This window comes from Polyodon spathula, chromosome 4 (assembly GCF_017654505.1).
Source record: "Polyodon spathula isolate WHYD16114869_AA chromosome 4, ASM1765450v1, whole genome shotgun sequence".
NCBI lineage: Eukaryota > Metazoa > Chordata > Actinopteri > Acipenseriformes > Polyodontidae > Polyodon > Polyodon spathula.
In genome coordinates, this window is record NC_054537.1 from 17,553,479 (window position 1) to 18,576,578 (window position 1,023,100).

The window sequence follows — 1,023,100 nt, forward strand, 5'->3', positions numbered from 1 at the left end:
TCTGTAGAGAAGTTTTTAATTTTTTGTTTAAAGCGATACAGGATGTTTTTATTTGTCTGACTTGTTGTCTGTGGCATTATTTTAATTATTCTGTTTTTCCAAAATCATGTTGGGTCTTGAAACCAGATCCATATTGCTTGACTGTCAGGTGTCTCCTACGGTGAATATAATCGGCTATTGTCATTTTTAACGCATCTGAAATTGGACTGATTGATTTGGATTATGAATCAACACATCACTTTTGTACAACAAGTCTTCCCTAAGAGGTAATAAGGTGAAATACAATTATAAGCATGAGGAAAGCAGGAGACAGTGGTAGTCAGCCAAAAAATGTCCCTGTAGTAAAAACGAAAATTAATACACACAGCATGTTCTAACTGTCTGTGACACAGACATGCAAGTTACTGCAAGCACAGAGGCATTGCACTGTTTCACTACATGACATTACATTTACCAAATGAGAACAAAGGACAAAAATCAGACTAGCATTAAAGCTGGTGAGTTTGTTCAAGTATTTATAATGTAAAAATTATTAAAATTACACCCAGTAAATGAAAACTTGAAAATACCAAAACTTAAACAAAACAATGTAGATATACAAACCAACGATGACACACACGGTGCATCGGAAAATGTAGTCAGCTTCATAAACATTTTATCAAACAACACATTTGGGCAGCTGACTTTTATATTCCCTAAAGCACCACTACGAAACAGGCACAACATGCGTTAATGAATGGACATTCTGCACCCCTGTTCCTGGCACAGCGTCTCACCAGGCCCACGACAGGACGGGGAAATGACTTGTTTTCTAAACAGTTGCAGTTCAAGTTACTTAATACCTGTTATAGGTAACTTGAAATATGAGCTGAAAACAAACAACAACAAAAAAAAAAGATCTAATTAAGCAAATTATCAGTTCAATTAAGGGTCTAATTAAGTAATTCAGCGCTCTGTTGGAACGAAAACCAGCAACCGCAGGGGTTCCCCAGGACCGAGTTTGAGAAACCCTGGTTTAGAAGTATGTTTGCAGTAATTAAGTTCCTGTAAAGCCAAGCAAACACCTCTGTTATTGCAAAGGCCTATCCGTCAACGTGATTTCCCAGGAAAATAGAAACAAAACCGCTGACGACTGTCTGTGACTGCAAGGGGTTATCAATCCTTTCACGGACCCGTGACGGCTCTCGGGGGCCCTTGTCTCGCCTACAAAAATTTGACAATTAAAGGGTTAAGTATTAACCGCTCCTATTTGTCGTCTCCCCGCCCCATGATTTAGCTAAATTATTTGGCAACTTTGTTTAAATTGTGAAATTGTGTAACGATGATGCTACAACCTTTTTTTTAAAAAAAAAAAAAAAAAAAAAAAAAAAAAAAAAAAAAAAAAATTAAAGAAGGGGTTTGCGCATTGAAGTTTGCAGTGAAATAAAAGGTATTCTTGTAATTTTCAAACTCACAGCGTTTTTCATAATATACAGTGCTTTATTGTGCATATCAATATACCCTAAAATTGTTAGGGGAAAGCCATGAAATGAGAAAGGTCGTGTTGTGTAAATCACATACATTTAAGATTAGTAATATGTAAACTACTTCCCTTAACGTTTGTAAACATTGCTTTAAAACGTGTACTGCTTATTTGGAAAGTAACACAGTAAACCAGATACACGTGATTCGGTGTAAATAAATGCATGTATCCACAGCAACCATTTAAAGCAAGAAACAAAGAAAAATGAAACAAAGCACACACAATATGATATCAAACTGGAAATTAAACATCAAGAAAATGTGAGATCGGAGTATCTTTTAAGTTTAAGTAAATACAACTTTTTGCTTCTCTGGCATAATTAACATGATACTTGACGTCTCATTGGGGGCGAAAAAAACCTAACATAGTTCCAACATTCAACATATATGTTAAACTGTTTTTTACGCTGGATTGCTGATACAGACCGGTGACCCGTGTCACATGTAAAGTATTTGTGCCAGCATTCGGAATGGGAGGGCAGCAGTTCATTCCCTGACAGACTTCCTTCGCAGCAGCAGTGAAATAGTGTCGGCTGTGCAGTAGGGATACCGTTGCAAAGTTGAAATAATGAGTGCTATAAGGTAAGTTATTAAGTCGCTGCTTGTTTGTTTATAACTGTATAGGATATCTACTAGTACTTTTAAAATGCAAATTACTCATTGAATGCCTGTGTACATGCAGACAAAACAGGAAGCGCTTACACTGAACATCGTTATACTTATTAGAATTAGTGTTATGAAAATTCCAGCAACTACCGGTGGTGCGCAGAGTTGGTTGTTTTGCTTGGTAAAACATTCAATACGATATTAACACAAAACTAAACATAATCAATTGCGTTTTTATTTCTAACAATCCATTAAAATATAATAACATATACAACTGTACAACAGATAACACTGAAGGTTTTTTTTTTCAGTGAAAATTATTTGTGGAAGTGCAGTTAAAGCCACTCAAGAAAAAAATGCCACAAATGTATTTTATTGTTTACCCAGCCTTTTCGTAACGTGTCACTGTTCAAGACAGCTGTATTTTTATTACAGAAATACATCTGGTTATTTCAGAATGCGAGTATGTTTATAATCCGATATGTATGAAAAGAACCCAATCCTTCAACCAGCTGCCCATCTCCTAGATTATAAAGGTGCAGCGACAGGCATAGGCTACGTTCTCACTGAAAAAAAACATACATTTGTCAGTGGGAAACTCAGAAGAAACTGTTGTTGGTAGCCAGTTATACAAATTTATAACATATACCAGTTAAATTTAACATGCTGTTTTGCCTGCTATGGAGGTTGAAACTGTAATCTGTAGCTCCGATTTGTTTGAGTCAAGCGCTGACAGATCTAGTCACGCGAGATTACAATATTAGCACATTCTACAGGCCCGGAGATGTATAACAGGCAGAACGCACAGTATTGCTTATCAATTGAAAAATAGATTGTTATGTTCTATGGGGTAAGAGAGACATGTACCACGCTGGGATAAATGCACTGTACCTCAGCATGGACTCTGGATTCAATCAACCACTTACTCTTTCAGGTAATCCCGGGGCAGCTGTGGTTGGTGGTTGATGAAATCCACCAAAGTCAAGTAAAAGATCACAAATCAAATCAGACTTTTGAGAAAAAAGGAGGAAACTCATACCCCAGATTTGTTTCACTTAAAATGGCATGTCAAGGATTGAATTATGGAAAGACACTTTTTTTGTATTTCTTGTAGAAACTTCTTCTGTCGTCCGTGGTCTTCTGATGCCAGGCTTGATGGAAAGACTGTGATAATAACTGGTGCCAACACTGGCATTGGTAAAGAGACTGCCCTGGATTTAGCCAGGAGAGGTATGTCTTCTCACTCAGTTGGTAAAGAAAATAGTAAATGTGGTTAAAAGACTAATCAGATTCAAACTTGGATTCCTATTAGAATTACTGTATTTAGTAAATGCTTTATTGAGCATTAGTGGATTACTGAAATTTGTGTTTTTTGTCATGATCTTATGCTAAAGTAAACACAAGCCCATAAAGGCACAAACATTGTTTGGTTTTCCTACTTAAGTAGCATTAGCCGTGTTACCCAGTAGAAAAAATAACCCTTTCACTCCCACATTTTAAACTCTGGCCATGTCAATGATACAGACCACATGCTTTGACATGGTTGGTACACAACTGTGTTCTATGATTCTCTCAATAAAGTTCCATTACAGGTGTCACTGAACATTAACTGTTTCAAAGCCACATTGATTTTTTTTTTTTTTAACTCTATATGTCGACATTCTTCTCCATGGGAGAGTTACGTAACATTTATTTTAATGAATTTGTGCCATATATGAATATTACAATTCTTTTTCAAAGGGGCAAGAATTATTATGGCCTGCAGAGACATGGAAAAAGCTGAAGGTGCACAAAAAGAGATCATTGCAGAGTCTGGAAATGAAAACATAATTGTAAAGAAACTGGACCTGTCTGGCACCAAGACGATCAAGGAATTTGCAGAACAAATTAACAAAGGTAATTAATTTCAAAGCAAATCCTGGCTCCAGACAGAGGGGAGAGACCCCTCACATCTAATTTAAGGGTTTGCAAAGAAAATTCTATTATGGTAGCATACATTGAAGCAGTGTAGGTTTCATTTGTCATAATTCAATACCAATGAATGGACACGGATCCACCAATCAGGAATCCTCATTAGCGAGCACAAGTAGCTGATCGCTCAGATAGAAACTTATAGCAATTAAACTCAAACAAAATCTCTATTGTTTTAAACTATTTACCATACTGAATACTGTTTTGGAACCCATTTGAAACAATGTAGCTCCACAGAGCTGGCAGATTGTGCATGGAAAATCTATCAGCAAGAGAAAATACATTTAAAAACTAATTAGAGTCAAGATACTATATTGCTTTCTGGAAATTGGTTTGGTGAACGTGGTATTGCTTGAAAACTGTTCTTAAAAAAAAACTTTGTTTCAGTAACATTTGCTAAGTATACGGTTTGTCACAAATGCACACAAAACAACTTCTTATCGTATTGTTCACTAGTATGGCAACAACAACAAGTTATTGTAATAATAATAATAATAATAATAATAATAATAATAATAATGAGCACAAAAGAGCAGATGTTGTGACGGACCTAGTTATGTAAATGGTATTTATAGGTGCACATATTTTTCTAACCTTTGTGTGAAGTTTTTTTTGTTTTTAATTATTTCCAAAAGTTTGAAATCACTATTAGTCAGTACCTGTGTAGAATTACATTTGCTTCCACTCACAGAGGACTTTGTCAGCCTGAAATTCTATACAGAAGTATCACACAGGATTAATTTCATACTGTTTACATGTTGCCAGTGCATGGAAAATGCAAACAGTGTTTTGGGGGATAGTCCAGATCGTCTTCTAGACAGGGGGAGCACAGTGAATACTGAAGTTACATTTGTGTGGGGTACACATCAAGTGTATAACATGGTGAGGTACACAATTGTGTGCATTTGGCACTTAAAGGCTACAGAAAGTGGAAGCGAAGATATGGTACTAAGAAAATGCACCTCAGGCAACATTCTGACATACCGAAACAAATGAATATATTGTTTATTCCTTTTTTTCAGAAGAGAGTCAAGTTAACATTCTCATTAATAACGCTGGGATCATGATGTGTCCGTACTCCAAGACAAAGGATGGCTTTGAGATGCAGTTTGGTGTCAACCACTTAGGTATGGACACAATTAGAAGTGTAGCCTTCTTGACTTCTCACGTTCTGTACAATTAGTGAACCTTGACCTGCATAAAAAGCTAGCTGCATCACTGACGTTTTGTTTTGTATGTAAATCTGGTCTTAACCTGTATAATAATAATATTGCTAATACAAGGTAGGTCTTGACCTACATAACCTACTTAACTGCAAATCTCTTTAGAGGTTTTAAATGCTATTCATGAAAAAATCTTAAATCAGCCTTTTTTTTCTGAAGTAGCCCAATTCACATAAAAAGTACTGCAAAACAAATACATGTAACTATATTTTGAACATTATTGTTATTCTTCCCAAGCAACAGGAAGCTTGCAGACTTTTAATTAAGAATTTTATTGCCAGGAAATATTTATTTACTTGTTTTTCACTATCATTTAAACATTACCATATAATACTGTATGAAACAAAAATAAATACTCAACAGTTCTTGCTCAATTGTATATTAGTGAAGATTTTTGTACATAAAGGTTGTCATGCTTTCATATATTTTTACTTTCAAATAAAAAAATATATTGTAATGATCCGGACAATTGCTTTGTTGTAGGACTTGTTGTCTGTTCAGTTAGTCTCGTCTGTCTTTTATATGTTACATGTATTGTAAGGGGAACGGGTCATGCTGTTACTTAGCATGGGAATGGGGAGTGAGTAAATGAATGGGGAGAATGTGTGTTGTTGTTTTCAGGGGTTGCAGAGCATGGATATGACTGGTTAATGATACAGTCCAGCACTGAACTTGACTCAGAAACTGTGGGTGCGACTGAGCGAACATGTGAGCTGTGACTGGCGAGAATATGCAGTAAAAGTGCCAAGACCAAAACGTAGGGTCATTATTATTGCTTTATGCTGGGCAAGGTTGCCCCAGTGGCTTCTTGAAACTTGCTTGTGTTTTTGATATCTCTACTTTAAATGGCTGGGCACTTTTGATAACTTGCCGTTTTTTCACATTTGTAATGTGTGTATGTTTCAGATTGAATAGAACCAAATTACTACATTAGTTTACCAGTCATTGTTTATTTTATTAATACCTTGCATTGTTTTATTTCTCAACCCAGTACTTTTTGCTTTTTGTTGATGTTAGGACACTTTTTGCTCGTCCACTTGCTGATTGATCTGATAAAGAAATCGCCTCCAGCCAGAATCGTTAACGTTTCTTCGGTTGCACACAGCTGGGGAACCATGAACTTTGAAGACATTAACAGTGAAAAGAGCTACGATTCAGTGAAAGCCTATGGACAGAGCAAACTGGCAAACATTCTCTTTACACGTGAGCTGGCACAAAGGCTGGAAGGTAAGGGGGTCTGAAATTCTGCATGAAAACTGGTTTCTCCTTTGAATCCAGCTTATAATAGACATAACAGTCGGTGATGAAAGAGCGTTAAACTACAGTGGAAGAACATTTATTTTAAATACACTGATATAGGCTTCCCTATGAGGGCTTTCTGCAAGAAAAACTGCCTTTCCTGAGTTGTTTTTTTTTTTTTTTTTAAACAAAGCTGCCACAACCAGAATGTCAAAGCCTAATATCTCAGAAACCATTTGAGGTGGAGACTTTATATTTGCAGTGCTCTTTCAGTGGCCTGTGTAATAGGGTTATGGGTAGGCTACAGCTTGTATGGCTGTACAGCACATTACCGCCATTTTGGAATCATTTAATTGGCTTCTGGTGCAATACAGGGAGATGTTAAGGTTTAATTACTGACCTATAAGGCCCTACTTGGTCTAACTCCTACTTATATTGCAGGGATGCTCATTTCATGTGTCCCTAGCTAGCGTTGTAGATCTTGGATTATTGGTGGAGCACAGAGTTAGACTCTACCCGGGGAGCACATGCCTCCTCAATATATGCATCTAAGCTTTGGAACTCAATTCCAAAAGGCATTCAGTCCTTCAAAACGAACTTGAACTTATTTATATAGTTTGGCCTTTGCAACTTCTTATGCCTGTATCTTTTACTTTAATTAGTGTAGTTTTGTATGCTGTATGTACATTACATGAAAAGCGCTTTATAAGACTACATGTAATGTGTTTGTTGTTATGTAAACCTTGTATGCTAAATTTGTTGGTGACCATGAAAGCGATGTGTACATTTTCTTTTATACAACAGGAACGGGTGTGACGACATATGCCTTGCACCCTGGGATTGTAAATACGGAGCTAGGAAGGCACCTAAACAGCGCTATGAAGATTGTAATGCAAGTAATCCGACCTTTCACCAAGTCATCAATAAAAGGCGCTCAGACCTCAATCTACTGTGCAGTAGAACCAGGGCTGGAAAGGGAAACTGGAGGATATTACAGGTGATTAATAAGAATATTACAGGAAATTAAAAGGGAGATCTTTGTCTTGAAGTCAAATACCTTAATGGTCTACAAATAATTGTATTACTTACTGTTCTCAGTTTTATTGCTGAAGTTTTGTTTTGAAATAAAGCAAACCTGGACATGTCTGCGACTCTGTGTTAAGCTTCTGCATCAAAAACCAGGGTCTGCTTGGCACACACTTTCATGATGTGCCTCACCTGCAGGATTTATAATCCATAATGGAAGTGCACCACACAATATTGCCAGTTACATTTAAGATATCTTGGTTTGCCTTCCAAACATAATAAGACATTTTTAATAATAACATATATGAAATCAAGCAATCACTGCAATAGATTTGTCAGAGTACCTGTGCATCTGTCATGTGTACAGATGCCCCCCTATGCATGGAACACACAACCATGTTTATTAACTGTGGTATTACCACATCTTTTACAACTATGGGAATGTCATGTTTTGTTTCTGTGTTTCTTTACAGATCTGGATACTTAACATTGATTGAAAAAAAAATGCATTTAAATATATATTTTAGATTAGGTTGTACAATCCTTATCTCCTTTTTCTTGAAGAATAACACACTAACACACATAGTAAGCAAAGGAGAATTCTTGGCACATCTGATTGTTGTAAACCTTTTTCTTTTGTATCCTTTGCACCACAGTGATTGTGCCCCTGCATCTAGCTCAAGAAATGCTACAGATGTTGAGGTAGGTAAGAAACTCTGGGCCGTCAGCTCTCAAATGCTAGGAATAACGTGGGACTGAGAAAACTGCTAAACTTTACTTATATAGTGTCACTGTGAAATAATCATTCATTGTCTCTCTGAACTTAAGTGATGCTCTCTTCTTGTGGTTGCTGTTGGTTATTCAGCACAAATCTTACAAACCATTTTTTCAGTGAAAAGAATCAAAATTGAAATACTGAATTATAATAATAGAACTTGCCTACTAGTTTTAACATCAACCAATTTGCACCAGTTCGCAGTTTGTATACAGTTTTTACAAGAACAAAAACGCTATAAAAGGTTCGGTTCTGAACATTCATTTAACTGCTTCTGCCTAAACATAAGTTGTTGTTTTCTTCGTTTTATCAGGTGCTGCATGTCTGAAAGTGCTAAGTAGGGTAGAAACATGCAATGATTATACTCTGGTCTGTATTTTATTACTATTTGTAAGTGTGCTGTTATTAAGGTGTTTTTTTCTATTAACTTACATCTGACTTATTCAGGTAAAGCTATATGTTCATGTTGTAATAGGCTGTTGTCAATATTACTAATTGTCTAAAAACAATGTAACATACAATAAATGGTACTGGTTCTGTGGGTATTTTTTATTTATTTATTTTTTTTGGTTATTCTAACTGGTGAATGGTCAAATATTTTAACCCTGAATTGTAAAATCAGCTTTTATATTTTGCCAATGTAACAATTTAAAAGTTTCCTGTAGTAAATAAATGTATATCCTGGCACTCTGCAGCACTCTTGGAGTTATTTACCAAACTGTATTTCTGATATACTTTCATGGGGCAACCAGGTCATGCCAGTGTGCTGCCAATGGGTATCTTAGAAAAAATGTAACCTTCCACCACACTAAGCTGTTTGATGCTCTGGTGTGATCCTACAGCATTCCAAAGGTAAATTGGTCCAATATAACATATTTAAAATTGTTGCTGAGTCAGAGAACTGTGGTCAACCAGGGTAAGAGTGAGTATCTAATCAATACTTTCACGAAGACATTCTTGGAAACAAAGTCCAACCTGTGTAAATAAATTACTGTAAATAACATACCTGAATGTAACTCCTGAAGTAATGAATGTCAATCAAACCTGGTACAACCTCTTAACAGCTTCATGTAGTCATAGCGCTTATCCCAGCTGACCATATTTGTATAATTAAGATTTCAGTCACGTGTCATAACATGGCATGTCTTAGTCCAGAAGCAAGTTAATTTATAATAATAAATAAATAAAAATACGACAATTCATATAATGGGGAACTTGTAACACATAATCCACTTCGTAACAATCTCGTTTTGTTTGTTAGGTGCTAATTTGTTTGTATGCAGGATCAGATTACAGTGACCAGTCATGAAACATCTACCAATCCATGTCTCCCAAATTTTGTTGCTAGGAAACCCCATTAAAATGTGAATTCCAGTTCCAGGTCAAACTCTTGGGGTTTCTGCTCGGCGCTTGCGCAAAGGCTACAGTTCCTAATGCGACGTCAGCTTTGGCGTATTAAGAGCTCTGAAAAGCGACGTGGACGTGCTAGTGGAGAGAAAACCCGCAAGACAGGAATAGGGCAGTAGTGGGTATTAACACAGGTAAGAAAACTTAAATAAATAAATATTATAGCGTTGTGTATTGTGATACACTTGTATTTTTTTTTCTTCCTTTTTAGCGATTTCTAATTGCGAGAGCTGTTTTTCCTGAAAAGACTCAGTCTCTCTAAGTCTAAGCTGACTGGAAATTTTAAATCACACACCGAGTAAGGCCGCAGAAAGATAAGCGAAATGGAGGGCAACACACACACACACATACAGTGTGTGTGATATGAATATTTTATTACTGGTACGACGCAGATGGTTATTTTACTGAGCATTGTTGTATAGTAATTGGCATTCCAGTGCAACTAGATTTGTACTGTAAGTTACTGTGATGAGGCCCTATGTCTCCAACTCCTCAACACCGCCATTGTTTTGTTTAAACTTAGAAACTTGGATGTTGATTATTATTATTATTATTAATAATAATAATAATAATAATAATAATAATAATAATAATAATAATAATTATTCCTACTGTGCAAGGTAGGTGTACACAGAAGCAACTTATTTTCTTGCATAGCAGTATACGAAATGTTTTTGTTTTAAATGTAATGGTAACACAATGGTCTTTAGAAATCATCTTCCTAGCTGAATTCGACGAGCTGTAAACAAATCTACTGCAGCGAAACACATCTGTTTAATATGCCACGTAAACACTCTGAGACAGTAGTCCTAGTAAAACCCGTCCAGAGTCGTCCGGGGAAAGCCAAAGTATCTGTAAATCGTAATTTTTAGTGTATCTATCAATCTATCGTGTTTGCTAAAAAGAAAATGCTAAAATATTAAGTCCTTATCTACGTGTCATACAACAGTGTGTACAATGTATCATCACGATGTATTTGATTTATTACTGGTAGTTTATAGACAAAAATAAAGTGTACTGTTGATTTGTAGCCTACTACCGTATTGTATGAGCCTGTTACAGCTTTGTTAGTACATTACATAATGTGTACAGAGAACACAATGTTATTTTAGCACAATCCTTGCACATTTAAATTAAATACGTGTGGGCGGCTAGTTTTAAACTGGACACATCGACATTTCGGAGTTGGACCTGTACATAATCACGTATTTATGTAATAATATATCGGGAAACAATGTTTCTGTATTGGGCCACAGCAGTGCACAGATCACCGGAAGTAGTGTTTAGAGAGAACGAAAAAGAACTGAAGCATGCTAGCAAACTTGCAAGTGTAGCCAGCTGCTTAATAAACTTGTGGTGTTTTGTTAAAGTTGTATCGAGTTGCCGAAATCATTAAAAGCGGCAGTGATACACATAGAAGGAAGTCGATTCTTTGTTTGGTTGCAGGTAGGGTTGTCACCTGGCCCCATAATTCTGGAACACTGTGAGACGGAACAGGATTTTGAAGTTGCCTTTAAACTGAAGGAAATCAACATGTGAATTCCTAAACCTTTGCTAAATTGATTCTAATGATTAATTATCTTGAGGCAGCATGACAATACAATAATAGCTTTTAACAAATGAAAAATAAATACTTCATCAATATTTATTTTATTAAGTTTTAAAAATATATATTAAGTTTATTTATAGTTTCTAATAGTATTTCACCTCCCACTGAAATCATTAATACTGAGCAGCTGTTCACTATTCCTGAGACCAGACAGCTTGAACAATGGATCAGTGTTATTTAATTGGGAGTCAATGTAAATTAGGACTATATATTACTAATAGGATTTAAATAGCATCTTTTAAATATTGAGAACTGAAATATCATTCTGTACAAAATAAAAAAAATATCTTGAATAAACCTACACACGTGTTTATTCAAGATGCTTTTTTTATTTTGTAAGATTTGTATGATCACAATGATTTGGATAATTAAGAAGCAGTATAAATTAAGCAAGTGCTTAGTGCTCAATTCATGTGTTTATTGCTTTCAGTTTAAGGGCAACTTAAACCATGTTCCATCCCAAAGTGTTCCAGAATTATGGGGCCAGGTGGCAACCCTAGTTGCAGGTTTACAGGCTAACGCACTTGCTTTGTCTATTTCCCCGATGCGTTAACACAGAAATATGTTGTTGTTATTAATAATAAGTAGCTCCAGATGGGTGTTAGGACGACCCCCTCTGTGACATAGTAATATACTCTTCAGCACAATGTTTTCATCACTTCTTTAACGAAAGCCTGAATACGTATACCCCCTGTGGTAGAGAATGTTAAGATTTTAAATGGTGTCACGATATATGTTATAGCATCATATTTTGTTGTAAGTTACCGTATATATTTAACTTTAAAAAAATGACACAGAGGTTTGCAAGACTTAAATGTTAAGTACTTTTTAAAGGTTTGGAGCATAACATTTTAATCCATCTTAAAACGACAGAAAACGATTATTTTGGCATGAACTAATGGGGTTTCGACCGAAACGTTACAATTTGAAATGCAGTGTTTTTAAATGAATTCTACCCCATTGCGTTTCTAAATTTATTTTATAAAGTGGAGGATCTGTTGATTTTAGAAACACAAACTTATGTCTTGACTTCTTTTTCCCCCCTCTTTATAAACTCAGTCACCATGGACCAGGTTATGCAGTTCGTTGAACCCAGTCGTCAGTTTGTGAAGGACTCTATTAGACTTGTCAAAAGGTGTACAAAGCCAGACCGAAAAGGTAATACATAATTGTATGTGGGTTTTTTTTTTTTTTGCGTCATCTTGCAAAAGTGATGCTGTGTTAAAGGGTCAGTAAGTGTTCTCTTTCGGTTTTCAGATATGTCATCTCTGCAGGATCTAGCAAGTACAGCGGAACACACGTTTTGTAGTTTTCTTTTTGTGTGATTTGAAAATACATGTTAAATCACCAGTATCAATCCACTGCCAAGTGAACATCGAGTTCCAAAGTAACACATTCATATCTGTTGTATCAACTCTTGTAATGTTTGTTTTGTCAAAAGGTTATTGGTGAACCCCTGATATTTGACTCCTTATTGTCACCCATTTTGATCAGTCTTGTTTGAAGGACAAGAAAATGGACTCCAGAATTCTGAATTTAATATTGATTACTAAGATGGTAACTTAAAATGTGTGTGGTGGGGGGTGTGTGTGGGGGGGGGGGGGGGGGGGGGGGGGGGGGGGGGGGGGGGGGGTGGGGGGTGTGTGTGTGTGGGGGGGGGGGGGGGGCGGGGTATGGGTAACTTTGTAATCTGAGTGTCTCCCTTTGTACAATGTGAAATGTTTCAAACTGAAGAGAAACGTGCATTTGGGGAATATGGTTTAATGCATTTTAGATATTTTATTGGTCAAGTAGGGGGCTCTTTATTTGAACTAGAAAATGAGGCTACGGCTAGTGAGACCTGTTTTTTATATAAATGTTTCCTTTATAACATTTTCAGAATTTCAGAAGATTGCCATGGCAACAGCAATTGGTTTTGCAATTATGGGATTCATTGGCTTTTTCGTGAAACTTATCCACATCCCCATCAACAACATAATTGTGTAAGTGTAAAGCTTAAAAAAAATTGATACAAAGATTGTTTAGCCTTGTATATTGTCAGTGCAATATTAAGTGATCAATATTACTACTTGACAGATTTCCTTATGTGTGTAAAATATAATATTACCAACATTAAGTCTGTAGTCACAGCCTTGCATATTATGTATAAACTCTAGATACTTGACAATCTCACGGGAATGTGATAACAAAGGGCAACATTCTTGCGTCTGCTACAGTGAAGTTTGAATTTTAAAAGTCAATATGAGAATTTTTTTTTTTTTTTTTTTTTTTTGTAGTGGTGGTTAAACCTCTTACCTGCTGAAAGATTATGACCTGACCTACAAATGTGGACTGGAGAGGAGAGAAGAAGGGCGGGATGGGTTTGAGGGGCTGATTTTTACATTTGTTGTATATTTGTGTTTGTTAATAAATTTGGGAGACAAATTAAAGCAGTGTGTTTTATTTTTCCAGTACTTGTCACAAGTAGAAACTTAAGGCACAAAGTTTGTTTGCTGTAACCCAAATGAACAAGATGGGGTGTGGCTTTGATATCTTGAAGAAACAAATACAGAAATTGGTTGTTGTTTTTAATATATTTTTACACAACTAGAAAATGTTACTGGAATCCTGAAATGCACTTCATTAAATAGAGTATTTTATCTGTTTTTAAAATTCATATATGGACAGATTAAACTGGAGTATGCAGACTGAAAATGTGCAACACAATTAAACAGCTCTGTTCTAGCAGATGTTGAAGCTGACACCCTGGGATCCTTCAAGAAGCTGCTTGAGATTCTGGGATCAATAAGCTATCAACAACCAAAGGAGAAAGATAGATGTAAACTTTCTTATGCAATCTAAGTTATGTAACGCAAAATACAAGTCTTTGGCATAATTAAAAATGTCAGGCATTGGGAGTTGAATCCATTTGATAACTTAAATTAGAGTGGTTTCACTTTTCATTTACAGTACATGCACATAGTTGTGGTGTGGTAAAACAAACTAACTTTTTTTTTTTTTTATGGCCTAATTTGGTTGCATCCCCTTGTCCATTGTTCAGTTTTCATGATCCCCATACTCCATACCAAGGGCTGGTCTGTTTGTATTGTCACAAGCTTTCTGTCCTCATCAGGGTTGTGTGATTCATATGTATTGGAGGTACTGACCAGTTTTCCAAATTGTAGTAGTTGATCATCTGAAAAAATATAAATAATAATCAAATTCAAGCAAACAGTGCTTCCTATAACTTTTACCAATTGAGCCAACTCCACTTTGCCTCTTGTACAAATATGTACATTTGAGGGGGTTACCAAACCAATTAAATTATAATTTCAAATACCAAAATGTCATTAGGGGATAACAGCATGCTTTTTTATGGTGTTAGCAGCTTGATGGGAATATTTTTCTGGTCATTGCAATTTTGATTCAGTGTGTATTATGCTCTCTACCCATCTTTAGGACCATTTAGGAAAAATATACTGCATGTATTAAGTTAATGAGCTACTGGCATACAACATATCCACTACAAAAAAGTAGTTTATTTTACCAAACACTGACCTCTAGTGGTCAGTATTTGGAGGGACAGGAGTTGATGCACAGTGAATTAATGGGAATTGCTAAATTCAGGCACAGCAAATTAGTTATTTAACCTTCTATTGCATTTACATATGAATCATCACTAAAATGGGATCTAGGAAATATATCTGCCTGTTGACTATTAAGATCTGCTTTGAAGAAAAATGCAACTGAAAGTTCACCTTCCATTCAGACTGTTTGACTTAACATTTTATGATGGTATAACAGGACACCACTGTCCATGGCCACATATTCATAATGACATGTATCGTTCTCCCTTGATAATTTATTACATTTTTAATTAATTTACTTTATTGTAAATACTAATTTAGATTACCAAGCATGTTACAATTGTAATAATGCAACACATGTATGTTTTTAAAACCGAGCTCAGACAGCTTTGTATGTATTTGAAAGCACTGCTAAATAAAACCAAAGCTTGCAAGAACACTATTGAACTCTACTGCTTTATGTCACATGTCTGCTGGCAGTAATCTAACACTTCTGATATGAAAGGAGCCAGGCTGCCAACAGGCCGACATTGAACCTTGTTTTAAAACACACCCCTATCTGGGATTTTGACAAACTGAATTACACTGAAAAATATGTTGCAACATTTGTTTCACCTTACATTATTAAACAAAAGGGACTGTTCTGGCTACAGTCAATCCTGGGCCTCTACCAAGCAGAGAATGAAAATTGAGCCACATTGTATGGTTGTTTTGTGATGTGGCCTAATGTCCCTTGACCCTTCGTCACCAAATATTAGTATGTCCAAATTCACTTCCAACTTAAGTACAAACATTTGAAGTACATCCTTAAGCACAGACCCACACCAACACACCAATAATGACTCTAAAAACCCCTGCTGCTCTGTATGAAAATAAAACTGTCAGGCATCCGAGCATCACAAAACAAATCTATCTATTTATATTTCATTCTACTTATACACAGCGGCTTGATTTAACTCTGGTATGGTTCTTTCTTATAAAAAGATTTTAATGTTGGATGGTACAACACAGCATTCTGTCCCTAAATCCCCCATTGTGTAATGGGCAAAACATCAACAGCATTGAAAACAACCTGTGAGGTACATCTTAAAGGGCAATGGAGTTACACTGACTGACTGGACCAAAAAGCAAAAGGATTTCAGTGACTTCTGGAGGGGCTTCATAGTGGATGCCTTCCAAAAACACGAAGCCCCATTTTCCACTGTGCTATGACTTATTTAACTGAGTAACCTAAAATTTTAATATCAAATACATGTTTATCATAAGGTGTAGTACAGGAAGTTAATGAAAACATGAGATCAACAAAGTAATGATAATACACATTAGGAAAGACCTACTAGTATTATTTACTAAAGTTATTTTTTTTATTATTTTGTTTTTTTTCTTTCCAATTCTCATTCAAACAATAACATCATTGCGATTGTTCTGAGCGTCACAGCGCATCGCTGGTCTATGTTGTTTTCACCTCTGTCCACCACTGTTTCTGCTGCCTCTGATTAAGGATTGCTACGGATTCATCTTCTCTGCCGGTGTGAGCGGCAATTATGAAAGGACATGGACTGTTTTGGGGTGTTTCTGTGTTGTTATTTTAAATGTTTATAATTCTTCATTTGCTTTTAAATACTTGCTACAGTGCCGAAAAAAGTTTGGATTTTCACGTATTTAAAACCTAAAATGTTATTAAATCTTAATCTAAGTCCTAATAATAGGTAAAGATAACCTGATTAAACAAATGACACAAAAATGTGATACTTTTTCAACATTTATTTATCCACAAATGATTCAACATTCAATATCCATGTGTGAAAAAAAAGTATGTGACCCTTTAGATTCAGTAAATGGTGGCACCCCCTTGAGCAGCAAAGACTTCAACTAAGAATTTCCTGTAACTGTTGGTCAGTCTCTCACATCAATTTTCAGGAACTTTGGCCCATTCCTCCTACAGAACTGCTTCAACTCAGTGACATTTGAGGGCTTCCTTGCATGGACAGCTCACTTCAGGTCCTGCCACAACATTTCGATGGGGTTTAGGTCCGGACTTTGACTAGGCCATTCTAAAATTCAGAATTATTTCTTCTACAGCCATTCTTTTGCAGATCTGTTTGTATGTTTAGGATCATTGTCTTGCTGCATGACCCACTTTCAGTTCCGCTTTAGCCCGACATTCTCCTCTAGAATCTTCTGATCCAATGCAGAATTCATGGTTGTGTCAATGATGGCAAGCCGTCCAGGTCCTGAGGCAGCAAAGCATCCCCAAACCATCACACTCCCACCACCATGCTTGACGGTTGGGATGCAGTTCTTCTGTTCGAACGCAGTGTTTGGTTTTCGCCAAACATAACGTTCTCATTGAGGATAAAAAGTTCTATCTTTGACTCGTCTGTCCAGAGAACATTGTTCCAGAAGTCTTGGGAATCATCTATGTGCTCTTTAGTGAACTTCAGATGAACAGCAATGTTCTTTTTAGAAAGCAGTGGTTTCCTCCTTCCATGAACATCATTCTTATTCAGTCTTTTTCTGATAGTTGAGCCATGAACACTCACATTAGCCAAGGCGAGAGTGGCCTGCAGATCATTGGATGTTACTCTGGGGTTGTTTGTGATTTCCTTGATGATTTTTCGGTTTGTTCTTGGAGAAATTTTGGTAGGACGGCCGCTCCTGGTAGAGTGACTGTGGTCTCTAGCTTTCTCCATTTGTAGACTACCTGTCTGACAGTGGATTGGGGAGCCCCAAATCCTTAGAAATGGTTTTGAAAACCTTTCTAGACTAATTAGCATCAATAACTGTTTTCAGAGATTTCTTTTGATCGTGGCATGACGTGTTTCCACACGCCTGTATGGTGAAGACCAAACTCACAAAGTTTCTGATCTTAATATAGGATGGGGCATCCCAAACTTATCCCTGAAGATCTACCTAACTATTTAAACACCTGATTCTAATTATCCCCTTAATTGAGCTGACAAAACCAGTGGTTCACTTACTTTTTCACATGCCCTGAATCTTAATTATTCATTGTTTGTCTAATTCATACATTATTTTGTTTCAATAGACATGGAATTGGTTAATATAAACCTTACTGGATATTTAAGAAAAGACTGGTTTTGATTCAAGAAGGCTATCATGGTAAAACTATGGAATTTCCATAATTATCATTGGGGTTCACAAACTTTTTCTCAGCACTGTATGTCTTTTCATCTGCCATTTTGTGGCAAAGCGCTTTGTGACGGTGGTCCACTATGAAAGGCACTAGATAAAACTGATTGATTGATTTCTCTCCATATCCTTTTCTTTTTCTATTTTTCTTTTTCTCTTATAAGACACATTTTATTTTATTTTTTAATTTCTGTAAGCCGCTTTGGATAAAAACGCCTGCCAAATAATTAAATAATAATAAAAATAATGTATTTAGCTCTACATACTTTAAGACCATATGCGCACAATTCCTTTTATATTCAAATGACTGGAATGATGGTTCACCCAGAACAAACACTCTGAGGTAAATGTTGTTGCTAATGCTTTCAGTTTTACTTTGAGACAATGGTTCATATTTTACTGGGCTGAGATTTACAACAGAGTCGTATGCACTCACCTTTAGAGCTCATCTTAAAGATATCAAACAAATGTTTTATCAAAATAATGTACCTCTCTACCTAAAATGGCCTGAAAAAAAAAAAAAAAACAGAACATGCAGATGGTAGAAACAGAAAAAAAATTATAGCCAGTAAACTGCTACATTTGTAAACTTCAGTTCACACATCACTCTTCTCTATAAGAAGGGCTAAACTGCTCATCACCTTTAGAAAACTGTTACTGTAAAGCTTTTTTTTTATCATATACCTTTTTTCTTATATACATTTCAAACAACTTAAATGAGCTGCAACATTAGCCTCAGTTCCCAAGTGAAATGATTTTGATGGCTCAACTGCACCCCCACTGCATATTAATACACATCATAAACTCACCACAGAAGACATCACACAATTGCCAGTCTTTCTGAGAGAGGCTCAGGAATGAATAAGCAAGGAGGCACCAAGGATAATGCAATAATCAACCCATGAAAATGGTACCATCGATATAGACTAGTTGCAGGCCTAACATTTTTGATGGTTTGTATATTCTAATACAGATAAGCTTCATCATCAAAACATCTGGGTATTGTGAGTAGACCTGATGATGTTGACCTAGTAAGGTGACTTGTGCCAGGTCCCATTTTCAGGAATGACCCACACAAAAGTGTAGTTTTAATGTTATTTGGAAAAGCGTGTTTATTAAGACTCGCCTGTAATGTTTTCATGTTGTCCACATTCGCTGCTTTTATTCCTGATGAGTGCCCTATCACATCCCTAATGTCAACACTATTATTAGCAGAGAGGTGCCAAGGGTGGATTATCTTAGTGTGAGACTTTTCTCAAAGAGTGTGTGTCAATGCTGAAGGAGCATGGTGAAATGACAAAACCGGGAGGACCGTTTAAAAGATTAAGCTGTTAGTACCTTTAAACAATCTGCACATTCTGCATCAATATTAAGTAGTACTGGACTAACAAAATAAAGAAATAGTACTGAGCTGTAACTGGAATTACATCTTGTTCTAAAGCATATTAATACTTTTGAAGTTCAGTGGTTACTTTTCTTCTCATACACACAATAAAGACCTTTAACTATAATTTCTACATTATTCGAATAATTTATGCCAATAAAAAATATAATGCTGCTAATAATAATAATAACAGAAAACTATTTTTTTTTGCCACTGTAGCTTTAATACATTTTAAAACGTACGTCATTGTGAAAATGTGTATTAAACAGAGCTGCCATGGAAAGCTAAGCTAATTCAGCTTGTGGATGGAGAGAAGGAAACACATATTAACATGCCAATCACACTACATACACAGGGCTACTTTTTCATCCACCCTGGGCTCTTGGTCAAATCAGAATTCTTTTTTTTTTTTTTCTTGAAGCACTGCTAAACTAATAATAAGCTCCACAAGTCAACTTTGAGAGGAACGACCCTTATGAGGTGACACAGGGCAGCAGCAGCACTCACTCCTGCTTTAGTGGAACTTAAACATTGGGCCATGTTGGGCTTGCAATTATTCTAATATCGATGGTACCATTTTTCATGACAGCCTATTGCTGTGCTTTCACTAACTGCAATCCCAAGATTTTTTTTGTTGTTGTGGTTTATCTATCCTAATACACATATGTTTGATCATGAAAACTTCTTGGGTTTGTAAGTAGTCTGACATTGATGAGTTATCCAATGCAGTGATGTAACTTTTTCATGAAATGGCCTATTTAATTTCCACTAAAGCATTGTTTTGTGCCGCCTTGAGTGGTTTTGTAGGTCATGAAAATGGCTCTGCTAGTAAATCATCGTTAATTATTATAAACACTGACAAGCAGTATAATGTTAGTAATAGTGTGAAGCAGTCTTTGGAATTTGAAATATGACAAGGCACTCATCAGGATGAGAAAATGAACGAGTTTAGCAGTGAAGGTGGTCGAAATGAAAACATCAGAAAAAGCATTAACTACAGATGTTGGGTGGGCCATTCCTGAATATTGGACCTAATTCCTTACTAGGTAAACATTATAAGGTGACCTGAAAGACAGCAATAGTGATCGATGAACAAAATCAGACAAACAAACCAAAATAAAGCAGCAAGCAAGACAAAGACCACAGCAGCATTACCAATATTTCAAATATTCTCATCTGCTGTGCAGAAGGATTTCTTCTCAAGCACCTTCAGCTAAAACAGACAGCATTATGTTAATGAGTTACATTAACATGTGTCACTGGAATGAGGTTTGAGATGCACCATGTTGTTCACATGGATGTCCTGATGAGGGCAGCAGAGCACAAGTCACAAACAAATCTCAAATCTGCAGCAATTCCTAGGAAAAAAAGAAGTTGAACATAAATTCACTTTTTACGTGAAGAAGAATGCAGTTTCAAAGTTAAGGAAGCAACAAGCCTGAGGTGTATAAAAAAGTGACTGGCAGCAACATTGTTAATAATAGTTCCTAAGATGATGAAATAATACAAAACAATCTGTTAAAATATGGGTGCACTGTTTATGACTGTTGACGCCGCCGCCCCCCCCCCCCCCCCCCCCCCAAAACACAAACCCTCAATGTGTAATAAATAATAATCGTCAAATAACTCAAAGTGTACAGACAGCCTCTTATAAAACTACCTCAGCACATCTCCTATAATTATAATAAGTGACACCAATGGGTATTGTGCTCTAACTTATCATCATGTCACCATAATTCAAATATTTATATAATATTTATGATGCCACTGGGGTACTGAACAAAGTCATCCAGCATGGAGGTCACTATTTTATTTTACCAAAAACAACTTACTTGACCAACCATCCACATTTACAGCTCCTAATGCACCCAATTGCTAGTAGAAAAAAAACAAGTTTCAGTGTTTCTGCCCAAGATCAATTGATCGACATATTATTATAAAACAGGAAAACTTACATTATTACTAAATTAACTAACCAAATGGGACCAGAGGGGCTTGCATAATGTTACTTTAACAAATTGTTAGAATCCTACAGTCATTTCAACACAACCCAATTAAAATAAACTTACCGAAGCGTCTGTGACAACAAGGCACAAAAGCACTGCAGTCATTAAAAGCTGAGGATAAACAGTCTGGATAATGGCAGGTTTGCTGTGCCTTAAGATTAAAGCATATAGAAATACTTTCAAAGCTATAATTTAAAAACTTGACAGCATGCTTTTCCACATCAGGATCTGAGAGAGGTAAAATGGTCAGAAATTCAAGTACAGTAGACACGTGTTTTTGATAATGCTTTTTTCAGTGTAAATATTATAGACCTAATGAGACCACCCAGCACTTGTTTTTGCCTGCCCATACCTCTTTTCACTACTTGACAAACTGAACGATTCTTCACGTCTCATGGCGTTAGAAAGAAAGAGGCTGGTGTCCCCATGATTCTTTTTTATATCTTAATAGGTAGCTCTGCTGTTGTGTCCCCTGACTGGTTCACATCCAGCTGTCGAGTTCAGCTTGCTTTGAAGGAGGAGTGATGAAAGGTTGGCAAACTGTTGTATTTATTTAAACCGAGATCCTCTAATTTAGAGGACTTGTGACCTCTAAATGTTAAATATCCATGGCTTTGGTTTTTGCTTGCTCTCATGATTTTTCATTTGCATTCATTGTGCAAATTCAGGGTCGGGAACATCACAGTGTCTCAGAACTATTCTCCATGGGGGCTGGAGTGTCCCACTCTACTGATTCTGTCTTCTTAACTGCACTCACTCACCGCATTACCATTCCCATTAAGATACCAACGGGACACATGTAACTACAGCTATATAACGATGGAAAGCCATACTTCAGTACAATGTCAAGTATATGGACTAATACAGGGGATGTAAGTATTCTGGTTAGCTGATTGTCTGTGTACAGCCAGTTGCACATTATCAGCATTTGCCATTTTAAATGTTTCTGGTATTAGTTAATGGAATACAGTGCTCCCCATTTACTTCAAAATTAAACAACTCACAAATTTGCTTTTGTAAGATTTGCAGTTCTACTCTTCTTTCACAAAACAATGGTGCATGTGAATTTTTGTGGCTGCATCTGTGGCACAGAAATTCATTAAAATATCACATACAGAAAGAATGCGCTTGCAGTGGCATCACTAAACACCTCAAGAGAGAAAGACACATTAGTTTTAAATCACACCAGAATTTATTTTCAGAAGTGTTTACAGCATGTGTGCCTCTCTTTCCCTGTGGCTAGGGAATAATACCATAAAATTGCCCGCAAACTGGAATTTGGCTCTCCTAATAAAAACAGCAGCAACAGCTAAACTAAAAAAAAAGTTTCTTTATAATCTAACTCATAAACAGCATTACAGCAAAATAGATACTGGAGTTGTTATCTCTGTAATCTACTAAAGTGCTGACAGTTTAACAGTAGGCTATTATTTATTTGCCCTATGTACTTGTGTTTGGGGTTTTATGTCCCACTACACTTTATTAATACTTAGGCTTAGGGAGGCCAATATAAGTTACAAGTTAAATTGTGCAGTTTACAAAAAATAACCATTCATCTAAAATTTAATCCAGAAGCATGTAATGTTGTTTTAATTTCTTAGAGCAGGCTCAAGTGTGTTACAGTCAGTACACAGAAAGCTAGAGAGCCAGACAGCCTCTATTAAAAAGAAGAAAAAAAAAACGTAAACAGCAGCTCCTCAATTATATAAAATTTTTACATGCCCTCTTTAATCTCATTTCTTACTGGGGAATTCTCAGAAAATAGACAGGATCATCATGTAGCCTTAAAAAGGTCATACTGCTGCCAAGCGCTAGGTCTTAAAAATACTGGATCCCAACTGCATGAGCCCTGTCGATTTATCTCAACTCCTGCAGAACTGATTAATTCCAACAGATTTTCTACCTTTTTAAGTTCAAATTTTGTTGAGATTACCAAAGACAAACACACTGGCAGGACAGCAGGTGTGTGGTATTTTACACCATTAACCTCCTCCTCTTTAATCTTTATATTTATAATCTTTGAATTTACTGACTGTGGATTTATCTTCTGTGTGTTTCAAACTGGCATTCACAGAGGAAAGTAGCAGTTGAATCAATTCAAGATTTTATGGGACCACAGACTCTCCTCTTAAAGGTCTTAAGAGGGTCATTTCAAACTGGGAGATGAGGTGGGTTCTTTCAACATTCAGCAACAGGATCATCAGTAAAGCATTTGGAGGAAAAGCCCACCAACTGTAGAGAAATTTGTTTATAATAAAATCATTAAGTAATATTATAATCCATCTAATATTATTATAATTTTTATTGCAATTACTCTGGAAATCGGGTTACGTTATTGGGCTGGCTTTGTATTCACCATTTATTTTGTAAAAAATAGTATCTCCCGAGACAAACCACTTGGTCCACATTGTCAACCTGTGGGCTTTCTTAAAACAGTAGTTTGCTAAATTATATTTTGTAAGGTTAGCCGTGAGCAGGTTTTCCAAGGTTTTTAAATAAACATGCTATATATTTGATTTATTTATTTTGGTTTAAAACATACATAAACCGTATTACTATTACAACTATAAATACACCTACAGCAACATTAAGCACAATTGAACATATTACATTCCTATCATACTATAAAAGCCAATAATACAAGTCTATTAATATCAAACCAATCAATTTATCTTAAATTACTTATTAGTTAAATCTTTGTCAATAGGACCAAACATTTGACTCAGAAGAGCCAATGAAATATCCTATTTCCAGTACCTTATTGGTGGAGAAAACACAAAGAGAAACATACAAAAATATACAGACTAAAGGGCCATTCACACCGGATGTGGTGTGCATGCCGCCTCCTTGCGTGTCGCTTTGCAGTCGCCGCAGGCCACTGTTCACACCGATCGCGGCAGGGGAAAGTCAGTGGGCGGTCTGTTGTTACGTCACGGCTGTATATATAGAGTTTTGTCTGGTTTGCTGGGTATAGGCAAAGACAGTGTGAGTTAAAGGAATCAATATGCACTGATATTATTGAGCATTATACACATGAAAAAGTGCAACTACTGCCATCCCATCATATCAATGGACTTTTGGTGGGGGGCAGACTGTAAACGTGGCAACAATCAGTAGTACTGTGCATCTAACAACACAAGAATTGTAACAATCAACAGCAAACAAACAAAGATAATTGTAATCGCCCTGCTCTACCAGAGAAAGAAGAAAATGTAAGATCGCTGTGGGTCCATGACACCCTCAAGAAAAGAAAAAGGTAAGGCGAATATCATCGGCTGATACAGGAGCTCTGGTTTGATGAAGGCAGATTTCAAACCTACTTAATGCTGTATTATACAACTCTGGAGAATCAGAAATCAGAACCACAAGCATTTCCTCCATTGTACTTTTTTTTTTTCTTCCTCTCAAAGGAGCTTCCTACTTTCCTCTGATTGGATGCTGGTAGTTTACGTCATGGCGCGGCGAAGGTTGAAAATATTTTATCTCCTGTGCGCCGCTCTGCGGTTCCGCTTGAGTGCCGCTTCCCTCTGTCGCTGCGTGTGACCGCCTTCATTGAAAACAACTGCTAGTGCCGCGCCGCGTCCAGTGTGATCTGCCCTTAAGCGATCTGCTGAGTTTTCATTGGAGTGCCTGGAAGCTTTTAACCCTTCACAACTCATAGGGAGCAAACCCAACAAGTAAGCAGAGGATTAAGCAATAATTTCAGTAAGTGGGTCAGTCCACTATCACATCACATTAGAACCCTGATAGAAAGTTGGAGATTAAAAAGCACAATCTGATTGGTCACTGAACAGGTTTTTAATTCTCTAGAAAGACCCGACACAGAACAAACCATTTAGCTTATATCACAATTCAATAGAGCTCAGTTTGAGTTTGTGGAACACTTAGGCTAGAAGTTATGAAGAACAGGTAAAACGGTTTAAAATGGTGTTTATTCAAAGTATTTCACCTGTAATAGATGGCTTATAATAGTTTTGCCTTTGGGACATCAACTCGCCCGACCGGTCATAGATCCCCACAAATGCCCTTTGATGAGGTCATTATTGCTTATTAATGGAAAACAACAAATAAATCTCTCTAATGAACTGTAGTTAATCTTAAATACTTTTAGAAATACATTGTTACAATTATGCTGTTTTAGACACACACTCTTGAAGAATCTGGGTGGGGATATAAGTCAAACTAATTAAATCAGAAATTGTATAGAATATTAACTGTAATAAGAGAAGGGTCAGGGCTTGCATATATAATGAGTTATCCGTGCAATCTCTATAGAAACATATATTTAACGGCAGGGGGCATGGAATGAGAAATTCATGTAAATGTTTTAACATGCTTACTGTGGAACAGTAGTGTAGGTAACTAGGTGACACAGTGAGCTAATGCACTAACCCAGGGGTCTCCAACCCTGGTCCTGGAGAGCTAATGTGGCTGCTGGTTTCCATTTCAACCAATCTCTCAGTTACTTAATTGAACAAATTATTGGCTTAATTAGTCAAGATTAACAGGTGTTCCAGATCTTTAGACACTGATAATCTAAAGACACCTATAAAACCTGCTGGATTCAGGACCAGGGTTGGAGACCCCTGCACTAACCTATGCATTAGCATAGATGTTGAGGCATAATCACTTGGATCCTTTAAGACCCAATTTGCCAAAGTTATGAAGTTCAGATGAGCTTGATGGGATGAATTTTTTATGTTTCTATTTTTCTTCAAAGGTTTAATTGTGAATTAGCAGCAAGCATGTTAGTAGCATACAGTCCTCTTCCACAGCAATACATACAAAATCAGAGTGATCGACATCATGAAAATGTAGATGCTTCCAGTTACAGGAAACAGCCGAAAACACCTTCAAAATAGATCGCTCTAACAACCAATTGAATAATTTATACTTAATGTAATGACATGTGCATTTGGAAGATTCAGAATCAAGCCTCTTGAATGTGATTTCAGTGGCTGCATGATAAATCACATCAATATAGTCGAAGTATACCATAATCAAGTGTGTTTAGTAATAAAAGTGCGCTACCGCAACTCTATATCAATTGCTAACTCAATAGCTCTAAAATATTGATACAGCTGGCAGATATATCTGAAAAAGGTTAAACAACTAATTAACCTATTTAGTGATACTGCACACAGCTCATTAGTGTTGTTCAATGGACTTTTAGATTTTTACAGCCAAAAGGTTAATCTTGTAAATTATTATTTTTTTTTTAAAGCATACAACATTTCAATCTGATTTGGCATTCTTGTTAAGCAAACTTAATAGCAGAACTGTCTGCATTTTCAATGGGGTTTGGTGAGCAGAGTACTGTACTTTACGGTATTTAATTAACAATAAGGATAATAATTGCGCTAGGATTGAGTACAGTATGTGGAATCCATACTAATTTGAAAGGATTTTTGGATGAATGACAAACATTTTTGTCCGTTTCTATCCTGACATCCCTTATTGGTTCCACTCTTATAATGATCAAGCTGCATTTCCGGGACTGATGGCCAACTGGAGGAGGGACATTTATCTTGGTATCCCAGAATAAACTATTATCCCCTAGAAAATACAGAGAAAAAAGTGTGTACTCCCACTATGGGATTCTACAAGGGTGGCTGCCAAAACTGGTACAAATTAAAATGTCAAAAACCTGAGTTATTTAAAAAAAAAAAAAAAAAATTATATATATATATATATATATATATATATATATATATATATATATATATATATATATATATATATATATATATATATATATATACACACACACACTGAGCATCAAAAGAAACTCATATTTGGATAAAATTCGAAACATGACAAACTCTGTTTTAGAGCAGGTGGAATGATTTTTTATTTTGCCGATTAAAAATTGTCATCAGTAAGATGCTGAAAAATGATCTGTCGATCTTGCGCAGGTATTGTATCTCTTTTCTCCAAGTTCATGGTCTGTCATTGACAGAGTGTGTCTGGTTATACCGTCTCACCAGGTTTGAAATTGCTGGCTGTGAGCACCCAAGACGGCGAGCCACAGTACGCTGCCGCAGTCCAGCCTCCAACATGCCGACTACACGAAGGCGCTGCTCTCTTGACAGACGTAGCATATTGGGTTTTTTTTTTCTGTGATTTTCTTTATTGCTTTTATTCAAGCTTGCATTGCAACAGCTGAAATCACTCCATAGCCAGTCTCCAATCAACTGTCTCACTAATTAGGTGATTAAGTGCATATGCTTCAGTCATAGTCACTCAAGCGTGTCATGGTCAAGGATGAATGATCGAGTGATTAAAAAGAAACCAAAAACATTTTGTCAGTGTCTATCATTTATATACCTTTTTTTTCTTCCTGAAAATAAACGTGCTATAATAGTGATAAGTTTCTTCTGATGCTCTGTATATATTTTTTTGTGTCAAAAAAAAAAGACCTGAAAAGCTATCAGACAGAGAATGTTTCTTAATTAGAAGCAGATGAAAAAAATAACAGCTGTCAATATAATTTTCCTTTCACCTAAAAATATGCAAAATTATCCTATATTTGAAATGCATATGTCTAACACAAATAACAGCTGTGCTTAACATGTTCTGCGCATCCATTTCAAAAGGAGCAGAGTGACTTTTCTAAAGCAGTGTGATAAATAGTCCATTGGCAGTACTAAATAGAGAATCAGACTGTCAGCGCGCACTTGTGTGTAGGCTGTACTGCTCCATTGTTTGCAGCTTTGGCTTACTCACTTGACAAATCACTCCTTATAAACCTAAAACAAGAATAGTTAGCCATTGTTTTCTTCCTTTTTCACTTTCAGGAGACAGCCAACTTGATAACCAAGCGAAGAAGTTCAGCAACACAAACCAGTATCATTAATCTGCATTAGCATGTCACATCATTCCCAGACATTGTTCAGAAGAATATGTTCTAACACTTGGTTTCCAATTATGTTTGAGTTTGATTGTCAGTTTAAAATGCAAGTTTTACTGCTGTTCTATTTGGTTGGAATTAAAGCAAGTATTAATCACAGGTTGTCAATGTTTACCCTTCATGTGCTAGTAACATTTACCCAGACAACGTAATATATTCCAGCAGAGAGCACTTAAACTTATATTGATATGGTGTAACACTGGATAGTAATAACAACAATAACAGAATCAATACTAATAGAGTCAAACCCTTTCAATACCACTCCAAAGGGCGACAATAGAAAAGGATGACAACAAGAGGGGGTTGACTATCAGTTCAACAATATCTTGTCAAAATAAACATTAAATCACAGAAGAGTGCCCCCTGGTAAAAGCACAGCCACATGGTGTGCAGAGTGAGTCAAGCAGCGCAGGTTCGAGTCCTGCCAGCGAAGTAGTCTTCGCTGGGGATTCCGAAAGGTACGTCGCCTTGGATCTGCTGGTTAGGAGCGCAGTGAGCTCAAAAGCAGACACCTGCAGCCCGGCTTTGTCCTCTAGAGGTCGGTAAGCTTGCTGACAGCCACTCTCGAGTTCCTGGGTGAAAAAGTAAGCTGGCTTGTTCATGGGATCGGAAGATGCCCACTGAACTTCAGTTCTCCTAAGCTGTGTGTTGAATTGCTGCAGTGAAGGGAAACATGTTTGCACATTTAAAATTGGGGAGAAAATCGGTGGGCAAAATAATTGGGCACACTAAATAGAGGAAGCATTGATAAAACAAATAGTCCTGTTTAACTGTGGAAATGTAGCAGTACAGTGGTTATTGCATTGATTACAATAATGTTCAATAGGAAGTGTAACATTTATTTCCATGAAAACCACAAACATACACATTATGTGTGCTAGACTGTTCAATACTGTACAGCATCTTACTTGCACATACATTTCTGTTTGTATTTCCCAAAGTGATATTAATTGGGGTGGAAATCAGTTGTGTGACTGATAAATGTGAGGGATAATGAAAGTGGCATTAACAGAAGGGATATTAAGTGGGTTTGACTGTAATAATATTAATAATAACACCAGCTTCAACATGCACGAAAGAGTAAAGAACATATCTAATTTCTAGAGAGAAATTGACTCCTATTGTAGGTACCATTCTGGTGTTTCTGGTGGTTGTTTTTTTAATATTCCTTTTAATCCTTCTAAGAGAAAGCATAAGAAATCTGGAAGGTACATTTTTTTTTTTTTTTTTTACAGTGTTTCCCCAGAACCCAAGGGATATCAAATTGGTGTAGATTAGTGCAAAACACTTTTCTACCAAATTGGATGATATAAAATAATCTAAAAAATGTTCAATTGTTATGCAATAGTTTTGTTGTCACAATCAAAACTACTACCACATTTCTCAGCTTTGCCAACTCAATATTTCAATGTAAAGCGGAATAAATAAATTTCCCATTAATGGTACTTAAAATACAGAGGAAATGCTATCCAATGGATACTATCCTTTCTTTTGAATTTGACTATGAAGAGCTAAATCGCCCAGTTGAATACTGAATTGAACTAACTGGCAAAATAGCCTGACAATTAATGCGTTTACATGAGCATACAAATTCCGATATTTTAATTGTTCAGTTTCAGTCACTGCTTCAAACTTTTAATGGACAGTATAGGGGCAAGTTATTTATCCATTTAATTGCTGCAGAAATTAGTGCTTAAATGTCGCAATGTGCTTGTATTGACTGTGTGCTACAGGCTCAAGTAAATATACAGAATGTCGTAAAACTTTAGATCTCACCAGGTATCTGCAGTTAAGCTTATATATTTATTATTATAACATCATTATGAAAAACAAAGCAGCGCATTCACGCAGACGCGTTACAGCCACATCATGGAACCAAGTGAATAGCTCATACAGGTCAATGAGGTTCTGGTGAAATAGAAAGCACTCAACTGAGTAACAATTACTAGAGTGAATGATCCTCCAAGAGTTATAGGCTGTATAACTATGTGGTAAAAAGGGTACTTTATATTAAAGTTTGTGTGTGTGTGTGTGTCTATATATATATATATATATATATATATATATATATATATATATATATATATATATATATATATATATATATATATATATGTGTGTGTGTGTGTGTGTGTGTGTGTGTGTGTATATATTTTTGCACATCTAAACAAATGCCCCAACAAATCCACATTTTCCATTAAACAGCTGCCAGTTAATCTATCAAAACTACATTGTTTAACGTAAATTATTTGTTGAACTAAAATGTTATATAAACCAATATGGTTGAAGAAGGGCCGGATTAACCTATACGCAAATTACAATATAGCATAGGGTCCAAGGAAGGTCAGCGTTTTTGGGATGCACACACAGGAAGAGAGGCACTCAGAAACTTCATTACTTCTCGATTACAGCATGCCTGGTCTCTCACGCAAGCAGCTTCCTGCTAATGTACAATACCTAATGATACACGCTCTCTACCTCCTGGGAGAGATCCATCCCAAGTCCTACTACATCAGAGGTGTCAGTCTGTGCAGGATAAAATGTATGAATCGGGCTCAGTTTTAAGGCTAAATATAAAAACCTGTTCCTGTCTCAAATATTCACAGCATTCCTTTTTACATTTTAGAACGTTTCCTTTATAACTAGCTGGTTTGAAGTTTAGAAAAAAAAGGCAGATAAAGGTAAACGTGTATAATGCGGGAGGCTGCAGCCGGCAAGGAGGGAATTAAGTCCATAGCGTATGTTTCTCTTCCTTTATATATTGCGCAGAAATCATAAAATTAGCCCAATACTGTGATTTTTTCAATATTCTTAAGCAATAAAAATACATTATTTCATACAAAAAAAAAATAATAATAATCACATTAACTAAACTGTACAGTTCTGTGTGTAACATTCGCAATGCACGTGACGTGATTATGTCATGTGACTACAGTATATGCAATCTAGGCAGGAAATTAAAATACTACACACTGTAAACAAGAAACAAGCAGTATCCAGCAGTTTTACACAGCGACGGAGGAAGCTCTTCTGTATATCCTGCAACGTTACTGTAAATCACTACGAGAATCGACTGTTGACAGGTATTTCGATTCAACTATTCACTGAAAGAGAAAGGCGGATATCCAGAGCAGTACTGCGACTGCTTTACTTGCAAAGAAACAATTGACTTCAATGTTCCAAAAGTCGACTAATGCCCAAGATCAGTATGTGTTACACACTGTATTTGTTTTGCAAGGTCGAAATGCATCTGACGTAGAACTGAAAGCTGTCCTTGCAGATTCAATTTACCTAAAGGCTGTTAATTACAACACCGTTTCACAAGCTACTGTGCATAGGGCCCCCAGAATTTGGGTTAGCGTGGGCCTCCTCATCCTTTAGTCCGTGGGTTGAAGCATAATTAATATTTTGTGCAGCTTGGTAATGAAACTGGTTGGATTTTTACTAAAAGCATCTAAAGACATAAAAATACATTACAAAACATTACTACTGTAGTAGAACGTGGTAAAACGACAGTATGTTGTTTGGTGTTAGCTTCAGTTGTTAAGATTTTCCTAACTGCAATTCCTCTCCTCTTTCCTTACTGGTAGTGTGAACGATTTTATTGACAGTTACAATTCCAAATAATAAAATATGCAGTTGTGGAGTTTTATCCCAGATAAAAAAAAAACACCACAACCACAGAGGGTTAAACACAGTTATGGATTGGAAATTATTTTAAGATGAACAGTTCTGTGCATTTGCGACTTTTAGAATGATAGATTAGCCCTTCATATAAAAGCTCCCAAATCAACTACAATACAAACCCTGTGCCATTTTGATTCTTAAATAAAACACAAGTCAAAGAAAATAATTCAGATGCTGCCAGACACTCCAATAACCATTAGGGAAGGAGCCCATGGTCCTTCTAGGAGCCACAGGTATTCCAGAGAGGACATGTGGCCGAGTTGTGATGCTAACCCAAGATTTCCTAATTTATGATATTGTGTCTCTCTCTATTTTTCTATTGCTCAGTTCTTACTAAGCCACATACGCGGATACACGATAACAGAACAAATATACATGTCAGCACAGTGGGAGCTGCTGTCTGAAAGGCTGCAGTTTGTTCTGCAAAGCCAGCAGCCTAAAAGCACCCCGATAGAACCCTTCTAAAACGAATTACAGTGTAACAGATAAAAGAACAAGTTGATATTTCATTCATGCCCCGGGTACCTGACTGTCAAATGAGTGTAAAACACAATTTAGCTGCATAAAAAAAGGACAGACTGAACACAGGCGCTTATATATATATATATATATATATATATATATATATATATATATATATATATATATATATATATATATATATACACTTTAAATATATATATATATATATATATATATATATATATATATATATATATATATATATATATATATACACACACACACACACACGTATATATATATATACATCTACCTACCTACCGTGAAAACCGTGATTACTGTATAAACTGTTCTACTCTGATGAGGAATGATCTTTGATGTGCAATTGTGTGAACCATAGTGCTGAAAATAAATTCACACTTGTCAAATGACTTCTGTATTTCTCAAGACTTTAAAAAAGAGAGCATGTAAGATGTGAAGCTGCAACTAAATCCATTCTGTTCTGTTAAGACCGGAATTTGCTGCTTTAGACACTTAACAAAATGTGCCTTGCTCAGTTTCCATCTGTATATCTTTAAATGGATATATAGATAGATATATATATATATATATATATAATATATATATATATATATATATATATATATATATATATATATATATATATATATATATACACACACACACACACACACACACACACACACACACACAGTGGCTTGCAAAAGTATTCAGATCCCTGAACAATTCTCTCATATTAGTGAATTACAAATGGTACATTGAAATTGCGTTCTGTTTGATATTTTATTTTTAAACACTGAAACTCAGAATCAATTATTGTAAGGTGACATTGGTTTTATGTTGGGAAATATTTTTAAGAAAAATAAAAAAACTGAAATATCTTGCTTGCATAAGTATTCAACCCCTGTGCTGTGGAAGCTCCCAGTTTGCACTGATGAAAGAAATTGCCCTAACGAGGACACAATTACCTTACCATTTGCCTCCACCTGTGAACCATTAAAAGTTGCTGTCACATTTTCTGGATAAAAACCCCACTGCTGAATGATCAATTGGTAAGGCTGTGAATCTGAAGGAAAATGAAGACCAAAGAGCATTCTACTGAAGTTAGAGATAAAGTAATACAAATGCATAGATTAGGGAAAGGGCACAAAATAATATCCAAGTGTTTGGATATCCCAGTGAGCACAGTTGGATCAATAATCAGGAAGTGGAAGCTGCATCACACCACCCAGGCACTGCCAAGAAAAGGCCGTCCCTCAAAACTCAGCGCTCAAACAAGAAGGAGACTTGTGAGAGAAGCCACAGAGAGGCCAACAATCACTTTGAAGGAGCTACAGAGTTCAGTGGCTGGGAGTGGAGTAATGGTGCACCAGTCAACCATATCAAGAGCTCTGCATAACACTGGCCTGTATGGGAGGGTGGCAAGAAAGAAGCTGTTACTCAAAAAGTACCAACTGAAAGCATGTCTGGAGTTTTCCAGAAAGCATGAGAGTGACCCAGCTGCGATGTGGGAAAAGGTTTTGTGGTCAGATGAGACCAAGATAGAGCTTTTTAGCCAAAACTCAAAGCTCTATGTGTGGCGCAAACCTAACACTGCCCATGCCTCAAGACACACCATCCCTATAGTGAAGTATGGTGGTGGCAGCATCATGCTGTGGGGATGCTTCGCATCAGCAGGGACTGGGCATCTTGTTACAATTGAAGGAAGAATGGATGGAGCAAAATACAGGAAAATACTGCAAGAGAATCTGCTTCAGTCCGCTAAAAAACTGAAGCTTGGGAGGAAATTCACCTTTCAGCAGGACAATGATCCCAAGCACAAGGCCAAAGCAACACTGGAGTGGCTCAAGAACAAAAAGGTGAATGTCCTTAAGTGGTCCAGTCAAAGTCCTGATCTCAATCCCACTGAGAATCTGTGGCACTATTTGAAAATTGCTGTCCACAAGCGTCGTCCAACCAACCTGAACAACCTGGAGCAAATCTGCCAAGAAGAATGGGCCAAAATCACTCTGACACTGTGTGCAAAGCTGGTACATACTTACCCCAAAAGACTTAAAGCTGTTATTGCAGCGAAAGGTGGCTCTACAAAATATTAATGTGTGGGGGTTGAATACTTATGCAAGCAAGATATTTCAGTTTTTTATTTTTCTTAAAAATATTTCCCAACATAAAACCAATGTCACCTTACAATAATTGATTTTGAGTTTAAGTGTTTTAAAATAAAATATCGAACAGAACGAAATTTCAATGTACCATTTGTAATTCAGTAATATTGGTCAGAGGTCTGAATATTTTTGCAAGCCACTGTGTGTGTGTGTGTGTGTGTGTGTGTGTGATATATATATATATCTATATATATATATATATATATATATATATATATATATATATATATATACCATGTATTCCATCCATGATGAACATTAATAGAAATAAAATCCTGATTCTTTTGTGTTGTACTGGTTCAGGCACGCCCATGGGTTATGGTGGTGAAATCAGAGGGCAGAGTGGATTTACAGAGTCAGTAGACTCATATTTAGAAAATAAAATATTCGCTTTAAAAATAGGTTGCTTCTGTATCATCATGATTTATCTTTTTTTTTTTATTGGCTATTTTAGTTGAAAGAAACAAACAAGACTATTGTGATCACTGGGTTGCTTTAGAAAGCTACAAATTGAAGCAGTTCTGCTCCTCGATCCAAAGCACTTCAGAACAGTGACAAATGTTAAAGCCTGGAGTAGACGTGTGTCAGGCACAGAAAACTAATTTTGTTTCGCTTTATTGAATTAGGGTCTCTCAGAGACTGTACACGCCTGACAGTCTTGCCAGGATTTGAAGGCTGTGATTACCACTTTAAATATATTAAATTTATAGAAGATAAATTCTGTTAGACAGCGCCACAGAATGTTTTTTTTTTCTTTCAAATCACTGTAACTCCTCATAGTTGGATAACCCTTTCAAAGCTAACCCTGTCTCTTGAAGCTGTAGAGCGTGCTCTGTGCAGTACACCTGAACAGTTTACTGAGACTTGTCGGAAGAACCTCATAGAATTCAAGTCGATGTATAAATATGAACTGAAAGAAACAATATAAAAACACATCTGCTAGGACAGTTCAACCCTTCCAAGAACGGGCAAATATCACCCAGAATCTTGGTCAGTATGCTTAGTTTTGGTCACACTTTATTTTTACGTGGTACTTTTTGTTTAATTTAATAACTGTAAACTTGTTATACTAATTAACAAAACAACTTGTACATTAACAAGTATTATCCTGTTTATAAATGAATAAAAAAAGAAATACAAATTACAGTCAACCTCTGTTAACTCAACATCCCACGGGGATGCCATTTAATGTTGACTTATCCCAGGTTTCAAGGTAACCACAGGTGCACGAGCCATGGCATTAACATGCATATAGTTAACAGAGCTCACACGTTTACAGTATTCCAGTATTTACAAGTTTAAACGGTTGAAAGAACTGCAGAGAATGAATCAATTACAGTATACACTACTGTACAAACCTGGTACAACTAGTATAGTTCGATTAAAATAAGAATTAAAAAAAATAACTACAGTGTTATTTTATACAAGAACAATCCAACCACAAACTGCACAAACGGTTAACTACACTTTTAGTTATTGGCTTGTACTGTCTAATTTGACGGCTTAAATAGCAAAAGCTAACACATGTACTTATACAGAATTAACTCGGTGGACAAAAACAATAATTAACAACTTACAGTTTCACACCTGAGCTTTAAAGCCAACGAGAACGAGAACTAATTTTTCACTTCTCACTCCTTGTGAACTGACACTGTAACCAGCTGCACTTGGTAGTTGCGAATGAATGAATGAACGATCACATTTGACATTTTTGACATTTCCAGTCAGAGGTCAGTCATGTGAAACAAGAGCGTCAAGTAGCGTTCAGGCAGGTGAAATGACAGAGTTGAGCTTAATAGTATTTATCCTTTCGGTACCAGTGGTAAGTGTCGAGATACTAGTAAAGCGTGGTGTTAAATAAAAAAATTAAGAGGCAGGATGCATATATAGTGGTTTGCAGAAGTATTCACCCCTACCAATAATGTCACATTTTGTTGTTGTTGAATTACAAATAATGTGTGCAGTTTTTTAAACAATTTTAAATTTTATTTTATTTTATTCAAAGCTGTAGTGGTTAAGCTGAACACTGTTATATGAGGAGGAGGTTAAATGTCAGCAAAACCTGCAAAGAAAATGTACAAACTGAAATTTATTGGTTGCATAAGTATTCAGCCTCTTATCTGTACTTGGTAGAAGCACCTTTTGAAGCAATTACTGCTATGAGTCTTTTTGGATTGGTCTTTACTAGCTTTGCAAAGTAGGATGGAGAAATGTTTGCCCATTCTTCACAGGAAAATTGCTCCAGTTCTGATAAGTTTACTGGGGATCATCGATGGACTGCAATCTTCAATTCTCATCATAAATTTTTGACTGGATTCAAGTCAGGACTTTGACTGGACCACTCAAAAACATTAATTCTCTTCTTGTTCAACCACTCCAGTGTGGCAAGGATTCGCCTGTACTTTGCAACATCCATCCTCTCCCCTGACAAACTTCCCAGTCCCTGCTGAAGAGAAGCATCCCCACCATGCTTGACAGTTGGGATGGTGTTGACTGGGTAAGGTGCAGTGTTGGCTTGCGCCAGACGTAACACTTGGAATATAGACCGAAAAGTTACATTTTGTCTCGTCTGACCACAAAACCTTTTTCCACATGTCTGCAGTATCATCTACATGCTTTTTCACGAACTCCATATGTGCGTTAAGATGAGGCTTTGAGTGATGGCTTCTTTCTTGCCACCCATCCATACAGGCCAGCTTTGTGTAGGGACCGGCTTATTGTTGATGTGTGAACGCTGACTCCCATCTCAGACACAGAACTCTGCAGATTTCTCAAGGTCATTGTTGGCTTCAGAGTGACATACTGAACCAGTTTCCTGCTTGACCGATTGTTCAGTTTGGGAAGGAGTGACCTGATCTGGGTACTTTCTGGGTGGTATGATGCATCTTCCACTTCTTAATGATGGACTTCACTGTGCTGAGAGGGATAATCAGTGCCTTTGAAATGATCTTGTACCCTTTCTTCTGCTCTGTGCCTCTCTACCACTTTATCCCTGACTTATTTTGAACTTTCCTTGGTCTTCATGGTTGCTTTGTTAGATCACTTTGTGAGTTGCAGCTTGAAAGTCTTTATATATCTAAGGGAAATGATCTACAAGTTAAACCACTTTGAGTACACACAGGCTGAAACCATTTCACTAATGTTGTGACCTTTCAAACAAATAATTTGCACCAGAGCTGATTTAGGGCTGCAGTAGCAAAGGGGTTGAATACTTATGCAACTGAGATTAATCTGTTTTTCTCTGTAAATCTTACTTCTATTATATGTGCATTTTTTTAACTTTATCAATGTGGAGTAGTTTGTAGATTCTACATGTAAACTCTAATTTGAAAGTATTGTGGAGTACTCTCGGGTGCCAACAAAATATGAAAACTTTGCAGGGGGGTGAATACTTCTGCAAACCACTGTATATTATATGGTGAAAATCAGGGACCAAGACTGTCTGTTGAATTAAGCAAAGGTATCGCGTTATTTAATATTCAAGTTAACCAAGGTTGACTGTATCTACTTGACTGTATCTAGGCTCTATATTAATGGTGAGGCAATACCAACAGTGTCCGAGAAGCCAGTGAAAAGTCTAGGGAGATAGTACGACAGGGATCTAAAGGACACAGTTCGTGTGGGAGAAGTCAGACAACAAGCAGTGGAAGGGTTGAAGAGCATAGACAGCAGCGCTTTACCAGGCAAACTGAAACTCTGGTGCTTTCAGTTTGGTCTACTGCCAAGACTGCTGTGGCCACTGACTGTGTACAAGGTTTCCTTGACAACAGTTGAGAAGCTGGAAGCTTTAATCAGTTCATACGTAAGGAAATGGTTGGGAGTTTCACGCTGCCTCAGCAGAGTGTGACTTTATGGTAAAGGAATACTGCAGCTACCAATCTCTGCTCTAACCGAGGAGTTTAAGTGCGCCAAAGTCCGACTGGAAATGACATTAGTAGATATGAGACAAATGCGTAAGGGAGGCAGCACCTGTGTTGAAAACTGGAAGAAAATGGATGGCAAAGAAAGCTGTGGAAGATGCTAAGGCTGCCCTTCGAATCGGAGATATTATGGGGCAAGTTCAGCATGGAAAAGGAGGTTTTGGTCTCAGTTCAGCTCCTCCTACATGGCACAAGTCAACCCCGGCTCAACGGAGGAAGCTGGTAGTCAATGAGGTGCAAAAGCAGGAGGAGAGGATCAGGTGTGCAAAGGCCATTTTCCAGACCAAGCAGGGAGAATAGATGAGATGGGAGAGTGTGGAACAATGCAAGATCGGCTGGCAAGACCTATGGACAATGGAACAGAGCAAGATCAGTTTCCTCATCAGATAAGCATATGATGTTCTCCCATCACCACAGAACCTAAACCTCTGGGTGGGTGAGGATCCCTCATGTCCTTTGTGTTCATTACCTGCAACATTAAGGCACATTTTGACAGGATGTAAGGTGGGTCTTAGCCAAGGATGGTTTACTTGGCGCCATGACCAGGTGCTGCAATGTTTGGCCTTAGCATCGAAGCGTAACCTGACCAATAAGTTGCCACTAGTTCCATCAAAGCATTACACACAAAAGACAATATTCCTCCATCCAGGAGAGCAACCACCAAGAAAAGGTGTTAAAACCAAGCCTTGCTCAGGACAACTGGAAGCTGCTAGAGACTGGAAGATGTTGGCAGATGTTGGTCAACGGCTTATTTTTCCACCTGAGATTGCCACCACTAACCTTCGACCAGACATTGTCTTGTGGTCTGGATTAGCATGCCTTGTTCATCTGGTAGAGTTAACAGTGCCAAGGGAAGATGCTGTGGATGAGGCGTATGAGAGGAAGAAACTTCGGTATGCTCAACTAGCTGCTGAAGCGGAACAGCAAGGATGGAGAGTCTGAGTTTACCCAGTGGAGGGGGGTTGTCAAGGATTTGTGGCACACTCTACAACCCGGTTTCTCAGAGACGTTGGGTTCAGTGGCCAAGAGTTGCGTTGCACAGTGAAGAACTTATCTGAAGCAGCAGAAAGGAGCAGCAACTGGCTGTGGTTAAGACGGAAAGATTTTGGATGGGGATCTCAAGCACAATAGAAAGAAAGCAACACTGATGTACAGGTAAGTAAGCTGGGTTGAGCTGAGTGGGGGGTGGAGGGGGGTGATGCTGGGATGCCAGAATCACTGTTGAGCCCTCTTGAGGTGTCGTGGGCTAGTCAATGAAACACCGAGGATGGAAGGTGCCAGAGATGTACCCTACTTAGCTAAATCCAGACGGTTGTCATGCTGATGCGCTGGGGAGGCAAAATAAGCTGATCCCTGAAGCCAGTATTACACTTCAGCAATCAACACCAGACAGAAGGATACCTACATCATCAGATGGAAAACAACGCAAATGGATGGAGATGCAGATGGATCACATTAGTTTACTGCAAAGCTACGTCTTAGTTAGTGCTTATCTTGGCGAGAGCCGAGCTCAAATCAGCATGAAGTACAACATCTACTCTCATGTAATGGAAATCAAATCTTAACCAATTGAACCCAATTTATATGATCAACTAGAAGCTGATAATTTCAAAGTAGGGATCTGATGTTTTGACAGTTTTAGCTGGCCTTTGTTTTATTAGTTTATTAATAGGTTACCATTAACTAACCATTATAAGTAAATAAATGACAGCTGATGTACAGTTTAATAAGTTAATTGGGATACAGTATTTTCAAAAGATGAACAGGAATCGCTTTTCAGAGCAAGACAGGTTTGCGTAGCACAGTGCAGTGAATATGCGAGTAAGTGATTATACTCTGACTTTCGTAAACCACATTAAACTCATGAAGCTGGAGTTTCCTGTGGTGTCTCCTAGGCTGCTGTTGCAAAGAAAGTTGGCGTGTCAACATCGCAGGAGCTTCGCCTTGTGATAAAATTTCATTCTTTTTCATTTCATGTAGAAAAAAAGAGATTAATTTTGTTTAGGAATAAAAAATAACCTAACTGACTCGTATTTTAAATTATGTATTAACATTTATTCATAATGTGACGTGATTTCATTATTTTTCTGAAAATAATGAAATGCCTCTTATTTAATTGGGTCAGCTGCTCATTCAGAATGTTTTAAATTATCCTGAGGTGTCTTGATAAAGTGGTGCTGACTGTATTTAGACACACTGAAGACATTAAAAAAGACTAGTTGTTTGTCATTTAATTTATTCAAGTTTCTTTTAGTATTTCTGTATTTAACAAAGCATAATGAAAAATTGAGTGTTACCATTGTCGGTCTTTTTAATAACCCTTTAAGCATTATTGTCCAAATACAGTTGAGGCCTCAACAACATTTAATCTCTGAAAATAGGTACAAAACAACTCATTATAACTAACATTAATCGTAGTTGCAAATAATGCAATGTATACATATCGAACGTCTTCTATCTACCCCACAGGAATAATCAGAAGCCCCTGAATATCCCCAGATAACATATTCACAATTAGCCTGCATTATCCTTAGGCTGTACTATAAATCCACTTTGTACTCCAGCTGTCATTTAAAAAAAAACCTTCAATCATAATTGGAGGCAAACACTATAAAACTAGTCAAGTAGACCAATTTCCCAGCTAATTTCTTAATCAGCATTATATAAAGTACCTTGAAATCTTCAGTAGTATTAAATTGGTTTTGTAAAGCTGACAGATTCTTAAAACATTCCTTATTGGTTATTCTCATTGCCCACCAGCAATGCAAATCAAGAGCGACTGCCAATGAGCAGATGCCATTAGAGCTTCTTAATAAACACCCTATGAGGCACTGTTTGTCATGTGTGCAGAACTCTGGCGACAAACATCGAAAGTCATTATCACTGCTAATAAACTGCAAATGACATGGCATTGGTAAGGAGGCAGAAGGAAGTAAGACCCAAGGGACCTGGTGCTAGCCTGAAACACAATGATCTGTGAGGATCAAACACAAAGAGGGACCTGAATGGGGAGCTCAGCAGCAGAAATAAACAAACAATTGTTCAGAAAAGTACAAGCAGAAGAGCAATAAAAAAAAAAAAAAGTTAATCAGTTGGCAGTTGCATTTCCATCAAAATAATCCTCTGAGGGATTTGCTGCTTTTCTTGTAGGTTTTAAGGAAACACCAGGGAAGCTCCAAGATCATACTTCATGCATTTTTCAAAGAAACAAAAAGTTTTCGAATGCTTCTTGGAATTATTCTCTGTGCAAAATGATCAAAGGAAGCATCTGCTTTAATGTACAGAGTGATCGGAAAGTCAGTTTACCATGTGAGATATGGTGTGTTGTTGTGGTAAACGTACTTTCTAATCACCCTATACATTGATTACTACTGAACAGGATCTTAAAGCACGACCCAACTGAAATGAAACACACATGCATACTGCTCCTTTCAGAAGAACAAGCAGCATCAAAATTATATATACATACATACATACCGAATTATCTATATATCATATAATATCTACTGATATACAATATATAATATGTATATATATATATATATATATATATATATATTATACACACCACACACACACACACACACAACACACAACATACACACACATTTATATATATATAATATATATATATATATATATATATATATATATCAGATATATAGACATTAGAGTTCTAATGACAGATATTTACAGTATTCTGCAAAACAACAGTCATATTTATTACAGTATTTTTTATTTGGTTCCATGCTATAAAGGATACAACAAAAATGTCAACCTGCTTATCAAACACTTAAAAACAGCAGCCCCCGACAGTCAGCTCTGGGATGGAACAAAGCAGCCAATATATAATGGTACCAAATTAAATGGACTGGAAAAGAAGGATCTAGGTTTTGATAATAGAAACTGACAGAAATGATGCATCTGTAACACAATCTAAATTTCCTATCACAGAAATATTACTACAAGGGTTTCGACTTTGCAGATCCCTTTTAAGATGCTTCTATATCTTCTCCAGAGACCGACTTTCCCTCGCAGTCAGATGAGTCATGAAAAGCATTTCCTGTTGCTTTTTGTGAAGTAAAGAACAAGCACCTGAAGTAGTTATCAAAGAAGCAATACCCCTTTTTAAAATCTACATTGTTCACTACAAGTCAACGTACCGATGCAGAGAAGTTCGCTGTTGATTGTACAAACAATCTTACACTGAAAAGAGTTTATTAGTATGCATGAAATCATTACGTGTGGCTGTGGGGTGACACCCAACTCAAATGGTATTATTTTAAGAAATAGTATTAGATAAGGTCTATTTCAATATTTATCGAATATTCGATTATGCAACACCAACTGAATGCACTGTTACTTCCTTTTGCTGAGATTTATGTATTTTTCACAATTCAGTGGAAACATTGTATCAGGACAGCATATTCAATGCTACATCTAAGCCTAGTGTGAAAACAAAATTTGAACAATAAAAGCCCATTTTTAAAAAAAAAAAAGGAAACTTTTAGCATGATTACTCCAACAGCAAATAAGGCAGAGTGATTTTCTGTGTGTCAGAAATCAGCCAGGTACAGCCATGGAACCTTGGTTTGCTTTCAGGCTACTCCCACCCCCTGCTTCCATTAGAAATGGCTGACCATGTTCTTGAAAGACATTCTTCTCTGAAAGATGAAGGACAGCCACTTACCGAGGTTCCATTTGAGGCCAGTGGTTGTGGTCTTGCAGGGCCCCCCCACTGGAATCAGGCTGCACCAATCCCCCTCCAATCCTGTGTTCACATTCAAAGTGTGCCGTTTATCCTGCCAGGGAAACAGACACGTCTGTTTAATGTACAGATCGTTTAGTTTAGAATGCAGGTACACCTGTTATGAAGACCATCTGTCTGTATTATCTGCTTCAAATTCCCAGAGCCACAATGGTGTAGAGCAATTCCACAGTAAGTAATGTAACAACCAGAATAAATCTCTTGCTGCTGTTCTCTGACCAGCTTATTCATACACTGGCTGTGCAGTATAAGAAATGCAAATAACCAGTACACAAATGTTCCCTTTGCATTCTATAACTGCAATTCTGTTCATAAAATTACAACTGACATGGCACATGTGGAAAAAAAGGAACTTGAAATCTGAACAGTTAAGGAGGAACAATTTCTTCTTGTTGGCATGCTGATTCTGAGCTTTTCTGATCATCACAGATTCTCTTATCACATTCCAGTTTTACTTTTTCTGCTTTCAAATGGTTAATCATTTTCCATGAAAAACTTAAGATTTAGGGCACTGCTGCACTTACATTATATTACTGCTTGTTTAACTGACATCTTTCTATTCCACAGCCCTTCAATTATGTTCTCTTTGTGATTCACACGATAACAAAACTAATTTCAGAAACACACTAATTATACAATACACACAATACAAGTTTATCTGAAAGAGAGAAATGTTGACTGGGGCACTTTTCCATTTAAAAACTAAACAACGTTCAAGATGACACAAAAAGGAGAAACATCAAATCTGTCACTTGATGACACCACATGTGAAGCCCTATAAAACAGGAAGCTCTCTGAACCTGTCAGTAAATACAAAAGACTTGACAAGCAGATCCTATAACTCCCACATACCTGTGAAATAAATGTGAAAAAAAGACAGCCTGACAGGTAATCCCGTCTGTCCCTGACAACCATCGGAACTAGTCAATTTTAAAATATGATGTACTGTGTACTACACTGTCAAATGTATATTTTAGGGGTTTTCAAGAGTTGTCACGGCTGAATAACTTAAGTATTTCCATACTTGCAAATTGGAGAACACTAAAAAGAAAGCAGTCCAAATTTCAATAAACATAAAACGTGGTATCTGTGAGAGTCCATACTTCCCTATTAGCACCCACAAAAGCTTTGCTAGACCACTAATTCAAACTTACAAATTAGATACCACATTTAATTAATTTACAAAATGCTGTCGCACATTCCCTCAAATCTCAAGTTAAAAATACAGAACCATTCATATAGAAGTCTAGGATTCACAGTTTGTCATAAAACACACCGTCTGTAACCATAACCCTAACATTTGTAGATCAAATAAATTCAGTCACAAATAGATTGCTAGTTTGGAATATAAAACTGTTACAACCATCTCTACATCCAATACAGCAAACAGTAAACGATTTCAGGGTGGATTTTACTCATGATAAAATCAACTTGACACTGTTTTTCATCCACAAAGTACAATAAGCATCCCACCACTGAAATGATTACATCGTATCACTAGTTAACAAATCCAAAGCAGCTTCTACATAATCAAACCAAACATCTGCCTAATAAAAAGTGACAAACACCATATGTTCAGAAGTGAGTTAGGCAAGGCTGAGGTAGGTGAGATTTACAGACCCTGCAAACACTATGAATCTGATGCAAAAGGTATCAAATGAATTGGCATCACACACAAATCTTGATTAAGCAGATCAGATAATGAAGGCCCTTGCTACATAAAAGTTAAGGTTTATATATATATATATATATATATATATATATATATATATATATATATAATATATATATATATATAATTACAAATTTGTTTGAACAAAGAGCTCTTTTGTTGCTGTCTATGTGCTCATGTGTGTGCGATTGATGTTCCCTTTTCATAATGGAACCCGTTGTGCTTTCAAACTTAAAATGTAAATGAGGCCACATCTGTTATGCCGACAACTGGCACTAGTGCTGACGGAAAAAAAAAAACAGGGCAAAGCATTTCTCTAAAGGGGGTCCCTGATTGGCTCATCCAGTTAAAGCACTGCCGCTGGAAGAGAGGATGAGTCGCACAGCTTGGACAGCATCAGAGACAGGGCTGGTCTGTTCTCCGGGATTGGTAGCCCGCCCACCTCTGCTCTGGATTTCTCTGCATAAAAGTGATTCTGCATTTAGGCTCACACGCCTTCAGAACATCTGTGCCGTGTGGGAACTCGCTGAGGTGAGGAGAAAAAACATAATTGGACATTCCAAAAATTGGAGGCAAAAAAAAAAAGAACATGTCTCTAAAAACAAATGTCAGGGTCTGTTTTAGGGACCAACCAATTCATGAAATTAGGTGGTTTCCAAATCGACATGAGGGATGTGCCTCCTCTCTAGCAGTGGCTGTTAGCAAAAGAAAAACACAATATACAGTACTGTGCAAAAGTTTTAGGCAGGTGTGAAATGCTGTAAAGTAAGAATGCTTTCAAAAATAGACAAGTTAATAGTTTATATTTATCAATTGACAAAATGCAAAGTGACTGAACAGAAGAAAAATCTAATTAAAATCCATATTTGGTGTGACCACCCTTTGCCTTCAAAACAGCATCAATTCTTCTAGGTACACTTGCACAAATTCATGGATTTTGTAGGCATATAGTCAGGTGTATGATTAAACAATTATACCAAACAGGTAATAATGATCATCAATTCAATATGTAGGTTGAAACACTATCATTAACTGAAACAAACAGCTGTGTAGGAGGAATAAAACTGGGTGAGGAACAGCCAAACTCAGCTAACAAGGTGAGGTTGCTGAAGACAGTTTACTGTCAAAAGTCATACACCATGGCAAGACTGAGCACAGCATCAAGACACAAGGTAGTTATACTGCATCAGCAAGGTCTCTCCCTGGCAGAAATTTCAAGGCAAACAGAGGTTTCCAGATGTGCTGTCCAAGCTCTTTTGAAGAAGCACAAAGAAACGGGCAACGTTGAGGACCGTAGATGCAGTGGTCGGCCAAGGAAACTTACTGCAGCAGATGAAAGACACATCATGCTTACTTCCGTTCGCAATCGGAAGATGTCCAGCAATGTCATCAGCTCAGAATTGGCAGAAAACAGTGGGACCCTGGTCAAAAGTGGCCTTCATGGAAGATTTGCGGCCAAAAAGCCATACCTCCGACGTGGAAACAAGGCCAAGCGACTCAACTGTGCATGAAAACACAGGAACTGGGGTGCAGAAAAATGGCAGCAGGTGCTCTGGACTGATGAGTGACTACAGGCAACAGTGAAGCATGGTGTAGGTTCCTTGCAAGTTTGGGTCTGCATTTCTGCAAATGGAGTTGGGGATTTGGTCAGAATTAATGGTCTACTCAATGCTGAGAAGTACAGGCAGATACTTATCCATCATCCAATACCATCAGGTAGGCATCTGATCGGCCCCCCACAGAGCCCTGATCTCAACATCATCGAGTCTGTCTGGGATTACATGAAGAGAGAGAAGCAACTGAGGCTGCCTAAATCCACAGAAGAACTGTGGTTAGTTCTCCAAGATGTTTGGGCCAACCTACCTGCCAAGTTCCTTCACTGGAACTGTGTGGAAGTGTACCTAGAAGAATTGATGCTGTTTTCAAGGCAAATCATATTGATTTGATGTAGATTTTTCTTCTGTTCACTCACTTTGCATTTTGTTAATTGATAAATATAAACTATTAACATGTCTATCTTTGAACGCATTCTCACTTTACAGCATTTTTTCACACCCGCCTAAAACTTTTGCACAGTACCGTATACTGTAGGTCTTAAGATTTCTCCTGATCTTTTATCATCTTACATGGTAGAGAAGCAGAATACATTTGCAGCAGACTTGTAGGACTCAGACTTGAGTGACTTGGACTCAAACATTTGGGCTCTGTGACTTGCTGATATTAACGACAAGTCCTTTTTTATTTTCTATTACACAAGTAATATTACAGCTTCTAGGAAACTGTGCACAATCTAAACCCACCCAACAAAACATTATCCAATCACTGGTTAGCCCTGTTGTCTTTGCAGCCAATCATAGTAAGAATAAGAAATTGGAAGCAAGTTAGGTTGCAGCGTAAACACCCCCCTGGACAAAACCAACTGGCTGTAAAACTTCCCCCTCCCACCCCACCCCACACAACACAAACGCTACTGCAGCTATTGCAAGCCAGTTTTTTTTTTCCTTCCTCTTATTTGCATACACACACATATTCTGCTGGATGCTCTTACAAGCACCCAAACCAGACACACGCTGCTGGATACTCTTGCAAGCACCCAAACCACAGCCGGCCACTCTGTTACACCACCACTGGACATTCTGTCCGCACCCAGTCCAAGTCCACAGCTCGGTCAGCAACACAGGATTCAAATACAGCAACCAGCTTTCAGAACTTTAACAACATCATGATTGGCGGTGCAGCGCCTTATAACTCCACCACTTTATGCTGAGCCATGTATCGGAACTTGCACACATCAAATTGGTAACTCAGCTGCACTCCAGGACCAATGGGCACAGACAAACAACAACCAGTCACATGGGAGAAACAGGAGGCACCACATGCAGGTTAGAAGTTACACATACAGACTGACTCAGACACACAGACAAGCAAACGACGGGAAATACACAGGGGGAATTATAGTACACAATCACAGTAGAAACAGTAGGAATACAGTACAAAAACACAATTACATTGATCACAACAATACTTTTAGAGCTTCTTAATTCATATCAGAAAGTTTCTGTGTGATTAAACATTCTGTGCTTTTCTTCTAATCTCCACCCATTCCCAGCACACGCCATCACTGTTTGCAAGCAACATCAATGAATTAAACCTGGCAAAACTAGGCAGTAAAGTATTAAATCGAAACTTGCCTACTGTCAAAAGGGCAGATATATCAGACTGATAGGACAAAAAGACCGACATAAAAAAAAAAAAAACTTGTTACTCGTTGCGTAAATAGACTGAATAATTGTTCAATCTATTAAAGCCATGCTCTAAACCAGAGAACAAAGCTGTGAAATAATACAGAAGCCAGACAGAAAGTGTTGCCTGACTGCTACCAAGGGGATGCCATGCTTTTTTATTGCCATGTTTCTTGTTTTTCCATATAGATCAAGGCCCACAGCATGGTAGTCTAACCATTAATTATTATTGGGAGCATGTTAAGGGTTACACTCTGATGTGCCAGATGTGTCTGGAGGTTAGATGTACCTGGAGGTTCGATGTGTCGGGAGGTTAGACATAATGCCAAGAGCTATATTGAGATGACTTAAAGTCACCAGGATGTGATGACTGAAATATAAAATAAGGCAAAGTGAATTCAAACAAAAAGTAGAACATACTAGTTGAGTAGTTCATATCCATACACGTAAGGATTTGAAAAGCATTGTTCTCTTTCATTAATCTGAAGTGTTATCCCCTTTGTTGTGGTAGTACTCCACCCCCAGCCCCTGATCATATTGCAATTCAATCCAAGGTGAGGATGTATGCCCTGGTGATTACAGGTACAAGGTGGTGCCATGTGTCCAAACGTCCTTTGGTAACAATGCATTTCACCTTACCTGAGGGAGATGGGTACTGTCAAGATAGTGGCACAGGAGTTAAACAATCAAAAACCCAGGGACTAGTTTAATGAGCACAGTGGGGCTCCACAGACCTTCAAGTTGCACACCAGATCTCAATACAACACTTTATAACAGGGATGCAATGAACTTGTGGGAGCCCACTGCATGGGATTTCTGCATTAGTTTTGTTCCCATGCGTTTGCACGGGACTAAAATCTGACTGGCTTGTTGAATTATGGTTGTTTTGCTATGCCATGCCTCATAAGCCCCATGATACAGCAGGCATTCCCAGTTGCCAGTCTCAATGACCATGTCAAGCAAAGTCTGAAATTAAAATGAATTCAAATTAAATATTTAAATTGAAATTCCAACATCCTCTTCCCAATCAACCATAAGTCTTAATTAGTGAAGTAAATATTGAACACAATTCATATACAATATGTTTGTGCACTGAAGGGTTTCAAGGAAACTGTAAAATAGAACACAACTCAGGGGGGTACAGTGATTGGTAATCTCATTTGAGATGTATGTTTCTCTAAACTGCAACTTTTACACAGTAAAGAACACTGATCATACTGAATAGCTAAAAAACCATTACAGCCTTAATTAGACTGATCAATTACCTGAGCATTACCAAACAAAATTTAGATTGTAATGTAACCTTTCACCTTTACCACTGAAACAAATGAGCCTGCTTCTCCAAAGAGTATGGATAACAGAACACACATGAATCCTTTTACTACAACACCACAGGAGACCATGACTTGAATCATGTTTTCTTGACATCAGGCGAAACCTGGACTGATTCCACCCCCTGGTATCCTCAGACATTAATTGACAATGACCACTCTAATCCTAAGCAGTATGTGTTATCCTTTTTTTTTTTTTTTTGTTATTTCTGTAGCTAATAAGAATACATCTTTTTCAAAGATTTGGACTCAATTTACTCACTTTTACAATTATACTATACTTTTCTGTTTCATCTTAAGTGAATGTTCTATTTTGCTCAGTTACTGTAAGTGACACTGTTTAAATAAATATGCAAAACTTGTATTTTAATTTATAGTTCTAAAGCTTTTTTTGCACAGATTTATTCAATATATTTGACTGAAAAAACAAACAAAAAACAAAAAAGCCTTATAGTGTTCAGCTAAATATGACATAGTTTGAAATGTATACGTTTGGAAAGGAAATACATACTGAAATGAAACTTGAAACACCCTGTCACAAAGACGGCCGCAATAGGTGACGACAGACCAGAAACAAGAACTGACTCAGAACACAGATTTTGGAATGGTGAAGGTGCTGATGCACAGTTTAATAATGAAACAGACAGAAAATAAAAGGTTTGTAACAAAAACAGCACACGGCACGTGAGGCCAAAATAAATAGACAAACACGAACTATAAAAGACAAACACGGTGAGCTGATTTAATGATTATTCTTATTCTTATTATTACCTCCGTCTCCAATCCTGTTCTCCACTCACCGAACACACAACCCCGAGTGAGTGCAAACATGCTGTTTTTATACAGCTGTACCGAGACGCGACTGCTAATCAATCATTCAATTGGAGTTGAGGTACAACTGCAAGTGAATTAATAAAGTGCAATTCCTCGTGCTCACATATTATTACTTTTTAATTGCACGTGCAGTGCTGTGCAATCCTCGTGCCTAAATACACATTTTAAACACTTGTGTTACACAGACCCTTTTGTATCCCATGTACCAGTGACTATACACCAACATTTAACACAACATATAACAGAAAATACACACGGGGCGGGCACTTTGTCACACACCCTTACCGGTCTAAGTAGGTAAGCCAAGGAACATCCCTGAATGACCAAGACTGGGAGGTCAGTCATGTGGGTGGCATGGAAGAGAGTCTCGACAGTAGCCATGATCTGGTCAAAGCGTCCACCGAGTCCTCCAAGGGTCACTATGGTATCGACCTACAAATGACACAGGAAGTGTATCAATTACAATACCATCATACAATATTTAAGCCTGTTTGCAAAAGGAAGTTTATACTTTAATTTGCATTGTGTTAATTGCTATATAAAGCAAAAAACATTGCATTTTGCTTTCACCTAAACACGTGCAAAGCAAACATTAGCATTACTAAACTGGTAGCTACTGTAGGTTGTGATTGACGAAACCTGTGTATTCATGCAAGTTCACTGTAACCTGGAACTGCTTTTAAGAGGAGACTTTTTATTTTAAACACTTGAAGCAATCTTTCTGTAATGTGTATGCAGTGCTGCGCTTTTAGCATATAAAATAGGGTATCGTATTGTGGCAAAGCTATACTCCTACTAATGCTTTAATAAACTGAAAAAAACAACAATGGTCTGTTTTAAAGTGTTTCTTGACTGTTTGAAAGCATTTTTTGAAACTATGGTGCTGCTTTTTGTAATATTTACCACAAGACACAAAAATCTGTTGCAGTTTGCAAAACATCAAATGCATTTGCAAAATGTACTATTTATTCAAAACTTCAAATACATTCAACACAAGCATATAATGCTTTCATAATAATTAATGCAAACCTAAATCTCTCTTTGGTCAAGCAAACAAAATAAAAATGATCTCCATCATTTGAATAATCTAATCAAACACAAGCATTCTTTTGCAGTCATTTAATCGTAAAGATCAAAATAATGAATGAATCCCACAAAAGGTCTATTCGTCAATGTCTCTTCCTACATTTATGTCAGGCCACAAATTTTCATCCACGTCCCACAAAATATTCTCTGGCCAGACAACAAGGCCTCATCAAATGATGTCTTCACAGGTTGCATCCATGGCTTTATGGAGTATGGCCTGGTCATAGGGACAGCAATCATAAACTTTCCAACGCCAGGCTGAAAAAAATTATTCAATAGCACTGAGGAAAGGAGAATATGGTGGGAGGAACACCATGGACATACAAGCCTGTCCTGGAACTACTCTCAAATGTGTGTGTCATGGTGGAAGCTCACGCTGTTCCAGATGAAGACAAAGTCACTGAGTTGTTGCCCCTTCACCACATCCTCTTCCCCCAAGAGCCTATTTGCAAGTTCATCCAGGAAATTCATCAGTCGGTCCCCATTGTATGAGCCAATGACTGCATGACGATGTACCACCCTACTTTGTCCAATGGCTGCACAGAAAGTGATGTTGTCACCTCTTTGTCCTGGGACCTCCACTGTTGCCTGTTGTCCTATTATGTTTCTCCCGCATTTTCTCGACTTTGCAGATTGGATCCGAGCATACTGCCCCCGGAGCTCCTTCATCCTGTCATTGTTCCTGTCGTATGGCACCCTGTACACTTGTTTCATGTTTAATGCATTGTGAACATCAGCAAATATGTCATTGTCAGCAATAATCCTCTCTCTGACTTCCGTCAGCCGGATAACATTATTTGCCTGCACCATATTTACAATGGCAGTTTCCTGGTGTTCTGTGAGCATGCGTCCTCGGCCACCACTGTATGGTCTTCTCTCAATCCTAGAGGAGAATTTCCATGAACAACAATTTCCATTACATTACAGGGACTGTACAGTACAGTATGCTGTAGTACAGGAACTGCACACATGCATAGTGCACAATTAAATTACTGTAGTGTTTGTGCTGTGTAGAGATACAGTACTTACCGATTTTTTCTATCCTAAAGACTCTCATAATAGCTGAAACTGTCGATCTGGATAGATTTGGTTGGACTCTTGGACCAGTTTTAGCCACGATCAGGCTATGGTTGATTACATGGTCTACAATGGTGGCGCTGATTTCATTTGAGACATTTGTTGTTCTCATATGCCTTCTTTGCGCTCCTTTCCCTCCCCTCACACGCACACCCCTTCCTCGCACTTATATTTTACTTTACAAATTTTTCTAAGGATATCTTTTTTCACACCAGGTAGCACACTGAAGCATGTTTTAAACACTCTGCAATAATAGCGTTTTAAATGTCTTTGTAAACTATAATGCAACACAATTGAATTTACAAATAAATCAATGAACCACAGTACTGTTCAGTCTACCCAGTATATGCTACTATTGCGTACATGCATTTTATCTGAATCAAACCACTACAAGAACACTACTCAACATAAAAGAAGTGTGACAGTAACCAATTGCCACCAGAAATCAGCACAAACATCCGACTCCTGGACCCAGTCACGTACCAGGATTTTGTTTCGGGGATGGATGGAGAATTTTTTTTGATGATGGTTAATACCATTGGCATAGCAAGGATTTTGTTCCGGGGTGGGTGGGTGGTGAATCGCCTGGATTATGGATCAAGCTGGATCAAGATTTTGCTACATGGTTTTTGCTGTCCCCCCCTAGCTACTCCACTGCCTGGACCGAAACTACTCTGCTTTGTGATCAAGACTGTCCAAGACTGATTGAGCTTCCTAGTTATAAGTAACACACACAGTTTACAAAACAAACTTAATTATAGCCAATGCCCTGCTAAACGTGCATTTAAAAAAAAAAAAAATCATTAGCCCCACCTAGTTTTCATCAGTTGTGTTATAAGGCATTAGCTATACAGTTTGGTTTAAATACTTTAGTCTCAAATGTGCCCAACAGCGACTGTACGGAGTACTGAATACTACCTGGACTAATTCCCTGTATATAACACTTCTATAAGCATAGGCTAAAAAATAAAACAAACAAAAAAAAAAACAGACATAAAATAAACCAAAACCACCACAAAAAATCACAATCACACTCACACAAACTGTTAGGGATAGAAATTGACGGCCCCAAGAAAATTGAGAAAACAAACAATAACAACCTGGCAGTTCAAAAATCTTTCTTCTTGTGCTTGCTCTTTACCTCTCTACTAGAATATCAAGAAAACATTCTCAGTAGTACTGGATGTGGTATCATGTATTAGGAACATACAGATGTTGTCAATTTATTTCTACTTATTTTAAAAGTGTTTTTACAGAAACAGTCATTTTTGTGGGGTGAGGGGAGAAGCAAGGACGCCAATAAGTTTCCATTTGTGTGTTGCATTATTTAAATTTGCATTAACATTTGCAATTCTCTAGGTATTAATTATAACTTATTTTCCAGTGTCGCTGTATCCAAGAAACTTTAAGCTTTCATAGCTTTGCACTAACTGTAAAGCAGATGGCAGAGGTGCTAAATTAAGGTAGTGATTATGTAAAAATGTCACATTTTTTAAAAAGCTCTAGGTTGTTTATGAATTGTAAAGGACACATCATAATTATGGCAAGGGATTTACGCAGTTATAATGAACTTGCTGAGTTTTTTGTTTTTTTTAAACATATTTCTTTAAAAAATTTTTTACTAAATCTTGGTTTTAGTCATACAACCAGAATGAGTCTGTAGGTCTGCTGAAGGCGGGTTCTAGTGAGATATTTACAGCTACTGACATTGAATCAGTTTCCAAGAGAACATACTCTCTGGTATTTTAATTTAGGTATGGAAATTCACAGTTTAGAGCTCCCCCTGACAGCAAATTGCCTCCCTATCACCAGGCAGATTCCAATACATTTGGAAAGTGTACTGTAAGCTTATTTCATTTCATTAGGAGTGCAGAGAGTTCACCAAGTTCAGCACGGCTTCCATAAACCCCTCCTACATAATACACTGTATCAGTCTTTTTTAATGCTTGCTTCTTTCCTATTTTTCTCACTGAGCAAATGCTCAACATCCCACGGCTCTCAATAGGAGTTTCGCAATAGCCTTACAAATATGTTCAATTATAGCCTTTGTTTCCCATTAAAGAGCCCCTGTCTGTACCCTGTTGAGTGAGTAACGTAGTTCTGTATTTAACGTTTATGACAAAACAAAGGCCTGTTTATGGAAATTTCACCTACAGGTGCTGGTATGCCAGACGGAATAAAATATGTTGTGGTTACACCAAAAAAAATTAAATAAATAAAAACATGTATTTTCAATGTCGTTAATGAAAAAAAAACATGACAAAATACGTTTGGTGTGTTTCAAATGAAAGTGTCTTGTGCCAGCAAAATGGTTGCATGCTAATAACATTGCAGTTGAAACAAACAAGTTTTTCATCTGCGTCTTTGTGCTCGTCTTAAGGTAGTTTTAAATACAGCATGGTGACCCTGTCCTAGTTGCGCTGAAATTGCCCACAGTGATCAAAATGTTGACAAGAGACATTAAAAAAAGCAGGCCAGCCTCTCCTTGGGTATACGTGGAAATAGGAGAATCTGAATCACCAAAAGCATACAAAATATACCTCCCCATTTTAATACACAGTTGGAAATAAAATTGCAACAAACGCAACACACTTTTTCCATTACATTATACAAGAACAAGGTATGCCGACTATGGATTTCCTCCCCTCTTAATTCACTGTAGGTCTTTTGTTATTCTTTTATGCTTCTTTGTATTCCTCACAGCGAAGCTGGGTAGCATTCAGTGAAACCATGCAGTGAAGGAAATGGGCCATTCTGTTGGTAATTTTTGTGACCTTGTTACACCTATCAATTGCTTCTGTGCGAAAACTTTCTACATAGATGACAGCACATTTTTTTGAATTCAGTATGGGAAAATAAACCTAAAACAGAACGTCAATATAACCAACAAGACAGTTACTGTTTTAAAAACTCCCTTGCTAGAAGTTATTTTTATATTAATTTGAACTCCACAAATGATCATTCGTTGTAGCAATTATTATTTGAATTGTGAATCTGTCAAAATCAGTTTAAAAAAAACAAACAAAAACAACAACAAAAAAAAAATGCTTCTCATCATGTTAGCTTATTTAAGAAGGTTCTTGACATTTAATACACAACAGGTGATGGGACCAAAAAAAAAAAAAAAAGAAATTTGTTATACATTCTTGAAAATGCCGCGCTTACACTGTACGATTTTTGCTGCTCGCCAATTAGCTGAGGAGTCAGCGACTAATTTCTTAAAATCTGGGACAAAATGAGGTTGTCGAGGACAAAATGGCCGATAAGCGTGAGAAGGTCTACAGTGCCCCATTAATAGCTTCTGCGATCTCCCGATGTTCTTACGACGTCCCGACAAATTTTTAACATGTCAAAAAACTTTTGTCCCCGACAAAGCAATTTGTGAAGTGTGTGAGGGGCTACGGGCAGATTTCTTGACGAATGCTGTCAGCAGCCAATAGGACAAGCTAGCAACAATAGTGACGAACTGAAAGGTTGTTCACTTCTTTGACATAAGTGACATTTCCTATCATGATCGCTCATGAAGGTACCTGGTAAGTAAATAATAACTTGTTAACGCCAAAGCAGATACTGTGTGCGGTAGTGTGTGCTCTCCTGGTAATCAATTTCTACAGTCACTCGTAGTCGATATCCCTTTCAAACCCCTACTGTATGCTTGTATTACTAATTTAATCAAAATACGAGGAGGGATGTGCGTCTGTATGTGTGAGGAGATATATGTAGAGAATGTAAATTGTGCTGTTGTACATTTAAACCTATAACAAACTTATAGTAGCCTACTATTAAAGTTGTATTCTAGTCTGTTCAAAAGCACAACACTCGCTCGTAGAACAAAATATTTTTTAGTTTAAAAGTCTTCAAATTATTAATTACAATTTGGTATTCTGATGAAGATCGTTTGACGCCCAATCTCCCACGCCAATCTTTTAATCTAATAAACATTTTGTACTACGAGCGAGTGTTGCACTTTTTGAACAGATTAGATTTTATTATTTTGGATCCTTCTCGACTCGAGTTGCATCTTCAGTCAGTACTGGCCACGTCTATTAAGCCAATTGTGTGTCCAAATGGATCTTCTCTGCGCTTTCTTATTTTTTCTTTGCAAAACAATGCACAGACAACAGCAATCGCCTCCTCGCTTGAGTCCACGATTCTCCTGAATGATGTCTACTATTCTGCAATGAAAATAGGCGCAGTCTGCGTCAAGATATCTCGCGTAGTGTGTGTAGCTTGCAATCCCCGATCTACAGTGAGAAATCGTAGCTCAAATCGGTAAGTGTGAGTGGCGCTGCGTCTCCCGATTGCAAAAATCGCGCAGTGTAAACCCTGCAAGCCATACCGAATTCAAAGCTACGATTTATAGTGTAGAGGGAATTTGGTGGGCTAGATTGGCTTTTGTATTTTGTTATTTTTTTTAAAGTAATGGTGTTTGTGGTGAACCTGACGTATCTACGGAAACTAAGGGTGCTGCTATTTTAGATACATCTATCTGGCTGTTTTTAGAACAACATCCAGGGATCTGCAGGACTCTCTCGCCTCGGCTAAGATCAGTGTTCATGACTCCACCATCAGAAAGAAGACACTGGGCAAAAATGGGATTCATGGCAGAGTAGCAAGTCAGAAACCACTGCTCACCAAGAAGAACATCAATGCTTGTCTCAAGTTTTCCAAAAAGCACCTGGATGATCCTCAAGAGTTCTGGAACAATGTTCTATGGACAGATGAGTCAAAAGTGGAACTTTTTGGCCAACATGGACCCTGTTATGTCTGGTGAAAACCAAACACTGCATTCCACAGTAAGAACCTCATACCAACGGTTAAGCATGGTGGTGGTAATGTCATGATTTGGGGATGATTTGCTGCATCTGGACCTGGACGACTTGCCATCATTGAAGGAACCATGAATTCTGCTCTGTATCAGAGAATTCTACAGTAGAATGTCAGGCCATCTGAAGCTGAAGCGCATCTGGGTCATGCAGCAAGACGATGATTTGAAACACACAAGTAAGTCTACTTCAGAATGGTTGAAGAACAAGAAATTTAAAGTTTTGGAATAGCCTAGTCAAAGTCCAGACCTAAACCCCATTGAGAGATTGTGGCAGGATCTGAAACAAGCAGTTTATGCTTGAAAAACCACAAATGTCACTGAGTTGAAACAGTTCTGCATGAAGGTGAGGGCCAAAATTCCTCCACGGCGCTGTGAGAGACTTATTAATAACTACAGGAAGCGTTTGATTGCAGTTATTGCTGCTAAAAGTGGCGTAACCAGTTATTGAGTCTAAAGGGGGTGGGGGTGGGGGTGGGGGGGTGGGGGGGGGGGTGGGGTTTCACACGGGGGTATTGGGTGTTGCATAACTTTCTTTAATAAATGAAATAAGTATCAATATTTTCTGTTACTTGTTCACTCAGGGTCCCTTTTATCTAATATTAGATTTTGGTTGAAGATCTGATAACATTCAATGTCAAAAATATGCAAAAATGCAGAAAATCTGACAGGGGGCAAATACTTTTTCACAGCACTGTAGAAACACTTTATTACAAGCTGATAGCTATCATCCTAAACATCAGATTAAAAATATACCATATGGACAATTTCTAAGATTTAAGTGTATCTGTAACAAAAAAACAGATTTTGAAACGAAAGCTTTGGAAATGCATGATTGCTTTCATGATAGAGGCCACAATGCACATGTTATTGATACAGCTCTCAAAAGAACTGAAATAAAAAAAGCGAGAAGAGCTACTGACAATCAATAAAAATGGCCACATAAATAAACCTGAAAGTGTTTCATTTGTAACTGAATCTAATCATATATCCAGTGATATCAAGAGAATAATATGCAAAAATGGGAAAATACTGAAATATGACCCTCAACTTCATCCTTTTGTTAATTCCTTACCAAAACCTGGTTCAGAAGAAGTAGTAATATTAAAGATAAATCGGTTTAATCTATGTACAAAACATCTTCAGATACTGGAAATTGGCTTAATAAATCTGAAGTACATGGTAACTTTCGATGTGGTACATGTGTTCACTGTTCCAACACTTGTTATATGATGTTTTTTTCATACCCATACTCAGGATGCAAATTTCCTATAAAAAGTTTTATTTACTGTAATTAGACCCATGTTGTTTACTTGCTTAAATGCCCTTGTGGTCTCACTTATGTGGGACAAACTAAACGTAATCTAAAAATCAGAATTGCAGAACACAAAGCAGCGATAAGAAACAATAATATAGATTATGCAATAGATAGGCATTACAATGAATTTACAATATGGTAAAACAGTTTTTGAGAAGGGAAGTGTTTTGGAGATACACTTTAAATTCTGTTGAACCTAACGGACTCAGTGAGAAACTTGAATTGAACTCCTATTTATAAATTATAATTACATTTTTCAAAAAGATTAAACATAAATTAAAATTAAAATATTAATTATCTATGGGCTTAGTTTGATTGGCTGATTATTAATTACAAGTTTGTTACCTTACACATTTGTAATTATTACCTCTGAAGTGTCAATCTCTATAAATGATGTTTTAACATGATGACATTTTTAGCACCTGTTTTTAATTTAATTAGTGTTAGTGGTGGTGTTGTAATGGTAAATGATGATCACCTGTTGAAATGTATTTAAATGTATCACGCTACTTCACCACACTGAAAATGAACAAACCTGATGAAGACACAAAACGCATAGTGCTGTACACAAATTCTTTACTCAAACATGAATAAAAGATCAGTTTTAATTTAAAACTTCCTTTCATTTTATTTAAACTGCTCACTATTTTGAAAGATCTGTATGAGACTGCTGCCACACCTGTCTTCTGTTGGACCAAGTGACTTTGTGAACTACTTCAGAGACAAATTTCTTTTTTAAATAGTTTTTTCCTTGTGGCAAGCTCCTTGCTATAAACTTTTTGTGCACAAATGACTTTTTGATTATAACTAACATGCATACCTTGGGTTAGACATATTTTACATTTTCTTTTGAAAAATGAGTTATGTTTTTTATTTTTGTTACATAGCAGCCCACATTTTTGTGAATTATTTTGATAGAATTTGAGCATCTTCAACAATAGCCTTTAACCATAGCTAAAAAAAATACAGCAGCAACTCAGCAACAGTAACATTAAGTTATGGAGGTGAAATAATGTTACATAGCTTGCAGATAAAGGAAATGGAAGTATAATAATATAAAATAAAACAAGAATACACTGTCCATTGTATTTGAATGTACCGTAGTGTCCTTTTTGGCATGCAAACATCTCTACTGACAAAAGTTTTGAAAATCAGTACAAAGTGTGAACTTGCATTGACAAGGAACAGGAATCACAGCTAACGAATGTACCAAATAGTTGTAAAGACACTGCATGTGTTCCTTTCCCCACATTAAATAGTTTAGACTGGTTACAAAATTGTTATCGGTTTTCTGTTGCTCTTTGAAAAAAAAAAAAAATGTAAGCATTCACTCATCGGACAGTCCTCACAAATGAAACTAATCCACCAAAACCATCACTGTATCATGCTGTCCAAGAATAATTAAGAAGAATACAAAAAGGCTTGAACATGGTACAAAATAAAAGCAGTAAATATTTACCTGTAGACCCTTAGTCTTTATTTCGTCTACTAGTATGCGCAGGCACTTGGTAAAGTCTGTTAGGTCTTGATCTTCGGTTTCTATAAGCTTGCATTTCTAGTTGGCCATCAGGGGAGAAAAGAGAGAAAACTGAAACAAACCCACATGAATGATCTCACTTAAAGACCTGGAACATCTTTGCCACTGTTAAGTAAGTATTTCTGTAATAAATACATTATTATCCACATAGGAAAATTCAATGTATGTATATTTGTAGATCACTTCTTGTTTTCCCAATTTTAAAGGTGGTGTTTGTACAATAGATAAAGTTGTGAACATATTTACAACCTGAAAAAAATAAATAAAATACCTTTTCATTTGTTTAGAGTCCTTTTCCCTTTTACGGAATGAAACTGGCACATATGTTATATTGTTTATAGATGTGATTATTGCAATGTCAGGGATGGAAATAAGTCTCCTACTGCATAGCAGTCTCACCCATTCCAGGTTTTACTACAATCTTGATTAGCCACAGTGTACTGGAACAAGCTCAGGTGTGTCTCAATAAACTAGTAAAACCAGGATAGGATCAAATTGATATGTAATGGGAGTCTTATTTACATCCCTGAATGTGAATTCCTTTGTACAAAAAAAAATTGTATACTGTGATATGGGGGTTGGTTTTATTTGTCAAGAAAATACAGGATGTCATTCTTTATACACAGAAAATGGTGGGGCTCAATTAAGTATTTCAAACAGACATTTTACAAACAGATAATCTTGAAAGCGAGATTAATTAGGGTTATCATAACCTTACTGGTTACTGGTTCTAAATGGACCACCAGTACTGACAGTTAAAAGTCCAAAACCCTTTGTGGTTTTAATAAAATTATTTGCACAAGCACAGTCTTTCATTAGAAATGATTGGTTGATTGTGCTTCCACCTATCTGCAACTGTATTTCAGGAGTGTGTGTGCGTGTGTGCGTGTGCGTGTATGTGCGAGCGTGTGCGTGCGTGTGTGCATGCGTGTGCGTGTATGTGGGAGCGCAAAGGGTAATTAATGTTTTTATATTTTTTCTTGCTTTTTTGGGGGTAATTATTACTGTGATATTCAGGGCTTGGAACTTGCACTAGCCCAGCACGCAGTCCTGGTTTCCAGGACTACCTTAAACGTAGTGAATTATTTAAATGATCTGGCACCTTGATGTTAAATAAACCATTCCTCCCTGATAGCTGCATGAAGAACTCTTCGAAGTAAACTTATAGACTCAGGCGAGACTTTTGTCATGCTGTGATAAGGGCAATCATTTCTGAGAACATTTGCCAGGGACCTGATTGTTCAACCCCCAGAGACCTGGTTATTTCAACAATATACATAAACAAGTGAAGTTTTGAAAGCCAGGACTATGTGTAGGGCTAGTGTGATTGTCAAGCCCAGATCTGTATTATTGTTATTCATATTTATAACATTCTTAAGAGACAAGATTTTCCTTGCTTCACTTACTTCATATCAGCTGTTAGATTTTTGATGTTCTATTCCCACTCACTCCACAGTTTACAGCATAAACAACTTTGTCAGTTTTCCGGGGTTAGCTACATTAAGCATCCCTGCTAGCATCAGCATCTGTTAGAATTTCACAGATGGTGCAAAATGATGTGTTTCCAATTATTAATCTAAAGTCATAACAACAACATTAACTTTTTCTTCTTTTACACCTCCTCACAGTCCAAGGCAGTACAGCTTGTTCAGTTTGGGCTACTGTGCATTTTAATTTGGTAGTCTTTGTCTTTCCCTTTCTGTCAGCAGTTGTATTCAACACATGTACTGTAGACTGACCAGTTTGTAAGGCAGTGTGAACAGGCGGGATGACATCAGACCAGGGGTGTTACTGAGTCGCAATGGCTGCGCTCAGTATTTATTAAATAACAAATAGAAGATTTAAGCAAAACAAAACAAAAGGCTGGTTGGCCAAACAAATAAACAACAAACAGCAACAAGTAGTATGCTGGTTACAAAACCAGCATACTAGCAATTGTATGTTTTTAAATTATTATTTTAGTACCTCCTGTCTCCACTCTCGTTCTCCACTCTGAACACTTTCTCGAGCAGCCAAACTGCAGCTCTTTTGTAGTGGTGACCAAGGGATCAATCAGCTATCAATTATTGTATTATTCCTCGGTCACCTTTTGCACGGGTTTAGTATGGATGTGTGACGCATCTTCACAAGGTATTTAATATAAACAATAACATGGCGGGCAGGCACCTTGTTTGACCTGCCACACAATAATAAAACACAAATAAACACTGGCTTTTCATTGTCATATATACATAAATCAGTGTCATAATCACAATAATAATAATAATAATAATAATAATAATAATAATAATAATAATAATAATAATAATAATAATAATAAACAAATATATACACAAAGGGACAGGACACAATGCCACAGGCAGTAATCATTGATATCCCAGTTGCAATCTGGTGTACCGAACATCCAACAATTTGAAAATCAGCTGGGCATCAAACAAGATAAGGAATAAATAAAAAAAATAAAAAAAAACCCTGAACAAACTGAAAAGGCACAAACCAACTACAGATCCTAAAAGGAAAAAAAAAAAAAAAAAAAAAAAAAAAGGATCTGGACTCAAGGTCTGGAAAGCTGAGGCAAGTTTTTTCAGAAATTGGTAATGTTCTTTACTTCAGGGCTGTGATGACTATTGTGTACTATTACAGACAGACTGAGTTCGCTTGCACTCATCATATTCAAATAGAATAAGGTGTAACAGGCAGCGTTGCGTATTACCCTGCCATTACAGATTCTGTACAGTCCCCTGTCGGTGACATGAGATGTGGTTGAAAGCTCAAAAGCCCAAACCTCGATGCAATTGAGCCTGGTTCTTTTGCATTGTGGTTTAGATGCTCACTTCTGGTGCGTGGGGTTGACGGTTCGCACCCAGCCTCCGCCCTGTTGCACTGGTGTGTGACTCGGATCTCACAGATTACAGCTTTTACATTTTTAAAAAGAAGAAATACCTGTTCTCAATTCTGCTAGATTCCTGATATGCTGATTCTTTGGAAGGCCAATTATTCATGTGTGCCTCCCCCATGTAACATTACTAGATTAGGCTGTCATCTCCATCACTCATTTCCACAGCACTATTTACACTTCAGGGGCAACGGCTGGATTTATCTTTATAAATAAATGTATTTAAAAAAAAAAAACTATTTAAAGTTGCTTGACAACACACACATCTAACTGTATTGTAAGTATTTGTATTGTTTTATTTTTGCACCTTTTAATGTACCTTATTCTTGTAAAACTCTTTGACTTCTGGTTTAATCGAATCGAAATCCCCGCTGATGTAGTCAGGCAGGAAGCTAGAAAGCAAGAAGAGAGAAAACACAGTAAGAGAAACAATCACTTCAGCAGTTGAGTACTTTCTTCTCAGATGAGACCCCGCTGAGACTCTGGCACAGTGAATTCACAGACAGATCTTTCACAGAGCCATTGAGGCACTGGTATTCTCAGCTTTTATCTCCCTTATCCCATATCACGCTAGAGGGGAGGGATAGGGACTGGCAGAAGATAACCTGACACACATTTTGATAATATAATCTAGAGTATTTGCAAGGCTGAGAGGATTTATAGAAAAAGCAAAACAAAAAAAACAACAACAAAAAAAAAGCAACATCTTGTTGAATAGGTTTATACATGTTTGAGCTTTTTGCCTATTCACAAAAAAATGCCACAGTTCCACCTAGCTTTAAACCTGAACAGGACACACAATATTAATGAAAGAGCAACTTGGTATGGGCATGACATATCACAGAAAGTGGTCTGTTATTTCCAGGGATGGAAATGAGACTCCAATTGCAGAGTAGTTTCAGCCGTTCCAGGTTTTAATATGTGCTTGATTAGCCCCCCATGTATAGATAACAAGTACAGGTGCTTCTTATTAAAAGTCATAGTAAAACCAGAAATGGATCAAACTGCTTTGCAATGGGAGTCTTACTCATATTCCTGATTTATAGTGCTAGAAGTTTCAATTCCTTAAAGGCTTCAATACAATAATACCAAACATGTAGGGTTTACTCTTCCCTGATCTATGAAATCTGTCATATTTATTCATTTATTTAAAATATTGTATATGATGAGATTAAGGTTAAGCAGTTTGTTTGCACCTCTAATGGGTTTTAAAAGCTCAAGTTCTCTCGTCCCAGTACTGCTTGTTCCAAATGAATTGCTTGTAAACAAGAGGACACAAATAACCTTCAGCGATGGCAGGTCAGCCGTGACATTAAACTGATACCAAACGAGACCTTTCCACTTGACATTTTGTAAGCAACACCGTTTCCTTTCCGTCAGATATAACACAAATTGAAGACAAAACGTTCAATTTCACATTCAAATTGAAGTGTCACTTAAAATGAATATAAATGTGGCAAGTCTTCCACGACACAAACAAGCAGAGTTTAGGTCCTCGCTTCACCAATTAAAATAAAACAAATTGAAGTCATTTCTGTGGGTCAAAATAAAACAAAATCAGAGAAACCTGTGACAGACCAACTTTGTTAAATGTAATGGTCAATCTGCTGCCTACTAACACCATCTACAATCAGCTTTAGCCACACTAAGATATTGGCTGTTGCCTTTCTGAATTGTGGTTAATTAAAAAGATAAATAAATAAATAATGTGTTGGGACTATGCTGGCTTTTCAAATTCACATGAAAGAAATGCTACAAATTATTAAGAGCATTCCACTTCTTTAATCTGTATTAACACAAAAAGGGGACAGACATAATGTAGTAATTTACTACAAACCACTTGTCTTGCTTTAGTTGAGAAAACCAAATGATGTGCATGTTTATCTGATAATGCAAGCTGAGCCGGTAGGGCCATCGGCAATCTCCCAGCAATTGAACAACCCCCTTAGATTCGTTTCCATGGCATCTATGCCTTGCTGATACTGTAGCTACAGCTGTTTAAATAATGTAACTGTAATTGTTAACTCCCCAACAACGTTTTACACTTATAAATTTAAAGTAGGTTTCAAAGCGCTTTTCAAAATGTCCGCTCTAGTGCACTGGGGTTTGAGATCTGTCCTCTAAATCAAACATATAAATGCTCTGGCTTTTCTGTTCTGTATCACATCATGGACCGTTATTGCAGTGTTACCGGTTTAACAATGTGAGCAATAATCCTTACACCAGCGATGCACTAAAGCGGACGTTTTGAAAACAGCTTTGAAACAGACTTTAAAGTTATAAGTGTAAAACGTTGTTGGGGAGTTAACAATGAAAATAAAAATTACAGTTATGTTATTTAAACAGTTGTAGCAGCACATGGGGATGTGTAACACTATATTTTCCGGAATACCGCTACTTACTTTTTAAGTCCATCATTTATCAGACCACTGAACAACTGTGTCTACTTGCTGCTCAAATTCAGATCAGAAATGGCGCATTAATAAACAAACCTGGAGATGATAATGCTGAATCCAGACCTGGTTTACATGACTGGATTTACAGGATATGGAAGTTAAGGCTCGCTTTTGTCTGCATAAAGATCCAGCACTCAAGCTATGTCAGATGCTATTGGACGACAGAGTACCACGCTCAGAGGAGGGTTTTTTTTATTTTTTTTTATTATGTTTTAAAATTTAGATACTTTAAAATGTTTAAAGTTATCTACTTTAGCATCTCTGCCACCTGTTCATGTTTTAAATGTGCGTTGTTGAAATGCATTTTCCAGATCATTGTTGCCTGGGTTAACCAGTTAGCTTGGTGTTTGTAGATACCTATTCAGAGCTATTATATAAAAAGCATTTAATGTCCCTTAAAAAAGCTTCCCATAGTAAAAGCATAGTGAAAGCATGGCAAAGCATATTGTAAAGTACAGGGTGATTAGAAACGCACCATATCTCATGTGGTGAACAAACTTTCTAATCACCCTGTATATTAAAAAAAAAAAACAATGCAAATCATGGTAAAAAATATTTAATGCATAGTAAAACCATGGGAAAAATAAAAACTGGGAAATCCTTGTGTGCTGGCAAGCAAAGTTCTCATTAATTTAATGCAGTTTAATACTGTATAAACTTTCCATAGATCTCTTTCTCCAATTTTTTAAAAAATATATATTTATGCTCCAATATTCTGCTTTGGAAGTAGCCTAATAACTCTGATATTAATTTATAATCGATCATATATCCTTATTGCTCTTCTCTAGAACACCCTGATGTCATGCTTTGTTTTTGTTTTCCCCTGAAATATAGTTACTAATAGTTCCAATCTGTTTGTGATGTACATGTGGGTCTTGTTGGTACTGCAATGCTTATAGACATTTTCTGGCAGTATGAAATTGACTTAGATTATAAATGCATGCATTCGCTCTTAATGAGAACAAAGTCCCTGAAAGAAAGATTATTATATAGATGAAATACCACATGGAAAATACAAAAATACAACAAAAAAAAAACATCCACAAAATCAAAATGAACAAAGTCACAGCAAACGCCATGATACACTGGACGCACTGTCTGAAAGTGAGTGGTCTGTATCAATAATGTGGTCAAGGTGCTGTATAAAACACCCATGAATAACAATTAATCAGTTAGATTCTATAATACAAAAATACAATAAAATAGGTAAATAGAGATATATAATACAGTTCAGACTGTAGTAAAATCAAAGAGTTAAGAAAATACAGTGGAGAATAAATGTGTCAAGGTTTTTTTTTAAATTTGCTTTTTTAAAATTTGGTAGTGAGTTCCAAAGAAAAGGAGCAGCACAGCTAAAACTACACCCTCTGAGTGTAACATGTTTTGGAAGCATGCATTTTAACAATCCAGAGGACCTAAGCTGCCTCCCAGGGATGTCAGGGCTAAGAAGGTCCATTACATAACTAGGAGTGTACAGCGCCTTGTAGGTCAACAATAATATTTGAAAGGAAATACAGGACCGGACAGGAAGCCAATGCAAACGCTTAAGGACAGGAGCAATGTGTTCTGAATGCTTGGTACTGGTACCCTTGCTGCTGCATTCTGCACCATTTGCAGTCGATGTAAAGAGCAAGCAGGAAGATTAACAAAAAAAGCATTACAACAATTCAACCGAGACGTAACAAATGCATGAACGAGAATCTCAGCATCCCTAGGGGGCAGAAAACGACTGTCTTTACCACTGAAGAGATATGTTTTTCAAATAAAAGCTTTGAGTCAATTTGAACACCTACGCTGTGGACTAACAAAGAGGCATCTACAAGGGAATTGCCAAAAGAGCATGAAAAATAAGACACTGAAAGAGTTAATATTCACTGGACACTGTGCAATGGAACCATACTGAGGGAATCTGAGAATACAACAGTGTACCAGCTATAAAGACCCTATGGTGTGTATCATTGCTACAGCTTAAAGGAATGCATTAGTGAAAAGGTTAATTTGTAGTGGACAATACAGGAACTGTAATAGAACTTGCTGTAAGTAAAACCAAGAAATACAGCATAACAGCTCTGTTCTATGCGGCTCCCTAGAAAGTGCGGTAATCTCTAAAAGGGGACGCAACCCCACCTCATGAATATTTGTATTGATTAATTCATTAATATTATCTTTTTTATACTTCTTTGTTTAAAGACTTAAAACATGGCTATAAAATGGTCTATAGGTGCTCCTCTTTTGAATTTCCATAAAATGTTTTGTAATTTGTCTACGAAGGTCGCCAAATGATGTTTTCTACACAATACTTTTTAGCAACACCAGCTCTTGAAGTGCTAGGTCTTTTCATCCGGAAGCCAAAAGGTTGCAGACCCTGATGTGGAGGCCATCTTAGCTCACAGGTCAAAGTGGTGCCATTTTTATTTTATTTATTTCCCCATCAAAAACATAAGTCTGTTTTTTAAAAGCCTATTCTCTGTGTTAGAGGTTTTTTTTGTTTCTTTTCTTTAAATTCAAACTCTTCTGCTGTTATTGTTTAGGCAAAACAAAAACCATCTGTTGTATATTTTGGTGCAAAGTTTTAGAATATGACCCTGCTTGCAATGGCTTTGAAAAGCTGCAGCATCCCAGTCCTCCTCATAAAAAGTGAAGCCTTTTAAGGCATGAGTAAGAGCCAAGGATACATTTGATTTATGTCAGGATTTACCAACAGGAGTGATCGTACATCAATTTCCTCGCAGCTTTGTTTGTCACTTCTGAGTAAATGCAATTTGCCAAGTCCTATTTATTGTTCACTAATTAGCTACTTAATTGTTCTATCTGCACAGCTGCAATGTCACTCTGTCACCATGACAGGAATGTGCAGTGACGGCAGCTTTGGGCAGAACAAAGAAAGGTCATCCATAGAATTGTAGCTTTCAGTCGAATAGTTATATCGAAGGTCCCTTCCCCAGGGCAAACATGTGGCCAGGAGTACAGATGGCAATCTGTTGAGTGCTAGTGCTAAAACATTTTTTTAAAATAAAATTTTAACTGATATCACAAACAGAGGAGTTGTTTATTTGATGGCCATAGTTCAATTAATTTAAATACAGCAGACATGTTGGCCATTAAAACCCATATTTAATCATTTACTGGTTTTACCTTTAAAGATGAAACCACTAAAGAGACTTGCATGAACCTTTATGCCTTATTTCCAGTTGTCGCAGGGATTGATCTCAACCGAGTCTGTGACCATATTCGATCCTCCACCAATTCCAGCTGCTCCCGGGCGTTTACAAAGGGTCAAGTGTTTACCATGATCCTTATGACTGAAATAACCACAGAAACTTGTTGAAAAAAGGTAAGTTTAAACTCTGTTTAACAGCTAAGATCAGAGTATTACTTTCCTTAAAAAGCATCTTTCATAAACCTTCAAACTATGAACTCGCAGTAGTACAACACTGTACTTCGAATTTTAAATGCTTTAAAATCAAACGGAACCCCTGCCCGAATCCCCACCGTTCAACAAAAAATAGATTCAAGTTATTATATTATCGGGATGGGTATCAATAAAAAATAAAAAAAAAAATAGCATATTATCTGTTATAGAGTTATGAAGTGATTTTCGAAATGACATCTACACAAAACTGGTTGCTGTGGTTTCAGCGGGAAGAAAGAGACTGCAACAGGATTTTTGGCGTTTGTAACTGCCGTTTATTGCACTAGCTGTGGGCTGGGGCTAGCGCTTAAAAGTGCAATTGGTTTGAAAAGCAAGTAGTGAAATGGATTACAGAATATAGCTCTACTCGCTGCCACTCTCTCAGCACACACTCTCCAAACAGCACTCAGGCTGCATCATATAGGAGTCAGCAGGCGGGAAAGAGCGGACCTGGTTGGAACCAGGCTGCAGCAGCTACACAGACAGATGCACAACACGTACTGAAAGTGAACACAGCATACAACTATTTACAAGCAAATCCCACTCCCCAGCAGATCAATGCAGCACCAAAACATCCCATTCATAAGTTCTGCAGGACCCGACACTACAATATGGTACTCTGATATGGTGAAGATTAAATTCAATCTTTTTACTTGTTCTGTGACTATGCATTTATCATTCTCTATTGGTGTGCTGCAAATACAAGAAACTCTATTGAAATCATTCTGGCTTTCTTTTCTTAGACATGTTTTCTATTACAACTTGGGGTCAACAACTAGGTTTCCATGGTAGCAGCATTGAACTGTAGAGTTCCACTAATATTGTTTTAGAACTCCATGAATCATCAACAGGAGTATAATCGGGGTTAATTTGTGCCAGATCGCAGGTGAGAATTTGCAAATGATGAACCGTATGAGGTATATACATAAAATGAAAAAAAAAAAAAAACTCTTTCTTGTTTACAACTCAAACAACAAGCAGATGAGAACTTTTAGCATATATGGAAGCAACTGCAAATTAAGGTCAGTACATTAGGTCTAGAAACTAAAATCCCTCTCCCTTAATTATTATAAGATACAGGTACCTTTTTGTCTACAAATTATTCTCAGAGTATACCATAAAATTTAACAGAGGGCTGCCGAACAAAACCAAACCAGGATGCAACTAAACACAAGAGGAGGTGAGGTATTGACATTGTCTGGGTTTACAAGCTGTTTAAAAACTCTAAATTCTCTCTTTATTTTCGTGAGAATGTGACTTAGTGTGTACACATCACATACATTCCTCACGCTATTGGAAGTACATGGCCAAAATATGGTACAGCTAAAAAGGGTGGGTAAATCGCATTTGCATACTAAAAGCAGCGCAAATTGACCAAAAAGTAAGGATTTACATGGGAGCAAGTTTGAAAGCCATACCATACATGGTCATGATTCTTCAGCAGTGAAGATCCCATTTGTGATGTAACCTATAACACTACATTGGATATCGTTAGAGAGACGATATTGATTTAAGAAATGCTTCTTGACGTTAGACGACTTTCATCGAATCGTTTGATGAGCTCTGGCAAACTACTTTGACCAAATTGAAATTTTAAATTATTAATAATAATAATAATATATAATAATATATATAAATAATAATATAATAATATGTTACCAAATCTCTGGAGAAGTCATTCATTATACCGAATAAATAAATAATTCCTATATAAATTTTATATGAATAATTTATAAATTTAAATAATTGTAAGTGTGTAAATATTCGTTTCATTCTTAAGAAAATACTGGTTACAAAAAGTAAAAAAAAAAAAAAAAAAAAAAAAAACACAGCCTTTGCAAAATAATAATAATAATAATAATAATAATAATAATAATAATAAAATAATAATAATAATAATAATAATAATAATAAGCCCTTTGCAAAGCATAGAAAGATATTTTTATCCTTTATGCTTTTATTATTTTGATATTTTGTACAGTAAAATGTATATTAAATTAGCACCTCTGGGAATTTGTGCCAGTGGTCTCCTATAGTATTGCTGCGGGCTACTGACATCAGCACCAGGTTTTACTGACTATGTATGGAGTTGAAATAAAATATCTTAAAACTAAGTCACAGATACGATTAGTTTCACATGAAAGAAAAACCATGGGGGGAAAAAAAAAAATCTGTTCTATGAATTTTTCAAAAGGACAAATATTGGGCTTCACATCACATCAGTTGAAAGACAATAAGAAATTCCATAGTTACAAAAATCCCAGATGGATTAACATCTACTGAGGAATGTGTTGAACTCATATAGACTACCGATATACAGGATCCACAACAGCACAAAAATATAACATTATGCTACTGGCGAAAGCCTTGCACTATCCCCATGCAATTCGGATTCAGATATTCATTATGATTATTATTATTAACATTATCTAGCAGAAAATGTTGGCAAGTAGGGTAGCCTACTATAGATTTACTGGATATTTGTATTTTTTATTCTGTACCTCCAATTTGCCAAAGTTCTGTTCATTTCAGCTGGCGTATGTGAGTATTAACTCATGTTACCTGCAATGACGGTTCTCTTGATGACACCGCGGACAAATGTTTCAATACCGATTATGACACTAAATAGCAATTATCAGCACAATAAGATTTTGCATTGTAGAAGAGTGTTATTATTATTGTGAGCTTTGTGAGTCACAGACTAGTAGAACTATTATCAGAGGGAGCTCACCTCTGTTGTGTGTCTTGTTTTTGCATAATTTATTTATGCACTGTATCTGTATGTTTTGAAGACTGGTGTCATTTTAGCAATTTAGACTTTCACTGTCTTGTAGCTGACTGTGTAAAACTTAGGTTAATTATTTTGCTTTCCTGTGTATTTTGCAAGCTAATTACAGTAGCTGTGTAAAGAGTTAATGTCAGTTTTTTTTCAGGTGCACTCCAGTAGCATCAGATCAGCATAAATGTAGGAGTTTTTTTTATATTTGGACAAAAAAAACATAATAATGCATAAAAAGGATTCCACCTAGAAGAAAAGAAACAGTTTTGTTTGAGAAACCGTGTGGATCGAGAGCAATTCAGATCTATCTTTAAATAAAAGCCTAAGTGCTCTTTCCAAGTGAAGGTTTTCATATTCCTTCACAAAATGACACAAGAGAGCCTACTGTAATGGGTTTCTTCTTCTTTTGCAAACGAGTTCTTGAGAGATTTTGAAAAGTTTTCATTTTTTTCTCCCCAGAAGAGAAAAAAATACACAAAACTATTGTTACTGCACATAGACTCTGTGAAGTTGTCTTCACTCGCTGCAGTAACTCCTGAAATCAATATCATCAAATAAATATTCCAAGGTCAATAACTAATGTATGAACTTGACAAAAAAAAGCACCTTATACAAACGTGTGGATCCCCAGAGACCCTCCTTGAAAGTTTGAGAGACCGTCCGTTCCCTGACATCCAACCAAGCTATTCCACATGCTCTCCCCTACCACAGGCAATTCCCGATTTTCTAGGATGCAACGTTTATAGTTGTCAATTGTTAATATTTGGCTACAGAACTGTACTACTTGCTGCAGTTTGAAACTGCTACTTGCTACAGTTTGAAATTCTCTTCAGAAAATATGCATTCACATTTAACATTTATAAAATGTTTACTACACTGAGAGTCTTTATAGTTGCAGTTATAGCATGCCATGGTTTCTCTAATCAGCAAACAAATTAGTGGTAAATTTACTAGCAATGTGTTTTTCTTCCTGCAGTTACAGTAACTGGCCTTAGTGACCTGGATGGACCACATAGCTCCTGGTGCATTAATGACCTGGACGGACCACATAACAGGTGTGTGTTAAAGGTTACTGTAATTTAGGTCACTGTAGCACTTCTGTTACATATTGCACACATTTTTTTGGGCAGTCAGTGTAAACGTATGTGTCTGCCGATGCTTGTCCTGTGGTGTGCTGTACCAACATTGAAAACCAGGATTATTTTGTGAGCCTACAAAAGATATTGAAATCCTAGGGCAGGTGGCAGGCAATATATCTGTTGAACATTCAGACTGCTGTTGCAACATCTAACTTTCCTTACTGTGTGATGTCAATCATATGCTACAACGTGCCTTATTGGTACAATTCTTCAATAAGGACATAGAGCTTTACCCTGTTGAGCTCAAGGGGTCAGAATGAGCAGATCCATTCTTCTTTTCCATTCTCTTGACTGTTACTAATCACTTATAAAAATCATCAACACACAGTACTAGTAAAGTGCTACAGATTTTTTTTTTTTTTTTTTTTTTAAACACAAAATCTTGCTGTTTTCAAACCTAAATATCATCTCCTATGTTTCCTGCTCTAGGAATGCTTGTCCTTGCCAGTATTTACTTGTCTCAAAGCTCCACTTTGATAATGTACACTCAAAGGAATATTGAAGTACAAGCAGCCTAATTTAAAGCAAGTGCAAATGTGAATTTTCAATGAGGAATAAAATCATTTTACCAGTAGAAAAAAACAGTAAGAAACCACTTAAAACAAATGGGTCTCTAGATACAGTAGGTTACAGAACTCTCTGCAAAGATTTCAATAAACAGGCTTTGTTACCTTTGCTGTGCCCAATGTTGTTCATATCTCACTGTTGTATTTTTAAAAGTACAGTATTGCTGACTCGCTACATTTTTAATCAAACATCATAGGTTATACATTAACTATACATTAGCATTCACCAAGAGGAATAAGCATGTCTTCTAAGGATTGCAGTGTATCCAGATCATGCTCCTACCGGTACCTGAAACAATGCCGGTTTTCTGTTCTTACAAAACTCCACTCATTTCAAGCAGAGTATCAGCATTGCTGCAGGAGGAAGGATGAACTGAATACATTGCAATGTTTAAAAGATAACACCTCTATTTCTTTACAAATGTTCCCAAGTAAAATTGAAAAAAAAAAATTCCCTAGTTTATTTATGTATTAAAAAAAAATATGAAAACTAGCAGGAATATGTTGAAAGAAACCCTGCTGTGATGTAGGGAACACGGACACACCAAGGGTAATGTAGTGTGTTTCGTGTTTCTGCAGGGGGTCTATAACATTTTAAAACTAGGTACACAGAGGCAGTCTCTACTGTGTCCCCTTTATCAGGGAAATGCAATCACGTATCTGCTCCTTCCTGCAACCAAATTAGTTTTGTCCCAATTGTTTTATTCATTATGGTTTAAGTTTAAGGATTGGAATAAAACCAAAGAAACAATACTTCAAATTTAGTCTGTGCGTTACTTTTTGTTTTTCACCTATACTGTATTACTAAATGCTGAACCTACTGTTGATACTATCCAACTTAATTCTTCATTTCAATAATGTTTGATACCCTAACAACTCAGTTTCCAAGACATAAACACTACTTTTTAAATTCTCAATATAAAAAGCCTCATATCTAATCCTAACCCCAAGATTAAGTATGCACATGGAGATGGAAAGCAATATAATGTAAGACATACATATTCATAAATAGTTTATAATATTTCTTGGGTTTATTTATTACAGATAATTATTTCAGACTGCAACAGATTGAAATACAAAATCAAATACATGAATGTGGCTAACATGTATTATGCAAATTAGAACCCCAAAATGGTTTTAGAAGACATGAAAATAAGGCTGATGTTTTATGTCTAATAAAACTGTAAAGTTTAAATTTCACAACTTTCAACAAAAAATCAAGGTTATGAAAAAATACATAAAAATAAATGTAAAATCTGTCCAAAATGTTTTTAGATTCAACATCCTTTCTGAAATGTTGCATTGTCTGCAGATCGAGATTCGGGCCAGTCGCAAGGTTAGTGAGAACACATTTCATTGATGCCCTGGGGGAGTCTCATTGTGTATTATTTTATTGTATATTCCATTTGTAGCTGGAAATGTATTACTCAGTCATATCTCATATCACCACATCCATTACTATTTGATTACAATCTAATACCTTTCATTCAGACCTTTGAGACAGTTTCAGACAGTTTCTGACCTTAAATCTCACTGTGCTGGTGCTCTGGCTACTGGTAAAGGTAAAAAACAATCCCATTAGCAAAAAGAAACACCAACAGCATTCAACAAGCGAGCAATACGATAATCAACTTTCTGCACGGCTTGACTTACATGCAAGCTTAAAGGTAATCCATTAAATTAAAAGAAAAAAAAAGCATGCAGGCTTTATAATTAAACAGTGCAACACTATGATGTCATTGCCACCGCATAATTTAATTTATGTGAAGCTTCCATATCTGTTAAATAAGCTTTGTTAATTAGATTTGTTGTGCAAAAGAAAAATAATGTGCCTTATAGTTTGGCACCATAAAACTTCTCTGTTATACTGACTGGGTGGTTTATACATACATACATAGGGTGTGTGTATGTGTATATATATATATACACACACACACACACACACACACACACAGTGGTTTGCAGAAGTATTCACCTCCCTGCAAAGTTTTCACGACGCTTTCAAATTAGACTTTACATGTAGAATCTACACAAACGTCTCCACATTGACGTCTCCACATTGACCACTCCACAGGCCAGCTTTGTGTAGAGACCAGCTTATTGTTGATGTGTGAACACCAGCGTTCCCTCTAAGCTTTTTAGATAATGAGAAACTTGCTGTTTTGACTGAGAAAGGGTCAATTATCAGTGAGAAACCTTCGGCCACGCATTAACCTTTTTTAACATATTTTTGTTGCATTATACAATTTTGAAACAATATTCCAACACAAGTACCTCAACAATTGTACAATTTACTTAAATTTAACAAGACTTTTATTTTGGCTCTGCCTCTGATTTTGAATCATCCGCTGATCCTATGTAGCCCTATCGGTTGTTATCATAGATAACTGGTGGCCTGCATAAAATTGCTTTATACTACTGCATAAAACACTGGCATCTGCACTGCCTTCAATTGTAACCATATTTAGGGCTACCAATTGTTCCATTCTTGGGAATACCAAATTCCGTTTTTCAAAAATGGCCGATTGTATAGCTAGAAAAATAGTTTTGAATTCATTTCTTCGCCCCAGACCTTGGCCCCCCACTTTTAGAAAGGCTCCTTCACCACTGTACATCCACGACAACCAGAGCCACAGCCAATCCTGCTGCAGCCGGTAAGGAGGTCGAATGTCAACAAGTGCTATCTACTCATGGGTTTTCCCCATGATAATATATATATATTTTTTTTAAATCTGCTACAGTAGGTGAGTGGGAACCAAACAGGCACAGTGCCATCTGGAAACCTGAGATAAACAATGTTGTGTCAGGAGGACATACTGCAAAAAACCTACAGCTTTAAGCTGGCTTAGATGCATCGCTAACATTACAGTACAAGTTTAGCTAAATACTTAAACAATGTGCAATTAGGTATTTACATTTTTGTTAAATGTGTGCACATTTGAACTTTTACAGTCTAGCTTAGTCTGAAGCTGGACCAACCAGCATGTAGATTAACACTCATAGAGCTATTCATGGCAGCCAACATCATGGCTCTCAGTACTCTGCTTGAACAGCAGTACCAAGAACATTCTTATATTAATGACATGGATTTTGTTGCTAATTTTCCTTTCTCTTCTCTTCCAGTAAACCTTGTTTGTTATTTCAAGCACTTCTATGATATTTTCTCAAAGGGTCATAACAATACTATCTCCATCCGATCAGGGCATTCCAGATTTACAGGACTGACTACCTGTAAAAGCAACGATACACGTACAGTAAAGTATTATGAGTTATAAATACTGTAATTATAAATTATTTTACTCATCCTGTCCTGTCATTACCTTTTAATACTACAATACACACCAAACATACAAAAAACCCCAGCAAAATCTATTTTAAAAAATCGACAGTGATGTTGTCCACTTCAAATGAATGAACATGACCTGTCAGAAACAGTGTATTGATGAATGAAGAACCAACACTACATAACATTGTGGTCCCTTGATCCACTACACTGATTCCCAGGCACCAAATATGGCAACAGAAGTCTTCCCACAAAGATCCAGTAACACTGAATACAAGTATATCCATCTCTGTCAGATCACAGTGCCCAAGGTTTTGCCACTAGACAAGAAAAAACAAAAATGCAGTACCACTCAATAAAAAAAAAAAAAAAAAGTCCTCACCTTTCACGCTTCCCAGCTGTGAGATTATAGAGATGATTTGCTGCTCCATCTGCACAGGCCTTTATTGTAGCTGAAATAAATTAACAGAGCTTAAAAATTTGAGCTGTTGTCAGGCACAAGCTTGCCAAACATCAAAATTAAATAAAGACTTTCTGACAGACTACAAAAGACAGTGGTGGGCAATCTGAGGTCCCATCTATCCTAAACAACCAGACCCTGCTCTCCCATTGTTTTCTAGGTCAGCCGTTCTGTTACAAAATATGTCTGAGACTAATTAATGACATCTGCTTACCTATGAACGCGTCTTATGGACGCTTGAGTCCTGCTCTCAAAAAGTTAACTCTTCCAGTGGATTACTCGAGACGAAGGTAAATAAACAAATTAAAAAAATGTTATTTGTCTATTTACATCTGGTCTCACGATTTATTGACTTTATTGAGTTCCACTATTACCTTGTAACACACCACAACAATGCTATTATCCCCTTAATGATAAACATATTTATACTTAAACAAAATTAATTAAATAATGCAGATGACTTCTGATCAGTGTTTTCTTTCTCCCATTTGGTCCTCTATAATTGCTAGTAATTTACTGCAGCTTAATCCCGCACATAGTATGTCCTTAGCCTCTTCTGGGCGGACTGGTTTGATGTTAATCCAGGTTGGAAGGCAGTACAGAGGTCACACTGATTGTGTGCACACAGTACACTTATTAGTCAAATGTTTCAGACCATACACAGTTCCTTTCTATGATATATAAATGTCAGAGTCATTATTTACCCAGTTAGTTAACCCACAATACTCTGGATACAGTACATGTAAAGCACATCCACACAGGAGCACAGCTTTCAACTCTCCTTGCCGTTGAGAGATATTCAACAGATTACAAACCACTTGAATTCACTTTATTTTATTTTTTTTCGTACTGCTGACAATATGCAGTGCCTGTACACAATATCAGTTCAGTAGAAGGCACTGGCTCTTACAACTATATAGACAATTTGCTGACATACAGTATGTCTACGGTAAAAAGGCAATCTGACAACTATTGCTGCTCCTGAATTGTGGTCAAAGTACATAATACGTATCAAAAAGTAAACTGAAAAGAATATTTGAGAATTTGCTACAAGAACCACTCAGAATGGTTGTAAACATTATATAGAATATATTCTATAAGAGGAAAACAAAACACACACACACAAACACACACACATTATATTATATATATATACACACACACACACACACACACACACACACTGCCTTGCAAAAGTATTCAGACCCCTGACCAATTCTCTCATGTTACCGAATTACAAATGGTACATTGAAATTTCGTTCTGTTTGATATTTTATTTTTAAACACTGAAACTCAGAATCAATTATTGTAAGGTGACATTGGTTTTATGTTGGGAAATATATTGCTTGCGTAAGTATTCAACCCCTGTGCTGTGGAAGCTCCCAGTTTGCACCAATGAAAGAAACTGCCCTAACGAGGACATAATTACCTTACCATTGGCCTCCACCTGTGAACCATTAAAGTTGCTGTCACAGTTTCTGAATAAAAACCGCACTGTTGAAGGATCATTGGTAAGGCTGTGAATCTGAAGGAAAATGACGACCAAAAAAGAGCATTCTACAGAGGTTAGAGATAAAGTAATACAAATGCATAGATTAGGGAAAAGGTACAAAATAATATCCAAGTGTTTGGATATCCCAGTGAGCACAGTTGGATCAATAATCAGGAAGTGGAAGTTGCATCACACCACCCAGGCACTGCCAAGAAAAGGCCGTCCTTCAAACTCAGCGCTCAAACAAGGAGGCTTGTAAGAGAAACAACAGAGAGGCCAACAATCACTTTGAAGGAGCTACAGAGTTCAGTGGCTGGGAGTGGAGTAATGGTCCACCAGTCAACCATATCAAGAGCTCTGCATAACACTGGCCTGTATGGGAGGGTGGCAAGAAAGAAGCCGTTACTCAAAAAGTACCATCTGAAAGCACGTCTGGAGTTTGCCAGAAAGCATGAGAGTGACCCAGCTGTGATGTGGGAAAAGGTTTTGTGGTCAGATGAGACCAAGATAGAGCTTTCTGGCCAAAACTCAAAGTGTTATGTGTGGCGCAAACCTAACACTGCCCATGCCTCAAGACACACCATCCCTACAGTGAAGTATGGTGGTGGCAGCATCATGCTGTGGGGATGCTTTTCATCAGCAGGGACTGGGCATCTTGTTACAATTGAAGGAAGAATGGATGAAGGAAGAATGGATGGAGCAAAATACAGGAAAATACTGCAAGAGAATCTGCTTCAGTCTGCTAAAAAACTGAAGCTTGGGAAGAAATTCACCTTTCAGCAGGACAATGATCCCAAACACAAGGCTAAAGCAACACTGGAGTGGCTCAAGAACAAAAAGGTGAATGTCCTACAGTGGCCCAGTTAAAGTCCTGATCTCAATCCCACTGAGAATCTGTGGCACTATTTGAAAATTGCGGTCCACAAGCGTCGTCCAACCAACCTGAACAACCTGGAGCAAATCTGCCAAGAAGAATGGGCCAAAATCACTCCGACACTGTGTGCAAAGCTGGTACATACTTACCCCAAAAGACTTAAAGCTGTTATTGCAGCGAAAGGTGGCTCTACCAAATATTAACGTGTGGGGGTTGAATACTTATGCAAGCAAGATATTTCAGTTTTTTATCACAATTTTGGAACAAAAGTTGTTTTTTTGGTTTCCAGGTGGTAATATATATTATATATATAATATATATATATATTATATATATATATATTATATATATATATATATATTTTAAAAATTTTAAAAAGCTGTTTAAACTTTGATATAAAAAGAGATGGTCTGATCTTGGATGCAATAACACAGTTGTCTTCTGGACTCGTCTCGTAGACCTTGTTGCTTGCTACATGTATGTGTGTGAAAACAGTGTGTCTTGGTTCTCTGAAAGCATACATGCTAAAGAAAGTATGTATTTTTGGTTGAGGGCATCCTTCACCTAAGAACACTTTAATGTGAAAACAAGTCAGTAACATACAGCCCAGACACCAATAACCAATTTACAAGCAATTTATGGCAAATGTTACCAAGTTTTCATATCCAGATAAGCATCTGTTTCTAAAGAACAGCACCGCCCAAAACGCACCCCCCCCCCCCCCCCCCCCCCCACCCCCACCCCACACACAACCCATGTATCCCTTCAATTGATCTCAACCAGGTTTTGTCATAATCAAGGTACATCATAGTATGATAAGAGTATACATATGTAGTGTTGAGTCTTGTGATGGACATTTGGTTCACAGATGATATGCAACCCTCAATAATAAGGTGCCTACTGCTGTGCACCATTTTTTATTCAATTTGAATGTGGGGTGATGAGAACAACATGAGAATGGAAGACTGCTCTGTCTGCAGAATTTAAACAAGGTACTTCTTTTTCTTTTAAGGCAATTTTGAAAAACAAATTTCAATAATAATTACTGATAATTCAACTTGTTCCACATATTTAGCCATTTATAAGTGGACCATCACACTTCTGGGTGTACAGTTATGGGGTCATTATTTATGTCAGTAACACATGTTTTCATGTCTCAGATTCCTCAAGTAAGTGTTGTAGTATTTATACCGGAAAACGATTCATGTTTAAAACAGTATTATTTAGTTTCTGGTTGAAACAAAAACCTGAACCATTGGAGGTACTTGCTAAACAGGGTTGAAAACTACAGACTTAAATTGTTTTGAGATTATTTTATTTTATTTTTTACAAAGAACACGGTAGGTTTTATGCTTAAGTTTGAGAACTGCGTGCTCTTACATAAATGGGTTTGAGGGATATCAGAGTTGGTTTAAATTGTATTGATCTTAGATGACCTTGTACTCAAGAAGAAACCGTTTTTAACAGGAGACATTCAGCACAGGAGAGTATTCGCTTTCATATCGAAATTCACAGTGTAAGCTCCTATTTGACACCGGATACATTCTTCTAGGCTTAAATGTAAACATAAACACAGACTCGACAACTACAAGAGCATATTTAATGATACATTTAATCTTTTTTTTTTTTCTGTGGCAAAACGTAAACGCTGTTCAGACCTGGGCACCTACGTGCAGCTTCATTGTTTGTTTATAGTTTTAAAATATTAACAGTTTGCAATTGAGAAAAATCTTAGTACAGTCAAGACCATATCTCATTTGTCACAATTAAACTGGATCCATACTTGATGTAAAGCAGGGTACACCATCAGCAATGTTCAGATGTTTACTGATTATTGACAGTAAAAAATTAAAGCCATTGCGCACTGGATCCGATAACGCATCCAAACTTAACGTGCGTCTAAACAGAAAAAAAAACGATCACGTGCATTCCTTAGTGCATCTTGCATACTGTGTCCGTAATTGCCGTATGATGGTGATGCATCCATTTTGGAATCGAAACAAGTTTGATTTGATCTGATCTGATTTGACGTGCATTAAATACATTGACCAATGAAAAACGTTTTGGAAGAACAAAATGGAACATCTAATTATGTGTGCCACCAAAGAAAAGCTAACATTTTTTTTGTGTTCAAAGTTATGCATAAGAGAATTGTATTTATTTTTTATTAAAATATTGAAACTAGGTAGATTTACTACAAAGCCTCCACTGCACACCAGCACTCTGAAATACAATATTAATACATCTAGTGTGCAATGGATTGACGGACGACTTTTTCAGATGATGGATGCAAAATGGTGGAATGGATCCAGTGTGCAATGGCCTTTACGATTTTATAGAGAAAGAGAGAGAGAGAGGAGCGTATGCGCGCTCTGGAAAAAATTAAGAGACCACTGCAAAATTCAGTTTCTCTGGTTTTACTATTTATAGGTATGTGTTTGGGTAAAATGAACATTTTTGTTTTATTCTATAAACTACTGACAACATTTCTCCCAAATTCCAAGTAAAAAATATTGTCATTTAGAGCATTTATTTGCAGAAAATGACAACTGGTCAAAATAACAAAAAGATGCAGTGTTGTCAGACCTCAAATAATGCAAAGAAAATAAGTTCATATTAATTTTTAAACAACACAATACTAATGTTTTAACTTAGGAAGAGTTCAGAAAATCAATATTTGGTGGAAAAACCCTGATTTTCAATCACAGCTTTCATGCGTCTTTCACATTGATGTTGGGTGACTTTATGCCACTCCTGGCGCAAAAATTCAAGCAGCTCAGCTTTGTTTGATGGCTTGTGACCATCCATCTTGATCACATTCCAGAGGTTTGCAATGGGGTTCAGGTCTGGAGATTGGGCTGGCCATGACAGGGTCTTGATCTGGTGGTCCTCCATCCACACCTTGATTGACCTGGCTGTGTGGCATGGAGCATTGTCCTGCTGGAAAAACCAATCCTCAGGGTTGGGGAACATTGTCAGAGCAGAAGGAAGCAAGTTTTCTTCCAGGACAACCTTGTACTTGGTTTAATTCATGTGTCCTTCACAAAGACAAATCTGCCCGATTCCAGCCTTGCTGAAGCACCCCCAGATCATCACCAATCCTCCACCACATTTCACAGTGGGTGCGAGACACTGTGGCCTGTAGGCCTCTCCAGGTCTCCATCTAACCATTAGACGACCAGGTGTTGGACTCATCAGAGAAGATGACCTTACTCCAGTCCTCTACGGTCCAATCCTTATGGTCTTTTGCAAACCTCAGCCTGGCTCTTCTTTGCCTCTCATTGATGAAGGGCTTTTTTCTAGCTTTGCACGACTTCAGCCCTGCCCCTAGGAGCCTGTTTCGAACCGTCCTCGCCGTGCACTTCACCCCAGCTGCCGTTTGCCATTCTTTTTGTAGGTCACTTGATGTCATCCTACGGTTGCTGAGTGACATTCGAATGAGTTGGCGGTCATCCTGGTCAGTGGAGAGTCATTTTTGCCCTCTGCGGGTCTGTAGCTTTGTTGTCCCCAATGTGTGCCGCTTGACCTTGTTCTTATGAACCACCGTCTTTGAAATTTTAAGGATGGAAGCAACCTGACGCTCATTGTATCCCTCTGCCAGTAAAGCCAGAATTGAACCCTTCTTTTCCTCACTCAAAACTTTCCTTTTCAACTCTTTTTGATTCCAATTACTTTTGATGTACTACTAGCACTGTTTTGCCATCCAGCTGGTCCTATTGCAAGAGGATAGTGATGACCACAGGAGTGGTTTTTATACTTTTCCTCATTAAATAAGATTTGGTTCAGGTGATCCCCTAATCAGTACCTCATTCAGTATAATGAGGTGTGCCTGTGTTGGAATTCAACAGACACTGGAATAGAATGACTGCCATACATGTAGAGATGCTGATTTAAGAAAAATTTGCAGTGGTCTCAATTTTTTCCAGATTTTATATATATATATATATATATATATATATATATATATATATATATATATATATATATATATATATATATATATTGTGATGAGTCAAACGGATTTCGGTCTGTGATTCAGCCTCCCGACAGTAGATGGCATCAAACCAACTCGGGACTTCCCTTACCAAGATCTCATGACCATGGCAAAAGTCATCTTTTTGAGGGGCGGCACCTTGGCGAGGGGCGGAAGTACGAGTATGTAAATTCCAGCCACTGGAGTCAAGTGAAGGATAAGGACACTTGTCAGTTGGGTTTTGGTGTTCCACTGACTACAGAGGCGGGACATTTACTAAAGGGAACGTACTACTGTGTTCGGGGTTGGTCTGAAAGTAAAATAGGCTGAGTAACGGGTGGAGGGAGAGACTAGTTTGGTGCAGCGGGATTTTTGAAAATACTAACATTTCTTTTGTCTTTTTTTGTTTATGTATGGTTCGCCACAAAGACGATTAAAGACAAGTTCTCACGATCTGTTTTGGATTTCACCCCTGCACTCCCTCCCTCAAGCCGTTTTGTTTTCTTTTGTTATTTAATTATTTTGTTATGCATAGATAATAAAAATAAATTATTTTATTTCTGTACACATAAATTACTGTCCGGACATTCCATTTAATACACTCTCGCCTCACACACATGCATACATATATATACATATATACACATACATACACACACACACACACACACAAATGCAATACAAGTCAAAATCAAGGTACTGAAATAACCGAGATTCAGTTGAAATATAATCAAGTTTAATATAAACAATTTTGAAAACCTGAACAAAACGTTGATAGTGTAACCGGGATTTGATCTATTGGTCTTCATTGTTAAATCTAGTTTTCCATATCTCTTTCCATTTTCAGGACATAGTTTAGATGACCCTGCTCATGACCTGTTCATTCCTATGCCTGCAAGTATATTTCCATTTTCCATTAAATAAAATGCATTTCATTTACAGTTCTTCTCAACCCTTTGGTGCAGAGTTCATTCACATTGTGAATCATAAAGAACATTGCAATTCAGCCCTAATAGCTAACCATTATGGATTCAATAGAATCCCCCCCAGGAACACACTTTGCTAAATTGACTCCACTTTCCCATTTTATTGGTTTTCCATGTTTAAGACAATTTTCCAACCACAAAACACAACATACGTAATATTAGTAAATAGTACAACTTTCAAAAATAATACATTTACAGTTTTCTTTATAACTTTATACTAAAGAACAGACTTATAACCCTATATATGCCTATGTAGCATATTGTGTATTTTGTAACAATTGTAAGTCCCCCTGGATAAAGAGTGCCTGTTAATAAATACATAAATAAGTAAATAAATAAATAAAATACATAAAGTAAATAAATAAATAAACAAACAAACAACAACATTAGCCAAAAAAATGTTGATTTTAGTCAGGTTTTTTTTTTTTTTTTTTTTTTTTTTTTTTACTTGCATGCCCCAAGTGTGTTTTGGCATTTGGAAAAAAAAAAAAAAAAGTGTTGCAGTGCTTCTGTGGAAAATCATGACTCTGTTTAAAACAAAGTTTCACGAGGAGGATAAAATAGCAATACAAAGACTATTACGTGTTAAAACTGAGACTGAAAATAGAATCCATTATTGTAATGTTCAGGTGATTTTGCAGCAATTTGATTGCCTACAAAGCAATTATTTTAAGATGGAAGTTGGATAACCTCTATCAATTGATGTTTGCTGGCTATAATAATAGGATTTGGTATGAAATACTTTTAGATTCCATTTTAAAAAGAGTATTGTCAATTTGTAAGAATGTGGTTTCCAGTCTTAGAAATAAGTAATCAAACCAGACAGAGATCTTTAAACAAAAGTCTGCATAGCTATCTGTTGATATAGAAGAAAATGCTCTGTTACCAATTTTCATATTACTTGTATACCTATAACTTTTAAATGCATTTCACAAAACAGTCACTTCCCACTTTATGATAAATTATCCTTAGATCTCTGTATACAAATCTAGGGAAGTTATGTGCAAATTAAAAAATCCATTCAGAATACTGTGGCCAATTCAGGTCACCTCACTGCAAAAATACATTCCTACAGAGAAAAGACTATTCTCTTGACTTGGCATGGGAAAGGAGGACTGCTTTTTGATTAAAAAAATGTCATTTTAAAAAAGAAGGTAGATGCACCTTTTTTCTACAGAGTAAGAACAGATTAAAACAATTAGATCATACTTGCAGGAAAAAAGGGACAAGGTTCAATGGGAGGAGTAGCCTATTCTAATATTTCATTTGCCTAATCACTATACAATACAGTATTGTTTTGAATTTTTACAGTCATTGTTTGGAGACTGGAAATGTTAACACCATGCAGAGAGACGGACAACCCAAAAATTTAGTCAAATGTGACCGCAGTAGAGAGGGAAAAAAAAACAAAAAATAAAACATTACCCATTACCAATAACTAGACCAAGTACTCAATATCATGTGATCCAGTGCTTGTGAAGGAAGTGATGTCATTCATGACAGACTTTGAAGTGGATGGGAGTTTAAATTTTGCTGGCATTAAAATCTCCTAACTTGCTTTATTTGTATGTTGTTCAAAATATCACTGATTTTATCATATGTAACATCAATGCATTCAGCTGCAAAAAGGTTGAGAACTAAAATTAACAAGTGTAATAGATCACTGACATAGGTAGCATCAAAGTATAAAAGCACCTTACACACAAAACCAACCTCTATCTCACAAGTACAAATACATAATGACAAAATAGTTACAGCATATTATTTATGTACCAGCGCCTTTTATTACTTGAGAGAGATATAAAAAGTTTCATTACACCAAAATATACCCATGCATTATCAATGTTATTGGTGTCAAAGGCTGTTCCTGTCTGAGGGAAAAAAAAAATGTTATTGGCAGATAACTGTATAAGGTTGACTTGTTTAATCAATTTATTTGGGTAAGGAAATACTATACTCTTTCTCTTGGTTGGTTGCGTTACTGTAATGGAAAAAAAAATCTCCCCAAAATACAAGAATCCAGACTGTTCACATATGCATTGTGTATTCAGTCTAACCAGTGCCAGAAAGAATAACAGCATAAGTCATCTCCGGGGTGAACTCCTGGACTTCACTCTTGGAGATTGCTTGGCATAGACTCTGTATTAAAAAAAAAAAAATATTGATGACATAACAAAATGACTCTGCCAAGAGGGTACAAACTGAGACAGAAGCCCCTGGAGATTCCTGCAAGAAATTCTGTAGGAAATTAGTATCTAGTGTCCTTGGATGTTGTTTTTCACACCAATGTGCCAGACTTACAGCGATGACAGGTTAACTAAGCCTTTTCTCCAACAGATTACCTGCAGTTTTTGATACATCTGACAACATGAGCTTAAGGTTGTAAGCCAATTCTAGAACCCCACAGATTCTACAATGGAAACAAACTCAAAACCAGTTTGCAATATAAAGCGCACCTCTTTTGGAATATGTTGTAAACTGTATCAGGAAGCAACAGCAAGCCTCTGAATGGAGCATGTCATGCTTGTCACGTACGGGGTTTTGCGGGACATGGCTCAGAAATTTTATTCTAAACTAATTGCCCAAGCTCAATACAGATTTTTCATGTTCTCCTAATACTAAAATTATAAAACTTTAAAACAGATGCCAACAAAAAGGTGTATGACAAGCTCATACCACCATTTGAAATGTCTTGATCAGGCAATACATTTAGTGCAGTGTACAACAACAAAATTAGATGTTCAAAGAGATGGTTGAAATAAAAGAAGTTGCACTAATGCAATTGCTTTGCCCAGACCTAAACGATTGCATTGGCCAAGCTAAACAGGTTAGTTTGGAATGTCTGAACAGTGTTTGGAACCTTGACACTTTTTGGAATGGAGCTCCTGAATTTTGGAGTCAGACCCTTTCTTTCTCCCTGAGAAGAGAGTCTTGGTCTATGCCCAAAAACTAGGGTTAGGACCTTGTACATAAATACTACAAAATTCAAAAAGAAAAATCAGCTCTGGAAGCCAGTAAAGGGATAAAGGCATTAGCCAAAATGCAGATCTACTTGAAAACAAAAGTTTTACCTTGAAAGTAATTCCAAAACATGGGCAATATGGAGTCCAGCTCAAAAATAATAAGACCATTGCAGTAATCTATCTGCATCAAAACAAAAGCAGAAACCAGCCTCTCATTCCACAAGTAAAAAAAACAAAACAAAAAAAAACATGCCTTAATTTAAAAAGACAAACTTTCCTGTTGCTTTTAAATGCATAAACTTTTGGAAGGTATACAGTTCCTTAGAATGTATGTATTATTTTTCTCTGCTGTGCCATATGTGAATAATAATAATCTGGCTTGTTAAGTTTCTGTTTATTTAATACAGAGTCAATTGTAATTAACAAAATAGGCATATATTTCCCATGCCATGCACATCCATTCTACATAGGTCTCAAATGTAGTACTACACTAGGCAAAGAAATCTCTATTTGCAGGCCTTGATTTCAGATGGTCTTGAACTTTCATGGTCATTTCCTATCAGTGGGCAATCAACTGCTTGACCCCCGAAGACATCGCTGAGGCGAAATTCCCTGGGAAGTGTATATGTAACATATTTCCTGGCGGACAAAGCAAGCAAATTGATAACAGTTTTTACCTAGTGTAGTACAAGATGTCACGTTTCTTTAGAAGCTGCACATAAGACACAAATAAAGTCATTGAAGGAGCATGACAGGTGCACATTAAGAGGCATTGTGTTCACTACAATCACTGTAATTACTATTTGTTACTATTCACACAATTCTGAAAACTGAGCTAAAATAATTAGAATTAGGATCAAGAAGGATCTCTGTGTGTTTCTTCAGCAACATCTGTCATGCTGTGGAGTCAGTGCCCTCAAACCAATGTGCCTCAACCCTGCCCTGAAGGGAAAACACTCTCACAGTAAATAGCCAAGAATTTCTGCCTCAATACAGTATCTCCTCGCTTTCTTATGTCTAATAAGGTGAAAAACCAGGGCAACAATAGTGATCAGCCTTGACATACTTTTTCAAGCAGCATTAAAAGAGCAAATGAAACAAACCTTGAGCTTTTGAAATCTTCCTTTTAGATTAATAACTGATTTAGGAAGAAGGCAATTCTGATTAACTGCCTTTGATTAAAACTCCTGCTGCAAGAACATATTACAAATTGCAAATCTATACTCTGCAAACCCCAGGGCCCCACACACCTTTTTAGCCAGAAGTTTCATTCACCCGATTTGTGTTTTACTGCTGGTAACTACTGATGAGCTCGACCTTGCTTCTGCAGTTTTAATGAATGTTGGCGGGGAAAGGAAAAGAAGTCTGGTAGATGCAGTAAATTAAATGTGTGACTGGTCAACATGCAGCATTAAAAGTTAATTATCCTGATAATGATTGGACTGTGTTTTTCCTACAGGTGTTACATTAGCATAACAGAGTGTGCAAATTATAAAGCTCAGAATAAGAAGAAAGAACCAGCCCTTCTCTGTTCCAGAAAATAACAGTTAAAAATCCAGCCTCCACAGTAATTTATACAGACAGCAGGCCCAAGACAGATAAACTACAATATGAACGTATTTTACATTATGCAAAATTGTATGCTTGTTATATATACCACTGGTTATTAAATCATACTACACACCACCATGCAATGTGTGCATGTATGATCAATGTTGATTAACAAATGCCCAGGATTCCCCATAGTCCCTCCTAATAACTCCAGTTCAAAACTGGGGTGGGTATATATATATATATATATATATATATATATATATATATATATATATATATATATATATATATATATATATATATATATATATATACACACACACACACAGTACCAGTCAAAAGTTTGAGTACACTTGCTGGAAACTAGGTTTTTTTCATAATTGACAATGTTTTACGTCGTATACATTTCTGTAAATACTTGAAAATGAAAATACATGTTACAATATACAAAACATAAGGAGTATCAAAGCAATGTTGAAGAAAATCAAAAATTATCTCTAAATCCTAGATTCCTCAAAATAGCCATCCTTTGCCTTAATAACAGCCTCACAAACACGAGGCATTCGGTTAACAAGTTTCAGCAGGAAATCACCCGACATGTCTTACCAGCTCTTCTGAAGGATTTCCCAGAGATGTAGGGCACTTGTGGGTAGCTTTGCTTTGACTCTTCTGTCCAGTTCATCCCATACAAGTTCTATGGGATTGAGGTCTGGAGACTGGGCAGGTCATTAGATTGAGTTGTCCTTCACTTTCCTTCTTCGCCAGATAGTTCTTGCACAACTTTGAGGTGTGTTTTCATTATCTTGCTGACGAATGAAGGACTGCCCAACTAGCTGTAATCCTGATGGAATGGCATGCCTCTGAAGTATGCTATGATAGCCATGCTGGTTGAGTTTGCCATGGACTTGGTAAAGATCACCAACTCTATCACCAGCAAAGCAACCCCAGACCATGACACTGCATCCTCCATGCTTGACAATGGGAACCACACATGCAGAACTCATGCGCTCACCCTCTCTGCGTCTTACAAATACTCTGTGGTTGGACCCAAATATTTCAAATTTGGACTCATCGGTCCATAAGACCGACTTCCACTCAGACATCCAGTTTGTGTGTGTTTTGGCCCAGGCAAGTCTCTTCCTCTTATTCTGCACTCTTAACAATGGTTTCTTTACAGCAGTTCTTCTAGTTAGGCCAGCTTCACGCAATTTCCTCTGAACAGTTGATGTTGAAACATCTCTACTTCTAGTAGCATTTAGCTGAGCTTGTATTTCAGGGGCAGTTAATCACCGGTTTTGCAGACTTGTGACTCTAATGAACTTGTTCTCTGATTCCGATGTCACCCTTGCCTGCCTGACAAGTTTCTTCAAATCGTTTGATGGTCTTGGCCACATCAGTTACAGACACTTGCAAAGTTCTTGTGATTTGTCTAAAAGATTGACCTTCATTTCTTAAAGTAATTACAGACTCTTTGCTTAACTGGGCATATTTTGCCATTTTCTGCTCCCTTACCTTCAGGAATGAGAAACTTGTGCCTATGCTACCTATATTTATAGTAATCATGGACCCTCACCTGTTAATAATTGGTGACAAAAGGTTAATTAGGTAACATGCTAGTTAACTCAGAGACCATCTAACAAAGACACTTTTATACTTAGGCTAGTGTTCTAACACTGTGTTATACACATTTCAAACTGACCTGGGCTTCAGACTGAAAATCCTCTTGCTTTGGGTGACCATTTCATGAAATTGACAAGATTTACACTTTCATTTAAAAATTAAATTTTAGAATGCAATTCACTTATGATTATCAGCTTATATAAGTACACGTATCATATAATGAAATATTAAGTGTTTATAGACAAGTTTATACAGTTAAAAGCATAGATATTCATGAAAAACCTGGTTTCAAGCAGCTGTACTCAAACTTTTGACTGGTACTGTGTGTGTGTGTGTGTGTGTGTGTGTGTGTGTGTGTGTGTGTGTCTAATTATATATATTATATATATATATATATATATATATATATATATATATATATATATATATATATATATATATATATATATATATATATATATTTTAAATTACCATTTCATGATTTACAAATTATCAAAGGAGGAAATGAAAGGCTTTAAGCAAATTATTTTGATCAAATTGCAAAATGGAAAATATCCCTTTTATAACGCCACCCTCACATACAGCCAGCTATTCTCTCTGAACAAATGTCACCAATATAAAAACAGTGCTATTTGTACCTGTTATATCGCCACCCCGCTGCCCACCAACTTCCCAAGCCAAGCAAACGTAAATATAAGCAGTGTAGTTTCCCTCAAGGAAGCTCCAGCAAAATAATCATGGTCAATTAAAACAACAACTTTATGCAGTTACCCTTCGACTCACTTTCCTGATTCGTTATTAACTGAATGTTAATACCAATGTCATCAACACTCCCGCTCCTAAAGCAAAACAGAAGTACAAAATAGCGAGTTGACCCAACATTTAATACCAGAGCAAAAGAAAAAAATCTGCATGTATGCATCTGAAAATAAAAAGCAAGTCAGCAAGACATCGCAAATGTTTCCTCGCCTAAGTGAGGCATACAGTTAATCGAAGGACAATTGGAGACATTCTAATGGATAAAAACAAATGGCTTTCCTTGATGGAACGGGCCGATTTGTTTAACCTGAAAAAGGCTTGACCCACTCTGAAATAAGTGACTTTTATAAGCCACAATAAATGTTTAAAAAAAAAAAAAAAAGTATGGTAAGAGGTTTGTTTGTTTATGTACAAGTTTAGCACAAATGAAGGCTGACTAAACAGCAGAAGTTTTATTTTGTTTTACTTTTCGTTTAAAAAAAGTCTTTGCCTCTACATATTCAAAGGTTTTTTTGTTTTTGTTTTGTTTTTATAACTGCCACAAAGACTACAAGTTTGAGTAGGCAACATACTTCAGCTGTGGAGGAGACTGCCTTATGTTAACTGAAATGTCTCCAGAGATGGTGCTCAAACTCTTTTGCTTTTGGACAAACTGCAGTCTTCTTTCTTCAGTAGTTCTGTTTTCCTTTGAGAGCGAAATCTCTTCACGTTGTTGGTTTTACTTCAACTGGGGTGTCGACCTTCAGGTCTGGGCAGCAGACTCCGCTTTGCATGAGCTGCACATCCGTTCTGATATGCTGAATGAAAAACCAAACAGTATTATCACTTTGAACGATGGTATTATACCACTACGTTCAGGGGTGTTACAAGATGTTTTTGTATGACGCACAATAGTATTACTTATGTCTATAGATATATTACAAATAAATAGGCCATGGGAAAAAGACAGAAGAAATTTGAAGTTAAGAAAAACTTGAAATTACAAAAGACCGTTCTGTTCTGAAGTTCTGAGGTCACCTCTAAAGCACCTACAACCACGACAACAAAAACTAAAACAATACTACAGAAGAATACTACTAGTAAGGGTAGAGAAGGAAACCGTGACGTCAGCACAAATTCTCTGAATATAGCCAAGAAGTCCACCATCCCATCTGGCTGCTGTGTTAAAAGAACCTGTAAAGAAAGCATCTTATGTTCAACAGCAAAGAACAGCATCAAAGCAGTATTTTTCATTGGACAGTTGGTTGAAAAGGCCAGCTCTACATAGTAGTGTTTGTAATGGAACTCCTGCCAAAATACCACGTACTGAACTGTACAAACTGGAGTGAATGTTAACTGTATCTGATGATTAATCAGTTCCTAGTTGATTTATAAACATATCTTGCAATATTTTCTCATTTCTCTCTCTCATACGCACGCACGCACACACACACACACACACACACACACAGTATATGGAGGCACTTCTCCGTTCCAATCAAGTTTTATTTTGTAGTGGAGTTGCAAGTATAATTGCACACAGAACATACGGGAAAACTAAACAACTTTACTCCATGCTGTTTTACAAAGAGAAACGATCAACTGTTACATCTAAATGCTCTTGGATTAAACACGCACTCATAAAACAAATAACTGGGAAGAAAAAATATATATTGCTGTAATTTTTTAAAATCTATTATAATATATTCAGGGAGTTTTCGGGTTTAACCAGAATGCAGAAAAAAAGGGGGTGGTAGAGTGAGAGAGAGTATAATCTTTTTTTTTTTTTTTTTTTAATATAAATTTAGTCTCCACTAATTTTTAACCTTGGTTTTCTACCCAATTTAGTATGCCCAACTATTATCTGTATCCTCGGCTCAACGAAACGTGCTCCTGCCAAACAGTCATTTTTCGCACTGCGGATCCACAGCGATGCCACCAGACCTATAGTGCCAGATGACAACACAGATCTGGCGGCTCCACTGCAGAACCACAGGTGCCCTATCGGCCACAGGGGTCGCTGATGCGCAGTGAGCCATGGATTGCCAATCTCCAGGCTATAGGGCAAATCCTGCACTCCACACGGAGCGCCTTTACTGGATACATCACTCAGGAGCCCTCCAAGTATAATTTTGAGCATTCATTTGCAACCAGCAATTTGCCCCTGGATCTCGTTGGGTATCTTTTTAGCCTCTGGACCACCAAATATTTGGAGTCGTGGAAATTAGGAGATGCTAACACCCATAAGAACATAAGAAAGTTTACAAACGAAAGGAGGCCATTCGGCCTATCTTGCTCGTTTGGTTGTTAGTAGCTTATTGATCCCATAATCTCAAACAGCATCTTGAAGGATCCCAGGATGTCACCTTCAACAACATTACTGTGGAGTTGGTTCCAGACCCTCACAATTCTCTATGTAAAAAAGTGCCTCCTATTTTCTGTTCTGAATGCCCCTTTGTCTAATCTCCATTTGTGACCCCTGGTCCTTGTTTCTTTTTTCAGGTCAAAAAAGTCCCTTGGGTCGACACTGTCAATACCTTTTAGAATTTTGTACTTGAATCCGGTCGCCACGTAGTCTGCTTTGTTCAAGACTGAATAGATTCAATTCTTTTAGCCTGTCTGCACATGACATGCCTTTTAAACCTGGAATAATTCTGGTTGCTCTCCTTTGCACTTTTTCTAGAGCACCAATATCATTTTTGTAGCAAGGTGACCAGAACTGAACACAGTATTCAAGATGAGGTCTTACTAATACACTGTACAGTTTTAACATTAATTCCCTTGATTTAAATTCAACACTTTTCACAACATATCTGAGCACCTTGTTGGCCTTTTTTTTTTTATAGCTTCCCCACATTGTCTAGATGAAGACATTTCTAAGTCAACATAAACTCCTAGGTCTTTTTCTTAGATTCCTTCTTTATTTTCAGTATATCCCATATGACATTTATAATGCACAATTGTATTGCCTGTGTGCAGTACCTTACACTATTCTCTATTAAATGTCATTTGCCATGTGCCCAGTTCTGAATCTTGTCTAGATCATTTTGAATGACCTCTAATTTTGTCACTCCTCCTATTTTTGTGTCATCTGCAAATTTAACAAGTTTGCTTGCTATACCAGAATCTAAATCATTAATGTAGATTAGGAATAGCAGAGGATCTGATCCCTTTGGTACTCCACTGGTTACCTCACTCCATTCTGAGGTTTCTCCTCTAATCAGTACTTTCTGTTTTCTACATGTTAACCACCCCCTAATCTATGTACATGCATTTCCTTGAATCCCTTCTGCATTCAGTTTGAGAATTAATCTTTTATGAGGGACTTTGTCAAAAGCTTTCTGGAAATCTAAATAAACTATGTCATATGCTTTGCAATTATCCATTATCGATGTTGCATCCTCAAAAGAATCAAGCAGGTTAGTTAGACACGATCTCCCTTTCCTAAAACCATGCTGACTGTCTCCCAGGATACTGTTATCATATAGGTAATTTTCCATTGTGGATCTTATTATAGTTTCCATATGTCTGCATATAACAGGGAAGTCAGGCTTACTGGTCTGTAGTTACCTGGTTCTGTTTTGAAGACAGTAAACGATGGAAACAAATTACCGACGCAGTAACGTATCACATTGCAAAATATATGGTTCCTGTCTATACTATAGAAAAATAAGGTTTTAGAAAGTTGTTAAATTATCAACAAGAAATACAAACTTCCATAAGTATTTTTCACCAACAGCTTTGCCAACATTGTAGTAGCCGTGTATCCGTATATCCTTTTTTTCAAGTACTACTGAACTCTGGTCAAGCCGAACGACTGAGCCATACATTAGCCTAACTGTAAATTACATTGATTTGGATTGGAATTTACGTGGCAAGGGCTTGCAAACTACGTACTTTCCTGAAGACCACTCTGGGGAAGCAATCACACAAAGTTCACAAGATGCTCTGTCTGTCTGGCATCTGAGAAAAGAGCAGTAAATCTGCATCACTACAGACAGCGGATGAAACATTGTCAAAGCTGCAGCACTGTTGTTTTACACTAATAAACTTACTTTTTTATATCTTTCTCAGTCTCTTCATGGACTTAATATGTGAAAACTCATAGAAAGGAAAGCACGTTATGTTCTGTAAACAATTTAAACATACAGTACTAGGAGAGTCTGGGATCGTATTATATAAAAGCAGCTTTTAAAAGTGCTTCTACGTTAAGAATCTTGTTCTGCATCAGGCTATTAGATATTATTAGCAGGTTAAAAACAACTACATAGAGTAAAGAAAGGCACAGTTTTGATTAAATTCTTTATAAAATTAAAAACAACAATAATAATTTGGCTAATGACTGAACTATTGCAATCCCTTACATAAGGAGCAATATTTTGGCTTGAGTAGAAATTAAATGGAGGAGGGTATTGCATTTCTAATGTTATTATTCTACATAATTGGTTAAAATGAATATAAAAAGTGTCAATTTATTTTAAAAGTGGATATGTAGTACTGTACTAGCTGGATGTCATTTGTTTTATCTTTCTCTTTCATACAGCAGCATATGCTTTCTGGTAACATTAAGTAAAACTTAGCGAGATTACAGGTTTATATTTTTATATAAATTATTCCTTACATTTGTGTTTTTTTCTTTTTTTTATAGAAAACAGCATGAAAGGGCATAAGCGCATTGACTGTGCCATTGGCGTGTGTAAGAGGCTGGTAAGCACATTCTCTTACAGTTGGAAGAAAAGAAAAGCTCTGAATTTGGCACAAGCTGAGCTCAATCTACCTCAGCACTAGCTGATAACACCCACTCGCTGGGGATCACGTCAGCAAATGATTCACAGGGTGCTGGAACAGGAAAAAGCAATCACACAAGTCCTAGCTGCAGACAGAAAAACCAGGCACTTAGTACAGCATGGCAGGACACTGAGGTGCTTGATTCATTACATAAGTCTTGAAGAACATTGTTGGATTTCAGAGATTCTGTCAGGTGAAAACTATGTCACTGTCTCCTACCTCAAACCTGTTTTGCATCATAATATCTTGGCCATTGAGGAAGATGAGACTGAGCTCAGAAAGTCAATCAAAAGAGAAGATACTGAGTTACTTGAATGAGAAGTATTCCGACTCACACACCCAAGATCTACTTGATATTTCATTTTTTATCAACCCTAGGTTAAAAGTGCAGTACATCAGTGTGGACAAGGCTGCATCAATCAAAGCAAGAGCAGTGTCAGAGGAGGAATCTCTGCTAGAGCAGGAAAAGAGCTTCACTGGCACAGCCAGCCACACTGAAATAGAATCTCAGGGAGTAGGAGAAGCAGCACATAAAGGGGCACCTATTAAAAAACGTATGACCTCGGGCAGCTTTTTCAAGTCAAGCACATCACAAGTTACTAATGACTCCGTAGTTCTTGAAAAAAGCAAAATATTACTTGAAGTAAATCATTACATGCATACTCCATAAACCTGATGCAGTTGACAGACTTAAAAAAAAAAAAAAAAAAAAAAAAAAAAACTGCAAAAGTTGTGCAGGGGAAGCATAACTACAGCTGTGATAACTGGGGGAATGAGACCTCTCCCCCCTGGCAGGCAGAGGCTGTGGAGCCCGTCTTTTTTTGTATAGTCCTTGTTGTCAGAGTGGGATTTCTTAAAATGCAAACCTCCAATGTAATTCGTTTTCATATCCATGGCAAGTCTGACTCAGGGCTCGATAATTGAAGGTACAGTAATGATTTAATTACCACACGTAATTGAAGAAGGGACCAGGGTATTATTTAATTTTTTAAAATCTAGTTTCAATTGTTTCATCAGTGAATAGAGTTTATTGTAAAGTACAGCACACAATAAAATTGCACAAGTGCTTAAAAAATCCCAATCCTCACGTGTCACGAGTTCTTACCGTCTTCTGCACCACCCAATAGTATGTTCAAGTACCAAAAAATAAAAATAAACCGTCATACATATTGTCATACATATTTTTTTATCATATCACCCACCCCTGCAAAAGGCAGCACTTTACTGTAGTAAAGCTTGACAGATCGATCAATCAGCTGTTTGCACCTCGTTACTGAGTGATTACCCCTGTAGTGTTTTTATCAGTGTAATGAGGGTCTTAATAAAGATTTTTAGCCGCATACACTCTTGCTTGTTTTGATTACTGTACTGGTGATTGGGGGACATTTTGAATGTCAGGTTATTGTGAGGGAGTTTATACCATCCATCGCTTACTGTGGATGAATCACATTTACACAACTGCGCCTGTTCTAAGCGGTGGCGACTGTATTCAAAAACACTGGTAACTATCTATAGAACTACTTCTCTTATTGTGATGAAACTTGGTTACAATATTCTTTATTAAGACTATCAGAATATGGGAGTGTATGGAGTGTCTGTTTTTATCTACTCCTGTGAATACTACAAATACATGTGTTTAAACTGTAGAAGAGTACTGGGAACATGGAACTGCTAACTCTGTAAAAAATGTATTAAACATAAAATGAAATGCCTGCAGGCAACAGATAATAAACATGTTGATGTGTATTTTCTAAACACAAATTAAACTATTGATTATAATTTAAATGCGCTCAAGTATTAAAAAGCTAAACACTTTGTGTGAACAGGTGACGAAAAACTAAATCATGCGTATTCCATATAAACCGGTGATGTGTTTAATCAAGTTTTCAAATACAGCCACTTTTACATTTAGCGATCTATAATAGAAGATTCAGGCTTTCTAGCTGAAATATATTCTCAAAAAGATAGGGAATTCTTTGTAAAAAAAACTTAATTAACGCATCAGTTAGGGTTGATATTAAAAATGACAAAAGTAGGGAAATGAAATTTTAGGGTTTTTAACACTAACTCTGCATTCTCTCCAACACAAGCAACCACATCATCAGTTAAAAGGAACAACATACAACACTCTGCAGATAACACAAGAGACATCCATCATGAAGGTCCAACTAGGTGTATGAAGTTTACTGCCATGCCAGTGTGTTGGGGCGGTGGTGTATATCTGGGCACTGATTATGCAGGTCTAGTAGCATAACAGTGGCACCAACATCACACTGTACCTCTATGAACTCCACTGCCATAATCAATGTCTAGTGTGGCATCCACATGATGTGCGTCAGTTTGTTGGGTGGGGCTGGGGAACTGCATGCAGGGCAACATGAGGGGAAGTGTATATGTTTTGGTAAATCATGACACAGGTGCATGACAGGAGGACTACCAATAGTGCTGTAACACAAATATATGTTCTAGCATAACTTTCAGTTTTATGGAATTGCAGATGTTCAGTGGCAAAATACAGTCTTTTGCGAGGCAGGAAGAGGTGATGGGCCTGCATTAGCATTCATAGTAACATGGTTAGGGGGAATGGGAGCACTTTAAGAACAGGGCACCCACGTGACAGATGTATGACACAATGATATTGCCAGCTGCAGAAGTGGAATGTGCAGTGTTGTGTCAGTTTGAGAGGACAGCACCAACAACATGGATAAACTAAGAGCTTTTCCAGTGTCATACTGGATGAGCAACAGAATACAGTTTAATGGGAGGGATGGCCTCACCATCACTGTTGGGCTGTATACGTTGTGCTGTAACACCAGTATTAACAGAATGTTAAGATTTTTTTTTTTTTTTTTAAATATATTTTCTTACTTTTTTCTCCCCATGGTAACATAAAATGAAGCAGTAAATGTCAACTTTGTGCTTAAAATAAACATTTACATTATTAAATGCTTAGTATTGCAAATACACCCAAAAGAGTGGATGATTAGCTCAAGTTCAAGAGCTGTTGCCTTGTGTGTGCCGCTCTCCCCCCCGTCACTGGAGACGGGTGCCGCTCTCCCCCCCGTCACTGGAGACGGGTGCCGCTCTCCCCCCCGAGTCACCGAACTGGTGCCACGGCGAAGGGGGGTCACTGAGACCGGGTGCCGCTCTCCCCCCCCCCGTCACTGGAGACCGGTGCCGCGCTCCCCCCCCCGTCACTGAGACCGGTGCCGCTCTCCCCCCCCGCACTGGACCCCGGTGCCGCTCCCCCCCCCCCGTCACTGGAGACCGGTGCCGCTCTCCCCCCATCACTGGAGACCGGTGCGGCCTACACCTCTTGGGCTGTAGATGCTCGGGCTCCTTCCCTCTGGGTGCTGGGCACTTTGGCTCCCTCTTCTGGATGCTGGATGATCTGGCTTCCCCCTTCTAGGTCTTCTCCGGGCACAGCCACTCCTCCCTTTCACCCTCTTCTGGGCAGACAGTTCCATCCAGTCTTGGCCCGGGCAGCCAGGCGTTGGGTGGTCACCCTCCCCACAGGCCAAGCACCACCAATGGGGCTCTTCCTCCCTCTTTTCGGGCACATCAGACCTTTTCTACTCCTGGTACTGAGAGTGGCAGATGGCCACTGTGTGTCCAAAATTGCCAATCGGGGCACCATTTCTCTGCGCGACATATTTGGTAATCAGCCGGCAATGGCTTTTGTTACTGCTTCCTTCTCAACTTTTTTTAAAATATTATTTATTTAAAAAAAAAGGTTTTACCTGCAGTACCTGCTGTAAGTCTTGGAGGCATTTTTATCCCAGGGTAACAGGGTAACGGCGAGACAGAGACTCAGAAGCCAGAAAACGACAGTACAAGCGCAAAAGCTCACTTTAATAAACAAAAATAACACAAAATAACAAACACAAAGGCAAAATAAAGGTTTAAACAAACATACAAAAACTGTTCAGACTAGGCAGAAACTTCACCGAACTTTAAAGAAAATACAGAGACACAAAAACAACACTGGTTCACTCACCAAACTCCTCTGTCCAAATGAAGCCCTGGGCTCTCTCTTTATGGGATGTAGCTGGAGCCTAATTAATCAATTATTAGCAATTATCTAATTAAGGCTCCAGCCACATTGTTTTTGGCAGGGAGGAATTGACCACATCCCTGCCAACCATTACCAAACACCAGTCAATATACATGGGCAAAGCTCTAGCTCTGCCACATGCCACTTTCCGAGTATTTCAAAATGCAAACATCTTTGTTGTCACTTTGAAACGGTACAACAAATCTGGCATGGATACCTTCTGCCACTACTCCCGGATCACAAAGGAGGATTAAAAAATATATATATTCTGTGTTTGGTTTGTTTCGATATGCAACTAAATATGGCCAGACGTGGCAAAGAAGGTCTGAGTGACTGTCCTGCTGCACTTCCTCACACAACTACAAGGACAACAGTGAATCCAACACCATGTTGCTTGAAATCGCTTCCTGCAGCTCCACCTACTGTTTCAAAGGCAGTGTTCAAATTAACATCTATAAACAGTGCTCAAGGTTTGTTGTCGAAAGTTCAATGAGGGATTTAAAATAATAATAATATATAATCACTAATAATAATAATATAATGTAATATAATAAATTTAAATGCATTTTTTTAATTTTATTATAATTAATAACATTTTAGGTCAAAAAAAGTCCTTTTTTAGGTCAGAGGCAGAAGGATATTTAATAAAAATTACTTTTTTGTTAATTAGTTTTTTTTTTTTTTTTTTTTTTTTAATTTTTAAATTATTTTTATTAGTTTATGGTGTGGGATATACTTTAATATCCATTCGCCCCAGGCGGTTAAAGCCACTATGCTTCCTTATTCAAAATTAAAGAATATTTTAATAGCATGTAATAGTGAAAGAAATATATATACACATTTGTTGTATTTTTTTCAGGTGGTACTGCCCTTTACAGTGTGTTTAGGTCCTGGAGCCACACTGGACTGGCTAAGCATGACCAGTGACTTGGGTCAGCTTTGTCAGGTCTTATTACTTCCCTACAGCTACACATTACTGACCAGAAAGTATTAAGATGCATAAACACGTACAAGATTGTTATTCACAGCTGCAACGTTACATTAACAAAGTAAAGATACATGTCTGGGTAACATTTCACATCTTTGTTTAGACACGTCAGGCCAGATCAATATTGACATTCACCATCACCCTACAGCTGTGAACTTACTTCCAAGCACACTGTGTTTACATAATATCATTTTTATGTCAACATGGATCCACAGGGCTAACTTTAATACAAGCTTGGTTTGCCACAGTGTATCGGTGATGTGTCTTATTAGTAAAACCAGAAGTGGATCAAACCGCTGTGCAATGGGAGTCTTATTTCCATCCCCTGCAGACTTGCATCATTTTTAACCATGCTTTGCTGAACTTCCCTGAGCTAACATGCTCACTTATGCTTTTCTAAATGGTATGAATTTGGTATTACACATCATTCATTAACAGTTTTTAAGTGGATACTTTTTGTATCTCTATAAATAATGAATTAACAACAGGCACCAGCTAACTTCACAGCTACAGTACAAAGTGACATCTAACGTCTTTTAAAGATTCACTTTAAATATATGTTAAATAGGTCTAAAATGAACAAATATTGACAGGCACAATATTCTCGGCTAGGTGAATTACAAATCAATGCACATGCTTGTATTGGACTAATCCACCACCTAATTTAAACATTGAGATTTACACTGATAAATGATGCCTTGGAGGTTACAAAGTTACAGATGATGTATTTCAGTTCAGAGTCCAAAGCTCTCAACATTGTGAGTTATGCATCTTATAACTCACCAATTAAAGAGTATTGACCTCTGTCCAGGCAGAAGGGCTCTTACTGTCTGGTCTGCCCCCCTCAACTAACTAATGGCTTCCAGTAGCAGAGATTGTTAACAAGAAAACGTCAGGTGACATTTGTTCAGATACATCACAAAATCAATACCTTTACTCCAGAGCTGGTGAAAGTAGTCTTTGTCCAAGGGTTGATTAAGGATCACTAAACAGAACTTCTGTGTACCTGGAAGAGAACAGAAACAGTATCAGTTTATATATATATATATATATAATATATATATATATTATATATATATATATATATATATATATATATATATATATATATATATATATATATAATAGATGGGCTTCAGCGAGTAACTGGAAACTAATTCCATCTAGGGTTTATGTGACGACATTGAAGCCAGTGAATTAAACTGGTTTGGTAATGAACTGCAAAAAATAATGTGTTTTTAAGGAAAAGGTGTTTCAATGGGGTATGCTTTCTTTTTCTTAGTTGTCGTCAGAGTCGAAGATTATTTGTCTCGCTCGCTTGTTTGGTGCTCCCGTTGATGGATGATGACTGAGACAGATTTGTTAAAAGTGCCTAAAAAGCACACATTTTGGGTGTTGAGTGATTGAAAATGAGACATTATGTGTTTAAAAGTGGTCTCAGGTGCACAGGATTCAAATATGGGTCAAAGGTTATGTATAATATTCTAGACAAATTAGATAGATAGATAGATAGATAGATAGATAGATAGATAGATAGATAGATAGATAGATAGATAGGCTTAAGAAACGGAGAGAATATGGCACAACTGTGAATCTGCCTAGAACAGGCAGTCCTCAAAAACTGAGTATCCAGGCGAGAAGAGCACTAGTCGGGGAGGCCACCAAAGGCCTATGGCAACTCTAAAGGAGTTACAGTCTTCCACGGCTGAGCTGGGAGATACTGTGCATATGACAACAATAGCCCGGGTGCTTCATAAAACTGGTCTTTAAGGGAGAGTGGCAAAAAGAAAGCCATTGTTGAAAAAAACTCACATCAAATCTCAGCTAGAGTTTGCCAGAAGGCATGTGGGAGACTCTGAGACCATGTGGAAGAAGTTTCTATGGTCTGATGAGACCAAAATAGATATTTTTGGCCTCAACGCTAAGCGCTATGTTTGATGCAAGCTGAACACCGCACATCATCCTGAGAAAACCATCCCTACTGTGAAGCACGGTGGTGGCAGCATCATGCTATGGGGATGTTTCTCTGCGTCAGGGCCTGGAAAGCTTGTGAAGATAGAGGGAAAAATAGATGCAACAAAGTACAGAGAAATCCTGGAGGAAAACCTGCTGAAGTCTGCAAGAGACATGGGACTTGGGAGAAGATTCATCTTCCAGCAGGACAATGACCCCAAACATACAGCTAAAGCCACACTGGAGTGGCTTAAAAACAAAAAGGTCAACGTCCTGGAGTGGCCCAGTCAAAGCCCGGACCTCAATCTAATTGAGAATATGTGGAAAGAGTTGAAAATTGCTGTTCACCAAAGGTCCCCATCCAACTTGACAGAGCTTGAACAATTTTACAAAGAAGAATGGACAACAACTGCAGTGTCCAGATGTGCAAAGCTGGTAGGGACTTATCCAAATAGACTCATGGCTGTAATTGCTGCCAAAGGTGCCTCTACCAAATATTTGTCCATGTATTTACACACTTTAAATGTATTAGTGCAAGTATTTGTAGAACCTATTCTGCCAATTATTCTTTTATGTTTACAGTGAACTAAAATATCACCTAAATTAGCTTCTCTTTTGAATGCTACAAATGGGGCCTTAAGAATTTTTTTTTTTTTTCAATATTTCTGAATTACGTAGAATCTGCAAGTGTTTCCAAACTATCTTAGAAATATTAGGCACAAGTTTAGAGTAAGTCATTACTAATGGGACTCTTGACCTTTTTATCTCTATTTTTATAACTTAACAGATCATCCTTTTTAGTTTATCCACTGTTCTTAACTGTCTCTATAATTCTCTCTTTACATCCTCTTTAAGATTTGTTTTTAATACATTTCTTTGTTTTACATAGTCAGTTTCTTTTGAGCATAGTCTTTGTATTCTTATTCCTAGACCCTTGGGACTGGCCTTTTAGTGTGTATTAGATATGCAGAGGACATGTGTAAATACTGGTGCATGTCAGTAGGTTTACAGAAGAGGTCAGTCTCAATTGAACCTTTTTCAAGTTTTACTATGGTATCTAAAAATTCTATTTCTTGTCTTATCCATTGAAGGTCCGACCACCTTAATATTACTGTGTATTTGATTTGCTATTTGATGAAACTGCTAAAGAAATTATTCTCCGTGTGTTCAAACCCCCAAAATATCATTTACAAACCAAATGTATTCTAAAGGTTCTCTTTCCGATTTTCTAAGTAATTGTTCTTCCCATGTCCCCATGTATGTACTGGTAAAATGCATTCCTAATTTGGATCATGTAAAATGGTAAAATGTAATAATATGTGAGCATGGAGAACTGATTGATTAGCAATCGAGTCCCAGTACAGCTGCATAAAAGCAGCATATTTTCACTCACTCAGGGTTGTGTGTTCGATGAGTGGAGTACGGGATTGGAGACGGAGGTTATAATAGGAAAGTAAATAACTGATTTCAGCTCACCGTGTTTGTCTGTATAGTCCATTTTGTTTGTCTCTTTGTTTTGGCTGAAGTGCCGTGTCCTGTGTTTTGTTTGTCTTACAACCTTTTATTTTTCTGTTTGTTGAATCATTAAATGCTGAGCGCAACCTTCACCAAACTTCACATCTCTCCTTTTATTCTGTGTTGGTTCCTGGTTCTGGTCTGACGTCACCCACTACAGCAGCCTTTGTGACAGGAACACTTGGGTACAAGGATTTTACATCCATGCAAAATAAAATTGTATTTTCTAAGGTTGAGCTTTAGTGATTCAACTTTTTAAAAAATGTGTTGTATCCTTAACATAGTTTGGTAATTTCTCAACATAAATTGTTTTTCTGCTATTATGTGTGTTGGATTATCAATCTTGCTGACTATCATTCGCATAGGGTGATTTTCTTTGAACATTTTAGGATTTCCTCTTGCTAGGCCTGTTCTTGCATTATGTGGCTGCATGTATTTTTTAAAATTCTTTTGATATAATGCCTTTATTGTATAGTCTCTCATCAATTTATTTGACATCTTTTACCAATTTATTGATCTTTTTGCTTTTAACTTCTTCATATGTATCATATTATTTAATTCACATTCCATATATTTCATGTGTGTAATTGTATACAGTTACTTTACACAGACTTGGTTGAGAGAAACAGTATTTTTATAATCCCAAACAGAAATTATAAAAGAAACAGAGAGACAGAATACAATGCACAGCCTGGTGAATAAGACTGTACACTTTCATAGGTCTTTAGGTGATTGTACCTGCTGTGACCATTTGTGGTTCTTCAAAACATAATGGCCACTTAAATACTTTTTTTTTTTTTTTAATAAAACCAATGTAGTTTACTATATTGTAATGAAACATGATTTGTCTTTTTGTTTACACAGGTGAATCCAGAAATGCACACCAGCAGCATGAATTAAATTCACAACATGTACAAGCACATCCCTGACTGATTGATAATATGTTAACCAATCTGACACATCTTTACAGTGTATTACAAAATATTTGGACCCTTTTCAGACAATCTGAAAGGGATAATGTAAACACAATTTAATGCACGTGTGAGTGGTCTTACATTTTCTTTATTAATACTCAACTCTTATATTTAAATCATCATATTGACAAACTGATTTCAAAGGTAAGACCTAAATTAGGCTTCCTTTTTAGAAATAGGAAGAACTAACAGATCAAAATTGGTGACCACTACTATTCTCCCTGTCCTTGATTGTGGTGATTACACTTACCAGTTCACTTCTACTCAGTCTTTACATAAACTAGACATGTTTTACAACTCATGCTGCAGATTTCTATTAGAATGCCCCACCTTGACTCACCATTGTGACATGTATGTAAAATTAGGCAGGCTTTCACTTACAGACCGAAGGCTTTATCATTGGTACTGTTCTGTGTTTAAGTTTCTTCAAGGATTGGTGTCTTGTTGTTCAACTGCTCTGGTTAATAGGTATGATACTAACTATAACCTGCATTCCTGTGATTCTGTCAGCCTGGTCGTTCCAAGGTTTGGCACATGTTTGGGTAAAATGTCCTTTACCTATTGGCTTCCAAAAACCTTTAACTCTTTCAGCCAGGATATAAGGAGTACATTTGATAGTCTCTCTTTTCAATGTTTTAAAAATTATCTCTGTAAATTGTTTAGGGCTTCATGTAAATGTTTTGATCCTGATTATAGACCTGCACATGTCTGGGTGAAAGACCTTTGATTATGGCTCCTAAAATGGTTAATACAGTACCACACATCATATTGCGTTGTTTTATTGTATATGTTTCTTGACAGGACCCCATTGTAACTCAGAGCTAGGCCTCAATGGGTTAAATTCCTGTATAAATAAAAAACACTCAGACATAAAGGACTTGCAAAAGTAATGACTAATAAATGACAGTACTCTGTAATCAACTCATACTCTTATCTGACAGAAAGACTAGATCTGTGGCTGGTGGTATTTGTTGTATTTTTTCTATGTCTCCTGAATTTATGAAAATCTGATACGTTGTTAAAGGTTTTACTGCATTTGCTTTTTTTGTTGTGAATTAAGTGAATTGCCTCCTGGTTTGTAAGCATGTTTAAGGGAATGCTACCTCGCTTTCTTTAGCTTCATTATTTCCCATGCCCTGTGTTCCTGGCAGCTCTTGATTTATTTGTCAATCAGAGAACCAAATGTTGGAAAGAAGGACAACATAAAGTACTGTATTATTTATGGAATTAGAGATCCAATACTAATAAAATAAATATCGACTTACACAAGTCTGAAAGCCTGGGATGAGAACACACACACAGTATGTGTGGTAAAGCCCTGCTGTTGCTACAGATTGCCTACATTATTGATGCCTTGACTAGAGGATTCCTTCAGCAATCTTAACTGTTGGCTCCAACTCACAGAAGCAAGCAATTTACCAACGGTGCTACAGAATCAAATTGTCCAGTAGGAACAAGCCTCAGGGATGTGTGTTTTATTAATGTTTTGTTTTTGTTGTTTTTCGTTTTTCTATAATATATATGCCCATTTGCCTGGCTGCTTTTTCCCTAATATACACAATGGAGGGCATATGTGTAGCAAGAAAGTCCAGGCTTTTCAGCAATACTGAGTTTAATATTTAAATCAGTTTTTAATTCCAACACACACACACACACAGGGCAATTCATTTCATTTTTTCAACATATTGTTTAAAACAAAATTTATTACCTTTAAGGCCATTGCACCCTGGATCCAATAACACATCTGAACTTAACATGTGTCTAAAGAGAAAATAAAAACAATCACGTGCATTCCCTATTGCAACTTGCACACTGAGGCACGAAGATGTGTTACAAGCTAGAAATACATCACCAGTACAAATGAATAAAATATGGAACGTGCGGTGGCTTCTTAATAAACAAATGCACCACTTCAGAGTTTGTAGTAGGTTGCTTATACATTACGACATATCATGCAGTTACTGTGCTTCACATATTAGTTCAACTTCTTATTTCGTATAGAATAATTCCAGGCGTATAGACTTTTCAAACTTCCAAAACAATAAGCTTTATTTACTTACATCCATGGCAGTCAAACAGGTGGATAATCATTCCATTGTTGTACAGCAATATGTTCAGCAACAATACAGCTGCATAGGAACAGTCTTCAGTTTAACTACGACTTATATCTTCTTAAAATCTTATGCAGTTACAACTCTATTCCTTATGTTTGTCTATTTCTTATTCTATGTATGATTTTACAGCATATCTGTAAGGTATATATGGTCGAAAAACTGTACTTGCTCTAGCTACAAACAAACTGCGTTATCTGTCCCTCTGTCCTTTTACTTTTTTCTTTCCAACTCTAATTTAACAATACTGCCTGAACCAGTAATGTTAAATACCACAATGCCATATTACAAAAAATACATTCTGTAGGCATTATAGCATTGAAACTTTCTTTCATGCGCCTCAAAATATCGTTTTATTTATATATATATATATATATATATATATATATATATATATATATATATATATATATATATATATATATATATATATATATATATATATATATATATATATAAAATTATATGTCAAATCTATATAATATATATATATCTTATATAAATATATATATATATATATATATATGCATATATATATATATACAATATTGCGTAACGCACAATTGTTAGGAAACGTAATAATTAGCAAACGCTAACAACAATATTGTAGTGTAGCAGAAACGTAATAATTAGCAAACGTTTTCCATAAAATTTTGTGTTCAAAGTTATGTAAAAATGAACAGAATTGTATTTATTTTTTATTAAAATAATGAAACTAGGTATATTTACTACAAAGCCTCCACTACACATCAGTGCTCTGAAGTAGGATATTAACACATCTAGTGTGCTATGGATTGCTGGACGACTTTTTTGCATGACGGACTCTAAATGACGGAACGGATCCAGTGTGCAAAGGCCTTTAAAGTGTCTGCGGCAATCTCACTCACAATCAAAACATTATAAAAACAGAGCACACAGGACAGGTTTGCAAGAGGTGTGGTACAGTGGTCTCGAGAACATCAATGGCTTTCATGTGTTTGAAAGACTGTAGCACAGTTTTACATTGGCCCGTCTTTCTGCATCTATGCCCAATAGAAAATGAATGAGAATTGCAAAATTATTATTATTTTTTTTTTTTTTTTTACTTTTAACGCCCCTGCTCTCTCTTGCCTTTAATGTGTAAAAGGTGCCTCAACTAGTTTTTGCATAGGGCTGGTGACTTCTCACTGTAGCAATCTAGAGTGCTGTCACTGTGCCTTGCTGTAGGGTGTGGAGAAGCAAGAACAAAGATGTAGCCCTAAACTCTTGAAACAGTTTACCAAGGGATTGATGTCATGTCGGGGTTGGGGGGCGGGGGGCGCCCCTGCATTGTCGATACGCTGATCTGTAGAGCACTTGAAACGTTAATCAACTAAGACATAACAATATCAATTAACACAGTCTATGCTTCAACTCCATCTTGCAATTCTGTATTTGCTCTTGGACCAACTTATTAAGCCCAACAGGACTTGTACAGGTACTGATAAGGGCAGATAGAGGCTACTTTTCACTGTTGTACATGTAACTCAAGGAAACCGTAAATAAGTAATTTATTGTCATTTGTAAACTGTAATTTTCTAGCACATACTTGTTCTTACCATTCCCCTTTCTGATATTCTGCTGCTCAGGCAAACATTCACTTGTTTGGTAATACAAGCATCCACAATACAACTAAATCACACTTAATAAAAGAGATTTAAGAAATAATGCAGGACTACCTCCATAGTTTCTCAAATATGGCTCTAATAGGTTTAAAATGTACAATGTGGTCAGGGCATTAATTGGCAACAATATTCACACAGGGCATTATTTGGCCTTCCAGTGGGATCAGAGGTCTTAGATTCCATCCCACACCCCCACTATACCGTAGCTTTCAGCTTTTACAGGCTGATTTGGAAGAAAGCAGAAGAAACAATAAATAGCGATTCGGGGTTCATTGTGACAATACCAGGCTTGCTCTTCATGCCTGACTGAAAGAGTACCATTGGTAGAACTCTTCCCTCCTGCACTAGAACCTACCAACCTCAAACATCTTTGCCAACTTTTTTTGACAGCTTTTCTATTAATTTTCACATTCAAGCCTGCTCTATTATGTCCGCAGGGGACACAAATTAATTATACCACGCAGGATGGGCAAGAATGTGGACTTTGTTTCTTCATAGTCTGTCAAATACGAGATGCATTATAATAAAACACTTTACTTCAGACTTTCAGCTGCAAGTATTTGTCTTGTTTATTTTCTTTTAGACTTAAAGAATATTCTGCTGTAGTTCCATACTCTACTACAGGGCTTCTCAAACTCGGTCCTGGAGACCCCCTGTGGCTGCTGGTTTTCATTCCAACCGAGCTCTCAATTACTTAATTAGACCATTAATTGAACTGATAATTTGCTTAATTAGACATTTGTACTTGTTTTCAACTCTTAAACAGTTGTAGTTCAAGTTACTTATAAAATGTTATAGCTAACTTGAAATACGCAACTGTTCAAGAGCTGAAAACAAGTAAAAAGGTCTAATTAAGCAAATTATCAGTTCAATTAAGGGTCTAATTAAGTAATTGAGAACTCGGCTGGAATGAACCCCAGCAGCCACAGGGGGTCCCCAGGATAGAGTTTGAGAAGCCCTGCTCTACTAGAACAGGTGTAGGATATGTCGGTAAATAGAATGTAAAAATAAATGCAATAATCTTGGAATATACAATGTTACTCTGGTAAAAGAGTCCAAGATTAGTGGCAATTGAGGTCTGTGAAACCAGCTGTGCATGTTTTTCTGATGTAGAAAACAATATAGAAAATATTTCAAGAAAAAAAAAAAAAAACTTCCAAGATGAATTCATTAAAATAAGAACTGAGTTGGTTCACAGTTGAAGTTCACAGACTGGAGAGTGAAGTGGAACAAACATGGTTCTGATTGCAATCGAAACACAGAGAAGCCTACAGCACTTAGACAATGATACACTCTTAATAAATGTGCACTATGGATAAAGTTTTCTAAACATTACCAGGCACTGTTTAAGGGTTATTGAACTTACTGACTCCAATGCAGTATCCTGACTCCCTGGAATGAAACCAAATACATTCCCATTCAGAAATATGTACAAACTTAGATTACACCAAATAACTCTTCAGCTAAACACCATATCCTCAGATTTAAGCTGCCCTTACACAATGTTGCTTCTATTTTCGGTTTAGATACGATAAGCATAGCTGATGAAATAAATGGTGAGTTTTAGAAGTGTTTTTGTTGTTTTCTGTTTCTGCACAAGTTTAGCTCAAGGCAGTGAACAACCTGTATACAATAATGAGCTCTTCTGTCCTTGAAACTGTTCTGTACCACTGTAGACCTTGCTTGCCTTCACTAGTGGAGAACAGAAAAACTGACCCCCCCCTCCCCAAATGAAAACGAAAAAAATTGCTGAAAAAACAATGTCAACCAGACCAGGAATTGTGCTTGTGTCTCACGAGATTTCAGCAGTCAAATTCCGTTTAACTGGCATTATTCTTCAGCAAAGCCCTACCAAAACCACACACATACACCGAACGCAAAAGACGCTGTAAATGTAAATTTCTCGTTTAGCCTATTATTAACGTTTTTATAAATGCAAATTGTTAAGCATTTTGAGCCAAATTATATTTCTCATATTATATATAGGGCTTCTGTTTTGCAGTGTTTATGGTTTTGAGTTTTCTGCGTTTATTGCTATAGCTATTTTTGAGTTTTATGTATATACTAGTGGCGGCTCGTCACAAGAGGTTACGGAGGCTAAGCCTATGTGTAATTTTGTAAAAATAAAAAAAGGATTTTACTTCACAAAAATAATTGCAGCGTAATAACCATACTGATCTGATCGTTTAGCTTCTAGTGCCTCTTCCATACATTTTCAAACCTTACGTCATGCTTTCAAAGGTCTACTGTATGGCTATTGGCTGACATGACAGAATCCCACCCATTTTGAGTTTTCTGTAGCCTCAAAATGGGTGGGAGTATGTGTGTATTCCACATTCAATCATGCTCTGTCTGTCAAGTTTTACTGTATTTGTATTGGCTACACAATATAAGTCACCACCACTCATAATTAGACTTAACCCTTAGCGGTCCATTTATTCAGAGCCTGTCATGTGCGTCAGGTCCAATTTATTTTCACACATGCAGTTTTTTAGTTTTTTAGTTTTTTTTTTTTTTTTTTTTTTATACAGTAAAACAGGTTTAAAAGGAACTGCATATCAAAAGGACAATCAGTACTGCAAGTCCAGCCAATCCCCACCACTTGTTCGCTGTATTTTTCACATATAGTCGTGCATACCGATAAATCCTCTCCTGATCACTCATTTTATCACCAAACTCATTTGATCTCATAATGCGATCCAAGTCATTATTTTATTACTATAACATCTCAAAAAGCTCTGCAAATGTCTGTGATATTCTTTGAACGCTGGGTGCAGAAGCAGCTATCTTGTTTGCTTATGTCCATGTTATCTCTGTGGTGCAGGGCCTCTGTGTATTGCTCAGATCCACCCCTTTTTTTCTGCTACTCTTGGCTCTGTCTCCCTTGGCTATTGAAAGGTTTTCTTCGCTTTTTTCCAGAGAAAAAAACAACTAGAGACCTGTGCTTTCCTGGAAAGGGAAAATTGTAATGTCGGACCTGGTCTAACATAGGACCGCAAAGGGTTAATCTTGAAGTGTCAGGGTATGGGTCAAGTGTGGCTACTCCCTTTATAAATCCATATGCAGTACGTAGTTGTATATTTTTTTCAGTGAACGATGGCCGACATCGAAAACGTTGTAGATTTTTTAATTCATACGTCATTTTCCTAGCGTTCAATTTAGGAAAAAATAATACAAAACCAAGGTTGTCCAAAGCCTAAATACGGCCTTCTTCAACAGGAAGGACCAAAACAAAATCACCTTTTTAATTGCTCATGGTACGAAAAAACAAAATGGTTGACTGCAAGTATTCAATAGCAAAGCTGTTCTGCTGGTCTTTTTCATTGGTTCTTCTTCATCCCTGTGGATTTCTGTGGACTACAGTAAGTTGAAAAGTCTTCCATGGGCTGTAAAAAAACTAGAAAAAGCACCCAGTCACATAACCACAGAGGTAATACTTCAGCTTCTTGTGGAAGAATTGACATTGCGTTAGATGAAGGACTGTGCATACAAATTCCTAAACATAACGCTCTTGTTAAGAGGAACAGAGATTTGGTAAAGCGCCTGCCGTATTCCTTCAAATTTAAGATGTCCTTGAATTTAGACGCAGCTCAAAATTTACCACCCTGAATTTGAGGAAAAAATAAATCATCTAATAAATATGAATTTACAAAAGACACAACCTGAATTGCGCCGTTGTATCGTACAAAACTGACCCAAAACAGTGTTGTTGTAGATTAACCACAGAGCTTGTTTACTGTGCTGTGTACTATAGTACTTAAAATGGTGTCTTTGTTGTACACACACCCATCACTCACTTATGGCATCATGCATCCTGGCACCACCAAGCATGACACAACACTCTACTACATCAAGCAACATGTAACCCAGCAACCACAACAGCACTGATCACATTGCAAAATGTCAGAACAGTATCCACAATACCAACAAAACATAACACACCCATATGGAAATTACTCACATCTGTTTTTCTCCCAATTTGTCTCCCACACCCACACCTAGTGTTGTTCCATCAGTACATTATGATCCAGTTATCAAAAGAAGGGATTTGAACAATTTCACCTTGTGGCCTGAAGCAAATGAGCTACATTAGTCGTCTGCCAGGACCATACTGTATGAATCAGGTTTTATAACAATGGCATTTTAAACCTTACATCCAAGCTGAGACAGAAAGCAAAGTATAAAAAATAATAATAATAAAAAAATAAAGAGTCATACACCTAGAATATTCACTACCAGTCAAAAGTTTGAGTACACCTGCTTGAAACCAGGTTTTTCATGATTTTTTCATATTTTCCATTTTGCAACTTGATCAAAATAATTTGTTCAAAGCTCCTTTGATAATTTGTAAATCATGAAATGGTAATTTTTTTATATATATATATATATATATATATATATATATATATATATATATATATATATATATATATATACACACACACACACACACACACACACACACAGTACCAGTCAAAAGTTTGAGTACACCTGCTTGAAACCAGGTTTCTCATGAATATCTATGCTTTTAACTGTACAAACTTGTCTATAAACACTTAATATTTCATTATATGATACGTGTACTTATATAAGCTAATAATCATAAGTAAATTGCATTCAAAAATGTAATTCTTAAATGAAAATGTAAATTTTGTCAATTTCAATGAAATGGTCACCCAAAGCAAGGGGATTTCAGTCTGAAGCCGAGGTCAGTTAAAAGTCTGAAACGTGTATAACACAGTGTTAGAACACTAGCCTAAGTATAAAAGTATCTTTGTTAGATGATGACAAAACATGCCGAGTTAAGCAAAGAAAAAAAGACTATAATTACTTTAAGAAATAAAGGTCAATGAAGATCAATCTTTAAGACAAATCGCAAGAACTTTGCAAGTGTCTGTAACTGATGTGGCCAAGACCATCAAACGATTTGAAGAAACTGGCATTCATGAGGACCGAACAAGGTCAGGCAGGCCAAGGGTGACCTCAGAATCAGAGAACAAGTTCATTAGAGTCACAAGTCTGCAAAACCGGAGATTAACTGCCCCTGAAATACATGCTCAGCTAAATGCTACTAAAAGTTCAGATGTTTCAACATCAACTGTTCAAAGAAGATTGCGTGAAGCTGGCCTAACTGGAAGAACTGCTGCAAAGAAACCATTGTTAAGAGTGCAGAATAAAAGGAAGAGACTTGTCTGGGCCACAAAACACAGAAACTGGATGTCTGAGGAGTGGAAGTCGGTCTTATGGACTGACGAGTCCAAATTAAAAATATTTGGGTCCAACCGCAGAGTATTTGTAAGAAGCAGAGAGGGTGAGCGCATGAGTTCTGCATGTGTGGTTCCCACTGTCAAGCATGGAGGATGCAGTGTCATGGTCTGGGGTTGCTTTGCTGGTGACAGAGTTGGTGATCTTTACCAAGTCCATGGCAAACTCAAACAGCATGGCTATCATAGCATACTTCAGAGGCATGCCATTCCATCAGGATTACAGCTAGTCCTTCATTCGTCAGCAAGATAATGAAAACACACCTCAAAGTTGTGCAAGAACTATCTGGCGAAGAAGGAAAGTGAAGGACAACTCAATCCAATGACCTGCCCAGTCTCCAGACCTCAATCCCATAGAACTTGTATGGGACGAACTGGACAGAAGAGTCAAAGCAAAGCTACCCACAAGTGCCCTACATCTCTGGGAATTGCTGCAGAAGAGTTGGGAAGACATGTCGGGTGATTTCCTGCTGAAACGTGTTAACCAAATGCCTTGTGTTTATGAGGCTGTTATTAAGGCAAAAGGTGGCTATTTTGAGGAATCCAAGATTGAGACAATTTTCAATTTTCTTGAACATTTGCTTTGATACTCCTAATGTTTTGTTTTGTATATTGTAACATGTTTTCATTTTAAAGTATTTACAGAAACATATACGACGTAAAACATTGTCAATTATGGAAAAAAAAAACTAGTTTCCAGCAAGTTACTCAAACTTTTGACTGGTACTGTATGTTGAAAAGTACACTTTTTCATTCAGCAGCTTGAATGTAAAGTTTTTAGTCATGAGGTTAAATCGTATATTTTAAATAAAGTATGTACCATGTTTGTTTGGAATGTGTTTCATCATTCAAAACATAAGGCATGTGATTATATGATGATTCTGGGGGGTTAGCTCTCCCAATGGGGTCCATGGCCAAGATCTGTAATGATGAACAACCGGGATTTGAACTGGCAAGATCCCAATCACATAACTCGTCACATAATGCCGATAATTCCTTTACTAGATGAGCCAACAGGGACCCATAAAATAGCTGTTTATTCCAGTCGCAAAAGTTAATTATTTCCAAAGATTGTTTAGAGGTGTTTATGTAAAGAAAATATTTTGATACCATAAATAAAAGTTTGTTTGGGGAAAGAAATGAGTATCCTCAGGCAAACGTTAATTTTATTTATTTTTAAATGATCCGTGGGAAAAACAAAAACAAAACTTCCTCGTCCTATGCACAGCATTCTTGTATGAGCACTGTATGTAAAGGAAAAGCTTGGTCCTATGTGTAATACAACTACACTAAATGCTATCGGGTCTAGAGTGGTGTGGAAGGGTGGTGGGTAATTCACTGACACAGGAGACAGACAGGTGGACTTGACAACACCGCACAGGTGCCCAGTTTTATTTCAGGGGTGCTTTTGTTTCTTTAGCCCGCAGAGGGTGCTGTTGGTCCGTGGTCTGCTTACCAACTATGGTAAAGAGAAACACGGGAATACTAAGCGATGGTAAACAGTCCAGGCGCACTTGCAGGTGCTTCAAAACAATAATTCAAAAATAAAAGGCACAAAGAAACAGGGAAAATAAAACAGTAACAAAACTACAAAGAAAAGGTGCTGCACTTGGCAGCGATATCCCGGTCACCGCTACCCGTGCGACCCGGATCACCGACCTACGCTGCCGGCTAACTAGCCTGCTTGGATACAATATTCCGGTGTCTGCCCAAGGGTTCTCCACCCTCACTGTCTCGCTGTGAACTACTGAGTGTTGTTTTTCTCCTGAATGGTTCTCGGTCCTGGACCAGCGCTTCCGCACTTTTGACGTGTCTAAAAGGGCAGATCTGAGGAAACAGCAGAGCATTATCTTATAGGGCTAACAATCTCCCCAAGACCTGCCTCCCGGCCATTCAGAGAGAGGGAAAGTCCACACACCCACTTTCACACCTCCCCATATCACTGCCATGACTCACAGGCGGTTGTTGGACGACTGCTGCCCTCTTCCTGCAGCACTGTGAACACGCCAGCAGAATCAGCACAGATCTCCCCCTGCTACAATGGGGTTAATTAGTAAAATATTCCTCTATGGAATAACATAATGTAGGTAACCTACACACAACAGAGATCGTACACTATACATGGCATCACAGTTCTGCTTATACGCAGAGTGGAAAGCTTTTTGATTACCTGGCTCTGCGCATGCACAGAGTGGAAAACGTTTCAATTAAGTGCCCTCTTCAAAAAAACGGCAGTCACCATGCATGCCCATCCATCTGCTGGTCAACTGACTCGATGCAGACATTTAATATTTGCAGTAGGCTAATCCCCACTAACGCGCTGAAATTAGCCAGCAGTATAAAATGACTACGAGCATGACTACAAACTGGGTGAGGCTCCAGTTCCATGCTAAATTCGCTGCCCTGTGTAAATGAAACGTCTGACTATCTGACTAGTTCAAGTTAGAAATCAACGATGTTGCTCTATTGCCTGGCATTCTACAAAAACCAAGGAGTTCTTAAAATAAACAAATCCCCTTGGCCAATGAGATCCTCCCAATAGTACTCAAAGAAATGAGTATACAAACAGCTAACCAAGATCATGCAAGTCTCTTGACACAGGTGTTGTACCTATAGACTGGAGAATTGCAAACATAATACTGATCCACAAAAAGGGAAACAAAACCTAACCAGGTGAATACAGACCAATAAGCCTGACTTATTATATGGAAACTTATGGAAACTATAATAAGATCCACAATGGAATATTACCTATATTGTAACAGTATCCTGGGAGACAGTCAGCATGGTTTTAAGAAAGGGAGAACTTGTCTAACTAACCTGCTTGATTTTTTTGAGGATACAACATCGACAATGGATAATTGCAAAGCATATGACATAGTTTATTCATATTTCCAGAAAGCTTCTGACAAAATCCCGCATAACAGATTAATTCTCAAACTGAATGCAGAAGGGATTCAAGGACATGCATGCACGTGGATTAGGGAGTGGTTAACAAGTAGAAAACAGAAAGTACCGAATAGAAGAGTGTAACAGGGCGAGCAGCCCTACACAGTGTTTATTTTAGAACAGGGTCTTCCCCTCCGCCCCTGTGTTATTTTGCATTTGTTTATTATTTTGTATGACGGCGCAGCCGTGCATTTTTGTGTTATTATTTTAAAAATGTAATTGTTTATAAATGACGGCAAACCGCCATGCGTTCTGTTTTGCAGTGTGGATGGGAAGCCCCATCCACATCAATTAAAACCTGTGCACACGTGTGGCAGGAAATGGCTTTGTGGGGACCCAGGCCAGAAGAAAGCACAACCAGAACAGAGGTACGGTGCAGGGGTGCATGAGCCGTTTTATTAATTAACAAAAAAATAAATAAAATATTTGAACAAAAATAAACACTTGCTCACAGAGCACAAATAAAACAATTAAACAGAATAAATCACGAACACAAAATAAATGCTAAGGTCCAGCTGGGCAGTAGCCTTCACGGATCCTTATTCTTTTTAAATTTCTCTCGCCTCTCGAACTCCCGTTCTCCACTTCTGAACACCCTCCCTAACATGGACAGAGCTGCAGGTATTGACCGATTAGCAATAAATTAATCACTTAATTCGGGAGATGGCCACCTTCTGCACAGGTTTTAATTATTAACGTGGATGGGACTTCCCATCCACACTGCAGAAAAAAACGCACAGCGGTTTGCTGTCATTTATAAACAAATACATTCTTAAAACAATAACACAAAAATGCACGGCTGCGCCGTCATACAAAATAATAAACAAATACAAAATAACACAGGAGCGGAGGGGAAGACCCCGTTCTAAAATAAACACTGTGCAGGGCTGCTCGCTCTGTTACAAGGAGACACCTCAAAATGGAGCGATGTAACCAGTGGTTTACCACAGGGATCAGTATTAGGTCCTCTGCTATTCCTAATCTACATTAATGATTTAGATTCTGGTATAGTAAGCAAACTTGTTAAATTTGCAGACGACACAAAAATAGGAGGAATGGCAAACACTGTTGCAGCAGCAAAGGTCATCCAAAATGATCTAGACAAGGTTCAGAATTGGGCAGACACATGGCAAATGACAGGCAATAAAAATGTGCATTATAAATATCATATGGGAGATACTGAAATTGAAGACGGAATCTACGAAAAAGAGGAGTTTATGCTGACTTAGAAATGTCTTCACCTAGACAATGTGGGAAAGCTTTAAAAAAGGCCAACAAAATGCTCTGATAGATTGTGAAAAGTGTTGAATTTAAAGGGAAGTAATGTTAAAATTGTACAATGCATTAGTAAGACCTCATCTACAATATTGTGTGCAGCTCTGGGCACCTCGCTACAAAAAGGATATTGCTGCTCTACAAAGAGTGCAAAGAACAGTAACCAAAATTATTCCGGGTTTAAAAGGCATGTCATATGCAGACAGGCTAAAAGAATTAAATCTATTCAGTCTTGAACAAAGAAGACTACGCAGCGACCTGATTTAAGCATTCAAAATTCTAAAAGGTATTGACAATGTTGGCCCAAGAGACTTTTTTGACCTGAAAAAAGAAACAAGGACCAGGGGCTACAAATGGAGATTAGACAAAGGGGCATTCAGAACAGAAAATAGGAAGCACTTTTTACAAAGATGATTGTGCGGGTCTGGAATCAACTCCCCAGTAATGTTGTTGAAGCCGACACCCTGGGATCCTTCAAGAAGCTGCTTGGTGAGATTCTGGGATCAATCAGCTACAAACAACCAAACAAGCAAGATGGGCCGAATGGCCTCCTCTTGTTTGTAAACTTTATGTTCTTAAGTGGGCCGCTCAGGGCAGCTTAGTGAAAGAACCCACGCAGCATGCTCAGTTCAGCTCCCTCTGAGCAGCTCAAAGCAGATTTCACCAGTGATCAGAGTGAGTGAAAAAATTCTCGCTTTGAGCCACTCAATTACTTAACGCACCCACTGTCTGTAACTTAGCTTGGGGTAACTGACTTATGGTACACCTGATACAACCAGACTGGAAAGAAGGACAACCCTAATTACAGGCCTGCAGTCAAAAATGTAATTAGAAAATGGATTGGAGATTTCCTTTACACTCATTGGTCAATACAAGGACCTTAACCTCTGGTAAAGGACCTTGAATGTTAACTTTCAAACTACGTTTAATCATTGTTCCAAATCCATGTGCCAGAAAATACGTAAACACAATAATCGTGTATTTTACCTTTTTTTCCCCGCTTGATGAAAGAAAATCCCAGTTCTAGTACAGTTCCCTCTGACTGTTGTTTGTCAATGTAGACAAGTCTGTTTCCTTGCTGTCCTAGTCAATCTATCAATTTAAATGTAACATATCAAAGAAAATCACGAATAGTGTTTGCTGTCAGTGTCAATTCAGTAACCACAATAGCAGCTAGTCTCCTGTTTGAATGACAAGTTGAAGAAATCAGACAACGGGAAGCAGTCTGATTACTTTTCAGCAACTTTATTTCAGCAAATCACAGTAACACAGGACGGTGCTCTCCTCTTTAGCGAAGCCAGGAAGGCGGCTTTGAATAAACTATTAACACACTGTGCATAAGTTACTGAACAAGCAGCACGATCAGCATTAACACCGACTACTAGATATTTTTAATTACTGAAACTCACGCTAACCTGCACTCAAATCCTAATTACAAAATAAAAACATTGCTGTACTTTCATTCTTGTACATGTTTTACAAACAGTTCACAAACCATGTTTGCTTTTCTGAACGAGGTACCTGAACTGAAGAAAAGCTCCATGTAAGTAGAGGATTTTATAGAGATGTTCAAACCAGTTCCTTTGAAACTGGGTACACGGTTCCTGCTTTGGAACCGCATAACCGGATACAAATTTCAAGAATCCGGTTCCAGTAAGTATTATGATATTTTTAATTAAACTGACTACTAAAAACATAAAACCATTTCAATTATCAAAACTTTGTTGCTGTTGAAAATACATTTGATAACTATAACTGACAAGCAAGACTTTATTGTAGCGGACCCGTGCATCTATGCAACTGTGTCTTGTGTATTGTACTGTAATTCACTGTATTGTGTTCCTTTCCAACCCTCTGTATTCCCTGCAGTTGCTGGTCTACTGTCTGTGTCTGTGTAAATGTAGCTTGCGAGTGTGGTGTTTTCTGTTTCCCCCTGTTATTGGCTGTTGTTTGTCTGTTCCCACTGGTCCTGGCGTGCGGCTGAGAACCAATAGGTACACTCCGGTACCCAATTAGAATAAAGGGGCAGAGCTACGTTTTAAGAGGGTGCTGCACTGTCAATTGTGTTTGTGTGTTCTCAAAGCTGGTTACTGTTCCAGGATTGCAGTGAAGCAGACAGAGCAGTGGTCTTTGAGTAATTAAAGCAATTGAACTTGAATCAAGCGTGATGTCTTCTTCCTTTCTACTGCCTGCAAAACACTACAGTATATGAATGTTTTGTCATCCTTGTTATGATACCGACTGATCGCGGCTGTGATGAGTTTAGTTGATTTATTTTTTGCTCTGTGATTTTTGTAGTCTTTCTAATGGTTTCTATGCTGACGTAGACCTGTAGGACTAGTGCTTGTTTATACTGTATGTATATAAGATGCCACCCACCCTGCACACATTCAATGCACATCATTAGGATTTTATTTTAGTATTAAGATATTATTTAGGCTATTGCAAATACCCACGATGCAACCTAGTCCACGGCTGGGATAATGAAGCCTGAGTGAAGGCTACCAGACCATAGATGGAATTCGGTGCAAGTCACATTACTCATGGAATAATGAGAGAAAACATTTGTATTCATTAGCAACAAAAAACAGTGCTGCATAAGATCAAGAAAAACAGCCCAGAAACATGCATCCATTTTCTAATGTCAATACAACCCTCATAAGAGGGCTTTACAGTGCTGCCAACAGTACCACACTTGTCAAGGTTCTGTTTACAGAAAAACATTTTCAATTTTAGTGTATGAGCACGTACATTTGCAAACATTTCTGACTAAGATTTTCTCATATTCTCATTTTACATACAATCTTTTTTTTTTTTTTTTTTTTGGACAGTGCGGTAGGCATAAATGTAAGCTGTATTTGTCAGATTACCAAACCATTCTAATATCGTGCTAATATACATGGCACTATCCCTAGAGTAACACAATGTATGCAAGGTTTGCCTGCAATGACTGCTCAGTTATTAAACGTTTTTCATTTTTAAAAGCACCTGTGTGCTATTGTATATAGGTGTCCAATAATTCATTTGAATTCTGGGATTAGGCATATAAATGTGTGCTACTTGTTACTGATAATTTAGCAACAGAACTTGCAGTATAGCCCATTGAGCTAGAAGAGAGGAAATGAAAATGACAGCGAACCTTAATGGAAAGGAACTAATGGTATACAATACCTGAAGATAGCAGGCAGTCCAGTGGTGTAAATACATCACCCATGATACTCAAGATATTTTTCTTCCCCCAAAAAATGCCTTTAAATGCTGTGAGAAAAAAAGAGAGACAATTGTATCATGCTAAAACCAATTCCAATATATAAAACGTATAAACTTGATCACTATTCTAACACATCTATTCATCATGACCGTCTCTGATTGTAACTTCCTTTCTTCAAACCTACTGTATGATGCGTGAATTGGATCAGTAATGACCTAGCCAAATCTTAAAGGCTGATCGCCTAGGTTTTAAAATCCATTCCATTTTGTTTTTATGGACAGAAATGCCCAACACACATATGAGGATTAAGAAGGTGTTGACCCGTTGCTGAATTAAAAAAAAAAAAAAAATAATTAAAAAAAATAAAACATTCATATAAAACATAAAGGAAGCATGAAGAGCTCAGTAAAGGCATTTAAGCCTAGGTTATGCAAGTCCAATCATCATTATATATGTTCCCTGTACACTAATCCAAAAACATTGGATTATAGATTTTGCTAGCCCTGGCACATTACAAGTGTATCATCCTTTATGTGGATTCAAACTAAATCATAACCCTACCAAACTAAATTCACAGACCTACCCAGACCACTGTTTCAAAGCTACAGTATACAACTTTCTAATTTAACATTATAAACATTAAATAAACACATCCCCAACATTCTTTATCACTGACTGAGAGGGAGAACATTGTTACTAACAAAAGTGATGACTAGTGTCCTCTCCTGGTGCTTTCATGTACAACTAAGAAAACTGTGGTATTTACCGTAGTAAGACATACAATGCATTACGTTATATATCATTTTGCAGTTCAGGACAGTATAATAATTCTATTGCACACTGTAGTAAACCCTGAGTCTTTCTATATTTCCTGCATTTGGACCCAAACACTAATCGTCAGTTTTCCTTAACCTCAGCACTGGCTAACCAGGAAAAACATTTTTAATATCCAATGCTGTGGAGAAGATCTGTTAAAAAAATGAACTACTGAACAATCAAAAAAACAGACGTCAATAACCCTTGTTATTTAAAAATAAATTGGGGGGATAAGGTCTATTGTTTGCAAATTGACTTTCCAAGTCCGGTAACAAAATATCACTTGCAACTACACTACCCTTTAATGTGTGCAGCAAAAGTACATTTTTAATAGCTGGTAATACTAAGTAGATAGATGCACTGCATGTTTTCTTTTTTATCCATTTGAAATAGAAATAAAACTAAAAATAAATTGTAAAAGCGACCTAGCACACTGGTTCAGATTTTAAAAAACACTTATTGCCTGAGCCATCCAAAGAGATACTTTGGATCTCATTTCAGATATACCATTCACTGTTTTACCATAGAAGCACGGTCCAACCGTGGTTACACCGTGGTGCCGAGCTGATTGCAGGGAGAAGTTGGGTAGTACAAAGGAGACACAGCTACTCCCCCTTACGCCGAGACATACGACCAGAGGCTGTATTTTTTGTTATTTTGTTTTGGTTTGTTTTTGCAGACGAGTGAGAGAGAACGGGAGCTGCAGCCACTGACCCAGCTCACAACCGCACTTCAACACATCACTGCACAGCACAGCCTAGCACAGCCCAGCCCAGTGAAGCAAAGACACTCAGACCATGATCACAGAGCAGTTTCGTGCACGGGAGATTGTGGCTATCGGAGTGTATTTTTGTTCGGGACTGCAAACCCGCCATGTTTTGAATTCCCCTATACCATTGCTGCTATAGGGGCAATCTATTTTGTGGAATTAACCTGCTTTAATAAACACAGACTGTTTTGGGAGTAAAAAGAGCTTCTTGTGAACGTTATTTGACATGCACCACATTGCCACAGGATTACATTTTACATGTTTACTTTGTAACATACAGGAGAAAGTCAACCATGACAAGTGGTGATGATAACACAGTCTGAAAGCAACAATGCTTTGCTTATTGACAGCTTACCAGTTTGCGTTTTGACAACATGGGAATTGTAGGAATATTAGGGGGTGCCAGGCATTGTGTAGCACAATAGAATAAAGTGGTAGCAGTGAAAATCTAGAGTGAAGAACTGTGTGTGTGCTTGAGGAAGAAGGTAACCAGTTATGTGGGTTTTTCATTGATGTGTGTACTGAAGACTATCTGAAACTGGATCTTGGAGTTAACCAAGTTTAGATAGAGTACATTAGACATGTATGCTAATCAATGTGTGCTTATTGGTTAAGGACAGGGTGAAGTATGAATATGTATAAAGTAGTGTTATGATGTGTGTATTAATACTACTGTTTTGGAATAGTCCCTTGTGATACTCCGTGCTGTTGAGGGTCACCCAGTACTATGCATGCACTGATACTGTGAAGACTTTTGTTTTCTGTTTAATAAACCACTTTTGGCGAGTGACTTCTTTGATCACGGCAGAGAGTGTGAACAGAGGGCGGAGCAAACCAATTGTATATGGAGTGGGGTAGTAGTTGGAGTGGAGAGAGGAGTGACATTTCCGACCAGCTCTTTTACAGCACTGAGAAGAACTGAGCACTGTTTGATTTTTCTAAAATACACGTTCGGCCATGAAATTTGCACGGAAGAGTTAAAAAAAAAAAAAAGTGACAAATACAGATGCAGTTACTTTATAGTATCTTCCATCATACTTGTGTATGGTAACCAATCACTTTCCAGTTTAAAACCAAAATTATATTTCCAGACTCGATCAGTGTATTTTTTTTTTTTTGTATTTAGTTAATGCGATTGGCGTTGCACTGTATAATTGATTAAGGAGGGAAAAATATATTGTAGCGTCTCACCAGAGGCAGGAATCGGAGAAGATGTTCTGCTTTCAATTTAATTCTTTTCATTCTTCTGGATGCTATATCCTGTCAGTCATATTGGCATATCCCTCTTGTGTTATAAATCAATAGAACCCTTTGCATGGCAGGTCTCAGTTGCTAGGGTGAGCGGTTCTTTAATGGACCCAGATTCAGTTACATTCAGTCTGGCCACTGATGTGCAAAAGAAAAAAGGTTGGGAACCAAGTGATATGAAAAATAGTGAATTCTGGTCCACACCTGTATTCTGGATGGAGGGCGTGCCTCCTAAAATGACCCTCTGTGAGCAACATGAAATGTATCAAGGAAAGAGTTATAGATCCAGAACCATTGTTCATGATACAGAACTGACTCTGAGCAGAACAGCTGAAAACAATCCTTCTGCAATAAAATAATGACATGTACTGCATTATTGAGGACTTTGGTGATAAAACGAGTAATCAGGAGAGGATTTATTAGTATGCACATCTATAAAGAGGTATGTGAAAAATACAGCGAACAAGGGGTGGGGCTGGGCTGGAGATGCAGTGCCTTTTAAACTTGTTTTACTCTGAAAAATATTTTAAACAGCGCGCGTGAAAATAAATTGGACCTGACGTGCCTGACAAGCGCTGAACAAATGGACCGCTACGGGTTAATCTAAAAGCAATTATTCTAAAGTAATGGAAACAGAATACTCGAATAAACAATTTAAAGTCTTAAAACTGCTGCCATATTTCTTAAGAGTTCAACGAATGTATAGTTTAAATGGATTAACAATCATGTATGTTCTTTGAAATAAGTATTTGAAATAAGAGTTGATCTAATATATATAATCTCACAGAAAATAATTAGAACCTGGCAAGAAGAGATGGGAATGAAAGGTGTAGGACAGGTTACTGCGTTAAGCTAAAATTTGATTTAAAATAATGAGTGTTAGAAAATGCTTATGGTAGTGTTTCACATTAATCGACAATAAAATTGGCAAGAGAGTAGGTTGTCTTAGAATCTGCTTCAACTGGATTTTGTATGAACAGAAAAGAGGTCAGACTTCATTCAGTCAGAATGATACTATTGCATCGTAATACATTAATGGTAGTCTGTATTTAGATTTAACTAGATCTTCCAATAAAAGCTTAAAAAGACTTCATAACAGATTAATTGAATAAAATAATACGACAATTTCTAGGAGTGACTGTTATACTGAAGTAACTGAATTAGAAATACATTGTATAAATGTAATTTAAAGAAACTGTTAAAAGACACTGGAGATAATGTTAATTTAATCAATTTAAGAATTAGTTCAGTTTGTCTCCAACTAAACAAAAAGTCTTTTTGACATTACAATATCAATTAAACTAAAGAATATACATGTTTAGTTTATATAAAGGTTTTACTGCAATAAAAAACATGAACCGTTAGGTTTTAATAAAATACAATTAAGTGTGAACTGTAATTAATAACTTTAGTACCCAATAGACTTACTGGAAGAAAAATAGCCCTGCCAGAGCCATGTGAGACCTGGAAAGTTCTTTTTGGCTGTCAAAGTGAGATTTACTTGTCATCAGTTCTGAATCTAAGGCCTTTCTATAATGAGCAAAATGAACTCTCTTCATTATATCATAGAAATTAATGAAAAATTAGCAGCCGAGGCAAGCATTTCATTTAAATTAGAAAAGTTGTCTACAGTCTCAGTTCTTATCAGGCCAGTAGTGACTTTAATTATGATGATATTTGAGAGCCTAAAAATGACAATGCGGTGAATTTGGAAAAGCGCTTACAGCGGATTTTCTTGTTAATTGTAACACTAGTCTTGGCAATTAAACAGGGTGTCTGAAAACCTGCTTGTGCAGGCAAATTTTTGAAAGAGGTCAGGCTTAGTCCAAGAACGGCACAAATTTAAATAGAAATAACTGGATTGAACACTATATGCACAGTACTTTTATTGAAAGGCTTGTGATAAACCCCTAGTCTTTGTCCAATACTTTGTTGACACACCTGTATATAAATGTTAACTAATCTGAAAAGTTGGCGAGATATGCTGCTCAGAGGGAATATATTGTAGACCCAGGTTAATATAATCACACAAAGTTGATGTGTTATATATATATATATATAAACAACATCTCTTAATACACATATAAACTTGTATACCTTCACCTGACTTTTTAGAGAAAGGAGGGGTTGAAAAAAAAAAGTTCATGTTCCAATATTTTTGGAAATAAGTTATATCCAATTAGTATTGAAGGTTGTTATGTAACTCCAATTAGTTTTAAAAAGAGTAGACTGGATCCTTCTAGAATATATCATTAACTAAAAGATAAGAACAGTCAAGCCATTTAATTGTGACTCCTGATGTATTCAATGAAGGGCAAATTCTATATAAGCCCAGAGCAAGACCGCATTCGATAACATTGATCTTGATCTTGCAAGCTGACGTGGTCCATGCTCTGAGGGTCTCTGAAAAACTGATTGCTGTTTGATTGAAGTTGAGAGTCTCAAATTTTTAAGACAATTTTTATTGTTCATATATCCTACACTACACTTACATACACTGGAAGGTAAACATTTACTTGAATTTATATATCTTTATTGATAATATATCTCTATATTGGATGCATTGCTATAAGGTATAGAAATGTGTTAGTTTTAAGACAGTGATATATTGAATGTTATAGGACATAGCTGTGGGCGCTTTAGCTTTTTGCACGACTCGCCTGAAGTCTGAATATATGATAACCATATCTGTATTACTGTATTGAAGTACTAATGCTGTTAAACATGTAAAAGCACTGGATCGCCCAGACTGCTTATTACTTGGGATTAATGGTGTTCTGAGCAACCAAAAAATCACATTTTTAAAGCATTTAATAAACTGAAGGAGCACTACTACTGCTCTGATTCGTTAAAACTTCCAATTAAATGAGTGTGTCTGGTTTTCTTGATTATTAAAAAGTTGTCTTGTCCAGTTCACCAACAAAACCACTTACAGGAGTTTAAAACATTTCTGTCCTCCTTAAACGTCTCCCCTGGTTTTAACAACATATATATATATATATATATATATATATATATATATATATATATATACACACACATATATACCCCCCCCCCCCTATATATATATATATACATACATATATATACACACACACATATATACATATATATATATATATATATATATATATATATATATATATATATATATATATATATATATATATATATATATATATATATATATATATATATATATATATATATATATATATATATATATATATATATATATATATATATATATATATATATACACACACACATACACACACACACACAAATAAAGAGTACAGCACATGTAATTCTTGACACTCCAAATTCACTTAGAGATCACTGCTCCGTCTGCTTCGCTGCATGTCAGGAACCACACCACTGAACGGCGCTGCAGCCCTCCTTATAGGTTTAGCCCACCTCCTTATACAAAAATTGAACCAAGCTTCAGCCACATCCCATTACGCCTCAACATATGAACTCAGACAGACAACCATTGAGGGTGCACATATAACAACCAAACCAACAGTGGGTTACATGGTACGGGAATATACACACAAAAGGTAAACAAGCAATGGCGGAATACGGCGGGGAGGAAAAACACACACAGCAGGGATCGAAATTAACAGCCACCCACCCGCCAAACACGGGTTAATTTGGTCTGTGGTGGGTAAATTTCACACTCATATGCCACAGTGACAGGTATGTTTTTGTACACTTAACACTTTGAATGCCAGCGGCTCTGTGCCAGTGGTGCGAATTTGCAACAGACCACTGTACCTTTAATAAACAGAAGCCGTTGGCTAAAACAACAAGAAACTTGGAAAAAAATTATGTCACCACAATAAGCACCACAACTTGTGTTGTCAGCTGGTCTATTTAATATATGCTGTCGTTCAGTTTTTTTTTGTGTTAGCATATGAGTGATGTTGTTGACAACCAAACAAAACAGAGGATGCAGTGCTTGCACTGTGAAGTGATAGAACTAGTTTTCTGTACAGTCCATGAGCATCTCTCTGTTTTAAGAATGGAGGCGAGTTTCTGATATTAATAAGATAGTATAAATATTATCGTATGTCATTCTTTTTAGATGTAAATCGCTGTTAATGAGAACTGTAAATCCTTACTGCTACAAACAAACATGTTTAGAGCTTTGAAAGAAGTATTCATGGTATCTAAACACCCCACCATCTGTGAGGCCACAAACCTGAAAACAATGTACTGCAGAAATAACTTACAATCTATACCACTGAGCAGATTGCATCATTAAGTTTTTAAAACACTATAGCCAGGTTTTCATGGAAAAAAGTCCACTTTTTTATCATGTTATTTTGGCAGCACCTTTTAGGTAATGGGTTTCCATTTAGTTTTCCAAATGGAAATAACCTAATATTATAAATATGGCTGGGGATATTTGAATGTTTGTCTGAGTTCAAATGTGGCCTTGCACCAAAAGTTTTGCATCACCTAGAATTTTAGGACTGACACAATTTAAAAAATACATATAAAATTATACGAACATAATTTAGATATTTTAACATAATTTAATCTAAAAAACTACAACATAATATCTCAAACGTCTACTGGAAGCCATAATAGTAGTACAGTATTTCATGTTAGATTTTGAAATTAATTTGTCAGTTTTTCATCCATGGAAAACTACAAAGATATGTAAATCACTATGTCAACGTAACATTATTCAGCAGGTTTCATTCGACTTTATGGAGCAAAATGTGTTAATTATATAGGATGAGGCAAAACATTTGGCATAATATACAGCTTTCTTAAACTGGGTTTCCAGAGAGTTTTCAGTTTGTGTCGAAGCACTGCAAGTGCAGCCTGCCTCACTTGGCCACATTTTTTTTTTTTTTTTTTTAAATAAAACAAGTACAGGAGACAAAACAAAAACCGAGGCACAGCGTTCTACAATTCCTCAACTATTCTTGTATTACTTTAGGTTAATGATACAAAAACGATCTAGTCAAAATGTTTTGTACAGTACTTTCAAAATACTGGTAGTAAATCCACAATAGGCTACCCTAGTCGCCCACACTTCCCACTGCATAATAATAATACTAATAATAATGCAACTTTTTTATTCTTAATATTTTCATTCTTCTAAAACAAATCTTGCTCAATGAATTGGGTTTAATAGATTTGACTTCAGTAATAAAGCAAATTCCCAGCTATACTAATTGACTACAATTTGGGGTACAAATGTGACTTTTTGTCCTTTGTAGGTACCCATGATCAATGTTCTTAAGACTAGTGTACAGTGTATTGTATCTTATTGTTAAGGGACTGGAAAATCTAACCCTTAAACAATTGGCTATCCGATCACAAAACACAAAGAGAACAAAAGTGTAAAGGACGAAAAAAGATGAGTTTTGCAAAGGGAATCTTTATTCTTTATTTATGTATTGCAAAGGGCTGCATTTTTGTAGTAGTAGCTTAAAACAACTAAACTATAAAGCACTATCATTTTATGAGTCAAATGACAATAACTTAAAATGTTGAATAAATGGTCTGACAAAAAGAGTCTTGAAATCAAAGTAAAAGGTAACACACATCATAAATAATCCATACTGTTTGGTTACTCTGCAATACTGACAAAATACAGCCTTGTCCTTGAGGTTGTAATATGAGATAAAGATTTACTGTGACCCCACAGCCTGCCTGATTCACACACCATATTTTACAGTACTTATTTATTAGAAATTATTTCCCCACGAAAGCCTGGCAGGGTTGTAAAACCTCCTCAGCTGGTAAAGGTCACACAGTGCATATGGGTCGAGCTGATATTTGAAATCTGTACCTCCAACCTTTCTGCTGCCTGTAATTAATCTATCTCAAGCTTACTGCCTCCCACCAGTTCCACGATGTCGGCTCTTTCAGTCCTGCAGTAATGGCTGATATTAACTGAAACTCTCAAATTCTGTAATCAAGCATTTCGACCACAAGTCGTATTTTATGAATTCTAGTGTTTAATTATTAAGTGCTCATTAAAGAACAATTGCAATTACACTACATTGCCTCCCATGCATCTTTCAACAGTAAAATGCAGCTTTTATATATTTGCATAGCAATTCATCAGTCACGTGTCAATCCATTACAAATAAACTTCACATCATTGGTGTTTGCAATTTTTTTTTCAACCTGTTTTTTCATACACACAGAACATATTGAAAATACTGTTAATGTACTCCATGTTAAAAGCCAATTAACACCTCAGCATTGTACTGTAAACACTAAAAGTGAGATCTTCAGGTCTACTAGGCTGTTTCAATTCAATAACAAAAACTAGTTCAGTGAAGGCCTAAACCATAGGCTAGGTCATGGTTGAGCAACTCAATTCACTGTGATCTCAAGGGGGAAATGTAACAGGATTAAAACGATTTCAGATCTGCACAGACGTAGAACGTTAAAGTGATGCAGAACAACGTCAAGGGGAACTTTTTTTTTTTATCATAGTAAACTCCTTACTGTTTTTAGAGGGTATTATGTTACAATCGTTTCCATTACCAGAATGTCAATGGCTTGAAATCTAGCTGATCTGTGAATCTCAAAGTAGTGCTTCACTTGTACCTCGTTTACACTGGCACTTTTGCGCCAGCTTTGAGGTGGCCTCTCTCATAGGTTGGCTTTTTTAAAAAAAAAAAAAATCCCAGCCATCTCAAACGTGGCCCACTGTAGATGCTACTTTGAGACTGTTTGGTCTGATTTTTGCTCTACTGTCACAGAGGCACGTTGTGAGCAACTCCCCCAGTGTCAGTGTCACTCAGCTGTCGGAACAGGATGCAAAAACACACTCAGCTGAAACAGGACAGGATGGTGTGATCAGAGCCGGTGGTCCGAATATTTTTTTAATAATCTTTTCTGGCAGTTTCACTCATGCATAGGATCCTGGACATTTATCTTGGTAACCACACAATTATTCCTAAATTCAAGAAACCGCAATGCATATCTGTATTAACTTTTCATCCTGTGTACAGTGAAGTCACCATGGTGAAACTCCCAAACTGAGAGCATGGTATGTATTTAGAGTCTGCTGCTTCTATGACTTATTTGCATATCCACCATACATGAAATACTTTCAAGAATCCCTAATCAAATTTGAGTATTATATTGCTTATAGCTTCTGAACGATTCGTTTAAAAAAGTCACATCTTCATAACAACTAGAGAGTTTGTTTCCACAAACATTAAATAAAAAAGCCCCAATATGGTAAATTGTCACCAAAATCACAAATTTGCATTTGATGAGGCCGGTACATTTGGCACGTTTATTTTAGTGACAAGCTTTCCGACAAGAAACTAAATGATTGGTTTTTACTTTAATTTTTCTTGAGATCCAGAGGCACATTAAATTCACAACAGTTTGAAAATGTAAGTATATAGAACATATGTCCAAGTGGAAAAACTTACCTACATTCATATCATGCTGAATGACTTCTAACAAATGTATCATGAACTGGATCTTAACACATTGCATTCATTAGTGAAACCATAGATTAAAAATATCCATACTAAGTTTCATAAGTCTGGGAGGGTGGGTTCCCTTAAATATAATAATAGTTTGACTAATGGTTTTGTAACTACAGATGGAACTTCACTACAGTATATCCTGTCACGGAGAATATGCCTCCCAAGCCGGGGGAAATAAATATCAAATTAAATGTTATTTTAATTTATAAAGCTAAAAAAGGCAGCACCAGAAAATCATACATTAAAATATTTGCAAAGCACAGTACACTTGCAGAGGTCAGTGATCCCAGAACTGTTCCTAACAAGAAAAAGGTAGTGTCAAGCACAGGCTGCCCTACTGCTGAGAAAAAGAAAGATGAGGGAGTGTTTGAAGCTCTTGGCAGTGGGGATTTTTACCGAACATGTAGCTGCTTCACTGATCATGGTGCGATTGAATTCAACGCTGCATTAATTCAAGTTTCCAGTTCTTAGTCATGACAGGAACAAAAGTCACTCTCCCAATCAATGAGATGACCTACCCTCCTACAACCTGCAAGCATTGACCTCCAGGCCAGTACCTGATGCAGCAACTTTCACACGCTGTGGGAGGCGAGATTTATACCACTCGAACGTTCAGATTCTTTCTGGAATGTTCTGGAACCCTTAAATTATGTTACTGAGGAACAAGAGGTAACATTACCAAGGGATGTTCCATTCTTACTAGCAAACTAGTTAATTATGAACTTGTGCCTTTTTATTTAACATTGGATAAAAAAGACAGTACTACCTCCAAAGCTGTACAGAATAAAATGACAAAAACCTTTACAAACCTTTCATGCCTACTCCTCACATTGACAGATATATAATTGAGGTGCTACAGGCAATTAAATGGAGCCAGTTTTTTTTTTATACAAAGTAATATAACATCCCTTTTATGTAAAATAAAATAAAATTATAGGGAAATCGTCCTGACGTCTGCAAGGTTTACAAAAAATCCGAAGAGATATTGATTATTATATTAAGTAATTGTTTACAAGCCATTTATGGCAGTAAATGGGATTATTTTGTTAAAATGCTAGAAATAAAATGCAGGGTTTTAGTCCTAATTTACTGGTGTAGTAAGGCAATTATTAATTAAAAAAAAAAATACAGTGCTATTATGATCTGTAACAAATAAAGTGATTTTTGAAAAAAATAAAAGATCCTGCCCGAGTAAACATGTTTAATTGGAACTTTCATTTAAAAAAGTTGAGTCACTTATACATAAGAAGAATCAGGAGAAGGTTTTTTTTTTTCACATTTTATTTTTATTTTGTTTAACTAATTTTTAAATAAAGATTGACATAATTGAATCTGTTATTTTGTACTGTGTCACGCTTAAACAAAAAATGATGATGAGAACTGAACTCTTGACCACCCGATATAACGTTACATAAACTCAACAAATACAAGTATATACATACATGAATAAGTAAAGAAAATATGATCAGAGAGATGTGTGATTAAATAACGCAACTGTCAAAATGAACTCGCTGCCCAGAAACTTCAACAGATCAACAGCGACCTCCTGTAATACTGTAGATCACTACAGAAATCGTCTGTTGACCGGCATCTGCATTCCAGTATCCAGCGAAAGAGAAAGGCCGAAATCGAATGCACTACAACTGCAGCTCTGGCTAAGAAATAAACTACAGTAACTTCTGTTTCAAAAGTCGACTGAAAACCGAAAGCACGAAACGCCCTACATTTTTATCTGACAGTGGCGTTTGTTTGTGCAAACATCCCCCTTGAAAAGTTACGTGATTTTTTCAGAAGGAATGTAACAAATGGTGGTGCGAACAGTGGGGATTAGTGCCATCTACAGTTCAAGGTAAGAATCGTTAGATATTCATTTTTTAAAGTTAATTAAAAGATACTTTGCACATACAATTTATTAAATAGCTCTGTGCATATTTTGTGAAAAATTATACTTTACCCACGAAACTGCCTTGAATTTTGTACAAAAAATCTGCAACTTTCTCAGGGCCTTAATTATAACATGTTCAAATAAAGGGTTGACCAATATACATTCATATAGTTTTACATTGTTCAATTAATTGAACTGGGTGTAAAACTGTATGGAGTGGAGTGTCAGTCAAATTTATATATAATCTTTATTTTTATATAGTGCTTTTCATAGTGGACCACCATCACAAAGCACTTTACAAACTACCACAGGGATCAGTATTAGGTCCACTGCTCTTCCTAATCTACATTAATGACTTTGATTCTGGTATAGTAAGCACACTTGTTAAATTTGCAGATGACACACAAACAGGAGGAGTGGCAAACACTGTTGCAGCAGCAAAAGTCATCCAAAATGATCTAGACAGCATTCAGATCTGAGCAGACACATGGGAAATGACATTTAATAGAGAAAAGCGTAAGGTACTGCATGCAGGTAATAAAAAATTTGCATTATAAATAACATAAGGGAGATACTGAAATTGAAGAAGGAATCTATGAAAAAGGCCTAGGAGTTTATGTTGACTCAGATGTCTTTATACAGACATGTGGAGAAGCTATAAAAAATGCCAACAAGTTGCCTGGATATACAGTGAAAAGTGTTGAATTTAAATCAAGGGAAGTAATGTTAAAACTTTACAACGCATTAGTAAGACCTCATTTAGAACACTGTTCAGTTCTGGTCACCTCAAAAAAGGATACCGCTGCGCTAGAAAGAGTGCAAACAAGAGCTGCGACAATTATTCCGGGTTTAAAAGGCATATCAATTGCAGACAGGTTAAAATAATTGAATCTATTCAGTCTTGAATAAGAATACGCAGTGATTTGATTCAAGCATTCAAAATTCTAAAAGGTACTGACAATGTCGACCCATGGGGCTTTTTCCACGTGAAAATGGAAACAGGAACCAGGGGCCACAAGTCGAGATTAGATAAAGGGGCATTCATAACAGAAAATAGGAGCCCCTTTTTTTTTTTTTTTTTTTTTTTTACACAGAGAATCGTGGGAATCTGGAACCAGCTCCCCAGTAATGTTGTTGAAGCTGACACTCTGGGATCCTTCAAGAAGCTGCTTGATGAGATTCTGGGATCAATAAGCTACTAACAACCAAACGAGCAAGATCGGCTGAATCGCCTACTGTCGTTTGTAAACTTTCTTATGTTCTACGTAGTCACGACGAAACTCCAAAGTGCTGGCGAAATTGCAGCAAAGTAATTTTGTTAGCTGGTCTGTTAATTCAGTATAATAATAATAATAATAATAATAATAATAAATAATAGTTGCGCTATATCAAGAGATAAGGGATATCATGTTATGCAACTGAAATACTTTTACAATTAAAACAATGTTAATTGATAACCACGTTGAACCCAATAACAGCGAAGATGATAAACTGAACTGCATTTAAATTACAATCCATGAAAAAGAACAACATGTCAATAATTAACCAGACTGAATTCATTTTTCGCATTCATACACGGTAAACGAGAAAGCACAACGCCTACGTCAGCTAAAGATTTCGGTTTAGTCAATATTGGTGCACGTTTGCCTATTAACTTGCATTTTCTGTTTTGCATCTACTGTACAGCTACAGCCAAATGTTTTGAGTAACCTAAAATGTAAGAATTGAGACCTAATTAAAAAAAAAAATATTTTAGTTAACATATAATCGAAGAAACTACAAAAGAATATCGCAAAAGTCTACCAGAAGACACAACACTGCTAGTAGTACATTTCGAAATGTCACATTGCCAGTTTATTATTAAGTGCATGGAAAACTGCAAAGCAATATGTAATTCAATACGTTAAAGTAACATTATCCAGCAGGTTTCATTCGACTTTATGAAGCAAAATGAGTTAATTCTATAGCCTAGGCTAGGGTGATGCAAAACGTTTGGCGACAGCTGTACTTTCAACAATATTTTTCAAGTACAAGCTATGAAACATACTTCACAATCATGATATACTATATATGCCAAACTACAACAGCAGCTGTGTAATTTATAAACTTAATTTTCATTTTCAACAGACCTCGCATAGTCTACGTACATTTTATAAGTAAATTAGGATCCGTACTTCTCACCACGTCCTACTGCGGTGTGCTTTGTTCCAATGTGTACTCACGCTGCTGCTTCCTGTGTTTCTGAAGTCGACCTCATAGCCACTCAAAGAGCTGAAACCAAGAAGGATCACTAGCATTGTCAATATGCCACATACACTGCAATTTCGCCCTCTGGAGTTTAAAATGAACATAGAGAAATACAATTGTATTAATTTGAGAAGTTCTGAGGGCCTTTTTATTTCAAGCCTTACCTGTCTTGGCAGTAATCCTTTTAGTCTCACCCTCCAGAAACATTCTCGTTGTGCATTAATATGATGCAGTGTTAAAAACTGTCATCTTCTTTGTCTTTTCAGTTGTTTACAATAATGGAAATAAGTGCTCCAGGTTCAGAAGCCAGCCTGTAGTCTGCACTGTACCGTGTTAAACATCTTACAGAACAGCAGTTAGCAATTTAGCTATTGTATTATATGATAATGGAAAGTTCAGAATGGGGCAACATAATCAACTCAATACCATATGTCTCATTATGTGGCTGTTCTGAGTGTTATTTTGTCCCAGTAAAGCTCAGTGGGGTTTGCTATCTTCTTTTTATTCAACTCAATACATACAGCACTTTAATTGAGGTCGTCCACAAACATCCACTCAGGGTCAGGGAAATTCAATATCAGAGATCCTGCTCGTCAACAGACCACAGGGCCACCCACAGGTAGGGAAGCCATTTCAGAGGTACATGTCTACTGCTGGAAATGCTAGGATGGGTCTGACATGTAGAGAACACTGGAAAGAAAATGACAACCTAACTTAATATAAGGCAGTGACTGACGATCCAACCCCGGTCTTCTGTGCTAAATCACAAATACAGCAGCTAACTCAATTTGCAGAGCAGACATACAATATTCAGTCTTTCATTTTCCTCAGCTAGCTTCCAGAGAAAGTTCATTACACAATTTAGTGCATTTTCTGCACAGCTGAGATAACCTCCTTAATTGTGCTAAAAATCGTGCTGAAAACATTGTCACACAGGCCTGTCTATCTTCACTCCTTCTTGTAGATGTGTTTTTAGATCTGATCATGAGATCAAGCATTGCAAGGATGTATCTGACTAGTTTCCGAATCCCTTTAAAAATGATTAAGACTCCCGAAATATAAGTTGCAATGCAAACAGAAGACTGTTATCAACAGAAATAGACCTTTGCTCCAGGAACAATGCAGCTGTACTAGCAATCTCAAATTGCAGCTGTTTTCTATGATGGATCTACACACAGTTCAACTGGTCAGCGACTGAAATATCTGAAACAAAAACACATTGGAAATGTGAAAAAACGACAAGTTATCAAAAGTGCCCAGCCATTTAAAGTAGAGCTATAAAAAACACAAGCCAAGTTTCAAGAAACCATTGGGGCAACGTTGCCGAGCACAAAGCAAATAGGCACAGCTGTAAAACTGATGGGAGTCAAGGTGTGACCAGATCTAAAGCCTGATTGAAACTTCAAGTATTTGGTTATCGCCAAGAAATATATTGAGTTGGCCAGCCACCACCTTCTCTAAAACCTTAGCGGTAAAAGGTAAATTGGATATAGGTCTAAAGTTGCTTAAAATAGTCAGATCTAAGTTAGGTTTTTTGAGTATGGGCTTATCCATGGCAGTTTTAAAAGCAGCAGGAACTATTCCAGTTGTCAAGGATTTATTTATAATTTCTAAAACAAAGGGACAAAAATCATAAAAAAAATACCTTTGAGGAATTTAGTGGGGATTGGATCTAAAATACAAGTGGAGGAATTCATCTTCATCACTAATTTATTCAGGTCTTTTAGGAAAAAATGATTCCATGACAAAACCAACTGGTCTATTGGGTACATTTGAGTTTGGGCCATTCTGAGAGATTTGTTCCCTGATATTGATTATTTTATTTTGAAAATAATTAAGAAATTCTTCACACTTAGCAGATGTGGCTTCAATCAAAGGAAGTGTAGTAAAAGATGAGTTAACTAATTTTTCAATGGTTGAAAAAAGAACCTTAGAGTTATTTTTATTTGCATTAATAATAATGGAAAAATATGAACTTCTGGCTACCCTCAGAACATTACTGAAATTCACCAGATGCTGTGTCCAGATTTTAAAATGGATACGCAATTTTTTAGTCCTCCATCTGCATTCCAATTTACGACCTTCCCTTTTCATCTGGCGAATGTCAACAGTTACCCAAGGTGAAGTTTGTTTAGAGGGGACAGTGCAACTTTTGACCCGGGCTACTATATCAAAGGTAGTTTTTAAGATACTGTTATAGCTGTCAACTAACTGTCAATGACATAGAAGGAGTGATGCACTTTTATTTTGTAAGGGCAACTCAATATTAAAAAGTATAGTAAGATGATCGGAGGTAGCAAGATCTAATTTTGATAGACTATGAATGCCCTAAGAGATGACCAAGTCTAAAGTATGGCTATGATTGTGCGTAGGCCCTGCAAAATGTTGGATGTAGTCTAAAGAATCTAAAAGCCTTAAAAACTCCACAGACTGTGAAGAAGATTCATTATCAATTTGTATATTAAAAATTATTATACACGTATACCATGTATGTAACACCTCATTATATATTTATTAAGCTTTTAAAATTACGATAGAACTACCTAACCCAATACACCATTTTTATTTTTTATAATTAATTGTTAGTGAATTCCTCTAATCTCTGGTACTCTTTGCTTGCCTCTGCAAGGGACTGGGTAAAACCCAGAAAAGCCAGAATGGCAGAACTCAGAATAAAAATTTGTATTATTATTACAATAACAAAATCTTGTCTTCATGTTTTCTTTTTAAGTTATGAATCCTTTGAAACAATATTTGTACACATCAAAATGTGCCAGAAGACAATCTGAATTACACACAGTTGGTATATAAACCAGGTCTATTGCATTACAACCCTAAGTGTTCAGAGGCTTTTACCCCACCATATAAAATCAATTCCCCAATACAACTTCACTTTACCTTGATAGGACTTAGGGTCCCTGTGGCAAGGTGGTTTGCAGTGCGCAGTTGTAGAGGTGATGCAATGCATAAACAGATGACAAACAACAAAGTTCATGGTCCAAACAATTATTTTTTTTGTTTTCAATCCAGGTCGTTTTGGCGACTGTAAATAATAATCCCTGGCAATGTGTAATGCACAGTTTAAACCATGGGGTGCAGTCCCAAAATAATAAACACAGTATAAAGACACACAAAGCACAAACACAAACACAAGTCCAGAGTGAGTGCTAACGTGAAAGTGGTGAAATACAATTTCTTCATGAACAGTAGTGCAGTGCTGTCTGTGATAGTGCTGGCCTTTAGTGACAGCTCCCAGAATGTGTTAGCAATCTAATAACAGATGTGTCAACTCTTCTCGTATTCACTGGGAGTCTCCCGTATTTTGGACCCTTCTCTTTAATGTTGACAAAATTCATGGCCAGTGTGTGATTACTGTAATCCCCATCTGTATGTAGCAGGTTTTAGGACCCAGGGGAGTGCTGTGGCAGGCATGCATTCAATGTGCCAGGCAAGTTCACATACTTAGCCATGCACCTTTAGTAAAATAGAAAACTATTCTTATCTCAAAGTGTGCCGTCTCTTTATACAAGAACTTTCCCTACTAAAAAATAATCTTCTTGAGTGTAATTAAATCCATCCATTTTAGATACAGAGACATGAGCTGTTTATGTAAGTGAAAAGCATTGTCTTGCTTTTAGCAACTTAATCTGTCAGTTTAGACTTACGAATCGAATTTTTTATTTTTTTTTAAATGTGAGTGATGCTTTTTCCCCCTTGCTATTGTGATGTAATAAAACATGATGGAAGAGCAGTTCGCCATTCTGTAGATTAGCCTGTATAATCAGATTGATTTGCAAATAGTGTACTGGAAAAGTAAATCGGCAAAAGGCAGTATTGGTGTCATGGTCAATTGCTTTATTTCCCCATCACAGGTAACTAGTACAAAAGAATAACAGGATTGTCATGCAATTGCTATCACCACACTAGCATTTATTGCAAGCAATCTTAGCAACAGAATACGGGCCAATGTGTAACATAAGAACAAACTATTGCATTGTTTCCCTTGACAGGGCCCCCGTTTTGCTAATTTGCTGCTGCGGTCAGCGCTCTTCACACGTTAGTGTTCTTTATTTGATTGCATTGTTGTTTACATTAAAAGGCCTATTTATGAACAAAACCTGTATTGCGTTCGTGAAGGCGTTCATTATAAAAACAAGTGTGGAGGCACAAACCATTGCATAAGTAAGATGTTTAATACAAAGCTTGAGGCATGATACTTTGACAGCAGAAGCAGAAATAAAATGAATAAGTAAACTTTATCTGGAATGCTTGCTTCCTTTGCAAAATTGGTAGTTTCAAATATATTAGCATAGAAAAAACAGTGCCAGCTTTGAAGTGTTTTAGGCCATGTGGTGGAGTGTCCCGCCCATTTATATTTATTAGTGTCTTATGTTGTCTGTAGTGTGTTAATGTTGGTGTTTATTTATAAAATACAGGGGATATAAATATGGGTTACAAGCACAAGTGTTTAAAATGTATATTTGTATTTAGGCAAGAGGATTGCACAGCACTTCAAGTGCAGGTAAAATCTAATATGTGAACATGGGAAATTACACTTAATTAATTAATGTGCACTTGTAGTACTCGGTACAGTTGCATAAAAGCAGCATGTTTTCACTCACTCGGGGTTGTGTGTTTGGAAAGTGGAGAACAGGTGAGAGAGAGGAGAGTTAATTTAAAAATATAAGCAATTGCTACAGCGTGCTGGCTAAAAACCAGCACGGTACTTGTTTGTTGGGTTCGTCCACGTCCGTTTTGCGTTTTGTCTGTCTGTTTGTTTGGCCAACGGCCCTTTATTTTCAGTTGTGTGTTTTGTTTAAATCTTTGGTTTGTTTATTATTTAATTAAACACTGGACGCCGTAGCGTCTCAGGTTCACCGCCATTACCTGTTTTGGTTTCTGTGTTCTTCAGGGTCTGACATCACCACTACTGTCATTCTTGTCACAGGCCATTATGCAATGTGAGTAATATACAATCCACACCATGGCTGGAAAGCCACAATTAGAGCAGTCAATAAGATGAAAAAATGATGACCATAACATATCAAAAGTAGCTATCATTGCAGCATGTTAATAAGTGACTAATCTGTATTAAAGCTATAATGAAAAAGAAAGTATTTTATGCTGAACACACTTTATTACAATCATTCTGCGTGACTGTCTTTACATTAATAAATGGCAATAGTACGACCATACTGCTAAATGAAAATTAGACCATTGTTTCTTACTGCAGTACATCGGCACAAATCTTATAGGGGATATAGCTGGTACTCACAAATATCCATTGATTTTGTTGAGCAATATTCTCAATTTCTCTCTGAAAGGTAAAACAGCTCTGCTAAGCGAGGAAGGAGGTCAGACTGATATTTCTCCACATACCACACAGATGCTGATGAAGCCTTCAGTGACATGGCAACATGAGTACTGTATGTGATGCATACAGAACTGCTTAAGCTTGACAAGACTTCTTTATTTATTGATCAGAGAGGAATAAAGGAGCACACAGAGGAACTAAGAGTGCAGAATTCCTGCAGTGTCATTTGCTCTTGGAGAGTATGATTTCATCATTAAACTGCCGACATAATCGAAAAAGGGAATTAAACATTAAAATCTCCTTGTAATGACAGGAGGACAGAATTCATATATAAGAAATCTCTCTGTTTAAGGTTAATGCATTTCTGTAAATGAAAAAGGGTCGACCAACGTTTTTTTTTTATTGCTCTGAATAAAAGTGCTGATGTGCAATTTTGAATACAAATACCGTAGAACAATACAATCCGTATATTTCTAAAAACTACTCATGGTTATAAAATGTATTTGTGGCTATATTAGTAACCCTTTCCTTTCATGGAATTATATTTCTGACATTAAATAGAGAGACACAATTTGCTGCAGAAGTGACATGAAAAAAGTCCAACCATTAATACTGAGGCGAGCAATAAGTCGACATTTCTCTCTGCTCTACGGTTGTTTATTTGCCTAAAGGGTTACTGTGTTTTAAAATTACAATCTACACCCTCTTATTTTATGTGAACATACTTGTTTTTGCCTTAATAAAGCACCATTCGTCAAATGTGGAATGAACCAAACAGATGCCCCCTGATACAGTGGTAGAAATATGATGTAAATTGTCATAGTATTTAGTATTTGTCGCTATACAAAAAGCCCTCCTCTTCCCTGATTGGTTTACCCCATTTGCTTTAAATCTACCTATGCTATCAATATTGGTTAAACTACTGCTTAAATCCAGTTTCTGACTTTCCCAAAATGTCCTGTCTTCTTCATCTCCTCATCCATACTGCTGCTGCATCTCCCTTTCAAATGCACAAGGACAATCTCAAACAACAAACACTAAAAACGTGGGTCCTTGTTAAAGTTGTTTTTATTGAGAACGGTATTGTGGGCATGGGAAGAGATGCCAAAAATGATCCGATTTAATCCACAAAAAATGTTAAATTAACATGCAGCTGTGACAAAGTGGTTGATTGTGTACAGGTGCAGGAGTGATGCTGTGTGTAATGAACAGACAGGGATTTGTAATCCAGTTGGAAAGGGATTTTTTAATTATAATCCTGGTCTGGAGACCAAGCAATAATTCCAGGCAATACACAACAATGTGTAATGCACTGGAATAAATAAACAGGTTGCAGTCCCAAATGATAAACACATGTATCTTTCCCACAATGTACAAACATGCTCACCAGTCCTGGGTGCGTGCTGCAGTGCTCGAGGTGGGTACAAGTTTAGGTGTGACAAAAGTGCTCTTCCGGCTTTTGTGCTCCGGAACGTGTTAGCAGTCTAATAATAACAAACAAGACAATTATAGACAAACAGACAAAAGACTCTTACTTATTATCACTGGGTCTCTCACAGGTCCTTTCAGGTTCAATATCACAAACCTAAGCAAAGGAACATACTGCGTCTCTCCGTCCCCTTTTATGCTGTCACACATGACCCCTTGGTAAACGAGTGTAGCCGCCCATCCAGTCCGCGACTGCCATATCGTTTCCTGGTCAATGTGTTAATGCACCGGAGTTCTGCCCCCTTTCTAACTGTCAGGTAAGTCCGTCCAAGGAACTCTGTTCTCGCTGCTTAGCGCCCTCACAGGTCAGGAGGGAGATTTACTACCAAGAATCACTGTATTTCTGTCACAGCAGCATAGAAAGGGATATTTATGAACAGATAGTAAAGTTGATTTTGAATGCAGTTCTGTTTTTGATTCCTTAACATTCGACCAGACATATGCGTTATTTAATTGCTTTAATTAGTATTACTGACTATACTGTATGCAGTGGTGGTGTTAATATGGGTTTCTCAAATTGCCATCACACTGCTTTCGCACAGGTAACAGCTCCGTTATCTGCATTCCGACTAAACCTGTTTTATAGCCATCTACACTTGGCAGCAAATATAGGGTTAAAAACCATACAGGGTTCTTAGAGACTATCTGACAAATAGTGCTTTGGCACAAAATGAGAGATATTCCAAAACGGCACAAAGCAGTTGCGAGACACTGGAATATAGCAGTTTTTTTTTTTTAGCAATTCACTAATTTGTTTCTGCCTCGCAAAGCCATCTGTGCATTCACTACCAATGCACACAACAGCCAAGCGAGAATGCAGAATGATGGACAGTCACCATTAGTAATGGCATTACCCCGATAAGCTGCTATCATTGGTGTCGCCACAGTACGTACCGATATGACAGCAGACTAGACCACAAAATATATTCTGCACATATACATACGGACCATTCAAATATATATTCAATTGGCTACATAGCCAGATTTCAATTTAATGAACTGATAACGCTACTGTTTTATTGAATACAGATAGTATTGTATCACAAGGAAATACTAAATAGGTTTCTTTAAAGACCAGCTGATCCGAAATAGCTGTATGTTTTCAAAGTAAAATAATAAGTCTGAATACTGTCTGTTTTTTTTTTTCATCTGAATATATATATATATATATATATATATATATAATATATATTATATATATATATAGTTAGCAGTCCATAGTCAGTAGTCCGTAGGAACTCAGTCACCCGTCTATATTCAGGAAGAGTTCAGTCAGTAGTCCGTCATCAGGCATTATATACATATATATATATATATATATATATATATATATATATATATATATATATATATAATATGATATATATATATATATACATACACACACACATATGTACACTTTATAATATTTACAGACTAGTCTATCATGAGGTTGCAGGTGATCGCCTTGAGATTTGAACTTTTGGCACTGAAAAGACATTTGTCTTTTCTTTCTATACAGACATTAGCTATTTCAGATGTGTTTCTTTTTGTTTTGCCATTATAATTCAATATTTTCTGGCTGATCCATGCTCCTACTTGATACATCTCTATCTGAGTATTCAGTACGTGTTCCTGATGAAATAAAATAGGCATACAGACAGACATGGAGACCACAGTCATTGCCATATCCATGAAGTGAGAGGTCTGTTGGTGCAAAAATTACCCAGACATTCCACCAGATTGTGTATCCATTTTCTCTCTTTTGCATGTCACCAATAAGGCTCTGTAGTAACCCTTTAGGAGAGTGTACACCATGTAGAGAGTCCAAATACAGAATGTGCTTCCATTTGAAAACAGCCACGATCAGCACCCAGTGATTCCCATGGACATTGCTGGGAAGTAGCCAAAGATCACAAGGGGAGAGTTTCTGTTTCGCAATGTAATTGCGCATGCTTTGTGTTATTCCCAGCGCTCACAGTGATAATTGGGTCACTTAGGCTGTATTCCAATTGGTAAGTATATTGTATGCTTCTTCCACTGTTAATAAATCCTCCTGAAGCAGGTATATTGGGCACTGTTCACCTTTAGGTTCTTTATTGTCTACAATTGCATTATGCTCTCCATTACTGCAGTTTGTGTTGAGCGCTGTATTTGACAGGCCACACTTTAGCACTTCTTGATCCCACAAACCTCCACAATATCTACAAATCTCTGTCAGCTTACAGTATCTTCTTCAATGCTTTATTCAGCTATTACTTTATGTAACAGGGTGACCCACATCACTTTGTTTAGGCACGATTTTGTTACTGTAGTATAATCACGTTTTGATTTGTCATATTGGATTTAACGTCAGTTTGTTTTATTTTAAACCACGTTAATAATGCACGTTTATTTTGGCACGTGACTTTGTTGTAGATTTGTTGTAGATCTCATTGTCGCGTTGATGCTCTCCTGTTCTCAGCCCCCATGGGTACTAATTGAATAATTTGAAGAAGCTGCGCATCTGGTATAAAAGTTCCTGATTTTAACCATGCGAGAGATTGTGTTTGGTCAAGTGTGACGTGAACCCGGGTTTGTCTGGAGTGGAGGTTGGACGCACAGCCAGCAGGAGCAGAGAAGGAATTTGATTTGTCTGTGTTCGGCTTTGGGCCTGGGAAGAAAAATGAATGAAACATTGCCGAGTGAGGCTCCTGCTGTGCTTCCTGTCTCCCTCTGTGTTTATATTTTAAACTGCTTTAGAAATTAGTATTTTAAAGGCATTGGGGTTTTAGAGGAGTGAAGGATACTTCTTAAAAGTATTAATTCTATTATTGTTTTTAGTAAGCCCAGCGGTATTGAGCAGAACTGCACTTTGTATTTAATTATAATTAACCAGGTGTTTATTTAAAGTGCAAACCCCATGCCGTGACTGTGTATTGTAGACTTGTCCTATTTGTTAAGTATAGTTAACTGTTAACCACCTGTATTTGATAAAACGATGTTCTTGCCCTGCATATTATTGTGGTCTTAGTTTATTTCCTTCTGGTATTCTGCCTGACTGATTCCCACCCCAATCAAAAAGAATGAGTGTCACTTCTGGATGCTACACTTATATCTTCTGGATAGATAGTTTCTTTGCTGAGGGCATTAGATTTTTTTTTTTTTTTTTTTTTTTAAACCTACTGGGAAATTTAGTTGAAGGAAAATGTCTGCATGCATCTGAAAGGTCAGGATTTCACTCATATTTTAAAAACACACAGTAAAACAAATAGTTGCAATACCACCACTAAGCTGTAGTATTTCTAGCAGGGACCACTCCCTGTTCTATTCACCTGAAAGACACTGAGCAGCCCACTCTACTGGTTATGGTTGATAACTGAAAAGAATCATTCCAGATTGGAAATAGCCATTTTAGGAATTAAGTCCCAGGCAAAAACTACTACAGTGTAATAGGGGGGACTACATTCTACCAAAATGGACTGCAGTTATTCTGAGACTTGATTCTATACGTGGGGGAAATGCTTTGGAACAGTGGTAGCTAATACGTAATATACTTAGACAGTGTATATATGGAAAGTTTGATTGCAAAATCCCACTTTCAGGAATAAAGCAAAAGCCTTGGAACAGTTAAAAATGCAATAGACCTGGTTTCTATGTATAATTTAGATTGGCTTATGTTACATTTTGATATGTAAAACTTTTTTTTTTTTTTTTTTTTTTTTTTTTTTCTTTTTTTCTTTTTTTTAAAGAATTCATAATATAAAAAAGACAATATGAAGACATGATTTTGTTATTATAGGAAAATGCAAACTTAAGTATTAAGTATCTGTTCCGGATTTACCCAGTCCCTACACAAACACACACTTCAAAAAATGATAAATGATGGGGTTATCACAAAACCAATACATTAAGATAATATTTAAATTTTTATTAAAAATATTTTTTATATAATATATTTTGTGTATCAACTGTGTGTGTTATATATATATATATATATATATATATATATATATATATATATATATATATATATATATATAGTATGTCTGATGCCTTGTGCTGAGATTTGCCTTACAATTTAAATCCAAGTTTAAAATATACATATTCAATGCTAAAGAAAGGTAAAAATGCATGTACCGATCAGCAGCTACACTGACATCTGTGTCATCCAATGGAAGCACTGAATGTTTTTTTTTTGCTCGTTTGATTGCATGATTCAGACGACTCTGTCCAGCCCCTCATGGAGGAGGACTGATGCCTGATGCTTGATGCTTAATGCCTGATGACTAACTTGAGGAGGACTGATGCCGATACCTCACTGACTTGGAGAGGACTGATGTCTAATGCCTGATACTTGACTATTGACTCGAAGAGGGGCGATTCCTGACACGGGAAGGAATGTCTGAACATGTCCTAAAATGGAGACCGTACACAGGGCTTGAAAACATCCCTCTTAATAAATAATTTACAAATTATAACAAATATGATTAAAGAAATCATATCATTACTATTCATTTTAGAAAAATAATTCAGATACCATTTTGATGACTGAATTTTTAATTTATTTATTTATTTTTCTACTCATACTTACAAAATAGAGGGCTGGGTGTATGGCTGTTTGTCAGGAGGAAAGGTCAGGGCAGCATTGTGCAGACCATCATCAATATTGAGCAGCACAGTAAATATCAGTCATTCGGGGAAACTGTACTGAATGCCTGGAGTACTACACAAGTGGTTCAGTTACGCAGTTATTGGTATTATTAAAAAAAAAAGAAAATTAAAAATTAAAGTGTCTGTTCTGCAGCCTACGAGTGGTGCTTGATTTTAATACATTAATAAAATACATTAATAAAATATGGAGACAGAGGGCTTTTAATTTTTTTTATATATTTATTAACTTAATAGAAAAGCAATCTAGTTCACATTAAAAATCTAGCAATGGTCAAAAGCAATTGGAAAGAATGAGGTCTGAAGCAACAAATTAAATTGTATCTTGTAATGATTTTTAACCCTATGTACTTGGTTTCGCACTGTATCCCAGGGTGTTTGGCAACCCTGTTTATGTAAGGGGGGGAAATGAACATTTCCATATTTGCACATCAATGGCATATCTGATATTTGACCTAAGCAAAGCAGCAGAAGAACAAAAGTGAATCCCTACAGGTTGGAACAGGGTTATCCTATGTGAATTTTTTATTTTATTAATACTTTTGCTTTTTTCTTTTTCAGGAAATGGTAGTAAGCTTTAGATTTAGAATTTCTAAATTGAATCTCACTTTTTTTTTCCGAAGGCAGTTTTAAAAAGAACACTGCCAGTGTGTTATTTTCAATATGTTTATATGTTCAAGGGCCTGCAAACATATTGTTATCTTTACTGGCTGGATGGCTCAGCAGATTATCAATGGGATGTGAAGACATTTATAACCCCTCTTAATGTGCAACTATACAGCATTATGATAGCTATCTTGTTTTATACAGTATTTAGGCACTCTGCCTCAGCTTATCATTGGTGCTCTACACAATCTGTCATTTGAGCTTTCAGGACTCACACAAACAATTAACTAAATATCAGTTACTATCAGCATTGCAGCAGTAGGGTGCCCAGTTACCCACCTGCATTAGTTGTTTTCTTGTCTGCGTGGGTTAACAATGGCTCTGACAATTAAGTTTAGAGATTTTGAAATTTTTACCATTTAGATAATTTCCCAATAAGCAAACTTCTAAACAGCCAGTGGAGAGAATCCAGAAGTCATCTGTTTGTTAATCATGGGTGGTTTTGAGTTGTAGCCATCTGTGTTCTTGAAATAGGATGGAGCCCAGACAGTCGATGAACATCCAGGACAAAATAATTTTCCGTTTCATACAGATTTTAACCATGAGACAGCAGCCTTATCAAAAAGATTCCACTACTTTTATTTCAAATTTGTGTGAGAAAAAAAGGCTTCAGAATGAATTTGCTAACTGACATGTCTTTATATTATTCAACTCAGACAGCTACAGGAGAGAGTTCATTACAACAGACAGAACTAATTTTATAGGCTGGCTGATAGGATTGCCAACTATGAAACGTGTGAACAGTGCTTGTTTCCAACCCACTGATTCACACTCACTGTTGACTGACATTTATTTGGTTATTTTCTGGGTAATCTAAACATTGGAAATTCATGCACATTTTATTTTCAGTCTTTGAAAATATATTGCATTGACCATTAAGAACTGTAGAGCTAACAAGAAAGTCAGTCATTATTAAGTAAATATATGTCATGCAACAAGAATAAGAGTTATAAATATTGTAGTTAATATTCAATATACTACAGAGAACAACCTGAGAAGTCTTGAAGTAAACCCTAGAGTAAAAGCCAGCCAGTAACTTATGCAGAGCTAACAAGTTCATCACAATTAATTTTCAGAGAGGAAGATAAAAAGGCTGAATGACATTAGCACTGGCAAGATAACACTGTCAAATTATTTTCTACTTTGTGAGCTCTGTCAACCGCTTCAGTGAAAGTGCTAGAGTAAAAAGAAGGGTTATCTTGTTACTTTGTTGGGTGGGTGGGGGCTTATTGTACAGGTTAGTGGTATATCTTGGTACTGTGGTAGGTTGCTAAATGAATCACCATGCTCAAACATATTCTCTGGGTAGTGTTGGGACTTGTCACCAGGTTACAGCAGCACATGGAAGGGGTGATTTCTAGTATTGGACGCTACTGGTGGCTGGTCATTCATAAAAAAAAAAAAAAAATCATAATAATTTGCATTTTTTTTCTTTAAGTGTATCGGTTTGCAATCCACCAACACTGAACAAGTATTGTTGCAGAAATTTTTATAATATGGAATGTCACAGAGAAGGGAGAGGATGGAGCGGGAGAGAGAAAGATGGTACAAAAAATCATTTAAGCATAATGTATAGATATATTTGAAATATGAACATTATTCATAATGCAAAACAATGCCAGGTAAGTAGATAATGCAAGGAAGTTTAGCTAAAGAGAATCCCACCCATCGCACTTTCATTCATTTTGCTGCAGCAGCACTTTCTGTTACTGATCCAAAAATCAAACCTTTTTTTCTTATCAGGTTAGAGAATTGGAAGCAGTTATTAAAAGTTGGGCAAGAAGATAATATTGTAGTATGCACTGGAGACACACACTGATGTTCTCAGGTACAATGTGGTTTATTAGGCAGCTAAAAAGAATTAGCACCAACCACACACAGACAGCCCTTCCCCACCCCAAACACACTTTCCAATCACTATAGTGAAACACAACAATAACAGTTTTCCCCACAATATTTCACATTCCCAGCATCCTCTGCTGCTAATTAGCATGTTGATGATAATATAAACTATTTGGGGGCTCACTGTAACATGTTATTTGTTAAGTTTTAATTCCAGATATATTTAAAAGTATTTTTTTAACCTTGAGTGAAGACCATTTTGCTTTGCCCCATAGATTTCACTCCCTGTGGAGCAGGTGTTAGGATCCCATCTGACACAACCTAAAGGGGTGGTTGTCAATAAAATATATATGGTACTGTACTAGATTGAGAAAGCTCAACCCCAGGAGGTCTGTTACTGTTTCACTTCGTAGGTCATGTCACCTCAGCATTGATTTTGAAGTTAAGGTATGTAACTGGCTGTAAAGGAAGTGGAAGACTACCAGTCTTTCTAAATTGCACATGCGAGCCCTACAGAGTGAATGGAAGTGCAAAACAGGTAAGATTTGTTTCTTTAGTAGCTACTGTATAATCCCTTAAAAGTCTATGCAGCAAAGGGAGTTTTGTTTTTAGAGGAGAGCCCTAATTCCTGTTACAAAGTGAATAAATCTATAGTGATAGTGTGGTGGCATGTCAAATGGTCCTCACCATATATATTAAAGAAAAACTAAAGTCTTGATCTACAGATAAATGATCAGTTGTCATGCTTCTTTCCTGTCATTAACCAACTAACTGCTTACTCTGTTGGCTGAAATGCTGTCAGCCACAAATATGCTTTGACCCAAATAACACTGTTGAGGTAAAAAAAGACCTGCAAATAGCAGGGTGAAAAAGTTTTAATGCAGATTCCATTTATTTACAGAACATCTTGTTCCTGACGGGCTCATGAAATTGGTTCCGCTTTACTCTAATGAAAGTAACACCCCCCCCCCCCTCTTGAAACATGCTTTCCAGAAAATATGAACCAAATAGGCACGCTCCAGTTGCTACTTGCAGTAGTCAGGGCTACATTCTCATACAGTTTAAAAAACAAGTTTAGCTACTTTCTCAAAGCCATTTTCTCCAAATCTTCACCAGAACCTTTTTATGAAAGGAAAAATGCCAATTAAACAAAATAAAGGCAAAACAACTTAAGACTACTTAAAAGCCCATAAGTTTGCTAACTATATAATTAAAAATACAATTAAATTAAAATAAAAATATGGGACAAAAATATTGTAGTACAAGATAAGATTACTATGTATTAATAAGATTACTGATTAGAATTATGCCTTCGCTTACATGATGCAGAACCTGTCAAAAAAAGTCTATACCAAAGCCAATTTATCAAGAAATTAAAAAAATACTTGAATGATTTAATTGCCTGTGGCTGGATAGAGAACAAGTCTCCATACTCGTCGCCTGTAGTATGTGTAAGAAAAAAATGCAGTTTAAGACTGTATTGATTATCGTGACCAAAACAGAAAGACCATTCCTGAGCACCAAACCAATCCCTAGAGTGCAAATTTTGGTGGAAATGGATGAATGCATCGGCCGCCTTCCAAAAGGTGCATGGAAGAGTTTTTGGAGAGGCTGAGGAGACACCCTTGTTTACAGATACAATTTTAAACATAATGTTGAAGACATCAGGAAAGTGCTGCAATGACTTTTGCCAGAAGTCAGGTATTTGGAAAGAATTGTATTGGTAGGGAATCCAAATGGACCCAACTGATACTATGGGGTATCCAAGTACTTAAGGACCAAAAGCCAGGTACAGTAAGAGACCTCCATAGAGTGTCACGTTTGCTCAGTTATTATAGGCAATGCATTAAAGATTTCTCACATATTGCAAAATTGTTATACAGTCTCTTGAAAACCATGTCTAATACAACTGCCACCACAACAGTTAGTCAAGAAAACCCCAGGACACAGCCATCAGAAAGGGGAAAAAGCAAAAACTCATGGTCTCCTCTTCAAACCTATTAATTGGACCTAGGAACATCAGTGCACCTTTAATCGAACACTTACTGTTGCCGAGAAAAATTACCACCTCCACTCAAAAAAAACAATTTTTGGTTTTAACATGGGCAATCACAGACAAATTCAGACTATCTGTACTATGCACCAACCTTTACAGTCTTCAGTGACAACAACCCACTTGCATATGTGTTGCCTTCACGTAAGCTTAATGCTATAGGATATGGGTGGGTCGGAGAGCTTGCCAACTTCCACTTTACCATGAAGTATCAGCCTGGAAAAGAATATGTGGATAATAATATATATATATATATATATATATATATATATATATATATATATATATATATATATATATATATATATATACACACACAACACACACACACACACACACACATACAGTTAGCAAAATGTGTATACAGCAAAAAAAAGTTTTTTTTCATATACATAACAAAAATATTAACTTTGTTATTGTAATGTATGTACAAAATGACGCTTTGTTTTTGTTTGTTTGTGTAGCAGAGGACTAGTAAGTCGGGAGCTACAGCCATGGATCCTGCACGACTAGTACTGCAGAGCACAGCATAATCCAAAACAACAGAGCACCACTATTACAACCGGAGCACTTTCCCATGCACTTGTGGATTACTGTACTGTGTTATTATTTTGTGAAACCCTTTTCTATGGGACTGCAAACCAGCCATTTTACTCCATATAGCAGCAATGGTATGGGGGGGGGGGGTTAAAACAACGGGTTTTCAGTCCCAAACAAAAAGGTTGTGGGATGGCTGAGTCCCGAACAACTCCCTAGCACCCACAAGGAAATGGCAGAACAAAATAGTCCATGCTTACAACTGTACACATAGTAAGGTAACAAGATTCTCACTCTTTTATTTTCTCTATGGAAGGTCACAGAGATTGCCTATTGACCTTGTATTTGACATACATAAATCATCATAAATGTTGTCACTCTACCTACAGTATGTATCAACTGTTTTAAGATCATTGATAGATAGAAACAAAAGGTGTGGACAGAAATTAATTTAAATTCCCATAATTTAAAAAAAAAAAAGTGTAATAGAGGTGAGGAGGCCCACGGGTCTTCTAATGAAATCAGACTTTTACCCTGAGTGGAATAAGAATTAATGAAAAAAAAATACAAAGAATGAACTTGGAATTATAGATGTGCTTTTAGGATTTCAGACTCATATAATCAGGCTGCCTAAAGGAAATGGTCAGTGGATTATTGGTACTTATGGTTTATTGTCTCATCATGGTATTCATAATGCAGGGCATACAAATAATCTGTTGCTGCCTTTACATTTATTTTTGGAATAAATGACGTTCATTATATAGGCTAGTATATAACTTTAAAAATTCAAAAGCCAAAAACAGTCCAAAACTGTTTAATAGATAAAGTATTATGTTAATAAATTATTTAAGTAAGCCACAAGCTCATGCTTTCCAAATAGGGCCTGTAGTCCTGTTCAGAGTTAGTGCTGCTAAGCTTTTTGACTGCTGACTGTAGATGTACTATTTGCAATTTTGATTTTTAAAAATCACGTTTTATTGATTTAATTCAGTTGCATTCTTTGTAGCAAGTTGCAAAGTGAATAAGCTCAACTTCGTTAAAATACAGTAGCACTAACTATAACATTAGGTATAGCACTAACTATAACATTACAGTAGCACTAACTATAACATTAAGTATTTTTGGGCACTTCCAAGCACAAGAAATTCAACAGACTTTTATATAAGCATCTTTTAAAAAACTGGTGCACTCTTCACCGAGCAGCAACACACCAGTTTGTTTTGGTGCATCAAGTAGATGTTCATTAAATCTGTGAGAGCTGGTTTCACAAACTCACATTAGCACTAACTTAGAGTTTTACAGCTCAGGCTTCACTATCTGGAACACTCTCCAGGCTAGAAGGACACATGAAAAATAGCCCAATAACCCTCTATTGGGTATACAGGTGGATAGACTGACTGACACAAACTCCAATTAGCGCTAATTTACCGAGTTTTACAGCTCAGGCTTCACTCTCTGGGACATTCTCCAGGCTAGTAGAACACATGAAAAATAGCCCAATAACCCTCTACTGGGTAGACAGGTGGATAGACTGACATACACAGTTTCTGTGCTGTATCACACTGCTTGCTGGTGTCTTCATCATACGCAGTGTTTAGATGTAATTCTTTTTTTCCCCAGTGGTAGGCTGGTACACAGCTATGTCACACCATTTTTTCACCTTACCTGTTTCCTTTTGGAGATACTTGACATTCATCTCTAGGCTACTGTTATGCTGCGGCATGTGCATTGATATATGTTGCAGATCATTGAGGGTGTTCAACTTCTCCTACCTGGTGTCTGGTTTAGTAGTCACTGTACACCATATTGTACAGACAATGGCTAAGGCCCTTAGGGGTTATGCATAAATGCAGACAGCATTTCAAGATTGTCCTGGTAATGCAACATGACATACAACTACCGTCAGAGTAAAAATGATAGGACCATATTGCTGTCAGATTTGTGGAGAAAGTAGTTTATAGGTGAGTCTGTTTTTATAATATCAGCAGAGCTGATGGTAGAGATGGTCTATACTATAGTGTCGCTATGGACCATAGATATGAAACTGTTTGCATGTAGATGAAGAGGAGACTAAACACTCAACTTAATGAATGAATATTCATTACAAAGGAAATGCCTTCCTAAATGACGTTAATATAAAACTGTCAGAACTATTGTACTGTTAAAACACAAAATAAATATGTTCCAGGCTGTGAGCTCTGTCTGCTTACCATCAGCTGATATTGGTAATTTAAATGGTACTGGCATCAGACCGTTATATTAATCAGTTGAATTGCATGCATATGAACAAAAAAGAGGCTGGAGTCCACATAAGCTCTTCGGACGTGTGTCTTCGTTATCCTGCACTGCGGGTTCTGGCACACAGGGTCCTTGGGCATACCTCCCACCAGCAGAGCCTTAACCAAGGCTGTAATGGTGCCTGTCCTCCTGCAGGATATTGGTCCCACAGGCCTCACAGGCATGGAATCCAGCCCTGCCATTATACATGGGGTAGAAAAACCATCGTGCGCACCGAACACTGTGTGCACCGAGCACCATGGGCACCAAGTGTCGTGTAGCATCGAGTACCATGTGCACCGGGCACCGCATGCAGCGTGCAGCACCGGTATAATATGCATCGTGTGCACTGAACACAGCGTGCAACGAGCATCGCGTGCACCGCTTGTACCGAGCACCGGGTTACTGCTTGCACCGAGTACTGTGCAGCGGCAGGCACCAAGCACCAAGTACCGTGCCGCACCGACGCGCTAGCCTGTATCGTTACAGCAAGACAATGGGCACCGTGCACACCGTGGTATCGAAGTAGCATGGGTATAGTCTTACGCACCACGGTATTAAATACACCGGGGCAGTTGTGCACGGTGCCTACCCTAACCGCATGGTCACACGCCTGAGCAGCACATAACGTACAACAGGGGGACACGGTCCAAAGTCACGGCGGGCGATTGACTTACACACACAGTAATGCAAAACAGTTTAAATATTACAGTACAGATGGGGGAGAGCACACTATCTGTAGATCGAGCAACCTACACCAGATGTGAGGGTCCGCACAGCCTGCGTACATCTCAAACCAACAACGAGCCTCGGTGAGAAGTATATGGCTGGCCCGGCTGAAGCAGCCACGGTGCGACTAGACCTCTGCTCGAGCATGGGGACGCGTAGTTACAATCAAAACAAGGCCCAAACTGCGGCCTCGACAACGGAGACAAGGCAAGCCTGGCCCCGTGGAATAACAGTGTTCTCCGAAGCAAGAAAGGGTGAAAAACACATACAATTCTTAACAATAATATTTACCGTACTAAGATACCATACGGGTGCTGATAGTCAGAAATAGAATAAAATGGCTACGAATTTTTAAACCACTGATTCCAAGAAAAGAGGTGAAGGCCAGCTTTCAGTACAAAGTGCAGAGGAACTAGCAGCAGCTTACGCAGCACTTTTTAGACGAAAAAAGGCTCAATGCAAGAGAGGTCTTATCGTAACAATCATGAGAAGCGAAAGAGAATGAATCTCCCTGCATGACTGTTAAGTACCTCCGCGAGGCAGGACCGAGTGGGTCACCGAGGGGAGAGGGTCTATCAGCAGCTTTGATAGAAAGAGCTTAGTGACACCTACCAATAGGCAGGAGTGTATCCCATAACAATGTTTTGGTGGCCATCTTCGAATTGCAAGGGAAATGTAGTTAGCTTGACTGTGCATGAAGCACCATCTAAATACAGCAGAAGATTTTGACTCGTTTACCAAAATAAAATACTGCTGACCAAAAAGCATAGACATTCACAAAACACAGACTAACAAAATGTAAACTCCTCATCTACAGAAAGTTCTGATAAAAAATCAGAACTGTGCGAGGGAGCAGGAGAGAAAATAGGCGAGAGAGACTGTTACCTCTCTTGTTCTCTTTTTGAACAGCCCGGCAAAGCGTAAAGGGAGCATAGGCCTCGCCCCCGACTATGGATAGCTGAAAGGGTGAAAACTAAGACCATAAGCATAACAAAAAATGTATAGCAGACCTAGAAAAATAGTACAAACCAGTACAATATAAAAAACGGTTTTAAGGCACAGTTTCAAAATATTTAATTTTCTTTTATGCATTTAAACTAATGCCTGGAGAGTGTCTTTATAAAACTAGACAATCTTGTGAGAATTAAAATCACAGAACACCTTTAAGAACTTTACATTGAACATAGGAAATCGAACTGACCTGGCCAGGCTTACTGCTATTCATTTAAGAATTATACAGAAACTGAGCTTATTGCAGCACATATTGGGCAGTCGCCACACATTAATAAATGCTTTCAAACAAACTTTAGGCTGTTCCAAACACATCATGAGCACTGACAGCTTTAATTGCTAGAAAAATAAACAGACTGGCCCCAATGCACCAATGCACCAGATTTTCTGTGAACAAAACAAACATTAAAAGGGACAAATTGCCCCCTATGAAAGTTGTTTTACAATGCCAAGCAAAACATGTTTACATTAATAAAGAAATGTTGAAAACCATGCAATTCGATTTCTTCACTGTGCCTTGGTTACTAATAAGATTTTTTTTTTTTTTTTTTTTTTGGCATTTGTTCATTTAAACTTATCCAGAGTCTTACAGTGCACCATCTCGTCAAACAAACTATTCCTCTATTTCTGCAGTTACACATGCACAGGAGCACACAAACACACACACACACACACACACACACAACCATCTCTGAATGATAATTTGGCTTGATATAGGAAACAGGAATAAGTACAAGGGGACTGCCTGGCCTTGATTGTTTTCTTCTGGGATGCAGCTTAATAACCATCTTCCCAAGTTTCAATGATAATCTGTGATTATAAAATCATTTTTGGAGTTATTAATTATATTTTACTTAGGGAACAGCTATCTTCAGTGTTTGTATATGTGTGCACGTGTGTGGGGCAGTATTATATAAAATACTTTTCCTAATACCTACTGTAATTGCCTATGTTTTTCAGTACTTTAAGCTTAGTTTTGTAGGGTTTCTAACAATATTTTACCAGCAAAATAAACCATAAAAAATATATGCCATAAATGTAATAAGAAAGTACTATATGTTTTCCTTAAAGGCAAGGTTTTCACAGATATTATAAACCACATCCTACATCAAGATTCTTTGGTATGTGCAAAACAAGTACTGAACTCTACTAAGGTACCCAGCACCCTTTTTTGCCTTAGAGTGATTACAAGCTGTCATTGAGAAGAGAGCAGCTGGATAAAAGATTAGAATTCAGAGGTGAGAAATTCAAAAAAGTAGACAGCTTTGTGAATCTAGGCAACGATGTAAGTGATTGAGGAGATAGCCAGAAGGAAGTGTTTTAACAGGCAATTGCTTGAAAGAAGATGTAATAATAATTACAGGTTCACCGTGTTGGTGCATAACAGCTCTGTAAGGCAATGTAATCTGGGATATGAAGACCAGAGATCAAAAAGCAAATAATCAAGTATGATAACAGGTGGCCAGAGTCATATTTTGGGTTTATCATGGAAGCAGGTGGCATAAGGAGTTATAGAAAATCATTGTGAACGGCTGCCAGTTGTGAACTGTTGGCACCTTGTTGCCTGGTAAACACAATAAGTAACTTGGGACTAACAGCAAAGTTCAGTAGTAGACAAAACAATCCAACACTCAACAATGATTTGTAAGAAATCGTTTTGTTTTAAAAAATTATAAAATCGGCCATTTTCAGTTTTCTGAATGCAATCTAATTGAATCAAACATACCAGCAGTGATGAAAATGAGTGAAACAAACCACAGTAAAAACATAGTAAAAGCACAGTAAAGACCAGCAAGGTATGGTACAGAATATTAATAAACATGGCAAACCATGGTAACTTATGCTAAATGCATAGTATACCTATGTGAAAAGCATGGTAAAACTACAAAATACCAAGGTAAACTTTTTTTTTTTTTTTTTTTTGCAGTGTACAACATCTCTCTATGAGCAACTGACCTATCTACACATCCAGGCATCAACTGAGGTCATCCAATGCAGGCCACGTTGGACAACCATAACCTTATTCATTTCTTACTCATTTCTGAATGTCACAGTCCCCTAGGAGTTTCCATCTATTTCATCCACTGCTAAAGAAGCATTATTTAAAAGATCATTTAAATTTACAATCAGACCAAATCAGTGTTGAGATTTTTTTTTGTTTTGCATTAGGAAATTTGACTTTCAGAAATGTACACGCTAGCTAAAAGTCTACACTGAGTAAATATCTTTAAGCATTTAGACTCAGTGGTTCCTGCAGATTCAATTGAACTGTTGTCTTACTCTCTAGGTGCAGAGCATTGTTCACGTGCACAGCACGCACCAAATTGTTACAGTGTATATCAACACGTGTAAGGCCACATGTTAGGAGACTACATAAGGAAAGGCGCATATGTGCTTCTGTGTTCTCGAGGTTCTATTCTGTGTGTAACTGCCTGAATAAATGACATTTGATTTTGTACAGTTCTCCTTGTCTGGGCTCACTTATTTCCAGGCCAAAATACATAACACTTTTTTCCTCAGGTGTTGAAAACTTTTTAGAAAACACTAAAATGTATGTATGTATATGTTGTTTAAACTCGGTGACTGCTTGGTGCTGTTCCACTGTCTTAATTTTGTATATACAGACACTCAATATCATTCATTTGACTTTTGCTTTTGAATTACAATTATAATGTGTAGAGTGGGGAGTAGGTTCTGCATACAGGGATAGATTATTGGGGGTATCTAGGGTAGTGCCACAACTTTTGTGCTTTGCAGACAGTTTCTTGTTCTTGTGCAGAATACTGCAGCCATGCCATCTATAAAGGAGGGTTTTCATGAAGTCTGTCATACCTGTAGGCAGGGCCGGAACCAGGTTTTTTGTGGGCCCCAGGCAATGGACATTCACCATCATCACCCCCAAATCAAATATGTTTTAATCAGTAGCACCTTGCTAAACTGAACATGTCTGGAGAGTTGTCCTATTGAAAAAAATAGACAGACAGAGAGAGAGAGAGAGAGAGAGAGAGAGAGAGAGAGAGAGAGAGAGAGAGAGAGAGAGATAGAGAGATAGATAGATAGTGACAAAAGTCCTTTTGTGGTGACTTTGCCACGTCTCTGGATCTTGAGCACTGTCTTCCAGTGCAAAGGAATTAGTGCAGTCAACAGTAATAAGTTCAAACATCCTCTGACAAAATGGTCATTGTATAAACAGTAAGTAAACAAAACAACATACAAAACAAAATCCTAACTCCACCTTGGAGTCCTAACTAAATCTTTTAACAGTTTCTAGCTAAATACTGGATGGCTAATCTGTTAACCAATAATTTGACAAACATTGTAATGTTACCAATACACAATACCTCATTCTTAAAGTTCCCAGCACACAGGTCTCAGTCTTTTAGAGCTGTTTAAATACTCTCGTTAATTAGCTACAGCTGGGCCGCATTAACAAACTCTGGGTTCTATTTTAATCGGTAATGTTTAAAATCCCCAGTGGTTTCTGGGACATGTAGTCCCCCTTGTCTTAAAACTTCAAGAACTACATCTATCCTTTGATTTGTGAGAGCAGGGGTGCCCAATCCTGGTCCTGGAGGGCCAGTGTCCCTCCTGGTTTTTGTTCCAACTGTATACTAAATTGCTTAATTGGACCAATTAGGCTTGTAATAAGTGTTTGATTGGTCCAATTAAATAATTTAGGAGACGGTTAGAACAAAAGCCAGGAGGACACCGGCCCTCCAGGACCAGGATTGGGCACCCCTGTGTTAGTGGGTATAAATTGAGCACTCTTTGGGGACCAACATACCGCCCCTCTATATTGTAAAAAAAATACAGTATCTAATCAAATGAATACCTGTAACACAACCAGTAACACAAAATAACTCATGCTGCTGCATTTTACACGTTACTGTACAGGGTGAAAATAGTAAAAGATCATTTTTAATTGAAGCTAAATGATTGTAACACATTTTCTTTTTTACTGCTGCCTACTTAGTACACATTTAACAGGAAACAGAACACACACTTTACAGAAGTAATCATTTTTAACATTTGCATAGAAAATGTGACAGTGTGCTTATTGAAGTTTTTTTTTTTATTTTAGATTTTCTTTTTTTGTTGTCTTTTCCTTCCGTTCTTGACATCCAGATTTGTGTTTCTTCTTATATGAAGGTTCCAGAGATTGGGCAGGTTTTATTTTTGCTGGTTTAAAATCATATTATAATAGGCGCTCAGGCATTATGATAATAACAGACGTTATGAGAGTGAGGCTCGACAAAATGCTTGTCAAATGAAAGTCTTGATTGTTGGAAAGTAAATGTGCTAATTATACAATGTCTTTAATTGGCACATTTGTATAATTGTATGTTGAGATCAGCCAATAGCTTTTGACTTTATGAAGACCTGGGGAGGACAGAAGCCAACAGGGAGTGAGAAGAGTTGGGACTAAGGGAACAGGACGCATGAAGGAAAAGAGAGGGATCGGAGGGGAGATCTGAAATGTTTCACTGCACTGCACGCATACAGCTTAGCTTAGTTACGTTATATTAATACAGGAGTTACATTGGCAAACTGTGAAGTACCACATTCTAATCTAGCTGCATTGTTCTGATTTAATTGGAGTGGAGTTCATGATGTAGATGGAAGCCCCACCAGTAATGAAAGACATTAATCCAGCTTTGAAGTTACCAAGGCACTGATGAATATCAAATTGGTTTTCTGGTCCAACTATAGATAGATTTTGAAAATATTCCATAACCTGTGGAAACTTTACAAAAATGCTTGGCTCATACTGCTGCCCTGACTTAAATATTTTTTTTCTTTGGTTTGATTTTCGTGCTCCACAAATCTCATACAGTGCCTACTGCTCTCTGTACTCTTAACTCCCCTCACCTCTCGGCTGTAAGTGCAGCTGCTAAATAGCCCGATGCACAGGCGCCACTCAAAAGCTGGTCTAAATTTCACCCGGCCCAGGGCCGCCTTACCTCATGTGTGAACCCTCGAAAAATGAAAAGGCAGCCCTGGGCCGGGTGAAATTTAGACCAGCTTTTTGATGCCTCCTCAGGGCCGGCCTATCTGCCTGTGTCAACCCACTGCAGGCTCTGGGCCGGCCTTAACGCGTCAGTGCGGTGACGTAGTTCAAACCACTCCCCTACTAGATCGAGCACGGTAGATCAAACAATGTCGGTTTTAAGGGATAGCAGCTGGGACGATGCTGAAATGAAGCCTTAGCAGTCCATTTATTCAGCGCTTGTCAGGCACGTCAGGTTCAATTTATTTTTACACGCGCTGTTTTAAATATTGTCCCCCCCCCCAAAAGTGAAGCAGGTTTAAAATGTATTGAATCGCAAAAGGACAGTCCTGCATCTCCAGCCAAGCCTCACCCCTTGTTCGCTGTATTTTTCACATAACTATTTAAAGACGTACTCTCCCGATCACTCGTTTTATCACCAAACTCCTCAATAATGGGATCCAAGTCATTATTTTATTACTATAACATCTCCAAAAATATTCTTTGAGCGCTGGATGCAGAAGCAGCTATCTCCTTTATGTTCGTGTTCTCTGGTGAAAACCTGCAAGTTTGTCCGAGAACTCTCAGAAATACGGAGCAGCAGGCCAGAAATAAACCCACCACGGATCTTGGATTTTATGGGACCTACAGCGATCTTCAGCCCATTAAATAGCAATGGGAATGCACTGAATACGCCGACACTTTTGACGATGATGATGCTGGTCAGTCATGAATGGTAAGTATTTCTTCATCCTACAGCTTTCATTAAAACTATTAAACTTGCGCTCTCTTGCGCTGTGTGTGTGTGTGTGTGTGTGTGTGTGTGTATATATATATATATATATATATATATATATATATATATATATATATATATATATATATATATATATATACATACACACACACACACACACGCATTTCAGATTGTAGATTGTAGCTAAGATTGTAAATCTCAATATTGATAAATAATGCGTACGACGTTGCATATTCAGTCACCATTAATACAATAATCTGTATTGTGAATAATGTAATGTACACATCCTTATTTGCTGTATTTACGCATGATCCAACACGATCGCTTTTTTCCACAGTAACTGACTGCACTGTCAACACACGCCTTTATCGTATCTTATGCAATGATTACAGTACCAACAGCGCTGCAAAAAATAAGATTGCCATATTTACGTCTGCATATTTCCCATTTCTCAATCTCTTATGTTGACTTCCGGGAATGTAGTGTTTACGTCACTATTTACATTCCCGACAAGCACTTCGCCGCAATTTAGGCTTCCTTTTCAGCCACATACGTGAACGCACTTCGGCCCCCTAAAACCCCAACCGTGAACGGAAATTTTGAGGCGGCCCAGAGACGGCCCAAGACCGGCTCAGTAAGTGTGAACGTGGTCTAGGTCTACTATTTCTAATGGATAGTATTGCATGTTTCTGCTCTTGTTTTACTCAGCTGGATAGGCTGTTCAGAACAGGTTCATGTATTTATGAATGTTTTCTAATCATATCTGCTCTCTGACTGACTTAGTGGTATGAGATTTTTTTTTTAACTCTTTCAAGATTTTCCAAACATTCCTGGAAAAATCGTTTTTTAGAATGATGGATAGTACCAGTTAGTTTGTTTGAAATATGAGGAATTTTCTGTTTAATCTTTGAAGACTTAAAAAATAGTCTGAGAGAGTTTTGAAGACAAGCAAGGTAAATGTAATAATTTATGCTTAGGGAAGGAACTTTAGATATTTTTTTTCTGAAGGATATGTGTTGTAAATAAATCAAGATCTTGCCACGGGCAATTTACTGTTCCCCCAACCCAAGGGTTACAATACAGCCAATAAAATATTTCCTTAACTGTTGTGACTTTACATTCGCTACAGGTCTGTGGCAATGCGGGCTGCAGGGGTGACGTCAGACCAGGGAAATGAAACAATAACACAAAATGTACGGGGTAAACAGAGGCACAATAGCGCTCAGCTTTTTATTAATTAAACAAAAAACAAACAAAACACAAAATAAAGGGCAATAATTATACTTTGTATAAAACAAGTGCGTTAGTTTGCTTACTGCATAGTTGCCAACATTTGGAAACTGGTCAGCGGGACGCTTGTCCCCTGGGGGGTGAGGGGTGTTTTACACATCATACATATGCAAGGGGTCATACTTAAAAAACACTGTTATATAAGAGACGCATCCCCTCAATTCAATACCACACGACCATCATGACAGTAAACACAGACACAATGAAGCGTTCTTACCTTTGTATACCAGTAAGTTAGTGATCAGCAGATGTGCCAGCTGCACAAAGAGCACAGCGTGTGGTTTTCACTTACTCTACTCTGCAGAATAAATGTTTTTTCTGGGTGTAAATATCGTGACTTTCTTCCTATGCATCGGGACGTGGGACATTTGCTAGGAGACTTAACTGCCCATTAAACAATTACATTATTAAAGCTCCAGCCACATTCCCATGAGCATTATCGGGATGAGGATTTAACCTCATCCACGTCGGCTTTTCACTGTTCTCAAATAATACACAATAACGTCAGACAGCTTTCATAAGTCTGCACACAAACACAACTATAATAATACGATACAGAACAAATAATACAAATGAAAATACATACATATAATGAATGCATATCCACAAGGGGTGGGCACCCTGTCACAAGGTCTCATTAGTGCAATTTTGTAACAAGTACATGTTACTGTATAGCAAACATATACATTATATAGTTTTAAAAAAAGATTCAGTATAATACTCTGCTACATTAACTATATCATATTGGAATATGTGTAATTGTGCTTGAATTAAAAAAAGCAAATACACTTTCAGCCCAGTCTGAGTCTTTCATGTAAAGGACAACATGAGGCCGACAGTGATGATAAAACAATGCATATTATCTTTTTATCCTTTTAATACAGGTCTCATGATCAGACAAAAACTATTAAAAGCACATATTGTTACCAATAGTAATTCTTGCAAATATGTATTTAAACATTTTAATATGGCCAAGTTCAAAATCCAGGTCAAGTAAGAGAGAATAAATTCCACACTACTTTTATATTTTACTATGGTTTATTTTCTTACCTGTTCTAATATGTGTGCTTTGCATTATTCTCTATGGTTGTTTCTGCTTAGACTCATTCATTTACCATCCCTAGTAATAGCTATATGAGTGACAAGTCCATCCTTTCTGATAGTCGGTGTAATCATTACTGTCCAATGGTTTTATAACTGTAATATTTGTTTTCATCTCAAAACAACTGCAGGCTTAGGTAGTACGGGAGGAATGCCATTTGACTTTAATATCAGGTCCTCCACTATAATTTCTAACTCCACTGCATGCAGTTAGTCTGTGTCTGTTGATTGCTCATTTTCAGCCTTTCTAAACCACTTTTTATAGGTTTAACTTGAACACTATAAATTCCACATTTTAATTACAATTCATTTTCAAGTGCCTAGAGGATTAATATACAGGATTTGTATAATACTATATGCTGATAACACTAATCATCTGCAGTGTATTTTGAACATAGATCAACTGAACACTGAATCGCATCTCACACTAAACACTCTACTGTAAACCTGGAAAGGAAAGTATGGTGTTGGACGGTTTTGACTGATCTAAGGTCAACTGATTTTTAGCTGGGAAAAACAGCGCAAATTTGAATACATTTCTGTATCGATTCATTATCAATGATGCATTAATCGGATTCAAATAACAAAAATTGCTAGCTTGGTTTATTGTATGAATTGAAAATGCTTTTCCCAGCTGAACGTTCTGAACTGGGTCTTTTTGCAACTTGTTCACATCTGACCCTTGTCAGTCAGCAATAAGAAGGATAGTTGCACAAAGGTTTGGTGGTAATGTATACAAATCTGGTACAACATGAACTATCCCAACTGTGAAACTGGGATTCCACTCCAATCAGGTAAATAAGTTCTCAAATTTCTTATGATGACTAATGTGCTGATGACTTAGCCGGGGCAGGACAGCCGTTGACATTGTACATAAACAATGAACTTCAAGATGATGGATGTACAGCTTGTGTTAAAGCTGCATATGAAATATTACCTATAAATATACATTTTAAATGTGTCATTTGAATTATATTGTAAAAGTGTTCATTTGGGAACAATTAGCTGAACACTGGACAACCTTGCAACTTAAATTCAGTTGCAGTGAAACTTACTGGAATGAATGTATAAAACTGAGTAATTCCCATTTAATGAATAACTTCTGTGATTTTTTTTGCCAAGGTAGAATGACAATTCCAGTAGTGCTTGGTTGCTAATATGCTTTACATAGCTGTTTAAATCTTTACTACTAGAATCCCTTGAGGCTTCTATCTAGAATAATGAAGGTTTTGAAAAAGCAGCTTTTTTAAATGTAGCACAAATTCTCATTTGCTTTGATTTCAAAGGGTAATATCTCCACATGTACACTGTTCTTGAAGATTGATGAACTGATTATTTCACATTTTACCTTAGGCAAACACATTCACTTCATCTGTTAATTTTTATTTATGGCTTGCAGCCTTGTAATTGCCGGAGTACACAGCGATAGAAGTGCCATACTGCTATATTTCTTTCGGATTAACTGTATGGAAGAACACACATTTTGGCTGCCTGTGATGGGGTGGTGTCAGAGACCAGAAATGCTACAGTTTAAATGCTCACACGCATTTATTTACATTTTTAAACACACACAAAACCCTACCGCGCAGCACCTTCACTATCCTCTCTAACACCGTGTTCATATTGACTTATTGGTAATGACAGCAATCTTCCTATGCCTAACCCTTTTATACTCTTTAAGAATGTTCAACTACAATCCAGCATTTTATAGACTTTTCTAGAATTAGGTTCTGCATTATCATATTGAAATTTCTGCACCTTGTAGACAACATTATCATAGCATCCAAGGGTATGAATACTTCTGCATTAGCATTTTTGGAGTTTTGCTAAAAAAATGCTGAAAAAGATTATTGTAGACATCTATTTCGTGTAACATTTCCTCATCCAGAAAAGCAAAACTTTTGCTACAAAAGATTGTTCCTAAAGTTCTTTGTTTTTGAGAAATTTCTAGAAATTATAAATTTCCATTTGGGTATTAAACGTGTGACTACAATTGTATATAACACCAGACAATAATCTTTATTATTTCTTCCTTTCCAAAAAGCAAATATTGAATGGAAAATACAAGCGTTAATATTCATCTGCTTAATCATTAACACTGTGTGACGGAGAGCGAATGAATCCGAATCAAAAATCTCCCTCTCAACCAGTAAGGGCACTGTACAACAGGAGCTGTGGGCTTCCTACTGAATGGTTGGGCAGTTCATCCCAGGGACAGTCGGGAGCCGGCCATTCAGGAAGAGGGCGGCGTTACGGTACCTGGAGTCATCGCCCTAGTACGGTGAGCGAAGTTTCAGTCATGAATTGGAGGAGACGTGATTGAACTAGCTATCGGAGGGGGCGGGGCTTAGGGTACTTTAGGGGGACGTGACACCGTAATCGGCTCCTTTGTTGTGGTTAATGGGAGGAGACAAGGACGGAATCTTGAATGAAGTGTGGGTTCATTGAGGAGTATTGTGTTTGTTTTGCCAGACGGCTGACACGAAGCTGGAGCTGCAGCAAGAAGCCCGGACCTGAAGGCGCACGAGCACCAGCACTCAGAGCACCGCACCTGCACCAGAGCACCCAGTTTGGAGACGTGTTTTTGTGTTTATTATTTTGGGACTACAACCCCTTTGTTTTGTAGCTGGTAATACCCATTGCTGGGTAGAACCAGCTTTATTATTTTGGGTCCAGTTTTCACTGGCAATACCCATTGCTGGGTAGAGCCAGCTTTATTATTTGAAACCTGGTTTAAAAAGGGCATTAAAAGAAACCTGACCGGTAGACTTTGTGTTTGTCCTTTGTTGGAACACCTCAACTCACCTATACACCGGAGCACTACAAACCACTTTGCCACACACTGTCATGATGCAATCTTTTGAAATCCAAGAAAAACATAATAACCTTCAGCTTTTCATTATCTTTATTCATCAACTCATCTGAAAATTGGACCTTACAAGCCCCAAGTGAACAACATCTCATTATAACTTATTTGCTCCAGTGCCTATAGAAAGTCTACACACCCTTTCAAATTTTTCACCTTTTGTTGCCTTATAGCCTAGAATTAAAATGTATTAAAATAGTTTATACACATCCTACCCCATAACATCCAAGTGAAAAAAAATATTCTAGAAATTTGTAGAAAATTAATTAAAAATGAAAACTGAAATAGCTTAGTTGGACAAGTGTCCACCCCATTTGTAATAGCAATTTTAAATTAGCTCAGGTGTAACCAATCACCTTCAAAATCACACACCAAGTTAAGTAGCCTCCACCTGTGTTAAATTCTAGTGATTCACATGATTTCAGGATAAATTCAGCAGTTCCTGTAGGTTCCCTCTGCTGGGTAGTGAATTTCAAAGCAAAGACTCATGAGCACCAATGCGCTTTCAAAAGAACTCTGGGACAAAGTTGTTGAAAGGCACAGATCAGTGGATGGGTATAAAAAAAATATATAAAAGGCCTTGAATATCCCTTGGAGCATGGCCAAGACGATTATTAAGAAGTGGAAGGTGTATGGCATCACCAAGACCCTGCCTAGATCAGGCCGTCCCTCCAAACTGGATGACCAAGCAAGAAGGAGACAGATCAGTGAGGCTACCAAGAGGCCAATGGCAACTTTGCAAGAGCTACAGGCTTTTATCGCCAAGACTGGTCAAAGTGTGCATGTGACAACAATATCCCAAGCACCACAAATTTGACCTGTATGGTATGATGGCAAGAAGGAACCCATTACTAAAGAAAGCCCACCTTGAATCCCATTTGAAGTATGCAGGAAAACACTCAGAAGATTTTATAGGCATCCGGCAAAAAGTTTTGTGGTTTGACAAAACTAAAATGGAACATTTTGGCCTAAATGCAAAACGTTATGTTTGGCGCAAATCCAACACAACACATCACCCAAAGAACACCATCCCTACTGTGAAGCATGGTGGTGGCAGCATCATGGTATGGAGCTGTTTCTCATTGGCAGGGACTGGGGCACTTGTCAGGAGAGAAGGGAAAATGAATAGAGCGAAGTACAGAGAAGTCCTTGAGGAAAACCTGCTGAAAAGAAAAGAAAGCTGAAACTGGGACAGAAGTTCACCTTTCAACATAATAACAACCCAAAGCACACAGCCAAAGCTATACTGGAGTGGCTAAAGAACAAAAAGGTAAATGTCCTTCAGTGGCCCTGTCAGAGCTCTGATCTAAATCCAACTGAAAATTTGTGGCATGACTTGAAGATTACTGTCTATCAACACTCCCCAAGGAACTTGATAGAGCTTGAAAAGTTTTGTAAAGAAGAATGGTTAAATATTGCCAAATCTAAGTGTGCAAAGTTGGTAGATACTTATCCCAACAAACTCACAGCTGTAATTGCTGCCAAAGGTGCTTCCACCAAGTATTAACTCAGGAGACTTGAGACTTATCCAATTATAATCTTTCAGTTTTGTATCTTTAATATATACATCTTTTCTCAATAAAAAAAACTTTTTTCCCTTAATAGTGTGGAGTATGGTGGGTAGATAAGTGGAAAAATCCTAATTTAAATGCACGAAACTCTGAGGCATTGACACAACAAAATGTAAGTGTCAGGTGAGGATTCACTGAAGTCATAATAAAATAGTGATTATAAATAAAGAGTAAAGTACTGCATAGTGTTCAATGATAATTACCTTTGTGATAATTCAAGACTTAAACTTAAACAAACGTGTTAACATAAGATGGGTCCAACTAATCAAGTTGTTTACTCCAAAATGTAATTAGCTGTTTTCTTTTGTAAACAAAACAAGCTACTGTCTGGATTCACAGACCCTGATTAGCAGCAATGTTGGACATTCAAATGGTACTTTATGGAAGTCCAAGATTAGTGGAAATCAGTGTCTGTGAACCAGCCATTGATCTTTAAAAAAATCTAAAAATAAACAAAAGCAAGATGTGAATAAAGAGAACATGAGAACATATTGATGGTGACTGACCACTACACTTAGGATGCCCAGACCTATCCAACAATAGATCAGAAGGCTGCCACCTTAACCAGAGTGTTTTGGAAGAATTTCATGTCATTATAGAATCCCTGAAAGAATTCACACAGACCAAGGAGAAGCTTCAAAAGCAATTTGTTACTGCAGCTGTGGAAGATGATGGGCATTACCAACAGCCAAACCACCTCTTACCATCCCCAAGGGAACAGAACCACAGGGAGGTTCAACAGAACTCTCATGAACCTGCTGGGATCCCTGGAGCTGGCAAAGCTAAATTGGAAGTATCTGGAACCAATGACACATGTGTGTAATTGTACCAGACATGAGTCCACAGGATTCTCTCCATTTCTGCTAATGTTTGGCCGACACCCTAGGCTGCGGGTGGATCTAGCTTTGGGGCTCCCTCACATCGAAGCTGGGGTTCCAGAACTTGAAGAGTATGTGGAAAAACTCAGAAACTGCCTAGAACTAGTGTACAAGAGAGTTTTAGACCTGGCAAGGAAGGCCAAAAGTAAACAGAAGTAGCATCACGACCGTAGAGCTGTGGATATCCCTTTTATTCCCGGGCAATAGAGTACTAGTGGCAAATAAAATCCAGCAGGGGAAAACAGAAATTGGGTGATAAATGAGAAAGAACACCATATGTAGTCATTAGAAAGCAAGGCAACTTACCTGTCTATGTTGTATGTCCAGAAATGCGGGGAGCGGAAAAGGTTTTGCACAGGAATTTACTTACCCCTTGCAAGGTCATTCCCATAGGTGAGGCTAATACAGAAAGAACAGATAAAACACCTTTTGAACAGGAAGGGAGCTCAGATATACACCATGATAGCCAAAATAAAGCAAACCACATACACACAGGCAGCACATCAACAATTAGATAACCTGGAAGAGTACATTAATAGTGATGACAGCCACTTAGAGCCAGAATATACTGATCAATCTGATAATGAGCACTCCAACGATGAACAACCAGACCAAACCCGTCAGAACTTCCCAGAGGCAGCCAGGGTCTAGAGCAGCAGCTAAAGCAGAGAGCACCAGGGGCAGATCCACCACCAGGGATTCGATAGTCACAAAAACAGCGAAAACCACCTACCAGACTGTCTTTGGAAACCCACTTCCATGGTTCCCACTGTAAAGAAAACTATGGACAGTGTGAATACCATCTTGAAGTAGTGGAAGGAAGTTGCTAGAGAGGAAGAAGAAAACAGGACTTTTTGAAAATATTAGGAGTAAAGAGACCAGAGAAACTTGTCTTAGAAGGGAATAATAAAAAAGGGAGAGTGTAGTCAGAAATAAGGAACTCTTTACCTGTCTTCAGTATTCCAGGGGATCCATTATCTTGGAGCACACCCTAGGCAGGGAAGGGGAGGGGACTGGAGTGTCTGGGAGTTTGCCAAAGACAGTAGTGATGACAGCAGACACACAGAGCTCCAGACACCCAGTTAGGAAAGGAACTGAATTCTCCCTGATTTGTTATTGTTTTAGATTCACATTCGCAGAATAAACCCGATTCATTGGAAAGATTGAGTGCCTCATTCTTACACAATACAATGCCACACATTTAACCCACTTCCACTAGTGAACATTGATAGTAGTAGCATAAGGCATAGTAAAACAGAATTATACTGGGTCTGCAAGAAATAAGGGTTAAACATACATACATTGCAATCAAATCACAACAAGGGAATCAAACCATAGCATAGAACGTTTGATAACTTTTTAACAAAAGTGCATTTTACTTGAAAGTTGTTGTTTAAAACTGAACATAGGTTACTGTAACCACGACAATAAATATTTGGTGTCACTGCAGGTACATTATTCAGCATCATACCTCGCAGAGAAACATGCAAACTTTTTATCTGGCTAAAAAAAATAATACTAACAAAAGATTTGTTCAACTAAAACTCATGTTGAAGATCAGCTACACAATAGGTGAACTCCTAGACAACACTATTCTTTGCTTGTGTGAACATCTCTAGTAAAGATGATTACTTGTATATTAGATGCATCCTTGTTTTTGCCTTACTGGCCAAATAGAGAATGTAATATTTGCAATGTGGTCATGTGATGTGTTGTGTGATCCATTAGATTTATATAAGCTATGCAAGGGTGGTATGCAAATACACAAATAAGGTAGCAGTATATCAGTGACTTCACAAGGGACATGACAGTGGCTGCTTGTGTAACCAGCAGAAAACCAACACATGTGTGATGTAATGTGACAAGCAACTGAGTGGTCCAAATCACAAAACAATCAACACAGAATAAGACACAACTGTTTCTACTCTGACAATGTGCCAGGAGCCATATGGTCCTGTCCACTTTTCTCTAATAGGCCAATCTGTATGTGTTTGGCAAGTCAGCCTATGCTAAGGACCTGTACCTGGAATGATATCTTTGTATCCTGCCTGCTTTGTTGTTTGTTGTTTACGTGACGTGGTGAATTTAAGCACCCATAATCTCTGGTTGTGACTCAGGAAGGCTGAACGGAAATCTTGCATTTCATTGCCCTTGGTTTTAAGTGTGAAAGCCGGATATTGTAATGATGATCGATTGGGTATTTTGTTTATTACATTGTATTCCGGTCTTATTCAAGCAGAAATATAGTCCACAGAGAGGCAAATCACACACAAGGGTTGGTTGGCAAGTAACAAAATACAGTCAATAACATAAGACAAAGTGAAATTAAATGGCCATCATCACACAGAAGTTAACCAAACACATTCACTGAATACAATTGACTAGGCTGTTGTTTCCTTGTCTCTGGTTTATTAAGCTATTCCCAATCAGGTAGGCTTTTCTTTTTGCAGTCACACTTCACATTATTTGTCTTTGTTCATCCAAGGATGCCTTAGCCGTGAGGTGTGAGTTACACGAATGCAGTTATTGGAATGGACAGGAGATATTTGTTTTTTCTTGCTTTGGTTGGATGAAACAACAACTTGGAACTTTTTTTTTTTTTTTTTTTTTTTTTTTTTACCAGACAGGTAGTTTAGTTCTACTCTAAATTTAAGATGACACTGACACTTCAGGACTTGTCAACTGTATAACCCTGACCTGTGCTGAGGCATTCCTGGTTAAAAAGAAAAAGGAAGACAAAAAAAAATTATTATTATTATTATTATTATTATTATTATTATTATTATTATTATATATTTATATATCCCTCATTTAACTTGTTTATTTTAAAACAGATTTGTCTATCAGTATTCCTTGCTATCTTCCTGTGTATTTCTGGAACACATTGTATATTACTGCAAGATATATTGTAATTATTGGAATAACCTAATCATGTAAATGGTGAGACAGACAGCAGGTAAAAAGGTACTACCTTCTTGTAATAACCCCTATTTATAATGTTAACATCACAATTGTTTTATTTCTAGTATTTACATGTACTTAGTTTGTAATATGTTTATTGTAACAGTGGGGCAGCTTAAATGTTTCGGAAATTCATCTTCACTTACCTTTCTTCCAGTGGCTGTCAGTTTCAGCTGGAGGAAACAATGTGGGCACTGTGACAAACTATCCAGACAACTGCTTTTAACAAGCTGGAGGGAAAGTAGGAACACAAATACTAAAACTTTTCCTTTCCCATTCATCCTGTATAACACTATTCCTCCATCATGTATAGCTCTCAAGGCATTGGACGACCAAGGCAGAAAATGTAACTTTTGTTTTGTTTAAATTGCATGGCTCCATTCTTTTTACCAGTGGAAATAAATGCAGTCCTATAATGAAGTCTTGCCATATAGATGGCCTCTGGGGGAGAAAAGTTCTAATTGATCAAATGATTAAATTTCTCTCTTTTGTTAGCATAAAAGGTGCAACTATTTTTCTCCTCATATTTTTATATTTGTGGAAGGTGAATGTTTTGTGTTCTGGAAATGCAGTAATGCAACCTTTATAACACAAACACTAGTTATTTGGACATTTTGTGTGTACCCTATATCAGGTTGTGCCACCGTTTGCCATCCAGGAAAAAGTGCAGCATTGTTGGTTTCTGCTCTGACCAGCACCGTTTTTAAGAAGATCACATAATGGTTGAACATAATTGTTCAAAGGAATTTAACACCGGTTCAATAGTTTGTTTTCCTGGTCTAAAAAAAAAAGTGGAATTTGAAGTCAATTCACAGAAATATTGTAGTCAAAAACCACCACTGGAAAGCACAACCCTGGTCGCAACCCAGGTAAATTGAGACACAAAATAAGTTCAGACATGAGTATTGTGATTAGAATGTCTATGTGATTAGAATGCTTCCACAGAGAGATAGATAGATAAATAGATAGATAGATAGATAGATATAGATATCGCTGTCTTCTTCACCACTTCTTATTGGTGTTCTCTTTTTGCAATGTAATCTTGTTAACTGGGTGTGGACTATGTAGAATCATTCTGCAGTAAGTAAAAGTTTAACTTGTAATAATACGGTAATCCCACGTTCTTTCTAATGTAAGTTTTACAGCAGCCAAAGAGGTGTGGTAACCAACAAGTGGACTTTTGAGACTGTTGATTTGCTCATAGCAGGCAAAGAAACATGCTTTAAATCACTAGTTACCTCTCCTTCAAGATTACTAGTCTGATGACGATGATGATGAAATACGGTCAGATGCATTCACTGTTGAAAAAATATTGAGTTATCTGAAACATGTATAAGAATAGAAGAGATTGATAAATATTGTGTGTGAATATGAAAACAAATTGCATGCTGGAAAGCTGTAAATGATATCATTTTCTACCTGCTGCAACAAGCAAATTCGATATTGACTTGAGAATAATGTTTGCCTGTCATTTATCCACAAATCTTACACCAGTTTATTTATAGCTTTTGGATTATATATCAGGTTTGAATCCCAACACTGTATGAGGCTAATACAACAAGTTTACAGCACTGTTTCCTTTCTACACAGCTGAAGAAAGGCTTCCAAAAAGTCCTTAAATTATTTTATAATCATTTAAACCTCTTATGTACATACAATTTTTTTCATTTATTTTTAAATTTGTGTACACTACAGTTATACCCCCTTTCAAACATATATATATATGACCTGGCTGTGTGGCTTGGAGCATTGTCCTGCTGGAAAAACCAATCCTCAGAGTTGGGGAAAATTGTCAGAGCAGAAGGAAGCAAGTTTTCTTCCAGGACAACCTTGTACTTGGCTTGATTGATGCGTCCTTCATAAAGACAAATCTGCCCGACTCCAGCCTTGCTGAAGCACCCCCAGATCATCACCAATCCTCCACCACATTTCACAGTGGGTGCGAGACACTGTGGCTTGTAGGCCTCTCCAGGTCTCCATCTAACTATCAGACGACCAGGTGTTGGGCAAAGCTGAAAATTGGACTCATCTGGGGGTGCTTCAGCAAGGCTGGAATCGGGCAGATTTGTCTTTGTGAAGGGCGCATGAATCAAGCCAAGTACAAGGTTGTCCTGGAAGAAAACTTGCTTCCTTCTGCTCTGACAATGTTCCCCAACTCTGAGGATTGGTTTTTCCAGCAGGACAATGCTCCATGCCACACAGCCAGGTCAATCAAGGTGTGGATGGAGGACCACCAGATCAAGACCCTGTCATGGCCAGCCCAATCTCCAGACCTGAACCCCATTGAAAACCTTTGGAATGTGATCAAGAGGAAGATGGATGGTCACAAGCCATCAAACAAAGCCGAGCTGCTTGAATGTTTGCACCAGGAGTGGCATAAAGTCACCAACATCAATGTGAAAGACTGTTGGAGAGCATACCAAGACGCATGAAAGCTGTGCTTGAAAATCAGGGTTATTCCACCAAATATTGATTTCTGAACTCTTCCTAAGTTAAAACATTAGTATTGTGTTGTTTAAAAATGAACTTATTTTCTTTGCATTATTCGAGGTCTGACAACACTGCATCTTTTTTGTTATTTTGACCAGTTGTCATTTTCTGCAAATAAATGCTCTAAATGACAATATTTTTATTTGGAATTTGGGAGAAATGTTGTCAGTAGTTTATAGAATAAAACAAAAATGTTTATTTTACCCAAACACATACCTATAAATAGTACAACCAGAGAAACTGATAATTTTGCAGTGGTCTCTTAATTTTTTCCAGAGCTGTATATGAAAGGAATTGTCTCTGTCAGTTCACAAAAACTTGTTGGAAGTGATTAATCAAACCTTGTTTCCTTGTGGTCCGGAGTTGTAGAGACAAGCTAGGTCGCACACTTGGTGATTTGTTCTTCTAAGAGCTCAAGAAAAGACTTCAGGCAGTTGAGAGCAAGAGAGTGCTTTGTTAGATTGTGTGTGCTTTTCTTCTTTATTTAAAAATGGTTTCTGTGAAGTGGTATTGTTTATATATCGGTTATGCTTCTTTAATAGTGACTTCAATATAATGCATACTGTATATTTTGTAGGTTTATAAGTGCTGTTGAAAAAAGTTATTGAATTTTTATTGTAGTTTTTAAGTCCCAGTAAAACAATACAATAACTTTGAGTAGCTCACTTATATCATAGCACATTTATATCAACATCCATTAACCCTTCGGTTTCAAGGGTGAGTGATCTAACATGGACTGACCCTATATTTACATCATTTAATAGCCACTGCTTTTCTCTTGCTGAATGAAACGTTATTAGTAAGGTTATTGATAAAAAAATATAATATTTATGAACTTACAGTATTTAAACACTCGCTCACCTTTCTCCAACAAGTATTTATAACGAAGGGTTCTGATACAAGGTTCTCCCCAGGAATTCTGTACAGCCGTGCAGCAAAACATTATAGCCGGGAGCACTTTTAACTGAAAAATAAACTTACCTTACCTTAAATATACAATACGACAAAGAATATAGTCTTTCGTTGATAATCTCTGAACGCGCTTTTTCATGCTCTACATTCTTTTTCATTACTGTTTTTTATTATGGTAAATTACCCTGCTTATTTAGGCACAATTTGACTGGGGAAAGATAATGTTGGTTTATTGGAAAAAAAAAAAAAAAACGGTAACGTTTTCACTTCCTTTTTAGCTTAATTATTGAGTTTATTGCTTCATTGAAATTGTTTTCTTTATGTTAAGTTTTCAGGGCACTTTGTAAATGCACGTCTATTTTTGTTTTTTTGCTGTTCTACATTTTTTGAATGCAACTGTTCATTTTAACACAACATAACTCACATACATTTGGTCACTATCATAACTGTTTCATGAAACCCCAGTGTAATAATCCAACACTTAGGCATTTGTATGTCAACTGACAACAGCTGATATCCCATCACGCCTTTCTTCTTAAAGGTGTACAGCCTCTATACATGAACCCCCAATATCTCTCACAAGCACCTAGGTAGATATTTTTTTTACGATATTACAACAAAAGGAATATGCTTTTTTTTTGGGGGGGGGGGGGGGGGGGGTGCATATGTATAGCCTTACAGTACAATAATACAACAAAAAATGAAGTGGATGATAATACCCAAAAATAATTTTATATATATTTTTGCTTTGAAAATAAAATAATATCGGTAATTTTTTTAGCAGTCATTTTTACGTTTTAGCCTCTCAAAGTGCTTAACACAAAAAACCTGCCTCTTCAACTCTCTGATTGGTTAAATGTTGTGTCAAGATGTAACACAGCTGTCATGTAGTTGACTTGTGACTGTGTTTTGTTTATGTGTGTTATATTCGTGTCATATTATTTAGGGACTGAACCCCATTGTTGAACGGTGCAATACACATTGGTGTGTAGAGCCCGTTTTTATTATTTAAGAGTTGCAGGCACGCAACCCAGCCAAATAAAGAGCTGTTTTTCACTGCAAACTGTCTTGTGTCTATCATTGTTGAGCACTGCATCACCTCTACACCTGCACACTGCAAACCACTTTGCCACAGCAATATATCAAAATAAAGGTCAAACGAAAGATAAACAATAATGATGCTCTCCTATCCCTCTGTTAGTCCTTGCAGGTTACGACACTGTGGAAGTTCTTGCTGGAATAGTGGAAGACCCCAGCTAACACACGCCTTGAGTTTAAATACAAGAAAAGGAAAAGACGTTGCCTGGTTCGGACTCAGCAGCAGGCGGGGATGAAGAACCACACCAAGCAAGCGGAGGCGGATGATAAAGAGAGCCACTCTATTTAGTTTACTAAGTTCCCACATTGGGACTTTAGTTTGTTTTAGCTCAGGGGGATCTGGGCAACCCCATGAAAGTGGAGAGGGAGTCGAAGAGCGTTAAATTACTCTCGTGCCTCGCAGATTAACGGATGCTGCGAGACCCTGCTTAATAGCAGCACTTTCTTTTGTAGTTTTGTTTATAGTGGATTTTGTTTTCTGTTTTGCTAATGGATTTTTGAATTGAATTTCGTCAAACTCAGTACCTCTGGAGGTATTGGTGGTAGCAATTCTGAGGGCACACAGACAGACCATTTCTGCAAATAAATAAATCTTATGCGCCTGGGTGGCGTCTCAAAGACACACTGGCTCCTGTGGTTCCAGTGACTAACCCACATACCCTCTCACAGGTAAATATAATCTGTATTCACAGGGCTGGTATACATCATTGGTTATGAAACATGATGGGTTTTGGGTTTGGGTTTTTTTTTTTGGGGGGGGGGGGGCAGTGTTCCATCCATTCTTCCTACAGTATTAACTTTTTAAATTGATTTTAAATCACATTGTAAAATAACACACTTCCACAGTTGTATTTTAAAACCTTAGTAACATAAAAAAAATGCTGAAAATTAAATAGCTGATTGACAATATTAATTTAATGAAAATGTAATTACTTAAAATGACATAAAATTAAGTAATTACATTTCTTTGTAGGAAAATAATCTTCACATTTTTCACTCAGCGATTTCAAACGCTGATCAATGAGGTCAACCAAATTGTTGCTGTCTAATTACTCATTGGTGTCACTGATTACTTCTTGGAGTGCTGGAAACATATCAAAACACAGTGATTTTCTGCAATCCAAAATACACTTATCATCAGGGCTTGTAATGACAGGTTCAGATCATTCAGAGATGAAAAAATATCAGCCAAATATGCCAGCTTCGCAAGCCACTCAAAATCCCTGAAACTGTTGGCCCAATCAGACTTCTTTTCCATGAGGAATCTGGCAACTTAATTTCTTAGCTTGAAAACTCTGGATATTACTCTGCCCCGGGATAGCCAACGTGTTTCTGTCTGCAATAGAAGCTGGTTATGTTGCACTCCCATTTCATCACACAAACACATGGACAATCTGGAATTCACAGCATGGGGTCTCACATAACTACTTTCACAACTATATTGAGAACATCATGCAGTTCTGCCGACATCTTTTCAGCAGCATTTCCCAATGAATAAAACAATGCATTGACTCACATTCTGGGGCAACTGCTTTCACTTTCACCACAAAATCAGAATGACGTCCCGTCATTGCAGCGGCGCCACCTGTACAGTCACATATTCCCTGAGTGCCTTAAACAGCCCATCTATGAGTCGATCTTCTATGTGAGAAATGTCTTCAATTCTTCCATCCACTGTATTGTTTGAAAAAAGTACACAACTCACCCTTTAAGCTGCAGTTTCGCCCAGCACTTCCCGACAGATATACTGTATTTAACAGATAGCGTTATCTATCAATCAATATTTATTTTATATAGCGCCTTTCATAGAGGACCACCATCACACAGAGTTTTACAAGATAGTGAGGAACAATGCATAATACATTAAATACAATGAAATACAGGGCATAATACATTAAATACAAACAATAAAAAAAAAATGCAAATACATTATATACAAGGCTAGGATGTGAATTCTAAACATTGTGGATGCGTGTGTCATACAGAATCATACAAATAAGATGGAGTGAAAAACCTCAAATAGCAATTTAGACGATAGTAACAGATAGCAGGCTTAAAGAACATTGAAAGCAAGAGAGAACAAGTGGGTCTTGACAGTTGATTTGATTTGATGTGGGAGTCACATGTACTAAAACTAGGAGTCGGGGCCATGAAGCTAAATGAGCACTCTCTGAGAGTGGCACACTTTTGTTTAGGTATAACAAGCAAGTCTGATTCAGAGGACCTCAGCTTGCATGCAGGGACATAGCGGGTCAGCAGGTTGGAGAGATACTCTGGATGGATGATGAAGGGCCTTGTAGGCAAGCAGGAGAATTTTGAAAGTAATCCTGAACTTTACAGGTAGCCACTGCAGCTGGGCAAGACAGGAAGTAATGTGATCATGTTTTTTACATCTGGTAAGGATCACAGCAGCTGCATTTTCAACCAGCTGCAATTGGTTTATGGCGCATGACAGAAGACCACCATAGAGAGAGCTGCAGTACTCGAGTCGAGAGGAGATGAATGCATGACAGAGTATCTCTGCATCCAGGAGGAAAGGTAGGGATGGGCCTTTGAGATGTTTCGGAGGTAGTAGAAGGAGGATTTGACTACAGAGGAGATTTGGGCATCAAATCACTGGCATAACTCGGGCAGTCTTGAGGGCAGGTTGAGAGTGTGCATATGGAACGAGCAAGGTCAGAAGCACAGAGACAGACAAGATTTGTTGGCCAGGGGTCCAAGGGGCACATGGCAGTAGTTGATTTCAACAATAGCATGGAGACATCAGTAATGGAGTAATGGAAGAGAGAGCAAGAGGGGCAATTGGTGGGGAGTCAAGGTGGTTAAGTACTATACTATGATTTTGTTCTGAAAGAAAGAGGAGAAATCATGGCAGGTAAGAGAGGAGGATGAATGGGATATGGATTTATTGGTGGCTGGATGCAGGATTTGATCAATGGTTTTGAAAGAGAATATTTGGTTTCTGAAAAGTACTTCACCCTGGCAGCAGCGAGTGCACATCTGTAGCTTTTGAGGTCTGTTAACTTTCTCCAGACGACCTCCATTTGCGCTCAGACTTGCGACAGGCAGACTTAAGCAGTCGAAATCCGAGGGTATACCATGGACAGTTGCAATGTTTCTTCACTGTCCTGGCTCTAAGCTGGGCAACTGTCTCGATGATCTGAGTAAGGGTGGAGTTGTAGAGGGACACCGCATTGACCGAAGACGGGAGAGTACCAGTCAGAGAAGAAGAAGAGACACATTCCGAGAGCATTATAGGATTTAGCAGATTTTTGGGACGGAAGGAGAGTATCAGTGGTAGCTGAAGGTCCAAGAAGATTAATATTGGCAGTGATCAAGAAATGGTCAGAGAGAGAGATATCTGAGACTGAGAGATTGGAGATATCAAGACCCATGGGGCCAGTTTTTCAAAACTTGTAATCTGGATCAAAGTGATCCGAATTTTGTAATCCTATATTTTGTGATCGAAATTACTTTCATTTGGATTGTTTTGATCTGGTTTTTCAGAAAATGTCACTACTGGATTACATTTATCCAGATAACAATTTATATATATATATATATATATATATATATATATATATATATATATATATATGATTATATTATATATATATATATTTTATTCTCCGGAATAATTAAATTTTTAACCTAATTTAACAAAAGAAATAAGATTGTTGTAATAATGATTAATACACAACTTTATTTTGGTTTATTTTGGTTTTTTTTTAACAAAATTTTAATGTTAGTACACATATAACACATGCAAATAATGGTTATTTTATTTATGCTAGACAGAGAAGATCAATATTAGTATCAGTTATAAGTTCATTGAGAAGCAGAGATTTGTTAGTCAGAGAATGGCAATTTAGGAAGGAGAATTTACAGTTTGTAGCAGGCAGTACAGGGGGAGTTGCAGTTAGTAGCAGAATCTGAAGCAAGTACTTACCAGTGTTCATTCTAGGAGAGGGGAAAGAGTGAGCATGCTTTGTGCAGGGGATCCAGACATTTGGTTTCAGAGTAGGAATGAGACCTCTAGTAGTCATTTGAAGAGGTTTGGAAAAAGTCCTCTCTCCACCTGTCCTCCCTCCGATTGCCACAGCTCAGACTGCCTTTGGACATGTGAGCCTTGGATGGCTGGCGCTTAGAATGGCTGCCGTTCTAAGACACTGCTTGCCAAGTTATACTATCCTGTAGGCCTAGAGCCATTTACTTTACATAATATTATAATCAACCTCATAATTCAACACAGCCCAGCACATTTAGGGAAAAGTTAATTACAACTTAAGTGCAGGCTAGTTACCTTAGCAAACAATGATTTTAACTCAAATGAAATTAACTGCAATCTATTTACCTATTTCGATGTTGATTCAACCAGCAGCATGGATTTCAGCCAGCGAGTAGAAACACACGTGTCTTCAGTTACAATCACAAACAGATTACCAACTCTTCACCTATTGAAAATGGCTTTAGTTGTTGCTGACCCTTTAATTCATCACACTTTCTTTCAAAGAACTCCAATTCAGCATCTTTTGTTTTTAGGTGCTGAATTAGTTTGAATGGCTTCATTGCATCATTACTAAGAACCTCTCCACATATAACACACTGAGGCTTAGGTGCCTCTGCATCACCAGATGAAATAAATCCAAACTTAATATAGGAAGTATTGTAGTTTCAATTGAAGGTAGATCATTTTTTTTGCTTTTGTTGCATCCCTTTCCTCATGCCTGTCTTCTTCGTTGAGTGCATAAACTTCACTTCCACTTGCACCACACTTATGTTTCCGTTTTTCACTGCTGCTGTCCGATCCTGTTTTTTTTGTCTTTTTGTTGAAAAAACTGTCCAAAAAAAGTTGTTTTGACATGATTTTATCAGTATCAACTTCTCAGTGGTTGTCACAAAGACAGCTATAGTGGGTGACGTCAGACCAGAACCAGGAACAAACACAGAATAGACAGAGAGACATGGAGTTTTGGTGAAGCTGAGCACTCTGAATTGCTGTGGAATTTTGAATGCAACATGTGACTTAGGAATAGGCATGATTTGGCCTAAAACCAAGCCTGAACTTGTTTTCAGACCTTATAACAATAGAACAAACTCAGAAAAGAAATCTACACACCATTTTTTATTTTTATTTTTTTAACAGCTCAAGACATTTCTACCAAGGTTTTCTGTAACGGTTAGGTCTTAATTTGCCTTCGGCAATGCCGAGTGTGTGAACATGGATGGCCACCCCAGATATCCAGGCATTACTCCTGATCAATAACAATTTAATAAGAGTTTTACTTGGTGTCCACAGCATCTACAGAATAGTGTGATGCGAATTGACACCTTTCACAAACACAAAAGAAAAGGGCTAAAGGCACTCAAACAGCCAATAATCTTTTTGACAGAGTGGAAAAAGGATTATGTTTCTAGGAAGTGCAGGCCACAGAGTATATCAGAATGTGGGCAAAAGGCTGAGAAGCAGTTGTGCGCCAAGGCAGAAGGATTAAAAAGAGATCACACAGTTTAGGGCAAACTCATTGTTCATCACAGAGGCATGTACCCTGCTGAAAAGACTAACACTTCTAGTGGAAAAATAAGTAATGGAATGCTTGGGATACGAGATTAAGACTGTTGTAAAGGGGGGGGTTGGCAGGTAGGCAGCTAGATAGTTGGTTGGCCTTGCCATGTGTGTCGTGATTGGTTTAAAATATATTGTGTCACATGATGTGTAAGCACATAAACTGTTAAGTGGCTACAATGAGGTTAACATTTCAGGAAACAACAAGGTGTGTTAATCAATTAGATGAACTCTCAAGGCACTCCAAATATGTATTAACATTTGGATGACTTAATTTGAATTGAGATCGTGTTCTACCTAGAATAGACGTGGTTCTAAATTCAGTCTGCTCGAAATTAATGTTGCATTATCTCTTTCGAGTAGTCAAGTTAGACTCCCTCTCTTAAGGCCTGTCCCTTATTTGTGGCTAATCCAGAGCCCCTGTTTGTTTACTGTATCATTTATTGTCCATATAATCAGCAGAGCACTTGTAAGTGTAGATTGAGACAGATAAAAAAAAGAACAAAGAACAAAGTAGTTTCATTTAACCAGTTGATTAATGAACTGAATGCCTGTCAGCTTTAGACATGTTTTATTTTTGTATTTTGAGACACCACAAGAGTTGTTCTTCTCCATTGACAAGGTGGCAGTATTTGAATGACAGAGAACTGTTGCGGTGAACAGGTATGTCTCTAGCAACTCCTTCAACTAGCAGTTTGATAATGGGAATTTTATTTCCGGGATCTCATTTGAAAATATACAAAGGATTTTCTCAGGTAGATCTGTCGGACATGTAGAAACATAGCAGGAAGCTTCTTCAGGTAAGGTAAATTGTTTCTCATTGAACAAGAACGCACGTACAACACTACGAATGCCCCGACGTCGCTGAAAGATAGCAGCTGGTTATGGTAACACACATCTAAGAGAATGTCAATGTTCTTCTCGCATGCTATTCACAATAATTCAAGCCATGCAGAATCAATCCATGCTTGACACACGCACTGGTAACAATATTGATAAAGAAATGTGGGTGGTCTCAGAGTGCGCCACCACTGCTTACTGGTGGCCGTACTGCAAAATATTCATAAAAACTACCAAGTATATCATGAAAAATAAAGAAAATATACATATGTACTTCAATTTTTTAAAAACAAAGTGTTTCTCCTTTAAAACATACCACAGCCCCTCTCAGTTTTATAGTAGATCTTAATTCCAAGGCCCTTCTAATAATAAACAGGAGACAAAAATCTGGTGTTTTGCAAGATTTTTTATTTGCCATTATTGCTCTGGCAACATGTCAAACTTTATAGGTTAAATCGATCATATAAATGTATATACACTAATACTAAAGTACATTACTAATGTATTGAAGTTAAATACAAAACAAATACTTTCCTCTTCATCACATACTGCACAATTTCAGACTAAATCTAACAAAAGTATGATTTCCAATGCTGTTAGATCATACAATTATAAGTAAAACTGTAATATTCCAGAGGAACAGTCTGTGAAAGCTTTAATTTGCCCCCCCTGAATTAACAAAGGATAGCAAACAATAGTTAAGATATACTTTTTTTATTTTTTATTATTCCAGCAATTGCAATTTCTGCACAATAAGCAAAGTGGCAAAAGACAAACTGACACATTTTGATGCATAGCCAGTTTATAATTGCTACTTAAGTTATTTTGTATGCTCGTTACGCATCTTAGAAATGGAAAGAGAAAAAAAAAATATTGTAAGCTATCTAGACTACATGAGTAGTGATTTAATCATGCAACAGTTTGTTTTACAAGCAAGGGTAATACATTATCTTATTGATCATTTTCATGTTCCCAATCTTACAAGCAGTGATCAATAAATAAAAATCCTAATTAAATTAGCAGTAATTAAACACTCAGCATTATCATTGAATGCCATGTTCACTGCCTTTTAAACCATGTCAGAATTTAAAAGCATTTAAATAGTTTAACAACACTCATCTATGTTGCATAGATTATTGCCAATACACTCACTTGGATTTCATCAGTAATCACATCTTGAAGTGGTTGATTTTGGTCTCACATTGGCATTCTCCCCAAGGAAATGCCCTGCTGATGTTAATATCATATTTTTATTACATTCCCACAGCAGTTAAGAGAGATTAAAATCAATATTGGTATGCTATCTTTTACTGCTCTGTTAACTATCAGTTCCTCAAGATACTTAAGGCCCTATTTTGATCACAGGGCAAGGCACTAAAAAGGTAAATAAAATACTTGAGTTCTATATTTTAAAAGTTTATAATATAAAAAGGCCCAGTTTACCAGTTTCTAATCACAATAAAGCTCTCACTATGGTGTTTCACCTTGTTCGTTAACCGTGTCTGTACTCTTACCTTCTTAAAGCAATGAACTACCAGACAGTTGTACAGCCCGCTAATATTGCTTAAATAATTACTTGGTGCATCTTAACACACAAGAGACATGCAATTCCTTAACATTGCACACCATTTTGTCTTAACTGCTTCTTAGCCCAACCAAATTTATCAAAATACCTCACCTCAGGCTTCACCTGGATGAAAAATGCAGTACAATAGATGCTGGACTGTGCATCATGAATAATATAATCATCATTGTTTAACAACAAAGCAAAAATTTGATTAAAGTATCCTTGTGTTTTCGCATTACAGGGATCATCCTCCAAACAACATGTGACCTATATGTTGAAAAAGCAAAAAACATTTTGGTGGAGTATAGTTAAGGGAATGGTTGTTCTTATTTTACACAGCCTCTGAAATTCACTCTCAGCAAACACTCAAGTCTCTAGCTACTTCTTAGATGAATAATCAATTGAGTTGATGACAGATTCAAACGAACTTGCTTTTAAGATAAGCTTTGGAATGTTCTGAAGGAAAGGCTAAATACGAATTGTGTCATCATTTAAATTAAATAAAGCACAAGTTTAAAAGTTACAAAGTTAGAACTGAACTTCCATGAACATTTCTCAAGACTTTTTAATCTCAATACTAGAATTCCACCTTCCCTAACATTCTCAAAAATTAGGAGAGGTAATGGGCCTTTGAATCCAAAAACCCTCCAGATGAGCTGTTTTGGGACATCCTAATGAATATTGTAGCACCCCCTAAGATGCCAATAACTTAACAAATAGAGTAGTTTAACTGAGTAGCCGTCAAATCAAAACGGGTAACACAAACACAGAGCTTTACAAATCGCTTCTATAAAATACCAGCTGCAATTGTATGCATTTGCTGTGAATGTTAAAGTTTCTTCCTGGTGTAATGATCCCTATGCAACTGGCATTGTGGCTTTGCTAACCAATGCAATTTTCTGTAAAGCCTAAGGCCGGAAGTAACTGAGACACAATTGAGGGACAAACAACTAACTGAATGTTCAGTAATAAAAAAATAAAAAAAAACATAACATTTGCACATCTGTACTAAAGCAAACCCCATGATGTTAAAAGGCATACTGTTACACATGAGAAAGCCATCCTAGATTTTATAAAAATAAGTTTATCACTGCGACAAGGGCTGCATCCCATCACTGGCTTTTTAGATGCCTATGTACTGTACCTGCAAGAGAAGCCAGACGCGCTTTGTGAGGTATGCTTGCTAGCCTCTCGATTATTTAGAGAATGGCAGCGGGAGCTGGTTGGCTCTAGGTCTCTAACAGGCCGATGGGCGTGTCTCAGCAGACAGCCTGGCTTTTAAATGGAGCAGCTGAAGCACATGATAGAACGTTCAGGAAGCTGAGTGATCCATTTGTGTTGTAAAAAAAGAACATTGTCTTTTGGAAGACGATAAAAAACAGGAGCGAAACCAACGGAATATAAAAAAATAAAAATAAAAAGCAAATTTTAAAAAGACTAATCATCGCCCATTGTGTAGTGAGGGTTTTGGTCAGCATAGCTGGTTGCTAGGGGGAGGAGTTTCCTTTTTATGATATAATACCTGCAATCAAATGATCTCTCCAGTGTACACTCAAACATGACAGAGGAAAATGTGAATAGGCTTTGACTAGCTAGCCACATAACATTGGTGGACAAATGGTCTTTGTCTGATAAAAAAAAAAAAAAAAAAAAAAAACCCTTAATATTAAAAAAAAAACAGAAAACCAAAAACAATTTAAAGCAAACTTTAACTTATCTGTGTTTAATTTAACAAGCAACATTAATTCTGTCTATAATAACAGACAAGGCAATATTCTAGCCTGTAACAGCAATGCCTCAAGTGCTAGCGAAACAAAATTGCACAATTAAATTAATGAAAGACAAAACCTCTCTAATTGGGAAAATAATATTCTAAAATGAATAACAAAAATCTCAGCAATAAACCAGGAGAATAGAAATGATTTATTTTGTTTTACAAAATTGCTGCTATACGCACATTAAAAGTTAACGAAACACATTTTGTATTAGAATACTGCGAAGAGGATGACTTGTGGTGACATCAGACCAGGAAGACAGACATAGTTCTGCGAGGTATGAAGCACTGCTGTGCGTATTTATTGTAAATAAAAGCTTTGCACAAAACATAAATGAAAACACTCTACAAAACCAAAAGAGCACGGTGGCCAAAACAAACAGACAATAACCTTTTAACCAGTATCGTGCACCAGCATGAGTAGCAATTGTTTACTATTTTCTATTTCTCAGTTCTTATGTTCCACCTCTGAACACTCAACCTCGGTCAGCAAAAGCTGCTGGTTTTTATATATGACGATCCAGAGCTGTAGCGAAAGCCAGCATAAACCCGGACATCACTTTCACTCCTGCATTTTCACAGATAACTGTAGTTACACCACAAGTACTTATTTACTGTAGCTAAGAACTGAACCTAACATTGTTCGATAGTCATCTGCTCATTTCATTTCTGTCATGCTGTTGACGAGACCATAGCAGAATCCATTCACCAATGTTACACTCATACTTTGCAGCTCCACAATGTTTAATAGTACATTATTGTCCAATCATAATGTCTATAGGATTCTAAAACCTTAAACCAAGGCTTTCAACTGTTCATGAAGGACTTTCAGATTAAATTGGAAAATCGGAGAATGTTAAGACATCAAATTGTATATATCCCTGGAAAAGTATGCCTTGTGTTTCTGTACAACACACAGGCAGTTTCAAAAGCAATGGGACAAAACGACTACAATGAGCTTGCCTGAAATGATTACTATATGCTATTAACACAACAGTTTATTTGTATCTTTATGTGAAGCACAGTAGGTATTATTGATAGGCTGTTGAAGAATCGCAGTAATCCACTCAACACTATACCTCAGCCGAGAATAAGAAGTGACACAGGGTTGGAGGAGTTGGTACAAGGCTGACCCCTGAGGTAATGCAGGTAAAAGAAAATATACCCATCTGTAATTGCTTGTACAGAGGTCAAGATTCAGGACTGAATACATTCAGCTGCCCAGTCTCGCTGTGTCAATCTGCCAGAGTCTGTGTCCACTATTTCTACTGCAAGGAACTGATACACTGCTACTTCCATGAAGATAGACATTCTAGTCATCCTGGTGTCCATGATAGCTATGTGAAGTGTGGTAGTGTTCATAAACCCAGTTGGTTAATGATTCAGATGTTGATTGACAGTTCAGCGCAAGAAGAAATGCCAGTTACAGTAATTCATGATACGATAAAAGCTGAAACTTTCTGTACGAGTATGAATTTTTTATTTATTTTTTTTAATTACGAGCAGCTATTAAACAATAGAGTGTAATATTTCTTAATACATATTTAAGTTTTAACTTAAGTACATGACTGAAAAACAAGAATCCAGGTCTGCTGCACATGTGTACCTGCACTCATAACAATGGGAAATCAACACCTAATATTTTAAAAGACTGTTAATCTATTATTTTAGTTTAGATCAGACTGCTTGTTTTAAGGTTTTGTGCATACTTCAAATTTACATGTACATATTTTCAGTGGATTCAAGACAACTCCAAAACTTTGAAAGAGAATTCCAAATTTTAGATGTTATACAGATGTAATCATGCAATGCCTTGAATTTATCTTAAACACAGAGCACTTGATTTTCAAACAGATACTCAAGGAACCTCATGAAAAATCAACTGCCTTCGGTGTGAATCTCTTTGAAAATCAAGCCAAGTTTGCCTGCAGGGAATTAAACACTAGTGGATTTCTTAATTGAGACGTATGTAAATCCATTTTAAAAACAGAGAAACACACACTTCATTTCCTCTAGATATAGCATTAAAAGCTTTTGCATCTTACATACAGTGTACAGTTCTGTATAAAACTTTTAAAAATTCAGAAAAATCATGTTAAGAATCTGTTGGCACTAGGGTTAACTGGGCCCTGGTGCAAGACTGTAAAGTAGCCCCTTGTCCCCAAAAGAAACAAAACATTGTGCTCTGCTGCAGCACAAGCTGAAGAAAACCGTTTGAAAATTAATACATCAGCAGCTAAATTTTAAATCATGTTTTTTATTTTCCAACAAAAGACAGTCAAACATTATTTAAGACGACTGTGAACAAGACAGTAATCAATCAAGTAACAATACATCCATTTTAGTACATCAATTATGTAACAAGATTAATAAATGTGATTAATAACTCAATTTATTTCATATTTAAACATATTAATAGCTTTAAAATTAGGCAAAAACATATTAATCATAGGCATCAATTAGAATTTTAAAATGAACATCAAGTACAAAAGTTAGTACCCATATAAAAACGTTTAAAAAAAAAAAAAAAAAAAAAAAAAAGTCTGCACCTGAAACTATTAATGTAAAAAGTCACAATACATTTGTTTCAGTTATTCATCGTATCCATATTGAACATCAGTATAAGTACCTAAATTAGATACATTTTTTTATAAACTAAAGTTCATTATTATTATTATTAATAATAATAATAATAATAATAATAATAATAATAATAATAATAATAATAATAATAATACACATTTCTTCTTTGTAAATAATATAAAATAAATACTCTAAATATTACCTTTTTTTTTTTTTGTTCATTTTCAAATCCAAGGTTTACACAGCCGATTTTAAACTATGCTTATTTTTCGATTACATAAAAAAATGTTCCTTGTCTTGCAAGGCTATTTTCAATTGACGGTACAGTCAATATCTCCTGTGCCATTCATGGGGTTTCCATGAGTGACTATTTAGACGTGAAATGGCGATGCGCATGCACGTTTGGAAGAATTACTCGTGTAAATCAGGTTTGTGGCCGAAAAACACAGCCAAAGAGAGGGATAAGGTAAATCTCATTTACTCGTGTAAATGACAAAACACACAGGAAATCCACAACCAGTTTCTCATGGAAACCTGCATTTCATGTGTAAATGTTAATGAGCATGTTTACCCTTAAGTGACATCACTATAAATATTGCAAGCGAGGAGGTCACTTGTTATTGTGGATTCCAAGACAGCAGAAATTGGCTGATGGGTGGTTTTATGGTTAGCAGTGGTGTATTCACGTTAATGATAATGAAGGCAGTTTTTTTATTATAGTTTATGCTGTGTTTGGCCTGTCATCTTGTATATCTCTTATGGGTTTACAATTCTATATAAAACCACTTACCATGAACTGCATTAGAGATGCCCTTGTTATGGTATTAAAACAGCTGTTTAAGAATACCCTTGCTGTAAAAACTACGCTAAAGCTAAACACAAAAGAGCAAGTGAGCTGCTTACTAAATATCTGTAACTGAATTCCCTTGCTTTTGATCCCAGCTATGTCCAAAGACAACGCGTGTCCGCCCTCCACTCGAGGAAGAAACCCAGGCATTAATAAGTATGGTTAGTGACTTGGATGTGTTGAGCCAGATTGATCGCCAGAAACAGCATAACAAGGATGTGTACCAACAAGTGGTTGAAAGAGAAATGGAGTGCACAGTCCCACAAGCTAGTGACAAATAAAATTAAAAAATTGAAACAGTCCTACCTGCAGGAACGAGCAAGAAAGTGACGTTCAGGAGAAGAGGGACGGTCCTGCAGAGCAATGCTTTATGCTTCAGTTACATCTGGCATAGCTATGTATGTGTTGCAGTGCCTCTGAACAAGGGAGTTGACCAACTTGTAAATACAGTGATGAACTATGGTTTTATGCAAATCAAGCACTGAGGATGCTAGCCTTTTTTCCACTAGCACAAGTACGTAATTCCTTTTTGGCTGCATATCTTCCTTTACCAGTTCCACTATGTGGCAAAGTAGTTGGTAAGGGGAACAGATGTCTTGGTGATGCGGTGCAGGAGTGATGAACAGACAACAGTGATTCAGTGAAAAAAAAGTGCTTTTATTTGTAATCCAGGTCTGGTGACTGTCAAATAATAAATCCCTGTCTATACACAACGATGTGTAAAGCGCGGGGATAACAAAGCAGGGCACAGTCCCGAAAAAAAACGAACGCACGGTCACCAGTCCAGGGTGAGTGCAGACGTGCTTGTGGTGCGTGAAGACACGGGAATGTTGTAACTGTTCTGTGCAGTGGTGATCTGGATTGTGCTGACCCTGATCGACAGCTCCGGTTAGGTGAGTTAACTGTTTGGTGGTGCAAAACACAGACAATTACAAAACAGACAAAACCCAAAACACAATACACAATACGCTCTTCTCTTTCTGCACGAGAGCTCCTCTCTCGGTCCTTCTCTCTGCTGAGCTTTTACCCAAAAGAAGGAAAAGATCAGTGTTACCCTGGCCCCTATATGTAATCTCGCATGATATCTAGGTAAACGGTTGCAGCTGCCTTATTACTTGCAGCTGCCTCTCGTTTACCTTTCAAATCAATACGGTCTTACAACAGAGTCGCGCTTCTTTCCAGGCTGACCCACTTCCCTGACCCGGAAACGAACTGTCAGGCCAGCCATTCCGGATACTTCTCCTCTTGTTCTTTAGTGCCCTCACAGGTCGGCAGGAAGAGTCATCACCAGAACTCATCTTTCCGTCACATATCCCACCGCTCAGAGTGGAGCTGAAGGAACACTTGGCTAAATCTACCTTCCCCATTACTCCCCCCTCCCGGGAAAAATAATCCGCATTTTGGTGGTCTTTCCCCGCACGGTGTACCATATGGTACATGAAGGGCTGCAATGCCAGATACCACCGAGTTATCCGGGCATTGCTGTCCTTCATTGTGCTAAACCACTTGAGTGGGGCGTGGTCTGTGACCAGATCAAATGAGTGTTCCAGCAGGTAGTATCGTAAAGAGTGAGTAGCCCATTTAATGGCTAAACACTCTTTTTCGACTACAGAGTAGTTGCGTTCCTGAGGTAACATTTTTTTACTCAGGTACAATATCGGGTGTTCTACTCCAGCTACTTTTTGGGACAAGACTGCACCCAAACCTACATCCGATGCGTCGGTGTGGAGGATGAATCTCTTGGTGAAATCCGATGTGATAAGAGTGGGGGCCTGGCAAAGTGTACGCTTAATAGTATCAAATGCTCCCTGACACTCAGCTGACCATTTAATTAAATCTGGAGCACTCTTTTTGGTGAGGTCGACTAACGGGTTAACCACTGTGGCGTACTCGGGGATGAAGCGGCGGTAATAACCGGCTAAGCCCAGTAGTGACCTCACCTGAGTCTTGGTTTTGGGGATCGCTGCATCAACCAAAGCCTGGATTTTGGTGACTACAGGTCTCACCCTTCCATTCCCCATTAAAAATCCCAAATATTGAGTCTCTGTTTTGGCAAATGCACATTTCCTCAAGTTAGCTGTCAGCCGGGCTGCCCTTAGAGACTGAAGAACGGCTGTAACCCTAGCCAAATGCTCTCTCCAGGTGGAGCTGTATATCACCATATGTCATCAATATACGTTGCTGCATATTCATGATGTGGGCGTAAAACCTGGTCCATCAGTCTCTGAAAGGCAGCGGGAGCACCATGTAGCCAAAATGGCATGGTTTTAAAGTGGAACAGCCCTTCTGGTGTTGAAAATGTGGTTTTCTCTCTGGAGCTGCGGGTTAAAGGGATTTGCCAGTATCCCTTCGTCAGGTCCAGAGTGGAAATAAACCTTGCTTTTCCCAGTCTGTCTAAAAGTTCGTCGACCCGAGACATGGGGTATGCGTCAAACTTAGCAATAGCATTCACCTTTCTGAAATCCACGCAGAAGCGGTTGGTGCCGTCTTTCTTAGCCACTATGACGATCGGACTGCACCACTCGCTCCTGGAAGGTTCAATCACCCCAAGCTCGAGCATATCCCATACCTCTTTGCGAACGCCACTTTGTCGACTTTCCGGGATCCGGTACGGTCTCTCTCGCACTGTGACACCGGATGGAGAGATAATGTTATATTCAACTAAATTTGTCCTGCCGGGCACATCAGAAAAAACATCGCTGAACTCCTCAATAAGCTTACGCAGCTCCCTCTGCTGATCCGGAACCAACTTTTCCCCCATAGAAATCGCTCTTGTGCTCGGACGGTCACTGGACAGGGACCTAAATCATCCTCCATATTGCCTGGGGCTATAAATAAGACCTCCCTTGCCTGCCAGGGCTTTAACAAATTGACATGATAAATTTCACGTTCATTTCGGCAATCGGGCTGTCTAATTTCATAATTTACTTTCCCTATAGCCCAAATCACCTCATACGGCCCCTGCCATTTAGCACACAGTTTTGATTCGGATGAGGGAAGTAGCAGCATTACCTTGTCCCCTGGTCGAAAGGTTCGAATCCGTGCATTTTGGTTGTAATGCTGCTGTTGTCGGTGCTGAGCCGATCTGAGGCTGTCTTGGGCCAAACGACCGACCAAATCCAGGTGATCTCCGAGTAGGAGCACATACTTCACTACATTTTTAGACAAGCCTTTGTGCTCCTCCCACCCCTCCCTCAGCAGGTCGAGGATGCCGCGAGACTGCCAGCCGTACAGGAGCTCAAAGTGGGAGAACCCCGTTGAACTCTGTGGCACTTCTCTCACCGCAAAAAGGAGGTAGGGAAGAAGCGATGTCCAATGTTTCTGCTCCTGTGTTATGAATCGCCTCAGCATCGACTTTAAGATCTGATTAAAACGTTCAACCAAACCGTCCAATTGTGGATGATAAACGGACGTCCTGATGGGACGTATTTTTAATATTTTGTACACCTGCTGTAACGTATTGGACAAAAAATTGGTTCCGTGATCAGTCAAAATCTCCTTGGGGATCCCTACTCTAGCCATAATCTGCGCTAACTCGGTGGCTATTGCAGCTGCACTAGTGGACCTCAATGGAACTGCCTCTGGGTATCGCATTGCATAATCCACCACTACTAATATATGCGTATACCCAGAGTCAGAAGGTAGCAACGGGCCCATTATGTCCATTGCAATGCGCTCGAACGGAGTGGAAATAATCAGCAGTGGGATCAAAGGGGCGGGGTGCACTCGACCCGGCGCTACTCGCTGGCAGTCTGGGCATGTGGCTACATATCTCGACACATCAGTATGAAGACCGAGTCAATAGAATCGAGCCAATATCCGTTCCCTCGTCTTCTCGGCTCCGAGGTGCCCCGCAAAAGGGATATCATGCGCCAGCCTCATGACCTCGGTCCGACAAGACGGGGGAACCAATAATTGTGTTACAGGCTGTCCTGTGCTCGCGGCTAGGTTTACCCTATATAGTAATTGCCCCTTTATACTGAAATGTGGATATACTAGCGGCCCAGCGCCATCAACATCCTTACCTTCAATGGACTGGACCTGCCCCCAAGAGCGCACCAGTGACGGGTCGTTCTTTTGGCCCCACACTAGGTCCACGCTTGAGCACCATGGGTCCGGTATATTGAGAGGGGCTGGAATAACCTCTGCCCTAGTCGGCCCAGTAACCTCGCTCTCTCGGTCACACTGCGTTCCCACTCCCTTCGACTGGCGTTTGTTACCATTACAGCTCTCTCCCACCAGACCCCAGCCTTGTCTCAAAGACACTCCTTCCCATTTCGCAGTCCGTCTCTCCTTATTTGTTTTTCTAGGACGGAAAAGAGGGGAAAACATTTCAGGGTAAAAAGGAAACATATCACCAATCCGTTCCTTTTTCCCTTTTTCTGCCACGTTTATGTGTGTGGCTGAGACAGCCATTATTTGCACTAATTCTTTGAATTTTGGCCAGTCTCGGCCCAGAATAACTGGGTGCGGTGATGCGGTGCAGGAGTGATGAACAGACAACAGTGATTCAGTGAAAAAAAGTGCTTTTATTTGTAATCCAGGTCTGGTGACTGTCAAATAATAAATCCCCGGCTATACACAACAATGTGTAAAGCGCGGGGATAACAAGCAGGGCACAGTCCTGAACAAAAACAAACGCACGGTTACCAGTCCTGGGTGAGTGTAGACGTGCTTGTGGTGCATGAAGACACAGGAATGTTGTGACTATTCTGTGCAGTGGTGATCCGGATTGTGCTGACCCTGGTCGACAGCTCCGGATAGGTGAGTTAACTGTCTGGTGGTGCAAAACGCAGACAATTACAAAACAGACAAAACCCAAAACACAATACACTTTTCTCTTTCTGCACGAGAGCTCCTCTCTCGGTCCTTCTCTCTGCTGAGCTTTTACCCAAACGAAGGAAAAGATCAGTGTTACCCTGGCCCCTATATGTAATCCCGCATGATATCTAGGTAAACGGTTGCAGCTGCCTTATTACTTGCAGCTGCCTCTCGTTTACCTTTCAAATCAATACGGTCTTACAACAGAGTCGCGCTTCTTTCTAGGCTGACCCACTTCCCTGACCCGGAAACGAACTGTCAGGCCAGCCCTTCCAGATACTTCTCCTCTTGTTCTTTAGCGCCCTCACAGGTCGGGAGGAAGATTCATCACCAGAACTCATCTTTCCGTCACACACTATAATGCTGATTGTTGTCCTGGTGACATGAAAGGACTCTGTCCACTGCATATCTGTGAAAGACTGATGCAACAACCTCTTCCCACTAGCAAGACAGACAAGTATGTGTACAAACCGTCCTTCCGGTAGCCATTGGCATTAGATAACAAGGTATAAGGATTTACTGGTAGAGGATGTTTGGCACAAGCACTAAAACACATTATTAACCAACCAAGCACGAGGTATTTTGCTTTATTACAGCAGCTTAAATTCACTCGTGTACCAGTTCTCTCCGCATGGAAACCATATTTTCACAAAATTTCACTAGTAATCTTCAAAAACAGCACAAGCACTTTATGCATAGCTAATTTACATATTAACCCCCACCTTTCTCCTTCATTTGCATGACATCAGGTGAAAAGCCTGGTTTACTCGAGAAAAATAAACTGAGCGAATAGAAACCCAAAAAAGCATTTACACGAGACATTTCTTGAGCAAATGTCTTGAGCTAAAAAGACAAACAGCCATAGAAAAAAACACACACATGTAAACTCCACCATTGTTGACTGCAGGTAATGAAAAACAGATTTCTGAAGGATTGCTCATCACTAGCAACTTTGAAAATGTAAGCAGTGCTTGCAGTTCAGTTTGGGTGTTAGGAAATTCTCTGCTCGGGTCTTTCTGAACCAGGTGCTGTACCACTTAAAACGGAGAGTTCACATCATCTGGTAAGAGACAAGCAAGGAAGCTTATTTATCTGGCAATGCAGGTGCCATCTAATCTACTAGGATTAGAAGAACAAAATACATATGTAAAATAACCCAAAACCAGTGAAACATAACAAACTGCCCACTCTTAACCCATTTACAATATACATTTTTCTGACAAAGTTGTCTTTTTTTGCTTGTTACACTTTGTACAACCCACCTTGTTTTTTGGTAGAAGATTCGACATATTGTAATATTTGAAAATGCTGAATTTTTACCATGCGTTGGTTAGTACCACACATCTGCCAGCAGAGCAATCACTTGACCTTAACACCCCACCCCCCAAGCAGTCAAATTCTCTCAACAGTGTGTTCACGATCCTGAGAAATACATAGTATAGTGTTATTTTTAAGACTACTTGAGTATTGCTCGTGATTATGCATGCTACAGGTACAATAGATGTAGTGGACTTAGCAGATGTGTTCAATTCTCAATAAGTACTGTATATCATTGTGTTCGAGTGCTATGCATCAAAGGAGGAAGCAGATAAAGACATTTCTCATTAAGGCTACACAGTATAACCCTTTATCTAGAATGTAATAGGAACAGTAATAATAGTATAATTGGTTCGAGATTTGTTTGAAAGATCTATTTGTATTAATTGTTCGCCTATGATGACACTAATAGATTGGTCTATAAACCCACCTTGAGATGTACTAATTGTGCTTGATAGAAGGATAACTTAATGTGGTGCCTCATTTCCATTTGAGAAAATGGGAAATTACCTTTACTTATAGTCAAGATCGCAAAAATGAAGAATAAAAAAAAAAAAATTGCTTTATAATTAAACTCTACTTGGTCCAGCGTATCCAACTGAGATTCGACACATGGGTACGTCCCGGCAAGAAACACCAGTAGAAGAAGTAGATCTAAAATGGAAGTAGTTTATATATAAAACAAATAAATAATTGAAGTCAATTATAAAGTTGCAACAATTTTACTCCTCAAATATCTACTTTGGACTCCACGTTTTTTTGTTAAAGATTAAGAAGTTGTAAAAAGCTGCACCAAGGGGAACAAACCAATTTTCCACCCACCACTGTCCAAGTTTAGAAGGTTGTTTCCACTGTCAACAGCAGTCTCATTCATCATAGGCTTTGATGCTTTGCTACCAGCTCAGAGCAGTTTGCAAACGGAAATTGACAAAAACAAAAAGTGCAAACTCAATTCATGCAGAAGTCAGGCTCATATGGGATGACACAGTATTTTTCTTGTGATAAGCCACTGCCATGTATTTTTGAGTGTGCAGCACATTTTGGAGATATTTTGATCTGTCATTTTCAAGTTGGACAGATCTGTCATTTTCCAACCCAGACGACAGTAAAATTAATTAATACTTTTCTTTTTTGAGATTACAGTACAGTGGAATCCATCATAACAGAAAGCTGAACCCCTGATTACACAACTGACAGGGGGTGGGGGTTATCTCTCTGGGACATAAGTTAGATCAAAATTCACACAAGCCCAGCCACTAATTGCAATATTATCTACAGATCATGGTGTGGTGTGGTGTGGTAAGATTAATTGGGTCACGACAGTTCAAGATGATGGTTCTAGAGACTGTGCTGGAACTGTATAGGGATGTGAATGGTTATAGATTGCAACAACTGTAAGATAATAAGATCCCGTTCACACTACTGTGCTGGCCCAGGGCCGTCGCCTCCTTAGGTCTGCAACCCCGTTCACATTTGTGGTTTAAGGCACGTTTGCAAGTTCACATACGTTTTATTTATTTTAATGCAGCACAGTAGCAATTTTATTGTATATGTTTAAAAAAACATATACTATTTTGACAATGTTATGGCGTGCAACAGGGTGATGGTCCAAGCTGTTCAGTGGTCTGTGGGTTCCCGCCAAATTCTTGGGATAGCGAACTTCATGGCTCTCTTTGACCCTCTGTACCATCCTACAAAAATACATTTATTTCACCCATGACTAATGTGTAAGAGATTCTCACAACATTTTTCATATATATTTTTTCAATAACATTGAAAATTGTAAAACATTTTAAAATTAAAAACTTTTACAATTTTAAAAATTAATAAATTTTATAACATAATTCCGAGCAACAATTGTCCATCTTACCTTCCAGAGTTTTTTTGCAGTGCCCGCAGGTGAAATGAGGTGCCTAGGGTTTGTCTTGATCCCCGACAGGCATGCCGAAATATGCCTTGTAGGCCTCACACATCTTAGCAGATGCTTCCACGGAGTACTTTTTCGATCTTGTCTTGATAAATTGGCCGCAGACATAGCAAAATGCGTCTGCCGGATGCTTGTAGCCTCTTGATGCCATCTCAGAAAAATGCAGATATGTAACCACTTAGGCAGCTGGAACTAAACTGAACTGGTGGACAATTTATATTACTGGAAAGTTCTAGAAGTTACTCCAAGTTTACTCAGCACTGAATCTATCTGGAATGTTCTGGAAAATAGGTAAATTTCAAAATATCACTGTCCTGGTCACAAAAGCAAAGTTTGTGGGAAATAGCCATTTTCTTTACTTTTGAGGCATAAGCAATTAGGAAATAACACTTACTACCCAGGAACCGAAAAAAATAATAATAATTGTTACACAATGTAATCACAACAGACATTGAAATATATTAACAGTGAAAATACAACTTGTTACACTTTGAAATTCTAAGCAACCCAGGTGAAAAAGTACTATGGTAATTACTGTGATACTATTATGATAGTATTGTAGTAAATATTACAGGATTTTTGCGATATAAACCATGGTATACCATGGTATTAACATAGTATACAATGGTAATTATCATCATTTATCAAGGTAGTCACTACAGGACTACATGGGAGTGCAGTAATATGATATTTACCATTGTAAAGTACTCTGGTATTAACCATACAGTATAATGTGTAGTACCTTAATACTGCACAAACATGAACTACAGCTGCTTGATCTTCCAATTTAGCACAGTTTATTATATTTAATGGCAACACAGTGTGTGTTTACAAATTGATTTAATAACAGGTAATGTGATTAGAAGGCATTTACGAGGATTTAGGATACAACACATCATCCTACTAAACACACTCAATTATGTAGTAAAACATTTTAACACTGAAATTGAAGAATTTTAACTATAATTTAGCCCTTCAGCTAAATTGTCCTACACAGACGTGACATTTTATTAAGAACATAACTCGACCACATAGCATAAACTAAGTGCTAAAGTGTGAAATATTAAAAGGAATATGTTCCTAGTTACCAGCACCAATGAATACAAATAGGAAATCATTTACATTGAAAACAACTGTAATTACCTCTGTGAAAATGATCCCTGCTACTGAGCTACATAATCAAATTGGTAATATAAAAAGGTTGCCCTAAGTATGCTTTGCGTTAATATATATGTAAAGGCCAGCCCTGGTCTCAGATCACAGGCTCTGGGGCACATTGAAATGGTGGACTAAATCTAGGTTGGCCCTGGGCTGCCTTTTCTTTTTTGGAGCGTTCACATATGAGAAAAGGCAGCCCCGAGGCAGCCTTGGGCTACCTTAAATTGCAAGTGTGAATAGGGTCTCAAAAGACTACAGGTTCCTATTGCAGTTACTAAAACACAACTGTGTTCACGCCAGAGATCCAATACAATAAAAACACATAATGAAGTTACACATTTTGAATGCTGAAGAGAAGAATCATTTATTCAACAACAACAAAAATGTGGTCAAAATTATTAATTTGAAATAGAAATTGAACACACCTCAGAGAAACAAAAGAAATTCATCCTTTCATTGACAACTAATTGTAAAAAGTAAAGTTTAACTGAAGAGAATAACATTGTGATGTTTTTGAGTGACGTGTATAAACCACTCGGGGGTCATTAGAGATCCTTTTTATGGATAGGGTGTACTTTATTCTTTTATATTATGCTTGATTAGGCTAGTTATAAAAGATGCTTTTAAGCAGCTGTAATTTCAAGAACGATCTATTACTGTTTCTCGGATCTCAAAATAGCATAAATTATTGAGAACATTGGGACTTTTTAAAATCTTCAGAATTTTTCTGTTCCTTTAGGCAGCTTTTAAATCAGTACAAACAGCATTTTTTCTACCTCTATGTAAAAACTTGACAGCAAGTTTAATGTCATTTATTGTTCTCAAGCTCCACATGCTAAAGGGAGGTCTGTCCCTGGCTACATTACCTGTGAGATCTAATAAGAGGCTGACCGAGGGTGCGGAACTCTCCTCACTTACTCATGGTCTTCAAACCTTGCAGAAGAGGAGCTATTTTAAGTTCAGTAAAGCTGTGATAAAAGCTCTTTAAATGATTTTTCTATTTTGGCTTGTGCTTTAAGGTCAACATCCCATTTCTTCCTCTACAAATGCTTATTTCCTTTTTTTTTTTAATTCAGCAAATAAGAAAAGAGATTAGTTTCGTGTCTAATCTGACTGACAGCGGGTGTCTACCCGCACTACATAATGCACCCTAAGGAATGGATTATGCTTTATGTAATCTCTTCATCGGGGTGTCGTATTTTAAAAACAACAAACAACAACAAAAAAGTTATGAAATGTCAAATCAAAGGGTCTTAGACATGTTTCTACCATTTGCAAACATGAGCTGTCATAACAGTGCATTGTATGTTTTGCCGAGTTCTTTTGAGACTGTTTTGATTATAAAAACTGCTCCCTGTTGCATAATAAACTTCTCACATCTCAGACTTTGATCCCTTGCTTTGTAAAAGTATGTGATTTGTTTTGACATCTGTGTGTTCTGTGTGTCAGCCATGTCTATCCTTCTAAGCTTTCTGTTGGAAATTCACTTTTGGAGATTGGGGATCAAATACATCTGAGGTGTTGTTGGAATGACATTGATGGTCTCAAGTCTCAGTGGTAAATTGCTAATGTCACAAACTAACCATATAATTCTCTGCCTGGCCACTTTTTAGTAGGACCTGTCTACCCAATTGGATTTGGCAATCCGATATTAGGTACACGTTCAATGGGTCTAATTAAAGTGGCCAGACAGTGTATAGCACAATTGTCTGGTAGTGTCTTAAAGAGAAAGGATTGGTTGAATATGGAGGCAGAACTTCCCTCACACCCTAGGTGGCTCTCCAGGACATGCTTCAAGCCAGTGGCAACGGACCACCGAGTTCGCACACAAGCCCACCCAGTTCTGCGTCTATGTGAATGCTAACTTTAAGTACATTTATAAAACTAAATAAATAAATAATAATAAATACCTCAACTGTTCACCCAGAAGGTGGGTGTTTAAATTTAGATCAAATAGGTTATTTTATAAATGCCTCAGTCTTTAGCCAATCAAATCAAAGTAGTAATTGTGATGCAATATTTGGGTCGGATCTTCCTCTCACACAATGAATCATGTGCAAGCCATGTTTGATTGACAGCCTGTGAGGCAGTTGGCACTGATCTGTTGAAAGGCTGTTGTAAAGCCCCAGACGTTTATTTTAATGTGCATTTTTAAAGTAAGTTAGGAGTAATGCAGCGGTCAACATCAGAAGACAAATATGCACACACTTTTAAGAGTTTAGTAGAAGGGCTTGAGTGAACAGGATTATGACAGCTGGCCCAATGCATATAGTTTAAAATTGTTGTCCTTTGAAGAGGTATGTGCGATTTCTGGAGTGTCATTATTATATAACTGCAAGCTCCAACATTATGTTGTGTAAGGTGGAGCAGAGAAAAGAGGATACTACCTAGGCAATGGCAAGTAACTGACTGACTAATTGTATTTAATAATTGCTTAAAATGTAATACTGTGTATGTAATACTTTAAAAAATTTAAAGTTCATTCAACTTCAATTGGAGTCTCGGTACAACTGCACGTGAATTAATAAAAGTGCAATTCCCCGTGCTCACACATTATTACATTTTACCTGCAGGTGAAGTGCTGTTCTATCCTCGTGCCTAAATACAAACATACATTTTAAACACTTTTATTAAACAGACCCATTTATGTCCCGTGTACCAATAACCATATGTTTTTAAAATTTTAGTATTTTATGAATTTTCTGGTCCAGTGACGGCATTGCCCAGCCTGGAAACCTTTATTTTGTAAGTTTTGCTTTGTGTTTTGTTGTTTGTGTATAAATACCTTTGTTTTGGCCCTTGTGCCCTTTTATTTTGTGTTTGTTAATAAAAGTATTATTATTTGAACTGCAGTCTGTGTCTGGGCCTCTATCCAATTGCCAGACCGTCACAGGCCATTAGTTGTTGGTGGCTGCACTCCGAGGCCACCAGAAAAATGGGTTTGAGAACCACTGATTTGCACATAAAATTGACAAGTAATATCGCAAACTATTTCTTCCTCATTACATTGCTCAGACAAGCAGAGGTGAATTAAATTTAGGCTATTAAATACAAATCTATTCATTGCTCTACCGAATACTGTACGCCACTGTGGCAAGGTGGTTTGCAGTGCACAGGTGTATATTGACGTAGTGCTCAAGACAAACAACAAAGTACTGGTGAAATGATGGTTTATTTTGTAATCCAAAGTCTGAAGACAAACAGTAAACAATAGTGATTACAGGCAATAGACAGCGTTTACATATTGCTCTTTTTAATCCATGGGTTGGTCCCGAAATAGTTGCAGAATTTAAACACAAACACCATCACAAGTCCACAGTGAGTGCTATAGTGCTTGTGGTACAAATACAATTAATCGTGTTGTCTGAGTTTTGTGCTGGCCTGTAGCAACAGCTACAGATCGTGTTAGTCTTCTAACAACAACAAGTATATTCTTTAGACACAACAAACAAAACTCATGATTACAATACAGTTCAGCGTTAACCATAACAAAGGAATAGATCACTTCACTAAGTCTTGGTTAACGATAGCAAACACTTCCGGGTTGATGATTTAGTGTACTGCAGCTCTGCTCCCTTTCTAGATGGCCAACTTCCGCCTAACCCTGGGAATGAATTGTCTGTTCCCTTTACACAACGCCCTCACAGGTTGGGAGGGAGATTTATCACCAAGAATCATTCTGTCTCTGTCACAGCCACTTATTTACACTTCGTAAGATATAATACTTAAAAAGCTAGAGAAATAATTTTAGACACCTTGTTTATCTACAATCTAGTTTAGAAACAGTGATATAGTAAAAATAATGTAGTATATACATGTCATTTGGGCAGCCCTCTCACCCAAACGGCAGGAGATGACATCTCTTGTACAAGTCCCGGTTTTCCATCAAAGGTACTAGTGTCACATTTTTCTCAATCTTAGAAGGTGTCCCGGTTTACAGCCACTTCTGGTGGGGCAACACACTGGAAATAATGTAAACAAGCGCTTCCTATATAACTTTGTTTATGATATATCTTACCTATTACTTATATATGATGTATTGTGTGTATTTTAATTTCTGTAAAAACGTATGCCAGTCTGGCACAAGCGTAACTGGTGGTAACCAAATATGTATAAAATATATAAAGGGTGTGCCAAGTAATGAGTATGAATACTCGTAACGACTTGCAATTTTCACACAAGTTACAACTCTATTTACTCATATTTGGAGGGGTTTTTTTTCTACATAAATTAAAAAAACAAAACAAAACAAAAAAATACTAAATATAAAGGAATGTGCTCCATAGCCTTCGCTTCTTCAGCATCCTCGGTGCAGAGGACTATACGCCTTGCTGCCCTCGGTGCCACACTGCTCCAGAGCCTCGGTACCTCGGTGCCTTGAGGACTCCATGCCTCTGCGCTTCGACATCTTCAAGGCTTTCAAACCTTGTGTGTCAGAGCCCTCGGTGCTCTGGCACCCCATAACCTTGGTGCTTTGACACCCTCTGAACCCCAGGGCTTGGCGCTTTTGGTGCATCGACGCCCTCTGTGCTAAATCACTTTTTGCATCAGCGCACTCGGATCCCTCAAGGTTTTCGACGCCTCTGTGCTTTATATTCTCAGTGTGCAAGCTCCAGTCCGTCAGGCCCGCAAGCGCTCAAGATCACCCTCAGAAGGTAGTAACCGAGCAAGGAATGTGGATCAGGCGAGGGACATTGCCGAGTTAAAGGGCCAGATGGCCCAAATACTCTAGCGCTTGGGAAGAGACACAAGAACCGCCACAGGAGATGGATCCCAACTCTAAGCTTGCCTCAGGTGCTTAAGAAGCTAGCCTCCAACTTCTCTCAATTTGCTGCAGGTTCCCTGGAAGGCAGTGTCCGAACAGCGCAGGTCTGTGTTCAGACCAGTGCAGACTTCAACCCCACCCAGCCTTTTCCATTGTTCCTGGACTTCCTGGAAAAGGTCAGATCCTCCAGGCACCAACCGTACTCAGCACCCAGTATAGTGTGTCCAAGATTGCAGCCTCACTGGCCTCCTTGGAAGGTGCAGAGGCGATAGGGCTAGCACAATTCCCACTGGTAGACTCCACCATAGCAGCCTTAGTGGAGGTCTGTCCAAGGATCCTGTATGCCCCAAATGACCAATGTAGGATCACGGAAGCCCACCTAAAAAAAGGCTTATGCAGCAGAAGTGTAAAGTAATGCACCTGGCCAACACAGGAGGTCTCTCGACAGCCTACCTGGATGGCACGCTGCAATCTGTAACTCTTCCCAAACCACTAGCTTCAGAGCTATTCTCGGTCTCGGGTAACCTGCTATAGATCTCCGGCTTCTCAGGGCAAGCCCTGGGTAGAAGCCTGGCAAGCTTGGTGGTGGAGCGCAGACAGCTGTGACTCGGGCGAGTTTCCTGGATGCGGACAAGTCCGTCTTACTGGATGCACCCATCTCTCCAGGCCATAGTTTTGGACCAGCAGTACAGGAGATACTGCAATGCTCTCACAGAGAGCAAAAGGTGTCTTGAGAGTTGGCCACCCCAACCTCAGCAACCCCAGCAAGGGTCCTGAAGGCTTGTGGCCTCAGACACACCTGTTTGCACACCACCAGCTACAATACTGGTGCAATTGCACCTCAGACTCCTGGGTGCTCACCATCATACACACAGGGGATTTCAGGGGATCACAGTCACATCTGTGAATGACCCTCTCCAAGTCTTGGTTCACAAACAAGTAGTAGAAACACTACTTCCAAAACAAGCCATCAGTCTTGTAGAACACACCTCTCAAAAAGAGAGAGTTTCTACTTGAGATACTTCTTGGTGACAAAAAAGTATGACGGCCTTCACCCCATCCTAGAACTGAGACACCTCAACGGATTCTCGAGGGAGAGGGGTTAACAGATGGTCACATATCGACACATCCTCCAGTCTACCCGGCCGGGTGACTGGTTTAAAACTGTGGAGCTGAAGGAAGTGTATTTCCACATTCCTACCCACCCAATAATTTAACTATATTTTAAAATTGTGTTTGGGATTAGCTAATTGGTTAGTCAGAGATTGGAAAAGTGAGTCAATGCCCGGAATGAGGGTTAGGGTTTTATTTTCTTTACTGAAGTATTTTGTTGGAAATAAATAAATACACTCTCTGCTGGCTAACCAAGGTTACTGTTCTGTCACACTTTATACCACCAGTTTGGAATACTGTAAATAAAGCAGCATTTTTACTATTATATATATATATATATATATATATATATATATATATATATATATATATATATATATATACACACACACACACACACACACACACACACACACATATACACACATTGTGGCAGGCTGGCGAGTGGATAGAGGCCCAGAGACAGACTGCAGTTCAAAAAAATAACTATTTTATTATAAATAAACAAAAATAAAGTGCACACGGGCAAAATAACAAATACTCAAACACAAATAAAGCAAAAACAAAACTCACAAAAATAACAGTTTCCAGGCTGGGCAATGCCTTCACTGGATTCAAGTTTTCTCCACAACCAAAAAAAAAACCAACCTGCTTCCTCAGCTCCCTCCTCCAAATGAGAAGCTGAGGCCTCCTTTTATATCAGGTGGCTGGGCGCTGATTGATCGTTAATCAACCTAATCAACTAATCAACCCCAGCCACCTGAACATAATAAACCCAGGCAGGCAGGGGAAGTTAACCCCATCCCTGCCAATTTAAAAGGGCAGAGCTTTGCTCTGCCACACACCTCCCCCCATGTACAACGTACACCGGCCGCAATCGGCCAACTCCCCCCCCCCCCCTTCCCCCCCCCCCCCCCCCTCCCCCCAAGAGTCCAATTATGTCCCTTGGGTGGGCTGTTATGGTGGGTGGTGGTGGGCGGGGTTGATGTCGGAGCCCCCAAGCCTTCTTTGGTTGAGGGGGCCCCGAATGTCCAAGGTAGCATGGCGACGGCGGCCCGGCTCCCTCTGGTGGCGGAGGCGGAGGCGGCGACGGCGGCCCGGCTCCCTCTGGTGGCGGAGGCGGCGACGGCGGCCCGGCTCCCTCTGGTGGCGGAGGCGGCGACGGCGGCCCGGCTCCCTCTGGTGGCGGAGGCGGCGACGGCGGCCCGGCTCCCTCTGGTGGCGGAGGCGGCGACGGCGGCCCGGCTCCCTCTGGTGGCGGAGGCGGCGACGGCGGCCCGGCTCCCTCTGGTGGCGGAGGCGGCGGCGGCGGCCCGGCTCCCTCTGGTGGCGGAGGCGGCGGCGGCGGCCCGGCTCCCTCTGGTGCCGGAGGCGGCGGCGGCGGCCCGGCTCCCTCTGGTGGCGGAGGCGGCGGCGGCGGCCCGGCTCCCTCTGGTGGCGGAGGCGGCGGCGGCGGCGGCCCGGCTCCCTCTGGTGGCGGAGGCGGCGGACGGCGGCGACGGCGGATCCTCCTCCCTCTCTGGCTCTGGGAGCGACGGCGGCTCCTCACCCCTCTCTGGCTCTGGGAGCGACGGCAGCTCCTCACCCCTCTCTGGCTCTGGGAGTGACGGAGGCTCCTCCTCCCTCTCTGGCTCTGGGAGCGACAGCAGCTCCTCACCCCTCTCTGGCTCTGGGAGCGACGGCAGCTCCTCACTCCTCTCTGGCTCTGGGAGTGACGGAGGCTCCTCCTCCCTCTCTGGCTCTGGGAGTGACAGCAGATCCTCCTCCCTCTCTGGCTCTGGGAGCGACGGCAGCTCCTCACTCCTCTCTGGCTCTGGGAGTGACGGAGGCTCCTCCTCCCTCTCTGGCTCTGGGAGCGACAGCAGATCCTCCTCCCTCTCTGGCTCTGGGAGCGACGGCAGCTCCTCACCCCTCTCTGGCTCTGGGAGCGACGGCAGATCCTCCTCCCTCTCTGGCTCTGGGAGCGACGGCAGATCCTCCTCCCTCTCTGGCTCTGGGAGCGACAGCAGATCCTCCTCCCTCTCTGGCTCTGGGAGCGACAGCAGATCCTCCTCCCTCTCTGGCTCTGGGAGCGACAGCAGATCCTCCTCCCTCTCTGGCTCTGGGAGCGACGGCAGCTCCTCACTCCTCTCTGGCTCTGGGAGCGACGGAGGCTCCTCCTCCCTCTCTGGCTCTGGGACGACGGCAGGCTCCTCACCCCTCTCTGGCTCTGGGGAGCGACGGCGGCTCCTCACCCCTCTCTGGCTCTGGGGACGACGGCGGCTCCTCACCCCTCTCTGGCTCCCGGGAAGGCGGCTCACCCCTCTCTGGCTCTCGGGAAGGCGGCTCACCCCTCTTTATTGGAGTGACCGGTGGATCTCCCATGTCTACCGCCAGGTAATTAACCACCATGAGGGCAATCTCTGGGAAGGAGGCCGGGTGGTGCTGTTCCTCCCACTGTTCCCACCTCTCCCCATCTCGACGCCACAGCGTGTTGATAACTATGGGGAGATCGTGGACGAGGTCTGCCTCAGGGTGCATCAACCAGTCCCAGATCTCCTGGGACGGTGGTGAAGGTGGTGGTGCTAGAGGTAGTGGGGTGGCCCCTGATGCCCGGGGTGAACACTGCACCTCTTCCTGGGCCTGGTTGTAGGGGCATCCTGCCCAGTTGTGGCCGTCCTCCTCACACCGGCCACACCAGTTTGCCGGTGGCACGTCTGGGCAGGACCGCCAACGATGGTCCTCCTTCCCGCACCAGGAACACCAGGGGAAGAGGCTGGCCGGGTCCTCCAGCGGTGGCTGCAGCAGCTTACATTTCTTCAGCTGCTTTTCCTGCCTTTGCCGCTGTCTGCTCTTCTTTCCCATTTTTTTTTTTTTCCAAAAAAAAAAAATAAATAAATAAAAAAAAATACTGCTCTGAGCCTCTAGGTGGCGCTATCCCACTTCTGACACCAAATGTGGCAGGCTGGCGAGTGGATAGAGGCCCAGAGACAGACTGCAGTTCAAAAAAATAACTATTTTATTATAAATAAACAAAAATAAAGTGCACAAGGGCAAAATAACAAATACTCAAACACAAATAAAGCAAAAACAAAACTCACAAAAATAACAGTTTCCAGGCTGGGCAATGCCTTCACTGGATTCAAGTTTTCTAAACAACCAAAAAAAAAACCAACCTGCTTCCTCAGCTCCCTCCTCCCAAATGAGAAGCTGAGGCCTCCTTTTATATCAGGTGGCTGGGCGCTGATTGATCGTTAATCAACCTAATCAACTAATCAACCCCAGCCACCTGAACATAATAAACCCAGGCAGGTAGGGGAAGTTAACCCCATCCCTGCCAATTTAAAAGGGCAGAGCTTTGCTCTGCCACACACCTCCCCCCATGTACAACGTACACCGGCCGCAATCGGCCAACTCCCCCCCTCCCCCCTCCCCCCCCCCCCTCCTCCCCCCAAGAGTCCAATTATGTCCCTTGGGTGGGCTGTTATGGTGGGTGGTGGTGGGCGGGGTTGATGTCGGAGCCCCCAAGCCTTCTTTGGTTGAGGGGGCCCCGAATGTCCAAGGTAGCATGGCGACGGCGGCCCGGCTCCCTCTGGTGGCGGAGGCGGAGGCGGCGACGGCGGCCCGGCTCCCTCTGGTGGCGGAGGCGGCGACGGCGGCCCGGCTCCCTCTGGTGGCGGAGGCGGCGACGGCGGCCCGGCTCCCTCTGGTGGCGGAGGCGGCGACGGCGGCCCGGCTCCCTCTGGTGGCGGAGGCGGCGACGGCGGCCCGGCTCCCTCTGGTGGCGGAGGCGGCGACGGCGGCCCGGCTCCCTCTGGTGGCGGAGGCGGCGGCGGCGGCCCGGCTCCCTCTGGTGGCGGAGGCGGCGGCGGCGGCCCGGCTCCCTCTGGTGGCGGAGGCGGCGGCGGCGGCCCGGCTCCCTCTGGTGGCGGAGGCGGCGGCGGCGGCCCGGCTCCCTCTGGTGGCTCGGAGGCGGCGACGGCGGATCCTCCTCCCTCTCTGGCTCTGGGAGCGACGGAGGCTCCTCACCCCTCTCTGGCTCTGGGAGCGACGGCGGCTCCTCACTCCTCTCTGGCTCTGGGAGTGACGGAGGCTCCTCCTCCCTCTCTGGCTCTGGGAGCGACGGCAGCTCCTCACCCCTCTCTGGCTCTGGGAGCGACGGCAGCTCCTCACCCCTCTCTGGCTCTGGGAGTGACGGAGGCTCCTCCTCCCTCTCTGGCTCTGGGAGCGACAGCAGATCCTCCTCCCTCTCTGGCTCTGGGAGCGACGGCAGCTCCTCACTCCTCTCTGGCTCTGGGAGTGACGGAGGCTCCTCCTCCCTCTCTGGCTCTGGGAGCGACAGCAGATCCTCCTCCCTCTCTGGCTCTGGGAGCGACAGCAGCTCCTCACCCCTCTCTGGCTCTGGGAGCGACGGCAGATCCTCCTCCCTCTCTGGCTCTGGGAGCGACGGCAGATCCTCCTCCCTCTCTGGCTCTGGGAGCGACAGCAGATCCTCCTCCCTCTCTGGCTCTGGGAGCGACAGCAGATCCTCCTCCCTCTCTGGCTCTGGGAGCGACGGCAGATCCTCCTCCCTCTCTGGCTCTGGGAGCGACGGCAGCTCCTCACCCCTCTCTGGCTCTGGGAGCGACGGAGGCTCCTCCTCCCTCTCTGGCTCTGGGAGCGACGGAGGCTCCTCACCCCTCTCTGGCTCTGGGGACGACGGCGGCTCCTCACCCCTCTCTGGCTCTGGGGACGACGGCAGCTCCTCACCCCTCTCTGGCTCCCGGGAAGGCGGCTCACCCCTCTCTGGCTCTCGGGAAGGCGGCTCACCTCTCTTTATTGGAGTGACCGGTGGATCTCCCATGTCTACCGCCAGGTAATTAACCACCATGAGGGCAACCTCTGGGAAGGAGGCCGGGTGGTGTTGTTCCTCCCACTGTTCCCACCTCTCCCCATCTCGACGCCACAGCGTGTTGATAACTATGGGGAGATCGTGGACGAGGTCTGCCTCAGGGTGCATCAACCAGTCCCAGATCTCCTGGGACGGTGGTGAAGGTGGTGGTGCTGGAGGTAGTGGGGTGGCCCCTGATGCCCGGGGTGAACACTGCACCTCTTCCTGGGCCTGGTTGTAGGGGCATCCTGCCCAGTTGTGGCCGTCCTCCTCACACCGGCCACACCAGTTTGCCGGTGGCACGTCTGGGCAGGACCGCCAACGATGGTCCTCCTTCCCGCACCAGGAACACCAGGGGAAGAGGCTGGCCGGGTCCTCCAGCGGTGGCTGCAGCAGCTTACATTTCTTCAGCTGCTGCTTTTCCTGCCTTTGCCGCTGTCTGCTCTTCTTTCCCATTTTTTTTTTTTCCAAAAAAAAAAAAAAAAATAAATAAATAAATAAATACTGCTCTGAGCCTCTAGGTGGCGCTATCCCACTTCTGACACCAAATGTGGCAGGCTGGCGAGTGGATAGAGGCCCAGAGACAGACTGCAGTTCAAAAAAATAACTATTTTATTATAAATAAACAAAAATAAAGTGCACACGGGCAAAATAACAAATACTCAAACACAAATAAAGCAAAAACAAAACTCACAAAAATAAAGTTTCCAGGCTGGGCAATGCCTTCACTGGATTCAAGTTTTCTCCACAACCAAAAAAAAACCAACCTGCTTCCTCAGCTCCCTCCTCCAAATGAGAAGCTGAGGCCTCCTTTTATATCAGGTGGCTGGGCGCTGATTGATCGTTAATCAACCTAATCAACTAATCAACCCCAGCCACCTGAACATAATAAACCCAGGCAGGCAGGGGAAGTTAACCCCATCCCTGCCAATTTAAAAGGGCAGAGCTTTGCTCTGCCACATACATAAACAAGCACACTTCAAACTGGCACAGAAAAATAAAACCTGTATCATCCTTAACTCAATGGTGCTGGATTAAGAAATACTTAAAGGAATTGGTCAATGTTTGTGATTTAATTTTTAATTTCTCATTACTTTTCAATAAAGTAAGAGGGTGTGAAAGAGTCCTTGTATCACTTCAGTTTGTATCATTATGAGATTCTGATTGGGTTATTCAGGAATGAGAATCTTCCTTAAACCTGTGGGCAGTGCCATTCTAATAAATCACTCAGACAAAGGCACTTGTATAGATTTATATCAGAATATGCTGCCCTATTTATTTCTCCCATAGAACTTTACATTTTCTACACATGCCATTTAACATTTGTGTTTTATGTTAGAGGCTTCAAAAGACTTTCTATTTTCTTGCAGGCATGCAATCATATTTAAAAAAAAAATGTTCCAAATACATCCTTTGCCGCTGGCTTTTCTCTTAATCAAAAATGTTGTATCAAAGTATGAAATCTGTCATAATGAGTACAGTCTCATTACAGACTGTCCAGGTGTAGGTTTCTTTCCTTTAATATAATGGTTTCAGTCTTCCAGCACTCCACTTGTTCGTCTTTGGTAATTTATCGATTCAAGTGTGCACCACAACTTAAAGCTGTGAGAAGGGCCCCATTGTATGCTTAGTAAGTGACTTAAATGGTAGACATTATAAAATGAGTTATATAAATGTCATAGAACCATATCAAACCACTCCAAGCAGTATTTATGATGCAAGTACCTGGTTAATCTATAATCACATATTCCGGTATTGCAGCCATTACCTTATATGAAAACCAGTGCAACACACAGTAGGAGGCCAGTGGTTAAGAAAAGGGCTTGTAACCAGGAGGTCCCCGGTTAAAATCCAGGCTCAGCTACTGACTCCATGTGTGACCCTGAGCAAGTCATTAACCTCTTTGTGCTGTCTTTTGGGTGAGATTTTGTAATTGACCCTGCAGCTGATGCATAGTTCACACACCCTAGTCTCTAAGTTGCCTTGTCTATAGGCGTCTGCTAAATAAACAAATAGACAAATGAAATTCAAAATGGACAATTAGTGTGCAAATCTATTAGAACACTCTATTGCTTCTACGTTTTATTTGTTGTGCATATCAAATCAAACCACTGTAACTGAAAATCTTGGAAAATGTGCAAAATAGGCATGTTTGATTTAAATCAATGACTTTAACATGCCACATGCATAATTTATTTAAAATAATAAGAGACAAGGAACAGATAAAATGCAAGAGACTTTTCAAAAGTTGTTTAAGATACCTAATTAAAGCACAAAGGGGTAGATTTTCAAAAGGTGACTAAATTTGTCAGATGTCTAAAGTTACATCTTATCTGGAGACGGGCTTGTTAGAGCAGTGATTTTCCAACGTGACTATTACAAGTCGACGTTTGTAAATGACCAGGGATGCTGTTTGAACACAGACTAAAACCCTCCATAAGGTTACACTGAATTTAGATGACGAGCAATCAATGTGATTTTCAGAGTTTTAGACTTTAGTCTGTTCGCAGTCTAGGCAGTTTATTGTAATGTATACAAATGAACAGTAAATGATGCGTTCATCTAAATGTAAACGACTGCACACAGATTTGAGAACATGGGTGTAGAGGGATCCGTAATCTAAATTAGGAGGAAATATGCAAAACAAAGCATTGCCATTGCAGGGAATGCACTGTGCGAACAATAGCATAAATTAATATCATGAGACATGTAGGCTACCATTGATAAATACTGTATTTATCAGTTACAGTATGTTCAAAACAAAAGGCTGTCTTCCTTAATCATACATTAGAAATGATTTATTTCTGCTAGCCTACATTGAAGCATCACAAAGTGAAGTACAGTTTAAAACTCCACCACCAAAACGCAAACCTAAAACAGGCAGCAATTACACAAGCATATTATATCCATGAAACTGAGGCACTGACAACAGAATGAAAAAAAGTTTAAGTGTATGTAGACTTTCTATAGGCACTGTATATTTACTTATATATATTACACATACACTTAAAATAGAAATTGCATAGATCACAAAACCTAAAAACCTGCTCTCTTGTTTTTTTCAAAGCATCAACAGTTAACAACTCTATGCTGTTATTAATAAAATAAATACTTACACTGTAAAACCAAAGAACATGTGACGTGTTCAATATCTAAATGGCATGTGTGTATAGTAAAATAGAAATGTTCTATTCCTAAACAGCAGTATTTATAGTTAATTACGTGTGGGGTTTAGTTATTTGGAACTCTAAATAATTGTTAAACGTTGTGTTTAGTCTGTGCTGTTTTTTGCTTTAAAGTTTAATGTTTAGATTGTAAACACCACCCGTTATAAAACGTGTACAAATGTTTAACACACGTCCAAGAGTTTACAAAAAAAAAAAAAAAAAAACACCATAAGGTGGTTAAATCCTAAACACATTTAGAATTATAAAACACAGAGACGTGTTTGAAAAGTGTTACAAATAAGTGTTAAACGCCGCGGTCTTAAGTCTAGGAGCACACATGAGCAGAACAGCACTGCTAGCGGGGAGCGGCAAAATGCCGCTCACCATTTATTTCTTTTAGAGTTAACACACATTGAAGGAAAAGTGTCGCAGTGGCAGAATTTTGGAATGGAAAAATCGCTCGGTAAGTGATGTTTTGCTGCTGAAACATTTTACCGCAGCGGCAAGTCTGGGGCTAGCCAATCAGGTCCATGGTGTGGGAAATGTCATGTCTTGATGAACTCAAATATCCATCAACATGAAGGAGCTATTAATAGCTAGTTTCCTAGCATACCATGCTGTTTGATTATAAAAATAAAAATTTTAAGGACGTTGGTTATGGGTTTAGTGAATGATCCAAAACAAATACTAACCGTCTACACCCTGCATGAATCTAGCGGCCATCCGATCGATTACTGTGTATACAACTGCAAGGAATGCGATCCCTTTTTTAATAGCAACTTCTTTGCAATGTATAACTACAGATACAGTACCACAGTCCAGTCTTGTTAAGTGCGGTGCTGGACATATAATAGCTGTTTCTTTGTAGAAAAAGGCTTTCACATTGCATCCCAAAACAAATATCACATTGTACATGCATATCCTTAGGTAAATAAAAGGCAAATATTTGAGCGGTGTTCTGATATGGGAACTCACACGATTAGATCCTGATATAAAAACCTCTGGATATGGAAACGGTCGTTCATTCTGGGTTCAAGCAGTAAAATTTCAAGAATTATACATTTTTGGAATGTTGTACAGTGCTAAGGTGGTAGGCTGTCTTTTTTCTTTTAAATCGCCACTTCACAACCGTTGATGTGTGTCCACCAAGCAAAGTGGTATTGCCGCGCACCGCACCGCTTCGCTCACCGCTAGCGGAGCCGCGCCACTCGTATGTATCCTAGGCTTTTAGGGGCATTCACATTGGAGGTTTCCCAGCACAGTCGACTGAACAAACTTGATTGATTTTCCGATTGCAGAAGATTGTAGTTTTTTTTTTCACTGATCCCATACAGCTCCATAATAACTAGACTGGTAAATAAATTACACAAAGGCTTATTTCAGTAAGCCCAAGACCATCTAAAAACACCGCAATCACTTCTGAATTGAAATCTGCCTTTCAAGCTAAAAACAAGTGTGTGAGTATTGATTTATTTTCCTTGGTTGAGCTGACATAGATTGACTTAAAAGAAACTACAACAAATAATATTTACATTTTTAAATTCTGAATGTTATTATTATTAGTAGTAGTAGTAGTAGTAACCGCCTTAAAACCATGTTCCAGTACTAAACAGGTTAAAAGTTTCTAAGAATAGTCAACCAAGATACTGTTAGCCACTTTAAAGATGTTGTCGATAGTGCCAAAAAGCATTAACAGACAGTTCTTACCAGCCTTAAAATATGTTCTGACAGACCCGAGGGCACGCCTGTAGTATGAAATATGTTCTTTTCAAATCTCAAAGTCTACTTGCATCCCAGAACCCTGTCAACAACACTCCAATATATGCATATTGGCATTCATTTCTCTAAGCGGAGTGCAATAGCAAACAAATAAGTGATCTGTGAGAGTGAAGGGGGTAAGCTGTAAGTTTAAATATTTCATGTTGGCTCCTCTTCTTAAAGATTCTCTTTGGCTTCTTTTCTGCTGGTCTGTCTCCATGCAGGGTCGAAACAGCCAGCAACTCTGTTTAGCACCGAGATTATTCGGCCATAAAGATTATAATTGAACGCCAGCATAGTCATTATTTGATTTATTATACCATTAGTATAGTCTCCTTCCAACATATCAGAGATCCTATTCATTTTCATTGTGGTTTACACAAATCAGCTCTTCTCAGCAGAAGCATATCTATCAGACAATTTATTTGTTACTTCCATACATTTCATATAACTTTAGGAATCTTGAAGAAAATCGCCTCATTACTATGCTTGTGTGTCTTTGTCCAGAAAAGTATAGATTAACAGAGCATGACAAAAAAAAGATTGTCTTTCAATTCAAATAAATCTAGGTAAAGCCATGACAAAATCTGTTTTTTTTTTTTTTAAAGCTATTTGAAGTGTAAAGTAAATCGTCCATATCCCTTCTTTCCAGACAACAGCCAGGTCAGAATGTGGGAAAATCTGTTTTTATTTCATCAGTCACCTGTTTTTACTAAGAGTGGCAGCTTACCCCTGTGATCATAGAAAACCAAGGGACAACTGAATACAAAATATCAATGAATGGGAGAACACACACACACACACACACACACACAGTAGGAACACGGGCACAAAGGACCAGACAATCAGTGGAGTTGGCTTCATTCAGCATTTACCAATAACCTGGCAAAATAAGTGCTGACAATACATTGTCTTGATTGGCTGTGGAACTAAAGTATAGTACAAGGCTAAAACAGGATTCAAGCTTCCTAGTGTGTGTCACTGTACCACAACACCATAATATACAGGAATGAACTTTAATAAGCTCAAAAAATTCTAAAAACTCTACAGAGCAAGCTAGTAATAAGCACAAACATAAACTATGTTCCAGTGTCATTGTTTACATCAAACATACAACTGGTGAGTCTTCAGCATTTTCTCATGGTACCAGTACCACATATACAACAGCTTCAGGGAACTGGAACTGTAAAGGAACCTAGTACTGCTCTGCATAGCACAGACGATACCCCTAGAAATGAGGACATGACCATCTTTCCAGGGCAAAAGCTCTAAAATGATACGTGACCATGTTTAACAAGCCACAGACAAGAAATACATGTCTATAAAACAATTTCAACAAAGAACTTTTGAAGCACAATTGACCTCACTGTAACAGAGTTTGTTCCATGCTGCGCTTCAGAATTGCGTTTGATTATAAAATGTCAGGCATTTAGCAGTTTAGAGATGTTTTATTGTAACTAGAGCCAACATACAGTAGATTGGATTATTGAATATCCCTGAAGATATATTCCAATAATGTTGGTTCTCAGCTCTACAAATAAAATGTATTCCCACAGCTATTATATTTAGACTTCAAGTGGTATATGTAATAAATCATAATAAAACGTGTTCTTCATTTAACAAAAAGTAATTACTTCCCCTTATAAATCCCCTTAATATCGTGACTGAAATAGTTATAAATATGAAAATACCAATCATGTAAGATAAATGTTTAAAACTCAGATTGTAAATTCCAACTTTATGTACCACTATTCCAATTAGATTTACAAATAAGTAGAATGTAAGCATTATCATATTAAAATATGAGGTTTCAAATCAGGGGAAGCGCGAGTCTTTGCAATGCTTTATTAGTCTGCTCTTATTAAACATTATGCAGAATCAACTTTTGCTTAAAATGTACGGGTCTGTGCAATATAGAGTAGTATTATAAAGAAACATAGTAATAAATGTAGACAAACGCTTCACTGCAAATTACCGGCAAAGAAAAAAAAAAAAAAAAAAAAGACACGTAAATATAAGACAGCAAACCTTCTGGCCCACAACATCAAAAGAAACCAACTTAAATCCAAAACTTGACTTTGAGCTTTTCTTTGCTATGGTTAACTTGCCAGTTGTTTTGGAATGTAAGTGAAAAATACAGAAAATATCCAAAAGTATTTTAAAATAAGATTAAAAATAAATAAATAAATAAATAAAAACCTACTTCAGGCAATTTAGATCTGGCGCCAAAAAACATATACAGTGCCTTGCAAAAGTATTCAGACCCCTGACCAATTCTCTAATATTACTGAATTACAAATGGTACATTAATTTTGTTCTGTTCGATATTTTTTTTAAAACACTTAAACTCAAAATCAATTATTGTAAGGCGACATTGGTTTTATGTTGGGAAAAATAAAAAACTGAAATATCTTGCTTGCATAATTTGGAAAAGGCCCTCGTACAAAACATTGTAAAGCAGAAAAAAGCATGGCAAACAATAATTAATAAAGGTAATGCTGTGTCGAAGGCTTAAAGAAATATTTCAGACATCAGAAAAAGGTGTTATGATGTCCGTGCTAATGACAAATTAGTAAAAAAATAAATAACACAAAACTACAAGGGGCACTGGAAGGGGGGCTCCCAGAAACATACAATGAACCAGTGCTGAAGAACAGGTGTTCATAGTTATTAATCCACATCTGGTGGGAGGGAGTCTGTGGCCATGATATTTTAGGACTCAATGAAGTACAGTCTAATGTTCCATATACTTTGAAGCTGGCTAGTCTTGTTGACACTGTTTTAGTGGTTTACCTGTAGCGAGGGTTCTTTTTGAATGTAGAATGCAAGAATCAAACCCATGTGTTTTGGTAAAATAAAGGGTTTATTGTTTAGTGAAGTTAATCTGAGTGGATTCAATTATGGCATAAATTCGCATTTCCCTCTGAAAACCCCATACCTTTCAATGTAACAGCTGACTGTAGGATGACAGGCAAATGACAAGAGAGTGCAAAGTTAAACTTTTCATTTTTTTTTATTTTAAATGGCTTAAAATTAAAATTATTTTTCATTTTTTGAATTTCATGTTGATAATTTTTATTTATTATGTAGAACTTGTGAATTTGAGGTAATATCGCTGTAATTAGTCTTAATTCTGGGTGGACCTTTCTCAGCTTGCCAAGGGAAGGAAGTATAAATGGCCAAGAGACCAGTAATACAGTAAGCCACCCGTTCTAATATTCTTACAATAGCATCCTGTACAAACAACAAATCGTATCAAAATACATTTGTTACATATGTACAATTGAATGCTGTATTACGATTCTTAAAATATGTCCAAGTAGTAACGGGGACGTATTGTTGCAGGAGGAATTGTTGGGGATGAATTGTTGTGCACCTGATAAAACAGCAGACACAAGAGGAGCTTGTGTGCTCACAAGTGTCACAAGAGCTGGCCACTGAGGAAGTTGGGTGGTGGTTTTGTAATGTATACAGATATTTACCGATGGCTAGATTAAGACCCCAAACTCATTTTACCATTGACTTGAAATGTTAGCTAGCGTAGTGCGTGGGGGGTGGGGTGGGGCTGTGGGATGTTAGTTAGTACCTATTAAAGCCCTGATCACTTGCACCTTCACTGTCTAGTGTTTCGTTTTCCTTCTCCTCCACCTTTCAAACATGCCTTCGCATCCATTGTCTCTGGGCACAAAGTGAGTCTCACTTTCCCGTGCTCTTGCTTGTCTTGCCTCATCAAGGCTCTGTTTGTTATCCTGCCTTTCTTTCAGGACGATGCAGCTCCCAGTGCTCGAGCGCCATACTAACCTCCATGCTTTGTCCTTATTTCAGGTCCCAGGCAGCGTGAAGTCTCTGCCAATTAGGGGTTAACCAGCGCCCCTTTGTGGAAGTCTCTGATGCTGGGTACCCTCTCCTGAGAGGCGGCTCCCCGATTCATAAACCTTGTGTGTGCTTTTGGTTGCTGGTTCACAAGAAAGTTTACAAACGAGAGGAGGCCATTCGGCCCATCTTGCTCGTTTGGTTGTTGGTAGCTTATTGATCCCAGAATCTCATCAAGCAGCTTCTTGAAGGATCGCAGGGTGTCAGCTTCAACAACATTACTGGGGAGTTGATTCCACACCCTCACGATTTTCTGTGTAAAAAAGTGCCTCCTATTTTTGTGTCGTCCAAGATGTGTCGGCTTCGTCGCCCACTTTCTAAACTAGTTTCCAAGTCTGGCTCCGGCGGTCTGCTGCTGGAGTCAGGGTCTCACCCGCGCCTCTATCTTAAGGCCGGTCCTTTCTCTTACTAACTGCTCCTTTCTGCCTCCTCTGCCCTAGCCTTACACCCTCCAGCTCATGCCCCATGAAACAGATTTAAACCCTGGTCTAGAGAAGTGAAAAGAATGAGAGCATGCCAAAAAAAAAAAAAATCTGCGATACCACTTTACTTTCCACTTAAGAGACAGAATTAAAATTAGTTTGCCAAAATGTGTTAGTCAAAAAATGTTTATTGCATTCATTTATACAGATCCAAAAGTCAACACCCACACCTTTGCATGCAGTCTGGTTTAATCCCCACCAACTACTATGACATCACAGAGAGCTGCCAATCAAAATCTGCAGCCTTGGCTTATATGCCTCAAATCAGTCGGATTGAGTTATGCAAAGCATTGCCCCTGCAAAAAGCCATCAGTCAAGTTAAACTGTACCGTTGTTACTTAAGGACACTTACACTGCAGCTATCATATTCTAAAATAGTTGTTTGTCATAAATGTGAGGAACCAGTATGCAGAACATACATTTGTTGGACAATCACATAATACATGTGTGTGTGTGTGTGTGTATATATATATATAAATAAAAACAGCCAATGTAGTGGGAAAGGATACATTTAAAACTTCCAGAGACAGTTAAATTATCCGTTTGTCACATACAGTTCTGTAACTGCATAAATAAATCCTTAAATAGGCCATTCAAAAGTCTCAGTCTGTACTACAGTGTTCATAGTGCAAGCATATGTTACGGTCAGGATTGATCTATTTTTAAAGAACTAAATGTGCATACATGTTTTACTTTGTATCCAATGTAGGTTATCTGTCTTTGGGTCTTTGACAGGTGACATGACTTGTTAGTAACGCATACAGTATATGTGGGGCAGACCCACTTAAAATGTATGTGAAACTTTAAAAAGGAAAACTGACAAGTATGAGTCAGGACAAAACAGAAGGCAGGTCCACAGGACTTTAAATTGATCAACTATTATAGATGGTTTCTACCAAACATGAACATAACATTTAAAACATACGATACTATCAAAGAACATGGACATACCATCAGGCAGTTATTGAAGCAAGTAAATTGTTGTCTGCAGCACAAATACAATTTTCTACTAGTTGCCTTTAAAGTCAGCACACCATTCCCTGCACAGTACTGCAGAATCGAGAATTTGGGGATTGTAGCGAACAGTCCATACATATTTCCTGTTGTGCACTTCTAAACAGGTCTAAAACGTGCAGTTTTGAAAGACACTTGTTATAGTAAATATGTATTTTTATTCTACAACATGATATCTGCTACTAAATCAGGTAAGATTAGATTATTATTTTGATAGGTACAAACTCTGTTCCTCAGAATTGTGTAAAACATAATACATTCATGGTGATTAGTAAAGGCCATCTGCAACTTCCACTCACTGCCAGACTGTTCTTGCAGGAATCAGCCAGTCCTGCAAAACCACCAGTGCCCATGCTTTCAGACTGTGACCGACTTCCTCTTCAAATATGGTGTAATGTTCAGGCAAGAAAAGTGGTTACAGCTCTTGTTAGGTGGGGTATATTTAAAAATGTGAAACAAATTTATGTTCAACTGCATGATTGATTAGTTTGTCAGATTTTGACAGAAGGCGGACAGTAAGCATGGAGTTGGGTGGTGTTTCTGGATCAAAACAGGTTCATAAACTTTCTTCTCTCCAGTAGCAAAAGTATTCATTGCTACTCTTGGGTTGTACTTCAGTCTTGTGGTTTAATACCAAAAGAATGAGAAGACAGTACTTCAGGGAATGAGATGTCATTCACTTCTCAAAGTAATGTGTTGTGTCGAGATTGGCTTGAAATGACGAGAACCTGAGAATCAACCTATTCTGTTGAGATCCGAGGAGCTAGATATTAAAATTGGTTTTCACTCTCCACCCCACCCCCCCAAAAAAAAAAAATTGTAAATCCTCAAAAATGACCCACCATACGCTGCAATGTAATCAAAATTGAATAAAGTCAAATTTCTCTAGATTTGTAAAGTCAATTAGAGCCCTGGAAGATTGTCATCAAAACTGATTAGTCTTGATTACTTACTAAGCTCACTATCTGTGTTTTTAAAAAAAGAAAAAAAAAACACCCCAACTCTCCAATCCATTGGGCAATTAAATCCAAAACAGATTTTTCATATTTACTTTCATGCTCAAAGTCACATTTAATCCTTGTTAAATTCCACCACCATGTTGCTTTTGATTATTGTTATCAAATGTGTTTTATTAGAAACAAGTGAGAGTGTATAGACGCAGTATATATTATACTCGATTCTGCAGAGTCAACGCCCTGGTTTGAACGATTGTCCCACCCCACATCTTAGCGGAAAGTCAAATTTTCACCATTTATTTCTGGCTTTCAATAACCATGCGCAAATAATGCCCAAGGGGGGAATATCACGGCTCTCGTGAATTTGGTTGGGGGCGGACACCCCACCTAGTAGTTGCTCTGTGCATTGAATGATTCAGGGTTAGTTATCGTTGGTTGAGATAAAGAAGTGGAGTTTTACAGTTTCAGATCAGATGATACAGACTGCAGTCTGACTGATTACACTTCCCTGTTATGTTAAAAGCATTTTTACTTCTAAAGCTTGATTTTGTATGCGAGTCCCCGCAAAACAAGAACCCTTCAATTAAACTTAACCCCAAAATATTTAAGACTCAAGCACAGTTTCCAAACGCTTCAGCCAACAAGATACTTGGATATATAGGAAGAAGCCCACCCATCCTGTAACCGTTTAATCCTACAGAGGGTCACAGTCAGCTACAGTTGAACCCAGCAGACACGGCACAAGGCAGGACTACACCCTTGACGGGACATTAGTACATTGCAGGGCAACGAAGGGGCAATTTAGAGAGGCCAATCCACCTAGCCAGCATATCTTCGGATCTTTGGAAACCAGAGCATGCAAAGAAAACCCACGTGAACACTGGGAGAACATGCAAACCACACACAGACCCCTGAGGCCTATAGTAAAAAGTGTTGAATTTAAATCAAGGGAAGTAATGTCAACTTTACAATACATTAGTAAGACCTCATCTAGAGTATTGTGTTCAGTTCTGATCACCTCGCTACAAAAAAGAGATATTGCTGCTCTAGAAAAAGAGTGCAAAGAGCAACCAGAATTATTCTGGGTTTAAAAAAAGGCATGTTATATGCAGACAGGCTAAAATAATTGAATCTATTCAGTCTTGAACTAAGATTAAGCAGCGATCCAATTCAAGCATTCAATTCTAGAAGGTATCTTCAATGTTAATCCAAGGAACTTTCGAGCTGAAAAAAGAAGAAACAAGGACTAGGGGTACAAATGGAGATTAGAGAAAGGGAAATTCAGAACAGAAAATAGAAGACACTTTTTTTTTTTTTAAATAAAATAAAAAATATTGTTAAAGCCAACACCCTGGGATTGCTTTATGAGATTCTGTGATCAATAAGCTACTAACAACCAAAACAAGCAAGCTGTGCCAAATGGCCTCCTCTCATTTGTAAACTTTCTTATGTAAATAAAAGACTAGTGAAGGCAACCCACCATCGGAGGGCGACAGAGCCACCACATGGCCATTTACAAAATAATAATAAAAATGCCAGTGTCATAATAAACAAAGTGCCAAACAAAGATAATTGTAATTTAAAATCAAACATGGCCAGAATAAAATTACAGTGCTAAACCAATATTCAAATCCAAACAAAAACACCCCTTAACTCCATCACTGTCCAAGAGATTGTAAGTGAGCCGCCACCAGCAAATCACGAGGATGAATATATTTAAACATGAAACAGCGAGGATTAAAAATGGTCGCTAAACGCCATCATAGTCCTCTTGTAGATTAATACATAGAAACATAATAGCTCAACAAGAAAACAGTAAAAAGACTAATACAAAAAAACAGCGGAGACGCTATTAATCCTATTTTAAAAAAAAAAAAAAAAAAAGACCACCTCACAAAAGTTTTCCAATTAAAATTGGAACACTAATGCCGTTGTTCAATTACCTCGGGTGAGCGGCTAAAACAGACCCAAATGCAATTCATCCTGCCGTTACCATAACAACCTTTAAAAATTACCTCAGCCGAGTCCCTGCAAAAAATACGCTTCTCTTTCTTTTCACGCGGCTCGCCCTACAAATACCAAGAATTACAATAGTTAACAAAAAATGTGTTCAACAAAATATACTAAAATACACTGGAGCGCAACTGGTTTACCTTTGTTCAGCAGTACCTGGACCGACACCCAGGAAGACCGCTACAAGACGTGTGCGCTTGAATGTATAATGAGCTACGTGGCTTTTAACAAGGTGTGTATTACCTGATCACTTGATCTTAACAAGATCAAATCAGTAGCACTTGTGAACCATGATCAGTAACTCGTACAAGTGGCACCCGCTACACGTCAGGCACCATTTTTTTGTATTGAACATTTTAATACTATAGTGCTACTTTGGATGTTCCTTTATTATTTCTTGTGTTTTCACACTGGCCACTGTAATATATTACTTGCAGAGATTATGTAAAGCCCTTTATTTTAGTGGACTGAAAATGTCACGTGTCTATATCTTTTTGTTAAATGTAGCGACTTTTACTTGAACTTTTTTTTAAAATTTATTTACAAATGTGTTTTTTCATGATGTGCTTTTACACTGCTCACTGCAACTTTAAAGTTTAATGTTTGTTTTGTGAAAAGATTTGAAATGACATAACAGTGGACATACTGCAGCAGCACTGAATTGCATTTCACCAGTCATTAAATATGTTAATTGCACTTCTTGATTCTTTGCTGTGACTGTGTGCTGTGCTCTGCCTTTGAATTCTAAGCATGTCCAGCCCCACAAACCAAACCATAGGTTTTAAAATGTATTGCAGTCAGTGGTATGTTTGGACATTTGAAATATCTTTTAACAACAGAAAATAGAAGTAGCTGATTATAATGGCTAAATAATTTTAACCCTGTAAAAGATAATACCATATAATGTACAAATATATGTTCTTTGAATTACAAGAGGGTCCACAAACCTCAAGTACAATTACTGACTTCAACCATGGCACACTTGCAAATGGGAGCTTATTAAAATTACAAGTCCACTTTACATTATAATTCTGTGATGTTCCAGTACTGATAAATTAAAATATATGACAAGTGGAATCTCTCTGTCTCTCTGTCATTTTATTGGGATTTTCAACCCACCTATCCTGGAATGGTACGGTGCTGGTTGGATCAACAAACTCAAAAGTCCATTGACAGCATAGCAACAGCAGCCTGTGGCCGTTTGACTGATTCAGTTTAAGTCTAACTCAGAACTGAAGTGCCATTTTATTGTCTTAACTGAATAAAAAACATGACTTTAAAACAAGTAAAGACCAAAACCGTCATGTAATAGATAAACTAGAAGACACATCAAGTATACCTGGAGGTAACAGCATCCGTTGCTGGTATAACAACCAAGTTTGGCTGGTACTTTGTCCACTCAGACTGGTATTTACTAACACCTGATTTACTAAACTCTCATCGATTGGATAAAAAGCCTAATAAAGCATTCTCATTGGTCCACCATTTAAATAAAATTGGTGTAAACTTTCAAAAGGTAAAATGTTATCTGTTTTTTTTTCAGTTTTTTGTTAAACAATACACAGTAATGCATATGTTTTGTACCCCAACCAAAGTTAAGTACCACCATTAGAAAGATACAAGAAATCATTCTGTGCAGAAAAATGCCTCGCAGTTAAACGAGGCAGTCTTCCCAGCGACAGTGAGTGGAAGTGACAGCGAGTGGGAGAAGTACAGGCTTGGAAAAGTACAGAGCAGTTTAGAAGCAGTAAGGAGAAATTGCATCTTGAATTGCTTTAATCAGAAAACAGAGGACATTGGGGAAACACAGCAGCAGCTCAAAGTCAAACAGCCACGTGTGTTTTTCTGATAACAAACAAGCTGAAACTTGGAGCAGCTGATTCAAATTCAGCGCCGTTCTGAGACACGGACGAGGGGAGGAGCCAACAGCACAGCAGAACAACGCAGTTAAACGAGGCAGTCTTCCCAGCGACAGCGAGTGGGAGAAGTACAGGCGTAGAAAAGTACAGAGCAGTTTAGAAGCAGTTTGAAAGCAGGTTGATGGCTGCAGAAGAAACTAAATTTAAAAAACAAAAACCCTCAAAATGGTCTTCAAGCCAATAATCTGTGACACCTGCTTGATGTGGGAAATCAGAGAAAATCCAGCGGAGCTAAACCAAGTGTGCGTAAAGTGCCGTGCGATCCAGGATTTGCATAAACTAGTAAGTATGCTAGAAATGGAGCTGGAAGAAGTGAGACAGCAACAGGATCTTGAAGTACTGGCACACCCACAATTCATGGAAGTCTGCATCACCCCTAACACACTGAAAGCCACCAGGGAGATAGAAGAAAAAAATCTAGAGCTATCCTTTAATGTAATTTTGCAAGTCTGGCATCATAAATTGTCAAATTAATCACATTAAAAAAAGACATGGCCCATGAAAAGTGTTTGTTGTTTGTTTTTTTTTCAAATCCTGTCCAGTTTTAGGGTTTGTGCAGGTGATCCAAACGACATGAGTTCTAAATATCACTGTCCTTAAACTCTACATAAAATCAAGTGTTTTTGTTTTACCCATGGGTAATTTTCTGAAGCTATAATAAACATTTATTTAATTATTTATATTAAAAAAAAATGTATATAGCGCCACTCAATTGGCATTGGAATGCTGTACATGGCAAAAGACATTAAAATAATTTAAGATATAGTAACATATGATAAAAACATGGTACATTATAATAACATAAAAACACACAGTGCAGTACATGTGAATACATTGCACTAGATTATACACTTTCAAATTATGTATTAGATTATTGAAACCATCCCAGCTATCTAAAGTTACACAAATGTTCTTTGATAAAGCAACGTTTTAATAGTCTTGATTCTAAGAGGAAGAACAGCTTGAAGGTAGGCTGGCCCAACTCCATTTAACGCTTTAAACAGTGCAAAGGATTTTAAAATCTATTCTTTCACAGACTGGGAGCCAGTGTAGCTCCCTCTGACCCGGAGTGATGTGGAAGTGCAGCGCAGTCCCAGACACAAGGCAAGCTGTCATGTTTTGAATCCTCCGAAGTCTACTAAGCTGGACCAAGGGAAGGCCTGAAGAAAGGGAGTTGCAGTAGTCCAGCTTTGGGATTAAAAGAGTTTGTACAACTGTCTGAAAAATGGAACCTGGCAAAAATGGTTTAATAACTTTTAAATTACGCAAAAGAACAGTAGAGGAACTAGTCACCTGGTTAATTTGGGGGATAAACGAAAGGTGATTATCAATAATCAATCCCAAGTTCCTAGCTTTAGTAATCTAAATCAGTGTGGTTCCATTAATATTCAGAGGGGTAAAGCTATTCTTGAGCTTGAGAGTCATTTTCGATCCCAATAATACCCTGTTTTTGAAGGGTTATTTTCAACCAGTTTAAATTAAGCCAGGTATCAGGCAGCACTCCAGTCCAGCCCTCAACTCCTCAACATTGCCCGAGACATGCACATACAGCTGTGTGTCATCAGCGTACTGGTGGTACTGGAGTCCACATGCCTCAATGATCTCCCCCAGGTCTCTATATAAAGATTGAATGAAATGGGGGAAAGAGTGGACAGCCTGCTGGTACAGTTGGTAAGAAAAGACTTAAACAAAGGCAAAGCTAGACCAGTAATACGAAAACGGTTTTCCAGACGGTCAAGTAAGATGATCAATGGTGTCAAAGGCCGCTGAGAGATCAAGGAGGATGAGAACTGCAGCACCCCCAGCATCTTCAAAAGGTAGCCAACAACACAGCAGAGTCGTCTCAGTACCATGGAAGGGGCGAAAACTCGACTAAAAAAGACCTAGAAGGGCAAAATAAGACAAAGAGTCCTGAAGTTAGGACCCAATCATACATTTAAGAACTTTTGCCGCAAAAGGTAAATGAGAGATAGGGCGAAGGTTAGAAAATTCTAATTTGCTAAGGCCTGGCTTTTTACAATAGGAGAAATCAGAGCATTTTTAAAATGTATTTATTAAATCAGTAATAATTGGCAACACAACATTATTAAGGTGTCAGGACAAGAATCAAGTTTACAATACGAAGGGTTAGTAGCAGCTAAATAAAGGTTCCAAAGTTGTGGCTGTCATCAATGACCAATTCTATAGGTAAAAGACAAGAAGTATCAGCTGATAGCTTGGCACCGATCTTTCTAACCTTCTCAATAAAGAAATCTTGTATAGATTCACATAATTCTGGGGAACCTTCAGGAATACAAAGATCGTTGTCTATTTTGCTTACTTTTGAGACAAGCTGAATCAAGGCCTTAGGCTTATTTATAGCATTATTAATTCTCAGAAAAGTGTTGACATTTTGCTTCTGCTATCGCTCTTATGAGCCTTTTGCAGAGATTTAATTCCAGGTTCTTACTTTTTCGCTGCATGCTTTCTATTTTTCTAAGTTCTCTCTTTTGCTCTGCTAGTTCTGGGGTGTACCATGGTTGATTAGGCACCATGTCATCAATTTTTACAGCTAGTACATTGTTTAAGGTTGTCGTCATGGATGCACAATTATCATCAACAAGCAACTGAATATTCTTAATTAAAGCGTCAGTAAAATTAGTCTGTTTTAACAATCTTTTAGATGTTTTCCTCACCTTAGCTGTCTTAGACAAGGCCATAGGAAATTTAAGTTCACACAGTAGTGATCAGTCCAGTGTAAAGGGATAATAGGCAGACAGTGTGGTCCAGTTTGTTAAAGTCTAGGGGCTTGTAACCAGAAGGTCACTGCTTCAAATCCCACCTCTTCGACTGACTGACTCACTGTGTGACCCTGAGCAAGTCGCTTAACCTCCTTGTGCTTCATCCTGCAAATGAGATGTTAAATCAACGTCCTATTGTAAGTGACTCTGCGTATTACACAGTTCACAGCCTACCTTTGTAAAGCGCTTTGTGATGGTGGTCCACTATGAAAGGCGCTATATACAAAGAAGCCGGCAGAAAACATTACGTCAAAGAATGACATTGTTTATGTGTTGAGCTTGCAACAGACTGATGAAATCCCAAGAGTTCAATTTCTGTTAAATAAACTGAGTTAAGGGAGAAGACTTTTTGTCCAGGCAGATACTGAACTCACCAATCACTAGTAACATCACTTACAGGTCACATTTTCACATGTGTATTTTTATCCTATTACATGCTGTAAGTGCAATCATTCTGAACGGTTCTTAAGGCAATACTCAATAAATCTTTATTCACATTTTGATGCAAGCTGTGTAAACGTGATTGCACCTGAGGGGAAAAAAAACAAACTCTATATTAGAGTAACAGAACCCAGAACCACTTAGAATGATTGCAAACACTGTGCAATAGCAAGGAAACTGTAATGACAGCTACATTCAACCAATGTCTACATGAATTACATTGACTGAATATAAAAGTTACACCATTGGCTCAAGTGTAAATGCACCGCACAGTGGTAAATGTCTGAATATCAAGTGTGGCCAGAGGCTTATTATTACGTTTTACTTCTGGTCTAGGCTCAGCAAGGTTTGTATTACTAATACAATGGAGAATGGGCTGAAATGGAAACAGAAGGTTTGTATTGCTAATCAACTTGACCATCGTATACATTTTACTTTAGGATATACGATTGGTTATTAGTATGTACAAAACAAATTAATTTCAAGTTTTTGGCTCGTAAAAAATTGTAGTTCTTCTTCTGTGTTGCACCGGTATGTGTTTGAATCATACAGCACTAGAAAAACAAAGAGTAGACGCACACCCAAGCTGCATAGCCGAGGTACCGGACAACGTGTTTTGCCTTTCTAATGGTAATGTTGTAGAAGTGTATCCCCACAGACCACACACACATCATTCTTTAGGGGCTGCCACCCCCAAAACCAGCAGACACCGTGTGTATAAACCCTTTACTTAAATACAAAATCGCATTAAATTGCTTCATTTTACTCCTGAAATGTGGTATACAAAATATTTTGCATGGAGTTAAAATATACCAATTTGTTTAGTATAGTTTAGTTGGCTTTAGCCTACTTTTATTTTGAGCCAAAATTAAGCCAATGAAACGAAGCCTTTAAATTACTAAAACTATTTTGCAAACACATGCTTTGTTTCGCTAGGACCCGGGAGGAATCCTTGCTTTCAGTTGCCCCACTGTGTCTCCGGCGCTCACAGGCCGTACCAAATGCGTACTGAGGGGGAGAGCAATAGGACAAGGCTACCGTCAACTTAAGCACCTGGGCAGCGACCTTCCTGGGACTGACAGACCTTCAGAACTCGTCAAAATAATGTGATAAACGGCACCTGTGCCACGTGAGGTTCGAGGATGTGGTTAGAAGACTTCTTCTAAGATACCTTGCAATTGACAAGGAATGTAGAGTGCTAGTACGGGCGAGTTTATGAGAAGGAGTTGCATTGCGAGTTGCTGTGGAGAACCCTAGAATAGACCGCAGAAGCAGCATCTTCTTAGTTATTTAATACAAAAAAAAAAAAAAAAAAAAAAATTAGGTAGACCGAGTAGGACTGCCTGTAGTGTGTGCAGGGCAACATCCGCCTACTTTTGAAGAAGGAAAGCAAGAAATGAGACGCTTTGTTTATTGTGTTTGCTGCAGTGGGGAAGTGAAGATGCTGCGGCTTCCTGGACTCAGGATAACACTCGTGCTGTGGATTTTCAGCCGCATCAGCAGCTTCAGTGCAGCTCTCCCGGCATCCCGTAAGTAACATTGGAGACTGTGCTTTAGTACTCTAGTTCGTAACACTTTCCTGCAGTGACAGTGCAGTGATATTGCCAAACTCAAAGCACCAGATAACCTCTTGATTCTAGACATTTTAAACAATTCGGATTACACCTGACATATTATAACCCGGGCATAGCAATCAATAAATAAATAAAAACATTGCATGACGTAGATAACACACATAACATAAGGAAACGTTACATTGTGTAAAACAATCCCGAGGGCTCCAGATGTGCCAGTGGTGATTTATTATTGCTTTTATGTAATATATATATATATATATATATATATATATATATATATATATATATATATATATATATATATATATATATATATATAGCTGTACAAATAAAGCAGATATAGATGCGGTAGGGTGAGGGGATTTTAAAGAGAATTCTGTCTTGAAATAATGTGAACGGGTATTTGAACCCATGTGCACACTGATATAAGGGTTTTGCTGAAGCATGAATATATCTATTTATTTAACAACTGAAAAGACACATGGAGGTTCTTAAGATGAACAAATGCGACGGCTGCTGAATTGTCTACTGTGTGGAAATGTATGGACTGTGCACATTGCCCGTGATAAAGCCAGCTGAACTGCAAAAAAAAGGGGTTTTCTTTTCTTTTGAACAAGTACCGATATTGCTTTATTTACTTATTGTTCTTTTTGACTGTTCTTGTTTCTTGTGGTCCATATGCTTTTTAATGATTGAAACATACCTTTTGAGTTTTGAGGTTCAACATGATATATTTTTCTTTCACTGACATAAACAAGAAACATGTGTCTACTATAGAGAGTAAATACATACTCTTCGGATATTATTAAATAAACTGGTAATATAGCTTGAGCCCAGACAGCAATGCAAGTAACGGTTTTAAAGCCCAGTGGGGCTATATATCACTGGTTGTCTCTTGTATATTTAGCAACATTGTTTTACCGACCTCCTTGCATGTGAATGTATGACCATGAATTATGGCAAGAAACAGTATCTGAAGAGACATATGTTTTGATTCGTTTCCATATAAAACGTGAAGCTCCACTGACTTAATTTGTGCTGACCATGATGAGAGATCAAGTGCGGGCAATGTGCTGTATCACGCATGCTGCTTCAATAGACAACACAGGGCAGATATGTTCTTTAACAGAGATATCATAGTTGACCAGTTTTTAATTGACCGAATGATGCGTTTTAGTTGCGGTGCTTACCGCTTGGAGCCTGCATCCTAATGTACGTATGATGCACAATTATATGCACTTATACAAACTACCTCCAGTTTTATTTTGTACATCAGTCGGGCACTTATGTACAGTTACATTATTTAATTGACTTTCCTTTAGATCTTTCTAGACATCGAATAGAATAGGAATATATGTATTTGTATTACAGTCAGCTCTGTGGCAAGTGCCTGGGTTTATACTGACAGTCTTCGGGCAAAACTTTTTAATGCACTGGCAACTAAACAGCAGAAATGCAACTGTGCTACTATAAAGTGCCTAGGTAATCTGTACGTACTGTACAGATTACTGTAAACTCTTCTGAACAGGGTGCGCACTGTAATTTGCCTCCAACAACTTCGTCTGATGCACATCAATCCCTTGGTAATTATTATTATTTTTTCTTTTACGCTTGCTTGCTTGTTATTGTCTAAAGATGCATTTAGCTGTTAGGCAACCCACTTTAGATATGAATTATTGATACACTGTGGTGCACTTAATTGTGTTTTTTTCTTTTTTTTTTTGTGGAGCGACGCAAAATTAGAATTGAATATTGGGAGTGTGTATACGTGGTTATCAGCTCTTTCTTACTTCCATGTCTATTTGTTAAAATAAACTATAGAAAGTTTGAACACTGTATCTTGTGTCATACCACTACAGACTCGAGTCTCTTGAAAACAAACGGGCTGTACAGTACCAACTTTAAGAGGTTGAATATTGTATTGAGAATATCGATGCTTTTTAACAGAAGACCAGCTACAAGAGTGGAGATTAAATTAAGATCATATTACTGGAAATTATAACCGTAATGTGTTCGCCAGACCCGATTTGTGACGATACACGTTTTAAATCTTACGGAAATTCAAATGAGCAATTAGGCAGTTATGTTTAGATTAAGAACTAAACCAGATACAAAATGATAAATTACGGTTGAAGAAAGAGCAAATATGTAGTGCTTTGGCTGTCATTTTAGAGACAGGAAGAGGGGAAAGGTATGCATTTTAGATACAAATAAATTAAATAAAAATGAAGGTCGCATGTTAGGGGTAGGGTTCTAGTAAGAATATCCGCGTCCAAATCTAAGTATGGTCGTTTTCGTACTTTCTTGGACATCCACCAACGAACACATTTGGGCAGACTAATAGATTTCAGGTAAACATAGACCATCGGTTTATAGGAAACAACTTTGTGAATGTCAAGTTTCAAATGTAATTAAGCTTGGCTGCCTCCAGTGTCATTAGCACCAGTTTACCAAAGTACAGTCTTATTGCTGCCAGTGCGTGTGTGTGTGTGTTTTGTGTAGCTGTCAGTGCTCTGAAACAGCAATCAGCGTGTTTCTCTGGGCTGATCGCTGTGCAGTTTTGCAATAGGTTGGGGTACAGATTAGTCAAAGCATCATTAGGTAGTACTTGTGACTGTTCCCTATTAAAAGAAAATCTTCTGCAAATTAAGTTTGGAAGTTATGAAAGTACAACACATGGAATAAAAATATATGATACTGATGAAATCATAAAAAATAGACATACAAAAAATGCCCCATGGTCTTCATAATGGGACATACAAGCCCCAGTGTTTCTAATTAAGGAGTTGGTGCCTAAAGTCATCAGATAATTAAATATGGAAGTGATACACACACTGTGATCCAGATTTTGAAAAATACAGAGTGGGATTACATTTTGTTTTTATTTTGCACTGATATGGAGGGCCCCCACATTTTTGACACATTATAATACAGCAAACACTACAGGGTCTATACACTATTAAATATGATACAACATATTAATTATTAAGTAACACTGTAGAAGGGAATCAGATAGTTAATGTTCACAATATTTAACTATTTTACACCCACTGTTTTTACAAGTTGCCTTTTTGTCAAGTGTATTGGATTATGTGCTTGCCCCCTTGTTGTAAGGTGTGCCTTTACCCCTCAATGCCATTACACTAGCACTTGTATTCTCATTATAAGACAGAAAATTGCATGGCCTCCCAACTACAGCATTATAACAGTGTATTGTTAATAAAGTAAATCAATGTGTAACATTCATTGCTGCCCCTATTACTATAATAATGTCATGGATTTCTTCAGCCTATATAATCATTTGATGACCACATTAATTAAAAAACAAACAGAAACTAAAAACTAAATTTTATGGCTGAAATCATCAACTTGAAAAAACACATGTATTTTAAAAGATTGAAATTAGTAAACATTATTCAGTCTGCTTGGAAACTATTACTAGCAATACCTGAAGCAATGAACATTTAAAGAAACAATCAATTTCAAGTGTAATTTGTGAGCTTATCTAAACTTAAGGCAGTTGAAAATTATGGAAGTTGCTTTCACAATCGATAAGGAAGACAGCTTTCTCTGTTTTCTGCAGTGAATTACACTTGTTACAGTGTTGCATTTTTACAAAAATATATTGGCTGGAATAAACACAACAGATAATACTTGTCTTTGTAATTGATGATGCAGGAAGGTGTTTTGGACTGCCAAGAGAGCACTTGAAAAGTTAATGAGCTGTTAGGAGATGCTTTTTTTATTCCAACGAGATTCAATTAATATATTACTTTAAAAAATATTCTTAATGAGCTTAAAGAGTTGTATAAAATCATTTTAGCAGCATCTTCAGTGGTATATTTTCTTTAAAATATGGAAGTTTATCATGAAATCCGTCTCATTACAAAAGCAATTTTGCTTCCTGTGTCTGCGAATATGAGCATGCATTAATCATACGCATGGCACTTACTTTTATAAACACAACTGAGCTGTTCCTGGTTATCCCCAGACACATGGGTACGTAAATATGACGCTTTCTAATAAGTAAGCCTTGAAAATGCAAGAAGAGCATAGTTTGGGCATGTACTTTTCTTTTGTTGCTAGATTTATTAACTAGATTTAAAAGGGATAGTAATTCTGATTGTTGTTCAAATATTCTGTTTTATTATTATTTTATTTATATGCCCTGTACAGATATTTATTTATTTATTTTTTCATTTATTTCATGGCCGGATACAAGTACATTCTTTTTGTTTCGATTTCTACTTTTTAATTCTCAACCCACAAAAATAGGGTACCTTTGATCCACCTGGTCTTTATTACACGTCTATGGTGACACAAATAGGAATAAGGAAACAGAAAACAAAGGCAGTGACCTTCACAGTGATTGTATGAAGCAATGATGAGAAATAGACAGATTTCTGTAATGGGTGACTGTTTAAATTCATGTATAATCCCTTCTAACCCAAATTGTGAGCTAATGTATTCTTATCTTTGAAGAAAATATTAATAATTGGTACCATCTAACTCTCTATGTTAATATCCTCAGTCATCCTTTCAATATAACATCTGATTAAGTAAGAAGGAGATTCAGAACTTGAAAGGAAGAAAGTAGAAACTTGTTTTACACAAAACAGTTGAAACTGGAAAATAACATTATCTTGATCGCTGGAACTAGGATCACTGTATGTATACCAGGATTGGTAGTACTGCTAATTGGAAAAAAGCTTAGGGGATTTTAATCCCACCCAAGTATAGAGAGGAGGCGTCAGGGAGGCTGTTCCTTTCTAGGGGAGTAACGATTGACCACTGTTCACTCAACTTTTATTTTCTAGTTGTTTTGACCAGTGTTTTGTTTTGTATGTGCTCCTGCACTACGAGTCTAGGACTACCGTTGTTGGTACCCTAGTGGTGGACACCTAACACTGCAGCAACTTGTAAACATTGTAATAAAACCTGGACGCCCGAGAGGCATTTCATCCTCAACTGCTGTGTCTCTCTTGTCTATCAGTGGATAACCATATAGTAACAGAACACCCTTCAGTTACCTCAAGACCTATTGACACCGAAAACTTCATTCCAAAAGGCTTAATGCAAGACTGCATTTTTAGATAAAATGTGTTTTAAATGACTCCTTCATACCAGAAGCAACGAGAAGTGACACATGCTACAGTATATGGCAAAATTTAATACAAAAACAATTAATCTTTTAGCGGGATGAAACTTTTTGCCAGTGCAAAGCAGAATTGCATTATGTGTCTTTTCCATTTCCATTTATTTCAAAAACAGTGTATGATTTATACAAATGAAACCAGGCAGTGCAGCATTTATTAACTTCACCAGCATCTTTATTTATTTAATTTTTAATTTTTTAACTTGGGCTTCAATGTTGGCACAGTGAAGCTTTCAATCACATTGCTTTTCTTCCCTGCTCGTAAATGTAAGGTGGAGGGCCCCTGCTTTTTCACTTGTTCTCTTGTAAGTGAACTGCTGTCAGCACCCGCCTATCCACCTCTCATTAATCCATCACTTTCATTTAGCCATTGGTCAGTGCTGTAACAGATTGATTGTATTACATCACAGATAAGCTTTTCTGACATTTTCTTACCCGGTCTGTATCATTTTGTCATATCAGCTCTATATTTTTAACTGTTATTAACTCATCCATCCCATGACCTGTGCCTGGGTTAAGAACTAACAGGAAGTGGTGCATGTAGCCTATGGATATTTGTACTGTTTGTTGTTTTTATTATGTATGTTTTACCAATTGAAAAGTCAATCGAAAGATTATTTTTTTATTTGTTAACTAATTGAAAAAAGTTAAGTTACAGTCCTGTATCGTTTCTGATATTGCATTTGATAAAGCAAAAGCAAGTGCTAGCCGACATAACTGCTCGTGCACGTATGTTTTACATTGTAAGTACAATATAGACTTTTTAATGTATTTTTCTAATTACTGCAGTTTTCGGAGTTGCAAGCTCTAGGTTTGCTGTTTTTGATTTAATGCATTTTTCACTAAATACTATATAAATGGAGCACAGAAAATTGTTAATGTTGTTTTCCAGTACTGTAACTTAAATTGAAATATAAACTGTAGGCATGTGTAACAGGGGGATGTGTTACGTGTATGTGTGGGTCGTCACTGAACAATACTGAGGCAGACCGAGCACTAGGTGTTGACACGCCGCACAGGCACGCAGATTTAATCAACACAAGTGCTGCCACTAGGGTACCAGCAATGGTAGACCTGGTGTCACTTTAATGATGAGAAGAAAACAAAGCTAAAAATAAGTTTGCCACACAAGACTCAGGTGCTAGCCTCATTAAAAGAGATGTTCGGCTCCGGGAACCTATTGCACTATGAAATGTTAGGTTATATAACTCTGGTTCCCTGAAATAGGAATATTAACCATTACAAAATGGGTGTTTCCCTTTAAGACATCTGAACTGAAAAACTCTCTACCAAAGATTCTTGCTAGAGCAGGGTGGCACTGCTGAGGCTCCACCCCACAACCATAAACAGCAGTGACCCCTACAATCATCTTCAGAGATTGCGACCATGAACGCCGTGACCCAGAAGTTAATGGTTAATATATCTATTTCAAGGAATCAGGGTTATGATAACCCTGGGAATATTAACCATTACAAAATGGGTGAGTATATCCAAGCTGTCACAAGGACATGGCATACAACCCAATTTACAGGCTAGTAAACGCTTGTGTGACAGTAGTGTTGTGATGGTGGACTGGGAAGCTGGACTCTTGTGCTGAAACCAGAATTCTGCTGGTCCATAACATTCAGCCGATAGAACCTGGCAAACGTATGGGAGGAAGCCCACACCGCTGCACTGCATATGTCCTGGATAGATGCACAGTGAAACAATGCCCATGAAATCTCCTGATCTCTGGTGGAAGGGCCGGTGAGCTTCTCAGACGGGGGCAGTAAGTAAGTCCCTGGGACTTAGCCCCGTAGCAAACAAACAGCTGCACCGACTGCCTCCAGCTTTTAGTTCTCTCCACACAGTATGCTAACACCCACACTGGGGAAAGCATATGAAGCTGGCGCTCCTTGTCAGATAAGAAAGGAGGGGGATGAAGAGCCTTCCAATTCCACTGACTGATTAATGTGGAAAAACGAGATGGTCTTTGGGAGGAAAGCTGGGTTAGTATGAAGAGTGACCTTCATTCTGGCCTCTGAAAAAAGCAAGAAAGCTGTCTTGAAAGATGGGAATTTGAGCTCAGCTGAATGCATGGGCTCAAATGAAGGTTTTGCTAGTGTATTAAGCACTACATTTAACCTCCAGCGAGGAACTAAATCCTTCACCGGTGGCCTAAGCCGCCGGGTGCCTTTCAAAAATTGCCCTGCCAGGAAATTCGCTCCTGGGTAGTCTGAATTGATTTGTACATGGCACACCGAAATGGCTGCCAAATAAACCTTTAGTGTAGAAAGAGATTTCCCTTCATCAAAAAGGTCTTATAAAAATTGCAGTATAACTGCCGTAGGACATGTTGTGGGTTCAAACCCACGAGACAAGCACCACGTCTGGAACATGCCCCACTTGTACCCATATTGGGAACGGGTGGAGGCTGCCCTGGTGTTTTGCAGGGTGTCAATCACCCTGTTCGATAATCCCAGATGGCTCAAAATTAGCCGTTCAGGGGCCAAACCCAGATCTGCAGGCTCGATGGGTTGAACTAACTGGAGAGTCGAGGGCTTGCGGGTGTCAGCAATGGACCCGATAAGGTGACCCTAGTAAGCCAAGGATTCTGTTGTAGCTTCCCAACCTAGCAGAGAAAGCACTAGCTGTATATGCTTTCTGAGAATGACTTCAGTCAATCTGTGTTGCTTGTTTGGACATGCTGCATCCTTTGAAATTAAGGACAAATTAGCAGGCTGAACAAGTGAAGCAATGGGGGTCTCTACTGGTGGAAAGTGGGTAAGAGGGGCAGCAGGGGTAACTGTCACCTGCTCATCATAATAGAGCGCCTCTCAGTCTGTAACACTGCAGTCGCCCGATGCATGCAAGCGAAAGATGTGCCACTGGCATGTCAGACTCCCCATCATCTGATGGAAGAACCAGCTGGTCATCCACCTCCTCTGAGGCAGCGATAGAGAGCATGTCATCTATCTCATCAGTCTCTGTCTGCAAGGGTGCAGACGGAGCGGTCAGTGACATTACTGGCAGTAACAGTGGAGCAGAGCTCTCTCAGCAGTTCCGCAAGGATTTCTTGCTGGCTTGAAACCCCTTCCCAGATCTTGTTGCTCTGCCCCCTGCCTGCCAAACGTGATCGGAGGGCTTTCTTACTCCTCTGCTTTGGAGGGGGGGAAGGTGAGGCGGAACTATAGGAAGACGGCGAGGAAGGAGAGGTAGAGCTAAATATAGGGCTCTTCCTAATTCGACTCCTACCCTCTCTCTGGACAGGACCATGAGAAGGGGGGCCAGTTTCCCTGATTTGAGCACGGCAATGCCGAAGCACTGCACAGGCATGAGGGATTGTTCCCTAGAGTGCCATGCTACTTGGTTCTCGAGAGTACGTTTCTTCAACGATGCAGATATCACACAAAGTGATGTCTGTCAAAGCCTTTTGCACATGTTTTGGTCAGAGGTACACAATGCACTCCATGTGACCGTCCAGTGGAGGCATCTTGGCCTTGCAAGAGGTACATGCATAGAACCCAGACATGTTAACAATGCTGTGCAACAGTGTGTAATACTCTAAAAAGTGGATTTTTTTTTGGTACTGTTTATTCAGTGCGAACACAAGACCAGGTGTAGCCTGCACCGAAATAGGGGAGACAAGTCGCAGTTACTGTATGTGGTGAATCAACAGGGATGCCCACCTGCGAGTCAGCCACTGGCTAATTCAAAATTTGCGCATGAGTATATAAAAAGCCTGCTTCAAAAAGCCTTTGTAATAGTACAGCAGAAGCAGTACTAAAACAGCATTGAGGAATTTTGAATACTTACCTCTGTAAGAATGAAAACAGAAACACATATACTGTGTACACACCGTTGGAAACGAAAGCAAAAACAACACGGTTCACAAAATATTCTTATTTATTTACATGTAAGAAGTACACGATAAAAATTACAGATTTTTTTTTATATATAGCTCAGGAATAATCAACACGGCTGAAAATGAAAATGGCGACGATTGTAGGGGTCACTGCTGTTTATGGTTGTGGGGCGGAGCCTCAGCAGCGCCACCCTGCTCTAGCGAGAATCTTTGGTAGAGAGTTTTTCAGTTCGGCTGCTGTAACAAAGTGCCCGCCCCTGTGTATTATCTGTTATGTGTTGCGTGTGGTGTGTTTAAATGTTGGTGTATAGACATTGGTACACGGGATATAAACGGGTCTGTGTAACACGAGTGTTTAAAAATGTATATGTGTATTTAGGCACGAGGATTGCACAGCACTTCACGTGCAAGTAAAATGTAATAATATGTGAGCACGGGGAATTGCACTTTATTAATTCACGTGCTGGGATTCAAGTGAATAATTAATTGGTAATTGAATCCCAGCACAATAGTATATATAGATGCACGTTGTCACATACTGGTGGTTGGGTGTTCGGTGAGCGGAGAACGGGATTGGAGACGGAGAAAATAAGCAGTAGCAGTAGCAGTAATAATAATAGGGGAAAGTATCCGCTCACCGTGTTTGTCAGTGTCTGTGCGTCCACCGTTTTGTTAAGTATTAGTCCGTTTTTGTTTGTCTGTTTTATTTTGGCTACCAGTGCCGTGTCCTTTTTCTGTTTGTTTGTTCAACCCTTTTATTTTGCAATAAACCGGCGCAAGCAAGCGCCATCATCATTTCATTTCATTTCATCCGTCCTGTGGTTTGTGTATTGCCTTACCTTTCCTGGTTCTGACGCCGCCCACTTCGGCCGTCTCTGTGACACGTGGTGTCCTGCGTGGGATAACAGCGCCTCCAAGCGTCAGACCAGGAGAGGTGTTTTGTCAAAAAAAAAAAAAAAAAACACAGCAACAACAAAAAAAAAAAAAAAAATAAAACATGGAAGGCTGGGACTGGAGAGATGGCTGCCAGGACCTGGAGGAGTTCCTCGGTGGTCTGGAGGACCAGGGCTGGTGCCTTGCCTGTGGGGAGTTTGGGCACCCGGTGGTGCGCTGCCCCTACCAGGAAGGAGAGGAGGAACTGCCGCAGGAGAGGAAGGTGAGGAGGTGGCAGAGAAGGGGAAAGGGGAAGAGGAAGGCAGAGGTCCCACCGCTGTCTCCACAGCCGCACCAGTCTCCTGCAAGGGAGGAAGAGCCGCACCAGTCCCCTGCAAGTGAGGGAGAGCCGCACCAGTCCCCTGTATCAAGGGGAGACTACACACCGCTCCCACCTCCACCACCAGGAGACTACACGCCGCTCCTACCTCCACCGGCAGGCGCAGAGCAGCAGGAGCTGCCTCTGCCTCCGCCACCTCCACCGGCAGGGGCAGAGCAGCAGGAGCTGCCTCTGCCTCCGCCACCTCCACCGGCAGGGGCAGAGCAGCAGGAGCTGCCTCTGCCTCCGCCACCTCCACCGGCAGGGGGAGAGCAGCAGGAGCTGCCTCTGCCTCCGCCACCTCCACCGGCAGGGGGAGAGCAGCAGGAGCTGCCTCTGCCTCCGCCACCTCCACCGGCAGGGGGAGAGCAGCAGGAGCTGCCTCTGCCTCCGCCACCTCCACCGGCAGGAGCAGAGCAGCAGGAGCTGCCTCTGCCTCCGCCACCTCCACCGGCAGGGGGAGAGCAGCAGGAGCTGCCTCTGCCTCCGCCACCTCCACCGGCAGGGGGAGAGCAGCAGGAGCTGCCTCTGCCTCCGCCACCTCCACCGGCAGGGGCAGAGCAGCAGGAGCTGCCTCTGCCTCCGCCACCTCCACCGGCAGGGGGAGAGCAGCAGGAGCTGCCTCTGCCTCCGCCACCTCCACCGGCAGGGGCAGAGCAGCAGGAGCTGCCTCTGCCTCCGCCACCTCCACCGGCAGGAGGAGAGCAGCAGGAGCTGCCTCTGCCTCCTCCACCCCTGTCCACCAGCAGAGGGTGAGGAGCTGCCTCTCCCGTCCACCAGCAGAGGGTGAATGCCTGCTGGGTCCCTGTCCACCAGCAGAGGGTGAATGCCTGCTGGGTCCCTGTCCACCAGCAGAGGGTGAATGCCTTCCTTCCCCCACCAGCAGAGGGTGAATGCCTGCTGGTATCACTTCCCCCACCAGCAGAGGGTGAATGCCTGCTGGGTCCCTGTCCACCAGCAGAGGGTGAATGCCTGCTGGGTCCCTGTCCACCAGCAGAGGGTGAATGCCTGCTGGTATCACTTCCCCCACCAGCAGAGGGTGAATGCCTGCTGGTATCACTTCCCCCACCAGCAGAGGGTGAATGCCTGCTGGTATCACTTCCCCCACCATCACGAGGAGAGGAGCTGGAGCTTCCTCTGCCTCCACCTCCATCAGGGGGAGAGGAGCAGGAGCTGCCTCTCCCTGCACCACAAGGGCCAGGACTAGATGCTGGCGGTCCTCAGCAGCCCTTGCATAGGCTGCTGAGGGAAGCACGGGGAAGAACCTCCCGGCTGCAGTGGCCGAAAAGAGGGCCAACACCCGCACCCCAGCTTGTCCTGACTGCCAGCCTCGCTTCGCCCAAGGATGCCAGCCTCGCTTCGCCCAAGGATGCCAGCCTCGCTTCGCCCAAGGATGCCAGCCTCGCTTCGCCCAAGGATGCCAGCCTCGCTTCGCCCAAGGATGCCAGCCTCGCTTCGCCCAAGGATGCCAGCCTCGCTTCGCCCAAGGATGCCAGCCTCGCTTCGCCCAAGGATCGCCTGCCTGCATCCCCTGGGGTTGCCCGCCGCTCTGCATCGCCTGGGGTTGCCCGCCGCTCTGCATCGCCTGGGGTTGCCCGCCGCTCTGCATCGCCTGGGGTTGCCCGCCGCTCTGCATCGCCTGGGGTTGCCCGCCGCTCTGCATCGCCTGGGGTTGCCCGCCGCTCTGCATCGCCTGGGGTTGCCCGCCGCTCTGCATCGCCTGGGGTTGCCCGCCGCTCCGCATCACAGCCGGAAGTACTGTGGCCGGAACCCCACGAAGGGGAGCTGCCGGCCACGAAGAAGGGGGAGGAGGTCTGGAGACCGCCAACCCCAGCAGCAGTTTCGCTGCCGGAGAAGGGGGAGGAGGTCTGGAGACCGCCAACCCCAGCAGCAGTTTCGCTGCCGGAGGAGGGGGAGGAGGTCTGGAGACCGCCAACCCCAGCAGCAGTTTCGCTGCCGGAGGAGGGGGAGGAGGTCTGGAGACCGCCAACCCCAGCAGCAGTTTCTCCGCCGGAGATCGTGGGGGAGGTCCGGAGACCTGCTCCCTCTGCAGTTTCTTCCCTGCAGGAAGAACGGTGGTTGAAGCCCCACCAAGGGGAGCTGCCGGCGCCGAAGGAGGGGGAAGGTCAGGAGACCACACCCCAAGCAGCCTTTCCGCTGCTAGGACTACCCTGGCAGGAGAATGCTACCCTGCTGACAGCATTACGACCTGTGGGCCCCTGGAAGCCTCTGGTCCTGGCCAAGGACTTTGGGCGGGACTTTTGGGCTTTTAAGGGGGGAGGTGGCCATTGAGGCCATGTGTGCTTTGCACAGGAGGGGGTATATGTAACAAAGTGCCCGCCCCTGTGTATATTATCTGTTATGTGTTGTGTGTGGTGTGTTAAATGTTGGTGTATAGACATTGGTACACGGGATATAAACGGGTCTGTGTAACACGAGTGTTTAAAATGTATATTTGTATTTAGGCACGAGGATTGCACAGCACTTCACGTGCAAGTAAAATGTAGTAATATGTGAGCACGGGGAATTGCACTTTATTAATTCACGTGCTGGGATTCAAGTGAATAATTAATTGGTAATTGAATCCCAGCACAATAGTATATATAGATGCACGTTGGCACATACTGGTGGTTGGGTGTTCGGTGAGCGGAGAACGGGATTGGAGACGGAGAAAATAAGCAGTAGCAGTAGCAGTAATAATAATAGGGGAAAGTATCCGCTCACCGTGTTTGTCAGTGTCTGTGCGTCCACCGTTTTGTTAAGTATTAGTCCGTTTTTTGTTTGTCTGTTTTATTTTGGCTACCAGTGCCGTGTCCTTTTTCTGTTTGTTTGTTCAAACCTTTTATTTTGCAATAAACCGGCGCAAGCAAGCGCCATCATCATTTCATTTCATCCGTCCTGTGTTTTGTGTATTGCATTACCTTTCCTGGTTCTGACGCCGCCCACTTCGGCCGTCTCTGTGACACGTGGTGTCTTAAAGGGAAACACCCATTTTGTAATGGTTAATATTCCCTACTTGAAAGGGAACCCTCTCTATACTGTTTGGGATCAACATCCCCTAAACTAACCTGCGGAGTGGACGTTATCCTCTTTGATGTCAACAAAGCTCCCCTCTGTGGTCGGGTAAACGAGTGGTGACTGTTCTCACCCCAGGACAGCACATACTGTATGACCTTAGTGATTAAGACCTGAAAAGGACTGAAAACCACTCTGCTGAATTGTGCTCTTTATTGGGTCAGCACAATACTGTGCCAAGCCGTTGTGCTCTTCTAATGGCTTTGTACCCAATTTATCCCACCAGCTGCAGAAAGCAGATTGTAAATATGTTGTATAGTAATGATGCTAAGCATTGTACCAAGGTAAGCTATTCATTACTAGTGAAGTTAGAAATAACAACACAAACTCCCTTAGCTGTAGGTTATAGACAAACAAAAAAAAAATGGAAACAGTCAATGCAACTAATGAAATCGGGTATATTTCTCTAGCCCAATGAGGAGAATTAATTATTTTTATTTGTAGTTACAATTTGGTTCCTTTGTTACTCGGTATTACCCGCCTTGTCTACGAACAAAGAAAGCACTTTTTGTTTTCATTAGAGACTTGGCTGAAGATTAATGTACCTAATCTCTATGTGTAAATTAGGTTTTCAAACAGCTTAAAAACAAATTGAATATATATGCAAAACGGAATAGCAATATTTGTCTTGGCTGACATGATTTCATTTCCACCTTTTTTTTCGCTTGATTAATAATCAGCTAGAGAGGCAGAACATTAGCAACATTGCGACACTTTTGTCTAAGCATTGTCTGCTTATGCGTATTGGCTGACTGCTACACAGAGTGACTCACAGTTACGGAAAATAAGTTTAAGGAATATTTAAACTGAATACACTATGTAACACAATTTTTGTTCCTGGGTAGTAAGTGTTATTTCCTAATTGCTTATGCCTCAAAAGTATAGAAAATGGCTATTATTCCCCACAAACTTTGCTTTTGTGACCAGGACAGTGATATTTCAAAATATCACTATTTCCAATGGGAAAACGGGCAAATGTGTGTTTTTTCGTTCACATAAAGTCAGAAAAAAACAACATATGAATCCAAATTAACATGTATTTATACTAAAGTAATACAAAAATGACTACAAAAGATTTAGAAGAGAGTAGTTTTTCGAGATTTACGATTATACTGTAAATTTACAGTATAATCGTAAATCTCGAAAAACTACTCGCTTCTAAATCTTGTTGCGTCGGTGTTCAGCCATTTTATATATATGTAAATACAGTATAATCGTAAATCTCGAAAAACTACTCACTTCTAAATCTTTTGTAATTGGGGGGTAATTGAGATTCCTTACTTTTTCCATAGGTAGCAATTATGTAAATAGCTGTAAATAATCAGTTCAATGAAACAATATATTTCTTTATTCAACCGGGTACCAATAAAATGTACAGAACAAACTGTAGCTCCGCAAATCGATATCTTTAGCATGTATTGTTGTGGCTCAGTAAATCCTGTGTACATCTATAGCATTCTAATTCTTTAGCATCCACATTCTTAAATCTTTGCTCCATGTTCCACAGTGCCTCTAGGCTGAGAGCAGCAAATTAAGAGAACACTCACTTCAGGACTGTCTGGCTTAGCCTGTACTCTCTGTTTCTGTTTGTAATAAAGAAAACACTAGGGGCTGATGTAAGGATAGGTGTAGAGCAAAAAGTATGGCTGCAAAATCTGAATTGCCTAGAGGCAATATGCAAGCTTAAGAGCAATGCAAATCACTCCAAACGCACAAATGAGCTGAAATCATGATCATGAGCTCCTAACTTTAAACAAATTACTAAATGTGTATTACATACTTAACTAAATTAACTTACACTGAGTACACTTTCCAACTCTTAGATTGCTTCTCATAAACACTCTTAAATGTGAATCAGCTAATCATGTATATTCCACCAAGTAACTGCACTCATCTCTCTGACTGAAAAGTTCAATGCATCTCCTTATTATTATTGGTTATTATTAATAATACTGTCCTTTTTCCATGCATGTGTCACTGGGGTTTCTCGTGTTTATTTTCTTTTTTCTTCTCATCATTATACAGTACAAAAATAAATAAATAAATAAAAAAACAATCTCACATGATATGTTTCTCTAGAATGAAGTATTTAAGTTCAGCGCCTACAATGTGCATTACAACTCAGCACAAAAAATGAGACAGGTGTCATTCACCGGAATTATGTGATGTGATCAGATGGCATCCCAGTTGCTACATTAGCAGCACTCTCATGTTCTTCCCTCTGTAAAACAGACAAAAGTAAAAACAGCTTGCTTTTATAGCCTGTCTTTATAGTCTCTCTATCACAACACGCATTCCATTGGGAAGATTACAGTAGTGAAGGTCATAACAAGAAGGAACACATGTATTTTTTCCACCTGTTGGAGAATTTTAGTTGTGATGTGGTGAAGCCTGTTCAAACAGACTGGGAATTAGAAAGCTATATCTGGGAAACCCTGGACAAGTAGTATCATCAGACCTCTTGATAACACTATGTAACACAATTTTTGTTCCAGGGTAGTAAGTGTTATTTCCTAATTGCTTATGCCTCAAAAGTATAGAAAATGGCTATTATTCCCCACAAACTTTGCTTTTGTGACCAGGACAGTGATATTTCAAAATATCACTATTTCCAATGGGAAAACGGGCGCTTTTGTGTCTTTTCGTTCACATGAAGTCAGAAAAAACAACATATGAATGCAAATTAACATGTATTTGTACTAAAGTATTACAAAAATGACTACAAAAGATTTAGAAGTGAGTAGTTTTACAGTTACAGTATAATCGTAACTCTCGAAAAACTACTCACTTCTAAATCTTTTGTAGTCATTTTTGTAATACTTTAGTATAAATACATGTTAATTTGGATTCATGTGTTGTTTTTTTCTGACTTTATGTGAACAAAAAGACACACATTTGCCCGTTTTCCCATTGGAAATAGTGATATTTTGAAATGTTACTATCCTGGTCACAAAAGCAAAGTTTGTGGGGAATAATAGCCATTTTCTATACTTTTAAGGCATAAGCAATTAGGAAATAACACTTACTACCCAGGAACAAAAAAAAAAAAAAAAAAAAAAAAAAAAAAATTGTTACACGGTGTAATCCTGTCAATCTTTTCATCATTGAGTGATAAATATGCCCGAAATGACACACAACTGTGCACTCATATTTTTTCCCCAAACCATAAATCTCATAGAGTTGCTGTATTATTTTCTTTCTTTCTTTGAGCAGCCACACCTCTCAAGTGTGAGGCCATGTTATGACAGGGTTCACTCTGCAAAGAAAGGTAATTAAAGGTAGAATGCACAAGGCTTATGAAACTGGAAACACCAGGGTTGTGAAATGCCAGGCCAGAGTGCATGCGTTTTTAATTAAATCCCATTTCTAAAGGGCATGCTTGTGTGTTTGGTTTGAGCTCTTAGTTAATTTGATATGTTCCGAATTGCAACACAAGCGAGTAACCTTTCCAGTAAGCAAATGTTTCTTTAACAAAAAAAAACAAAAAACAAAAACAAAAAAAAACTGTAAATCATGTGACAGTTTAAATAAAATAACATATATACCAGAACTTATTGCACTATGAATATCTGACTGACACTGCACATAGCAAGCATGAATCTGGCTGTGTGATATTATAGTAAGTCACAATATCTGACAAGTTTGTTTTAAGAACTAATGCAAGGGTGGCTGAGTCACAATTATATTACCAGCCTAAAATCAACAGGGGACTGCCCTGTACTATTGTGGAAAAATATAATAGCTCACAGTTTTAATTGACTGTAGAGTATTTTACAGTACGCTGTAGAACTTTAATTATGTCGACACCTCCCTCTTTAGAGACTTAAAAAGCAAGAGCTACTTTTACTGCTCTTAAGAACAGCATGTTTGTCCTTGATTTGTTTTAGCACTAACTTATCTTGCTAGCACACTGATTAATTTCCTCATATAAAGTACTGATTAACTTTGTGTGACAAAGTGCCCGCCACTGTGTGTATTTTCTGTTATATGCTGCGTGTGGTGTGTTAAATGTTGGTGATTAGTCATTGGTACACAGAATATAAACGGGTCTGTGTAACACGAGTGTTTAAAATGTATAAGTGTATTTAGGCACAAGGATTGCACAGCACTTCACGTGCAAGTAAAACGTAATATGTGAGCACGGGGAATTGTACTTTATTAATTCACGTGCAGTTGTACCGCGACTCGAATTGAATGATTAATTAGCAATCGAGTCACGGTACAGCTGCATAAAAGCTGCATGTTTTCACCCACTCTGGGCTGTGTGTTCAGTGAGTGGAGAACGGGATAGGATACGGAGGTAATAATTGTAAAAGTAATAAGTAGTTAAATCTGCTCACCGTGTTTTGTCTGTATAGTTTGTTTTGTTTGTCTTTTTATTTTGGCGACGAGTGCTGTGTCCTGTATTTTTGTTTGTTACAACCTTTTTATTTTCTGTTCTATTTATTTATTAAAATCTGAGCGAAAGCATTCGCTCAGCTCCACCAAACTCCACCTCTCTCTTTGTTTATTTTACTGTTTCTGGTCGGACGTCGCCCACTCCGGCCGTCTTTGTGACACTTTGTTACACTACTAATTAATTAAGCTACTAACTTAGAGGATGTTCGACTAAATGCCCTGATTGACAAGTAAAAATGAGTGAAGAACGTGCCATTGTAAACCAGTCAAAGGTCGGGTATAGCCTTCAAGAGGCAACAAAGTGCTTTAGACTTAGTAAATAAAATAAAAAGATTGGGATCTTAATACACATTATATGCCTGCCACAGGCCTTTTCCGCTTATGTACTGGTAAGATTGAATATATAGGTTCAGCTCATTTCTTGGTTTCATTTATGTTGACCAGACTGCAGTTACTTATTGTTTGAAATACTAGCAACTGTGGCACACGAAAAACGTATATATTACTGTTTCCCTAGTATTTTCACCATTATTATTATTATTTTTTTAAAGGCACAGGTTTACAGAGAAATTGACTGTGGAATTTGATATTGAATGGGCAAACCGTTTCTTGACCAGCTTAAAGTGGGTACTCTGTTGCTGGTACTTTTATCAGAAGTAGCCTTCTAACTTACTAACTAAGAACATTTCCCTAAAACCTGGGGGTGGAACCCAAAAGAGAAATATTTTCCTTGTTTCTGTTCTAAACAAAGATGGAATGGGCATGATAGTGATGACAGCAAGGCCTGGATGTACAGTATATTAGCATCATAATAAGGATGATACAAACAGATGCTCTTATTCTGGAAAATGCCCTGAGCCAACTAGTAATAAACAAGGCTGTAAACATAGCTATCTGCTTTCAACAGGGAATTTGGTCAAAGTCTCTTTAAGCTTGCAATGCTGATCCATACATCACACCTCAGGCCATAGCAGTAAACAGAGTCCCAGTGAAGTTCTGGCTTTGTCTTAATAGTGCTGTAGTGGTGACCTCTAATAGGATGGCCTCCACTAGGGAGTAAGCTGTTGTTGACAGAGAGCAATTGAAATGCATGTACTGTTGCTTTCTGCACAGGGTCTCATTCTGTTTTATGTATGAATCCTAACACTATGGTCAATCCACACATACAGGCCCTCTGTTTAAGATCTAATACTCTTGTGTAGTTTAGTACATTCCAGTTGTGTTGCATCCATCATCGTTTTTATTGCAAAATACAGGGCAGACTTCCCAATTCATGATTTTACAGTTTGAATGTGCTGGGCTCATTTTCACCTGTTTTGAACGAATGCAATCCTTGCTTGTCCGTCATCTTCACACAAACTGCAACCAGGCAACGGGTGCAATCTATGCTGGATAGTTTTTTCAAGAGAAAGGACACATAATTACTGTATTCAGCATGTAAGTGTACATTCTTTCCTTTTTCATTTCTTTACTGTTTTCGTTTAAACCTACCTGTAGCAGGGTGATTGCCCTGCACAAAGGAAATTAGTATTGGTGTAATTTATATGTGGAAACGGGTGTGTTTTGTGTGCTTTTTGGAGATGTTATGTTTGATCAAATGATTGTTTACAGACTGCAACACGGTATTTGTGAAGGCAATGCTCCGGCCGTATGAAGAAGCAGGAGTCATCATAAGAATACCGGCTCATCAGTAGGTTAGTTTAGGGGATATTGATCCCAAGTAATGTATAGTGAGGGTTAACATAGTGTAGCCTGTTCCTAGATCAGGACACCTCGTTCTGTAAGGCTAGCACTTGCCCGGTGTTTCACCTTTTATTTGTAGTTTTTGTACTGTGTTTTATTTTGCCTTTTTGTACAGTCTTCTGCATGTGCCTCCTGTGCGTTACCATTGTGGGTGGTGTCACATGACACATTTGTTTACTAGTACTGTGTGTGTGTGTGTGTGTGTGTGTGTGTGTGTGTGTGTGTGTGTGTGTGTGTGTATTAGTTTCCCACTGTGAGCCGAGGTCTGCAGTACATATTTGTTTTATGAATCGCTCAAATTGTTTTTGATGTCCAGAGTGAATAGTTAGTGCATAGTATATAAGTTTTTTTGGCATAGAACTGTCTATCTGACTTTCTCACTGCGGCATCGAATTCTCAGAGGATTTTGTTAAGCTTGTGAATGACGTATTTATTTATTTGAATTTTAGGAAGTCAGTAAACCCTGAAAGCGAAGTTTTAATGATAATTGCTTTGTTTTATGAAGAGAAGAAGGACGTCAAGTGTGATGACATAATTTGAGGGAGGAGGTAAAAAAAAACTATTGACCATAAGCAGCGTCACAGGGGCAATAGTTGGATGTATTTTTGGTCATCTGATGAGGTTTTAACCAATCAAATGCCAGAATCTCTAATAAATATGTACTGTAAAACTTTAATTAAACGTGTCCACCTTTGACAGCAGACCTGGTGCGTATTGGAGACCAGCGATTTATTTGAGACCGTCGTTTATATTAGTTCACTAGCTTCACATGGTCACTGAGAAGCCACTAACACACAACACTATAGCAACATTGCAACTCATTCCAGCAACTTTGTTAAAAGGTTGTGTGTCAGTGGGAACAAAGTAACAGTTTTGTTTTATAAAAAAATGACATTGTATTGTACACCCTCAAGTATAAAGCGAAAGTGTTACTGCAGTATTTTTATATGCATTGGTTAACAAGGATACGGTATGCAAAACGTTGGAAAATGAACAAGCAGAAATACAAATTAGCATTTAAAAACAGAATTAGAGCTACCATTGTTAATAATAATAATAATAATAATAATAATAATAATAATAATAATAATAATAACAGTTAAATCCAGTGAAAGACAGCCCTGTAGATATCAGAACACAGGTGTGTAGGCAGTGGCGTAACTAGACTATGTAAACTTTTCTAGAGGGAGGGGGTTAAATTATTATGAGTTCAACAGGTGCAGTGAACCTGGGCCCAAGACACAGGGGTCCCAAAAAACACAAAGCCAATTTGGTTTTCACAGTAGTGTTTCTATTAAAATAGATCTGAATATCCCAGAGACAGCTTATCGCACTTCCGAATTTAAAAAAGTTATCGCTTAATTTTTAGACCGTCTCTGGTTAATATGTGTTCCACTCGCTTAATTTTTTTCCTACCCGTATTCCTGAAGAGACACGTTTCAACTGAGAGACTGCTGTGATTGGAGACAACGTGAGAGGCTGCGGCTGCTGTGATTGGATACAAAGTGAGAGGCTGCGGTTGGTGTGATTGGATACAAAGTGAGAGGCTGTGGCTGCTGTGATTGGATACAAACTGAGAGGCTGCGGCTGCTGTGATTGGGCACACAGTTTTTAAGCGGGGAGGGGAAAGGCGAGAGACAGCATTTATCACTTGTATATCAGATTGTAATATGTTGGATTGTTATGGTGATACTTTATTATTTATTGTCTTTTATATTAGTTTTTTATGCTTAGGAGAAAAATTCTGTTTCCACAATGTAATAGGGAAACTGAACTATTTCAGGGAAAATCGTTCCATATCTGATCATCGTTTCTGCTGAAATAGCATCTGTAAACTGGCCTTGTCAACAGTAAACAGTACACGCGTTGCCCCAGTCATCCTTCCTATAGGAGCTGGTAGAGACAGAAACGCGTTAACTACATATAATGGTATTATATAGGTATAATGCATATAATGGTAAACCGTAAACTCGGTGACCATGGTATAGAAACAATTTTGCGGTTTCAAAACCGTGGCGATGTATACACACTGTACACCGTAACATCGCTAGGAGCAACTCGGTTCAGACCGAGAGATATACCTTATTTGCATATTTATAATTCATTCAAAATTGAGCTCCAGAATTCATTGTTTATTGGGCTAACATAAGTCAGATGGCATGGTGAGAAAGGCTTTCGCGGGAGAACTTGCAAAAGAACTCAAAGCAGATGGACCATCATCAAAGCAACATAAACTTGAAGTCAAACACTTAACAACCACCCATCATATACATTAAAATTACTATATTAATAAAAGTCTGTTTTTATTATTTATTAAATTACAATTTACAGCATTCTGGTTTTATAATAGCGGTGAGTGATAGGCTATATCCTATGAATGTCAACAACACATTGTTTATATATAAGCAAGTAATTAATGATGAAATAAATTTTAGCACTTTTAACAAACAGATCAGAGATAACTAAAAGATTTTAGTTTATTTTTCGTTGCAGTTTCCATATAGTTATTATTAACGAGTATGATTTATTAGACATAAACAATACTGGTGTTGACTCGGCAGAATCCGATCAAATTATCTGTAATCTAAAATCATGCCCACCTCGACATGGTCATTTGATTTATTTAAAAAAAGCACATTTGATTATGAAAATTCATAAAACTTCAGTATTGGACTGTATTAACTGACACCACCAGGTTGTTTTAAATATTGTAGTTCATCTTGACCTGACAGCAGCTACATGGAGTGCCAAATACGGAGGCTCACTATGATTTGAAATTGTGTTGTATCCAGCCGGTCAACAAATCACAGTGTGTTTTAGATAACTGCTTCTTCTAAACTGTGCATCATTTGGAACCGACCAAAAACTACCAGAATTTTGAAAAATGTGTGATCTTTTTTTTTTTTTTTACCAACGCGTAACAATAGGGCCAAATGCGTGAGTCTCATGCTCAACGCGTGAGTGTTGGCAGCTCTGCCACGATAACTTTTTTTTTTTTAAAAGGTTGGCTGGGTTCATCAGCTCTGACAGGGTCCAAACTGCCATGTTTTCACAAAAGTCTTTCCAGTATGCTTACGCTGTACTCTGTGTACTTTTTATCCCACTTTGAGTGTGAAAATGTTACCAGGAACGCTTATGTGTTGTTTGCAGGCATGTTTATCAGCTTCCACATCAAACGGAATGTCAGTCTCACCCAGGAGGGGGGCTGGTCTAATCAGAACTGGTTCACCCATCCCTATTTCCCTGTATTTTATTATGCATTACAATTAATTTGTGAGGTGTCAATCATGTAAATTGCTGCTAAACAGCATTTTTAGAGGCTGCTCTTTGCTTGACTGCTTGCAGGGCTCAGTTGGTGATGGCAGCAGGGCTCTTCTTTCCTGTTGTGGATTGATTAGCTATTCTTAGCGATTTTCTACGTCCAATGTAAAGATGTTGAACTTACCTCTAGGCCAGTTCAGTTGGTTGGATTTTGTGTTATGCATTGAACCTATTTAAATCTGTGTAATGCAATACTATGCTGTCTAGACCAGTGGTTCCCAACCTTTTTTGGGTACTGTACCCCCAAAACACTTTCACCTGCCTGAAGTACCCCCTTATGCATGTGTGACCTGTGTGATTCCTAGATTAGGTGTAAATTTGACTAAATTAGGTTTAATATCAATATTATTTGTCTGTCATTTACCTGTGAATAATGATAATGTATTACTATAATAATACTCATACTTTTATCAGTTTAGTATTTGTACGACTTTTTCACATCTTCAAGAGTCCAGACCAGTTATACAAAAACAAAGATCAAATTTTATACACATAGTAGCAGCCTACTCTCAATATCACCCATATGTATAGACTTGCGTATGACACATGAGGACTCACCAATCAATGAGAAACTTGACCCTGTCTCTCACTCATAAGCTTTGGCAGTCTCGGGGACAGTGTGGCAACAGCAGTTATCAGGCTTTTCAAGTTGAGTCTGTTCCTGTGCTTGGTCTTGATTATGGTCATAGATGAAAATGTCACTTCACATAAATATGTAGATCCAAATGGCAGCAGTTCATTCAGTGCATGTTTCCCCAAATCAGGATATTCCTTCTCCACATCACACCAGAACTGTGACAGTGTTGTCTCTGAGTACCTCATCTTCAAGCCACGGTCAGAGGACACATCCAGCAGATTTTCCTGCAGTCTGGTAGGAATGTTGTTGTTCGTACTTTCAGTCGTGAAAGGATAATGCAACCAGTCAAGTTTGGCAGACTTGTTTTCAATGTCAGGGAAGTAGGAGTTGAACTCACTGTTGAGTTTGGATAAATGTGTGCCTACTAGTTGCACCATAGGAGCTCTGTCAACATCACCTGTAGAAAGGTAGGTGTCAAGCTGCTGGAAACAACTTATGTCCCCATCTTCACATTTCCTCTCCCAAAGTTTGATCTTCTTCATGAATCCACACACTTTGTCATACATGTTTAGAATGTGTGTGTCTTTACCTTGCAGAGTTAGATTCAGGTTGTTCAGTTTGCTGAACACATCAGCAAGATAGGCAAGGCGGGCTACCCAGTCTGTGTCCTCGAACACAGCCACAAGGGGGTGTGAGTGCTCCTACAGAAAAGCATTTATTTTGTCGCGCAGCTCAAAAAGCCTCTGTAGTGTTTTCCCTCTCGATGGCCAATGTACATCGGTGTGAAGCAGTAGCTGCTGGTGCTCAGTCCCACTGTCATCACAGAGACTTTCAAACAGTCCGTGATTCAGAGGCCTGGACTCGATAAAGTTAGTCACTTTCACTGCGTCATTCAAAACATCATGTAACTCAGGACTCATTCTCTTGCTGGCCAGTGCCTTCCTGTGAATGATACAGCGATTCCACTCAATGTCGGGGTTTACCTTCTTTATTTAGGCAAGTAATCCTTTCACCCTCCCAGTCATTGATGCCGCACCATCCAGATTGTGCTCTGAGAAAAAGCTGTCAATAATGTGAAACACATCCTCACCCGTAGTGCTCCCCGTTAGCTTCTTGCAGAAAAGAATGTGCTCATTAAATTCTGAAATGTCTCTGTATCGCACAAACGCAATCAAGTGGGCTTCCCCGCTGACATTGGTCGATTCATCCAACTGCAGAGCAAATGAACCGGAATGTTTTAACTTTTCCACCAATTGATCAACAATATCAATGCCCATGTCATCGATCCTGCGGCACACCGTGTTATTTGACAATGGTACAGTCTTCAGTGCATCAGCTGCTTTCTTATCAATCATTGTTTCTGTGAGAATAACAGCAGCAGGCAAAATGAGCTCCTCAGCTATAGTAAACAGCTTTTTGGACTTAGCCACAAGTAGCGACACAGCATATGAGGCTTCCAATGCTTTGGTTGATACTGCAGTTGCTTTCTTTAATTTCTCTTGACTTCCCTTAAATTCTGACAGCTTTCTATGGAAAAACTCTGCTGTCTTACCCACACAGGAGAGATGCTTGGTACTGAGGTGCCGTTGTAAATGGGCTGGTTTCATGCTATTATTTGAGAGCACATCGCCGCAGAGGAAACACAGTGGCTGAGGCGGCTCCGTGGGTGTGGATGTGAAACCGAAGAGGACATACTGTTCATGAAATTGACGGTACTTTGACTCAACTTACTTTCTTTTCTCCACTTGTTCACTTGACCTGCCGCTAGCGTTGCTGGTGCTTGGAACAGTGCGTTTTTTCAGCCATTGATCCATAGCTAGTGTCTTTCTTCTACTCAAAGCTAGCTGCCTGTTACCTGAAATCAGAGGAGCGAGCGAGCGAGGGTCAACTGGCTGGAAGTGGCCAGGGTGAACAAAAAATACACACCCAAACTAAAGTAAAAAATTGTCCTATAAATACAAAATAAACTAGAGATTTCACACCAGTGACCTCAGTAAATGTTTTCCTGCCTATTGAGATTGAAATAACTTGAACATATGAATTGTTTGGAAATATTTTTCCCAATATATATATATTTTTTTGCACATTTTTGAAAATCTTCCCACGTACCCCTAGAGGTACGCGTACCCCCGGTTGGGAAACACTGGTCTAGACGTTCAAAACTGAGGACACTTTCTACCAATGACTCACACTGTTATAGCTACACCTATTGTACACAGGCATTGTGCCACTGAATACCATTGACAAATAGAAATTCAGTAGTAACATTTTTACCAGAAGATTTCTTGGCATATTGATTTGAAGAACCTTCAGATATGCATTTGGAGGTTGATTCAGCTGCCAGCAGTGTTTAAAATTATGGGAAAGAATTAAACTGCTGAGCCATGTTTAGTCTCATATCCCCCCCCCGCCCCCCCCCCCCCCCCCCCCCCCCACACACACACACACATACTGCACACACAAGACAACTGTCTAAAATGTTGATATTCAGACAGCCCCATATCTCACTTTCATTATTCATAACGCTCCCTGTGGCAGTATTATTATATTAGACTCTAGTGCAGGAGAATGATGCTTTGAAACAAGCCGCCTCCAGGAAAAAGCTTGTTTTTTAGATCAATGTTGTTCTTATCCAAAGCTTCCATCAATTTATAAGTTATCCTGAGGGCAATGTCTTAATTACATTTGTATGACTTGGAGGTGTAGCTCATCAGCATTAATCGTGGAAGTCAATGCTGAAGAATTGATGCTTGTTGAGAAGCAGTATTTGATTGGAAGGGTCCCTTTGTCCTTCAGATTGGTGTAAATGTTGTCTGCCAGTCTATCAGTTTCATGGAGACAGGCTGCTTGTGATTTGATAATCTTATATACTATGGCCTTGACAAAAATGTGCACATTTCTTTCAAAAATTCCTGTCATGACAAGTTTTCAGTGTCACTATCACAAAGACCGCTGCAGTGGGTGACGTCAGACCAGAAACAGAAAAAAATTGCCCTATAAATACAAAATAGAGGTGGAGTTTGGTGAAGCTGAGTGATTGTTTGAGCTCAGCATTTAATAATGAAATAGACAGAACATAAAATGTTGTAAAGACAAACAAAACACAGAACACGGCACTGGCAGCCAAAACAAAGAGATGAACAAAACGAACTATACAGACAAACACTGTGAGCTGCTATCATAATTACTATTACCTCCGTCTCCAATCCCGTTCTACACTCACCGAACACACAACCCGAATGAGTGGAAACATGCTTTTATGCAGCTGTACCGAGACTCGATTGCTAATCAATCATTCAGTTGGAGTCTCGGTACAACTGCACGTGAATTAATAAAAGTGCAGTTCCCCGTGCTCACATATTATATTTTACCTGCATGTGAAGTGCTGTGCAATCCTCTTGCCTAAATATAAATATACATTTTAAACACTTGTGTTACACAGACCCATTTATATCCCGTGTACCAATGACTATACACCAACATTAACACACAACACGCAACATACAACACAGAAATACACAGGGGTGGGGCAACATTGCCACAGTCACTCATACATATTGATTAGTACATCCATTTGATGGTCTGCCCATGCCATGATACTTCCCCTGGGGGTGGGCATTTTGTAAGTCATGTGACATTTGTTTTTTGCAAAGAATATAAACTGGCTGAACGCTTCTAAATGCAAGATCTTAGCACAAGCTGTATTACAGGATGTGAGCATTTTTCAGAAAACTGCAATGAGTGCAAATAAGACCACTGGTTTATGGCAAAAATGCAATATTGATATGATATATCTTTTTTTCTATATTGCATGACTATAGATAATAGTATAACAAAATTGATTCCTGTAATATTTTATTTAATATATTACCATACATTATTGATACTAGTGAACATCAGTAAAACAGATTTTTGTTTTTTCAATACGTGAAGAGATGTATGACTAAGTTCAGTGTATATTTAATTTCAGGTTTCACTAAGGTATGAGTTTTTTTTTTAAATTTATTCTAAAATGTGAATGTCATTTATGTTGTGGACAAATGTAGCAAATAATAATAATAATAATAATAATAATAATAATAATAATAATAATAATAATAATAATAATAATACAATATTAGCTTACATTGTATTAGATACAAAACAATTTTTTTGTTTGTTTGTTGCACTTGTCAGAACATTTTGTAATGTATGCTTGCTATTACAGTATTCAACAAGTAGCCTTTGAGCCAGTTCAATTGTTACAGTACCTTTTACAATTCTGTAAAGAAATAAGTACCGGTAATACTTAGACCCCATTCACGTCTCTGGGCCGCCTCAAAATTTCCGTTCACGGTTGGGGTTTTAGGGGGCCTGAGTGCATTCACATACGTGGCTGAAAAGGAAGCCTAAATTGCAGTGAAGTGCTTGTCGGGAATGTAAACAGTGACGTAAACATTGCATTCCCGGAGTCAACATAAGAGATTGAGCTGGGAAATTTTGGGAAAGATGGGAAAGATTGAGAAATACGTCTGGGAAATTTGCAGACGTAAATATGGCAATCTTATTTTTTGCAGCACTGTTGGTACTGTACTCACTGCATAAGATACAATAAAGGCGTGTGTTGACAGTGCAGTCGGTTACTGTGGAAAGAAGCGATCGTGTTGGATCATGCGTAAATACAGCAAATAAGGACGTGTACATTACATTATTCACAATACAGATTATTATATTAATGGTGACTGAATATGCAACGTCGTATGCATTATCAATATTGAGATTTACAATCTTAGCTACAATCTGAAATGTGTGTGTGTGTATATATATATATATATAGACACACACACACACACACACACACAGAGCGCGAGATAGGGCAAGTTTTACTGTTTTAACGAACACTGTACGATGAAGACATACTTACCATTCATGACTGACCCATCATCATCATCGTCAAAAGTGTCGGTGTATTCAGTGCATTTCCCATTGCTATTTTCCGGGCTGGAGATCGCTGTAGGTTCCATAAAATCCAAGATCCGTGGTGGGTTTATGAAATTTATGAATAAATTGGACCTGACACGTCTGACAAGCGCTGAATAAATGGACCGCTTAGGGTTCATTTCCGCATTGTCCCAGCTGCCACCCCTTAAAGCCGACATCGTTTTGATCTGCTATGCTCGACCTAGTAGGGGAGTGGTTTGAGGTACATCACTGCACTGATGCGTTAACGGCGGCCTAAGGCCGCATCAAAAAGCTAGTCTAAATTTCACCCGGCCCAGGGCCGCCTTTTCATTTCTCGAGCGTTCACACATGAGGTAAGGTGCCCCTGGGCCGGCCTAAACCGCAAGTGTGAATGGGGTGTTAGGTCTGTGTTCGAAGGTTCGTTCCCTAGCCAGGAATTCCAAGGTAGTTCTAAACCCAAAGGTTCGTCAGGCATTCACTCACTTTGTATTTTTTTTTCTCTGTTGACAGATACCTTTATGAATACTATAAATCACACATTAAATGTCACTCACATGCAAAAATTGGATCTTTGGATTTGTATAATGCATATTTTACGTAAACAAAAGTTGAATTAAAATCTACTACCAAATCGTTATATGTATGGAGCAGTGTGTATTGTCCAATACACTGGGTGTGTGGGGGAGTACCTATAGCTGTTGTAGTGCTTCAGTAAAATATGTACTGAATACCTTGTGATAGTGACAGGGATTTTTTTGTTAAATGCGCAGACTGTGCAAGCAACTGTTGTATCATGGAGGCACAACCAATCTCTGGGGTCACTTAACAAGTATAAGTTCATATTATTATTGTTATTATTATTATTATTATTATTATTATTATTATTATTATTATTAGTAGTAGTAGTAGTAGTAATATTTTTAGTAGTAGTAAAATGTGACTGATAACCTGCTGTGAACAGTGACTGTTAATAAAGCTTTGTTTTGTCTGAGTCAGCTGCAGTTGGTGCTGCTCCAATGCTGTATACACCGCAAGCAGCATCAGTTACCTGTAAATAAACAATGTGCATTTTTATTGAAATTATAAAAACGTTACATGTTTTATTACATTTAAATGGATTACCTGTAAAATAATAGAATTTTCAACCAAATATAAACAAGTAGCTATAGTGATGTCAACAGTAAATTATGCAAATTAGTACCTTCTGAGGTTTGAACCTTCCTTCGGTATAATGTGCTATTACACACTTGTTTGTGAGCTTGTATGTTTTGCTGCATCCCGCACGACATTGAAATGAAGTCAAGAAGAGTTACAACTTGGTAAAATAAACAAACTTATAAGTAAATACATTAAAAAAACAGATGTTCATAGCTGCTTGGCAAGGTGTAATAACAAAAACTGTATTACAGGCTGCACCGATATACTTCTGCAACTGCTTTCATCGGGGTCTAGTGGACATCAAATTTTGCATTCCCTTGAATCAGGCTGGAACATATTCCTTTTCATTAAAATGCTTCAAGCTGTGTCAAATGGGAGGCAAAAACATTACCACAGTCTGCTGGAAATAAATGACCAAGAGCATTTCTCTCCATTCTGAATTCATTACTTCACTTGACTTTTTGCTATAGGTTACTGATCATAACTGAGTGCAATTTGCATTAAAGAACTTTGTTTAGATACATTTTTCACAGCAGATGTTCAGTTTGGAAGAAAATTGGAAGAAATTCTTTGAAAGCAAAAAACTCTTTAAACCAACTAAACATTTTTGTGCCTTCCCTTAGCAAGAATAAAAACAATAAGCTTGAATACAAATATCAGAAACAAAGCCACATGAACCTGATTTTTGTACAGGAAGTAGTAAGTCGTTACCTAATGTTGAACTTCACTGGCATGTCTATGGTCTGTTTGTACAGTAAAGACATGAACCAACAAAATACTGAAGTGCTGAGCAGTTTTTCAATAATTAATTTAATTTAATTTGACCTTATTAACCAGCAAGGGCTCAGGCTTATTTTCACGAGCAGTTATACTGGTTGTTGCCTTATCTCACCTGCAGGGGAAGAATCTGTAACCGCAGTGTACCCATAGCAGTGTTTCATTATATATGGGAGGGCGGGAAAGGGGATCATAGGAAAAATGGCACTGGTTTTGTTGAGCTAATTTTCACTGTAGATAAGTAAGAAATTGACAATTTTTGGAAAATATTGCAAAAGCATAAAAACCCTGCAGTGTCATTCAAAGACTTAAGTAACCTCATCAATATTGAGAGACAACTATTTCTGCTGACGTAAAACATTGTCTCTGTGTTTGGGAACTCCAAAGCATTTTCTAATGAGATGTATCTAGTATAGTGGATGATATAATCCATAACTTCAAACCTCAGGGTTCATTTGATCAACCTACATCCTGCTAGGGTCACCTGTAGTTATTACTGATTATGGCAATATACATGCTTATGTTTTCTATAGAGTGGTGTTACAGTGTTTGTGCTAGGCCTCACCATTGCCCCAATGCCCCCATGAAATAAAAAATGTCCCACTGAATTTCTATTAACGTGCCCGTGTGTCCCCCTTCCCGGATCAGACCATACCAATACGCAGTAAATTCATGCATTTTATATTAACTTGACATGTCTGACGACAGGCTAATCTTATTTACTTGTTTGTTTACACTTACGTTGTCATAATGAAACTTCCGTGTCATTATTCTCTAGTCCAGTAGAATGCACGCACACCCTCCCTAGTTACAGTCGGCTTCATAGTAAAGCATGGATGACAACATCAGGCTTGTTAACAACATGGCCCGGCGTAAATATAAGTAATCAGAAATTACAGTTACAGTTGTTGTTACAAGATTTAGAAGTGAGTAGTTTTTCGAGATTTACGATTATACTGTATTTACAGTACTGTATTTATACTGTATTTACAGTATAATGGTAATTCTCGAAAAACTACTCACTTCTAAATCTTTTGTAGTCATTTTTGTATTACTTTAGTATAAATAGATGTTAATTTGGATTCATATGTTGTTTTTTTCTGACTTTATGTGAACGAAAAGACACCCATTTGCCCGTTTTCCCATTGGAAATAGTGATATTTTGAAATATCACTGTCCTGGTCACAAAAGCAAAGTTTGTGGGGAATAATAGCCATTTTCTATACTTTTGAGGCATAAGCAATTAGGAAATAACACTTACTACCCAGGAACAAAAAATGTGCTACATAGTGATATTACAGCTGTCTGGATCCGAAGTTTTAATGAAGACGGTACTTTGCTATACGCATTGTATTGCTTAGGCTCGCAATAAACAAATAGTTTTTTCAAATGGAGATCAACTTGTTGATCTCCAAATCTTGCAGCATTATAGTTGTTGTTGGCAGTTTTCCAACTGGAAATAGTTCTGTTGATCAGACATAACTCAGTTCAGATAATGCAGTGCAATTGAAGAGTTATGTAGTTCGCAGAAGTGTTCTCGTTGCAGTTCTTTTGTATGGCTAGTACCAGACCTTAGGTCCAGCTCCTGGCTTTGCTTCTGTTTACTGTTTCAGTCTCTCTTAGGGCAAAAAGCTACGGCTCTCTTTAAAGCTAATTTTAGCCATTCTTCAGCGCAATGGTTCTTCCTTGCCTTCCTTGAATTCGAGCACTTATGCTCCCATGATTCAGAAACTTTCTTCAGAGCAGTTTAGCTTCCAGTTCGTTCCTCCAAACTCCAAGCCACTTCTACCAGATGGAGCTCACTTCTTTCTCTTGCGTGGAGCGTTGTTCCTGTTTGGGGAAAACTCAAGCATGGGTGTTCTACAGCTCTCTCATGGGCAAACGCCTCTTTTGTGGAAAACACACTCCGTTTGAAAGTGCCGAGACTGGTTTTGTTGTCCTGACTTCCACCCAGTGATTGGTTAGTTTGGTTATTTTGGGCTGTGCCGTGTGGCATGTTTCTCATTGGTTGTTCTCGTTTAGAGACAGCCCATTGTTCTCAATTGGTCCGTGGTTTCAACCCCTGTCGGCTGTGTTTATGAGGGGTACTGTTCACTGTCCGAGATGTCAAAACATACTTAAAACTGTCTGGCTTGCCTTCTGCAAGATACTGCTGGCGCCTAAATGATTCATTCAATGATAGATAAACTGTTTGACCAGCAGTTTATGACTCTTTCTAAAAGCATTCTTTGTCAGTGGGGGTTTGTGACAAGAAACCAAGAAGACACAGAGACTGGTTTAAGATTCCACTCTGTATATTTCAATTCTGTTACTTTCATACACAGAATGATATTATGACCCCCCTCTGACGCTACAAAAACATGTATGCAACTAAATAATGGAATTCAAAATCTAATTATGAACATTATTTAAAAAAATAATAATAATTGCAATAGCCTTGTGGAAGGGTGGTGGGTAATTCACTGACACAGGAGACAGACAGGTGGATTTGGCAACAACGCACAGGTGCCCAGTTTTATTTTCCGGGTGCTATTTTCAAATTTGTCCCGCAGATGGCGCTGTGGGTCCATGGTCTGATTTACCAACGATGGTAAACAGAACCACGGGCATACCAAGCGATGGTACACAATACCGGCGCCCTTGCAGTTGCTCAAAGAAATAATAATGAAAACAGAAGGCAAAAATAACAAGGGAAAAATAACACAATAATAAAACTACAAATAAAAGGTGCTGCACTCTGCAGCAATATCCCGGTCGCTGCTGCCCGTGCGACCCGGATCTCCGTCCTACGCTGCCGGCTACCTGCTGCTGCTAGACTTTTAAGTGGTCTGCCCAAGGGTTCCCCGCCCTCACTGTCTCGCTGTGACACGTTCGTGTCTTTTTTCTCTCCCGGCTGGTTCTCGGTCCGGGACCAGTGTTTCCGCACTCTCAGCGCGTCTATAAGGGCAGACCTGAGGAAACAGCAGAGTGTTATTTTATAGTACCAACAATCTCCCAAGACTCGCCTCTCAGCCATTCAGAGAGGGGGAAAGTCCACACACCCCCTTTCCCACCTCCCCCGTGTCACTGCCGTCCTCTTCCTGCAGCCCTGTGAACACGCCAGCAGTCAGCACAGATCTCTCCCTGCCACAAGCCTATTCAATTCTCATGGGTATATTAATATTTCAAGTGGTTTTTGATACAGTCCTAAGACCTTGGGAAATTTATATTGTATAATTAGACTAGTTAAATTATGAAAAAACATGTTTTTGGCACTATTCAAATCCCATGACGCTTTTTTTTTTTTTTTTTTTTTTTAAGGCAATTTTGGCAAAACAAATGTTTTATGTCATGGCACTTGATTTTTAATAACCTTTTGAAATTGAGAGATTTATTACACTTTTTTGACAAGTACAAAGGACGATGGCAACCTGTAGTGAGTCAGCACCCCAAACTCAGTCAGAAGTTGCAGAGTCATTTACATTGTCAATGGATGTTTCACTTGGCATGAAGCAGAATGCAAGACGTGATGCATTCTCATTGTGGCAGCAAAATCATGGCAAAGGTTTGATGCACAGGAACATAGAGCTTTTGTGTGCTGAGTTATGGTGCTGGACTTTTTAGAAAGCCCCCTTTGCTTTTAAAAAAGGTTCTTGTTTGTGAAATCAGAAGAAGGCTTTCCACCAATCATTTAGGGCACAGATTATGATTACTCAGATTGAATTTACTATACTCCAACTGTTCAAATAAAATAGCCTAAGATGTTTATCATGGATTAATTACAGTGCAACCTCAGGACCGTGAATAAATATTCACTGTGTACCATAACACACACAAACACTTCCCCCCTTTTTTCAAAATCAAGGCCCCCCCTTGAGTATTTGGATAAATGGTAGTTTAGTTAGATGTAAATATTACAGTGCCATCTGGGTGTCCTGGTTTTGTACATGTAATTTATGTATGCCTTGGACTAAATCACGTTCACAGTAATGATTGCAGTCAACATTACATTTAAGCATCGACTGAGGAAGCACATCTTATATTTGTGCTGTAGTTTAGTAAATGGCCAAGTGCCTGACAGGTGATTAGATGTCAAACAAATGGCAAGTGGATGGCCAATGAAATTCATTACTTTCGTAATGATAAGCTTGATAAGGTGCTGTTCGACACACACAGTACAGTACTCCTTGAGCCTAGATACTGTGTGCTGTATAAAGGAGGCCCTTTATACTGCAGAACAGGTTATAAGGTGGTATAGTCATGGCTCCCATCTGCTCTATAATGCCATTACACTAACACTAGTTGCACTCTTTCTTAACTGTAATTTCCAACTAGCGTTATAAAGGTGGAGCACTGTTAGAATATTTTCAGTTTTAAAAAAATGATCAGTCTTTGCGGCTTTTGATTGCCCATTTTTTTAAATCTTATTTACCATGAAAACACAACTTCAGGTGTTGCTCTCTATATGAATACAGAAGCAAACTGGTTGCAGATGCAATAACAATACTGCAACCGCAAAAAGTAGAGAGATTTTCTGTGTGGGAATGCGTTCAGTTGAGTATTCTAGATTCTAGTGCTAGCTAAAACGGTTGCTCTGTTTTGTACACTTCATGGAGCTATAAGTTATCAGACCGGTGAGTGAGGTGCTGTGTCTCCATCTATTCCCCCTATTTAAATCACCTATATCATCTTCAGGGCCATAACCCCATTCTGCAGAGTCGGCAGCAGGTCTCAGCAATTCAGTTGCCAAGATAGGTAGTTTTATGATGCTGATTCTTGCCATGCTGCGTGACACTGAATAAAGAGACTAGACAATTGAAAAAAACTAAATAAATATTTATAAAAGGCAGTTGAAACTTTCTTTTTTCTAAGTGTCAGGGGAAAACAAACACTCAAACTTGAAAGAGGAACATAACCTGTACAGTCTGTCCTAGAACATGTGCTAAATATTACAAATATATGTTAAAATGTAGTGAAGATATAATATGAAGTTTACTGTACAGTACACACATGACTTCACGTGACAGTAAAATTTAGCCCACATTTTAGTCCACGTTAGCTACTTTTCATAAATCTTGCCATCAGGGAAGGAGTCTGGCTGTTTTAAGGATGGTTAATACAGCACCAGTATTTTCTCTACTAAATACTATTCAGAAAGGAGATATCCACAAAAAGAATTCAGCAATTCTTTATTGCTTTTGACAGATGGTCATGCCCATGAGGAACATAACATATTTTGGCCCATGGTCTTGTTCATTGGCACTCTATAATGCTGGCTGAACTTTGATTGACAGCTATAGCCAGCGGGCAGGACTAGTGGCATGGAACTTCTGTGGCAGAGTGTCCTGCCCCTTTGTATTTGTTTATTATTGATATTGTTCTTATTCTTATAATTTTATAGAATCTTTATGATGGTGAAAAGTTGTGTTTTGTATTTTATGATTCTATGGTTGAATTTTGAGTAGTCGACATGACCGAGTATAATTGAATGCGGTTAACAAAGTGATATTGTAAACTGATGAGTATCGTATGAAAAGAAATTTCATTGAGAAAAGAAAAGTAATATTCTGAGGTAAGATTTTCAATATGCAAACCGACAAGTATGAGAATGGAATCTGATAACCACTGGTGTTAATTATTGATGCAGTAGATAGATTGTCCTGGATCTAGCACAACTTCAATGGGAATGAATTTAAGGCTGCTCCAATGTCCATGTGTAAAGCATGCTGCTAATTGGAATAGATTTTTTATTGGATCCGTATGGTTCATTGATCTGGAGGATTGTCGAGTGTGTGAATGTGTCTGGAACGAGAATGAGCATCACTGCAATAACTACATGTATGATAAAATGAATTGTTTGGTTGAAGGTATTGTATGATGTTAACTTGCTGTTTTGATAATAGAAAGCAGGCGTCTGAAACGAGAATAGCATGGCTGCATGTGTGATGAAAGCACTGCTTGTTTGCTTAATGGTATTTTTTGACATTACTTTGCTGTTCCGAAATATATACCGTCTGAGTAATATTTGTATTTAATTCAACCTGTACTCTTTGATCATTTATAATGTGTGAGCAGGCAACTGCTCCATAGCTGGGCAGTGAAAATTGATGCAGCAGGTAGTAAACTCTTAGATTCAGCTGCTTAGAATGTGCACGTTGATTCACTGTATTACACAAGAACAATCTGTTGCACAGGAAAACGGAGGAAAAACAGTCTGGGCAGGGAGAAACAGAGAAAGTAGCAATTAATCCATTATCAACAATGTCAGTCAAAGCAGCCTTAATCTAAAGTTATCAGAGAGCCCTAAATCACATTTCTGGTTGCTTTTATTCTCTGATAAAGGCTACATTTGCAGCCAAGTGTAGTGATACAACTGTTCTAATGTCAGTGTTGTCAGAAGGCATTGTCTAATGAGGGCCCTGGATAGTTCAAAAGGGCACAATGCTCTCCCTGAAGCTGTGCATTATCCACCAGGCCTTATTAATTCAAGCACACACATTCTGTGGTTAACAAGGATCAACCCTTTGTTCAAATGTCTTTTAACATTACACAACCTGTTACATAAGAGGACTGTAAGGGTGAATGGTTTCTGTTTTAAAATGTATCCATGCTAACTGACAAAAAATGTTTTATAGAATAACATATTCAAGTTGTTCAAACATGGTGTGACAGATGGCTTGGATGGTGATGTCAGGCCAGGAAGATGCAGACAGCCCTGGGGTATAAATGCGCTGCTTATGCGTTTTGATTATAAAACAAAACAAAACGGCATGTGTGCCACAACAAACAGACAAAGCACAAAATAAAGCGAACACAAAATCAAACAAGTAACGTGCTGGTTTAAAGCCAGCACGAGTAGCAATTGCTTATTTTGTTTCTAGTTCTTGCTGTCTCTTTCTCATCCACCTCTGAACTCTCAACTCCAACTCACTCAGTTGTAGTTGCCGGTTTATGTGATCGTCTCCAATTAGCATCCAATTAATTAATCCGGAGACGGTCACATTCTACATGCAAAATAACAATAACAAAACATTGTGCTTTTACAAATTAAACAGTAATATGCTTTAAATAATAATATAATACAAAATAATACATAATACACACAGGGGCCGTATTATGTCACACATGGTTACACAGATATTAATACGCTACTACAACCACTACCAAGTGTGACTTAATACAACTTACTAATGCTATTCTGTCATTGGGTTAATGATAATTGTTATCAGGTCCCTAGATGGCATTAAATAAAACAAAAATGGACAACCTAAAAAATAAAAAACCCGGCCTAATATCTGCAAATATTTGGAACAACTTTTTATTCTTGCTCTGTTATGTAAGGAACTTTATGAAACACATATAGTGCAGCTAAACTGTGATGTTAGAATAAATGAGCAAAAATAGACCATGCCCTGATGCAACGGAAAACATACCTATGCAATGTATTACAGCATTATATTTTGCACACTATTTTGTTAGTACAGTATTAAAGTTTGGAAGAGAGCTAACTTCTTCATTCAGTGCACCTTGTTGAATAAGAATACCTTTTCGTCTCTGTTGTTAAAACCTTGCACTCACTTTTCCACACCTTAATTGATGTGCCCAAAACATCTGCAACATGCAGCTGGCAGCATAAAAAATGTATTTACTCCACAATGAAGCTTCATTACTTTGAAGGCTTTTCACTAATGACAGTCTTTAAAAACTGTCGCTGTAGCAGTGAGCTGCATTATTTTAAAATTGTTTTTTTGAGATTAATAGAGAACGGAAAGTGAATTAAAGAGAAACAAATTGATTATAAGGTTTGAAGATCATTAATCAAGTTCAGATCAATTTCTCATCTTTGATTGTTTCCCTGCACTGGCTTGCCATCCTTTTTATACTGTTATTTTCTAAAATAAACAAGCAAGCAGGAATTAAAAAAAAACTTGGGTTTGGAGACATACTATTTATTTCTTAGCAGACACCCTTATCTAGGGTGACTTACAGTTGTTACAAAGTATCACATTACAAAATGTCACGTTACAGATAAGAGCAGTTATGAAATGCAATCAAATCAATAGTAAATATGTGCAAATTCAAACGAGAGAAAATAAAAAATATACCGTCAATAATTACATTTGAGAGGGATTTTGACTAAGAGCAGTTAAAATTTAAAATATTTGGTCATACGAATAAATTCCTTTATCACAACAGGACAGAGGCAGAAACTCTTCTGTCCACTCTCCGACCCAGACACGAATGGCACTCTGCACCGAGCCCAGGAAGGGCCTGCTATCCCAGGCCAGCCACAGACCCACGGCGCTAGCAGGTGCACAACACATAGGGGATGGCTGGATCTGACCCATAGAGGAAGTTATGTGCAGATGCTGTTGGGCTGTGCATGTTCCTAGTGCAGAACCATTGCATTGTCATTACAGTTAATTTGGTTAATACTGTAACCCTGTAGTCACACTTATTTAAATCCAGAACAAGGTAAAAACTTCTATTTACCTGTAAAAAGGCAAACTAAGATAAATCTGATTTCTGTTCACTGCCGGGGCTTTTGATGACACATACAAAGCTCTTAAACTGACTCTGCAGTAATATCATGAATCCATATTCTGGTGTTTATTATGAACATAATGGGAAATCAACAGAAGCTAATGGTTCACGCAGAGATAGTACATCTTATGAATGATACCAATGTGCCTCAAAGAAATAATTCACAAAGCTATTCAGTCACCAGCGCTAAACACTTGCATTTCCCCATTTCTTTATTACTTGATGTAAATACACTTGTCTTTGGATATTATTGCTGGCCTCTAGAATACAGTTAATTAAAATACAGGTAATTCAACTTAAGCCAAAATGGCTTTAAATGATCATCTCATGAGGGAGAGTGCCCTAAGGCTAATCCTGGAGTTCTCTGTAAGGTGCTCCTCCCTAAGGAGGGTTTCCACTGCTCCAGGGGAGGCGCAGTGCCTGTCCCTGTCATCGTTTTGTTTTGTTAAAGATGCAACTCTCTGTCGCTGCAACGTGCAATTCAGACAATAAGCCGGCACCAGTGGCTCATATGCCAGCTGGGCTGAATCGCTGCTTTAACCGTTATTCTATTTATTTTAACTACTAAGAGATTTTATTATGTGTGTTTGAAGTTATGAATGTATAATAAATTCATATGGTACCACAATAATAATGTAATACAAGTAGATCATATACATGTAAATGGTCTACAAAAAAACAAAAAAAACAAAAAAAAAAAAGAAAAAAGTTGACCTTTCCACACATTGTCTTCATCCCAGCCCTGTTCTACTGTAAGTGTTTTAATGGAACCAATTAAACCTGCTTCCAGAGCCTTCAGTAGTTCATTATCTCACTTACCTGTTAAACCTGGTGGGGAATAGCCCTCCAGGACAGTGATTGGACACCCCTGGCTTAAAGAGCAAGTAGCAGGGTTCAGCAATTTTTTCTTTTCATTGTTATCAACCTGTCACAGAGACTGCCGAAGTGGGCAGTGTCAGAACCAGGAAATTAATACACAAAACACAGGATGGATGATGTGAAGTGATGATGACGCCTGCTGGCGCTGGTTTATTACAGAATAAAAGGTTTAAACAAACAGAAAATAACAGGACACGGCACTCTATGCCAAAATAAAAAGACAAACAAAAACGGACTATACTTAAAACGGTGCACGGACAGACACACTGACAAACACGGTGAGTTGATAAATCAACAAGTATCGTGCTGGTCCCACCAGCACGCAATAGCAATTGTAAATAATTTCTCCTGTCTCTCCCGTTCTCCACTCACCAAACACCTAACCCTGAGTGGGTTAAAACATGTTGTTTTTATGCAGCTGTACCAAGACTCGATTGCTAATCAATCATTCAATTGGAATCTCAGTGCAGCTGCATGTGAATTAATAAATTGCAATTCTCTGTGCTCACGTATTACTTTTTACTTGCACGTGAAGTGCTGTGCAGTATACAATACAATACAAATATACATTTCTAAACACACGTGAAACACAGACCCGTTTATATCCCGTGTACCAATGACTATACACCAACACCAACATTTAACACATCACACGCAACATATAACAGAAAATACACACAGGGGCGGAAACTTTGTCACCCCCCCCCCCCCCCCCCCCCCCTGTGCAAAGCACACATGGCCTGAGTGGCCACCTCCCCCCTTAAAAGCCCAAAAGTCCAGCACAAAGTCCTGGGCCAGGACCATAGGCTTCAAGGGGCCCCCCAGTTGTAAGGCTGTCAGCAGCAATGCTGACAGCAGGGTGGCGTACTTCTGCCAGGGTAGTCCTGGCAGCGGAAAGGCTGCTTGGGGGGTGGTCTCCTGACCTCCCCCCTTCTTCGGAGCCGGCAGCTCCCCTTGGTGGGGCTCCGACCACAGTACTTCCAGCAGCGAAGAAACTGCAGTGGGAGCAGGTCTCCTGATCTCCCCCCCAATCTCCGGCAGCAAAACTGCTGCAGTGGGAGCAGGTCTCCTGACCTCCCCCACGATCTCCGGCAGCGAAACTGCTACAGTGGGAGCAGGTCTCCTGACCTCCCCCACGATCTCCAGCAGCGAAACTGCTGCTGGGGTTGGTGGTCTCCAGACCTCCTCCCCCTTCTTTGTGGCTGGCAGCTCCTCTTGGTGGGGTTCCGGCCACAGTACTTCCTGCTGCGATGCGGAGCAACAGGCAGCCCCCGGCGATGCGGAGCGGCTGGCAACCCCAGGCGATGTGGAGCAGCTGGCAACCCCAGGCGAAGCAGTCCCAGCGACCCCAGGCGATGCGGAGTGGCGGGCAACCCCAGGCGATGCAGAGCGGCGGGCAACCCCAGGCGATGCAGAGTCGCGGGCAACCCCAGGCGATGCCAGGCAGGCATCCTTGGGTGAAACATGGCAGGCATCCTTGGGCGAAGCATGGCAGGCATCCTTGGGCGAAGCGTGGCAGGCATCCTTGGGCGAAGCGAGGCAGGCATCCTTGGGCAAAGCGAGGCAGGCATCCTTGGGCGAAGCGTGGCAGGCATCCTTGGGCGAAGCGAGGCAGGCATCCTTGGGCAAAGCGAGGCAGGCATCCTTGGGCGAAGCGAGGCAGGGAATCAGGACAAGCTGATGTGCTGGCCCTCTTCGTAGTCACTGCGGCCGGGCCATTTTTCCCTGTGCTCCCCTCAGCAGACTATGTAGTGACTGCTGAGGAATGCCAGCATCAAGTCCTGGTACACTTTCTTGGACAGGGAGAGGCAGCTCCTGCTTCTCTTCCCCTGATGGTGATGGAGGCAGAGGCAGCTCCAGCTCCTCTGGTGGGGGAAGTGATACCAGCAGGCATTCATCCTCTGCTGGTGGGGGAAGTGATACCAGCAGGTATTCACCCTCTGCTGGTGGACAGGGACCCAGCAGGCATTCACCCTCTGCTGGTGGACGGGGACCCAGCAGGCATTCACCCTCTGCTGGTGGACAGGGACCCAGCAGGCATTCACCCTCTGCTGGTGGCGGAGACAGAGGCAGCTCCTGCTGCTCTGCTCCTGCCGATGGAGGTGACGGAGACGTGTAGTCTCCTGCCAGTGAAGGTGGCGGAGGAAGAGGCAGCTCCTGCTGCTCTGCGCCTGCCGGTGGAGGTGGCGGAGGCATGTAGTCTCCTGGCGGTGGAGATGGGAGCGGCATGTAGTCTCCTGGCGACGGAGGTGGGAGCGGCGTGTAGTCTACCCTTGTTACAGGGGACTGGTGCAGCTCTCCCTCACTTGCAGGGGACTGGTGCGGCTCTCCCTCACTTGCAGGGGACTGGTGCAGCTCTCCCTCACTTGCAGGGGACTGGTGCGGCTCTGGAGACAGCGGTGGGACCTCTGCCTTCCTCTTCCTCTTTCCCCTTCTCTGCCACCTCCTGACCTTCCTCTCCTGCGCCTTTTCCTCCTCTCCTTCCTGGTAGGGACTGCGCACCACCGGGTGCCTTAACTCCCCACAGGCAAGGCACCAGCCCTGGTCCTCCAGACCACCAAGGAAGTCCTCCAGGTCCTGGCAGCCATCTCTACAGTCCTAGCCTTCCATGTTTTATTTTTATTTATTTATTTATTTTTTTGTTGTTGCTGTTTTGTTTTTTGTTTTGTTTTGGTTTTTTTTGACAAAACACCTCTCCTGTTCTGAAGCTTGGAGGCGATGTTTTCCCACGGGACCCCACGTGTCACAGAGACGGCTGAAGTGGGCAGTGTCAGAACCAGGAAATAAATACACAAAACACAGGATGGATAATGTGAAGTGATGATGATGCCTGCTAGCGCCGGTTTATTACAAAATAAAAGGTTTATGCTTAAAATGCTGTTTTTATGCAGCTGTACCAAGACTCGATTGCTAATCAATCATTCAATTGGAGTCTCGGTACAGCTGCACGTGAATTAATAAATTACAATTCCCCATGCTCACATATTACTTTTTACTTGCATGTGAAGTGCTGTGCAATCCTTGTGCCTAAATACAAATATACATTTCTAAACACACGTGAAACACAGACCCGTTTATATCCCGTGTACCAATGACTATACACCAACATTTAACACATCACACGCAACATATAACAGAAAATACACACAGGGGCGGGCACTTTGTCACACAACCTAACAACTTTTTACACTTTAAAGTCTGTTTCAAAGCCTCCCTTCCCCCTTCTTACTCACGGGAGGCCCGCTATCACAAACTTTGAGAACCTCTGGGCTAATCTAAGCACTCAGCATGGTTGTATTTTGTGTTTGTTCTTTTAAATCTCGGGGGGGGGGGGCCAGGGTGTCTAACCAAATCTATCCTAAAGAATTGAGCCTCCAGCACAATGATCCTTTACATTCACAGATGTTTTCCTCACATAAGATTTTGCTGCAGGAGCTGAAAATATGCCAGCTACATTTTGTTTATGCTTCATACATAGCGAGGCGCTTATATATATATATAATATATATATATATATATAATATATATATATATATATATATAGATAATATATATATAAAGATTAGGATAATAGCAAAACAACTATTGCCTATAAACAAGCATAATGTTAACATGTGTTACTGTGGATCTACAGCTATCCAATTGTCATGTGACGTTTTTACATGTATGATAAATTGTAAGTGGTTGTGTCAGTCTGAAATGGACCCCATGCATCAATGACAGTCTGCTGACAGTTACAGAACACAGCAGATCATTACATTTATTTCACATCCACAAAACCATCTGCAACGCTGTGCAAAGTGCAGAACATTTTGAGTACCCTAATTTTTAATTAGTGTACTGAAAGGATGCAAGACTCCTCTGAATTAGTTTTTTTTTTTTTTTCAATTTAAATGGTAGCGTTTGCTTATGTATTATTTACACTATGCAACACAATTTTTGTTCCTGGGTAGTAAGTGTTATTTCCTAATTGCTTATGCCTCAAAAGTATAGAAAATGGCTATTATTCCCCACAAACTTTGCTTTTGTGACCAGGACAGTGATATTTCAAAATATCACTATTTCCAATGGGAAAACGGGCAAATGTGTGTATTTTCGTTCACATAAAGTCAGAAAAAAAAAACATACGAATCCAAATTAATATGTATTTATACTAAAGTAATACAAAAATGACTACAAACGATTTAGAAGCGAGTAGTTTTTCAAGATTTACGATTATACTGTAAATTTACAGTATAATCGTAAATCTCGAAAAACTACTCGCTTCTAAATCTTGTAGTCATTGCGTCGGTGTTCAGCCATTTTATATATATGTAAATACAGTATAATCGTAAATCTCGAAAAACTACTCACTTCTAAATCTTTTGTAGTCATATTTTGTATTAGTCAGAAAAAAACAACATATGAATCCAAATTAACATGTATTTATACTAAAGTAATACAAAAATGACTACAAAAGATTTAGAAGTGAGTAGTTTTTCGAGATTTACGATTATACTGTAAATTTACAGTATAATCATAAATCTCAAAACTACTCATAAATCTTTTGTAGTCATTTTTGTATTACTTCTGAACGAAGTACTGTGAACGAAAAGACAGAAAAGCTCCCGTTTTCTCATTGGAAATAGTGATATTTCAAAATATCACGGTCCTGGTCACAAAAGCAAAGTTTGTGGGGAATAATAGCCATTTTCTATACTTTTGAGGCATAAGCAATTAGGAAATAACACTTACTACCCAGGAACAAAAAAAAAAAAAAATTGTTACACGGTGTTATTACATACAGTGCCTATAGAAGGTCTACACCCACTTTCATAATTTTCACCATTTGTTGCATTATAGTCTGGAACAACTTCCAAGTGAAAAAAAAAAATATTCTAGAAATGTGTAGAATATTAATTTCAAATAAAAACTGAAATAGCTTGGTTGGATAAGTGTCCACCCCCCCTTGTAACAGCAACTCTAAAGTAGCTCAGGTGTAACCAGTCGCCTTCAAAATCACACACCAAGTTAAGTGGCCTCCACTGGTATTAAATTGTAATGATTCACATGATTTTAGGATAAATTCAGCAGTTCCTGTAGGTTCTTTCTGCTGGCGAGTGCATTTCAAAGCAAAGACTCAGCCATGAGCACCAAGGTGTTTTCAAAAGAACTCCAGGACAAAGTTGTTGAAAGGCACAGATCAGGGGATGGGTATAAAAAAATATTAAAAGCCTTGGAGCACGGTCAAGACGGTTATTAAGAAGTGGAAGGTGTATGGCACCACCAAGACCCTGCCCCAATGGCAACTTTGCAGGAGCTACAGACTTTTATGGCCAAGACTGGTCAAAGTGTGCATGTAACAACAATATTCCAAGCACTCCACAAATATGGTCTGTATTTTACTCAAGAAAGCCCACCTTGAATCCCGTTTGAAGTATGCAAAAAAACACTCTTTGTTTCTGTAGCTATGTATCAAAAAGTTTTGTGGTCTGACGAAACTAAAATGGAACTTTTTGGCTTAAATGCAAAGCTTATGTTTGGCGCAAACCCAACACAGCGCATCACCCAAAGAACACCATCCCAAGCATGGTGGTAGCAGTGTCATGTTATGGGGATGTTTCTCATCGGCAGGGACTGGGAAACTTGTCAGGGTAGAAGGGAAAATGAATGGAGCAAAGTACAGAAAAGACCTTGAGGAAAACCTGCTGTCCTCTGCAAGAAAGGAAGTTCACCTTTCAGCATGACAACGACCCAAAGCACAAAGCCAAAGCTACACTGGAGGGGCTAAGGAACAAAAAGGTAAATGTCTTTGAATGGCCCAGTCAGAGCCCTGACCTAGATCCAATCAAAAATTTGTGGTGTGACTTGAAGATTGCTGTCAATCAACGCTCCCCAGAGCTTGACAGAGCTTGAACAGTTTTGTAAAGAAGAATGGTCAAATATTGTCAAATCTAGGTGTGCAAAGATAGTAGAGACCTATGTCAACAGACTCACAGCTGTAATTGCTGCCAAAGGTGCTTCCACCAAGTATCAACCAAAAGGGGGTGGAGACTTATCCAATTATGATTTTTAGTTTTGTATTTTTAATATATAATTCATCATTTAAATGCATGAAACTCTGAGGCACTGACACAACAAAATGTGAAAAAGTTCAAGGGGGTGTAGACTTTCTATAGTCACTGTACAATCCCCAGTCCATTTTAAAACTCTGCAAACAACCCCAATGGGACTTTTTAGCATTAAAGTCTTAAATGCCATCAGGAGTTTGAAGAAGCCAGTGGACAAACAGGACCTACATGCAACATGGCAGTGAGGTTTTTGAAAAGCCTGACGTGTAGGTATCTGAGCAAGACATAACATGATTGATTCATGAGAAAAATGTGATTCAGTATGCACCTTGCTACAGCTCAGTGACAAGGTCAGTTTCTTTCCATTTGGCACTGGTCTAAATTGTGAGTTCTACCGAGACCCTGCCAACTTGAGAGAGGTTCCCTTTAAAGTATGAAATGTAACCATTACCACATGGGTATTCACCTCCTAAAGACCTGAATATGATATACCAAAGCTACTCACATCACAGCCTATTGCATATGTCCACTGAGGCCAGCAGCTAGAGTCAACCCAGGCAGAGGGCTGTCCTCATGGTCTTCCTAATCATCCTCTGCTTCTCCTTCTCCTCCCCTTGGAAGAAGAGTTGCCATTCCAAGCGATCGTCAGCCTCGGAGCAACTGGAAAAGCCCTGGGCAGCTGTTTCCCACCAAGGAACTGTTCTTGCAGAATTAGTGCGGGAACGTCCAGCTCCCCTTGGGGTCCCAGGGGGCTACGAGTGCAGATTGGCCACAGGAGGACATACTCTCCATCACCGCCTTCTGAGGAGGTGGGCAAACAGGAGCTGGCTTTCCCGTCTGAGGAAAAGTGCATCCCCTGCATTTATGCCTGTTGGTGGAGCGTCTGCCGCTGATGAAGATGGCCATTTCATTTTTGCAAGTGCCCTGGCCTGCAGAAGGAGAAACAAGGGAATCCATCTTCGATCCTGTGTCACCCCCAGTGCACCTGGATTTTCTTTTTGAAGTCAATTCTTCCTGGGAACACCCGGCAACAGCTCCTGTTTTCTCAGTCGATGGACGCCCTATATAGGGTGCATGATAGGGAGAAGCTGGGCCTGGCCCATTTTCCACTGGTGGAGACTTCTATTGCTGCCTTTGTATAGGAGCCTAATTTAGCACTCCTGTGCAAGGACTGTATCTGCCCTAACAAGCAATGCTCGCTCTCCTGAGGTGATCCTCAGGAACACCTATTCAACCAGTGCGTTCGCTTCAAGGCTGAACAATTACAATAACATCCTGGTGCCTTTTGCTGTGGTCCCTTTCTGAGAACCACATGCCCTCACCACAACAGTTGGATGAGCTGCGCCTGGTTAACAGGAACCTGCTCCGTGTGTCCAAACTCAGCAGGCAGGCTGTGGGTAGGAACCTGGCTGCACTAGTAGCTGCACATAGGCAGCGTTGGCTTTTCCAGGCACGCGTTAGATGCCCCAATTACACCAGGGCATACATTGGTCCCACGGTGGACAAGATGATGCAGCACGGACAAGATGCCCAGGAATTGACACACTGTTCCCTCTGGTTTTCCATAATAGGAGCCGGGGATCCACTGACGATTAGATGCCTTGGCATACCAGTGGCTGAGGCAACTGTTTATATACCTTCCCACCACTTGTCCTGCTCTTGCTGTGTCTGGAGAAAATCAACCCCTTATTGACCCAGGAGGCTGGTTTTCAACCTTGATGCAGCTCCTGAGTGGCCAGCCATGGAGACTGCCCAAGCGCCACGATCTGCTCAGGCATGGGGTTGGCCTTATGGCATCCCAACCCACTGAACCTGCAGCTCTGTGTCTGGCCCCTGAACGGCTGCATTTGAGCTGTCTGGGGATTTCTAACAGGGTCATTGAAACCCAGCAAAATGCCAGAGCAGGGTCCACATGTGTTCACAGGTGTCTGCCTCGTGGGTTCGATCCCACAACATGTCCCATGGCAGTTATACTGCAATTTTTGCAGGACCTTTTTGACGGCTTGACATGTCAAAATTGACTGTCTCCCCAGGAGCTCACTTTCTGGCGGGACAATTTTTGAAAGGAGCTTGGTAGGTTCAGCTACCTATGAAGGACATTGTTCCTCTTTGGAGGCAAAATGTGGTGCTTAATGCACTCATCAAGCCTCCATTTCAGCCCATGCATTCAGATGAACTTACGTATGTATCACTCAAAGCATTTTTTTGTTTTTTTTACTTGCTATCACCTCTGCAACACGAGTGAGTAAGATGCAGACATTCTCCATAGCAAAAAACTTAAAGGTTATGCTCCGTACCAATCCTGCCTTCTTGCCGAAGACAATCCCAGCATTCCATGTCAACCAATTAGCTGAAAGTGAGGACTGTATCACAGGCTCTGTGAGCATCTTTGTTATAGCTTATTCATGTTTCTGGGTCTTTAGGAGGTAAGTACCCATTGGTAATGGTTACATTTCTATTTCAGGGAACCAGGGTTATAATAATAACCTAATGTTTTGCTTCAAGTTGTGTAGCAAAATTATTGGACAGAAATGTGCTTCACACTGGCATTGTGAACAATATGCCACAGGGAAATTAAGGCAGGCTGCAAAGCAATCAGTTGGCATGAATACACCACTGGAGTGACCTGATGTGATGTAACCCTGAGCACACTGCCGGAAAGAACGCTTTGTATCAGCTTTCTTTTTTGGAATCAATCTCTAATGCTGAACTGCTCAGCCGTGTTTATGTTAAGAGAGTTCTTTGCACTGGTTATGAATTTAAACGTGCTGTCAAAAGTACTGTGGTTTCCATTACAGACTTGTCATCTCCGCACAAGTTTGTTTGGCAACGCAGGGGGAGAAGTGGCAAGAAACATAAGGGCACATTTTTGCTGGCCTTGGTTTGATTAGAAATGTCAGGAGTGATTTAAAATCGCATTGTTTTATTTTAAGAACAAGAGACCTCCCTTAAAATGGAATGGGATCTCGTCCCCAACAAGCAGGCCGTTGAAAAAATAAAATTGCTTCTTTGAGGTCTTTTAAAAAGCTATCCACGATGCTTTTGAATTTGACACTTTAATCAAAGGTATTTGTGGGATATGATTCGAAAATCCCAAAAAAAAACCAACTTTACAAACCCAAAGCTTCACTGTGTGTGTGTGTGTGTGTGTGTGTGTGTGTGTGTGTGTGTGTGTGTGTGTGTGTGTGTGTGTGTGTGTGTGTGTGTGTGTGTGTGTGTGTGTTTTAACACTTTCAAGAAACAAAGTTTTTTTAATGAAATGAGTAATAATCAATGGGGGACGTGTATCAAGATCGACCAACGCGAAATTGGAGGAATGAAAAAAAGCCTAATTTAATCTCTTAAATGTGAAAAAGGGATAAGGGCTGAATACATATATACTTATATATATAGTCAGCAGCCCTTTCTAAAGAGCTGTATATGAGGTGTGTCAAAACTAGAACTGCTGTTCAGCCATTAAGCTCAAAAACTCCTTCCCATATCCATCATGGTCACAAACACACTGACTAAGTTCAAATCCAAACAGCTAACACAGTTCTTGTAATGATCTTTCCATGAATCAGCTCATGTTAATCTTAGTCTTGCAGTTTGTTTTTAAATGATTTTACTTTTTTACTGTTAGTTGGGTGGTGCAATTTTACAATGCATTAGCCAAGATTTAACAACATGTCATGAAAGGTTTTGGAACAAGCCCAATATGACTTTAGAAATGCAGCAGTTGAAGTATTCAGACCAAGAACCATATATATAAATTTCAAGTATATTGGACGTATCGATTTCTTTTCAAGTGTTTGAAATGTCTTCGGTTCCATTGCATTAATTACTCTTCTTTCTGTAGGTGCAGTGGCAGTAGAAATCCACCAGATAGCATAAAGACAAACAGGGTTTCTTTTACAACAATTATCAAGTTTTTAATGCCTCAATGGATTGCTAGTTGTTGTAAATTGGGTTCTGTGTATCTGCAGTCCAGTTACACAAATCAATTACCAGTACAATGCTGTCTAGCATTCTGCTCATTATTGACAGGAAGAGAACACACATTACTAGTGTACATGGGAAAATACAATATTGTAATCCTCAGACAAGCCACTGCGGTTTCCTCCAGCTTTATTATTAACTCCATTCAAGCCCACAAATCTTACAAAATTTCATCCACCAAATGAGATCAAAACAGAGCCCCGGATGGCCAGATATGGAGTTTTCTAAGAGCCCGCACTTTTTTGTACCTCCTTTACCTTTAACACTGGAAGAAGTAGTATTAAAGGTGCAGACTGTATCATCTCTATGCCAGCACACATGCTGGTGAACCAGTCATGGACACTGAAAACCAACTGATTCAGTCAGGCCTCTCACTCGCTGTAGCTATCACCACCAGGCATTTGTTTTAATGTTTGGCAAGCTGCGATGGAAAAGGGGATACGATAGGGATGATTGCTTTAAATATTAAGTAACAGCACTACACAGAATGAGATTCTGTAGGTTTAAATACATTATGTTGTATGCAGCTCTCAGTATTCAGCTCTTGGTATTCAGCCAGCTTTAAAATGGTTTTGAATAGGGGTGTGCAGATGCCTAAGTTTACATAAAGTAGTCCAAGATTAGTGCTAGTCAGGGTCTATGAAACCTGCCATACTTGTTTACCCTCGGCTGACAAATTAAACCCATGAGGATATCCCTCCCTATCAGGGAAAAAAAAAACCCCAAAAAAACACTATTTGATTGTCATGGATTGGTACATCATAGTTGTGTAGATGAGGGTAATAAAGGAGAAAATATATATTTTATCGTTGTGTAAATAACACATTTTATTGATTTGCAGTGTTTAATTTAAAAACATGTTAAACAAATCTGCACACCTCTAGATTTAACTTAATGTAGTATCTAGGTGTATTGTGAAAAAATAAAAGTGACTGTGAAGACATTTTTATCTGTAAATTTAAATACTGGATCATAACATTTTGTAAAACAAAAAATAAGGTATTCGACAAGTTCTTTGTTGCTTCACCCTCTTATTTACAGATGTACCTTCTTCCCTCAATGTAGTATGGAATTATATGTGATAAAGTATTTTACTGAAAGTGAATTACAACAAATTAAAAAACTAAAAAGAAAACAAAACAAAAAAAATCTCAATGTTACTTATCAATCCTGGTGTTAATTATTTGTGGTTTGGTAACTTTATGGAGTGTTCCTTTTTGATAAAAAAAAAAAAAAAATCGTATATGAAAATCAATTGATAAGTGTCTGCCACCCCATTGGTTTAAAACCAGAAGACAAGAGAGCTTTGCTATTATCCCAACACAAAGGGATTGCTGTATCACCTGTGTGTAAATTAGCAGCTGCAAATGTATTTGTGCCAAGGCAATTCGTGCTGCAATTAAACAAATGCAATGCTCTGCTGCACAAAAATATGATAAAGGGATTTTCAACAAAGATTGTCCTCTGCTGAGATATGAAAGTGCTGGAAAGTAGCTAACACAAGCGCATACCACAGCTTTTCCAAATGATTGACACATCTTAGCAAAGGTGCTTATTACCATCCTTTTCAAACTTTATAATAGAACTGTTTGCTTCACAGTTTAACTCATATTTCCAACTTAACACGTTGTGGGTTTTTGTTTACCCAGTACAGAGGGTTTTATCCATTTATTATTTGATTTAAGCATCTTTCTAAATGTAGGAACAATTCAATGATTGACAATTTAATGTTTATCTGGGTTGATTAGTTCTCTTACTAACAATATTTAATGACGTGTTACAAAGCTCGAGGATTTACTATGAACACACATACACACACAGACACAAGGGATGTTTAATCAATAGTAGTATTTTATTAAGTACACAAATAATAAACAGAATAATAAACTCATGCTGGCTAGAATGTACTCTGCTAAATAGCCACTTTCATGAGATCATTTGTGTATCTTGCTTTTTTTTTTTTAAACTCCCTGTCCTTTGATGTTTTAATCACTTTTTCTACTGGGACATCGCCGGTTTATGTCTTCCTTGCGTCAAAACGATTGTTGTTGCACGTGTGAGTTACCTATACATAATTCAACTGTCCACTCAGCCTAATCCAGTTCAGGCGCCAGTCCTCTAATCAGTAGGTCACATAGTTCTGTATGTTTGCAAACCAGAAGCCCCCTTCTCAAGACACAGCAGTTTGCCCTGTTTCTCAAGACACACAGTTTCATTAATGAATCCAGTTACATTTCTAATACACATTCATGTATTATCATATTCAGGGAATATCCCACATAAATATTGTATTTTTTTTTCCCAAACAAAATGCCGGCCGCTACAATGGTCACAGAAAGCTGAAGTTTCTTTTTGTTGAAGCTCTAGAATGGGAGTATATAGGTCATTGGTTCCCTTCAATTGTTTTCTAATAAGTGACTTACCCTGGAGAATTATCTAACAATGTAAGGATGATAGTGGCCCTTGCAACTGGAGTTGATATAGGGACAAAGTTGCACATGAGCCCACTGCATTTTGACTTCTAATTGTGTTTTGACCATTCATTTGAGTATTTCAAGTTTAAACAACAAAACACTATTTTTTGTTTTGTTGCTGATATAATAAATCTAGACTTGAAAGCAATAGAAAAGGCAAAGATACCAGGTTCTAGAGTGAGAAAGTGCTGCCTTCTTCTTAGAACATTCCCCCACCCTCTACGTGTCCAAAACAACCACATCCTCTCTGTTGAGATGATGAGAATGACCAAAGATGGTTTATCATTATTTATCCTAAACCATTTAGATCTGACAGCCGTCCAATCATTTGTGAGCAGAGGCGGGGTGTTAATATGCCGGGTAAGCACTGAATTTCAAGGACTGTTATTGAGAAAAATAATACATTTCAGTATTTCGAATTTCATTTTCTCTCTCTGTATTTTTTAATTTAACCAGACAAGGGAAAAGAATCCACTTTCTCTGAATAATTGTACTGGAGATGAACGATCTTTAAAACAGAGTAGTGTTGACAAATTTGCTAAATTGAAACAAAGCGAGACGCCACCTATCCTCTTTTATTTTAGAGGTTATCTGTGTTCATGGTTATCTGTGTAAACATGCTATTCCAAAATATTTGCATTGCGTATTTTATATAAATTATTTAAAAGAATAAGCGCAGCTCACTCAATCACTTCCTGAGACTTGTCCTTATCAGAGTGAGCCTAGAATACCCCACCCCCCCGCGCGCGCGCACACACACACACACACACACACACACACACACACTGTATATGTTGTGGGAAGGTAGTGTTTAAGATAAGAACCTATGCAATAGTCAGTGTGCCCGCAAACAGACAAGTGAGATCAATTTTATGCCCGTGCTCAAATTACTTTGAGGACCACTTATTTAGATGGTGGTTGATGGTGACATGTTTTATAAGTAGATAGTTTAAAACATGCCCTTGATGCTTATCTTTTTCAATAACATTGTACTTGACCACACAACCTGGCTTTAACTTTGGTTCACTGGGAAAAATAGCCTAACTGAGATTTGAAGCTGTCGTCCGTGGATAACATAGGTCAATTGTTTAGCCAGTTTGTCCTGTTCTTCCACACATTTCTGCATGGAATCTCATCTTCAAAGCTTATAGTTTTTTATGAGGCGATGTTAACACCAACTTAGCTTAAGTTTCAAGTACAGCAAAAGTCAGTTTCAAGTCAGCAAAATTATAGGCATATATCTATATATATATATCTATTATATATCCTATATATATATATATATATATATATATATATATATATATGTATCATTTTAGATGGGCTTTAGTGAGTTACAGGAAAATAATTCCATCTAGGGTTTCTGTGACGTCATAAATTACGAGACCGAAACTGGCTAAGCAATTAATCTTTAAACGTAATTTTCAGTGCTGTACAGACATTCTATGTCATTTTCCGTTAGTTCAGCTGTATTTGGATGATTGCCTTTACCTTGTTTTCGTTTCCCATTCCTCTCCAGCTTCTCTGAGATACAAATATACCAGTTTTACTTATTTTTTTGGTTTTTAACGTATTCTCAATTTGTTGATCATTAATGAACATTTCTGTACTGTGGGTGCTGGCGAGTGATTGAAAACAAGACATTTTGTGTTTCACTGAAAGTGATGGTCTCGAGTAGTCGAATGGGTCAAAGTTCAAGTATATTTTCCTCTAGAGGAATTATCAATTTTTGACGTCACTATTGTGGTATTATGCCTTTTCTTTCGACATGCTCAGAATGCATGTCAAAATGCATGTATTGTCAAATCGACAGAGCAGTTGTTTAATGATATGTTATCCCAGGGTAACAAGATTAGGAATCCAAATGAAATAGCAGAGATATTCCACTTGACAGATAATAATTTACGTACAACGCCTTCTTGGAATGGTTGAAAAGGGTATTCTTTTGTGGGGTTATGTTTACAACCCAAAAGAACGAGGAAGATGACTTTCCTGTTGAGGGTTAAAAATCCACTTAACAATAAAACCAGTATAGATCTTTCTGTTGATGATTATTAATATACTGCAGTGCACTGAGCGGGATCAAGGAAATGAAAACAGCATATGGCTGTAACAATCCAACTCAACTAACTGGTTTTATCTGAAGCAAATGACAAGCCACTCCCACAATGATTGATTACGTAATCATTTTATCTGTATCCTTCCCAATTCCCTTGTGCCCTGCCTACTCAAAATAATGCCTACCAGGAATTGATATAGATGTGAAAAATACCATGGATGTGTGATCAATCAGTGGAAATATGGTTCATTATTGAGAATACAGTGGAGATTATAGCCAAAACGTAGCACACCGATAGATAATAATAATGAATCTGTATATCATGTTGATTACACTTCATTGATTGCCTATCACTGCGGGGCATTTGTTATAGACTACATACAGGATTCTGTGCTTATATGACTGTCACCTTTGTGATGCTCATGTATTGTCCTTAAACACACCATATTCAAGTTACACACAATTATTTTATGTTAGACGAGGGTTTATCAGCTTTGTCTTAGGGGATTTACCAGACCTAAAATATATTTATAAAACAGATTGTTTGTTGTCAAGACTATTAATCTCGTAAGAAATGTAAATCGGCAACAAGCTTTTCTTTTGCTTTATGGAAACATGTGCAGCATTGTGGGAACTGTGAAATACATATGCTTTTTTCAGGAATGTACTGTACTTTGGGGGTTCACCGTAACAGTCTGAAAACATTTAAACTGAATAATCTTAGTTTTAATTGTGTCAACTCTCACTGCCATCATTAATGTAGGTAACAGGAACTTAGACAATCTAATTTGACTCAGGTGTTGGGATTCATTATTTTAGAACCCACATGGGCATGTATAATATTGACCAGTATGAGTGAGAGAAAGAGAAAGAGAAACCAAGACAGATACATTACATGTAACATATCCTTGCTAAGGCTTTTTTTGTTAAATAAAAAAAAAGTGAATTTGAAAAACACGTTTAATGTTTTTTCTACCATGAAGTTTTAAATGTCTGAACAGCCTCAGCCTGCCTGATGCTTTGTGCTTATTTAAGTTTGCTGTCTGGTTTCGCCAGATACTAATACAAACCCTACTTCTATAATATTTGATCTTTATTATGAGTGCGAGCTTGCTGCACACATACTGGTTTCACTATTTTCTTGCATGGATGTTTGTTTTGCTGGTTGACTGAGGAGATATTTTAACATATATAGCAGTAAATAAATACAATGCAGATTAAGCTAAAACTCATTAAACTGACAGATAATAGTAATGACGCTGTATGTAATGTCAATCACTGTACATGACTTGTTGGCACAAATGTGTGTGCTCTGTGAAAATGTAATATACTATTACAGTATACAATATACTATAAATTTAAATTAATTTGTATGTAAACAATTCACTCTAAAGACTGAACATAAGAAAGTTTACAAATGAGAGGAGGCCATTCGGCCCATCTTACTCGTTTGGTTGTTAGTAGCTTATTGATCCCAGAATCTCAACAAGCAGCTTCTTGAAGGATCCCAGGGTGTCAAGTTCAACAACATTACTGGGGAGTTGGTTCCAGACCCTCACAATTCTCTGTGTAAAAACGTGCCTCCTATTTTCTGTTCTGAATGCCCCTTTGTCTAATCTCTGTTTGTGACCCCTGGTCCTTTTTTCTTTTTTCAGGTCGAAAAAGTCCCTTGGGTCGACATTGTCAATACCTTTTAGAATTTTGAATGCTTGAATCAGGTCGTGCATAGTCTTCTTTGTTCAAGACTAAATAGATTCAGTTCTTTAGGCCTGTCTGCCTATGACATACCTTTTAAACATGGAATAATTCTGGTTGCTCTTCTTTGCACTCTTTGTAGAGCAGCAATATCCTTTTTGTAGCAAGGTGACCAGAACTGAACACAATATTCAAGATGAGGTCTTACTAATGCATTGTACAGTTTTAACATTACTTCCCTTGATTTAAATTCAACACTTTTCACAATCTATCAGAGCATCTTGTTGGCCTTTTTTATAGCTTCCCCACACTGTACTGCATGTCAACCTGCACACCATGTTTTTTCTGCCACTACATTCCTGCACACTGTAGTTTACCCTGGATGCCTGTCAATCACATTCCAATACTGACCTGCCACCGCCCTGCTTAGCTTCTGAGATCTTATGTTTCTGCTGTAAGCCTCTTTGTCCCTCAGCAGATTTTGTGCTGAACTGAAGACTTCTGTGGTGTGTTAGAAAGAGAAAATACCAGTTAGCGTGGGTTTGATCTTTGCAGACATCCTTGGAATTCAATAAGAAAAGAGACATCCAAAGAGAAATTAAATGCTGCATCCTTAATGTGAAAAATAGGCAGTGTGAAACTGAAAACACTGAAAGTACCAGCAATTCAATACCTTGAATATTTTAACCACATATATAACCACATTGCTACTTTGTGATTCCACACTGTTAACCTTAAATCACAGTTTTATCCCAAATCTTAATCCTAAAATTGAATTCAATTAATAATATATACTATATATATTAATAATATATACTATTGAAAGTGTGGAGGTTTAGCTCTGTGGTCTTGACCGTCTTGTCTAGTTTAGGGCCTTTGAAACCCTAAAGATGTTTTAAATTAAGTTACACACCAACACAACCGCCTGCCATGGTAATAGAAGGTAGGGCATACAATACTTAAGGTAGTTAAAGGGCTATAATTACAAATCAATCCTAATGCTGAAGGTTAACAGCCTGTGGAAGTGTTCAACTTATTGTTAACAGAACCACCAGCATGTGCAGGAGATGCTTCAGTGAGATTCGTATTAAGCTGCACATCCCTTGCCCTGGGGCTCAGTTGTCTTACTCACTTTCCCTCTGAAAGAGTTATCATAAGGCCTTTTTCCATCCAACTGTTAAGCTTGGTAAACTTATGCGAACAAGAAAATATATGCAACAAACGCTATGGAAAATGGTTTAGGTCGACTTTTAAGAAGTTTTTACTCGCATGACAAGCTCTCTCGCTAGAGGTGGTTTTATGTTTTACCTTCCTCACCATTCCAGTGATGTCAAATTGTTTAATGCACATAATGCACATGCCCCGGTGATAAAAACAAGTTGGCAGATGTGAAGAAAATAAGAAACACAATTATTATTCGTGGAACGAATATGATGATGTCACTACACTTAAAGTTCAAAGTTCCTGTATGGTTGCTCCATTATCTAAGGTTATCGGATAATTTTAGGGTCAAAAAACCCAGTTTATTAAAACAATTCTATTTTGTTTAAATAAATCCTGGCAAAAAAAAAAAAAAAAACTAAGAAATAAAGACATAAAGCACTAAAAAAGCAAGAAAAAGAACATCCCAGCAAAAAAAATAAAAAAATAACAATATATAGTATTAATATATATATAGATCGTATATATATATATATATAAAATGTACAGGAATTGACCTTTTTATTTTAATGTTAGACTACTGATACATAAAGTGGTAGATCTATATATAAAATGTAAAAGAAATTGACCTTTTTATTTTATGTTAGACTACTGATAAATAAAGTGGTAGAAACTTAATTTCCTAGTGTGTGCGTTGTTTGAGTGTGTATTATGTTATTGAAGTGTAATTTTGAAATCATAAATTGGTTTTCTGTGAACAAGTATTCTACTCCCAGACTATTTTAGGGAATCCTTCTGAGTCATATTATACATTAACTCAAATCATGTGATAAATACTATCCACATATGGACTGTATCAGGATTTCCCCAAATATAAACCAATCAGAAGTATAAGTATAGTTTTTTTGTGTCACTGCGCTGATTTGCCTGAAAATCACACAAGCAAAGCTTTTTGAATGCCCCCCCGCCTGCAGTTTGTAAATGAGGGAACTGTCGATATTATTTTGTATCATTTCAGATGTAGGCAGTAATAACACAAACTGAGAAATAATGTTAGAATTTGTTCATCTTTTTATTCGGTAATAATTTTCTCCCTGAAACTAAGTTCCAAGCAACAGCTCTTTGTTCCCTCAGCTTTAAAATTTAGTTAAGCAAACTGAATGCTTAATTGTCTTTTTTTCTTAAGAGCGTCCATTTTCAGATACACACACGCACACATATATACAGTGCCTTGCAAAAATATTCAGACCCCTGACCAATTCTCTCATATTACTGAATTACAAATGGTACATTGAAATTTCGTTCTGTTCGATATTTTTTTTTTAAACACTTAAACTTAAAATCAATTATTGTAAGGTGACATTGGTTTTATGTTGGGAAATATTTTTAAGAAAAATAAAAAACTGAAATATCTTGCTTGCATAATTATTCAACCCCCACACATTAATATTTGGTAGAGCCACCTTTTGCTGCATAACAGCTTTAAGTCTTTTGGGGTAAGTATGTACCAGCTTTGCACAGTGTCGGAGTGATTTTGGCCCATTCTTCTTGGCAGATTTGCTCCAGGTTGTTTAGGTTGGTTGGATGACACTTGTGGACCGCAATTTTCAAATAGTGCCACAGATTCTCAATGGGGTTGAGATCAGGACTTTGACTGGGCCACTGTAGGACATTCACCTTTTTGTTCTTGAGCCACTCCAGTGTTGCTTTGGCCTTGTGCTTGGGATCATTGTCCTGCTGAAAGGTGAATTTCCTCCCAAGCTTCAGCTTTTTAGCAGACTGAAGCAGATTCTCTGGCAGTATTTTCATGTGGTTATGCCACACATAGCGCTTTGAGTCTTGGCCAAAAAGCTCTATCTTGGTCTCATCTGACCACAAAACCTTTTCCCACATCGCAGCTGGGTCACTCTCATGCTTTCTGGCAAACTCCAGATGTGCTTTCAGTTGGTACTTTTTGAGTAACGGCTTCTTTCTTGCCACCCTCCCATACAGGCCAGTGTTATGCAGAGCTCTTGATATGGTTGACTGGTGCACCATTACTCCACTCCCAGCCACTGAACTCTGTAGCTCCTTCAAAGTGATTGTTGGCCTCTCTGTGACTTCTCTCACAAGTCTCCTTCTTGTTTGAGCACTGAGTTTTGAGGGACGGACTTTTTTTGGCAGTGCCTGGGTGGTGTGATGCAGCTTCCACTTCCTGATTATTGATCCAACTGTGCTACCGGGATATCCAAACACTTGGATATTATTTTGTATCCTTTCCCTAATCTATGCATTTGTATTACTTTATCTCTGACTTATGTGGAATGCTCTTTGGTCTTCATTTTCCTTCAGATTCACAGCCTTACCAGTGATCCTTCAACAGTGGGATTTTTATCCAGAAAATGTGACAGCAACTTTAATGGTTCACAGGTGGAGGCTAATGGTAAGGTAATTGTGTCCTCGTTAGGGCAATTTCTTTCATCGGTGCAAACTGGGAGCTTCCACAGCACAGGGGTTGAATACTTATGCAAGCAAGATATTTCAGTTTTTTATTTTTCTTAAAAATATTTCCCAACATAAAACCAATGTCACCTTACAATAATTGATTCTGAGTTTCAGTGTTTAAAAATAAAATATCAAACAGAACGAAATTTCAGTGTACCATTTGTAATTCGGTAATATGAGAGAATTGGTCAGGGTTTCAAATATGTGAAACAATGCTGCAGGTTTTATACCTTTACCTTTACCTTATGCATGCAACACTTATTTGCATCATTTTTGACAGTCACTGCAGGTTCATTTTTACCAGACGCGATGTTCATTTATTGTTGGTTTTGTGGAACAGGGCCAAGGTTCTTTGATTTTTTTTTTTTTTACGAGCTTAACTCGGTAGAATATACTCGCTAGACTAGCGAGCGAGTAAAAAAAAACAAAATGTATGGAAAATCATCCAGCGAGTATATTTCTTGTGAATAACCTAAAAACCTAGTGGCACATGCAAATTAGGCTGTGACATCGCAAAACGTCACAGGGAATCCCCTTTGACTCTTTAAAATTTGCATTGGATGGAAAAAAAAAAAGTTTACCCTTTATGTCGCTACTATTTTTGTAGCAATTTTACTGAGTAACTTATAAACTCGCTCGATAAATGGATGGAAAGTGCAAGACACAGCGGAGAAAACAGGATTGCTGAATGACAGGTTCCCTTGACCCGAGGGAAAATATTTAAAGTTGCAGATACAAGTTGTGTGAAACCTAATCACCAGCCCTGCCACTGATTAAGTATAGACCACCATACAGTTATAAACGGAAGGAGTACTGTATTCTTTACTGAGGAATTTGTATTTTGCATCACAAGCAGGGTTTTAAAAACAGAGATACACAGCCTTTTTTGGTTTATTTTTTTTATTTAATGATATGAAAGTCTGATTTCTGTAGCTGCAGTGAGTCATGGTTTGTATTACAGAGTTCGGATTAGCGAGAGCTTACTGTGGTATTTTTAGGATATTTATATGAATATGGTATCTCTCTATCTATCTCTCTCTCTCTCTCTCTCTCTCTCTCTCTCTCTCTCTCTCTCTCTCTCTCTCTCTCTATATATATATATATATATATATATATATATATATATATATATATATATATACACACATAAATTTACCATGAACACCTATAGAAAATATTCAGTGTCATAAAATAAATTTTGGTTTTGATTACTTCAGTGCCGTAACTTGGAAGACTAATTGCTAAATACATGTAACATTTTATTTTGTTGTTTTTATTAAAAAAAAGGCCCTTACATGGGATATGCATGATGTCTGACAGTAATATCTTATTCTACCAGGTATTTGTAATTACAGTGCCCATTGCTGCCCTGGATCAGGTTAGCAGTAATTTCAGTCTATGAAAGCAACTGGTTGATGTCTATACGGACAACAACCATAAAGGGATCTACCATATTTTTCTGCTGCAGTAATTGTAACAAAGCCAGGGGAATATCCTCTTAATGGAGTAGAGTGTTCTAGTTGTAAATGCACCATATTTTTTATTTTGCACAGTGGCACCTATTTTCTAATTAGGAAAAAGTCCCTGGAGCAAGTTCCCAATCATCTAGGCACACAGGCAAATCATTTGTTAGTTTTCTGCCAACAATCTGACAAATTAAAAGCAATTGTATGAATTCATCACATATATTAAAACACTGACAAACAATAAAGAGCAGAGTGGGCTGTATAATTTGCTGTGTCTAATTTGCTGACTGGGTAATGTAGTAGAAATGGTCCCTATAATGTTTCTTGTATGTTACAAGTCATGGTAGATCAGTTCGCCAAGTACTTCTTAAAAACAAAATAAGTTTCAGCAATTCATTCTGCAGACAACCTATGTTACAGTAATTCTCTCTCAAACAGAGAATTATAGGAAAACTCTTTTATTGCAAACAATTTGCTTTTATGCATGAGGAAAACAAGTTACAAGAAATTATTTACAATTATTTATTTCATACCCTGACAAGGAAAATTAAATTAATAGCTAGTTGAGCGTTTTTTTTTTTTTTTAACAATTAGGATATTTGTTAATGAGCTTTTGGCAATATTCTTTGGCGATGTTGACCATTCTTCAACACAAAATTGTTGCAGTTCATTCAAATTCTGAGGATCAGCACTTTGACGAGGCCATTCCAGAACCTTGATTTTATTCTTCTTTAACCTGTCTGAAGTAGATTTTGATGTGTGCTTTGGATTGTTGTTGTGTTGGAATGTCCAGTTGCGCGTTAAACCATGTTTGTAGAGGAGGGTTTCAGATGATTGGCCAATATCTTTTGGTACGCTGTGCAACATTGATAATGGATAATTGCAAAGCACATGAAATTGTTTTTTCGATTTCCAAAAAGCTTTTGACAAAGTTTGCATAAAAGATTCATTCTCAAACTGAACGCAGTAGGGATTCAAGGAAATGCATGCACATGGATTAGGGAGTGGTTAACATGTAGAAAACAGAAAGTACAGATTAGAGGAGAAACCTCAAAATGGAGTGAGGTAACCAGTGGAGTATTAGGTCCTCTGATATAGTAAACTTTTTAAATTTGCACAGGACACAAAAATAGGAGTGGCAAAGACTGTTGCAGCAGCAAAGGTCATTCAAAATTATCTAAACAAGATTCAGAACTGGGCAGACACGTGGCAAATGACATTTAATAGAGAAAAGTGTAAGGTATTGCACACAGATAATAAAAATGTGCATTATAAATATCATATAGGAGATACTGAAAATATAGAAGGAATCTGTGAAAAAGACCTAGGAGTTTATGTTGGCTCAGAAATGTCTAGACATGTGGGGAAACTACAAAAAAAGGCCAACAAGATGCTTGGATGTATTGTGAAAAGTGTTGAATTTAAATCAAGGGAATTAATGTTAAAACTGTACAATGCATTAGTAAGACCTAATCTTGAATATTGTGTTCAGTTCTGGTCACCTCGCTACAAAAAGGATATTGCTGCTTTAGAAAGAGTGCAAAGAAGAGCGACCAGAATTATTCCGGGTTTAAAAGGCATGTCGTATGCAGACAGGCTAAAATAACTGAATCTATTCTTGAACAAAGAAGACTACGTGGCGCCCTAATTCAAGCATTCAAAATTCTAAAAGGTACTGACAATGTCGACACAGGGGACTTTTTCGACCTGAAAAAAGAAACAAGGACCAGGGATCACAAATGAAAATTAGACAAAGGGGCATTCAGAACAGAAAATAGGATGCACTTTTTTACACAGAATTGTGAGGGTCTGGAACCAACTCCCCAGTAATGTTGCTGGGATCCTTCAAGAAGCTGCTTGATGAGATTCTGGGATCAATAAGCTACTAACAACCAAACTAGCAAAATGGGCCAAATGGCCTCCTCTCGTTTGTAAATTTTCTTATGTTCTTATGTTTGTATGGAAATAAATTTCCTGTGCCATTAGAGGATAAACAGCCCCATAGTAGAATATTACCACCTCCATGCTTGACAGTGGGTATGATGTTTTTTTCTTTGTACACCTCACCAGACTTTCTTTAAACGTAACGACTATCAGCATGACCAAATAGCTCAATTTCTGTTTCATTACTCCACAAAACCTTTGACTTTTGATCATTTAAATGCTGTTTTGCAAACTTTAAGCGACTGTCCTTGTGACGTTTTCCTAAGAGTGTTTTCTTTTTCCTTGGCTTGTGACCATTGAGAGCTTCACCATGCAATACTTGACCTATGGTTGAAATGGAAACCCCAGTCCTACCTGCAGCCAATTCACTTTGAATATCTTTGGCAGTCAATCTCAGATTGTTATTAACCTTCCTCACAATTCTTCTACTTGTTCTTGGTGCAATAATCTTCTTTCTTCCAGACTGAGGGAGCGTTGTGACAGCACCATGAGTCTTGTACTTCCTGATAATAGAAACAATACCTAAAATTGGGATACTCGAATGCTTGGGAATCTTGTATCCTTCTCCAGTTTTATGACAATAAATCATTTTCTGCCTGTCTTCAGATAACTCTTTACTTTTTCCCATGATGACTTACTGGTAATAACAGCAATTATCCTATGCCTAACCCATTTATACTCTGTGTGACCGGAATGACTGTAGTGGTGACGTCAGACTCGGAAAAACACAGAAACCAAAACAGGCAATGGCGGTAAACCTGAGACGCTATGGCGTCCAGTTTTTAATTAAATAATAAACAAACCAAAGATTTAAACAAAACACACAACTGAAAATAAAGGGCGCGTTGTCCAAACAAACAGTTAGACAAAACGCAAAACAGACGTGGACGAAATCAACAAACAAGTACCGTGTTGGTTTTTAGCCAGCACGCTGTAGCAATTGCTTATATTTTTAAACTAACTCTCCTCTCTCTCACCCGTTCTCCACATCCCGAACACACAACCCTGAATGAGTGAAAAAATGCTGCTTTTATGCAGCTGTACCGAGACTCGATTGCTAATCAATCATTCAATTGGAGTCTCGGTACAACTGCATGTGAATTAATTAAATGTAATTTTCTGTACTGACATATTACATTTTACCTGCACGTGAAGTGTTGTGCAATCCTCGTGCCTAAATACAAATATGGATTTTAAACACTTGTGCTTGTAACCCATATTTATATCCTGTGTATTTTATACATAAACACCAACATTAACACGCTACAAACAACATAAAACACTAATAAACATAAAGGGGTGGGACACTCCACCACACTCTGTAAGAATGTTCACCTACAATCCAGCATTTTCTAGACTTTTCTAGAATTAGGTTCTGCATTATCATATTGAAATTTCTAGCACATTGTAGACAATACTATCATAGCAGCAAAGGGTATGCATAGTTTTGAATTATCATTTTTGGAGTTTTGCCAAAAAAAAAAAGAAAATTGCTGAAATTAATAATTGTAGACATAATTTATTATAACTTTTTTTTCTCATCCACAAAAGCAAAACTTTTGCTACAAATGATTTTTCCTAGAATTCTTTGTTTTCGAGACATTTCTAGATATTATAAATTTCCATTGGGGTATGTTAACTTTTGACTACAACTGTGTCTTACATAATATGTTGAATTTTTTTTTTCGTTATGTATTTCTGCCCTGTACCAAAATTAAATAATTTGATAAAAATGGCGCACAGGGTTCTCCAGGTTACCACATTCAGTTCAAGTAAAAAGCAAGTATCCATCAGTTAAACAAGTGACTAATTCAGTAACAGGGCATGTTTTATAATCTTTTTTTTTTTCATAATGCATATTTTGTAACTCCTTAACTCCTACAGTTGTCACACAATCGCCCCTGTACTTCAGTATGCTATGTTTATCCCTTTCTCATAATATATTATTTACACCATTAAGTCTTGCAGTCTTACTAGTATGTGCACTAGGTTCTGCTTCTTGCATTTTTTATTTTTATTTTCCTCAAATCTCTGCACCAGCATATTATATTATTATTATTATTATTATTATTATTATTATTATTATTATTATTATTATTATTACAGTAACTGGTGCACAGTGTTTTCAATGGGCTAATCCAGTTATTATTTCCCGTAATACACAGCCAGTTGATATGGGAAACAGGTGCTCATTAACACCAGCAACAGAGCGCGAGCTGTCAAACCCAAAGGAATTCCAACCTTACCTCACAGTGTTTGCTGTCTTCTCTCGCTCACTACCCAGACTGAGAAACATTGCTCACCAGAGATTCTAAAAAGAATGCATGGGGTAGTGTGTGATAAATGAGAATGCAATGCCCGCCCTCAGTGTTTATATAGCACCCCCCTCCCTTCGGGTGGGCATTCAATTTTCATATCACACACTACCCCATGCATTGTTTGCTACATTATTGTACCCAGTATGGCAAAGTGGGGTATTCTTTGCCACTTTCGGGACCTTTTCACATGTATCTTCTTGTGTAAGAACTAGTACTCAAACAAGATCGATTGTAAAACAGGGCAGTGCGTGTATATTAATTTTCAGTACAAAACTAAATAAACAAAACTAAACCAGAAACTCCACTCAGGAGTAGCAGCTAGACTTTAACAAGTTCTACATGATAAAACTGGACAGTTAAGCTGTTACCAGTCACCAAAACACATACATTTTAACAAGCTCTACCTGATAAAACTGGACGGCTGAGTCAACAAAACACATATACATTTTACAAGCTCTACCTGATAAAACTGGACAGCTGAGTCAACAAAACACATATACATTTTAAGTATCGCAGACCCCCTAACAAACATTTCACCTGGTTTATATAACTGCCTGTCTAATTAGCAGGTGATTCCCATCCTGGCTCAATAAAACAATTAAACATGTGGCTGCATGAAAAAAGCCACAAAACATACCCCCCAGCATGCAGGGCCTCTGCCCTGTCACACTAGTTATAACTCATCTATCATCTGTGGTCAAACAGCCACAAAACATACCCCCAGCGTGCAGGGCCTCTGCCTTGTCACACTAGTTATAACTCATCTATCATCTGTGGTCAAACAGCCACAAAACATACCCCCAGCGTGCAGGGCCTCTGCCTTGTCACACTAGTTATAACTCATCTATCATCTGTGGTCAAACAGCCACTGAGGCAAAACAAGAAAAAAAAAACACTTGATATGGTCTGTTGATGCACAACCTAAATATGTTTGGACTCTATACTGCCTTTTTCTTGAACTGCTTTAACCCCCCTCTGCTGGTTTGACCCTGCTTATTGGGTACATAACTACTTTGATAGGGAGGAGAGATGAAGTATATGTGTCAATTAACACTGGGACTACTGTATAAAAGCCCTGTTGAAAACCACAGATACGCAGTTGCTTGTTATTTTTAAAAGCTGTACAGCTTTACTTCATTTATAGAAAGAGAAGGAGAAAGAGTGACAACAATTTACTTTGATTACAAAAAGGGGGCATTACTAACATATGAGCAGAAACTGGCATTTGAAACTCTCTTGGTTATCAGTCTTTACTTAATCTGTGACACAATATAGTAGGCTAATTGTAGCTGCGTTTTGAGAAAGTTCTGTATTTCAGAATGGGCACAAACAAGCAATAAAACAGTCCTCAAATGAGCCAGGCTGTTTTGTGCTTTCAGTTACTGTATAAAGGTATTAACCTTAGCTCTTCTACAGTGTAACAGCAGAGCATCACACAACACTGCCAATAACACTATCCACCCCTTAACCTTGGTGACCGGTACCTGCCAACTACTGTGAAACCAGGCCAACAGAACTAAAGCTGTGCATGAAAGAGACACCACCCCCACACTACTTGCTCCCTCAAATAGTATTTGTAAGTTCTCCCTTTAGGACAATTAAACTCAGAGATTCAGGAAATGACAAGTACTGTAGGTGTCAAGCTAGATCGTTTAAACAAGCCGGAGAAGTGGACACAAACTCAATGGAATAATCGTTAGCCTAAGACACCTTATCGATTATATTCTTTGAATAGTATTGTTGATGGTTTTACATCATGTCTCTGTTAATACAAATACAACATGAAATGTTTAACTGAAACATTTTTGTTGGCTCATGGGACATCACCAGATGAAATGTTTATACAGCAGAAAATAAATGAAAAGACTGTACATGTACAGCTTCAGAGTTTAAGGTTTTGTCCACAACTGCCAGCTTGCTTAATAAAATAGTATCCCTCAGAATGCCGGCTTCTGCAGTAGCAATGTGAGAACACTGGGAAGCCTGCATTGTAGATGGACATTGTTTACAAGAAGCTGTACACAGTATGTTCTGAAACCAAGACAGGTCTTATAATGAAACAACTCAACCCTGGTATTTATTTATTTATTTATTTATTTATTATTTTTTTATCTAACATTTGACAAAAATAACATGTCATGTAAGGCTATTCCAATTCGATACTTGGTTTTGGTTGTACATTGACAAACTGTTAGTTTTAGCTATAAATTGCATTTATTGTAATTGTATTAACATTCGTCACATCTTGCAGTGTGGGCATGTGGTAGGGTGTACTCTGACCCACATGAAGCATCTGTAAATGAAAAATTCATGATTTTGCTCCTGAATATGCAAATATGGCAATGTCCTTTATTTAGTATATATAGGTCAGACAATTCGTTGTCTGGAACAGGGCTGGGGGTGTAATGGGATATGTAATTCTAATGACAAAAGGGCAAGGATACAGGCTACTGAATAGTCATTTGTCATTGTCAAGTTAATTTGTCATTGCTAAGTTACAATTTCTATAGAACTTATACCAATGAAGTCATAAAACGGATTTAAAGAAAGCAAGACTTTCCTGGTGCAAATATTTAAGAGTCATGATCTGTAATATATAGCCCTATATTGGCAAACATTGTTTTCATGCTACACAATATGTTTAACAAAATAAGGTATTTTAAAAAACATGATAGTTATAAAAATAATAATAATAATAATAATAATAATAATAATAATAATAATAATAATAATAATAATAATAATCAGCCTGTGGTAACCTTTTATGATTGCTTAATTAGTGCCTTAATAATATTAACTGCAACCCACCGATCACATTTGTGGATTAAGGAGCATACTTGGTAATAAACTAAAACATGTTTTATTATTGTACCTAAGAAGCTGTATTATTATTATTATTATTATTATTATTATTATTATTATTATTATTTATTATTATTTATTATTATTATTTATATACCAATAGTTAGAAGCCATTAGCATTCATTGCTTATATGAAATTTTCTTATCTGAAAATGGGAAGTTTGCCAGATGAAGAGCTAAATGGCAGACCAGATGCTTCGTCCACAAGTGCATTAATGTACTGACCCTTTTTATCAAGGGATCTCCCTTATTGATTTGAATAAGTTCTATAGTCATCATTGTCACTGCTCTTATCTTACACCACCTAATCTGACTGTCAATTGAATAGAATGTTGAGTGGGGATTGATGAAGTGCAATGTTGTTGTATCCAGCTTGCAAGCTTCTAATTGTATTTAACACCAGTGGTGATAACACCCTAGAACAAGTCTGAGGCAGAACCTGGTGTCCACAATACCCCGTGGCTACTGTGCAATTGGGTCAGACCCAACACAGCAGTGCAGAATGAATCTGAAGAAACAATGTGTGTTTAAAACTCTGGTTGTCTGACGTTTATCAAAGTAAGACAGCAACTTTCTAAAAAAAAAAAAAAATACTTAAGATACTTAAAATGGTTAAGTGTCTTAAGATTTACTGAGGTAAATCTGTGCTGATTTAGAACATCAACTTGCACCTTTACGGTGTCCCATCATTCAACTTCTTGGGCAACTATCCAAGAGAGAAAGATGCAAACTGTAAAGTTTTAGCACAAATCTGGTATGATACCTCCTTACCCTGCATAACAAAAAACCACCCCAAAAAAAAAGCACTGTCACCTGATACTGTTGCAGGTCTTGTGAGGAAGGGTCTGCATGATTTAAGGCAGATTCATTTGTGCTGTGTCATGAATATGGACAGTAATAGTTTACGTACAAAAATAGTTTACATAGAAATTTAATGAACAAACCAAGAATTACAAGAAGTATAATGACTCAAATAAAGACTGCACTTTTAATGGCAATGTTCAATTCGTCATCTATAAATTGTTTTTTTTTTTTTTGTAAATGAATGCATTTTTGCTTTTATTAAAAAAAATTAGCTCAGTTTTAGATGGAAGGATTTTTTTATTAATTAAAAAAAAAGTTTTTACTTCTTTTTTTTCAATTGAGTAAGTTAACCCATTTTATAAGCGCGATGAGGCACTTCAGGGTGTGTGATATACAGTATTCTAATATCACCAATAAAGATCGCTGGTACAGCATAAGTAAATACATAAATAACAAATAAATAACACAGTTTATACTGTATAGTTAACAAAGTTTTTCTCTGTCTCCGTCTGGTTTGCAGGCTGCTGCAAAATTAAGTTTATGTCACGCCCATCATATTTGTTTTCATTGAGTTGAATTTGTTTGAATTTCAGAAAGTCAGAAAACGATAACAGTGACTTTTTAATCACCATTGTAGTGTTTGGGACATCTTTCTTTTGTGGTATGTTTTATAATTAATTTTCTGTTGACTCAGAATTAGTGTTCAGACATTTTGTCTTGTGAAGCAGGGGAGAGAGGCGTTCCTTTGAAAAATGTCGGGACTGACAGTGATATGAACCAATCACTTGACAGATGGATTGCCTGGTAGTGTAAGGATGTTAGGGCAGTAGTTCAATCTGTTTTTCCTCCTATGATGAGGGTTTAACCAATCACAGACCAGGATTTCCAACTTCCAATCACTAATTCATATATATATATATATATATATATATATATATATATATATATATATATATATATATATATATATATAATATAATAAGATTTATCGATGCATCGTATCGTTTGACAACTATCGATAGTCAAGCCTGTGCATCGCTTTTGTGTAAAGCAAAAGAAAGCCTTTCTTTTTTTTTTTTTTATTACATTTGAAATTGGCAATTAATTTTTATTTATCTGTTTATTTTTATACAGGAAATTAATCCATTGATGCTGAGGCCTCATTTATAAGGGGATCCTATCATACACAGACACAGTCACACATAAAACAACACATTAATATTTGTTTTTGCATTGTATGTAGAGCTTCTCTGCTCCCCTCAGGTCTGACTCATTGAATCTGCATGGGATTGAGGTCACCTTCTCCCCCCTGCCCCACCCCCTGTGCATGTTTACTGATGGGATTGGATCTGTGCGGGAGTCTTCAAAGTAACAGAGCAAGTTAAGAGCGTTGTGCTAGAATTACAAACACTGTATCGAGCAAGCTACAACCTTCAGATGTTTGGCAATTCTTTTCTAAAGTAAAACTGTGTTTTTACATATTATTATTATTATTATTATTATTATTATTATTATTATTATTATTATTATTATTATTAATTTCTTAGACAAAGACAAGCTTACCATGAAACGTTTTCTTTTGAAAATCCCTCATTTTCAACGGTGTGACTGCACTGCAGCTGTCTGTAGGATACACTCTACACCTTTGCAAGCTAAGCTCTGTTCCTGGTTATGTGACTGCAAGCAGCCCAGACAAAGACACAAAGTTCAGTACCTTGGTGCTTTGCCCTCGGGACTTGGTGCTCGGTGCCTCGGCAGTGTCTAGGCCTTGACGCCCGCAGTACCCTTGTATCCTCGGTGCCTCAGAGCCTCGATGCCTCAGTACTTCGGCACCCTCGATGCCTCTGTGCCTCGACACCCTCTGTGTTCAAGTGCTCCCCGACATCGGTGGCTTCGTCCCTCTGTGCTCCATAGCCTCGGTGCCTTTCGAGGACTATATGCCTCGGCACTTTGACACCACAAAGGCTTTTTGAGCCATGTCCGTCGGCGTCGTGCCTTGGTGTCACCCTGCTCCAGAGCCTTGGTACCTCACTGCTTCGACACCCTCGGTGCCTCAAGGACTCCACGCCTCTGCGCATTGACACCTTCGAGGCGTTTAAGCTTTGTGCCCCATTACCCTCGAGCCCTGGTGCTCCATAGCCTCGGTACCTTGGTGCTTCGCCGACATCCTCTGTACCTTCAGAGCTGCCTGCAGCGGTGTCCTTGGTGCGTTCAGTACCCGTTACCCCGGTGCCCCAGAGCCTCGGTGCTTCGACACGCTCGGTGCCCCAGGGCCTCAACGTCCTCCATCCCAAATTGCTTATTGCATCAGCACACTTGATTCCCTCGAGGTTTTTGGTGCCCCGTGCTTATAGCCTCGACGTCTCGGTGCTTTGGTGTTTGTCACAGACGAGACCAGCCTTGGAGAACCGTCTTCCACATTTGGGGTCCCACCTTTCCCCCCTCTGCCTGCCCTGGAGCCTAGCGCAGACTATATTTTGCGCGCAGGCTCTAGCCCATTCGACTTGCAACCGCACTAGATCTCCCTCGAGGGGTAGGAACTGAGCAAGAAATGCGGACCAGGTGAGGGACATCGCCGAGTTAAAGTGCCAGATGGCCCAAATACTTGAGCACTTGACCAGGCAGCAGGCTCTCTCCCCTGCACCTACCCCAGATACTATACCAGCAACTGCCCCGGAAACAGGACACACTTTTTTTAGTGGTTTCCTGGGATAAAATCTGATCCAAGAAACAGCCCCCAGCTTTGAGCTTGCCTCAGAGCCTGAGGTTCCACTGCCCTCGAGCTCGGTTCGTGGACTTATAGAGCAAGTCAGTAACTTTCTCCAGGTTCCCTAGAAGGCAGTCTCTGCATGTCATGTTCCCATTGACTCAGTATACCCGGACACTCATATACCGGCGACCCGTTTTCTAAAGGGTGCTCGGTGGTTACACCCTCTTATAAAGGATGTTCCTGTATGCGTATTTAGTACAATGGAATCAGCGTGTCATTGCGCACAAACCCTGTTTTCCTCCCTAAGGTTGTTACAGCTTTTCCCTTGAATCAGTCAGTGGAACTAGAGGCTTTCCACCCTCTCCCTTTTGTGGAGGAGATGGATAAGAGATTGAATTCCCTCTGCCTGGTTCGAGCATTGAGAGGTTATGTGGATTGAATGAGAGCGCTGTGTCATTCTGACCAGCTCTTTGTCTGTCGTGGTGAAAGAACCCGAGGTCACGCCCTCTTTAAGCAACAACTGTCACATTGGATTGGTGGGAGGGTGGCCGCACACTCTACCAGAGATGTGGCTTTGTCATGGGCCCTCTTTAGAGGTGCCTCGTTGACCGATATTTGTACTGCAGCTAGCTGGTCTACTCCACATACATTTACCAGCGTCTACTGACTTGATATCGTGGAACCCTCTTTGCCTTCAATAAGCACTAGGGTCTTTGAGGTTGCACACTCACACCATCAACACTAGATAGCGGTAGCAAGGCATCCCTCATATGCTGTCCGCTCATTCTCCTTCGCGACGGCTTTGGTATACTTTCCCAAAAGTATTGTTTTGGCGGTCATCTTCTCTTTCATTACATTACATCTGAAACCTATGATTCTGCTGGCACACAAGATACAGGTATTGCAATTGCAATTGCTGCAAGTTTTGCGAAAGCAGGAAAGATGTCTGAATAGTTCTCAATAAAAACCCTGCAGGCATGATCCATGGTGTTAAAACCATGATTTTTGTGTTTTACTTCTCCAAATTCTTGCCTCAGAGTGTTATCAGGTAAGGTGCTCTGATGATTACTGAGTCGCTCCAATACCAGGGACGTGCACAGTGCTATATGGGATACTGAGACCTCTGTGGCTTTTAAAAAAAAAAAAAAATTTTAGAGAATGCAGGGAGCAGTGGAACCATTTTTACACTTTACATTGCATAAAACTACTTTGGAATGTAAGCATAATGATTGGATAGGGATGAAAAGGGGGAATGTTGTCTTTTACATCTGCATTTTAGAAACTGCTGCTGTTCTTTTGCCTTTCATCAAAATGTCCTGCGTGTGTGTGTGTGTGTGTTTGTGTGTGTGTGTGTGTGTGTGTGTGTGTGTGTGTGTGTGTGTGTGTGTGTGTGTGTATATATATATATATATATATATATATATATATTATATATATAATATATATATATATCGCTGAATTCTGAGCAAATTTATTCTGTGCAAATGCAACCTCTGGAGATGAAATCCTACAAAACTTCAAGCAAAATCTGCATTTATTCATTTTAACTACCCGAGTAAAGATTAAGAAAAACATCCCGGCAACATCAGTCCCCAAGTATTCTTTAATGCAGGGCAGGCTGTAAGCAAGTGCCAGTCATCGCTTAAATTAAAACAAAATGTGGACAGTAGCATGTTCCTTAACACAATTCAAATATAAGCCACATACAAGTCATCGCTTGTACAAATTTTGACAGTACACCTTAACACATTCAACCTATAACTACATGAAATTTACTTCTATGTTTATATATGATAACTTTTATATATAATGATTGATTCTATATATATCATTGATATATAGAATATATATATAATATATATAATATAATATAGAACTAACCCACGATGAGCCTGAAGAATACCTAACTTTTATTGATTTAAACAACTATTTTTTTGACCCCCAACTGGTACATATACACCACACCAGTAAGGTAAATAAATAAATAATATTTAATTACTACTGTATATGTATAAAGGGATGTAATCAATGTAATATGCATAATAGTTTTTAAAGCATTACTAGCAATGTTACACAGTAATAATCCACAGTACCACATGTATTACTGCATTTTCTTTTGTTTTTGTTTTTTTACCCTTTTATAATGTCGATGAAACGATGCATCGGCTTTTTGCAGAACGATATATTGATAGTGTGTATTAGTTATTAGGTAATTGCATACCCCCCTGAAATACTAAGTTTGTTAAAGAACATCCCTCATTGCAAAACTTCCTCCCTGCATAACCATATCTGAGGGTTTCGAATGGGTCAAGCTCATTAGTTAGAGCTGATGTTTTGGGATATTGCATCAACACTGTTCTTAATAACTAGACTGACTATGGGTTTTAACAAGGTCTCTCTAGGATTCCAGAAGTTGTTATATAAAGTATTGTGTGGTCTTACAAACTGCCCATATTACAAAACCCCTCACACTGCAATGAGTCCTGCTGTTCAAGGCTGCACTATTCTCATTCTTCCCATCCCCTTGGTAAGTTTTGAGCACAAGGAGAGCAATATCCTTCCCAGCTCAATATGTGATTTAGTCCAATAATCTTGATCAACATCTTTAAGCAACAGCGCCTACAAAATACTGGATTACATTCAATCATGCAATCAAATGGGACCTTTTGTCTTTTAATCCTTTTAGTGAATTTAGTAAACATTTTAATGGAAAAGAAAGTAATGTTTATTCAGGCATTCAACTAGGAGCTTACACTTGAGCAGTAAACCGGTCAGTATTTAAAGTTATGTGCATGCACTTACTGTAGTTCTAATGAAGGTATTTCTCTATGCAGATTGAGCATTTGTATTTTAATACAGTATATTCATGTGGCTTATCTCAAATCTGTTTTTTTTTTTAAATAAAACCTTCAAAAGAAGACTAGAATAAATATTCTTTTATGGACTGTCGAGTCATTGTGCTACAGATATATGTGATATTTTATCTCGGACTAGTCCTTGTGCTGTGCAATAATAATGCCCCACTTGAGCATTCTAGAGCAAGTCTGTAATTGTCTGCTAACTATGTAATAACATACTGTGCCATTCAGTTGCCTTGCATCGGTTGCTTTGGAGCCTACTGTAGAAAAAAAAAAAAAAAGATTGGTAATAAATACATTTCCCAGTGCTGCTGGGCAATGTCCCACCTTCCTGACTTGCATCTATCATTGATTCAATCTGAATACTTTAAACCCGCCCCCAACTACTGAGTGACAGCACATTCCTGCATTTCTATTGGAGACTCCACTTGCGAGATTTAAAACGAGATTACAGTCAGGATGGGGGCTTGTTAGCGGGATTTAAAGCTGTATTACAGTTAAGATACGGAGGATTTAAAACAGAATTGTGGTGAAATGTACAGAAATGCCTACACACAAAAACCACAGAAGAATGTACCTGTGACCATAGGGATTTCATTGTGGAAGCCAGCAAAGGAAAGAAGGTACAACATAAGGGTGAAAGTACATATTTTAACAGAAAAAAAAAAAAAAAAAAAACACTCAAACATTTTGGAAAGTAACCAAAAACACAAACTTCATACAGTATATCAAATACGAAAGCCCCTGAAAAAAAGGATTTACATAAAACTCGAAAATAGCTAAAAATAATCACTGAAAAATACAGTTAATAAAACTAAAAAAACAGAAGCCCTAATTATAAGCTTCTTGTTTTGGATTGTGCTGAAACAAAATCCATGCTGTTAACACAAGATGCAATTGTGACATTTCACAATATCTCAGATAGAAACACAGGGACACTTTACTCTTTGAAGGATGTGTGCTTATAATGTCTCATGTCAGTTTGATGGGTTTTGAACTACTCAAATCACTTTTTTAATAACATAATTAAGTGGATAGCCATGATAATGCATTATTTATGATTAGATCCTGTGACGGTCGCGTCGGCAAGGAGACTCAGAGACCAGAATGAAAGCTTATAGTTTAAGCGCTCACGTGCATTTATTTACTTACAAATATACACAAAGCAAAACAAAAAGCCACACACCACACTTTCACCCTGCCATGCTGCCACAGACCCCTCGATTCCTTACTTTGAAATTGAACTTCTAATCTTGTCCAGGGTTTCCCCCCAGAAGCTGACAAGGCTAATGCTGACTGGACAATACCCTGACCTAAGAAGGCCTACACATCTTAGAAGCTACAGTAGTCCAAGCAAGGATTGATTGAAAGACATTCCTATATCAGTGCGGGGAAGCATCCTTCGTACTGTAGCTGGCTACTGTATATCATACATGTCAGATATGAATTTCACATTGTCTTCAACTACAATATACTAGCTTAAGTAGGTCTGAAGTCTTTTTCCATCCTTTAACAAGCCAATAGCCATCTGATCTGATGAATAACAATTTACATAGTATCCCAATGCGTTTTTTCAGTGTGGCATGGTGTGATTTTTATTAAATGGCACAGATCAGTAGCAGTATTAAATTAGAGTACATTGTCCCTAAAATAACTGCCATGTTGGGAGTACCAACAAGCCCATAAGAACCACTGTGCATATCGAATGCAGACACGACCACACAAGAACAAGTGTCACTCAACACAAAGCAGCTGAAATGTTCTACGCTAGCTTTTTAAGTGAGAGTAGATTGCTTAAACTTCACATTAATGTATAAATTGCTTGGAAGTACCAGTGGGAATCAGTAGTTGGTTGATTCAGTTCTTTACAGTTATTGTGTGGGATGGCAAGGTGAGGGAGTCGGGCAGAACGAAAACAACTGGGACTGTTCAAGCCCTGGTCAGAGCACGTCTGCCAAGCTGCCTGTAAAATGGGTCATAGGCTTTGGCAATGAGCCAGAATTTCTATTCTCCCAACAGCAGTGACCATCAGTCTTCTGAGTATCAACAGCAAAGGGCTATTAGCTTTACAAAAAAGGCTAGACAGATAAACAGAAAGTCAACCTGTAATTTCCCATTCCTACTTTTGGTTTATGGACCCTTCAAAAGGTTACTTGCACACTTTTATGTCAGTCATGTATATTCTTTATTACTGTCTGAAGTCAATCTAGTGGTGTGATTGGCTACTCTATTGATTTGTTTACTGTGATTTATTTTACTAATCCACTGTTTGAACACCTTTCTGTTTAAATTTATACTACTGTTAGAAAAATAGCCTAGCAAAACCAGGATGGTTCTCTTTCGCTGTTCCCTGGATGCCAACGTCCAGGGCAGCCTTTGAAATGGGGTTCAGTGCTAATCCTGTTTGCAATATGAATCACTGAATTGAACATTGTAATTGGTGGAGGAGGTCCTTATAGCAGGGACTGTGGTGTAAAACAAATTGGGAGTTGCATCTGTTCACAATCTTCCATTAGGTAGTGTTTCTGTTGTTGTAATCCCAATACAATAATTGAACTCAGGGGGATAATAAGGAGTACAAAATATGTTAACAGCGTGATTATCTAGAAATCAATTTACATGTTGATCCAGCAACCTTTTAATGTAAACCAGAATATGCAAATAGTTTGGTTTAATGCAATATTTGTATATCTCCAGGCATCACCTTGTGACAAGAGTTTGTGTGTAGGCCATGACTACACTCCCCCCACACCAATACAGTATGTTATTTTGGCACTAAAATTAATATATATATATATAGATATCTATATATATATTATATATATATATAATATATATATATATTAGAGAGAATTTAGTTCTAATTCCATAATCTTCTAATTCCATAATACAGTATATTCAGCGTGTGTGGATGAAGGACGGTGTCTGAGATTGTATATGTCACTGCACACAGCACAGAACAAGTCTAGAACAAGAACAAGTCTCCTCATGAAGTCTCCTTGTGGAATGGATTAAAAGAGCAGATCAAAGTTCATGTTGGTTGTCCATGTGTTTTTTTTAATTTTTTTTTTATTAATGTTATTATTTGCAGTAGGTAAGGCTGCGTAGATCACATTTACAGCACATGCACACCTCTGTTCCAAGAGAAAGCAATAACCCCAGTGCTACGTTCACAACTTCTCTCCTACATGCACAATAGATGTTTCTTTGTAATAGCTTATCGTTTTACAAAAAATGCTGCAAACGCTGCACTCGGGACAAACGTGTTGTGAATCTGGCCCTTAGTCGTTGAAATAAAACCTAATATAAACTGCATGTTCTGAATAGTATGAGCACTTTTAGTATATCAGTGTTCCGAATAAGATAAGATATGAGGCATGTGGCACTCTTATTTCAAACAAAAGCAGTATAAAATCCACAAACCTTTATGGCCAACTCTTATCAATTATATCAAATAGCTAACAGTACTGTATGTGCAAGTCATTTCCATGTATTCCCAGCTGTAAAAACACCAGGGACAGTCATATTTTAGTGATTTAAACTGTAGTATCTAAAGCTGCCACTGTTTGTATCAATTGAATAGACCCCAATATCTTCCTCGGTGTTCTTTGTAGATCACTATGGCTACTGAAATGCTTCATGTTGATAAATTCATTTATGTTGCCATTGAATATATGCAACACATTCTTTTAAGCTTTTACTAAACTGAATTCATTAATTGTCACTATTCCAATTATTGAGAGCTTTGCAACATAATAACAGCCAAAGGGGGGTGAAAGGGAAGAAGCACAATGCAGTTGTGTTTGTTGTTTTAGAAATGCCTACTGATTTATTCTGTATTCTATAAGTCTTCCAAAATATGGTATGCATTATACCACAAATGTATTTTCAATGTAAGTTTGGCGATTGTTATACCAGAAAATCCCACTTTGTACATTGGGCTTTAATATATCTGCACTCGGACTAGACCCACACTACAGTAAACCTTCACATTAGAGAGTTCAGCTGACTCCCACATTACCTAATCAATCTCCCCTTGATATTGAACTAAAGTAGTAAAAAAAAAAAGGAAAGGAAGGGAAAATAAACACATAAATACATATTGCCAATGTATTGTGTTTGCCGCTTGGTTTCTGATATGCTGCAGATACTGATGTGCAGATCAAATGGAATTTTATTAATTCAGTAGTCGTGTGTAAGCAAATCATTTTTTGCAAGTTTTGTACTACCCTATTGTGAAGGGAGTGTGGGGTGATTGCTTATTCACTAGTTAAAGTGAATACTGAATTACAACAACTATGGGAGAAAAGGGGTATTGTGTGGAAAATTATATTAGATATTAAGCGAAGAGGGAACATTGTTGGAGAATGCCATCAATTCCTTTTTCAACAAAGAGCTAATAAGGCACTTTGTTTTATTTTTATTTTTATATGAATATATATATATATATATATATTACTTATTGTTAAAAATGGAAAACAATTACTTTCACACTTCTTCTGCACTAAATACTTACAGTTATTTTAATGAATACTGAGAACCATAGAGCAAATATTGTAATATTTTTCAGTGATGTTTGTGAACTTTTTGTCATTTACACTGTATTTATTTCTACATGTATTGTAACACATTTACGATTTTTTTTAAAATGAGGTTTAGTATAAAAGTCTAAAAGTCCAGTGCTTTATGATTATTGTTTTAATAATGGACAACACAAGCTTTAAGTTATTTTAAATATACAGTACAGTTAAATAGTCAGCACTCGGATATTCGACACTCAGATACACCACACGTTTTACTGTCCTTGTATTAAGAAACAAATCAATTCCCATTATATCTGTGTAACAAATTAATGCACTTACCCATCACATGCGATTTCTGACTCCATCACCAGTTTTCTGATACAAAGCCCATCTCTTCAATGTTTCAATTTATTTGATTATCCATCACAGCCTGCATTTTTTTTCTTGCATGCACAAATCAGACTGTCTTGTATTGTGCAGTTACACAGTGCTTCCTCCAGTTCACCTGATGAAAATGCAGCAACAAAGCCAACGAGACCAGCTACTGTAATGTTAAACAGTTAATTGTTAGTTGCTTTTGTGATCTTTAGTTGCTTTTGTGCATTTTCATTTGCAAGTGAACTGTGACATTAGGGCCTTATCGAGCACTATATTCTGCAATTTTGAATACTGACTTTGGATACTGTTTTACTTCTGGAAACTGTGTTTTTTTTAAATCTTTTGTTAAATTGCATTGCCTTTTACATTTGACGCAGTTCTGTACATGGGTAACATTTTTATTTCATTTTGCTGCTGGGTTGTATATGTAACTCTGTATTCAAAATTATATACTGTATTACAGTCCATTTGTCCACAATCGTATCTTTTGGCAATTTCTAAATTAAAATATGTCTTCTGTTGAAAATATAGTATTGTACTAACACAACCAACTAAATGGAAGCCTGCTTATTTTAAAACAGTCCTTTCAGACAAGTATTTTTGACGTTGTTGTTGTTTTCCCTGAAAAAACAGACATGGGTTGTCAGTGAAGTCAAAATGTTATAGAGACGGATGTGTGAGTGCTGAGTGTATACTGTTTTTAAAGGCAGAATGGAGAACAGGTACTGTATTCTGCCTTGTTCAATATCTCACAGAAAACGTGCAGGGTTTTAAAATCCTATCTTGAGGTTAGTAAAAATGTTAGAGGAAAGACATGCCACTACTTTAGAATAATAATGTTATTTATTTGGAATTGCACACATTCGACATTATAAAGAAATCGGTACAGAGATTGGTACATACGTCATGTTCCAATTAGAACCAGTAGCTATAATACAGTTATAAAAAGAGTTTTCTCTCGTGGACACATTTGTATACATATCTGTTACCAAAATCCCAACTAGCAAACTTTAAGTTTTAAAATTAAGTTAATTATCTTGATACTTCTAGCAGCTTCAGTCAAGAACAGATATCTAAAATAAGCCAAAAGGCATGCTATCAATTTTCCACCAAGACAATGACAAGCATCTAATTTCTACAGTTGTTATTGGCTTTTTAAACGTGTTACTTAAATGCAGCTTTGAGGAAACTTGACTTGTAATTTATTTATAAGCTGCATGGCTCAATCTTGTTGTGAGTACGATTAATAACTACTAATTTACAGTATACAGTTTAGAGGATTTTCTACAGGCTTTTATACCCATGCAATTCTATATTCCCTTGCTTTAAATTCTCCACCTCAGCCAGCAGCTTCAAGCCCAACAAACTAGCATTCTCGGATTAAACTTTCCATTGATTTTGAAGCTTTTCACAGCATGCCTAAGAGTACACAGGGACTTTGTATGAGACAAGTATACATTTTTCTTTGTCCTGCCTGTCTCTCAAGACTCCTTTGATGAAACAGTTTGAGTCGTTCCAGGTTTTACTGTGAATCATAATTACAAGTGACCCTCACACAAGATTCATGGTGTGTCCAATTAAACTCACAGTTAGAGCTGGGATGGTTCAAACTGCTGTTCAATTGGAGCCTTAAAGGAACTTTGCCCGTTTGATCAAAAAGTCCTCTACAGAATAGAGGTCTTCTCCAAAAGTTGTATAGACTGATAGCAAGCCGTTAATTAAAGATATGAGGATAAAATATCCTAAAATTAGGATTCCCATGTAGACCCCTACTAGAGATATGAGCCGGGGCTCCGACAGGAGGAGACGTTTCACAATGTGAGGAGGTAAAATAGTTTCTTTGATGAGGGAATCCCATAGATATTGTTAATCAACAAATTAATTTTAAAATCTAAGGAGTCTCTGCTCAACAAGGTCAAAAACAATGTCATCAAAAAAAAAAAAAAAAATCAGTTTGTGGTTGATTTTCACTCTACAGTGCCAAATTACAAATGTGTAATTAAGAAAGTGTACCCATTAGAGGTCAGTTTAGTAAAACCCCATAAAGCGTTTTCTCAAGCCTCCTGTCACATCTTTTACCAACCTCCTAATCTCCATGAACTGTTAGTAAGAGCTGAATTAAAACAACCTGTCATAAATCCTGGATCCCACCGCTGTACCTCAAACACACGCACTAGCGGAGATCACCTGGAAAAAACTGTTACTTTCAGTAGTACCACAACAAGTAGAACCTACAGAATCAAACAGAATATCTTCAGTAGGTCTACTAGTGCTATCTACAGCACAGTGCATAAACTGCAAACCAGTCTGTGGGTAAAACCACCAATCACTTGCTTGCTTGTTTTACAAACCATAAGAGTGCCATAGTTACCAAAACACTCATCCAGTTGATATTTCCCGTAGTAAGCAGTTATTAAGGTAAACAGGCGCTCATTAACAGCAGCAACAGAGCGCGACCCTGGCACGAGCTGTCAAGTCCGAAAGGAATTCGACAACAAACAACACAACTTTACAACTCTGGCAGGAAAACAAAATTCTCACTAGAGAATGTAAAAAAAATACTGCATGAGGTAGTGTGTGAAAAAATGAAAATGTAATAAATTATCATATCACACACAATCCCATGCATTATTCTCTATATGCTTGATTATGAAATTGTAACTTATAGGCAAAGTAGAATACTTTTATAAAGCTCGGGTGCTATCCATTAACTGTAATACAGGATATGAGTGCTGTAGCACATTGTCTGAAAAAATACAAAAAAAAAAAAAACATTGGCAAAATGAAGAGGTACTTGTAAATGTTTTATTAGAGGTGCCAATAATAACAGTAAGCCTTTATTATGTCAGTCCTAATTAGAAAATTCGGGGGGGGGGGGGGGGGGGGGGGGGGGGGGGTTGTATGGGGGGGGGGGGGGGGGGGGGGGGGGGGGGGGGGGTTTCATCTACTACTAAGGAACAAACACTGCTGCATAACCAATGACCCCACTGCATTCGAGGTTATTACAGGGCAAAAGTAATGAAATGAGTTGGCTGATTTACCGTCATACTCATGCCCATGTCATATATGTGACCTGTGGGCAACATCCAGGGTGGCTGCCTTCAGTGCTGTCAGTCTCTCACATTTCATGAGTGCTTAATTATTCACACTCTTTAAATCCAGTTAAAATTTACATTTTAATTATTGCAAGCGATCATCAGGACTCAAATCAGCTGCCATTAAGAAATGCTTTGATGTGCCCTGACTGTTAATATCAGACGCTGGTTTACTAACAAAGTATTTAATCAAGTCAGTTTAATAGACATGCAAAGACTCATTTCATGCAAAGTCAAGGGATGCAAACAGAATGAATAAAGCAGTTAAAGGAAATATGGAACATCCACTCAATATTAACTTCATGTAACGGAGAGGAAAGTGATGACTTTTCTCTTGATTATATACATTAATATCATTTATTTTTGGAGAAGGACATTGTGCGAAATGAATGGCGCTTTCTTTCATTAATACTTCATGTGTCAACTGATGCGGTAAAGTGATGACAGTTTCTGCACAGCTTGATGTATCTGGTTACTAATAATTTGTGTAATTTTTAATAAGCAGAATGCAGAAATATAATTCTGGAATAACAGCATACAGTATAAATAATTTTAAGTTGACACAGGTGACTCACACAAGTCCTGGATGGTCAATATTATACAACACTTTATAGAACAGACTTAAGAATTGTTTTGACCAGTCTAAACTGGTTTTAATTAACACAAAAGATAAGTACCTTCAGGGCTTGAATTTCAACGCGGGATTGTGAGAATCGTGCATTTTCCAAGTTGCTCCCGCATATATGCAACTTTCAGTGCGGGAAAATCCCGCAGAGATGTTTTAAGACATCAAGATATTATATTTTTCACCCAATTTAGAATGCCTTAAACGCTACAACAAGTAGGTTTCAGTGACAAAAGCACCATGAGCCGAATCCTGAGTAGTTCTGGTTAAAATAAATAAATAAATAAAAGTAGTGCTGGATATTTTGAGTGCAGCAAGACTTTATTCTCTTGTATGTGATTCTCGGTCACTACCTTTTTTTACCTTTTTGTTCCTTGGCCACTCCAATGTAGCTTTGGCTGTGTGCTTTAGGTCATTGTCATGCTGAAAGGTGAACTTCCGCCCCAGTTTCAGCTTTCTTGCACAGGGCAGCAGGTTTTCCTCAAGGACTTCTCTGTACTTTGCTCCATTCATTTTCCCTTCTATCCTGACAAGTGCCCCATTCCCTGCCAATGAGAAACATCCCCATAACATGATGCTGTCACCACCATGCACCAAACATAACGCTTTGCATTTAGGCCAAAAAGTTCAGTTTTAGTTTCGTCAGACCACAAAACTTTTTGCCACATGGCTACAGAATCTCCTGAGTGTTACTCCTAAAAGCCTGTAGCTCTTACAAAGTTGCCATTGGCCTCTTGGTAGCCTCTCTGATCAGTCTCATTCTTGCTCTGTCATCCAGTTTGGTGGGACGGTCTGATCTAGGCAGGGTCTTGGTGGTGCCATACACCTTCCACTTCTTAATCGTCTTGACTGTGCTCCAAGGCCTTTGAATTTTTTTTATACCCATCCCCTGATCTGTGCCTTTCAACAACTTTGTCCCGGAGTTCTTTTGAAAGCTCCTTGGTGCTCATGGTTGAGTTTTCGCTTTGAAATGCATTACCCAGCAGAGGGAACCTACAGGAACTGCTGAATTTATCCTGAAATCATGTAAATCACTATAATTTAACACCAGTGGAGGCCACTTAACTTGGTATGTGATTTTGAAGGCGATTGGTTACACCTGAGCTAATTTAGGATTGCTTTCCTACCTGACACCTACCTCAGTTTTTATTTTTAATTAATTTTCTAACAAATTTCTAGAATATTTTTTTCACTTGGAAGTTGTGGGGTAGGATGTGTAGATAAATTTAAAAAAAAAAAAAAAAAAGCATTTTAATTCCAGGCTATAAGGCAACAAAAGGTGAAAATTTTGAAAGGGGGTGTAGACTTTCTATAGACACTGTACCTATTAGAAAAATATGGCTTATATATATATATATATATATATATATATATATATATATAATATATATATATATATATATATATATATATTATATATATATATAGCTTTAAGGTTTTTGCTTTTTTTGCACACTTTACTTCCTAGTTATTTGTTTTATGAATGTGTGAGCATTTCGATGTAAAAGTCGATCCTTTCTCTTTGTAAAACAGCATGAAGTAAAGTTGTTTACTTTGTTGTCAACACTTTGTGCTTAAGCATTTGTTTATTTCTTTCTAAATAAAACTCGATTTCTACCCGAATATTTATTCTTTCTTGATTATATATTAAAAAATCCACCAGATTTTTTTCATTAAATAATTCTACTCATAATCAATGATAATGTCAAGATACCTTAAAAGCAAAAATCTGTGGAATGTGGGTGTCTGATTACAGTATCACAGATGAACAGGAAATCAAGGACATCAGTCTTTACACGCAATATTTCAACCACTGAATGCCGGTAGTTAGAAAGCGTTATCAATTAGAACAGTGTGCAGGATGACTGTCACAGTGTGCTGCTAATGGTGAAGCTGTACTCTGCAGTAATGTTGTCCAGTTGTGTACTATACAGAGGTAGGTGCAGGTATTGCATCACCTACATTGTTTTACTATTTCTTCATTGTTGACCGTCAAAATGTACCATCAAAGTCTAGTCTTACTTTTTAGGATTATTAATAAATAGTGAAAAGTTGCCATTTATGTCACAGTTTTTGCCTTTTAAAAAACACTTAAATAACACTGAACACTGTCCAAAACTATTTCCAATATTACTTTTCCAGTGGACTACAAAGGTGTTTTACAGATTCTGTAGACTGCTTCAGTGAGTAGTGCTGAAATGTGTAGCCCTGACAATGCTTTGGGCTGGGGTGTTCTCTAACTTGGCTCATGATAGATAACCAGATAACCAGATTTAGGAGATATACATGTAATACAGGGCTCCCTCGCTATAAGACTCTCGGTTGTAACGCACCTCGGATATAACGCTCCTACAGCACATCCCCCAATTCCCTATACTGGTGATTCATGCATTAGTTCTACAGTAAATACAGTACCGGTGTTCAAACTGTAAAGAACTTCTCAGTCGAACTTCCGTTTCAGTCTATCCCTTTTGATACAGTATCTGAACTGAAGAAAAGCTGTGCTCACACTTTATAACACAGACATCTTATTCAGCACTTCTTTCCTAATGTATTTGCTTTGTTGCTGTGAGAGGAGCTGCGTCTCTCTCCAGGCGATGAGACTCTTCAGCTTTGCTTCAGCCCCACTCCCGCAGCCGAACCTGGGGCGAGCCCATTTCCTCTTCCCCTTTCCCGACCTGCTATCTTTCTCGCACTTGGTTTGCTTGTCTGTCGCTTCCAACTGAACTCTCAGCTGCCATTTAACCCGGTGATTTATAGTTTAAAAACTGCTAATTAAAATGATGCACGAGTGGGAATGTCATTTTTTTTTTTTTGTGTGTGTATGTAAAACAGTGTTGATTACATGGTGCTTTATGCGTGGTTAACTCATGGAAATTTACATTTTTGCTTTATAGAGTGGGAGTTATTTTATTTTGTATTTTAGTAAGATGTGTGTTGTTATGTGTCCCGCAGCGCCGTCCCCAACCCCTCCCCTGTTTGTAACACTCGTGTTGTGTGTACCCTCCGAGACCCGCATTATAGCGAGGGAGTACTGCATTTGTGTTGAAACACAAGCAATTTTAACAATTACTTGGGAATGAAGGCAATGCAAGATTCATTTCCCATATTGTATGTCTGTGATGCTTGCCTGGAAGTGTTCTTTCTGCAGATATGAGTGAACGAAAGGAAAAGTTGCTGTGGCTGTGCTAAATTGACTGTTATTAATGATGCCCAGTGATAGTGCCAGTGTCTGAAGGGTCTCTACAGCTGCAGTGCAAGCTAACCAGTGATCGCATCAGCGATGCAACAGCTGCTGGTTAGAGCTGGAGCTGCAAAGATACAACATTTCACTGCCAAGGGCTGAGCTGTTCTAGATATCCAATCAAGGGGATTGAATGAGCAGACACGCAGTATTCAAGGGGAAAAAATACCACAGTAAAACAAATGACTTTTGGTCTGACATGAAGACCCTAGCGAATGACACTTTCCTTTCATGAACTTTTAAGAAATCTGTACTGCTGTGGGGCATAAAAGCTTATTTGAAACGTGGCTGTGATACGTGGCAGCTGGATATGGCAAAAAAAAAAGAAAATGATTGCAAATGCATCGTAGGAAAGCATGGTAGGAAAGTAAATTATGGGAATGGTAAATGTAAAAACATGGGGGGAAATTGTTTTCACAAGTCCCTTTTTAAGCCACAAAACATATAGCAGACCAAACAACTCTATAGGACTGCTTCACTTCAATCGTGTTGCTCTGGATTAGACAGATCACAAAAGGATGTAATGTTTGGAGGCAACACAGCATTGTCTAGTTAACAAATTAGTGCTAAAAAACTGTGTTCCATCCTGACCATGCCTCCCATTCCTGTACTGCATTCCCGAGACACAAGAGAGCAGTAATAAAGTAGACAGTATCTAGGTTAAGAGGCATTGGATGATGGAGCCAAATGAATGTATGTTCTTGTTGCTATAATAATGATATAAAAATGCCAGAAATGTCCACTCTTTCCCTTGAGTTTGAGATTTTGGACAGATTTTGCAGAGGCAGAGTGCGAACAAGCTGGCTGAAGGGGTTGACGTCAGGCCAGGAAATGAATGCAAGACACACAGCAACTGCGGGACGAAACGCCATGGCACTCAGGTCTTTTATTAAATAAGAAAATAAACAGTTTTAGCAAAACAAAACACTTTCACAAAATAAATGGCACCTGGGACAAAACGAACAAACAAACAATAAAGACAACAACAAACAAGAATTGTGCTGGTTTGAAGCCAGCACGAATAGCAATTGTCTACTTTCTACAATTTAGGTTTACGCCCTCACTCTATCTCCTCTCTCTACTTCCGCTCTACTCCCATTCACCACTTCCTGAACACCGTCAGCCCGTTGCAGCCAAAGCTGCAGGTCTTTATATTGGTGACTGACTCAACTAGCTATCAATTATTGTATTATCTTTTGGTCACATTTTGCACAGGTTCACTATGGATGCGTGACTGTCAGCTAATTATATATAATGTAGCTGATCAGTCCCGCATTGCCACGAGTTCAAATTTTTTATCCACAAATTTTACCGCCGCCGCCGTAGAGCGAGCGGACCGGTTTGTTTGTGTATTATTTTTTATGGTTTTATATTATACCGAATATAAAATGTATATATCAGTCTATATATAATATATATATATATATATATATATATATATATATATATATATATATATATATATATATATATATATATATATATATATATAAATAATAATAATAATACAAAGGGGCAGGACACTCTGCCACACAAATCTAAAACACATTTTTCCAGTCCTACTTGGTGTAAAAGCAACAAAGACTTTCAACCACTTCTTTAAGAGCCTATAGCACCCCTGTGTGTGCGGGAGATACCGGGATATATAAATGAGCAGAAAATGACACAGCCCCATCTTCTCTTTCACATATGATACCAAGTATTTCCAATTCCTTTTATTGGCAAGGAAAGAACACACTGAATTACATTCCCCTGCTCTTGTACAGTTTAGTATGATTTTATGACCTTTCCTGGAAACCGCAAGCACATTGTAATCAGTGATAAATATTAAACAATGAGTTTCTCCTGAGAACTGTATAGATTTTTTGGTTTATTTTCATTTTATTTAAAAAGATTATTCTATCCACTCATGTCTGAAAATTACCTTTTTGACTTGGCATATCTTGGAAACATATACATTAAATCATGGCAGGAATAGGATTCCATTTGGCATTCATTTACCTTTTATGAAACAGACTAAAAGCTAATAAATTACATTAGAATACTGTTTGCCAGGTTTGTGTAATTTTTGGTGGTGGCTAGCAGGGGTCAGAGTCCCGCCCCCTATACTTGCAGTCCGATAATAGAGAAATAAATAAATAATGGATGGATAGATTGGAAACAGTACAACGTTTAACAGTTTCTCTATATTGCATAAAACCACTACCGTAAGAAAGACTCATTGTGGTTGTACTAAACTTAGACTATCTGTTTTATTTTATATATAGTATATATTATTGCTTACCTATGACATACTGAGTTGGAGTACATTATCCTATAAAATGGCATATAAGAGGATAAATGACAAATCTCTGCTGAATACAGTAACAGCCAAGTGCTGATGGATCCATAAACCACAAAAGCAAATACTTCCTAAAATTAAAATAAATAAATAAATAAATAAAGTAGCCCCTACTTTTGCGATGTTCTAATTGTTTCCAGGGTAACTGACAAAGTTCTCTGCGTTGCTGCTCTGGCCGCCCAAACACTGCGTTTAAACTTTAAATGATAAAACCAGAATTTCAAAAGAGCAAGCAGTGTAAACAATACTTCAATGTCGTTTGGAAACAACACAGACAGAAAACGAAATAAATGGTATGGTACACAATAAATGGTACGGAACTCAGTTAAGCCTCAAAATAGCAATTGATTAATTGGATCACAAGAAAATAAATATCGATGATTGTACCGCCCACATACATTTTCACACCATTCCTTTCTACGTAAGGTTATAATTTTAATACCTTTGCTGTTAAGTAAAAGCTTGTGCACAACAATTGAATTTGAGCGGGAATTGCGTCATGGTAGCGTCAGGAGAAAACAAAAAAACACAACAACATTCACAACATGCTTAAAGCAAATTTAACATACTACAGGAGCGTTACTAAAATATTTATTTCAAACAGATTAGAGTACTTTGGAATGTAATCTATATAAACTAGCCACCAGTTTATAAAAAAAAAAGTATTTTTTTATTTAGTGACAGCTTCAGCATCACACATTGCTTCTTGTTAATACTGTAGCGATCTGTGCATCTATTTTGTGTACTCTATTTCCACTGTGTTCATGTACTGTTATTACCGTTGTATTGTGATCCCTCCCTGTCATTGGCTGTTGTTTGTCTGTGCCTATTTGTTCTGGTGTGCGTCTGTGGACCAATAGGATATCTGTTCGCTCTGGCACCCAATTAGCATAAAGGGGCGAAACTACGTTATAAAAGTGTGCTGTGCCGGCACTTAGTGTGCTTGTGTGTTTGGGGTTTGTAGGGTGAAGCTGTTACTGTGTTTTCTCCTGCTTTTTCAATGTGCACAATTTCACACAAATCTAATTATTGAATAGATTATCCAGTGTTTATATCTATGTATATAATGAGGAATGGAATCGATCGAAAAATCGATTTTCGATTTAATTGTAGCAGCCCTACAATAATGAATTTCAATTGTAGTCCTATAAATAAAGCTTAAGAATAAAAGCCATAAATAACTCTTATATAATCATGTTTGACTGCATATAAACTATAGGCCATGTGTAACTTTTCTTATAATATGATAAAGAATATTTTAAAATACTACCATATTGTACATATTTTATATTAAACAATTTATTTTTAAAGATTAGAAAATAATCAAGTGTGCCTGAAGTGTTAAACGCAATCAAACCTCAAACCTCTGAATTGAGGTTGCGTGATTTTTTTGTTCTTCAGGCACTCATATGGACGCCTTTCAAATGAAGCCAGATCAGGGCCTCATTTTTAAGATTGAACGATTGACGACAATGATCTGTGAGTGTGTATATAGAAGATCTTTGACCGTGCAGAGTGACCTTTTCCAGCATTTTTTCATGCCAAAATTTTCTTTTAAAAATGAAGCCCTCAGTTACGAGCAACAGCTCCCAAAAGCTAAGCACGCCCCCAAGCTGACACTCAGCAGACATCTATGAATAGAAATATTGTTCACATCAAAATGTATGTAAAATATAAGCTGAAACACTGGTGGAGTGGGGCCCATGTTCCTGAATATTGGTGGAGCACGGGCACCCCAGGTCCATATAACTCGCCATCTATGCATCTACCTATGCATACTGTAGATACAAAGAGCAAACACAAGATTAGTCATTTAACCTTGAAAATAATGTTTTATCAAGATGGAACAATAAAGTGGATTAATACTCTTTACACACATTTTAACATCAAACATTTTGCACAAACACTAAACAAATACAATTCAAGATAAATAACACAATACAAACTATCAGGTGAAAGGAAACAAACTGAACATGCTAAATGAGGCCATTTTTCAAAACGGTTTACTCCGAAGTGTAAGTAATGCATCAAGCATTGTTTTTTAGGTCTAATTAACTTGCTTTTACTGTCATATAGGGCATGGTTAGAATTTGGGGGTGAGGGTCATCCTGTGTAAGTAAGTAAGAGGTCAGAGTTGGGTACAAGAGAAAAACAGCTATTAGGACTGCATATACACTAGCCACCTTAAATTTGAATCCACTAACTGCAAAGCTGGGACTGAACTTGACCATCAATGAGCTCTAGTTATAGAAAAATAGGATGCATCTCTTTCACAGTTTCCACATGACAGCTTTACTTGCTCCTGGGGACCTCTTAATTGCAACATGGTTTCGAGCATCCAAATCCCCTTGGTCACTACTGATGCAAACCAAGATTTGAATGGCTACTTACAAAATGAATGGCCATCTGAATACCATGTTCAAGTAATCAGGGGAAACTCTGAAGTGCAGACCTGCTTTCAGTTTCACCAGAAAATAGGCATGATGTTTGTAAGAGCCAGTTTTTCGCTACTTCCTAATAGCAAAAACAGGTTTCATATTTCACCTGCCACTAAGCTGTCAGTTATTTACTGCCAAGCAAATGCGGAGGTAGGTGAAGACATTTATAAAGAGGAATTATATATATTGGCTATAGGAATGAGGTAAGACCCATGGGGCTCGATTCTCAAAGCGATTTATTCCAAATCACCGTTACTATTGTTTTTGTGTGATTAGAAGAAAAAAAAAACACCATTTACAATTCTAAAGCTAATAAGAAATAACTCAGGACTACTCACAAGCCCAGAATCAGATGTCTGAGGAGTTTATTTCTGGTTTGATACCTTTATTAGGTGTGTGATTACTTAGTGAAAATATCATGCTAATGACATTTTGGAGTAAAGAGCTTTGAGAATCTAGCCTGTGGTTTCATGGTGCAGATGGAAATGTGGCATAGTGTTTTTGTATTTCTGTCTTGACAGTGTTTTTTTAGCCCAGTAGGGGGTGGTGTTGACAATATTAATGCCAGCAGTGAAACAGAAACAGCAGGGGCTTCCTGTGCTGCAAACTGCATCAGCAACAGCAGGGTCAATTCAACTGGTGAACACACACTATCACAATGCAATATATTTTATTGTCAATTACCAGAAAAAAATTACAGCATTAGCTGCCAAAAAACTAATAAATCTCATAGACTAACATACATAAAACAGGAAAGAAAGATATCTGAGGAATCAGTGGTGGTATTAAAAATGCAGGTTTTATTAATTATTTCTTGTCTGAAATTGTCTGTCACATTATCCTAATGGCAGTACTATTAACAAATACCAGAATGCTGCACATGTAATAGAATGCTATGTATGCTTTACCGAAATTGATTTTTCAACATTGTGAATCTCACCTGTGTCTATATTGGTTGTCCTACAATATAAACAGCTCATTAGTTATGTTTATGATGTCTAGTATGGTCAAAGCAGAGAGCAAAAATAACTTGCATACTAGCTTTTGTGCCACTCAGAGATATATGCTGTTGTCTTCTAGGTCTGTTGCTTACATATTTACATTGAAAAACAAATAGAATGGTAAAATATACAGTATTTGATTTGCCCATGTCATATACACATTTATTTGAAATGCATACAGTGCTGCCAAATAATTTGTGATTTACTTCTGTATTTTATTGGTGCATGTATTTAAATTCTCAGCTTATTTACAACAAATCATTAAATCACAAAACAGTCATTAAATCACAAAAAAAAAAAAAAAAAAAAAAAAAAAAATTGTGTGATGATCTCAGGTACTCCACAGAACAAAATAATAAACATATTTTGGCATTACACGTATCTATGCTCTTGGAGACTATCGGAGATTCAGTTTGGGATTCAGTGCTGTCTTTTCATACTCTACTTAACAGATATTTACTGTACAGTCATGGTTGTTCTCAAATTTGAACAAAAATGTGATTAATATAAAATGTACATTTCTAACAAGTTCTGCGGGCTACATGAATAACATTGCTTCAGATAATAAAAGCACACATTTTGTAAGATGAATGCTTTTATGAAAGCTACAGCAGTCATTTCTAATGTTTGTCAAACACACACACACACACACACACACACACACACACACACACACACACACACACACACACACACACACAATGCTTATCAGTTTGTTTTTAATACTAAATCGCACAGTATTTAATAAAAGAATGCAGTGTGAGGCCCATAAATCACTGATCATATATAAACTGTTACCTGTTTTAAAATGACATGCTTCCACCTCATTGCCTCATTAGGTAAGACTTCCACTTGATTATCAAAGTTGTTCCAGGCAGTTATATTTTCTAGATGCTTGTTCCACTCTGTATTAGTTCAAAACAAACAATGTATTTGCTCGTGAGTACTACTCATTGTATACCTGATGCTTCACTGACTAAATACAATTCTCTCTGCCCAAGCAAACAACCATGACTATACACATTTGAATTCAGTGTGTGCATAAACCATGTCATGAAGGCAATGCATACCATGCCTGCTAGAAAAGGCTCTAATGCAAAGCACTGCACTTTCTGCGTAATTTGTTGCTGTTGGTTACAACAGCAACTCTGTGACTCAATTATTGTGCTTGAGTCTAGACTGCTAAATGAATGAGCATGGTGACATTGTTTAACTGACATTAAACAAATAGGTTGAAAATTCAATGAGCTTTGGCAGTAATGTATAACATTATCACTTACCATTCCAAGGTATGTTGTGTGATTAATGCTACTATACATATCCACTGTGGCCCCTAGTACAGCACACTTCATTGGCAGATAGAACGTTCTGCACTTTCTGCGCCAGTTCCAAAGAAAATACCCTGCAGAGTAGGATGGCACAGTTCACAGGCAGCATCTTTGCGGCCAGCCTGGAAGCAACACCCTCTGACTTGGGTTCCCAGCTCTCCCCCCTCTGCCTGTCTTCGATCTCAGTGCAGAGTATACCCTGCGCGCAGGCTCCAGTCCGTCCGACTCGCAACCGCTCTAGATCTCCTTCGAGGGTAGGAAGCGAGCGAGAAATGCGGACCAGGCAAGGAACGCTGAGTTAAAGCCCCAGATGACCCAAATACTCAAGCACTTGGCCAGGCAGCAGGCTCTCTCCCCTGCGTCTGCCCCAGCTCCACCACCAGCGCCTACCCCGAAGCAGACCCTGTCTCTGCTGGTGGTCACTCCAGACATTTCAGAGCAGGACGTGGTGATGAGCGCGGAAGAAGAGAATGTGCTTTCTATAGCAGCTGCCTGGAATGAGGAGTCCTTCCTACGGGGAAAGATTCAAGATCCATATCTGACCAGAGAAACGGTCCCCAGCTGTGAACTTGCTTCAGAGCCTGAGGTTCCAGAGCCCTTGAGCTCGGTTTAGGTGCTTATGGAATGAGCCACCAACTTCCTCCAGGTTCCCTGGAAGGCAGTCTCTGAACAGCGTAGGTCTGTATTCAGACCAGCACAGACTTTGACCCCCCCCCCCCCCAGCCTTATCCGATGTTCCCGGACTTTTTAGAGGAGGTCAAATCCTCCTGGCAACACCCGGCTTCAGCACCCAGTGTGTCCAAGAGGCACGGCTGCACTTGCCTCCATGAAATGTGCAATGCGCATGGGTCTCCTCAGTCAGGCGAAAGGCAACCTCTGGCACCCAGAACCGGGCAGATGCCAGCTGTGGGTCTGGTCCCTGAATGGGACCGTCTGTCTGCCTTAGGGCTCTCAGCGCACTAGTCAATACACTGCAGAAGGCTAGGGCTTCTTCCTCAAGAGCATTGTACGCCTACAAGTGGAAATATTTTCAAAACTGGTGCATGCCATGTTCCCATTGACTCAGTATCCCTGGGCACACATACACTGGCGACCCGTTTTATAAAGGGTGCTCGGCGGTTACGTCCTCCCCGAATGGAGTCTAGACGTGGTACTGGAGGCTCTCACTACGGCCCCGTTTGAGCCCATACGTTCCCTAGAGCTGAAGTATCTCTTGATGAAGACAGCCTTTCTATTAGCTATAACCTCTGCTAAGCGGGTCAGTGAGCTACAGGCATTGTTTCTTGCACAGTTCCTGTATGCGTATTTGGGACAATGGAAACAGGGTGTCATTGTGCACAAACCCTGCTTTCCTCCCTAAGGTGATTACAGCGTTTCACTTGAATCAGTCAGTGGAAATAGAGGCTTTCCATCCCCCTCCTTTTGCGGAGGAGATGGATAGGAGATTGAATTCTCTCTGCCCTGTTCGGGCATTGAGAGGTTATGTAGATAGAATGAGAGCACTGCATCAGTCTGACCAGCTCTTTGTCTGTCACGGTGAAAGGACTCGAGGTCAGGCCCTCTCTAAGCACAACCGTCCCATTGGATTGTTGACACGGTTTCGACTGCGTATACTAATGCCGGCCTACCCCCACCTGGGAGGGTGGCCACGCACTCTACCAGAGGTGTGGCTACATCATGGGCCCTCTTTAGAGGTGCCTCGTTGACCGATATTTGTACTGCAGCTAGCTGGGCTACTCCACATACATTTACCAGGTTCTACTGACTTTGGTGGTCATCTTTTTCTTTCATTTTGCTCAGACATAAGTAACTAGGAGAAATTGCATTGGAGTATAGTTATGTACACATTTAAACATAGTGCTTACTATACTTTACAATAAAGATGTTTGACAGTTGTTTGGAAAGCTTTTTGCAAGAGTATTCTGAAGTACTGTGCAGCAGCTGTAACCAACCTAATTCACAAGCCTACAATGCAGTTTATCAAACATTTTTAGTGATAGTTTTAAACAGAAGATTGGTAAATACAATCTGTATGATACTTTACAAACACATTTAGATCCATATATGATTAGCATTTTATGCAAAGTTCTAGGGAAGACTGAGAAGAAAGTGGTATCATCTGCAGCATCAATCTGATAAAGGAAATAATGCAAACAAATCATTAATTTCCCTGCTGCCATCTTTGGACCATGGTAACTTACGTATTTCCATGTGACTTTTATAGCAGCTTTAAGAAAGGGCTTGAACGAGCTAATTAACATTGTCACGAGAAACTTGTGTTTACATGTGTAAGTGGGTGTTGATTTCACAAGCATTTCCTGGATTCTCACAAAAAACAAACCAACATTCATGTGAAACAAACCAACATGTAAACTGGCCTATTGTTGATGCAAACAGCCCTTGTGGAGAACGTAAAACATTAACTGTAGTAATGGCCATTATCTGGGAAACTATTGCTATTAAAGTGCTGAATTCAAACTTTTTAAAAACATGTTTTAAGGATGTACCCTATTTAATCTACCTTTATTGGGTTCTGCTCTCCACTGTGTAAATTGAGGAAGTGACATCTGAGACCTGTTTTTGACAAGCGGGAGAGTTTAGGTATGGTTAGACAGTACTCACAAATGCTGCAGCATTGGTTGAAACACACTCTGCCTGATATTGTACATGACAACTATTGGCAAATATACTGCAGTATAGGCACTGTATACACTCCATTGCAATTATACACTATTTGACCACATTAGCACAGATCAGACCCATGTACTATATTTGTTCCAAAGTGGTCGTGTGACATGAGTTAAACCTAACCAATACTTTTAAGTGTAGTACAGAAACCAAGGCCGGAGGAGTTGGAAATTAAGTGGAGATAGACATAGGACAGAGGGAAGGAGACACCTTTTCACAGATTGGTGAGGATATGGAATGGGTTATGCAGAGGGACTTGAATCCTTTAAGACCCAACTTCTTAAGTTCCCATTGCTGGGAAAGTTTCATCAGGACGCTACACTTGTATTATAATGGTATCCCAGTGGTATTCCCCACTCTTTGTCAGAGAAATACATTATGCATTATATACATTACATTATATTTATGGCTTGTATTTTTCAGTTTTTATTAATTTCATTTTTTTTTTGTTGCTTATCTTTAGCAATTCTCAAGTTTTATGTAATTATTTATTTATTTTTTTTTAATTATTGATTTTGGTTACTTTCCAAAATGCTTGGGCAATATGTATTAACTTGACAGTACTTGCACTCTTGTTCCTCAACGAAATCCCTCTGGTCACAGGCACATTCTTCAGGGGTTTTTGTGTCTAGGCATTTCTTTACATTTCACCACAATTTGCAATTCTGTTTTAAATTCTCCCTATCTAACTGTAATATAGCTTTAAACCATGTGAACAAGCCATCTAATTGTAATCTCATTTTAAATCTCCAATAGAAACGTAGGAATTTGCTGCCACTCAGTAGTTGGGGTATTCAGAATGAGTCAATGATAGATACAGGTCAGGAAGGAGGGACATTGCCCAACTGCACTGGGAAAGGTAGTTTGTTTTGGGGTTTTTTTGTAGTTTTTTTGTTTTTATTATTGGAAATTGAGTTACCATTTCCAGTGTTTTTCCTATGTTTATTGGCTGTACAACGATTTCATTATTTTGAATCAGGGCTGTTTTATCATTTTTTATCAGTTAAAACCGAAATTCAGAAGTCCGAATTATATTGTAATTTGATAAAATTACATTTCTCAATAATAGCGTGCGCTTTTAAAGCTTTTAACAACACAAAATACATCTCATATCTAAAAATGAATAACACTCCCTGAACCTTTACTCTAAAGCAACTGAAAGTTGTGTCGCATGTTTTGTTATGTTCCCCCAAAAAGACCCCAGAGGAATTGTTCTTGTGCTGGAAAGAGCTCTATCTGATCATAGAGAACTGAAATGTAAAGTCTGCCTCATGTATTATGTCCAACTTAAATAATTTATTTTATTTTGCTTTTATGATCTGACATAACAGTGCCTTGCATAAAAAAAAAAAAAAAACATTAAACATATTCACCATGGAGTAGTCAGTTCACTTTTTACAGAAACAGTCACTTTGTCCCACATAGTAGCACACTGCATTTTTTGTTGTATTGGACACCCTTTATCATTGTGAATTCTTAAAACTGACAAACAGGGCAAGTTTGTAAAGAGCTTAGATGCTTGTTAGATGAATATATGCTACTGTAGTTCAGTGAGAAATCAACATCAAATATGTACAGTTTTTCAATGTAACCTGGTAAAGATGTGTAAACTATTGTAATGCAACTCAATAAGCAGCGTAATTGGAGTGACTCTTCCCCAAAGGGATATTTACTGAAAGAAGCTGGCACCGTTTATATGTTTATATAATTGCATTAAAACTGGTTGACAATTTTGAGGTCATTTGAGTTAAATAAATAAATAAATTAATAAAGGGGGTTTACAAGAGGAGCCACATCCTGGGATGCAACATACTCTTTTTCACTTTATCATCATCCAGGCATGCAAAAAAAATGAGTCTGCTGGTCTTAGCCAAGCCCAAGACCATTGCACTACTTTAAAACAACCATCGAAAGGGCTGGAGCACTCACATAGCTATTAACTCACTGAAGATATTTGCTAAAAGGTTTCCTATGAACAAATTTAGTGCCTGAAATGTTAAATTATTGAAATGTCAAAGCTGAGAGCAAAATACTAGTCTGATTCTTCGTTCATTAAATAAAAAGCTGTGTTTAGGTGAGGCATTTTAGGTTATTACCTGCAATAAAAAAATACTGTAGATGATAAAAAAATGACTGGCCAGGGTTGAGTTAGAACAAACCTAAAGAAGTTTACATTTAGTAGCAACCTCCAGCAATAAAAGACCATTGAGATGCAGTGTGGCACCCTGGCTCTGCACTGAGAGGCACAGGGACTGAGAGAGACAGATTGCAGCTACATCCATTAGCAGGATGGAATTCACTCATACCTGCCAGTAAAGCTTTTAGGGAGATGCATAAAAAAGCTTTGAGAACCCTTTGTGGGTTTAAGGACTGATACACTGGAAGTCAGAAAACCTCATTATAACTGCAGGGGTTGTTTTTATTGTTAGATGTGTGTATGTGTGTGTCTACATTATTTTGCTGCTGAAAACTCCTTCAATATAGTTTTCAGATGGAGAAAGAACAAGGAGGTTGTACATGCTGTGCCTGCTGATTTATCTAGGGACAAATATTAATACGTAAGACCACATTTTTATAGCAGAAGAAATCAAACAACCAAATGCCTCAGTGTTCATGAGAATTAGGATGCTGTGGGTTCAATCCCTTTTTTAGCTCAAACACAAATCCTGCCCATGTAAAGGGTATCCTTTGTGGTTTAAGGGGAAAAGCTGTGTGAACCATAGTCTTGTATGCTGCAAGTTGTCAAATGATCAATAGATCTTCCTCTACGTAAGCCATGCAAAAGTGCCCTTAACTTTATAATAACACTATAGCAATCTAGGGATAACAGCAGCATGTGTCTGAATTAATATGTCTGTGCTGGAAGACGTGGAAACTAATGTCACTATTATTGGGCAGATGGAAAGTTGGCAGTGTGTATTTAAGTCATGACTGGCGACTGAGTAACATAAATCATATCATTTACAACAAACAGAACTGTTTCAGTCAAGCAAAAATGAATCAGCAGGCTCAGGAAGTAGAACATAAAATAAGTCAAAAGGATTAAGATGCAATATAGAACTGACTAAACTCTACATCAGAGCAGTCTAATAGACACTGCTGAGGACTGTGTACAATTAAAAAAATGTCATTAATCACCTTGCTCCCAACATTTTTCAGACTCCTATTTGATGAAGGCTGGAAGACTTATTTAATTATCTGTGAAAGCCTTATAATTAAATATGGTATCTTTTTAATCTGTTTCCATTAGAGACGAGGTACAGGAATGGCAAAACACTCTTACCCTCCAATCCTAGTTCATAATTAAAGTTTAAATGAATGCATTCAATTTATCTTATTTGGTCAGACCAGCTTGTAAAACCACTCAAGTGACAGCAAATACACCCTCATTATTAAATACGTTTCCATATTTTCAAACCAATAATATAAGCTGCATAGAAGTTATATAAGGTGCAAACGATCATAGAACAAACAAACATTCATGCATACAAGAAAATGTATAAAAACAGTATATGGACTTGATGGGAGGGCTGAACAGCTGTTGTACATAAAAGTTGAGAGCTACACAAGATAGAGGTATAATGCCACTGTTAAGTGAGAAGCAGGAAGACCCAATGCAATCCAGTTTCTCTCTCAGAAATAGGTCGAGGCAACATGACCAGATATCCAATCATATAGGAGTACTTGATGAACTTGCAAATGTGGAGACAAGATAGAAGAAGTATGTGTGTTAATCTATCTGTAATTGTTTCTCAATTTTACAACCAAGTAACTATATCAATTTATTTCAAAGGACTGATTTGTAGAAGAGGTTCTATGGGATGCATCTTTTGTTATTTGATCCCTAGCGTCTGCTATGTCACCATTACAACAAAAGTAATTGTGCAAGATTTGACTATTGTGAAATATGCAGTACAAAGAAAGTGTTGCGATGTGATTTATCAGCAGTGAGCATTAATAGCAGGGATGGTGGTACAACATTTGAACTAAGAACAGTTATCATGAACAATGATTTCTTGCAGACACAACTCAGAGTTCAATAATTTCATTAGCAATACTGCTGAGTTTCAGATTCAATTAGGTTTCAAGTAATTGGCATCACCTACTTTAATGTAATTACATTTTTCTAGAAATTAAAATAGACTGAGCAATTTTCATTTTGAATAATTAATTGGGATAATTTGTTTACATCAAAGATATGGAAAGACCAGGGCATACTGGCCTGCAGAGTAAGGTGACTTATATTTTCCCATAGCAGACTGCGTTTAACAACATATTTATGAGATAAAAGGTAATAATTAGTCAAGTAAAGTTAATTGGGGTTATTTATTATTCATATCTGTTGTGCAACAGAAGGACTTGTGATGCAAAGATTCAAATAGTGAAACAGATCAAGCTGGGATATTTAAACAGTTTCTCCCTGTCAGAAGCCAAACTAATACTCTCATACATGCTTCAATATTTAGCCTAAATTTCACCAAAGGCCAAACTAGTGGAAAGCAAATGATCAGACTGCCACTTCCATAACAATAATGTTGCGCTACACCAGCTGACTTTCAAGTGAGGGTCAGTACCTAACACAAATGCACCTCTAATATACAGTAGGCAAGCGCTAAAAAAAAAAAAGATTGATTAAATGCTGACTCAGTCCACCATGTTAGGAGGCCGAACTTTCAAATGCCAGTCAGTAGATGAATCATCACATGCATCAATAAAATACATGTCGGGAGTAGATATGTAATGATATTCTTGAAATGCCTGTGAAACACCACAACTGGTGTGTGTAATTCTGTCTCATATGCACCATAACGCACTTGCACACCTGACAAACCTACAGTATGGGTGACCAAGTAGACAAAAATGCATGTAATATACTGCAATCAGATGGTGTTTCACTGTTTCCCTACAACATGTTCCATGGTCATGTACTTGACTGAAGATAAAATGCAACACAGGCTACAGTAAAAGATCTTCCAAATATCAAGAACTACTGTATAAACCAATAGATATAATAACACATGTAAATCAAATCACAACTTGTTTTTCAGCTTTGTCAGCAAGGAATTTCCAGGAAAGTCGATCGACCAGGCCAACATCTAATGATATTCAGCAAGCTCATTTAGATTTTCCAGGCTGTCAACATCAGTAGAAGTCAAAAGGAATAAGTGGCTGTCATCTTCTCAAATACACTTTAAAAGGCCAATGCAGTTAGGCTTAAATAACGCTTCTAAAAAGTGATTTAATTAGAATTTGTCTGCCTAGGATTATTAATGAAACGCATTACAGGTCATGCTGTTGTAACACTGTGTGTGTGTGTGTGTATATATATATATATATATACAGTGCCTTGCAAAAGTATTCAGACCCCTGACCAATTCTCTCATATTACCGAATTACAAATGGTACATTGAAATTTCGTTCTGTTTGATATTTTATTTTTAAACACTGAAACTCAGAATCAATTATTGTAAGGTGACATTGGTTTTATGTTGGGAAATATTTTTAAGAAAAATAAAAAACTGAAATATCTTGCTTGCATAAGTATTCAACCCCTGTGCTGTGAAAGCTCCCAGTTTGCACCGATGAAAGAAATTGCCCTAACGAGGACACAATTACCTTACCATTGGCCTCCACCTGTGAACCATTAAAGTTGCTGTCACATTTTCTGGATAAAAACCCCACTGTTGAAGGAATATTGGTAAGGCTGTGAATCTGAAGGAAAATGAAGCCCAAAGAGCATTCTACAGAAGTTAGAGATAAAGTAATACAAATGCATAGATTAGGGAAAGGGTACAAAATAATATCCAAGTGTTTGGATATCCCAGAGAGCCCAGTCAGAAAAAAACAACATATGAATCCAAATTAACATGTATTTATACTAAAGTAATACAAAAATGACTACAAAAGATTTAGAAGTGAGTAGTTTTTCGAGATTTACGGATATCACATAGACTATATATATATATATATATAATATATATATATATATATATATAATATATATATATTATTATAATATCTCTTTCATCTTCACTCCTCACAACAAGATAAAATGGCTGAACACTGATGCAATGACTACAAAAGATTTAGAAGTGAGTAGTTTTTCGAGATTTACAATTATACTGTAAATTTACAGTATAATTGTAAATCTCGAAAAATTATTCACTTCTAAATCTTTTGTAGTCATTTTTGTATTACTTTAGTATAAATATATGTTAATTTGGATTCATGTGTTGTTTTTTTCTGACTTTATGTGAACAAAAAGACACACATTTGCCCGTTTTCCCATAGGAAATAGTGATACTTTGAAATATCACTGTCCTGGTCACAAAAGCAAAGTTTGTGGGGAATAATAGCCATGTTCTATACTTTTAAGGCACAAGCAATTAAGAAATAACATTTACTACCCAGGAACAAAAAAAAGAATAATAATTTGTTACACGATGAATTGATTTTGAGTTTAAGTGTTTTAAAAAAAAAATATCGAACAGAACGAAATTTCAATGTACCATTTGTAATTCAGTAATATGAGAGAATTGGTCAGGGGTCCGAATACTTTTGCAAGGCACTGTATATGTGTATATATATATATATATATATATATATATATATATATATATATATATATATATATATATGCAGTGCCTATAGAAAGTCTACACCCCCTTGAACTTTTTTCAGATTTTGTTGTGTCAGTGCCTCAGGATTTCATGCATTTAAATAATGGTCCCCCCCCCCCCCCACACACACACACACTTATCATACTCCACTCTGTTAAGGGGAAAAAAGGTTTTATTAAGGAAAAAAAACATATATTAAAAATACAAAATTTGGATATTGGATAAGTCTCCAGCCCCCCTGAGTTAATAATTGGTGGAAGCATCTTTGGCAGCAATTACAGCTGTGAGTCTGTTGGGATAGGTCTCTACAAACTTTGCACACCTAGATTTGACAATATTTGACCATTCTTCTTTACAAAACTGTTCAAGCTCTGTCAAGTTCCTTGGGAAGCATTGATGGACAGTAATCTTCAAGTCATGCCACAAATTTTCAATTGGATTTAGGTTGGGGCTCTTATTGGGCCACTCAAGGACATTTACCTTTCTGTTCCGTAGCCACTCCAGTGTAGCCTTGGCTGTGTGCTTTGGGTCATTGTCAAGGTGAACTTTCGTCCCAGTTTCACCTTTCTTGCAGAGGGCAGAAGGTTTTCCTCAAGGACTTCTCTGTACTTTGCTCCATTCATTTTCCCTTCTATCCTGACAAGTGCCTGTGGCAAAGTTTCCGCCCCTGTGTGTATTCTGTGTGTATTTTGTGACACATGATTTTAGAAGTGGGATTACCAGCGCCCCCTAGATGCAGACCAGAGCAGGAACCACAATTTCTTGTTTAAAAAAACAACAAAACAACAACAAAAAAAAAAAATGTCAGAAGACGGCGTCAGGCTGAGAGACTGGATTCGGGACAATGCTGGGCTGGAGGCACAGTCCGTGCCCATAGCCATCTGGGTCCTGTGGCTGATGGACAGGGAGCGATGGGAGGCTGACGAGAGGGAACACACCCCAAACTCCCTGGAGGAAGGTGTGGAGTTGGTCCTCTGCTACCTGGAGGCAGCTATAAATAGAACAGCAGCCTAGGTAGCAGGGTCTCCAGCGCCCAGACGGGGGGACCACGAGAGTCCAGCGCCCAGACGGGGGGACCACGGGGATCCAAAGCCCGAGAGGGAGCTGTTCCCATTGTTCCCATTATATACTAATATATATATATATATATATATATATATATATATATATATATATATATATATATATATATATATTTGTGTGTGTGTGTGTGTGTGTGTGTGTGTGTATATACATACACACACACACACACACACACACACACACACACACACACACACACACACACACAAACATGTAATTCTCTGTTTCTCTGTCTACCCATGACTGCAGTCTATCCATTAAGATTTATAAATTCTGCTCAAGCTTCATTATCTTCTGGCTGTAATATTTAAATCAAATGCTGCATTTATATTAATATGGTAGCATAGTCACTTAACTGAAAATATCAATTATTCTCTCTAGAAAGGTATAGCAATGTTATTCATATTACTACTACCTAAACAAGTCCTCAAAGGCATGCTGCATATTTAATGCATCTTACGGAAAACTTGTGCCCTGTGTGCAAACGTAAGCATGATGTTCCTGTAATATAAAAACCTGTATGCAGGTGCAGTGCTTTCTGTGTAGCGCTGAAGACTGTTCTGGGTCAGTCCTGTACATAATGTGATGTTAATACCCTAAGAAGGGTGTTGGTTAGTAGAATGCACGTGAAGCAGCCGAAGACACAATCCTGAATAGTATCCTGGCTTGATATAATACATTGAAAGCCGAGCAAAGTTGTTTATTGAATATGTTCGGTGATTTCAGTTGATAAAATTGGACCTGAACATTCATGGAGTACTCATCGGTGCTTCCTCTACTTTGAAGATTCAGGTTACAGAACTTGGCATACAGATGTAATGACTTATTGATATAAGGAATAACGTACAGTACATCCAACTGTGCATAATATGGCTGTATTTCTTTCCAGCGTTTTCTGGTGACATATAAATTACGAGAGCAACAGCTTGAGCGATTTATCAGTTAACAGAAACCTGAGATTTGAATTACTGCCTTGTATGTTCAGTTTTGGTGCATATTATTTGTTGTAATACAAGGTGACATAACAGATTGTGAACCAGCAGTGTTTGTTTTTTAGAAATTCAAGAAATGTTGAAAATAACGTAAAAGCAATTTAAAAAAAAGGAAAATTAGTGTCTATTTTTAACAAGTCATTTTAAACTTCAGTATTTTTTTTATTTTAGTAAACTTTGTGGAGTGTGTGGAGGTGGGAGCAGGGGCGCAGGAAAACAACATGTATTAATAGAAGATTGGCTTGGCTGTTTTGGAGGGTGGAGTTGGATGATTTCCTCGTCACTCAGCAGCCATTTTACGAGGGCTATCAGTTACAAAACCTAACATCCCAAAGAGGGCTGAGGTCATTTATTACTAAATGTATGTTGCTTATTATTTTCTATGGGTACTTGCATTATTCTGCTCCTCCCCATTATTCAGTGCTTCTTCTGCAGATACAACTTGAAATGTGCAGGCCACTGTAGTTTGTTTTTGGTACTGATGTGTTTTGTTGTGTTCATGTGCTAACGGTCGAGTTTGTTTTTAAAAATTGAAGTTAGCAGTTTTATCAACAACCTTAGTAGACAGCTATGGCCAAAAGTTTTTTGCATCACCCTATATTTTTAACAAATGTTGCTTCATAAAGTCGAATGAAACCCGCTGAATGAAGTTATGTTAACATATTGAATTACATACAGCTTTGTAGTTTTCCATGTACTTAGTACTGTACTACTTTAAAGGCTTCCGGTAGACTTTAGCAATATCACTTTGCAGTTTTGTTTTTTTTCCTGATTACATGATGTTAAATTAAAGATCTAAAGTATTTTCAGTTTTTTTTTAAAAAAATTCTGCTTCAATAATAAAATTCTAGCTGATGCAAAACTTTTGGCCATAGCTATACATGGGCAATCTTATTATACAGGTCTCCCCCCCCCCCCCCCCCCCACCCCCCCCCCCCCCCCCCCCCAAATCTTATTATACAGGAGTCTTAAGCCGCCACTGTGTTTAATATGACTGTGACACACTGAAGGTTATAGGAAAACTATCGTTCACCATGTATGATATAATGATTATACACATGCCTCATTATGGGTACCAGTACATGAAGATTCACCACCTCCTTTTCTGTTGTTGTTAGACCCGATTTCTGAGCTCGATTCTAACAACAAATATATATATATATATATATATATATATATATATATATAATATATATATATAATATATCTTATATAGCGTATTTCATCTTCACTCCTCACAACAAGATAAAATAGCTTAACACCGATGCAATGACTTAACAGAAAATGGTATTACAAAACATACTACAAAGGAAAGATGCTCCAAACACTAAAATGGTGATGAAAATGTCACTGTCACTGTTTTCTGACTCGACGGTGTAAACAAATGTGACGGCCAGGATATAAATTGGATTATGCAGCAGTCAGCAAGCCTGACGGAGAGCTGGTAACTATGCTGATAACTATGTGGTATGAGCTTCAAAGGTCACATAGCGAGTCGATGAGTGAGCCGGGACTCCTCCTAGTTATGAATACTTTTCTTTAACCAGTGGACCACACAGCATCCTAGAAATTAGCATCCTTAGCAAAAGGTCGGATTTCAATTATATATATATATATATATATATATATATATATATATATATATATATATATATATATATATATATAAAAAAAAAAATGAAAAAAGAAAAGGATATTTTAGGTACTTAAAAAGGTAGAATAATTGATTATTTTGGTACACAGCAGTCTTCCTTTTTCTCAAACTTTATATATATCCAGATCACATATGGAGTCCCAGCTAGAAAAAAAAAGTTTGAGAATCACGCTCCAGTTGAAGTTGAATTGTCGAGGTTAATGTGGATGTTTTCTGGAAAGCATGCTGCATGCCAGGCAACTGCCTCTCCATAAAATTCAGTCACTGTGGCATACCCTAACATCAGCTGTCCATTCTGTCCTTAGTTGGATAGCTTAAAGTTAAACTCAGAGAGGGCATGGTAGTATGAACACTTTATGAGCCTGCAGAATGCAATACTATCTCTAGTCTGCCAAAACTAGAGGCTTTGGATAAGACCTCTTTGTAATTTGGAGACCCACAGTATCTAGACCTTTTAGTATTATCTCTTTCTAGCAAGATCAGTGAATTCAACAAACCCCAAAAAATACATACCCATTCCTACATTCCAGGCAAGTTAGATCAATATCTGACAGCCTGAAACCCTAATTAAAAAATCCCAAGTCTAAACATTTACTAGATGACCTCGCTTACATTTTCCTGGACCAGTAATTACTTCTTTCTTACACTACAGTGCACCCTGGGAAAATCTGTTTACTTCCTACAGTAATTTAATTGGAAGTTCCATAATTAGCTTTGAACTGAAGCCAACGTAAAGTGTAAAAACTACGCTGTAACAATGTCATGCTAAGTGATGCTCCTTTGTTGTAGATGCTGACCTTCACCCCCGCCTCAATTGATAATGTGGGGTAACTTGAACACTGCCGAAGCTAACAAAACAAGGGTTAGCTTTGCACGCAAGGTTGTGTAAGAATGCTGTATAAAAAGAGACACCATTTGAGAGTGAGTTTGAGATGCATGCCTGAATCCTCCTGAACATACAACTCTGACTGTGTGCGGTGCTGTCCCAGAAACTGGGAGCTGATCACTACGTTATTTCTGCTAATAACTAGTTGCCACATTATTGTGTCTAATGATAATATTTATGCTGTAAAATGTGACTTTTGATTATTGGAATCAATAAAGGAAACCTTTTCATTTCTGCTTAAATCTTTGTTGTGTGCACGCCTTCACACAGAAATGCATACATCATTTAATATCCTTACAAAACGTACTCTTTAGGTGGACTCTAGGTGGACTCTACTGGCTCGTATCCCAAGCAGATTTTGTTGTTCACACTTCACACAAGCATGCTGACCAAACCCTCTAAACGGATCCAGTGTGAACACAGCCTAAATCACTGGGTTTAATTAGGGTTGATTCATTATCACAGACACCCTCAACATTTTACATTAGCTATACCAGTACCTTAATAGCCAACTTGCTATAATAGTGATATGATAATGAATGCCTATTCAATAGAAAAACAAGTTTAGTCTTTTTTAAAGCATATCAATATGAAATTGGAACAAAGGCCTCTGTCTGATGTTGACTCATGGTATAGTTGAACTCAGGAAGCTTTAAGGTACCTTACTGCTGTTTGGTTCTTTATTAGTCTGAAGTACTGCAGTGTAGCAGATGTGTATCTGTTCTCACTGAATAAACTCTTCTACTAATAATACACTGTTAAATATTGAATATTTGGTATATTCATTCGATAATTTGAAGATGAAATGTCTTTTGTTATCGGCAATGGGGCACATAGGAAAGGAATACAAAAAAGGATAAAAGAAACGGTTTTATGCAATTTCTGTAGAAACTGGAATCAATATTTCTATGTCACAGTCTGTTATTTACTTTAAATCAAGACAATGGCAGGCACCTTTCTTATTGCAGGGCTGTTGACTATTGAAAGATGGCTCAGCAGCCTTGCAGCAAGTGTGTGCAATTGAAATGAATCAGTTCAGTCATAACTGTCGACTGCCTTGGCAGCTCAATGTCTTTCCTACACTCAGTAATTGCACTGAAGCATCGCAACACTGCACAGATGCCTGTAATGTAACATTTGGATCAAATCATGCAGTGTTGAAGTAAGCTGCATTTTTGTTTCTCCATGCAGAAATATGGAATATATACTTCTCATCTTTCTGTTTTTGATGGCCTAAAGTCGATTCATTATCTTCTGGTCTTTCTTTTCAAATCCCCGATAGCTTGATTTATTTCCCTTGTTCTCCATCTCTATATTTCCTGCAGGTATTATTTTAAATTACATTAGACAGGGAGAGCTTTCCATGAAGACACATAAAGAATAATTTGACTTTGTTTCTCCTTTTTCAAAGACTGCCAAAATTAATGAATTCCACCGTTGCAAGTCAATAGATTGTCAGGCGAAACAAAAAGACAGTAAGTAGATTTTATCAGTAGGGTATTATTATTGAACGCTGATGCAACAACATTGCAATGGCAAAACAGTGTTTTTGTACTAATTCTAATGGTTGAAGATTTTTGTTGGCTCCTATTTATCAAATCTGTTCACAAATGGAAGCATGTGGGAAACACTGAGGGGTTTTGGCGTATGTACGAAGAGAAAATATGTTAATTGAAAAGAGACGCAATTTAATGATTTAAATATTTATAGTGTCTTCTTAGCGTGATCTCTAGCATTGCAAGATTCGTGCAACATTGTTCAACTAAATAGCGGGAGCTGAGTTGTGATTGGCTGCAGCAGAGGGAGCCCAAAGCATAATGCCTATACATGCAAGGGTGCAAGAATCAAAACAACATTTTTTTGTTAAATGTAAAAGCCATCTGTACAATGCATTCTGTTCCTTCTTCGTTTTACCTATTTTATTAATGTTATATATATATATATATATATATATATATATATATATATATATATATATATATATATATATATATTATACAAAAAGCTTTTCATAATCATACAGTAGCCCCTTGCTAAACCGGACATGTTTATCCAACATAAGGAGGTGTCGGGTTAAAAACAATACAATAAAATCACACACACACATACATTTATAGGGTTAAATGTAATTTGAATATAAGTCATTGTGCAGAAATAACACTAATGTGTTTTGGGTAGGCTACACATTACATTATGTAAAAATATAAATCTATACAGTATGCCTATACAGTATACAGTACAGTAGTAAAATCAAATGAATACCTAGCACACTTTCTTTTTACTTTATCCTGTAGGCTACCAGCAACATAAAATAAATCATGCTGCTGCACTGTACACATTTTGTGTACAATGCGAATAAAAGATTATTTTAAATTGCAACAAAATTATTTTAGTGTTTTGGTACTTGGGTGTTCACCTCAAAAAAGCATTGAGCACAACTGGCAACGCAAGAGAAAAAGTGGACTGAGAAATGCCAGCAACAATTGTGACTGTTTAAAACATGCTTTCAAAAGTGTCACAGTTGCCGGCAGCTTTGGTAATAATATTTCAGAAAGCTGATTTGTGAATTTGTGTAGGAATGTCTATAATTACATATTCATCAGAGGCTGAACCACAAAGAAAAACTGCTGCCGCAAAGCATTCCCTAAAAAGTTGCTAATAACATTGCGCTTGTTTAGTACATTTCACCCAAGACTACCAACTTGTTTTCAACTATTGCAACAACACTTTAGTACATCTGTCCCTGAGTATGACTGCCCATCAGCATGCTTGTGGTGTAGTGACCAGGTTTATGAATGTGCAGTCACAGGTTGCTCAGTACAAGTCGGTGTCCAGCCAATGAATGGTTAGACACGATTCCTTGACAATCTCTTTAAACAGAAGACCCAATATCGCTCATACCATAATACACATTTTTTTTAAAAGAAATCACTTTGCAAATAACCTGGATATTTTACATCTACAATTCACCCCATACATTTTACAATAGCCGACCTGCGGTAGCTACCAAAACACCCAAATAGAACCATACAGTATAGCTTTTTGCATTTTATTTTAGTAGACACAGTTATTTCCAAAAAAAAAAAAAAGTAAATAAATAACATTTGAAAATGTTTATATTGATTAGCTTTCAAAAAAATGTATACATAGTCTTAATATTATAACAGTGACCTGAAAGCTGAAAAAAAAAGAAAGAAGAAAAAACACAAACAAATGAATGCACAGAATCATAAAATAGGTATTGTACATAGTCCTGGAGCTGATTCATGACTATGTTCAAACATACAATGAATACAAACTCCATCACATGCAGTCTGCGTTTCTCGCATTGCCACAGGGCCAACACACAACGGTAAAGGTTTTACAGTTTTACACATTTCAAAGACTGCATGTGATGCAGAATTGATTGCTACAGCTTTGCTTGATCAACTGAATTTGGTTTTCCTGGAGCACTGTGATAAACAAAAGCTGATTGCTCAAAGCTACAATGGTGTCAGTGTGATGCGTGGAGAGACTGGCGGGGTTCAAAGAAAGGTGAAAGACAGATACCCTAATGAGCGTTATATTCATTGCTATGCCCACCAGCTAAACCTAATCATGGAGCAAGACATCTGAAATCTTGCAAGGTAGAATTTTATTTTGTGATTTGTCTGGCTTTCCGGCATTCTTTTCACCCTCTCCAAAGAGGACTGAGGTACTGAATGCCATAGTAAGCAGGAGGCTTATTTGTACAGTTAATGTTTTCTATGAGCACGGGGAGGACCTCCTTGAATGCCTTAAGACAATCAAAAGTTCAGGTGATATTGAGTCCAACACTATTTGTGAGGTCAGGGGGTTTATTCCAGTGCTGGAAGGAAGTTCCTTTTTTTCTTTTTCTTTATTGTGATATAATTCCCCGTGTTAACGTGTTGTACAGTCAACTCCAGAAATGAGACACTGACACAGTCTATGTTGAGAGAGTTACTGCCAACAAAGTGATTGAAGGCATTCATGAACATTGGGTTCAAAATAGCCAGCCAAGTCTGAGTTTCTTAAATGAAGAAATTGGCTAAAGAAGTGTGTGGCATAATAATTGTCAATGCAAAGGAACGCTTTGCATTCACAAAACATCTGGCAAGTTCAAAGTTATTGCAGATTGACTTGTTTGAAAGACACAAACAATGCTTTCTAATGCAAACATTATCCAAGGAAAAGCAGGAGCAGTCAATAATCCACCCAGGAGTTCAAACTTCCAACAAACACTAACTACTAGATGTGTACCCAGAGAAAGGAAGTAGTATCATAATATAAACTTTGAAAATATATCTCACGCACCTGCTGTCACAATTCAATAGGTTTATAGGTGTGCAGTGTCTTCTGGGAATAGCAGTTTGTCTGGTACACACTGAAAATTGTTTCCAGTCAGTAGAAATGAAGATGAAAACTACGACTCCCATCATCCACGAATGTCAACAACATGTTGGCTTTATATTTAAGTTTCTGTCAAGTTTTTTTTTTTGTATTTGTCCTACCGTTATGATAGGTTTTGTTTTTTGTTCTGGTCACTTTTAAAAATCTCCTTCAGAAAATTGAATTCGAAACCAAATTATGCAAGTTCCATTATTTAACACTTTACTCATAATCAAGCACACATTAGCAGTGCTTTAACAGGGGATGGGAGGGTATGAGTTGCTCCGCCCAGTAAAACCAGGTCTCGGACTACGTCACCTGTCATTGCTAGTGGTTATACATAGGAGTTTATAATGAAGGCATGTCTCCTCTGATGAAAAAGAAAACTCCATGGGCTCCTCCAATTAAAACCCATCCTCAGATCATGTGATCTGCATTGCTAGTGCTGCGGTTAATAGCAGATGTGAGTACTGCTGCTAATATAGGAAGATTTAATCTATGGTTGTAATTTTTTTCTTGCATTTTAGGCAATATTTTTGTTTTTGTTTTATTGAACATTATTATAATGTAATGCTACACAACTATATATATATATATATACAAATTTCAAAGTGAAATAAAATACAAATGAAAATTGCATTTTAATTTGATTTCACTTTTAAATATTTAGGATGCGTGTGTGTGTGTGTGTGTGTGTGTGTGTGTGTGTGTGTGTGTGTGTGTGTGTGTGTGTGTGTGTGTGGAAAGAAGGTTTGACTGCTGCCAGTTCCTTTCACAAGCATCTAAAAAACACAAGAAAATACAAGAATAAAGGAAATATATAAACGGATCTAGGACATAGAATCCCCTTCTTTCAGATTCTGTTTTGAGCATTAGGCTTCGAAGGACAGAAGCTGACCTCGGTCTTCATCACAGGGAAGACTATGTGTTTTGGCAGATTTAGTCAACTTCAATGAGCAATTCCCACTTCCCTTAACCAATTACTTTAATTTCATTAATGTGCCATTGCCAATTTCTCAGGTCCTTAATTTCTTCCCTGTTGCAGGCCCAGTTAAGCTCTATCACTGCTTACCTCATACTGTGCCACATACACAGAATAATAACTTTTTTCTTTGATATCGTCTACTGTAACAAAATAACTCAATGAGATTTCCATTAGATAGGACATACGTTTTTAAGAAATACAGTGGCTTGTCTATGATGACATTATCCTGTTATTCTTTTATGTCTTTTACGTTGCCCCCCCCCCCCCCCCCCCCCAATTGTTCTGGTCCTATAACTTGTTTCTCAAGAGAATATTACACATATCTCATTAGTAATACAGAGTTTGGAAATCGTGAACCAGAGTATGCAGTGTTTAAGTCATAAGCTGTGTCAAGAGAAGAGTGCCAGAGAAGAGTACCATAAAACCTAAGAGTTAGAAGTATGCTTTACCTGTAATACCATCGCTTTGAAGCTTATGTTTCTCTATAGACCAAGGTAATCAATGGACCGCCTTAAGAAAGAATTTACCTTTCCAGGGACATCAAAGAAAGTTCGGTTTCCCATTGCATAACAATTCAAAACTTAAAAACAGTGTAAGTGCACAACCCTCCCCTACCAGTGTTTAGAGTTCATAGCTCTTCTCATCCAATGAGACACAGCTGTTATGAAGACCTTATTTAATCACTGAAGAACATTACTAAACTGAGACCCATTTTATCTGATAAATATGTTGAGATGTTGGTTCATGCTCTTGTTCTTTCTTGGCTGGATTATTGTAATGCTCTGCTTGCTGGCCTCCCTGATTCTAAGCTACGTTGGCTCCAGCTACATCAAAATGTTGCAGCTAGTATGCTTACACACACCAGCCGCTCACAACGTGTCACTCCCATTCTTAGATCACTGCACTGGCTTCCTCTTAAATTTAGGATTGATTTTAAAATTCTGCTCACTACCTATAAGGCATCACTTAGCCTTGGTCTTCAATGCAGGAATTGTTGATGCCCTATGCTCCTTGTGCTCAATAAATGCTGAATAATTGATGGTTCCCAGAAGTTGTTTAAAATCAGGAGTTGCAAGGGCCTTTAGTTGCTTTGCCCCGTGCCTCTGGAACTCTGTCCCAATTTCTATCAGAAATTGAGTCTTTAAAATCAGTTTTAAAATGATATTTGTTTTCTTTAGCTTATTTTTTATCTGGATTGATTGGCCAATGGCTTTTTATTATTTTTAATTTTTTCTGTAAAGAATCCTGGGATGCTCTGCATGAAGCAAATTGTATTGTATAAAAAAAAAAAAAAAAATCGTGTAAGTTTAGTTTTGACTGTCGTAACGATTTTTATTCCTGCAGGGTCAATTACAGTAGATATAACTATGTGTCACAGCAATCCTTGCATGTTCAGAGGTTTGCAGCAATAAATACAGGATACTGTAGTGCTGTACTGCAATGTATTTATTGTGTAAAAATTTAATGTATGTTATAATAACTGTTGGGGATGTTACTTTTCAAGAGTAATCTGTTACAGTTACATGAATGTAAAAAACAAATCAATTTTAACTTGTTATAGCAACTTATTACTTTAAAACATGTTACACATAGTTACTTCTCAGGGACCGTATACATTTTACACAGATACTTTCTTTTCAGTTTGGTCAGGCTGTATCTCAGAATATTCTTTGAAGATCCAGCTGTCGAACCCGCTCACTCCTTGGTCTGATGCCATTTTCTGACAAGATGATATGAGAAGTGCGTTAGTGTGACCTGTAAGGTTTGACTTGCACCCCTGAAGCACTTTCTGATTACTATGTTTAGTTTATTTATAAATGTAACTAAAAGCAAGCAAGTTTTCCCCATAAAATATAATATGTTACCACATTTAGTTATCTGTTTGAAAAAAGGAACCATTACAGTTACAAATTACTGAAAAATGTAATTGAGTTTGATTTTTAAAGAAGCCTGTGGTGTCTACAAATTGAAGAACAATAGTGGTCAATTTAATAAAAAAAAAAAAATATTGCCAAAATCTGTAGTACTGCAAGTTGTTTTCAAAAGAGTAATGGGTATTTTACTATAAGTTATCTTCATTTGTATGTGCTACTGAGAGTGCAAACAAGGGTCAGACAAAACAGAAACTTTCCCTGTAATACAGTAATAGAAATTCCATCTGTCCCAGCTGTAGCCTTAGTGAGCCAGATACAGCTGCCCAGAGGGCCTGATTTGACAATCTTGATCCAGGACAATAATCAAAGGGTTATCTTACTAAGGCTGCAAATACAACACAATCTGCAGATTTCCTCCCAATTATAACAGACTAAAAGGAATAGCTTATTGGAAAGTTTGTCAGAAGGAGGGTATTTTATATATTCGTTTATTTGGGCAGTATTAGAGAGTTCAATAACACTTCCATAATATAACTGCTTTTTGAGGTAGGACAAAGATTAGTGGCTTTCACAACCCAGCTTAACTGTTTCCGTCATTACATCCTGGTGACTTTCTAAAATGCAGAAGTTGAAAGCACCTCTGAGGCTTCTATAGAGCACTCAAACATTTGTTCCCTGTAAGTACAGCTGGTAACCCAGAGTGCCATCATTGCCACGTCCAAATACAGTATCCTGCCCCCAGTGTGATTTTTCCCATTTTCACTAGGGGAGGGCAGTATAATAGCTACTTGCTGGTGTACACACAGAAAATGCTCAAGTCACAAATTTTCAATGACTGAAACAGCAAATGATATCCAAAAAGAATGTAAACAAAATAGTTTAGACTAGGTTTCTCTGTAAGCACCTGGTGAGCATGAATGCAAAATGACAGATAAGAAACTGTTCTATCTTTCCATCCTTCTATTTAAGTGATTGTGCCCGTTGATGAAGGCTTTAGTGTGTTGTAGTTAACTGATACTGGAGTTATGCGCCCGAGCCAAAGATTATAATAAAACACGTGTTCTCATTATTTTTTACAAAACATCACTTTAGATGCTAGATTTATCTAGAACTTGTAATGATTTGTCAGGTATCCTTCCGCCGAGGAAAGTTTTAGAGAAAAAACAAATAACTTTAATAAACAAATAACTTTTTATTCATCAGCATTACTTATAGTTTACCTGGACAACACCAAGTGACTGAATTGAACAATATTACTGAATAGTCCGTGTCTCGGATTGTTGTTGTTGAAAGATGAGACTGAATCATTTGCTAAATATTTATATTAACCACTCTATTTGATTAAACAGTTAGTTTCACTTAGGGCCCAGGTCTCTAGGATTTCCCATTTCACTTAATTTGCATCTCAGCATGACAGCTTGATTGACTGGTAAAATTTAACATTTGCATTTTAACTGTCAAGGGGAGCGTGACAAAGATCACCCTGTGTGCAGGTCTGTCCATTCATTGTTTCGTCTTCAGACTATTAAATAAATGACTCTCTGTACAGTACTGTATGTCTCCCTGCAGGTAAGATAAGATGATCACAAGGTTTCCATTACAATTCAAGGCAAGTGTGATCTTTGTAAACCTCAGGGCCAGTCTGATAGGCATGTTCTGAACTTTCTTGATGGCAAACAATAATTTATAAAGGCAAGGCCATGAGGCACAGTGTACAATGTCTGTATTCATTTAAACTGTGCTTCTTGCTATGTACAAAAAAACAAAACAAAACAAAAAAAACACTTTAGCCAGAGAAATAGGGGCTTTCATTTCAGTACAATTAGCATACCTTGTATAGATTTTCTATTCAAAGCTTCCTTGCACCAATGCTCACTCAAGTCTGTTGATGTAAAGGGGTTTAAGTCAGAATTACATGTCTAATCGAATATATCTGCAGTTATTCACAGATACACTGGTATATGCGCGGTCCCTTTCATTTCATAATTTAAGTTAGACTTCAATAATGGAGTGGTTGATTCGGCTTGCAGTTTCTTTATACATTGTACTACAATCTACCTTACTTCAACTAATACAAAATGTAAAGTCATTTAACGTTTACATTCCTTATTACTAAATCCCCACCAAACCTCTCGATCATTGTTATTCCCAGTAGCATTTTACAGCATTTACCATTCTCTGTGGGGGGATTCAGATTGCCTCAAGTAGTCATACATGAATGCGTAGGCTTCATTAGTTTGGAGGCTAGATTGCTTTACAGGTAGTGGTGCCGCGAAGCCTTGCATACGAATAAGAGTCACTGACTTGTGAAGATGCTATGATTCATGATTGTTTGGAGAAGGGTAAATAGCTGAAGAGAGGAACATTGTCTGTGAAGCAATGCAGTAGAGACCTAAAAAGGCATGTACACAGTAAAGCTGACATTTTCTATTAGCTGTATTTCTATTTTGGTGCGTTCGATGAGTATTATAAAATGCAAAGCAGTACAGTATCAACATTGCGCCAAAAAACTTGTCGCTTGTGACTGGGAGGCACTGCTAATCAATATGAAATTGACATCAGTATCCCTGGAAATTTAGACAAGCGTGGAACCACCACTGATCAGAATGCAGCCCTACTCTTACTTTAATTCAACTGTATGTATCCCCAGGCATCAAGGACAGTTGTCTCTCAATGAATCATAGTGCTGGTAGTTAAACTATAATTTAAATGGGTCAGAGCTGATTTAAAAATGTGGATGGCCCACTTGAATAATACAATGGGTGTATCTTAATGTGACGTCTCCTCATTAAAAATATACTTGTTACTGGTGAGGGGAGTAATAAAAAAAAAAAAAGAATATTACTCTCATTAAAAATAGGGGGAGGGGGGGGGGGGGGGGGGGGGGGGGGGGATGCACCCGCTGCGCGCATTAAAAGTGTTCTAAATTCTCAAAGCTCTTTACTCCAATTCGTCATAAGCACAGTCTTTTCAGTAAGAAAAACACACACACATAATAAAGTTACCAAACCAGACATTAACAATACGGACTTTGAATGTAGGGGTTTGTAAGTAGTCTTAAGCTGTTTCTTATTCAGTAGAACTGGTGCTAATAAAAGATTTAGAGTAATAGGCTTTGACGATCTAACCCTGTGTCTTACTATCACCTTTACAAAGAAATTTGAAAAATAACACTGGGATGATATTATAATGCCACACAATGTAGAAACATTAGCAGTCCACATCATTACCAGTAATGGCAACAGCATGGTTTTATAACAAATATTGTACAGTAATATGACATGGTATGAAATAAACTACCAGTGTGTATTTATACTTTACATCAAGGGGGGGAGGGGTGGGGGGTGCAGTAAACTGTCTCAAAACAGGTCACAAAACTAACAAATGCTACACATGACTTTTACTTAGCCCCACTTTAAGAGCTAATCACTGACTGTCGAGTGACTCTGTTGTCCTCTTATATAGGAATACAAAGTAAGTGCTGATTTGTTCAAAGTAGTAGTTCAAGCACGCAATTAGTCAGTATTCCACACCAAGGGTTCCCAAACTGTGGTCCCCGGCCCAAAGGTGGGCCGTAACACAGTCCCGGGTAGGGCACGGGATCAATACTATTCTATGTATTGTTTTCTATTAATAGAGAAAAGCAGGCGCTGGTAGCAGATGTAACTGTACAAAAAGAAAGTATAGCAAGGGAGTCTTGCCAGATTGTCAATCAAAGCAGAAATTCACAAATCAGACCGAATAGATTGCCTATCTGTAGACGGGATGTAATGCGAGAGCTCTGACAATAGGGCAGTATTAAGGTCAGGTGATCACTCTGCTGGCAGATGTAAAAAGTGTATTCAGTATTATTACAATTACAATATGTTGAATCTGCTACTAAAGAATATGTTTGCAAAGTATAAAGAACAAAAAAGGCAGCTACAAGAGTTTGTATGGATTTTTATCGTATGGCTCAGTTTTGAGGTGCTGGAATATGGGGTGCCATGTGTAAAAAAATATTTTAACATGCCTTTTTTTTCCAGATTTAACTTAAATCTTGGATTTTTTCCCAGATTTAAAAATGTTGTGAAAATATATATAGTGGCAAAAAAAAAAAAAAAAAAAAAAGTTCTGCGTTTTTTTTTCCATCTTTCACAATATTTATTCAAATGAATAAAGGACTGTTAAGATTATGTTTATTTATAATGTTACAGGTTTAAACATATTAAATGTTTTTAATCTGACATTTTCCCAGGAGTGCTAATAGTGGGCTGCAGTGCCTAGTGCATCTGAACAGATGGGCCTCAGGTAAAAAAGTTTGGGAACCCCTGCAATGGCACTGGAACAATTTTTAAAGTGGGGGTGCTGAAAGCCATTGCACAAAACTGTAACCCCTGTGTATCATGCAAGCCATGAAAAACCAGGGGGTGCTACCACACCCCCAGCACCCTTAGTTCCAAATTCCCTGATCCCCTGTTTTACACAATACTGATTTTTACTTACTTTTAGGAACACTAAAATCGTCCAACAAAGAGGAACGGAACTTGAAATATTACATGAAATATTTATAGCACTGAACATGTTCCAATCATGTTGATGGCTTAACATTGTACATAATCACATAGCTTCACATAGCAGGTGGAGTTCATTTTACAATCCAAAGATAACACTAGTGTTTTTATAGGCATCTGTTTTGGATTGTAATATTCGGACAACAAGGTGAGTTATGTGGCAGTTACTGGTTTATTTTACCACTATAACCCTCCCAGGTTTCCTATATATCCCTTCATTTTTCTACATGTTGAAATGGCAAAGCTAGGTCTGTGTTGAGATTCAGGCTGCCTCAGGCTGCCTCAGGCTTCAATCACTAAACCCATCATCACTGAAAGTTCACCTTCTGGTCCAGAGGGATTCCAGTGTATGTATCTTGCATCTGATGCAATTTCAAGAATACAGCCAGATCACAGACATGATCAGAATGGATTCTGGTAAGGAATGCTTCAGTTGATGTGAAGTTCTAACAAGTTAGCCCAGTTTAACAGGTTTAACATACTACTTATTTTTATTTATTGTTGCTAATCTTGTAAGTAACTTCAAAATCACCCCATGTCATTTTAAAGGCCTCCAGAAATAACCTCACACAATAGTTTCTGTGGCACAACTGAGGCCCTTTACATCTAAATAATATGTTTTTGTATTTTGTTTTCTTTTTCATTTTGTAAATAAAGTTGAGCGAAATATGAGTTTGCGTTAAATATGGCAGAGCTGGGGTTACTCCCCTCCCGGATGACAGGATAAGTGTGGAATATGGCCATTCCCAAACTGGTTAATTGATTGCTGATTTGGGCATGGCCACCTGTATAAAAGAGGAGCCCGATCCTATGATGTTGGTTAGTTTAGGGAAAGGACTGGGAGCAGCGGCTGTGCTCCCTGTCTCTATATGGTGATAACATTGCTTGGGTGCGTTTTTTCATTTATATTTAGATTTATTTGTATGTTTGTTTAAGTCTTTTTCTTTGTTTATTTTGTTGTTCAGTAGAAGTGCCCGAATGTACACTTTTTCTACTTTTTACGTGTCCTTCGTACCGCTAGTCAGCCACGATGGCAACACTACTCTATTACACTACCATACAAAAGTATCAGAGGCAATGTTGCAACCAGTCCAATATCTTACAAGTTAATCAATCCATTGTTGGTTAATGTCAAGTTCTTTAAACTTGTCATTATGGAGATGTGATATCTTGAGAATACTGTTTGCGATTAAGCTTGTAAAATGTGATATGTTTTAAACAAAAAAACGATAAGGTATTTTAATCGGTTACTTTGGCAGGTGTCGGATATCGTATCTCCCTGTATGCTTCGCAGGCTTCACTTGTTTCTCTTCCCCCTGTACTGTAATCTGAACCATGCACTTCTTTAGTAGTTTTACAAGCTTGTGGGGCTTTTCTGAGCACCATCATGGCTTTTCTATACTGTACTCCTCTTGAACTGCAAAGGACTCGGGAATAAAAGTAAACCTCTTACATGCTTAACAAAACCACCAATGCTAATCTTTTTGATTGCTATCGTGAAGATGCTGGAGATTTTTGTTTTGTTTTGTTTTACTACAACGATCTATTTGCCTACGATCTCTGTTGCAGAGTAAAAACCCAAACTATAAAAAAAGAAATTATTGTATTTTTAAGAATGCAAAGGAGACACAATCTGATATATATAATAGCAGAGCTCATGTCTTCTGCTCAGAAAACAGACAGATCAATACGATAACAGGTCTGAGTTGTTATCATGGGTTGTTTGTCTTCTCTTCTGACAAACCAGTGAATCTTAATTCATTGTTGTTCAAATTAAACAATAGAACATCTAAATACAGGCAGCATTGAGATAGTAAAAAAAAAAAAAAATGGTTTAAACATTGAACATCCACAGTAACTGCATGCTGTTTCTTCAGTGTGTTTCTCTTGTAAAAATCAGTAAAATGCCATGGAGGGTCCTTTAGTAATTATTTAATGCATGACATTATTTAGATCTACTAATTAACCCCCACTGTCTGTTGAAGCAGCATCTCTGCTCCTCAGAGTAAATACAATAAAATTGAGAAAATAACAAGTCATATCTGAGAATCGTTATTCAAGTGCTAACATTTCTTATTAGTGTCAACAGTTCTTGTGGAGTGGGACTAAAGCATATGTTTGATGTTCTAGTCTGCCATTCCATTGAGATCTGTAAACAGAGCAATGGAGACGTCTATTCTACATGTTGTAAATTGTACATGTTGTAAATCAGAATTGGAATAGTTAACAAAAATGGCATTTCTATATACTGTTCTGGCAGAATTCACCGGTACTCTGTCCCGGGCCTTATTTTGGTGCCAGTACTGGGTACAAGGACTTATTTAATCTGCTTTTCATCCAACACAGATACATTCCATCCACTCACCCAGTCCACTAGCACAACGTTTCTCAAATGCACTTTCATTCAGCACAGTTCCTGCTGCTTGCATTCTGTTTCCTCACACTGCTTCTGTTTCTGTTAGCTGCTACTGGCCACCGTTAACATCGGTGTAATAACTGCATGTTGATTGGCCAAGCTTTTGTCATGAGTCACCAATCTCCGCCCATTTCGCTTTGAGTCAGTGCTCATTCGTTGATCGACGAGAGAAGACCTTAGCAGGGCAACATGAAAACAGCGGTATGGACTCATTTTGATTATTATGAAGTTATAATTATTTTCTTTAGTGCGGCGGAGAAACTATCTGAAATATTCAAAATGAACATTGCTGCACATGAATTTGAAGGCAAAAAGCCACATCAGTGTTCTCCATAAATTACATAGTTGATAAATATTAGAAATAATTATGACAACGCATTTTGCCTTACACCGATTTACCACACTGCCAAAATTTTCATGAAAGTTTCTAAAATGGCAAGTGATGTGTGGGACAGTAGGGATTAACATTAAAAAAAGGATCAAAGTGCTGCTTCAGATTTGGTTAGCGAGTCAGAATCGGGATACAGGTGGAGGTGTGCTTCCTGCTGTTCAAACACAGGCCCAACTTGCAAGGTACACGTTAAGCATAGTGATCAACGTTTTGTTTTGTTGTGATCCTAGTATTTTCTGTTATGAGGACTGTAATAAACGAAAACCAAAATGGTGAGGTGTTTTTTCTTTGTACAGTGCCTCCTTTTCTAAAACATTTTGAAGTTTATTTAAGTTAAATGTGAGTTTTCACTTGCATATTATGTTATGAAAGTGTTTCTTTTGCCACTTTGTTTATTGTGCAGAAACCATAATACCAGGGCTCCATTTATTTTTTAAAAGTCTACTGTTATTCTTTTTCTGTCTGGAAAATCTTTTTTATGGAATAGATCATGGTAATTAATCTACGCAGAAACACAACAGAGAAACAGACAGAATGTATTATTGTAGGATAAGTAATAAGTAAAAGTACATTTTAAAAAACAAAAAAAACAGGCATCTATGTTCTAATCCTCGGCTATTATTATAGCATGGCCAGGTCCTGTTGTAAGTGAGTACCCATGGTCTGGAAAGTATGGGGATGATTTCAAAGAATACTGTGGAGATTAAAATGGTCAAGTACATCATTAGTAGTACTGCCTGTTACATAAAAAATGTGAGTTTTTTTAGCCCTTATTGTGCATTGTTTGACCTTTTTTCATAGCACAGTTTTTTTTATAACATCATCCCTTTTTTAGGATATCATGAAACAAAACTAACTCTCAATAACAGCTACTGCATAGTGTCATATTTCTGAATGCTTGTCATTGAAGGTTTAACCTAAGTGTTATATTACAGTACATGACTGAGTGACACAAGCACAGGATACAACATGTTCAGTATTTTCAGCTTCCTTGTTTATGGTAAATTGGTTATAAATGATCGGTTATTTTTTTTAGGCTTATTTTGTATTCATAAATGTATTGTCTACTGCTATGAATACTTTTTAGAAGTATTTCTTCATTGGCACTCAAACTGTCTCAATTTTTTAAATGTTTACACCCAGCTGTACATATGAGTACCTGCACTTGTATGTTGAGAATTTCACTCCTGTCTGTACCATGTCATATTCGATCAGAGATGTCATACTTCCCATAGTATATTAACCTGTCTTGTGACAAGAAAATAAATATATTTTACCAGCATCAGCTCATCTTAATTTTAATAGACATTTTAACAGTAAGCAAAACATATTTTGAGCTGCGGAAATCTTTTTCACCTTTTTGTATTTAGTTATTAAATTACAATAGATTTCTGAGGTGGTCCTGATCTCAAGGGCTAGACTCACAACCCTAACCCCATTTTAATACCCATGATAGCACGTACAAATGCAATATGCATGTCTTTCACAGCTGCTTTGTACAATGCACTATAGTCTTTCAGCTGATACTAAAGAAGTGTTTGAGAATTGAGCATATTGTAAAATAATGGACTCTAATTGTTGTTTGAGGAAGAGGCAGAACAAAGTCCTTAGGTAAAGATATCTGCCATATTTAAACCTGGGCTCAATAAAGGTTATCAACAAATAAATAAATAAATAAATAAAATAAAACTAGTACTTTTTCTCTGTATGTTTTTATTGGCAAGGTTAAGGTTTTGAAAAGTATTGTGAATGTTATAAACTTGGTGTTGATTTATTATTAGCATTAGCCCTGGTCAGCTATAACCAACAGAAAACAATATGTGTAATAACACCAAAGTATTTCTATAGAGTAAGAACTGTATACTGTTATCCAGTCTGTGGAACCAGCCACACTTTTTGGCAGACACAGTCTGCCTCAAATCAGGAATGGGTGGTGATGCCCATGCATTGTTAAAAACAGCTCTGGAGAAAAAAAATAAATAGACATGATTTGATCATCTTTCAGCTGGTCTGCAATTTCTCTTTAATACAAACTAGATTATTCCCTCTGCTGCACATCTCTCTGTGCGTTGGAATGGCATATTACTTAATTGATCATTGAATGCGTCTGCGGTATTGTCCAAAATAAATACGTATAAGACAGATTTTTTTTTTTTTTTTAAATGCGACACTTGAAAATTCTTATGATGAGAACCTTTCACAACCCATCTGATAGCAAATAAAGAGGACTGGATTATATTTTGCTGATTGTGTTACATAGCAGAGATAGTGAGCAATCAGAAGTCTCCATTGACGCATTTGGTCCACCAGGAAATAATAGAATCAAATAATGAAAGAGGAAAATAACAACTTTATTTTATAATGCTCAATTGAGTAGACCATTGAGTTTTGATTTCAATGCATGTTGAAATATTGTCCCTGAAGACAATCATTTGCTCTGTGATGGAGATGCCTTTTATGTTTATTAATGTTTGTCTGCATGTTTATAGGTAGCATTTTACAAAGTACATGGACATTTTATACAGAGGAGTACATCTGTCAATTACTATGCATTTTATATGTTTTTTCATATAACCAGTTTATATGTGACATTGCATTGGTGTGTATGCAGTAGATTCTATCGGGCTACTAGTTTACAATTCAGTCTAACCCATTTAGTTTCTCTTTAACCTTTTTGCCTGCTGCAAATTGGTTAAGTGAGCCTCACTGATTAAGTACTAGTGAAATTAAATCCATCTTTTCTGTAGAAAGCGCACAGCCAGGAAGGAAAAGCAGGCTTTTTTAAAATCTTTTTTTTTTTTTCAACGAAACACTATTATTTTTGACTAAACCAAAACCATGCCCCTGGTATTCCAATGCCTGTGTATAGATTCTGCTAAAACTGCTATGTAGTTGTAAATTTGGGGATCCTGCTTATAAGAGCAAGACATAACGAATTGACTGTATTTTTGGAAAAAGCAATGCTCTTTCAGCCAAGTCACATAGCAAATCTCTCCTGTGTGTGAATGTGCAGCTTCTGAAACATAAGCTAAGAAAGATGCCTGATGCAGTCTGTAAGGTGTGTTAGTCTGAGTACTTGCTTAACACATTTGGTCCTGGTGGGACCTCAAGGTCGCGTTCTATGTTACGCCATTTAGAGTTCTTAAAGTAGTGATGGGCCTTTAAAGTCCCATTTGCCAAAATATTTGTGAAACTTTTTTTTTTTGTCATAATCTCATGTATACTCATAAAGAAGTTCCTTTTTTAATTATATAACTTCATTTTGCATTCTTTTGCTTGACAAAAATGATTCAGGACTGAAAGTGTTAAAAGGTAAATCCAGGTAAGTCTGTATATAAATGTGTTGTCCCAATCCTGTTTAAATTCATTAGTAGTCAGGTATCCATATCCGTCACACTAGTTAGTCTACAAAGACTGTTCCAAACAGTACAGCTATTGCCAAAAGTTTTGCATCACCCTATAGAATTAACACATTTTGCTTCATAAAGTCAAATGAAACCTGCTGAACAATGATATGTTAACATGTTGAATATACTTAATGTAAAAATTGAAAAATGTTACATTTCAAAATCTGCCATGAAATACTGCACTATTATTATGATTTCCAGTAGACTTTTATGACATCATTATGTAGTTTCTTTAATTACATGATGTTCAATAAAATATCTAAATTATGTTTATAATAAATTATTATTTCTAGGTCATGCAAAACTTTTGACCATAGCTGTAATCTAAACCTGGCAACAAGGTGTTATTCCTCTGTGGTTTCTAATAGAAAAGAGTCTCATCTTAGAAACCTAGTAGCTTTTCAAAATTTCAACATAAATTGACAGCAAATCGTGAATTTTATAGCAATCTTGTGGAGCATACAAAGCAAGTAAAAAAAGTGACAAGTGCTGACATACCAAGAACAAAGTCCTCATGAATATGGTGCCAAGAGGCATGATAGCAATTTTAGGGCCTGAGGAAATTGTCTATATAATAAGGTAATGAAACCACTGAGGTGGAGCAAAGATTAAACATCTTTCCATGTTTGGAATATACATTATAAACACTATTCAAATGTAATATTTCACTGCAAGAGATTTACAATATTTAATAGGTTCATATCAATTTGATGCCTTTGGTATGTCAAGTGGTACCATTTTATCACTGTTATAACATTCTATTTACCTGCTGCGATATAATCCATACACACAGTCTTATCACTCTATTATATACATCTTTATTATTAACATGCAAGTAAAAGATTGCAGCTATGTTTGTTTTCTAAGCATACAAACCTTTATTTAGTCTATTTAAATTTCCACTGAAAAGAGGGACAATGTTGTTGAAGTGAATACTGTGATGTCCCCATTTTGAATTGACTTTGCAGTTAAATGAAATTCCGAGAAGTGCCTCAAGTCTGATTTTTATAAAGCAGGTGTCATCAGGTGACAGCTCAGTCTGGTACAGTTAGTGTGGGGTTTCTCTATGATGTATTGTGGAATACAACAGGGTGACTCAGTAAAGTCAGTAACAGTGAACAATTAACCCTTAGCGGTCCATTTATTCAGCGCTTTTCAGGCGCGTCAGGTCCAATTTATTTTCACACGTGCTGTTTATTTTACACGCACTCTTTAAAATATTGTTCAGAGTAAAACAGGTTTAAAACACACTGCATGGCAAAAGGACATCAGTACTGCATCTCCAGCCAAGCCCCACCCCTTGTTCACTGTATTTTTCACCTATTTATAGACGTGCACACTGATAAATCCTCTCCTGATCACTCTTTTTATCACCAAAATCCTCAATAATGCGATCCAAGTCATTATTTTATTACTATAACATCTCAAAAAGCTTTTTAAATGTCTGTGATATTCTTTGAGCACTGGATGCAGAAGTAGCTATCTCCTTTGTTTGTGTCCGTGTTATCTCTGTGGTGCAGGGGCTATCTGTATTGCTCAGATACGGCCCTTTTTTTCGGCTTCTTTCAGCTCCTACCGATCTCACTCAGCAATTGAAAGGTTTTCTCGTTTTTTTCCGGAGAAAAAATGACTAGATACCTGTGCTTTACGTCTTTTTGACCCTGTCCGACATCGGACTGGAAAGGGAAAATTGTAATGTCGGATCTGGTCCGACATAGGACTGCAAAAGGTTAATTCTGTCTTTTCATTTTAAAAGCAAAAAACAGTCAAACAAACAAACTGACAAATAAACCAACAGAGCGCTATCATTCTGTAGTAATACCAGTAGGCACAGAGTTTACGCATCAAATCAGTCTTTATTGAAAAGGCATGTGGACTAATGTCCTCTATTGAATTGCTAAAAGCAAAAAGCAAACTGAAAAAATATCATTCTAGTTGACCCTGTCAGCAGTCTGGCTCTCGACATTTAATGTCGGGAGCAGAAGGCAGGTATATTTATTTATGACATGGGTAAATGCTGACACTGTTTCTTTACTGAAACTGATAACAGTGCAGAGTGAACTGTCACATTAATCAAGTAACATTAGGCTCAGTTGGGTTTCCCTAGAATGCACGAGTAAAGCAGGTGCCATTGTGCTGAGGTGAACCGTTTCCACTAAGGGAGCGGGCGGGTACTGTCTGCTGAATAATCCACTTGTGTGACTTACAGCTGGCCTTGAATGTCAGAAGAAGCTGTGCACACAGTCTGTGTTGAAAACATGCTGCATGTTAAAAGCAGGTTGACTTGATCTGAGGACTTGCTTCTATTCGGTCATGTTTCTTTTGCAGAAGCCTATATGTCATCTGTTTCTATTAGTATGGTCCTCTTTACTGCCAAGAGTTTCCTACCACAGTGAAAGGTGTCTCACAGCAATTGATTTTCTACCGTGTATTGAGGTTCCTGTACATGAACAGGACCGGTCATAATTCATTCTACCCTTACAGATTTGATTGGCATACCTGCCAGGGCAAGTGGCATTACTGTCTACTTTCTGAAATTCTAGATACATGCTATATAAACCCTATGAACAAGTTTGCTGTCATTGGAAATATGTGTTTATATCACTGACTTACACCCAGAATCAGCTTCTGCGCTGAAGTTTACATTTCACACTAAGCCTAGATTTACTTGTGCTGGCAGGTTTTCCTATACACCACAGAAGCAATTATTGCAACAAAACAGGTCTGAACTTGCAAATAGCTTTTTTTTTTTTTCTTCCCACAAACCCTGTTTGCAGGATTTAAACTAATTCCATAGTCAGAAGAGAAAAAAATATCAATCAAATTAATGAAAAATAATTTATGTATTGATTATTCCATTTCAGAGGAGTTTAGTGATTGAATGTGTGTTCTGTTTTTCTCTAAGGCAGTGAGTATAGAAAAGCCATGTAGTAAAGCTAGACGAGTCAGGGTTTTTAAATACTTTTTTTGAATGGAGGTTATTTCAATGGAATGAAAAAAAGGTTTTAATTCATAATAAATATTGCCTTATACAGGAAAACTTCATAAACAATGCATACTATGCATTCACCTCTCATAGACAATGAGAATAGACCGGGCAGTTCAATGGCACACTGAATCATAAGCAGCAGTAGAGGCACTTTTATTACTAGCATATGAAATATTCATTTAGTCTGTCCGTTATGTAAGGGTTGAATTAATTTTCTTTTTTAATAATTCATCACGTGGCCAGCTGGCCTATGAGTTTATTAAGATACACCTATTGGGAGACTTTTATTTCAACTAATATTAAAACGGAGGCTATTCTTAGCTATACATATATAATATACTTTGAGTCTACAAAACATTAGGAACACCTTTCTAATATTGAGTTGCACCCTCTTTTGCCCTCAGAACAGCCTTAATTCATCTGTGCATGGACTGTACAAGGTGTCAGAAGCGTTCCACAGGGATGCTGGCCCATGTTGACTCCAATGCTTCCCACAGTTGTGTCAAGTTGGCTGGTACTGCATCTCTATTCCGAATCACTCATTCCATCTCATCGCACAGATGCTCCATTAAATTGAGATCTGGTGACTGGGCAGACCACTGCAGTAAGCTGAATTCACTGTCATGTTCGTGGAACTATTCCTGGACAATCCTAGCCTTGTGGGCATTATCCTGCTGAAAAAATCCATTAGTGGATGGGTACACTGCTGCCATGAAGGGATGCACATGATTGGCAATTATGTTCAGATACCCTGTGGCATTCAAACGTTGCTCCACTTTTATCAAGAGGTCCAATGTGTGCCATGAAAACACACCTCACACCATCACACCACCACCACCAGCCTGCAATGTTGACACATGGCATGATGTATGCATGTACTCATGTGGTTTTCTCCATACCCTAGTCCTCCCATTAGTGTGAAACAGCAGGAACCGAGATTCATCAGACCAGGCAATGTTTTTCCAATCCTCCAGTGTCCAGTGTTTTCGTTCCATAGCCCAAGGCAACCGCTGTTTTGCTGAAAGAAGTGGAACTGTTAGGTCGTCGGCTTCCATACCCCATTCATGTCAAGGTGCAACGAGTTGTGCATTCTTTTATGGGTCTTTCGGCACCAATGTTGTACTGGACTGTCAGTTGACTAACTGTAGCCTGTCTGTTACTCTGCACAATTCGTGTCAGCCTCCTTTGGCCTCTATCATCAATGAGCCATTTTTGACCACTGGCCTGCCATTGGCTGGATGTCCTTTGGGTGGTGGACCATAATTGATTCACAGGGGAAACTGCTGAGCATGAAAAATGCAGTAGCGTTGCAGTTTTTGACACACTCAAACCGGGGCACCTGGCACCTACTACCATACCCCGTTCAAAGGCACTTAAATCTTTTGTCTTGCCCATTTACCCTCTGAATGGTACACATACACAATCCATGTCTCAATTGTGTCAAGGCTTAAAAATCTTTCTTTAACCTGTCTCCCCTTCATCTACACTGATTGAAGTGGATTTAACAGGTTACATCAATAAGGGATCATAATTTTACCTCGTCAGTCTATTTCATGGAAAGAACAGGTGTTCCTAATGTTTTGTACACTCAGTGAAAAGACAATGCACATATTAGACTTTTACATTACTTTTTAATAGTCTGCTGTTTTAAAATGTGTGATTCAGTGTTGTGTTGTGCTTCATTTGAAAACACTTGTACCGGTATATTATAAAAAAAAACCAAAAAACAAAAAAAAAAACAATAGTACTCTAAAATTGAATAAGGGTGGGTTTGCACTTAACTAGTTTAAAAAAAAAAAAAAGTGTAGTGTAAAAAAATACATGTAGTGTACTAGAAAAAAAAACAAAAAAACATTTACAGTTAATTGTGAGTGAATGAAAAGTAGATGAGAGCCTTCTGTGTCTTAAGTTCCCTTTCAATTCGAAGACAACAACCAACAAAATTATGTGTGGAATATGCCTGCCTGTTGGTATGTATTTTTTGAGCTCTCTATATCAGAGCTGCTGATAGGCCCCTTCCTGGGATGACGCCCTCGCTGCCGCTTACCGAGGGATTAAAACCGTCATACCGCAGAAGCCATTTCTCTTTTTACCTCTCAAGATGGTAAGGGTTAAAGTAAGACCCTCTGTATTGTATCTGAGCATTTTTTGACAGTCCTGCTCAGTGGTGGTGTATGTCAACCGACAGAATGGCCTCCAGTCCCTGGGGTTGCATCGCATCGCCTTCCGGCCCCTGACTTGGGTGCAACAGAACGTGCTGTCCCTACGGGTGATGCATCTTCACGGAGTGACAAACTGGGCAGCGGACCTCCTGTCAAGGGAGTGTGCGCATCCGTCAGAGTGGCGACTCCACCCGAAGGTGGTGGAGTGCATTTGGAAACTGTTTCAGAAGGCGCAGGTTGATCTCTTCGCCTTGGCGGAGACGATGCACTTCCTCGAGTAGCCAAGGACTCTCCGACTCCCGCTCCAGTACCATTGCTCCTGTCCTTCTTGGAGAAGATCCGGTTAGAGAAAGCAACAGTTCTCCTAGTGGCTCATCGGTGGCCCAGGAAGATCTGGTTTTCGACCCTATGCCAGCTCATACAAGGCTTTGATCTCCTCAGTCAGATGAGAAGCACTCTCTGGCATCCGGAACCAGGCAGTTATGGGTCTGGCCCCTGAACAGGACTGCTGGACAGCCCTAGGGCTATCAGACGCGGTTGTGGGTACTCTGCAGAGTGCTAGGGCAGACTCCACTAGGTCGCTGTATGCCTATAAGTGGAAATATTTTCAGACTTGGTGTTTGACTAGAAGTCATGACCCAGTTTCTTGCCCCAAGCCAGTTATCGTGCAGAATTGCTTGATGCTCATAGGTCACCTTCCACATGGAAGGTGTATTTAGCGACTGTCTCTGCGTGCCATGCCTTCATAGATTCGGTATCTCTGGATGTTCATTTCTTAGCAACCTGTTTCCTGAAAGGTCCTCGGTGGTTGCGCCCTCCCAGGAGGGTCGTTCTCCCCAAATGGAGCTTTGATGTTGTACTAGACGCTCTCAGCAAGGCCCCGTCTGAGCCTATACACTCCATCTTTCTATGAAGATAGCCTTCCTCTTGGCTATCATCGCCGCTAAGTGGGTCAGTTAGTGAGTCAGTGGGTCACTAAGTACAAACCCTGCTTTCCTCCCTAAGGTGATCATACCTTTCCACATGAATCAGTCTGTGGAATTGGAGTCTTTCCATCCATCTCCATTTGCTGCGGAGCAGGTCTGTCATGGTATATGGACCCTAGGACAGCCCCTCTCAAAGCAGTGACTGTCGCATTGGATTGTGGACAGTCACTACGGCGTATGACAGTGCTGGCTTACCCCTACCTGGGAGAGTAGCTGCGCATTCTACTAGAGGGCTGGCTACATTTTGGGCCCTCTTCAGAGGGGCCGCAGTGTCTGATATGTACAGCGGCTCACTGGGCTACACCCCATATACTCTCTAGGTTCTACTGCTTGAATGTGGTAGAGCCTTCCTTACTTTCAATAGGCACAAGGGTCCTTGAGGTTGCACGCTCACACCGCTAACCTAGGGTTAAGCGGTACTGATGTGTCCCTTGTATGCTACCGTTCCGTCTCCTTAAAATGCCAACTTGATGTTAAAAATTCATTGAGATTGGTGAAACTACTTTGGTTGCTTGTATCTGTAACATTATTCGTATTAAATTAAAAATAATAACATTCACACTATGAATTCCCAATTGACCAGAAAAAAAACATGTTGAAGGAGGCATTGAATCACTTTACATTTATATCCAGAATACTGCCCATAATTTATAGTTACATTTTTTTTGGAGAGCATACCTTGCTTTGTCTCCATGGAAACTGTGGTCAGCCTTGGTGGGACATGTGTTCAGTATGCAGACCATGATGTAAGCTCATGATTCCTGAATTGCAAACCAAGAATTCCAAGTGTTAAAATGATACGTTAAAAACTTAAATATTCAGTGTTAGAGAAATGACCTTAATAGAACAATGGAATCTCAAAAAGCATTGAGAATAAGTAGGCACAATTACTTTTTGAGTATTGGGCCATCACTAAGTATGCCTGACAGTTTTAATGTCTGCATTTCCAAGTTTATTGAAGGAGCAACTACAGGACTATAACAGAGGGAGCTTTCATTTCTTGGTCAAGGGAATTCTTGATAAGAATGTTTAGTTAGGAGTCGGCGAGGATTGTAGTTAAAATGAATGTTTGCTTTGTCATATGCTTTATGTAATGCTTTGTGATTTGATGTTTTAGAAGCAGAGGACCTTTTGGCAGCCTATCCTTGTACTGTACTGTATATACAGTATTTGAAAAGTATTGGTTTCATTTAATGTAAACACTATCTAGGCTGAAGTACTGGTACTTGTGATATAATTTATTAGTTATTGTAAGTCAATAACATTAATTTATATAATTATATATATGAGTGATTATATATATATATATACACATATATATATATACATACACACACACACACACACACACACACACACACACACACACACACACACACACACACACACACACACACATATATATATATATATATATATATATATATATATATATATATATATATATATATATATATATATATATATATATATTGATATATTGATACATACATTTATTTCGATTGAACATAGAAACCTAACAGTTAATAAAGCAAATACCAAAGAAAATCAACAGGAAATATGCATTACAAATGCATCAAGCTACTAATGCAAGTTGAATTTGCAGAGCGCCATTTACGGTATAGGGTAATTGAATAAAACGTACCACTTTCCCGTTCTTTCTCTGAAATCGATCAATGTTTATTTCTATGAGAGCTTATGAAGCTTATACAGAGCAGTATCTTGTGAGCGCAATGGTGTTATACTTTATGCCATGTTCAGCAAACATCCTTTTACTTTAGTGTTTGTTTTTAAATTGATTCTGTTACCTGTTCACTAAAACAACAGCTGGCATCAATATGCATATTTCATATCAACAGCAGCAGGCTCCATGGGTGTTAAGCTGACATGGTGTTTTGAATGAAATACCAAAGAGAAAATGAGGCAACTTTGATCTGCCGAGCAGCAGAAGCAGCTGTCTGCTTACAATGGTAGAGAAGGTACATCTTGTCAAGTTGGCTGCATATTTTTAAAAGTTTCTTCTGGTAAGATTTGACTTGGGGACTGGGTGGCACACGCACCCATTTCCATATGTGGAGGGTCGTCGTGCAGTCAGCCTTTAATATGTTGGAATCATTAAAGCAGAGGTGAGCTCCCATATAAAAGTTTGCCATAGTAAAAGCGTAGCAACGCGTAATAAAGCATAGTGAAAGCAATGTAAAGAACAGGGAGGTATGGTAAAGCATACTGATAAACATGTGGTAAACCAGGGTAAATTGTGGTTAATACAAGGTATTACATGGCTGGTCCTTAAACAAAGATTTTTACTTTTGACCTCCATTGGGCATGCACAGATTTATTTTCCTTTGGTTAAGATAAATATTGTAAAGCAGTGTGGGGGAAAACATTTTCCTGAGCCATGTAAAAAAAAAAAAAAAAAAAAAAAAAAATATATATATATATATATATATATATATATATATATATATATATATATATATATATATATATATTATATATATATAATTATGTCAGTCATGATATATAATTAATGACCCCAAAATATTGAAGATTAGGCACAACCGTTTATGACTCTATCATTTGTATAACACAATTCTATCAGGAAACAGAATGCCATTGAAAGCAATGAGGTTTCTTATAAATGCCTCAGTTATATGTTTCATGAAGTTATATTGCTGTAGCCTAACAGCTACAGTACCTAATATGATTTATAACATACTTTAAATCACATTTACAGGATCTTGTAAAAAACTGATGACCACTTATTTTAAATCCTGCAAGGGTATTTATGCATCTTACTTGGGATGAAAATCTATCTGAAAGAATTGCACACATTTTATTTTTTCCAGAAGGTTATTCTCTGCAACAGATGGGCATGTCATACATGTGCAATATGTTGGAAAGTACAATAAAAAAAAAAAACACTCCTAATAGAATTTCTCCTCCAACAGAGGTGTGCTCTATGTGGAAAAATAGAGATGTTACTTTACTGTCAAAACTCCCTTTTGGGGGCTGTGACTGGACAACGTCATTGGCTAGACTGTTAGGACCAGGAAGTGAGACTCAGACACAGAAGTTGCAGTCAAGCGTTAATGCGCACGTTTAAATTAACAAATAAAAAACAGAAACAAACACTACCAAAAACATTAACATAACAGACGCAAGGGCCAAAACAAAAGGTCAACAAAAACACTCACAAACATAAACAAATCAATGAGACGGGACAGCACGGAACGCGAAACACCTTTCAACACAGATCAACTCAAATCATTACTCCCCTAACACCCGTGATCACCCTATATATACAGTGGCTCTCAAAAGTATTCACCCCCCTTGGACTTTTCCACATGGAATCAAAATGGATTTAATTAGGAGTTTTTGTCACTGATAAACACAAAAAAAGTCCATAATGTCAAAGTCAAAAATATAATCTATAAATTGTTCTAAATTAATTACAAATATAAATCAGAAAATAATTGATTGCATAAGTATTCTCCCCCTTTGCTGTGACACACCTAAATAAGCTCTGGTGCAACCAATTGTCTTTAGAAGTACATAATTAGTTGAATTGAGTCCACCTGTGTGCAGTTAAAGTGTTTCACATGATTTCAGGTTAAATATACCTGTCTCTAGGAGGTCCCACAGTTGGTTAGTACATTTCCTAACAAAAACTACATCATGAAGACGAAGGAACGTTCAAAGCAAATCCGGAATAAAGTTCTTCAAAAGCACCAATCAGAGGTAGGATATAAGAACATTTCCAAGGCATTGAATATCCCCCGGAGCACAGTAAAGTCCATTATTAAGAAATGGAGAGAATATGGCACAACTGTGAATCTGTCTAGAACAAGCCGTCCTCAAAAACTGAGTATCCAGGCGAGAAGGGCACTAGTCAGGGAGGTCACTAAGAGGCCTATGGCAATTCCAACTCCAACTCTTTCACGGCTGAGCTGGGAGACACTGTGCATATGACAACAATAGCCCGGGTGCTTCACAAAACTGGCCTTTATGGGAGAGTGGCAAAAAGAAAGCCATTGTTGAAAAAAACTCACATTAAATCTCGGCTAGAGTTTGCCAGAAGGCATGTGGGAGACTGAGATCAAGTGGAAGAAGATTCTATGGTCTGATGAGACCAAAATAGAGCTTTTTGGCCTCAACAGTAAGCGTTATGTTTGGCGCAAGCCTAACACAGCACATCATCCTGAGAACACCATCCCTACCGTGAATCATGGTGGTGGCAGCATCATGCTATGGGGATGTTTCTCTGCGTCAGGGCCTGGAAAGCTTGTGAAGATAGAGAGCAAAATGGATGCAGTAAAGTACAGAGAAATCCTGGTGGAAAACCTGTTGAAGTCTGCAAGAGACCTGGGACTTGGGAGAAGATTCATCTTCCAGCAGGACAATGACCCCAAACATACAGCCAAAGCCATGCTGGAGTGGCTTAAAAACAAAAAGGTCAATGCCCTGGAGTGGCCCAGTCAAAGCCCGGACCTCAATCCAACTGAGAATATGTGGAAAGAGTTGAAAATTGTTGTTCACCAAAGGTCCCCATCCAACTTGACGGAGCTTGAGCAATTTTGCAAAGAAGAATGGGCAACAATTGCAGTGTCCAGATGTGCAAAGCTGGTAGAGACTTATCCAAATAGACTCATGGCAATAATTGTTGCCAAAGGTGCCTCTACCAAATATTGGCTCAAGGGGGGTGAATACTTATGCAATCAATTATTTTCTGTTTTGTATTTTTAATTAATTTAGAACAATTTGTAGATATTATTTTTCACTTTGACATTATGTAACTTATTACCATGGCTGCGATTTTATCCAAAAAGATGTTTGTTTTATGACAGACTTCTTTATTTATTTTTGCCTTGTCAATGGTGAGGCAATCTAGTTATGTATAAAGTGATGACTCACCGATCAGCAAACTATTCAAATATTTATTTTGTATACACAGTGCACCTGAGGAAGTATCTTGCAATTCATTACAACATGATTATTACCACTTATGTTACATATTTCAGTTGAGACATCAAGGTCTAAGGTAGGTAGGAATATTGCATTTTGTGTTTTGAAACCAAATCGCTTACAACATAAGAACATAAGAACCTTTACAAATGAGAGGAGGCCATTCAGCCCATGTTGCTCATTTGCTTGTTAGTAGCTTATTGATCTCAGAATCTCATCAAGCAGCTTCTTGAAGGATCCCAGGCTGTCAGCTTCAACAGCATTACTGTTACAAATTGCCAAAATCCCACCCACGTTAAAAAACAAGGGGACATTTATGTTCCATCACTGTTTGAATCATTAAATAGGCAGCTTTGTGAATCAAGGGAAACAATGTATCTAACATCTCAGATAAATAGACCCACTGCTGGGGGTGTGGTGGTTGTCTAACCTGTAATCATTTTTATTTTTTTTAAATTTCCATGTTTTTTTTTTTCACTGGCCAAAAGTTTTTAATATTTGAGCATAATCTTAACCGTCATGAACCAGCATTTATTTAAGTGTCAGCGCATGTCATTTCCTTCAAACTAAAAATGTAATGAGCAAAATATCACAATCATTCTCCATTTTCTGTGATAAGCTTGCCAGAAGGAAAGTATTAACAGATATTTTCTGTGTTATTTATTACCAAGTTGTTTTCAGGCTGAAGACTAGTGTGAATGTTCCCTATTAAGTACGAAATGTAACCATTACCGTATGGGTATTTACCTCATGAACACCTCGAATCTGAAAAAATTATACCAAAGCTGCATGCCAGCACCTGTGACGCAGTCTTGCCAACCCCCAAGGGCATAAGAAGACTGCACACACAGCTGCCAGCATAATTTTTCCTTTCACAGTCCTGAGCCTAGACGAGGACAGCCGTAGACAGATGAGTACTTGTTACTTTTTATCTGCTTCTGTATTTCGCTAATTGTGTATTACACTAATTAATATGATAATTATTTAGGTTGTTTAGTTTTACTAATTTCACTTAATTTTTTAAGCATTCAGTCGGCTAACTTGTGCTGTCCTTACAGGCTGCTTAACTCCGGAGTTAAAATACAATTTTATTTATTTATTTTTTAATTAAATGTATTATTATTTGAATTGTAATAGTTATTACTGTTTTATGTGAGTTTTTCTTTTTTACAGAAAAACGAATACATTTGATCCGTGATACGTGCTTTGGCTTAAATTGCTTGCAGTCTATGCTGTAGTATCTCGCTGCCATTCTGGTGTCTGCTTGCAGCCCCATTAAAAAGGCTTCCCTCAGTCTTGTATTCATTCAGACTGTTTGGGTTTGCCAGAAGCTATATAGGTGGGCATTCTTATTTACTGCTTCCTGCAGTAATGTGAACCGAGTCAACCTGTAGATCACTGACCACTCCGTTCCCAACCCGGTACCCGGTGAACAGAGAACGAGGTTACCGCACCGGTACCATATTGACCCGATGCAAGTCTCTGCATGTGTACCGTACCAAGGGTACAGCACCGACTAGTACCATCTAATTACATGGTCACCGAGTCGGACCAATATGTAACCAGTACCAGAGGACATGGTTCAGGTCTTCACCTGCCCTATTACAGTTTTTACAGTACTGTGTGCTGCACCTGCTCTGTTACATTACTGTACATCGGCATTGCTGCATGAGCAGACTGCACCCGCCCTGGTATATTACTGTACAGCGGCATTGCTGCATGAGCAGGCTGCACCCGCCCTGGTATATTACTGTACACCAGCATTGCTGCATGAGCAGACTGCACCCGCTCTGTTACATTACTGTACAGCGGCATTGCTGCATGAGCAGTCTGCACCTGCTCTGTTACATTACTGTACATCGGCATTGCTGCATGAGCAGACTGCACCTGCTCTGTTACATTACTGTACATCAGCATTGCTGCATGAGCAGACTGCACCTGCTCTGTTACATTACTGTACAGCGGCATTGCTGCATGAGCAGACTGCACCTGCTCTGTTACATTACTGTACAGTGGCATTGCTGCATGAGCAGACTGCACCTGCTCTGTTACATTACTGTACATCGGCATTGCTGCATGAGCAGACTGCACCTGCTCTGTTACATTACTGTACATCGGCATTGCTGCATGAGCAGACTGCACCCATCCTGTTACATTACTGTACAGCGGCATTGCTGCATGAGCAGACTGCACCTGCTCTGTTACATTACTGTACATCGGCATTGCTGCATGAGCAGACTGCACCCGCCCTGTTACATTACTGTACAGCGGCATTGCTGCATGAGCAGACTGCACCTGCTCTGTTACATTACTGTACATCGGCATTGCTGCATGAGCAGACTGCACCCATCCTGTTACATTACTGTACAGCGGCATTGCTGCATGAGCAGACTGCACCCATCCTGTTACATTACTGTACAGTGGCATTGCTGCTTGAGCAGACTGCACCCACCCTGCTTCATTACTGCATGGCAACTGCTGCGAAGTTGCCATGCTTCAGATGCATGGCAACTTCGGGGTGCTCTGTCAATGAAATTTGCAATGCAGTGGTATGGGCTACTCCCCATACCTTTACTAGGTTGTACAGACTTAGGTCGTGGATCTGCAAAACTGGAACTAGCTTTGGAACTAGAGTATTAAAGACGGCTTCTGGGTCAACACTTTCAAATCTCCCTCAATATTTTCGCCCTAGCTACTTCTTACTGGGGTTCCTGTATTGTTCAAGGTAGCCTTTGGCTTAGCCTTGTAGCATTCCAGTCATTATGCAATATTGCCCTTGCGGCGGCTTTGGTACACTTACCCATACGGTAATGGTTACATTTCGTGCTTCATAGGGAACGTTAGGTTATTATCATAACCCTGGTTCCCTGAAACAGAAATGTGACCATTAACCTTCAAGGTCTCTGCGTCAATTACTGCAGCATTGTTGAAGGGAAAATTATGCTGGCATCTGTGCAAACAGTCTTATGCCCTTGGAGGTGGGCATGGCTGTGTCACAGGCGCTGGCGCACAGCTTTGGTATAATTTTATTCAGGTTCGGGGTCTTCACGTGGTAAATACCCATACGTCCAGTGGCTTTGTGAATAGTAATAGCAATTTCATGGCAGATATATGAAGCCTGAATGTATTTATTTATCTAGTTGCTTAGTTACATAATAATTTATTTTATAAAGGTCATATGTTGCAAAGCTTCTTTGACCAGGTTTATCTACAGAGGCCAAAGTCTAAGCCTTTGGCTGGGATAATTAAATTAAAAGTTTCAATGCAAATAATAGGATCAAATTTTACAGATACATTGATGTTGTAGCAAAATATGTATTTCATTATATAGGATTTAAAAAAAAAGATTATTTCTGTAGCAGTGATATGATTGCGCTGTGATTGGGGTATAAATAATGAGCACAGCAATATGAAATATGAAGGAAAGCACAGCTTTCTTTCCTTCCTGTTATTGATCATTATATTTAGCCATGTCTTTACAGAAGACCGAAAACTAAATTATGTAGTGTTTTTTCTTCTTTTTTTTTTGCAATGTAAATGTAAATTATGTCTTCAGGGTGCACTTGATAGCCTCAAGCAAGAATCGTTTATATTTACTTTGTGTATCTATATATATATATATATATATATATATATATATATATATATATATATATATATATATATATATATATATATATATATATATATATAGTAAGGTAGCAGGGAGGGGGTTAAAATCCTTCCCTGCTAAAACATGTGAAAATGCACATTTGGGTGTTATTGAACTAATTGTTTAATTGTTTATTGCTTAATTGTGTTATTGTTTAGTAATCCCCTGCACCTGGTGGTAGTTGTAAATTAGAGCCAGGTGCAGGGTATTTAAGAGAGACAGGCAGTTTGTTCAGGGCTGCTGTGTGTAGGGAGGCAGAAGGTGTGGTCTGCTTCCAAGCAGTCAAGGTAAAGTGCTGTGTTAAACCGTGTGAGTTTTGTATTTGGGTTACAGGTAAACAGCTTAGCTGTCCTGGTTCAGTTAGGTTCCAGACGGTATAGTTAGTGCTCCAAGAAGGAGCTAGGTGTTTGTTTGTTTTGTTTAATTTATTTGATTGGTGTTTATTAAAAGTGCACGTCAGCGCTTAAATCAATTCAATTTCTGTGTCCTGGGTCTATTTTAAAAGGGGCAACGAACCGTGGGAGTGAGAGAATTCATCACAAAATATATATATATATATATATATATATATATATATATATAGTAGTGATCTTGGTTAACGCAGGCTGGTGCGTCACACAGGACGAGGCAATCCATACACAGGTGGAGGGCAGGTGCGAACCCTGGACCTCTCGTACTAAATCAAAGCGCCAATACCACTGTAGAAAAGGAGAGTGTATCGGGCTTATGGCGTCATGAGAGGCCCCAAGTTCGCGCCCTCCCTCCACCTTTGTGTGGATTGCCACGCCTTGTATGATGTGCTTGCCTGTGTTAACCAAGATCACCACATTGGTGTCAGAAGTGGACGCAGGTACCCCGGGACATATTCATTGGACTGTAGTCTGGCGAGGAAGTCCGGGGTGTATTTGAGGCTGGCAGGGGAGAGTGTAGCGTGCACAGGGGAAGGCAGTATCAGGGCTGGTAGGTGACATAATCACACACAAAGACATAAGCCCGACATATGCTCCTTGCAAAAGAGCCGTCTATTTTGTACAGCGGTATCAGCGCTATGTTGGAGTGTGAGAGGTCCCTGGTTCGCTGATCTGGTGCAGAGGATGTTTAGCATTTCCAGAATAGCCCTGCTTAGTCCAAACATCACATCTCCTTATATAGATTTTCTTCCATCTCAGCCTGTGTTGTCCCACATGCTGACAGTGCATTCTTTTTTGACAGTGCATTCTTTTTGTGTTCAAATAAATCATAATCTGTGGATTGATGCTGTCTCTTGCTGTTGATCTTGCAACAGATTAGGTTAGGAGAACTGCAGCGCTACACACTTTGCCTATAAAACGTGTTGTAGTATGAAGGATCTAAGCCATATTTCAACCACACTTCATCTTTGGTAGCTAATACATCCTGATTAGCAACTGAAAAGGTTGTTTCACACTAAATCTATTTCAACAAACCCCAGCACTGGGCTTTCAGTTCCTGTACCAAGCTTACTTCTATAGAGGGTACACTTGTGTATAGTGGTAGTCATTTCATAATGGTCCTCTACTAAGTATTTGATCTTCACCAAAATAACTAATTTCTGAGAAATTAGATGGAAACTACTGTACTTTCCAGTGCAATGAACTATTTGTATACCCAAGACCATCTCTAGATACTAGATACAAACCCTACATATTGTGCCATCAAGCCCCTAATTGCTATTGAACCGATTTGAAAACTTCCTGTGAACATTGTTTCTGTGCCTCCTATTTGCACAGTATTGGATATAAGAACATAAGAGAGTTATTATGTTCTTATGTTCTTATATCCAATACTTTATTACAGTCTTACTAAGTACTTATGTTCTTATATCCAATACTTCACTACATACTTTCTTTTTCTTCACAATATCATTTCACCAAGTAAATGTTTATCTTGTATGGGTTAACCCAGTAATCATCGAACATTAATTCCATTTACACCTGCTGTCAGGAATGTAAACTGCTAGCACCAGTGAAGCAAATTAAATTCATAGCAAATTCATAGCGGTTTGGAATGCCAGGGATCAGTGAACACTTCCTTGGTGTGTAAATGGTATCCATATTTTATAATTACATTGCAATTACATTTATTGTAATGTGTTACTAAACATTAGGGATACAAAACAAGTCTGAACTGTGCATTCCTAAATATTGGCTTTCTGAAGCATTTTACCTGCATATCTCTATAAAAGGGATATCTCAGTAAAAAGGATACCCTACTCATACTCACAATTGCCTTGAAGATGTATTAAATAAATTCATTCATGAATGTGTTGATTTCAAAATAAGAAAAACTGTCCTTCCCTGACTTTTACAATGGATTACCAATTAACTTTCATGTTTCATGAGTCTTTTAAAAGTGGGTTGGAAGCGAATTGCCCTCTCATCTGGAGTGCTAAGTTGAAACAACTTTTCTTGTTTTGAAACCAGCACGTGAATGAATGGATTTATTTAACAATTGCTGATAAATACTAAACTAAGAGTATATCACCACACCCCTAAGTGGTACTGTCAGTGTTTGGAACTATCTGAGTAGATAAGATAGTTAGTAAATCCTGTGGGCCGTTTGCAGTAATCAGTGCCGAGGGAACAGAAAAAGAGAAGAAAATGCTAGCTTTTCTATTTGTTATCATCTGTTAAAGCAGAGGATTTTGAGGTTCCTTTACTATTACATTTTGATAACATAACTAACTTCAAAGAATGTAAAGTAGAATTCAGTAAACTATCTATAGCATAGAAAAACAGACCTACTGGCTGTATTGCACAGTATTGTTCATTTTACCGAGAACCAGTATAGAGAAAGTATATTTTAGCAATCCAGTTAATTAGGGATTTAGCAATAAAAGTATATGAAGGGTTTTATAACAGTATGGCAACAATGAATCATTTGTCACTGTGGTTTTAACCAGGGAGTGAAAAGCATATTGTGAGAAGCTGTGGTGTCTGGTTTGATCGTGAATATGAAATACAACAGCTGAATTATTTCACAGAAAGGACAGTAATAACCAGAGTGTAATACTGTGTCATGGTAATCTTGTGTTCTGCTATAGGTCATGGTGCTTGATGCTGCAATCTAGGGAAAGCCAAGGCAAAGACATTTCACATCTTTGTCTACAACATTTATTAAATGTGTTGCATTTATTAATGGTCAAGGGTTCATTGATGATAAAATATTTATTATTATTATTATTACTACTACTACTACTATAATAATAATAATAATAATAATAAATAATAATAATAATAATAATAATAATAATAATAATATAGAGCATTGTGTATAGGGTAGTGTGTGACATAAGAATAATGCCTACCCAAGGGCTGGGCATTCAATTCTCATTTATCACACACTACTCCACATGCAGTATTTGTTATAATCTCTGTTGAGCAATTTTTTTTCCTGCCAGAGTTCTAAAGTTCTGTGTTGATTGTTGTGGGAATTCCTTTCAGCTTGACAGCTCACGCTGGGGTCATGCTCTGTTGCTGCTGTTAATGAGCGTGTGTTTCCTGTAATAACCAGACGGTTATTAATTTCAACTGGATGAGCACATTGAAAAAATTGCTCACCAGTTATATTAATAATAATATTACTACTGCTACCACTACTACTACTACTACTACTAACTACTAATAATAATAATAATAATAATAATAATAATAATAATAATAATATCACAAGTCATTTTATTTAGAGGGCCTTTACATTAAAAATGATTGATTGTTTCCATTGTATAATGAAATTTTTTATAACCCACAAACAAGAACTGTAAAAAAAAAAAAAAAAAAAAAAAAAACTTTTAATTTCTGTATCCTGGAGCTATGAGATAGATGGCTTTAATATTTCATTAAAGTGTCTGAAGGTAAGCACCCTGACAGGATCTGTTTCTTATGGACAGGATTCGTTTCTTTGCAGGCTGAGAGTAAAACAGGTCTTCCAAGGCTGAGAAGTGGACAGCTCTGTCTGATTTATAATCCTGCAGCATGCACCCTGCTGAAAAGTAATACCGCATTTCTGCAACATATTTTGAATGCTGAATAATATATAAACCTGGCTGCAACTTGTACAGTAGAGTAAGATTTTCATGACAAATAGTTAGGGCGCTTTAGGATTGAACTTCTTTTTTTTTTTTTGCTTCAGGAGCATTTATTTAAATTTTCTCCCTCACATACTAAAGAGTTGCTTTTCAAGAACGTGCTTTTCTATTTGTAAGGCTGTCAAAGTGAGCAACTTTGTTTTCCAAAATGCAGTTTCAATTGTTTTATTTCTTGAACTTTAATACTCAAAGAGCTCTATTTTAAATATCTAACCAGTGCTAGTATTTAAATATGCTGCTGATTAGATCTATTCAATAGAGCCAAATGGTGGGTTTCTAATTAGTTCTGTCTCTGTAGTTGGCATCTGGCTGTACTTACATTATAATGATGAATACTTAGCAAATGCAGACACACATATAGGCCTTGATAAATATGGCACACAGTGTCTCCCAAAACTGTACTTCTGGCATATATGATACTGGCCTTCTATTCATGCATTTCACTGATGCCAGAATGGCAGGCTCGAGCAAGGATTGAAATAAGACTGATTGCATAGCAGTTTGAGCCTTTGCAGGTTTTACTGTGAGCTAAATTAGATCCACATGAGTTTGTAAATGATATTCGTAAGTTCAAAGCAAAATCAGGAGCGGGTCAAACTGCTATGCAATGGTGGCATATTTCATCCCTCTCATTTAATAACATCTCTTTCTTTGTTATAACTGCTATGCAGGCAAATGTTTGCACAGCACAAATACAGATCCATAATTCTGATTTGCAGTGTCCTTCTACTTCAGCCCTATTCATGACATGTTGCGGATAGTTCTAATATTGTGCCATACAAAAGGATTTTTCATTAGTGCTAATCTTCAGTTGCTGACAGGTCATTTCAATTTCTATATTGGTCAGATATTCGCTTTGAATGCTCTGAGACTTAACCAATTTTTGTTTGCAGTTAATACCTTTCCCAACAATGGAAATACAAGTGAAATGTTTCATAGCCACAAAAGGCTGACTGGACTTCTCTTCAAGGAGACATGGTACAGATATGAGATTCATTGTGTGCTGCACAAAAATAGAAATTAATTATTGCCTACTGTATATAATTGTATTTTAAAGTGAGATTAAAAGGTTTAAAAAATTAGGAAGACTATGGGCCTCATTTACAAAGGGTGTTAAACTTTATGGCGCACGATAATTGCAATTACTGTGCATGTTAATAATTTCCGTATGTACTCTTGCAATTGTATTCATTATCGCATGAAACAGTGGGTATGTTATGGTGCATGCTAATTTTATTGTGCCACACTATGGTACATAATGAATATATGATTTGTATGGTAATGCATGATAATGTATTTAACTGGGCATTTAGCTCAGAATAATGAGATGAGCTGTACTCACATGATATTTACTAAAGTACGTTAGTTTTAGTGCGTGCATTAAAGTGATCATTTCTTAGTGTGTATGGGAACCAGATTTTAGCTACTGATAGGTGCGTTATTTTTCTGGCCTGAAAACTAGTGAAGTGCAGTTCAATTTTTTTTACTGACTTGATTCGTTTGATTTATTCAGTTTAATGAATCAATTCAACAGGTTTGTTCATTTGATTCACTGATTCACTAATGCAAAATAAATAGCTCTTGCTGAATTACTTAGTTATGAAAATTAGTTTAAACGAAAAAATCTTAAATGGCAGCAAGGGCCATTTAAGTTAAGACTGTTCACTTGGTGGGCTGCACCGTAAAAAAAAAAAAAAAAAATATATATATATATATATATATATATATATATATATATATATATATATATATATATATATATATATTATATATATATATAATCCACAGCACTTTCCTTTTTTCTTCTCGTTTTAATAAAAACCTTTAGCTGAGATTCCATAGCTTATTTTATTTCCAGTAAACTCAAACAGCATGTCATAGTGACATTGTATGTTATAATCTTTCATAATTGTAACCATTGCACTGCAAATAAGACAAATTGCCTTGCCAGCAAAATTATTTCTTGAACAAATAATCACCTGGCTAACGATTTTGGAGCCTTCTGTGTTCCGCCTCCACCTTTCGCTTCCGTGACATCTCCAACTACTTTTTAGCTACTGTACACAATGCAAAATAAATAGTTTAAACAAGCCTTCGCTTCACTATCCTTCTCAAAATGATGTGTGCTGTGTGTGTGAGGAAAGGAGAAAGGAAATAAATGCATTAAAGATTTATTTATTAGACAAGGAATACATGTTAACATTAAAAGGTAAGCAGAGCAGTTTCACTTTATGTTGACTCTGCCTGTCCCCTGCTGAGTGCTGTTTCTGTTGATCACTCATTTTCAGTCAATGTAAGTCAACTCCACCTTCACAACAAGCTTCACAATACGTCTCGATTGCTGCGGCTTTTGATATCACGATGGTCACATGTAAGTCTGACATTATCATGCACATTAAATTATCGCTCACAATACGTGCGCAGTAAGGTATGTAAATTAGCCAGATACTGTGCGCATAAATGAATGCGTTCTCTGTTAGTAAGTGGGGCAGTAAATTTAGAGTTATCGTGCATGTTAGGCTCACTACTTTACGTGTGGGTTAGCTCCAAATTTAGTGCCCTTTCTTGAATGAGGCCCATAGAATGTGATCTGTTGCACCTTGGCTAATCATTAGTTTACATTTAAATAGCCTATGTAGGGGATAGGGCTTCACTGGCATATTTTGCACACTGTAGAAACTGCTGGCTGGGTGGAGTCAGCAGTATACAACTGGAAAAAGGAAGGGGGGAGGGGGGGGGGTGTTGTTTGAAACTTAATTTCTGTACTGTTTAGTTAATTCTTCCTTTCTGTATTATCTTAGTTTAGTTGTTGCACCTTTTTTAATTTTTCCTTTTAGTCTTATTTCTAATAACTGTTACTTTGTATTTACTAGAAACAGGTTCTAGTAAATCTTAAAATTATTTTAATAAGGGTCGGGTTCTACATTATTTAAACTAGTCAAAATACAAATATACCTTGCACACTACAATAACATGGCAAACGCCTCTGTTGTTTTGGCCGTTAGATACTGCTAATGAGTTTTCTATGGCAGATTTACTAACAACATTATATTACGTTACAGTTCATGGCAGTATTATAGAACAAGTCATATTACCAATAAGGGTGTAAGACCGTGCAGGATAAATGATTCAGATTTTTTTTTTTTCTTTTTTTCTCAAACTCCTGGAAGTGATTTTCTCCCGTCCCCTGAAGCTGAAGAATCATTTACACCGCATGGGTAGCAATGCACTGGAGAATTGCAAGATCGCAGGGAAGCTGATAATTGGCTTGCTCTCCAAGTGTTTGCTAATCATCTTTAATTATTTTAAAAATCGGGTGCAGTCAATCTGACAAGCTGCTTCTCTCGCTGTTTCAACGTCACTGAACAAACCTGACATAATGTAAGTGTAGATATCTGGTCTATTTTTTCTACTGGCTAAGCAATTAGCAACACTTGTGTTAATAAGTAAATGGCCTTTTTTGGTAAACTGTTTCTGTAATCTGTACTCTAACTAAAGGAAATTTCCATTACCTCTGCCTGTATTATGGTTTAATAATAAATTGTGAAATTGGATGGAGTACATTCTTTAAGTTTGAGTTTTTATGACACCTGCATTGCAAAGCTATTAAACTACACACATTAACACATACTGTAAAAACTATTTTGTTAGGAATTGGAACTTGAAATATTTATAGAGTATAACTGAATTAAAAACTTAACTGCCTCAAATCTTAGTAGCAGTGACAAAAACTCTAAGATGAATATTGACATGGCTCTTAATTTATTATATTGAAGGTGATATACTAATACATTGTTTGCACATTGCCTATTACAAATTTGAAAACCAAACACAATTTTAAAATAAAATGTAAAACGGAAAAAGCCTTCAGCAATGAATGGATTATGAGGTCATTCTAATAGGTAAATTACACATGGCATCTATTTGAACTACAAACTGATGGCTACAGATGTGAGTGAGTAGCATTTACTCATATGGTAAACACGACCACATCAGGTGTGCTATTAAATCAAACGTTTTTGTTCACTATCACAGTACCTTAGTGCTGAGACATCTCAGGAAGTTCTTGCTAATCAATTAGTAAGCACAGCTGCTTAAACTCCTGTCAGGTTTCCAGTATGTGTGCGGATAACAGAATCTGATACTTTGGAGCACCTGCAAATTCGGTTATAACCTGTATTATTAGTATATGCAGAAGTGGACAGGAATACAATCTGCATTCATAGCACTAAGAAAGTGACTTTGTCCTGATGTGTATTTCTTTATCACTGGAGTGGGCAGGGCTAAATCTGCAATGGTTCGAAACAAAAAGAGAACAAGCATATTGCTGGTATATTATTCATACTCTGAAGAGTCGCATACTTTTTACAGACAGTTGTCACACACTTTATAGATGTGATACAGGGCCGTAAATACTGTGCAGCTGTACATGCACATATAATAACTAAACATACCACATCCTATCTGCTTTTACTGATTGGTTCATTCATGATATTTGTCATTACAATTACTCACATGTTTCTGAAAAAACTCAATTGCAATACTGAACAGCTTTTGGACATTTATTTTATTATTAGTTAAAGACATGTCATTTTACCCTTATGCAGGTGACTTCACGAAATCATAAAGATAATAATTTCCTCCTGTGTGAGAGGGTGCTTTATATGTAGAAACATGACTGTTATCTTCAGCTTCATTGCAAGTTTTTTGTTTTTTGTAACAAAAAGGTGTGATAAAGCTTGATATGAGCACTTGGAAAGAAACTGTTTCATGTCACTAACTAGACAAATTCACAGGTGTAAATCTGAAGAGTCTCTGTTAGATTTACTTTACTTTGGCAGCAATTAGTAATTATTAACAGACGGTGTGCTGTACTGAGGTAGTGCAGGTGGCTCTTTCCTGAGCCGTTATCATCTGGTGGAGACGCCACTTGTCAGAGACTGAATGATTAAAGAAAGCTCCTATTGTAATTAAGGTCTTAGTCTTGTTTGCAGTTGCCCACTTGTTGAATTTGGCACTTGGATAACTATCGAAACTGACAGCAGCGTGTTATTAGCAGCAGAAATCTCAACAATTCAGTTTTTTTCCCTCCAAAAGACTGAAAAGTTTTCATTAGGTAACATTTTAATAAAAAAGTTAAATTGTAAATGTATCGTAAACCTGTATGCACATTCTTTAACATGTTTGAGCTCTGAAGGAAGTGATTTGGCCAAGGAGCATCAACTGGCTCTGATTATTTAGCATGGATTGGCCTAGAATTAACACATCCGTTTTTATTTAAACAAATATTGATTACATTACCAAGTGGTCGGTGATATATGTCTTTAAAATATTTTTAATAAAGATAAGATCATTGAGGTGTATCATCTAGAATCCTGGTGGCTGTAGTTAACAAAATAATCCCTTTCGCTTCATAAATCTCAAGTGTGTAGTTTTGATAGAAACCGATGCTTTAGCAAACATGAATTTTCATTTTAAAAACAAAATAACTGGTACTAAACTAGGTTAAAGAAATCTCTGTTTGCAGGCCTTGCTTACGGATAGCCTTGCACCCGGTGAGGAAAATTGACTCCAGCCGTTCAGGGCCTTTTTTCCTGTCTGGAACCAGTCAGCTGCTTCCCTTAATGGCTTGCTCTGCCGCTAGTAAGATGGTTGACTCTGAAGACATTGCTGAAAAGAAATGTGTAACAAATTTCCTGGAAGGCAACGCATGCAAACTGAGACCTTTATTTTGCCTGGTGTAGTGCTCAATGTCATGTTTTATAATGAAAATACATGTTTGTGATATCATATTTCTTTCAAGACATTATAGACCCATATAGTATATATTAGGGAGTGGTTAACATGTAGAAAACAGAAAGTACTGATTAGAGGAAAAATCTCAGAATGGAGTGTGGTAACCAGCGGTGTACCACAGGGATCAGTATTAGGTCCTCTGCTATTCCTAATCTACATTAATGATTTAGATTCTGGTATAGTAAGCAAACTTGTTAAATTTGCAGACGGCACAAAAGTAGGAGGAGTGGCAAACACTGTTGCAGCAGCAAAGGTCATTCAAAATGATCTAGACAAGATTCAGAACTGGGCAGACACATGGCAAATGACATTTAATAGAGAAAAGCATAAGGTACTGCACGCAGGAAATAAAAATGTACATTATAAATATCATATGGGAGATACTGAAATTGGAGAAGGAATCTATGAAAAAGACCTAGGAGTTTTTGTTGACTCAGAAATGTCTTCATCTAGACAATGTGGGGAAGCTATAAAAAAGGCTAACAAGATGCTTGGATACATTGTGAAAAGTGTTGAATTTAAATCAAGGGAAGTAATGTTAAAACTGTACAATGCACTAGTAAGACCTCATCTTGAATATTGTGTGCAGTTCTGGTCACCTCACTATAAAAAAGATATTGCTGGACAGGACAGGAGCTGACATTCAGAATAATAGATAACACTGTGTAACAAAAATGTATTTATTTTTTGTTCCTGGGTAGAAAGCGTAATTTCCTAATTGCTTATGCCTCAAAATTATAGAATATGGTTATTATTCCCCACAAACTTTACTTTTGTGACCAGGACAGTGAAATTTCAAAATATCACTATTTCCAGTGGGAAAATGGGCAAATGTGTGTCTTTTCGTTCACAAAAAGTCAGAAAAAAACAACATATGAATCCAAATTAACATGTATTTATACTAAAGTAATACAAAGATGATTACAAAAGATTTAGAAGTGAGTAGTTTTTAGAGATTTACAATTATACTGTATTTACAGAAATATCACTGTCCTGGTCACAAAAGCAAAGTTTGTGGGGAATAATAGCCATGTTCTATACTTTTGAGGCATAAGCAATTAGGAAATAACAGTTACTACCCAGGAACAAAAATTGTGTTACATAGTGTAATAATAATACTGGAGAATTGTGATTTGTGCAGCAAAGTGTATAAAGCACATCAATGGATGAGCGGGACAATTTAATTCCATGACATGCACATATTGACATGATGTGTTGAATGTGCACATTGCAAAACAAAATTAGACTTGGCTACAAAAAAATAGATCTTCTCTCTCTTTCCTGGTTTTTATATTAAGTGTAACTATCTTAAAACGGTTTCATATTTAAAAGTCTCTGAGCTTGATAATTTAGCCTCTTTCATTTTTCTCCCTATGCTTGTCTTGGGATGGTGCCTATCAATCTGATAAAAGTCTGATGTTGTATGTTGGACTTTTTCACAGTATAGGGCTGACTTGCTTTTCCCCTTACAGTAGTGAGGAGAGGAACAGGGGAGGAGTTTCCAAGCTTGAATTTGTGTTACCACTTTTGTTCAGCTATTCCATATTTACTGTTCTTCTCTTACTGTCATTTAAAATAAAGCCATTTTCTTTTGCTCCTGAACCTTTGCCAATTTTACTGTGACCCCACCAAGCAAAAAGGCACACATTACAAAACACTGAAGAAGGCTTAATAGGATGTATACAGCAGCTAGCAAACAGTTATACTGCCATAATTACACAGTGCATTCCATCATGATAATGAGCTGCTTGTCTTGCTCTTAACAAACAAATACATGTTCACATGTGTGCGTGTTGAGAGATATTAAATATATCACTTTGATAAGAATGAAAGGTTAAACCTACTATATAAATACTTGGCATTGTTGCCAGTTTTCCAATGATTCCTTAAAAAAAGAAGCAAGTGAGCAAGAATCACCATTGCCACTGGAACACTTCACTTAGCCAGCTGTCCGAGTATCATGGGGTAAGAAATGACCCCACACCACAAGCCAGCACAGGGTTTTAATTTTTGGTTGGCCAGAGATGTTGTCATATCGATATAAGTCACACCACAGACAAAAAATTGCGTCTGTAAAATGCAGTTGCAGCAGATACAGTAGTCTTGTTTAGGGGTTATTTTCAATATCAAGTTTCTGTAACAATAACAATAACAATCTAGAGCAGTTTTACAAATATCAAACTTTATTAAATGTTTTGTGGCTAGAGACAGTAATTTCCGAAAGGACAAAAATGCTTAATTCTACAAATCTATGAATAGGTGTTGTTATAATAACTCAAGTTAAATCTTTATTAATCCTTATTTATACACGTAGAAACCCATTGAGATTACAAATCCTTTTTTCGAGAGTGACCAGGTCATGTGGTGACCAAAAACAACATTACTATCACTTGTCCTAATATAAATTTAAACTGAGACAAGTGCTACCAGTAGTGTGCTGCTATGAAACACATGCCCAGTTGAAATTGGAGTTCCTTAGCCCTGTTGTTCTGACTGATGGAAACAGTCACCTGTGTAACAGGTTCAGCTCTTAGTGAAGTGTGCAATATTACAACTTTGCCAAAATAGAAATTGTGAAATAACCTGCACAAAACAAGAACACTACAATTGTTACTACAATTGTTTGTTTAAGAAAATAGTGTACATGAATCAAGATACAACCAATTAGAAAAAGTGTGGCCATCTTTATCAGTTGTGGACAGTGTATAACATTGTTTTCAACATTAATTAGATCCCTTTTTTAAATAGTACCTGTACACTTTTGATGATTTGAACTTGTTTTGCTGCCACCTTTTTTAATTGCCTTACACAAAAAGGAACATGTTTTCAGTCTATTCCTTTCCTGTCCAAGGGATGCTACACCGATGGTGACACCACTAATTGTGAAGCATTAGCGCTAGAATGTTATTTAAATAACAACATAGCCCGGTTATGCACAGATATACTGTACTAACACCCTGACTCCCTTCAACCAACCAAGAACTGAAAAACATGGATTGTGTTGTGATATTTATAAAATGGCTAAACCTAGGAAAACATTAAAAAAAAAGAAGAGACAGTGAAACACTTCCAAGCTGTAGCTCATTTTAATAGTTTATTATACACAGCATTTTTCTATAAAAGTAAAACATTGACAAATTGTCTCAATACCGAAAGTCAAGAAGTAGTAATTAATCATTATTAAACAAGTCTCCTCTTTGAATTTTAATACACTGAGAAAAGTAGGTTCTATGGAAAAGCTGGGACATTATGTGGCTTCAGAGGCTGAACTGCCAGTGTGTGTAGGTATGGGTAAGTGACCCATTATTCAAGTGTTGGTAGGTTGCCAGTCATAGTAACCCATCCTTACATTTAAAGTGATTGTAGCTGACAAAATAACTCTGTGAATGTGACCTGTTGTGCACTTCCATTTGCTCTATTAGTTTCAGATGTGGAGTTTTGAGAGAAACACATGTTATAGTACACATGTTATCGTACACATTTCTTTAAATTTTTCTTTTTTAATTGGTATTTTAAAATGTGATACCAGGTATCTGCTGCACAATCTCTGTTTGCAAACCATGCTTTCATAAGTCTTACATTGCTTTGGACATTTCACCTGTCTTCAACAAAATCAGCTGCTTTTCCTATAGACTGACTGCTGAGGTTAAATGACCAAATAAGTGCGTGTGTGACACATTTCTTAAGATCAAGTATTAAAACAATTGTGACTTTGTTGAAAAATATATTGCAGGAAAATGTACAACACAGGAGATGGCAATGATAAGCACTGTGTTGTAAACAGCTCAAGATGTTCTGTAACACAATAAGAAAAAAAAAATCATCTATTTTGGTTGTTAGTAAATCAAACTCTGAAGATACAATTATTTTAATGTTAAGCTCAGATCACTGACAAATTCAGACTGCTTCATAAAAAATAAAAAATAAAAATCTAAAAATTATCAAGGTTGAATTCTTAAATTACACGATTGCCACTTAGCAAAACTATTTTGTAGGTCTGTGACTGTTGTGACATGTTACCAATAAGGATTCTCAGTAAGTAGTTTATGGACTGGTGTTGAGTCTGAGCGACTGACAGGTGGCTGGTAAAGGTTATTGCAGGACACAAGTGCCATGGAGACTGCATGCTTCCTTTGTGTTGTGCGGTGTACATTTAAAGTGCACTAGATGCTTTCTCCTGTGTGTAGATTTTAAATTACTATATTTTTGTTCAGAAATATTTTAACTTTTCAAGGTTTAATGTTAAACATTAATATGCCTTTGTCACGTATTTATGTTTTAGCATGGTAATATGTTAATTATATGTTAATATATTCAAAAAATATTGGCTAACCTGTTCACGCAGTTGCGTTGCCTGTGCTCCATGGTTTCGTTGATACCTTTCATGCTGCTCTTCATTGATGTCCCCTGATAGCATTTCCTCTCAGTTATCCAGTAGAAGTTCCAGATCACACTGAATGGCAATGTTGTGAAGCATATAACACACCACAATCATCTTGCATACCTTACCAGGGTCATTATGTAGCTCACCAGTAGATTTATAAAGGTATCTACATTTATTTCCCAAAACACCTCTCATACATTTTTAACTGGAAGAAGAATTTCTCTCCTTAAAAGAAAACTGCATGCAAACCCAAATTACCCAAAAGGTACGAGCAAAATATTGTCACAAAAAGGTGAGCCTTATTTTTATTTATGCAAGTAAACCCCGCCCTTCTTAACTTTTTTTTTTTCTCTTGCATCAGTAGTGGGTCAGCTAATTAAGGAAGAAGAATTTCTCTCCTTAAAAGAAAACTGCATGCAAACCCAAATTACCCAAAAGGTACGAGCAAAATATTGTCACAAAAATGTGAGCATTATTTTTATTTATGCAAGTAAACCCCGCCCTTCTTAACTTTTTTTTTTTTCTCTTGCATCAGTAGTGGGTCAGCTAATTATCTCTTATGTAGAGAATAACACATTATTGACTCTCCAGGCACTGTCATGACATACTGATATATTAAAAACAAGACAAATAAACAAATGATTACCCTTAAAAGGTACAAGTCATTAAATTTGACATTTTGGTTGCTTCAGCTATCTGCAATCAGGACATGTGTGTTATTTATTAAGAGTGCATATTTAAAATCAAAGTATCTCGTGTAGGGAAATCATTTAGTATCTTGTCTTGCATATTATAAAATGCTTGAGAAATGAAAATACATTGAGGGGCCACATCCAAAGGTTGTTAGATTTAGGGAATTAACTTTTTTTGTGTGTGGTCATTTTAAGATTAGTTGAAATCTCTTGATCTATTATTATTATTATGTATAACATTCCATTAAAATATAACAAATCTTTTCAGATAACTGAAAAAAAAAAAAAAATATATATATATATATATATATATATATATATGTGTGTGTGTGTGTGTGTGTGTGTGTGTGTGTGTGTGTGTATGTATATATATATATATATATATTGTGACCACACTCATACTGCTTGCCCTCTAAATACATAGCATCCCTGGGTATAATATCATCCACTCTTTAAATGCACACATTTTCTTTTTTAAATGAACAATATGCCCCACAACTCCAATCACACCACCAGCATTATCAATTTAATAGCAATTCACAATGACTGGGTGGTATGAAAACATACACAATATTACCACTGTATAACTGGGTATATTCTAAAGGACTGCAATGAGGCATGTGGGTGTTCTCCCAAATACTCTCAAAACTATATGCTATAATGTCAGATATGGGAAGTAGTATTGTACTTTATATGCATTTACATTTACAGTATTATATATTGTTGATGCTGAATCCTTGGGATCCTTTAAGGATGTTTTGAGATCAATCAACTACTAAGAACCAGACTGTCATGAATACATTTTTGTAAATTGTATGTTTTTATGTTGCTGTGCATATAATATAATCCACTACAGTGTCTTTGTATGCAGGAGTCATTAACTAGTATTATTTTGTCAAATTGGATTGTAATAGATCTGTCTGCTCACACTGTTATCAAACAATGCATTAAAATATATATAGAGTATAAATGTCATCAATGCCATTCATAGCCCAGTCTCTTCTGCTGTGTTAGTATGTCACCTTAGCTGTTCCTAAGGAAATGTTGTAGAAAACACACCAAAAAAAAGTCAAGTAGTCAGTAGTTGTAAAGTGTTTTCTTTGGTGAAAAAATAGAATTAGACAAAATACCTTCATGGGCTGAAGTTACTTGGTATTATAAATAATAATGACAGCATTGAGAATGACCTCTACTCAAAACATTTGTCATTTAATTTATTACTTTTCTTTTAGTATTTCTGAATAACAACTTTGCTTTGGTACCACAAATTGTTTCCACGTGCATACATACAGTAAATGACTGCTTATTAGATGAGCAGTGGCTTTACCCATGGCACCACCATGTAGTATGAGGCTTGTCTTTCTAAACTATTGTGAATAGGTAGCAGGAGCTTGCCTTGATAGCTACACACCACCAGTTAAACCCCAGTGTAAAGTGACCCTGTAACAATCATTGAAGGGCATTATAATTTTGTGACTAGAATCATTAGATTGTCTAATAAATGTCAAAGCCATGTTGATGACAGTAGTGACACCCAATGCAGGCATTATATTTTTCTATACAGGCACTGGGCGACCACCGGTCTTGTGTATAGTGTAAGTCAGTAACTATTTCATGGTTGTTTTTATATTCAGTTAACTGAATTAGTTTCTTAATTGTTATTGTTATGTGTATTGTTATTGCCTGTGTATTGCCTACCTGTTATGCTTTAGGATGCTCTACATTTAAGGTGACAAGCTCATTAAAGTGATTGAGGTGCACCTGTAAAAGTGGGAGGGGCTAAGCAGGTAAAAGGAGGGCTGATTTCCATCAGCAGTCAGTTCTACCAAAGTCGACACAGACCTTTGCTGTGATATCCCAAAGCTAGGGCAATAGGGAATTATAGTGCAATCTGTACACATTTTTTATTATTTTGAAAGTTATTTTGTTTATCTCTTGATTTATATTGTTTTGTTTGGTTATTTTTATTTCTTTTTCACTTTAAATATATTTGCAAAGTGGTTGCTGCATTAGAACGTGGACATTGTTTCCTTTTATAAATAATGAATGGTTTTCTTTCTTTAATCTTGGGTACCTGGATTACCGCTTGGCTAAAAGGAACCCCATGACAGTGATACAGACCAGCAACTATAGACATTGAAATTCATGGGCTACAGTGTCCTTGGGTCAGACATCAGGAGGGCAGAGTGCATATCTGTGCCATTTCTTGTGATTTAAATGTAGAATAACTGTGGAGTAACATGGAAAACACAGGGATTCAGTTTCCTAACCTGCTCTATCTTGACACTGATAACACAACAGAATGAAAGCAAATGCCTGTATTGTTAGTGCTGGTAACCTTGGGGACATTAACAGATGAATTCTGCCCATATTATAATACTTCCCTAATTTGTGTAATACCTGTACAGCATTAGAAACCAGCAGTACATAGTACATAGTACACCGGAGTCGAGCGCTGGGTCTTTATATAGCAGGTGCACATTACATCAAATCACCTTTACAGAGTTATTTTCAATAGATGGCTTTCTAATGAGGCTGCAGTTAAATTGAGTAGACCTCTCCTTTGAAAGGAGTTTTTAAAATGTGTCTATTCTCTAAACCTTAAGTGCCTATTCATAAAAGTTAAATTGGGTTTTACTAGCTTATTTAAATTCATAGCAACTTTTTGGTTGTTGCAGACTATTGCTTGTCAATTTGCTATTACTGTATTTTTTATTCTAAACTTACAAATGAAACAATTTCCCATTTTTTCTAAATGGGTCAGCAGATGTTTTTGGATTAGCGATGGGATTTTTTTTTGGTACTTTTTATTTATTTACTACAAAAAATCTTGGTAAAACTTTAAAATAATGGCTGCAAATTCATAAAGAACAGCACAGGAATAACCCCTGAATATCTTGTGCACTTCCTCTGAGTTCTGAAGTCATACATTTTGAATTCAGCCCTCTTAGTTCATCATGATTTAAAAACATTTTGGTTCCCCTTTTCCCTCCATCTGTTCCTAATGAATTCACTGTTTATTCTTCACTAATGCCTTATACATGCAATTAGTATGAGTAATTAAATCCCCATGAATTAACAAAGTTGAATGCCAAATTAATTACTTCAGAAACCAGAGGAAGTGCAGAAGATATTCAGGGTTATTTCTGTGGTATTCAGTCCAAATTCATTATGAAATTGCGGCCATTATTTTAAAATATTTACCCTCCCCACACACCTCCAGTGATACCCATCTCTGCTTCAGCAGAAGATAATGGGACCAGACGGCCCACTGTGCCCCACAAATGATTGTTCTAGGTAGGTAGCGCCTTCCTCCAGGCAGGAAAGAGTTCTAAACTTTGACAAATCTGTCTGTCAGATGTTGTACTGGCTCAGCAGTCTCAATGGGGAATAATGTATTGTATTACCTACGGTGAAAAGAAAAGCTGTTCATAGTTTGGCTACAGATCCAATATCAATTTTACCACTACAGCACTTCTGGAGCAGTACCATTGTCAACTGTAGGGAGCTTTTTATCAACTTGTAAGTACAATAGTAAATAGTACTAATTTTAGCAAGCTTGTAAAGTATATTTATTTTGCAAAGTGACAATAATAAGCATAGTGTTACTCGTGTATCTTCCCTTATACATGGCTCCCATAATTAAAGCATACAGTCAGCAGCAAAGTGTAAGAAAGCATACTGAATTTATGATAAGGCATAGGTAAGCCTTGTAAAGACCAGCAAGCTAAGGTAAAGCACATTTAAAAATAAATAAATAAAAAATAGCAAACCAGGGTAACCTATGATAAATGTATAGTGTAACCATTGGAAAAGCATGGTAAAAACTCCAATTAATACCATGCAAAAATACTATGGTAAAAATGTATATGATTTTTTTTTTTTTTTAATGAAGCTTTTAAAGCTGTGTTTTAAAACAAGTCTCCTTTAAGGGTGGTAGATTGATTGTAGTCAACATCATTGACTTTTTTGCCTAAACTGTTTGGAAGCAGTCAGTTAGACACTACATTATGTGGTCAATAGGTGAGTCCAAGCCCTAGACTTCCCTGAGCAGACTGAGTTAAATTTAAAAGCAAGCAAGCAGCTGAAACTTAAGGGGTGACAAAAAGGGCAAATGATTACCAACTGCCAAAGCCCGCTGATCCCATTACACTCCTACTGTTTCATTAATTAGCATGTGCTCAGATTAAGAAAATGTTTAATGCTGCATGCGCTTAATTTAGTAAATGCTCAGTTAAACAGTTTTCACACATGCAGGGCCACCTCCACTTATAATAAGACGTAGGCCTATATGCTATGAAGGGTTCATCAAATAACATTTGCTTACTTTTAATTCTTCCTAAAACTTCACAGGGGTGTAATATCAGGGATGGTAATTGTCTGTGTCTCCAACAGTTATTATCAATATATTTATGCATTCATGAGACAATTAAAATTGTAGGTATTTCCACAGCTCTCCCTCCTGCTCTCTCTTTTGCATTCTGGCTCTGGGGTAGCCAAGCAGCATCCTAATTTCCCATTGATTTCATGCACCCCCGCCTGTCATTATTGTCACACAATCATAGTGCTACTACAATATGTTACAAGGTATTCTAAATTAGAGGAGGTGAAACTGCCCCAAGCTCAGTGTTGCAAATGCACAAAGCTGTCATCTACGAAAATATTGATTGATGCCCGCTGCTTTGTAGATGCTGCCTGTAGAGGCTGATATACTGTATCTTTGTATCCTTGATCTCTTTTTAAATGTACTGTATGGTAGGCAATTGCATTACAGGGCAAAGCCAGCATGTTTCCATTTGCTCTGAGTGTTTTCTTCAATATCAGCGGAAAAAGAGTTTTGCTCAGTCATCAAAAATTGGGTATTCATATATTGAGACCTGCTTGATGAAATGATATCCTTAAATATTATAAAATCAAATTGTGAAAATAATGCATACTGTAACACGTGCAACATTTTAAATAGGTAAGCCAAAGTGAGAAATAGTTTATAAATATTGTTAAAAACTAAAAAAAAAATAATAATGTAACTTTCTTTAAGCTTTAGGAGACTAACCCCTCTCTTTTTTAAATAATTTTCTCATATGTTCTCATGCACTCAAATTGACACAGTCAAAGTTTTCTGAAGTGTAAGATGACAAGAGCTAAAAATGAAAAAAAAGCTGTCAAGGTAAGACAAAATATACAACTTAGCCATTCCATTCACTATATTCTGATTGGTGGCATGCATTACACCTGTACTATTTTAAATGAAGATCCGATGTAGTAAAATACAGAAGTGATAGTGGTGTACTTACTGTAACAGGAAGGCTTGTAGGAGGTTGTGAATCTGTGAATCATTGAAGAGCACTGGGGCAGAATCATGGAAGAAGTAAAAATCAGTTATTTTTCACTTTTCTACTCTCTAATATCAATTCTGACAATGAGAAATTCTGTGTACAACTGATGAGTGGCTCTTCACTTTGAAGTATGGATATTGAAAGTTAGTGTGGCTTTTCATCTTCGGATAAGTCCCATACGTCACAGTTTCCTTTTATTTATGTTTTACTCACTCAGGTGTCATTCCCTTTTACTTTGATTGTTCCAACACCAAAGATAAGATTGATCTTATGTATTATCTGCAGGTCAGATCAAACAGTATAGTTAGATGCTTCTGTTGGTGGACACGTGAGCTTTTCCACAGACGTGAATGAAAAAAAAGAACAAAAAAAACATGTCTCTCTGAGGAGACTCTGACAGCAGTGTTTTTTGTTTATTAGATTGCTTCACCTGTTAGCGGCATATTTCCTTCTTACTTTTACAACTTTGTTCTTATTCTTTCAGTATACTGGGTTACTAAGTGAGAAAATGGAGTCACTACATAGGGAATAATTTATCATTTTCAAAACAAGTCCATGTATTAATCCATTTCCATTCGAATTACTAGGTCCACACCTGTTGGAGTCCCTCATGTTTTCTAACTAAAGTCTCTTTCCAAGTAGAACACTGCTGCTGGTCAGTGTCTTCAAAGATGTTAAAAGTTGGGAAACCTATTAGAAATTAAATGCTTAACTAAACAATGATAAGCGCACCTTTTTTCACCTTCGAGTTACTCTTTTGAACAGTAGACTGATGTGGGACTGAACTTTCAAGTTCAGCTGCAATTTGTTTCCATTGGAACATGCCTTTTTAACACCTGAGTTCCAACTGCACTGGAAACAAAATGCACAGAGATATTCTACTGGCAGTATCCTGTAAAGGTAAAATCAAAATATTTGCTTTCATTTGTGAAGGGTATTTCCTAGTAAGATACACATTCTTATATTAAAGTGTGCAGATGTAAACAAATTTGCAACTTTGGAATTTAGCTGTCGTTTTTTTGAGAGGGGATTGTATCACACCTAGGCTACAAAACACCCAGATATTAACACGTATGCCATTGTAAAAAAACCCCCAAAAAACCCCAACAAAAAACTTTACCTCTTATGTAAATTCAGATATTATACTAATCTTAAAACTGTACAGTAGTAATGAATACATTCACACACAATTCTCTAGCAATTATTTGTTACAAACGCATTAGAGTTTTGGCAGTGCACACAGTATGTTGAGTTATGTTGTCTCCACAGCCAAAAAAAAAGATATGCTTTGTTGACAGCTTTTTGATACTACCAAGTACCAAGCCATGATGAAAAATGCTAATTGTTAAACTAACACTTAAATGGTTTTGTGAAATGCAGATTGCTGGTACAGTATCTTCTCTTTGTTGTAATGTGACTGTCTACTAAGAGGCAGAATTACTAAGGTATTGCAGATAAATATGGAACGGTAAAAACACAGTTTTGAAAAATTGAATACACAGCTTATTGATAGACTCCAACAAAAACAACCATCCTTGAAGTTTATTAAAATGAAAGCATCCTGAAGGGAGATGGCACTAATTTGTCTTAATTAAGGTTTCATTATGTTTGTGTCACACTGTGATAAATGCCATCTCAAAGTGAAGAAAAAAAAATAGCATGGCCTATTTGTGAACAATGTGTTTGCAATTGCACTGTTCAGATAATATTTAACTGGCATTGGAAATAGATGCTTTCCATATATGCAGTATTTTAGTAATTATCATATCAAAGAATAATTCTGTTTCTTGGAAACATTTATCTTCAGACTTAGCCAATTTGCTGTATTAACATTGCATTGACTAGCCAATTAATACTGCAGTAGCAAAGATTTTTAAATAATTGGTGCTGCCAAGTGTGTGTGTGGTTTGTTTTCTCTTGTAATTGTAAGTACTGAGTTATGCTAATGCTTGACTCAAGCTGCTGCTGCTGTGACCGGCAGTGACTCTGAAGATTAGATGTTGATCTCAGTGGAGGTTTTTTTTTTTTTCTGGTTAAACAGGTTGTAATAAACAAAGTAAATGGGCTGTTTGAATGTGATCCCTTCCGACACATCTATTTAGATGATTATGTGAAAATGCACCGATCCACACCAGTTCCTATTATCTCATCACAAAGCTGTTTTTTTTTTTCTGAAACACTATGTTCCAAGATGATACTGTATACACACTGACAAGCTGTAAACTGGCGCCATTGGTGTCTGTGTGTTCTGATTTACTCAAGCTAAGTTTTATTAAGGATCTTGTAAAGTAACAAAGGCAAGCTGTGGCATCTATGTAGGTACATCAACATGAGAGTGTTTATCTATGCTGTTAAATCAAAGCAGCTTGAAAATTCTATATCAGCTTTCTATGATAATCTGTACTGAAAACTATTTCTGATGTATAATCTTGTATTTTTTAGCACTCTAAGGTACATACATTTAAATAGCAGACTTTATATGGTACACACAACCGGAAAATAAAATGTATTCGTACTGTTGATTTGATGGACAACGACACCTGTGCCTTCTGCCAGTTCTATTGTGTGTGTGTGTGTGTGTGTGTGTGTGTGTGTGTGTGTGTGTGTGTGTGTGTGTGTGTGTGTGTGTGTGTGTATATATATATATATATATATATATATATATATAGTATGTTTGGGTATACATAGTGTAATGTCAGGGACGGTAACCCACAACTGATGGAACGTTAATCACTCCATCCTGCTCATGTTTAGCTTCTAATAGAGATATCTTTTTGCTTCAACCCGGGTTATTTAGGGTAAAATATGTCTGGGTGTCCCTGTGGTAGATTCCTAGGCTGCCTATTGTGCATTGGGGTATTGTCTGATAAACTATTGATGTTAAACAATGCTGAATCTTCACACCCTACTGTTCACCCTACTGTGCACTATACATATTTAACCAACAGACTAAAGCAGATGTGATTGTATGGACCATCTGTATGTGATTTTATTTTATTGATGTAATGATACAGTATTCCATGAAGTACCTAATCTTTACTGTACTGCAAAGGTTTAAGAATAAAACATTGAGTTAGGTATTTGATGCATGGAAAAACAACAGGCAATTTACCTGATGCCAGCAATCATTGATTTGTAGACAATAACACAAAACTATTATTCATGGGGATTCATTTCATTGTTAAGGAATAATTTGTAACAATATGTCTGGTATGTTAATTTGATTTAATTGATTGAATTATTTGATCTCACATCTCCTGAAATGCCATCAGTATGTGCATTCTAGGGTATTGTAAAATCAGACAGTTCAGTCCTGTCACTTGCCTGTCTGGCAGTAATCTATACAACAGTTCCATACAGTTTGCCTTCCGTCTTGTTTAAATGAACAGCAGTATAAATGAGGACTTGCTGTTTTCCACAGGCCTCTGCAATCTTCATAAATAATCTATTGTAAAGGCTATCATTTTGCATTGCTTTATCCTGTCTGGTGGTGCATATGATGACAATACAATGTAACCCACCCTGTGAATGTCCACTCGGATCACAGCCCGACACCCTGGACCCCACTTTTTGTTAGTACTGCCATTTACTGACTGGATAACTTTTTACTTTAGGATATTCCCCACAACTGAGTAAATTATACATTAATGTAAGAATTAGTTATGAATGTTTTGGACAAGAGCTACTTTTTAATTAACAATTAAATATAATAAAAATGTGCTTTTTAAATTGCTTACATAATTAACTATAACTTGATATTCTGTAATATCGTTGAAATAAAAGCAATTAGATGCAAAAACAATTAATTTTAGCAAAGCAAAAAAAATTGACAGTATATTTTTGTCAATTTTGGTTCACATGTAGTTCTATTTTATTTATAAATCTCCATCACAAAGCAAATTACCTTAAAATTACGAACTGTTGATATTTTTCCACTGTTCTTCAAACATGGGGTTTAACAACTTGCTACATAAGCTTCATAACAAAAAACAGAAAGTTACACAAAGGTTGGATACAATACATTAAATGTTTAACTCATACTGTAAAATTACCCAAACGTAGACCAATATTCAATAAGAGAGTGCTTTGCAATATTTGCTAAACATGTTTAATTGCATACGTGCAAGAAACAAAATGATTTTACCTGTTTAACATTAGGATAGTTCAAATGAGAAACACCTTTAAATGAAATTGGAGTTTAAAAAAAAAAAAACTCCATAAATGAGAGGAAAAAAAGCTTGGTTTTAGCAAAACTATATATATATATATATATATATATATATATATATATATATATATATATATATATATATATATATATATATATATATAGTGCCTTGCAAAAGTATTTAGACCCCTGACCAATTCTATCATATTACTGAATTACAAATGGTACATTTAAATGTCGTCCTGTTTGATATTTTATTTTTAAACACTGAAACTCAGAATCGGTTATTGTAAGGTGACATTGGTTTTATGTTGGGAAATATTTTTAAGAAAAATAAAAAACTGAAATATCTTGCTTGCATAAGTATTGAACCCCTGTGCTGTGGAAGCTCCCAGTTTGCACCGATGAAAGAAATTGCCCTAACGAGGATACAATTACCTTACCATTGGCCTCCACCTGTGAACATTAAAGTTGCTGTCACATTTTCTGGATAAATACCCCACTGTTAAAGGAATATTGGTAAGGCTGTGAATCTGAAGGAAAATGAAGACCAAAGAGCATTCTACAGAAGTTAGAGATAAAGTAATACAAATGCATAGATTAGGGAAAGGGTATAAAATAATATGCATCACTCCACCCAGGCACTGCCAAGAAAAGGCTGTCCCTCAAAACTCAGCGCTCAAACAAGAAGGAGGCTTGTGAGAGAGCCACAGAGAGGTCAACAATCACTTTGAAGGAGCTACAGAGTTCAGTGGCTGAGAGTGGAGTAATGGTGCACCAGTCAACCATATCAAGAGTTCTGCAGACCACTGGCCTGTATGGGAGGGTGGCAAGAAAGAAGCCATTACTCAAAAAGTACCATCTGAAAGCACGTCTGGAGTTTGCCAGAAAGCATGAGAGTGACCCAGCTGCGATGTGGGAAAAGGTTTTGTGGTCAGATAAGACCAAGACAGAGCTTTTTGGCCAAAACTCAAAGCGCTATGTGTGGTGCAAACCTAACAATGCCCAAGCCTCAAGACACACCATCCCTACAGTGAAGTATAGATACTGATTTTTAGTTTAAGTGTTTTAAAATAAAATATCGAACAGAACAAAATTTCAATGTACCATTTGTAATTAATTAATATGACAGAATTGGTCAGGGGTCTGAATACTTTTGCAAGGCACTATATATATACGCTATATATACGCTATTTCCATAACAATTGTTAGATCTTCCTGCATGCCGATGAATCTCTTGGATGAGAGAAAGTGTATACTTCGGCTGCATGTTTCTGCATTTACTTGATCTTTGGTGATCTGTATACCAGTGTGAGAACCTAGTAAATGCTACATGATTCAATTAATCATGTTTGCTTTTCTCAAGGTAGCAGCAAGGTTAAAGTGGACAAACTCTTGTTTTTTTTTTGGTTTTGTACATTATGTACATACATATCATAGGTTAGCCTGTTTGACTTTTGGAACGATGGAACTTGTTTTTGAGTTACAGTTCCATTAACAAACCCCAGGTGACCAGGTGGCTATATTGTAAGTGCAGCTAGATTGATTCTTTGGTGACCTACACAGCTTTAAAGTCAACCTCTCATGGTAGTCTTGAACGGTGTTGTACCAGCATAGCATTGCAAGTCTTGTTCATACACTGCAATTTCTTTTCAAGGACAATAGTGTAAGACACCTGGGAGTATTATTCTGTAAGAGGTCTGAAGTTCCACAGAGAACACAATATTTCCCTTGTTAAGCTTTAACTGTCTATGCTTTTTAGAGGGACCGCTGGGTCTTGAACACCAGATGGTTGTGTGAATCATAGAAAACCTCTTTCTAGTACATTCCGTATGTTGTCTGCATTATGTATTTGCTTGAGTAACTAAACAGTTATATATTGTGGTAAAGCTGACCCAGACACCAGAACTGCAAGTGTAGCACTCCTGCGCACTTCCCTTCAACACAGCAAACACTCGAACAAAACAAAATGCTCAAAACACAGGAATAAAACAAAAGCCTAACTTTTCTAAGGTGCACTAACTAAACTTTTAAGTCTTAGCTATCAGCCGGACAGCTAAGCCGTTTACCGGTTCAACAAAACACAATACCTTTCTCACAACACATGACTCACAGCATTTGAAAAAGGTAATGAGAAAGCCATGAGAAAGCTACCTTAATTTGTCAAGAAAAAAAGAAAAACATTGAAAGCATCTTGTGTAGTTTAATTTCATAGTAGTTCCTAATGACACTTCAGAGGCACGGTTGGTAAATAAGCAGTTCTGTCTCCAAGTCTGTCTTGAATATTGATGTTCTGTCAGTGAAGAAAGGGGTTTTCATCAATACTCATCGTGCAGAATATGAATGAGGCAAAATGTGTTAACTGGGATTTAGTAATATGCAACCAAGACAGCAGTCACGCTCTAAAAGAGCAAGCATGAAGCAACCAAGACCATATTCATTCTGCATAAATCTGATTTCTTATGGACTGTTTCTAAAACCTGTAAGAGACACTGTCACATTTTTATCCAAAGTGGGATATTTAAAAGAATGTTGTTTGGCTGTCGTGAACTCAGTGAACTACAGTAGCAATATATTCTTAATTAAACTAGTTCTAATTCCTTAAATATGTAATGTTTGTCTTGTCTTGACCACACCATTGTGTTTTAATATTAAACCCATCTCTCTCCTTACTTTCTTACTGGAGCATCCTATAGTTAGGCATGCTAAATCAGTTTCAATTCCAGACACGTCATTACTGGCCAGTATTGCACACTGAACTTGTTCCACAGGAGACCAAAGCTGTCTGTCAGAACACAATGAATTTCTTGGTACAAATAGTCCCGTGAACCCAGGTGCATTAAAGTACCACATTAATAGACTGGACTGCCGGCCCAGGAACACCCTTCAGAGGGTATGAATTAATATGTATTTTACATATCCTCAGTATCCATTTGTGTATACTTTTTAAAAACCACAGCTAAACTAAATATTAACATGCTTTTAGTTAACCAGTCTGACCTTACTTTTAGAACATCAGCTAACCACATACGGCAGCAGGTGAGGGTAAGTTTTATGCTAGCACTGAAAATATAGGTTAGGTTCAAAATGTTATTCCTAAAAATGCGCAGTACACAATTTGAGGACCATTTCTCAGTTCTTAATTAAAATATGTGTAACTTTTAAGTGATAGAGCCCGTCGACGTGGGCTCTACTGTGTGGTAGATGACCGCGACTGGAGTTATGTCAAGGTCGTCTACCACACGGTAGAGCACTCATCAAGAGGGCTCTATCGCTATTAGAAAACAATTTATTTCTTTATTTTCTTTAAAAAAAAAAAAAAACCTTTAAAACCTATATTTACCTTGAACTTCTGATATTTTGCTAGGTAACCTTCTGCTGAGGAAAATAGTCGCTAACATAATTAGAAAAACGATGTAGAGAAAACAGGTTTTTTTTATTATTATGATGACATAACCAGATAAATTAACTGTAGGATCGTTGAATAGTCTGTGTAGTATAGAGTCGGACTTTAAACTTCTTGTTGGAGGAGGGGCGTCATTCAAGCAGGCAGGGAGTGTATTTGCTGGTGCGTAAAGAACTGAACAGGGTTGGCCTTTGACTGGCTTGTTTCGAGGGTGTTGTTTGGATCCAGCTGATGACAGAATTGTGGACTGTGGAATTGTTGATTTGGTATCCAGTGGCTGCAAATTGAGCCTTCATTACAATGTCCTGTCACTGACATGATTTCACTTGTCTCTAGACCAGCATTAGAAGTATGTTTAAGTAGCTTTTTATGTTAACAGATTAGTTGTAGATTAGAATGTTAAGAGAAAAAGCTGGTATGTATGCACGGATTGATTTAAAATTAATTTCATAGTTAAGCACTTCAACGTCCCAGCAGGCATCTATGCAAAATAGAAGGCCGCTAGATCTGGAAGCTGATTGACTGTTCGCACTCAATCGTTTTCCAATTGTTGTTATATAAGCAATACTTTTTAGCACAATTAATTCAGAAAGAAAAAAATTCACCCAACACACAGTACACCTGGTCAGAAATAAACAACTACATTAGTGGCTTGTTTATTATTCGTAAATTCCATATGGTGAATTGTTAATGGTTGTATTTTTTTTTTTTTTTACCTTCCAGTCAAAAATAGTGAAAATAAAACATTTGGAACAAATAGCTTTAACAATCTTGCCCAAAGTCATCTGCATTATTTTTGGTGGTTGAGGCAGAAATGCGAAGTCAAATTTTCAGACATGAATGTAATTATTATAATGGCATACATTAGCACCTACTAACTAACAAAAATGTTACTTGCACAGTAGGACACTGTGGTTTTAGCCTTTCAGTCAGGACAATCTTGCATTAAATAACCACCTTTATTATAATACAAAATCTTACAGATTTCCAAAAACATTCAACCCAACAGTTGGAGCACAGCCTCATCCCTTGGAGCATTCTGATGCCACCTGCTAAAAAACAAACAATAACATAATAAATCTCTGTGACGTGTTCATCCCGGTGTACAAAAAGTATTGGGAAGAGGAGCATTGTATTATTATTCTATTATTATTATTTGTTTATTTAGCAGATGCCTTTATCCAAGGCGACTTACAGAGACTAGGGTGTGTGAGCTATGCATCAGCTGCAGAGTCACTTACAACAACATCTCACCCAAAAGATGGAGCACAAGAAGGTTTGGATGATCCATTGTTTATTAGTTTAAAAAAATTAACATGTATTTATACTAAAGTAATACAAAAATGACTACAAAAGATTTAGAAGTAAATACAGCATAATCGTAAATCTCGAAAAACTACTCACTTCTAAATCTTTTGTAGTTTGTTAATTTGGATTTATATGTTGTTTTTTTCTGACTTTATGTGAACGAAAAGACACACATTTGCTTGTTTTCTCATTGGAAATAGTGATATTTCGAAATATCACTGTCCTGGTCACAAAAGCAAAGTTTATGGGGAATAATAGCCATTTTCTATACTTTTGAGGCATAAGCAATTAAGAAATAACACTTACTACCCAGGAACAAAAATTGTTACACAGTGTAATTCAACAATGAAACTATTTGCTTTCCCCAGTTCCCATACATCTCCAGAAATGGCCGAAATGAAAAGTAATGTGTATCAATAGCTTTAGTAGTAATCATGAGAGCCTGGTGACTGAGTGTTCCACAGTGATTACATGTATGGGTTTCAGAGTAAATGGTAGCCAAGAAAGCAGAAAAATATGTTTCAGTGGAGCAGGATGCGGGTCGGTTTATGGAGGTGGAATATGATAAGGCTTCATTATTAAAAATCACATGCAATCGTTGTGACTCTTCTGGTTCACCCAGGGAGCAGAACTCAGATTAAAGATTTCCTGTCAATTTCCCAGTTCAACCACAGCAGGGTCAGGTTGTGCTCTTGGTGAGCAGCCTCTCTCCTGAGGTAATCAGCAGTCATAAGGAGGAATGAAAGTCTCCCTCTGACCACCTTGTCCATGCATCCAGTCTTCCAGTCTGTCAGGGAGACTTACTTAAGAGGCCAAGAGAAAGTGGCAAACCGCTGGACCTTTTGTGTAAAGTGTGAAATGGCCATTTGAAAAAGCAGCATTCAAACATTATGGTCTCAGAACAATGCTCCAGTGCATTATTGTATTATTACAACATTCTGTTAAGTGAGTGTGTGTGTGTGCTTACAACTACACTCTTAAGTACAATACATACTGTATCATAAATTAAATAGCCATTGATTGCCCATCTAACATCTTCATGTGCGACAGATCTTAAGGGTTCTAGCTAATGAAATAATTCCACAAGCCATACATGCTGTGAACATCTTGCATGTGCTCTTGCATCTGGTACGATTATAGAAAGATCTTGGAGTCCATGCCTTACTTTCAGTTTATCTGAAACACTTACCTGTCATTAACTAGTCAACTGCTTCCCATAATAACCAGTGATGTTCTTTAACCTAGTATGGAACAATATATATTACAGCAAAAACATCCACTACAGTAACACCCCAAAAAACAGCACAAGTCTCAAACGTGCACATGTGACTCCTATGAACTGCCTTATATATTAGAAGAGTACCTGCTTTGCTAATTCACTAAGAATCATATTTATATGGCAACGTAGAGTAGGTTTCCATATTTACAAATAACATTTCATGGTTAATAAAGCTTTGTGTCTGGTTGTGCACAATTCAATATTTATGTTCTAATCCTCAATTGGAACAAAATTACCAAATGGTGAGTTGGCAGCATAAACAGCAAAATAATAAAAAGTAATGAAAAAGATATCACATTCCAGCAAGTGTGTCCACTGATATGAAGCAGGTGGGTATGGAAAAGTAATGCTCTAGTGGGTTACAGGCTGTCATGAACTATATTGTTTTAGGTTCAAAATAATGGAATATTTAAATGCACTATACAAAGCTCATCTTTTGAATGTACAAAGCTCCTCTAACCATCATTGCAAGACACGAATCATTGAAAGGTTAGACCATTATTCCCCAGAGCTGGATGGACGGTAATGAGCTGTACACTTCATTAATTATTATTTTGTGTATAAGCTGTTAGCAATACCATATTACTTTAAATTAATGCCACAGTGTTTATTTTAAAATTGCTAAAAACATCTGCAGCGCTTATTCAAAGGCGGCGGTCATTCAAAGTAATACAGTATTTGAAAATGCCAGAAATAAAGTAATCCTGCTGAGCCCTCCAAACAAATATTCCAAGGTGATCTGGAAGACCATTTTCACAGCTGAAACTTAACTATCTCTCTGGATTCTTAATTTGGCTAGCAAAATGTATTTTGATTTTTTACCAAATAAATGAAGGCCTGTTTATAATTGCGTTAAATTATTGGATTGTACCTTATTTAAATGTATTGTATTATTATTATATATATATATATATATATATATATATATATATATATATATATATATATATATATATATATATATATATATATATATTATTGTATGTATTATTAATCTGTTAGTGTATCTTATATTAAGGCAAAAAATAGATATAATAACTTAAAACCATCTACAATTTAAATCGCCTGTTTATTTTATGATTTAATTAAATATACTTTGATGTAACTCACACTTGTTCATAATTTTGACACCTGAAAGCTATTGATGGCTATATTTCGGAAACTGCTTGCCAGAATTTGATTAAACTTTTCATAGGCATTTATTATGATATATTATACATGCTGTGGATGTAGGTCATGGTGACCAACATATTAATTATACCGATACCTGTAGTGTGTTATTTACATGTCCCGATGCCCCCAACGTTGGACTGCCACCCCTCATCCACCAGCACCGCTTCCGGGAAATGCCATGGGGCCGGTATAAGCGGGACCCGGTCGGCCCCTCAACTCGGCCCCTAACCTCGTCGCTTTCATCACCCTGATCGCACCCTCCTCCGAGCTGGGGGTCCTTGGCCCGCCCCTGAGCTCCAATTCAACACCAGCGACTGGCTCCGTCGTACCCCAAATCGGCCTGGGGAATCCAGCACTCCCCGGGGCACATCACAATCCTGCCTGGCGAGTCCAGTCGCTGTCAACACCACCGCTGCCTGATGCCTACGCGGGAATGAGGAGGAGAGAGCTGCAGGTTCAAGTGGTGAGTGGACGAATGTGTTCAGACGTGACAATTAGAGTGAAAGAGGGCCTGCGAGAGTGTGTGAGAACGAAGCCTGGGAGGGGAGTAGGACGAGAGCATGAGTAAAGGAAGGTGGGAGTCAGTGATTAGGCAAAATAGGGTCTTTTATTATTTTTGTAGTATGGTCTTGGCCCAAATAGTGACTGTGTTAATTCAACCAATAAATTGGTTATTCATCGCACCTGGCAATGTCTCCGTGTGCTGCTTTATTCTCCAAGGGCACGGGTCATTACAATATTTTCAAACTAATTTTCTCGGCTGGGACATTTTGGCACTGATCCTGTGCCCTGCTGCTGCTGTTACAAGGTAGTATCATGAGTGTTTACCACCTGTCTTTTAAATTCCTGCTTGAACCTATGGTGCTAATGAAGAATAACAGCACATGTTGGAACTCCACTGTCCAATGCAAAACGGCCTATTCTTCTGCTCCATTGCGGTTTCCAGAATGTGTGCCCCTGACTTGTAAAAGACAGAGAGGTTATGTTGCTCTTTTTGGAGGTTTTGATGCTATTCTTTATACAGTAAACCCTTGCAGAACCAGTTGGGGCTGGACACTGTTCATATAACTAATTTGTCTGTACAAAGTAGTGATTGCGATTTGCATTGTGACGTAAATTACTTTGTCTAGTCTTTGTTTATGTTTTTTATACGCTCTCAAATTAAATTTAATTAGAGGTTAGTAGTAGAAAAAAAGACAGCTGTACATATTCCACACACTTAGATTTATCATGATGTTTGGTTTATCATCATGCATTTCACATGATAGTACGGTTTAGATTATAGATCAATGCGGACTACAGGGAGTCAACTGCACTGCAAAACTACCACTTAACTGCAATATAATAGCTAGTTCAATTGTATTATTCTGTATAATAACAACAACTGATTGCCTTGTATTGATTTGAAAATGTGTTTGCGCCTCTGGCGATTTGTAAAGCACATGGGTTTAAAGTATGACGTTTACAACCAATTATAGATTTACAAGTAAATACTTTTACTTGATATTGAGATTAATCTATCTTTACTCTGTCGCTGCCTCTGTAGTACCTTGCTGTGAGCTTGCTTGGAAAATATAGTTTGCATTGACTTAGTTTTGTTTACTTTGTACCTTTTTAAGGCTGAATAATGCAAAAATAATGCAATGCTTAATGACCTGTGATAGTTTCTTGTTTTATGGCATTTCTGAACCAAATTTCCAGTTGTAAGAGGACTTTCCAAACACACCGCCTCACTACCAAAATAATCAAAAGCTTTTAATGATATACAAGTCCTTTGTTTACTGCACTTGTATAATGCACCTTAAGAAAGTTTGATTGCATGTTGCGAGTGGAAAGAATGCAGCTGCTGCCTTTTGGATTGCATCTGACCTTTTGTGTTTATGTGGCCTGTATGGTTTACTATTTTGTAAGCAGTTTTGTGGGCAGATATCCTCAGGTAAAGCTCAGAATATTGCACTGCGGTTGGTAAAACTCAGCATTACATGATATACAAGCAAGTACCTGATCTACATATTTTTATGCTCTGCAAAAAAAATCTAGGCAAACTCTTCAATTAAATAATAATAAAATACCATGACACAAGACACTGGAGTCATTTGCTATGAAGTGAAGGCAGTTTCTTCTGAGCCCCTCCAGAGAGCCTGGAAGAAGCAGGTTGTCTGATATTGGTCTCAGCGGTTGGCTCTTCAGCTGCCTGGCTGCAGCTGCTGTGTGATTGATGGGACTGCAGATCTAAAATGCTGCAGTGTGTTCACCTGAGGCCTGACTGAGATGCACTGCCCAGAAACAAATCTCTTTTGGGAAAGAGAACCACGCCTCTAAAATGCATTATTAACAAAGGCAGCATGGATGGTGATTACAAATCTTGTTTTATCAGATGGGGAGTTGCTCGTATCAATCTATCACTTCTAGTTATCATCCCCTTTCAAATATGTCCACTTTAAACTGGTTTTGAACCAAATGACTGTACTGCATAAATGTGTGTTTTTGGTTTTCATTTTTTCATATTATTATTGCCACATTGGAATACCCAGTCATACTATAATGAGAATCAATGCAGACAAACTCCTGATAATACATGAATGACATTTATCAGTCATACAGTACAACTTAGTAGAGTAAGTCTCCACATGTTACTACAACTGTTTAAATAATATACCTGCAATTGTTCTTTTCATTGTTAACATCCTGAAAACTTTAAAGTCTATGTCACAGCTTTTTCAAAGTGGCTGCTCTAATGCACCGGGGTTTGAGATCTGTCCTCTAAATCACTGCAGGAAGAGCAATTTATTAAAAAAAAAAAAAAAAATAAAAACAAGCAAACATAACAAGTGCTCTGGCTTTTCTGTTCTGTATCGATTATGGATCGTTATTGCTGTGTTATCTGTTTGACAATGCGGGCAATAATCCTCACCGTATCAGTGCACTAGAACCAGGGCTGGTGCTAGGATTCACTGGGCCCTGGTGCAAGAGTGTGAAGTAGACCCCCCCAAAATAAATAAATAAATAAAATAACCTAAAATAAATGTAATTTAAGTTTTGTTCCAAAAATGAGCATAAATCATGTGTCATTTTTGGGGAATTCAATGTCAGTTTATTTAGCTACACAGGTTTATGTTTCATGATTAGCTTAGCTCTTTGGTACAAAAATCAGGCCAAGTAGCTGGATCATAAAAATCATATAAAGGTGACTGACTGGGTACCAGGTTTACAATACATGATTCAGTACCTTGTATTTGCTGTTGTTGTACATTTCCAATCCGATGTCTCAGATTCACATCTTTCCTCTGGCTCAACTGTTGTTTATTTGTTGTTCCGCTGTCTCACTATACTTCCATCTGCTGTTGTCGGCCCACTTTTAAACCATTTACTGCATGCTTTTTTTAGCAGTTACTGCTTGTTTTTGAGAGATTTTTTGAGGTCTTTTCTGCTCTTTTCGCTTTGAATAACCCGACTTGTGTTTTGACGGCATATACGATATACTGTACATTATGTACTTATTACCACAACGTTGAAAAGTTAGCTTACTTCCACTGAGCGCTTTTTTTTTTTTTTTTTTACCAGGCAAGGAAAATTGGGGTGTGATGTAGGAGTTTGCACAGAGAACTAAAGTTGGCTGATAGGCCTATGTGTTTATTTTTTTCAGTATTTTCCGTAAATGGAACAGTCTGTTGTTTTTTAATCAACACTGACCTATTATAAAGTTGCACGCTGAGTCCCGCCTACGTAGCTCTTATTTGCTAATGTGTGTTTTGACTGACAGTACAACTTTGCCACAGTTTATTTTTGAACCACCTGGGGAGAACAGATTTTTGTTGGATGTAAAGAAAAAGTACAGGTACATTATTTAAACAGTCCAAACTAAAGCAACCTTCTGTACCCTTACACATTGTATTCAATGGACATGCAGTGGTAGCACAAGGGCTTCTTCTGCTGTACTGTTTGAGCCAGTGGTGAAATAGTACCACATTGATAATATTTTGATATTTTGACAAACTAGTGGTACAGTAGTCTCTGAATATAGGAATGCCTCCTAAGAGAACACTTCGGTTTAGGGAGCAACATTGTGGTGAAACGGAATTTTCCCATTTAAATGCTCCACCTAAAGGAACAGGAATTTTGCTTAAAACAACACTTTTTTGCCACCGATATCGATTAGTTGCTGACCAATTCGAAACTGATACAGTGCTGTTTTGTAACCTGACAACTCAATATCATTGAACTCAAATTTAGAAGGTTTATTTAATGTTTCCAAATTGACTTGTCATCACAAGTGTAATCTAGAGCTGCTGCTGCATTTTTTAATGTCTGTTAATAGCCAGTGTGTTAAAATGAATTCTGGTATTCATAATTACTGTTAGAGTCGCTGCTGCATTTTTACTGTGTGCTTTTTACTGTATGTAGTGCTTTGTTAATTTATTTTGTCAGTTAGTTTATTAACGTTAGTTTGTCAGTTAGTTTATTAATATAATTTATTATTAACATCACTTGCTTATTGCTTTTCTCTTACTCATTTTGTTCATTGCATATGTTGATGCATGTGCGTCTTGACATCAGTAATAAATACATTTGAATTTATTGATTCATATCGTGATTGGCCTAGGCATATTGTCTCCAGTGGTCAACTCTGTCTTAGAGAACACTTCAGCTAAGAGAACACTTTGCTTGCTTCCTGAGGGGTGTTCTCTTAGCCAGAGACTACTATATTACAGTGATATAGGGAAATGCACGTAGTAGCATTGCAGTGCTGTGAAATTTGATTGGAATACTACAATTGTTACTTTATAAGTTGATAATGCAAGAAAATACATGTCAGACATTATTGCTTAAACAAACCTCTTGCAATTGCATTTTCCATGTAGACATCACTGGATTAGTTTGGCTGTATTAAAGTGATTAAAACAACTCAAATGTGTTCCCATTGAATATACCACCACCAGTAGTCTAACTTGGCAACCTAGTTTTAATATTGCCCCCTTTAAAAAGCATTCAAATCATTATCATGCCAACAGTGTTAAGATTTACTCGAGCATGCAAGGTTTAAATTTTAAATTTATTTATCCTTTATTTAACCAGGAAGTCACACTGAGATTCAAAATCTCTTTTTCAAGAGAGACCTGGCCAAAGCGGCAGCAATACAGAAACAATCACACACACAGAACTGCATGAACTTTCCAAAAATAATAATAATACCATTAAAAAGTAATTCATCGATACATTTTATTGGATTATTTGCAACTTTAAAATGAATTAAAACATATACATTTATCAGAAATAAAATGTCTTAAATGATATATAATCAGATAGTTTTAAATGTTTTTGAAGGTTGTTCCATGACCAAGGGGCAGAATAACTGAAAGCCTTTTTTCCCCAAACACTGTACATGTTTTTAGAATTGAAAAATGCAAGATGGCATCCTGGCATTTTGTGGTCCTTGAAACATGCATTTTTTGCAACAACTGTAAGAGTTAAGTTGCACTGGGTAAGGGCTTTTGGTATAAAATAAATAATAATAATAATTCAACAGGAATTAACGAATTCTGTACTCAGTCTCTATAAATTAAACTACCTTATTTGCATGCTGTATAAATACACCAATTCTTGCTCATGACCAAAGCTATACACATCATTAAGCAATGTGTGCTGGAAAGCCCGGTCAGAACATTGGTGAAGTAAGAGTGCAGTGGTGGTCTTACCTGACAATTTCCTGTCTTTTTCAGCTTTGTTAGCTCTTACTGTCACTTAAAACATAGTTTTTTGTTTTTAATTATAGTATATCAGTTGATCAATGCCGTTGTGTGGAAAATATGTATCAAAGATGTGTACATTTCTGAGTGAGTTTGTTTTAGATTCTGCACAGTCTTATGTTAAGATATGAAGGGATGTTTTAAGAACATAAGAACATAAGAAAGTTTACAAACGAGAGGAGGCCATTCGGCCCATCTTGCTCGTTTGGTTGTTAGTAGCTTATTGATCCCAAAATCTCATCAAGCAGCTTCTTGAAGGATCCCAGGGTGTCAGCTTCAACAACATTACTGGGGAGTTGATTCCAGGCCCTCACAATTCTCTGTGTAAAAAAGTGTCTCCTATTTTCTGTTCTGAATGCCCCTTTTTATAAATTCCATTTGTGACCCCTGGTCCTTGTTTCTTTTTTCAGGCTGAAAAAGTCCCTTGGGTTGACACTGTCAATACCTTTTAGAATTTTGAATGCTTGAATTAGGTCGCCACGTAGTCTTCTTTGTTCAAGACTGAACAGATTCAATTCTTTTAGCCTGTCTGCATATGACATGCCTTTTAAGCCCGGAATAATTCTGGTCGCTCTTCTTTGCACTCTTTCTAGAGCTCTTCTTTGCACTCTTTCTAGAGCAGCAATTTCAACAGAGACTTTCTACTTTCCCTTTTTAAGAATAAAAGATTAACATGAAGCCAGTGTAATTACAGAAAGTGTAAATTTCATAAATTTTGACATTACTACTGTAAGTGATGCCTTCTTATTACAACACAAAATAAGGGCCCAATATATCAGGGATAATGGAGGAAATATTTGTCCCTTATATTTAAAAACATAAAACAGTATATTTATATATAAGAGCATATATGTACTCTTCTATTACTTTAAGCTTGCAAAGACTTTTTTTCAGGACTGCTATTGCAGCCTGCAGAGCTGTATGTTTATTTGAGAGTTGTCTCCGGCCACTTCTAATATATATATATATATATATATATATATATATATATATATATATATATATATACACACACACACACACACACACACACATGTAAACAATGCATAATGGAATGATTCTCTCTCCAACCTTTTCCATTTCATAGGGAACTTGCCATCTATTGTCTGAATTCCATAACCCTGAGCTTGGCTCAGACACTTTTTTTTTTTTCTCATTACTCTTCATAAGGGGTCAGACAAGCCAAGGACTTTAGCTAATTCAGATCTTCTGGTAATTACTTTCTGGTTCAGTTCCGTTTGACGAGAAATCTGCCATGCAAATGTCGTAAATGAGTAAAACTTCTCTCTGCCCACATTGTGCACTTGAGTCTTGCAATGTTCCAGCCTAAAGTATATTAAATAGGCTAGCTGCTGTTGATTGAATAATAAACCTTTTATTCACCAGACATCTGTGCTTTTATTGCATGGTGCCAAATACAAGTGATTTTTTTCTCTCCCTGCCTCTTATGTCAATGCTCTAATTACATCATACATAGGTCTTTTGGTTTTCTATGCTTTACTTCAACTTTTCAACTCTCTAAGAATTCCACCGATACCTTTTAAGCCATTTGTGTATCTCAATTACAACCGAGAAATGTGTTAATATTAAAACTGATTTAACGTACAGTTTTTTTTTTTGTTTTTGTTTTTTTCTGTGAAACAACTACATTGGCTTTTAAATTGGCCAAGCCTTCATTTTTGATTAACAAACAGAACGTACAAACGAGATCACAACATTTAATAAGCAATTCATCTTTATTAAATCTCTAATGAAAAATAAAGTATTTTATGCTGGATGCACTTTTTTACAATTGTTCTGTGTCAAAGCTTCTGATTTGAAATGAAAAAGTAAGACTTTTTACCCCATTTACTTGTTTCATAGAAAAAACCTGTAAATTATATAGATTGTACTATTAACACATTTCTCAGCTGTGATTGAGATACACGGAAGGTTTAACAGGTATCAACTGAATTCTTACAGAAGTGTAGAAAAGTCAGCGGGAAAACAAAACAAAAATCAGAAGCCCTAATTATACAGCTTATTCTAGTGCTTAAAAATGTTTAATTCTGGGGGGGGGGGGCAACACATTTTTTATTTGTTACAGAAGATTTTGTTTTAATATGCAGCTTGACTCTACTATGCAAAAGGGATAACATGTTTTGTGAATATTGGTACAGTATTCCATTACACCTTAGATGCCTGTAAATTAAAAAATTCTAACTGGCTACTTTTTAAAAAAATGTGTTGCATTTGTTTCCTAGTGCTTTACTTATAAATAGCTGTGTTGCTATATTTCAATAGTTTATTTTTTGTATTTATTTAAAAAAAACAGTAGTTCCGCCTGTGAGTCATTACTATTACTTGAAATGAAGAAGTACAGTAGTCTCTGCCTATAGGAACACCTCCTAAGAGAACACTTCGCCTAAGGGAACACCCTTGTGGTGAAACTAATTTTTCTCATAGTAAATGCTCTGGCTAAAGAAACAGGAACTTTGCTTAAAAGCACACCTTCTTGGCACCGATAGCGATCCGTTCACAACATATACAGTATTGTTTTGTAAAAAAAATGTGAGAGTGTCTTGAGGGACACTGATTGGCTTATTTCCAGAACCGCCATCGTATCATTGAATTTTTTTGTATTCCGATTTCCACAAGTGCACCTCATTGCTACAAAATGACATGTAAACAAAACGGCAAAATACGCTGCTGTTTCTCTTGCTGCACATAGTTGGAAATTATTCGAGGTCTTGGAAAAACCCTGAATCGGACACAAGACGCCCATCAATTTGATCTTTCCCGTTCAGGTGAGTTGCTTCATCATTCTGTCAAATGATGTGCATGTCTTGTATAGTGCTGCTGCATTTTGTAACGTGTGTTATGGTGTTGTGTTAATTTTGTTTAAGAACATAAGAAAGTTTACAAACGAGAGGAGGCCATTCGGCCCTTTGGTTGTTAGTAGCTTATTGATCCCAGAATCTCATCAAGCAGCTTCTTGAAGGACAGTTTCATTAAATCTGAGCTCTCAGTTACTTAACTAGACCCTTAATTGAACTGATAATGTGCTTAATTAGACCTTTGTAATTGTTTTCAGCTCTTAAACAGCTGCAGAGTTCATTTTAGCTATAACATTTTATAAGTAACTTGTTTAAGAGCTGAAAACAATTACAAAAGTCCAATTAAGCAAATTATCAGTTCAATTAAGGGTCTAGTTAAGTAACTGAGAGCTCAGTTGGAATGAAAACCACCAGACAGAGTAGTCCCCAGGACCAGGGTTGGGAACCATTGCTATATAGAATACTATTACCCAAGTACGCGTTTTATGTTGTGTGCAATGTATGACACACAAACATTCTTAAAATGTATAATAGAGAAAATTACAATCAATCCATCAATCAGTAAATAAATATCATTTAATCTGCATAACTATTTCAACAGCAAATTGCTCACATAAAGGTTTAGAATAAATGAAGCATGGTTAATGTACAAAAACAATGCTAATAAATAAATTGACTGACCTGGTGCATTCTTGGAACCGTGTTGTATAGAAAATCACCCACAACCCTCTTAGTTAATTGTTATATTCCTGTGGCTTGATGAAATCACCCACGACTCTCTTAGTTAATTGTTATATCGTTGTGACTTGATGACGACCCTGTGCATTAATGTGGTAAATTGTGGGAATTTGGAATTTGACAGGAAAGGGGTTTTCCCTGCCTTTAGTTTCTCATGTGTAAGTAGTTTGGGAAAGCTGTATTCTGTGATTGGATAGACAATTATAAGTTCAATCCACCTGAGCCAGCTAGGTGGACAAAAGGAACAATGAAAATTTGTATTCAGTTTGGCCCTGGAGAGTGCAAGCATTTGCTGATGTGCCTTCCTGTAGGCAATATGTTCTTTTGTCCATTTAGATTTCTACTTTTGTTCCGTATAACTACAGTCTTGCTTAATCCTGGATTTCTGACCTGACAAATTACTTGGCCCCCATCAAATCAGTAGGCAAAAAGATCTTGCCTGCTGTATCATTTTGGTTTTAATAGGTAGGTGCCAAAGCTGTAGCAGTGATTGATTCAAAATAGTTAATAGAGTTGGTAAAATGGTTGACTGAACTACTGAAATTGGATGCTCACTCTTCCAAGGTTCCTGTGGGGTCCTCAAATCTACAGACTGCAGAAGTACTGCTGTAGGTTTAAGGGTCCCAGTTGCAACCAATTGTGAAACTGAAATTAAGCCACTGATTAGCTCATCATGCTCAGTGGACAGAAATAGAAATAAAGTCACCACCTGCCTGACCAATATTTGGATTAGGAATGTGCTGTCCTTAATGCACCTGCTATTATATCATGTTGACGGGAGAATTCACTCAAGCACTTAGGAGGCCGGCATAAAAGCTAGTTTATAATATAAATTGTAGACTCCTTCACTGAATCAATCCAGCAATTTCATATTGATTCCAGTGACGTGTTCCAGAAATAAAAGCCCCCAGAATTGCAATTCGCATGTATCAAGCTGTTCTTTTACCATATTATTTACCATATTCTTATTAAAATTTGGGAGACCCAGATGCATGAGACCATTTTGTAACAGTCAAGACTTTAATAACCTATTGGCATAATTAACCAAAATGTGTTCTGCATACCGGAATATATGCTAGATTTCAATGTTTAGTATTTCTCACATTTTATAAATAGTTTTGGTGTTGCACCTCAACTGGCTCAATGTTCCCTGGTCTCTCCTACTCAAATAAATCCAATGTGGGCATCACTAAATTATATATGTAAGACATACAGTGATTTGCAGAACTATACACCCCCAACCAATAATGTCACATTTTGTTGAATTACAAATAATGTGTGCACAGTTTTTCAAACAAACTTTTTTTATTCAAAGCCATAGTGGTTAAACTAAAAACTGTTATATGAGGAGAAGGTTAAATGTCAGCAAAACTCAGTCAGTACTTGGTAGAAGCACCTTTTGCAGCAAGTACTGCTATGTGTCTTTATGGGTAGGTCTCTACTAGCTTTGCACAGTAGGATGGTGAAATTTTTGTCCATTCTTCACGGGAAAATTGCTCCAGTTCTCTTAAGTTTGTTGGGGATCGTTGATGGACTGCAATCTTCAAGTCTTGCCATAAATTTTTAATTCAAGTCAGGACTTTGACTGGGCCACTCAAGAATGTGAATTTCTTCCCCAGTATCAGAGTCTTGGCTGACTCAGGTTTTCCTCAAGGATTCGCCTGTACTTTGCACCCATTCTCCCCTCTATCCTGACAAGCTTCCCAGTTTCTGCTGAGGAGAAGCATCCCCATAACATGATGCTGCTACCACATGGCTTGACAGTTGGGATGGTGTTGACTGGTTGATGCGCTGTTGGACTTGCACCAGTGGTAACACTTGTAATTTAGACCAAAAAGTTCAATTTTTGTCTTGTCTGACCAATAAACCTTTTTCCACATGTCTGCAGTATCATCTACATGCTTTTTCGCAAACTACATATGTGCTTTAAGATGAGGCTTTTTGAGTAATGGCTTCTTTCTTGCCTCCTGTCCATAAAGGCCAGCTTTGTGTAGGGAACGGCGTATTGTTCATGTGTGAACACTGACTCCCATCTCAGACACAGAACTTTGCAGATCTCTCAAGGTCATTGTTGGCTTCAGAGTGACATCAAGATCCAGTTTCCAGCTTGCCCGGCTGCTCAGTAGGGCTGCAGTAGCAAAGGGGTTGAATACTTATGTAACTCAGATTAATCTGTTTTTCTCTGTAAATCTTACTGATTTATATTCTATATACATTTTTTATACTTTATCAATGTGGAGTAGTTTGTATATATTCTACATGTAAAGTCTAATTTGAAAGTGTCGTGGAGTACATTCAGGTGCCCACAAAATGTGCAAACCACTGTAACACTCCTTAAACTCTTATGTGTATGGGTAGCATATCAATATATATTGTTTCTGTGACATACTGTATGTATATGATATAAGGTCATGTGTTTAAAAAAACTATGTAAACATTTAATTACAATGGTGTTGTTTTTATCGTGTTCTTGACATATATTTTCAATTTTAACATCTATTTCCATTTGCACCCTATTAGTTAGATCTATCAATATTATGATATTTATTACATCATCTTTAACAAGCAAAATGACAATAACAATAAAAAATAAAATAAAATCATTGATTCTAACTAGGACTGCCAAGTGAGTAAATACAATTAATCGCTATTAATCTTGCTATTAAAAATGTTAATCCCAGTTAATTATGGTTTTAATCGCATATTTCATACAATTACTGCATCAACCTCATTTGTTTGTTTTATTACTGATATTATTATTATTATTATTATTATTATTATTATTATTATTATTATTATTATTATTATTATTATTTTAGAGTTCTTATTACATACAAGGCCTTACATGGTCTTGGACCTTCTCATCTTCAAGCTCTGCTGACCACATATGTCCCTGATCATTCCCTGAGATTGGGAAATGCTAATCTTCTGACAGTCCCTAAAATTAATTTGAACTCTGTTGGAGCCAGGGCATTTAGTTATAATGCCTCTCGTCTTTGGAACTTGCTCCCGATTCATATCAGGAATACTAGCACAATGGAATCTTTTAAATCTTGTTTGAAAAAGTATTTGTTTAGGTCTGTTTATTTGTAGCTGGATTATATATTAGACACAGGCGTATAATGTGTAGTCAGTGGGGATGGAATCTCAGGAGAGGTATTTGCCCTGTTGGTCATTCAAATTCTAAGCAATTCCTTGTGTGCTGCCCTTTGGCAGTCACCTTTTCTAAAGCTGTGTTTTCTTCTCTTCTGCTCCCACGCCACTTATTGACAGGAGTGCAACTGTCTCCTATCTAAGTGGAGCTCTGGGATTGACAGATATTTAGCCAGCTATAGTACACTTACTTTCAGTGAGCTTCATTTTAAAAGAGTAGAATAATAATACCACTTAATAAAAATTCTGGTGTCAGTCTGATGCCCTTTTAAAGATATCAAAAAGCTATGAAAATCATACCTTTCAAATTGAGAAATGCCAGTGAGTCCTACACACAAAACAGGAATCTTTAGAGTGGTGGGAGTGAGGTCAATGAATGCAGTGCTTAGCAACATTTAACAGTTACAGTATATCCTGCATGAAGTTCTGTCACGAAGTAGAGGGCATGAAAATTAAACAAAAGGTTTTGATCAATGATTTCAGATGCACATGGATCAGCATGTACAGTACAGTGCTCTGCCATTTAATGATGACCATAAGCCCTCTTGGCATTTGAACTGTTCTGTATTTGGGAATTTTTGTGACATTACCAGATAGACCTGAGCATTTTTCCTGCATTGAACAATGAACTTTAATGAAAACCAATCTGACAACTCAATTGTGAGGGTGGTGGACAGGCTTTATCTAACGGATTCAAGGTTAAAAGCAAGCCAGGTTAGGTGGAATCATTTCTCAAAAGAAGTGTGCCCTAGTACAATACAATAAAATATTTTACTTGAAAAGACATCCAAAGGCCTGACAAGCCAGCATGACGAAAACCTGTGGATTTCCAAAGACAGGGAATTCCATTATCTGGGAGCATACTTACAAAGTACCCCACAGCATACTGTACTAGAAGACATTGAGCTTATTGAATCCAGCAGGGGGGTGATAATGGCTTCACACTACAGGGTGTATTATCAGAAATTCTGAGTTTGAAGGCTCTATGAAACATATAAAGCATTACAAATTTGTCTCTTCCCATAGGCTAATCTGATATGGCTTTTTATTATTTTATAAAAAACTATCTGTTATTTAAATGACTACTGCTGCCATCTTTGTATGCTGCAAAAGTAGTTGAGATGTTGTTATACTACAAGTAAAAAAATACCACTGTGAGCAGAGAGGTTTCTAACTCTAGCATAGCCTGTACTATTCTTTCTAGATCTAAATACATACTAGTTACTGTCTCACTGATCAGTTTATAGCACTAGCCCTGCAAAGCAATTCAGTGTCAAACAGTGCTGTTTCAATTGGTCCTGACTTAAGGAAAATGTTATTTTATTTGTAGACATTTCAGAAAGCCATGAAAGTAATGGTATGCTGAGCCAAAATGCTAAACCTTACAAACGCATAGTACATCAGTAGGGGTACAGTTGAAGCATTGTTTTAAATGATTTTTATTTTTTTATTTTTTTTAAATAAATGCATTGAATTGTAGTGCAGAGTGATGTGCTAAACAGAGATTAGTCTACCCCTTCTAGAATGTCGTTCGCCAATCAGAGTCTTCCCTCAAAACGCACAGCTGCATAAAACTCATTAATACACATGCAAATCGTTCTTAACACATTTTTACAATCAGTCAGTAAGTTTAGTGAACATTTTTTTCCTACACAAAAGAAAATATCCAATAAAAGTCAGTCAGTTTACCTATAAAGTATTGTGGCCAAGTGGTTAACAGTGTACAGGTGTAGATGATCAAGAAACAGACAGACAATTATAATCCAGGTGCAATGCAGTGCCTGACGGCAAAACAAACAGTAAACAATAAATGAAACTAAGTAATACAGCGGTCTGTATTACTTAGGTTGTAATCCCCGGGTTTGTCCCGAAATAATAGTCCTGTTCTTTATACACCCACACAAAACCCAAAACACATAGACAAGTCTGTTAGTGCGTTCTACTGATGTACAAAATCAGGTGTTCTACTCCATTTGCCTTTTGGGACAAGACTGCACCCAAACCCACATCTGATGTATTGGTGTGGAGGATGAATCTCTTGGTGAAATCAGGTGTGATGAGAGTGGGGGTCTGGCAGAGTCTACGCTTAATAGTATCAAACACCCCCTGACATTCTACTGACCATTTAATTATATTTGGTGCACTCTTTTTGGTGAGGTCAATTAAGGGGTTAACCACTGTGGCATACTCTGGGATAAATCGGCGGAAATAACTGGCTAACCCCAATAGCGACCTCATCTGAGTCGTGGTTTTGGTGACAATGGGTTTCACCCTTCCATTCCCCATTAAAAATCCCAAATATTGAGCCTGTTTTGGCAAGCACACGTTTTTCAAGTTAGTTGTCAGCCGGGCTACACTTAGAGACTGAACGACGGCTGAATCTCTAGCCAAATGCTCTCGCCAGGTGGAGCAGTCAATATACACTGCTGCATATTCATGGTGTGGATGTAAGACCTGGTCCATCAGTCTCTGAAAGGCAGCGGGTGCACCATGTAGCCCAAACGACATGATTGTGAAATGAAACAGCCCCTCTGGTGTTGAAAATGCGGTTTTCTCTCTAGAACTGCGGGTTAAGGCGATCTGGAACTAACTGTCCAGATTACTGTATCAGTACATTTTTTTAAATGTATTTTTAAAGACTATTTGCCAACAGTTTTGAACAATTTAGTTGTACACTACATTTGAATATTAAAATAAAATAAACAGCAGTTCTTGTATTGTAATTTGTGAGTAACATTACCTACCAGTGTTTTTTTTTTATTTTATTTTAAATAAATGTGTAGCACTTATTGATGGTTTTCTAATATATATTAAATCTTAAATGCAAGGGCAGTCGTTCACTCCAATCCACGGGTCTGTGACCGATGTACAAACAGCTTTAAACCTGTGTTTATGGCCACAATCATAGCATGCACTTTTACTGTCAGCTGTCGTCGTCAGCGTTGTTACAAAAAAAAAAAAGTTATCCTTCTTAAAGTAGTACTGTAGTTTTTAACAGAAGTACTGGTGTTCCCTTCAATGCATCACAAGGACAACAATTATGCGGGAGATTCGACCACACACATTTAAAATACGCGCTATTCAGACACTCGGATTCTGAATGTACCATCAAAACTGGTATGTAGGGACTCGGACACTGATTTATTTGCTTATTCAATGGAAAGACAGAAAATATATCGCTTCATTGATGCCCAGCCGCTGAAATTAGAGCGGCTTGGCTCTATATAAGCATTTTCATAAAACAAAACGGTAAATGTTTTTAGTTAATCCTTAACTAAAGATTCTGTCCATAGAAAAAAGTTCCAGAATATTTTTCCGGAGCGTTCCGGCTCGAGTACACCACTGGTTATGGCTACGATGGTGCGCTCCTTTCTTGTAACGGTAAAGTAAACAGTTCTGTATTTTGACATTTCTATTGTGGGGGGAGGGGGCAAGCAGTAAATTGGTAAGTTTCAAACTGAAATCTTATTCAGGGATATATTTCCATTCAGTAATAAAAATACTATAAACTAAAAGGCTCAAAACTATAAATTGTGTGTCCCTTGTTAGTAGCTGCCAGTCTGTTTTTCATTCAACAGTTTCTTTCAGTTTTCTTGACAGTTTATGTAGATTCAGTATTCAGCTAAATCTTTTGAGATGGATTCGTTATTCGGCTGAATCCCAAAAACCTGGTGTGGCAGAGCAAAGCTCTGCCCTTTTAAATTGGCAGGGATGGGGTTAACTTCCCCTACCTGCCTGGGTTTATTATGTTCAGGTGGCTGGGGTTGATTAGTTGATTAGGTTGATTAACGATCAATCAGCGCCCAGCCACCTGATATAAAAGGAGGCCTCTGCTTCTCATTTGGAGAAGGGAGCTGAGGAAGCAGGTTGGTGTTTGTTTTGTGGTTTTTTGAATTTTCTAAATCCAGTGAAGGCATTGCCCAGCCTGGAAACTTTATTTTTGTGAGTTTTGTTTTTGCTTTATTTGTGTTTGAGTATCTGTTATTTTGCCCTTGTGCACTTTATTTTTGTTTATTTATAATAAAATAGTTATTTTTTTGAACTGCAGTCTGTCTCTGGGCCTCTATCCACTCGCCAGCCTGCCACATTTGGTGTCAGAAGTGGGATAGCGCCACCTAGAGGCTCAGAGCAGTATTTATTTTTTTTTTTTTTTGAAAAAAAAAAATGGGAAAGAAGAGCAGACAGTGGAAAAGGCAGGACAAGCAGCAGCTGAAGAAATGTAAGCTGCTGCAGCCACCGCTGGAGGACCCGGCCAGCCTCTTCCCCTGGTGTTCCTGGTGTGGGAAGGAGGACCATCGTTGGCGGTCCTGCCCAGACGTGCCACCGGCAAACTGGTGTGGCCGGTGTGAGGAGGACGGCCACAACTGGGCAGGATGCCCCTACAACCAGGCCCAGGAAGAGCTGCCGTGTTCACCCCGGGCATCAGGGGCCACCCCACTACCTCCAGCACCACCACCTTCACCACCGTCCCAGGAGATCTGGGACTGGTTGATGCACCCTGAGGCAGACCTCGTCCACGATCTCCCCATAGTTATCAACACGCTGTGGCGTCGAGATGGGGAGAGGTGGGAACAGTGGGAGGAACAACACCACCCGGCGTCCTTCCCAGAGGTTGCCCTCATGGTGGTTAATTACCTGGCGGTAGACATGGGAGATCCACCGGTCACTCCAATAAAGAGAGGTGAGCCGCCTTCCCGAGAGCCAGAGAGGGGTGAGCCGCCTTCCCGGGAGCCAGAGAGGGGCGAGGAGCTGCCGTCGCTCCCAGAGCCAGAGAGGGAGGAGGAGCTGCCGTCGCTCCCAGAGCCAGAGAGGGGCGAGGAGCTGCCGTCGCTCCCAGAGCCAGAGAGGGAGGAGGAGCTGCCGTCGCTCCCAGAGCCAGAGAGGGGCGAGGAGCTGCCGTCGCTCCCAGAGCCAGAGAGGGGTGAGGATCTGCCGTCGCTCCCAGAGCCAGAGAGGGGTGAGGAGCTGCCGTCGCTCCCAGAGCCAGAGAGGGGTGAGGAGCTGCCGTCGCTCCCAGAGCCAGAGAGGGGGAGGATCTGCTGTCGCTCCCAGAGCCAGAGAGGGGTGAGGATCTGCTGTCGCTCCCAGAGCCAGAGAGGGAGGAGGAGCAGCCGTCGCTCCCAGAGCCAGAGAGGGAGGAGGATCTGCCGTCGCTCCCAGAGCCAGAGAGGGAGGAGGATCTGCTGTCGCTCCCAGAGCCAGAGAGGGAGGAGGATCTGCTGTCGCTCCCAGAGCCAGAGAGGGAGGAGGATCTGCTGTCGCTCCCAGAGCCAGAGAGGGAGGAGGATCTGCTGTCGCTCCCAGAGCCAGAGAGGGAGGAGGATCTGCTGTCGCTCCCAGAGCCAGAGAGGGAGGAGGATCTGCCGTCGCTCCCAGAGCCAGAGAGGGAGGAGGATCTGCCGTCGCTCCCAGAGCCAGAGAGGGAGGAGGAGCTGCCGTCGCTCCCAGAGCCAGAGAGGGGTGAGGAGCCTCCGTCGCTCCCAGAGCCAGAGAGGGAGGAGGATCTGCCGTCGCCCCCAGAGCCCGAGAGGGAGGAGCCGCCGCCGCTCTCAGAGCCAGAGGGAGCCGGGCCGCCGCCGCCGCCTCCGCCACCAGAGGGAGCCGGGCCGCCGCCGCCGCCTCCGCCACCAGAGGGAGCCGGGCCGCCGCCTCCGCCACCAGAGGGAGCCGGGCCGCCGCCGCCGCCTCCGCCACCAGAGGGAGCCGGGCCGCCGCCGCCGCCTCCGCCACCAGAGGGAGCCGGGCCGCCGCCTCCGCCGCCGGGCCGCCGCCGCCGCCTCCGCCACCAGAGGGAGCCGGGCCGCCGTCGCCGCCTCCGCCACCAGAGGGAGCCGGGCCGCCGCCGCCGCCTCCGCCACCAGAGGGAGCCGGGCCGCCGCCGCCGCCTCCGCCACCAGAGGGAGCCGGGCCGCCGCCGCCGCCGCCTCCGCCACCAGAGGGAGCCGGCCGCCGCCGCCGCCGCCTCCGCCACCAGAGGGAGCCGGGCCGCCGCCGCCTCCGCCACCAGAGGGAGCCGGGCCGCCGCCGCCGCCTCCGCCGCCGCCGCCGCCTCCGCCACCAGAGGGAGCCGGTCCGCCGCCGTCGCCGCCTCCGCCACCAGAGGGAGCCGGGCCGCCGTCGCCGCCTCCGCCACCAGAGGGAGCCGGGCCGCCGTCGCCGCCTCCGCCACCAGAGGGAGACGGGCCGCCGTCGCCATGCTACCTTGGAGATTCGGGGCCCCCTCAACCAAAGAAGGCTTGGGGGCTCCGACATCAACCCCGCCCACCACCACCCACCATAACAGCCCACCCAAGGGACATAATTGGACTCTTGGGGGGAGGGGGGGGGGGGGGGGGGGGAGTTGGCCGATTGCGGCCGGTGTACGTTGTACATGGGGGGAGGTGTGTGGCAGAGCAAAGCTCTGCCCTTTTAAATTGGCAGGGATGGGGTTAACTTCCCCTACCTGCCTGGGTTTATTATGTTCAGGTGGCTGGGGTTGATTAGTTGATTAGGTTGATTAACGATCAATCAGCGCCCAGCCACCTGATATAAAAGGAGGCCTCTGCTTCTCATTTGGAGAAGGGAGCTGAGGAAGCAGGTTGGTGTTTGTTTTGTGGTTTTTTGAATTTTCTAAATCCAGTGAAGGCATTGCCCAGCCTGGAAACTTTATTTTTGTGAGTTTTGTTTTTGCTTTATTTGTGTTTGAGTATCTGTTATTTTGCCCTTGTGCACTTTATTTTTGTTTATTTATTTATAATAAAATAGTTATTTTTTTGAACTGCAGTCTGTCTCTGGGCCTCTATCCACTCGCCAGCCTGCCACACCTGGATTTGGTGCATCCCTGATAAATATACTTTTAAAGTGGGATATGTCGCCGTATCTCCATGGACACAAGAGATCACCACCTGGTCTCGTGGCTGCCATGACACACCGTCCTAAAACCGCCTTAACAATACAAGGCCCCTCCCAACCATTTTCCCCTTGCTTATCCACTTCTGATGCCCAATTACACGTTGTCACGTCACACTCCATGACCTGGCCTGGTGTCCCGGTTGGTTGTATCTAAAACAGGTAGGGGAGAAGGAGTGAACTTTGGTTACTTGTCTGTCCCTTTGCTGGTATGGCAATGGGGCAGGGGCAGCACCTCCATCCCAGCTGGGGGCCAATCTTGACCTTCATGGAGGAGAGGCTAGGTTGCCCATTGTGGCCAGAGATCTAGAAGGTGGCGCCGTATCCACACCTGTGTTTTGGTGCCGACCACATGGAAGAATTGCTCCAATGCTATGGCTTCACCCATTTAGAGACCCTGCACAACCACCCTGGGGTGTGTATTTGGGGATCTTCGGTACTCCTGGAATCATACCCTGTGTGTTTCCCCTGGGACGTTGAGCCGGTGAAGGATGTCTCGCTTTATCAGATCGTAGTCATTGGCTTCATTGTCCGTCATGGCCTGGTAGGCTGCCTGAGCCTCCCGAAACAGGCAGGGTCCCTGCTGGCTTGCCCAGAATTGCTTGGGTTATGATGCGGTGGTAGCCAGCCGCTGGAAGGCAACCAGGTAAACATCAGGTTCATCCTCCGCTGTCATTTTCTGCGGCCTAAGGAAAAAAGTTATGTGGGCCCAGCATTTGGGAGGCTATTAAGTTACATCAACACGTACTGGCAGAGCAAAAGGCTCGTTAATCCACCAGATGTGGTATCAGCCATTGTACAATCTCCTCATTAAGCAGCAGTAGTCATTAGACAATCTTCTCATTAGGGTAATAGATTTAGATATAATGGTATTTTATCATTTTTGAAAAAAAAGGAAGAGAAGCAACAACATTTTTTTTTTTTTAATATTATTTTTACCTAGCTGCAGCCACTTAACATTTCATTTGATTTTCTTAGATTTTATTAATTTAATGCAATAGAAGATTAATATTCATCTGGGTACCCAAGCCATTCTATGGGGGCATTTACTTAATTTAGGGGAGGTAGGCATAGTAGTTGCACAGTGAAAGTCTCTAGAGATCTCCACAAATTTGAGCTTTTCTTTTTCTTCCAGCAGTGCCACATCTGAACTGACAAAGCATAAAATAATGCAGGAGCAAAGTAAATATGATTTATATGGTGTTTAATAGCTTTGGATGTGTGTGTTTTTCACTTCCAAAATGATGTAAATTATTTAAGGGATAACATTACAGATTAAAAAAAAAAATGAAGGGTCCTTTCTACTTTCTTTTGTAAAATGTAGACCAATTGTCATGCCCTGATTGTGAAAAATTATTTACAGTAGACATTCTCTTTGGGAAGGTTGTATTATTATGCAGATACTGTTGATTCTAAAAGGTAATTCAATTTTTGGCACTATGAAACTGGGATTATTATTATTATTATTATTATTATTACAGTCGCCACCACTTACACCATACAGGGTTATTTTGAGCAGTCATTTATATCAGACAAATAGCATTTGCTGTTTCATTGATTTCATTAACAAAGGCATTGTTTAAACCGTGTACAAGACACCTCTCTCAGTACTGCTGAAATTAACACAATTGAAGCCAATAAAGAAAAGTGGAATACTAAAAAAGTAAGCGCTTGGGCTGTGTCAGTTTTTAATGATTGGTCAGCACAAACAAAAACTATGGACTAGAAAACTGCACCTAAGACTGAAATAAACAGTTTTAAAAGGTTTCTTTGCTGAAGTGATAACATTAGCCAGCACACAGTATTCAGTTAGCAGATAATTTCAGAACAGCAAACCTCTCATCATTTCTGTCCTGAAAACTTACAAGTGACAACAAAATGACAAGTCACAACATCACCCTGCTGTATCCCAAACAGACTGAAATACCTAAGTCACCAGTACTCAGGGTGCAGACATCTCCCAACCCATTTTCTAAGGCAGCTTAAGAAACTATTGGGCACCAGCTGAGAAAGACAGGAAGTCCTGGAATACCGTCGTCAAGTCATAAAAATAAGGCAGAAATAAACTCCCCTACTCACCAAACAGTGCCACCTACTGGACAATCTGTCCAACTGTGCAACCAACCATTTAATTTAGAAAACTACATTCCCTGGTACAGTCAACTTCATGAGACAAGTACTGAAAATATTATGATAATTTGTTTGAATTTAATTTTTAAATTGAAAATAATGTGTTTGATCTTTTAAATTCATTGGAACTATTACATTTATTGGAACTATTTTTCCTAGTGTAGTAATATAGTTAGGAAAAATAAACCCATATTCATTTTTAAATAAAAAATGTGTCTATCTCTTCATTTCTAAAAAATAGTAACCCCTTTTATAAGTGCAATAATACACTCCAGTGTGTTGGTTGTGCTAGAATAAGCACACTTTCAGGGGTTAAAGACAGGGTGTGACCATTATTCTAGCACAACCAACACCCTGTCATGTCTTATTGCTTACTTAAGCATGCCATATATTTCAGGCAAACTCAGTTGTTTGGATCTCGTTATGTGCCAATCACATAAATTTAAATAACAAATGCACTGCCTTATACTGTAGTAATCGCTCTTACTAATGCACAAACCATCTGTCTTCAGTCATTTTGCCATTCCCATAGATTTTTAAAAAAAGGCAACACTTTACTGTAGAATTTGTAGCATCCTGCCATAGAGCCAGAGTCCCACTGTAAGATGTGCTCAATATAACCGTGTTGTATCGGTTGTAATGTATGTCTGTGTCTGTGTTGCAGCTTTGGCAATACTTGTTCTCCTTGTCATGCCAATAAAGTATTTGAACTTGAACTTGAGTGTTGGACTAATCAATGAAGAAGGGGGAGAGACGTGGGTGTGTGTGTGGAGATGACAGTTTGAAAGAGAGAAGTGGGATCTGGGGGCAGGAGAATTGAGAGAGCAAGTTGAGAGGTTGAGTTTGTGAGTGACAGGAGAGGTATGAGAGCCATTGTTCACTAAAATAAAAAAAATAAATAAATACAGTGGTTTCCTACTGATTTAAACGGCAACTGTTGTCTGTCTCATTATATCCTGGAAACCCTGCAGCTCAGCGCTACAATATGTAAATAAATCCTGTTCGCCTGCTGGGAGTATCAACTTCAACCTCCATCTCTATCTGCCTGTCACTCAGATGCGAATGCACTCTGTCACAAGCATTAATACCCTGTATCTTTCTGATAGGGATTTAGGGGAGCTCCCTGATAAAAGCTGAATCTCAAAACAATAATAATATAGTACAGTAATTGTTACATCTGTGTATAATGGCATTTAAAACAGGATTCATTTATCCGTCTTTTTACTTACCCGCCCTTACGGTACTCTGGTCCCATCACAGTCAGAGACGCGACAGATTACTTTTTTAAATTACATTTATAGGTTTAATACATTTTTTTTTTTCAATCAGTGTAATGAGGGTCTTAATAAAGATTTTTAGCCGCATACACCCTTGTTTGTTTTGATTACTGTACTGGTGATTGGCGGACATTTTGAATGTCAGGTTATACCGTCCATCGCTTACTGCGGATGAATTCTATTATACTGTATACAGTTTAAACTAACCCTTTTAGTATATAAAAATGTTTTTTTTTTTTTAAAACCTTCTGATGCAGCAGGTAATTAGGTGAACTTTTGACATTTTCAAAGCAGTGATTAGCACTCTGCCCTTTCTTTTTTTTTTTACCCTGTTCCCTGTGCTGTCAGGTTTTATGATGAACAATGCACAGTATTTGCCCTTTAAAAGATGGGAATTAAGTCAGCTCAAAATTGCAGCAAAAACTGTTTCTGTGTTCAGTTCTTAATAAAAATAAAATATAACTGCCTGGTTTGCCAGTCACAAAAAGTAATTTAAAGACATGTACAGTAAGTCTAACTGCAAACTAAGCTGGTATTTTTTACAATCCTAAGATTTTTGCAGTATACTTCTAAATATTTCTGCCTAGAACGAAGTGCATACACCAGGAAAAAAAACAAAAAAACATTGCACATCAAAACATTGAATAGAGCCCAATATAATTAAAATTGTGCAAGAGAGATATATTCACTTCTGAGCAACATGGTCCATAACTTGACAGTTGAAATAAGTAAATAAATTAGATTTATCTATAGATTTCTTGTGCAACAATTCATAGTAAATACTGCTCAATGAAAGAAAATGGAAAGCAGACAAAATTAGATGTTTGAATATATAAACTGTATTGCAGTGGCACTTTATCAGACTTAATTAGTGCTTTTAGTTGGCATTGCTTGAGTCATGTTAGTGGAGATATTAACAAGGTTATTAAAAGAAGCCCTCTAGACAGGTAACTGGCTCCATCAGATACATCATTCTTGTGAATATTGAGCCCTATGTGAACATTTAAAATTACCCAATTATTTTACCCCAATTGTTTTCCAAATTTAGAATGCCCAATTGTGTTTCCTCACAGCGGCAGTTCCCTGAATGGTAATAGCTATCACAAGTGAATGCATCTAATTAAAATGCCAGCCTTCACCCACTCCTGACTCTTTAAACCGTTTTAGTGCTCTTATCATTAGGGTGTGTGTTTTGTAATAACAAGGTCTGCTACATATAATTATATAGTGCAAGATAACAACCAGTGTTCTTACATCTGGATCTGGCAACCTTATACATTAACGGCTGCATATTGAAATGGACTGGTGTAACACCACTCTTTGTGTGGAATGGTTATTGTGTTTGCATTTGAACAGTGACAGCATGATATTTGACATCACTACAGAAAAGGCAGCAGAAAACTTTTTGGCTGCTGCTGTCGTGAAAACCTTAATTCAGACCAGAAGCCAGTATAGAGAGTACAGACAGGGATTGTGCAGAGCACATTTATTTTATTAGTCAAATGCTTCAGACCATGCATAGTCTAGTTTCACAGTTAACATACAAAAAAAAAAAAAAAAAGTTGATAGTTCTTAGTTCCCAGGAACAAAAATTGTGTTACATAGTGTTATTATTTCTATTGGACTACAGCAGGACTATATATTTTACATATATTGTTAAGTTTAATGTACAGTTAGCAGTTTTTAACCCTGTTTAACCTGCAATAGTTCTGATTGGGCAGGAACAAAAATTGTGGTTACATACGTGTTTTCAAATTCAGACCATCATAGTCATCAAGTACTTCTATTATTTATCCCACTAGTTAACCTACATTACGTCTGAAGCACATCTACATAACTGAGTGAACTGTAAGCTTAAGCTACCAATTTGTACAGATAACAGCAACAGCGATTTGATTTGTACAGTAGCCTGTACAAGAAAGTGAAAGTTGTTTTTGGACTAATTTAGTGTAAATCCTTTTTTATTGCTATTTTATATTCTTGTTTTGTGTGTTCTCATGTGTAATATTAAAGAAATGTATGTTTTTTCACAAAGAGAATATGTTTTAGTCTTTATTTTGTAGTGTGGTGCATGCCCAGTTTACTTAAACCTGACTTTAATACATCCACCCAATTGGACAAGCAACAACTGATACAAGTATATGGCCAGTCATTGTGTAAAGAAAAGAAAGCAGAGTGTTAATGGGGAAACTGATAAAACTATTCTAATGCATTTTCAATCAATGAACTCAAGCAAACTGTTTTAACAAACCTGACAAAACACAAAACAGACTCTGCTGGCTGAATGCTTTGACTTTGGGAACACAGTTCCGTGCATCATTTGATATACAGTATTTTTTATATTTACTTATATGTACAGTATCCTTTTAGTTGTGTGCATTTTTAACTAACATTGAGATTTTCTTTTTTAGAACATATTTGCATTGCATTGCCCTTTTGGTATGTCAGGTTCATTGTTTCACAAGAAAATGCAATTAGACAGACATACGCACTGTGGTTAAGTTTTCCCTGGTATCTCCAGCCATGGATTATGCAAAGTAAACCCCATGCATTACCCAAGGAACATTAATGTTTGCTAATTACAATAAATGTTTCCCTACTAATGGGTTTACAGAATCCATACACAGAAAAACATAACTACAAATTACCATGGCCTGTATCTTTTGTATTTTTTGATGTTGTTATTTAGCAATTTTCTTTCTTCTTTTTTTTCTTTTATAAAGCCATTGTGTGAGTCTAATATGTGTTTGTATTTTGTGTAGAATTAGTTTGTTCCCATGCAACTGTAGAATATCTGTGTAGTGATATTTTAGAACCTTTTTTGTCCAATGCCTGTATAATTCAACGTATGTACCTTTATCAGGTTACTGTTCTGTTGGCAGTACATGGATTGTGTTGTTGCCATCTGTTTCCACCATGGAGTAGCTATTCCAGAAAGGTCTTATAGTATGTTCATTAGCATGCAAAGTAGTGGAACAACCTTTAGTGTTCAAATAATGCCATCTGTCATGTGCATTCAGCTATACCTTTGATATTAACTAAGCTGGACCTTATTATACAGGGCATTTTATAATAGATAGTAAGGTAATCTTTCTAAAGTTTATTTATTTTATTTCTTTTTAATATGGAATAGGCTCGTCTGTTGTCAACTGACATGGGCAGAAGCTTTTACATATAAGATATATATTTATGTCATTAAAACAAAGAGGCAAAATATGTGTTGGCGTAAATTCATGTATCCACTCATATGGACGATTTTCATTTAGATGTTCCTTATTTAAAGAGTGATTATCACTTCCTCTGCTGCAAGTTAGTTCACTTCCTGGTCCCAACCTCACTCTAGTGGACTATGGGAGTTAGGATGAAACAGAAGTTTATAGCGTGCAAAGAAGTGACTTGCATTTTCTTCTTCTTCTTTGGTTGTTGACAAATGACAAATGACATATCCCCAATTAAGGTAAAATCAGCCAAAGCATTAACAGGATCCTAAACAATGTGGGCATCTGTGTTAATGCTAATGCGAATAAAACGTCTTTACTGTTAAGTTTGTGGTATTCAAAAAAAAGTTGACCTTGTGCTTCAGACCCATTCAGTTTTCGTAGGACAGATTCATCAGATGTTTCAAAGATAAAAAAAAACCTCAGTTTTCCAAAACACAATCAAACCAGAATCTCTAAAAAGAGTTTTTCAGTACTCTATTGTCTTCATTTTCTGACACTGTTTTGTGTTAACATTTTTTAGGCTGCCAATGAGGCATCCCAAGATTACTGTGCTATAGATTCATTCATTCTCTCTCTCTCTCTCTCTCTCTCTCTCTCTCTCTCTCTCTCTCTCTCTCTCTCTCTCTCTCTCTCTCTCTCTCTCTCTCATATATTAGTAGCCCTGATCTTTAATATTTGTTACTGTGTATTTAGATAGTAGCTGCATAGTAAATGTGTGTGTACTTAAACATAATTACAATGTTGTTATGCATAGTTATAATGTACTTAACTTGTAAATGTTTTGCATGATATATGTAAGTGCACAATGTTATCAGAAAAGGGTTAAGGTTAGGGTAAGAGTTAGGGATAGGGTTAGGATTAGGGTTAGGGTTATATGATGCAAAAAAAAAGTATACATTAAGTGCATTGTAACTATACATAATAACGCTGTAATTATGTGTAAGTACATGTAACTACTATATAAATACACAACATTTAGAGACTATTAATGTAAAGTGTTGTTGTTTGTTCTTACTAGTTTACTTACTAAACCAGAGGAAATACATCGAAAATCTCAACTTCTCTCTGCTATCATGCCCACCATTCTACTTCATAAAAACGATGCATCACACACTTTCAAAGCATATCCTGCATCTTCACACATCACCAAAAACAACACATATAAAGACTAATTTTTGTAAGGATTCTTTTTGACAGACTCTTCCCTTGAAGATCTGAACGCTCGGTCTTTTCTTTTTGTATGACTGCTGTGTGTATTAAGTACTTTTGAGGGCTTTGTGGATGACAAGTGCACTGTATTTATTTTGAAAGGGATTACAGTACCTGCTCATGACAAGATGTAAGATATGTAAATATAATATTAATTTTAGACCTGCAATATAACATTTAAACATGCATTCTCTAGTCAAGTGCCAACACTTCTATTTTATAAAAGGATTCGTTCATCTGAATAAGAACATTTGGCACAAGCGATATCCAATGCTATACAAAACTCGCTTGAGTCGTTACATCAGCTTCTTTACTGAACAGCAAAATGAGCATCTGCTCACTGTTGAGGCGTGCTTTTAAAGAGACCAACGTGTTTCTACTCAAGTCTGATCCAGGAGGATATTCAGATGAAAATTTGTTGTGATTGGATTTCGTAATGATGTTTGAGGTTGCTCGACTTGTACAGACTAGTGTGTAAGTGATTTGTTGCAAATGAGAGGTTTACACTGTCACTGAAAGCAAACTCTTCCTCCCATTCTGTCTTAAAGCCTCATACTTCTGTTTATATCTACTGGATGGTTTGCTCAGAGCCATTGTCTTCACGAAATGAACGAGCATGTAATTAAAAATGATAAAATTGACTTTCAACTGCACATCAGCTTTCACTCAAGGTGATCAAAATACACATTTATATACGCTTTGATCCAAAACAACTTACAGAGACAGGGGGGTGAACTATACATCATCAACAGCTGCTGCTGCAGAGTCACAGAGTCGCGCGATGTCAAAGGTCATCAAGTAACGAAATGTCCTGACTCCTTGCAGTGAACATACAGGCTTAAAGAAAGTGAAGATAGAGAAGAAAGAATAATAAACTTCAGTTCTTTTTTACCTTTTCTCTCTGTTCTTTTTTGTTTGTTATTCTTTCTTCAGTTCATTCGAGCCACAAAGTGTGCGTCACCCAGCATTTCACTGGGCTTATTATGTAATTGATTCTGTATAATTTGAAGAAGCTACATTGTATATGAGAAAACCCTGCGGGTGGAATGGATACGCAGCTCCCTGCTGTGCAATGCACTTCCATTCCTTCTTGATAGGAAGAGCAGATTGTGAGCTCCAGTCATTGCCTTTCTGGGCAGCCTGGGATTCAAATTCATTATGGGGATTTTTTCTTTTTCTTGTTTGGATTCTGTTTAGCACATGGCACTTTCCTTTGTGATGGGATAAACGGTTTCACTCCAGGCGGAGACAAGAAACCTGGATGTGATGCTACTGATAAACAGCTTACACTGACAGCTTAAGTTGACAATCACTGGCTGCAGGAAATACTGTAGTAAAGAGAGGATCTCTTAGAGTAAAAGGAATTGGGGAGTTTTAAAGCATTAAGGGATAAAACACAGTGCATTCATGTTTGTTTCACGCAAAGGTATTTTTAACCTTAATTTTTATTTTATTAGTGACCGAGAATTTACCAGTAGTTTACGTTCACTGTCCAAATTAGGATAGGGAATAAGGGAACCATTTTGAATGCTGCACTACGTCACTGCACATAGGGTCTCATGTACACAGTTAAATTAATCACATTACTGCTTAGTCTCTAATAAAATAAAGTTAAGAAATACTGTGCATAAAACAAACAATAATATATGGGAATTGTATATTGATTTTCAAGTATACTCATCTCAAAGTAAAACACATATTATAATTTTCTCAGTATGCCATAAAACATAACGTTAAATAGTTTAGTACAGAATATTTAATTCTAAGAAAAGGTTTTAGATGTTCCAAATATAATTTTTAATTTTGAAGAAATGTTTTTAGTATGTAGAGAATGTATGTTTTATGGTGTAATACTACAAATACTAAGCCTTTAAAGCTGCTCATTCTGCTGTTTGTATTCCAGATTTTTTGATACAAGCAAGTTCGCTTGTGTTATTTCATGTCCTGTATTCGGTCAGGTGGACCTTTTACCTGTAGCACAGGAAGCCGTGGAAAGATAAATGAGTTCAAAGTAAGGCTGCATAGCAAAATGATCAGACCAAAAGAAAACATTTGGGCTTTGACTTTTGAATTAAAAAGTTTAATATCTCACACGGCTGATCACTAAGCTGTCTGAAATGAATTATTCTAAATATCACTATCTCATGTGGTACTGTTACCAGAAGAAAGCCTCTAAAGAATCTGTACATTATGTTAAAGCCATGATATATTCCTTCAGGAATGCGACTGGCAGTTCAAGGAGTTTCTAGTAATGATGCAGTGGCTAGAGTAGATATCTTTCAGTACGATATCAGGATGAGGACGCAGTAGCTCAGCCAGGATAAGGTAAAATGACAGACTTACTTTTGGGAATGAAGGTAGCCTATACATAAAGAGTCTTTGCTTCACTTATCTCTGAAAAAATAGAAGACTTTAGATGAAAAGCTAATTTAAATTGTGGCGTTTCTTTCAAGTTATGAAAGCATAATTATCTCCATAAATCAACTATGTTCCTTAATAATAATGAAGGTTGTGTATAATTGTATAAGTGAAGTAATATTTCCCTTTGCGGTTCCCCGCTTAAACAGCATGATAGTACTGTACAAATAGTGTCTGGAGAGTTTTTCATACATTTTGTCTGTGTTTCACAAACAAATCTACAAATATGTAATACATTTTTTTTTGTCTTTGAGTTCTGAAATGTGTTGTAATATATATATATATATATATATATATATATATATATATATATATATATATATATATATATATATATATATATATATATACACACACACACACACACACACACACACACACACACATGGGGTATTCATAACACATATGGGTCACCCACCACATACTCAGTGCCAAGAAAAAGTTTGTGAACCCCAATGATAATTATAGAAATTCCATAGTTTTACCATGATAGCCTTCTTGAATCAAAACCAATCTTTTCTTAAATATCTAATTGGGTTTATATTAACCAATTCCATGTCTTTTGAAACAAAATGATGTATGAATTAGACAAACAATGAATAATTAAGATTCAGGGTCATGTGAAAAAGTAAGTGAACCCCTGGTTTTGTCAGCTCAATTAAGGGGATAATTAGAATCAGGTGTTTAAATAATTAGGTAGATCATCAGGGGGAAGTTTGGGAAACCCCACCCTATATAAAGATCAGCGACTTTGTGAGTTTGGTCTTCACCATACAGGTGTGTGGAAACACGTGATGCCACGATCAAAAGAAATCTCTGAGGACCTCAGAAAAACAGTTATTGATGCTCATCAGTCCAGAAAGGGTTACAAAACCATTTCTAAGGATTTGGGGCTCCACCAATCCACTATCAGACAGACAGTCTACAAATGGAGAAAGTTCAAGACCACAGTCACTCTTTCCAGGAGCTGTCGGCCTACCAAAATATCTCCAAGATCAAACTGGAAAATCATCAAGGAAGTTACAAAGAACCCCAGAGTAACATCCAAAAATCTGCAGGCTACTTTTGCCTTGGTTAATGTGAGTGTTTATGACTCAACTATCAAAAAAAGACTAAACAAGAATGATGTTCATGGAAGGATAGCCAGGAGGAAACCACTGCTCTATAAAAAGACCATTGCTGCCGTCTGAAGTTTGCCAAAGAGCACATAGATGATCCACAAGACTTCTGGAACAATATTCTCAGGACAGACGAGTCAAAGGCAGAACTTTTTGGCCTCAATGAGAAACGTTGTTTGGCGAAAACCAAACACTGAGTTCAAACAGAAGAACCTCATTCCAATCGTCAAGCATGGTGGTGGGATTGAGATGGTTTGGGTCTTGAATTCTGCCTTTTATCAAAAGATTCTACTCAGACCATCCGTCCGTGAGTTGAAGCTGAACCGAAAGTGGGTCATGCAGCAAGACAATGATCCTAAACATACAAGCAGATCTACAAAAGAATGGTTTCAGGAGCCGAAATTTCGCGTTTTAGACTGGCCTAGTCAAAGTCCGGACCTAACCCCCATCAAAATGTTGTGGCAAGACATGAAGCAAGCTGTTCATTGCAAGGAAGCTCTCAAATGTCACCAAGTTGAAGCAGTTCTGTAAGGAGGAATGTAACAAAATACATCAAAACCGATGTGAGAGACTGACCATCAGTTACAGGAAACGCTTAGTTGAAGTCATTGTTGCTCATGGGGGTGCCACCAGTTACTGAATCTAAAGGTTCACTTACTTTTTCACACATGGATATTGAATGCTGAATCATTTGTGGATAAATAAATGTTGAAAAAGTATCATGTCTTTGTGTCATTTGTTTAATCAGGTTATGTTTATCTATTACTAGGACTTTAAGATCAAATAACATTTTAGGTTTGAAAGATGTGAAATATGTGAAAATCCTAAGGGGTTCACAAAGTTTTTATCAGCACTGTTTGTATATATATATATATATATATATATATATATATATATATATATATATATATATATATATATATATATATATATATGTGTGTGTGTGTGTGTGTGTGTGTGTATGTATATATATATATATATATATATATATATAATATATATATATATTATATATATATTTATTTTATATTTTACTTTATTTATTGTATTTATTCTTATAACTCACATCTTCAATATGTTTCTAGGTTTTTCAAGAACTAGGTTTTTGCGTGGTTTTGCTTTTCACAAGATATAAATTAATCTAACAGATTTGACACGGATACAGATGTTTAGGTTATATTGTTAGTGCTACTCAATACAAACATGGATTATCAGTTGTAGTAGTTGCCCCCCCCCTTTTGTTTTGGGAGTTGCCACAATGGACAAAGGTAACACCTCCTTGGTTGTTGCCTTTACATAGGCTTACACTGAGAGGGCGTCTTTAGGAGACAAACCACCTGCACTACAACACTCAACAGTGCAGGCACACATAAATTAAGCTGAGGTTTAACTTAAACAGGTTTCAGTATAAGAACAGAATTTTCTAAAATGCTTGCACTGTTTGCTTGGAAAATGTTATCAGACAATGACTAAGATGCTTAGAATTTGCTTATACAAACACGTTTACTTCATAGCCAGAAACGAATAATATTTTATTAAAAGCATAATGACCGTATTATGTATATCAATATGCATACTCATTTCTTTGTACTTCTAGCATCTCATTAGCTGTATTTTCTTGTGTTTTTTTTTTCAGAGAAATGTGATGAACAATTGTCCACACCGCTTTCCCACAACTCCTTTACAAGTTCTTCTGTGTTGGCTGGCAGTTACGCCCCGGGGTACGCAAAACTAAACAGAAGAGGAGGTAAGAGCCAATTCATCTTTCAGAGCCGTCAATGCGGCAGTTAAACCTAATATTCCTGTGCAAAACAAATGTTCAACTCATCTTGAATAACAAACCCATAAATCATTCTGACCTGGGATTCACTTCAGATCTCCTGTGAAAGCTGTGATTGGAATGAGATTTTTAAAAAGCCATGCATTCAATGCATTCATTCTCATTATAACAGTTGAATAAACACTTCTTTTTTTGCAGCATTTCACAAACTTCAATTTCACGGATGTTCATCTATAAAAAGTCCCATACCTTCACAAATGGTTAAATCAATCTTAGTACTAAGGGTTGTTCTGCAGTTACTGGCCACTGGTTTTAATGTCCTTGTTAGAGTCCGAAGAAAAGCATGGCACACTTTTTGAGAAAAACAAAAACAAAACATGTTTATATTCCTGCAAAGTATTATAGCAATCAGAAATGTAAATTATGTCACAGTTCATGATATTGTACTTCTTGTTGAGAAAAGGGACAGCACACATTCCCTTTTCAGCACACGATACATAGAAGGCAATGGAACATCAGCAAGCTCTGGTTATTTTGCTCAGTGTATATTTTTAAAACCTTTCTTGGGCCTATCAAGTTCCTTTCAGATGCAGTGTGGTTAGCAATAGCAGTGTATATCATGGACAATCATTTGAATGGGAAATGGTACAGGAGGACAGCACTGTGCAATCAAATTCAAAATCGAAAAAATTGATTTGTATTTGTTGTATTCCACCAGTTTGCAAATACATACACAATTAATTCAAATACATACCAAGCAATAATAATATATGTATAAATTCTGTTTGTACAAAAACTGTTGGAGCGTGACGTCTTCAAAAAGTCGATGGAATCTCATACAGTACACTGTACCATACAAAAAAAAGCTTCTTTAAACTAAAAATAAATAAATACAGCTGAACTGGAAAATCCTGCCTGCCACGCTATACTTCTCAGTTTCATTGCAAAATGTGATTAGAAAACGCAACATATTTCTTGCAGTGTAATTGTAGTTCCTAAAATATAACCTCTTGAACTAACGAGGCCAACAAGAATACAATCCTGTTTCACGGGAATATGTGTTTATTAATATTGTAGCGATCTCGGTTCCTGCAGGCAGACGCATCACACAGGGTGAGGCAATCCACACACAGACGGAGGGCGGGCGTGAACCTGGGACCTCTCACACTAAAGCATAGTGCCGCTACCGCTGTACAAAAGACCCGGCTCCTTTGCAAAGAGTGTCTATAACTAATCCCCATGGGACCTGGAGAAATGTTTGTTATATCAGGGTGTTCACTAAATTAGGGTTTGGCATTTTTATGTATCAGAATAATGACAAAACAACAAATTTGTATTGAACATCAATATATAGCACTTTTATAAAGATTGCTTTACATTGATCAACATTTAAACGGCATTACGACAAGGTACTTGTGTTACATGTGTGGGTAACCACATTGCAAGACAGAGACATGGGAGTTGGAGTTGAATTTATTAAACAGAAAGTAAACAATGGGTCATGTGACGCTACCAACAATGGTAACAAACATAACAACTCCAAAAAAGCACACAAAACAAACCCGTTTCCACACATAAATTACACCAAAACTAATTTCCCCCTGTTCAGGTCAATCACCCTGCTAAAAGAAAACAGTAAAGAATACAGTAGAGTACAATAGGTCATCTTTGAATTAGTGTTATCTTTGAATTAGTCAGTCTTTGTTATCACTGAGAATAAAACATATGACACTGAAGAAAGTTCACTGTCAGTCAGTGCTGTCAGGAGCACCTTGTTATTGACACACTCTCAAGTGTGCCTCTTTCCATTTTAGCTTATTTAAAGTTATCTTAAGCATATTATTTCAGATTTATACTGATTCATCTTTTCTGTAAATGAGCCATTTTCACAAGGACGTGCCTCTTGTGTTGCTTGTCAGTTTATGACAGTATTCGTTGCGTTTTGTTTACACTTCATCTCTGGAATGTGACACGTGGCAGTTCATGTTTCACCAACTATTCCCTAGTTGCTGAACTGATGAGATGTCTTTCATTTTCTGTGGCACAGAATTATAATTAAATAATACTTTGATTTGTCACAATCAGACAAGTCCTTTTTTACTTTTTTAAAACAAGCAAACAATTTATGCCTGTTTTTAAGAGGTTTTTATTTTAATTAAAATTTTAAAAAAATGTGTGTTGCCTTTATCCATAATATGAGAACACTGTGAGGAATATGAACAGAAAAGAAATAGCCCTGCAAACATTACACTGTCTTAAATATGGGTTTTTACATAAAGTCTTGACATCTTACAAATTACTTCCTCCTCCTAGCAGTATATCTATCCTTGGCTATATTGACTGGCAGTTTGTTTATGGAGAGAGAATGTTGTAAAATAACAAGAAAGTTATGTAATCAGGGGCAAGACCTGATCCAAGATGAATTTACTTTCCAGGTTTGACCTTGTTGCAGTCTTGCATGGTCTTACATGACATGGCAATGATAGATTATTTTAGATTAGGAAGAATGGAGGTGAGTCTTATGGCGCTATCCTTATGAAATAACATGTCATCTCTCAACACAGTTACAGGATGCCCAGTCAGCCTAAGGATGTGTGGATGGTTATAACAGAAATAAGTGAATTTTACCTCCGGTTAAGTGAATTAAGAAAAAAAGTCTTGAGTTGCTTAAAAATATCATGCAGAACCACTGAGTTTGAAATCTGTTTATATACGTGTCATTTTCAAAATGTAGTTACTTTGGAAACCAATTACATGCCGGAGGAATAGATTTGTGCTGGCAGACTTACTGTTCCACCTGAGGGTTTCACCTAATTACTTAATTTACTTCAACAGGATGGTGCTATAGTTGACTGTCCAGAGTGTGAAAGATTTCCAGTCATGACCAGTTTACTTTAGTAGCACTGTAGCCTCTCGGCCTAGTGGCTGTTCAGTTGACAGCTAGGCATGGGGCTATGATTAGAAACTAGCTGCTTTAGGAATATATAAATAAAACAGAGCTGTGCCCAATTATATTGAATTGCTTGAATTTTTAACGACATTTATGTAAAAAAAAATCGTTTATTCACATGCTCTTCAACTTCTGAAATTGTTACTACCCTTGACCATTTGGACTATTCCAATTAGTATTAAAACATTAACCACTCAGTATGGCTCAATATTCAATCTACTTAGAGTAAGTAGCGGAGTTCCAAAAAATATAGTGTTACGTGTCCCCTCATTTTACTACAACTGTAAATAATCTGTCTGTAACAGGACGAGCAGCCCTGGACTGTGTTTATTTTTAGAACAAGGTTTCCCCCACCGCCCCTGTGTTATTCTATATTTGTTTGTTTTATGATTTATTGTATTAGATTTGTTTAAATGACGGCGACGTGCCATGTGTTTTGTTACTGTTTTTGTATGTGTTTTGCAGGGTGGACGGGAAGCCCCATCCACATTAAAAACCTGTGCAGAAGGTGGCCATCTGTATAAAAACCCTGCAGTTTTCCCTGCTCGGGGTGGGGTGTACAGAGGAGAGTTCGGGAGAGCGAGATGAGAGATATTTAAACTGCAACGAAAACTCAGAAGTGCCGTGAAGGCTACTGCCCAGCCGGATACTTCTTTTGAACTGCAGTACTTACCTGCCTGTGTGTGTTCTTCCTCATTCTGGCCTGACGTCACCGCTCAGCCATAGCCTGTCACAGTGCCTTTAATTTCTTTTTCATTGTTAACATCCTGACAACATTTTACACTAAATTTAAAGTCTGTTTCAAAGCTCTTTTCAAAATGTCAGCTCTAGTGCACTGATAGTGTAAGGATTATTGCCCACAGTGTCAAACAGGTAAAACGGCAATAACGATCCATGATGTGGTACGAACAGAAAAGCCAGAGCACTTATGTTTTTTATGTTTTTTTTTTAATCGCTCTTCCTGCAGTGATCTAGAGGACGGATCTCAAACCCCAGTGCACGACAGCGGTCAGTGTGAAAAGAGCTTTGAAACAGACTTTAAAGTTATAGATGTACAAAGTTGTCAGTTATCCATGAAAAGAAGAATTACAGGTATGCTATTTAAGCAGTTGTAGCAACACGTGGGGACAGGGCCGGCACTAGGATTTACTGGGCCCTGGTGCAAGACTGTACACCCCCCCCCCCCCCCCCCCCCCCCCCCCCCCCCCCCCCCCCCCCAAAAAAAAAAAAAAAACATGTAGTGCTGTTGCTGCAGCACAACCTAAAGAAAATAAATACATCAGCAGCAAATTTTTTTTTTTTTTCATTTTTTATTATCCAACAAAACATATTGCCCTCTACATAATTAGATAGTAACTTGTCTAAAAATAATGTTATTTTAAGATGACTATGAACAAGACAGTAATCATTCAAGTAACAGCATAGCCAAACATTTTAATAAATCAATTGTGTAACAAGATGACTCAATTTGATTATAACTCGATTTAGTTAATGTTGGAACATATAATAGCTTCAGATTACTCACAGAACGCAGGCATCAATTGGATTTTTTAATTCCTGTTTTAGCATCATGGCTGACAGCAATTTGGGGATGCTGTTTGTGCATTGTAATGATTTTTTTTTTTTTTTTTTTTTTTTCAGACAGAAAGTTCCAAGCAGTAGTTATATCATATGTAATAAACTAACATTAATATTATTGGTCAGGTATATAAAATATCTCACTATTCAGTACAGACCATTGTAAATCGAGGCTAAGTTTATATTATTTTGCCAGTATTATATGTACAGTTGCAATGTATCTATTAGAAGACAGTGAATTAGCAGTACAGCTATGGTCAAAAGTTTTGCATCTCCCTATATAATTAAATAATTTTGCTTCATAGAGTCCAATAGAAAATGTTACGTTAACATATTGACTTACATGCCGCTTTGTAGTTTTCCGTATACTTAATGAAAAACTGAAAAACAGTTTAAAAATGTGACATTTCAAAATCCAACGTAAAATAACTGTACCATTATGGCTTCCGCTAGACTTTTGCGATATCATTCTGTAGTTTCTTTAATTACATTATGTTAAATAAAACATTTAAATTGTGTTAATCTATTTTTATTTAATTATGTCTCACTCCCCCCAAAAAAAATTAAAATGTAGGTGATGCAAAACTTTTGTCCGGGCTCATGAAATTACGCTTTTAGTATCATATCTCCCAGTAGAGCAATAAAATGACGGTAATACTGACCTATTGCCAGAGCACTCACTTTGCGTCCCGCCTATCTCTCAGCTGTGATTTGTGAATTTGTGCTTTGATTGACAGTCCACCAATCCTGCTTTGCTAGTTTATTTTTCTAATGAAGTTGCATCCCTTGCGTCCCGTATAAAGGCGCACTGGACGCAGCGCTGGCGGCAAGCGGCTTTTTTTTTTGTTCACACTGAACGCGGCACATATATTGACTGCAGTTTTTAGCAGAGAGGGAGCGGGGTCCAATTGACCCGATCATATATTCAAAACCTATTTTAATATGTCACCTGGCAGTAAAATGTATTTAATTGGTTATTTAAACTGAGTTGAAAAACATTTTAATAATAATGAAAGTGTGTTGGGATCATGGGTTTGTATGTAAATCATTGATATATTGGTAATAATTTATGGATGGGGGTCTTGGAGTAGCTTCAGCCAGCTTTTATTTTATATATATATATATATATATATATATATATATATATATATATATATATATATATATATATATATATCACACAATTAAACAACAAAAAATAACACACGTTAAAGGAAAATAAGAGTGCAATATTGGCACTTGCCCAGTGTGATGCACTGTTTTACCTAAAAGCTTCTGCAAATCTTAGTTACCCTACCAGTTTCAACAGCATTTGTTTTTCCTCACTCAGGCAAATAAAGACCTGCCTTCGCAATACGATTGCTGAAAACGATTAGTTGGGCTCACACTTTTCAACATTCACCGGGTATTCCAGTGAATAGTGTGAAGTGATTGACAGACCCGTAACCAGGAGCTGAACTTAGTATTTTACAGGGTTTGTCCAACAAGACTCTTTTATTCCTGCCAAAAGTACAAAAACTGATAGATTGTTTACTTGCGAAAGAAAAACAAAGGAAGAAAACACAAAAGGGTCTTCAGAAAGTGCAAAGCCACGGAAAGTTATAGAGTCAATTTGGATAATTTTATTCTGGTTTTAATTTAAAAAAAAAAGTTTGTCATTGTTAGCTGTTATAGTTTTTTTTTATGTTTTTGATGTTGTGAACATTTTAAATGGCACACAATTATGCTGAAATGGGAAGTAAATAGCAGTGTTATCAACATTTACAGTGCAGACTATTTTGGATTATTTATAATAAGGGTTTGACTATACTACTAAATATAACATTATAGTGATTCATCAATGTTCTTTACCTACAGTTAATTACTAATGCTTTCTAATCATAGGTCCATTAAGTTTTAGGTAAATGTTACTACTTGAACTGCATTTATAGTGTCTCTACCTAGCCTAAGTGCACTCCATCAGTAGAAACTATACACTCTGCTCAGCTACAGTTCATATGTAAGATGTCAATTCCATGGGCTGTAGTGGAGGGTAAGGTCGAATCCCACTTGAGAGAAAACGATAGGTTGCAGATGCAACCCCAGTTCCCTGAAAGAGAAAATAACCATCAATGTATGGGACATTGCCATCAGGCAGTAGGACTGGCTGAGCTTTGTAGCAAAGCTCCCGATAGGTCTCTGCGCGAGCTGACGTGTAAGCCCGCCCCCCTGGGAGCTTCTATACACAGCGAGCGGAGACTCTCTTCCTCTTTTGCTCTTCAGGCCGTGAAGGCTTCCAGAGCGACCTTGCAGTTTGATGGTTATTTTCTCTTTCAGGGAACCGGGGTTGCATTCGCAACCTATCATTCCCTTTCAATTTGAAATAACCATCAAAGTATGGGAATAGTGTACCCAAGCCATCGCGAGGGAGGATTCTTGGCAGTAGGACAGACTTGCGTCATAACGCAACTGCGTAGGTAATACATCTAAGCATATGCGGAGCTGCGCCTCAGCGTCTATGCTCGCAATGACACCTGTCCTAAAGTGGAATAGTAAACACCATACTGGCATCCTAGGGTGCCATAGAGTGTAGTACAGAAGCTCCAAACAGTGGAGCAGAGGAATCCAGTACGTTTAACTGGTAAAACCTCATAAAAGTTTGCGGTGTAGCCCAACTGGCTGCCGCGCAAATGTCAGACACTGGCACTCCCTTAAAGAGGGCCCAGAATGTCGCCATACCCCTAGTGGAATGTGCCTTCAACTGCCCTGGTAGTGGAAGGCCTGCAGATTCATAAGCTAATTTAATAGCCTCCGCTATCCAATGGGAAAGGCGTTGTTTAGACAACGGCTGACCCAAGGTCTTAGAACTATGGCATATGAACAATTGTTCTGTTTGCCTCACAGTCGCCTTACGGTCAATATAACACCTCAATGCCCGCACAGGGCAAAGCATGTGTAACCGTTCTTCTTCTGGGGAAGAAAGCAAGGAGGATGGAACGCCATCAACTCGACTGGCTGGTTCATGTGAAATGGGGATATGACCTTTGGTAAAAAGGCTGGATTTGGGCGCATGGAGACCTTAGAACCGTCTCCTGCGAAACAAGTACATGAAGGATGCACTGACAGTGCATGTAACTCGCTGACACATTTAGCTGACACCACTGACAGCAGAAACGCAGTTTTTGTAGATGCAAGCTTCATATCCACAGTATGGAGAGGCTCAAATGGTGCCTTGGTAAGGGCTTCTAGCACCATGTCAAGGCTCCATGATGGTAAACTGGTCGTCCTTGGAGGTGGCAAACGTCTTGCGCCCTTAAGGAACTGCGATACCAGAAAATGGCAACCTGGTGATAACCCGTCAATGCGTACATGGCAAGCTGATATGGCGGCTAAATACACTTTAAGTGTAGAGGGAGATTTCCCTTCATCTAACAGTTTCTGTAGAAACTGTAATATCACTGCCGTAGGGCAAGATATTGGGTCATGGCCCCCTGCCAGACACCAATCTTGGAACATCCGCCACTTGTACGTGTACTGTGACCTAGTAGAGGGCGCTCTAGCGCTCTGAATGGTCGAAATCACCGCCGTCGAAAGCCCTAAGGCTGAAAGGCGCTCCCGTTCAGGGGTCAAACCCATAGCTGCATGAGCTTGGGCTTCGGGTGCCAAAGCCGTCCTTGGCCTGGGACAATAGGTTTGCTCACAGGGGAAGCTCCCGCGGTTGACCATGCAGCAACTGCAACAAGCTCGGAAACACAGGCTGACCGCGCACTGATGGACCCATGGGGGAGGTTCTACTACCCTGTGGTTGTGCCTGCTGCTGTGGCGGTGTCTTACGCCATGGCTGTTCCTGAGGCTGCTTTGGCTGGAACTGCTTATTTGGCCACATCTTAGTCATTTGCTGCAACGCCTACCACACCTTGACGGAGCGTTGCGACATCTCTTCCACCGCCAAACCAAATGTGTGTCTGGGTGTAATCGGAGTATCCAGCAAAGGGGCCTTGTCAGGCTCCTGCACTCTCGCCTGCAAGAGCCAGAGCTGTCTTCTGGCCACCACCATAGACACGATGCTCCTGCCCTGAGCCCGCGCATTGAGCTGGGCTAGCTTCACCAGCAGCTGACTGACTGTGACTAGCTCGCTTCTGAGGGCCGCAGAAGGGCACTCAGGTAGGTCTCGAAGGAGTGCCACCTGGTAAACCATCAGTAGACTGGCTATATTAGACAGTTTAACTGCCTCCGTGGCCGCAGAGTACCCTTTCTTCAGGTGTACCTCTGTGGTCCTGCACTGTTAACTGGGGCATGCTGGGTCTTTTGTAAGCCCAGATAGTGTCGGCATCTTCACTAACGCAGCAAACGCAGCGTCCACCGGTGGAAAGGACGCTAAACCAACATCACTAGCCCCCTGCATAGTAAAGGCTGAAGCCTTGCGAGACATCGCAGGAGCAGAGGCCGGAGCTCCCCAAGTAGGCTACACCTCCTTAACAAAGTCCGGAAATGCCGGAAGCATCCTGGACTGATGGAACTGGGCTGAAGGCGACTCAAACAGAGATTGCCGGGGAGGCTCTGTCTTAGGCCAATCAATGCCCAAGTGGTGGGTTGCTCTGTCTACCACAGACCACACAGGGTCGTCGGTATCCATCACCTCGGACTCAGCGTCCTGATCTGAGTGCTGGGAGGCTACCTCAGCCTCTATACTGTCCCCTTCCAGGATGTCAGATGCATCCCTGGAAACCGCATCGATATCCCAGTCCTTTTGAGGTTGCAGTGGAAGGGAAACGGCCGGTGGAGGTTGTGGAAGAGCCACTGGCTGGCTGGTGATGGACCCAGTGGGTTGTTCTGGGGCTCGAGGCACTGCATTGGCTAGGGACATGAGGATAGACTGCTGCCCCATCATAACCTCCATGAATTGAGACATCTTGGAGGTTAACTCCACCACCCCCGACCTGTCTCTGTATCGCCTGTCGCGACGAGGGGAACGAGAGCGTCCTCTGCGTCGAGGCGATCTGGAGGGCGACCTAGACTCCCGACGAGGACGTACCCTAGAAGGGGAGGGGCTGCGAGCCTGAGCGTGTCTGGTGGGGGACCTCTGACCAGCTGTAATCTGGGAGGCTGGGCTTGTGGAGAGCTGCAGTCGCCCTGGCGGCGTCTCAGTAGACAATGGCGGGGCTGAAATGGTGTGGGAAGATCCCGAGGAAGGAGAGTGCCCGCCCACTGATTTCTTAGCCCTTTGCCGAAGGGCGCATGTCTGGAAGCCAGCACAAAGGTGGCAAAAGGCCCTATCTGCCAACATGGATGCGGCATGTTCCGGCCCAAGACATGCCACGCACTCATCGTGTGGGTCACTGGCAGGCAGCTTTGCCTGACAGGATGTGCAACGATGGAAGCCCGACATCTCCGTCGAGCACGGCACAGCAAACATCGAAATCGTGTGAGCGTGTAGCGTCGAAGCGCCGAGCGTGTAGCGTCGAGGCTTCGAGTGTGTGGCGTCGAGGCTTCCAGCGTGTGGCGTCGAGGCTTCCAGCGTGTGGCGTCGAGGCTTCCAGCGTGTAGCGTCGAAGCGCCGAGCATGTAGCGTCGAGGATTCAAGCGTGTAGCGTCGAAGCACCGAAGTGTCGACGCGTTGAGCGTGTGGCGTCGAAGCATCGAGCATATAGCGTCGAAGCGCCGAGCACCGAGCGGCGAAGCGCCGAGCATCGAGGTGCGTGCGTCGAAGCTTCAAGCGTCGAGCACCGAGCGTGGAAGTGCTGCACCAAGCGCCAAAGCGCTGACACCACATAGAGCGAGTACTGAGCGTCGAGACACTAACACGAGACGCCTAAGTGTCAGCTGACTTGTAGAACGGAGACGCTAGTGCTGGTACAGTATCTTATTTGGTGAATACTTACCTTGGTGCTTAAGGGAGTATGTGCTTGGTGGTCGTCTTCTTAATTGTGAAAAGGGATTTTTTTTTTTTTTTTTCGGGACGCTGCAGCAAGTGCTTGTGACTGTAGGAGTGACTGTGGGGCAAACCATACAGCTACCACGCGGTGGGGAAACACAGCAGTGGAAGATTTATATAGGGCTGCAGAGCAGACTCCACACACAAGCTGTCTAGCCAGGCAAGACAGAGGCTGCAATGCACGCGTGGCCAAAGCCAACAACGCGCGTCCTAATAATATATATATATACACACACACACACACACACACACACACACACACACACACACACACACACACACACATATATATATATATATATATATATAACAAAATATAATATATATACAGAACCCAAAAAACACACAATTAAATATTAGAAAATATATAATAAAGAGAAGACGAAAACCACGAGGTTAAACAAAAACGTGATGCCAAAGCAAAGCGTGAAGGATATATAAAGTAATATATATAAAATATATACACAATTATATAACCAAGAATACCAATAATGAGTGCAACTGAAATAAACTCGGAGAAGGGGCAAAAAAACAGCTTCTCAAGCCTAAGCTTAAATGAGTACAGTCAGTTACAAGCTCTAGTACCTACCGCTACCGATGCTGAAGACAAAAAAGGAAGACAGTCTCAGCGCACTGTGTATAGTAAGCTCCCAGGGGGGCGGGCTTACACGTCAGCTCGCGCAGAGGCCTATTGGCAGCTTTGCTATAAAGCTCAGCCAATCCCTACTGCCTGACGGCAATATCCCATACCTTGATGGTTATTTTTGAATTGAAAGGGAACCTGTTTGGTCTCAACATTTGAAAGTTACCTACTGTGCTGTTTGATGAATGGATGAAAAAAGAGATAGAAAACAAGTGGGAAACTAATGAGAATATGAGGCAGAAAACCATGCAGGAGATGGAGGTTGGGAAAGGGGAAAACAAATTTGACAGACTGAATACTTCATTTATCAGTAATACTTCCAGTCCAATGTTCTGTTTGTGTTATACATATTCAATACTTGCTGTCAGGCTACTTTTTATATGGATTTTGTCATGGTGCATATAAAGGATACAGTCAGAAATGGAACAGTGAGTGTAATGTGTACTTAAGTATTTATAATCACAGGTGTGGTAATTTATATTTTTCATAATGCAGCCCAAATACTAGAAGCTCCTTTATTTATTTGACAGGTTTATTTGATATATTTTGTTTTTATTTATTTTTGCCTGATGTATTTATTTTCTAGGTAAACCAGGCTGTGAAACATCTGCTTTCATTTTACATTGTGTGACTTCAGCTCTTCAGTTTATAATTGTTTTTTTTTTAATCTAAAAAAAAAAAAAATTGTGTTTGGAAAGGATCGATTATTGTTGATTAACCTGTGTGATAATCGATTAGGGAATAGGTTGCTGATTTGCCAAACAATTAATCGTACAAAAGAGAAAAAAAAAAATTAGCACAGCTCTCGGCTGTAGCAGCTCAAAGAAGAACAGGTTTTGAAGTAGATCTGTAATCTTCCAAAACACACTGTTCAATATCACAGTTGCTGTACTGCAGTAAAATCAATCTAGCTAAAGTACAGAGCACTACATAAACCGCAACCGCCAGAATGTCAGCGTCAATCAGGACTGCCACCTGAATTGCATTAACGGCCTCTCTCAATGAATTTCATTGTTTTACTTGCTAGTTACCACAAGCACACACCCGCACGGGAGAGGGAATTACTTCCTGTGAGGAGCCTTTCCATCCATCAGTCACATGCAGCTTGTTTGGGTTCTCTTATACATTTTCAAGCAATGAGATGTCAATCCATGTTGTTAAGATGCTCTCAGGATTGAATCGCTGTTCGTAGCAATTAAACAATTAAATCGATTTAAGGAAACAGTTCACACTTCCTTTACATGATGATTAAAATCAACTAATTTGTGGTTTAGTGGCACGTTTTTGTTTTTACATATACAGGTTAGTCAGTTTCTGAACAGTTGTAAGGAATGTTTAGTAGAGGACTGTTTTTAAAGCTCATTTAAACTAAGAATGTTTATAAAAAATACAAATAAAAAATGTAAATAAAAAGGTACAGTTCTATAGATTTTGTTTTTATTTACATATATTTAAAGAGCATTAAATAAACAAGACAGCAGACTGAGAATACGTTTCGATCTTTGACTGCACCAAAGGCCTTATTTCCCGCAAGTGTTTGAGTGAAGTTTAGCAGTATAAAATTGAAAATTGAATACTGACTATTTCGAGTTTTTGTTTTCGCGTTCCACTCATACAGACAATCTGTAACAAAGCTGTAATTAATGTTCATTAGTTATTTGAAAGATATGGTTTGTGAAATTGTAATTCAACTTAACAAAAGTCACAGGGCCATTACAAAGCGTTTCCTCTATTCTTTAATTAACTCCTATTTTTTGAAAGGAGAAAAAAATTATGTAAATGTTAAAAAATGAAAAACAAAAACATTTTAAGAAAACCTGACATATAAAGTACAAGTCCCCGGAATGCTTTTTCTGCACAATGTAGCTTTAAGGGTTTTGCTTCTTTTTTTTTTTGCACACTTTTCTTCCCAGTTATTTGTTTTATGATTGTGTGTTTAAGTCAAGAGTCAATTTCTTTCATTTCTTTCATTTCTCTTTGTAAAACAGTAAAGTTGTTTAGTTTTCCGTATGTTCTGTGTGCAATTATACTTGCAACTCCACTACAAAATACAGCTTGATTGGAAGGGAGAAATGCCTCCATATACATTGTGTGTGTGTGTGTGTGTGTGTGTGAGAGAGAGAGAGAGAGAGAGAGAGAGAGAGAGAGAGAGAGAGAGAGAGAGAGAGAGAGGTGTCATCAAAAGTTTGTATACCCCAATGTGTGGCAATATGCATACGTTGGGGGTTTACACTGTTGACAACATTGGGCTTAAGAATTTCTTTCTTTCTTTCTAAATAAAACTCGATTTCTACCCGAATATTTATTCTTTCTTGATTATATTTTTAAAAATCCACCCGATTTCACCTGATTGTTCATTAAATAATTCTGCTCGAGTTTTTAAAAAGCATTCACCCAAATTTGGAAAAAAATTTCACCCGAAATTCAAACGCCATGATTATAACTTAGTTCTTTGGTTCTAATTTTGTATATTTTATGACTACATACAGTAACCTTAGTGATTGAAAGATGTGGCTGAGATAAAAAATAAGTTTCTATGATGCTTTGAATTCCAGATTCCATAATAAGAGTTAATGAAAATCAGCTGTAACCCAACAATCTACTAGGTTCTGTATCTTGAAGTTCTATCTCCCAAGTAAAATCAATAACACCTCAGATAAAAGGTTAATTAAAATGGATTCATCTTGAAGGTCACGTGTCATCAGTTAATAAAGGGATATGCTTTGTGAAGTTGTCCCTGGGGCCAAAAAATATGTATCTGCTCTTGATAAAAAGCCATTTCTGATTTAAATGATCTCATCATTGCTGGTAGTGATACATGCATTTTCTAAAAAGAGACACTACCTGAATAAAACAAACACAAGTATATTAAATTCAAAAGTAGAGCCATCAGTATGTTGAAAAGGTTGATGACAGTGATATATATATATATATATATATATATATATATATATATATATATATATATATATATATATCAACAGCATGTACAGCATAGTATAGAATAAGAATTAGTGGTGTCCCAGAGTGGCTCACCTGGTAAAAGCACGGCCTCAGGGAGAGTCATACAGTCAGGGGAGCACAGGTTGCAGTCCTAGCTGTGGGAAGCTACTGTCTTCGTTATGGATTCTGGAGGGAGTTTGCATTGGCTCTGGTGCTCCTGCGGATTAGGGAGCCAAAACCGGTAGGGACTATTTCTCCTCATCGCACTACACTATTACATTGCTACACCTACTTTTCTAGGCATCTGTAAACAACTTTGAATGTTGAGGAGGTTTACTTTTTAAGTTGCAAAAATGAAAGAGATTAGAACTCATATGGAAATGTGTGCATCTCAGTGTGGCGATCTCAATTAAATCCAAATTGACTGTGTTGCTTTGATCAGCTTAGGGTTGTAGTTCCAATATATAGTTACAGTATATTATTATTATTATTATTATTATTTTATTATTATTTATTTATTTATTTATTTGGCAGGTGCTTTTATCCCTTATCCAATATTGCACATTCAAAGTGTGAGAAAAACAAAGGATGAACAATCTACATTTATATTAGATGGGTAATTTGATGTATCCTTAAATATCAACAGACCACAACTCCCAGTAGTGACATGTAAGAAGTCCAATACTGTTGTGATCCTATTTGAGGGAGCTCTGAGTTTTGTTGGACCTGCTTTACACAAGCTACCAGCACAGGTCAAAAAATGTAATTTCATAAAGATAAGCCAATTTGAGCATCCTAAATTATTCAGAACACGTGACTGAAATGTATTTTACAGTAGGACAGCATCATGGCAAATACTCCCCTGTCCCCTTTACTTCTCCCATGTGGCATACTGGACAAGGTTTTTTATATCTATTGACCATTCTCTGCTTTGTATATTTCTCTCTAATATCTGTTCGGGTGGCAGGTTGGAGATTAGAAGACTTAGATGTCAAATGAGATTTTGCCTTCCTCGACAAATAAGCTGTTGTCCTTTTCACACTGTCCTGCTGCTGTCAAGTACTGATGTCCCTCTGGATTTTGTGGGTGGGGCAGTGTCTTATTAACCATCATACACAACTACTTTCCTGCAGTGTTCAGACTTCAAATTGCTCTTAAAAAGCTAGTTTACACTATGCATGCTTTTAAGATCAGATTTAAAGGCATTGATTTTTTAATGACATTCCACGTTTATCTGGTTGGATTACAGATGTGATTAATGGCTGCATGGTGGAATAAGATATTGCATTGTTCCGGTGGCAATTTGTTAACGCCCTGTTTTGCCAGGTAAAAAGCTTGCTTAATGGACCTCTTTCAAAGAAAATTGCAATCCATAAAGCATTTGAATACCATCCTGTAATAGAGTCAGTGTTCTGTCACTGGCCATTGGTAAAAAGCTGCTTATGGCCGCTGTTCAAAATAAATTGCAAGTGCGAGGGGGGAGGGGGGAACAGGAATACCATCCTGTAATAGAGTCCAGTGGGTTTGTCACTGTGGCTTGTTTTTTTCTTGCATCCATGCATATTTTACTGGAGAGAGCCAAACACTGTCTGTAACTGTTTGCCGGTTCTGTGTTGTTTACAAGGACTTGCAGATGAGAATTGGTCAGCTGAAGTTCTCTGACTGGCTGGTGGACGTGTGCTGGTGGAGAGTCTCACCATAAAAACTAACCCCTGACACACCCCTATGTGGACAGCCAGGGCAAAAGAAGTTGATATCAGTGTGAGATGAGCAAACGAAGACACAATTAAAATGTTTTAAAACTGCTGATCATCGAGTGTGAAACAGTGGGTGTGAAAATGTGCCTGACAAGAACAGGGATTAGTTAATGATTTTTAAACCCTACTTTAAAATGATAGCTCGGAAGGATGTGTCAGTGGAACTCCTTTACAGTAGGAGCAGAGCACTGCAGTTTTCATGGCTCGCTTTTATTTTTAGCTGCTTTTGTACCGTATTGTTTTTGTTATTGCTCATATTTTCTGTACACTAGTTGTATCTTCACCCGTAACCCACCGTTGCTGGTAGCATCATACTGTTTTCTTTGTTTTATTATTATTATTATTATTATTATTATTATTATTATTATTATTATTATTATTATTAATTTAAATGTATTTATTTATTTATTTATTAGCAGATGCCCTTATCCATTGTGACTTACATTTCTTACAAAGTATCACATTGCACAATATAATCTTACAGATATGAGCAGTTATAAAGTACAGTGTCATCAGTAGAAAGTAAGATCAAATTCAAATAAGAGCAAAAGAAAGAATACAGTAAATATTTATGATAAACATTTAAGAGCAAATTCAACTAAGAGCAGTTAAATATATTTGCTTATAAGAGTAAATTCCATTAAGAGCACATAGTAAGTAAGATAAATGGATAAGAATGATTTCAAATAAGAGCAATTACAAAAAGCATGGATAAGGATACCTTTAAGAGTAAAATCGACTACAAGATACTGAACATAATTAAGAGCAGTAGTAGAATACAACCAAAATTAAATAAATCTGTGCATCTGAGTGATGTGTCAAAGCCACTTCTGTCTCTCTGTCTTTCTGTCAGAGGATAACCCCTTACCTATTGCACACCCTTATAAAAGTTTACCATAGTAAAAGCATAGCAAACTGTAATAAAACATGGTGAAAGCACGATAAAGCATAGGTAAGCATAGTAAAGAATAGCAAGGTATGGTAAAGCATGATAATAAATATAGCAAACCAGGGTAATTGCATAGTATAACGATGAGAAAAGCAAAAATAATGTTGTAAACTTTTATAAGGACAGTATCTACATGTGATATACTGTATGGAAGACCCTAATAGTAATGTGTTACAGCCATCTGACATTTCTTTGGATCAGATAGTTTATATCTAGGGCTTGAGATTTTCAGGTTTTATTTTTGATCACATGACGTCCCTTTAAACTTATTTTGAGCTGTTTCCTAATTAAACTCAGAAAATGCTGTTAATTAGAAAATATCACTTGTTTTTACCTTCATATCCTGACAGAGATTTACTCTGTTTTGCTGAATTTTTATTTCAAAACAGACGTGACAAATTACATTAATTGCTCATTGTCGCTGATCCTAATTGCATTTCATTCGCAGTCACCAAGTTTATCGTCGTGCTTTCGTTATTTTCACTCTTTTAACAGAGCTGTCCTGACAGATTTTCTTTTCAGCATAAAATACCCAGTATGGAGTGTACACTGATAGAAAGTTCACTTGTCAATCTCTTTCTTTGTTATTTATACACTCAGCACTGCTTCAACCCTCCGTCTGTGTTTGTTTTTGTTTTGTAGCAAACGCGCAGTGGCGAGTGGTAAGTTGCTATTGGCGACCAGGCAGATTCGACAGGCACTCTGAGCCTGTGCCTCAGTACTGCTGTCTTTTGGCTCCTTTTGCTGCGCTTTTGCAACGTGAGAGCGAGTTCAACTCGCCGAATTGTGGCATCTAAATACTGCAGGCTCCTCTTGTTGACCTATGTACATATATACATCACTAACCATTCTAAAGCAAATGTTTTATACACAAACAAGGATTTTAATTGCAATAATGAAATATACCCTGCTACACTGAAGAAAAAAAGAAATAAAATAAAAATAATATCAGGACATCAAGGGGAATACAACTGATAGTCTTGGAGTGTAAAACCCTATCAACCATGAGGTCTTCTGAACCTTACCGTGCACCCAGATACTGGACTTTGGCCAGCTGTAGTAATTTTACTACAGAATACTACATCTTGCAGTAAAAGAAATAAATAAATAACCATGCCCAGTGTTAAACATGGTGGAGTTGTGTGATGGTCCATAAGTTTCAGCCTGTTCCCAGAAGTAGACCCCAACCCGTGGCAAGTTTTTCCCCTTTCAGTCAACTTGGGTTCCACTAAAGTCCTCACTCACCGGCCTCCTTCAGTCAGCCTGAAACTTTTATTAAAAAAAAAAAAAGCCTTAGCCCTCTTCACTTGCTCTTCTTATTCTATCACCTGCTCTTCCTTCACCACATTCTGCAGATTTCTCCCACTTCCTTTAATCTTCAACACCTGCTAGCCTTTAACCGTATTTCAGGCTGTCTCACAACCTTGCTCCTTCCTCCATCAGAAACTACCTACCGGGCATTCAGTATCAGTTACGCCTTCAGTCCAGTCCTTCATCCCCCACTCCTTTCCATACCTGAGGTTCGCCTGTCGATTCGAGGTATGGAGAAGAGCCTCTCTCCTTCCTCCATTTAAAGACAGTCATTTCTTTGGACATTCTTCTTCTCCTCATCTCCACTCTTTGCCACGGTTGCTTCCTGTCTTCCTACTTTTTATTGACTCCTCAAGAATAATCATTATGAGAGACTGGCTTTTCTCTCACCTCAACTTCCTCCTGATTCAGATAGGGCTATGCTCAAGTTTCTACTCCTCTCACTCTTTCCGGATCGGAGCAGCCACATCCGCAGTAGGAGCAGGAGTCAATCAGCACCTGATAAAAAACATGTGGCTCTGGTCCTCTTCAGCAGTCGAGTTGTACATTAGATCCTCCCCTTCAGACATTACAGCAAGTCCTTTGTTAATATGCCCGAAGTGGGGGTGCCCTCTCTGCCAGGTCCACTAGAGGTTTCCTCCCAATAGAGGGTGGATTTCCTCTCCTCAACGCGGATGGCCTCCAATCCATAGCCCATCATACTAACCTCTCCCTGTATTTTCTCTTCTTTACAGCTTTCTCTTATCTATGGGTGCAGCTCAGCGGTCTCTTCCCTATCTTCATGGTGCAGTGCTGTGGGGAGCTGGGGGTCCTCCTTTTGGGGGGGGTTTCACTCCTCCGACCGACCGGGTCGGCCTCCTGCCCAAGTCACTGCCGTCCCTGCAGGTTCCTCGTCGGCTAGAGGGGACCCCCGGCCACAACTATCCTGTCGCAGCTCATGCACTAGCCTCACCAAGGCCACAACCTTGCTATCCCATCTCCCTAGTTTCTTTTCAGGTCCGAGCACCTTTCTGCCCCTTCTGGCTGGCCGAGTCCCCACCTGTCGAGCCATGCCCCGCCAAGGGGGGGTTCTCTACTTTCGTCTCTCCAACATGGACCCGAGACACTTCTCTTCATCCTAACTCTCCACGCCACCCAGCTGGCAGCCATGCTGCCTGAGGATGTGCGCTAAGTAGTGACGGATCTATCCCTTTGTCTTTTACGTCTGTCATCGAGAGTGTCTTTTATGTTTGTCTTCTCATTCTCCTTGTTCGACCAGCAGCAAAGAGACTTTGCCTGACTAACGACCTGGACTGAGAGCTTTGTCTTTATTTGTTCTGTCTCTCATTCTCAATAGCCGCTCAGTGCTGCGTATGCTGACTGACCTGGTGAGACGTGAGAGTTCATAGTGTTTTACATCGTACATCTTGTCCAGCTATTATCTTCTCAAGCTGTCCAGCTTTATGTCTCTAATTCACGTCACACAAGCACCCCGTTTCCTCAAATCAAACCCCTTTTATACCACTTTACTCAAGCCCTTGTAAGCGACAAGTGAATTATTTGTATCAGATAGTTGTATCACAGAGAAATGACTGGCCAGTCCCCACTAAGGATTATTGATTACTTAGTGCTACCAGTGGCTCATACCACGAAGATGCTAGTGTGCTGCAATTACTCCTTTGTAATGCCATTCAAGACTGTTGCATTAACAGTGCTACTGCTTTGGCGCTGAAGGTACAGCAATACGATTAGGATGCATGTTTGCGTAACATCAAGTGTACATGTACTTGAAAAGAAAATGTGTCAACAAAAATCACACAACTAAACCTCAGCAGTCATGTTATCTTGTCAGGAAAGAGAGTAAACAAGTCTGCTTTAATAATCTTTCAAGATGCTATCTGTTCAGATCTCGCAGATAGCACACCATATTGAAATCATTACATTGCACACAGCAATACAACACAATACACCCCCAGCTCCCATAAAACAGTACACAAACAACTACTGTATTTGCATCATTTCCCCTTCTCGTCCACCCTCTCCCATAGTCCCAACAGTCGATACTGCATTAAAGCTGTTGCAGGTGGGGCTTATCCTGGAACTGGGGATTGGGACTGACCCTGAGGCTGTGCCTGGAAATAGGGCTGAAGATGATCCTGGATGTGGTTTTATGAGTAGGTTGGGGACTGGCTGCTTCTGATTGATCTGTTTCACTAGTCACTCGTGACTGGTGGGAGACATAGAACACATTTATATTCTTGTGGAGTCGGTCGCTTCGCCCAGACCTGCCGCTATCGTCGCTCGCAGTCTGTGTAGACGCACCCATACATTCCAGTCACTTCTAAATTATTTGCTCTCAGCACTTGCTTCCTTTGTAGATACACCTTAAGAAAAAAACTCAAACCTCTAGTTTAGGGGTTAGCAGCCTAGGCTCTTTCAGTTCAAACCATCACAGGGCCTTAATTAATTAATTGACCTGCTGGAGACCTGTTTAAAAATATTGACACGGTTAGCACATTTTGGAATGGAATGGAACAGCCAAGGTTACCAACCCCAGATACAATTCCAGAATATACAACATGCACACACAGGTAGTATCATGAAGCCATAACTATATTTTTTCCACCTAGGTGCCGGTGGCTGGTCTCCATTGGACAGTGACCATTATCAGTGGCTGCAGGTGGATCTTGGGAGCAGGAAGCAAGTTACTGCCATAGCAACGCAGGGTAGATACAGCAGCTCTGATTGGGTGACCCAATACAGACTTCTCTATAGCGACACTGGAAGGAACTGGAAACCATACCATCAAGATGGCAATATTTGGGTAAGCGCACTGTAGAAGCATGGGCTTTTTTTTAATACATTTTAGGATACATTTTGAAATCAGTATTATTCCAAAATTGTTACCTTAACTATTTGGGGAGTAGAAAGTGCACTAAATAAGTATTTATTAATATGTAAAGAATATTATATTAACATTTAGTAATGAATCGGCTCTTGCCATGAATCAGAAAAGATGAAATCCGTGGAAATTGTGCAATAGAGAAATATTAAGAACCATTGTGCCATCAAACTAGTGTGCTCAACAACACTAGTAAGTGACAAAGGGTTTTGGTATTTGCTTTTGAATCCCCAGGGTAGGAATATAGAGGTAGGCTATTGAAATAGACAGCCTTCCAAACTGATGTTAAAAACACACCAATTATGAATAGGGTAGAAAAATCTAAAGTTCATAACTTGAACCACTGTCATTTAAAATAAAAGCAAATTTAAAAGCCATACAGCCACTGTGTAATATACTGTATAAATGCTGGATGGTGGGAATCAGAAACCACTACTAAACAGAATTGATAACGAATGGTATTTATGTGATTGTTATGGAGTATCACTACCTGGATGTGGGTGATGATCAATGGTATTCACGTTGCACCTTATTTATATTGCTAATCAATTTGACAAACTAAAGCTTAAGTACATTTTTTTGCTGTTTTGTTTTTTGCCACTTCTTTATTTTCCAGCTGTGGTTTGATTTTTGGTAGTATAAGGTGCCTAATTATTCTGCTTATTTCGATTCAGGTATTTGTCAATAATCTATTTCAATATGTTTCCTCAAGCATCAGAACATTTCTTGTAAAACAAATCCAATCTATCAGTAATATGTAAACTATAATCAATGTATGTTATTATCTTAATTATATAGACCGCTGTATGATAAGGCTGCAAAGGAATACCCTGATTAATTCTCAAAATAACCAGGCCTCAGTTCTTCAATGGCTAGCGCCCGGGATAGAACATCCATGCAAGATCTAAGCTAGTCTTTCTTGCTTTAAAAAATAAATAAATAAATAAATCGGTGACGGGATTTAGGGAGAAATGACCAAATAAAAAAATATAATGTGGTCATTTTATTCTTGATACACATTGATACAATTCCTCAATCACTAAAAAATAAAATAAAGCTATCCATAATTTGAAATGAAAAATATTTTGGTTGCCCCTTAGGGTGTATCTGTCTAACAACTCTGTAATAACTAACAATGTTCCATGAACTCAAAATGGTAGCAACTGGTGGAATAAGTATGTACTTAGATGGAAATTGTGTGTAGTCATTTAATTAGATCAGGTAACACAGTGCTGTTCTCCACCAAAGGGCAGGAAACAAAATGAATTACCCATTTATTATAATGTAATTTTATCATGAGTTGTAATCCAGTGCTCCTTGTATTTTTATTTGAAAATAGACACATCTTTAAAAATCCAAAGCAGTTAATAATAATAATAATAATAATAAATAATAATAATAATAATAATAATAATAATAATAATCAAAAGGGAAGGATTTTTGCAATTGATATATGAGTGGTAACTATAGTTACACTGTAAACACCAAATTCCAGCTTCTATATATCACTTTTTATTTAGTGCTCTGAATGCAGTTGCTTAAATATTTATTGTTATATGTTGGTAGAAAGATAAGAAAGAATACATCTCTGCATGTCTTATTTTTTCTGGCATTACACCCTATGTTACTGCAGATGACAGAGTGATTTAACAAACTTCCAAAGTGTCACTGACTGACTTACAAGCTGGCCAGCTCATATCTCTATTTACAAATGGCGGTTTTCCCCGACACATTCTCCATTATCAGATAAATCACTGCTTATAAATCCCCTTGTCAGTTGAAGGGCCTGATCATGTTTCCATTTGACTTGCTCACATCACACTGAGCCTGTTGCTTTATAACAGTTTAATGCGTTCCTCGCGTGCAACACTAGAGCGCTGCAAATCTGTGTTCTAATTACCCTTCACTCGTGCTTGATGCTGCAATTTGTATGTGGTGTGCACATTCTGTTTCCAGAAAATATTACGATCATACTGAAGCACTAGGAGTAATGTATTCATGTATTCAAAATCTCCACATAAAATCCCCAAAACTGCATAAAGCTTTAGTTCCATATCAGGGTTCTGGTGACAAGCTTCTCCTGTTTAAAGATGTAATCACATCACTCTTCTTGCTCACAGGCCAATACGAAGACTCCAGCACTGTATTTCTTGTATACTGTGCATGTTTATTACTGTATAGGAAGGTATCACATGATGATGGTGACGCTTACACCAAGTCAACATAACCAGATATTTAGCTTTGGATTTACTGAACCTTAACAAAAGGTTTGCTGACTCGAAGGAAACTCCCATTCTCCTCTAAAAAGTACAATATTGAGTAGGATAGGGTATGTCCTTGCTGAGGGATTACTTTGATTCTAGCATTTTTGTATGTACCAGTAAGCGTGTACCTTACAGAAAAGTTTAATGTTTCTATAAACTATGGATTTTATGGGACTATGAAGTTCAGTACCTATGTCAGACTATAGTTAATAGGGCTGTACATTTTCTGAGACGTCAGCTGATTATGTTACACAAGGTCATCGTCAAAGATACAGCGACTCTGATACACACCGGATATCTGCATTGTTATCAGGAGTTGAGGAACTCCTGAACCAAGGAAAGTAGGACAGGTGGCAACCCTATCAACCTGCTCATGTTAATCACTGGAATGACAGTTTACCTCATCATAAACTGCAACGAGATGCGCAAACACTTTCACAAACATGGTAGCACTGCTTCTAGGAACTGTCTTTTTAAACTGATTAGAATTGGTCTAAAATACAGCAGTTATGAAAGCTGTAGAATGTGAGAAATAACACAAGCAGAAGAGTACTAGTAAATGTGTTATACAGTTTCTCAATACACTTTGACAGAAAAATCAATCTGATTAGACTTATCAGCATTAATATGGTTTCAGTACCAACATGTATTGGCTATCTATTACATTTAATAAGACTATTCACATGAAATATATACAATACCAATGTTGCTTCATATCAATTATAATGTAGTACTGATTCTCTTCAATGGTTTAACCAAAATCAATATGACAAATATTCATTTTAAAATGCTAAAATGTATTCATTTCATATCTTGTTATGAGGCAGTTACAAATAGTTCACCACTACTGAATTGCAGCCAGAGGCAACAATCATATTTCCCATCTCTGCGTTTGGTGAAAACATGATTCTGTCTGGGAAGCTAAGTTTTCTTTTGACCAAGACACACTTGTTGCAAATGTACCAAATTAACTCATTACAACAACCAGCAAAAACACAAATCTAAACTATACAGCCAGTGAGGAAACCATTCACTTACGAGAAGGAAGCACCCCCCCCCCCCCCCCCCACGGTGTTTATTTAATTATTTATTTATTTTTTTATCTATTTATTTATTTATTTATTTATTTGTGTATTGATTTATTCTTTAATGACCCGAGCAAAAACAGCACCTTGCATTCCCAGAATAATCTTCATTATTCATAATTAAAGTTATGCTGCACAGGACTGGGCAGGAGATGTGTAATATATAGTAAAGGAGTTCCCATTAAACACATTTTTAATGAATAAGGCAAAGAAAAAGACAATGGTTAAAAGTTTTGTTTTTCTTTATGATACCAAACGCTTTACTGTTGTTGCTTTATAATGTAATTCATTTATCAGCAAGCCCATCTCAGTGAATCACATTCATATTATTCACACTTCCACCCCCTCCTGCAGGCTCCTGTACTAGAGGTGCCTGTTTATATTCAGATCGCTGGCACAGCTTGGGAGTGCTTTGGGCAAGTGGTGAATATATTTTCTACACATAATAAGAGAATTCTAAAATGCCAAACAAGCAGCATGCCAACAGCAAGCACTGCTATTAACTTTGTAAATATATAATTTCAGAGAATTACAGATGGTCAAGTAACTACAGTATAACATGAGCTTTTTGAATACCCTCTGTAAAAAGCAAAACAAACAAAAAAAAAAACATAAATCTTGACCAGACAATATATCATTCTAAAATCATATCTTGTAAAGTGAAGAAACCATTAACCATAGGACAAAACCATCCTGTACATGTACCGTACCCTAACTAGAATACACACACACACATGCTTTATGATATACTTGTTTTTATTCACAATAAAACCATTTTTTTAAATCTGTCAGCTGACAGATTTGGTAGCTACAATCAATACCAGCAATATTATGTCTATACATCTGTTAAGAAATATTCATTATATTTGTCACACTTCAGTCTGATAGGGCTGACCTGGTATATGAAAGGAAACACCTCATGATCTAGTTTACTTGAAGGTTTCATATGAGAAACAGTGAAAAACAGAATTGCATTAGTACATATTAAAAGACATAAGAACAAAATGAAAAAGAAAGAAAAGAGCAGTTCAAAAATGTATTTGAATCTCAAGTTCAACTTAACCAAATCAAATGTTCATAAATAGAAGGGATTTCAAAATCAATGTTCACTCAAGCTAAGGTGTTTTTGCTCTTCACTTAAGGAATTTACAATAGGAGTTCCAAGCGTGGCAATGCGTTGGTGTACTGTATCTCTGTATAATACACTATGGAAGTATAGTATGAAAAATATATGAAAGCCTGGTTTCTATTACACATAGAATATACTTTGAATAATCATCATCCTTGTTGTTTAAGACTTTGTTATAGACTAAAACATAATTTGCCCAGCTGTGTTTATGTGCTGAATCAAAGTCTGATTTTTTTTTTGTTGTTATTTTATTCAAAACCCATATTTGAACCCGAAAAAAGCAAACAAATAAACCAGGTAAACCAAAATTGCAATGCAAATTTACAGAGTTAAACTTTTATAAGGTTTTGCAAAAAAGTGTGGTCCTGTATATAGTCACAGGATTTTTTTTCTTTATTGCTCATTCTAACATGGCTGGAGTCAATACTGGGATTGCTATCTGTCCACTCTAGCTCATCCAAAACTCTGCTGTCCACCTTGTCTTTACCGTCCCCATTTCTCCCACACTACACCACAGCTCCACTGCCTCCCTATCGCTGCTTGCGTACAATTTAAAACTTTTGTACTCGCCTATCGCAGTCTCGACCTTTCTGCTCCCTCCTGTCCCCAGATCCAGACTATTATTTCTCCCTACACCCCCTTTCGCCCCCCCCCCCCCCCCGCCCCTCCACCCGGCAGATTAGCTCTACCCCCCTCCGCTCCCCCGCTTCCATAGCTCGCTCCTTCACCACCCTTGCCCCTCAGTGGTGGATCAACCTACTCATGGATATCAGGACTGCTCACTCCCTGACCACTTTCCGGAGCCTCCTCAAGACACACCTGTTCAGACAGCATCTGTAAACCTGGCAACTCTTGACTATACTGGACTATATGGCACCCTATTGTACCAATACTTGCATCAGCTTATATACATACTGAACTGCTCCATACCTTGCCGTATTCTACTACTGCTCTTAATTATAACTATTCACTGTATCTATTTATCGTACTTACTATGTGTTCTTAATGGACTTTACTCGTATAAGCAAATATGTTTACTATAAACTCTGCTCTTAAATGTAATTATTTGCTGTCTTGTTTACTTTGCTCTTATTTGAATTTAATCTTATTTTCTACTGATTTTATTGTACTGCTCTTACCTATAATGTGATATTCTGTTATGTGATTTTCTGTACTGTGATATTTTGTAAGATGATAATTTGCATTGTGATATTTTGTAATAACTGGTAATAAATTACTACTACTACTAATAATAATGAATGGGGTTCTATAGGACATATAGACTGTACATATAAACGGTTACCTCTGTACATGTATAGTTTGTGTCTTCTCTTACTTTCCTACGCCTTAGCAGGCTTTCACTGTGGTATACCACAGAGGAATACAAGGTTATAAGAAGTAACCAGTGGTTTTAAGGTCCACCCAATTGATCACTACTTTATTTGTCTTGCTTAGTCTGTGTTGCCCTTAGTCTTGGCCTCTGTGGAGCTAAATTAAAAAAAAAAGTAAACGATGCTGCTGCTGCTAGACCCGACCTGGATACGAGTGATTCCTCTTGTGATAGATTGGAAGTACATCAGGCAAATGAAAACCAATGATTTAGTCCTCGGAAGAAAAATCGAACTCAGTTTCTGTGCCTCCCAACAACATGTCTATAAATCAAACAACTAGATTTTGTTAGAATAATATAGAAAGTGAAATGAATTGTCAGGGGCTATCACAGCACGTATGCGTCAGGAGTACAGATTGCTGCATGATCACATATACTGTTGGTTCGTGAGGGACACAGCATTAGTCACTCAAAATAGGCAACACTAAAACTAGAGAGGAGGGAGCTAATATGCTGCTTGAAATACAAAGAGTGTAAACTGTTTCAAATGGCATTGGTAATACATAATAAAATTTATTATAGTACAAGTGGAACCTGTGATATTGAAAACAGTAAAAAAAAAAAAAAAAAGAATAAAAAAAACTTCCAGCCAATATACACTGGTTCCCAAAACTATTGATACCCTCCTATATATTCAATGCAAATGCATTTAATTCACAAAAATATATAATATGAAATGTTGATATATGAAAATTCTTCTTAACACTAACAATTTTCAATTCCACCATTGTGTATTGCTTAAAATATAAAATATAAAAGACACATTCTCATAAAATATTTTCTTGCTTAATGTAATTGTTTATAACTGTAGGGCCCTGTTCTGATTCATTGCAATTATATAGTGCTTTTTATACAAAAGTATTGCAAGGCACTGTACAGTACATAGCAGAAAAAAAGAACAAACCACAATACATTTGTATAGCATGTCACACATACAACTGCCACAGTCAGACCATTTAAGTAACATATTTAAATAACAGTATACATATAATAGAAAATCAGCAATTTTAAAGTTACGTTAAAACCCACTAAGATAACAAAGCCATTTTATAAAAGTGTGCTTTTCGTCTTGACTTAAACTGTAACTCTCCCAGCTTTCCCAACAAACGAATGCAGAGCATTTTATAATTTAGGAGCTCTGCAAGAAAAAGCACTCCCTCACATGTTGCTTTTACTGACTCAATGAATAACCAGCAGCCCCAGATCCTGTGATTTCAGAGTGTGGTTTGGAAAATACGGAATCAGTAACTCCTGCAAATAACTAGGTGCTAATCTATTTAGGGCCTTGTAAGTTAACAGCAAAATCTTCAATTCTATACTGCACAGGGAGCCGGTGTAAAGAGGCCAAAACAGGGCTAATATGTTCACTTTTCCTGGTTTTAGTCAGAATTCTAGTGGCGGTATTCTCAACAGGCTGCAAGCAGGATACCACAGTTGTTGCCAAATTGTTTGCCATGTTTCTATAACAAAATCCTTGAATTATGTATTACTATAATTTCAATACTACTATGAACAGAGCATTCGATAAAGGTACACCTACGGTTGTGTCCTAAAGTGTATTAGTTTTTTCCTGAAGGATGCAACATCAAAATATATCTAGAGTGTTAGCCTTTCCCTGGCAAACAGTGAAGATCCTACAATCTGACTGGAATAGATAGCAATTGTCAATTGACTTTTAAAGCCTCTTTAAATTAATAGCAAGGTTGACTTTCATGACAGTTGACAAGAAAAGTACTGATGCTTTCTAATCCATCTTCTAAGATTCATTCCATTGGCTGTGTAATTTATGTTGCAATCCTTTTTGCTTAAGTTACATAAATCAGAAAATAAAAATAAATTGAGTATGATTTATATTGAGCTTGGCCTGTGAAGTATGAGGGATCAGCAGTCCGAAGCATGAAAGCGATACTTGTCAAGGGGACCTCATGCCATCAGAGCAGTGGTGGTGAACATCAATCACATGAGCATAACACCAGCTCCTGTTCCTGCTTTATTTACCTGTGTTCAGGTTGGTGATGAATGTATCCTATCGAGGTTTATGAAATAGAATCCAAAGAGGCACAGTTTGGTACAACGCTAAAACCATATACAGTACTCTTAACAAGACCCTGCAGAACCAAAGTGGTCAAGTCATATCCAAGTTTGCTTTTGTCTGACTAAAACAACATCTGTGTTGACCTGTATTTAAAAGGGCCATGTGACTGTGTAATTTATTTAAATCCAAGTTGGTTTTTGGGTTTTGTCCCCTTACTAATTTTGTATAGCGTGTACGAAAAAGGGCGTGGGTGTAGACACAAAAAAAAAATAATACGTGGTCTGTGTAATTTTAACGTGTTTATAATCCTGTGTATATTATCTATTATGTGTTGCGTGTGGTGTGTTTTAATGTTGGTGTATAGACATTGGTACACGGGATATAAACGGGTCTGTGTAACACAAGTGTTTAAAAATGTATATGTGTATTTAGGCACAAGGATTGCACAGCACTTCACGTGCAAGTAAAATGTAGTAATATGTGAGCACGGGGAATTGCACTTTATTAATTCACGTGCTGGGATTCAAGTGAATAATTAATTGGTAATTGAATCCCAGCACAACAGTATATATAGATGCACGTTGTCACATACTCGCGGTTGGGTGTTCGGTGAGTGGAGCACGGGATGGGAGACGGAGGAAATAATAAGTATAATAATAATAATAATAATAATAATAATAATAATAATAATAATAATAAAAGTATCTGCTCACCGTGTTTATCTGTCTAGTCCATTTTGTTTGTCTTTTTGTTTTGGCGACGTGTGCCGTGTCCTGTGTTTGTTTGTACAACCTTTTTATTTTCTGTTCTGTTTATTAAATGCTGAGCGAAACATTCGCTCAGCTCCACCAAACCACACCTCTCTGTCATTCATTCCTTTTCCTGGTTCTGACGCCGCCCACTTCGGCTGTCTCTGTGACAGACCACTACACCAGACTTTGGTGAGATTTTTAAATGGTAAAATACTTTTTCAAGACGTATTTTTACAGAAATGCACAGGTACTCTGTGAGATGTTTGTTTGATTTTCATAACGTCAATAAAACCACTTTTTAAATCAATTGAATAGAGTCTTGTGTTCTGATTAATAGTTTTACTTATGTTTTAAACATCTCTGCAATTAAGGCAAATTTTGTAAATATTAGACCACCCCTGCATTCAGTCATCATCTGCAGTCCCCTATATATTAAACTTCTCTAGAGCAACCATCTGAAAACATTTGCACATTTGATTTACAAGTTGCTTAAAATAAAACTACAGTAAACATCTAAAATGGTTATTATTCAGTAAAGTGTTAACCAGTTAAACACATTTCTTTCTTTCTTTCTTTCTTTCTTTCTTTCTTTCTTTCTTTCTTTCAAATCATTGAGGTAACAATATGCTTCATTGGAATCAAAATACAAATAGTCTGGAAACTCAAAGGATCAGCAACTAAACAATAAGGCAATTGCGAGAATGTTGTTAATCTACTGAAAGAAAATTTAGAGCCTTGATTGTTACACCTTTAAAAACAACTGGGTTGCCAGAGGGGGAAGTGTATAACAGCATTCAACAAATTTTTTTAATTTTGAAATTGACGTGGCTTCAACTGGAAACTCAGACATACAGTATTCTATTTCTTCCAGATATTTTGGGCTCCGTTTGTGAATCCCTAAAGAAATATTTATTTTGTATATATTTCCAGCCTAAATATTTGCCTCTAGGATTTATAGTTTCAGGGGAAGCTGATTATATAAATATCCCCAATGGAAAAACAGCCCAGTTGCTTTAATATCAAAAGATCAACGTGAAGTGGTAAGGAAATGTTAACTCAAATCGATTATACATGCCCTATCATTTGCATGAATGCAGCAGAGGTAGCCTGACCTCTTCAATATTGCATTTAGGTGATACCAGAGTATGATTAAGAGACATTATAGTTCTGAAAAATGAGTAAAAATGTATGCAATTTATCTGGAAGATTCCACAGTATAAATGCATTATTGATGCTGGCAATCTAGTATGTGTTCATGGTGTAGAATTAAATTGAACATTAATGCTGTTTCTCTGCAAAAAAAAAAGTAAAACAGGAAAATGTAGGAAAATACAAATGTGACCATGTACACCAACTGAACAGAAGACAGTGCCTTTATACTGTGAACTATAAACAGCTGTTGCAAAAACTGTACAGAATCTAGCGACATGGCAAGCAGAGTGTGTATTCTGTGAGCTCAAGACTATTGTAAACCTGCTTGTCAAGATGTACAAAAGAGTTTGGACATGGTCAACATCTCCCGCCTTGCCTAAAAGATAATTCCACAGACAGTTAATATTAATCAATTATTTTCAATATAAATATGTTGCAATAGCTGTTTTGTTTCTGTGATGTCAACAACCAATAATAAACTGTGTGATTCTATTATTCTTCAGATACTGTTGTCATGTATCTCTATTATTCACTATTAATTAATGTAAGGCTTAGGATATTTGATATAAACATAATGGTAACACTTTATATTGAGGTGCTGCTTATTCATGTTTTATAAATATATAATAAATACTCAGTAACTATGTTATAGAATGTTAACAAAGCAGTATAGATTGTTTATACCCATGCAATAGCCAGAGAAGGAATCACATTTAAGCACCCCAAAGTACAATCAGTGGCTAAAAACTGTCCCCTTTATAAAAACTTAATTCCAGCTATGCTATTGCATGGATAAACATCCCAAAGTAGAATAGTTGGCTAGAAACTGTCCCATTTATAAAACTGTAATTCTGTCTGTGGCTATTGCATGGTTATAACCCTACACTGCTCTATTAGCCCTTTGCTGACCTATGTCGGCCCAGGTCCAGCATTACAATTTTTCCTTTCCAGTCCGATGTCGGACCCAATCCGACAACATCAAAAAGAGCACAAGTCTCTAGTTGTTTTTTTCTCCGGAAAAAGCAGAGAAAACCTTTCAATGGCTGAGTGAGACCAATAGGAGCCGAATGAAGCTGAAAAAAAAGGGGGGCGTATCTGAGCAATAGAGCTAGCCCCTGCACCACAGAGATAAGACGGACACAAACAAAGGAGATAGCTGCTTCCAGCTTTTTGAGATGTTATAATAATACAATAATGACTTGGATCGCATTATTGAGGAGATTGGTGATAAAACGAGTGATCAGGAAAGGATTTATCAGTATGCCCGTCTATAAAGAGGTATGTGAAAAATACTGTGAACAAGGGATGGGGCTTGGCTGGAGATGCAGTACTGTGTCCTTTTACGTTTCAGTGCCTTTTAAACCTGTTTTTCTCTGAAAAACAGCACATGTAAAATAAACAGAACGTGTGAAAATAAGCTGGACCTGACGCGCCTGACAAGCTCTGAATAAATGGACCACTAAGGGTTAACATTCTATAATGCAGTTATTAAGCATATATTATATATTTGTAAAACATTTATAAAACATTAATAAGCAGCACCTTAATATAAAGTGTTACCCATATGGGTATAATTAATACCACAACAACAATGAGAAGCCAAACGTTACAGGTTTAATTTGTCTTAAAATAAACATTTTTTAAATGCTATTTATTTTATATTCTTCAGAATGAATATATACGAGAAAATGCAAGGCTTTCAATTAAAAAAGTTTAAATGACTTCATAATATACTGATGATATTGTATTGAAGCCCCAGTGTATTGAAGGGTTTTTACAGTGGAAATGAGTCTACTTCGTTTTATTACCTTACTTAGACATAACTGAGACAGAAATGACAGGAGCTTTTAATCATTAAGGAAGCAAATTATTGTTCTGTAGAAAGTAAAGTACCAAATATATTATAAACCCTGACCTTGTACCTTCTTTATCAGTATCAGTCTTTCAGTTAACTAAAAACTCTTCAGCATTTGGTAAACTGTTTAGTAGGTTTCTGCTGCCCGTAGTGATGTCATCTCTTCAGAAGCAGGGTCTGGAGCTCTGCTTATGCATTCCAGTTTCCATGGCAATTTGGTATGTAACCAAACAGAATTTCAAAACACTGGGAAGACATTGATCTTCCCCGAAACGGCTATTTTTAAACTTAGGCCTAGATTATTTTTACCTATTCTGGATCAACCCCACCCAAATGGACTTGCTAACCAATCATGCCATACTCATACATGTAGGTAATTAGTTAAAATGAGCATACAAGTTATTTGTTCTGGGCTGAATGTATTTAAGAAAGGCTGAGTATCTAGAGAAGAAGCCAATGTAAGTTTACTGACCTTTTTTGTAGTATTAACATAAAAGAAGAGTTTGGGATCACGTCAACTAAGCATGCAGATTTAGTGGAGACATTTTAAAGCAATCAGAAATCAATATTCTCTCAATAGAATCCTCCTTTCCAGCTCTCTTGTCCATTACTTGTGTGTCTATGGGACATTGTACAGTATTATTAATGCCACATCACTAAAGAAGTACAAGGCCAAATGCTTTTCCTCTAAGTTAATGCTTTTTCCATTAAAATGTTTTTTTTTATAATGTTATCCAACATTTGTCATTATTTATGAGTGATGGTTGTGAGAGTGCTGTGGCCCCTGATGTTACCAGCAGGAATTAGAGACTCGGGGACAGAAGCTGCAGTGCAGCACTGCTGCACATATTTAATTCACAAAATAAATAGAACAAAACAGGAACAAACAAATAAACAAGAATACTTAGGCTGGGCATTCGCCTTCACTACTAACTTTACAACCTAAACATTTTCACAGAGTTATACTCACCTAACTCCCTCTCCCCACACAAAAGGTTTCTCTTTATACAGATGTCCATTCTCCAATTAGCACCAATTACCTAACTGGAGAATGGCCACACCTGTGATTATTGGCAGGGACAGAACTAACCCCATCCCTGGCATTCCCACACGCACTATTTACAAAATCAGGGCTTTTGCTGTGCTACAATGGCCTTTTCCTACTAATGCATTAGTCACATGAATGATTCTGTTGCTGATGGTTGACAGGCAAGCACCCACTTCACCATCCTATCTGAAAATATCCATTTACAAAATAAAATGTAATGTGATGCACAGCACTCCTTTGTTTCCTGGTTTACCCGGAGTGCAGATCATCTTTACAGTGCAGGTCATCTTTTACACAGTGCAGATCATTTTTTACACAGTGCAGATCATCTTTTACACAGTGCAGGTCATCTTTTACAGAGCGCAGGTCATCTTTTACACAATGCAGATCATCTTTTATAGAGTGCAGATCATCTTTTGCATAGTGCAGATCATTATACAGTGCAGATAATCTTTTAAACAGTGTTGTCCCAATTTTGGAGAAAGGTAGGGCTGTGTACTTGAAACCTGAAACTTATATAAAGGAAAGCAGGTGATGCACTCAGTATTTCATAGAATATACACACACAGTGTAATTTAACATTATATTAGGCTATGTATTATAAACATCAAACAAAAGTTTGCAATTAATTCCTGTTCTGTAAAAATGTAAGAGAATATTACAGCGGCTGATTTTTTTATTTTTTTATTTGGCTCCTCTAAAAAATTCCATAGAAGATCCAAGCAAAGGGTTTAGGTTTTTGGCACAGAAATATTAAGCAGCACCAAATCAAATATTGTGTTTAGTTATTTGCTACTTGATATGAAACCAGGGGCATCTTCAAAACTCTCCAGCTAGATTGTCTTTCACTTTAGATATATGTTATGCAGCTTGATTAACATTTTTGTGCAGGATAACAAGCAGAAATATTGCCCACATATTGTTTCCAATGTTTTAATGTTCTAACAAAAATTCTTTCATCCAGGAAATTAATTGCTTTTTTCTTTAACAAAAACAACAACAACAAAATATGTGAGACCCTTAATGAAGTTCTACACCCTCCAATAAACTTAATAAGATAGCTGTTGACAGGTCATGTACTTAGCTTTATCTTCTCTTGCACAGAATGCAACAACAAATGTCTTCTATAGACAATAGAGGATATTCTGAAATAATAAAATAACAACTTTATTATATGGCACTTCCTAACATTAAAGTTTACTTACAAGACTTTTCAATTAAGTCTTTCAAGTGAAGTTTGCTGAAAACAACCACCTGTTTCATCTTTTTTTTTGATAGAAAGACCAGACACTTCACTAACTTCTTTTTCGGTGACCTAAGTACAAGAATCACAAGCACTGCAATGTCGATTTCAAGTGAGAGTTCAGCATACCCTTACTAACTCCTTCCCCCCCTACACTGCCTGCTACAAACTTGAAAATCTCCTTTTTCAAGTGTCTGACTAACAAATCCTGCTTCTCAGTGAATTTATAACCGATACCAATCTTAATCTTCTATCTCTAGCTGAAACCTGGCACTCTGTAAACGATATGCACTCGCACATCTAGCCACCATCTATTCCCTCTTTGACAAACCTCGCCTCACTGGCCGAGACGGGGGCACTGCTTTTATTGCAAATTCTGTGCTCGCTTCCTCAGTTCTTTCTTTGCCTTCCTTTTCTTCATTTGAGCATCTCGCTATCAAGCTTCCCTTTTCCATATCCCTCACCCTTGCTGTTATCTACCGTCTACCTGAGAGCAACTCTGCTTTTATTGCTGTTTTTCAGAATTCCTCTCCCTCGTTTGCACTTCTACTGACAAAATCCTATTCCTAGATGACTTCATGTTGACTTGCCTTCCACCCCCTTAGTGACTGACTTCAACACACTTCTGGACTGTCTTGGACGCTCTCAATCTGTCAACATCCCCACTCAAACCCGAGGACACACCCTGGATCTGCTCATCACCAGGGGCCTTGATATATCCAGTCTCTCCATCTCAGATATCTCTCTCTGACCATTTCTTAAACACTGCTAATATTAATCTCCCTGCTCCTTCCTCCGCTACTGATACTGTTATCTCCTTCTGTCCCAAGAATCTGCTGAATCCTCTGAAACTCTTGGAATGTGTACCCTCTCACTGGTACTCTCCCGTCATCAGTTGATTATGCGGTGACATTCTACAATGCCACACTTACACATATCATTGACACTGTTGCCCCACGTACAAACAGAACCGGCAAGAAAGAATGAAACTGCCCATGATACACCCTCAAAATTCGAGTGCTTAAATCTCCCTGCCTGTGGCAGAGCAAAGCTCTGCTCTTTAGAAATTGGCAGGGATGGGGTTAACTTCCCCTACCTGCCTGGGTTTATTATGTTCAGGTGGCTGGGGTTGATTAGTTGATTAAGTTGATTAACGATCAATCAGCGTCCAGCCACCTGATATAAAAGGAGGCCTCTGCTTCTCATTTGGAAGAGGGAGCTGAGGAAGCAGGTTGGTGTTTGTTTTGTGGTTTTTTGAATTTTCTAAATCCAGTGAAGGCATTGCCCAGCCTGGAAACTTTATTTTTGTGAGTTTTGTTTTTGCTTTATTTGTGTTTGAGTATCTGTTATTTTGCCCTTGTGCACTTTATTTTTGTTTATTTATAATAAAATAGTTATTTTTTTTTTGAACTGCAGTCTGTCTCTGGGCCTCTATCCACTCGCCAGCCTGCCACACTGCCAAAAGCTTCAGTGCAAGTGGAGGTCATCTGGAGTAATGGTTCACAGAGAGATCTGGACCGACTATCTTTCGAGCTACAGGCTGAAATCATAACTATGGGACACGGTAAACCAAATGTTTTACATCCATCCACCGACAGATCCATCTCCCATTCATCCTCCTCTCTTACCTATCATGATTTCTCCTCTTTCTTTTGGAACAAAATTGACAACATGTAGTCTACGCTTTTCCACCACAAACCCAGTCTACTACTTGACCACCTTGATGCTCCTCCGGTTGCACCTCCTGCCCTCTCCTCTCTCCATTGCTGATGTTTCCGGCTTACTGTTGAAATCAACTACTGCCACGTGCCCCCTGGACCCCTGGCCGACTAACCTTGTCCGACTCTTGTGCTTCTGAACACTCTCAACCTGTCCCTGGATTCTGGCTTGGTTCCTGCTACCCTTAAGCTTGCCTGAGTTACGCCAGTACTCAAAAAACCCCTCCCTCGACCTGGCTGACTTATCTAATTTCTTCCTTATCTACCTTCTAACATCTTCAAAACATCTCCAAAGTCCATCCCTACCTTTCCCTCCTGGATGCGGGGATCCTTTGTCATGCATTTGTCTCCTCTCAACTCAACTACTGCAACTCTCTATATGGTGGTCTCCCGGCACGAGCCATGAACCCACTGCAGCTAGTCCAGAATGTCGCTGCCAGGATCCTTACCAGATGTAAAATATGTGATCACATCACCCCTCGTTTTGTCCAGCTGTACTGGCTACCTGTAAAGTTCAGGATTATTTTCAAAACTCTCCTGCTCACCTACAATGCCCTTCATCACACAGGTCCCGAGTAATTCCTCAACCTGCTGACGAGCTATGTCCCTGGCCACAAGCTGAGGTCCTCTGACTCTGGCCTGCTTGTTATCCCCAAGCAAATATAATTTATACTGTATTTGTCTCCTAAATCGCTCACATTTACCTTGTCCTTAACCTGAACATTGCATGCTCTGTCTTTGAATCAAAACTGGACATAACTTATTTATTTACTTAGAAAACAAGTCTGTTAGTCCTTAGATTCCAAATACAACAGTGAGGTTAATTTGCAAATGTTTCACCATCGAGTTATTAAAGAGAAACCAGTCACTTAGATATAAATTGTCATAATGCCCTGTCAGATTATCTTCTGAGTAAGCATTACTATCGTATGACTTGATTGCCGCAACCTTGAGCCTGATAAATACTGAAACCTTATTTATAACATTAATCATATAGTATTATGTTAATTCTTCCTCTTCAGATTGAGGTAGTATTAAAGAAAATATGATGGACACCACAAGACAAAACTGAATATATTAAAACTCAAGCACAATGCACTGTGGGGATATCACTGAAATGTCATACTGTCAGTAATCTGACATCTCATAAATTGTATGTCCTGCTTCCATTCTTGATGAAAAAGGTAGTCGACAGAATGATAAGAGGCAAATCCATATGCAAGCATGTGCATTTATCACTCATCACAGCTACTGGCATGAAACAAAATTACTGTGTTCCCTCAAGTAAATGAAAGTACAGATTTAGATGGTAGTCTTGAAAAGCTAATAAGCTGTTTACTTCCCTGAAAAAAGTTTGTTTTCAGAGCTGTCAAAATTACTGAATGCCATTATGCCTACAACAAAAACAGAAAAGCATGTCATTTCCAAGGCCAAGCAGTATAATCTGGTGAGGTTTAATTGCTAATATTATGTTTCAGGATGAGACCAAAGAAAATGTCCTTCAGGCTGAGGAATGGATTCAAGTGTTATTAACAGGGACCTTACATTGCAAGTAATCCTCTTTCAAATGAAACACACAATAAAGGTCAACTATACTTTCATTAACATATAGCAGCAGACATTAACAGAATTTCTAAAACTTGAAGTAGCTCAGGAATTGCATCTCATTAAATCTGCATAAATATCTTAAAGCACTTCCACATATGGTATCCATTTTATTTTGGGACTTGTAAAAGGACAAATTAAAAGGGAGTATATATATATATATTATATAGATATATATAATATATAATATATATATATATATATATATATATATATTATATATATTACATGTAACAATTTGTAGCAATTCACTTGCTCCATGACGTGGGTGCAAGTTTCACCCACCTGTCCCTTTAATTAGGGTCAGTAGCCTGGCCAGGTTAAAACTCAATTTCCCATAGTTCCTTGCCATCAACCTCTGTTCATCCTCTCCCCCCATTGTCTCATTCAGGTATCCACTCCTCCAATCTCAGAGCTCCTTGGAAGCCATTACTGGTATTAAAGCTGGCTGGCTAGGCCAGGGAGGACTCAATTTTTCTCTTGAGGAATCATTTTACGAACAAATAGCCTATTACTTAATTAACAGTGTAACTTTAACTGTTTTAGATAAGTACTGGTGCATCCATTTTCTCTTTTCATAATCTTGTACTATGTCTGAACCTTTCTTTTTTGTTTACACTGTTACTTGTTTAAGTTTAGTTGCTGTTCAAGGTCTTTTTAGGGTTTTTTTTTTTTTAGTGTGTTCAGTCTCCATTTTGTTCCTGATCCTCCAGATGTTTTCCAAACGGCTGTTCACCACTCAGCCCGGTACTACTCAACAGACTCACCATTTTCAACGATCGTTATCTTTTCATAAACCTTCATCCACCATCATCAGTACAGGACTCTATTCGGGACTTCGTTATTTTTTGGTGAGATTATTCCTTTTCTGTTTGCTGTTTTTTTCTACTTTACTTTGATACTTTTGTTCCTGTAGTTTTTCTTTTGTTCTTTTGTTACTTTGGATTTCATGTGCATTGCTTCACTGGACTTGTTAGGCCTAAATTTCATTTATCATCCATTGCCATCAAGACTGTCTTTGTAATTGTTTTCTCTGTATAATTATTCATTCACCTTCGTCTCTTTTGCCTGTCCGTGTGTTAGTTGTATATTGGTGTTGTGTTTGTGTGTGTGGGCTTATTGGAGGCCCACCGGACACCGCATTCATTTCGCTTTAATGTTAGTTTGTTTGGATGTTTGTTTAGTTCACATTACTTTCTTACTCACCTGTACCTTCCACTTAACTAACTGTTATCTCCAATAAGTTGTTGTCATTATATTTAATTTATTACATTATAGTTTACAACAGTGAACCGTTTGTTCATGAACTTGACACCTCTGATGTCCCTGCTTTTGCTGTCTGTCACTCTTGCTGACTTAATTAGTTATAGATATTGGGCCAGTAGTATCTCCTTAGGGAGGACAGTACAACTGCTTCTCAGTTGTGCAGAGTGATCGTTACAATATGTATTAAGAATTCTATTTATTTATTTGGAATAAAGGCTTCAGAGGATTGAGTTATTTACTTCCATTGGAATGTTGCTATATCTGGTTTGGATGTCCCCTGTCCCCCTCCTCACCTTTGTATTGTTCAGGACTGGCTTGAACAGTTCAGCTCATTCTGAGAGAGCAAGGGTAATGAAGTATTGCAATGATACTGCGCCCCGATAAGGACGACAGAAAGGGGCAAAACGACTACTATAAAAAGCCTTGTTAGGTTTAGGTTTATGTGTGCTGTATGAAGCCAGAAAATAGTCTGGCGTTTGTGTAGTTTGTTATTTGAATGGGGATGGCCCTCAATCCTGTGCATGAAGCCTGCATGATTGTTTATACGGGATTGCCATACAGCCAGGCCACCTTTGCACCTCCACCCATGGAAAATAGAGAACATTTGAGCTCTCACAAAACTTTATACTAGCAGGGCTTCATTTGAACAAAATAAAGAAGAAATCATAACCCTAGTTCAGAGGTACTGAAGAAAATTTGGTGTGACCCAATTTTCCAAAAAAAAAAAAAAAAAAAAAAAAAGTTCTTGAGGGCCTGCCATACCCAAACATATTTCTTTAATTTGGCAATGATCCTTTACGAATGTCGAGTACATTCAAATAACTAAGTACAAATGCTTCCCTGTTTAATGGAATAGCTGAGTTTTCTTTTTCTCCCGGGTTACATCTTATGACATGTCATAAATGTTAAAAATGGTACGTTGTCCCAGTCAAATAAATAAATAAATACAGTACAAGTTATTTGATTTTAAGACCCTTCGTAAAGTTCTCAACTAAGCACAACGCCATTTAAATGACTCCAACATTGCAATATTTCTCTGATTAAGGCCAAGGTTCAAATAAAAGTGAACAGTTTCTGACACATCTGCCATTCCTGTTTAGCTGACTGTCGAGCTGTAACCATATGATTTCACTGGGTAATTAGGAATATATATATATACACACACACACACACACACAGAGCCTTGCAAAAGTATTAAGACCCCTGACCAATTCTCTCATTACTGAATTACAAATGGTACATTGAAATTTCATTCTGTTTGATATTTTATTTTAAAACACTTAAACTCAAAATCAGTTATTGTAAGGTGACATTGGTTTTATGTTGGGAAATATTTTTAAGAAAAATAAACTGAAATATCTTGCTTGCATAAGTATTCAACCCCCACACATTAATATTGGTAGAGCCACCTTTCGCTGCAATAACAGCTTTAAATCTTTTGGGGTAAGTATGTACCAGCTTTGCACAGTGTCGGAGTGATTTTGGCCCATTCTTCTTGGATGTTCAGGTTGGTTGGACGACGCTTGTGGACAACAATTTTCAAATAGTGCCACAGATTCTCAATGGGGTTGAGATCAGGACTTTGACTGGGCCGCTGTAGGACATTCACCTTTTTGTTCTTGAACCACTCCAGTGTTGCTTTAGTCTTGTGCTTGGGATCATTGTCCTGCTGCAAGGTGAATTTCCTCCCAAGCATCAGTTTTTTAGCGGACTGAATTAGATTCTCTTGCAGTATTTTCCTGTATTTTGCTCCATCCATTCTTCCTTCAATTGTAACAAGATGCCCAGTCCCTGCTGATGAGAAGCATCCCCGCAGCATGATGCTGCCACCACCATACTTCACTATAGGGATGGTGTGTCTTGAGGCATGGGCAGTGTTAGGTTTGTGCCACACATAGCGCTTTGAGTTTTGGCCAAAAAGCTCTATCTTGGTCTCATCTGACCACAAAACCTTTTCCCACATCGCAGCTGGGTCACTCTCATGCTTTCTGGCAAACTCCAGATGTGCTTTCAGATGGTACTTTTTGAGTAACGGCTTCTTTCTTGCCATCGTCCCATGCAGGCCAGTGTTATGCAGAGCTCTTGATATGGTTGACGGGTGCACCATTACTCCACTCCCAGCCACTGGACTCTGTAGCTCCTTCAAAGTGATTGTTGGCTTCTCTGTGGCTTCTCTCACAAGTCTCCTTCTTGTTTGAGTGCTGAATTGTGAGGGACGGCCTTTTCTTGGCAGTGCCTGGGTGGTTTGATGCAGCTTCCACTTCTTGATTATTGATCCAACTGTGCTCACTGGGATATCCAAACACTTGGATATTATTTTGTACCCTTTCCCTAATCTATGCATTTGTATTACTTTATCTCTAACTTCTGTACAATGCTCTTTGGTCTTCATTTTCCTTACCTTACCAATGATAGTTCAACAGTGGGGTTTTTATCCAGAAAATGTGATAGCAACTTTAATGGTTCACAGGTGGAGGCCAATGGTAAGGTAATTGTGTCCTCGTTAGGGCAATTTCCTTCATCGGTGCAAACTGGGAGCTTCCACAGCACAGGGGTTGAATGCTTATGCAAGCAAGATATTTCAGTTTTTTATTTTTCTTAAATATTTCCCAACATAAAGCCAATATCACCTTACAACACTGAGTTTCAGTGTTTAAAAATAAAATATCAAACAGAACGAAATTTCAATGTACCATTTGTAATTCGGTAATATGAGAGAATTGGTCAGGGGTCTGAATACTTTTGCAAGGCACTGTGTATCTATTTATATCTATCAGCACTTTTTTTGTTTTAAGATTTGTTTTGTGACAGCACATTTTGTAATAGTTTTTTTTTGTTTGTTTTTTTTATCTGGCAGCAGTACAATTCCGTAGCTATGTTATTCTGGCATCAGTACTGAGAGAAATAGTAGCTTGTTAAAAGCAATAGAAAAGCATAACCCACGACTTGAATATGTTGTTCTGACATAATAATCAAGTTTCTGTCAAAATTTAAAAGTACTTCAACTATCGCCAAACAGGAAATGACTCTGATATTTACAGTGTATACTTGACGTTTAAATGCAAATTGTAATTCTAACAGCACCTTAACTGTAGGAATTGTTGTGAAAATGTTAACACCAAACTAACGCAGATTACAAAATCTGAATCTTACACTTGCAGCAGTACGGTTTACAAAATGGATGACTTGGAAACAATTTACTGGAGCCGTTGGGGTCATTTACACAGGGGACATGGGAGACATGCCCCCTGACTTTTGAATTATTTCAGATAGACTAATCTTTATGCATGCATCTGCTACAAAAAACAGCCCCCCCCCCCCCCCCCCCCCACACACACACACACACACACACACACTTTTGAAACTAAAGTTACGGCACTGATTGCAGCCCCTAATATACTTAAGAGATAGAGCCCTTAGATGCGGGCTCTACCATGTGGTAGATGACCGCGACTGGAGTTATGCGTCCCGAGCCGTAGGTAGAGCCCGCATCGATAGGGATCTATTGCTATTAAAAAATGATTGATTTTTTTTTTTATTTCTTTTAAAAAAAAAAAAAAAAAAAAAAAAAAAAAAAAAAAATATTTACCTTTAACTTCTAATATTTTGCCAGGTAAGATTCCACTGAGGAAAATAGTCCCTAACATAATAAGAATAGAAAAACGACATACACGTAGAGAAAATATTATTATTATTATTATTATTATTATTATTATTTGCTAACATTTATTTATTGGGGTCTTACTCTTTCTTATTATAATTTATCTGGACATGTACAATTGCTGAATAGTCCGTGTAGTATTGAGTCAGACTGGCTGGTTTTGAGGGAGGGTGTTGTTTGGATACAGCCGATGACAGAAGTGTGGATCAATCGTGTCTAACCTGTTGATTTACTGTCCAGTAGCTGCAAATTGAGCCTTCATAAGTGTCCCGTCACAGACATGATTTTGCTTGTCTCTAGACCAGCATCAGAAAGTATGTTTAAGTAGCTTTTTATGTTATCATGTTAGTTGTAGATTAGAATGTTAAGGGGGAAAAAAAAAACGGTATGTAGGCGCGGATTGATTAAAATTCAATTCACTATTAAACACTTCAATGCTCCAGCGGACATCTATGCAAAATAGAAGCCTGCTAGATCTGGAAGCTGATTGGCTGTTTGCTCAATCGTTTTCTATTCAGTATTTTTCAAAGTTTTACATCTGACTACCATTAAAACTGTACAAACCCTCTTGTCATGTTTTACTGTTAAACAGAAAAAGTGTGGCGTTAAATATTAATAATGTTAAACAGACTTTCCCTTTTTAAGAAAATTAAGTTTGTATCATACCTGGGAAGCAATTGGCCAAGAAAATAAATGTTGATTGCTTACAGGCGCGTGTTCGAGACTGCCTGCAGTCGCTTAGGCAGATATAGAATTAAAAAAATTAATACTTATTTTCCCTCTAAATGAGGGAAGATTTTATGTGATTGTATATTTGTAACATAATCACTTTTTCAAGGTGTGTTTCACTAAAGCACTCCATAACTTCGCTCTCATCCCTTTGACATACTTCCAACCGCGTGCCACTGTATGTTGAGTACCGTGGCCCTGGCTTGACCATGAAATGTTTAAAGCCCTGCCATTTCATACTTGAGTCAAGTTCCTGTTCTTTGGACATAAAGCTGTACTTGTTGAAAAGGGGTAGGTGTTTCTGTGGCAGTGAAGATTAGAATCACAGGCTTTCAATGTAAGACTAGTTCTTGGTGAGAATGTTATGAGCAATATTTCTTTTAGCAATACCATTTTGTTGTCAATGTACTCAAATGTGGTTCAGTTTTCAGTGTTACAAATGGATACTGCTAAATATGTAAAGCATATTATACATACACACACATTTATTTGAGAGAGAGAGAGAGAGAGAGAGTTTAATTACTGTAACATTACATTTTGTAATTAAACCATATTGTATATATTTTTGTATTTACTATAAAGGTTATGTATTTAATCATACACAGATCAATGTTATGTAAAGCATACAGAGATGATAAACTACTGTATAAACATTACGATTAAATGCCAATAAAATGCAAAAATATGTTTTTGTTTTTACTCGCAAAACTGAATTGTCAAATTACTCTTTTACGACTACAGTGGGGGAGGAATTTGGCAAGGAGGCAGCATGACACCCCCATATTCACTTGGATTTTCAAGTTCAGGGTCAGGGATTCTCAGATTTATAAACCTGCGAGTCCTGAATCGCACGTCAGCTCAGTACTGTATTGGATTGTTTACGTCACATGGATATGTTCATTAATATGGTCAAAGTAGAATGTACAGATCAGTACTAAACAATACATTTCTAATAATATAGTGGAAATCATTTTAAGCAACTAATGTATGTCAAAGAAAATATTAAAGGAAAGTTGATGTTTCTTATGCATTTCACTTAAAACTGGATATTAGGGCATTGGGAATTGTTAATTCCTGCCACCAGAACACAGATGCCAATTCTCGGACTGTCTGGGTCAAACCTGGATGGGTGGCAACCCTATGTGTGAAACAATGCATCCCTTTAGGATTTGAACTCTACCTCAGTATTGTCTATGTCACAGTGTTCTTAGAACATTAATCTGTAAGTCACTGTGCAACTTTCAAACTTCTGCCTAGCTATTTCAACCATGCTATTTGAAGAAGCCAAAACATGGTAGATAATTATTAAAATAGTGAGTTTTCAGTGTATCAATTACTTCTCTTCTGCATTAGCTTGATGATAAAATGGTTAAACAGATAGTGGGTATTACTACAATGACTTTCAAATATGTACAGTAAGGTTTCTCTCTAAAAGAGGTAAGAAAATAAACCATTTGGAAACCTTGTCTATAACTTATAAACATCCAGAAGTTCAAGGGTAGGAGTCTTGGCATGTATGTAGGAAATAACTATTGTAAAAAAAAATTGTAATAAAGGTCTGGAGGATTCTAAACCAGAAAGATCATTAAATGCCACCCAGCCAACCATTTAGAAATCCCTGGGGTTGGTTTGTACAATAGATTTAATTTCAGTGTTTGCTGGCTAGCCAAGCTTCTTATCCTTGCTACACACACTCTGCTTCCTCTTTGTATTTTTTTTGAAAGACCCAAATGGTGCACCAGCCACTAAACCAGTCAACTTATAAACCAGGTTTGATTTATTTCACTAATTGTTATGTGGTTCTAATGATTCCAACCATAATAGAATGTAAAACTGGTCTGGTACTTGAAAGAATAAGTGTTAATCTTTTTCCAAATTTTAATTTGCATTGAAAAGTAGTGTTTGTAGTGTATTGCACAACTGCGCAATAATCTCAGCAGTACAGGGTTATATGAATAAATAAATAAAAAACAATAATAATAAATTAAAGAAAACATTTTTTAGTGAGTTTTGACTTTCTTTCTTCTGATCTGGTCTCAAAGTACGCATTATTGTTTTATGTCCATGTTTTATAGCACATAGAGCTATCAAAATAATACCTTCCCATAATATGTGAATCTTTTCAGTAGGAAAATATGGTACCTACAGTGATGCAAATTCTAATCGGGTAAGATTTACTGGGATTAAATTGTTAGCTCTGTGTGCTTAATTAGATTTTCCTAGTTGTACCCAGAGTAACCTAGTTGTATCCTCACACAAATGGGAAGTTAAATTCAGCTGTGGTATAAATTGGACATTCAGGACTCTGGGACAGTGTGTGAGAGCCCTGAGCAGAGAGGGTCTTTTTGTGTGAAATCCAGACCCTGTTGGTGCTGTAGACAGTTGAGCAGGAGAAGCTATTTTTGACCAGTACTAACCTCATTATAACTCTTCTAATATGACTTAAGGGCTTTTGTTTTTTAAAATCTCCATTTATTGAATCTTGATTATAAATTAAACATTGATTAAATTCTGTACAATCCAACCCGGGGATCCTATCTCTTTTTCAAATATAGTAACTACAAACATTACTCAGTGTTACTTGAAATATTGTATAAAGCCTTTATGCATCTCTGAGACTTGACTATAAAAAGCAATTTCGTGTTAGTTGCTGGCCATTGTGAAATATCATGATGTAACATCTCAGTCTTCATTAAAGGCAGCTTTATTGTTTAGGATGGATAGCATGCACAATCGATTGCTTCTTTAATCAACATATCTAGGTACACTGGATGTATGACTTAAAAGTTATTGGTCAGGCATACTTTATCAGGCTACTTAACTTGTGTGGCTTGTTTACCAAGAGCTCTATAGATTTGGGTTATATCCATGAAGATCAATATCTACGGGACATTTTAAATGCAGTTGTCTGTCTGTGGTGTTCGTATGCTATCCTAATCAATTGAAATCTCTGGGGAGAGTCTCATTATAACTTCAGTGTCAGAAGGTGGAAACGGTCTTCAGTTCTGCAGTTAGCAAATCCTTGTTAGTTCCTCCTGACTGCCAGTGTATGTCTTAATAATGGACAGACTTGTAACCACGGACATTGGAATACTGTTTCTTATGGTTATGTTGTGATGGTCATTTTGAACACTGCTCTGTTTCTGCCGCAAACAGAGTAACCATGATTAAGACAATTGGCATATAGAATTTGGTAAAGCTTTTTAAGTTATAGGAACAGTACAAAAAGTAAAGTCATTTCAAGATACTTACTCATGTTTGACATGCATTTTCGAAACCTTACTTTTACATAACATTTTAACTGCATTTCAATGATATGATCGACTTGCAGTTGATATTCCCTAAAGTAGAGATCTATTGTTTGCAGAACATATTTTATCAGATTTTGTTGTAATAGGTTACAAAAAAACAAATGTTTTATCTGCATATCAGTGGACTGAGGAAATTTTGGTTCAGACAAGCAACTGATTAACATTGGAAGCCACGTTCAATTGATGATGAAGCACTGTGCTCTATAATTCTGTTGTAATAACATGTGAATGACAATATGTAGGCAAATGGCCTTATAAGAGCTTATCTAATTTCGCACATCATTTTTGAAGACTGAAGATCCTGTCATGTTGACCTTCAGCATCGTGGGAGTATATCATTTTTGGAACAAGTCAGCATTGTGAGAGTATATCATTTTTGGAACAAGTGTAGTTCACAGCTCACCTGCCATAGGGATTGAAATATTATACCACACTTAAGAATCCATTGTCATTGGGATGCAGCTCTTTACCTCTCTCCAGAACCCTTTATCAGATAAACCCTCTTGATACAAAAGCATTGCCAGAGTATGGAAGTGTGGCAATATGCCTCATCTTGTTTGTATTTTGTGTTATATGTTGCATGTGGTGTGTTAATGTTGGTGTATAGGTATTTGTGCATGGGATATAAATGGGTCTCTGTAATACGAGAGATTTAAAATATATAGCTGTATTTAGGCAGGGGGATTGCACACTCACTTCACGTCACATAAAGTATGTAATAGTATGTGAGCACAGGGATTGCACAAATTAGTTCACGTGCTGGGATTCAAGTGAATAATGAATTAGTAATTGAATCCCGGCACAGCTGTATATTTAGAGGCATGAAACACTCACTTGGGGTTGTGTTATCGGTGAGTGGAGAATGGTGTGGACAGGAGAGATAAAAAGTAAAAATAAATTATAATTGCTATTTCATGCTGGAAGGACCAGCATGATACTTGTTTGTTTTTGACTCACCTTGTTTGTTTGTCTGTTTGTCCACTGTTTGTTTAGTGTTAGTCTGTTTTGTTTGTTTCTTTATTTTGGCCTAAAGTGCTGTGTGCTGTTTTTTTTTTATTTAAATCTTTAATTTATTTAGCGCAACCAAGCACTCGGCTTCACTCGTAAATTCACTCTGTCAATGTCCATTACTTCTTGAACCTGACATCACCACCCACACGCACCACTTGAGCCGCCCTTGACATATGGTGTCAGGGGTTGGATTTGAACCCACGCCTCCAGTTGGAGTCAGGTCAGGAGCAATAGTGCAGGATTTCTTTTTTAATGTTTAGTATTGAGTATAGTTGAGAAACAAAAATGGCAATGGCAGAAGACGTCATCAGGCTGTGAGATTGGATAATGGATGATGTTGGGCTGGAGGTCCAGTCCATGCCCATAACCATCTGGGTCCTGTGGCTGATGGACAGGGAGTGATAGGAGGCCTATGAGTGGGAACACACCCCAAACACCTTGGAGGAATGTGTGGTTTTGGTTCTCTGCTAACTGCAGGCAGTGATAAACAAAACATCAGCCCAGGTAGCAGGGTCTCCAGTGCAAGGGGGAGAAGCCCCACTGTCTCCAGTGCCCAGAATGGGGAGAACAAGTGTCCAGTGCCTAGAAGGGGGGAGCAACAGCGTCCAGTGCCCGGAAGGGGGAGCACAAGTGTCCAACACCCGGAAGGGGGAACACGAGTGTCCAGCTCCCGGAAGTAGGGAGCAGAAGCATCCAACACCCAGAAGCAGAGAGCAGTAGGAGCTGCCTCTGCCTTCACCAGCAGAGGGAGAGAGCAGGAGGAGATACCTCTGCCTCCACCACCAGGAGGAGACAAGCAGGAGCTGTCTCTGCCTCCACCACCAAGAGGAATGGAGTAGGAGCTGACTCTGCCTCCACTGCCAAAGGGAGAGCACCATGAGAGACAGACTTACTGCTCCCGCCTCCACCGCCATGGGAGGACTATCTGCCACTATCACTTCCACCACCCAGAGATACCTGCCTTGGTGGTAGTTTACTGTTGACCTCCTGGGATTTGATGAGGTTGGAGGCAGTCTTGCCATTAGCAGCCTTTCCGCTGCTCAAGTGTGCCACCTCACTGTCAGCACCAGTCGAGAAAGCTTTTTTTTTTTATGCAGTGTGTTTATGTGATGGAGCGCAGCCTTGCAGATATTGGTAGCATGTTGTTGTAGCTTTTAAATGCATTTGAATTAAACAAAGCAAGCTTCATAAACACAATGCTTACTGTCTGTTTGTTTAAAATAGCTGAAGCAATATTCAAACCAAACTGCTTATTGGCTGTTGGTTATATCAAGAAAGAGTGCAAAGTACTATGACAGAGATATTAAGAAAACAGAACCAGGGACAGAGGGACTTCTAGAGTTAAGAAAGATACCATCAGTTACAGGTTACTGTACCTTTACTGTTTGTTTTATTTTTTTTTTTTTTTTTAAAAAAAGCTTTGCGTGGAGATGGCTTATAGCAAACCGCATAGCAACACTGTATTTGTAGACTAATTACTCTTGCTTACTTTTAAATTAAAACCTTTCCCCATGTTTAAAGCAGTTTGCATGTTATTTTTGTTCACTAACCTGTTTATGGATGTGTAAATGCTTTTTCTATAGATGTTCGCAAATCTGACTTTTTCACATATCCACCTACATATACACCAGGCTGCGCGCAAATGCAAATCCAGTCTGTCTGTGCCCATTGCTTCCTGAACCTGACATCACCACCCACACGCACCACTCAAGCTATCCATGACAGGAAGGTACCAAAATTAGGTTAATAAAATAAGAAGGGTGATTACACTGCCTGTTTGCATGTCACTACATAGGCAGGATGTTAAATCAATGGTACAAAATTAAGATTTGTAGTGCCTTCTAATTTTGTTTCTTTAAATCTAATGAAATCAACCCTTATAAAATCTTCCCATAGAAAATGCATCGCAAAGTGTAATAAAGCATAGTGAAATAATGTGAAATAATGTTAAAGCATAGGCAAGAATCCCAGAAAGTATGACCAACCAAGGTAAACTATGGTAAACATATAGTATATTCAATTCCAGTAATGCCCTCATGCAGTTAATATACTTTTTCAAAGTCTCTTGTTTGGTGTGTGGACCATTTTATATAATTAAACAAAACAACGAACAGTCTGCACTCAAAATGTCTTTATTTTTATTTAATTTAAAACAAACACAAAAATATTTCAGTACTACCGTCCATCCTCAGTGTGTATCGAGTGTTTAACCCCACCTACATTACATAGGTGATTTAAATCACTACATAATTACCAATTAAAAAAAAAAAACTCAATATAAACAAAACATTATACAATTTATAATTAGAACAATCACTGACGCTGTGTTTAATTAATGCAACGTCAAGGCAAACCATTTCTTTCCCACTTGACGATTGGAAAAGCATAGGAAAACAGTAAAATTTCCATGCAAATTTACTGTAGTATTTTTTATTTTTTTTATAAGGGGAAACATGTTAATAGTAACTTGAGGGCACTAATTAAAAAGGCTGAAGTTCTGCATTCCCAGAACAGGCAGTGCATGACTACACAAATGTATTTCCAATTATACACCCCTTTGTCAATGCTGATGTGTTATTCTTGAAGGACATGGACATATGATTTAAAATGTCTGTTTTTCCACATTCTGAAGTCCTTTCTGTTTTGAAACCACTCACTTAATCATTCAGCATATCATTGTTCCCATCTTGCAATGGGAGGTTAATGGCATTTAAATGATTAAAGATCTCAAACAGGTGAGCCCGCTATGCTGCAAAGATGGTCTGCAAACAGTTCAACAAGTTCTAGAGCATGACCTAGAGGAAATGCTTGCACAGTGGCCCAATAGGGATCCCCTTAAATAACATAGTATGAGCCCATGGTGAAAAAATATATGCAACATTTTTGCTAATGCCTTCTTCAGGCCTATTTTGTGGTAATGTGTTTTGTGCATCATGAAAGTTGAAATGGGAGTGGTGTTATGGTTTTACTTCAGACTGCATGATTGGAGTGTTTGAAGTTATGCATTATGATTAAAACAACAGATATGCTCACAGAAATGACAAGCATTAACTGTCCTTTTTATATTTTTACTATGAAATGGAAACAAACAAGACAGTGTGTATTTTTATTAGTCGATATTGTTTAACAGTATTTTATAAGAAAAAATGTTCTATCTCTGGACTATGCCTTTACAAAATTTGGGGTACAGGCCCAACCACTAGCCAAGTACCATTTCACATTTCAGATTTTATTTTTTACACAGGAAGCATTCAAATGCCCATATTTAAAAATCCCACCACAAACAATTATACTGATGAAATAATTACCCAAAACATTTGCTGTAACTGATAAATATCAGTGGTTTTTTGGCTAAAAAAGAATTTCCCATGCCAAATCTACCCTAAAAACCTTTCTTCTTTGGTGAACATAAGAAAATATTGGCAGGTATTCCAGACTTTAAATGGTTAAAAAAAAATCTGTTCCATTTCTGTAAAGCCATTAAAAATCTGTGATGATTATCAAAAGCGTCTTATCGTATTCGCTAGGAATACAATGGGAAGACAGTCTGCATTAATATTGAATTCATCATTTTCAAAAATCCTGAATTTGCATTCATTGAGAAGATTCAGGAGTTTCTTCCTTGTACTGTAGTCTTTGGGGATTAAATTAAAAATCTTGGATACTGGACACAATTAAATATGGGGAATGGATTATAATTAGAAAACTCAAATTCTGTTCCCAGGGGAAGTTTTAAATGAAGTGCACTACTAGTGGTAAAACACTATGAATTGAAACTGCTGGGTTTTGTTCTTGAATAATTTATGATAAGAAAAGGCTGTCATCCATCATGTCAGTTTTTCAAAGTAAGTGCACCTGTGGCTGGTTTAACTACAAACTATATAATATTATATTTGTTATGGTCAAAGGTGTTGTATTTGTAGCTAGTAACTGTAATTTTTTGGGGGGACTAAATCATAAGATTTTTAGAAAACAAACAAAAAGAAACTTAATAAAATATTAAGTATTGTCAATATCTATTGTTCTGTAAGCATTGTGTGAGAGAGTTCAAACATTTCTGCTGCTTGAGTGGATCTTGTGATTCCGCAAGCACTACTGTGTTGGTTGTGCTATCATAAGAAGCTTTTTTCCTTCAGCTGTAGAAGGACTTGTGGTCCGAAATGCCCTGCTATAATAGATTTTGTTTTCAATTGTTCACATTTCTATGTGCCTAGATTATCTTATTTTGTTCCTTTTGGTACAAGAAAGAAGACAAGCGTTCAATTGTCAACAGAACTGGCATAAGGCACAGGTGTCGTTGTCGATCAAATCAACAATAGAAAGGTCACTCTTAAAATCAGGACTTAAAGGATGTGTTGTAGTAAGAATACATCTGTGAAGAAAGGGGAACAAGACTAAAAGTCTAAAATATGCACAAGAACACAAAAATGGGACTATGGAACAATGGTCAAAGGTGCTTTGGATTGTTGGTGGATGGACAACGACACCTGTGCCTTCTACCAATTCTGTTGTCAATTCAATGCTTGTCTTCTTTCTATTCCTTAAGGATATTATCTTCAAGTATTGCTCATCCTTGTTAGACAGCTTTTTGGGTCTTCCAGTCCTGGGTTTGTCAATTACAGATGATATTTCTCTGTATTTGTTGATTATGCTTCGGATACCACACCTTGAAAATCAAGTGATGTGAGCTATTTCACTCAATGTTTTTCCTTCTTTATGCAAGTCAAGGTGGTTATAATAGAAAACACTAGTGGAGGCTTTGAGCAAATTGTTGTTGGTCATTGTGCATCAGAGTAGAAAAATGCAACATGTTGCACAGCAGTGTGTGTGTGTGTGTGTGTGTGTATGTATGTATGTGTGTGTATATATATATATATATATGATAGATACAGAGCTCTGGAAAAAATTGAGACCACTGCAAAATTATCAGTTTCTCTGGTTTTCCTATTTATAGGTATGTGTTTGGGTAAAATGAACATTTTTGTTTCATTCTATAAACTACTGACAACATTTCTCCCAAATTCCAAATAAAAAATATTGTCATTTAGAGCATTTATTTGCAGAAAATGACAACTGGTCAAAATAACAAAAAAGATGCAGTGTTGTCAGACCTCGAATAATGCAAAGAAAATAAGTTCAGATTCATTTTTAAACACAATACTAATGTTTTAACTTAGGAAGAGTTCAGAAATCAATATTTGGTGGAATAACCCTGATTTTCAAGCACAGCTTTCATGCGTCTTGGCATGCTCTCCACCAGTCTTTCACATTGATGTTGGGTGACTTTATGCCACTCCTGGCGCAAAAATTCAAGCAGCTCGGCTTTGTTTGATGGCTTGTGACCATCTGTCTTCCTCTTGATCACATTCCAGAGGTTTTCAATGGGGTTCAGGTCTGGAGATTGGGCTGGCCATGACAGGGTCTTGATCTGGTGGTCCTCCATCCACACCTTGATTGACCTGGCTGTGTGGCATGGAGCATTGTCCTGCTGGAAAAACCAATCCTCAGAGTTGGGGAACATTGTCAGAGCAGAAGGAAGCAAGTTTTCTTCCAGGACAACCTTGTACTTGGCTTGATTCATGCGTCCTTCACAAAGACAAATCTGCCCGATTCCAGCCTTGCTGAAGCACCCCCAGATCATCACCGATCCTCCACCACATTTCACAGTGGGTGCGAGACACTGTGGCTTGTAGGCCTCTCCAGGTCTCCATCTAACCATTAGACGACCAGGTGTTGGGCAAAGCTGAAAATTGGACTCATCTGGGGGTGCTTCAGCAAGGCTGGAATCGGGCAGATTTGTCTTTGTGAAGGGCGCATGAATCAAGCCAAGTACAAGGTTGTCCTGGAAGAAAACTTGCTTCCTTCTGCTCTGACAATGTTCCTCAACTCTGAGGATTGGTTTTTCCAGCAGGACAATGCTCCATGCCACACAGCCAGGTCAATCAAGGTGTGGATGGAGGACCACCAGATCAAGACCCTGTCATGGCCAGCCCAATCTCCAGACCTAAACCCCATTGAAAACCTCTGGAATGTGATCAAGAGGAAGATGGATGGTCACAAGCCATCAAAGCCGAGCTGCTTGAATTTTTGCGCCAGGAGTGGCATAAAGTCACCCAACATCAATGTGAAAGACTGGTGGAGAGCATGCCAAGATGCATGAAAGCTGTGATTGAAAATCAGGGTTATTCCACCAAATATTGATTTCTGAACTCTTCCTAAGTTAAAACATTAGTATTGTGTTTAAAAATTAATCTGAACTTATTTTCTTTGCATTATTCGAGGTCTGACAACACTGCATCTTTTTGTTATTTTGACCAGTTGTCATTTTCTGCAAATAAATACTCTAAATGACAATATTTTTATTTTGAATTTGGGAGAAATGTTATCAGTAGTTTATAGAATAAAACAAAAATGTTCATTTTACCCAAACACATACTATAAATAGTAAAACCAGAGAAACTGAATTTTGCAGTGGTCTCAATTTTTTTCAGAGCTGTGTGTGTGTGTGTGTGTGTGTGTGTGTGTGTGTGTATATGTATATATATATATATATATATATATATATATATATATATATATATATATATATATATATATATATATATATATATATAGCATCAAAAGAAATGGATCACTTATATTTGAGAATCAAAAGAAACTTTGCGTTTAAATTTCAATAAGATTCACTAGATGTGATCGAGAAATTACAAACTGTGTTTTATAGCAAGTGCAGTTTCTTTTTATTGTGCTGTTTAACAATTGGCATGACATTGATATGAAGATGCTGCAAAATGAACTGTCCATCTTGGGCAGGTGTTGTGACTCTTGGTCTCCTAGTTCATGACCTGTCATTGACAGTGTGTGTCTGGTTATACCGTCTGGCCAGGTTTGAAATTGCTGGCTATGAGAACCCAAGACGGCGAGTCATAGTCTGCTGCCCTAGTCCAGCCTCCAACATGCCGATTGCATGAAGGCGCTGCTCTCTTGACAGATGGGGCATATTGTTTATTTTTCTGTGATTTTCTTTATAGCTTTTATTCAAGCTTGCAATTCAACAGCTGAAATCACTCCATATCCAGTGTCCAATTAACTATCTCACTAACTAGGTGATTAAGTGCATATGCTTCAGTCATAATCACTCAAGCATGTCATGGTCAAGGATGAATGATCGAGTGATTAAAAAGAAACCAAAAGGATTTTGTCAATGTCCAACATTTATATACCTTTTTTTTTTTCAGAAATTCAGTAATTTCTATTATCAGGAGTCTAAGCCAAATGCATTATGCCAGTTTTTATTGAAGTTATAGTAACATTGAACAGTATTGTACATTTAGAAGTATTGTGCATTTTATTTATACAGTTGGAAGAGAACTTTAAAAAAGTATACATTACAAATTAACTGCACTTGAAATCTACCTGTCCCGTTCTGATCAAGGGCATTTTTAAACCAAAAATGCATCCATAACATCAGGTATTGAGCAAATCAGAAATGCTGACAACTTTCATCCACAGTTTGCTGTTAATTGGCCTGTATTATTGTATCCCGTTTTTTAGACTGGTTGAGAAAGTGTTTGCGGTAATGTTGAAATCTGCAGCAACATCTTTCTTTTTCTCTATGGTGGTGCATTACTGCTTTCAACGCCTCCGCTGTTGTCTGCAAAGATACGATAAGTAAGCACTATGGCTGAAAGTGCATCATAAGATCTGTAGTCCCAAAGCAGCACTAAAATACACTACAAAGGCACTAATATGGATGAAAATTTCCCAATATCCTTTTACACTCAGCTATTCAAACTAGAGCGATTTGTTTTATTCAAAATCTTCTGGGAGGGCTCCAAAATAATGTGTATAAACAGGAAATTCGTGTTAAGTGAATTCATACTAAGTGAAGTCATTTACAATGAACGATTGCTAAATTTACACAGGGCCATATTGAAAATGTGTAGTATCAGGAAATTCATCTAATCTGACTCATTTTAATAAGAATTGACTGTGTGTGTGAATATAGATAGATAGATGCTGGTTGCTTGTGATATCATAAATTGTCTATATATAAATATCTTCCATGTGGTACCTTACAGTAGGTGCAAGTAGAACAGTATTGATCATACAGTTGTTTGTTACTGTGTAATCAGTTTCACAAGAGTAGAGCTTCATTGACAATTACTGTGTAACTGTGGTCTGCATCTCAAAGAATGTTTAAGTAATTTTAACTTACAGAGCTCAGGACAAGTAAGTAAAAAGTAAAGGAATTAGTGATCAGAAGCTACTCCAGTATCAGGTGTCTGAGCAGCACTCGTTAAGCCAGATTCTGAGGGTATATAAAGTACATATGGTGACAGTTTCTGGGGTTAACTTCTCAGGCTAAACCAAGAACTGTGGCCAGAGAAGTATCTGTTATGGCTTGTTCTCAGTATTGTGCTAAAAACGGTAGCAGCTTTAGCTTACTCTACCTAATATTTAGATACAGTTTTAGATAAATTAAACTGCTTGTGTCCCCAGTTGAAAATATACACTTAAAAGAGGTTATTATATAAAATATCTGTTGCATTGTAAACAGTCCTTGAGACTGACTGATGTTGAAACAAGGTCATACTTCTTTGAATGAATTTCTTAAGGCACAAAAGCTGGCTTGCTGTTTTTCAACTGCGGTGTAAGACACCACAGCACTCCATAATCAAACTATTCAATTATAACACTGTGTAACAATTTTTTTTTTTTGGTTCCTGGGTAGTAAATGTTATTTCCTAATTGCTTATGCCTCAAAAGTATAGAAAATGGCTGTTATTCCCCACAAACTTTGCTTTTGTGACCAGGACAGTGATATTTAGAAATTTACCTATTTTCCAGAACATATCTGCATTTTTCTGAGATGGCATCAAGAGGCTGCAATGGTAGCATTTGTGATGGGTCTCCAAGGCGGTTTTACCAAGTTTCCCTGCTATCTTTGCCTTTGGGACAGCAGGGACACCAAAGCGCACTACCACAGGCGGGACTGGCCACAGCGGACCGAGTTCTCTGTGGGGAGAAACAACGTCAAGTGGGAGCCACTGGTGGACCCCTGGAAGGTGCTGATGCCACCACTACACATCAAATTGGGCCTTATGAAACAATTTGTCAGAGCTCTAGATAAGGAGTCGGCAGCCTTCAAGTACCTTCAAGACTTCTTCCCTAAGCTGTTTGAGGCAAAGGTCAAAGCCGGTGTTTTCGTTGGACCACAGATAAAGAAGGTCCTGGAGTGCAATGAATTCCCCAAGAAGCTCACTAGTAAGGAGAAAGCGGCTTGGAACAGCTTTGTCGCAGTGGTTCGGGGCTTCCTGGGCAATCACAAGGCCGAAAACTATGTGGAGCTGGTTGAGACTCTGGTGAAGAACTACGGCACAATGGGCTGTAGGATGTCCCTCAAAGTCTATATCCTTGATGCTCATCTTGATAAATTCAAGGAGAACATGGGAGCGTACTCGGAGGAGCAAGGCGAGTGCTTCCACTAGGATATACTGGACTTTGAACGCTGCTACCAAGGACAGTATAATGAGAATATGATGGGAGACTACATTTGGGGGCTGATTCGTGAAAGTGATTTACAGTATAATCATAAATCCCGAAAAACTACTCACTTCTAAATCTTTTGTAGTCATTTTTGTATTACTTTAGTATAAATGCATGTTAATTTGGATTCATATGTTTTTTTCTGACTTTGTGAATGAAAAGATCGTTTTCTCATTGGAAATAGGTAAATTTCAAAATATCACTGTCCTGGTCACAAAATCAAAGTTTGTGGGGAATAATGGCCATTTTCTATACTTTTGAGGCATAAGCAATTAGGAAATAATACTTACTACCCAGGAACAAAAATTGTGTTACATAGTGTAATTAGTTTGACATTGACGGTCATAAAGCTTCTGTTTGCTTTACAAGTGGTGGTTAGCAATGTTGTATAAACATGAGGAAGAATAAGTATGCATCTCCTGGTAGCTGGGGTATTGTCAGCAAAATGTGTCAAAGTGATTGAGATTGGGGATGGCAATGTGTCATGTTTCATTTGCATACATTTCTTCCCTAAGTATTTAATGTGTTAACGACTAACATAGACAGGAAGGTTTGTGATAAAACAGTGGAAAAAAAAACTCACATTGGCATTGGCCATATCAGGAAGTTGATGTTTAGTTTTGAACTATGAAGCAAAATTAGTTGTACATAAAATGAGCATGGCAGCTATTGTAGGTAGCTATTTATCCTTGTAAAAATAACAGTGACATAGAATGTGAGTGAATCTCAATGTGTAGGTTTTTTTTTTTCTTTTTCAACTTCCCTGTGAGAAATATTCTAGAAATTTCTAGAAAATTAATTAAAAATAAAAACTGAAACAGCTTGTTTGGATAAGTGTCCACCCCCCTTGTAATAGCAATCCTAAATTAGCTCAGGTGTAACCAATCACCTTCAAAATCACACACCAAGATAAGTGGCCTCTACCTGTGTTAAATTGAAGTGATTCACTTGATTTCAGGATAAATTCAGCAGTTCCTGTAGGTTCCCTCTGCTGGGGCATTTCAAAGCAAAGACTCAACCATGAGCAACAAGGCTCTTTCAAAATAACTCCGGGACAAAGTTGTTGAAAGGCACAGATCAGGGATGGGTATAAAAAAACATCAAAGGCCTTGAATATCCCTTGAAGCATGGTCAAGACGATTATTAAGAAGTGGAAGGTGTATGGCACCACCAAGACACTGCCTAGATCAAGCTGTCCCTCCAAACTGAATGACCAAGCAAGGAGACAGCTATCAAGAAGCCAATGGAAACTTTACAAGAGCTGCAGGCTTTTCTGGCCAAGACTGGTCAAAGTGTGCATGTGACAACAATATCCCAAGCACTCCACAAATATGGCCTGTATGGTAGGATGGTAAGAAGGAAGCCATTGCTCAAGAAAGCCCATCTTGAATCTCATTTGATGTATGCACAAAAATACTGAGGAGATTCTGTAGCTATGTGGAAAAAATGTTGTGGTCTGACAAAACTAAAATTAAATTTTGGCCTAAATGCAAAGCGTTATGTTTGGTGCAAACCCAACACCCAAAGAACACCATCCCTACTGTGAAGCATGGTGGTGGCAGCATTATGTTATGGGGATGTTTCTCACTGGCAGGGACTGGAGCACTTGTCAGGATAGAAAGAAAAATGAATGGAGCAGGTACAGAGAAGTCTTTGAGGAAAACCTGCTGCCCTCTGCAAGAAAGCTGAAACTGGGATGGAAGTTCACCTTTCAGCATGACAATGACCCAAAGCAAACAGCCAAAGCTGCACTGGAGTGGCTAAGGAACACAAAGGTAAATGTCCTTGAGTGGCCCAGTCAGAGCCCCAACCTAAATCCAATCGAAAATTTGTGGCATGACTTGAAGATTCCTGTCCATCAACACTCCCCAAGGAACTTAACAGAGCTTGAACAGTTTTGTAAAGAAGAATGGTGAAATATTGTCAGATCTAGGTGTGCAAAGTTGGTAGACCTATCCCAGCAGACTCACAGCTGTAATTGCTGCCAAAGGTGCTTCCACCAAGTATTAACTTGTGGGGGGTGGAGACTTATCCAATTATGATCTTTCAGTTCTGTATTTTTAAGATTTATTTTTTTTTTTCTCAATAAAAACTTTTTTCCCTCTTAACAGTGTGGAGTATGGTGTGTAGATAAGTGGAAAAAAATCCTTGTTTGAATGCATGAAACTCTGAGGCACTGACACAACAAAATGTGAAAAAAGTTCAAGTGGGTGTAGACTTTCTATAGGCACTATATATATATATATATATATATATATATATATATATATATATATATATATATATATATATAAAGTGACAAATAAAGAGGTTGGTCTAAACTTGTGCACATATAAAGCAGGAGATACACGTACAAACCTGTTCACACACAACAAATTTCAGTGTAAGTCAGGGCAGCACCTGGTTTATTATTCCACAGTTCCAAAAGCAGGTTAGTAAACAGGCAAGGGTCAGGTGCAATAGTAGGTTATCCACACAAACAGGGTCAGGCCATAAATCTGGGAATCAGAACAGTCCAGGTCAAAACTCACAGGTATCAGTAACTGAGTCTCGCACAGGGTTTTCTCTGTCTCTAGTTCTCACAGCACAATGCTGTCTCCTGCTCCTGCTTTGAATGGTACTGTCCCTTTTTGTATCATACAAATGCCCCATCATTGTGGCATAATTTCCTTTCATGGGGCTGTCTGGGAAATGCAGTCTCCCCGGGTTGGCAATCTTCTTTCCAGTAACATGAGGTCATAGTTTGCCAACAAATTCACCCTCACGTACCTCCCAATAACCCTTTGCGGTCCATTTATTCAGCACCTGTTAGGCGCGTCAGATCTAATTTATTTTCAAACAAGCTGTTTTTTTTTTTTGGTTTATTTTTTTTTTCACATGTGCTGTTTAAAAGTAATTTTATTCCCAGTAAAACATGTTTAATATACATTGTATATCAAAAGGACACCCAGTTCTGCATCTCCAGCCAAGCCCCACCCCTTGTTCACTGTATTTATCACATATCTCTTCATAGTGGTGCATACTGATAAATCATCTCCTGATCACTCGATTTATCACCAAACTCCTCAATAATGCTATCAAAGTTATTATTATATTACTATGACATCTCAAAAGGCTTGGCAAATGTCTGTAATTCAGCATCCAGCACTCAGAAATACCTACTAGTCTACCTCTCCATTCAATCAGCAGTCTCATTTATTCCAGCTGTGTAGTTGTTCCAGTACTTGTGCTTTAGCATGCTAAGTTTTAAATATACCACAATGTCTAATGTGCTGAAGCTAAATCTAAATGCACTAGTGTTGGTACTTATGCACCTATTGTATATCCTAGGCAAGGAAGCAGCATAACTTATCTAATGCGCCTCCCTGTCAAATACTAGTGTTCAAAGAGTAAATAAAGACATGTCTGATGATAAGCATTGTTGCTGAATAAAGAATGGTGTCAAAGTTATATTTTTGCTCTACAAATAAAGATACCGCTCTACTGTTTTAATACTCCTGCAATTCATCGATCCATATGTGGTATTTGTGTGGTTGAACTTTGAATTAAAATTGAAAGCAGTTGTATTGGGTCAGGTCTGCATGAGCTTAGTAACTATGAGGATTACGCTGTAAGCGAGACTTTGGGAAATAGAGATTAATTTATTAAAGATGTTTTGTATGTTCCGAAGCTAGACTGCCTCATCAGTTTTTCTCCCAATGTAGTATAATGATTGTTTCAAAATACAACAGCATAAGCCAGGAATGGAATAAGCCTGGCGAAACTGTTGTTGGAATTAATGCCAGTAACACTTCTGACCAATAAATACAATAAGCTTCTCGAGTAATGCAGTACCTTCACATTTTTAAGAAATATTTGTAGTCCACAAATCAGAGGAATTTTCTTGAAACTGATTTGAAACTCCTCAATACAGTATACTTTGTTAATGATGATATGTCTTATGTATTTATTTATTTCAATTTTAGTATAGCCTATACCCCACAGTGATGGTGAGTCCCTGAAAATTGCTTGGGTCCGCATGGATTGTGGGTTGAGAAAGTTTCAGATCCCCTGTGTTAGTGTATAGTTTATTAATATATAATTATCTTCTCTAAGAATGAATAAAAGAGTGCCCCATAACAATTTTCGATTCAGTTCAATATCCATTTCATCAAACGTGTACACTTGTAAACCACCGTCTTTAATCTGTTTGAAGAATTATATCACAACAGTATCAGCTCAAATAAATAACACATGAGTTTATCTCTAAATCTATGTGCCTCATACTGGGATTATTCATGTCCATGTCATCTTGACATGAAAGATTCCCTGAGGCTTGCATCTTACCACAGGATTGAGCCCAGCTGGGTGGCATCCACTGAGTATATTGATCTTCCTCCTCCTCTGTCTGTGAATCCAGACCGGCAGGGAGTCAAGGAGGGCACCTCCATCTCAATCTTCTGATAGAGTAAAAAGCTGTTCAGAACACAGAGTGACAGAATTGTGACAATAAACTAATTTATTTGGCAATTTGAGGGATTTTCACTGAACAACCAGCTCATACCTTCAGCTTGTCACAGAGACCTTTTATGTTGCAGGCTTTTATTCAGACCATCCAGCTGCCAGCATGTTAGTTCTTTGTTTAATGAACCGAGGTACCCTTTAGAAAATATTTGTACTGAAATATCTGTATCACACTAATACAGTTTTTTTTTTTTTAAATATATATAATTAAAGGCTTAATGTATTATGTATTTATTATTCGTTTTTTAATTTATTTTTAGGCTTACACAAAAATGTAAAAAAACAAAGTCCTATTTTTTTTTTTTAATTTTAAAGTAAAAAATGATACGGTAGTTCATTTTTCACAATGCAAACACTGATATACAATGTACGGTTTCATATATGTACAGTTCTTTACATTATCTATTGGTGGATTCTATTTAACTGTATTTTATGAATACAAAATAAAAATTTGAAATGCTGTAAGATACTAACCAGTCAGTCCCAGCCTTTATCACAAATACATGTAGAGCAATGTATACCTCTGCATATGGAATCCAGACATAGGTTACTTGAGGATTATTACTAACCAGATTTTTTCCCTTCCCTCCTTTAGGCATTTACAGGCAACACAAACACTGAGAGTGTGGTCCGTCATGACCTGCAGCATGTATTTGTTGCTCGCTTCCTGCGAATTGTGCCTCTTGATTGGAATGGTGAAGGCCAGATTGGAATGAGAATTGAGCTCTTTGGCTGTCCATACTGTGAGTATTATATTAAGATGTCTTAATGTTGGGCCACGGTGTAGCTTTTCATAGGAAACCTTTTTTTCCAGATAAGCAACATTAATAATAATAAATGTTAAGATTTTTCACATTGCCTGAGATGCTGCACTTTAGTAATTGTAAAATAAGGTTGCAGAGTTGAAAAAAATACTTCATTGGCACTAAAATTAAAGCATGAAAAACTGATTTTTATTACATATAAGTTGTCATGCAAATATTCGACTCAGCTTTCGCCACGATAAAATTATATTGTAGTGTTGGGGACCAACCACGATAGCTTCTCTGTAATTTATGAGCCTTCAGCACTTCTTCTCCACCAGTTAATTTGGATTTCCTGTTAGCCCGGTGTTGATGGCTGAAGTGTAATGCTGGCTCCAGGGATCAGCCTATTTGCGGTGTGCCTGGTGCATCTGGTGATGCTTCTCCAAGTATCAACCAAAGTGTGGTCTCCATAGTGCCTCAGCATGGCAACTGCTTGGAATGGGCTGGGTGCGACATTTGGATGGGTTCATCAGGTGGGCACCTCCCATAGTCAGTGTTTCGTCGACTAGCCCACAGCACCTCAGGAAGGACTACCCTCCAACCCCCACCCAACCTGGCTCAGTTTACTTACCTTAGCCATCCATTCCTTTCTATTGATGTTAATTTCCTCCGTCACCTCTCTTTTGAGCTCCCCAATCGGCTTCTTAGTTCTAATAACCTTTCCTGTCAGTTTCTCTCTTGGTGGAGGAATGTTGTTCTCTGTGCAGATATTACTGATATTGGAGGCAAGCTGTTGCTCTTATTACACCATTCTTCTAGTGCTAAAGCATCACAGCACCTGATTGTGATGCCAAGGGAAGCAACCCTGACTCAAAGCCACCTTACATCCTGTAAGAATGTGTTTCAGGTAGCTGGTGATGAACAGAAAGGCCATGCAGGGTTCTCTCCTCTCCTACCCACAAGTTCAGGTTCTGCAGTGATGGAAGAACATCATATGTGGGCCTGGTAAGAAAGCTTGTTTACAGGTATTGGCAGCCAATTTTACTCTGTTCCACATTCTCCCTAATTTCATCTGTCCTCCCTACTTAGCCTGGGACACTGCCTTGACACACCTCATCCTCTCCTCCTACTTTTGCACTTCAGTGACTACCAACTTCTTTCTTTCAGCTGAAGCTGCTTTGTGCCACCTTGGAGGAGCTGAACTGAGACCAAGGCCTCTTTTTCTCTGTTCTACTTTCCTCACAATATCACTGATACGAGGGACAGCCTTTGAATCTTCCACCACATCCTTTGCGGCCCACTTTCTCCCATTTCTCACTATCTCCCTTACACACTCGTCACACAATTCTATCAGTGTCATTTCCAGCTGAACCTTAGGGCACTTGAATTCTTCAGTTAAAGCTGAGACTGGGAGCTGCCATTTCCCTTTACTGTAGAGTGCTACCCTACAATGACATTGTGGCACTCCCAGCCATTTCGTAATGTATGAACTAATGAAGGCTTCCAGTCTCTCTACTGTTGACATGGAAACCTCAAACACAGCGGCCACAACCTTGGAAGAAGACCAAACTGAGAGCACTGCTGTCGATCCTCTTCAGCTCTTGTACTGCCTGCTGTCACAGCTCTCTCACTCGGACTCTCCTTTAAATCCCCATCATACCGCCTGCCAGGATTCTTTACCTCGCCATCAATATAGACCACTGTATCCATTACTTGGCCTTTGCTGATGGAGATGCTTCTCAACTTGATGGGCTTGAACTGCATATGTGCCCATCTGATGTTGTCTGCTTTTTTGTCAAGTGACCGATTGATACAGGCTACTGTTGTAGTCATGGTGGTCATGTCGTCCATGTGGCCTCTAAGTGGTTGCAGCTGCATGCCACAATCCAGTCGTTCTCTTTTGTATCTTTATGACTAACACTCACAGCACATTTTTTTAGCAGAACTGATTGAAACCTGCCATCACATTCAGTAAATTAAATAACCTTAATTAAAACATTTTCTCAGAAATAAATACAAATATTTAGTATTTGTATTCTCCAAGTATCAAAGCTGTAACGGTGCTTTTACTGTTTTATACCACAATTATTATTATTATTATTATTATTATTATTATTATTATTGAAGATTGAACCAAAGCTCCAATGTTCTTCCTACAACATATGCACAAGTGCCCATTTTCCAAAAAGTAAAGAGCAGGAATAAAGTTTAGCTTATTAGAATTGTAATAGGAACATGTACTCCAATTTATGTAAACTCAGAGAAGTATAGTTTAAAAAATAACTATTTTCTGATTCAGTTTATGTAAAAGTATTGATTGATTCTGCATTTTATGAGTATAATGTTTCTAGTGTCTGTTTGCATTGCTGGATGTTTTTGTCTGATGCCTACACTTGTGATTTTTTTTAACTTAGCTTCTGCTGTTTTGAGAGCCTCTTGGCCAAAAAAAAAGGATTGATCGATTGACAAGTGAGGGAAGTCATTTGCATAAGATTGGAGTTAGTCGTGAGTGTGTTTTTCACTAATCCCAGTAAATTGATTGATAAATTGATCAAAGAGCAGTTTAGCTGATCAAACCTTCCTTTTTACAAATTTAACATTTAAATCGGACAGACATGCATATCTGGTTCTCAAGCAGCATGCTATTATTATTATTAGAAGCAGGTCTGTTTTCATGACTGACATGCATTAAAGTAAGTTAATCTTTTCAGTTTTAGTAAGGGTTTTTATGCACAAAACCTGAAATTGGGCATTCTGCTGGTAATTGTGTATACTAAATGAGTGAGTGACTAATTGGATTTTAATTTTGAGAACAGGCAGGCTTTTTAAAACTGTTCTAATTGTAATTATATAGCGGGATAAGCGCCCTTGTTAACGCATAATATAAGCACTTACAAAAAGTATCTGCAATTGCCTCCTGGGAAATATGGGTGAAAGTATTCGTAAAACTTTAAGGCTAGTATATTGGATTTAATCATATGAACCAATTTTGGTGGCTTCAAGTTCTATGAGCAGCATGAAATGTCTATTTTCATAATTTCACTAGACTAGAGCAGAGATGCTGATAAATAAAAGCTAGTTTCTTTATAAAACACTAATTAATTAAAAACAACGCTACATAAGCTTTGTCTGCAGCCTCTACTGTGAAATGCTACAGTTAACATCTGCAGTAAAGTAATACACACATCAGCGATGGTATTACAAGATTCCAAACAAGCCCTCACTTTTGCTTCTTAACTGCAGACACAGAGGTCCAGATTTATAAAAGGACTGTGCATGTTTTATAACCATAAAACGGGGACTGAGGGTTCTGAATTCTTGGATGGGATTTATAAAACACACTCAATGACATAAACACACAATTAACATGTGATTTGTGGGGACAATGTCTGTGCGCTTTAGCCCTTGATGCATATGTAATTCTGTATATGCCTATGTAATTCTGGGGTGTATCTGAACGAAACCGCTTAAATTGGGAGGGGATTTTGCAAATGATTTCTATTAAATATTTTGTCTCATTTATTAAATCTGCCAGTAAGTAAAGTATTTTAAGAACTCTGAAAAGCAAGTGTTAATTTGCTGCTGTGAAATAGTAAGGTACTGTATATACAAGGCAAGGTGTGTGGGAGACTTGTCTGCAGCAAGAAGGAAACATTGTTTGCAAGGACAAAGAGACATTTAATAACATTTTGCAAAGAGCTTATTTTTTAACCCTTCTGATCAAGTCAGTTTGTAAATTAAGGTTTATAATACCAGTACCGTATTGTTTTGCAAACTCCAATTTTCAATACATGTTTCATAGCTCACATGACAAAACAGAAAGTCTGCAAATAGCGAATATAGAATCCATCTAAAAAAGATTTGTAGAAGCACCTAAAAAGGTCTCCCCACAGTGGCAAAGCAATTTTCTAATGAAAGCCTTTACTTTTAGAGTGTAGGCAAAAGAACAATGGAGGGGATTAAGAAAAGAGGGAACAATATTCCGAGGCACATGAAAGAAAAAGTCTCATATACAATGCTAATAATTATATCAGGAACTTGTAAAGGTACATATAACTTCATTGGATTTTAGTGCAGGGTAAAAGTACACAAAACAGACCATATGTCATGGTGCAGAATTTTAAGGTCTGTGTCACATGTTATATTAAGAGAGGCAATAGTACGGCAAGACCATTCGTCAGATGCTCTGAAAATCAAGCAAGCCCAACACAATTCAGATTGGGCATTTGTAGTCAGAAAGTGAGACATGCGTCAATGATGGAAGGAAACTGAGAATATGTAATATAAAGTGATTTATAGGTAAAGAAATGTACATGATAAAAATTCAATCAGATACCTGCCAGTACACATCTCATCATTATTCTTCACAGTGCAGAATACCTTAACTACGATAGGCATAGACACACAGTTGAAGAGACAATCAATTTATTGTACCATAAAGAACCTGGGAATGCTGTTAGAATCTGCAAGGAAATCTGCCAAGAAATACAAGTCAAGGTAAAGGTCACACAATGGTGATACTCCACTTTTATTGAGCCCAGTGATTGCACAAAGCTAAAAGTTTGTATTGCGCCAGTGATTGCAATTTGTATTGTCAAGCATTTAAAAGAAAAAAATATCATTTATAATTTTTCCGTGTTTTGACATATGAATCACATATATGCTGCCACAAGACCATCATTTAGGATAAGCATTCTGTTTCCCACAGTGTAAACTTGGACACAAACATTTTTAAAGAACTGTGTTTACACCTTTAAATTTGTAACAAGAATCTAGTGAATTTTCCTTATAGTGCTCATGAAGATTGATCTCATCCTTGAAAAACTCAACACAAAAATAATACCTGTAACATTTGCAAATAATAATGGCAATACAATAGATAAATAAATGAAATTAAAACAGACCATTCTAAGGTAAAATACATTAGTGTTTCACAGGCAGCAGAAAACAGAGAGACAGGCTTTGTTCTTGGTTTCAATCTTTCTCTCTATTATTGGCGCTATCACCCGTCAGAGTCCACTGCTCTGTTTCCTTCACAGCATACAACTTTCTTCATTGGCAACCAACATCAGAACAACACAGACCAACGACAGACCCAAAACAGTGGTGCAGCATCTTCTTATAACCTTAGCTCCGCCCCTTTATGCAAATCCTGGTATGGAGCTAAGGCACATCCCATTAGTCCTCAGCCACACGCTAGGACCAATGAGCATATCCTTTCACAACATTAATGTACAAGTACTTATGACGTTACCACTTACATGAAATTAAAAATGAGCTACAATTCAGCAATTGATGCAAATAATCCAACATTTTAAGGACAATTATACAATGCCAGTGCTAGACAGTAGGTGTCAGACTTTGGATAATACTGTACATCATCCATGACTTGACCTCAATTATTCTCAGATGATCTGTGACAGATCCTGCGACATCATTGTTGCATGTGTGGTGCTCCACAAATTTAAAAAAAATAAATAAATAAAAAAACGTATGCATTTAGCTTCTTGGAAAGCATGGATCGAGAATTCATTAGCAGTTTGCTACGCATGTGAACTGGTAGAGCTATACTGGTGTTCTTTTCTGAAAGGAGACCAATATTGTAGATAGCAGACTGTTTGGTTCAAATTGCATATACTGCTAACAATTGATAGAGACGTTGTGTCTACAAGCTTCTTGCCCAAAATTGACTGCAAGCTAACAAGATAACAATGCTGTGGACTACAATTAGCACAGGCTCTAAAGACTTCAGAGAGATCGAAAGCGATAATGCCACTGGGATCAAAGGGTCTCAAGAAGATAACAAAAGGCAGATTTATCGACCTTTTGTCTCCAGGAGTGTGAAGAATGCACGGAGTTCAGAGGTTGTCACACTAGACAACACACATACACACACACACACACACACACACACACAATAAATTAACAGAATAATGTGTTGTACCTTAGCCATTGGTTAAGTGTCAGAGAAAGGGGAGGTGGACCATCTATACAGAAGGGTATTTAATGTCATGCAAACATTGTAATGATGAGTATTCTGTTTGTCCTGTACCTGGGACCAGACTCCCTGCATATTTCAATAAACCTAACAACTGATTGAAGAAAAGGATTCTGTGCATTTTCTTGAATCTACTTAATCACCATCATTTTTTTAAGTTACTTCATAGCTTATCTGCAATTTTTTTCATGCTTTCTCGCTGGACTTGGCAGCAGCAGCAGTGTTGCATTTAGTCGTGATAATGTTTTTATATTCCTCAAAACTTTCCATTATAAGCTAACCCATTGCTCAGTCCGGCTGAAAAAAAGTTGCTCTCTCTTTCAACATCATCTTTTGTGAAGATCATTGTTTCAGTGCTCTGCGATTCTCCCTTTGAGGTAGCAAGAGCACGCGCAATTACCCAGATTTCTTAAGTCGTAATCGAGTTAACGAGACATTTTTAGCCTGTATTTGCGTTGAGGAACGGAGATAGCCTTAGTTATCGGGTTAAACTAATCTGGTTAACCTCTGATTAGCCTGAATTAGTTAAACCAGCTACGAGGAACAGGACCCAGGGAAGACAAACAGGCAGACGGGTTACATTATATACAGGAATACACACACAAAAGGTAAACAAAGCAGCGTCAGAATTCAACAGGGAGGGAATAGCACACAGCAGGTAAACACAAATAGACAGCGGGAATGACAGAACACAAACACAATGCACAAGATTCAGCTTACATCATTAAAATACTGCCTTTGTTTTAACTTTACGTGACATTTGAAGGTTATTGAGAATGCATTGCCTGCTTCATGGGTTAAGTTACAATTTCCCAACCTTGCTGTGGTTTATCAGTAAATGTAACCAATATAATAAAGAGCAATCTCCTGTCCATGCGTCCTTCCCATCAACTTCGAAAACATGTATAACATTAGATAATCACTGAATGCTTGTCTTCGCTCTCTTTTTAGGGGCCGATGTTATTAACTTTGATGGCCATGGGGTGATATCATACCGATTCAGGTACAAGAAAATGAAAACCCTGAAGGACGTCATTGCCCTCAAGTTTAAAACCTCGGAGAGCGAAGGTGTTATTTTCCACGGCGAGGGACAGCAAGGAGACTATATTACCCTGGAGCTCAAGAAAGCAAAGCTGGTGCTGCAGTTAAACCTAGGTATTTATGAAGAACCGTCTCTATTAGGGTCTATTAACTTGTCCAACCAAAATAGTATGATAGCTCATGGGATGGCTCAGGGCAGTTTAATGCTATTGTACTAGTATCACAAGTAAACTTGTAGTTAAGCGTTCTATGAACCGTTTCCCATTTTAAAAGAAAACCTTCCATAAGCATATTTAAAATCATACAGTACATCTTTTACCATTGTGTCACTTGCATTATATATATATTTGCTGGTTGTTTGATGTTACTTGTTTGTTAATTATAGATTTAAAAAATGTAATGGTTTAAAAAAGAAATAAACAAAGGATTGCTTTAACAGTAACTAACAGGAGCACTTGCATACAGTAATCATTCACTACAGAAATATTATTTCAAATTGATTGTGTGTCTGGTGGTGTAATGGTAATAAAATAGTATTTAAATATATCCCTTGGATATAATCTTTTATCAGAAAATGTTAAACCCCCTGCCATGTAAATTAAAATTAATAGATGGTCTCTTGAAGTTTAATTATCTCCTGTGGGGAAAGCATTTCCCCAAGGACTGGGTTACTGTGGAGGAACCAGTCTGATTTGCATTATTACATACATCTAGAGGACTGCTTATCCAATTTCCATGAAACTTTGAAAGGGCATTCATTAGCTCAAGTTGCTGAAATGATTAGAATCTGTGGCTATTTGGAGGAACGTGTCTATATTTACTAATGGCACATTTTCATGTTTACATGCTGTGGTTGTACAGTATTGCATGGTGATCTGCTACTGCATGGTAATTCTGAGAACACACGTCAGCGATATGTATGTTAATGATATACTTGTTTAAATCTTATTAAACAATTAATTCTACAGATTTTCACTTTTCATTTCCCTGTCTCTTAGGGAGTAATCAATATGACTCGATATTTGGACACACATCTGTGACGACAGGAAGTCTCCTGGATGACCATCACTGGCACTCTGTCACTATTGAACGATACGGGCGGAACATCAATCTGACGTTAGACAGACATGTGCAGCATTTCCGCACTAATGGGGATTTCGACCACCTAGACTTGGACTATGAGGTAAAAAGAAAAATAAAAGTATCTAAACCATTCTCTGATTTTGACCCTAATAAAAAATGTGTCCTATTACTAAATCATAAAAAAATAAAACAATAGTCCAATCTCTTTGTAACAGGGAGAGATCTGTGCTGACTCTGCTGGCGTGTTCACGGGCTGCAGGAAGAGGGCAGCAGTCACCCAACAGCCGCCTGTGAGTCATGGCAATGACACGGGGAGGTGGGAAAGGGTGTGTGTGGACTTTCCCCCTCTCTGAATGGCTGGGAGGCGGGTCTTGGGTGATTGTTGGTCCTATAAAATAACGCTCTGTTGTTTCCTCAGGTCTGCCCACTTAGACGCACCAAGAGTGCGGAAGCTTTGATTCAGGACCGGGAATCAGCCGGGATTAAATAAACTCACAGCGAGAAAGAGAGAGAGCGGGGAACCCTTGGGCAGACCCCGGCGTATTGTAAAAGAGCAGGCTAGATAGCCGACAGAGTAGGACGGTGATCCGGGTCGTGCGGGTAGCGGCGACCGGGAGCTGCCGAGCAGCACCTTTTATTTGTAGTTTTATTACTGTTTTATTTTCCCTTGTTCTTTTCGCCTTCTGTTTTCATTATTATTTCTTTGAGCACCTGCGAGTGCATTTGCTGTTCGTGTACCAGCTGTGGTATTTCCGTGGTGCTGTCTATCATCGTTGATAGGCAGCCCACGGTCAACAGTGCCCTCTGCCGGAGAAAAATAAGAACCGGTCCAAAATAAAACTGGGCACCTGTGTGGTGTTTCCAAATACACCTGTCTGTCTCCTGGTCAGTGAATTACTCACACCCCTTCCACACTCTTTTTTATTAGAATGGTTCAGGTTTTTGTTTTCCCTTTGGGGTCATGTATATTAAATTAGCAGAATCTTGGTTTGACCACACCAGCTTCTCAACTTCCTTTGCCTTGTGGCTGTGGGAGTCATAGGGGCCAAACCCTTGAACTCTTTGTGACCCTCTCAGGATGTGCGTGGTGAATGCAGAAAGGGAATGTCCACACCAAGTTCAGCCAAAAAATGTGCTTTATTATTTTAAAATTATTAATTTAGCAAACAAAAAGCACAATAATTAATCCAGCACAGCGATGCCATCCTGGATCCCTCCATGCATGAAAAGCTATGCTCTCAATACCAGATTGTGGTGTGGTGCTGTGCTGGGCTGTGTAGTACTGTGCTATGCTGTGCAGTGGATAGTGTCCTGGGTCCTCTTGCTGGCTGTAGAACTGCAGCTCCCGTGTCAATCCTCTGCAACAAAACAAAACTCATGCAGCTGCACCCCTTTTGTGCTGCCAAACTAAACCCTGTAATCAATCCGGTCCCCCACCTTATCCAACGGCTGTGCGGCCCCCAGCTGATCACAATGGATTTGTTTAGCAACACTATAGCCACGTACCCTCCTTAAGATATCCAACTTCCGGTTTTCGTCTCAACTAAAGAGTTCGTCCATCTTGGAGACGACGTTACACTAACCTTATCGAACATCTCTCCTGGTCAGGAGGCAGATTTACTTAAGGAATTTGGGTAAAGACTACCCTTGTTTTCAGAAGGGTATCACTTTGTCACCGTGCAAGTGACATAGGGACAGTGAATGCCATCTAATTGTATCAGAAATGGTAAAAAAAAAAATGGTATCTGGAAATAAAAATGCTGTCACCATCACTGAACTGTGCATTTAGGAGGGGGTAGTCTGTAACAACTGCCCACATGTTTAGTGTCATATCCAGTTGCAATACTAAGGTTTTAAAACGTATTGCTTTACATATGTTTGAGCAGATACCCATCTCTGCTGTTTCCCTTCTGATGGCTGAGTGCTTGCCAACCACTTATCTTGGTCTTGTAATGGTAGACTAAGTGAAAGGCTTGTTGGGCTCAATACAATACTAATGATTGTGCCTCTCATTTACATTATTAATGAGCTGCTTTGTCCTTTAGGTTTTTGAGGATCATGCTTTGTCTTTTCCAGCATTCTATAGTTGTGTGTCTGAGACGTGTGCTGTTTCAAAATCTTTGATGGGAATTGTATGTTTCTGACATAGGTTGTTTTAACTGATTTGAATTAGTGAATCTCCAAAGAAATGTATTTTGCTTTCTTGGCTCTGGGAGACCTGACTCTGTGTACAGAAGTTGACACCAGACTGATGTATTATCACGCATTCACTCACGATGCAGCTCCCATGTAGAATACAATGCCTGGTAGTTTGTTCTGTCTGATGAGCACTGCAGCATTGACTTATGGATCCTGGTTGTCATTGGACCCACTAGCAGGTCAGCAGGGTCTGATTTATCAAGTTTTTCAAAGGAATACGTCTTAACAGATATTTATTTTCAGGATTTATTTAGAGGAAGCCTTATACCAAAGTCATATTACCGTGTAGCTGACATTACAAAACAAATGGGCAGTTAGTCTCAAATGAGGAAAATATAAAATTAACTCTAAAATGACTGGTGGAATAAAAATGGTGGTTGTTTTTATGCTTCATGAAAGGCTCACTGCACAACCGTTCATTGTTACCATCTTTAATGATTATCCTGTGTAAATGTGCTTTTTATTCAATCTGTTCCATAAATCATTTCAGACATTTTCGAATTGTGTTTCTTATTTGGACCAAACTTCATAACCTTTTCACTGCCAATAGAACACTACCTCTCCTGCATTCAGTGGTAAAAATGAAAACTTGCTCTATTACAATATTTGCTTAAGCATAACAGTGATAAAAATCAATGATTTGGGTGGTAAATAAGAACCCTGCAGCAGCTTGGTAGTTTATGAATGTGTGTATTGACAGGGCCCTGTTAATGAATGTTTAACTCATGAAAGCCAGCAACAGGTCTTTAAAAGTTTACTCAAAGCAGGCTGACCAATAGGAGCCCTCTGTGCTCTACACTCTTTGCTGAACTAAGTCAGTTTCCAGGCAGAACCGTGATTTGCTGTGAGAGATGAATGTCATACCTGTATGTGAAAAATGTTTTGACCAGCATGGAGAAAAGGGCTGCTCAGCAGTGTGTACCTTCAGAAATGTTTCAAAGTTAAGCAGGGGCATCTCTCTTTCAGTAAGAGGTTAAGCATTTGAAATCACATAATCATTATTGAACTGCTTCTTGTGTTTTTTCACAGATCAGCTTTGGAGGAATGCCTTTTTCTGGGAAACCAAGTTCCAGTAGCAGGAAAAATTTCAAAGGTTGCATGGAGAGCATCAACTACAATGGGAATAACATCACTGACCTTGCAAGGAGGAAGAAGCTAGACACTACAAGTGTGGTAAGAACTTTGTATCCTTTGTTAAAAAAAAACAAAAAAACTTCTGAACGAAGATTAGATTAGATATGTAGATATTTGAATGTGGGTATGCTAGAGTTCTGTCTGGGAGGATGTTAATGTTCTCTTCTTTGGGTTGAATTAGCCTGAACTTACTGTATACTAAATCATACATGAATACATTAGGGCAGGGTTATGATCTGTTTGGAGGTATAGGTAAATTAAATACCTTTTTTAGAATCTGAAATCACCATGGTGTTTGAAATCATTGCCTATACAACCCCACAGAGCTTACTGTACAGTTCTGCTGACCAGATACTGCCTAGGGGTATAGAAATATATTTACCTCTGTTTTATTAAAACAGAGGTATTATAGGAAGCCTATAATAAGATTAATATTTCAGGATGAAAAATACATTTGTGAAAAAAATTTGATACTGGATCCAAAAGTAGTTTGTTCTTTTTATTATAATTGGGCTCAGTTGCTCTCCCAAATACTTGAACATGCTCCAGGTCTTGAGCAGGTTCTGCCACAGCATTGACGCCACCAGCTGGTTGATGACCAGAGTCCTGCCCCTGAAGGAAAGCAATTTCAGCAGACCGACTGCGACCTCAGTCTTGCAGCAGTCTTGTCCTCCACTCCACTCACTTGACTGCAACCAAGGTCTCCTTGGAGCTCAGGTGGACCTACTAGTAACCCGGATCATTTATTCCAGTTGGTCCTGGCAGAGGACATGGCAGAGTAAACACTCTGGCAGCTCTGCATCCTCTCCAGAAATGAAATGAACAGGCCACTAGGAGCACGCTGTCGATGTAAGCCGACAGGACTACCCTCATGTCCGGCGCACTGAGCACCATCCCTGTGAGCCTCCTGCGACAGAAGCAGAGGAAGAGCTTGATGCACATCACATACAGTTGACCAGACAGAGGGCATCCTTGACGTACTCCTCTACTGAAAGCAAGGGCTGCAGTCAGGGACCAATTTACCTTTAAAAGGCACATGGTAGAAGTGTACAGCATTTGGAAGAGGCAGACAAACCACGGCCTGAATCTGAATGCTTGCAGGGTTCCAAACATATACTCGTGATCCACCAGGTATAAAGTCTTCTTTTGATCGAGCGACAAAAAGGTGACCGACCGACCTGTCCTTCTGCAGTAGTGCAGCAGGTCCCGAACCAGGAAGATGTTGTCAAATATCGTCCGGTTTGGGACAGTGTAGGACTGGTCCGGTGGATCACATCTGCCAGCATGAACTTGAGCTTCAAGCTGCATAGCAGCGAGACCAGACGGCAGTTTTTCAGGCAGCGGAGATCCCCTTTCTTGGGCAGCAAAGTTATCACCACCCTTCACCTATAATGGCGCATCTGTCTGGTCTCGTAGGCTTCCACTAGGACCTGTGCAAAGGAAAGCCCTAGCAAGTCCCTAAAATTTTAGTAGAACTCCACGGTCATCCCTTTGATGCCCCTCAGAGGGAGGGCATCAGAGAGCTCGGCCAAGGTCAGTTGTATCTCAAACTCGTCCCTGACACCCCTGCTGATCGTGGGAAGCCTGTTCCACAGAACCCTGCACATGTCAGAGTTTGACGGGATCCAGAGAAAAGATGGCAGAGTAGAAAGCCCTGGCCCTCTTGTTCACGCTCTCCTGATCTGTCAGAAGAGAGCCGTCATCCGCCAGAAGGCAGGTGATACTCTTGCTGCCTCCCTTCTTTTTCTGCAACGTGTAGAAGAAGTATGTGCCATAATCCATCTCCCAAAGAACTGGACTCGTGAGCACAGAAACACCCCCTGGGACCACTAGAGCTGTAGGTCACACAAGGTGCACTTCTCCTTGTACACGCTCTACTTGAGTTGGTCCCCATGATTCCCTCCGTCTGCTTGCACCCCTCATGTAACCCTAACAGAAGATTTTGATCTACACTTTCCCCATGCCCCACCACTGACCACCTGAGGAAGCTAGATCACCTGCCACGATCTAGCTGAGAAGTCAGCTCCCTCGGAGCTGCTGACGAGAGGGAGTAGGGTTCTTGCCCCACCCTGTCTGCTGGCGCAGAGGGTCCAGCCATTTCAGGTGTGGCCTCTCCCTTTTCCCCTCCAAATGTTTTGGTGAGAGGGGCAGCTGTTGCTTTAGCCCTGTCAGCAGCTTTCTTCCCCTATCCACTATCGGGTGGTGCAGAGGGTCCAGCAGATTCCGGTGCTCCCTCTCCCTTCCCCCACTCGGATGTTGTTGGGAGGGGGGTGGTACTTTTTTACCCCTGTGGACTTGGTGGAGAGTGGTGTTGGGACAGGTGCCTTTGCGCCCTGGAGCAACTCTTTTTCTGGTACTCCAGCTGTTTGCAGTGGTAGCACCACACTTCCTCGGATGACTAGAAAATGACATAATTGGTCCCCTCAAAGAGGACCACAAAACTCCCATCAACCATATCCTGGCCTGCCAGATGGATGGTTACCTGGTGTCGGAAGGACAAGACGTGACAGAGGGGCTGGTCCTTGCAGCCAAGGGGGATGGGGTGGATGGCTGTTTTTATCTCCCCTGGGCCTGAAATTGTGGCCTGAGCAGGTCATCCTTCAAGAAAGGTGACACATTTGAAAAGATGACCCTTGTGCCTAGGCCCGCAAATGGTTCGACGGGGACAAACATCCCCGCCACTGCAAGGCCTCTCTCGATCGCGGTGTTCATGGAGGCCTCTGATTTCAGGAAAAACATGGCTTTCCTGTACATTTTGAAGGCTGCCATGATGGCTGATGGTCCGACCACCTTTGCCATGGCCTTGACAAATCCCCTGATTGAGCCTGTGATACTCTCCCACTCCACACAGCAGAAATGGAAGTTAAAACACAAATAGATTTTTAAATAAAAATGAAAAACAGGTTGGTATATAAAAATAAAATATATGAAATCAAAAACTGAATTCCTTTAAGATAAAATTTAAATATAAATAAAAGAAGTGTTATAAAAAGAAAACAAAATTGAAATAAAAATTCCTCCTGCCCTTGCAAACAAGTACAAGTGCAGGGAACGAAAGAAAGACAAAAACATATAAAAAATAAATATGCAACAAGCTTTGAAAAATAAAAGGTTTAGCAATTGTTTTTAATATTTTTTTAATTGCTACTTGAGCAGCTCAGAGAAGTGTGGCATCTCAGTAGTTGTAGGATTAGTAGTAATATTCCTGTTTAAAAATGTTTTAGTTACATCACCCTAAATAGGGTGCTGAAAAAAGATTTAGCACCCTCAGACAGAGGAGGCTAACAAGGAGAGATACTAAACTACATTTAAACAAAAATACATTTAAATATTACTGCAAATTAAATATTAATTCACAATAAAATGTACCAAAAGACATGAAGAGCACTCCATTTAGAGCCCTCTGTTCAGTAAAATTCATAATAGACTGCATGGCAAACTTCACACTACAAAGAAATAACAGTACAGCATTTTGTGTCTTATTTAATTGTTATGTTTGATGACCTATAAAACACATTGTGAGATACGCAACATTTAACCAAAGTATCAAGGTTCTGATCTGAGCACAACCTGTGATGCCAGATACCTTCTCAGGCTGTTAACTTTGACAAAGCGGTGGTGCATCTGAGTATCAGAGGAGAACAAATTGTCTTTTCCTCTGGCAATTTGACATGCTTGCTGTGTACAGTGAAATGCAGGTTATAATTCATACAGAGATAATGATATTTCAATTCAATAAATCACAGAGTGAAGACTCCTAATACCAATAATTGCAAAACTACATGCAGTTCTGCATACCTTTATAGCTTTGAAACTGCAACAGTACACTACATAATTCACAATAGGCAGGAACAGCAAGCTTCGAGGGTGTTTTATAAGCACAGGGGTTTTCACGTCTGCATGCAATAAAATAAAATTGGTGCATTTGCTACATTGAAAAATATTACAATGCTCAAGAGAGCTTGCTATATAGGTTTATATAAGGTTGTTGTTGAGTCTTATTAATATGCACAGACCTCTGTATCATCCAATGCTGTTTATGAAAAGAAGAGATTGAGAGAGATAGCTATGTGGATGCTTTTCATATTCATTGGAAAAATATCCAGAAATCCACCAAGTTCTATGTCTTCTTTGCATTGAGGTATTAGAAAGGTGTTAATTTACCTGAAATTACGGACAAATTGGATATTGCATTTTTCTTGCCTGATTGATGCAAAAGGCTTCCATTTCATTAAAAGCTAGAACATTGAATTCATGTTGTATCATATATTTTCAAAGTGACTATTTATTTACAATGCAGTTAAGAAGAGTTGTTTTCATGGTAAATAGATGGTTGTAAATTCAATCTGCGCAAAAAACAGGTACAGGTTTAGTTACAGCTATATAAATATTTCTACAAAATAGTCAAATTTAAACAGGACACATGTGGCAATAATCATTATTTTGTAACTTGTTATAACTCCTCATAGCAGTTCATTTTAATTGTGTTTCAGGGTAACCTGAGTTTCTCCTGTGTCGAGACCCATGCGGTGCCTGTCTTCTTCAACGCTACCAGCTACCTGCAGCTCCCAGGCCGCGCCAACCGAAATGAATTGTCTATCGGCTTCCATTTCCGCACATGGAACCCCAGTGGCCTGCTTCTCTACAGCACCTTCGCTGAGGGTCTTGGGATGGTGGAAGTCGACTTGAATGAAGGAAAGATCAACGCCCACATTAACGTCACACAAACAAAGAAAAGCCGAATTGACATTTCATCAGGTAAGTCTGTTATTTTTTGTTCTCTGTTGTAGATGATGGTCATTAACCCTTGGAAATGCAATACATGTAGATTATACATAAATCTGGAGTGCCTTATGCAGTAGGATGCAATTGCATCCTGTAAAAACAATCTACATCTCCCTGATAGAAAATATAATTTTTTTTATTTTAGTAAGGCTTGTCCCTTAAACTGGAAAATTTAACTTAAATGAAGTAGGATTTTCAACTTATTATAGTAGGGAGTAGAGCATAGTGGCCAAAAGCCTGTACCCAAGGGCTTAATTCTAGAGGCGGGGGAAACCAATAGGCTAAAGTTAGATGACCGCACGGAACGGGAGAGTACATACTGTATGGTTTTAACGGTTAAAATTAGTATGAAGGTTAGTACAGGTCAGTCAATACAACACTGGATAGGATGCCAGTGAAGTATGTAAGAATTAATGTTGTTATGTAGTCAAGCAATTTGATTTATATAAGACTGTAGTGCTACAAGACGGTGGTAGGATGCAAATGGTTATGAAATGGTTTCTTGTTATCCCATTACATGTACTGCATTTGCAATGTCAAAAATCATTGTTCCAATTCAACCGTTAACAATGTCAGGGATGTTATCTAAATTGCTCTGATCATTTGTTTCTGTCACAAAACTCTGTATTGAACTCTAATGGGTTTTTTATTGCCTGCATGACTTCAATAGCATTGTAAAACAAAATCAGGAGTCTAAAACTGTTACAAGTTAACTGATGTTTGCCATGTTGAATGCATATCTTAGTTAATCATATGTAAGCTAGGTAAAGCATATAAAAAACCAGAGTGAAGCATCCTAACTGCAGGTTTAGAAAGTTAATCCATAACTTAATCGTAATGTAATGCTTGTTCAACCTAATGGGAGTAAATAATGGGACACTCAAGTAAACCAGTTTTCAGAAAGACCTTTGTTATAAAGTATTTTAAAGTACTGTCAGTCTAAAGTAGAAAGATAGTTGTTGACTGTTTAACAAAAATGTCACATGAACAGTCAAATCATTTGTGCTAAAGGGGGAAAAACTGGATTCAAAAAATGGATTACAAAATGTTATTTTAAAAACAGTTTTAAATAACTGTGACAGGTTGGCAAAGTGTTTATTGAGACACAGTGTAGCTGTGGTTTTAAGTGCTGGGGCGTGCATTTATTAGACAGAATAAAATCAAAAGGACAGACAAAACACACAGCTTTTCAGCATAGCCACAATAAAAAGGTTAAACAAAACAAGTATCGAACACAACATCTAAAAGAAAATCCTCACCCAATTTAAACTATTCCGGTGAGCTGGAGCCCTACACAGACTCATGTCTCTCTTCCCAACTGCTTCCCTTAATGGGGTTTTTAGCTCTCTTTTTATATCATCTGGCTGTTCACAATTAACACCTATTATCTTTTTGGGAATCCCTGCCAACCACCAACATACAAACAAAACATTATTTACATCTATTTACACACCTCCCCCCACCTCCTTGCGTGTAGCACGGCCACCTCCCCCTTTTCTAAAGCACAACCACCCTCCCTCAAGTCCCATGATGTCCATCTTCTCCCATTCTTGAGACCGGGTTGGCCTATAGTCCGACGCCTTTATGCCTGGACCAAGACCCCTCAACAGGGGACTCTGGGGCAATAGATGGGGCATCGGGAGCGCAGTTAGACGACCAGTTGGCTGCAGCCCCAGGCTGAGGTGCGAGCCCACCAAGGAAGCAGAGTAGGAGACCGGGGGACCAACTGAGCCTGGTGGTTCAGTGACCTGGGAGTCAGGTCCAGTGGCCATACATCTAGAAACAAAGGTCGGGTGTCTAGGACCGTATGGGTACAACTCCCAGGTGGCAGGCTTTGGCATAGGGGTGGTGGTCAGGGGTGTGGTGGACTAAAACTGCTGCTTGTGGCAGCAACAAATCCCCAGGTGTCAGCATCAAAGGGACCCCCAGGTGATAACGCTCAGACATCCCAGGCGGTGATGGCCAGGCATCCTCGGGCGGTGACAAAGAGGCATCCCTGGGCAGTGCGGAACAGGCAGCCACAGGCAGTGCAGGCTAGGCAACCCCGGGCAGGGCAGGCTTGGCATCCCCAGCCAGTGCAGGACAGGGCCAGAACTGTCCCTCGTGAGACAATGGCAGGAGCGGACTGGCAGGAGGCGACAGCAACTACTGGCCAACGAGGTCATAAAAGCACTGTGACAGGGACGGCTGTAGTGGTGGTCAGGACAGAAGCAGGAACCAGACAAAACCAGTAACAGTACTGCAGTGCAAAAGACGCTGCGTGTGCAGTTTTATTTTTAACACAAAAAGTAAAATAAAAGATTTAACAAAAACACTTGCTCATAGAGCCAAAACAAAAAAGATAAACAAAAACGTTGCAAACACTAAACACAAAAAACAGGTCAGGCTGGGCAGTTGCAGTTGCTGTTGCTGTCGCTGTCATTGTTCCTATTTATATTTTAGTTTTGTTTCTCTCTCGTCTCCTCCGCTCTCGTTCTACACTTCCGAACACCCACCCTGAGTGCAGAGAGCTGCAGGCTTATATGCAGGTGACCATCTCCCGATTAGCAATAAATTAATCTCGTAATTAATAGGGAGATGACCACCTTCTGCACAAGGTTTTTAATTGTGGATGGGGCTTCCCATCCTCGCTACCAAACAAAAACTACGCTTCTTGCTTTCATATTTGATAAAACAATAACAAAACGTGTGGCTTTCGCTGTCATTTAAAAATACACAAATACAATAAATAAATCGTAATACAAAATAATAAACTGCACAAGGGTGGAGGGGTATCCTGTTCTAAAAATAAACAAATACATTTATGGCAGGGCTTTGCCTGCCCCCTTTTCATGTGCAGGGCTCCTCTCCCTGTCACAAGCACCAATTCACATTGATGTATATTTAACTACTGACTTAGAAAATCCCAGTGCCAATACAAGTTTGATCCACAAGGTGAAATGGTTAGTAATGTGGTCATGAACCTGAACTGATTGTGTACAGTAGAGTAGAAATAAGAACATGTCGGACAGCATTCTAGAACATTCTAATTATACTGCAGAAGAACTTTTTTCTTATTTTTTGTTATTTGTACCATCAATGCTTTGTATCATCAATGCTTGCCTGCCTCTGAACTACTAAACGTTACTATAACGTACTTTTTCTTAGTGTAAAGATAAAATTAGCATACCGGTTTCCAGTAAATTTGTTTTGTTAGTATTAATCAGGTTTGTAATATGCCTCACACAAACGCACACTTAAATGAGCTTTCATTTACTTTCTTGCTAGTTAAACTTTCCCTGCAGACTTTGTCTATAATTGCCTTGTTTTCTAGCCTTTGGTTACTCGTTCTTATGTTGATATTTGAGCCTGTGTCTCACAGTAGTAAACATATTATTTTTATGATTGACATCCTCATTTAGATAGTAATTTAATGACTTGGTAAGAATGGAAATGTGAAACAGTAGTTTTTCAAAAGCAGCAAACACTTTTATTTTGCCTAAAAGCACAGGATATGCAGGTCAGGTGACACAGGTTACTTCTCCAACTCTCCACCCCCAGCTAGCACAACCCTTACAACATTGCAGCATTGTAGGTTAACCCCAACCAATCAGTGGCTGCTATCAGCCCCACTGCTCCTGGCTCCTGCCAGATGCACGGAATAATCCCCCGGGAGCAGTTTCCCGTGCTTGGTGGGGGTCAGCGATGGTGCAAGGTTAGGCCGAGTAAGTGATCCTGTGCACGGGAGGCTCTGCAAAGTGGTATAGTTCAGTGCAAGCGCAGTTCAAGCACAGACGTACTCACAAACAAGTGCCAGTGCCAGCCGTCCTTTGTTCCAATATCTTATCTGAATTGTGTTCACCTGGTTAAATATATGCTTTTTTCCATCATCTTCTCACATTTTCAGTTTGTGTAAACATATGTACAGGATGCTAAGAGTCCTTACTTGCTTGAATGACTAAAGGCTGCTTGCCGTAGTGGAAAAGTCTCATACATGCATAATACATTAAGTGTCATATAGCAGAACTGACCAGTGGCAGTATTCAAGAGAAGGGTGTTCAAGACATGTTTAGTTTGAAAAGCATTGGATCCTGTGATAGGACAACGTCACCCGCCAGGCTGTTACAACCAAGATGGGAGACAGACACAGAATTTGCAGTTTCAGAGCGAGTACACACGTTTAATAAATAAATAATTAAACACTAAACATTAAACAGAACAAAACACATTAACAAAATAAATGACACAAGCGCCAAAACAAAAGGTCTAAAGAAACACTCACAGAGACATAAACAAACAAACGAGATGGGACAGCACGGAACACAAAAACACCTTCACTTTCACCTTTCATCTCTAACCATTCTAACTCTAACCATTGTAACTAACACCCGTGATCACCCGATTTATACACTGGCTAGAGCCGTAATTAATCATTCAGTCTGTTTCTTTTTAATTGCATGGTGTGTTACACAGTTATATGTGCTTACCAACTAATTACTGTATTAGTTCCGCTCTCATTTTTTGTGTGATAAACACGTCACAATAAAGAATGTGCAAGGGACTGTTCTCAGCATGATTAGAAGTAGGAGGTGGGCATGTAATATCATAAAAAAAGGTTTTTTTTTTTTAATAATACATGCACTCACTGACTAACTTAGAGAGGTTTCATTGCTAAGAAGATGTGTTTGCACTATATTAGGCTGAAATCTTTTATAATTACAATAATTTACCATTTTCAGTGGTAAGGCAGTGTCACAACAATGGCAAAGCAATGGATCAGTACTAAGGACAATGGACAATAGAGTGGTGCGAGCCTTAGTGTTAACCTTTTCATATTTTCACATACCACTGTCACCCAATGTACTGCCTCTATATATAACTCTCTGGGCCATCATATGAGAACAACTGTGAAATATTTGTTCCAAGTCTACAACTATGACTAAAAGTTTTGCATCACTCTGTAGAATTAACTAATTTTGCTCCATAAAGTCGTATGAAACCTGTTGAATAATGTTACATTAACATATTGAATTACACACTGCTTTGTAGTTTTCCATCTATTTAACAAAAAACTGACAAAAATTGAGAAATGTGACATTTCAAAATTTAACATGAAATACTTTACTACTGTTACGGCTTCCGCTAATCTTTTTGCGATATCATTTTGTAGTTTCTTTGATTACATGATGTTTTAAAAGATTTAAATGATGTTCATATGTTTTAGGCTTTTTTTTTTTTTTTTTTTTTTCATCTCAATCCTTAAATTGTAAGTGATGCAAAACCTTTCGGCCATAGTTGTAATGCGTTTATCAGTGCTGCTCTGTAGTCTGCTAAGGGTTCTGTTAAGGTCTAAGTAGTATCAACCATGAAATAAGCTGTAACTTCCATTTGCAAATCAGATGATTCCGCTGCAACTTCTTGTCACCTCATTTTCCTTCTCATTTTCCACTTCCTTGTGATAATTCTGCTGTACATACTGGTCAAAGAGATCTATGTAATTCAATTATTTATTTTCCATTTAACTACAATTTATGTATGTATGTTACATTCAACATGTTATCAATGCACAGTAATCTGCATTACTCTTTGCCATTTAGAAATTCAATAAGGCTGTTGTAGTGGACTTGCGATGCAAACGCATTTAAGAGGAAGAAGAAAATCTGAAGCAGGCGATGTTACAGCAAGTGCAATAATAACGTACATTTTTTACTTCCCCTTGTTCAACAAGCAGTGTCTTGAAGGACACTTGAGAATACAATCAGTTTTTAAAATCTTTTTACCTGCCTGCCTAAAATATTGTATAGCAGGCTTAAAACTCAATTTTAAATGTATTAAAAAATAAAAATAAAAAAAACCTGTGGTGATTGTTTATAAGTAGACTAACTTTTCTAAGAGATTGCAACAGCAAACTTAGTGATGAAAGGCTGATGACAGAAAATATGTACACACTGTAACCGTATAGGAGTAATGAAAAAAACTGGCAAAGAAATTATCCGAACATTTTGTTTTTCTCTTGGGTGATAAAAAACAGTAATATTAGCTTTACTGCAAGATTGGGGGGAAAAAAAAAAAGCGCTTTTCTCTCTGAAATATTGTTGAATTATATAGTATATTTAGATGCTTATCAATGATTATCCTGTTACTCTCTAAAAGAAAAAAAAAAGATTAGTGAAGGAGTCAACTTTGATATACAAGTATTACAGTGCCTATAGTAAGTATACAGTCACCTGTGACATAGCCTGGACTTGATGCACATCCTGCATTCCATGTGGAGCGCCTTTTCTGGATGTGCCACTTCGGAGCCCATGACAGGCAAGAGATTTTTTTATTGTGAAACAACAGTTAATGAAATATAAAAAAAAACAGAAATGTCTTGGTTAGATAGGTATTCACCCCAAGTCAATACTCAGCTATTGTTGACACATGGACAGTTTCTCCCATCTCAGCCATGGAACGCTGTAGGTATTTCAGAGTTGTCATTGGCCTCTTGGTGGGTTCTCTAATCAATGCCCTTCTTATCCGGCTGCTCAGTTAGGGAGGACGGACTGTTCTAAGCAGATTCTGGGTGGTGCTGTATAACTACCTAATCTTACAGAGACAGGTGTATTTAATCTGAAATCATGTGAGCCGCTTTTATTGCACACAGATGGACTCCATTTAACTTGTTGTGTGAATTCTGAAGGCAATTGGTTGCACCTGAGCTTATTTAGGAGTGTCATAGCAAAGGGGGTGAATACTTATCTAACGAAGACTTTGGAGGTTTTTATTTTTAATTGATTTGTTTTTTCACCCCCCCTTCTTCCCCATTATTTCACACATTGAAAGTGTTGAGTAGGTTGTGTAAATCAAAGGGGAAAAAAATCCAATTTAAATGCATCAAAATTTCAGGTTGTAACACAACAAACTGTGAAAACATCCAAGGTGAGTGAATACTTACCATAGGCACTGTGTATCTTAAATCACAGGTGCAGTACCTTATGTTGTGTTGCAGAATTCTGTCATAATTAGCTGATGCTGTGAAGAATTGGGATTGCGACCCATAATTCATTATATGTACAGTGAAACCAGACTTTCAAAAACTCTGGTGTACATAAAGTACTTTATTTAATATACATGAAAACTATGTATATTCTTGTTACTCTCCAGTGAGGGCATTTATATTTTAAAATTTGACTAGGAAGAATTTTTCTTTTTTTTAAGAGGCTTTTGTACACACATTGGCTTATAAATATATTTTGAATATATTTTAAGAACATTAGAGCAAAACAATAAGTGTATTTATATTTCAAGTAACTGATTAACCTACTTCAAGTGCTAGTAATCATTAGTTAGTATATGTATTTTGACTCAGCTGCTATTTAATTGAAATAAAATGTAACATTTAATAAAGGTTACCTGTTTACAATGTACAATTATTGCGTTTAGTACAGCTGCAGTATTTTTTTTTTTTTTGTTTGTTTTTTTTTTTTTTTTTTTTGCCACTATACCCCTGATGCTGTTAGAGACATCTTTTTGGGGTGTAGTATGATAATTCAAAACAATGTATATGTAGATGTCAGTCATACTAATGTAGTAGACCACTGCTTCTCTGTGCCCAGGGCATTAACCATGTCAGTTATGTTTGTCCATATTTTTTTTTGTGTTGTGGAATATACAACTTTACTGCTGTTTTGCTTTTTTGCTAGCTCATCCAACAAATCATGCAGCTGGGCTTTTTCAGAAAAAAAAAAAAAAAAAAAAAAAAAAAAACTCTTGCCGCTTTCTTTCTTTTTTGTTGCTCTAACCTTCCTCCTCTGCCAGACTCATTTTTTCCAGCTTCAGTCAGCAAGCTTTTTCTTTTGCTCTGTTCTTTCCTCCATTTTACTTTAGAATACATGTACCACAATTCACCTGTAGTTCTCTATACCAAGTAAGTGCTTTCTCCACCCAAAATAAATATTAATTACACAGGTGCAGACAGTAATGCAAAACAACTTAATAGTGGCATTACTATGTTTTGGGAACAGTTATGTAACTGGGTAATGGATTACTTCACGTATGGTAAGTCCCACTCACACAATGACACTTAATAACCCCCTCAGGGCACAGATCAAAGCAACTATTTAAGCAGATAAGCAAACAAGCCTTCCAGGCTTCCTGCTTTACTGTCCAGAGGTCTTGCACATCTTCTATCTAGTGCTTTATTTTAAGAGTAGCTGAGTGATCCTGCATGCTTACGGCTGTATATGCTGTAATATATGGAGCCCCAAGGCACCTCTGAAGTTTCTTTGGATTTGTGCTGTATGCCCAGATGCAAGGTGATTTGAATACTTTGGAACCAATGTGCAAAGCAGTTTACCTTCTGTATCTGCTGAAACTATATGACTGAACTGTAATCACTGAAATAGCTTTTTCTTCTTTTTTTGCTGCTGCTGCTGCCTGTTGCAGTTAATTCTTATACTTTGCAATAGAACATTGTTTCTATTGTTCAGGTACTGCATATGTCTTGTAATATCATAGCCCTTAATAAACTGTGCTATATTTGATGAATAAGCAGTACTGGTGTTCCATTTACACATATTTTCAACATTCCTTTAGCTTTATGTTATCCTTTTCCAAATGATCTTCACTGAGCAGTGCACATATAGCAATTATCCATACTAAGGGAAGTGCATTATCTTAACTTTAAAGTCCCTATTTTACTGTGTTAGCTAACATGATGCAAACATATTGAAAGTAGTCCCCCAATATATCATCTGTAGTATTTACCTTACAATTGGAAATGTTGAAAACTGTAGCAACATGTTTAGGACAGGACATTTCAGATGTATCTCTAGCTCAAACCAAGCTGATATGAGTGCTGTGTGCCTTGTGAAATTTCACTTTCATGCCATATGAGCAAACCTTTGCCCCTGCAGTGAACACCTTTAGTAGGACACTGTTACAAAGCATTCATGGAATACTGACTACTTTTGCAGTGCATTTCTAACCCTTAAAGAGGTCAACATTGTTATACAGTACTGCACTTTTATTAAAATGTTGAATTGACAAATACATTTGCAAAGACAAAATACACTATGGAAAATATACTGAAAATCAAATAATGAAAGACTAGCAAACAATTACGAATTTACCATGATTACTCTGTAACTACATTTAAAATGCCATATGCAAGTAGTAAATGTGCTATTTAGTGAAGCCTGTGCAACTCTGATATGCTTCCCTACCTCACTTTCTCACAGTCAGGATTGAGGAGTCTACTTTGAGGCAGTTTTCGGCTGGAATAGGTCGTGAGCATACACACACACACACACTGAATTTATGAACTGTTAACATAACTTTCAAGATGTAATCGAACCACTTAGTTTGACTCAGATTTTTTTTTTTCTTCTCCTACCCCCCCCCCCCCCCCCCCCCCCCCCCCCCCCGACAAAAAAAAAAAAAAACAGGATTATTTATTCGAATTAGTAGCACTGCTCCGTGTCTCTGCTATCTCCCGTCGTGAAAAAGGACACAGAGTTGTTCTTCAGTGGATTGTAGCATGTGAACCTGTAAGTTAATGCCATAATGATAACCATAGCATCAGCCAAAACGCTAGAGTTCTGAAGTACAGCTTATAAATATGTTAAAACCATAGTATCTTTTCATTAGTGGAAAAGTAACTTTGAAAGTAGCAAGCTACTTTTTCCAAGTAGCCTTATGTGTAGCTAGCTACTTTTTTTTTTGTCAGAATAGCTTGCAGTACAGCTAGCTACTTTTTTTTTTGTCAGAATAGCTTGCAGTACAGCTAGCTACTTTTTTTTTTGTCAGAATAGCTTGCAGTACAGCTAGCTACTTTTTTTTTTGTCAGAATAGCTTGCAGTACAGCTAGCTACTTTTTTTTTTGTCAGAATAGCTTGCAGTACAGCTAGCTACTTTTTTTTTTGTCAGAATAGCTTGCAGTACAGCTAGCTACTTTTTTTTTTGTCAGAATAGCTTGCAGTACAGCTAGCTACTTTTTTTTTTTTGTCAGAATAGCTTGCAGTACAGCTAGCTACTTTTTTTTTTGTCAGAATAGCTTGCAGTACAGCTAGCTACTTTTTTTTTTGTTGTCAGAATAGCTTGCAGTACAGCTAGCTACTTTTTTTTTTGTCAGAATAGCTTGCAGTACAGCTAGCTATTTTTTTTTTGTCAGAATAGCTTGCAGTACAGCTAGCTACTTTTTTTAGAAGTAGCTTTTAGCTTTAGCTAGCTACTTTTTCAAAGTAGCTTCCCCAACCCTGATGGCAAATAATGACCAGAAACAACAAGAGAGATACATACATAATACACAGAACATGACATTAAATGTGTAATACATTAAATATGAGTACACTGCAAATAATATACAGGCAACATATCCATTTTAACAGTTTCCTACCAATACTGATGGAGAGCATTAGACTACTGGTTCAATATTATTATTTTAAGAGGGGTGCAGGTTAACCTTCGTAAACAGACATGGGGTCTGCAAGAGCCTCAGGTTTCCCACCACTGAACTGGTGTTTTAGTGATTTCTCAGTAGCTTCCTAACGTTGTGCAAAGCAAACATTTTAAGTTTTGCTTCAATCTAATAAAAAAAATAACATTATTTTAAAAACCTATTTCTCGGTAATTGCTGTTTGGAATGCTTTACCTGGGTAATGACTCGTAACCCTTATGGAATAGCTGCTATATTAATTTCCTTATGGAACGGCTAACAATCAAATAAACAATCTATTCCTTACCAGTGCCTCTTCTCAACCATAACCTGTGGTGTGTGACAAAGCTTACCTCTTTCATATTGGAAGCTTGTGATTTATAATTCGAAATGAGAACATATGGGATGATTCCCACTAGAAAGGTTAAATGTGCCTCTTGTCAATGTGATTATCTACAAACCTGCACAGTTGTGACCACAAAATCTGCAGTAAAGCAATAAAGCTTCATTAAAATGCAAAATATTTTAAACCAATTTTGTATTATTAATTAGCTGGATGAAGGGCGTCTGGCCGAAAAGTTGATCTGTTTTTAACTTTGTTCTTCTAAATAATAAATAATAAAGAATAGAAATTTGATCTACAATCAACTATTATGGTGTTGGACCTCTACTTGCGTCAATTGTGAACAGTGTTGGGATATTTAGGAGACTGATCCTGGAGGTAACACTCGGAAATAGAAATACTGGGAATTATATCAAATAGTTGGTGTGCGATATAGGCTACATATTTTGGAATTTAGTATTATTAAAGTAGAAATTACTTTGAGATTCTGAAGTGCTGAGCTACTTTCTGACCATATAGTAAGAATGAAGATGTTATTAGTTGCCACTTATCTCCTGTATTAAACTGGTGTGTCTACTATTTGTGGTTCATTTTGGTCTTGTCTGGGAGGCACTTCACTCACCATAGCAACATTTACTTCAGACCAGAATAATATTGAGCCCACACATAGGTGATTTAGAAGCTCAATTTAGCAACCAACTAGTATAGATGGGGGTACAATGTATTATACCAAGTATATTAAGTTCGACTGCCTTGTAACTGACTTGTGCATGAATTTGACACATACCAAATTTGGATGCAAACAAGATTTAGCCTAATTAAAATGACCTTCAGTATAGATTGTTCTTTTATTCATGATTAGACAACTGGCAGCTTTTAAATCAAACATTACAATTGTATAGTTGATGGATTTTTGAAGTGAGAGAGTGTGAGACAGTCACTGACTTGTAACTGAGTTTGTGAAAACCAAACTGTGTTTTTGCTGCTGGTCACTGCTCCAGAATTATTATTTTTTTTTTTTAATCAGTGCCATTAGCCAGTCTGAAGCAATGGGTTAGGGTTAGGGTTAGGTTTAGGGTCAGTGTATTGCTTTCGCCATACTGTACTGGCACTGACTGTAATATCCAAATAATTTTGGAAAGTTAGTAGTTGGGTTTTTATGGAAATAAAAAGATGCCGCACTTAAGGGATATGAATGAAACACTGAGGATGTTCAATACAGGTGCGCGGCTTGCTTAAAAAAGCACTGCAAAGTTAGGAAATACACAATTAAGAACAGCATAGCTCTGAAAATATTGACTATTTTGAAAAGCCTATTGAGGTCCATTGATCTAAATAATATAGGGTCCTAACCTTAATGAAGTGCAAACGGGATTTTGCAATATTTTCTTTTTTTTTTTTTCTCCCAGAAAATGTACAATACGGCCCTGAGTGAAAATGTTGCATCAATCCAACAGATATTAAAAACAGAGAAAAGAGGAAGTAGAGACCAGTCCTGCTGTTTAATACAGGTTACCGTAGTGATAGTCATTGATAAATCCAGAGTTCATTGGACGGTGTGGGAGCTTTGAAGATATCGTAAACCACAGACCTGCTAATAATACATATATTAGCACTATATCCTGTTAGTTTATTACACTTTCAAATAGGAATAAAAAGACATGGCATGCACTTCTGTTCTTAGCTGCAGTCAGAGAAAATAGCAGAAACACATTCCAAAGCTATAGGCTGTATGAGATGTGTGCTCCACACATTCAAATATAGGCTATTTTAATGGTTATTTAAGTAGCCATCCTCTCCCTCTTAGTATTATGTTTTTTGTAAGCAGCTAGCTTATTTCAGTGCACTCTCAGGTTTATAATTTGTGGCAAATTAGTTTAACTAGCCATATACATATTGCTACTTTTATTTTGAGTTTATTATTATTATTATTAATAGTAGTAGTAATAGTAGTAATAATAATAATAATAATAATAATAATAATAATAATAATAATAATAATAATAAAGTGTTAATTACTTTACAAAATGTTCTTTATTATCCTAGTGCCTTGCATTTTATTTTATTTTGTTTTCACTGCAGGTGCCATAAACTAAAAGAAGATTACTTTATTTTGACAAAAGGTAGTTAGAGTGTATCGCGCTACAGAAAGTCGCTGAAAACCGGGTCTTTATTTTGAGTAAAATGTTGGGACACTGGGACCTTTGATGGAAAACTGGGACTGTCCCAGCCAAGACGTCTGGTCACCCTATCCACAGCATTTCTATAGCAACCTTCTAAATCTTTCAGACTGCTGTATCAGCAAATTAAAAGCTTTTAACAAGTAAAAGTCTCAGTGTAGTTTCTTACCATAATCAATTTGAAAATTATTGTTCTGAAAACGTGTCTTAACCCTTTAACTTTCAATGATTTGTGCTCTTGTTGCAGTCCTAGGCTGACTGAATAACATTTGGGTCAATTAATAAGCTTACGTTCCCAGCACAATCTTTTAATTCTCCCAAAGATTGTCTGTATTTGAAGTTTTTGTGTAGATACATAGTACTGTTATCATAGTTTGCATTGTGTGTTGAATTATGGAATTACATTTCCCTCAATCCATTCCTCAGGCACACAAGTGAATAAGACGAGACTGGTGAGTTCCTTATTGTTTTTCACGGTGGAGTCATTCAATATTTTTTCTCTCTGTTTAGAACAATAGAACAAAGGGTAATTATTAAGGATAGTTTTAACAAGCAGTGGTTGTTTGTTACATATACAGCTATGGCTAAAAGTTTAGCATCACCTAACATTTTAGGATTGAGGCATACTCTTTAAAAAAATAAAATTAATATAATTTAGACATTTTATTTAACATAACTTTTAACAAATAAACTACACAATTATATTGCAAAAGTCTGCCAGAAGCTGTAGTAGTAGTACAGTATTTCATGTTAGATTTCAAAATGTGACATTTTTAAATTTGTTAGTTTTTTCATTAAGAATATGGAAAACTTTCATTTGACTTTATGAAGCAAAATTAGTTAATTCTATGGGGTGATGCAAAACTTTTATCCATAGCTGTACTGTAAAACAGCAGAAGCCCAATGCAACCAGCTCTTGAATTATGGAAGTTATGTTACCAGTGTGGTATTATTATATCACTGCTCCATTGCAATCACTTTAAAGGTTATTTGGTAAAGGGCATGAAATATTGTTTTAAGTCTAAGTTTAGGACCACTTGCTTAAACAAATTTAATTTTTAACTTTTTAATTAGGACCTGAAGTGGGGTTTCAGGAGGCAAAACTGGGCACACATGTATTGATTCTTATATTAAGTTGTTTTATTCCAGAACTAATATTCACACAGTAGTGTTGAATATAGAAATAGTCAACATGTTTGTCAGTTATTTATTTTAGTATTTATAAACTATTTGGTCTTCTTTTTAGTCAGATCACCCCCTGCCTGACACCATCTTCATTGTTAATGTCAGGAAAATGAAAACACAGATACCTTTTATATGGCTTCCAGAAAACAGATGTATCCCTGTTAGATATTCAGACTGTAGATTTGTATTTCTACCAGTGAGTATCAATCAATATATGAAACAACAAAACAAAACAAAACTAGCTGCATACAGATAGGCTTTAAAGTGTGTTGTGATGTAAAGAGTATTTGGGCAGGGATTTAAAGCTCAATAGCCCTTGAATTTATTTGAACCTTATTTATGTTTTATAGCAGCTAAACATTGTTTTTCTGCCTTCACAGTGGGGTGATTACTTTGAGAAAGGATTATAGTTGAAAAGTTTTACATTGAATTGTTAAGTTTCTTTTTCAGTACAGTAACATCTGCCTAATTTGGAATCACACGGGACTAGAAAAATGTGTCGGATTTTACTGCGTGCAGGTTTACAGGTACAGCACTGTAAAATCTAATAGTGTACTGAAAAAAGGTATCATTGGCAAACTAGCTGAACATTTATTATTATTTATTAATTCAAGGTTTGTATTAATCTCAATTGTACTTTATCCATTATGTAACAAAGATGTATGTACCTGTGGGATATGTATGTAATTTGTGCAGCATACTTGATACATTTAGAAAAGAAAAATCACATGACTTTGTGCTTTTAGTCAGACAAGACTTACAAAGGCATTGGGTCGAGACCCATGCATTACAACTATAGAGGTGGGCTTAGACAGGTTTTTCTAGTTTTGAAAACACCTTACAGCATGTCATTAATAAATGACAAAACGTGACACACAAATGTTACCCCCAAACAGGGACAGTTTTAGATCAGAAGTAGTGGAACCATTTTTAAAGCAAAAATATATGCTGTTTGAGAAAACAAAAAAATTTGTAACACCTGATGTAATTAGAAGGGGTGTGCACACATTATTACAAACCTCTCCTTTTGGCAGACATGCCGATCTGTGCTCACTACTTAAATAATTGCAGACAACAGGAATTGCAATTAAAAAAATTTGATTTATAATTTCTGTATATATTTTTTACCAAAATTGAGCCATATGGTTAATGCACACAAATATTGACAAACCTTTAATAGTAATTGGTTGATTCCTGATGCCTGATTTTTTACATTACTGTATGCAACCATGAATACTCCTTTACAAAGATGTGTATGAAATGTACATTTTTTACCCTTAAAGAAATAAACTAGGGAACAAGGGAGTTTCCAAGTCAATAAAAGGTTCCTGAACACTCAAGAAATAGCCTAAAGGCAAACAGCATACTGTGGCTTATCCAGAAGTAACTAAAAACCCACAGGGATTAATGCTATAAAAAAAGGCTGTGAGTTGTTATGCTTTTATGACAGGTCATGTGCTGTATCAAAATGTACAATATTCAATATAAATAAAACTTCAATGGAAGTTCAACATGCACAAATTAGAAGAGATGTTATTTTGCACAGGCATTTGGAGGATCCTTCCCATGTCTATTATAATGGCTACACTGTGCATTGATCTTTACTTTTATTAAATCTGTTTTATTTAAGTTGACATGCTTAGAAACAAAAGCCTTGAGAAATAAAACTAGGCTGTTCACTGTAGTGCGTGTGAACTTAAAATGTAACTTTATTGCTAAACCGGTAACATAATATGTGTCAGTATTTCATAATATGTGTCAATAATGTGTTTGTATGAACCAGCACACAAGTCACTTTTTAAATTAATATTCGATTCACATGCAGTGAACTGTATTCATGATTTGTTTGGCTACTAATTAATAAAAACTTGCAGATTTCAAATGTCAGGTAACACACATTTAATATGCATTTCAGTGTCACCATTAACACATACTGATCATTACTTGAAACAACACCAACAACATTTTCATATTCATTTTTACTGTGTCCAGGGGGATAGACTTAAGACTTAACGAGTGGATGCAGCAGCAATACTTCAGTTCCATACAGTAACTGCTTGTCAAAATGAGCCTGTCTCTTTTGAGCAGTGGTTAAGATCTGAGCTGCCAAGTGCAAGGCACAGTTTTCTATCCAGTCTCCATTACAGTTACCTTGCCATGTCCATCCTTGCATCTGCAATAGGCAAAACTAAATCCATTCAATATAGTAAAATGAAACAATATAATATATACCACAAATTGAATGGAAAAATGAGACAGCTATGAAAACTAAGTGAACCCCGACTGACACCTGTTATATTGTTTTTCCCGTTAAGATCTAAACGTTAATTGATTTCTTTTACACCAACATGTATTTCTGATTAACACCTAAAGTGACTATAATTGTCAAAGTGATTGGCCCGTGTACACTGTTTCATGAAGTAAATCACCCTCATTATCTCCTGTCAGTTAAAGCTGCTTGCTTCCGCATGGGATGGGGATTTCTGTAAGAAGAGTAAGGCCATCTTGTACTAGTATGAATGCTATGGATAAAAATAATTTCAGAATGCCACCACCAAGCCTGCTTAGCTAAACTTTTGCCCTCTTTTTAAAGTTGCTAAATTCCTGATTATCCCTCATTATTTACGACTTTGATTCACAAAATAAACAATAATATATATGATACACATGGTTTTATTTACTGTGGTTGGTGGTGGAATTATATTATATATGCTTTTAATCTATCCCATTCCCTTAAAACTATGTTTCTCTTAACCGGAGAAGATTGTTTAGTTTCAAATTCCCTGCCTAGATGGAAGCAAGCTGTGCAGTGCTAGTGCTAATTGAGTGCAGCACACTGGTGAATCACTTGAACAACAGTCCCCTTACAATATAAATAAAACAAGGTTAATTGAAGGAAAATAATTACAGTTTCAAAAACATCTTTGTGCGTTACTCAAGGAGGACATACCTAGTGCATGCAGTGGCAAGCAAGTGGTTCATGAAATAATTAGGACCTCTTCAGGAGGTGCTGTCTTTTCAGATTCAATTACTGTGTGTGCCATGATCCTAGCTTTTGCTTATATTTGTTTTTCACAAAGCAGTCTTATTGCTACTGAAGCAGGTTGGTCAGTCATTATATTTGGCTGTCCCACAGCTGTGACTCATGGTCAGTAATGCTTAGTGGAGCAATGAATATACCACCTGTTGGGAAACGCTCTGAAATAAACTTCAATTAAATCAGCATCAGGCTTGTCAATGATCTGGTCATCTGCTTCTGAATGCCATAGCAGCTCAATTACCTCCTCATGTCAGGGGATAATCAAATGTAACCTTTACCAAATTAACTTAAATGGTAATGCATTGTTACCACAGTGACAACATTGCGGTTACATAATACAAGCTACAATAGTATGGACCAGTAACACAGTGGTAAAATGTTTCATATTTTAATATACCAATGGTATCACATTGATATGAACTAATATACACTGGTAATCCATTGTAGTATACCATAGTATCAATGTCTGGTGCTACAATTTCAGGGCCAGCGCACAAAATGAATTCCAAATACAATATTGACATTGCTTGCAATCTGTCTACTAATGCTTCTGTGGGTGTTTGATTAGGGAAATGCACTGACATTATAATGGTATCCCAGTAGTTTTTTCAGCTTCCTACAAGGAATCCCATGTAATTATAATGTCCTTGCAGTGGAACTTAATGTCACTATATCTAATGACAATAACTACATTATTAAGATGGCACAGTCATTTTGCTATCTAGAATGAGAGATATGCCAACAGAAAAAAGTATTATGCAGTCAAAATAAACTGTATTTTATCCTTTCTGTGTAGACACCCCTTTGTGTTGTAGCCAAGCAGAGATTCACCTGTTTCAGTGGCTGATAACGTTCTGTTAAAGCCTTTTATAAAGCAGTGGGTTTGTTAAGTTGTTAAGAGGTGAATGTTATGCCACTTACAGTTTTTGCAGCTTCAATTTCCGACAGCATCATCCAAGCACAATCAAGAACAAGTATTCTTTTCCTAGTAAGATTACAAGTACGTCAGTCCTCCCCGATTACCGTATTCAAAGGGTAATGCGTTGTCTTTTGAACATGACCACACTTTGAAATGGCAGCAAGGAAGGGGGCAGTTTCAGTATCAAAGGGGTTTGATAAATATGGTTGCTGTTCAAGGCTTTAGGATGTTAAGAAAAACATATCTGTGAGCTATGAAGAGAATGGATCAGAGAGCAATGGCCTTTTCAGAAAGTACACTGTAATTATACTCTGCCCTGCGAAGCAATGTGTTATCAGGACTGTGCCCAGTGAAGGTGGATGTGATAGCAGAAACAGGCTTGATAAGAAACTTCCTCCCTCAGGAGGATCCAGAGTGTTTCTATAATATTTATAATGTAGAGAGGCAAATACTGACAATCATTTGTCATTCCTCAAGGCCTGGCTATATTTGTGGTTTGCTGCTAGCCAGTTAAAAATTCAAAGGACAAGTGTGCATATTTCCATTACAATGGCAATGAATGAAATTGCAAAAATCTAAAAGTCCATGTTGCAAACTCTTATAGTAACAACATATTTGTATTTAGTTACAGATTACAGCTCTACCTACCACATGTATTTTATACCACAATGAAGCTTTAAAAACACAGAGCAGGCATGGACTTGTTTCCATGCAGACATACCTTCTGTATACTTCCCGCAACCTGCGTACCAGAGGTGAATGGCAGAATAGCTATATAAAGGTATATGAAAAGAATGTAGTATGCGTAAGACTTAAAATGTACAATGGTATAACCTTATTCCTGTGTCAATAAACACCACTCAAGATGTTGATACACTAATGGTGTATAACATCATATTAACAATTATCAACTGAAACAGGCAATTGTGTCAGTATTTGCAACAGCTTCACCACTTGTGTGGGAAGACAATGTGACATGTTGCATTGGGGTGAACTTACAGATGTCTTTGAGTGAGATGCATGTTTGCTCGTGGACTTTGTGAAAACCCAGTGCTTCAGTAGATCAAAGAGGGCAACTTTTGTTTTTTGCTCATCTTTTTTCAATCAGACCTTCAAGGTACAAAATAGAAATAAATACATCAGATATTATTTCGCTAAGTTGTCTATTATTAATTTTGAATTTTATTTTTTTATTTATTTTTTTTTTTTTTACAGTAATCTGCACTTGGAACCTTGAAAATCAATCTTATTTTTTTTTTTTTTTTTTTTTCCAATGGAATGGAAGAATAGACAAAACAGTATATAACCTGAGAGGTTTTTGCTTTTTGAATTACAACATTGGTCAAGCGACAGAAATACTTTTCTCTTTGGTAATAACATAATATTTCTATGTGTTGCAATGTTTTCCTTCACTCTATTCCATTTGCAGTTATAGAATACTGGATTCCTCACCCTTGCTAGTGTTCCAATCCACTAATATGATAAGCAAAGAAGCACTGTATCTTTGCCTTTTCCATTCAAATTTATATCCACTGCATGTCTAAGCAGTATCTGAAGCAGCTAAATTAAAACCTCTTATGCTTCAGACAGCTTTTATAATTTAAAGGTTACAAAATGTTTAGTCTCATTAAATACCTAATTCTGAGGAAACTTCTCACGCACGACCTTGATCAATGTTAAGAGTTCTTGTTTTGCTGACACTAGTCTCTGTGTTTTTGCTTGTCATTTTGGTTCAAAAGCTAAGTCTTCCTTGGGAGGCAGCTATTTCATATTTTGTAGTGTGAGAGAAGGATACCGGTCTCAAGCCAACATAGATTATGTAATGTCATACAACCTCACTTATCATTAATGTTGTTAAACAATGTATGTATGTAAGTACGTGATACAATAGTTTTTGAGAGGTTACTTCTACCATTTATGAAAGTTCAGTTTAAATATAGTATGTTCAAATGATTTATTGATATTTGTTGTAAACATGTCAATGATATTAGAACTTTTACCCTGAAGCTTTTATTACCAAGCCCATGTAACAGGGTGGAGGCTGGGCATGAACCAGTGACCCTACACACTTCAAGCAAGTGTCTTAACCACTATGCAAAAGATCTGGGCTCTTCAGAATTCTTGGCTATAGAGCTTTTAGTCTCATGTTACCTCATTGATGGGACAGAATCTGTAACACAGGTGCATCACACAACACTGCCCGTTACAACCACAAAGCTGGAAACTGGTGGATCACGTCTAGTGCTGAAGGTTTCTGTGATGTGGGTCACTGTAGCATGTCTGCTTATTGTCACAATGTTTGCTCTGCCATAGCCTGCTTGCCACTGCAGTTGTGCTTTCCAATGGTGGTTTTCTGCAGTGAGGCCTGAACCAGTTGAATAGACACCCACTGTCATGCCCCTGGTGAAGTAATTGCGATCCGTCTGCTTTCCGGTGAAAGTTGCTGAATACACATCTTACTGTATATAGGTATAGTGGTCCACATGAGGAGTCAGAAGACCACAAAAATTACATACATTGCAGAGTAGGGGATTTTTACAGAAGTGATATAGCTGTGACTGGTTGCATAATGATGCCTTGCCTTATAACAACAGATCTTAAGTATTCCTATTAAACATGTGTCATTTTTCAGTTAATGTAGGTACTATAGATGGATGACAATGCTTGCACTTGTGAATTGTATGTTTTTGATGAGTTCATATAGAAAAAACTCAAAGATAATAGTTCAGATAATTGAAAGAAAGTCAAATTAAAGGGGCACTCAGGGTCTGATCCTAGAGGTACATCTGGATCAAAAATAAAGAGAAAAAACTTAAAGCAAAAGTCAGAATTTTTTTTAAAGACCTCAGATCTTGTGAGAACAACTGCATGTTTCAAACATCAATCGTTTTAAATTAACGTTCTGCCTAAAATGTGTATTTAACCTCATTGCAAATCAATGTTGGCACCTGAGGAGGATTACGAGAATTGAATTACATCACAGCGGTTGCCATGTTGAGCTCTTCTAGTTTGTTTAAGTAACCCTTGCAGACAAAGCATGACAGCAGCAACAATATAAAACATGCACAGCAATTCTGGTCTGCCAGACTCTTAGGGCCCTATTCCAAAGGCAAAGACACAGTTTTAGAAAGTAATGGAATAATTTTAACTGGATTAGCAAGGAAATGCCAAAATTGAACTCCTTCTTGTAGCGGTTGTTTCTTGCTAGTTTTCCAACATTGTATTGTTTTATTCCTCAACTTTTTTTTCTTACTTTTAAATAGGGACAGTTGTCTCGCAGGTTTGTAGTATATGGGTTAATCTTGATACACTAGCAGATAGTTACTAATGTGATAATGTGTAGCTGCAGTTGTTTACCAGTGTTTATAAGTTATGTCAAAATGTACAGATGTCACCCCTGTGGTACCATGCTACAAAAGCACATTCCATTATAGCGACCCTCGTGCTACAATTATCCCAGTGCTGCCATTAAAGAGAAAGGGATTTAAAAAAAAACCTGCAACACTTAATTGCTTTACACATGCAGATGTAGATTAACTAAACTCTTTCATGTAAATGTTAATGAATTAAGCATACCATACATTAGACAGTGTATATCCATTTGTTTATGAACTCTAAGGACAGAGGTAGGGTTAACACATTCGAGACTTAAGTACTGGTACAATGTGAGGGGATGTTAATTATTGTTAATGCTCCTAATTTGAAGAACATTTTTTGATCATTAGTAAATTTTGTTACTATCAATCAATCAGTATTTATTTTATATTTTCATAGTGGACCCACATCACAAAGCTCTTTGCAAGATAGTGGGGAACAATGCATAATACATTAAATACAGTGAAATACAGGGACATTAAATACAATCAGTAAAAAAACAAAAACAATGCTAATACATTAAATACAGCATATTACATTAAATACAGGGCTAGGATGTGAATGCTAAACATTGTGGGTGATTGTTTCATACAGAATCATACGAATGAGATGTAGTGAAAAACCTGAAACAACAATTTAGAAAACAGCTAATAACAGATATCAGGCTTAAAGAGCATTGAAAGCAAGAGAGAACAAGTGGGTCTTGAGAGTTGATTTGAAGCGAGCGACTGTGGGAGCATCACTCACCAAAACTGGTAGAGTTACAGAGAGTCAGGGCTATGAAGCTAAAAGAGCTCTCTCTGAGTGTGGTGCACTTTTGCTTGGGTATAACAAGCAAGCCTGATTCAGAGGACCTGAGCTTGCATGTAGGGACATAGCGGGTCAGCAGGTTGGAGAGACATGTGTGATGAAGGGCCTTGTAGGCAAGCATGAGAATTTTGAAAGTAAACCTGAACTTTATTAGTCTTAAGAAGAAAGCTCCCATGCTCAATTAGAAGGTAGTACCAACATTGATGCTTACAGTAGGCTGATAAGGTTCAAATAACAGAGTTCAAATATCCCACACAAGAGAAAAAACAAACAGGCTTACTCAATGTTACTGTGCCCAAGCCAGAAAAGTGTTGTTTTTCATAAAAATCATTTTGTGAGTTTATTGATTTGAAGATGGGCTCTTTTGAAGTATTTTGATTTCAATGGTTTAATCAGACGAAGGTCAAAAATGTCAGCCCTGTTTGAAAAAAGAATAATGGTGCAAAGTTCCATATTTGTCCAGTACTTTTGTCAACGCTGGAAACAGACTTGCTTTCTGTGTTTTGCTTATCTTTGTTGTTGTTGTTGTTGTTATATTCTAGGGTCTGGACTTCATGATGGTCAGTGGCACAATGTGCGTTTCCTGGCCAAAGAAAACTTTGCCATGCTCACCATTGATGGAGATGAGGCCTCGGCTGTACGGACCAACAGTCCACTCCACATTAAGACTGGAAGTAAATATTACTTTGGAGGTAATTTTCTTTTTTTTTTCTAACATATCCACCTTCCACTGTTACATAACATACTGAACACCATGCAGAGTTCTTAACAACACACTTGTTGTTCACATCCATTCATTGTATAGGTCACAGTTTTTAAAGCAACACGTGCATTTTATTTTACAGCATGATATCAGGGACTACATGGTAAGACCTCTCTCTTTGTAAACCAGATGGTGTTGTACTTCCTGAAATTGTCCCCCAGCCCTTCAATGGCTTCTTGCCTGTCTTTCACCAAACAGCTGCTTCCCCTATTGAAAGGCATGCTTTTAATCAGTAACATGCCAAAACATGAGTATGGATTTATGTGTCTTGTCCGTCCCATTCCATGTTAAGAATAATCAATGTCAGAGGCAAAAAGTTAATTAATTTCCTGGACATAGTTTACTCAACGGGAGATAACATTTATATTCAGGGGAATAGTGGATATTAAAAGTAGGATTTAGATTCTTCCAAACATGACCTTTACTTAGTCTCGTTTCCAAACATGCTGGGGACCTTGGAGGGCATCTGTGGCAGTGTGCCCCGCCCATGTGTGGATTTTGTGTTATGTATTGCGTGTGGTTTGTTCATGTTGGTGTATAGGTATATATAAATGGATCTGTGTAGCACAAGTGATTTAAAATGTATAGCTGTATTTAGGCACGGGGATTGCACTTCACTTCACGTGCATTTAAAGTATGTAATAGTATGTGAACACATATTAGTTCACATGCTAGGATTCAAGTGAATAATTAATTAGTAAGTGAATCCCTGCACAACAGTATATCTAGATGCACGTTTCACTCACTCAGGGTTGTGTGTTCGCTGAATGGAAAATGGGTGTGGAGAGAGAAGGAGAAAATAAAAAGTTAGTAAAAGAAAGTAACAACTGCTACAATGTGCTGGAAGCACCACCACGGTACTTGTTTAATGTTCATCTACTGTCTGTTTTGTTTGTCTGTTTATTTTGGCCCAAAGTGCCATGTTCTGTTTTGTTCAGCACTTTATTTTCTGTGTGTTAATAAATGCATTGCATCGTCTCAGTTTCACCTGCCAGTACTGCATGTCTGTGACTTTTTTTTTCTGGCCTGATGTCACCCCTACAGCCAGCCTGTTCACAGCATCATATAGTACTGTTTAAATTATTTCAAATTTTAAAATATTTTCTAAGCCCTTATTTCAGTAACAACATTACGATAAAGTGTTACTGTTAATTCTCAGACAAATCAATATATCCTGCCACAGCACTACTGGTGCCAAATATTTCAAAACTGACGAAAAAAAAAAAAAAACACAAGCAAAAAAACCACACCTTCGTTGGAGACATTTAAGAAGAATGCATACAGTAAGGCAAAGTTGTTTTACGATTGAGAAATTAAAAATAAATGTTACAACTGAGAAAAAAAAAGATAAGTTTCCAGAAAAGCAAATGAGTATATTGTTAGTCTGTAATCAAGTAGAGAACGGTGTGGAGAGTGTCATTGCTATGCATTTTCTGCCCTCTATTCAAAAACTGCTGTCAAATCCTGCTCTGGGTATTCAGGGGAATCTCAATGTTTTCTTTACAGATGCAAAGAACAGCTTTTTAACAAAAAAAGAGAAAAGAAGAAAAAGGGCAACTGTGTAAACTTGAGGTGATATACATGTATTTCATCAGATCAACATCTTCTGCATCCTGTCCTTTTCCTCAACCCAATATCAATCCATTTAGAAAGACAGATTGGCCCTGGTGTACAAGGCCCATGTAAACAACTATCTAGTCTGTCTTCCTATGGCGTGCACTGCTTGGTACTATCAACCTGGCTGTCAGTTAATTCTGAGGGATAGAGCCACTGATAGCTTTATCAGGCCCACTCATCTTCTCAGAACCAAATGAAAAAAGATACGATTCTGTGGCTTTTGGCTTTCAGCATCCTGGCAGGGCATTGCTGCTGATGAAGGGCTGAAATTGAGATTAAGAAAAAAGGTTTTATCTTTTCCCTCTTTCCAGGATTGATTATTGTGAGTCAATGCTGTACTCATCATAAGATTTTATTTTATTTTTTTGGATAGGAGATGTGGCTTGGATTTGCTTATGATAAGGTTACTCTGACATTTTCTAAATGTCGTACTCATATAATTTCTTGTCGGGATAATATTTAGATTGTGCTTTCAAAGCGTGTGTCCTTGTTTATTTTAGGGTGTGGGACAATGATCCAAAAAAATCAGGAAACTTTCCATGTGACTTTTGTTGTTCTCTTGCTATTTACTTTATGCATTATTTTTATCAGTGCTAATTGATAAGAGTCAGTAATATACAAATTGTGAGGGTTCATTTAGTACTGTCTTCTGATTACTGACCAATATTATGCAGTATAAGGAAATGGATAGGCCCAGCTCCTTGATGGGTAGATACCTGATCCATTTCATTGCTTTCTGATAGGATTGCCATATGACCCCCAGGTTCACCAGGACAGTTTGATCTTTTTAACGTACAGTCCAATGCGTTTAGCCACGTTTACTTGTCTCTTTTAATTTAAGAGATGCAGAACGACAGTTGAGGCCAAAGCCACATTACCAAACTGCATTCTGGTTCACTTGTATATACTTAAACCATATAAATTAAAATAAAAAAGTTAATAGATATTTGTTTCTGTACATTTGAAAATGCTCACTGCATTATTATTCATTTTGAGTATGCTAAGTCATTATATGGAGTCTCCTGAAACAGTACAACAGACAAATCTGAAGCTTGAAAAAAAAAAAAAAAAGTTAATACACTTGAAGCAACTAGCAGATTTTAACCCCAGACAAGGTAACAGCTACAGTATCTTGAGATTAAAAGATTTGTATTCGGTTGAAACAAGATAAATCCCAAAAAGCAGCCAATAGAGTAGAATAGGACAGTGATGTCGAGGTCATAAGAGCTGCATTGAACATGGTCGTGTGGAATTCGAACAGCCAGGAACAACCCCTTTAGAGCTCACAAAGTTTACGAGCTAGCTCTGTTCATTAAAAAGCTTGTATGGAGCGTGCATCTCAAAGTCAAACCTGAAGCTCTATAAATTGTACGCATCCACTACTGTTGAGGAAGCAATGGAGGAGAGCAGCAGTCAGAAGGAGGCAGTCAATCTATTACAAAGAGTCATACAGGATAAGGTTGCTCAGAGCTGAGAGCCTACGGAAATGCTGCAAAAAGGAGCGTGCGAGAACTAACTTTTATAAAAGACCCATTCAAATTTGCAAAGAAGTTATTCACCAGGATTCACCAGGGATAAAAATGGCACAAAGTCTAAACTGGAGAGATATCTTAAGGAAACGCATACAGATTGTCGATTCAGACATCCCACTTATCAATCCATCAGAATACCAAATGGAGGACTGCGCACTTTAGTGGAAAGAAGTAGAGCAAGCTGTGAAAAAGATAAGGGTGTAATCATCTCCTGGGCCTAATAGAGTTCCGTACAGTGTGCAAAAGTGCCCGAGGTGCTTTACGAATCTTGTGAAAGTTGATGAAAGTAGCATGGGAAAAACAGGTTGTACCAAGAGCATGGCGCATGGCAGGTAGGGTCTTTATACCCAAAGGAGAAAATTCTACGAGTATCGGCCAGTTTCACCCTATTTCCCAGTTAAACGCTGAAGGCAATATTTTCTTCAGCATTGTTGCTCAGAGATTGTAATCTTACCTATTGAAGAACTGCTTCATCGACACTTCAGTATAGAACACCGGTATTCCAGGTTTCCCAGGATGGTTAGAGCACATTGTGCTCATTGTGATCTGACAGCAAATTCAAACAGCTAAAAAGGCAAGGAAGGAGCTCCATGTGACATTGCTAGATTTAGCTAATGAATACAGTTCAGTACCACATCAGCTTCTTTGGGAAGCATTTGATTTTTTCAGTACCAAGGACCGTAACAAACTTATTGAAAGCCTACTTCAGAATTCACTACATGGTAATGTCGAGAAATGGCAGGATGCACCATTTCTCCACTGGCTTTTACCATGGCAATGGAAGTAATTATTAAGGTGCCAAAATGGGTAGTGGGAGGACAATGCTTTGCTTCTGGAATGTGACTGCCACCAATTAGAGCATACATGGATGACATGACAATCATGATTACAACAGTACCCTACACTAATCGGTTATTGGGCAAACTAATCAATAACACTGAACGGGTATGAATGCAATTCAAGCCCACTAAGTCAAGGAGCAGCTCTATAATTAGGCAAAGTAGTGGATAAGAGGTTCTACATTAACAGTGTGGTAATACCAACAGTGTCCGAGAAGCCTGTGAAAAGTCTTGGGAGATGCTATGATGGGGACCTAAAGGACACAGTTTGTGTGGGAGAAGTGAGACAACAAGCAGTGCAAAGGTTGAAGAGCATAGACAGCAGCGCTTTGCCGGGCAGACTCTGGTGCTTTCAGTTTGGCCTACTGCCAAGACTTCTGTGGCCACACACTGTGTATGAGGTTTCCTTAACAGTAGAGAAGCTGGAAGCGTTAATCAGTTCATACATCAGGAAATGGTTAGGAGTTCCACGCTACTGCAGCTGTCAGTCTCAGATCTAACCAAGGAGTTTAAGTGCGCCAAGGTTCAATTGGAAAGGACATCGGTAGAGTCACATGACGAATGTGTGAGGGAGGCAGCACCTGTGTTAAACTGGAAGTGGCAGCAATAGAAGCGGTGGAAGATGCAAAGGCTGCCCTTTGTATCAGTGATATCATGGGGCAAGTACAGCATGGAAGAGGAGGCCTTGGTCTCAGTTCACTCCTCCTACATGGCACAAAGCAGCTCCAGCTCAACGGAGGAAGCTGGTAATCAATGAGGTGCAAAAGCAGGAGGATAGGATGAGGTGCATAAAGGCAGTTTCCCAGGCCAAGATCTATGGACAGTGGAACAGAGCAGGATCAGCTTCCTCATCAGGTCAACATATTATGTTCTCCCATCACCAAAGAACCTTAATCTATGTGTAGGATAGGATCTGTGGTGTCCTTTATGTTCAACGTCAGCTACATTAAGACACATTTTGAGAGGGTATACAGTAGGTCTTAGCCAAGAATGGTTTACTTGGCGTCCTGACCAGGTGCTGCAATGTTTGGCCTTGGCATTGGAAGATAAGTGCAGCAGGTTACCACCAATGCCAGAAATATATGACACACGAATAACAACATTCTTCAAGGAAATTAATTAAAACCAAAACTCATCTAGGACAACCAACCGGAAGCTGCTAGAGACTAGAAAAAGCTGGCAGATGTTGGACAACAGCTTATTTTCCCACCTGAGATTACCACCGCTAAACTTCAACCTGATATTGTCTTATGGTCTGGATCAGAACCTGGTAGAGTTAACAGTACCATGGGAGGATGCTGTGGATGAGGCATATAAAAAGAAGAAACTTCAGTGCGCTCAACTAGCTGCTGAAACGGAACAGCAAGGATGGAGAGTCTGTAACGATCACTCTGCACAACAGAGAAGCATTTGTACTTCCTCCCTAAGGAGATAATACTGGCCCAATCTCTATAACTAAGTCAGCAAGAGTGACAGACAGCAAAAGCGGGGACATCAGAGGTGTCAATTTCACGAACAAGCAGTTTATTGTAGTAAACTATAATGTAATAAATGAAATATAAGGACAACAACTTACTGCAGAGAACAGTTAGTTAAGTGGAAGGTACAGGTGAGTAAGAAAGTAAAGTGAACTAAACAAACATCCAAACAAACTAACACCAAAGCGAAATGAATGCAGTGTCCAGTGGGCCTCCAATAAACCCCCACACAAACACACACACAAACAAATACCACACCAATACAAAACCAACACACTGTCAGGCAAAAAAGACAAAGGTGAATGAATAATTATATGGGGAAACCAATTACAAAGACAGTCTTGATGGCAATGGATGATAAATGAAATTTGGGCCTAACAAGTCCAGTGAAGCAATGCACATGTAATCCAAAGTAACAAAAGAACAAAACCAAAATTACAGGAACCAAAGGATCAAAGTAAAGTAGAAAAAAACAGCAAACAGAAAAGGGATGATCTCCCCAACAACTAATGAAGTCCTGAATAGAGTCCTGTACTGATGATGATGGATGAAGGTTGATGAAAATAGTGATCATAGAAAATGATGAGTCTGTTGAGTAGTACCTGGTTGAATGGTGAACAAAATGGAGACTTAACACACTAAAAAAAACTAACCCTAAACAAACCTTGAACAGCAACTAAACTTAAATAAGTAACAGTGTAAACAAAACAGAAAATGGATGCACCTGTATTTATCTAAAGTTACACTGTAATTAAGTAATATGCTGTTTGTAAAATGGATTCCTTAAGAGAAAAAGGAGTGCTCTCCTGGCCTAGCCAGCCAGCTTTAAACAGGTTCTGGCTTCCAAGGAGATTGGAGGAGTGGATATCTGAATGAGCCAATGGGGGGAGAGGATGAACAGAGGGTGACAGCAAGGAAATATGGGAAATTGAGTTTTAACCTGGCCAGGCTACAGACCCTAATAAAAGGGACAGGTGGGTGAAACTTACACCCACTTTATGGAGCTTGCGAATTGCTACAAGTCTGAGTTTACCGAGTGGAGGTGGGTTGTTGAAGATTTGTTGCACACTCCACAACTCGGTTTCTCAGAGACATCGGACTCAGTGGTCAAGAGTTGCGACGCATAGTGAAGAACTTATCTGAAGCAGCAGAGAGGAGCAGCAACTGGTTCTGGTAGGACCTCGAGCACAATAGAAATAAAAAAAAAAAAAGTGTATGTAAAAGAAAGTTAAGTAAGTTCACTGTCGAATCCCTGTCGAGCCCTCTTAATGTGTCGTGGGCTAGTAGACGAAACACCAAGGATGGAAGGTGCCCACTTGAGGACCCCAGAGAAGTACCCTACTCAGCTCAGTCCAGGCGGTTGTCATGCTGATGCACTAGGGAGGCTACTATGTGGTTGATCCCTGGAGCCAGAATTGCAGCCGTTGTGTGTGCTGATGCTCCAGGTAAGCAAAAATAGGCTGATCCCTGGAGCCAGCATTACACTTCAGCCATCAACACCAGGCAGAAGGATATCTACATCATCAGATGGAAGGAAACACAGATGGATTACATTAGTTTATAGTAAAGTAAGCATTGTTTTAGTGCTTATCTTGGCAAGAGCTGAGTCCAATATCAGCATGAAGTTTTAACTCCTACTCTCATGTAATGGAAATAATTTTCTTATACAAATGACATGTGATCACAAGGTGGGTGGCTGAGGGGGGTTAGGCACTGGGGTTGCTGGATTAATAAATTAATTTTCCAAAAGATCAAAGAGAAAAGTTTGCGCTGAAAAAATCCACTATCCTGCATCTAGTCAACACAGCATGCAGGTATAGATTTCATGGTGTTAAAGATTTCTCCCCAACTGCTAAATCGTTTGCTAGCTAAATACAGCCTCTGTTCACTAATGCCTGCCAGATGTAGTTGCACTGTTTTTAAGACTGTCTGTCTTAGTGGGATACTTCCTGTAGATATCTGTGATTTGCTATTCAGTCTAACTGTCACAGTTTCTCGCTTTGAGACAGTGAGGTCCTTATAGATTTATTGACACCCTTATTAACATCACTCAGTAAAATTAAAGTACTCTAAAAGGTCATCATTAGAACAGGTATAACACTCTGCTGCATGTGCGGAGTTTGATTGATATATTATTTATTTGGACTAGGCTATGATAGTAGTAGTTAAGGTGTAATTACTGAATAAAGTAAAGTTAGAAAAGCAAGCAAACTGTCCCCAGTGGCTCAAATCAATATAATTTGTTTATTTAGCATACACCTTTATCCAAGGCGACTTACGGAGACAAGGGTGTGAGAACTATGCATCAGCCTCAGAGTCACTTACACAACATCTTATCCACTCAATATCATTGTATTGCAATCATAACATATCTAGGTATTGGTATGCAGTTTTAAAATAGAATAAAATATAATAAATACATTTTAAAAGGGGTATCAGGATCCAACCTGAACCTAAAATATGCTTTCTGAGCCAGAAATGAAGTAAATCAATAATGTTAGGGCAGAATAAATGGACACAAATTTAAGGGAAAGCTGTGAACAAGGCTGTCAGAATGTGATCCACTGAATTATGGTCCATCATTACACAGACGTGCGTACAGTGTTGATGGGAATTCTACTAAATGGTTCTGATTCTATGTGTGCATAAGTATCACAGCTATTTAACGTGGTAGACTGGAAGCTCTAGTAAACAGTGTTCTAATCTGTTCCACTAGCTCATAATGTTCCTCAGCTTATCTATTTTACCTGTATTGATACTGGAAGTTTTAATACTAAATGTACATGTTTCTTTTTTTTTTTTTAAACATCCCCTAAGGAAACCTTGGTAAGGCTCTGCAGTGATAAACAGCTATTGTCTAAGGCAACATATTTTGGAGTACTGTGGTCCCTAAACAGGAGAGATTGTTGATCAGTTGCTGGCTGACGTTAAGATATTGTGTGTCACGACGCTGATTTCACATGTACTATGAAATGGGTTTTAGCAATTAAAAAAAAAAAAAAAAAAAAAAAAATCTTTGTTTGACCCATGGTGATAAATTGTTTTCTCTTGAAATTGTTACAGAGCACTGTACAAATTAATGGTCCTGCACATGTCTTTAAAAATACATGTTGTACACAGTAAGTATTTAAAGTGCTATGAAAGTGAATGTGTGTTCTGTAATGCTTTAAAAAAAATGGCCTTAGTTTTGGATAAAGACAAGGAAATGAATACTGGATTTACACTACCACTTCAGGCACCTTCAAACTGCAATGGAAACATTGCTCTATGTGGAACCAAGCTTTAACTCTTACTAAACCTGGTACGATATAACATGCTGGATCTATATGAAGACTTTGTGTTGAATTGCTGCCATAGCAAATCATTGAAACACAGATATTTGTTAAACTGTACATGGTAAAATAAAGTGTAAACCATTTTTACTACTGTGATTTTCTATGGGAAAAGAATGGTTAAAATGATCTTGCCTCACTGATTAGAAGGTCACATTGATATGAGGACACTGAGCTTTTTTGTGCTGTCTCTGGTACCTGCCAATCACTGCTTTGGTCTTGTATATGTCTTGTATAAGTTAAACCCTGACAGAACACTCATTACCAAACTTGTTGTTTGTCAGATTTGGATCTTTGCTGTTGTTAGACATCTCTCTCTATTGTCTTGGCAATAGCAGTGTCTGCTTGATACACTAAATCTATGAGAAGCTCGGAGCGATATGAAAGGAACTGTGTGGCCTTCAGTACAGAATGTGAGCTCAGTAAAAGCTGGAAATGTCAGACATAATAAAGAAAAAACAAAATTTCTCTGTATGGTCTGATATGTAAAACAGAAATGTGCTTCAGAATTTCATTCTGCTTTATTCCAGGTCTTATTATATGGCATAATAGCACTTTTTAATAGTCCTTTCAATGAACAGGAACAAAAGGTCAAAACAACTCTGATTCAAGCAGAGGACTTCAATAGCATCTTATACAATTATGGATTATTTTAACGCATACAGTCTATTCACATTAATCTGCTGGGGGAGGTGTATTTATATTCATTTGATTTATGCAGCTCTGCAAAGTGACTGTGTAAATAGCTGCAACATTTATTGTGTAGTTGTAAACCCCTTCCCAGTTTTAACTAAAATGTATTTCCCTTGAGTCGATCCACTTAAAGGATAAAACATACATTTTTTCAATGTTATGGTAAAAATATATCTATATACAATCCATGTATGTGTTAACATGGTTGGAGGGAGAGAGCCTGATAACACCATGTAACAATTTTTTTTTTTTTTTTTTTTCCTGGGTAGTAAGTGTTATTTCTTAATTGCTTATGCCTCGAAAGTATAGAAAATGGTTATCATTCCCCACAAACTTTGCTTTTGTGACCAGGACAGTGATATTTTGAAATTTACTTATTTTCCAGAACATTCCAGATAGATTCAGTGCTGAGTAAACTTGAAGTAACTTCTAGAACTTTCCAGTAATATAAATAGTAGTATAAATACAGGGGCCTTAAGCCCACCAGTTCAGTTTAGTTCCAGCTGCCTAAGTGGATACATATCTGCATTTTTCTGAGATGGCATCAAGAGGCTGCAATGGTGGCATTCCTGATGGGTCTCCAAGGCAGTTTTACCATGTTTCCCTGCTATCTTTGCCTTTGGGACAGCAGGGACACCAAGGCGCACTATCACAGGCAGGACTGGCCACAGCGGACCGAGTTCTCTGTGGGGAGGAACAATGTCAAGTGGGAGCCACTGGTGGACCCCCGGAAGGTGCTGATGCCACCACTGCACATCAAATTGGGCCTTATGAAACAATTTGTCAGAGCTCTAGATAAGGAGTCGGCAGCCTTCAAGTACCTTCAAGACTTCTTCCCTAAGCTGTCTGAGGCAAAGGTCAAAGCTGGTATCTTTGTCGGACCACAGATAAAGAAGATCCTGGAGTGCAATGAATTCCCCAAGAAGCTCACTAGTAAGGAGAAAGCGGCTTGGAACAGCTTTGTCGCAGTGGTTCGGGGCTTCCTGGGCAATCACAAGGCCGAAAACTATGTGGAGCTGGTTGAGACTCTGGTGAAGAACTACGGCACAATGGGCTGTAGGATGTCCCTCAAAGTCCATATCCTTGATGCTCATCTTGATAAATTCAAGGAGATCATGGGAGCGTACTCGGAGGAGCAAGGCGAGCGCTTCCACCAGGATATACTGGACTTTGAACGCCGCTACCAAGGACAGTATAACGAGAACATGATGGGAGAATACATTTGGGGGCTGATTCGTGAAAGTGATTTATAGTATAATCGTAAATCCTGAAAAACTACTCGCTTCTAAATCTTTTGTAGTCATTTTTGTATTAATTTAGTATAAATACATGTTAATTTGGATTCATATGTTGTTTTTTTCTGACTTTGTGAACGAAAAGACCGTTTTCTCATTGGAAATAGGTAAATTTCAAAATATCACTGTCCTGGTCACAAAAGCAAAGTTTGTGGGGAATAATAGCCATTTTCTATGCTTTTGAGGCATAAGCAATTAGGAAATAACACTTACTACCCAGGAACAAAAATTGTGTTACATAGTGTAATGAAAGTACATTTGCACAGTAATGCTTCAGTTTTCACATGCATTTCCAATGTTTTTTGAATATGGTCTGTGTTCTTTACAGTGCTTGCCTATGCTTAACCATGCTATACTACAGTGCTGTACAAGTTTTAAGAAGCATGATTAAAACTAAAGGCATTTCTTACTGTAGTTTATTTGACAGATGCTAAAACAAGTTTCCTGTGCAAAGTCTTTTTAACAAACATTAAGAAAATCGATGTTCAGAAATGACTTTGTGTTAGAAGTATAAAAGAAATGGTAGAACTGTACTTCCACCAACACAATTTCAAAAGTATGTGTCTGTGACGAAATGTATACTTTTGATTTTAAGTGTTTAACATGTGGGATGAAATAAGACAGAGACAGATTTTATATTATATATATATATTAATATATATATATATATATATATATATATATATATATATATATATATATATATCCGTTTTCTTTCTAACTTGAATTTAACACTACTGCCTAAACCAGTATTGGTAAATACCAGAATGCCATATTACAAAACATACATTCTGTAGGCATTACTAAAAATTACTAAAATAACGTACATAAGACATTTTCTTTAGTGCATCTCGGAATATCGTTCCATCTTTTCTTAATCTCCTCCACCATTCTTATAATAATGTCTACACTATAGAAGTAAAGGCTCTCGTTAGAACCTTGCTGTGCCACTGTGGGGAGACCTATTTAGGTGCTACTAAGAACCTTTTTTACTTGGATTCTATATTCTCTATTTGCAGACTTTCTTTTTTGTCATGTAAGCTATGAAACATGTATTGAAAATTGGAGTTTGCGAAACAATACAGTATTATAAACCGCAATTTACAAACTGACTTGATCAGAAGGGTTAAAAATTTAGCTCTTTGCAAAATGTTATTAAATGTTTCTTTGTCCTTGAAAACAATGTTTCCTGCTTGCTGCAGACAAATCTCCCACACACCTTGTCTTTTATACAGCCTACTGTCTGACTGCAGCAAATTAATGCCTGCTTTTCAGAGTTCTTAAAATAACCAAGCAAATACAAGGCCCGCAATTACCGGCAGCTTTAATAAATTAGACAGAATGTTTAACAGACCTCATTTGCAAAATCCCCTCCCAATTTTAGAGGTTTCATTGAGAAACATCCAAGAACTACATATGCATATAAAGAATTACATATTGCATGTGTTTTGTAAATCCCATCCAAGAATTCAGAACCCTCAACACCCATTGTATGGTCATAAAACATGCGCAATCCTTTTAGAAATCTGGGCCTCAGTGTGCAAGGTGCAATAGGGAATGCCCGTGATCATTTGTTTTTTCTTAGCCGCACTTTAAAATCAGATGCATGATTGGATCCAGTGTACCAAGGCTTTTACAACTATATTGTAATATTTTGTACATTTTCTTTAAATTCTCAAATTAATAAATCAAAACCTGGATAGTAACGAGAGACCTGGGTAGCGTCGTGTAATTTCAAACCTGGGTTTTACCCTGGGTTTTTGGAGAGAGAGAGAGAGAGAGAGAAAGAGAGAGATTTAAAATAATTCTAAACCTTTGTTTTTCATTCAGGTTACTTTCAGCAAATGAATAACTCCAGTGGATCTCCAGTGCAGCGCTCTTTTCAAGGCTGCATGCAGCTCATTCATGTGGATGATCAGATGGCCGACCTGCACGCTGTGGAGCAAGGCAAGCTGGGAAGCTTTGAGAACATCAGTATTGACATGTGTGCCATCATAGACAGGTAAATGAGCATGCAGTCGCTACCTGCCCTAGCTGGTTGCACTTGTTAACATACTGTGAACAAACATGCCTGGCTGAGCTAACTAAGTCACAGTAGCATGTGATTCCAGACCTGGTGGCAATAGTACAGTCATTTTCCTCAGTATTTCTAGCCTAGTGATTTGCTCATTGGAGCAAGAGATCTCTTCACTGGAAAGTGCTATGATAAATGATAATGGTCTTTCTGCTCCTTACCTGGTGCAGAAAGACCAGCCACTCTCTTTACCTGGTGCAGAAAGACCAGCCACGCTCTTTACCTGGTGCAGAAAGACCAGCCACTCTCTTTACCTGGTGCAGAAAGACCAACCACGCTCTTCACCTGCTGCAGAAAGACCAGCCACTCTCTTCACCTGTTGCAGAAAAACCAGCCACTCTCTTTACCTGGTGCAGAAAGACCAGCTCTCTTTACCTGGTGCAAACAGGCCATTCGATGAGTTAGGATGATTTAAATATTAAGCTCAGCATTCGAATTCTCTCAGCTGGCCGGTCGCTGATAAGACTGGCCTGTCTTTATACACCTATGCCACTTTGTATGTAATAGTTGAATGATAACAAGCAAAACTGTACTAAAATTATGGGGATTTGTCTTAATGGAGCACCAGTTTTTTGACCTTGATTTTTAACAGCCTTTATCAGAACAGGTGTTGAGGAAATTATACAGTTTGTGCATAATTAAATTAAATGCATGCAGCACAGTGTAAAAAAATCTAATGTGAGAGCAAACTGTGCAGAAGAGCTGTTTCCACCTGGGGTGCGAAAGGATTGGCAGTTTAAACCTTTGAAGTCTAAAGCTGTTTTTTTGGATGAAATTGCTCATAATTGAATGAAGTTTCAATAGTATTTGGCTCTGCTCTTTGTCTATCGTAAGTATCTATAGTAAGCATTGTATTTCAGTTCAGGTAACAAATATATGTTATTTATCTTTCAGACACTCCAATTAAAGATGCATTGCCGAAAGTTATAAAATAACATGAATATCCCTTTTTGCATTAGTCTTTTCATTGCCTTGCTCATCATTGTTTTAAACTTTGAAAATAGTAAAAAATATATTTTAGTAACTTCTCTAATATGAGTTTCAAATGAGAGATCAGGATCAAATTTGTAGTTTAAGTTTTGATGAGAGACTGCAAGGGTTGAGCGCATGTAATCCCACATTTCCTTTGGTTTTGTGATCCAACTAGCATAACCTCTGTTTTATCTGAATTCAACATTAGAAAATTCTGTGACATCCAATGCTTAATGTCTGTAAGGCAAGTAGAAAGAAAGAAGAAATTCCTGGCTTTAGGGAAAAATATAGCTGAGTATCATCAGCATAGCAATGGAAGTTCACTCCGTGTATGCGGATAATGTCACTTAGCGGTAGCATATGTAATGAAAACAACAAGGGACCTTGAATGGAGATGTTTACACCACAGACAACTTGAAATAATGCTAATTTTACCTCCCCAATAGAGACAAACTGAAACCTATCAGGAGATTAGATTTGAACCAGAAAAGGGCAAGGCCAGTTGTCCCTTCATATTCTCTGTGCTTCCTACTGTTCACCTGGCCCAGCATTTCAATAAAGCAGGATGGGACAGAAAAAGGACTCTCTGGTTCAGAATAAGTGAGGAATCTTAAAAAGAATTTCACCTTTCAAAATAATGTTTGTTACAAGATGTTATTCTTCGTAGTTTGAAAGTAAGTCAATGTGTATTATTTTTCACTGTAAAGCTGAAAGGTCTATACTGTATTCCCAACAGTATTTTCTAACCTGTGACTTACAGGTCTATTGAGTGAGCTGCTCAGAATTATTACATTTGCAAAATCGAGAGTTATGCATTTCAGTGGTGGCCGGTTAAGCATGCTCGCTTTCTCTCCGAAGGCCCAGTCTCTTATTAATGGATTGTGCTTCCCTTCTTCGGGGTGATGTGTGTTTCATTTTCCCCCTCTCACGTGACACTGGTATATCAACAGTGGGCATGTTGTTTTATTCACTGCCTCATTCACTGGTAAAGTGGATTGCCCAAACTGTTGTTACATTCATCAGGAGTCTCTCAACGAACTGCTGTCATTGCTGAAGCAGCCATAAACACCTAACCCATGGGGCAGAAGGGGCACGTGCCCCCCCCCCCCCCCCCCCCCCCCCCACACAAACTTATATGGGGGGTGGGGGTTCAAACTATATATTTTGCCCCTCCACTTTTTATTATTTATGTATTATACCTTGTTGCGTTTGGCATTGGTTTGGTTTAAAATCTTTAAAATAAAATCTAAAAATGGAAAAGTATTCAGAGGATGGGCCACATTTATAAACAATCACAATAAATCACAGGTGCTTGTTCCAAGAAAACAAAATAAATATAAGTAAATATAAGCAGCACAACTTTACCTGTTCTCAGTCTTGCATGGTGTGTTGCTTTGTGGAAAGATTGAAGCTGTTTAACTATTAAAATATAATTCACAAGTCTAATTATCTTTGTCTGACTTCATCTAACTTTAATTAAAGTTATTTTTCTTATTTGTTCAATTCTGTTCCTTTCACAGTTTTACTCTGCATTTATTTTGCGCCATCTATTCCTTTTTCTCCCGAGGTTGTTTCTCTTCATCATTGGTTTAATTTACGCTCAGTAATATCTTGGTGTGTTCGACAGTTTCTTTTTGTTAATTTGTCGACCACTACTGCCTGTTTGGGGTAATCGGTTATTAAATATACTGTACAGTATATTTGTATTATGTTAATATTATTATTTTTTTAAATCTTAGGTTGATAGCCATGTCAGTCTTTTTTTCAACTATCTACTTCATTGTTAATTATAGTGTTTTTTGTTTTGTTTTTTTGACAAAAAACAAAACAAAAAAGGAAACCGGAATTAATACTGAAGGTAATTTATTTCATAAAGTTCATAGATCTATATATATATATATATATATATATATATATATATATATATATATATATATATATATATATATATATATATATATATATATGTTTTGGTATAAATGCTTTAGACATGTTATCAAATGAAAAAGACATGATGGCTGACATTCTTGACTTTGATAATAAAGTAGTTGAAAACTCTGCCACGAAAAGACATCGCAGAGCAAACTTTTTGGATCGATTCCAACAAGAAACAGATCCACTGGACAGTGCTTCTACCACTGAGGCTGGCCCCCTGGACCCAACCCCCCAGACCCCACCCACCTGAATCTGAGGTGTGAACACCCAAAAATTTTAGGCACCAGCTGCCACTTATGTATTTATATTACTGTTTAACATGTTAATATGAAAAAAATAAATAAATAGCAATAATAATCATTTTGTAGGAGGTTTCTCACCAAATCTGTACAGCAGTGCTGTGACTGGCTTGTCACAGAAGGTCAGTGATGAACTCTTAAGGAAACAAGCCCAGTCAAACTATAAGGCTTTTGATAGAAAATATATAAATAGACAATTCAAGTTATGCCACCCGCACAGTTTTTTTTTTTTTTTTTACTTCTGTTAATATAATATAATGTGTTGATATACTAATTGCTTAGGCATGGAATAGCTCTTTAGTGACTGTGTGCAGTAATTACTCACTTCAGTTCACCAGACACTAGGCGTTTTTTTACAGTCCATGAGGAACAATTAGTATGCCAGTCATCTTTGTCTTTGCAAGGATGTAATAACCAGGTAGAACATATATCAAGTACATTTTTTAATTATTACTTTAAGCTACTTATAAGCTTCCATCTCCCTCTCTGGCTCATCATGAATTGGGAACTAATTGGGAATATTACATTATAAACCTGATGAAACACTGGACACCTGCTAAGTGAATCACAATGCAGCATTATCTATCCTACAGTAAAGGTCAGCTAAACAAAAAAGCCTCATGCCTGCTTGTGTTTTAAACAAACAATATCAGTTTGCTTTAATTTTATATCTGGTGTATTGAAAGTTAGCTATGAGGGGCTATGCAGCTCCATGTTAATGCTTGTACAATGTCAGTCTCCCAGACCTATTTTAAATGCAGTGCCCCTCTTCACCAGCACCCTGAAACAATAACAGCAAAAATCACCACTTTGACTGACTATATACCAGTCATTTTGGACAACATGTTTTGAGTTTCTTGATTTAAAGAAAAGAAAACCTCCATGAAAGAAATACAGTTTATAATAGTGTTGATGACCTCTGTGTCGTTCCTTAACGGGTAGATTATAACCTGCGAGTTGCTGACAGCCAACTACCTTTGCAGACCATTATCTGTCAGTTTAAGACCTCCGCAATTATTATTATTATTATTATTATTATTATTATTATTATTATTATTATTATTATTATTATTTATTATTATTTTGTTTATTTAGCAGGCGCCTTTATCCAAGATGACATACAGAGACTGTCTACGCTTAGATACAATATAGGTTGTGTAAGCTGGAAGTAATATTTTGATGCACCTCAAGGAGATCAAAGGAGACATAAAGATTATGTTCTGGTTTAGCCTTTGGCTCAGGCTCTGGGAATAGCCACTGGGTTGGATATTATTGATGAAATAAAACATGGATGCTAGTGTAGGTTAATTTAAGATGCGAATGAAATGAAACAGAACGACCAAAATTAAAGGATATCAAGGTTGGGTTTCTGGGAGCTCTTAAGGAATCCTTGGAAAAGCGTCCTCTATTGGAGTCACTCTTGAATTCTGGATAATCAAAGAAAATTGGCTTTTTTTTATCTGCTGCAAAATTGAGGGGAAATAGAAAATAAAGGGCAGGTATTATATTTCAGCTTTTCATTAACAATTTGGGGTGATTTAGGTAATGTGCTTTAAATAATAATAATTTTAAAAAAATGAAACAAGGTCCTGTTATCATCTTTAACAAAAATACAGTATCTGGGGACAATCTTTTTGTTAATTTGACCATGAAAGTTCAGGGCAACTGAATGTTAATGACCATGGAATCGTTAAGTGATATGATGTCGGTCTAAGGACAAGTTTAAGGAGTTTTTGATGGATGTCAAAAACATTAGACCCCCTGAGATGTGAACAAACCATTTTTATATGTTCTGCAGTGAACCACCTTTGATTGATATGGTAGCTGGATAAAGCACCGCTAAAAAGCAAACAAACTGTATTGCCTGCTTTATTTATTTGCTCAGTCAGCAACAATGCACATTGCATAATAAGACACCTACCAAGTAAATTCACGTACTGTAACATAGCAATATGTTATTACTGGTAGAGATCAAGTTCATATAAACCACCAATGAAGCAATGGCCCCATTATGAATAAAATCAATAAAGAAATGTGTGCAGTGTAAAAATCAGTAAAAATTATACCACGGTAAAGTATTTTTGCAATTTTTCCGTGTTTTTTTCCCATGGTTATACTGCATATTTACCATACTTTACCCTTTTGTTTCCATATTTATTTATATGTTTTACCATCTCTCACTTTTCTTTACAAAGCTTACCTTTGCTTTACCATGCTTTATTACAGTTTGCTATTCTTTTACTAGGACACCTGAAAAGAAATATGGTACAGTAAGCATAAGCAGCCCTTTGTCAATCATGATATGGTAACAAGCCAATTCCATTAATCTTACCTGCTGTGCAGGGTTCAATTGCTGCAGTTAAAAAAAACAAACAAAAAAAAAAACATTTTTTAGTAAATATGATGCCTAGTTTTACACAGCGTTAAAGAAAGTTTGCAGTTTTCTTTGCCTTATACTATGAGGAAATGTGTTTCACTTCCCAGTTGCTGCCTGAATATTTTTTCACACATTCTGCCCAACAGATGGAAAAGTTGCCCCCTTAGAAAAATAGTGCTGTGTACTAATAAAACCAAGCTGATACAAATGCAATATTAATGTCTCTTAAGTTTTAAAATCATTTGGGAGTGTGAATGATTTAATTACAACACTCTTTCTCTTCAGCTTCCCCATATGACCATTCAGTTTTTCAACACAGAAAAAAAAAATGTTTAAAGATGAAAGAAAATGTAATTTTCTGGCTAGCATCTTAATGTAGATTTTTTTTTTTTTTTGTCACTACAGCAATTGTCTCTCATTTGAAATAATCATGGTCTGTGGCACTATCCCTAAAGTAAAGTACATTAAGGACTTTGACAGGATTAAACTCCTTTTAAATTGCCCTGTCAATCTGCATGGCAGCACAGGATGCCCATGGTGAGAGCCCATCTGCTGCAATGATGCTGATAGCTGAGGGCTGTCGATGGCTTCTGAATTGTTCATTTGAATGCATGAACAGAACTGTACACTTTTCACTTCCAAATACATTTTAGGGCGTTATATTTCATTGCATTTTATCATATTACACATTTTACTAATCTGCAGTATATACCAGGGCAACTTTAAAGCCTCACCATTTTTCCATTGTAATATAAGCTGGCATAAATCATTTGTATTTTAGATTGGTTGAAGTGGTTTCTGGGTAACTACAGATAGTGTAACAGGGTGGCAGCTGGGCACGAGCCGGCATCCCCACGCTTTGCAAGCCAGCTCAACCACAATGCAAAAGAGATAGGCTGGTCTGCATTTGTGGTTTTAGGGCTTTTAACCTTGCCTCATCTCTCCGATTCGGGACAGAACCTGTACTAGCAGTGCATCACACAACACTGCCCATTACACACAGTTTAACTGGACACACAGTAGCGGGATCCCTGGAGCTACTCGTGGTCAGCTGGTCATATTATGAATCTCAGTCAGTGCTGTGTTAGCAGGCTACATTTGAAAATATTTCAGTGTCATCTGAGTTTCTGAACCTTTGCATCAGTTTCCTGTTGGTGCATTGCTTGCCTGTGACATTTACTCTTCAGATTGTGTGTACCATTTGTAAATGTTTTAATAGCTTTTGGGAGATGTATGCGTGTTGCTATGAGAATAAAATACATTTTTCAGCTCTCCTCTGATGTGTGTGATTGGACCCTGTCGTGAACAGACAGTGTGACTGTTCATCACTTTGATTTTCATATTAGAAACCCAGAGCACAGTGCTAAAAGGTCAAGGCATCAAAGCCTATAATGAATGCACTATTCTTTCAAATAGGCAAGCCATGGCTGTTTTTACCCTTTTCACTTTGTCTTCTTCTTAAACCCTAACAGCTGTTTTACCAGCGCTTGTATAGACCAAATTTGTGACTACAGCATCAGTGCCTTTGAGTGCTATAGTACTTTAGATGCCTTTCAGTAGCAAGTTGCGAGGTTGTAGTGATGATGATGATGATGTCTCCAACAAACTAGTTTATTACAGGATTGCACACTTTGTTATAATTTTCATGACTGCAATTGAACAGCTGAATTGCTTACTAAATTCTTAAACACATCATATTTATTGTTAAACATTCCTTTAAATGTGAATATAATGGTTCTGTATTGAGGGTATTTTTATTCAAGAACAGCTACAGTGGAATGAGCCACTGGTAGAATGAACCACAGTGGTAACATTTTCATATGTTGATATACCAGCAGTACCCGATCACCTTCTCATCTACGTGGTTTGGAATTATACTTTTAAACATGCTAAACCCAGCACCCCAAACCTAAGCCATTTGCACCACTTTACTATATAATAAAACTTATTTATATTTATATATAATAAAACTTTTTTCCCCCATTTCACTGATATGACTGTCACTGGTTTCATTGAGTTGATAATCCTAAATTGGCGCTGTGCCATAAAAGGTGGCATAATTAATTGGAAACCCTGTACAGTATATATAAGAGTGAACATATGTATCTAACTCTTTTTTCTCATTTAGTTTTTTATTTGTGGTTCTGGAAATGCCATTTATCTATGTAACTTTATATTATCTAGTTATCTGTCTATCTATATAGCTATACAATATACTTATTCATAATCTGTAAATCTACATTTTTGCATTAACTGAATATTTTCCTGGGAAATTTGAATAGTAATTGAAAAAAAAATAAAAAATAAATTGGGGTGCTAACCCACGACACGCAACAAGTTTTTTTGTATAAACTACACTTTAAAATATATATATATATATAGACATATATAGATATATATTCTATATATTATAAGTATTATATATATTAAGTCTATAAAAAATTATTCAAATTTTAATATTATTTGGTTAAGTGATTAAAGCTAATTTGTGAGATTAATTGATTCATCTTTATTTGATTAAATGCCCTACTAAAAGTACAGATGAAGACAATAAATCAGATAAATAATGAGAACATCAAGGTTCCATTCCATTATCAGTGCTAAACCCATAGCAGAGTCCCCGTTAACCTAATACACGCTTTATTCGATCACATTTGTTTAAGATATTATTCATTTTTTTCCTACCTATTCCAATAAAAACCTGATCGTAACTGGTTCTCAGATACTCACTGAGCTGTGATTCAATTATATATATATATATATATATATATATATATATATATATATATATATATATATATATATATATATATATTTCTGTCTGAAAATAATTACGTATGGCTGAGTAATTTAATGGGTATTCCTATTCCTTCACAAATAAGAGGAATTTATTTGGAGCAGCTTGTACCACTATGGATAATATATTTTAGTGGTTTGTTGGAAAAGCCTGGCAAAGCAACATTCTTTTAACTAAATGTGTTCTCCTTTGAGAAAAGGATAAGGAAGCTTGTTATTTGTTTTTTGCCTTCGTCATGAATGAATGATTTCAACAAAGTAAACTTGCAAAAAGACTGGTTCTCCAAAACAGGTAATTGCATGGTTGATTTGTCTTGTGATGAGAAAAACAGTTCAAAATCTAACCTTCAAAATATGCAACGTCTTTAAGTCTACACAGTATTTTTCTTCTGTGTAACATTTACCTTCCCTGTGTTTCCAAGCACCTTAAAACAATGATTATTTTGTGTTCTGTATGGGGTTCAATGTGCATAAATCTCTCTGTACTGTGTAATGTATTCATCTGTCTCATATACTGTTTCCACTGAGCAATCTGGTATTAGAGATACTGGTATATAGAGAGGTATAATGCGTCTTCCTCAAAACCACCCCTCTCTGACGCTTTTCTTCTTTCTTCCCTCTCTGCCCAGGTGTATGCCCAATCACTGCGAGCATGGCGGCAAATGTACACAGACCTGGGACAGCTTCAGGTGCAGCTGTGAGGGGACAGGCTACTCTGGGGCCACCTGCCATAATTGTGAGTATAGGGACTAGATCCTTACACTGCTGGGATGTATGATATATGAGTGTGCACTTTACACACAGAGCTTCACTTTCTGTAGGGAAGCCTACTGTTTTAGCTGCATGATGCCTTGGTAGTGTGCATACAAACAGCTTACAAGAAAAATGAAGCAAACCAAATGTAAGCAGATTTAAAGGTACAACAACCAGCATTTATTAGCAACTTTCTTTGAATTATCTAGTGATTTTGTTGAATGCTGTTCTTTTTTTGACATTATGTTCACTGACTTGACTGAAGCCCATTGTCCCTCCCACAGCATGGTTAGCTTGAGGATAGATACCTTTAAGGGCCACTGTGTGATATTCAGTTACAGCTTAATTTTAACTATATCAGCCTCAAATGTGCAGTTTAAGAAGAAACATATGATACTGCAAACATTTTCATAAAATAGGACATCTGGTACTACACCAGTTAAAAGAAAGTTATCAAGTTGCTTCACTTGCCTTCCAAGACATCTTTTGCACTGGAATGTCAGTCATTTGGGGAAGTAGCTGATTGGTTACTAACTTGAAAGAAGTCTTAAAGGCTTAATGAAATCTCTCATTGGAGGAGCCATCACAGAGTGGGGTCCTTGAAGATAGCAGGCTGGTTAGATAGAGCTAGAGAGGTGGTCAGTTGATGAATAATATCAGCTGGAGGCACAACTGCAGCAGCTTTTTAACTTTTATTTGAGCATACAGGGCGTCAGGTTTCTATTAGAATAATACATTATATACTGAGCATCAAAAGAAACGTATCACTTATATTTCACAATCAAAAGAAACTTAGCATTTAGATTTGAATAAAATTCACTAGATGTGATCAAAAAATAACAAACTCTGTTTTAAAGCCAGTGCAGTGACTTTTTATTGTGCTGATTAACAATTGACATCACAAAGATGCTGCAAAATGATCTGTCGATCTTGGGCAGGTGTTGTGACTCTTGGTCTCCCAGTTCTTGGCCTGTCATTGACAGAGTGTGTCTGGTTATACCGTCTCGCCAGGTTTTAAATTGCTGTCTGTCAAACAAGATGGCGAGCCACAGTACGCTGCCTTAGTCCAGCCTCCAACATTCCGAATGCACGAAGGCGCTGCTCTCTTGACAGACGTGGCATATTGTTTTGGGTTTTTTTGGTAATTTTCTTTATTGCTTTTATTCAAGCTTGCAATTCAAAAGCTGAAATCACTCCATATCCAGTGTCCAATCAACTGTCTCACTAATTAGGTGATTAAGTGCATATGCTTCAGTCATAGTGACTCAAGCGTGTCACGCTCAAGGATGAATGAGCTAGTGATTAAAAAGAAGCCAAAAACATTTTATAAATGTCCATTATTTATATACCTTTTTTTTTCTAAAATAAATGTGTTATAATAGTGATTCATTTCTTTTGATGCCCGGTATATTACAGCTATATCAGTAATTAATTCCTTCACACATTGGAAAAGGTTTGCACTTCCAGAGCTCATCTCTTACACCCCTAAGGTTTGAAGCGCTCTCTCCTTCTCGTGCTCACTGCTAGACTGCATGTAGTCATTCAGAAGAGTGGGGCTGAAATACATCACTAAATGTCTATCAAAAATGTTGTAGGGGGTGGGAACATATCGTATAATGGGACATTTTGTTTGGTATTAAATTCAACGGATTTGCTACCTTGGAGGATTTTGCCAATTTTTTTAATTGTCGTTTTTCACCTAGCACAGTCACAAAGAAAACTGTTGCATTTATACTTTTAATTCCAAAAAGATTCAAATAAATGTTTATTTAATAAAATCTGCCTGCTAAAACAATATCTCTTACAGTAACTTCTTATACTAGCATCTACAATGTCACTGCAGCAACTTGGAGAACAACAAAAAAGGCCTTCTAATCGATTAAACTAGCAAGCATTGGTACAATCAGCTCAGTTTTATACAGTGCAGAACTCATTTATTTTAACATTTTGTTTTGTTTATGGACCTTGTGATCCCTGCACGGTGAGTGTCTTCAGTAATATCTATAATGTATCGAAAATACAATCAACCATTTTGTTACAGACTTTCTAACAAGTCTGGTATAAACAATTTTGGCTGTTAATTAAACCCTTGTAAAAAAAACAAACAAAAAAAACAAACAAAAAAAAACAAACAAAATGCTTAACATAACAGTCCTACTACCTTAACAGGCACACTTTACACTGCCTCTGGGTTTCTGATCGCATCAGATCAATTCCAGATTGGTCTACTTTTAATGTTTTCAAGGCAATTGGCTTAATCACTGTCATTCTCTTATCCACCTTGTCTAGTGCTTCTTTCCCTGTTCTGCATACCAGTCTGCCAGGGTTATGTCCACTGCATGAAACAAATGCGAAAGAATATCTAGATGGATTTATCTTTTAAATCACTGACAATCTGATGCCTCCTTTTTCATCAACTCAAGTTGTCCATCAACTTGAGTTCTGGTAGAATTCAGACCAATTCGAGCGCAATTGAGTCAACTCAAGTTGGCTGTCCATGGAAATGAGGTATTAGGAGGGGCCGCATCCTGTTACAGCAGAATCATTACAAAGGGGTGGGAACACTCACAACCATGAAAGTGCATCTCAAATCCAGGCCAACAAACATATGTATTTAACCTACTGTTGTGCCAGGTATCACATAGCCTTCTTTAATACTGAATGGTGTGGAAAATGTATGGAATTACTTATAGATTGTTATGTACAATCAGTTTAAGATCAAAATGAAGTCTGGACAATAGAGGAATCAAAACCAAAGTGTTAATGAGAGGCAACAACATTTTTTAAGGCTTGGTGAAATATACTAAAATAATGGGATGTGACTTGATTTGAACAAGCGCAAAAGTAGGAGAAGTATGGAAAGAGAAGCAACTGTATTTTTTATGCCAGATGATAATTTTACAAATAAGAATGGATTGATTTCTTATTAAAAGAAAAGGCAAAGCTACACAAGCACAACAACCAAATGCAAAACAAAAGTGACCAAAGAAGGTGAGGGAATATGAAGAAGAGTATTTGAAAGATTTGAAGAGGCAGCAGAAACTAATGAAAAGGGTTTCTACGAGTTCCAATGCATTGAGAGCATCTAACCAAATAGCTCTTCGAATTGTACAGTGCAAAAAAACACATTCTATTGGTTTCGCAGGAAGTCAGAAAGGAAGGAGACAACACATTGATTCAATTCAACTCTGGTATTACTACGTGTATTACACTGCTCTGACTGCTTATCTGCTTCACTGGAACAACACCAGCTTTCTCGACGACAACCATATTTCCACCACAACAATCCATAATTGTGCGGCACATCGCCTTTTATAACATAGCTCCACCCCTTTATGCTAATCGGGTGCTGGAGCTTACACACATCCCATTGGTCCTCAGGAAGGCAAAGCTGTCACTGGAAAATCAACAGTACCCAGTAATGCTTTATATCAGCAATAGGTTTTATAATGAGAGTAGAATGTATTTGTCACACACTGAAATGCAGTCTAATCAAGCAAAATGAAACCAAAGGAAACATGTTTTGTTTTTGTTTTTTTAAACAACACACTAAGTTGTCTTTTTCATTATATGCAAATAATTAAAATCTTAGAAGGAATTGACTTTGTTAACCCAAACCATTACCATTAAGCAATAGGTTTAGAACAGTAATGAAACCAAGACCAGAGGACACAGATGGAAATTAAGTAGAGCTAGACTTAGGACAGGGGGAAGGAGACACTTTTTCACATAGAGAGTGGTGAGGGTATGGAATGGGTTACCTAGTCATATTCTTGAGGCAGAAAGACTTGGATCCTTTGAGACCCAACTTGACAAAGTTCTGAGATCAGTCATCTACTTGGAACCAGACAAACTTAGATGGGTTGAATGGCCTCTTCTCATTTACAAATGTTCTTAGATGACAATGTTACTTTTCAACTCTGCCAGTCCCAGTAGGAAAATAACGGCCACAGAGAGGGATAGGGTAAATCTCATGTACTTTTAAGCATGACGTAAAACACGGGAAATCCACACCCATTTTCACATGGAAACCTGCATTTCACTTGAAAACGTCCACTGCTCCCAATCCAAAAAGCCTTGGGAGCATACGTGGAAGGTGTCTGGCACAGATCTTTATTATCCTGGTGATCTGCAATAGCTGGGTTGGACAGTTTCATTATATACCTTGGGTTAAATATTTTCTTTTTTTTAATGAATAAGTTGTGTGGCAAATTAGTTGAAATATTATTCACTATATACCACCCCATCAATGGACATTTGAAAAACAATTTGGGCAAGAGCAGTAAAACACATTATTAAACAACCAGGCACAAGACATTTACAAATCACAGCTTTATTACATGAGCTTAACACTGTGCTTTAAAGTTTCTCTCAAACAAGATGTCACCTGACAGCAATGTTTTTTTTTAGGTAAGATTCCCTGCTGTACCTGTTCTCTGTGCATGGAAATCACATTTTCCCGAGCTGTCTGCGAAAACAGCACAAGAATGCTATGCATGGCTCATTTGCATATCGACCTCCTCCTTTCCCCTATATTTGCATGACGTGAGGTGTAAAGAGGGTCTTCTTGAATAATATAAACTGAGCCAGTGGAAACCCGAAATGTATAGGGTCATTTTTCATTTGGATCAAGCACGATGTCTTGAGTAAAATTAGAACACACATGGAAACTCCCCCCATTGTCACATGATTTAAATGAAATGAGGAAGACAGTTAATTAAGAACAAGTTCAAATCTACAAAGCCAAAGGGTATTTTAAACAGGCTGAAGTCACGCTGCAGGGAGATGCTTGTAATTCCTGGTATTTAGTTAAACATATTTGCATTTAATAGAACAAATGGATTATTAAAGTGATGAAACTACTGAAATACTGGTGTATTTTGCCCAATTACCTAAATTCTTAAAACTAATTTCTGCGTTACCTGAGGGAGTAGACGGCAAGTGGTTTGCAAGCAAAGTTTTAGGACTTTGGTCCAGGTTTATTAAGGACTTTACTCCAATGTTGAAAGCGCTGTTTTCATATTTTGTGACCAAAACAATGTTTATGCTATAAGTCTAGTACAAAAACGTGTTATTAATAATTAAATAAATCAAAACAATATTGACTCTCATGCACTTACATTTACTGTGTACTGTAGGCTTATGGAATGTTTCCATTTGCAAAAAAAGTTGTCTTTCGTGCATTTTGGAACATTATCATTTTATTTCCTTTCACAAATGATTGAAATGCTTCTTCACACATTTTTGGGCTATCCTGAGTGAAGTTTCTAGTGGTTGGCATGAAGTCCAGTTGTGGCTTTATAGGCCTGACAAGGCCTCTCTGTACTAATTCTCATGTAAAGGGTAACTTAGTCTTGCAGTGTAGCACTTGAACTTCATATTAATCTCATACACCTCAAAAATGTGTCACTTTTTTTTTTTAAATGTTTTCTATTTATTTATTTATTTATTTTAGATTGCTTGTCACTGTGGTGGCCTAGCAGCAAATCTCAGTGTTTTGAGCTTGGCAGTCATATGATTACATCACCACATATAGTGGCTTGCGAAAGTATTGACCCCCCTTGGCATTTTTCCTATTTGGTTGCCTTACAACCTGGAATTAAAATTGATTTTTTGGGGGGTTTTATCATTTGATTTACACAACATGCCTACCACTTTGAAGATGCAAAATATTTTTTTTTATTGTGAAACAAACAAGAAATAAGACAAAAAAACAGAACACTTGAGCATGCATAAGTATTCACCCCCCCCCAGAGTCAATACTTTGTAGAGATTATAGAGATTATAGATTACAGCTGCAAGTCTCTTGGGGTATGTATCTATAAGCTTGACACATCTAGCCATTGGGATTTTTGCCCATTCTTCAATGCAAAACTGCTCCAGCTCCTTCAAGTTGGATGGGTTCCGTTGGTGTACAGCAATCTTTAAGTCATACCACAGATTCTCAATTGGATTGAGGTCTGGGCTTTGACTAGGCCATTCCAAGACATTTAAATGTTTCCCCTTAAACCACTCGAGTGTTGCTTTAGCAGTATGCTTAGGGTAATTGTCCTGCTGGAAGATGAACCTCCGTCCCAGTCTCAAATCTCTGGAAGACTGAAACATGTTTTCCTCAAGAATTTCCCTGTATTTAGCGCCATCCATCATTCCTTCAATTCTGACCAGTTTCCCAGTCCCTGTCGATGAAAAACATCCCCACAGCATGATGCTGCCACCACCATGCTTCACTGTGGGGATGGTGTTCTCGGGGTGATGAGAGGTGTTGGGTTTGTGCCAGACATAGCGTTTTCCTTGATGGCCAAAAAGCTCAATTTTAGTCTCATCTGACCAGCGTACCTTCTTCCATATGTTTGGGGAGTCTCCCACATGCCTTTTGATGAACACCAAACGTGTTTGCTTATTTTTTTCTTAAGCAATGGCTTTTTTCTGGCCACTCTTCCGTAAAGCCCAGCTCTGTGGAGTGTACGGCTTAAAGTGGTCCTATGGACAGATACTCCAGTCTCCGCTGTGGAGCTTTGCAGCTCCTTCAGGGTTATCTTTGGTCTCTTTGTTGCCTCTCTGATTAATGACCTCCTTGCCTGGTCTGTGAGTTTTGGTGGGCGGCCCTCTCTTGCCAGGTTTGATGTGGTGCCATATTCTTTCCATTTTTTAATAATGGCTTTAATGGTGCTCCGTGGGATGTTCAAAGTTTCGGATATTTTTTTATAACCCAACCCTGATCTGTACTTCTCCATAACTTTGTCCCTGACCTGTTTGGAGAGCTCCTTGGTCTTCATGGTGCCGCTTGCTTGGTGGTGCCTCTTGCTTAGTGGTGTTGCAGACTCTGAGGCCTTTCAGAACAGGTGTATATATACTGAGATCATGTGACAGATCATGTGACACTTAGATTGCACACAGGTGGACTTTATTTAACTAATTATGTGACTTCTGAAGGTAATTGGTTGCACCAGATCTTATTTAGAGGCTTAATAGCAAAGGGGGTGAATACATATGCACGCACCACTTTTCCGTTATTTATTTTTTATAATTTTTTGAAACAAGTTATTTTTTTCATTTCACTTCACCAATTTGGACTATTTTGTGTATGTCCATTACATGAAATCCAAATAAAAATCAATTTTAATTCCATGTTGTCAGGCAACAAAATTGCAAAAATACCAAGGGGGGGGGGGGGGGGGGGGGGGGGGGGGGGGGGGGGGGTCAATACTTTCGCAAGCCACTATATAGCAGAACAAATGTTTTACAGTCATGGATTTCACTTCCATTTATGTCTGGCTGCAATTGAACCAGAATCCCCTGAGAAAACAAAAACAGCAGCTCGGTTTATGTTGTTAGAGGCGCTCACCTCCCCTCTGCAGGTGCTGTGGGACTGAGAGGCTTCATGTGTTCTCTCAATGCAATTGTATTTTTCCCTAGCCATAGGACTTATTAGACAGGCATACAACCTGCTTCAGGGTACATGATTGATGTTTAGTCTCTCCGACAAGAAAACTCCCCTATAGCATAAAAATATTGCAAGCAGTAGGAATTAATACATTAATACATGAATAAACTAACCAAACCCAAACTCTCTCCTTCATTAGTTGTCCTTCTCTCAGTGTGTAAACTTCCCATATATACTGTTCAGGTAGTGTGTTCAGTTTTACAGGAGCTTTATTAAAATCAAGAACAAGAAAGCAAGAAGTTCTTTCAATACGATCATTCCTCTTTTCCTTAGTTTTTTTTTCTATTTGTTTTCAATTCAAATCAATGCATACATTCATCCAGCTCAACCAAGGTTTCTTTCTGAATACTAGATCATATATTTCAGAATAATATGTTATAGGCAAACAGGCAACAACAGACTAGTTCCAAATCAGGAGACTGCTTCAACAATAGTTCAAATTCTCATTGAAGTTACTGCCCCCCCAGTGGCGTATCAGAGTATTTCACCAGCACATTATCCATGTACTCTCTTTCATATATATATAGGATGGATGCAGGATATAGAATTTACTGTACTTTATTTACAGTTCAGCAACCCTGCTGGCCTTGCAATTGTTTTCTCTGACTATTCATTTGTGCTTCTTATTCCAGCTATCTATGAACAGTCCTGTGAAGCATACAAACACCTTGGAAAGACATCAGATGCTTATTGGATAGACCCAGATGGAAGTGGACCACTTGGACCATTTAAAGTGCACTGCGATATGACAGGTAAAAATAGATAACTGTTTCTTGTTGTCTCATTGGCCATGAAGGGAAGGGTTTGTTCAAAAGTTCCGGTTTTCTCACAGAAATTGTGCGGAGGGTCAGATAAACAGTGCAGACAGGCTTTGAGGAAGCAATACACATATTCTTGGTATCGGCAGCATGAATGCTGCTTGTGACGAGACGTGTGTTCCTTGATATTTGTATTGCAGTTAGCACATAGATGATCAGGTTTCTCCAAGAACATTTTTCCAGTGAGGAGATAATAGAGAGACAGATGGTCCATCCTACTGCCAGAAGATAAAATTGAGGGGTCCCCTCAGGCAGCCAGTCTGCTTGCTTAGTCATGGCTAAGCATCCATTAATCAAATCACACTACCAACACAAGTTACCCCTCATATTTCAATATGCACGTTCACCAGTTAGCTCATTTTACAGTAATGAATTTTCCTGCAGAATTAAATCCCTTAACACATAATTTATGAATTTTAAGTGCAGCTTTAGATCTTTTCTTACAGCTGGGGAGGAACAGCAGGCAGCTACACACTAACCATCATGTACTGTAACACCATAGTGTTTTTAAACCAGCTCCATTCTATTTGTTAAGCTTTTATTTATTATATATATATATATATATATATATATATATATATATATATATATATATATATATATAGACAGACAGATATGGAGTGGAGAGGAGGGCTATAATGGAAAATTATTGACACGAGGGAAGACTACTGTTACCGACAGGAGTCTATAATGCCCGAAGCCTTAGGGGTAACAGTAGTCTTACCTAGGGGCATTTAATTTTCCACTGTGGCTGAGTCTGCAGTACATATTTAATATATGAATCAGTCAAGAAGATAATTGAAGCAAGATTTATTTTAACTGTAGGAACACCTAGAGTAAGTCTAGATTAAGCATAGCATTGGTATGTGTGACAGGCTGGCAGAGTGGTGACATCAGACCCAGAAGAGTAACACACAGGACAAACAGAGGCGTGGAGTTTATTTAAATAAAGAATTTAAATAAAAACAGCACACAGCACTCTAGGCCAAATTAGATAGACAAACAAAACGTACTAGCATTAAACGAAACAGACAGTAACACACAGGGACGAATACTAAACAAAACAAGCACCATGCTGGTCCTCCAGCACGACGTAGCAGTTGATTTACTTTACTTTTCTCCTTCTCCACACCCATGCCTCCTCCCTGAACACACAACCCCGTGTGAGTGAAAACATGCTGTTTTTATGCAGCTGTACCGAGACTCGATTGCTAATCAATCATTCAATTGGAGTCCCAGTACAACTGCACGTGAAATAATTTTAGTGCAATTTCCCATGCTCACATATTACATTTTACTTGCACTTGAAGTACTGTGCAAGCCTCATGCCTAAATGCAAATATACATTTTAAATCCCTCTTGTTACACAGACCCATTTATATCCTGTGTACCAATGACTATACACCAACATTAACACACAACACGCAATTTAAACATAAATAGGCACAGGGGTGGGGCACACTGCCACAGTATGGTAATATGTTAATCTTTTTAATACAATTATATAGTTTCAAAACAGTATTTAAGGAATTAGACAAAAGGTCTGTCTACCCAGGCTGTAAAACTGTTTGCGGCACTGCGCAATGCATATTTCAGTAGGGTTAAGTAAATCTCTCTCCTTTCTGCACTAGGCAAGATATGTGCCATGGCCTCAGACCAATAAGAAAATAAGAACATAAGAAAGTTTACAAACAAGAGGCGATTCAGCCCATCTCGCTCGTTTGGCTATTTTCTATTCTGAATGCCCTTGTCTAATCTCCATTTGTGACCCCTGGTCCTTGTTTCTTTTTTCAGGTCGAAAAAGTCCCTTGGGTCAACATTGTCAATACCTTTTAGAATTTAGAATGCTTGAATTAGGTCGCCGCATAGTCTTCTTTGTTCAAGACTGAACAGATTCAATTCTTTTAGCCTGTCTGCATATGACATGCCTTTTAAACCTGGAATAATTCTTGTTGCTCTTCTTTGCACTCTTTCTAGAGCAGCAGTATCTTTTTTATAGCAAGGTGACCAGAAATGAACACAATATTCAAGGTCTTACTAATGCGTTGTACAGTTTTAACATTACTTCCCTTGATTTAAATTCAACACTTTTCACAATGTATCCAAGCATCTTGTTGGCCTTTTTTATAGCTTCCCCACATTGTCTAGATAAAACATTTCTGAGTCAACAAAAACTCCTAGGTCTTTTTCATAGATTCCTTCTCCAATTTCAGTATCTCCCATATATTTATAATGCATATTTTTATTTCCTGCGTGCAGTACTGTTGTGTGAAATTTAATTACTTTAAATTTAAAAGGAAGTTGATGTGGAAGTAAATAAGGCAATTACTTCACAGAGTAATTTTAAAAGGTCCTTTATTATTTCACACACACACACACACACGCAGTTACATACACAGATGCTATACTGCGAATAACGATATCCCTAACGGGACATAACCCAACAAGGTTACATACAAAGATTATATTAATCACAGATCAATACAATCCATGAGACGCAACTGAACTAATTCTTACCCTTCCAAGCGGATCGGGAGAGCCCTTCGACCCTGGTAAGAGAAAGCAGCTGTCTCCAAGAAATTATCGAGCAGGACTGCGCGTTAATCCTCACGGCTGACTCTCATCAGAGCAGAGGAGAACCCCGTCCTTTATAACTTACCAAGTTAGGCTTTTGCATGCGAGAGAGTAATTGGCCAGATCACTCCCTCGAGGCTCGGCCCTCTGAATAAACTATTCCTTTCCCTAGAACATTCTAACCAAAACAAGTTATAGAAACGTGACAAAAACAAGTTATATAAGATATGGGGTTATTATAGGGCAAGGGCAAAGATGAACTCGAACGCATTTCTAGAACTTTCTAAAACACACTTTTTTTTTATTACAAGTACCTTACACTTTTCTTTATTAAATGTAATTTGCCATGTGTCTGCCCAGTTCTGAATCTTGTCTAGATCATTTTGAATGACCTTTGCTGCTGCAACAGTGTTTGCCACGCCTCCTACTTTTGTGTCGTCTGCAAATTTAACAAGTTTGCTTACTATACCAGAATCTAAATCATTAATGTAGATTAGGAATAGCAGAGGACCTAATACTGATCCCTGTGGTACTCCACTGGTTACCACACTCCATTCTGAGTTTTCTCCTCTAATCAGGACTTTCTGTTTTCTACATGTTAACCACTCCCTAATCCATGTACATGTGTTTCCTTGAATCCCTACTGCATTCAAGTTGAGAATTAATCTTTTATGCAGGACTTTGTCAAAAGCTTTCTGTAAATCTAAATAAACCATGTCATATACTTTGCAATTATCCATTATCAATGTTGCATCCTCAAAAAAATCAAACAGGTTAGTTAGATACGATCTTCATTTCCTAAAACCATTTTGACTGTGTCCCAGGACACTGTTACCATATAGGTAATTTTCCATTTTGGATACTATTATAGTTTCCATAAGTTTGCATTTAATACAAGTCAGGCTTACTGGTCTGTAGTTGCCTGGTTCAGTTTTGTTTCCCTTTTTGTGGATTGGTATTACATTTGCAATTTTCCAGTCTGTCGGTACCACCCACAATCTGACTGTCTTTCTCAGAGGACAAGGTTTGGACTACGGTGATCCATGATCTGCAGCCTCAGACATCAGTAAGCAGCTCCAACCAGGAGAAACGGACTGTCCTGCAGCTGAACTACAGCGCCTCCATGGAACAGGTGTCGGCCATCACCACAAGTGCAGAGCACTGCGAACAGCATGTCTCCTATTCCTGCAGGATGTCAAGGCTGCTCAACACCCCAGGTAAGGGAGCAGGTGTTTTTCTTTTGATTTCTCATACCATTGCTGGCTTTCTAATACCTTAAAAGAACTTTTAAAAAACAGCTTGTGTATGTAAAATGAGAGAAACTAATTAAAAGGTCTGTTAGCATTTCTACTGAATGAAATTCAAAGTATGTTAAACTGAGGGGGTGGGGTGTTTAACAAGCAGAAGAATAGGTTAACAACAGTGGAGGTTTTCGTGTTGAAACCAAACCATATTGAGAGAACATGTATTTGCAAGGGTGGAAAGTAACAAAGTAGAAATACTTTGTTAAACTACTTAAGTATTTGTTTTTGGGATCTATACTTTATTTTTGGGATACTTTTACTCAAGTATGATTGTTTAGAAAACATTGTACTTTTTACTGATTTCCCAGAAGCATCTCATTGCGCTGGCCAGGATTCTGATTGGGTAAAGCAGAGCCGCATGTGCAAAGTGTCTGCTCGCTTTCATTACATAGTACGGGGATGGTGCACCAATGGCATGCGTGGCATGCAGAGTCGTATTTGTTGGGAAACCAAGTCAGCAGCTGTTTGCTGGTTGTTGTTTTTGTTTTGTTTTTTCCCCACCCACAATCAGAGCTGAGTGGCAGTTTAGAAAGCCAGTCAGTTTGATTTGCAAGGACGGCCCCGTCCCGAAGTAATTGAGTAATGCTAACTGTAGCCGTTATTATCTGAATGTTTCTGTTTGATTATGGCTGATTTATGCTGTTGTGCTACACTCTGGGGCCAGGAGGAAGCAGACAAAAACAGTAAGACTGTCCATATGTAACTGTGGTCAGCTATGGATGTGTCTGCGAGACTCACAGGGTCCTGGGGGGGAAAAAGTGTGCTTGCCATTACATTATCTCCTGTACTATTCGTACTTAACCCTTCGACACAATTTAAAATTGTTGGAGTCGGGGAGCCTAAAAAACCCTGAATGACATTATCCGAGTGAAAAGATATTCTCTGTCACATATAGTGCTTGTATCTCCGACAATGTTTGATGCTGTTTTTTTAATGTAATGTTGACACTATGGGGGGCATGCAGGTGTCAAACTACGTTGAAAAAAAAAAAACAATAGCCTATCCAAAAATGTACTCATATAAGAGGCATAATTTATTTTGAGATTGTTTTTTTTTTAGATTTTTTTTACAACCTGCTTTTCTCCCTGTATGAAGACAACCACAGCTATCTTTTTCCAAAAAAACCATAAAAACACAATGCCACAAAGTATATTATCTACTGCTAGTTATTTTACACAATGTAAAAGCAGTAGATATGTTTACGGAAGTAAATATATCACAGTTGAAAAAAATTAAGATACACCGGTAATGGTTGTGTGCATGCAAACAAAAAAAACTAACTAACAATATGGCCAGAGTTACCGATGCAGCCAAACGAGCAAACTTTGTATATGTATTGGATTGTGATGGTTTCTTTTAATGTAGTTCAGTATTAAAATTCTCAAACGTGATGAAATGTGATTCATGCATTTCACTGTGGTGTAGCAATAATGCAATATTAAAACTTTTTGTTTTGTTGGTGTGTGCTCAATAAAAACTTAATTACAAAAAAAAGGTAATGTAAATATTGTTTTAAAAAGTTGCCGTTTACCCTGTATAATGTTTTACATCCCCTTAATAATTGGCACCTTTGGCATTTAGTGATATATATATTTTGCAGGCACCTCCAAAATTATTGGCACCCTTGATAAAGATGGGCAAAAAAGGCTGTATAAAATAAACAACACAGCTAACGAGCTATATTGTAATTTTCCAACATGTGGAATATATTGTACTTTATTAATGATTCAAGGGAATCAACCAAAATTACACATTTGTCAAATTATAAATTAATTTCCAAAAAAATGACGTGTCACAATTATTGGCACCCTTGTTTTCAATACTTTGTGCACCCTCCCCTTGCAAGGATAGCAGCACTGAGCCTTTTTCTATAATTGTTTTTATGAGCTTGGAACACATTGGAAGGGATCTTAGATCATTCCTCCATACAAAATCTTTCCACGTTCTTGATATCCTTCGGTCTGTGCTTATGGACTGCCCTCTTCAATTCAAACCACAGTCTGGAGACTAAGATGGCTATTACAAAATGTTGATTTTGTGGTCAATTAACCATTTCTTAGTGGATTTTGATGTGTGCATGGGGTCATTGTCTTGCTGGAAGATCCACTTGCAGCCAGGTTTCAGCCTCCTGGCAGAGGCAACCAGGTTTTTGGCTAAAATGTCCTGGTACTTGGTAGAGTTAATGATGCCGTTGACCATAACAAGGACCCCAGGACCAGTGGAAGCAAAACAGCCCCATAACATCAAAGATCCACCACCATATTTTACAGTAGGTATGAGGTTCTTTTCTGCATACGCAGCCTTCTTTCAACGCCAAACCAACCGCAAAGAGCTCTATTATTGGCACCCGATTCCATTCCAAGTGCCAATGCTGTTTAGCAAACTCCAGGCGCTTACTTATTGCTCTCAATGAAGGTTTTTTTCTGGCAACCCTTCCAAATAGGCTACTGGCATGGAAGTGGCGTCTAATTGTAGATGTGGAGACTTGGTGACCCCAAGATGCAAACAAGTTCTGTAATTCTCCAACTGTGGCCCTTGGATTCTTTGCCTCCCAAACCATCTTCCATACTGTGCGTGGGGGAAGAGGCACTTGCGTCCTGTACCACTGTTCCACTGGTTTTGAACTTCTTAATTATTGCCCTAATAGTAGTAAGTGGTATATTTAGGTTTTTAGCTATTTTTTTGTACCCAGTGCCTGATTTATAAAGGTCAACAACCATTTGTCTCTTTTCATTTGTGAGTTCTTTGCCTTTCCCCATGGATTTTGTGTGCGTGTTACCTCATTTTTATACCCCAGTGAAACAAGAAGCCATGGAAGGCCACAATACAGTTCTTTAAGACAGAGATGTACTTTAAAAAGTAGAATGTTAATGCTGATATAATTTTGATTTTATTTCTAAGAATCTTCAGGGGGTGCCAATAAGTTTGACACCTATCTTTTTGAGAAAAAAAAATTCTTACTTGTTAAAAATAAACATTTTCTCTGAGCAATTGTATTAGTATAAAATAATGTAGTTTTCCCATATTTTTGAGCATAAAATAGAGCTCATTACCTATGTTTATTTTATATAGCCTTATTTGCTCATCTTTATCAAGGGTTCCAATAATTTTGGAGGTGCCTGTGTATATGTGTGTGTGTGTGTGTGTGTGTGTGTGTGTGTGTGTGTGTATATATATATATATATATATATATATATATATATATATATATATATATATATATATATATATATATATATATATATGACTTTGGGCACTCCAGCTAAAAAAGGTTCGCCATCCCTGACATAGTATGTTGATGCCCAACCAGAGACTGTTTTGATTTTTAAAATAACCAATCAACAAACGCAACAAAACCCCCAACGAAGAAGAAGATTTTCTTTTTGAGTAATTTGACTCATCTGTGTTTATTGTGGCCCCTTTTGTAAAGCTGCGGAGGATGTATTACTAGTTTGGGAGAGTAAAGGGAATCTACAAGCAGTTTCAAAACAGGATTTCATATTTTTAACATTTGATCCTAGATTTGTTTCATGAATTGTGTTTTATTTATAGATAAAGGTTGTGACTAAAATTTAAATTCCTGATTTGAGATTCAAATGTATATTAATATAGGTGTGTGTAAAATAGTAGCGCCACCTGATAAATGTGTAAAGCAGGGTAACAGCAGATTTTCATGGGTAGAATTTAAGGGCAGCTACATTTTACTTCTGATACTTGAGTACTTTTAAGATATGATACTTTGGTACTTTTACTCAAGTAGTTTTCTAGAAGGATATTTTAACTTTTACTTAATTACATTTTTTTCCAAGTAACAGTACTTTTACTCAAGTAACACATTTGAGTACTTTTTCCACACCTGTGTATTTGTGGTGATGGCTTCAATTATAACTGTCAGGATTTAGATATTTTATCAAAGCCTTTGTATCTGTTCTTGCTTTTGAATGTTTGTCTGTCCTACATCTGGTTGACCAATGAGGCCGTTGTAATTCTGGTTTCAAATATTGTGCTTGGTAAGTGTAGGGTTAATAAATTTGAAGTTTTGGAAAGTTGGATTTATTATTTATTTATTTTTTATGCTGATGACAATCCCAAAAATCTGGGTCAGTAAGAAAGAGTCAAGAACGATGATGAGTCCTCAAATTGTAATTGAGAAAACATGGGTAAAGAAATAAATCAGATGCAAACTATTGAAACTATTCAAATGAACAACCAAACCAGAATTCTTTCTACTGATCATTAATATGTGCCATGTCATGATTAGTTCTGTCTGGAAAAATTGACAGTTGGTTCAGAGTTAGCATAGGTGCAAAGCTCCAAAGGCACTGTGTACCTCAAAGGGAGGTGTCTTTCTCCTTAAGGCTATGATTTTCAGTGGTGCAAAAGAAAACAAAGACTGTTATAATAAATCAGTATTCAATTACCATGTTTAATTAGCACTGCAATTCTAGATCCACGCTGCACATGATGTGACAAAGGTAACGGAGCACTTGGATGCAACAGGGACAATGGCTGCTAGTTGCATGTCCCATATCACGTGGGGTTTGGGGGTTGGGGTATTTAGTCCTACCTCAGCTTTACAGGGTACTAATTATTTGTCTGCCTCCACACAATATGCTGTTTCCTCACTCTCAAGCTCCGTGGAACATTGCATTCAGAATGTACAGTTACAGATGTAAAAAATAGAATTCTCTTAACACTAGCCTGCCCCCACTGTATGGATCCAGAAATAGCCTATTATATTAGAGTACACATCATCAGTAGTGATAGAACCTGACATGTGCACTTTATGTTGTGTTGTGAGCTTGCGGATGCATTGACATAATGTAGCATCTTGAGGTTTGAGAAAAGTATGTCCTCTCCTTTTTAATCAAAAGCATAACGTCTGTTTGAAATAGGATCTTTATTTAAGTCAGCCATATCTAATAACTGGTATTTTGCATTTAGAGTTTTCTCTGCTTTCCCTCTATATTTGCTTGTATTTCTCAATTATTTAATCTAATATCTAACCAGTTATGTCATTGTTATCTATCTGCTTATCTTTTACAGTGTTTTATTAAAATATTAAAAAGTTGGATATTTTGATGATAATATGTGAAAATCGCAGAAATTCTTTTTAAAATTGATGGCAGTGTCACATATTTTGTGGAACATGCATGGAAATATAAAATAAATTACGTGTACAGATTTAAAAAAAAAAAAAAAAAAAAAAAAAAAAAAAAACAGCAAATATACAGATAAATGCACGGACATCAAAGTTACTCAAGCACTTTACAATAGCTTGTGAAGCGGTCTTCTAATTAACAGACTGTAGTTGTTCAGTGTTTATACCCAACTTTTTCTTCTCCTTTAAGAATTATATTGATCCCTGTTAAGCTATTTGTGTATTTCGATTATAACTGAGAAACGTGTTAGTAGTCAAATTCGTTTAATTTACTGGTTTTGTTGCATACAGAATTAGAAATTGCATGCAAACGAGAGTACAATATTTTAATACAAATGATTTATGCTTGACATCCTGTATTACAATCACTGTTCAGAATTGTATTAACATTAATGAAGACTAGTTAAAATGTTATAAAATGTTGCACTCTCATTTTTTTGTTCTTCTTTCTGCTTTTAAATGAGAAAGTAAGGACTTAAAAGCCCATTTAGTTATGTATTATTTCCTCTGTTATTTGACAAAATGCAGTTTATTTGTTTTAAAAAAAAAAAACAACAAAAAAAAACTGCAGTATTTTGCTAAAACCACCCAAAAATAGACAACCCGGCAAGCATCATTCTCTCCTGCAAAACAAAATGAAAAGCCACCCAATTGGACAACAAAGACTCTGTTTGTCCACTATGAGTGCATCATAGGCACTTTTTCTCTGTCACTGGGTCTCTAACAGTACCGTAGTCAGGAAAGTATCTGCAGTCTACAGTGTTGCTCTCCAAACACCTGCATAATACAGTTTACGTAAATGAAATATAAATTAAATGTTGTATTTTAAATACTTTATAGTATAGTATACTATAGTAAACTTGCTATACAAGTACTGTAGAATTGTATATTCTTTTTTTTTTTTAATCTGGGGTACATGCCTTAAATTGATACAGTGCATCCCATAAAATTAAGTAATTTAGGGCAATTCATTTGAAAAAACTAAAATAACATGGTTTTATGAAAATCTTGCTTTAAGTACCAGACTCATATAAACGAAATATATCATGTAGAGAAGTGTTATGATTCACAACAATGTACTCTCTGGAGTGGTTTATTTTTTATTTATTTTTTTAAAATTTAAATATAGACCTAATTTTTATTATAAGCCATATCACCATAGAGATTCTTTTTTTATTGTACTGCAAATTAGTTATTTGAAATTTTAAAGGCTAAACTTTTTTTCAAGCATGTTTAAGTAGTCATGTTTTTAAACAGAAGGACTATCAACAACTGACAAGTATAGCCCTTCCATTAAAAAAAATGAAGTGCTTAAACTTACCAGGGTTGTTTGTCAATTTCACCATAAAAATGCAGTAAGTACCAAATTAGTCCTTTAGAAACACAAATTACAGCTTAAAAAAATATTCAAATAAAAGGCTAATTAAATGAAAACAAAAATAATTCAACATCACTGGCTTTAATTGTTAGTTGCACTTACTAAAATTTCCACACAAATATTCAGGATGAATGTCAAGAACAACTGTAGTCTCTGAGATTGAAGAAAATTATTGTTACAGCCGTAGCTAGTAGAGCTACAAAACAGCAATTTATTCATCTAGTTTCCTGTAAGCCACTTTTGTTCTTCTTCTTCTTCTTCTTCTTTCTTCTTCTTCTTCTTCTTCTTCTTCTTCTTCTTCTTTCTTCTTCTTCTTCTTTCTTCTTCTTATTATTATTATTATTATTATTATTATTATTATTTCTTAGCAGACACCCTTATCCAGGGCGACTACAGTTGTTACAAAATATCACATTACAAAATTTCACATTACAGATAAGAGCAATTATAAAATACAATAAAGTCAGTTGTAAGTAAGAGCAAAATCAAATAAAAATTGCGTTTTAGAGTGATTTCAACTAAATGCAGTTAAAATTATAGTAAAAATATTTGCTTATAAGAGTAAATTCCATTAGCAAGTAGTGAGTACAAGTAGAGTTGAATGCAGTACCAGTACCAGTACCAAACACTTTAGCAAATAGTGTACAATGCAGTACAATAACAAACACTTCCGCAAATAGTGCACAATGCAGTACCAATAACAAACACTTTAGCAAATAATGCAGAATGCAGTACCAGTACCAAACACTTTAGCAAATAGTGCACAATGCAGTACAATAACAAACACTTCAGCAAATAGTGCACAATGCAGTACCAATAACAAACACTTTAGCAAATAGTGCAGAATGCAGTACCAGTACCAGTACCAGTAGCAAATAGTGCACCACCATGGCCGTACCCCCCACAAAAGGACCAGTACCAGTACCAGTACCAGTACCAGTACCAAACACTTTAGCAAATAGTGCAGAATGGCATTTTGACATAGTAACCATACATGGTTTACTATATTTTTACTATAGTAACCATGACCCTAACTGCACTCTATAAGGAGTTATTAACCAGTTTTGTATGTTGATGATGTCATCCAACTTGGCCACCATGTTTTTTTTGTTTTGTTTTGTTTTTTATTGTAGCAACTTCTCTTGAACAACCTTTAAAGACAACCACACTAGGATCATGTGTGCCGATTTTTGGTTCAATTGGAATAGACATTTCAGAAACTAAGGTTTTTGTAGCCAGTTTTGTATGTTGATGATGTCATCCAACGTGGCCACCATGTTTTCTATTATAGCAACTTCCCATTAACACCCTTTAAAGACAACCACACTACGATCATATGAGCTATTTGGTTTGTTTCAATTGCACTAGCAGTTTGGGAGAAAAAGATCTTTGTAGTTTGTGATTATGACATCTGTACCATGCGATTTTTACGTCATGCAGCATGGCCGCCATACCACACAACCTATCAGCTTCTTGGACTATTCCTCAACAACTATACCAACTTTCAGCGCTCTACAATAAATCGTTTTTTTGAAATTTTTAATCCAATCCAATATGGCGGCCAAACCATGTGACTTATGACATAAATTCTTTAGCATTTTCCAACCTACCGAATCTGGTGAGTTTTCGAGCAAATCTGGCGGAAAGAAAAATAAAAAAAAGAAGAAGAAAAATCCCAGCAATAACAATAGGCTTCCCAGCCTATGGCCTGGAAGCCTAATAAAGGGATAAGAACTATTTCAAATAAAACATGAATATGGTTATCTTTGGGAGTAAAATCAAATACAAGATACAGAAAATAATTATAGTTGAGAGCAGTAGTATATATATATATATATATATATATATATATATATATATATATATATATATAGTGTGGATATAGTTAAGTGCAAGTACAAGATGCTGCAAGTGATGCAAGTATTGATACAATAGGGTGCCATATAGTCCAGTACAGTCAAGAGTTGTGAGGTTACAGATGCTGTTTGAATAGGTGAGGCTGAGCAGTCCTGAATTCTGTGGATAGGTTTTTCCACCACTGATGGGCAAGGGTGGATAAGGATGGAGAAGGAACGGCCTCTGAAAGCAGGGGAGCAGAGGGAGGTGAGGTGGGGTGCAGCTAATCTGCCGGTGGTGGAGTGGGCAGAGTTTTGGGTGAGAGTTGCAGTAGGCAGAGTCTGAACTAAGAGCTGTATGGAGTAGCTGGTGAGGAACGGGCAAAATCTGCAATGTTGCTGAAAAAGCAATAGGAGTGTGCCAGAGTAGAGATGTGCTGAGAGTAGGAGAGGGAGGGGGTCAAGGGTGACACCAAGGTTCTTGGTGGATGAGGAGGGAAGAGTGTGGTGGATTCAAGAGGAGTAGAGATAGAGAGATCAGTGGTGGGGGAGGAAGAGGGGAAGAAAAGGAGGTCTGATTTGGAGATGTTGAGTTTAAGATGATTCGAGTGCATCCAGGAGGAGATGGCCGAGAGACAGGTAGTTATGCTGGAGGAGATTTGGGAGTCGTGGGAAGGAGAAGATGATCTGGGCATCATCAACATAGAAATGATATGAGAAGCTATGGGAAGAGATACAGGGACTCAGGGACCGGGTGTAGAGAGAAAACAGGAGGGGTCCCATGACTGAGCCTTGGGGGACGCCTATAGAAAAAGAGGGTGAACCACACGCCAGGACACCCGGTATGTGCGATCGGAGAGGTAGGAGGCGAACCTACCTAGGAGGACAAAAGGGAGTAGAGCAGGGGCAGCAGCTTGGAAATGGTGAGTGGGGAGGGGGTCTAGAGCACACGTGGTGGGTTTGTGTCCCTGGAGCAGGGAGAAAAGCAGAGTCTGAGAGGAGCAAGGAGGGTAAATTAGTAGGGATTACAGATGGTGATGGGGAGTGAGTGAGCAGAGGACAGGGGGTGAGTGGGGAAAGAGGCAAGGTATGGAAAAGTTTGCGGATGTCAGTCATTTTGGAGGAGGAGGCAAACTCATCAACTGAGAGAGGGAAGTGGAAGACAGGGAGGGCTAAGGAGAAAGGAGAAGGTAGAGAAAAGTCTACAGGGATTATTAGTAGAAGACTGAATGATAGAGTGGAAGTAGGAGCGTTTGGCAGAGGTAAGTGTAGAAGAGAAGGAAGAGAGGAGCGAGAGATAGAGATCTAAGGCAGCAGGGAGTTTGGTTTTGGTTTTCAGACAAAGGAGAGCCAGAGCTGGGGTGGGGCAGGACTGGGCAGGTCGATAAGCTAGGAGGTAAAGGAAATCGAGGCAGGAGGTGAGGAAGGAGAAGAGGGTAGATGTAGCCAAGTCTACAGAGAGTTGGGAGAAGGAGTTGATAGAGGGGAAGTGGGGGGAGCAGCAGATGAAAAGATGGGGAGAGAGAGCGGACATTTCAGTGGAAAGTGACAGAGGAGTTTGGTGGAGTAGGAATGGATGGGAGCGAAAGAGAGGCGATAAAGTAGTGATCGGAGATATCGAGAGGAGTGACCGAGAGGGCAGAGGGGAAGCAGTCCCTGGTGAAGACAAGGTCCAGTTGATGGCCAGATGTGTGAGTGGGTGGGGGAGAGACAGAAGGTGAAGGAGTGAGGAAGGGGAAGAAATTCAGCAGAGGGGTTAGAGAGGTGGAAGTGACCTAATAGAATAATGGGTGGAGGGAGGAGAGGAGGAAATCAAGCTCATCAAGACAGTGAGTAAGGGATCTAAGAGGGCGGTAGAGAACAATGAGGCAACGGCAATAAGGAGAGATGATTTCGACAGCATGAAACTCAAAGGTGCTAACAGAGATAGAGGAGAGAGCAGATGGAACAGAAAAAAACATGGAGGGAGAGAGCAGTCCTGTTCCCCCACCCCATCCAGAGGGGCAAGGAGAGTGAGACATAACATAAAGAGAGGAAAGGGCGGTCGGAGTGTGAGTTATCAGGGGAGATCCAGGTTTCATTGAGAGCTAGGAAGTCAAGATAGAGGTGAGAGGCAATGGCAGAGATAAAGTCAGCTTTGTTGGAAGCCGAACGGCAATTCCAGAGAGCACCATAGAGAGTGCGGGGGGGGGGGGGCCCTGAGAGCCAGGGAGATCAGGTTAGAGAAGTTAGATTAGCAGCAACAGAGAGAAGCCAGAGGACGGGAATGAGAGGAGAGGATTACGCGTATATTAAGGTTCGTCATGGTAGAGAGCAGAGGAGGAGGAAGTAGAAATGGCTATGGGGGAGGGTGGTACCAACAGGGAGGTGACAACAGACAAGTGGCAGAGGAGCGAGAGCATTAATTAAGAAAGAAAATAAAAAGGGAAATCTATGCAAACCTGGTCTGGAGTTGGAGCCTTCACTATGTTTAAGCAAGTACAAAAATAGGTCACTGATAAATTTTATAACCACAGATGTAAGATACTTTACATATGTTTTAGATGGACTTTGAGTTACTTGGATTACTTTTATATAGAGTTTATATAGTAATAATTATTCATAAATCATAAAAGGTGCAGTAGAATGTCATTAGTGGGAGCTACTGTGCAGAATAAATGAATATTTTGTAGTCCAGTCACTGTTAAACATGCACTTTTTTTTGCTGCTTTAATAGATGCCTTTTTTCTTTGCTTTACAAAAATGAAGGGTGTAGCTAACTCCATTGGCTCCCACATTTTACTGAAAATCATACAACTCAAATCACATTGCAGCAGCAGTAAAGAAACAATACACATCACCAATATGACTGGATATAACATAAACTCAGATCTTTTGATGTGAAAACAATCACTGCCAGGCAGTGCAGTGCACGAGGGTCAGCAGCCACTAAAGAGAGAAAGAGAAAAAAACAGTACGGTAATGAAAGCGAACGCCCTATAGCTGTTATGAACTCCCAAGGATAAATATCTGGATTTTCTTCCAATGCGTCGGGATGCTGGACTTTTGCTAAGAAACCCCTGCCATATAGAGACTGTTGGCATGTATGGATGTTTGTAAATTCCACAGATGGTCTAAAAATGTGTCCATGAAGTAATGTAACACACCTACACTGCCTGTAGGTACTGTCCACTTGTAGTATGTCCTTACATTTCCTTGCACTTAGAATTAATGTTATTATTGACTTACAGATTACACAAATTGGGGGGGGGGGTTCAAGGTGTTTATATGGTCCCAGATGGATCTGTCGCCGTTCTTCAATGATTATTCTAATTGCTTCAGGGAAGTTGGGAAATCTTCAGTGAAGTCAGTTCTGCAGTTGTTTCCCAAAGCTTACAATTTTGTGTTTTAAAACAAATATTGTATACAAGCTGCAACCACATAGAAAATTGTCTCGCTCACTTCATGTGCAGCAGGTATCTCTCTGCAGCCTAGAGAGAGAGAGAGAGAGTGTACTACAGATACCTCAAGGAAATGCACAAATTCCATAAGTTTAGTATATTCTTTATCTGAAAAGCTTTTATGTGCTCATCGGTTCACAATAATATGATACATTACTGTTTGTTAAAAAAGATCTTGCTCACATGGTATTTGATACTGTAGCAGGTTGAAAGAATGTGACTCAGTTTTGTAAACTGAGAGGTATTGGGCACAAGCTTAATATATAAAATGACCTTGTGAATTGTGTAGCTCAGGGGGTTGAAGTAATACGCATACTGTGTGGTGGTGGTACCTACTGTACTTCCAATGGAGTATGGGACTGTGACTAATTTCATGTCTGGTGAAGACAGATGTACTGTATTTACCTTCTGAAAGGATTATCTGCCTACCACTTCGTTCCAATTTTTCACTTATCATTCCTTTCCAGCCACCAAACCCACACACTCCCTTTCCCAAAAACCCTCTGAGTCTTTTGATTGAAATTAGGAATTCCAACGTAAATGACACGTTATCTACACTAAAAGTACATGAGGTGCAAAGGAAGTACAGGAGGTTAAAGCTACATTTACATTGTTTCAAATCAAAGGTCATTTTATACTGGGATAGTTTAAGACAGGGGTGTCAAACTCCAGTCCTCGCGGGCCGCAGGGTCTTCTGGTTTTCATTCCCCCTTAAGCTCTCAATTAACATAAGTGATCTAATTATTTGTTCAATTGGACATATTTAATATTTTTCAAGGTCTGTTACAGTTGATGGTTTTAAAAATGCACTTGATTCAAGGTACATTGCATATGAAACATTTTGAGGCTGAAGAAAAGTGTCCAGTTAATCAAATAATTAGACCAGTTAAGTAATTGAGAGCTCGGGTGGTACGAAAGCCAGAAGACACTGTGGCCCTCCAGCAACTGAGTTTGACACCCCTGCTTTAAGATGTTATGTATTTTCTTTAAAATAATTTAATTAGTGGATTTCTTTACCTTATTTACAAATATTTTAGTACTCTGCTGCTTTCATTGGGGGAGGCTTTGAAACAGCACAGTTTCATTTGTTCCCAGCTTAATTATTTAATATAGGAACAGTTTTCAGCGATGTCCTTGCTTGTGTTTCAGTCTCCTCTTTGAAAACTGAATTGAGAAAAAGTTCAGTAGTGGTAGCAACTTTTATTAAAAGTCATGGACAAACCAAATGCCCAGACTACACACACAGGGGGAGGGAATGCAGTAATTTCTACATGCACTGTCATGTGTTACTGCTTACGTAGAGGTAAATTGACCAGCATAGCATAGCATTTAATGTGCATACTGGTATAAACCCCCCAAAATGTTAACTTAAGTTACAAACTAAATGGGTACTGTAATCGAATAGTAAAAATGAGGGTTATGCCGATATTTGTATTTTCCGAATAGTATTTATCGGCAGGTTTTAAATAAATCCAAGTAAACCTATTAAATTAAACTCAATCATCACATACACGTTCATTCCACTTAATTAATATCTAACATCTTCACATTTCTTAAAAGTAATTACACTGAAAATACACCCTGAGTAATAACAGACTTTAGAATTTACTATTGGTGAAAAGAGCATGCCTGTCGCTCTTGTTGCACATTTTACCTGCCTGTTCTCAATCACCAGTAAAGCACATACATGCGTACATTACTACATGGCTTGAATAAGGTTCTGTACTGAAATGGGGTGAATAAAAAATAAATAAAAATACAGTACCACAGATTTCAAATAATTGAAAATGAGAAGCAAGCTATAAAACAGTATATAAAATCAGTTTTCTGTTCCATTGACAATTCATCATTTATTAGATGAATTGCTACAGGATGACAGAGGAAAGCTGGGATGTTTTGTTAAAACATGTGAACCTCTTGTAAACCTTGCTTAAATGGCTTAATATATGTGCACTTTTAATTTATATTGGCACTTTTTAAAATTATCACATTGTATTAGATATTGACTTTTTTTTATATACAAAATGATAACATAACACAGTTGAGTGTCACATGATTGACATTCATTTAATTCCTGATTGCATTTTCTAAACATGATACCAGTACATTATCTAGGTAATGTGAGTAGTGTTTATTATTATTTGTTATTATTTTAGATCTTTTACTGCATATGTTAAAGTACCTGGCGCTAATGTTGTAATTAAGTGCTTGACAAGAACATCAGCATCCTTAACATAATATTGGTAGTATGACTGGATCAAACCTGGGATATTGTCACTTTAGTTTAATCAGTAAGCTGCATCACCTGAGAGATTTAATTGCACTGACAAAGCCCGACCACCTGCTTAGCTCTTGAGTTTCAGAAATCTGATCAAATAGGTAGTAGGACTATAGCCTGAGGCAAAATGAATGGTTTATTTTGTGAATCCATATATGTTTAATGATAATTTTATTCATATTGCAATACACTCATTTGACATTTTTAAATGGAAAACTTTTTTGCTTTAAAACTTAATAAATACAGACTGAGGAGGAGGAGGAGGAGGAGGAGGAGGCTTGTAGTCAGGAACTATGGCTCCCGAGGGAAGAACTATATAAGCCATAGGCTGAGGGCATTGTCCCCTGGAGATAATTATAGTTCTTCTCGAGGGCCCTTTAGTTTCCCTACTATGAGCCGATGTCTGCTGCCCATATTTGTTTTCTAAATTAGTCAAGAAAGATATGTGAGGCAAGGTTGTGACTAAATATGATTTTATATATTTTGTTTAAATTGAGCTGTTACAGAACAAATAAATAACTTTCTCACTACGGCATAGAATTCTCGGAGGAGTCTTGAGTTTGTGAACGCCGTAGTTATTTACATTGTCAAGTTGGATTTGTTGATATTTTAGGAGGTCAGAAAACACTGAAAGCAAAAATGTTTTTATGATGATTATAGTGTTTGCAGCATCTTTGTTTTGTAGTATAATTAATTTTCAGTAAAAAAAATCGCCATCCATTATGCTTTGTTGTGTAAGGAAAGGAAGGGCTTTCAGCATGATGACATAAAAAGAGAGAATTTGTATAAAAAAAAAAAAGAGTAGTGACCGAGGTTGAGGTTTTAACCAATCGCATGTCAGAAATGTGTGTGTGTGTGTGTGTGTGTGTGTATATATATATATATATATATATATATATATATATATATATATATATACATACACACACACACACATACATTTGGGTCAGAATACATTATCACATAATAATATATGTCTTGGGTTAGTTTTGGACAGTAATGCACAAGTGGGATAGCGGAAGGAAGCGTCTCTCTCTCTGTCTCTCTCTCTCTCTCTCTTTCTCTCTCTCTCTCTCTCTCATATACTTTTAAATTAAAAAAAATCTTAAATTGTGCCTCATAGCATAAACCTTGACATAAATATGTTGAATAACCTTATGTTGTCTCTGTCTCATTTTAAACTGATCATCTCCATTTTGCTCTGCTCACAAAGGCTTCCTTTTCTTATTTCTTGAGAGAGAAGATGAAAGAAAACAAGCACATTCTGTGGGCATGAAGATAGGCTTGATATAATGGACATTTGAATCATTTTACAGAAACCTGAGAAAACAGTTATCTCACATAACAAAACCATATGTAAGACAACGTGATGCTTTATTTAAAGTGAAATTCCTTGTTAGCTGTTTGCATTGTTGCTTGAAGGTCATTTCTTGTTGACAAAAATCACCTTTGCTCAGTGTTATTAACTCAGCTTTGATAATTACACTATACAATTGATATTAATGGACCCTACATCCTGTCTTCCACAGAATGCTACTGAATTAATTAGATAATTTAGTACCTGTTTTGCCAGATAATTTTGATTCCTGGGAATCCTTATGCTTACTGTTATGTTCATCAGTTTGTAACAATAGCATGTTATGATATGTGCCTCTCAACTGCTGTTTAAAAATGACATTTGAAAAATGACAATTGGGTAGATTATCCGTGTACAATACTGATGAATTATACAGTTAAGATACGGTAATACATCTAGTGCCTATTTATTTGTTTGCTTAACTTGAGGTTTAATTTATTAGCTTTTATGTGGCGAAAACTTGTCCTTGTATTAATTTGGATATTATAACTATATTATAACTCTATAAGGGTAAATGTTGTAGAAAAGAACATCTTCATTCTGAATTACACTAGAATATCTGAAAACACATACCACCAGGTTGTTTTAAGCAACTCCCTTACATCCTTTAAGTAGGATTGAAAAAACCCACAATGAGGAGGCAAGGCATTTCTGTAAAACAAATCATGGATATACAAAGTGCATGGAAACACTCAAAGCTTCATTTAGAACCAATGCGAACGTGTGCAGTATGTAAAGATCTGCCTGAGGGCTGGCTTCTGGTCAGGTATTGAGCACCTTTTGCTCTTTTATTAAGAAAACTAAAACTAAAGATAATTGACTTTATTAAGTGGGTCTAATTTTGGAATATTTTGCTTCATAATACTAAAGTGTTATTTTATTTTATGGAAAAAAATAACTATTTAGAATTGTGCGTGTTTTCTGTATTGTTTTTGTTAGCTAAGCACTGTAAATTCCACTTAATATGTACCATTTCCCAATTTGCTGAATATGAAGGCTACTATAAAAGTGCTTCAAATACATGTGCAGTATAAAAATTAGATGAATTTAGGATTACATTAATCCTCCTTTTTCACTTCCAGTATAATATTTTTTTTAAGTCAAGGTGAACTTTTTTGTTCAGCTCAGACTATACTTTTTTTCTTTTAGGTGTGAAAATTATTAATTCAACTCTGTGTATCCTGTGGGGTTGAGACATAATTTAAAACACAACGCCTGATCTTGGACATGTTTGAGCTTGACTTTGATTTGTCAGAAAACATTATGTCTTACCACCTTTGCACCAACGGCTGTGACATCTGCACCAGTCAAGTTCATTGCCACTGTAGTACAGACAAGTCACCTCTCTAGCGTGGCTCATTAAGGACGGTGGCTTTTTATTTTTATTTTTTTTCTTTTTTAATTGAAATGTGTTATGTCACAATCACAAGATAGATTATCTTGTGATCTCAACATAAGACATTTGTTGTTTATTCCATGTCCACAATGGGCCACCGTACACCTCTATTCTAAACTGGTTGTTGAAACTGTTTCGGTCAGATGTATGGGTAAATTATAGCTAGTTCATGTCATCTGTTGTCCTTTCCCAGTCCTCTTGTTGACACTCCTCTTCCTCAACAAGACACAGAAAGTTGGGGGGCTTAGGAATTAAATCTTACTGACGTGAAGTCACAATGAACAGCAATCCATCCGCTAAATACATAAATATTAGACAATGTTCAATACATTGCATGTTCAATCAGAATGACCTGTCGTTTGCAAATCAATAAATGATTAAAGCTCAGGACTGTCAAGTAAGAAGTTGAGAAACCACTTCAATCAAGCCGCAGCAGGGGTCTTTTTTTTAAATCGCTTTCTGCACTGAAAGAACATTATGAAGTTTAACAGCCAATTAATTAAATGGATCTTTTAATTAATGTAGGAGGAAGCAGATGGGTGTCATGTAAGCAGGAGATTGAAGTGAAATCTTCATTGCACCTGCAAATTGCACTTAATGAACAATCTGAAAAGCGCTAGTTTGTAGGATCCAGTATTTTTCATCTTACAGTTGTTGTTTAGCTTTTTGACTGAGTATGTTTGTGTGTGTGTGTGTGTGTGTGTATATATATATATATATATTGTACACACATACACATGGTCTACCGTCACTATAACGACGAACCCTGTGGGACCTACATAAATGTTTGTTATATCAGCGTTCACGAGAACAGGGTTTGGCAATTTGCTTCACCAGAACAGTGAACATGCTGGTACTGATTATCAGTGTACTTTTGTTCATAACATTCTACCACTGGCTCTTACCATTGCAGCTGCACTTGTGCTACAATTTCACCTAAGTACAGAACTATTGGATTGACATTGTAATGGGACTAACTTATCTGTTGAACAAGAAAGTATGTAAAGGAACTTGCAACAGCTTGCAAAAACCTCCCTATAGTTTTCTGAGGAGCTTGTCCTTCAGTAGGGTTCTTTAAATTGTATTTCACTTTTGGTAAGGCACTAATATATCAATAAAAACAAAATAAGTTCAACACTGCCTCTCCTTAATGAATACATCTGAAATGTCTTAAGCTGCATCCAAACTGGATGTGCGCGAATAATTTGGAAGTCACTGCAGTCAAATGGGAGTATCCACACCAAGCAAAGGTGTAGCTAGCAATGGAAATTTGGATGGGCCCCAACTTTGGGTGGATGTGCAAGTACCAAAGGTCTGACGTCACAGGAAATAGTTTACATTACAGACATGATTTCAATAAATCAAAACACTGAATGCATCAAATATCTCCCAGGGGTTTGAGTAGAGCAAAGTAGCCAGAACTGAAAATGTACGGTGCCAAGTGAAGCAAGGTGAACATTTTTTGTAGTTTATAACAGTAGTTGCACCTATACACTACAAATACAAATCACACTGCTTACAACCTACAGAAGCAAACACACTGTGCACAATAACTACAAAAAATGCTTCATTTGACAAAAAAAGTGCAAACAGAAACTAAAAACATCCCCAAACAAAATCGTATTGCTTTTTTTTTCTAAGCTGTATTGTAATCTCTTAGCTATATTGTAATAACTTGTTACCTCTGTAAGTCGCCCTTCATAAGGGCGTCTGTCAAGCAAAAACTTAAAATCAGGCTAAGCTCCTGCTGCCTGCAAACCAAAACTAAACTCTTAGCTGTGCTGAGAATACCTCATTTCCAGCTAAATATGGCTGCTTTCGTTTTCACTGCATTTTCTCGGGTAGAGCTAAACAAAGATATTGTAGCTGAAAAAACATAACAAACAGACAAAACCAGATTTTTTTAAAACAACCTTGAGTGACACATTGAACAACATGTTCAAGTTTTGTAAACCGTTTTAGGTCATTGCAATATGACTCGATCACCAATCATGAAGTCAGTATTTGTTTGACCCCATTGCCATGAAATATTGTAAGGAAAGTAACCAGTAAATTGTAAATATGTTTTGCTTACAAAATCAGCTCTCGATTCGCCAATGCCCACCATTGCTACAGTAAATATTCCAAGCACACACTAATTTTTCACGGTTCCCAAATCATTTTTAAGTCGGAAAAGTGTCTAGACGGAACACTCCAAACCACAATATCTCCCATGTAAACCATTCAAATGTTTGAAGCAGACAAAAAATAAATGTACCAGGAAACCAGCTCTTTGAGGGACAGGCTACATCCTGGAAGGCAGAGGGTCACCACATCGGCCCAGGACCATCATATCCGACTGATCCATCGCGACCAGCCAACCTTCGCCAGCCGGCTGCAGCTGCACAGGAAGAGGGGCGGAACATCCCACAGCAGTCTAACCAGACGCTGATCAGGTCTATGCGTCAACGCTGCCAGGATTGTGTTAATGCTCAGGGAGGTCATTCCCGATACTAACTTTGTAATGTTTTCATTTTGACAGTGTGTCATGCTTTATACTGAAAACATATCATGACTCTTTGATCTGTATTTCTGTTCACATTTTCTGTGATTTTGTTTCATATGTATGTTTAAAATATTTCATTAAATCCATTAGACCTGAGTGTTTAGCTTCTTTTGTGCATGAGTATCTAGCTACAAAGCATCTGCTGTATCAACAAATATTATTTATGTCAGGGTTCGACATTAACCATGGTCTGGTGGCCCTCCGGTAGAGATCGCAGTTTGACCGGTGGCTATGAAGCACCACAGGCCCAACTGGGCCGGTTACATTTAACTAGTATATATATATATATATATAATATATATATATATATATATATATATATATATATATATATATATATATATATATATATATAGTGCATATGGCTTCCGTTTCATGAATCCAGAAAAATGGGCCAGTGTGTCAAAATGTTGAAAATTAATTTACAAACCATTTAAAACATAACTACGAACTAATCCTAACTTTCCTGCCTCACGTCGGATTTGTTGTACACAGAATCCGAGACTGCGTATCGAAGTGCTGTGCTATTACACATTCCTGTGACATGGCAAATCTTTTACAAATTGGGTTTTCTACAACTAAGCAACTGATAAGCCAAAAGGAGAGCGCTGAAATCAATAAAAATGAAGCAAATATTTAGAGTGGAGGCTTCATTATGATAGTGAAAAGAAAGTAACATTCTGCCTTGTTTGGTGTCAGTTTGCCAGACTTGCAGATAAAACAGCAGCTTCATTTGTTGTGAACTCATCATTTAATTTACGTCATAGCAAGTCTCACAGTAAGATGTCCCGATGGATACCCAGATACTCAATCGAATTGTCTAACTTTTTCATGTGGGATCCAATGTGTTCAGGTCAAAAACGCCATTCACAATCTTTCCAGGACTCATTGGCATCACTCAGCAAGATTGGCGCTGACTTGGGAGAGGCTACACAAGCGCCAACGCTCTGAGTAGGATTGGTAGTATTTTTTAATAGTGTTTATTATTAGGATTAGGGATGGGAATTTCGAATAGTTTCCTATTTTTGTTTATTCGATTACCCGAACTCTGGTCGCTTATGCGCCCAAGAATAAAAGGCAAATGCGTGTGCACAAGCAGACAGCATAACAGTGTAAGCCGGCAAAGTTTAGCCAGGTTCACAAAGTTTATAAACAATGTCCAAGAAGAGATTTCTTTGTTCAATACCCTATTTCCTTAGGCACAAGTTTTTCAAAGTGTACAAACAATGTCCAAATAATTTTTGCTGTAGTGTATTCAGAATAAAATAACACCTATCATATAGCAACTGAAATATTCTACATCTGTTTAATTCTAACACATATTTATAAAATAATCTTAATAGTGTAAATATTGTAACCTGGCTAAAACAATAGAAAATACATTCCAGCATTACAATAGCATAACATTGCTAATTACAACTAGCCATCAAGTACTGACATCAGATGAATCGAAGTCAAGTTACTTTGTTTATTCAATAACCTGTAAATAATTCAAAACAATGATACCTGGTTGTACTTTTAATGGTCAGTGCAAATGTTGACGTTACTCCATCCATTCACAGAATGTCAACAGTAGATGTGTTACCCAAGTTTGGATTACTTCTTTAGCACTTGCTATATACATTATTTCATTTCAGTTCACACATTCATACTTTGCCGGTGCCGTGCCCCGGAAGCTGTTTCACCACTGGCTAGCAACAGCTGCTGTGTACAGTCATTACAATGGAACTCAGGATCTGTTAATGTAATGCCTCCTCTGCGACACGGGTAGAGCACAGACTCATCACAAACCTTTCTTTAATTCCAAAATATCACAAGATGTAGAGCGACTACAACAGTTCAGTGTGATTAGGCACAGAAATTTATATAAGATCCTAAGGTTATTGTTATTGAGATAATGGATCTAAAAAATGTAGGAACAAGGACGTCAAGAAAATCATACAGATACATTTTAGCAGACGTTTTATTGTAAACTTCCAATAGCAACACACGGTTTATAATCAGACAGTAATTCCAATCACCTATTAATAGGTGGCAAGATTTCAAGCAGTTAAACAAGGTTCACATTAATGAGGTCATGATGTATTAAAATTCAATAATACTGCTAACCAGCAATAACATGGAGATACACATTCAAGGACACAGACAAAACTGTCATAGCAAAAACAATACCATGGTACAAAAGTACAAACACACGCTGTGACAGGCTGGTGAGTGGATAGAGGCCCAGAGACAGACTGCAGTTCAAAAAAATATACTTTTATTATAAATAAACACAAAATAAAAGTGCACAAGGGCAAAATAAAGGGATTTAAACACAAATAAAGCAAAACAAAAATAAAGGTTTCCAGGCTGGGCAATGCCTTCACTGGATGTAGAATTTACAAATCACAAAAACCACAAACACCAACCTGCTTCCTCAGCTCCCTCCTCCCAAATGAGAAGCAGAGGCCTCAGGTGGCTGGGCGCTGATTGATCGTTAATTAACCTAATCAACTAATCAACCCCAGCCACCTGAACATAATAAACCTAGGCAGGTAGGGGAAATTAACCCCATCCCTGCCAATTTAAAAAGGGCAGAGCTTTGCTCTGCCACACACACACACACACACACAAAATGTCCGTGCAGGGAACACACAGAGAGAGTGAGAGAGAAACCAGCAGCATCACAATATAACCTATTCTGTACACTTCTTGTTCTTAAACTGCAATCGACTACCAAACAGGTTAAACACACTCGAGCCGTTCGCGCTCATTATTCAACACCAACATACAATCAGCTCAATACTTATTGTCGGGATGCTCCATTTACTGGTGCATTTCCATCTCTCTCACTCAAGCTCAAGCTCCCCACTCCCCACTCCCCACTCCTGCACAGACATACAAACCCCAGGATGGACATCCCATTTGTAAAAACATGTGTGATCTATATTCAGGTGAGTAAATTGATCAATAATTCAATTAATAGGTGCTCAACAGGGCTAATATAGGGAAGTGAGTGCAGAAGCCAACATAACGTGATACAACTCAATTATCAAAAAGTGTCAAGACAACATAAAACGAGTACTAATCAAATTAATAAAATAAATTATAAAAATATCATACAAGTGTAAAATAAACGTGAACAGGTCATTCTTGACCCTGTTACATTAACATTAGCTAAAAACAAGGCAATAAAATTAGCAACATTTTCAAACAGAATAAGATTACTGTAGAATGTTGCTATTACAAGCATTGCATAATTAATTAGGGTCCTTACAATGAATATGCAAATAATAACGGGTTTAAGACGGACATAACATGTGTTAAGTGTCAGCATTAAAAAAATAAATAAAAGAAAGACATGTTTGCGTCTGCTAGTACATAATGTATAAGGTTTTTGTGTGTGTGTGTGTGTGTGTGTACTCGAATATGTAATATGCTATTCAAGTTTTTATTTCTATTTTCGTGTAATCGTGTATTTGACTACACTGACCCATCCCTAATTAGGATTATTATAATTCAGTTTTAGCGTTGCTGTGACCATATGGTAACAGCTTGGTTGCAGATTTGCTTGTGAAAAAATTAGTATTATTTGTACACATAAATTTCAAATCTTGAATACAGTATTTTCATTTTCTGACAAGCACACAAATGAGTGCATGTTAAATGGCTGAAGTAACATATACTGAAAGGCTTCGTTTAGCCACTTTCTTTTGAGACGTGGGCTCTCTTTGGTTACCACACACAGTTAGAAACATACTGAAAATAAAAACCATCAATATTGGGCCAAATAAAATTACATCCAGGCCAGTAAAAACACTAGCTCAGTGGCCCAAGGGGCCAGTAGTTACAAATCTAAAGGTAGAGTCCTGTATGTATTCATACAGTACAAGTATAAATTGTCATTGATACAAAAGCCCACACAAAATTTAAATACATGCATCATTGCATATCTTCAGAAATTAAGCTAGTAGTTTGTTCACATGTGACCATAACACGTAATGGTCAATGAAACACTTAATAAATCGAGTTAAATGGTGATAAAGCCTACATTAGCATGATCCGTAGTTAAAGTTGCAGGAGAGTGCCCTATGGGCTTTGAAGTAATGATGAAGCAATATGCCCTGTCTTCAGCTCTCAACTCAAATCATTTCTGTACAGCGATTTATTATTTGAATTTTGCATGTGTTAATGCGTCATTAGCCTTAATAATGTTGTCACGTGTTTTATTGACAGTGCCATTATTAAAATTTTTTAAGATTAAGCAGCCAGTCTTGTAAAATGAAATGAATCAGCTTCATGACAAAATCTGAAAAAGTGAAGAAATATTTCACTGTGGCTGAAGCTGACAAGAATAGTCATTCTCCTGGCCGGGTTTATAAATGTACAGACCGCCCACCAGGAACAAAAAAAAAAAAAAAAAAAAAAAAAAAAAAAAAAAAAAAAAAAAAAAAAAAAAAAAAAAAAAAAAAAAAAAAAAAAAAAAAAAAAAAAAAAAAAAAAAAAAAAAAAAAAAAAAAAAAAAAAAAAAAAAAAAAAAAAAAAAAAAAAAAAAAAAAAAAAAAAAAAAAAAAAAAAAAAAAAAAAAAAAAAAAAAAAAAAAAAAAAAAAAAAAAAAAAAAAAAAAAAAAAAAAAAAAAAAAAAAAAAAAAAAAAAAAAAAAAAAAAAAAAAAAAAAAAAAAAAAAAAAAAAAAAAAAAAAAAAAAAAAAAAAAAAAAAAAAAAAAAAAAAAAAAAAAAAAAAAAAAAAAAAAAAAAAAAAAAAAAAAAAAAAAAAAAAAAAAAAAAAAAAAAAAAAAAAAAAAAAAAAAAAAAAAAAAAAAAAAAAAAAAAAAAAAAAAAAAAAAAAAAAAAAAAAAAAAAAAAAAAAAAAAAAAAAAAAAAAAAAAAAAAAAAAAAAAAAAAAAAAAAAAAAAAAAAAAAAAAAAAAAAAAAAAAAAAAAAAAAAAAAAAAAAAAAAAAAAAAAAAAAAAAAAAAAAAAAAAAAAAAAAAAAAAAAAAAAAAAAAAAAAAAAAAAAAAAAAAAAAAAAAAAAAAAAAAAAAAAAAAAAAAAAAAAAAAAAAAAAAAAAAAAAAAAAAAAAAAAAAAAAAAAAAAAAAAAAAAAAAAAAAAAAAAAAAAAAAAAAAAAAAAAAAAAAAAAAAAAAAAAAAAAAAAAAAAAAAAAAAAAAAAAAAAAAAAAAAAAAAAAAAAAAAAAAAAAAAAAAAAAAAAAAAAAAAAAAAAAAAAAAAAAAAAAAAAAAAAAAAAAAAAAAAAAAAAAAAAAAAAAAAAAAAAAAAAAAAAAAAAAAAAAAAAAAAAAAAAAAAAAAAAAAAAAAAAAAAAAAAAAAAAAAAAAAAAAAAAAAAAAAAAAAAAAAAAAAAAAAAAAAAAAAAAAAAAAAAAAAAAAAAAAAAAAAAAAAAAAAAAAAAAAAAAAAAAAAAAAAAAAAAAAAAAAAAAAAAAAAAAAAAAAAAAAAAAAAAAAAAAAAAAAAAAAAAAAAAAAAAAAAAAAAAAAAAAAAAAAAAAAAAAAAAAAAAAAAAAAAAAAAAAAAAAAAAAAAAAAAAAAAAAAAAAAAAAAAAAAAAAAAAAAAAAAAAAAAAAAAAAAAAAAAAAAAAAAAAAAAAAAAAAAAAAAAAAAAAAAAAAAAAAAAAAAAAAAAAAAAAAAAAAAAAAAAAAAAAAAAAAAAAAAAAAAAAAAAAAAAAAAAAAAAAAAAAAAAAAAAAAAAAAAAAAAAAAAAAAAAAAAAAAAAAAAAAAAAAAAAAAAAAAAAAAAAAAAAAAAAAAAAAAAAAAAAAAAAAAAAAAAAAAAAAAAAAAAAAAAAAAAAAAAAAAAAAAAAAAAAAAAAAAAAAAAAAAAAAAAAAAAAAAAAAAAAAAAAAAAAAAAAAAAAAAAAAAAAAAAAAAAAAAAAAAAAAAAAAAAAAAAAAAAAAAAAAAAAAAAAAAAAAAAAAAAAAAAAAAAAAAAAAAAAAAAAAAAAAAAAAAAAAAAAAAAAAAAAAAAAAAAAAAAAAAAAAAAAAAAAAAAAAAAAAAAAAAAAAAAAAAAAAAAAAAAAAAAAAAAAAAAAAAAAAAAAAAAAAAAAAAAAAAAAAAAAAAAAAAAAAAAAAAAAAAAAAAAAAAAAAAAAAAAAAAAAAAAAAAAAAAAAAAAAAAAAAAAAAAAAAAAAAAAAAAAAAAAAAAAAAAAAAAAAAAAAAAAAAAAAAAAAAAAAAAAAAAAAAAAAAAAAAAAAAAAAAAAAAAAAAAAAAAAAAAAAAAAAAAAAAAAAAAAAAAAAAAAAAAAAAAAAAAAAAAAAAAAAAAAAAAAAAAAAAAAAAAAAAAAAAAAAAAAAAAAAAAAAAAAAAAAAAAAAAAAAAAAAAAAAAAAAAAAAAAAAAAAAAAAAAAAAAAAAAAAAAAAAAAAAAAAAAAAAAAAAAAAAAAAAAAAAAAAAAAAAAAAAAAAAAAAAAAAAAAAAAAAAAAAAAAAAAAAAAAAAAAAAAAAAAAAAAAAAAAAAAAAAAAAAAAAAAAAAAAAAAAAAAAAAAAAAAAAAAAAAAAAAAAAAAAAAAAAAAAAAAAAAAAAAAAAAAAAAAAAAAAAAAAAAAAAAAAAAAAAAAAAAAAAAAAAAAAAAAAAAAAAAAAAAAAAAAAAAAAAAAAAAAAAAAAAAAAAAAAAAAAAAAAAAAAAAAAAAAAAAAAAAAAAAAAAAAAAAAAAAAAAAAAAAAAAAAAAAAAAAAAAAAAAAAAAAAAAAAAAAAAAAAAAAAAAAAAAAAAAAAAAAAAAAAAAAAAAAAAAAAAAAAAAAAAAAAAAAAAAAAAAAAAAAAAAAAAAAAAAAAAAAAAAAAAAAAAAAAAAAAAAAAAAAAAAAAAAAAAAAAAAAAAAAAAAAAAAAAAAAAAAAAAAAAAAAAAAAAAAAAAAAAAAAAAAAAAAAAAAAAAAAAAAAAAAAAAAAAAAAAAAAAAAAAAAAAAAAAAAAAAAAAAAAAAAAAAAAAAAAAAAAAAAAAAAAAAAAAAAAAAAAAAAAAAAAAAAAAAAAAAAAAAAAAAAAAAAAAAAAAAAAAAAAAAAAAAAAAAAAAAAAAAAAAAAAAAAAAAAAAAAAAAAAAAAAAAAAAAAAAAAAAAAAAAAAAAAAAAAAAAAAAAAAAAAAAAAAAAAAAAAAAAAAAAAAAAAAAAAAAAAAAAAAAAAAAAAAAAAAAAAAAAAAAAAAAAAAAAAAAAAAAAAAAAAAAAAAAAAAAAAAAAAAAAAAAAAAAAAAAAAAAAAAAAAAAAAAAAAAAAAAAAAAAAAAAAAAAAAAAAAAAAAAAAAAAAAAAAAAAAAAAAAAAAAAAAAAAAAAAAAAAAAAAAAAAAAAAAAAAAAAAAAAAAAAAAAAAAAAAAAAAAAAAAAAAAAAAAAAAAAAAAAAAAAAAAAAAAAAAAAAAAAAAAAAAAAAAAAAAAAAAAAAAAAAAAAAAAAAAAAAAAAAAAAAAAAAAAAAAAAAAAAAAAAAAAAAAAAAAAAAAAAAAAAAAAAAAAAAAAAAAAAAAAAAAAAAAAAAAAAAAAAAAAAAAAAAAAAAAAAAAAAAAAAAAAAAAAAAAAAAAAAAAAAAAAAAAAAAAAAAAAAAAAAAAAAAAAAAAAAAAAAAAAAAAAAAAAAAAAAAAAAAAAAAAAAAAAAAAAAAAAAAAAAAAAAAAAAAAAAAAAAAAAAAAAAAAAAAAAAAAAAAAAAAAAAAAAAAAAAAAAAAAAAAAAAAAAAAAAAAAAAAAAAAAAAAAAAAAAAAAAAAAAAAAAAAAAAAAAAAAAAAAAAAAAAAAAAAAAAAAAAAAAAAAAAAAAAAAAAAAAAAAAAAAAAAAAAAAAAAAAAAAAAAAAAAAAAAAAAAAAAAAAAAAAAAAAAAAAAAAAAAAAAAAAAAAAAAAAAAAAAAAAAAAAAAAAAAAAAAAAAAAAAAAAAAAAAAAAAAAAAAAAAAAAAAAAAAAAAAAAAAAAAAAAAAAAAAAAAAAAAAAAAAAAAAAAAAAAAAAAAAAAAAAAAAAAAAAAAAAAAAAAAAAAAAAAAAAAAAAAAAAAAAAAAAAAAAAAAAAAAAAAAAAAAAAAAAAAAAAAAAAAAAAAAAAAAAAAAAAAAAAAAAAAAAAAAAAAAAAAAAAAAAAAAAAAAAAAAAAAAAAAAAAAAAAAAAAAAAAAAAAAAAAAAAAAAAAAAAAAAAAAAAAAAAAAAAAAAAAAAAAAAAAAAAAAAAAAAAAAAAAAAAAAAAAAAAAAAAAAAAAAAAAAAAAAAAAAAAAAAAAAAAAAAAAAAAAAAAAAAAAAAAAAAAAAAAAAAAAAAAAAAAAAAAAAAAAAAAAAAAAAAAAAAAAAAAAAAAAAAAAAAAAAAAAAAAAAAAAAAAAAAAAAAAAAAAAAAAAAAAAAAAAAAAAAAAAAAAAAAAAAAAAAAAAAAAAAAAAAAAAAAAAAAAAAAAAAAAAAAAAAAAAAAAAAAAAAAAAAAAAAAAAAAAAAAAAAAAAAAAAAAAAAAAAAAAAAAAAAAAAAAAAAAAAAAAAAAAAAAAAAAAAAAAAAAAAAAAAAAAAAAAAAAAAAAAAAAAAAAAAAAAAAAAAAAAAAAAAAAAAAAAAAAAAAAAAAAATAAAAAAAAAAAAAAAAAAAAAAAAAAAAAAAAAAAAAAAAAAAAAAAAAAAAAAAAAAAAAAAAAAAAAAAAAAAAAAAAAAAAAAAAAAAAAAAAAAAAAAAAAAAAAAAAAAAAAAAAAAAAAAAAAAAAAAAAAAAAAAAAAAAAAAAAAAAAAAAAAAAAAAAAAAATAAAAAAAAAAAAAAAAAAAAAAAAAAAAAAAAAAAAAAATAAAAAAAATCAAAAAAAAACATCACCTCACAATGTTGGGGGACATACGCCGAGCTAAGCACGTGGGAGCACACTATCCAGTTCGTGCAGTGGAACAGATGTACGGAATTGCACAGGCCTTGGTAATACAACGGTCAATGTTGTCTTTCTGCTTAGGAGTGCAGTGTTTGTAGTTATTATGACAAAGTAGCTAGTTTAGATGTGACAGCTCTTATTCAATTCCATTCCATGTTCTCAGCTGAAATGAAACAGTCAATCAATCAGGTGGGGGCTGGATATGACCCCAGGCACTCCCCTTCACCTCACAATGTGATTTGTGCCATAGAATGACGCACTGATAATTACACTGGGAAGCCAGCACACTATGCCATCTCCTGCTTTGTGAGAAACAGATGTTTTTGGACAGCACAAGCTGCTTCCTAATTAAGATGGTCAGCAGTGTTGTTTGTACTGGCAGTTTGGTTCCTGATGTGACTTTTTTTGTCAATGAAATACATTTTGTGAAAGACAGAAGCTATCGGTGCTTCTGGAATTTTCAAACTCTTGTCACAAAACCTACAGCTGCACTCCAGCCTCCCTCTGATAATGCAATGTATAAATACAATACTTTATTATCAGCAACATGTCAGTTATTATGAATTGATAATACACTGGGTCTACTCAATTAAAATTGATATATATATATATATAATATATATATATATATATATATATATATATATATATATATATATATATATATAAAATTTATTTTTATACATATTTTAACAGGAAGAAATGCACTAAGGAGACTTATGTAACGTGAGGTGGCTGCTTCATACATCTTTAATTGTCTCAGTGGTGAACTGGTCACCCTTTAGTTTAAGGGATTTTTTTTTTTTTAGTTTATTACCTGTTAAGAAATAGTTACTAACACATTAACAAATAAATGTTCAACAGGAAGATGCAACTTTTGTATGTTATAGAAAACATGCATCAATATTGTGATGGACAGCCCATTAACTCCAAACTGTGTGTTACAACTGGCCTGTGTTTAATTATGTTTCTCAGACACCTGTTCATAGAATAGTTCATGCTTTGACAGTAGTAGCAGTTTTATTTTTTAAATGACTAGCCTAAATAAAATGACTTTAGAAAATGATGGATTAAACTCTGTAATGTGAAAAAAAGAGGTAGCCTCGTGTGACATCAGTTGTAAAATATCTTAAAAGATATAATTCTCCAGTTCAGTTTTCCTGTAACCCAGAAGCACAATTCAGGAAATACTATTTGTCTTTTTTTAAAACAGATTCATCAGTTTTGTTTGGGGTATTTAGAGCCTAAGGACCATCATGTTGCGGTGTTTGTTTGTTTTTTTTTGTTTTTTTTTTATCTTGAATAGCTCTGCTAGGACTGCATATCTTTCAGCTTGCTATATTTCTGTCTTAAAGAGGAAAAATTCTCCCAAACTTTAACAAAGATTTGTAGTTTTTTCAAGTCTCCAGCCAGTGTTGAGTTTATCTTGTACTGTCAGAAGCAATGCTTTCTTTTTTTTTTTTACTGTTAAACATTTGATACTGTGACCAAAATGAGAAAACAGCCGTCTCTTAAATACATCGGCTGGCATTCTTATAGTGCCAAAGCAAGAGCTTGTCTCAAACAAATCTGAACTAGATTAGTCCCACAGTGTTACTGTAACTTCAATAAAGACTGACAGTATGTATTTTTTGCTGGCCCCTTGAAATCTGCATTAATTAAAATTGGCTCTAATGAAACCAAAAGGAAATCCATAGATCTTTTGCAGCAGGGGCCTAATATACAAAGAATGCTTAAAACGGCACTCTTAAAATTATAAAAATTTAAACGATTGGCTGAACTATGCACTCTGATTGGCTGAAGAGTCACATAAATTCTATTTTTATGTTACTTGTTCATGTTACTTGTTTTAATTTCTAATCCACTTCCCAAAAAACTAGATATCCATGTAATATATATGAATGAGTCAGCTGAGATGACTCAGTATCTCAGCTGATTAACATATGGGTGAGACAGATTCTCATGTATGTATATAAGTTTGTTTTTTCTTCCGGGAAAGGAGACGGACCTTTGTGGAGCAGGGAGTTGCTAAATTCAACAAACATTACATATGAGTGTAAAAGAAAGAAGGCAACGACTGTCTTTGGTTGGGGAAACAAGCTTAGCTGCCCCCAGAAAGATTAGGACAAAAAGAAGGATAATCACTTTCCTGTTTTGTTCAGGCTCCATAGAGAGTGGCAGTTATTTTTTCTGTCTTAAAGGGACAGTCTATCATCTACATCATCAGATGGAAAACAATACAAGTGGATGGAGATGCAGCTGGATCACACTAGTTTACTGCAAAGCTACGTCTTAGTTGGTGCTTATCTTGGCGAGAGCTGAGTTCAAATCAGCATGAAGTTCAACATCTACTCTCATGTAATGGAAATCATGTAAATATTGTAAATGAAAGTATGCTGGAAGCTCTTAACTGCACATGGGACTCCAGTTTTGCTTGTTGCAACTCAAGAAGTGTAAAGAACATAGAACCCCCACTGCCCAGATGTACTTCTGCTATCTGGATATTATCTGTTAAGAATGTTTGTGTCGGAATTGTCATCTACAGCTTTACAATTTTGAATTTCCAACACTTAGTGGCTGCAAATTTCTTTTTATATATATATATATATATATATATATATATATATATATATATATATATATATATATATATATTGGTTCCAATTTCATGCCTAACCAAGTCTTAAACGATTTCCCCCTGTGTTACCCCACCCACACAATTAGAAATGTAACTATAAAATCATTGCTGATTAGGAGATTATTACCACAGATTAGCATGCAAATGTATTCATATTATTGTTTATGAACAGTATCCTCCGGTAATCATTGTAGTGCAGAACAGGATGTTTTATGCTCAGGTAAAAAGTGTTAATATTGTAACACAATTGTTGAAATGCTTGGAGGTATTATACTACAGTTTTGTTTTTTGTTTTTTGTTTTTTTACAAACATAAGCAGTCGTATGCATCTGAAATATTATACGATTTGATGACGTAAGACATACTCAAGAAATGTAAAAGATTTTAAAAAAATGTATGCAAGTATGACAGAAATCGAAAGATTCTTGGTGTTAGATCTCCCTCCCGACCTCTGAGAGCGCTGTGTAAAGGGAACAGAGTACCTTGGACTAAATGGCATGACAATTTATTTCCATGGGTAGGTGGAAGTCGGCCATCTAGAAAAGGGGCGGGGCTACGGTACCCACTCAATGACCTGGACGGGAAACAGCGTGGCATCCGCGGATTGGAGGATGTTTTTCTAAAGACTACTAACACACTCTGGAGCTGTAGCCGCAGGCCAGCATCAAACTCGGACACCAGCACTTCCCTTTTCACAGAGAACTGACTTTGCACCACAAGCACTAATTCACACACTGTAGGACCTGTGCATGTGTTTTGTGTTACGTGTCAGTGTAAGAGAACGGGACTTTTGGTTGCGGGTCAAACCCGAGGATTATCAATAAAGTGATACATGCCACTGTATCACTTTACAACATTTATTATTTGCAGTTGTTTGCCGTCAAGCTCTGGACATTGTTATCTCAATAAACACCCTTGCACCTGGATATCGTTGTCAGTCTGTTCCTTCCACACTGCTGCATTGCCTTCACCTGCACTCACTTACCTACTTTGCCACAGCAAGACAACAAATCCATATCTCTGAATGATCCTTGCTTTCAATGTTTGTCTTTTTGTCACGTTGTTGATTCTTTTGTTTTAAGTCTTGGGGTTGACAGTATTGTTTCATTAGCATTGTATAAAATGCTTATTCTGATTCTGAATCTATTTTGGTCTACAGTACACAAGGGGTTCTGTGGTTTGTAAAACTCCCATATGCAATGGAATCAACCAGAAAGGTTGACCTCTTGGCGATACAGGGGAGGGGATGAAGCCTATATAAAATACATGTCCATAATTCTGGGAAGTGATTCCTTGTTAAAAGGTTTTATTTATTAATGTGTCATAGTGTGTTAATGGGTTTTGAACAATTGTTTCTTCAGTCTAAAAGGGGGTGCCAGTGATTTATGAAATTCATTGTTTGGTCACACTGTATTCAAACTTGATTCATTGCCTGGAATGCCTTTAAAAGTGCTTGATAAACTAAACAGAAATTAACACAGAAAATTAACAGTATTTGTCATTTTAAATGCTTTCTAAAAGGCATCATACAATATTTGACCAGCGTTTTAAATATATGATAATTCTACATAACAATAAAGATATTCTAGCAACTGAATTACTTTTGGAAAATATGTCAACATTATTGTACAAGTACAAGGCTTTGCAAACAGATTTTGCTTTTTTTTGTACTACTCCTTTGAAGGGAGCAAACACATAGGGTTGAGTCTATTTTAATGAATTAAATAGCACGAGAAAATATATAAAGCAAGATTTTTCGCTGACCTTATTTAAATGTAATGTTATTGTATGTAGTATGTGGTATGCTAATAAGGGGTCAATAAATACCCTCTGGGGGAAATCCACAACTGAACTGATATAATTCAAAAGTGGCTGTTATTTAGATCGGCTACTGTTTAAATAATTTCACTATGAAAGGCACTATATAAAAAAAAAATATATATATATATATATATATATATATATATATATATATATATATAATATATATATAGATATAGAGAGAGAGAGAGAGAGAGAGAGAGAGAGAGAGAGAGAGAGAGAGAGAGAGAGAGAGAGAGAGAGAGAGAGAGAGAGATCACATACATCATATAAAATTAACAAAAATCAGCAAACTATCTAAATGATGCAGAAACTTTGTGGAGTAAAGGTAGGCTGCCAGGCAATCAATCATCTGAAATTCTGTCAAGTTACATCACAACAGCAGTGTTCCATAGAAGGCAAACTTGAACAGAAAGAACTGATTAATTGTCTAAGACAATGCTGCAAAATTAAACATCTTCATAAAGCATGGAGAATGAGAATCATTACAGCTGCCTGTCAGTCCAAGTTTGAAGTACCTGTACAATAACTATCACTATCCTGCGTCATTTATTTTTTGTTTCTGGAAGAATTTTACAACTGTGTTTTCCTTGCCAGCAGTTTTTACCATAATGTATATCCTCCCATGGCTAGATAAAATACAATGGCTGAGTAAATGGTATGAGGACCAGGGTAAAACATCTCCACCTTTTAACCTGTTCTTTCTCTGTACAATTTTACTGCTGGGTGCTTATATTTCTGTCAGCTTATTACTATATCTGTGCCATGCTTGGGTGACATGGGTCTCAAGCTGCTATCTCAAGGTTAACAAGGCTCTGGGATTCCATTTCAAAAAATCTCTCAAGCAGCAATGAAGGTGAAAAAAACAAAAACAAAAACATTTTCTACATCTGTCTCCTGGCACAGCCAGACATCAGAGGCTCCCGCCAGCTTCAGTAACTGACTGATAAATATTGTCTATTACCCGAGGTGCAAGAAAGCATCAGATAGTTTGACAGGGATCACCACCGGGGAGGAGAGGCCAGGTTAACTACAGGGCTCTTGACACCTGGGTTTCTCAGCAGTAATGAAAGGTCCATCAATAGTAGTACACAGTAGCATTGACTTCCAGAGAGAAAATTGACATGAATTTGTAGGAGTTTGGTTTGGCTGGATACACATGAGCGGTTTCTTGACTACCTTTGACATATTTTCAGGTGTGACGTCATTGTCTCTGTTATTTCTACCCTCATTACAGTTTGTGAAATACATGGATATTATTTACTGAACCTTCATTGTGGACATATCCCATTAATAAGCCAGAGGCCTTAAAACCTTCCAAGACTGGCTATAGTATCTTTGCTGAACAGTGTTACATGCCAGCAGGTCACAGGGTTTTTTTTTTTTTCAAACAAATCTATGAGTGTCTTTGCTGGTTGTATTTTTGTGAGTTTTTAGTATGGACTTTGTCTTTATGATGTTAATATTATTTGATCAACGAACTGTAGAGATTCTGGCATTGGATTTCATCGGTCACAGTATGACAGGGGGGTGTGATCAAAGTAAAGAGAGTGAGCAGCATTCGATCCAGTTTGGAACCTAAATCTCAATTTATCCTAGGAGGATCAATCATAGTGAGCTCTTGATGGTGTTTTGGTCTAAAGGTAAGGCTGTCGGAGCGGTCTCTGCTGTGCTAATGCATAAGCACCCAGGACTGCTTGCAAGGATGCACCAAAACCAGAAGAAAAAAATAGTTTTTTTAGAAAGTGATTTAGTGACCGACTGGCTTACCTGTTAAAAGTGCGGGGTCAGTCATAGAGTCATGGAAGGGCAGGTTTGCGACCTGGCTGTGATAAGTCACCAGTCTTCCCTGGGCATTCCAGAGAGAGCATTGCATTGGCTCTGGCACTCCCACGGGTTAGGGAAGCAAAACTGTCGGTGAGCTGAAGCTGACACCTGCAGGACTGGTCTTTGTCCTCCAGAAGCTGGTAGCTCACTGATATCCGTTCTGGAGTTCCTGGTTGTAAAAGAAGAAATTGGCTTGATCGTGGGATTGGAGGACAACTGACCCTTAAGTTTTCTGGAGCTGTGTGGGGAATACTGTGGTGAGGGAAATTTTAAATTGGAGAGAAAGTCAGGGGTAAAATAATTGGTCACAAAAAAAAGCAAATAAATAAATAGATGGCTATTTAACCCTTTCAGTCCTGGCCCATTTACAATCTTAAAGCAGTGTCTTGTTCACGCGTAAACTCAGTAAAGGAGTTGACTAACAAGGATGAGCAATACTTGAAGATAATATCCTTAAGGAATAGAAAGAAGTTAAGTGTTGAATTGACAACAAAACTGGCAGACAGCACAAGTGTCATTGTCCATTAAATCAACAGTATGAAGTTCACTCTTGATATCAGGACTTAAAGGATGTGTTGCAGTAAGAATACCTCTGTGGAGAAAGGGGAACAAGACTAAAAGGATAAAATATGCACATGAACACAGAAATTGAACTATGGAACAATGGTCAAAGGTGCTTTGGACTGTTGATGGAAAACAATGGGAATTGTTTTCATAGCTTGACTGAGTCTAAATCTGTTAATTGCTCATCCCTGATGCTAATTGCATTTCATTCTTGCAATCGCCTAGTTTATTGTTGTGCTTTTGTTATTTTCCCCATTCGTTTAACTAATTTAATTCCTGACAGGTTTTCTTTTTGGCTTTAAATACCCAGTATGGAGTGTACACTGATAGAAAAAAAAATCTCCTTGATTATGTCAAAGAAAAACAATTCAAACCTAATTTGTATTGAATGGGTTTCTCTTTGTTAAGATGCAGAGACAGCAAAAAACAATAACATACATAAATATAAATATATAAATCCAATTGTTTCCCATTCATTATTATATGGTGGCAGACAGTTTTTAATGTTATATTGTACATGACTGGACAGAAGCCAAAAATAAATTATTTTCAATGAAACTTAAGATGTATTAAAAAAAAAAAAAAAAACAAAACAAACAAAACCAAACCCTGACTTTATGTCTATGTCTTGTAGATGCACCCTTGTTTATCATTCAATGGAAGACTGCACAGCCCATGCTGTTATTTTAATGTTTTTTCCCCTGGTTTTCTTCTGCCACCTGGTGACAGGAATAATGAAGTGCTGCTGACTCAGAAAACTTGCAATTGCTACCATGCGACATCTTCATGGCAGGTGGCATGCTGTAATCTGTGGATGCTTTAATTCCCAATGGTAAAAAAATTATACCAGTAACTTACATGTCCCGTTTTAAAACTGGCTTCAAAATATATAGCACTACTAAAACATTGGAGTTCCGTGCTCAGTGAGTGAAAAACTGCTCTAAGCATATGTACAATGCTGAGTCAGGAGATAGAGTACAATGCAGCACACTCCAGAGAGGAACGCTGAACCGAAATGTCTGACAGGCAGGGTCAGAATCACTCATAGATCTCAGTACCAATCAGCCAGTATGTGAATTCTTTTGAGTCAACCTGGATAACTGCAACGTTGCAACTGTACACCTGGATGTGTACAAATGGCATGTGATTTTGACTGAACTTTGAACTACATGGTCATCAAAGTTAGTTGTGCACTACTGTTCCACTTGTTGTGATGGACCCAATCTGTCAAACAGTAATGACCCATGGCTTATCAGAACATGCACTCTATGTCAAGTTCAGTTATGATACAGTATATAATAAAATGAAATACTGGTGGAGAGTTGCCAGGGTTTTATAGGCATAAGAGGGATATAAAAAGCTATTGGAGAGGATGGGAGAGAGAACAGTGCCAGAAATACTAACCTAATTAATCCACTGTAATTGTAAAATATGTTAGCTAAAGTAAAGGCAGCCAAGTGAACGACCCTGAAATGACCCTGAAAGTTTAGTGACTGCACTGAGTAAATCAGATTGAGACTTTCACTAAACGGAACACGACTTTGGCCGGGTTTTCATGCAGTTTAGAAACTCCAAATGATCTCCCCATTGGAGTGGCAATGTGACGTAGCACACACGTGTATCATGCACATTAATCACGCTATAAAACATGGTATGACTTAAAGGGGAGGGTAAATCGCCATCTCACACAACAAATAGCACAAATGGACCAAATTGCATGGAAACATGCCTGAAAGCCATACTTTATGTTCATGATACTTCAGCAGTGAAGATCCTGTGTAGTGTAACCTTGCACAACATTGGCCGAACCAAGCAATCCTTTATTGACAACTGAGATCTGCTGGAAGTAGCCCTGGCAAGCATTTTTAGGGGTTTAGAGACCTCTTCATTCAGTATCTTTTTATGTGACACCATTTATTCAGCATTTTCAAATTATTGCCTCTTGATAGTGCTTTATATTTGACTTGTTTTATAAGCAAGGTTAAAATACTGAAGCTATTACAAATTTTAGCAATGCAGCCCTTTCAATGAATAAATTTATACGTAAATAACAAAGTCCTTTGCAAAGCACACAAAGATATTTTTTCATCCTTTACACTTTTGTTATCTTTATGTTTAGTCATCAGATAGCTGTCCCTTAGCGATAAGATGCAATTCATTGTACACTAGCCTTAGGCAATATCTATCATGGGTACCTACCAAGGACAAAAATGTTGTACCTCAAAATGACATTAGGTGCATCGGGACAGTTCTTTAAATCCAGTCAAACAAAATTAAACTATTCTTATCATCGGTGCCAAACCACTTTATAAACACTAGCACCAGCTTAAGGTCAGTGATAAAAGCTGCTTCTGTGGAGTTCCAGCATCAGTGCTGTCTCATAACTGACTGCATGGTTGTTTTTGGTCGCATGAGATCATTTCCAGCAACTTCTCATCTTTATAAGAAGGTCTTTGTGTTATATATATATATATATATATATATTTTTTTTTTTTTTTATGCAGTTCATGGCACACAGGAAAGCACCCGGGCACCTTGCTTGGTAGATCCTGTTAGGTTTTGTGAAAACATAATGTCATAATATGGCATGTTGACAACTGGGACCAGTAGGACTAAATGAATCAAAGGTCTGTAGAGTAGACTGCATGCAGGGGGGTAGTGACTTGGGCGGGGGGTTCTCCCCAGAAGTAAGGACCTACAGGCAATATAGAAAGCAGCTAGTTAGTTGTGTTAATAAAAGTAGTTGGGTCCTGAAGAGGCATATTCACCAGTGCTCTTGGCTTTGTCCCTCTAGCTCATGGGGCATAGTTTTCCCTCTATGAGAGACGGGAATCGCCTTCAGCACCTGAACAGCGCTGCATCAACTTCCGTACTCTGTTCCTCATGCTTTAGCTCAGACAACTCTTGCGATCTCCCGGTTTACCAACCCTGCTTGAATGAACAGAAAGCTTTTTACCTCAGTTTAAGGGCCAGGCAGCCAATTTACAACCCGCATTCTTGGGATTTTCATGTGGCTGTCCAGCCCTTTGTGCAGTGGCAGGCTGTAGCACTGCCTCCCTGTCCCTATCATTAATCTAAAGTGCTGGATTTTAGCTCCGGTCATTGACTACCCAAAGGTTTAAAACTGCTGATGCTACGGTTCTGCAGGGAAACTTGTATATATTATAAATGCACACGTATAATATGTTTACAATAAATATATTTGCAGGCAAATAATACATGGATAGTACACAATGCTTTCTTATTTTTGTTTCCATGGAAACCCTGACACTGTTAAAGGCAGGACTATTCATCAGTTTTACCTTTTCTGTGAGCTTCACGTTGATCAATGGCCAGACATGTTCCCCATCAGTAAAGACCATCCTTAGCAAACCCAGTTGAGCTCCAATAACAACCTTCAAACACACAATGTGTAATCACATTTTTAATAGCATTACAAACAGTTTTCTGAGTTTTATTAAGGCTTTTTTCTTTTCGGTTGTTCAACAAGATCCTTCCTGGTTTTATCATCTTTTACAGTAAGGACCAATGTTTCTTCAATTTATAAACACAGATTTGTTACGCAGTTTTTCGTTTATACAAAAAAATAGCTGTGAAGTCTTCCTTGCCCTTGCTCCATGAGAGTATGGATTGAATCTGACTTGAATATGCAAGACTGTTACTCCACAAGAAAAGTATTCCTTTAAAAGAAATTGGCTGCTTTATATGATTTATGCAGCAGGATACGGTTGCAGCCAAGCAAATATGTTTTGAAACCATTGGTTACTCAAAATTGCTCCCGTTCTGCTTAAAGAATTCCATTTATTGCTTGATCTGCTAGCTTGAATAATAATAATAATAATAATAATAATAATAATAATAATAATAATAATAATAATAATAATAGTTACTGGGTGTGAATCTAGAATGTAGAATGAGAACTGCTGTGGAATGAAAGGAGCATGATAAAATACATGCCATGTAAAATGTTCACTGTTCAGAATTACAGCTGACAGTTACTATACTACATGTTCACCTTTCTCCTGTCATTGAAACAGCAGACCCTGAACTTTGAACACCTGAATATTTCTGTATTTAGATGTACACTGCCCACTAATACATGTTTGTAGAATAGGCAATGCTGCTGTAATATTATTATTATTATTATTATTATTATTATATATTATTATTATTATTATTATTATTATCAACTGAGGTGACCCATTAGGTAGCAGGTAAACAAAAAGGTGTTTCCTCTATACTTTCACAAGACAATGATTATTAGATTTGGCACAAAAAATCTTCAAACTGAATTTTAGATATCATCCTCCCCTAATAGCTTGAGTAGCCCAGATATTGCAGCACTGGTATAGTACTGGGGTGTTTGCTGTTTTACCCTTACTTTTCTACTCTCCTTTAAGAATGCAATTGATACCCGTTAAGCCATATGTGTATATCAAACTGAGAAATGTGTTAATAGTAAAATTGATTTCATTTACAGTTTTTTTTTTTTTTTTTTTCTGTGAAACAACTAAATGGCCTTTTAAATCATAAGCCTTAATTCTTCATTTAAAAAGTCAGTCATCTTTATTAATATAAATACAGTTATGCATAACGATTGTAATAAAGTGCATCCAGCATAAAATACTTTATTTTTCATTATAGCTTTAATAAAGATGAATCGCTTATTAACATGCTGCAATCTCGTTTGTGCGCTCTGCTTGTAAATGAAAAATTAAGGCTTGGCCGATTTGCCCATTTAGTTGTTACACAGAATAAAAAAACCTTGTACATTAAATTCATTTTACTATTAAAATGTTTATCGGTTGTGATTGAGATATATGAATGGTTTAACAGTTATCACTTGAAGGAGAGTAGAAAAGTCAGAATTAAACACCGGAAACCCTCAGTATGACCCAGCAATGATCTCAGCCTCAAATCTGTCTCACGGCAATGGTTCCCACTAAAAAACTGGCCACATTAATAACTATACCCCCAGGCCACTATAAACCATAAATCATCTTTATTCCCTAAGCATTAAAAGTTCACACTTTATTATTACAAAGTCACTGGATATATATGAACTGAAGAAAGAATAATAAACAAAAACAAAGAGAGAAAAATAAAAAATAAACACAACAAATGTATTATATTTGTTCTCTGTATTAATTTGTGTTTATTATTGTTTCTTCTCTCCCCTTCTCTCTCTTCTGTTTCTTTGAGCCTGCATGTTCACTACAAGGACATTCTGGGAGGGGGGATTTTTAAAAAAAATCAGCGTTGTTGTATCAAACTCGTGGTATAGTAATGACAGCTTTAGTAAGTAGCAAGAGATTTTCAAACAACATGACATAAAATCAATCCGAGTCTGACAACATGTATATTTACAATACTTTTAAGCAAAATCCATCAATGATCTGCTGCCAGACAGCCCTGGCCCTGGCAGCTTCTCCAGGAGGAATATTCTGAGGAGACTCCCGTGGTTCAAGATGAGGCGCTTCTTCCTCCTTCTTACCTTCCAAAAGTGTGTCAAGCATTTCTTGGTCGCCCAGCAATCTTCAACATGTAGCTATGTTGTGCAGGATGCAACATGCTATGAAGATCCTAGCCATAGTATGTCGGTCGTATTGAAGCACCCCCTCCTGATTTCTCGAGGCACCAAAACCTCATTTTTAGAAAACTAAAGGTCCGCTCTATCACATTCCTAGTGGACCTGTGTGCCTTATTGTATGTCTATTCTTTGTTCGTGTGTAGATTAGGTATAGGTGTTAAAGCCAATGTCGCATTGCAAATCCAGTCACCATTGAGGAAACTTTATTGTAATATCTAGTATGCCATTTTCTATACCAAGATTTTATTATTTACACTTAGGTCTGTATTTGTATAATTCAAATAACATCTACAGTAGAGGTCAGTTGTCATGTAATATACGTATCCAGAGTTCAGATAGGCTGTCCAGTTGCATTGGTATTTTCTTGGTAGTAACATTACACTGGGTGCAAATAACGGTATATCATTTTAGCAATACAACAAAGGTTTCATAAGGTTACAAATGGTTAAAACAAGCGAATAAATCTCATTCATAACCACAAGTATAGAAAAGGCTAAAATATTTTCATAACTACAAATATTGCATTATCTAGGTAGTCTTACAATACTGACATGCCATCTGGTGTATTGGGTCTCTGAAATTATTAAACACAGCGGATTGTGTCAAAATATAAGAGTCATGCAAGGAGCCAGGGACATTTTCACATACGTTCCAGATGTTATAGGATGCATCACAAATCACCTGAATGTTTAGTGAATGGTGCAATCAATGGCTCCCATTACTCTGGAAAATCCCATAAAACTCCCTTTTAATATTTTGCAGCTGCTCCGTATTAAGTGGGATACTGATGTAATCATTAACCCTCTTTATTAAGTCACCTGTGATAGCTGCCCTATCCAGACGCATTTGAGATTTTAGATCATCATCTGGTAAATTGAAGAAATAAAGCCTCTCTCTGTATCGTCGGCTTCGCAGCCAGGGTCTGTCAATCTCAGGCTCGCACTCAAGTTTGAAAATTACATCTGCAGCTGCTGCTACTCTCAACAAAGCCATACTGTATTTTGTTTATTCTATTTTTTTTTTAACGCCAAAGAACTTAAATACTTTTTCAAGGTGACTGATACACTTTTTCATTAATTAAAACCCTCCTTTACCAAGTGCAAATTAACTAAACTGTAACAACTGACATGGATTTCCATGGAGGTGCAGTTGAAAGTAAATGTCACAATTTTGAATTAAGTGCTTGTTCGTTTCATGGAGACAATGGCATTGAGCAAACCTTCCATGAGCAATAAACAAAAGTGTGAGGCTGTATGTCAGAATGGGAGGAAGAGTTTGCTTTCACTGAAAACAGTGGTAAACCTGTGTGTCTGCAACAAATCGTTTACACACTGTAGTCTGTACAAGACAGGCAGCCTCAAACATCATTATGAAAGAAATTTCAACATTCTCATCTGACTATCCTCCTGGATCAGACTTGAGGAGAAACACGCTGGTCTCTTTAAAAGCACACCTCAGCAGTCAGAAAGATGCTTATTTCGCTGTTCAGTAACAAAGCTGATGTAACGACTCAAGAGAGTTTTGTATGGCATGGATATCACTTGTGCCAAACGTTCTTCTTCAGATATCAGATATTCAGCCTTTTGATTTCAAAATTGGAGTGTTGGCGCTACACTAGATAATGCATGTTTAAATGTTATATTGCAGCTCTAAAATGAATATTATATTTACATATCTTACATCTCGTCATGAGCAGGTACTGTCATCCCTTTCAAAATAAATAAAGTGCATTTGTCAAAACACAAAGCTCTCAAAAGCAATGTTGGTGTATAGTCATTGGTACACGGGATATAAACGGGTCTGTGTAACACAAGTGTTTAAAATGTATATTTATATTTAGGCACAAGGATTGCACAGCACTTCATGTGCAAGTAAAAGATAATAATATGTGAGCACGGGGAATTGCACTTTATTAATTCATGTTCAGTTGTACCGTGACTCCAATTGAATGATTGATTAGCAATTGAGTCACGGTACAGCTGCATAAAAGCTGCATGTTTTCACTCACTTGGGGTTGTGTGTTCAGTGAGTGGAGAACGGGATTGGAGACGGAGGTAATAGTAATAATTGTAATAATAATCGTAATCGTTAAAATATCTGCTCACCGTGTTTTGTCTGTATAGTCCGTTTTCTTTTTATTTTTATTTTGGCGACGAGTGCCGTGTCCTGTGTTTTTGTTTGTTGCAACCTTTTTATTTCCTGACTGTCTGTTCGCTTATTAAATGCTGAGCGAGACCATTTGCTCAGCTCCACCAAACTCCACCTCTCTTGTTGTTTATTTCCTGGCTCTGGTCTGACACCACCCACTCCGGCCATCTTTGTGACAGGTATTTAAACACAGCATTCAGACCTTCAACAGAAGTGCTTGTCAAAAAGAGTCTTTTTATGTGGTGTTTTTGGTGAAGTCAAGGCAGTTATCATATTCTGCTTCATAACAACTATTATATATATTATATATATATATATATATATATATATATATATATATATATATATATATATATATATATATATATATATATATACTATACTATATATTTATCTATGTACTCATAACTACTATGAGTACACTTTACTGGTTGATCTATAGGACAGACTAACATTTTCTTTCCCCAAAAAATTGAAATGACAAACTGAAGTAAAAGAAAGTAGTTTTTTTCAACCTTTTGGGTTTCAATCGACAGGGATGTTTGACTTACAAAGTACAAAGTGTTGTCACGTAGGAATGCGACAACAACAGTGTCATCCCTGGTTGCCGTGACTCTTGTATTCAGTCACAACCTTGCACAGTACATAACCAGGAGAGACCTTGTTCATGTTTAATGTATCTATATTAATAATAGGAATATTAATATATAATATTATTATTTCCGAATAATAAAGGCTTGCATCCAAGGGGTAGAGTCAGTGAGTTTGTGGAGGATCCAGTCATGCACAGCACAGGCTTCATCCTCCAGTGATATATATATATATATATATATATATATATATATATATTATAGATTATATATATATATATAATATATATATAGATATAAAACAAGAATATCAATACACATCCCACTTTTACCAACTCACTGTTGGTGGTCTTGTTTGCGTAGTAAATCATGAACTGAGCAGAGGTCAGCTACCTCGCTTACTAGTACAGTTAGAAATTAAAAGAAGTGCTCTTGGTGTTATTTCAGCAGCTCTTGTACTCCTCTTGCTAGCTTTTGAAATACTGTCGTTTTTCAGATGGGTTTCACCTTGTCTTCACCTCGATGGTATTTATAGGTTTCTCTGTCTTAAAAGAAGGCACTGTTAAAAAAATCAAACCCATTGAAGGAACACATTGTAAATTAAGCTTCTTGTACAGGGCTGTATTTTTTTTAAACATGGTTGAGAACTGTATTTACCTTGGATGCACATTAACACATGAAGGACTTTTTCAAAATCCCACCTTTTCAATTATGAAAATAAACAGTATAATACATTGATGGAAAATATATTGATGCACTCCACTACAACATATATATCAATGTTTTAGTGGAGCAAACCAAGTGCAAGAAGGGAAGTGGGTCAGGTGAGGGGAAGAGGGAAGGGGCTCACCCGAGATTCGGCTGCTGGAGTTGGGCTGAAGTAATCTCCTGGAGAGAGCCGCAGCTCCTCTCACAGCAAAAAAATAAATACATTAGGAAAGATAATCATGTAATAGGCCTAATATTTAATTAGTTATAAAATTAATGCTGAATAAGATGTCTGTGTTATAAAATGCCAGCTCAGCTTTTCTTCAGTTCAGATATCGTATCTAAAGGGACAGACTGAGTTCGACTGAGAAGTTCTTTACAGTTTGAACACCGGTACTGTATTTAGTGTAGAACTAATGCATGAATCACCAGTATAGGGAATTGGGGGATGTGCTGTAGGAGGGTTATATATCCGAGTAGCGAGAGACCACTGTGTGTGTGTGTGTGTGTGTATATATATATATATATATATATGTGTGTGTGGATTGTACTTTTGAACAAATATTAATTATTATGGTATTAGTCATAGTATGATAGAAAAATACTGTCTGGGAGAACTGAAGCCATTGAACAAAACTGTAACCCCTGTATATGATGGAAGCCATGCAAAGCTGCCACACCCCCAGCACCCGTAGTTCCAGCACCCATGATTGGACCAAAGTGTATGATTATGGTAACAGGTATTAAAGCACAAACTAGTTTGATCTGAATAACTTGTAGACCACAGTCTAGAAAACAAAATCTAATTATTTTCTAATAGGCTCATATTTATTAATTGCCTAATAAACACATGCCCCCAAATACGCTGATAGTAGGCAATAGCTAAATCACGTGTGTAGGATGTGTTCCTTCAACACCTTGCCAGCAAATTGTGACAGCAAAACTGTTAGCGCGACTTATCAAAGAACAAAAGCTGGCACAGGGTATTGAACACACTATAAAATACATCAAGTACATGTTCATTTACATGGCAAAATCAGGTTTTAACAGGGAGAATCTATGCACAGCTGTCTCTTAAGGAATAACCCAGCTGGCATTTTCAAGTGTTGATTTCACCAGGTACTGTACAGTAGATACTAATTTAATTTATGTTTTCCATATTGGAAGAAACCGTTGCAGTTCAGTACGACTGCTTAAAATAATACCATACCAATTTTGATTGTCTCTGGTAACCGATGTGTAGTTTAAATGTTTGCAGTCAAGAGTCACACACATCTCCTGCACAATTGATTGATTTCAGTCAGTTGTCCTTGTGATGCAAAACATTAGGGACGTCTGTTACAAACTAAAGAACTACTTTGAGATGGCTAACAATTTTTTTAGTAAAAATATTGATGAAGAAGACAGCAAAAGTGCATCCTACGACTGTGGCCATAAACACGGTTTTAAAGCAGCTTTGTTGAATATCCGTCATTCTGCCCTTGCTTTTAAGATTTAATTGTCCAGAGCTGTCGTCAGATAGTCTTTATGATTTCCATTACATGAGAGTAGATGTTGAACTCTCAACAAGATAAACACCAACTAAGACGTAGCTTTGCATTAAACTAATGTGATCCATCTGCATCTCCATCCATTTGCGTTGTTTTCCATCTGATGATGTAGGTATCCTTCTGTCTGGTGTTGAAGTGTAATGCTGGCTCCAGGGATCAGCTCATTTTGCCTCTCCAGCGCATCAGCACACACAATGACTGCGATGCTGGCTCCATGGATCAACCCAGTGCGGTCTCCCCAGTGCATCAGCATGACAACCATCTGGATTGAGCTAAGTAGGGAACATCTCTGGGGTCTTCAATTGGGCACCTTCCATCCTCGATGTTTAGCTGACTAGCCTACGACGCCTCAAGAGGGCTCAACAGTGATTCTGGCGTCCCAGCATCACCCCCCTCCATCCCCCACTCAGCTCAGCCCAGCTTACTTACCTGTACATCAGCATTGCTTTCTTTCTATTGTGCTTGAGATCCCCATCCAGAATCTTTCCGCTCAACCACAGCCAGCTGCTTCAGATAAGTTCTTCACTGTGCAACGCAACTCTTGGCCACTGAATCCGATGTCTCTGAGAAACCAGGTTATAGAGTTTGACACAAATCCTCGATAGCCCACCTCCACTGGGTAAACTCGTACTCTCCTTCCTCGCTGTTCTGCTTCAGCAGCTAGTTGAGCATACTGAAGTTTCTTCCTCTCATATGCCTCATCCACAGCATCTTCCCATGGCACTGTTAACTCTACCAGATGAACAAGGCGTGCTGATCCAGACCACAAGACAATGTCTGGTCGAAGATTAGTGATGGCAATCTCAGGTGGAAAAATAAGTTGTTGACCAACATCTGCCAGCATCTTCCAGTCTCTAGCAGCTTCCAGTTGTCCTGAGCGAGGCTTGGTTTTAACACCTTTTCTTGGTGGTTGCTCTCCTGGATGGAGGAACATTGTCTTTTGTGTGTAGTGCTTCGAAGGAACTGGTGGCAACTTATTGGTCAGGTTACGCTTGTCTTCCAATGCTAAGGCCAAACATCGCAGCACCTGGTCATGGCGCCAAGTAAACCGTCCTTGGCTAAGACCCACCTTACATCCTGTCAGAATGTGCCTTAATGTTGCAGGTAATGAACACAAAGGATATGAGGGATCCTCACCCACCCAGAGGTTTAATTTAAAAATTAATTAAAAAGCAAAAACAATTCCAATTATACTGATACTATTCCTAAATTGGTGACGAATAAAAAATGACTGAGCGTTTGTGTGATTTATTGAAAGCAGAGCTCCAGAAAAAAAAGGTGGGGGGGGGGGCAACTAGGGGTTGGGATGTAATACTATACAGGATGTTGTGGTGATTGAAGTTCTGAACTGGTGATAACCTCATAATCGAAAGGAATAGAAAAAAAGCATTCTTGGTAAAAATAGCCAAAAACTAATTAAACCGACAAAGACACTTTCTAGATGCTTTCAAAACAAGTCAAATGTAGCTGGAAAAACTCCAATCTGTTAGCATAGTGTACCAAAGGAAATGGGTCTATAAGGTGGGAATGTTGCCTTCCAGTGACATCCAAAAATGGAAACATCTACTATGGAATTCTATGTAAAGCTTTTTGAGTCACCTCTAAACAACTTCAGACTTCAGTATGTTAAATGATATTGCTTAAATATTAATTGCTCACATTAAACAATGGATGCAGAGTAGGAAACTGACCAAAATGACCTCAGGAAAAAGAAGAACATGGTAACAGACAAGTTCCTCACTGTAATCTGTGGTTATGCTGATAACAATCTGGAGTAAGGAGCTTTGAGAATGTTTTCTTAATCACATACTGAAGATTATCATTTTTCTTTACCATATGAAGTGTCAGCTATGAATCGTCTGCTGGCGTGTAGTGAAACATTTCAACCTCTGTTGAGTTTTCACAAAAAGGTGATTTTCAACAGGGCTGAAGGAAGCGCTTATAACAATGCGGACGAGGGGGAGAGCAGGGTTTTGTTTTTCATTGTCAAGAGGATTCACAGCCACAGGACATCATTTTTGAGGTTATGAAAAAGAATGTGGTCCTGATTTAAAATCCATTATTCATTCTCAGGGTGCATGACTGCCCTATGGCTTTTGCATATAAAATCTGGGCCAGTGGGACAAATTCTCCTGGAGAACCATAGTCTAATGAAATTCAAAGAGGAGGCATAAAGGCTCTTCCCCACAGTGCTCCATGACATTTAGAAGACTCTTAACTGTCTTGCAGACCTAAGCAATAGGAATGATGTGTGCTAGTAGCCTGCAGCTACCCAATAACTGAATCTGGGTTAGGAAGACTTTATTTTGTTTCACTTTATTTTCTTGTAATTTAATGTTATCCTTGACTAAGCCAGTGGTGTTTTTTTTTTTTTTTTTTTTAGTCACTGTGGTTCTAAGAATGACTACGATTTTGTGCTGCCTTTACTGTAAAACATCTAAATGTTAAAATCAGTCAAAAAAAGGAAGAAAAAAATCTAAGTCATAAGTCCATGCATTTGCAATACCAATACATTCATAATTTAGAAAATACAGATTGGGGGTTCCTGATATCTTAGCATATATGATCAAGTGTTGATAATATAAAAAATATGATTCCTTTTGTGAACCGTGAAGCTTTTTCACCATTCTAAAAATACTGTCATTTCCAGTGGTCATTTCTTTTAAAATGCAGTACATTGTCATTTACTGTAGTTCTTTGTACCACAGGATGGATATTCCACATAATTTATTATTTTTAATGCAGTATTCTACATTAAATACTTTAATTTACGTTCTTAATTTGCTGTAAATGCATAATACTGAATTAAAATACAGTGACCATAATCATGGTTCATAACCATATGTTAAATTAGAAATACTAAAAGATACTTAATTAGTTCCATAACAGAGGTTACCTTATGTGTTTTTCTGCATCTAAGACTGAAGTATGTCATAGTAGTATAACTACAAAACACAATAACTATCTGGTTTAAAGTGTAATATGTCATAGTAAATATTGAACTCAACAGCATGACACCTATCACATGAAGATGTAGGGTTCAAGTGTTGATTTTGCCAGGTACTGTACAGTAGATACTAATTTAATTTATGTTTTCCATACTGGAAGAAACCGTTGCAGTTCAGCAGGACAGCTTAAAAAAATGGCTGTTGAAACAGGTTGCTAAAGGTTAAAATATCATTCTGCTGGTCTGCAACAGCAGTTCACCTGATTAGCAGTTTTCTGAAACATCTGTAAGTCAACAATAAATAAGCCGTCTAGAGCTAATTGAGAACTGCGGCATACTGAATGCCAAAAAGTAATATTTTGTATAGCAACAAACAGAGTTTTAACTAAGTCATTTTAGTCAAATGTCAAGTCAAGTCCCAAGTCACACCGGTCAAGTTTCAAGTCACAAAGGTCAAGTTTCAAGTTTGGTGATAGCCACCCTGATTTAACTTATTATTATTATTATTATTATTATTATATTATTATTATTATTATTATGCTTCCTGCCATAGGGCTGGGAAGCCTATTGTTATTTCTGGGATTCTTCTTCTTTCTGCCAAAATTTGCTCAAAGCGACAAAATTCAGTACGATAGTAGATGCTTATGGGAAGTTGGTAAATGTGTCATAGGTCACATAGTTTGGCTGCCATATTGGATTGAAAACAAAAAAATTTGCCTAAATGTAAAAATTCGTCTTTTGAAAACATCTTATTTCAGAGTGCTGAAAGTTGGTATACTTGTTGAGGGGTAGTCCAAGATTAACTGGTGTTCATAAGAAGCTGACAGGTTGTATGGTATGGCGGCCATGCTTCATGACATCATAATCACATGGTACAGATATCATAATCACAAACTACAAAGATCTTTCCCAAACCACTAGTCCAATTGAACCAAAAATTGGCACACTTAGTGGGGTCATCACCATCATTGGACTGAGTTATCACTGCCAGTTTGGATTCAAATGATCAAACTGCGATTGCATAAATTATATAAAAAACCACAGGGTTTGGATGTATTATCATAACTAAGGATCACCTCAAGTAAAATGCATCATTAATTCTTGTCATGGTATATTTTTTAAACGGCATTTTGGGTTGCATGTCAATCTTCGCAAACTAGGCCAAAGTTAGATGACATCAAACTTATTTAAGAGCTCCACCTCTCATTTGCATAGAATCATGAGAAAAAACATAATAAAGGGGCTGAAATCAGAACAACATGTAAACCTGTTGTGTCATACTAAAAAGCTGTGACAGTCAAAACGTTTTATTAAAATGTTTTGCAATTGCTTACCTAAAACTGCTCTTCCATGTAAACATTGCCAGAGGATTATTTCAGCCATTCACCAGTTGTCTGTTTATATCTTATCCAATTAGTGAGTAGTTCAGCTATTATTCAAAGGTAGTTTAGCTATTTCACTATCACCTTTTCTAAATGCATGCATACAGTTCCAAAGCATTGCAAGCTTGTGACACTAATGTGAAAATACTGTCTACCTTATATTTGTCGATTGACAAAAGCAGCAGATGGAGAGGTAGTGTATGACACTTGTCATCTTTTTCTGCACTTGATGATCAGGAGTGAACTACTGCACGGCCTTTCCCACATAGCAGGAGCCATGGTGCCCAAGGCAAGGTCTGTCTCAATGGGATGATATAAATAGTAAATTATTGATGGCTCCGGGAGAAAGCGAGCGCTCAGCGGGAAAGAGTGTGTTTCAGTTAGGAGGCTTTTAGTAAGAGGTGCATAGCTCCATATTTTGCCACTTGCTCAATCAGGTTATCCAGTGGGAAAAAATGGGCTCCAAGCTGTTAGAATTTAGAAGTAGAAACCAATTCAAGAGTGGTGAAGCTTTGGGGTTTGGAAGCTGTTGTCTCCTACTTTATCTCATGGATGTTCAGGCTTGTTACTATATGCAGAACACAGGAAGTTAATATATAGTGAAAGCTGAATCATTAGAAAAGGTGCCTGTTCTACTTATTACTATCTGGACTTAGTCTAAGCACACTCTTATTTCAAATTTTTGCCCCCCAACTTCTAAGTATTTTATATAAATAATGGTTGTGGGTCATTGTATGACATTATTACCTGTGGAAGGGTGATGGGTAATTCACTTACACAGGAGACAGACCATTATACTTGAAAACACCACACAGGTGCCTAGTTTTATTTTCAGGGTGCATTTTTACTTTTTAGCCTGCAGAGGGCGCTGTTCACCGTGTTCTGCCTACCAAAGATGATAAAAACAGAGACATGACGATACCACAGACGGTACAGTTCGGTGCGGATGCACTCACGGGTGTTCAAAACAATAATCCAAAAGCCAAAGGCGAAAAAAAAGGAAAAGAAAACACAGTAATCAAAACTATAAATAAAAGGTGCTGCACTTCAGCAGCGTTACCCCAGCCGTCACTACCCTCACGGCCCGGGTCTCCTACCCTGACCATTCCTCAGCCTTCTATATAAATACACTGGGGGTCTGCCCACGGTTTCCCCACTATTACTATGCTTCTTTTTCTTTGTTCTATCTTTTGGGTTTCGGTCCCGGCCTCTCTCTGTCTCGGCTCGTGTCCCGAGCTTCCATCCTTCCCGGTACGACCTAAAAGGGCAGACCTGAGGAAACAGTAGAGCATTATCTTATAGGGTTAACAATCTCCCCAAGATCCGCCTCTCAGCCACTCTTTCCCACCTTCCCGTGTCACAGCCATGACTCACTGGCAGTTATTGGACGACTGCTGCCCTCCTCCTGCAGCACTATGAACACGCCAGCAGAGTCAACACAGATCTCCCCCTACTACAATGCCATATGCTCGTTATTATTAATTGACCTCACATTTGGGCATTTACTTTTTGGGCATTTTTGAAGAAATTTCAGAACTGAATCAAAGTGACTGATACTTCTGTTTATATCAGTGGAAATTACAATAGAGAGGTGCCCTTGATAAAAGGCAAGGTTTTTAGAAGAATCCCTTTAACGTTTAGTGTCAGTGCATTCCCCCTACTTATACACTGCTGAAAAATGTATGCTGAACACAGTAGACCAAGTGTTTGCTAAAGAACAAGGCAAAAAGAAACATCAAATAATTAAGCTACAGTAACAGTATATAAAAAAGGTATTTAGTGCTAACAGTCAAATATAGAAGAAATATTTGGTAGCTTACTTATTTGGTTTTCACTGTATTTCATGTATTATGCATTTTCCTCTGTATTTAATGTTTGTGCTCTTTAGTTTTTTGCTTGTTTTACTGAATCTTGTTAAGCGCTTTGTGATGGTGGTCCACTATGAAAGTCGCTATATAAAATAAAGATTGATTGATTGATTGATTGATTTGTGGATATTGCAGTAAAACCAAAAACCAAAGGCTTTCCTCCAGGCTCCTTCAAATGTAAATGCACCTGGTATAAAGGCCTTTGGAGACCAATTTTAAGGTTCAAACATGCTATCAAGACTCATATCACTGTGTTTTAAAACAGATGCCACTGTGTCCTTTATTATGGTAAAAATGGGATATAGGGGATTTTCATTACGTGAAAGGATCTGTTATCTACTTCATGTTACTATTGGACTAAGCTTTCACCAAGATAAAATGGGACCAACCATCGTTGCTTCTCCTCCACCTGGTAACGTGGATTTCCGATTGGCCCGATGTTGATGACTGATGTGCAATGCTAACTCCAGAGATCAACAAAAGTGAAGCCTCCCTAGTGTCTCAGCATATCAACTGTCTGGAAGTTGGGGCACTTTGCAGGGGTCATTAGATGGTCACCTCCCATCTTCAGTGTTTTCTCAACTATCTCAGCACACCTCAGGAAAGCTCAACAGTGATGCTGGTGTCCCAGCAACACTTCCCCTCCACCCCCAGCCAAACCCAGATTATGTACCTTAGCCATCCATTCCTTTTTATTGGTTAACTTCCTTTGTCACTTCCCTTAGCCATCCAATCCTTTTTAGTGATGTTAACTTTTTTCATCACTTGCCATCGCCATCTATTTCATTTCATTGATGTTGACTTCATCCAACACCTCTTTTTTGAAGTCCCTAATCTGCCTTTCATCCTCAACCAGAGCCAGTTGCTATTTCCCTCTGCTCCTCGGATAGAGCCTTCACTATACACCGCAATTCCTGTCCACTGAATCCAGTATCTCTGAGAAGCCTGGTCATGGAGTGCGTGATGAATCCCCGACAAACACCTCTACTGGATAAACCTGGACTAACTCAGCATACCCGATTCTTCCTATCATACGCCTCCTTTATGGAATCCTCCCATGGCACAGCTAGCTCTACTAGGGGAGCAAGTCAGGCTGAGACTGATCACAGGGCAACATCAGGTTGAAGGGTAGTTATAGCAATCTCTTTTGGGAAAAGAAGGTGCTGGCCAACATCTCCCTGCATTCTCCAATCTCTAGCAGCCTTCAGTTGTCCCAGGCGAATCTTAGTTGTCGTTGCTCTTCCAGATGGTGGAATGTTGTTCTTTGTATTGCTGTTATTGGCGGTGGGCTGTTTTTCTTACTCACAGGGTAGACACACACAAAGGATACGCAAGGTTCCCTCCTACCCAAACATTCAGGTTCTGCGGTGATGGAAGGGGAGGACAGATGCCCTTCAACCAAATACACATTTTAAATTAAGACTAGAAAACAAACCATTTCATATGTGCTCAAGAAAGAGGTGGACACACCCTCCAAATATTTTATTTGACAACAGCAGTAAAAGGGGCAAAATGAAAGTATGATCAGCATGTCTTATTCTCAAAATGGAGCGAGGTGTTCCAACTGACATACAAATGTCTGCTTTGACAAAAATACACATATACAAAGTAGGTAAACATATATGTAAAATCAAAATGTACACGTTAAAACATTTTAAATTAATTTCACCAATCAGTAAGTGTTCAAGTGTCCCAATACACAAAGAGCAGAAAAACACTTCTAGTAAGAGAACGATTAAAGGGTTGTGAAGCATCCTGTTATAATTGGAGATGATAAAATGAATACATCTGTGTATCATTTTGGAATGTTTATATAAGACAACTGTGGTACAAACTCAGCTATGGAGAAGTGTGATATTCAGCTGACTGACGCACCACAGCCATGCATCTCATCATATCATCTGCAGTAAAGGATAGGATCCAATCTGGTGAGAAATAATAATATTGGATAACTTCAGTATGCTTACCATTTCTGCATTTTTGAAAATGAAGCTTACCTGTTTTGTTTTTTGTTTTGGGGGGGGGGGGGGGGGGGGGGATTGTTTATTTTTTTACAGTGGTCTGTGCATAGTTGGAAATGTAGTATAAATTATTCCAAAAGTAAATTAGAGTATTCCTCGCAGCTAAATTTAATTAGTGTTGCATAATTTCTTAGCAAGTGTAATGTATAATTTTAATATCCTCAGACAGTGTTTGCAAGTACTTATTGTATGTTGTTTTCTGTGACTGGTTCAATTACTGTCAGTCACTCCTTACCTTCACTGTCCTACACCCTGGCTATGGCAGCTGCTTATTTGCTGAGGCACTGGAGGCGAATACAATAGTGCAAACAAAAGGATTCTTTATTTATTTTTTTTATTTCGTTAAGGCAGCACTTTATATCAATGCTTTTGACATTGTTATAATATGAAATAATCAACTTTCTTTTATATCCTGAATCTCAGAAAATGTATGGAAAGAGAGATTGCCCAAACAGTGCACAGTACTTCTCAAATGACTTCATTGCATTTTCATGTTCTACTTTCCCATCATACACCAGGCCTTACATCAACTTTGAATAGTTTATTGTGGGAAATCTGGAGCTGCACCTTTGAGGAGAATGCAATGGGATATTCACCATAATGAAGATGGTTAGGTCACTTTGTGCTTTAATTAGATTCCAAAAGGAAAACTTCTAAATAGTCCCATAGATATCCCATTGTAAATAACATAGCAAAGCCAAAATCCAATTTGCCTTAGCCTTGCTTATTATTACCCACAGCAATATATGCAGAAAGAGTTAGTGAGTTGAAATAATGAAATGCTAAGCTCTTTTATTATTTGTATCTTTTTCCTTTCTTGTATGATATGGTGGAAATGGGCTTCAAAGATTACTTTATGACTCATACTTTATATTAGAATCCCAGACTAACATGTAACACATTTTTAGTTGTGTATGATTTGAGTGACTTTAAGTTTAAAGTGCATTATTAAACTGAGACTGTGCCACAGGTGAGGAGCCCATCCATTTTGAGGCTACTAGCCAACAGCAATACAGTAGACCAAAAGCATGACATAAGATAAGATTTTTTTTACTTTAGAAAATTACAAATAGGCTTAGCCTCTGTAGTCTCTTATAACTAGTCGTTACTGCTTACAATACTTCCCGAAAGTGTTGTTGAAAAATATTGATGTTTGGGAACCTGAGTGATTGTAATGCCATGTTAAACATTTTCCTCAAGCAATAATGGACACTACTCTCAATTATTTTATCAAACATAATAGTTATAAATAAAATAATATTTTTTCATTCCATTATTATCAGTAATAATGAAAAAAAAAACATACCTGATACGTTTAGTTCATGAAACATTATCTGCTTTTATCCACTCGATTCTTGATATTTATAAATGTTGTAAAAACATATAGCAAAACACAAGACAGAATAAATGTTCTGATGTAATTATGTCAAGTACATTGAATTTACAGCGTTTTCCTGTTTTTTTTCTTAGATCTAAACAAGTTCCTGTGATGTTTTGTTTCTGTGTGCTGCTGTAACATGTCAGCTTTTTTTTTTTTTTTTTTTTTTGGAATTGGCAATTGTTTTTTTTACCTAATTTTCTCCTCAATTTGAACTACCCAATTTATAAGCCCCCCTTGTCTCCGCCTTTTAAAAATTAAAATGCCTGTCTCAGTGACACGAAAAAAAAATAACATTCAGGCAGTGAAATGTAATCCTTCCCTTATCTAATGATATTTGTTTATAGCCTGTACTGCAAAGTATAGTGGCCTAGTAAGTCAAAGAAATAAAGTGTGTTTTTTATCATGTTTACCTGATCACAGGCCCAGAATGACACTTCAGTATGGTTGTGTTGTATTATAACAACTGAAAATAGAATTGAGTTTTAATTTATATTATCAGCAGAACTGAGGTGTTAGGTAATGCTTGCAGAGCTGTTAACCTTTGAAACCTATTGCTGTGGAGGAGTCTATGATCCTGGAAAAGGGGTACCTGATGAGCTTCTTTTCCTTTTTGGTTGAGTCCCTCGGGGGCCTGCACTGAAATGGAAGATCAGAGAGGTGATGGGCTTTCTATGGCTTTGGATTGGAATGGGGATGCTGACAGGAGAATAATAGTGTTCCCAGCCCTGGCATTCAGGCTGATCCATAATAGGGCTGATCTATCCAACAAGAAAACGAAGCTGCCAGTCATTGCAGACAGCCAGAGAAATGACATTCATGTGTGACAGCATCCTTGTCCCCCTCTAATTTGGGCATTCTAATTCTACAAATTAAAAAAGAGACAAGACTTTATTTTGTGCTTTTACGGCTTAGAAGTTGACTTTGCACCTGGGTTTTTGATGAAGATCTCTCCTGTAAAATAGCAGAGTATGGAAAGCAGTTGAAGAAAATATATTGTCCTTCGCAAAGAATAATGACTTTATACAATGGAAATTACTTTTGGATCTCTGCCATTGGTTGGTGTTAGGCTTTGTCAGGAAATATTTGTTCCAGGTAATATTTACTTTGGATCGATGCAGCATTAATCCAGAAACCTTGATGGGCAGGTTTTCTGAAGTTTAATTTAGGGAGACTATATGTGTTAATTTTCAAGTGCAGGGGAGATTTAAATTGCCATCTAGGGTATATCAGATGAAGAAGCAAGCCAAGTAAACAGGTTTCTTCTTAACACATTGACTCCCTAGTGAAGCACATGTTTTGAAGTTGCTTGTCAGATATAAGACATGGAGAGCATGTATATTAAACAAACCAAGTATTTAAATTACAAGCATGTATATGAACTTATGAAATGGTTTTAAGTTTATGGACTACATGGGATTAGACAGCCATGTATATCATGGATTGCATTTTACAGGGATTGTGTTAAAACGCTTCACTTGTAAGACACATGAACAAAAAAGAAAACAGATACAACTGGATGGTACAATAAAAACTTTAAGAATAAAATTCAATTATTTTAGAGCCTCTATACAAAAAGCAAAATAAACACAATACAAACTATAAAATAAAAGTTGCCATAAAAACGACGTACGCTACTCCTAATGGCGGTCCTGCTTGCTCACCTTGCTATACTTTATGAGTATCTACCATCCCCGAACTAATCTCTATGTATTAATACAACCCCGACTCCGGCCGTTGGCGGTTTTGGCTTCTTCTTTTGTCTCCGATCCCGGTTCACCATCACGGCGATCGGAGGATTTCAACAGCATATTTCGGTCTGTATGTTCGGGTGGCGTGGACGATCTTCAACCTGTTGTCCTTGGCTTTGCAGCAGCCCCGAGGTGAATAAACAGGACATCTTTATACCCTACGCCATGCTGGAACACACCTACCTGCTGAGTATCCACAGCTGGCAATGACACACAGCAGGCAGGCTCTCCCAGGAGGGTCAGGTACTTCATTAATCATTTATAATAATAACGCACATTTATGCAATACTATTTACTATATATATATATATATATATATATCCAAAACCTACTCTTCATGTGCCAGGCTCCTATCCTGCTACAGCCTCATATAACATATAATAGTTATAGTAGAATTTAAATGTCTAGTCAACATTAAGAACTAACATTATAAACTGCATTATTTTTTTCAGTTTATAATTTACAAGCCCTGGTCATTTTTTTCTAATCACCATCTTTCAATTGGTTGTTGCAAGAATACATAAGCTGCAGCCTGATGTTTTCCCTCTTTTAACAACTTGCCCACAGAGAGAAAGATTGTCCTGCATCACCAGAATGCATCTGATTGCACATTTTGCTAAAGTGGGCCATCTTTCTTTTTCTAAAAAAAAGTAAGTAGTAATAATCTCACCATTGTTTGCTTCAGCAGTGGTAGAGCCGTAAACAAAAAAATCCTCAGCGACAAAACTATATTACTGCAGCAAGATTGCCTTAATAAACTCAAAGCCCAGTTGAGTAAAACTGGTCCCACATCTTCCTTTTTCATTCACTCTCATAGTATCTTCTCAGCTGTTCAAAGTTTCATCAGTGCTTAGGCTGTCAGACTTTGACTTACTATCAGCCCAGGAGATGAGGTCTGCCAAGATATTGAATCCCTCGTGGACTGATGGTTTGGAACTTTGTGGTTATTTGTGATTTAGCAGGAAAATGCTGCAACAAAGTCAAATGACTCCTTTGGGTTTTCATTCTGTAATGATTCAAACAATTCACTGAGAGTATTTGAGGGAGTTGCAAGCTCTTAAGTCTCGAAGAAATGTTCGTGCAAGTGAACTCACTCACTGTGGTAAAGTACAGTTTGAAATCAGTTGTATTAGTACTAGTACTGGTGCAGAAGCTTCACTTCAGAGATTGGGAGCCAGTAAGATTGCTTTGTAACCCAACTTTCTTGCAGGAGCATGCTAGAATAAGTATTTCCATGCCCTAGGGTTACAAACATTCATGTTGTTCAGTTTCGAGTTATTTCTTGGTTCTGTTTTTCATTAGCCCATTGGAAATTTTGTGTCACCAAATGCATGCCTCTGTATAACATTCTTGTGCCTTTTTCTACTATCATCTCTACGTTTCTTGCTCAAGGTATGTTGACTTTGGAAAACTGTGAGTCAAAATAATTAATTTAAATGAATGACCAGGTAAAATGGTCTGAAGATTTTTAAAGAATTAATTGATAAGGATTTTTAAGCCTCTTTTGAGTTGTTATATCAAGTGTAGACAAACCTTTTGTTTGCCTTGCCAGTTATCTAGAGCTGTGGGTATTTACTTTTTAAATTTAAACATTTCTGAAATAACAATCACTATGGAGAATCTGCAATGTGGATGATTTAAATTGCAATTGAACAGACAAATGAATTTGGCCGGAGACCTTGTCTGTAGGTGCTGACAGCTATTCGCAATGTTGACCGACTGGTAAAAACACGGTGAAATCATGTAGTCTAGTGCCGCGGATGTGGATGTGGCTCGTAGGGCCAGCTCCCCCCAAAGACAAAGCAAGCTAGTCATGAAGCCATGGTATTAAATCTAGAAAAAAACAACACAGAATCAATATGGGTCAGAATAATGGACAAAAATTTAGACGCCAAGCAAAATAATCTGTTATACAAGGACATTAGAAATGAGTGCAGCAAAAGAGAAGCCATATTAATGGGGGATTTCAACTTCCCCCATATAAAATGGGAAAACTTGGTGGGGAGCATGACAGAAGAAACTGAAATGGTAAAAATGACAAATGACTGCTTCCTAACGCAATTTGTCAAAGCACTGACTAGAGGGAAGGCATACCTTGATTTAGTCTTTTCACATAATGAAGACAGAATAACTAAAATAGAGTTCAGAGAACCATTGGCAAACTCAGATCACAACATGGTCTCATTTTAAGTGCTTTTTAAAACCCAAAAAGTAAAGACTAAAGCTAAAGTTTACAATTTTAACCCTTAGCAGTCCATTTATTCAGCACCTCTCAGGCAAGTCAAGCCAACTTATTTTCACATGCGCTGTTTATTTTACACGCACTGTTTAATTTTTTTTCAGAGTAAAACAGGTTTAAAAGGGACTGAATCGCAAAGTACACTCAGTACTGCATCTCGAGCCAAGCCCAACCCCTTGTTGGCTGTATTTTTCACATACCTCTTCATAGGCATGCATACTGATAAATTCTCTTCTGATCACTCATTTTACATCCTTTGTTTATGTCTATGTTATGTCTGTGGTGCATGGGTCTATCAGATACGCCCTTTTTTCCAGCTTCATTCGACTCCTATCCGTCTCACTTGGCCATTGAAATGTCGACCCAAGGGACTTTTTCAATCTGAAAAAAAACAAACAAGGACCAGGGGTCACAAATGGAGATTAGATAAACGGGCATTCAGAACAGAAAATAAGAGACACTTTGTTACACAGAGAATTGTGAGAGTCTGGAACCAACTCCCCAGTAATGTTGTTGAAGCTGACACCCTGGCATCCTTCAAGAAGCTGCTTGATGAGATTCTGGGATCAATAAGCTATTAACAACCAAACGAGCAAGATGGGCCAAATGGCCTCTCGTTTTAAACTTTCTTGTGTTCTAAGCTGCAAGGTGGTGGCAGTGGAGAAGGAGGCCAAACAAAAAAGAAGCAACATGAATGCAAGCTACACAGAGTTTTTACGCCGCTTGGATATGATGTATTGATTAGTGGGCGGATTTTCCAGAAATACAACTTGTATTTTATGACTGTTTAACTTTGAGATTCTAAACCGTGGCTACAGTAACAACCATGACACACTGAGTTGTACTGCAGCATTTTAGTGGTTTTCAGGCATGTGATTATGTTTGTTGGCTGAAAGGCTCACCTTAAGAGGCACCTGTGGAGATATCTACTTTGTTCTCCCCATGGATACTTACAGAAAAAGGCCAACCTGCCAAAATATTGATTTGAACATTTACATTTTTAGTCCTTATGTAGTCTTTGCTTACCCTTTTCCATGTTGACATATAGCCCAATTGCTCTTGGCATTTTATTTGCTCAGAAGTAATAGCACGAGGCAGTGCTGACATTGAGCCTGTGAGAGACTCCAAGAGTAGTTACTGAAGCAAGAACAAATACCACATCCTAAAAATATAAAACAATGTACTCCTGAAAGTTCAGAATATACATTACGGCTGAATTAACTTTGCTAAATTAACATCAAAGCCCCGTACTCTATCTGGGTCTGGTTTTGCTGCTCCAAGGCATAGGGGCTCAGTGGCTTCAACAGGCTTCCATAACTAGCGGCCCATCTGCTCATAGCAAGGTCTGATATCCATGTATCAGTTTTAACTATGAGAATATCTGTAACACCCCGGAAGGTGTGATCTTTGAGATTCAAAACCATGGCTACAGTGAAGAAAACTGTACTTCTGTCTTGGGAGTTAATATGTTTACACAGGCATGTATAAGATTTCATTCAATTTTGTGCACTCAGAACTTTCCATTTTCAGCTCACATGAGGAACTTCATCAAATGGCCTTGAACACAACAAAGCACAGCTTTCTTCTTGAAATAACTTTAATACAGTCATTTATTACTGACTACAGTACCTTGATGAATTGTGAGCAGTATTATATAAAATCATGCTATCAAGGAAGCCTATTCTATTGGTACAAAGCCCTTTACAGTACATCACTCAAGACTCAAACCAAAAGTGCCATGTAAGTCAGGAAACAGAGGCGACATAACTATCTATAAATACAGTAAGTATTGCATGTGTAGCAATGGCCAAACGTTTTGCATCACTATGACAGAAAAAGAATGAATCTTGGTTATAAATCTCCCTCCAGACCTGTGAGGGCACTGTGTAAAGGGAACAGAGTGCCCTGGACTGGATGGTCTAACTTTTCTGTAATGGTATATTGCTGACGAAGTAGTCTGCTGGTTCTCTACTGGTGCTCTCATCAGTGTGTATTTACCATAGTAGTGTCTTGTACCTCTTTATATTATTATTTATATGATCAAGTCAAAACAATACTCAAGTTGTATATCCAAGACTAATAAAATGCATTTTCTGCTTTGAGTTATAGGAGACAGAATGTTCTTAAACAAAATTTGGGGATTTTAAACCAAGGAAATAGTACAATATCCACTGAACCCACTACATCTGTTGTATGGTTATATATATATATATATATATATATATATATATATATATATATATATATATATATATATATATATATATATGTATCACCACCTGTAGAGCCTAGAACCTAAAATCAGGGATATAACTACTGTACCTTAAAGAATAGAGAGCTATATTGGAAGCAACCAAACAGCCTTTATTGTGAGGTGCATATGCTAAAGAGATACAGTGTATTGCATATTCCAATTATACATTTCAAGCACACTGCATCGTAATACTAATACTGTTCAAGCAGAGGCAACATTTGGACAGATTATAATTAGTGGCCCACCACATTAACTGTTACCCTATTGTAACTTTAACAAGGATGTGTTCAGGTTTGCAGATAATGTAAAGACAATTCCAATTATATCTTTATTCCAACATCATTGTAAAGGGCTAAATCCATTACTTTAGGGCCAGTGTCATTAAAGAGGAAGTCTGACCTTGTATAAATTACATAGGTGTTGATTGTCAGTAAACAGCTCCCACAATCTGAATTGCTCATTCTGAGTTTTGTATCATGATAAAACTGACACTTGGAAGGCTGTAATTATTTCTCCCTCAGCAGAATAGAGTGCTGCAAAACAGGTTGGGTGTTGAACTGTGTGCCAGTCACGAACTGAGAAACCGTGAATGGATGCCACTTAAAATGACTGTTTTGGAATCATAATATAAAATGTATATATTAGGTTTGCAAGGTTGCTAACTCAGCACTAAGGGTTTTAGGCACTTTTTAAAGGCATCTCGATTACAATTAAATTAAAAAGCAGGGTTTGGAGTAATACAAAATCCTTTAAGGATCAAAATGGAAATTAATCACACCTGTCTGCTGGTGATATGAAATTGTATTGAAAGACAATTAAAAGTAATCACTTTTAGTGACATAATCTGACATTTTCTTTTGCGCTATACTGCCCATTAAGATTCCTCCAGTAAAATGTCATACCTAAAAGGAAAAAGATTTAAGAAAATACATCAAGTGCATATATATTACTGTAAATTACCCATTGCATTACAACCTGGAATACTGTATTTAAGAGATGGAAATGATTGATTGCTCTTTTATATTAGTTAACTGAGTAAATAGTGTGTTATAGCTGTTACTTTTCTAATACTATTTGAAAGTAATACGTTGAATAAAAAGACAATTCAGCTTACTTGCGACTAAAATGATACGATAAACTTGTAGTACTGCTGTGAAAGGAATGCATCGAAAAGCAAACTTGCAAGTTGCAAACTTTTTTTTTTCTATCTCAGATATTGTGAAATATTGGGTGTACATTCCAGTTGCCCTTTTGTCAAAATCATTAGAAGTATCCTCTGACAATTTTGCAAGATTTATTCTTCAAGATGCATGTTTCGTGCACTGTTTTTTGATACTGCACTCAGATAGACAAGATTAATTGATCAGTTATTTGTGTGTGTGTGTGTGTGTGTGTGTGTGTGTGTGTGTGTGTGTGTGTGATATATATATATATATATATATATATATATCTTCTGAACAACTAGAACTCGACCTGGTGCATTCTGTCTCCCTTCAGCTTGGATCCACACTTTTAAATCCTGTGGTCCACATTCTTTAATTACCAACATCAAGGCCCAGACACTATTTGTTAATGCAATGTCCATTGGTGTAAGTTTCCTATAGAAGTATGGAAACTATAATTAACATCTATCACATGTTTCTGTATAGTAGTATGTCATGGCGGTAACACGTTATAGGAAGTATACATACCTAGAATGTATTGCAATGTAATAGCACAGTAAATACACACATGATTGTGTAGTTACAGTGCAACAGTATGTTTAACTACAAAATGAAAAATGTTGTCAGCTAACGTCTTTTGTAACTACACTGTATTTAAAATGTAATTGCTACATAACCACACATGCATCTAAATTGTAATTTTATTGAATGTTTCTTTGTTTTTTTGTTTTTTTTTTTTTTTTTACTTGGGGGGGGGGGGTGGGGGGGGGGGGGGGGGGGGGGGGGGTTCTTTTTGTGGACAAAACGTGCACTTCTGCATGACAATAATGCTGTTTTATAAAATAAATGTTAACTATTTAGAAAAGAAGAACATGCAGTGATATCTTGAACACTTGTAGACAAGCTCATGTGCTTTGCTGAAATAAATTTGAAATCCTAGACTGTATGTGTTCTGTACATTGTTATTTTCAATTTCATGTTAATAATTTGTGAGAATTTTTTTTTTTATATTTTATCATTCAGTGTCCTGCTGTACGTTTTATAACATTTTAATTTTTTTATTGAACAGTCTTTTCAAATTAATAAACTGTAAACATTCTCGGAAATTGCTCAAATCATCTACAAGGAAATAGCATTAATAGAACGATTACAGAAACTATTAGTGCTCGGAATACCTACACATAGACAATGCTAGTCACATTTAAAATAAATACTGCGAGTATGTCTTAACGGCCACTATTCATATTGCTGTCCATTAATTGAGATTTGTGATGGGCTGAACAATCTTTGGTCCTTCAGCATTGTCATCAAATGTTGGTTTGTAGGTCCCATTCAGTTTAGATTGTGAGGTGGATCGCTATGGAACTTGCCTATGATACTAGTTAATTTAGAATCCTTTCTTTTTCTTCCAGATGGTACCCCATATACATGGTGGGTAGGGAAAGGCAATGAGAAGCATTTTTACTGGGGAGGATCTGGCCCAGGGATTCAGAAGTGTGCCTGTGGAATTGAACGGAACTGCACTGACCCAAAATATTACTGCAACTGTGATGCAGACCAGAAACAGTGGTGAGTCAAGTGGGATGGTGATTTGATTGACTGAGTCATTGTTTTAAATAATTTTACAAGAAAAACAGCTTTTTAGTTTATTTATTTATTTTTTACAGTTTGTTTTAAATTGTATCACAATTGCACACCTATAGATCCTAAACTTTCTACACTCTAGGTACCGGAATGAAGGTTTTAACCTGTCAGGGCTTAAGCTGTCTGCAGAATCGATACAACTTCACAGTTCAATACTGCCTTATGATGTGACTGCAATACCTTTTTGTTGGGCTGCAAATATAGTAGCCACACGCTTTATAAGAATGAGAAAGAGAGAGAGAGAGAGAGAGAGAGAGAGAGAAAGAGAGAGAGAGAGAGAGAGAACAATATGTAATTTGGGTATAGCAGATAGCTTGGTACCTGCCCGTTTGCAGGTAGTATGGGTTAAATTACTACAAGTGACCACTCCAGTGCCTTTGAGCACATTCACAATTAAATTACTTACTGTAAAGTAAGCAAATCTAAGTACCTATTCTAACAGAGATTTCCACAGCAGATACATAAAAAAAACAACACAAGATTATAAAAAAAGAAAAGGGTAATGTGCACTGTGAGATAACGAGATACATGGTATTATAAGTTCTAATGCAGAATCAAGTGTATAATTCTAATGACATTGTCCACAGAATATGAAAAGCTTATTATCTTTGAATCCGCACGCTGACTCGTGGAGGAATACTGAAGGTCGGCCATCAAGTGATATTACACCATATTGTGTCTCTGATGCTTCTTTTGTGTGTGTGTGTGTGTGTGTGTGTGTGTGTGTGTGTGTGTGTGTGTTAGAAGTACTGCTCATGTTTACTGCGTGGAGTTTATATGTGTGTCACAAAGATGGCTGAAGTGGGATGACATCAGACCCGGAAGAGTAACACACAGGACAGAGAGATGCAGAGTTTGGTGAAGCTGAGTGCTTGGTTATGCTCAGCATAGGTAAACAGACAGAAAATAAAAAGGTTGTAACGAAACACTGACACCAAAACAGGACACAGCTCTTGCAGCCAATAAATAGACAAACAAAACATAGTAACAGACACAACAAGTGGACGAATGTTAAACAAACAAGTACCGTGCTGGCCCTCCAGCACACCTTAGCAATTGTTATTTCTCTCCTTACTTTAACTCTCCTCTTCACACCCATTCTTCACTCACGAACACACAACCCCGAGTGGGTGAAAACATGTAGCTTTTATGCAGCTGTACTGAGACTCGATTGCTAATCAGTCATTTGATTGGAGTATCGGTACAACTGCATGTGAATTAATAAAAGTGCAATTCCCCGTGCTCACATATTATTACATTTTACCTGCATGTGAAGTGCTGTGCAATCCCTGTGCCTAAATACAAATATACATTTTACACACTCATGCTCATAACCCATATTATATCCCATGTACTAATGTCTACACACCAACATTAATACACTACATACAACATAAAACACAAATAAATAGCACATGGGCGGGCACTTTGCCAAATTGTGATACAGACCCACACATGGAGAGAGGTATGCAGATACCTCTTTATCTCTCACGGCACATTGATTTGCAACAAATAAAATGGAAAAACCAGAAAACAGGCACTTTTAATGGTTTAGCAATCCAGTGAATTGTACCTTCACAAGACATGAACCATTTCAATTTTGTAATAAGTTCCAAAACAATATCCTACCTGGTTTCGCTTTTTGTTACATTATGGTAGACGATTTTTACTCGAAACAGAGAGTTGTTGGTGTACAAGAAGCAAGATTTTCTTTTTGTATAGTAGATAAAATAAGATTTGAAACATGCACAATATGTGTTTATTAATAATAATAATAATAATAATAATAATAATAATAATAATAATAATAATAATAATAATAATATTTAAATCAGTAAAATCTTATGTACACCCCTACAGTAACACAGATGCCGGGATCAACAGGGCGAGACAACCGGATGTAAAGGTAGAGTCTGGAGCTAAATCTGTAGTAAATGCTGCGAGACTCAACAACTGTATATAAGTACTGGGCTTGTTTGCATAATACTTTTTGGAGCTACAGTATTTCCTGACTGCTGGAACTTAATTCCCCAACAATCCCAGTACAATTTTAAACCTTTGTGTAGTACTGGGTGCAATTTAGGTCAATTAATTAGTTATGCAGATATATGCTGATTATCAAATCAGTATATATTTAGACTTACTGCCAGAAGCATTTGCAAATAAAATCTAATATTCTAATTAATTGAACAATGAAGGCAAGATAAGACAAGATATTGGTATTTGTAATTAAGCAGAATCAAATATTACTTAACCTTCTACAAACATCTTTAACCTAACCCTTTTACATTGCAGGAATGATTTCTGAAAATGCATTTCGTGTTTGCAGGGCAAAAAATAATGGGGACAAATGAAGTGCATTCAGGATTTGTATGGCGCCAAATGCTTTAGGAATATTCACACCTCCCACACCTCCAGCAGCATCTACACATACACCTTTTCCTCAGGAGGTTATATTAATGCTAACCTTAAATTCCTTTTTTTACAGATTACAGAATTGCTATTAACTCCTGCAGCTGGATGGTTGAAATATTATTCACTATGAAATAGATGTTATTGAAAGTTTGGATGCACTCAGAGAACTTAGAACAGTATGAATCAACAACTTGCACAAATAAACTCATTTTAATTCAAATGTGCCGGTACCTAATATAGGCTAAAAACATGCTGGTGTGGCAAAAGAGAATGGGATTTGGGATTTGCCATTTGCCATGAATCATTTTTTCTGATAAATGTTTCCATCAACAGGGTCGGGGTGCAAAACAACCAAACCATGGAAGAATAATTCACTAGCATCTCATGCCTTTTATCTCTGAAGGAATGGAATCAAACTGAGCACCAAGCCAGAGCTCTGAAGGGAATCTCTTAATAATTATGCTGATACCCCCCAAAAATTTAATATTTTTCAGATATTCGTTTTGTATAGTCTCCAATTTTAATAAGGGAATAAATAGTAAATGTTGGGGTGATTTGTCCAACATGAGAATAATATTGTTTAATTCAAGATGCTGTTTCTGGAAGCAGTCTACATTCAAGAATATTCCTGTGCTTCACACACGTCCCTGATCTTTTAATAGCAGCCATCAGATCATGGGACAAAACACGACCACTATTTTCCTTGAATCAGTGAGCAGAGTCTACAGGGTAGCTTCCAGTTCTGACAACCCTTGATAGCTCTCAAAGGAAGAGGATTTAAAGGAGCTGGTGCTCTTTGCCTAAACTTTAACTTCTCCTATTTGTAGGGAGCCTTACATAGGCAGCAGTGTCATAGCTGTTGTTTACAAAGAAACATTTACTATTATTATTAGTTTTCCAACTTGCTGTTGATAAAACTTCCATTTCTGAACTTATTTTAAACAGTTTCAGATTGGTACACTAACCATTTGGTTGTGCTTATCTAGGAGACAGGACACTGGACTTTTGACCTACAAGGACCACTTGCCAGTCAGCCAGTTGGTTGTTGGAGATGCCAATCGACCAGGTTCTGAGGCGAAGCTGGATGTTCAACCTTTACGTTGCCAAGGAGACCGTAAGTGCTAAATATTTGTGGTTTAGATTTGTCTTTTTAAATGTTTTGCACATTGATAAACATATTTCAGACTGGTGTTTGGAACTATGGATTATTATTATTATTATTATTATTATTATTATTATTATTATTATTATTATTATTATTATGTATTAGTAGACATTCTTACCAAGGGTGACTTACAGTTGTATACAAAAAATACATATCAATAATTACAATACAATTAAGAGCAAGATACAAAATACAATGACTTCAGTCCTAATAAGAGCAAATACAAAACACAGTATGATTTGATATCGAGGCAGTTCAAGAGCAGATAACAGTGTTGATATTTATATCAGGGTCAGATATGAGTGAAAGTGAAATACAAAATACTACAGATTGGGTTCAGTGCAGGATTAAATGCAGTAAAATAGGGAGCAGATAAATGCAAGTTAAAGTGCATTAAAGGCAGAGTGCTATATTGTCCAGAAGGGAAGAGTTGAGTTTTACAGGTGTTGTCTGAAGAGGTGTGTCTTGAGCAGGTGCCAGAAGGTGGTTGGAGACTGGGCAGTCCTGACATCCGTAGGATTCTCTTTGTACAAAAGCAACACACAGAATACTAATAATAGCATTAGCTATCATTTCAGCTTCAACATCTTAATCAAGGATGCAGTTTCATTCATGAATGTCTGCTGTATTGCAAAATGATTGTAGTATGGTTGTCAAGAGTGTGTGTTTGTGTGAGTGTTTGTGTGTGTGGTGTGGGGGGGTGTCACAAAGACGGCCGCAGTGGGTGACGACAGACCAGAAACAAGAAACCGACTCAGAACACAGGTTTTGGAATGGTGAAGGCACTGATGTGCAGTTTAATAATGAAACAAACAGGTTTGTAACAAAAACAGCACACGGCATGTGAGGCCAAAATAAATAGACAAACAAAACGAATAGACACTGACAAAACAGGGTGGACAAACGCTACACAAAACAATTGATATTTATAATTACGCTTCTCTCTATTTGCCCTGTTCTCCACTCCCGAACACACAACCCCGAGTATGTGAAAACATGCTACTTTTATGCAGCTGTACCGAGACTCGACTGCTAATCAATCATTCAATTGGAGTCGCGGCACAACTGCACATGAATTAATAAAGTGCAATTCCCCGTGCTCACATATTATTACTTTTTACTTGCACGTGAAGTGCTGTGCAATCCTCGTACCTAAATATAAATATACATTTTAAACACTTGTGTTACACAGCCCCGTTTATATCCCATGTACCAATGACTATACACCAACATTAACACACAACATATAACAGAAAATACACACAGGGGCAGGCACTTTGCCACAGGGGGTCATTGCCTAAAGAACATTGCCAGGAGGAAGTGGATTTTAAGGTTGATTCCAATGTGTTAACTCAACCCAAATAAATATTAAATTTCATAAACTCTGTTATGTGCATAGACTGTTTTTTTTTTTTTCCCCCAGATTCCTTTCCTCCAGCTAAAAAGAAACTTGATTAGGGTTCTTAGGTTCAAGAGAAGTGTTTAAGAAAATACTGTAATTCAAGCCTGTAATATTTTGTCAGGAAGAGAAGAATATTTAATTCACTATTTTCCAAAAAGGTGATTGACCTCCCCCACCCCCTCTATTTCAACACAAAAATGTTCCCAGCAACCAGTTATTGAGATTTACAGTTTAAGAATATGCTGTTAATATCACTGCTTAGAAGATGACTTTTTACCAGCATGTATGTGCATATTCATTAGCCTTTTGAGAATGTCATTGGTTACTGGGGCATTGTAGTAAGTGTGTTCAGGAATTAAAGCTGCAGTGTATATGTATATGGTGTATGTGTGTAGTATTAGTTTTACATAAATTATTATAGAGCAGCTACACATTCCAGTAGCAAACCCAAAAACGCACAACACAGCCCTACACATGAGCCTAAATATAATTTCTTTACAGCATTTATAAATATTTTAAATTTGAATAAATTTTTTACTTAATTAAGCGCTAATGCTCTGAGACTCACGCTAATATGATTATACACAATACCAACCGTCGCCAGTCATAACTAGTGATCAACCTTTCATATTGATCACCTATTCAGTGGGGGGGGGGGGGCGTCACGAATTGAAAAATGTAGATCCCGCAGTGCTTAAAACACAAACAAACTATAAATTTAAAATTAAATTTACTACATGTTTATTCATTTAATTATAATTATATATATATGATATATATATATATATATATATATATATATATATATATATATGTTTATATATATATATATATATATATATATAATGCTCCACAGAAATAATTTTCAAGTTTCCGGATGATGCTTTCAAACCTATTGTACAATCTATACCTACATATGTCAAAGACTCTAAGCATTTTTTTGCAAAAACAAGATAATTTTGCCCTATGGATGGATTGAAAATAAAGTTTTTTAAGAGTACAGAGGCAATACGCTTATATCTTAGATATAATGGTGACATATTTGACACCTCAGTTAACACTAATGAAGAATTAAATGATGTCATTCATTTTATCCAGATCTGGGGTATACATGGAACATCTCTACAAATATAATTTTTAGACATCACCATCACTGCTTCTAATTCTGCCATCACCACCACCATTTTCTACAAAGAAACAGGCTCTCATTCATACCTGAGATATGACTCTTCACATCCTAAAGCTTGGCGTGACTCCATTCAGTACTCCCATTAGTTAGGACTGAGATGCATTGGAGTGATGATAGGGATTTTTTTAATGAAAGCAAATGAAATGTGTGCATTTTTCAGAAACTTTGGTTTTCTAGACACAACCATAAGAGAAGCTCAGCTACGTGTATCTACAATAAACAGAAAGGATGCTTTGTACAAAAGCACCACACAGAATAGTAATAGTCGTATCCCCCTAGTTCCTTCCTATCACCCTGTGACCACAAAAATAAAACGTATAATACAAATATCATACAAGATCCCCATATAGCTATTTTCAATAATCCACCGTCTTACAAGAGACAAAAATCTAAGAGAATTTGGAGTCCATAGGAACATGTGACAAACATCAATACAAACACGTAAGACTTTTTTAACAGCCCCTCGGCAACCGCCTTGTTGTTTGCATTATTTTTCTTCTCCAAGGTCATATAAATTGCAGTCCCCTATCCCTGGTATTTCCAGTACACAATGGTATGTTATATAGTTAAAGATAAATGGGTTGTATTAAAATGTTAAGCTTGTCTAACTCTTTCCAGTGACATTTTGAAAAACAAAATGTATTGTAAATCCTAGGAAATGTTCAGTAAAAGATAAGAATGTGTGCTACAAAATGTATGAAGGAGGACTGAAAGGTCTGCTTTGCTTTTTCACCTCAAATGGTACTATTTTATTGGATAACAGGAGATGAAAGTGCTTAAACATCACACCTGTGAAGGCACTCACTGGAAGGTGTGTTAACTAGTGGGCTATTTGCTTGTAATCCCATTAATCCCCGATTTTTCATTTCAAGTTGCAATTATAATGTATTTGAGGTCAATTAATCTAAAATAAGTTAAAATATAGAATGCTAAATTTTTGCTGAGCTCTGAGTTAGATTTATTTAATCAGTATGTTAAATATATAATAGATCTGGATGAACATGTTAAAGGAAAGCACTGGCTGTGTCAGACAAAAATATCTAATGCCATCTACTGGCTAGACAAAACATTCCAGCTGCTTTGAGTGTACATTAACTAGCTAGATAGTGTCTTAATTTCTATTATTACAGTAGAATATTTACTTGTTTAGTTCCATTGCCCTTTCTCCATAAAAAAACAAAATCAATAGCCACAGACCAGTCTTTCTGAATATTGGATTTGTAAATAGAGGAAGTGGACCAACTGTCAGCAATCTGGAAAGTGTTATTTGTTTTAGTTCATTAAGTGATACTGCAAAGGGTCCTGACCTGTTCTTTGTGGATCACTATGCATTAAATCCCATATTTGAATCGAGCATCATTTTAGTATGGCTGGATTTCAGGAAGGGCAATACCTAAAAGTATCATTTATGTGTATCGTTGGTAAATGCAGTTTTGGTCCATTAGCAATCCCAGTATTTCCTGTTAGATTTTGAGATGTCAATTCGACTTTATGAAGCAAAATTAGTTGATTTTTTATGGTGATGCAAAACTTTTAGCCATAGCTGTACAGTAAATGTTTTTAAATGTATTTATACAAACAAAACTACAATGGTCCATTACAAAAACCTCGTCTAGAATATTGTGTTCAGTTCTGGTCACCTCGCTACATGCTGCTCTAGAAAGAGTGCAAAGAAGAGCGATCAGAATTATTCCAGGTTTGGCGTGTCATATGCAGAAAGGCTAAAAAGAACTGAATCTATTCAGTCTTTAATAAAGAAGACTATTCGACAATCTGATTCAAGCATTCAAAATTCTAAAAGGTATTGACAATGTCGACCCAAGGGACTTTTTCGACCTGAAAAAAGAAACAAGGACTAGGGGTCACAAATGGAGATTAGATAAAGGGGCATTCAGAACAGAAAATAGGAGGGACTTGTTTACACAGAGGATTGTGGGAGTCTGGAACCAACTCCCCAGTAATGTTGTTGAAGCTGACACCCTGGGATCCTTCTAGAAGCTGCTTGTCGAGATTCTGGGATCAAAAAGCTACTAACAACCAAATGAGCAAGATGGGACAAATGGACTCCTCTCATTTGTAAACTTTCTTATGGTTCTTATGTTCTTATGTTCTTGTGACTAGAACAGTCCAAATGCTTTACTTTGTTCCCCTTGTCTCACACTGCAGATCTTAATACCTCACATGTTCAAGGCTGTACCTGAAAAACATTATCGCATTTGCTTTTAAGGTCCTATTTGAAGAAAGCACAAAGTCTGTCCCTTTTTTTCTTAAAAAGAATAAAACATTTTGAAACTAGTTTGAAACAACCAAGAAAGAAAATAACAATCAAGTTAACTTCTCCTGCATGTTTTAAGAAGTCAAAATGTTTGTCTAAGTCTATGAGTATTACTACTGTTTCTACGATTCAAAAAGAAGACAACTGGTTATTTATTTTAGCCATGCTGTTGCTAACAATCTTGAGGCTTGACAGTAAGGCTTTGCCAGAGGAAGTGACACAGATTAGAAATGGGGCTGTAGGAAGAAAAATGAGACAACAAAGCTTTGCAACATTTAACTACATCCTTCAGACTGCTTGAAAAGGATCCATTATTTACTGATGTCTACACTCAGATTGGACTACGTTTACGTCTGCAGACCAACTGTAGGGAGCTCTGTCATCTAATAGAACATAAGTTGAAACTTTAATCACATCAACATGTAAATCTGGAGAGATAAGGCTCAAGATACTGTATTGTATTTCAAAGCAGTTCTCTGTCACACTTCATGATGAATTAGTGTTCAGATTAGGTTTTAACATGAATACATTTAGTGTTTGCTTTGTACAGAGTAGCGTTTTCTCATTATAATGTGGTAGTGTAGTTGGGACCCTTAAGAGACTGGGCTATATTTAGAAATAGTAATGTAATAAATTTGCAGAGATGTTTTGATTAGAAGCTTTTATCAATGTCTTTAAAAGTTGGAATGGTTTGAGATACACTGTGCACACTATTTTGGAGTATGCACGCCACCCCTAATTAATAAAGTGTGAATGGTCTCTTAATGGTCACAATAAAAGGAGTGGATATGTGCTAATATGTGTAATTTTAAGTTGCTTGCAGTTTGTGTTACAATGAGGGAGCAATGTGCCCCCCCCCCCGGACACAGAATATAAGTTTAAAGATTTTATTTATAATAATGCAAATGCTAAGAATGTACATAGAATATACAAAATAACATTGGTCAGAATATATTATTATCACACAATAATTTATGTCTCTCATTGGTTTTGGGCTGGTAGTGCAAGAGTGGTGCTGATCAAAACCAACAGGAGACATATATTATTGTGTGATGGTATATTCTGACCCATACATTATTCTATTTATAATAATGTATAATGTATAATTTATAATACTATAATCAGTGTACTACAGGGAAGAGCTCCATGTGGTCTGCAGATTTGCTCATTCTGAACAACATGCATGGGGTGACCTTTCTCTGTTGCCAGGCAAGAAAGTGAAAACTGCCAGCTGATCAGCTGTTTGAACAAACCCAGGGATAATTAATCCAGGCACTCTCCTTGACTCATCAGCCCCTGTTTAGTGTCATTTCATCCCAAAGGATCTTAGCAAGCTTTTAGGTCACTTCTGCAGAGCCCCACAGGCTGGTGCAAAAAAATATACAAATGCCCTATACTAAATAAAATCTAAATGTGCAAATATAGAAGAATTTTGCTTTCAAAGATAAAACTGCTTCCCTTGAAATAATGGTTTACACTTTTTTGCAATTCTTTTCTGCCAAAAAAACATCACTGAAAATTTGACAAAAATGTTCTTTTCCTACAAAAGATCCCTGAATGGTAGATGAAGAAAACTGCCCAGCATGTTTTTAATTTTATTTTTACATTTAATTGTGTTTAATGTCTGTCTATTTGTTTGTTTGTTTGTCTTTTTATCAAGTCAAGATGCAAAAGTTCATCAGGGAAGCAGACAGTCGGGAAGCCGTTTCTCAGAATCTGACCTTCCAGTTTGTATCCTCTAGCTGTTATACATCACATTGTTAATGGAGTGTTTGGGGCTTGAGGGGCATGTGTGAGTTGACAGTGCTTTGACAGGGTACGGCAGCAAAGGCAACAAGAGACAAGGGTACTTTGTTACTTCCTGAGGGGCAGGATACAGAAAGCGCACAGGCGTCATTTGTCATCGGGGGTCGGGAGTTTATATAATTTGGGTTCTCTTGGTATTGGTTCCTCGTCAGTACTTGAGCCACAATGTTACCCATGCTTGATTGGCATTTTCCACAGTACATCTGGATTAGTGGGCACATAAAGGAAATTAATATTCCTACGGTCACCAGCCATATCCTGTCCATTCCTATTACATAATAAAAATGTAGTTAAAATGTAATGTTAAAACATGTATATCAACGTAAAGGCTAGTGTAAGAGCAATATAAGAAATAAGTATAATGAATGTTTCACATGCCTGCATTGTACAATGCAGTTATATTATATACAGAATGCAAGATCAAACACCTTCCATAGCTTTTGAATTGAAGCTGCTTATAATTACATTTTTACCCTTTGACCATCAATATGGATGAAACTGCTTCAATTTAGTATGTGCAGTTCCCAGTTATCCAAGAATCTGTTTTATCTGAGTAATATTGTTGAGATGATTTTATCAGACTCAATCCTTACAATTTTATATGCATTGCCACGTATAACTAATTAGCAAACATCTACAGGCATCATTGATCTTTCTGTGTGTAAATAAGTGCACTTTGTTATTTATGTAATATAACAGTAAGGGTGTCTGTGTGACATGATTAATATGAAACAAGTGTTGATATATTTAATTTAAAAAAAAAACATTAACAATGTTAATTACAGTTTTACACAAAAGGGTCATTCTGTACTAAGCTTGCTTTAACATTATGAGTTCATATAGATAATATTTCTTTATCTTTTTTGTTTTGTAATATAATCCGACATTTTGTTGAGGCTTTTAGTGAAACAAACCTGCCACCAGAATACAACTGTTTCATTAGCCTGACAAGAATGATGACTGGAGAGATATTAACTGAGCTATTTCACAGCTTTACAGAGCTTGTGTTGACTTTGAGTCGATTATTACATGAGTTTAATTAAACGCAGATTACATCCACATGTAAAATATTTCCAAAAATGAAACGTCCCAAAATCACAACACAATCATAAATCAAAAGTTGAACCTAAAGATTGGTAAAAGCTAAGACTACAGACTCAAGTGTTCAGTTCAATTTTATTTTTAAATATCAGTACAGAAGTTGTACAGTTTCTGACATAAAAATAGCGTTTATGCAACGTTTTCAATTAAATATATAAATTAAGGTTTTAGATCAGTCTGAAGAAATATGTTTAAGTTATGAAAATAAGAGGAAATGGAAATATGAAAATTTGCTGGTAAAAATGGGTTGCTTTTCTCAACATTTAACAGAATAAAAATCATTTCTTAAAACACCCTCCCACAACTTAATACTCCCTTAAATAATCCTTGAAAACCTTAAAATATATGCAAAATTAATGCCACAAAATTAAACCCACAAAGACCTGTGAACATAAAGGGAGACTAAAAGATAAACACTATGACTAATGTCTTCATCAGTGTACATGTTGTAGTGATTGTATACTTGTATGAATTTGGTGAGATTGACACTCATTAGTATAATGGTCCAAACATGAGTGGTGGGCGCATTAATTAAAGGGTCAAGTTGCAGGGTTGGTATATTTAAAATGAAAGTCATAACCAGTGCAAGGAGGATGGTGGGCAAGAGAGTGAACTACATGTTGGAATCTTGACTGGTAGAGAGAGACAGAGGTGTTTAATAGCTACAAGTATGCAAGCTTGAAGTTTTTCAGAAAACATTCCTCTTTGTGACATTTTTGTAACAATAAAAAAAGAATAAATAGCACATTTACTAAATGAATGGAAAAAGCTCAGAAGATTACCTTACTAGCTTTTTAAATTGCAAACTGGTTCCACTGTATTTACTTATTGTTACTTTCTGATGTGGTTTTATCATTGGACTGCTTTTAAACAACATAAAATATCAACTACATGCTAAAAATACAAGAGATTGATGGTCAGAGAATTCACCATATTATTGAAGTGTCCTTTCTTTTGGCGCTTATGCCTTTACCAAGCTGATAGGTTAAAAGCATAATAACTATATATTCTAACCATTAAACATGAGACAAGGTGCAGGATAATTTCAGGCATCTTGGTCTATGGTAATGTCCTAAAGCTCTTTATGTCATTGACAAGGGAATGTAATGACATAATGAGTTATTTCCCATATGCAGAGTGGTACAGTTAATCTAGACTAAAAGACTTATTAAAACATAGAGCTTCCCCTGAGACCTCCACTTTTTCTGATAAATAAGCTTTCATACTTAAATTAACCTAACCTTACTCTTGTAGCTGGTTGTTTGTAAACCCCCACTGTGAAGATACTTCTGTACCTATATGAAGAAACCCAAGCCAGTCATCATATAGTGCTGATGGATCAACTGCCTGCCTCCATTGTCATTCATCTTGTTGTTAAAATGATAGAATATAAAATAGATTTAAAGGCTTAACACACCACACAGTTCATGGACAGGGGGGGTCAATGTCATTTTTATGATCAAGAGCCATTTTTATTGTTCAATTCCAAAACCAAAATGAGACTTTGCAGCTCATTCTAATTATCTCTTTGTCTAATATAAACTCAGATTTCATATGAAGGCAAGTTATTGCCTCTGTCAGATAATACTGAATTTTTGGTTCCTCAAGGGTTAATTCCTAAATTTTCAATAATGTTGTGACATATTTGTCTAACAAAACTAAAATAATCAACACATAAGCCATAGGTAACAAATGCACCAGGTGATGCTGTCAGGTGACCATCCACTTATCCAGCTACTGAACTTCATATTCACAATGATGTGTGTCAGCACTAAAACAGGATCAGTTTGAAGCTTCCCTCTGATTTTTTTTGTGGTGACACCGATTTACATTATATCTTATATAACTTTACCTTCCCTGTTTTAGGCCTTACAGATAAACAATGTGCACAGCAGTGTCCAAGTTGGAGTTCTTGGACATGTGATAGGAATAGAGTTGGCTATCCTTCTTATGTAACTTTAAAGGGAACAAACTGAGAAGAATACACCCCAACCCTCACCACCATCTCACACTCCAACCACCACCACCTCACACCCCAACCACCACCACCACCACCACCACCACCTCACACCCCAACCACAACCACCACCACCTCACACCCCAACCACCACCACCACCTCACACCCCAACCACCACCACCTCAAACTCCAACCACCACCACCACCACCACCACTACCACCACCACCACCACCACCACCACACCACCACCACCACCACCACCACCTCACACCCCAACCACCACCACCACCTCCTCCCCAACCACCACCACTCACACTCCACCACCACCACCACCACCACCACCTCACACCCAACCACCACCACCACCCCCAACCACCACCACCTCACCACCAACCACCACCACCTCACCCCCAACCACCACCACCTCACACCCAACCACCACCACCACCACACCTCACAACCAACCACCATCCACCACACACCACCACCTCACCACCCCAACCACCACCACCACCACCTCACACCCCAACCACCACCACCACCACCTCACACCCACCCACCACCACCACCACCTCACACCCCAACCACCACCACCTCCACCTCCAACCACCACCACCACCACCACCACCCACACCCCAACCACCACCACCACCACCACCACCCAACCACCACCACCACCACCACCTCACACCCCAACCACCACCACCACCACCAACCACCCCCACCACCACCACCAACCACCACCACCTCACACACCAACCACCACCACCTCCACCCCAACCACCACCACCTCACACCTCCAACCACCACCACCTCACCACCCCAACCACCACCACACCACCACCCACACCCACCACCACCACCACCACCTCACACCCAACCACCACCACCCACCACCCCACACCCCACCACCACCACCTCACACCCCAACCACCACCACCTCACACCCCAACCACCACCACCACCACCTCACACCCCAGCCACCACCACCACCACCTCACACCCCAACCACCACCACCACCTCAACCACACCACCACCTCACACCCCAACCACCACCACCTCACACCCCCACCACCACCACCACCACACACCAACCAACCACCACCACCACCACCTCACACCCCAACCACCACCACCACCTCACACCCCAACCACCACCACCTCACACCCCAACCACCACCACCACCACCTCACACCCCAACAACCACCACCACCTCACACCTCAACCACCACCACTACCACCACCTCACACCCCAACCACCACAACCTCACACCCCAACCACCACCACCATCACCTCACACCCCAGCCACCACCACTACCACCTCACACCCCAACCCTCACCACCACCTCACACCCCAAGAGAGTGGAGAGTATACGATGCTCCTTTGCCAAATATTTTTTGTTCACCGAGATGAACACATCACATAGATTTATTATTTTATTGTTTGTTTTTTAGCAGGCGGCACAGGCATACTCCAAGGGATATTTATTACTCTGCTTATTTTTCTTCACCCATTGTTAGGTTCGGTGTTTTTGGAAATCTGTGAGATTTTGTATTATGATAAAGGTGGCTATTTAACACAAGATTGTCCTGACTGGAATACTACCTGATGCTCTCTAATGTTTTGATTTGAATTAAAACAGATGAAGTAGTATCCCACCCAACAATGGTATTAAAGGTACAAAGGTTGAATAGATATTTTAGGGTTGAGAAGACCCAGGGCATTGTGGTCTTAGAATGGAAAAAGCTAATAACATTCCTCCAGTACTGGGCTACTTTGAGTTTTGAAATCTAACACAGGTTTGGCTATGCAGCCATAAAAGGAATTATAAAAAAATAGCATCTGTTAGAAATGTTTTCTATGAGCAGAAGCTCAAAAAGTACAGAACTGTCTCAGTGTCTCCCTTAAAACTACTGAGCTGTAAAACAAGTAGAACATAAACTGCATAAGGAATCATGGAAATGCATATACAGATAAACAGTTTCTGTTCATACTGCAGATGGCAAAGTACCGCACACATTCTGTTACCCCCATTCATCATCAGCTCTGTGTTTTGTTTTTGCCTTCTCAGTGGGTCTCTGGCTTAGAGACTGTGCTTGTGCTGCACATATCATCTTTCTGCACAGAAAATGATAATGAACTGTTGCACAAACCTGGGTTCAGCATCTACAGCGTTCCCTGTCAAGATAACATGATTTTCAATTAAGTGTTCTATTCAGAAGAACATATGGCCAGCCTTTCATTTGCATGAAATTATTTAATTAATCTAAGAAAAACGTAGATCAAAAAAGAACATGACCTTGTGTGGGGAACAAAAATAGAACAAAAAAGAACTATAATTTGTGTTCTATTGAACAGGACTGTTGAGACAGAACCAAACATTTACCAATCTAATTGTACTGTAATAAAGTCATTTTCTAATTCATCTAACAGGTAAAATGTAATAATGCCTGGTGCCTCATATTTTTCTTTTGATTTTTTTTTTTTTAAATCAGTTCAAAGCCGTATTGAAATGTGCTGTTTACATGTCTTTATTTGGAATATAAAAAGACGATACTACTATAAATGAATACTCTGCTATATGATTACGATTTCCTTTTACCATTTTCTCTATGCTATACAAATATCTCCCATTACTTGCTAACCTGAACTTTTCCATTACCCAGGTAACCTGCACACTCCACAGACATGGCTTAACTGCTCTTTTCCTTTGCCTGGGGAATGTTCCCATTTACCTCCCATTAATTATTTTAGTTAAATGTCGCTTTTAATAAATGTTCCTTTGTGCTGCCACCTCTTTCCTTGTAGCTGTTTTTTGAAGCAGGCTGTAAAAAAATAAATAAATAAATAAATAATAAAAAAGGATACTTGCTTTTTAAGCGTATTAGAGTCACTCTGAACTTACCTAAATATAATTTGTTGTTATTAGCAAATCACCCAGATTTATATGCATGTGGTTGTCTCAGCCCATTATCCAATTCAGTCATTCTTCAGACAACAACCACAGGTATAGGCTCAAGCAAGGATTTGTTGTTTCAATATAAATTTAAGATTATAGTAGTGTTTTAATGTGATTATTACAGTTGATTTAGTGAGTTATGGTACAGCTTTTCTTTATGCTACTTTATTGTAGTTGGCCTTTTATTTTTAGATTCCGGGTGTGTTTGCCTTGAAGACATGAAAGTCATGTAAATCCACAGTTCATTCCCTTTGTGAAGCACAACACATTCTGTGGTAACCATTGTCAAGTTGAATTGAAGGGAGTGTGGTTAGTGTAGTGAGTCACACAACACATTCTGGAAAACAAGTACAAAACATGAAAATATTAGGGAAATGGCACCCGAAAACATTTGTATATTACTGAAAAGTAAAGTCAATGTTGAAAAGTCACCAATATGCCACCGGCATACATCTTACTCTTTCAGAACAACCAGAAAATGTTCAGGCTTCTCATAACATCTGACCTGACCTTTGTCGTTTTCAGGTTAAACAGACAATAGTTTTGTATTTAAAGGCAATGGTAGCATGATACCAGCTACAACAGTAGGAGTTAATGTACCAAAGTGGCACTTTACCACAATGGTAAAGTGCCAGTGTGCTACTGTACATACAGTGCCGTGAAAAAGTATTTGCCTCCTGTCTGATTTTCTGCATTTTTGCATATTTCTGACACTGAATGTTATCAGATCTTCAACCAAAATCCAATATTGAAAAAAAGGGACCCTGGGTGAACAAACAACACAAAATTTTGATACTTATTTCATTTATTTATTAAAGAAAGTTATGCAACACCCAATGCCCCCGTGTGAAAAAGTAATCGCCCCTTAGACTCAATGACTGGTTACGCCACCTTTAGCAGCAATAACTGCAACCAAACGCTTCCTGTAGTTATTGATCAGTCTCTCACAGTGCCGTGGAGGAATTTTGGCCCACTCCTTCATGCAGAACTGCTTCAACTCAGTGACGAGCATAAACTGCTTGTTTCAGGTTCTGCCACAACATCTCAATGAGGTTTAGGTTTAGAGTTTGATTAGGCCATTCCAAAACTTGCTTGTTTGTTTCGGATCATTGTCTTGCTGCATGACCCAGCTGCACTTCAGCTTCAGCTCATGGACGGATGGCCTGACATTCTCCTGTAGAATTCTCTGATACAGAGCAGAATTCGTGGTTCCTTCAATAACGGCAAATCGTCCAGGTCCTGATGCAGCAAAGCATCCCCAAATCATGACTCTACCACCACCAAGCTTGACTGTTGGTATGAGGTTCTTAATGTGGAATGCAGTGTTTGGTTTTTGCCAGACATAACGGGGCCCATGTTGACCAAAAAGTTCCACTTTTGACTCATCTGCCCATAGAACATTGTTCCAGAACTCTTGAGGATCATCCAGGTGTTTTTTGGCAAACTTGAGATGAGCTTTCATGTTCTTCTTAGTGAGCAGTGGTTTCAGCCTTGCTACACTGCCATGAATCCGATTTTTGCCCAGTGTCTTTCTGATAGTGGAGTCATGAACACTGATCTCAGCCGAGGCGAGAGAGTCCTGCAGATCCCTGGATGTTGTTCTAGGGTTCTTTGTGACCTCCTGGACAGTTTTACACCTTGCTCTTGGAGAGATTTGGGAAGGATGGCCACTCCTGGGAAGATTCAATACAAAATGGACAATATGACTCGGACTGTGGTTTGGTGGAGCCCCAGAGCCTTAGAAATGGCTTTGTAACCCTTTCTAGACTGATAGGCATCAACAACTTTTTTCCAGAGGTCTTCAGGAATGCCTTTTAATCGTGGCATGACGTGTCTCTAGAACCTGTGTGATGACAACTGCAATCTGATGGTAAGGGGCAAAGTTAGTCAGATTTATATTGGGCAGGGCTGGCCCAAATCAGGCCTGATTGTTAACCAAAGTATTCAAACAGCTGACCTTATTATCCCTTTAATTGGGTTGGGTTAACTAGGGGGTGTCACAGAGACGGCCGAAGTGGGCGGCGTCAGAACCAGGAAGGAATGAAATACACAACAGACAGGATGAAATGAAATGATGATTGCACCTGCTTGCGCCGGTTTATTGTAAATAAAAGGTTTAAACAAACAAACAGAAACAGGACACGACACTTTCGCCAAAATAAATAGACAAACAAAACGGACTAAACAAAACAAACAATGGGCAAACAAACAAACACGGTGAGCTGATAAATACAAGTATCGTGCTGGTCCTACCAGCACGCAATAGCAATTGATATTTTAACTCTCCTACTCTCTCTCCTGTTCTCCACTCACCGAATACCCAACCGCGAGTATGTGAAAACATGCCTCTATATATACTGTTGTGCTGGGATTCAATTACTAATTAATTATTCACTTGAATCCCAGCATGTGAATTAATTATGTGCAACCTCGTGCTCACATTTTAACTACTTTAAATGTATGTGAAGTGATGTACAATCCTGTGCCTAAATACATGCCTTTAAAATACATTTTAAACACTTGTGTTACAGACCCGTTTATATCCCGTGTACCAATGACTATACACCAACATTTAACAAACCACACGCAACATAACAGATAATATACACAGGGGCAGGCACTTTATCACAGGGGGGCAATAACTTTTTCATACCTGAAGATTGCATGTTTGATTACCTTGCACGCCAAACAAGTGAAAAAAGCACCAAACTTTGGTGTCATTCTTTCTCTCAGACTCCCTCTATATACTACTACAACCCACAAAAAGATCTTACCAAATTCAATGTGAAAAATGTGTAAAAATGCACAAAACCAGACAGAGGGCAAATACTTTTTCACAGCACTGTATCTCTTCCAGATACATTGAGCTGTCTGCTACCAGTTCTGCTAAGAGTTTTTCAGGGTAATACACTAGTGTTAGAATAACCTTTCACTATTTCTATAAGGGTGCCTCTGAAAATCAAGCCTGATAAGTTAATCACTGGTCTCTTTACAAGCAATTACTGCACCTTAACCTTTGATTAAAATGTTCATTCTGATTTCTGTTTTTAATTTAGCTGAGCAAATTGTTCTTAGTTTGATGGGCCAGAAAAATGTATATGACAGCTTTTAAAATCGTTGGCTGAGCTCTTGGGACTTTAAATGTCAAAGTTTAAGAAGACTGTATAATATATCGAGGCCCAGACATGATCACAAAGGCCTGGTTACATGACCAACTTTTGTTGATGGCCACAAGATGAAGATTTCTGTGGACCGTGTGTTTCCTTGTAAATACTGTGGTTTGAAACTTACCATGTCAGTGCGAAGAAAGGCAGCTGTTGTAATACTGACAAGTTCTGGAATTGATTAATTATGAGATGCGATTATGTTTATTGTAATAATGTTGTGGCAGGATAGCACCAGGGCACAGGCTGGCTACCGACAGGAATTAGATCCAGAGATAGGAAGCTGCATTTTAAGTGCATATACACAAGTTTATTTAACAAAAACAGGAACAAACAAAACACAGCACAAGGCCCAAAATAAGTTTGAAACAAAAAATAATAAACACATTTAGGCTGAGCATTAGCCTTCAAAATCAAGTTGCAATACAGTACAAATCTTATAGCACAAACAAACACTCACACACTCCCCTGTGCCCCCTACCTTTTATACATGTGCCCAATTAAGGGGAATGACCACACCTGTGACTGCTGGCAGGAATAGATTTAACCCCATCCCTGCCAACCTTGCATTCCCACACACACACACTATACACAATAAGGACTTTTGCCCTGCCACAGATTTATATGAATAATAAGGAATATATCTATACAGTAGAGGAACATAAACGTATTTTAAACATAAGGATTTTTTTCTTCATAAATTAGAGAAAAACCTAAATGAAAAGTATCAACTTCAATATATGCTGCATTGACTTGTGTAATGATTGGTGTGTTTAAAGTATTTAATTGTTTTATTTGTCAGGGTTAATCACAAGACAAATGTCTCATTGCAATGCACTGGGAGTGTAACTGAAGCATAATTTAAAATAGCCGAGCCTACACATCACATAATTCTTTCATATTCAGTATAATGTGATTGAGTTACTGACGCCTTATTCTGAATATACAAGCATAAGGATTTTTAAATTATTTTTACCATATGACTCTACTATGAAATATGATTGGCTAGTTTTGCGTTTGTTGGCAGTGTATCAGTGTCCTAAGCTGGATAACATGGTGACCAGTGTGGTCACCCAAGGAAAAATGCCGGCAACACAAGTTGCTCATGTGACCAGGCCTCAAGTTTAGTATCAACACATTGACTTTTGATTTGAATGTCTTGGACATTTGTGTATGCTAGTGATGTTCCAAGCTGGTTTAAACATCTGAGTACTATAATTGACTTTGCCATTGCACTACTTTACTTCTTTACTGACAGGCACTATATATAAGTATTCTTGTTGAAATTTTAGCTGTTTCAACACCATTACAATTACTAAGACAATTACTCTATTGTAAATACAACTATGACAGGTTTACCTCAAAAAATGTATGTGGTATAAAAAATAAAGACCGTTCTTGTTTTATTTTAAAAGTACATTTTCCCATAGACTTTATCATCTCATAGACATAAATTGTGTAGTCCATTTCCCCAAGGTATACACAACACTTTTCCATTTTCTGGTTTTCTTGTTCCATTAAAGAGCAGTGAAATCCCTAGGCAGATACTAAAGCATGAAAATATGCTGGCTATGGAATTAAATGCATTTTAGCAATCCCACTTGAGCCCATCTGTCAGGGTTTTATTATATTTGAAGAAGCCAGTCTGCAGAAACTAAATGAATAAAGTTAATTTCTGCACCCAGTTAAAACATAGTTTTTTTTATTTGAAAAAATGGTATAACTAAAGCCTAAATAGGTCTATTCTATTGTTAGAAATTGTCAGCTCATTTAGATAACTGCCCACACCTTGGCTACCTACCTACCTATACTATCCCATTCTTTCATTCACCTCTTTTTTGTGAGGGAATCTATGTGACAAAAATGCCATTTTGTCTCCATTTATTCTTACAGGGAAATAACTAAACAGCAAGTAAAGGAGAGCTAAATCCATCACAGCCAAGCTTGCTGGTTATGCTCTTATATTGGCAATCGATTCCCTCAACTTTTATGGGGAAATTTTTGTAAAACTGTACTGTGGGATAAACCAATTCTACTCCTTGCTAAAAAGGACAATTGAATAATACTGTTACATTGTTTTTATTCAGTTGCACAATCAGGTGCTTTTTTAAGAGAAAGACTACAATGTGAGAATTGTGAGGACAAAGTATATAATGTGTCTCCTCAGGCAAAGCATGACAGCTTAGTTTTAGTGGTTTTAAGATTTATTTAATTATAGATATGTCAGCAGGAAATACTCTTCAAGAAATGCACCCACTTACATTGTCGTTTAGTGTTACATTTTGTTACATGTGTATGCAAAGAACAGGCACAAAATAATATATAAAATCTGTAATATTTACAATTGTAAAAGCAGAGAGTGTGGTAAGGTATGATGAAACACAGGAAAGTATGGTAAAGCACAGTAAGGAATGGCAAAGTACACTAAAACCATGGTGACCAATAGTAAATCTTTCAGAAGGGTATTTTTGCACTTACACAATATCTTATAAAATGTGTGTGAGATCAACAAATCAGTTGAAGTTCATATTTTGCTAAAACATTAATAAATAAAACATACCATGATGGATTATATAGAGCTGAGCAAGAAGGTTTCAGTCTACTTCACTATCCAGTCCTCTCATTAACTAATTCAGTGATACTGATAAAATTATTAGAATTGGTTCAGCACATAGATGCGCTCTCAATGCAGAATCCATTGATATTTTGAATTTGTAGTTGCAGAGAGTTTTCAAAGGCCAGTAGATCACTTGACCTCAAGGTTCTGCTTCTAGACCCTAATCTTGCAGCAATCAGTCTTTCTCAGTTGAAAGCAAACATCATTACCACACTGAGTAACAGCAATTTCATACTGTCTTGTGGGCATGTAATAACGGAGAGAGTTCAACGAGGGAAGATAAATGAGGAACATATTGATTTCTTACACTTCACACTTCAGCGCTAAAAAAGCTAATTTAAAGTAAAACATTTTCAAAGTTCTTTTTCATTTGTCCAACATAAGAAATAAAATGATATTTGGCAGCAGGGCTAAAATTTGTTTAGCTACTAATGAAACTAATTATGACATATTATGCGGCGTCCAAAAGTTTCAACAAAGTGTTATATATATTATATATAGTATATATATATATATATATATATATATATATATATATATACATATGTCTCCTTTATCAAAAAAATAGAACGGGTTACAGATGTTAAGCTTCTTCAGTGTTTCAGAATAAACTAGACCCTATATGTTTCCATTTTATTCCAATCATCCTGGTTTGAGTAAAAAAGAGCACAACATTTTATTTAGTCCAGATGACTGAAACAGAAGTTGATTCTAAAAGCTTCTAAAAGTGCAGCTCCAATACTTTTTTAATGGAAGGACTCAACTGGAAATCTGATTTTAAAAAATACAAAAAGGAAGAGTAGCAGGAAGGCGGTGCATTTTATAAATAAAACAATGGAAAATAAATGAATGCAGTATTAAGTGTTCATGAGTCAAATCCTTGAGAAAACAAATACAGTGCAGATGAAAGGTTACTGCCTATCCACAGGCAAGGTTGAATGTGGGGGTTGCAGAACTAAGGGCCAGATATTCAAAAGAGATGTGAGTTTTGCAAAGGCAATTGCGGGGATATTTTCCACTCTATTCTGCTTTGAGAAGAACGTTGTGCCTGCGGGTGAAATTTAAAACAGGAGCTGTGGCAGAAAAAAAACACGTGCTCGTTTTTTAATCGCAGGTGTTTTTTCATGAACTCTGGAGTTGTGAATAAAATACTATTTAAATACTATTTACTCCTATCAAAAGGGAGCTTAGAACTTGCTACACTTTGTTTAAATTAACTTTAGTTCTAGTTGTTCAGTTGGCTATATTGCGAGTTGTGACTAATTTCCTGTTTAGATGAATTTAAACTTGTTCATTTCCGCAGTCTTGTGATATTACAAATATTAAAAACTCTTTTGAATTTCATAGATATATGCAACATATGCAAGCAGAGTTGCACAAAAGTTGCCTAAATTAGCAAAATCTTTGAAAATGTCCCTAAGAGCTTCCTTACTCAACTCTATAGGTGCAGTATCCTTGGCTTTGATACACTATAACCTCATTGGGGAATTGAAAGGTTTCACTATTGTAAAATGAATTTATTTATTCAAAATTAGTCCATTGAGATAGTTATGGGGTTTAAGGTTGTCATGCTGACCGCTTTCTATGAAGCATTTATTAAGCATGTATTAAGTAATGAATATTATATATTAAGCATGTATTAAGTAATGAATATTATATATACATTTATTATTTTTCACTAGACAAAATAAATGTTTGGGCACATAAAAATCCTCTTACCCAGTAACACTGACCAGCAAGTTTGTCCACTGAGCTCTCAGTTACTTAATTGCACCAATTATTGGCTTAATTAGTCAACATTAACAGGTGTTCCAGATCTTTTGTAATTGATGACATAGACACCTATAAAACCTGAGGATTTGGGGCTCTCCAGGCCCAGGCTGGAGAACACTGCCATATACTGTACCTCAGGACCTTGGTGGTCATAATGCATGAATTCCACTGTATGTGAAACATAGAACCAAACATAAAACCAAATACAGAGCTCTGACTGTGCTAGGTGTCTAACCTGATGGTAACTATAATATGTTATATGCTAGGTACATATCCTTTAATATTACTTTGTTTAATTTGTTTTCACAAATCTTTTGTCATCATCAGCACCCAGTGGGGTATGAGAATCAGTGCTTCATCCAGGCCAGGGTGTTGTTTAATGGAAAAAAGACAAGGGGGTGCAACATCATTTATCACACTCATATTGCTTCCCAATGCAGGTAACTATTACAGTGGCAGTAGTGATTACACTGTCTAAATGGTTTCATTTTAAAAGATCAATGCACTGTTGGACCATTTACGCTGACTAATTTATCATTATATGACAACACAACCAAAAGTAAAAATAAACCTAGGGATAATTCAGGTTTTCTAATTAGGGTGGAACATATCATAGTTACCGTCAGGTTAGACAGCGGTAGCACTATATTCCCTGTCACATTTTTGTGAACGCACCTAGACAGAATTCTTATCCTAAAATGATGTGCTCAGCCTACATGTACAGTGCTCATTTTTTATGTTTTCTTGTCTGGAAGTTCAGGTGTGTCTGTAAGGCCATGGATGTGTTTGACCTCGTGTAGTATAGTCATGAATAATCAATCTAGTTCATCTTTCGTTCTTGCACTTGTGGAGGTTACAGAATATTCTTCATACAATACAGGTCCAAAATAAAGATGTCATGCTCTTGAACCCTAATGGTCCTCGGGCAATGAACTTTAAGTGGGTTTGATGCCTGCAAGATACTTGTAAGAAGACATTCAGTTCAGAACAAATGTCAAAATGAGTCATTCTTTGAATAAAGTAATTAATCTTTATTGTTATTCTCCCACATGGAATTTTAAAAGCAATTTGTAGCAAACAGCATTAAGCATTCAAGCAAAATTAGCAATCTCTCAACAAAAAGAGTAAGTTCAACAATTATTCAACAGTTCAACAGTTCATCAAAGAACGTGAGCTCAGCACTTAAAGACATATAATAATAATAATCTTTATTTTATATAGCACCTTTCATAGAGGAGCACCATCACAAAGCGCTTTACAAGATACAAGACTAGGGTGTGTGCAGAGTCACTTACAACAATGTCTCACCCGAAAGATGGAACACAAGTGACATGCTCAGGGTCACACAATGAGTCAGTGGCTGAGCTGGGATTAGAACCAGGGATTTCTTTGTTACAAGCCTGTTTCTTTAACCACAGGACCACACAGCCTCCTTCAAGAGGAAAGCATATGTCTTGCAGGTTCAAAGATTGGAATCTATACCCTCTCCCTGAGCATGAAAAGCTCATTCTGGTTGCTCTCAGGAGGCTGATGATTCACCCGTTTAGCTGTTAAACAGCGTGGTTGCTCTCAGGAGGCTGATGATTCACCCGTTTAGCTGTTAAACAGCGTGGTTGCTCTCAGGAGGCTGATGATTCACCCGTTTAGCTGTTAAACAGCGTGGTTGCTCTCAGGAGGCTGATGATTCACCCGTTTAGCTGTTAAACAGCGTGGTTGCTCTCAGGAGGCTGATGATTCACCCGTTTAGCTGTTAAACAGCGTGGTTGCTCTCAGGAGGCTGATGATTCACCCGTTTAGCTGTTAACAATCACGGCTTATGTCACTGTTTACGTTCCTCTTTCTAAATGCTAGTTCAATTTTCAGAAATTGAACCAATTTTAATGGGCTCTGATTAATGTGGGCTTTTGTCAGTGCACTCACTGTTTCTTTCAAAATGCTGAATCAAAGTCATGAGTTAAACTTGAACCGGACATGGGATGTGACTGAGCTCTACTACCGTTATAAAAACAAAAAGTAGCCACAGAGAGAACTCTGGCCATGTCGATTCAGTCCTCTCCTAGTACACTCTGCCTCTCTCTACTGTACGGAAACAGACATAACAAAACTACGGTTCTGTACTTCACTGATATGCAAATGCAAAATTCGAATAAGCAATATAAGTGAACTCAATTCAATCTTATGTTTCTTTAAGCACAACACCATTAACATCACACACGAGTATAGAAAGCATGTGTTATTCATGTACTAAACTTTACCATTGCTATGGCTAAACAGCTGGACAACAGGATAGTGAATTATAAATTTTACTTTATCTTTACTATCGCACATGTCTCTGCAAGCTTGTGATGCTCTTAAGCTTTGAACACCTTGTGGATTGATCTGAAAATGTAATTATGAAAAACACAATGGTGGGGGAACAATTCAAGCACAGATACAGATCATTACAACAAACAGTTCTCCCAAAACACCCCAAAAACTAACATGCTGGATATTATGAGCTCAAGCAATAGAATGTAAGTTGTCACAAAAATTTGCCATCTGATGCACTGAGAGAAAATAGTACAACTGTCCCATTAAGGATTTTCCCTTGTTTCTCCAGACACAACTGGTAACAGTAATACTTTTTTGGAGTGCCTGAGCTTTTGATCTTTGAGAGATTATGTTTAGCTGCCAGTGCCTTGCTGCATGATGTGCTCACTTAACCAATGTGGGGAATCTGAAGGGTCTGAGATGTCCCTCATGAGTACACATTAGAGGCATTGATATTATTGGCACTTAAAGTACTCATCAAAACTTAAAGAACCCTGTGTCAGCTTGGCACAAGGGTAGAGAGGGTCGATAGAGTAATCAATAATGCTTTAGTCTTATGGATCTAAGCAGCATGACAGTCAGTGGATCACATATTGCGAGTTTAGGAAAACCTTGAAATTGATAGAAGATTTGCAGTGTCCATTTTTAAAGCCTTTAGCTTGTTAAATACTGGTAAACAGGAAAGTGTCATGAAAATGTTTTATATTTCTCTTGTTTTGAATTGTTGATCTGGAAGCTATTACATTGTATTATGAAACTTTGACATTAAGGTGGAGCATAACTAGGATAATATTTTAGTTTAAAATAACAATAATAAAATAATAGCTAAGAATTCTTATTAATGCCAATATAATTTCACCAGAATAACCTTATAATTGCTCATATTTTCTAGAAAACACATGAAGACAATAAGGCAGGTTTGTCTAGTCCCTTGGGAAGGTAGCCAGAGCTTCAAACTATGTGCATCCTCCATATATACAGTAATAGGCATTCTACAGTCACACAGTTGGCTGATACTACAGGATCACTTGTCAGGTCAGACACTAAAGAACATACTAAAATGAAGTGAAAAATTGATCTTTCAGAGATCAGCGTCATAAAATAAATCATAAATCCTGAAAGCAACAGTCTGCTTCCCCAGGTTTGTACTGAATCTTGTCATGGGATTTCATTTCCCAACATCATTCTCTCTTTCTCCTCAGTAGGACCGTGTCCATTCGTCACAATTATTTATACATTCTGAAATCAGACCATGTCTAGTTTCACTTATGCAGATTACATTTTAATTTGATTTGCTTTAAATTGGGATTGTGTTAAAAAAAAATTTCATGCCAAAATGCATATGTACAGTATACCCAAATATGAAATCTGAAAATAAATTTTAATAAAGAACGACACTTTTAAATAATAAAACTATTCTAGCGTACTTCACTAAAGTAAAAACATGGTTTTGTTATTTTGAAATTCAACTGCTTCAGATTATTACTAGTGCTTACTAACAGTAACAACGTTTTATTTAGATGGTGCTGAACTTAAATCCGTTCATGGACCCGCAACAACACAAACCTACTTCCTTTTATTAAAAAATAATAATAATATAAAAAAAAACACACACACACACAAAACCATCTGGTTCTCTCGTCTTTTTTTAATTAATATAATTGAATTAATACATAATAAAAACAAACTAAATTAACAACTACCTAGCCTATAATACTTAATACATATTTGGTTTGTAGTCTCCTAACTAAAAACTTCCCAGCATCTTTTTGCAGACAAGCTGCTGCTAACGTCAGTTGTAAACAGTGCATTGCGGACTTGGGTCAAACCAATGTTCGTGTAGGGTGAGTTTGTTGTGTTTTATTTTTTTATTATTGTTTTTAATCAATGTCAGAAGACTTCTGGCGTCTTCAGAATGGCTTTCTGTTTTTTTTTTTTTTTTTTTAATTACATTTTAAGCCTTTAAAAAGGCAAAACCATAACAATAATGTCAACTGAGCAAAAAAGTAAAGGGGCAAAATGTATATCGGTATCGCCTCCCCTGTGCTCTACGGTCGCAATCGAGTTAGTCACAAATATCAAGTGCCTGCAAAAACATTTTTACATTTTTCTACGATAGTATATATTATATACACACACACACACACACACCCGCTTTTCTGCAATGTTTAAGCAATGACATGCCTTTGTTGCCACGTTCGTTACTTAGCAACCACAGAAATTAAAATCTGCGGAAACAACCAAGGAAACAAACAGAGAAGGGAAAAAAAATGGTATTCTTAAACAACATATAGTGCAAACTATATATTTTCTAACTGACTTTTTTAATACTTTTCCAGGCCTGGAAATCGCTGTTTCTAAATTCCATGCCTTTACATGATTTCCATGACCACACGAACCCGACATTATTATTAACAACACCACCCCACCCCACAATTCTGTCCTTACGCCTGCAACCACAGTGTGCCTATCACATTATCGGAACATAAACAACCAATCACAGAACACGCAGTCTGGTGGCCAGGCCCCCCTACTCGCGCAGTAGTTTTGACTGAGAGAGCTCTCAGCTGACAGTCTGGTGCATAGCAAAACAACACAGTCGCTATATAACCTGCTGAAAGAAACTTTATAGCAAGCCTGAGTTCGTTTTTGGTTAGGGGGGGGGGGGGTACTATAGCCTGCTGTGCCCCCCCACCCAAAGCAAACCAAAAAAGAACTCAGCCTTGCTATAACGTTTCTTTCAGCAGGTTATACAGCATCTGCGTTGTTTTGCTGTGCACCATGACTGACCCATCATCATCATCCAAAGTGTCTGTGTATTCAGTGCATTCCCCATTGCTATTTTCCGGGCTGGAGATTGCTGTAGGTCCCATAAAATCCAAGGTCCGTGGTGGGTTTATCTCTGGCCTGCTGCTCAGTATTTCCGAGAGTTCTCGGAAAAACTTGCAGGTTTTTCTCTGATGGATACAATTTTATTTGACTAATAACATGTTTTTACAATTATTATTATTATTATTATTATTATTATTATTGAATGTGACCTAGAATTATTTTTGACATAAGGTTTTTAGTACCATTACAGTATAAACAGGTTGTAAACAGTATATAAAAAAAAAAAAAAAAAAACTGCTGTAGTCTCCTTTGCAAAATGTATTTTTCAGGGTCTCACAAAATGCTTAAATCTCTGTCCTTTTAAAATACTTATTTGACCAGAGTTCTTCATTGGAACACCATGAAACCTATTTATTATACAACAGGTTTTGCCTTTTTAAGACTCTGAGCTATTCTAATCAGTTGAGGTGACAACACATCATGATTGAGTGGGCTAGAGACTCTAGCATCCAAAGTCAATAATTGGAATGATTTCAACCCATTTAATTTGCTGTGATTTTCCTTAGCTTTGAAATCTCTCCACCAGGCATATTTGGTCAGCTTCTGGTCAGAATCAAATAACAAATTAAAACTAATCACATTGATTTAGATTATCAAAGCCCCTGTAACCCCTCGCACAGTTAACAGGTTTCATAAGTCTTGAGTGTTACTCTAACAGGTGAGGGCTTTATTACAGTATTTTTGTGAGCCTCTGTAAAATATACCTTCCTCTAGATACCTGATAAGTTACTCCAGTTCCAAACTTATGAAACTTTCTAAAAGTGACCCCCTGTATATAATAAAGTATACCCCCTGTATATATATATATATATATATATATATATATATATATATATATATATATATATATATATATATATATATATATATATATATATGATATATATATATATATATATATATATATATATATAATATATGAATTTCAGATATATAATCCTTTATTATTTAAAAATGCTTTTTTTTTTATTAAAATTGTAGCAATATTTTTCATTTTAATATCGAAATATAACTATTCTTCAGAATATGTTAAATCTTGCATTGTTTAAATGAATTTAAAGGAAATTACAAAACTCACTTTTAACTCCTTTAGTTGTACGGCATTGATATTGATATATTTATATCTTTGAGCAATACATTTTGAGCACACTCGAATAGATACAGCTGCTTGCAACTCAGTGCATTCCATAAAAGGACATTTTGCGCCAATTTAATAGCTGCAGGGTGCATTGAGTGTACAGTGAGATTTCAAGTGGGTGCAATCTGAGAATGTCAAGGTTTATATTAGTAAAAGAGACAGAAATGATTTTTTTTCTTGGATTTTAACCACGCAAAAAAACAAAATGTAACTCGAGTGTTACTTCAAACTAATCAGTCTTTGAACTCTGCGACAGGTTGCTGTTGCTATGCTGTCAGACTCTCTTTAACTTGTGTTTATTCAACTGTACCATATTCTATTATTGAAGGATAACAGGATTTGGAATTCCAAGAAAAAAAGAAAATTGCAGAGCAACTCAACTTCTTGTATAAATTTCATTTAAAAAAAATAATAAATAACAAAAATCTGCCCCCCAAAAATATATTTGGAGCCCAAGGCAACACAAAGGTTACTTAGTTACATACACTCCTCACTCCTCCCAAAATATGCTACAATACTGATTCTTATTATAGACCTAAATATAACCCAAATATAAGCAATTCCAAGCACTCCAGCTGCAAACTGTACAGTAGACCATGATATGACTGAAATGCCATTTCCCTTAGTGTTGAAAGCCTGACTATTATGAAATGAAGCAACAAGCTGAAAGTGTGATATTGCTACCTACCTCACAAATAATAATGCCCATGTGTCTTCCAAATAATGTTATGTGTTTTATGTATTGTTACAATAACCAGATAACCTACACAATGCAATTTAGAGAGGGGGTTTCAAAACTGGATTTTGTGTTTACAGGAGCAACATGTGTAATATTTCTTCATTAAGGATGTATGTAGTTTGAACACAGTGGAAAATCATATTTATGTACTGTAATTGCTATTCCAAGATCTAAAAGAAAACATTTAATGTTCTGTGGCAAGGTGCCTGTCCCTTTATTATTTATGTATTATTGTTATTATTTATGTTGTATTATTGTCATCATTATATATTTTTAAGCCTTGACACAATTGAGACATGGATTGGGTATGTGTGTCATTCAGAGGGTAAATGGGCAAAAAAAGACAAAAAATTTAAGTGCCTTTGAACGGGGTATGGTAGTAGGTGCCAGGCACGCCAGTTTGAGTGTGTCAAGAACTGCAACTCTGCTGGTTTTTTCACACTCAACAGTTTCCCGTGTGTATCAAGGATGGTCCACCACCCAAAGGACATCCAGCCAACGGCAAGCCAGTGATCGAAAAATGCTCATTGATGAAAGAGGCCAAAGGAGGCTGACACGAATTATGCAGAGCAACAGACGGGCTACAGTTAGTCAACTGACAGTCCAGTGCAACATTGGTGCAAAAAGATCCATAAAAGAATGCAAAACTCATCGTACCTTGACACGAATGGGGTATGGCAGTCGACGACCTAACAGAGTTCCATTTCTTTCATCAAAACACAAGAAACTGCGGTTGCAGTAGGCTAAGGAATGAAAACACTGGACACTGGAGGATTGGAAAAACATTGCCTGGTCTGATGAATCCCGGTTCCTGCTGTTTCACGCTGATGGGAGGATTAGGGTATGGCAAAAACCACATGAGTACATGCATCCATCATGCTGCATGTCAACATTGCAGGCTGGTGGTGGTAGTGTAATGGTGTGGGGTTTTTTTTATTTGAGACTGGCAAAAATGTAGCTGATGTGGTTAAATCCCCATCCCCATAAAATCTTGTGGGAATGTGGTTGAAGCCTTAATAAGGTAATTATATAAAATATAAAAGACCTACTCAGGGCTCATGGTGGGAGATTGTCGGAGGAGAGACAAGACGTGAGTCTGTGAAATATAAATCAATTGCTATAGTAATATATACTTGATGATACGTTGGTTCTGTGTTTGTCTATTTTCCTTTGGCCCATGTGCTCTTTGCTTTTGTTTCATGTCAAGTCTTTTGTTTTGTTTAAATGTTTATTTATTAAAGATGAGCGCAGCAGCACTGTTTAGCCTGTACCATCCTGTGTTATTGTTTCATTTCCTGGTCTGGTGGCACCACCCACACTCCTCACAAATCTATAACATAGATAACATGTTTACCGTCTATAACATGTTCATATTTGACTAAACAAACCAGCTGTGTGGATAGATTCTGTTCTAATAGCTGCTTGCTTTGTACAATTACAATGCTTTATCATTGAGATATAAAAAGCGTAATAAAGTTCAATACAAAAAAATGATATTTTGAAAGAAGGGAAAAATAGTATAAAAAGGCAGCATCTGACCCTGGTAAATGACAAGATGTTATTTTAGTTTGAAGATATGTATATAGCACAGCTCTGTGTCGGTCCTCATTTCAAAGGTAAAACCTATAAGAAAGTAGATGGTCATGGCACTTTCAGCAGTGTAATGGGTTCTTATTTCAGTTAATGCCTACTGAAGATTCTGGGTGTTGGGGGTCAAAACTTATATTTATGGGAACTTTACTTTTGACAGCAGAGTCAAGTACTTCAGTATGAACAGCAGCCTTCACATGCCACTGTTGTACTTCTGCATCGCCTTCAGGCCACCAGCTCGCCTAACCGGTCATTAATCCCCAGGAAATGCCCTGCGCCTCGATTGCTATTGCTTATTTGTATAAAGTTCAATTAAAGAAGACCTAAATATCTTCAGCAGAAGAGAATGGGAGCAGTGATACTGTAATATTGCTAGTGCTTGTATGAGATAAGAACTGAATTGTATGACATTGGTAAGCTACTATGGCAAAGTGGTAAGTGATACATGCAAGTGGTAATCCAACAATGAAGAGACAAACAACAAAGCTCGATGGATTGTGTTTATTTTAAATCCAAGTCCCAGAAATAATAACACAGTCCAGAACACCAAACACGAACACGGTCACCTCTCCCAGTGAGTGCTGCAGTTAGTAATCTGTTGACTGGGTTTTGTGCTGGCCATGGGCGACAGCTTTGGATCTTGTTAGCCGTCTAGTCTAACAAACAAGACAAACAGTAGACTTTAGACAGGCTGACAAAACAAACAAAAACACTCATGATTAGTTTTTCATTCGGGTCCTTTTGGTCAAATAGCATAAACGTTACAAGGAACAGATCACATTACTACAGCCTCTATTTATACTGTCAACCATGACATCTGCTCCTCCAATCCGTGGATGCTAAGCCATTAACTTTCTGGGTCAATCGTTTAATGTACCGTAGCTTCGCCCCCTTTCTAGATGGCCAACTTCCACCGAACCCTAGGAATAAATTGTCGGGCCAACTAGTCCAAGGTACTCTGTTCCCTTTACTGTTCCCTCGCAGGTCTGGGGGGAGGGAGAGAGCCAACACCAAGAATCATTCTATCTTTGTCACAGCTACCCTTTAAGATTGTGTTTAAGACTAATTGCATTTTTTATTCTTTTCACAAAAAAGTATATAATACAAGTTGTTCTTTGGCATACAGACCTTGATTGATCTGTATGTTTATATGTTCAATGAAATCAGTACATTTTCAGAGTATGTCTGAGATTTCTCTTCTGTTGCGAGGTGACAGTGGTCAATAGAGAGGTTTACATCCTCATTTGACTTGCCAGAAGCTATACAACATTTCCATTACATAGGCTTTTAAAAATCTGTGTTGGCTTGCTGTATGAGAAGGAGAGTTTCAACAGAAATACCTGTCATGAACCTCAGTTTTACACTCATTGTCAGGACTTTGAAAAGATTGCAGACATAGTTAATTTGGCTATTCAGGGCAAATTGAAATGTTTCAAGTGCCTGTGCTGTAGATAAAACATTTCTTACAACCAACAATTCACAGGTCCATCCTCTACGAGCAGACAGCTTACCAGTTGAACAATTAGATCTCAGTGTTTTAAGCAGTATGATTGTATGGCTATACAAGTTTCCTCTATAAAGTTGAATGAAATAAAATATCTTTATTCTTTTTAACCCTTTGCTGAAGTCATGCATTTCACTATGTTCAGGCTCATAAAGAGATAAATCCGTAGTCTTCACACAAGCACAGTTGCAGTTTTGCATAGAAATGTTTGTAGTTTGTTGTACGAGTACATAGTTAGAGTGTTTAGTGTATTAACTAAACAGAAAGTTTGTATCTTTACAGACCTTTATCCATTATAGACTAGTCCAATCGACAAGCAGCAAACACAATCCACTAAACAGGCAACAGAAGTAATCCACTTGGAAGTTATACAGTCCTCAGAAAAGTTTTTACTGTGATCTAAACTGGTCTTTTAACAATCCCAGTGTCCACGGACAGCCGTAGGATCCCGAAGTAGACGGTCGGACTCACTTCCCCAAACTAACAGTGTACCCGAAGCTGAAATTTATACCCGAAACTTTGCAACCCGTTATGATACATTTTCAGTAAGTAACTAAATAACACAAACTGTCTGTTAGGTAAAAGCCTTAGTCGTCGTCTGTTTAGCAATTACTGGATTCTGCTTTCAACGGCAGCTTTCATGCCCAGCTCCCTCCCGCAGACTTCCCAAACGATGACGCAACCCAACACAATAACCTCACATCCAAGCACACTGGGTCATATATACTCGGTTTGCAAATACCTGTAGTACAGTTTACGTGTGGGATACCCTCTTTGATCAGGTCCCCAAAAGTAAACACATAACTCCTTTCAAATAAACACATAACCCCTGTTAAGAAATATGACCTTATTAAACTTAATGAAAGCAACTAAGTTGAAAATAAACAAACATCATTTTGTGACTGACTTTGTCTCTTTCTCTCCTGCAAACAGGTAATTATTGGAATGCTGCTGCCTTCAACACTCCCTCTTCCTACCTGCACTTCTCAACCTTCCACGGAGAGACCAGCGCAGACATCTCCTTTTACTTCAAAACTTCTGCCCCTTATGGTGTGTTTCTAGAAAACCTGGGCAATACAGACTTCATTCGTCTGGAGCTAAAATGTAAGTTTCTCCTTTTAACTTCCTAACTCTTGATTTCTAACCCCTGAGCTGCCAGTCAGCAGGTGTTCAGTATAGTGCAGAGTGCAGTAAATGCTTCACCAAACTGCCTCACCAATGTGTCTTGAACCTGGCCCTGAAGGGACCACAATGAATATCTGTCAAATACTTCTGGAAACCATGATCCAAGAGTCAACTACTCTGATGAGTATCCTCTCTTTCATCTGTAAGCCGGTTCATTCATGTCTCCAAAAGCTACAAATACATTTTGCTCCATATCTGTACCTATGACCATTATCACTTTCTTAGCCTTGGTTTCTACTTCAGAGTAGGTGTGTCCTGTCTTGGAGATAAAAATCATACAGTAACAGTAACATAAGTGAATCCAGAACTAGCAAAAATAAGGCTTCCTAAGTGATTTTCTCATAACTTTAAGAACTTTTGTCAGGAGCAATAATAGGGCTCACAAGAAAGGTGGAAGTACACACACACAGTTAACTTTTAATTTAAAATGACACAAAACGAGTTTGTCGTTATTTAAGCAATATTTATTGAATAAACTTTGTTTTGAAGAGCTAAGCATTTTTTAAATATTGTATTTATTTAAAAAAAATCTAAACCAAAAGCAGCTTCCGTATATTCCTTGAAAAATAAATCTAGATGGCTGACTTCCACCTGCCCATGGGAGTAAATTGTCATGCCATTTAGTCCAGGGTACTCTTTTCCCTTTACACAGCGCCCTCACAGGTTGGGAGGGAGATCTAACACCAAGAATCATTCAATCTCTGTCACAAGGAGTTATGAGAAGTTTATTTTAAACACACTGGGGTGCATTTGCTTACTGTGCTGATAACAAAGGATTAATGAATGTGTTTTAGGACAGCTTTGAAGATTTTAAATAAACTTGTTGTGATTATGGCCTTGTCAGATTCGTACATTCTCTTTTTATTTATACACTACCGGTCAAAAGTTTTAGAACACCTCCATTCTTCCTGTTTTAATTGAAATGTACGCAGTTTAATGTCTCAGTGTACTCTGAAATTAAAGCATAGAACAAATAAACAATTGGAGATAAAAAAAGAAATCATGGAATCGTTTTGTTTAACAAAATCTAATCTAAATTTTTGACTCATCAAAGTAGCCACCTTTTGCAGATATAACAGCCGAACACACTTGTGGCATTCTTTCTACAATGGAAATCAAATATTGTTCTGAAAGTTCTTCCCAACACTGTTGCAGAAGTTCCCACAAATGTGTTACACTTGTAGGTTGCCTTGCTTTCACCCTTCTGTCCAGTTCATCCCAAACCAGCTCGATGGAGTTTAAGTCTGGAGACTGTGCTGGCCAGTCCATGATTTGAAGCCTACCGTCTTGTTCTTTTCTTCTAAGGTAGTTCTGACATAGCCTGGAGGTATGTTTTGGGTCATTATCTTGCTTTAGGATGAACCCCTGTCCAACTAGACGTATACCAGAGGGTATTGCATGGCGCTGCAAAATGCTGTGGTGGTCGTTTTGGTTCAGGGTGCCACTCACTCTGTGCAAGTTCGCGACTCTGGATCCAACAAAAGAGCCTCAGACCATCACACTTCCTCCTCCATGTTTGACAGTTGGTGTCACACGCCGAGGAACCATCCTTTCGCCTACTCGACGGTGTACAAAAATTCTGCGTGATGAACCGAAGATTTCAAATTTTGATTCATCGGTCCATAAGACCTTCTTCCAGTCTTCAGTAGTCCACTGGTGGTGCTTCATGGCCCAGGCAAGCCTCTTGTTCTTATTTTGCCATCTTAGCAATGGCTTTCTTACTGCCACTAGACCAGTCAAACCTGCAGCTCGAAGTCTTCTCTTCACAGCTGAAACTGAGACTTGCTTACTTCGACTAGCGTTAAGCTGTGCTTGAAGCTGTTGTCCTGTGAGACGCCTATCACGCAAGCTGTTGACTCTCAGGAACTTGTCTTCCGATTCTGTTGTGGCTTTGGGTCTGCCAGATCTCTTCCTGTCAGAGTTTCCTCCAGTTTCCAAGTGCCTTTTGATGGTGTAGGAAACTGTATTCACTGACACTTTGGCTTTCTTTGCAGTTTCTCTAAAGGAAAGACCTACACTTTTAAGGGTTATAATGGACTGTCTGTCTTCCTTTGTTAATTGCCTTTTTCTCGCCATTATGATAGCAGTATACTGCTTCCTGCAGTACAACACTGTCCAAATAATTCTTAAGTGGATGTAGTAACACAGTGTGTTCCAACACTGCTTTTATACAGACAGAGGGTTTGTAAGTAATCAACAAAAGTTGGGACACCTGTAGGAATTGTTAGCATCAACTTTCAAGGCTTAATTTACTTCCATTACTGCAGAACAGCTGTAAGTTGTTAACCCATTACTTGTTCGCTGAAAAAGGCCTTTTTGTATAACTCTGAAATGTACATTATTTTTCAGTTTTTGGTAACATAAACTTTTTTTTTTTAACCTCTGTCCGTTTACCGCTTACCTTTGTACCATTTCAGGTTATTCACTGGACTTAAGCTGCTTAAATTTCAATAAAAACTTGAAAAATGGGGGTGTTCTAAAACTTTTGACCGGTAGTGTATATATGTTTTAAGCACACTCTTAAACCTAGGGGAGACTTTTAAGGAGCATGATGATCAGAATGATGTTAAAAACTCCTGTAAGTGGTTTTGTTCATGGACTGGGCTTGCTATATGTCCAGACAACTTTTCAATCTTCGAGAAAATAACACAGACGCATTTAATTTGAAGTTTAAATGAATCAGAGCAGTAGTAGTGCTCTTTTTGGTTTATTAAATGCTTTAAAAATTGATCAAGTGGTTGCAACCTACTTTGGATCCCTGCTAATAGGTAGCCTGTGTGTTTCCATTGCCTTTACAGGTTTAAAAGCATTAGTTCTTCTATACAGTAATACAAATGGTTATCATATGCTTAGCCTTCAGGCTATAAAATGCAAAAAGCTAAAGCTCCCACCGCTGCGTTCTTGAACATTCAATATATCACTCGCTACAGCGAAAATATAAATCCTACACCTACAGCAATGCATCCAATATAAACAAGATATTAATGGCAATATATGGAAGTGTAGTGTAGGATATGTTGAAAAATAAGAACTGTCTTCAAAGGCAGATACTTGACTTCGACCAAACTGTAATCAGTTTTTCAGAGATCTTCAGAGCATGGACCACACAACTTGTAGTTAGCAAGTTGAGCAATACTTGACTGGAGTTTTACCTTGGTTTTTAAAGGATTTTCCCTCAATTGGATACATCAGGAGTCCCTGTTAAATCTGATCATCAATCTGCTTTGACAGTTCTTATCTTTGAATTAATGGTATATTCGAGAAGGATCTGGTCAACTCTTTTTTAAAACTAATTGACTGTGAGCTCATGGTTCACTATCTTCCACCTCTCCTTTCCCTAAAACTGGAACTGGAGTTCACAGGGTCCCTTCTACCAAAAACAATACAAGTATATATGTGTATTAAAAGTGATGCTATTTTATATATATAATATTATCTTGCTGTGTGATTATATTAACCTGAGCCTAATATATTCCCTCTGAGCAACATATCTCGTCACCAGTTTAGTTTACTTTCATATATAGGTGTGTTAACAAAGTGTGGAACTAAAAGACTGTAGGGGTTTATGACAAGCCTTTGAATAAGCATAGAGTGGACCATGTTTGGACTAAAACTGACCTTTCTCTGTTTCTAAAAGTTGCCTGCACAAGCAGGTTTCCACACACCTTGTATACTTGCCAAGCCTAGTGTTTTAATTAATATGAAACTCCACTGTAAGCACTGTTCCAAATTTACCGTATGAAGTCATTTTTGGCTCGCAAACATTATTGCAATTAAAATCACTACCTATTTGATACTGTAGATGACTATTTTATTTTAAATCAAATGCTCGTTTCGACTGACAAGTGTTTATTAATTTCTATGAATTAATCATGAAGAGAGTTAATTTTGAAAGACCTTGGATTCAAAACTGCTGCCGACCAGTGAATCTCGCTTTTAAGAGCCAACACCGAATCTTGCTTTGAGGTGCCAAAGACCAAGCCTTATCATTTGAAGGTCTAATGCCCTTCCAGAATTATACTGTGAGTCTGAGGCAAACATTTAATGAAGTCACTTTTAAACTCTACAGTTTTCCTATAAATAAATACCTCTGTTTATTACTGCAGTAAAACCTTTATATGTGGCAAGACTACAAAGAACCGTTTGTGTTTTGTTTGTTTTTTTTCACTTGTGGAAGAAGACCTGCCTCCAGTGGATTTATTTATTTATTAGTTCAGTTTGTTTGTTTGTAATTCTTTCTTTTGTACACTTTGCTGCGGCAGGGCCGCTATTAAAAGAATACTTTCTTTGAGCTTTGTTGTCCGTGTCTTCTGTGTGCAACCAACATGCCACAATATAGAAAATGATTATTGTAATATAAACTCCTATCTTCTGTTATCCAAAAGGTATTTAGTTTGTTAATATTTACAAGATTGCTCATTAGAGAGACCATCAAAAAATCCCAGCTACATTAGCCAAAACCAATGAGTCATTTCCAACACTGCTTTTACTACAGGCAAGGACGAGGTTACAAATCGGTGCACTGTATATGTAAAGTTACACTTTATACTTTAAATGATTTTATAACATGTAGTTCTAATTCAGATATGTCAATATAGCAAGCTCTTATAAACTGCAATTCTATTTTATATACACAGAAGGCAAGAGGCACCTTTTAATTAAACACCTGCTTAGCAGCAAATGCAACCTTGAATATTAAAACTTAGGACTTCTCATATATTTACTTAATGTTATTATATTAGGTTTCTTATTTATTTAAATACTTTTGTTTTTTCTTACTATAATCAAACCTAGTTCGATTGCTTCTGGCATATTAAACTGTGCTCCATAGATTCTGCCATTCTGCTCTTGCTGGATCAGAATGTTTTTAGTCTGACCTTCAATACAATTAACTCCTTCTCACAGGACTTACACAGATCTGCTAATAATATTTTCTATTGGTTTAATATTCTTTAAAACACATTACAGTCATTACAATATTTGTTGCAGTTTCACAAATGTTCAATTTGTTTCCCAAAGATCAGCCTGGTCTTTAAAAAGCCTGATACCTGCAAAAACTTCAGTCTTATTAGTTGGGCTCCCATCTCTACAGTCTCAGTCCCATCATCAGTGGGCAAACACATTTTAACTGAATCTGGGTCCATCAAAGAACCACACACCCTTGCAACCGAGGCTTTCCATGCAAAAGGATCTAATGACTTATAGCACAAAATGGGCTTACCAGAACCATCTGTGACAGCCTTATGAGTCATGGGTCCTATTCTTTAAAAGTAAGACAGACCTGTTTCTTTGTTGTCTCTTTTTTGTTGTGTGCCCCTTCCCTTTCATATTGGTGTAGGAGATGGCTTCCTAGTGCATGCGCTATGTGCATTTCTATGACGTTTATATTTTATCTGGCATGGGAGCACTAGGACCTAGTGGTTAATTATAGCTAGAATTTTATCTTAGCAAAACTGGACTTCTTGGATTCTTCGGGAAGACTCAGATCATACATAAAAACATAAGTTTACAAACAAGATGAGGCCATTTGGCCCATCTTGCTTGTTTGGTTGTTAGTAGCTTATAGATCCCAGAATCTCATCAAGCAGCTTCTTGAAGGATCCCAGGGTGTCAGTTTCAACAATATTACTGGGGAGTTGGTTCCAGATTTGGTTGGTTCGAGTGCCTCTTATTTTCTGTTTGGAATGCCCCTTTATCTAAACTCCACTTGTGACCCCTGGTCCTTGTTTTTTTTTTTCATTTCGAAAAAGTCCTTTGGGTCAACATTGTCAATACCTATTAGAATTTTGAAAGCTTGAATCAGATCGTTGCGTAGTCTTCTTTGTTCAAAATTGAATAGCTTGTCTGCATATGACATGCCTTTTAAACCCTGAAAAATTCTGGTTGCTTTTCTTTGCACTCTTTCTACAGCAGCAATATCCTTTTAGTAGCGAGGTGACCAAAACTGAACACAATATTCTAGATGAGGTCTTACTAATGCATTGTAAAGTTTTAACATTACTTCCCTTGATTTAAATTAAACACTTTTCACTATGTATACAAGCATCTTGATGGCCTTTTTATAGCTTCCCCACATTATCTAGATAAAACATTTCTGAGTCAACATAAACTCCTAGGTCTTTTTCATAGATTCCTTCTTCAATTTCAGTATCTCCCATGTGGTATTTATAATGCACATTTTTATTGTCTGCATGTAGTACCTTACACTTTTCTCTATTAAATGTCATTTGCCATGTGTCTGCCCAGTTCTGAATCTTGTCTTGATCATTTTGGATGACCTTTGCTGCTGCATCAGTGTTTGCCACTCCTCCTATTTTTGTTTCGTCTGCAAATTTAACAAGTTTGCTTACTATACCAGAATCTAAGTCATTATTGTAGATTAGGAATAGCAGAGGACCTAATACTGATCCCTATGGTACTCTACTGGTTACCTTGCTCCATTTTGAGGTTTTCCCTCTAATCAGTACTTTCTGTTTTCTACTTGTTAACCACTCTTTAATCCATGTGCGTGCATTTCCTTTAATCCCTACTGCGTTCAGTTCGAGAATTAATCTATTATGCAGGACTTTGTCAAAAGCTTTCTGGAAATCTAAATAAACCATGTCATATGCTTTGTAATTATTCATTTTCAGTGTTGTCCGAATCCTCCTTTGTAAAAACTTGTGAAAAGTAATCATTTAATATACAGTAGATGCCGTTTATTAACAATCCTGAAAATAACATCTTCCGGTTATTATCAACATTACTGTGGGAACCATTCCCGTCCCATAGACTATAGCATTTCATCCTTCATGTATACGTCATAAAGTACTGAATTCACCCTTGTACAGTTGCAGATAGTCTACACAGTAGACCGAGATGCTCTATAGGTCTACATTTATATGCTGTACGCGGATTGTTTAAGTGTAGGACTAATGGCTACCAAACATGTAGACCTGTCTATAGCTGATAAAGTTTGGATTCTAGAGGCTCTACGTGCACCTGGGGCTAAGCAAGTGTACGTAGCTAAAAAGTTTGGCATTTCAAAATCTGCCGTTTGCCGCTTTCTAAAGATGAGTGACAACATCATGAGGGAGTATGAAAACAACACAAACAGAGGCCGTAAGCACCAGCGCGACATAAAGGAGGCAGATGTTGGCGATGCTTTATGGCTCTGGAACTGTTAGAAACTAGCGCAAGGTTCTCGTATCTCCGGACCCCTTCTAAAACAGAAAGCAACTCAACTAGCAAAAGAGCAGGGAAAGGAGTTCAGTCCGTCGGATGGGTGGCTCAGTCATTGGAAAACACGACACAACTTGGTTCAACATAAAGAACATGGCGAGAAACAAAATGCTGACCTTCCAGCAGCTGCTGAGTGGATAAAAACCCTTACCTCAGATCTTAAATGAGTTCCAGCCATGTAACATCTTCGATGCTGACGAAACCGCTCTGTTCTACCGGGGTCCTCCAGACAGGGGACTTGGTTTAAGGGGGGAAGTGTTTACAGGTGGGAAAAAAGCAGTGGACCGCATTACATTGATGTGCTGCGGAAGCATGGAAGGGACAGAGAAACACCCTCTTTTCGTGATCTGAAAAAGTAAAAGCCCTCACTGTTTCTTTGCACCTTCTTGTGATCTACAGGAATTCTGGAAATGCCTGGATGACAAGTTCACTGTTATAGAATGGCTGAAAAATTTGAACAAGGAGCTAATGCTACAAGACCGTCACATTTGCCTTTTAAGTGACAACTGCCCAGCTCATCTACGCAACATTGAACTGTCTCACGTTGTGTTGCAGTATCTTCCACTGAACACGACCTCTGTCATGCAATCGATGGACATGGGGGTCATTAAAAACTTAAAAGGCCAATACTGCTCTCGTCTCAACACACGCATTATTGACTGTCTGGCTACTGACCCACAGCTGCGAGAAATGGATGCTGTGAAAAAGAAAACGCTTCTTGATGCACTTCACCTAGTTAAAGAGTCTTGGGCTGCTGCTCTCCCCGAGACTGTTTCCAACTGCTTCAGAAAGGCAGGATTTGTGTCTCTGCCACAGACAGCGAGGAGCACATTGATATTGATGTGCTTGCCGATGTTGCCATTCTTGACAGTCTCACAGCAGGGGAGTTTGAGGCCATGGTGGAGTTTGACAGTCAGGAGGAGATGGCAGGTAAGCTTACAGATGCATAACTTTTGAAGACAGTAACAGCTGACAGGCATCCATAGGTGGAAGTGGAAGTGGAAGAAGTTCATTTCTATCTCTCTCTTGGCTTTTCTAACTTCCTTTTTGAGATGCATTTGCTGTTCTAGGTACTCTATCTGTGCCCTTTGTTTTGGGTCCCTTTTAAACTCTCTGTAAAATGACTTTTTTTGCTGAATTTTTTTTTTTTTAATTGATCTATTAAACCATTTTGGCCATTTTGTTTTAGATTTAGGTTTGTCTGCTTTTGGGATGTAATTGTTTTGCGCCTCTAGTACTACATTTTTAAAAAACCTTTTTCTGTGGATGTTTTTGCTATTTTACTCCAATCTACTTCTGTTAGTCTCTGTTTCATTCCTTCATAGTTTGCCTTCCTAAAATTGTAAACCATAGCTTTAGTCATTACTTTTTGGGTTTTCAAAATCACTTAAAATGAGACCATGATGTGATCTGAGTTTGTCAGTGGTTCTCTGACCTCTGTTTTAGTTATTCTGTCTTCATTATTTGAAAAGATTAAATCAAGGCATGCCTCCCCTCTAGTCAGTGCCTTAACAAATTGTGTTAGGAAGCAGTCATTTGTCATTTCCACCATTTCAGTTTCATCCGTCGTGCTCACCACCGGGTTTTCCCATTTCATATGGGGGAAGTTGAAATCCCCCATTAGTATCCATTCTGGCAGTTGTTAAAAAAAATACAGTTGTTACTTCTATGTAAAAATAATGCACTAGTTTGGCAGTGATGTCAATCTCATGTCTAGGGATAGAGAGACAATTCATGGAAGATGGAGGAGATTGCTCAGGTAAAAAATACACATTAGGTCTTCACAATCAAAACTTAAATCAACATTAAAGCACTATCTGGTCACTTTCAGTGTGGTATCATCCAAGCATGATCTGAGTACAATAAACTGAAGAGATGACATGAATGAAGAATGAAGAACAAATACAAATGGGTCCTCTGTGCACCCAAAAAAACAAACAGAAACATTCTTTCAGGAAAGATGATATTTTCAACCTTACAACTTGCTTAGCTACGTGGAAACTACTACATTAACACTAGAACTGCCACGGCAGTCATTTTGACGGTTGGAGGTTTTCAAATTTAAATTACTGTGCATGTCTGAAAGCTATGCGGTTGTACGTTTATGACTTTTCCTAAATACATGGATTAAATACGCTGACGGAATTTAAAAGGCAGGGTCGCGAAAAATAAGGATGGTATAATCCCGCCCACCTAGAACTGCCAATGCCGTCATTTTGACAGACTTTTACAATACATGTTTTTATTTAGAATATATCCTACAACATTCTAATTTATTTTTATATACCAGCCTGTTGGACCTGGCATCCATCTTGTACAAGGAATGCACAGGGGAAAATATCAGTAGGAGAGATTTCATCTTGAAGCTAGCCACAGAGCTTCGGCAGAAACATTTTGATCAGAAAAACTGCAAAACAGCAGAGTGCTGCTGCAGCTCAACCTGGATTCAGTGCTGCACCAAGTGACACATGCAAGAGAAAACATGTTACTTTCATTTTAAATTTAAAATTACTTTAGTTTTTACAGTTTTGTATGTACATATATCTGTTTACACTCTACTTTCTTTTGAAGTGTTTATTTTATTCTAGTTTTTCATTTTTTGAAGTAGTGTTTTATATATGGTAAGTTAGAAAATAACCCCTTTTATAAAACTTTTGAGTTGTATCCGACAGTTTGTCTTGCTTTAATATTGATGTTGTTTTAAATGTAACCGTCATAATGACGGTTTTAGTTATGGGTGTAACCATGGTGGTTCTAGTGTTAAGAATTAGGTACTACACTTAAAAATATCTTGTTTTTGTTTTGCTTTTTCTAAAATTCACGTGAAACACATGGGAATTTGCAGCACATACTGAAGCCTTAGCAGTAGCATTTATCAATAATTTAATATTGAAGAAACAATACAGTTCATTTTATTCATCCGAGAAAAATGGCTAGAATCCCAGGTAATCTGTCAGATCAGTTGAGTTTGGGCCAGTATTTTAATATAGTTTGAACAATTCTCTTCTCCAGTGGCTCAAAACCCCATCCATATCACTCAACACCTGTTATAGCTAAATAAAAACAAGATGTTTATTGTCTTTTTAGGGTATAACTGATAACAAAAATGATCCACTTTCCCTAATCACCTGGATATAATCCTTTCTAAACTTTAGATTTTGTTTGTTTTTGATCCAATAAACCTGGGATTAGCAACATCACCCAAAAAATAGATTCAATATAGTAGCTGTTTATTTTGCACACAAACAGGTCTACAGCTAATGTAACTCTTTGTTTTATGCTGCTTCAATACAAATACCCTGTAAAATTCACCTGATTTATGGGGTACTATTGTTCACACGTTTATGATGTGCTGCCCTCAGAACAAATGTTTATGATATAGCTGAGCTCTGGTTTATTTAGGTGCTTGGAAAGCGTGGCAGGGATGTTTGATTTATGTTACATGCTGGGGCTCTGGGCCTGAGCTGATTGCTTTTCAATATTCACTACTTTCACTCTCTCCTGAAATACTATGTAACTCACTACTGAATATGCATCCTGATTTAAAATGTAATCAGTAAATATTCTTATGAACTTGGGGACGGCACAGTGACTTAATACACTAACATCCTATGTTGAATTGCCATGACCATGAGAGGAGGAGGAACACCTTAATGCCAATATTATATCAGAAAGCTATCATTAAAAGTAGGATTTGATATTAAATATGATTGGCAAGCAAAAAAATACAAATGTATTTTTAATTTTAGTAACATAAAAAATAGAACAGTAATACTACAAATAACAACTATATATATATATATATATATATATATATATATATATATATATATATATATATATATATATACACACACACACACACACACACACACACACACACGCACTGATGTCACGGTTTATGTAGTTGCATCTTATCGCTAATACTACACAGCATGCAAGCAGGCAGCGCGGCAGAAGAGACAGACCAGCAGCACAACGCCAACGGAAACACCCACAACACCACCTGATTTCTTGTTATCCAATGGAAAAGAAATATACAAAAATGTAATATACAACTGTTATAGCTGGGCTTCTGGGTAATGTAGTTTTGAAAGCAATCCATTATTTTTAATAGGAGAATAGCACCGGTTAAAGATAGTGTGGGCAGTTGGGCTGATTCAATCACACTGCACATCCTAAAAGCAACACTTTGGCCGATTAGATTGCCCCATGCCAGTTATAGAGTTAAGCATATGATAGTAACAGTACTCAAGTACGTGTGTGGAGGTATATTTCCAACTTTAATTTTCGGGGCCAGTGGATGCAAGACAAGACCCTTTTTAATTTCTACAGACAGCACACAACAGCTACAGTATTTCAGTTTGAAAATTGAAGCCTCTCAGGTTAATAGGTAACAAGGAGGAACACCGATCTCACCAATGTGGAAGGGGTGGGAATGGGCGGGGCTGATGTGATTGATTGACTGTTTGCAAGTGCATGCATCAAATGGATAAAAAGCACATTGACTGACAAAGTGCACACCGAATGAATAAAAGGCACATTGAATGAATAAAAGGCACGTTGAATGGATAAAAGGCACATTGAATGGATAAAGTTTGTATTTAATGTTTGATGCTAGTTTGTAACATTTGACTGTTGCATTTAACATTTGATGGTAGTATTTAACATTCAATACTTTGTACTTGATATTACTAATTATAATACATAGAAACAACATGGTGATTATATTCATCCTGGTTATTTACTGTATCATTGTGATCTAGACTCAAACATGATATCAAGTGGCAAAGAGCCTCAAATTAGATGACAATAGCCACAGAAAAAAGGAATTGAATAGTATTAGGCAACTCGTGCTGTAAATTCAATTGGGGCTGGATATTGTTCTGCATTAATATAACTAAAATCCCATTTCCATTACTGTTTTTAATCAAGGAGAACAGGTTATTAATAGGAGTAGCCAGCTTGAATTTTCTCAATATCATATCCTTGAATGAACCACTGACTGTCATCTCCAAAAGCATTTATTCCCTAAGGGGATCATGTAGCTTGTGACATAAAGCACACTTTTACACTGCTTCCAAAGTCAGTGAAGTGAAGAGAATAATGACTCTCGTATCATGGAGGACTTACTAATTACTCTTCTCTTAGTTAAGGAGATCATGATAAAAGCCTAATTATTTGGTTGTAAATACAGTTGAGCAGTAGAAAGCATGATGTCATTAACCTGTCTAATGCCATGATGAATATCACCTGGGTAGAAAACAGAGTAAGGCTCTACATTTGTGGAGCTGTATTGAGAAAACATTCTGTGTCGTTCTGACGTCATCGTATTTGTGAAGTTGTATTGTGATCTCTATTAAGAGGTCTGTTAAGTACCTAAAAAGGGATTTGTTCTATGTAAAATTGTTAAGTTCGCTGAGGATTATGAGGTATCATATTTGCACCTAGCCTCGGAAAGCTACACAAACTAAACAAGTAAATCGGTAACTTGAAAGGTAGAGATACCAGTATTATCAAAAAGTTGGTCACCGTGTATATCAACAGTATGTACAGAAAACAGTAGAATGTGTACAGTAAGTATGACATACAGACATGCATATATCCCCAGAATCTGATATTCTCAATAACTTACACTTAATAATGTTGCTATCCAGTCTCGTGACAATTGGATAAGCATTCTCCAAATATAGGTACTACCGCCTCTGCTGTAATAATAAGTTATACTGTAGTGTCTATTTTGTTTGTTCAGAAATCTTTATTTTTCTCATTCCAGCTCCTACAGAGGTCTCCTTCTCCTTTGACGTTGGAAACGGGCCTGTTGAACTCCTCGTCAGGTCGTCCACGCCTCTGAATGATGACCAGTGGCACAGGGTCATCGCAGAACGCAACGTGAAGCAGGCTAGTCTCCAGTTGGACCAGCTTTACAAGGAGGTGCGACAGGCTCCCCCGCAAGGACACACCAGGCTGGAGCTCTACAGTCAGCTCTATGTTGGTATGAGACCCTTGTTGCCTAATACAAGCACTGTTTAGGTAGTCTTAGTCTCTTACAGAGTTATTAGAATGGTAACCATTGAAAAGGTAAGGGTTGTGTTTTCAATGGTAATAACATGGTAAGTGGTATTCTAATTATATACCAGTACTGTATGATAATAAGACCCCAAGCTAATACTAAATCTATAGCGTTGCAGCACAAAACATGTGGAAAACAAAAAAGGACTTAGGCCAATGCTAGATAAGATTGTGCTTGATTGTTTGTTTTAAGCCTCAGTTATTACATTTGTATGTATGGTAATCCAGTTAACTGCTATTAAACATAAAAAAACACTATTTAATTACCAGTGGTACAATGCAATACAACAATACAATTGCATCTGTAACAGTATATAGCCATCTTCATGCCATGACATTCCAAGGCACATCACAGTTAAAATATAAAAATTAATGAGCTTGTGATTTTAATCAGTTTCAACTATGAGAAAGCACTGGTTTACCTTTTACATGATCTTTTGTAATGTTCTTACTTATCACTGCTTTGACTTTGATTGTCTTAGTGTCGCATTGTAGCAGCCACAGAAATCAGAGGGAGAGTGTGCTGCCTTTACCTGATACATCACTCGGGAGCCCCTTAGAAATGGTTTAATTGTTTAATTTCTGCGGGATTACTATATGCTGATTATAGAATGATCTTTCAAAATAATTGAAATGCTCTTAAATTAAATAACTCAAATGTCGGACTTCAGAAAATAAAGGATTTTCCTTAATGACGACATTTAGTAGAATTGCTTTAACTAGTGGTTAAGTATTATTATTATTATTATTATTATTATTATTATTATTATTATTATTATTGTTTTGTTGTTTTTCATTACTTGATTCACTGCCCAGCAAGGAGCACAGTTCTAATACTGCATTCAAATTAAATGTTTTTCACAACAGTAATGTAACTTTGGCTAAGGATGCATGAAAAATTCCAACAGAATGTGTTTGTGCATTAAAATGACACCTTTAAAGTACATTTATAATCCTAACATAATGTGACTTGGTGTCAGATATTTAAATGTGTTCAAGATTCTGACAGAAGTGAAAACTGATAAACTGCCACAACCATGTTGCATTTAATACTAATACAGATGCGGTTAAGAAGCCATTGAAGGGGTGGGACAATTTCACCCTTCCGGGGAAATGACCAAGCAAGTACAAAACCAAGTGTAGTACCAAATATAAAATAAAAATACACGTTTCCTGTAACTTGCGTTCCTTTAAAAACTGGACATGCACAACAAGTACGATTAAAATAATAATAATATTATATATATATATATATATATATATATATATATATATATATATATATATATATATATATATATTTTAAATGCAATTACTTTCAAACTCACTATCCAAGTTGATATTTTGTTTTCGTTCCTGCCCCTGTTTCAAGACTAATTTAGCATTACTCAGCAACTAAACTTGCTTGGAGAAAAATCCTTTGTGTACCAAGTGTGAGCCGAGCATGAGAAATTACAACTACTAATCAGGTTCCAATGCAACGTGATGGCTTTCATGCTGACATTAATCAGAATGTGATTAAGTGGTTTTCAGAGAAATCTGTAGACTTTAATAATCCATCAGCCCCTAAATTGCAGAGTCTAGAAGCCTAATGATATTAATGCAGCAAGTATTTACAGATGAAAAGCAGTGTGATAGGCTCGGGGCCCGATTAGCACAAGACTGAGGGTATAGTTTCTTGAAAGGCCAGCCCAGGTTACAGCACTCAGCAACACACAGGTTGACATTAGTTTAGTCAAACAATTAAATCAGGTAAAACATTCATTTGTGAGGTGGAATATTAGGTTTTGTCCAATTAGGTCTAACGATTCTTCATTTGGGTGTAAGGACAATGAGGCTCTGTGAGAAGAAATTAAAAAACCTTCAATGGAATTTCAATGGTTTTCAGTACTGTACATCAAACCCGGACAAAAAAGGAGATTACACTGGTGTCTCTTCAAGTGATCTAAACAACGTCCAAACTAAATACTGCCATTGTTAATCTTATTGCACGTTCTCCCTGGTGTTTTACACGTTGGTGGCTTTTATTGCTGCACTTGTGGTTTGTGATTATGGGCTGGTGTAGGTCCCATAAATACCAGCAGCTCTGTGTTGTATATTTTAGCTGCGGTTTTTCTTCTTCTTGTTGTTTTCTTCTTTTGTTCTTTACTGTACTTCTCATGCCTGCCTGCCTGCTGCCTGCACACTTTCGGATTTTGATTTGTTGTATTTTCTCAATGCTCAAGCTTGATGTCGGATGTCGAGAATGAACAGTACATTCATTCCCTGCAGTGTTTATGCCAGTACAAAGCAGAATGACAGAGTGTGAGCACAAGGCTGGGAAAGCTACCATTCATCCGTTCATTCATTCAACCATGCTATGCGTTTTACAAATACAATCATTATAATAGGATCAGGAATTTCTTTGGGATTTGTCAAATGTTTTATTTTTTATTTTTTATATAATATAAAATAAAGCAATTACTCCATACAAAGTGACTGTGGTGCAAACTCAGCTGTACTTCTCTCTATTAGTAATAGTGATGCATTAATTTTAGTCAGCCATTTACATAGATGTGTATATTGTACCGTCTATTGCAGGGTGTTTTTGCAGTTGTTGTCCAACATTGTGAGGCCATTGTTTATTTATTTATTTATTTTCCTTCAAGGTGCTGCAGGAGGACAAAAAGGCTTCCTTGGATGCATCCGTTCCTTGAAAATGAACGGTGTGACCCTTGATCTAGAGGAGAGGGCAAAGGTCACCCCTGGGGTGAAGCCTGGCTGTTCCGGCCACTGCACAAGCTATGGGATGTACTGTCGCAATGGGGGAAAGTGTATAGAGAAGTACAATGGCTACTCATGCGACTGTTCCAAAACTGCATATGACGGACCTTTCTGCACTAAAGGTAACTATTACAGGTGCACTGCAGCTATAAAGGATCCAGTTAGAAAGTAATCCAATGTACTAGTTTTACCAAAGTTTTGGTAAAACTAGTACATTGTCAACTAGTTTTGACTCTTTTTAACATTTTTTAAATATAGATTTTTTTTCTGGTTCATTAGCAAATTTCTGTGCATAAAATGTGCTGTACCTTATAGCAAGTTAAGAGAGCCACACATGTATTTTATGATTCCTGAATTATTTACCTAAAACAGAAAGCCTTTAAGGTACTTTGGTAAATGCCTAAGAACAGTGATTGTCATTGCTCTTAGGCTGGGGATGCAGCGGTTAGCATTGATGAGCTTACAGTATGAAGTTGCAATCAGTGCAGTGCTCCTGTACCTACAGCAATATGACTGGAAAACTAAGAAACAGTGCAACCTAGTGAAGAAAAGAGAATGCCTGCCACATGGCTGAGTTTCTGAGTCTGTTTCCCAGCAAACACTGTACAGTGCAAAATGCTGAGGTTTCATTGCTTCCATAAAACTCACCAAAATAACTGACAGCACACACACAAACACACACACACACACATGAACATTATTGCTCCATAGGAAACAGTTTTCCTATGACACTGCTCATGAATTCACTTATTTAAACTCACTTTTGATTTGTTCTTAATTTTTTGTTTGCATTACTATCTCAAGAGTGTGGCCAAAAACTGCTTGTATTTATCCCATATGGAAAATGTATTTTTGGGGCATGGGGTCTTGACCCACCCAAGGAAGCATTTGAACAATATATAATAATTATTGTATCAACATCAAAGTGCGTCCTGCGTTTCATCCCCGCAGTTTTGAGACCAAGGCCAGGAAATGCAAGCCCTGCAGTACCATTTCCTGTAATTTTACCTTTTAAAATGTTCCCACCACAGAAGAAATGCTTTTTTTATTCAAGGTCTTGAGGGACATTGCTTGCAGTTAATATCAGTGCTTGAAAAATGTATGAACACATTTATAATAACTTGGTGTTGGTGCTGATTTACATTGTGTACATATTTACATATCTGCATGGTTTTCAGGAGCTGTACGTTCGAAAATTTATATCCTAGCTTTATAGCCTGCAGGTTCAAATAATTGCATTTGCTGTTTGAAAGCAATGGTTGCTGAATAATACATTAATAAACCCTTTGGAGTGCCAAACAGGTTTTATATTTGTTGCAATTGTATGAAAGGGACCCCTGAATTGGAGCAAACAGCCTCAAGCGGGTCAGTATAAAGAGAGGCATTGCATCACTGCACTAAACAGATGTTAGCGAGCCACTGCATTGCAATGAGTTTGTGATGCAATTGAGCCAGAGATATCATTCTTTCACAATATATTTTTTTCGTTTGTCATTTCTCTCAGGTTAGCATCTGAGAATAAGTACCAGTCTCAACTCTATAAAAAAAATGGCACTTTAAACATGCGTTTAAAGCGAAAATGTTTGTGACAAACATTTAAATTTAAGAGCTGGGCCTACGGGATGCCCCTGCCTGACTATAGAGGTTCCAAGGTTTTTATAATTGATTAACTTGGGTAGTGAAAAACTTGTTTAATGGCAAATTAATGTCAAATACTTTGCCCTTTTAAATGAAACATGGATACTAATTGTTAAACAACCAGGGCTACCCTGAAAAAACTACATACTGTTTTTTTGGTAATGGAACGTTCAAGTTTTTTTGTTCGTGCTTTAAAAAATGATAAACTTGCAAGTTCATGCATATACAAGCAGGAAACTACATCTAAGGAAGCTACACAGTACAAATGTCTTCATTTGCAAGGTAGATTACTTCGATTTTTTGATTTGTTTACAGCCAGCAGACGTCGACCTTGTCTATAAATTAAGATACATTATGGCAACAAAAGAGTAAAAAACAACAGAAATTTTGTCCCAAGGAAAATTTACATTTTGCAGGTGGTTATTCGTTAAAGTTAGTTAAAAGTCAGAAAAATATTAAATGGCATAAATTTTATGTCGCTTCAGGCAAGGTATCCTTTTGTACTTAGCTGACAACTGGATATAGACGATTGTGCGGCAAAAGTCAATTACAAACTCTAACGAAGGAAGGGTGTAACCTTATAACATATCTCAGTCCCCGTTCCAAAATAATGAACATGAATGGACTCGTTGACCTATATCTGCTAAAATTCCAGTATCTGTTTTATTGCGTTGAACCTTGTCAGTGTATTCAATGATTGTCCAATGGTACTACACAAACGTTCATAACACACCCTAACTGAGTTTAACATAAGATACATATACAACCTGTTTGTAACAAACTAAAAGGACCAACAAATATGTGTTTTGCAATATTTACGATTCAACCGTTATTGTGTATTTCTAGGTTGTATGCACATAACTGAATTACATAAAGAAAAGTAACAGACAAGCAGTGTCCATATACTCCAACTTGTTCTTCCTATATATCCTCTATTTATAATAATACAACTGCAATACACATTTAAATTGACATATTGTGTCTTGATTGTATTCATATTACAAGCAGTGGAGGTGTTTTGTAGGAAATTGTGCTGTAATTACTGTAAAAACATTTCTATAAGTCAATTTTCTAGGTATTTTTAAGGGATCCTAAAAGGGGGGAGGGGCGACTTATACACTGGTGAGACTTATACACTGGTTTTTCTGGTAAACAAGAGCACTCCGCAGTACTGTGAAACGGTCAGATTGTTAACTAGATCATTTCTCCAGAGACTGTATTCTTGGCCTGGAAGGCTACCTAGAGGATTCATGTGGATATATGTAAAAAGCAATTCCAATTGTTTTTTAAAATATGTTTGGATCAATGCATAGTTCAAATACAGTAGCAACAGATAGCAGAAAGAATACAACAGAAGTAAATGTACTCTATACTCTTCCATCTCTTTAGATGTGGGTGGCTTTTTTGAAACTGGAACCTGGATAAAATACAACTTTTTGACACAGGCAGCAGCAAACAAGGACAGTCTGCAGAGTTTTCCGCAGGCCTCTATGAATTTGAACCTGACCAAGGAGGACCTGTCATTCAGCTTTAGCACCACCAGTACTCCCAGCCTTCTCCTCTACATCAGCTCCTACGTGCAAGACTACCTAGCTGTTGTACTCCACCAAAATGGTAAGCAGGGGCATGGGGCTGCACGTGGCCTCCTTTTGCTATTTGAAATCACTTAATTCCTGGCTTGTCTATGTATCTGTGTGTGTGTGTGTGTGTGTATATATATATATATATATATATATATATATATATATATATATATATATATATATATATATATATATATTATTTATTATTATTTATTGGAATGTATTAAAAAAATGTTTTTTGCGTTTTTTTGTTGTGCATGTCCAGTTTTTAAAGGAACGCAAGTTACAGGAAACGTGTATTTTTATTTTATATTTGGTACTACACTTGGTTTTGTACTTGCTTGGTCATTTCCCCGGAAGGGTGAAATTGTCCCACCCCTTCAATGGCTTCTTAACCGCATCTGTATTAGTATTAAATGCAACATGGTTGTGGCAGTTTATCAGTTTTTACTTCTGTCAAAATCTTGAACACATTTAAATATCTGACACCAAGTCACATATAATATATATATATATATATATATATATATATATATATATATATATATATATATATATATATATATATATATATATATATTTATTTATTTATTTTAAATAAAATAGAAATAAGTTGTACTTTGGATGTTTTCATTTCCTCCAAGACAAATAGTTATTTTTTTTTCTATTGTTTGGAAACCCCATGGCTACTACATTAGCATTCCCAGAGTCCCCTGTTTCCTCTCAGTAGAGACAAGTGGACTTAAAAACATTCTCATTTGCTTTCAAGATGCAGCCTGTTAAGCTAAAGAATTCAAAATCCGTTCAGCACCACAGCACAGCAATAAATGAAGAGGGTCGCAGGGTTTTTGTTTCTTTTAGTGGGTTTAAAAAGAAATATGTGGAGGGTGAAAATATCTTTAAACCCTTTAGCTCTCATTTGCAATGTATTTTGTGGCTGCAGAAAGTAACCTCTTTCAGTCCGCTCTTTAGGGTGACAGAAGCAAGTTCAAACCCCAAAAGACTTCATGCAGACATTATATATATATATATATATATATATATTTGTTATATCTTTGACTTTAAGACACTATAAGGATCTTCCCTTGCAATGCAGTGACTTTACAAATAAATGGGGTACTGTGTATATGAAAACCTGGTAGCAAAGAAGCAACTACAATACTGAAATTGGTAGATTTGTACCAACGAGTTTGCATATTGACATTTAGACATGTCATTTGTATCACAGTGGTATGAAACACATAATGGATATTCTTTGCTGTCGCATGGCTCATATTGGTGCCAGTGTGCTATCAAGACTGTTATGCAATAGGAGTTCCAAATATTTGCATGTTACCATTGTAGGTAATGTTGTGGTCTGCTAGGGTTTCTTTATGCTAATACACAGTTATGGCAATTGTATCCAAGCAGTATTTTTATAAAGGGGATATTTTTTTTTGATTGATGCATTCTAAAACTCTCATAAAACATTCACACCATTTAAATGTGCATATTTGCAGAATATGGGGGAGCTGCATTTGAGACAACTCCAATTGTCTTAGCAAGAAGAAAAAACAGAAATGACTAGGGTGAATAACCTACTTGGGTATCACCTTGCCCTATCCCTTTATCACACTGAATTGCTGCCTGAAATGTGTACAGGTTCATTTTTAAGTCAGCTTTGGAATAACACTTATATGATACATGTTGTGCTGTGGTTATCTTTTAACAACACAGCATGCACAAAGCACAATCCACAATAAAGCATGCTTCGGTGTGTTGTGTATCCGAAATGCAGTCACTGGTCATCTCTGTCTCTACCGTACACGTGTGTCTTACATAGAGTCAGGCCAAGGTACATTATTCTTTAAGGATATAGTTAAGAAATACCATTGGTGTCTCTGACAGGAACTCTGCAGATTAGGTACAACCTGGGTGGCACGAAGGAGCCTTTCCAGATAGACGTGGACCACAGGAACATGGCTAATGGACAACCACACAGTGTGAACCTCTCCAGGCACGAGAAAAACATCCAGCTGCAGGTAAAGCTGTGGCCTAATGACAGCAGGAAAGTGTTAAAGTTTGGAATCTACCTTACAAGTTAGTAAACAAGTTGGAAGCTGAAAGCTGATGAAAATTGTTGTGCTTTTGGCCTGTCCGAATTTAATATGACAATAAAATGGAATTAGGTCTAAATTTAAAAGGGGACTGTGATAAGAATGAATGTCTATACTAAGTTGATATCAGTGTTTTCTTTGGACCTGTATCGCAATAAGCAGACCCAGAATTGCACAAACAAACTGTATACAGTAAATGCCAGGGGCTGAATCAACTTTAGTGTTTATTTGAAATTTGTGTATGCTGTATCATTTTAAAAAGGGCAGGCCACTCTTTTTTTTTTTAATAAAGTGAATTTCAAAGTGATGATAATTGGTTAGAAAGTTCTTCCTCTCAAAGCTCATTCATTGGTGCATTCTGTCACAGTGTAACATGTGCCAGCACACATATACAGTAAGCCTGGTCACAGGTTCATACATTTCTATAAAGAGGACCCTATAAACATATAATGCAATTAAACTTTGTAAATGTATTTTTTCCACAATTATTGTTCAAATTTGGTTCATTTTTCTGTAGAGATTGAAACACTCACTCAAATAAACCATGTCTGTCTTGTCTTTATAAAAGCAAAGAATTTTCATGAAACTTTGCAATTTGGTAGGGATTTGCGAGAACCCTCACGTAAACAGGTTTACTACCAGGTTGTGCCTCTGTCTGTAACCAGCTGTGTTTGTGTCTGAACAGCAGAGTAAATTGTTTCAAGAGCAAAGCAACACTCCAAGGTGAACCCTTTAGGTTTTCTCAAAACATTTCAATGCTGTTTTTCTTATAAAGATATTCAGAAAAGACTCATGGCTCTTATCTTATTTATTTATTTATTTATTTATTTTTAATAAAAATCATTTTTGTATTGTATTATGCTATGGCTTCATTTTGCAATCTGGTTATTTATTTTACAGTTTTACTTTGTGAGATGTTTGGTCAAAATAAAAGTGCGTTATCACAATACTGATCAGCATACTTTCTGGCCTTACCCTCGCTGGTGACAAATGAAACCTGCACAAAGAGATTTATAGAGGGCCGACTGAGCTTGTGAAATTTAATCAAGACAAATGTGCATCACGTCGATCTCCACTACTCCCAGCGGATGCTTCTTTTTCAGCCTCAATTCGTAGGTACCGATCAATCCCCACAGAGGCCTACCAAGGGAGAGATGAAATGAAAAGCCAGGGTCTGGTCTGCCCAAGTGCTTTGGAGCCCAGATTGCTCTCAGTTTGATTGAAGTTTTAAGAGTTGAGTTTTAAGTTCAATCAGCAGCAGGGCCACGTCGGCACTCAGAACTGAAGTGGAGAACATTGCTTTTTTTTTAAATTGACACTTGCAGCACTCTATGTCGATTTTGTTCTTTGTATCTTTCTTTGATCCTAGAGGTACATTAAGCCCATTTCTCTAAAGTGTCTTTGGTCCTAAGAGGTCTAAAAGTAGCGGTTGTTGGTAAATTGAAACTCTGGGCTACGGTACCTCTGCATCCCAATTTAAGCAAAAAGAGCTGGATTACATTCTAAATCTATAGCATATGTGTTGTGCTTAATTCAGTTGATATGAATGTACACTATTCTTGGTATTTTAATTCTTGACACATTTATGGGCTCTTATTTTTTCCCATTTCTAGTTATTATCATTCTTATTGTTCAAAACATTAGGGTGCAGCTTTTTTTTTGAAAAGGAAATTAGTTCTTTGTTCTTATAATGGTGTTTTTTCTCCAATGTTTGAATCCTCTCCAGGGTATGGTTCTGTGGCACAGTGATTAATTACCCTTTCCGAGACTCAAATCAAAAGTTGGTCAGATTGAAAGGAAAGGAACTGCATTTTTTTTTTTTTTTTTTTTTGTATTATAAATAGTCTGAAAGAGTTATTTAATCATGTCACATTATCCCCTTTCTTCCCATTAATACTAGGCATAGTGGACCCACAATTTGATTACTGCAACAAGAGCTGCAAGATAAAATAGATAATACCTTTCATACCCTTGGAAAAATTACAGCCACACAATTACTCAAACACAGAAAGGGAAAAAGAGGCTAAATTGTTACATTTTATGCTTCGTAATTTCTATACATCACACATATTTTACTATGGTGATAAATCTAAAACTACAGTACTATCAATATGTTTGTATGTAATGTTTTTAGTTCATAGAATACAGGGGGATTGGTCTCAAATCTATTTATTTCCTGTGCTTGTACTTTATTCCAGTTTTAATAGGAGAAAACCCTTTGTTAGAGATAAACCCCTTCATAAACGAAATCTACAAACACATTTTCATTGTATATCTACATTGCAATGCAGTGCAAAATGTAGAGTTTGCACACAAGCAATGGAAAGCTATCTGCAACCGCTTTATGCTATGCGTATACATGTAACTCATTTAAGAACTACAAAAACTCAACTGGAGTAAAAAGAGGAGCCATTGAATTTAAAAGCAAGTCATTTGTAGTATTTACAAAAAAAGATGAAGGCTGAATCAGTTGTTTGGTTTTATAGTCATTTTGTTTTGCTTCCTAAGTAATCCTTTTTTAAAGAAACATGGTAAGGCTTGCATAGTGTAATCATGAGATACTGCACGATCACCAGTAGAGGACACACTACACACTGTGGCAAACTTGTATTAGGGAAATTGCGGTCGTGAAAGTAGACCCCAATACTGGGAAATTTAAGTAAGTAAATAAACTGGACTGCGAGTCTGCTTCCTGATAAAGGCTAAATTGAAAACAAATGATGCATGAGTGGAAAATTAAACATGACAGTGAAAGCAATAACAGCTGCCTGTCAAATGAAATAAAATTAAAAATGAAAACGCTTACGAGGCTGTTTTTACTTCAAAATTCCACTAGGGGGAGATGTTGCTTTATTGGAGGGGGAAAAAAAAAAAAAAACTTCTGGACTAAGCAGTACCGTGCATTACAGGTACATCAATAATGCCTGTGTAATGCAATCCCATAAATCTATTGCATGGTTGCATCTATTGCACTGTGGTATAAAATTACAAATAATAAAAAAAAATCAGTATGTTACTGGAGAGTGTATTGTGTTGCAATGCAGAGCAATGGAAGACAGTTGCAATACTATTCCCAGGTCAAATTAAAAAAGGAGACAGTACTGTCTGCCCTCAAAATGCCCTATACAGGAGCTGAGTTAGCATCAATTGAGAGCTAGCATGTCCATCCCCAGAGGATTAAGGACTAGTTCAGTGCCAATGCTTATCAAATCTGTGAACTTTTTATTTATTTATTTATTTATTTTGGGCGGGGGGGGGGATCTCCAAAAGACATTTGAAAAACAAAAATCTGTTCCAATTCATTAAGCTAACATTTGTATTATTTAATTTACTTGCATTTCCAAAGGATGTTACAATTTGTATACATTTTTTTATTTGTGATGAGGTTCTGAAAATGACTTTAACAGTCTAATAAAAGGTTGGTTCTGGTTGCAAGACGCAGCAGTTTTCTGGGTGTCATAGCACAATGGTTAACCAATCAAACGGTCTGGTTTTGTGTTTGGTGCCATTCCTCTAGTTTGCACCAATCAAAAAATGTTAGGTTTTAAAAATGATTAAATGCTGACTGCATACTATGATAGGTTGAATGGACTCAAAGTCAGCTAATAAGGCTGTATCATTATATGTTTTAAGATGTGTGTTAATATTTTAATAGAAATAGGCTCTAAAAACTGGTTTTAGGCAACATCCCTTATGTCTGGATTGCCCAAGTAACTGAGCTAAGGAAAGCTATTTAGTATACGGATATGAGCAAGCTGAAAGATTCTTATGTTTGACTGATTTTGTTCTGTGTTTTTTCACTACCAATGTATTCACTAAAGCTGAAGTCGCCAACAAAACTCATAACACTTATGACAGTAAACCCAGGTTTCCAGAGGTAAAAAGTTGGCGTATTCACTGAATGAATCACATCACCGCCCAGAACAAATGTTAACCAAAAACTGTTTTCTGTCTTTCAGCTTGACCACTACCCCTTAGCGAGTTACACCCTACCGGAATCTTCTGACATCCATTTTAACTCGGTCAAGACACTGTTTCTTGGCAGAGTCCATGGTGAGTAAGGGAAACACGCCAGTCAATGAACTGTGAAGGGCGCTGTTTGACCTGTTTGTTATTTTCTTCTTGCAGTTTCTGTTGTGAGTAACGTTGGTTTATTGTCTATTGTTTTCTAATATAGTTTCAACAACAATTGCTTAAAGGCAAATGGAAATTGTCAAATATTCTGTTAAAAATGTCTTTAATCATAATCAGAAAGCATGGTAAAACAACGGTATATATTGTAAAGCGCAGACTGGTATGGCAAGCATACAGTGTTAAAAAAAATATGGCAAACATTGGTATTAAGTTAAATGCATGGTATAACCATGACTAAAACTGCAGAATGACTGCAAATGTACTGTTGTAAAGTTCTATAAGGGTGTATTCACCGCATAAGTGCATTAATGAATCTTGGAGGGGTCCCCACAGTGTTAATCTGCTGGAACTAGTCAGCAGCCTCTGCCTGTTAGCATGGTGTAGGATGTCCAGGTGATATAAGAATGACAAAAGTCATAGCCTCTCTTGTGCAGTTTTGTGCCATGCAAGCGCTTTCAGAAAACAGTACGAGTATACTTGTGTAAACAGTGTATTGCTACAGTGATTTGTTTTATGTTCATCACCAGACTGCAATGTAAATTAAAAAAAAAAGAAAAAAAGGGAACTGGTTCAAACTATAACCTCGGCTGTTGTGGGTACTTGAGGACCAGGGTTGAAAACTAGAGTACTGGCTGAAGAGTAAGGGAACCTTGGCACTTCTTGTCCATTGCAGGCATTTGTTCTAACCAGTTAATTAAACATACATGCTTAATTAAGGAACTGGTTGAAATAAAGTCTTGGAACGGAATAGAGTAGCCGCAACCAGATCATGTGACTAAAGTACCAGGATGCAATAGTTTATTACTCTATATAAGGGGTCTCCTACCCTGGTCCTAGAGAGCTACAGGGTCTTCTGGTTTTCATTTCAACCGAGCTCTTAGTTACTTAATTGAACCAATTATTGGCTTAATTAGTCACTTAATTGAACCAATTATTGGCTTAATTAGTCAATATTAACATGTGTTCCAAATCTTTAGCCATTGATGATGTAAAGACACCTATAATACCATGCAGGATCGGGGCTCTCCAGGACCAGATTTGGACACTTCTGCTGTATATGTATTTGAAATATTGCATATCCTAAATTTACAAATTAAAAAAGTGAAGACTAAAAGACTCCTCATTTCACCCTGAGAATTATTCAAACAAAGGTGTAAAAAGTTAGTGCACCTGGTGCGCCACCTAGCCCTTTTTTCTACTGTCTTTCGAGCAATTTGAATCTCATCCAGTGTACACTGTCTGTAGAGCCCCAGTACCACATCTCCATGCCTCCACATTCCTTGGAAGTCTATCTTCCCACAGCAGCTCAACTGCAAAGATATCTCTGGCTTCTGCCCTTCAAATAGCATTGAATTCCAAATGACTCACCTTGACTACCAGGCCTGGTCCCCATGGGAGCTGAACACTAGAATGTGATCAATGCCAGCAGTCTGGATGTGACTGCTTCTTATTTCATTAGCTGCATGTGCACACATTTGCAAAGTATTTCTATCTGAGATCATAATGATCTCATGTCACCTGTACTACTCCCGATGGTTTCCATTGCTGTTTGAAGTGATGATGATGATGATGATATATATATATATATATATATATATATATATAGAGAGAGAGAGAGAGAGAGAGAGAGAGAGAGAGAGAGAGAGAGAGATAGATAGATATAGATATAGACTTAATTAGCACAGTTAACTATTTTATAATCAGGCTTTTCTGTCAAGCAAACCCCAACAAAACAAAATCATTTTTAAGACTTTTTTGAAGGTTGAATAAAAGTCCTTTCACCACAAACATAGAACGTTTCCATTGCAAACATTATTTAACCAAGAGACACCCACATATATTTGACTATCAGTAACATGTTACAGCTTAATATGCTACTGGTGTTGTTTTTCATTTCATTTCACTTTTTAAAGCCTTTAAAGCCTGTTATATACTAATAGAAACAAAGTGTACCCTTTAATACTATTAGTTAACCCCATAGTATCTGTGGTGGGAATGAAAGAAAAAAATACTGGTATTCTGATTCTTTTATTTTATAGAAAGATAAAAAAAAAAAAAAACTCTTATAAAAAAATATTATAGATTTTAAAAACATAATTAAAACAATTTATTAACAACATATTACCCTTACCTACTGTATCTGAAAACATATCTAAATGCTCCTCCTCCTCTTACATTGCACATTGATGTCGATCTAGGCAATGGTGTAACTTCGGTTTCAAAAGCGGGGGTACAGTTTCTGTAGAGGGCGCATATAGTAACAAAATTACACATAAACTTTCATTCCATTCAGATTGGCGTCTTTGCGGTCGTGAACTCCCTCTTCGGAGGACTGGGTATTTCACAGCCACGCTAGGACAAGAAGATCCTAATGTCCGAATAGATTATTTTTCGTAGTATTGAGATCATAGACATTGAAAATGGTCTCATGATTAAAAATTTCAATCTGCTTGAGATTGTCCATAATGCATTACACGCCAACACTGCCCCTTTACCGACTGTAATTATACTGATCATGACTGTACAAATAAATGATTGAGAAATAAACATTTTACTACTGCTGTAATGTAAGGGGGAAATTTCCCTGTCTTGAAAAATCGAGAGAGACATATCTCTCATGTCCCCCTTGTAAATTACCCTTAAGGAGGCTTGATGGTCCAGTGGTTAGAGCAAGGGGTTACCAGGAGATTCTCAGTTCAATCCTAGCTCAGCCACTGACTAACTGTGTATGACCCTAAGCAAGTCATTTAACCTCCTTGTGCTCTGTCCTTCAGATGTATTGCACTGAAATCCTTTTTTTGTGTATCAGCAGGGCTTGTTACTGCGGGTCCATTACAAGACTGACGGCACTTTTTTTTAATGAGTCAAGGAGTGTTTCAGCAAAAAATCATAAATACAATCAGTTGCATTAAAGTCAATGAAAGTAAAACAACATCTTCTCCAGAGTACATTTTAAAGTTAATTACAAGCCACCGAATCAATTTTCTGTTATCAAGATTTGGTAGCCCGGTTCATTGTGCATTGTAAAGTAATGAAAGCAAATCTACAATGTCTAGTCATGAGCCCACAGCTTGTTTTCCAAACAGTCTGGTTCACAATATCAGTAAATAGGAATACTTAGGATACTATCAAATATGGGCCTGATACAGTAGCACACTGGTACAGATATGGTACAATGGTAGTGCAATCGATTATTGTACATTAGATCATACGATTGTGCATCAAACTGGTATGTTACTGCTACAGCACTATTCTACCAGTGGCTCTTAGCATTGTTGCTGCCCTTGGGCTACCACCATGCCCATGTCATGAGCACGTCATTTAAAAATGAAAAAGAACAAAAAAACATAAATGGAAGTTATGTCAGCCCTAATCTAATTTACTGAGCTATATGCCATGATCAACTAAATAAATAAAAAAAAGCTTTTTAGGAGATTGAAGAAAAGAATACCAGTCTGAAATCTTTGATCAGTGATCATAGATTAACCTTAATGACACAGAGAGACCATCCAGTGCCAAGGTAAACAAAAACGAACTCAAGAAAAATACAAACATTGCTGGTATGCTTTAAAAGCTAAATGTGCAAATTGTTGCTGAGAAAAATGCAGGAAAACTAATCGAGGCAGGAGAACAACAAGAGCAGCAGCTCTCTGTTACAGCTGTACAGATACTCACACTATCAAAGTCATTCCCTTTAACGTACTAAATGAAAAGGACATAGGCCTGCTAAAAATGTGTTAATGTCGCAACACAAATAGCTGCCTTGCACTCATTTGCCTTCATCGATACAACAGAGTACCAATCAATGGCAATGAACTTCCACATTTAGTGATTTTAAAGACATTTGGAAGCAAGTTTTCCTTTCACCCAGGGCATTGATCTATTTACCGGCGTATGGCAGGTTATAAGGTGGTATGGTCATGGATCCCATTAGTTTCTATCTTAGAATCTGTGTTTTTGAAACCATCTATGTAAGAGAATCAAAATATTGTATGTTTCAGTGCAAAATGATTCAGTACACCTAATTGTCTCTCTACACAGAAGGGATAAAACTTAATGGATATTAAATACAACTGGTCCTTGCTGTAGTGTAAAGGATTCATTCTTAAACAATTTTGTTTCAGCCCAGCTGTTTGGAATTAGTTAATTGATAACTCATTTTTCAATTAAGTTAACAATGCTGTCAGTGTTTTATTGGAGGTGTGGGAAGTAGGAACATAGTTGTTTGTTTGATGATAAGAGTTTAGCACCAGAATCACTTTGAACAGCATGGTTTGGCTCTGAGCTGCGGTAAAAGGTAAGGGCAATCCCTTGCAATTGGTGGGATTTTTTTTATAATGACTTCTCATATGCATAATACATACATGTTGTTGAGATTATTTATCTTGAAACTATTTATTTTTACTTACAGATTTTTTTTTCCAGGTGTACAACCCTAAAAAGTCACAGGTTAAGTTTTAGTCTTTGATATTCTTTTTGATATGATAGAATTTATAAAATAAAAGCTCATCTGGATTGTGTTTTCTTAAACTTTTTATATTCTCTGCCTAAACAGTATAAGGCAGGATAATGTTATTCAGTTTGGCCAAGCTCATTTAAATATTAAATTGTGATGCGTAATGACCATGCTTTCCCATCAAGATTTTTAAAAGTGTAACGTCTGCTGGGAAATCAAGACCGTTTATCATACTGCTAGAGAATCAAACCACAACTGATGTTTGTAAATCAACTGCTGCTTCTTTCACTGCTCTTGAATGATTTTATAAACCCTCTCTCAAACACCTAAAGGGATTTTGTGAACTGCAAACTTGATTCATCTAAGTGGACTTTAATTTTTTTTTTTTTTAAATTAAAAAATCAGTCCATTAAAACATTCCATATAACAGTCCTCATTTTTGTAAATGAGGTGAGATTGACTTCATAATTGATGCAAATCTGTATTCTATGATTCTCATGGGTACCATACCCGCTACATTTAATCTGTTATATCATTTTTTACAAAGCTACAATCTCAAACTAGTATCTCAAAAAACATTAAGGTACACACCTTTTTTGTGGCAGTTTTACCCAGATTTGACTGCAAGCTTGATTTAGCCACAGTGTATAGGTAACAACTTCAGGTGTGTTTTATTAAACTCTTAGCAAAGCCAGGAATGGATCAAACAGATACAATAGAATCCTTATTTCAATCCTTGTTCAATGTAGGATTTTAATTAGACATTGCATGATTATTTAAACAGATGAAGTATGACTGAAGACCATGTGATTTTTTTTAGGTTGATATGAGTAATACCTGCATATTTTATATTACTTATTTTACATCACTTTGGGGTTACCCCAGAGATGAGCAGAATATGATGGCTGGATGTGAATGTCTTACTATTCACTAACTAGTTTTAGGGCTGCTTCTGCTACAATGGTAATCATGGAGTTTGAATTGAGTACTTGGCCCTCTAGCTACCTACTGTAACACACAGGATCAAGCATGCACAAGTTTGGCTCAATTAATTAAATTTTAAGCCTCAAAATTTGTTAGTCAAGCATGTGCAGGAAGACAAAACAGGGAATATAGAAAACTGCATTTACAAAGCAGGGTATTTTAAATTTTTTATCTAAGCATTTCAAGTAAAATATTCAGAGTTCCCAATTCAAAATACAGATACTATGTTGGTAAGACAAGCATTTGAAACAGATTTTCCATAAAGCAATTTGCTTTAAACATCTTAACATCATTGTCAAGTGCAATATTCTATTCTGAGGGTTGACAAAGCTGAGATTTGTATAGCTCAATACCCTTTGTGTCTGTTGAAAGCCATGACTCCTCAGAAGAGGATTGTCAGCTTGGGTTGAAATAGATTCAGCCTAATTAATTCTATTAGCTGCAGAGTTACAAAGCCCAACTACTCCCATTCAGACCTAATACCTCAAAGGCCAGTATAAAGATTAGTGTGGTATTGTATTACTAACCTCTGTGCTGAGCCCCCTCTCTATAGATATTGCATTGAAAACAGGGTCTTTTGTTGTTTGCCTTGGAGCATGGGGATGAACGGTCATTAAAATGTGAACATGTATGTAATATAACCTACTATGTGCATTAATTACATTCTGATGTAAATTGCGTTTTGACAAGATTAAGTTGGCTCTATACACTGAGCTAAGGGTGATAAAAGATCCCCAGGTTTTAAAATTAATGTTCCTATTGGCTTTAGAAACATTTTCATCAGTGAAACTGCCTTCTCCTGTTTTTTTTCGATAGTCACCCTGTTTTCTAGTTAGAAACTATACTTAAAGATTTAATACCAAGGCTTTGCCACAAAGAGCACTTGCATTGCAACATTCTACAACTGCTTAAATCAGTCTGGAGTGAAAATAAATAACTGATAAAACAATTTCACAATAATATTTCCTGTCGAGCCCTTTCATACAGCTTGGGATTTGGCAAATTAAAGAAGATGAATAAGAAATTCTGCCTAAATGTAAATGCTAATTTAACTTTAACTGACAATTTTTGGAACACAGCCACTGAGCTTGGAATACAGAACAGCAATTCACAATAGTGTTTGATATTCCACAAACGTACTTGCTGATGTTGAAGTCTACAGTTCCAGTACCCAAGAGGGGAGGGGGAGGGGGAGGATAAAACTGAAGGGAAGTCTGTGGATGATGGATGTGTCTGATTTAATTTGTGCTCACCTGAGTGGTCCAGCAGTTTCTTTGGATAGGTTTGGTATATACGATTGTGGATTTCATCTCCATGGAAACACGATATAGCCTAGATGTAAGATAGAATTGGGCTCTTCTGCAAGAATTATTTTATTTTATTTATTTTTTGGAGGCTGCTTTTGTTTTTTTGTGAAACGCTAAATTGCTTCATTCCCCATGTATGAAATACAATTTAACTTTTTCTGTATTACAATATTGTTAGAACAAATGGAAGAAACTTTTTGAGCAGTTGAATTTATTCTGTAGTACTTGATTATTTTGTGGATTTTGGTATTCCATATTTCTTTTGATACTGCTCTGTAGCCACTTCCTTTGTTTGCTAGGAGTGCTTTTCTCAAACGTGAATCTTACTACTTTGTCTTCACCACCTGCTGTGTTGCCAAAACATCCATCAAAAGATGTTGGAAATAATCATTCTCTTTTTCTGGCTATTGACTTTATAATGCACGTCAGTTACTGTGTAATAGTTTTCGATTAATATATTTTTCAAATAGTTCTATTACTTTTTTACAGAAAATGTAAAGGTGCCAATACTTCTGTTATGAACAAATATTTGAAATTGTAAATTTCAAGGCGGCCAACAAGATATTTGGATATATAGTGATAGGTGTTGAATTTAAATCAAGGGAAATAATGTTAAAACTGTACAATGCATTAGTAAGACCTCATCTAGAATATTTTAGTTCTGGTCACCTCGCTACAAAAAGGATAATACTGCTCTAGAAAGAGTGCAAAGAAGAGCGACCAGAATTATTCCGGATTTAAAAGGCATGTCCTATGCAGACAGGCTAAAATAATTGAATCTATTCAATCTTGAACAAAAGTCTACGCGGCGACCTGATTCGAGCATTCAAAATTCTAAAAGGTATTGACAATGTTGACCCAAGGGACTTTTTCGACCTGAAAAAAGAAACATGGACCAGGGGTCATAAATGGAGATCAGATAAAGGCGCATTCAGAACAGAAAATAGGAGGCACTTTTTTACACAGAATTGTGGGACTCGGGAACCAGCTCCCCAGTAATGTTGTTAAAGTTGATACCCCGGGATCCTTCAAGAAGCTGCTTGATGAGATTCTGGGATCAATAAGCTACTAACAACCAAACGAGCAAGATGGGCTGAATAGCCGCCTCCTTGTTTTGTAAACTTCATGTGGTATTCAGATGGACGGATGTATTGGTTAACTTTTGCTACATCATGTTAATACAAAGTTTCTTGGCAACTGAAATAAGGGGTTCTCCAACAGTATGTATTGAAAATAAGAAGTGTGACCAGTTCCCTTTGCAGGGGTTTGCATCCCTAGCATTATTATTTACTGTTTGTTTTGCCGTCAGGCACTGGACAAAACAAATAAAACAAACCTTTGCACCTGGATTCTAATTGTCTTTCTGTTCATTAATCTCCTGCACACTGTTAACCAGTTTGCCACAGTCCCATGATGAAGAACATGACTGAACTGCAGAATGACATGCAAGATAATTAACGTTTTTACACTATGCTGTTCTAAAAAGTTTTTAGAAAACAAAAATAAATTAATCTTGACTTCACCATTTTCTTATGTCGCAAGAAGAAATGACACATCACTCTGCAGCTACCAAAGAAAGCCTGGGAAAGCAGTTGACTTAATGTGTTCTGTGAAGACATTCATAATGCCAGGCTGTCTTGGGTTCACAGCTTTGGTTTTTTGCTCTTCTGTTTCCAGTTGTTTGGCAGTTAGCTATAAAGCCAGGGGTGGTTGATTCTATTATGCCATGGTTTTCTGATGATTTAACGTATTATTCGGTATATTCACAAGCAGGCTCAGATTCTGTTTTATATTAAGGTTACTCTGTATTCAGAATATGAATTCCTTCTCGATAGAGTTGCATCTGTGAGCTACAGTTACAAAATCATTTGGATGTTGCAAAAATCCAACCTGAAATGCAGTACAGCCTAAATATAGTGACCTCGACTGTCCATTTTTTATTATTTTGTGAAAATCCATGAACAAATGGGATTGCAGTTTATATAGTTCAGCCATTTTAAAAACATGTTTCCATTGGAATTGAGAATAAAAAGCTGAGCGATCCATTCCAGTACAGGCACACAGGGCCTGCAGGCACTTTCACTGAGCTCACTAATACTTCTCTAAAGGATTTCTAGAATAACCCACCATTTTCTTTTTTTCCCGTCAACAGCTCAAAAACTGCTCTACCACCAAAACCTATTGTTTTTCTGATCAGGTGTTTGACGGTAGCACGGTGAAGTATATTCCTGTATGACAAACATTGATTTGTCATAGGTCTGCAGTTCATTGTTATGTTCACACTGTAGACCTTATGAAAGCTAAAAGCACTTGTTTGTAATTGGTCCTGTGCTATATAAGGAGGTATGGTTTAGGTAAATATTATTGCATCTGGTACGCCTGATATGTACTAATGGGTCAATTATATCCAGAATAGCACTTGCTGGAATACCTTGATTTATATACATTTTGTCACGACTGAAAAGCCACATTAGTTCCAGGACCCGTCAACACCAACACCAGCTCCTCCTATGAAAACAATAGCCTTTGTTGTAAAGTATTGAGTTCAGTTTCTGGAAACCATAGCCACCAATGTAACTGAAATGTATTCCCGTGGTTCTGATAAAATTATTGTATAAGCTTGACTTGGCTCTGTGACTTGGATGAATTAATATGAATACACAGGCTAGACTCCTGGTCTGGATCCATGCTCCAGGATTTCCTAGATTGCTGTGAACCAGAGCTGCCTGGGCTTTAACATGCTGGTAGCATTCTGAGCATAGAATCAGTGTTGGTAGGCAGCAGCAGTAGCACTAGAGGAGCCTGGGATTTTTGTGGACTGCAAGTGAGGGGGGTGGGGGGTATCCTGCAAAGGAACAAAAAAGCAGCAGTGACCTAGCTGCAGTCCAAAAGACAAGAGGGGAGCATTCGTGAGGGAATTACTGTACCTGCAAGCTTCACGCCACAAAGGTAACGCTCCTTTTTTGTTTTATTATTTTATTAAATGTTGCTGTTGCCTATTGCCTGTTTAACCGGCCGCTTGGAAGAAAATTGGTCTTTTGACTTAATCCAATAGTAACTATTTTCTTTTTATTATTTATTTTGACAATTCTGAAGCAGGTAGATTATCCTTAATTGTTTAAACAATGAGGACAAATTATACAATCATGTGCATTTTCGTAATCTCTATCACAAGCATGCCCTTTATAAAATTGGCACCTGAATTCAGATTAGAGAGTTTCCTGAGGAATTTCTGTCCAGTATCTCTCCTACTTGTCATCTCTCTGCTCAGCTGTGTTGCCTATCTGGGCTGTGTGCTTAGTCCAGTGAGTGGAAGCAGGTGGAATCACCTGGCATCGAGATTGCAACAAGTGTTGGGGTTCTGGGTGTGTAAAGGAACATCATCTTGGCGTGCTAGTGTTTTATAATGTGGAGATTTAAAACCGTACGTTATATCAGCCGTTTATGCTACGCTGTCTTGTCTTTCCCTGTTGAAGATGTTCATTAACTTGTGCAGCATGGTGCAGTGATTTATGAAAATATTAACCCCTCTCCCTTCACGCTCTTGTTTTAAAACCAAATAAAGGTCAGACTACGGAGACATCAATGTTTTCAAATAGCAATGAAGTATGTAACAGAAATGCAGAATTAGCAGTTACTGATGTGTTTCTTTGAGCATTTAGTGCTCCATTTAACTGTAAAATTGGCTTAGAAGTGGCTCTGCTATATTTTGTTTGCAACCTCTAGCTTATGGGTTACCATGGAAACCCTACCATTACAACCCCCTCACAAAATGGACCCCTTGGGGAAAGCAAATGGTGGTTGAAGAATGGTTCTAATAAAGTACTGACACAATTTTGTTTCTGTTTTTAAAAAATCCATAATAACTGCTCATTGTAATTTATTTTGTTCAAACCCTTCATTGTGCCTGATGGGAGCACTGAAAGGCTACAGGGGTAAGGTCCCTTTTTTCGAATGCAAACAAAACAGTAATAGAGTAAGGAGGACTCTCGGTTCAATACTTCCTGGGGATAAGCTGTATATTCTACACTGACCCCAGCATGATTTGTATATCCTGTGGAGGAGACCGTTGTCTGGCTGCATTATTTGCCGTATTGGAAAAATATTGACCTATTGTGATTTAACTTTGTGGTGTTGTAGCATGAAATTAAGGTAGCCTGCTTTGATTGTAATGATTATAACACAGAAGTGTGGTCAAAATGTTTGTCTAATGTATCACGAAGTCATTTTTAGGAGTGTTCTGCCTTTCAATTTCTGAATTAATATCCTAACAATAGTGGGAATATTGTAGATTTCTGTTAGTAAACTGACATTCTAAATAGGGGGGTTCAATTATACCATTTTTAAAAATCATAATAATTGATAACAGGAACAAGTTGTTTTATAAATAAGAAGCTTTGCCAAATGAAACTTTTTATGTTTTGTATGTATCGGATTTCCACTGGGGTGTAAAAGGCATTGTCTTCCTAACAGATCTAAAAATTGGGTCTTGTCTGCCTTTAACTCCAAGCCCCTTCCTCAGTTGTTTAAGATTGGGGTTATGTACACTACTGGTCAAAAGTTTTAGAACACCTCCTATTTTTCCAGTTTTTATTGAAATTTACGCAGTTTAATATCTCAATGTACTCTGAAATTAAAGCACAGCGCAAATAAACAATTGGAGATAAAGAAATCATGGAATCGTTTTGTTTAACAAAATCTAATCTAAATTTTTGACTCAAAGTAGCCACCTTTTGCAGATATAACAGCCGAACACACTTGTGCTTCTCATACCCTCCAGAGCGATGACCTTGTCCCAGGGAGAGTTAACATGCTTTAGAAATGTGGACAAAAATAATTCAGCTTGCTCAAGACATACACTCACTGTTTGGGGTATTTTCTGTATTTCTGCCTTCCGCAGCAGTAGTCTTACCCTTTTTAGATTGGAATACATACACACTCAGAACTGAAATGCTTTCCTTTACAGTTAACTGAAGATAGCTGCTGTAGACTTTATATCTTCAGATTTCAAATTGGATGGTCTGAAGTAACTTGAGGGCACCTGACAGTGAGATTCAACTCCAACATCAGATCAAAATTTCTATGAAACACTAGCTGTGCCAATTCCACTTTGCAAATCAACAAGTGCTGTGTTGATATAATAAATCCAGCAACTTTGAAATGTGATGGCTTTTTCTGTAGTGGGTTTTTTTTTTAATTATTTTTATGTCCTAATAAAATGGCTACACTCTGCATATGTGATGTATGGCAAGAGTTCAAACAAGAACTAAACCTGAATTAAAACTAACACCATAACTGCTTCAAATATTCAATGCCCTTGATATGCCTGTTAAATGCCTTGTTCCAAGCATTGTCATTTCTTGCTTCAGTGGGCAGCAGTGTCATTTTGCTAGCCTTTTTTCAAATCTGTTGGCGAGTAAATGCTTGTCAGTGACTTGCCTTAGGGAAGGACCAATACTGAAATGTCTTCTTGGGTAAAGGCAATGACTGGAGGTCAAGTCACATGACAGCAAAACTTAAAATAGCTGTCGCTTTACAAAGCGAGTGACGACGCAGCTTTTGCAAATGTTTGGCAAGATCCTTGCATTGACAGAAACTGAATGCTGTTTGGTCCATGCATACATCACAAGGACAAAATCGAGACAACCAATCTGCACCAAACTTTTTAGATTCTAATGCAAGCCTCCTAGCCTCCCTTGCATCAGTTTTTTGGGTTTTTTTTATCAATGGATTATAAGGATGACAGAACTAAAACAAACATTGCATTCATCTTGCAGTTTATGCACGTCTCTTTTGCATGTTTTAAGGACTTTAAACAATAACGGTTTATTGAAATCAGTACTGTAGTTTATACCAATTGAATAGACTGTTCAAATGAAAGCTGAGATCTTTATGCAAAGTATTCCTTGGTAAAGAGTTCTTGGAAACCATTTATCTTGTTTATTTGAATAGACTATTCTGAGTAGGCTGTAATCTGTTGGCAGAATGCTAGACAAAAGGAGCAGTAAACTGATGGCTCTATTAATTGGCTTCGTTTTTAAACTACACACTTGCATCCTAAGGCTTGCTGAGCATGCAAACTAGTCTCATTTTTTCTATTCTTTTATGATTTCTTATGCTTTCGAGGTCTGTAATGTTGCCAGGTAGCAGACTATAATTACAGTTGACAACCGTGGTAATCCATCATTATTATGAGCATCAGTGTTGAGCAATAATGGTTTCTGACCACTGTCTGTTAATCAACTCTAACCAAACCTGTACCAAATGTGTTTATTTAAGGTAGAACCCTTGGAATATAGACTTCAAGAGGTCCTCTTAACAGTATGCACTGGAATGTTGGATACATCTGTAGTAGTACAATATGTATTGATCCTTATCTCTTAATGCTGAACAAATGTGGAATTTCTGTATTTTGCATGTTGTTGCCCTCCTGAAGGTTTCTCACAAATCTGAGTCAGTACACCACCTGTCTATGACCTTTTGATGCCTGCTTAAGGGATTTAAGGCAAACAGAGCAGCATGGAGTTTGTCATCACTTGTGAAAAGACAAAGAACATGTAAATAACGTTGCGTTGACTGTGAAGGTTTACCAAAAACATATCCAATTACAACTTTCATCCTGTAATTTGTCCTAATCTAACAGTAGTGTGGCACCTTCTGTTGTGCATTTGTTTTGTATAATGGATCCATTTAACCTGGTTCCAGGACACATGTGTTTTTTAAATTGTTTTATGTATGCCTGTCCAGGGGACTTGTGGGGTCATTTTTTGTAATTTTATTTATTCACTGCAAAAAAACTTATTCTATCAAGAAAGAAATGGAGCTGCTAATAGCTTATCCACTCTGTAGACCCCCTTGTGTGGCTGAGTTGGGCACTAGGCATAATTTAATTCCTCGGCTGACAAGAGCATCTGTATAGATGACCTATGTTAGGATCAAAGGCAGGTAAGTGCATCACCACTATTTTGCAGTACAAATAGTGGTGATTTCCCTCCCCACCCCCATTCACTTTAATTTCATTAATTCAGAAAATTTGTTTTACTTTTAAAAATGTTGTCAGGATCTTTATTAAAGCTACGTTATATGTGGTTAAAAACACATTGTTATAATATTAATAACACCTTATTGTATCATGTTGTATTTTATTTAATAGCGGTTAACTTTAAGGTACTACAGAGAGGTGGTTGTGTGATTTTTATTTTTATGTGCATTATATTTGTGTTAAATTGTTAACACTTTTTAAATATGACTATCTATTTAACATTCCCAGTTTAAACCATCATCAAATGAGTTGTCATTTAAGTTTGTAATCACCAGATATTTACATTATAGGTTTTCTTTGTACAAATATTACCGAAAGTGAAATAAATACCATATATTCTGTATATTATCAGAAGACAGTCAAGCATTAAGATTTATTTTTTATGTGCAATCAGATTTATTACAGCTGTTAAGTCACAAACCACCTTCCTCAATGTATACTACCCAGGCCCACCCCAAAAAAGACGTAAAATCTAAAACTATTTTTTTTTAAATACACAAACAAAACCAGACCGCATCACAAGCATCGATCTGTAAGTACTGCACTCTATTTTTTCATTCATAATACAGGTGTGTACATACACGTCCATATATAAAGTCTGTGTGTGTTTCTTCGTATGACCGTATGTATAAGAAGCCAATTGTTTTGTGCGTTTCTCAAATGATCTATCTATATAGCTTAAAACACCATATTTCACTAAAAATGTAGAAGTTTTCTGAATATATTAAAACAGGTTTAGATATTCCCACACACAGACTTGATTAAAACTTCAAAGTATTCTCCGTATCAATAAGTGTTTGTACCAACTTTCCCATAACATTTATTAAAAAAAAAAAAAAAAAAAAAAAAGCCGAGCATTTTACTGTGAAAACATTAACTTGATTAAACTTGAGACTAGAATAAACGCTGATATTTGCTTACGCTAGAGTGATGACAACATTTTTTAAAGGAAAAACATTTGGCAAGTAGTGATTTTAACTCTGCATAAACGTAAATTATACTGACAAAATAATGTTAATTATTTTTGCTAAACCACACTGCACATCCAAGCACAGCGAGCGCTTTAAGTTGTTTTGTATTAATACATTAAGTGTACATTTACACTTCGATAAATAAGATGACAAATGTTACTTAAACAGAAAAATAACGTCTGCAATATACTTCGACAAATATGATGTCAAACGTCACGTTTTTAAACAAAACCAAACAAATACGGTCTGCAATACTTTCGTTTCTTAAAAAAAAAAAAATACAAATGGCATCTGTAAAATCTTGGATAAATCTCCACAGAATCATCCACGGATATTTCTTTATCTCAAACAGAAGTCATTTTCTTGCGATCCTGAGATGGTTTTCTCAATCATGAGAAATGTTCATGGGTGGGGGGGGTTCAACGAGCCCTAGTAGAATTGGAACAGCTGTTAAATTCTTATTGGGGGGCTCTAGGATTGATGGCATCATCAGTGCACAGCAGTATTTGCTACAAACATCACCGTTACAACCTTCCCCCTTGCAGTAAGCGTGATTGTGTAGTCATTAGGTTAATATTGAGGGAAAAGCTGCACTCAAATTGCTTCTTTATAATTTTGTTACAGAAACTGGAGAAATCGACCCCGTTATAATCCAGAAGTACAACACACCAGGTTTTTCTGGCTGTTTGTCAAGAGTGCAGTTCAACCAGATCACGCCGCTAAAGGCTGCCTTGAGGCCTCGCATCCCCTCTCCTGTTGGCGTCCAAGGACAACTGGTGGAATCCAACTGTGGGGCCTCCCCTCTGACTATTCCTCCAATGTCGGCAGCCACTGATCCCTGGCGTCTAGACTCGGGTAAGGTAGAAAATCATAAAATACAGAGTGTTTGTGTAGAAAGATGCATACAAGGCCAAAAGAGTAACGCATAAAAAGCCTGGACCTGCGCGACACATGCAGGAATATCCTTTGCTTTGGAAGTTGACGATCACCGCTGGAATTTGGTTCAAGTTACACCAAGGCCTGTTTTTTCAAAATTTAGAAAATTGTCAGATTTGCTGTTTTTTTTTTTTTTTTCCCGAAGATGTTGCAGGATTTTATCCAAGTTTCATCCAAGTTTATCCAGGTATAATAAAATCACAATTGAAATGCTTTTTAAAGTAGTTCTATTTTTTTTTTTTTACTGTTTTCTGCCATTGTATTATGTTTAGCTATAAATGGTTTAAATATTTTAACATTAGTTACATTTATTAAATGAACATGCAGGCTGTACGCAGTTTTATTTCCTTCAGTACAAATATCATCTTGATGCTGGTTCGATTTGCAGGCCAGTCCGCCACTGGGCGTTACACAGACATAAAAGGTTTTTGTCTTAGTGTTTTTCAATTCTTTAAGGATTACTACCGGCCTCTAGCATCCTTTTGTAACACACTAATTGGGTAACCTCCTTTCAAGCTAGTTGGAGATGCTGATTTCTTCAAGCCTAACTGACTTCTCAACCATCGTATTCAAAACATTTTGATGTTGGTATGTTGCTGTAAACAAGGTTCTGGTGGCAGTAAAGATGGACTTGTGTAAATTAAGTCCTTGTGGTCCCTGGCTAGGCAACATGACGCATACAGATGGAATGTGCATGAGTCCATATCTGTGTGGAGCAATGGTGGTACACAGTAGCTGCTGTGGGCTAGCCTGCTGCAGCAACTCTCCCTTGGTTAGTGATTCCCATGCTTTGAAATGTTTCAGCATACAACAAAAGCTATTTAACTGTCACGGTTTTGAAGTCCACAATAATTCTGCATGCTGTCTAATTTGAATCATTTCTAAAATGTATTTATTGGAAAGTTGAAACCACCTTTTTATTACAAGAAAGATGAGTCATTTTTCATTGTCATTTGTTACAAAATCCATTACGTTATTGGAGTTTTTATTACATTATTTTTTTTTTAAGGCATTCATGCACAGCTAAGCTTTTTCCAACAATAGGTGCCAACCATAAGGCACTTTTATATAAATGTCTCTGCAGAGTTTAAAAAAAAAAAATTGGCAATGACATGTATACTTTGATAGATGACTCTCGTGGAGATGAGGTTGGTCGCACAATCAAATCTCTTTTAGACTTGACTGCAGGGGCACCTAACTTTGTTTAAAAGTGGGAATGCAAATGTAAAGCAGAACTGGCGAGCGAAGAAGCTCTAAGCCTTTTTTTACTGTTCAATCTTTTTCAAGTTACTATTTTTGTAATATTAAACTCCCAAAATTGGACTGGGGTTTTCAGCATAAAATACAGAATATTTACTAACTGAGCACTTATGAAGTACAAACACAAGTAGCACCAAATAGCAGAACCAGTTCCAGTGGCATATCTGCGCAATGCTGTACAGCGCCTATAATTCCAACATGCAGCTTATTAAAGGAAAGTGCTAAACAAACAATAACATGTACAAAATGTTGTAATATGGCTTGTTTATTGATGGATATATTGACATATGTATGTTAAGTTAAAATATTCCTTGATCAGCTTTGTTTTAAATGTGGTGCTGGATGCTAGAGTGTTTCACGTTTTGTCAGACAATGCTGAGCTCTGTTACCACAGTGAAACCAGCTGCTATGAGACTTTGAGGGTAAATGCAGGGCAATGCTTGGAAAGTGGAAACAATAAGCACCCGCCCTCCACATGACAATGCTACGTACTAATTGGTTGCAACACTAAATGCCAGCCCCTCACTCAGCAATGCTAATTAGTTGAAACAACCAATTGATGACAATAGCACAGGCATTGCAGATCAACCATACACAGCTGGTACATTAAAGTTAGCTGTGGGTTCAGCCAGCACCTACCTCATGCAACCGTCGCCATCAAAATAAGAGAATACAAATTGATGCTCCAAGTATGTGAAATGTAGGTGCCCCAGACCAATGGGGTCGTTGATATAGTGAGTAAAAGGTTTCAAGTTTATCATGAGCTACACTGGTAAATATTGAGTCGCCCTTTTTGTCAATAGGCATTGATTTCTAAATGTTTCAGCCATTCAGGGACATGCCTAAATGTTTATTAAATGATTGTGAGTTTAAGTTATTTATAAATACACATTTTGATATAAAAGCTGAACATTAATATTAGCAAAGAACAACTAAGTATTTATTTCATGAAAAAATAATTGTAGCCAAGTTTTTCACTAAAAGTAAAATCAGGCTTATGTGATTCTGAAATGCCATATAATATATATATATATATATATATATATATATATATATATATATATATATATATATAATATATATATATATAAATTTGAGATCGTTAATTTCAGTTTAAAAATGTACTTGTTTATGGCCCAGCGACTATCTTTTTTTTTTTTTATTATTATTCGCCCATCATTAATTTTATATTAAGTCTGATTTTTCTTTTAATAATGGTCTTACACTCTCATCCTTTAGATATTTTAGCAAGCAATAAAATGATAAAATGTATGTATATATTTAAGTAAATATTTCATGTAGTCGTCTCTCCAGACCGCATGCCGCGTTCATATTCTCAACCGTTTAAGACAAACCAATGTGTTAAACCCCCCCCCCCCCCCCCCCCCCCCCCGGTGGTTTGCAGACGTATTCACCCCCCTGCAAAGTTTTCACATATTTTTGGCACCTGAGCGTACTCCAACGCTTTCAAATTAGACTTTGTGTAGAATCTATACAAACTACTCCACATTGATAAAGTTAAGTGCGTATTGAGTATAAGTAAGATTTACAGAGAAAAACAGATTAATCTCAGTTGCATAAGTATTCAACCCCTTTACTACTGCAGCACTAAATTAGCTTGGGTGCACATGATTTATTTGAAAGGTCACAACATTAGTGAAATGGTTTCAGCCTGTGTGTACTCAAAGTGGTTAACTTATAGATAATTTCCCTTTTCAAGCTGCAACACACATAATGATCCAATAAAGCAACCATGAAGACCAAGGAGCTTTCGAAACAAGTCAAGGATAAAGTGGTAGAGAGGCACAGAGCAGGAGAAGGGTAAAAGAATTTCAGAGGCACTGATTATCCCGCTCAGCACAGTGAAATCCATCATTAAGAAGTGGAAGATGCATCATACCACCCAGACACTATCCGGATCAAATTGCACTCCCAAACTGAGCAGATCTTGAGAGATCTGCAAAGTTCCGTGTTTGAGATGGGAGGCAGTGTTCACACATCAACAATAAGCCGGTCCCTACACAAAGCTGGCCTGTATGGACGGGTGGCAAGAAAGAAGCCATTACTCAAAGCCTCATCTTAAAGCATGTATGGAGTTTGCAAAAAAGCATGTAGGTGATACTGCAGACATGTGGAAAAAGGTTTTATGGTCAGGAATGACAAAAATTGAACTTTTCGGTCTAAATTCCAAGCGTTACGTCTGGCGCAAGCCCAACACTGCATATCACCCAGTCAACACCATCCCAACTGTCAAGCATGGTGGTGGCAGCATCATGTTATGGGGTGCTTCTCTTCAGCAGGAACTGGGAAGCTTGTCAGGATAGAGGGGAGAATGGATAGTGCAAAGTACAGACGAATCCTTGAGAAACCTGCTTGAGTCATCCAAGAAGTTGAATTAATGTTCTTGGGTGGCCCAGTCAAAGTCCTGACTTGAATCCAATCAAATTTATGGCGAATTGAAGACTGCAGTCCATCGATGATCCCCAACAAACTTATCAGAACTGGAGCAATTTCCCTGTGAAGAATGAGCAAAAATATCACCATCCTGCTGTTCAAAGCTAGTAGAGACCTATTCAAAAAGACTTGCTGCAAAAGATGCTTCTACCAAGTACTGACTTGAAATACTTGTGCAACCAGTAAATTTCATTTTGTACATTGTCTTTGCAGGTTTTGCTGACATTTAACCTCCTCCTTGTATAACAGTGTTCAGTTTAACCACAACAGCTTTGAATAAAAATGTTTGTTTGAAAAACTGCAAACATTATTTGTAATTCAACAAAATGTATTTCTGCAAACGACTGTGTTTGCTTGTCATTTAAATCTAAGTGCTAGGTTAAATAAAGGGGGGGGGGGGGGGGGGGGGGGGGGGGGGGGGTTGGGGAAGTGCAATGCTGTCTTGCTAATTTACTGTATATGGAGATTTTACTGGATTTAACAGTGGATATAACTCCTGTTTACTTGGCTAGAGCAGAGGATTAAAAGGCAGTGATATTATTGCATTTGGCTGATCTGCTTATTGATCCCAGCTCAATCTGAGATGCACAGCCAAGTAGCCGACTGTGGCAGGAAATCCTATAGCTGCAGCCGCTCCACTGGGTCCAACATTATAGTGAAACACTATCCCTTTGTATTGCTGAGTGTGCTGTCTACACTGTAATCGATACTTCCAATAGAAATAAAGTGGCATTACTGAAATTGCCTGCAGTGGTGACAATAATGCATTGTAATTCATTATAAGTAGGCTTCTTTTTTTTTTTTTATTTCATTTTTCGGTGCTTGTGCTTGTTTTTAGCTATTTGAGGTTTTTTGTTTGGGGGGGGGGGGGGGGGGGTCTTTGGGTTTTTTTACAGAAGCGTCCTAGTGCCAATTAAAAAAAAAAAAAAAAACATTAAAAAAGTATTTCCTATGTAGGACTTTGTATCTAGGAGATACTAATTTAAAAAAAAAAAAAAAAAAAAATTGGCACTAGGATGCTTCCATACTTTTTATATACTGTATGACATTGTTTTTGGTTACTTAATTTTTTTTTTTTTTTTGTCGCAATATGTATCGTAACTTGACAGTACTTGCACACTTCAACAGTTCCTTCTTTCCTTTTCTGTCTTCCACAACAAAATCCTTGTGGTCATATTCTTCTGGGGTTGTTGTGTGTGTAGGCTTTGTTTTACATTTCTTGCAGAATTTGCAATTGTTAAATTTCATGAGCGTGTAAATACTATCGAATTGTAATCTAGCTTTTAAATCTCATGAGCAAGAACCTCTCGTTTTTAAATCTTGCAAGTGTTGTACAATCCTCCAATAGAAATGTAGGAATTTTGCTGCCACTGATTCGGGGGGGGGGGGGGGGGGGGGGGGGGGGGGGGGGGTTAAATTATTCAGAAGAATCAATGTGAGATACAAGTCAGGAAAGAGGGACATTGCCCAAGTGCCTTTTTATTCACTGGGAATAGGGTCAAGTCAACATGAATTTAGTAATCACTTCCAGTGGTTTATTGGATATACACAGATATATTTATCGACATTTTATCTGTTTAAAACCAAAAATCAGACACCCCAATTATAGGATATCACTAGGCAGGAACCGTTCTGTCTGCAATGCATTCTAAGCTTTCCCTTGGAAGGCTTGACTACCCTGCTCATGTTTTAAGGCAGTCCTTGTTCATGAAATAACTATAGTACTCCAAGAATATTTAAATAGTGTCAATATCCCTAGATTTAATTTTTTACACATGTATTGCACATGCAGAGGTATTGACGCCAATTACAAAGCAGTTTGAGCCATTCCTGCTTACTTTTAAGCTTAATTGCCCTTACCTATGCAAACTATTGTGAGGAATCAAGTGGGACAGATTTAAGCTTGCAGCAGAACCTAGAATGCCTGAAACTGCTATATAATTTCCATCCCTGTGCTTTAAAGGTTTGTGATGTAACACTGACGTTCCTTCCTGTTGGCTACTAGTACTGCAGCCATGTCCATGCTACATAACCAGTCTCAAGAACCTCTCTGGAAATTTTAGTTTTGTTTTTAGTTAAATAATCCATACATGATTTGACTTTGGTTCCAGTTTCTGACTGCACAAAAGGAGTCCATATGAGAAGTTTCACATTAATAGTGTGGTCATCCAAACGCAGATCAGACACAACAAAGGCAGTCTGTGTGTTTTTAAGACATGTAAATTTCCTGACACCTGTACAACCCTATTCGGGGAAACGGATACCTAAAACCCCTCTGTAAAAAACATGAAAGTGGATTTTGGAGTTCAACATCCTGTGTTGCAGGTAATGGAGCCGCATCTGACTCCGCAAAATGCTTCTGACCTTTACATGAGGAAGTGAAAATTGTCTAAATGTAAAACGCAACAATCCGGGACTTTTGTTTGGATGTTACTTTAATAGAGGTATATTTTTGTCTTTTCATTTTTGTAGCAAGTGCTGATTCCCCCTTCAATGAAGAAAGGGTGATACCAGGTGGAGTGAACAGAAACTCTGCAATAATTGGAGGTAGGTGGCATGTTAAAGATTGTGGTCTTTTAGAAGCCAGCTAAGATTTGCAAAAATATTGAGGATATTCCAGGACATATTCAGAGTACTTGTTGGTTTGTTTTAATAATGTTTACATGGGTGTCCTATTGGTACCGGCAACCATTTCCTCTCCAACCAGACATGCAGTATATGGGAATAATAGAATGACTTGTAGTGACTGCCATATTTCAGTAGCGATTTAGCTGATTTCTGTGCCAGTCTTTAATTCTTTTACAGAGAACTTAAGTTTTCTGTCTACGGTCATCCTCCACCAGTGATTTGACCATCTGACCTCCTGAATTCGTAGTCCTCACCAATAACCAGTGGATGTGAGCATTTGATAGAGATTCTTTCCTCAAAGATGCATAAAATATGTTTGTGTAAGGCTGCGCTTACACCTTCCTCCATACAGTTTCTTGGCAAGTGCAGACGAACAGATGAAGCAAGCACAAAGATAGATATTATTAGTACTTCTTAGGCATCATTTTAAGTAGTGCATAGTAGTGCCATGTGGGGTGCATGAGGAGTCCTGCAAACATAGTATGAATCCTGCCCACTCAACTTGCTGATCTTGGCCGGTGATCCACAGGGAGCCCTTATCTTTGCACTCCTGTAGTTTGGGTGGAAAAACATGGAGCTATTTTCAGCAGGTGAAAAGAAGCACGAGGGCTGGTAGTCAGTGACCTTCAGTCTTTTTTTTTTTTTTTAAAACCACCAACACGGTGCGAATGAAGGAGAAACTTTTCAGATAATGAAGTATCTAGTTTAGGGTTAATAAGGCTGTCAGCCACTGACTTCAGGCTGTTCTTGTGATAAGGCGTCTTCTCTTTTTCTCTCCCCTGTAGGTGTCATTGCAGTTGTGATCTTCACCATTCTGTGCACCCTGGTTTTCCTGATCCGATACATGTTCCGCCACAAAGGGACCTACCACACCAACGAGGCCAAGGGGGCGGAGTCTGCCGACACCGCTGATGCTGCCATCATGGGCAACGACCCAAACTTCACAGAAACCATTGACGAGAGCAAAAAGGAATGGTTCATCTGATGGGACATGGATAGGGGGGCAATTTGAAAAGCATTGTACTCTAAGCAGTTTTGGCACAGTAGTGAAGATCATCACAAGTGAGAGTTGATAATCAACCTGTACATTGTGACTCGCCCCTAAAGATTTTACACTGTTTAGGAGTTTGAGGGGTCAACAAATGTCAATTTTGAAATCTGAAAACACCCCATTGATTTACTTTAAAACAAGCAGGACATTTTTTTTTATTTATTTTTTTTTACCAAAAACAAACCTCCTTAAGCTTCCAAACATATTTAAGAAAGTATAAAAGTACATAGTGTACAAGACACAATGTACGCCAAATGCTCTGTGTAAATAATTTAAACCATACTACTGGGGGGGGGGGGGGGGTGTATTTAAAAGCTATAGCAGGTGATACTGAGAGAAATATGGCATGCTACAAAATGCAGACAATTGTGGGGGGGGTTGTAGTTAACTCTTTGCACAGTTTTTTTTTTTTTGTTTTTTTTTTTAGGTGATTGTTTTCATTAAAGTGAAGTATTGTACACCTTTTTAGTTGCCAAATATTTAGCTTTGTGCAAATTGACTATCATAGGTAATAATTTTTATTTTTTATAATTTACAGTACTCCATGGGGTCTATATAAAAACTAAAGTATTGCTTTGCTAACTGCCAGCCTTTTTATATTTTTTATATGAATACACATTTTTCAGAAACAAGTAAAAAGATTAGGCCACAGAGTAAATTCTAGTCCTTTGCTGTGTAAACTAATCGGCACCGCTGCCCTAAATATGAGCACACTCAATCAGCAACTTGTGTGAGGGTTAGGGGCAGGAGAAGGGGGCCGATACTGCCAAATAGATGGTCAAACTAGCAGGAATGGCATGTACGAAATAACAGTATATGAGCAAAATATTGATTTGTATTTCGAAATGAATAACATGGCCCCAGTAGGAATCCTACTGCAACCCTCTACCCTCATTTCATTACATTGGCCTTCTAATTGAGCCATCAGGTCAGCTGGCATCCCATTGGCCATTCTAGTTTTTTTAGGTATAGCACTGAACATGTGCCCTTTAGAAATCAACTCGTCTAATGGAATTTCCTTCCAAAGAAGTGTTGCTTTGTAAATTGTGATGACTTTATCATTCACTTGTCACATTTTAAATAGTGACAAATCTTGGTGTCTGTTTTGGCTTTGTCCTGTTCCTCCCTGCGTTAATGCTTTGATGAAACAATGCCACTTGTTTGTTTTGCTTTTGTATTTATTTTTTTAGCCCTTGAAAGATGGGTCTCCTCTTCTGCTAAAGTTACTGTCATTAAAGATACACCCAATATTTTTTTGCTGTATTAACCTACTTTCCATTTAATCATGCAACTGATGCTGATCATGCTGCTGATGTGTTAGCACTGTATCTGTCAATGAGCAATGTTTTGATTTTGTGTTATTTATTTTTGTTGGTGGTTGTGCATATGAGATTATGTCTTTGCAATGTAGTTACCACTGGTGCAGGAAGGCTATAGCATCCTTCTCATATTTTCTAAAAGAATATGCATGTCTTGCTGGTGCAAGCAGGGGGCACTCTTGCACTTGTTATAATTGCCAAGAAACACCATAGCAACAGTAGAACAATATCAAAGACAATATTTGGATGACATTTTACTGAACAGGGTGTACCATGAAGATTGTGATGCATTCTTGACGTTAATAATTGTACAGACTACGAGGAGAAATATCATACAACCAATTCTGCCAAGTGGTTTCACTTTGACTGAGATGCAGTTTTGTTTCTGGGCTCACAATGTACATATCATCTATTAATTATGCTTTTTTTTATTAAGATGTTTTATAAATGAGCATAATTGTAGCCATGTTTATTGTTAGCCTTTCCTCCTGAAGCATTGTTTGTAATTAAGTGACTAGCTATTACTGCATACAGAGGTAGAACACTGTTATTTGAGGAGAACTCTTGTGTGTGTTTTTACATTATTTTTGCATGCTTGCAGATTTCTAGGGGTATAGTGATAGAGCAGGAGTACAGTTTAGATTTCAGAGAAGGGAACTGGTCTATTGTAATCCTCATTAGGAAATTATTCATGAACATTTTACATTGGAACAGACAGTGTCCCCTTTTTAATGCCTAATTTCTAATGAGGGATGTGGCACATCAATGTATTTCTAATTTTATTTTATTTTTTCCCCGCTATTATCATTTCCATGTGATTAAATACAATTACGCAGGCAGACCATGACCCCCCCATATATATATATATATATATATATGGTGTGTGTAAATATATACATGGCATGCAGTTTATTGAACGTTTTATTGATACATTGTGTAAACTGTTTCATGATTCAAGTGTTGAGTATTTAAATAATTTTAGCCGAGTAGCTGAGAAATGGACAATCAATGATGTAAAAAGTTATAGATTTCATTGCTGCTTACTGAAATTTTAAAACGGTATCATCATATTGCCTGGAACCCAAAGGGTAAGAAAATAGGATATAGAGAACTTGGGAGATGCCATTAGATTTTCAATCTGACTCTTAATGAATGTTAGAAATCCTGTAAAGGCATATGCCTCAAAGGGTGTTCAGTAGTTGCAATGGAAGTCTTATGTTATCAGAAATGCCCCTGAATAGAGACTGTCTGTATTCAAAAGTGAAGTTTATAGCTTATCAGTATATGTTACATACATTTCTGCAGACATAGCTACCTGTGAACCTGTTCTTTTCAATTGCAATAGCAGCATTGCCACTGTTGGCTGTATACAGTAGTACTGCATATTAATTTTCCAACACTCCTAAAGAAGCTTTGTTACTGAAGATAGCTTTCACTATTCTCTACAGTGGGAGATGGAGGAATTAACTGTACTTAGTCAGAGCTATTAACTGAAATAATGGTAAATATGTTTTGTATATCACTATGTTATTATTAACTTATCAGCTCCATCAGCCACACTGAATAAACTGGTTGAAAATCCCTTCTGAGGTATCCTTTTACAGTTCTACATGAAAGTGGGTCGCCTTGCCTCTTTCAGGAGGTAAATAAATGGGGAAATTACAAGACCATATCAAATCCCACTGCGACATTAGCCTTTAAAAATGGGACGCTGGCTCTTTGAGACAGCAGTGTTTGTGATTTCTTTATTATATTTATTAAAGAGCTTACATAATCTGTCCGGCCTTATTTGGAGTATGTACTGTGGTTTGGTATAAACATTAAAAGAGCCTGCCATAAATAATTGTGATGTGTGGTTTCTGTTGTGTATTTGTTACTCCGCATAGAAGAACAAAGATCTAATTCCCACCAGGAATTCTGTTCTGCAAGCACTGTAAATACCACAAAATAACCAATAACATCCTTAAACACGTTCATTAGTGATAGTACTGTAAATGGATTTCAGTTCATCTAATTTACAGGCTTTTAAATCTGGTGCATCTTTCATCAAAGCCAATATGCACATTAAGTAACAGTTGTATTTTGTATGGAGATTTGACCAAAGCCCATGTAAAAGAGGTTGGACAAACTTGGCAAGTAATGAATAAAACCCAGCAGAGAAGTGTGGTTGGTGTGCAGCTGCCCTAAACCCAGATTTGTTTTAATTTCAAGCATGTTGGATACAACCTGTTACATGGCAAGTACTGTAAAGTATCTCTACTGTTCACTTTTTTTGGAGGATTTCAAATTTGTTCAATGATACTGTGATGCCAAATGCTACATATTATGCCTACATATATAACTGCATAGAAGCAGAAGTTAAATCTGAAGTAGTTACTACTCAGCCTCAATTCATACAAGAGATTTGCATATAACATCTGTGCGTAGAGATATCCTGAAACGGGGAACTACTTTACTTGGGGGTGGGGGGTCTTGTTTAATAACTATAAGGTGTTTGCTTTTTTTCTGCAATGAGGAACTGCCACCAGAGTGCCTGTTGGTAAGCAAGTTCCAAGTGGCTCCAGTGTCTGCAAGCAGACTTAAGTGCTCAGGCAGCTAAAATGAAACACCTAGCATGCTTTTGCACTCAGAACGTGTTGCAATGCAATATCAGGATCCTGACGTATGGCCCTTCAATCTAACCACTGGTCTACACCAGTTTTATTCTGACAGGGGGGAGCCCTTGGTATTAAAGTGCAATAGCAATGGGAAATTGTGCAGTCTTGTTAGTGACTTCTCTCCAGCAGTTTTCTCAGAATAAGAGTGTAGAATAGAGGTCAGAGAAGGCTCACAAAGCCACATGAACAATAGCCCAAGGTCTAGCACTAGCATAGAGTAGGAAACAGTGACATCAATTGGCAAGAGATGTTTGGTGGGCTGAATCTTTGTTAAATTTCAATGACATTTAATCATTGTCAAAATACCAAGCAAGCAGCGGCGATTTACAGAGAGAGAATTTTTTAACCCTTTCCAGACCTCATTTGTTAAGTTCCCAATAACAGTCACGATTGGTCTACACTTAATCCAAATAATTGTAATACTGCCAATTATACCAAATGAATTTATTTAGTAGAGGAGGAACTTAAACATAAAGCAGTGATTCCAATTGGCATCAAAAGTTGGGAAATGTTAAGACATAGCGTGTCAGGGTGGCTCAGTAGGTGACGTTACAGACCAAGAAGTTGACACACACAAGTACTTAAGGTAAGTCGCCAGTGTGCTCTTTTCTTTTATTTGAACAAAATGGTTAAACAAAGCGTAACACTTCACAAAAGAAAATGGCACGGTGGCCAAAATCAACAGACACTGCTTCGAACAGAAACAAGTACCGTGCTGGTCAAAATCCAACACGAGTACAATAGTATTTATTTTTTTTTTATCTCTTACTACTTACATTCCTCCTCTCTCATCAACCCACCCTGATGAGCGGCTGATCCGCTCTTTATATACACGTGGCCATCTCCAAATTGGTACTCACTTAACTGATTTGAAGATGGACACATACTCCACATGTTTAGCTAGATGGGGAATTTTAACCCCATCCATGCTGTAAAACAACAATAACAACCACTTGTTTCAAAGAAACACAAAACAACACATCCCAATCATAATGGTACATTTCCCAGTAGGGCTCTGCCCTGCCACGTTTACATAGCCCTGCCATATGCAGAAAGAGAAATGGCACAATTATCCAACCACAACAATGTACAGCAAGCACTTGGTTTCCTCTCCCCAAGCACTGCCTGTGTTACAGCTGCCCACTTTATGTATAATGTCTCCACATTATTCCCTATGTGCAGCACAGAATGCTCAGTGTAAGAGTCAGGTGGGAGCCTATACCTGTAACAGGTTGGGGGGAAAAGAAAGTCTGGAACAAACAGAGCCGACTTGTAACAAGTTTAACACCCTAGAACATTATAGTAATTATTGTAATGGTATCCAAAATAAATAATATTTAGTAAATTAAATAGTACAATTGCTGACAAAATGGTAAATCATATTGTACCATAATAGCTTTAAGTCTTGCTGTTATGTATTAAGTCAATGGCTATCAGGAGGGACTTCTGAGAATTTGAGTTCTGAACACAACAAAGACAATAATTATAGTAATTATGGTATAAAAAACATAACTTTTACTTTCAACATTTTAAAACAGTGATGAAAGAGAAAATATTTTTTAAAACTTCAAGGTTTTGGGTATGTCGATCCATCACTGTTTAGTTCATTAAAGTACAACCCTGTGTTTTCATTTAAAAGGCCTTTCCAGGCTTTACAATTGCCATGGTTCAATATGGCTTTTACATCACAGATGAAAGAACATATATAAAAAAATGTTATTCTGAGTGAAGTAGGCTGGTCTTCACTGGGGACTCTTAAGGGAGCATCACATTGGCGCTGGTGCTCCCGTGGGTTAGGGAGGCAAAACTGGCAGGGACTGTTTCTCCTCATCGAACTACAAAGTCTGCTGCCAAGCATCCAGTGAGCTCAAAGGCGGACAAATGCAGGGCTGGCCTTTGTCCTCCAGAGGTAGGTAGCTCGCTGACATCTGCTCTCGAGTTCCTGGGTGAAAAAGGAAGCTGGCTTGGCCATGGGATTGGAGAACGCCCACTGAACCGTTGGGCCTCCTGAGCTGTGTGGGGAGTTGCTGTGGTGAGGGGAAAATTGATTGGGCATATTGGGAGGAAAATACTAATTGGACAATTTAAAAAGGTTTTATTCTGTGAATCCACTGGGTTTTGTGAATATATGCTATATAATGCCTCATCAGGCTGTCGTGACAAACCACAGTGACAGCCTGGTGATGACCACACTCACTGCACAGACCACACTGACGTCCTGGTGATGGCCACACTCACTGCACAGACCACACTCACTGCACAGACCACACTGACGGCCTGGTGACGACCACACTCACTGCACCGACCACACTGACGGCCTGGTGACGACCACACTCACTGCACAGACCATATTGACGTCCTGGTGATGACCACACTCACTGCACAGACCACACTGACGGCCTGGTGATGACCACACTCACTGCACAGACCACACTGACGTCCTGGTGATGACCACACTCACTGCACAGACCACACTCACTGCTCAGACCACACTGACGGCCTGGTGATGACCACACTCACTGCACAGACCACACTGACGGCCTAGTGATGACCACAGTCACTGCACAGACCACACTGACGGCACACTTTTTCCTTGATTTGGAAACTGGAATGTAGAAAAGCTAATGGTTGCTATTGTAATGTTGCTCTGATGATTTTTTTAAATTTAAATTACTTCTATAATATTTTCTCTTTCATGAGTAATATTTTAACAAATTACATCCATAAATATAGACCCTCAGACATAATAAAATAGTAAAGACCCCTTAGACATAATAAACAGATTCCATCCCCTGAATGGGTCTAACTCTACCACTGTGACAATGATGGTTCCTAAAAGCAACATTTTCATTGAACCTTCTGCTGTTCTCTTGCACTATAAAAACAATGCCCAGATCGTGTATGATAACACTATGTAACACAATTTTTGTTCCTGGGTAGTAAGTGTTATTTCCTAATTGCTTGTGCCTCAAAAGTATAGAAAATGGCTATTATTCCCCACAAACTTTGCTTTTGTGACCAGGACAGTGATATTTTGAAATGTATCTATTTCCAATGAGAAATCGAGCGAATTTGTGTCTTTTTGTTCACATAAAGTCAGAACAAAACAACATATGAATCCAAATTAACATGTATTTATACTAAAGTAATACTAAAATGACTACAAAAAATGACTACAAAATACAAATGATTATACTGTATTTACTTTATGTGAACGAAAAGACACACATTTGCCCGTTTTCCCATTGGAAATAGTGATATTTTGAAATATCACTGTCCTGCTCACAAAAGCAAAGTTTGTGGGGAATAATAGCCATTTTCTATACTTTTGAGGCATAAGCAATTAGGAAATAACATTTACTACCCAGGAACCAAAAAAAAAATAATAAAAATTGTTACACGGTGTAATCAAGTCTTTATTTATACAGCGCACTTCACTTAAAGGCATCTCAGAACGCTTTACATAAAATACAAAGTACACAAATTAGATCAATATTCTGATATTAATATTTGAATAAATATTAATTTCTGAACTTCAAAATGCATTTTCAATCAGCCTAAAACATATTTTCAACACAAGTAACTTAGCCCCCCCCATCCACCCTTCCCCACAACTTAAAAGTATCTTGCATTTAAAAACATCTTTCACTTTTTAAAAATATATTTTGTATATAAACTCTTTGTAAACATGACTCAATGTTTATGTTTAATTACAAAGCTCAATGGCTAGACTGTACTGCAGCATAAAAAAAAAAAAAAAAAAATTGAAAAGTATTTCAGATTTCCACCAGATGGCGCTGGTGTATTACTTGCATTTGCAATAGCTTTTATGGAACTGGGCCCATTTTACAGGCTTTGTGCTTTTTAGTGCATTTTAAAACTACTTGTACAGTTTTTTAATTTATAGTTTCCAGTTGGCAACAGGAACCGAACAACACACATTTCATACATGTTGGTTCCTCAGAAAATCTGTGGATGCACACCCTGGAGTGCGTAACATGAGGCCCATTTCTGTTGTTTATAATAAAAATGGGCAATGCAATATCATTCAATGTTCAGCTCATTTAAAATGATAGAATATCTGATAATGTATCTAAGGTTGCAGGCAAAAGTATTGGCAGCCTACATTTAATATAAGATAATTCAAGAAAACATGTTAAATACAAACATGTAGTGAACATTAGCCACTAATTAATATGACAAAGACCAAAATACACAATTTCTGGTAGTTTAACAAGCAATCTTATGTAATTTCAAATATTTATTCCTGACAAAAGTATTGGCACCTTTACATTAAAAATCTGTAAAAAAAATGTATAGAAATAATTTTAAAATATGCTAATTGATTGAAACCCATTACATAGTAATTAAGCTCCATTATAAAGTCCATACCCAGAAAAGAGGCAATTATTTCCAACATCTGTTGAAGGAAAAAAAAATGCCAAAAAATATGAACAAGAATCTGAGGCATTTTTCAACAAAATTCTCTGGTCCAGACTAAAATATATCTTTTCCTCAAAAATAGACCACAGTTTCTTTGGAGAACAGGGAAAAAGGGAAAGCCTTCATTTCACAAAACTTTGTGCCTGCAGTTAAACATGACCCTGGTTCAATCATGATATGGGGGTGTTTTAGCAGTTCAGTTACTGGAGTCGTGCATGTGTGACTGAAGATTGAATGACTGCAGCCATGTATCAAAACATTCCACAATATCCAATGAAAAAAGATTCTAGAAATTATATAACGAACAAAAATGATGTAATCCATTAACATTAAGCTACTTATTTTCAAACTAATAACAACAATATGACAATAATTATCAGATTATTATTATTATTATTATTATTATTGCAATAATAATACTAATAATAATGCTAATTCTAAATAAGTCAATAAATGCAAATTCCCATGTGTACTGTTGTGGACAGACTGGCTGTAAGGGTGCCCTCAGGCCGGGAAATGAATCCACAAAACACAGCAACTGCGGGCAAAACTGAGACGCTGCGAAGCTCACTGTTTTATTAACACACAGAAAAATAAAATGTTTAAACAAAACAAAACACTCAAAATAAACGGGGGACAATGACCAAACAAACAAACAGGCAAAACAGTGGACGAAACAAACAAACAAGTACTGTGCTGGTCATCCAGCACGAAGTAGCAATTGTTATTATTTCTTTTTCTCCTCAACACACCCATTCCCCACTCTCAAACACACCAACCCCAAAGGAGTGAAATGTGCACCTATACATACAGCTGTGCCAGGATTCAATTACCATTCACTTGAATCCCAGCACGTGAACTAATTTGTGCATTCCCCATGCTCACATACTAATAGACATTTTATCTGCAAGTGTGCAATCCCAGTGCCTAAATACATCGTACAAATATACATTTAAATCACTTATGCTCCACATAGCCCCATTATATCCCGTACACCAACACCTATACACCAACATTAACACAATACATGCAAAATATAACACACAATACAGTACTCCCAGTAATATTTCTCCCAGTAATATTTTATAAATAATGTAAATACTAACTCATTAAAATTTAGAGGTTTTCAATATATATTAAAACATTTTGTGTGTCATATACATACATTACAGTAATTAGACTTTTGTCTCAAAGTTTTATTAACCTGAATAAATAAAAACTACTGAAGGCCTCGAATAAGACCCTGTGTACTTGACCAGAATGGGGCGACTGAATATGTAAATAGAGTTTATATTGGTCCACCACATCACAGCAGCCAGCTCTCCAGTCTCCCACATACTTTCTTACAGTCTATGATGAATGATGACAAGCATGACCAACAAATTACAAGCTGGCTATCTAGGTGGTAGTATTAAATGACAGATGAGTATGTTTACTCATCTGTCATCAATGACTTTTCTGAGGTAGTGTGATTAGGTACATAAGCAGGGTAATTTAAACAGATTATAATACTGGTGCACATCAAGTACCTAATTGCACAGTTCTTTATCATTATGTTTTTTTTATTTATTTTAAATCTCTCCATCCTTCTATTAAAAAATATTCTTTTCAATGCAATACTTACTGTTCTCTATCTAATCATTGTTGTTGTTTACTGCAGCCCATCCACTATTGTATATAATCAATGCCAAATGGTTTTAATGATTTAGATTCACCAGGGCGGACAAAAAGTTGATTTGAATGTAAAAGCCGTTTCCCAGGCCAAGCAGGGAGAATGGATGAGATGGGAGAGTGTGAGAGCAGGGTCAGTTTCCTCATTAGATCAGCATATGATGTTCTCCCATCACCAAAGAACCTAAACCTCTGGGTGGGTGAGGATCCCTCATGCCCTTTGTGTTCATCACCTGCAACATTAAGGCACATTTTGACAGGATGTAAGGTGGGTCTTAGCCAAGGACAGTTTACTTGGCGCCATGACCAGGTGCTGACATGTTAGGCATTGAAAGACAAGTGTAACCTGACCAATAAGTTGCCACCAGTTCCATCAAAGCATTGCACACAAAAGACAATATCCTTTTGTCCAGGAGAACAACCACCAAGAAAAAGTGTTAAAACCAATCCTCACCCAGGACAACTGGAAGCTACTAGAGACTGGAAAATGCTGGAAGATGTTGGTCAACGGCTTATTTTTCCACCTGAGATTGCCACCACTAACCTTGTGGTCTGGATCAGCACATCTGGTAGAGTTAATAGTGCCACGGGAGGATACTGTGGATGAGAAATATGAGAAGAAGAAACTTCAGTATGCTCAACGAGCTGCTGAAGAGGAACAGCGAGGATGGAGAATCCGGGTTTTCCCAGTGGAAGTGGATTGTCGAGGATTTGTGGCACACTCTACAACCCGGTTTCTAAGAGATGTCAGGTTCAGTGGCCAAGAGTTGCATTGCACAGTGAAGAACTTATCTAAAGCAGCAGAAAGGAGCAGCAAGTGGCTGTGGTTGAGACGGAAAGATTCTGGCTGGGGACCTCAAGCACAATAGAAAGAAAGCAACGCTGATGTACGGGTAAGTAAGCTGGTCTGAGTTGAGTGGTGGACGGAGGGGGGTGATAATGGGATTCCAGAATCACTGTTGAGCCCTCTTGAGGTGTCGTGGGCTAGTCGACTAAACACCAAGGACAGAAGGTGCCCACTTGAAGACCCCAGAGATGTTCTCTACTTAGCTCAATCCAGACAGTTGTCATACTGATGCGCAGGGGAGACTGCACTATGGTTGATCCCTGGAGCCAGCATCACAGCCATTGTGTGTGCTGATGCGCTGGGGAGGCAAAATAAGCTGATCCCTGAAGCCAGCATTACACTTCAGCCATCAACACAAGGCAGAAGGATATCAACATCATCAGATGGAAAGAAGCGCAAATGGATAGAGATGCAGATGGATCACATTAGTTTACTGTAAAACTACGTCTTAGTTGGTGCATGAAGTTTTAACATCTACTCTCACGTAATAGAAATCGTTACTAAAATAACGAGGTCTGTTTAAACATACAATATAATAAAGAGTGCCTAACATGGTGCTTTTGTAAATGTACTCACTAGCTTTGATAAATACTGCAAAAGTCCTAACCATATTCCACACTTATTCACTACTTATACTACACTTTTGTCAATAACGTACTGCACTGCTTCTGTGACACTGCTTGTGGGGCAACCTGCAATTTCTCCGGAGGCTAACACCCCTTAGCTGACCCATTTATTCAGCACCGTTGTAAATACCTGTGGCAAAGTGGCTTGCTGTGTGCAGGTGAGAGGCGATGCAGTGCTCAAACAACAACAAATAACAAAGTTCATGGTTCAAACATTTCTTTATTTTGTTGTACGGTTTGGCAACATTAAGTAATAACGCTAGCAATTACACAGCAATGTGTAATTGCACAGCTAAACAATACAGGGTTTCAGTCCCGAAATAATAATAATAATAATAATAATAATAATAATAATAATAATAATAATAATAATAATAATAATAACACAGGCATGGCTCTGTGTCCTTTCTCGCGGTGCTCCCGTGCTGGTGGTGAATACAGTGATTGTGACTGCTGCAGTATTTATAATCCGGGTTGGATGCCGGCTTGTTAGCTGTCTACTAATTGTAAAGCAAACCCTATTAACACAAAACAAAACACTCACAAAAACACTTATTTTTACAGTTTATTTTACAGTTTTCTGAATCTGTCCATAACCATAACAAAGAAACAGATTGCTTGGCAACATCCCCTGATATACCTCCAGTCACGCCTCCTTCGGTAGCGAGTACAATCATGTCTCCTCCAATCCATGACTGACACATCCGCTACTGCATTAAGGCGATGACTTCTGGTATTGTGGCTCCGCCCCCTTCCTGGATGGCCGACATCCAACTGACCCTGGAATGAACTGTCAAACCATCCAGTCCGGGGCACACTGTTCCTTTTATACAGTGCCCTCACAGGTCAGGAGCGAGACTGTTGACTTGGATTAATTCGCTCATCGTCACAATACCCTAACCCATAAAACACAAAGAAAGCATTATTCTAGTATTCTCAAATATCAATTGAGTTGCTATGAAAAAAATGCCTAAAATTCCTCATGTGTCGGCATTTTATTTTGTTGATAACCAAAGAGAAGAGGTAATGTTTACTTCCTGTTTGTTTATTAAATTTTATCTGGCAAGCTCCCCAGTATATCTGGAAGTCTAGTTTTTTCACCTCCTCCCGCTGCTCTGAAAACTGAATGCAAGCTCCCTTACTTTTCCAAAGTGTGTACAGAACTGAGTTTGGTGAAATTATATACTGTAGTTTCAGGAACTCACAGTAATGACAATATGCCCCTGCTCAGTGCAGTCTGTCATTCTGGATAGATATTTTTTCATAGATTTAACCAGAAGTGGAAATTTTCCAGCAAACTGTAGCATCTGTAGCATCTCTCTCTCTCTCTCTCTCTCTCTCTATATATATATATATATATATATATATATATATATATATATATATATATATATATATATATATATATATATAATTTAATTTTGCTATAACGACATTCATGATGTTACACGTGTAAGTACTACAATGTGAATATACAGTTCAGCAGCATATGGTTGCTATACTTAATGCAATATTCTTCTTCATCAAGTGGTATTAATAGCTACTGGTCTTTTCAGTCATTTCTGGAGTAAAGACTGCGTTGCCACAGTCTCCCATATGGAAAAACTACAGTGCTTAAATAGCAAGGAACAAAGCATAGTACGTGTAACATGTTTATGATGTATAAATAATTGACTATTTACTGAGAAAATGTCACATTGTTTACTGTGTAAAGCTAGCGAGATATTAAAATAGAACTCCAATGCAGAATAACAATGCAGCCAAAAGACAATCCATAATGTTTATCCTGACGATTTACATAACCTATTAAAACCACTCCCACAATTACGGTCAATGACATTCAATAAATAATTGATAAGTTATAAATTATTTAAATACACTATACTGATAATATGTAAAATGTACCATTCCTTGAAGGCAATCACCCCATTCCTTTGCTCAGTAATCTTGCATTTCTATCCACATGCCACTCTTCTCTGGGCTTTTCCATACCTACCAAGGCTTTTTCATTATTCTTCAATGTTTTACTATGTATTCCTCAATAAACGTTGATATGGATAGCGGTCCTCAGGGTCTACATTTTTTAAAAGACAAGTTGCCATAGAATCATTATTAATAATTTAGCAGACACTTTTATCCAAAGTAGCTTACAAAGACCAGGGGTGGACTATGCATCATAATTGCTTCTGCAGAGTCACTTACAATAGACCTCGGTTTTACGTCTCATCCAAAGGACGGAGCACAAGGAGCAATTTTAGATCTGGTGTTCACAACCAGGACATGCTGTGTAATACAGAAATAGAAGAACCACTGGCGTCAAGCGATCATGACATGATTACATTCAAAATGATCTGGGATAAGTTTCTGAGTCTAAATTGATATATATATCTATATATATCTATATATATATATATATATATATATATATATATATATATATATATATATATAATATATATATATATATATATATATATATATATAGATATATATATAATATATATAATAAAATTAATCCTGATTAATAAGTAATCCTGATAACAGTTATAATTTTAAAAAAAAAAATTAAATTTCTAAGACTGTATTATACAAACTATTTCCGGAATTATTGCCGTTTCATAAACCCCTTTGCAGGGTCCCTTAGTTGTGACGTTTCTAGCTGTGCATCGCGAGGGCGGAGACATATTGAGTACGTCATTGTGGTCGTTTAGTGAAGATTAATAAAGACGTGAACGAAAATGGATATAAAAAAGGCTTAAAACAAGCGAAAAAAAATGTGTCTGGTACCAGTAGTTTTGCTCCATCAACAGCAGGGTCACCGAAGAAGACCCAGACGGGCCAACAGTAACCAATGAGCGGCAGCTGGCAACTGAGCGGCAGCAGAGCAGCAAGGGCAAGGCCCCAGCAGTTAAACCGCCGGATGATTTAGGGGTGGAAAATCCAGTACAGGTATTTCTTTGGAAGTATCCCTTTTGTGATTTTGGAGGCGAGAAAAGGTCATTTATGAGTTCGTGGTACAAAAACAGAGAATGGGTTGAATACTCACAGAAGGCAGATGCACTGCAGCATTCTGTTTCCCATGTCGAAAACTCAGTTCTTCGACAGGAAATTCTGGTCTCGCGTTTAGTCTAAGTGGATACTGTGATTGGAAACGTGCAACTGAATGTAATAGAAAATTAAATAAGCATTCCTCTAGCAAGGAGCACTTAACATCCATCATGACAGTGTGGAACAAAAGAAAAAGGCGTAGCGTTTTGGGAAAGGATATTTCTACTCTTGTAAACTCTGACCAGCTTGCCAGGAATCGTTATTACCTGCCATCTATTATTGAAATGGTAGAATTTCTTGCAATCAACTCATTGCCATTCAGATGCAGTAGTGATCCGATCGACAATGCGGCAGAAGGATCGAATGGACTGATCTGGTCTTTATTTGATTACACTATGTAACATAATTTTTGTTCCTGGGTAGTAAGTGTTATTTCCTAATTGCTTATGCCTCAAAAGTATAGAAAATGGCTATTATTCCCCACAAACTTTGCTTTTGTGACCAAGACAGTGATATTTCAAAATATCACTATTTCCAATGGGAAAACGGGCAAATGTGTGTCTTTTCGTTCACATAAAATCAGAAAAAAACAACATATGAATCCAAATTAGCATGTATTTATACTAAAGTAATACAAAAATTATTACAAAAGATTTAGAAGTGAGTAGTTTTTCGAGATTTACGATTATACTGTACATACAAAAGCAAAGTTTGTGGGGAATAATAGCCATTTTCTATACTTTTGAGGCATAAGCAAATAGGAAATAACACTTACTACCCAGGAACAAAAAAAAAAAAAAAAAAATAGTTACACGGTGTTATACATTGAAGAAAGACCCCGAGCTTGCAAAAGTCTACAAAACAATCCCTGGAAATGCTAAGTACACCTGTCACGACATTCAGAATGAAATCGCTGAAATATGAGTGAAACAGTAAAAGAAGAAATTGTTTGTGAAATTGGAGAGTCATGGTATACTGTGAAAGTGGATGGAACGAAGGACCCAGCGGGGTGTGAAAATGTATCAATTATAATTTGCTTCCTCGCAGAAAACTTCGACATCAAAGAAAGGCTTCTGACAATAGCCACCGCCGACGAAGTCGATTCTTTATCGGTCGCTAACGTTGTCATAGCAGAAATAAAGAAAGTTGGGTTCAGTATTTCCAAAATGCTCAGTCAGTGCTACGATGGAGCTAGCGTGAGGTCAGGCGGGGGGAGGGGTCAAAAACTGATGCAAGAAAAATTGAAGCGCGAGGTACCATATATTCATTGTTTTAACCATCAATTGCATTTGGTCATTGTACATGCCATGTCGACAGAAGGAGAAGTTGAGGAATTATTAATGTGTGTGACTCTCTACAAGTTCATTAGGAAGCCCACTGTCTGTGTCCTCAACAAAGGTGATAAACTTAAGCGTTTACTAGACTGGTCATTATGGCACAGTATCAGTTATAGTCAAGTCATTTGACAGTATTTTCGAACTTACAGAAGTTGAAAATACTCGAGCACCTGGAACCGATGTGCGAATTGAAGCTTCGGGGTTACTGAAGGAAATATCTGCACCTCACTTTAAATTCATTGCTCACATGGTCCACAAGTTTTTACAGGTACTAGGTGCTCCAAACAAGATGCTTCAGGCAGAACAAACTGACCTGCTTTCAGCGGTACACGTTGTTAAAAGTGCATCGGAGTGCATCCGTAAACTACGCACCGACTCTAACTTTAATGAACTCTGGAAGAACTGCGGCGGAACTATAATGTAGAATGTAACAGAAACAAGTCGTAAACAAACATTTGCAATAGTATGCAGTGGAAAGTTCTGTTGGTCAATCTGGAGGTGATGGAAGTGAAGAGGAGGGATGTCGTGAGTTCAAACGTGTGTTCTATAGCACACTGGATGTAGTCATTGGTGAAATTTCATTACGTTTTAGTGAAGGCAATACTAAGTTAATTGGCGCACTGCAAGCTTTAGATCCAAAGAGTCCTGATTGTCTTCAATCAGCGCTTATACAGCCTTTAAATAATTTGACCAAAACTGAGATAGTAGAATCTGAATTTATTGTTGCACGGCAATTTCTGCAGACAACAATGGACTCCTCTACCAGTGAAACATTGACTACCCAGAAACTACTAAAGACTTTCCACAGGGCCCTGGAAGCAATGCTGCGCGTAATCACAGCCACGAAGCATGCATTAACATTTGGAGCTTCGACAGCAATGTGTGAGAATTCTTTCTCCACTCTCATCAGTGTACTGACCACCCATAGACGAAGCATGCTTCACGCCCAGAAAGCACAACTCATTCAGCTTGCATTTGAAGACGACCAAACCTGCAAGTTTCGTGACGAATGGAAGGATGAGAAAATTTAATTCAAGAGGAAGTCGTCGTATGCAGCTGTACTAACCTTCAAGAAGGTTGGTAAGTTATTATTTAAAAAAAAAAAAAAAAAAAAAACATTCTGCTATGTGAATGGTACATACTGCGATAGTATTTTATTAAAATGTTACTTTCCTCATATTTATAATTGCATTGAATAATAATGTAGTAGAGCTGAGTGTTACTGTGTCACTTTTGTTGACAATAGTTTCCAATTTTTGCCTGGCTCCATGATCTTTCTGTTTAGCATAACTTGCCAGAGTAAATATTTGCCTCAAAGGGAATTGGTTTGTTTGTAAGAGCTTATGATTTTTATGTTCAGTTTTGAATAGGCAGTTGAAAATAAGTATTACATTCCTTAATTTACGCAGCAATTTAGTGTTTGTGTGAATCTGTGTATTGCACCCTGTAGAGCCAAATTAATTTAATGTTAAGAAGTGTAAAGTATTGCATATTGGGCGTAATAATCCATGTTATGAGTACGGAGTGAATGGGATGGAAATGGGATGAAGACTTTGAAAGGGATCCCTGGGTTATAGTGGAGTCATCATTAAAAGTATCTCGCCAATGTGGTAAGGCAATTAAAATGGCAAATATAATGTTCGGCTGTATTGCAAAAAGCATGGAATACAAAGCTAGAGAGGCTATGCTAAGATTATACAATGCTCTAGTTGGATCCCCACCTAGAATATTGAAAGAAGACACCATTGCACTCGAAGGTACAGAGTAGGGCAATGAGACTGATCCTAGGACTTAATGACATGAGCTATGAGGACTGGTTAATGTTTTAATCTCTTCAGCCTATAAAAAAAGAAGGAAAAGAGGGTACTTGGTTGAAGTCTTTAAAATCATAAATGGTACAGATAAATTGAACCCAATACATTAGTTAAAGTTTAGCACAGAGAGACGAACAAAGGGACATAAGTGGAAGCAGTGTAAAAGTAAGTTTAGAACAGATAAGCATTTTGACAGTTAAAAATGCATGGAATAGTCTGCCAGGTGAAATAGTAAGATCTAAAACACTAGGAATATAAAAAAAAAAAAAAGACTAGATTCTATGTTTTTAAATGTATTCCCCCCCAGTAGGGGAGAAAGTTGTGCTAAAATGGGATGAGCCTTGATTGGCCGGCCGAATGGCCTTTTCTCACTCCCAATCTTTTCTTATTTATATTCATATATGTGAGGACAAGTTTCGCACAGAGAGGCAGATAACTTGACCACCTTCCCTGTAAAGATCCAGATCAAAACTGTCAGTGCCCGAAGAGGAAATATGAAAGATGTTTTTCGACCAAAAATAACTGTGGTACCCAATGGAAAAGAACAAGAGATGTTTTAAGGTCGTAACTCTGGGTGCTTACTTTGAAACATGGTGCATAGTAATTGTGCATGGAAACAAACCACTACTGGCCTGGTATGATACACAACTACTATGTCATAATCAGAAAGGGATACCCCACCCCAGAAATCCAGAGGTGTGCCCATGTTTCTCTGTGAGGGTGCTAGAAGGACCTGATATGTTAGCCTGCTGGGTGAGGTAACATCATGTTTTCAATCATTTGACAACACCCATAGTACCGAAATGCTCATTAATGATCAACAAAGTTACAATACATTAAAAAAAAGGACGTTTGTACAACACTGAAACACTACGTTTAATAAAAAAACAAACTGTATTACTGAACCTCGTCTCCTTTAATATTAGCATCACAAGATTATCCATGTATTATAAATAATAATAATAATAATAATAATATAATAATAATAATAATAATAATAATAATAATAATAATAATAGATGATCCTCTTCAGTGAGTTACAGGGAAATAATTCAATCTCGGGTTTCTGTGACAGTTTATAAATGACTCGACCTTTGGTCTCATCACCTTTGTACAGCTATGCTTTAGAGTGAGAGGTCCAGGTTCTCGACCGCCCTCGCCCTGTGTGATGCGCCTGCCTACGTTAACTGAGTTCACTGCTATATATATACCCTACCGGTCAAAAGTTTTAGAACACCCCCATTTTTCCAGTTTTTATTGAAATTTAAGCAGTTCAAGTCTGGTGAATAACCTGAAATGGTACAAAGGTAAGCAGTAAACTGCCAGAGGTTAAAAAAAAAGTTTAGGGTACCAAAAATTGAAAAATAATGTACATTTCAGAGTTATACAAAAATACCTTTTTCAGGGAACAAGTAATGGGTTAACAACTTACAGCTGTTCTGCAGCAATGGAAGTAAATTAAGCCTTGAAAGTTGATGCTAACAATTCCTACAGGTGTCCCAACTTTTATACTCTGTCTGTATAAAAGCAGTGTTGGAACAGATTGTGTTACTACACCCTCTTAAGCTTTATTTGGACAGTATTGTACTGCAGGAAGTAGTATATTGCTATCATAATGGCGAGAAAAAGGCAATTAACAAAGGAAGACAGACAGACCAGTATAACCCTTAAAAGTGTAGGTCTTTCCTTTAGAGAAATTGCAAAGAAAGCCAAGGTGTCAGTGAGTACAGTTTCCTACACCAAAAGGCACTTGGAAACTGGAGGAAACTCTGACAGGAAGAGGTCTGGCAGACCCAAAGCCACAACAGAATCAGAAGACAAGTTTCTGAGTCAACAGCTTGTGTGATAGGCGGCTCACAGGACAACAGCTTCAAGTACAACTTAACACTGGTCGAAGTAAGCAAGTCTCAGTTTCAGCTGTGAAGAGAAGACTTCGAGCTGCAGGTTTGACAGGTCAAGTGGCAGTAAGAAAGCCATTGCTAAGATGGCAAAATAAGAACAAGAGGCTTGCCTGGGCCATGAAGCACCGCCAGTGGACTACTGAAGACTGGAAGAAGGTCTTATGGACCGATGAATCAAAATTTGAAATCTTCGGTTCATCACGCAGAATTTTTGTACACCGTCGAGTAGGCGAAAGGATGGTTCCTCGGCGTGTGACACCAACTGTCAAACATGGAGGAGGAATTGTGATGGTCTGAGGCTCTTTTGTTGGATCCAGAGTCGCGAACTTGCACAGAGTGAGTGGCACCCTGAACCAAAACGACCACCACAGCATTTTGCAGCGCCATGCAATACCTTCTGGTATACGTCTAGTTGGACAGGGGTTCATCCTACAGCAAGATAATGACCCAAAACATACCTCCAGGCTATGTCAGAACTACCTTAGAAGAAAAGAACAAGACGGTAGGCTTCAAATCATGGACTGGCCAGCACAGTCTCCAGACTTAAACTCCATCGAGCTGGTTTGGGATGAACTGGACAGAAGGGTGAAAGCAAAGCAACCTACAAGTGCAACACATTTATGGAAACTTCTGCAACAGTGTTGGGAAGTACTTTCCGAACAATATTTGATTTCCATTGTAGAAAGAATGCACGAGTGTGTTCGGCTGTTATATCTGCAAAAGGTGGCTACTTTGAGTCAAAAATTTAGATTAAATTTTGTTAAACAAAACGATTCCATGATTTCTTTTTTTTTTTTGTATCTCCAATTGTTTATTTGTTCCATGCTTTAATTTCAGAGTACATTGAGATATTAAACTGCGTAAATTTCAATAAAAACTGGAATCATGGAAGTGTTCTAAAACTTTTGACCCTTAGAGAGAGAGAGAGTGTGTGTGTGTGTGTGTGTGTGTGTGTGTGTATATATATATATATATATATATATATATATATATATATATATATATATATATATATATATGTGTGTGTGTGTGTGTGTTACAGTGCATTTATTATAACATGCTGCAAAAGTGAAAAATAAAAAAATACTGCAATTACAGACAGGTCATGGCTTTGAACACCCTACATGATATGCTATCTGAGAGAATAAACGCTTGGTGTGGTCACGTATGTTTAGACAAAGACACAGTATAGGCTTAATAGCTAAACATTTATCTTGTTATTGTCATGTAACACTACGTCTGAAATTACAGTATGTCTTAGTCATTTTAAGTATATCTTCATTGAAATTTGGCATGAAGCAAATGTCCACATTATATTATAGCCTAGTTAGTATTGGTGTAAGCCTGAGAGCTTCCCAAGCAGGCAAGCAAGCGCTGATACGATAGCCTGCACAACGAAAGCGGGACCGTGTTGCTATGCAGATTAGCAGAACCAAACATGCAAATCGTAAAGTACCAGTACACGGCAGACTGAGGGGTTTATTCGGGACATTTATCATTTAGCGACGGCTTGGCAGGTAAAGATGAATATGTCATATCTTTATTCAAGTTTATAAATTACGTATTGTAGTACAAACAAACACCGGTAGAAAAATATAATTTGACAAACACAATATATAAAAAGATACAAACACGCATTCTGCTAAGCATGACAGTGGAAAGACAAAATGCACAACGTTTCGCTGAGGTGATATAGAAAGAGTATTGTGACGTTTGTTCCACGGCTTCGCAGTATTTCGCACTGATGGCGCTGAAGTAGGAACCCCTTGTTATTTTGTTGCATGTTGTAGAGAGGGTCAGGTTTCCCTGAACACTCTGGCGTCGTACTTTTTATTATTTTATTTTTTTACCGCAGCAGCAACGGCGGCGGTAGAGTACGGCGCGCCACTTACACATCAAGCGAGTGGGGACAGAGAGAGGGGTTAAGGGTTTTATAGGAAACGGAATCCCAATCGACTCAAGCACCGAGTGAAAGCAAAATCAAAAGAACCCAATTTGAAACGATTTCCGTGATTTGGTGTGAGGGGCAGGCGGTGGCTTGGTGATGGTAAGAGGTCTATTTTATAGTTCTTATTTCCGTGTTGTACTTTTGGTGTGTTTTGTGTGAGATGTGTGAATAATCCTGACTCACTGAGTGGAAGAAGAGGAGGAGGAGGAGGCCATGTTGTGATCTATAGAATATAAAGGCTCCTACTAACTGGAAACTCACAGGCCTCAAAATGGGGAAAAAAAAACATGATGTTCTTATCACACAGTGGGCAACGAATGCTAATATTAATGTGACGTAAATATGTTTTTTTTTTTTTTTTCTGTTGCTTGTGAAAACGTAGATGATTGAAGGTGTTTTAGTTTTTAACAACGTTATGAAGTGAAAAGTTATTGCAGCGTTTCTTTACTGTACCCAAAAACGCTGTGATGTGTACTGTACATATTTTTTTAATCATGACTCTAGTCAGAGCACATACGCACATAGAATTTAAATTGTATTAAGGAAACCCACTTCCTCTAAAACGCCCGTGCCCTACGTTTGTTTCCCCCACTCTTGTGGTTAATAGCAAATAAGACCCTGGTTATTGAATAAAAATGAAAGTAAAAACAAAACAAAACAAAAAACACTCGGTGTTAGATAAATTGACTTTTGAAACGCATTTTTTTTTTAAATGTTGTTTAATTATGTCCCATTGTGTGAATAGCAATAGTGCCTTAATGTATTGCTGCATAGCAACCACAAAGAAATCCGACGATTCCCTGCTGTGGGCATTGCTTATTTTTTGTATGTGTTTATATAGCTCAGTATTATATTATTAACATTACAGTTGTTTTCCATTATTGTTTTGCTAAACTAGCATTTATGGATCTAGCTTTTTGATTCAGCTATCAGTAAGATATTTTATTAAACACCTCCTAATCAGCGTGATTTCTAATGTTTTGAGCGATCACTGACGCAGCTTAATAACCTGAAATACCTACAGCATTCTAAATTTATGTATGCTTCCTAATTTACGTGACGATAGGTACTAAATCTTGTGACCCACTTCTGTCTAATTTCAGTAAGTATGTATTAAATGTATGTTATCTATCCTACTTACTGTAGCTGTGATGTCATTGTGGAACTTCACTTGGTATTTATTCTGAAATATATTCCCCAAACCTTTTTTTTTTCTGTAAACTAGATTTCCTAACTTGATATTGTATTACAAGTAAACCCACAAAATATGCTGACACAGGTTTTAAAATTCGAGATCATTGTTGTTTTTAGTTTAAATTTTAGCTTATAATTCATGATTCTGAAATCTAAAAAGTAAATTTCACAGTTGCATGGGACAGCAGTAGTTTATTGTAAGGAGAGCTAGGAATGTCTTAAGGTTAATTTGGTCTAATATGCGGCAAGATTGTGTAGAACTATGTCTTTTTGACTGGAATACTTGGATATTTTTACACAGTGTTGAAGTAGCTCTTCTGTGCTGATGCCAAGACAAGAGGAATGTGTTGGAGTGTTAGGAAGCAGAATGACACATCAGTATATAATACATTGCAGCAGGTAATAGTGAGGGGTTTTATGCTTGTAGTGTCGTGTTGTTACTGTTTGACAAGACACATTTACTTGTGTAGTATTCCACACAGTTCATATAGCTTGACCATATTTGTGAAAGTGTTTCCTGGAGTTGTTAGTTTACTCCCAGTTTTGCTTCCTGTGCTATAGACCACGCGATTCACCCTTTACACGTGTCTGAAGTAACTTCTATTGTTAAGCTGCTTTGGTCTCAAATCTAAGTGGGGGTCAGGTCTTGAAGATATAATTCATTACCTCCTATCACTGTAAGTAGTAGGCTAGGAGGAGGATGCCTATTTGACACACAGCAAGGGCAGTGGAGCTTGTCTGTACACTTCAGGTACTTCTATTGAGTTAAAGTAAGTGGAATGACAAATTCTAAAATAACCTAAACTAAATCATGAAATAAATAATGAAGTATGCTGTATTTATGGGGGACAGGCTGTTTCTTTATTCAATTTTAAAGTGAGTGTAAGACTTCTTTCCTGGAGTCGCATAGCATACTGCAATTGATTAGCTGACAAAATTACAGCTGCTAGTATAATGAAGAAGAACACTGTGACCATTGTCTACATAATTTTAGACTAAAAACTGTAAAACAAATTGGTCAGTTTAGTTTCTAGCCTGATGTTGATGACTTAAGCATTTCATGGAATGTCCCATAAGGCCCATATAAGAAAATGCCCAGGGTCTAAAACTAGAAAAGAGCACTTAACAAAAAAGCTCAACTAAATTTTGGCTGTTGTAGCCTTCTGTATTGGACAGTTGTTGATGACTCTGACCATTGGTCATGCTGCCTAAACTTGTTTTTGTTTACCTCTTTGCATATGGCTGTGTTCTTCTGTGTCATCGTCAGTATGATCTCATTAGTTGTGTCCTGTACACTGCATAGGTCAAGTAAGGTTATTTCAGAAAGGACTGAGTCAATCTGAAATCGGACTCCCGATGAGTATGGGGATTGGCTTTTATTTTGGTTTTCATGACACGTGTTCAGATTCCCCTTTATCATTTGACCCCCCCAATGACACTTCGCCCCCTGTGACTGTGCACTCCTTAACTAGCTCTGTTTGTTGCTGTTTGAGAAATCAAATTACCACCAGCTAAGGAATGAAGGCATGCTTTATTCTTACTCCTTGGAATACCATATGGACTCATTGCGTGTTGCAAGACGGTATAAATATTGTTACACAATTAACTTGTTTTGCCGTGATTTATATTTTGAAACTTTTTTATTTATTTATTTATTTTTAATGAAAAGATAATTTTCCTACTGTGACTACACAGGTTTTCTTCCTAATAGAGATGCACAAAATTATTATTTGGATCGAGCTCTCTACAGGTGAGGGTCATTGGTGTTGATTGGGCTAATTTAGCATTTAATGTGAAGCAACTGAAGGAACAGCTGTTTGGATTTGTGTGGATTGCTTAATCATTTCCTCCAGATATAAAAGTGAAAGTGCACATCAGGTTCCAGATTTTGACATAATTTTAATTGCTGTTTTTACAATTGAAATTGCTATAAAATACTATTAGAAAATAAAACATAAGTTAATGATTTATATATGGGTCATTCCATGCTAACTCAACCAGAGCCGTTGCCCGACCGTCTCAGATTTTGCTAGAAAAATTTGCTTGGGGGTTTTCGGGCAGGCTGAGTTTCGAAATGCTAATCCCTTTTTTAAAAAAAAAAAAAAAAAAAAAAAAAAAAAAAAGTTATTTTTTATTTACCCTTCCAGCTGTGACCTGGCAAAGGTCAACCTGAAGTGAAAAACTGACCCTGAGCAGAAAAATCACTCTGGGCTCAACCTAAACACAAACATAATGTGTAGCACCTCGTTTGGCTAGTTGCCAGATGAGGGGTAAGTGATGAATTTTATTTGAACTTGTCAAACCCTTATCTAAGTTGAGCCCAGAGTGATTTTTCACTTTAGGTTGGCCTTTGCCAGGTCACAGCCCAAAGGGGAAATAAAAAAAAAAGTTAACATTTCTGATCTCATCGGACCTGAAACCTCCCAGGTTGTGTATTAATGTTGGTGTATAGTCATTGGTACACGGGATATAAATGGGTCTGTGGAACACGAGTTGTTTAAAATGAATATTTGTATTTAGGCACGAGGATTGCACAGCACTTCACGTAAAGGTAAAATGTAATAATATGCAAGCACGGAGAATTGCACTTTTATTAATTCACGTGTAGTTGTACCGAGACTCCAACTGAATGACTGATTAGCAATCGAGTCTCGGTACAGCTGCATAAAAGCAGCATAAAAGCTGCATGTTTTCACTCACTCGGGGGTTGTGTGCTCGGTGAGTGGAGAACGGGATTAGAGACGGAGTAATAATAATAATAATAATAATAATAATAATAATAATAATAAGTTAAATTTCAGCTCACCGTGTTTGTCTGTGTAGTTCATTTTTGTTTGTCTCTTTATTTTGGCGAAAGTGCTGTGTCCTGTGTTTTGTCTTTACAACCTTTTATTTTCTGTCTGTTTCTTTATTAAACGCTGAGCGAAACCAATCAGTCAGCTTCACCAAACTCCACCGCTCTGTTGTTTATTTCCTGGTTCCGGGTCTGACGTCACCCACTGCAGCCAACTTTGTGACAAAAATGTACTGGTAATTTTATTTTAAATGTATGGTGCTTGCTTACAGTACCGAGTTCAGCAACAGTTTCTGGTCCAAACTGTCAGCCGAGTGCCGATATAGTATTTACATCCTCGCTATGTGGCTTTCATTATACGATTTAAATACTGATTTAAAAAAAAAAAAAAAACTGCTGCTGATGTTGGCACATACAGCTCTAAATAAAGAACGAAGATTTAAACTAACATTTGCAATTGAAAGAAAACTGAAACTGATGCCCTTTTTTGAGGGGGGGTGGGGGATTGTACAGTGTTCTTAAGCGAATAGGATATCACCAGAATATTGGATGCATCATGCCACAAATAGGTACTGTACCTGTAATTCTACTTTTGTTCAGTCTTATTATTATTATTATTATTATTATTATTGGTAGTAGTGACAAATACTATAACGAAAATCAAAGAAAAAAACAGTACTAATATCATTAGTAATTTAGCTAATGCCTTTATGAAAGACTTCCCTTACTTACTCCAACAGCTTATATCGTTCGTTTTGGATTGTCCTTTTACTATAGCGAACAAAAGGCTTTGGACCCAAACAGGGTTGTTATAGCAAGGGTGTACTGTATTTAGTATTTGACTTGTATGTTTTAATTTAAGAGAAATGTTGTTTTTTATTCCCTTGGTGGGAGCAAAATGTACAATTTAAAAACTACATGATGTTAAATGGGACTAGATTAAACCTGCATTTGTATGTTATGGCTGCTTTTGGTGGGAATCCATGTACCTTCAAAATACTATTTGTGCACTTATTTTTTCCAGTTTTTTTTTTCTTTGAGAAACAGTAACGGGCAGCTAGTAAATGTAAATGAAACCCATTTAAATTGTTATTTATCTTTGTTGTTGCACAGGTACACACTGTGTGAATTCTGTGTGGTTTTACATTGTGAATTCTGCGTGGTTTTACATTGTGAACTCTGTGTGGTTTAAGATTGCTGAATGAAAAGATGATAGCAGCGGTAATGTCTGTTCAAAGATTTCCTTTTTTAAAAAAAATAAATACAGTATAATTGTACTCTATGATTTGCCCAGTGTGTTTCTGTAAGTACGTTGGTATTGTGTAGGTTCTACAACCTCACAATGAAGTTAAAAACTGTTCAGTTTTGTTGGTGGCGGCCCTCAAGTCGTTTTGTGGGCCGCTATAGCAGCCCCTGGTTACGTTGAGGTTGCCGACCCTTGCTATATATCACCTCACAATACAATAATACGATAAACAATGGACTGAATGATAATACCCGATTTCCATTACGTGAGAGTAGATGTTGAACTCAGCTCTCACCAAGATAAGTACCAACTAAGATGTAGCTTTGCAGTAAATTAATGTGATCCATTTGCATCTCCATCCATTTGCGTTGTTTTCCATCTGATGATGTAGATATCCTTCTCTCTGGTGTTGATTGCTGAAGTGTAATGCTGGCTTCAGGGATCAGCTCATTTTGCCTCCCCAGTGCATCAGCACACACAACGGCTGCTATGCTGGCTCCAGGGATCAACCCAGTGCGGTCTCCCCAGCGCATCAGCATGACAAGTGGGCACCTTCCATCCTCTGTGTTTCGTTAACTAGCCCACGACACCTCATGAGGGCTCAACAGTGATTCTGGCGTCCCAGCATCACCCCCCTCCACCCCCCACTCAGCTCAGCCCAGCTTACTTACCTGTACATCAACATTGCTCTCTTTCTATTGTGCTTGAGATCCCCATCCAGAATCTTTCCGTCTCAACCACAGCCAGTTGCTGCTCCTTTCTGCTGCTTCAGATAAGTTCTTCACTGTGCGACGCAACTCTTGGCCACTGAACCCGACGTCTCTGAGAAACCGGGTTGTAGAGTGTGCCACAAATCCTCGACAGCCCACCTCCACTGGGTAAACTCGGACTCTTCATCCTCGCTGTTCCGCTTTAGCAGCTAGTTGAGCATACTGAAGTTTCTTCCTCTCATACGCCTCATCCACAGCATCCTCCCATGGCACTGTTAACTCTACCAGATGAACAAGTCGTGCTGATCCAGACCACAAGACAGTGTCTGGTCGAAGGTTAATGGTGGCAATCTCAGGTGGAAAAATAAGCCGTTGACCAACATCTGCCAGCATCTTCCAGTCTCCAGCAGCTTCCAATTGTCCTGGGGCGAGGCTAGGTTTTAACACCTTTTCTTGGCGGTGGTTCTCCTGGATGGAGGAATATTGTCTTTTGTGTGTAATGCTTTGATGGAACTGGTGGCAACTTATTGGTCAGGTTACGCTTGTCTTCCAATGATAAGGCCAAACATTGCAGCACCTGGTCATGGCGCCAACCTTACATCCTGTCAAACTGTGCCTTAATTTTGCAGGTGATGAACACAAAGGACACGAGGGATCCTCACTCACCCAGAGGTTTAGGTTCTGTGGTGATGGGAGAACATCATATGCTGATCTGTCCATAGGTCTTGCCAGACGATCTTGCGTTGTTCCACACTCTCCCATCTCATCCATTCTCCCTGCGTGGCCTGGGAAATGGCCTTTGCACACCTGATCTTCTCTTCCTGCTTTTGCACCTCACTGACTACCAGCTTCCTCCGTTGAGCTGGGGTTGCCTTATGCCATGTAGGAGGAGCTGAACTGAGACCAAAACCTCCCCTTGCCCCATAAGAGCTCCGAATCGAAGGGCAACCTTAGCATCTTCCACAGCTTTCTTTGCCGTCTATTTTCTTCCAGTTTTCAACACAGGTGCTTCCTCCCTTACGCATTTGTCTCATATCTACTAATGTCATTTCCAGTCGGACTTTGGCGCACTTAAACTCCTCGGTTACAGCAGAGATTGGTAGCTGTAGTATTCCTTTACCATAAAGTCCCACTCTGCTGAGGCAGCGTGGAACTCCCGACCATTTCCTGACGTATGAACTGATTAAAGCTTCCAGCTTCTCAACTGTTGTCAAGGAAACCTCGTACACAGTCAAGTGGCCACAGCAGTCCTGGCAGGCGACCAAACTGAAAGCACCAGAGTTTCAGTTTGCCTGGTAAAGCGCTGCTGTCTATGCTCTTCAACCCTTCCATTGCTTGCTGTCTAACTTCTCCCACACGAACTGTGTCCTTTAGATCCCAATGGAACTCCAGTAGGCCCTGGAGATGATGATGCCCTTGCTTTTTTCACAGCTTGCTCTACTTCTTTTAACTTAGGTGCAGAGTCCTCCATTTGGTATTCAGGTGGATTGATAGGTGGGATGTCTGAAGGAATTGGTATAGGCTCTTGTCGTTTTGAATCTGTATGTGTTTCCTCCAAATATCTTTCCAGCTCAAACTTAATGATTTTAGTGTACCATGTTTCTCACTAATGAATATCTTCTTTACAAATTTGAATGGATCTTTATAAAAGTTAGTTCTTGCACGCTCTTTCTTTTTGTAGCATTTCTGTAGGTGCTCAGCTCTGCGCAGTGTTGCAAGCTTATCTTTTATGACCCTTTGTAACAGATGGAGTCCCTCCTTCTGACTTTGTTCTGCTTTTCTCCATTGCTTCCTCAACTGCCTCCTTTCACTAAGCGTTCAATCTCCTGCTGCTGACTAGACATTCCAGGAATAGTTTGTACTTTTTCCTTCCTTTTTTCAATTCCGAACCTCTCGCTTCCATCTGCGTAGATGATGACGAAAATAATCTTAATATTTTTTAATAAAGTAACGGGTGCAAATATAGTATTAGGCGGTGGGTTGCGCCGATCGTCGGCTTATTTTAACCCCCTGCATTCATTAAATAAATGGTTATTTTTTTAGCAGTCATTTTTAATGTTTTAGCCTCTTGAAGTGCTTAACACAGAAAACCCTCCCCTTTAATGATTCCTAAAGTTCTGTAATGTACTGAATTTAATTTTTTGATGATTTTCAAAGGTTGGTATACGGTACGTTTAATTACAGTACTGTACTTAATTACCTTAACTATAGGTGTTAGTTTTACTGAATTGTATTAATTTATGATTTGTAAAGCTTTGTAAATTTGTATGCTTAATGCAGGGCTTGAATTTCAGCGTGGTATCGTGCATTTTCCAAGTTGCTCCCGCATATCTATAACTTTCAGTGTGTGAAAATCCTGCAGAGATGTTTTAAAATACCAAGCTACTGTTATTTTCACCCAGTGTAGAATGCCTGAAACGCTACAACAATCTCTATGGAAGTGGGTGTCAGTGATAAAAGCACTATGAGCCACATTCTGAGTAGTTCTGGCTAAAATAAATAAATACATACATACATAAAAAGTAGTGCTGGATATTTTAAGTGCCACAAGACTTTATTCTCTCGTATGTGATTCTCGGCCGCTATCTTTAAGCATTACAGAAACTCTGTACGCTGCAGTAAGTAAACAGTGTTGAAAAAAAGACGATATTAAGTCTATCTAGGTGTTGTTTTGCAAGCGGTGAGTTTTGCTTTAACTCTTAAAACTCAACCCCATTCATTTTGGGGTGCTAGCGCACATAAGGTTATGCACATATTACTCGGGCACTGTAAAAGTACAGTAGGGCAGGGTTTTCCAAAGACGTATTCAGTGTGTGTATGCGGTACTCCTACGATCACCTGAAGTTAAGCCTCTCATCATGTGACAGAGTTCACAGCTGAGGTTTCTTTTTGAGTCTATTGCTCCCTCATTGTAGCAGCTAGACAGAACGGGGTGGTATTGTTGGAAAGCTTAGAAGCTCAGCTACCCCCCCCCCCCCATGAACCATATTGAGGTTCAATGGTGAAGTTTTTTTTTGTTTGTTTTGTTTGTTTTTTTTTTTGTTTTTTTAGCAATCTATGATTGTAATATATATGTATATGTATGTAGCAGTGACCAAATATTTTTTTGGAAAAGCGGTTATTTATTTATTGTTTACATATATTCTCATCTCTACCACATAGTAGGCTTGATCCTGTTGCAACTTACATAATATTAAAGAGTTCAACATCTACTCTCATGTAATGGAAATCGGGTATTATCATTCAGTCCATTGTTTATCATATTATTGTATTGTGAGGTGATATATAGCAAGGGTCGGCAACCTCAAAGTAACCAGGGGCTGCTATAGCGGCCCACAAAACGACTTGAGGGCCGCCACCAACAAAACTGAACAGTTTTTAACTTAATTGTGAGGTTGTAGAACCTACACAATACCAACGTACTTACAGAAACACACTGGGCAAATCATAGAGTACAATTTAATTTCATGTGTTACATGCATGCAGCACAAACTATCCAGTAGGTGAACATACATAAATGGAAACAGTGAAAAACAGGTGGAAGTAGGGATGAGTGTAAAGAGTGTAAACCTTTTCCTTCTGCTGCAGCAAAAACTCCACGTCAGGCAATGGCAAAAGCAATGGACAGTGCTCTGTCTCACAGTGATGAACAGCTGTTAGGTCTCTTGAAAGCAGCTTATTTTGAAGTAACACCAGTGTGAGTAATGATGCAGTAATTATATATATATACAGTGCCTTGCAAAAGTATTCAGACCCCTGACCAATTCTCTCATATTACTGAATTACAAATGGTACATTGAAATTTTGTTCTGTTTTATATATATATAATTTTTTTTTTTTTTTAAAACACTGAAACTCAAAATCAATTATTGTAAGGTGACATTGGTTTTATGTTGGGAAATATTTTTAATAAAAATAAAAAACTGAAATATCTTGCTTGCATATGTATTCAACCCCCACACATTAATATTTGGTAGAGCCACCTTTTGCTGCAATGACAGCTTTAAGTCTTTTGGGGTAAGTATGTACCAGCTTTGCACACAGTGTCAGAGTGACTTTGTCCCATTCTTCTTGGCAGATTTGCTCCAGGTTGTTCAGGTTGGTTGGACGACACTTGTGGACAGCAATTTTCAAATAGTGCCACAGATTCTCAATGGGATTGAGATCAGGACTTTGACTGGGCCACTTAAGGACATTCACCTTTTTTTTCTTGAGCCACTCCATTGTTGCTTTAGCCTTGTGCTTGGGATCTTTGTTTTGCTGAAAGGTGAATTTCCTCGCAAGCTTCAGTTTTTTAAGCGGACTGAAGCAGATTCTCTTGCAGTATTTTTCTGTATTTTGCTGCATCCATTCTTCCTTCAATTGTAACAAGATGCCCAGTCCCTGCTGATGAGAAGCATCCCCACAGCATGATACTGCCATCACCATACTTCACTGTAGGGATGGTGTGTCTTGAGGCATGGGCAGTGTTAGGTTTGCGCCACACATAGCGCTTTGAGTTTTGGCCAAAAAGCTCTATCTTGGTCTCATCTGACCACAAAACCTTTTCCCACATCCAGCTGGGTCACTCTCATGCTTTCTGGCAAACTCCAGACGTGCTTTCAGATGGTACTTTTTGAGACGGCTTCTTTCTTGTTGGCCTCTGATATGGTTGACTGGTGCACCATTACTCCACTCCCAGCCACTGAACTCTGTAGCTCCTTCACATTGTTGGCCTCTCTGTGGCTTCTCTCACAAGTCTCCTTCTTGTTTGAGCGCTGAGTTTTGAGGGACAGCCTTTTCTTGGCAGTGCCTGGGTGGTGTGATGCAGCTTCCACTTCCTGATTATTGATCCAACTGTGCTCACTGGGATATCCAAACACTTGGATATTATTTTGTACCCTTTCCCTAATCTATGCATTTGTATTACTTTATCTCTAACTTCTGTAGAATGCTCTTTGGTCTTCATTTTCCTTCAGATTCACAGCCTTACCAATGATCCTTCAACAGTGGGGTTTTTATCCAGAAAATGTGACAGCAACTTTAATGGTTCACAGGTGGAGGCCAATGGTAAGGTAATTGTGTCCTCGTTAGGGCAATTTCTTTCATCGGTGCAAACTGGGAGCTTCCACAGCACAGGGGTTGAATACTTATGCAAGCAAGATATTTCAGTTTTTTATTTTTATTAAAAATATTTCCCAACATAAAACCAATGTCACCTTACAATAATTGATTTTGAGTTTCAGTGTTTTAAAAAAAAATATCAAACAGAACGAAATTTCAATGTACCATTTGTAATTCAGTAATATGAGAGAATTGGTCAGGGGTCTGAATACTTTTGCAAGGCTCCGTGACTTTTTTATTGTTTTTATATATATATATATAATATATAAGAGAGAGAGAGAGATATAGAGAGAGAGATATATAATATATATATATCAATATCTATATATGTTAAAAATATACATTTCAACGAAAAATTTTTTTTCCATTCCCCCCTAACATTTTGGAACCACCCCCCATTGGCTGCAGCATAGGGGGAAAATCCCCTCAGCACACAAATTCAAACCCTGTAAAAATGTGATAGAATAGGTTGCTAGCTATATATCATCAGTAGGTACTTGTGTACCAAGTGCAGATTAACTGGTTTTATATCACCTAGCTTAATATCATACCCAGTTTTAATATCACAATTTTTCAGAAACCACTCGCCATGCACAATTGCTTCTTTGAGAAATTACCTCTCTTCATATTATCTCACAAACCCACTTATTGTCACGTCAGTTGCTGCTTGGCCAGGCTTTACTAAGTAACCACAGGATATAATTAATTTCCAACGCAACCAACAACCAATAATCATCTCAGCTGATAAACTGACATTTTTGTGCAGCCTGTCAAATGCTGCGTGGGCGGTCTTAACGGAAAACAGTTCATTACAAAACACCAGTTTTTTTTTTTTTCTTTTAACATAATCAGTCAAACAAATCCCCACAAAAAACCCACCAAGTTCAAAGCTGTCATCAGTTGACAATTCATGTATTTTTTTTTAGTTAATGACACAAACTGTTTTGTTCACGTAAAAGATGCAAAACATTTGTCCTGTAGTAGGATAAAATTGACACCTTACTGTATGTATGTATACATAGGAAGCTGTGTGGTCTGATGGTTAAAGAAAAGGGCTTATAACCACAAGGTCCATAGTTCAAATCCCAGCTCATTCACTGACTCGCTGTGTGACCTTGAGCAAGTCGCTTAACATCCTTGTGCTCTGTCTTTCGGGTGAGACATAGTTGTAAGTGACTCTGCAGCTGATGCATGGCTCATACACCCTAGTCTCTGTAAGTCACCTTTGATAAAGGTGTCTGCTAAATAAACAAATAATATATACGCCCAATCCTCTTTTATACTGTCAGGTTAAGGGCCATGGGCAAAAAACAGGCAATACGTGATGGTGGCGTTATAGTGAGGGTCAACAAAAAAACCACAACCTTCCATGTTTGCAATAAAGTCAAACGTTGTAATGTTTTAGGTATACAATTACAGTATCTCCAGGCCATTTTAATGAAACAGTCTTTCTTTTTTTTAAAACTACAGTACTAGTTCTTAACACCAACAGTAGGTACACTAGTGACGTTTTATCATCTTTTCCCATCTGTGTGAAACATACATGGTTACTTCAGGAGATCTCTAATGTGCTAGTACACTAGGGAACAAATGAAACGATGACCAAACAAACAAAAAGAAAACAGCCAAGCCAGCCAAGTCCCACCCCTTGTTCACTATATTTTTCACATATCTTTTCATAGTCATGCATACTGATAAATCCTCTCCTGATCACTCGTTTTGTCACCAAACTCCTCAATAAATTATTTTATTACTAATAACATCTCAAAAAGCTCTGCAAATGTCTATGATATTCTTTGAGTGCTGGATGCGGAAGCTTTTTGTCCGCGTTCTCTGTGGTGCAGGAGCTATGTGTTTTGCTCAGATCAAGCCCAATTTTTTTTTTTTATTTATTTATTTTTTTTTTTATTTTTTTATTTTTTTTTTTTTTTTGCTTCTCTCGGCTCCTATCTGTTTCACTCAGCCATAGAAAGGTTTTTTCGTCTTTCCAGAGAAAAGACGACTAGAGACCTGTCAACGTCTTTTTGATGATATCGGACTGGAAAGGGAAAATTTTAATGTCGGACATAGGACCGCAAAGGGTTAAAGCTATTTACTTTTGCCCTGTCCACATTACATAATGGATCTCGAGAACCATACTCAAAAACTTTGTAATTAATCTAGCTTAAACTTTAGCGTCCACACAGATTTACCGTTTCATGTTTAGTCGGGTGTAATGCATACACACACTAATGCTATTAGAATAGTTTGGTTTTAGTTCCTAGCAGTGCAGTGAATATTGGAACTTAATATGGTAGTTTCCAACCATGCAGTGTATTTTATTTTAAAATAATGTGTTATGCCCCATATTAAGAGTCCATATTGCTAAGAAACAAAACAAGTATTTTGGAAAAAGTAAATGCAAACACACACAAGTAGGTGTTGGAAGTTTTCAGGTTTTATTTTTAATCGGGTGACAAATTTAGCAGATTCTGTTTCATATTTAAACAATCTTTGCTTTTACCTGTCTTGCCTGAGCCTAATTTTGGTCCCTTTAATTTTATTTTAAACAGAACTGACAAATTACGTGAATTGTTCATCCCCGATCCTATTTTTAACTCGCATTTCATTTTTGCAGCCGACTAATTTAAGGTTGTGCTTTTGTTATTTTCTGCACTAGTTTAACAGAAATGCCCTTGCAGATTTTTTTGAATACCCAGTGAAGAGTGTACATTCACATTTAAGTCAGTCGTCAATCGGAAGTTTTTTTTGTTAAGCAGTCAGCCTCTTCAGGGGATTCTCTTCTGCGATCTTCTGTATGCAGTAGTAATGCACAAAAACGCAAACAAAAAATATGTTCTTGTAATGTTGAATGGGAGATGAAGTGTCCGTGGCTTGGGAGATGAAGTATCCGTGTGAAAAAGCTGCTGGGCTAAAAACAAACAAACAAATATGCACGGATGTGCAGTTTTTCCAAGAATCTTCACCTAAAAGACACAGCGATGCTGTTGCTGTTATTGAAATGCAGAAAAATAATAAAACACACGGTGATGAAGGCAACAAACAGTCCTTAGAATCCTGTCTCGTCATGCCAACGTTCTACTGTTAGTATAACAAAGAAAAGAGTGTGTCTGTGTTTATGTATATCTATACACAAACAGATATTTTTTTAAACCACTACATGCCATGTCGTGAGTTTAAACGTTCATAAAAATGTACCAAAATGCAAAAGTTTCTTAGCCTTTGTGTTAAAATATATATTTAAAGGATGGGACGCAAAATTTTGGGCATGTGCGTTTCAGGAACGCATGAACAGAAAAGCTAGCATGTCTGTTTCATTGGAGTCTGGTTCTGTCTTTCACCACTTTTTTTTTTCTGTGTGATAAATTATTGCAAAACCAAACGAAGTTTGCTTAAATATGTGACTTTATTTTGAAGTTTAGTGTGTGCCAAGACAAGTTTGTGGTTTTAAAATTCTAATATAAATACATTATGTTGTAATTACATAGACACATAAGTAACTTTTACTTGCTCTTTATATCTCGACGCCCAAAATCATAAAAAAAAAAATGAACAAAGTTATGCACTTATTTGAATTTTGGGTCCCTATTTAGGTCCAGGATATGTAGGATTTAGACCCCTGCAAAACCCTGGAATTTGTTTTCGGTGAGGGGGTTGCAACCTGCACCAGTGCTGGGGAAGGACCCTCAGACCTCTTTGCCTTCTACTGTGTTTGACAATCTGCTAGTCCTATAATTTTAGGTTCAGTAATAAGCAAGTTCTCCAATTATAATATCCGTATGAAATTTTTTACCTTAGTACGTTCGTGCGACAACTTGTGAAATAAAAAAGTGTTCACATTGTTCCTTGGAACACAGACCTCCAGTACACCTGATTCACCAGGAAATATATATTTGTTACTTTTGTCTCCATTCATTTCCTTTTATGAGACAGATTGTGCCTAAATTTTGCTGTATAATTGAGTGTGATAAACTTGGATCATTTCAGAGCACCGAACAGTGTTTTAAGACTGGTTCAGCATTATTTGACAGCTTAATTAAATGCCATTGAGATTGACAAAGGATGTAATCTACTTATGGATAATTGTCAAAACAAAAAGTAAGCCACTGTTTAGGAGACTGATTACACCATGTAACAATTATTTTTTTTTTTGTTCCTGGATAGTAAGTGTTATTTCCTAATTGCTTATGCCTCAAAAGTATAGAAAATGGCTATTATTCCCCACAAACTTTGCTTTTGTGACCAGGACAGTGATATTTCAAAATATCACTATTTCCAATGGGAAAACGGGCAAATTTGTGTCTTTTCGTTCACATAGTCAGAAATTTGGAAATGTTTGGAAATAGTGATATTTTGAAATATCACTGTCCTGGTCACAAAAGCAAAGTTTGTGGGGAATAATAGCCATTTTCTATACTTTTGAGGCATAAGCAATTAGGACGCTTAAGTTAATGGGCTACATCATGTGTAGGGTGACTGCTATTATCTCCCCTAGGGGTATTTAATCAAACAATCCAGAATTTTTAGTGTTGTAACAAAAAAAAAATCTTTAGAAGATTAATCCTTTAAGGACTGTGATTGTGTTATTACAATCATACTGAGGTGTGCTTCAAGGACCACAATCGCATGAACACAACACTTTGTTTTGATGACTTATAGGGCCACCTTACTTTGCAGTACAGGCTTGAAACACATATCAATGGATGTAGGAGGGACTGACGTTCACTTTCTGATTTATTTATTTTTATTTATTTATTTTTTTGTGTGACATCACCGAGAGGGGCATTTAGTGTTTAAAGGGCAGAGACAAAAGCAGAACAGGAACTTGTTTAGAGCTAATAAAAGAAGGGGAAACGTTGTAATTCTGATGCATTTGACAATATTTTATTAGATTTATTCTGTCTTATGTTTCAATATATATGTTTGTACAATATTTATAAACATATATTTAGAAACGAGTGGATATAAGCATGTACTAGTTCATGAACTAAATGTATCAGGTGCATGTTTTTTCCTTATTACTGATAATGGAATGAATAATTTTTTATTTAATAATATTTATTTTGAGAGAATAAGTCGTGTCCATTATTGATTATAAAGACGCTGAGAATAAATGTGTATTCTGTAATTGCAATCACTCAGGGGAAACAATGTTTTGTAATTTGCCCTAACAATATTTTTCAACAAACTTTCAGGAAGAATTGTAAGGTGTCTCTGGTCATAGAATAACACGTTTTTATACATGCGTCTCTAAGCAGAATACTTAATAAATACATAACTTTTTAATTTTTTTTTTTAATTTTTTGTTTCTTTAATTATTTTGTAAAGAGTTCAGCTTTAACTTGCAGTTCATAATTCTCATACTTCATTTTAGTTATGTTCTGTATAACAGTTCAATATCGCAAGCTGTTTTCAGTACTGCTTCAGGATTAGACAAAGAAAAAAGAAATCTGAATTTAATTTACACGTTTATTGGAATTCTATCTGATTTTCTTTTTTTCTGTCCTTCACAGGTCTTCAGGTGACGTGGTGTCCTAATCCTAGCCAGCACTGCCACGCAAGCATCTTGGTGGAAAGGACTCCCTCCTCCCCCCCCCCCCCCCTTTTTTTTTTTTTTTTTTTTTTTCTTTTTCTTCTTCTTGGGAACTTGGTTGGGTCTTTTACACTGCACCTCATGGAGGCGTAGCTTTTAACAGTTTTTCATTTACGAAGAACGAATATTTAAAATAAACAAAGGGGGAGATAAGAGGACCAACAACAACAAAAAAAAAAAAAATGTCATCAAACAGAAGCCAAAACCCACATGGTTTGAAACAGATTGGGCTGGACCAGATCTGGGATGATCTCCGAGCAGGGATACAGCAGGTCTACACCAGACAGAGCATGGCAAAGTCACGTTACATGGAACTCTACACGTATCCTCAGAGTGCAGGCTGATAACGCAGTGAGAAACAAGAACCTATTGGGAGATCTTCAAGGGGGCCACTAGTGACTATAGTGGAGAAGGGGCTTGAGGGATGGATGTTCATTACCAGCTGTCTTCTCCTTTTAGATAGTTTATTTACTGTTATGGGCATACACTGATTGTACATAACTACAATTTTGGGAATTTTGTGGGAATATTGGGAATGTTCTGAAATATTCTGAAACTGGGAATTTTCATTTTGGAATACTGAGCAGATAAGTGATCTTGGATCAGGGTACTCAGAAGAAAGCAAAACATGCTCTGAACACTTAAATATTGGTTTCAAATAGTATCTTAATTTTAGAATGCTATCACAACTCAATTTTGCTTAACATATTGTGCATACTAACTTATTAAAAAGATACTGGATATGTTTTGCATAAAAGACTATAGGTTGCTATTACTATAGGTTAATTTTAGAACAGTCAACTAAATATTTCATCCTAACACGTGAATATATAAATTATTTGGAAACAAAACCCTGCTTGATATCTGTTTATAAACAGACACGGTACTAGTATAGTACGCTGCAAGTACTGGTCAGTAAAATATTTCAATTTCAATAGTGATTGACAGCAATAAAGAATAAAACAAAACAAATAGGGTGGACTTGCAGGATATAGAGCATTGTGTAATTGATTCTGGCTTGAAGCAGGTGCACTTGCAGAATATAGAGCATTGTGTAATTGATTCTGGCTTGAAGCAGGTGCACTTGCAGGATGTAGAGCATTGTGTAATTGATTCTGGCTTGAAGCAGGTGCACTTGCAGAATATAGAGCATTGTGTAATTGATTCTGGCTTGAAGCAGGTGCACTTGCAGAATATAGAGCATTGTGTAATTGATTCTGGCTTGAAGCAGGTGCACTTGCAGGATGTAGAGCATTGTGTAATTGATTTCTCAGATATTTAGGAGTTTGAATCCCAGTAGATGGTCTCTGTAAACAGGTTAGCCACACACTGTTTTATTGTAACTTCTCCACTTATACTTTGGCTGATTTTGTCTCAGATCACATGATATTAATAGACTTTGCTAGTATCAAGTGCTTTATTTTTCACAGTGCGACAGGATTTGATATCCAGTGCTTATCTGCGCTTTACAGTTACATGTCAGAAATTAACACAGCCAGAACATAGATGTGTGCAATTTACATGTTTATTATGCCTGAAAACAACAAACAACGGCAACACCACTGGTATCCGTTAGAAACATGTTTAATGCATTAGAAATGAAAAGTTGGAACTACAAAATGACAAGGGGGCAGTAAAAAAGTTGCTGCATGTAATTAATTGGTGGGAGTGGACATAGTATAATATGACAATCATTCTACTGTCTATCTAGAAAGGACAAGATGAAGTTTGTAGTATTAGAACAGCTAAAATTAGATAATGCCACATATAGAAGAATAAAAGAAAGTAAATGGATAAATAGACTGAACACAATTATGCCAGCGGGACTCAACAGAAAAGAATGAACTAATTAATTCCAATAAATATATAAAAGTTAAAAATAATTAAATAAACAATTAATTCACAAGTTGTGCGTGCTGATGTGCAGGGGAGACCATATCAAGGCTGATCCTCAGAGCCAGCATTGCATGATAATATAAATATAAGTTTTTATAAAATAATGTTAATTAGAATTAATATAGATTTAAAGATATAAGTAAACGAGATGTCACATATAGAACACCATTACATCATATACTAATAAATCATGGATTTGAATATAAACAATATATGCCATCAAACACCTATAAATACCTCTAATGTTTTGATTCAAACACAGGCTCCCTTGAGAAAGATATGTACAACATATCGAAACGTTGGGCAGCTGGCTCTTTGAGCTAATATATATATATATATATATATATATATATATATATATATATATATATATTTTATTTTTAAACACAATACAGGATAGGAGCGGCCATTTGAAGCAACATGCATGTCATTCACAGTGATATCCTGTTTGGAAATCAGAGTACATATAACACGAGATTGCATCCAAGCATGTCTAAGAAGAAGCATTGTTATACAAGGCTACTGTTCAATTTCTGTACAATGTATGGCACTTCTCAGGAGGGGTGTGCATAGTAATTCCCTTTACCATGTTTTACATTGTTAGGTATTAAATGGAACAAAACCTCTTAATCATGTTAATAACACAATGCAAAACAAAGCTTTTGCCAAGAAAAATTCTGACAGTCTGATTTTACTATAGAACCTATTGTGCTCAAACCAACTACAAATATTGTATTTGTGATATTCTTTTATCCATTTGCTATAAAAGCATTTTGATTTCACTTTCAGATCTTTACTTTGCTAATTGCATAGAAATGTGTTACTGACTCACAAAGTGTGCAACATCTCAGCAGTGAATTGTGTGATAGTAGTCCTGGGCAAGATTTAACCTGCAAATTAAACTTGACTAACGAATTTCGCAGTATATGCACTGGTTGATAATTCAGACCGAGTGATTAGCTCTTTATGGAAGCCTAAGGAAAGGTCAGGTGTTTACAGCAAATAAGTGGCATTTGCTAGTTTCGCTGAATGTTTTGTTAGTTTACAGCACAACCTTGCAGTGCAGCAGTAAAAATGTCAGTGCCCCGGGTGAAAGAACAATTGACTTCCACTCATCTTTTTAAATCGCTCAATGCAGAGGTGCATTGCTGTAATTGGCACTCAGTTGTATAGATGAGGGCAACCAAGGGAACAGCAGCTTTTCTTCATACCTGCTGACAAAAAACATGTTAATGGGAAATACTTTTCCGACTGTCTGCACACTCCTACTTCTAAGCAACAGGGTTTTAAACTTTTTAGAAATTGGATAAGCTTTGTTTTTGGCCCCTTGATTCTTACTATTAGACAAGTTTGTTTGTATTTCAGCTGATGTTACTACATCGTGGCGTGTGGTTGCAGCATAGATCTCTAGTGGGAACCAGCCATCAGCCATGGGAACAAGTGTTCTCTCAATTCCCCTTCCCGCTCCAGGCAGTAAGCTTGCATGTCCATTTAAGCAAGTGTTGCACATTTTAAGGGCGCACTATGGATATATATAATATATATGTCAGATGTTATTATACAGCTTTGTTGTGTGTTTGTTTGAAATCCCAGCTAAGGCTTGCAGAAACTACCAGTTATTCATCCATACATGCTCTTCCAACAAGAATCACTATATTGTTCCATATGAAGGGATTTCATTTTTGAATACCCCTTGCACATGTAAACCAGTATGATTAGTCTGTGTATAGGGATCATCTTTCTGTTCTGAAAGCCCATTACTGAGATTCCTTTTTTTTAAATTAATGTTATTATTTTATTATTACTTTGGGGCAGTAGTGTATTTGGGTTGTCAGCAACAAACTGGAAAATTAGCCTAATGTTTAAGACATATTCTTAATACTGCTGTGATTTTAACATCCATGAAGTTATGTTTCCAATTCATGAATGCTGCTACACTAATGTAGCAGACTGTAGGCTTTCATAGGTTATTAATGGTAAGACCTACACCTTTTAGTGTATCTTTTTTACCTGTAGTAACACTTTGGCTTAGGGAACAACCTTGTGGTGAAATGGAAATTTCTCATTGTAAATGCTCTGCCAAAAGAAACTACTTAAAATAACACCTTTTTGGCAGATTCATTGCTAACGGATCCAAAACTGATGCAGTCCAGTTTTGTAATCTGATCAAACTGATTTATAATCGCTAGAGTAATCTACAACTGCTGCTGCATATTTAATGCATGTAGGGCTGCTTTGTTAGTTTGTCAGTTACTTTATTAGTATAGTTTATTAACATATACTTGCCTATTGCTTTTCTCTTACGTATTCCGTTCACTTCATATGCTGTTGCACGTGTGTAATGAAATAAGTAATAAATACATTTGTAGTTATTGATTTATATTGTGACTGGCCATGGCATATTGTGTCCGGTGGTCAGCTCTGTCATAGATAACACTTGACTTGCTTCTCAAAGGATGTTCTGTTCACCAGAGACTGCTATATGTTATATTTATTAGGGAGCACTTGGCTTGCTTCTCGAGGGGTGTTCTCTTAGCCAGAGACTGCTGTATGTTATATTTATGCATCTCCAAAAGGAGAGCTTGGAAGTGTTTGTCAACACGCTGCCACACCTACTACTGCTAATATCGCATAAACCATTAAAGCTGGCAAATTAAAATTGTCAGGGCTGTGGAAACTCTGCAGGCAAAATCTAGTGGCACCCATCACTTTGTCCTGTGACCTAAGATTGCCACCATATTGGGGTTGTTTTGATTGGCTAATGATAAATATTGTCTACGTACTCAGTACATGGGTGTATTCTGTGATTCCTTAGGCCAAGTTTGAATGGAGGTGGCATTCAAGAAAAAGCTACCCTTTCCTGAGTTGTTTAGCAAAACTGCCAATTCCACAGTGATAAAACACTTTACCCTTAATTCAAGATGCTTGAACTCAAAGATGTATTTCTTGTAAAGGAACAGGTATATCCTCACTCACTCCACTGCATCTCTGGGGAAATTCTTATCTGCAGTTAAACAGTCTAGTAACTGCAGTCTGGGCACAGATCACATCTAGACTGGACAGCCTGTATGCTGATGAATCGCTCTGGCAATGTTGTGTTTTTAAAGGTGCACACGAGTCACGCAAGTTTGAGAGCTGCTCTGTGAAAATGATGCTTGAATGTTTGTGTGCTTTCTAAAGCATGTAGAGTATCTTGAACCATTCAGTGATTTTTTTTTTTTTTTTTTTTTAAGTGTTGCCATCAAGATTGCCTCAGTACCATATTATTACAGTCTTTGACTTGCTGAGAAGGTTTATTTTTCACGCTTAGGTTAATGGATCCCATTGCATAGCAGTTTAAACCTTTTCAGGATTTAATATGAGCTTAATTTTGACTAAACATGTGTTTTCTAGAATATGTCTAATTTTGTGTATACCGTAATTAACCAGAAGTGGGTTTAACTGCAGTGCAATTGAAGTATTATTCATACCCTAAGTATAGTTGATCAGTTATTACGGATTGTATTGAATTTACACCATTACTCTTGTGAAAGCTTATCAGCTATTTTCTAATCGCACTTATCATGGAGCAGGTATTAAAGGTTTTCTTACGGGATTTAGTACAAGTCAGAAGATGTTTTCTGTGCAGAATATTAATTGAGGTGACTTCTGTAATGGAAAAAAGAGTCAAATACCTACAAAACCAATTCAATTTTAGAGAGTCCTACAGAAAACAAATGGAAAAAAATAAGCCTAGTGTATGAAAGAATACTCAATGTGTGCACCCTATAGATTTTTTTTGTTGGAAAGAGTAAGATTACTTTTTAATAGAAATGTGGTACTAGTCTTGGCTATTTGTTCTGCATTCTGTCCCACTGCCTGTTGCAGGGTAGTGTATCTAAATGTGCCAGTTTGGTTCTGGGAATGCTGTATTATTTGTTTGATTTCCTGTGGCTTCAGATTGGACTTTAAAATTACTAAATATGAATGACTTGCCCCATTTATCGGATCCGGATAAAATGTTTAAATTACATTTTACATGAACATTAGTAATCATTTATGGAAATAAGTGCTATAGTAAAGTTGCTAACATTTTAAAATTCTAGCAACCCATTTTCACTTAAAAAAAAAAAAAAAAAAAAAAAAAAAAAAACCTTAATGGTTATCAGTGAGTAGATCCATTTGAACCGTACAATAACAGTAACACTTAATTGGGAAGGTGATTTGTTAATTGCAATATCTGCATTTGTTGCAGCAATTGCTTTTGGTTAAAACACGACAGACTTGTTTTGTTTTTCTTTATGCTGCTTGTTTTGTATTCTTGTGGTTTCCTTAACCTGCCCCCCAGTCACGTTTATAACTACTGTACCAGTGTGCATCAGTCGAACCAGGCTCGAGGTGCTGGGGTCCCTCCTTCAAAACCTTCCAAGAAGGCACAGACCCCCGGAGGGGCGCAGTTTGTGGGACTGGAACTCTACAAGCGACTGAAGGAGTTCCTCAAGAACTACTTGACAAATCTTCTCAAGGTAACCCCTTGTCATTTAAACTCAGTACCTACAGTAACGCAATGTGACTCATTCATATTAGTTAGACAGTTCTATTACTTGCCTTTTTTGTATTTACAGTATAATTGTAAATCTCGAAAAACTACTCACTTCTAAATCTTTTGTAGTCATCTTTGTATTACTTTATTATAAATACATGTTAATTTGGATTCATATGTTGTTTTTTTCTGACTTTATGTGAACGAAAAGACACACATTTGCCCATTTTCCCATTGGAAATAGTGATATTTTGAAATATCACTGTCCTGGTCACAAAAGCGAAGTTTGTGGGGAATAATAGCCATGTTCTATACTTTTGAGGCATAAGCAATTAGGAAATAACACTTACTACCCAGGAACAAAAACAATAATGATTTTTTGTTACACAGTGTTATTCTTTTTCAATTATTCCATTTGTAATTGTTGTAGTGCCTTTTAATTTGTGAACTGGCTTCCTGTTTGACTCATCTTTTTTTTCCTTATTGATTTAGTTTGACATTGTGGATAGCTGATTTCAAACTGACCAAAACATATGGTTCTACATAGCATCCAGCACTGTATTGTGTTGGTTCTGTACACTTTTGTGCATATAATTTTGTTACAGCATTTTCATGGGTTTCCAGAAAACACTACAGAACTTGAGACCTAAAACATTTTCCATCTTTTTGTTGTCTAAAACCAGTCTACCTTTCCAGCTTTCTATTTTTTTGTTAATAAAATAACTGGATATGTAAATGTAGGTTAAGTAGTGAATTCCAAACATGTACAGAGCAGTTTTTAGAGAGAGACAGACACACACTTGTCTCTTGTTTGAGTTTTTTTTTTTTTTAATTAGTTCTAACGATTTTTCCAGAAAGCAGTTCACAATTATAACCAAGTGTATGCATAATAAATATAAATATTACCTGCAACTACCTTGAGTTCTGCTTTTTAATATAGTCTGAAATGACACTGTATTCTTCTCTTTCCACAGGATGGGGAAGATCTGATGGACGAGAGTGTGCTAAAGTTCTACACCCAGCAATGGGAAGATTACAGGTTCTCAAGCAAAGTACTGAACGGTATCTGTGCCTACCTCAACCGACACTGGGTCCGCCGCGAATGTGATGAAGGACGCAAAGGAATCTACGAAATATACTCGGTAAGATACTCTCACATTAAGTTGACCTGTTGATGCTTGGAAGTAAAAGTTATTCAAGTATCTTGTAAGCTCCATAATATGGAGTTATAGTAACAGTTTATTACATTAAAGCTAACTTCTAGTGCAGTTGTTCAATTAATCTGTAATTGATTAAAACATATCTATATTTAGACATATTTTTTTCTAAATATTTAAATGTGTCAAGTTAATGAATACATTTCTATATTTTTTTTAGCTTGCCTTGGTGACATGGAGGGAATGCTTATTTAGACCTTTAAACAAACAGGTAAGTGGTCGTCCCAAATTCTTTTAAATTTTTTTTTTTTTTTTGTTTTTTTTTTAATGATTGAAAAACATAAAGTGAAAGGCAGTGGTATATTCATGTCTTCACGGTTAAGAGACCGTGCTGTTTGTGTTCCGCCTTACAACAAGAATACTAGTGCTAGTGTAATGATATTGTGGTGCAAAATGACCGTACCGCCTTATAACCTGTTCTGCAGTATAAAGGGCTGCCTTATAAAGGGGGAGCAGTGTGTGTGTGTGTGTGTGTGTGTATATATATATATATATATATATATATATATATATATATATATATATATATATATATATATATATATATATATGTGATGTATATATATATATATATATATATATATATATATATATATGCTCGATAGATCCTAAATAATAGGTTGATTGATTTGTAACTAAAGGAATTGCTGTATGTAGTCAACGTTTGTGAATACCGTAAATTACCAATGAGGAAGTATAATGCTATTAATAATCCATATGGGAGAGTATTTTCACTTGTTTTGACCCTTCCTCCAATAATTAATTTTAAGTTTGCTTGCATGATTTAAGATGTGTCTGTTTAAAGTGTCAATGTAAGGCAAGTCAAACTTGTTAAATGTCAAAGACATGAGTGTTTGTTTGAAACCCAGCCTGGAGGCTTGCTGACTTCCAGTTTCCGAAAGAGCTGCACAGACAACACCTGCACTTTGTGCAAAAAATAACAGCAAACTTACCCCCCCACCCCCCCCGCCCCGCCACTGGGCCTATGTGATTTTCTAGGGGAAACACAGAGATATACATATATACATATACACTTCCGTGTGTGGTGTTTCTGTGCTTACAAGGCTGACAGTAATTGGTATGTGTGGGGTTTATTGTATCTCAGTATAAAATAAACTTGATTATACTGTGTAGTAGTTTAGCAGTATTAACAATAAAAGTGATGCCTCTGTAAGCTTTCCGTATGTCTCTTTACACGAGGTGGGCGATATTTCCGGTTTCGCTATGCTGAAAAATTAATCAGCTCTTCTATTTTAAAAAATAAATCCATTACAGCAAAACAAATTAATATTATTGTTTAAAACTTGATGAAAACTGATGTTTAACTTAGTAGTCAGATACACCATGTTTAATTCTCCAAAAGCTCTCAAGTTTCATCAAAGGTTACTGATTAAAGTAAAAAATGTAAAATCCCACAATATTGCAATATGGAGATTAATATCGATATCGAACAATATTGATATCATACCAAAATCTTTATATTGCTGTCCATCTAATGGAAAACCTTGCTCTATCAACACTCTGTGTTGGGAATGATCTTGTCCAGTACGTGTTGATTTATATCGGTTGATTTTTTGGGACTTTGCTTTGTATGCTTTTCTACACACGATTAGGTGCATGCTGCATTAAGTAAATAATAAACCCTCCTGTTTATCTACTGTGGACATATCAAGATTTATCTACTGTATGCATATTAAGATTTATCTATTGTGTACGTATATATTTTGATACACAGGTCACAAATGCAGTATTGAAGCTGATAGAAAAGGAAAGAAATGGAGAAACCATCAACACTAGATTGATCAGTGGTGTTGTCCAGTCCTATGGTATGTATTTGAATCCACTCAATCACTTTTCTAGGCATTTCCTTAGTCAAAGAGATTTCTCAGCCAAGTAAGATAATTGTTGCTGCATTTTTTTCCATTGGATTCCTATTCTTCAACTTGGATTTTTGAAAAGCCCGGATGATCTGTTTTATTCAGACATCTAAATATGGAAAAGTGTGTGAAATCAAGGACACACCTGCCCAATAGACTTAATATCCCTGCCCTAACAGATATTTGTTGATATACCAACACTTCATACTTGCACTCTACCTGATAAAGTTAGCTTTTTTTATTGTATTCTTATGATGATACCAGGATGCACTAAATGTGAAAGCTTTTAACAATCAGCAGTTAAGTCACAATGTTCAACTGATATCTTTGCAAAGCTGCTAGCAAAGGTGTTGATTCATGATTTACCAACAACTGTGAACTAAATAGAAGAATGAAAGACATTTCATATTCTAAAATTTGGTTTTGGGGCCCAGCACGCCTGTTTTGTTTTGGTTGATCTCTGCTTATTATCAGTTACCAAGTTGCTCAAGACATATCCAGGGTTCTAGCGAACCTATACTATTTTCATCAGTGGTATGAGAAACTTAAATTTGTTCTAGTCAGCATTTAAATATATATATATATATATATATATATATATATAATATATATATATATATATATATATACACACACACACACACACACACACACACACACACACACACACACACAGTACTGTGCAAAAGTTTTAGGCAGGTGTGAAAAAATGCTGTAAAGTAAGAATGCTTTCAAAAATAGACATGTTAATAGTTTATATTTATCAATTAACAAAATGCAAAGTGAGTGAACAGAAGAAAAATCTACATCAAATCAATATTTGGTGTGACCACCCTTTGCCTTCAAAACAGCATCAATTCTTCTAGGTACACTTGCACACAGTTTTTGAAGGAACTTGGCAGGTAGTTTGGCCCAAACATCTTGGAGAACTAACCACAGTTCTTCTGTGGATTTAGGCACCCTCAGTTGCTTCTCTCGCTTCATGTAATCCCAGAAAGACTCGATGATGTTGAGATCAGGGCTCTGTGGGGGCCATACCATCACTTCCAGGACTCCTTGTTCTTCTTTACGCTGAAGATAGTTCTTAGTGACTTTCCCTGTATGTTTGGGGTCGTTGTCATGCTACGGAATAAATTTGGGGCCAATCAGATGCCTCCCTGATGGTATTGCATGATGGATAAGTATCTGCCTGTACTTCTCAGCATTGAGGAGACCATTAATTCTGACCAAATCCCCAACTCCGTTTGCAGAAATGCAGCCCCAAACTTGCAAGGAACCTCCACCATGCTTCACTGTTGCATGCAGACACTCATTTGTGTACCACTCTCCAGCCCTTCGGCAAACAAACTGCCTTCTGCTACAGCCAAATATTTCAAACTTTGACTTATCAGTCCAGAGCACCAGCTGCCATTTTTTTGTACCCCAGTTCCTGTGTTTTCGTGCATAGTTGAGTCGCTTGGCCTTGTTTCCTTGTCGGAGGTATGGCTTTTTGGCCGCAGGTCTTCTGTGAAGGCCACTTCTGACCAGACTTCTCTGGACACTAGATGGGTGTACCAGGGTCCCACTGTTTTCTGCAAATTCTGAGCTGATGGCATTGCTGGACATCTTCCGATTGCGAAGGGAAGTAAGCATGATGTGCCTTTCATCTGCTGCAGTAAGTTTCCTTGGCCGACCACTGCGTCTACAGTCCTCAACGTTTCTTCAAAAGAGCTTGGACAGCACATCTGGAAACCCCTGTCTGCCTTGAAATTTCTACCTGGGAGAGACCTTGCTGATGCAGTATAACTACCTTGTGTCTTGTTGCTGTGCTCAGTCTTGCCATGGTGGATGACTTTTGACAGTAAACTGTCTTCAGCAACCTCACCTTGTTAGCTGAGTTTGGCTGTTCCTCACCCAGTTTTATTTCCTACACAGCTGTTTCTGTTTCAGTTATTGATTGTGTTTCAACCTACATATTGAATTGATGATCATTAGCACCTGTTTGGTATAATTGTTTAATCATACACCTGACTATATGCCTACAAAATCCCTGACTTTGTGCAAGTGTACCTAGAAGAATTGATGCTGTTTTGAAGGCAAAGGGTGGTGACACCAAATATGGATTTGATTTAGATTTTTCTTCTGTTCACTCACTTTGCATTTAGTTAATTGATCAATATAATCTATTAACGTGTCTTTTTGAAAGCATTCTTACTTTACAGCATTTGTTCACACCTGCCTAAAACTTTTGCACAGTACTGTATATATAAATTTGAAATATATTAGCCTTCAGTTAATAGAAACCGCTTAACACTCTGTGCTCTGGTTAAGAAAAAATAAGAACTAACTCTTGTGTCCATCTCTGTAAAGTGGAGTTATGTGTAAATTAATTTATCTGCTCAGCAAAGAAAACATAACTTGTACCTTCAGAATCAAAGTAAGAGGTTCAGCAGCTCAATGGTAGGGGTAGGAGGGAAAACTGTGCCGACTTTAATGAAAGGTTAGCAAAAGGTTACCCAATGTGTTTGTTTTTGTCTTTTTAAGTTGAACTTGGTTTAAATGAGGACGATGCCTTTGCGAAGGGACCCACATTGTCCGTGTACAAAGAATACTTTGAGTCTCAGTTTTTGGCAGACACGGAGCGGTTCTATACAAGGGAAAGCACAGAGTTCTTGCAACAAAACCCTGTCACAGAGTACATGAAAAAGGTAAACGCTGGTTTCACTGCTATGCTCTGTTACCCTCCTGCTGTATGTGTGTGTCTCTTCTGCCTGGAGCTGATATTGTCAATATATTGTAATCTAACTGGAAAAAGAGTGCGAGACCCTGTGAAAGTTGGTTAAACAGCTCTTTAGTTTTATAAAGGATGTTAATAAAATGTATTTTACACGACAGTCTGTTTTCTGCTTCATTGAACACTTAAAATGCATGCATGCTGGGTCGGTGCCATGTTTAATTAGAAATGGTAACCACTGTGCCCTTCAGCTGGTAGAATGTAATCCCCCCCCCCCCCCCCCCCCCCCCCCCCCCCCCCCCCCCCCCTTCTCGTTCGTTCTCTCAGGCAGAGGCGCGCTTGCTGGAAGAGCAGCGCCGGGTCCAGGTCTATCTGCATGAAAGCACGCAGGATGAGCTGGCGAGGAAGTGTGAGCAAGTGCTGATCGAGAAGCACCTGGAGATCTTTCACACAGAGTTCCAGAACTTGTTGGATGCTGACAAAAATGAAGGCAAGTTTTTATTAAGACCTAGGAGGTCACAAACCCAAAGCATGACATCTTTCCCAAACTTTATTGGATCAATAGCACTACTTACTGCCACTGTTTTAGGGCTATTGCTTGTAAGTCCTACTTGCATACCTGAAAGCCTGGCAAATTCTCTTAAATGACTAAACCTATAACCGAACATCACTTATTTATATCAAGCACTGTACTTTGTTTTGAAAAGTGTGTTTGGGCAGGGACGTTGGTTTGTGGTAGTTCTCCAGTTACATACATGCTTGCTGTTCTCCTGCAAAGTACAAAAATGCTGCTTTGTCACGGTTCAACCTTCCACTTGATTCAAAATTCCTATTGGCAATGTCACAACATGGGCATATTAAAGGCATAGTTGTGAAAACTAGGTATTTGAAAGATTTCAAGGTGCTAGTGTCATTTGGTAGAATACAGATGTTCAGATTTACAAGTAATAGTGGGGACAATGCAAAAGAAAAATAAATAATAATTCCTTGTTTTTTATTGTTTCTGGTAAATAATAGAAATGTTGCTTTAGCATGCGGTTTTCAATACCCTAATACAAAATAATACAGTACAAAAAGAACATTCAGTCCATGTGTGTGAATGCTTACTGTGCCATGTTTAGCTTCTTCTATAAATAATGCCAATATGATGACTTTTTGCTGGACTGGACATTGATTATATACATCATTTGGCTAATTCAGAATCCAGAGATCAAGGTTATAAAAGAAAGGTTCCATGTTTTTCAACTTCTTTAATGGTTTAAGAGCTTTAGTTGCATCAACCATTAAAGTGCATTTCAGTTGCATATATTCTGCAGCTTTTTTTTATTTGTTAAATTTTAGAATGCAAAGAACTAATACTACTGGTTGACTGTCTACGGGAAAGGTCAAAAGTTTCTAGAGCTCTGTTTTCAGTCCTGTTTTTGTTCAGGTTTGATTTTTAGTTCATTGCCTGGTTATATTTGATTTATGTTTTTCACTTTTTTTTTTTTTTTTTTTTTAATGTCCTGGGAGTCACTTGTAAAGGGACGTGGAGTGGTTCACTCAGCACTTTTATGCTTGTTTGGTAATTTTCAAGAGAGACTTTAGAAAGCACTGAAGATGAGATTATAAAACATTTTACTCACTGTGTTTTTGTCTTTGTCTTCCCCCAGATTTGGGCCGGATGTACAACCTTGTGTCCAGAATCACAGATGGTCTGGGAGAGCTGAAGAAACTTCTTGAGACACATATTCACAACCAGGGACTAGCTGCCATTGAGAAGTGTGGGGAAGCCGCTCTCAATGTAAGTACTTCAGTAAGTGTGCAGAGTCGGTAAGATTATCTTTCTTTCTTTTACCACTTGTGGGTGTGTCTGGCTCACACCCAGCTAGCTCAGTGCTTCTCACGTGCTGCCACCAGGGTAATTGTGTGTGACCCCAGCAGACCTTCTGAACTGTCACCTGTTTGGGTTTGTATTCTAAATCCTCGTACTGTTTTACTTTGTTACTGTCATTAGCCAGCCTTAATACAGTCACAATGACTCTGCCTGGTGTTTAGCTTTGTCACACTCTGCGGGCACCAAACATTTTGGCTTGAGAACCACTGAATTGGGTGACTGGACTGCAAACATACTGCATTACATCGCCTGTGGGCTTTGTGAAGCGAGCTTAGTGTTTGCTTTTATATTAACTGTATTGTTCTTTCTGTGGTTTCTAAAGATGTAAAGGGATGGGAGCTATCTAAAAACTCCCTAGTTGTTGGTATGGCTGTTTTAGCCAAAAAGGATGGATGTGATGTAGATGAACAAGACTAGGATCAATCAAAAAATCTTGAGAGAAACTGAACTTTGTTAATTACACTTGTATATCGTCAGATGGATATAATTAATGTTACATACATGTATGCCACTCTTTCTATGAAGGATACATAGACTGGATTGAAATTTTTATCATCCATTTTAGTGTAGCCACTGTCCCTGTATGTGGTCTAAATTAGAGGTTGGTGGGGCTTCATCTGTTTTTGAAACTATGCACTGCTCATAAGTTTAACTGTAACAACCTGAATGGCCAGTTAAAAACAATCAGTTACGTTATTTAAAACTAGCGTATTATAGGGTAATGAAACAGACTTCATTGACCAAGATTTTGACAAGGTGTCAAGTGTCTAGATGTGAAAGAAACAGTAAAGGTGTAACCAGCTCTGATTCTCGGGGTCTCATTCTATTAGAATATGCTGGGATCTACTCTATCCTGAGAAATACCTCAAAGCAACATCATGCCAAATTGGTTGTATAGTGGCAGGACCTTTTCTGTGCAGTGGAACAGCACAATCTGCCTCAAATTCAAATGAGTATTAAATGCCCCATTGTATCTGCCAGTCAGCATAGCAAACTGTGATACTCACCTGACCACTAAATTAAACAACTAAATTAACTTAGTTTAACTTAGTTTTGTGTATAGCACACTTAGTATTTTTGTTTCATTTTTTCCTTTACTCTGTCATTGCTACAGGGGTCAACAGGAAGCATTTATTGGCTAATATTAAATCCCAGTACATCTCCATATTACATTACATGTTATGGAAGTGTACTTGATCTCTGCGCAGCTTGCTGCTATGGCTTTTGCAATGTTGTCATGGCAATCCTGTTTTTTTTTTTTTTTCTCCCAACCCACATCATTCTTAATAGCTCGACAATATGAATATGCTGGGATGCCGGATATTTTAAATACAGTTACCAATCTATTTAGAAGATCAACTGTCTAACACGATGTCCGTGCCAATATTATAATTCTAAAGAAAAATGTTACAAATTCAAGGGTTTTAATTTGTTTTTTTTTGTTTTTTTTAATCTTGTAGCAGCCCCTTTTTCAAACTTTCTGAATTTACTGAACAGGAATAAGATACAGATTGGAGGATTTCTGAATAGGAATAAGAATGCAAAGTATTTTAGATTTTGTCTTGTCCTGGACTTGTGTTTTATAAATCAAGCAAGAACACAGATTAGGGGTGGGTTTTCTTTTATTTCATAGCATTGCACGATAGTCAGAGTAACAACCAATCAAGAGAGAAAAAAAAAAAAAAAAAAATTAAATCACTGTCCACAGCAGTTTAGTAACAAGAGCATTGTCTGTGGCTTATTTTTGAATTGTGATAAGGAACACGATATTAATATCCACATTTTGTTTTAATTTAAGCGAAGACTGACACTTGCTTACAATCTGACCAACATAACTGAATACCTGCTCACTAGGGACTAACATTGCCGGGAAGCTTAATGCTTCTGGCAAAAGATGCAACTTTTGGAACGATCGTGGTTATTTTTCTTCATTTTTACTTTGGTGGGTGGGTGGGGGAGGGAGAGGCCCCAGCACACAGGTGGTCTCTTAACAGGGCCCTTATGAATTTTCTATTCGTCTCTGACATGCTTTCCTGTAATTATGTATGTCTTGCATACACTGTAAAAGCCAGACGATGTAATATGAACACAAGGAAGTATGTCAATTTAGTAACATTCATTTAGATAATGCATTTACAAAACAAATTATTTTGTGAAAGTAATGAATGCTTGCCTGTCTCAGGTTACACAAAATGTTTTAAATCCTTTGCAGATTTCAGTGCCTGTGCCTGTCTTTCAGGTACGTGTTGATTCATTGCATCCTGAAGCCAATGCCAGCACAAGAATAATACCTTTTTCGATTACTGCGCACATTTATATATTATTTACTAACAGTTAAAATAAATAATGAACATTAACATGTTTATTAGCTGTTTGTTAAGTTAATATACAAAAAGAATATCCCTTAAAATAAAGCATGATCAATTAATTTGCTCAGATTAACTTTGTGTGTAGCTAATAATTTCTTACCCTAAACATGATTTATAATTCTATGTAAATAAGTCCTGTTTGCCTGCAGGGCGTATCAACTTCAACCCCTGTCTCGATCTCCTGCTTGTCACTCAGCCGCGAATGCACGCACCCACATGGTAGACGGCTACTATCACCCTTTATCTTTCTAAACAAGAGATTTAGGGGAGCTAAAAAAGTGAAGTGTATCTCTATAGCTATGGCACACTGGAAGGGACTGCTGCTTTCGCTAGCAGAAGCTGGGCTTTTTTTTATGCTGCTGGTTATAATTTATGAATCACGTGGCCCAGCTTCTGTTAGCGAAAGCAGCACCATGTGATTCATAAATTATAACCAGCAGCATAATAAATAAATAAATAAATATAAATAAATAATTTCATGTGAATACACCATCATGTTAATGTAGTTTTCAAACCTTGTTTATTTTTGTATTTTTTTCTCCTTCGTACAATGGGGCTGATTTTTTTATTTTATTTTTTTTTTAATTTTACCTTTGTTTACACTGAAATTTTTTCAGGTTTTACACAAAACAAGGCAAACACTAGTAGCGGCAGGAATATGAAAATTGGAGAGTGCTATATTTAAATGCCAATGTATTTATCAAACGTGTCTTAAAACATCTGGCTTTTGACAAAGTCCCGCACAAAAGATTAATTCTCAAACTGAACGCAGTTGGGATTCAAGGAAACACATGTACATGGATTAGGGAGTGGTTAACATGTAGAAAACAAAAAGTACTGATTAGAGGAAAAACCTCAGAATGGAGTTTGTTAACCAGCGGTGTACCACAGGGATCAGTATTAGGTCCTCTGCTATTCCTAATCTACATTAATGATTTAGATTCTGGTATAGTAGTAATTTGCAACACTAGGAGGAGTGGTTAAACTGTTGCAGGAATCTATGAAAAAGACCTAGGAGTTTTTGTTGACTCAGAAATGTCTTCATCTAGACAATGTGGGGAAGCTATAAAATGTCTTCATTGGGGAAGCTATAAAAAGGCTAACAAGATGCTCGGATACATTGTGAAAAGTGTTGAATTTAAATCAAGGGAAGTAATGTTAAAACTGTACAATGCACTAGTAAGACCTCATCTTGAATATTGTGTTCAGTTCTGGTCACCTCGCTATAAAAAAGATATTGCTGCTCTAGAAAGAGTGCAAAGAAGAGCGACCAGAATTATTCCAGGCTTAAAAGGCATGTCATATGCAGACAGGCTAAAAGAATTGAATCTGTTCAGTCTTGAACAAAGAAGACTACGTGGCGACCTAATTCAAGCATTCAAAATTCTAAAAGGTATTGACAGTGTCGACCCAAGGGACTTTTTCAGCCTGAAAAAAGAAACAAGGACCAGGGGTTACAAATGGAGTTTAGAAAAAGGGGCATTCAGAACAGAAAATAGGAGACACTTTTTTACACAGAGAATTGTGAGGGTCTGGAATCAACTCCCCAGTAATGTTGTTGAAGCTGACACCCTGGGATCCTTCAAGAAGCTGCTTGATGAGATTTTGGGATCAATAAGCTACTAACAACCAAACGAGCAAGATGGGCCGAATGGCCTCCTCTCGTTTGTAAACTTTCTTATGATTTGTTTGAATGAGTTTTTTATACTGTGTTCTGTAAAAAGAGGACTGATTGTTCCTTTAAACTGTTAATGCGAGGGAAGTTTTTTGTGTTGTGTTTTTTTTTACCATTTTAACTACTCATCGTTAGAATTTGCATGGTAAGCAATGTCAACATCAGGGTTCGATTTACAACAGTGCTTAATATTTTGGTGGACCACTACCTAACGCTACATCCCCAGGCCCAGTAAATATGGCATGTTATGTATATTATGAACAATATGCAATTGTATATGGCAACATATAATATTACATGAACAGTGATCACATTAAAAGATGTGCATCTCATCGCAGAAATGGAATCAAACCTACCATGCAGTGTGCCCGCTGCTCCACATGTTTTGCCAGGTCTAGAGCTTAATCTCCTGTCAATCGCCGTTTAGCCCAGCTCTGTGTCTCGCAGGAGGTTCCAGGCTGTAAGGCTGAGGCCCCTGTGGCCCAAAATCATTGCCAAAAAAGTGGCAACTCGTCAGACTCTGCTGGTCCACCATTACATCACTTCCGGTCTGATTGCATTTTTTCAGGAAGCATGAACAAATGCCTCACAAAATCCATGATATCTCCGTTGTTTTTAAATATTTATTAACGATTTAAAAAACATTTTCTTTATCTTAAGTATTACTGATCTCATTTTTGATAGAAAACTTAACATATACTCCAAGTTTTACATTGATAATTTAATGTTATTACACATTATACAAAGTTGGGTCAAGTTCAGTTTCATCAAGATACATATTGTGACGTTATTGTTACACGCCTAAACTTTTACAGACCTCAATTTCCCATTTATACAAGATGTGGCAATTTGTTACTGCCAGCTGGGGTGCTTTTTTTCAGTGCTTTATATCTTTGATATGTTATGTTTCTGACACTAAATGTCAGACTGTTTCTTTTATGTTGATCTAAATAAAAACAAGTGTCTTGAGTTTTTCATTGTTCAATGTAAGCTGTAAATTCTGCTACTGAAGCGCTGGGCTTTGATTTCTCAACTGCTGTTGTCTACTTTCTCTTACAGGAGACTAACTGTTTTAGGAAAAGTCCAGGCAAGCCTCTCCATGGCTAGCACCAAACAGTGCTTGTCGTTAACATGCAGGCAACTGAGAGTCAATGCAGCAGAGTCTGTGATCATTTCCAGGGTCTTCAAGCAAATACACAGCACCGAAATGCTGTGGCTGGAGATGTTTTTGTTTTTTGGGGGTTGTTTTTTGCACTGGCACCAATGTTTTTAAACTTGACAAGAGAATATGGACCCTGTTAATCAAAGCATTTTACACCAGAGTGCAATTTGCCCATTTTTGTAAAGGGAAATGAAAGTTGTTAGCTTTGAAGGCTTAAGGACCTGGAATACACCTAATGCCACCTGTTTCGTTAACTTGCCAATATCAAACTAAGACTTCCATTTATGGCCTCTACAGTATAAGTTGCAATCTAAAATTCAATCTACAACTGGACATTACACAAAAGTCATATTGTCTGAATTATATTTTTGTATAATTTCCATTTATACATTTCTTCACATTTGCAGTATTGACCTGCTAGTGAAATTAGTCACAATTTAGATCGGTTTGATCTCGCTGCTGATGGAAACTAACAGGAAATGTGGTATTTTGTTTCTTACAAAAAAAGGTATTTCTATTGAACAGTTTTAGTGTACCAGGTTCCTCATGGCTTTGCTAATTAACCTTTTCCAGCAGTAACTGTACAGGGGTGAGTGGGTAGTTGATCCGTCAGCTGGCATCATTAGATGTCTACAGGTCAATAACATGTAATGGTTGTCTTTTAATCTGGTAGCCTACACTATTGCAAATGTAGCAATTCAGAAATGGTATATTGTCGAACTAAAAAAAAAATATATATATATATACACACACACCTTAAATGTTTGTTTTTTCTTGTTTTTGCAGGATCCCAAAATGTATGTACAGACTATTTTGGATGTTCATAAGAAGTACAATGCACTAGTAATGTCAGCATTCAACAATGATGCTGGTTTTGTAGCTGCACTAGACAAGGTAAGTAACCCTAAAAAAAACCCAGAGACTGTATCAATGCCAAATAATATTACTAGACAGTGCACAAATGTTCTGTATTTTCGTTGAAATCCAGATATACATTTGTTTTCGAATACCCAGCAGAAAAAAAAAAATCTGCTGTAGATTGCCTTGACTATCACAGGGCTACTTTTTGTGTACTTGAAAAATATAATTTTACCCCCTCCTACTTTTTGTGCAGGCTTGTGGTAGATTCATCAACAACAATGCAGTGACAAAGATGGCTCAGTCATCAAGCAAATCCCCCGAGCTCTTGGCAAGATACTGTGACTCCCTATTAAAGAAAAGGTGAGCCTGGTGCAGGGTGCAGTTTGGATGCAGAGAAGTTTGATTCAAGTCTTTGTCAGCTTCTGTGGTATTAGGAGGCTTGGTGGTCCAGTGGTTAAAGAAAGGGACTTGTTACCAGGAGGTTCCCAGTTTAATCCCAGCTCAGCCACTGACTCACTGTGTGTGACCCTGAGCAAGTCACTTAACCTCCATGTGCTCTATCTTTCGGATGAGATGTAAAACCGAGGTCCTATTGTAAGTGACTAAATCAACCCCTAGTCTCTAAGTCGCTTAGGATAAAAGCATCTTCTAATTTTTATTAATAAAAAGTAATCCCAGTTTATTAGACGCTGCAAAAAAAAAAAATGACTGGTCGTTCACTCGCCCCAAACAAGTATTGATATCCGTTGTCCCAATGCTAACTGTGTGTGCTATCATATTGAAGTTGTGTGACTTTTTAGGTTTCGGCGTGATAGTGTTACACAGTTAGTCTGTAATTGTCTTGATGGTCATTGTCCAATAGAAATTAGCTACTTACTGCCATGTATATTGTTACCTGTAAACTTTTAATACATTTACCTAGCATGTATCTGACTTTTAATGAGTTCTAGCTAAAATAATTAAATGTTTTAAAGTAAAAGAGGAGAAATGCTGCTGTTAAGCAATCTAATAGATGTCAGTATGATTAAATTACGAAAAAAACAAACAAAAAAAAAACCCCTGATTTTAAGCATCAGGCTTTTGAAATTCAGTTTTATGCCGACGCTTGATTAAGAAAAATGCAGTCCACCTGAAGTCACAGTCTGATTTTCAGAAATCTGATTCTAACCAATATGGTCTTAACCACCCAGTTGTGCATTTATTTTGGCAATTTCCATGTTTAAAAATGTTTGGTTTTTTTTTTTGCCGATTTTTCATTCTTAGCCCGCAAATAACTTATATATTTTTTTTTTTACAATGGCAGCATTATAATAACTTTATAATACTTGTGCAGACATGTTACTTTTTTAGAAATTATTTCAAAGCAGACACACTTCAAACCCTCATCAATGCTAACGTCTTTATCAAGCACATATACATCAGAAAACGTGCGTCGCACATTTTCAATCACGTCCTATACAGTATCTTCCCCAGTTTCAGGAACGGGTGTATAGCGCTGTTATATGAATTATGATGTGAAGTGAAAACAGTACCAAACCTGACAAGGCTTCCTTGCAACCTGTAACACCAACAAATAAAGACATTTCCTCATTTTAGTCTCTCTAGATACACAGGCATCCATTTTTCACTCTCTGTTGTGTATATACAGATGACCCGATCTGTCAATCACATTTCCAAAGGACTGCTGCCATCTGCCAGTAAAAAATAAAACTGCATACACTTTTACAGTGCGTTTTTTTTTTGTTTTTTTTTCATTGAAGCACGTCAAAAAGATATGTTAAACTTTGCAGATGCACTTATAAGCACCTGCACGCTATTCTCACTGGAGTGACACATTTGGACTTGCATGTGCACCACATGGAAATCGTGGGATAAGCAGCTAGGTGGTTAACAATCCACTGTGCTTATCATGTAATGATATAGATTGCTGGAGCTTTGGTGGTGGTGTCTCTTTGCCTATGGCTGATTTACTTCTGTTGCTTTGTGAATCAAAGAGATGAGTTATAGGTATTTTAAAAAGTCTTAACTCCTTTGTTGTTAAAAACCAGCACTCCAGATAAGGTTTTGGGCCTGGGAGTAACTTACCCTCTAAATTTAACACTGAGTCAAATGTATTGTCACGGGCTGAAATGCAACATTACCTTGAAGTCATGAGTAATCTCGATTTAAATACTGTACAATCTTTAATGGTAAGGAGGTAGGCATTAAAACAGCCTCCTATTTTAAATGCAGTGTTACTTTTGAACTACTGTAGCACCACACGTGTGTCCTACAAGGTTCTTTGTCGGCTCAGCGCATTTTTTCAGAGTATCACAATAGCTATGTTTCCCATCAACAAGACTAACAAATTTTGGACAAAAATATATGCAAATCTTATCATACAAAAACAGGTTTCCATTAAACTGGATTCTAGCAAAGAAGCAGCTGTACGTAATGACATCACAAGCTTTAATAAAAAGATGCTTATCGCGTGCATTTTGAAAACAAATAGTTATAGGAACTATGTTTTGTAGCAAAAGTTTTGTTTTGTGGATGAGGAAAAAGTGACAAGAAATTTAATTTAATTTGCTAATTCCAAAGTATTCATACCCTAACAAGGAAAATGAAATGAACAGCTAGTTGAGGTACCTTTTACCAATAATAACCTCTTTTAAGATAAATGCAATAATCATTGTTGTGTTTTTATAGCTCCAAGAACCCAGAAGAAGCCGAGCTGGAAGATACCCTGAATCAAGTGGTAAGCTTTATGTCAACCATCCTTTGTTTTTGTTTTTTTATTTTAGAAATTGTAGAAAAATAAAGTGGAAACAATGTTTTGAAATCAGTTCCAAGAAAATGTTTCCATTTATTAAGGGGAGATTACTATATGCAATTGTCAGTCTACTTGTTTACTGCGAATATTTCTAAAGTCTGATTTTGTAACTTCTATATGCTTAGTTGTGATAGTCCTATTAGGTTTTAAACTGTCTTGCACCCATAGTTTGCAGTGCTCTTGTGATGACACCAAAACTCACAGCATCTGTAACTATTATTTCTAAATAATTAAATACAGATTGCAGAAAGTAACTATTCTTTGAAAACATTTAAATATATGGTAATTGCAAGACTTGGTACATAATTATACATTTTAGGGTAATAATTAGGTTTTTGATTATTCATTAACTATTTGGGAATAGTTGAAGGTATTTTATTTTATTTTTTCAAATAACACATTTAAATAGTTTCAAATACTATTTGTTTTCTGCAAAAAAAAAAAAGAAAATATTTTCAAATATTTGACCTTGTGCAATTAATATTTGAATATTTAAAAACAAAATTGATTTCTTTGAGCATATATTTTTTAATATTTCAACTATTTGAAATAGTTGGTGTTTACAAATAAAATATGTTATACAACTGTATTTGTCCCAGGTCTGACATGTACATGTAAAATTGTAGTACTAGACCCAAAGTCTTGTTTCTTCTTTTTCTGGTCCAGCCATCATGAGACACAGCCTAATCTGCCAGCTACAAGGAAATTATTTTTTATACATTGTTTACAGAGCTATGTGTTTGCAATTCCTTAGAACTGAGAAGAGGTTTTGTATTTCTTTTCCAGATGGTTGTCTTTAAGTACATCGAGGACAAAGATGTGTTTCAAAAGTTTTACGCCAAGATGCTGGCGAAGAGACTGGTGCATCAGAACAGTGCTAGTGACGATGCGGAGGCCAGCATGATCTCCAAACTTAAGGTGTGCGAGTCCCTATGTGTTACAGAGGAACCATATTCACGCTACAAGAAAAACAAATACATAGCAGTGGAGTAGTGTTTTATATGCATGCAAAAGATATCTAATATATAAATACACTAAACATAATGTGTACACTTCTTGTTTCCAGATATGCAAAATATGTTGTTCCTACAAAAAAAAAATGGCACAAGATTAAGGCATTAAAATATTTTTTCAGCCTGGCATTCATTTTAAGTAAAAATTCCACCTAGTAAATGGCTGCTTGTCAGTCACCCATGGTAGAGGATATTTGTCACCTAGCATGCCTGTTTTGTCGTATTTGGTTCTGAAAGTAAAGTTTCGATAAGTCACCCCTTTAAACCACTACTGTTTAAATCGGTGAAATTGAACCATACATGTAGAAAACATCAGTACTGCATAATCCTGAATCCTTTAACCAATGCTGTATAAACCACTGCTGAGATTCAGAGTATAGCCTCCGTCTCTTTGAAATTGGAAGTGCTCTTCTCTTTTATTTTACAGCAAGCCTGTGGCTTTGAATACACTTCCAAACTGCAGCGAATGTTCCAGGATATTGGAGTCAGCAAAGACTTAAATGAACAGTTTAAAAAACATCTGTCCAACTCTGAACCATTAGACTGTAAGTTTAATATTGTCTCAAAAGGATCAATGTATATGCTTTCTTGTTTTTCCATAAAGATAAGTACTGTATGCACATTCCTTCTGAAACCTGACCAAATTGGTAACATACTACCACATATTAAGCAACATTCTTGCAGATATACAGTATATCTATATAGGAAATCCTCCCATTACATCTGGGCAACAGTTGCACACATTTCAAATTTAATTCCAACTTTAATGCAGTTTGTAATATTTTACACAATTACACAGTTGCAAATCAAAACCAGTTAAAAACTAAATAGTAATTGAAAAACGAAATATCTTCCTGAAAGCATTGTCAACATTCTTGAGTGCCAGGTGTCATTTACCTCTTTTTATGTCTTTCTCTTCCAGTGGATTTTAGTATTCAGGTTCTAAGCTCAGGCTCTTGGCCCTTCCAGCAGTCCTGCACATTTGCTTTACCTTCTGAGGTAGGAAGTACTGGCTTCTTAAAAACATGCCTGTGTACTTAGGAACAACTTCTAAACATGTTTAGAGTATAGTACATTTTTAGTGTGATCTTTCCTATGAGCCATACAAGCACATATAATGGGTGTGTTAAGTAAGTGAGCTGCTCAGAGCAGATCTGTGAAAGAACCCACTTAACGGCATGCTCAGTTCCGCTCCCTCTGAGCTGCAGAGCAGATTTCATTGGTGTTCTGAGTGAAAGGAAAAATTCTCGCTCTGAGCCGCTTAGTTACTTAATGCACCCAGTGTATGAATAATCAGTTGGTGAAAAGAAAGCACAGAAAGGATGGTGAATTTAAACAATCCGTTGCTGATGTTTAAGAACTTTTTATTGCAATGAATATTTTATTATGCAAGACTAAACTGTCCACATAATTTACAATGTAGTTAACACTCAGGTTATAAAGGGGGTGACTTTTGTTGAATCTTAATGTTCCAGTAATATCTGTCCTCATAATGCAAAGCAGTGTTGAGGTTCATGCCAATTTACATGTTATTTTCCATGAACATGTTGCTCCTGAGCAGACGCTTTGGGACGAATACTGTGTCTAACATTGGTCCCCATGCCATTTCTGTTTTCTTAAATAAATATAATAAACATAGTTCAAGTAAAGTTTGTATTTTTAGCTGGTGTTAATCTGGAGTGCATACATTTCACCAGTTTTTTTTTCCCTCAAGGGTCATTTTATTGGGATCATTAACGACAATAAAAATTCAGCGGAATGCAGTCCCCTGCTAAGCAGATTTACAATTTTAAGCCAGCAGTGAGATCAAACCTTTGTCATTGGTTAAATGAATACAAATATAAAAGATTGAGCTTTGTTTATTTTTTTTGTAATAACTTGGCCGTTAACATGACATCCCTTTAAATCATACTTGGTCTCTTTTAAAGGGCAAACACAGCTAAAATAAATACAGATGTATTTTAATTGAATCATGCTTTAAAGACCTCAATGCAATAAAGTATGAAGTGACTTGATGGTATTAATAATACTAATGTCTGTCATTGCAGTTGGAGAGGAGTTACCAAAGATTCACAGCCTTTTACGCCAGCAGACACAGTGGACGCAAGCTAACCTGGCTCTATCATCTGTCCAAAGGAGAGCTGGTCACAAACTGTTTTAAGAATCGGTACACTTTGCAGGTGAGTTTCAAAGTGTCGGGTGCATGCTGATAAACTTATACTACTGCCTTTCTCCACTACATCTCTCACTGTGAAATGGGATGTCTCGCTCAACTTGAGGAACATGGATTCCTTCAAGTAGTTACTGTTGTAACTTATTGAAGTAAAGAGTGAATATGGAGAATTAAAAAAAAAAAAAAAAAAAAAACACCTAACCGGTTATATACTACTAATGATAGTGGAGACAATCTTCGTAGAAAAATACACAATAATATAATCAAATACATTTCATCCTAATACAAATGTATTTGTTCATCTCTTACTGAATAACATTTCCTTCTTGTTTCTAAAGGCATCCACGTTCCAGATGGCAATCCTCCTGCAGTATAACACAGAAGACATATACACTGTACAGCAACTGACAGACAGCACGCAGATTAAAATAGTAGGTTTCTATAGACATAGTAGAGTTATGAGACAACTTCCTAAATGAGATGTGATGGGATCTTAAAAAAATGAGTAAAGTACCCTGTGGTGAAAGTGAGTGAGAGGATTTTGGTCTTCTACATCACTGATAAGAGGTGTTTCAAAACAAAAGTTCAACCTGGAAGGTTGCAGACTTGTCCTGTATTTCTTTTGCTTTGCAGTCTTGTTAACTCTGGTCCCGTCTAAACGTGGGTGTGTCCTATGTGGCTCTATGACCTACTAATGTCATCGACTAATCTCTTCCACTGTCCTGAACCATTGCTTCAGTTTTAAGAAAAGAGATTAAGACATGTTTCAAGGCCAAAAAATGCATTGTATCTGTACAAAACAGTCTGTTCTTTTGAAGTCACTTTGCCCGTCTGCAGTGGGCAAGCAATTAAAGCAATAACACTGCATTAGCTACATTTCCTGCTATTTCTGATGGTGGTTTATTATGTTTGTTTGTTTGTTTGTTTGTTAGTTTTTTAATTGGTAAACACAAAGTTGTGGGGTTTTTTTTGCTCTTACATTAACTTATTTTTTTCAGGACATTCTGGTTCAAGTTTTACAAATCTTGTTAAAGTCCAAATTGCTGGTAAGTAGCAGTGTTTTTTGTCCTCCTTTTGAACTTTGTAATCACAGTAGGGAACAATTGAGGCAAATTCGGACATTGCAATGATCATTTAGGCTTGTATTAGCATCTTGAACTGTAATAACTTTTTCATTCAAACACAACAGCCAGAATAAGCCCAACATGAACATGAATGCACACATTGAACAGTAGACTAAGGAAACAAAAGTAAGCCAACTCATCAAGATTACATTTGCCAGAATATTTTTAGAACAAAAAACGTAAGCTTTGATAGTGTGTCCAATCTTCAGTTTACTTGTTTGTAGAATCATCTTATTTATTTATTTTTTTCTTACTGCGTAAAGTTTGGGATCTTACCACATGTTTAAATTGTAGGTATTGGAAGATGAAAATGCAAATGTTGATGAGGTGGAGTTTAAGCCAGACACTTTAATAAAACTTTTCCTTGGATATAAAAAGTAAGTTACTGGAACAGTTTTTTTTTAAAAAAATTTTTCTATAATACACAAGCTTGTTGGTAGAATTGATATATATACACATACATACATACATACATACAGCTCTGGAAAAAATTAAGAGACCACTGCAATTTTTTCTTAAATCAGCATCTCTACATGTATGGCAGCCATTCTATTCCAGTGTCTGTTAAATTCCAACACAGGCACACCTCATTCTACTGAATGAGGTAATGATTAGGGGATCACCTGAACCAAATCTTATTTAACGAGGAAAAGTATAAAAACCACTCCTGTGGTCATCACTGTCCTCTTGCAGTAGGACCAGCTGGATGGCAAAACAGTGCTAGTAGTACCTCAAAAGTAATTGGAATCAAAAAATAACTATTGACCATGCCCAAAGAGTTGAAAAGGAAAGTTTTGAGTGAGGAAAAGAAGGGTTCAATTCTGGCTTTACTGGCAGAGAGATACAGTGAGCATCGGGTTGCTTCCATCCTTAAAATTTCAAAGACGGCAGTTCATAAGAACAAGGTCAAGCAGCACACATTGGGGACAACAAAGCTACAGACCGGCAGAGGGCGAAAACGACTCTCCACTGACCGGAATGACTGCCAACTCATTCGAGTGTCACTCAGTAATCGTAGGATGACATCAAGTGACCTACAAAAAGAATGGCAAACGGCAGCTGGGGTGAAGTGCATGGCGAGGACAGTTCGAAACAGGCTCCTAGGGGCAGGGCTGAAGTCGTGCAAAACTAGAAAAAAGCCCTTCATCAATGAGAAGCAAAGAACAGCCAGGCTGAGGTTTGCAAAAGACCATAAGGATTGGACCGTAGAGGACTGGAGTAAGGTCATCTTCTCTGATGAGTCCAATTTTTAGCTTTGCCCAACACCTGGTCATCTAATGGTTAGACGGAGACCTGGAGAGGCCTACAAGCCACAGTGTCTCGCACCCACTGTGAAATGTGGTGGAGGATCGGTGATGATCTGGGGGTGCTTCAGCAAGGCTGGAATCGGGCAGATTTGTCTTTGTGAAGGACACATGAATCAAGCCAAGTACAAGGTTGTCCTGGAAGAAAACTTGCTTCCTTCTGCTCTGACAGTGTTCCCCAACTCTGAGGATTGGTTTTTCCAGCAGGACAATGCTCCATGCCACACAGCCAGGTCAATCAAGGTGTGGATGGAGGACCACCAGATGGCCAGCCCAATCTCCAGACCTGAACCCCACTGAAAACCCCTGGAATGTGATCAAGAGGAAGATGGATGGTCACAAGCCATCAAACAAAGCCAAGCTGCTTGAATTTTTGCGCCAGGAGTGGCATAAAGTCACCCAACATCAGTGTGAAAGACTGGTGGAGAGCATGCCAAGGTGCATGAAAGCTGTGATTGAAAATCAGGGTTACACCAAATATTGATTTCTGAACTCTTCCTAAGCTAAAACATTAGTATTGTGTTGTTTAAAAATGAATATGAACTTATTTTTGCATTATTTGAGGTCTGACAACACTGCATCTTTTTTGTTATTTTGACCGGTTGTCATTTTCTGCAAATAAATGCTCTAAATGACAATATTTTTATTTGGAATTTGGGAGAAATGTTGCCAGTAGTTTATAGAATAAAACAAAAATGTTTGTTTTACCCAAACACATATCTATAAATAGTACAACCAGAGAAATTGATAATTTTGCAGGGGTCTCAATTTTTTTCAGATCTCTCTCTCTCTCTCAACCAGGGGCATGGGTTCCCATAGCTAAGGGTCAGTACAAATGCAAGACATGGGCATTATATTTACACATTTGAATTGCTCTTCATCAGCATTTGGTAGTAAAACTGATAATTATCATGTCAAAGCATATTTGGTCAATTTTATAAAATTGTCATGTTCTTCTATTACAGTACTCTGGATCATAAACAAGCATATTTCTTGTTATAGTTATAGTAACTTGTTTTGTTTTATTGCTATATTAATTTAGTGGCTGAATGAACAAACCAGTTATATGGTTGAATAACCAACAACCCCCTTTTCGAAATCTCTTTTGAACGGGCACTGAAATATGCATGACTTAATGCCATTGAACACTTGCAGTCCTGTAAAGAATGTGTAAACTCACATTACATAGTTAGCGAATTATAGTAGAGATTATGTGCTAAGTGAAAATTCATGTCTGTTGCAGTAAAAAACTGCGAGTCAACATCAACGTGCCAATGAAAACTGAACAGAAACAGGAGCAGGAAACTACTCACAAGAATATCGAGGAGGACAGGAAACTTCTGATACAGGTGAGCAAAGCAGATAGACAATCAAAAGCTGTGCAATGTGTTGGATACAATATCTATGTGGTACAAGTTAGAGACTGATCCTTATCATTACAGAAAAAAAATCCTAAACAATACTAAATCAAGACTTCTCAACATGAGTTTGTCTTGTTTATAAAATAGACTACATTAGTTACAGAATTAAACTTGTGAAGTGCAGTTAAGGGTTTGTAAAAATTCACATCTTGTTGCTATACTGACAACCCAACGCACATATTAACTGAAGCTGAATAGGTGACGAGATTTGTTTAGAGTAGCTAAGCTAAATAATGGCTGAGTTAAATATACACATTGAGTAGGGTAGTGAAATTGCATTAGTAGAGCAGCTGTTGGAAAATTGTGTTTGCCACAGGTTTCAGAAAAATGAGTGAAATAAAGTCCACTTGAAGAATGTATTTAGATTAAAGCAATTAAAGCCTTTGGTTAACCTCCTATAATCATGTTGCACTCTTTAATTGCCAAACAGAAGGACGGCCCGATTTATATAGGAACAGTGACCAACAGAATAGACAGATTCCATTCTGTAATAAAACTTTGTCGGACTGTGGTGATGTAAATGTATTGCAGCTTATTTCATCCTGCAAAGCAGCAAATGCCAAGAACAGTGTGATGTTAAAGATGGGTGCTTTTAATCTGCAGGCTGCCATTGTGAGAATCATGAAGATGAGGAAAGTTTTAAAACACCAGCAACTTCTTGCAGAGGTACTAAACCAGCTGTCCTCCAGATTTAAACCCAGGGTTCCTGTGATAAAGGTGAGCCAAACTGAGGTTTAAAAGCTATAAAGACAGAACAGACTTGGAGTGTAACAATTTAAGACTTGCTGTGTTAGGTGACCACATGAGAATTTACAAAACATGTGAAAACATTCACATAGAGCCACAATCTTCTAGTTTATACATGTATATACACAGACATACACATATACACATCTATCAGTTGATATTTTTTTGGTTTCAGATGCAATACTTTTTATATTGCTTGTTCCCTAATAAACCTCACACAAGGGGCTTGATTTGAACCTATAATTTAGAGACTGGTATGATAGGAATACACGTGCAGATATCATTGTTTGGGGGAAAATGGGAGCCTTAGCCATAACATTCTCTTTGTCAATAATGTGTACATTTGTAAATGCAATATCAAGGGCCATTGTTAGTATCATACGTTATTCACTGCTACCTTCTTTCTTTCAGAAATGCATCGACATACTGATAGAGAAGGAATACTTGGAACGTGTCGATGGGGAAAAGGATACTTACAGCTACTTGGCTTAAATGTTGTGTTTTTTTTGTTTTTTTTGTACCCCCACCCCCCTCAAAGTGTCTGAGTAATAAACTTCAGCATGAGCACAGAACCGGAATGAATTGGATGAAATGCATTCTGAATCTCCACTGCAGCTATCCTGCTGCTGCCAAACTGGACCTCTCTTTAATCTCTGAGACTGGGAAAGCCTCCAGCCATTGTCCCAAAATTCACATCTGAACTCCTCAGGATCAGTATATACATTTTAATATGTAAATATGGACAAAGACTTCTACCCCTACCTAGCAAACAGAATCAGAACCTTCTGCATTGGAGGTTGCATGCTACTGCCTATCTGCATATAAGAAAAACGCTATAAAATATGAAGCCGTTGCTTTTAGCAGCGGTTGCATTTTAAAAAATAAATACATTAAAAAAAAAAAACACATTAATTTATGAATTAAATGTTGGCAACACTTTCAAAGAGTGTAATAGAGAGTCTGAGTGGGTCCTTAGAAATGTGTAATCTGCATTGTTACCTGCTATAAGAAAACCATGTGTATAGTGTGGTTCATTTTTTAAATGTGTGATTAAATAAAAATTCAAGGTTTCTGTATGCATTGCATCTGACTTTCTTATGTCGCATATAGGAGATTTTTGCTGACCCCACAAAAACAAAAGTTATTTTTGGATAAGCACTTTAGTGCATCTGTTTGTTTACCACAGGTCTGATTTGAAATATGTTACTTTACAGTAAAAAGGGAATTTAGGTAAGATTAGGCTTTCCTTTCATATCTTTTCACCTCTACTGTTGTGACCAAAATGTTCTTTGGTTCTAAAAAATATTCAAATCCAAACTGAAAAGGACTTTTAGAATAATGTATTATATTCTGTATGGAAATGTTCACATGGAGATGTACAGAGAACAACTTAAATTGTATTTCCTGGTTAAGCCATCTGAAGTATAAAAAATGACATCTGTATGATATCGTATATTAAAGAACATGGTTTGAAATCATAAATCTTTTGCATATAGACTTATTTCATATTAAAAAAATAAAACATTTAAAAGCAAGCATCTAGCCAACTTATTTAGATTCATGGCTAGATTCCCAAAGCTCTTTACTCCAAATTGTTATTAATGTTTTTTTTGGCAAGTAAAACGCTTTGAGAATCTGGCCCTCGTGGCTTAATAGGTGAATGTCTGCGTCTTTTCTTTCTCTTAGAATATTTCAGCAGGGTTTTCCTTAGAATAAGTCATACATGCCCTTTTGAAGTAGAAGAAAAAAAAACAGTCCCTATTTTGAAAGCTATCTAACTGAATTACTTAAATCTTAGCAAAGTTGATATGTTCTTTGCACCTACCATTTCTGTAAACTACTTTTATTTTTAGCAATTACTGTAGTCTCTTATTGGCACAAGGGGGTGACACAGTGACATGGTAAAGTTGGGTCCTAAAAAGTTAAGGAACCATTCCAAGTCACATTTGTTCTATTTTGCTTGTGAGGTTGTAGGATCTATGGGAATTAGTTAAATGGCATATGATTACAAATGATGATTAATCAAGACATGTAGATAAGTTTGGTGCACGCAAATAAGGTTTTGGGTCATTGAGTAATTTACTCTCCAATGTACAGTAAAATGCAACATTACTTTGAAGTCATGAGTACTTCCAATAACTACTGTACATATAAGAACATAAGAAGAACATAAGAAAGTTTACAAACGAGAGGAGGCCATTCGGCCCATCTTGCTCGTTTGGTTGTTAGTAGCTTATTGATCCCAAAATCTCATCAAGCAGCTTCTTGAAGGATCCCAGGGTGTCAGCTTCAACAACATTACTGGGGAGTTGATTCCAGACCCTCACAATTCTCTGTGTAAAAAAGTGTCTCCTATTTTCTGTTCTGAATGCCCCTTTTTCTAAACTCCATTTGTGACCCCTGGTCCTTGTTTCTTTTTTCAGGCTGAAAAAGTCCCTTGCGTCGACACTGTCAATACCTTTTAGAATTTTGAATGCTTGAATTAGGTCGCCACGTAGTCTTCTTTGTTCAAGACTGAACAGATTCAATTCTTTTAGCCTGTCTGCATATGACATGCCTTTTAAGCCCGGAATAATTCTGGTCGCTCTTCTTTGCACTCTTTCTAGAGCAGCAATATCTTTTTTATAGCGAGGTGACCAGAACTGCACACAATATTCAAGATGAGGTCTTACAAGTGCATTGTACAGTTTTAACATTACTTCCCTTGATTTAAATTCAACACTTTTCACAATGTATCCGAGCATCTTGTTAGCCTTTTTTATAGCTTCCCCACATTGTCTAGATGAAGACATTTCTGAGTCAACAAAAACTCCTAGGTCTTTTTCATAGATTCCTTCTCCAATTTCAATATCTCCCATATGATATTTATAATGTACATTTTTATTTCCTGCGTGCAGTACCTTACACTTTTCTCTATTAAATGTCATTTGCCATGTGTCTGCCCAGTTCTGAATCTTGTCTAGATCATTTTGAATGACCTTTGCTGCTGCAACAGTGTTTGCCACTCCTCCTATTTTTGTGTCGTCTGCAAATTTAACAAGTTTGCTTACTATACCAGAATCTAAATCATTAATGTAGATTAGGAATAGCAGAGGACCTAATACTGATCCCTGTGGTACACCGCTGGTTACCACACTCCATTCTGAGGTTTTTCCTCTAATCAGTACTTTCTGTTTTCTACATGTTAACCACTCCCTAATCCATGTACATGTGTTTCCTTGAATCCCAACTGCGTTCAGTTTGAGAATTAATCTTTTGTGCGGGACTTTGTCAAAAGCTTTCTGGAAATCTAAATAAACCATGTCATATGCTTTGCAATTATCCATTATCGATGTTGCATCCTCAAAAAAATCAAGCAAGTTAGTTAGGCACGATCTCCCTTTCCTAAAACCATGTTGACTGTCTCCCAGTACTCTGTTACCATATAGGTAATTTTCCATTTTGGCTCTTATTATAGTTTCCATAAGTTTGCATATAATAGAAGTCAGGCTTACTGGTCTGTAGTTACCTGGTTCAGTTTTGTTTCCCTTTTTGTGGATCGGTATTACGTTTGCAATTTTCCAGTCTGTCGGTACCACCCCTGTGTCAAGAGACTGCTGCATGATCTTGGTTAGCGGTTTGTAAATTACTTCTTTCATTTCTTTGAGTACTACTGGGAGGATCTCATCCGGCCCAGGGGATTTGTTTATTTTAAGAGCTCCTAGTCCCTTTAACACTTCTGCCTCAGTTATGCTAAAGTTATTTAAAACTGGATAGGAACTGGATGACATGTGGGGCATGTTGTCAGTATCTTCCTTTGTAAAAACTTGTGAAAAGTAATCATTTAACATATTTGCTATTTTTTTTTCTTCCTCTACGATTTTGCCATTTGTATCTCTTAAACATTTAATCTCCTCTTTGAATGTTCTCTTGCTGTTGTAATATTGGAAAAACATTTTGGAATTGGTTTTAGCTCCCTTAGCAATGTTCATTTCTATTTCTCTCTTGGCCTTTCTAACTTCCTTTTTGACTTGCATTTGCAGTTCTGTGTACTCTTTCTGTGTACTTTCTTTTTGGTCCTTTTTTAATGCTCTGTAAAGTGCCTTTTTTCGCTGAATATTTTTTTTAATTGATCTATTAAACCATTTTGGCAATTTAGTTTTACATTTAGATTTGTCTACTTTAGGGATATAATTGTTTTGCGCCTCTAGTACTACGTTTTTGAAGAACAACCATCCTTCTTCTGTGGGTGTTTTCTCTATTTTACTCCAATCTACTTCTGTTAGTCTCTGTTTCATGCCTTCATAGTTTGCTTTTCTAAAATTGTAAACCTTAGCTTTAGTCTTTACTTTTGAGGATTTAAAAAACACTTCAAATGAGACCATGTTGTGGTCTGAGTTTGCCAGTGGTTCTCTGACCTCTGTTTTAGTTATTCTATCTTCGTTATTTGAAAAGACTAAATCAAGGCATGCCTCCCCTCTAGTGGGTGCCTTCACAAATTGTGTTAGGAAGCAGTCATTTGTCATTTCCACCATTTCTATTTCATCCTTCGCGCTACCCACCGGGTTTTCCCATTTTATTTGGGGGAAGTTGAAATCCCCCATTAGTATGGCTTCTCCTTTGCTACACACATTTCTAATGTCATTGTATAACAGATTATTGTGCTCACCGTCTGAATCTGGCGGTCTATAGCATGCTCCTATTATTATGCCTTTTGAATTTTTGTCTGTTATTCTGACCCATATTGATTCGGTTTTATTTTCTTTGTCCAGGTTTAACACCTGGGCTTCAAGACTGTTTGTTTCTTATGTATAGCGCTACCCCTCCTCCTCTTCTGTCCTGCCTGTCTTTCCTATACAGTGTATACCCACAAATATTATATTCGTCCCCATCACTCTCAGATAACCACGTTTCTGTAACACCTATCACATCATAGTTACCTGTTAGTGCAGTAGCTTCAAGTTCTAGAATTTTGTTTCTGATACTTCTAGCATTTAGATAAATACATTTAATGGTTGTCTTACCTGAGTTGTTGTTCTTGTTTTGATGCGGTCTCCCTTCTGTTTTTTTGTTGATTTCTCCCCCCTTCCTTTCTAGTTTAAATGCTTCCGAACCTGCTCGAGGATCTTTTCTCCAAGTAGACTAGTTCCCTTGTTATTTAAATGCAGTCCATCCCGTCTATACAGATAGTCCTCGTTGTAGAATGTGGTCCAATGATCAAGATAGGTGAAGCCTTCCCGTGTGCACCACGTCTTCAGCCATTGGTTTTGATTTATTATTTCCAGCTGTCCATATGGTCCTTTGCAAGGTGCGGGTAGTATACCAGAAAATACCACAGTTTTGGTTTTCTCTTTTAATTTCCTTCCTAGCTCTCTGAATTTGTTTTGCAGGGATTTTGGTCTGTCTCTTCCAATGTTGTTTGTACCGATGTGGACGACTACTACCGGGTCGTCTCCTGTTCGTTCTAGGAGCCTGTCCACGTTCTCAGTGATGTGCTTGACCGAGGCTCCCGGAAGGCAGCACACTGTTGTAGTAAGGGGGTCCAAACTGCGAACTGAACTTGCTGTGTTTCTCAATATGGAGTCCCCAACAATCATGACCTCCCTTCTTTTTGCTGTCTGGTCACCACTGTCAATGGGGTCCTGGATGTTGTTCCTTTCATTCTCTTGTTGTTGGTTCTGCTCATCAAAATTCTGAAGTGACTCAAATCTGTTGGTTGTTTTGATTTCTGGTGGTTGTGTTTGACGAAGTTTCTTTTTTTCCCTGCTTCTGCCTACCTGAACCCAGCTGTTCTGACCTTCTATCTCCCTGGTGGCTTTCAGTCTGTTAGGGGTGATGCAGACTTCCATGAATTGTGGGTGTGCCAGTTCCTCAAGATCTTGTTGCTGTCTCACTTCTTCCAGCTCCATTTCTAGCATGCTTACTAGTTTATGCAAATCCTGGATCGCGCGGCACTTTACGCACACTTGGTTTAGCTCCGCTGGGTTTTCTCGGATTTCCCACATCAAGCAGGTGTCACAGATTACTGGCTTGAAGACCATGTTGAGGGTTTTTTTTTTTTTGAAGTTTAGTTTCTTCTGCAGCCGTCAACCTGCTTTCAAACTGCTTCGAAACTGCTCTGTACTTTTCCACGCTGTACTTCTCCCACTCGCTGTCGCTTCCACTCGCTGTCGCTGGGAAGACTGCCTCGTTTAACTGCGTTGTTCTGCTGTGCTGTCGGCTCCTCCCCTCGCCCGTGTCTCAAAACGGCGCTGAATTTGAATCAGCTGCTCCGAGTTTCAGCTTGTTTGTTATCAGAAAAACACACGCGGCTGTGTTTCCCCAATGTCCTCTGTTTTCTGATTAAAGCAATTCAAGATGCAATTTCTCCTTTCTGCTTCGAAACTGCTCTGTACTTTTCCACGCTGTACTTCTCCCACTTGCTGTCGCTTCCACTCGCTGTCGCTGGGAATGCTAACTTATGGGGTATGCACTAATGCAGCCTTAAAATGTAACTGTTACTTTGAACTACTCTACAGAAACCTGGTCTTACAAAAACATTATTTTACAGTACAACATTAAATATGTGTAACGTGTGAACTCAAGCTGTGCAGCAAAATTGCTATGTGTATTTGATATGCATTACTATTAAATATCATTGATAATTCAGATTTTTTTTTTTCAATGTGTAAATTGCCAATTATGCATCTTATCTGGAGTACATGGTGCAGATATTGCAAAGGCCATAGGACCTTATTTTATTACCAGCCCTTGTTTAAAACCAATATTTCTCTTGGCACTGGTAGTCACTAAGATCACTGGTATCCTGCTGCATTGTCTTTGAAAAATATGCACATTCTGTATTACAGTGAAATTAAAAACCAACAAGATTACCACAATGAAAAGGGTGCCATTCATAAGGTTGCTCGTGCTAATTAGTTGTTCACACCTTAAGGGAACTAATTCATTCTCATTCAGGAAAGTTGTGAAATTCTTCAAGATTTGAGGTGCCAAAGACACCTGATTTAAGTGAGACAACTAATGGCCTGGGCAGAAATCGGAATAGATTTGTCCACAGATGGGTGATATTTCATTTGAATGATTGAAGTCTTTACTTATCTTTGTATAGAGCGAGTGGCAGAGAAAGGATTAGGTGAATCCATGTGACTGAATCTATAATTAAGAAGTGTACTAAATGTAAAATACAGCAACATAAACTGGAATGCTTCACTTATTTTGGAATTTTGAAGGGCTATCTATTTTAAGTAGCAAGCTTGTTTGTAACATAAACATGCAGGGCTGAGTTATTTTTAGTGACATACAGCAGGGATTTATTTTTAGGCTACTTCTGTAGGCTTTCAGTTTTCAGTGCTATTTTATTATTTTTAGAAAATGTGAAGATCTCCATTTTAATGCTAAAAAAATTATAATAAAGCAGTACATTTTCAGCAAAACATCTGGAGAGTCTGAAGCCTGGTGATCAATGCATGTTACTGCAATCTGCTCAGAGGGATGTCTGTATGAAACCTGAAATAAGACCATTGAGTGACAGGCTGTGATAGGGGTGTGTGTGTGTGTGCAACCACTGTAATTCAGGAAGAGACAATAACTGATGTTGAAACCTCACACAGACGCCCAGGATTTATCTTCACAGCACACAATGAGCCTTGTGACTACCAGCAATGGTACGGTATAGGCAGACAACACACACCAAATGTGAAAAGGAAAAATACTGAAAAAGAAACCGAAAACAAAGGTGCCATGAACACAGCAGTAAGCTGCTCCTGCTATAAAAGGAGGTCCGGCTGACACAACTCCTATAGGTTTGTTGGGATCTAAAAATCCCAAACATTAGTCCCTATCCCTACAGGAAAATTATTGAGCACAGACCCCAGTTCCACATGCAGTGGTCAGACAAACAGAATGTTTTTATTCCTTCGTCTTGCTTACCGCAAAAGAGGAGATCTGTCCTGCTCCATGGCATGAACAGTATTGTGCTGGCTCTCGGCAGGCTGGGGATGTGACAGTGGTTCCCTTTATAGTCGGTGGCTCCACCGTGACACTGCCACCTACTGGTTAGAGATCCACAACTGGACAATCCCCAGCTGTTTTTCTCAGCAAAACAAACACAGAGGGTAGCAAAAATGCACAAGCACCGAGGAGTCAGTGATGAGACTCAGTCTGTCACACAGGCCTTTTAACTTTCCAGAAGTTTAGTCTTGCATTCCTGGCAGAGCTCCATTTTGGCATCTCTCACTATCGTTGTTCACAAAACTTACTGAAACTGCAAATATAGTCTTCACATTGATTTCTTAAGGAAACAGGATTCCATGTATACACATCATCTCCCCAGCAGTTACTGGGGTTACTTTGATCTCACTCAACCTTATGCGTGTCATTCAATAGGTCGATCTACTCATGTCACTCGATAGGTCAGCTATCTATACTTTTGCAAGGGCCATTTCTCTTTGCTTTATTATTACCTTCAAAAATAGTTTTGAGAGAGATTAAAGATATAGTAGAAAAACTTGATAACCCACAAATATTTCAGTTTTTTGGAAAATTGTATTTGGTTAGTAATAGAAGCAAAAGATAATAAATAGTTGGGTAAAATAAAGGAAAAAAAAAAAAATAAGGGATGTGCTGTATGTGGTCCACTATTTAGCCTTACTCATGTTTGAGGTATTAATACAAGGTATTGGTATATTACTTGCATACTGGCACAAAGTGCCTGTGGGTAGCAGGTCATTTTACTCCCCTATTCTTCCTTTCACATAGCTAGTTTATTATTATTATTATTATTATTATTATTATTATTTATTATTATTATTATTATTATTATTATTATTATTGTCCAATCAACAATGGATGATCTACAGTTCAAATAGCCAGGTGTAATGCAGTGTTTAAAACATGGAAGCTCAAATGGGCTACTGCTATAAGAAACTGAACTGGAGAAGGCCAAAGATGCCAGTCTTCTTTGCTTGGTTATAAGCAATGCATATGGTTTTGTACTTATTTTTGTTTGTATATTTTAAAATGTATGCAGACAGCACACTGTAAAAAAAATGTAGTAGGAAAGTGTTCATTCATTATTTGAGGACCAGGGGGCATCAGAAGTAACAACAGAAATGGTGCAGTTTTATAAAACTTTACAGAAACGCAAGCAAAAAATAATCCATGATGCGCCAAACATAGGTAAAATGCAATGCTTCCTGTATATACACAAATACACGTTCAAGTACTGTTTTATTTGTTATTAAATTGTTCCATAATTATAGCTCATTGGTGTACTGTACTGAAAAGAAAAACAATCATTTGATACAAAAACTTGCAGGTGTTTTGGGAAGGGAAAAAAGGCAGTAAAAAGCTGGATTTCAAAGTCACTTATAAATTACTATCAGAGCAGATATTTGTAAAACCCTACAAGCCTGGCTGTATCAAATACCTTTTTTTAAACTGCACATGGTACTAAAAATTCCTGAAGAGCATAAGGCATTTGTTCACGAGGAGGTAGATGCATTCACGGAATCTCCATTTCTCTTTCGATACCCACATACTTAAGAGCATCAGCCTGACTGTACCTGTAAAAAACAAAAAGCAATCATGTTTCTATATTCTGTGATCTTTCGATACACACAGCCTTCAAGCACCAGTGTTCAATTATGTGCCTCTCTCCATAGTTGTAACTAGGAGTGTGCGAACAAAAACAAAGCATCCCTGTTCGCACACTCTTAAGTGGCATGTCAGTTAAGGTCAAATGGTTTGTAAACATGAAGCAAAATTGAAATGTGAAGGAGGACTGTATCACTGATAAATCCAGGTTAAAAACAATGTTCAATGGACACCACCTGTAACGGATTATTATTGAGACAATCATGGGAGCTTTGTGAAGCGTCAGCAAAGGTTTATTTTCTCTTGTAAGACACCCACGATCAAACTTGACCTAAGGAATCATAAAATACACCCGTGTTCAGAGTATGAAGGCAATACCTTGAAGCGTCAGGTCTTTATGTTCTAGAAACCAAATCACTACGTGACCAAATGGTAGCCATCTTAAGTCACAGGTAAAAGTGAAGAGTGGTGTTAGGTTTTTGCCTAAAGAATTTCAATAACACTGAAACTATGAGGTTGCCATATTAAATGCTTTAAAATATATTAGCAATAGCAAGAGAGGTGGCAGCACATTTACAAAAGCATACAAGTTCCCCTTACCAGAACACTGAATGAATATATTCGGCAAAATTCACTGTAAAGGCGATCCTCGACTTACAACGCACGGCACTAACGACTCTTTTGCATTATTACCCTCTTCGACATCGATACGGCATTTACGACACGGCGAGACCTGAGCCATGCAGAACTGCAGTACCTGCCATGGTTGCCCTGACTCAGTCTAGTGTTTTATTTTTTTTATGTATGTAACTTTTTACTTATTTATTTTTTATTTCCTGTTAATGTCTGATAAGAGCAATTGACTCAAAACAAAACCTAAACAGTGAACTCTGTCACATGATGAGGGGCTTAACTTCAGGCGATCGTATTTCCTGCTAAGAGTATCACATACACACACTGAATACGTCACTGGAAAACCCTGAGTCTGTACTTTTAAATCAGGTAGGTGTCTGAGTAATGTGAGCATAACCACTGGGCTGAGTGTAAAGAGATAAATAAATATTTGTATGAGTACAATATAACGGGTCATTTTTGTAAAACTATTACCTGGCTGAAGAGTCAGGAATGTAACCCCAATTTATAACATTGTTCCTATGGGAGAATGTGCTTCGACTTACGACACATTGACTTACAACGCGACTTCCAGGAACCAATTGTGTCCTAAGTACGAGGACTGCCTGTATTGCTAAATACATTCAGGAACTGCTAAAATGCGAGATTAATCTATTTAAAATTGATTTACTTTGCACTATGAGATACACAACAATCTGATTTAGGTCACAATGTTACCTTTTATACACGTTTTATAATTTTCAAGTCTTTTGGCTCAAGGTCTTTTTAAGTTTGCTATTAAATCTATAAGTTCAAGTGACCTATTGCAGATAATGCTGTTAAAATAGGGTTTAGGCCGAGGACAGGAGAGAATAATAAATCATCATTTATATATACCTGTAGTCAAAGAAGAGTTCTTCACCAGTCTGGATTGCTCTTTTCGCAAATATACCTATTCTGTGATCTCCATTAACCATCATAACTGAATGAGAGAAACAGAAACAAAAATATAATTAATTATTTCATATATACAGAACGGGAAAAATGTTATTGTAAACAAAACAACAAAAAAAGCTTTTCCTGTAATCTATTTCCAACTCTTTAAACCACAGATGGGAGCAATCGCTCCTTGGTTTATTTACCTTTTGCATAGCAGTTGGGGTTAACAGAATGGTTGGCAAATCGTATCTTGTTACCCTTGCGTGTTGCATCCACAACAAAATCTGCAACGAATTACAGATCCAAGTTAGTTCACTTAACATGAAACCTGGTCTGTAAAACAAACGAGTGCAGATGTCATACTGTGAATGACAATCTCCGAGTAACCTAAAAGCTTAAACCACAATAGGTGCTATAAATACAGATTAATTGTGTCAATATCATGTCATGTTTAATCTTTTATTTTTTTTATTTTGGATTTAATGACTTAACATGTTTATAAGTGATCAGTGGCTACCTCAAATCAAGCTGAGAGTACTCTCTCTTTCACGCTTTCAATGACACACAGACAAAGCAAAAAGCATGCGAGAAATACATTCAACTCGATTAGAGGGAGCCACCAAACACAAAGACACTTTAAATCTCTGAATTTTGCAAAAAAAGTTAAAAAAAGTACCATTGTTCAAGTTGAATAAGAAGCTGCACATGTACTTGTCATATACTTTTCCCCGCCTGTCTGCCTCATCCTGGGAGATTATCTGGAGAGGAAAAAAACACACACACACACACACACACACACACACACAATTAAAGACTTTCACATATACTGTTATTTAAAAGGTATGTATGCTGTATATGGTTGAACATACTGCATCATAAAGTCACCTGTAATATTGGAAAGTGTGAAAAAGCAGTTAACACAGAATTTATTTAATAAGAGGTTTCTAACAAGTAGAAACCCACAACGATATCTTACAGACTGCCCTCCATAAAGTAAGAGATTGTAGCTAACAAACAGATGTCATAAACCTTGTCTGTTTCACAATTCCATTTGCTACATAGGCCTCAGAATTGTGGTTTTGAAGGAATCGGGCGTTTTGGTAATATGCACGGTATTTCAGTTTTAACGCTACGTTAGGAAAGTTCCCAGATTCCATGTGGTGGAAATCTGCTACACTTGTACTTCCTAGGTTCTTTCACCTCGGGTGGTTGGTTAGTTAATGACAGGAAAGAAGCCATTGAAGATGTGGGGACGATTTCAGCCTCCAGTGCTACATTATGCGAGAGAATGACTCGCAACCAGAGATTTACTTAATGTGGTGCAGTACCAGATATCAGGTTTTTAAAAAAAAATAAAACTACAATGTTTACTATAATTTGTTTATTTCACAACTGCACACTTGTGCGCTGCTATTCACTGTATGGGTCTCAAGTATTGTTTATTATTTTGTCAGCTTCAAACACTTAAAATAAATAAATAACCTTGTAATTGCATCATCTGCTGGTTTTGCAAAGGCTTAATGACTCTGCCTTTACCCAGCTGTAAACAGCTGTTACTACCAACAGGCAGACTCACTGATGCAGCAAATTGTAAAGATAAAAACAGTGATGAAAACAGATATAAAATGGTTTTAAGTAGTGTTTTTGCCTAAAAAGTTGCCTTTTTAATAATAGGTACAGTATTGTTTAGAATAATCCTGCAAATCACAAATGCAAGTACTTCAGATATCTTGGAAGGGAGGTATCTGGATGTTTATGGTAATAAAATAAAAAAAAGAACCGATTACAGACGATTTTGACAAATTTACAATAAAAAACATGCAAAATCAACAATTAACAGTAGAACCATCATTTCAGACATTTATTTTCCATCTAATTTAAAAAAAATATATATCAAACAGCTGTAGGTTATTATGGTCTGCAAGGTAACTGTCATAAAATACACATTTTTTTACACCACAAACATTTTTGGTGGAACTCTGATTCTACAGCTTAGTACTGGAGATGAATGTTACCGCAGTACCATCCACTTCAGATGAGCTTTACATTGCTTGTGTCTACCTCTTGAACAGCTGCTGGTGTGGGGTTGAGAACATGGCGTGAGTTAGGGTTGAAGTGTAAATTCTTTGGCCAGGTTTCATTAATACATAATCATAGATAATGCATCATGATTATATATTTTTGTATTGTTTTCAGGTGTATGCTTAAACATATTGCAAGAAACACACCTACACATTATTTTAAAACAATTTAACATGGTAAAGCTGCAAAATTGTCCAACTAACCTCTCCACAGTACTCTGAGATAAACTCATTCTTCTGCACAGACTCTTTGATAAAAATGCCCCATCCTGCAACATCTGATGGGGCCAGCAGCAAGTGCTGAGGTGGAAATGAAAAAGAACAAATTAATGAACTATTGCTCATTCTTACAGAATAACACGCAAGTTAATAGAACTGTAAAATTCTACATAAGAAATGGCCCCTGCAAAATCACCCCCACACACACCTTTTTAGCCCCTCTCTGAATGCTGCAGTTCTTGCAGGAGACATTCTTGCTGTCCCAGTGCTCAGCTGCTCCGCACGTTAGGCAAAGGTCTGGGTCACACTCCCGCACAGCCAGGTAGCAGGGGCACTGCTTTGTATTGCACTGAGCCTTGCAACGGCAGCCAGGAAACCGGTTCTGACCTGGGAGACAGCAGACCAACAACAGTGTCCAAATCTAGGTTCTCAGAGTCATTTCAGGCATTGCCAAGTAGCAGTAAAAAAGAACAAATAAAACATTTCCAACTCTCTGCAGAAATGGCCTAATAGCCACACATTTTATTTTATTTCACACACAGAGCATCAAAAGAAACTTCACTATTAACACATTTACTTTTGGGGAAAAAAAAAAAAAGGGTATATAAATGATGGACATTGACAAAATGTTTTTGGTTTCTTTTTAATCACTTGATCATGCTCACTTCAATCACCTAATTAGTGAATAAAAGCAGTAAGAATCACAGAAAAAAAACAATACGCCACGTCATGCTGGAGGCTGGACAACGGCAGCATACTGTGGCTCCCCATCTTGGGTGCTCACAGTCAGCAATTTCAAACCTGGCAAGACAGTATAACCAGACACACTCACAACACCTGCCCAAGATCAAATCATTTTGCAGCATTTCCGTGATGTCAACTGTTAATCAGCACAATAAAACATCACTGGACCTGTTCTAAAACAGAGTTTGTCATTTTCTAAATCATAACCAGTGAATTTTATCCAAATATAATAATTATTTTTATTTTATATATATATATATATATATATCTCTCTAAACACACACACACACACACACACACACACACACACACACACACACACACTTTTTTTAAGATTAAAAAGCAAAGGAATAGCATTTAATCTCAGAATTGTCTTTTCCCTGCTGTATTCTATACTAGGCTGTACAAATAGAGCTGTTTAGCTACGCAGTCTTTGCAGTACTCACATTCGGAGCTACACTGGCAGAATTTCTCACAGAAGTTTTGAGCGATGACACAGGGACAGGAGCTGTCGCAGGGCTGGCGAGGGTGGTCACATGGCTGATAGTTATACACGTGGTTTGAGGAGCCATCTGGGCAAATTGAACAGAGAGGGCAGAGTGTCAGTTTTCACCTGCAGAACTTTGGCACACCTTTGGTGTGTACTCAAAAACAAAAAAGGCAGAACTACTCCTTCTAATTAAATTTCTGTCCTAGACAGTTAAAGAACAAGCAGAGAATTTAGAGAACAGAATGTTTTCACTTGTTAAGCATAATTTGATTTGCAAACCATACAACTTAAAAAACCATTGCAAACCTAAAGCTTGCGGTAGCAATCAGAAACCAAGAAAACTGCAGTTAAGTCTTTTGTCTACAAGACTCAAATTCATATAAAACAAACATATTACACATAATACTTTAATTACCACTAAAGTAAACATTACAGCATAACAACCATGTTCAAAATTGAATTTAGACTTTGACGAAAGCCAGATGAACAGGAACAGGTGTGGCCGACCTGCCCATTTCCTCTCATATCAAGAAAACAAAAACTGCCTCATCATAAATGATGCCGACCCCAAAGTAACTCACCTTTTTTAAGCTGGATCTTCCTACAGTGTGTCGCCCACAGCCTGCAACAGTTAAAAATGGGAAAAAAATATAAGCTGCAATATTATGCATTGGGCTATAACCTGGTTATTAAACACCCTCAATATTCCCATCATTCAGAAAATTAAAATGGAAAAACATGTCAATTGAACAACTTGTGTACTATGTTAACCAGGAAGCTGAAGCACACCCTTTTCCTGTAGCAGATGTATCCTAAAAAAAACATTCTGGACAGTACATCCACCAGAAGAATATGCAGCACCATCCTGGCATGTTAGAATATAGGTCACTATCCACAAAAAGGAACTGAACCAGCTTAGTGCAAAAGGGAATTAAAAACTACAGATTTCTGAATTAAGCACATTTCCAACATGGTGAAGTACTATTATTCATACTCTTTTGTCCCTTACCTGTGTTTCCTCTTCTTTTTTCTTGGTGGAGTGTCTACATCTTCAGCAGGTGCACGTGCAATAATACTAGACTCTTTTACTCTAAACTCATAGACCTGAAAGTCAAAAGCAGAGTTGTGCAGTAATGTTTACTTTAGTGGTAATTAAAGTATTATATGTAGAGGATTTATTGAAGCGATCTTACTTTAATTTAATTTATTTTTTTAATGCATTTATAGCTAATCAGACCTCTCAACAGGCTAAAAGAATTGAATCTGTTCAGTCTTGAACAAAGAAGACTACGTGGCGACCTAATTCAAGCATTCAAAATTCTAAAAGGTATTGACAGTGTCGACCCAAGGGACTTTTTCAGCCTGAAAAAAGAAATAAGGACCAGGGGTCACAAATGGAGATTAGACAAAGGGGCATTCAGAACAGAAAATAGGAGGCACTTTTTTACACAGAGAATTGTGGGGGTCTGGAATCAACTCCCCAGTAATGTTGTTGAAGCTGACACCCTGGGATCCTTCAAGAAGCTGCTTGATGAGATTCTGGGATCAATAAGCTACTAACAACCAAACGAGCAAGATGGGCCGAATGGCCTCCCCTCATTTGTAAACTTTATGTTCTTATGTTCTAACAGTCAAACTGTAGGGGAGCCTATTTATTCAAATCTCCACATGTGTCAAAATTAAAGCATTAAATGAAAGCGAGTGACAGGACTCAGACAGACATAGTTGGCCATACAGAACTTCAAAACACACAATCAGAATTATAAGGTGAAACTTTAATAAGCAAGTGAAGTAGATAAACCTTTCAGCTCATGTCTTCTTCAGGGTGGAACAAGCAATTAATGCAAGACATCTTGTAGATGTCAGCTAGAGAGCCCTTTATGAGGTATTAGTCCTACACCTGTGGTGCCAGTCCTAGTTTCTTTCTCTTCAGTGAATGTTATGTTTTCCACAGCAGCACTGAAACAATGCTAACTTGCATCCGAATTTGCCAGTGCAGATTACTTAATCAAACTACAAAACTTGGACTTGTCATTGTTCTCTAGGTTTTTAAATTAAACTTAAGATAGAATAGGGTGTACAAAATTGCATAACATAATTCTCAACAACACATCATTCATGGTTTTTGGGTTCCAATTCTTGTTTTGTTTCACTTATTCATCACATCCTTGAAACTTAAAGTCTGAGTATATCAAGACTAATTGTTCTCCACCAAAGACCATTACAAGACACTTCTATTTAGTTCACCAAAAGTAAATTGCATTGTGACACATTAGTTCAGTTAATTGCCTCTATTAACAAAATGTAATTTGTTTGATGCTTTATTTGTATTAGGAGAGAAGCTGCACAGATATCAATGGTGAGACAAATAATCAAATTAGTCTCACTACCTTGCATTTATCTCATACTGATTATGATAAAAGATAATACTGCCACAAACCACGTAATGAGAAACAGAAACAAAACATGAATGATCTATAGGTGAGGGCATTTTTTTACATTCTATTTATGAACAGAACCAGTCTTACCTGTCTACATGTTTTTGTCCCAATTAGCCTGGCTATTGCACAGAAGTTATCGTAATAAGTGCCGATAAGGACTCTGAAAAGAGAGGCGTCGGCTCCACTCCAGTCCACATTCTCAGGAGGTTCAGAGCTCAGCTTCAGCTTCACTGGAGTTTGGCATCGTGAGTTGGCTTCTGTTGGGCAAAAATCAGAAAAGGAATAGGCCAAGTTTTAACTCTTGGGAGGCAATTGTATTTATTTAAAAGCTGTTTGCTTATAATTGTTTCAGAGCCAGTGTATGTGTTCCCAAAGGGCTCAGTAAAACCCCTATGATCATTAGCAAACGAGAAAAATATGAAATTAAGGATAAATATTATGTGCCCATTTGAGCAGTTATGTACAGCAGGAATGTTTTTATACAAACAGTATTCCAGTATCATTGCTTTCATAACAGCAAACATAAGAACATAAGAAAGTTTACAAACGAGAGGAAGCCATTCGGCCCATCTTGCTCGTTTGGTTGTTAGTAGCTTATTGATCCCAGAATCTCATCAAGCAGCTTCTTGAAGGATCCCAGGGAGTCAGCTTCAACAACATTACTGGGGAGTTGATTCCAGACCCTCACAATTCTCTGTGTAAAAAAGTGCCTCATATTTTCTGTTCTGAATGTCCCTTTGTCTAATCTCCATTTGTGACCCCTGGGAAGGTGTTTGGGCCAGCTTCAGCCAGCTTGTCTTCTTGCAGGCTATACAAATATTAAATTCTGATAAAACATTCCCAATAGGCAGCTTTACTCCATACCAAGAAAAGACCCACCAGAGGAGCTTGTTTCATCCTTTTTGTCATCGTCATCCTTGTCAATACTGTCTCCCAGCTCACCCCCGGCCTCTCGGTCACTGTCTGTGGCTTCAGACGTGTTTATAGTTGGGGTACTTGGCCGGCTGCTGCTGTTGGGAAGCCTCCCTCTGCGACGTCCCACAAGGCGCTTTGGAGGGGTCTTGACACGCTCAGCTGTAAGAGCTGCTGCAAACTCCCTGGCCCCCTCCTAAAAAAAAAAATAAAAAAATGATTGGGGTCAATGTGTCATATACAGAGATAGATAGATAGATAGATAGATAGATAGATAGATAGATAGATAGATAGATAGATAGACAGACAGACAGACAGACAGATAGATATAGAGCCACTTAATTCTATTTTGACTTTAGTTTATTGGATTTTTATTATTTAGGAGTAGTTCTGTCATGCAGACAAGTAGACTAGTTACTTCAGCAGAAAATTAACTAAAAAAATGACTACTAATAGCATGTTTTTTGTATATTGAGATTCCATTGAGTGCAATGGGTGAAAATATTTAAAATAACTTACTCAAAATAAACTCTTCTTACCTGCACAAGATACATGTAGCAATCAAGACCACAAGGCTTACTGTCCACCAAGTTCTCCATATTCTTCCGTATGTATGTGTTGGGAGTTGCATGGAACGCTATTGAGCAAACGGAACATTAGGATTACCGATTTCAAGAATACATTTCAGTTCATTTCAGATCTTTGGAAGATCTCGCATTGTCAATATCACCTCTTGAATACAGGTATTGATGAATCAACTCGCCTTACGGATCAAGACATCAAAATACTTGTGATGTGAATCCCCATCATCAGTGTTACAGTATTCTAGTGAAAGATATACCAGTACTGATGATTGATCCTCAAACAACTTCTTGCAGAGTTACTCACGGTGAAGGAAGCAGTCATATTTGAAGCAGCGTCTGCAGAAGAGTGTGTGGAAGGAGTGCAGGCTCTGCTCTCTCTGGACAGATTTAGCATTTGGTCCGTCAATGTTCGGGGTACACTCAGGAGGGAGTGCCCCAGGAAGCTGCTGTTCTGTCAGTTCTTTGTACCTGAATAGAGAGACATGGAGGTGAAAATCCAAACTGCTAGAAAAACATTCATCCATAAACTATAAAAACACACAAAAGATTTTTTTTTTTTTTTTTTTTTTTTTTTATCTCTTTCTATGATACAACCCCCCACGCCCACAGCAGAGCAAAGTGGTAACTTTGTAATCATCCTGTTGATATAAACCTTGAATTTAATTATCACCAATCTACATGTGATGACAGGTTATGGGGCTTACATCAAAACAGCGATCCTTAAACCAGTAAAAAATTAAAGCATGTGAAAAAATAAATACTTTTCTTTGAGTTCCTCAGATGTTCCTTTGTCTGGAAACATGGATGAAATTGCTTCGAATATCTTGTCAGATGGGAACTTTTTTGAGTATTCGTTACCTAAAAACAAAAGGGAACAGAGAATCACTGCTGTTGTAAGAAACTAATAAAGTGTCATATTACTAATGTTGTGATTCTACTTGTTCGCAGAATACATTATTTTCTGGCTATAGTCTCCTTTTAAATACTGTGTGAAAAAAAGACTAACAGTTACTTGCAACTACCAGTCCTCCCAAACACAATGCAAGTTGAGTAGGGTAGTGATCATTTGTACTGGTGGAGTTCGCATGCAGAGGAGACCAAATAAAAAAGCCTAAAATTGTTAATATTTCATAACACTGCAGAGTTAAGCTCAAACCTTACATTAACTAGTCCTGTGACAAGTTTGAAATTAAATCACAATTTGTGAAGCAAATTAAAATGTCAGATTGACACATGCCATCAGTTAATCGTATCTTACAGGATCGGATATGACAAGTTTTACTCGATATTTAGCATTAACCAAAATAGAAAGTAGAAGGAAAACAGTGACACAGGAAGAGAAAGGCAGGCCCCGCTCAGGACCTTATTGTGGGCCCTTCCAAACTTGAATGTAACATAAAACAGCATGCAAAGTCAAGTGTTCAGTATTTAACAATATTTAATTCTCAGAAGGTTAGCATGTATGACACAGTCTAGGACTACAGGTTTCTATCACTTACTTGCATTGTATTCTCTGTGCATCTTTATACCCAACACTACATTATGTTTAATCATAAGCTAACAAGTTTAATCACCAGTCCCTTCAAGGAAACTCATTCACTGAATAAACCAATAGAACCTTTATCGCCTGGCAAGGCCCGCCTCGTGTAGTTAAATGTCCCGCAGGCGAGGGCAGGCATTTAACGTAACAAGAAGGACCTTAACAGACAATAAAACCCTCTTATGAGGGTTCTATTGTTATTAGAAAATGGTTATGTTGGGGGGGGAACCACACAACATTTACAGTTTTTGTTATTTTTTTTTTTTGTAATAAAAAAAAGATTCTGACATGGAGCTGTTCTTCGGTTCAGGGTATTATGCCAAATAGAGTCTCCAAGCCGTATAGGTCACTCCAGCACAATTTTAATAATAAAGTAACACTGTGCAATATACTTTATAACCGTATTCACTGGATATGTAATTTGTTTTATATTCTTTGCTTTGTAAGATTGGAGAACATTGTACTGATAATTAGTGCATTTACTACTGTAGCGGAGCAGAATAGTGTCTCTATTTACCTCCTGTGTGTAATCATTGCATTTCAATTAAAAACTATTGAAATGAGACTTTAGCAGACAAGACTCAAAGATGGCGCAAAACATAAACTAGGCATGCGCAAATGAACTTGCATGTGCGACAACTACAAATTAGACTTTTCTTCCTATGACACTATTTGGCAAAGCATAGGTACCTCGTAGAGAAAAGCAAACATGGTTTGTGAACGGTTTGTAAAGCATTTAAAGAATAAAAAGTACAGTTAACTTATTTTTTTATTTGGATTTGAGTGCATGTTCGTGTATTTGTGTTTTAGTATTTAAGTCAGGTCCTAACATTTATTAGCTAAATAAAATGTTAGTAATTAAAGTATGTAGTTAACGGTATGTGTTAATCCTGATCCTGTTTGTTCAGTAAGATGTTCAGTGTGTTCAACAGTAATCAGACTTGTTGCTATAGTATTATGATAAAAACTGCTGACTGCAAACCCTATTCATGATTTATTTTACTGTATTTGCTATACTAAATTTAAATAGAACAGTGAGGAAGCAGAATGGTCTACACTGAAAGACAACATCCAGAGGGTGTGTACAAAAAGATATTTTCTTTCAACAAGCAGAAAAAGGTAAAAAAAAAAAAAAAAAAAAAAACTTGACTAATGTATTTATGGGCGGATTGACATGGAACAGTGATTAAACTTAGTTTGAAAGATGACATTCAAGGTCTTTAATCAGATTTAAATCCTTGCATTTGGCCAATCAGGATATCTATTTTCTTGATTTATTATTTATTTAATTTAAAAGAATAGCAGTGTTGGAATGAGGGATGATAAAAAGTTAATTACTGACACCAGTAGCTACACTGATACAAACATGAAGGTTGCAAATCTAAATGTGCAATATAAAAGGATTTTATCACTGTTAAATTTTTTTTTTTTTTTCCCCCAAACTTTCAGGCTCCCCCATGGCCCTCCAAGTGCGTGGGCCCCTGTGCAGTAGCACAAGCTGCACAGGCTATTCCTCTGCCACTGTACGCAAATTAAAAGTGAATTCAATTGTACAGTAGCACTGCTAACTTCATGACATTCCACTGAAGCCTTTTACTTTTTCAGCAGGCGATGAGAAAGCTCATAACTGGCAGCAAAAACAAATAATTTGACCTTGTAAACAAGTGATTTCTGTATCAGTGTTGGGTCACACAACTTACTTCAACAGTATCTCCAGAAGCCAAGATACACCAACTAGAAACTGTAACCAATAGAGCTTTGGTTGTTCTTAAAAGGGTGTTATAAATTGGATAGCAATCCAAGTCAGGAGGTTAGAAACAAACCAAATGATTATTTTGTTTTTTAAACTGGCAAGGAATCTCAGGACATCCTTAGAACCCTAACAGATTGAAGCCCAGATGATACACAAGGTTGTTTTTTTTGTTTGTTTGTTTTTACCTTCTGCACCAAGATCCTGGTCTTTCAGAAGGTCATCGTTTTCATCCTTTGTGTCAGCACTTTCCATTTTTTCCAACTTGTATTCGTGGTTCTCCACATCTCCGTCGTCCTCATCTTCATTATCACTGTACTGACCGAGAGCACTTACCAGCTCCACAAATATTTCATCGTTGATGAAGCCACATTCTTTTAGAGAAACACACGAGAGAGAGATAGAGAGAGAGAGAGAGAGAGAGAGAGAGAGAGAGAGAGAGAGAGAGAGAGAGAGCGAGAGAGAACAGATTCAACCCAAGGGCTATAAACCACAAAATGTATTTGTGTTTGTTTGTTTTTTTAAAGCATTGTTGTCACTGCTTCAGTTTGATGAGGTTTACATTTTGCATTATAGAGGTGTTTAACTTATTTCTCACATTATACTTTAAAACCTGCCGATTTCTTCTGTGTCAAAAGAAGAGAGTGCATTTAGCAAAGACCGGTTGAATAAAAGCATGCGTGTTATTTGTGCTTATTTAAAAAAAGTTTAATACACACCCCCAAGCAAAACTACGTTGCTATTTAAACCTATGCCAATCATGTGAATGCCTTTGCTTGGTCCCCTCTGTCTTTTCTAAATTCTAAATTAAATAAAATTAAAATAGATTCATATACTTGTATATTGAAGTTCTTTACCTCTGTCTCCATGGACCTTGCCATCATAGTTTTTGATGAGCTCCTCAATGAAGGTCCCATCCTGGTCAAGGATTTCATCTCCCATATAAGGTATGTTGTGCAAAACGGTCTCGTCTTCCACCTGCACCAGAAACAGTAGGACACCACCATAAAGAACTCCAATAGAAATATAGAAAACATTTTGTTTGATTGATTTAAGATTTCACTTATTTGCCACTAATCAAGAAATTAAGCGTGATTGTATGTACAGTTTTGTATGTGTAGTCAACAAAACACACCCTAGTACTATAGCAATATATTTCTTCTATTGCCACTTTACACTATTGCAGTATATCCGTGGTAGTCTCTCTGCCAACAGCTTGGATACCAGACTACAGACAACCCCGAGTTAAAGATTTCCCCTATGAAGGCAGAGAATTTTTTTTTTTTTTTTTAATTTAAATTTCAGCACTATGAGGAGCATACTTGGCCGATTGTTCTTGTTACCAGCAGTTGTGATGGCAGCAGAAAACCACACTTTAAAATTAAAGCCATGCTCATAAACATATGAATCCTAAAATTACATTATAGCAGATATATTTTATATCAACACACAGTGATGAATCAGCTTTTCCACAATTAATCAGTTTTTACAGTTTACAAAACCAAACAAATACTTTACTGTACCATGAAATTTTGCTGGAGGGGAGACCAAGAGTACATGACAGGGACAGACGCAACAGCATTTAGTGTCTTCAAAGGAATGACTTGCTTGGAAAACTCGGAGAATCCACTCTCCACAGTACACTGCAGGGACAATGCATCACTTGTATTTATCTTAACCAATGGGTCCTTACAATTTATATACATGATACTATGATTAAGAAAAAATAAATAAATAAATAAATAAAAGTATACAATGTTTTCTTTTTTTCTTGCCATCAAAAAGTCAACATAAAGGCATATTTCAGGTTCATAAAAATGTAATACATCTTTAAGATAATGCAGGGTTCAGAATTTCACATACTAACACATCCCTGTGATGCATCTGTTTTTACTGCAGTTTTCTTTTTTTGGTGGCCAAGGACACCACCAGTGTGTTGGAGGTGCGGCTTTCTTGTTAACTTTAATTTATGTATCAGCATGGCAGGTCTACGCTGCCTGCAATAATGTTGGGAAATCTGTTTCAACCAATTAGCATTGCCATGTGGAGTCATTTTGTGTTTCAACCTATTAGCCATAAACATTGCAATGAGGGGGCACTTAAGAACGAGAAAAGGCAATTCGGCCCATTCAGGCTCATCGCTTGTTAGCACACCATGTTCTCCTACTGGGGGGGAACTAACTTATTTTACTTTCCAAACGTCTCGTAGCAACTGGTTTCGCTGTGACTTTTGTGCTCAACAATGTCGGATGACAGAACATGAAAAACATTCTCTGGAGTATCCAGCACCACATTTGAAACAAACATGAGTAAATCACATTACAACTGTTAACATATGTCAATATATCTATCAATAAACAAGCCATATTACAACTCTGTGGCTGTATAATGGTCACAATTAAAGTCATTTTTACATGTTCCGATAGTTGCTTGTTTTTGCGGGTTTTCTTGTTCCCTTATTTAATATATTAAACATTGCAACAAAAGCTCTACATTTTTGGTGAACTATCAATAAACATTATACTGGGCCAGTAGAATGTGTGTGGGGCCGATGGATTTTTCCATCCATTAGCCCTGATGGATAGGAGCATGCCACACACATAGTTTCTGGCTTTCGATGCGTGTGGAAGCAGGAAGGAAAAAATCTGGATACCATTTGTGGCACTTAGTTTATAAGCTATGGGTGCTGACCTCTCTGGTCCCACGTAAGGAGCTTACAGATGTCATGATGTGCACAGGCTGGATCCGGCGCAGTTTCCATTCCTGGTTCAGGGTATCGGTTCGTTCAAAAATCTTCTGTCGATTGGAATTAAACATACTCTACAAGGAGAAAGAAACCATTGGATAAAAAAAATACACACTAATTAATGCAAAGTTAAAACCTTTAAACCAAGTACAGGGGTGACAAGTCTGTTCGCAACCCCCACCAAAGCTGCAACTACAAAATGAAATCAGTATCATAAAAGGGTAAATAAAATGTAAACTTATGAGATACACCTCCACTACTGCCAGATTCTGATGCTTTAGAATTAAATGTCCTAACAGTAATCCTCACTGATTACTTTTATTTTTGTTTGAAGAGGTTTTATTTGTATTTTGCTTTTTTCTGTGCTACATCTTTACTCAAATAACTATTCCAAAAAGATGAGCTGTGCTGCAAACAACAAGCTTTTAGCACCAGTCTTATTCTGAAGGCTAGATTAGGAGAGCTCTTCAGCAGCAAATAGGGGACTACTAAAACACTAGAACTCTGTGATGAAAGTAGCAACTCATGAGATAGTAGGGCAATTTCAAAGTACAGTGGTTTGCAGAAGTATTCACCCCACTGCAAAGTTTTCACATTTTGTTGGCACCTGAGCGTACTCCACAACACTTTCAAATTTGACTTTACATGTAGAATCTACACAAACTACTCCACATTGATAAAGTAAAAAAAAAAAAAAGCATATAATAAGTAAGATTTACAGAGAAAAATAGATTAATCTCAGTTGCATAAGCATTCAATCCCTTTGCTACTGCAGCCCTAAATCAGCTCAGGTGCAAATGATTTGTTCGAGTGAAATAGTTTCAGCATGTGTGTACTCAAAGTGGTTTAACTTGTAGATAATTTCCCTCAGGTATATAAAGACTTTCAGGTTGCAACTCATAGTGATCCAACAAAGCAACCATGAAGACCAAGGAGATTTCGAAACATGTAGATGATACTGCAGACATGTGGAAAAAGGTTTTGTAGTCAGATGAAACAAAAATGGAACTTTTCTGTCTAAATACCAAGCGTTATGTCTGGTGTAAGCCCAACTCTGCACATCACCCAGTCAACGCCATCCCAACTGTCAAGCATAGTGATGGCATTATGTTATGGGGATGCTTCTCTTCAGCAGGTACTGGGAAGCTTGTCAGGATAGAGGGGAAAATGGATGGTGCAAAGTACAGGCAAATCTTTGAGGAAAACCTGCAAGTCAGCCAAGAAACAGGGGAGGAAATTCACATTTCAGCAGGACAATGATCCGAAGCACAAAGCCAAAGCCACACTGGAGTGGTTGAACAAGAGAATTAATGTTCTTGAGTGGCCCAGTCAAACTCCTGACTTGAACCAAATCAAAAATTTGTCAAGACTTGAAGATTGCAGTCCATCGACAATCTCCAACAAACTTATCAGAACTGGAGCAATTTTCCTGTGAAGAATGGGCAAACATTTCACCATTCTACTGTGCAAAGCTAGTAGAGAACTATCCAAAACGACTCACAGCAGTAACTGCTGCAAAAGGTGCTTCTGCCAAGTAGTGACTTATGGGGCTGAATACTTATGCAACCAGAAAATTTCATTTTGTACATTTTCTTTGCAAGTTTTGCTGACATTTAACCTCCTCCTTATATAACAGTGTTCAGTTTAACCACTAGAGCTTTGAATAAAAAAAAGAGTTCATTTGAAAAACGATATGTGCAATAGGGGAATCATGTTTAAATAAATGCAGAATGCAGTTTACCACTATTAACCCTCTGCAGTCCAATGTCAATGACATTACAATTTTCCCTTTTCAGTCCAATGTTGGACCCTGTCCGACATCAAAAAGATGTAAAGCACAGGTCTCTAGTCAATTTTTTTCTCCAGAAAACGCAGAGAAAACCTTTCAATCACCAAACGAAACCATGAAAAAAAAAAGGCATCTCATAGCCCCATGCATTACAGATATAACACGGGCATAACAATGGAAGTAGCTGCTTCTGCATCCAGTGATCAAAGAATATCACAGACATTTGCAGAGCTTTTTGGAGATGTTATAGTAATAAAATACTATCACATTTTTGAGGAGTTTGATGATAAAATGAGTGATTTAAACCTGTTTTACTCTGAAAAAAAAATATTTTAAACGGCATGTCTAAAATAAACAGGGCGTGTGAAAATAAAATGGACCTGCCGCTGAATAAATGGACTACAAAAGATTAAATGTTTGAGCCATTCCTTAAACTCATTCAAACCCATTCAGTGAGAGCGCTTCATTAAAATTTGCTTTGTTAAAAGTAATTCTTGATTTACAAAAGTTCCAAACCTTTCTCCACCATGTACATCTCCACACTGTACTAAGTATTACCCTTAGTACAGTTTGCACTTAGTAAGGTAAACGGTACTGTTCAGTTCAGTTTTACTGCAATAATTGCTTTTCTTTATAAATAACTTCTAAGTGTGGAAGTCCTTATGTGCAACTAATATTTTGGGTGTCACATGTAACCCTACAGGCAGTATACAAACCCAATCACCCGACTCAGCTGTGCTGAAACATTTAATGTTCATTGGATACCACTTGTAACGGAACTTTACAGAATCACAGGAAGTTATCAGTTAAAGACTTTATGTATCGATTATGAAGACAACAGATCAAAGGGTAAGGTCTATCATCCCAAAACTGCTTTGCTAGTTGATCAATTGGACTTCCCTTAACTTCCTGCAATTTGCAATTTTAGAGAGCCAGGGGCATCGTATTTAGATTAGGGATGGCACCTACTCCTCGCAGTCAATCAAATATACTGGCTTAAATTTCTGTTAAGAAAACTTCCCGTTAAGAAAACTTCCCCTCATAAAAGTGGTTTGAACCGAGGTATTGTGTAGCAAAAACCTATTTTACCACATGAATCAATTAACACATGTATGAAAACTGCCTAGAATACATAAAACAAGCAAGTCTTGGTGGAAAATTAATCTATTAAAAGATTTACAATTCTCAACTTGCAAATGTAATTTGTATATAAAAGACTATTCCACTATATTGTACGAGCCAGTTTTATTAAGAAGAAGAAACTTGATAACGGGACTCAACCCTTGAACTGTACATTGGGGTTCAGAGGCAAGTTCTATATCAGCTGGGTTACTGACGCTCAAACAGCAAACTATTATAGTATTATACACTAACACCACTGCACTACTGGGGCTGATGTGCGTACAGGGTTGACATTCCCCTTTCAATTGAGGTCAATGATTTTCATTCGCAAACAGTTCAATGAAAAGCGGACAGATTTAGGACATTTTCTGTAGTATAGCGGTTTAAACAAAATGCTGTATGGTTACCCTCATTTACAACATTTGAGTTTAAAGAAAACACAAACTGGCATTATGAATAGTTTGCATTGAAAAACTGGTATTCAAAAAGTATTGGTTGATCCTATTTTTTTTTTTTTTTTAATAGGATGTTTGTTTTAAGTTTTTTTTTTTTATTTATACACAGTTGGTTCAGAAGCTGCGTTATTAAGTTACAATGTGTTATTCTGTCTGTGGTTAACTTACAGCTTTGTAAAATAATATAAGCAAAATTACACAAAATCCTACGGTTTGGCCTTAACTAATGGCCTTTGAATCTTTAAGAAATGTATGAAACTAAAGGACACTTTGTGAGTGCTCTGAGCAGGGTTGAAAACTGGTACCGATGCTTTAATAAGTAATTCAATAAACAAAAATGGTCAACAATACCATATCAAGATTTAATGAACTAACCCTATCAAAACAACCACAAGGCTTTGGTACGACAGTAACCCTGCTCTTCAAGAAAAACAATACCCACCCAATGTGCCGTTCATAAATTTAGAAACAATATATTGCATTAATCCTTATTTTAAATGATTTTATACCTTTAGCTTGCAGAAAAACACTCCTTGTTGAGCTTTTTTTTTATTGTTTAAAGTATTTATGTAATGCGGTTTCAGAAACAATAAAGATATAGAACATAAGATAGTCATTAATTTTCTACTTTATTAGCTGACTATTGAGAACAGATATTAAATGTTTCCAGGTGTTAAAAATGAGAATCAAAACAAACTTTTGGAACCCTATGAAGCGAACTAAAACAGATGCTATCAGATGGCCCTGAAAAACAGCCCACACAGCAGCTGCCTGCCTTTATGAAGCTTTTTTTTTCTAAAGGAGGGAGAGGTAGACAAAGACAAATCTTAGAAAAGTCTCCTTAAGGAAACTACTTATGGAAGAACAGCAAAAGCATTTTACCTTGACCTCATCGGCTCTTCTGAACCTCTTGAGTTGTCTCAGTCGCATATATTCAGATTTTACCCGTTTCCTCCAACACACCGGCCCTTTCTCACATTTCTTTCCAGTCAGGCCCATGATTATTCTGCAAAAAACAAAACAAACGGGATTGTATGAAAAAAAATACAACATAAAGACACCATTACCTTGCCTGCAAGTGACATAGGAACCTGCAGCAGTTTGTTTTACAATTCCATCTACAGTATTCACTAATTTATTTTTAAATGCATGTGCCTATTACAGTACATTGTTTTCTCTAAGTATGAACATAATGAGCTTGGGGGTTTTATGAACAAACTCTAAAAGCACCCTGGTAAAATGCAGAGGGAATACTGTAGCTGTTACAAACATGACATAACATGATATGGCCAGACAAAGTCAAGATGTGTCCTTTCTGTACAGCAGAAACCTCAAAAAAAGTCACATGGCAGTCACATTAGGTCAGAGCTCAATGTCAAGCTATGTGGCGTGTAGTGTTTCTTAACCTTGCAAATATGAAGATGACAGTTTTACCTCACAGGGATTCATTATTATGAAGCATAACTAAAACTACTGTAATGTATGTAGAGCATGTGCACAACTGAAACAGGAAGTGTTAAACACTGGCCTTTTGGTGCATACAGCAGTGCATATAGTACTTATGTCGGGTTGCTCAGACTACAGCACGGTGGTTTTTATTTTGTATTAGTTACCACTTTCATATTGAATATTTTAGGTTTAACATACATAGTGCTAGTACATTCACATTCTAGATAAGTACTACCCATCTAACCCCAATGAAACAATGTTACAAATGTGGGCTGCTCTGATGCAGTAAAACACACATTCCCTTTGAAGCCAGCCTCATTGACGCCCACATTTTGGTATTTTCAGAAGGCAACATGTTTTATAGATCATATCAATATGCTGAATCATTCCTTAAACAGAAGTAGCATGGAAAATTTGCATCTCATGACATCATAGGACTGGGCCAGTTTGCCACCCATGTCATAGATTGACTAGGTTTAAAAAAGGAAACACAAGATTTGCTCAGGTTTTCAATATTAAAAGAGAAAAGTTTTTCCACAGGAACACGTATGTTCTGTACAGAGCAGAGTTCAAGTACTCATAACAAAACAGCAGTACTCAAGCACTTCACATTATACCAGAGTACTCTAAAAATGTAACTTGTCTGAAAATAAGTTAAATCCTTTTCAAAACTATGCACCTCCTTCACGTGAGCAAATATAACAAAGGGGTTTGGCAATTTACCTCCAAGTACTTTTTCTAATTGGTGCAACAGAAACATTGACACTGGGGCAGGTTTTATCCTCGGTCGATCTGGTGCTTCAGTGGTACACTGTGTGGGTGTGGTATGGTAGCCAGTCCATGCGGCAAGAGAGTTAATGACCAGCGTTTTTTCTGATGTTTGTTCTATTTTTTTTAATAAAATGGCATCTCTAAACAAAGGAACATTTTTTATACATTGCTCTGTACTTGGATTTTGGACTGAACAGACTGGAATGTTGAAATGTTGGAAGTTGTTGTTTTGTTGTATTTTTCAGAATCCGCCAACAAACAAGAACGGCTCGTTATATATAAACATAGGTTTCTATAAAGCAGACATAGCTTGAACTTACAATTGAATTTTTTTAATTTTTTTCCACATTGACTTGGATTTTGTACCAAGCACACTGAAATATTAAAGGCTTTTTGTAAAAGTGGAAATCAGCGAAAATATTGACAGTGTGTTCAAACAGACTTCTTGTCAGTGGGCTTTGCATTCCCCAGTCTTCCCCAATATTAGGCGAATGGCTTTTTTCACTTGAAAATGTTCCGTATAAGAATTTGGACCAAACTGGCATTTATTTTTAAACAATTTTGTTTGTATATTGGAAATAACTACACTAAAGTAACAGGACCTCTGAAACACACTGCCAATAGGCACAATATATTTTTGCTGAAATTCATATAAATGAAATTATGATAGCAGGGATGAAAATATTACTCTTATTGCAGAGCAATTTTACCCATTCCAGGTTTTTTTGTGGCTTGATTAGCCACAGTTTAGATAACAAGCTCACGAGTGTCTTATTAAACTTATAGTAAAACCAGAAATGGATCAAACCGCTATGCAATGAATCTTCATTCCATCCCTGTGATGGAGATGTATGAATAGCATCAATGTGTTTCCATAGTACAAGGTTTCTGCATTCACTTTAAAATAGGTATGACATCACTTTCTCAAGGTTCATGCAGACATGGGTATTCCTGACTTTGTGGATAAATCACATACACAGTGACAGATGGGGTTCAATCAAGCATGTACTGCAGCCTTTAGGCTCCGTGTGATGGCAGCTTGTCTGCCTATGCAAACAGGGCAGCAGCATTGTGGCTTTGTGCCCAACCCCAACAGGTACAACTAGCTCCCACAAATAAGAAAAACAAACAAATTCACATGCCATTTTCCATAATGTATTTTGACAGAAAAAACAGATCTATTTTTAAATCAGTAGAAGTTTTTTTAAACTAACCAACCATCCACCAAGCTAAGGTACTGTATCCAGAAGTAAAAATCTGTCCACAGTTCAATAAAGAAAAGGAAAAAACATTTTGCTGCTGACCTTCAACAACAATAGGAATTGTTCGAACCTGCTCCCTACATTTTGGCAAGCACAGTTAGAATTTTACCATTGTATTTCAGTATCGACTGGCAAATAACACCAGAAGATACATGAGGTGACAAATGGATAGCTTTTGATTCCCAAATCAATTTTAAACAATTTAAATTTTACTGTAACTTGTTCAGTTGTTTGTAGGAGTTTGTATGAAATGGCTATGCATCACATGTATTTTGCTGCTGCAACTTCTGGTCCAAAGGATCACCTTTGTAAATGAGAATACATGATCTCAAAAATAAAATCCAGATTAAATTTAAAATAAACAAACATACTGGAGATAACCTCACAAGATCACACGTGACACATGGATATTAGTCGTTTGTATTCGCCAAAATCAAGACGGTTAAAATTTTACTGGTCACGTGTAGGACTCCTCAGGACGCCTTTGTTTGACAGTTCATGTCAAATGGTTAGTCTCTCAGCAACGCAAAGTATATCACTCGCAGTATTGGCACCCTATTTTAGTATTATATAATATATGATTATTTTTTATATATATATTATATATATATATATATATATATATATATATACACACACACACACACACACACCGTAATTCAAGGTGAAAAAAAAAAAGAGGGCAAACACTTAGTAAACTTTAACCACTTTAGTAAAACAATTTAAAAAACAAAAAGGATTTAATTTGAAGTACCATCATTTGTTCATGAACAAAGTATTGGCACCCCTGCTTTAGTATTTCACATGTCCTGCTTTAGCTTTTAATACAGCTTTCAGACATTTATGATCACTCTTAACCAGTATGTTACATCTTGTTGGTGAAATCAGAGCCCATTCTATCTTGCATATTTCCTTCAGCTCAAACTTAGCTGAGCTTAGCTAAAGCTTTTTCAGATCAGTCCAAAGCATTTATTTTGGATTGAGATCTGGCAATTAGGTTCTGGACTGGCCTTCATTTCTTAATTTTCTTCAGCTCCAGAGATGACATAGCCGTATGCTTTGGGTCGTTGTCGTGTTGGAAGATAAACTGTCTGCCAATCAGCCTACAAGCAGTTGGTATTATTGTAATTTGTAGAATGTTTTGATACATGGTTGCATTCATGTGATCTTCAAATCACATGAATGTCTCCAGTCCCCAAATTACTTAAACATATCATGATCTTTAAAAGTGGCTTGCAGCAAGAACTACAAGCATATAACTCTTCAGTGTTCAGGTGCTTTGTACAGTTCTTTCATGCACCAATATGCCCGATGCTTCTAAATCTTTCCTTAAGTCCTTGGCTGTTAAATTTTTTTTTTGAGCTGCTCTGAAAATTCTCCTGCAAACTGCAAGGTTGGATTTGTCCTATGGTACTTGACTATTGCTCTGATTGTGGATTTTGATACCCCATATGTCTGATACTGTTCTGTACCCATTTCCTTTGTTGTAGTTTGCTAGGAATGCCCTTCTCAAATGCAAGTCCAATTCTTTTGTCTTGACCAACAGATGTTGCTTAACTTTCGCTATTGACTTTATAATGCAGCTTAATTACTGTGTACTAGTTTTCAATCCATGAATATATTTACTTTGTTCTATAAAATTTTTACAGACTTAACTTTTGACAGATGCCAATACTTATAAACCAGACATTCTAACTATAATAATTAATACAGGTTAAGTTGAAGATTATAAAGATCATTTTAGCATACCTGACCACTATAGTACAGTAGAAAAGACACACAGTTTTCATCATTCCAACCACTTGATTGTAATTCTCACTATTCCTTAATACACAAAGATATTTCTTATAAAAAGTTATAGCCATATCATTTAGTTTGCCAAATCACACCACCTGTGAACGTGTGGGTGACAGACAAGTCAGTGGGTCACAAATTAAAAGTAGTAAAAACATAATTCACATTTGTTCGTCTCATTAAAATTCAGGCTTTGTAGTATTCCAATCTTATTCTAAAAATGCTGGCATCTCCCACTTACATTCGTGAACTCTCAATTCCAGAGCAAACAATAGATGCAAAAGACATACACATTAAAAGGGTACATAATGACCTTTTTATTTTATTGTGTTACATATTCCCAGGTGTTGCTACATTTTGACCATTTGTTCCTGCATGAACCTCTCAGAACTATATTTACCATCATCCTCTTGCTTACTAGTAAATCCATCTCAGTTACATATATGAGCAGGAGAATAATGGGAAATGTAGCATGTGGTACATGGAAAGCCATCTTGAGGCAGGGAAAGCAATTTAAAAGTTTAAAAAAAAGTGATCAAAATGTAAAAATATTTAAATGAAAACTAAAACAATACACGCACCTTATGTAAAACAGTTGTAACACAATAAAATAAAAAGGTCCTTATGTACCCTTTAAATTTATTTATTATGTATTGTATTTCTAAAAAAGTTCTTGTATCGAGGTACAACTATAAAACACATTAGGGGTATCTGTTTCCTAAATCATTTCTTCTGAAGGTGGCCAAGAATTGAATGGAGCAAAAAACTACAATATTATTGTACATTAAAACTGTCGACTTCTGGGTACAGAAACGGGGACCTCAAGTACTGCAAACCCATGCAGGGTTTGACATTAAATATGGTCCCACAGCCGGTAGGGTGATCATTCAGGCTAAATTTATCTGTCGCCAGGGGCCCAACCAAACTGACACCTCTATAACTTTTGATCTGTTGACCGAAATCAAGCTGAAAATGTTTTTTTTTTTTTGTATGGAAAACCCCCAAGCATGGAGTTTTGCGAAAATTGGAGATGCTGGTCCCAGTTTGGTAATTTGTCACAGAATGGCCCATTACATTAAACAAAATGAAACAAACAAAATGGATGTTTAAACTCACACAGAGCAATGCAGGCTTACTATTATTATTTTGTTTAAAGACCGTTAACACTAGAACAGGCATCGGCAGTCATTATGACGGTTACATTTTAAACAACCTCAACACTAAAATAAAAGAAGCCATCGGATACAACTCAAAAGTTTTATTCAAGCACATCATATAAAACACATGCATAGCCGAAATACTGTATTTAAATGAACAATTAAACATAAAAGGGTTTACTTTCTAACTTACCATATATAAAGCACTACTTCAAAAAATGAAAAAGTATAATAAACAGGTATATGTACATACAAAACTGTAAAAAACGCAATTCTTTTTTTTTTTTAAAACATAAAAAGAAAATCTCAATTCCCATTATGTAACGTGAATGCGCTTTCAAGGAAACACACTTCAAAGTAGCACAATCCATACAGATATTACGCTTTTCAACTTTTCATGTGCATTTATCACATACTGCTCTTTCACATTGGGCACAGATATCAGAAGTTTTATTTGTATTGCTTTTAGGTACCTGGCATATGTTTTACCTTGCGTGTGTCACTGGGTGCAACACTGAATCCAGGTTGAGCTGCTTTTGCCTGCTGCTATGCAGTTTTCTGATCGAAATGTTTCTGCCAAATCTCTGTGGCTAGTTCCAAGATGAAATCTCTCCTACTGATATTTTCTCTGGTACATTCTTTGTACAAAACGTAGGAATTGATGGCTGCCAGGTCCAGTACATATATAAAATACAGCAACTGGCCACCGGCAAGAACTGGCTTTCACCAAAATGTCCACTTTGTACTTTGTGTCACTGTAGAAATCCACAGTCTCCGTTTTTTTCTTGTCAACTTTCCAGATGTCACTAATGTATGAAGGGTGCTGAGAATAATTACATTCTTTCTCGACTTGCACTTGTAAACAGTTAACATAGCAGTCACTGTGTTTCAAAAATTGTACTGGAGTACAGCAGGGGTTGCAAGTTTTGCGCAGATAGCGGAAGCTCTCTTGCTTTATTCACTGTTCCAGCCTTCAACTAATTTTGCCAATCATTTTGTATCCTATGTGGCTCTGCTACAGTACAGCGTTTAATGTGGTGTAGCATTCGCATATCAATCAATAAATGAAAAAGCACAGAGAGTGCTATCGATGTTGTGTTTTACGTACGACATGGGACCTGAGGTTTCAGCCATGACATTTTGAGCAGCCCCCTCTTCACACAGCATCAACACCAGGATTTATAAATTCCCAAATAGTGCCATCCTTCCCAGTCTCCTGAATGCCTGTTCGTGCTGCGGGTGAAGTGGCTGGCATGGCTGGCACGCCCGCAGCTGCTATAGGAGATGATACAGGCAAAGCGGCTAGCACTGCAGAGGTAAGCGATAACAGGCTTGCATATTAAAAAAATAGAATATTGTAGGTTATATTCAAAATAAAAACTTGTATTGTAAAAGGCAGTCTAAATGACTGCTTTGACAGTCCTAGGTGGGCTTGATTATAATTTCCTTATTTTTCGCAACCCTGCCTTCCAAACGCTGTCGGGGTATTTAACACATGTATTTAGGAAAAGTCATAAAACGGACAACCGCATAACCTTCAGACACAAAGTAATTTAAATTTGAAAACCTCAAACTGTCAAAATGACTGCCATGGCGGTTCTAGTGTTAAAACACATTTAACCCCCTGCCATTGCATGCTTTCAGACCGACGGTCGGTATTATTTTTTTGGTCTTAATAATAATAATAATAATAATAATAATAATAATAATAATACATGTTAAAGAATAATTCCTATAAACTTCGGTGTTATTCTCTTAAATGGTTTAAAACACTGCTAGTTTCACAATTTGTCTGTTGTGTCACCATGCAGTGTAACAAATACTATACACCAAAACTGTTCATAAGCTAACAATTTTCACGATTTATATATACACAGAAGCCCTCTTTAGAATTACAGCCTTATTATGCATAGTTGGGTGTAGGCCTATATTCCTTATATTATTATTGCCCTTACCTGGTTTTTCATAATGCATTTTCAATTAAACAAAAAACGGGCCATTTAAAAATTGGTTCTTAAACAGCAAGTCAGTGAGTGTCCAGTAGTTACAAATCTTAACGAATAACCTGACCAACATTTGAATGCACTTAGTTCTTTATACACAGATTCGAGTACAGACCATATAACTTGTCCAAGAAAAACACAGAAATTATAAATTTGCAATGGGTTATGAGATAAGTAGAGATGTTGTAGATTTGCAAATTCATACAAGCTCTGCTCACAGCGTGCTTAAATAGCAGAAAAGATCAGATCACTCCTTTAACTAAGTGGACAAGACTGGAGCTTTTAACCCTGTACCTCCCTGTTTATAGATCTCAACTATAAACAAATGCATAATTACATACTAAAATAATAAGTACCAAGCACCGCCTCAGCTACGTCAATTGAAATTAGTGCATAAATGAACAGATTGGTGTATAATAACTCCCAGTAGATATGAAGTCACCATGTAGAACAAACTGTTAAAAAAAAAAAAAAAACACACCTTTAATTGGTGGTAGAATTCTCATTTTTCCAATTAATCTGGTAGAGACCATCATATAATATTAGCATTTGCTTGTTTTTGATGCCACAATCTAAAAACCAAGTTTATTGCTAGTTTCACAGACCCAGATTAGCATTAATCTTGGACCACTTTACCTAGGGTAACATTAGGTAACCCAATATTAGTGCTAGGGATGCGTTTTTGGTCAATTTTTATGAACATTTAAAGTCTTTGCAATGTCAGTGTTTAAATCATATCTACATACAAACACACACTATATTACATTCTGATACCGACAGCCCTGGTTAGTATTTTCTAAGCAAATAAACCCTAAATAAGCAAATAACATTTTAAAATCGCAAAGACTTAACTACATAGTATTATTATTCTTTTTTAAACACATACACATCAAAGTATATATTGAAATGTTTGTTTATGGTTGTAATTAAAGTTTCTAGTGAAGTTATAACTATATACATATCGAACACAATTTCGGATAGTATAATGTTTTTAGAATAGGTGTGTTTCTTAAAGGTTCATTTAACAACAACAAAACAAGAAAAAAAACAGCACAAGCGCCAGCTGTGCTTACAATTGAAAAAAAGTGTACTTTTCACTCTGGAAAAGGTAATTACCATGGATAAAATAGCACAATAATTTGGAATTTTAAAGAGCACTGTGACTGATATTAAAAAGGCTGCATCAGATTTAAAAGTTTGTGGTCTTTGGCAGTAGCGGTGGGATTTTTTGAAATCTATTGTTCTTGAGATGAGTACTTGAGCATTACAGTTTCCGAGTACTCAAATCAACATAGTCTCCTCTACATACTGTACTGGTGTACATAAATCTCCCAAACATTGCCACAAGTCCTATTGTAAATGCAAAAAGAACAATCAAGTAATATATTAAGTAATTAATATAATGTTTACCTTCTTGTGCAGTTAAATTGTATATGGTCAGGTATTACTAAATAACATAAAGTATTCAAATTCACGTATCCACACAACTTTACATTCAATTGTAAAAAGAGATGCCTGGCCTACCTGTCTGAACTGTGCCTCAGAGGTCCTTTACTTTAGTGCAGTAGTTCCAATATACAAATAAAAATAGTACTAAACAAACAGCCGTTTACTCCAAAAGCTTACAGAGCAATTTCAAGTGAAAAAAGCCTTCCACCTATTGTAAGATTGGGAACAGCTGCAGCATGATTTTCTTTAAGTTTTTCTAGCCTCTCTGTTAGTGTTTTAAGGGTCGGCACAGTATTGGGATAATCTTACATTGATTTCAAAACTGCTGCATTCAAGACTCGCATGCACTGTCCTCAGGGGATAACGTGATCACGTCCTGTTCAGCCAAATCTATAGAAAATGTTGTTATGGATGTTTGCTTTTTATTGCCATCAGTAACTCCATCCACAATAATTCTCAATGTTTTCATGGTGGTAGGGCAATTTTGTTTGGCATAATTATTTACATACCACAGTTTTCTCGTCCAGTTCCTCAAAACACTTCCAAAACCTTGCTTCCTTTGTTTAGAGATGCCATTTTAAATATAGAACAGACTCAGAAAAAAACACTTGTCACAAATGTTATTACCCCACCGTGGAATTGACACCATACCATGTCTACTACAGGTATAAACACACACAGTGCACCAATGAAGCGCCAGATCGACCGACAATAAAACCCGCCCCAGTGTCAATCTTTCCAATTAGAAAAACTACTTGAGGGCAAATGCCAAACCCCTTCCTTTTTATAATAGCCGCCCTTACTGTGGCACTAGAAGAGTCTCATATGCAACGGACTACTGATGATAAATTACTAAAATTAATGCAGAAATATGCGTTTGGTGACATTTGTCATGTGACCGGTTAAATGTCTAGCATATTATTTAATATTTTACCACTTCTTTAGAGTTTATATGTTTAAATTTCCATCCCTAATTAGTGTTAATCAGGGTCTGTGGAACCATACATTATTGTACCACAATTAGGTTGTACAAGCCCTCTACGGCTGTAAATACAAAACTAGAAATTATAAATACAGACAGTTTCATCACAATTAAATAAGTGGTTTTCTATGTAAAACTGTAAAATGGCATACTGTACATACCGGCACCTTCACTATACCCCCGTTGGGGATTATGCATAGATAATCATACGACCATCTGCTAACAGGTTTTAAAATTGGTCAAGGCCACAGGAAAAAAAAAAAAAAACATCAATCATCCTAGGTATCAACAAATGCAATTTTATTCAGTTCTCTAAAAAGACTGGAAGTCCCCAGGTTATCCACAGAGCAGGTACAAAATGGGGGATGAAAACTGCCATCTTCTCCACACCACGCAGTGTGCATCTAGCTAAGAAAAACAGAAAGTACCTCACTCAGTACACAACCACTCCTTGGCCTCTTTTTGAAGAACTAACACAGAACCACTGTCTGTAATTTTGGGGTTGGGTATTGTTTGAAACAAAACACTCAGAATGAGGCCGATACAAGGAGAACTTGTTAAATCACTGAATCACTGCTGTGCTTGCACTTGCAAAGAGTATCCACGCAAAATCTGCATGGTGCCTCTTACACCATTATGATCTTTCTACTTAAGCCACAAATCTTTAACAGTGTTTCCCCAAGTCTTTATTTCATTATCCTTCAGGATCTCTGCAACTATTTCCAGATCAGCAGGTGGACACCAGTAAAAATAGGAAAGGGGTAACGTTATTTAAATAAAACAGTCCCACCAAAAGAGCACCCTTATCTAAATAAATAAAGAAAGAAAGAAATAGAGTGCCACTGAAAAGTAATATTTTATTCCCCAATGAGGGTGTGTGACAAAACTGAAAGGAAACTTCATAAAGATAGCCTTACCCTCAAAGGCTGGTGAAATGGCAGCTTTAGGGTTAGTAAGAACACGGTTCATTTTTCATTACAGTTTCTGACATAATGACAATGATCAAGATAACCAAAATAAGTAATTTTATACAAAACAGCCCCAACACCTCAGTTAGAATAAACGTTCAGAATTTAGCTCAATGGCTGCCTGTTGAAATAGTAGACAGAACTTACTGTTTCAATTTAGATGGGTTGTTTAGGAATACAAATAAAAGGTGAAGATTATTTTAATTATTCCATACAGAATCACCTGGCAATCTTTCTGAATTCGGAGGTAGGCAGTCAGACTCGCGTTTAAGCAACTGATTTTATGTCATTTGTTTAAAAAATAATTAGACACGATATGACAGTATATAAGTCACGTCTCCACTGGAACCTATTAGAAGCAGCTATACTTACAATTTCTCTGTTGATTGTAGATCACTGAAAACGGTGTATTTTGAAGGTCTGATTTTCTAAAGATGCTGTATTTCTATTAAATAAACTAAGAAATGTCAGGTCAAAGCCCTATTTCGAAATCGTTGTTAACGTGTTTCAATGTGTTCGTTAAAGTTCTTAATAACTTAGTTTTATTTAGTTTGTCATTTTAAAAAGATTCCATTAACAAAAAAAATGTAATCGATTTAAACTTCTTATCGGTGTTACCCTAGTTATATTGTACAGTGCTAGCGTGCAGTTTGTACATATATATATATATATATATATATATATATATATATATAATATATATATATATATATATACATACACACACACACACACACACATACATACACACACACACACTCCATAACATTATTGTTTCTTTTGATCTGAAACAAAGTACTGGAATAACAAATTGTAAATGCAAAACCTATCCACATAACACTAAACTGATGAAGCAAGCGAGTCAAAATATGACAACTTAAGTTACACAGTATTGTAGTTTTTATTATAACCCAGCCCACTTGACAGATACCTTAACTTAAGGTCAGTCAAGACAGATACGGTTGATAAAATAATGTGTTTATATTAATAATATAACAGATACAATTTAATTTCACCAGAAGGTAAGTGGGCTGTCAAGCCAAACCACGATCGTTTAGTTTCGTTAGAGAGGTTAATTAACACTGAAAAATGTCATTTTTTTGTGTGATAATATAATTTCCCAGGAGTCTGATTTTTTTTAGGTACATACAAAAACACTATCTGTTTCTTTTCTAGAATATATATTATATGCAATATATATATATACATATAATGCTATTATATTTATATATCAGATATATAGATATATATATTAATATATATATAAATTAGATTTTGAACAAAAGTTGAAACAGTGCCGTTCAAGAATGTGAAAAGGACAATCCTTTACCCTTTTCCTACCTGTCAACCCGACTGGTCCGTTCTCATGCACTGGTTCAAACTGGGAGCGATCAGGAACTGAACCTCCCGCTGTCTGATTTGCAGATGATCTGGGAATGGGGTGGGGGGAAGCATTCACCCTCCGCGCTTCTGTGAATACCGGCTAATTGCTCTGTCTCTCTCACGCACAAAAAGACGCTTTCTTCTCGTCCGACTTTTTTCTTTCTTTTTTGAGGCTATATATTTTCTTACTGTTCCTCGACTTGTGTGTTAATTTACCGGGACTCTTTATTTCATATTTATTCCCTTTGTCTCACTGTTTCCGCTTCGGGAACCCTGTCCCCTTTTCTCTCTATATCCGTTTCTCACTCTGAGAGAATCGAGACTCCACGAGCGCCAAACACAGCTGCCAATCGTTGGTGCCGACACTCGCCTCGCGCAGTATTGCGGGATCCGACAGGCCGGTGTCCTGTCCAACCAGAGGCCGCTCCGAGAGGGGGGCCTCAAACTGGGAACATGTGGACAAGTTCTTTGTTCTCCTCGGCTGGGCTGTTATTTTGTGTAGCTCTTCTAATAGACAGGCTAAATTGGTATTATAAATTATTTAAAATGTAATGATTCCGTTGTAACGTGTACGTTTCTGGGGATGTTTTCAAGAAAATGCTGCTACATTGCGGTTGTGAAATACCACACACATTTGTAATTTGTGGTCAGTATCGATGTTGGTCAACTTACTATATATCTGAGAAAAAAAATTATGTTTTTTTTTTTTATTTCACAGGACCATTTTGAGCGAACAGTTAACGTCTTGAATCGCATGCACTAGTAGTCAGCAATACTGTGCTTCTTCTAACAGAAAACAAGTTGCATGAGAAAGAGAAGCATAATAAAAACTTTGAAGTGCAGAAGTTTAGGCGAGTGATGCAGAAATGTATGACGCCGCTAACTACTGACACATGGTCCCTGTCTTTCCATTGCTACATTTGAACGTCATTATACAGTATTGTGTGTCGGACTCGCGCTACCGCTAAGGATAATAGCCTTACTTAAGCAGATTTTAATTATCGCAGCTGATTACAATACACATTCGTTTTATTTGAATTATAATGAATAAAGTAACTTAATTATTATATATATATTGTAAAATAAATTATATATATATATATATATATATATAATCTAATATATATATTATATATATCTATATATATATATATAGCCAACGAAAGTTATTGGCAGTGAAACTACAATTACATTAACAACACCTTAATCAATTAGGCTGGTGATCTGCTTTAAAACGAGATTGCCTAGTAGTAATCGCATTCTCTTTCAAAATAAGAGCATATGTGCACAGCCGTGAATAAAAGTAATAGCAATAACCAATTGTGAAAAACCAAAAAGCTTAAGTATGTCTGAACCTTATAGGAAAACAGTGCTTATTAAATCTAGACGTATCAACACAAGTTTAATAATGTTTTTCATACATAATAATATATTATATATATACATGTATATTATTTCTATCAATATATATTATAGATATATATATATATATATGTATCACTTTTTTAAGGGACATCGTTTTGTTGTAATAACCATGTGGGTGTGAAGGAAGAGGAATAAGCTTCCTGTATGATACAACTTATTGGCTGAAGCTTTGAAAGAAAAAAAAGAACATTGTGTACTACAAACTAATTATACAGCACGACTGAAAGGTACGTGGTACTACACGAGTCAGCGGTGTCACATTTAAAAACACCAACACAGATGCTGAACAGAATAGGATTACTCAATTGAATTCATGAGAACACCATTTATTTGAAAATAATCTTTTACGACTACAACATTGATGTTGTCATCTTTGCTCTTCTTTGATTTACTGTTGTTACACAATAGGGGTGAATTAACCAACACATATATTTCTTATTATTCAGTTTTATGGATTTTTAAATATTTAAATGATTATTTTTTGTTTTGTTTTTTATAACACTAAAGCAACCGAGTGGTCCCCATTTAAAAAAAAAACAAATAAAAATAAAAACATTTTACTCCATTTTAAACATTTGTATTCATGAAATCTACAAAACTTGATATTAAATCATCCTACTCATTTTTCGTTAGTCCTATATGAGATTACACGCAAAGGAGTTCTATATATTTTTGGAAGTAAAAAACACACCTACCTAGAAGGACCAAGGGGTCTCATTGAGGATGGCTTCTAAGGGGTCTAACTGCACCACACGTTTTAGAAGAGTTGAAAAACATCTAGTGATTCAGACATTTCCGCTCACGGTTCTGACTGGCAATGGGAATAAGACAACTAACACATGCATTCAGTGCAAGAAAACTATCTGAATGTGGTTAATGTGCATCAAAGGAGTTGAAACCCTTCAGATGCAAAAATTGCATGTGTGAAGGAAGAGCCATACTGTGCCGTCCAGTGCTGCCAAGTCTCACCAGGAAAAAAAAAACCGGCACTTTCTTTTAAAACAAGCCCAATCCATATCAGAGGGAGGGGAGTGGGGGTGTATTCAAATTCCCCTTTTTTATAGCAGTTCTAGTGTTGTTGTTGTTGTTGTTGTTTGTTTTTTTTCTTAGTTGAACTGGTGTGGGGATAGGATTCTAAAATTCTAATGAATATACATTGACACCAGTCAATCACGCAACCCGCGACTTTTAAATCAAACAAGCCCAATTGGCATTCTTGGGGTTCACATTGATTTGGTAAACATCCACATGATTTAAAATAATTCGTTGTCAGACAAATGTCAGACAATTATACTATCAGAAATAGGTATACATAAACAAGGAAGTTTTGAGACCGAGGGTGCAAACAGTGAGTGTCTTACCATGGACCCGCGGCAGGGGAATGTAGCCAATAAAAAGAATACCTTACCAAATCTTTTTCTTTTCCGTTTACACTTTTCTTCCATTGTGAAGAGAAGCTGCATTAAGCTACTATTAAGAGAGCATCTGTAAGCATGCGTGACTGTCCCTTTAATTTGTATTTCCCAGCATGCTGCAGTGATCTTATTTAGAACTGTCTGCGTGAATATCATTTGAAAAAGCTAATATGATGCTTGTTAGTGTTTTAATATCACATTAACCTATACAGTACTGTATAAGTTGATAAGCCAATATGGTGTATAATCAGGTTTTAGATACATAAAAATATTACTTACCACAACAGGAACTTCAAAACCTATCAGGGGTTATATATACCAATTTATAGAGAGGTGGAAAGGACCGGTCCGATAGTAGTGGGTTCTGCAATTGATATTTCTCCGTCAGTTAACTTAAGTCTCTTGGTTTGTTTCCCCCTTCCTTCCCACTACGCAATTTGACTGGTCTTTTGCTTACCTTAAGAAGTGTTTTTATCCAAAGTACTTCATGTTCAGAGTACAAGCGTTTATTGGAGGATCAGCGCAACTGTTTGTATTTCCCTACATTATTGCAATATTACACTTAAAAGCCATTCTAACCAGGCAGGTTGGACATTTGCAAAGGTCAGTTTCACTTTGTGGAGTACACTGAACTTCAAGTTTAAACCAATAATATTACTACAGAATAGTGTTTAGCTGGGATTTGCACGCAGCTAGTTCCACCCTTGGATAAAGGGAAACGTTAGGTTACTCACGTAATCCTGGTTCCCTGAAAGAAAAGACAACCCACAACGACATTATGAATGGGATATGCCTGCCCATTGGTATCTCTATATCATGGCTGCCGGTGGGCCCCTTCCTGGAATGACACACTCGGTACTGTCCACTGAGGGATTAAAACCGTCATACTGAGGAAGCCATTTCCCTTTTTCCATCGAACCGGTGAGGGTGACTGATGCGACCTCACGGTTGGTGGTCATCTTGTCTTTCAGGGAACCAGGGTTACATGAGTAACCTAACGTTCCCTTTCAATTAAAAGATGACCACCAACAATGTTATGAATGGGATAATTGCATCCTTCGAAAACGGGGGTGGGTGGAAGGACTCCGATTCCACAGACTGATTAATGCGGAAGGCTGTGATCACCTTGGGGAGGAAAGTAGGGTTTGTACACAGTGACACCCTGCTACCATCTTCCCTAATACGCATGCAGGAGCTGTGCACCGACAGTGCCTGCAGCTCACTGACCCGCTTAGCGGAGGTGAGAGCCAAGAGGAAGGATGTCTTCATAGACAGATACTTCAACTCTATGGAGTGTATGGACTCCAACGGGGCCTTCGTGACTTGTGAGAGCTTCCAATACAATATCAAGGCTCCAGTCGGGTAGAGCAGTCCCCCTGGGAGGATGTGGTTGCCACACGCCCTCCACCTCCACTCCTCAACAAGATAAAATGGCTGCATTGAAAAACTGTTGAACTGCAACAAAAGAAAGAAAAAAACTTGCGGTATGAACTTCAAAAACATTTTCTTTTATTTATTGATGTTATTTAGTTATGTATCAGCTATATTTAAACAAAGTACTGTAATTTAAAGCCAGAAATATTTGTGACCAAAATATTTGGCCCATCACATTCAAAACCTATTTTGCTTCAGAAATGTTGACGACCTGTTGCACAGGTAGTAGTATATTACTTTATTATATATACATAAGATATTCGTGCCAAAAATGTTTACTTTTTCATATTGAAAAAATGCATAATAAAAGGCTTGCAAATATTTATGGTTTAACAGCATATACAGTCCTACTTATACCCAACCTTGTCTCACTTATTATTCAAACTGACTCATATATTAAATAAATACTGCAGACTTAGCTAATAGTGGAAAATTAAAGGCCCCATTGGGAAGACTTGCACTTATTCAGACCTAACTTGCACTTATTCTGAGCTCTGCCCCTCTTCTTAAGCACAGCTGGACTCACAGGAAGTAAGATAGACTGTCCCACTTCGTCCTGCTGCAGAGATTTCTGTTGTCGATCAAGGTATTGTGCACAATACTCATTAAGTGTTTTCCTCTTGCGCCCCATTTTCAAATCAAACTAGTAACTGTCACCGTATATACCTATATTAGCAAGCACTTAGCTACACCTTAACCCATTAATTTCAAAGCAGGTGCTTTTTTTTTTTTTATAAAAACCATAGCAAGAGAATGCTGGATTATTGGAGCAATACAGGTACATTCTCATGTGATTAAAAAATATACAACTGAAAGCTATGAAGAAATCTCATGCAACAAAATAGCAATACTGTTTTGAATTTTAACCATCAATAATCATTGTGAATACAAAAACAACGACCTCTGTGGAATAGTATATCCCAGTTCATTTAAATGGTATCCATTAGATTTTTTATATCTTTCATTCAAAATACCAACCCAATAGCCTATAAATACTAAAACCTAACAGAGCATTTATGTCAATAACATACACTTCCACACTGCTTTGGATTAAAAATGAGAACTATCACAATGATGAGAGTGATGGTGACTATCAACAGTATGTATATAATGGTATAGAATAAGCATCTGTCATTCGCAACATCAGTTATGCTGCAATTCCAAAACCAAATAAAAATATAGCCATGCCCCGGTTAAGTTAGATACTGGTAATAGCCTTCTGAGTCCTCTAACTGAAAAAAATAAAGAGAGTGAGATCATAAAACAAGCAGTCATGCAGTATTAAAACCGATGATCAATCCAGCAAGCAAGATAGGAAAACATCTTTTTTGTGTTTCCCTGTTCTGGACTAGTGAGTAATAAATTGAAGCCCACTTGGAGCGGAGGTTTGTGGAGGGAGTGGGTTGAAGTTCTTTAAAGTGACCATTATGAATATCAATCTTCTAGGGCAATGGATTAACAAAAACACTGCAATGATAACATTTAAGAAAATGTACAAAAGAGAATAGGCACATTCATGCTTGTCTGGCTACTAGTTGCTGATTGTTCTCAAAACAGGTCAAGTTGAGCCTTAAAGAATTCCAATGATTCAGCATCAACAAAATACTGTAGCTAGGCAACCCATTCCATACCCTTAGCACTCTATGTGAAAAGTGTCTTTCTCTTAAGTCTATCTCCAGCTCTACGTTTCTAACTGTGCTGTCTGGTCCTGCTGCTGACAGTGATACACTTTGCACAAAAACTCTGAGGTTAGACAAAGTTAGTCAACACATAACACTTGGGATTACAATTGGTGCTATTTATGCACTATTTCAGATACGGAGCCACTGCATATGTTTATCCCGTTCACATCCATCACACACAATATTAGTATTTATTCTGCCCACAATTCACACAAAAGAACACAAGAAAATGAACACACTAGTTGGAGGTCATTCAGCCCATTACAGCTCATCTGGTTACTAGCAGCTGGTTGATCTCAAAACTTTGTCAAGTTGGATCTTAAAGAATCTGGGTGATTCTACCTTAACATCATGGTTAGATTCCATAGCCTTAACAATGAGGCTGCCGGTGTCCGCTTTCAGCATTCACAGGTACTGTATGAACATCAGCAAATAACAACATTTACTAATGAGACTCCCTTGTATACCTGTCTGGTTCATATTACAGCAATTACACTTCAAAATTAAAGCTATCAGTATGCTAAAAATGTTGATGACCATCAGTACAGTGTAGAACAAGACATGGCAATAATAGTTTAATACAAATTGGATGTTGTATTTATCATCCTTTAGTAAATATGGTGTGAATAAAGCTCATGTCATTATCCAAAGCGGGGTGCCTCATTTAAATACATTGTAATGCCCTACCATACAAATCACATGCTCATTCTGATTACCATAGTGTGGCACAATAAAATCAGTGTGCGCCAGAATATGTCCACTATTTCTATAGTATATACGAAATCATGAACATGCGCATAATGCTTAGTGCTCTTTAGCAAATAAAGCACATTTTTATCAATAACTTGCTATATAATGTTAATACCAGGTTTCATCATAAAGTATTTATTTACTTATTGGCTGTCTCAAACTCTTAAGTGTATTTGATTTTTGAAACTCATAGTGTGAATAGCTGCTCTGTGTTTTCCTGGTTGATGAAATCATGGTGGAATCACATGATCATTTCCTTCAAAGAAGACACAGCGATTGGAAAAGGTTGAGAGTTCTTAAGTCTAATTAACTGAAGAAATGCAAGCCTGCACAAAATCAGTAAGCTTAACAAACATTTTTATTGAATGCAGCTTTTAACATTTACAAAACTCTCACATTATATTGCCAGTTTGTATGTTTGCTATGTACTTCGCTTGTGTACATCTCACATGACACTTTCTTATTCCCTACTCTTTGGTGGATAAAAACAAACCAATCAATATATCTGTTGTCTTTGGAATTTTCACAAAATTTCACATAGGCTATTGCCCTGTTTAGCCTTTTATAAATGTTGTGACGTTATGGTTTTAGCAGCTCATTATTGTAATTAAAGTGGCAGATTCCTGTTTTCTGTAAAACACAAACGTCTTGTTCGGTATGTAAGTATTATTTTATATAGTAATTCATTTCTGAAACAGGTGGTGGGAGTCCCTTCATGTCTATTATTTACCTTTTATACATAAATATCACTGTACTAATGCCACAATTGTAATTTATTTATTACTATTTGATACTAATTCCAGACCGGAGATGGATTGCATTTGCAGTCGAAGTGCAACAAAACTGAAACTGTGTTAATACAGGCAACATGCATTAGTATGTGGAATATTACGTCAAGCACAACAAATACAGAAGCAGCATCTTGGGGTCGTCTGGTTAGACCTGATCTTCTTCTGTTTTGTTTATTTCTTTGTTTCTCTTTGAGCCATTATTTTAGTTTGAATAAATGAAACTATATTTTTTAGGCTGTTTAAGATGCCCTTGGTCATCATGGGTTTAGCATTTTTAGTCAAGAGATTGGGCAACTCTGCTTCACATACAGGTGCAGAAATATTTGGTTGTCTCTTCATGCTTCCCTTTTTTTTGGTGCAGCTGCTTTTGGACTACCTTCAGATGGGTTGGACTAATAAGGGTTGCTCAGCTAAGTTGGGATCCCATTTGACAGCCCTGAATTCTAATGGGCCACCTATAGTATCAAGATGAATCCCCTCCTCAAATTATTCCTGTGCTTTGCATCTTGGTTGTTCCATTTCTTTTGTATCTTGATAATATAATACCTTGTTTGTTAAAATCTGATGAATTTAAAAACAAAACTCCTCTGAAGCTTATACAACTTATACCCAGGAATGAGACATACACACTGGGTCAATTGCAACAAACTAAAAGGAGCATACTAACTGGGGATAAACCAGTACGCAAGTTAATACCAATTGCAATGAACTAAGCAGCTCAAGATAGTCCCCAGCTGCGTATTAAACTTTTTCTCAAGTGCAACGAACCCAATCCTGCTGTTGCCCACTAGAAGATATTAAAACACAACACTAAGTTATTCCAGCAATTTCTGTAGACTAAAGACATGTGGTTTTGTACTATGTGGAACAAATATGAAAAATCTCAAAATGTATTGACAACTTCAGTGAAACTTAACTATTCATAACCAAAACTTATATAAAATGATTAGAAAATAAATAATAAATACTTGTCAAAACATTTAACAGTTTTAGCTTTATTCAACTTATTCAGCTTAATGTACTGGTAGGCCTATTTTTTAAAATAAATAATAATAATAAATAATTTCAGTACAACTTTCCAGTGTGTCTACTTTCAGCCACTTCCACAGGGAAGGCAGCAGTAAGTCTGCTTACAAGTGCATGCTATGCAGCTGTGCGCTGCAGAATTGCTGTGGAATCCTTTCAGCCATCCTCCAGTTTCAATAAAATCTTTTATACACTCTATTAAATAAATACTATGCTTGACCTTGTAAGTGTGAGCATCCTCGCTGCCTGTATGAAAAATGCTTTCCTGTTAAAAATGTGTTGACGGTACACATTTGCGTGTTAAAAATAATATGGAAGTCTGCATTTGTTTTTTATTGGTGTGCATGCATACCTGTGTACCTGTTATTTGAACCCATGATTATAATGAGAGATGCTTCTCTCATGGTGTAAAGACTCAGTTTGGGCAGCCAGAACTTTATAGTCCCAAACTACACAGAATGTGATTCTTATACCAGAAGGTTCATAAGGGGCATCTCTCACATTACAGTAATCCATCACATATCTGACTGCAGTGGGACAAAAGTAAGGGCAGATATATAAAAAGGCAGATAAATGAATCATGTTTTAAATACCATTACACAAGCTGTAATAATTACTATATTCATATTCTATATATTATATTTATTGTTTTGAGATTCAGCTTTTACTAGGGAGCTCCCATAAATCCCTTGTTTGGAAAGATACAGGGTATTAATGCATGTGACAGAGTAGCCGTCTGCCGTGTGGGTGTGTGCATTTGCTGATGAATGGCAGGCAGAGCAAGACGGAGGTTGAAGTTGATATGCTCCACAGGCGAACAGGATTTATTTACATATCAACAAACTGAACAACTCACATGACACTACCAGCAATGGCAGCACACATACAACACAGTGTATGAAAACTTTGATAAGATCTACATTCAATAAAAGAGTAACTTTGCTGAAAAGATTGATCATACAGTTAGAGAGGATATGTGACTGGCTGATACGCAATGGATTACTGTTATTTAAAGTCACATTTTCCAGTATTTTAGAGTGTTTTAGAATGATGATGAAGTTTATACACATTTTTTGAGATGAAGGATTTAAAATAAAATATTGTAACAACCCAGGGGTCTGCTTTACTATAACTGGACACATTTGTGTTTGCAGGGTTCAAGAATGTTCTTTGGACCAGAGCCAAGTTAGTTACTACTGCAGGTGGTCAGTGATGCCAGAAGCAAGATCATTTCCACCAATCATGAGATCAGCTTGCAGAACAGACAGACCCCATTGCAAAGAGAAAATTAACTGTCACTTTGCAGGAGGGATCAGAGGTGGGGCAGATCATGCATGCTTGGGATAGGTGGGTAATGTGCTGTGGGCATGGATTGCATGGATTTCATGAAGGCATATAAGGGAGTTAAGGCATTGGTGCGGAGATGATCAGGGATTAGGGAGCTAGTGGATACATTGTGTGATCTGACTGCAGCTTACTTCATGTGGCATATGGTTGACAGTGTGCTTCTCTTTCGTTCCCAGTCTGTGTAACACTACCTTACACTACCTTGAAAGTATAGAATCACTACCTGCAACAAACCATTGAATTCGAGAACCCGCAGTAGCTGTGTGAGCCTGCTTCATTTCCCAACCGTCACTACAGTTATGGTAGACTTTAGTGTTAAAGGCTGGATCCTCCTTGGGGGTAAAGAAAGGGTTAATGTCTTCATTTTAAAAATGTAAGCGTTGTTATCAAGTCACCACATGGGAATGTAGTCTTCCAGTTAAGGGTTTAAGTAAGTGGATTGGCTAAATAATATAGCAACGTGAAACAAGTTGTAAAATCTGTGATGTGTATGATTATTGTATTTCTGTATAAAAACACACATGTGCAATGCTCAAGGGAGTGGACCATATTGTTTAAAACAATGGAGAGCTAGTCAGGTAAGTAGTGAGGAAGTGTTTCGTTATCTTACAGAAGAATAATCATTGTGGGGACAGAGGTAGTCTAGCTACTCAAATAGCCTTTTGTTTTGTAGATTTTGATTGGTTCCTGTGTTTTGCAAAAAAATATTTACAAGTCAAGCACTTCACTACCATCATTGGAATCACAGTGAATTATTCTTTTTGCCCACAACCCTTGTGTCACACTAGTATGTAATTTTGGTTCCCTCTTGTGGCTATCTATGTAGTTGCAGTTCCGATAATACCACAACTTTGTAAATACAGAACAATATGAATCGAATCACTCAAAATTGCATATTTAATATATTATATATATTATATATATATATATATATATATATATATATATATATATAATATATATCTATATATATAAGAATATAACTATATATGCATTGATATTACGTTATTCTGATAAATGATCTACTATTTCATTTATTAGGAGTGGAGTCATCAGAAACTTAATTGAAATACATACAAAATATGATTTAAATAAGTAATAATAATAAAAAAATAAAATACATTGGACAAACATTGAAAACTGCAGGCATGGCACAATACCACTTATCTGGGTTCATGGTTACTGTAGGTGTAGTTCCCCTTATTGAACACGTTTTTAATCAAGGACTTTGGCAAAGTGGTTGATTGTGTACAGGTGCAGGAGGGATGCAGTGTGTAATGAACAGACAGGGATTTGTAATCCAGTTGGAAAGGTTTTTTATTTTTTTATTTTTTATTATTGTTATAATCCTGGTCTGGTGACCAAGCAATAATTCCAGGCAATACACAACAATGTGTAATGCACTGGAATAAATAAACGGTTTGCAGTCTCAAATAATAAACATGTATCTATAGGCATATAGGCCTTGTGGTGGGTTCGTCTTCTGATATCAATCATCACAATTCCTTTGGAGTCCAAGGCAGGCTGAAAGAGTTAAAAACAGAAAGCAAATCAAGAACAGAAATGAGCTGTGTGTGTGTGTGTGAGAGAGAGAGAGAGAGAGAGAGAGAGAGAGAGAGAGAGAGAGAGTCTGGAGTGCAGTCCTGCTGGGGTTAGATATAGTCAAAAAAATTAAATGCATGAAACAATGAGGCATTGACACAACAAAATGTGAAAAAAGTTCACAGGGGTGTAAACTTTCTCTAGGCACTGTATATAAAATTAACACAAACAGATTAATATAGTGGCGTATTACCACAATTACAAACTAGTCACATGCAAAGTGTTCGACTAAAGAACTGCTGCCTCTTATTATACAACATTTGTCACATAAACAGATTGGATTTATAGGCTTATCAAATAGAATGAAGCTATATCCCTTATATAGCAATTATAAGAGATAAATACATCTTTATGTCTGCGTGGGTGTTTCCTGTATCCTGTGTGGTATCCCAAGCATAATCAACAAATACACAGAAACATCATCTGTAATTGACAAACCCAGGACTGGAAGACCCAACAAGCTGTCTAACAGGGGCGGCGCCATACTTGGGCCTGAGAGGCCTGGGCCACCCATTTTGCTTATGGGCCCACCTAGTTATGGAGCGATTGACAATTAAAAACATTTCATACCAAACCGTATCAGAATGTAATCCGCTGTGGCAAGTCTAGCTCATCCTTGTGGTTCAAAAATATATATATCATACATACAGGAACTTTTCTCTCATTGCAAGGCACGCAAGCAACCAGCTTGTGTAGCTGCTGTTTAGTTATTTTTTACATTTGCAATTAGCTATCTAATTACCTACACATCGCAGCAGTGTGAAGTAGTGATTAAGGCTCTGGACTCCTAACCGGAGAGTCGTGGATTCAATCCCAGGTGGGGGGACACTGCTGCTGTACCCTTGAGCAAGGTGCTTTACCTAAATTGCTCCAGTAAAGCTCCAACTGTATAAATGGGTAATTGTATGTAAAAAATAATGTGATATGTTGTAACAACTGTAAGATAAGGATAAGATAAGGGTGTCTGCTAAGAAATATAATAATACAGAACATTTAGCCAACTTTGCAGTAAACCGTAGCTGTATTTTTCTTACGCATTAGCTGTTTACGTCATTAAGTCATAAATGGCCCGTCCATGAAAATTTGGGGCCCAGCCAGGAATTAAATCCTGCAGCCGCTACTGCCATCAAACAACATTACGAAGGTCACTCTTGAAATCATGAAAATCATGACTTAAAGGATGTGTTGCAGTAAGAATACCTCCGTTAAGGATATTATCTTCAAGTATTGCTCATCCTTGTTAGACAGCTTATTGGGTCTTCCAGTCCTGGGTTTGTCAATTACAGATGATGTTTCTCTGTACTTATTGATGATGCAAGCTATTTCCCCTCATTTCTTCTTTATGCAAGTCAAGGTTGTTATAATAGTAGAAAACACTAGTGGAGGCTTTGAGTAAATTGTTGATTCTCATAATGCATTGGAGTAGAAAATTGCAACATGTCTAAGACTTTTGCACAGCAGTGTGTATGTGCGTGTGTGCGTGTGTGCGCGTGTATATATATTGAAGGTGGCTGATGATAAATTCAGAAAAAAATTTACTTTGAAGAAACAGCTACAACATGTTTTTTGTCATTAACAGTAGTTTTATTTCCCCAACAGAATTTAAACACATGGTACAGTATGAAGCACAAGAAGCTGTGAATCCCACGTGTAATATCCCTGAGCTGTGTTTTAATTGCGATTACAGTTGACAGAAGTGTACCGTTGGTACTAAAAGAGAAAACATGTTTGAGAGCTCTATTGAGGCAACAGGGGTGCTTTCTGAAGTTTGAACTGAAACAGAAAATGATACACCAATTGAAACTCAACAAGAAGAATACATCAGTTGAGAGCACTAGGATGATTCATACCTGCTCCGAGCTGTTCTATAAGTACTGTTGTTAGGTTTAAAGTGGATGTGGCTACATGAAAAATAGAAGTTAATCTGGAGTCCTGGTCAATTTCCAGTACATAGCCAGTCTAAATACCTGGCTAAGAAACCCCTATAGCTAACATATACTCTGTATAAACTAACCCCAAAAAAGAAATAACAACACAACCAACCTTTCATCTAACAATGGTAACCAAGAGGATGAAATGGTTAAACTGGGAGATCCCCGCAATCTGTTTTAACCCCGAAGACTTCCACTTCACACAAAGTCAGGTATTCCTTTCGGCCACGGATCATTATGGTCACGTAGCGCCCCACCAGCCCATCGCAGCAAAATGTGTGCACAGACCCTGGGGCGGTAACAGTGACGACACCACATCTGCAGGACAGTGAAACAAAAGAGCAGTGAGATTACACGTGGCACAAGCAGGGCACACACATAAACACAAGCTTGAGGTATTGAAGCAGTGTACATGAAGCTAGAAAACTAAGCCAGGTCATCTTATGGTCATTGGAACTCATTTTTAATCAATTGGCATCTCAGCCCATTGCATTGAATGGAAAGTCAAGGGCTGGATGTATCCATTACATTGAATTAAAAAAAAAACTAAACTAAACTCTGCTAAATAAAAGAGGAATGACCCCACTGAAAGAACAGCTTGCCTTCTAGTTCTTGATTTTATTATTATCTCATGTAAAACTAAACTACCTGAACAGTGCATATGGAATACACGATGGTATGAAAGTAAAGTTCCTCACTACAGTAAATTGAACTGATTGTTTTCTAAGTAAAAACAGATTCCAAAATTAATGCATCTATTGCGATCTGTGCTCCAGACAACCAGTGTCATCATTTACGTCAGGATTAGCTTAAAAAAAAGACATCTATAAAAATTAAAAAAAAAAAAAACAGCTATTACTAATTGTGACCACTGTAGGTAAACTGAAACTGAAAACAGAATCCATTTCCAGGACTACAGCCACCTGTGCCTGATATTTTCAAGTTAAATGCTATATCATTAAAAGACCTATGCAGATTAACAGTAATACAGAATAATTACATTTTAATACAGTTAAAAACAAATCGCTCCTTTTTTGAAGCTCTGTGAGGGCTTGACATTTAAACTCGAAATTACCAACCAAAAAAAAGTTAATCTATCTATCTATCTATCTATCTATCTACCTATCTTGCATTTATGTAGCATCCTTCATGTGTTCACATTTAAGAGCGCTTCACATAAAAAGAACAAGGGACAGTTCTAAAAGTTAAAGTCAGCTTTGAACAGGGGGGTTTCAGTAGCCGGCTAAAAGAAAGAGTTGAGTCTGCATCTCGGATTTCATCTGGGAGAGCATTCCAGGCTTTTGGGGCATAATGGCAGAAAGCTCTCGAGCTGAATGTTTTGAGATTAGCTCTAGGGATCTGTAGCATTCCTGTGCTAGACGATTGTAAAGTGCACTTTGGAGCATGAGGGGCAATTAGGTAGGACAGATAGGTTGGGGTCAGATCATGCAATGATTTATACATTAGCAGAAGAATTTTATAGTCAATGCGGAACTTCACAGAGAGCAAGTGTAGAGACTTCAGAACAGGGGTGATGTGCTCAGTTGATTTTGTTCTTGTAAGAATTCTAACTGCAGAGTTTTGAAACAGTTGAAGTTTTCTCAAGGTGTAATCGCTAACACCAGAAAAGAGAGGATTGCAGTACTCCTAACATGAATGTATGGACGAGCATTTCAACATCTCCTTGTGACAGCATTAGCTGATGTCTTGCTATAGTTCTAAGATGGTAATAAGACATTTTACAGTATTATTAATATGCTTGTTAAAACTGAGGTCTATCAAAATTGACTCCCAGTTTTTGATGAAGAGGGAAAAATTACATGTTTCCTATGGAGATTGCAAGAGGAGAAAGTGACTTGTTGAGCAAGCAATGGTATAGTAAGCTAAGAATTATTGGTTCCCTTTCAATTCAAAAATGGCCACCAAAACATTGTTATGGGATGGACTCCTGCCTATTGGTAGGTGTCACTGAGTCCTTTCTATCAAAGCTGCTGATAGCCCCTCTCCCCTTGGTGACACCCTCGATCCCGCCTCCTGAGGGTACTTAACCATCATGCAGGTATGTGCCTTGCAGTTTTAAGAGAAAAAGTAGCGGCGTGACTCTTCTACTGGGACCCAGCTCTGCTGTGTTCTCGTTGTTGAGTTGAATCTGCAGTTTTTTTAACCCGCCTACTTGGTGCACTTTTATAAAACAAAACAGAAAATTCGTACACACTGCCGTGGTAACTGTTATTTTACACTCACATTTGTTGTTGTGTATATGTGTTTTTCTTTACTGCCTTGCTGTTTGAAAAGAAAAAGTAGCGGAGTGACTCTTCTGCCGGGACCCAGCTCTGCAGAGTCCCGCTGTTGAGTTGAATCAGCCAGCTTGTTTAAGCCCACCTATTGGCATGCTTGGTCACCCGCCTGGCATGGGGAATGTGTCTGCTGCAAGTGTGGCTCAATGCGTTCCATCTGCATCCCAAGTGCAACAGACACCATCGGCTGATAGTGTGTCTTGCTTGCTCGAAGGCCCTGCGCTGGTGGAGGGTTACCTCTCCCCTGCGCCAAGGAGTCCAAATGGGAGTACTTTCCAACCGGACGCCTCCAACTCTGGTTGGGGTGCGGTCTGCGAAGGCAGAGGAGTCAGCGAACTCTGGTTGGGCCGTTGGACATCCCTGCATTTCAACATGCTGGAGTTGCAGGCAGTGTTCCTTGCCCTCAGCACTTCCTACCCGTGGTGCGGAACAGACATGTGCTGATCTGCACAGACAATACATCAGTGGTGGCGTATGTAAACCACCAGGGTGACCTGCGGTCCCCGGGGTTGCATCGCCTAGCCTTCAGGCTTCTGATTTGGGCCCAACCTATTGTCCCTTCGTACGATGCATGTTCCAGACATGGAGAATCGGGCAGCGGAACTCCTCTCAGGGAGGGCCCGCACCCATCTGAGTGGCAGCTCCACCCTTAGGTGGTGGAGCGCATTTAGGAACGTTTCGTTAAGGCGCAGGTTGATCTCTTCACCTCGGCTGAGACAAAACACTGCCCCCTATGGTACTCCCTCCACCATTGCAGCGGTCCACTCGGCGTTGACTCCCTAGCCCACGTATGGCCCAGAGGGTTACTTTACACATTCCCGCCTCTGCAAATGCTCCCGGCCTTTCTCGAAAAGGTCTAGTCGGAGAAAGCGGCAGTTCTCCTAGTGGCCCCCAGGTGGCCCAGGAGAATCTGATTTTCATCCCTGTGCCAGCTATTGAATGGCCCTCCCTGGGAAATCTCGCTTCGCTGGGATCTTCTCAGTCAGGTGAGAGGCACATTTTGGCACCCGGAGCTGGGCACGCTCCAGCTATGGGTCTGGCCCCTGAAAGAGACCGCTGGTCAGCCTTAGGGCTGTCAGATGTGGTCATGGGTACGCTGCAGAATGCTGGGGCGCATTCCACTAGGTCACTGTATGCCTATAAGTGGAAATGTTTTCAAGATTGGTGCCGTACTAACAGTCATGATCCAACCTCCTGTCCCATGCCTGTCATCTTGCAGTTTCTGCAAGATCTGCTTGAGGCTGGTAGATCACCTTCCACACTGAAGGTTTACCTAGCGGCTATTTCTGCTTGCCATGCCCCCATTGACTCAGTGTCCCCGGGCGTGCATTTTTTGGCTACCCGGTTTCTCTGAGACACTCTATGATTGCACCCTCCTAGGAGAGCCGCTCTCCCCGAATGAAGCCTTGAGATTGTACTGGAGGCTCTCACGCAGGTTCCATTTGAGCCTAAATACTCCATCGAGTTGAAGCACCAGTCCATGAAGACAGGCTTCCTCTTGGCTATCACCTCTGCAAAGCAGGTTAGTGAGCTGCAGGCGCTGTCTGTGCATAGCACAGTATTTGGGATGTCTGTGCATAGTATTTGGGATGATGGTAGCACAGTGTCACTGTGTGCAAACCTTGCTTTTCTCCCCAAGGTGGTTACAGCCTTCCACATGAATCAGTCTATGGAACTGGTGTCCTTTCATCCTCCAACGTTTGCTACAGAGGAGGATAAGAATTTGAACCTTATCTGCCTGGTTCGGGCATTGAGATGTTATGTGGATAGGATGAGAGCACTGTGTCAATCTGACCAGCAATTCGTCTGCCATGAAACACGGACCCTTGGACAGCCCCTTTCGAAGCAATGACTGTTGCACTCAATTGCAGACACAGTCTCGACTGCATATGATGCTGCTGGCTTACCCCCACCTGGGCAGATAGCCGCACATTCCACGAGAGGTGTGGCTACGTCATGGGCCCTCTTTCAAGGTGCCTCCATGGCTGAGATTTGTGATGTGGCTAGCTGGGCTACCCCACATACCTTTTCCAGGTTTTACCAACTGCATGTGGTAAATCCCTCATTGCCCTCTGTGGGCACTAGGGTCCTTGAGGTTCCACACTCACACCACTGACCTTGGTCAGGCAGGACTTCGCATCCCTCAATATGTTATCATTCTTTCCTCCCTTCCGACGGCTCTGGTACACGTTTCCCATAACGATGTTTTGGTGGCCATCTTCGAATTGAAAGTGAACGTTAGTTCACCTTCCGTAAAGCTGGTTCCCTGATAGAGAAGATGGCCACCAACCGCGAGGTCGCTTCGGTTGACATCACGGTTTTGTCGCGAAAGAGAATGAATCTCCCCTGCGTGACAGTACCCTTGGGAGGCGGGACCGAGGGGGTCACCGAGGCGAAAGGGCCTATTGGCAGCTTTGATAGAGCTCCGTGACACCTACCAATAGGCAGAAGTGTATCCCATAACAATGTTTTGGTGGCCATCTTCTCTTTCAGGGAACCAGGTTTACGGTAGGCAAACTAACGTTAATGTGACAGGCAATGGCTGAGAGGTGACGTCAGGCCAGAATGAGGAAGAAAAACACACCCAGGTACTACAATCTAAAAGATGTGCTCTGCGCCGGTTTATTTCAAACACAAAAATAAATAAAATATTTAAACAGAAAACACTGCTCACAGAGTGAAAATAAAGGTTTTTAAATAAAACTAATCACAAACACAAAATAATAACTAAAACTAAGGTCAGGCTGGGCAACTGCCTTCACTGATCCTTCTTCTTATTATTATTAATATTATAATTTTAAATTATGTGCTCTCGTTCCGCCTCTCGAACACCCACCACGAGTGCAGAGAGCTACAGGTTGATATACAGGTGACCATCTCCCAATTTAGTAACAAATGAATACGGATATGAGAATGGAGAGTACTTCACAAAAGATTAGTTCAAGATCTGCAGTTAGCGAACTCCAAGTTTGTGTCTGCGGCTGGAGCAAGACAACAACAGTCAGGGGTTTTAAGATTCATCAAGGGAGAATGAAATGCTTGAGGGAGAAGGGACAAGGGCCTCACACAGATCAGTACTTCTTAAGAAGTCAGTCAAGTCAGTCGAATGAAATCCAGTGACAGGAAGCAAACCACAGTTCTCAGGATATCAGCACCTCTGTCATAGATGTGAGGAGGACTTGCGTGGATACAACTAGTGATGAACCTAATGATCCTTGCAAACCCAGTCAGATAAACCAGCGTAAGAGAGAAAAGAACCTCAACGGGCACAAGCCTGGAGTTAAATGGTCAAGAGCTTGTGAGAAAACTGCATGGGACACAGTAAACACGGATCTCTGTTTTACTTGGGAAAGGTTAAACGGAACAGTTGAAAAGAAGCTGGATATATTTGGGGACATCATCTGCGCATATGGAAGCGAGAGGTTTGGAATTGAAAAAAAGAAGGAAAAAGTACAAACTATTCCTGGAGATTGAACGCTTAGTTAGAGAAAGGAGGCAGTTGAGGAAGCAATGGAAAAAAGCAAACAAAGTCAGAAGGAGGGACTCAATCTGTTACAAAGGGTCATAAAAGATAAGCTTGCAACACTGCGCAGAGCTGAGTGCCTATGGAAACGCCACAAAAAGAAAGAGCTTGCGAGAACTAACTTTTATAAAGATCCATTCAAATTTGTAAAGAAGATATTCATCAGCGAGAAAAATGGCACACTAAAATCATCTAAGTTTGAGCCAGAGAGATATTTGGAGGAAACACATACAGATTCAAAAAGGCAGGAGCCTATGTCAATTCCTTCAGATATCCCACCACCTATCAATCCACCCGAATGTACAAGAGTGCTTCTGAAGTTCTATGAATCCTGTGCAAATTGATGAAAGTGGCATGGGAAAAGCAGGTTGTACCAAGAGCATGGCGCCAAGCAGGTAGAGTCTTTATACCAAAAGAAAAGGATTCTACAGCATCAGTCAGTTTCATCCTATTTCCCTATTAAACGTAGAAGGCAAGATTTTCTTCAGCATTATTGCTCAGAGATTGTCAACCTACCTATTGAAGAACTCCTTCACTGACACTTCAGTACAAAAAGCAGGCATTTCAGGTTTCCCAGGATGCTTAGAACACATCAGCGTAATCTGGCAACAAATTCAATCGGCAAAAAAGGAGAGGAAGGAGCTTCATGTGACATTCTTGGATTTGGTTAATGCATATGGTTCAGTGCCACATGAACTTCTTTGGGCAGCATTTGATTTTTTCAGCGTACCGATGACAATAACAAATTTAGTGAAAACCTACTTTGGAGATTTCCAATTTAGTTTTTCAACTTCATAATTCAGCACTACATGACAATGCCTATAAGTTGGAATAATGGCAGGATGCACCATTTCTCCTCTGGCTTTTACCATGGTAATGGAAATCATTATAAGGGCATCTAAATGAGTAGTGGGAGAAGAGTGCTTGGCTTCTGGAATGTGACTACCACCAATTCGAGCATACATGGATGACATGACAACAATGACTATAACAGTAGCCTGCACTAATCGGTTATTGGGCAAATTAACCAATAACATTGAATGGGCACGAATGCAATTCAAGCCAACTAAATCAAGGAGCGTCTCTATAATTAAAGGTAAAATAGTAGTTACTCCCTCGCCTCTGCCAGAACACGTCATTTAAAAATACACAAATTTCCAAAATAACAAAAACACACAGCGGTTCGCCGTCATACATATATAACAAATAAGTAAATCATAATGCAAAACACAAAATAAACTGCACTGGCAGAGGGGGAGACCCCGTTTTAAATAAATACCGTATTACTTCAAGTTGGCGCCGCCCTTGTATTAAAGACGCTCTCGTATTGACGCTGCACTAATATATTAGCTTTATAATAGAATAAGCGCCGCTATCAATAAAGAAACATTAAGGTGTTTTTTTCTCCCCCTACTAAAAGTAACACAGTAAACAAATAACTGACTATGTACTTGTAACGACCCCGAAGAGATGGGAGCCTCAATCTAGTACGTACATTACAAACTAATGTATATACACATAGTAAGCACATTTTATTTTATGGTACAGTTCTGAAAGAAAATCCAAGATAAACTACATACAGAACACCAGTCCTTCTGAAGTTCTTAGGTGGTTTTGATATTTTGTTTTCAGTTCAATTGTAATTCCCGTACTAAATCACCTTCAAGTAAAAACAATGTGCTTACTCTCTATGAGAAGATTTAGTTTCAAACAAGCAAGTTACAGAGGAAAAAAAATAACCGAGTAGGATTTATTGAGTTTTTACAGAAATCAAGCTGATATTTTGAGGTAGTGTTGGTGCAGAAAAACATCTACATCACAGACTTGTACTTAACTGCCACACCAGCATTGCCCTACCCCTTAACAACACACCATACACACTCCTGATTCGCTGGTACATTACTCCCCTGACCCTCCAACTCCCACCTAATAGGCTCTCGTTAACTGTCAGTAAATATACTGTATTCAAGCCCCCAAGACACGTTAAAATGCCTTAAATCATGTAATAAAACACTGCAGCATTTGTAAAGCATAGTATTATTAATAAAGACCGCCCTCGTGTAATCGCAGCCCTCGTTTAAGGGCCTCTGTCATTTTGATCAATTTAAAATAAACGCAGCGGCGCAAAATTGAATAGGGTAACTACACAACTGCTCGCCCTGTTACAGTTAATAAAAATAGAATGACAAGATCCAGTGGAAAATCTACTGGAAACAGCCTTTTCGTGGTTTCAATACAAACAGCACAAACCACACCAAAGGATGCTGCCAGAAGTTTAAAACATCTACCTGGCATTTTTGGAAACATCAGGCGAGTCTCCAATGCGTAGTTCGGCCCCTTGAAGGCGCTCATGGCAGCAGTCTGCCCTGTTGGTGATGATCACAGTGGAGATCTCATAGGTGTCCTTGAGGTCCACTCTCCACCAGGAGGTGGAGTCAGCGTTGGTGTGGGTGCAGCTGTTTTTACTGTAGATACTGTCATGATTCCCATCAATGGCATGTGAAGCTAATCCATCATCATGACCTAGAGATGACTGGTCTGCAGTCCCCTGCAGAGCTACATTGAACTCTGTAAGCAAAATGGAGGGGGGTCAGGGCTGTTATTCAAGGCCTCTAGGTCCTCAGCCCTGCAATCAAACCTCCTAGAGCTGATTGAGGAAGTGCTGTTTACATATACAGTATATGCGCAATACTCAAGTCAGCAAACCAGAGCACAGATAGACATTTATGTATTACACAGCAACAGCACAAATCAAACTCAAGGCATGTAAATATACCTTCACACATGCAGCTATACTGTGCTAACTATGTAATCATTGTGTCATTATTGCCAGATAAGTTTGCACATTTAAATGATGGTTTAGCACGCCTAAGAATATCCAATGTCTTCCAATCTTTCTGCTTTGTGTATTAGAAAGTGAACTCAGATACCGTTAGGTTTGCGTTTGCACTCAGGTGTTGGATCTTGCTTTGGCACTCCGAAGACCTCCACTTCACACAGGGTCAGATACTGGCTTTTTCCAGGGAGAACAACATTCACATAACGGCCTTTCAACCCATTGCAGCAGATGGTATGGACTGATCCTGGAGCGGTTGAAGTTATAGTTCCACATCTGTGAGAGACAGAAGATTCCTACTAGAATAGATATAAAGTATTTACCCCAATGCAATGCTGCTCTTTTTTGGGAAGCTGAATGTCAGACACCCCTTTAGTGTGGGTGTGGCAGGGCGAATGCCTCACAGGTGGGGATTAGTGTTGGTGTGGTTTGTATGTGGAAGTGGGTTTCTTGTGTGTCTTTTTGGAGTTGAATTGTTTGATTAAATTATTGTTAACAGACGGGCGCTCAATTGAGACTTGCTGCCTGCTAGGCTTGGTTGAGGGAAAGGGCAGCAAGTGATTGGCTGTGCTGGTCCTCAATCAGCAGGTGGGCAGGTCTTGACCGAGTGTCTGTCAGTTTAAAAACATCCGCTGGAGTTCGCTCGGGGAGACTGCAACGCCATGCTACAGAGGGGAGCTGCGTGTACTCAGGAGGAGAGCATCTGCTCTTCAGGGACTACAGCTATGCAACCCTGAAACTGAAAGCGGTGCTTGTGAAGGCAATGCCCAGCCAAGGCCATATGAAACAGCAGGAGTCATTGTATGAGTACCGGCTCATGAGTAGGTTAGTTTAGGGGATAGTGATCCCACGTAACGCACAAGGTTAGGGTTAGGTAGTGTAGCCGGTTCCTGGAGTGGGATGCCTCGTTTATAAGGCTAGCACTTGCCTTGTGTGGCACTTTTTATTTGTAGTTTTGTACTGTGTTTTATTTTGCCTTTTGAACAGCTTGCTGTATGTGTCCTCTGTGCGTTACCATCGCTGGTAACATCACATGACCCATATGTTTCCTTTCTGTTTGCATTAATAAATCCTGCCCCTGAGGGGCATTTCAACTCCACCTCCATTGTCTCTGTATTGCTTACGCAGCGGTTACCCACACACATGACACAAGTACCCTGTCACAGTGGGGCACAAAGTTATGTTGTATATCATATTGGTTACAGGTATTCAGAGCACTTGATGCCAAGCCCTGAATGTAAATATATACACTTCAGAACATTGACATTTCCCTCAACATTATCCTTGTAGAAGATTAACTATATTGCATGTTTACATGTACTGCTATTTTTATTTGGTACTTCTAAATAATATATTTTTTGGATGAGATCCGTTGTCCCATATGTATTAAAGAACCTGGGTGCTGTTGTGAAGAGAAATTTGTTAAATTCAACTAACATTAATATTTTACTGAGGTAAATTTATGGCAGGTTCTGACTATTTATTCATAAATCGTTCCACATTACCTGCCATATTGTATTAGTAAACCCCTAACCCAAGGGGGCGCTACAGCTTTAAGGAATACTTGTTCATTCCTGTTATAATAGCAGCTTTCTCAGTACATTACAGCTTTTGCTATGACCATTTGTCATTTATTCATTCAAAAGTAGATAAAAGGAAGAAGAACACTGGCAATTAAGTGTAACCCTCCCACCATTGTAATGAAAGTAACAAGTAAAGTTATATGAAGAACTGGGGCATATTTAATTAGTTTTGTCTTAATGACAGAGGGAAAACACAATTTCTTGACTGATGAATTCAAACACCTACCTGGCATTTTTGGAAACATCAGCCGAATCTCCAATACGTAGTTCGGCCCCTTGAAGGCGCTCGTGGCAGCAGTCTGCCCTGTTGGTGATGATCACAGTGGAGATCTCATAGGTGTCCTTGAGGTTCACTCTCCACCAGGAGGTGGAGTCAGCGTTGGTGTGGGTGCAGCTATGTTTACTGTAGATACTGTCATGGTTCCCATCAATGGCATGTGAAGCTAATCCATCATCATGACCCAGAGATGACTGGTCTGCAGTCCCCTGAAGAGCTAGATTGACCTCTGTAAGCAGAATGGAGGGGGGGTCAGGGCTGTTATTCAAGGCCTCTAGGTCCTCAGCCCTGCAATCAAACCTCCTAGAGCTGATTGAGGAAGTGCTGTTTACATATACAGTATATGCGCAAAACTCAAGTCAGCAAACCAGAGCACGGACAGACATTTATGTATTACACAACAACAGCACAAATCAAACTCAAAGCATGTTAATATACCTTCACACATGCAGTTATACTGTGCTAACAGTGTAATCATTGTATCATTTTGCCAGACACATGTTTGGATATTTAAATGAAGGTTTGGCACTACTAAGAATATCCAATGTCTTCCAGTCTTTCTGCTTTGTGTATTAGAAAATGGACTCAGATACCGTTAGGTTTGCGTTTGCACTCAGGTGTTGGATCTTGCTTTGGCACTCCGAAGACCTCCACTTCACACAGGGTCAGATACTGGCTTTTTCCAGGGAGAACAACATTCACATAACGGCCTTTCAACCCATTGCAGCAGATGGTATGGATTGATCCTGGAGCGGTTGAAGTTATAGTTCCACATCTGTAAGAGACAGAAGATTCCTACTAGAATAGATATAAAGTATTTACCCCAATGCAATGCTGCTCTTTTTTGGGAAGCTGAGACTTGCTGCCTGCTAGGCTTGGATGAGGGAAAGGGCAGCAAGTGATTGGCTGTGCTGGTCCTCAATCAGCAGGTGGGCAGGTCTTGACCGAGTGTCTGTCAGTTTAAAAACATCCGCTGGAGTTCGCTCGGGGAGACTGCAACTCCATGCTACAGAGGGGAGCTGCGTGTACTCAGGAGGAGAGCATCTGCTCTTCAGGGACTACAGCTATGCAACCCTGAAACTGAAAGCGGTGCTTGTGAAGGCAATGCCCAGCCAAGGCCATATGAAACAGAAGGAGTCATTGTATGAGTACCGGCTCATGAGTAGGTTAGTTTAGGGGATAGTGATCCCACGTAACGCACAAGGTTAGGGTTAGGTAGTGTAGCCGGTTCCTGGAGTGGGATGCCTCGTTTATAAGGCTAGCACTTGCCTTGTGTGGCACTTTTTATTTGTAGTTTTGTACTGTGTTTTATTTTGCCTTTTGAACAGCTTGCTGTATGTGTCCTCTGTGCGTTACCATCGCTGGTAACGTCACATGACCCATATGTTTCCTTTCTGTTTGCATTAATAAATCCTGCCCCTGAGGGGCATTTCAACTCCACCTCCATTGTCTCTGTATTGCTTACGCAGCGGTTACCCACACACATGACACAAGTACCCTGTCACAGTGGGGCACAAAGTTATGTTGTATATCATATTGGTTACAGGTATTCAGAGCACTTGATGCCAAGCCCTGAATGTAAATATATACACTTCAGAACATTGACATTTCCCTCAACATTATCCTTGTAGAAGATTAACTATATTGCATGTTTACACGTACTGCTATTTTTATTTGGTACTTCTAAATAATATATTTTTTGGATGAGATCCGTTGTCCCATATGTATTAAAGAACCTGGGTGCTGTTGTGAAGAGAAATTTGTTAAATTCAACTAACATTAATATTTTACTGAGGTAAATTTATGGCAGGTTCTGACTATTTATTCATAAATCGTTCCACATTACCTGCCATATTGTATTAGTAAACCCCTAACCCAAGGGGGCGCTACAGCTTTAAGGAATACTTGTTCATTTCTGTTATAATAGCAGCTTTCTCAGTACATTACAGCTTTTGCTATGACCATTTGTCATTTATTCATTCAAAAGTAGATAAAAGGAAGAAGAACATTGGCAATTAAGTGTAACCCTCCCACCATTGTAATGAAAGTAACAAGTAAAGTTATATGAAGAACTGGGGCATATTTAATTAGTTTTGTCTTAATGACAGAGGGAAAACATAATTTCTTGACTGATGAATTCAAACACCTACCTGGCATTTTTGGAAACATCAGCCGAATCTCCAATACGTAGTTCGGCCCCTTGAAGGCGCTCGTGGCAGCAGTCTGCCCTGTTGGTGATGATCACAGTGGAGATCTCATAGGTGTCCTTGAGGTCCACTCTCCACCAGGAGGTGGAGTCTGCGTTGGTGTGGGTGCAGCTCTGTTTACTGTAGATACTGTCATGGTTCCCATCAATGGCATTTGAAGCTAATCCATCATCATGACCCAGAGATGACTGGTCTGCAGTCCCCTGAAGAGCTAGATTGACCTCTGTAAGCAGAATGGAGGGGGGTCAGGGCTGTTATTCAAGGCCTCTAGGTCCTCAGCCCTGCAATCAAACCTCCTAGAGCTGATTGAGGAAGTGCTGTTTACATATACAGTATATGCGCAATACTCCAAGTCAGCAAAGCAGAGCACGGATAGACATTTATGTATTACACAGCAACAGCACAAATCAAACTCAAAGCATGTAAATATACCTTCACACATGCAGTTATACTGTGCTAACAGTGTAATCATTGTATCATTTTGCCAGACACATGTTTGGATATTTAAATGAAGGTTTTGCACTACTAAGAATATCCAATGTCTTCCAGTCTTTCTGCTTTGTGTATTAGAAAATGGACTCAGATACCGTTAGGTTTGCGTTTGCACTCAGGTGTTGGATCTTGCTTTGGCACTCCGAAGACCTCCACTTCACACAGGGTCAGATACTGGCTTTTTCCAGGGAGAACAACATTCACATAACGGCCTTTCAACCCATTGCAGCAGATGGTATGGACTGATCCTGGAGCGGTTGAAGTTATAGTTCCACATCTGTGAGAGACAAAAGATTCCCACTAGAATAGCTATAAAGTATTTACCCCAATGCAATGCTGCTCTTTTTGGGGAAGCTGAATCTCAGACATCCCTTTAATGTGTGGGTGTAACTGGGGAGATCTGTGCTGACTGTCTGGTGCATGCGTGATTATGCATGAAGAGGGCAGCAGCCCCTTAAGATCCTCCTGTCAGTCATGGCGATGACACGGAGAGTGTGGGTAAGAGGGTGTGTTAGCTTTTCCTCTCTCTGAGTGGCTGAGAGGCGGGCCTTGGGGGATTGCTCCGCCCATAAGTACTCTGCTTGGCTATACATTGGGTTGGCCTAATAGGGGATACCCCGTGATGCTGGCAGAAGACGCCAGTGTAATGAAAGACCAGGCAGGAACGCCAGCGGTTGAAGAGAGGACAAAAGAGGCACGCTCGGCTAAGGAAGACAGCCCACCCAAAACAAATAAAATAAGAATTTAAATAAATTATTAAGTACCCGAGGGGGCGTGTGTACATATACGGGGAACTCTGGCCACCCCAGTGTATAGAGAATAGCCAAGCGTAGGATGGAGACCCGAGCTGACCGGTATATTGTATATCATATTGGTTACAGGTATTCAGAGCACTTGATGCCAAGCCCTGAATGTAAATATATACACTTCAGAACAACATTTTCCCCAACATTATCCTTGTAGAAGAGTAACTATGTTTGCATGTTTACATTGGCAATTAAGTGTAACCCTTCCAGCATTGTAATGAAAGTAACAAGTACAGTGACATGGAGGATTGGGGCATATTTAATTTGTTTTGTCTTAATGATAGCAGGAAAACACAATTTCTTGACTGATGAATTCAAACACTTACCTGACATTTTTGGAACCATCAGGCGAGTCTCCAATACGTAGTTCGGCCCCTTGAAGGCGCTCATGGCAGCAGTCTGCCCTGTTGGTGATGATCACAGTGGAGATCTCATAGGTGTCCTTGAGGTCCACTCTCCACCAGGAGGTGGAGTCAGCGTTGGTGTGGGTGCAGCTGTTTTTACTGTAGATACTGTCATGGTTCCCATCAATGGCATGTGAAGCTAATCCATCATCACGACCCAGAGATGACTGGTCTGCAGTCCCCTGAAGAGCTAGATTGACCTCTGTAAGCAAAATGGAGGGGGGTCAGGGCTGTGATGCAAGGCCTCTAGGTCCTCAACCCTGCAATCAAACCTCCTAGAGCTGATTGAGGAAGTGCTGTTTACATATACAGTATATGCGCAATACTCAAGTCAGCAAACCAGAGCACAGATAGACATTTATGTATTACACAGCAACAGCACAAATCAAACTCAAGGCATGTAAATATACCTTCACACATGCAGCTATACTGTGCTAACTATGTAATCATTGTGTCGTTATTGCCAGATAAGTTTGCACATTTAAATGATGGTTTAGCACGCCTAAGAATATCCAATGTCTTCCAGTCTTTCTGCTTTGTGTATTAGAAAATGGACTCAGATACCGTTAGGTTTGCGTTTGCACTCAGGTGTTGGATGTTGCTTTGGCACTCCGAAGACCTCCACTTCACACAGGGTCAGATACTGGCTTTTTCCACGGAGAACAACATTCACATAACGGCCTTTCAACCCATTGCAGCAGATGGTATGGACTGATCCTGGAGCGGTTGAAGTTATAGTTCCACATCTGTGAGAGACAAAAGATTCCCACTAGAATAGCTATAAAGTATTTACCCCAGTGCAATGCTGCTCTTTTTGGGGAAGCTGAATCTCAGACATCCCTTTAATGTGTGGGTGTAACTGGGGAGATCTGTGCTGACTGTCTGGTACATGCGTGATTCTGCAGGAAGAGGGCAGCAGCCCCTTAAGATCCTCCTGTCAGTCATGGCGATGACACGGAGAGGTGGGTAAGAGGGTGTGTTAGCTTTTCCTCTCTCTGAGTGGCTGAGAGGCGGGCCTTGGGGGATTGCTCCGCCCATAAGTACTCTGCTTGGCTATACATTGGGTTGGCCTAATAGGGGATACCCCGTGATGCTGGCAGAAGACGCCAGTGTAATGAAAGACCAGGCAGGAACGCCAGCGGTTGAAGAGAGGACAAAAGAGGCACGCTCGGCTAAGGAAGACAGCCCGCCCAAAACAAATAAAATAAGAATTTTAATAAATTATTAAGTACCCGAGGGGGCGTGTGTACATATACGGGGAACTCTGGCCACCCCAGTGTATAGAGAATAGCCAAGCGTAGGATGGAGACCCGAGCTGACCGGTATATTGTATATCATATTGGTTACAGGTATTCAGAGCACTTGATGCCAAGCCCTGAATGTAAATATATACACTTCAGAACAACATTTTCCCCAACATTATCCTTGTAGAAGAGTAACTATGTTTGCATGTTTACATTGGCAATTAAGTGTAACCCTTCCAGCATTGTAATGAAAGTAACAAGTACAGTGACATGGAGGATTGGGGCATATTTAATTAGTTTTGTCTTAATGATAGCAGGAAAACACAATTTCTTGACTGATGAATTCAAACACTTACCTGACATTTTTGGAACCATCAGGCGAGTCTCCAATACGTAGTTCGGCCCCTTGAAGGCGCTCGTGGCAGCAGTCTGCCCTGTTGGTGATGATCACAGTGGAGATCTCATAGGTGTCCTTGAGGTCCACTCTCCACCAGGAGGTGGAGTCAGCGTTGGTGTGGGTGCAGCTGTTTTTACTGTAGATACTGTCATGGTTCCCATCAATGGCATGTGAAGCTAATCCATCATCATGACCCAGAGATGACTGGTCTGCAGTCCCCTGAAGAGCTAGATTGACCTCTGTAAGCAAAATGGAGGGGGGTCAGGGCTGTGATGCAAGGCCTCTAGGTCCTCAACCCTGCAATCAAACCTCCTAGAGCTGATTGAGGAAGTGCTGTTTACATATACAGTATATGCGCAATACTCAAGTCAGCAAACCAGAGCACAGATAGACATTTATGTATTACACAGCAACAGCACAAATCAAACTCAAGGCATGTAAATATACCTTCACACATGCAGCTATACTGTGCTAACTATGTAATCATTGTGTCGTTATTGCCAGATAAGTTTGCACATTTAAATGATGGTTTAGCACGCCTAAGAATATCCAATGTCTTCCAGTCTTTCTGCTTTGTGTATTAGAAAATGGACTCAGATACCGTTAGGTTTGCGTTTGCACTCAGGTGTTGGATCTTGCTTTGGCACTCCGAAGACCTCCACTTCACACAGGGTCAGATACTGGCTTTTTCCACGGAGAACAACATTCACATAACGGCCTTTCAACCCATTGCAGCAGATGGTATGGACTGATCCTGGAGCGGTTGAAGTTATAGTTCCACATCTGTGAGAGACAAAAGATTCCCACTAGAATAGCTATAAAGTATTTACCCCAGTGCAATGCTGCTCTTTTTGGGGAAGCTGAATCTCAGACATCCCTTTAATGTGTGGGTGTAACTGGGGAGATCTGTGCTGACTGTCTGGTGCATGCGTGATTATGCATGAAGAGGGCAGCAGCCCCTTAAGATCCTCCTGTCAGTCATGGCGATGACACGGAGAGGTGGGTAAGAGGGTGTGTTAGCTTTTCCTCTCTCTGAGTGGCTGAGAGGCGGGCCTTGGGGGATTGCTCCGCCCATAAGTACTCTGCTTGGCTATACATTGGGTTGGCCTAATAGGGGATACCCCGTGATGCTGGCAGAAGACGCCAGTGTAATGAAAGACCAGGCAGGAACGCCAGCGGTTGAAGAGAGGACAAAAGAGGCACGCTCGGCTAAGGAAGACAGCCCGCCCAAAACAAATAAAATAAGAATTTTAATAAATTATTAAGTACCCGAGGGGGCGTGTGTACATATACGGGGAACTCTGGCCACCCCAGTGTATAGAGAATAGCCAAGCGTAGGATGGAGACCCGAGCTGACCGGTATATTGTATATCATATTGGTTACAGGTATTCAGAGCACTTGATGCCAAGCCCTGAATGTAAATATATACACTTCAGAACAACATTTTCCCCAACATTATCCTTGTAGAAGAGTAACTATGTTTGCATGTTTACATTGGCAATTAAGTGTAACCCTTCCAGCATTGTAATGAAAGTAACAAGTACAGTGACATGGAGGATTGGGGCATATTTAATTAGTTTTGTCTTAATGATAGCAGGAAAACACAATTTCTTGACTGATGAATTCAAACACTTACCTGACATTTTTGGAACCATCAGGCGAGTCTCCAATACGTAGTTCGGCCCCTTGAAGGCGCTCGTGGCAGCAGTCTGCCCTGTTGGTGATGATCACAGTGGAGATCTCATAGGTGTCCTTGAGGTCCACTCTCCACCAGGAGGTGGAGTCTGCGTTGGTGTGGGTGCAGCTGTTTTTACTGTAGATACTGTCATGGTTCCCATCAATGGCATGTGAAGCTAATCCATCATCACGACCCAGAGATGACTGGTCTGCAGTCCCCTGAAGAGCTAGATTGACCTCTGTAAGCAAAATGGAGGGGGGTCAGGGCTGTGATGCAAGGCCTCTAGGTCCTCAACCCTGCAATCAAACCTCCTAGAGCTGATTGAGGAAGTGCTGTTTACATATACAGTATATGCGCAATACTCAAGTCAGCAAACCAGAGCACAGATAGACATTTATGTATTACACAGCAACAGCACAAATCAAACTCAAGGCATGTAAATATACCTTCACACATGCAGCTATACTGTGCTAACTATGTAATCATTGTGTCGTTATTGCCAGATAAGTTTGCACATTTAAATGATGGTTTAGCACGCCTAAGAATATCCAATGTCTTCCAGTCTTTCTGCTTTGTGTATTAGAAAATGGACTCAGATACCGTTAGGTTTGCGTTTGCACTCAGGTGTTGGATCTTGCTTTGGCACTCCGAAGACCTCCACTTCACACAGGGTCAGATACTGGCTTTTTCCACGGAGAACAACATTCACATAACGGCCTTTCAACCCATTGCAGCAGATGGTATGGACTGATCCTGGAGCGGTTGAAGTTATAGTTCCACATCTGTGAGAGACAAAAGATTCCCACTAGAATAGCTATAAAGTATTTACCCCAGTGCAATGCTGCTCTTTTTGGGGAAGCTGAATCTCAGACATCCCTTTAATGTGTGGGTGTAACTGGGGAGATCTGTGCTGACTGTCTGGTGCATGCACAGTTATGCAGGAAGAGGGCAGCAGCCCCTTAAGATCCTCCTGTCAGTCATGGCGATGACACGGAGAGGTGGGTAAGAGGGTGTGTTAGCTTTTCCTCTCTCTGAGTGGCTGAGAGGCAGGCCTTGGGGGATTGCTCCGCCCATAAGTACTCTGCTTGGCTATACATTGGGTTGGCCTAACAGGGGATACCCCGTGATGCTGGTGGAAGATGCCAGTGTAATGAAAGACCAGGCAGGAACGCCAGCGGTTGAAGAGAGGACAAAAGAGGCACGCTCGGCTAAGGAAGACAGCCCGCCCAAAACAAATAAAATAAGAATTTTAATAAATTATTAAGTACCCGAGGGGGCGTGTGTACATATACGGGGAACTCTGGCCACCCCAGTGTATAGAGAATAGCCAAGCGTAGGATGGAGACCCGAGCTGACCGGTATATTGTATATCATATTGGTTACAGGTATTCAGAGCACTTGATGCCAAGCCCTGAATGTAAATATATACACTTCAGAACAACATTTTCCCCAACATTATCCTTGTAGAAGAGTAACTATGTTTGCATGTTTACATTGGCAATTAAGTGTAACCCTTCCAGCATTGTAATGAAAGTAACAAGTAAAGTGACATGGAGGATTGGGGCATATTTAATTTGTTTTGTCTTAATGATAGCAGGAAAACACAATTTCTTGACTGATGAATTCAAACACTTACCTGACATTTTTGGAACCATCAGGTGAGTCTCCAATACGTAGTTCAGCCCCTTGAAGGCGCTCATGGCAGCAGTCTGCCCTGTTGGTGATGATCACAGTGGAGATCTCATAGGTGTCCTTGAGGTCCACTCTCCACCAGGAGGTGGAGTCAGCTTTGGTGTGGGTGCAGCTGTTTTTACTGTAGATACTGTCATGGTTCCCATCAATGGCATGTGAAGCTAATCCATCATCATGACCCAGAGATGACTGGTCTGCAGTCCCCTGAAGAGCTAGATTGACCTCTGTAAGCAAAATGGAGGGGTGGGCAGGATTCTGATGAAACATACTTACAAATACAAACAGTAAAGGAGAAATGTTGACAAAGAAATTACCAAGCCAAATTAAGAACAAGGCAAGCAAATAAAAACATGTTACCATCAGGAAATCTCTGGCAGGCACGAGCAAGGCAGAGACCCACCAACCAGAATAGATAAATCATCTTCATCCTACCGCAAGAGAGTGTGTTCTTGTCAACATGCAATCACAAAATATCCATTAATCATGCTATAGCAAAATATGGGTTTGTGTTTATGAATGCATACATGTTTTTTGTCTAACCTGAACATTAAAATGGCTTTCAACAAACCCTCAATGTTAATTTAGCCTGAGATTTGCATCACCAGTTAAATATAAATGCAACTATTCCTATAAGAAGTTCATGGAAGCCAATACAGAACTGATATGGTTTCCAAAGCCGACTTCAGTGAGCCTGGCAAATTACGATCTTCAGTCCCCAGAAACATCAATAGCGAATCGTAGAGAACACATATAATAACACTTATGGCATACTTAATTCATTCTGGTCTATAAGGTCTGCTGTCAATTCTATAAAGAGTACAATACCTTTAATGGAGACGTGTAAAACGACATCCAGTTCCAACCCTTCCAAGTAACTACAGCTGACTTGTGATTGCTACTTTATATAGGCACTGTATTTCCGGGGGAGGAGTAAACACTTGATGAAAAGCTAACAAAGCTTTAGCATTTCACTGATATAAAATCACAGAAATAAAGTGAGGCAGGACAATAGCATCATAATGCAGTCCAGTAGGTTCATCCTTCTTGGGGGGCAATTTATTTACATTTGAGTAAATGCGAGATACACTGCCATTACTGGGTTCACTCCCTTATCGATGAGGTGAGGTTAAGCACGGGTCTTTTGCATAGTGGTTTAGAAGCTTGCTTGCGGTGTGCAAGTGTGCCGGTTCGCACCCAGCCTCTGCCCTGCTACATTGGTGCCTTGATCCAGATCTCATAGACTGGCTACTGCCGATTGCTGAGGATAAAGGGGGACAGAGTGTCACAGGGAATGTTGGACGGTGCACTGCCATTACTGATCACTGTGTCTGTGAGATGAGGTTAAAAGCTTTAAAACCACAAATGTGAACGAGCCTGGCTCTTTCGCATAGTGGTTTAGAAGCTTGCTTGTGGTGTGGAGGGTTGCCAGTTCATGCCCAGTCTCTGCCCTCTTACATTAAGTGTTAGTACCATTTCTGACTTATTGTCAGTGCTAATATCCTTCTTCAGAAAATGATCTAACCCACGTAGGTCAATCTGTATGCTTGAATTAGTGCTACTAACAGATTCTCTTGTCAGACGCAAAAAAGTGTCAGACACTTAGCACCTTCTCAATTAAACGTTATTAAAACCATGAGAGATCAGCTTATTAAAAAGGGGTATTAACCACATTATTTCAGGAGTGAAATTTGGCATGTCTCCTGACTCCACTTTCTGCTGTCTTTTTAATATAGCTGGAATAAACATCCAAATTAAAAAAGCTCCTGTTTCAAGGTGCCAGTTTCGCCCATTATACCTATCAAACTGCAGCAGAATAAAACAATAACACAATTACAATGAAACAGGGGGTGCCTCTCCATAATTTAAAAGCTGAAAGGGTGTAGGGAGCAAGGAGTGTTGTGGGAATGTTTTTACTGCATTTTAAATATTAGTAGACTCTCAATACAGTAAAAAACACATGGTGTCAGCTGGTGCCCTGCATCTTCCATCAATGTTTGTTTTGAGAGGAAATGTTCTTTTTAAATTCTAGTGTATTGTTTGCTTTTATCAGTCACCAGTTCATGTGCCAATATCTACAACTTCACTAGCACTACCTTTTATATAAACAGTGGGGGAATTACTTCTTTGTTCTACTAAAAATGACTCATTTTCCACAGAAAGCATCCTCCTCTCTTTAACTGATTCTCTCCTCTCTGCTCAGGCTGCCTCCCGCACCTCTATTCTAATTATCCTTGACTTCTCCATTACTTTTGACACTGTCAGTAATGCTACTCTCCTCTCCTCTCCCCTCTCGCTCTCTGACCTGGGAATCTCAGGCAATGCTCTTGTCTAGTTTTCCACCTATTCCTCAAACTATTCCTTCCAGGTTTCCTGGCCTGACTTTCTCTTCGCCTCTCCCCTCTCTAAAGGTGTATCTTTATTCTTGACCCATCCTTCACCTTCTCTCAACATATCTCTTCCCTGACAAGCACTTGACACTTTCTTTCTTGGCAATATCTACCTCAAGACCCACCTGTTTAGACTGCACTTCTAGATCTGTTTGTCTGCTGCTGTCTTCCCCCACAGTATGAAGCATTGGTGTACTTCTTGACAGCAACCTCTCCTTTAATGCCCACATCTCAGTGGCGGCGGCATGATTTAATTCTTGGCTGGACCCCAAATCTTAACGGACGGGCCGTTCATGACTTAATGACATAAACGTAATGATGTAATTACCAATATGTGTACTGAGGACACTCTACACCTCAAAAAATAGAACCACATTCTCCAAGAATGCACACTCTACCAAAACATTTTGACAGTCGGAAATCCGATTTACCACCGCGACTATGAGCTAGACTCGCCGCAGCGGATTACAGCCTGATACTGTTTGGCATGAAATGTTTTTAATTGTCAATCGATCCATGAGCAAAATGGGTGGGCCCAGGTCCCTCAGGCCCAAGCGTGGCACAGCCCCTGCCATATGGTTGTCTATATGGTGATCTCCCGGCACGCACCATAAACCGACTGCAGCTAGTTCAGAATGCTGCTGCCAGGATCCTTACCAGGTGTAAAAAAAAAGATCACATCACCCCAGTCTTGCCCAGCTGCACTAGCTACCTGTAAAGTTCAGGATTATTTTCAAAACTCTCCTGCTCACCTACAATGCCCTTCATCACACAGGTCCCAAGTACCTCCTCAACCTGCTGACGCGCTATGTCCCTGCCCGCAAGCTCAGGTCCTCAGACTCTGGGCTGCTTGTTATCCACAAGCAAAAGTGCACCACACTTGGAGAACGCTCGTTTAGCTTCATGTCTCAGACTCTTTGGAACTCTCTCCCAGCTTTGGTGCGTGACGCTCCCACCGTCGCTCGCTTTAACCCACTTGTTCTCTCTTGCTTCCCATGTTCTTTAAGCCTGATATCTGCTATTAGCTGCTGTGTTGCTTCTACTATTTCATGTATTATGTATTATGCACTTTCCACTGTATTTAATGTATTATGAATTTTCTTCTTGTTACTGCATCTTGCAAAGCACTTTGCGTTATATAAAATAAAGATTGATTGATTGATTTCTTGATCTGCCCCTCTTACTATGCACTGGACTTGCCTGACCTACGTACCAAGTTACTGGATCCTCAGCTGATGCACTATCCTTGTACTACTGTATTACTAATATGTCATTGTAGATACAACTTGTTGTAATCCTTACTTGTTGCATCCTAGTTCATATTGTATTTCAGTAGGATTATTTGCACTTACTGTAAACTATGCTTTATTAAAATATTACTTTTGCATTGCAATGCTGTATTGCTCTGTAACACTTGCAATTCACCTTAGATAAAGGCATCTGCCAAATAAATAAATACATAATAAAACTTCTACAGTGGGCTGCAATTATTCTTTAGTTATTTTTTAAAATTTATTCATCACCAATTATTATTTTTTATTATTTTATCCCCAATTTAGTCATGTCCAATTATTTTTAGGCTCAGCTCACTGTTACCATGGCTTCACTGACTGCGCCGCCTGCATCTTTCCACACTGCAGACTCACCATGCAGCCACACAGAGCTACAGCGTCGGAGGACAATGCAGCTCTGGGCAGCTTACAGGCAAGTCTGCAAGTGCCCAGCCAGTCTACAGGGGTCGCTAGTGCGCGGTGAGCCGAGGACACTCTGGCCGACCTAGCCCTCCCTCCCCCCAGGTGGTGCTGGGCCAATTGTGCGCCACCCCCTAGGAACTCCTGGTCACGTGGATTCAACTTGCGATCTCCAGGCTACAGAGCACATCCGCCCAGAGCGCCTTTACTGGATGCTTTGCTTTGTGTGGAATCATATATTCATTCATAATCCACTGATATAGATATCCCTAAATTACTTCCTGTTCATTTAAAGATGTTGCTAAATCATTTGAAGATATCTCGAAATAACTTCCTGTTCATGTGTATGACTCCTCCCATGAGTATGATGCGTTTGATGCTTCCCCCCCCCCCCCCCCACCAGATACAAGTGTCCCATTGAACAGTTTACAAATGTTGGCAAGTATATCTCTAAATGAACAGGAATGTTTTGAAAGGACTTCCTGTCCATTTAGAGATATCGCTTAAATGTACAGGAAGTTATTTCAAAATATCTGTAATGATTTAAAGATATCGCTAATAAACAGGAAGCTATTTTTAGATGTCTTAAATTATTTAGAGATGTCTCTAAATGAACAGGAAGTCATTAAAATATCTTAAATTGATGCCCGGACTACACTGCAGGATTGTGACTGTAATTAACTTGCACTGCACCTACACTCAGAGCACTCACTGTCAGGAGAAGTGGTCGTGTCTGTTGTGTGTTGTTGTTTGTGTTTCAGGACTGACCCGGTGGTTTATAAGCTGGCAATACACATTGTTGTGTAGAGCCAGCCTTATTATTTAATCAGTTGCAAAAAAGAAAACAGAGAAATAAAGAACTGTTTTGAACTGTGAACTTTATTTCCTGAGCACTGCAAACCACTCGATCACAGTAACCAAACAAACTATGAAGGGTAATTCGAAAGCCAATTGAACTGAGTTTGCAAAGTAGGTATATATACCTTATAGGTTGATGGGAACTTGCCTGTAATTGGCATGTAGATTGATCAATATATATACTAGGCACTTGTTTTAATGGTACTTTAGATTTCCTGCCTGAAAGCCTTGCAAGCTTTATATTTGTTGAAACAGGCTTTATCCCATATGGGTGCCAGAAATAAACTTGCGTGAGGCAAAGCCAATTAAGGTAAGAGCTATGGGGGAACGGTCATCAAGTTCTCATCAATAATCATTGTATATTTACAAATTCACAATACACTGTAGCAATTCAGCTGCTACTGCAGACTATAACATAGATGTGATGTTGATAATAATAATAATAATAATAATAATAATAATAATAATAATAATAATAATAATAATATTACTATAAGTAAAAAAAACAGAGCAACCTAGGCAGAGTCCAGCAACTAAATAGGTGACCTTTGACAGTTAGTCCTTTAACCTTTTAATGAAGAAGCAGATACTGAGATTGATTTCCATTACATGAGAGTAGATGTTTAACTTCATGCTGATTTGAACTCGGCTCTCGCCAAGATAAGCACCAACTAAGACGTAGCTTTGCAGTAAACTAATGTGATCCATCTGCATCTCCATCAATTTGAGTTGTTTTCCATTTTATGATGTAGATATCCTTCTGTCTGGTGTTGATTGCTGAAGTGTAATGCTGGCTCCAGGGATCAGCTCATTTTGCCTCCCCAGTGCATCAGCACACACAACAGCTGCGATGCTGCCTCCAGGGATCAGCCCAGTGCGGTCTCCCCAGCGCATCAGCATGTCTGGATTGAGCTAAGTAGGGTACATCTCTGGGGTCTTCAAGTGGGCACCTTCCATCCTCTGTGTTTCGTTGACTAGCCCACGACACCTCACGAGAGCTCAACAGTGATTCTGGCGGCCCAGCAGATATTTGATCTAAAAATTATTTCATCAGGACAAAAAAAAATTCTTGAGGTGCTATAACGAGATTCAAGGTGGGGCGAACATTCTAGTGCAGTTGTGAGACCTCTATATTAACAGGACTTTTGAAGATTCTTCTGTTTGACCTGCAACCTGAATATCCCAGCAATCAAAAGTGAAACAATGAGCCAATCACAATGGATCACCTGGTTATGGTAAATGCAAACATCAAGACATCACTTGATATGTGCAATGGACTATGGTAGCATGGAATGATTAGAGAGTCTGTCCTAGGATCTTCAATTAAGGTGCATATCTCAATATCCAGCAGAGATCAACCAAAGACAGATTATAGAGGACCTTCAACCACCTGGAAAGTAGATACAGCTGCAAAGGAGGTTGGGGAGAATGACTTTCAGAACATTTTGTGAAATGTGGGTATACTCTTTATAGGATTAGTTTGCCAGAAGATTTAATTGCGGGACAGAGCCTCCCCCTTGTTTCTTATATAACATAATATGTTCAACAAAATATTGAAAAAAAAACACTTAGACATATTTTGAAATATATTTTTTATTTATACATTTATCCATTGCAGGAGTCAAACACAGAAAAACTGTCTTTTAGCATTAAAACAATGATACACAATCATGAAAATATGATTCTTACATTGGTTTCTTTTTATTGTTAACTAATGTGTTACTAAACAATGAATGACTGCTTATTAAAGGATGTCAATTTAATGATATATAACATTCAGCACAGGGTTACATATTATAACCCTATTACATTACGTATTGCAAATATGCTCACATCCAATGTATACATATTTATTTAGGTTATACATATTTAAAAAAAATGCAGTGTCTGTTCTATCAATTATTTCAATGCTTTCCATATCCATAGTTGATTGGATTTTTATTTCCACAGTGGTTGAATAAGAATCTGCCCTCCAAAGAATTTTTGAAAATAGCTCTGGAAGTGTCTTCTGCTTCTATAACAGTGTGTAGCCGATACTGGACTGCCATTCTATGTGCTTTATCATTATTACAATGATTACTTAAATTGCTTACGAGGGGTGCAAAGACAGCAAAGCCTCCTTTTCTTACAATACACAAGTTGTTTTCAATTTCTTATCTGCTGGCCTGGTCTATTTTAGTTCCTTTTCTTATGCTATTACCGGAAGCTGTTCTTTTACACCACGAAATGTAGCTTGGAAATGTATTTAAAAAAAACAAGGAGACTGCTATAATAATTATTATTTTTGACATCAATATCGATTAACGATATTGTAGCTTGATGAGTAATGGCATATGTGAAAAGAGATGGTAAGATTTTCAGTATGCGACCTGACAAAGTATAACTAAGTACGGACATTGCCAGTCTGTATTATAGAATCCTCGATGCTTTGGGAACCTAATTTGCCATTGGGTTGAACGCCAGATCATAATGTGTGTCTTTGAAAAGGGGTGCTCAACTTCCTCAGCAATCTAGTCATATGTTCGCTCATCCTTTCAGATACTACAAGCATTAATACATTGTGAGAGATGTGGTACTAGTCTGAAATCTGTCTTGATTATGAGTTAAGGAGTTCCACTATTAGGAGAATGACTGGAGTTGTAAAACCCAAACCTTTTCCATTCCAAGCAGACATGACAGTAGCAAAGCACTGATGCATCTCGTATTTACTAACAGATAGGATGGTCGGCATCTTATCTCCTCTGCCCTTGTTTCCAGAATATGGGCGCAAAGGGCGCTGAGCTTCCTCAGCAGTCACTTTTATATATTCATTCAACTCCAGCTGCCACCTCAGCCCTCAGTTACAGCACTCCTTCTGCCTCTACTTTCGGTACCCATGTTTCGTCAGCTGGTTCTGTCTGCTTCCCCAACCCCCCTCCAGAGTCCCCAGCTTCACCATCTGATATTTGACTGAATCCTACTCTCAGTAACATCCTTCAATCTGCTGCTATAATAATTATTATTTTTGATATGTGGTCCATGGGGAGGGAGTAATAATTTGATGTAGAGTTTGAGATGATCAGAGTCCTTTTAATGCCCCGTCCAGGCACTTTTGGCATTTTTTCTAATTAAAAAAATCTGGAGAGCTATAATAGCCATTCTTTTTCATATGTAAACTATAGGGAAGGAGTAATACTTTGGTGAAGGTTTTAAGATGATCAAATATTTTTTAACACTTTTGCCTTGGTCTAGTTTTTACCTACTCCCCTTTTGGATTGACCGACTGCATATCTGCAATATTGATTTCCAGATGATGTATTGTTTTGATTGGCCATGCTTTGTTCCTTGATTTTCAAATATAATTGAATAGTTATTAGTAATCTATTCAACTAAATCAATTCAGCTGTAGCAGCACATATATTTTAATGTAAGTGCTTGAAAAATGGACAAAGACAGGGCACTAAAACAATTCAAAAAGTCTTGAAAACTATACCGTCTGGACACTTTTGCCTTGGTCTGGAAGTTGTTTTATCTAAAAAAATATATATATATAATAATTCATAAAATGATCATTCTTTTTAATATAGAGACGGAGTAGCTGTGGGCATAGTTTTTAAGACTGTTTGCATTAATGCATTGTTCGGCCAGTTTGGTCTTGGTTCAGCCTGTTTAAATATACAGAGAGTTAGGGTTAGGGTTAGGGTTAGGGTTAGGGTTAACGTTAGGGTTAGGGTTAGGGTTAGTGCCTCGACATGTAAGGAAAAAAATATCACATTTTTAATATCACTAAACAAACGATTAGTCACAGAAAAGCATGGGATAATACATTTCACATTGCTGTTGCTTGAAAGTGAAAAAAAAAACACTAGAATTAACTCATATAACAAAGTTATATTAGAACATCAGTGTTACAATTTGCTCTCTTGTTGAGCCACTTTTAATTGAAGCAAAGGCATATTATCCCCATGTGCCTACAGCTAGCTCTACTGGAGGTAACAAGTGTGGGCATTTAACTAAAGGAGATAATGAGGTAAGAGTCTCACCATCATGGTAATAAGATAGGTATTAATGCAAATGAATTATTCATGAGAGATGATCTAACGCTATGGGAAAACTGCATTTGGCCGTTTGTGAATTACAGCGGAGCCAGGAGTAAAGATTGAAGGCATGTTACTAACACACCCGCAATCTTAACTCCAGTTTTACCACTGATACGTGAATTGGGCCCACAGTTTCTTAAGAAAGCCCACAATAACATAAAAGTGGAAATCATTTAACACATTAACGACAATTTATGACTGAAAGAAAGCCATTGCCCAATCATTGCTTTACTTGGATGAAAATGATTATTATGCACTATTATGCAATGAGAGTAGACATCTACAACATCTCATGGAACCAACCTCATCAGGGTCATTTCAGTTTGACATACTGTACAATATCCTCATTAAGTTTCTCATTCTCGGAGAACTGGGTAAGCTGCACACAAACATGAGAATCCAGGCAATAGTTTGGGTTTCTTTTAAGTCTAGAATGTGTGGATTATCAGTTTGTATCATTTCTTTAACTTTGCATTGTACAGGTTTATTGATGCAAGACAGTCTGGAAGCGCAGAAAGCATTTCTCATGGGCAGTTGGGTCTTTTAACAACAGCTGCATAGAGAGCGGAGGCAGCATCAGAAGGCATTGCAAACCGTTCCCATATCTCCTGTGGGTGAATCCCTTTTTTGGAATTCCAGTGTGGTGTATGTAATGACCTCTTCAGGTATCACAGAGGGCTGAAAGAGAAGATAGTTAACGACAGAAGTGTAGTTCTAAATCTTAAAGTACCAGAATGCTAATTAAAATATAGACGGATAATAGATTGCTTCATTGATGCTCAGGCACCAAAATTAGAGTGGCTGGGCGCTATATAAATACTTTCATAACAAATCAGTAAATGTTCTTAAGTTAATTCTTAAGTCAAGGTTCCAGCTCAACTACACCAATGGTTATCAACTGTGTACGTAATGGTCTAAACCTATGTATACATTCATGCATCTCTCTTAATGACTGTTTACATCAGGGAAGGGCAGGTCCAACACAGCTCTCACCTGCACAACACAGAACCGGGTCAGGGAAAGCCTTGTTGCGGTTCTGAGTGTCACCTGCTAATTTACTCTTCTCCCCTGTCTGTTATATTAGCCACACTTTCTTATTAACAAGCTGTCTTTGTTTTTAGTTTTCAAGCTGTGCTTCCTCCCCACCACCACTAGCTGACAGTTCCTTGTCCATTGGGTCAGTTTCATGTCCCCAATCTCTTCCCCTGTACCTCAATTCCTGGTTTGCATGGCTAGGGCTATTGTTACGTTATGTGTGTTATTCAATAAGAACGGAATGTGTAAGATATTCTGAGAAAGTGTAAGTCAAAAGTAGAAGTTGATATTGAAGTGTGGTGTGGGGGGAGGGGTGGAATGGGGAATTGCTGGTACGAGTGGTTTATCAGTAAGTGGTTTTTAGTCAGTAAGTTCAGGTTTGACAGCGCCCTTACTATAAAGAAAGCTGTTCTTTGATATACAGTAATATGGATTTTAAATACAGCGAGGAGAAAGACCCCAGAGAGACAGAGCTCTGAGTGCATAAGGAGGGGCAGTCCCGGAAGTGGAGAGATAGTTGTACACACTGTCTCTCCATGGGATGCTCATTACAAGCTCCTGAGGGTTTGGGTATCTGATAACTTGCTCTGGACGCACCACGTTGATTATGTCCGATGTAAAGTGAGAACAGTTATGGGGGTTATTTTTCATTCCTTTAGTGAGGCCCCTCCAAATGTTGTTTTACATCTTTACAAGAGTTTGGTAAGACCTATTTTAGAGTACAAGTGTTTTGTCTGGGATCCATTTAAAAAATACAATACAAATGTGTTTGTAGGGTTGTATTGAAAGACCGGAAACGGGATTCTTCTATGATAACCTCCTTAATCGCTCATTTCTCTTAAACCAAGGTCCTATTTTGCCCTTGCTCACTTCTAAAAGGTTTTTATATTCACTGTGTAAGTACACTCTATTGTTCCATAGGATGGGCCCGCACATAGAAAACATCTGGGGGTGGGTCATTTAATTTCAAATTGAAAAACTCTGGAGTTTTATCCAGGGGTAGTAAATACATAATATTTGGGGAACCAACCATAAAATCTGTGGCTGATCACTCATTCAAACATTTTAAATGTATTTGAAAGAGGAGCAATCAGACATAGATATAAAGATACAGTAACTGTAAGGTTAGTGTATACCTTTAGGATATATGATAGTTTCTGCATGTATTTATTACCTTTTCTTTTCTCGTGGTTTGCTTTTTCTTCTGAAACGACACGGCAGTGTAGGTGATTTCTTCCCCCGTAGGTTGTCCTGTAGGCTGAGAGAGAAGAGCAGAAACAACTCAATTATGTTTCTGGATTGAGTTCACATGAAACATACCTTGTACAAATGGGTGAACAGATCTATAGTGCTGGGCAAGGTGTTATCCGTAATTAAACCTGACAAGGAAAAGCATACCCTAGTTTCCACAGGGAAAGCTTGAGTTTTAACAAAAGGCTACGTTTGTAGGACAGATCAGTTGGATTTGCTAGTTTATATCCAGTGGATAAGAGGAACATTATCTTCCAATTGGCTAAAATACTCAAAGTGCAAGTGAATTGCCATTGGTTGGTATTCAATTGTAAAGGTGAGGGAAGGGCAGCTTTTCTGGTTTCGAAATCAGCACATTAATAAATAGGTGTGTTTTGATTTATTTAAAACCTTTAGACAAACACTCCTTAAAGGTAATTACTTAGAATCAGCACACAACTATTAAACAAATACACTTGTAAAAAAAGAACTTACAGTGGGGCTGTCCGCTCTCTGGTCACCATCTTCTTGCTGAGACACCTTTCTCACTTTACCTAAAACAATAACACTATGTAACACAATTGTTGTTCCTGGGTAGTAAGTGTTATTTCCTAATTGCTTATGCCTCAAAAGTATAGAAAATGGCTATTATTCCCCACAAACTTTGCTTTTGTGACCAGGACAGTGATATTTAGAAATTTACCTATTTTACCTATTTACAATTTGTCAGAGCTCTAGATAAGGAGTCGGCAGCCTTCAAGACTTCTTTCCTAAGCTGTCTGAGGCAAAGGTCAAAGCCGGTGTCTTCGTCGGACCACAGATAAAGAAGATCCTGGAGTGCAATGAATTCCCCAAGAAGCTCACTAGTAAGGAGAAAGCGGCTTGGAACAGCTTTGTCGCAGTGGTTTGGGGCTTGCTGGGCAATCACAAGGCCGAAAACTATGTGGAGCTGGTTGAGACTCTGGTGAAGAACTACGGCACAATGGGCTGTAGGATGTCCCTCAAAGTCCATATCCTTGATGCTCATCTTGATAAATTCAAGAAGAACATGGGAGCGTACTCGGAGGAGCAAGGCGAGCGCTTCCACCAGGATATACTGGACTTTGAACGTCGCTACCAAGGACAGTATAACGAGAACATGATGGGAGACTACATTTGGGGGCTGATTCGTGAAAGTGATTTACAGTATAATTGTAAATCTCGAAAAACTACTCAATCCTAAATCTTTTGTAGTCATTTTTGTATTACTTTAGTATAAATACATGTTAATTTGGATTCATATGTTGTTTTTTTCTGACTTTATGTGAACAAAAAGACACAAATTGGAAATAGGTACATTTCAAAATATCACTGTCCTGGTCACAAAAGCAAAGTTTGTGGGGAATAATAGCCATTTTCTATACTTTTGAGGCATAAGCAATTAGGAAATAACACTTACTACCCAGGAACAACAAAAAAAATAATAATAATAATTGTTACACTGTGTAATTCAAGGATTTAAATAGTTTGTTTGCCCCCAACAAATTTCCCAAGAGCGTGTCAAAGGGACACAAACCAAGTTCCCTAGGTCCAGCCTCCTCCAGGTTTTATAGATGTGGTTACATAACTAACTGATTGATTTGATTAAGTCATTTAGAGCATAGTCGAGACCAGGAGGACTGGGCCTTGAGGGCTGGTTTTGTGTATCCCTGGTGTGAATTATACCTGCATTGTTTAAATTGTGTAAAGGTTAGTGATAGAGAAGTATGTGAACATTACATTTATCGACAAAAGTAATTAGCATATTGAGTTAGTTGTGTCTTACCTTGTTTGATCTGAATATACTTTATTACGCAAATGACAGTGATTACCAAGAAAAAAACAAGAATCCAAAATGCCACCATGAGAGCTACTGGTTTAGAGCCGCTGTCTGAGAAAGCACTGTAAAACAAAAATGAGAGTTAGCAAGGCTGCATATGTCTGTCCAGTAAACCAAAATACAATTGTTCAAAATGTTTCCTGGGTATTCATGTGAATTCAAATAGAATAGCTGGTAGAATAACTATTTAATGACATGGGGTAGCACTAGTACAGGAGATCTGACTACCCTGAAATGAGCTATATCCACCATAAGAGACATTACCCTTACTACGAGTATATTTTGAAACTATTCTATTTTATACATTTTTTCAATATTTCCTCTAATTCAATGCAATGTGATACACTGCTCTCCCTTCATGGGTTATGAAATAGTAATAGCAATAGTAATATTAATTGTCCTTTATTTTTGGTTGCATGTAACTGTATCTGATTTCTACTGGTTGCATACAAGAATCCTTTTGACTGTGTGGTATTCAGATTTTGTGTTGTATATTTTGACTGTTGTGAGCGCATAAAAGGTGCTATATAAATAAATTATTATTATTATTATTATTATTACATAATAATAATACTAATATAATAATAATATGATTATCTATAAGAACTTTTTAGTTGTGCTCTTAGTTACGACTTTCCATCAGTGTAGTTTATTAATGTTAATGTTCTTGATTTTTTCTAAACAATTTTTTTCTAGAAAAAGTATTTGCATATTAAAAAAAAAAAAAAAAAAAAAAAAAAAAAAAAAAAACTATATTAATGAAATTCAACGGAGAAATGTTTACCTAAATGGACCACCATAATAGCCCGGTTTACCGTTAACATAAAACCCAGGTACAAACGCCAAACCATCTACGAAGTAAGTAACTGTAGCACCCATACCGATAATTCTTTTTGTTATGCAATCAGTTTAACCATAAAGTTCATTTCATATTAAGTTATTTTTTTTTAATATATATTATATATATATATATATAATATATATAATATATATATAGATATTATATATATATATTATATATATATATATATATATATCATTAGTTAAACAGTAACTTTCAAACTAATAAATGTACTATAATGTTCATGGGTAACTGTGTGAGGGAGTTTGCAGGTGCTGTCTCTCCAGCTGGATTGATGTTGTTGAACAGTCATCTTGGTGTGGATTAGCTCATGATGAATCAAACCCAGGACAGTGCTATGTTTTTAGTTTTTATTAAGGACTGGGGTTGTTTTTTGGAGTGTGCTGGAAGCTCTAACACTGATCTAGGTGGTGCAGGTGCAATTTCAGAGCTGAGTGGAGTACTGGGAGATTATTTGATTGGCTGTGATTGGTGATTAAGATGCCAGTTTTACACACAGTCTCAGCGGAAATGCAGCACATCTTTCCTGTCAAACACTAAAATATGAATGCTAACCAGCAATTACAGGATGCATGACACAGATGCTATCTGCATGACAAATAATTCAAGCAGGGACAACAGGCTGGTATTAAAAAAAGAAAAAACATATTTAAAGCCAAGGAAAACCCAGCAATAAATTTACCTTAGTACTGTATTTATCTGGTGCATGAAAATCAAAATCAGCCATGTTGCTTTCCCTGCCTGTTGAAAACTGCCATTTTGTTTGTATTATATAAAAAAAAAAACTTAAAACTTTATACTAATGAGGTCATCATTAACCTCTCTCAATTCCTTAAAAACATGCCTTCATAGATGAAAATCGTTGGGGCTTAATGATGCATCAGAATTCTTTCATGAATAGCAACTCTTGGTAAATAGGCGGCTATGGACGAAATCCGATTATGTGCTCCTGTTTCTCATTTCGACAGGCGTTAACCCTTTATGAATAGACCACTATATATCTATACACAGAAATGCATTAATCTTACAGCAATCTATTACATAGTTCTTGCATAAATGCAGTTATTATATAGATACACAGCATGTGGCTGTAAACTTGTCATCTCATAGGTATGTACATTAAAATATTTCACTGTGTAAATTCCTGATACAAGTCATAGAAATAGAAAACAGCACTGCATGATGAACTGCATTTGCAGAATATACAACTTAAACTAACATGATTATTCTCCCAATTCAAAGTGTATATCCACAGGGTTCAGTCCCAAAATAACAGAGTAGAAACACACAGAACACAAACATGATCACAAGTCCAGAGTGAGTGCTAACGTGCAAGTCGTGAAATACAATTTATAGTGAACAGTAGTGCAGTGCTGTCCAGAACAGTTTGCTTTGCCACATCCCCTTTTGTACCTTCAGCCACGCCCCCTTGGTTAGAATCTACTTTCGCCTGGGAAAAAAATCTGCATTTTGGTGGTCTTTCTCTGCACAGTGCATCATATGATACATGAAGGGCTGCAATGCCAGATACCACCGAGTTATCCGGGCATTGCCGTCCTTCATTGTGCTTAACCTCTTGAGTGGGGCGTGGTCCATGACGAGATCGAATGAATGTCCCAGGTAGCTGGGCTACCTTCAGAGACTTGCGGACTGGCGTGATCCTAGCCAGATGCTCTAGCCAGATGGAGTTGTAAATAACCACATCATCAATATATGCTGCTGCATACTCATGATGGGGCTATAAGACCTGGTCCATTAATCCCTGAAAGGCAGCGGGCACACCATGTAGCCCAAACGGCATAGTTATGACATTGAACAGGCCATCAGGAGAAGAAAATGCAGTTCTCTCTTCTCTCTTGGTCAATGGGAACTGCCAGTACCCCATCGTCAGGTCCAAGGTCAAGATGAACCTCACCGTCCCCAGTCTGCCCTCGCCCATCTGTACCCCCAATTTTTGGGCGGGGCAAAGCCAGCGTACCATGTGGTCACACAATCGTTGTGTGACTACCCTGGGGCGTGTATCTGGTGGTCTCTGGTACTCCCTGTGTTTCCCCCCCGTGATGTTCAGGTGCCGGAGAATGGCTTGCTTTACCAGGTTGTATTGGGCAGCTTCAGCATCCATCATGACCTGGTACTGCCCTAATTGGCTAACTCAGAACTCCCTAGGCCACAAGGCGGTCATAGCCAACCACTCAAATATGACCAGGTATGCCTCCGGGTCATCCTCTGCCATCATCTTCTGTGCCCTCGCCTTTGGGGCTGTCGGTGCACTTGATATCATTGCAATCCCAACCCTCTCAATCAGAGCCATGTACCTCTCCTCTCTCATTCTCTGTTCTATCTCCCCTCTACAATCCAACACCTCCAGCAGCGCTGATCATGTAGTGCGGTCTATCCTTTGCCCGACTGGGGCGATGACTTGGTGTACTGTGGCTCCGACCCATTTCTAGATGGCCGACTACCACCTTTCCCTGGAATAAATTGCCAAACCATCCAGTCTGGTGCACCCTTTAGACAGTACCCTCACAGGTTGGGAGGGAGATTTATAACCAAGAATCATTCTTTCTCTTTCACACTTGGTTATATAAAAAATCAGTTTCTACAGAAGACAAGCCATTTTAAGTACAATTTAGTCAACAATAAATGATACAGGGTTCAGAAGTTACTTTGAACAGAGGACATCAAGCAAAGACAATACTGTTATCTATCTATTGCAGGCCAATATGATCAATGTCTCCTTACCGTCAGTAACTGTGAGGTAGAGTGGAATCCTTTCATCAGCCCCTGCTTTCTGTACAGCACACCAGTACCAGCCTGCATCCTTCTTCTCCAGTCTCCACACTGTCACAGTGAAGAATCTGGGGAGTTTAGCATGATCATCACTGACTGATACCTTCTCTCCTCCTGTCTGGGGAGTGTCAGTTCCTACTAGAGTCTCACAGGTGGCCCACTCTCTCCCTCTGCACCAGTATTTTACATGTTTTGTGTAGAACCGAGCATATTGACAGGAGACACTGGCTGATCCTCCTTCACTTCCTGTTATCAAGTTACTCGTGACAGACAGGCTGGGGGTTCCTGCAAACACAACAATAATTAATACTGACAGCAGGGTTACATTAATGGAAAGAAGTGCTCATCTTTTTATGTATATGTGTATCATAAAATGTTTCATAAGCACTGGGGGGAGGGGTCAGGTCTGTTTAACTGTATTAGTCCTGCAGGAATCTCTCTTGTGAAATTAGGCTATCACATATCAGATTGATACATTTTAGTGGAGGTAGTGTGTTTAGATTATTACAATAATTGTTTTGTCACTTTGGAGACAAGATTCCAAAGGGTATGTCTTAGTTTTAAAAGAAACTGTCCTGGAGCATGCAGTGATGAAAATCTATCCACGAATACACAACCACACAAGGTCTAAGAGTTCGATTTTAAAAATGTTGTTTAAAATAATGTTTTACCCTCTGTAACTGTTAGGTGCAGATAAAAGTATTGATCAGCTTCTTTTGTGCCTCCCAGTTTGATAGCACACCAGTACCAGGCTGCATCCTCCTTCTCTAGTCTTCTCATAGTTACAATGAACACTCCTCCAGTTCTATCATCACTGATTGATATTTTATCATTAGCACTATGGGGAGAGTCGGTTTGTTTCAAAATGTCACAGTATGTCCATTGATAACCTTTACACCAATACTTCACATGGTCTCTGTACTTCACGTCATAATGACAGGGGACACTAACGGATCCTCCCACCAAACTGGTAAAGGCCCTTTCTGTTGACAGACTGGATGTAACTGTAAGTACAAAACAGAAAAAAAAACAAATCCAACACATGAAGCTCATAAATAGATGTGTATAGCTCAGCAGGTGTATTAAATTCACAGGATTAATGCACAGTATATCGTCTGCTCTAATAAGTATTGGCTGATATTTTCTGATAATAGTACTTGTACTGTATGTTTTCTTTTCTGTTTAAAATCCCATCTTTAAACTGAATTTACATCAAAATACTGGTGATTATTTTGAAAGTTTTAAAAAATTTATAGGCTTGAAAGCTGAAAAAGATCCTAACTTTCTACACTGTCTACAAGAACCTTTGTGAAGCACAATATTCGATACCTTGGCAATAGAATAGTGGAGTTGCTTCCTCTGAATGAAGCAGTTTGCGGAACAGAGGAACATTATTTAAACATTCTTATTTAAATGTTTTTACAAATTATAATTATATATATATATATATATATATATATATATATATATATATATATATATATATATATATATATATATATATATATATACGTGTGTGTGTGTGTAACATATTAAAATACAAACAGAAAACTCATAGTGAAAGTACCTTTACAAAGACTTACACGGAACATGAAAAATATAACATTTGAGTAATTGCAAGAAGAACCACACAGAATGACTTCAAACAATATAAAAAGGAAGAGGAAAAGTAAAACTAATACAATGTATTCGGAAGCATCTTGACCATTATTAGCATCTCATATAAACTGATGCCCCTTTTTGCAGATTTCGTTAATTTTGCTGCTGATCCTGTTTTGGACCTTGGTATCACTTCCTTGTTGAGATGAGAAAATTCCTCTTCTGTTCTTATTCACATATTCAAGTTATATGTATATTCACAGATCTATCAATGCATTTCAGTTAAAAATATATATTCTGAAACTTCTTTTACGTTTAATAAATAACACTAACATTAACATGAGTACTACTACTAATAAAAAGGCTTTGATGTTATTCTAAGTCTTAACCATCTATACTATTCAGGAACCACATGTGTCAGTAACATTAGGTGTCGTGCTAAACAGTCTTGTGTAGTAACCTTTGGATTAGCAGCAGTCACTCTATTCTGCCCCTGTCCATATACATGAAGGTAGCTGAACATAACAAATGTGAATGTAAGTACTAACACGTTCCCTAGTACATAGCAATCCCTACACTTTTGCTCTCCATTTTATGAATAATTGTTTCTTCTTAAACATACCACAGATATTATTAAATATTTTTTAATGTGATGTCCAAGTTTATATGGCTGGAATCATGAGTGACTGAAGATATCTGAATGCTACATTCATCTTGCTTTAAATCTACCAGCCATATGGGCGTGAGAAATGGCAATTTGAAATCCTTTATTGAACTGTTCTGTAGTTACCGGAATTATTCACGTGCTATTATGGATAAAATCATACCTGGAATGGCAGCCAGAAGAAGAAATAGAAGCAGCTTCATTTCTGAGTTAAAGGCAATGGCTCCCCAACAGCAACTTTCTTTCACTTCCTGCAGCACTTAGAGAAATGCTCCTGGCACTGTGTGTCATCTTGAGTTCCTGTGCATCACACACCCAGATGCACAGACCCCAGGAAGCGCAGACCCAGGGTCAGGGATAGCTACCAACTGTGCAAAAAAACTGACATTTCCTTTTTTAATTGCAAAGGTATTTGAAGCCACTGGTGTAGTACTTTTGAATTAAATGATTACATTGACTGAATACTGAATATACCTTTAAGCGTACTACAATTACATCATTATTATCTTTTACAAGTGAGATTTGAAGGCATTGGACAATAGCCGGTTAACGCTAAATTAAACTAGTGCTGGAAATTTTCAACAATAACCGATAAATCTTGACAATTAACTAGTTATCAGCTTTGGCCTGAGCTGCTTTTGGGAATGCCAAGAAATAAGATGGATGAAAAATATTTCTGACTGAGAAGCGGCAAAAGGCAGTCCCCCGGCTTCCATCGTATTCATGTGGCAGAAGTCCCATTGCTTCGACTGCCAACCTCACAAGACCTGTTGCTGACATACAGGAAGAGTGCACCGTGGTCTGTACTGGAGCTCCTCTTGTTTGTCTTATTTGTCAATTACACAGACTTCATGGAAGAGAAATATACAAAAACATATCCGAAAATTATAAATTTGGAAAATCTACTCAGAAATATATTTAGAAACATAGATTACAATATTCAAAAATGGCTGCAAGATATATTTAATTAATTTTTAGTAAAAAATATTTTAGAAACATATTTTAGGAACACATTGACCAAAGTAAACTAGTGAAATTTGCAGAGGACACAAAGCTTGTGGGAGTGGCACAGATACAGCTAACAAGAAAATCCAAAAAGATTTATACTGTAGCGGACAGTGCAGCCAAATAAGGGTATGGCTGGATACTGAAATGCAGTTTGAAATCATTTGTGAAAATTGCAAGTTAACATTTCTCTCTTCTCCCATCTCTTGGTCAGAGGTAAAAATTCCTTTGCATAATCACAAACTGGGATCTCTGCACAGGCAATTTTGGCAGGCTGATGTCCCCGTCCCCCCATCCCCCTCAAGAAAGCAGAGAGGAGGGAAGCCAGTCGATCACCCTCATAGGATGAAGGAACTTTGATTGAACTGTCAATCACAAGCTGTGGGCAAGGCCAAGGAGTGGCCCAGAGACAAACCAACCAGTGTTTAGGCACATTGTGTGATTTAAAACACCGTCCATGAATTCAACGATCAAGACGGGTCGGGTTTAATTCAAAAGACTGAGACAAGCAGAAATCAAAGGGTAGAATCAGGTCCAAAAATGGCTAAAATCATGTTTAGAGAAGGCAAAGAGGAGGCTGAAATTAGCTCTGAAAAGGGCCCTGCTCTCTGCTCTGTGAGAGACTGGACCAGGAAAGAGGACACATTGATCCGAAAAGCAGGTCTTTGTTTTTATTTTGATGCTTCTTTTTACCGTTTTCTTTTCTTCCGGTGGAACTTCAGATCCAGAGACATAGAAGAAACTGCAATGTTCTCATTACCCTAGACTGACTTCTTCATTAAAAGTATTCAACCTACAAATATGAAATATGACTCGAGAAATTAACTGCAGCTAAAGCTAATCAAGTTAGTAGAAAAATTGTTCTAGGAACAGAATATAGCTTCCTGTTTTGGAGTGTGCAAGAAATGCATTTTGTTTGTTGAAATGTGTCATTCAAAGGAGTTGCCTAATAAATGCAAATAATTTGATCATTGCCCCATTCCTTAATTTGAATATAGAATCAATTAAGGTTGATTACATATTGTCAGTTTGGTAGATCACTTCTAAACTAAATTAACAAGGTAAAACTAATTTGATAAATAAGTTACTGGAATATTGGATTCCATTCTGAAGTTTAATAAATTCTAGTACATTTTTATATGAAATAAGATTGATTAAAATGAGAAACAAGTATTGAAAATACTAATGCAAAGTAGACCACTTTGTGTAACTAACCTTAATTAATATTAGTATCTTAGCCATGTATGCTAATAACGTTGTGATTATTGTAATCGTTTGACTAAGGAATCAATGAGCTGTATCCTCTTCATGAATGTCTCTAACCAAAAGACTCACAGTTTGGGGAAGCAATCAAAAAGACAAACACTGACTAAGAGACACAGAACTGCTCTTATAGGTGACAGGGTGAATTGGCAATCATTTATCCAATGTAATCTGGCCACATTCTCATATATCTTGTTGGTTCCACACCAATCAGTCCAGCCACATTCTTGCATCCCTGGCTTGTCTGCCTGTTGTAGGAAAATATTGCAAGAATTGAAACTCCCATCACTGCCCTAACACAAAAATATGAATTATTGACCAACATTTACTACGTGCAGGGACTTTGTCCTGTTACAACCACCAGGAAAGTGTAGATTTTTCAGCAGAAACACATGTCCAGGAGAAAAATTCAGTGATCTTTTATTATTGAATGCATCTTTTTGTGACTGGAAAGTAATCCTTTTGACATAGTCTAATTACTGGAAATAAACATTACTTTAAAAAAAAAAAAAATCTTATGTTTTTCTAGCAACTGAATGAACGAGGCAACAGCTCAGATAAGGGTTAGAAATAAAAGCATTTAATAGAGGTACAGAGGTGATATATTACAACACTGTGGCCCAGGATCTCACCTTAGGCCAGCTGGAGCCACTCTCTTTTGACGTGAGCCTCTGACAGCGGTCACAGGGCACCTAAAGCTGGGTGATGGGACATTTCAAAATGTGGCAAATGTGGCAGTTTAGATAATGTTTTCACAAGTCAATTGCAAAGGAAACACTAACACTGTTGATGGTTTTCTAAATTGCTGCATTTGTATGTAAATGAGGACACTTCCCTAAAGTTCAGCCCATAGCCAGCACTAACGTGAACTTGCAGAATGGGCACTAAAACATGGCTGCTAAGTCACATAGGTGGGCAAAGTCTGTTTGCCCACATGTGTGCCTGATTCTGGTGCGCTAACTGTCCACAAAAGTGTTTTGCGATTGCCTTAGGGGTTTGCGAACGCTACTAAATTAGGGCCCTATGAGTTTATTAACATCAATAAGAGTTGAGAAAAAGAAATGTCTAGCTGTTCTCCAAGCTTCGTTGTGCTTTAATAGATGTAGTTTAAAATTTATCGTGAATGTGCAATTTATTAGCCTTTTCATTTTGTATGTTGCATTGGTAACCCATGGTGCAGTTTGCCAAGAGACTTTTGAGTTTTTACAGGGGCCACAATAGTAAACACACTTGTTAAAAAGAGGTTATATCTGTCAACTAACTAATTTATTCTCTTATTGGGTAAAGACAATGTAGCCTCAAAAAGACTGCACAAATGATCAGAAACAGTAAGATCTAATCTATGGTGCGGTACAATTGTGAGGACGATCTGCAACATGCTGAATATAATAAAGATCATCTAAAAGCCTTAAACATTCCACAGTCTTTTGATCAGACTCAATGTCAACATGTAAAATAGTCCTTTGGGCGGACAGTAAATATTTACTATAAGAACAGGTAGTTGGCTATTAAACAGTAAAGATAAGGATTGAACTTGTCAACACCTTCTTGTTAATAGGGCATGTATTCTGAAAAAAAAGCATAATTTGAATATAACAAAGTTTACCTTTTAAGTTCAATATTTGTTCAAAAAGATTATAGATTAGCAATTACCTTTCTCCCTTCTATTTTAATTTTAAAATGTGTCAAAGCTTGTTAATCTCATTATACGTTCGTCATTTTCCATTCACATACAGGCCTCCTCAAGCTGAGCAAATATATAAACAAGCAAATGTAAAAGCACCATAAACACCAGATGCCCATTTCTTGAAATCTTGTTTTCTGTTAAGTTGCAGTATCTTGTAGTTGTTCATCCTGAACAAAAAAAAGAAAACTCAAGTGAGAATAATGAATACATGCACCAGGGTGCACCGTGCTGCAAGCTGACCGGAAACAATGAAGATGCTAAGACAAGCTTTGGGATAAATTGCAGTTACCTGGAGCAGTTCACAATGCCAACAAATTACTGAAAGTTATTTAAAGAGATCAGAGAAGATAGGAAACAGCATAGCAAAGTCCCTTATATCTTACAGATATTGTTATGACTGGATACTGGGTCTAAGAAGAAATGGAGCAGACAATTTCAAATGTAGGTGGTGAAAATTCTGGGGTGGGGGTTCCAGTTGTGGCTGATGATAAATAGACTACACATGAGAAAACAGGGCCAGGGTAGATGTCTCTGCAAGCAAAGAACTGTGTAACTCATACACACCACCTGGTGAGAAAGTATCTGAAAGCTATTCTTCTGCATGTGTATTGATGAACTCCTGTGGACATTTTTTTTATTTTAAAACTTGTTTCAAGGGCTTTCCAACAAAAATCTAAGATTTATAACTGGTATTCTCTGACTCTTTGGGGTTACCAGATGTTTGTCTTCCCAAATTGTGTCCGTTTTAGGTCACTAAGTCGGGGACGTTTCCGGAACTTTGTGAACTCGTGTAGGACAAGTTAGAACGAGAAGCCCAGTTCATGTGTCAAACGATTGTTATCCTTACACTATAATTACAGAGACTGAATGAAGTCGTCTCAGGTCCCTCTACGTGTCTCGACGTGTGTTCTCGGTCGCCTCTTCTTTTCGGGTGTGTCAGGTCGGGTATGACCGTCCCCTCAGGAGAACCCGACTACCCTTAGATTTTCTAGTCTTTCAATAATAAGAACTTCTTTATAGGGTCGTCAATGTAAAAAAATTACGAAGTGCGTTACGGTCGTCGTCCGCACTTATCAGTGTTATATTATAACTTATCAGTGTTATCTTATATATATATATATATATATATATATATATATATATATATATATATATATATATTACAGGGAGTGTATCTAACCCCTGATACTTTGCACAATCAAAGAGATGCAATGGGGCAGCCTTACAAAGCTTTTACTGCGTTGGAAGAGTACCGTACCTGCTTGTGTTTCTGGCTGTTTGATTATTCTTCCATTGCTGGACTGTGGTTTTTGAGGGCATGGTTGAAGGTGATGTCACAGTAGAAGACAGTCCTAGGGGGGGACGTAGTTCACAAAATTGTTGAATTCTGAAAATGCATAAGCTAATATTGCTCAGTTACTAAAACTTTTTTTTTTTTTTTTTTTTTTTTTTTTTTTTTTTTTTTTTTTTTTTTTTTTTTTTTTTTTTTTTTTTTTTTTTTTTTTTTTTTTTTTTTTTTTTTTTTTTTTTTTTTTGTTTTTTTTTTTTTTTTTTTTTTTTTGTTTTTTTTTTTTTTTTTTTTTTTTTTTTTTTTTTTGTTTTTTTTTGTTTTTTTTTTTTTTTTTTTTTTTTTTTTTTTTTTTTTTTCTTTTGTTTTTTTTTTTTTTTTTTTTTTTTTTTTTTTTTTTTTTTTTTTTTTTTTTTTTTTTTTTGTTTTTTTTTTTGTTTTTTTTTTTTTTTTTTTTTTTTGTTTTTTTTTTTTTTTTTTTTTTTTTTGTTTTTTTTTTTTTTTTTTTGTTTTTTTTTTTTTTTTTTTTTTTTTTTTTTTTTTTTTTTTTTTTTTTTTTTTTTTTTTTTTTTTTTTTTTTTGTGTTTTTTTTTTTGTTTTTTTTTTTTTTGTTTTGTTTTTTTTTTTTTTTTTTTTTTAGAAAGTAGAGATCACATTGTCATGCCAGACCTTCTCTCTCTAGTAGCAACACCATGACCAAAAAACGCCTGCATACCCCCTTTTCCAGCCTCCTCATAAGCACTGAAAATACGTGCGGCCTGGTTTGATTTTCAGTGATTGGTTTTTATCTGTAAGCATCTTTGGTGAATCGTAGAGGTGCGCGTTTTAAATCTGTCTTGCAGGAGTGACCCATTGCGCTGCGCCGTGTACACCAGGTAGTATTTACAGTTATCCCCGACAGCAATCATGATAACCAAGGGTGACCAAATACTGACTGATCCTATCCGCCTTCAAACAATCTGTTCCAAACCGGGGGGGATTAGTGAATATAAACTGGCCAACGGGTGACGGGAGCCCTGACAGCCTAGGGAGGTGTGCCACAATATAATATGGAATAGTCGAAACCATGATATTATATTATTCCATATAAATAGTATAAGATCTATGACTATAGATATAGGAATTTTTTTTGAGAGGACAGTCCTAGGGGGGGACGTAGTTCACAAAATTGTTGAATTCTGAAAATGCATAAGCTAATATTGCTCAGTTACTAAAAGAAACCACTGGTGATACAGTCTAGTTTTTTTTTAAAAAAGCTGCAGCTGTGTTGGGGAAGCTACTTTTAAAAAATAATCTGTTAGAGTAATGAGTTACAGTACATTACTTTGAACATTTTTTACTAGTTAGTTAGAAATAGGTAAGTTACAATTTAAGTTGTGTTTCTTACTATCAGAAACTCTGAGAAATAGAGAGATCCTGTCATCCAGACCTTCTCTCTCTATAGCACACCAGTACCAGCCTGCATCCCCCTTTTCCAGCCTCCTCATAGTCACTGAAAATACTCCCTGGGTTTTATTTTCAGTGATTGAAGTTTTATCTGAAGCATTCTGTGGTGAATCAGTCCGTTTTACTGTCTTGCAGGAGTCCCATTCTTTCCCTGTACACCAGTATTTTACATGATCCCAACAGCAATCATTATAGTGACACAAGATACTGACTGATCCTCCTTCCAAACCGGTTATTGTATAACTGGCCACTGACAGCCTGGAGGTGCCTGCAAACACAGCAGTGAGAAATATTATTAAATAATTCAACAGAGATCAGCATTTTACAGCAGCATTAACACCAGGGGAAGCGGTCTGTACCAATTTGTAATACACTTATTTATTATCCACCTGGACCTGTCGGGTGCATGACCAGTAGAAGTCTTTACCCTGGTGGAACACATTGGATGCTAGTGCAACTCTCACTGTGAGTCCCCAGCCAAGATCATAAATTTGGCACATACAGAATTCAAATCTAACTCAGTCTCTACAAGACCCACCAATCAAGGTAAACAGTTTCCTCAATTCCAGCCACATTCTCACATGGAAATAGGACTGTAAAGATAATACTGTTATTGATGTAGTTGATGTAATAATTATGTGAATTTATACTGCAGAATACAGAAGTGAATTAAAACAAGTACCACTACAAAATAAATTTGATATTTACACTAATAAACTACAAAAACAAACAAACATTTACATGTAAGGGGGTCTTCACCCCATCATGCAGAGATTGGGACTTGTGTGCTAATGCTAATACTTGAGGGTGTTTTTTACAGAATAGATACAATCTAGAAATGTGCTAAATGGTATGGAACGAGTTCTGTGCTCATTTATGGAGATAATTAAAATACATTAGAAGCACCAATTACAGCACTTACCAGCGCTAAGACAGTTAACTAACATTGATTAAAAAATAATACTCAAGTAATTCCTTAATGACTACAGAAGAAAGAACCTATAATTGCATTACAGCTTCCAAAAGATCATTCAGCAATTACGTGTAGCTGTTCTCTTATTAATTATAAGAGGATTACCAGACAATGTTTTTATTACCTTGAGCCACTTTTAGGTAAACATAAGCATGTTCATCGGTTTGGTTGCCATTTAATTTTATAGCACACCAGTACCAGCCTTTGTCTGTCTTCTCCAGTCTTCTCATAGTCACAGTGAATACTCCCCTGGTTTGATCATCTCTGATTGACACTTTGTCTTCATCTCTTTTGGGATCATCACTCCACTTAACAGCCTCACAAAGCTCCCATGATTTTCCTTTACACCAGTACTTAACATGGTCCCCGTACTTCAGATCATAGCGACACTGGACACTGACAGAGCCTCCTTCCCACCCACTTACCTCCCTGTCTGATGAGAGGCTGGAGGTTGCTGCAAAAACAGACATGATTACGATTAAGATGCAACTGAATATTAAAACATTTCTAATTCAGCTGATTTGATGAACCCAGAGCTTTCATCTGAATTATAAAATGTATCAATTGAAAGAACTGAGGATGACTTCATAGAAACATTTTAATGGCAAATACACCATTGATGTAATATCCTCAATATTCCATATTTAACAAAGGTTCTAAGGCTACTATCAATAATATAGTATATCCACCCTTCTATAGATGAAACTTGACTAATAAAATTAGTATGGAAGTGGATTTCTGTATATGAACCTGCCAGGTTTTTGAATGAAACACCTGAGTTTCAGTTTTACAGTAGTTATGAGAAAAAACAAACAAAAAAAAAACTTACAGTAATATAAAATACTCTTTACCTTGGAGTGTAGCTAAGAGAATGAGAAGAACCTCCATTTCCAAGTGACCGAACTGATGTGGCTTTCTTTCTTTTCCTGTCCTGCTGTATAGGGGCGCTCACCTCAAAGTGTGTCACGAGTTCCTGTTTCAGTCCATCATCAAGTTGAGAAAGGACAGTCCGTGCAGCCTGAGCCTACATGCACAATCTGTCATCTGCTTACTGATGTGTGTAACGGGCAGGGTTGCGTTCTGCACTGCTGTTACTGGTTCTGTCCCCTGTGGCAGAGATGGGAAGCTCTATAACCACGAATGCACACAAGCCCAGCCCTTTTGCATAGTGGTTAAGAAGCTTGCTTGGCATGTGAGGGGTCGGGTTTGTGTCCAGCCTCGCTTTGTTATGTGTGGTATCATGATATATTGGAAAGGTTATAAATAACAATATCGATGCATTTATTATTATTAAAAAGCAAGAAGCAAAGTAATTTGTACATTCTTCAAATAAGTTGAAAAACAACTGTGTCCATGCATGTGAACATTATTATAAATAGTATACAATATGTGCATTGTGAAAACTTATTTACTAAGATCTACTCTTCCAAAAGCCTTCTGATACAACAAAATATATGTAAGGGTCAGAATTATAATGTACTGGTGAGGCCTGGGACTCCAATAGGGCTCCAGGGCTATTAATCGATTACTGAATGTTTTTTATTGAGACTGGCAATTGAGAGCCATACACTCAATAATTGATTCATGGTTTCATTTCTCACTGTTTGGAATTCAAAACCTTGGTATACAAAGAAGGGCTAAACAGAAGTAGTACAAATGATTCTTCGGAAGTGAGCTGCATTTCAGTTTTGGCTTGGCCGTGCTCTGGGTTCACATTGAGATTGGAACTGCACCCCCCTCAGTGCTCTGTGCACGGTCAGGACTGGAACCACACGGGGAATAATGAGTTACTTCTAAGATGAATGACATTCTGTCTTATAAAGTTAGAGACCAGTGATTTGCACAAGAGGATTCAGTGCTTGTGTTAAGTAATGTGATTAACTCAACTCTGAGTAGATGGAGGATTGGAGTTACCTCCTTAATTAATTACACCTTAAAATCTAGATATTTCGAAGTAATTTTTGCACCAGAAGTGATAACAATACCTCATTCTGATAGAAACATTTACATGTTCTAAAGCTTAGATTGTTTAATCAAACAGGGCTTGAGCTAACCACTTCCTTTAGTTTTAGATGAGCTGTGGTTTCTACTGGGTGAAGTCACACTCTGCGATACTTGGAGAGAGATGTGTGTGAGCTGTCTACTTGTAGTGATCTGTATTGTATGACCAAAAGAGACGAAAGGGCTGTTTTAGATTGATTCTCTTGAAAAAATGACTGATGGAAATATCTACCCTTTGTTTGGTCCGTCCTGTAAGGTGTATTTGCAGTCAGTGGAGGTGTAAGGGTACGACCTGCAATCCCCAGTATAAATATTCCGGCTTCATGCACAGGATTGTGGGTCACCCCCATTCACGTAACATGTATTTAAGTTCTACCGAACTAAACGAAATCCAGACTGCAGCATGTTTGTTTTTTTATTAACTTTTTTCTGTGTTTATTATTTTTTTAAAATCTTTAAGAGCAGATAGATAAAAAATCATCAGTTTATCAGGGTTTATCAGGGTTTATGGACTGTTTTTTTTTTTTTTTTTTTATGTGTGGAGGAAACCTTAGAACTGCTCAAATCAAATAACAGCACAGATGAGAATCATTGTGTTTTGCTACACATTAATGAGTGAACATAAAGTACATTTAAACCTAACAAGGCTCATTACAGTAGGCTTGTTTTACCCTTCTTCATCCTTACCAGGGAGCAGTATTGTTGCTCTCGTTGTCTCCAACTGAGCTTTTACCAGAACACTACCTGCCAGTCCAGAACAAAGCTGGATTCAAATTAAATATCCAGTTTAAATCTAAATCTTTGCTGTTCGACTGGCTTGTCAATGGTGTTACATATGGTGTGATCCAGACAGTGACAAAACAAACATTCAACAGTTTTTTTTGGTCATGGTTTCTGATGCTCTACTGTTTCCGTTGAGTTTGCAGAGACCAAGAACGTTTCCGAGAGAGATCGTACTGGGGGTGGTCTTGTTTGAAAGACAGGCCTGTTTGTCTAAAAGTAGTGTGGGAAGTGATCACATACTTTTTATAAGGTGTTACTGATGTCCATTTGACTGATAAATATGTTCCATTTGAAAAACAACAACTCAGGGTATTAAAGCGAATGCAGGTACACACTTCCATTCACTATATAGGTCTCAAAAGTACACTTTGTGAAAGAAACACACGTCTTTGTATTGCTGATATCTGGTACTACAGAAATCTGTTTGCAAGCCCTGCTTTCAGTTTGTGTTGCACTCTTGTTTCCCACCACTTCAATGGCTTATTTCCTGTCAGTAACTAACCAGCTGCTTCCCAGATTGACTGACATGCTTTCTGCCAGTAACAAGCTTTAACCTAGAAGACAATGCTACAGTAAAATGATCCAGGAAGTGAAAATTGTAAATTTAACATATCCTGTAGAATGTTAACCTTTAAGAGAGGTTCGGTGGGCGGGAGCTAGGGATCTTCTAATTTCCGACTTCTGTCAATCATCATTTACTCCCTATTTAAAGTTTATTCATGTCTATCTCCCTTGTCAAATGTTTTGCTTTTCAGCATACGCCATGACCCGTTCTTTGCTTGAATTAAAAATCTAGATTTTTTTCAGCATGAACCAACTCCCTAACAATTCAGACCAAGAAACCTCTGCTGGATTCTCCTCAAAATCTCTCTGATGCCAACCTCTACCCAGCAACCATACCTTCTGCCCCGGCACTATCGAGATCAAAGCACCCCGCCAGCAGGCCCAGCCTCCAGAGCAGCTGTTTTATAAGGATCTGCTTGCCAAACTCTTCAAAACCCTGCACGACAACAGTAGCAACATCCGAGCTGGAAGCGATCGTATGGCGCTGTTCAATATTTACTGTACCTTCGTATCTGCTACACCTGTGTTTCCTCTTTCTTGCAGGCGTGCTTCGGCAATCGTTCCCGCAGCTCTGCCTGCCCGAGTCTCAGGACAGGCCGTCATCACTGACCTTCCTCTCCAGTTATGGTTGCCACCACCTCCTCTCCCAGCACAGCAATTCAGCAGCCTGGAGATGCAATTGAAACAGATGCAATCCTTCAGCTACATAACATTCAAGGACATGAAGTCCCTCATTCACCCCATCGGTTTCAATTTCCTCAATTAATACACAGTTGAATGATATGGACAAACGGGTTGCATCCAACACTGCAGCAATTGCCATTCCTCCAGGCTCAGCATTCACCACTTTGGACCCACAGCTGATGTTCCCATCTACAATCTGGCAGTCCCCTTAATGGTCCACAGTAAGCTCCAAAATTAGAAATCACACTCTGGCTCCTCATCTGAGGGGTCAAATCATTGAAGGTAAATACATAAATCTAGTTTCAATTCTCATTGCTAATTCTGAATGTCTAGATCACTGTACAGTCGACTGCAGGGACCTCACTGTCACACTCAAGTCCAGCAACCCCCAGCTGCACAAAACTTACCCTGGAGAATTTGTGCTGACTTTTCGTGTACAGGGACATATTTTGCACTATCTACCCTCATCGCCGATGGGAGCTGGATTACTATTTATTTTACATAACAGATCTAGCAGACAGATACAGAGGCACAATGTTTTACGAATATCACAAAGCTTTTGCAGCAAAAGCAGCTTCCATATAAGCGTCAGACAACATCATCAACTGTGCTGCCTCAGATCCCAATCTGTTCAATAGTCTTCAGGGGGGATAAGGGCAAACGCATGTGCAGTCTGCACTTCTACAGCACATTCTACTTCCTTGTGCGCTAAGACTGCCTTACCATCAACCTCCCACACAGCAGCCCCTTCCACTCTGCAGCCCTCCATGCAGACCACGCATCGGCTCCACCTTCTTCCAGAAACGCAGATAAATACAGTCTTAACATCAGATTTGCCGGTTCCAAGCAAACCTGCAACAATTTAAATTCCTCTGTCTGCTCATCCAATTTTTGCAGAAATTACCATATGTGCAACTACTGTGGCTACATCCACTCTCAATCAGTCTGCCCAGCCGCCTCCAAGAAATGATGTTCAAATCTGCTCTCAGTTTTGAGGAGGCAGCCAACACCCAGGTCGGCACATGCAGGGTTAATGAGGATCGCGTGATGTTTCCAAGATAACTGTTTTGCCTTTCATAGACTGCTTCGCTATTGCTCAAAATATTCTAGTGCACAGTGACTTTTGTTTTATTTTTGATGCAGCTGAGCCTGCAAAAGATTAGAAAAATAATGTGTTCAAGGTTGCTGTATTTGTGTGAGAGAGTGGAATTGTTTTCCAGGGCTTTGAGCAAAAAACAACTCCTTATAGGGAGGACTTCGAGACTGTTCTATGATATTGTTGACGTATTGGTCTGCTCGATGTTGCTATGCTAAACATGTATAAGTATTAGGTCACCTTGTTTTAAAACTAAGAGAAAGTGTGTTCATGTTACTGCTACGCTGTGTTCATTTAACTGCTTCTCTTCCCTCGCACGCATTGTAATAAACTTCTTGAACTTCTACCGATCTGACTAACCAGTCATTTCATACAACAGGCTATATAATCCTCAATAATCCTCAATAATACTCCCAGCTTGGATTGAAGCCCTCAAACATCACCCAGACCAGCTCTTCACAAATGACCTCATCAACGGTCTGTAGCACAGATTTTCGACCGTCCTGTCAAGAATCATAAAATACACAAATTCACTTATACCTGACGATATACTTTCCCTTGCAGTATATAAAGCTAGCAGATGCCATCGGATCAATCAAAGCAGCAGGTCATAGGTCCTTGTTGGCCAAAGCTGATATAGCCACTGCATTCAGGCATGCCTATCCATCCTTGTCTCAACCACCTATTTGGAATCTTTTGGGAAGGAAACTTATTTCGCCACAACTCACTTTCGGCTGCCGCAGCAGCCCTAAGATATTCAACTCGATTTCCGAAGCCCTCTGCTGGTTACTACTCAACTCCTGCCACATCCCTTTTTTGCTTCACCTGTGACAACTTTCGCCTGATCTCCCCTTCCTCAGACCCTGAACCTGCCAGAAACTATATGGCTTCAGCTCTCACTCCACCTACAAGGTGATCTTACACCATATTCTGGAACTGCCATTCAGTCTTCTGTGCTCAAAACTGGATTCTTCCTATTCCGTTCAATCAAGACTGGATCTTCGCTTTCATCGCACATGCAAGGGACTCTCTCCGTCTGGCTCTAGGCACAATTAAATCACACACCAGTGGGATCCAGTATCACTAATCCTGTACTTAATCCAATCTGTAGTATTTTGTATTTCACTTGCACTCGTATCTATGATGTAACTATCAACACGTATCTACTCTTGAACTGTCCAGATATCAAATTGCACTGTTTTGTATTTGCTCTTATTAGGACTGAAGTCATTGTATCTTGCTCTTAATTGTACTGTAATTCCAGATGTGTATTTTTTTAATACAACTATAAGTCACCCTGGGTAAGGGCGTCTCCTAAGAAATGAATAATAAAAATAATAATAAAGAACAAGTTACTGCAGCTACCTGAGCATAAACCAGTGCAGGACATTGACACGCATTGAAACTCTACCTATGACATGCTGCATCGCATTATCGAGCAAGAAATTACTATTTGTGCTGTCCTCTTAAGCAACGGAAAGTCTGATGATCGTCTGCTAATAGTTTCAGAGAGATATGTGTTTCTATTTCACAAGAAGTAATTTACAAGGGCATGCCTCTGTAATTGATATGATAATAACAACAATAATCTGCCTGTTTATGACTGGGCTGTTGCTCAAAGTATGCACACAAGTGTGTTTATGGGTGCTGGATGAACATGGAATTATTTAATGTTGGGATATTGATTCAAGATTCAGCCAAGTATTTGAAAATGTGAGGAGTGACATATCTGATCTGTATCATGGTGCACAGAAACAAACCCTGATTGACTCGCCTCCCAAATCAGAAGAGAACCTTAAACTTTATATAGAGATCAATATATGGCACCTTGTGTAGCATGCACATGCTAATCTGGACAAAATGCTGACATTTATTAACAGCTAGAGTAAATACAGGACCAAGAGTGACTATGTTGCTCTTCTGTGATAGAGACAGATAGATAGATAGATAGATAGATAGATAGATAGATAGATCACACAGCTATTTTTCCATTTTAGAAACTACAGCATATATTTTGGCAAGGTGGTAAATCGATGCAAGGCAAAACACATTGTGATTCATATTTCTAATTTCTATCAGTTATGTATTTTTTGGTGGACTTGACTTTTAACATCAAATACATGTAAAATGTTTGTTCGGATGCTCGTCCCAGCACTGATGTTTACAATGCTTGAGATAAAAACCTGGTTAAAGCAAATAAACAATATTGTGCTTTATATAGTGTAGATTTCCTCTTCTAAACTCCAGAAGGGGATAAAATCGCCAAAATAATGAAAGTTGAGGCTGAAGTAAATACCGCATTGGGAATGTTTTCTTTGAAAAATGATTTTTTTGTGTTTAAAATTATAAACATTACAGGCCTATGTCCACATAAGGTAGGTTTTGTCAAGTTCTCCGAACTTGTGGGGACTTTGACCTTGACACACAAACGTGCGCAAACACAATATTGATCTGCCACACTGGCTCTTTATTACAGTATCTCCTCGGTATAAATCAGATGTTAACAGAACACACACAGAACAACCCTTACATTTTAAAGGGGCCAGTCATGGAAGGAAAAACAAAAACAACAAAACAAACTTAGCACCATGGCCTCCGACATCTTGGAGAACAAAAAGAACACCAGGAGGAAAAATAAATTAGAATAAATATGTGGGGAGAGAGCTAGATGAAGCCATACTCTGCAGAAATGCTTTATCAGAGAACATCAGAGGACAAACTCAGGTAAAGCACACAAACCTGGACAGAAGGACCAACAAAACAACAACCACCATTAAACACCACAGGAATGAAACGTGTCACACTGTGCTTAAATAAAGCAGGGATATAAATACAAGGGTCAGGACAACTGTACTTCAAGACTATCTGTTGTATCAAATCTGTCCCCCAAGGCAATTTCTTTATTTCCCTTTGGTTAAGTGCTTAATGAGTGTCCATAAGTCTGGAGGGCCTTGAGATTGCCGGTTTACAGAAGTCTATAAATAGAAGCCCCAACACATGATGCTAATTTTTAGAATTCAAAGTCTTCATCCGTCATATGAATGGCCCATGCAAACTTGTCTCGATGTGTTTTGGTATAGATCTTCTCAATCGGGACACCAAACTTTTTACACCTGCAAAAAATAAGTTACTTGGTAAATCCCAGCATTCACTTAAATGTATACAGAGGGGAAGAATAAGGATACATATGATGTACCTCCAGCTCATGTGAAGCTTTCAGCAGCTCAGTAAAATGTTGGTAAAAAAAAAAAAAAAATTATCCCAATTTTCCTCTCTCTGGGGTTACCTACTTATGATATTTGCAATTGCTTTAAGTAGTTCTTAATACTAGAACGGCCGGATTTTCAAACTACCTAGAACTGTTCGAGGGTCACTTTGACCCACACATTTTTAAACTGCTTTGTTATGAAAATGAAAGACATACTACCGGATACAACTGAAAAGTTGTATCACAGTAACACTAATTAAATGGAAAATTAAACAAAATGCTTTTTTTTAAATTGGCACAAAGCACAACTACAAACCGTGAAAAAATATAATACACATTTCAAAACAAACAGGTATGTACATATACCAGTGTACAGGTGTAAATGGGTATATGTACACACAAAACTGAAATCATTGTTTCTAATACTACATAAAAATAAAATATAACACAACTTCCAGTGTGACGGCTTAATTGTACTCTATGGAGGAGCATACGCACGTAACAGAGTCGCAGTTCCATTGATCACTACTGTGTAAACTGGTACATACAAACCTATAAAAACTAAAAAAAAATGTTCTAAAAGTAATATAAAAATATATAAAATACGTTTTATATTAGGCACATAAGTTGTTATCCTACCTGTCATTTCAGTTTGCTTTATGAATCTGAGTGCAGCTTGCCGTATTCCAATCAAAATGACTACTTTCAAGATGAAATATTTCCTTTTGATACGTTCCCAGTTGCATTTGTGGAACTAAACGAATGATTGTTATCTTCCAGTTACATTGAAAAATAAGCAACTAGGCATCTTGTCAAATACGCAATCATAGAAATCTCTGTCTCGTAGTCAGTCTACAAACAAAGGCTTGAAATAAAAATTATAAAAAAAAACTAGGAAAAGGGAGCATGTCTTGTTTGCTGCATTTACAAAAATAGAATATCTTGCGTTATATAAAAAAAAGGACACGTATTGTAATGCATGGGTCACACTGACGTACGTGGAGGCTCTAGGTAGAACGGTTTACTAAATTTATCATTTTTACGATTCTGGCTATCAAACGTTGTCAGGATATTTAATTCATATATTTAGGAAAAGTAAAAAGCGGACACACACATACGACTTACAACAGAAGAGTAATTAACATTAAGTGCAAAATGGTTCACAATGACCCACAAGGTACTTCTAGTGTTATTGATGTTGCTCAAATAGGTTTTATTGGTTTATTTTTCATATAACCAACAGAAATGCTTCGAACGGTTTTATTTTACACTTCACAATCCAGGGCATAGATTTCAATGTCTATCTCTAATATATTTTGTCCTTTGAAATTCACTATCCAAAATGGGGAAGTGCAATAGAAATTAGAAGTTCTGGCAACTCTGATAAAAGTTCACAGCACTTTCTGAGGTCATACGAAAAAGAATTGATAAAAGATATTAGAAGGTACAAAGAAAAGAAAAAAAAAAATAAACAAAAGATGTGTCATTTGATGATACTTGCTCTTTAAAATTACAGGAGAGGAGTAATGAAGTTTAAACCGTACCAGGCCACGGAGATCCTGGGGTCGAGGTAGTTCAGTTTGGACGTCCCCAAGGCAATCTGTTTGTTCTCTTCGCGGTCAGTCACCTGCAGCTGCAGTTTCTTAAGCTGCTCCTCGAGTTTCTTCACCAGGGCAGCCTTCTTCTCCATCACCCTGCAAAAACACACAGAGATACGAGGTCACGCTGTACCTGCCGAAATCTAAAAGACACTGCTATTCGAACAAAAAGACGCCATTCAGCCAGTGGGTACTTGTCTGGTTCCTAGCAGCTGACTGATCCCAAAACATTGTCAAGGTCGGGTCATGGAGGTTCCACTGATTCAGTATCTTGTGATTTTGCTTAAATGGGAAAATACTCATTTAATATAATATTCCCAAGACAACTCTGACAAGAGGTCTGGAATAACTAATCCTAAACAAGCGGACCATTTGGTAAGCCAGACCCCTTGCAGATTTAGTTTACACCTAGTAACCTAAAAACAAAAAGGATAACAGGACGGATGATGCAAATTCTTATCTACTTAGTCATAGACTGAATGTGTGTATTCTATACAAAGTGCCCTTTGTATACAGATGAACCTGCTTTATATCACGATTGCCTGGCAGGCATAACTAATGACATAAACCAGGTTATACGTTTGCCTGACAGCACAGTATGAGTGCAAGCAAAAAAAGGAAGAAAACTAACTGAATTAAAACAGCAGTGTTTTAATACTGTACATTTAGTCGTTATTTACTGTACATTTAAACCTATGCATATAGTTTACTACAGGACAAATGCATTTTGTATCATTAACTGAAATGAAACCGTTTGTGTCATTATTTTAAAAAGGCATGAATTGTCAACTATCAGCTTTTTTTCAATCTTACTAAATAAAAGTCCAGTCACTAAATACATTCTGTCCAAGAAATTAAAATCTTAAGTGACAGTTGTGCTTCAGACGTGGATACAACTGCTCCAGGTAATTCACCTTCCTCATCGGAGGCAGAATCAGCAGCCTGAAGTTATTTCTGTTTCTTTTACAGGATATCCACTGAACTCATCCTAGGTAAAACCCCTCTAGGACCACCTTTCTCAATCACTGAACACGGGGCATCCTCTTTCGAAAAGCCAGTTAACGATGGTTTCACTTTTTAGAGTCTCAACCTTCCTTGATCAACAGCGTAGTTGTAAACAGGTCTATTTTCCTTGCAAGCTCAGTTACAGATTGCACTCCGTCCACTGCATCCACTGAAAGTGTGGAACCACTAGGCAAAGCATGATGATAAAGTCCCGTCTCACAATGTACACATCATTTGGCTGGTAGAGCTGAAGAATAGCAGGAAGTTAATTTTTTCAATCCAGTTCACAGAAGAAACATCCGCCTCTTCTCTCCGTGAGTCCTCCTGAACACAATCTCATAATGTTGGTTGAGTTAGTCATCAACATTCAGGATAGCAGCTTCGGCTTTTAAGATTTATCTGCTAACAGACAGATCTGGGTCTACGGCAGAATGAAACCATCGAAACAGAACTTAGCTTCATCAACATCAGCTACATCAGACTGGTGCGTTGACCTTTTCAGTCGACATCTGAAGTAGACTGTTGTAAAACAGTGTTTGGATTTTTGTACATTTTGCTGATGGTAGATTGATTGAGAAATTTTTTGCAACCTCAGCAAAAAAAAGTTTTGGTGGTCCTCTGCAGAGACGTATTATCTCTGCCTTTTGCTTGCTAGTTAAATCAGTTCGCTGGTGAGCAGACATTCTCGATTCTTCGCAGATTGCACAATGACGTTGCTGTTTTGTAACTGAACTGTACCCTTTAAGATCACCCATGCAGCATTTGACAGGCTGCACAAAATGTCAGGTTTATCAGCCGAGATGATTATTGGTTGTTAGTTGCGTTGGAAATTAATTATATTCTGAGGTTACTTAGTAAAGCCCTGCCAAGCAATATTTAACAGGCTGCACAAAACGTGACAATAAGCTGGTTTGTGCGATGATATTAAGAGAGATAATTTCTCAAAGAACCAGTCACCATGCACCATAGGTTTTTGAAAAATCGTTAATAAAAAATGGGGTAAGACATTAAGCGAGGTGATATAAAACGGGTTCATCTGTACATTGGTATTTAGCTAAAGATCTCTTAACTATTATAAAATCATTATTCTTGTGAACTCATACATTTACAAACATTTTGTATATTAAATTAAGTAATTTATCATTCAGAAAAATGAGTTAAATTAATGCATTAAAATGATAAATAACGGACTTTTATGATTTTATTTGGTACAGCAGTATGTGAAATCAGAACTGTGAAGATCAAGTAAAATTTCAGTTGGGAACAGTTATTTCACAGAATAAAATTAACTGAATGCATGTTAATAGGTTTTACAACCCTGTTTGACTTAACATGGGTGGTGCTTTGTAGCAAAGGTATGACATAATCCAGCTTTCATTCAAAAGGGCCAATCATTCAACTAATGATGGGAAATACACTAATGAGAACTCTTCTGTGACTGGATAATTTGATTAATATCCTGCTCATTTCCAGAGTACATTTAAACTCATGCAGAGTATATGAAAGCGAATCATTGTAAGAATAACACGGAAACATCACGGTGTGAGTGATTCATCAACTAAATAACTACAACCCTTCTGCATAGAAGAGTATGCCCGGAAGCAACATCGCTGTCACAATCTGACTGCACGGCTCGAGGCTAACAAAGAAAATGAGTCCCACAAAATATCACAGAACAGGCTCAAGAGGACACGCACACTAATAAGAGAGTCGGGTCCAAAGCCCACTCATTATTGAACTGCATAGAGTGAATCAGTGCTTCATCTAGATTATGTACCTGTTGTGTGCATTCTTTCAAGTATCTTATTCATTTTTGTCTAATAAATTGCAGTTTTCTACATTTTTGTGTTTTGCAATAGGACACTAACCCCCCCCCCCCCCCCCCCACCAAAAAAAAAAAAAAAAAAAAAGCCTGCGCTCACTTCTTTGACTTCTCGTCCTTCTTCTTTTCATAGTCAACCTTGGCTTTTTTTAGGTCAATCCTGGCCTGCTCCAGCTGCTGCCGTTTTGCTTCAATCTGTGAAGCAGATACAAGTGTAAGACTTCAGGACTGGAATGGCAGTTTAAAGGCCATTGCAAACTAGATATGTTTCTTTATGAAAGGAGAAACACATGACAGGGTGTTCAAATATGGTCCAATATCCACATGCCTAGGCTTGCAGCAGACACTGGAGCACATCTGAACATTCTGGAATTCTTGTGCTTATAAAATGGCACCTTCGCCCCTCCCAAAGTGAATTAGTTGTCAAGGGTTGGTGACATCTGCACAGGTTGGAACACTTGTTAACCAATGAAATTACACTGTTTATTCTCAGAAACTTAACTTTTTTTTTGTTTTTTTTAACATGTCAATTTTCTAATAGCAATAAAACCCTCATAAGCGGACTTTACCACCTGGTAAGGCCCTTCTTGTTATGTTAAATGCCTCAGCCTTTGACTCTTGCATCTTACAGCATGAGGCGGGCCTTATCAGATGGTAAGTCTCTCTTATGAGGGTTTGTACAAATATTTGAAATTACCTAACTGTTTTCTTAACAAAGACTGTTTGTTAAACTACTAGACATTGTGTATTTTGTTAAATTAATTTATGGGCAAAGTTCACGAAATGCTTTTGCTTAATGTGTTTTCTTGATTTATCTCATATTAACCATAGGGTGCCAATACTTTTGTCTGTGACTTGGGGTGCATTTTGTTTTATAGGTAATAGTAACTGGAAATAGCATACATTTTCTTTCAATTACAGTTACAGGGTTAAAGAAAAACTGCTGAAATCTGCAAGACACGTATCAGTGTTGTTAAGTCAGAGTAGAAGTCCATGAAAGTGAAGGAATTTCTCGACCTCAAACCTATGTACTTACATGTATTATTACAAAGCACATCATGTTTATCCCAGTATTTCCAAATGCTGTTTTTGTATACCTTTTATAAAACTTGTTTATTTTCTGTAACATTATTGATGGAAATAAGACTCCCAATGCATAGCAGTTTGAGCCATTCCTGCTTTTACTATAAATTTAATAAGACATACATGAGCTTGTTACCTATACTCTGGCTAATCAAGCTTGTAGTAAAACCTGGAATGGGTGAAACTTAGTTCCACCCCTGAACATATCCACAGAAGTCAAACCACAATGCTACAACACTCGGCTAAGTTACGTCATGCTGGTACGGGTTACCCTGGTAACCCTGTTTGAACTGACCAGACCTTAGCCTGCAGGTTCTCCATGGACTTCTCATAGCTTTTGGGTGCTGCCCTCTGGTGGTTGCAGAGAATAGCCACAGCCCTGTTTGCTCGATTGTACGACAGGATCTTCTCAGCAACAGTGTCGTCGGCTTTAGAAAAACAAAATGGAAAGCGTGCAAAGCTAATTAATTGATCTCAAAGTGTTCACTTCGGTTATTTTTCACTCCAGTCTTTTCCACTTCAAAAGTTGGATAAACTGTCAACGGGAATGGAAACTCACATTAGCCCCACTGCCCCAGTCCTGGGTTTCTGAGATCCAGGACTGGGTTCAGCAGAACTAGTGCGAGTCAAGTATGCACTTTGGTCAGACGGGACATCTGGAATGGGGAGTGAAGAAGGGTGCACTGTGCTTCTCGCAGGGTTTAACACTCACGGTTGGTGAGCTGCATTAGCTGCTCCTGCAGGGTGATGGAAGCGTTGAATGTTCGGAACACTTTGGCTGACAGCCCGTCCATCAGTTCTCGAAGGTACTTGTTCACAACGTCGGTCTGGAACAGAGACCCGTGGTGTCAAATTAAGAAAACACACACAAACAAAATCAGGAGACAAAAAATTACACACAAACACTGAAACTCACAAACAAAATGAACACACAGACACTAAGAGCTACAGGAGCGCTGCACCGTTTTGTTGTGAGATGTATGCACGACAGCTGCTGAAAATGAAGCACAGTCTTCCATGTTATTTGCTAGATGTTTATTGGGAAGTAATATAGTATATGGGACTGCACTTTAGGGGAAATTTAAGGTACTGCCGCAGCGATCTCAGTGGTTTCAGCGCCACTCAAATTATTTTTCTGGACAGCTCCAAATAATAACATCCCATACAAACAGTATTTTATTATCTGTGGATAACAGGCGGTTTGTCAAAAAGGGTACCTAAATTGCATCTTGTTTAACTTCTCATTTTACATTAGCTCTTTACACAGCTGACTCATTTTTGTATGTAATTTGAACCCTTTTGTAGATCTCCCATGTTTATATGTCTGGTCCCTTTATTAGCTTGGAAGTTTTTGTACACGTGAAATATTTTTGGACCAGATACTAGAAAAAGAAAATACATATTAAAAAAAAAAAAAAAAAAAAGGTATTGAATTTATTCTACAATTAGAACACATCAGATCATCATGTTACATAACACCCATTTCTCCTTAGATTAGGTCCAATGTATTTGTTTTTAAGATCAATAAACATCTATACAAGAAGACTTCCCTGCTGTAATAAAGAACAGTGTGTTTCTGAACTCACAGTTAGTCTGTCAAACAGGTCATCCTCTGGGTTCTTGTTATTCATAAAAAGCTGTAAATTCTTGAACACCTGCAGGGATAACAAACAGTCAGACACTCGTTAGTGCTACATTTACAAATCCAAAAAAAAACTTAAACTAATACATATACAATGACAAACATTTTGACTAGATGGGGTTTTTTTAATACTGAAATGGTTTTGCTTCATACACTTCTAAAAAAATCACAGGATGATACTGACCAACCCCTCTTGAATGGTCCCATTAAGAGGAATGTGATGATCATGCACCTTAAGAGGCATGTGTCAATCACTCTATATTATATATATATATATATATATATATATATATATATATATATATATATATATATATATATATATATATTATTTTTTTTTGTTTGTTTAAGTGTCTTACGGGCTTCTCCACTGGCACTTTGTTGTAGTAGCGAATGGAGTCCTTGCCCAGGAAATCGAACTCCACCACATACTCATCGTCACCCAGCTTCTTGTGTAGTTTGATGTGCTCCAGGCGCAGTGAGCAGCAGCCCACGGTATCCGCAGTTTCCGACTCGTCCTTCTCATTGCCCACCCTCAGAGCCAGCTAGGGTGTCACAGACAACATGCATTTACAAAGAATCCCTACATTTAAATAAGCAAGTGGCTTCAGTCCTCTTGGCTTAGGTACTTTGTCTATTATGAACATAAGAACATTTAAGGACGACCATTTTGACCACCAATGCTTGTCCAGTTTCTAGAACCCACTGATCTCAGAACTTTGTCAAGTTGGGTCTTAAAGGATCCCAACAACTCAGCGTCAACATGGCTAGGTAACTCATTTCACACCCTCCAATCTTTAATTCATTTCCGACTGTTTTCTGCTCCTGATTTCTGTGCTGTGCCTAAATGTACTGATTAGGGTTAACGTTGTCAACTTATTTTAAGATTCTAAAAGACTTCAATCAAGTCCTTCCATAAATGTTCTTTGTTTTAAAGTTCCTTCAGCCTATCTTCATAGCTCATTTCATTGAGCCCTGGGATTAGCCTTAGTTACTCTTAGTTGGACTCTCTCCTGAGTTACATGTACAATATATCTAGGGCATGCAACCAGAGCTGAAGGGGACAGTAAAAGTAACACTGAAAGGATGCGTGTGTTGTAGGGATGACTTGGTATACTGCCCTTTGTTAACCTGTCCTGCTGTGTGATGTGCTCTTTTGCCCTGCAGTCATAAAAATGTTATGCAGCCCTCAATCTCTGGTATTTAGAGTACAGTGCCAGACAGTATGTTATGTCTTTAAAAAGATAAAGGGTTACCTAATGTTTTTTGGAGGTTTCTTAATTGGTAAAGGCACAAACTATTTCAATTAGTTTGGATAATAGAGGTTTTACTGTACAATACTAATAATTATTATAATCATTATTATTACTTAAGACAAGCTTACCTTAAAATCCCATTAACATACAAAATGCACTTAAAATGTGTAAGTTAGCTGTTCTATCAAATTAGATATGATATCATAAACTTAGTACAGAGAACATCACGCCATTTACATATCTCACTGTACCACAGAAAACAATCAGTAGCAATACATTCACATAAAAAGACAGTAATCTGTTTGCAAATGTCGAGACCACTGCTGGTGGTACAGTAGAAGGACTTCGTAGACGCATATAGTCTACATCTAGACTTGACCTTAGTTTCTATTTCTAGTTGCCACGGAGATGAACCCCCAATGTTGTTCTGATACCTTGTCTATGAAGTACAGCGCCACCCCTCTCTGTCTCTGCTTCATTTCGCGAGCCTTCCAGTCAGAGCGGTACTGCAAGCGAATGGAGTCCACCAGGCCTTTCAACTTGCGGGCCATCTCAAACTTCTGCCAGTCTTTCTCCCCCTGCAGAGTGGACCACCACAGCAGAAATGGTCTGACTTCTTTTAATTGTCCTGCACAGATTTACTTTACAACCATTAAATCAGGCATGATGGAACACAAGTCATTCAGGGCAATGGACTGGCTCTTTACCTTGCCATAGAGGAGCCATACATACACTCTGCTATAGAGTGTACTGACTTCACTAAGTAGACACATGTTCTGGCTACCTGTGGTGTTTAGTGTTAACTGTATGCCACGTTCTTTAACGGTAAATCAGAGCACAATACTTCTTCAACAAACCAATAACTTATTGTTACTATTGTACATTTTATTCTGTACAAATCAGACATTGAAATTCCCAGGATACACTGTTTTTGAAAGCCAGGTTTAGTTTTTCAGAGTTAAGTGCAAACACCCCACTTGCTCAGCAAATAAAGTTTTCTCTTTTAATGTGAAAGCAGCACAAGCTGGGTGTGAACCTGGGACCTCGCTCTCCATGAGCAATCATCATACTGTGCTGTGGAGCCTTGCCTGTCTGCAAGAGCAAGAAGTATTCAATAACGAACTAACCAACCTTGAGTTTAGAGCTGGGGTTGAGCATGACATATTTAATAGATCCCTGCACGTTCTCTGTCCACGATGCCAGCCACGTGACTGTGTTATCATGCCGGACCTCCTTCCACCTGTGGCCTTCAGGAGGTTCAGGTATCTCTGAATCTCTGCAGAGTACAGTTAAGGTCAGGCTTACAGAGGCAACACACAAGTTCCAACCAGAGACTAAAGGGAGGAGAAAAAAAAAAAAAAGGGGGATCCACTGCCTTGTTGGATTTTTTGCTCAGGAACCCAAACTGAATGAGAAAGAGAGGAATTTTTTTCCCCCCCGGATTTGCATTGATGACATTATTGATCACATTTGCTGAGATTTTTCATCTCTGTCCAACTGACTGGGCAAGGTCATAATTTAAGAGTAATAAAATCACACTGTCAATCAATTAAAGCAATATTGACAAATGTTGTTCAGGTTATACACTATATTGATTTACCTACCTACTTTTTACTACTCTTATAATATACTGTAATATGCCTTGTTTTCTGACTCAGCCCTACAGTACAAGGAGCCAGAAAACAACTTGCGCTGAATTTTATAGTAAAAAAGAAAACAAATTTGCAAAACATGGTTAAACAAATATACATTCCACTACCACAGAATTTAATATTTCAGGCTTAATATATAGCATTTCTGCTGTGACCTCTGTATATTTAATGGAAAATAAAGGGATGGTTCTAAACCAGGGGTGTGCAATCACAGTCCTAGAAGGACATTTCACTCCAGCATGCAAAGTGAAATAATTATTTAAAACTAGGGTGGCTAGTTGGCAAACACAGAAGGGTTTACAGAAGGGTTGGATCAAAGAACAAGACAGGAAGGAGCCCAGTGCTAAAGAGGTTGCCAGGCGATGCAGGCCAGAGCCAGTGCTTACTTGCTGCAGTTGATGATGACGTCTTCCGGCTGGATCCTTTTCTTCAGCATGCCCATCTTAGGGTGGATTCCTCGTCCTCGGAACAGCCCCGGAGGCTCGACCTTGAAGTTCCCGATCTTCTCTCTGTGCCCATCCAAGAGGCAGAACCCAAACTCCTGCTGAACCTTATCTGCCTCAGCCTTCAGCTCCTGTGCAACAAAACACCGGGGAGTGTCACTGGGGGAATCTGTACCAGTGCCTCGCAAAGACAGGAGTACTGGCTGACTATTGTTAAAAAATAAATATGGGCCCTATGCAAAATTATTTGTTTATTTTTTGGAAAACCTTGGTTTAGAAGGACCTTGGTTTGTCCTTAAGTCCACAAAAGGCACACTGAATATTATTCTAAAATCATTAGCCAATCTGAATCACTGTGGGATGTAGGAGGAAACCAACAGCAAGCTGAATAGAGTGGGTTCTAATAGAGGCACTGTAATGCATGGATTGGTGACAGTGGTAAAGACAGCAGCTCTGTCAGTTTATTGATAGGGTCATGGTTGACAAGTATTTTAACGTACAAGAATGCACAAAAATAATGTATCTCTGGTCAATTCTAGGTGACTATCTAACAGTAGCATTTTTAAACTCTGAACTAAGCAGAGAATAAAAGACGCAAACAGGGGAAAGGGTAAGCAGACGAGAAGCGCAACACACTTTGGGGACGAGGAATACACACACGAGGATAACACAAAGAGGGTGTGGGACAGACAAGAGGTATGTACATTAAATTAAGTGCAACCGTACAACAATTAAACAGCAAATGGAACAACAATTTCAATTAAAAAGAAAAAACTGTTCAATGTATGTCCCGCAGCGAATGCTGGCAGTTAGTATAGCACACACACACTGAAGTATTTAATCAAAGCACTTAGTTTGATTACTTTTTTTTTTCTTCTCCAAAAAAAACAAAAAACAAAAAAAAACAGGACAAAGTTGGAGCTAGTTCAAATATGTAATTATTTATTCGAATTAATAAACAATATATGCATTTTTTTAAAGGTGAAATTTAATGTTAATAAGAAACACTTTCCAATAAAACCACATACAGATTGAACACAAATTTACTAACATCCCAACAAGTCACGCACATCAGCAAAAGTCATGGAATCCGTGACATTTGCAACCACCCTGACTAAATCCCAGCCCAAACTATAACATCTCAAACAGCTGTGCAAATGCCCGTGATATTCTTTGAGTGCTGGATGCAGAAGCAGCTACCTCTTTTGTTATGTCTGTGTTATCTCTGTAGTGCATTGGGCTGAGATACACCCTTTTTTTTGGGATTCATTCAGCTTCCATCAGTCTCACTCGGCCATTGAAAGGTTTCCTCTGCTTTTTCCAGAGAAAAAAGACTACAGACCTGTACTTTACGTCTTTTTGATGGTTGTCGGACAGGGTCCGACATTGGACTGGAAAGGGAAAATTGTAATGTCAGACCTTGTCCGACATAGGACCGCAATAGGCTAATAAAGCAGAGGACTGATAGGAGAATTTAATCCTGACACAGCTGAGCATTCTCTCCGAATTACCTGCTTCTTTTCTTTTGGCAGGGCTTTTTTCTCTTCAGTCCGGGCCACAAAGTATTTGTGAATTTCTTTGAAATCGCATTTCTCCAGGTCTTTGATAAGCTTTCGCTCTGTCTTTGTCATTTCCTGCAAATTCACCATAAAAAAAAAAAAAAAAAAAATTAAAAAAATGAAGTTAAACCTTTTAATTTTAACATGTATTCCTAGTGCGATGTCAAAAATAAACTGAACTCTGCAATTCAATTTTTAAATAAATGTTCTGGTTGTAAAAGGAGAATTTTACAAGATCCTTTTAGTGAATGTCTATTTAAACACAGCTGTGGTTTTAATATTACAAGATGTACATTGAAAGTTCACTTTTGACGCAATGTCTGTCGTCCCTGAACACACTGTTAAGATTAGAGAGATCACCTGGAATCTATACTGTTAACAGGTACTGTTAAGCACCACAGGGGAATGACTGCAAGAGCTGCAAATCAGGGCTTCATGCTTCTCCAGAACTGTAAACCGTCCTCCCTTTCTGTTTTGCATTAGCAAGGGTATGCCAAGGTATATTTTCTGCAGACCAGGCTTCAGTTCATTTTAAAAGCTTGATTCTCCTGCAAAGCTGCTCCCTCATATTTCATGAAATTGTTTGGGATACTGCTCTGGTACATTATATTTTTGTAGTTCTGCGTATTCCCCTTTATTTGACGTTTGCTAGCCACTTTAACCTTGCACTGCTGCCAAGTCAAAACCCATGTACTGCTCACTTCCTATTTTCACACTGAGTGGTACAGGTCTCGGGTTCTGTGCAAGTCGTGACCAATGTGACATAACCATATCCTTATTCGTAACTATTAATCTTGCTAAATTTAGAAACTTAAATTCAAATGAGAAATGTTTAAAAAATGCTTGTCATTCTATATTGTTGTACCAATTAAACATCTATCTATCTATGCACCAAGTAGTTTTACATTTTTACCTATTCGTTTTGAAATGGCCACCCAAGACCAGACGGGCACATGTGGATAAAGCATCTCCCCACCCCAAGTGTAATTTTAACTGCAGATCCCATACACAGCCCCCTCAACTTATTGTATGTGACCTAAAGACATAGAAGACAGCAAATAATGGTACAACTTAAGACTCCCTTTTCAGGTAACATTTAATTGAGGCGGAAAGGGAAACTTTTATACAAGGGGAGTCTTAAAACCCCTGATACGAGTGGTTTTTTGGTCTGTACTTGACTTTTAGTTTTGGTTTGAGAGCTATGTGTGGTACTATTTAGATTTTGATGGCTTGAAAAACATAAAACACTGTTGAAAAGGCTTTCTGCCAGTATGTGAAATGTCTCACCTTCTTCCAGTCGGTGAAGAAATTATTCTGAAATATATCCTTTGAGGTGTATTCGTGATCCAGCATCTTTGCAAAAAATGTGGCAACTTCCTCTGCAGCGGGACTCAGTTTCATAGGCTTCCCTGTAATAAAGAAACTCAACTAAAATGGAAAGTTTCCACAATTACACAAGTTCCTTATTGCTTTAGTCAATAAATGAACAGCTCCACAAAAACGTTCACCACCATCTGTAACCCCTTCAAAAAGAAATTTCCAATAAAAGGTTATCAAAACAGGTACTAATTTAACCAGATTCACCTAATAAAGACAAAACTACACATTAGTGAAAAAAAAAAAAAAAAAAAAAAAACACCTCTGGATTTGTGACGGAACAGTGGGTTTGTCAGTCCCTGAACCCACAGTTGTCAATTGCTTGTTTTCCTCTCTGAAAGTCAATCACTTCTGAAAACCAACACAGTATAACCGTAGTTTTTATAGTATTACACGCTTAAATTTACACATTATTGAGGATGATGAAGAGGGATGCGCAGACTGCATCGAAGCATGTTATCTCTTATTTGATTTTCAAATTTGGCTTGTTTCCTGTGTGCTTGTTACAAACTTGCTAGGACGGACATAGTATAGACCAGTGGTTTTCAATCCGTAATAGTGGACAATCCTTTTTCTTTTAACCACATTGTAGTATACTGAACATCAAAAGAAACTTATCACTTATATTTGAGCATCAAAAGAAACATATCACTTATATTTGGATAAAATTCACCAGATGTGATCAAAAAATGACAAAACTTTTACAGCAGGTGCAGTGACTTTCTCTTGTGCCGATTAACAACTGACATCACAAAGATGCTGCAAAATGATCTGTCAATCTTAGGCAGGTGTTGTGACTGTCTCCTAGTTTGTGACCTGTCATTGACAGTGTGTGTCTGGTTATACCGTCTTGCCAGGTTTGAAATTGCTGGCTGTGAGCACCCAAGATGGCGAGCCACAGTACACTGCCCTAGTCCAGCCTCCAACATGCCGATTGCACGAAGGCGCTGCTCTCTTTTGACAGACGTGGCATTTTTTTTTTTTTTTGGGCAATTTTCTTTATTGCTTTTATTCAAGCTTGCAATTCAACAGCTGAAATCACTCCATATCCAGTCTCCAATCAACTGTCTCACTAATTATGTGATTAAGTGCATATGCTTCAGTCATAGTGACTCAAGCATGTCATGGTCAAGGATGAATGATCGAGTGATTAAAAAGAAACCAAAAATGTTTCGTCAATGTCCATCATTTAAATACCTTATTTTTTTTCGAAAACAAATGTGTTAGAATAGTGAAGTTTCTTTTGATTGTTTCCTTTCTGTTGGGCGAAGTTAACTCTATAAACTCCGTGCCGGTTGCTGACAGCGAGTGAGGTTGAGCACACACATGGCTAATTTACATATTTAAATAGCAAGGTGTTGGCTATTGTAGTCTGTGGGCTAAAACAAAACAAAAAAAACCCTTAAAGACTGTCATTGTATGATGTTGCTTCTTTTAAAAATGTGTAGTATTTACTAGGTAAGTTTCTGTAGTTTAAATGTTGAGTATTAGTAATTTAATCAGTTCATGTTCTTAAATAACAGCACTATTGAGTTGAGCAGGCAGCTGCCACCCTACTTAGGAGTGACAACTTTACTTGCAATGATTGTGTGTGTTTTCTTCATTAAGTCGTTAAAGAACATGTCATTTGAATGCATTATCATACACCTCCACAGCGGTGTATTTACTAAGAAAAGTAAAAGCTCTATATTATTATAAAAACGGAATGCCAGGATTAAAAAAAAAAAATCAATTGGGAAGTGTCTGCAATTCCCTACTCTAGACCTATTGAGTGTGTTCATATCATACAGTGAGTGTCCATCAACAAGCTTTTAATTGTCTTACAGCTGATAAACACCAACAGACACTTTAACAGGTAAGCATTTTTGACTACCTGGTATAAATATCCCCTTTCTACTTTCAACAAATTAGTTTTTGGAAATATTGACTTCAAAACCATATGCTTACTCTGGCTGGATACAATACCTCACAAGACACAGACAGCATTTTACCCTGGCTCAGCTCACGTGTTCAAAGATAAAATTCAAGTTCACTTAAAACATTTTTAAAAGCCTATATTTGTAACTTAAAGAAATCTGTTATTTCTCTACACTTGTTAGAAGAAATGCATGACTTTTGTTGAGAACTGCTTTCTAATTTTCTTTTTTAAGAAGCATAACCTGTTTTTGGACTCTTCATTTAGACTCGTATTACTGGAGTCTGGATTTTTAAATCATTTTACATATCATTTTTAGTTGGTGCATTTGCACCTTGGTTAACTCATTGTATTTTATTTCGTTCATTTTTAACAGCAGTTTTCCATTTACAGTACTTAATCGAATAATTACAAAAGACTGTTTTCATTAGTATATTATGACTCTCTCAGATCTCATAGTGGTACGCGGTAGACTAGTTTATTTGGAAAGGGGTACAAGGCAAAGTTTGAAAACCACTGGCACAGAGTATAATATAGGGCTACTGATTTCCCACGATTGTGGAATCTGACGAAATCGCGGAATAGTCATTGGCAACAGAATTCACATTTTGGGAATGGAATTCTGTTTTGTAACTGCATCTTTTACCGCTGTTACTTGTTAAAACTTAACATAATACATGAACTGTACTTCACATCATTTCTTTCAAGTGACTGACTGATATCCAATATGGAATTTTTGATACCAGAAATTTATGATTAAAATGTTAAAATGGCTTGCCATAGTGCACTGCAAAACACATTGTTACGAATGTTTTTCAATAATGTCATTTCTGAAGGACGTGGACATGGATTTTTGAATTAGAATACATGCAAATAAATGTCTGTTTGAATATTACGATATTTGTCCCAGCACTACTAAACCAAAAGTACTACAATTGAAAATTCAGCGTTTCAAGTGCATTCGAGTGTCTTCTTGCAGCCATCTCTCTCTCTCATATATATATATATATATATATATATATATATATATATATATATATATATATATATATATATATATATATATATATATATATACACACACACACACAGTATTGACATTATGTGTGATACTCTGCAAAGGCATTTTGAAGGAATGTCCTTTGAATCTGGAATGTTTTAAGTGAGATAACCAACTTTTAAAAGTGGTGAATCGATGTGTCAAATAATCCAGATTGACGTGCATAACAGCACTCAACCTGTTTATTATATTACAGATTCACCACTTATTGTTAATGAACAACATGACTGGAAAGCAACGCTCACCATCATAATAGAAGTGAACATTGTCAGGCAGTGGCTCATAAGGAGGCGCGAATAGGGGGCCTTTGTGTTCAAGAAACTTCCACTTCTGGCCATCGCTGTAGTTCCCTTCCTCCCACCTGGAAAAAAAGAGTGAGAAAAAACCAAACTAAAAAAATCTACTAGCACTGAGTTAGAGAGAGCAGAAAGGAAGACGCGATTTGCCAACAGGTGACAGAGGAGGAGGGGACAGAAGCACTAGACACACTACTGCCACTGCTTTTCATTCCATTTTGCAGAAACAAAGAAACAGCGTTTTGTCAAATAAAAGGATCTCCGGCACAATAACACATCAATATATATACAATAAAAAAATACAATCTTTCTTGGGAACGGATGCAAGTCTATTGTTGGGGCACATCCACACACCATAGATCTGACAGCAGCTGAATGTTCATCTGCTACTACCTACTAACACATACCAGTTGCATCCTGCCTTTAATTGCAATATTACAAAGGTTTAAACCTTACTTAAAACTATTAGTGTCAGGAGATTCGAGGAGTTGGTCATTTTGGCGTGAACTACAGGTAGGTTGATGGGTAGGTTTTGTTTTTTTGGGCCCTTTCAACTTCACTGTCCCTTCAGTCTGTTTGTCTTGGTCTAAATATGGGAGCCTGAACTTGCATGGTGTTCATTTGCCTTTGGTCAGTTTGTCTATATTTTGTAATTAACCCTAACTAGCAACATGTTATTTATTACAGTAACATACATGTGCCTCTAAACAATGTAACTGTGTTTTAGGGTGACCAGATGGCTCCATGTTCACTCGGACAAGCTGAGACCGTTCAGGTTTCATAGACCCGTCATCACAATACACTGAGGTAACGGACTAAGATGTATTTTTAATTGCACCGGTGTTATGCAAACATCTTGAAATGTCTAACTGTCCCGGTGAACACGGAGCGGTCTGGTCGCCCTGTAAGGTGTTACTTGTGAAACCAGACCATGACGTAAAGGTATACTAAAAAAAAAAAAAAAAAAAAAAAATATATATATATATATAATAATATATATAATATATATATATATATATATATATATATATATCATTATCATTTTAATCCAAGTAATAGTAAAATCGGTTTACACATACGGGGTTTTGCTGTGTAATTACTCAAACTTCTTTCTCATTTAAAAGCTGAATGAAGAACGATAAAACGAGAGTGCGACATTTGAATAACTGGACAGTCTATGTTAATGTTAATACAATTACGAACAGTGAGTGTGATAGTGTATCTGCATAAACTTTTCTTCATTATGTAAACACCAAATCTTTACCTTCTCTCGCCCTTTGCCACAAACGTCACCCGTCTCTGATAATCTGAAGCGAGACATATCAAATCCCTTACGCCACGCAAGGAGACCGCAGTAGTTCTGTTGACGGTGCAGAAGACTAGCTGTGCCACCCGACCGGCATAGCTGAACATTCCAGGAGGGGAATGCTGTCAAACACGCTCTGCAGAAAACTGCGGTACCCAAGCATGCCTGCAACGCAAACACACGTGAAAGTACACAATGTTTTCATGACCTTTCACAACCAACAGGCTTCCTGGCCTGCCCTATGTTTCGCCCCCCAGGAAACAAACACTAGGAGGGTAAAGCAAAATTAAAGCGCGTTTTATTACGGTTATTATAATTTTAGTTAATATGATTTGTATGTGCTATTCCGGACCAAACGAAAATACTGAAACGAGATCTGAATTAGCAACGATTTTTGTTGTTGTTGTTGTAAATTACCTTAACGGGTTTGACAATGTGGTCACTGTATTTTTGCAACGGAACTGTACATTTCAGAAGCGTACACTATAGAAACATTGATTTTATATATAATACAGTATCAACATTACTCAGTTCTCCCCAGTGTATCATTATATTTAAATATCTTAAGTGTGTCACGCAGTAAAACTATCTTTTGTTCCGTGAGGTGAAATCAGCCCTGCCCCCTCCTCAAAGCACGGGACACCTTACCTGTCTATGATTAGGGGCGGATCTAGCCTTGTAGCTTGACTGGTTCTTGAAATGCTTCTAAAACAGTAAACTTTAGGTTTTGTTTATTCTTTTTTCAAAAAATCCCATTTAGTGCTTGACCACAAAAAGGCACTCAGAAATCATTCTATAAAATTACAAAACATCTTTTGAGACAAAATCTTACCGACTTTTTTTTTTTTTTTTTTTTTGTAGTCGTAGTAGTCACTTTACTAAATGGATACATTTAAAATGTCCGGTATTTATTTATGTAATTTTTAAAGCAATAAATACCTTAAAAGGGGCAAAGAATTTTGACATATTAAATCTGCGCCTTGCCAGAGGTTCCCTTTCAATTCGAATGACAACCATAACCGAATGGGAAGAGCCTCTCTGACCGTCAATCTCTGAGCAAATCTCCAAAAGTTGCCCTATCAGGGCCCTGCTGTTGAAGAGGGTCGTCCTCACAGTAGCACATCGCCATTTTCTCTATCATCTCTCCGAGAAAGGTCGTAAATTATTTCAATAAATTAAAAAATCCAAGGTAATCACTCTTTCGAGCGTTGGTAATACTGCTCTCACTATATTCCCACGTCAGTTTTCTGGCTAGAGCTGGTTTCGACCCCTCTTCAGAGATTACTCTATCACTACACGAGGCTTTGTGTAGTTGATACACCACTGTGTGAGAGCTGTTGTGGTGCTGTAGGTGACCCCGCGGGCTCACTGCATCTTCCTCTACAGCGATTTAAATCGGTAACAGAGAACAAAAAAAAAAAAAAAAAAAGCTTGGGCCTAGCACCCCCTTCAAACCTCTGGCTTTCCTAGCGCGGCTGGGTCTTCAACTTGTTCCTCAAACAGAGGAAGTTCAACATGTAGACAGCACAGCGTATCCTCCAGTCCGTCTAACCGGGCGACTGGTTCACATCGATCGACCTGCAAGACGCCTATTTTCAAGTCCTGATCCATCCCGCGCACAGAAAATATCTGCGCTTCGCCTTTCAAGGCAACGCGTACGAATTCTGCATGCTGCCATTTGGCCTCTCGCTGGCGCCCCGCACATTTTCAAAGTGCATGGATGCAGCACTGGCTCCACTCAGGCTGCGGGGTATTCGGATCCTAAACTATCTGGACGATTGGTTGGTTTGTACGCAGTCAAAAGCACGCACAGGGGCGCACACAAAACACGTCATAGATCATGTAGCGAAGTTAGGGCTCTCCATCAACAGAAGAGCAACTTCGTACCGTCTCAGTCCACAGTGTTCATGGGGATCAAACTGAACTATGTGAGCATGCTTGCCTCACTGTCGGAAGACAGGATTCGGTCATTGGAGACCACTCTCTCCCTATTCAGAGAGGACGCTCTCCTACAGGTCAAACTATATCAAAGGTTGTTGGGGCTGATGGCAGCCGCCTCGAGAATCCTTCCACTAGGGCTGCTGAGAATGCACCCGCTTCAAGCCTAGGTGAGTACACTCAAGGTGCACCCAATCCGAGATTACTGGCTGGTGCGAGTGTCCAGACAATGCTGGAAGACACTGCAGTGATGGTTCCGTCCCTGGAATCTGCGCCTCAGATCTCCCCTTGGATCCCCTCACAGATGGGAAGTGATCACTACAGACGCCTCCAGTCTGGGCTGGGCGCGTTCTGGAACGGGAGAGGAATAAGAGGTCAGTGGAAAAAACATTGGCAGCAAGCGCACATAAATATGCAAGAACTGCAAGCAGTGAGCCTGGCATTATTACATTTTCGCCAACAATTAGCACACAAACATGTGCTGGTCTAGATGGACAACACCACAGTGGTAACCTACATAAATAACCAAGGCGGCCTGCGCTCACCAGGCCTTCACCACGCAGCGCACAGACTCCTGTCCTGGATGCACAGAAACTTGCATTCTATCAGGGCGGTTGATGTGGACAACAAGGCAGCAGACCTCCTGTCCAGAGGAGCTCCAGACAGCTTGGAGTGGAGGCTGCATCCTCAAGTGGTGAAACTGATTTGGGACAGGTTTCGACCAGCACGAGTCGACCTCTTTGCCACAGATGAGTCCACTCATTGCCCCCTATGGTTCTCCATGGAGAGAGACGGGGGGGGGGGGGGGGGGGGGGGGCCCTGGGAGTAGAGGCGCTAGCTCGCCCCTGGCCACAGGGGCTCTTGTATGCATTCCCTCCACTACCATTAATACCCCTGACACTAGAGAGGATCAGGGTGGAGAGAGCACAGGTTCTGCTGGTTGCACCCAGATGGCCGAGACGCCCCTGGTTTGCTCTCCTCTCTCTGTCTCTCTCAGAGGTCAGGCCCTATCAAAGCAACGTCTAGCGCACTGGGTGACGCATGCGATACGACTGGCATATGAACAGACGGACTCCCCGTTACCAGGGGCCAGGCAACTTCGTGAGCTTTCCTTCATGGCGCCTCCTTAGATGATGCTACATGGACAGGTAGTCAGATATTTGTGCGTTTTTACAGCCTTGATGCAACAAACCGAACGAGACCCTCTCTGGGCTCTAGAGTTTTGCAGGCTGCATGCACTTAGGCGTCATGTGGGCTCTGTTGCTATCGCCATGGGGCTGTATTGTCGGTAATCTGGAGCCACGACATGTTTGGTATAGCTTTCCCCATTCGGTAATGGTTGTCATTCGAACTGAAAAGGAATGTTAGGTTATTACCATAACCCTGGTTCCTTGAAAAGAGAATGACAACCATTACCCTTTGAGGTCGTGTCCCCAGCTGACCTGTTTTCGAAAGAAAATGGCGATGTGCTATGGTGAGGACGTCCCTCTTCAACAGGAGGTGGGCGGGACTTCCCCCTCACAGCAAGGCCCTGATAGGGCAGCTTTTGTATATTTGCTCAGAGATTGAGGGTCAGAGAGGCTCTTCCCATTCGGTAATGGTTGTCATTCTCTTTTCAGGGAACCAGGGTTATGGTAATAACCTAACGTTCTCTTGGCAGCCCTTTCTGTGTGTGTGTATTTATTTATTTTTTTCTGTAAACCAACAGAAAATAGACCTGCGTAATATGGGTGGTGTGTAAACTCTTCCCTCTGTCAGTTAGCTCGAAAACAAGACGTGGCAAAAGAAACAATACACCAGTGTAATATAGATTTTAGGAGCGTGTCAAATTCGTGTATTACTTTATTTAAAATAAATGAAGTCTTGAATGTATGAAGAGTGGATTAATATTTGTTTTCTGGCTGGTTCACATGACACTGTACTTTATAAACTGTGTTTGTAAGTCTTGGCAGGGTCTCTTACCCCATAGTACTCACATACACAGTCTAAAGACTCTAAAAATGTCATTAAAAAATACAACCTAAGGGGATACATGTGAAATAGCTCTCGGCTTCTGGTATTTCAACTGGAAGGATAAACAACGCTGTTTTTTGGTTTTATTTTTTAAATAAAAAAAAACAGTAGGAAAATGAAGAAATGTAGCAATCAATCAACTGATATTCAACATACATTAACATAATACATGCATTAAAAGAAACATACCCCCACCAGGAATACTGACACCACTTTTTAATGTATCATTGCCATAAAGAATTGTAGATCAATATGAACTACATCCAAAATGTGTAGATTAGCCATCCAAACAAGTGCCAATGCAAAGCTGTTTCAACTCAGGCTTCCATTTGGAAGATCTAGCCTGTATTAGCCCAACCAGCAGATAGCAATCTGAGATAATGCATTTACCTTTATTATCTGGAGTCCTTTGATCAAATCCAACTGGTCACAGAAGGAATGAGTGCAGGTGTTCCCACAGTGTGTGTGTGTGTGATTGCAAATATATTAGCCTCACCTTATTGCAATTTTAATTCTAAATCGCAAACTAAACACTTACCAGTGGTCAGAAACGTAATGTAGGTTCAGGGTTCTGTACCTGTACAGACACTAATTGCCCTGCACCCCCCCCCCCCCCACCCCCCCCCCCCCCCCCCCCCCCCCCCCCCGCCATGGTGGTTGGTAAACCAAGTTCCAGTTACCAGTCCACTGAATAGCTTGCATGTATTCCTGCAGGCTGCCCTTGGGTACACTCACCATTTCCACTTACTGGCCTCCTCCTGCTGCTGCTTTTCCTTCCTCTCTTCCACTTTGGATTTCTTTTCCTCCCCCTCTTTCTTTTTTTTCTTTTTTTCAGACTCCTGATCTTTTCCATCCTTTGAACTTTTAATTTTCTCTGCTTCCTTCTGCACCCCTTTTTTGGATTTATCAGAGTCTTTACTTTTTTTCTCCTTCCTCTGTTTTCCTTCCTCCCCCTTTTTCTTCCCCTCCTTTTCCCCCTTGTGGCCTTCCCTGTGCTCCTTGTCTTTCTTCACTTTCTTTTTGCTACTTTTCTTTTCTTTCACTTTCTCAATTTCCTTCTTCTGTTCTGGATCACAGTCTCCTTCCTTGTTTAAAGTGAGTGTTTCTTTGTTTTCATCTTCAACCTTACAATCCTTGAGCCTTCCTTCAGTCTCCATGCTTTCCTCATACTCTCTTTCCTGTTTGAGGCTGGCCTGCACTCCTGCAGCCTCGCTCCCAGTATAATCAGACAGGCTTTTCAGCTCTTCCTCCTTCTTGATGTCCGGAGGCTCACTGTAGCCCCCAGAGGTTTCTTTGTTCTCCTCTTTGATGGTTTCCTTCTCCTTTCGCTTCTCTTTCTCCTTTTTCTGTCATTTTAAACAAGAGGAAGTGTTACCAAACTTCACTTATCCAAAACTTTAAAATCCACCACCCACAGTCCTCCACATGGATTAAATTATCCATCTGTGCTGATTCTGTACATTGAAGAGCATCTCTTAAAAGGTACAGGAAACAAGTTTAAGGTCAAAACCTACCTTGTCATGCCTGTCTCTGCTGCTATGCAAGGACTTCTCCTTTTCTGTTTTGATTTTCTTAGCTTTGTGTTGTGATCTACAAGAAGAGCAGGAGTGTTGTCTATTCCCTTTAATTGTATAGGCTTGGCCCACTATTACATTTGTTTCTGCTGTTCATCACATCCGTGGTTCATAGCAATGTTTTCTCTACTAAAGATCATTAGAGCATGCTTCTAGCTAGCTCCCCACAGAGCTTTTTGCACCATCAATGTGAGACTAATCTGATCAACAGTCTCACCTTCAACACCTGTTGTGAGCTTCCCTCTAATAAAAAAAACACCAGACTCACTGGATCTCGGTAAGAGCTGCAATGAAGTCAACAAGTCCATCACAATCTAACAAATCACATTTAGTTTTATTCTTACATTGATGACACAAAAAAACCCTTGTGTTAAATTACTTGTAAACATGTTTTAATGGTCTATAGTAAAGACTGAGGTCAAAAACTTTAAAAAATATGGTTTCAAGGAAGTCATAAAAAAAAGGAATCAACATAAGAATTGGAAACCAAATAACATGAATGTTGCCTGGGTGAGAAAATGACCTACCTTTCTTTGCCTTCATCCTGAAGGGGTCGTTTAGACGTGATCCCCTCTTGTGAGATGCTGCTGCAGCCGCCTTCTTTCACCAGGAGAGCCACCGGATTACCGCCAAGCTCATGTTCGAAGGCCGAGGAGATGCTGTTAAGATCCAATGAATCTGGAGTCTTATCAATCAAACTGCCTCCCCCACCAAAAAAAGGGAAGTACATTTATATATTCACTTTTTTTCAACTTTAAAATGTTATAAAACATTAGGTCTGTGAAAATAACTACTTCAGTGCCCTTTACTGAGACTAGTTCAGATGTTCTCAACCTGTGTGTCTGTCTGTCAATAAATTTCCAGGTGGACCCTGATCTAAAAAAAAAAAAAAAAAAAAATTCTCAATTTTTCTACTTGAAGACTGATCTTCAGTTCTCTGACTCCTGAAGCATTTTAAATTGGGTAGAAAAATGCGGGTGTCGGGGTCCAATATAAATCTGCTATATATCGAGGGCCGTGATATAGCGAGAGACCCATAAAAAACAAATAGGCTAACAAATACTGTACAACCACTCCCCCGTTTTATTGGGTGCGTCAGGGTCCAGTATAAATCCTCTACGCAATCTGCTTTTTCTAATTTTTCATATAAAAAGCAGCACACTGTTTTAAATTTGTACAGTGGAGGGTAATTGCTTCACATCAACTTCAGTCTCCAATTAATTTCACAAGTCTTCCTCTCCTTTCTCAAATGCACAAACCTGCTGCATTGAAATAATCCATTCCCAAAAACAATATAGGAGGCTTGTTGCTCGGGAGCTGACATCACTGCCTTGTGGCTTTTGCTAGTCAGTTGCTGCCACATGTGAACACCTCGTTGGCTAAATTAAAAACCACTTCAGCAAGTAGATATTTAATTTGCTTTGTGTTCTTGTGCAATACATGTGTATATGATAACAGTACGATATTAATGCTTTGTTTTTAATTGTTTTGTATATTGTTGTTTGCGGTGTGCAGTACGAAATAAAACCAACAGTAATTCTAAGTGTCTATGTATATTGCAGCTAAGGCATACGCAGTTAGACAGTAAAAATCGTGAGCCAACTCCAGGATCGCGATATATCCGAATCCACAGTATAGCGAGGGGCGATATAACGAGGGGTGGGTGTATTTAAAAAAAAAAAAAAAAAAAAAAAAAAAACTAAAAAAAAAAAAACCTGTTCTTTAAAGGGTACATAGCGACCTTTTTATTTTTCTGTGTTACATGTTCCCATGTTTCCCATCATCCTCCTGCTCACATATGTAACTGAGATGGACTTACCAGTGAGCAGGAGGATGATGGGAAATAGTTCTGAGAGGTACATGCAGGTACATGGGAAGCCATCTTGAGGCAGGGAATGCAATTTAAGAGTTTTTAAAAAAAGTGGTCAAAATGTAAAAAAAAAATAAAAAAATAAAAAAATAGACACCTTATGTAAACAGTTATAGCAAGACATAGGAACATGTAACACAATCAAAAAGTATGTACCCTTTAATGCTGTATGGCATCAATATCAGGGCTATCTATACTGGAAATTTGGGGTTTTGTGGAAAACTATTGTACCCTTTTGTTCATATAGTGTCCTCCTAGGACATAACCCCCTATAAAACAACATATATTAAAAGAACAAATGCTCGAGGCTACACATTACTCACCCTTCCTTGCTGTCCTGACCCTCACTTTCAGGGGGTTTGTTATCCTCTGCATATTCGTTGGTGTCATTCAGTACAGGGCTTATCTGCAAACTGACATTAAACACATTGCATTATTACAACCCCAATCAATTCACTACAGCTCCCTTCAACAGCAAACCCAATGAAAGGGCTGCTAGCAAAAGGTAACAGGCAGCGTTGTGTGATACACTGCCGTTATGGATTCGATCTCCTGTCCATGAGATGAGGTTAAAAGCTCTGTAACCTTGAATGCAGACCTGCCCGACTCTTTTGCATTGCGGTTAAGATGCTCACTTGCGCTGTTAGGGGTCATCTGTCTGCACCCAGCTTCTTTCCTGTTACACAAAGGCATTTGAAAACTCACGACAACTGTCTAGTTGCAACCAGAGAACACGACATAAAGCACATCCACCAGGAAGCAGCATCTTCCTTTTATTTTGTATGTCTAGCACTGTACCTTTCACGGGGCCCAATTTCCTGTCTGGGGCTCCCCTGCAGTCCGGTCTGATCACCCTGGCTCTTCAGCTCTTCCTCCTGCTTGATGTCCGGCAGGACTCTGTGCCCCCGCAAGGTTCCCTTGTTCTCATCTCCGGGGAGTTCATTCTCTCTCCGCTTGTCTTTGTCCTTACTGCTCTTGCTTTTGTGCTGCAAATCAAGGAAAAGTTCTTTCACCAGTTACAATATGATCACTGTGACCAAACACCACCCCTTTTTAAGATGGCATTGCTTAGCTACACTTCAAGAGAGATCTTAACTTGGCACTTGACTTCAGGTACATTTTACTCGTACCACACTGTGCCAGCCCTCCTGTGGAAGTAGAGACCCAATGAATCTGTTTAGACACGAATACAAAATTATCGTACAAAAATGAATTCAACAAACAAGTACATTTCTTAATGTACTTCAGTGAGGAACCAGTTCTGTGACTGTCGTTCGAGGGAGATGCTTTGGTTTTGGGAACATAACCATTTGGACTCAATCAATTTTTACATGAATTAAAAATCAAAGCCACCAATTATATTTACGGTAGAGACGCTAAAGAAGTCATCTACAAAGTCATCTCATCAATCAGATCACCCACAACCAGTGGTGGCTCGTGACTTTCACAGGCGGAGCACAAATCACTAATCGATATTACCACCTCCCACCCTCCAGTTAAAGTACTAAAAGTAAATGTACTTTGTTCAGCTGATTTCATATATGCCTGTGCTGAGAGTCTTTTAATGCACTGAAATACCAGAGTGCAGTCACTATGTAAAATATACCCCCATCACTTAAAAAAGCAACAATAGCACTGTAAACAACACACAACTTACAGAATTGCAGACACAAGTTTTTATAATCAATTCGTAAATCAGAAACTTAAAACCACATATTATTTAGTTCTACAAGTCATTACGTGACACCAGCATAGAACATTCGCTATAAAATACAAAAAATACAAGATCACAAAATCAAAAATTCAAAAAAAAAAAAAAATCTGAATGTCATGTCGTGGCAAGAAATTGACAGTTACATTATTAAGAGATTATATTTTGTCTTAGTTGGAAGAAGGAAACATGGCCAACAATAGTTTGTTCACAGCACTGCCTTCCATTTTACACACTCCTTGCCGCGTTTGTTTACCATCTTTCTTCACAATCTCCAGTGCTGGTGTTATTCTGTCGTCCTTAAACAACTGAACATCTCTCCTCTTGGGATTTTACTGTAAAACTTATTTTCCTCAGGTCACATATAATATCAGATTCAACTAAAGACATTTAATAAAAATTTAAATTGTCCAAATTCTAACTGCTCCAAATAAGTAGGTGCCTCACCAAGCTGTGGTTACAACAGTAACGCCTTCAGAAAGGGACTCCCCAGTGTAGTCAGTTGCCATGGTAACAAGCAGCTTTGTGAGGCACTCGAGGTTTGTACCTCACACAGCAATATGGCAGCACTACATTGTTCCATCTTTCTGGTGCTGTGCTTTTGCTACTGAAGACAGCAGGTTATGACTTTTAAATAATGTCAATAGTGTTTCTGTGGCCTTTAATGTATTTAATATGCTTAACTGAGCTTAAATGTGTTTCTCAATTAAATAAAAAGAATATGAAAAACGCTGTTTTAGCCTTTGGGAATTATTGGTGATGCTAAGCCTCACTTACCTCGGCTGATGTGTGCACTGTAGATGTTAAATGATGGAGTTTGTCCAGCGTACAATGCACTTTAGCAAGGGGAATGGGATCTTAGGGGACCAATACGCAAGTACGGGATACACACAGAGGTCAATCCAGCTCCAGCGTACCAACAGAGGTACACTTCACCACTTACGTCAATTTATTATTTTTTGGTGCAAAGCCTCTCAAACGTGCTTTCAAATGATAACTTCATTTGTCTTGGTCAATGCAGTCTTTCATCATATATGGCATCTTTAGCATGCACTCAATGCCCACCCTGGCACAATTTTCTCAATCACATGTGGTTAATGTGTCACTAACCACAAATGGAAGAAACAGCTCCCTAGGATTTGGTTCAATTGAGCAGGAATGACCCACTAACACAAGGAGACATTACTGTAGCACCATCTACTGGTAGTTAGGGGGAACTACAGGAGGCAAGCAAAGTGGGAGCAGGACAGTGAAAGGCTCTCTAGCTATCTTACCTTGTCTTTACTGCTGTGTGAGGACTTCTTTTCTGTCTTGACTTTCTTCGTCTTGTGCTCTGATCTGCTGATGACAAGCAAAGCAGGACATTGATCCACCTCCCTAACCATAACGCCTTGGACCACAGCTTTGTTCCTTTAATATATATATTTTTAACATTTATAGTAATGTATCCTTTCCCATTAGGTGTTAGGCATGTTAGATTCTGATTCATTTCCTAAACACTGAAATAAAGATTAAACACATTTAAACTTTTATATTTTAACATATATGTGCGATGAGTTGTTTTAAACTTTAATCCTAGTGATACCAATTTACTTCAATACTGTTGTGCATATAGAAAAGACAAACACAGAATATTAAATATTAAAATAACCTTACACTGTATAAGCACTAAGGCCAACACCTTAGCAGTTCCACCCATTCCAGGTTTTACTATGAATCTGATAAGCCATCGTGTATAGGTAACAAGCTCAGGTGTCTTATTAAACTCACAGTAAAACCAGGTAAGAAATTAGGATAAGCTAATTAACTCTAAAGATCTGCTGTGTCCCCAGGCGGCGTGTACCTTTCACTGTCATGAGAACGCTTCGTTGCCTCTGCTCTCTCATTGAGAATCAGGTTAGAGTTCAGATCTTTCCCACTGTGTACCCTGAAATCAGAGGAGGTGCTGAAGAGCTGGTCTTTCCCTTCGAAGACAGAGGAGTTACTGTCTCGACCCTCCTGGTCAATGACAGCTGAGGAGTTACTGTTAAGATCCAGCAAACTTGGCTTCTCATCTATTGGACTGCAAAGGGAGGGAACATAAGCAGTCCATAGTATGTGGACTAAATTTCCAAATCAAATGTATTACTTACAATGACCCCTGTGAATCTTACTGCTTCTACTAGTTGTAATTCTATATACCTGCACCAGCTACACTTGGATGATCCAGGTAGAGTGAAATGTCTTTATAAAAGATCTGCCTATGTTCCTTTTCATGGTATTCAGTGTAAAAAATATGTGCACTTGTATAGGGTTCGGGTTAACCACACACATATTACTGTATCTACTTCCATACAGCCAGATAGTGCATACTTGATTTTGTATGGGAAGAAGCTTATGCAACTGATTTTTGGTTTTAGCAAGTTTTTCAAAATAAATATAGCTGACCCCTTACCTCTCCTTCCCATCCTCAGGTCCAGACCGTGACGAGGTTTGTTCCTGCAATGATGGAACAGTTCAATTGAGATGTCAATAAAAATAAAATGTGTCGTAGAACAAAGAGCCTTATCTAGCTTTAATAAGTACTCACTACTAGTTAGTATTTGGCACTGCAAATACAACATTAAAGCTTGCAATATCATTAAAAAACTGCATCACCACAACCTATATTCACTGTATGTACATGTACTGTATGTACAAATGCAAGTTTGATATACTGTACAGAGAGATGCTGAGGTTCCTCCACGTTACAGCAGATTATCATACTCTCAATAACAAAGTGCTACGCTCACAACTGGATGAACGGTTTTCTAGATAAAAGTGTCACATACAGGCGTCTCCTCTATACAGCGTCTGCGATTGGTTTGTTACTTGCTTTCTGTCATGCTGATCTTACCAAGACTACATCCTTTCTCCCTTTCCCCGACTCCTCAACGGTGCCCAGTTTGGTTTCCTTCTTGTTGCCCGATTCTTTTGAATTAGTGCGCTTCTCAGAACTGAAAAAGTTTAAACATGACAATCAGTTTCACTGTAGTTTCATATTCAGCCTTTCCAGTTTTGCAATTTTTTCAAAAATCTTTGAAGTTTCAAAACCAGTGGAGACACATACAGTAATCCGTCACATAGCAGACTGGTGGGACAAGCCGCCCTAAATCCCTTGTTTGGAAAGATAAAGGGTATTAATGCTTGAGACAGAGTAGCCGTCTGCTGTGTGGGTGTGTGCATTCGCTGCTGAGTGACAGACAGGAGACAGAGATGGAGGCTGAAGTTGATATACTCCGCAAGCAAACAGGATATATTTACATATCAATACACTGAACAGCTCATGTGATAACACCAGCAACAGCAGAGCACGCAGCACATACATTACAGTGTACGAAAACTTTGGTAGGATCTACAGTCTATGAACTGTTGCTGAAGAGCCTGATGGTGGCAGATAAATGGTTATGGCGGATATGTGACAGGCAGACATGCGATGGATTACTGTACAAAGAGCACAGAGAGCTCAATTTATTTATAGCTGACAAACTTTTTTGTGGCTTCAAAGTTTGTGTTAAGGTGTTTTGACTAGCATAGACATTTGTATTGTAGGCTAGTTCAGCCAAAGTGTGTTTACAGTACATTAGTAAGAGCCACCAAAAGCAAAAAGAAAATTGATCGAACTGGTAGATCAGTAGATGGTGCAGGCTTACAGCTCTAAAGACACTGGCTGATCTAGCCTACATTACATGCATCTTTGTCAGGCAACTGGAACTGAACAGCAGCGCCGAGACTTATTTGAATGTGTTTCACCTAATTCCCGAAATTTTAGCGATTTTGTTCTTCTACACACGTCTCAAATGTGAAGTTTTGAAAGAAACATCACAGAAAACATGTATTTTCATTAAAAATAAATAATAATAATAATAATAATAATAATAATAATAATAATAATAAATAATAAAAAAAAAAAAAAAAACACTACATCTGGTAATACTCTCGGTTAAATGGATATCTGTTTGCAAGCCGAAGTCTGTTACTGCTTCGCTTCCTTGGTCATTTCAGCCCAGCAGTGATTTCTGGGTCATGTCAATCAACAGGGAAAGCAGATTATTGGTTATTGACAGGAAAGAAGCCAGTGAAAGGATAACGAAAACATCTCCCTCCAGGTAAAATCACCAGGAAGTTCACAACAGCCTGAGGGCAAGGCTTGCAAACAGACATCCATTTAACTGAGAGTATTAACAGATGTAGTTTTTTTTTTTTTTTTTTTTTTTAATTTTTATACAAATTTTATACAGTAGTACTGGATAGTATATTTGCTAAAACATGTGTTTCTTTCAAAACTGCACATTTGAAACCAAAATAATAAATGGAGGTGGATTGGAACTATTCTGTTAGCTAGGATTACTTAAACAAAGACTTGCAGGGTACGTACCTATGCTAGGAATTAATGTATGGCAGACAGACAGACTAATCTTCCCAGCGACAGCGAGTGGAAGCGACAGCGAGTGGGAGAAGTACATGCGTGGAAAAGTACAGAGCAGTTTCGAAGCAGAAAGGAGAAATTGCATCTTGAATTGCTTTAATCAGAAAACAGAGGACATTGGGGAAACACAGCAGCAGCTCAAAGTCAAACAGCCATGTGTGTTTTTCTGATAACAAGCTGAAACTCGGAGCAGCTGATTCAAATTCAGCGCCGTTTTGAGACACGGGCGAGGGGAGGAGCCGACAGCACAGCAGAACAACGCAGTTAAACGAGGCAGTCTTCCCAGCGACAGCGAGTGGGAGAAGTACAGGCGTGGAAAAGTACAGAGCAGTTTCGAAGCAGTTTGAAAGCAGGTTGACAGCTGCAGAAGAAACTAAACTTCAAAAAAAAAAACCTCAACATGGTCTTCAAGCCTGTAATCTGTGACACCTGCTTGATGTGGGAAATCCGAGAAAACCCAGCGGAGCTAAACCAAGTGTGCGTAAAGTGCCGCGCGATCCAGGACTTGCATAAACTAGTAAGTATGCTAGAAATGGAGCTGGAAGAAGTGCGACAGCAACAGGATCTTGAGGAACTGGCACACCCACAATTCATGGAAGTCTGCATCACCCCTAACAGACTGAAAGCCACCAGGGAGATAGAAGGTCAGAACAGCTGGGTTCAGGTAGGCAGAAGCAGGGAAAAAAAGAAACTTCGTCAAACACCACCACCAGAAATCAAAACAACCAACAGATTTGAGTCACTTCAGAATTGTGATGAGCAGAACCAACAACAAGAGAATGAAAGGAACAACATCCAGGACCCTATTGACAGTGGTGACCAGACAGCAAAAAGAAGGGAGGTCATGATTGTTGGGGACTCCATATTGAGAAACACAGCAAGTTCAGTTCGCAGTTTGGACCCCCTTACTACAACAGTGTGCTGCCTTCCGGGAGCCTCGGTCAAGCACATCACTGAGAACGTGGACAGGCTCCTAGAACGAACAGGAGACGACCCGGTAGTAGTCGTCCACATCGGTACAAACAACATTGGAAGAGACAGACCAAAATCCCTGCAAAATAAATTCAGAGAGCTAGGAAGGAAATTAAAAGAGAAAACCAAAACTGTGGTATTTTCTGGTATACTACCCGCACCTTGCAAAGGACCATATGGACAGCTGGAAATAATTAATCAAAACGAATGGCTGAAGACGTGGTGCACACGGGAAGGCTTCACCTATCTTGATCATTGGACCACATTCTACAACGAGGACTATCTGTATAGACGGGATGGACTGCATTTAAATAACAAGGGAACTAGTCTACTCGGAGAAAAGATCCTCGAGCAGGTTCGGAAGCATTTAAACTAGAAAGGAAGGGGGGAGAAATCAACAAAAAAACAGAAGGGAGACCGCATCAAAACAAGAACAACAACTCAGGTAAGACAACCATTAAATGTATTTATCTAAATGCTAGAAGTATCAGAAACAAAATTCTAGAACTTGAAGCTACTGCACTAACAGGTAACTATGATGTGATAGGTGTTACAGAAACGTGGTTATCTGAGAGTGATGGGGACGAATATAATATTTGTGGGTATACACTGTATAGGAAAGACAGGCAGGACAGAAGAGGAGGAGGGGTAGCGCTATACATAAGAAACAGTCTTGAAGCCCAGGTGTTAAACCTGGACAAAGAAAATAAAACCGAATCAATATGGGTCAGAATAACAGACAAAAATTCAAAAGGCATAATAATAGGAGCATGCTATAGACCGCCAGATTCAGACGGTGAGCACAATAATCTGTTATACAATGACATTAGAAATGTGTGTAGCAAAGGAGAAGCCATACTAATGGGGGATTTCAACTTCCCCCAAATAAAATGGGAAAACCCGGTGGGTAGCGCGAAGGATGAAATAGAAATGGTGGAAATGACAAATGACTGCTTCCTAACACAATTTGTGAAGGCACCCACTAGAGGGGAGGCATGCCTTGATTTAGTCTTTTCAAATAACGAAGATAGAATAACTAAAACAGAGGTCAGAGAACCACTGGCAAACTCAGACCACAACATGGTCTCATTTGAAGTGTTTTTTAAATCCCCAAAAGTAAAGACTAAAGTTAAGGTTTACAATTTTAGAAAAGCAAACTATGAAGGCATGAAACAGAGACTAACAGAAGTAGATTGGAGTAAAATAGAGAAAACACCCACAGAAGAAGGATGGTTGTTCTTCAAAAATGTAGTACTAGAGGCGCAAAACAATTACATCCCTAAAGTAGACAAATCTAAATGTAAAACTAAATTGCCAAAATGGTTTAATAGATCAATTAAAAAAAATATTCAGCGAAAAAAGGCACTTTACAGAGCATTAAAAAAGGACCAAAAAGAAAGTACGCAGAAAGAGTACACGGAACTGCAAACGCAAGTCAAAAAGGAAGTTAGAAAGGCCAAGAGAGAAATAGAAATGAACATTGCTAAGGGAGCTAAAACCAATTCCAAAATGTTTTTCCAATATTACAACAGCAAGAGAACATTCAAAGAGGAGATTAAATGTTTAAGAGATACAAATGGCAAAATCGTAGAGGAAGAAAAAAAAATAGCAAATATGTTAAATGATTACTTTTCACAAGTTTTTACAAAGGAAGATACTGACAACATGCCCCACATGTCATCCAGTTCCTATCCAGTTTTAAATAACTTTAGCATAACTGAGGCAGAAGTGTTAAAGGGACTAGGAGCTCTTAAAATAAACAAATCCCCTGGGCCGGATGAGATCCTCCCAGTAGTACTCAAAGAAATGAAAGAAGTAATTTACAAACCGCTAACCAAGATCATGCAGCAGTCTCTTGACACAGGGGTGGTACCGACAGACTGGAAAATTGCAAACGTAATACCGATCCACAAAAAGGGAAACAAAACTGAACCAGGTAACTACAGACCAGTAAGCCTGACTTCTATTATATGCAAACTTATGGAAACTATAATAAGATCCAAAATGGAAAATTACCTATATGGTAACAGGGTCCTGGGAGACAGTCAACATGGTTTTAGGAAAGGGAGATCGTGCCTAACTAACTTGCTTGATTTTTTTGAGGATGCAACATCGATAATGGATAATTGCAAAGCATATGACATGGTTTATTTAGATTTCCAGAAAGCTTTTGACAAAGTCCCGCACAAAAGATTAATTCTCAAACTGAACGCAGTTGGAATTCAAGGAAACACATGTACATGGATTAGGGAGTGGTTAACATGTAGAAAACAGAAAGTACTGATTAGAGGAAAAACCTCAGAATGGAGTGTGGTAACCAGCGGTGTACCACAGGGATCAGTATTAGGTCCTCTGCTATTCCTAATCTACATTAATGATTTAGATTCTGGTATAGTAAGCAAACTTGTTAAATTTGCAGACGACACAAAAGTAGGAGGAGTGGCAAACACTGTTGCAGCAGCAAAGGTCATTCAAAATGATCTAGACAAGATTCAGAACTGGGCAGACACATGGCAAATGACATTTAATAGAGAAAAGTGTAAGGTACTGCACGCAGGAAATAAAAATGTACATTATAAATATCATATGGGAGATATTGAAATTGGAGAAGGAATCTATGAAAAAGACCTAGGAGTTTTTGTTGACTCAGAAATGTCTTCATCTAGGCAATGTGGGGAAGCTATAAAAAAGGCTAACAAGATGCTCGGATACATTGTGAAAAGTGTTGAATTTAAATCAAGGGAAGTAATGTTAAAACTGTACAATGCACTTGTAAGACCTCATCTTGAATATTGTGTGCAGTTCTGGTCACCTCGCTATAAAAAAGATATTGCTGCTCTAGAAAGAGTGCAAAGAAGAGCGACCAGAATTATTCCGGGCTTAAAAGGCATGTCATATGCAGACAGGCTAAAAGAATTGAATCTGTTCAGTCTTGAACAAAGAAGACTACGTGGCGACCTAATTCAAGCATTCAAAATTCTAAAAGGTATTGACAGTGTCGACCCAAGGGACTTTTTCAGCCTGAAAAAAGAAACAAGGACCAGGGGTCACAAATGGAGTTTAGAAAAAGGGGCATTCAGAACAGAAAATAGGAGACACTTTTTTACACAGAGAATTGTGAGGGTCTGGAATCAACTCCCCAGTAATGTTGTTGAAGCTGACACCCTGGGATCCTTCAAGAAGCTGCTTGATGAGATTTTGGGATCAATAAGCTACTAACAACCAAACGAGCAAGATGGGCCGAATGGCCTCCTCTTGTTTGTAAACTTTCTTATGTTCTAATGAGGGCCCTAACTACTCAAATCATGTGTTAGTAAACCAAGCTCAGAGTCTCTTCTAAACCCTCTGCTTTTTCCAGATCAGTTCCCCTAACCTAGATGTCCTATTATTTTGCACTAAAAAATGGTGTATGGAGCTGTAAATTAAAGCATAATTCATTTAACATTTAAAACCCTGGAGCAAACTTTGCTTGCATAACACATATAATCAGTTTGTCTAGTTCTAACCAGGCAATCAAATTTTCTTGAAGTGGTTTACCTCCTGCATTTGTAGATGATTTCTTGTTAATGATTGCATGTTAATCATTCCAGAACCATTGGTGCTTTTGGTGTTATATGCTGTTATTCTTGTAGGGGTATTTGTTAGTGGATTAGCTCTGTGTCTGTCTGTATATATTCTCAACAGCTTTCTAAATAGCCTGATTTCAAAGTCATCTTGAAATAGATGTAGCCAGGCAAAGCAAATACAAAGAGGGTGTTTTGTTACCTTTCAGAGGAACCTCGCTCTCTTTTTGCATCTGTTGATGAACTCTTCTTCGCTCCCAGTTCTCTACTTTTGATAATTTTCTTGTTTTCATCACAGTTTCCTTCTGCAATCTTCTCCTTGCAGTCCCCCATCACGAAAGCCTCTAGCTAGGCTGCAACAGTGAACCAGCACCTCTTTGAGGTTACCAGAGATTCCACACTCAAAAGATTATGCATTAAGGTTGTAAAGCTTTAAACATTTAGCCAGGAAACAAAAAAATAATCCTGAACGACAAACAAATGTCTTGTTTTAAAAGGGTCTTGCTTGGTTTTCTTTTTATAAGCTACACAACGTATCGTAATTGAAAACTGCAAGTGAAAATTAATATATGAATTAAATATGAAGAGGACAATAACACTAAACAAAATCTAAAATGTATTTGAAAATGTGTATGGTAGTTTAACTTTAATGGTAAAAGGCTATTTACCCAGGAAGTTTAAATGTTCAATTTATTAAATGTAGATTTACAGCCCATTTTTTTTTTTTTTTTTTTTTTTATTATGCACTGCATCATATTGGAGGATTTAGTTTTGATGCAATTAGAATGCCAACCTCCCTGGCAAGGACAGACATGGTTAGGGAGGAAAACTCAAAGCATGGCATTGACTATAAAGAGAGGTATGTAGGGTTACATGAACCTGGCTTCAATACTAGTGGTAGCTGCCACTAAGTGATTGTTGACATGGATGTGGAAGATAACTGCTTACTCCCATGTCTGCTTCACTTTTGGTGATGGTCTTGGGTCTGCATCTTTGTATAAATTATTTCCATATAATACACTGAACAATTTAATTATAGTAACATTTACTTAGAGTTGAAAGAGCTAACAGGAGAAGGAGGTCAATCATTAAACTCTTCCTCCTAAAACAGGCTATTGTTTGGATTTGGATTAATAAATACATAAATCAAATAAAATCAGTTGATTTTTTTTTTAAAGCCTTAACATATTTAAATGCAGTGCATTGCTTCACTGTATGCTGGTTTTAAATAGACAGAAAAAAAGTATTTACTAAAATCAAAAGTGTGATTTTCCCAGTAGATTATCTATCTATCTATCTATCTATATATATATATATATATATATATATATATATATATATATATACACACACACACACACACACATACATACATACATACAATGACCACTTCTAAAACAAGACATGTTTAAGTCCAAGACCAAGTTTGTTTTAACCATTCAATAAAATTACCACACATAGGACTATTTTCCTAAACGTTATATTTATCACAGTTGCTAAACCATCAAAAGACAATTACTTAAAAGCGCTTCTGCGTGTTCCAAACAACAGAAAACAAAGTCAACGCTGGTCTTCGATTGTGAAATGTCTAACTTTCCAAACGTTCTGCATGAAGCCGTGAGCATTTACCAACTTTACCAGCTAAATATTTAAAACCTGGAACTGGCTTTGTACAAGACGCTTCAGCTTTCTTTAATAAAATGTACTATGTGTTATTTTTCTTTAATAAAATGCGATTTGCACTTATTTTCCTCTTGTAAAAAGCACAGGTGTTGGAAAAATACAAGGGGGACTAGAAAAATGGCGGAGTCAAACCTCAAACAAAAGATGAACCAATTTCAATGTTTGTTAATAATACCAATTGGTTATGTCCTTCAAAAAAAAAAAAAACATATTTAAACGAGCATCATATTATTGTTGAGGAGATGAATCTGTAACGAAAACAGTACTTGAACGATCAAAGAGAGCGGGTTTTAAAAATGGCAAACACGCTAATCGTAACAATCTATCTCCTCACGCCTTGTTGCAAAAACGTGTTCTGCCGCAGTATCCCGAAGTCCACAATTTGGAAGTTTGACATGTAGCGACTTTCGCTTGGAACCTACTGTATTGAAGAACGGATTTAATAATGTATTTAATTAATTTTTAACGTTCGAATTTTGTTTTATACTAAACGCCAGAAGGAGTAAATACACCTGTCTTCCCAATTGAACAAAAAATATATAATTAAGTACCGGCAAGGTATATAATTTATTAATTGCAACATTGTAATAGTATTAGTTAACACTACCTAAAAATACATTTAAAAGCATGTTCTTAAACGTTCGATTTATTCAAACTAAGCACATTTCCTAATAAAAAAAAAAAAGTTATTGTAACACAAACTGTACTTAACTACCGGTATCTAATACTAGAATGGCTTACCAACCTAACCTGGGAAACTTCACTTTTGCTCTGCTTCTTCGCTTTACGGTTCTCTAACTTGTGAGCATACATACAACGCGCCACCCAGCTCTGCAACGGAGACCAAGTCCCCTAAGCTCTCCACTGCGCATGCTCACACTACGCTCTTTTTTTTTTAATCAATGCACTATTATAACATGATTTAATAATAGGAAGAAAAACAGTGCACGCTCATACAGAGGATCCTAATATTCGCATAATAATAAATTTAAGGGACTGTCACAACAGTTCGATAGATTGTTAGCATGAAGAAATTAATCTTTGAAGAAGATTGGTGCCAATTATATATATATATATATATATATATATATATATATATATATATATATATATATATATATATATATATATGTTAAAAGGGTTATGGTTTACTGAACACAAACTATTAACAGAACTTAACTTAGAAAATCAAAGAATACAGCTGTACAGTATTAAAACAGTAGTTCAGAGTGAAGTCTGTTCTCTGCTACTTCATCACAGACAGAGATTATTTACATGTCAGTTTGTTTATACTGCCCAAAAAGTTTCAGATGTTTCAAAAATTGCCCCAGACAGCTACTTTCCACTAAATAGCTACCGGTACTCTAAAAGGTCTGAGGTCTGAAATTAGATTGAGGGAATCCAATGTATTTAGCCAAGAAAAAATAATCAATTTTTAAAATCTCAAAGAGTAGTTTTATTCAAGATTTAAATGTATACTCTGTGGGCTTCACAAACACAGTAAAAAAAATATGAAGACTCGTGTTTTGTAACTTTTAAATCAATGTATTTATGAATTGTGTAAACTTATTGCACATGCACTTTTTGTGAATTTATTGTTTTGTATTATTGAATTTACAGGAGGCCATTTTTGTCTGTTTCCTTTGTTTTGCACAGTCAAAGCTTGTATTGCCTTTGAATTGTATCCATGTATGTGATAGCTTACTGAAGACCGTCTAGCTGTCTATGTATAGCTAAATAACTATATATGTAATATTAACATCTAAATACAATGGGCTTTGTTCAAGTGGTCTACATGAATGTTGTCTGCTCTGATTGTATCTGCTTACAGTAAAATTCAACCCACCACATTCTTACTTCTGAAGCCTTTTTCATGTTTTGTAGTTTGCAGGAAGCAGTTGTGGTTGTGCATTGAGGATGGTACTCTTGCTCTTAAAATATATTTTAAGACCATGACACTGTTTCTGAAAACCAAGTACTGTTTTTCATACCTCTTTGCCCTAATTTGGCTGTTCTTTCTGCTTGCCTTAGATGTTTATTTTTAAGTCCTTCACACTGCGTTTATCTATTGCATCTCTCACTGTGGTCTTTTTGGCCTCTGTGTTTATGGGCTGTGTCTTAGTGAAATAGGAGCTTAAGCACATATGGAAGAAAAGAAATTTAGACCAGTTGTTCAAGAAATGAAGTTCCTTATCCTCCTCCTGGCCACTCTTCCAGGTAAGAATATTGCAGTTTCCGCGTTTGGAGAAGGTTCAGTGTTTCTAAACATTTCTATATTTTCCTCTCATATAATTCTAAATGATCTACAATATATAGCCATTCAGTTGAAGAAGGAACATTCAGACAAAATAGTATTGATTCTTCTAGCTAAATGCATTTTAGCTTCTTTCCAGAAGTTTTTTTTTATTATTTTTTTTTTAAATACTAATTGTACACTGCAGTTGACCCTTCTTTTTTGGATATGCATGATAAATCAAATTGAGATTTCTCTTTATGTACTGTATGTTGCTATATTTGATACCAAGGCATTGTAAACTGAACGTACCCCATAGTGACACAATATGCCGTGGGAATGAAATTAGGTAGAAATGTAATTTCTGGTCTCCCTCAGGTTTCAAGCCCAGAGGTTGCCCACAGGTAAATACTACATGGTTTTTTAATCATGAGTAGGGTATATGTATTAGTATACAGGTAGTAAAACAGGAACGTGTAGTTTTATACTGGAAGCTAGGGTTTTACTTAATATCTTTAAATCGGATTGCATTAAAGAAACTGGTCTACAGCTGGAAAATTCCACGAGATCTTTGTTCTTTTTTGTAAGTAGTGAGATCCTGTCTAATGTCATTGTCTATAGGATCTGACTTTCTCAATAGGAAATTTGTAATATGATAATAATTGGTAGAGTGGCCATCCTCACCAGTTTTATTTTTATTTTTTTGGCAAAACTGTAACATGTAAATGTATTTAAGTCTCATGACTGTCTATGTGTATCCTGTACACATCAGTTTTGAAATGATGGTAGTCTAAATTTATGTTTCGCTTATCTTGAGTTACTGTCAAGTATTTTTTCTCAAGTAAATGTCTCTGAAAAGAAAAACATGAACTGTCACAAACCTTAATTTCTGTGTGGCGAAAATAAAACACAAGTAATTAAATTAAGTCTTTAGCATTTTAGGTAGTTAGAAAAAGCATATATATATATATATATATATATATATATATATATATATATATATATATATATATATATATATAAAGCAAAATCACAGAAAATGTGAACAAAAATACAGATCAAAGAATCATGATAAGTTTTTAGAATAAAACTTGACACACTGTCAAAATGAAAACATTACAAAATTAGTAGCGGGCAGGGGCGTAGCTAGGAATGAAAAATTGGGTGGGCCCCAACTTCGGGTGGATGGGCAAATAACAAAGGTCTGATGTCACAGGAAATAGCTTACAGTTGACGTTTATTTAGTTTTTTTAGAAAAGTACTTAAACTTGGCATTCACATAGGCGCATATTTGGGTGGGCATGTGTGCGAACTGGATGGGCCGTGACCCACCCAGGCCCAGCCATGGCTACGCCACTGGTAGTGGGTAGTGCTGACAGACTGCTGTGGGATGTTCTGCCACTCTTCCTCTATTGGACTCAGGGCAGTTGAAAAACTGGTCACGGCAAGACCCCGACATTGTTTTCCTGAAGTCGTGCAATTGTAATACTAGCGCTGTGTGGTCTTGCATTGTCCTGCTGAAAAATCAACTCTTCAGGATTGTCTTGCAGGAACAGAAAAACTGTTACCTCAAGGACTTCATCAATGTATCGCTGAGCAGTGAGGTTGCCCTCAATCTGCACCAAAGGTGTTCTTGTGTTAAAGGAGATTCCTCCCCACATCACACTACCACCGCCCCAGCGACCCATTGGTTGGCTTGAACAATGCAACAGTCAGCATAAAGCTCACCACCACGTCTCCACATACATTGTCCTCTGTCAAGTCAAGGGCAAATCTGTGAATAAAACACTCCCAATTGGTGACCCTCTGCCTTCCAGGGCATGGCCTGTGCCTCACAGAGCCGGTTTCCTAGTTTCTCTGGACTAGTCCGTTAATTGTTGAAGAAGAAAATCTCATTCTCCGGGCAACTTCTCTCACAGACAGACCGCCTTCAATCATGCCGAAAGCAACCAGGTGATCTTCATTACTCAAGTGAGGCATGGTCACATCTTTTGTTGTTCTTACGAACAGAGTTCCAATAACCGAGTAAAATAATCGTGGGTAGCTTTGGTAAAGGTACAGTCAACGAGGATTGTTTAGTGTCAATGTTGAGTCAGTGAGCTGGGCACCGTAAGAGCACACACTAGTAAGAGAAAGAATAATCAAAGAAACAAAAAGAAAAACAGACTGTCAAAAGCAGTACTGTAAATACAGTTCAACAATAAAATTAAATGCAAACAGTAAGAGAAACAATGGCTGGCACTCCAGAATTGTGCAAACACAAGGATTACAAAATAAATACCAGCCACACAAATTTTTATATAAATATATATATATATATATATATATATATATATATATATATAGGATATATATATATTATATAAATGATATATATATATATATATAGTATATATACATGGTCAGCCACTCCCTCTTGTGAAACTACACGGCCTAGGTATTTGACCTTTTGTTGAAAAAAGAAAACAGCATTTACTGAACTTAATTTTCAAACCTTGCAGTTTGTCATGAAAACAGCATCTCTAGGTGCTGGTCAATAGAAGAAGAGAAAACAACCACATCATCCAGATACAACAATAAGGATCGAAAGCTCTGGTCCTCAAAATTATGCTCCATTAGGCACTGAAAAGTTCCTGGAGCGTTGCATAGTCCAAATGACATATGGTTCAATTCGGATAGCCCGAAAGGCATACAAAAAGCAGTCTTTGCCCTGTCCCCTTCCGCTAAAGGTACTTGATTGTATCCGCTTACCAGATCCAGAGTGGAAAACCATTTGGCGCCAGTTAAGGCATCCAATGACTCCTCTATTCGGGGCATAGCATAGGCATCCATGAAAGTCTTGGCATTCACTTGATGGTAGTCAACACACATCTGAATACTGCCAACCTTCTGCACAAGCGCAATCGGTGAGGAGCAAGAGCTGCTGCTCTCTCGGATAACCTGTCTGTCTAACAGTTGTTTGATATGGGCTATATATGTTTTTTATATTATATATATATATATATATATATATATATATATATATATATATATTATATATAATATATGGATATTATAATATTATATATATATAACTTGTCACATATATATACTTCCAGACAGTGCAAACAAACAGACATGCCCGTCCTAAACAAACAGGAGGCAAAATTAAAAAGTAAGCAAAACAAACAAACAAACAAACCATTTAGCAATAAAATGAAATCGCACTGGGTGAAGCGCCGTAGCCAATTTACCAAGCCGCAGATGGAACTCTGATCTGAAAACACAGCAGAACAGGAGGAGAGGATTAAAGAAACTGAGCAGCCTTTCCTGAATACAGCCAGATCTGACTTTTATAGGTAAAAGCAATCAGGTGGTAATTAATCAATAATCTAATTAGTTAAGGCTAAGCCACCTCCCCAGGATCGTAATGTCCCACCTGCTACATTCATGCAAAATGAAAACAAAAGGTTTTGTATATGTGTGATTAAATAGAAGAGTGTACCTGGTAAAGCTCATTCATTTTGTTGCAGATACAAGCCACTCCATAACTGGTTGGGAAGGACGATCAGTCAGTGTCCAGTGTGACTATGATAAGTACTACAAAGACTATGAGAAGTACTGGTGCAAGGGGAAGTATTGGAGCAGCTGTATTATCCAGAGAAATGAAGATAAAGTATCAATTAGTGATAATAAAACCCAGGGAGTACTCACTGTGACTGTGAGGAGGCTGGAGAAGGGGGATGAAGGCCAGTACTGGTGTGGTATAAAAAAAACCTTGTACGATATAAACATTCCTGTTTACCTCAAAGTTGCTGATGGTGAGAATATAAAGTAAATCACTGTGCTATTGTATTGTCTGGTAGTCATGCAGTACAATATGCAGTACATTCAGGATTATTCTTACTGGTTCACTTGGTATCGTAATATTATGAAATGATAACATCCAAACTTGAACTGTTTTTTTTTTGTTGTTTGTTTTTAAGTTTGTTCAAAGCTATATTGTTAAACAGCAGTCGACTGTTTATTTAACCCACCAAAAATGCTTACTGTGTGAATCGTGTCCAGTATTTCCCAGTATAATACTAGTTATATTTTGCCTAGTGCCTATTACTACCACAGTCCCAGTCCCAACATCAACTGAGATGTCAGCTGCCACTGAAACAACCCCTGACACAAACAGGTAATGAGCTATTAGCATTTCAGCACAGCAGCCTGCCTTGGTGTGAGACTTGGAGAAGTGTGTGTGTGTGTGTGTGTGTGTGTGTGTGTGTGTGTTGTCACAAAGATGGCCGGAGTGGGGGACGTCAGACCAGAAACAGGAACCAGGAAATAAACGACAGAGAGGTGGAGTTTGGTGGAGCTGAGCAAATGGTCTCGCTCAGCATTTAATAGTGCACAGACAGACAGAAAATAAACGGTTGTAAGACCAACAAAAACACAGGACACGGCACTGGTAGCCAAAATAAAGATACAAACAAAATGGACTAACACTAAACAAACACGGTGAGCTGATATTTTACTTATTATTACTACTATTATTATTATTACCTCCGTCTCCAATCCCGTTCTCCACTCACCGAACACACAACCACGAGTGGGTGAAAACATGCTGCTTTTATGCAGCTGTACCGAGACTCAATTGCTAATCAACCATTCAATTGGAGTCGCAGTACAACTGCACGTGAATTAATAAAGTGCAATTCCCTGTGCTCACATATTATTACATTTTATTTGCACGTGAAGTGCTGTGCAATCCTTGTGCCTAAATACAAATATACATTTTAAATACTCATGTTACGCAGACCTGTTTATGTCCCGTGTACCAATGACTATACACCAACATTAACACACAACTTACAACACAAAATACACTTTACCACTGTGTGTGTGTGTATCTGTGTGTGTGTCTGTGTCTGTGTGTGTGTGCGAGGGCAGGTGTTGGTTAATGGCTTTGAGCCCATTACTTTTTAAAGAGTTCTTATTCATAAATTTGCTTTTGCTAAATGTGCACCATTGCTGTGAAACAAAATAAATCATTCAACACAGAGCTGTGGAACTTAGCAGATTTAGGAACCAAATGATGGAACCCAACATGGTAGTACTGCCATATAGGTGGTTTATTAATGTCTTAATATCACCACCATTGAAATACCATGTAGTGCCAGCCCCAGGCTGCCTTTTCACAGGGGCACACAAGTCAGTGGATGGTATATATCCTTGACTTCAGTTAAGAATGTCCATTCCTTGAGGAGTCTTTTCAGAATCAACTGCAAAAACGATCTGTGTCTTTCCCTCATAATATTCTGAACATAGATTTTAAAAGTAAATTGAAATGTATAGAACATAAAATAATATTGTTTTCAGGTTCCTGCCAGCACCTGATTGTCATAAGTAGCAATGTTGCCCCTCCCCTGTGTGTATTTCGATGTTGTATGTTGTGTGTGGTGTGTTGATGTTGGTGTATAGACATTGGTACACAGGATATAATATAGGGTATGCGCACAAGTGTTTAAAATGCATATTTGTATTTAGGCAAGAGAATTGCACAGCACTTCACCTGCAGGTAAAATGTAATACTATGTGAGCACGGGGAATTGCACTTTTATTAATTCATGTGCAGTTGTACCAAGACTCCCATCGAATGATTGATTAGCAATCGAGCCTCAGTACAGCTGCATAAAAGCAGCATATTTTCACTCACTCGGGTTTGTGTGTTCAGTGAGTGGAGAACGGGATTGGAGACGGAGGTAATAAGAATAGTTAAAGTTAAAATAATATCAGCTCACCGTGTTTGTCTGTGTAGTCCATTTTGTTTGTCTCTTTATTTTGGCTAAAGTGCCGTGTCATGTGTTTTGTTTGTCTTGCAACCTTTTATTTTCTGCTTGTTTAATCATTAAATGCTGAATGCAAGCAAGCGCTCAGCTTCACCAAAACTCTACGTCTCTTTGTTTATTCTATGTTGGTTCCTCTTTCTGGTCTGATGTCACCCACTACAGCCGTCTTTGTGACACATGACATTTATTTTGTCTTTCTTGTATAGTATATGAATAGACCTTACTCAATGTTTTAATCCTTATATTTCTTCACTGACTTCCTTAATCCATTATCTAGAAGATTCACAACTTTTATAATCTGGATGACTGGTGGAGGTCTTTTCATCATGTTGGTATCTGCAGTCATGTGTACAGCAATCGTTCTTACTAACAGCAGTAAGTGGATTGTTTACACACTCTTTCTTTAGAAGGGCCTAAGTCTTAATATTTCCCTGTAAAGCACATGTGAATGCCGTTGCAGAGAAAGTCATGCAGTCAGAGGAGCACAGATTCACGTCCTGACTGTGCCAAGTTGCCAAATCTTAACTAGGGATCACACAGGGAGTTTTAGTCAATAGGGTCTGCTTCACCTTATTGTGCTTCAGCAGTCCCTACTGACCAGGCACTGGTAAAAACCAGAGGGCACCTGCAGGGTTGGCATCTGCTCACCAGGGTTGACATTCGAGTTGTAGCTCCTGGGTGAAAAGGTGTAACAGCTATCCTGAGACAGATAATCTAAAATAACCCAATATCAGCTACAACATGTGTTTTTTTTTTTCAAAGCTGTACATATGAGACCTATGTAGCTAGCAGAAGTGTAAGACTGTTAGGATTTATGATACGGTAATATTGGGTTGGCTATAATTACTTTAAGTGATTTAGGTGCATTTTGACATTTCAGGTGGAAGAAGCAAAGAGCCCCCAAGATTGGAGAGTGACAACAACAAAGGCCCTGTGACCGTAGGCTCTGTTTTCTGTTTCAACTTCCTGTTTTCTGTCCTCTGGTCCTGGTCTCTGTGCTGAGTCTGAAATAATGACTGGGCCTGACTTTGCTTTGTGAACCCCTTTTAGAATTTTTTTACACATTGCCAAACCAATCTACTCTTTTGAGGAACTAACAATCCACGAGCAACACCACAATATAAATAGATCAGGAAACAATACTTTGGGCTTCAAGGAAATTAGAACACATCAGCTGAATGAACTAGTACTAGCGTATTGCAATAAAATCATATCATATATAATTTCACCAGTTTCAATGGGCAAACCCAATAAAAACACCCTCTTGGTACATTCAGCTCCCATTTCAACAAGCTTCAAATTAGTTAGATTCTGTTTTAATTACGTAAACATTAAAACGTTAAGATTTTAAACGTATTTGGAGTGTTGGTAACCACTTCGATAGCCCGTAACAAGAAACACTGCGATAGAGTTTAAGATACTGTGCCGACAGAAATTATGGAAACAAATAATTACCTGAATAAAATATGAATGTTTATAAGACTACATGTGTACAACACTAATGTGTAGTTCTTAAAAAAAATGACCTTACACTGTTTAGTTGCTTCTGTGTAAATAATTTAAAAAACATTTAACATTTGTAAAAGCAGAAGGCTGGCAGAATCAAAAGGGGGGGGGGGGGGGGGGGGAGGTGGAGTTCGAGAGGAAGTATGGTGAAGTAGTAAAGCTGCAAAGCTCTTCAGAATAGAGTGCTGTGGTTTGCTGTGAAGTCAGATTGTGCTGCCATCAACTGTGGTCAGGCAGCTTATTTTTGTTACAGCTTGCAAACAGGATGAGACCCAACAAGTGTCAGGTGGTTAATGCAGCCCTCGCTACACCCAAAGGTCGGACGTGAACAAATGAAAATAATTAAGTGGTATCCTAAGAAGTAATTTAGCCAACAAAGAGGAGGACGTGTGGTGAACCATCCGATACCACAAAACAAAGTAGTGTGGTGTTCATTTCTCTGTAACTTTTATTTTATGGAGCTTGTTTATAAAATATGAAGAGATCCTGTGATTTTTCGATTCCCCACATTTACAGAGAGAGTCCAGGGGAACCTTTTCTATGTCTAGTAGCTGAAAACTTAATCCAGTAACTACTGAACACAGAGGGGGAGTGTGGTGAAATAGTACTATTAGAGAACCACCCCACACCACACCACATAGTAGTGAAGAGGGGTGTGCTGTCAGGGGATCTACATACAAGAGGCTTGGTTAAGCAACTTTAATTGAGTTATTTTGAGTAAAAGTGTATCTGCTAAGCATGTTAGAATCCTGTGATTTCTGATTTCAGAGAGAGCATTCATTGTTTCATTTTTTTTCAATTTCATTTTTTACAGAACTCAGAGGAACTCAGTGGAGAAAATCCATACGTGGTGATGTCATCTGCCACAGGACAACTTGACAATGTAATACAACTTTCTCATTCTTGCTGTGAACAAAAATACAGATCAAAGAATCATGTTTTAATGTCAATATGTTTTCAGTATGAAACATAACACACTGTCAAAATGAAAACGTTACATAGTTAGTATTGGGTTTGACCTCCCTGAGGATTAATACAATCCTGAAAGCATTGATGCATAAACCTAATCAGCCTCTGGATAGACTGCTGTGGGATGTTCTGCCACTCTTCCTGTGCAGCCAGCTGACGAAGGTTGGCTGGTCACAGTTGTCTCCTGTAGAATGGCACTGGTGATTTGGTCCCTCAAATGTTCTTTTGTACTCAGGTCAGGAGTCAAAAGGGGAAGGGGGGGTTTTGAGAGAAAGTGTGGTGAAGTCATTGCAAAAAATAAAACTGGATACTAACTCTAACCATGACATTAGTCGCTGACAGACCCCAAACCCAAAAGATTGCTACACACCAGCCACGATGCGACAAGTGAAACTCTGCAGCGATGCGACAAAATGAATAGAACCGATACTTTTGAGAAGTATCTTTCAAACGACAGGCGATGCGGGGGCGACACTGGAGCAATGCAAAATAAATATAATTGAATCCTATTTTTTGCAATTTGTTGTGCAACAACTGCAGAATTGACCAATCAGATAACAGCTTCAGTGCACATGGTCCAGTGGGGTGAAGCCATATCCCAAATAACAGAAGAAAAAATAATACTTGCTGTGGAAAAATACCCAGAGCTTTATGACAAAGAGCATTGCAATTATAAAGATACAGATTTAAAAGGTAATGTATGGCAGTCCATTTCGAAGGCACTGGATAAGCCTGATGTATATGATTTATTGCCATATATGTTGAAATTACCATCAGAGAAGACCCACATAATTACTGTATCATGTTGACAAATATGTACCAGTCTTGATGATAGTTTTATCAATGGCAATTTCTTATAGTTTTATTGATCTGGCAGTTTTCCAATCTGCCGCATTGCCTGTGTCGCTTCTTTTGTGTATGGTCATGTCGTTGTGAAAGTATCTTGTTGCCCTATGAAAAATCACTTCATGTCTTGTGCGTGGCAGCCTTAACCCTAACCCTAAGGTTGGACCTGAACTTCTGAAAATAATAAAATGGTATTATAAGAGGTAATTTAGCCAACAAAGAGGAGGAAATGTGGTGAACCATCTGATACCACAACACAAATAGTGTGGTGTTCATTTCTCTGCAACTTTTATTTTATAAAGCTTATTTATAAAATATGAAGAGATCCTGTGAATTTTCTATTCACCACTTTTACAGAGTGAGCCCAGGAGAACTCCTTCTATGTCTAGTAGCTGAAAACTTCATTTATTAAATGAACATAGAGGGGGAGTGTGGTGAAATAGTACTGTTAGAGAACCACCTGACACCACACCACATACCAGAGTAGTGAAGAGGGGTCTGCTGTCACGGGATCTACAAACAAAAGGCTTGGTTAAGCAACTTTGATTGGGTTATTTTGAGTAAAAGTGTATCTGCTAAGCATGTTAGAATCCTGTGATTTCTGATTTCAGAGAGAGCATTCATTGTTTGATTTTGTTTTTATTTCATTTTTTACAGAACTCAGAGAAACTCAAAGGAGAAAATCCATACGTGGTGATGTCATCTGCCAAAGGACAACTTGACAATGTAATACAACTTTTTCATTCTTGCTCTATATATCTATATATAGTGATGCACACAAGAACACTCAGGTATAATCACAGAAAATGTGAACAAAAATACAGATCAAAGAATACGTTTTCAGTACAAAGTACAACATTACAAAGTTAATATCAGGTATGACCTCCCTGAGCATATCATAATCCTGGCAACGTTAACACATAGACCTGATCAGCCTCTGAATAGACTGCTGTGGGATGTTCCGCTACTCTTCCTGTGCAGCCAGCTGGCAAGGTTGGCTGGTCGCGGTTGTCTTCTGTGGATGGCACTGGCGATTTGGTCTCACAGATGTTCTATTGTACTCAGGTCAGGAGATAAAGCTGGCCATGGCAAGATCTCAACATTGTTATCTTGAAGTCATGCAGTTGTAATCCTAATACTATGTGCTCTTGCATTATCCTGTTGGAATATCGACAGTTCCGGAATGGTTTACAGGAACGGAAAAATTGTTGGACTTCATCAATGTATCGCTAAGCAGTAAGGTTGTCCTCAATCTGAACCAAAGGTGTTCTTTTGTTAAAGGAGAATACTCCCCACATCGTCACACTTCCACTGCCCCACTGTTTGGCTTGAACAAAGCAACAGTCAGCATAGCGTTCACCACGATGTGGTGGGCCGGTGTGGTGACCCTCTGTCTTCCAGGACGTGGCCTGCCCCTCACAGAGCCGGTTTCCTTGGACTAGTCTGCTGATAGTTGAAGCAGAACATCTCGTTCTCCAGGCAACTTCTCTCACAGACAGGCCGCCTTCAAATCATGCTGATAGCAAACAGACGATCTTCATTACTCAAGCAGAGCATGGTCGTATCTTTCACTGTTCTTACATTAATTAAAATAATGTCTTTTCAAGTGGCTATTTAACAGATTCTTAATCAACTCATTTTGGCAATTTTAATTCGACTCAAATATCAAACACTGAGCACCTGGCGTTTTGATGAAATCACATGACTTGAGCTCATTATTTTGTTATCCCAAGGAACAATACCACTCAAACAAATAAACAAACACATTGGCTCACTATTTAAAATGTAAATAACAACAAACATTTGTTTGTGCCCAATGAACAATTGATGTAAAACTTAGACTGTTGCGTTTTCATTATGCATCAGTATTGTAGCCTATACTATGGCGCCAAAAAAAAAAAAAAAAAAAATTAAATTAATTAAGCCACTTTTATAGGAATGATAATTGTTCAAAATCAAATAATCAGGACTAAAAAACAAGGTCAGTATAAATATACAACACAAATGTCATTTACTGAACAAAGCAATCCTGCTTTATTCAAAACAATCAATTAATTATTTGCAACTCCATTACAATTACTAAACCAAACAAACTAAAATAAAAAAAGTCCAGAACTGTTTGAATGTAGACCAGGAACAAAATCCTCTCTGTTAAATCAGAATCAGTTGTATTCCACAAGTTTATCTTCGCTTGCTGCATTGCAGTAAGCCAAACTTTGATTGGTGAGAAGAATGGTATTTGCAACCAACAGTTCTTTATTATAAAGAGGCTCCAAGGTAGAACGATCAGGGTTGGAAGATCAGGAATTTTAATTCAGTAGGTAAGAACAAAAGTGCACCAAGCTATGTCTGTCCTGTGGTGGCGACGGCGGCAGGGGGTCCTCCCCTTCTGGAGGCGAAGGAGGCAAGGGCTCTTCCCTCTTGGGTGTTGGAGATGGCCGGGTCTGGTCCACTGCCCAGAACCACTTTGCAGCGTTCCCCGTCAGACCCTGGTTCCACAACTCTTCATACTGGGGGTCCCCGTAAGGACTTTTTGCAGCTCTTCATCCCCATCCTCTTCAACAATAACTTAGAAAAAAATAAAAAAATAAGGTACCTGCACTATCTACTCTGGCCTGAGTCCTGGAGGTGCTGCAATCCTGCTCTGACACCATGTGTGACAGGAATGGCTCTGTGGTGATATCAGGCTAGAAACATGAACAAAAACAAGGCAAGGAAACTGCGGTGCAAATGCGCTGCGGCGCCGTTTATTTTCAAACAAAAATATTTAAACAAACTTGTTTCGCTCACAGAGTGAAAATAAAAGTTTAAATAAAACAAATCACGAAAATGACAACCCTAGGTCAGGCTGGGTAGTTGCTGTCACTGTTCCTAGAATGGCTGGCTTTGGTTTTACTTTTAATTTCCTTTCTCCTCCTGCTCTCCCGTACTTTCCTCTTTACTCCCACACAGAGTGCAGAGAGCTGCAGGCTTTTATGCAGGTGATTTTAACAAAATAATGACAAACACTTAAACAATAATTCAACAAATGACACCAGCCACATTCTCACGAGATGTCTGGCAGATAAGAACTGCTGCCATCACAGCTGCCAGAACACATCCAAACCAAACAATAACAAAGAAAACATTGTATTTTTAAATAACATAACATCCATTCAAATCAACAATAAAAACACACTCTGCTATATACCATCCTTTATAAATACAATAAATAATAAATATATTATAACAATAATACAAATAATACAAAACAAATATACATTATAGGAGCAGGGCTTTGCCCCGCCCCTTTCTCATGTACCAGGCTCCTGGCCCTGTTACAGGCCCATATAACTGCTAAACACTCCTTTTCAGTCGTTGAATAATTTCTTTCAGCAGCAGATCTTGTCCTGCTGATGCTTTATCTACTTGTGTCAGAACAGCACCTAATCCAAGATCACTGGCATCAGTATAGATCTTAAATGGCAAATCAAAATCTGGGATAGACAAACTGGCTGACACATCAGTGCAGTTTTTAACTTCTCTTACGCAGATTGACAAACATCATCCCAATTCCACTGGACCCCCTTTTCCATAAGATTATTCAAAGGGGAAGCAATCACAGAGAAATCAGAAATGAACCGATGATACCAACCCACCATACCCAAGAAGCATTGGACAGCCTGGACATTAGCTGGGACAGGATAATCAACAATGGCCTGGGTTTTTATCTGGATAACTATAGATACCTTGTGCTGATACCACAGAAACTTGATTGATTCCTGGAAAAAAAAAGAACCTTTTTTCATATTCAAAGTCAAATTTGCTCTTTGTAATGCTGACAACACACGTTGAATATCCTGAAAATGTTGCTGCACAGTTTTAGAATATATCACAATATCATCAGTGTATTCAAACCACATTTTCCCTTTCAGCTTAGCCAAAACAGTTTCCATTGCTCTCTGAAAGCTAGCAGCAGTATTGACCAAACCAAAAGGCATAACCTTAAATTGAAACAAACCTTGGGGAGTTGAAAAGGCTTTTCCTACTAGCAGCGTCTACCTTAATCTGCCAACAGCCACTGTTAAGATCAAGTGTGCTGAACACTGACACACCACTCGTTGATTCCAAAATCTCCTGTATTAAATAGGCATCAAAACTTAGTTTTAGCAGTTAAGCTTCCAAAAATCAATACAAAAACCAAAATTACCATCCTTTTTAACTGGCAACACCATGACCATGAAGAACAGGAAGGTTCTACAAATCCCTTTGCCAACATCTCTTGAATTTGTATCTTCACAAAAGCCTGCTTCAGTGGAGACAACCTATAATTCTTACTACGTACAGGGCAGTTGTCTGACAATTCAAAACAATGTTTCAAAATATTGGTGGAGCCAACTTGATCAATACACACTTAATTAGCTTTCAACAGTACATTTTTCAGCCTGTCCCGATCCATCATACTCAAATCAGATGCATTAACTACACAATCAATTAGCTGAATGTCAATTATTTGAATGTGGCTTTTTTATTTTCTCCCACAGTTCTTCTTGCAAGAGCATAAAAGTAGATCCACTATCTAAGAGTACCCGACCTACCATGTTCCAAATGCCAACCACAACTACTAACTGTTGTAAACTACACCTAATCTTACTAGTCTGTGTGGTTTTCTTATCCTTGGTGTTCACAGAATTAACAGTACCACATTTTCTTGGAATATGATATTTTAGGCATTTGGTACATTTCTCTTTTCTTTTACTTTCATTTGCATTCAACACTTTGAAAACACAAATTTTTACTAGACTTTTCTGCCAGTACAAGTCTCTGTGCATACTCAGCCTATGCATTCCAATCTCTTTCAATCTGCTCGTCCAATCGCACCAAATCAATGATGTTACCAGGTTTATAATGCAACTGTAAAGCCAGTCTAGGGTTAGCATTTTTTTAAATCCAAGAAACAATTTCTTGTTCTGTAATTTTAGAATTAACCTTAAGACACAACTGTCGCACTTGATAGGAAAAATCTCGAAAAACTTTAATTCTTCTGTTGAATACACTCTCTCCATCTATCTGATAATTCCACTTTGTAATTCACAGATACAAAAGCTTCTAAAATTAATTTTGAAAACAATCCCATGACTGTATTTCACCCTGAACAAATCACCAACTCCTAGCAGTCCCCCTAAGAACAGTCCAAAGTAGGGCTAGAGTCTTTCGATCAGTCATAGCTCTAAAAGCAAAATAATCTTCATAAGCTTCAATAAAATCTACAGGATCAGAATGATCATATTTACCATCGAAAAAAGGAAACTTCAAATCAACAGGCAATTTACCAGTTAGAACCTTAATCACAGATGTGCTGCCTACCTGCACAACCTGTTTCACACCCTGATTAGCACTTTGTTTAACCTGATCAATTAACAGTTTAATCATCTACTTTCATATTGGCAAACACAATTAACACGTTTTCTTTCCCCCTCAAACAATTCTTCTGTGTTTTTCCCTCATGCTTGTGTTTGTGATTTAAACAGATTTAATTCATCAATTGAAGCATTTATCTGCACCAGTCTATTATAATTAGTCTGTTAATTTGCTTCTAATGCGTCAATTCATTCAAACAGATCATTCAAATCAATTTGACCAATTCCATCAGCATATATACACATTCCTTTCAACTTTAATTTGTTACTAAATGCAAAGCTATTCAGTAGGCAAGCATGAAATGTCCCATCCACCTGCATATTGTTGATGTTAAACACATTTTTACACAACTGAAAACTGAGGAAAGGGCACACTGCAAGCAAGGTAGTTAAACTGCACTGCAAGTAAAAGTTTAATGTGCATTGTCTGGAAGCAGCACAAGGCCTGTCTCTCACTTGTCCTACATTCCATTGAAATCACCTGACAAAGTGCTTTTTCAACTGTCAGCCCATCACCTACTCTGCCATACTCCATGTGTATGCATATGTACCGAGTTGGAAATAAGATGACTATTGAACACCAGTTTTATCATTCCAGGTTTTACTACTACCTCTGTTAACTCCTGTGTGTAGGTAACAAGCTCAGGTGTGTCTTATTAAAGTTATAGCAAAACCAGGACAGGATCAAACTGCTGTGCAATTGGAGTCTTATTTCCACCCCTGATCTATATGTGTGCATACCGTATATATGGGTTATATGTGGAGAAGGTGGGACTCAACAGTTGAAAAATCACTATTGTAAACTATTATAATCACTATTTGAAACTCTCTGTGGACCCGTTGTTTGAGAACCACAGCTTCTCGCTGACTCATTCATATTTTTTCTCTTGCAGACTGTATGGGATCTCAAGGGGGACAATACCTACATAAATATGTTCTTTAAGAAGAATAAGCAGCCAGGAAACCAGAATGGAATGTAATGCATTAAATAATGTACTTGGGCTGAGCAATGAAAACACAGCAACGTGGGAATAATGTACACCCCAATGTGCATAGGTGTTAAATTCTATCGAGGACTTCTGGTGACATGAATCACATGAGCACTAGCTCTCACCAGAAACCTGAGGTTCTATTGTAGGTGACTTTGCAGCAGTTGAGGTTAACCTCTAGTCTCTGTAAGTCTCTCTGGATTAAAACTTGTGCTAAATGACTAATTAGTTAATAATAATAAAATAAAATAAATATATTGATTGTAAGACTATCCCCTGGTGTCATAAAATTGTCACTGTTCTATTGTGGTTATAAATAAACTTTGTAAAGTCACATATGATTTTTTGTGGTGGTTTTCCTTGATTCTGTCTCTTTGCCGATACAAGTAACGTGATAGTCTTAGAAATTATTTATGTATGTAGTTTCTTAGGGCACAATCCCGTAGGTAAGGGTGTAGGCTCTATTATCATTTAAACTCCATATGAACAACTGTTCACTTAGACAGTGGTCTGTGCTGTTCATTTCGTCTGGAGGAAACTGTTCAGGTATGCACTGACTGTGGGTTACAAACATTTTAATTACTTCTGTATTCTTTTATTGGGTTTTTATATTGTTGTTTTTTTACTGTCTATAAATCTGTTGTTTCAATTAAAAAAGCTGCCGGAAAATACAGTCCTCATGTTTGAAGTTTGTGGTTTATTTATGATTTGGGTTTAATTTTGCATAGTCATTTTATACACTCTATACACTGTCAATAGTTTTCATGCTCTTCGGTAGCAACTGCTATTGGAAGAATAAATGTACAATTACTTTGTTAATTTGACCTTTTTTCTTGCTTGCGTAGTGGTAGTATGGGTTGTAAAAATGTGTGTCACCTGTTACAGACAAGCGATTAAATGACCACAGCAAACGGGGTGGATTATCGTTCTACTGTCCACACTACCAGGTAAAAATCTTAATGCTAACTGCATTTTTACAGGGGTATGTGCTTGGTATATGTAACGTATACAGTATACGTTATTAACTCTAATGAAAGCGATCACAACAATTAAATATACATTTATACTTTGTACATTTGTAGGCAGGGATCCTTCTAGATGGCTATATTAAAAAGAAAAAAAGCAATGCTTCCACTTTGATAAATACACTGATCTCTTCAGGAATATATTATGCTGAATGAGCCGGTATGTTCTACACACATCAGGTTTTGGAACGAGAAGAGGCTGTTCGGCCCTTCAAAGCTCATCCCTTCCTAACACACCACTGGTCCTTTTTTTAAAAGGGCAGAGTATGATTGCTTTTTTCAATTTTCCTAGTACTTTAGATGGAAGATGTGTCATTATTTTATCTTCTCTTCATTTTTGGATATCTGATGTAAAAAGTGAATGAGAAGGGAGTTTATGATATTACTTATGCAAGGCCAGTGTGGGGGGTGTTTTTTAAAACTGTGTGGGCTGGTGGTTTAAAATTGGAATTCTTTATAAATATGTAGCTGACTGTGTCAATCCTCTTATTTAAAGCCATGAGACACAAGTCTCAGAGGAACATTTGAGACATGCAATATTTAAAAAAAAAATGTTCACACATTATATAAATGTGACCAAAAAAAAACATGTTGACTGCCCTGTGACAGGTTGGCCTTTGGTGTGACATCACAGACCAGGAAGAGAATAGACACAACAGCAGACTGGGGTATGAAATAGGTTGATGCGTAGATTTAATTATAAATAAGACTGGCTATTCATTATCTTTTTAACCCCTTGGCCATAGTCTGCATGAGTATAATAATTCTGTGTCTGTCAGCTAATTATATAATCAGTAGCTGATCAGTCACTCTCATTCTCATGAGGTACTAAAAACAACAACAAATAATGGCTGACGGCACCTCACTTGTCCTGCCAAACACAATACATAATAACATAATAATACAACAAATATAAAACACAAAACAGGGGCGGGGAGTACGCTGTCACATATATCTCTTCCCTTGTGCACAGCACACATGGTCTTAAAGGCCACCTCCTTCTTTAAAGTCCCAGAGGTCCCGCTCAAAGTCTTGGGTCAAGAAATGAGGCTTTAAGGAGCCCATAGTCGGCCTCCTAGGTAAGGAATTAAATAATAGGACTTAATCTTAGAAACTGGGGGAGTATGTAGTAATTGTGATGAAGCCCCTCCTGTCAGGATGTCCCGGAGCTTTATCACCGCTTTTGTGTGGGTACGCCAAGAAACTCTCAGTCTGATTATACAGTTTCACAAATAAACAGACAGGAACAAATCAAAGATTTACACAAAACACCCCCAAACTATTCAAAATAAACAAAACTCACCCCCCCCCCCCCCCCCACCCCAAACTATTCAAATTAAATAAAACTCAAAACACCCCCAAACTATTCAAAATAAACAAACCCCAAAACACTGAAGCTTCAGCTATCCAGGTGTTTTTCCTTCTGTATTTATTTATTTATTACATATAATAGGGCCATTCTGTGTCAGATCAACCAAAGATCCAGTAAAATCCCTGCCTCAAGACTTTGATTTTGGTTATGTTTTGTGTAGTGGAAGATACAGGTCAATGATGATTTGCTGAGATACAACCCCTTTTGTAGGGGGGGGGGGGGGGGGGGTAGTAGTCCTATGAATGCTTCTGTACAGTGTATGTTCCTTCTAAAGTAGAATAATTATCACTTTCACGTTGCCTAAGTGTGCTAACAATTTAACTGACTGTCTTTATGCAGCTTTGCTACTTTACTGTCTGATTAAATGCCTCCACAGAAAGGCTTCAGGATGAAAGTATCGAAAATGGACCCATTCTTTGAAGGGCTGAAATTTCTTGAGGGACATGAGTTAACAAACTGACATTTGGTGGGCTTATAGATGATGATTTTAACGATTTAATAATTGACTCGGTAATCCGTCTCCTTCACAGTTTAATAAAATGTACAAACATGAACAACATACATTTATGTTGTTTTGGGTTATATTGTACAATATTAGCAAATAGTTTGAGTTTAAACCAAGAGGAACCATAAAACATGTATAAATAAATAAATCTATAAATCTAAAACCATAAAAATTGTATAATCTTTGTAAGCAAGTGGTTTGTCATAGGGCTAGAGGTACTGTTGACATCTTATTTCTACTTTGTTGCCATATTTAAAAATGAATTCTTGCAAAGTTCTGAAACAAGCATTCATGGGTTACAGATGAGCGTTTCAAGAACTTGTGATGAAATAATTGACTTGCATACCGGTTATAAAATGACAATGAAGAAGATATATAATCTGTTAGATCACAGCTGTCCAACCTTTTTGTGGCATCCCTCTGACCAGGGGGTTTTTAAAGAGCCATGCCAAAATATACACTAAGACATTCATAATTCACACAAAATTGTGAAAACTGGAGAGTACATGGAGGATGATATGCAAAGGAAACACGTTTACAGTAGAGGCACTCTTGTCATGAACCATTTGGCCACTAGAGGGTTGTTCAGTAATGTTTACATTGAAGTAGAACTGAAAACAATGCAAAACAACAATGCTATATGAACTATGAATCACCCTGTGTAACTGAAAGAAAAAGAAAGGCTAACACAAAATATGTTTAGTTTACCAAAATGAAATGGCTGACTGAAATGCAGATAATACAGGCAAATGCAGGCTGCACCAAGACACAGCTTCCGTAAGGATTTTACTGTCTTTAAAATATCATGTTTAAACACAATATTAGTTAAACCGCCTTTTGACTCTACTGCTTTCCCCCAAATACTATCAACTGCTCCTGTAGTCTCTTCAAACCATTAGGAGCCTTGACTGGGCTACTCCACTTCCAAATCAGAAAAGCGTTAGTGGGGAGCTCAGTGAGACATGTGTGATTCAGAAGTCATGTGGTGCTCAGCACTGTGTTATTTGAGATCTTAAAGAACATATGGTTTTGAAGTTTGCCTGGAAGTTGAATTGAATCTCTCCATAAAATGGGGGCATTGTCTTTAGGATTTAAGTGAAAATATCTTAAATACTTAAGCCTTGTGTTTCTTTCTATTAACATCAATTTTAACACGCATTGTTTAAAGCTATTTATGCCCTCCTTCACTGTGATTGTAGTTTGTTCATTCATCAGAGTGGTAACAGTTTTATCAACACAAGCTTGACTTTAATAAAACGGGATCTTCCCTTGGGGGGGGGGGGTGGTTCTAATGACTCCAGTGCATAAATATATATATACCGCTCTGGAAAATTTCTGCAAAATTATCAGTTTCTCTGGTTTTACTATTTATAGGTATGTGTTTGGGTAAAATTAACATTTTTGTTTTATTCTATAAACTACTGACAACATTTCTCCCAAATTCCAAATAAAAATATTGTCATTTAGAGCATTTATTTGCAGAAAATGACAATTGGTCAAAATAACAAAAAAGATGCAGTGTTGTCAGACCTCAAATAATGCAAAGAAAATAAGTTCATATTCATTTTTAAACAACACAATACTAATGTTTTAACTTAGGAAGAGTTCAGAAATCAATATTTGGTGGAATAACCCTGATTTTAAATCACAGCTTTCATGCACCTTGGCATGCTCTCCACCGGTCTTTCACATTGATGTTGGGTGACTTTGTGCCACTCCTGGTGCAAAAATTCAAGCAGCTCGGCTTTGTTTGATGGCTTGTGACCATCCATCTTCCTCTTGATCACATTCCAGAGGTTTTCAATGGAGTTCAGGTCTGTAGATTGGGCTTGCCATGACAGGGACTTGATCTGGTTGTCCTCCATCCACACCTTGATTGACCTGGCTGTGTTTCATGGAGCATTGTCCTGCTGGAAAAACCAATCCTCAGGGTTGGGGAACATTGTCAGAGCAGAAGGAAGCAAGTTTTCTTCCAGGACAACCTTGTACTTGGCTTGATTCATGCGCCCTTCACAAAGACAAATCTGCCCGATTCCAGCCTTGCTGAAGCACCCCCAGATCATCACCGATCCTCCACCACATTTCACAGTGGGTGCGAGACATTGTGGCTTGTAGGCCTCTCCAGGTCAACCATTAGACGATGAGGTGTTGGGCAAAGCTGAAAATTGGACTCATCAGAGAAGATGACCTTACTCCAGTCCTCTATATTCCAATCCTTATGGTCTTTTGCAAACCTCAGCCTGGCTCTTCTTTGCTTCTCATTGATGAAGGGCTTTTTTCTAGCTTTGCACGACTTCAACTCTGCCCCTAGGAGCCTGTTTCGAACCGTCCTCACCGTGCACTTCACCCTTGCTGCCGTTTGCCATTCTTTTTGTAGGTCACTTGATGTCATCCTATGGTTGCTGAGTGACATTCGAATGAGTTGGCAGTCATTCCGGTCAGTGGAGAGTCGTTTTCGCCCTCTTGGCGGTCATTCCGGTCAGTGGAGAGTCGTTTTCGCCCTCTGCCGGTCTGTAGCTTTGTTGTCCCCAATGTGTGCTGCTTGACCTTGTTCTTATGAACCGCCATCTTTGAAATTTTAAGGATGGAAGCAACCCGACGCTCACTGTATCCCTCTGCCAGTAAAGCCAGAATTGAACCCTTCTTTTCCTCACTCAAAACTTTCCTTTTCAACTCTTTGGGCATGGTCAATAGTTATTTTTTGATTCCAATTACTTTTGAGGTACTACTAGCACTGTTTTGCCATCCAGCTGGTCCTACTGCAAGAGGATAGTGATGACCACAGGAGTGGTTTTTATACTTTTCCTCATTAAATAAGATTTGGTTCAGGCGATCCCCTAATCAGTACCTCATTCAGTAGAATGAGGTATGCCTGTGTTGGAATTCAACAGACACTGGAATGGAATGGCTGCCATACATGTAGAGATGCTGATTTAAGAAAAATTTGCAGTGGTTTTTTAATTTTTTCCAGAGCTGTATATATATACACACACACACACACACACACACACACACAGACACAATGAGTGTACAAAACATTAGGAACACCTGCTCTTTCCATGAAATAGACTGACAAGGTGAATCCAGGTAAAAGCTATGATCCCTTATTGATGTAACCTGTTAAATCCACTGCAATCAGTGTAGATAAAGGGGAGACAGGTTAAAGAAGGATTTTTAAGTCTTGACACAATTGAGACATGGATTGTGTATGTGTGCCATTCAGAGGGTAAATGCACAAGACAAAAGATTTAAGTGCCTTTGCACAGGGTATGGTAGTAGATGCCAGGCATGCCAGTTTGAGTGTGTCAAGAACTGGAATGCTGCTGGGTTTTTCACGCTCAACAGTTTCCCCTGTAAATCAAGGATGATCCACCACCCAAAGGACATCCAGCCAACGGCAGGCCCGTGGTCGAAACAGCTCATTTATGAAAGAGGCCAAAGGAGGCTGACATGACTTGTGCAGAGCAACAGACGGGCTACAGTTAGTCAACTGACAGTCCATTGGTGCCGAAAGACCCATAAAATAATGCACAACTCATCTTTCAGCAAACTACAAGAAAACACTGCTGTTACAGTGTGCTAAGGAACGAAAACACTGGACACTGGAGGATTGGAAAAACATTGCCTGGTCTGATGAATCCCGGTTCCTGCTGTTTCACACTGATGGGAGGACTGGGGTATGGAGAAAACCACATGACTACATGCGTCCATCATGCCGCGTGTAAACATTGCAGGCTGGTGGGGGGGGTGGTGGTGTGATGGTGTGGAGTGTGTTGTCATGGCACACATTGGACCCCTTGATAACAGTGGAGCAACGTTTGAATGCCACAGGATATCTGAGCATCATTGCCAATCAGGTACATACCTTCATGGCAGCAGTGTATCCATCTGCTAATGGATTTTTTCAGCAGGATAATGCCCCATACCACAAGACTAAGATTGTCCAGGAATGGTTCCACGAACATGACAGTGAATTCAGCTTACTATAGTGACCTGCCCAGTCACCAGATCTCAATTCAATTGAGCATCTGTGGGATGAGATGGAATGAGCTCTTCAGAGTAGAGATCCACTACCATGGGACAGCATCCCCATGGAATGCTTTCGACACGTTGTAGAGTTCATACCCAATGAATTGAGGCTGTTCTGCGGGCAAAAGGGGGTGCAACTCAATATTAGGAAGGTGTTCCTAATGTTTTGTACACTCAGTGTGTGTATGTGTGTGTGTGTGTGTGTGTGTGTGTGTGTGTGTGTGTGTGTGTGTGTGTATGTATATATATATATATATAGATAGATAAATAGATAGATAGATAGATAGATAGATAGATAGATAGATAGATAGATAGATATATGGATATATATATGGTAACACGGCAGGGAGGGGGTTAACATTTGCGAATGCACATTTTGTTTATTTAATTTGTTTAATTATAACCCGCGCCTGGGGATTATTGTGCATAAAACAAAATAAACAAACACCTAGCTCCTTCAGAGCACTGACTACACCTTTGTTGCAGGTCCCTGACGAGCTCGCAGGACGGCTATGCCATTTACCTGCAACGTAAACACAAAAATAATCACACAGGTTAAACACCAAACTTACGTTTTCTATGACTGCTCGGGAACAGAGCACACTTTCTGCTCCCTTCTACTCAGCAGCCGTGAGTAGACTGGCTGCTGACTATTTATACCCTGCACCTGGTCCTAATTTACATAAATCCCTAGGTGCGGGTGGTAATTAAACAAAATACATAAACAAAATGTGCATTTGCACATGTTTATGGCAGGGAGGATATTAACCCCCTTCCTGCCGTGTTTATATATATATTATAATATATATATATATATATAAACTGCAGTGTACAAAATTGATAAAGCATATAAAATTTTGCGTGTACAAGGTTTTTTTCGGAATACTTCCTTTTCCAAAAAATTTTTACATGTGTTTCAAATTTTATATATATACCTGGTAGATACCGGCCATCTATCGTTCCGCAAGCATCTAAAAAATTAGTAGAGCCGATCTAATCATTTATATATATATATATATATATATATATATATATATATATATATATATATATATATATATATATATATATATATATATATATATATATATATCATCTTCAGCCTTTTTCAATCCACTGCTGGATGAAGGCCTCACCAAGATTCTTCCACAAAAGCCTGTCTGCTGCATCCCTCCTCCACGTTGCTCCAGCGTGTTTCTTAATTTCATCTTGCCATCTTCCTGGAAGTCTTCTTCTTGGTCGCTTTATAGTTCTTGAGATCCAGTCTAGTATCTCCTTGGTCCAGCAATGGTCTGCTCTTCTTGCTACATATCATGCCCACTGCCTTTTCAGTTTTTTTGCTCTTATAATAACATCCCATACTTTAGTTTGCGCTCTTATCCTTTCCTTCTTTTTCCTGTCTCTTCTTGTTATTCCCAGCATGCATATTTTCATATTCTGTTGAGTCATTTTTGCATTGAGGGTTCAGGTTTCGTATCCGTAAGTTAGCACTGGCAGCACGCATTGGTCGAAGACTTCATCTTGAGGCATATGGGTAGTTTCCCTTTCAGAACCATGCTTGATCTTCCAAAGGCACTCCAGCCCATTTTTTCCTTCTGTTGATTTCGCACATTTGGTTCTCTGTTGCTGAAACTAACCCAAGTATACGTAGTTATTGACTTCTTCAAGCTTGATCCCATTGACTTCAATTGCCTGTGGAGTGGTATATTTATTGAACATGACGAGTCTTTTCAAGTTCATTTTCAAACCCTCTTTGATGCTGGCCTCGTGTAGTTCTTGTATTCTTGTTTGTTATTCTTCTGGGCACATTGTAAATACGAGGATGTCATCAGGAGATCAAAGGTGATTCAAATAGTCTCCATTGATCTTCAGACCCTTATTTTCCCAATCCAGTGTTTTAAAAATGTGTCTTCTAGGGTGGCCGTGAAGAGCTTTGGGGAAATTGTATCTCCTTGAGGATCTCCTTTTATAATCTTGATTTTGTCGCTGTTTTTATGGAGTCTTACTGTGGATGTTGCATTCTTGTATATGGTGCTGATCAAGTCTCTATACATTTTCTCAATTCCTTGTTTTTTCAGAGAGCTTAATACAGATCTTGTATAAACAGAGTCAAAGGCTTTTTCATAGTCATTGAATCCCAGGGAAGTATGAACTTCAGGTCATCCAAGTATATGCACCAACAAGCTATACAAGGACGAAGGGCTTTTGTCCAAAACATCCTGAAATAAATAATTTTTAAATCATTTAAGCCTGCTGTGTACATGCAAAATAACTTTGTATATATATATATATATATGTGTGTGTGTGTGTGTGTGTGTGTGTGTGTGTGTGTGTGTGTGTGTGTGTGTGTGTGTGTATATATATATATATATATATATATATATATATACACATACAGTGCCTATAGAAAGTCTACACCCCCTTGAACTTTTTTCACATTTTGTTGTTTCAGTGCCTCAGAGTTTCATGCATTTAAATGAGGATTTTTTCCCACTTATCTACACATCATACTCCACACTGTTAAGGGGAAAAAAATTATATTTTAAAAATACAAAACTGAAAGATCATAATTGGATAAGTCTCCTCCCCCCTTGAGTTTCTACTTGGTGGAAGCACCTTTGGCAGCAATTACAGCTGTGAGTCTGTTGGGAGAGGTCTCTAGCAACTTTGCACACCTAGAATTGACAATATTTGACCATTCTTCTTTACAAAACTGTTCAAGCTCTGTCAAGTTCCTTGGGGAGTGTTGATGGAGAGCAAACTTCAAGTCACATATTTTACCTACCAATAGGTGTCAGATCAGTCAGGCTGGTTCAGCTCATATCTGTCTACCTTTACAAATATGACTGGAGTAAAGACCTACCTGATTTACATTAAAAAAAAAAAACAGTTTATATATTTCTTCATACCGGTGTTCCTCTTTCACTATATTGTAATATTTTTGTTGAAGGCAGCTGCTTGTGCAATTGATATACATTGTTCTTGTCTTTTTCTGACTCTTTTTAAATACATATCTTTTTTGTAAACTTCTATTTTCTGTTGGGGAAGATCTACAAACATCTAAAAAAATAAAAAGGGTATGAACAGAAGAGAACCATTCTCTGGTAAAATGGACTAAGTTCGGTTGTAGTTGGAGCACAGCTTAAGACTGTAATCATATGTAAATGTTTACTGCTTCTTGAGCAAATGCAGTGTTAATTTGCAGGCTCTGTGTGTGAATCGCAGCTCCAACTGCCATCATTGTAAACACCACATGAACACTGAAACACAAAGCCAGGGCCACAGGCATGCATGAAACATGTGTACAGTTTTAATATAGTTTCCCTTGAAGCTGAAAACCACTTCATAACATTAATATAACTGTTAGAGACCCATATATCAGGGTTCCAGGAAGACCGGTCTCATGTGTATTTCTGTCTCAAATACAAGCTAGTCTGGGGTCATACCTCAAAACAGGAAACAAAGCGAACAGGTTTTTGAGTCTTGAACTCAGAAGCAGCATGCCTTTTATAGTTTGACAACAAGATGAATCATTATTTTTATCAGACGTTCTAGCTAACTGGCAATAACAATATATAAAACACAGAAGTTGGTTTGTGTGTCTGCACTCTTTGAAGTACAGAGGACAGCAGCACATGAGAAACTGTATAAACTGAGCACGAAAGCATTGCTGCAGAGCTGTCATCATTTAACTGACATGGAATATTTTCTTTTCCTTGCTACTCTCTCGGGTAAGCACAATTAAATGTAATAGTTAACTGTAGTTCTAAAACTCCTACAACAGCAAGAATACAGTTTATTTGATACACATAGCAGGAATGGGCATGGGGTTCTAGAACGATAAGAAGTAGACAGACACTGTGACTAAATCTTCTATTAGCCAGAAATGTTCATCTCGGTGACTTTATTTTATAATTGAATGTTTGCAGTTTTGGATATGTGTACATTTACCTAAAGGAAGTGTATTATTGTAACATTACCTTTAGGAATAACATAACAAGTCATGAGCCAGACTTAAGGTAATATTTTCAAAGCATTTTCCCAGGTTTTAAATAACTTTAAATGCAAAAGTACAAGTTACTTTCACAAAAATAAAGCAACAACAGTACTTGGTGCTGTGATGTACCTCTCTTAGTCCATTCCATGATTATCCATCAACAAATACAAGTTAAAACTTGTACATGGTTATTCAGAATCTAATTGCACAAGTTCTTTCATAGAGTACATGTCGATATGTACAGTCAAAGTGCCTAAAGTTATCAGAGAGACACAGAAATTCACTTGGAACACTTTGAAAACAGTGCTGTTGGACTGGGTTTCGTACAATTGCTCCATATTTTGACCAGTAGTATTTAAACAACCTACAATCCATTATTTTGTTTCATACATGCTGCAGAGTGACCACGGTGATGCTAGCAAATACTGTATGGATGTTGTCGTTCAATGGTACATGGTTTCTTAATGAATGCTGTTGATTTAACCCTATGCACACCCAAATGCATGAGTTTAAGCCTAATCTGTTTTGAATATATACATTTTTAAAGCTTGATTGCTTACAGATATCTTTGATAAAACTGAAAGTCATAACTGTATAAAATTCACCATGGTCTCCATCACATTTCCTCCACTCTGAATGCCAGTGACATAAGGGAACTGTGTGCCTAATAGGAATTGCTTTTTTGTTTGCAGGTTGCTGCAGTCTGGTGGTACAGTCAGCAATAAATAAGCCTGTATCCGGCAGTGTAGGAAGATCGGTCAGCATCCAGTGCCGCTATCATCTATACTATAGGGACTATGTGAAATATTTGTGTAAAGGAAGTAATTGGTTAACCTGTAAATCAATAAAAAGCACTGCTGATCCCAAAAGAGAAGGAGATAAAGTGTCTCTCAGTGATGATCGAACCAAGGGAGTATTCACTGTGATTGTGAGGAGACTGGAGAAGAAGGATAAAGGCTGGTACTGGTGTGCTATAGAAAAAGCATTTTGTGATTTAAAAATAGATTTCTACCTCACAGTTTCTGAAGATACCACTTTGAATCATGAAGGTAAGAAAAATATCAAAAGTACATTATTGTCGTGTTTCATCAGCCTCTGGGACTGAGTTGATCGGATATACTAATTTTCTACTTGCTCTGTGGCTGTGGCCATAAGTTCCATATATATATATATATATATATATATATATATATATATATATATATATATATATATATATATATATATATATATATATATATATATATATATATATATATATATATATATATATCTTTTAAAACTTTCTGTGTACATTTTTAAAATCCTTTTCTTTCATATGCCTTCAATTTTGTACACTACAGTTTTATATATATATATATATATATATATATAGCTATATATATAATATATATATATATATATGATCATGTTAAATTCTGCATCATTTTCTAAGATTTTGTTTAAATGAATGAAAATCTAAAATGTTGGGATAAGATCTTCACTATAATATTTAGTCCAAAATGTAATATTACAATCAAGGAGTATGTCAATCAGGGTCTGTGAAACCTTCACTTAATAGATTCACTTAATAGGACTGGATAACTAGATAACTGATGAAAAAGTTGAATGTATTATACTGAAAAACGAATTGAAAATGGCAAAGGATTTACATATTAGTATTTTAGATAATAAAGTCATATTTTCAATCATTTTTTTTCACAGTTACCACATCACCTCTCAATGGTACAACAACACAGCATGTGACAAGGTAATTCTTGATATAGCAGTCAGTTCAATTGCTCTATATGGTGGCGCATCTAAATACTATAATTATTTCAAGAAGGCAAAGAAGACAACTTAAGAAAGTCCACAAGTCTCTGAATTCAAACTAAGTTGTTTTTTCAAGTTCTGTAAATTCAACAGTTACTTTTTTCTTCTGTCAGATAAAAGATGACACAAATGACACTGAAGAAATGGGACTGTGAATTTCCCTCTACAGTATTGTAGAAAGCATCTTATGACCAGGACAATATGATTAGGGCTGTATTTTTTTCACAGTAAGAAATGACTTATTTAATGGAATTTCACATTCTAAAAATAGGTATTTTCAAGAGATTTCAATATTAAACATAGTATTTATTAAAGTAGACAAAAATAACGTTGTCACATTCAAAATGTATAATTTTCTAAAAAGTTATAATAAAACAAATGTTCCTAAATATTTAAAAGCTTACCTGAAAAAAGTAAATGCTAAATTGTAGAATATTTTTGTTTAAAGACATTCTATTTTCAACACCAGTGAATTATCAAACAAAATAAAAACATAAATACATGTAAAACATTTAAAAAAAAATAAATAAATAAAAGCAAATGTTTGCTGTATTTGTTTAAAGTGTTAAAAATGTGTATATTTACACTATTTTTCAGGAAATGGGAAATACAGTACATATAACACAACAATGAGTATGAGTATGTTTCACAGAAATCATGATAACTATGATAAATATCATGATAACTATGATAAATATCATGATAACTATGATAAATATGATTTATTATAAGTTTGCTTGTAAGCAATCTGCATTTATTTGGGGCAGTATTAGTCCATGAGCCCAATACCCACATTGTGACTCATAGCTACCACCCAGAGGGGCAAATTCTAACAATACCTTTTTACTAGATACATCCTGTTTTTTGCTTTGCATTTGTATTATAACTCTAATTCATCAAGTTCATTGTCACTTGAGAGACTCACTGTCACTTTTCTCACTTTCTTGTCTTTGCATATGTCTGAGCTTTGCATTCCATTGCTCATGCATGGGCAGTCTGGTAGCTGACAGGATCTTGCACATTTGCAGGACAGAAGTTCCAGCACTGCTTCATTTGCTGGAGGACCATTCATCCAGTTGATAGTAAGGTCATTTTGGCCATCTCTAGACTCAAGCTTCCACCCAAATCCAATGGGATTCAGACTGTCAGGCCTGTTTTCCAAGCACCTCTTCCATATGGCTGTTGATAGTTGTCTCTCTGTGCATGTTTAAACAGACAGTCAGCACATGGAGGTAATTGATGTGACTCAGTCTCACCCTTCCTGCTGCAGATTAGCTGGTACCAAAAGTAATTTACCTTCAGAATTAGATCCGTACAACTGACAGGTAAACTTGTCCAGTTTGGAGTTCCATCCCTGAACTAGCACCTGAATGATATCTTGTACTGATTTGTCTGTTTTCATCATTTTCAAAGCACTAATCTTTCCACGTTCAGCAAAGGCACTGACAGAATCGCAGCCTGTGAAAGCATGGCGTCGTAGTATTCCCTTGCACACACCTGAATCACAGGCACTGCAAACTTTGCTGGTGACCGTGAATCTTATGCAAGTACTAGTTCCACGTTTCACAAACAGAGGTGCATTAATTATATCATTGAAAACAAGGCAGAGCAGAAAAACAGCTGTGTCTTACTTCCAGATTTTGCAGCATGTGAAGCAGAGAAGTCTTGCTGCTTGGTGTGACTCTAAATCAGGCACCTCTTCACTGGTGTTTTTTGTAATTTTGTAGCAGCTCTCTTCATGTGTTAAAAAAAGCATTTTGTCATCTGTAATCAGTTCTCCAGTCCCTGGCTTCCTCCATTCATTGACCAAGAAATTAATGTTATTTTGTGCCAGTACTTTGCAAAGACTTTCTCCACTAGAACTGCAACCTGTCCAAAGGTTTTCTGGTCTGTCTGTACTTTATGGACCAATGTCATGCCATCAGTAATTGTTGTTGAGGAATAAGGAATGTCCTCAGCAACAGGTGCTTCTTTCTGCAACGCTCTTTCTAGAACGGCTTTGTTGGTTTTCCTTGGTTGACCTTCAGGAGTTGACAGAGTCCATGGCAGAGGCCCAAGAGGATGGCAAAGAACATTCTTCTTGTGTAGCTATTTCCTGGTCTGGGCTATCAGGATCATTTGGCCAAAGAGTTTCCTGTCTCCTTTCAGAATAAGGTCCTTGCCCTTTGCTTTCATTTTCATTTTCTTCTTTGTCATATCTGAGAATGTCTAACTTCTGTTTTGTCAGCTTCTCATGCACTTTGGAGTCACACTCTTCGGTCTTTCTTCTCAGAACTTCTGATATTTACTCTTTCCAATCACCTTTGCACTTAAAAGATCAGCAGATGATGGCATGGATAGCAGTCATGTATGGATCCCAGTCAGCCTCTCGAGATGCCCGTATGTGTCCAAAGAGAATTTCCTGTACCATGTCAATGTGTAACATCCAGAAAGAGGATAGGGAGCCATTGTTTTGTTGCAGATGCATAGCAAGGCTCATAGTAGACTTGGGTGCTCCAAGGTTTCTTCAAGTCTTTCTTTGCTTGTTTGTTTACGAAGGTCAGAGACTAGTGCCAGTGTTTGGTCAATGAGATGTCTTTAATTTGAATGGTGTTTTCAAGCCAAGTTGCAAACCCTTTCCATGCAAGCCTCATTAAGGCTTCACACACATACTTGTGTACACAAACTGCTCTGTTGTATTGTTGCCCTTCCATTATTGCTGCAACAGAACCCTCTGCAATGATTCCAGATTCAATGCAGATGTCTCTGAGACCTGCATCCTGCAAGCATTTTTCCAATATGTTGATGGCATTTCATATTGTGTGGAAAGTATCCAGTCTCAGAATAATGCTTAAGTACTGTTCTCTGTGTTTCCAAACAACTTCAGCTACCATGGCATACGAAGCCTGGTCAAAGACTATCACCATGTGTGTCAGATGCAACTTTTCCATGGCATTGTTTGCTTGTTTCTGGATTTCAGAGGCAGTTGCCATATGTGTTGCTGGTGCATTTATGGTAGGAAGATAGGCAATGTTATCCTGGTGGATTTACAGACATTTGCGAATTGTTATGTTGATGCTTGTCCAGCCACAGACTATCTGCTGCTGTGGATCTACTTGTCGCATAGGATCCACAATACACCCTTCTTGAATGTCTGTTGCTTTACATCTTCTTTCTTCACATCCACAGTCCTCACATGCCCAGGCCCACTTTTCTGGCCAGTGTTGTAAACTGGCAGCCCAAATTCACACAGTTAGTTCTTTCCTTACGTTTTTCAACAACTGGTAACTGGAGTGTCTCTGGCTGAGGTCCATATACTCTTGGTTGAACAACAATGCCATTCAGTCTGTTGCTTGTACATTCCCCAGTAAGGATTTCCTCCAAGAAGTCAATGTTGTCCCATGCAAAGGTAGTGAATACATAAGGCAGGATGCTTTTGGGTAACACAACATTTCCATCCACAGCTGAAGCCAACTTCTGAAGGCAGAATGCTGTTTCATTTTCTTCTACTTGAGAGTAGGATAACCCCGGAAACACTAGCCTAATAGCATGTGAAACAGTCTTTGTCAATGATTAGTATGGATGATCAGTGCTGTGGGTAAATTAATGTGCATACTTTTAGTACCAAAAAAGCATATAATAATCCCTAAACATCTGTAATCCACCCCTCAATTTCCAGTGCCTCCGTTATTACATTATACCAGGGGGAGGCAACCTTGGCACTTCCAGTCCAGCCCTTTCCATTTCAAGACTGCTTTATAGTGACTTTGCTTTATGATACGTAATCATATCCCTGTCTATTATATTTGTACATTTCCTTTATTAATCCAGAGTGCTTTCAATCGTTCTCAGATATTCTGGGTTCTGTTGTTCCAATGTTGCTTTTTTTAAAATCTTTTTTTTCTCTAAATCTGCCTTCACTGCTTTGATCTTGACTGAAGAATCATATGGACATTACAGTCTTTCTCATTCCATTCAAATCATGTGACTGTATATACAGTATCTCAACCCTGTCAGTCCTGTCTACTCTACATTTATTGAGACAGAGAGTAGGGGGGCTGGCCAAGGTGAAAGTCTGGTTATTCGCGGCACCTAAATGTCTAGATCAAGCTCAGAGCAACTCAAACCAGATAAAGGCAGATTTTGAGAAAAAATTATAAGAACTCAGTACTGGAAAAACATTGCCCAGAAACTCAGAATGATTGAGCAAACAACATGCAATAACAAATGCAGTGCAATATAAGTGGCATTTGAAGCTATTTCTTCAATTAACACATTATGAATTTACAATAAAGTAGGGATGCACCTAATCCAAGTTTTTGGGATTCGGCCGAATACCGAATCTATCTCAAAAGATTCGTCCGAATACCGAACCGAATACCGAATCTACAAAAATTGTCAAGAAAACTGAAGGAAACTGCTGAATGAAAAACAGACTGGCAGCTACTAACAAGGGACGAGCACAATCTACAGTTTTGAGCCTTTTAGTTAATAGTATTTTTATTGCCGAAAATAAGATTTCAGTTTGAAACTTACACAATTTACCATTTACCGACCCCCCCCCCCCCCCCCCCCCCCCCCCCCCGCCCCAACAGAAATGTCAAAATACGTTTACTTTACAAAAAAGAAGAGCTGCATCTTTGCCATAACCCACTATTTCTTTAATGACGTTTCAACCTGTGTCACCTGAACTGTGCGAACTGTCGCTAAATTCATTGAATTGTTTTACTTAGTTGTTACCAAAAGCACACACACGCATGCGAGGATCATTTCCAGCAATCAGACATATATAGCAGCTGATTGGCTTTCTGAGTCTCTGACTGGGCGGGACTGTGTGAAGCAAGAAATATTAAACAAATAGAAACTTTACCTGCTGTCACAAGGTTAAATGAAAGAGTGCAGGTGAGTGCAAAGTTATCTATAATATATGGTGTTGCACTATTCTGAAAGATATTGTTTACTGTGCAAAAAATAAAAAATAATAAAAAAAAATCAAGCAATACGATTAATCGTTGTTACGAGGCTGTCTGGATAGAATCGCCACCACAATTAAACAATTACATACATTTACTAAACTGAAGCAATTTACACTCACTTTACGTGTCGAATACATTGCAGTTTAGAGAGGGGAGTTAAAAAACCTGACCTGCCTTAAAGTGTCCCGAGATTCTGGAGCCTGCTGACAACCCTATCTGAGAGCTATGAGGACAAAAAATACCGTGATGAGTGATCTGAATCTCCCTGCGAAATAAAACCCACGTTGATTTAAATGCGCCGTGTGTAACACATGTCAAATAGGCTACGCAATAGTTTAAAATATTTTAATAAAACACAGCAGTTCCCAAATAAATCAACTTGTATTGACACATTACAATAACTTAATTTGATTTACTAAAACATATTGTTCAATAACGTCTTGCACATCTGACAATTGTAAAGTTACAAAAAATATATATTTCTGTGCACCGATTATTATTATTATTATTATTATTATTATTATTATTATTATTATTATTTTTTTTATCTCAGTATGATCTCTAGAACATGTTTCACAGACAAAGCAGCAAAGCACAAAAGTCTACATCAGTTTGCCATTACTATATATTACAGGTTTAATACATAACTTTACTTCATTAAAAGTGTGATCTGGTGCTTTTGCATATGGGGTATGTTTGCATTCGGCAGCTGCTTGGCTGTTTAGTGCGTGCGCCACCAGTTATAGGGAGTTGAGCGCTGCGACAGAGTTCATCAAACATGTTCTTGTTGTTAAATACAAGTTACGGTTCAATACCAGATTCATGTCTTTTAGTTGAATAAGAACTGCACACACTGGAAGGATATATTAAAATGGATGTGCATCTGGGCGCATATAGGATTCGGATTCGGTTCACAGAATTCTAAGAATTTGTCCGAATCCGAACCCTGGTCAAAAAGTAGGTATTCGGGCCGAATCCTAAACCGAATACCAGATTCAGTGCATCCCTACAATAAGGCACGTTTCAACTGAAAATAGGCTGCTGGTTTGTAACTACTGGTACCAGCAGGTGTCTCATTTCTTTGTCGTCTCATTTCATACTTTTTCCAGCAATCACCGCTCACATGTTATACCCCTGGTGACAGGTGGGCTTCTTGTCTTTTTGGGATCTGTATTGGTTTCCATAAGGAAGATAAAGGCCAGAGTTGGTAAGTTAAGTGTTCCAATAGCTTGGCATTATAACTGAACACCAAGCACACATATTGTGAGTCCATGAAGTTTTGTTGCTGTATTTCAGATGCAAACAGCGGGATTCTTCAGAATGGAAGTAGTTACCCCATGATGAACTGTCTTGCTGTAAGAAAATCATATTTATTTGCATTATCATTGTTTCTAGAGGTGTATTTCTGGTAAAGATGTAACCATGTCTCAGTATTTAAGCGAAGCAACAGTATCTTAATCTCCATTTGATTTAAAAGTTAGTTGGCACAAGTCTGGACATTCAAAAAAGCAGAACTATGTCACAGAGGGCTAGATTCTCAAAGCGTTTTACTCATTACAAGTGTAAGATTGGAGTTTGGCTTCTACTGGGTTCTTAAATATAGCTCCAGTGGAGTAGAAAGGAGTCCTGCATGATGTGTTATGAAGGAGGAGACACTAGATGACAAGCGATTGCCTGGATACAGTCTACTACAGCTAGTTAAGCAAAAACAATGGCAAATTCTCTTCCCTATCTCTAACCAGTAGTTCCACCTTTAATTAGTTATCCAATCACATTAATCCTAGTGTCCCTAAATAAGTATTTATTCTTATAATTCTAGAATACTGACTAGTAGAGACAAATTATAAGTGATATTAACACACCAACATACAGGTTAGTATTACCTTAAGAGAAAAAGACATCTAAATAAGTGCTTGTGATTGCATTTAGAATAGATAACATTTTACATTACACTGTTACACTGTAGTAACACAGTAGTTACACAAATGGTTGTATAGTAACAATGCAGCAATATGTTTATTTACAAAATGAAACATATTAGAAGTACCTAGCATGTCTTGTAAGTATAGTGTAATTACACAAGGCTGTGTATTTAAAATGCAATCACTATGTAAATATTTATCCAATTAAAATGTTATTATATATGCAATTACTATATACTATGTGATTACATATACAATTACAGTGTAGTGAGAGATGATCTGACAGTATAGTTAAAGATACAAAGCAAGGCAAACAACATACAATCTAATTTGAGATCTACATCTACCCTAAACCCCCGCCCTCCACCCCACACACACATACTGAAGAGACCACACAGTGCCGGATGTTATGTTTCTTTTGTGGTTGTAATGTGCATCTGTGTGTGGTCTTTAGTAGAACATCAAGTTCAATCAAGTTGAGACAAAGACTGAACAAAAAAAAAAAAGAATGTGTAAATTCCTCGCACATGCTGTCTAATCTGTGTGCACATCTGTCTGTGGTAGAGGCTGTCGTTCACGATAACAAGCTCGGTGACTGTGGTCGTTCGCAGCACAAAAAGAATGCAAGAGTCATGACTCACATTTCTGCTCTACAGCCATCTGGAGGAGATCTCCAGGAAGGTGTATACATGGACATGTCATTTCAGAACAAAGAAAATAAGAAGAGCATCCCGCTGCAACAAGGCAATGTAATGCATTTTAATGTTTTGGTCATGGTCTGCTTCCCTGTCTACATACAGTGCATGGGCTGGATTAAAAAATATGTAGTATACTCTTGTGCAAATGGGTTGTCCCTCACAGGGCTGGTTTATTTGCTATGCGTGGTTATGTGGAGCACAAACTGACCTTTGCAAAATGGGGCCCTCTGTGTTTATTGGGTTAATTGATGTAAACAGTGACAGATTGAAATACTTTTTTATATCACAGTCTCTCTGCGATTTACAAGACGACGATGGTGTATACACAGCAATGTCATTTCAAAAGAAGGAACCATCCAAAGGAAAGACCAGGTAACTCTTCTCCTTCTTCATGCAAAGCCTTCAAATCTAGAATCATACATATCATTTGTGCCCATGAGATCAAAGTGCTGTACCCATGATGGTAGATGACATGATCTGGAATGTTGCATTACTGATTTAATAGCAGAGGAAGTAAAGCCAGTACATTCTGCTTTCCTGGGCTCTTATGGCTGGTTTTACTGATGCAGAATATCTCTAACCCTAAATATTGGTATTTTAGGTAAAGCAGTCCTAGGCTAGTGCTAATTGGGGTCAGTGAAACTAGCTATCCATCTCAACCTTTTCAGAATTCTGTATTTTAACATTTTACTTTTCTTTTTGAGAAAAATTACCCAAGACCACTTTCAGGACTACTGCTCTGGATCATGTGTTTTATAGCAATTTATATGAATAATGTTAAATACAAAATGTAACAGATTGGTTTCTTTGTCTCCTTTTTTAACAGTGTTGTCCATTTGTGATCAATGAATACAGTGTCTAACTATTACTGGATGTGCAGCATTTCTGGTTTACTGTGAAGGGATGATTTTGATACTGGTATGTGGTTACCCAGTGTTCCTGCAACAATATACTTTGCACAGTGGGATAACAGAGTAGTGCAGATGCACCATTTTCCACAAACCTGGCCGATTTATCAAGTATAGTGGATGCAATGAATTGTATAAATACCTATAGATTACTGAATGACCCTTTCTTTACATTTCAGATACATTGGTGTGGACTACTAGCATTAGAATTACATTGTGAGGAGGTTTTTGTTTACAGTAGCAGCCAGAATGTAGGACTGCATGGCTATAGTACAGTGGTTTAGGGTATGTACTGTAAAATGTAATTGTTGCTGGTCAGTAAATGACTCGGTGCCTATACTACGTTTGGCTGAAAAAAACATAGTGGTGACAATAAAAAGCTTATATATTTTTTATTTTTTTTTGTTAGTAATTGCAATTTTACTTTTGCTTATTGTACACCATGTAATGATTAATTACACACTCTCATATGTTCTTCTTATGTGTTAAACTCAGTAAACATTACCTAAAGTAGTGAACAGGAAACACATTACTAACCAAAAACACCAGAAACAAAGCCCCTAGAACTCATGTGAACTGTTGCTGGGTGACCACAGCTGTTTAAATACCACAAAGAGGTGTGAATTTACAGTATCATGCTACCAAATTAAATAGCTCCTCTGTTAACTCGATTTCAAATAAGGTTTAACAGAAGGCTTGCGTTAACTGGTCAGCCTCTTGGGGAGAGTATGATCAGCACTCTGGAGCTGTCTGGCTCTTCTATCACTGGTCACTGACCAGTGCTGCTCATGCTGCCTTGCTCTGCTAACACTGGTCACTGTCCAGTGCTGATCATGCTGCCACACTCTGCTGTCACTGGTCACTGTCCAATGCTGATCATGCTGCCGCGCTCTGCTAACACTGGTCACTGTCCAGTGCTGATCATGCTGCCTTGCTCTGCTGTCACTGGTCACTGTCCAGTGCTGATCATGCTGCCTTGCTCTGCTGTCACTGGTCACTGTCCAGTGCTGCTCATGTTGCCTTGCTCTGCTAACACTGGTCACTGTCCAGTGCTGATCATGCTGCCGCGCTCTGCTGTTACTGGTCACTGTCCAGTGCTGATCATGCTGCCGTGCTCTGCTGTCACTGGTCACTGTCCAGTGCTGCTCATGCTGCCTTGCTCTGCTATCACTGGTCACTGTCCAGTGCTGATCATGCTGCCGCGCTCTGCTGTCACTGGTCACTGTCCAGTGCTGATCATGCTGCCTTGCTCTGCTGTCACTGGTCACTGTCCAGTGCTGATCATGCTGCCGCGCTCTGCTGTCACTGGTCACTGTCCAGTGCTGATCATGCTGCCTTGCTCTGCTGTCACTGGTCACTGTCCAGTGCTGATCATGCTGCCTTGCTCTGCTGTCACTGGTCACTGTCCAGTGCTGATCATGCTGCCTTGCTCTGCTGCCACTGGTCACTGTCCAGTGCTGATCATGCTGCCGCGTCTGCTGTCACTGGTCACTGTCCAGTGCTGATCATGCTGCCGCGCTCTGCTGTCACTGGTCACTGTCCAGTGCTGATCATGCTGCCGCGCTCTGCTGTCACTGGTCACTGTCCAGTGCTGCTCATGCTGCCTTGCTCTGCTAACACTGGTCACTGTCCAGTGCTGATCATGCTGCCGCACTCTGCTGTTACTGGTCACTGTCCAGTGCTGATCATGCTGCCGCGCTCTGCTGTCACTGGTCACTGTCCAGTGCTGATCATGCTGCCGCGCTCTGCTGTCACTGGTCACTGTCCAGTGCTGATCATGCTGCCGCGCTCTGCTGTCACTGGTCACTGTCCAGTGCTGATCATGCTGCCGCGCTCTGCTGTCACTGGTCACTGTCCAGTGCTGATCATGCTGCCGCGCTCTGCTGTCACTGGTCACTGTCCAGTGCTGATCATGCTGCCGCGCTCTGCTGTCACTGGTCACTGTCCAGTGCTGATCATGCTGCCGCGCTCTGCTGTCACTGGTCACTGTCCAGTGCTGATCATGCTGCCGCGCTCTGCTGTCACTGGTCACTGTCCAGTGCTGATCATGCTGCCTTGCTCTGCTGTCACTGGTTACTGTATGGAGTGCTGCACAATGTAAATCTAAAATGCCTAGTTAGTTTATACTGTGTAACAGAAGTAATACATTTATTAAATGTATTGTTTTACTCCATTCTCAAATCTCTTGGTTTTATTCATAATGTAAATTGGCATCTTTTAATTTTGTATTTCATTTTTTGCTATTTTTAATAACTCATCTCGCACATAGTACTACAACATAGATTACCCAATAAACATTTAAGAAAACAGAATTACAGAATAAGCAATCCAAAAGTCCTTCACTGCTACTATATATAAATCTCCCACTTCAGTACACAGTAAACATTTTGAAAGATGAGAAACAATAAAAAATAAGACCAAAAGCTACTGTTATATATATTATATATATATTATATATATATATTATATATATATATATATATATATATATATATATATATATATATATAGATAGATATATATAGATAGATAGAGAGATAGAGAGATAGACATATATAAGGGGGTGGGCAGTTAGTCCATAATTATATCTTGTTTAACCTTTTGACTTCTATAGAAATCTAAAATATACAGAGAATCATCGACACCCAGGCACAATGTTTGTCTGCTAGGCTGAATAGGTCTGTTCAACATATACTGTACATACAGGAGGTAGCTCGTTTTAGGGGTGATTAGTTATGAGAGCCCCTGTGTTTTTGTGTGGATTTATTATATATAGATTGCATTAAATAAAGATGGTTAACCATATTGTGTCATTAGAAAAATGCTGTAATATTTAAGCAATAACAATGGAGACGCTGGGCATTTCCTTTGGGCTGTGTGAGGTGCTGGCCAGAAGACAAAGCTGGTCATTAATTCCTGTGGAAATGCCCTGTGCCGATCTTGCTATTGCTATTAAAAGCCGTCTATTGGGACATACCATTTTAAAATTGTGTTTCATTGTCACAGGGAATTGGTAGAGTGGGAAATAGGTAGACATTGTCTGTACTGCAGATCAGGGGACTTATTATCAACCAGTCTGTATCAGTTTGCAAATAATCACTGTTTTGTTTTTTTTGAAATACATAAAATCATAAAAAAAAAAAAAACTATTAAGAATGTTGACATAATTAGAATTAGTTTCAAACTTTTTTTATGTAAAAAATCCATTTTACTTTAAAGTCTGTTTTAAAGCTATTTTCAAAACGTCTGCCCTAGTGCACTGAATTTTGAGATTTGTTCTCTTTATCATTGCAGGAAGAGTGATTTAAAAAAAAAAACAGAACAGTGTGCTCTGGCTTTTCTGTTCCTTATCACATTAAGTATCGTTATTGCTGTGTTACCTGTTTGACAATGTGGGCGATAATCAATGCACTGGAGCAGATATTTTGAAAAGAGATTTTACAGTTATAAGTGTAAAAAGTTGTCAGGATGTTAATAATGAAAGGAAACATTACACATACATTATTTAAACAGTTGTAGCAACACGTGGGGACTTACTCTTTAAGGGACTTTGAGAGGGTAACAGCAATGTACAGTGGGGTCCACTGCAACTTAATGACATCACCTGTACAATTTTGAAATTTCTATAATGCTTTATTCCCAATATCAGCACAGTTGGCCAGGTCATCTATTTTAAAAATATCATACCTGAGGCACCTCTTGGTATTCCATTCAACTGCAAAGTCAGTTCAAAATGGTGACATCACAATGGACCACTTTATTGTATTCTATTCATCAACCCTTTCCTTCTACTCAGTGAGAATCACAATGGTCTAAATAAAGGTTGGTCTTGATTATAAAACAATATATAGTTTGATTTTTTAGTTATATATATATATATATATATATATATATATATATATATATATATATATATATATATATATATATATATATATATATATATATATCTATATAATATATGAATGATATTTTCTGAAAGAAAAAAAAGTGCAAATACACATTTGTTTAATTTGTTAATTTGTTTTATTATTATTTATCCCTTGCACCTGGTGATCATTGTAAATTTGAGCCAGGTGCAGTGTATTTAAAGAAAGCAGCCAGTCACTTCTGGGCTGCTGGTGTGTATAGAATCCTGCTTGGTGGTGTGTGCAAGTGTAGATAAGAAAGGTAGTGTAAAGGTTATTTTCCTTTTGTGTTTGTTTATTAAAAACAGTGCATCAGCGCACTTAAAACTTCAAGTCTGTGTGTCAGGGTCTGCATTTTAAAGGGGCAACAAATGTGTGTGACTAGTCTCTCGATCACTATATATTCTCCGTACCACAATATAGCTGGTGCTTCATGTTCATGTCGGTGAGTGCATTTTCTACAGGCAAATTTGTATCAACATAAAAACAGTATTGCTTCCTATTTGTTAAGCAGCATGCTAAGGTGATTTGGGATCCTTTCCGAGGATGAAATCTGGTTGATTTAAACATTTCAGAAGCTGAATGGCCCTGAAACTTAATATATACTCAATGTACTAAAATATAGAATGTTTTGTTGAACTTTTATGCAGAAACAGTGTCAGCAGACATTTACTGCGCAATGATTTGGCACTTGGCTGCAGGTTTCTACATATTTAAGAGGGTTTCTCTGTGCGTTTTTCAGCATTCTTTCAGGTGGTAAATGAATTGATCCAGAAACTCGCAGCCAAAGTCTAATCAGGGAAATGATTTCATTAAATCTCTCATCATGAGTAAATGGTTAAGTATGTGTGGTATAAATAGAAAGCAGTATGGTTCTTCATGGGTAACTCAAAAACAATTGACCATTGACATTGACATTCTTCAAATGTTCTTCATGTACGGCATAAAACAAAATCTCTGTCCTACTTAAACACTACTAACCACTTCTTACAGTACCAGGCAGGCAACAATGGAACTGTTTAATAAAACACACTGGCACTGAAAAGGTTTGTGAACTACAAGCTTTCACAAAGAAGCTGTTTATGTTTGACAGATGTATTGCAGAAAGCATTTTCAGTAACGGATCATGAACCAATACTTGTGTGCTCAAAGCATGTACTGAATTCCCCTTCTGGTTATGAGGCAGTACGGTGCAGCTGGTTGAGAATTTTTTTTTTATATATAATTTACAAAAGCCACTGCCACGGGCCAAATAACATCATAACAGCTGAGATTAACAACAGAAAAGTGGAGCAGAGCTTAATCCTACTTATAGAAACAAACAGGGATAATTGGAATAGGCAGCCTTAAAAACAATTTCATGTATATAACGGCCTTCATGTAAAAATATCCCAGGGCACTTTACAAATATTTTACAAACTAAAACAAGTTTGCATCTACTTGGGGGCAGGGGTTCTTTGTTTATTTTAGCAAGATTTTTTCCTAAACATGCCATTTTATTTGAATTGATAGGTAGGGCTGCATCCTTGTAAATGCAATGAGGAATGACTCTGAATGGCTTTGCTCTCTTGGATCCATCGCAATCAATGCAACGACAACCTATTAAAGGGGAAAAAAATTGGGTCAGACAAATTTTCTCTTCTGAAACAATAGTTATCTGACCCCCCTAAAGAATTCCAGACATCCGATGTCATCCCAGATTAAAGTCATTTCCAGCAGCAGCTGAGGGTGGGGGTGGGAGAGTCTCTTTCCGCTTCAGATATGCTCCTTCACATGAAAGCAAGGTCTGGATAAACCCATCCAGTATATGTAAATCATACAACCCACCCCCTCCCCTTTACTTATGACAAGTCTCAATGTGAGTGATTGTACATGAGAAATACTAAGAAAAAAGCCTTTTTGCTATCTTCCAGTTCATTTAATTGTTCTTCATCCAAATCAGCATTTCTCTTACTACTTTGGGATTTTTTGTAGGTAATTGGTCACTCAGTTTCATAGTTACAGCTGTACATCTATAACTGTAAAAGCAAGATAGCTACAGTCAGATTCTTTAAATTCTGTGAGGCAGCGCAGCAATTTTTAATATGTGACAAGGTTCCAACTATCCATATCCATCCAATATAGGGACAGCTGGAACCTCGTTCGACCAGTCACATTGTTTGTTTCACATTCCATTGCCAAAGATATGTACAACATATCGAAACGTTGGGCAGCTGGCTCTTTGAGCTAATATATATATATATATATATATATATATATATATATATATATATATATATATATATATATATATATATATATATATATATATATATATACACCAATCAGAAGCTCGAGACCTGGTTGCAACTTTGTTGTCACAAATCATGGGATAAAATAAGCGATCGAGAGCGGGAAGCCGTGCGTGCTAGCTCTTGCTTGTATTTTCTTGTATTATTTGGCACAGTCTGAGCAGCTGTAGCTGTACCACTGGCTGATAAAGCAGCTTGCTTTACCTGTTAGAGTCCCGTCTTAATAAACCACTGCATTCGAGAATCCTGAAAAACCTGGGAGAGTCTGCCTTCATTTCCACGCAACTCTACGGTATGCTTTGTGTAATGTGTGTGGTGTAGGCACTTTATGCATTGGTGTGTGCTCTGTTTCGTGCATTTCACAGTAGCTGGTTTTAAGAGTATTTTAGTGGATAACTTGTATCTTTAATGTTTAATCTGGTAGAAATTAGTGTGTAATAGGGTTATGTTGAAGGTATGAACTGTATTTATTTACCATCGATGCTTGCCTGGAGACTAGCGACGGAAATTACCCATTTGGCTAAATCGTGCATACAACGCATCTCATGTCATGTTTGCATGGCATCGGTGTAATCATTTGTATGTTGTTCCTGACAAATACAGGTAAAAGATGGCACAATAATATGGTTAACTTTGTATTCTTGCCAAACAAAACAGTGTGGATTCATACTGTGAAGAGTATAGCGGTACACACTTGTTATAGAGAATGTGTGAAAGCATGCTACTGTCACAAACTGTTCAGAGAGCAACGTGTTCATTTTTTTTTTTTTTTTTTTTTGCTTGCTGAGCTCACTGCAATATGGTTTGCTTTCCAACAGTGTAATACAGGACTTACTGTAAACATGTTGTAAAAAAAATCAATTCCGAACATTATAGCATACTCTCATTGTACATGAACAGGAATTCTGAATAGAGTAGTATGCAAGCGTAATCTGGGTATTATCAAGTATGAATTGGTGTGTACCTATGCATACATGCAAATCTATTACATTGTATTCGATTCAACAATGATTTATTTTAACACAAAACATTAACTTCGATAGATAGATAGATAGATAGATAGATAGATAGATAGATAGATAGATAGATAGATAGATAGATAGATACTAGTTTAGAGCGAGAGTTCACAGCAACTACAAATTGCCTTGGGTTAGCTGGTTGATTGAATCCTACAGAGATGAAAGGATATTTGTAAACACTTAAAAGGGAAAACAAATTAAATATAAAAGCGGCCGGGTTAGGTGATTGGCCCAGATGTGCGATGATGCATTTTCCCAGTCACCAATCGCGTGTAAGAAAGAGCGGAATATATAAAAATATATTCCGTGACATATCGTCTGCAAACAAATGCGGTGCAGACTAAAAAAAAGAACAAGAAAAACATACAGAATTGACAGTGACGTGCTCAGTATTGATTCAGTTTCAACGAATGATGGGATTGTGGTGAAAGTAGAAAGCACAGCGGGGACGTGAGAGAAACGCTGGGTGCCTGTCTAGGACAAGGGAAACACAGACGCGCTTCACCCGAAACTGTTATGAGCATATATATTATAATTGAGACAATCGAATTGGGAGCATCCGAGCACAACCAGGAGCTGTGGTGTGCTGTCACACAGGCGCTGGCTCAACACAAGAAGTCGAAGCTTTGTGACAGGATAATACATGCAAGGGCAGTCAACGAAAAACATTTTATGCTGCTCAAAAATATTCGCCCTCTCGTTGACTTGTTTACTGCTTTAAACCAATGAGTCGTGCACCGATTGGTCGGGGCGAGGTCTGACGCTCGGATTTGTTTATTTTTTAACAGAACGTCGTAAACTGGATGCTGTTGGAGACCCAGCTTCGAAGAACGTGCTGATACCTCTGTCAGGTAAGATATCTCTGACATATTTGCGTTATACTTGAGGAAGCCCACTGACATAACAGTTAAATATAATAATAATAATAATAATAATAATAATAATAATAGATCGAATCGAGTGTTTGAGTCTTGTCATCAATAATTTGTAAACCGTGAACACTGCTGCGCGTTTTTGGGGGTAAATGTAGCGCCTATGCACTTTCGTCGATCACGTATCCCGGAATGATGATATTGTCGCTTTACAATAGATTAACAGAAAACCGCAAGCCATATCGGCCCCCTCATCTCTTCTTGCCCTGCTATTCAGCCACAGGGGCTGCTTTGAAATAGGTAGGGGGTTGAAATGAAACAATAACCGCACCGCTCAGGTGCTAAACGTGACCGATACAGGTGAGCCCGGTTGAGAAAGCCTGAGAAGTCTCCCGTTCTGAAACGCGACAAGGAGTTTGCCGTCGCTCCCTAAGCGTGATTGATTGTTACTGTGAGTGATGTGAAGTCGAATGGCTTCCAAAATCAGTGTGTGGGAATAAATCTGCAATAAAGAACTGTCAGTTAACGAATTCACAGTAATGAGTAATTAATCTGTATTGGTACCAGAGGATAGTACCAAATACTGAAATACAATACAAATACAAAAATAAATATTTGGGGAAAATGCATTACTGTACAGACCATCTAGTTTTCTGAACACCATTGAAGTAGCATTGCAGTATAGATTCAAACAAGACCATGCTGTTTATACCTATGTATCTTTACAGTGTTAGTAAATGTGACATATCCCCAGTTAATCACACCTTTGTTTCACATATACAAATACTATGTGGAGACCAAAGGTTTTAAAACTGTTATTTTACAAAACTACTAACAAGCAACTTGGAAAGTTAAATTAAATATTCATTGGTCCGATTAAAAAAAACAAAAAAAACAAAACAAAGGTATCATTTTACTTTTTCAGTTGTTTTTAAATAGCGCTTTGGAATAAAGACCTTGATAAAGGTGTATGATGGATATAGCTGCCTAGTACAGTAATTGCAAAACAGGGTGGAAAATGGAACGATTCTCATCCTAGCGGCTGATGAGTTAATAATACTGACGTCATCACTGGACCGTATTTCCCTCTCAATTACAGAGCTTGCTCTTTGGTTGAATGGTAAGATGTTCTTTGAGCTGTGAGGTTAGCAGGCTGAAAGGCCAGTTCATTCTACCATGTGAATTTACAATTCGGCTGCTGGATCATAAACTATTTAAGCCGGCAACTTCATATTTTCAGTGTTATGGCAACTTCTGGAGCAAAATCTTAACAGAATCCTTCGCTTTGACCTGTGACCTACAGTATTTGGGTCATGTGATGTTTTGGTTTCCAGATGATAAAAACCTATCACCTACTGACTTCATACTTAGCACACAGCTGTATTCTGTGATCCTCTCGGTCACTTTTGATCATTGGCGCCAAACATTTGTGCCAGTTTTTATCTCAGCCTCTTATCTCAGAAACCATTTGAGGTAGTGACTTCATTTTCAGGGTTATACAGTATATACCCTGCATGCTAAATTACCTGTGACCTAAGAAAATGTATGAACAACAGTTTATGTCCTTAGTCTATCTCCACTTCATTTCCAGCTGTGTCCTCTGGTCCTGTTTTCTGTACTACATTAAAAGAGATGGAGACAGTACATGTGTCTGTTATTGTCTTCATGTTTGGTACACAGCTGTATTCCTTCCATTAAAAATTAACCTTTCCACTGTTGCATTGTTTTAACCCCTGTCCTAGTCAGTGGTAGACCACACAATTTGGCACAGCGTCTATATGGATGGCACACTGCTGTATTCTGTGATTCTAGCAGTAAAGCGCCATTGCAGGAGGCGTCCAGTCCAAATGAACTATTTCATATATTGGGCATCTTAGTGACACTCCGTGTTTACAACCCATTTGATCGTATACACTGTTCTCTTTTGATTGCACCCCCAGGACTGCTTTGTTATTGTTCTTTGTTAGCTTGTGTAATGTTTGATAGGTTTTTAATCATATTGGTCACCTAGGCAGAACATCCCAGAGACCTGAGTGATTGAGATGATTGCACTGCAGTAGAGCTTCGGCCTGACACAGTGTGCTGCATTGGTCTGCCACTGTTTTACAAAGTGGCCCTTTACAGGTACATATGACATCCCAACCCTGCAGTGGAGTAATGTTCTGGAGTGAGAGGGGGACCCATTGGAGCTACCACTAGCTCCAGGGTGACCCAGTACAGCTGCCTGCTGTGAAATGCCTGTTATCTACACTATTGTCCCTTATAACAGTGTACCAGTATTTTGTGCAGTTTTCCCATGGTTATACTGTGCATTCACCCTAGTTTACCCTGGTCTGCTATGTGTATTAATATGCTATGCATATTTTACACAGTAACACTTATTTGAAGTTTTGTTGTTATTGTTCAACAGACCTCCCTCCCTCCCAACAAAGACAAAGAAAGACAGAAAGAAAGAAGGAACTTAATAAATTAAAAGAAATAGATGAAGATAAATTAGCAGTTAAAAGAAATAAGGGAGGAAGGTCACCTGCTACCATTCCAGACAGAGAAGGCTCAGGAGGCTTCATTTGCTTTGCATTAAGTGAGAGTAAGACATCATTACTATTAGTAGTCAGGGCACAGAGGGGATCTGAAGACTGTCAAAATATTATAAAAATGCTTGCCATGTTGTGTAAAATTTCTCCACAGATACCCAAACAGTGTATTTCATTTCTAACTTAATAAAGTATATAATTTCCCGATTCCAGTGGATATGTGAGGGTGGGGCCGTCTGTTTCCAGTTCTGCAGGATTAATCGCCTCGCTAACAAGGTGGCAAAGGCCAGGGTGTCATATTTTATTTTTGCATTGATACATCCAACACCAGCCCACAAACTGCAGGGAGAGGCATGGGGTCAAGGGGTTACCCAAAATCTGAGAGGGTGTCTGTGACAGGAAATGGTTGAGTGGTGACGTCAGGCCAGAATACAGGAAAAAAACGAAGACAACGTAACTGCAGTTCAAAGTCGCGCTGTGCACTGTTTTTTAAAAAATAAATACGAGTTTAACAAAAACACTGCTCATAGAGCACAAAGTAAATATTTAAACGAAACAAAGTAATGAACACAAATAATACAAATATAGGTCAGGCTGGGCGATCGCCTTCACTGTTCCTATATATTATTTTTAGTTTCTCCTCACACTCTCCCGTTCTCCACTTCTGAACACCACACCAAGAATATGGAGAGCTGCAAAATAACACAGGGGGCGGAGGGGGAGACCCTGTTCTAAAAATATTTAAAGGCTGTAGGTCAGGGTCATGCTAATTGTCTGATCATGTTACAGCACAGGAGCTGATATGTTGGCAGGAGAAGTTTAAACCAGCAGCTTAAACTTTTAAAAAGCAAAAGCTTAAAGGTCTTCAGCACCACAGAAGGGTCCAGTGGTAATGTTAAGAATGTTAACAAGATGTCACAAAATGGATTGTAAAGCTGTGATCAGCTCTCCTTTAAAGAGCACCAGCGATAATGTTATCAATGTAAACAATATGTAAGACAATGGATTTTAAAGCTTTGGTCAGTTTTCCTTATAAGGGAGACCAGTAAAAATGATGCAGATGCAAGCGAGAACTGAGAGAATGGATTCTAAAGCTTGGGTTATTCCACAGTAAAATACATCCGTGTGTACAGTAGGTACTATTCATCTATGTGCAAAAATACAGAAATGCCTGTCATAACACTGTTAACAGGGTTTACCTTTAGAGCCTCCATGAGCTGCCAACACATCGTTGGTTCAGCGTGATGAGTTGACACAGTGTTTAATTATCCTGGAGGGGTCCCTTCAGAGAGACTGGTGTTGAAAATGTGCAGTGAAAGCTGATCTCTAGACTCTCTTTTCTTAGGAAAGAGATGCTTGCCACGGTTGACTGGCAGTCTTAGCTCTGAAGGTTGTGGTTGTGGCATCTATCTGTAGCAATCGTTAGCCATTGAGAACCACTGAACAAGCAAGAAAACAGTGCCATCTACAGCAGTAGTTCTCAAGCTGGGGTCCCCAGGAAATTCTGGAAACTTCTCTTCTATACAACAACATACGTATTAAATGTACAGGGGGAAAATGACGTCACTGTTGTGGAGAGAGACAGGCCTTGTAATACTTCCACACAATATACTGTACAAATAACACCTGCTTAAATTCTGGGTTTATCCTGGACTTTGTGGTACAAAAAGTGGTATTTAACTATTGTAGTGGGAGATAGGCCTAATGGTACTTTAAAAAGGGGTCCGCCCCCATACAGAAAAGTTTTCATTACCAGTGCGGATACATTTACAGCTTGAACACTGCTTGTGCATGATCATTAAAACCAGGTCCCTCTAGGTCTGTAACCCTTCCCCTTCCCATCCAATCCTGCTCCTCTTAACATTATTGGATTTAATTTAATTAATTCCAGCTCCAGTTACTTAGAACCCATTACAGCTATAGATGCAAAAACTGAGCCCTATGCTGCACAAAAGGCACTGAATATTTCATGCAAATTCTACTCACAGTTTAATAGAAACATTTAAAACATTTCTCAAGGAAGATAGTCAGTGAATGGCGCACTGGTCACCATGAGATGGGGTAGTTCAGTGTTCTGTGATGGGGAGCAGGTACTGTAACAATATACTGAAGTCACACGACAATGTGAATCATGATCAGGAATTCTAGGAATGGGTTGCTTGGTTGTCTGTGTATAACGTGGCTGAGAAATTTTAATCACTATCAACTATTAATACCAACTATAAATCACATCTATATGCTGCTTTTGGCTACAACCTCTGAATCATGTTACTTTAGGTATAATGAGTCATTGATACTCGCATTGCAGTTTCATCAAACCAATAATGTTTGATTTTTGTTTTTGTTTTTATTTTTTGTTTAGTAAATACCATTAAATTACATCCCGGGTGAAGTGTTTTCCGTGAGGTCCTGTGAACTAGTACATTTACTTAAAGCTGCCCTTACTCATTATAGAATCTTAGACCAGCCCCTATAAAAGTTTCCTATAGTAAAAGCATAGCAAAATGCAGTTCCTGTGAAATATACGCACGCCTGGGTGGTTAAAGGCCCTTGGCTTTGCCTTGGGTCAAATCACCTTCCATGGCATGGGAAGCACACACCCCATTGAGATTTATACCTAGGGCTTCTGGTTTTTAGTTTTAACCAATAAAAAATGACAAAACACATCCGATACCAAAAAAATTTAACCGGTGGCTAGCCAATAAACACGGGAAGAAACAGTGGAAATGGTTAATCAATTCACGTTGACTTTACCCCTTTCCCATTAAAAAATAAAACCTACTACAAATAATTTCCCAGCATAGCTGGGCAATGTCCCTCCTTCCTGACTTATATCTATCATTGATTTGTTCTGAATACTTTAAACCCACCCACCCCTGAGTGACAGCACATTCCTACATTTCTATTGGAGATGCCTCTTGCAAGATTTAAAACGAGATTGCAATTATGAATGGAAGGTTGTTAGCGGGAAGTTGGTTCTATTGATATATATTAGGGATGGGTCAGTATAGTCGAATGCACGATTGCACGAAAAAAAAAAATCAAACAGCATATTACACATCTGAGTACTCAAAAAAGCAATAATGTTATATATATATATATATATATATATATATATATATATATATATATATATATATATATATATATATATATATATATATATTCATCTATATATAGTATATATATATATCATTATACCACTCACAATTGCATTACTTAAATTTTTTTTCCAGTTGTAGAATAACATAAACTAGATTACTGTGATTACATTTTTTTTTTGTGCTGTTTGCCAGGTCTACAAAAGCAATAACAAGGCATTCCTGTGGCAGTCGGGAGACATTAAAGCAGTGTACCCATGGCTACACGTGCAGCGCCTGTTTCTGCAGAGGAGAGAATGAGATGATTAGTTTGAACAGACTGGGTGTCTGAGGAGAACAGGGGCAGAGATGACTAGACTGACCTGGTTGGGGTGGGGGGGGGGGGGGGGGGGGGCACTGGGACACACCATCCTGAACTTGGAGGTGGAGAAACTGATACAGCCTCACAATCTGGGGGAGGAGAGAGGCCAGCCTGTTCATGTTGGTTAAAGATTTGGAGCGGTCTGCATGCAAGAGGCTTGATCTTTACAAGGGAGACTATAAGCTTTCATGTGCAATTGGAGCGTGGAAAAGCTTAAATATTTTCAGTGTTAAAAAGTTTATCATTTTTCCTAAACGTCCTAAACTAGATATGCATGTCATCTGTAGTGTTTCTGCAGCGGTTATTTTTCAAGTACACATCAGTGTTGCACTCATTTGTCCACGAGTCTGACGAGTCTGTCATAAAAAAACACTTAAACTCAAACTTTAAGAACATGTCTCATCCTCAAGTTTAAATGTTCAGGCAGTTAAACAGAATCTAGCATCCCTAAAAAGGATTCTACCCTTGTAACATTTCTTGTGTAACACACAGGGATTTAAATAAGTGGTCCACAGGTTTTCAGGTCCGCATGCGGCCCAGACTTCATAGCATAGTGAGTGCGTGCAAATGCAAAGCACAAATTGTTAAAAGAAAAGGAACAATCCTCATGACACAGTAAGAGAACATCGATATTTTCATTTGAATTATATTTGAATATGTTTTCTATAAAAATGAACCTTTTAAAATGTTCCCAAAACGAGCTGCAGTCATGACATCACATAATAACCACACAAGACACTACTGTAGTATCTGGATAAAATCCCTGATTACCTAGCAACCCCTGCACAGCACAGTTTAGAGATGTGCAAGACGGAGCTGAGTTTTAAGCCTTAACTAATCACGTAGTTCTGTGTTATTCTACCTCATTAATATTATATTGATCTCAATAAGGAACAAACAGATTCACATATGAGAAGTCCCCAATAGTGTTTATTTTAACCCCTGGTAACATAGCACAGTGTAAGCACTGTAAAGCATTGGTAAGCATTGTAAAACCCAGAGAGAAATGGCAAGCCATGGTCAGCTAAGGTAAATGGAAATTGGAAAAGCATTAGAAAACGACAAAGAGTGCTGTTTAGGGGTCAAGCAAGCAGCCCCACAAACCTCTTTACATGAGATGAGTTTGTGCCGTTGAGTCCGGAAAGACATTTTCAAATTGGACAGTGCTGTTGACAGACTGGCACTCTTGGAATTCATGGACGCGTGCCCGCTGGAATAATGCAATTGCTGTTCATGTCATAAAGGCGGTGAAGCGAGTCCCTGGCAGCTGAAAAATGCTGTACAAACACAGATGGGCAGGCATGATTTACACTGTTAGGCATTTCAGCCTGTAGTGTGAAGGAGCTGTGAACATGGTTAGCTCGTTCTGTATATAAGCAACCGTGTTTGTTTATTGATTGAGGTGGGGTGCAGGGTGCCATTTTAATACTCAATAAAAGTTTATTCAAATATGATTTTGTGTCGAGGAACACCCCTAGACATGCCTTGCAGGACAGTTTTAATGAATGCTTTTGTTAAGGATTGTTTTATAAAGCCCATTTTGATTAGCCAAATTAAGTTTGCAGTCCATAAAACCTTTTTCGACAGTTTTAGAGATGGGGTTTATTAGCCTGTTCTCATTTTTCAAAGCACTGTTTACCCTCAAAACAAAACAGTCCTTAAAACAGTGCTTATATGAATAGGGCTGGTTGTGTATTTTGGCACTGTGAGGGTTAACAAGCATGTCTTCTCCACTGGCTGTTCTGGACCCTTGCCCTGCCATGAATGAGAACAAATAGGTCTTTATGCTTGGGTAGAATAATATGTAGACGATGCCATACCTAATTTAATGGGTTGTTTTGCCACAGATGCACTTGAGTTCTGACAGTCAGAGCATTAATTGGGAACGATTGCTGAGTAACAGCACAGTGCAATCTGCTTCCCTGAGTGCAGGCTCAGAAAAACAGTGCAACTTCCCTGTTAGGCCTATGTTGCATACTTCTTGATCGACTTGACCTGTTTTCATTTATAATTCTTCTTAAGATCTTAGGTATGTGAATGCAAAACGAATAATATTTATTTGCAAGTTATTTATTAAGTAAGCTGTGTGAGGTGGATAAAACAGGCAATTAATTCCTCACTACCCCAGCACAACAAACTAGATAGCAGGTTCCCCTGCTAGGGTGTCAAATTGCTACTTAGCCAGAGGTACACCAGAACAGAGACTGAGATCCAGAACAAAGGCCATCCTGGGACAGTACAGATGGGTGAGAGAAGCGGGTAACGGAAGAATGTAAAGCTATGCGAAGTTTCGGTCAGGGAACTCTAAACACACCTGCAACATATTATTATTTTGATTGAGAGGAAAATCCTTGCAACCATTACCAAAGTCAAGCTGTCATTGGATAAAGGAGGTGACTCCCACATTCATGCCATTCTTAAAGCAAAGGCACCTGCAAGTAGAATTCAAGCAAGGTATATTTAAATGTACCTCCCTTTAGAGTCTGTGTCGGGCTTTTCAGTTTGCAGCCACCTCATTTCTGGCCTTGCTGGGAAGGGGATTGGCAGAATAACTTCTTCCTTGCCTATCAGTCAGCGTTGAGGCAGTACCGAATGCTTTGAAATGCAAGGCCGAGCACCGAAACCAAGCAAATCAAAACGCTGTGACACTGCCTTTTGTCAGCTGTTTTTAAAATCTCAAGTGCTTTCTTGTGTTGCTGGATGGAGTTCGGCTCTAACCACTCATTATCTCTGATCTGTTGTGTAAAAGTTCCTCCCACTCTCCCGGTGAAGGTTGAGCAGAGACAATGGCCTCTGACACCAGGGCTGCAGTAAAATCCTGTACACAATGACTACTGACTCCCTACAAACTGACTGAGTCTCCTTATTGTGTACAAGGAATCTGGGCTCTGGAAAAGGCAGTTCTCAGAGGTATGGGGGACTTGCAGGAAGTGAGTCTCTCTCTCTTTCTCTCTCTCTCTCTCTCTCTCTCTCTCTCTAACATCTTAACATTTAACTAAAGAGAAAGCTCTGTAGGCGAGAATCTGTAGAATCTGTAGGCGAGAATCACGTACAGGTCTTATTGCTGAAGGCAGAACTCGCCAGCCTCTGGGAGGAGATCCATCAAATTCTCCCTCTCCCTAATGAAAGCTCAGAGATCAGATCAAGATCAGTGCTGGCTGTACAGATGGTACAGGGGAAACGGGAGGTCTCTCAGCTGCCCAGCCCAGTCTTATTACACAGTCTCTTGGTATGGGAAGGCAGTGTGGTCTAGCGGTCAGAAAAAAGGAATTGGAGAGAGGAGTTTGTGGGCTTCAATCGCCACTCACTATAAAGAACTTGTTAGATAGTAGCCAGCATCAGATAAGGGACAGTAAGAGCCACACACGTATTATTGCCAAGCCATTCACATTTGTATGTGAGCAGAGCACTAAAGATTAGCCTATCTTCCATTTGTGGCCTTGATTCAAACATGCCTTTAAAATGAAAACGTTTTTAAAATCTTAAAAGAAGTTGGCAAAGTTTAGCCAAAACTTTTGGAGCAGCACAGAAACCAGGACCAGATTAAACAGGGCTGAAATTAAGTGGAGATATATTTAGTACAGAGGGGAGTGGTGAAGGTATGGAATGGGTTACCTAGCCATGTTGTTGGTGCTGAATCACTTGGAACCTTTAAAACTCGACAAAATGTTGAGGTGAACCAGCTACTAGGATGGGCCAAATTTTCTTATGTTCATATAAATAGCAGGTTGGGTCCCTTACACAGTCTCTGAATGGTTAGTATCAAACTGAAAAATGTTTAATTTACACAGTCCCTGCATGTGTGTCTGCAATTCTGCTGTCCCCGTTTTGCTGCAGGACACTCCCACAGAGCTGAATTGTTTCCCAGGCACTTGACATCATCAAGCCAGACTGGCCCAGAGCCTTCCCCAAAAGCAGGTCGTGTTGCAGGGCCACATCTTGTTCTTATGCCCTGGGTCCTCACGGTTCTCCCCTCTCTCTGTCTCTGTGCAGCCTCCCTGTGTAGCAGCGATGGGTCTGTGGGTGCTCCTCTGTGTTCTTGCCCTCCAATTTGTTAGGACCCTGGGCTGTCCGGCCGGGTGCCGGTGCTATAGCCTGACGGTGGAGTGCGGCTCGATTGGGCTGAGAGAGATCCCAGCTGATGTCCCTCCGACCACTCAGGTAAGCTTCCCATGGTACACCCTTGAACTTCGATTGCCTAAGTCTGCCTGCCACAAGCTTGAGTGCAAGTGGAGGTCATCTGGACTAACGGTTCACAGAGATCCGGACCGACCATCTTGATAGCTACAGGCATGCGCTCGCAGCTGCCAGGGTAAAGTACTTCTCTGAAGACATAACCATGGGGCACGGTAAACCCAATGTTCTCTTTAAGACTATTGACCAAATACATCTAGCCACCCGTTCATCCTCTTGTACCTGTCATGATTTCGCCTCTTTCGGAACAAAACTGACAACATCATTGTACGCTCTCCCAGTCCACCTACTTGACCACATTGACTCTCCTCTGGTTGCCCCTCCTGCCCTCTCCTCTCCATTTCTGATGTTTCCGGCTTACTGTTGAAATCAACTATTGCCACATGCCCCTGGACCCCTGACCGACTAACCTTGTCCATCTCTGTGCTTCTGATCTTGCTCCTTCAATTATGCACACCCTCAACCTGTCCCTGTTTGGCAGGGTGGCAAGAAGAAAGCCATTACTAAAAATAAGCCACCTCAAAGCCTGCATGGAGTTTGCAACAAAGCACCTGAGTGATCCTGCAAAAATGTGGCAAAAGGTGTTATGGTCAGACGATACCAAATTGGAACTTTTTGGTCTAAATGCCAAGCGTTACGTTTGGCGCAGACCCAACACAGCACATCTCCCAGTCAACACCATCCCTACAGTCAAGCATGGAGGTGGCAGCATCATGGGGATGCTTCTCCTCAGCAGGGACTGGAAAGCTTGTTAGGATTGAAGGAAAAAAATGGATGGAGCAAAGTATAGGCAAATACTAGAGGAAAACCTGTTTCAATCTGCTAAAGACTTAAAACTGGGGCAAAAATTCACCTTTCATCAGGACAATGATCCAAAGCACAAGGCCAAAGCTACACTGGAGTGGCTTAAGAATAAGCAAGTGAATGTCCTTGAGTGGCCCAGTCAAAGTCCTGACTTGAATCCTATTGAGAATCTCCTCCTTGCAAGAGACTAGGTTCGGCCTTTGGTAGGACAGCAGGGAGACTTGAAAAGGCTGCTGTCCATAAGCGATCCCCAAGAGCAGAGGTCCTCCGGCAGCGAAACCTGCCTTGAGCAAATCTGCCAAGAATGGGCACAAATTGCACTAAGCTGGTGTGCAAAAAAATGGAACACCATAGGAAGGGTCTGAATACTTTTGCAAGGCACTGTAGCAGCCCTGAACCTCAAACTATCTGCTGCTGCCTTCCCCTACAGTACGAAGCCTTGGTGTACTTCTTGACAGTAACCTCTCCTTTGATGTCCACATCTCCTCCGTGGTCTATGGCCCCCCCCCCACCCCCAAAAAAACACACAGTATGGCACGTGCAGCGAAATCACTATTGTTCTGGAAGTGGAGACACCACCTAACCGCAATCCCCCAAGCAGACGCTTGATTCTGCAAAGTTGGCCCAACGTCGTCTATCTAGGCTGGGTGTGCCAAAAACGTCAGTGATAGACCACCAGTACTTGTGGTCCTGGTATTCTGCGCTGCAGGGGCACTGTCTTACAGCCCTGACACCTTCAACCTCTAGGTATGCTGCTGACGTTCCCTACAGTACGAAGCCTGTGGAGTACTTCTTTTTTCAGTAACGTGGACCATCACCGCATTTTTCATGTCCACATCTCCTCCGTGGTCAAATCTCGTCCTTGTTACCCTATCTTTTAGACACTCTCCAAAGTCCGAAAGGGGACGGCACCTACTTTCCAACCGGATGCGGTTGAATGCACTGTCATGTGGAACTTGTTTCGTCGAAGCGCTACGCTGCCTTCCCCCACTCGATCTTCCTTCTCCCATCTTAGAAACATCTCCAAAGTCCGTCCCTACGTTTCCAACCCGGATGCGGGTTGCATGCATTTGTTTCGTCCCGACTCGACTACTGCAACTCTCTATATGGTGGTCTCCCAACACGCACCATAAACCGACTGCAGCTAGTTCAGAATGCTGCTGCCAGGATCCTTACCAGGTGCAAAAAGGGTGATCACATCACCCCCAATCTTGCCCAGCTGCACTGGCTACCTGTAAAGTTCAGGATTATTTTCAAAACTCTCCTGCTCACCTACAATGCCCTTCATCACACAGGTCCCGAGTACCTCCTCAACCTGCTGACGCGCTATGTCCCTGCCCGCAAGCTCAGGTCCTCAGACTCTGGGCTGCTTGTTATCCCCAAGCAAAAGTGCACCACACCTGGAGAACGCTCGTTTAGCTTCATGTCTCAGACTCTTTGGAACTCTCTCCCAGCTTTGGTGCGTGATGCTCCCACCGTCGCTCGCTTTAAATCAGCTCTCAAGACCCTCCTGTTCTCTCTTGCCTCCCATGCTCTTTAAGCTTGTGTTGTTGTTGCTACTATTTATTGTATTATGCTACTATATCATGCACTATGAATTATTCATTGTATTGTATTATGCATAGTTTTTTTTTTTTACTGTATATCTTGTATTATGCATTTCTCTGTATTTGAAGTATTATGGATTTTTTTTTTGTTTTTTTTGATGGTGGACCACTGTGAAAGGCACTATATAAAATAGAGATTGAGTGATTGATTGAATGTAATAGGATGCTGTGTGAGTGTGCTTCCACTATTGACCAGGAGACGGAGACATATACAAGCTAAAGGTACAAAAAGCACGCAGTTTAGGGTCAAATTATGTAAAGTGTACTACCGACGGCCCAGTTCAGTTAACTATAATATTATCCATAACTATGGAAAAACTTAACAGTGTTCCATTTAGAAATACTACAAACATTGTAAGCGTCCCTTGCTGTGTCTGCAGACCATCTTCCTGCAGGATAACTCCATCGGTCAGATCCGTCAGCAGGACCTGTCTCGCCTGAGCCAGCTCCACTACCTGTACCTGCAGAACAACAGCATCTCAGCGCTGGAGCCCGGCGCCTTCCACAGCCAGCAGCAGCTGCTCGAGCTGGCCCTGAATGGGAACCGCATCCACCTGGTGAGCGGCAACGTCTTCCAGGGTCTGGAGCACCTGCGCATCCTCTACCTGGCAGGGAACCAGATCACACGGCTGCACGACTTCACCTTCCACGGCCTGCAGGTCAGAGGCGAGCTGGCTTACTAGAGAGGAGGGGAGGGGGTGTGTGGGGGAGCAGGTTGTCTAAAGCAAGGTGGGGAGGCGTGTCAGTGTGGTGTGGTGTAAAGTTCAGTGGGGATTCTGTGGAGACTATGGAGGTGAATGGGGTTGAAAATGTGTTATTGCAATATGGAAGTCTTTCAAGGAGGCTGTCACTATACATAAGAGTACGTAGCGTCAAATGACATGTTCTTATTTTTTTACTGTACCTTTTTATGACTATCCTATAGTACTAAATTATGGGGTTTTAAATAAAAAATGATGATGTGAGTTGCTTTCACCTGAATGCAGGAGCTGCTCTTCAGTCTAATACAAAAGTGAGAAACAAAACAACTTTTAGATGTGTGTTTGTCTCTAGTTGTTTTCATATCAAGAAAATGAACTTAAAGGTCGGAATATTTGTCTTTGATTTGCTTTACCAAGCTGGGCTTTACAATGGATTTACCATTCTTATTACACTTCACTGTGGTTTTACCATGGTAAACTTTTGTAAGAGCAGGTGCCTCTATGTTTTGACTTACTCTCAAGTGTCTGTCTGCCCCTCTGTTTGAGTCTCTCTCACATGTGTCTGTCTGTCTGTCTGTCTGTCTGCCCCTCTGTTTGAGTTTTTCTCTCACATGTGTCTGTCTGCCATGTCTGAGTCTCTCTCTCACATGTCTGTCTGTCTGCCCCTCTGTTTGAGTCTTTCTCACATGTGTCTGTCTGTCTGTTTGTCTGCCCCTCTGTTTGAGTCTCTCACATGTGTCTCTCTGTCTGTCTGCCCCCGTGTTTGAGTCTCTCTCTCACATGTGTCTGTCTGTCTGTCTACCCGCTGCTTGAGTCTCTCTCTCTGTCACATGTCTTTTCTATCTGTCCTTCCATCAGAGGCTGCAGGAGCTGCACTTGCAGGAGAACAGTGTGGAGCTTCTGGGAGAGCAGGCGCTGGCCGGCCTCTCCTCCCTGGCACTGCTGGACCTGAGTCGCAACAACCTGCGTACCCTGAGCCAGGCCTCGCTGCGCCCACTCGCCAGCCTGCAGGTCCTGCGTGTCACAGGTAGGGGGCGCCTCCTTCACAAAATACAGTCAGGGTCTGTTATGTAAAAAGTGTATAGAATGTGTTGTGGTTTAAACATTTTGAATGCTTTATCACTGATTTACACTCTCGGCAAAGATAAAATGTAGGTGCTGCTAATTTGTACTGTTGTTGACATGTCTTCTTATAAGAAAATTGTGACTTCCTTCCTCATGGCTTACTTTTTGAAACAAGCCATTCCTTGTGTGTGTTGCGTGGGCTTGTTTCTTTTTTTTTACAAAAGTAGAAAAATACCTGTGAAAGTTGCACAATTAATTCAGTAATTAGTGACTGCGTAGTGCAGTGACAGTGTTGACTCTCCCCTCTTTCTCACTGTGTGTGCGTGCAGATAACCCGTGGCGTTGTGACTGCGCACTGCACTGGCTGCGGAGCTGGATCAACGAGGAGGGGCAGCGCCTCCTAAGCTCTGCCGAGCGAAGGCTTGTGTGCGCCGAGCCACCTCGCCTCTCTCACCAGAGCCTAGTGGAGGTGCCAGGGAACAGCCTGGTCTGCATCCCCCCTGTGGTGCAACTGGAGCCCAAACACCTGACCGTGCGGCTGGGGGAGAACCTGCGCGTGTCTTGCCAGGCCTCTGGCTACCCCCAGCCACTGGTCACGTGGAGGAAAGTGTCTCAGACCAAGGCGTCCCCCAAAGTCTCCGAAGAAGAAGGAAGAGGTGGAACCGTGGAGCCCAGCAAGGGAGTCCGAAGGGACCGCTTTGACCCGGACAAGGGCAGCGGGATGCTCTTCCTGAGCAACGTGACCATGGCACACGTAGGCCGCTACGAATGCGAGGCCTGGAACCCAGGCGGCGTGGCCAGGGTGACCTTTCACCTGTCGGTCAACCTCTCCTCCTCCAGCCAGCGTCCCTACATGCCGGTAGACATCAGCCAGGAGCCTCTCTACGACTTGGACAGCATGGACTTCAATGCCCTCAGCATGGCCACCCAGACCACCATCGCCATTGGCATCTCCATGCTGGCCCTCACCGCCCTGCTCCTCATCGCCATGATCTACAGCCGGCACCGCCACCGCAAGAAGGGACCGAAGGAGGAGAGCATCCTCTACGTCAACGACTACTCGGACGGGCCCACCACGTTTGCCCAGCTGGAGGAGTACCGCGACGAGCGGGGCCACGAGATGTACGTGCTCAACCGCAGCAAGCCCGTCTTCATGGGCAGCTACAGCGGGCAGCAAGGAGAGCTCACTCCAGAGCAGCTGCAGGATCAGGCCACACAGACTGTGGTGCCGGGACTAGGGGAGAAGAGTGAGGAGGAAGGGGAGAGGGGCGAGGAGGCACTCTTCATTAACCAGAGCCTGCTATTTGACACGCACATCGCCTATGAGATCCACTGCTGATAGACTGGCAGCAGGAATTGCAAGGCCTTTAATGAGCCCTGGGATTAAAGGAAAATGCTACAGGGGGGGGGGGGGGTGGGTCTTTAAAATCTTAAAAGGGGTTGACAAAGTGAACCTAAACCATTACTTCAAGTGCAGCACAGAAACGAGGATCAGTGAACACTTAGCTGGCAATAAGGTGTAAATAAACTCCACGCTTTTTTCACACAGAGTAGGGGGGTATGGAATGGGTTACCATGTTGTTGATGCTGAATCGTTGGGATCCTCTACACTGTGCTTGATTAATAATGATCATGCCCAGGCCACATGCATGACATATTGACAAGATGAAGCCGGTCATTTTTTTCTGAAAGATATGCTTATGTTACAGAAAACCCCAAATCCTTGGTTTATATTCCAAACACAACTGAAAGGGTGCAAAAGATTTGCTCATGATTATTTGCTGAGGATATTTGTGTTATAATTTTTTTTACAAGAAAACAATAACTCTTTGAACATGTGTCTATATTTAGTTTATGTTGAATTGCTGGAAAAAAAAAAATCTTGGGGAAAAAGTACACCTTCAAATAGTGCTGAGACGAACATAGGTTTTTCATATTAGAATTTTTTTTTTTTAAATCTAAAGGAAACTTTAAAAAATCTTTCAAATTGAATTAGCTGGAAAACAAAAGCATAATTCTTATTACAATAAAACATATCTCTCCATAAAATTGAAAAACGTTTAAACGTTTCAACTCTAAACGACTAACATCTGTATTCACTTTCATTCAGTGTTACAGCTTGTTAAACCACTGACTGAATGGTCAGTGATATTGCTGGTGGTGTTTCATTTTTGTTCTGAATAAGACGTTTAAAGTATAACTTTTATTGTGACTTTATTTCTGATCCAGTTTCCTATAGTTGACGTTTCACTCAATTTCATTTCTAGACGATGTTTAAGACTGCACTCTTTGGTACCATGTCACTTTGAAAATCTGTCTGTTTGCACCAGTGTTAGAGCCTAGGAGAACTGTGTTTCCACACACTGCCTTTAGGGTTTGTTGTACAGCAATCGAACCCGGCTCCTCCCTGGTTTTCTAATGAGGTCAAATGATCTGTTATTACTGAGTAACAGAACAGCACGGCCAGGATGACACTAATTAGTGACATCTGATGCCATGGGCGCTCGTTAACTCTTTCAGTGGACTAAAATCATTATTTCGTACTGTGGCAAAGTGACTGGATACAGGTGAGTGCAGTGCAGAGCAGGTACAAAACAGACAGACAATTACTTTCAGGTGCAGGGGTGTTTATTGATAATAATAACAATGTCCAGAGCCCTAAGGCAAACACCTGTAAATAATAAATGCTGGAGTGATACAAAGGCGTGTATCACTCATAACTGTAATCCACGGGTTTGACCCGCAACCAAAAGTGCAGGTTTTATACACACCCACACTAACAACGAAACACAAACACAAGACAGTGAATAAATTTAAGTGCTAGTGGTGATTACAGTACTGCTTGAAATACTGTAGTGAAAAGTGATGTCCGAGTTAATGCTGGCTTGTACTCCAGCTCCGGATCGTGTTACTGAAAAGACAAAGGTTTAGTCAAAAGACAAACAACAGTTACAGCCGACACTTTACAAACACAAAACAAACACTCAAGGTTTTCAGCAATACCTTCACTCCTTTTAGGTTAACTCCAACCATTTACAAAGGAGCAGATTACTTTGCTACGCCCCTATTTTATACCCTCCCTCATGACCCCTTGGTTAACGAGCGCATCCGCCTCTCCAATCCGTGGATGACATGCCGTTTCCCATTCGGGTCATTGAGTTTGGGTACCGTAGCTCAGTTCCTTTTCTAGCCAGCCGACTTCCACACAAAGTGTCATGCCTTTTAGTCCAGGGTACTCTGCACCCTTTTTCTAGCAGCCCCTTCAGATCTGGTGGGAGATCTAACAGCAATCGTCATTCGTGCTCTGTCACACATACCAACAAAGGTAAATAAATAACTCCGGTATTGGGATCAGAAGTTTGGGGTTGGGGTTGGGGTTTGCTTAGGTTGTGGTAAATTAATAAACTTTAAAAACTTGTAGTGTAAAAAAGTAAATACAGCAACCACATGCTGTACCTTATCTTTTTAGTTTAGGATCGAGACCAGATGTCTTCTTCCACCAGGCTTTATGATTACTATTTTATTTTTTTAAAAGATATTTAGTTGGAAAACCTGACGTTAGTTTTGCATACACACAATTTCCACAACATACTCTTAAAATAAATACAGCTCATCCTGGTGAAGCCAAGGAATAAATCAAAACAGATTAAAAATCCCTCCCTTTAGCCTACTACTTTACAAAATACTAATCACTCACATATTCACTGGCTACTGCTTACTATTCCAAGTTTTTCTTTTGTGGATGAGAAAAAAGTTACAAGAATAAATGTCTACAATTATTTATTTCAGCATTTTTTTTGCAAAACTCAAAAAATGTTAATTCAAAAGTATTCCAACCCTGACAAGGAAAATTAAATTAATAGCTAGTTGAGGCACCTTTAGCAAATAACCTTTTTTTGTTAAATGATTAGTCAAAGAACTTTTGGCATGATTCTTCAGTGATTTTTGAGCATTCGTCAATGCAAAATTGTTCCAGTACATTCAAATTTCGAGGACTTCTCTTGTGCCCAGCCTTCTTCAACTCATACCAAAGATTTTCAATCGGATTTAGATCAGCACTTTGACTGGGCCATTCCAGAACCTTGATTTTATTCTTCTTTAACCATTCTGAAGTAGATTTGAATGTGTGTTTTGGATCGTTGTTGTGTTTGAACGTCCAGTTTCGTAGTGGAGGGTTTCAGATGATTGGCCAATATCTATTGGGGTGCTATGGAACCCATTTGACCATGTATTGGAACTAAATTTCCTGTGTCATTAGAGGAGAAACAGCCCCATAGAAGGATATTACCACCTCCATGCTTGACAGTAGGTATGGTGTTCTTTTCTTTGTACGCCTCACCAGACTTTTTCCAGCGTTAACAACTATCAACGTAACCAAATAGCTTGATTTTTGTTTCATCACCACAAAACCTTTGACCAGATCCTTCCAAGCAGGGTCATTGAACAGGTCCGTAACATGGTACCTCTGGGAAGTGACGGGCCTACCATGGGGGCAGAACTCTTGACCTAATTTTACCTTATATTAAATATGAGCTATATATATAACCTATTATATATATATATATATATATATATATATATATAGTTAGTTATTTAGTTGAAACCCTTCGATTCTGCTTGAAATCTGTGGTGGACCATTTTTACCCAGACAAAAGATAATAGACAGTTATGCTGCATAAGGTCATTTAGGGGTCAATGTTGTATTTTCCCACCAGTTAGCAGTCCAAACCTATTACCTATTGATGGTGTTGCAGGGTATTCTTTACGTCAATGATTGTAGCAGGTCGATTGCCCTGCACGTAGGGAAATTAGTGTTGGTGTAATTTGTATATGGAAATGGGTTTAATGTGTTTGCATTTTGGAGTTGTTTTGTTTGATTAATTGATTGTTTACAGTTGGGCACTCGATTGAGACTTGTTGCCTGCTAGTTTTGGTTGAGATGAAGTGCAGCAAGTGATTGGCTGTGCCGGTCCTCAATCAGCAGGTGATCAGGTCTCGACTGAGTGTCCGTCAGCATAAAAACATCCGGTGGGGACGCTGTGGGTGACTGCAATGCCATGCTACACACAGGGGCTCTGCATATACTCAGGAGGAGAGCGACTTCTCTGTAGGAACTGCAGCTACACAACCCTGAAACTGCAACAGGGTTCACTGCTTGTGAAGGCAACGCCCAGCCAAGGCCGTATGAAGAAGCAGGAGTCACCGTAAGAATACCGGCTCATCAGTAGGTTAGTTTAGGGGATATTGATCCCAAGTAATGTATAGTGAGGGTTAGGTAGTGTAGCTGGTTCCTGGTGCGGGACACCTCGTTCAGTAAGGTTAGCGCTTGCCCTGTATTGTACCTTTTATTTGTAGTTTTTGTACTGTGTTTTATTTTGCTTTTTGTACAGTCTTCTGTATCTGTCCTCTGTGCGCTACCATCATTGGTGTGTCACATGACTCGTTTGTTTACTCTCTGTTTTGTGGTTAATAAATACTGTGCGCCTGTGCTGGCGTTTCAACTCCAACTCCCACGTCTCTCTGTCATGCATATCAGCGGTTACCCACATGTGACACAAGCACCCTGTCACAGTGACGAACAACTTTACAAGGCAAAGCAAGCAGTAGAGTTAGTGCACAGTGAAATGTTTCCATGCTGGCTTTATTTATAGCGCATGCAAACCAAACAGTATATTGGAGACTGAAATGGAGGGAAAACGAATGACTGTAGACAACCCTTTACTGAACTGACAGACCTGGATGAATTGTAGATTAATCATCCATACCTATTAAACACTTACCAGTGCTTAATTTAGAAATGAAAAATGTTTTCGACTAGAAGACTACTCTGTTTTAGTATTTCTGAATTATAGATTAGAGTTTTAACTTTTTTTTAATATAAATTAAAAACGCAATACTGCTGAATTTAGAAAATACTAAAAGTAACTTCCACATGAATGCTTTTCAAGGTAAAGTAAGAATGCTTAAAGTTTGGAAGCATCCTTGCAGATGTGTGTGCCAGGGTAGTGTCACAGCCCAGGCTGCTTACCGGCAGGAAAGAGACCCAGAGAGAGAAAGCTGCAGTTTAATCAACAAAAATAAACAAATAAACACGACAAATAAACACAACATGAGGGCCAAAATAAATGTTCAAAAATAAAGAACAAAACATTTAGGCTGGGTGTTAGCATTCACAGTGTAAACACTCACTAAATACCTTTGATTGTGCTTCCTTTTATACAGGTGTCATTCCCTAATTAACACTCAATTACCTAATTTGAGATTGACCACACCTGTGATTGTTGGCAGGGGCAGATTTAACCCCATCCCTGCCATCCTTGCATTCCCACCACACCCTATTTACACATGCTGGGCTTTGGCCCTGCCACAGTGTGATAGAAATGTGTGTAGTTTGCAGATAGCAAGTCTGATCTGCTGTTAGAGAATTAAAATACCCTGCAAAGTACCTGATTGTATCTGCATTGTGTGATTGGGAGGGCCTGGGACTCTGGATCCAGCACAGTAGGGAGGGAATAAGAGGGCGAGGCTGAGTACACACTGTGACTGAAAGCTGCACTCTGCTCTCAATGAAACAGAGTTCAAACTGCGGACTCTCTCACAGCTTCAGAGCAGACAAACAGTTTACCAACAGCTCTGAAATCTGCTCCCTGGTTTACAATAAATGCATTCAGATCTTTTCAGGTTTTAGTTAGGATGCTGGTGGAAGAAAACATAAAAACTGTACCTTGTACCATCTGTAATAATGTATGTGTTTAAAATAAAGGACAATTGAATATTCACTTCTAAAATGCACCATTCGCCACCAAACTCTTTGGCAAAGTCACTGATAGGGTCACGTGCAATTAAGGGATATTGTTGCTCTCTTAATAAGGTCTACAAAAAACTGCAGGGTAGCGCCTTACTGTTTTATAATAACAGTCTGACCATGCAAGAACACAAGATTTACCAAGGAGGAGGGCCTTGGTTTGTTCCACCAGTGCTGTCTGGTTCTTCTTTGCTGACTGATCTCTAAACTTTACCAAGCTGGGTATACATAGCAGTGTTTACAAATTTAAAATATGGAAAACCATGATAAACTAAAAATAAAAGCGTAGTATAGCCATGGGAAAATGACACTTATTTGGCGATGAATTGCATTGTTATTATAAGTGTAAAATGTTCTGAAGAACGGCTGTTCAACAACACATTTTTTTGAATGCTCTGAACCTTTTCCCCAAGTCGAAACTCAAAGACATTTGCTTATTTTCTTTCTCAAAGGTGTGCTGCAAGAAAAGACTCGACTCGAGTCTTAAATGACTAGCCCTTATTGTGTATGCAGAATAAATAAAGTTTAAAGGTTCAAATATCAAGTTTTATAAACCTAAAAGGTCACATCATATTATTATGTGTGTAGTGAGCTGCCTGTGCCTCACATGACTGATTAATTTGTTACACAAATGAAATGCAACAAGTTTATTCTCATCACAGCACCACCAGTACAGACACAACACAACAACAAGGCTCAGGTTCATTTGAGCATATCAGTATTGCAAGCTCAGCTTGGGTTTGTTTATCACTGGGATTCTAGCCTGTTTTCATAGGTACTAGTAAATGAGTAATTACAGTAGTACCGCAGATTGTATTACAGTCAATCCACCAATCTTTGCAGACTAAAAAAATACTTGAAGTTTTTTATTTCTTAGTAGCAAAATATGTATGTGTGTTTATATATATATATATATAGCTCTGGAAAAAAATTAAGAGACCACTGCAAAATTATCAGTTTCTCTGGTTTTACTATTTATAGGTATGTGTTTGGGTAAAATGAACATTTTTGTTTTATTCTATAAACTACTGACAACATTTCTCCCAAATTCCAAATAAAAATATTGTCATTTAGAGCATTTATTTGTAGAAAATGACAACCGGTCAAAATAACAAAAAAGATGCAGTGTTGTCAGACCTCGAATAATGCAAAGAAAATAAGTTCAGATTCATTTTTAAACAACATAATACTAATGTTTTAACTTAGGAAGAGTTCAGAAATCAATATTTGGTGGAATAACCCTGATTTTCAAGTACAGCTTTCATGCGTCTGGGCATGCTCTCCACCATTAAGGGGAAGGGTGTGGGCATCTTTAATATTTGTCCAATGGTACCTTGTTGAGGTGGGTGGATTGGGGGTGGTATTTGGTCTGATATATCATGTTTTGAAGGAAGGGACCCCAGACTGAGCAGTATGTTGTAAATATATGAGCGTTCAGATGTGGACGTTCATATTTTTTGCAAAGAGTGATTTTGTTTATGAATTCAGCTGAAGTTGGAATTTCTTTAGAGCGTCACATGCCTATTAGTAGATGCATGGCCTCGATGGACACTTGCACCAAATGTACCAAACTGGCTGATTAATGTTGAGCAGGCTCTACCGAACCAAGAATCAGACATTGTGTAGATCTGGGGATACATCTGTTTATTATGTGACTTTGGTATTGTGTGATCCGTGTCCAATAAGCCCTATTTTTGTTTGAGGAAAGAAGAGTTTAATAATGACTGTGTTTTATTTATGTGTGCAGCCTGAGTATGAAATTAAGGCAATAAAAAAAATATTTGATTAAGTATGTTCCCAGGTTCAAGCCATCTGTTATATTTCAGGGTTTCAGCTACCAAATCACTCTGCTTGTCTTGCTGCAGATTTAATAGAACATTCTTCTAAAACGCACCATTGCCACCAAACTCTTTAGCAAAAGTCACTGATAGGGTCGTGTGCATTTATGGGATACTGTTGCTCTCTTAATAAGGGCTACAAAAAACTGCAGGGTAGCGCCTTACTGTTTTATAATAACAGTCTGACCATGCAAGAACACAAGATTTACCAAGGAGGAGGGCCTTGGTTTGTTCCACCAGTGCTGTCTGGTTCTTCTTAACTGACTGATCTATAAACTTCACCAAGCTTGGTATACATAATCCCAGTGTTTACAAATTTAAAATATGTTAAACCATGGTAAACTAAAAATAAAAGCATAATATAGCCATGGGTACATTGCTCAATTACTGTGAAAATCTACTGTGCAAACTTTTAAAGACATACTGTTTAACGGCACAGGCTCAGAAAGACCTCAATCAGACTAACCCTAACCCTAAATGTAATCTAATGAAAGCGGTGCTGTATAAAGTGGCCGGTCTTTCTAAACCGACCGGAGTGGTCTGTCTTTCTGCACATGTGACCTGTTTAACTACGTTTTTATAATTACACATGTTCAAATGCACATTTTACGGTATATGAAAAAAAAACTACTTTAGACAATTACCAGCAAGCTTTTCGATGCGATATGGCTGCGAAGCGTACAGTTCAGGTATACACTGCAGCTTCTATCCTAACCGAAGCGGTGCAATCAGTCCTGGGAATCCAAAGAGTTTAGCCGGCGAGTTATCTCTCTATAATGTAAAATCTGCCTCACTACCTATTCCAAGCTTTCTCTTTTGAAAACAATTAAATATTTAGAAAGATTCATCCGGATTTACTCAGACACCCCTCCTTAATACCTATGCGTTTATTATTTCTACGATAGACGTTTTCAATTTGGTGGAGAGTTCCTTATCGCCGCAGTGCTGTCAGAAATTGCCGGCTCTCATGAATATTCATGAACAGACAAGACGGGGGCGTGGTTTGGTTGTCACGGGTGGGATATGTAGGTTGGCGGCAATTCAACTCCTGGATAGTGCGTTAATTAGGTCTATTTTTGTTATTATCATTATTAATATTAATATTATTTCCTTCACGACTACAATTAATAGGCATACTAATACCTCAGAGGTGTTCGGCATGTAATTATGGCAACACAGTTAAAAAAAAGGAATATCTCCGTTTTCAGTTTTCCGCGTTATGATCTTCTGTAAATTTCTTAAACTTTATATTTGATTTATGGATATCACAGGTATGAATGTAGGCCTATAATTAAACACAGTGTATATTGCTTCAATTGCAATCGTCAGACAATAAAGCCATTAATAGAACATTAAATAGTCTATTATTTCTTGTATATATATGCTTAATTATCAAGGACTTATATCATCGAATAATTATATATCTATATATATATCTATATATATATATATATATATATATTATATATATATATATATATTCTGGTCGGGCGATAGACCAGCCCGCTATCAAAATTGAATTGAATTGCCGCCAATCTCGACCACTGTATCTGCCTATCTCATCCCATCCCTTGACAATCAAAGATCAAACCACGCCACAGTCATGTCTGCTCATGAATATTCATTTTAGCCGGTAGTTCCTGCAAGGTAACAAGAAGTCTCCAGTCAGGACACTGCGCTCTGATTGGCTATCGTATTATTATTACTAAAACAATATACAATTCTCTCCTTGCGCCGAGTCCGTAAACTTCAGTCAGTATCCTATACTGCAGCCGTTACACATGTAAAGTAGTTCATGTTTGGCAGTAAATAAGCGTTTCTGTTGCTTTAAAAAAAAAGTGACCGGAGGTGCTGACTTCCTCAGTTGTCCTAAAAGGAGCATTTCGTGGTACCTTTGTAAGCACTGCAAAAGGGTGAGTTGATTATCTTGTGTATATAGAAGATCTTTGAAAAGAAATAGACTCAGCAGTCACATGACATGGGAGACTCTGCGATCGGCACACCATAGTCACGTGATGCGGAAAACGGAACGATTGTGATGTTGCTGGAAATACAAGGTTAAATTGCAATGTGATGTCTTAACGGCGAGTAAACAGGAGTTGCTAGATATGTAGAAATATGGTACTATTTATTAAAAGCAATAAGAACTCACTGCTTAAGGGAGATTTGGATACATTTCATGAGATGTACCCTCTGATCGACCTACCATATCAAACGATGAGGGTGTTTGTTAGAAGCTAACAGGATCGTGGTCAAAGGTCTGTGCTGTGTATTAACCCAGTGTAGTGTAGCGACGCCGGTTTAATGCAATTTACTTTAACCGATATTCAATTAAATTGTTTTTAACCGTGCATTGCGTATAATTTAAAATCCATACGCAACGTGCCTGAAACTTAATTACTGTAAACGCTAACGGTTAACGTGGGGGTGGTAAATAAGGTGACCAAAGCAGCACCACTAAAGCTGCTAAACTGGGAAGGTTGTATGTGTCTCCAAACACACAACACAGTGCTTACTGAGGGGGGAATTGCCAGTTAAATGATAACGGGGAAATATATAGAATACAAAGAAGGCGGAGGATTGACTAAAGAAAAAATAAACTTCTCTTATATACAGTAAACACATAGATATATACAGTACTGTAAACTGAGATACTGCGATACTAAAGAACAGTGCAAAATAAAGGAAGACAAAGATATATCCCGGGGAGGTAAACTCTGTCAGGCAAGATTACATTTAGAAACATCAGATATATATATATATAAGTTACTATTTATTAAAAACAATAAGAAGTCACTATATAGGAGTGAAAAGTAAATCCTTAGGGCAATCTTTAAGGAGTGTGTTTGTGAAATTGTGTGTTTATATATTTACACTTTAATAATAACAATTGTGAAACCAAAAGAAAGATTAAAATAAAATAAATGGGTTGTGTATTAATATTACACTGAAAATAAAAAAGTATATTGTGGCACACTAAACACTGTTGTTGGCGATTGTCAGTGGAGAAGCCGTGCTGCTGAGATGTGGCTGTGGGTGCTGGGCGGGGTCCTGTTCCTCTTCTCCTCCCTGGATGTGTGGTACTTCGTGCGGGGGGTGGCTGTGGTTTTCCGCGCCAGGTTCCAGCCCATCGTGAGAGACATCCTGAGGGAGCAGTGTTTCAGCGGGAGGGTGCTGCCCCAAGACATCGATTTCATGGGCCACATGAACAATGCCCGCTACCTGCGCGAGTGTGACTTCGCACGTTTCTCCCTGTACACCCGCAACGGCATCTTCGGGGCAGTTCGTGCTGAGGGGGCCAGCATGGTGCTGGGGGCTTCCACCATCCGCTACCGGCGCTCGCTGACCCTGCTGGAGCCCTTCGAGCTGCGCAGCCGAATCCTGGCCTGGGACCACAAGGCCTTCTTCCTGGAGCAGCAGTTCGTCTCCCGTGCCGACGGCTTCGTCTCCGCGGTGATGCTCTGCCGCCAGAACGTTCTGCGCAGCACTCCAGACAAGATCGTGCAGCACCTCTGCAAGAGAAAGGTGAGGCTGCATCACCAGGGTCTGTGTGTATTGCAGTGAACATGACTAATGCATAGCATACCCCTTTAGAAAGACAGAATTGAAATGGCTTCTTTCATTCAATTATAGCAAATGGCACCACCATACATTTTGTTTTAATTTAGGCCCTAGTCTTTTCTTCAGTGACATCTGCTAGGGATGCCCAGTGTTGTACAGTCAGCTATCTGGCAGGTAAAGGCTGCTGCTTAATTAATATCCACAGTTTTGTTGTTTATTAAAAAAAAAGCCCCTCCTCTAGGCCTCATTTCAAACTGTATTATTGTTAAGAATGTTATCAGCACATCATACACCCTACCCCCTGTGCCATCAAGCATTCACATCACAGGGTCTTTTCTGGGTTACAATTATTGATTTACAAATGAGTAGAACAGAAACAGGCCTGAACTGAATATGAGTGTAATCTGCCCAGTGGTAACTCCTCTGCTGACTCTGTGTCTGTGTGTGCTTGTTATGCAGGTGGAGAGTCCGGAATTTCCAGAGGACCTGAAGCACTGGATCAGCTACAACAGTGCCAGCAGCCAGACACTGAGAGCAGAGAGTGAACTGGCGGGGAAATCTCAGTGAGGAACAACCTCCTTCAGGACCACCACACTTCAACAGGACAAGCAGCTTTACTGTATTGTGTGGAACTGGATTCTGTTTGTTTTTTTTTATAGTAAAGCAGGAAACATGCTACAGAGCGTCGATCTGGGGTTTGTGTTTGAGACTCACATGAGCCCTGCTGCCCTCAGTGGTGTCTCTTATTGAAATGATTAGGAGCCAGGAGTTTGTGCAATTAGATCCATTGTTAAATATTTTTTTCCTCCCCCTATAGTTGCCTATATATCTCATATTAATAAACCTATATACTCAAGTGAGACTTTGGTGCAGATTTAGAAGGGGCCTGCTCATTTCAATATACCTGAACAAGGGGAGTACTGCAAACCAGGCCTGTGTGCAGGGCTGGTGTGTCTTTCTAACCCTACCTGTACAGTACCTGACTTTGCTACAATAAAGTAACTATATCTTTAAGAAAGGGTACATTTCTTATTCTGCAGGAATTAATTCTATCCAACAGTCCATTAATTCAGTATCTCTTCTAAATATGTATCACCCTATTTGTTCTGTATCATAATTATTTTGACTTATTTTTCTTGTGTATGTTTTGCTTGATTTGTAGTTTCTAATTAGAATCATTAATCCTGACTGGGGGAAATTGTTTTGATCACCCTGTGTAATATTTGGGTTTCTGCCCATCCTCTGGTAAAGGATGTGTGATGTTGACAGGCAGCGCAAACCTAAGCATGTTAGAATCAATTAGTATTTGAGCTGTATGTCCCTCAGAATCATGTCTTGTTAATCTAGAAGTATTTGTGGCTGCTGCTGACATATCAGGCCCCCTTTAGGATCTGTGGTTTCACAGTGGTCCTAATTGAGTTAGAATCAATGGAAATATTAACAATAAAAATACTTGCTTTCGGCATGTTATATGAACTGAATACGAATGAGCATGTTTTTATTTGTGTTGAAGTGAGTGGCAGCTTTGCCGACTGCGAGTCATGGAAACACCAGGAGCTACAGCTCAGAACCATTCACACTTATTAATATGGGTAAACAACTATTTAATGGGATTTGAAGCTGTGTGTACTTTATATATCTCGCCTCTGCACTTGGGTAGTCATTTTCCCCAAAACAACTGATGTAGGATCAAATTAGTTTGCAGTTAGTGTATGGATAGGATGCAGAAAAATTTGTGAAAGTTTTGTGTAAATCAGAACTGGTCAAGTAGAGGCAACTGTTTTAATCATGAATCCATTTAGCTTTGAGAGGGATCTACACTTTAGTCACTTGCTTTATTTATGTGTGAAGCAGATCGTGGATTAATTTCACAGTTGAAGACTGGAAGGCAGAGCTGTCTGGAACACAAGGCCTCTACCTCCAGGTCAATCTGCATTACCAATCTCAAATGAGCTCAACCCCAATGACACTGCAGCACAAGCATGGCTCAGCTTGTCAAATGACACTCAGGAGTTAGGGAAACACGTCTTGGCACTATTTCCAAATTAAATTAAAAATACTAAATCCATGATTCATGCACTTTTAAAATAACCTTAAACTGAAACCTGACCATAGGCTCTGAAATATGATGAAATACCCAAACAATGCAAATCCAGTCCAGCTGGGTTCCCTCGTTAGAGATGGACAGAGCTGGTTCACAGTGAAAGTGAAAAGAAACAATGAACTGGTCTCATTAAGAATGCTTTAATAAGTGCAGGTGTTTGAACAGAAGCTGTAAAAACACATTTTGCATTTTTTAACACTAACAAATCACTGCAAAGTAAATACCTGGAATGGCAACCCAATTCCATAGTCAAGGTTTCTATTCATAATAAAGCCCCTGGCTCACATCAATGGACTCTATTACAGCAAAATCTGAGAGGTTGGTCTAGAACCAAACACAGATCATCAAATAAAATAAAGAAGCATGTTTTATTTACAGATGATGCTCTGTCCCCAGCCTGTCCTTCATGTCTAAGAGCCGAGCCATTGAGCTAAGCAGAGAAACGAGACTCAGGGTTTGTCCTTTACAAATATATTTCTAACTTTTTTTAATCTTCCAATACTCCCCTTAATCACACATCACACACAATTAGAAAACATGACAAGCACCTAAAAACTTTCATATCATTTTTTTAAAATTCTACCTTCCAGAGAGAACAAGGAATATATTTAAGGAACAACAGCATTGCTGTACCGTGTTACACGGTAATAATGGAACTCCAGCTACAATAACAACAAAAGATCTCTCCATTAAAAGATGGGTGACTATGTTAAAAGTTGAAAGCAGAGACTTTACCTTTGAAACAGCTGATGAAGTTCTTTGGAATCATCGAGGAACAGCTACGAGCAGAAGAAAACAGTGATGTGCTTTACCACCAGAACAACTGGGTCAATCCATTAAAACAGTGATGTGCTTTACCACCAGAACAACTGGGTCAATCCATGAAAACAGTGCTGTGCTTTACCACCAGAACAACTGGGTCAATCCATGAAAACAGTGCTGTGCTTTACCACCAGAACAACTGGGTCAATCCATGAAAACAGTGCTGTGCTTTACCACCCAACTGGGTCAATCCATGAAAACAGTGATGTGCTTTACCACCAGAAAAACTGGGTCAATCCATGAAAACAGTGATGTGCTTTACCACCCAACTGGGTCAATCCATGAAAACAGTGCTGTGCTTTACCACCAGAACAACTGGGTCAATCCATGAAAACAGTGCTGTGCTTTACCACCAGAACAACTGGGTCAATCCATGAAAACAGTGATGTGCTTTACCACCAGCTTTACCAACAGAACAACTGGGTCAATCCATGAAAACAGTGCTGTGCTTTACCACCAGAACAACTGGGTCAATCCATGAAAACAGTGCTGTGCTTTACCACCAGAACAACTGGGTCAATCCATGAAAACAGTGCTGTGCTTTACCACCAGAACAACTGGGTCAATCCATGAAAACAGTGCTGTGCTTTACCACCAGAACAACTGGGTCAATCCATGAAAACAGTGATGTGCTTTACCACCAGAACAACTGGGTCAATCCATGAAAACAGTGCTGTGCTTTACCACCAGAACAACTGGGTCAATCCATGAAAACAGTGCTGTGCTTTACCACCAGAACAACTGGGTCAATCCATGAAAACAGTGATGTGCTTTACCACCAGAACAACTGGGTCAATCCATGAAAACAGTGATGTGCTTTACCACCAGAACAACTGGGTCAATCCATGAAAACAGTGCTGTGCTTTACCACCAGAACAACTGGGTCAATCCATGAAAACAGTGCTGTGCTTTACCACCAGAACAACTGGGTCAATCCATGAAAACAGTGCTGTGCTTTACCACCAGAACAACTGGGTCAATCCATGAAAACAGTGCTGTGCTTTACCACCAGAACAACTGGGTCATTCCATGAAAACAGTGATGTGCTTTACCACCAGAACAACTGGGTCAATCCATGAAAACAGTGATGTGCTTTACCACCAGAACAACTGGGTCAATCCATGAAAACAGTGATGTGCTTTACCACCAGAACAACTGGGTCAATCCATGAAAACAGTGATGTGCTTTACCACCAGAACAACTGGGTCAATCCATGAAAACAGTGCTGTGCTTTACCACCAGAACAACTGGGTCAATCCATGAAAACAGTGATGTGCTTTACCACCAGAAAAACTGGGTCAATCCATGAAAACAGTGATGTGCTTTACCACCAGAAAAACTGGGTCAATCCATGAAAACAGTGCTGTGCTTTACCACCAGAACAACTGGGTCAATCCATGAAAACAGTGCTGTGCTTTACCACCAGAACAACTGGGTCAATCCATGAAAACAGTGCTGTGCTTTACCACCAGAACAACTGGGTCAATCCATGAAAACAGTGCTGTGCTTTACCACCAGAACAACTGGGTCAATCCATGAAAACAGTGCTGTGCTTTACCACCAGAACAACTGGGTCAATCCATGAAAACAGTGCTGTGCTTTACCACCAGAACAACTGGGTCATTCCATGAAAACAGTGCTGTGCTTTACCACCAGAACAACTGGGTCAATCCATGAAAACAGTGCTGTGCTTTACCACCAGAACAACTGGGTCATTCCATGCTTTACCAAAACAGTGAAAACCTGTGCTTTACCACCAGAACAACTGGGTCATTCCATGACAAATCACACAAAACATGTTGGATTTAAAACCCTGCCATCTTTGATTCACGCCAGTGCTGGTGTTTAGGTTTTTTACCTTTTCAGCCTGATCGAGTCAAAAGTTATCCCTTACAAATCATGGCAGGTCATTCCACAAATTTGGAGCTCTAAAGCTGAATGTTCTGCCACCTGCCTGGTTTCTCTGTCCATGATCTGAGAGAGCGACTTGGACGTATCAGGGTTAGCAAATATTTTAGAGACAGGGGAGCAAGGCCATTTAAAGCTTATAAGTTAGAAGCAGAGCTTTAAAATGGAAGGATGCTAACACAGGGGTCATGTGTCCATGCTTCTTTGTTCTTGTTTAAAACTCTTGCAGCAGTATTTTGCACAAGCTGAAATCAAGCTAGAAGACTCAGCTAAAATTGAGAATTAAAGATGTATGTTCTCAGTTTGCTATGATTAGGTTGTCAATGTAGTTAGCAGTTTTGTGACAGCACTGTTATCGTAATTATTATAAATTGTCTGTTTTTTCTAATAATAAAGCTGAAAAAAATAAAAACTGCAAAGTATTTTTTAAAAGTTTCTCATTGCACTCTACATACAATAATATCCACCTGCACACTAACATACAACTTCCGTTAGGTGACCTCTAGAGGGGGCGCTTGTTACAGTGACTGGACTAACCAGCAGAACACAAGCAGCAAAGGAAAGTGGTAGTTTTCAGACAAAACGGGTTTGTGTTTATTTTCTTCCGAAATTAATCTTGTTTAGAAAAAAAAAATAACGCAGTCCAGCATTTTCCCTTAATACAGAGTTTGAATTCCGCTGTTTATTTTTAATGTTTACATCCTTCAAACACGTTGCTAACAGGTATTTACAGTTTAACTGTACAGTGAAAACTCTCCATTACGGACCAACAAAATGTGGCCTTAAAAGGGGCGTGGCCGGTCTTGAAGTGTCCAGTGATTATGGAGCCTGGTAGCAGCCCTGCTTCAAGGAATTGAACTGTACATATAGTCAGAAGCCTAGCTTGTTTTGATTGTCACCCTTATTCCGGTAAATAGTTCAGTTCAGTAGTCAAATATTGTCCGCCCTGTGTTAATACTTTCAAGCAATCGTTCTGCATATATCTAAAAAATAAGCGAGAGGGGAACAGATCTGAGTCATTTAAAAGCATGCTGCATTAGACAAGACTCAGGGTAACGCTTGTGTGAAGACGATATCGTCATGGATACTCATGGATAAACTTAAAGCATTAGTCACCTCATGGCATCAAAGATATGGTGGCTCAATTAGGATGTGGACACAAATGAAAGAAAAATGTTGTATGTCGAAATCGCCAGCTAAATGATCTCAGGATCTCAAAATTTCAAAACGTTGAGATCCTGAGACCATTCACCTGGTGATCTTGACATAACACAATTCTAGTTTTATAAATAAATGGTGAAGCTGCTGTCGTTGACCAGCATGCATGTACTGTGGCTCATGCCAGTGTTTGCCTCTCTAATGGTGTATTTTACATGACTGTTCAGGTAATGAATGCCAGTGTGAGAAGAGGATGGAGATCAGAAGTCAGTGGAGAGGTACAGTTAAGCAGGAACCTGTTAGTTTCCGGTATGTCAGACAGTTTTGAAAATAAAAATGCAAGGTCAATACCTTTTAAAAAAAGATGTATATTTCTTCTTCACGATGTTTTCTTTCCACTAAAGTGCTGGTTCTCATGCACTTCTGTATACAAACAAATGCACTAAAGGTTTCACTCCTCAATACAAGAGTCCAAATACTGAACAGCTTTTTCATCTTTTCTCCAACCTTGTTCCCTTCCCTCGCAATGTGCTGCATGCAGATGCAAAGTGATTAACATCCACAGCTGCATCAGCCTCAGAGAAAGGAGATATTCATACCAATCTTAGATAATAGTTGAGTGGCAACACCTCCACCATCTCCATGTAAGACACCCAGTACATTCACATTTCAGATCCAGACTGATATCAGATTGAACCATTAGTTCATACAACATATTTATATTTCAATATTGTGTTGAAGCAAATAAAGCCTGTTATAGAATCTTTCAAAGAGTATCTTGAGTATTTCTGAGTGTCATAGAGACTATGTGACTGAGAAATCGATTGAGCAACCCCAAAACCACAGTGTAGACACTTTGGATTAGTCTGTAGGTGGAACAGGTTGAAATCTGATATACGCAGTAGCCCCATGATTGCCATTTTGAATAACTCCACCTAGTGGCTGTTCCCCATCATTTCGAGAGCTATATCCCAGCTTACATTGAAGAGAATGTCTCAAAGTACCTGAATCAATAATAATAATCATATAATAATGAATCAATAATAAAAATACTTACATGTCCCAGAAAAGTAACACCACTGACATGTTCCAGCTTCTCCACCTTAGATTTCTCCTCCAAATTGCAATTTAATGAACCAGGGTTGCATTTGATGGACCCAAGCAGGTGTCTTAAATAGTCTGCTCACAATGTGAAAATCTGAATCCTTTGACACTTTTGACCATCAGAAGCACTGCTTAAAAACATCAGAAGCTATGCTTCAATTAGAACGTACTGGTGGCAACTAAATGGTCTTGTTTATTATATCAGCTGTTCGGCTGTGTTTCGTTTTGTTTTGTTAAGGGATAGTGGCATTGTTTGGCATGTTTTGCACTGTTATAATGGAACTCTTAATAAAGCCCAAGACCATGTAAAGTGACGTTAGGGCCGCAACAGCATGCAAAAGAACAAGGAAACAGAGGCGATCACATTTCAATAATTTATTTAAACAATGTTCTTGCTTCAGTATGTAGCTCTTTCAGTATAGCGCTCTTTCAAACTGAAAGTAGAACGAGGAGGAACACATCATCCCAATGGCTTCTCAGGCATTCTTAAAACAATAATCATAACAATAATAATAATTTTAAACAAATTATATAATAACATCAACATTTATTATAACAATAAATTAATTCAACTAAATAAAATCTGTTCAAAACATTATAACCTGCTCTTAATCAAGCATCACTTCAGATTAAACAAAACCTCATGTGAAATCCCTTCTTCCTGGCTGATGTTAAAGAGACTGATCTGCTGAGAAGGAAACAAAACTCCAGGTTAGTAGTCGATAGTACGTGGTGCCCTCTCTCATTGCTACAGCGTCCCAATGTCAGTGTATGAGAGGGTAAAGTCTGATCCCACCCCCCCCCCCCCCCCCACCCCCCCCCCCCCCCCCCCCCCCCCCCCCCCCCCCCCCCCCCCCCCCCCCCCCCCCCCCCCCCCCGCCCCCCCCCTTGCAATGTAAAAATCCCAATCAATTGAAACAATACAACATGTAAAGGGGAATTCAGGTTTTGGCTACAAAGCTCAGCTTTTCTTGTCTTAAAAAAGCTTGGCTAGCTAGTGTGCCCAACCACCCCCAATCTCCAATTTGGCTATTTTTCTTTATAAGAGTGTTCCTAATCCTGTACTTCCAAACGACTGGCCCTGTTCACACAGCTTCAACTCTAGAGGTATTTTACATTTTTTAAAATCTATGCATAGAATTGTTCTAGACTGATAATAAATAAGCCAGCAATAGCCTAGAACCCTGATCAGAGGGCATTAGTCTGGTGGTTAACTGCGCCTGAATGTTCTGCAGTCATCTCCCGTGTGGTAGTGCCCTGCAGTGGAGCTTCCTGATTGGTGGATGAGTGTTTTTCTGGTAAAAAAAAAAAAAAAAAAAAAAGAGAGCACACATGGAGCAGCAGTTTTAGATTATGAATACACCCTGATATGGTGCAATGTTAAATCAATTTATGGATTGATTACCCTTTTTCTCCAAGGGAACAGCACTGAAAAGACAAACTGCAGACTGCCTTCCTCATCCACTTGACTTTGTGCAGATTGCAGGCAGTGTGCTTTAAGGAAGTAGAAGTAGCTTCAAATGTCTTTTTAAAGGTTTTTTAAATGCTGCGACTGAACAGCCTTCCTCATTGCATATCCCTTTCAACACTGTCAGCAAAAGTGTAGATGGAGCTGACACAGGTGAATGGAACGAGAAGGCTGTTCAGTGCCTGGCAGTCAGGATTCTCCAAACAAAGCTCAAGACAAGCTCAAAGGCAGGTAAAGACTATATATATATATATATATATATATATATATATATATATATATCAGGGATATATATTATATATATATATAGTTACGTCATGTTTGAAAGAGCAGTTAGTACTACTTTTCGTTCCTTTTCAAGCTCTCACTTTTGTGAAAGAGTTTGTTTAAGTTGTACTACAATGCAGTACAACTTTCTCTGTCAATCAAGATTAGCTCGAGTAAACATTTGTCTCACAAACTCAACATGTTGTCCTGCTTTCAACACCCAGCCGACACTGATGCTCAAAAACCTTTATGAGTCAACAAGAACATGCAAACACATCCAAGAACACCACATTTGACTTGGCTCTGGTAACACCTTATCTAAGATCAGACAGCACAGAAATCCAAAAGAAACATCCCTGCCCGAGCCTGACACACACCTTTCAAATTTCCTTTTCTGCGTAACTAAGATACACCACTGAGTATGAACCAGGCACAGTACAGTCTGTTCAAGCACCGGCAACTTTGCTTCCCCAGAGACAACAGCATCAGCAAGCAAACTAACCTCCAGCACAACAGCAGCGAGAGAACAGGAGACTAATTCATATACTCCTACACACAGCATGTAAGCCATCTTTGGACCCAATTGTACTTTCAACCAGGCAGTTACAGTTCAAATCTACAATCAAGGACCACCGATGAAGTGTTGCAGAACACAAGTGATCTTTGGCACAGTGACTCTGATTAAATGCCAATCCACACTGCTTTTTACAAGCTCAGTATAAAAATATATTGTAAATAAAGTAATTATAAGTTATTAAATATAATACTATTCTGAATTCAACACGCGTTACTGTCATTTATGCATTACAAAAAGAGATGGCAGCGAGTATGAAATTGGAAAGGTACATTCCATTCTGAGAAGTACTGATAGTTATGAACAACAATATATTTCAGCATATTTTTAAAATCCATGTAATGTAAGAAATAAAATATGGGCTGCATCTCAGGGGCCTGTGCCATTTCATAAACCACTCAAGGTATACCTGTTTAATGACAGTAGTATGCATGGCATTCAAAAGGGACACAAATGGACTCGGTGGTAACATTAAAATTGAAGGACAAGGTTTTTGTTATTATTAATATTAGTATAAGAGTAATAAGTTAATCAAAATGAAACCTATATATAGTACATATATTTCGCGTAACCGCATAGTGTCAGATACAGTCTATATGCTGTTTGACTATGTTTGTTACTGACATGTTGGCTGTACAGCTTATATTTTATTTGTTTTTGAGACAGGATGTGAAACAAAGGAGCACGCTGACTCCACATTTATAGGGTACAGGCTGTCCCAGATAAAACAGAACTGAGGAGAGCATTTTTTAAGAAAAAATATAAATATGTATAATATATGTATTTATATATACTGTATGAGATCCAAGTTATAAAAACGTCTGCTCTATTGGCGCAGGCCAGTAGGACACAGGAAGAGACCACGCTTGAACTGGGACTAGGCCACTGTATTGGAGAATACCTTAAACCTGGACTGGAAAGAGTTTAAACATGTATTATTCTTTTACTCACATGTCATTCATGCGATTTAGTTTCCAACTCTTGTCTTGTTTTGTCTTTACATCAGTGAGACTTGTTTTTAAAAGTCTGAGCTCAGCAAGGTCACTAGCCAAAAGTCTAGCCGCTGAGGTCCATTTCAGCGGGCCTTGGTTCAGAATCCCACCAGAGTGTTTGGCATCATCAAAAGAATAAGATTTGTTTTTTGAATTAAGCGCTTGTCAAACCTGCTATTGTGACATCACACCGATACAAGCTGGCCATTTAAACATGAAAAATATTACAAGCCCACACATGTACTATAAAACAGTTTTTGGGGTACAGGTCTGGCATGCTTTTCCCTCAATGTACCACTGGGGGCTAAGGGGGTGGGCTAAAGCCACTATTTGGAGACCCATTGCTAGAGTTATCCTTTCACACAGTGGCCCAGTTTTCCACTAATAGCAATTGGCTCAATTTATACATTTACTATGGAGTGGAAAAATACAGCCCAGTAAATCAGAACTGGTTGTACTGGGATTTAACCCTCTCTGCCACTGTGTGTGTGTGTGTGTGTGTGTGTGTAGGGGAATGCGTATGTATAATCCTCGATGCATGCGGTTGGTTTTCCCTTTTAAAATTCTCCTGCTTTCCATGTCCTCCTGGTGCAATGCAACGTGATAAAGCAAGGCAGGAGTTGACAAGTGGTTTTCTATAAAAGATGCATTGTGATGCTGTCACTATTAGCACCTGCTGGGCACAAACTGGCACAGCCCAACACAGTCTGCGGGATGAAAAATGCAGTAGAAAAAGCCACGCACTCCATCAGACAGTAAGTCAGGCAGGATTAGGAAGATGCAGACTGCTTTTTTACCAGCAAAATTACAGCGCCATGAAAAAGTATTTGTCCCCTGTCTGATTTTCTGCATTTTTGCATATTTTTGACAATGAATGTTATCAGGTCTTCAACCAAAATCTAATATTAGATGAAAGGGACCCTAAGTGAATAACACAAAATTTTAATACTTATTTCATTTATTTATTAAAGAAAGTTATGCAACACCCAATGCCCCCGTGTGAAAAAGTAAACTTAGACTCAATAACTGCAACCAAACGCTTCCTGTAGTTACTGATCAGTCTCTCACAGCGCTGTGGAGGAATTTTGGCCCACTCCTTCATGCAGAACTGCTTTAACTCAGTGACATTTGTGGGTTTTCAAGCATAAACTGCTTGTTTCAGGTCCTGCCAAAACATCTTAATGGGGTTTAGGTCTGGACTTTGACTAGACAATTCCAAAACTTTAAATTTCTTGTTCTTCAACCATTCTGATGTAGACTTGCTTGTGTGTTTCGGATCATTGTCTTGCTGCATAACCCAGCTGCGCTTCAGCTTCAGCTCACAGACGGATGACCTGACATTCTCCTGTAGAATTCTCTGATCCAGAGCAGAATTCATGGTTCCTTCAATGATGGCAAGTCGTCCAGGTCCTGATACAGCAAGCATCCCCAAATCATGACACTACCACCACCATGCTTGACCACTGGTATGAGGTTCTTACTGCGGAATGCAGTGTTTGGTTTTTGCCAGACATAAAGGGGCCCATGTTGGCCAAAAAGTTCCACTTTTGACTCATCTGTCCATAGAACATTATTCCAGAACTCAAGGATCATCCAGGTGCTTTTTGGCAAACTTGAGACGAGCATTCATGTTTTCCTTAGTGAGCAGTGGTTTCTGCCTTGCTACTCTGCCATGAATCCCATTTTTGCCCAGTGTGTTTCTGATGGTGGTGTCATGAACACTGACCTTAGCCAAGGCGAGAGAGGCCTGCAGATCCCTGGATGTTGTTCTAGGGTTCTTTGTGACTTCCTGGACGATTTTACGTATCTCTTGGAGAGATTTTGGCAGGGCGGCCACTCCTGGGAAGATTCACTACTGTCCCAAGCGTTCTCCTTTTGGACAATATGGCTCCAATTGTGGTTTGGTGGAGCCCCAGAGCCTTAGAAATGGCTTTGTAACCCTTTCCAGACTGATAGGCATCAATACCTTTTTTTCAGAGTTCTTCAGGAATTTCTTTTGATAGTGGCATGATGTGCCTCTAGAACCTGTGTGCTGACAACTTCACTCTGATGGTAAGGGCCAGTTAGTCAGATTTATATTGGGCACGGCTGGCCCAAATCAGGCCTGATTGTTAACCAAAATATTCAAACAGCTGACCCTAATTATCCCTTTAATTGGGTTGAGTTAACTAGGGGAGCAATAACTTTCACACCTGAAGATTGCATGTTTGATTCTCTTGCACACCAAACAAATGAAAGAAGAACCAAACTTTGGTGTCTTTTTTCTCTCAGACTCTCTATATACTACTACAACCCACAAAAAGATCTGACCAAATTCAATGTGAAAAATGTGCAAAAATGCAGAAAATCAGACAGGGGTCAAACACTTTTTCATGGCACTGTACCTGGGAACATTTCCATTCCTCACTCTGCAACCAAAAGATATGACATGGACCTGGACTCAATTCTAGGGAGTCCAACGGCAGCTGACCTTAAAGTAAGCTGACAAAATAATTCCACAGATGTAATCTGTGGCGTACTCCCAGTAACGGGATATGGGTATCAATTGTGAAGTTTTTAAAAGACACAAGTGGTTTAGTAAGCATGTATTCTTATCTTAACACAGCGGTGAAATAACCTGAGAAGTGTGACTTTCTTTAACTTAATATAGTACCAGATGTTTTAACATGAAAATAACACATGCTTCTTTCAAAACTGCACAATTGAGACCTATGTAGCCAAGTGCAAAACCGGTGAGATTTACAGTTTAAAGATGCCACCCTGAAACATGTAACCCTTCACAATTTGTATATTGTTTTCAGCAATGACAAAACCAGCCAGACTAGGGGACTGATGCAGCTTGAAAGGGTGGCAGTATGGACACTGCTGAGATGATGGTTTTTCAGTTTGGGTTTATATATTTGAGGAGCGCACGCAATACTGTAAAACAGCATTCACCAAAGCCGACTTGTGCTCTTCACTAAAACATTATAAAAAGCTGTTCATTACAAAGGAGGAGAATTTGCTGCTTCATGCATTGCATTCAATTCACTGGCCAGCTGAAACACAGCCTGATTTCAATATAGCAGTGAACATGTAAGATGGTAAGCAGACAAGCTAGGTGCTGATCATGTCCAACCTCCGTCTTG

The 1,023,100-nt window shown here is 38.0% G+C and overlaps 15 protein-coding genes across 27 annotated transcripts; 8 read left to right on the forward strand and 7 right to left on the reverse strand.

Moving 5' to 3' along the window:
• The first annotated feature begins 1,738 nt into the window (after positions 1–1,738).
• LOC121314247 (retinol dehydrogenase 12-like) lies at positions 1,739–9,726 on the forward strand. 3 transcript variants are annotated; one of them, XM_041247295.1, is made up of 8 exons: positions 1,740–2,103; positions 3,242–3,357; positions 3,868–4,023; positions 5,121–5,225; positions 6,339–6,548; positions 7,365–7,557; positions 8,243–8,288; positions 8,675–9,726. In XM_041247295.1, the coding sequence occupies exons 1-8, from the start codon at positions 2,090–2,092 to the stop codon at positions 8,687–8,689; spliced, it is 855 nt and encodes a 284-aa protein (XP_041103229.1). In that variant the 5' UTR covers positions 1,740–2,089; the 3' UTR covers positions 8,690–9,726. The 3 variants fall into 3 exon arrangements, with proteins under 3 accessions (XP_041103228.1, XP_041103229.1, XP_041103227.1); XM_041247294.1 differs by having other exon boundaries at positions 1,739–2,103; positions 5,124–5,225; positions 8,243–9,726; XM_041247293.1 differs by having other exon boundaries at positions 1,743–2,103; positions 8,243–9,726.
• An 82-nt stretch (positions 9,727–9,808) lies between these two features.
• On the forward strand, positions 9,809–13,806 carry LOC121314250 (protein transport protein Sec61 subunit gamma). Its single transcript, XM_041247299.1, has 4 exons — positions 9,809–9,902; positions 12,437–12,535; positions 13,257–13,359; positions 13,654–13,806. The coding sequence occupies exons 2-4, from the start codon at positions 12,442–12,444 to the stop codon at positions 13,661–13,663; spliced, it is 207 nt and encodes a 68-aa protein (XP_041103233.1). The 5' UTR covers positions 9,809–9,902; positions 12,437–12,441; the 3' UTR covers positions 13,664–13,806.
• On the reverse strand, positions 13,802–136,713 carry LOC121314248 (thiamin pyrophosphokinase 1-like). Of its 3 annotated transcripts, none has more exons than XM_041247297.1 (9): positions 136,631–136,713; positions 122,218–122,304; positions 102,294–102,368; positions 77,255–77,324; positions 63,557–63,629; positions 60,264–60,359; positions 50,784–50,930; positions 43,342–43,453; positions 13,802–14,552 (listed from the first exon to the last, which is right to left on the reverse strand). In XM_041247297.1, exons 2-9 carry the CDS (start codon positions 122,258–122,260, stop codon positions 14,377–14,379), a joined length of 792 nt encoding a protein of 263 aa, XP_041103231.1. In that variant the 5' UTR covers positions 122,261–122,304; positions 136,631–136,713; the 3' UTR covers positions 13,802–14,376. The 3 variants fall into 3 exon arrangements, with proteins under 3 accessions (XP_041103231.1, XP_041103230.1, XP_041103232.1); XM_041247296.1 differs by having other exon boundaries at positions 136,604–136,702; XM_041247298.1 differs by lacking the exon at positions 13,802–14,552 and adding an exon at positions 28,445–29,052 and having other exon boundaries at positions 136,604–136,702.
• Positions 136,714–230,717: 94,004 nt separating this feature from the next.
• Positions 230,718–720,337, forward strand: LOC121314251 (contactin-associated protein-like 2). The gene is made up of 24 exons (XM_041247300.1): positions 230,718–231,219; positions 435,437–435,547; positions 456,235–456,428; positions 498,408–498,555; positions 505,508–505,711; positions 506,596–506,780; positions 509,909–510,052; positions 514,507–514,771; positions 537,589–537,738; positions 550,426–550,597; positions 559,678–559,784; positions 567,878–567,997; positions 571,654–571,854; positions 636,015–636,171; positions 639,648–639,775; positions 671,182–671,352; positions 684,431–684,649; positions 687,375–687,611; positions 690,517–690,741; positions 692,598–692,731; positions 696,766–696,859; positions 712,325–712,555; positions 718,823–718,897; positions 719,764–720,337. Exons 1-24 carry the CDS (start codon positions 231,087–231,089, stop codon positions 719,961–719,963), a joined length of 4,005 nt encoding a protein of 1,334 aa, XP_041103234.1. The 5' UTR covers positions 230,718–231,086; the 3' UTR covers positions 719,964–720,337.
• A 37,971-nt stretch (positions 720,338–758,308) lies between these two features.
• On the forward strand, positions 758,309–790,524 carry LOC121314253 (cullin-1). Of its 3 annotated transcripts, none has more exons than XM_041247302.1 (21): positions 758,311–758,602; positions 764,504–764,681; positions 765,673–765,840; positions 766,076–766,126; positions 767,651–767,741; positions 770,316–770,479; positions 770,833–770,995; positions 772,158–772,300; positions 778,374–778,481; positions 778,702–778,808; positions 781,137–781,185; positions 782,047–782,178; positions 782,701–782,818; positions 783,196–783,272; positions 784,322–784,453; positions 784,785–784,877; positions 785,445–785,492; positions 785,865–785,947; positions 788,118–788,223; positions 788,899–789,012; positions 789,454–790,524. In XM_041247302.1, the coding sequence occupies exons 1-21, from the start codon at positions 758,463–758,465 to the stop codon at positions 789,532–789,534; spliced, it is 2,346 nt and encodes a 781-aa protein (XP_041103236.1). In that variant the 5' UTR covers positions 758,311–758,462; the 3' UTR covers positions 789,535–790,524. The 3 variants fall into 3 exon arrangements, with proteins under 3 accessions (XP_041103238.1, XP_041103236.1, XP_041103237.1); XM_041247303.1 differs by having other exon boundaries at positions 772,158–772,288; XM_041247304.1 differs by lacking the exons at positions 785,865–785,947; positions 788,899–789,012; positions 789,454–790,524 and having other exon boundaries at positions 758,309–758,602; positions 788,118–788,189.
• A 7,720-nt stretch (positions 790,525–798,244) lies between these two features.
• LOC121314254 (histone-lysine N-methyltransferase EZH2) lies at positions 798,245–830,574 on the reverse strand. Of its 5 annotated transcripts, none has more exons than XM_041247309.1 (20): positions 830,216–830,574; positions 817,922–818,045; positions 813,646–813,747; positions 812,451–812,570; positions 811,785–811,905; positions 811,116–811,301; positions 808,399–808,495; positions 807,942–808,105; positions 807,593–807,690; positions 807,021–807,249; positions 806,229–806,398; positions 804,710–804,804; positions 804,282–804,322; positions 803,657–803,782; positions 802,675–802,853; positions 802,452–802,547; positions 800,843–800,924; positions 800,370–800,450; positions 800,125–800,209; positions 798,245–798,584 (listed from the first exon to the last, which is right to left on the reverse strand). In XM_041247309.1, exons 2-20 carry the CDS (start codon positions 818,036–818,038, stop codon positions 798,524–798,526), a joined length of 2,250 nt encoding a protein of 749 aa, XP_041103243.1. In that variant the 5' UTR covers positions 818,039–818,045; positions 830,216–830,574; the 3' UTR covers positions 798,245–798,523. The 5 variants fall into 5 exon arrangements, with proteins under 5 accessions (XP_041103243.1, XP_041103242.1, XP_041103241.1 ...); XM_041247308.1 differs by having other exon boundaries at positions 807,006–807,249; XM_041247307.1 differs by having other exon boundaries at positions 813,619–813,747.
• Positions 830,575–841,543: 10,969 nt separating this feature from the next.
• Positions 841,544–863,960, reverse strand: LOC121314255. The gene is made up of 17 exons (XM_041247311.1): positions 863,923–863,960; positions 863,455–863,525; positions 863,042–863,321; positions 862,006–862,187; positions 861,364–861,643; positions 860,328–860,509; positions 859,686–859,965; positions 858,650–858,831; positions 858,008–858,287; positions 856,971–857,152; positions 856,327–856,606; positions 854,770–854,951; positions 854,126–854,405; positions 852,411–852,592; positions 851,769–852,048; positions 843,773–843,978; positions 841,544–841,651 (listed from the first exon to the last, which is right to left on the reverse strand). Exons 2-16 carry the CDS (start codon positions 863,522–863,524, stop codon positions 843,810–843,812), a joined length of 3,291 nt encoding a protein of 1,096 aa, XP_041103245.1. The 5' UTR covers position 863,525; positions 863,923–863,960; the 3' UTR covers positions 841,544–841,651; positions 843,773–843,809.
• A 5,737-nt stretch (positions 863,961–869,697) lies between these two features.
• On the reverse strand, positions 869,698–879,219 carry LOC121313779. Its single transcript, XM_041246574.1, has 5 exons — positions 878,978–879,219; positions 876,182–876,297; positions 874,873–874,931; positions 874,322–874,405; positions 869,698–872,790 (listed from the first exon to the last, which is right to left on the reverse strand). The coding sequence occupies exons 1-5, from the start codon at positions 879,217–879,219 to the stop codon at positions 872,689–872,691; spliced, it is 603 nt and encodes a 200-aa protein (XP_041102508.1). The 3' UTR covers positions 869,698–872,688.
• Positions 879,220–879,249: 30 nt separating this feature from the next.
• Positions 879,250–882,389, reverse strand: LOC121313782 (polymeric immunoglobulin receptor-like). Its single transcript, XM_041246576.1, has 4 exons — positions 882,314–882,389; positions 880,559–880,891; positions 879,840–880,172; positions 879,250–879,470 (listed from the first exon to the last, which is right to left on the reverse strand). The coding sequence occupies exons 1-4, from the start codon at positions 882,351–882,353 to the stop codon at positions 879,250–879,252; spliced, it is 927 nt and encodes a 308-aa protein (XP_041102510.1). The 5' UTR covers positions 882,354–882,389.
• Positions 882,390–887,338: 4,949 nt separating this feature from the next.
• Positions 887,339–891,333, reverse strand: LOC121313784 (CMRF35-like molecule 3). The gene is made up of 4 exons (XM_041246579.1): positions 890,664–891,333; positions 889,918–890,266; positions 888,781–889,127; positions 887,339–887,457 (listed from the first exon to the last, which is right to left on the reverse strand). The coding sequence occupies exons 1-4, from the start codon at positions 890,698–890,700 to the stop codon at positions 887,339–887,341; spliced, it is 852 nt and encodes a 283-aa protein (XP_041102513.1). The 5' UTR covers positions 890,701–891,333.
• Positions 891,334–897,385: 6,052 nt separating this feature from the next.
• Positions 897,386–916,369, reverse strand: LOC121314256 (DNA topoisomerase I, mitochondrial-like). The gene is made up of 14 exons (XM_041247312.1): positions 916,121–916,369; positions 914,806–914,921; positions 911,496–911,617; positions 910,161–910,283; positions 908,593–908,780; positions 907,686–907,830; positions 906,989–907,132; positions 905,658–905,843; positions 905,243–905,311; positions 904,369–904,483; positions 903,957–904,084; positions 902,674–902,768; positions 899,693–899,842; positions 897,386–898,053 (listed from the first exon to the last, which is right to left on the reverse strand). The coding sequence occupies exons 1-14, from the start codon at positions 916,267–916,269 to the stop codon at positions 897,951–897,953; spliced, it is 1,833 nt and encodes a 610-aa protein (XP_041103246.1). The 5' UTR covers positions 916,270–916,369; the 3' UTR covers positions 897,386–897,950.
• Positions 916,370–937,986: 21,617 nt separating this feature from the next.
• Positions 937,987–954,118, forward strand: LOC121314257 (CMRF35-like molecule 7). The gene is made up of 8 exons (XM_041247313.1): positions 937,987–938,150; positions 941,679–941,966; positions 942,250–942,328; positions 944,260–944,357; positions 944,863–944,921; positions 946,303–946,371; positions 947,961–948,029; positions 953,596–954,118. The coding sequence occupies exons 1-8, from the start codon at positions 938,078–938,080 to the stop codon at positions 953,680–953,682; spliced, it is 822 nt and encodes a 273-aa protein (XP_041103247.1). The 5' UTR covers positions 937,987–938,077; the 3' UTR covers positions 953,683–954,118.
• Positions 954,119–964,162: 10,044 nt separating this feature from the next.
• Positions 964,163–974,918, forward strand: LOC121314258 (CMRF35-like molecule 7). Its single transcript, XM_041247314.1, has 8 exons — positions 964,163–964,353; positions 965,312–965,668; positions 966,324–966,369; positions 972,496–972,593; positions 972,683–972,741; positions 973,965–974,057; positions 974,296–974,378; positions 974,833–974,918. The coding sequence occupies exons 1-8, from the start codon at positions 964,320–964,322 to the stop codon at positions 974,846–974,848; spliced, it is 786 nt and encodes a 261-aa protein (XP_041103248.1). The 5' UTR covers positions 964,163–964,319; the 3' UTR covers positions 974,849–974,918.
• A 6,303-nt stretch (positions 974,919–981,221) lies between these two features.
• On the forward strand, positions 981,222–999,953 carry LOC121314259 (leucine-rich repeat-containing protein 24-like). The gene is made up of 6 exons (XM_041247315.1): positions 981,222–981,405; positions 982,921–982,983; positions 992,994–993,161; positions 995,986–996,264; positions 997,165–997,333; positions 997,701–999,953. Exons 3-6 carry the CDS (start codon positions 993,012–993,014, stop codon positions 998,708–998,710), a joined length of 1,608 nt encoding a protein of 535 aa, XP_041103249.1. The 5' UTR covers positions 981,222–981,405; positions 982,921–982,983; positions 992,994–993,011; the 3' UTR covers positions 998,711–999,953.
• A 7,939-nt stretch (positions 999,954–1,007,892) lies between these two features.
• LOC121314260 (protein THEM6-like) lies at positions 1,007,893–1,011,056 on the forward strand. Of its 3 annotated transcripts, none has more exons than XM_041247318.1 (3): positions 1,007,893–1,007,927; positions 1,009,018–1,009,539; positions 1,010,035–1,011,056. In XM_041247318.1, exons 2-3 carry the CDS (start codon positions 1,009,039–1,009,041, stop codon positions 1,010,140–1,010,142), a joined length of 609 nt encoding a protein of 202 aa, XP_041103252.1. In that variant the 5' UTR covers positions 1,007,893–1,007,927; positions 1,009,018–1,009,038; the 3' UTR covers positions 1,010,143–1,011,056. The 3 variants fall into 3 exon arrangements, with proteins under 3 accessions (XP_041103252.1, XP_041103251.1, XP_041103250.1); XM_041247317.1 differs by lacking the exon at positions 1,007,893–1,007,927 and adding an exon at positions 1,008,009–1,008,071; XM_041247316.1 differs by lacking the exon at positions 1,007,893–1,007,927 and adding an exon at positions 1,008,078–1,008,272.
• The last annotated feature ends 12,044 nt before the right edge of the window (positions 1,011,057–1,023,100 follow it).

Bases quoted from the DNA above. Each gene is read 5' to 3' on its own strand.
- LOC121314247 (XM_041247293.1), top strand. The intron at 6,549-7,364 runs GTAAGGGGGTCT...TTTATACAACAG, and splicing joins GCTGGCACAAAGGCTGGAAG to GAACGGGTGTGACGACATAT. The intron at 7,558-8,242 runs GTGATTAATAAG...TTTGCACCACAG, and splicing joins GAAACTGGAGGATATTACAG to TGATTGTGCCCCTGCATCTA.
- LOC121314250 (XM_041247299.1), top strand. From the start codon at position 12,442: ATGGACCAGGTTATGCAGTTCGTTGAACCCAGTCGTCAGTTTGTGAAG. The intron at 12,536-13,256 runs GTAATACATAAT...TAACATTTTCAG, and splicing joins TACAAAGCCAGACCGAAAAG to AATTTCAGAAGATTGCCATG.
- LOC121314248 (XM_041247297.1), bottom strand. From the start codon at position 122,260: ATGGGTGATGTATTTACACCACTGGACTGCCTGCTATCTTCAG. The intron at 77,325-102,293 runs GTATTGATTTTG...AATTTATTTCAG, and splicing joins TCACCAGCTCTGGAGTAAAG to CTACAATAAAGGCCTGTGCA. The intron at 60,360-63,556 runs GTACATTAAAAG...ATGGCCAACTAG, and splicing joins AAGAGTTTTACAAGAATAAG to AAATGCAAGCTTATAGAAAC.
- LOC121314251 (XM_041247300.1), top strand. From the start codon at position 231,087: ATGAGACGCTTTGTTTATTGTGTTTGCTGCAGTGGGGAAGTGAAGATG. The intron at 435,548-456,234 runs GTAAGAGCCAAT...TTTTCCACCTAG, and splicing joins AAAACTAAACAGAAGAGGAG to GTGCCGGTGGCTGGTCTCCA. The intron at 567,998-571,653 runs GTAAAAATAGAT...TGTCTTTCTCAG, and splicing joins AGTGCACTGCGATATGACAG to AGGACAAGGTTTGGACTACG.
- LOC121314253 (XM_041247302.1), top strand. From the start codon at position 758,463: ATGTCATCAAACAGAAGCCAAAACCCACATGGTTTGAAACAGATTGGG. The intron at 778,809-781,136 runs GTGAGCCTGGTG...GTGTTTTTATAG, and splicing joins GACTCCCTATTAAAGAAAAG to CTCCAAGAACCCAGAAGAAG. The intron at 784,878-785,444 runs GTAGGTTTCTAT...TATTTTTTTCAG, and splicing joins ACAGCACGCAGATTAAAATA to GACATTCTGGTTCAAGTTTT.
- LOC121314254 (XM_041247305.1), bottom strand. From the start codon at position 818,038: ATGGGCCTGACTGGAAAGAAATGTGAGAAAGGGCCGGTGTGTTGGAGG. The intron at 806,399-807,005 runs GTATGGAGTAAA...TTTGCCCAACAG, and splicing joins CTCTGGTGGGTCTTTTCTTG to AAGCCAACTCACGATGCCAA. The intron at 798,585-800,124 runs GTATATATAAAT...TGTTTTTTACAG, and splicing joins GAACTCTTCTTTGACTACAG to GTACAGTCAGGCTGATGCTC.
- LOC121314255 (XM_041247311.1), bottom strand. From the start codon at position 863,524: ATGAAGATGATTTATCTATTCTGGTTGGTGGGTCTCTGCCTTGCTCGT. The intron at 858,288-858,649 runs GTATCTGAGTCC...TTTTGCTTACAG, and splicing joins GTGCAAACGCAAACCTAACG to AGGTCAATCTAGCTCTTCAG. The intron at 852,593-854,125 runs GTAGGTGTTTGA...TGTCTCTCACAG, and splicing joins GATGTTTCCAAAAATGCCAG to ATGTGGAACTATAACTTCAA.
- LOC121313779 (XM_041246574.1), bottom strand. From the start codon at position 879,219: ATGGATGCTGAAGCTGCCCAATACAACCTGGTAAAGCAAGCCATTCTC. The intron at 876,298-878,977 runs GTACTGGCAGTT...TTTGTTTTACAG, and splicing joins ACCTTGGACCTGACGATGGG to TGCTTTCTCAGACAGCGGCT. The intron at 874,932-876,181 runs GTAAGACACAAC...TTATTGTTTTAG, and splicing joins GTATATTCAGATCAAACAAG to GTAAAGTGAGAAAGGTGTCT.
- LOC121313782 (XM_041246576.1), bottom strand. From the start codon at position 882,353: ATGAAGCTGCTTCTATTTCTTCTTCTGGCTGCCATTCCAG. The intron at 880,173-880,558 runs GTAAAACATTAT...TTGTGTTTGCAG, and splicing joins GCACCTAACAGTTACAGAGG to GAACCCCCAGCCTGTCTGTC. The intron at 879,471-879,839 runs GTAAGGAGACAT...CTACATGATCAG, and splicing joins CTACCTCACAGTTACTGACG to CGCTGCTGGAGGTGTTGGAT.
- LOC121313784 (XM_041246579.1), bottom strand. From the start codon at position 890,700: ATGGAGGTTCTTCTCATTCTCTTAGCTACACTCCAAG. The intron at 889,128-889,917 runs GTAATCCTCTTA...TTTAATAATATT, and splicing joins GGTAATAAAAACATTGTCTG to TCTCACTGCTGTGTTTGCAG. The intron at 887,458-888,780 runs GTAAGAAACACA...GTCCCCCCCTAG, and splicing joins ATTTCTCAGAGTTTCTGATA to GACTGTCTTCTACTGTGACA.
- LOC121314256 (XM_041247312.1), bottom strand. From the start codon at position 916,269: ATGTTCAGCTATGCCGGTCGGGTGGCACAGCTAGTCTTCTGCACCGTC. The intron at 908,781-910,160 runs GTAATTCGGAGA...TTTGTTGCACAG, and splicing joins TGCCAAAAGAAAAGAAGCAG to GAGCTGAAGGCTGAGGCAGA. The intron at 898,054-899,692 runs GTACGGTTTAAA...TATTTTTTGCAG, and splicing joins CCCAGGATCTCCGTGGCCTG to GTGTAAAAAGTTTGGTGTCC.
- LOC121314257 (XM_041247313.1), top strand. From the start codon at position 938,078: ATGGAAGAAAAGAAATTTAGACCAGTTGTTCAAGAAATGAAGTTCCTT. The intron at 941,967-942,249 runs GTGAGAATATAA...TATTTTGCCTAG, and splicing joins TTACCTCAAAGTTGCTGATG to TGCCTATTACTACCACAGTC. The intron at 942,329-944,259 runs GTAATGAGCTAT...TCCATTATCTAG, and splicing joins ACAACCCCTGACACAAACAG to AAGATTCACAACTTTTATAA.
- LOC121314258 (XM_041247314.1), top strand. From the start codon at position 964,320: ATGGAATATTTTCTTTTCCTTGCTACTCTCTCGG. The intron at 964,354-965,311 runs GTAAGCACAATT...TTTTGTTTGCAG, and splicing joins TTTCCTTGCTACTCTCTCGG to GTTGCTGCAGTCTGGTGGTA. The intron at 974,058-974,295 runs GTAATGCATTTT...TTTATATCACAG, and splicing joins TCCCGCTGCAACAAGGCAAT to TCTCTCTGCGATTTACAAGA.
- LOC121314259 (XM_041247315.1), top strand. From the start codon at position 993,012: ATGGGTCTGTGGGTGCTCCTCTGTGTTCTTGCCCTCCAATTTGTTAGG. The intron at 993,162-995,985 runs GTAAGCTTCCCA...CTGTGTCTGCAG, and splicing joins ATGTCCCTCCGACCACTCAG to ACCATCTTCCTGCAGGATAA. The intron at 997,334-997,700 runs GTAGGGGGCGCC...GTGTGCGTGCAG, and splicing joins GCAGGTCCTGCGTGTCACAG to ATAACCCGTGGCGTTGTGAC.
- LOC121314260 (XM_041247318.1), top strand. From the start codon at position 1,009,039: ATGTGGCTGTGGGTGCTGGGCGGGGTCCTGTTCCTCTTCTCCTCCCTG. The intron at 1,009,540-1,010,034 runs GTGAGGCTGCAT...CTTGTTATGCAG, and splicing joins AGCACCTCTGCAAGAGAAAG to GTGGAGAGTCCGGAATTTCC.